At 40.0% G+C, this 1,153,433-nt stretch overlaps 2 protein-coding genes and 1 pseudogene across 17 annotated transcripts in view; 1 reads left to right on the forward strand and 2 right to left on the reverse strand.

Annotated features, from left to right (window-relative positions):
• Window positions 1-53,346: 53,346 nt before the first annotated feature.
• Window positions 53,347-54,060, reverse strand: LOC148137439 (uncharacterized; annotated as a pseudogene).
• Window positions 54,061-61,561: 7,501 nt separating this feature from the next.
• On the forward strand, window positions 61,562-909,090 carry LOC122541861 (calcium-activated potassium channel subunit alpha-1). Of its 16 annotated transcripts, none has more exons than XM_087982321.1 (33): window positions 61,562-62,439; window positions 251,218-251,382; window positions 447,568-447,629; window positions 512,191-512,284; window positions 516,754-516,865; window positions 616,859-616,934; window positions 634,652-634,727; window positions 647,057-647,227; window positions 661,786-661,877; window positions 672,690-672,800; window positions 677,154-677,259; window positions 680,541-680,623; window positions 687,683-687,752; window positions 691,632-691,787; window positions 717,755-717,864; window positions 740,635-740,703; window positions 749,220-749,306; window positions 757,881-757,957; window positions 763,334-763,507; window positions 778,290-778,322; window positions 786,520-786,613; window positions 790,233-790,356; window positions 798,179-798,403; window positions 804,239-804,431; window positions 839,841-839,954; window positions 855,534-855,617; window positions 856,242-856,372; window positions 864,113-864,307; window positions 870,470-870,588; window positions 880,136-880,360; window positions 881,571-881,599; window positions 907,091-907,224; window positions 907,340-909,090. In XM_087982321.1, exons 1-33 carry the CDS (start codon window positions 62,167-62,169, stop codon window positions 907,391-907,393), a joined length of 3,918 nt encoding a protein of 1,305 aa, XP_087838447.1. In that variant the 5' UTR covers window positions 61,562-62,166; the 3' UTR covers window positions 907,394-909,090. The 16 variants fall into 16 exon arrangements, with proteins under 16 accessions (XP_087838447.1, XP_087838437.1, XP_087838440.1 ...); XM_087982311.1 differs by adding an exon at window positions 744,848-744,859 and having other exon boundaries at window positions 61,563-62,439; window positions 907,091-909,090; XM_087982314.1 differs by lacking the exon at window positions 778,290-778,322 and adding an exon at window positions 744,848-744,859 and having other exon boundaries at window positions 61,563-62,439; window positions 907,091-909,090.
• Window positions 909,091-1,047,593: 138,503 nt separating this feature from the next.
• The window catches only part of lrmda (leucine rich melanocyte differentiation associated), an 889,883-nt gene continuing 784,043 nt past the window's right edge, over window positions 1,047,594-1,153,433 (reverse strand). The window contains exons 6-7 of the mRNA XM_043678940.2: window positions 1,138,450-1,138,537; window positions 1,047,594-1,049,230 (exon numbers count right to left, since the gene is read on the reverse strand). Coding sequence (XP_043534875.1) covers window positions 1,049,151-1,049,230; window positions 1,138,450-1,138,537 — 168 coding nt within the window. The 3' untranslated portion in view covers window positions 1,047,594-1,049,150. The remainder of the gene's footprint in view (window positions 1,049,231-1,138,449; window positions 1,138,538-1,153,433) is intronic.

The following is a 1,153,433-nucleotide window of genomic DNA, read 5'->3' on the forward strand; positions in this document are numbered from 1 at the left end:
GAGAATGCTCAATGAAATGTGCAAATGAGAGTTTCCCCATATATTGAACACTTCTTTGAACCAGGGATTATTTCCTTGCAGACTAACAAAATTCAAAAAGGGCAATAAATCAGAACTAGAAATTTATAGCCTGCTTAGCTTGAGCTGATGAGAGTAAAATCCCTGATGAGATCATTAGAATTTTTTTTCATTCTCATGATGAAGACAGCATGAGAGAGGCTGGTAGATCTAGTCTTTAATAAACAGTTATACCAAAGATATGTCGAATTTAAGACTTCAGCATATTCATACGCAATATTTCATTGTAAAGGTTAGCTAATTGAACACAAACATATGATGTAATGCTGATCAATCTTTGTTACCTCAAACAGAGTGAACCTAACAAAAGAAAACATGTTTTTTGTGACTTTGTCACAATGGAAAAAATGCAGTCTCATCATCGTGAGCATCACACCATAAAGTCTAGAAAATCAAACCGTTAAACCAACAGTGACAAGAAACATCAAATCTTCACTATTAGCCCTATATCATTTTAATACTTAACTCTTTTTTTCTGTAGTAGGACCATCTTCCACTAAGTGTCAACTTGCTGAGTAAACACCAAATAGGCAGCGAGGAGGAAACTTCAGAAAATGCCTGTGTATCTCCCCCTTTCTCTCAGCATGTCTCAGAATCTGATAGAGCTTCCAAATATCAGTACTTTTGACTGCCCGATAAGCCCTGAGAAACTAAACCATGGGCACTTTCCAAATTCTTGATTTTGGTCTGAAATGAATATTTTCCATTAGTCTACAGCTGACAGCAATTTGATTTTGTTGACGAGAAATCCTTTGGATTGTCATATTGTCCTTTACTTTCCTTTACCTGGGTCAGTTGTGTTTTTTTCCTTTTGCCCTTCTTTTTGTGGATACCTTTGTATTGTGTGGGTGTTTAGCATTAAGGGGAAATAGATCTAATTCTAGATTATTATTCAGTTGCTAGTCGGTATTTACCACTTGTTTTAAAAGCAAGGTTTTTCTTATAATAACTAAATTATTATGATGAGCTGTCAATCCTGCCTATGTTCAACCAAGTCTTGGTCATACTGCCATATGCTTTGTCTCTTACAGCCAAAACAATCCTGTTCTTAAAAATCACACAACACCAGGTTATAGTCCAACAGGTTTATTTGGAAGCACTAGCTTTCAGAGCACTGCTCCTTCATCAGATGATTGTGACCTTGCCATTTCAAACTGTACTTTATCCTCACTGCAGCTGCTTTGGGCTCTTTCATAATTCTTACAGTATTCCAGGTCAACAGATCCTGTCTGCTATTCTCTTCGACTGTTAGGCTAAGTGCTGTGCAAGTGCTCAGGGTAAGCCATGGCACCCTCGATCAGCAGCTAGCAACCGAAACGGCTCTCATCTGCATTTTACAGAGGACAATGTTGAACAAACCATCTGATGAAGGAGCAGCGCTCCAAAAGCTGGTGCTTCCAAATAAACCTATTGGACTACTATCTGGTTTTGTGTGAATTTTAACTTTGTACATCACAGTCCAACACCGGCATCTCCAAATCCTTTTTTTTAATTTCAAAAACATACTTTATTCATAAAATTATTTGGATCTCTATACAATTGGTCATGCTATTCTTGTGCACACATTACATTGCTTTACATGCAGGCATCGAAATTTATTTTTCATATATACAAGTCTGTACATTTACCAACACCGGCATCTCCAAATCCTGTTCTTGTTTAGAGCCCAAGTCCCACTCAGGTTGGCCGTTGGTCTGTTTGCTGCTGTGCAATAGTCCTCACTTCACCCACTCCTCTCAGTGAAGCTGACTGTTGGTGCAAGCCCCTTGCCTTGCCTGCTCCTCCATTTATTGTCTAATAATTCCTTGTATCCCTCTCTCCTGCTTAGAAATGTTTGTCCTTGTATTGTTTGACTACTAAGGAGTTAGCTAAAGAAGCTTGTTTTACATATCAGAGAGAATGGGTGTTTGTCCTCTGTAAAATGCAAATGAGAGCTGTTTCAGTTGCTAGCTGTTGATCGAGGGTGCCATGGCTTACCCTGTTGAGAACTGAAGCATTTTTACAGCACTTAGCCTAACTGTTGAGGAGAATGGCAAACAGGATCTGTTGTCCTGGAATACTGTAGGAGTTATGAAAGAGCCCAAAGCAGCTGCGGTGAGGCTAAAGTACAGTTTGAAAGGGCAAGGTCACAAATATAGAGGTCACAAAATGCATCCTCAAAAGTTTTAAATCATCCAGATTAGGTCCATGATAGCCATGCTCAGTAATGCCAGGAGACAAACTGGCATTAAATTTGTTGAAGAAATATCATAACAGTTGGTATAAATCAAGCAGTGTTTACCCCCCAAAAAAATTACAGACTTAAAAGTATAAAAGGTTTCTTCTGTTATCAGTGGCTCATTAGTTAGCATGGCTGTCGCATAGTGCCAGGGATCCGGGTTCACTTCCAGCCTCAGGTGTGGAGTTTGCACATTCTCCTCATGTCTGTATGAGTTTCCTCCCACAGTCCAAAGATGTACAGATTATGTGGATGAGCCATAGAAAATGCCGGTTTATGGAATAGGGTAGGAAGGTAGATCTGGGTGGGATGTGCTTTGGAAGGGCAGTGTAGACTCAATGGGCCAAATTGCCTCTTTCCACACTATAGGGATTCTATGATTTATGCACTACATTGCCATTTAGTTTTGAGAGCAGAGATCATCTGCATTTCAATCACTCATTAATTTTACCAATTTTCCAAACTAACCTCTGCAGGATAAGGGGTTAAAAGAAACTGCTTTTGAGAGCATTGCCCTGGACATTGTAGTGTATGAAAACATTGAGGGAGATGCTGGAAGTGCCTTTCAAACTGGTCAAGTGCCAGTCTGTGGTCAGTGTATTATCATCTGTAACATTTTGCCCTCTATTTGCTCATTGGTGAAACTAACAGACAGTAACTTTCACTGAAAGAACTGCTTGATGGCTTTTATTTTGGTGTAACATATGATCAAAATAAAGGGAATGAAAGCATTGGTAAACTGAAGTTTCTTTGTTCTGTAACCCATTGTATGACTTAAATTTGCAGAAATAATAATGATGGATTTTTCATTTATCATCACTGAAAAGGTTGAATGACAGTCTGCAAAAGCTGTGCTTCAATGTGCTAATTTCAAGTGTTGAAAGAAATTAAAGCACGTGACAAAACTGATTGCCAAAGATCTTCGTGAAAAGCTCTTGTTCAAATTCCACCACAGTGAAATCAACAGAGCATTATTAAGTTGGATCCGGGCAGTTTCTGATCAATAGAAAACAAAAAGTGGCATTTGGGGAATTATCGTCTCTTGGAAATAACCCCCTGGAATGTTGGGACTCTGTTGGGACATTTCTTGGCGTAAGTAAACAACCTTCCCATGTATTTGCAGCTGTGATTTATGAATTAAGGAAAACAAGATTATATCAATTCACAGCAAAATAATCTACTGGAATCGCAAATATGAAAGACTAATGGGAGATGGCATTCAATGCCAAAAATATTACATCATGTGAATCAACAATAAAAGTGATAACCCAGCAAAGACATTCTGAAATCAAATTATACAACTGGTATATGTTCACATTTAAAATAATTATTGGGGATTCTACAGCTGATAACATCAAATACAAATAGGGTGTAGGATTTCTGAGGTGGAAACTTTGGTATTGTAATAGAAATGTTAGAATTATAGTTTACCAAATATTTAATAATCCGTTCCTGAAATACACAAGTTGAGAGAGTAGAATTATTACATATCGAGATTTGGGGACTACACCAGCATCCATCAAAGATTTGAAGTGGAATTACTACAACGAAGGAGGGATAAAAGAACAGACTGAACATTATTCTATAAAATATGGAATGGATGATAGGCACTCATTTCTGTCAAATTCTAATGCCTTCCAGCAAAGCCAAAACACAAGTAGGCTATCCTTACAAACTATAAAGATTACATATTTCCAAGACAGCATATTAACAACCTGTCTCCTGAGGATTTTTTAAAAATTCACTCGTGATATGGACGTGGGTGACTGAGCCAACATTTATTGCTTATCCCTAGTTGCCTTTCTGAAAGTGGTGGTGAACTACATTCTTGAACCACTGTAGTCCATTTGCTGTAGGTACCCCATGATGCTGTTTATCCAGTGACAATGAAGAAACAGCGACAGCTTGGAGGTGGTGGTGTTCCCATATATATGCCCAGTTTCCACAACAGAATAAAGTGTGAAAATGTCACTGTTCCATCACGTGAAATGCACGCCATATGGGCGAGAATGGAAGAATGTAGATTAGATGGGCTTCAGATTGGTTCCACAGGTCGGCACAACATTGAAGGCCGAAGGGCCTGTACTGCGTTGTAATGTCCTATGTTCTAAATCTGCAAGACCCACCTTTAGATTATTTCCATTTAAACTTTCTCATTATGAGGTCTGCCATCTCAGTTCATCTCTGATTTATGGTGGAATTTGGATATTAGTCTGTGATACAAATTAGTTGCTGACCATCTTCATTTTTTTTTAATTCATTCTTGGATGAGGACATCACTGGCTAGACCAACATTTATTGCCCAATTTATTGAGAGTCAACCACATTGGAGTCACATGTAGGCTAGATTAGGGAAGGAACCAAATAGGTTTTTCCTGACAATCAACAATGATTTCATGGTTGTCATTGGACTCTTAATTCTACCATCTGTTATGGTAGGATTCAAACCCAGGTCCTCAAAGCATTATCCGGCTGTGTGGATTAACAGACGGGCATGAATACCACTTAGCCGTCATCTCCCCAATGTTATCTCCTGAAGTTAACTCAAGTCTAGACTTGCAAATCTGATCCAGCAATAGTAATGAAGTAAAAACCCCTCAAAAGTTAAGTTATGCTCAGCAATAGCCTGAGCTAATGGGATATAACCCAAGGAAACCAAAACATATAAAATATGCACCACCGGTGCTTCATCTGGAGGCTCATTGAAGATGTTACTTAATATGGTGATGAAACATCTGAAAATGACCCTTACAGCTCAGCGAGCAAACCTATATCTGGGATATAAGCCTGTGAAGTCCATCAAGTTCAGTGAATTTCTGGTCAAACCATGATCTCGGAACTGTACAAGCTCCACCTGTTGAACACTGGATACTTGCAATTGAATTTTACTCTCTTATTTACTAAACGTTGCACAGTAGCCTTGCATCAAATAAGGTGTAATTTCATGCTAATGAGACCTGTTCTGGTATATTAATCAAGGGTATCAAATATCAATGCTCAAGTAATATTATTTTGCTGCCCTAAGTTTCATACTTAGTCTACATTACCTAAGCTAGTGTCAGATAAATAATGACTGTGATAATATTTACAAGCAATGCAGAAATTAGTGTTTGAAAACTGAAAGGCTACTGGCTTTAATTATTCTATATAACATTAATGTGTGGAAATTAACAAATGAGTTCCTTTTCAGTTTCTAAAGCAAAAGGAATTAGAGATGCAGTATTTAGAATTAGTATTGTATTTGTAAAATAAATCTATAATAAGTGAAATGTTGAGTTCTCTGAATGTAAGTAGTTCTTCTGTCTTGCTAAGGGGTAAGAATGCAGATTTAATTGCAGAAAATGAACAACAAAAATAATCAGCCTTTTTGGAATGCAACACTCAGGACCCAGATATATTGGCCATCTGGGTATGAACAACATACATAATTCTATGGCTAATTCATTGTGCTTCAACATGCCGTTGCAAGCAGGTAGTCATTAGATTTTTATGGCAGCAATTTGTTGGGCCAAAATCATTTGGTTGGGAGTCTAGTCATTCAGTTTAAAGACCAATGTGCTGCAGATCTCTTTGAAGTATATATCAGATTAGCAGTTTCATTTACATATTTGCAACCTGATAGTGTAGTTAAATAAATTGCAACGGCCTGTTATTCTAACTTATTTTCAAACGATTTTGATTGGCCAATATCTTGTTGGCTGAAAGCCATCAGGGAACAGGACGAGTTAATGATCATCACAAAATGTATTTCAGGTTCCATATACTCAATTGACATAGGATAATTCTTTTGGTTGTTTCTGATATTCAATGAATAGTTAAATCTATAATCACAATAAACCTGCATCTGCATTTAATATGCCATTTATCTGTTAAATTAATGTGATTATTAGTTAATAGTCAAGCCAAGTTTTTGTCAAGTTTTGGTTCTTTGGCACACCAAAAGCAAAAACTGAGGCTACATGGTAAACCAGGCATATAATCATGATGGTTCGCTGTTCAATCCTTGGGCTCACCACTTTTACCAAGCGTTATGCAGTAACTTTCTGGAAGTTCATTTACTAGTGTAATTAATGGTGTTGGAACTGATGAAAACAGTAAACTCCCAAAATGTAAGACAATAAATTAAACCTTTTTAGTGGATTGTAAATGGTTTGTGAATGTGTAACCTTGATGGTCTCTATTTTTTGTGTGTATTTGTAATTTTATTACAGCCTCTTGCTTTTACTTTCTGCAACATTAATATATTTTGTAACACCCTACGGTCAGATTTTTAATGGTGTTGCTTAATGAAGAAAGGGTCATTATTATATTCAGACAATACATCAAGGATTAAGATGCAGATGTTTAAACACAAACTCTTTTCAGGTCACTAGATTTGATTGTTGTTAAATGGTCACTTCCTCAGACAATTAAAGACTAATTTTTCCTTGGTTTAATTAGGGGGTAATGTTGAAATTTCACTAAGTTGAGGATGGACCTGCAGTGTCAAGATACCGAGAGAAGACTTTCAGGAAATTATTCTGATAAACACATGGGTAATAACTATGAAACCATATAATTGCTAAAGAACCAATTGGATGCTGCAAATGTGGAGAAGGTTGTGTGGGAGGCAGAAAATCAAGAACCTTCTGATGAGATGAACTGCATCATCAACAGATTCGTGTAAACCTTAGGTGTAACCATACCTTATCTCCCCTTGGACTCCCTGTCACCAGGTTGAAAGTGACCATTGACTTCTTCCTGAAAGGAATTCAGATGATTTCTGTATTGGCCGATTTGCAAAATGGGGCATGACATTTTTGTGTCTTTCCATCTTTAACTTTTGGATAATCACTGGATGGGTCTGAATGTAAAATGCTAACTCCCCTGATCATTTATTTTGTTTTCCTATGAAGATACATTTGAAAGGGTCCTAATGAATACATACATTTGGAATCTGGTGTCTTTTTGAATATTTGATTTTACTCAGACGTGAGTGACGTCTTTAAAAAGCCAATTTGCCTTGGCATCACTTCAGATAAGCTTTTTGACTGTCACAGCTGAAATGTTTGACTTTTGTTAGGAATCCATCACAAAAATTTAAACAAGTCTGGAAAAACTCACTAGCTAACAGCTCTATGAAACTCTGGGTGCTGAAGGGTGTTGTTGCTAACTCACTCACTGAATCCTGTCCAGCATCTGCAAGGCACACAAGTCAGGAATGTGATGGAATACTCTCCAATTGCCTGGTTAAGTGCAGCTCCAACAACACTCATGAAGCTCAACACCGTCTGGACAAAGCAGCATGCTTGATTGGTGCTCCATTCAAAATTCACTGCCTCTAACATCATCACTGTGGTGGTAATGTGTATAATCTACAGGATGCACTGTAGCAACTCAACAAGGCTTCTTCAACTTCCAAACCCACAACCTTTATCACTTAGAAGAATACAGACACCAGATGCATGGGAACACCACCACCTTCACGCTCCCCTCCAAATCACACACCAGCCTGGCTTGGAATTATATCACCATTCCTTCACTGTTGCTTGATCAAAATCCAACAAATGTATATGCTGGGCAGTGGCCTATGATCAGGATAGCTTGGAAGCTGATAGCTTCCTGGAGAGGCCTGTAAAAAGCTGAAAGATCTCAACTGAAGTCAGTATAAGCATGTGTACATACTTCATAAATGTAAGCACATGATGGTTAAATGGGTAAAGAGGTGGAAGCATAATTCAAAAATCAAGATATTTGCAAGACAAACATGTTTAAGCAAAACATGATCAGTAGTTAACCAGCTGTCTTGTCATATCAGAAGCATTGTCTATTGCCAATCCTGGACACATTAATTTCTTATGTAGTAGTGTTAAGTTCTGAGACATGGTTCCTGATGCATCTGTAATTGAAGCCATGAATTACCAACATTCTGCAAACTCTGATAGTTTCTACTCTATCAGTGATCAGTCAGTGTGTCACAGATGGGAGGGAAACTGCAGTTGAAACCACTGTGGAATATATACCTTTAAAATTGATGTTCAAATATCTGAGAAACTTCACATCTTTGAGACATCGAATTATGCATTAACGCCTTAACTTTATTAATCCATGCATCTAATCTGCCTGCCACCCCATGGTTTAAGTAGTAATCCTGAGATTATTACGTTGGAGGATATGCTTTGTAATTTAGCCCCTGACTGTTGAAAAACTATTAGCCTCCTTTCTAGTCTTATCAATGTGCCAATGTGCATGATTGCAACTGGATCCTTTGCCTCCATCTCCAACTTCCTTTCCAGCTCTGAGGAGATGTCCTTACCCTGGCACAAGGCAGGCAATGCAATCTTTAGGACAGATGTCCCTGGCTACACAGAACAGTATCAATACTCCTAATTATACTGATTCCTATCACTACTGCATTCCTTCTTCCACCTGGTGTTGGTTCCTGTACCGCAGTGCTGTGGTCAGTTTGCTCATCTTCCCCACAGTACTCACTCTCCTCAACATTGCTTGCAAGAACCTCACTACTGTTGGCTTGAAGCTCCTCAAACACTCCCCCCAGATCTCCATACCTGCCTCTCCTGCAGTCATGTTTTCCCATTCCTGAGCACAGACCAAACTAATATACAGTATAATACAGCACAGGAGCAGGCCCTTCGGATCACCAAGCCTACACTGATTCTAATCTTTATTTAGATCCGTTACTTATTGTTCATACATGGTTTCTATCCCTCTGTTCACCTTCCATTATGTGTCTATCAAGATATGTCTTAAACATTGCTAACATGCCTTCTTCTCCCACCTCCATTGGCAGTGCATTCCAGGCACCACACCCTCTGTGTGAAAACATTTCCCTCACCTCTTGCCTAAGTTTTTCCCCCTAACCTTGAACCTGTGCCCTCTTGTAGTTGACCTTTCCACCCTGGGAAAAAGCCGCTGATTATCCACCCTATCTTTGCCTCCCATAATTTTGTAGACCTTATCAGTTTGCCCCCTCAACCTCCATCTTTCCAGTGAAAACAATCTGGATTTATTCAATCTTGCCTCATAACTAAAACCCTTCAAACCAGATAACTTCCTCCGGATGCTCCGGTTTCCTCCCACAGTCCAAAAATGTGCAGGTTAGGTGAATTGGCCATGCTAAATTGCCCGTAGTGTTAGGTGCATGTAAATGTAGGGGAATGGGTCTGGGTGGGTGCGCTTCGGTGGGTCAGTGTGGACTTGTTGGGCTGAAGGGCCTGTTTCCACACTGTAAGTAATCTAAAAAAAAACTAAAGCATTCACGTCCTTCTGGTAGTATGGTGACCAGAACTGCATGCAATATTTCAAATGTGGTCTAAAGTTTTGTAGAGCTGCAACATAACTTGCTAACTTTTATATTCAATGTCCTGGTCGATGAAGACAAGCATGCTGTATGCCTTCTTGACCACCTAATCCACCTGTGTTGCCACTTTCATGGATCGATGGACCTGTACACCCAGATCTCTCTGTGTGTCAATGCTCCTGAGGGTTCTGCCATATATTGTATCATTAGTACCTGAACCTGACCTTCCAAACTACATCATCTTATTTAACTGTATTTAACTCTACCTGCCATTTCTCTGCCCAAAGCTGAAATCTACCTCTATCCCACCGTATCCTCACTATCAAAGGGGTAGGTAAACAAGGAGATTAAGGAGAGCAGGGCAGGACAGAAGAAAAGCTTAATAAATGATAAGAGCTAAGAGTAGGAGGGAATGGGTAAGCTGCACTAGAATGCCCCCATTTAATGTGGTATTACACCTAGGAGCAGGTGAGAATGGGTGACTGTGCTAATAACAGGATTGGGTATGGGGTTGGTGAAAAATATGAAAGGATAGAATCAGGGTGTAAAGTTATTGAACTCGATCGTGAGTCCTGGAGGCTGCAATGTCCCCAAGTGGAAAATGAGATGTTGCCCTTTGAGCTTGTGTTCAGGCTGACTGGTGCACTGCAGCATATTCCTGATGAAGGGCTGATGCCCAAAATGTCGACTCTCCTGCTCCTTGGATGCTGCCTGACCTGCTGTGCTTTTCCAGCACCACACCATTCGATTCTGATCTCCAACATCTGCATTCCTCACTTTTTCCTGGTGCACTGCAGCAGGCCTGTGACAGGAATGTTGACAAGGTAACCTGATTAAATGGCAGGCTACTGGAAGCTTGGGTTCATGTTTGCAGACAGAATGCAAGTGTTCTATAAAGCTGTCACCCATGTTATGTGGATTGTTTTCAATACAGCTCACCCATTTATCTTTCCCTTACCTCTTATTATCACTTATTATCAGACTGTCTTCTGTCTTGGCCTCCTAGCCTTAATCTCCTTGTTTACGTACACTTTCACATCCCACTCTCTCTCTCTGTCTATCTGGGCTCCATCTCCACCTATCTGCTCACCTTTCTCCTCCACACAACCATCCCGTACCACTTCCCACACCCCCACCCCCACAACTACAACTTTGTCTTCAACATAAATATCATTTTTTCTCAAGTTGCGAACAGTTCTGATGAAGAGAGTCTGGACTCAAAGTTAACTCTCCTTTCTTCCCACAGATGCTGCCAGACGCACTGAGTTTCACCAGCAATTTCTGTTCTTGTTTCAGATCTCCATCCACAGTTCTTTATTTAATTATTCGAGGAATTCAGCAGGTCTGGCACCATCTGTGGAAAGAAAGCAGAGTTAACATTCCAAGTCCAGTGACCCTTCTTCAGAATTCCAAGATATACTCAGCTTCTGTCTCACCTTCACACTGACAATGACCGTGCTCCTTACTGAAGTTGCATTTCAAAAATATTTCTTATGCAGAGCTAAGATGAGTCAACTTTCAGCTTTTTCTCCTGATACCGTAATGAACATCTCATTCAGGCAAGAGAGATTTTGTGTGTTTGATATTTAATAGACACTATCAGACACTAAATTTATAGTTGTTAGTTCTAGGTCTGAATTTAACATTTATTCCAAAACAGAACTTAGAAAAGTTGAATTCCTATTTTGAATTAAACCCAAAGATGTATCATAAGGGGCATAGATAAGACAAAGATCTCTTCACTAAGATGGGGAAGTTCAAACTAGGGGGCATATTTTAAGGTGAGAGGAGAAAGATTTAAAAAGGACATGAGGGATTTTTTTTTAAACGGAGATAGTTTGTACTTACCTTTTGACACTCATATTTACCAGGAATTATCTTGTCATTATCTCTCCGCCTGTGCACTTCCCTTCACTTCAGACAATGGAACTGTGCTCTGAAAGCTTGTGATTTCAAGTAAACCTGTTGGGCTATAACCTGGCATTGTGTGACTTATGTCTTTGTCCGCCCCAGTCAAACACCAGCATCTCCACATCATTGCTTGTTACAAACAGCCACAATTACGTGCTGTTTGATATGATCTGCTCATCTTTTGGGCATAGGATTTACACACCTGGAATCAGGGCTGGGGCAGATGTGAGACAGAACAAGAGGGAAAGAGGATCAAGGAGCTAAATGCAGCTGAGACTTTAATCTTAGAGACAAAAAATCAAGAGCTTTGTGCCCTTCAAATTGGAGATGAGAATGGAAGAAGCCAGTTTGTTTTGGAAAAAAGAATTCCAAAATTGTCCTGATTCTCTGGGATGCATTCGAAACAGATGGTTTTGGCAGCAAAGAACAACACAGGGCACAGCTTGACATGGTCAAGTCAAATCTGCCCATTGATTGCAAACGCAGATGTGAATCATTTGCAATTGAGTTTGCATTCCTCCAATCAGGAGCTAAAACAGGGAAGGAAATAGGTCACTGTCAGTGTTCAACATGCCAAACTTCACCATTAATTCTTATCTTTTCTTAAGATAATGAAGCATCTTGTTGCCAATTGAGATAAATAATATTGGATCAGAAGGCACAACATGAGTGGGATTTCAATAATCATCAAACAATGTGGCTCAAAGGTAGAAGAAAGTGGGTAGTGGTGGAGGATTGTTTTTCAGACTGGAGGCTTGTAATTAGTGGAGTGTCACAAGGATCGTTGCTGGCTCGACTATTTTTCATCATTTATATAAATGATTTGGAGGGGAGCATAAGTGGTATAGTTAGTAAGTTTGCAGATGACACCAAAATTGGAGGTGTAATGGACAGCGAAGAAGGTTACCTCATATTACAACGGGATCTTGACCAGATGGGCCAATGGGCTGAGAAGTAGCAGATGGAGTTTAATTTAGATAAATGTGTGGTGCTGCATTTTGGGAAAGCAAATCTTAGCAGGACTTATACACTTAATGGTAAGGTTCTAGGGAGTGTTGCTGAACAAAGAGACCTTGGATTGCAGGTTCTTTGAAAGTGGAGTCGCAGGTAGATAAGAGTGAATGGGGTGGAGGAGTCCAGAACTAGAGAGCATAGGTTTAGGGTGAGAGGGGAAAGATATAAAAGAGACCTAAGGGGCAACTTTGTCACACAGAGGGTGTTGCACGTATAGAATGAGGAAGTGGTGGAGGCTAGTATAATTGCAACATTTAAAAGGCATCTGGATAGGTATATGAATAGGAAGGGTTTGGAGGGATATGGGCTGGGTGCTAGCAGGTGGGACAGGATTGGGCTAGGATATCTGGTTGGCATGGATGAGTTGGACCGAAGGGTCTGTTTCCGTGCTGTACATCTCTATGACTCTATGACTAATCTATCACAGTTTTATTAATTTTTAGATATAGGTTCTGGGATCACACTGTTGAAGATTTCCTTAAAATTGATGCAGCAAAACCTGTGCTGAAATGTAACTGTACACCATCGGCAATTATTTACAACAGATTAGAGTAGTGCTGGAAAAGCACAGCAGGTCAGGCAGCATCCGAGGAGCAGGAAAATCGATGACAGCCAACACAATGTGAGGAAAGAACCTGTCTGTAGAAGCTGGCCAATCTGCTCCAAGAACTGGAATGTAAATATGTTCTCTGCATTATTATTCCACGCACATTCTGTATTTTCCAAGAGGCAAGGTAAATCAGTTTCGTCTGATTTGTCTTTTCCCTAATAGACTTGTTGATGTTTTCACTTTGATTCTCGTACTCGTATTGGCAAAGTGGTTCCCAGTGGGAAATATTAGCCAAATGATCTGGTTCGGATCAGACTTCATTATCCCAGAGAAATCATCTCTTACAAAGAAACAATTCAGAATTAACAAACATCGCCTGCACCACAGTAGTGCATATCAAAATGCAACAAACACACGGAATAATTAATCTCTGTTCACAGAAATCTATTGCTCAATAGACATATTATTACTAGCAAATTTATGAATCTTTGTGATTAACATAGAAACCTAAAGAGTGCATTTTAAGTTTACTGCTCAACCAATGTAGTAAAAAAGCATGCAAATTTGATCAAATCACAATGAAACAATTATACAAAGAATGATGATGAAATATATCTATCTGGTACTCTGTTTAGCTAAAGCCAGAAGGTTTTGGGCCAGTATATAATGCAGATGGATTTAGAATGAGAGACAAATGAAACAATATTGCTTAGTGAGAATTGCACTGGAGCATTGGAGGCTGAAGGTGACCTTATAGAGGTTTATAAAAGGTCTTTTCCCTGGGATGGGGAGTCCAGAACTAGAAGGCATAGGTTTAGGGTGAGAGGGGCAAAGTTAAAAAGGGACCTAAGGGACAACGTTTTCACGCAGAGGGTAGTGTATGGAATGAGCTGCCAGAGGAGGTGGTGGAGGCTGGTACAATTACAACATTGAAAAGGCATCTGGGTGACTATATGAATAGGAAGGGTTTAGAGGGATAGGGGCCAAGTGCTGACAAATGGGACTAGATTAGGTTAGGATGACTGGTCGGCATGGACGAGTTGGGCCAAATGGTGTGTTTCCATGTTGTACATCCCTAGGACTCTATATCCTAAAATATTCACTCCCTCCACCACCAACGCTCAACTGCAACGGTGTGTACCATTTACAAATGCACTGCAGTAATTCACCAAGGCTCTTACGTAGCCCTATCCAAACCCATGACCACTACCATTTAGGATGTCAAGGACAGTGGATACATGGGAATGCCACTAGCTGCAAGTTCTTCTCCAGGCCTTTACCATCTTGACTTGGAAATATATCGCCGCTCCTTCAGTGTCGCTGGGTCAAATTCCTGGAATTCACTCCCTAACAGCATTGTGGGTCAACCTACAACACATGGACCATAGTAGTTCAATACAGCAGCTCACCACCATCTTCTCAAGGGCAACTATGGATGGGCAACAAGTATTGGCCCAGCCAGCAATCCTCAACTCCCATCAACTGATATAGAGTCATAGAGTTGTACAGCACGGAAACAGATCCTTGGGTCCAGCTCGTCCATGCTGACCAGATATCCCAACACAATCTAGTTACATCTGCCAGCACCTGGCCCATATCCCTCCAAACCCCTCCGATTCATGTACATATCCAGATGTCTTTTAAATGTTGCAATTGTATCCACCACTTCCTCTGGCAGCCCATTTCATACACATACCACCTTCTGCATGAAAAAGTTGTCCCTTAGGTCTCTTTAATAACTTTCCCCTCTCACCCTAAACCTGTGCCCTCTAGTTCGGAACTCCCCGACCCCAGTGAAAAGACTTTGTCTATTTATCCTATCCATGCCCCTCATGATTTTGTAAACCTCTATAAGATCAACCCTCAGCCTCCAACGCTCCAGGGAAAACAGCCCTAGCCTATTCAACCTTTTCCGATAGCTCAAATCCTCCTACCCTGGCAACATTCTTCTAAATCTTTTCTGAACCCTTTCAAGTTTCACAACACCTTTCCAATAAGAAGGAGACCAGAATTGCACGCAATATTCCATCAGTGGCCTTACCAGTGTCCTGTACAGCCGCAACATGACCTCCCAACTCCTGTACTCAATACTCTGACCAATAAAGGAAAGCATTCCAAACGCCTTCTTCACTATCCTATCTACCTGCGACTCCACTTTCAAGGAGCTATGAACCTGCACTCTAAGGTCTCTTTGTTCAGCAACACTCCCAAGGACCTTACCATTAAGTGTGTAAGTCCTGCTAAAATTTGCTTTCCAAAAATGTAGCATCTCACATTTATCTGAATTAAACTCTATCTGCCATTTCTCAGCCCATTGGCCCATCTGGTCAAGATCCTGTTGTAATCTGAGATAACCCTCTTCGCTGTCCACTACACCTCCAATTCTGGTATCATCTGCAAACTTACTAACTATACCTCTTATGCTCACATCCAAATCATTTATGTAAATGACAAAAAGTAGAGGACCCAGCAACGATCCTTGTGGTACTCCACTGGTCATACAAAACTGTTTAATACTGTTTAATTGTAAAGTTGGATTTCTGCTTACTGGCAGTATTGCCATGTTTCAATAGTCCAACTGCAGAATTTCTGCCTTCTTCAGATAAACCAGCGCATACTCTCATGAAAAAAAATCAATGATTTCCAATGTCACAACCTAATGTGCAATATGTGTCTTTTTCTATGACTTTCCTAAATAAAGTGTTTTGATTGTGCCCTTAAAAGGTTCTCTGCTGGAACCCCAGTTTATGGATCACCCAATGTCTTTTAACTATATTTTTCTGTTAAACACTGTTTAGACTTTTACACTTGTGTCACCTGATGACATTCTCAGTGCTGTGACCTCAGTATAAAGTGCTTGTCTGTTTCTTTATACCCTAACTGTAGTCATGCTTTGTGGTAGTGCTCACTTTGACACCAACACTCATTGTGAGATTGAAGTACTCCTTCTCTCGATGTCGAGCCTTCTCAGCCTGTTTTATTTTGCGCTATTAGTTTAAAGTTATAACCCTTACCCAACAGAGATGTTTAATATCACTCACTGAGCTCCAATTCATTCACTTCCTCGCCAAACCTCTTACCGGGAGTGCTTCTGTAGATCCTCACTTCCCAATGGAATCTGTCAGGTGTGACTAGTCTTTCAGTTCTTTCCAAATCACCCCACTTCTTTCATGTTTCTCACCAGGTATGAGGTGAAAGGTTTTAGCCTGCAGCGGTGGTTCTCCCTTGTTAGTATTTCCAAGAGTTTGTGCCGACAATTTATTCAAGCACTCACAGCAGTTAACTGTTTGAGTAATTCCTAAAGCAGTAAAGTCCTTAAAACGCACTTATCTTCAGGAAATCTCTTCTCCTGAACCCAAAGTTTTTTTTTTCATTGTTGTAACGTGTGATACTAAGCATCAGTGAATAGGATGTGGTATTTTTTAGAATTCTGCCACCACACCCCTTGACTGGATCTGAGAGCCTATTTGATTAACAGTGATAGAAAAACACCGACTAATGAGTCTGAATAATAAGAGGCTCTTGTCTCAATATGTTGCGTGAGAACAGTCAGATAAGTTACATAAGCTAGATAAAGATCATTACTGAGACCAAGAGGTGCCCTATGGAAATATGTCAACGCTGCGCAAGTTTAAGGTGTTTTGCATTTCTCAGATGGTAAGAAGCATAATGCAGTCTTCAGCATTAAGCTGTTCAGAACCATCACCTTATACAACAGTTAAATTACTTGAATGTGGAGAGAGAAACAGAGTTAACATTTTGAGTCCAAATGACTCTAACTAAGGAGACAAGAAATGGCAGATGGACTTTAATTTAGATGAATGCGAGGTGCTGCATTTTGGGAAAGCAAATCTTAGCAGGACTTATACACTTAATGGTAAGGTCTATGGAGTGTTGCTAAACAAAGAGACCTTGAAGTGCAGGTTCATAGCTCCTTGAAAGTGGAGTCGCAGATAGATAGGATAGTGAAGAAGGTGTTTGGTATGCTTTCCTTTATTGGTCAGAATATTGAGTATAGGAGTTGAGAGATCATGTTGCGGCTGTACAGGACATTGGTTAGGCTACTTTTGGAATATTGCGTGCAATTCTGGTCTCCTTCCTTGCGGAAAGATATGAAATTGAAAGGGTTCAAAAAAGATTTACAAGGATGTTGCCAGGGTTGGAGGATTTGAGCTATCAGGAGAGGTTGAATAGGCTGGGACTGTTTTCCCTGGAGCATCAGAGGCTGAGGTTGACCTTATAGAGGTTTATTAAATCATGAAGGACATGGATAGGATATATAGACAGTCTTTTCCTTGGGGTGGGGGAGTCCAGAACTAGAAGGCATAGGTTTAGGGTGAGAGGGGAAAGATATAAAAGAGACCTAAGGGGCAACTTTTTCACGCAGAGGGTGGTACATGTATGGAATGAGCTGTAAGTAAGTGGTGGAGGCTGGTACAATTGCAACATTTAAAAGGCATCTGGATAGGTATATGAATAGGAAGGATTTGGAGGGATATGGGCTGGGTGCTGGCAGGTGAGACTAGATTGGGTTGGGATATCCTATTGGCATGGACGATTTGGACCAAAGGGTCTGTTTTCATGCTGTATATCTCTATGGCTCTATGTGGGGTTCTGAAGAGTCTCACCAAACTTGTAACATCAATTCAGTTTCCCTCTCACAGATGCTGCTGGAACTGCCTTGTTCCTCCAGCACTTCCTGTATTTGTTTCAGACTTCCAGCATCTTCAATAATAGATGTGGTCTATGTAAGCAATTTTGTACTACAATAATCTTTTCTATGGACTTATTTTTTCAGGAATTTACTGAGATCAATTTGGAAATAAGAAATGCCTTGGATGATAACATCGTTTGTTATTATTTTGTATTCTTATTAAGTGTCAGAGTTGCAATTTGCAATGACTTTAATTGCAATGTAATACATTTGAAGGCTGAAATAACTTCTCGAAGGCTAGTATCTTGTCACCAAGTCACACTTCTTTTACATGTTCGTATTATATGACATTGGCCCAGCTAGCTCAGAGCCAGCTCCTCGAGTAAACAGAACCCTTGACACTCCAGTTTGTGTCTGTCAGCCAGGGCGCTCTGATTGAGCGAAGTTAGCAGCCCTGTTCAGGGAACTCATATTCTGAGGTCCACCTGGCTGGCCTTGTGCCAATCACTATGAAGCTATAAATCATAAGTCTTTGATAATAGATTTCCAAGATAAAAAATATGGCATCAAATATGTGTTCATGACAATCAATTCTTTGTCTTTGTGCAGTCAAGTTAACCATTGAGTTCATTAAAACACATCTTCCAATACACAACCTCCACCATCCAGAAGGATAAGAGCACCAAATTGATGGGAACGCCATCCATGTGGTTTCCTCTCCAAGCTCAAGAAGGTGGCGTTGGAAAAGCACAGCAGGTCAGGCAGCATCCGAGGAGCAGTAAGCTCTTCATGTATTCCTGATGAAGGGTTTATGCCTGAAACGTCGATTCGCCTGTTCCTCGGATGCTGCCTAATCTGCTGTGCTTTTCCAGCACCACACTCTCGACTCTGTTCTCCAGCATCTGCAGTGCTCACTTACTCCTTCCTCTCTAAGACACACATTATTATCCTGACTTAGAACTGTATCACTGTTCCTTCACTGTCACTGCTTCAAAATCCTGGAAACTACTTTCCAACAACACTGTACACTTACCCACCTATCCATATCCAAATAAGCTTAAAAGAATCAAAAGGAAATGCTATTGGATCTTTTGCAATTTAGTTTCATAAATTAAAATTAAAATGACAGATTAAACTGTCAGTTTTTACTTTGAGATGAGCAACCTGTTGAGATTATGCACATTATACCCATAACTCTTGCTCTTTTTGCTTGTAATAATCTACAGCATACAGTGAACCATTATGTCATTGATTGAAACTGGGTTGAATGATATTTCTGTTTTGGAATATTCCTAACTTAGGTTTGTGTTGGATTTGAGCCTGTTTAGTCACGCCACTAACGGCCATTATCTACTATTGCATTCTGTTCAGTTTATGATTATTTTTCTTTATCTGCAAACAAGCATCAATCAACTCTCATTTCGAAGAGGTGACTCAACAGTCTAACAGAGGATCTGTATTTAATCAAAAACAGGCTAGCCCCCATCATTATATTGCAATTGAAATTCAGCTTTGGCAAGCTTAAAATAAATGTTATCATCATTCACGTTCAATTCAGAAATCTCCAAAGAATTAGCCTTAGCATTCTAACATCAACTCAGAATTTACTAAGTTGAATCTTTCAGGGCACTCCATTAACTTGGCTTTTTGTTTATGCCCTTAGTCTTCCACTCAATGTAAATTACTGGAAGTGCAGCACAATGGAACATCTGGTTTCTTGGTGAATTGTTGAAAGATAGGAATAATACTATCTTTCTGATCAAGTAAATTTAAGGAAAGGGGAAGGAACAGAAGGAAAGAGAAGGACACAACAAAAATAAAGGCTAGAAAGATTGGATTAACAGAAAAAAAGACCTTACATAAAACATATACTATACTCCCACCATTCAAAATGTCCTTTTTGAAAGCAGCTATTTAATTCCCTTAAAGAATTTATAGACCCTGCTTCAAAATGTTATGGCAATGAATTCCATATTCTAACTACTTTTTAATCATATATAAAGAAGGTTTTTTTTTTCTAACCTCTCCTCAAATTCCTTTTGTGTTTATTAAAAGTTTGATATCCCCTTATTTCCATTTCATTGACAGAAACCATTTTATCACTGGTTATCTGACCCCATTAACTTTTCAACTGTGGTGAGAAAAATTAAATCCATATATCACTTTAATGGCTCAGCCAATTGGATCCACACTATAGCTTTATATTGCTTTAATATTATTCCTTTTAATGAGATGTCCAAATGTCACCCAATAAATTAACTGTGATCCAGTTATCTTGCACAGGTTCATCACCTCAGTAGGTCTGGCAGCATCTGTGGAGAGAAGTTACAGTTAATGTTTCAGGTCCAGTGACCCTTCCTCAGAGCTTCCTCAACATCTGCAGTGCATTTGGTTATTACAGGTTCAGCGCCTTTTCTTGTACTTGTAATGTTAACAATTTCTATTGTTGTGTAACTGAAAAAAGATGATTAACTTTAGTTCATATCTTTACTGCATTTGCTGATAACACGGCACTATTTTTACACAGAAGCATCATTTTCTAATTGTGCACTCTGAAAGTAGTATGTGCCTGCCATATTAGCAAATCAGCAGAGGGACCATGATTGTCAGTCCATTGGTAAACCTGATCAAAAATTGGCTTCAAATAGGAGGCAAAGAGTGGTGGTGGAGGGTTGCTTTTGTGACTGGTAGCCCATGACCAATGGTATGTTACAAGGATTGGCCACTCAGACCCTTGCTGTTTGTTATATACATTAACAACTTGAATGTGGATGTAGAAGGTATAATTAATCAATTTGCAGATGACACAAAAATTGGTAGTCAAAAACCAAAAGAACTGTGCATGTTAGAAATCTGAAACAAAAGCAGAAGTTGCTGGAAAATCTCAGCAGGTATGGCCTCAACTGTGGAGAGAAATCAGAGCTAACATTTTGGAACCTTTCTTCAGAATCTTCAGTGACCTTTCTTCGAAACATTAACTCTGATTTCTCTCCATAGATGCTGCCAGACCTGCTGAGATTTTCCAGCAATTTTAGTTTTTTTTTCAAAAATTGGTACTGTTGTTAATACTGAGGAGGGTGTTCTCAGGTCTCAGGGTATAATCTGATATTGATCAACTGGTAAATTGGGCAGAGCAATAGCAGATAGAATTTAATCCTGACAACTGTGATGTGATGCATTTTGGGTCTAATAAGGAAAGGACATACACAATGAATGGTAGGTCCCTACCTAGGGAGGACTAAGGTACAAAGAGACTTTGGTGTAGAAGTCCACAAACCCTTGAAGATGTCAGCAAGGGTAGAAAGGGAGGTGTAGAAGGTATACAGGATGCTTGGCTTTCATTAGCCGAGGCATAAAATATAGCAGCAAGAAAGTCTTGTTACAACTTTATAAAACATTGGTTAGACCACCGATGGATACAATATGCAGTTCTGGTTGCCGCACTACTGGAAGGACGTGATTGCCCTGACAAGGTGCAAATGAGATTCACCAGTATGTTGCCTCGGATGGAAAGCTTCAATTATGAGGAGAGATTTGATAGGCTGGGTTTGTTCTCCTTGGTACAAAGGAGGCTGAAGGGGGATCTGGTTGAGGTACTATGAGAGGCATAGACAAAGTAGATCATGAGAATCTTTTCCCCATGACAGACATATCTAAAACCAGAGGGCATAAGTTAAAGAAAAGGAGTAAGTATTTTAAAAGAAATCTGTAGAAGAGATTTTCACCCAAAGGATGGTAGATATATTGAATGTGCTGTCTGAGGCATCTAAGAGGCATCTGGGTGAGTACTTAAAATGTCAGGGCATAGTAGGCTATAGACCAAGTGCAGGTAAGTGAGATTTGTGTAGTATGGTTTTTGTTGATTGACATAGACACCTGAGGGCTGTTTGACTCTATGACTCTAATTTTATTGGAAAATTACATGACAATAAAAGGATATTAAATATTGCACCGTATTTGGAACTTAGTTCTTAATGGTCAGTTTCATTAGTTTTAGTTTGCTTGTTACTGAATTTTATATTTTAGTTCTGTGAAAAGACATTTTCGTGACCAACTGAGTGGAGGTTGACTCCTATTAAGGACAATAACAACTGACTTACACACGATTTCTGGACATCAGAAAGTTCTTAATGTCTCCTATGTCTGAATTGCTGATTTACTGTTAAATTGATTCATTAATACTCTTGCTTCTAAGACAATAATTTGAACATACCACAAAAAAGATATGGACTTATTACAAAGGGCCCAAAGGATTAGACATGATGATGCCAGGCCTTGGGGCACTAAGTTACATAGAAATACTAAAGGAACCAAATTTACACTCATGGAATAATGGCATCTTACTACACAGAAGGAAACTCCGACTTGAGTCAATGTGCCTGTGGCAGCATTTTAATGGACACCTACTTAACTCCCCTTGCCACCCACTCCCACAAAGTATATATCAAATTCTCTTCAAGGAATTACTATTTAATATGCTTCTGCCACTTTTTCAGGCAGTGAATTACAGATCATAACGTGTAGCATTTACAAAAAAAATTACTTTTTTGGCAATTATTTTAATGTTTGGAGCAAAGGCTGGTCATATGGTGCCAGCTGTTAAAAGCGAATAGTAGCATAGTTCAGTTGATTTAACTCAATCTGGACAATGGGCAGAGGCTAGAAGCATTAAAAATTACAAACTAGATGCCAGAGTTAGGCTATTTGGCACTTTGAGACTGCACAATTCAAATTATCATGACTGATCCTCTCTCAGAGGCCATACTCCCACTTTCTCTCCATAATCCTTGATTTCTTTAATGCCTAAACATTTATCAATCTCTTTCTTGAATATACTCTGTGACCTGGCCACCACAGCTTTCTGTGATAGCAAATTCCAGAGACTGACTAACCTCGAAGTGAAATGTTTCCTCATCTCCGTCCTAAGTGACTGACCTTGTATTCTGAGACTGTGACCCCATGGTTCTAGTCTATACAATCAGGGGAGACAGCATCCCTGCAACAGTTGAGATGTGTTGCTGGAAAAGCACAGCAGGTCAGGCAGCATCCGACGAGCAGGAAAATGGACATTTCAGGCCAGAGCCCTTCATTGGGAATGAAGAGCTCTGGCCTGAAATGTCGATTGTCCTGCTCCTCGGATGCGGCCTGACCTGCTGTGCTTTTCCAGCAACACACTCTCAACTCCGATCTCCAGCATCTGCAGTCGTCACTGTCTCCTCATCTCTACAACAGTCCTACCATCCCTGGTAATAGACTCCTAGAGTCATACAGCATGGAAACAGACCCTTTGGTCCAACCAGTCCATGCTGAACATCATCCCAAAATAAACTAGTCTCACCTGCCTGCTCCTGGTCCATATCAGTCCAAACCTTTCTTATTCATGCACTTATCTAAATGTCTTTTAAACATTGTAGCTGTACTCACATCCACTTCCTCTGGAAGTTCATTCCATACTCAAACCAACCTCTGTGTAAAAAAATTTGCCCCTCATGACTTTTTTGAATCTCTCTCCTCTCACCTTAAAAATGTGCCCCCTTGTCTTGAAATCCCCAATCCTAGGGAAAAGACAGCTACCGTTAACTCTGTCTATACGCCTCATTATTTTATAAGGTTTCCTCTTAACCTCCTATACGCCAGAGAAAAAAAATCAGCCCATCCAGCCTTTCTTTATAACTCAAACTTTCCATACCCGGCAATATCCTGGTAAGTCTTTTCTAAACACTCTCCAGATTAATAATATTCTTCTTATAATAGGGCCACCAGAAGAGGCCTCACCAATGTCCTGTACAGCCCCAACATGACTTCCCAACTCCTATATTCAAATGACTGAGCAATGAAGGCAAGCATGCCAAGCACCTTTTTAACCACCCTGTCCCTGTGTGATGCAAACTTCGAAGAATTATGTACCTGAACCCCTCTGTTCCACAACATTACCCAAGACCCTACCATTAATTGTATAAACCGTACCCTTTTTTGTTGTACCAAAATAAAATACCTCATATTTATCCAGAGTGAACTCCATCTGGCATTTACCAGCCTGATACTTCTTGCGTTGTATACTTCAACGCAAGGAGTATCAGAAATAAGGTGGGTGAACTTAAGGCGTGGATCGGTACTTGGGACTACGATGTTGTGGCCATCACGGAAACATGGATAGAAGAGGGACAGGAATAGTTGTTGGAGGTTCCTGGTTACAGATGTTTCAGTAGGACTGGGGGGAGGCGGGGTGGTAAAAAAGGAGGGGAGGTGGCGTTGCTAATTAGAAATGGTATAACAGCTGCAGAAAGGCAGTTCGAGGGGGATCTGCTTTTGGAGGTAGTATGGGCTGAAGTCAGAAATAGGAAAGGAGCAGTCACCTTGTTGGGTGTTTACTATAGGCCCCCCAATAGCAGCAGAGATGTGGAGAAACAGATTGGGAAACAGATTTTGGAAAGATGCAGAAGCCACAGGGTAGTAGTGATTTGGGCGATTTCAACTTCCCAAATATTGATTGGAAGTTCTTTAGATCAAGTAGATTGGATAGGGCGGTGTTCGTGCAGTGTGTCCAGGAAGCTTTTCTAACTCAGTATGTAGATTGTCCGACCAGAGGGAAGACTACATTGGATTTGGTACTTGGTAGCGAACCAGGACAAGTGATGGGCTTGTTAGTGGGTGAACATTTTGATGATGGTGACCACAATTCTGTGACTTTCACCTTGGTTATGGAGAGAGATAGGTACATGCAACAGGGCAGGTTTTACAATTGGGGAAAGGGTTAATACAATGCTGCAAGATAGGATCTGAGGAGCATAAATTGGGAGCACAGGCTGTCAGGGAAGGATGTCGTTGAAATGTGGAATTTTTTCAAGGAACAGATACGACGTGTTCTTGATATGTATGTACCTGTCAGGCAGGAAAGAGATGGTAGTGTGAGGGAACCTTGGTTGACAAGGGAGATTGATGTCTTGTAAAGAGGAAGAAGGAGGCTTACATAAGGTTGAGGAAACAAGGTTCAGACAGAGCTTTGGAGGGATATAGGATAGCCAGGAGGGAGCTGAAGAAAGGGATTAGGAGAGCTAAGAGAGGGCATGAAAAATCTTTGGCGGGTAGGATCAAGGATAACCCCAAGGCCTTTTATGCGTATGTGAGAAACATGAGAATGACGAGAACGAGGGTAGGTCCGATCAAGGACAGTAGTGGGAGACTGTGTATTGAGTCGGAAGAGATAGGAGAGGTCTTGAATGAGTACTTTTCTTCAGTATTTACAAATGAGAGGGACCATATTGTTGAAGAGGAGAGTATGAAACGGACTGGTAAGCTAGAGGAGATACTTGTTAGGAAGGAAGATGTGTTGGGCATTTTGAAAAACTTGAGGATAGACAAGTCCTCCAGGCCTGACAGGATATATCTTAGGATTATGTGGGAAGCAAGAGAGGAAATTGCAGACTTTTCGTCTTCACTGTCAATGGGGGTGGTACCAGGGGACTGGAGAGTGGCGAATGTTGTGCCCCTGTTCAAAAAAGGGAATAGGGATAACCCTGGGAATTACAGGCCAGTTAGTCTTACTTCGGTGGTAGGCAAAGTAATGGAAAGGGTACTGAGGGATAGGATTTATGAGTATCTGGAAAGACACTGCTTGATTAGGGACAGCCAGCATGGATTTGTGAGGGGTAGGTCTTGCCTTACAAGTCTTATTGAATTATTTGAGGAGGTGACCAAGCATGTGGATGAAGGTAGAGCAGTGGATGTAATGTACATGGATTTTAGTAAGGCATTTGATAAGGTTCCCCATGGTAGGCTTATGCAGAAAGTCAGGAGGCATGGGATAGTGGGAAGTTTGGCCAGTTGGATAGAAAACTGGCTAACCGGTCGAAGTCAGAGAGTGGTGGTAGCTGGTAAATATTCAACCTGGAGCCCAGTTACAAGTGGAGTTCCGTAGGGATCAGTTCTGGGTCCTCTGCTGTTTGTAATTTTTATTAATGACTTGGAAGAGGGAATCGAAGGGTGGGTCAGTAAATTTGCAGATGATACGAAGATTGGTGGAGTTGTGGATAGTGAGGAGGACTGTTGTCGGCTGCAAAGGAACTTAGATATGATGCAGAGCTGGGCTGAGGAGTGGCAGATGGAGTTCAACCCTGTCAAGTGTGAGGTTGTCCATTTTGGAAGGATAAATAAGAATGCGGAATACAGGGTTAACGGTAGGGTTCTTAGTAAGGTGGAGGAGCAGAGGAATCTTGGGGTCCATGTTCATAGATCTTTGAAAGTTGCCACTCAGGTGGATAGAGCTTGTAAGAAGGCCTATAGCGTATTAGTGTTCATTAGCAGAGGGATTGAATACAAGAGTCGTGAGGTGATGTTGCAGCTGTATAGGACCTTGGTAAGGCCTCATTTGGAATACTGTGTGCAGTTCTGGTCGCCTCATTTTAGGAAAGATGTGGAAGCTTTGGAGAGAGTGCAGAGGAAATTTACCAAGATGTTGCCTGGAATGGAGAATAGGTCATACAAGGATAGGTTGAGAGTGCTAGGATTTTTCTCATTGGAACAGCGAAGGATGAGGGGTGACTTGATAGAGGTTTATAAGATGATCAGGGGAATAGATAGAGTAGACAGTCAGAGACTTTTTCCCCGGGTACAACAGAGTGTTACAAGGGGGACATAAATTTAAGGTGAAGGGTGGAAGGTATAGGGGGGATGTCAGGGGTAGGTTCTTTACCCAGAGAGTGGTGGGGGCATGGAATGTGCTGCCTGTGGGAGTGGAAGAGTCAGAATCATTGGTGACCTTTAAGCGGCAATTGGATAGGTACATGGACAGGTGCTTAAGCTAGGACAAATGTTCGGCACAACATCGTGGGCCGAAGGGCCTGTTCTGTGCGGTATTGTTCTACGTTCTATGTTCTATCTTCTATTGACCCAATTAGCCTAGTGAACATTTGGGGCACTCCCTCTATGGCTTGTATATCCTCTTTTAGGTAAAGAGATGAAAACTGCACACAGGGTTTCAGTTAAAAGCTTTCATTTGATGCACAGATATAATGAAATGGAGAAACTTGTCATGTACTATTTAACAGTTCATTTGACCCTGTTTTCTGAGGTTTCACTATTTAAGGGCTATCATTTCATTGATTGCCAATCAGATCATAAAATTGTGAAACTCATAATTAAGATAGAACCCCATTAATTTTCTACTGTTGACTTTATTCAAGTTTTAATTTTGCTAATGAACATCAATTATAATCTAAAGCATTTGTTTAGTTAGGATTACTTATTTTGCGATGTTACCTTTTGAATGGTAACAAAAGTCATCAGGATACAGGTAATTTATTGGGAGAAAAAAATACTTTGAATATTACATTATCCAGAACAAACCAATATAATATTTACTGACACCCATTTGGAACCAGTTTAGCCAACAATACCTAGGATTGGCAACGTTATGATTAATTATGACCATTACAAAAATACATAAACCAAATTTTGTGAAAATATAGACAGAAGAATACAAACAACAGCTACCTCCACTGTGGTCCGTTATCTAAAAGGCAAAGAATGAATAAGTAATAGGGCCTTTTTCTTTGCAAATCACCAAAGGTTCTCACATTGGAAAGATTACCCCAGCTGTAACTAATCAATTGAAAAGTAATTTTAAAAAATCATCTGGTGTACTAACGCAGCTTTCAAAGCAACGACCGTTAGAAGTGTGACCCTGGAGGTAACACCTGAACAACCTAACACACAGTACATTGTTAAGGCAAATAACAATGTATCGTACAGCATTAATCAAATATGCAAATATTAATGAATTAAAAGTACAAATGAGCAATGGGTAACAGCTGAAAACTGAATATCTTTTTCGCCAAAATTAAATTCTCTAAACAGTTTATCCATTTGCTGAAAGTTCCATGCATTGTTTTTCACTGCCATTATCTTCTCCCATTCGAGTCAATGTAAATATCTGAAAATGATACTTCAGTAATTTAACCAACAGATAAAATGTCCAATATTAACGTCCAATGCTCAATCTACTTAATGTTTTTTGTAAAATTGGAAATTGCACTCGACGTATCCCTTTCCCTCTATTTGAAGCCTTGGACATTGAGTTGGAAATATTGCATGTATTTCTGGTGCCATTGCGAACTGCTGGGAATATGATATATACATCATAGAAATTATAGTTCCATAATACTCAGTTGGGACATCCATGACACCACCCACGCCCTTCACCTCCTCCAAGATTTTCATTTCCCCTACCCCCAATGCCTCATCTTCACCATGGTCATCCAATCCCTGTACAAATCAATCCGCTACGACGAAGGTCTCCAAGCCTTCTGTTTCTTCTTCTCACACTGTCCCAACCAGTACCCTTCCACCGATACCCTCATCCACTTGGCTGAACTGGTCCTCACCCTCAATAACTTCTCCTTCCAATCCTCCCACTTCTTCCAAACCCGCATGGGAAACAGCTATACCTGCCTGTTTGTCGGATGTATGGAACAGTCCATCTTCCACAGTTACACCGGTACCACCCCCCCACTTGTTCCTTCACTACATCGCTGACTGTATCGGCGCCACTTCGTGCTCCCTTAAGGGGGTTAAACAATTCATCAACTTTACTAACACCTTTCACCCAGATCTCAAATTCAACTGGATCATCTCAGACACGTTCCTCCCCTTCCTGGATCTCTCCATTTCTGACTCCGGTGACCGACTAACCACGGACATCTACTACAAGCCCACTGACTCCCATAGCTACCTCGACTACACCTCCTCCAACATTACCTCCTGTAAAAGCACCATTCCTTATTTCCCAATTCTTCTGTCTCCACTGCACCTGTTCCCAGGATGAGCAATTCCATCTCAGAAAGTCCATGATCGCAACTTCCCTTCCCACGTGGTTGACAATGCCCTCCAGCATATCTCCTCCACTTCACGCACCACCGCACTTAAACTCCACCCCTCCCAATGCAACAAGGACAGAACCCCCCCGGTCCTCACCTTCCACCCCACCAACCTCCGCACACATCGCATCATCCTCTGCCACTTCTGCCACCTACAAATGGACCCCATCACCAAAGATATATTTCCCTCCCTACCCCTATCAGCGTTCCGGAGAGACCATTCCTTCAGCGACTCCCTTGTCAGGTCCACGTGCACCCCCCCCCACCTCCACTCCACCCCCACCAACTCACACCCACTCCTGGCACCTTACCCTGCCACTGCAGGAGTGCAAAACCTGTGCCCATGCCACTGCCCTCACCTCCGTCCAACGCCCCAAAGGATCCTTCTACATTCATCAGAAATGTTCATGTAGTTCTATCAATGTCATATATTGCATCCGTTACACTCGGTGTGGTCTCCTCTACATCGGAGAGACAGGACGTCTTCTTGTGGATCATTTCAGAGAACAGCTCTGGGGCACCCGCACCCACCAACCCCATCGCCCCGTGGCTGAACACTTCAACTCCCCCTCCCGCTCCGTCAATGACATGCAGGTCCTGGGCCGCTTCTACCACTAAACCATTACACACCTGATGCCTGGAGAAAGAATGCCTCATATTCCGCCTTGGGGCCTTGCAGTCACACGGGATAAATGTGGATTTCAACAGCTTCCTCATTTCCCCTCCCGCCACATTATCCCAGTCCCAAGCCTCCAACCAGGCACCACCCTCCGGACCCGTCCATCACTCCCCCGTCTGACCTATCACCTTCTCCCTCACCTTCATCCACCTATCGCTTTCTCAGCCACCTTGCCCCCAACCCCTTCCCATTTATCTCTCAGCCCTGGCCCACAAACCTCATTCCTGATGAAGGGCCTATGCCCAACCTGTTGATTCTCCTGGTCCTTGGATGCTGCCTGACCTGCTGTGCTTTTCTAGCAACACACTCTTGACTAGAACAGTCATCCCTATTCTCAAACATGATCTCAACCTTCTAATTGCTTGCCATGTGAATTCAGCACTTTGCTTTCATACTCATATTTCTTTCCTTGGCTTGCTGCTGTGATATAGTCAAACTCAATGCAAAAAAGTGTGAGGAAAGTACTTTGAATGTCATTGCATCATTTTACAGCATTCTTGATTCAACAATGAAATTCAACAACTTCAACTTTGGCCTGTATCTTCTTTTTCTTTTACACAAAGATTTTTGTTATTCTGCTATTAACACCTAATCTGGACCAAAGCTTTTGTTCTTTCTGATGCAATCAATCTCGTTGTCTTTTGTTCCATGATATTTTTATATTCAGTCTTTCCCACACTCTACTCCAACCTAAACCTTACCTTTTGTTCTCCCTCCCCTTCCCTCCTTTCAACAGTGTAAAACCCATCACATTCCTACTTCTGTTTAGTTATGCAAGTGAGTCATATTTGACTCAAAATGTTAACTCTGTTCCCTTCTCAAATATACTACCAAGGCTGCTCTGGTGAAGTTGAAAAGGCAAGCTATGTTCGTTCGTATTGTTAAGTCATTATCAAGAACCCAGCATCACCAAGAGAAAGAAAGATAATTTATGGGCGGCACGGTGGCCCAGTGGTTAGCACTGCTGCCTCACAGCGCCAGAGACCCGGGTTCAATTCCTGCCTCAGGCGACTGACTGTGTGGAGTTTGCACGTCCTCCCCGTGTCTGCGTGGGTTTCCTCCGGGAGCTCTGGTTTCCTCCCACAGTCCAAAAGATGTGCAGGTCAGGTGAATTGGCCGTACTGAATTGCCTGTAGTGTTAGGTAAGGGGTAAATGTAGGGGTATGGGTGGGTTGCGCTTTGGCGGGTCGGTGTGGACTTGTTGGGCCGAAGGGCCTGTTTCCACACTGTAATGTAATCTAATCTAATCTATAACAGCTTTATTCAATGTTTTAAATTTGTAATATTTACATAGAACATGTAACATAGAACAGTACAACACAGTACAGGCCCTTCAGCCCTTGATGTTGTGCCGGCCTTTTATCCTACTCTAAGAACAAACTAGCCTACATACCCTTCATTGTGCTGTCTTCCACGTGCCTATCCAACAATTGCTTAAATGTCTCTAATATGTCCGACTCTACTACCACATGCCCACCACTCTCTCTGTAAAGAATCTACCCCTGACATCTTCCTTAAACCTTCCTCCAATTACCTTAAAATTATGCCCCCTCATCATAGACATTTCGGCTATGGGAAAATGTCTCTGGCTATGCACTCTATCTATGTCTCTTAACATCTTGTACACCTCTGATGAAAGTGAGTACTGCAGATGCTGGAGATTTGAGTCAAGATTAGAGTAGTGCTGGAAAAGCACAGCAGGTCAGGCAGCACCCGAGGAGCAGGAAAATCGACATTTTGGGCACACGCCCTTCATCAGGAATCTTGTACATCTCTACCAAGTTACCTCTCATCCTTCTTCACTCTGATGAAAAATGCCCTAGATCCCTCAACCTTTCTTCATAAGACATGCCCTCTAGTCCGGACAGCAACCTGGTAAATCTCCTCTGCATCCTCTCTAAAGCTTCTATATCTTTCTTATAATGAGGTGACCAGAACTGAACACAGTATTCCAAGTGTGGTCTAACCAGGGCTCTATCAAGCTGCAGCATAACCTCATGGCTCTTAAACTCAATTCCCCTGTTTGTGAAAGCCAACAGACCATATGCCTTCTTGACAACCCTATCAACTTGGGTGGCAACTTTGAGGGATCTATGGACATGGATCCCAAGATCCCTCTGTTCCTCCACACTGCCAAGAATCCTGACTTTAACCCTGTATTCTGCATTCAAATTCAATCTTCAAAGTGATTGACTTCACATTTTTCCAGGTTGAACTCTATCTGCCTTCATCAGCCCTGTTCTGCATCCTGTCAATGTCCTGTTGCAACCTACAACAGCCTTCCAGACTATCCACAAATCCGCCAACCTTCATGTCATTGGCAAACTTACCAACCCAACCTTCTACTTCCTCATCCAAGTCATTTATAAAAATCATAAAAAGCAGAGGTCCCAGAACTGATCCTTGTGGAAATCCACTGGTCACAGAGCTCCAGGCTGAACACTTTCCATCTACCACCTCCCTCTGTCTTCTATGGGGAAGCCAATTCTATATCCAGACAGCCAGATTACCCTGTATCCCATGCCTCCTTACTTTCTGAATGAGCCTACCATGGGGAACCTTTATCAAACATCTTCGTAAAATCCATGTACATCACATTCACTGCTCTACATTCATCAACATGTTTTATCACATTATCAAAGAATTCAATAAGGTTTGTGAGGCAGGACCTGCCCCTCACAAAGCCATGTTGACTATCTTTAATCAAGCTATGGTTTTCCAAGTAATCATAAATCCTGTTTCTCAGAATCCTCTTCAATATTTTGCGCCACTGATGTAAGACTGATTGGTCTGTAATTTTCAGGATTCTACCTATTCCCTTTCTTGAACAAGAGAATAACATTTATTACCCTCCAATCATCTGGCACTACTCCAGTGGACAGTGAGGACGCAAAAATAATTGCCAAAGGTGCAGCAATCTCTTCCCTCGTTTCCTGTCGTAACCTTGGGTATATCCTGTCTGGCCCAAGAGAATTATCTATCCTTACGTTTTTCAAATTTTTCAGCATATCCTCCTTCCTAACATCAACCTGTTCTGGCATATTAGTCTGTTCACATGTTCTCAGAAATGTCAAGGTCCCTCTCAGTAGTGAATACTGAAGCAAAGTATTCAATAAAGACCTCCCCTACTTCCTCTGACTCCAGGCACAAATTGCCTCCACTATCCCTGACTGGCCCTACCCTCACTCTGGCCATCCTCATGTTCCTCATATAAGTATAGAATGCCGTAGGGTTTCCTTCATCCTACCCGCTAAGGCTTTTTCACGCCCCCTTCTAGCTCTCTTACATCCATTCTTCAGTTCCTTCCTGGCTACCTTGTAATCCACTAAAGACCTGTCTGATCCTTGCCTTCTCAACCTTAAGTAAGCTTCCTTCTTCCTCTTGACTTAGGACGAATTGTCACATTTTTGGTAAATGTATTTAGAGTCAGCTTTTGTCACAATACTTGTGTGATTAATTTTGTAACCAACGAAACTCTCAACTTTTATCATTGAACTTATATATTGATTAAATGTATAAGGGTAGCTCATTATCTCACTTTTCATACGTTGTTCATTTTTCACTTATATTTTGTATTCACCTATAAGTACTACCTACCTTGTGTTTTTATGTATTCATACTTTGTAGTTATCCGACTTGTTTTTATGTTGTATAGTTGTAACCAACTTTTCCACTATGGTCTTTGTTTTAAAGCAACTCACTCCAAACACCCACAGCTGGAAAGCGGAAAAATACATTGAGCAGCTGGCCTCTAAAACAGTTGTTGAAAGGTATATGATTTAATGAGGGACTTGTATCAATTCAGTAAGTTTGGTGATGATGAGCTCAAGATATCATTCATGATGTTATGTCAGCATACGTTGCCCTATTCCAAACAAGTGGGTAAAGATATCATAAAATCTTTTAAACTATGCTAAAAATAAAGACAAAATGCTGAAACTTTTAATCTTGCACTTAACAGAACTGGGACACAAGAAACAGATCTGGGGAAAGGGATATCTTTTTACACTTGGTGCTGACTGATCGGGTCATCATTGGTACAGAGAAGCAGCAAGAGCAGTTAACTGTTGATCTTAATTCGAAGACCAGGTGGGTAGATTCTGATTGGTCAGGGTGTTGCTATGAGGATGCAGCAGAATTTGGTTGTCTCCATGATGCTTTATTATGGAAAGAGGTGCAAGGTGCTTGAGTAAAAACCCCTTTTGCCAACAAAAAACATGGCTCTCTATTTAGGTATGTAGCTTCTAACACATGCAAATTCATCACACTGCAAGCCTGACTCATGCTTTCAAATTGCTTTCTGGTGTATCCCTTAGTACACTTCAGATTACTTAATAAATTATTTCCATAGACAGAATTGCATCTAAAAGTCGACATATTTTTCTGATGCTTGCAATTGTGGGCTGCTTTGACAGAAAGCACCATGCTGCCTGCTGACAATTGGATGTGTTGTTAATATGGTCCACTAATCACTGGGACATGTAGCCTACAGACCTGGCATCACATTGACACTGAAACTCATATATTGCATTACTCATCTGTGTTGTAAGCAAAGTATCTTTTTCACTTTATATCAGCATCCTGCTAATGGAAAAAGCCCATTTATGGGTTTCATGCCATAACATTCAACAAGATCATGGCTGATCTAACTCAGACCTGAACTGCTCTTGTGTCCATGATGTGGAGGTGCAGTGTTTGACTGGGGTGAACAAAGTTAAAAACCACACAACACCAGGTTATAGTCCAATAGGTTTATTTGGAAGTACAAGCTTTCGGAGCGCTGCTCCTTTGTCATGTACCTAGTGGGGCAGGATCATAGGACACAGAATTTATAGTAAAAGAACATATAACTGATGCGACGTATTGAACAAACCTCTGTGTGTCTTCTCAGCATTGCTGTCAAGTCCCCAATATTTCAAAAATCTATCTACCTCCGATTTAAATATTTTCAGTGATCTAGCCTCCACAACTCTCTGGGATAGAGAATACTGGACACACACTACTCTCTGGGGGAAGACATTATTTTGCATCTTAGTTTTAAATGAATGTCCCCTAATTCTGTAGCTATGACCCCAGTTCAAGATGTCCCCCACTAATAGAAACATACTTCAATATGATCACCCTTTATTCTTCTACACTCTACTGGAATGAAGGCCAAACCTTTGGACGAGTTGGACCGAAGGGTCTGTTTCTATGCTGTACATCTCTATGACTCTAGTTATTCTTGTTAAGTCAATTCCTTCATCTACTACCTCCTATCCCATTAAATCGTTTCTTATATACAGAGACAAAAACTGTGTACAGTACTCCAGGTCCAGCCTCACCAATACCCCATACAGTTGTAACAAGACTTCTCTATTTTTAATCTCCAACAAAGAGCAATAAAGGTCAGAATTCTAATGGCCTTCTCAATTATTTGCAACACCTGCATTCTAATTCTATGTTTCATTCATGGGAGCTTCTTCTGCACTGCACCTTTTTGGAGTTTCTCTCCATTTACATAATAGTCTGCCTTTTGATTCTTCCTACCAAACTGCATGACTTCACACTTTCTTCACATAAAACTCCATCTATTCAGTTTGCCCATTCACTCAGCCTACCTCCATCCCCCTGCAGATTGACTATACTCTCATCACAACATGTCCTCCCACTTAGTTTTGTATCATCAGCAAATTTGAATACATTATATTCTGCCCCTTCCTCCAAATCATTAATGTAGGTTGCAAATAATTAGGGCCCTAGGACTGTGGCTGACCATTAATAACATTATTCCAAACTTAAAAAGACTCATTCTTCTTGCTTGTATATCTTCTGTGTGTTAACTAATCCCCAACCATGCCAATATGTTACCCAATACTGAGAACCTCTATTTTGTGCAATAATCCTTTATGTGACACCTTATCGAATGCCTTCTGAAAATTTAAGTACATGACCAGTACCAGTGGGAAGATCTTTTGCTCCTGAGCTGTTAAATGATTTGTGGTTTCAATCATTAAACTGCTCTCTGCCTTTTCATAAAGATCTTTAAACATGAAACTTTAAAAAAAAACAGAGATTTGCCAGGATTAATTATTCAGGTTAAATATTCAATCTATTTTTTTCCCTGTCAGCTGTATTTCTTTCTCTGCAATTTTACTTCAGATCATTTTAATTATTGATTTGTAATAGAAATGACATTATTGCATTTTTTATCAGTCAATGATTTCAGTTCAGCCTGGAAGATACAACTCGCTTCTTTGTGGCTTTTTCAAATTGCCTTTTCTAAAGCAATAGTACTGACTCATTTGAGTGAAATTGTTCCTTTATTGGCTGATAAAGAAAGTCTTTGGTCATTTTAAATTAAAAGAGAGATTTCCCTCAAAATTAGCATTATGGCATTTCCAGAAGAAATAATTAGCTCACAATAAAGGTCACTTAATAATGAAATAGTTGGTGGAGTAAATCATTTCTAATTTATCAGCACTTTGTTGATTTCCTACTATTTGTTGTTCTATATTATTTATCATCAATTTACACACTTTATGCAATTTTTTTTCTGAATGCCTAAGTTTTGATGGTTGAGCATTGTCATTCTTACCTGCTCTCAGTTTACCAGTAAATTAATTATCTTAATTCTAAATTTAGCGATAATAAATAAACAATTCCTTAAACACTATTTACCTTGTTTCTTTGGTTAACAATAGGGATTAAGAAGGAAAATTTAAAACGAAGAAACCTTTTCCACTTTGCTTCAATGAAGTACAAGCGATATCTTAGATTCTACGAACATAGATTCCACAAGGACAGAACCCACTGGTCCTCACCTTCCACCCCCCAACCTCCATATACATTGCATCATCCACTGACATTTCTGCCACCTACAAATGGACACCACTACCAGAGATATATTTCCCTCCCCATCCCTATCTGCTTTCCGTAAAGACCATTCCCTCCATGACTACCTGGTCAGGTACACGCCTCCTAACAACCCACCCTCCTTTCCTGGCACCTTCCCCTGCCACGCAGGAATTGCAAAACCTGTGCCCACACCTCCCCCCTCATCTCCGACCAAGACTCCAAAGGAGCGGTCTCCTCGACAATGGAGAGACTGGATGCCTACTCGCAGAGTGCTTCAGAGAACATCTCTGGGACACCCTCAGCAATCTGCCGAAGACATGCAGGTCCTGGGCCTCCTCCATCGCCACTACCTTACCACTCGACGCCTGGAGGAAGAATGCCTCATCTTCTGCCTTGGAACCTTTCAACCCCATGGCATCAATGTGGACTTCACCAGTTTCCTCATTTCTCCTCCGCCCACCTTACCCCAGTTCCAACCTTCCAGCTCAACACCACCCTCATGACTTGTCCCACTTGTCAATCTTCTCTGTACAACTGGAAACAGGCAAAGGAAGGATGTGATGGATGCTGATGTGCTGAGAGAACAACAGCAATCTTCCATGGAGGAAAATGATGACATTGAATAGGAGGAACATTCCCTTCACTTTGACAGAACAATGTGACATCAATCACAACAGACCTGCCAGGACTTACTTCACACCCAGCCCCAATAGATCAGAGTTGGGTGAAGTCATCATTCATTGTCTGGAGGTTTGTTATAGCTCCAAAGATAAACAGCTGTTTAATCCCGGAAGAAAATGCAGCATTCTTGTTTGTTACTTCTTTGCATTTCCTGCTATTCAGAAAATGCTCATGTGAACAACTATTTGAAGGATTTGCAATGGCTGATGCTCCTACTTTCGATGTGAAGGCGCTGGTGTTGGACTGGGGTGGACAAGATCAAAAATCACATGACACAAGGTTACAGTCCAACAGGTTTATTTGAAATCACAAGCTTTCTGAATGCTATCCCTTTGTCAGGTGAAGTGAGACTCTGAAAGCTTGTGATTTCAAATAAACCTGTTGGATATAGCTTCTGCCTGCAAGAGACCAGTTCCTCCAATCATCTCCACATCCACCTTTGGGGAAGAAGCCACAGAGGATACATTGGGCAAGACTGTCTCCTGCACCCTCATCTGTTCAACTTCTGACACTTCATTGGGCAAACAGTCACAGATGGTCAGTAATTGGATGGTCAGAAAGTTGGAGAGTCCATAAATGCTGTATGTATAAACTGGCTCTGGCATGTATGTGTCTTACCTTGTCCATGGACAGGTTGGCATGAAATGTCAGGTCCAGCAGAACTTTCAGTGGGTCGTGTGACTTCTGACTTTGCTCCTATCTTCAACAGTGATAAGATTTATACAATGAAAGGTTCTATGGAGTCAGTAGCATTCCTTCAGACAGGGTTCTAACATTATATGGCATTAAGAAGGCATTGCTTCACTCTTGTATTTGCAGTTACAATGATAGTTGAATAGACAAGCAGTGATTTAAAATGCCAATATTTTTACAAATACGATATTCTAAATACAATGAAGTGCCTACTCGTATGACTTAAGTACCTTCAGAAGGCTTTATTTTTCCTTAGTCATCCACAATGTCTAGGTGCAGTCCAGGGGGTCTGGAACTGTATTGGAGGAGGCCTGCCCCATTGTGCAAACTGTTGGTCTTGAAGGTCTGGGTGAGTAACCTCAGGGGTGGTCATGGCTAGAGGACCCAGATAGGCTGAGTGTGTCCGTCCCAGATGCAGGTTCCCTCCTCAGCTGGAGTGTCCACACGGTTGAGAGTTTGATAGGGTAGTGTTAGGGTTAGACAGGGTGGATGCGGAAGGGCAGTGCATGTCTGGGGAGTCAGTAGAGGAGACATCAGGGGACCCTTTACGTGATTACTCCTCTGACTGGATGCTTGCTGGTACAGTCCATCTCTTCATGCTGGAATTAGGGCAATGTCCCTTGATCCCTGTCAACTTGTCATTGGAAATAACCACCAATGGCTAAAGTGATGGAATACAAGTCTGAATGTATTACTGGAACCCACTGAAAGTTCTACTGGACCTGACATTTCATGCCAACCTGTCCATGGACAAGGTAAGACACATACAAACCAGAGCCAGTTTATACATACAGCATTTATGGACTCTCCAACTTTCTGACCATCCAATTACTGACCATCTGTGACTGTTTGCCCAATGAAGTGTCAGAAGTTGAACAGATGAGGGTGCAGGAGACAGTCTTGCCCAATGTATCCTCTGTGGCTTCTTCCCCAAAGGTGGATGTGGAGATGATTGGAGGGACTGGTCTCTTGCAGGCAGAAGCTATATGGGTGCCACTCATCTCTGCAGGACACAAGAGAGGGAATGAGTTGTGAATGAGTTGTGAGCTAACAGTGGAAATTTGGACATGTTAAAAATGCATTTACCATGGCACAAATGGGAAAGCAGCATGGCACTTGAGTATAAATCACATGTGGTTGTTGGGTCATGGAGGTCTTGATATCACCATAAGAGCAGTGGTTATCTTCTCCTATTGAGTCAAGGATTCTCTCTTCCAAGGGAATGCCCTGAACTAGAGGGCATAGGTTTAGGGCGAGAGGGGAAAATTTAAAAAGGGACCTAAGGGGTAACTTTTTCAGGCAGAGGATGTTGCGTATATGGAATGAGCTGCCAGAGGAAGTGGTGGAGACTGGTACAATAACAACATTTAAAAGGCATCTGGATGGGTATATGAATAGGAAGGGTTTGGAGGGATATGGGCCAAGTGCTGACAAATGGGACCACATTAGGTTAGGATATCTGGTTGGCATGGATGAGTTGAACCGAAGGTTCTGTTTCTGCGCTATGAGTGAGTCGATGAATGTCAGGGGCACATTACCAATGTCTACCATATTGAGGGCTATTTTCTCCTACAGTGTGACCAGGAAGGAAAATGTCTCAAGGCAATGAGTGGAAGCACAGAAGGATTAGTGGTTTGGAGGGGATTGGGTAGGTTAGAGCAATTGAGGAAAAATGCTGTGTACAACAGTGAGAGTGGTAGACTGTGGGCCTTGGTGAGAGGTGTGTGCAATGGAAGAGTTAGATTGAGTGTGAGGTAGCAGAGAAAAGATGGTGGTACTTAATCATGTAGAGCACAGAAGGTCATGAATCTCCTTGCAACATTGCTGGGTATTCTTCTGGATCATAGAAGAGCAATGAGCCTTGTGGTAACATTGGACCAGATTGGGAAGGCCTCGTGCTGTGTTCTCCTCTGTCGGTCCTGAGGAAAGAGAATGGCCCTCTTTCACTACCATGTTCGCCAGGACCACCAGATCACTGTCAGCAAAGTGGGATGCCAACTTCCCTCTATTAGGGCAGGAAGCATGTTTCCACTGAGGTTGAGTCCAGAACCAGAGGACACAGTTTAAAAATAAATAACTCTGTCATTTAGAACAGAGTTGAGGAGAAACTTCTTCACCCAGAGAGTGGTGGATATATGGAATGCTCTGCCCCAAAGGGCAGTGGAGGCCAAGTCTCTGGATACTTTCAAGAAAGAGATGGATAGAGCTCTTAAAGATAGTGGAATGAAGGGTTATGGGGATAAGGCAGGAACAGGATACTGATTGTGGATGATCAGCCATGACCATAATGAATGGTGGTGCTGGATCGAAGGGCTGAATGGCCTATTCCTGCACCTATTGTCTGTTGTCTATTAGCCATCACAGAGGCAATTCTTCATACATTGCAACTGTGAAGGGATAACTCTGTCATGCAGTATTTGTATTGGTGCATAGTTGGGATTTAAATAGCGTTGGGATGCCTTGAAAACTCCAGCAGCAATAAGCATATTGAGATCTGGTGAGCATAATATACCATGAGATTGGTATCTTAGAGATATGGTGTATACTTAATGAGCTGAGCAGTAGAGAATTACATGACAAAAATTACTTGGGCTCATGGAGAAAATCCTCCATGGAATGCCCCAAAATTGATACTTACCAAATTTTGGGAAAAAGTGACCTCCATTCTTGATGCATTAATCTTCCATAGCACAATGGTACAGCTGTCAACAAGGCAGAATGCCACAATTGTGCTCGCTTTTAAAACAAGAGCATTTGCAATGATAACCTTTTTTGTAAAAGAGGACTGACATGTCTATTAAAAATATATTCATCATCACTACAAATACTTTTGACCTAAAGCCTCTAGACCTGAGTTAAAATGATAAGAGCAGCAATTGCCTGGCAGTGACAGCTGTTCATGGTTTCCAGGAAATTGATTTCTGCCAGTTTATAAACCAAGCTTATGGAGAAGAGGCCACCCAATGGAAATTACCACCAATTCATTTAGCCGTTGAGATCTCTCACAAAAGTCAAGTAAATTGAAATATCACTGTGCAAAGGTGATATTTTTGTACAACTGCATCTTTTGACTGCAGATGAAATTAATGGCTGGCTTGTGTTGGCAGAATACAAGCATTATCAATGTAAGGAAGGACACCAGTACAGTCACTACATAAATTATTATAACTAAAAACTCCAATCTCCACGACAGGTAGTTCTGGGATAATGTGTGTTTTGGCAGTTCGATTTGGCTATAACATTGCTGAATAATTAGAAAATGGTATTTTGGAGAACACTTACCTCTGTTGGCAATAGTGCAATTCCAGCAGGGATTGGTTCATGTGCTTTGTTCTGTGCATGCGTGACATTGGTTCTGACCTTCATGCCATTCTGCGCATTGGCCAATGTCAGCTGCCGACAGAGCAGCTTTTTGTGAGAGCTATTGTATAGACAGCAGCTTTCCTACATTTTTTAAATATACTGTGTTAAATTTACTTTTGTTCCGTTAATAAATTTGATTTCAACCTTCATTCAGGCTGTGCTACACTTTACGTTAGACTCTTGGGTGGGTTTCGAGTTATCGTGAATGTTATTTTTTGCTGTTCTGCCCCAACCCCACTTTTCCCATTATTCCTATAAAGTGATTTTCTATTAAGCAAGGTTTCTATTAAGCAAGGTTTCTATAAACTCCAGTTTTATAGGAGAACTGCCTGTGCTATCAATAATATTGAGCAATTATTTAGCTATCCAAACATACTGAAGTCGGTGTACATGACCAGTGGACAGCAAGTCAATCATGAATCTTATGTTTTCTCCTGAGGAATTTTTGTAGATGCCCAAAAATAGTGACATCACATTTGTGCTATTTTTTGCAGTATTTAATTTAATACCGACTTCACCACCAGAGTCTGTCACTGTTCCCTTTCTCTTCTGACTCTTGGTCTCATGAGCAAAGACCACACTGGCATTATTGCTCAACAATTGCACTTTTAATCATTAACTTTCTTCATGTCTTCTATTACTGTAAATGAGGCCACCAGTTTCTCATCCTTCTTATTTTTCTGCTCCTGCACAATTGCATTAACAGCAGCAATGGTCATTGACTGACTTATGATTAATCATCTTTCACATGGTGTTGCCATAAGTAGGTGGAAATCTCCCTGTTGGTGAAAGCTGAAATAATATTATCCACATATATCTAAAACAGATAATCTACAAAAAAAATTAACCATATAAAAAGGTCACAGTATTCGATGAAATGATTTTGTGCCAGTTTCAGTGATATTATTTTGTTCCAATTTAACATTTTTGAAGTTAAGCGATTTTAATTGTTATGTAAACAATATTAATAGTTTTGTTTCTTACACAGGAGACAGTTATTTGGCACATTTAAAAATCTTAAACAATACTTGACATGTGAAGTACACTTAATAATGTGTCGAGTGTCTGGTGTTGCATATTCTGCAGTCATACAGAAGGTTCTTCACAGAATTAAGTCATTTATACAATAGAAACAGAATATCTTCTGTGATTTTACATTCCTGAAAGACTTTCCCTTCTGCAATAATGTTAATTAACTCCCATTGTTATACGGTACAAATGAAAGATCTTCTGGGCTGTAACTTAAAATTGGGAAGGCAAATTCTATGTCTATTTGCTGGAAGAACTTGATGTATAATTCCAAAACTGAAAATGTGTTGCTGGAAAAGCACAGCAGGTCAGGCAACATCCAAGGAGCAGGAGAATCGACGTTTCAGGCATGAGCCCTTCTTCAGGAATGAGGAAAGTGTGCCAAGCAGGCTAAGATAAAAGGTAGGGAGGAGGGACTTGGGGGAGGAGCGTTGGAAATGCGATAGGTGGAAGGAGGTTAAGGTGAGGGTGATAAGGTGAGGTTGATAGGCCAGAGTGGGGGTGGGGACGGAGAGGTCAGGAAGAAGATTGCAGGTTAGGAAGGTGGTGCTGAGTTCAAGGGTTGGGACTGAGACAAGGTGGGGGGAGGGGAAATGAAACTGGAGAAATCTGAGTTCATCCCTTGTGGTTGGAGGGTTCCTAGGCAGAAGATGAGGTGCTCTTCCTCCAGCCGTCGTGTTGCTATGGTCTGGCGATGGAGGAGTCCAAGGACCTGCATGTCCTTGGTGGAGTGGGAGGGGGAGTTGGAATGTTGAGCCACGGAGTGGTTGGGTTGGTTGGTCCGGGTGTCCCAGAGGTGTTCTCTGAAATGTTCCGCAAGTAGGCAGCCTATCTCCCCACTATAGAGGAGGCCACATCGGTTGCAGCGGATGCAGTAAATGATGTGTGTGGAGGTGCAGGTGAATTTGTGGCAGATACGGATGGATCCCTTGGGGCCTTGGAGGGAAGTAAGGGGGGAGGTGTGGGTGCAAGTTTTGCATTTCTTGCAGTTGCAGGGGAAGATGCCGGGAGTGGGGGGGTTGGGTTGGTGGGGGTGTGGACCTGATGAGGGAGTCATGGAGGGAGTGGTCTTTTCGGAACGCTGATAGGGGAGGGGAGGGAAATATATCACTGGTGGTGGGGTCCGTTTGGAGGTGGTGGAAATGGCGACGGATGATATGATGTATATGGAGGTTGGTGGGGTGGTAGGTGAGAACCAGTTCTGTCCTGGTGGCGATTGGAGGGGCGGGGTTCAAGGGCGGAGGAGCGGGAAGTGGAGGAGATGCGGTGGATAGCATCGTCGACCATGTCTGAGGGGAAATTGCGGTCTTTGAAGAAAGAGGCCATCTGGGCTGTTCGGTATTGGAACTGGTCTTCCTGGGAGCAGATGTGGCGGAGATGAAGAAATTGGGAATATGGGATGGCTTTTTTACAGGGGGCAGGGTGGGAGGAGGTGTAGTCTAGGTAGCTGTGAGAGTTGGTTGGTTTATAGTAAATGTTGATGGCCTCTTTCTTCAAAGACCGCAATTTCCCCCTAGACGAGGTTGATGATGCTCTCCACTGCATCTCCTCCACTTCCTGTTCCTCTGCCCTTGAGCCCCGCCCCTCCAATTGCCAACAGGACAGAACCCCACTGTTCCTCACCTACCACCCCACCAACCTCCATATACATCGTATCATCCGTCGCCATTTCCACCACCTCCAAACGGACCACACCACCAGGGATATATTTCCCTCCTCTCCCCTATCAGCATTCCAAAAAGACTACTCCCTCCGTGACTCCCTCGTCAGGTCCACACCCCCCACCAACCCAACCTCCACTCCCGGCACCTTCCCCTGCAACCGCAAGAAATGCAAAACCTGCGCCCACACCTCCCCCCTTACTTCCCTCCAAGGCCCCAAGGGATCCTTCCATATCCGCCACAAATTCACCTGCACCTCCACACACATCATTTGCTGCATCCTCTGCACCCGATGTGGCCTCCTCTATATTGGGGAGACAGGCCGCCTACTTGCAGAACGTTTCAGAGAACACCTCTGGGATACCCGGACCAACCAACCCAACCACCCCGTGGCTCAACACTTTAACTCCCCCCCCCCACTCCACCAAGGACATGCAGGTCCTTGGTCTCCTCCATCGCCAGACCATAGCAACACGACGGCTGGAGGAAGAGCGCCTCATCTTCCGCCTAGGAACCCTCCAACCACAAGGGATGAACTCAGACTTCTCCAGTTTCCTCATTTCCCCTCCCCCCACCTTGTCTCAGAATCAACCCTCGAACTCAGCACCACCTTCCTAACCTGCAATCTTCTTCCTGACCTCTCCGCCCCCACCCCCACTCCGGCCTATCACCCTCACCTTATCACCCTCACCTTAACCTCCTTCCACCTATCGCATTTCCAACACCCCTCCCCCAAGTCCCTCCTCCCTACCTTTTATCTTAGCCTGCTTGGCACACTTTCCTCATTCCTGGAGAAGGGCTCATGCCCGAAACGTCGATTCTCCTGCTCTTGGATGCTGCCTGACCTGCTGCGCTTTTCCAGCAACACATTTTCAGCTCTGATCTCCAGCATCTGCAGTCCTCACTTTCTCTTAGTACAATTCCAAAAGTCAGCAAAAAATAAGCAAAGGTGGAGGAAGCAAGTGTCTTGCTCAGCTCTAGAGGATTACAGGCGAGAAAGGAGCTCAAAAATGGTCTGAGGAGAACTAGGAGGGGGCACGAAAAAGGCTTGGCAGGAAGGATTAGGGTGAATCCAAAGGCATTTTACTTGTATGTGAGGAATAAGAGAATGATCAAAGAAAGAGTAGGGCCGATCTGGGATAGCATAGGGAACTTGTGTATAGGGTCTGAGGAGGTAGGGGAAGCCCTAAATGAGTTTTTTTCTTCCGTCTTTACTAAAAAAAAGGACCTTGTAGTGAATTAAACCATTGAGGAGCAGGTAAGCATGGTGGAATAGATAGAGATTGAGGAAGCTGATGTGCTGAAAATTTTGACAAACATTAAGATTGACAAGTCGCCAGGGCCAGACCAGATTTGTCCTCGGCTGCTATGGGAAGCGAGAAATGTGATTGCTTCGCTGTTTGCGAAGATCTTTGCATCCTCGCTCTCCACCGGAATCGTACCTGAGGACTGGAGGGAGGCAAATGTAATTCCTCTCTTCAAGAAAGGAAATAGGGAAATCCTCGGCAATTACAGACCAGTCAGTCTCACGTCTGTCGTCTGCAAGGTGGAAGAAAGGATTCTGAGGGATAGGATTTATGACCAACTGGAAGAGCATGGCTTGATTAAAGGCAGTCAGCATGGCTTTGTGAGGGGCAGGTCATGCCTCACAAATCTTATTGAGTTCTTTGAGGATGTTACTCGACAAGTTGATGAGGGTTGAGTGATGGATGTTGTGTATCTGGACTTCAGTAAGCCATTAGATAAGGTTCCCCATGGTAGGCTCATTCAGAAGGTCAGGAGGAATGGGATAAAGGGAAATTTAGCTGACTAGATACAGAATTGGCTGGTCAACAGAAGACAGCGAGTGGTAGTGGAAGGAAAATATTCTGCCTGGAAGTCTGTGGTGAGTGGTGTTCCACAGGGGTCTGTTCTTGGGCCTCTACTCTTTGCAATTTTTATTAATGACTTGGATGAGGAGATTGAAGGATGGGTTAGCAAGTTTGCAGACAATACAAAGGTTGGAGGTGTCGTTGACAGTATAGAGGACTGTTCTAGGCTGCAGCGTGACATTGACAGGATGCAGAAATGGGCTGAGAGGTGGCAGATGGAGTTCAACCTGGATAAATACGAAGTGATGCATTTTGGAAGGTCGAACTTGAAAGTTGAGTACAGGATTAAGGATAGGATTCTTGGCAGTGTGGAGGAACAGTGGGATCTTGGTGTGCAGGTGCATAGATCCCTTAAAATTGCCACCCAGGTGGACAGGGTTGTTAAGAAAGCATATGGTGTTTTGGCTTTCATTAACAGGGGGATTGAGTTTAAGAGCCATGAGATCTTGTTGCAGCTCTATAAAACTTTGGTTCGACCGCACTTGGAATATTGTGTCCAGTTCTCGTCGCCCTATTATAGGAAAGATGTGGATGCTTTGGAGAGGGTTCAGAGGAGGTTTACCAGGATTACGAAGAGAGATTGACTGAGCTCGGACTTTTTTCATTGGAAAAAAGAAGGAAGAGAGGGGACCTAATTGAGGTGTACAAGATAATGAGAGGCATAGATAGAGTTGATAGCCAGAAACTTTTTCCCAGGGCAGAAATTGTCAACACGAGGGGTCATAATTTTAAGCTGTTTGGCGGAAAGTATAGAGGGGATGTCAGAGGCGGGTTCTTTACGCAGAGAGTTGTGAGAGCATGGAATGTGTTGCCAGCAGCAGTAGTGGAAGCGAGGTCATTGGGGATATTTAAGAGACTGCTGGACATGCATATGGTCACAGAAATTTGAGAGTTCGTACGTTAGGTTTACCTCACATGAGGATCAATGGTCGGCTCAACATCGTGGGCTGAAGGGCCTGTTCTGTGCTGTACTGTTTTATGTTCTATGTTCTAAATATCATTTTCACTTTCAGACACTAGAAATACAATAGACAATAGAAATTTGGAATACTGCATTCAGTTCTGGTCTCTCCACTAGAGGAAAGATGTTGTGAAATTTAAAAAGAGTTCAGAAAAGGTTTTCAAGGATATTGGCAGAGTTGCAGGGAGAGGCTGAATAGGCTGGGGCTATTTTCCCTGGAGCATCAGATGTTGAGAGGTGACCTCACAGAAGTTTATAAAATCATGAGGGATGTGGATTGGGTGAATAGAGAAAGTATTTTCCCCAGGATATGGGAATCCAAAACTAGAGGGCAAAGGTTTAAGGTGAGAGCAGAAAGATTTAAAAGGGACCTAAGGTGCAACTTATTCACGCAGAGGGTGGTGTATGTATGTAATGAGCTGCCAGAGAAAGTGGTGGAGGCTGGTACAATTACAACATTTAAGAGGCACTTAGATGGGTATATAAATAGGAAGGATTTAGAGGGATATGGGCCGGGTGCTGGCAAAAGGAACTAAATTAATTTAGAATATCTGGTCGGCATAGATGAGTTGGACCGAAGGGTCTGTTTCCATGCTGTATGTCTCTATGACACTATGACTCTATAAGACCTACTCTAAGCACGTTTTTTTCTTTATTTTGACCCCTTTGCCTCTGTCAGACTGACTATTCACTCTTTTCAGTCTTCCATCCTAACACAGATCTCCCTTTTGTCCATGTTCTATATATCCCTTGATCAAAACCTCCTACATTTCTATCTTACTACAGTTTTCAAGAAGAGTCCTCCAGCTGAAAATTAACTGTTTCCCTCTACACAGATGTTGTCTGACCTGTCAAACGTTTCTGTTATTAATTTCAGATTTCAACTGTCTGCAGCATTACCTTTAAAAATACAAATCGTTCTTGTGAATTACAAGAATTACAAGTTTTGTTTATCACAATGCTTTGAGGAAAGTAACTCATCTTTAAGCTATTTGTTGTCATCTATAATGATAGAGTGAAATTTGTCATGAGAGTGGGGAATGAAATATCATTCGTTATATGCAACCTTTTATTGACTTTAATAAAATAGATTACTGTGTGTTTAATAATGTCCTCCCATGTCCAATTTCACATTGGGTACCTCAGGGTATCACCAATGAATTGAACCACATGGAAGTCTCTGCAATATCAATGGACTTTACCTCACAGTTTATGTGTTAATTTCTCTTTAACCTTGAATATGTACTTTTCTCTATTATCATTTTAATTAATTAAGATATCCTTAAAACCATCTGCATAATGAACAAAGGAGATATGTGTGATCTATATAGGACAAACTTAAAAGGACACGTGATGAGAGCATTCCCATTTGGAATCTGAGCAGTTTTCATTCTATTTGCTAGTGTTTCAGTGTGGGATTTGATCTATATTCTATCAGTGACCCTGACCTTTATTAGGAAAGTCTGCCAGTGGATACTAATCATACTGCACAGATCCTCATGGGTTGTGTACTATTTTCGTAAACCCTGTTCAAATTAGCTCAGTAGGACTTAAAGCCATATTCATCCAGAGGTGTGTAATAACATCTCCGAACATCTCTGATTGAAAAATAGGTTAAATAGAAAAAAAATAAAGCTATAACCATGAAATAGAAGTTTTAATTAAACAAGTTATCAAGTAATCCCTTTCATTTAATTGTGGACAATCAGCAAAGAATGTGGTGGCAATAATGCTTTTTGATATTTCAATGTGTGACTAGGAGTGTCTCTTTTGCCAAGCCAGTTCATCAGCTTTTCTTATGGCCTGATATTTCTGCTGTCAGCTAAAAGTATTCATTGTATCCAGAGATGAAAAAATTAAATCAAATAGTTTTCAGCTTTATTTCTTCTGATTGTAAATTCTGCATGATCCTAGCTGCCGTTTTTTTGTGTGGAGCAGCAGATCTGATCAATTTCATTACCCAAACCTATTAATGAAATACAACAGAAGTTGTTAGAACTGATCGCCTTGGGGAATTACAACTGTAATTATGGGTCAAGCTTGGTCCACAATGCTAAGACGGCCACACATAACAATTCAGTTTGTTTCTTTCCTCCCTGGTGAGAATGTTTTGATGTTTCCAAACAGCAGACGGATGCATTGTTATCCTCTGCAGTGTTTGGTCTAACACAGCCCAGGTTTGAAGAATAACTCGAATCACAGCAAACTCATGTATAGAGCATATGGACTAACATTCTATGCAAGACGTTGTTAACTGTGGTCTGCTCTGAGGGAGATATGTAAATTTACAAAACATCCTGGTATCTTTGTAGTCTTTAGAGCTCAGTATCCTGCAGGGTGGTAGCTTATCCATTAGGAGAGTTATTGACTTATGATCATGCATGAAAACTCAACAACCTATGAATCTCAGATATTCTTTGGATGATAGACAAATTTGTTCAGGAAAACAACAAGAGTAACAAAATTTCTACACAGTAGGATCCAGGTCATTACTGTGATTGACGCCTAAATAGTTTGTTAAAGGGCCCAACATGGGTTGAAACATGTAGTTCCTGAAGGCCAAATCATCATAGACTTTGTAACGACACTTAGGTTTTGATTTAAAAAGAGAATCATGATTTTGCATTATCTGTAAACAACTCTTTTTTTCAAGGCTGATTAATGGATAATTCATGACCCTCATTTCCAAACTTTCTATTTGATCTGCTGACAGAAATTTTGGCAGAGTTACTTGCCTTCAGATAATTGATCCTTTTGCTACTGATGTTTCTTTTTGCAGGACATTTTATCTTCTGTTAAAAAAACAAAAGAACTGCAGATGCTGTTAATCAGAAACAAAAACAGAAGTTACTGGAAAAGCTCAGCAAGTCTGGCAGCATTTGTGCAGAGAAATCAGAGTTAGTGTTTTCGGTCCGGTGACTCTCTGAGGAAGCCCTGCTTCTCAAAGAAACTTTTGTTTTTGTTGCCTTCTTCTGTTAACTTTAATGTGTACTCTTTGTCACTTTTAAAGCCGGTACTAAATGATCCCAGGTTCATTTCTAAAAGTCCATTGGATCGCTGTCCTACAGCTTAATCGCTTATCATTCAGGAAAGAAATTATCCCCACGGTCTGCAATACTTAACTTTAACCTTTTGCTGTGCGCTTCAGATGACCGTGTGTTGTGTGTGTCACCGTCCCAGATTATGACCTGACTAAGATTGTAGTTATTTTAATCAACCTGTTTAGACATGTCTAAAATTGTAGCCTCTTTCAATATCCCCACAGCAGCTGGTAATCTTAAAATGGTGAGAGGGTGAAGAAATTTTAAACTCTTGTGTCTAGTCACAAATAGAAGGGGACTTGCAGCCACTTAATTCAATTATTGGATGAAGTATTCTGTTAATTTTATTACTATATTATTATTTATTAAATTAAGTTCACTACATTGACATAACCCAGGTAAAGTAGCAGGTCAATCTTAAGAAATTAATTGATTTTTATGGTGTTTACTGATTTGTGAACGGTAATTTGGATTGTTTTCCTTTTGTTGCTAGTTGCCTGGACATTTAAATACATTTCAGAAGTTGGACCTTTGGCCTCTTTTGTCCTTGGGACTTGGTAATGCATTTCGTGATTGTGACTGATCTGAAATCTGATACCATGTTTCATTCTAGTGTTTTAAAAAGGATGTGTCAATCTGGTGAAGTTACATCATGAGACTGTAGACAGACTAAACAGCAAAATTAGAATACTGTTGTGATGAAAAATGTAACTTATAAAAAGATAATAATAAAACATTTTTAGTGTTTGGATTTTAAATTAGTTGCATATGAGTTTGGTCTATTTATGTGAAAGATTTAACAATTAATTAGAGTTATACCAAACAATAATTTTAAACCAGTGAATTCCAGAAATCATGAGACTGAAAGCCTCTTAAATGGTGAATGTAAGTTTATTTATATTGTGGGATTTTACCAAAGAGCAGAGAAAACATCGAATACATTGACTCGTTCTTTAGTTTAGAAAATCAAGGTTTGATTTTAGCCTAGAAAAACCCAGAGATAGAAAAACATTTGGTTAAGTTTGAAGGAGACCTGACTGAAGGCATATGTAAGGTTAGTTTGTTCCCCAAAACGTGGATTGTTAAAGGAATAAACCTCTTTAGTGGAAGGATCTCAGTTTTGTGAGTCAAAGAAACAAACCTCACAGCTCACAGGGCTGAAACTGAAAATAAGCTGTTTAAGTCAATTTACACATTTGTTAGAGAAGGAATTTTTTTCTAGATTTTGATTAACTTTCAGGTGTTGGTATTGTGAAGTAGATGGGATTTTGTTTTGTCGGGTATTTGGAATATTTTAAAGTGTGCTATATGTAGATAACCTGTCTTTGTTTATTTCTCATGTAATAAATCTTCTTTCATTGCTAAAACCAAAACCGTAGTCTTGTGTACAGAGGAATCTCGATTATCTGAATATCAATTATTCGAATATTAGATTATCCCAAGGAGATCCCGAGGTCCCGATAGAAACATTACATCAAAGACGTGTTTCCAACACTGATCGTGTCTTTTGTTTACAATGATTAAAAGTGAACTCAGCTTACTGAAATGCTGCTGAGAGTCATAGAGTCATAGAGATGCACAGCATGGAAACAGACCCTTCGGTCCAACCCATCCATGCTGACCAGATATCCCAACTAGTCCCACCTGCCAGCACCCAGCCCATATCCCTCCAAACCCTTCCTATTCATAGACCCATCCAAATGCCTCTTAAATGTTGCAATTGTACCACCACTTCCTCTGGCAGCTCATTCCATACCCGTACCACCCTCTGTGTGAAAACATTGCCCTTTAGGTCTCTTTTATATCTTTCCTCTCCCACTCTAAACGTATGCCCTCTAGTTCTGGACTCCCCAACCCTAGGGAAAAGACTTTGCCTATTTACCCTATCCATGCCCCTCATAATTTTGTAAACCTCTATAAAGTCACTCTTCAGCCTCTGAAGCTCTAGGGAAAACAGCCCCAGCCTGTTCAGCCTCTCCTGATAGCTCCTCCAACCCTGGCAACATGCTTGTAAATCTTTTCTGAACCCTTTCAAGTTTCACAACATCTGTCCGGTAGGAAAGAGATCAGAATTGCATGCAATATTCCAACAATGGCCTAACCAATGTCCTGTACAGCCACAACATGACCTCCCAACTCCTGTACTCAATACTATGACCAATAAAGGAAAGCATACCAAACGCCTTCTTCACTATCTTATCTACCTGCGACTCCACTTTCAAGGAGCTATGAACCTGCACTCCAAGGTCTGGACTGATGGGATCCCAGGCACCATCTCCAAATGACTGACCTCCCCCCCTGTCTCTCTCCCCACACTTTCCCTGGAGTTCTACACAGAGTTGTACCTTAAACCCCCCCTTTCCCAGATAATCTCTCCAACATTGTCCTGTACGGGATAAAGGTGGGACCTGTCAAAAAGTTGCAGTAAAAAGGGGTGTGTGTGTGTGTGCACTCACCCCCCCCCCCAAAAGACAGCAGCAGCAGCAACAGTCTTGTTGTTGGTGTCCAGTCCGGCTGCCCCACAGAGGGGGTAGGGGCTGACGGGGTTGGGGGGGGGGGGGGGGGGGGCGGGACTCGAGCACGGTGTGCTGCTGTTTCGTCTCCTGAATGGGGAGCGGACTTAACAGAAAACTCCGAGCCCCAGAGGAAAGGCATTTAATCAATTAACCAAATAATCAGTTAACCGAACGAAATAGTGCCTGCCCATCTCGTTCGGATTATTGAGATTTCTCTGTATTTATATTTCAGTAAAAGACTACCACATAAAATAAAACAAGAATAAAATTTGATGAATAATATTTCATCTGGGATCAAACTTGTCCAGTAGTAACATCAATTGAGATGTTGAGCGGAAACACAGTCAATGGATTTGATCCAAGTGCTGTAGTCTTGCTACATCCATTTGTGAATGGTGATGGTCAATTGAACAACTAACGAGAAGTGTTAGCGTGCTTTTCCCCCCACCCCCACTAGATCATCGAGTAGGATACAATGTGATTACGGAGGCCTGCAGGAGTTCATTTCTTTATTTCAAAAATATACTTTATTCATAAAATTATTTTGATATCTATACAATTGGTGATGTCATACATATGTATACATTCCATTTCGTTACATACAGAGGTCGGAATTAATCATTCGTATATACAAGTCTGTACATTGACTATCCAGATATTTTGCTGAGGCATCAGTAGAGCCCAACTATTGAGTGGGACCGCGGTTCTTCTTGGGCAGGCAGATGTTACACAGTGGTCTTTCCCCACTGTGCCTTCGCGGCAGCTGCCCCAAGCTTTGGCGCGTCCCTCAACACGTAGTCCATGAACCTTGGAATGTGGCAGTCTGCAAGCTTCAGTTGGGGTCAACTCCTTCAGCTGGAAGATCAACAGGTTTCGGGCAGACCAAAGAGCGTCTTTCACCAAGTTGATGATCCTCCAGGCACAGTTGATGTTCGTCTCGGTGTGCGTCCCGGGGAACAGACCGTAGAGCACGGAGTCCTGCGTCACGGTGCTGCTCGGGATGAACCTCGACAAACACCATTGCATTCCTCTCCAGACTTCCTTTGCATAGGCACATTCCAGAAAGAGATGTGTGACAGTCTCGTCCCCTCCACAGCCGCTTCGAGGGCAGCGTGCCGTGGGGCAGGGAGTCTGGGCGGGCATAAAGGATCTCACCGGCAGAGCTCTTCTCACCATGAGCCAAGCTTGCAGAAGTTCTTTATTTTTTTTATTTCAAAAATATACTTTATTCATAAAATAATTTGATGGTCTGTACAGTTGGACATGCCATACATATGTAAACATTCCACTTGTTTGCATACCGAAACAGAGTAATCATTCTTATTTACAGGTCTGTACGATTACATTTTTAGCTGAGGCGTCAGCAGAGCCCAAATGACTGCGTGGGCCTCCTGTTCTTCTATGGCAGGCAGACGTTACATGGTGGTCTTTCCCCACCGCCCCTTGGCGGCAGCTGCTCCAAGCTTCAACGCGTCCTTCAACACATAGTCCTGGACCTTGGAATGTGCCAGTCTGCAACACTCAGTCAGGGTCAACTCCTTCAGCTGGAAGATCAACAGGTTTCGGACCGCCCAGAGAGCGTCCTTCACCGAGTTGATGATCCTCCAGGCACAGTTGATGTTCGTCTCGGTGTGCGTCCCGGGGAACAGGCCGTAGAGCAAGGAGTCCCACGTCACAGCGCTGCTCGGGACGAACCTCGACAAACACCACTGCATTCCTCTCCAGACTTCTTCTGCGTAGGCACATTCCAGAATGAGTTGTGTGACAGTCTCGTCCCCCCCGCAGCCGCTTTGAGGGCAGCGTGCAGTGCGGCTGAAAGTCTGGGCGTGCATAAAGGATCTCACAGGCAGAGCCCTTCTCACCACCAGCCAAGCCATGTCTTGGTGCTTCTTGGAAAGTTCTGGTGATGAGGCATTCTGCCAAATGGCTTTGACAATCTGCTCAGGGAACCGCTCGATAGGATCCGCCCTCTCCTTTTTCCGAAGGATCTCAAGGACACTATGTGCTGACCACTTCCTGATGGACTTGTGGTCAAAGATGTTTTTCTCCATAAACTACTCCACGAAGGACAGGTGATACGGAACGGTCCAGCTACTCAGAGCGTTCCGCGGCAGCGAGGCCAGGCCCATGCTTCGCAACACCGGGGACAGGTAGAACCTCAGTATGTAGTGACACTTGGTGTTTGCGTACCGGGGATCCATGCACAGCTTGATGCAGCCACACACAAAGGTAGCCATCAGGGTGAGGGTGGCATTGGGTGTATTTTTTCCCCCATTGCCCAGATCTTTGTACAGCGAGTCCCTTTGGACCCGGTCCATCTTTGACCTCCATATAAACTGGAAGATGGCCCAGGTGACTGCAGCGGCACAGGTTGTGGGAATAGGCCAGACCTGTGCCACGTATAATAGCAATGACAGTGCCTCACACCTGATGACCAGGTTTTTTCCCGCGATGGAGAGTGACCGTAGCTTCCATCTGCCCAGTTTCTGCCTCACTTTGCTGATACGCTCCTCCCAAGACTTGGCGCACGCCCCAGCTCCCCCGAACCAAATACCCAGCACCTTCAGGTGGTCGGTCCTGACGGTGAAGGGGATCGAGGATTGGTTGGCCCAGTTCCCGAAGAGCATGGCCTCGCTCTTGCCTCGGTTTACCTTGGCCCCCGAGGTCCGTTCGAACTGGTCACATATGCACATGAGTCTGCGCACGGATAGTGGATCGGAGCAGAAAACGGCGACGTCATCCATGTACAGGGAGGCCTTAACCTGCAGGCCCCCGCTGCGAGGAATAGACACCCCTCTCAGGCTCGCATCCTTCCTGATGGACTTGGCAAATGGCTCTATGCAGCACATAAACAAGGCAGGAGAGAGAGGGCAGCCCTGCCTGACTCCAGATCTGACTGGGAAGCTATCTGATTCCCACCCATTGATTGAGACTGCACTGACAATGTTGGTGTAGAGTAGTCTGATCCAATTGCAGATTCCCTCCCCAAAGCCCATTTTGGAGAGAACATCTCCCATATACCTGTTTGATATCCTGTCAAAGGCTTTCTCCTGGTCCAGGCTGATCAGGCAGGTGTCCAACCCTCTGTCCTGCACGTAGGCGATCGTATCCCTGAGGAGTGCGAGACTCTCAGCGATCTTCCTGCCTGGCACAGCACAGGTTTGGTCAGGGTGAATCACCGACTCCAGAGCAGACCTGACCCGGTTGGTGATTACCTTTGACAGAATTTTGTAATCCGCATTCAACAGTGAGATTGGTCTCCAATTTTTGAGTTCCTCCCTCTCCCCCTTCCGCTTGTAGATGAGGGTGATGATGCCTTTCCTCATGGATTCACTCATGGCACCTGCCTGAAGCATACTGACATACACCTCCAGCAGGTCCTGGCCAATCAAGTCCCACAGAGCGGAATAGAGCTCGACCGGTAAGCTGTTGCTTCCGGGAGTTTTATTCTTTTCGAAGGACTCGAGGGCCTTGGTCAGCTCATCCAGAGATAGCGGCTGGTCCAGCCTCTCGCGTGTTCTGTCATCTAAGACCTCCATGATAGAGGACAGGAACGACTGGGAGGCCGCGCTGTCGGTCGGCTTTGCATCATACAGACTGGCATAGAAGGATTTACTGATCCTCATGACGTCAGCCTGAGATGACGTTATGGAGCCATCTTCTTCCTTCAGGCTGCTGAGCACGGAGCTCTCTTTGTGCACCTTCTGGAAGAAGAAACGTGAGCACGTCTCATCCTGCTCCACCGAGCGGACCCTGGACCAGGAGATTATCTTGGAGGCCTCCGAGGCAAAGAGCGAGGCTTGCTGGCCCTTCACCTCCTTGAGGTCCTTCGTGACATCGACCCCCATCGTCTGCAGCAGGAGCAGGTTCTGCATACTTTCCTGGAGCTGGGATAGTTTTCCCCGCCTCTCTCTCGCCTTCTGAACACCTTTGAGGATGAAGAACCTCTTGATGTTCCCTTTTACTGTTTCCCACCAGTCCGCTGGGGACTTAAAGAGGGGCTTCACTGTTCTCCAACCTGCGTAGTCCCTCTTGAGCTCCTCAATGTTTCCTGGGGTCAACAGCTTTGTGTTCAGCTTCCACGTTCCCTTACCAGCCCGCTGCTCGTCCTGTAGGTGACAGTCGGCCAGCAGGAGGCAGTGGTCAAAGAAGAACACCGGCTTGATGTCGGTGGATGTTCTTTAGCATAAAGGAAGAAAGCTGTCAATTGTTTTTTGCAATGAGAATGCTTTGGGAGCTGACTGTTACCTATCTCGTTGATCATCTTTTGGTGTCAGTTACCATCGGTTTATATTACCATCGGAAATATCACAATACCTAATATAGATATCTTCATTGTTAGCAAAAGACACATTTTGTCAAAGTTTTCTATCTTGTGCTCATCAGGATACTTCACAAGAATACCAGTTCAAAGATACTTCACGAGAGAAAACTGCTAATTGGTTGGAAAGTGGACTTGGCAGAGCACAGCAATTCAGGCAGCATCCGAGGACAGGCAAAATCCGAGGACAGGCAAAATCGACGTTTCGGGCAAAAGCCCTTCCCTTTGCCTGTCCTCAGATTTTGCCTGTCCTCGGATGCTGCCTGAATTGCTGTGCTCTTCCAGCACCACTAATCCAGAATCTGGTTTCCAGCATCTGCAGTCATTGTTTTTACCAAGTGGACTTGGCAAATGAGTTACCATGGACATTGCACCAATTAATAATGATTGACCATTAATTGCCAGGCTTTGTATAAATTTTAAACCAGGCAGGTGGATTCTGATCAGTCAGGATATTGTCCTGAGAAATGAAAGAGGAAATGGCTGTTGGTTAAGTTGAAAGATGTGCAGTGCATTTACATATATGTTCTTACTGTCTTCTAAAAATCCAAGTACAATATATCAACAGGTTCCCTGTTAACCATATAGCATGTTATTCCTTCAAGCAATTCATATAAATACAGGGCAACCCCTGTATCCGCGGAAGTGTTTTCGACAGTTTCAGTTACCCAGTGTTTACCACGGCCAGGACAAATTACTGGGAACCTTCCAGAACCAGGGACCGGGGGCTGCTGCGAAGGTAAAGTTCCTATTTAAATGAACGGGTTTGCTCTTATACATGGTTTCAGACTTTTGCGGTAGGTCTTGGAACGTATCCCCCACAGGTACTACTTTAACTTCCCTTTGACATAACAATGCTGAGTTTTCCTGATCAGCTTGAGATTTTCAAAGTGCCCTGTTATAACCTCCTTACTGATAAGATTTTAAAACATTCCCTACAACAGATGTCAAGCTAACTGGTTTATAATCTCCTGTTTTCTGCCTCCCTCCCTTCTTGAGAATTGCGAATTTACATTTAATGGGACTTTTCTGACAGTATTGACTTTTGGAAAAAATACCAACATGCTCCTTCTACCTCACTAAGCCACCTCCCTTTAAGACCCTAGTTCACCCTAGAGCCCGAGAGTTCTATCAGAGCCCAGAAAATTTGCTAAGGAACACTTGCCTTGTGATCATAATTTCACCAAGTTCCTCTTTACTTTCGACCTCTAGATTTACAGGTATTAAAGGGGTTTTTTTAAATAACGTCTGTAGTGAAGACAGAAGCAAAATATTTATTCATTACATCAACCATTTATTTGTTACCTCATATTATCTCACCATTCACAGCCTCTACAAGACAAAATCTGATTTTACTTAAATAAAATCAAAATACTGTGAATTCCGCAGATCTGATATTTTAAAAAAGCACTGGAGAAATTCTGCAGGTCTGTCAGGGTCTGTGGAGATACTCGTTAATGTTTTGAGTCCAATGTATTTTCTTTGCAACACACTTTACATTAACTTTATTTACCCATACTTTTCCAACAAAAACTTTTGCTATCAGGTGTTATATTTCCAGTTAGCTTCTTCTCATGATCTAACTTATTAATCCTGATTAAACTTTTAGCCATTCTCTGCTATTCTTTGTGTTGCAATCAGACATCTGACCCATGATTCACCTTTGCACAACTCACCTTTACTTCAGTTTGATGCTCTACTTCATAACTTTAGTTAACCATAGATTATATAGGTCCTTTCCTTGGAATTTGTTTTTCATTTTGGAATTAACCTATTGTGAGCATTTTCAAATATTGCGACAGATATTTGCCACTGCTTCTCTGCTGATCAATTTGCTAGCCTAATATTCCAGTTCATTTTGACTAGCTCAGCTTTCATGCCCTCATAGTTAACCTTATTTAAGTTTAAAATACCAGCTTGAGATCTAGTTCTATCCCTTTCAAACCGCATGTAAAATTCAATAATATTATGCTTGCCACTATCTGCCAATAAACTGATTGTGCACCTCGAATATTTTCTCTTAAAATTACATTTCCTCATGTCCATATCACTTATGCTGTTTGGTCTTTTGCACATGATTCCTGAGAGAAAATTAAACTTTGAAATCTTCCAAACATTTTGCATTCTGACCATGCTGGCGCCACTCAGTATCATTTTATCCCATGTTTCTCCTTGAAATTCAGTGTTTTTGTACCTTGGTTTTGCTAATAATAGAATTTTTAAAATATTTCTTTAACTTGGCATTAACTTTCCTTTAACTTTAGCAACATCATAATTTCTTTTAAAATGATTTCTTGGAGAGGGGCTGGTGAGATGAAATCACTGGTGTGACACTGGTATGTGTACCATGTAGACATTTCCAGAAGATGTCTTGTTATTTTTAACATGGATAGTATTTCAATTTATTTTAAATTGGCTCACCCTTTGTTCAAATAATGGCCAGAGAAATTTCACACAGCGTTTACAAAAGCTTTTGTTAGTATAATCGAAATGCTAGTAAAAAGATGTCACAGCATCAAAATACAAAACTGGTTGGTAATTGTATTTGCAGTCAAATATTCAGCACAAGGTCAAATAGTGCTTTTCTGCTTCTTTTGAGGGACAATGGGGACTGATACGTGTTCTGGTAATCCAAAATGATATTGAGAAATGTGGGAACTAACATTTATTTGTCTGTCCAGGTTTTTTTTCAAATGAATCAAATGTGCTTTTTTAATTTTTCCACATACAAGTGGATTAAGAAAAATGTATCATTGTGAAATTATAAGTTTAACCATTTATCATCCTCTACATGAGCATTAATCTTCTTATTTATTTTATAGCTTTAGATACTAAGTATTGAAGGATTCCAGCAGTGTTCAAACGTATGGGTGCATCTGACTTATTGATATAGGATTTGGCTGAATTAAAATAGTGCTGTTCTCAAGTTTTTTAATGTAAAGCACACCTGGGAGAACTGGTAATATGTGGCAGTAACTTCTAATTTATCCCTCTCTGCAAAATGTATTTTGCACCTTCATTCATTGTTTTCCTTTGAATGTGAAGAGATTCTGTAGTGGATAGGCACATCTGTTTTTCGCAAACCGCTACGAAGGCTTCCGTATAGGTTATACAGTGTCCATGAGGTCACATTGACCAGCTGTGAAATATGAAACTTGGCTCCTTACAAGAGACACATGACGTAATCAAGTAGGGATCAGATTGACACATAACTCTTGATGTAAGTTGCCATTTTATGCAAATCTGTATTATTTGTGCATTAACACAATAATGGCATGTTGACCACTGTTTTAAAACAACTGTCAAGCTCCATTATACCTTAATTGATTGTATTTCTAATACGACAAAATCTTAAAGTTGTTCAGGAACCAAACAGAAGCTGAAGAATATTGTCTCTATCTTTAATTTTTTTTCAGGAAATACAAACTCTGTGAGAGACAAACTGGAAATGTGTTTTGAATACACGTCGATTTCAAATACTTTACAAAGTCAGAAAACATTTTTAAAATAAATATTTCGTTTACCTCGGAACAAAGTTAAGACGAAAGAAAAAAGTTCGGAAACTCTGAGCGGGTCAGGTCCCACCTGTTGAGGGCACAACCAGCTAATGTTTTCACGTGTGAATCCTCATTCACCAGTGTCAGTGAACTTCTGCATAGCCACCAGGTGGCAACAGATTTACCATGCTGTTTAGCACGTTGCAAGCTCTTCGTTTGCCCCAAAGCACATTAACAGTTTAATTTAAACCCACACTCATTCATTTCAACACTAAAGTATAATTAAGTTATCGAAACCTACGAATTATAAAATGGTCTAGTTTTGTGTAACAGACTTGAGTTTTACTTAGTGACTGGTCAATTTTTGGGTGATGGATTTTTCAGCAACCATTTACAGTATTACTCCATTTTGACTACGTTTATGTAATTGTGCATCAGTAATTTGTGATGGTCTTTTGTTTACCAGACTGTAGCATTTCGTTCGTTGTTAATGTTTTCGGTATTATGGAACAAACTTTTTTTGCATCGCTTTTATTGTTTCTGAGCATTTAGAGCTGTGAACAAAACGTTCGAAAAATAAATAAGTTCGCGCAAAGGAGCGAAATCTGAATTTAATGTGAACGTCTGCGGGGGGGCGGGTGACTGAGATCAAAGATGCACTGTTGGTTATCGTTGAACATGAGGCATTGACTCCCGTGCTGTTCATGTTCAATAAGCTATTTGCTTCTATCAAAATACCCCTAAAACTATGAATGTGATTCCTAAGTGCCACCTTCTGTTGGAGAGGCTGAAGCTGTTCTCTCGAATCTTCCTCTAAATGCCTATGTGTTCCTTATTTAGATGGATCCGGTGGCTGGTTATTTATCGGTCCAAAGAATAAGAGGAAAAATAAGGAAACGCGCACAACCCCTGGAAGGGGTTAAAATCCAGCCATTCTGGTACCACTGTATAGATTCACGTTGCGGGACGGTGATGATGTGGGTTATAGATTGTAACAATCTTGAGTTATCAGCCCGCGATATGATGCTGAACATACACAATTAATGGGAGAATCTTCGAGATAAACATCGCCTCCACCTCTTGAGCACGGTCATTGATAAATCATCGTGTAGAAAATGTCAGTTGGAATGAATTGAGAATTTTATAGAACAGCAGCAAGACATTGAATTATAGCTATGGAAAATGACTAATTATAGCCCCATTGTATTGAATCGGGTCGCTGCCTGTTTCACGAGATGTCAGCCAGTCGAATATTACAAAATCGGTTGTCCTTTAACGTGTAGCGATGAATAAATAGATCTTTATCATAACTACCTTTGATCACCGATCATTAAGAAACCGATAGGAAAACAACTGTTCAGCTTTTGTCTCAACACCAATTTTCCATTTTCAAAATCTCAAAATCCGCGACAATATTTATTTTGGGGGGGAGGTGGTTATAGAAATAAGGTGACATCCTACGGTTTGCAACAAAAAAACAGCTTCGCGGGGTGGAGTGTCGGCCGAGATATTTGAGGGAGATGCGCTTTCAAGGCGAAAGGTGAAACTGCAAATGTGCAGCGCAAACATATCGAATTGAGGCGGGGGGAAATATTTTAACCAGAATCATCTCTGGCAATTTTTCCAAGGGGGCTAGGGCAATTGCATAAAGATTTAGTTGGGAAGAGGTTCAGGAAATAGAATTAAATGGAAGGGGCTGGGGATAAAATCTGATTAATGCAATCAGTAGGAGAGCGCTTGGGTGGGGGGGGGAAGCTGCGTTGATCTGCATCAGTTGCTACTCGTGTTCAGTCAGTCAGCAGCAACCAGTGTGAGCAGATCTGGGAGAGGGAGTGGTTGGACCTAACCCAGCAGCCAAGCAGCAGTGTCTGTCCATCTCCTAGCTCTGGAAGGACGCTTTCTTTTTCTTTCCCAAACCTCACCTCCCCCACCCCTCCCCAAGAATACCTTCCCCTTGAGGAAAAGTCAGAAATCCACCTATTTTTGTGTCTGCATGTATGTGACTGGAATCCCCTGCTGCAGCAGCAGCAGCGGAGAGGTATAAGGAGGCGACCTGCGAAAACTCTCTCTTCGAAAGAGAGAAGGGGGAAGATTCAGAACAACTGGGTTTCTCAGCTCAAGGCTGAGGGGGACATTTGAAAACAAACAGTCTATCATTTTTCTTTTTTTTCTCCTTCTCTTCCCCTCAGGATTATAAACCTGACTGATGGGAATTTGCTCTGGGGATTATTAAATTGGTCCGTGCGTCAGTTGTTGTGGAGACTGTGTGAGGAGAAGTGTTGAGAAGAAGCTTCTCTCTCTCTCTCTGTGAGTGAGAGTGTGTGAGGGAGAAAGCTGCTGTCGGTTGCCATGGCGGCTCCGGGCCTGCTCCTCCTCCGCCGCCGCGGCCTTTCCCTCTCCCCCCGCTGCTAAAAGCCATGGCCCTGGGAAACGCCTCCTCCTCCTCGTCCTCCTCCTCTTCCTTCACCGCCACCTCCAGCCGCCGGCACTCCGCGGCCCTGCTGAAGATGGATCCCGTCATCATCCCCATCGACGCCGAGACCATCTGCGACAGCAATGACCAGCGCATGTGGTGGGCCTTCCTCGCCTCGTCCATGGTCACCTTCTTCGGCGGCCTCTTCATCATCCTCCTGTGGAGGACCGTCCATTACCTTTGGGCTGTCTGCTGCCACTGTGGCCTCAAGAATAAGGTAAAGATTTGTTTATTTGGGTTTTTTTTGTGTGTGTGTGTGGGGATTTGGTGATGGTCGCCTACCTTTATAACATCACCTCCTTCACAACTTTTCATTACCTGTTTTTTTTTGTTAAAATTCTGCTGTTCTCCCCTCTGTATTGAACAGGTTGCACGCTGTCTTATTCCTCTTCACGTTTCTGAGGGAGAAATTGGTATAAAAATTCTCCTGTTATCCACTAGGAGTCGTGAATAAAACCGAGGGCTGCTTTACTGCACTTTAATATTATTGTATCTGCCTCCTTTTAAAATGATTGACTTGATGCACAGGGTTTTACATTTGCTAAATGTTCATTTCTACACACGATTTCCACCTCAATGGTTTGGAGTTTAGTAAGGATCTACTGGTGGTGGTGAAATAATGCACTTTTGGGTCATTTCCTATCATGGTTGTATTCTGATGTTAAGGATTGTCAAGGTGTGATAATGCATTGATTAATCAAACCGATTTCAAGGAAGAAGGTTGCATTTTGGGCATAGGTCCCGATTTCTAATCAACTTTCTATGTTCCTCTCTTTCCTACTCTTAAGAGTAATGTCACAGTTGCTGGGTGGAAGGTCTCTGGGTTATAAAACTCCCAATGCATGCTCCCCTTCTAGATCACCTTGCACCCTTTCAATAAAAATGGAGAGCATCAGATTTTTTGTTTCTTTGAATGCATATGACTACTATCCTGTAGTACAACCAGAAAGCATTATTGTGAGCGACTTAATGCTGTTTGAGAGAGTATCAAACCAGCCACCTGTGATATAAAATAGAATTGGTACACTGTAGCTTTATAGGAGCACCAGTCTCCTGCTTTGCCAGTCCCTTCCATGAGTTTAGTACTCGGTTGTGAGCAAGCGTACTTTCTTCCTCCATGTACTGAGCTGTGAGCCCAATTTAAATTCTCCTTTGTGGAGATTGCACCCCAAATCATTCACTTATAGTATTTTGTACAGATCAAAGATTTTGCCAGCAGTTATTGCAATTTAACGTAAAACAGCTTTGCTTTCAATAGAAGCAATCAAAAATTGACCTCATCCACAGGGGTGTACATTTGTTCAGCCTTAGAAAGCATGAGCTGCATTTTTTTAATCCAACCAGGTAGAATGAGAAACAGATAGCAATGGGTTTACTGAATTAGTCCCTGAGCCACTTACTGCTTGGTTCAGGCTTTTAACTAATAGGGAATGGAATGGAGCAACTGAATATGCAATCCAACACTGCCCAAACAAATGCAAAATACTGGAGATGCTGGGAATCTGAAATAAAAACAAAGAAATGCTGGAAATACTCAGCACACCAGGCAGCATGTCTGTAACATGTTTCAGGTTGGTGATCTTCCATCAAAACTGACCATGCCTGGTGGAGTTGGGAGAATTCCTCCTGGTTTTGTGATTTAAGGTTTGAACGCGTGCAATGGTGTACCACACAAGTTAGCACCTTAACATTTCAAAGGCCTCATTTGGAGCCTAATCTGTCAAGAGTATCTCAGTTTGTTAAAAATAAACTTGCAAAAAATAAATTTAGAAAGAATACTAGATGGTCTCTTCCTGTGAAGAGAGCTATATATTTGGAATAATCTGGCAGCTGAAGTAACAGAGGCATATCTATTAATGACAGTCAAAGTAGTTAGATTTTAGGCTGAACATGCTTGAATATTGAAGGAGTGGACTTTGCATTCAATGAGCTTTACTTCTGTTGTAGTTTATACACAATATTTCTTGGTCAGGTGTTTATTTTTAAATTGTAACACAATGTTTGGCATCAGAAAAGCACATCATTTGTATTTCACTTCAAAAACAAAACAATGCATGACATCAAAAGTGAGCATGTTAACTGTGCAAAATTGCTTGCACCTCTTCAGTTTCATTGCATCTCCCCAATAGTTTGTGGGTTCAAGCCCCAGTCCAAGACTAGAGTTTGTTCTTTTGATTATTTTTATATAGTAGTGTGGTGTCTTGCTGAATATTAGAGGCACTGTGCTTGTGAAATGTTAAAGTGAGGCATATGGGCTGCCTGCTTCAGCAGTTTTGGGTGATGTTTAAATATTAGTATTTGTAAAAGAGCTGGGAGCATTCAGTGTCCTTCCTGGATACTGCCAACTACAATTATGTGATATTAACTGGTTCATCTCTTTGCTGTGTGTGGCACTTTACATAACAGTTGGTCATTGTGTTTGTTTACATACAAGCACAGTTTGATGAGAAAATATCTAGATGTAGGTTTTCCCCCTTGAATTGATATTCTTGCAAATTGACCAAAGTACAAAATGAAAAGCTGTCATTTCTCAGCAGTATATAGGTTTGTTCATTGATGGACTCCAGCAAAAAAAAAGCCTTAAATTTATCAGCAGCTTTTAACTTTCCACTAAAAAGACCCAGTCAGTCCCGTTCAGAGATGTTATGACATGTCTCTGCAGCAAGTGGAACCTGAGCTACTTGGGTTGACGTGAACTAATTGGAAGAGGTATTGCCATAGACAATGCATGATTGACAGTTACCTGTCAGGTTTTGTTTACCCTTTAAACCAAGCAGTTTGAGTCTGGTTGAGGTATTGCCCTGAGAAACAAACCAGTAAATTGCTGATTTTTTTTTGTTGTTGATTGATTGAAACTGGCGCAATGTTCTTTCTGCCTACAAAGAACTAGGTCCTGTGTGTAGCTTTCAGTGCAAGCAAAAAGTATGCCACTCCAAGTGTTAGTGTTGAAAATCTAGTGTGTTAACCTTTTATCTCTCCATATCTTTGCAACTCCTCCAAATCTATACTCCCCAGCACTCTGGTCTCTTTACATTCCTGCCATATCTTGTCCCACCATTGCCTTCAGCTGTGTAGGCTCAAAGTTATGAAATCCCCATCCAGAACCTCTTTGCTATTTCTTTAAATAAACTTTTAATCAACCCTTCTATTTTTCTCCTTTTCCTGACTGACTAGGTGTCCAATTTTGTTTGCTCAGAATCTTTGTACATAATTTACCTCAGGTTGTTTCAAACAGGATTTGATTTAAAGCAATGGCCAACGTACTGCAAATAACTTCTTTTAAAGAGTTGTTTGGTTCACTTATCTATTAATGATTCCACTGTGAAAAGTTAAACATTGAAGATGGGGTTCCTGTTAATTAATACCCAGAACAACTTTAAGAATTCATGTTATGGACTTGATGACCAATCCAGACAGTGTTAACTTGTCAGTGTAGCTCTCATGCAGTCTTCTCAATGACTTTATCAAAGAAAGTCAAGAGTGCAGTGCTGGAAAGGTACAGGCAGCATCTGAGGAGCAGGCAAATTCTGATGAAGGGCGTATGCCTGAAATGTCAATTCTCTTGCTCCTGGGATGCCTGACCTGCTGTGCTTTTCCAGCACTACACGCTCAACCCTGAGCTCTAGCATCTGCCGTCCTCACTTTCTCCTGTTTAGGAATAAAACCAGCATTGGCAAAATGTGTAAACTTGCATTGTTAGCCTATACAAGGCCATTGAAGTCAATGAGATAAGGGTGTACAGTGTCCTAAACTGTCACTGCAAGCCACAATATTTTGCTCCTTCCCCACTGGGACAAAAGTACTATTTAACTATGATTTATCTTGACAATTTAAGACTGATTTAAGTTATTTTCTCATTTCTCTAATTACAATATTAATAATTCATTATGCAGCTTCAATCCATTGATGCATCAGTGGGTAAACACTAGGCCCATGGGGCTCTTGAGACATTCACAAAGATCAGTCATATATTCACTCTGCTGGGAAACTGCTTTAAGCCAGGATGACAGTGGACTGGTGCAGAGTCTCTGAGTTATGGAAGTGAAGAGAAGTAAATCTATTCAGGTTCCTGCTTCTGATCTCCATTCACCAATTTCCTGCTGGAAGATACAAGTTTAATGTTTTGTGTTAGTTTATGTGGGAACAGAGTCAGGCTGCACTGCGATGCCTTCTTTAGTGTTTCGTACTTGGCTACACTTGTGACTTGATGATTTCCAGGTGGCAGTGGAGCAGGTGACGGCTGTCAAATTTAAATACCTCACATTGCCTGACATTAACTGCCCTCAGTCATGTTACATATTGCTAATATCTGCATGCATTAGCTGGCAAGTTTCGCTGGTGAATCAATGATTTAATCAGTCTATGACTCTACAAACCCTCCCAAAATAAATCCCAGATTATACAAAGGGGGAAGATGATGTAGCAACAGCCTCTGGTAATATCACTGCCTGAGAAACACACGTGGAGGTCAACCCATGCTCCCAACTGGGAAATTGGGTTATTTCTCTTCCAGTACAAACCCTCCTAAAGTAAATCCCAGATTATAAATAAGGGGAGAGGGAATGGGGAGACTATGTAGGAACAGCCTTTGATAATACATGTAATGACATGTAATGACATACCTTGTATGTAATGTAATGACATACCTTCATGGTAGGTGGGACTTGAACCTAGACCTACCGTTGCAGAGGTAGGAAAACTATCACTGCACCACGAAAGCCCCAAGGTTTTGCTTGATGTAGACGAAACATCAAGGAAGTCTTTCACCCATTTAATTAATATACTCTAGCAAATGTGTTTTTAAGTTGGAATGCTGATTGACCCTTTAAGACGACGATGTCGTCATAATCCTTGCCTCAGTGCTGAGCTCCTGAGCACAGATGGTAATGCTACAGGGAATCTGGAGAAAATGTGAATTGGCCTGAGCAGGGGAAATTCACCAGGAAGCAATGACTGACCATTCCTCCCTTCAATTACCCATTGCACTGGCCAAGGAAATCCTAACATTTTCTGTAGGTTGTCATGTTCAGGCTGCCCATTTTGAATGAAGCACCAGATGCTGAAACTGTACCCTGGAGTTAATACTTAAGGTGGAACATGCTCTTGAGGTGCCAATAAGGTGTAGAATTGGACTTGCCAATAAAATGTTACATTTTGTCAAGTTTGAGACTGTTATTTTTATTGAACATGCCACTGAAACACCTTTAAAGTACAAGTTTTAATCTTAGCCACAATGGAAGTTGGTTTCCTATAAACAGTTTTGATGTAGTACACCAAAGACATGCAATGACGATTATAGGTAGGTTTTTATAGGGAACTTGATAACTAAATATGTCTTGGTTTCTTCACTCATTCTAGTGCTCTGATGTTTCATCTCTTTGCTTTATTGCATGTATTTGTATTTCTGATAAGAACATAGAATGTTACAGCACAGTACTGGCGGTTCGGCCCTCGATGTTGTGCCGACCTGCGAAACTAATCTCATAAGTCATAGACATGTACAACATGGAAACAGACCCTTCGGTTCAACTTGTCTATGCCAACTTGTCCCTGAATCACAGATTATAGAAAGGGGAGGATGATGCAAGAATAGCCTCTGAGAATATCCCCACCTAAGGAACACACGTGGAGGTCAACCCTCTCACCAACTGGGAAACTGGGTTATATCCCAACCCCCACTAATGGGACTAGATTAGGTTAGGGTGTCTAGTCGCCATGGATGAATTGGACAGAAGGGTATGTTTCGGTGCTGTACATTTCTATGACTCTACAAACCCTCCCAAAATAAATCCCAGATTATACAAAGGGGGAAGATGATGTAGCAACAGCCTCTGGTAATATCACTGCCTGAGAAACACACGTGGAGGTCAACCCATGCTCCCAACTGGGAAATTGGGTTATTTCTCTTCCAGTACAAACCCTCCTAAAGTAAATCCCAGATTATAAATAAGGGGAGAGGGAATGGGGAGACTATGTAGGAACAGCCTTTGATAATATCCCCAACTAAGGAACACACATGGAGGTCAACCCTCCCTCCAACTGGGAAATTGGGTTATTTTCCCCTACTACAGACCTTCCCAAAATGCCCAAGATTATAAAGGGGGAGATGATGATGTAGCAACTGCCTCTGATGATATCCCCACCTAAACAAAAACACATGGAGATCAACCCGCACTCCAACTGGTAAGTTAGATTACTTTTCTTCCAGTACAAACCCTCCTAAAACAAATCCCAAATTATAAATAAAGGGGGGAAGACAATGTAGAACAGCCTCTGACAACACCCCCATCCCCCACCCAATGGACCCATTTGGAGGTTAAAGCTCCCAAATGCACGCCATCTCTGCATCGCGGTGCTTTGAATACCTTATTCTCTCCTAAAACACAGGCTTTTTTAAAAAGCTGTAATTTAAAAAAAAAAAGGCAGAGTTCAGTCATTTTAACACACACAGGAACATCCATTCACCTTCGCCGACTGTCAGCCCCAACCTGATGCTCATCTAACCATTATGTCCAATATGTCCATTTAAATGTCCTTAACATCAGCGAGTCTATTACTGTTGCAGGCAGGACATTCCACATCCCTACTACTAAGTAAAGAAATCACCCTAATATCTGTCCTAAACCTATCACCCCTCAATTTAAAGCTATGTCCCCTCATGTTAGCCTTCACCATCTAAGGAAAAAGACTCTCACCATCCACCCTATCTAACCCTCTGATTATCTTATATATCTCAATTAAGTCACTTCTCAACCTTCTACTCTCCAACGAAAACAGCTTCAGTTCCCTCAGCCTTTCCTCGTAAGACCTTCCTTCCATACCAGGCAACATCCTAGTAAATCTCCACTGAACCCTTTCCAAAACTTCCTATAATGCAGTGACCAGAACTACACACAATACTCCAGCTGTGGCCTTACCAGTGTCTTGTACAGCTGAAGCATTACCTCGTGGCTTCGAAACTTAATCTCCCTACCAATAAACGCCAACACACCATATGCTGCCTTAACAGCCCTATCAATCTGGGTGGCAACTTTCAGGGATTTATGCACCTGGACACATCTCTCTGTTCATTACACTGCCAAGAATTTTACCATTAGCCCTTTAGGTACCATTAGGTTCTTGTATGAATTTCAAAAATTGATCTGTAGTTACGAAGGAGCATTGCAGAACTCTGTTGTACTGCATACAACCTGAAAGAGGAGGTATCCAACGGGCATTTGTCTGTTCATGTGTCTGATGGTAACTTCATTTTGGTTACTCTTGTCAAATGAGTTCAAACACAGAATGTTATCAATTTTTTTATGCTGCAATTTCAAATGTTTTGTATATAGATAAATGGCTGCTCAGGAATGTATTACAAAGTGAATACAGAAAAATTGGATCATGATGTTTTGATACACGCAATGTAATGTGCTGTAGCTAGATTATTTGATTTGTTCACTGTCCATGGAGTGTAGAGTTCATTATGAGTCAACAACAGACTATTAATAAATCTGCTGTAAAGATACCATAATATGGCTTGCACTTTTTGTGTGAAGACCCATGAATCAAGGACATAGATCACACTGGCAGTCAGCACTAACATTGACAGCCTCTTCTCGCATGTAACCAGTCTGTTTTTGCACAGAGTCCCAGTAGTGAACATGTTGTCTGCCACTTGGTAATAGTACTGAATCAGACAGTTTGTGATCCTGTGTCCAATTTTAAGACTTGAACCTTCAGACTTGGAGTACTATTATTAAGTATCAGACAAGACGTTCATTGCTGGGACTGTGTGCAAAAACATAGGCTGGCTACACGTTAGAAGAGGCTGGCAATGTTAGTATTTCTAGCACAATTCAACTAAATCCGTGGAGAAAAGAATGGAATTTTAAGGGTAAATTACATCCAGCATAAATGGAATTCCACAGTATTCTGTGCTAGTCTAAAATAACTATATCGAAGGCTGATCATGCCTCCATACTAAATTAATCACCAGTAGTCATTGCTGCCATTTTTTTTCCATTTTTGCTTTTAAAATTTAATTTTTTGATGCACAAGTGCACTAAATGCTAAGAAACTGATTACTAGTTACACTTATTGTATGGTGAAGTCATTTTTAAAGTTTCTTTTTTGTCTGACTCTCCAGCGCTACACTGTTGGACATGTCTGGTGGATAAGATGTTAACTGAAAGTGTCATCCTCCTGGCATTAAAGATTCTATGGCAGTTTTGAGAGAAGAGCAGACCAGTCTTTCTAGTTTCTCAAAAAATATTTATCACTCCAAAACCAGATTATTTGGTGTGTCTCACATTGATCTTGCTGTGCACCCTCTACGTTTCAAAGGTAACAATATATCTGAAGTATTTCCTTGGATCTGAGGTAATTGAGGACGTCCTGAGGATGTGAAAGGTATTTAGAATGCAGTTCATCATTTTTGAGGAATGAAAAGTACCAGCTGCGTAAATGTACCAAGGCAGTGATGAATTTGTATTCATAGACTGTTTGACCCTCACTTTTGCAGTTTATCAACTATTAATGTTTCAACAAAATTTTATACAAGTATTCATTTATAGTGTGTCTGGGAAGTTTTAAGATTTAAATTTAATTCAGAATGCTAGTGTGAGGAATGCTGATTACAGACTGTCTTTGTATCTCTTTTTTTTAAATCTAACCATGGGATGTAAGGATTGCTAGCATTTATTGTCCATCCCTTTAGTGCCCTTGATCCTTGTAGCGTACTGTTATTTCAGAGGGCACTAAAGAGTCAACTACATTGCTGTGGGTCTGGAGTCATACGAAGACCTAACCAAGAAAAGATGGCAGATTTCTTTCCTGAAAGAGTTTTTTTTTGGGACAATCTATAGTAGTTCCATAGTCACCATTAGATCATTTAAAAAAAAAACACATTTATTAACTAAATTCAAATGTCATCTTCCATTATGAAATTCAAACCCATAACTCTGGATTACTAGTCCAGTGACATTACCACTACTCCTCTACTTTCCCTATGTAGTACTATTATTGAAGTGCACTGTAATTGTTTGAAGCCCTGGAGTAGTAGCAATTAATATAAGATGTTTGTTAACTGTTTTTGGAAGTGCCTGTTATGTACAATAAGCTTTGTTCCTTGGAAGTACAGGGAAATGATATCCTAGGTTTGCACTATAAATGAACATTCAAAGGTGCATCATTTCACGTGAGTCTCTTTCTGTGATAGCTTTAGGCCTCTTTAATTAAAATGGTTTCTGTTCTTTGCTAATCACTTCTTGAAGTTTCTTTGCTTTTGTGCTTCCTGTTGATAGTAACAATTTCAGCTCTTGCTCTTTAACACCCCAAGGTAGCAATTCGATGAAAGCATTTCAAAACTACTAATGGGTATATTTATTTTAACAACAAATAATATTTTAAAGTTTTCTCTAACCAACCAAATTGTTTCATTAGGGAAAAACACCTAAAATTGATACAACATTGAAGTGTATGAAAGAGTTTTGCTCTAGTGTTGTTTATTTTCAAATTCAAATAGCAACATTTTTATTTGTTTTGTTTTAACATGGTAAAAGAGAAGTTTCAATTCGAAGAATTTAAGGGCAAAAAGAAACAGCCAGTCTTGGAAGTATATATTGATCTTGATCCAACTGAACAGACATGAGGGAGGTGTGAAAGAAGTTTTCTTAAGTATTGCCTACACTGCCAGTGCCTCTGGGATATTTTACTAAGATAGAATTGCTTATGTCCAGTGTATGATACTGGTTTTGACTGTACAGTAATCCTAACTGTTGTTATCTCCAAGCAGGTTTTAATTAAGTCCATTCCATTGCAGTCTAAATGTTAACAACAAACATTTTGAAGTCTGTACCCTGCATTCCCTGCACTCTTTCCCCTTCCCCCACCGCCCCCCAACCCCACTTCCTGAGTTTATCAGCAGTTGGTTTGTGAGTGTCTAGTCTGCTCTAAGTATCCCACTGATTCTCTGTAGACGTTGGAAATGATAAAAAGAGGAGAAAGACAAAAAATGTATTGAAAAGAATAGTGTAAATATTGTCCTTTTATCTTTGGAATACAAAAGGAAGAAAGTGATGTTTTGATTCAGCTAACAAGTAGAGTTTTGTGATTAGATCCATGTACCACGCATCAGAAAAGCAATATTGGGCTTTGGCATGGTATAATGCTAACAGGTATTAAAGGGTTAAGTTATGAATACAGATGCTGTCAATTGGTTTGATGCCTTTCAGTGCAAAAGGTTGATTTGCCATAAAATCAAAGTATTTAAATAATAACAATTTCAATAGGTGTTCAAAGTTTGGGAGAAGATTTGTAGCTTGGGTGCTCATTGTTGTGGTTCTGTTCGCCAAGCTGGGAATTTGTGTTGCAGACGTTCCGTCCCCTGTCTCGGTGACATCCTCAGTGCTTGGGTGCCTCCTCTGAAGCGCTTCTGTGATGTTTCCTCCGGCATTTATAGTGATTTGTATCTGCCGCTTCCGGTTGTCAGTTCCAGCTGTCCGCTGCAGTGGCCGGTCTATTGGGTCCAGGTCAATGTGCTTATTGATTGAATCTGTGGATGAGTGCCATGCCTCTAGGAATTCCCTGGCTGTTCTCTGTTTGGCTCATCCTATAATAGTAGTGTTGTCCCAGTCGAACTCATGTTGCTTGTCATCTGAGTGTGTGGCTACTAAGGCTAGCTGGTCATGTCGTTTCGTGGCTAGTTGGTGTTCATGGATGCGGATCGTTAGCTGTCTTCCTGTTTGTCCTATGTAGTGTTTTGTACAGTCCTTGCATGGGATTTTGTACACTACATTGGTTTTGCTCATGCTGGGTATCGGGTCCTTCGTCCTGGTGAGTTGTTGTCTGAGTGGCTGTTGGTTTGTGTGCTGTTGTGAGTCCTAGTGGTCACAGTAGTCTGGCTGTCAGTTCAGAAATGTTTTTGATGTATGGTAGTGTGGCTCGTCCTTTTGGTTGTGGCATGTCCTCATTCCATTGTCTTTCCCTTAGGCATCTGTTGATGAAATTGCGGGGGTATCCGTTTTTGGCGAATACATTGTATAGGTGTTCTTCTTCCTCTTTTTGCGACCACTAGGACTCATAACAGCACACATTGACCTGGACCCAATATACCGGCCACTGCAGCGGACAGCTGGAACTGACAACCAGAAGCGGCAGATACAAATCACTATAAATGCCGGAGGAAACATCACAGAAGCGCTTCAGAGGAGGCTCCCAAGCACTGAGGATGTCACCTAGGCAGGGGACGAAATGTCTGCAACACTCGGCGAACAGAACCACAACATTTCAATAGGATAGATATGTTAAATTCCAAAAAAACCAATTGGCGAAGAGAGCTACTAGAGCCAATCCTTATTCAATATAATATGTTGTGAAACATTATAAGCATGTACTTCAAAACCACAGTACCGTTTCAGTACAAATTCCCATTTACCATAGTTTTAATCAAATTGTTTGGACATGTCATAATACACCACCATTGGAGGTGGGCTGAACCTGGAACTTCTGGCCTAGAAGTAGGAACGCTTGCACAAGATCAGTATTCATGTTTATATGCTAAAGTGAAATCACAATTTATGCTGTCCTGCACATAATTAGAGCTGCACATAATTAGAGCTGCATATAATTAGACTGACTGCTCTCCACATATCGCAAACCACCATTCCAACCTGGGAGTAGGGTTCAGAAGCTGCCAAGAAAAATCATGTCCCTTTCCTCCACAGATACTGCCTGACCTTCTCAGCATTACATCATGTTTTCTTTGTATTCAGATTTCCAGTTTCCACACAGTGTATTGTTCTTGTACCACCAGCAATACTCTCCCTGAGGGGCATGGTTTCACGACTCCTCCAGAGTCTGCTTATGCTGCTTGGCATGTGCACCTGTTGACATGCCCTTTCAGAAGCTGCTGCAATGTGCAAATCCCCGAGATTAATGCAATGGCAGAAAGAATTGGGTGGAACATAGACCATCAGACTCTTATACCGCCAGGGAAGGTAGTGGCTTAGTACTTTTGTCACTGGTCTAGTAATCCAGAAGCCCAGGCTAATGTTTTGGAAACATGGATTTGAATCCCATTGTGGTAAATAGTGATATTGGAATTCATGTAAATTTGAAATGAAAAGCTAGCCTAATGGTGACCATGTAACCCCTGTCATAGAGATGTACAGTACAGAAGCAGACCCTTCAGTCCAACTTGTCCATGCCAACCAGATATTCCAACCCAATCTAGTCCCAACTGCCAGCATCCGGCCCATATCCCTCTAAACCCTTCCTATTCATGTGCCTTTTAAATGTTGCAATTGTACCAGCCTTCTCCACTTCCTCTGGCAGCCCATTCCAAACACGCACCACCCTCTGTGTGAATAAGTTGCCCCTTAGGTCTCTTTTATATCTTTTCCCCTCTCCTCCTAAACCTATGCCCTCTAGTCTGGACACCCTCACCCCAAGGAAAAGACCTTGTCTATTTATCCTATCCATGCTCATAGAGGTTTTATAAACCTCTATAAGGTGATCCCTCAGCCTCCGACACTCCAGGGAAAACAGCCCCAGCCTATGCAACCTTTCCCTACAGCTCAAATCCTCCAACCCTGGTAACATTCTTGTAAATCTTTTCTGAACCCTTTCAAGTTTCACAACATCTTTTCGATAGGAAGGGAAATTGCTGCAATATTCCAAAAGTGGCCTAACCAATGTCCTGTAACATGACCTCAATACTCTGACCAATAAAGGAAAGCATACCAAACGTTGCCTTTACAACCCTATCTACATGCAACTCCACTTTCAAGAAGCTATGAACTTGCATTCCAAGGTCTCTTTGTTCAGCAATACTGCCTAAGATCTTACATTGTCGATTGCCATTTGGGAAAAAAAAAATTGGTTCACTAATCTCTTTAGGGAAGGAAATGTCCAACCTGACCTGATCTGGTCTGCATGTGACTCCATATTCTCAGCAATGTGTTGACTTTTAATTGTCTTCTGGGCAATTAGGGATGGGTAATAAATTCTGGCCTGACCAGCAACACCCATGTCACATGAACAAATATATCATTGTTTGTTGGCCTTGCTTTGAGAAAAATAGCTGGAGCACAGATTTCACTTCATAGTAACTCTCTGTTCATGCAGTGTTTTGAGATATGCTGAACTGATAGGAAAATCCTGGGTGCGTGCTCTTTATGCAACACTGGGTGAGTAAGTGGCAAAATAAAGAGAACATCTACAGGGTTCTTGATCATGAAATAGAACTGGATTATCTTGGTGAATGTCTGAGATTTGTGGAAAAGAATAGTCTTAATTAGTATATAGATTATACAGTTAAAAGTTCCAGGGCATGGAGCTTTGAGGAACAGAAGGACTCATTGCAAAATTGGTTACAACAGGCTCTTGATTTTCCAGCCTGTTAATCTCTCAGAATTACAGAGAATGTCTGGCATAAAAATGAACAGTATAACTGAACTGGTACATAATGGCATTTACAGAACAATAGAAAGTACTAAGCAGCTTTTACTTGATTTTTGTGATGAAATTTTCGGCATCTCTTTTTGCTTCTCATACCTGAAATCTGCAATGCTTGTTTGGGGAAAATCTATGATAAATAATCAGAGCTTCCTTTCTGTGCATTGTCCTCTGGTAATGGTCATAAATAATCTTTTTCAATTTTTTTTTTGTCAGTTTTGTCTCCTGAAGTCAGTTTCAGAAGTTGCCAAGTCAACATTTGATGACTCACCCAAGTGATTTGCTACTTCATTTAGTATCTGACTCTTGAACGAAAACTGGTTAATGGCCGTCATCACCGGGCAGAGGATGTCTCTGGATTTAAAATACCGCTCCCCTATTTTTAAAAAAAATTCCACGTTACTGGTGTGATGCAAGGCATGTGATTTATCTCTTCTTTAATTTCATTTATTTGAGAGTTTGGATTTGAACCAATCGTGTGGGTTTTGATCTGTATATATGTGGATGTTTAATGATGAACTTGCTGGTATTACTGGAGTCATTAATTTTTTTAAAAAACTAGTTTGAAAGGTGGTGTTTCTGGGCTGATATGGGGATTTGTTTCTACTGGGACATTTTTACAATGAAAAGATTAAAGAATGAGGAGCATTAGCTTGTTTTCAGTTTAGAAGGATCGGGCATTATTTTTGCTTGAGGGAAGAACGCAAAGCTTGGAAAGTTTTTTTACTTTAGTTTGTAGAAGCCCTGATTGAAGTTAGATGTGTGAAACAGTTTCTGCTGGAGAAAGGAGTTAGTTTTAAGCTATTAGGAAATAGCTTGCCTCAGCATAGGGACTTTGGTTTGGAAGTTTTAGTCTGGAAATGTTTGGTGGAAACCTAAAGGAGTAATTCAAAGCCAAACTCCATTTTGTGACTAATCAAGGAAGAGGCTACTAAAGTCTCAACCCCAAAAATTAAAATACAGTGATGTTAAACCAATAGACTTAAAAAAAAAAGTAAACTGTCTCTCATATTTGAGTACTGTAAATTGACAGTGTTAGGATAAATAGGATTGTGTGTATTTTACTGAGTGTTTTGAAATCTTTCAAATTGTACTATAAATAAGCTTTTTGGTTTACTCTATCTTCATTTCTTTTGTGAAATAAACATCCATTTTAATGTTAAAACAAAATCAACATTGTGTACATGTGTTTCAGTGAAAGACCACCTCATTAAATAAAAACAAAACCGAAAGAATGATCTATCAAACCTGATTATATCTTGGAACTGATCTGTCTGGTAGTAATATTGGCAGAGATCCTAACACTAGCTATGGTGTTTCTAGCCTGTTTGTGTGAAACATCTGTTAATTCTCATCTATAACTGTGTGCACAGATCTATTTATTTAGTGTACCAGTATTTTGCAGGAAATTGAGTATTAGAATAATTTCCACATTTGATTCAAAACTGATTTCCATTTGATTCAGTAAACTTCCTGAATTACTGCTGAAACACTAGAAAAGTTGTTTTTACTTCACAGTCTACAAGAAACTTGGTCTGAATCAATCAGCTCCATTCTTTTTCTCAGCATCAGTTTAAGATGGGGGGGGGGGAAACGTTTAAAGCAGATGTGTGAGGCAAGCTTTTTTTACACAGGCAGGTAGGTGCCTGGAACGCAGTGCTCGGGGAAGTGATAGAAGCATATACGATAGCAATGTTTTAGACGGATTTTGACAGACAAATGAATATGGAAGATATAGAGAGATGCAGACCATGTGCAGATAGATGGGATTGGTTTAGAATGGCATCATTGTTGGCACAGACCTCTTCATGTGCTTGACTGTTCTGTGTCCTATACCTTTCACTTCAATCTGGATTAACAAACTGCATCCAAATCATTCCTTCCATTAAGAAGCAAACATAGTTTGCAAGTAATTTACTTACTTATTTATTCCAGTCTATTCTAATGTTAGTTAATTGTCAAAGAAAAGGATTAAATTTCACAATGTTAGAATGTCCTAAAGCTGTTTGTAGGTAATGAAGTAATTTTTATCGCCCTACACCATATTGTAATACAGAGGTCCACCAGCCAGAATGTGCACAGCAGGGCCCAACAAGCAATAATGAGATACTTGACCAGATAATTTTTTTTTTATTGGTGGTGATAGAGAGAAATGTTCACCTGAACTGTGGGGGATCGCCTTGGCTTTTATTTGACTAACATTATAAGATCTTATAAACCCAGTCAAGAGAGTAGATTAGGAATTGTTTTAACCTTCCATCCATGTTTGTGTATTAAAGCAAGGTCTCTACTCCTTTCCTACAGCAAAGATAATCTTGAAGTTGTTACTATATTTTAAAGTTTGAAAGAAACGCTAGGTACTTGGAATGATATATTTGAGACACCCAGTGTTAAGAGATGTTCACTATATTTTCCATTTTTCTCTTTAAAATTGGTGAATGAAGCATCTGAATGGATTCCATTGTGGAGAACTAGCATTCACTTGATGAAGGATTAAGTTTGGTCTTTGCTGGATCCTGTGGGATGGTATTGTATTGGCTTTAGTAACGCGTGAAATATGCTAGTGATATTAATTGACTGCTCAGGCATGCAAATATCATACTTGAGTCTCCTTCTGTCCATTGACACACTAAAGGCCTGTGCCACAGGCGAGTTATCTGGCAATGTGAATCAGGAACTGTGACTAATTTTCCATTTCTAAATGCAGGCTACTGAATATCCTTACCACCTCCCACAAAGCTGAGACCAGCTAATTAAACCATGACTTCAATTTTGAATCTCTTGTAGACTGAAATCCTGGGGTTAGGAGGTAGAACTCGGGCATGATCTTATTGGGAAGAGCAAATGGAATAAGGTAACAGAAAGCCAATGAAGTGGGAAATATCAATGGATTTTTAAGGTAGTTTGATTTCTCAAGGATAGACATTGGACAACGTAATGAATATGTAGTGGGTGAAGTGAAGATCTAAGTAATTGCAGGTTTGTTGGATGTTGTGGTATTTTCCTGTTTGTGGGGGAAAATTGTACTTAAACTTTAAAACTTATATCATTTAGTAAATGTTTTTATTTTACTCCTTTCTAGGATGCAGATATCCCTGGCAAGACCAGCATTTCTTGCCCATTCTGAATTGCCCTCATTTTGAGAGCCGTGCTAGATTATTTCAGAAAGCATTACACATCAGTACATTGCTCTGAAGACACGTCCAGGTCAGACTAGGTAAAGTCAGCAGATTTCCTTCCCTTTAGGGCAATAGTGAACCAGATTTTTTTTTTTTGACAGCAATAGATAATGTTCCATGGCAACCATTACTGAAGCTAGATTTATGTTCCAGAATTGTTAATTGGATTCAGATTCCACCAGCTATCATTGAGATTTGAACCCCATGTATCTAGCGACTAGTAATTCGGACTGTGCCTCTAAATTACTAGTTAAGTGACATTACAACTATCCCACCACATTTCTATACAAGTTATGGTACCAACTGGTACCAGAATGAAGCTAGTTTGATAGATAATAGGCTTTATTTTGCAATTTGGCTACTCTTGTGGTCACTCATGAAAATATAGTCAACTGAAGTTACTAGTGTGATCTGTATGACAATTTAGAAAGATCATAACATAAACAGCAGAAAACTCCACCCTTTTCGCAGCAATATCCTTTTATACTTATTCAATCCCAGTGAAGTATCCTAATTTAGTTGATTTAATTTCTTCAACTGATGAGGTCATAATTTTCTTTTGGACTTTCTGCTCCTTCATTCAACATGACCCTCTCTGTTACTGTCTTCCAGACATAGAAAGCTATGGACTGCCTCTCTAAATCTTAAGGGAAATCCCAGGGCATTTTCATAGAATCCTTACAATGCAAAAAGAGGCAGTTTGGCCCATGGAGTCTGCAATGACCCTCCGAAGAGCATCTCACCCTTCCCTATCCTGCATGAGGTTTTTACCAATTCACTTACTCTGCACATCTTTGGACTCTGGGAGGAAACCCACCCAGACACTCCATAAGACAGTTGTCCAAGGCTGGAATCGAACTAAGGTCTTTGGCTCCGTGAGGCAGTAGTGGTAACCACTGTACTACTATGCCTGCAGAACATTTTGCCAACCCTTTTTCTTGGACTGCTTTATTTAAAAAAAAAGAATTCTTTCCAACCTGCTTAACTGTCCTCTTGCTGATATGAAACCGTTCTTCATAAAAATAAATAAAATCTGATTGTGTCCTTTGAACTTCTATCTTTCTATAGTCATAAGAATTCTATTACATAAATGTTTCATTAAGTTAGCTGCCCAGGTACTCAGCTGTTCACTTAAGTTGCAGGATTTGTTGGATATGATGTTTGTATTTGCTGTTCAAAACTGACCACTTTAAAAATGTTACCTCTGCTGAAAACTGAAATAAATGTTCCTATACTTTTAGAATCCAAATTACTAAATAATAATTCAAAACTTGCATCGTGCATAACGTAAATTGATAATTGTAAAGAGCCTATCTTTTCATCATTTTGTGCTTCTCAAAACTGTGGACTTAAATGGAAAACAAAACTGTTTGAAACCCAAGTTGTAGAAGGATAGCTGCATATTTTGAAAGTAAGGAATTTGATACCTGTTGTGGACTTTGTCTGTATAGCAGTGGGTTCCAGCAATATGCAGAAGAACTGGAGCAGAGAAGTTGTCTAGCAGTACTTGTCTCACGAGAAACAGAGTTAATGGTTTCAGAACAATAAATACCGTGATAGGCAGTGGAAGGTTGTGGTTTAAATCATTTGGAGTAGGAAATTAGTGTTACTTCTATTCTACAAGAAATATTTCCAACTAATGGAAACACATGATTTCAAATAATATTTTTTAAAGTTGTTCTTCTGGTGTCCCTGCTCTAGAGACCAGCTGTTATCTGACAGCCTGTGGAATAACATCTTAGAGAAAGGAAAGTTGTGGGGATTTTAGGGAAAGATATTTATGAAAAACAGCTGCTTCAAATGCATTCACTGGCATGTGGTATGTTGAGCATGAAGCAACAATTGTCCTTTGCACAATTAACTGCTTATATCTGAACACAACACATCTCAAATCCTGTCCTCCCACCATCCACGACGCTGCTGAGCATCTACCATTTTAATCACTACACCTTTGGTGGCTGTGCCTTCAGCCTCTGAGGACCTAAGCTCTGGAATTGCCCCTCTGAAATTGTTGTCCTTTGTTCTTCCCTTTCCTTTTTTAAGAAATTATTTAAACCTACCTCTTTGATCAAGTTTTTGGCCCTCTGCCCTGATATTTCCTTCTGTTCCTTGGTGATCATACAAAGTCTTGTGGCTTGCATTTGTGATGGTACTGATGATTAATGCGCTTTGTATTAGGTGTAACTCATTGAAAATTGGGAAAACCAGTTTTCTTATGCAAATATTATTGCTTTTTGTGTGGAAATTGCAGACCATGAATATCATGGAATTTGACAATAAGACCAAAGCTATGCTAATTTTTAACCAAGTGTACAGCTGAAATGCTCGTGAGAAATTAATTTTCCCTAGAACCAAAAAGCTTAGAATATTGGAGAGTATAATTGTTGTGACATGAAGATAACCTGCATACCCAAGCCTAATTAATTTTCAATTAATAGAAATTAATGTTCCAATTTATTTGCATGTTTAGTAAATCCATTAAAGGCAAGAAATAGGAAATATGATATGTGAAGTGTAGTGAAAATGCTTGGTCAGGTTAATCATCTGTGTGTTACCACTCTGAATTAAACTTGCAATGATTCAACTCGTGGTGATCATTATTCTGTGTAATGTATTATTAAAATGCTTTGTGCCCTTTAATTATTATATTAACCATACCTGTGGTACAAAGTATAGTTTCACAGGAAATGCTGGTACCTTGGATCTCATTTGTATTCTCAATACATTTGAGTGAGTCACTATTCATATGACTCATTGTTTAGACACATCTTGGTTGTGCTTGTGCCAAAGATTTGTGCAAGTACAATTTCATGCCTCATAAAGAAAACAAAATTCACTGTGCTTCTATAATACATTTTAATTCTCTCACATGGAATTGATCATTTAACTCAGAATTTTTAAAAAATTAATGGATTTTTGCAAATTGTTCCCAATTTGAACAGTCATCTCATCTCTATACTCAACAGAAATTAGGCTCAGATGCTACCATGATAGCCTAGAATTTCTTTTGAGTTTTGAGGAGAATGTTTATCTTTCGTTATTCGTCTTCCTCAGAGGAATAAATACATTGAGAATTCATAACTACAGTGTCTAAGAGAAGGAAAGGCTCAGTGAGTCATAGCCTGTTTTTGTTCCATTTTATGATGTTTACTGTCAAAACAGGCATGCAAAGATTTAAGGTCATGTTGTATTTAGAATTCTTTACCCAATCTGGCCCTTGTGACTTTAAATGAATGCATTCTGTATCCCAGCCTCTCACTTGTATACTTGCTGTTCCCATTTCGCCTATGTCTGGCTGTCAAGGTGAGTTGCCTTCAAAACTGGCAGTGGCTAATGATGAAGATGAAGAGCAGTCCCACATACGTGTTTGGCTCTCTTTTCTTTTCTCTCATCCCCTCTCTAATACACTCATCATGCCTTCTTCCAAGTGAGGAAGTACCTCTTCTGATGTGTGTACAAGTCTGATCATACGTGAAAGTTTCTGGAACTTCAGAACATGTTTCTTGGGGAGGCTGCAGTTTTTTCTTTGTCAGGATAACCAAGTGGCAAAGGTGTGTGTGTGTTGTGTGTGTGGAAAAATACAGGCAATGGACTTTGAATAAAAGGTTATTGAGAATGTGTGTCTGTTGTGAACTACAATAGTACTTCTGTGTCTATACTAACATAGAAGTCAAGATGTGAGAAAATACTGAAGATTGTGGCAGGGACTGGGAATTTTCTCAGATCTTATTCTCACTTTGTGACACTTTTTTTTGGACTATGTAAGAGTTTGAGTTCATAACAGGGGTTGGTTTTAAATCTTGTGGTTTGCACCAGTGGTGGCGCTGATGATTAATGAGTTTTGCATTGGCTGCATTGATTTGAAAATTGGGAAAACCAGTTTTCTTATGCAAATATAATTGCTTTCCTTATGGAAATTGCAGACCAATATCGTGGAATTTGATGATAACACCAAAACTATGCTAATTTAACCAGTCTACAGCTGAAATACTCATGAGAAATTAATTTTCCCTACAACCAGAAAACTAGCCATTCTTGGAATATTGGCGAGTACAATTGTTGTGACATGAAGGTAACCTGCACACCCAAGCCTAATTAATTTTAAATCCTAACAGGGCCTCAGGAGTGAGCATTCAGATTTACCTTTTCTGAGCTTGTCATTTTCACAAATCAAATTCCAGACAGTACTCAAAATGATGACTGCCTTCAACTAATTGATCTTGAGTTGCTATCCAGTGTTTTGTAATTTAAAACAGTTTGGGGTCTGTGTATCTGTCTCTTTCTTCAGTTAACCTATTGTTCACACTCATTTAGTATTCTTCTTTTGCTCTAACAACTTTCTTACATGTGTATTCACCACTATTAACCTTGCACTTTCTTGCTCATGGTCTTACTCAAGTTTGCTCACTTGAGCTCCATAGCAATGAATCATTTTAGACTTGACTGTTTACTAAACCCTGTACAGATATAATATCGGTGATACCCAGTACCCACACAATCTGATTTGTTTTTGCATCAACAATCAGTACAAGTGAAAAACTTGGCAGCATTGAACATGTCCCATGAGAGATTTGAATTCCATGCAATAGTCTACATTACTAATTGATGTAATCCTCCTTCGTTTTCTTTTTTCTCTTGTGATTTTATTTTCCCAAATGCATTTTTCTTGCTCCATTAGTGTCTGCTAGTGTGACTATCACTCTTTCTGGCCAGTTTGATGTTCAACCTTATTTTGTAGGACAGGAAAATTAAAATATGCAGTCTTTCCATGCAGTGACAGTGATATATTCAAACTGCATCTTATTTTAACATCTGCAGTCCTCTTGTTTATGTCTCTTCCCTGACCTTGTTTTCCAAGGATTGTGCCAATTGATGTTCGATTATAGGCAAAGTACTGTAGTGTCTTGCTACTGCCTTTCACAGGATGGTTAACCAGGAAACTCTCCTGGGTTTACCATCTTCCATCTTATAGGAAGGACTTGCAGGCTGGCAATCATCCGCTTAGCTACATTGCAGATGCACCTTTTCAAGGCGAGCACATGCTGGAATGTAACTCAAACGTGTAGCTTCAGCTACAGAGATCAACACTATGACTGAACCCCAAGACCTCCATCTTGTGTATGTATTTCTCAACTCTGCCTATTAACATGCCTCATTCGCAATCTCAGGCAACATTACTGTGAACTTCTTAATTTCTCTTTTTTTTCACTTTGACCACGTTGATTTGTGCTAATTTTGTGATCATCTTGTTTCTGGTCGTAGTAGGGTTTAGGCAGTCTGAACACTTTTCTCACATGTGAGTCTTGGTGCTCATCATGTGAAATATTTCATAATCCCTTAGTATTGGCTAGATTTGAATCCAAGGATTGAACAGCATGCTGATAATAAACTGTCCACATCCCTCCAATCTTTAAAAATATTTTAATTGTGTAATTAATGATGTAAACTTCACTATAATTCCTTTGCATGAGTGGATTATTCATGGTTTCTTGGTAGAGATTAATTGTGAGGGGGGGGGGGGAGAAAAGAAGTAAGCTTATTTTCTGAAGGGAGATTGAAGTCTCATTCATCAAGACAAAATTTAAGGAGCGAAACTTAAAGTATTTGTGGGTATATAATGACCAGAGCCAGTGCTGTAGAAATGGATATGGAAGATAAACATTGCAGAAAAATAAAGCATTGTACAATGTTAATGAACTGCATGAAGGTTGCAAAATATAAGGAGAGATAGTTCGGCATAGTCCTACCCTGAAGCGGAAACAAGACCGTAATACTTTGAAATAAATCTACTAGTTTCACTGAAGCTCCATTTTGAAGGCTACAAGATAAGATTGACCAGAATATGTGAAGTGCCAATTTTACAGATATTTTCCTTCTGGACTGTTATATTTTGATATAACTGCTGACTTTGATCCTAGTCTACATTTTGTTTAATACGATTTGGAGATGCCGGTGTTGGACTGGGGTGTACAAAGTTAAAAATCATACACCAGGTTATAGTCCAGCAGGAAGCATTAGTCTTCGGAGTGCTGTTCCTTCACCAGGTGGTTGTGGAGTATGATATCATACAGCTACTCCACAACCACCTGATGAAGGAGCAGTGCTCTGAAAGCTGGTGCTTCCAATTAAACCTGTTGGACTATAACCTGGTGTTGTGATTTTTAACTTTGTTTCGTATGGGTTGACAGTCCGGGTTTTCCACTAACCACACTAGTAGAACTAAAGGCACAAGTGAAGCAAATAATGATGCTATGTATCTTTTATTCACTTGGTTTAACTGTAGTCAATTCTGCTTGTGAGATTTCAGTTTCAGTTTGAGATTGTGCATGTAACAAAGAAATGTTTTCAAAGTCCAAATAAATGATTACTGTTTAACTGGTTGGAGAGTGTGCAGTACTACATACTTCACTATAATTTGTTTGTAGTGAATACTTAGTCACGTTGAAGATCAGTGCAAAGACACTAAATGCTATTCAATCATTTTAGCTATGGTTGACTCACTTTGAACATACTGGCATCCAATTTCCTGGTTTGAAAGAGGCATCACATCTCTGATGAAGTGAACTTTGTTTCCTCTGCAAGTTGGGACGGCAAAGATATAATGTGGTGATGCCAGTTGTGTTCAATAACATTATTACATTGCATAACAAAGAACAATACAGCACAGGAATAGGTCCTTTGGCTCTCCAAACCTGTGCTGACACATTTTGTCCTTCAGTACTAAAATCATCTTCACCTACAGGATCTATATCCCTCTCTTTCCTTCCGATTCAAGCTTGAATGCTGCTACATGTGCATAAAATCACTCATCAGTGGTACTTATTTTTCCTTTTGCTACTGTTAGCAAAAGGACTTCCTCGCTACATTTCATTAGCTTCTGAACTGAAGAAAAGATATTACATTGAGGCACAAGCTTGATTTCCTCCCAATAGAGAATTAAATGGTGTGCATCTATTGGAAGGAAAACCTATCAGTAGGTAATTTGGCATCTTTTGTTCAGCTTCTAGTGGTAAAGCGTTTCTGAATGGTTCATACAGATATCTACAATCCCTTCTTCCAAAAGCAAAACTGAATTATTTGTAGTTATTTTTACCTGGAAGTTTAAATTTAAAAATATACAGTTGAGAATGTATTAAGTTTCCAATTTCATTTTTCACCTCTTCGTTTGATTATAGTACTCCTAGCGTTTGATTATAGTACTGTTGTGAACACAAACATTTATAATAATAAACTATATGGAGGACTGAAAGATATTGAACTGTTTAACACTTTCTTGAATAAGACATGTTGATAGCTCTTAATTGCTGGAACATCTGTCTCTGTACAAACAGTTGCTGAGCAGCCTTGGCTGGGTTTAACTTTGCTTCAAACACCTGGGAAGTCAGATGAGAGAAGGAACAGTAAGAATGAACAAAGCCACAAAAATCTCCCTCCCATTCTCTTGACTGCAATTTGGAAACTTGATAAAGTCAACACCTCAGTATTTTAATTATCTAGTAAACCCTGAGAAGCTGTGACCACTTTATAAAGGCTTGGTTTCCAATTGAACTGCTGCTTTGTGTAAGAAAATATTCCATCAATATGTAGCTGGCAGCAATTTGATATTGTCAACAAGAAGCTTGGCACATTGTGAGGAGTCATTAAGAGCTTTGTTTTGCAGGCTGTTGGTCAATAAGGATGGCCAATCCTGTTTTGTTGTAAAATGTCAACTCTGTATAGTCATTGTTGTCCTGTGTGAGTGAGTGTTTGGGATTAAAAGGGGTTATGATTCTAATTTTGGATCATAGTTTAGATGTTGACCAGTTTTGCCATTCGTTTTAAGAATAAGTTTACATTATAATAAACACATTATTTTGAGTTCGTTGAACTCAAGTTTTTTTTATTTGTGATAGAATAACAATTGGCCATTTAAACAATCATATTAATGTGTGGCCTGTGATGTAGTGGACTTTGATTATCAACACATTTTTCCTGTCCTATTTGTAACATTAAGCATCATGGATATCAGGTCTCCAATATCTATAGGTGTCTGCAATGAGTATTAGATATCTAATTAGTAAATGTGGAGTTACAAAACCAGAACATGTGCACAACAAACTATATGTATGAGTTCCAGCAGTTGAATCTTGGAACTATGGCAAATCTTTCTCTTCCCTATATTTGGGTACTTTTATACCCCTGTTGTGACTGTGCACTAAACATTGAACCCAGGATCTGCGTGGCTTTCCCACACAATCTGTGATGTATTTATGTTTATACACTAAGTCGTTGAATGGACTAGACTCATTAGTGAATATTCGTCACTTACGAGATGCAGATTGCTATTTCTGTTCCAATATTATTTTCAAGAAATTAAACAAGTAACAGATTGGTATCTCGAGTGTGAAGGTGTAGATTTGGAATCAGTGCATTTCCTCTTTGCCTTGTACTAAGCCAAGTCTAAGCATTCCCCAGAGACTCATTAAAGGCATGAGAATAAAAAGGTATGAGTAACCTATTTTGAGAATTCCCTCCCACTAGGGGGGATAATAGGAGGAATAATGGGTAGTGATTCAAAGAGCAAAGACCCCAGTCCCTTAGTTAAAGATACCAGGGTTGAATCTCTATGGAAATGCATTATTCCATTCACTTGACTTTAAAGATAGCATGTATTGTAGGTTGTTGGTATTATGGTTCCGAGATGAAGAGGAACTGGAAAGTTATCTTTATTTTTACAAATGTAAAGATTTTGTTTGTTTTTGTTTGTACTGTCCAGTTGATCTGAATTTAATGCTCAGTGAAAAGGTGTATATTACAGAGGTTCTGGAGTAAAGTCACGAAAGAAGCAAATACATTGTTGGACTCACTTTGATTTTAAAGTATTTAGGCAACATGTATTACAGAGTCATATTTCATGGTATAAATGGTCTCTAGATAAGGAACTGGAAAGATATCTTTATTTTTACAAATGTGAAGGCACTCTTGTATTGTCCAATTGTTTTGATTTCATGGTCAATGATAAGGTGGATAAAATCACTACAATGCTGGCGTGCTATCCTTTGAACTTCATTCCAAGTCTAGACTATCTCTCCTGTTCAGACTGTTACTACTATTACAAGTCAGTTTTATTCAAGTTGAGGCTGAGATCCATCCTTGCACACTTAGTTTGCTATGCTTTTGTGAGACTAGTGCAGTAATCATGTCTCTGAAATGATTAATCAAAACAATTCTTTTGGATGGAAGATGGAGGGGAATGGGTAAGTTTTGATGTTGCAGCAATTTGTAAACCAAGGTATTGCTACTGTTTGATTCAGTCTGAAGTTCCCAGTTAGACTAATTAAAACTTGCTAGGCTTTACAATCATCTTCTAGGACATTGTAACTGCATCACATGTGGTGACCTGAAATTACTTGATGTACATTTAGTTATGGAGATCTAATTAAATTTCACTTGATAGAGTGAATGAATTTGACTCCTGAGTGCTTTCAATTTTTCTGATGAACAGACATGTAAAACTAAGTGTTAAAATATGCAGATTTGAGTGGGACATTATTTTGAATTGCTGCTGTTTGGCCTTTGTCTCCTTTCCTTGCCTCACATTCTGATTATTCCCGATTGCCCTTCTAGGTTAAGGGAGGCAAAGCAAATTGTTGCATACATAACAGTGGCTACAAAGCAATAAATCAATAACTAAAATTTTATTTTTCTCAACCTCCAGATAATCTAAAGCACTTTCCTGGCTATGATGTTCTTTTTGAGGTGAAACCATAGTTGCAATGCACCTTCACACTGACTACATTATACCATTAATGCTTTTCATTGAATAAGGACAGAACAAATTAACATCTAACACCACTTAAATATTCAGTCAAGTGAATAAATCCACAGTGTTCATTCAGCTAAATAAATTAATTTGATCTTGCACCCTCTCTACGCTGCTGCTTGGAGATTGATGTTGATCTGACACCTTGCATATAATTTTGTCCTCCGGTTAATGTTCCTGTTTCTGATATTGGCACATGCCCAAAAAAGTTTTACGAAGTGTTTACAGCATAGAAACAGGTTACTTGGCCCAGCAGGTCCAAGTTGGTGTTTATGCTTGACACTGATTTCTTCCCTCTCCTTGATCTAACCTCATCAACATATCCTTTTATTCTTTTTTTCTTCCTGTTTTTCTACCTTTCTGTTAAATTGTCATTTTGTAACTACTTTGTACATTATCGACTGCGGAGGTAAATTGCTTTTGAAACAAAGTAGGTTTGATCAATCTTATGGATGAAATACAAAATAATTATCTTACCTCCACTTTCACAGCACACGTGGATTCTGAGATTGCACAATCATGAGAAGTGGGTGTAGAAATGTTGGTGGAGGTGACTAAGTTTTTTTTTGTTTAAGTAACCAATACCCATGAGGTAACTTAAACTGCAGAAAGAAATGTCATTGAATATTTTAAGGAAACAACAACTGTTAATTCCAAAAAATGCAGGAAGGACTAGAGGGTAGAAAATGTTACTCCTATTTGAAGAGTGAAAAATCAAATTGGCCAAAAAACCCTTTAAAATGGTAAGTCACAAACATTAATATAGGATGAAATTACTGGGTACTTATGAAGGAATAAGTAAATCAGGGTCAGAGACATGTATTCTCTAATTTTTTTTTCCAATTGTGCGTGGCCTCTTTAAAATGTTTACACAACTTGCATATTTGGTACCTTTTTAAAGAGTCCAAGTTGTGCGGCCTGTATTGTGTTATATATCGCACTTAGTATGTTCTGGATGTAGGTTTGCTCTCTGAGCTGGAAGGTTCATTTCCAGACATTTCATCACCCTACTAGGTAACATCTTCAGTGGGCCTCCGGGCGAAGCACGACTGCTGATTCCTGCTTTATATGTTTGGCTTTCAAGATGTTACCTAATAGGGTGACGAAACGTCTGGAAATGCACCTTCCAGCTCAGTGAGCAAACCTACATCCAGAACCTCAACCTGAGCTACAAATCTTCTCAAAATTCACTTGAAAATCTTGCAAAAAACATACTAAGTGAATTTTGAGAAGATTTGTAGCTCAGATTGAGGTTTGGATGTAAGTTTGCTCGCTGAGCTGGAAGGTTCATTTCCAGACGTTTCGTCACCCTATTAGGTAACATCTTGAAACCCAAACACACAAAGCAGGAATCAGCAGCAGTGCTTCGCCTGGAGGCCCACTGAAGATGTTATCTAGTAGGGTGATGAAACGTCTGGAAATAACCGTCCAGCTCAGCGAGCAAACCTACATCCAGAACCTCAACCTGAGTTACAAATCTTCTCAAAATTCACTTAGCATGTTTTTTTTTGCGAGGTTTTGATGATGTCATCACTGTATCATGATATGTGACCAGAAGGTACAAACGTCTTGGACTCTGTTTTAACTTTGTTACTTGAAGGATGATACACTAATGGAAGCATGCTAATCTTTCCAACCACAAAAGCTAAGAATAGTCCAGGCAGGTATGTGCTGGTGAATCTAATGTTTGAATATAGCAAAGAGCTGTAATAAACACTATCCTTATTATGCTATCAATGTCTAATTCTTGTGTTATGGCAATGCTTATGCTTGTGTCAGGTACAAATCTGAAAATGTGTTGCTGGAAAAGCGCAGCAGGTCAGGCAGCATCCAGGGAACAGGAGAATCGACGTTTCGGGCATAAGCCCTTCTTGTACCTGTCAGGTACAAATGCCATGCTGGAGGCAAACCACACATCATCTGATATGGGGATGTCCAGGTAGTTTAGATTAGATTACATTACAGTGTGGAAACAGGCCCTTCGGCCCAACAAGTCCACACCGACCCGCCGAAGCGAAACCCACCCATACCCCTACATTTACCCCTTACCTAACACTACGGGCAATTTAGCATGGCCAATTCACCTGACCCTGCACATCTTTTGGACTGTGGGAGGAAACCGGAGCACCCGGAGGAAACCCACGCAGACACGGAGAGAACGTGCAAACTCCACACAGTCAGTCGCCTGAGGCGGGAATTGAACCCGGGTCTCAGGCGCGGTGAGGCAGCAGTGCTAACCACTGTGCCACCGTGCCGCCCACCAAGTTGAAAATTTGTGCAGCTGCTTAAATTGAACATTGGTCAGGGAGCACTGATCTTTCAAAAACAGATTGTCATTGACAGTTTATTGAAAAGTTTTTTAAAAAGTGGCATTAAAGTGGACTTGGAGTACATGAAAAAATATTTCATGCCCAGCCACTGCCATTCAGCTCATAGTTGAGAGTTAATTGAAGGAGTGGAAGTAAAGGGAAGAGATTAAGTGAAGTTTCTCAGATACAAAAAGATTGGAAAATTTACGTTCTATTGGATATGTCTTTGATATTAAGGGAATAATATCAAACAAACACAGAATGCTGAAAAAACAGCAGCTTTGGAGAGAGAAACAGTTATTATTTTGAGTTTGTTGTGACTTCAGTTCTCAAAAGGATAAGGGAATTCACTGATCTTGAGTCATGAAGTATTCTGATAAATGTGTGAAGTTATTTCACTTTCTGCTGAAAGCAACAAAATATGGGTAACATGAAAAAAAGTGCTGGTCAGAATATGGAATCCTTTGAGAAAAATGATAGTTAAAACAGGTATAGTTTATTCTTTTTAAATTGTGTAGTTGATTGTCACTATACTTTTTTTATTTTCAAAGCAGGATTGATTTTTGTGTATACGTGTGTGTGAGCGCGACCAAATCTGCGTAAGTCTGATGTGCACACCAACATGCTCCCATACTGTAACATTTTGTGATTCTATGACCCCTGAATTCAGTGAGGCTCAGTGGACATGAGGCTCAATAAGGACAGTGGACATAAAGAGAATATGTTTCTCATCAAGATCTGATAGAAATGGTATAATCAGTGATTTGAAGCTTTTGCCTACCCAATAGAAATGAATCTGACCGCCTCATTTGTGACAAAGTAATAAACTGGGCTGAAATTAATGAGCAGTTCAGTTTGCATCTTTACTTACTACAAGACATTAGCAACTGAGAGAACTTTGAACAGCTGAGTCTAGCCCTTTTGCTAGATTTTGTTCTATCCTAAATTTTGTAAATACAGAGCTCCCTTCATTAAAGAAGTTAGCAGACCTTCATACACCAGTACATTGCTGTAAATTAATATAACCATCTGCATGCCTTTTATGACATACTTCAGACCTGGCTAGACTTGATTAGGCCTTAATAATCCTTCCTCTTGTTTCTCGAAGGAATACCTTATTCAAGGAATGTGGTGATGATGGTGGGGAAGGAAGAGGAGGACTACAAAAATGCACCCTAAGAGCAATGCAATTTTTATGTGGACAAGAACAATTAATTTTTTTCTCTCATGATATTCTTGTGGTTCTTAATGTAGAATAATGGAATAGAACAAAGCTGTTCAGCCCACCAGCTAAAAAAAATCTATTTAATCGAATCCCACCTTTGTGCTCTTCATTTATACTTTGAGGTTACTGGACTTCCAAATGCACCTACCTTTTAATACAATGCAATTTTCTGTCTCTACCACCTTTTTTTCAGCTAATGAGTTCTGGAGCCATCCTCTGGTGAAAAGAAATCAATCCTCAACTCTGATCTGATCTTATTCTACCTTTTTAAAATCTGTGACCCCTGGTTATTGATCTCTGCTTTTAGAAATAGATACTATCCACTGTATCTTCTCGAGAATATAAATAGGAATTGGGAGCAAATGTAGGCCATTTAGCCCCTCAAGCCTGCTTTTCTATTCAAAATAATGGTGATTTGACTGTAACCTCAAATCCATCTTCCCATCTGTTCCCATCCCTCCTAAGTTTTCACCTGCTTGCATTAGTCCTGTAAAGTGGAGAGCAGTGCTATAAGAAGCATGGTTGCTGGGATAAAATTGGTGTTTATCCAATTCCAGCTTAATTTTTCTACTATTGCAGTCTAAGCTTCTGCCAAAAAAGATCCCATTTGCATTCTTGACCACCTTGTCTACCTATCCTGCTATATTCAAGAATTTGTAGACATGCACTCCAAACTCCTTTTTTTTTTCTCAATGCTTACAATAAATGGTAGCACTTTGACATGTTCATTTGGCTTGTTGCTATTCACTTTATTTCTCATTTTTCAGATTGGAAAATGAAATTCATTGTTCTGTCTGCTTGATTTTGGTAGCTTCCTACAGTCTACAACATTTTTTCACATGATCAACCACAGAGTCAATTTTACATATCTCATGTAAACTTATTAATCCTACACCTTGCAGTTAAGTCTAAGTCATGAAAAGATACCACAAAAAGCAAAGGATTCAGCGTGGAGCCCTGAGGGACACACTAGAACTAATCCCCCAGTCACAAAAACAACCATCAATCATAGTCCTTTGCTTTCTGTTGTTGAAACAGTGTAGAATCAAAATTGTCACTTTTCCCTGAATCCTGTGACCTGTTAGTGTTATGATCTTTCTGGCATGTAGGACCCTGTCAAAAAAGTTGCTAAGATTAATATGGATTGCCTCAACTCATTGCAGTCTTCTATATTCCTTGTTACCACTGCAAAGAAACAATCAATATATTTCGATTCATCCTTCCTTTAGTCATTCTATTCTGACTGTCCGAACTTATTTGTCAAATAAATGATGGTTTATACGATCTCTCACAATTATTTTCATTAATCTGCCTGACAGTGGAGTTAGAAGGAATGATGTATGATTATTAGGACACTTACAGTTCCATCTGGCTAAAACTGTAATTGATGGTCAGAGACTTTCCTATTCTGATTTTGCATTCCTTAAGTTGGCACACATTTCATCTGGATCTGGTGGTTTCTCGATTTTCTTTTTTAAGAATGCATAAAAGCTTGAATATTTTCCATATTTATCCCATCAAATATTTGTCACCGTTCCTCTTAACTATAATTATTTATAGTTGTCCCTCTTTTGTGAAAAATCCGAAGTGCTCAAGAACCTTATCCATGCCTCTGTTTCCACAAGTTACGTTTTTTAAATTTCTAATTGGTCCTATTCTTAATTGTCCTCTTGCTTTTTATGCATTTTAAAACATCTTTGTGTTTTACTCATCTGTTGTGAGAAGTACCTGTAACATGTCAGGTAGCTGTCAGTGATATCACTTGACATTACAACAGAAGTGAAAGGTCTTTAGAGAGGAAGATAAACAGTAATTTGAGATTCTGTTTTTGTCAGGAGTGCAAACTTACCCTCCTAATCAACAAAACACCATTGACAGGACTGTCTTCTGAATGTTGCTGTGATTTGGCACATATCCAAGCTTGCAGCTGTTCTAAAGTAAAGTACACTGTCCAAGCACTACAAATGAGTTTGTTCTGCTTTAAATGTTGAATAAAACACACAACATCTGTCCGAACAGCTTGCTGAATCTTTGTGGGTCTAACTACCCTAGTGGGTTATTTCTATAAATATTGCTTACATTTCAGTCACTAATGCTAAGTTCTTAGACTTCAGTAGATCACAGCTCCATCAGCAGTTAGAAAAAAATGTTTGTTGCTTCAGATGCTGTTGTGGAATCATACAGAAGGGAGTGAGGCTATTTGGCTTTCGGCTGAACCAGCTTCTTCAAAAAATTATCCAGTTAGTCTCACCATCCTGCTCTTTCTTCAGAGCCACGCAAAGTTTTCCTTTGCAGGGGTAGTTCATTTTCTTTTGAAAGTCTTAATTCAGCTTGTACCTCCCTTTCTGGCAGCGTAGTTTAATGCATGTTTTGTTTTATTCCTTCATCTCCTGTCTGTTTCTTCTGCATGTTATATTGGATCTCCATTCGCAGATAATTAACCCATTCAACAATAGAATCGATTCAATCTTATTTATTCTATCAAAAGCTCCATATTGTAAAAGCAATTGCTGTTTCTGGAGTTTTGCCACATGACTGAAATCCCACTGATATGAAGGGCCCTCATAATCTGTTGTCAATAGTAATTTTTTGTTACTTCAGCCAGATATATGATGAGGCAGTATTATGTTGTAATATCAGTTGTCTCTGTCTAATGAGAGAGTAGCTCCTGTTCTGGTAGTTCTTTACCTTCACTTACCTGACAGGATTTAGTATAAACAAGAATTAGACATGGGTAATATAGTATACAAAGATTCAATGGAGTTTTGTTACATTTTCTGTTATCAACGTATGTTACAATCCTAGCACTGCTATGTTTGGGTGAGTATTCAGCAGTTTAGTTGCTAATTTTGGCATGTTTCCTCCAGCATGCTATGTTGCAAATGGCACCAATATTAGATTAGATTAGATTAGATTCCCTACAGTGTGGAAACAGGCCCTTCGGCCCCACAAGTCCACACCGACCCTCCGAAGAGTAACCCACCCAGACCCATTTCCCTCTGACTAATGCACCTAACACTATGGGCAGTTTAGCATGGCCAATTCACGGAGAATGTGCAAACTCCACACAGACAGTCACCCGAGGCTGGAATCGAACCTGGGACCCTAGTGCTGTGAGACAGCAGTGCCAGCCACTGTGCCGCCCTGATGGAGATTAAGACCTTTTATATCTTTAGGTCACATACTTTGATACTATGAGCATGGTTTTTAAACGTGTATTGCATACTTGCTGTGAGACATAATATGATACCTCATCCCTGATACTATTCTTGGAAATCTTCACCTGATCTATTGTACTAGATTACAATATAATAAACTTGGGCACACATTAAACAGTGCACATTTGTAGATAATTTTTCTCATATTCATGCTACCTGTGTCCATAGTCTGGTGTATTCTGCCAATAAATACATACCATTAATTGCCACTCTGTTCACACGCAGTTCACATTTTGTCTCCTGAAGTTTTGAAAATAATAATTTCATCTTGGGAAAGCCTAACCTGAGAAATTGAGTATTGTAAAATGCACTCCTGGTTCATAAGTAACTTTGCAAAGAATTTCCATCTTTTTGTAAGAGTTTGATTCACAGTGCATTTTGTGATCTGAGCCGGACTGGGCCCTTCAGCCCATGATGTTGAGCCGACCACTGATCCTCATGTGTGCACCCTCAAATTTCTGTGACCATATGCATGTCCAGGAGTCTCTTAAATGTCCCCAATGACCCTGCCTCCACAACTGCTGCTGGCAACGCATTCCGTGCTCTCACAACTCTGTGTAAAGAACCCGCCTCTGACACCCCCTCTATACTTTCCTCCAACCAGCTTAAAACTATGACCCCTCGTGTTAGTCATTTCTGCCCTGGGAAATAGTCTCTGGCTATCGACTCTATCTATGCCTCTCATTATCTTGTATACCTCAATTAGGTCCCCTCTTCTCCTCCTTTTCTCCAATGAAAAAGTCCGAGCTCAGTCAACCTCTCCTCATAAGATAAGCCCTCCAGTCCAGGCAGCATCCTGGTAAACCTCCTCTGAACCCGCTCCAAAGCATCCACATCTTTCTTATAATAGGGTGACCAGAACTGGACGCAGTATTCCAAGTGCGGTCTAACCAAAGTTTTATAGAGCTGCAACAAGATCTCTCAACTCTTAAACGCAATCCCCCTGTTAATGAAAGCCAAAACACCATATGCTTTCTTAACAACCCTGTCCAATTGGGTGGCCATTTTAAGGGATCTATGTACCTGGACCCCAAGATCCCTCTGTTCCTCCACACTGCCAAGAATCCTATCCTTAATCCTGTACTCAGCTTTCAAATTTGACCTTCCAAAATGCATCACCTCGCATTTTATCCAGGTTGAACTCCATCTACCACCTCTCAGCCCATCTCTGCATCCTGTCAATGTCCCGCTGAAGCCTACAACAGCCCTCTATACTGTCAACGACACCTCCAACCTTTGTGTCGTCTGCAAACTTGCTAACCCATCCTTCAATCCCCTCATCCAAGTCATTAATAAAAATTACAAACAATAGAGGCCCAAGGACAGAGCCCTGTGGAACACCACTCACCACAGACTTCCAGGCAGAATATTTTCCTTCTACTACCACTCGCTGTTTTCTGTTGGCCAGCCAATTCTGTATCCAGCCAGCTATGTTCCCCTGAATCCCATTCCTCCTGACCTTCTGAATGAGCCTACCATGGGGGACCTTATCAATTGCCTCGCTGAAGTCCATATACACCACATCCACATCTTGACCATCATCAACTTTTCTCGTCACATCCTTAAAGAACTCTATAAGGTTTGTGAGGCATGACCTGCCCCTCACAAAGCCGTGTTGACTGCCATTAATCAAGCCATGCTCTTCCAGATGGCGCAAATTCTATTCCTCAATCCTTTCTAACACCTTGCAGATGACAGACGTGAGACTTACTGGTCTGTAATTGCCGGGGATTTCCCTATTTCCTTTCTTGAAGAGAGGAATTACATTTGCCTCGCTCCAGTCCTCAGGTACGACTCCAGTAGAGAGCGAGGATGAAAAGATCTTCGCAAGTGGCGAAGCAATTGCATTTCTCATTTCCCAAAGCAGCCGAGGACAAATCTTGTCTGGGCCTGGCGACTTGTCAATCTTAATGTTTGACAAAATTTTCAGCACATCAGCTTCCTCTATCTCTATCCATTTCAGCATGCACACCTGCTCTTCAAAGGTTTCATTCACTACAAAGTTCATTTCTTTCATGAAGACAGAAGCAAAAAACTCATTTAGGGCTTCCCCTACCTCCTCAGACTCCACACACACATGCCCTATGCTATCCCTGATCGGACCTACTCTTTCTTTGACCATTCTCTTATTCCTCACATAAGTGTAAAATGCCTTTGTGTTCTCCCTAATCCGTTCTGCCAAGCCTTTCTCGTGCCCCCTCCTGGCTCTCCTCAGACCATTTTTAAGCTCCTTCCTCACCTGCCTGTAAACCTGTCGAGCTGAGCTTGACCCTAGCTTCCTCCACCTTATGTAAGCTTCCTTTTTCCTTTTGACGAGAAGCTCCACCGCTCTCGTCATCCAAGGTTCCTTTATCTTACCACTTCTTGCCTGTCTGAGGGACATATTTATTCATCACTTGTAACAACTGTTCCTTAAACAGTCTCCACATGTCTATAGTGCCTTTACCATGGAACAATTGCTCCCAATCTATGCTTCCTAACGCATGTGAGTATGAGTTGGTTAGAAGGTCCTTCTCAGTTCTCCAACACAACAATTTGACTCCCAATGCTCTTCGCTGCTTAAACATCACCTACACTTGCCATCCCCCTCACCCATCAAGTTCCCTGTCAACTCTCATCCCCTGCTGCTATTCTTTGCCTTTCATTCCTCACACCACCCCTATACCCACAACAAATTCTCTATTGTTCTTTATCCAGTATGCATTGAGCATGGCAGACAGGGATAATGCAATGGGAATTGTTTTAATATCGTTAGAAAAACCATTACTCTTCTAATCTAAGAATCATTAATTCAAGCTCTTTATCATTTGATACTTGACCAAAATACCCAAGGGGCAAGATGTTGTAGTCCATTATTTTGCATTGATTTCTGTTGTGCATTGAAGTATGAAAGCTTCTTATAAGGTTTATTATTCAACCTGAAAAAAATATTGTAACTGTGTTGTATTAGTGGCTGTTTAATCCTGTTTGACCATAATAGGTTTCATGTTGTATAATATACATGATAGTAAGTGAGCACAGTAGAGCAAAATGAAAGGTCTTATCAGACGTGCAGCTAATATAGTTGAACCAATAAAGTGGGGCTCATTTTTACTTTTAGTTCAATTGATTAAGTGTTCTGTGGCCCACAAATGAGAGAGCATGACTACATCAACTGTATAGATCAAGGGAAATGCAGCTAAATTGTTTTTGCATTGAATCAGAAATGACCCCAATGCGCAATCCATTTTCTGAGTCAGCACTCTTGCACTCCAGGCACACCTGAGACAGGTACTAAAGTTTTATTCTGTTAAAATTGCACAACATCCCAAATGAGCTTGTTTTCACTTTAGTTCACAAAGTTTGTCACAGGTCAAGACAACAGATCAGAATTGAATTAGACACTCCTATTCTAAGTGTATCCTTGCCACACCTTGGCTTCCATTGAATCATAAATGGGAGTAGCTTTTGTTCAAGATTTATGTCTTGGGACAACCAATTTAGTTATGCAACTTCTTTTTGGGTGTAGACTAGACAATAATTCAATATGGAAGGCATACTATTTTATTTCTAATTGGTACTGAATTATTTATTGGAAGTATAAATTAAACCAAATGGAAAATCTGCATGTATGCATTGGAATTTGAGGAACAGTCTCAAGACCGTAAAATTGTTCTGAGTTTCTTTCCACCTTAAAACTTCCCGTTTATATGGAGTCAGGAGAAATATAGAGTAATAGAGGTAGGGAAAATGGGTCTGGGTAGGATACTCTTTGGACAGTTTGTGTGGACTTCTTGGGCCAAATGGCCTGTTTCTACACTGTAGGGATTCTGTGATTCTGAATTACATCAACTTTTGTTAGCTAATATTTTTACATAGGCTGTAGAACTTTGCTGTTTCCATATGTGGCCATAATATTCATTTTCAATCATTATATGAATGTTAAACCATAACCACAACAGGTGTGATTAAATAGCATGAATAAAATTAGGAATATTTACAAAAGCAGCTATAAGCTGCTTGATTACAACTGATACCGTTTGATGACATCTGTAAGGAATGAGCATTCAACCTGAAAAATTGTATCTTTGTAAGACTATAGTGCTATAGACATGTAATTTTAGCCAGGTAATATGAGGCACTGACTCCACATTTGCTGATTGGTGAATAAAGACCGTGTAATCAAATAGCCAGCATGGACTGGTCATGTTTCTGATAATCAATTCTGCAAAGACATCAAAGCAACCTTATTTAATATCTGATTTAAATGAATCATGTTTATTCTTAGGCTCCGATTTTAAAATTATGCTTACTTTTTAGAATGTTTGTCTTGTATGACTAAATCCAGGTAGTCTTTGCTTTATGTATCCCAAACCACATTCCTTGGCTTTTTGTGTGAGAAGGTTCTCAACTATTGAGCTTCCTAAATGGATTCTTCCTCCTGTCTAAGTGTGGTGCAGCCCCAGCCGCCTCCTCTCTGCTGTCCCAGCTGCATCTTCCCAGTACAATCATATTCAAAGTTAGTGATCTGCTCTCTGCAGCCAAATCTTTGGTCAGTCTGTTTTTGCTGTGGTGATGCAATGTGTTTCTTGCTTCCCCACTAGGGCACAGACTGATTAGGGGCTGTTAATGTGAACTAAGTTAGTGAGTTTTGAGAAGATTTGTAGCTCAGGTTGAGGTTCTGGATGTAGGTTTGCTCACTGAGCTAGAAGGTTTGGTTTTAGATGTTTCGTCACCATGCTAGGTGACATCTTCAGTGAGCATCCGAATGAAGCACTGGTGGTGTAGCCCGCATTCTGTTTATATGATTGAGTTCCCTAGGGTTGGTGGTGTCATTTCCTGTGGTGACATCATTTCGTATGGTGATGTCATTTCCTGTCCTTAGAAAATTTGGATCCCATTTACCACCACCTGAGAAAAAGAATAGGAATTGACGTCTCCACAGGAATTGACGTCACCAACCCTAGGAAACTCAAACATACAAATAGAAAGCAGGCTATATCACCAGTGCTTCATTCGGAGGCTTGCTGAAGATGTTACCTAGGTATGGTGATGAAACGTCTGAAAATTAACTTTCCAGCTGAGCGAGCAAACCTAAATTCAGCATTATAAAGTAAACAGAACGAATGAGGGATTTAAAAAGTCAGTGGAGGAAAAGAACGTTTTCAATACTCGAGTAAACTGAACAAAAAAAACAAAATGTAAAAACTAAATAAATTTTAAAGCAACTTCTTATAATTATTTTCTCTTTGAATATTGAATGCAAGTTGATTTACATTTTTAGTTCATCAATTAATAATGTATCTGGAGTTAAAGTTTAAAAAAAAAGTAGTTACAAAAACATCAATAAAACTCTTAAAGGTCTGGTCCCTTTCATTAGGAAATCCTGGAAGTTGAATTGAAATCCCTATAGCTAACTTTATTTGCATATTTAAATTCTTGATAATCATTTCAAGTGTAATTGATTTGGATTTCAAAAGACTCCTTAATACTGGCAGATGTACCAAAGAAAGATTAAATTAACAAGGTTTCCTGAGAGGGGAAGGGGAAAGCCCAACTCCATCTCCTGCTTGATTAAGAAAAACTTTTTTAATAGGTTAATGTGAGAATCTACCCTACTACAAACTGAAGTTTTGCATGGAGTAGTTTTTAGTGGAATAAAAATGATGGAATATTCCAAATATGGCTAAATTGTAAATAGTTCTTCTTAAGGCAACATGTCACTGTAGTACTTGACTGGGCGAAAAAAATACTTTTCAGGAAAAATCCAGTGAATTAAATTTGTGTTTGGTAACCTTATATTAAAGGAATGATATTCATCAAAAGAAGAGGAGCCAAATTTGATAGTGTTCCAAGGTTTCTAAACTAGGCATAGATTTTTAGATACTGAGTGAAGGTGTCTCTGTTTGGACTGGTTGAATGAGACAAGCAGTCAAACAAAACTGACTGCTTAACAACAGCAACCTCAAACTCACCAGAAGAGAATGACAGAGAATAATTAATAAATTTTGCGACACATAAGTTAAATTATTATATTTTTACCTTTTAACATTTGCTCTCTCAACGATTAGCGTGTTGTAGCTATGAATGTGTACTACAGCAACTTGTTTAGACTTCCTTGATAGGACTTCCCAAACCTGTGACTTCAACTGTCAAGAGGAATAAAACCATCTGATACATGGGTATACTAGTACCTCTGAGTTCTGAGTCTCACACTGCGCTGTCTCGGAAATATATTGGGACTTGTTCGTCGTTGGTCACAATTCTAAAATTCCCTTACTAACAACTCTGTGGGTGCACGACACCTTAGATGACAACAGTTGAGGGCAAATGGGGATGAGCACAAAATACTGGCAGTGATGGTCACATCCTATGAAAAAATCTTTAAAAAAAGTTTTTTTGTTGTGAAAAAGCTAGAAAATATGCATAGGCTTTTATCTTTTTGTAACTAAAGCATGAACTCAGAAGTTACTTAGAATTCTTTTAAAGTAATTAAGTTTTGGTATCTCTCCAAACAAATAGCTGAGTATTTTAATTCAGTTACAGATGAAAGTGAGTAAACACTGACCTGACTAATCCTTTTGCAGGGTAATTGTTTCATGTGGGACTTGCACTTGATTTTTTTTTCTCTGTTTATTAATGGGTTCAATCTGAAATTGCTGATTATTTGTTGAAATTGAGAATAAGTTTTGTACTGTATTTAGATTTTCAGTTTTTTATTATTGCCCAAAAATCTGCAATTAACTCTGCTTCAGATGATTTCTTGTGGTCTTCCTTTGTTCCCAAATGAACAAAGAAGGCTGAAGAGAACGAAATAACACTTAATAACTCCCTTGTGTGTCAATTAGAAAGCTCTTAATTATTAATCTTCAAATGCATTGTTCTGTTGAAACACCATTCTAGTGGCAGCATGGGGTGGCACAGTGATTCAGGAGTTAGCACTGCTGTCTCAGCACCAGGGACACTGGCTTGATTCCAATCTTGGGTGACTGTCTGCATGGGTTTCCTTCAAGGGCTCTGATTTCCTCCCACAGCCCAAAGATATGCAGTTACATGGATTGGCCATAGCATCCAGGAAGGTGCAGGCTACATGGATTAGACATGGGAAATGCAGGGTTGTGGGGATGGAGTAGGGGTGTGGGTGTGGAAGGGATGGTTTTTGGAGGGTTGGTGTGGACTTTCTTGGCCGAATTTCCTGCTTCCACACTGTAGGGATTCTATGAAGTGTCTAAACTTATTTGTTCCTTTTGCTTTTCCTTCAGTTCTCTATTGTGTCACCCTGGGTTTATGAATGCCTAGGTCTATCAAAGCTCAATGACCTATATGAAATCAAGTGCAAAGTTTTTAAAGGATAATACTGAATTGCTAAAAATGACATAGAAATATCAAGTGCAATGCGTAATTTTGTTGTGTAATACTGTGATTTTCACTGATATTAAATATCAATTGCAAGAACGACAATGTCAACAATGCATAGAATAATTCTTTGTAAGGCGAGCAAATCACGAACTTACTGTGACAAGACAAAAATACCTATTGATGGTATTGCCCATTTAAAATTTTATGCCTGCCCATTTGTCGTGTCATGAGAGATTCCACTATGAATTGCTGCAATGTGCAAATGCAAAGAATAAGAAATGATGATTGTGTCCGTTAAACCTTTTTGTCCAATCTTCACTGCTATTGACTCTACCTGACAGCATATTCTCCATAGGAGGCAAGTTATCTTAAATGCTACTTCCATTATGCGTCCTTGGTATAGACATGATGATGTATAAATTTTGTGCTGCAAGAAATAATTTGCGTCAGAAGTATGTTGACTAGGCTAATATTATTGGTATGATTGTGTAGTATTCAGATTAAAAATAAAACTTATTAGTTACCCCCAACTAATTTGACCAATTCCCATTCAGTGTTGCTACAATGGGCTCGGTCACTGTGTTGCACCTAAAGTCTTCTAACATTTCTAATCTATATTTTGTTAAATTATTTGTATTGCTTTGCTAACTTTTAAGTGTATTGAGATATTACAAAATCAACTTCCAGTATGCAGTGATGTGTGATTTGTGCCTGGCTAGTTTCTTGATATTCTTAGCACAGTGAAATATATAGGCTGAGAGCTTTTTATTGTTAAAGTAGCTTGCTAGTAGGAAATTGAAGGTGATAAATGAAGCTCTGCCTCGAGGTCAGTGACAAATGGAGTTCTGTGGCAATGCCTTCTGGGCATCCTGGTGTTAACATATTGCTAAACAACATGGAGGAGACTACTACTATAATATAACATTGATGCTACAGAGCTGAGAGTTCCAGGGACTGATAAAATGGAGATTCTCGATGTCCTTAATAAATTAAGCAGATGGGTTATGGAAAGGCAAATGGATTTTAATCTAGGTAAATAATACAAGTTGGAGCAAGAGAAATCAAAATGCATTCGTAGAACATTAGACAAGCAATTTCTAAATGTAACTGAAATTATAAAACAGTTGCAATGGTGATGACAGTAAAATTGTCAGCATTTGGCATATTCCACAGAAACTGTTCAGGACTTTGTGCACGTACAGATTCTCAAAGTGAAATCCAAATGACAAGTCTGTGTTTCTCCATAGAGTGAGTTGTAGAAATTTTCCCTGTCTGCATTGAATTGATTCCTATGTTCTTGCATCTCCCTATTTAAAAATAAGTCCTTGAAAAACATTGCATCTTGTTCAATGAGCTGTAGCTGGATTTTTAGTGCAAAACTAAGTTCATTAAAATTGCTCAATGTGCTTACTGGCTGTGAAAATCAAACTTTACATTTACGAATGTCAGGTTTATTTATTATCAGGTAGCCTTCCAATTTTTAAAAAGTGTTTTAAAGGTTTGCTCACATTTTGGTTTCCAGCTTAATCCAATCAGTTGCCCTTTGTGAAACACAATGTTGTTATGTGAAATATTTAATTTACAAGTGAACGGATTTGTTGCTTTTAGCTTCCTGGTTTGGTACCTGTCAGCATACTTTAATGTGATTGGCTGATTACCCCAGTGGCTATAGCAAAAATAAAATCTATTGTGTATTGAGTTAGGTTTCATTCTTGGATCTGACTTGACCAGAATTCCCATCAGCTAAGATCATAATTCTAGTCTTAGACCCACTCTTCTTTCCTGTTAACTGCATGTTAAATTTAAATATACTATGATCACAGCTACCTGGGGGACGTGAGTGGGCGGAACCTTCATTATGAGGTCATTAATAAATCCTATCTCAGACAATACTAGGTCTGGTGTAACCTGCTGGTTGTTTGGCTCCAGAATGTTTTGTTCTCAGCAACTACACCAAAACTTTATATGAACTCCTCATTTAGGCTCCCCTTTTGATATCTGATTTTCCAGTCAATATGTATATTAAAATCACCTGTGATTAACTATGAATTCCTTTTCAAAACATCCCATTATGTCTTGCTTTTATACTTTGTCTTACTGTGTGGTTTCTGTTAGGGGTACTGTACACCACTCCCTCAAATGAATTTTTTTGACCTTATAATTTCTCATCTGTACCCAAACTGTTTCAACACCTTAGTTTCCTGAACTTCGATTGTTCATATCTATTATATTTATACCATCATTCATGAACAGAGATTCTCTTCCATCCTTTTCCCAGATTTCTAACTTTCATATAGCCTATGTACTCTTCAATTTTAGGTCCCAATTTATGCCACCCTGAAGCCATGTCACTTGTGGTACAGCCCTTAAATACCAGTGCAGCTCCCCTTTTTAAATGGAATATACTCTTGTCTTTGCAAATGGAGTGCAATAAATGTATGCTGTATGCAACAGACCAAATACGTTAATGTCCTGGAAAATGAATTTAATATTCGTTTTCAGTTCAATATTTTTAAAAGTTAATAGATGGCAGAATTCTTGGCAAGAGCTCTATTTGAGATTTACCAGAATTTAGAGCAATGAAACAGATTGTTCAATATAATTATTTCAAATCAGTTCACCTGGAATGGCAAGGGTTGACCTTGTTGAAGAGATTGGATAAATATGTTTAAAATTCTTTTGGGGAACAGGGCTAAAGCAGACAGACACCTTTCCAGTTGGCAGAAAGTTTCAGAACAAGAAGCCACAGATCTAATAAGATTGGCAGAAGAACCAAAGGTGACATGGAAAATTGTATTCACTCAGCAAATGGCTAGGATATACATTTCTTGAAAGGCTGGTGAGTTCAGATTGAATCATAGTTTCCAATAGCGAACTGGTAAGCATCTTGAGAGGATAAGGTTACACTGCTGTAATGGAAGATCACATTTAGATTGCTCTTGCAGTGTTGGAACTGGCCAAATGGCCCCCTCCTGTGCTGTGACCATCCTTGTCTTTTCCCCATAGCTGTGCAAACCTTTCTAATTGAAGTCCATCATTCAATTGCTGGGAAACCTCCTCCTGTGCTGTAGCCATTCTATGAAGACTGCAGCCTCTCGGAAGTTCCCCAGCGGTTGAATGATGAACTTTAGTTGGGATGGGAAAAAGGATCAGCGATTGACAAGCAGGCGTCTCAAATGAAACTGAAGCTTGAAGTTTTAATAGAGATTATTATTCGAAGCAGTTCTGTGCCAAACAAATAAATGGTTTGTTTTGCAACGTGCGTATTCATTTGGTGTATTCATAATGTCATCAGCCAGAAAAATGTCCTCTGGATAACATCCATATCAGATTGTTATCACAAATGAGAAAGGTATACAACATATAGGTGTTCTGCAGGCTAGGATTTGAATGCATTGGTGATTGTTTTGGAAGTAGCAACTTGATCAAAGTGGTTTTTGTTTAAACCTCTTTATACCTTCATTTGGCAGTTTTAAGTGAGTTATAGTTAGTTGGACAGAAAATAGATTGACACTTGAATTACCAGTGGAACCAATTTAGCGACAGGGTAGGAATGAAAGGTTATGTGTGTTTCAGTATTGCCAAGTTAAACTATGTGTAGTTAGAACCAAATTAAAAATAATCTTCATTGCTTGGTGTGTAAATTTTCAGAATTTTAAATTACTTTAGATTTCAGGAAGTCCAAATTTAAAATCAGAGTCTAGATTTCATGATCCACTATCAAACAATTTGGATTGCAGTTGGAACGTTTTCTGAAATGATTTATTCCTGTGCATTATTATGGTTGGAACTGTCAGTGTCAAGTCTCGCATCTCAAATTTTCCAAAGGCTGTTTAAAAACGGTGAATTCTTTTTCTATATTTAGCTTGTCATCTGTCATTGGGAAAATGTTAGAGTCTATTGTATCGGATATAATAGCAGAACATTTAGAAATGGTATAATCGAGCAGTCTCAGTATGTCTTCATGAGGGGAAATCGTGACTGACAAGTACATTAGAATTTTTTGAGGAGGTGACAACCAGAATATTTTGCAGGTGCAGAAGATTAAGTCACAAGGGATCTGTGGTGAGTTGGCAAGATGGATTCAAAATTGGCTTGGTCATAGAGCCCATGTAACCCATTCTAAAACATGAAAAATTTAACCGCAACCTAGGTTTGTTCAATATATCATTTCAGATGTATGGCACTATGTAATATTTTGCTATAAATTCTGTACCTTATGATCCTGCGCCACAGCTACCTGATGAAGGAGCTGTGCTTCAAAAGCTAGTGCTTCCAAATAAACTTGTTGGACTACACCAGGCGTTGTGAATTTTAACTTGATCATAGAAGCCAGAGGTAGTTGTGGAAGGGTGTTTTTCTGATTGGAGGTCTGTAACCAGTGGTGTTCTGCAAAGATCAATCCTGGAATCTCTGTTTGTAATATTGATTTGGATGAAAATGTAGGTGGTATGATTTGCAGATGACAGAAAAATTGGAGGTGTGCACAGTGAGGAATGTTGTTGAAGGATACAGTAGGACATAGATCAATTGAGAAGTTGGTGTTTAATCTCGAAGTATGAGCTTATGCATTTTGGGAGGTCAAATGCAAGAGGAAAGTGTATAGTAAATGGCAGGAGCATTGATATATGGAAGGATCTTGGTCTTAGCTCCCTAAAAATGGCAAAACAAGTGGATAAACTGGTAAAGCAGGCCTATGGCAGTTTGCCTTCATTAATCAGGGAATTTAATATAAAAGTTGGCAAGTCATTTTACAACTGCGTAAAACATTAGGCCATATTTGGAGTATTGTGTGCAGTTCTGGTCGCCACACAATAGGAAGCATATGGAGGTTTTCGAGAGGGTGCAAAACAGGTTAGGACTGAGGAACTCTGATGTTGCCTGAATTGGAGTGTATCAGCTATAAGGAGAGGTTGGACAAATCTGGATTTTTTTCACTTGAGCATTGGAGGTTGAGAGGTGACCTGGTAGGTGTATATAAAATGACGAGAGACATGGATCACTTGGATAGTCAGTCTTTTTACCCAGGTGGAGATGCCAAATATTAGAAGGCACAGGTTTAAAATGAGAGGGGAAAAGTTTTAATGGAGGTGTGCATGGCAACTGTCATTTACCAAAGGGTGCTGGTAGGTATCTGGAGTGTGCTGCCAGGGGAGGTGGTTGAAGCAGACACATTAGCAACATGTAAGAATCACTTGACTACACATGAACAGGCAGGGAATAGAGGGATACACGGGCAAATGGGATTAGTTTAGAATGATATGGTTGGCGCAAACGCAGTGGGCAAAAGGGCTGTTCCTGTACTGTTCTACGTTCTAATGGATAAAAAGGAATCAGTAGATATGTTCATTAAAGTACCAAACATGAGGCTACTTAAGACCCCATCATATTTGGGTTAGTTTATTAACATGGACAAAAGATTGGCTAAGTAACAAAACAGAGTTAACGTGAAAGAAGCATTTTCAAGATGACAACCTGTGTATAATGGAGTGCCACAGGGTCAGTGCAAGGGCCATAATTATTCATGACTTGGCTGAGAAAAGTGAACGTTCTATTGTTAAGTTTGCAGATGACTCGGAAGCAATGGCAAGTGGTGAGGATGACACAGAATCTACAGGTTAAGTAAATGGGCAGAACTGAGCAGATGGATGACGATGTTCAAAAATGTAATGTTATGCAGTTTGGCAGAGAGAGTAGAGGAGCTGAATGGGAAAAAAAATTTGAATGGGAAAAAAAGACTGCAGAAAGCTGTAGCACTGAGGGATTTTGAGGTTCACATGCATGTGTCACAAAAAACTAGCTTTGAAGTTCAGGGGGTATTAGGGAAGGCAGATGGACTAATTGGCCTTCATTACAAAATGAATGAATTATAATAGGGAAGTCTTGCCAAAACTACAAGGCACTAGTCAGGCAACACTAACAATGCTGTGAATGGTTTAGGTCCGATCATCTAAGGAAAGATGTACAGGTCAGGTATCCTTTATCCGAAAGTCTTGGGGCCAGTTTTTTTTTGGATAAAGGAGATGTTTAATTTTCAGATACGCTTTGGTTCACAAAGTCATTTTGGGCTGTTTGGAAAAGAAGTTTGCTTTTAGGCCTGTTCCGATCCACTTTCAAAAAGAAATGGCAAGGAAGTAGAGTTGAGGATTATCCGATCAGCCATAATCTAATTGAATGGCAGAGCAGACCTGATGGGCTGAATGGCCTAATTCTGCTCTGACATCATGTGGTCTTGTAGCTTTTGTTTTGTTTTATGTTGAACATCGACTAGCTGAAATTATAAACTGTGCGGGTACTCCATAGGCACCAGAGTTCTATTGAGTATGGAGCATTGGTAGTGTCCCTGTCTTGAGTCAGGAGGCCTGGATTCAAGTCCCACCTGTCCCAGAGGTATGATATGACTGAGAATGTTGATTTATACCGACAAGATACCATTGTAAGACTCTTTGTGGCACAGCGGAAGAGTCATTCCCTCTGAACCAGGAGATTTGTGTTCAAGTCTCATTTACTCTAGACTTGTGTAATTATGATTTGTTGTTTGTCAGTTTCGCCATTAGTGGCACAGAGAGAGTCTGAGTCTAATAGCATGGAGACAGGACCTTTTGCCCAAACTGGTCCATGCCAACCAAAATGTCCACCCATGCTAACCCCATTTCCCTGTCCATATCCTTCTAAACCTTTCCTATCCATGTAGTGTCCAAATAATTTTTACATGTTGTTAATGTATTCCCCTCAACCACTTCTGGCAGCTCATTCCATATGTGTATCACGCTTTCTGTGGAAAAAGTTGCCCCTCCAGCTCCCTTTTATTCTTTCCCCTCTACCCTTAAAATAATGCCCTGTAGTCCTCAATTCCCCAACTTTGGGAACATTCTGAATGATTTGCTAATTTAAAAAACATTTCTTTGGATGTTTGTTTATTTGGAGAAGTTCAACATGTGCAGTGGTGTTGGACCACAGTCAGAATTTCTTGGGAACACCAGTTCCTGATAAATATGAAGATAATATCCAAATCAGAATCTTTAAGTAGGAGGCCCATTTGGCTCATTTTCAAAGAACAATCTCGGGTACACAGCCAATAAAGTGGTCTCCTGTCCTGCAAATCATCTCCCCTTCGTTGATTTATCCATGTTACTTTTTTGAATCTGCATTCCAACTTATACACTTAAACATTGTGGGAAGCAAGGGAGATTTTGTTTTTAATTATAGTAAGGCCTTGACTGGTAATTATCACATGACGACAATTGGCTTGGATTGCCTATTGCAATCCAATGTCAAGATTAGAGTGGTGCTGAAAAGCACAGCAGGTCAGCCCGCATCCGAGGAGCAGGCAAATCGACGTTTCAGGTAAAAGTCCTTCATCAGGAAGGCCTGACCTGCTGTGCTTTTCCAGCACCAGTCTAATCTTGACTCTGAACTCCAGCATCTGCAGTCCTCACTTTCGCCTATTGTAATCCAATGCTGCATTTAATGGAGGTTGTTTTAATGGTCCAGAGCACTGTGACGTTGGTGAGAGAATAAGTGTTATTTTGCCTTACTTTTGTTCTTGGTCACTGGAAAATCAGATTCCTATGCAGGAAACATTTGGATAACAGGTTCACAAAATGAACAATTAACATCTCCATTCAGTTGTCTTGGAAGTAGCATGGATTCTCAAAGTCATAATGCTGATCTCTTAGAGCAAAGAGAAAATAATATGTTGATTGTTAAACTAAACAGTGAAAAGTTATTTACAGGCAACAATAAATCTGCATATTGGACAACGATCCATTTTTTAAGTACGTTTAACTTGTTTGAGTCAGTTGTATGAACCACTTTCAAGATTTTTGGAATTCCTTAAATTATTTACCTGATGGTAGCTATATATGGCTTTAACCATCTGATTTTGGTATGTGGCTGTTGTTTCATTGGCTGTCTTTCTTTTCAAGGATGATGTCTATTCATGATAGTGAATTCCTGTCCTAGGCCTACTTGTGACTGAACAAGTTGGTTTTTGACTACAATCTTTGGCACATGGAGCACAGTTTCTCATGAGAGAGTGGGATTCAAAGTGTAGTGTTTGTTTCCTTTCTTTCTTTCTTTCTTTGTGCTGCTCTGCTCTGTCAAAGTTGTAGTGACTCAAATTTGAAGCAATGTCGAGCAAATTGATTAATTCAATCTGATCAAAGACAGAACTTGTCTCCGTGGAAGTCTTTGAGTTTATTACTTATTTAAATCAGATTCAAAGATTCAGCAGGCATCCATGTAAACTTTAGTAAAACAAAATATACTGGTGATGTTCCAGTAATCAGAGGTATTAGCTGCCTGTGAGCAATGGAAATTCCTGATGGTGCAATAGTTGCAAGCAACTAGCTCATACCTATGAATGTGCATCGGTTAAAAATGTTTTCATTAATTCAAGGATTTCCATAATAGGCCAGAATTTATTGACCAGCTCCAATTCTCCTTGAGAAAGTGGTCTTGAACTGGTCTTGAAAGCTGTCTTGAACTTCTGCAAACCAGTTGGTGTTCCAGGGTTTTGACATGGAAATGCATCACTGTGTTACTGAGTCAGGATGGTGAATGACTTTGAGAGGAATCTGCAGGTGGTGTATGCTAATGTATCTGCGATCCTTGCCCTTCTAGGTGACAGTGGTCACTGGTTTGGAGGGTGCTGCCTAAAGAGCCTCAGAATTTTTACAGTATGTCTTATAGATAGGACCTATTACTGCTATTGTGCATCGGTGGTTTAATGGGTGAATGGCACTACATCCACAAACAATCAAGTGGGCTTCTTTGTCCTGGATGGTGTCAATCCTTTTGATTGTTATTGAAGCTGCACTTATCCAGGCAAGTGGGTATATTCCATCACAGTCCTGACTAGCCTTGTAAATGGTAGACAGACTTTGAAAAGTTAGATGTGTTACTCACTGCAGGATTCCTAATTTCTGACTTGCTGTTGTAATGACAGTATTTATAAAGTGGTCTAGTTCGTTTTCCAGTCAATGGTAACTCCAGGATGTTGAAGTGGGAGATTCAGTGATTGCAATGCCATTGAATGTTAGCTGGTGATGGGTGTGTTCTCCCTTGTTGGAGAATGTAACTGCTTTGTACTTGGGTGGCATGAATGTTACTTGCCACTTGTCAATGCAAATCTAGATATTGTCCCAGTCTTACTGAATTTGAACATGATTTACTTTAGTATGTGAGGAGCTGGGAATCATGCTGAACATTGTATACAATAATAAATGAACATCTCCACTTCTGACCAAATGATGGAGAGGAAGTCATTGATGAAGCAAATAAAGGGGAAGAGAAAGGACCTGCACTTCCTTTTAGAGTAGCTTTAATGACCTCCGAACATATAAAGCATATTACTGTCAAGTGTAATCAATAAGAAACATTGCATCTAATTTGCACGCAGCAAGCTCCCAGAGACCGTAATGTTATAAAGTATGGGTGTTCTGTTTTTGTGATGTCAATGCACATTATCCCCATAACTCTTTAGCCATTGATAATCAAGAACTCATCAATTTCTATTTTAAACATAGTTAAAAACTGAACTTCCACATCACTCTGGGGTGAAGAATCACCCCAAAAACCTCCTTATCTGTCCTAAATAGCAGCACCCTTATTTTTAATTGTAATGCCCCTTGTCACTTCTTAATTCTACCAAACAAATTCCACGCATTGTCCTGATCTGAAATTCTCCTTTACAAATGTACTGATTGCATCTCGTATTATCAGCACAATTCCATCTTCCCGCTTATCTGTCCTTTCTTGATGGAGAAAGTGAGGACTGCAGATGCTGGAGATCAGAGCTGAAAATGTGTTGCTGGAAAAGTGCAGCAGGTCAGGCAGCATCCAAGGAGCAGGAGAATTGACGTTTCGGGCATGAGCCCTTCTTCAGCCCTTCTATAATTTTGTCCTTTCTTGATGTCAAAAATCCCTTGAATATTCAGTTCTCAGTCATGGTCACCACGTGACCATGTTTCTGTAATGCCAATTATATCATAACCATTTACCTCAATTTGTGCTTTTAGATCATCTATCTTGTTGTGAATGGATGTAATTAGAATGCCATTAGGGTTGTCTTTTTGACATCCTGCACAATGAATAAATATTCCAAACTAGAGTTGCGTCAGAATTATTGACCAAAGCCTGTTTTGACATGACATGTGAGAATTTGTGGACACTGAATTTTGCAAAATCCTACCAATATCTCAAACTCAAACAAAATTGCTGCCACAATTTTATGTTACAATTTAGATAGTGTCTGGGTAATGAAGCCCACCCTTAACTTGTGCAATGAAAGCAGAAAATGCTGGAAATCGCATCAGAATGTGACATGAATTGGTTATACTACAAATGTAAGTCTTCATTTTTAATATCATTGTTTGATTTAATCTTTGTAAATCTCATTGCATGTCTCTATAGTCCATTGTCATTTCATTATGTCTCTAGGCATGCATCAACCTTGACAGGGATGATGATACATTTGCCCTATCCGTACAGTGAAGAGGCTGAAATTACAATTTTGGTAGGTTATTTGCTCTACTTGTATTACACTATGGCACACAGCAAATGATTTAGCGCTGTGTTACCATGGTTATTACAGAAAGAAAGAGTTCTTTCCATGGGATTGTTTGGATTGACTAAGTGTGCAAATGAGGCTTCAATTTAATGTCTCATTTGTAAAAAGTGTTGTTACCTGAATACTGTAAAAACACTTATTTAATGTCAGGTCAGATCTTTCGATTATGTTAAAACATAAGCTGGAAAAGAAAATGTGATGCTGTTTTTGCAATAGTTGCCTCGAAAATTAAACCATTCAATATGAAGGAATCTGTTGAAATGAACACAGTTACCTTTTCCAAATTAGAGATGTTAATGGGAATCTATCTTTTAAAAGGAAAGGAATTTCTAGGTGGCCTATAGCATTTTCTTAACAGGAATAATTGAATATATTTTGGTTGCCATGGAGATCTTCCTATTAAGAGGCAGCACTATACTGTAAAGTGCATTTTTAAACAGTGGCACTACTTTTATGGTAACTATCTGCATCATATGCATGTGATGTATGCATTATACAGGGACTGCAAATCATTAAGAGATGGAAGAGACTATATTAGCATCTATGAGCAAAACGTTACCTGTGTGTACAATCTAGCAAACACTAAAATTAAAAATAATTCATCAGAAATCTCCAATCATGTGTGAATGTTAACTCTTGTATAATGTTGTAAATCTTGCCCAAATATCAGGTGACAAGAAATAATTCAAATTTGGTGTGGAAATGAATGTTGCGGTTAGCCTTCATATTGCATTGTGAAGCTGAGAGCATTAGAAATAAAAACAGGAGTATGTATCCATGTGCCTTGTGCCAAGTCACCAGTAACCCTTTTCTGTTTTACTAATGGCCAGACTGGATGGACCCCGTACAAAAAAAAAATCGCAAGCAGCTGCATGGTCAAAATGATTAAAGGAAACTCTCTCAATACAGAGACAAAAGGGCTTCTTCAAGTTGGCTATCTCATTTAACGAATGGCCTTTTCTTCGGATGGCAACTGTGACAGTCAAAGTTGTTTAGCAGACGTCGCCTGAATTTAACTCCCCTGCATGAATCATTAATTTGGAAGCAGATGTGTTGCAGCTCTTTTTTCAGGACTGTTAAGCACTGAAGCAGTGTATAGTAGAAAACTATAATTTTCACATCAGTATGAGATTGCTAATGCAATAGTAAATTTGTTTTGTATTCTGCTGTAAAAAGTTTTTGAGTTACTAAAATGCATGACTTTTGTAAGGAGAAGTGTAAATTTGTTCTCAATTCATTAAATATAATTTGAGTCCTTGCATATCGCAAAACATTGCATGTTTCAGAAGATAATTCTTTTGCATGTAAGAATTCCATGCGGATGAAAATTTGTTTTTGAATATATCTTTGGCTTCTTTTTCCACCAAACTGAATGATCTTGATTAAGTTTATAAAACTTAATGTAGTTCACACTCGTCCTTTCATAACATTTAGTTGACTCAGTGAGATTAGTGATATTTTGATGTTCAATAAAATGCAACAAGGACAGTAAAAGCCAAATTTCATGTTTTGAGGGAAGGCAGACCTTCTCCCTCTCTCCCTCTCCCCCTCTCCCCCTCTCCCCCTCTCCCCCTCTCCCCCTCTCTCCCTCTCTCCCTCTCTCTCTCCCTCTCTCTCTCCCTCTCTCTCTCCCTCTCTCTCTCCCTCTCTCTCTCCCTCTCTCTCTCCCTCTCTCTCTCCCTCTCTCTCTCCCTCTCTCTCTCCCTCTCTCTCTCCCTCTCTCTCTCCCTCTCTCTCTCCCCTCTCTCTCCCTCTCTCTCCCTCTCTCTCCCTCTCTCTCCCTCTCTCTCCCTCTCTCTCCCTCTCTCTCCCTCTCTCTCCCTCTCTCTCCCTCTCTCTCCCTCTCTCTCCCTCTCTCTCCCTCTCTCTCCCTCTCTCTCCCTCTCTCTCCCTCTCTCTCCCTCTCTCTCCCTCTCTCTCCCTCTCTCTCCCTCTCTCTCCCTCTCTCTCCCCCTCTCTCCCCCTCTCTCCCCCTCTCTCCCCCTCTCTCCCCCTCTCTCCCCCTCTCTCCCCCTCTCTCCCCCTCTCTCCCCCTCTCTCCCCCTCTCTCCCCCTCTCTCCCCCTCTCTCCCCCTCTCTCCCCCTCTCTCCCCCTCTCTCCCCCTCTCTCCCCCTCTCTCCCCCTCTCTCCCCCTCTCTCCCCCTCTCTCCCCCTCTCTCCCCCTCTCTCCCCCTCTCTCCCCCTCTCTCCCCCTCTCTCCCCCTCTCTCCCCCTCTCTCCCCCTCTCTCCCCCTCTCTCCCCCTCTCTCCCCCTCTCTCCCCCTCTCTCCCCCTCTCTCCCCCTCTCTCCCCCTCTCTCCCCCTCTCTCCCCCTCTCTCCCCCTCTCTCCCCCTCTCTCCCCCTCTCTCCCCCTCTCTCCCCCTCTCTCCCCCTCTCTCCCCCTCTCTCCCCCTCTCTCCCCCTCTCTCCCCCTCTCTCCCCCTCTCTCCCCCTCTCTCCCCCTCTCTCCCCCTCTCTCCCCCTCTCTCCCCCTCTCTCCCCCTCTCTCCCCCTCTCTCCCCCTCTCTCCCCCTCTCTCCCCCTCTCTCCCCCTCTCTCCCCCTCTCTCCCCCTCTCTCCCCCTCTCTCCCCCTCTCTCCCCCTCTCTCCCCCTCTCTCCCCCTCTCTCCCCCTCTCTCCCCCTCTCTCCCCCTCTCTCCCCCTCTCTCCCCCTCTCTCCCCCTCTCTCCCCCTCTCTCCCCCTCTCTCCCCCTCTCTCCCCCTCTCTCCCCCTCTCTCCCCCTCTCTCCCCCTCTCTCCCCCTCTCTCCCCCTCTCTCCCCCTCTCTCCCCCTCTCTCCCCCTCTCTCCCCCTCTCTCCCCCTCTCTCCCCCTCTCTCCCCCTCTCTCCCTTTGAAGTTTTGCTTTCTTTACCCTGCTAATATATAATCTCATTTTACTATTTTGGCAAAACTATTTCATCAAGTTGTTTTTGATGACTAGGTTTACTACCGTTTGATTCCCTCCAGAAAGCTATTTGAATTGATCTCTTCAGTTATATTCTCTGTAGGGGAGAAATGGCACGTGATATGTAGTCGTCTTTCTGCAAAAAATGTTTTGAAGGATAAACTGGTGTTTACAATATTGCCTTAAAAATCTTCCCTGAAATGACCTGTACATTTCAACAGGGTATTGGGTTCATGATTTTTTTTCATTTGATTCGATAAATTAATATTTTTCTGACACTTAGAAATTATCTTCAGCATGGGCAAGTTGATTTTTAGCTCAATAGCAGAAATTTGGAAGATGGAGCCTTTTTTAAAAAAAAGGCAACTATGACTTTGTGCTCTCCTGTTCGAGATGCACCACCAGTGGGGTGATTGTCCAGCTCCATGGTGCTTTTGGTCCTGGCATTTTTTATAACATCCTTCTCACCACATACCCGCCAATATATCAATCAATTCAACTTTCATTGATGGGATTAACTGATGAAGAATGGGAGGTAAAATTGCAATAGAACACATATCTAATTGCTTTTTACCTCTGTTTGATCTTATCGATTGAAAAATTAGGGAATTATGGAATGAGGGCAGTTTATCAGATCATTAAAACAATACCAGAATGTGTAGCAGAAGTGGAATTCACAACAAATCTTAAAGTGAATAAATTGTTGAGTTTATTGAAGGCAGAGTTTATTGTAGAAGGTTTTGACAGGAATTCCAGATAACTTGATGTGAATACATGAAGGATGTACCTTCTGTTGAGTAAAATCTTGGATTTGGAAGATTTAATGATGTAAGCTGAGATGAAAAGTTGGAAGACATTGCAGAGGTAGAGTGAGATGAGCCAAAGGGTAATTACTAAACGAAAGACCAGGATTTTAAAATCCAGAAGGGTGGAATCAGCTGCAATTTGCTAGTGGATGTTGGTGAGGTCAGATAAGCAGCTCCTGTGAATCAATTAGGGTTTGTGGTAGAATGTTGGATGAGTCACAGTTTAGATAGAATGCTACAGAGAGGATGGTGAGGGGAACCATAACATTCTAAAGAAATGGTTGAAGAGTTCAGCTATGGTATTGGTCCAGGTGAGGTGGTTAAATAAGGACAGGCATATTTCATCAAAAAAAAGTATTTGGCAAATCAATTCCATTCAAATGTGAATATCTACCTACAACAGATGGACTGCAGCTGTTCAGGAAGACAGCTCATTACCAACTTCTCAAGGGTAGAATAGGAGCGGGCAATAAATACTGGCTCAAATGCTTGCATCTCACAAGTGAACAAAGACGTACCAAAATTATATTAAAGCATTGCTTATCCAAAATAACTAGCCCTCTTTTCCTTGAACAACATTTTCTTCTTAATGCAAAATACAGTAAACAACAGTCCCCGTGGTCCGGTAGGTTATACCATTCAGTGCAAGTGTAAGCTTGGATGGGTGCAGAACATTTCTTATTTGGTTTATTGTCAAATTGGCACTTATTAGATATGCTACTGAGTTTTTTTTGTGTTTATCACCTTTACAAAGGTGGTTGAACTATGTTTATAATCGTTTATTTGTTTGCCAAAATGATGTCACAGCAGTTGGTACTGTCATAACATTAAGCCTTTGTCTGAAACATGTTCTGATTGGCACTCGTTTGAATTGGGGATTAATTATGATCTAATTCATGGATCTTCTAGGTCATAAATATTCACCTCACTAGAAGCCAAAGGCAATGAAATATTAAATGCAGATCATTGGCTGGCAGTATGGTTCTCTGTTGTACAGTTACATCTCAAATTATTAATGACTTGTAATCTTTTTGTTTATTGCAGCAGAGACTTGTAGCTGCTAATGGAGGCATCTTGAAAAATGAATTATTAGAAATCCATTTTGTTGGATAAAAACAAATTTAATTCATTCTCTTCTCAGTTATATGGTTGTTTTCTATACTAGTAGTGTATGCAGGCAGTATGCTGCTGGAGATATCCTTAAATATTGTTAAGATCATTTTCTTCGTACAAATTGTGTTTAAAGCCTGTTCTGTGTGGATTGTGATAATTCTTCTTGGTGTTTCTGATATACTGTTGATTTATGGTAGAGAAAACGGACCATATAAGCCTGTCTTTAAGGCAGTTACATGATATTGTGACTTTTGATGTTCTTGTATACTGCCTTCCCTTTAGTCACTCACTCTGTTTGATGGATTTGAGATAATGTTCATTTAGTCAGCTATGTATATTTTATATACAATAATATCAATAACAGTTGTAAGCACAGAACCCAGACTGAGTAAGTCTGTGATATAGTAAATATATAAGTAGTTGGTGTTGTAAATAAACCTTAAGGCGTCCGATCGTTAAGAGGTGAACTAGGACATTCCAAGGATGTAATCCTTCAAAGATAATCCACTCATGTCAGGATGTGTGAGCCCATCCACACAGGTCACATAGGAGTAGGAAAAAAGAGATTGACATGTGAATCCATGGATTGACCTGGCATTAGTAAGGATATTGACTAATTAGGTCGTGTGAAACTCCGTCCTCATGTGAAATGATGTGAATTTCAACAGTTGGGAGAACCTCACCATCCACATGTTGCAATACATTTCCCATGTTCAAAGATTTAATTGCATTCTGGTGACTGACTATTTCATCAAATTCCCTTCTCTGACAAATTTAAAGACACTAAGTGCAATAGTTGGTTGACACATTAACTGTGTGTTCACTGTACCTTAACAAATTACGTTTGCAGTACATTGGTGCATTCTTCCTAGGCGTGTAATAAATGGGATGAGTACTCTATTACCTTCTTTCTCCTCTTTCCTCATCTGAACAATCTGACAGAATGCACTGTTTGTACTGAAAAATCCATAATAATTAAATGTAAAGTGATTTGTCGAGACTTTTGCCATGACGATTTATATCTGAGGTATTGCTCTAAGCAACAATTTATCCTTCCCAGCAGCTCTTACGTTGGAAGAGCAATCCACACAGTTTTCCCTTCCCGTACTCTCAAGACCCAACTTCATGTGTACCGTGCAGCATTGGAAAGAACAGGAAAATATGATACATGAGCAAGATAAGTAAGCATCCAGACAGTTATTCTAACTTGAACCAGTACAAAATTTGGCTGAGAGATTTTTTGAATGAACATATGAGTTCATGGAAAGGTATTATGTTGTGTTCATCCAAGATCATATGATAACATAATGAGCAATGGCCATGCTCTGTGAAGAAACAGATGACATGTCCAAACTGTATATCATCGACCATCCTTCTCAGGATGGCAACTGTAATACTGAAGGTATTATGTTAGGTAACAATACAACTACAACAAATAATACACATCCATCCAGGACAATAGAGCATGCAGCCAAGTTATGATTGTTTTCTCAGGACTGTAGTCATGTCATACATCCATCAATGCATACTGTAGATGTTTTTCAGAAAAAAAATGTTCCTATTCTTTAATGGTGATGCTTTTATTATGGCACAGATTACCAATCAGATAGACTTGTAAACACTGCACGTTACAATGTAAAGCTATCTGCCTCACTTTCAGTCACTGTCTGTGTAATGGATCTATTGTGTGTTCATTTAGGATATATTTGGTCTCTTGTGCTCAGTGTATAAAAAATACAGTAGCATCAGTAATCCAGACTGGATGTGAGAGTATGGTATTCTAACCGTGCAAGTAGTGTTGTTAATAAACTTCAAGACAAATGTCTCAACAAGAACCTGACTCTGTGATATGTGTTACATGGACTAACTGAGAAATCTACAAAATGCATCAAGTACCACCACCATTATAATTAGATCTGTATCCTGACTAATGTGTTCCAGTTGGTTGGTCAATTCACAGTTTGGATTGTTAGATGACTAATTTATGTTCAAATTATCCCAATGCACCTAGAGTTTGCTATTGATACATTACAAAACAGTGGAGGATATTATAACTCATGGACTTCTGTTAGGCAGTTACATATAGTGACTTAAAAGTTTATTGCATTTGAAACACAAATATAGGCAAATATTTTATGGTTTATGAATTAATAAAACAGTAAATGATTGCCAGTGTCTAACATATATAATTAATTTTTAGCTTTCTGTTGGTGGTTTGAAGCATTATGTTGGGCTTGATCTAGAAACACTGCACATGTGCTTTTCTGGAAAGAGATAAAAACCACCTGCAGATTATGGATTTTCCATGAAAATGAACTCCAGTCCCTCACTATCAATATCCTCAGCGTTACTGTTGACCAAAAACTGAACTGGACCAGTAATATAAGTATACTGTGGTTTCAAGAGCATATCAGAGGCTAAGAACCCGGAGGCACCTTATTCTTCGAAGCCTCTCCACTATCTACAAGGCACAAACTCAAGATGTTTGAAGACATCCAAGACAAAGCAGCCTGCTTGATTTGGCTTCACGTCACAAACATTTTATCCCCATTGCTCTGATGCTCAAGCTTCCTAAGACAACACCTTCCAAGCATTTGATTACCATCTAGAAAGACAAGTGCAACAGTTACAGGTGATGATGATGTTCCCATGTAAGTTCCCTTCCAAGCCACTGAGCATCCATTCACTCATTGTCACTCGATCGAAATCCTGGAATTCCCAACTGGTATTGGGAGTGCTGCCTGCTCCAGAGATGTGTAATAATATTTCTGAACAGGTTGATTAGAAAATATTTTTACAAAATCTCACCGAGTATTACCCCAGTATTCACTGATCTATGTTTGCTGCGGGACAAAGAACATCTTGATTTTGGTATTTTCATTCTTGTTTACAACCCATGGCTTTGCCCCTCCCTATCTTTGTAATCTCCAGCTTCACAGCTTTAAGAGGTTTTTATGTAAATTTGATTCTGTCTTGTCGCGCATCTCACAGAATCATAGAATCCCTACAGTGTGGAAGCAGGCAATTCAATCCATCGAGCCCACACTGACCCTCCGAAGAGACCCAGCCCTACCAAATTCCTAAATGAATTGTATGGTGGGAAAATGCAAAGTTGTTCATTTTGAGAGAGAGAATAGCAGAACAGAAAATGAGTAAAGTTGAGAAAAACTGCAGAATGTTGCATCACAAAGGAACTTGGGCATATTTGTGCATGAAACAAAGAAGCCAAGCACACGGATACTGCAGGTAATCATAAAATATAGAATGCCATAGCACAAAAGCAGGACCTCCAGGCTACCATGTTGCCTTTCTAAACTAATCCCACCTATCTGCATATGGACCGTATCCCTCTACTCATTGTCTATTCATGTGTTTGTCCATATGCCTCTTAAAGATTGCTGTTGTATCTGCTTCTACCACCCACCCTGGCAGCACGTTTCAGACATCTACCACCCTCCTGTGTTTTTTTTAAAATAAAAACCTGTCCCACACGTCTACTTTACCTCTTTCACCTTAAATATGGCCCCTTGATGCTTCCAACCTGAGAAAAGGTCTCCAACTATCCACCTGATCCATACATCTCATAATTTTATAGCTTTTATCAGATCGCCCCTTAGCCTCTGACACTGTCATGAAAACAGTCCACGTTTGTCCAACCTCTCCTTGTACTAACATGCTCCAATACAGGGAACAATTTGGTATACCTCTTTGTGCACCCTCAAAACGCCTCCACATCCCTCCTATAGTGTGGTGACCAGAACTGCACACAGCACTCCAAATGGAGCCTAACTAAAGTTTTATACAGCTGCAACATGGTTTGCCAGTCTTTATACTCAATGGTCCATCTGAAGGCAAGAGCTTCTGGAAATTATCAGCTATTATAGTGAGCTCATTTGTTGAGGGAATCCTTTGTTATCAGAGAAATTGTTACATAGGAATAAATTATAAAAATCCATAAAACCTGAGATCAGCATTAAATAATTTATAAGTGATTCAGCTATGACCTATCTGGACAGAACACCATGGATCTACATTATTAATAAGATGGCTTAGTGATGGTAGAATTTCTTTTCCAGTTTAGCTATCGAATCTTATTATGTTTGTAATGTTTTGTGCTGGTGAAGTTGTGATGTGCTTCAAAACATCAGTTATGTAATTCAGCAACTTTTACTAATGTAGACGTAATGTAACTTGAGTGACTAAATCCATACAAATGGGAAATGGGCAATCTGATTTCTTCATCAGACTGAAAGCTTATCTCTGGGGTTTTTTCTAGTATAGATGCAAGAGTATGTTAGCTGTTTGGATGTTATTATGTTTTCGTAATGTGAGCCCAGGGACATTGTTGGGCACATGCTGGCAATGGTAATTTGATTTCAAGAGCTTAAAGATGGTGAATATGAAAATAAAACAAATTCACATTCAGATTGTGATCGGTTTTGTTCTGGACTTAAGGCTAAGGTACATTTTTAATGCTGTATACCATCTTTAGTTTGAATCTGAACTCCGACGTAGACACAGTAATGATTGATGATCCAGAAATTGAAAGAGGTAGAAGGCACCATTTATTGGAATAGTCCACATCTTAGTTTGGAGGAGTGATCTAACAGATTTGCTTTTTCACTCAGTAAATATATGGTTCTTCTATGCTTTTCATTATTTATTCATGCCAGTAACTGCTGCTAGAGTTCTTTGATTTTTAAAAAAAATCTATAAGGTAATTTTCATAAAGTTGTTAGTCCCTGTGTGTAGTTTTGCCTTTCTGGCTTAAGGTGGATATATCCACCTTCACAGGAATGCAGTAAAAGTTCACTGGATTGGTTCCTTCTCTCTCTGAGGTAGGGACACTACCACTGTGCCACAGGTGCCCTAACAATGTGGCATTTTATAAATTTCTACTTTGGAAATAAAACCAGTCTGGCCCCAGGGTGAGGTACAAACAGACTTGGAACATGGCCTCATACGTAAAACACATTGTCTGACCTAAGGTGTCACCTTTATTCTGATAAAACCTGAAGTTATCTTGGGGCAGGGATTTACATGTTAATCAATTGAAACCCAGACCTCGAGTCTAACTGATTAAAGGCTTAAAGGTTAGTTCAATACAGACGCATATGTTATATGACCCTTTAATCTTTTACCAAAAATTCTGTGTCTGATATATTTTATCTCTCTGTAGCTGCCTGAGGAAGGAGCAGGGCCTCCGAAAGCTTGTGGTTTCTAATAAACCTGTTGGACTATAATCTGGTGTTGTGTGATTTTTGACCTTGGTCCGCTATCCTGAGATTACAATCATTTTGAAATGAGATAAAAAGAAATTGCTTTGCTTTGTAATGTGAATCTTAGGAATTCTGTATCTCAGCGGACTGTGGATGCTCAATCATTGAATATGTTTAATTAAGCCATCTATAAAAGAGGCAAGAAGAAATTTTTTAAGAGGTTCAGCCATGATCTATCTTAGTGGGGAACGGCTTAAGGAGTTGTACCTTTGATTTCTTGTGCTTTTATATAAAATAATTGAGACTCTCATTTTACCTACACTTATCCAAATACTTGCACCAGCTTTGCTTAGAATTAAAATTAGATGTTATTGTCACATATACTCAAGTATAGAAATACATGAATACAGTGAAAAGTGTAAAAAGTTGCCATTCTCCAGCACCATCTTGGTTACATACTTTATTTCTGCTGTACTGCAGTTTTGTAATCAAGACAACAAAGCCAAAAAGAATGAGAAAGCATCAAGATATTAAAGTGCAGGGGACAATTTCAAAGTTTACTGATGACCGGAAACTTGGAAAAATTGAAACAAATAAAAGAAGAAATTGCTGGAGCAACTGTACATGTCTGGCAGCTTCTGCATCAAACAATCAAACATAGTGCTAGCTGCTCCATGCAGACATCTCAAGGTTTTTTTAGTTATAAAAGAAGCCATGGTATCCACGTGTGGTCAGGAACATATCAAGGGCCACTGTAATATTAAGTGGCAACACTTAGTCATTCTTCATGATACAAACCAAGTTTCTTCCTAAAACGGCTGCTGATTTATCTTTTCAATCACAATTCAGAGTATCAGAAAAGCAAAATCAGAATTTGCATCTGGCACACTTCAATATTTGGAAATCTACCAAAGTGGTAGACTTGCTTTCAGTCAATTTTCTTTGACTCGCAACATGCAGAATGACAACCAGAAACTAAGGCATGCATTTGAGCTCACTCTTGTTCAGCTTAAGGAAACAGTGTATATCAAGCCATGACAAATCTTGACAAGATATTTGTTTACTTCAAGTTAGGCTTACAACCCAAGAAGGAAAGTTTAAAAGTCATAGAGTTGGGGGATCTAAGATGGTGGCGATCTGAGAAGATCACACTGCAGAGCTTCGCATCGCAGCAGGAGCAGGACGGTCCTTTAACCCACCCAACCCAGGTCATCAGGATTTCTTGGGGTGTTGGAAAGATTGTGGAGCCCCAAGAAACATTTAAAAATTGACTTACCTGTATTTTCAGCTGTCCAGACATGCCTAAAAAGGGAGGAGGAGCATCTGAGGCCGGGCCTGCAGCTCGGCCTGCAGCAGCCTCAGAGCAGATTACTCTCCAGGACCTGGTGAACCAGCTCTCAAAATCTCGCGAGATGTTGGGGAAACAGATTGAAGATAAGCTGGCTCCAGTCTTTCTCATGCTGCAGAAGCATGAGCAGCAGCTGGGAGACCTGGAGAAGAGGACGGATGAGGTGGAGCACAGGGTCACAGTGGTGGAAGCTGATGCCAGTTCATTCAAGGAAGAGATCCAAGCCCTGAAGACGCAGGTTCGTAATTTGCGTGACCAAGTGGATGATCTTGAAAACAGGGGCAGGAGAAAAAACATTCGGATCATCGGTCTGCCCGAGGGTAAGGAAGGTGAGTGGCCTGCAGAATTTGTTGAAGATTGGCTTCCGAAATTCCTTGACTTGGAGACTGGCATGAGAGGATTGAAGATAGAGAGGGCTCACCAGGTTGCAGCACGGAGGTCGGGTTTGGGTCAACGCCCTCGTCCTTTCCTGGTACGGTTCCATCATTACCGGGACAAGGAGAGAGTCATGGAGGCTTCTAGACTCCAGAGGAAGGATCCAAAGGCCCCAATTTACAAGGAGTCTAAGATCATGTTTTTTCAGGACTTTTCAGCGGCGGTGATCCAGAAACGAAAATCATATGATGGTGTCAAGAGGAGATTGAAGGAGCTTGGGATTCAGTACTCCCTGAGATATGCTTCAGTGCTTCGGATCACCTTAGATGGATCCATGCATCTCTTTGACACATCGGAGAAGGCAAGAGACTTTGTGGAGAAACTCACCTAAGTTAAACAATTTTAGTATGTATAAATATCGTTGCTTGGGTATGGGTTTATCATTCTGTAAAAGAAATGGAGGAAATCTGGTTGGAGCTTTGTTTTTCCCCTTTTTTTAACCTCTGTTGATAATAATTTGGTTCAAACTATGTCTGGCGGTGGTTAAGATGTACATTTTAAGTTTCTAAGTTAGGACATACCAAAGGATGGGTGGGGTATTTATTCCCCCTGTTTTTATAAAATAATGTTTTTTTTATTCATATTGGTATTCTATGGGGTGTTTATTCTTTTTAGCTTGTGCTTGCGATGCGGCTCTCGCTGGGAGAAGTGAAGATGGTTGAGATGATTAGATGCCTATTTATGGGCAGTTCGGGATGGGTAGTTGCCCCCTCCGGGCAGGGGATGAGTTCACCTACTCAGCGCTATTGGCGTTTTATATGTTGGTTTGTTTTCTAGTTTTTGTTGTTTTTTATTTTTAATAATTTTGTATGTTTGTTAAATGCAGTGGTTTTAGTTTATGTAGTTTTTATATTTGGTGGATCATGCGACATTAAGGCTCAGCAATTTGTGGTTTGGGTTCCTCCTCTCTGGAATTTAAATGTAATTGCAGCAGATTATGGCTAATGATTTAATTAAATGGTGTACCTGGAATATCAAGGGAAATCACTCACCAATTAAGAGGAAGAAGGTACTCTTGAGTCTTAGAAAGGAGAAGGTGGATATTGCCTTGTTACAGGAGACACATTTGGATGACAAGGAGCATCTGAAATTACAGCAGAATGGCTTTGACTGAGTTTATTTTTCATCATTTAATACCAGAAGTAGGGGAGTGGCTATATTGGTTAGGAAAAATCTCTCATTTAAATTGTTGGAATGTGTTAAAGACACATACGGGAGGTTTGTAATTCTTATAGCCTTGATAAATGGGGAAGAATATGTCATTTTAAATGTTTATTGTCCCCCAGCTCATCCTCTTAAATTCTTGGTAGATGCTTTTTTTTTAGATTAGATTACATTACAGTGTGGAAACAGGTCCTTCGGCCCAACAAGTCCACACCGACCCGCCGAAGCGAAATCCACCCATACCCCTATACTTACCCCTTACCTAACACTACGGGCAATTTAGCATGGCCAATTCACCTGACCCTGCACATCTTTTGGACTGTGGGAGGAAACCGGAGCACCTGGAGGAAACCCACGCAGACACGGGGAGAACGTGCAAACTCCACACAGTCAGTCGCCTGAGGCGGGAATTGAACCCGGGTCTCAGGCGCTGTGAGGCAGCAGTGCTAACCACTGTGCCACCGTGCCGCCCACCAGTTTTCTAAACTGGTAAGTCTCAAGTCTCGGCACATCATTATAGGGGGAAATTTTAACTGCCTCATGGACCCCACAGTAGACAGGTTGCCTAAAGGTCCCTCGATACCCTCTGCACAAACTAAACAGTTATTGGGTTTGTGTGGGGAATTAGGATTGGTGAACATCTAGAGGTGTCTCCACCCTACAGGTAGGGATTTCACGTTTTTCTCCAATCCGCACAGATGTCACATGAGGATTGATTTTTTTCTGACCCCTGCGGTAACCCTGGATCTGGTGGCATCCTGTACGATTGTTAATATTGCTATCTCTGATCATGCTCCAGTGTACCTCATGGTTAAAATTAAGGATGTTACAGTGGATTCAAGGTACTGGTGAATGGACCCCTTTATTCTCATGGGCAGCAAGTTTGTGGAGTATTTCTCTAGGGAATTTCCGGCATTCCTAGACATAAACATCGGCTCGGTTGATAGCTCATCTGTTCTCTGGGAAACTGCCAAAGCTTATGCCATAGGGTTAGTTATTTCATATTCCACAAGTAGGAAGCGGCAGAAGGGTGAGCAGCAACGTCTCCTTGAAGCATGGTTGAAGGCAGCCGAGAAGGCCTATTTTGACAGACCCGCGTTGGTCAAACTACAGAGGATTACGGTACTGCGGTCTGTACTAAATTCCGTGCTCACGCAGACGGCAAAGAAGGAGCTGGCTTTTGCAAAGCAAAGGTTATACGAGCATGTGACAAGCCAGGCGAATACTTAGCATACCTTGCCAGAAAGAGAAGTGCCCCACAAACCATTACAGCGATTAGGGAAGGATCTGGGAACCTAACATGTGATTCTAAAAAGATTAATGTGGCGTTACAGAGATTCTACTCTAAATTATATCAGTCTGAGAATTGTGAGGAGGGGCAGGCCAAAATGGAATCCTTTTTTAGAGATCTGAAGCTCCCGGGTGTGACTCCCGAACAACAGTCCTTTCTCAATGCCCCATTATCAGTGCAGGAAGCTGTGAGGCAGCTTCAGAGTGGAAAGGCGGCTGGTCCTGATGGACTTCCCAGTGAATTCTATAAGGAATTTATAAGTATACTGTCAGGCCCGATGCTGAATATGTTTAATGATTCATACAGTCATGTTTGTCTCCTACCATCTCTGAGAGAGGTCAATATTTCACTTATCCTTAAAAAAGGGAAGGATCCGGAGGAATGTGCTTCATACAGGCCCATCTCGCTCTTAAATGTGGACTTTAAGATCCTTTCTAAGGCTCTTGTGTTAAGGTTGGAGACCGTGTTACCTTCTATTATTAAAGAGGATCAAACGGGCTTCATAAAGGGTCGCAGATCCTCCAATAACGTTAGGAGGCTGTTTAACGTAATTCAAGCATGCCAACAGCAGTCAATACAGGGATTGGTGATTTCTTTAGATGCAGAGAAGGCATTTGACTGAGTTGAGTGGCTGTACCTTTTCTATACTCTAGACCGGTTTGGTCTGGGCGAAGTTTTCATAAGATGGGTAAAGGTTCTCTACAGTGTACCTCTCGCTGCGGTCATTACTAACGGGGTACGATCAAGCAATTTTAATATTTCTAGGGGCAGCCAGCAGGGCTGTCCCCTTTCACCATTAGTTTTTACGTTGGTGATTGAACCGTTGGCAGAGGCCATTCGTGGGATCTCAATATATCAGCTCCAGAAGTGGGGTCAAAATTACATAAGATCTCGCTGTATGCAGATGATGTTCTAATTTTCTTGACAAATCCAGCAGTTTCAGTGCCTTGCCTGGTACAATGCATTCACGCGTTTGGCGCTTTTTCAGGGTATAAGATTAATTTTGCTAAATCAGATGCTATGCCTATGGGTGGTCTTACGAAAGAGTTGGCTCTTGAGAGTGACTATAGATTCCCATTTAGGTGGTCACAGGGGGGATTTGTGTATTTGGGCATATTCATTACTCCAGTTCTGGATTGGCTGTTCAAAGCCAATTTTACTCAATTATTTGAAAAAAAGTAAACAAGATCTCCAAAGATGGGAGGCACTTCCAGTTTCATGGTTGGGTCGGATAGCGCTTATTAAGATGAATATTCTCCCTCATTTGCTATACCCTATACGGATGCTCCCCCTGACTTTCAATAAACAAACAGTTGATTCAGCCCCTTTATCTGGCACTGTAAACGGCCCCTCATTAAATTAGCTAAACTGCAGTTGCCTCACTGATTGGGGGGAGTAGACCTTCCGGACATTAAAAATTGCCAATTAAGCTCGCTTTTGACCTACGTAAGTGATTGGGTTTGTGGGGACCCTCTTTCAATATGGCTAGATATCGAAGTCTCCCAGGCAAGGTGCCCCCTTACCAGTTTGCTGTTTTTGGACAAGGTGAGGACAGTTAGGGAATATTGCCATAACTCAATAGTCATCAATACTGTTAAAGCATGGAGGGCAATTCGGCAGAGGCAAGGTAATATTGGCAAAACATCTTTGTTTACACCTTTAGTGGGTATGCCGAGTTTTCAACCAGGTATGATAGATTCAGGATTTAATCGTTGGACAGCTAGGGGTATATCTTGCATGGGTGATTTATTTGAGGGAGATATAATGATGTCCTTTGATCAGTTAGTACGGAAGTACGAATTACCTAATAGAGACCTCTTTAGTTTTTTTCAAGTTAGGGATTTTATTCAAAAAAAGACCACACTTTTGACTGATCCCTACAAATCTGACATAGAAAGAGGGGTACTAAGGGCTAAGATTACATTCTCTGTCAGTACTCTATCACCAATTGGGGGGTGCCACCTCAGATGAGTCTGATCGACTCTGCAAGATGTGGGAAAGAGAGCTGGGTGTTGATGTTTCTTCAGAGGTATGGGAGGATATTTGGGAGAATGCAAGGAAGATATCAATTTGCAAAAGGACCCATGTTTTATAGTTGAAGATTCTCCACAGGGTCCACTTAGCCCCAGACAGTTTGTCAAAATTTAAACCAGGGGTATCTTCAGCATGCCCTAAGCGCAAGGTCTGTACGGGTACTCTTACCCATTGTCTTTGGTCTTGTGACAGGCTTCAAACATATTGGAGCGCTGTGGTGGGTGCAATGGAGAGGATTTTAGGTGTAGGGGTAGAGAAGGACCCTATTTCGTTCCTTTTGGGTCTACCCATTCTATTTCCTGCAGACTCGCATAAGGCAAAACTTTTCAATATTCTTACATTTTGTGCAAGGAAGAATATCGTGCTAGGTTGGATATCAGAAAACCCCCCCAGGCCTGTCAGGTTGGCGGAAGATTGTTATGGAGCATATTCCTCTGGATTTTCTCACAAATATGGTACATCACAAAATTGAGAATTTTTACAAGACATGGCAACCCTTTTTGAAATACCTGGACACAGATTTATCTGCCACACTAACAAGGGCTTTTATATAGCTGTAATGATTGAGTTTCATGAGTCCAATATCCAGGGAGGAGGAACTGTGAACGTATGAGTGTTTTGTTTGGCTGGGCTGAGTTATTACTATTTATTTGTTTGTTGTTAGGTATTTATTTAGTTAGTTAAATAGCTAGTTTAGGTTTTTTTTAATTTTATACTTCTCTATATATGTTTATACATTCATATAGGAGGGTGGGTTGGGGAATTTTTTTATTATTTGGGTTTAGTTTTGTACTATTTTTGTACTGTTTTGAATTGCATTGTTTTGTATTTGTTCTAATATTTAAAAGTCTATTTTTTCTTAATAAAAACATATTATAAAAAAAAGTCATTGAGTTATAGGGCTGTACAGTATGGAAACAGACCTTTTGGTCCACTCGTCCCAGTCAACCAGATTTTCTAAATTAATCTGGTCCCATTTGCCAGCATTTAGCCTTTTAAGCCCTTCCGATTTATACACCCATCCAGATGTTGTATGTGTACGCGTCTCTCCCACTTCCTCTGGCAGCTCATTCCATACATGCTGTACCCTCTGCCTGGAAATGTTGCCACTTAGGTCGCTTTTAAATCTTTCCCCTCTTACTTTAAACCTATGCCCTCTACTTTTGGACTTTGCTACCCTGGAGAAAGATCTTGGCTATTCACCCAATCCATACTTCTCATGATTTTATAAACCTCTATAAAGTCATCCTTCTGCCTCCAACACTCGAGGGAAAATAGCCCCAGCTTATTCAACCTCTCCCTATAGCTCCAGCCCCGACAACATCCTTGTAAATCTTTTCTAAACCCTTTAAAGTTTCACAACATCCTTCCTGTAGTAGGGAGACCGGAACTGCAAGCAGTACTCCAATAATGGCTTAACACATGTCCTGTACAGCTACAACATGACCTCCCAACTCCATTATTCAGTGCACTGATCAATAAACGCAAGCATACTAAATGCTTTCTTCACTATTTTGTCTTCCTGGGACTCCACTTTCAAGGAACTATGAACCTGCATTCCAACTTGTTTTTGTTCAGCAAAACTCTCCACTACCTTACCATTAAGTGTATAAGTCCTGTAATGATTTGCCTTTCCAAAATGCAGCACCTCCCATTTATCTAAATTAAACTGCATCTGCCACTCCTTGGCCTACTGGCCCATCTGTTCAAGATCTGGCTGTACTCTGAGGTAACCTTCCTTGCTGCTCACTACACCTCCAATTTTGATGTCATCTGCAAACTTACTCACTATACCTCCTATGTTCACATACAGATCATTTATATAAATGACAAAAGCAGTGGACCCAGCACCTATCTTGTGCACACCACTGGTTTAAAGCCTCCTGTCTGATAAGGAGTTGTCTACTCCCACCCTCTGTCTCCTCCCTTTGATCTAGTTATGTATCCAAATGGCTAGTTCTCCCTGTATTCCATGCAATCTAATCTTGCTAACCAGTCTACCATGAGGAATCTTGTCGACAGTCTTACTGAAGTCCATATAGATCATGTCCATCACTCTGCCCTCATCAATCCTCTTCATTTCCTTTTCAAAAGACTCTATCAACTAAGTGAGATGTGATTTCCCATGCACAAAGCCATATTGATTATCCTAATCAGTACTTGCCTTTCCAAATACACATACATTCTGTCCCTCAGGATCCCCTCCAACAACTTGCCCATCACTGATGTCAGACTTACCAGTCTGTAGTCCCCTGGCTTTTCCTTAATGCAGAGGATACAGACATTTCAAATTCAGCCAATGTTTCAGTTTAATCAAAGCTCCTATTTTGAAGATAAATGACATTTTGTCAACATAATTTCCAAAGTGGTGCACAAAATAATTTTTATTCATATATATTACTGCTGAATCCTACATGGCAAACAATTAGGATATAGTCATAGAGTCATAGAGATGTACAGCATGGAAACAGACCCTTCGGTCCAACCCGTCCATGCCGACCAGATATCCCAACCCAATCTAGTCCCACCTGCCAACGCTCGACCCATATCCCTCCAAATCCTTCCTATTCATATACCCATCCAAATGCCTCTTAAATGTTGCAATTGTACCAGCCTCCACCACATCCTCTGGCAGCTCATTCCATACACGTACCATCCTCTGTGTGAAAAAGTTGCCTCTTAGGTCTCTTTTATATCTTTCCCCTCTCACCCTAAACCTATGCACTCTAGTTCTAGACTCCCCGACTCCAGGAAAAAGACTTTGTCTATTTATCCTATCCATGCCCCTCATAATTTTGTAAACCTCCATAAGGTCACCTCTCAGCCTCCGATGCTCCAGGGAAAACAGCCCCAGCCTGTTCAGCCTCTCCCTGTAGCTCAGATCCTCCAACCCTGGCAACATCCTTGTAAATCTTTTCTGAGCCCTTTCAAGTTTCACAACATCTTTCTGATAGGAAGGAGACCAGAATTGCACACAATATTCCAACAGCGGCCTAACCAATGTCCTGTACAGCCGCAACATGACCTCCCAACTCCTGTACTCAATACTCTGACCAATAAAGGAAAGCATACCAAATGCCTTTTTCACTATCCTATCTACCTGCGACTCCACTTTCAAGGAGCTATGAACCTGCACTCCAAGGTCTCTTTGTTCAGCAACACTCCCTAGGACCTTACCATTAAGTGTATAAGTCCTGCTAAGATTTGATTTCCCAAAATGCAGCACCTCGCATTTATCTGAATTAAACTCCATCTGCCACTTCTCAGCCCATTGGCCCATCTTGTCCAGATCCTGTTGTAATCTGAGGTAACCCTCTTCGCAGTCCACTACACCTCCAATTTTGGTGTCATCTGCAAACTTACTAACTGTACCTCTTACGCTCGCATCCAAATAATTTATGTAAATGACAAAAAGTAGAGGGCCCAGCACCGATCCTTATGGCACTCCACTGGTCACAGGCCTCCAGTCTGAAAAACAACCTTCCATCACCACCCTCTGTCTTCTACCTTTGAGCCAGTTCTGTATCCAAATGGCTAGTTCTCCCTGTATTCTATGAGATCTAACCTTGCTAATCAGTCACCCATGGGGAACTATGTAAAACGCCTTACTGAAGTCCATATATATCACATCTATTGCTCTGCCCTCATCAATCTTCTTTGTTACTTCATCAAAAAACTCAATCAAGTTTGTGAGACATGATTTCCCACGCACAATGGCATTTACGGTCTTGTTCTGTCTACAAATTACTGATACACTCATTCTTCATTATTTACGAGATGTAAGGGTACAGACTTCCCGCGGATACCAAGAAAGTGTGTACCATGAAGGACTGTATTCAATTTATCAAGGTACACCAGACAAGGCAATCAGGAAAAATAAAAGATGGGCTCTGACCTCTTGAGTCTGTAGATCCGTGGGTAACAAGTAAGTGGATAACCATGAGTGTAACCACTGAAAATTTTGTATCGATAACAATGCTGTAACTTTTGCGATCAGTTGAGAAGCATTAGTGCTCATTGCCGATTTCGATAAAACTGCCCACATAGATCTAGTAAAACCTAAGGCACGCATTTATCATTTTCTGTTATCAGTTTGATTGTGGTGCCAAGCTAAAGGGATCTCTAGATCAACAACTATATCATCAAACACACTTAATATTTTCGCATACAGCAATCTAGAGAGTAAAATGTACTATATATTTTTATTTTTGAATGAAATTTTAGACATCAAAGTAAGTGACTGGTCCAGAAATGTGATTAAAATACTTGCTCAACTATAAACTTGCAATATACTTTTTTAAAAAAAAAGAATGAAAAAATTTGACATTCCTCAATACAGAATTAGTTTTTCTTAAGGGACAAGATGCTCAACAGTAGTTATGAAGTAAGCTATTTAAAACCCAGTTACACCTCATTCAAAAAGGTATAACATTTTAAAGGTTTTTTCCAATGAAACTAACACCATAAAGAAAAAAGTAAATTTAGTTAATTTAGTGATTTTTACTTGATTACAATCTGGGGTCTCAGGAGTTTTATTAGGAAGCACTATATCACTGACAGCAATTTTGAGATTCCTGTATTTAACTGCACATATACACACTCCAAAAATTGTTAGTTTCAATGTCATTATTACAGTAAATCTGGGAAAATGCAAATTGAAATATAATGCACCATTTTCTTAATTTGCCAGTTCTTTTGATGCCAATATCATTGCCATCCCTCTAGGTCATGAGCAGGTCTTTTGTAAATATTAATTATTCTTGCTTCTTTAATGCATTCTTCCGTACACATTTCAAGTTGTTGATTGTTACATTATTACTGATTTCCAACTGTTGCTTTGAATCATTTTATACGCTCACCATGACCTTTGTTATGCCCATGGTTTGAATTAATTCTTTTGGTTTGTAATGGTACACTTGGATAATCTGCAAACTTTCATAGGTCATGATGATTTACTGTTAAAGGTCTCTGGAATCAATGAAGCAATTAAATGCTTTTTTTTCCATTTTTGTCTTTTTATAATCTCCCTTACGGTAAAAAAAGAGTTCAGCTATGTGTTGGACTCCAAACCAATTTGTCCTTCTCATTTGGGCTTTCCTTTCTTTTACATGGGTGTATTTATTCCACCCAAGTGCACAATCAAATGAGTTGTTAGATAGTTAATACTATAATTGGAACATTGAAGATTGTGTCGAATGATTACAGCACAGAAGAATGCCATTCAGTGCATTGTATGTGTATTGGCTCTCTGAAGATGTACATTAACTATCGCCACTCCCCTTCTCTATGTAATCCTGCACATTCTTCCTTTTTAGGTAATAATCCAATCCCCTCTTGAATACTTCAATTTAATTTACCTTCAGTACACTCTCAGGCAGTGCATTCACTGTGTGAAAGGTTTTTCTCGTGATGCCATCTTTTACTCATTACCTTACATCTGAGCCCTCTAGTTCTTGTTCCTTCCAAAGATGGGAACAATTTCTTCTTAGTTTCTTTGTCTGGGCCCTTCATGATTTTAAATACGTCTAACAAATCTCCTCTCGAACTTTACAGTTTCAACTTCTCTAATCTGTCTAAGAAACCGATTCCAGGGAAAAGGAGCTTCATTTTTGTGAATCTTTTCTGAGTACTCCATCGTGTCTTAATATTCTTCGAAAGTGTGGTGCCAAGAACTAGATGGGATGGTTTTCTTGTTTTTGTACACTCACACCCATATTTATAAAGCCCACGATTCTGCTTAGATTTAAATGCACTGTGTCTGTCCTGGGCCCATTTGCATTAAATTTTACCTGCCTTTTGCCCACCCACCTCACCATTCTGCCTATAGCCATTTGAAATTCTATACTCTTTCCCTTACTGTTCATAGTACCTCCAAATTCGGTCGTGGATTTTGAAATTGTGCTTTGTCATTTAATATATATCAGGTAGAGAGAGAGTCCTAACACGAACCCCATCATAAATCTTCCTCCAGTCTGAAAAAAAAAGGTTGACTACAACTGTTTCATGAAGGAGGCTTTCAGCATATCTTGCGGGAATAAAACAGAACTTCTAAAGTGATTTTAAATTTGATATCAGTTTGGTTTCCTTTTTCTGAAAAAACACCTACTCTTGGTTGGCATTCTTCCTGTAGTGAATGGCCAGAATTGTAAGCAGGTGCTTTGTACAGAATCATTATCTTGCCTGTGATTTGTGTTCTTGTACCTCTGCCTGTACATCTTGAGTTCTGATTAACTATTTTCCTGATGCACTGTTGGATTGCATGAGCTATCCACTAAAATTCCCCTCTTCGTATTTTGCACTGTATTATAAAACCATTGTTCCACTTATGATGCTAGCCTCCTTCAGCTAGCCTCAGCACCTACTCACATTAAAAATAATTTATTATTCATTATCCATTCTCTCTTCCTCTCCAATTTTCTTCAACCTCTTTTGTGTTTGTACCTCCAGCTCCACTCCAACAGTAAATATCAACTTTAAATATTAAGTAGAGCAGTGCAGTGGCTCAGTGGTTAGCACTGCTGCCTCACAGTGCCAGGCACCTGGGTTTGTGTAGAGTTTGCACATTCTCACTGTGTCTGTGTGGCTTTCCTCCGGGTGTTCCAGGTTCCTCCCACAGACCAAGAATGTGTAGGTTAGGTGAATTGGCCATGCTAAATTGTCCAGTGTCCAGGGATGTGTAGGCTAGGTATGTCAACCATGGTAAATGCTGGGTTAAAGGGATAGGGTGGGCATCTGGGTCTGGGTAGAGACTTTCAAGTCATTTAAAACCTTCCACTATCTACAATCCTTTAAATATGAATCCTCATTTTAAAAAAAAACGTAGCATCTTCATAATCTGAGGATTTTGCATTGAAATTCCAATTAGTTTTCTTTTTAATCTATGTTTGTTTGTTCCTTTCTGTGTCGTGATTACCACCAGTGATTAGTGCTGTGTTGCTCTTTACTGATGCCAGCAAAGAGTATCAGTGGAAGCAAGATAAAAATCAATGATTATAATTGGGGTGCTTGAGAACTGTTTTCATCCTAGTGAGCTTTGTGTCACTGCTAAATTAGATGCTTATTGCAGTCATTGAAAACAAAGCTGATGTTCTCATCCTGTCACAATACCATAATATTAGTGGAGTTATTTTTTCTACATGTATTCCCAATGGGAACTCTGCATATTGGTCATTCAAATACATGCTGTTTAAAACTTTCTGACCGTTAATTTCAGTGGTCAGGAAGTCATGCTCAGCATGTGCTCAACTTTTTAATTTGCATTCCCAGTGGGTGAGACTTCCTGTGAGCTGAATTAAGTCAGAAAATTACCGCTTATTATTATAATAATTGCCATTTGGGCCAGGCATCCAGAATGACAAATTGAAAACCCACAGTTGAATAATTAACCCTCTGCAGTACATGGGTTTTGAGAATTGTACAGAACAATCTGTCTATCTCCGTCTTGAATATATTCAATGACCCAACTTCCACAGACCTCTGCAGTAAAGAATTCCATAGATTTACTACCATCTGAGGGATGAAATTCCTCCTCATCCAAATCTTTAAATGGATGATCCCTTACTCTGGGATTATGCTCACTGGTTCTGGACTTTCCTACAAGGGGAAATAATTTCTGTGTATCTAATTTGTCAAGCCCTGTAAGGATATTATGTTTAAATAAGGTTTCCTTTTGTTTTTCTAAATTCTAATGAATAAAGGCTTGGTCTGGCTAGTGCCTTGTATAGATATAGGAATACTCGCCTTTTTTATACTCTACTTTGTTTGAAATAGAGGTGACCATTCCACTTGCCTTTCCCAATATGTGCAGAACTGCTTGGCACAAACTGTGATCTATGCACAAGGACCCCCAGATCCCTCCGTGCCATAGCTTTCTGCAAACTTTCTTTATTTAAACAATATTTAGTCCTCTTCTTCCTGCCAAAGTGCATAACTTCATATTTTTCTATATTATATTCCATCTGCCAGTCTTCTTCCTATCGATAATTTAAGCTTATTCCTTTGATTTAATTTAATGTATTCCTTTGATTCTTTGTGTCATCCTCACCATTTGCCTTCCTACCTTGTTCAGTGCCATTCACAAACTGGTCAATAGTCCATTCACTTCCCTCATACAAGTGATTAATAGGTATTGTAAATAATTATGGCCCTTGCACTGAACCCTGTAACACTCCACTAGCTACAAGTTGCTGTCCTGAAAGTGTGCCCTTATCCCAACTCTATCTTATGTTCGTTAGTCAGTCATCTATCTATACTAATATATAATCCCCAACGCCAGGGCGTTTAATTTATTAAGTAGCCTAATGTACAGTATCTTATCAAACACCTCTTGGAAATATGAATGTATTACATTGACTGGTTCCTATTTATCTATCCTGCATGTTGCCTCCTTAAAGAAAGCTAAGAGATTTGTCAGACATGATTTCCTCTTTATGATGCTGTGCTAACACTGCTTGATTATATTATGTATTTCCAAATGCTTTGTATTATGCTTTGTATAGATATTTGATTTAAGATAGCTGTCCAACCTGTTGCCTGTGTTTTTGTCTCCTTCTGTTTTTGAATAAGTGTGTTATTTTGGAACTTTTCTAATCCTTTGGGACTTTTCTACAATATAAAGGTTCCTGGAAGATTATTACTAGATCCATTACCTCTATGGCTACTTCCTTTCATATCCAAGGATGCAACCCCTTATATCAAACTATCAGCCTTTAATCTAACCCCATTCATTTCCCTTGTACATTTTTCTTTCATGATATTTCTTGTTTTTATTTCGTCTCTGCTTTTGTCCCTTGATTATTTAGTGTTTCTGGAATACTGTTAGTATATTTTGTCATGAAGATTGATGCAAAGAATTTATTCAGCTCTTCAGCCATTTTCTACATTCCAATATTGTTTACCTATTCTCATTCTCTGAGAGATTTATGTACACTTTGACGTAGCTTTGCTTTTGATACAATTAAAGAGGCTACTGTTGTCCATTTTAGTATTACTTCTAGATATCCTCACAGTTTATTTTCTCCCATTTGTTTGGCCATCTGCTGTCAATTTGCCATGTTGTATGTATCCATTTTTTTTCAATTTGAAGTTATGATTAGATTAGATTACTTACAGTGTGGAAACAGGCCCTTTGGCCCAACAAGCCCACACTGACCCTCCGAAGAGCAACCCACCCAGACCCATTCCCCTACATTTACCCCTTCACCTAACACTACGGGCAATTTAGCATGGCCAATTCACCTAACCTGCACATTTTTGGACTGTGGGAGGAAACCGGAGCACCCGGAGGAAATCCACACAGACACAGGGAGAATGTGCAAACTCCAAACAGACAGAGGCGGGAATTGAACCCGGGTCTCTGGCGCTGTGAGGCAGCAGTGCTAACCACTGTGCCGCACATGAAGTTATCTTTAACTTCCTTGATTAACTATCATTGTTTTATCTCCTTCCTTGAATCCTTCCTCCTCACTGGTATATATTTTTGTTGTGAGTCATGAATTAACCCCAAACCTGGGGCTAAGGTCATGGTTCATCAGGCAGCAATGATCCCATGGTCCTTTCTGCTTGAGATACTAAGACAAGTTAGACTCAGAAGGCATCTTGAAGCAGTGGAGGAATCAGATCAATGGTGCCTTTGTAAGATACTCCATATCTGCAGCTAAGAAAGACTATCCAACAGCAGAATCTTTATCCAAGTCAACATGCGTGCTGCCCAGCTGCTAATTAATCAAAAACCAGCTCCACTGAATGGGATATGTCATTCGTGAGTCTATTACCAGACTCCTGAGCAAACTGTCCTCAGACCTTGGTCAGGAAGAACATTTCTAGATGGACAGTAGAAATGCCCTGGGGATGTCTACAAAGCATATCAGAAGAGGTCAAAACTCCTCTCAAATTATGGAAGTCCCTTCCCTGGAACTACCCAAAATAAAAATTGTTTATTCAAGAAGGAACCAAACATATAAAATGACTTCATTGGGAACTTGTTGACTTGTTGACGAGAGTATGTCAGCCGAAAAAAAAGTTCATCTGCCAGACCCTTCCTTCAAACTCCATTTTCCCCACGTGTGGCAAAGTCTGAAGATCGTGCATTGCATTCTGAAGTGGCTATTACGTCCATGGAACTGGAGTCAAAAGAGGTCACCCTCGATGTCTGGGGACTACTGAAGAAAATTGAAGGACATGCCTGAGACTGATTGCTGGTGGGGCACGATAATGGGAGGCCTTCTAGTGCAGGTGACCTTAATGCCTTGCAGGATGGAAAAAGTCTCCTTGGAAGGTTAACATTTTACCAGCCCTGGTTTGATAGGTGATGTCACAATAAGGAAGGGGAACAGAACAATTAGTTACCCCTCTGCATTGGAATTAGTTAGAACTGGAAACAAAAGGGTGGAATTGGTTTCTGACCCACATTCCACTCCCTCAGGTGGCGCAGATTTCAGGCACGTACTTTTCTATTTAAATTAGATATACTTTCCTTATCTCTAATGTATAATAATATATTCATAATCTTCACTATTGTCCCCATCATTATTACTTACATACTTACCCACTGTTAACTACTTCTCAGTAGACTACTTCTCAGATTCTTTCATCTCCACTTATTAATTTTTCTTGACATCTCAATATTGGTTAACCTTAGCTGGCTTTCTGGTTTATGCAATTTTTGTTGGAGACTAAAACTGAGCAGCTTAATTGAAAGAAGCTTGATTTCCTAATTGAAAAGGTATGGATAGACCTTCCACCAACATTCCCTTTAGGTGCATGGCTGTGCGGGAATCTAGAACTTAGTTTTTGCAGAGGTAATAATATTGTTCTCGGATTAACCCTTTAAGATGAGTGCATGTGTGCATTAAAGGAAACGCACAATAGAACAAATAAACGGTGTGCAATAGAGTGCAGGGTTATTTTCAAATTCATTCATGGGATGTAGGCATCACTGGCCAGGCCAACATCTATTGCCAATCCCTGATTGCCCAGGGGACAGTTGAGAGTCAACCGCATTGCTTGTCTCTGAAGTCACATGTAGGCCAGACCAAGTAAGGACAGTAGTTTCCTTCCCTAACAGGCATTAGTGAACTAGATGAGTTTTTCCAGCAATCAACAATGATTTCATCATCATCATTAGACTCCTAATTCTAGATTTTTATTGAATTCAAATTCTACTATCTGCCTTGGCAGGATTTGAACTGAGGTCCCCAGAACATCATGTCACTCTCTCGATTAATTGTGATAATTCCAGTCGGTAATCACCTCCACAATTTCCCTTTGATCCTTCATTGAGTTATAGAATTTCAAATCAGAATTTTACAATACAGAAGGATGCCATTTGGTTCATCATGTCTGAACCTGCTTTATGTTCCTCATGGTGCACTCTTCACGTCCTCCCAAAAAACAACTGGGATTGCCAACTTGGGCCATCTTCCTGGAGGTAGCTCCAAATGACTTCTTGCCTGCAATTGTCTCACCACCACACTGTGGCTGTTGGGGTGCCTGACAGACCTATCCTTGCCTTGTACCTTCATGCTCCAATCAGTAAGCAAACAGACTTTAGAACACCATTTTTAGAAACGAATTATGGGATGCCAGCATTCCTGGCAAAGTCAGCATTTGTTGCCCATTCCCAATTGCCCTAGAACTGGGCCATTTCAGAAGGCAATATTCTTCTATAAAGGAAATTAGTGAACCAGATCAGTTTTACGACAATTGATGGTGTGATGCTCAACATTACTAAAACCATCTAATTGAATGTAAATTTCACCACCTGTTGTGTTGGATTATTATTCCAGTGACAGTCTACACATTGTCTCCTCCTTTCTGAGCATATCAGCCATTTTGCTGAAAAAAAACTAATGAACAGCACATTCAAAGAAAATTGAATCACTTTTTAAAATTGACCTTGTGATTTTTCTCCTGGGTCAGTGGCAACTGTTTTCCTCGTTCTGGAAGATCTTAGGGCAGTCCTGGAACATTGGCAATTCTATCTGCTACTTAACTGTTCAGTTGATCCAACAGCTATTAATAATTTAGAGGTTCTGATTTCAACTCTTTCCATCTACAAATCTTGATCACTTAAATCACCCAGTATCAGATCAGACCTGAACAGGTGCTGTTTGACAGAGGCTGTTCCCTTTTAGAGAATGATAAACATTGTGAACACAATCATTACGACAAATACACAGAAACCCCACACCACTTTCTAACCTGCAGTTAGGAGTTTGAAGCGCTGAGTATATTTTAAGTCTTTCTTTTTGTGAACTTCCGTTAAAAAGCTTTTTTTCCTATCTGCCAACTTAGATAGTGATAGAATGTGTCAAATGTTTAATTTAGGTTCATAAAGTTCTGGGTCTTAGAATAATGTGAGGAAAAGTAAAGGACACTGCTTGAAAATCTAAATTATAATTCAATAATTTATAATGAATAGCAAATTGCCAATTACAAGTGTAAAACACTGGCTAACTTCTAGTTGGTTTTAAAAAAAAAACTATTTACAATTGTAATACGAAAAGATGGGTGACAAATTTGAGACTGGTTCTCTCCGAGAACATCAGAAGATCAGACAAAATCTTACAATGGTTGAATATTCTAGTTGACAGTGCTGTTTGGGGGAATTCTCCAAACAGTTTTGCTTCTGCCTGCATTTTCATTTCTTGGAAAGAGCACAGACTTATTCGAATGTTCTACTAAGCAGATGGCACAGTATAACATGTAGTACCATTTATTGCTTCTATGATTCAGCTGTTTGATTGTCCAGTAGACATGAACACCTGACAATAGACCAGAAACTGTTAGAATTTTGTGCTGTTCTACTGATGTCCTGTGATTATGAGTATGATCTGTGATAACGTGATCTGTCACAGTATGCTTTAAGGGTCCGAAAATGTGAGAGAAAGATCTAGCCCCTTTCCCTACTTGGTAATATGGGCATAATTATATTCGTAGTCACTGTATTCATAATTTTAAGGCGAGAAGGTAGCTGTCAGGAGGTTGCAAAGCAGGTACTTAGTTGATACGTTTTTAATAGCTGTTTTCCAAAGGATCTCCTTCAAGCTATCAAGCTGTGTGCACCATTTACATATTCCCATTTAGATTAAATGTGATCAGAAAGCTCAGAATTCTTCCAGCTGATAGCCTTTTAACCTAAGGCAGTGCAAGTGGATGAGTGACATTACTGTCAAGGAAGCTTTGTTGGAGTTGATTCCTGATTGATGATATAGTAGATCTTCTTGGCCAATGTTGACCAATCCACTATTGCTTGCAATGAATTGGTAAGTGTTTATCTTACTGATCCAGAAAAGCAGGGAAGGTAGTTTGGACTCCAGGGTTGCATATTGTTTGAGTCTGGTGTCATAATCAGTGTAATCGCCAGTATTACTGAGCTGTGTGACAATTCTGTTGCTCCCTGGTGGTCACCTTCTTTTCCCAGAGTTATTACTTGCCTCTGCCTCTGTTATTGTGTGGCTAATGTTTCCTTAAAATATAGGTGATGGCACGATGGCTCAGTGGTTAGCATTGCTGTCTCACACTGCCAGGGACACGGGTTCAATTCCACTGGGGTGACTGTCTGTGTGGAATTTGGACATTCTTCCCATGTCTGCATGGGTTTCTTCCCCCAGTCCAAAGATGTGCAAGTTTGGAGGACTGGCCATGCTAAATTGCCCTGAGGTGTCCAGGGATGTGTACGTTAGGCATGTCAGCCATGTTAAATATAGGGTAGGAGGATGGGTTTGGGTGGGATGGTCGGTGTGGACTGGTTGGGTCGAATGGCCTGTTTCCATACTGTATGGATTCTATATTCTACATTTAATTCTCTGACTTTCACAGACAGTTCCATGTAGGTTTAGATCACGAGAACAGAAATATCCTTCTGAAATTTTACACAATTCATGATTTGTATCATTGAGAGAAAAGAAAAAAATAATATTGGCCTGCAGTACATTCAGTTGTATGGGTGAGAATTAAGAAAAGTAAGGCTGTAATACTTGAACTCATCCTATAAGTGATTGCTGTGAAACTGGACTAGCATTTTCCCAGTTTGCTATCTTATGTGACATACAATGAAGAAAGTTTTTTCCACTTTAATACGGTTTATCTTTTGCATCGTCATATGTCATATTCAAAACATTATTTTGGAGGGCAACCTTTTATATGTGCAAAAGAAATATTGTAGTTTTGCCCTGTCTTCAGCTCCAGTGCAGATGTGACAATTCTGTTTCCTTGTAAAAATCATACAAAAATGTTAAGAGGAGAGCATTGTTTGTTCTGTCCAATACAAAATTGCTATGGAAAAGTTGAGAGCTTGCGAGCAGGTGTAGTTTGTACTTAATGCAAAGCATCCCACCTGGGGTCCTGCGATATCCTTGTTGGAGCATTTCTCTTTCTATTTTTAATTAGAATAAATATCATAGACTGTAGGGAAATGGATGGTGACATCTTGCAAAATGTCCAGATTACAGAGGAGGAAGTGCTGGATGTCTTGAAACGGTTAAAGGTGGATAAATCCCCAGGACCTGATCAGGTTTACCCGAGAACTCTGTGGAAAGCTAGAGAAGTGATTGCTGGGCCTCTTGCTGAGATATTTGTATCATCGATAGTCACAGGTGAGGTGTCGGAAGACTGGAGGTTGGCAAACGTGGTGCCACTGTTTAAGAAGGGTGGTAAAGACAAGCCAGGGAACTATAGACCAGTGAGCCTGACCTCGGTGTTGGGCAAGATGTTGGAGGGAATCCTGAGGGACAGGATGTACGTGTATTTGGAAAGGCAAGGACTGATTCGGGATAGTCAACATGGCTTTGTGCGTGGGAAATCATGTCTCACAAACTTGATTGAGTTTTTTGAAGAAGTAACAAAGAAGATTGATGAGGGCAGAACAGTAGATGTGATCTATATGGACTTCAGTAAGGCATTCGACGAGGTTCCCCATGGGAGACTGATTAGCAAGGTTAGATCTCATAGAATACAGGGAGAACTAGCCATTTGGATACAGAACTGGCTCAAAGGTAGAAGACAAAGGGTGGTGGTGGAGGGTTGTTTTTCAAACTGGAGGCCTGTGACCAGTGGAGTGCCACAAGGATTGGTGCTGGGCCCTCTACTTTTTGTCATTTCATAAATGATTTGGATGCGACTATAAGAGGTACAGTTAGTAAGTTTGCAGATGACACCAAAATTGGAGGTGTAGTGGACAGCGAAGAGGGTTACCTCAGATTACAACAGGATCTGGACCAGATGGACCAATGGGCTGAGAAGTGGCAGATGGAGTTTAATTTAGATAAATGCGAGGTGCTGCATTTTGGGAAAGCAAATCTTAGCAGGATTTATACACTTAATGGTAAGATCCTAGGGAGTGTTGCTGAACAAAGAGACCTTGGAGTGCAGGTTCATAGCTCCTGGAAAGTGGAGTCGCAGGTAGATAGGATAGTGAAGAAGGTGTTTGGTATGCTTTCCTTTATTGGTCAGAGTATTGAGTACAGGAGTTGGGAGGTCATGTTGCGGCTGTACAGGCCATTGGTTAGGCCGCTGTTGGAATATTGTGTGCACTTCTGGTCTCCTTCCTATCAGAAAGATGTTGTGAAACTTGAAAGGGTTCAGAAAAGATTTACAAGGATGTTGCCAGGGTTGAAGGATCTGAGCTACAGGGAAAGGCTGAACAGGCTGGGGCTGTTTTCCCTGGAGCTCTGGAGGCTGAGGGGTGACTTTATAGAGGTTTACAAAATTATGAGGGGCATGGATTGGATAAATAGACAAAGTCTTCTCCGTGGGGTCGGGGAGTCCAGAACTAGAGGCATAGGTTTAGGGTGAGAGGGGAAAGATATAAAAGATACCTAAGAGGCAACGTTTTCACGCAGAGGGTGGTATGTGTCTGGAATGAGCCGCCAGAGGTTGTGGTGGAGGCTGGTACAATTGCAACATTTAAGAGGCATTTGGATGGGTCTATGAATAGGAAGGATTTGGAGGGATATGGGCCGGGTGCTGGCAGGTGGGACTAGATTGGGTTGGGATATCTGGTCAGCATGGACGGGTTGGACCGAAGGGTCTGTTTCCATGCTGTCCATCTCTATGACTCATAGAACATGGAGCCAGTCACACGATCAGAGATGCATTCATTACATTGTCGAGGATTGACATTTCACTAGCCAGTTTTTGACTCCTACAATCTTCCATTGAAAATAGTGAATAGTGTTAGATTGACCAAAGAAACACAATGGCCAAGTGCCCAAGCTTTCAAAGCACTGTGAGGGTGACAGCACTAACAAGATAAATATTTAGTGAAGGCCTTTAATGAACGCATAATTTTTAAGACAAAATAATTTGCACCAACTATCTGTTTTTCAGAAAATTATTTCGAATTGAGTAGAAATCTTTTTAAAGTCTTTTTTGCTAATGCCTCTTGGTAAAGCCATATTATGCAGCACTCAGTTTTCTAGTTAGATTTTGAAGCATAGTTGAAAATGATTGTTCTATTGTGGGGAATGCGTGCACTATTTGAAAAAAACGAACACTTCTGCTGAGCATAAACATAAGGAGGTCTCTGACCTGTATCCACCTGAGTTTTTGTACAGTATTTTACATCAACAGTTATAGAGTCATAGGGATATACAGCACAAAAACAGACCCTTCGGTCCAACTTGTCCATGCCGACCAGTTAGCCCGACCCAATCTAGTCCAATTTGCCAGCACCCGGCTCATATCCCTCCAAACCCTTCCTTTCATCAACCCATCCAGATGCCTTTTTAACGTTACAATTGTACTCGCCTCCACCACTTCCTTTGGCTGCTCATTCCATACATGTACCACCCCTCTTACGTCTCATTTACATTTTTCCCCTCTCACCCTAAACCTGTACCGTCTAGTTCTGGACTCCCCCACCCCAGGGAAGAGACTTTGAGGTCACCCCTCAGCCTCCGATGCTCCAGGGAAAACAGCCCCAGCCTATTCAACCTCTCCCTATAGCTCAAATCCTCCAACCCTGGCAACATCCTTGTAAATCTTTTCTGAACTCTTTCAAGTTTCACAACATCTTTCCGTTAGGAAGGACACCAGAATTGCATGAAAAGAAATACAGATTGAAGGGAGTAGTTCTTCTGGCTGACTTTCCACTTTCTAAATGACATTTCTGACAGTGTGTAGGACAAGCAGCAAAATCTCTCACCTGTGTAGTTGCTTCAGTTCATAAAATCAATGGAGTAAACTGTACTGTCCTGTTTCTAAACAGTACTAATCCTTGTTTTATTTTTCTTAAATAGATTGCCCGTTTGCAGATAATCTTTCCTCTTCCTGTGATTTTCCAAAATCTTTTCAGACGCAACAAAAGTGAATGGGTGGGTTGGGGGAGTATTAGTGAAGATTAGTTTTTAATGCTGACATTGTAATATTTGACAAACAAAAGAACTGATTGTTGCGAGTTTTGAGAAGATTTGTAGCTCAGGTTGAGGTTCTGGCTGCAGGTTTGCTCGCTGAGCTGGAAGGTTAATTTCCAGACGTTTTGTCACCCTACTAAGTAACATCTTCAGTGGGCCTCAGGCGAAGCAGTGCTGATAATTTCTGCTTTTTATTTATATGTTTGGATTGCTTTGGGTTGGTGATGTCATTTCCTGTGGTGAAGTCACTTCCTGTTCTTTTTCTCAGTGGTGGTAGATGGGGTCTAACTCGATATGTTTGCTGATCGAGTTCCGGTTGGAACTGGAACTCTATTACCAAACACATCTAGTTAGACCCCATCTACCACCCCCCTGAGAAAATGTAAAGGAAGTGACTTTACCACAGGAAGTGACATCACTGCAGAAAATGACATCACCAACCCAAAGAAACCCAAACATATAAATAAAAAGCAGGAATTATCAGCAGTGCTTTGCCTGAGGCCCACTGAAGATGTTACCTAATAGGGTGACAAAACATCTGGAAATGAACCTTCCAGCTCAGTGAGCAAACCTACATCCAGAATTGATTGTCTAGTATTGGTAGTCACAGTGCATTGCAAAATGGTTTCAAGTGGAAATTTCTGATCCATCATGATACCCAGTTCTTCTTGAATTGCAGCTGATGACCGAAGCATACCAGTTTAAAAATTAAAATGGAAATACAGTGAATGTGATAGTATTGCTTCTTTAAATATCATTGACTGAAATGATTTATGGTTTTTTGTTTAGTTGTATAATTTTCTGTATGGACATTTCAAACACATTACATGTACCCTTGAATGTCACTACCTGCAGTTTTAAAAGCTATATATGTGTATGTGGGAAAGATGGGCAATCCAAATGGAGCTCCTTCTGTAATCTCAATATCCTATATATAATCATCTTACCATGTCAAGGGATAATTTAATAAGCTGTGATTATTCAGCTCTGGCAGTTTGCCCAGCAGTTCCATGATGTTATCACAAAGCAATCAGAGTTCATTGCTTGGCATTTGAATTTAGAACTTTTTTTTATATAAATAGATTTGAACAATCTAATGACTACCACCCAGTAAATTGAGACAGGTGGGGAATTAGATTTATTGTGTTGGAAAATTCAAATATACTGATTCTTTGCTGCTGTTCTGTATTTGAAGATTCATTTGCCAAGGTCTTTGTTGTTGTGCCATGAACGTAGAAGCTGTCGACTTTCTGATGAGATAATTTGACTGGTATATTCTCTGATTCTGCACATAATTCTTTTCTATCAAACTCTGTGACGTCTGAACCTTATTACTGCTATCTGTTTAAAAAGACATTAAATTATACCACATACTGTACTCTTTCTTCCCCCAGACCTAAACAAATAAACTGGTTTTAAGACTCATCGCTTTGTTCTTCTTTTAACAGTTTATAAGCAAAAATGTTCTGAAATAGAATATAGCAACGTGTTATAATAAAACAAAGTACTGCTGATGCTGGAAATTTGAAACAAATACAGAAATTGTTGGAGAAACACAGCAAGTCTGTCAGCATTTGTGGAGAGAAAGCAGAGTTAATGTTTCAAATCCAGTGACTTTTCTTAAGAACTCGCGATCGGCTAGGTAAAAGTATTTATACTGAAGACAGTGGGAGGAGGGGATGGTGGGGGTGTGGTGGTTGCTGGTTTTAGGCAGTTGGAGGAAGGAGGGTTATTGGGAGTGAGATGATAGGCAGAGGTGGAGCCCGGAGAGCAAGAATGACAGTTAAGGAGACAACTAAGCTAACTGGCATTCCTGTCTCTCGCGCTTTCGCTATCTTTCTCGAAGCTCCTTCTATGCATGTCCATGCACTCACTTTCCCTATGAATCCCCTATCTCAGCATAAATACTATCTTTTCCTAGCTACTATTGGTTCTGAAGCAAGTTATAAATCACACAAATCTGAAGAAGGATGATTTTCCAAAGGTCCTACTAGACCTGGAGAGCAATGTGTTGGTGTGGGTTTGTGTTGAAAAGTGGCTATAAAATAGTGGGTCCCTGAGACAATGAAAGTAAAAGGGTAAAGGTTGAAAGTTTTTGCTGATTCTTTGGGAATTTGGGTAGCCAGTCGAAGAAATTTGCTGTCTGTGGAAGCTTTCCCAACTGTTTACATTCATTTCTTTGGTTAGGATGAAATTGTTTCAAAAGCCAGCATCAGATGGACCAGTCATACTATTTGCTGTCACTGGTCCACACTCCTATGCCAATTGCTTACAGTGTATTTTTCACTTTTAATCCAAGTAGGTCATAGTGCAAGATGTCTTTAACAATAATTGCCTGTATTTTCACTTAAATAACACCTTCTAACCTAGAAACACAAGTTGATCCATAGGAGCATTATCAAACAAGATTTTGTACAAGTAACTTATAAATAAAGGAGACTGTTCATCAGGTTCATCCAGAAAAGTTCAGTCCTTCTCATTATGAGATTCATCTAGATCTTGATTAAGCGTAAATTTTCGCCTTTAGGATCAGATGTGAATCATTCTTTGCAGTCAGTGATCTGTGGCATTGGCCCTAATCTACTCGTTATAGCTTATCTTGAATGAATGTTTAAAATCACATTTAATGGTGCTCATACTCTTTTATAAACACTAAGACGCCTATTTTAATCCAGTCTTTTATAATTTTGAAATGGACCATTAGGGGAATTAATTTTACTTTCATTGACTCTATAGCTGAAATATTCTCCATGTCATGCTTGATGACAAGAAAGAAGCACAATGCTTCAGTTTTCTTTTGCAAGGGAGTGAAATATACAGCTTTTAGCATCAAAACTTCCAACTCACTGACCTAGCAGTGTAATTTTGGTCATTTTGCTTATTTGCGTTATGTGATGATTTGGCATGTGGTAATGCTAAGTCTGTAATAATTAAGTATCTTTCATCTTTATCTGCAACTGTTTATTGGTGATATGATTGCCTGGTGCTAGTTGCATTGTTGCACTGTACAAAGAGTGACACTTATCAACAACATAATCACTGTTCCATTTGAGGAGGCTTTCAGCTGAATCACAAGTAACCTTAATTCTCAAAGGCATTTGTTCTAATGGAAATGTTGATTTATATGGGTGAAGTTGGTTGTGCTAGTCTTAAAGGGTTGATAGGATGTTTCAGTTCTATGTAATTCAGATCAAGTTAGGAATTTCAAGGCAGAGCAATATTTTATCATTTACTGGTAAATTAAAAATAATTCTGCAAATATTAGCCAAGTGATAGGTGTGGGTAGACAATTTCTGCTTTTTTCATCAGTAACACAATCTATCTCATGTTCAGTCTTGAAATGATAGAAGTTGTGAATGGTAAAGTATAATGTACAAAATCTGAAATTTTAAACATCACATCTGTACAATTCTGTTTTTTTGTGTTAACAGAATACATAAACTTATTGGGAGAGTAAATATACTGTTTGCGACAGACAAATCCTTTTGATTGAACCACTGCTGACACTGTTAAATTACAATTGGCAGCACTCTTGCCTCTGAGTTACAAGGTTCTAGCTTCAAGTCCCATTCGAGGAGTGACACATTGACATAATCATATAATAGCTATGACCAAGACTTGGCAAAAAGGTGATTAGGATTGGTACCTCAACATTCCTGGTTACAGAGTATTCAGATGTGATAGAGTGGGAGATAGAAGAGGATTGGGTTACACTTACAATATTAAGAACAAAGAACAAAGAAAATTTACAGCCCAGGAACAGGTCCTTCGGCCCTCTAAGCCTGAGCCGATCCAAATATACTGTCTAAACCTGTCAGTCAATTCCTAAGCATCTGTATCCCTCTGCTCCCCACCTACTCTTGCATCTGTCCAGACACATCTTAAATGAATCTACCGCGCCTGCCTCTACCATCCTCTGTGTGAAGTACTTGCCGCCTGTATCCCCCTTAAACTTTCCACCTCTCACCTTGAAAGCGTGACCTCTCGTTATTGATGAATCAGTTATAGTGGTGTGGAGGATGAATTCTTGGAAGGATCAACAAATGGCGCCATTTGGTGTATGTGTACTTCGGACTCCCAAACAGTCAGGGAGAGATAAAGGGTCAAATCTGAAATCAAATTTCAGAGCCAAGTGTAAGAACATTCCTACCCGGCAAAAAAAGCATAACTTGGGCACAGTTTTTCTTTCTGGTCATCAAGCATGAATTAGAGAACATTTCAGCTATAGAGTCAGTGACAGATCCATTCCTCTAATGCTCTGTTTCAAAATGGGGAAAGACTGGATTAAAATGGGCTGTTTAAGGCAGTAGTTGTAGAGGATCTTAACCACCCAACCTTTAGCTGGGATAATTCAAAAGTTAAAGGTTAAGGACAGAGCAAATTTTTAAAAATACATTTGAGAGTAGTTTTTGTTTTCAGCTATTATGCCGAAAGCCCAATAAAGGATGGAACAATCCTAATATTCAGGATTGAGCCCAGCATGTGGAAGACCTATCAGTATGGGAGCATTTTAGAGATGGTTGCCGTAACTTGATTAGATTTAGGATTTTTTTTGGAAAAAGTTAAGATTGGTCAGGAGTAAAAGTTCTAAACTCGGGAAAGTCTCATATCACTGGGATAAGACATGATTGGCCGAAGGGGACCAGAACTACTTATAGCTTAATGATGGAAGAGTCTAGGACCAGAGGGCAAAATCTCAGAATAAGGGATTACAATTTTAAGACTGAAATGAGGAGGAATTTCTTCTTTGAGGGTAGTGAATTAGTGGAACTCTTTACCACAGAGGACTGCAGAGGCTGGATTGTTAAATGTATTCAAAACTGTGATAGGCAGATTTTAATCTGTAAAGGAATTGAAGATTATAGGGAGAAGGCATGAAAGTGGAGTTGAGGATTATCAGATCAGTGATGGCCTCACTGATTAGCAGAGCAGTTTTGATGGGCTAACTGACCTGCTTCTGCTCCTTTGCCTATATCTCCTTAGTACACTGTTTAATAACCAATGGACATCAATTTAAGATAAGGGGTAGAAGGCTAAGAGGGGAGTTGAGGAGAGATGTTTTCATCCACGCGGCGAAATCATCGCCTGAAAGGCTGATTGAGTCCGAAACTCTTGAAAAAATAAAGCAGTGTTTAGATTTTACTTTGTATTGTCTAGAAAGTGAGATTAATGTAGTCAGATCTTTGTTGTCCAATACAGACATGACTCAAAACTGTCTGCTTCCTATACTGTGAACTTCCGAGTCAATGAAACCTGAACTCAAAAAGCAGTTCTGATGCATCAGAGCAGTCCTGAGGGTGTGCTGCACTGTTGGAGGTGCTGTGTTCCTGATGAGATGTTATATTGAGGCCTACCTATCTGCTTGTGTGAATGTAGGAGATCCTATTGCACTATGTCAGAAGAGCAGGGGAGCCATCCTGCGTTATCTGGTCATTATCACAGAACTGCATGTAGGATTGCATTTTCTATGTTACTGCTGTGACCACATTTCAAAAGATCACTTTGCTAGAAACGGAGCAATGGACATGGGATTGTGAATATTGTTGTTGAGGAATTTATAAAGCTAAATATTTGTAAAATGAGCTGGAGCAAGCTACCTTACTCCTGATTACACTGTTGACTTTGTTGTACTGACAGACAGCATTATCTGGACACTATTATGTGCAGAATGAGAGCAGCCATGCCCTCAATGTTTCACTGTATCCACATGATATTTCATTGATCAGGGATGCACCATCTGCAGAGCACTGGTGACTGCTGTTCTGTTACTTATACCTTTGAAACTTTTTATTTTTAATAGTTCAAGATTGAATTCTCTGCAGAAGCTCCAAGTAAATCCAAACTAATGCTGATTGAACCAAATAGATCTCAGTAGATGTTAGTGCATTTATCTTTCTTAATAGTTCTTAAGGGGCTCTTGTAGTATAGTGAGTCCCTACCTCTGAGTCAAGAGACCTGGGCTCAAGTCCCGTCTGCTCCAGAGGTGTGTAATAACATTTCTGAACAGGTTGATTAGAAAATAACTACAATAATTATGGAGCTGTTGTGGTGCACTGTTTGTGATCCAATCTCTGGGCCAGGAGGCCTAGGTTCAAGTCCCATGTGCTCCAGAGGTCTAATAACACTGCTTAGAAAGGTTTAAAAGCATCACAATCATTATTAGATTTCTATTTATAAAATTAACTTATTAGGCAAAATCACTGTAGTTTTTTCAAATGAGACAAAATGCTACTGATCAATAGCAACATTGATTTTCCAACAAATATATCAAATTTGTTTGAGGCAAATGTAAATTCTCAGGAGCCCAGGAAGATCTTTGATTTATGAGAGTTTTATTTTCACTACTGTACTAAGCCAGTTGATAGTAAAGCCACATTATTAGTGAAAGCCTTGTGTCAACTGTATCTTTTATTCAGTTTTGTGTTTCTTTGCTGAAGAGCTACTGTTCTGTTTCAGCCATGAGCAGCCTGCAGGCAAGTGCTAAGTCTACTCAACCTAACAGCAAGCCAAAATTTAACCATGGTCTGTCATGTAGAGAAAACATGATTTAAAAGTTTAGAGTATATCTGAATTCACTGGGAGGCTCTTGCTCCACACCTCAGGCTTAATAGAAACAACATTAAAGTTTGGTTGAAATCAGGGGGAACATTTTACATCATGAGAATGCAAATGGGATCATTATTTTATTGTGCTCTGTGGAGGTGTTATATTATTAAAAGAGATAAAATTAAATTTGTGTGTGATTCACTGACCATTATTTTTTATAGGGCAGTGCACACATTAAAATCCGATGGCTATTCACTGGCTATTCCTCATTAACTAAAGATCGGAGATTAGCCTGCAAATCTCATTTTTTGATCATTTCAATAAAACCAGGTATAAATATGCATTAAGGTCTTTATATTCTGTGTGAATCGCCTCTCATTCCATCCTCATCCAAACGGATCTGCATATCCTTCAAGTTCTTTCTTTCCTATGTTTATCTAGCTTCTCCTTGCAAGCATCTTTTCTATTTGCAAATAATTGTAGTAACTGATTTTAGCTTTTTCTGTGTTACAATATTACAAACAGGAAGAAGTTTTATTATATGAATGAAATGTGGCAGAGCGTGTGATTACAGTTTAACTGAATAGCCACCTTAATATTAAAAGCACATCTTAATTGATTTAGTGCAGCATACTATCACTAGTTTACCTTGAATTTAGAAGACTAAGTTGCTATCTATTTGAGGTATTTAAAGGAGTTGATAAGATGGACCAGTTGCTTGTATAACATTTGTAACAGGGTATTTAAATATATTTGTACCAGAAAACTCTACTACTTGTTTCAGGTTTAGGCTGTTTATTGGTGATACTCAAAATGGGTTACTGGGGAAATACTAAATTGCATTTCACAGGGGACTTGCATCTTGCATGAGTTGTTTTTGGGAGTAACAATTCTTGTGGGAGGGACCCATAATTTTCCTAAAGGAGGTGCAGCAGAGAAGAGATTAGGTTATCATGAGTAAGCAGGAGGGTGGAGCAATCGGATCCGCCATGATTTTGCTGAATGATGGATTAGGCTCGCAGCTTCAACTCTTGTTCCTATTTTGAATGTTAGAAAGAGAATTGGTCTGATTTAGATGATTTGTGGTAGGTATCATCAGCCCTTGCAAGAAAGGGTTGGATTGATGAGGAAGAATGGAATGCCTGTGTAGCTGCCTGCCTAACGTAGCACCGTTAGCCAAAGCACGAGATTGTTAGTGGGTATGCGAAGGGGAGGGCATAAATGGATTTGTACCAAACAAAATGAGTTTTAAAATGTAGAAACCTTTGACTATCTCTCTAAATAGTTTATTTTTATGAAGTCAATTTCTGCATGTGGTTTTGTTTTCTTTTACTGTACCAGTTTATTTTTCAGACCATCAGTTTAATTCCAACACTATCCTTGCCTAATGTTGCTGTCAGATTGCATCAAAGATATTAGCGAGCAGGCAGTGAATGAAAAGGCAGTCATAATTCATTTAAACAGCTCTGATGAAATCACAAATCACAAGAGTAACGTTTAGGCAATTTGTGAATGTCGATAAGGCAGCAATTTAATTGTGGGACTCTCTTGACTGCTATTGGTTTTATGTTCTGTTTCTCACACCATTGTGATGGCACCCTTGACTACAGAACAGAAAATACATCGCCAGTTGGCTATTAGCTGATTGTGATTTGTCATGAAAGTCTCTCTCATTAGAAAGTAATAAGATTCTGGAAATGGATTACTGGGAATATGTGATATGTTTGCTTATTTTTCTAAATAATGAATATCTGAAATTCATTTCAAAGTTTTTAAGGGCTGCAAAATCTGTTTGGGTATTTGAGGCATAGAACAATACACCCTGGAGAGCTCCTTCTGATTCTGAAACTGCAGATCTGCTTCTTTTTAAATCAGTGGCTAGACCATCAGAAGCAAAGGCCTTGGCATGTTCTGACATGTAATATCTAGGAATTCCACTTCTTGGTAAGACTAAAATCGAACTCTATTAGGTCACTGTCCTTACTACAAACTGGCACAGAATCCTTGGTCTGGTGTAGCCATGAGATCAAAACCCTGGAAAGCTTCCACAAAAGAAACCTGAGGTCCATCATGTGAATTTAATACTCAGACAGAGTAACAAACAATCAGCTATTTCACCTGTACTGGGCTCAGCAAAATGTGAGACCACCCTCCAGAACATAAATCTTAAATTAGTTGCCCATTCCTTCTCTATGGATGATAAAAGAATCACCAATTAAATCTTTTATGTTGAACTTCCTCAGCTCAATCAACAGCATGCGGTCAGTATTAATGACACAGAACACCAAAAAGTCTCTCAAGACCAGCTCTCTTGAGAAAGCACTGCAGCTTATTGACCACATGGAGGCAAGCACTGAGATTTGAATCAGTTTTTGTTTTAGGTTAATCTACTGCAAATTCCTGCCTATACAATGGCCAGAAAAGGCACAACTGAAGAATAACAGTTACAATTATTTCTGTGGGCATCCTGTGTGATACCATATTTGATTCTCCAGTTATGACAGAACCTGCAGAAAACAGTAACAGCACATATAACTTGGATATAAATAATGAAGAGTCTACCACTAAGAGTTTGGTGGAGTGGAAAGAAGTCCTTATCACACATTCAGGCATGAATTGCTTATAATTTTTTAATATGTTAATGGTTTGGAATTTATGCATATTCCACGTGAGAGATATGTTACCCACTTTTATTATGTTAGAGTTCAAAGAATGCACATTGACAAGAATTTGACTCCAACATTGGTACTGTTTATTTGATGTAAATATCCAACTGGGTCCAAGCTTCTGTTTTACCATCAGTTTTAGTGTTTTGTACGTAGTTTCAAACACAGTTCTCGAAACTAAGCAGTTTTTGAGAAATGTCCTTAATCTGTTTGAAGTAGAACTCTGTGTTTGCATGTCATTGATGTTACAGCTGCTGAAAAAGAATGATCAGTTGATCATTATGTAGAAATAGCAGGAATGAAGAGAGATCATTTTTAAAATACAGTGCTGTGCTCTTAACAAAAAAAAACAAACAGCTGCGGCTGCTGGAAATTAGAAATAAAACAAATTGCCAGTAAAACTCAACAGGTCTGGCAGCACCTGTGGAGAGAAAGCAGAATCAACATTTTGGGTCCAGTGACCCTACACAGAACATAGAACATTACAGCGCAGTACAAGCCCTTCAGCCCTTGATGTTGCACCACCAAGTGAAACCAATCCAAAGCCCATCTAACCTATACTATTCCATTCTTGTCCATATGCCTATTCAATGACCACTCTAATGCCTTTGAAGTTGGCAAGTCTACAACTGTTGCAGGCAGTGTCTTCCATGCCCCTACTACTCTCTGAGTAAAGAAACGACCTCTGACATCTGTCCTATATCAATCTCCCCTCAATTTGAAGCTATCCCCCCTCATGCTAACCATCACCATCCTCGGAAAAAGGCTCTCACTGTTCACCCGAACTAACTCTCTGATTATCTTGTATGTCTCAATTTAGTCTCCTCTCAATCTTCCTTCTAACGAAAACAGCCTCAGGCCCCTCAATCTTTCCTCGCAAGACTTTCCCTCCACACCAGGTAATATCCTAGTAAATCCCCTCTGAACCCTTTCCAAAGCTTCCACATCCTTCCTATAATACTGTTACCAGAACTGCGCGCAAGACTCCAAGTGCGGCCTCGCCAGAGTTTTGTACAACTGCAGCATAACCTCATGGTTCTAAAACTCGATCCCTCTACTAATAAAAGCCAACACACCATACGCCTTCTTAACAGCTCGATCAACCTGAGTAGCAACTTTGAGGGATCTATGTACATGGACACCGAGATGTCTCTGCTCATCCATACTACCAAGAAGCAAAACATTAGCCCAGAACTCTTTATTCCTGTTACTCCTTCCAAAGTGAATCACCTCACACTTTTCTGCATTAAACTCCATTTACAACCTCTCAGCTCAACTCAAAGGCTTATCAATATCCCTCAGTAACCTACAACATCCTTTGGCAGTACCCAGAACTGTTTCAACCTTAGTGTCATCTGCAAATTTACTAACCCATCCTTTTACACCCTCATCCAGGTCGTTTATAAAAATGACAAACAACAGTGAACCCAAAACAGATCCTTGCAGTACACCACTCGTAACTGAACTCCAGGATGAACATTTCCCATCAACCACCACCCTCTGTCTTCTTCCAGCTAGCCAGTTTCTGATCCAAATCGCTAAATTGCCCTCAATCTCATGCCTTCGTATTTTGTGCAGTAGCCTACTATGGGGAACCTTATCAAATGCCTTACTGAAATCCATTTACACCATATCAATGTCTTTACCCACATCTACCTGTTTGGTCACCTTCACAAAAAATTCAATAAAGTTTGTGAGGCACGACCTACCCTTCACAAAATCATGCTGACTATCCCTAACTTATTCCTATCGAGATAATTATAATTCATATATATCTCTTATAACCTTTTCCAACACTTTACCCACAACCGAATTAAGGCTCACTGGTCTATAATTGCCAGGGTTGTCTCTACTCGCCTTCTTGAGCAAGAGAATAACATTTGCTATCCTCCAGTCTTCTGGTACTATTCATGTAGACAAAGATGACATAAAGATCAAAGCCAAAGGCTCGGAAATCTCCTCCCTGGCTTCCCAGAAAATCCTAGGATAAATCCTATCCGACCCAGGGGATTTGTCTATTTTCATACTTTCCAGAATTTCTAGCACCTCCCATTGTGAACCTCAATCCCATTTAGTCTCAAAGCCTGTTTCTCAGTATTCTCCTTGACAATATTGTCTTTTTCCAGTGTGAATACTGATGAAAAATATTCATTTAGCGCTTCCCCAATCTCCTCTGACTCCACAACTCAACTTCCCACTACTATCCTTAATTGACCCTAATCTTATTCTGGTCATTCTTTTATCCCTTATGTACCTATAGAAAGCTTTAAGGTTATCCCTGATCCTGTCCGCCAACAACTTCTCATTGTCCCCTCCTCGCTTGTCATGGCTTTCTCTTTAGGTCTTTCCTGGCTACCTTGTAACTCTCAATCGCCCTAACCAAACCTTTACATCTCATCCTAACATAAGCTGCCTTCTTCCTCTTGATAAGAGATTCAACTTGCTTAGTAAACCATGGCTCCTGCGCTCGACAACTTCCTCTCTATCTGACAGCTACATACTCATCAAGGACACACAGTAGGTAGTCCTTGAATAAGCTCCACACTTCTATTGTGCCCATCCCCTGCAGTTTCCTTCCCCATCCTATACATCCTAAATCTTGTCTAATCACATCATAATTGCCTTTCCCCCAGCTGTAGCTCTTGCTCTCCGGTGTATACCTATCCCTTTCTATCACGAAAGTAAACATAACTGAATTGTGGGCACTATTACCAAAGTGCTCACCTACCTCCAAATCTAACATCTGGCCAGATTCATTACCCAGTACCAAATCTAATGTGGTTTTGCTCCTTGTTGCCATGTCTAGATAATGTGTCAGAAAACCCTACTGCACAAAATGGACAAAAACGGACCCATCTAAAGTAGTTAAACTATAGCATTCCAAGTCAATATTTGGAAGTTGAAATCCCCCATAAGAACTACCCTGTCACTCTCGCTCCTATCAAGAATCATCTTTGCTATCCTTTCCTCCAAATCTCTGGAATTATTTGGAGACCTCTCAACAGGGTGACCTCTCCTTTTCTGCTTCTAATTTCATCCCATACTACCCCAGTTGACGAGTCCTCAAATGTCCTTTCTGCAGCCATAATACTGTCCATGACTAACAATGCCACACCCCACTCTTTTATCATTTCTCTGTTCTTACTGAAACATCTAATCCCGGAACATGCAACAACCATTCCTGTCCCTGCTCTACCCATGTTTCTGAAATGGCCACAACATTGAAATCCCAGGTACCGGCCCATGCTGAAAGTTCACCCACCTTATTCCGGATGCTCCTGGTGTTGAAACAGACACACTTCAAACCAAATTTTTGCTTGCCGGTGCCCTCTTGGGACCCTGAAACTTTATTTCGGACATCCCTACTCTCAACCTCCTCTATACTTGAACTACAATTTAGGTTCCCCCCCCCCCCCCCCCCCCTCGTGCTGAATTAGTTTAAACTCACCCTAAGAGGATTAGCAAATTTTCCCCAATCCCTCAGAATATTTGTACCCCTGTGGTTCAGGTGAAGACCATCCTGTTTGTAGATGTTCCACCTACCCTAGAAAGAGCTCAAATTATCCAGGAATCCAAAACCCACGTTCCTGCACCATCGCTGTAACCACGTGTTCAACTCCCCTCTCTCCGTATTCCTTGCCTCGCTAGCACTTGGCATGGGCAACAAACCAGAGATAACAACTCTGTTTGTCCTAGTTCTAAGCTTCCACCCTTGCTCCCTGAATTTCTGCCTTATATCCCCATTTCTCTTCCTGCCTATGTCATTGGTGCCTATGTGGACCACGACTTGGGGCTGCTCCCCTTCCCCCGCAAGGTTCCCAAAACCATTATCAGAGACATCACAAACCCTGGTACCTGGGAAGCAACACAACAGTGAGTTTCTCTCATTCCCACAGAACCTCCCGTCTGTCCCCCTAACTATGGAGTCCCCAATGACTCCAGTTTTGAAAAGGGTCACTGGACCCAAAACGTTAATTCTGCTTTCTCTCCATTGATGCTGCCAGACAGGTTGAGTTTTTCCAGTAATGTTTTTTATTCTCCTGCTACATTGGATGGAATTCTAATGTTTGTTCTGTATTAAATATCAGGGATGTCATGGAATTATAATGAAAATCTGAACAAAATAAAATGGGGAATAATAGCTTTTAGTTAATTTATAGACAGTTCTGTGATATGCACTGAGTTTAATAAAAAGGAATTGCAAAGAGTAGGGAGGGAAATTATTCATGCCATCAATTTAATCTGGAGGTGAAAGGAAAATGTAGTAAATGCACTGCATCTTATTATCTTTACTCAATTACCTGCGACCTTGTACTGCCGTGCAATGTAATTGGAAGACTTCAAGTGCGACTAGAAAAGAATTATCCCTTGTGGAGAATTTCATGCATTGTATTAGATATGAGGGCTAATTTTTGCATAATCTGCATTGTCAGTACAACCTTGCAGCTCAAGAGCTTACCTAGTGGAATTAGACAAGTTAGGAGGTCAAGCACTTAATTCATGAAGTGTCAAATTCAGTGACATGAAGTTTTTCTATTTCCTTTGGAAATTGTATAGTGTGTGCTTTGGCCTCATTAACTTCAGAGTTATCAATCAGACACAAATAAGTCCCCAGTGGTTCCACTTGATTGCCTGTTTAAAATGGGCATTGCTAAGATTTCAAACTTGGTGACTGATTCTTTAAGATGTGAGTGACAGTTTACTAATACATTAGAAAGCTGTCCTTTCTTGACTGACTGAGCTGTTCCATCTGATTCTTTCAGCCATGAATGTTAACGATGATTCAGTTGATAGCATCGGTTCATAGAATCATACAGCATGGAAGCAGACCCTTCAATCCAACTAGTCCCTGCTAACCAGACATTCCAATCTGATCTAGTTCCACTTGATAGCAGTTGGCCTTTATCCTTCTAAACCCTTCCTGTTCATATACCCATCCAGATGTCTTTTAAATGTTGTAATTGTACCAGCCTCCACCACCTTCTCTGGCAGCTCGGTCCATACATGCAACACCCTCTGCGTGAAAAAGTTACCCCTCAGATCCTTTTTAAATCTTTCCCCTCTCACTTTAAACCTGTGCTGTCTAATTTTGGACTCCACACCTGAGGAAAAAGACCTTGGCTATTCCATGTCCTTCATGATTTTATAAACCTCTATAAGGTCATCCCTCAGCCTCTGACACTCCGAGGGGGGAAAAAGACCCCAGCCTATTCAAGCTCTCCCTATAATTCAACTTGTCCAGTCGTGGCAACATCCTTGTAAATCTTTTCTGCACACTCAAGTTGACAACTTCCTTCCTGCGGGAAGGGCTACTAGAATTGTACGTATTATTGTAAAAGTGGCCTCACCAATGTCCTCTATAGCCTCAAAATGATGTTCCAACAATTTTGTGATCAATGAAAGCAAGCGTGCAAAATGCCTTCTTAACCACCCTGTCTACCTGTGATTCCACTTTCAAGGAACGATACACCTGCACCCAGGTCTCTTTGTTTGGTAACACTCCCCAGGGCCCAACCATGAACTACACAACTCCTACCTTTGATTACCTTACCAAAATGCCTCACCTCAGATTTATCTAAATTAAACTCCATCTGCCACTCCTCTGTCACATTTTGAGGCAGAAAATTTTGTGCCCAAGTGCCTCTGTGTAATATTGAGCACAAAGATATAAGCGAACACTACTGCTGTATTTATGGAAGTGTCAGAGATGCCATCTTTTGATTGAGATGTTTAACTGAGCTAACGTCTGCTCTTTCAAGCATGTGTAAAATATCCCATGATTGTGTTTTGAAGATGGGCAGTTGGACTATTACCAGTGTGCTCACCACTATTCAAACAGTTTCGCAAAAAAAAACTATTTGGTTGTTGTCATGTTGTTTTTGTGTGGGAGCATGTGATTGATGTTTCAGTGACAATGCTTCCATTCGTAAATGCTTTCAGGCAACATGAGATTGTGAAATCCAAGTTTTTCTTGCTTTCTTCCTCAGCGCATGTTTGCATTGTTAAGTTCCTTTTGTATTTTTCTCCTTAAGCACTGTTAATGCATTTAGCATCATTTAACATTCAATGTATGTACATATGAATTAGAAGTGAGAATAAGCCGTTTGATCCCTCCCCACAATTCACTAAGATTGTGGTTGATTTGACTGTGGCCTCAACTCTGTATACTCGCCCACTTCTAATAACCCTTTACATACCAAACTTTAGGTGAATCTACCTCCACCACTCTCTAAAGGACTTTTCACACTCCCCTGAGAGTAAAAAATATATGAATTCTTCTGTATCTGTTAGTAGCACAGAAAACAAATCTTTAAAACTAGACCTATCTACTTGGGAATGTCTAAAGATAACATTTTTTAAATGGGTTTCAAGGGAAGCTGTCTTAATGTTGTGCTATCTGCTTGTGTTGACCCTGCAACCCAGATTTATTATGGATTTGTAAGGTCACAACAAGAAGAAATATTTTGCAACCAAGTCCTATTCATCCACTAGGCTGGCTTCATGAATCATTTTGCAGTTAACTACTTGATAGAACAAATGATGGAGCCATATTTGCCAGGAAATCACTTTTGTTGCACATCAAGACACAGTTCTCCTCTTTATGCAAATCATCAGATTCTCTGAACTGCATAATTTGGCAGTCTATCGAAAGGAACACTATGCAGGAGGAAAGTCATATGAGTCATCTTGATGTGGCAGCAGAATAGAGGAAGAAGAAATAACTGAGTATGCAGAAAGGAAGATTAGTGCGCTAGGTAATGGTTTCTGGAACTTAATTTATCTCTGTAAATTAGCTTGAAATGAACAGCCCTATGGTCATCTTTTGGCCCCAAAATTTATTTAACTAACACCATCTTTGTGTACCTCTAAACATGAATAAGTTTAATGTGAAGTATCAAACTGTATCCAGTCTTGCTCAACTGAGAAATTCTTCCTTCCCTGCTTCAGCAGTGACCTAAAAGACAGTGTTCATCTCTTTTTACCTCCTGCCTTGCTTGTTTTGTATTGGCTTGTACAGGAGAATGATCTTTAGTTACAAATATCACTACCCTCTATTACCAAACTGAACCTCCAATGTTTCATTATCACCTGGGATAGATCTTGATAATCTTCCAGCTGGGCTGCACATCCACACAACAGTGCTTATATAGACTAACTGCAAATTTTGTGCCAAGTATGGCCAGATAACCGTTTATAAAACATAGATGGGAATTGTGCATGGGCAGAATGTGGAATCTTCATTATAACAGACTCCGAAATAATTGCCTGGGAAATTGAAAATTCCACTGGCAATTCCCCTACAGGCAGAAGTAAAACGCACAAACGAACACACACTCACTCTCACTCTACAGAGGGTTCATTGAGAGTGCATCAAAGTCTGGTTTGCGAGTTGCACCGTCTCTGAACGTAAGAATGTGGGGACAGCTAGAAGATCATCGGGGTCCCCCCCCCCATTACAGACATTTACACCACATGCTGTATCTAAAAGGCTAAGAGTATTGTGGAAGACCCCACACTCAAACTCTTTGCCGTCCTGCCATCTGGCAGAAGATACCGAAGCATTTGGTCTGTCATGGCCAGACTGTGCAAGTTTCTTCCCTCAAGCCATCAGGCCCCTTAACACTGTATGGTCAGACTCTTTCCCATCTGAAATTCATTGCACGACTTCATATTGCTGCTCCAAAAAATGTATATTATTTGTCATTCTTTTATTACACTGTAATTTGCATGTTTTGCACTTCTTATGCAAATTATGCCGTGTACGATTGTGTAGTTTGTGCTGTTCATGTAGCACCCTCGGTCCTGGAGAAATGCTATCTCATTTTTACTGTATCTGCTGAATATGGTAGAAATGACAAATAAAAAGCTACTCTACCTGCAACCCTCTTAAAATATCTATTTAAATGCAAATGGTTCTGCTGAGGTTACACAAATAGTTACTCAGGATACAGACTATTAATGACTTTTCAACTGATCCCTAACTTCAACATCCTCAACTCCACTCTCCCTGATTCCTTACACATACCAGACTCTGACCTGTCTGTGCTCAGTACTTTCCTCCCCTGTTGTCAATCCTTATTCTCCCTGCTTCTAATCTGGTTGGCATGGACTATTTGGACCGAAGGATCTGTTTTTGAGCTATATGACTCTACAAGAAATGTTTGAAAGAATATGGGACAAGCGCAGGCAGATGGGACTAATTTAGTTTGGGATTACGATCGGCATGGACTGATTGGACTGAAGGGTTTGTTTCCGTGCTGCATAACTCTGTGTATACTTCTGTGTGGGTGGGACATATCTGATCTGGTAAGGATGGGTGGCCAGGTTCGGTCCAGTGGTAGGAGAGAGATAACTTTATGAAAACACCCCTGTCCTGCTGCCAATCCTGATTTCCCACCTCCGGAGACATCCCTATTGTCAGACTTGATTTACGCCCTCCCTTGCACAGGTGCTGGATCTCATCCTAATCACTCCATCTAACTAACCTAACCTATCCTCCCTCATTCCCTTCTGGGACTTCAAACCCTCATCCCTGTCTTACCACTGGTCCCAACTTGGCCACCCCTCCTTACCAGATCAGATATGTCCCATCCACACAGAAGTATGCAAATCTACTTGGCTCCTTTTCCACCTTACGTCCTGGCACCCTTCCCTCTTGGAATCCTAACTTCACATGTACCTTATATACTTAGCATTTGACAGCAGATGTCAACGTGGTGGTCCGTGATATTAGATAGTTAAATTTCAGAATATGGCAACAGACTGCTGTGAAAAAGGGGGCATGGTTTGCCTTTTCTTCACTGTACTAAACTATGACAAACCTGTTAGAATGGAAGTATGGCTCCACATTTCTGGAGGATCCCTGATCAGAATCTTCTGTCAGAAATGCAGATCTGTTTTGACCTTTAAAAGGGACCAAAGTGGCAATCTGTGTGAGATTGCCTCTCACTAGAAAATCTGGGCCATTGTTTGTTACTGTTGGTTGACCTCACTAATTGTTTCCGATTTCAGCTCCTTAGTTCTCAATTACAAGACATTTCACTCTCTCAAGTCACTTTTTGAAGGGAACTGATTTTAAATTTGTTTAAACTGTAGTAAACAGTAACCATAACAGAAAAATATCTGGTTAAGTCCAGTATCCTGTTAAAGTCATAGAGTTATAGAGATGTACAGCACGGAAACAGACTCTTCGGTCTAACTTGTCCATGCCGACCAGATATCCTAACCTAATCTAGTCCCATCTGCCAGCAGTTGGCCCATATCACTCTAAACGTTTCCTATTCATTTACCCATCCAGATGCCTTTTAAATGTTGCAATTGTACCAGCTTCAACCACTTCCTCTAGCAGCTCATTCCATACGTGCACCACCCGCTGCATGAGAAAGTTGCCCCTTAAATCCCTTTTAAATCTTTTTCCTCTTGCCCTAAACCTATGCCCTCCAGTTCTGAACTCCCCCACTCCATGGAAATTACCCTATCCATGCCCTTCATGATTTTATAAACTTATGGAAGGTCACCCCTCAGCCTCCGATGCTCCAGGGAAAGCAGCCCCAGCCTATTTAGACTCTCCCTTTAGCTCAAACCCCCCAACCCTGGCAAAATCATTGTAAATATTTTCTGAACCCTTCCAAGTTTCACAACATCCTTCCTTAATGGAGGGAGACCAGAATTACAGGCAATATTCCAAAAGTAGCCTAACCAATGACCTGTACAGCAGCAACATGACCTCCCATCTCTTGTACTCAATGCTCTGACCAATAAACGAAAGCATACCAAATGTCTTCTTCACTATCCTGTCTACCTGTGACTCTACCTTCAAGGAGCTATGAACCTGCACTTCAAGGTCTCTTTGTTCAGCAACACTCCCGGGGACCTTACCATTAGTTGTATAAGTCCAGCTCTGATTTGCTTTTCCAAAATGCAGCACCTCACATTTATCTAAATTAAACCCCATTTGCCACTCCTTGGCTCATTGGCCCATCTGATCAAGGTCCCATCGTACTCTGAGGTAACCATCTTTGCTGTCCAGTACACCTAAAATTTTGGTGTCATCTGGAAACTTACTAAGTATACCTCCAATGTTCACATCCACATCATTTATATAAATAACAAAAAGTTCATGGATCCCATCAAGTTTCAACTTTGTTCAACTCAAATCTCTCACCTCTCCATTAAAGAGTTTTCACATCCTTTTTGTAACTGACTTTCCCATGGGAAGGATAACCATGAGGAGGTTCCTTTTGTTTCTTGAAGATTATTAATCTAAAAAAGTGTAATCATCATTACCATTTTCCTTTAAATTCTTAGCATTTACTCTTCAAAAGAAACATGACCATAATAGTAAAGTCGCTACAGTGTCAGAGGACCATGGGGCTGCTCTCTCATTAGAGAGAGGAGGTGGTTTAACCTGAGGGTCACCGCAGTTGAACCCACACTGTTGCAATCCAGCTGTCCAGCCAACTGAGTTTGAACGTAGGCCAAGAACATGACCAGTACAGCACTTCTCAAAAAGTGACCATAACAATTGAGGCTTTTATCCATCATTGGATGCAATTATTGTTGTCTTATCTGAAGTTCTTACAATTATTCTTGAAATAAACAGCAAACTAACAGGCCCATAATTATCAAGATCAGGCTGCACTGGTTCTATTTAAAAAAAAATGCAATTTCTTATACATTCATTTTCAAATTGCCGAACTGCGCATATTCAGTGAGCACATACACAACATGTTGCCACAATTTCTCCTATTTCTTTTCTCAAGTATTACTTGGATAGAGCCAGTTTGGTGCAGGTTTCTTATTATTCAAATATTGTACATTTTCGGTAATAACTTCATAACTGAGTTTTTTTCCTGTTTAAGAGGCCAATGGTGACATCTCCATGAAACTTATAGCAATCATTGAGTTTTCATAACAAAATAAATCAAGACTGTAGAAAATATGTTGAAAGCCTAAATATTTGTTGGACAATAAAAGGTGCTAAGGCTTATTTTAAACTGAGATGCAATGTTTTACAGTTTGCACTCTAGTGAACATATTTAATGTCTCGTAATAAATCAGTTTTGCTACCTGATCAGAAATGTATTTTTCTGTTCAACTGTCAAGTGTATAGAAAGAATATTATTAAACTGGAGAGGGTTTAGAAAAAATTTAGAGCCATAGAGTCATGGAGTTCTCCTTTGGCCCAAACTGGTCCATGCCGACCAAAATGTCCGTCTGTGCTAACTCCATTTCCCTGCATTGGCCCATACCCTACTAAACCTTTCCTATCCATGTATTTGTCCAAATGCCTTTTAAATGTTGTTAACGCTAACCAGGATGTTGCTGGAGATGGTATGTTTGAGTTATAAAAGTAGGCTGGAACTTTTTTCACTGGAGAGTAGGAAGTTGAGGAGTGACCTTATTGAGGCTTATAAGGTCATGAGGAAGATAGATAAGCTCAGCGTCAAGTATCCTTTCATTGAGGTGTGGGAGTTAAAAACTACGAGGTGTATTTTTAAGGTGAGAGGAGAAAGATGTAAAAAAGGACATGGGGGCAACCTTTTTACACAGAGAGTGGTTAGTATGTGGAGTGAACTGCCAGAGAGAGTGGTAGATGCAGATACAGTTCTAACACTTAAAAGATGTTTGAATAAGTACATGAATAGGAAAGGTTTGGAAAGATATCGACCAAAGGTAAGCAAGTGAAACTAGTTTAGTTTGGGATTATGGTTGCATGGCCTTGTTTGGTCAAAACGTCTGTTTTCATGCTGTCTTGACTGTATGACTCTATGACTCTATGTAAACAAATAACAATCAAATCCCAAGGTATCAAACCCAAAAGCACCAATTCCAATTGCATGAGACATTATGCAAATTATGTGTCTCAAAATTGTGACACTGAAAGGGATGCATTAGTGTGAGTGATGTGCTTTCATTATAAAGTATTTAGTCCTATTTATACTTCACATTACATTACCAGATCAATTTGTGATTTCCTGGTTATTCACTTCTGCTGTACTTCATCAAAAAGATGAGGAAAATTTTTAATTTCAGAACTGACTTTCTTGACACTTGTATTCCCGTCACATTCTATTAAACTTTCTCCTGCCTGTAGTTCCAAGCATCTGGTATGAATAACTTTGCAAAGTTTGAGCCCAGATTGTCATGGATGTAGGTAGAAAGTGAAACGCTGAGCATGATTTAGTTTGGCAGTTGGACTACTGGTGGACTTTAGGGTGCACCTGGTTTGGAATATGGGAACGCTCCCACTGCTTGACACTGTAGCACAAATATCTTTTCACCTCAGAGTCCTGGATATGAACCTGACCTAGAATCTTGACCTATACTGATCATTTTCATTTGACATGTCACCAACAGATTAGTTTTGTCTTGATGTGTGTAATTTGAACCCTAACCACTTGTAGGTTGCACCGTGGGATTGTGTTTTGTTGTTGGTGTTGGTATATTAAGATAATCCTATTTGCTGAAAGTTTCTGACACAGTTTTTTGAGAAACCCAAGTGAATGAATTACATTTAAAATAGCGTTCTTTGCATCTATCTTTTTAGTAAACTGATCCTTGAAATTGAATCCATCATATTGTAGGAGTGAAATATCTTTGTCCATTTAATAGGGTTCCAATACAGACTCCAAAATGAATGAGAATTGTATTCCTATAAGTAGATACAAAGGTTAGCAAGTATTTTTTTGGGGTGACCATTTTAGAGTTTGCTACAGGAATTGGGAGAATCTGAATATGTTGGATGAAAGATCATAGACCAGTCATGTTAACTCTGCTTCTCTCTTACCAGATATTGATGTTTCCAGCTTTTTGTTTTGATTCAAGTATTTTTTGTAACTTTAAAAAACTGAAAGGCCTATGTTTGGCTACATTCTATAATACAAAACTTCATAATGTTGAAAATGATGTCACTTCAGATGCTCAATAAGTGACTTTTTCTCATATTTCTATGCAGGTCTAGCCAGTGATGTCCACATCCCATGACATTTTTTTCATTGTCTGCTAACAGGATAGTCACTTCTCTCAGACATTGAGTTGTTTTGCCATTTTAGTGAGATTAGTATACCAGATGTCAAATTGTCATTTCTTTAAAAATACAATGCTATGAAACATAATTGTACTTGAATCTCTGGAATGCATACTCAATATTAGAGCTCACTTCTCCTACCGCTGGTTGTGGGACAGGAATGGAATATGCTTTTCATGATGGAACCAAATCTGAACAGGAATCTAATTTTAAAATCTTTGTATACCGAATGCCAATAAGGTAGTCTGAAATTTATATATTGGGGAATTGGAATGGCCGTAACAAAGAATTGTTACTAAGTATATGTTAATATACTACATATCCTTTGCTGTTTTGTAATTTTAAACACAACGGCTGATTTAGTTCCTTTGGATTTAGCACAAAAACAGGACTCAATGTGCTTCACTAAATAAAATGGTTGATTAGTGAGGGCATACTGCACCAGATGGCACATGGGTTGACAAAGGTACACTGCACCATCTGGGATATGAATTGACAAAGGCAAACTGTGCCAGAAAAAGCATGAGCTGTCAAGCAGAAGAATAGATGATGAGTCTTCAGCTGAATGTTAGGAAGATGCAGTATGAAATATGATGTGGTCTATCAGATATCCTGGATGAGCTCATCAAGTGGTCAGTGGAGATTATGGGTTTGATGCTATATGGAACAATTTAAACTAACAAATAAGTTATACTTTTCCCATATTCATACAAGGCAATCAAATGAATACAGTTCTATTGTCATAACATCCATCTTTGGAGACTATCCAATTCTCCTTCATAACAACATGAGTTGAATTTATCAATGATTGGACTCTTTATTGAATTAGAGCTGGGACAGAGCAATGTATTCTATAGACAGAGCTGAACCTTGCGTCCAAAATAGAGTGCTAAACACAGTGGCCCCAAGAACCATCCAAACAAAGCGTATAATGGGAAAGTCACATTCATTACTGTTTTTACAGCAAGTTAATTTTATTCAAATTTATCAAGATTTTTGTTTGTTCTTCTCTCTTCAGAATCAACTTTGGGGGATGCACTTGTTCAGAAAGTGAGCAGTAACTTTAAGTGCAATACATTCATGTCATTAGAAAGATAACCTGAATGAGGATGCTTTATTGTATCCAGCTTGGGAAATGTTGTATTAATTACATGAATTGTAAAGAGCTCATACTTTGAGCATTCTATTATTAGTTCTGACAGTACTCAATTTATGAACTTTAGGGAAGATCCACATTTACTTAGTGAATGTCATAGATCAGATACAAAAGATGCTTGTTATTCAACCTTGCACCCATGTTCCAAGGGTAGGTTATGCTGAAATACAAAACTTGTAAATATTGCAGGAGTTACTACTCTTGGATTGAAATTTAGGCACTTTTCAAAATGTTTCCAGGATATGCACAAAGTGTCCTCAAATTGACCACCGGATATATTACTTTGTCAAGTCACTGTTCACTTTCAAGAGTCCTGTCCTGATAATTGTAAAGGAATTAAATTCCAAAAAAAACTTTCTTGAATGAATTTCATCTTTATTATTTTAGTGTTGTGTTGTTTGTGTTGCTGTTTCCATTGCTTCTATTTCTGTACAACCTATAAATAAATTAAGCCAAATTTAACCTGTGTGCAATGGCCTAAAGACATGGTATTTTCTATTTTTCAGAGAGAATGGGAGCTGGTAGTGGGCAATTCCACATTATTGTGGCTGTACTGTGGTATAGAATGAGTGGATAATTGTTAATCCAGGTTTATTATGCTGTTTGTGCAGATCATTGGAGAGTTGTTCTGCTTTTTCATCATAATAGTAAGGTAGAAGTAGGAAAAATCCAAAATATGATGTTCAGTTTCATTCTCAGTTTTATTTTGTTGCATGATCAGTAGATGTAATATGTTTGGATTGCCAAAATGTGTTCGATAAGGTACCACACAAGGTTATTTAATAAGAGTCCATGGTATTTGGGTTAGTTTATTAACCTGGAGAGAGGATTGGCTAAATAACAAGACAGTATCAGGATAAAGGGGCATTTTTGGGATGGCAACCTACATAATATCATAATGCTTCAAAAGAAACTGTCTCCTTTGATGTTCAACAGCATCACTATTGCCATTTTTTTCACGAACATCATCTTGGGGTGGGTTTACCATTAACCTGAAACTTAATCAGGCCAGCCATAAAAATACTATGACTATAAGAACAGGCCTGAAAATGGGGGTTTTCTGGCAAATAACTCATTTTGACTCCTCAAAGCCCATCCACTATCTACAAGGCACAGATGAGGAGTGTGATAGAATTCTGTTCAATTCACTTTGTTGTATGAGTGCAGCTGTAGTAACATTGAAGAAACTTATCCTTCAAGACAAAGCAATGCTATATCTAGTGCCTTAAGCATTCACTCTCTCCATCAATGATGCACCACCTGCAAGTTCTTTCCAAACCACGCACCACCCTGACTTGGTATTTTATGTCCATTTCCTCATTGTTGTTGCACCTTCCCTGGCAGCACAGTGAGGCATACCAATACAGCATATGGACTGTAGCAGCTAACCAACTTAAGGACAATTATGGATGGCCAATAGATGTTGGCTTTGCCAGTGATATTCACAGTAATGTTTCTATTAGCTTTACTGTATGAATTTCACGTTACCACCTTTAATACTTTTCATTTTAAATCACATTTTATTGGAAATTAAATGAAGTATCATATGTCTTATTGGAAAGATTGACTCAGTCTCTCAGTAGGTATTGGAAAAGAAAAACTGATCATTAATCAGTGAAGCAAAACCAGATGGCACGGTGGAATCATGTTGGATGGTATGTATAATTATGCCTATTTTAAACAGGCCTCATTTTATATAATGCTACACAAAGTAGCACTGAACATTTCTGTTTTGTGCATAGTGATTTCTTAAGTTGTTGGCAGGGAGATTGCTTGTTACAGAATATCCAGATTGCTAAACTTGCTAAATAAGGATTTACAAGGATATTGTGAGATTGGAGGCTTTGAGCTATAGGGAGAGGCTGAATAGGCTAGGACTTTTTTCTCCCTCTATGACTCTATTTTTTCATGATTTAGTCAGAGCTGGAGGGGTGAAGGTAGCAGTAGGAGCTTTTGAAATCTCGAATCTAATTACTGTGTACAAGCAGTTCTGCAAGTTGCCAACTCAGGCGACTGACTGTGTGGAGTTTGCACGTTCTCCCCGTGTCTGCGTGGGTTTCCTCCGGGTGCTCCGGTTTCCTCCCACAATCCAAAAAATGTGCGGGTCAGGTGAATTGGCCATGCTAAATTGCCCGTAGTGTTAGGTTAAAGGGGTAAATGTAGGGGTATGGGTGGGTTGCGCTTCGGCGGGTCGGTGTGGACTTGTTGGGCCGAAGGGCCTGTTTCCACACTGTAAGTAATCTAATCTAATCTAAAAAAAAACTCAACTGTCAGGTCAGAGTTTGCATCAGTGTTAATAATCTGAGGGGAATTTTGTGGTAATTCCAAGAATAAGAATCTTAATTGTATCCTGAATCTCACAAAAGAATGCAGGAATTCACCTTATTGAGAGCCCTGAAAGTAAGCAACTTAACACCTAACTGTCCCAATCTGATCTGTGAACAGACTATTGAGTGCTCCAGGTTCATTTGTTCCAATGATTAAGTCATTATTCTCTATTATTAAGAAATTGTCCATTCGTGCAATCATAATGCCGTAACGTTTCAGCATATAGGGAGCAGAAAGGCTCACAGACTCTTAGCATGTTAAACTAACTATTGCCCAGTACAGACCAAATCTAATCATATTTTAATGTTTTAATTTAATTTTAATGCAGAGACCTTTGTACTATTTCTATTGTTTCTTAGTTGCTTCTGAGAAAGAAAGTAGTTTAGGTCTGTTATTAAAGACGTTACCTCAGTGTAAGGAATTAAATTTAGAAGTTCCAAACCAGAAATGTTTGGTTAAAACCATGGAGGGGTTATGTGAAGCTGAGAAGGTATAAGCTTAGTTATGCATTGAATAAAGGAAGAGGCTATCCAATTCTCATGAGCAGGAATTAAAGCCATAGCTAAGTTAAACACTATGTTGGATAGAAAAAGTAGCTTGCTGTGGTGTTTGAGTTCTATAATGGGGTGCTGTTGGGATTAATAAGGTTGTATCTGTAGTAATTAACTTATGTTTTGACTTCTTTGCATGGACCAGATACTTTAAGTTAGTGATTCCATACTGCTCATTTTCCATTTGTTCTGAATATCTTCAATTTGATTATGGCTTTTAAGAGTAACTCCTATTTCAGGAATTTGTAAATCCTTGGAATAAAGGCAAAATACTGCAGATTCTGTAAATCTGAAACCAACACAGAATGTTGGAGAAACTTTGCATGTCTGGCAACATCTGTGGAGAGAGAAAAGGTTAACGTTTAGAGTTTGATATGACTTCTTAAGAACAACGTGTTATTGTTGGAGGCAATATGAAAGTCCTGAGCTCTGGGATTTGTTCACTGAATGTCTCTGCCTCTTCCTGACTTTCATCCTTTAAGGCTGTCCTTAATGTCATTGACTAAGCCTTTGGTCACATCCATGGATATCCTTATGTAGTTTCAAATTTCTTTTACACTCCTGTGAAAGTGCTTGGGATGTTTTACGTAATTAATGATTCTCCATACATACAAGTGTTGCTGTATTTGGAGGAGATTCAGGGTGAATTGAATTGAATTGGCTTTATTGTCACATGTACTCAGTGAGGTAAAAACAATGACTGCAGATGCTGGAAACCAGATTCTGGATCAGTGGTGCTGGAAGAGCACAGCAATTCAGGCAGCATTCGACGAGCAACAAAATCGACGTTTCAGGCAAAAGCCCTTCATCAGGAATAAAGGCAGAGAGCCTGAAGCATGGAGAGATAAGCTGGAGGAGGGTGGGGGTGGGGAGAAAGTAGCATAGAGTACCTGGGAGTTGCAGTGGGAGAGGGACTCCCTGAGATTCTTGTAGAGAGAGGAGGAAAACTTCAAGGCAGGCATCCTTGCAAGAGGATTCGCAGTAGCGTTAAAATCAACGAGGTAAAAACAATGACTGCAGATGCTGGAAACCAGATTCTGGATCAGTGGTGCTGGAAGAGCACAGCAATTCAGGCAGCATCCGACGAGCTGAGTACAGTGAAAAATTTACAAGTTTTCACTTATGGCACCATCTTAGGTACAAGGTACTGTTATAAAGCAGAGTTGATGCCCCCCCCCCCCAACCCCCACACGATAAATGAAACCAAAACACCCAGAGAGATTTGCCTCGCATAATAATTTGTTAAAAGATGTATGACAAGTGGTACAACCTATCTCTCACCCTCAATCGTTTACAAAGGAGTGGTTAGGTGAAATGAAATCCTTTCACTCAAGTCTATAATCAACAAGTAACAATTTATTTATCTAGCTCCAATGGTGAACAAATTAACAAAGCTATAACAAACCGAACAATTCCCCTCTAGCTGCTAACTATTCCTGAATAAAATAAAATCCTCATGGTATGCTGTTTCAATAAATACAAGTCCTACTTATATAACAAAACAATAGAATTCAGTCTCTCAAAATTACATTTAGGATACATCTTGTGGAATGCTCTGCTGATCCTCTTTCAGGAATGCCTCTCCCCTCTGAATTGTTGCATCAGGAATGCCTCTCATCATTGAATTCTATGTCAGTTCTTCTGTCAGGAATGTTCTGTCTGTGAATTCTGTTGTCTGGAGAATTGGCTAAGTGTACAATCCAATTGGTTCTAGGTCAACAAAACTGTCAGATTTAAATTTGTTTTTTAATATCAAAGGGCTTGATTTGAATTGATTGGCTAATTTTAACAAAGACCTGTTGTATTGTTAAAAATGCTGCTTAGCTGTTCAATACAAAATGTTTCACTTCGGCTGCTCTCCGTGCACCTGCACTTTAAACTGCTATTCAGGCATCCATCTTAACTTTAAGCACTGAAAAATGCCATCTTATGGGGCAACACGGTGGCTCAGTGGACAGCACTGCTTCCTCACAGCACCAGGGACCCGGGTTCAATTCCAGTCTCGAGTGACTGTGTGGAGTTTGCACATTTTCCTCGTGTCTGTGTGGGTTTCCTCCGGGTGCTCCGGTTTCCTCCCACAGTCCAAAGATGTGCAGGTTAGGTGAATTGGCCATGCTAAATTGCCCATAGTGTTAGGTGCATTAGTCAGCGGTCATTATAAGGTACGGGAATGGGTGTGGGTGGGTTACTCTTTGTAGGGTTGGTGTGGACTTGTTGAGCCGAATGGCCTGTTTCCATACTGTAGGGAATCTAATCTAATCTTAAAGGACCACCCATTTTACAATTTTACACGCACCAACTTCGCAACAGTACAAGTTCTTAGGGAAAAAAAATGAAAAATAAAGAAATAAAAAAAGTCAAGAATTACAGATTTTAGGAATAAATTAGAAAATTAAGTAATAAAGAGCTCAGAACAACAGTCCTTACACCCGAGTCCATGCAGGCACCAAGCCTCCAATGTGCACTGGGCTTCACCTCAAGGCTGAGAGACATCACTTGATAATTGTTAAGAAAATCTGGGAGTTGCTTGCTTCATTTGGGTGCATTCTGTCCTTAAATTCAATCTCTGCAAAAGCAAATGACACAGTTGTCTTGACATTTTTTGCTGTGGGTCTGTCTTAGTTCCTGGTAGAGATTTAAACCAGTATTGCCTGGGGGGCTATGTCCAATTGTATTAGGGATTTGATTGACACTTTTGTGCTATCATCTTAATGCTTCATTCATTTATTCATTTCTCTGTAAATGTTGAACAGCTGTAAATGCATAGATCTGCTGCAGGGTCGACAAATATGCTTACTGGCATATTTGTAGACAATAAGGCCATATCTCAACAACCACCACAGCTGATATCACTTCTTGAATGTAAAGGGAGTTGATATATTAAATTAGATATTCCCTTGGCCAGCAAGTGATTTGCTAACTGGATGAAATTAATGCATTCTTATGTTTATAAAGGATAACTTTATGTATGATGTAAACAATTAGCTAAACTTTACGGGTTTTGCACATATATGGTGAACTAAGTTAAACAAAATGAATGAACCTACAGTCAAACACACAAGCCCATCAAATCAGATCTGGACTTTACAAGTGTTTATGATATGAACATGCATGTTTGTGATATGAACAAGTACTCATGATGAAATAACGTAGGCTATTAACTGTAATTTTACTTGTATGTTGTTGGTGATGCAGGTAGCGATGATTTCTTATTGTCAGAACCTGGTAAAGCTATCTGGTGACTTCCAGGCTCGCACAGTCTGACCTCCACACCTTTCCAGTAAATTCTCTTTTTCTACAATTGATCTCCTTCATTGTAATAAGTGACTGTATACATTGAAAGTCAATGTGAACGTATCTTTATTCCGTATAAGCTGTTGAAATGCCACAACACTTGATTTACTGCCCTAGGAACCTTTCTAGTTGATTGCTACCATTCTGCTTTTTGGCATAAATGGACTGTTCTGTCATGGACACTTGAATCTTCTACTTAATTACAAGTTTCTTTTTCGTGTTGCAAGCTATTAGTGGAAACTCCTGTTGTGATAGATCATGAATTCCCAGGCACAGTGAAGTTTCCAAGTGGAGAAGGTACAGCTGCAACAAATGATGTGAATTCAGAACGAGAGTTTAGGAACCTGTGATAAAAACAAAGTACCAGAGAAACTCAGCAGCTCTGTCAGAATATATGGAGAGAGTAACAGTCACTGTTCTGAGTCTAGCATGATCTTCATAACTGAATGGGGCTGGAAAGTTATTGTTTTTATGCTGTTAGCAAGGGAGGAGCAGGAGAAAACACGATGAGGGTGTTCAGAGCAAAAGGTAAAGGGGGTTTGAATGATGGTAGAGAAGTTAGAGATGCAGAATAGGCATTAACGACAGTATTATCTCTAACCAGAAAGGAGGAAAGGGTGGATCAAAGAATGGACATCAAACAATGCATCACATTTTTGGGAGGCTAGGCAAGAAGCATCAGTTGTAACCTTGTCCTGTGTGGGATGCCATAATCATTGATTGAGGATTCAAAAGCAACCTTGTCCCTCAATAACTGAGACTCTACCTGTTTTTTATGTGAAAGTAAATGATGTTTTGGTGCAAACTGAGTTTTATAGGGCATTTCTCTGAACAGCTGGTCGGTCCACTGTTACCTTTTAGTCAATGCCACCATAAACAGACTAACTGGCTATACACATATAGAAACCAGGATTCAGCCGTTTAAGTTGGTGAACTGTTCCACCATTCAATGAGATTCAATGGCTAATCTGTAATCTTATTCCAAAAACCCACCTTTGCCTATAACCTTTAAACCATTTGAATAATTGCACAATCAAACTCAGTTTTAAAAAGGGCAGTTGCTGTTTGCTGAAGAGAGATCCAAACTTCAACCAGCCTTTCCATGTAGAACATAAGAACCACAGAATAGGAGCTGGAATAGATCATTCACCTCTTTCAGCCAGTTCAGTTATTCAAATGAAATCAAAGCTGATCAACTTAAAATGAATTTCCCTAATACCATTCCAAAAGGCTTGGCTCCAATGTTTCGGTTATGTCCCTCTAGTTCTAGAGTCCAGAAATGGCGGCAATAATGTCTACCTTATAATTTTGTAAATGTCCTGAAAATTTTGACAAGCTCACCCCTTAATTCCTTTTAATTCCATTTAATGAACCCTAGTTTGTCTTGTTTATCTTTTATTCTTTGAAGAATCTTGCTGTGTACATTTGCGTGTGGAGCAACATAGATTTATATTGCAAATATGTTTTGGAAAGTCTTGAGGTCGTTAAAGGGACTATATAAAAGTTTTTTTTGAAATCTTATTGTTTTCTGAGCAAGTAACTGTCTTTGCGACATGATAGTTTCTAGTTAATCATCTCTAACTTAAGGAATGAACAATTAGGTCTGAAGCGATCCTAATTTTTCATATCCTCGTCATGTTATGCAGCCTTTCCTGGAAAGGAGGAAGCTACTCTTGTGTTAGTAACTTGGAAATGCATGATAACAGGTGAGGTACTAGGTACCTCCTCTTCTCTTCTATATTTGTTCCCCATTCCTCCTTACTTCTCCCTGTTGAGTATTGTTATCATCTGTGAAAAATAGATTCTCCTCCAACTTGCAAGCTGCTAAATTTTAAGTATGTCATAAACATGGGACACTGCAGCTTTCATCTCTTAAAGAATTGCTTTGTGTCCTCTAGTTCGAGCTTTGGCAAAAGTTAAGAATGAGCTAGCCCCTCATAGTACTGCACAATGTAGAATTACTGTGAACAGGGGCAGCTTGATGAAATGTTGTAACTTTGCCACAAGTTATGTTATCTTGTTGAAATGGAGAGTGGCAGATGATTTGGTACGAATTCCGGTCACGTTTTGATCGTCAATCGGTTAATTCCCAGTACTTGAATAAAATGAAAATGATCCAATGAACCCATACCACTTGTAACTCTTTGGCTGAAGTTGGAGAGCCAGCAAAGTGAAGCAGTATGTACAGGCTGAGGAGGCGATTGAAAACAATTGTCTTGTAGGCTCTAAAGTGCTGCAATCACAGATCTAATGTCAGATACGTAAAATTACAGAAAAACTCTCTGCGTACTTGAACTTTGCAATTTGTAGTGATTATTTTAGAAAGTAATGGAAATGCACATTACACTGTAAGAAATAATGTAAATTTTGACATGAGATTTTTGCTTTTATCCCTCTTTGGAATAAGCATTTTATGTAATTTAGGTGCCACCCAGGCATTAAAATAAGGCATTTACCTTCTGTTCATGCAAATAGTACAGATAGAATTTATGGAATTTATTCTGCTTTTCAGCTACACCTTTGTAATTCATTTATGAACTAAAAGCAGAATCCATTGAAAATTCTGGAATATTCTCCATGGCTGGATTGGTAGATTTAAGTCACTGAATCCACTGACTATTTGATGTTTCAGTGCAAACAACCTATGTTTTTCTTACTTGGCCTCCTCAGTATCATGAGGACAAAGGAAAGTGACCTCTTCTGGACCTTCAACATGGCAGTGAACCTACTGCTTGAAGTATATGAAAGCAGACCTCAAAGAGATGCAATTTTTCAAAACTCATTAATTGTATTTCCATTTATATTTCCTGCATATTTGCAGTAATACTTAAATCCAGTTTCTAAAATGGTTGTTGTTTTGTTTATACTTTTTCTTAGAAATTAATAGGTAAACTGTTCAGTTACTTTTTCAAATTGTTCACATTTGTCACTCGCAAAGCTAACCTGCTTTTATGAAATGGCTAGTCAATATTTCAAGATGCTCCACAGAAGTGAAACAGATGCTTAAATGTAACAGGCCAGCAGGAGAGATGACCAAATGCCTGGACAACTAGATGGATTTTGTAAAGGTTTTGAACATAGAGAGAATTTAACAAATATTAAAAATATACAAGGACCCTTATGTTGTGTCCTATACTTTAAACACTATCATTATAAACTAAAGGGCAGTTTTTTTTTATTTCAAAGTTTGTGCAGTAGAAATATTCACCCAGCTACTAACTGCTTGTTTTGATTTGATTTATTGTCACATATTCCTAAATACTGTGAAAAGTTTTGTTTTGCGAGCAGTACAGTCAGATCATATTAAACTAGCACATACAGATCATAGGATGTTTACACAGAGCGAGGTATAAAAGGAGGTGCTCAAAAGCAAGGTCAACATTAGATTGAAATTAGAGAGATCCATTCAGCAGTCTGATAACAGCAGGTACCCTATGCTGTCCTATTCCTCAAGAATGAACTTGCAGTTTTTTTGTAGGAAGAATCACAGCTGATCTCTCCTCAATGCCAGGTTACTCACGTGTATTCATAGCGGGAGCTACTGGAGAACTATGAACAGACCACCTGTAGTGTCTAGCTGAGTTCAACTAACTCACTAAAAGTCAAGTGTATATCCTTGAACTTTCTTGGTCTATATAACTTAGTTATGCACTTGATAAATTTGTTAAGACATAATGGATCAGTTAGTTGGCTGGATGGCAGCTTTGTGACGCAGAGTGATGTTAATAGTGTGAATTAAATTTCTGCACCGGTCGAAGTTAGCATGAAGGACTCTATTTTTCAACCTTTCTCCTTGCTTGAGACTTGGTGACCCTTGGGTTGAACCACCATCAGTTGTATTTCTGTCTGGGAGATCAGCCCTGTGTCTGGTGAGACTATGGCAACTTCACCTTTTTTATGAAGAATAACATTTACACGTCGACACTGGGAACACACATGTTAGTTAAATGTTGCCACAGCTATTATTCAGAATTTGGTCAGTAGAAGCTAATTATATGAAAATAGGAGTCGGGAGGTCATGTTGCACTGTATAGGACATTGGTTAGGCCATCTTTGGAATACTGCATGCAGTTCTGGTCTCCCTGCTCTACTAAGGATGTTGTGAAACTAGAAGGGGTTCAGAAAAGATTTACAAGGGTGTTGCCATGGTTGGAGGGTTGAGCTATCGGGAGAGGCAGAACAGGCTAGGAGCTATATTCCCTGGAGCATGGAAGCTGAGGGGTTACCTTATGGGGGTTTATAAAATCATGAGGGCCATGGATAATGTGAATAGCCAATGTCTTTTCCCCAGGGTGAGGGAGTCTGAAACTGGTGGGCATAGGTTTAACGTGAGAGGGGAAATATAAAAGGGACCTTAGGGGCAACATTTTCATGCAGAGGGTGGTGCATGTATGGAATTAGTTACCATTGGAAGTGGTGGAGGCTGGTACAAATACAACATTTAAAAGGTGTCTGGATGGTATATGAATAGGAAGAGTTTAGTGGGATTTGGGCCAAATGCTGGCAGATGGGACTAGGTTAACTTAGGATATCTGGTCGGCATGGGTGAGTTAGACTGAAGGGTCTTTGTGCACGCTCTACAACTCCATGACTCTATGACTCTATATTAGCATGGCATTGATTTTGCAAAATTAACACTGTTGATTGGATATGAAAATGACAAACTCAGACTTGTTGACCTTGCAAAGTCCTTCTTATTATCTTCTGGATGTTAATGCCACAATTTGGAGTGCTCTTTACAAAGTAGTCAAGCATCAGCCTGACACAAAATCATACTTTATAGACTACGTCCCAGATATCATCATTACCATCCTTAGGAATGTCTTCTCCCACCAGCAGGACAGAGGTGCTGGTGGAGTGGGAGGGAGTAGATCTGAAAGTTGATATTGAACACCACTTGGTGGACACAATGAGGGTGTCAAGATTGTGGAATGTACTCTGGGTTGAGGACTTCAATGTCTATCATCAAGAGTGGCTTAGCAGCTCTACAACTGACCAAATTGGTCAAGTCCTGATAGACATAGCTCCTAGCCTGGGTCTGCAGCACATGGTGGAACCAACAAAACAGAAAAATATACTCAACCTCACTAATCTGCCTTCAACTTGTCTGTGCTGTTATCAGTAAGAATTACCACTGCATAGTCCTTCTAGACATGAAGTCCTATCCTTGCATTGACTAGACCCTCCATCATGCTGTATGGTGCTGTGAAAAATCTGCACCTTCATGGCCCAGCATATACCAGGAGACTTACTCAATGAAGTTAACAGGACGATATGCCAGGCATACCTAAAAATAAGGTATCAAACTGGTAAGGCTACAACAGAATTATTGTGTATCAACCAGAATAAGCAGCGAGTAATAGTGCAAAATGATTCCACAGCCAAAGTATCAGATCCAAGCTCTCTAGTCTTGCTACGCTATTGTGAATGGTGGTGGATGATGAAATAACTCACTGGAAGATGAGACTACTCAAATATCCTCATCTTCTATAATGTGGGAGTTAGCACACTAATACAAAACATGAGTCTGAAACATTTGCAACAATCGTCAACCTGGAGTGGAGGATCCATCTTGGCCCCTCCTGAGGTCCCCAGCTTCACAGATACCAGTCTTCAGTCAATTCTATTCACTCCACATGAAATCAAGGAACAGCTGAAGACACTTGATATCCTAAAAGCTGTGGATCCCCACAATATTCTTGCAATAGTACTAAAGATATATGTCCCAGAACTTGCTGTTCACCTCGCAAAACTTTTCCAGTACAGCTACAACACTCAAAAATCTGGAAATATGTAAATATTGCCTAATGTGTCCTGCACACACAAAGCAGGACAAATCCAACCAAGCCAATTCCTACTTCATTTGCATACACATGATCATCAGCCAAGTGATGGAAGGAGTTGTTGGCAGTGCTGTCAAGTAGCACATGCAAACAATAGCCTGCTAACTGACACTCAGTTTGGGTTCTGCCAGTGTCACTCAGCTCCTGATCTCATTATGGTTTTGGTTCAAACATGGAAAAAGATGTCAATTCCAGAGGTAAAATAAGAGTTACTGCCTTTGATATCAAGGCCATATTTGACTGAGTGCAGCATCAAGGAGCTGTAGCAACACTGGAATCAATGAGAATTGAGGGAAAATCGCCCTGCTAGTTGGAATCATACTTAACACAAAAGAAGATGCTTGTGGTCATTGGAGGTCAGTCATTTCAGCTCCAGGCCATAGTTGCAGGAGTTCCCTCAGAGTAGTGGTCTCGGTCCAGCTGTCTTTAACTGCTTCATAAATTACCTTCCCTCCATCAGAAGGTCTGAAGTGGAAATGTTTCCTAATGATTGCACTCTGTTCAGCACAGTAATTGTCTCCTGAATATTCTCCAGGTCTTGTTACATTGGGCATGAATGTTACTTTCCATTTGTATCAGGCATTCAAAAAGAGAGAATCTAACCATCACCCTTGACATTTGTCAGAATTGCTCATACTGAACAGATTTAGCCACATAAATATATGCCCAAGGCTAGGAATCCTGAGGTGAATTCCTGACTCCGCAAAGCCTGTCCACCATCTACAAGGCCCAAGTCAGGTGCCTGATTAAATACTGCCTACTTGCCAGAGTGAATGCAGCTCCAAAATCACTTGAGATGATTGAATTTATCCAGAACCAAGTGTCCACTTGATTGGCATCACATCCACAAACATTCACTCCCTTCACCACTGATGCTCAGTAGCAACTATATGGGAACACCGCCACGTGTAGCTTTCCTCCAAGCTACTCACCATCTTGACCTGGAAATATATCGCCATTCCTTCACTGTTGCTGAGTCAAAATCCTGAACTCCCTCGCTAATAACATTGTGATGTACTTATACCAAATGGACAGTAGTGTTTCAAGAAGGCAATCTATAATCACTCTCTCTAGGAGATTGTGGAATGGACAACAAATGCTGGCCCAGCAAGTGGCAATCACATTCACTGAATGAATTTTAAAACAAAACCTGTTGTTTGAATTAGTTATTGTTCATTGGCATAATGTAGGTGTTCAGCTAAATTCAGTGGTGAAGAACTGTAGATATATTTGTTTCGGTAGTTGCATTTGAATTGCATTAGTGAACTTTGTTCACTGATGAAGTTGTCTAATAACTTGTTTCCTGAACCTTTCTGCAATTGATATTCAGTTGAACTGCAATTTATAAAATTTTCATACTATGAAATTAGTGAGCATGGTGCGGAGAACTTTAAAAGGCAGTCCAAAAGGAAGTAATCAACACGAGGAAGATAATTAGAACATGTGCAAATGAGTAGATTTTCTTAATGTTTTGTTTAAAAGATTTTTCATTAATTTGTCTTTTAATTATTCAGATCTGTTGTTGAAAAGAGGATATCTGATTGAGTTTGCTTCTTGTACTTGGAATGGGATTTGTTTGTTTTTTTTCCAACAGCAGACCTTATTGTTTTGAAGGAGTCTGATCTTACCACATACCTCTGTGGTTGGCCTACAGTAATTAAGTGGCCAGTACATTCTGACTTTATCCTGTGCTCTCTGTAAGACATTCAGCTTTGAACTTCCATTGTTTAAATATTTATATGAAGAAAAAAGTCATACTGAACCTTTTTTTGAGGTATTTGAAACCACTGCAGGGTGTATCTCAGTTTGATACCACTTAGGTTAAATGTAAGGAAGATCGCTTACATTTGGAATGGCCAGTTTACATAAACGCTTAGATTTGAGCTAATGCACTAAGTGACCTCATAGTCTTCTGGAAAATTGACGGGACCTTTCATGATTCTCTTGCAATCTGTATAATGGAAAATTACATTTATTTCTGAAATATCTCCGATGTTGGATTGATGGATAAATGCAACAGATATGTTTCAAAACCAATTTGGTTCTGGAGTACAAACCTGCTTTTAGCACCCAGTCCTTAACACATATTTTGAGATCAGGCACAGACCAGATGGAGAGTAACCTCTTCTCTTTCCCAGTAATATAAATACTTTGGGCACTACAGTTAAAGTATTTGACATGGCTATTTTCCATGTTAGCCACACAGTAAAATATTGCTGTTTATGTCTTCGCCATTCGCAAATTTGCTTTCCCATGCAAAACATTCTTTGTACTATATTGCCCATTTTGGTGTAAATGTTCACTAATCTGTTGTTGTCATGGCATACAACACTACACATCAGACAGTTGTACACAGTTATTACATTATAAAATAATTTTTTTAAATCTCTGGCATGATCGCAATTGCTATTTACCTTCAGACCATATTGCCAATCTTGCCTAGTGTCATTTTAAAATCTACATAACCATTACCTTGCAAAAGAACATGCGTTGGATTCTGAATTTCATATTAATATCAGTCATGTTGCGCAGATCCCCAGCTTACAATCAGCCGTTGCTTCCCACTAAAGTTTAATATTTTCTGCTATGATTCATTTCTTTTCACCAAAGATTTACCGCTTCATGTGGGAACATTTGCCTTCTGGGACTGAAACATTTGCCTTCCCACAGTAGCTGGGAATAAGTTATTGTCCACTTCTAATAGTTGGCTATATCACTGGAGATTGGTTTTGTTTTGTAGGGAGAATGAGGAAAATAAACATTGCTATTATATTATTAGAATTTGGAAAAAACCTAACAAATCTTCTAAATGTTTTATTCAAAGTGAGGCTATTCAGTCAGCCTGACATTCATTCGCAGTAGGTTGTATTGAACTTGTAGCTGAGATTGATTTTTTGGAATTGTTTTGCACTCCACTAATATCATTTTTATTTAATGAACAATGTGAATATCGACCCTTAGGATGACTGGACCTATCCAATTGGTTCTAAATATAAAATGCGTGTGGTTCACGATTTTGTTATTAAAACATAGAGCATACATTATGGGCCCTTCAGCCCACCATGTCTGTGCCAACCATGATGTTATTCTAAACTAATCCCATCTGCCTGCTCATGGTCTATATCCCTCTATTTTCTGATTGTTTATGTGTTTGTCTGAATGCCTTTTTAACCTTGACTTTTTTCTGGGAATGGTGGGATGTTACTGTGGTATTGACTATTACAGAGTGTACACTGTTTGAAAGTCAGAATGACAGAATTTTAAGTGTTCTTCTTCTATACATTGATAGCAGGTAGGAAATACTTGAGGTTAGCTTACTGTCAAGCAGCCAGTGGAATAGAAGGGAGCTGTCCCTTCCAGGCTGACTTTGTACTGAGGCTCAAGTATGCAAAGAGCAGTGTTCTCATTGATTCTGTTTCTCTCTCCCTTTAGATTGAGCTTAAAGCCATCTGCTCCTGTAGCAGTTTACTGCTTTAGTAACCTTCCCTCCAACTCTCAGTTTCTTCTTGTGTGGGTATGTGAAAAGAAATGTTGGCATTTTTGTGCACAATTTTGCACTGTTCTATTTACAAATTTATTTCCTGTCAGAAAAGGGAATTTGTTTCAAATAACACTTTGTTGTTACCACTTTTCAGGATAAAGCTACTGTTTCATTCTAAATTTCTGACAGTTTTTTTAGGCTAGTTCCAGAAGATGGTTTATGTAATAAAATTAGCTGTATGGTGTGTCAGCTTTTTTTTTATGAATTATCTTCAATCTCTTCAGCTGTTTTATATTTTTTTCTCTTCAACATTCTCTTTAATGTAATAATAAAGAATGGTAGATTATTCAAATTAGTTCTAATAAAAACATTTCAATTCAACTTAGTTTTAATATGAAGGCTCAGGCTGATCAATTCAATGCTCGACATTTTCAACCAGCACTTGCTTTTTTGTGTTGTCCAAGTATCATGACATCAGAATAGCAAAATTAAATTTAAACATGTGTCAATAGTTATTTAATCATGTTAATCTTTACACTGTTGAATTGGCACCATAAGGTCATCTTTGAGCAGCTACCGGTCTGTATCTGTGTTGCTGATTTTACTTTCTATTCTTTGCCAATCGCAGAATTTTATGGCTGTAAAAGCATGTGGGCTGATGCTGTTTGGGAGGGCAGTCAGGCCACGAAAATGGATTGGGTCATGAAATTTTTGTGTGCTACTCCTACTAGTGCGACTCCTTTATAGTGTACATATCTGATGCTTGGTGGCAAAGCCAAAGAGCAAAATGACTCCCAATCAATCTGTTTGTTATTAAATTGAAGGAGGGGTACAATGTTTCTGTTTGGATTTCGGAGGGAATTTTCTCTTGGAGAAAATATTTTGTTGAAATTATTAATGCTTTTAAAATATGAATGAATACATGCTAACCGCCACGTGCAAACATTCCTACTATGTTACAGTTATCAGCAAGGCCCTGTACTAAAACATGATCCACACTCCTTTTTTAAGTGAACATTAAAAACTTTTTTAGTAAACATTAGTTACACACAAAATATTGTGAGGGAGGACATCTTTTTGAGTCCTACATACCTGTGCTTCAAGTTCATGTAATCTGACATCACTATGATAAAGTTCCTTACACACATGATCAATAGCTATTCATAGATTAAAGGTATAGTTAACCCATTATTTGACAGACTCTGGCTTGGGTTCAGGTGTGTCCTGCATGGTGCGTTTGCCAATACTGTCTGAGCTTACAATTAAACAGGAAATGCTGAAGTAGTAGATGCTGATACCCATGGATTCATAATTGGAGAAGTATTGGTATTGAAGCAAATAGGGAAAAATATTGAAGGAAGGTCCATACTTTCAAGTTTCAACATTATTTTGCTACTGAATTAAAAATGATAATGATGCCAGGTTTTAGTAAGACTATAAAAAGTATAGTTCCATGTTTCAGAGCTTTTCACAATACAATATTGGGTAGCATCTTTGGAGCAGAGAAAGAACATTACTACTAAATTAGAAGGTATTGTTTTTAAATCCTTTAATGGCATTTTGTCATCACTGGCTGGGCCAGAATTTATTGCTCATTCATAGTTGCTCTTGAGAAGATGATGGTGAGCTGTCTTCTTGAACCACTGTCGTCCATTTGGTATGCCGACAGTGCCATTAGGAAAGGAATTCCAGGATTTTGTAGTGATACAGTACTTAAGGAACAGTGATATATTTCAGTTAGGATGGTGAGTAGGCTTTGATGGGAATTTATAGGTGGTGATGTTTCCATGTATCTACAATCCTTGTCCTTCTAAATGGTAGTGGTCATGAGTTTGACAGTGCTATTGAAGGAAACTTGATGAATTTCTGCAGTACGTCTTAGAGATGGTGCATACTGTTGCTGCTAGGCATTAGTCAGTTGAGGCAGTGAATGTTTGTGGATGTTGTGCCACTCAGGTGGGTTGCTTTGCTTTGGATGGTGTCAAGCTTCATGAATGTTGTTGGAGCTGCACTCATCCAGGCAATATGGGAATATTCCATCACACTCTTTATTTGTGTTTTGTAGATTAGGGACAGGCTTTGGGTAGTCAGAAGGTGAGTTACTCTAGGATTTCTAGCCTCTGTTGTAGCCACAGTATTTATGTAGTCTGTCCAATTCAGTTTCTAATCAATGGTAACCCCACGATGGTAATAACATTGAATGTCAGGGGCTGATAGAGGTTTAGATTCTCTCTTTTTAGAAATGCTCATTTCCCGGCACTTGCGTGGCACATATGGCACTTGTTATTTGCTGCCCAAACCTGGATATTCTCCAGGTCTTGCTGCATTTGCACAGAGACTGCTTCAGCATTTGAGGGGAAATGTATTGAGGGTTGTATTGGCCACAAGCAATGTGTAAAGTGTAATGCTTGTACGCTTTGTCCAACATGAAATTTGCGAAGTTCAAGTCAGAAATTTTCAGCATCTCTCATCAGGCATCTCTTGGCTTTCTCACCCGTTGTGATGGAGGCAGAACTTGGCATGTAGTAAAAACCCTTTTTCACCGTGTTTTGGTCATTAAAGAAGCGAGTGAGGATTAATTCAGTTGAGTCAATATTATCAAAGTTTCTTTGCCTCTGTTAGAAGAGTAGTCAGTGAACCAAACTTTGATCCATTTGCATTTCATTAAAAGTCATGTCTTAGATGATTTTCCTCATTGACATTGCTGCCTACACTCAGAAATTAATTATGTCAGAAAGATTATTTGTTCTCTGGGTCAGTAATTTTTAAAGTGTTAATGTATGCAACTTCGCAGATTGGCAGATTGGACAAATTTATCATTCTAATTTGACCAACTGTGGTCACCTTCAAAGAAAAATTGTTAGTGTTTATGTTTCACGTTTAACAGCTGCATCTTTTTTCAAAAAAAATCTTTTGAACTTAAGAAGCTGCCATTGTTTCTCAAATTCAGTTATTTCATAGTTGAGCTTCTCTAATTGTTTACAGTATCAGAATTATTACAGTGCAGAGGAGACCATTTGGCTAATCTATCTGCATAGCTATCTTAATCAAATTTCCTACCTTTTTCCCGAACCCTGCATATTGTTTCTATTTAAATAGTTATCCAATACCCTCTTGAATGCCTCAAGTAAACTTGTCTCCAACACACTTCCATGTATCACATTTTGGATTTTACTGTGTGAAAAACCTGCTTTTGCTTCTTTTGAAAAACATTGGTTCTTGATCATTTCACAAGCAAGAGCAGTTTCTCTTTGTCTGTCTATCTCGACCCCTTGCAATTTTGAGATAATCTATTCTCTATTTGATATCCTGACCCCACACACGAATAGAAATTTAGGTTCAATCACAGATAAACATCATGCAGGAATGTCGAGAGATTATAGTTTCTGTGAATGACAGGCAAATCAGCAGTTTGTGTAAACGTTTTGTTATGAAAAAGTTATCAAACTCTTGTGATTTAATTCTGTTTAGCTTCCTGTATTTTGGCACCAACTGTACTCTGCTATATTTATGCTTCTGTGTGAGTATTGTACTTTTAAAAATATTTATCTTCATTTAGCCTGAATGAAGTGGCCTGGCGTTATGATATTGTAATGAGAGGTGTATAACATAGGTATTTATTATATACATTGTACTTGAAGTTTTGATTTTAAGAAAGACGCAGGTAGATGTAGGTGAGTTCTGCTCATATTTTCAAACAGGTTAGAAAGTCATTTGGAACAGTGACGTAAGTGCATTAATTACAAGAAAGCATGTGACTGCAGGCAAGTTCTCAGATGAACCCTTGTGTTCATGAATAGAATGTTTGTTTATATTACTGAGTTTACAATAGACCAAAAAACATTTGTTTAGTTTTGACTATATATATATAAAAAACTTATATTTTTCTTTTGTTGTGTTGTTAAAGAACATATGTAGTTTTGTAAAAGATCTTTCAGTGACTAACTACCATGGTAACCAACTTCAAAAATTGAACATGTTATCAGTCAGGTTTTCTTTGGGATTTGGCTTTTCTACTATTACCTTCGGCTGGGATTATAGCAATGTTTACTATGGATTGGAGTTCGCGGAAGATTGTGGTCAACCTCAAATACATGATCTCTGGTGGATTATATCCTCAGAAAAGGTTGAATTCTTAGGCCCATTTGTAGTATAGCTAGTTTGAAATCTATTTTGCAAAGATGAAAGCAGAAAAGGAGGTCTGTATCTAATGGTATGTTTTTAGGCTGAGGAAACATCGTGAATTTGTTCAGCTGATTTTCAGTTAAATTTAGAATATTAAATATTTCTACTAAATTCTTGACCTAAAGTTTGCATTTTTAACAAAACTTCCTGCAACTATGAATAATTGTCAACAGCAGGTCTTGGCGCTTGGCATTCTTTAAAGCTCAAAACAATGGTACTGAAACTGGACAAAATTGTCAACATGTAATTGTTCAACCAGTACTGCTGCCAAAGCAGTCTTGTGTTTGTTTAGGCAATTGTCTGTACCAACAGCATTAGATGAAGGAAACTACCTCCTTTCAGATGTAATATGAAGCATAAGTTCAACTTTGAAAACCAATTTAATCACAAGCCGAGGGAAACAAGCAATCTCAAAATGTTGTTTTGAGAAGCATTAGGGAATTACACTAATGAATCTGAGACATTGATGAATCAATTCTACTTTTGAAGAGTGGTGTTTTGTATAAATCATTATTTCCAGTCTGTTAAGAGCCTCCTCAGAATACAAACATCCATTTTGTGCTTAAATTTATGAAAGTAATCTGAAAATCAGATCTTTTTCAGAAATCTGATCTTTAAAGCCAATTGAATCTTCTCACAAACTTTGAACAATTGACCTATGATACTATGTGGAATATGCTCCGAATTTTAAAAGAACGAGAGGAGTTAATTGAAACATATAAAATTAGTCTGTCAGGGTAGATGCTCAAAGTCTGTTTCTGCTGGCCATTTAGGATTGGCATGAAGAGAAATTTCTCCATTTGGTTTGTGAATCTTCAGATTTTCTTACCCAGTAAGGCTATGGTTGCTCATTTGTTGAAGTTGCTTAAAACTCAGATTCGTAGATTTTTGGGTAGTAAAGGAATTGAAGGATAGGGCAGGAAGGTAGAGTTGAAATGTTTAGCCATGATCTTATTGAATGGCATAATGAGCTCCGGTTTCTGTTTTTAATGCATCCTTACAATTTGAAGAGTTTAATTAGATATGCAAATTTAAAAATCCAATGTGTTAAAAATTAAATTGAAGTGTGGAATCAATTTTGGAGTGTTAGGTTTTTGACATTATCAAACATGATTCAACTTAAAGAAGGCGAAAGACAAGTCACTTAGAATGTTATTTGGATTGAAGTGAATGCCAGATATCCCAGTCCTTATGGTCATCATAACCTGTTTATTTTTAGCATTGGGACAATGCAGACCCATTAAAAATCTCAGAGCAGTTTGCTTCCTTATGCTGCAAAGGGTTTCTGTTCAGTATGCCTAGCATGGAATTAATTGGATGAACAGTTCAAGTGCCACAATTGTTGCCACCTTTCTGTGTGGAAAATGTGAGGTTGATGTGGTAAGAAGTGGCAGTGTGGGGAGTTAATTCAAGATAGGCTGCACAGCGCAACTCAATTTCAATCAGGCTTCTCAAACCCCAGGCTGAAGTGTAAGCATGTTGGCCTTTTGAAGTGAGTACCAAACTGCAATAGAGTGGAATATTTATTGGCACAGTAAAGGCTGGTGCAAAATCTAGGAAAGTATCAAATGTTTTACATCAAGATCGTAAACGTTTCTATCAATCAGTATACCAAAGTTGATTTAGTTGAAGCTGCTTGGTTGTAAACATTAAGACCTCAATTGATGTATCATTTGAAAACAAGTCACATTTATAAGTGTTACTTTATATTCAAACTGACATCATGGGCCACTGGATAATGGGATATCTGTTGCTTGTTTTTACATGCAGGCAATTTAGTTAACTTGCATCCCAGCTGTCATAACAGCGGTGAACCACTCAGGTCAGCCAGGCAAATGAATGAGGAGTATTGCCAGTAGTCATTGCCTATCATTTGACAAGACCCACAGAATGTTGCTTGATAAAACCGTTTGAGTGTATTAATGTTTTCACTTTATGCGCTGAATGGTGATGTTGACACCAATGCAAAAATAGATTTGTATGCCAGTGCAGCAGATGTATGATGAGATGACATTTTAATTCTGAGTCAAATTTTGATACTGTGCTCAAATGAAATACAAGAATTGGATATAAATTTAACTGCTTGTTTATAATTGGACAATGGAATTTTAAATCACCTGAATTACAAGCTTTAGTATAAAATGAAAGTAATATCTCAACTAACAGCTTCCTCTAGTATTTAAAGAGATTCCTTGCTACAGTGATTATTAGATATTATTCAGCATTCACTTCAATAACTTCACTTATCCATGTTCTGGAGTTTAACTTTATTGCTCAGTATCTATTTACAGATGACCTGGGAGTGCTGTGACCACAGGTAGATCCTTGGCTCTTTTTCTGCTGATGCTTCATCCTGTCTCACGTTCATGGCAGTCTTTGTCAGTGATAGTTTGCCATTGCAGTCCAATTATAAAGGCAGATTAAGCAAGCAGGTCACAGGTTCTACCTCAGTCAGAATGGGAAACAAACCAACACTGTTAGCATTCTTCTGAATCACAAGTAACTAGACCTCAATTAACATAAAATAGTGCATATTTGTATGCTTTTTAAAAACTTATTTAATCACAGGGCGTGGGCGTTGCTGGCTGACCAACAGTTATTACCCATTCCTAGTTACCCTTGAGAAGATGGTGGTGAGCTCTCTTCTTGAACTGCTGCAGGCCTCGTGCTGTAGATAAACCCACAATGCTCTGAGGGAGAGAATTCTCGGAATTTGGTCTAGTGACAGTGAAGGAATGGTGATCTATTTGCAAGTCAGGATGGTGAGTGGCTTGGGGTAGCTTGCAGTTGGTGATGTTCCTGTGTATCTACTGCCCTTGTCCTTCCAAATGGAAGTGTTCATGGGTATGAAAGGTGCTATCTCAGGATCTTTGATGAATTTGTGAGTTGCACCTTGTAGATAGTTGACATTGCTGAGTGTTGGTGTGGAGGGCGTAAATGCTTGTGGATTTGGTGTCAATCAAACAGGCTGCTTTGTCCTGGATGCTATCAAGTTTTTTGAGTGTTGTTGGAGTTGCACTCATCCAGGCAAGTGGGAGTATTTCGTGACACTCCTGACTTGTGCCTTGTAGATGGTGGACAGGCTTTGGTAGTCAGGAGTGAGTTCCACGCCACAGTATTCCTAACCTCTGACTTGTGTTGTAGCCCCTGTGTTTATGTGGTGAGTCCAGTTCAATTTCTGGTCATTGGTAAACCCCATGATATTAATAATGGAAGATTCAGCTATGGTAATGACTTCAGATGTTAGGAGGCAGTGGTTAGATTGTGTCTTGTTGGAGATAGTCATCGCCTGGCACTTGTGTGGCGTGAATGTCAGCTCCAAGGCTGGATATTGTAGAGATCTTGTTGCATTTGGACATGGACTGTATCTGAGGAGTTGTGAATGGTGCTGAGCATTGTGCAAACATTGGCAAAGATCTCCACTTCTGACCTTATGATGGAGGGAAAGTCATAGATGAAGCAAATGAATGACATTACCCTGAGGAACTCCTGTAGAGATGTCCTGGAGCTCAGATGACTGACCTTCAAAAACCACAATCATCTTCCTAGGTGCCAGGGGGACTCCAACCAGCAGAGAGTTTGTCCCCTGATTCCCATTGACTCCAGTTTTGCTAGAGCTCCTTGATGCCACACTTGTCAAATGCAGCCTTGATGTCAAGGGCTGTAACTCTCACCTCATCTCTAGAATTCACCGCTTTTGTCCATATTTGAGCCAAGGCTGTAGTGAAGTCAGGAGCTGTGTGGCCCTGGTAGAACCCAAACTGTGCATCACTGAGTAGGTTACTGCTGAGTAGGTGATGCTTGATAGTACTATTGATGACATCTTCCATCACTTTACTGATAATTGAGCATAGACTGAGGGGACAGTAAATGGCTGCATTGGATTTGTCTTGCTTTTTGTATAAAGGATTTACCTGGGCAATTTTTCACATTGTTGGGTAGCTGCCAGTTTACTTACTGTACTGGAACAGTGTGGGTGAAGGCATGGCACATTCTGGAGCACAAATTTTGAGTGCTGTTGCTGGAGTATTGTAGCCTTTGTAGTTTATGGTGCTTCCAACTGTTTCTTGATATCCTGTGAAGTGACTTGAATTTGCTGAAGACTGGCATCTATGTTGCATGAAACTGCTGAAGGAGGCTGAGATGGATCATCCACATGGCACTTCTGGCTAAAGCTTGCTGTGAATGCTCCAGTCTTATATTTTGCACTGATGCATTAGGCTCTTTCATCATTGAGGACGAGGATATTTGTGGAGCTGCTTCCTCTTGATGTGGCAGGACTGCAGAGCTTAGATCTGATCCGTTGGTTGTGGGATTGCTTAGCTCTGTCAATTACTTGCTGGTTTTGCTGTTTGGCATGCAAATAGTCCTATTTGGTAGCTTCACCTGGTTTTTAGATATGCCTGGGGCCTGCACATCTCCATTGAACCAGGGTTGATCCCCTGGCTTGGTAATAATGTTTAGAAGAGGGATATGCATAACCATGAGGTTGCAGATTGTGGTGGAGTATAATTCTGCTGCTGTTGATGGCCCACAGTGCCTTATGGATACCCATTCTTGAGTTGCTATATATGTAGGAAGTCTGTCCCTTTTAGGGTCAACGAGACTGTTCTGCTGTTGTCATTCCTAATGTCTAGGTTGATGCAAGGTCATCCACCCAGTTTCACTCCTTTGTTGAGACTTTGTAGTGATTGAAATAGCTGAGTGGCTTGCTAGGCCATTTCAGAGGGCAGATCAGAGTCAGCCACATTACTGAGGCTCTGGAGTAGCATGTAGGCCACTGCCAGGTGACGACACTAGATTTTCTTCCCTGAAGGATGTTTGTGAGCCTCATGGGCTTTTCCTGACAATTGACAATAGTTTCCTGGTCAATAATAGGTTCTTAATTCCAGATTTGAGACTGTGGAAAGCTCAGCCAGTCAGGCAGCATCTGAGAAGCAGGAGAATCGACGTTTCGGGCATAAGCCCTTTATCAGGAATGAGGCTTGTGGGTCGGGGAGCTGAGAGATAAATGCGAGGGGGTGGAGCTGGGGGGGAAGGTAGCTGAAAATGAGATAGGTGGGTGGCACGGTGGCACAGTGGTTAGCACTGCTGTCTCACAGCACTAAAGACCTGGGTTCAATTCCCGCCTCAGGCAACTGTCTGTGTGGAGTTTGCACATTCTTCCCGTGTCTGTGTGGGTTTCCTCCGGGTGCTCCAGTTTCCTCCCACAGTCCAAAAATGTGCAGGCTAGGTGAATTGGCCATGCTAAATTGCCCATAGTGTTAGGTGAAGGGGTAAATGTAGGGGAATGGGTCTGGGTGGGTTGCTGTTCGGAGGGTCGGTGTGGACTTGTTGGGCCAAAGGGCCTGTTTCCACACTGCAAGTAATTAACCTAATCTAATTCTAAAAAAGGTAGGGGCGAAGGTGATAGGTCGGGGAGGAGGATGGAGTGGATAGACGGGAAAGGGATAGATGGACAGTGCCAACTGTGAGGCTTGGGACTGGGATAATGTTGGGGGAGGGGAACTGTGGTGAACTCCACATTAATCCCGTGTGGCTGCAGGGTCCCTCGGCAGAAGATGAGGCATTCTTCCTCCAGGCGTTGGGTGGTTAGGATTTGTCGAAGGAGGAGGCCTAGGACCTGTATGCCCTTGGCAGAGTGGGATGGGGAGTTGAAGTGTTCAGCCACGGGGGGGTGGGGTTGGTTGGTGCGAATGTCCCAGAGATGTTCTCTGAAACAATCCTTAAGTTGGCATCCTGTCTCCCTGATGTAGAGGAGTCCACATTGGGTGCAGCACATACAGTTGATGTCATTGGTGGAGATGCAGGTAAATTTCAGTCAGATGTGGAAGGATCCTTTGGAGCCTTGGATGGAGGTGGGGGGAGGTGTGGGAGTAGGTTAAGCACATCCGGGAGTGGCAGGGGAAGATGTTGGGAGTGGGATGTGGGCTGGTGGGGGGAGTGTAGATCTGATGAGGGAGTCGCAGAGGGAATGGTCTCTACGGAATGCTGATAGGGGTGGGGAAGAAATGTATCCCTCGTGGTGCGGTCTGTTTGTAAATGGCGGAAATAGCGGAGGGTGATGTGATGTATATGGAGGTTGATGGGGTGGAGGGAGGACCGGGGGATTCTGTCCTTGTTGCATTGGGATGGGTGGGGTTCAAGGTCAGAGGTGCGGGAAGTGGAGGGGATGCACTGGAGGGCATCATTGACCATGTGAGAGTGGAAATTGCAATCTTTGAAGAAGGAGGCCATTGGGACTTTGTGAGGTGGAATTGTTCATCCTGGGAACACATGCGGCGGAGGCGGAGGAATTGGAGGTAAGGATGGCATTTTTACAGGACGTAGGGTGGTGAGGGACCAGGTAGCTTTGGAGGCAGTGGGTTTGTAGTAGATGTCCTTGGTTAGCCGGTCACCAGAGATGGAGATGGAGAGGTCCAGGAGGGGAGGTAGGTTTTCAAGATGGTCCAGGTGAATTTGAGATTGGGGTGAAATGTGTTAATGAAGTTGTTGAACTGTTCAACCTCCGTGTGGGAGCACAAGGTAGCGCCGATACAGTCATTGATGTAATGGAGGAACAGGTGGAGAATGGTGCCGGTGTAGCTGCAGAAGATGGACTGTTCCACACACCCGTAAAAGAGGCAGGCATAGCTGGGTCCCATGAGGAAGTGGGAGGATTTCACACAGATACATTTGTAAAGATTATACTGAATAGACTGATCGTACGGCATTTCTGTTTAACTTGCTTTTCATTTGACCTCAGGAGATGCAAGTGAAGTTGGCAGATTGATGTCAGGTTGGTGCCCAAATTAATGTCATACCCTGCTTCATGTGTATTAGCCATCTTGTGATCTCAGACCATACTGTGAGTTGTCAGGCAGGATGCTGTTCCAGTTGAATGGTGCCAAGGAACAGTTTGCTGGACCTGGGGACCATTTGATTTGACTAGTCCAGTAACAGGACAGCATACAGGCATTTTGCTCTTTGATGAAAAGGAAAATTGACATGTCAATCTCAGCCATTGAATGCTATGTCTGGCCCTAGGATAGAGCTATAGGCACAGTGCTGCAAAAGAGGAATTTCGAATGAAACCCTTAAAATAAATTGTAATTGGTTGTACTGTGTGTTGGGGGGAGGGTTTGATGTGATCTATAATTCCACAATAGGCTGTAAGGAGAAGTCTGAGAACTATAGACTGGTGAGTGACATTAATGGTGGGTACGTTATTGGAGGGGATTCTGAGAGATAGGATTTACATACATTTGAAGAGGCAAGTGCTGATGAAGGATAGTCATCGTGGCTTTATGCGAAGGAAATCATGTCTCAGAAACTTCCTTGAGTTTTTTGAGGATGTAACCAAGAAGGTAGATGAGGGCAGAGTAGAAGACATTGTCTGCATGGACTTTAGTAAAGCCTTTGACAAGGTTCTGCATTGTAGACTGATTAGTAAAGTTAGATTACATGGGATTCAGGGAGAGCTTGCCAACTGGATATAACATTGGCTTGAAGGTAGGAGATGAGGATGGTGGTGGGGGGTTGTTTTTCGGACTGGAGGATTGTGATGAGCAGTGTTCTGTAGGGATTGATGAGAATTTAGGAGGAACAGTTAGTAAGTTTGTAGATAACACCAAAATTGGTCATATAGTGGACAGTGAAGAAGGTTATTTAAGAATACAAAGGGATCTTGATCAATTGGGCCAATGGGCTGAGTGGCAAATGAAGATTAATTTGGATAAATGTTGAGGTGTTTCATTTTGGTAAATCAAACAAGGGCAGGACTTACACAGTTAACTTTGGTGTGATGGACCAGACCAAACTACCTCAGAATATAATAGGAAGATGGTCTAGACTCTAACTTTTTCTTATTTTAAAGGTTACCTTCCAGACGCAATTCAATTAGTCAAACTACTTGACATGAAGCAAAACACATTTTATTTTTATACTACAGTTAAAATATAGACAAAATAAAAGAAAAGAATTGGCTTAACTGTAACTATCGATATGAACAACTAAATAATAGATATATTAGCTACCACTAATTAACTGTTCTTCCAATATAGTAACACTCCATAGACACACCCTTGGCAAAGGCAAATTCAGTATATAGATTGTCTCACTTGCAAGTCGAGCAGCAGGAAGAGAATCCCAGCTTTTAGCTGTAACAGAGAGGAATAAGATCTTCCACAGCTAGTTTCAAGACCCCAGCAAGTGCTGAAAGCTAAAACTTAAAAAGAATAATCCTGGTTTTGTGTGAGTTTGAACCTGCCCATTCAGGCTGTTTTTATTGTTCCAACTTTTAAAAAAAGTACCATAAGGCCTCACAAGCTGTTTACATTATTGGCTTTTGAACAGATTATTCAGTACCTCTGTCTCAGCCTTTTTAAAAAAAATAAACAGGACAAAATATACCTCTTAAATAGTATTATCACAGTAGAGTCTTGGGTATTGTTATCAAACAGAGAGATCTAGGGGTTCAGGTACATAGTTCTTTGAATGTTGCATTGCAGATACTTAGGGTGCTTAAGAAGATGTTTGGCATGCTTGCTTACATTGCTAAAACCATTGAGTATAGGATTTGGAGCATCATGCCAAGGTTGTGTAGGGTGTTGGTGAGGGTGTTTGGAGAACTGTGTACAGTTCTGGTCACATTGCCATAGGAAGGAAAGAATTAAATTGGAGAGGGTTCAGAAGAGATTTACCAGGATGTTGCCATGACTGGAGTGTTTGAGTTGTAAAGAGAGGCTGGATAGGCTGGGAATTTTTTCACTGGAGCCCAGGAGGTCGACAGGTTACCTTCTAGAGGTTTGTGAAATCATGAGGGACACAGATAAGGTGAAAGCAAATGTTTTTTTCCTAGGGTGGAAGAGTTCAAACTAGAGGGCATATTTTTAAGGTGAGAAGAGAGAGATTTAAAAGGGACTTGAGGGGCAACTTTTTCACACAGATAGTGGTTCATATGTGGAATAGACCTGTCAGAGGAAGTGGTGAATGCAGGTACAGTTATAACATTTTGAAGACATTTGGACAGGTTCATGAATAGGAAAGGTTTAGAGGGATATGGGCCAAATGCAAGCAAGTAGGAATAGTTTAGTTTGGGAAACTTGGTCAGCATGGTTGAGTTGGACCGAAGGGTCTGTTTCCATGCTGTATGACTCTGTGACTCTATAATTTATTAATATCAGATTTGTTAACATCATTCAATTTGTTTCAGTGCCATGTCCATTTCAAGTGAAGCTTTATGTCATAATGATACTACCGATGACGTCTCTTCCGAGTAGGATAAATAATACTTCGGACTGGTTGCACCAAAAATAGTTTAAAGGAAAAACAAGAGTCTTGAGGGCCAATGTGATTGTGTATAGACATCACCTGTCCCAGATTGATGTCCTCTGTGTGACATTGAAAGCTGTCAATCTCTGCATCTGAATTGAGTTCCCGAAAACCTGCAGGGATTGAAGTAAACAGCTTGGCGTTTAGATGAAAGATGTTTATGACACTAACCCCAGTATATAAAATGGAAATAGCACAAAATTAAAGTCAGTCCTGACTTTACTATAAAAGATTGTTTTAGAAAAGCAGCATTAAAGACAAAGTACTTATTTCCTGAAAATTACAATAGTGATACAAAGACATGAATTACCTTTAATGTCTCATAGTCATCAAATTATTTAATTATTTGGCAAGTTACCGATCATATAATTATGTTGACTATTGTTAGAAAAGAATTGGACTTTATATGAAGATTTTAGTATGAAGGTTTTCATTTAGTTGCACGGTTGGAATTTCTAGAATTATATTGATATTGCACCTGGCTTCACAATGGCTGCAGTGATCTAGCTTGGTTTTCATTATGAGAGAATTATAGAATCTCACTGCACTGAAGGAGGTCACTCAGACTATTGTGTCCATGCTGAATCTTTTGGAAAGGCTATCCGAATGGTGTCAATTCCCCGTGTACTTGTTTTTCAAGTACATTCAACTTCTTTTTATTACATAATCTATTTCTACCATCCTTTCAGGCAATGCACTCTAGATCTCAACAGTTTGTACTATGAAATAAATTCTTTCTTTCTTTTGTACCTGTATCATGTATCATTTTGTACCGTTTATCTTAAAAACATGTTCTCTGTTTAGCAAGCTCCTGTCAATGGAAATTGTTCCTTCTTATTTAGTCACTTTATTTGCATTGCAACATAATCATTGTAGTAAGTTCCATCTATTTACTATGATATTGCTACTGTTCAGAACTAAAAGATAGCTTTTCTCCCAAGGAAGCTTATAAAGAAGTTAGAATTTTTAGGACAACCGAGTCTCCAAACAGTACTGAAAAACATTACAGCTTTGCGAAAAAGGCTCCATGTTGGCAACAGATGTCCTCAATGGATATTGACATATCAGATATATGTAATAAACAACATTTGTTTTTGTTGTTGCAAATGTTATCTCACATAGTCCTTTCAAAATCAACCAAGGCAGACTGGAGTTGTTGATTTATGACTGAGGAAATTGAGCAGGAAACTGACAGACCATAACAATAGTGAAGATGTGCGAGACTATAGCTCAAATACATTTATTTATGAATTACTGTCCTTTTGTTTTGAGATACAATTCAGTTGCAATTTATTAATGACTTTCAACAAAGCATTTTTGCAGAATGTGTGTGTTTTGATTGGAAGTGTACTTAAAGCCTACAGGAGATGGATTATGCAGAGACATAAGTACCAAGACTGGCTACTAAAACAGTAAATACGGGGATCCAAGGATTAGATTAGTGTTACATGATATTATATGATGGGCTGTTTCAGTGCTATATTCATTCCAAGTCACATGAGCCATTTCCCCACTTGTTACCCAGTCAACATATTCCTGTTCTCTTCTGTCAGGTCTCTCTAGATTTCCATTACACATATCATTCTAGTTACACTTTGGGGGAGCATATTCCAAATTCTAACAGATATACTGGCAAAGTGGTTTTCTTTGTTTTCCCTTTCAGCTTTATTAATGGTTTTCTAGTGATTGTCCCTAGTATAAAAAAAAGTGCTGGAAAAACTCAGCATCTTTGGAGAAAGAAACCGAGTTGAACCAAATTCAACCATTATGAATCCAGTATGGCTTTTCTTTAGAAGTCTTTGGAGTTCTTGCATCATAAAGCCAACATCATTGATCTTTGTTAAAAATAACACAACACCAGGTTATAGTCCAACAGGTTTAATTGGAAGCACACTAGCTTTCGGAGCGATGCTCTTTCATCACCTGATGATCACCTGACAATCACCTGATGAAGGAGCGATGCTCCGAAAGCTAGTGTGCTTCCAATTAAACCTGTTGGACTATAACCTGGTGTTGTGTGATTTTTAACTTTGTACACCCCAGTCCAACACCGGCATCTCCAAATCATCATTGATCTTGGAATGGAAGGGAGTGAGGTGAAGGCTGCAAGAGCCAAACTCTGCAAAACCTAGAATTACTTTGCCGTCCAATCATTTAGTGCACGAGCTGTTACATCCTTTGATGCCTGACCTGGAGTGGTCAGGCTGCAGTGCTTACAGCCTACCTTCTATCCTGGAAAATGGTCACCATAAGGAACTGTCAAGAAGTGACTAATTATTGCAATTCACGTTGATTCCACTTTATTTATATTGCCCTTGAGTCATTAGGACAAGCATGCCCACACTGAAGATGTATTCCATGATTTGAATTACATGAACCTCTTAAAAGGATGCCAAGTGAGAGAGTTAATTAAAATGCTGTTTTCAAGACAAAACCTATTTAAATTTTTTTCCACCCAATTAAACTTAATTTTTAATTGTTTTTTTTTCTCCAACGATCAAAAGCCAAAAGAAAGAAATCTTAAATCAAAACAGAAAAGTCTAGATGCACTCAGAAGGCAGGAGAAAATGAGGGCTGCAGATGCTGGGGATTTGAGTTGAAGAGTGTGGTGATGGAAAAGCACAGCCGTTCAGGCAGCATCTGAGGAGCAGGAAAATCAACATTTCGAGTATAAGCTCTTCATCAGGAATGTCAGAAGGCAGACAATGTTTGTTTGGAGAGAGAGAGAGAAACAGACAGATGAAGGTTTTGGATGTCATACACATTACTCCAACTCCAAAACAATGTACCAATGCACAGGCATCTCAGAACAAGAGCATTTTCTCTGCACTTTATTGCTGTTCTCATGGAGGGTTATGCATTTGAATAGTTCATTTGGCTGGACTCACCACAAATGCTGGGTGTAACCAGCAACTTAGTTTCTAAGAAGCAATCTCTGAGCTGTAATTGGAGACAGTCTAGAATGACGGTGACACAATCTCTTGATACTTCAAATTTTATCAGTGAGCCAGCTGATCAATTAAGACAAAATCTTATCTTTCCCTTCCTGCTGTCTGCTTAATTGACAGTGCTGTTGTACTTGCTCTGAAATATGCTAGATTTCAGTTGCGTTTATTCATTTATTTTGATTTTTTAAACTTCTTGATGGACAGGCTGTTTAGCAGCGGAATTAAAATATTATCGAGGCAAATACTCACAATGTCAATCAAAGGGCACAACTCCTTTGAGCTCCCTTGTAGCTGTTCATTCTTGATAGCATTTTGTTTGAAGGTAATTCAGGTCAGCAGTGATCAATACTGCCTCCCGGATACATGCGCCTCAATCTGAGCATTATTTTGAGGTAGTAACAATTTCCTGCTTTATGGAAAAGTCAAGGAAATAGCCTGTTATTCAGTTGACATGATGGTCTAAACATATGTTGGAACATGCTGATTTTATAGGCAGGAGGCAGGCACCAAAGCATCTATTATTGCATCTGTGCATCAGCACCAGACATTCTCTATATAAGCATTCAGGGCCTATGCCTGAAACAGGTGTTGGACTTTTTGTTCATGTAAGTAGGTGGTCAAAAACCTGCTTGTTGCGTACTCTCCAAAATCAGGCTGTACTGAATACAATGGCACTGGGTCTTCTCACAATCGCCACTCAATGCTTCCAAAAGGTTTTTGTGAAATCTGACGAAAGCAAAAGATCAGTACATTTTTAATGTTTCTATATTGTAAGTTGCTAGATCTTTGGTGTTTGATGGATCTCAATAAACAATTATCTTTGTCTTTGTACCCAGTTGTGTTGTAAACAGCAATAGAATGTTAATAAGTTGTTTTTGTGGACAAGACCACCTTTTATGTTACTTTCTGTCCTTTAACGAAAGAGAAACATGCTGGAAATCCAAAAACAGAAAATATTGGATAGTATTCAGGAGGTCAGCCAGCATCTATATAAAGAAAGCCACAATTTACATCAGTGTCCTTCATCTGAATGTTTTTCTTTTTTCTCCAGTCACTGTTTCTCCACTCACTGTTTGTAGTCCAGCAAATGGACAGCTACCAGTCTCTCTACTAACGCTTTGAAGTTGGCTGTGAGAAATAACGAAAGAGTGGTCTGAGATTACCCTTCACACCTCTTCATTGGGAGAATGGAATTACCCATCCTGCTGTCAATACAGTTGTTCTTCTAACACCTTTATAATGCTGCTTTGGAATGATGTAATAATATGCTTAAAGTTCTCCAATTTGAATTTCACTTCAGCTGGTGAGACTTTTTTTAGATTAGATTACATTACAGTGTGGAAACAGGCCCTTCGGCCCAACAAGTCCACACCGACCCGCCGAAGCGGAACACACCCATACCCCTACATTTACCCCTTACCTAACACTACCGGCAATTTAGCATGGCCAATTCACCTGACCTGCACATCTTTGGACTGTGGGAGGAAACCGTAGCACCCGGAGGAAACCCACACAGACACGGGGAGAACGTGCAAACTCCAGACAGTCAGTCGCCTGAGGCGGGAATTTGTCATTTGGAATTACATCTTTAGCTATTGCATTAAAATTTGATAGTCAGATTTTGTCTCTGAATTCTACAGTTTAGTTTCAATCTTCTTTCACCACCAGTGCCCTAGGAAGTGCTTTTGTTTTGCAGCTACCTTTGCTTTCCATTTCCCATATGTTGAGAGTCTTCCTCATTGTTATGGTATAGGACAATTAGAGGCTACTGTGCTTTCTACTTTATTGGATCTACTTAGTTGGCAACATTCTTGCCTTAGAATTGGGAAATTGCATTTTCAAGCTACACATCACTACATAATCTCTGCTGACATTAAGAGTAGTACATGTTGTCAGTGCAATCTATGGATTGAGACATTAAACCCATAGAACTGAATTTTACTCAAACTTTGGCTGGGCCTGTTTCGGAGAGTTTCATGGATGTTTCTCTCAGTGAGCTCTGGTGAGGTTTCTTGCATAATTTTATGATGCTCACCTTATTAAGTATGCACCTTGCCATCATAGTGCTGTTCTCACACTATCTTGTGCTTAGCAGTAGCAGAAAAACTCACCACTGCCTAGACCTTGGAGTTCACAGTACTTGTGCCATATATAATGCCCAGCTATCCACGAGTTGCGAGTCAGGAATAGCTCTTCATGGTTCCACTGTGCAAGGATCTTTTAGGAATATGGCTGATAGAGGCAAATTTCTGGTTTGTGGGCACCTTGAGATCCTAGTGGACAGGCTAGTGGAGAGGACAGCCATTCCCTTTCCTCAGGATCGTGAGAGGAGATCACAGCATCGGACTTTACCAGTTTGCTCCGAAGTTACCATCTGAGTTAGTCTGTGTCCAAGGTGCAGAGGGATGTGTGCTAGTGCAGGAAGAAAATTAATATTCTTCTGCACTTCACAAGTGTAAGTGCCACTTCTTCAGTCTGCTTTCTCACATTCTAACTCTGGCATTACACCTGCATTCCACCCAGTCTCATGCTCGACCACTCTCACTACTGCATGCAACATCTTCCCTTAAGGGCTTTCATGCATCCCATTCCCCCAACTACTAGCCCTTCTTACCCTCTGCATTTCCTACTCATTCATTTGGACGCCACCTCCACCTTTTCCCCCATCCTGCAAATTCACTAACAACTGTGCCAACCACTTTCATGACACTCAATTCCTGCCCTTGTCTCAGTCCAGAACAAAATGGCTGACAAGAAAGCAGAGTAGTCAGGATGGGTGGTGCAGTGGTCAACATGTGTCTGCTTCCTCCCAATGAGAGAGAGTTCTTTCATTTGTGGAAGAGGATGAAGTGATGTTTTGATGTTGAGATCTCCATGGCCCATCGACCAAGTTGAATCATGCAGTATTGCGTTGGTCTCTCACTACCACTACTGTGAATCAATTTCATTGATGCTCAAGCTTGCACGATTGTAGCACTTTCTTGTCTTCCCTTTCTTGCCTTTTGTTGGCACAAATAGCACTTGCACAACTTCTACACACACACCATTAAATGAGTAGGAAATTGTAAATTGTAAATATGATTGTATAAATAACAACTTCCCCTCCCACACCACCCATTACATGACCTAATAAAGGTAACACTGCATAGTAAAACATGCAGTCCAATGTTGGGCCCTTGTGCAGCTTCTGAGACCCTTGGGACCTGTTTGTGAATTGTGGGTTGCAAGTGTCACTTTATAGGTCACCTGAGATTAGTTCTGATTCCAGAGATTACCAGGATTAATTTGTAATGATCAATGTCTTGGTCAAGATTGCTTATGTCCAAGATTTGTAATTGACATAATCGGCACTGCAGGAGGTACACAAGGAGAATTTTGTGACTTCAAGTGTCTTTAACCCATAATGTGTAAATATTGAATCAATGCAATTTTACCTTGAAGGGCCTCACATGTTCATGAATGGAGTCTGTCCCATTAGAACAAAAAATATTGCTGTGCCCACTCATTTTTCATTTTCGTTGCACAATAGTGATTTGGATGAGGATGGAAGCCAACACACTAATGGTCCAGAAAGTGAGCTGCAAGTGCAGCCTGTTAACTTGGGTGATTCTCCCACCAAGTCCTCATATCCCTTTTTGCCGTGTACACCATATCAACCCCATTAGATTTGAGCCTCCCCACATTCCGATCAACTCTTTATTTAACTCTTCCTCATCTTCCTCTCCCCACATTACCTCCAGACTCCAGGCCAACAGGTTAACTATGCCCAACATCATGATTCATTGATCCCACATGAAAGCTGACTGTAAAAGATGCCCCCTGTCAGACATCAGGAAAATGTTGGAATTTATTATAAAGGATGTGGTAGTGGAGCATTTAGAAATATAAAAGGCAAAGTCATGACCCTTTGTCAAAGGGTCAGTTAGACTCGAAACGTCAGCTCTTCTCTCTCCTTACAGATGCTGCCAGACCTGCTGAGATTTTCCAGCATTTTCTCTTTTGGTTTCAGATTCCAGCATCCGCAGTAATTTGTTTTTATCAAATGTTATGCTGGCCTTCTTAGCAAGAGGATTCCAATACAAGAGCAGGGAAGTGCTGCTGCAATTGTGCAGGATCTTGGTGAGACCACAACTGGAATACTGAGTGCAGTGTTGTTCTCCTTATCTCAGGAAAGATGTTCTAGCTGTGAAGGAAGTGCAACAAAGATTAACCAGACTAATTGTTGGGATGGCAGGACTGACTTATGAAAATAGATTGCATTCACTGGAGTTTAGAGTAATGAGGGGGAACTCATCAAATTCTAACAGGACTAGACAGGGTAAACACAGGAAGGACATGTCCGATGACTAACTGAGGGATCCAGAACTGGGACCACAGTTTAAGGACTGAGGTGCACCATTTAGGACTGAGGTGAGGAGAAATTTCTTCACCAAGGAGGGTGAACCTGTGGAAACCAGTTGAGGCTAAAACATTGAATAGTTAAAGTTCTTGGGAGTAAAGGAATAGGGTACTGAGTTGGATGATCAGCCAGTTTAAATGTCAGGAACGAGCTCCCTCCTTTTATAAAAGGTGGCAAGTCAGTGCCTATCTCAGTAATTATTATGTTTCTAGAGGATCACAATCTACAATATACCAAGAGAACTACCCTTCTTCCTGCTGCTAAATTGGAGTAACACATGAAATTTAAAAATGGATGTTAATGAATTCATTCGAAGTTTACTATCTAAAAGAGATCCTGTACTTTCTTGTGCCTTGACCTGATCTTCAGTGAAGCCTTGTTCATTCTCTGCAATCCTGTGTCTCCTGCATTTATGAAATAGTAGAAGTAGATCAGTTGGTACTTCAGTAATATCATGGCTTATCTGTTTGGGTTTTGAATTCCAGATTCACATATATCCTATAATTACCTGGATTATCCTTGCTACTCTTCTTAAGCAAGGGGACAATATTAGCAATTCTCCAGTCCTCTGGGACCTCACCCGTGTTCAATGATGTTGCAATGATATCTGTTAAGACCCCAGCTATTTCCTCTCTTGCTTCCCTCAGTAACCTGGGATAGATCCCATCCAGACCTGGGGACTTGTCTACCTTAATGCTTTTTAGAATACCCAACACTTGCTCCCTCCTTATGCTGACTTGACCTGGAGTAATCAAACATCTATCCCTAATCTCAACATCCATCATGTCCCTCTCCTCGGTGGATACCACCCATTTTCTCTGACACCACACATAACTTTCCTCCTTTGTACTTGAGTGAGCCAACCCTTTTCTAGTTGTTGTCTTGCTCCTTATATACGAATAAAAAGCTTTGGGATTTTCCTTAACTCTGTTTGCTAAAGATATTTCATGACCCCTTTTAGTCCTGTTAATTCCTCATTTTAGATTGGTCCTACTTTCCTGATATTGTTCCAAAGCTTCATCTGTTTTCAGTCATCTAGACCTTATGTATGCTTCCTTTCTCCACTGAGCTAGTTGCTCAATTTCTCCTGTTATCCATGATTCCCTAATCTTGCCATTTCTATCCCTCATTTTCACAGGGACACTCTAATTAACGTCTCTTTAAAAGCCTCCCACATATCAAATGTGGATTTACCCTCAAACAGCTGTTTCCACTCCACCTTCCCCAGCTCCTGGCGAATTTTGCTATAGTTGGCCTTCCCCCAATTTAACACTTTTCCATTAAGACCACGCTTGTCTTTGTCCGTGAGTATTCTAAAACTTACGGAATTATGATCACTATTCCCAAAGTAATCCCCTACTGAAACTTCAACCATGTGGCCGGGCTCCTTCCCCAACACCAGGTTGAGTATAGCCCCTTCCCGAGTTGGACTATTTACATACTGCTCTATAAAACCCTCCTGAATGCTCCTTACAAATTCTGCTCCATCTAGACCTCTAACACTGAGTGGATCCCAGTCAATATTGGGAAAATTAAAATCTCCCATCCTGTTGCTCCTACATATTTCCATAATCTGTCTACATATTTGTACCTCTATTTCATGCTTGTTGTTGGGAGGCCTGTAGTACAGTCCCAACATTGTTACTGCACCCTTCCTATTTCTGAGCTCTGCCCATATTGCCTCACTGCTTGAGTCCTCCATAGTGCTCTCCTTCAGCACAGCTGTGATATCCTTTCTGACTAGGAATGCAATTCCTCCACCCCTTTTCCCTCCCTCTCTATCCCGCCTGAAGCATCTACATCCTGGGATATTTAATTACCAATCTTGCCCTTCCTTCAAACAAGTCTCAGTAATAGCAATAACATCATACTCCCAGGTACTAATCCAAACTTCATCTGCCTGACCTACTACTTTTCTTGTATTAAAACAAATGCACCTCAGACCACCTGTCCTTCTGCGGACATCACCTATTCCCTGCTTACTCTTCCCCTTAGTCACACTGACGTCATTGTCTAGTTCCTTACAGGCTTTAGTTACTACCTCTTTACTGTCCACTAATCTCCTCTTTGGTTCCTATCCTCCTGCCACATTAGTTTAAACCCTCCCCAACAGCATTAGCAAAAGCACCCCCTCGGATATTGGTTCCAGTCCTGCCCAGGTTATAGACCGTCTGATTTGTAATAGTCCCATCTCCCCCAGAACAGGTCCCAATGTCCCAAGAATCTGAACCCCTCCCTCCTGTACCATCTCTCAAGCCACTCATTTATCTTTCCTTTTCTTTTGTTTCGGCTTTGACTAGCATGTGGCACTGGTAGCAATCCTGAGATTACTACCTCTGAGGTCCTACTTCTAACTTGGCTCCTAACTTCCTAAATTCTGTTTGTAGGACCTCTCCTGTTTATTACCTTATCATTGGTGTATAAATGCACCATGACAGCTGGCTGTTCACTAATGTTGTCCCTTTGTTTAAGAAGGGTAGCAGGGATAATCCAGGTAATTACAGACCAATGAGCCTGATGTCAGTGGGAGGGAAGCTGCTGAGAAGATACTGAGGGATAGATCTATTTACATTTGGAATAAAATAGGCTTATCAGTGATAGGCAATATGGTTTTGTGCAGAGAAGGCCATGACTTATCAACTTAATAGAATCCACTGAGGAAGTGGCAATGTTGATTGATGAACGAAGGGCTGTAGATGTCATATATATGGACTTCAATAACATGTTTGATAAAGTTCCCAATTGTAGGCTGATGGAGAAAGTGAAGTCACATGGGGTCCAGGATGTACTAAAAAGATGGCTGGAGAACTGGTTGGGCAACAGAAGACAGAGTAGTAGTGGAATGATGTTTCTCAAAATGGAGAAGGTGGTATTCCACAGGCATCTGTACTGGCACCACTGTTGTTTGTGATTTACATCTTGATCTGGAGGAAGGTATAGGTGGTTTGATGAGCAAGTTTGCAGATGACAGTAAGATTGGTGGAGTAGCAGATAGTGAAGGGGACTGTCAGAGAATGCAGCAGAATATGGATAGATTGGAGAGTTGGGCGAAGAAATGGCAGATGGAGTTAAATCTGGGCAAATGTGAGGAGGATCGATAGAGTGGTCAAGAAGGCGTACGGCATGCTTTCCTTCATCGGATGGGGTATTGAGTACAAGACTTGTCAGGTCATGTTACAGGACTTTGGTTCGGCCACATTTGGAACGCTGTGTACAGTTCTGGTCGCCATATTACCAGAAGGATGTGGATGCTTTGGAGAGGGTATAGAGGAGGTGCACCAGGATGTTGCCTGGTATGGAGGGCACTAGCTAAAAAGAGAGGTTGAGTAGATTAAGATTATTTTCATTAGAAAGACAGAGGTTGAGGGGGGACCTGATTGAGGTCTACCAAATCAGAGAGGGATAGACAGGGTGGATAGCAAGAAGTTTTTTTCCAGAGTGGAGGACTCAATTACTAGGGACCATGAGTTCAAAGTGCGAGGGGAAACGTTTATGGGAAATATGTATTGAAGTTCTTTTGCAGAGGGTGGTGGATGCCTGGAACGTGTTGCCAGCAAAGGTGGTAGAGATGGGCATGCTAGTGTCATTTAAGATGTGTCTAGACAGATACATGAATGGGCAGGGACCAGAGGGATACCGATCCTTAGAAAGTAGCTGGCAGGTTTAGAGGATCTGGATCAGCACAGGCTTGGAGAGCTGAAGAGCTTGTTGTGCTGTAATTTTCTTTGTTCTTTGTATCCCTGACAACCTTTCATTCCCTTGTCTAAGAATCTATCAATCTCTGCCTTAAAAAAGAATTTCCAGCCTCCACCACTTCTGACGCAGATTTCCAAAGTGCACAACCCTGTGAGATAATTTTTTGTTCCCTATCTCTGTCCTAATTGTGATTACTGATTTTAAAACAGTACCTCTACCCCCATCGCCTCCAAGTTTTGGACTCACCCATAGGAGGGAATATCCTTTCTATATGTACCTTGTCAAGACCATTCAGGATTTTGCATTTTTTCAATAAATTCATCCCAGTTTGTCCAAACCCCCCTCATAAGACAACCTACTTATTCCATAAGTAAACCTACCCTGAACAGCATTCAATAAATTTACAATTTTCCTTAAAGAAAGCATTCAAAAATGCACCCAGTATTTGGGATGTGGTCTCACCAATGCCCTGTCTAATATAAGCAGAACATCCTCACTTTTATGTTCAGCTCCTCTCTTAATAAATATGTTCAGTTCCTTTCTTCTATTAACCTCCTTTTTAAAAATTTGCCATTACCCAATGAGCAATTGTGCAGTCAGCGTAGATTTTGTTTTAAAGGAAACTGGATGTGTTGCAGAGTGATGTCAAGTAATAACAGTCACAACATCCAGACCTATCTTAACTTTCATAGTTTGAGAGTTCGAAAAAACTCCTATATTGGAGTCTTATCTCAGTCATCCAGTCCTTTAATCGTAAAGTCACCTATTTTGAGACAGCCACCCTTTTTTTCATTTCTCCAGACCATGCCTTTACCAATCAGAGCTTAAAAATGTGTTGCTGGAAAAGCGCAGCAGGTCAGGCAGCATCAAAAGAACAGGAGAATCAACGTTTCGGGCATAAGCCCTTCTTCAGGAATGAGGAGGGTGTGCTAAGCAGGCTAAGATAAAAGGTAGGGAGGAGGGACTTGGGGGAGGGGCGTTGGAAATGCGATAGGTGGAAGGAGGTTAAGGTGAGGGTGATAGGCCGGAGAGGGAGTGGGAGCAGAGAGGTGGGGAAGAAGATTGCAGGTCAAGAAGGCGGTGCTGAGTCTGAGGGTTGGGACTGAGAAAAGGTGGGGGGGAGGGGAAATGAGAAAGCTGGAGAAATCTGCATTCATCCCTTGTGGTTGGAGGGTTCCTAGGCGGAAGATGAAGCGCTTTTCCTCCAGCGTTGTGTTGCCATGGTCTGGCGATGGAGGAGGTCAAGGACCTGTATGTCCTTGGTAGAGTGGGAGGGGGAGTTAAAGTGTTCAGCCACGGGGCGGTTGGATTGGTTGGTGCGGGTGTCCCAGAGATGTTCTCTGAAACGTTCCGCAAGTAGGCGGCCTGTCTCCCCAATATAGAGGAAGCCACATCGGGTGCAGCGGATGCAGTTAGTGATGTGTGTGGAGGTCCAGGTGAATTTCTGACGGATATGGAAGGATCCCTTGGGCCCTTGGAGGGAAGTGAGGGGGGAGGTGTGGGCGCAAGTTTTGCATTTCTTGTAGTTGCAGGGGAAAGTGCCGGGAGTGGAGGTTGGGTTGGTGGGGGTGTGGATCTGACGAGGGAGTCGCGGAGGGAGTGGTCTTTTCGGAATGCTGATAGGGGTGGGGAGGGAAATATATCCTTGGTGGTGGGGTCTGTTTGGAGGTGACGGAAATGACGAAGGATGATGTGATGTATCTGGAGGTTGGTGGATATATTAATCATTACCATCAGGTCCTTGACCTCCTCCATCGCCAGACCATGGCAACACAACGCCTGGAGGAACCTTCCGCTTAGGAACCCTCCAACCACAAGGGATGAATGCAGATTTCTCCAGCTTTCTAATTTGTCCTCCCTCCACCTTTTCTCAGTCCCAACCCTCAGACTCAGCACTGCCTTCTTGACCTGCAATCTTCTTCCCCACCTCTCCGCCCCCACCCCCTCTCCGGCCTATCACCCTCACCTAAACCACCTTCCGCCTATCGTATTCCCAATGCCCCTCCCCCAAGTCCCTCCTCCCTACCTTTTATCTTAGCCTGCTTGGCACACCCTCCTCATTCCTGAAGAAGGGCTTATGCCCGAAACGTCGATTCTCCTGTTCCTTTGATGCAACCTGACCTGCTGCGCTTTTCCAGCAACACATTTTTAAGCTCTGATCTCCAGCATCTGCAGTCCTCACCTTCTCCTTTACCAATCAGACTCAACCTGCCTGGTTTGAAATTTAAACAAAGATTTGTTGTTAGCTATCAATCACCATTAACTTATTCATTCTCTGATACCTCTAACAATCAGATTCTACTTACCAACTACTTAGAACTCTCCTTAGAGTTTATAAGTGTTTTCCCTTGACTTCGATACTTCTTGTAGATTATCCTGATGAGTACAAGACGATATGTCAAAAATGTTTTTTATTCTCTGCAAACTCAAGTTTTGTACTACTAAATGATTACTTATAAATGAGACCGCTCGAATAATCACTTCAGTCATATTGCATCAACTGTTTGTACATCCCTGTACTTCAGTGTCAGTGCAGTGGGACAAGTTATATTTCATTGCAGAGAACATTGAAGCTGGTTTGAGTTTTAATACCCCACAACAGACAGAGCCAACGTGATTTCACAAAAATGAAATTGTTTTGGCAAATGTATCTATACTTTGAAGATTTATCTGAAGTATGTGCATCTGTCCATGACAGAACCTGTAGAAGTGACTACTGCACACACCTTTTGGAGGTGGTCCCGTATTCATACTGAGGATATTTGCCATTGTGTTGTATGCACTAGCGTCACGGTGAATTGGATAGATTTCAAACAGATCCATCAACTCAAACTGACTATCCAGTAGATGCTGAGGGCCATTAGCAACAGAATGGTTTTCAACCACAATCTGCAATCTTATGCGTTGGCATATTCCCCCACTTAATCATTACCATCAAGCCAATGGTCTGCCTAGTTCATTTAAAGGGCAGGAAGATATACTAAATGAAGTACAAAGCATACCATAAAATGAGGTGTCAACCTGGTTTAGCTACAATACAGCAAGACATTGTGGCTGAATGGCCTCTTTCTGGGCCCTAACCTTTCTATGGTTCCCACATAATCTGTGTAAGCCTTTGACAAGACCAGACCTGGAAGACTGTAATAAATTCTGATTTCGTTTATGAAGACTTATGTGCATTGGAAGTGGTTCAGTGAAGATTTACTGGATGGGTTCCTGGGATAAAAGCAAAAATATTGAAAGTAAAACAAAAATAGCACTTTAAAACCAAAAAGACTCGAATAGTTAAGCTAAAACTATGTCCTTTCTGAGAAAACCTGCATCTGAATGTCATAACCCCCCCCCCACCCCCCACCCCACCAAGTTCTAATGAATATTGTGCAAGTCAGCCTGATGCCAATTCTTTACTTTGAGAATTAAAATTGAAAATGCATTTCATCTCATTTTGCTGTCATTTAGAATAGTATCATAAATAATAATCCAAGTAAAGGAGTTGGTTGATAAGTTGGCTTGGAGCTAGGCCCATAGCCCAGATGCTGAAAAACAGGTGCCATATTAAGGGAAAATCAAATTAATTTTGGCATTCTCAGGCCTGCGCCTTAATACCTGTCTTGTATCAGTGGAATGAACGCCTTGGTTAGAAATCATTTTCTCATGATAAGACCATTAGTACTGCACAAGTCTGTGTGCTGTCACCCTAGGTGCCTCACTGGGTTTATGATGTGCATTGTATCAACAGGGGAGGCCCTGGAATAAAAGCTAGGTACTGCAGATGCAGAACATCTGAAATAAAAACATAAAGTGCCAGAAAAGAATGCAGAGAGAAACAAAATTCAAGTTTTGAGTCTAATATATTTTTCTTATGAACTCTACATTTCTCTCTATATATGCTCCTGGACCTACTCCATTTCTCCAGTATGCATTGTTTTTGTAAATGAAACCTCTGGATTTGTCCACTGAGTTCAATGAATCTCAACCAGACTAGCTGTCTCAAATCACATGAAGAGCATGCTCACTGTGACCTGTCTACCTGAGGAACTCCTCTGAAGAATACACCTGCAATTAAAAAGATGGTGCTACTTAGAACGGCGACTGATTTGCTATGATACATTTTGCACCATTGACTGAGACCCCTCCAACTTGCAATTTTTTTGGAGACATTAATCTAAAGTCTCATTTGTATTTTCAAGTAGATGCAGATTCCATTGTCATAAACTATACCAGTGCAGTAATGATGGAGTTCTGCATTATTGGATGCAGCATCTCAAATTAGACATTAAACAGAAACCCTGTCTTTCCGCACATTTAGATGTTAAGGAAAATACTTAAGGACCCTATGGATTAAGTTTGAAGCAGAGCAGGAAGCTATCCCTGATGCCCTGGACAATATTTATCTCTCAAACAGTACCATAATAGCAGATTAACTGGTCATTATCTGATTGTTTTATTTTCCAATACAAACTGGATGGTTCTGGATGATATTTATCTTCTAATCAATATTACTAAAATTGATTATCCATCCATTTGTCATTTGTCATTTGGAGGATTTTGCTGACTGCTAAGTTTCCTGCTGCACATCCACTTTTGACAATATGCACATTGTTAAAAAGTGCTTTGGGATATCCCAAGGTAATTAATGATCTATATAAATGCAATATTGTTTATTAATTATCTTGAGTGCTGTATGTATTAACATGTTGGAACAATTCATTAATAGATCATCAACTCTTGTTGAGCCAGGATTTACATGCTTAATAGAAGGGATGCATTGTCTAAGAGAACGTATTTAACTAATATCTCTTCTGTCTGTTCAACTGGGCCAAAATATCCATGGAATAATTATGATGCAGAACTAAATTCCATGGCATCCTGTAAAGACTCCTTTCCCAACTAAAACCTTATTAACAAGTTAATCCCATCCTTATCTCTGTAATGGCTATAGTCTTCTGCTTCAAAATTGCTCATTCTGTATGGATATTAGTGAAGAATACTCCTGCTCTCAAGGGAGTGTAGTGAAGGTTTACTAGCTAATTCCAGGGATGATAGGACTGATGTAGGAGGAGAGATTGACGAGGTTAGGATTGTTTTCCATGGAGTTCTGACAAATGAGGAGGGTATCTTATAAAATTCTAACAGGGCTAGTTAGGATAGATACAGGGAGGATGTTCCCAATGATGGGCATATCCAGAGCCAGGGGTCACAATCTGAGGAATCTGGGTAGACCATTTAGGACAGAGATGAGAAGACATTTCTTCACTCAAAGAGTGGAATTCATTACCACAGGAAGTAGTTGATGCCAAAGGAAGAGGCAGCTAGATAAAACACTTGGAGCAAATGGGATCAAAGGTTATAGGGAGAAAGCAGGATTAGGCTATTGAGTTGGACGATCAGCCATGATCGTGGTGCATGGCAGAGCAGGCTCAAAAGGCTGAATGGCCTCCTCCTGCTCCCATCTTCTATGTTTCTATAAAGGCTCTGAGATGTTATATAAAAGTTTTTTTTCTCAAAGGTGAAACAGAGAAAGGACTTCAACAATTCATCCTTGATTTGTATGAAAGTGTGCAGTTGAACTTCAACCCGAATGGGTAACCATCGTAAAAATTGGGACTGTAATAAGACTTTGTCTTTTTAAATACTGTTGGAAGTGAGAAATAATTGGTATACTGGGCTGGATGATGTAATGGGAAAGCAGAGTTGTTGTTTGGACAGCTGAGATCAATTGGCATAAGGCTCAGTAAAAGATATTTCCAAGTTACAATCCAGTGATGAAAGGTAAGATATTGTGATGAAAGCTACATAAGATATATATCGTTTTTATGGAAAACAGAAGTGAATGGATGTTGGTTACTTCTGTGAACGGTTGTCGTCATGAACAGAATAAGCTCAGAGAGTCATTCTGGAACAGTGAACTAAACCTAGCGTTTGTCAGAGAGCAAGTAAAGGTGGACTACTGAGATGTTAATGAAGATGCTTATACTGTTGGATTTACATCAATTAGGGTAACTATTTAAGGTCATTAGATTTGTTCTCAGTTCAGATAGTGAGATTTGTGTGGAGCATCCTAATATGCTATGGCAGTTTCAGCTCAAGAAAGAAGTGGTGTTGGGTCTCTTAGAGAGCATCTAAGGTGGATAAGTCCACAAGGCCTGATGGCATCTACCTCAGATTATTGAGAGACAAGAGAGGAGATTGCTGGGGCCTTGACCAAGAATTTTGTATCCTCATTAGCCACTAGAGAGATCCAGAGGACTGGTGAGTACCTAATGTACCTCTATTCAAGAAGGGAAATAGGGATAATCCAGAAAACTATAGAAAAGTGAGTCTCACATCAGTGATTGGGAAGCTATAGGAGAGATTATTTTTAGGGATAAGATTTACCCACATTTGGAAAAACATGGCCTAATTAGGAACAGTCAGCAAGGCAGGTCATGTCTTACTAACTTGATTGAATTTTTCAAGGAGGTGGCAAAGGTGATTGATGAGGGTAGAGCAGTGGTTGTTGTCTACATGGATTTTAGTAAGGCTTTTGCCAAGGTCCATCGTGGTAGGCTCATCCAGAAAATTAAGAAGCTTGGGATTCATAGTGACTTGGCTGTGTGGATTCAAAATTGGCCATAGAAGTCAGAGGGTAATAGTGGAAGCTTGTTTTTCAAGCTGGAGGTCCTTGACTATTTGTCCACAGTTCTCTGCACAGTTTACAACAAAGCAACTATAGGAAGTCCGTTAAGAAACTCAAGAGTTTCAAGAGATACTCAAGAGATAAGATGTAATGTCTCTGGTGCTTGCGTCTCTGTGATGGATTGTCAGGAAATAGGTTGAAACTTTGGTTTGCTGAATGTTTTGAGATTTGGTTGCTGACTTTTATATTTATATAGCTTTGTAAAACACAAATGTTCTTTTCTGTGATGAATGTCTGTTCTGTTGTTAAAGAAAATCTACAGGTTTATGTGGACATGCTTCAGTGACTAACCACTAGATTAACTAACTGAACAAAACAAATAGTCTATCATGGCCAAGTTTTATTTTGTGATCGAATTTGTCCGGGATTACCTTCAGCTGGATTTATATTAATATCATCTAATAGATGTTAGATAGATCAATCGCAAACTGGACCAGTCGTATTGTCAGCCAATGGGAAAGTACAACTCAATAATATTTGCCAGGTCTCAATGGTATTACTCTCATTGACTGTGTGGGTTAAAGGACGGTAATAGAATGATAGTGACAGCTTTGGGAAATATGTATTAATTTGATCCACATGAGGAATTAGATCAACAGATTAAAAGCAAACTATGCCCATTAATTCAATTTAAACATTTTTACAGATAGACCTCTTATTTGTCCCAGAGTATTAAAGGACAATGTGTGGCTCCGTGCATGCTTCTTTGTTAATTAAACAAGCATAGGATAGGTTTGTTTGTTAACGTTCTTTCTCATGACCCAGCAGATTCTGAAGTTCAAACCATAGGTGAATGGTTGGCTTCTCTCTTAGTTTAGTTTGGACTTCTGACTGGCATAGAGTGAGTGAATGAAAACAAGAAGGAACAGTTTCTATCATGTTGTTTTAAGACAATGTTAAGCCCAAAGTGCTGCTTAGTTCATGCCCCCATTCATAAGACCATGAGATATAGGAGCAGAATTAGTCCTATTAAGTCTGTTGAATCATGACTCTCATGTTTCTAAACTCCATTCTCCTGCCTTTTCCCCATAACCCTCAAAACTCTTGCTAATCAAGAATCTATCTCTGTCTTAAATAAAATCAATAACTTGGCCTGCACATCTTTCTATGGCGATGAGTTCCACAGATTAACCATTCTCTGGCTGAAGAAAGTTTTCCTCATCCCAGTTCCCAAGGGTTATTCCTTCTCTCTGAGGCCGTGACCTCAGATCCTAGTCTCTCCTCCTTGCAGAAACATCCTCTCCATGTCTACTCTATCCAAGCCTACCAGAATTCTATTAGTTTCAATCAGATTTCTCCTTGTACTTTTAAACTTCAGACTTCAACTGCTTCTCATATGAAAAGCCCTTCATTTCCATGATATTGTGAGCTACCCTTGGACTTCCCTCTAAAACCAGCCCATTCTTGCTTAGATACGGGCTCAAACTGCTCATATATTTTAAATAGTAGAGCCTCATAGAGCCTCAGCAGTTCATCTGTGCTCTTGTATTCTTGCCCTCTTGAAATGAGTACTGAAATTGCATTTGCTTTCCTAACTGCTACTGAACCTGCATGTTAACCTTAAGAGAATCCTAAACGAGGACTCCCAAGTCCCTTTGTGCTTCAGATTTTCAAAGCCTTTTCCCATTCAGAAAATAGCCTACTCCTCTATTCTTCCTACCAAAGTCCATAACCTCACATTTTCCCACATTGTGTTCCATGTTTCACTTCTTTGCCCATTCTCATACATGTCTGGGCCCTTCTGCAACATTGTCTGTTCCTCAACACTACCTGGCCCTCTGTATATCTTTGTGTCATCTGTGAATGTAGCAACAATACCCTCAATTGCTTTGTCCAGGTCATTAATGAGAATAGTTGTGGTCCCAACACTAATGCCTGCAGAACCCCACTAGTCACTGGCTGCCATTCTGAAAAAGACCCATTTATCCTAACTCTCTGCCTTCTGCTGGTCAGCCAATCCTCTATTTCTGCAATACTTTGTCCCTAATGTCATGGGCTGTTATCTTATTTAGCAGCCTCCTGTGCGGTACCTTGTCAGAGGTTTTCTGAAAATCCAAATAGATCACGTCCATTGGCTCTCCTTTGTCTAACTTGCTGATTATTTCCTCAAAGAATTCTACCAGTTTTGTCAGGCGTGACATCCCGTTGGTGAAGCCATGTTGACTCAGCCCTATTTTACTGTGCACTTCCAAGTACTCCGCAATCTCATCCTTAATAATGAGCTCTAAAATCCTACCTCGATTGAGGTCAGGCTAACTGGCTATAGTTTCCTATCTTCTACTTCCCTCACCTCTTAAACAAGGGTAGTGGCATTTCCGATTCAGTTGAGTGGCTGATTAACTGTGAACAATGAAATTGCAAGTAACGATGTCTGTTTTCACAGCTAATGGGATGCAAGTCTCTGTAATTTATAAGCATGCACACCAAGAGGCATCTTGGGATCAGTCTCTGATCTCTGTCCACTTAGCCGGACTGTGGTGATGGAGTGCCATTTATTATGATCACTTGTTTGATTGAATTCAAAATGTGAAGAAATTGTTTGACAAAAGCGAGAATTTTTATATTCAGAGCGAATCAATAAACGTTATGCCTTTGACATAATATAGAATTGGGTCCTTTTTTAATGGTTGCACACCTGATATTCCAGATATTCCATTTCAATGTGTGAAAAAGTATCTCTAACCAATAATCGTTGGAATGCCTTCATATCACGCTTTGTTTCTCCTGACCCAAATTGAAAGTTACACTTCCCTCATCATCACTAAATAACATGTACTTAATCTCAGCATTTCATTTTTACAACAAATATGCTTTGTGGTATAATTTAGAGCTCCATTTTTGTTAACAAAAGAATGCATTATCTATTTACAAGCTTTACTCATATAAAATATAATACAAAAAGGGACGGTGTGGTGGCTCAGTGGTTAGCCCTGCTGCCTCACAGTGCCAGGGACCCGGGTTTGATTCCAGCTTCCAGTTACTGTGTGGCTGTTGCATATTCTCCCCATGTCTACATGGGTTTCTGCCGCTTGCTCTGTTTTCCTCCCACAGTCCAAAGATGTGCAAGTTGCCATGCTAAATTATGCAGCGTGTTCAGGGATGTGTAGGTTAGGTGAATTAACCATGGAAAATGCAGGGATAACAGGGATAAAGTACGGATCTGGATGGGATGCTCTTCAGAAGGTTGGTGTGAACTTGATGGGGCAAATGACCTATTTCCATATTGGGGATTCTAGGAAAAAGAACAATACTTTATCTTGTTTTGCATGAATGGCTCAATGAGAAGGTTATGAAATTTGACAGAGTCATAGAGCTGTAGAGCACAGAAACAGACACTTTGGTCCAACTCGTCCATGCCGACCAGATATCCCAACCCAATCTAGTCCCGCCTGCCAGCATCCAGCCCATATCTCCAAACCCTTCCTACTGCTGCCTTTTAAATGTTGCAATCGTACTAGCCTCCACCACTACCTCTGGCAGCTCATTCCATACACACACCGCCTTCTGTGTAAAAACGTTACACCTCAGGTCTCATTTTTATCTTTCTCCTCTCACCCTAAACTTGTGCCCTCTAGTTGTGGACTTCCTCACCCCAGAGAAGAGATTTTATCTATTTATCTTATCCATGCCCCTCATGATTTTATAAACCTCTGTAAATAAAACAGCCCCAGCCTATTCAACCTCTCCCTGTAGCTCAAATCTACCAACCTTGGCAACATCCTTGTAAATCTTTTCTCAACCCTTTCAAGTTTCACAACATCTTTCCGATAGGAAGGAGACCAGAATTGCACGCAATATTCCAAAAGTGGCCTAAACAATGTCTGTATAGCCGCAACATGACCTCCCAACTCCGTTACTCAATACTTTGACCAATAAAGGAAAGCATTCCAAATGCCTTCTTCACTATCCTATCTATCTGCGACTCCACTTTCAAGGAGCTATGAACATGCACTCCAAGGTCTCTTTTTTTCAGTAACAATCCCTAGGACCTTACCATTAAGTGTATATGTCCTGCTAAGATTAGCTTTTTCAAAATGCAGCACCTCGCATTTATCTAGATTAAACTCTGTCTGTCTCTTCTCAGCCCATTGGCCCATCTGATCAAGATCCCATTGTAATTTAGGGATCCTTCTTCTCTGTCCATTACACCTCCAATTTTGATATCATCTGCTAACTTACTAACTATACCTCTTATACTCACATCCAAATCATTTATATAAATGACAAAAAGTAGTGGACCCAGCACCGATCCTTGTGGCACTCCCCTGGTCACAGGCCTCCAATCTGAAAAGCATCCCGCCACCACCACCCTCTGTCTTCTACCTTTGAGTCAGTTCTGTATCCAAATGGCTAGTTCTCCCTGTATTCCATGAGATCTAATAGTAATTATTTCTAAACTTTTAAATTGAAAAATGTTTGATCACTAATATGTAGTTGTTATCTTTTAAAATTGCTCAAAAATACAAGAGTGGCAATTCAAATTTCTTGACAAATAAGAGAAATAAAAACAGAAATTGCTAGAAAAACTCAGGTCCGGCGGCATCTGTAGGGAGAAAGCAGAGTTGACATTTCGGATCCAGTGACATTTCTTCAGAACACAAGATTTTGTGCAAATGGGACAGGGAATAAAGTCAGAAATTGATGCAGGTAACTGTGGTGAAGACTCAACTTTGCAGTAATATAAAATTTGTGATATTTGTCAGCAAAAGGAGTTTAATCTCCTTCAAAAATTGGCATTCTGGAGATGTGGATTTTCTGATCAAACATATAGCATGTACTTCATATAGTGAGTGATAAGAACTTCAGAGTATATTGGTTCCATGTAGAGGGTTATCTGTCATATTATGCTTATGCTTAGCTTTCAGGGTGTAATTTAATTTTTTCGCACAGAAGAAATAATCTATTCTAAGCCAGAAGGTGTTCATAACACTATCAGTTATTTCAGCCCAAACCAAGAATGTATTTTCATCAAATTTGAACCGAGATGCTTTAAATATATATTTTTTCACAATAACAGTACCATGTTATTTGAAAGGATTTGACTGTAAAAATGTTTTCAGTTTAGTCATTTAAAAAAAAAGTGATGGAGTTCTCCCCTGGGCAGATTTTCAAAGAGAAAAAAAAATTAATTCCAGTTCACACACCAGAGGGTACTAAGCTGCTTTGTATAATTTAGTTGAACTTCAATTGCATTCATATACTTGAATGCTACATGCACTGACATACCGGAATTTAGGACAATTAAAATCTGGCCAAACACTGTACTCACTGAATTTTTAAAAAAATCAAAACATGCTTTCCCTCCAAACTCTTTTGTTGCTTCCAATGTTGTGACAAAAAAATTGTGATGGTCTGTGTGATGTTAAGGGATGCTTTCTTCTTCCTTAAGCTCTGTAGATGCTGGAAATCTGTCAGTAAATACATGCTGCTTTGATGAATTGCCCTGTTGTCCAGTGAGTAAGTTATTTGTTTTTAATGATTTTCCATTCATTGCCTTGTTTCTTAAATTAAATAATTGTCCTCTTTACCAATCTTAAATTCTTCTCTTGATTGGTTGATGATGTGTTCCACAGTGTTCTCCTTCAACCTATTGGAGGACTGACTCTAGTGGTTGTGGTCAATGTTGAGAAAATGAGTTATTGTTTAGCAGGGAGAAGAAAGATAATGTATTTGAAAGGAGAGAGGATGAGCTGATTTTAATCCTGTTGTACTAGTAACTGGGTCAGTGAATGGTTAAAATTACTTGGGCTCCATCCCTATTTTACAGCCGCCAAGGTTTTGCCATCCTGAATTTTAATCTGCTTTACTGAGAAGATGACAAGGACACTTACCTAAAACTAAATGAGTCCTTATGCAAACAGATCAAATCTTGATGATGTCATTGGAACTATAGTGCAATTTAACTACTAGCCTTAAGCAGGAAACTATAGCTTTTACTCCACTTGAAAACACTGAGAATCCAAGAGTGGCAAGCAAGTAACATCAGGGCAATGAAGATGATCAAAAGGAATGGTAGAAAACTGCTTGTCATTGGGAATATGTTAGAGTCTATCACAAATGATATAATAGCAAAGTGTTTAGAAATACATAATATAATTAAGCAAGATCAGCAAGGCTTCATGAAGAGAAAAGCATGCCTTACAAATTCATTTGAATTATTTTGAGGAAGTATCAAGCACCTAGATAAAGCAAAACTTGGTGAATGTAATATATTTGAATTTCCATAAATCATTCAATAAAATACCACACTCAGGGCTGCTTATTAGGTTAAATCCCATCATGGTGTGGGTAGAAAATTAGCTCGCATTGAAAACTGACTAACTAGTAATAAAGGAGGCATTTTCAGGATGCCAACCTGTAGCTAGTGGAGTACCACAATTATTTACAATATATATTAATGGCTTTGATGAGCAAAATGAATGTATTATTGACAGATTTGCAAACGATAAGGCAAATTATGAGGATAACTGAAGATTCTACAGAGGAATAAGGACAGATTAAGTAAGTGGGAAAAACTTAGCAGTCAGAATATAATGTGGGAAAATGTGAGGGTGAGCACGTTTGGCTGGAAGAATAGATAATGTTGATTACTTATGATAATTGTATTAATACAACAAATACAGGCATTTACATCTGAACTCTAAATGTAAATGGCCTTATCAGAGACTGGATGATTACATTGGAATCCTGGATAGTACTGATTTTGGCATCCGGATCATTCTCTAAATTTAGTTCAAAGAAATTAATTAATATTGAGGCAATGCCAATTTATGTTGTGAATTTATTGGAATTTACAGTCTCTTTCAAGCTTGTGGAATATCGAGTTGCAGTCCCACATTATGTATTGTTCTATAAACTCAGTATAAGAACAATGACATTAATCTCATTTTAAAGTATCAAACCAAACCAATGATTTGAATACTCCACTCATAAATGTTCTCTCAACAATAATGTATTTTTGGCATAAATATCTCTTCATCAAAGACATTGTTTCATAGCTTACTGCTCAGTTTCACTGTTACTGTATCAAAGTGCTGGAATTATGTCCCTAACATCATTGTGGGTCTACTACAACAAATGGACTGCATTGATTCAAGAAGGCAGGTCTTCTCAAAGGCAACAGAAGATGGGCAATAAATGCTGGCCCAGTCAGTGACACCTACATCCTACGAGTGAATTAAAAACAACTATGATATTCTCTTTAAATTAGACCTTCTGGAATAAAATTGAATGCCTGAATACTCAAAAATGTGTTTGAATTTGTAGCCAATAGGAGCTTTACTGGATAAGGGTTTGCCTTTCCCTTATATAAAATATGTTTGGAAATCAATTTGATGTAGGTAATTGTATTAGAGAACTTGTAATTGTATAGTTAAGGCATGTTCCTGATTGATGTGAGGACATGCATGTATTGTATTTTTCTCAAATTGCTTCCATTAAGAAGCACGAGTGATAGTTATTTGTCTAAATCACAGCATTGCTATTGACTATACCATTTACAGCGCTAAATTTCACTTGAATTTCTCCAATCTTGTCTCTACGCAATTAACCTTGTTAACGGAGCTCACTGCTGTACAATGCCACTCCTCAACCAAACTCCCAAGCAGCCAATTTAATTGGATTGAAAAAAAGGTTCAGTAATAGTAACCTTTTATTCTAAGCAAAGGTGTCAAGCCTAGTGAAAATTTTCCACAAGGAACTGATCACCGGTATTTGCAGCTACAACTGTAACCTGAGAAAATTCCCACAGCTTCTACATTTCCCATGATTGACTCAGGGTGAATGAGCATGAACTATGATCCTCACATGAAGAACTGTCAATTTGAGTCAAGACTTTTCAGGAACAGGTGCCAGGTAGAGATTAATTACTTATTTTAGTGGATGTGGCTTAGAACGTAGGGAATAGGGACAGGCTATTCAGCCCTTTGTGAATCTGTTAGACTGTTGGATGTCTTAACTGATTTATTAAACTCACTCTGAAGATAGAAATTATCTTAATAGTACAGAAATGTCTTTATATATTTAATTCTTTGTTATATCTTTAGATATTTAAGACTTTTTCATAAAACATACGTACAAACTAAATTAGTAGTGTGGGCCATTCAACCCCCTTGAGCATGCTCTGCCATTGAATAGGATCATGACTGATCCAATTACAACCTCAAATTTGCACTCCGATCTACCTGGCTAATATGTCACTCCCTTGCTATACACAAGAATCTCTATAGCCCTGCCTTAAAAAGTTTTGAGGACTCTGATTCCACTACTTTTCAGGCAGACATCTTCCAGGATTCATGCCCTCTGAGGTAAAACTTTTGCCACATCTCAGTTATATATAGACCAAGTAATTTTTCCCATAAGAGGAAGACCCCTCAGCTTACGTTTCAATCCAGTCACCCCAATTCCAGCATTAGTCTAATAAACCATGTCTGAACTGCCTCCAATGCATCTGTATCCTTCCTTGTCACAATATTCCAAGTGCAGTCTCACCACTGCCCTGTATAATTTAAAAAAACCTCCTTACTTTTATGTTTTATTACCCTTGAAATAAATTATAACATTCTATTAGCTTTCCTAATTACTTTCTGTACTTGTGTACTCACCTTTTGTGACTCATGCAAGAGGACACCCAGATCTTGTTGCATTTCAGAGCTCTGCGTTTAGATATTCTTGCTCTTTTATTTATCCTGTCAAAATAGACAATTTTACATCTTCCCACATTATGCTCCGTATGCCACATCTTTGCCTGTTAGCAACCTATCCATATCTTTTTGTAATCTCCTTAAGTCTTCGTCATAACTTAATTTTCTACCTATTAGTTTCACATCTACTGCAGATGTGTTGCTGTCTCCTGTGGCTTGTAAAATACTGTAATTGGGATTTAGCTCACGTTTTGTTAGGATTGATACCTGTGAATTTTGATTTCAGCTGTTTTGCTGGTTCATTCAATTCCTATGTCAGGACATTACCAGGCCTGGATATGATTTCTACACATCTTCATTCCTAAAGCTGAATATTTGGAGCTAGATTTGTTCTTTGTGTGCCTTTGTATTTTGTAGTTGAAGCATGGTTATCAGTGTCCAAAACCTGAACTTGAACATTCTTCTCAAATGGGATTGTCTCTCAGTTGCTTTTGGGGCAGAGGATGGGAGAGGTGGGTGTGCATGTGTTGAGTTTATCTCCAAATCCAGGTGAAGAAATACATTCCGTGTCTTGTGGACTCATGGAATGTTTTTTTATTGTGGATGCTGGTTAATGCTCAGTGATGTGAGGATAATTTGTGAAGGATCATTGTGTTTTAGTGAATTTTGAAAAGATTTGTAGCTCATGTTAAGGTTTTTTTTAAAATTGGATTAGATTACTTACAGTGTGGAAACAGGCCATTCGGCCCAACAAGTCCACACCGACCCGCCGAAACGCAACCCACCCAGACCCATTCCCCTACATTTACCCTTCACCTAACACTATGGGCAACTTAGTGTGGCCAATCCACCTAACCTGCACATTTTTGGATTGTGGGAGGAAACTGGAGCACCCAGAGGAAACCCACGCAGTCATGGAGAGAATGTGCAAACTCCACACAGAGAGTCGCCTGAGGCGGGAATTGAACCTGGGTCTCTGGCGCTGTGAGGCAGCAGTGCTAACCACTGAGCCACCATGCAGCCCATGAAATAACTCCAGACACAGGAATAGGATTGCCAAGCCACTCAATCCATGCGGAATAAATACTGGCCTCCAGATGAAGGGTTTTGCCTGAAATGTCAACCCTCCTGCTCTTCAGATGCTGTGCTTCTCCAGCACTACTCTTTTTGACTCTGACTCTCCAATGTGTGCAGTCCTCGCCTTCTCCAATGATGTCCACATTCCTGAAGAAGGGCCTGTGCCCGAAACGTCGAATCTCCTGTTCCCTGGATGCTGCCTGACCTGCTGTGCTGTTCCAGCAATAAAGTTTCAACTTTGATCTCACTTTCTCCTCCACATTCCAAACAAAGGATAAAGCAGCAATTCCCGGATCCACTGAACCTTCTCATTACCAGAGCAGAGTTCTGGATGTAGGTTTTCTTGCTGAGCTGGAAGGTTCATTTTCAGATGTTTCACCACCATACAAGGTAACATCTTCAGTGAGCCTCCTGTGAAGCTTCGTTTGGAGGCTCACTGATTATGTTACCTAGTATGGTGACGAAACATCTAAAAACTATGTTTGCAGTGAAGAAATGACAAAAGGCATGGTGATCTGTACAATTCTGCATTAGTATAACTCCAGATATTGTTTACAGAACATCACACGTCAGTTCATGAGAATCTATTTGACTTGTTGCAGGCGTGCATATAGTGCACATAGAGTAGATGAAAGAGAGCCAATAGATTTGTTAAATTTGTGTTTGTATTTGTAGAAGGTGTTTGACAACATACCTCACAGAAGGTTAAGTTATAAGATGGGTCCACAGTGTTGGAGGTAGCATATTGGCATGGATAGAGAATTGGCAAACTGATAGGAAACAGCAAGGGGTTCTGTTTCAGATTGGCAACCCGTGACCAGTGGGGTTCCATAGGGATCAATGCTGGGACTGCAACTGTTTACAATAAATATTAATGAACTGGAGGAAGCAAGTAAATGTACTGAAGCCAAATTTGCAGATGACACAAAAATTAGAGAAAGGTAGGTTGTGAGAGAGATGCAAGCAGTTAAAAGAGATATTGATAGGTTAAGTAAGTAGCTGAAAATGTGTTGCTGGAAAAGTGCAGCATCCAAGGAACAGGAGAATCGACGTTTCGGGCATCAGCCCTTCTTCAGGAAGAAGGGCTTATGCCCGAAACGTCGATTCTCCTGTTCCTTGGATGCTGCCTGACCTGCTGCGCTTTTCCAGCAACACATTTTCAGCTCTGATCTCCAGCATCTGCAGTCCTCACTTTCTCCTCCAGGTTAAGTAAGTAGTCAAAAAATTGGCAAATTTTTGGAAGGGAGAACAAAAGAACAGAATTTTATTTAAATGGAGAGAAACTGCAGAAAGCTGCAACACAAAAGGACTTGGGGTGCTTGTGCTAGTTTTCTGTGTTTCATGTACATGGGTGCGCCAAGTAATTTTAAAGGATAATACAATGTTAGCCCTTATTTCAGGGAGGTTGGAGTATAAGAGAACAGAAGTCTTACTACAACTTCAAGGTGCTATTGAGACCACATATGGAGTACTATGAGCAGTTTTGGTCACCTTGTTTAAGGAAAGATATAATTCTATTTGAGGCAGTTCAGAGAAGATTTGCTGGATGATCTCTGGTATGGAGGAATTGTCTTATGAACAAAGATTAAACAGGTTGGGACTTTAACTCCTGGAGTTTAGAAGAATGAGAGGTGATCTCACTGAAACATTTGGATTCTTAAGGGACCTGACGGGATAAATGTTGAGAGTCTAGGATCAGAGGACATAGTCTCAGAATAAATGGGCACCAATGTAAGACTATGATGAGGAGGAATTTCTTCTCTCAGAGGTTTGAGAATCTTTGGAACTTCTTGCAACAGAGAGTTGTGAAGGCTGAGAAAGATAGATTCTTGATCAGTAAGGGAATTAAGGGTTACAGGGAAAACACACAAAAGGTGTCGTGAGGAATTTCGGATCAGCCATGATCTTATTGAATGGTGGAGCAGGCTCGAAGGGTCAAAAGGCCTGCTGCTGTTCATGTTTCTCATGGTCTTATAGACTGGCACTTTTAATGTTTAGTTGTATGTAAGAAATGTTTTGACAATATAAACTTTAATTCAAGTTTCACAAAAGCTTGCTGGCTAGCCGTGGCATTTGAACTAGAAAATGATTCAATGGAATCATTTTTGGTTATTTTCCCTAATTTGTGCTAAAGGTTGTAAGCAAGTAACCTGTTAGAGTTTACTTGATTTGATGTGCTTTCAAGCACTTGTCTTTCTTGCACATCTTACTGTAGCTAGACATCTGTTTGGCTAACTCCGTTTAGACATCGCGTGTAAAGCTTATTGTCGTCACATTCTTGCCATTTGACATTAAACATACTTCAGAATACTCATGTAAATTATGCTGTCAGATATAACAGTCAACATGTTTGCTTTGTTGATCAGCATGTTGTCTCTTGTGTATGGAAATGTAGCAGTGTCTTATATTAGACCAAGCACATCAGCTGTGTACCTGTCAGCTTCCCTTTCCTCTGGGTTCTACCTTAGAGTGAAGAAGTCATTTTTAGAGTGCTGATTTCATTTTGGCTTGATTACTATTAGGGATGCTGCATGTTACTTGGTAATATGTTTATTCTGCTTTATTGATGCATTCAACTTAGCATAGTCTTCCTTTGGGAGGTTGAAATGGGAGCATGAACTATTTGTGTTGTATATGTATGGGCCATTTTCTGTATTTGAAGATTTTCCAAAATCCAATCCATTGCTGCTCATAATCAATAATATTACAGGATGTTTACTTTCTAATATCATGTTAACTTTTTTATTATGGAATGCTAGGGGAGAGAAAATGTAAGAAATAAAACTGTGCTTGCATAAGAAAAGGAAGGATTGCAGCAAGATCATATGGAGAATTTCATTTACATCTTTGGTTAACCTCAATTAATTCTGTGGTATTTCTTAAATAATCACACGTATTCCAGTGCATACTTCAAGACTTGGACATGGTTTCATGCTTTACCTCACTAGACCTTATTGTATTAACTACAGTCACTGCACATCAAAATATTTTGATGTGCTTTGAGCCGTTTGAGAGATGTGTGATCCTGTTCTCTGCAAATATCTTTCTCATTTGTTGATGTCTTACAATTTGTTTTTTTCACTTACTGACCATTACAATTTAGGCCCCTTGTGCAAATTGAAATTTGAGAACCATGCACTCAAGTTCCAAGACTTAAATTCTCTGGCATTCCATTGATATTCTGCTGCAGAATTTGTCTGGGCGGCCACTGCTGGTCACATGTTGTCAAATTGTCTTATTCAGGTTGAAAGTAATAGTCAACTGTTATGATCCTAGCTGATGGTAATGCTGGGCAAGTCAGATCCCAGAGTGAATTCTGATTTGACAGATCCTAAGTTTCATTTTTGGCAATTTGTAAACTGTGATGGTCAATCTCTGAACATATTTATGGGGCTAGGTAAAAACAATGACTGCAGATGCTGGAAACCAGATTCTGGATTAGTGGTGCTGGAAGAGCACAGCAGTTCAGGCAGCATCCGAGGAGCAGTAAAATCGACATTTCGGACAAAAGCCCTTCATCAGGAACCTTTTAACAAAGCATCAAACTTTGTTGGAGCTTTTCTCTTATTAATTTCAAATCCACTCAGGACCTTTTGTTCCACTGTTAGTGCTAACTTGCCTCTGAATGACCTACTCTGTCTGATAGAAACCTGCACATTTGCTTGTTGGTACACGCAACTGACGATTCACCTCAATTTCTTAAAAGCCTAATTTCATTTCAGTCAAACAAATTTCCAGACGACCCAACCCTACTGCCAGAACTCACAAATGTAATTTAAACTATGTTTCCCCTTCTTAACTCCTACAAATCAAACTTAAATGTATACATAGTTTTATTCACTTTAAAACCCACATTTCCAAATACTAATTACAATAACAATAGAATGAACTTTCAAAACGTGATTTATTTTACAGATTTATAATAAGAGAAGGATAAGCACGAATCCAGTCCTTGACTGAAATGATACGACACTGAAAACAGTACCAAAGATCTTGAGGATCCTTTCAGAGTCTAATGAGCTTTTAATGACCCTATGGTTGGCTTGTTGTCCCCTATTATCGCTGAAAACATTCAAAATAACTGGTTAAAGCAATGCAGCTGCAGAACAGAGAAAATTGGACATGAAAGACCACAAGCGAGAATTTTGACATGTCAGATCAAAACAGTCCTATCACAGACAGCTCGTGAACTTGCCATAATTTTATAAAAATCATTTTGTGCAGATGGAATATGAGCTTCCAGAATTTAGATTGACTTTGTCTTAATTCTAATACCTGACTGATATTAAGTAGCTTCATCCTAATTTTAACTCTTGCTGCCCATTGTGGACTGGCAAGCGTCACTGACAGAATTTCATGTGTGCTTTAACATGTAATGATTTCTGTCCAGTTACTCAGCTTTGTCAGATAACAATTCCAACTCTCAGGAATTTACGTTAGAAATGTTTACAAACTGCCTTAACGTCTTTAAAGATTCAGTTTTATAGCTTATTAGATATGTGCTTTGCTGGCTGGGCCAGTATTTATTGCCTCATTTCTAATTGCTGCTTGAATTGACTGGCTTTTTATGGCCATGAGAGGGCAATTGAGAGTTGGAGTTACATGCAGGCCAGCCCAGGTAATGTGCGCATTTGTGAACCAGATAGGTTTGTGCAACAATCATAAATCGCTCCATGATAGCCATTGGATCAGCTTTTAATTCCAGATTTTCACAGATTCAAATTCACCATTACCATGATGGGGTTCGACTCCATGTACCCAGAGTTTTAGCTTGTATTTCTGGATTACTAGTCCAGTGTCAATAACGCAATAACATCGCATTCCATAAACATGAACACCAAAGCATACATTTGGTGCCACTTAGCAGTGCTGTTTTAACTGCGCAATATTTCAATTATAGAGTCATAGAGATATACAGCATAGAAACAGAACCTTCGGTCCAACCTGTCCATGCCGACCAGATATCCCACCTGCCAGCACGCGGCCCATATCCCTCCAAACCCTTCCTATTCATATACCCATCCAAATGCCTCTTAAATGTTGCAATTGTACTAGCCTCCACCACATCCTCTGGCAGATCATTCCATACACGCACCACCCTCTGCGTGTAAAGGTTGCCCCTTAGGTCTCTTTTATATCTTTCCCCTCTCACCCTAAACCTATGCCCTCTAGTTCTGGACCCCCCAACCCCAGGGAAAAGACTTGCCTATTTATCCTATCCATGCCCCTCATCATTTTATAAACTTCTGTAAGGTCACCCCTCAGCCTCCAACGCTCCAGGGAAAACAGCCCCAGCCTGTTCAGCCTCTCCCTGTAGCTCAGATCCTCCAACCCTGGCAACATCCTTGTAAATCTTTTCTGAACCCTTTCAAGTTTCACAACATCTTTCCGATAGGAAGGAGACCAGAATTGCACGCAGTATTCCAACAGTGGCCTAACTAATGTCCTGTACAGCTGCAACATGACCTCCCAACTCCTGTACTCAATACTCTGACCAATAAAGGAAAGCATACCAAACGCCTTCTTCACTATCTTATCTACCTGTGACTCCACTTTCCAGGAGCTATGAACCTGCACTCCAAGGTCTCTTTGTTCAGCAACACTCCCTAGGACCTTACCATTAAGTGTATAAGTCCTGCTAAGATTTGCTTTTCCAAAATGCAGCACCTTGCATTTATCTGAATTAAACTCCATCTGCCACTTCTCAGCCCATTGGCCCATCTGGTCCAGATCCTGTTGTAATCTGAGGTAACCCTCTTTGCTGTCCACTACACCTCCAATTTTGGTGTCATCTGCAAACTTACTAACTGTACCTCTTATGCTCGCATCTAAATTATTTATGTAAATGACAAAACGTAGAGGGCCCAGCACCGATCCTTGTGGCACTCCACTGGTCACAGACCTCCAGTCTGAAAAACAACCCTCCACCACAACCCTTTGTCTTCCACCTTTGAGCCAGTTCTGTATCCAAATGGCTAGTTTTCCCTGTATTCCATGAGATCTAACTTTGCTAATCAGTCTCCCATAGGGAACCTTGTCGAACGCCTTACTGAAGTCCATATAGATCACATGTACTCCTCTGCCCTCATCAATCTTCTTTGTTACTTCATCAAAAAACTCAATCAAGTTTGTGAGACATGATTTCCCACGCACAAAGCCATGTTGACTATCCTGAATCAGTCCTTGCCTTTCCAAATACATGTACATCCTGTCCCTCAGGATTCCCTCCAACAACTTGCCCACCACCGAGGTCAGGCTCATTGGTGTATGGTTCCCTGGCTTGTCCTTACCACCCTTCTTAAACAGTGGCACCACTTTTACCAACCTCTAGTGTTCCGGCACCTCACCCGTGACTATCGATGATACAAATATCTCAGCAAGAGGCCCAGCAATCACTTCTCCAATTAGGAAATATATAAAAGTTTTTTGTGCTTAAATCCTGAAATCGTGTTTGTTTCCATTACATCACTATATTTCAATCTCCCCTGGTCCTTCTTTCCATTTTCTACTCTGTCTCTTCCTTTCTGATCCCTTTATTCATTGTTTCTCTCCCCCATATACTCTTTGTGTTCTCTCCCCATAGGCTTTGCTGTCTATTGTTCTCCATTTCAAACCTCCCTTTGTTTATTCTGTTCAGTTCTTTCTGTGTCTTTCCTCATACTATACTTTCAGTTTTAGTGTATTTCTGTCTCTGCATCCTCCAATTTTTAAACTGTTTTTCAAAGAATCTCATGACTGGACTTTCTTCTGAAGGCTTCCATTTGACTTCAAGATTCAAGCTTCCCTATCTCAATGTGATTGCACAGTTGTGCTGGTTGTTCAATGCGGTATCTGGAGAATGCTGCATTGTAAGAGATATCATCTTTTGGATCAGATATTAAATGAAATCCTCTTGTTTAAATGAATGTAAAATTGTAACACAATTTGGATTATATTCCAGAAGAATTAAATGGGCCATCTTCCCTCAAGTATTTGTGCTCTTCTCATAATAACCACCACTACTAGTAACAACTTCTATTCCTCCATGCAATACCTGAGCGGAATTTTCTTATAGATGAACGCATGTTAGGCACCCTTCCATCGCAGCAGAAATTAACCTGTGTTCACCATGATCTTCTCTTCATTCATACTGTGAAGTTTTCATTTTACTGACTATTATTGTAGTTTATTATTAGCTAATGAAATATGTGTGGATGTAGGTGGTAACATTCTGAATTTTGTAATGTTTTCAGTTTCCTCTTTTGTCACAGCTATAGTATACTGATACAGGATATGTCTTGTAGGGCTGAGATGAGAAATTTCTTTACCCAGAGAATATTGAGCCAGTGGAATTCTCTGCTACAGAAAATGGTGGAGGCCACAATATTGATTGCCTCGAAGAAGGATTTAGATATAGTTCTTGGGGCTAAAGAGATTAAAGGGTTTGGGAAGAATGTGAGTTGGATGATCACGTTGAATGGTAGAGAAGGCCCGAAGGGCCGAATGGCTTACTCGTGCTCTTATTTTCTATTTTTCAATGTTTCTATGTTTAGTGAGTAACTACAGCCCAGTAGAATTATTCATCAGTTTGTAGCTAACTGATTTCTCAGCATTACTGTTCATATGAACTGTCAGCTATGCAAAGTAAGTGGCTGTTTTGATGCTCCCATGGAGATTTATGTGAAATTGTAACAGACACTGAAATTGACAGTAGATCTTCTTGATTAATTGTGAACATGTTTTAGAAGCAAATTCACTTCCTGCCTTTCTCAAGGACCACATGCTTCTAGTTATAAAGTGCACAAGTTATGGCCCATTTTACACTGCTTAGTGCAAGGAGTCTTGTTTACATGGATTGATGTATTTTGTAAAATCTTGTCAGACTGGTGCACTAGGAAGCAGAGACAGCCAAACTGAACTTGGATAAAGTAATAAGCTTGATGTGGGAAGTATTTTTCATGATGCAGTAAAGCAGAAAGTTAAAGGTCGTGGAAAGATAAATTGTGTAATTAGGAATGTTTACATATTGTTTACTGGTCTTGATTCTTAAACCTGATTGGGGCAAGAGTGATGATTTTACACGGCTGGCAAAGGTAATGTATTACTGGATACATTACTGTGGCAATACTATAATATAAATGTATCAATGCTCGTACATTTTGCAAGCTTTCTTTAAAGTGGGGTATCAGAAAATAGCATAATCTTTGAATGCTAAATTCCTTTAGTATTTGTGGGTTGCTAATTGTTCCTCCAAAATTATGCATTATTGACCTTGTTATGCATTCTCTTTTACAATTTTACACTTTGAGGGAAAGCTCTGAGAAGTCCCTCGTTGGAGCTCAGTTCATTTGTTTTTTTGACCTCCATGATTAACAATGGGTTGTTGCCTTCCACAGATAGTACTTTCAAGTCCCTATCATTACATAAACTGTCATTTTCTATTGGATGTTTCTCCTCTTAATTGTTTGTTGGACTGTTGGGGAAAGAAATAAACATTAAAGTCTCAGCTTTAAACAGTGTGCATAAAGGGGAACCAGTTACACTTAGATTTCCAGAAGGCATTTAGTAAGGTGTTACATTGAAGGTTCTCATGGCAGTGGGGGTAACATTCTTGCATGGCTAAAGGATTAACATACACAAAGCAAAGATGAGGCAGAAATAGGTAATTTTCAGGTTTGTGAGATGTGATGAGGATCCGTGCTCAGACTTCAACTATTTACATTTAACATTTATAATTTTGATGAAAGGATCTAACATATTATTGCTAAATTTTCTGATGATACAAAGAATGGTCTGGAAGTAACTTGTGAAGAGGGCGCAAGAAGTCTGCAGAGGAATGTAGATAGGTGAAGTAAATAGCTGAAAATTTGGAAGATGGAGTATAATGTTGGAAAATGGGAACTTAACTTTGACAGGAAGAATAGAAAAGCATGTGTTTAAATGCAGAACTCTGAGATACAGGAACCTGTGTTTCCTGGTACAAAAGTCTACGAGTGTGGTACTGGAAAAGCACAATCGGTCAGGCAGCATCCGAGGAGCAGGAGAGTCGGGCATAAGCCCTTCATCAGGAATGAGGCTTGTGGGCCAAGGAGGCTGAGAGATAAATGGGAGGGGTGTGGGGCTCAGGGGAAGGCAGCTGGCAAAGCAATAGGTGTATTCTGTACAGTTTTGCTTTCCTTATTTAATAGAAGACAAAATTGTACTAGAATCTTATTGCACTCTCAGCTACCTTCCCCAAACCCCCTCCCTTTTATCTCTCAGCCCCTTGGCCCACAACCCTCATTTCTGATGAAGGACTTATGCCCGAAACATCGATTCTCCTGCTCCATTAATGCTGCCTGACTGGCTGTGCTTTTCCAGCACCACGCTTTGACTCTGATCTCCAGCATCTCAGTCCTCGCTTTCTACTATCCTTGTACAAAAGGTTGATATACAGGTAGAGCTATTACTTAAGAAAGCAAATGGAATGTGATAAAATTATTGGAATATAAAAGTAGGAATATTTTTCTCACTTTAATTGAATATTCATGTTTGGAGTATTCTGTACAGCTTTGATTTCTTTATTTAACAAAGGACATAATTGGATTAGAAGCATTTCAAAGAAGATTCTCTTGATTGATAACTGATACCGTGGGATATTTTGTTAGGAAAATTTGCACAGGCTGAGCCTATGAGGAGAAAGTGAGGTCTGCAGATGCTGGAGATCAGAGCTGGAAATGTGTTGCTGGAAAAGCGCAGCAGGTCAGGCAGCATCCAGGGAACAGGAGAATCGACGTTTCGGGCATAAGCCCTTCTTCAGGAATGAGCCTATATCCATTACATTCAGAAGATTGAGAAGTGATCTTATTGAACCGTGAGAACCTGCATGAACTTGTCAGGGTGGAAGTTTTCCTTGTGGAGATAAAGTTTAAACGTAAGGGTTATTTTTTTAGGATGGGGATGAATAGAAATATTTCATTTGAGGGTTGAGAGTCTTTGTAACCATCCTGTCAAAAGCAGTGGAGGCCATTGAACATTTTTAAGGTAGAGCAGTTGGATTATTGACTAATCAGCGAGTCAGTAGATGTTGGGGGTAGATAGGAATGTTGAGGCCATAATCATGATGTTATTAAATGATGGAGCAGATTCGAAAAGGTCTAATAACCCTCTTCTCCGGATTTATATGTCCATACGCTCAGTGTACTGGACTCGCTTTAATTATTTAAATTATATCACAAGATTCAATTATAACTCTATACATGACTGTCAAATTCCCTATTTAATTTTATTTATAGTTCATCAAACCAAGGAAGGAAAGCAATGTTCTGATTAAGATTTGGACATATTGACTAGCTCACAAAATGCTTCATAGATTCTGTCACCATGAGAGTCATGCTGTCCATCATTGATTCACTTCTTCTCTGAAGGTAGAGGTAGCAAGCTTTTTTTGTCGAAAACACAGTAGACATCAAATGACTTTGTGTAATATAATGTGTAAGTGTTGCCGCATGGCTGTCCCTTGTGAAATGTTGAATGCTCCATGTTGCCTCTATTTGCTCAAGTTAGCTCCCAAACTCCAACTGTTCTTGACAATGGCAATATTCTTTCTTACTCACTGACCTGATGTGTTCACTGTAAACTGAGTATTTGTTCTTTCACAATCCTGATACTGAGGAGATATGAATGACTTCAAATGATCTTGTGTGCAAAAGTCAGACGATTTGGGTTCAGAGTGTTGTTTACTGCGAGATGGTAAACCATGTTAATGAACTGCTCATGAAATGCATGAACTTGAGACAACAAAGATTTGATTGTTTTGAGGAGAATGTAATGGTATAGACAGGAAGCAGGGTGTTGCTCTTCTTTGTCTTTTCTTCCTTACAGGATAGAGGGAAGTGGATCACCTAAACTATCTCGAATCCAAAGGTTTTTTTTCTACTCATTGAACTACCATTTTGAAGAATGGCTTGGAGCAGGGCAATTATTTGAAAGATTCCACAAATTTTTTTGTCATTTTGTTTTTGCTAAGATTTCACTCCCTGATGCTCAATCTATGATGGTTGAGTTCTATGAACATGAAAAGAAAATATTGCACCTTTATGTTTGATGTAACTGGCTGCTGGACAACCTACTAAGTTTGTAATTACCAAAAACCACCCTCACTGACCCCAAAAGAGTATTTTTATATTTGTTGACTGTTGAATTACAATTAAAAAAATGTTTTTAATGCTTCTTTATTTTGGCTTCCAAATTGATCCAATCATCATCATTTTGCTGACTGAACACGTAAAATGAAAGTTAAGGATAATTAGTGATTTTTAACTCCTTGGGTTTCTATCTGTAAGAATGCTTCAGTGTGATTGGCTACCTCCCCTACTAACTGGAGATTTTCTTGATGTGGCCATCAGGTTTAAATTGCCATTGTGAAAAGGAAGTTGAGAACACAGAGATTATAAGATGGTTGTGGGAAGCTTTCTTCACAGTCATTAGTGAGCACCATTGACTCACTGCTGACAAAATCCTGCCCCTTTTTTGAAAATGAAATGCTTTTGAATGTCATGCTGCTCCTTTCCCTCCAAATGTCATTCTGAGGTTCTATCATCAAATGACATTACCTCAAGGTTAAAAAATACAGCCAAAAGTATCTATGTGATCATTCACAACACAAGCATCTCTCATGTGAGCAGTGCTAATTAAACACATCGTAGGTAGGTTAAAAGCTTCCTGACAAGTGAAAAATTTCTATAGAAAGAAGACCATTGTTGACCTGAATACAGATAGATCGTAGAGAAGTGAGGCTTGCATGAGTTAAATATTTATCTTAGCAAGCAAAGTTCACTGCTTCTCAAAATGGACAAATGGAAACTATTTTAAATCTATATTTGCAGCCCTATGACTTAAGCAATCAACATCAGGATTTAGATCAAACTTGAATATAAAAATATTTGCAAAAAACCTGCTAATAACTTCAGTGAGCTCTTCAGGTGATTGTGCAGTTTATTTTTTGGCAGTATTGTGACGATGGCAGTATTATTTGCTGTGCATGGAACAGTGCAATCCACACTCTCTGTCAGAATGGCAACTACATATTGTCTGTTGTTTAGCTGCTTGGGTCGATGCTTTATTAAATTACTACACTGACTTATCTGCTGTGCACTGTCTGGCACAGAGATGTACTGGTGGTTTTATTTTCCTAAATCAATAAAGGGTTTAACAATAAATATTTCCAGAGGCATACATGTCACATTGTATTTGATGATACTGAAATTGCATAAACCTGCACAGTTTTGGATTTTGTATTAAGAAATCAACAAAAGTGAAGTAATCTTTCTTAAATTTGTAAAGTGTTATGTTTAGTTACAATAAATAGTCTTGTAAAAAAAGAAAGCCTTATGTGTATGTACCTGTTTCACAATCTTGGGACATCTCAAAGATCTTTATGACCACTTCTGAGGTGTGCTCACTGTTGAAATGTAGGAAATACAGCAGTTGTATACACAGCAAGACCCCATAGACAACAACATTTTGTCATTTTCAAGTGATGTTGCTTTCCTTTCCAAAGCTGCAGTTAAGATAATTTTATGTCATGATGCCCAGTATCTCATCTCGTTTTCCAGCCATTCCAACCATGAAAGTTTTATGTGGATAATTGATTTTCAAACTGCTGTCAATATTCTGACATACTTCTGAATGGCTGAATTATGATCTCTCTCTCTTCCCCCATCCCCCCCATCTCTCTCTCCTCGGTTCCTTTAGTTTCATGTAGTGGCTTGAGATCAAGAATGCAGTGGCGTAACATCACTCTATTTTCTTGGTCTCAGACTGTGATGTTAGAACAAAAATAGAATGTAATTGCCTTGTTATTAAACCAGTGAATAATTAAGAAAATGACCTTTAATATGCATAGTTACATTTACTGAACTGTTAGTGCAATTATTTAAAGGAAAAAAATACTATCTGAAAATTAACCCACTTTACTAAGTAGGTGGACTCTCCCTATATTTTTTCACAAATTTTCATAGAAACCATATATTGATGTCAAAGGAATTGAAGCATTTTATTTGGTTCTTCGGTAATGTCTACATTTATGGGTTTGGTACAATACAGAAATCAAACTTGGTCTTTTACTTCTCTTAAACATATATTTCAATCAAATAAATTTATATTTTTAAATGTAGTTTGCAAGTTAACTCAGATTTGCCCCAGTGGGATGATCTGCTGTGATACGTCGTGGGTTCCCATTGCAGAGCTGACTGTGTTAATTTAGGATCTTGTTTTGTTTTGACAACCTATCTCTATGTGATAATCAACATTTTTAAAATGTAATCATGTAAACTTTATTTTCTTCACTTTTAAAACAATCAATGCATGTATCCAAGCCTCCCCAGACCATGAAAATTGCTCTTGTAAATATATCTCAAATGTGAACATGTGCTGTGATCACCTAATTACCACAGTGATGTCATTTCATATATGTAACTTAAGAGCCAGTAATGGCTGTCTGAAGAACATGATCCACTTCTGTCTAAAGGTCATTTATTTTACTAGCAATAGGCGCACAAACAACCAAAACTACAGTATAATCTTAAGTGAAAAAAATCTTCTCTTCACCATTCGTGTTTCCTTTTTCCTGACTTACAAACTGTTCCAAAATCTGTTGTACATATGTATATCAATAAATTCAACCAATTTTTTCAGTGGCATTTGCTGGTAAAGGTTTTGCATTCCCCATTAATAGCTCCTCTCAACTGTTATTTTATTTTGTACCACATTAGCCTGATGTTCTTTTTGCACCATCATTACTTTTATCATTTAATATATGGCCTACCACTCCCATCACAGATCTTCCCTTTAGTTCCAGCACTTTGCCTTTTTGTTTCAGATTTCCAACATTTCTGCCATTTTGCTTTTTTATTGGTTGACCTTGCAGTATAGCTTCAGAGAAGGGTGATTTTTGGTTCCAGAGTATCAATAAAGAAGGCCTTGGTGAAAACAGTGTCTCACTATTCGGGTTGACTGTCACTCCAGTATAGTGTCAACCCACTTTCAAAAGTACTCGGTCCTTGAAATTTTCTGGGACTATTTAAATCATCAGGAGAAGACAAAAGCAAAATACTGGAAATCTAAAATAATCTGACATAAGAACATAGTTCTTTATTTCTCCAAAAGCTAAGCAGCTATTCATTTTCTTAGCTATGTCAAACCTGTTGTTTTTTTTACATAAAAGACTAACATACATGCAAGATGTAGCTGCTTATTATTTCAAGAGCCTGAATGTCTTAATGTTCTGAATGTTAGTGCTGAGAGAAGGATTTTTGTATGTAACTTTAGTTTTAGTTAAGTATAATTGAATTGTAAGCATTGCTCAGCCTGAGATTGAAATTCATGTTAAAATATATTAAGTGTGATTTTGGAGAAGGTTTGTAGTTCAGGCTGCGGATCAGGTTGTAAGTTTGCTCACTGAGCTGATAGATTTGTTCTTATATCTTTCGTCACAATGTCAGGTGACATCACCAGTGAGTCTCCGATGAAGCGCTGGTGTTCTGTCCCATTTGCTATTTATGTGTCTTGGTCTGTTGTGGTGGGTGACATCACTTCCCATTCTTTTTCTGAGAGGTTGGTAAATGGGGTCCAAAATGATTATTTGTTAATGGAGTTCCAGTTTGAATGCCAAGCCTCTAGAAATTCCTGTGTGTGTCTTTGTTTAGCTTGTCCCATGATGGATGTATTGTCCCAGTTTAACTGGTGTGCCTTTTCATCTGTGTGTATGGATACTAGTCGCTAGTTGGTGCTGATATATCCTGGTGGTGAGTTTCCTGCCCATTAGTCCGATGTAATGTTTGTTGCAGTTCTTGATGGGTATTTTGAATATGATGTTCGTTCTGTTGGTTGTTGGTACGAGGTCCATTAAATTCATCAGGAGCTGTTTTAGTGTAGTGGTAGGTTTGTGGGTTACCATGGGGCAGGAGTAGTCTGGTCGTCATCACTGAGATGTCTTTAATGTATGGCAGGGTGCTAGAGTCTCTGGGCGTGTTGTGTTTTCTTGTGTAGGTCTGTTGTGTGGAAATGGGGAAATGCGCTTATTGGGTACCTGTTGTTCCTGAATATGTTGTATTGGCATTTTTCCTCGACTTTTCGTAGTCCCATTTACCAACTTCTCAGAAAAAAACCCAGAAGTGATATCCCCCACCACAACAGATCAAGACACGTAAATAGCAAGCAGGACAGAAAACCTGCGCCTCATCGGAGGCTCACTGATAATTCCTACACAACAGACCAGACAGTCTTTACTGAAGTTAACTTAAGATGTCTGTCTCATGGTTGATGTCATATGACTACAGCAAACTAGGAATGATATTTGCATATGATTAGCATTTCAATCCAAACCTTCTTATACAAAAATGGAAGATAACTGACATGTTATCATGTACATTTTGAGTTCAGACATTAACAAATATAGACGTGCCTATTCTCATGCATTAACAATTGTTTGTTATTCCACCTAGTCCTACTTTTGTCTGTATGTTTAAATGCTTGGCACGTGCAATCTTTAAAGTATCTGCCTCTTGAGATGATGCATGTCCAGCTTTTTGGCTTTTTTCCAATGTCTGCTGGTTGGAATAATGTGTGCTTTTTTGTTAAACACTGGTATTTGTTGCCTCTTTCTGGATAGTTGTTGGTTTTCTCTAAATCCAAAGATATTGGCTGCTTTTCAACATAGTGCTGATCAGCATAGGTCAGAACTGCTTATGAACACTGCACAGATCTGGGCTGCTTCTCCAGCTTATGGACAAACTCGCCTGTTCTTCAATGCATGTGCTGTTGCTATCGATTTACAAGCTCAGAGGTGTGACACCTGTTCATAATTTCGAGAGTCAGATTATCTTCTCTTGGCAGTTGTGTTGTTGTAGTAGAATCGATCATTCTCTAATTAGATCATCTTGTAGTTGTGCATTCACATGTTTCTACAAGTTGAGATAATGACTTTACAAATTGCTCAATGGACTTGCTTTCACCTTGGTACCCAATATTGAACATGTATCATTCATAAGTAACGTCTATTTCGATTTCACAGTGTGCCTTTAAAGCTAAATCTATTGGGTTTTTTTTCATAATTCTGTTATGTATGAAAAGAATTGCAGTTTTGCTTCATATCCTATATTGTTTGAACTGCTGGGGAGAAACTGCAGCTACTTTCTCTTAACCAGTATCTTAACTATGGCTCGCTTTCTAGTTTTTTTTATTCTGGGGACAGCTCACAGCTTTACACACATCACAGTGCCAGTTCTCACATCATGCTTGGAATGTATAATACCCCAGTGTTCACAATAGGTATTTGTTGAAATGAATTTAAGATGTCTGCCCACAATGTGTTTACTCATGATAGAGCTGAAAAAACTGCAGCAAACCAGGAAGGATGTTTGTATACGATTGCATTTCAGTCCAAACAATGATTCTCCCACGCTGATGGAGAAGGCTAATTAATTGTTCCAGCAAAGGGTAGAAATTGAATGAAGCAATTTTTGTGATCTTCCCCCTTCCCCAAACTTGTCTAAAATCAACGACGAGTAGCAAACAATAATTTTGTGACTGATTTGATTCATCTCTGAAAGTAGCCGAGAAAGTAACCAGATGACCAGAAAGTGGAATGACTGGTGGGAGGAAAATACAGAATAAATGTTATATTTAACCATGTTCATCCAAGCATTACCTTCAACAGTAGTCATTGCTGTACTGGAGATAATTGATTTTTTTTAAAAAAAGGAAAGACATTCAATAGTTTAATCTTTAAATTTTATGTTTCTTTGCACTTGTCATCAAAACTTGTGTCCTTACAGATGACCAAATGCCTTATTGATATTCTTCAGTAAATAATCATTTAGTCTCATGCAAGACATGAATAGTTTTATCCGTCGAACTCTTTACTGTAGGTGTGATGAGGTATATTTAACGCTGAGATAGACAGATTTTTAATCTGCAAAGAATCAAGGTTTATGGGGAAAGGCGATCAACCATGATCTTATTGAATGGCAGAGCGGACTTGATGGACCAAATGTACTACTTCTTCCCTTGAATTTTATGGTCTCCTGGTCTTTTCATAATGATAGGAGAGACAAAGGCCTACTGGTATTATCACTAGAAAAGTGTGGCGCTGGAAAAGCACAGCGGGTCAATGTTATGGGCATAACCCCTTCATCAGGAATGTGTGAGGTGGGGAGTGAGAATTTAGTAGGGGTGAGAGTGGTGGGGGAGGTAGCTGGGAAGGCGATAGGTAGATGCAGGTCAGGGAGGGGGGGTAATAGTGATGGTCAGAATGGAACGTGGATCGGATAGGTGGGAAGGAAGATGGACAGGTAGGACAGGTTAAGGGGCGGTGCTGGGTTGGAGGGTTGGATCTAGGATGCAGTGGGGGGAGGGGAAATAAGGAAGGAAACTGGCGAAATCAACATTGATTCCGTGTGGCTCTAGCAGTGGAGGAAGCCCAGGACTTACTGTCCTTGGCGGAGTGGGAGGGGGAGTTGAAGTGGTTGGCCACAGGGCAGTTGGATTGATGGGCTTGTGTCCCAGAGATGTCTCCTGAAATCTTTAGTGAGTTGGCATCCTGTCTCCTCAATTTAGAGGAGACCACATCGAGAGCAACGGACACAGGAGATGAGGTGTTTGGATGTGCAAGAAAATCTCTCCTTGATGTGAAACAATCCTTTGTGGCAGCAAGGGAAGGTGCCAGGAGTGGACGGTGGGTTGGTGGGGTTGTGGCACCACACTTTTCAACTCTGATCTCCAGCATCTGCAGTCCTCACTTTCTCTCATTAATCCAGAAACTCAGCTAATGTTCTGTGAATTGGGTTCAAATCTTTGCCATGGCATTTGGTGGAATTTGAATTAAAAAAAAGTCTGGAATTAAGAATCTTGTCGATTGTCAGAAAAAGAAATCTGGTTCACTAATGGCTCTCAGGGAAGGAAATCTGCCATCCTTACCTGGTCTGGCTGACATGTGAATTCAGACACACGGCAATGTGCGTTGACTCTCAAGTGCCCTCTGGGCAATTAGGGATGGGTACTGAATGCCCACATGCTGGGTACAAATTTTTAAAATTGTCACTTTCCAAATGCTTGTTCTGCTGAGTATCACGAGCTCTTTCTCAGACACATTTATAAGTCATTTCACTGAAGTACAGAGAATCCTCCTGTGCCCTTCAATTGACGACCCTTTCCCAATAACAAAAGTCTGATCCGCTTGCCATAAGAGTTCTGTGGTTGTCTGTGTTTATGTGCAAGTTAATCGAATCCGTCACACGCTGTTATGGATGCAACAAATCTTTTAAAAAAGAATGCAGATGATTTCCTGCCGCTGCTGGTTTTCAAAGATAATTGTCCTCCAATCTATAATTAACTTTAGCAGTTGTCGAAGGAGTCTGACCTCTAACAGGATCTTGCATGTAAAATTAGACCTTGTGGATTAAAAGTAAAGTTGCACCTGAGTGAGATACGGAATGTTGCATATTATAATTTTATAATATATATACTGTCTACCAGAGCATTACATTCTCAATAGACATTCGCTGTCTTAAACAGGCTGTTGCAAGCATTACGCACGTTGAATGGATAATACCGGAGCTGGGGAAGAAGACTTGGCTCCTTGGTGTTAATGGGAATTTATTCCGGAGGAGGTTGAGGGTGTTTCAGATTCCGGGGGGAGGGGGTTGAGGAGGTGTGTCGGCTCACCGCTGGTGTAGAAGGGTCGAGTCTGGAGCGGCTTGAGGTGTGGGGTCCCTGGGATGTAGAGTCAGGGTCTGAGGGATGTTGGGGATTTGGCAGAAATATATTTGGGCATGTGTAAAGAAAAATATAAGGTTGGTTAATAAGGTACTTAAGAGGTAGACTGTGTATTTAATCATTTACCTAATCTCATCAGGAGCTCCCGAATTCTCTGATTTAAATGGGAACTTTCCGAGGTTTCGGGAAATTGTCCAGAATTTCTCGGGCAAATCCATTGAAGTCTGCTACAATAAGGAATCCCGTAGGGTCCTCTAAAACAAATTTAAACTTGAATAACGACTGGGCCATTAGCAAATTCAAAGTTTCTTAACTGAAGTACTTTTTCACAAAAAAAGGTGTTGCCAACAGTTTTCAATCAATAATGTTATGAAATGTAAAGCATGATGTGAAATCTGACCCAATGCAGATATTAAACACTATGAAAAATAAATACTGAAAGTCCTTTCCATGTACTCTGCCAATTTAACTTTGAATATCATTGTTTAAAAAGTTATCCTGGGCGCTTCTAAATGTACTATGAATTTATATTGAAACTGGGTCTCTGAGCCAATAAATTAACAGCTATGATGGCCAAATTTGTAAGCGTTGTCAAACTACTCCTAAGCAGCCATCTCTCTCAAAATGGCACAGTTCTCCATTAATATTTGCATTTATTTTTCTCTGTCAGGTCAAAGAAGGGATTTTTTTTTCGGGAGTGTGCGGACAGGGGAAGGGTAGTGGGGTGGTTGAATAAAGAGGACTTTAATCTGCATTTCGCTAATGATACCTAATCTATCATTATTTCAGATGGACCAATATTCCATCCTGTAGCATTAAAATTCAAGCCACAATAAGCATCATCTTGGAATAGAGAGTAGTTTGGTGGAGAAATGAGAAGCCTCGTTGATCTGATACAAAAGCAGAAATTGCTGGAGGAAATCAGGTCTGGCAGCATCTATGGCGAGAAACCAAGCTAATGTTTCAGGTCTAGTGACCCTTCCTCAACTAGATCGTAGCTCGGAAAATGCTGAATATATGTGCTGAAGAAAGTGAGGAGGTGGTGTGTGGTAAAGGAGTAAACAATAGGTGGAGACTGAATTGATCTAAATGTGAAATCAGAAGTGCATTAGATGTTTTGAAATCTGCGCCCACTGAATTTGAGGGCAAGAAAATGTAGGACACACAGTGGGAAATGAAAGAATGCGAAGGACCAATAATTTGATAATGGACAGGACATTAAAAAGTAGACTGGAGAGAGTATTGCAGATTGATGTGGTGTATGGATGGCCACAGTTGGAAGATTGAAAGTACAGTAGTAATTTAAAAGTATATTGCTATTAATAAAAAGGTCCTATGAAGTTCTGTCCTCTTTAGGTCATTAGCATGCTGAAAATCTTTAATAATTTTCTCCTGCGTTTGTACTTCTGCATTTAAATGATTTTCCCCAGATGACTCTTGTTAAAGTGATCAAGCATGGACAACCCAAAGTTCCCAATGACTGCTCTTAAGACTGCATCAGTTTTTGCACGCTGTTCCAGCATGTATGTAACATCTTCTTAATTAACTGGTGCACATCTACTATTTATTCATGTAAATGTAAACGTTCTGGGCATAATATATTTCTAAAGATCAGATCAGTGGGAAAATTACTGGATGAGATGAAGTGAAATTTCAGAGGCTCAAGATATAACCTGTTGTTGTCATTGCTGCGCTCAACTAAATGTGTGACCCATGGGATTAACTGTTTGGGGGAATGCTATTGGGTAAAATTTAATATATTTACAGGAATGGTACAGTGTTCCATTCCTCAAGAGTAAATAAGATTTTTGTGGGACTCCCCAGAGATGCCCTGTTTGCTTCGTTATTTGCAGAACATTTGCTTCTGTCTGAGCTGCCTGTTTCTCTCCGGTTTCACCATGATCATATTACTTGATTGTATAAGGTATGGAAACATTAGCATTAGGCTTTCTGCCTGTTTCCATTAACGTTCACTGATGTTATATGACCTGTCAGCAGCTATCCGGCACTGTGCTGATTTAGAATATGCTACGTCAGTAAAATTATAGTGTTCAAAGTGTGACAACTACTGAGGAGAACTAAGAGTTTTAGATTGGTCAGACTTTCTGTTGGCATGTATAACTATTGAAATGTGTAGTCTTCAGGTCAGTAGTGTTATGATCTCAGCTGATGTTATTACTGGACAAAATCAGTCCCTCCATAACTACCTGGTCAGGTCCACACCCCCCAACAACCCACCCTCCCCTCCAGACACCTTGCCCTGCCACCGCAGGAATTGCAAAACCTGTGCCCACACTCTATGCAAGGCCCCAAAGGAGCTTTCCACATCCATCAATGTTTCATCTGCACATTCACCAATGTCATTTATTGTATCCGTTGCTCCTGATGCGGTCGCCTTTACATTGGGGAGACTGGACGCCTTCTTGCAGAGCGATTTGGGCAACATCTCCGGGACACTCGCACCAATCAACCCCACCGCCCCGTGGCCCAACATTTCAACTCCCCCTCCCACTCTACCAAGGACATGTAGGTCCTGGGCTTTCTCCACCACCACTCCCTCACCACCCAACGCCTGGAAGAAGAACGCCTCGTCTTCCGCCTCGGAACATTTCACCAGTTTCCTCATTTCCCCTCCCCCCACCTTACCCCATTTCCAACCTTCTAGCTCAGCACCATCCTCATGACCTGTCCCACCTGTCAATTTTCCTTCCCACCTATTCACTCCACACTCCTCTCTGACCCTCATACCCACTGCCATCCACGTATTGTACTCTTGGCTACCTTCTCCCCAGCCTCACCCCCTCTCATTTATCTCTCCACCCCGGAGGCACCCTGCCTTCATTCCTGATGAAGGGCTTTTGCCCGAAACGCCGATTTTCCTGCTCCTCGGATGCTGCCTGACCTGCTGTGCTTTTCCAGCAGCACAGTAATCTAGATTCTGATCTCCAGCATCTGCAGTCCTCACTTTTGCCTAAAATCAGACTGAAATCTGACTTGTTGGGTCATATAAAATACTGAAATCTGGTCTTAACAATAAAACACGTTTATTACACAAAAGTAAAGATGTTAAAGTAGAATAAACCAAACTATGCAGTACAATTTAAACAACTTCAAAATGCAGTGTACATGTGCAATACACTATCTATCTCAAAAGCATTCCATTACAGTACTAAAACTTTAGAGAAAATTCTTTTTTCTACAACATCTATATGTTTTACTTAACCATTGCTTTCATCCCTATCTTTGAGAGTTTGATAGCCTCGTCCTTGAATATTTACACAACTGAACTTAGATTTTTGCAGCTTCAAATGACCCCTTCTGTGTCCTAACCAAACACTTCTAGTCTGGAATTTTCAAACTAAAATTCTTGCACTTTAGGAGAAATTGTCTCATATATCCAACTTCAATTAGGATATCTGCAAACTGAAACCAAAAAGCTTTCCAAGCAGTATGTTTCTCCTAAGTAAAAAAAAATCCATTCCTGATCCTTCTAACTGAATGCAAGAGGATGCTCTTCAATGTTTACTCTATCCAATAATGAAACTCTCCCAATTTCAACCACTTTCGCAGCAGTCCAGGAAGTCTCTTATGGTTTTTTTTTGAAAAAGGATGCTTGACTTAAGAAATATCGAGAATTATTTAAACCCTGTCCTAAATACAGACCAAAATCTACATACCATTAGTTCAAAATATAAACTGTAAAATAAATAACATTAAAATACACACAAATCAAGCACCTTACATCACTGTATATTGGATTGCTTAATTGATGTAATCATGAAGTACATGAGAACTATGAGTTGGTAAGGAAAGTTGTGTGATGAACAACCGACAGTTTAGACAACTAAGGGAAGAGTTATAATTAGATAGCACCTTTCGTGATCTCTATACAACCCACAGCACTTCAGTAAGTTTGAAATGTAGTCACTAGAAAATTTCAACCTGTACAAAATATAATGGCTAACACCATAGATTTTTAAGATTGAGGTACTTGGTCTCTTTCCTTTCTCTACCATGTTCCCATTTTTTCTGCTCTGCTTGCTGTCCTAGTCTTCCCCTTCTTTCTCCTGTCCTTTTAGATATTTTTGAACTAAGTCACATTCTAAGTCATTTATACATTGGCCCCAGCACTGATCCTTGGAGCAAAGCATTAACAGCCAACTCCAGCTAGATGTCTGAGCTGTGGTTTCCTCTCTATGTATGTTTTAAGTAGCTTTTTCTGATGAACAAATTTATTTTACTCTGGAAGACAGGATCAACAGGCACACAGGAACATAGTCAATTGTCAGGACTTTTAGAACCAGAATTCACGAAGTGGGATTGAGAAGAATTAACTGTAAGAATACTACGTGCAGTGCTGTTGATGAATCAATTCTTAAACAGGAGTCTATTTTCAGGCAGCCTTATATTAAGTCGACAAAAGAAACACAGACTGAAACTACAAAAAAAAATTACAAAATCTCTTCATACCGTTATAATTACAAGAAAAGGTTTAAATTCATCCAGAACCAATCTTCTATTTTGTGGCATTAACTTTTGAAGTTGTGAATTACAATACCTGTGCTAGATTGGCTGCATGTTGCCTAGATCTGGAGGTCTGTCAGTATAAGCTTGTATACTAGCAGAATCCATGCAGAATGACTGATAAGTTCCCTCTAATGTCCCCAGTTTGCCATTTCTCCTTTACTGCCCTCTATTACCATGGGGATGTCTAAATAAGTCTACCCCTGAACAACTGTAAGCACACAACATGTGCATGCAGATCACTAGTATAGACTGGAAGGTTTTGCTAACTCCAGCCATAAGGATTGAATGCATATTCATGACACGAGGTCATGAGGATATTTTGGCTTAGAAACTGTAGCCCCAGTTTTAACCTTGGTTTAATGGATGGCGTGATTTTAAAAACTCAACCCTTGCTGCATAAATAAAAGACTATTATCACTCGGCTAATTTCTGGCCTGAAACAGATTGGAAGGAGGCAGGAGAAATGTAATTTTCCAGCCCCACTAATAAATGAAGGAAATTTCATCCTTTTCTAACCCCTTTCAAGGCTGATCCTTTTCCTGCCTGGTTCAGTCAGGCGAGACAGTGTCAGTAAATTTCGAATTAACTCTTGAGTTAATAACATTGTGGGCCAATATGCCTATGTATGAGAAGGACCCCACTAAGAACTGGGCAAGTACCTTTGCTTTGTAAGCTTTTTCTTCTCAGGAAAACAGGCAGGTAATTAACCTGAACAGTTGTTATTGCCCACCCGTCCACTTACTGCCAGATAGGTGAGTTAAAATTGCTTCCTGTTACTTGGGGCTTCCCATGTATAATGGTAACTAGACCTGTATAGCACAAATGGGAAACTTGTGTCAATCATGAAGAATAGCCCGACCTTTGTTGCACTGGCTAACACTATTGCTGAGGTTCTGGACCAAACTGTGTGAACAACTGTTCACTAACCTAAATTCTGACATCGTAACCACTGTTTGTGCTGCAGTCTGCTTTCCTTGCTGTTGTATATTGATGCACTGAGAAGATAGATCTAAACTTCAGCAATGCTCTGTGTGAGATAAGGATCTCTCATATTTTACATCCTGTTTTCTCTTTTGGTTGCTGTTATAATGAGGAAAAGCTGGTATTAAAAAAAAATCCTCTATCGTTTTGGTTGAAACTACAATTATATTTTCCTGTTCTTTTTCAGGATGCGCAAAAAATCGGTATCGGCACAGGTAACCAGTCAGATGATACTCTCCAAGACCTGGATGAGAAGGAAGAAATTCCACAAGGGGAAGTGGGCTGGATGACTTCTGTAAAAGACTGGGCAGGTGTCATGATATCTGCCCAAACTCTCACCGGCCGAGTTCTTGTGAGTCTTAACTTTACTTTCGCTCCACACAGTTGCAGTCTGTGAAATTCAGCTGAGTTTGATGTGTTGACACCAGGTTGTGCCTGTATTCTCTACAACAGGAGCTGAAATCTGTTCAAATTCGTTGGCAGTCAAATCGATGATTATTTCATTTAAAACTAAAGCCAAGCAGGTGAACTCCAGTTACTGTGGATTTATTTGGATGTTATTTTGAGCTTTCTTTCGTAGCACTCAGAAGCAAAGATTATAAAATAAGAAAACATTGCATCTTTTTACACTTGTTACGATCGATTTCTGGACAGACCCCTGATAGTTTTGTCTTGAGTGTTTCCTAACGATGTTTATAATGTTAATATGCAAAGAAGTTGTGTATTACATATGTAATTGTCCAGATATTAGATAAAGAAAAAAAGTGATTTGGTGTACTTGGGGAAATTGAAAGTCAAAGCAAATGACATATCTGCAAGTGTTGTTGAACTGGCTTCCATCTACGTTTATAGGAGTTCAAGTTTTTACTCTAGGGATGTTCTGTAACACGCCAGTAAAATTGTTTGTGTTTCATAACTTAGTTTTCAGTGGCCTGCAAATTTCTAAGTGTGGGGGTTGATGCTTGTATCAGAATGGGTGGATTCAAGATCCTGCTGATTTTGAGCTTTAGCTTTCATTTACATCAGACTGGCGTTGATTGGGAGAGTTGTGGGGGATGGGTGGAAATTTGTAGGGTGCAGTATTTTGAGAAAAGGAAGAGAGAGAGAGGAGAGGTGCTAATCAAGACAGTTTAGAGGAAAAACCAAGTTTATACAGCTGTCACAATTGGGAGATTAGGACAACATAACTGGCCTAATTGGGAGTAGTGACAGAATCAAGATAGGCAATCAAGACAAGGAGCACATTGTCAAGGATAAAGTTCAAGATAGTGATGGGTCTAGTTGATGATTAATCATTGGCAACAGCCTGTGGTTTTCCTCAATAAACAATCCTATTTTTACAAAACTAACGCTTTTAGAGACAGCTTGCTGCTGCAGTCGGTAAAAAACAACTTAATGAAGGGAGGCATCAATTGGTATTGCATATTATAACATTTACAGGTAGGTGGCTGAATAAGGCCTGATTAAGACGTGTTTCTTTTGATGATGTATAGGACATGACAGGTGGTGCATTTCTACATGAATGTTTTGGTGCCTGTTTTACACTTGTAAAATATGAAATGCCTCATTTAATTTGTATGGATTTCTCTCAGATGTAAAAATGTCCTGATACTAGTCTTACTAAAAATATCTGCCCTTCGGCCCAATAGGTATACACCAACCCTCCGAAGAGTAACCCACCCAGACCCCTACCCTATATTTAGAACATAGAACGTAGAACAACACAGCACAGAACAGGTGCTTCGGCTCTCAATGTTGCGCCGACCTGTGAACTAATCTAAGCCCATCCCCCTACATTATCCTAACATCTTCCATGTGCTTATCCAAGGATTGTTTAACTCAGCCACATTATGGAGATTTAACTACATTGGCAGGCAGGGTATTCCATGCCCTTACCACTCTCTGAGTAAAGAACTGCCTCTGACATCTGTCTTAAATCTATCACCCCTCAATTTGTAGCTATGCCCCCTCGTATAAGCTGATGTCATCATTCTAGGAATAAGACTTTCACTGTCTACCCTATCTAATTCTCTGATCATCTGTTATATCTCTATGAAATCCCCTCTTCGCCTTCTTCTTTCCAGCAAGAATAGACCCGAGTCTCTCAGCCTTCCGTCCTGGCAAATCTCCTCTGCACCTTTTCCAAAGCTTCCACATCCTTCCTGTCATGGGGCGACCACAGCTGTACACAGTATTCCAAGTGCAATCACACTCGCATTTTGTATAGTCACAGCATAACATTACAGCTCCAGAACTCAATCCCTCTACCAATAAAACCATATGCCTTCTTAACAGCACTGTCAACCTGGGTGGCAACTTTCAGTGATCTATGTACATGGATTCCAAGATTCCTCTGCATATCCACACTACCAAGAATCTTTCCATTGACCCTGTTTTCTGCCTTCCTGTTATTCTTCCCAAAGTGAAACACCTCACATTTATCTGCATTGAACTCCATTTGCCACCTGTCAGCCCAATTCTGCAGTTTATCCAAGTCCCCCTGCAACCCGCAACATTCTTCCACCCTGTCCACTACTCCACTGACTTTAGTGTCATCTACAAACTTACTACCCATCCAACTATACTTCCGTCTAAATCATTTATAAAAATGACATACAGCAGTGGTCCCAAAACAGATCATTGCGGCACACCACTAGTAGATTAGATTACTTACAGTCCAACAAGTCCACACTGACCAGCCAAGGCACAACCCACCCAGACCCATTCTCCTACATTTACCCCTTCACCTAACACTACGGGCAATTTAGCATGGCCAATTCACCTAACCTGCACATTTTTGGACTGTGGGAGGAAACTGGAGCACCCGGAGGAAACCCATGCAGACATGGGGAGAATGTGCAAACTCCACACAGACAATTGCCTGAGGTGGGAATTGAACCCAGATCTCTGGCACTGTGAGGCAGCAGTGCTAACCACTGTGCCACCGTACCATCCATTATAGTAGTAACTGGACTCCAGGCAGAATATTTTCCATCAACCACTACTCGCTGCCTTCTTACAGAAAGTCAGTTTCTAATCCAAACTGCTAAATCACCCTCAAGCACATGCCTCTGCATTTTCTCCAACAGCCTACCATGTGGAACCTTATCAAAAGCTTTACTGAAATCCATGTATACCACGTCAACTGCCCTACCCGCATGCTTGGTCACCTTCTCAAAAAGCTCAATGAGATTTGTGAGACGTGACCTGCCCTTGACAAAACCATGTTGACCATCTGCAATCAAATTGTTGCTTGCTAGATGATTATAAATCCTATCTCTTTATAATCCTTTCCAAAACTTGTCCTACAACAGAGGTAAGGCTCACTGGTCTATAATTACCTGGGTCATCTCTACTGCCCTTTTTGAACAAGGGCACAACATTTGCAATCCTCCAGTCCTCTGGTACTAAACCTGTAGACAATGACGAGATAAAGATCAAAGCCAAAGGTTCCAAAATCTCCTCCCTAGCTTCCAGAGAATCCTCGGATAAATCCCATCCAGTCCAGGGGACTTGTCTGCTTTCATCCCTTCTAGAATTGATAACACCTCTTCCTTACTAATCTTGTTCCTTTCTAGTCTAATATCTTGTACCTCATTCTTCTCCTGTACAATAAACTGATGAGAGATGTTTGTTTAGCACTCTCCCATCTCCACAGGGTCCATACACAACTTCCCACTTCTGTCTTTGACTGGCCCTTTTCCTACCCTTGTCATCCTTTTATTCCTCACATACCTATAAAAAGCTTTTGGGGTCTCCTTTATTCCATCTGCTAAAGACTGCTAATGCCCTCTCTTTGCTCTTCTTAACTCTCTCTTTAAATCCTTCCTAGCTAATCTGTAATGTTCCATCACCTCATCTGAACCATTGTCTCATTGTCACATAAGCTCCTTCTTCCATTTAACAAGAGATGCAATTTCTGTAGTAAACCACGGTTCCCTTACCTTATTACTTCCTCCCTGTCTGACAGGAACATATCTATCAAGGACACGCAATATCTGTTCTTTAAACCAACTCCACATTTCGATTGACCCCATCCCTGCATTTTGCTACCCCATTGCATCCTAAGTCTTGCCTAACCACATTATAATTGCCCCTCTCCCATCGATAACTCTTGCCCTGTGGCATGTACCTATCCCTTTCCATTGCTAAAGTAACAGGTATCCGAATTATGGTCACTCTCTACAAAGTGCTCACCTACTACTAAATCAAACACCTGGCCTGGTTCATTATCAAGCACCAGATCCAGTGTGGCCTCCCCTGTTGTCGGCCCTTTGATATACTGTATCAGGAAACCCTCCTATATACATGGGACAAAAACCGATCCATCTGATGTACTAGATTTACTCCTGACTAATGCACCTAACGCTATGGGCAATTTAGCATGGCCAATTCACTTGATCTACACATTTTTTGGATTGTGGGAGGAAACTGGAGCACCCAGTGGAAACCCATGCAGACACGGGGAGAATATACAAACTCCACACAGACAGTTGCCTAAGGTGGGAATTGAACTCAGGTCCCTGGTGCTGTGAGGCAGCAGAGCTAACCACTGAGCCACCGCGCCAGCCATGCTAAATTGCCTATAGCATTGGTCAGGGGTAAATATCGGGTAGGGGAATGGGTCTGGGTGGGTTGGAGGGTTGGTATGAACTTGTTGGGCTGAAGGGCCTGTTTCCATACTGTAGGAAATCAAATCTTAAAAAAAACCTGGTCCTGAAATTGAATGGTAGATTATCAACAGTATACTTTTAAACTTAAATCACTTTCTTTTCATTGGGAGTGTGAAAGATTAGATGGGAAATTAGGCTGAGCTGTAACTGAAATACCAAAGTTTAGAAACTGCTACTGCAAAATAAATGTTGGCAAATTGAATTCTCACTTCCAATAAATAAACTATCGAATCAGTTTTGTGTAATCTCAAAGCATTGTGGTGACAGTTATTTGAGTAGTTGGAGTAAGAATTGATTGTGGCCTGCATTTTCGTCTTTAACCACTGGCATGAAGCTTGTATCGAACGCCCCTGGTGCTCACCTTCCACCCTACCAAACTTCGCATAAACCAAATCATCCGCCGACATTTCTGCCACCTTCAAACAGACCCCACCACCAGGAATATATTTCCCTCCCCACCCCTTTCCGCCTTCCGCAAAGAACGTTCCCTCCGTGACTACCTGGTCAGGTCCACGCCCCCCTACAATCCACCCTCCCATCCTGTCACTTTCCCCTGCCACCGCACGAACTGTAAAACTTGCGCCCAAACCTCCTCTCTCACCTCTATCCAGGGCCCTAAAGGAGCCTTCCACATCCATCAAAGTTTTACTTGCACATCCACTAATATCATTTATTGTATCTGTTGCTCCTGATGCGGTCTCCTCTACATTGGGGAGACTGGGCGCCTCCTAGCAGAGCGCTTTAGGGAACATCTCTGGGACACCCGCACCAATCATCCACACCGCCCCATGGACCAACATTTCAACTCCCCCTCCCACTCTGCCGAGGACATGGAGGTCCTGGGCCTCCTTCACCGCCGCTCCCTCACCACCAGACGCCTGGAGGAAGAACGCGGCACGGTGTGGGCGGCACGGTGGGTGGCACGGTGGCACAGTGGTTAGCACTGCTGCCTCACAGCGCCAGAGACCCGGGTTCAATACCCGCCTCAGGCGACTGACTGTGTGGAGTTTGCACATTCTCTCCGTGTCTGCGTGGGTTTCCTCCGGGTGCTCCGGTTTCCTCCCACAGTCCAAAGATGTGCAGGTCAGGTGAATTGGCCATGCTAAATTGTCCATAGTGTTAGGTAAGGGGTAAATGTAGGGGTATGGGTGGGTTGCGCTTCGGCGGGGCGGTGTGGACTTGTTGGGCCGAAGGGCCTGTTTCCACACTGTAAGTAATCTAATCTAATCTAATCTAATCTAAACGCCTCATCTTCCGCCTCGGAACACTTCAACCCCAGGGCATCAATGTGGACTTCAACAGTTTCCTCATTTCCCCTTCCCCCACCTCACCCTAGTTCCAAACTTCCAGCTCAGCACTGTCCCCATGACTTGTCCGGACTTGTCCTACCTGCCTATCTCCTTTTCCACCTATCCACTCCACCCTCTCCTCCCTGACCTATCACCTTCATCCCCTCCCACACTCACCCATTGTACTCTATGCTACTTTCTCCCCACCCCCACCCTCCTCTAGCTTATCTCTCCACGCTTCAGGCTAACTGCCTTTATTCCTGATGAAGGGCTTTTGCCCGAAATGTCGATTTCGAAGCTCCTTGGATGCTGCCTGAACTGCTGTGCTCTTCCAGCACCACTAATCCAGAAGCTTATATCCTGCCTGAAACTGGTCAAAATTCAAGTGAGTTCCCCAGAAACCTGTTCCACTTGCAGTTAGTTGAAAGATATTTAGCAATTAAGTGTTCAGTTGTTGAGATATTCTGTTGATTATTAGTCCATTTTTTTATTAGTTGCCTTTAGCTTGCAATATGTACATTTTTGGTATTTGGTTTCTCCTTATTTAGCTTCAGATTATTCTTAGAATAAATATATGGAAATATTCTCATTATTGGTGATTGTCAGGTGTGAATGTTAGTTACGTAGTTCCCTAACAGCTAGTCGTTCCACTGAGAGGTAGGCAGCACAATTGTATACCCAAACTTTAATGAATCTCTCTCCATCTGCATATATTTTTGAAGAAATAACCAATTTTAACATCATTCTTTTCGTTTTCTGGCAAGTACTATTACTTGCTTGATTTTAGTTTTTGAAGTCTAGTTTACAAAAGATTTTTCATTAGCTCATTAGGAACGATCAGTGTGTAATTGTACTCACTGTTTCCAATGTGAAACTATAATATTTGATAGACTTGTTATACTTGAGGAAGAGTGTTATAGTTACTGCATAAAAATCTCAGTCTTGTATATAATGCTGCTTGATCCCAATTGCATCCAGAATTCAGATGGCATTTTCAGAACTTTTGCACTTCAATCTTATGCACTTCAAGTTTTAGAAACTTTCATGCACTGTGCTCAAGGGGGTGACTTCACCAGTTCCAATAGGAAACTTTGCTTAAAAGAGACACTGGTCTGTGGTTTATGTTGGCATTATCTCAGGCATTATAGAACAGACAAATTATTCCATATGTGTTTGCTATCCTGTCAGCTTATAATGTACAGACTCGTGCCTTAAACTGAATAGGATAAATAGGCCACACTGGGATGAGAAGATTGGTGGAAGACATGCCACCGTGCCACCTCCCGATGCTTTTTTCTTAATGTCTGAAATAAACAGTACAAACCTAGCTTCACCTGTTCTAGAATAGAATCATAGAATCCCTGCAGTGTGGAAGCAACCCATTCAGCCCATCAAGTCGACACTGACTGTTTGAAGAGGGGCATCATTCCCAGACCTGCTCTGCTACCCTATCCATGTAACCCTAAATTTCCCATGGCTAATCCACATATCTGCACATCCCTGGACACAATGGGCAATTTAGCATGGCCAATCCACCTAAACTGCACATCTTTGGACTTAGATTAGATTAGATTAGATTACTTACAGTGTGGAAACAGGCCCTTCGGTCCAACAAGTCCACATCGACCCGCCGAAGCGCAACCCACCCAGAACCATTCCCCTACATTTACCCCTGCACCTAACACTACGGGCAATTTAGCATGGCCAATTCACCTAACCTGCACATTTTTGGACTGTGGGAGGAAACCGGAGCATCCAGAGGAAACCCAAGTAGATACGGAGAATGTGCAGATTCCACACAGTCACCCGAGGGTGAAATCGAACCTGGGTCCCTGCGCTGTGAGGCAGCAGTGCTATCCACTGAGCCACTCTATTAAGAATTGTCAGTGAGTAAATTGATCCTAAAGTAGCTGGAACTTAAAGCACCTCAGTGAAATATTCTGAAATAAATATGCGGAGGAGTAATGAAGGCAAAAGTGACTCACCCTCTCACTTTTCGTCCCTCCTGGTTGTCCTCTAGAAATAAACCAGATTGAGAATTTAAGCTAGGAGGCAATAACAGAAGTGGACCTGGGCCTTTCTGGATCCGCTGATGCACCAAGAACAGTCCCACTGTTATGAAATAGTGGTATCATAGCTTGAAAAAGGGTACTCACCTGAAGCGTTAACTGTCAGCATTTGAGAGCTGAGCAGAGCACCCAAATACTTTCACCTTTATATATTTGAATTGGGTTTATTGTCACATGTACTCAAGTACAGAGACACAATGAAAAACCACATGGCACCATCTTAGGTATTTGGTCTTACAAATCTTCTGTATAAAATAGGGAAGTAATGAAAATAAGTTATATTGCCTTACAGTTATTCACAGTATAACTTAGAAAAATAAAAAATAAAGTTGAAAAGATAAACATTATAGTCTTTATATAAAGGCCCTGCAGTAGATCAATGCATGGGGGTTCCACAATGGAATTCTTATTTCAGTTAAAAAAAAACTCTTCAAAGAATCTTAATTGAGCTAAACTTTGTTAAAAAAAAAAGTAATGTCTTAGTTGGATTCATGAATTGTAACCTTGGAAGCTTCCAGTCTGCATTGGGCCACTTAAAAGAATTAATTTTGGAACGCTACATAAGATATTGTCAATCCTTTATAGAGCAAGAGACAACCTGTGTACCAGTAATTCCTCTAATTAGAGTAGGTAGCTGAGGCTGATTTACTGACAAAGAAATTATTAATCTTGAAATTGCATTATAGCAAATGTCCAAATGTGAATACTCAGTGCCAAGTTTTTCTAAGTGCAGGCATACTAATTCACAAGACTCATTTAAAAACCATGGTAATTAAAGGTCAAATACATATCCCAAGCCTCAAAATATTACATTTGATCGGCTGACATTATTTATTCATATTTATTTTGGAGCATTCCTGCAGTTATTTCAGAATCAATTTATTTACTAGTAATTCTCATTGGAGTAGGTGAAGCTATTCTTGCATTCTGAAAAATTCCATTGTACTACTTTTAGTGCAATTGAAATGGATGCACATTATAGGACATATAAAAAGTGTAAAGCAGCTTGGAAACTGCACATTTTGGCAAAGCAAGACATCTTCTCATTATCAAGATAAAAATTATATCAAACAGCATGCGGTGTTTTAATTTGAAAGATGGGAAAATGGCAATCAGTACAAATTAGTTTAATTTACCATTGAGACTTTCTTGCTGTCTCTGAACAGTAGTGTTCTGCATGGAAAGGAATGGAAGATGGGAGGAGATCCTGTTGCTTCAGTAAAGACAAATGTTTTCTTGGGTTGGAAAACTAAATTACCCTCCCAACTGCTTTCTCTTTGTACTTTACAATTTATTTTCACTTACTGGAAAACAAATATCATGCACAACCACCAACGCAAAAAAACAAATAGAGTTCTCAATATAATTGTTTTTCTTTGATCATAAAGCATTGGCATAATTTCGCATTAACCTCCAAAAGGTTGTTGGTTTCACAATTTGTTATTCTGGTATTTTGTTTCACATCTCTGTTAAAAGAATGATTAGAGGGATTTCAGACAAATATCAAAGTCAGGTCTTGTGATTATAATTGAACACAGCTTGACTAGCAACAGTTAGATGGTGTAGAGTTTCATCCAAGGTGTATACCATTAAATGTAGAGTTCCTGTCCTTCAAAATGATAGAATCTGTGAAGCTTCATCATGATGCATGTCAGTAACATTGGAACTTCACCCTAATGTGGAACTTCATCATGAGCAGCTATAGAGTTCCAACATGATGAGTATCAGAAACTGAGAGACTCCACAAGAGGTATCATTAACCATGGAGCTCCCCTATGAGTGTCAGTAACGTGGAGCTGTTCTGACATGTTGCACAATTCGACTGGTTTAAGAAATTAGGATTTTAGACTACTTGCAGGTGGCAATCAAGTGCAAAACATTTAGTTGTTTTCTTCCTTAACCTGGATTTTATGAATGTCCGTCGTGGCGTTTTGACCTTTACTTCTGCATGTATAGGACTACATTGAATTTAAACATGGAACCATTGAAATGATCATTTGAGATATGGTAAAATCGCAACAGAACCTACAATTCTGGTGATATTTGCAAAACATAAACTGTGTACTTGAGAACAGAAAGTGCTTGGGGTGGGGTTGGTGAAATGGACCATTCAATTAGATGTCAGTTAATAATAAGGTTGCCAGCTTAGGTTTAATATATTCCTAAAGGTTTAATTATATGACTCCTGTAGTTAGCACTCTGTCCAGCACTCCCACCATTGGTTACCCAAAGCATCTGTCCTCTGATTGCCCTGTTTTCCCACATCAATTGGAAAGCCAAATAAATTCTTCATTATCCATTTGCATAATTCCTGACTCGGTCAGTATTTCCCACCTCCGATATTTTATAACTAAGCAACAGGAGAAAGTTTACTTTCACTTTATCTGTGATTTTACTCTAATGTTGCCTCAGCGATGTCTTGCATGGTTAGTATTTGATTCGTGGAAACCACTAGGCTAATCCTGGACGCAACCATATACTGCTTAAGCCTAGCTGCTATGTGAAAAAGTGGCCTCCATTTTATGGTTGTAATGATACCAAAAATACCACCATTCACCAGTATGATAATTGTGAAACTGATTTCCGGGATGTGTTGTTAAATGTTGAAATCCAGAAATTTCTTTCAGTGATTACTTGCTCCTGCAGAGGGAGTGCTGCTGATATATCTACAGATTAAGATATTTAGAATTACTGTAGTTCAATTGATATAAACTTGCATTTTACTGATGTAAAAATCTTTGAATATGATATGATGGTTTGTTGAATGAGGTGTATTATGTTTCTAATTTAATTTGTACCCAACTTCCTGGGATTGAAGTAACATATTTTCCATTTATGAAGTGTCAGATTTTTCCATTTTAATTTGAACAATTCTGTAGATTTAATAATTACTTTTTAAATATTTTTGAAAGTCCAGTTTTAATCATCTTTTTGTATATTTCTTTTGTTGTCTGTAAAATGATTCGGAAAGGAGTCAGTGCTTTTTCACTTCCTGATTTGCTGCTGGTGAAAATTCGTCAATGTGATTGACTGTTTAGCCTGCTTGATGACATTCCTTTTACCAGCTACCAATCATCATCTTAAGTTGATGTCAGAATGGAATTGATCTTAGGAAAGCTGAAATTTATGCAACAGAGATTGTTCCTCTTCAAAGTCATTAGCAAGAGCTATCAATGCCACTTTTCATTCCACCCAAACTCTGCATTTGTAAACCTCCATGTCAACCTGTGCTCCTTGATAGTGATTGCAGAAATTCTTTGAAAAAGATTGAACAGGTAGTTTGCACTAGTTATCACTAAATAAGATATAGTTAACATCCAAGAGCAGCTATACTTCAGGGAGGGAGGAATGCAGGAAAATTGCAATCACCAAAGAGATGATACTGAGTGGTCAGGATCTTCATCAACTTCATTGTAGGATCTTAGATGAAGTAGCAAGTGAGATGCATTGATCTTAATTTTCTAAAACTCCCTTGGTTTCGAGGCAATCCCATTAGGATTGGGAGGCAGCAAATGTAATTCTTTAATTCAAAATGAGAGAGAGAGAGACCCAGAAAGCAGGAAGCTACAGGCCAGTTAGCTTACATCTATCATGAGTAAAATGTTAGAAGCTATTACTAAAGAAGTTATAGTTAAATTCAAAGTAATTGGGCAGAGTCAACATGATTTTGTGATAGAGGAATTGCGTTCAAACAACCTGCCGTAGCTCTTTGAGGAAAAAAATGTATTGTGGATGAAGGAGAACTGGTGGATGCTTTGTACTTAGATTTCCACAAGGCATTTATTAGATTAGATTACTTACAGTGTGAAAACAGGCCCTTCGGCCCAACAATTCCACACCGACCCTCTGAAGAGCAACCCACCCAGACCCATCCCCCTACGTTTACCCGTTCACCTAACACTATGGGTAATTTAACATGGCCAGTTCACCTAACCAGCACATTTTTGGACTGTGGGAGGAAACCGGAGCACTCGGAGGAAACCCACGCAGACACAGGGAGAATGTGCAAACTCCACACAGGCAGTTGCTTGAGGCGGGAATTGAACCCAGGTGCCACCGTGCCGCCCACAAAGCACTTATAAAGTGCTGCATCAGAGATCATGATGGAAAATGAAATGTTTTGGTGTAGGGACAGCTTAATGGCATGGATTAGCTTGCAAACAGAAAGCAGAGCATAGGCATTAATTGGTCTTTTTCTGATTGGCAAGATATAGCGAGTGGTGTGCCACAGGGATCACGGGCACCTCAATTGTTAACAATTTATATAAATGACTTGGATGAAGAAACGGGTCGAGTTGCCCTCCCTGAAATATAGGTGCTCTTGGATGTTAATTGTATTTTCCTTAGTGATAACTAGTGCAAGATACCTGTTCAATCCTTTTCAATGAATTTCTGCAATCATTATCAAGGAGCACAGGTTGACATGGAGATTTACAAATAGAGTTTGGATGGAATGCTAAGTGGATTTGATAGCTCTTGCTACTGACTGATGATGACACAGGTAATAAAACCAATTGTGAGGAGGATGTAAAATTGTCAAAGTGGAATATAGATAGGTTTAGTGAGTGGGTTAAGAACTGGCTAAATGATTTTATAATATGGGAAAATGTGAAATTGTCCATTTTGGTATAAAAACAAAAAAAACATATAATATAAATGGTGTGAGATTGAAGGGCTCTGAGGTGCAGAGGCGAAAGTGAGGACTGCAGATGCTGGAGATAATAGTTGAGAGTGTGGTGCTGGAAAAGCACAGCAAGTCAGGCAGCATCCGAGGAGCAGGAAAATTGACACTTCGGGCAAAAGCTCTTCATCAGGAAAGCCCTTCCCGATGGAGGGCTTTTGCCCAAAATGTCGATTTTCCTGCTTCTTGGATGCTGCCTAACCTCCTGGGCTTTTCTAGCACCACACTCTCAACTCTCAAATGCAGATAATGTACAAGTACAGCAAGTAATTTGGAAAGCTAATAGAATGTTATTATTTATTACAAGGGCAATTTAATACAAAAGTAGGAAGATTTTGCGGCATTGGTGAGACTATATCTGGATTACTGCCTTATTCAAAGAAGGATGCAAATACAGTTCAGAGAAGGTTTACTAGACTAATATCAAGAATGATTTGGAGTGCCGGTGTTGGACTGGGGTGTACAAAGTTAAAAATCACGCAACAGCAGATTATAGTCCAACAGGTTTAATTGAAAGCACTAGCTTTCGGAGTGCTGCTCCTTCATCAAGTGGTTGTGGAGTACACGAATATAAGACACAGAATGTATAGCAAAAGTTTACAGTGTGATGTAACTGAAATTATATATTGAAAAATACCTTGATCGTTTATTAAGCCTTTCATCTGTTAGAATGACCATGTTAGTTTCATTTCTTTCTTATGTAAATCGCAAAACTTTTTTAAAAAGTTACATTCTCAAGTGAACTTTAACAATTGGTGTCAGCCCAGATAATGTATTGAAGAATATCAAGAATGAACAAGTTGTCTTAAGAGAAAAGGTTGGACAGAGTTGGTTTGTGGTTCCAAGAGAAAGAAGTATCTCGACTGAAACATAAAAAGTCCTGAAGAGTCTTGACAGGGTAGATGTGTAGAAGATGTTTTTTCTTATGGGAGTATCTAGAACTGGGGGTCATTGTTTAAAAATAGGGGTTCGTTCATTTCAGATAGATAGGAGGTCATTTTTTTTCCTGACAGAGGATTGAGAGTTTTGGAACTCGGTCCTGTAAGGAAAATGGAAGCAGACTTGTGAACTATTTTGTAATCGAGATAGGTGGTTTCTTGGTAAGTAAAGGCATGAAACATTGTTGGGGATTGGCAGGATTTGTGGATACGATCAATTCAGTCGTGACCTTACTAAATGTGGAGCAGATTTGAGGGATAGATTAGCCTACTCCTGCGCCTTATGTGCATGTTTGTATGACTGTCACATATTTGCCCCGTAAGCATTTTACAGATAAGTTAATCATGGTACAGCCTGAACTGTTCAGAAGATTGCAATCCTGGAGGATACCAGATAAAAGAACTGTTTAAAGTGAAAAAGGTGTTAGTGAGGATGAGACTCAGATCATTGAGGTCAAATAGGAATGTGCCAATGAAACTACTTCTCGCTCTTGCTGCTGTTAAATTGTTTGATCACAGAGGAATGATTTCATGCTGGTAGATGTTAAAGCTCACTGGGTTCCTCAGTGTGCTTTTCTTTAAACACTGCTTGACTCCGCCTGGCTAATCACAATATTGTCGTGAGCTTCTCTGACCTGCCCTGGAGCTGTATAGTCCCAGTTGTTGTTTCACTTGGGTAAGATACAGATCAAGAGGCAGATGGCGTTCGACATCTTATGCTCCATGTGTTTCCAGACCCAGTTCCAAATGTTAACTATCCTTGAGGCTGAAATAAATTAACCTATAAACGTCCTGCATCAGTTAACAGATTAAAGCAAAATGAAAATTGTAATGATGATGTGATCCAACGTTTATGTAAATTATTTCTGTAGAGATAACTATAATAATAATTTAACTTCCCAATCTGGTATGCTTCCAATGAAACATTTGTAATAAGTTTAACTAGTTATTGGAAGGAGTAAAATGCATTTAGAATAAAGGGGAGCCCATTGATGTACCTTGTCAAATATCTTCTGAGAATGCTGGAGAAAATCAGCAAGGCTGGCAGCATCTGTGGAGAGAGAAACACAGTCAATGTTCTGAGTCTGGTATGACTCTCTAAAATCATCATCATGACATCTGGTCTGTTCAGGGCATGTTAGCTGTGTAAAGCCCAGTTCCTAGCAAGTGACAAGTACAGTGCTGACCTGGTGTAAAATGACATGCATTGATGCAGTGGTAGTTTGGAAAATAAATTTCAAAGCTGGCAGCTTTTAAATACATGACAACTAAATTGTCTAGATGATTGCGTGAGCTCTCCCTGTTTTGATTTTCCTTTCCATAAGGCCTGGTATGTGTGAAGATGATGTATGAATATATATGTCCAAAATCAGTCATTTATGCTTCCCCTATCTTTGATTATTTGCATATAATTTGGGGTTGAAGTTCGGTTAAAGATATTTTTCAACAGCTAGTATAAAAATTATAAATCCTGTAACTCACTAAAAGAGCTGTTTGGCTATTTCTTTCACTCCATTGCTGTATGGAGCTCTGCCTGTCTGTAAAGCCGGAATAAATATTTTACTCAACCTTCAGTCACACAGACCATGCAATTAATCACCCTGATTTTGTTAGGTCAGCAAAATGTAGCTTTTCTTCAGGAAAGAGTTTAGATTTCCACTACTACTTGTGTGCAGACATTTTCTTGTCATCTCCCCCAGACAAACCTCAAGAAATGTTTTGCTCAGTTGTGGATTTTGTGTTTGTAGTCATTCTCCAAGAGATGGCCGAACTATGTAGTCGTGACCAGTACTGAAGACATGTTTGTTCTAATGTATCCAAGAAAGACTGTGTCAATACTTATGGGTCATGGGATCAGAGCAGGTGCACACACAATATGAGTTACTTGCTGTTGCCTTTCAGTCAATTGTCTCTTCTCAAAATCTACAGGTGTCAAAAGAACCAGAAAGAAATTTGCTTCCTGTCAGTTTCCCTCACTGCAAAATAAATAGCAGATGGTGGCGTGAAATAGAGATGAAATTTGTCTTTAGCACAATAGATCAGAATAACTGCAACTAAGATGAATGTACCAATATAAGTAGAGTTAAAGCGATATTTCTTGTCATTTCTTAGATCCCTGGCCATCGCAAGCACAATTTTAGTGTTTGAATCCCTAACCAGGTTTAGATGTCTCTTCCACAGTGCAGAAATGTCTGTAAGTCTGAAAGTTCAGAGCGCTTACCTCGAGGGATGATAGCACTATGAAAAGCACTTGCATTTTTACCCTACCAAAAAATTTAACTCCCTAAAAATTTCTAGATTGCTAGATTGTGTAACCTGAACTACCATCCAGGCAAGCTCTATGCTGCCAGCTTCAGTTTTCTTAAAACAATATCTGTTCATTTGGGATTGGCAGCTAGATATTATGCCTAATTTAGTTTCAAGCCTGCAAGTAAATCATCATTTCAATTTGTACATGGCCAAGTTATATGTGATGTTTGGTAGCATTGTCTTTTGGGATCATTATTATTAGTAACAAATTGGGTCAAAGTAATAATGGAACCATCCACAAATTAACAGATGAAACAAAAATATTCACAGGGTTCAGGAATTTGGAGCAAATGTGTAGGTTACTAGACTGTAGATAAATTAGGTTTCAGATAATGAGCCTTTATATGGTAGATAATCTTTAATGCACTGTGGTGCCTTTATATGTGAGTAAACATCAGGTGCACGTTAATGATAAGGGCATTTTCTATTTAGATTAGGAAACAAGAGTGTGGATCTAGGTCCCATTGATAATAACTTGGTCAAATTCACATTCCTGATGAAGAGCTTATGCTTGAAATGTCTGCGTTTCTGCTTCTCGGTCACTGCCTGACTGACTGTGCTTTTCCAGCACCACACCTTTTGACTCTGAACTCCAGCTTCTGCAGTCCTCACTTTCTCCAAGTTCACAAACCACATGCTAAAGATAGTGGGATTGTTTTGTGAGCACAGTAAACTGTAAAACGGAGGTCACATATAGGCCATACAGGCCATTAACATGACTGTACTGTCCCTACACAGGGAAGAAAATATCAAAATCTTTTATAGCTTTCTCTTTTTCTTACTCACCTCTTCCATATCCACTATCCCTTGCTTGTGCTTCTTTACAGTTTCTCTGTGACTCTATCTCAGACTCTTTTTGCCTGAATCCATTCTGTCGTTCTCTCCTTGCACTCATTTTCCCTACTCATTTCCTGAGCTCTCACTCAAAGCAAAACGGATTTTAATCAATCCGTTGGGACATGTAAAGATACATTTCTGGATCAGGGTGACTTAAACCCAGACCATCTGCCTGGAAATAGGGAAGCGACTACCGTGTGAAAAGAGTCTGTCTTAAGGTCAACCTACCATCACTATTAATTGGCTGCTTCTTTGCTAATGCTTCACCCGTGTAGTCTCAAATATGTGCATACATATATGCAAGGTACCTTCACATTCAGTTGCATCTTTTCTCCTCTCTGTACTTGCTGAAACATGGAGCACAAATGGTAAAGACAGTAGACAAAGTATTTGGGCGAGTCCATCACTCCCAACTACCAGCATGAGTACTGGATATATTCGCTTAGTGGGGCCTTGAAAACATTTTGAGGCAAAGTTTGAAAGATGCAGCTTCACACAGTGGTTGAAATGCTGGATGCCTGGAGGACCGATAATATTTACGGGGCACGTACTGAGGGAAAGAATTTCTACACAATAGAATAATTAATATTCAGGTGGTTGTCACGTATGACATCAGATTCTAGCCTAATTTGAGTCATATTAGAATTCTGATCACTTCCTATTTATAATAATATTCTCAAGGCACTCTCAAATTATTTTCTATTCTATAAATATCTCCCACTTTCATCGCTGATTTAAAAAAAAAGGCCTTGTAGCCACTTCAGCAACTAATAATCGGTATTCAGCCCCTTTCATAGCAGTTTTGCAACTGTGTGGGCAGTGACCGTATATGGAGTTCAAAAGCTTTATTCGGTTTCTGTTGACTTTGTGTTCTTTGATGACATTTTTATCACATTACTGCTCATTTTGTTTGTTGGGCAGCAGTTTTATCAGTTTCTGCCAATGTTTTGTAGATATATGTTGATACCAAACTCTGCTGACCAGATAATTATCAAATGTCTGTCGCTTATGCGAACATCCATTTTATCAGCTCATATTTGTACTGTCCAAAGGGAAACAAATAAATCACATCTTTGGGTGGATAACATAGACCTCATAGATCCTATCATTTCATTCTTTTCAAGTAAATTTTGATCACTAGATCTTACCATCTGGCCTCTGTGCACTCAGCTGGATTGCATGCTTTAAGTAGTTTTGTCACAATATTTAGTATAATATCAACAGTTAAACTTCATGTAAATAATTTCACAAGCCAGAAAAAAATCACTTTCAGCAAAACTGAAAAGTTTGCATTAAAAATCTGTCAAAGCTAAATGAACAGCAAATTTGTCTGAGTTAAAGTGTGCAGAGATTAAGGAGATGTACTAAACTTGGCTCAGCTGTGGTCCTGAAATCAGATGGTTGATGGTCCAGATCCTGCTCCAGAGGTTTGAGTGATGAGAGAGTGACTCACTGTTGGAGGTGGTCATAGAGCCATAGAGATGTACAGCATGGAAACAGACCCTTCGGTCCAACCCATCCATGCCGACCAGATATCCCAACCCAATCTAGTCCCACCTGCCAGCACCCGGCCCATATCCCTCCAAACCCTTCCTATTCATACACCCATCCAAATGCCTCTTAAATGTTACAATTGTACCAGCTTCCTCTGGCAGCTCATTCCATACACGTACCACCCTCTGTGTGAAAACGTTGTCCAGTAGGTCTTTTTTATATCTTTTCCCTCTCACCCTAAACCTATGTCCTCTAGTTCTGGACTCCCCGACCCCAGGGAAAAGACTTTGCCTATTAACTCTATCCATGCCCCTATAAGGTGCTGTCTTTCAAAATGAGGTCTTACACTGAAGCCCTGTCCATCGGTTTAGCTAGATCTAATGGGTTCTCTGGCACTATTTGAAGCAGTGCTGAAGATGTTTCCTAATTTCCTGGCCAACATTTATCCATCAAGTTAATTTTAAAAATACAGATTATTTGGTTATTCACCTCTTTACACTTTGCTGAAATTTGCATGTAGAAGTTTTCTTACATAGAAAAACAAACTGAACTGTGGCATATATGTCAATGCAATAACAAAAAAAAATCACATTTAAAAGCAGGAAGTTGATACTGAGTTTTATTTTTGGCCAGTTTCTCAGTGGTACATACTTTTTCTAAACTGTTGGGTATTGTGGGGGTACATCATTATCATCGTTTGAACGTGATTAGTCATTGTTTTCAGGCTTATTGATCACTGTGTAAATTCTTTCTCTAACGTATATTTACAAGCGCAAGCAAGCATCTATTTATTTTTATCTCTGAAAGTTATTGACTGAATTGTCATGGTTCAGAATAAAATGGAACTGAACTTTCCTGGGGATAGATTCATTGTTGACTGACAACATCTGATGAATATTAAAAAAGTTCAAAATTGTTTCAGCATGTTTAGCGTATGATAGATGTTTAATGTAGTAATGAAGATTATGTAGTTATAATAGTGTATTAAATTAATTGAACTATTTTCATAAATTTTGCATTCCCTGGGCTGGTCATATGGAGTATGATGACAGATGATTAACATTGACTGGGGTTTCAGTGGATCTAGACCACTAACCTTTGATAAATGGTACTTACAATCACTGGTGCAGAAAATAAGAGAGTGCTGAAAAACAGCCACGATTATTGTACAGAAAGCGGTGTCTATGCAGTCTTTAAGGCAATAAACATCTTAATGATCTTAATGAGTTGCACATAGCTGAAACCAAATGTGCAGCCCAACGTTTGACACCTTTTCTGCACCTGTTCCAGTCTGAAATTTGGAACTGTGAGGTCATTATGTAAACCATATAGTCTTTGAAAATGAAGTAGTCGTAGCACATGAGCAATTTGGAGAGATTATAGATCTCTAAAAGTCATTCAGAACTGACTTAGACTAGCACATAAAAAAAAACAACCTTTATGAGTTTAAGATTAATCAGTTGCTTTGTGTGAAATGAAGCAGTAAGAGCTGTATTAATGGTTATTTTATAATTACAAGGGACATATTTGTTTTATGACATTTTTAAAAAGAAAAGTTGAAGCCATTCTGAGAGAAGTATTTTATTCATATGTAATCTTTTGAATCAAATAAATACATGAGCAACATTTTCTTAAATTATAAGTAAATGCATTTCATTGTTGTCAAAGATTTAAGAATGATTGTTTATGTTTAATCGCTACAAAATGGTTCATTTTAATGCAGAATATTTATCAAAGATAAAAACAGAAATTGTTGGTGAAACTCAGCAGGTTTGGCAACATCTGTGGGAAGAAAGCAGAATTTCTGTCACTGATGACTCTTCATCAGAACATTTATCAAAGACCATCCACTAATTCTCATTTTCATGATGGATCTGAAAAGGATTCCATTGCTATCACTAAAGCTTATCCCCTTCACTCCTGGGCAAAGGGAAGATGAGTGGGACTCCATGGCCTTCAAACTAATTATGTTAAAAAAATCCTAGACTGCCTACAGACATACATTGTTGTACTAATCACAGCATCCCATACCAAATTCAATTTAGTGCGGTGACCATTTGCGGAGTTTTCTTACTCCAGAAAACAATTTTGAGGCTTACATTTAAGTCAATGTCTTCGAAACTTGTCAGGCTATTTGTGATGACTTTGAGACAACTGTCCTTGTCTTGTGAATTCTTTAATCCATTGTGATCAGTTGAAGAGGTGCTTTGCCTCAAACGTCGTGGAATCAAATGCATCAATAATGTTTAAAAAAAATGACTGGATATGGGAAAAGAACAAGAAAGGAGAGTTAGTTGGATAACTTGATAAGTATGAGTATAGAATGGCCTTTTCCTTCCAGGAATCATTCTAAGAAAGTTGCTGGATCAATATACAAATGTAATTACCTGCGCGTATGTGACTCCTGCTCCATACTGGTGATTTTTGGAGGAAAGGAAGGACAGTAAATACAATCTTGTCGCATGTAGCACCCTAGCAAATATAAAAAAAAAAGTTAATGAATTGATCCTTCATTGCAGCAAGAACCTTCCCTTTAAGGAATTAGGGGTTATAGAATCACTATCTCACTCCCCAGTACACTAAAGGTCAGTTAATTCTCTCACCAGTAAATTTCCTGTCACAAATTAGATGCAGGAACGAAGGTGAAAATATTTATACTTAGATAAAGCTCTGTAGAACTATTTCCTGACTCCATAAAGTAATTCACTGAAATGCTAGGATGTCAGGCTAACATTACACACCATGTTATTCCACACTGACTGCTTACATGCTGCAGCTGACATTATCATGATCTTGGCTGTACTGGATTCTAGGCGTTGTAAAGACTATTTGGTCAGCTCAGTCTATACTTAAACTTTTCAGTCCTGTATTTAACCATTTATATTGTTCAATGGATCTCATTATTGGAAATTGATACCATATATCTGCAGTTAATTTCTCTTGTCCCCTGACTCTTTTTAATTTTTTAACATTTTGAGTTTCTTCTTGCCATGCCCCATCCCCTGCCCCATTCTCACTCCCACTCCCAATTTTACATTCACCCCTATTATGCTATGTGTTCATGGTCCTTTCCATAATCTGTTTTTATGAGTTCGCCTATATATTTCTTTATGACTTTGTTAGTTAAGACAGGGAATGACAGAGCTGCATTTAAAATCCCTCATGGCACACATGTCTCCTACCTTACAAGAAGCTCCACACTTAACAGTCATAAAGCACAGAAACAACCCCTTCAGTCCATACTGAATATATTTCCAAACTAAACTAGTCCCAATTGCCTGCTCCTTTCTCTATGTGCCTCTCTCTGTATCCATTTTGTAAATGAACAAGTCTGCACCTTACCATTTGGCTTATGGTTCTGTAGTTCATAAATTAGGAAAATCAATTTTAAATTCATTACAATGGCCTTGAAGGAATGATCAAGAGGTTGGAACAAATTGGAAGAAGTGAGGACTGCAGATGCTGGAGATCAGAGTCAAAGAGTGTGGTGCTGGAAAAGCACAGCTGGTCAGGCAGCATCTAAGGAGCAGGAGAATCGATGTTTCAAGCATAAGCTGTTCATTCGGAATGAGGCTTGTGGGCCAAGGAGGCTGAGAGGTAAACGGGAGGGGGTTGCGGCTGGGAAGAAGGTAGCTGGGAATGAGATATGTACATGAAGGTGGAGGTGAAAGTGATGGGTCGGAGAGGATGGTGAAGCAGGTAGATGGGAAGGAAGATGGACAGATTGGACCATTCAAGAGTACAGTGCCTAGTTGGAAGGTTGGGACTGGGATAAGGTAGCAAGATGGAAATTGCGGAAATTGGTGAAATCCACATTGATCCTATGTGGTTGGAGGGTCCCAAGGGGGAAGATGAGGCATGTCCTGGGCCGCCTCCATCGCCAAATTCTAAACGCCTGGAGGAAGAACACCTCATCTTCCCCCTTGGGACACTCCAACTACATGGGATCAATGTGAATTTCACCAGTTTCCCCACTTCCCCTCTCCCGACCTTATTCTAGTCCCAACCTTATCCCAGTCCCAACCTTCCAATTTGGCACTGCCCTCTTGAATGGTCCTACCTGTCCATCTTCCTTCCCGCCTAGCTGCTCCACCCTCCTCTCGAACCTATCACTTTCACCCCCACCTTTATCTACCTATCGCATTCCTAGCTACCTTCCTCTCAGCCCACCCCCCCCACCTCTTCCATCCCATCCCATTTATCTCTCAGCCCCCTTGGCCCATAAACGTCATTCCTGATGAAGGGCTTATGCCCGAAGCGTCGATTCTCCTGCTCCTCGGATGCTGTCTGACTGGCTGAGCTTTTCCAGCACCACACTCTTTGATGTTGGAACAAATTGACAACTTCTGGTCTCTGGTTAGTGAACAGCAATGACTGTTTCTTTTAAAGTGTTGCATGCTCATTTAATGCGAAACTTACGTTTCAAAAAATGTTTTGAAATATAAATGGTGCGTAATAGTTTGCTTATTTTTACTCCAGTGGAGCAAGCGGTTTATTCCACAATCACAGCATGACAGAAACAGTTAACTGTGCCCCGTGACTGCATCAGGTAATAAAGAGACGCTGAAATCCTACCATTAAGAAAGAGAAGCTTAAAGGAAAATGGGCTTAATTTATTATCCTATTTCAGGTGATGATTAGAATGTTGTGGGAACATTTTGATTCAATAATGTTCCTTATTCCAACCTTTTAAACTGAATGGTAATTTTACTCATTCCAAGTAACATTTGTAGAATGAAAAACATCAGTTTAAGTTTCAGGTCAACAACACCTAGAACAAATGCAATCAAGTGTCAGACCTGATTAGTATTTTGAGCATTTCCTGCTTTTTTTTTGCTCTCTCCATGTCCTTCTCTTTTGCTTCCTGAAAAGGCTCCCGATAGAGTGTTTATTCCACCCTATGCTAGTGTTGCTTTTAAAGTGCTATCTGGGAGGTATGTGAGACTTGCATGAGGTGATAAAATATAATCGTTTCCCCTATTCCATTTTCTCCTTGTGTCCCTTTCTCTCTAATAGCCTCATTCAGCTGGACCTATCACTTTCACCTCCACCTTCATCTACCTATCTCATTCCCAGCTACCTACCCTGCAGCCCCACCCCCCCTCCCATTCATCTCTCAGCCCCCTTGGCCCACAAGCCTCATTCCTGATGAACAAGTGATATGTTGCAAACAATGATTTCATTTTTGTTCTACTTTACTTTTGTTCCTGGGAGTCTCTGCATCTTCTATTTGTCTATAAACCCATTGAACTTTGACAGTGAATTGGACCATGGAAAGCCATTAACCATCAAGTCAACCTAACTAATACAATTCAAACATAAATCAACTCGGTGCCATGCTACTGTTGCAGCCAGGGTCAGCCTTGATACATCACTTGAACTGCCATCCTTAAATCATGTTAATTATATTATTCATTTACTTACAGTATGTTTTGAATATTTTATTTCACAAATTGGCAGTAAAGTTAATACCTAAAAGGTAAGAACGGCAAATTCATAACCACTTATCACAGACTTACCAAACAGCTACCTTCTTTCCACTGTAGAGCGAGAACCAATTCTAGTTAGCTCAAATGAATCTAGCTCTGTTTCTAACTGCTTGCCATGGTGTCATTTTCTTTCCCGTTCATCTTGGTGATACTGTCTGCCTGTCTCAGTACCTTCAGCTTGCCTATTTCTTAAGGTGATGCTGGATACCTGTCTTGGTGGCCTTACCCCATCTGCTCCTCTGGGTGATACTAGCTGCTCCTTTAATATAGACAAGAATTCTAACATGAACTACTTTTGGTAAGAGGATTAAAAAATGCTACTTAAAAATATCACTTCATCAAAGGAAATAATCAAGGATTAAGCTAATTGCAAGCATACAATGTAAATAACCATTAATTATTCTAAATAACCAGGAAAGCACCTTACCAATCTAACGTAAGTTAAGTGGTAATACAATCCCTGGTTACTGGATTTCTTAATACTGCTGTATTGCAATCAAATGTTTTAATCTCTTGTGTTTCCTTTTTCATTAAGTGGCAATACTTTCACAGAAAATATTTGATTTTATGTGTAATGTTGCAAATCATATTAAAGTATATAATTGGGCCATTTATACTGTACGATGCTCTAATGACAATAATTTGCCGTCTATCTAGAATGTTCCACTTGTTCAAGCATGCTGACACTGCTCTTTTATATTGTGATGATAACATGTTCTGAGATGTCACTTTATCCACAAACTGAGAAAATTTTACAGAGAATAGGGGCCATTCACCCATCATACCCTTTTGATGATTAACCTACTTAAAATTCTTGGACTAGCAAGGCTCCAATGATCATCATGCTTTCTTAAAATGCTTCATATTTTCTGCACCCCTCCTATTCTGGCCTTTTGATTTTCATTGCTGCATCACTGATAGATCTCTCTTCCTTTAAATCCTTCAAACGTTCCAGTTTGACCGAGCATATGCTCATCTGCCTAATAACTGGCTTAAGTCAAATTTTGTTTGCTAATTCTCCCATGAAATCACTGACAAACATGTCTTGGGGAGATGAAGTCCTGTCTTCATTTTGAGCGTATCCTGCATCATATTTAATTGGACTATCATCACACTAAATGGCATAGGCTTTGAATAGACTCAGAAACTCAAGACTGGGCATCCGTGAGGCAACCTTGTGACTCAACATATCAACCATCTGCATCTAGCTATGGATACACCTCCAAGCCCTCACCATCCTGACTTAGAATTATGTTGCCATTCCTTCAGTGTTACTGGGTCAGAATCCTGGTACTCCCTCTCTAACAGCATTGTGGGTTTGGCTGCACCAAATGGATTGCAGCTCACTGCAACCTTCTCTAGGGATGGATGATAAATGCTTGGCCCTGCCAGGAATGCCCAATTCCATGAGAGAATTTTAAAAATGAACATACAATACATGTCTTTTGTTTTGGAAGGGTGAGTGAGGATTAGAGCTTGAACTCTTTTGAATTAACTGGAAGGGGATATTCCTAATCTACCTCTTTGAACTTTAACTTGGCATTACCTTACACAACCACCCAACGAACATGTTGCTTGAGATTTGCACTACAGAAGTGACCAGGTGGATGGTCTCTGTGAGTCCAGAGACATATTTAAGAGTGCAAGTAGGTAATAGATTTATAGAGTCATGGAGATTTACAGCATGGAAACAGACTCTTCGGTCCAACTGCCAGTACCTGGCCCATATCCTGCCAAACCCTTCCTCTTCATATACCCATCCAGATGTCTTTTAAATGCCTCCACCATTTCATCTGGCAGCTTATTCCATACACGTACCACACTCTGCATGAAAACATTGCACCTTAGGTCTCTTTTATATCTTTCCCCTCTCACCCTAAACCAATGCCCTCTAGTTCTGGACTCCTCGACTTTGTCTATTTATCCTATCCATGCCCCTCATGATTTTATAAGCCTCTATTAGGTCACCCCTCAGCCTCCAACGGTCCAAAGAAAACAGCCCTAGCCTATTGAACCTCTCCCTATACCTCAAATCCTCAAACCCTGGCAACATCTTTGTAAATCTTTTCTGAACCTTTTCAAGTTTCACAACATCTTTCCAATAGGAAGGAGACCAGAATTACATGCAATATTCCAACAGTAGCCTAACCAATGCCCTGTACAGCTGCAACATGACCTCCCAACTCCTGTCCTCAATACTTTGACCAATAAAGGAAAGCGTACCCTACGTTGTCATCACTGTTCTATCCACCTGCCACCTTTCAAGGAGCTATGAACCTGCACTCCAAGGTCTCTTTGTTCAGCAACACTCCCAAGGACCTTACCATTAAGTGTATAAGTCCTGCTAAGATTTGCTTTCTCAAAATTCAGCACCTTGCATGTATCTGAATTAAACTGCATCTGCCACTTCTCAGCCCATTGGCCCATCTTATTTTTATATGGCACAACCCACCAAGCCTGTATGACCACAGGATGTAGGAGCAGAAGTGTGCCAGTTGGATCATTCTGCTGTACAATTCATTGGGATCATGGCTGATTTGATAATGATCAACTCAATTTTCTTGCTTTCTTCCCCCCCCAAATACCTTGATTCCGTTACTGATTAAAAATTTCAGTCATCCCGAAACTTTTGGCAGCCAGAAGAATCCCATTGCCAAAGATCCTAAGTTGTGCAACTGTCTGTCATGTTTCCACTGTGACTGTCCCCATGCTGTACAGAAGTTTAGGATTTTAAAGATGCAGTGCTCTTGGACAGGAACTGAAAGTATTGATTGTACTGCTCCTACCCAATATTGGGACAGTAAAATGGGTATGGTACTTATGCATAAACAAGTAGAAAAGATTTTTAATGCTATTGTCTCTGTTAATTGACAGCAAATTGCATTTATTAATGTAGCTTTAACATAAAACATATCCCACTTTTTAATGTGAAATATAAAGACAGTATTGAGAAAAAGTGCAAGATGATGGACAGGTTGGACCGAAGGGTCTGTTTCCATGCTGTACATCTCTATGACTCTATGAGTTTTCAGACTTATTAAAATTAAAGCAACATTTACAATAGGCAGAATTTAATTTCGGAATTGATTTCATTAAAGTAACAAATTCCAGATCTATTTGAGCGTATTGACATGTTTCCTACTGAGAAAATAAATATTGTTTCAAAGTTTAATGGAGAACTTAAATAATGCATAGTGCTGCATTCATGGTTTCTTTTACAAATAATGTATATTTTTAAAATTATGGAACAAACCAGGTACATATGGTCGAGTCCTGGTAAAGATTTTTTTAGTTCATTAGTTCAGTTGCAGGAACTAATGCCTCTCAATTTTCCAGTCCCTCATCTCTCTCCACTGCTAATTTTGACTCCCTGGACAAATGCTCCTTATACTTGTTTTGCATCAGTTAAATCTGAACACATTGTGCGTCTTCTCTTTGTAAGATTAATTTCTGTATTATTTGCATATAGTAGAACCAAAAGTAACCAGATTCTACAGTTTGAATTTAGTAGCATGTTTGGAATTATCATGATAGGCCTAACTGTTTAACTTCCCTCAGCCTTGTCTGGCTCAGAGCGACCTGTCTCTTTGCTCTTGTCTCCACCATCTCAGGTTATGTTATCAGTCTGTCTAATGTTTTTCATTCCCCTCCAATGCCTGGATATCCTTATGATTTGCCAGTCAGAATTATCCACTGTACTATAGGTATGATTTTCTCATTACGTTGTACAGCTACATTAACAACTCATTCTATTGATGTTTTATTCCTCTGGCTATACCGACCAAGCTTAATTTTGTCATTGCTTCCACATGCTCTCCTATTGTTTTCAGTCAGCTATGTCTGAATGTCTTCAAGTCCCTTTCTTCCAGGCGAGTGTTGATTTCATATTCCCATGTTTATTTCTCTGATGTAAGCTCTTTACATGCACGTTTGCCCATCAAATGCTATTTTTCCCATAACACTCCATGTTCTGAGAACCTGTTTATATATTTTTTTCTCTTTTCTGGTGTTTGAGCCTTCATTCTCAAACTGGTGTCATCTTGCATGTGTAGGGACGTCCAGATGCAATTCACAAGCATGTGCGCAGCTATGGCTCCGGTGTTGGACCATGTTGGCCACTTGTTCATGACTCCTTGCTGTGATGAGAAAATGCCATTGATAACTAACCTTTGCTTTCTCTTGTTTCACTGCTTTCCCATTCAGCTCAAAAGCATTTTTCCAAGTCCATGCCTTGTCACAAAGTTATCACTTGTGTGGTAGCAAAACCTTGCTGAAATTGAAGTACGTCACATAGATTCATAGAGTCATAGAGATGTACAGCACGGAAACAGACCATTCGGTCCAACTCGTCCATGCTGACCAGATATCCTATCCTAATCTAGTCCTATTTGCCTGCACTTGGCCCATAGCGCTCTAAACCCGACCTATTCATATGCCAGATGCCTTCCAAATGTTGTAATTGTACCAGCCTTCACCACTTCCTCTGGCAGCTCATTCCATTCACGCACCACCCTCTGCATGAAAAAGTTGTCCCTTAGGTCCCTTTTAAATCTTTTTCGTCTCACCGAACCTATGCCCTCTAGTTCTGGACTCCCCCACTACAGGGAAAAGACCTTTTCTATTTACACTTTCCATGCTCCTCATGATTTTATAAGCCTCTATAAGGTCACCCCTCAGCCTCCAAATCTCCAGGGAAAACAGCTCTAGCCTATTCAACTTCACCCTGCAGCTCAAATCAGCCAATCCTGGCAACATCTTTGTAAATCTTTTCTGAACCCTTTCAAGTTTCACAATGTTCATCCAGTAGGAGGGAGACCAGAATTGCTCAATATTCCAAAAGTGACCTAACCAATGTCCTGTACAGTCGCAACATGATATCCCAACTCCTGTACTGAATACTCTGACCAATAAAGGAAAACATACCAAACACCTTCTTCACCACCCTATCTACCTGAGACTCTATTTTCAAGGATCTATGAACCTGCACTCCAAGGTCTCTTTGTTCAGCAACACTCCCCAGGACCTTACCTTACCATGTATAAGTCCTGCCCTAATTTGCCTTTCCAAAATGCAGCACCTCACATTTATCTGAATTAAACTCCATCTGCCACTCCTCAGCCCATTGGCCCATCTGATCAAGATCCTGTTGTACTCTGAGGTAATCTTCTTTGCTGGCCACTAAACCTCCAATTTTGGTGTCATCTGCACACTTACTAAGTATACCTCTTATGTTCACATCCAAATCATTTATATAAATGACGAAAAGCAGTGGACCCAGCACCGATCCTTGTGGCACGCCTCTGGTCACAGTCTGAAAACCAACCCTCCACCACCACCCTCTGTCTGCTACCTTCAAGCCAGTTCTGTTTCCAAGTGGCTAGTTCTCCCTGTATTCCTTGAGATCTAAACTTGCTGACAGGCCTCCCATGAGGAACCTTGTTGAACGCCTTACTGAAGTCCAAATGGATCACGCCCACTGCTTGTCCACATCAATCCTCTTTATTACTTCTTCAAAAAACTCAATCAAGTTCATGAGACGTGATTTTCCATGCACAAAGCCATGTTGACTATCCCTAATCAGCCCTATCCACACAAGTTTTCTTGTCAACAAGACCTGTTGTTTTCTAAGAACATAAATGGGGGCAGGATTAGACATTTTCACTCTTCAGTCATGGATGATCTTGAAAAATATCCACTTAACGTTTTTGGCAAAACATAATTTCTGTGATTGGATGCTCATTTAATATACCATATTGTACCACACCATACTATATCATATCTATTCTCACTTTCTTGCTCTCTTTTCTTTCCAGATTCATCAAAAGTACTATCTTTTTGATTATCATCTTAATTGTGCAAATCAGCAGTGGATGATAGGGAGAGAAATTCAGTCGTGTTCCATATTATGAACAACAATTGTTTTAAATCAATAGTTGCTTACCTGAGGAAAGTGAATAGTTGTGATGCTATTTGCACTGTAAAAGAGTTAACATACTTTTATTTAGATTATACATGTATTTTATGCATCCTGGTTTGAATAGAAATGAACATTAATTCATGTTAGGTTTTGCATTCTAATGGATGAGTTGGACCGAAGGGTCTCTTTCTGTGCTGTATGACTCTATAAGTACAGTTTGAATTTGAAAGTAACCCCCAAGTAACCTAGATCCTAACTAATGGTAACTAGATCTTAACTAGTGGTAATGATGCAACCAGCTGAGATCGATATGAACTTTGTCCATAATTTAAGCATTTCATCTGCTCGATACTCCTGTAAAGCTTCATTCAATATCTGATAAATACATTGAGCTCATCCTCATAACTGACACCAGACTGTGCATTGTTTGTCAAGCTGCTGTATTGCCAAAGCTGGGTTTTTAATTTTTTATCATTGCCAATTTATTTGTGTTGTATCTGTCATAAATATTTCATTGGTATAATATACTTTGAAGGTGATGAGTAATGTCAGAGGTTATGTGAGTCTGAGTCAGCTGTGTTTTGCAGTTCTCCTTCCATAAGGAGGAGGTATTTAAGTGGCTGAGATGAAAAAATAATTATTTTTTCTGAAATGGGAATAGTGATCTCTGCTGAAAGTTTTGTTAAGGCTCATTAGTAATTCAGTTGTTGATGATCTCATTCCAAAATATGTCTTAATTCAGGTTGCAAAGGTACTCTCAATTTATTATTCCTAGCATAAGGAACAGAAGCAAATGGAAAGGATGCAGTTGTACGTAGTTATAGTTATGTATACACAAAATAAAAGGCGTTCAGTGACTGCAAACAGCATATAAATCTTTGTAGAAATAAGATCAGAAAATGCTGGAGAAACTCAGCAGGGTATGTGAAAGGTGTGACACAGTTATCGTTTTGAGTCCAAAATGACACTTCTTTAGAGTCACATTGGATTTGTACTGTGCTTCTCTATGTACAGAAGTTGCCAGAGCTATGGAAGTTCTCTAGAACTTTCTCCTTCTATTTTGGATACCTTGCATCTGCAATATTTTGCTTTTATTTTTGTAACAAGTTGAGTTTTAATGATTACATCAGTCAGTTATCTGTTACTGTTCTATGTTTGCACCTTTATCTGCAAAATTTCATTTTATTCATTCATGGGATGTGGACTTTCCTGGCTATACCAGCATTTATACCCATTCCTAACTGCCCAGAGGGCATTGCTGTGGGTCTGGAGTCACATGTTGGCCAGACAAGGGAAGGGTGGTAGTTTCCTTCCCTAAAGGACATTAGTGAGCTAGACAGGTTTTTCCTACAATGGTTTCATGGTCATCATTAGAATATTAATGCCAAATTTTTATTGAATTCAAATTTCACCATCTGCCATGGCGGGATTTGAGCCCTGTCCCCAGGATGTCTTTGGATTCACATTCCAGCGATAATGCCACTAGGCCATTACCTCCCCAATGTATAATTGCAGTGACCTCTTCAAAGATTTTTTTCAGTAAATTGGTCTTCCAGGTGGGGTGGTGTCTATGCAAGTAAGAAATTGGGAGAATAAACAATTGTGAAAGGCATTCCTGTTTTTTTTCTTGAGAAATGAGGCTGGACTGCAGTGGAAATTAAGTGCCCCATGTCCTTTGGTTAAAAATACTCCTATCATTAGGTAGCAACAGAGCCGCATGCAGTGAAGGAATGTGGGCAATGTTGGTTTTTCTGTCTGCCTGAGGTGCTAAGGCTGGAGTTCCAGCTGAGAACAGACAACAGTCGTTACAAATTGTGGCCTGTGGAGTCATGTGACAGGCAGCCCTGAGTCTTGAATTTATGACCATCTGGTTATGAAACACACGCTGATACTGCTCAGTGTCTCATGATAATTCTCAGAATGATGTAATATGAGATGGCACCAGTTTTTCTTGTATTGTTTTATCATTTATATTTTCAGTTTGTGGTTTGTAAAATTTAGTTGCTTCTATTTTTAGGTAGGCCAGGTCCACTGCTATAATTCCTTGAATGCATTTAAAAATTATATAGGGAGCTGGATAACTGAATCCTTCATGAGAGTGCTGAACTGCTTCACCAGTCTATCTCTCCAATTTTCTCTCCTCATCAGGAGCTGTAGCATAGTGGTAATGCAGAGTTCTAGGTTAATACTCTGGGAACATGAGTTTGAATTCTACAATCGCGGATGATGAAATTTGAATTCAATTATAACTATTCTGATTGCAACCTTGTAGTCATTGTTGAGTGTCCTAAACATCCATTTAGTTCACTAATGTCTTATGTGAAAGAAATCTGTAATCTTATGTGGTCTGTCCTGCATGCGATTCCAGACGCACAATGTGGTTCACTCTTAACTGCCCTCTCAAATTGCCTAGCAAGCTGCTAAGTTGTACTCATTTACTCAGAAATCTGAAGAAAAAAAGTTAAGCAGAATGGACCACTGTCTTTCTTGAGCAAATATTATTATTTGAACACATACTTGATCGTCTCGCTGCTGGTGACATGTTACTTGACCACTCATTTGTCAAATGCACCTGCACCTGTCCACAATGATTTGGTCACCGCTTGTCTTTCAGATGGGGAATTAGTCACTCGTCAAAGGACGGCCCCATCAGCAAAGAGAACTTCCCGCACTTTTGATAACGACCAAATGATTATTAATGAAGAGGCAGGTGGAATACAGGCAAGTAAACTTCCTTTAGCAAATATTTCCAAGTCACTGCAGACAGCCCTCACATACCATTTGACATGACACAAATGTTCCAGCACCTGAATGAGATTTTTATTTATGCTGTTGAAATCCTACAAAATATTATGAATTACTACATTGCAGGGCATCAAGAGTATGATCTAATTACTCAGCAATTGTGATATTTATCAACACCATCGCATCCACAAAGATGTGAACTATGACAGTCTTTCTTGAGAGAGCATTTAGGCATGCACCTAATGCCAGAATTGTATTTGATTAAATATTATCAGGTTTTGCAATATTGGGGATCTTAAATACAGGCTTGCACCTGAGATTTCCTAACCTCACGATATTCACATGCTATTAGCCATGAGAATGTCAATTATCAGAAGTGTCTGATTTCTGTAAATAAGGACCAGAGATAATAGTAATCATTGGCTTCCAACCTCTAACATTCAAATGTTTTTAAAAATGTAGTTTAGAAGGGTGTTTCCATTCAGTTTTAATCCAGGACAGTTTGTTGGAATAATTGCAAGACCTTCTCTGAAAACTGAGCTTAAAACCCCAAGGTATTGACCAGATGGATAAGGAGCCAAATTGTAGCAGATGCTACAATACAAACATCTGAAATTTTCATTAATATAGTTTTCAGTTTTAACAAAAATCATGTTGTAAATGTCAACCACACTTGGTTTTCCAATTATGTTGTTTACAGGTTCCTCCTGGCTCATAAGAATTTAACTAGCTATTTGAAAGTATTTTAACTGCTTGTATGCATTGTCTTTTCTTGCCTTGTTTATTGTAACCCTGTTGTTCTTGCAACTTGGACAGCAATAATGGAGCTCATTTACTTTTACCACCAGAGTGATGAAAGATTAGTTGGGAAAGTTGGGCAACTTAGGTATGACATTATATCAGCAGACTAAGTAAATGGAGAACTGCCACAGCGTATTCTGTATTGTCCCTTATGTGGATGTGTGTTGGACCATAGTATGTGATAATTGTGTAATGGTTATGTGATGGTTAGTAGTATTAATATTATTGTATTGTTATATTATCTGAGACTGAACCAGATTGTTTACATCTTTGGTATTGTGATGGAGATCAACTAACGAATACACGTTTCCTTAAAAATGAACTATCATCACTAAAATCACATATTTCCACATTTGTAAAATTGCTAGACTTTGCCATTGCCTTATATGCTGCAGAAATCTTGAAGCACCTTTTTATCACCTCAAGACTTGATTAGTCAGATTGACTCCTGGCCAGCATCCTATGTTTAAGTTTAAAAAACTTGAGGTGATTCAAGACGGTTAGCATGTTTTTAGTCATGCCAAGTTCAACTCACCCTATATCCTTGAGATCACTGATCTTTTTTGGCTCTCTGTTAACTTGCACCTTGATTTTAAAATTTTAATTTATGCCTTGATATCTACCTATGCTCTCCTTTTCTGTAATCTACCCCAGGCCTACAATCTCATTAAAAAATCCATTCTCTCCTTCAGTTTGATCTCTTGAACATATCTCATTTTAATTGCTCCCAATGATGACCATGCCTCCAAATGGACCATTCGTAAGGGCCATCGGTTATGGAATTCCTTCCCTCATCCTCTGCATCTGTCTTTCCTCCTTTAAGATGTTCCTTAAATTTTGACTATCTGCTCAAATATTTCTGGGAAGTTCCCTGGGACATTATATTTATTCTGGGGCACTATATAAATAGATAAACTAGCATAGTTATTAGACAGAAGCCTGATCAGATGATTAAGATATACAATCTGAAGAAATTAATTTGAATTAAATTAAGCATTGAACTAAAAAGAAGCTGTTGTCAGTAACGTTAACCATGAAAGTAATGAATATGTCCGGTTGACTTTTAACTACCTTTTATAATGGCACAATAAACCAGTCGTTTGTCTTCATCACCATCACCTACTCAAAGGTGATTAGAGATAGTTATACAGCACGGAATCAGACCCCTTCATCCAGACTGTCCATGCAGACCAGGTTTCCAAACTAGTCTCATTTGCCTATGTTTGGCCCAGATCCCTCTAAACCTTTCCTATTCATGTACCTGTCCAAGTATCTTTTAAATGTTGTAACTGTACCTGAATCAACCACTTTCTGTGGCAGTTCAATCCATTAACAAACCATACTCTGTGTGAACAAATTACCCTTTAAAAAATTTAAAATTACCTTTTAAATCTTTCTTCTCTCATCTTAACCTAGGGAAAAGACTTTTGCTATTTGACTTATCATGCCCCTCGCAATTTTATAAACCTCTATAAGGTCACCCCTCAAGCTGCTACACTCCAGTGAATAAAGTCCTAGCCGATCCAATTCTTTTTATCTCAAACCCTGTTGTCCTGGCAGCATCCTGGTAAATCTTTTCTGAACCCTCACCAATCTAATAATGCCCTTCCTATAGCAGGGCTCTAAAAGTGGCCTCACCAATGCTTTGGACAACCTCAACATGACATTCCAACTCCTATACTCAATGGTCTGATTGCCATCACAATAAATGATAACACATGACGAGCTTTTTAAATTGTGTAATGTTATTTTTCAGTATTTTTGATTGTGTTGTGAAATGGGAAAAGGACTGTTTTAAAACCAAGGATTGTGGAAGAGATTGCTGTACTTCTGAAAAGAGGTTATTGTAAATGCTGTTGCTTCTTGTTCATGTTACCATGTGCAGCTGTATACCGTAAACATTTTAGAATAATAAAGCCATGACTGAAAACTGTGAAGGTAAACAGCTTCAACCAGCTCTACAGTACTGTGTCTGTATAGCAAGGAGGAGCCAGGGGTATTAATTTGAGGTTATTTTTGGGATTATTATAGAATGACATAAAAACAGAAGCATGCTGCTGTGATTTTCATGTAAAATGGAAGATAGATTTGTAATATACGTTATTTTATCTCAAACATATTGCAAAGCAGTTCAGAAAACTACATTTTGCTTAGTTGTTACCATGCTGTGCCAGTCCTAAAAATAAAACTGTAAGGGTTTTGATGATGTTGGTACTTGATTATTATTCATTGTCAGAGAGGTTTGCAACAGATTGCAAAAAGAAATTCTGAAAATTATAAAATGAGTGATGCAGGTAAATAATGAAATTTTATTGCAATTCTTGCTGATTAGCTTTGACAGGTGATAAATTAAATAATCTTGAAGACCTTGTACACCCCATACAGAAATTTGAATTTTCCTGTGCTTAAATATTGCATTGTGTTTGCCATTGTGTGGGTGCTTCAGAAAAATATTGTTGCCAATGGAAACTGTTCTTGGCAGGCACTGCCAATCGAGCAAGTGGCCAACAATCCTTGGAAATTAAAGCAATTCCAAATAAGTCATTCTGGCTTTCATTACAAACCATTTTTAGTTCGGTGGCTGTTGCCTTTTTTGAAACAAAAGGGACAATGCACACGGTCATGACTTATTTGTATTAACAACGTGCTATTTTTGATATAAATTCTTCGTTTTTATTGTCAAGCTGCTGTCTCTGATTAGAGATATAACAATGAAATAGAATTTTGTCTTGTTTAAATTTAAAATTGCGGTTGAAATTTGTCACTTCACTCCTTGCAGGGCATATGTTTGTGACATCTGATTTGAGCAGATAGTCCTTGGGGAAACAGATGGAAAAGGAATCCATGTCACTGTCTCCTTTATACAGGTCAAACATTGGCTTCATTCTCGGGCTGTAGTTCCACTAAAATACATATTTCATGTGCCTCAAAACTGAACTTTGTCAATAACTGGATGAGTCAATAACTGGATGAGCACCCCAAACTCATGACCTCTACCAACTGGAAGAAAGAGGGCAGCAGGTGAATAGGAAACCCACGACTTCAAAATTGTCCTTCAAGTTAGATGCATAATGACTTGAAAATATATCACCATTCTTTCATTGTAGCTGGGTCCAAATCCTTGAACTCCCTATCTAACAGAATTATGAAAGTACCTTCAGCACACAGACAGCAACAGTTGAAGAAAAGCAATTAGATTTGGGCAATAAAAATTGGCTTTGTCGACAATGACAAAAAATTGTGAATCAATTTGTCAAATTGCACTCTCCCACAATGTGAGTAATTGTTGACCATGTTAACTATAAAATGGAAGGGCAATGCAACATGTCCAAAAGTGCAGTTATTCTAAAGGCAATACTCATTCAAAGGTTATTGATCATCAACTTAACATATCAAATGACCAAAAGTCAAAGACTGTAACTGGAACTGAAGTGCTGTAAGCTTAAGATGTCTTTCGAGGCTTTGCACTAACAAAGAATAACCTTTGAGGTATAGTCACTAATTATGAAGGCAAATGTGGCAAACAATTTCCCCTTGGTAAGATCTTACAAATAGCAAATGAGACAATTCACTTCTTTTCAATGGTGTCAGTTGATGGAGAGCTGTTATTCACATTATGAAGCCAAACATACAGTTCTTCAGATAGTATCATGGATTTTGTATAAACATACCAGAATGGATAAATTGAATTTTAGTGGTTTTTTTTTGATAAAGCTCTTTTGATGTATCTTGATATGCTCCTCTCTATTAGGGTGCTGTCTAAACCTAAGTTGTTACTGGTTTCAACAACAAGACAGCATCCTCTCAGAATTGCACTGAAATATAATCCTGAATATATGTTTTGAGTCCTGACCTGGGACTTGAAACCATGTTCTTTTTGACTGAAAAGCGTAATAGGAACCTATTACACTGTTGGTCCTTTTGAAATTTTGTTCAGCATCGTGATTTTGAACTAATTTTGGAAATCTGTCTTGATGATATGTTTCATTCAGTAGAATGCATTTTGAACTGAGAATTTGGGCTTTTATATAAATTGAACTGATGGATGTCTGCTTTTTGCTGCCATTGAGATAAGCATTGCCAGCAGGGGATTACTTCATCTTATTCAGTGGCAGAGCCAAGCATGTTTTCAGGTTCTATAGGGAAGATGTGAAATGCTTTCAGCTCATGCATAGGATGGATTGCTGCGAAACAGCTCAGAACTTGGAAGGTTAACTCAAACAATATTGAAAGCTCAGCATTCAATATGGAACACAATATCGGATGAATGTATTAATCTTGTACGACAGCTGGGAGCTATGTTTAAAGGAGACAGAGTTTGGAGAGTTCACAAAAATGCTGCCACATATTTCTTTAGATTTTATGAAGATCCACAAAATTAGTGTCCTGTTCTGCACACCATTGCAACGTTTTTACTAAATGCAGAAAATGAGTTGATATGAGACAATGAGTGATAGACAACTGGGTTGATTCATTTGGAAGTTCTGCTATGCTTAACATTAATTATAGTTCAATATTGTTGCTAGATCTGGTTTTAACACCTTGCTATTTTAAGTTTAAAAAGTAGTTTGACCCACTTGCTGATCTCTAAATTATTTCCATTTCGGAGTCTAAGAAAGTGATGTACATTTTGACACCTGCACTGCTTGACCTAGATTTTAGCAATTCCATTTCCCTGGTGGAATTCTGGTGGTGGTTGGGCACATAAAATGAAGCAGGGAAGATTTCTCGCTCCTTTCTTCCCAGATATGACTGACTACAATTTTAAAATTGATTAAACTCATGTCCTTAAAAGGTGAATTAAAAGATGGATCCAAAATTGACACAAGGTGAGTTTGCATGTGTTAGCAAGTGGTATATATTGATTGCCCTGTAATTCATCATTTGTGGAGCATATTTTTGACATCTAAGGAGGAAATATCTTTCATTCCCAATCAACAAAAATTAGGGTTTGTGTATACAAATTATGTAGGGTGCAGTACCCTTCCGAGTAACATTGCTTATTCACTGGCATTCCTGTAGAGGACAGCATAGGGAAGAATTTAGATATTTACAGTGCCTTCCATGTCCTCATACCTCAAGGTCCCTCACAGACAAAGAGTATTTTTCTTAAATCTTAGATTTTCCTAAATTGTATAGCAACAGCCAATTGGATGTGCAGTCATTTTTAGTATCTCTCCTTTGCCAGGTTTGCTTGCTCCATATCTCCAATTTAGCTAACCTAGTTTAACTTTTCATACATTCACTAGATGTTGTAAATGTCTCTCATTTCTCTATCATGCCATCTTTTGTCTTATTCGATTATCTCTTCTGCCAGTTAGTCATCTCTCATTCTCTACCTAATTATTTTACAGCTCATCTACTTTTACTCTCTTTTATTTACATCCAGTAAGCTGCTCAGCTGAAATATCTTTCAGTTCTAATGAAGGGTTATATCTGAATCTCCTCCCATTCCTGACTTGTTTGTTGTACTCAGCATTTTCCATTATTGTTTTACTTAGCAATATTATTTTGTTGGAGATGAGCTTTAGTCAGCAAGTCAAGCGAACTTCCCTGTTCTTTGTTTGGATAGTGTCATGGGATAATTAACATCTCAAACCAAAGGCCAGCGCCAGAAAGGAAGCTAGTGAGGCCACTTTTGGAATACTGGGCACAATTTAGGCCACCCTGCTGTAGGAAGGATATTATTAAATTGGAGAGGGTTCAGAAAAGATTTGCTAGGATGTTGCCAGAAATGGAGGGGCTGGATAGGCTGGGACTTTTTTCTCTGGAGCGTAGGAAGTTGAGGAGTGACCTTGTAGAGGTTTATAAAAGCACGACAGGCATAGATAAGGTGAATAGCAAAGGTCTTTTCCCTAAGGTGTGAAAGTTCAAAACTTGGGGGCATGTTTTTAAGGTGAGAGGAGAAAGATTTAAAAAGGGACCTGAGGGTAACGTGTATGTGGAATATGAATGGTTTGGAGGGATATGAACCAAACACAGGCAAGTGGGATTATTTGGTTTGGGAAATTTGGTCAGCATGGATGGGTCGGACAGAGGGGTCTGTATGACTTTGACTCTATAAGATGCTTGAACTTGAATTGTGCACTGAAGTGGGAGGTGAACCCTTGATTGCCTCACACAATGGTGACTGTGTAATGTCACTGAGCTAGACTGAGTAGCTGATCACTTAAACTTATTCTTTTTATATTATTGATTTCTTTTGATTTCTTTTAAAACCAGTATCAATCTCAATTGGGATACAATGCTTTTATTTGAACAAAATAAGCTTCAGTCTGCCTCATATCCACAGCGGTCTCCAGTGACTTGGCTGATCTTGCACAGATAATATTGCCAGTTTATACTGTCTGAGTTCAAATTGCAAATTAATTTAAGTTTAAATCCTACTCCTAGGAAAGTATTCCTTCATATTGGACTGATGTCAGAGCTCAGAATTTACAGGGTGAAGAAAATGATAAATGCTGCTTTCACTATGTCTGTTCTTGCATCATAAAACTTATGTAAACTGTGTAATAAACAGCACATTAGTATGAACGTCATGATTTGTGCTCTGAATTACATGAGAAAGTATTGAGCACAATGCCATAAATGATCACACAAAAGTTGAAAAACCGATCAAAGGGAGCTCAACTTATTTCCATGGCAGAGGTAACTAAACTTTTGTAAAGTGTACTTGAAACAGCCTGGAATTTGAAGTTATTTCCGAATTGTTAGAAGTAACAGATGATTATCAATCTAATCTGCTAATCTAATTTAAAATAAATAATTGGGTTGTATGCGTGACACTATTAAGATCCCAACCTTTTGCAGACATCATGTACCCGAATGCCCATAATTATCTAAGTCTATATTTATTCTGAAAATCATAAATTTCACTCTTCACCAGGTATCTTTATAAGGACATTAGTCCTGCTTTTGACAGTGATTCATTTTAGGCATAACTCCAGTGCTGTGATTATAATTTGTTATATTCAATTTACATAAATCTCATAAAACCTCATCCATTTCTACTGTGCATGCACAGTTTACTGTGAAAGCACAAACACAAGAGCAACTGAGCAGACTTGAATCTCATACTTCCCCAAGTGCAAGATCTTGTAAATAATGACAGTCTAGCCAAACTATATTTCCCAGCGTCAAAGCAAATTGCCACCTCATTCAGACAAGTTGAGAAATCTGCATTTTAATGTCAAGATGGAGGACCTGATCTCCTTACCATCTGTCAGAGACATTCAGGACAACTCTCTTCCACGTGGAATTTTGTACAAAATAATCTGATAACAATGCCTTAGCCATAATTGTGTTAAACTTTTATTTGCTTATAATTAAGGCATTGACATATGCCAAGTTACTGGTATAATTTCTGCTCACTTACATTGAGACGGACTAATACCTTCCAGCCAACTGTGAGGAGGCCTATTTCCTCCAGGACTCTGCCACACTGCAAAAACAACTGCATGCAATGTGTGATGTTTTACACACAGACCTACCCTGTTCCGATGCTCCATGTGCCAGCACAGAAAGTAGCTGGTAGCAAAGCTGTAAACTTGAATATATTTGGGGTGGAAACCCCATGTGCCTCTGCTAGGTTTCACAGTTCTTGCCTCAAAGTCATGGGTTCTATATTTGTAGTTTGTGGAAGTCTTTCCAGGGTGGGCGAACCTTTTACTTTTAAAAATGAATGGACTTCAGTCAGAAATGGGTTCAAAAAAGTGATATTGCCAAGTTAATTCATGTCACTCTATGCATTTATTAGTAGGTAAGTTCCTTTTCCAAACTTGAACTTATTAAAAAAAAAACGCCTTCTGGGATTCTGCATTTAGCAAGGAACAGAAATTTCAATTTGGATGTTCCAAAATATAATTTGGCTTCTCTAAGGCCTTTATCTCTGTGAAATTATTGCTAATTTTATTTCAGCATACTTCACTTACTTTTTGGTTTCTTTTATATTAGGACACTTGATTCAGCAAAGCTGTCCCATTTACAGTTCCCAGTGGGGCAAACCCACGGACAGAATTAGAAGGAAAAGGGAAAGTTCCACATGCTCAATGGTGACGTGAGAGTAATAGTTTTGTGTGTGTAATTGTCTTATTAGTTTATGTGACACAACCTTTTTTTGAGGTTTTACTTGAAATGCGCACATAAGATGAATTGATTCAGTGAGCAACATTGAGTGAGGGAAGTACTGTAGTTGCGTGATCTCTTAGTTGTAAGTTTAGACAGACGCTGGCCTCTATTGGGCAGAATATCCAGAAGTGATTGAGTCTTTAAATTAGTGAACTGTTTGTTAAAATAACGAGAGTGAATAAAAATCATTAAGCTCGAACAATCTGTTTTAGTTCACTTATAATTTTAATGACACTGAATTTGTTTCTTCTGTTTGTGATTTGGAATGTTGAGCTTTTTTACACTAGGGATGAATCCATCTTGATTCACCCATCCTGAGCAACCAGACATCTTCCCATCAGTGTAATTAATTACATCTTGAATGTTTCCAGTTCTCCCTTCCAAACATTTGCCACCTTCTGAGAAGCTTAGTCAGTACAGAAATTATGAGTCAAATGATCTCCTGCATTATAACGATTCTGTGGTATAAGATGTGAAGTTAACTTTTACAAGTCTCCTTGTTTGAACCCTTAATTTAACATAGATATTCCAAGTTACTTTTCCATACTGTTTATTGCCATGTGTGCTTCTCAGACACCTTCTTTTGAGCTAAGATTCTTCAATTTTTTTCTTGACAACCCAAATACCTGTCATTAGGAATTGGACTGGTGATTCTCCTCTGCGCTGACTCCAATATATGAATTTTTCCCCTTTCACGGTGCAATCAGAACTGGACACAGCGCTCAAGCTGCAGACTGACCTAACCAGAGAACTATACAAATTGATCACAACTTCCTTTAACTTGCGTTCTCCTGCTTTTGCAATATATTTTGTTTTGGAATTAAGGTGTCATGCATCTGAAAAGTGTTCCCATTAATGGATTTTGCATTTGCCCATCCCTGACCATTTAATCAATTGCAGATGAAAACCAATCCTTTGGACTTGAACTTAGCTGTTGCAGTTACCGGAGCAGATGGAAGTCAAATTGTATGATTTTCACTAATCCCACTTCCACCAAGTGCCTTGGGACTATTTCTGTATATTAAAGTTGCTTTATCAAGCCGTTTGCAGTTGTAAATGGAAATATTGTGAATTTGTGTAACGTCTGTGAAATTTTGAATGCAGATTAAAGTGCAATAAACTCTCACACGTGCCCTGTACCAGAAAATATATCAGTCCAGTTTATGGACACCTTATTGGAAAATGCAATGAGGTAATACAGGATGAAAATTTGATCTTCAGGCAATTTTTCTGCCACCTAACAACTCTCCAATCAAACATTCTTGAGAAAATTAAGTTTCTGGGTGCATTTTCTACATGGGCGGTCAACCTTTCAGCAACAAGTAAAACTGCTTAAAATCGCAAATAGTTTTACTTCTTTCCACAGTATCATGCTTTTCCTGCTGGTGAGTATTAAAACAAATTGGACCATGAAAAGTATTCAAAGTGAAAGTATTTTAACTAGAGCACTGGATATCATTAATGTAATGTGACAATCCATTGCTGGCTGTTCAGTGAACCTGTTAAAAAGAAACTAAATGAGCCTTGCAAATTAGCTGGGAATATGAATCATCTGCCACATTCTTAAAAAATACATTTTCAGTCTCATCCTTGATCAATATTTGCTAATTTTTCAAAAGAAATTGTTTGTGGATCCTTAACAAATCCTATTAGATTATTCTTGTGGGATCAGATGTGCTGGGAAAGTATAGAGATTTCCTTTTCAATAACTGGCTTTATTTGTTCACTGTTTAATCTAAGGAGGTGATAACATTGACAGACCATGTAGGGATGCTTTTACTAAACCAAAGAATTTTAAAATTCAGTTTTAATATTATTTTGGTTTAGGGTGGTGTACATGTTTGTTTTGGAATGAAATGTCATTTGATCTGGCATCTTCATCCAGCAACATTTAGAGCTGCACAGTACGTGCGTAAATGACCTTGTTAACTCTTTTCTCATTGTTATTTTATCTTGTTTTGAACTTTAAATCAAGACTTATTCATTTTCCATGAACATGCTTTAGAATCATAAAATGTTGGCATGAGTAGTGATTTTTATGTAGGCATCGCCAGCAGCAACAGCATTTGTTACCCATTCTTAAATGCCCCATGCATTGAGTGGCTTGCTCGGGCGCTTCAGGCAGTTCAACTACTTTACTGTGGGCCTGGAGTCACAAGCAAACCAGGCCAGTTAAAGGTGAATGAGTGAACCAGATGTTTTTTTTTTTGTAACCCCAGTCCATAGTTTCATGTTTACCATTACTGACAACAGTTTTCAATTCCAGAATTATTCAATGCTTTAAATGTGGCTCCGCACGGTGGCTCAGTGGTTAGCACTGCTGCCTCACTGCCCCTGGGACCTGGTTCGATTTCCACCTCGGGTGACTGTCTATGTGGAGTTTGCACGTTCTCCCTGTGTCTGCATGGATTTCCTCCGGGTGCTCTGGTTTCCCCCCACATCTAAAAGGTGTGCAGGTTAGGTGAATTGGCCATACTAAATTGCCCATAGTGTGTTCGGTATATTAGTCAGGGATTAATGTAGCGTAGGGGAATGGGTCTGAGTGGGTTATTCTTCGACGGGTTGGTGTGGACTTGTTGGGCTGAAGGGCCTGTTTCCATACTGTAGGGAATCTAATCTAATCTCATCATTTAACCTCTCCCAGTCGCTGGGGTGAGATTTGAAATCATGTCCACAGAGCATTTGCCTGGGTTTGTGGATTACCATGTGGGAATTTGTGTCCAACGTCTCAGGGAAGGAGAGGAAAATTGGAAGCCAATTAGAAGTAACCTGAGTTGGTCTATTAATGAAGTGCAAATCAATGGAAGTAAGGTCATTTAATGAGATTTTAAGTTCACTGTTTAAACTCGAAGTGGAAAATTCTAAATTGCTTTATTGATGTCGAGGTTCTGAATTTTTTCATTTTTCATTTTTCCAACTTTTCTTGTCTTTGTTCACATTGCTCAAGGGAGTGGCAAATTCTGCCCACAAGTTCTTTGCAAAACCCTGGCTTTGAAACTTCTCACTATGTAAGATAATGTTTGACTTAAATGAAGCATTATGGAGAGATATGAACTTGTCAAATATATCAGTCATATGCAATGAAAGAACTTTTCACCCAGTTAACACTCTTAGCTATTTGCCTTAATTGTTTGTTTCCACATGCCAGATCTATACCTATTCATTCATCAGGCATCTTCCAGCTGCTTACCCAGGGAATTGAACACAAAATCCTGACTAACACTCCAATGCAGTACAGAGGGAATGCTGCACAGTTGAAAGTCCCCTTACTCAGATAGAATGTTAACTCAAGATCAGGCTACCCTCTTGTGAGTGCAAAAATAAAATCCCACGGCTCTATTTAATGAAGAGCACGGGATTCTTCTCATCCTAGCCATGTTTATCTCTTGATCATCTTCAATTTTGAAAAAAAACATTATCTAGTGACTGTCACATTGTTGTTTGTGCGATCTTGTGCAAAGATTGGCCACGTTTGCTTTACTTTGCAACATTGATTGCATTTCACATTTGGACTTCATTGATTTAAAATGCATTTGGACAGCATGTGGCTGTGAAAAGCACTGTATAGTCATAACATTATTACAGTTCTCCATATGCCATTGTGTTATGATTATTGTGTAGTTAATTGAGCTTTCCCATAAAACACAAAGGTTTACTGTGGTAATAAAAATATTCATTATCTTTATAAGCAAATTTTAATGTCTTCTCGTTAGCATATCTGACTATATCAGCAGATAAATATTTTACAAATAAAAAGCCAAATTATTTTTACATTGCATCTGTTTACTGTTTTATGGCTATTTATCACTTGTTTGAAGAGGAGTGGCATACATTAAAGGTAATAGATTTTATTCAGACACTGAAGAATAACTGATTAAAGCCCAGAAGCAACAATGCGCAATGCAGAAGTGAGTACGTCCACGTTCAGACTGTTGCGTCCAAGGTGACAAGCATGACCAGAAACGATACAATACTTACAAAGTCAATACTTACAAAGATTGATGTTGCGAGTGCTGAAGACTCTTCAATATTTGTCCTGCATTAGGATTTGTTTCATTTCATTGAAGCTTCCACTGATTTCAATTGTTATGTCCTTAATTCTGAATCCTAATGTATAGGATGAGAACTGTATCTTTTCTTGGATTTCACTGCAGTCCTGAGGAAGTGTTGTGTTAGAGGTGTTTAGTTTGCATCAAGGTTAAAAATCACACAACACCATGTTATAGTCCAGTAGTTTTATTTGGAAGCACTAGCTTTCGAGCGCTACTTCGAACCGCCTGATGAAGGAGCGGCGCTCCAAAAGTTAGTGCTTCCAAATAAACCTATTGGACTATTACCTGGTGTTGTGTGATTTTTAACTTTGTATACCCCAGTCCAACACCGGCACCTCCAAATCATACTGTTGAATCAAGCATTAAATTTGGGTCCTACATTCTTGTTTGGATCAATGTGAACAATATCATAGTGTTATTGCAAGAAGGGTAGGGCATTTCTGCTGGTTTATTAACCGACATGCATTCCTCAGCCAACACCCAAAATAGATTACCTAGTTATTTATGTCATTTCATGTTGTGTGAAAACTGGTTGATGTTTTACTCCATTATTGTAGTGACTGAAGTTCAAAAGTATTGGTTATTATATACTTTGAGAGCATGAAGTTTGTAAGAGAAATGCAAGCTTTTCACTGATTTCTGTGAATGAAGCTTTGGTCTTTTGGGTGAGTGCTCACATGAGTTAAAAGCAAAGTATTGGAAATACAAGCTGCATCTGGAGAAAGGGAGAAACAAAGGATTAACCTCAATGTCCATCACAATGAGAACACACATTGTAAAAAAAATCAACCTATGTAGATAGAAACAACTTAAAAGACTTCAGCACTATTTGCTGCATTATGAAATGTACTGAGAAAATAGTTGGATTTTCTCAATGAATCCTTCATTACTGTCAACCAAATGCCACCTTTTGGCATCTGCCACATCTGCATCTTGATCTTCAGTCTTGATTTATGGACAGCATTGCTAAATTTGTGGGTATGCTAATTTTTATCAAGTTTTGATGTGGAAGATCAGAAAGGGAAACAACTTGGATTCAGAACTCTGAGGAAGCCTTTAAACCTGAGAAATTATTCAATATTTCTCCATGTGGGTTGTTGGTGGACATGCTATGCAATTTACAAAATTCTTTTTTTCTGGTCCCTCATAATTTTGTGTGTTTATAATTTTTATTTATGGATGCAGATGTTACTTAATTTTTCTAGCGATACACTCCACTTCAGCATAGCATTGCTAATATTGTATAATGAGAGATGGGCCATAAGCAGTGGTTTTACTGACAGTAATTATTTGAGTTAACAACAATGAAGTATTAGTCCCTGCAGTTGTTTGTATTAGAGCTAGAAATTGCTCTAGGGCAACCCAGCTCTGACCAGCTTTCCACATGGTTCCAACATGCAACTCCTCTCTACGCTGCTGCAGTGATGAGCTTCCATTTGGAATATCAGACATCAAGATTTTCTTTTGTTGTGGTGTAAATTGGACAACAGCTTTTAGCTGCTGCACATATGGGTGTAAAAATGCAAAAATTGTGAAGTTTCTGTCAGGGAGAGATCCCTGTGTTCCATAAACTACTCTACATCAAACCCAGAAAAATTTTGTATTAGAAAATGTCAAGAATGTAAACATTTGGTGTTTGCCTTCTAAACACCCATCTGAAAATGTCAGGGCTAGTACATTCTGCCCAGTATCAAGTACTTCATGGTAAACATTTGCAATCACAGGTAGTTCCTCTATAATGCGATAGTTGCATTCTTGTGCAACCCCGCATTATAGAAAAGTCGTACTTTACAAACAGCGCTCAAATGTTTGCGATGTAATCGTGTTACAGCCAGCACGTTTTAAAGGTTTGCGCTTTAGAAATAGTACTCTATTGCGTTACGGTGAATTCACATTAATGAAATGTGTTATAACAGAACGACCTGTGGGTGCAGCATGCCAACAAGTGTCCATAATTAAAGGGTTAAGAAATGCATTTTGTCTTTGCTGCATTTTTAAGAATGACCAAGTTTTGCACCAGGTTTACTGATTTTTCTGTTACACTCCTCGAAAGCTGGAAGTACTAGCAACAATTATTTAACAGTGACTGCATTTGTAGGTTAATTGCAAATGCAAACACTAAAATGACTTGCTGGTTTACAGGTGAAGAATGACAGAAACGTGATTTGCGAAAATGCAGTCAGCAGTTGAGCAGTCCCTGACTGCTCTCTATGATTAAATGTTTATGTTAATTAAGATACAGTTATCTTCCTCTTTAGTGTTGTCCACATTGAAAAAGTATAAATATGGTGAGGTGTATTATGATCAATGCAGATTGATTGATTGTAATCCTCTGAAGGCATTTTTCTGCTATAATGAACACAATCAGAGGAAACAAAAATAGCTGGAGGTATTGGAAGGCCTGTGTGTGTGGTTTTGTAGAAAATGCATATTCACAGATTTATTGAAGCTTTGTGCAAACTGCAGCTGTTTTTTGATTGCTGCAATTCCTAGGTTCAAACCCAGGTTGTCTATTTGATCAGCTCATGACTTGATCAGCTCATAATCTCTCTATTATCTCTGCAGAGTATTTTTCAGTGAAGACATTTCAGTAGACAGAAACACTCATATACCAGATTTATCAAATAATATTGATATACCAGAGTCTGTGGACTGTCTGTACTGACAATGGGCACACTGCAGCCCAAAAGTTGCATTTCAGGTACAAAATAAGTGGTTCCTGAGAGGCTTCCATTTGAAACTCCCGCAAGTCTAACTGCTTTCCTTTCTTCACCTCACTTGCAGTGTGTGATATCCAAAACTCTTTAGGGATGTATTCTCTTACTCATTGACATTATAGCCTGATTTAGTCGCTGCCATTCTCTTAATTGATTAATCAAAGGCAACAGTACATTGTTGTGGCATGATTAAGAAAATAATTAGCACCAAAGCTTAGTTTCAGTAGTAGTTTAACCCTGAGCAAAAATCCCTGCCATATTTTGAATTCCTGAGGTAACAGAGATCGACAATTCTACCTCATCCAAAAATCCAGTGATGAAATGCCTCAATTCTGCCTTATTGCCTGTACGTGTTCTTTCAGCTGTGCATTACTGCCCAACTCTGTTTCTACTGGTATGTAATTGAAACTCTTATGCCAAGCATGTTACTTAAAAATTTGAGTGCTGCAATATTATCTTTGCTGCTGTCCCATGTAGCGCCCTTCATCGAGTGCAATTCTGCCAAACATAACCTGAGCTGCATAGAATCATTCTGTTCCTTCTCTGTCTTGCCCTTAACCCCACCCCAAATCTTACAAATTTATATTGGCACCCCCAACCTTCAACAAATTACTTTGGAAATTTCTCATCTTTATCTTTTAAACATCTCCAGGTTTTCTCATCATCATTTTTGAAATCTCCTGTAATCATCGATTTCATGTCTCTATCCCTGAACGTTGTGCTGTGGACTACATCTTCTGTGCTTTTTAATCTTAGCATTGGTGGTCCTCCAGTGATTAAGGCCCAAATCTACTCTCTCTGAACCAGTGAGACTGTCCAACTCAATAAATAAACTTTTGTGTACTTTTTGAATACTTTCTGGTCGCATTCATGATCCTTCCATTCCTGGCTGACTCCTAATTTTGCCTGTCAAACTGTGGAAAAACTTTGAGAATATTTTAATGCTTATAGTGCTATATAATTGGATGTTGTTGGCAATTTTCATGCAATTCTTGCTCCAATTGTTAGTTTCACACTCTGCTTACCTACTAAAATCAGTACTAGAACACAGTGAGAAAATTACTGACCTATGCTATGGAAGCTGCTGTATAAATTCAGTCAGCCTTCAATTTCCATTTTAAAATTGAAGCCTTGTTGAAGTCACAGCTCCTTACAAAAGCCTGATGCCAAATGCACATTCTTTTAATCAACTTATTGCAATATGATTCGGACTCATACCAGCTCAGTTGGTTTAAGCAGTGAGGTGTGATTGCTGGCTTGGATATGGAGTCAGAGACAAAGGGATGGAAATGATAAACAAGAAACAAGCCAAAATTTTAAAAAAAGAATGAGTGTGTTGCTGGAAAGGCCAGCATTTGTTGCCCATCCCTATTTGCCCCTGGACTAAATTCAGAGGGCAATTAAGAATCAAACAAAATGCTGTGAGTCAAGAGCCACATTGAGGCCAGACCAGGTAAGGATAGCAGATTTTCTTCATGAAGGCATTTCTTCATGGCATTATTAATTCAGTGACATTACCACTATGCCACCATCTCCACTGAAAGTCATAAACTGTTAGAGATATTAATATGATACAATTGAACAATTTTAAAATTGTTCATCCCCAGGGGAGAGAAAAGTTAATTAGTATTGCATTAACAGTTTTCAGATCATTATAAAGCTAGTTTCATTGTTATTTTACAGCCTTTCTTTCCTGCAGGGAGTTTAGTGAACAATTAATGTGCATGTCCAACAAGTTCTATAATGTTTAGGTAGCTAAAGGTGACTTGCTATTTATACAAAGGAAACAGCAAAAGACCGAAATGAACCAACAAGTCCAATTTTACGTGCGAGCTCAAAGTTTTGATCAGTTCTACCACTTACTACCATATTGGTCAAATACTTCACAATGTGAGTTTTAAAATTGTGTCATGCAAAGTGGCAAATGATTACAATCTGCATAAACTACTTATATATTAAAAAAAATCATTCCCTTATCATCTAAGTATGTGACCATGCTTCACTGATTCATCTATCAGCTTTCTATAATGGCAGCCCAATAATGACCTGCATATTTTACTTGAAACATTATTCCAAAGTATGAGGAAACACTGAACATGATTATATAATTCTCAGAGACCCACAGAATCAGTCACAGCTACTATGAATGGACCAGATGTTTATCTGACACACTAACTTCTCATGTGAACTTGGTGACTGGATAGTAACTGTTTTGAGTAACTGTTTCGAGCACATGATATTTTTCTGTTCTGTGTGTACTGAGTTAGCTCTATTGCCTCCCAATCCTTTTTACATAGAGTCATAGAGATGTACAGCACGGAAACAGACCCTTCAGTCCAACCCGTTCATGCTGACCAAATATCCTAAATAAATCTAGTCCTATTTGCCACAACTTGGCCCATATCCCTCTAAACCTTTCCTATTCATATACCCATCCAGATAGCTACTAAATGTTGTAATTGTACCAGCCTCCACCACTTCCTTATTCCATGCATGCAGCACCCTCTGCGTGAAAAGGTTGCCTCGTAGGTCCCTTTTAAATCTTTCCCTCTCACCCTAAACCTATCTCCTTTAGTTCTGCACTCCCCCATCCCAGAGAAAAGACCTTGTTTATTTACCCTATCCATGTCCTTCATTATTTTATAAACCACTACAAGGTCACCCCACAGCCTCAGGTGCTCCAGGGAAAACAGCCCCAGCTTATTCAGCGTCTCCCTATATCTCAAACCTCCAAACCTGGCAAAATCTTTGTAAGTCTTTACTGAACCCTTCCAAGTTTCTCAACATCCTTCCCAAAGGAAGGAGATCAGAATTGTATACAATATTCCAAAAGTGGCCTAACCAACCCTATATAGCTGCAACATGACCTTTCAACTCCTATACTCAATGCTTTGATGAATAAGGGAAAGTATACCAAACACCTTCTTCACTATCCTATATACCTGCGACTTTCAAGGAACTATGAATCTGCATTCCATGGTCTCTTTGATCGCCAGCCATCCCTAGGACCTTACCATTAAGCGTCCTTTTGCCTTTCCAAAATGCCGCACTTCATGTTTATCTAAATTAAACTCTATCTGCCACTCCTCGACCCATTGGCCCATCTGATCAAGATCCTATTGTACTCTGAGATAATCATCTTCCCTGTCCAATACACCTCCAATTTTGGTGTCATCTGCAAACTTACTAACTATACCTCCTATGTTCACACCCAACTCATTTATATAAATGATGAAAAGCAGCCGACCCAAAATCGATCCGTGTGGCACCCAACTGGTCACAGGCCCCAAGTCTGAAAAACAATCCTTCAACACCATGCTCTGTCTTCCTGCCTTCGAGCCAGTTCTATATCCAAATAGCTAGTTCTTCCTGTATTCCATGTGATCTAACTTTGCTAAACAGTCTATCATGAGGAATCTTGTTGAACACCTAACTGAAGTCTATATAGGTCACGACCGTAGTGCTGGAAAAGCAAAGTAGGTCAGGTAGAATCAGGAATGAAAGGCTTTTGCCCGAAATGTTGATTTTCCTGCTCCTTGGATGCTGCCTGACCCACTGTGCTTTTCCAGCACCACATTCTTGACTCTAATCTCCAGCATCTGTAGTACTCACATTCACCTCTATCTAGATCACGTCCACCTCTGCCGTCATCTACTTAAGTGAGTCATTTGTATGACAGGCCATTTTGCCATCTTTGGACTCCAGACACACACATCCAGTACCAGCAGTTGGTTCCATAACTGGATTTATCTTAGGTTATACAATATTTATTGGCAAATATGCCAGTAATGTTTATGAACAAGTACTGCTATTTTTACGATGCCAGACTACAGATTGATATTAAGCTGTGCAAACTGATGGTAAATGTGTCTATAAAAATTTAGTTTATGTAAAACTCCACACATTGCAGCAACAATTTGCTTTCATGTAATGCTTTTAATATAGTAAAAGGTCCAAAGGCACTTTGTTGGAGCATTGTCAAATACACAAAGCACTCCACCTTGATGATGTTAACTTAGTAAGCTACTTCATTCCATGTGTATATTTGTGATCTTTGTCAACATTCAAGTTGCACAGATTCCTAATCACAAGTTTAGGTTCACGTCACATTCTATTTTCTCCCTCATTCCTCAGCCTTACATCATCTAGATCCACATCTCACACTGTTGAATTCATCAAAATAGCTTTGTTTTTTCAACTGGTCAGCAGACACTGTAAACTGTGTGAATGGGGAAAACTTAACCAATAGTGTACAGCTATTTACAATTTCTAGCTGTAATGTGCCATTGAAATGTTGTAGTTTAAAAAGAAACTTATGAACTGTAATTTTATTCCCTTGAAATTTGGAACAAATACTAACATGAAAAATGTCTGTTAAGCCTGCCATTTTAATGACAAATAGAGTCTACACTGTAATTGTTCGAACAAACTTTCAATTTATACATTCCCCTGTTCAGTGAGATTTCCAGCTAAGTTCTCCATTATTTGCTCATATTACGTTGTAATTTCTGTGCTAGTTGTTCCCAAGTCTGATTGTCAAATGAAAGCATCATCAGACAAGACAGGACCAGCTGAAACCCTCTTTCCCTGGGAAAGAGATGACCTGAGAGATGGCAAATTCCTTGCAGCAATGTTATGGAAAGGCTTGTTGTTGGGTTAGTTGATATGATCATTTGTGGCTTAAGAGTAATTCTTGATCTGCAGCACTTGAGCATTGCAGCAGAGGGACTCCTGGGCTCAGGTGACTCTGGCTTCTATTGTATGTTTTTTTTCAGCAGCTTTGCATCTGTTTGTTTCAAATCCTTGGTCATTCTGCATCAGCTGTTTGCCAACATCCTCCAGCTTCTGAACTTGTGGGTCAATGTCACCCAGCGAGAGCTGTCTTTTCAGCTAGTGTACCTTGGTTTTGCTTACCAGAGCATAGTTCACCATGAGGCACACTGCTTTTGATATTCTGGAATCTGGACATTATCTTCCATATTTTAGTTAACTCTATTGATGGGATTTGTATAAGTAGCTTACAGACCCATCTTTTGTTCTTATACTTCTGGATCTTTCTGAGGGTCAGTTAGCTGAGTTGGCTGGATGACTGATTTGTGATGCAGATTGAGGTTAACAGCACAGGTTCAATTCCCGTGACTGATTTGAATTCAGCACAGACGTCTCTTCTCTCACCCAAGTCATGGTGAAAAGGTATGTGAAGTCATAGTATCATAGAATCCCTATGGATACAAGCCGTTCAGCCCATGGAGTCCATACCAACCCTCTGAGGAACATTCCACCCAGTCCTACACAACCCGCTCCCCCCCGCCCCAACTCCACCCCCCACCCCTCCCCACTCTATCCCTGCAACCCCGCGTTTCCCATTGCTAATCCACATAACCTGCATAACATTGGACTGTGGAAGGAAATTGGAGCACCCGGAAGAAATGCATGGGTAGAATGCGCAGCCATCACACAGATAGTCGCTCGAGAGTGGAATCAAACGCAGGTCCCACAACCTATTTATTTAGAGTGGTAGGAATAAAGAATAATCTACTTGAAAGAATGAAGAGATTTATAACTTTTAACTCTTATTTGGAGCTAATTTAGTTAACCAGCCCACAGGGAAAATTATGCCTAAGAATAATACCTTCCTTCAAATTGCCTGCACAATTTAATAAACCTTAGCTATACTATAAATACCCCAGATATTTTAATAGTCTATGATTAGTCTCTCCTGAAAATATACTACTTCATTTAAGGAGTATGTAGAGAGTAGGGTTTGTAGGAGTTATATCAGGAAAAACTTAAATGAGATGCTTTACAAATTTTACTATTTTATTAACAGAAGTTAAGCAATACATTTCACGTGAAAAGGTATATGGCTATTCTTAAAACTAACAAAAGATTTCATACCAATCTAATAGAAATCAATTTGATGTTCTTTATAACTATTTAAAAATATCTAGGAATAGCTAACAGAATATCCATTAACATTTTAAGCTTTACCTTAAAGCCCCAAGCAAGAAACAATATTCTCTCCAACTTTGGGAGAATATATTTTACGAAATATTAAGAAAGCTTAAGGCAAATGACATAGAAACATGTAAGCAAAAACTCAATAAGTATGGACAAGAAAAGAAGAGATGAATGTGCTAATAAGGCTGGATGATAAAATAGGAGGAAAATTGTATTAATGATAGCATGACCTTTTAGTGTGCTGTAACTTGATATTGTTTTGTTTAAACTATTTTAGTATTTTATAATTCGGAGATGCCGGTGTTGGACTGGGGTGTACAAAATTAAAAATCACACAACACCAGGTTATAGTCCAACAGGTTTAATTGGAAGCACACTAGCTTTCGGAGCGACGCTCTTTCATCAGGTGATTGTGGAGGGCTCGATCGTAATACAGAATTTATAGCAAAAATTTGCAGTGTGATGTAACTGAAATTATACATTGAAGAATTGATTGTCTGTTAAGCCTTTCATCTGTTAGAATACAGTGATAGTTTCACTTCTTTCATGTGTAAATCACAAAATCGTTTTATTTAAAGTTGCATTCTCGGGTTAGCTGTTAACAATGGTGATAGCTAAGACAATATGTTGAAGGTGTTAGCCCCTGTGTTCTCTGTCTATGACCTGATGTTTAGATTGATTCCAATCTAAAAAGTGAGATAACAGAGTTTTACATAAATTCATGCAGTTTTTGAGCTTAGAGTTCTACATGAATGTATGTGGTTTTTGAGCAAAGTGCAATGTAACTCTGAAAGTACCAAAAAAATTCACCACACACAATATATATGTGTGCATGTGGGTCTTTGTCTGTCTGTGTGTGTGTCTGTCTGGGGTGGGGGTTGTGAGTGTGAGAAAGTGTGTGTGTGTGTAGTGAGTGCAGAGTCTTAAGTCTGTGAGGGGGTGCATGTCTGGGAGTCTGTGTGTCTATAAGGGTGTGTGTGGGTGTCTGTGTGCGCGTCTGTGTGTATCTGTGTCCGTGTGCATGTGAGAGTGAGTGTGTGTAGGAATGTGTGTGTGTGTGTGTGTGTGTGTGTGTGTGTGTGTGTGTGTGTGTGTGTGTGTGTGTGTGTGTGTGTGTGTGTGTGTGTGTGTGTGTGTGTGTCATAAAACATCAGAGCAAAAATTAGGCCATTCGGCCCATGGAGTCTGCTCTCATCGTTCAATTATGGCTGATAGGTTTTTCAACCCCATTTTCTTCCTTTTTCCATGTAATCTTTGATCCCCTTGACAGTCAAGAACTTATCTATCTCTGTTTTAAAAATACACAATGACCTGTGTCCGCCTTTTCTCCAAGGCTGTGTTCTCGGGTCCTCGCCTCTCCTGCCAATGGAAACATCTTTCCAATGTCCACTCTGAACAGGCCTTTCAATATTCTGTAAGTTTCAATTAGATCCCGTCCCCCCTCAATCCTTCTAAACCCCATCGAGTATAGTCCCAGATTGCTCAAATGTTCCTTATATGTTAAGCCTTTCATTCCTGGGATCCTTCTCATGAACCTCCCTTGCATCCTTCCTGGAGCCTATATTTGCTCACAAGACTCTAAGTGTGATCTGATCAGAGCTTTATACAGCCGCTGAAGTACATGCCTGCTTTTATATTTTAGTCCTATTGAGATGAATGACAACATGCATTTGCTTTCCTAACTACCAACTCAACCTGCAAGTTTACCTTGACAGAATTCTAAATTAGGACTCCCAAGCCTCTTTGCACTTCAGATTTCTGAATTTTCTCCACATTTAGAAAATAGTCCATGCCTCTATTCTTCCTACCAAAGTGTAGGACCTCATACTTTCCCAATTGTATTTCATCTGCCACTTCTTTGTCCGAATTCCTAACCTGTCTGAATCTTTCTTCAGCTTCCGTGCCTACTCAATACTACCTGACCCATCACCTATCTTTGTATTGTCACTTATTAATGATGGCGAGGACAATGGTTTGCAATTCCAACTGTCCATCAACCATAGTGGGGAAGTAGACATCAAGTGAAAGTGAGATGTTGAGAGGCAGGACAACTAACTGTAAGGTTGGAAGTAGTGTCTATTCTGTCACCTTCTCTAAACCCTTCCAAATGTCTGATCTGTCTTTCAACAAACACATTGACTTGGACCCCATTTATCACCCCCAAGAAATAGAACAGGAAATGATATCACCACAGGAAATGATATCACCACAGGAAATGACATCACCTACCTAACGAAACCCAAACACATTAAGAGAAAGCGGGCTACACCACCAGTGCTTCATCCAGAGGCTCACTGAAGATGTTACTGAGTGTGGTGACGAAATGTCTGAAGACTAACCTTCCAGCTCAGCGAGCAAACCTACACCCTGATCTGCCTTTGTTCGGCTGATTCAGAGCACTTTGAAAATTTAATACCAATATATTTAATACTGGGGCGTCTGATTTTGTGCATCTCGCCCGAAACCAGTACTGTTCCCCATTGGGTGTCTGCCCAGTAGGCTTTATCCACCTTACTTGCTCAAAAAGGTCAGGATCATGGCAGAGTTGGACCAGCTGTCTTACATCCTGCTTCTGGCAGCTGTACTCTTATTGGGCAGGTCCCCATGAAATTCTGAGATAATTAGATCCATAATTTCCTCATCTTCACCTGCCCAGGGTGAACACATTGATTCTGTTTTTTGAGTTAAGGATTGTTTAGAATTTAAACACTTCGCAGAAATTGAAGCTATTCATCTGGGAGCAAAGTAGAATTATTGGGTGGAATCTTTTGCTCTCTCTGTTGAGCTTTATAGCAGGAAGGGCATTTATCTTTGGGGTGGTGGGTGTATCTGTATCCCATTGCCATTTTGTTTCCAATAGAATTTAATTAAACGAGGGAAGGACCTTAGTCAACCTTCCCGTTGTTGCAGGGATTGACTCAGTGGCAAACAGGCCTGTGTTCGTGTTGGATGTATGACAGCTGAAACCATGTGGGTCACCTGGAGGGGTGGAGTCCCTTCACCAAAGACAAGGGATTTGCAAACTAGACATTGGGATGGTGTTGCAGGGTGGGGAGTGGCTTGTCCACTGCTAGCTATCTCCCTCCTGCCCTTGCTTCCTACCTCCCCGCTCCCTGATCCCCATATGAGCCCCCACATCGGTAATTTGTAGCTGAGGACCTCTGGAATCCTGGGACTTTGGTATCTGTACTGCCAGTAGCAGCGTCAACCTTTACAGAGTGTTGCGAGTACAAGAGCTGGTGCCCTCTGACAGGTTGGAAGCTATCACTTGGCAGGATCTCCCTCTCCCCGAGATCTTGATTCCCACAGAAGGCTGGCTGGTTGTCACTCCAACGATTTGATTGGCTAGTGGTTTAGCCAACCTTCCCACAGCAAGGCATCGTTGGTGCCCTGCAGCTCTCCAGCCAGCAGGTGAAACCACCCCACCTCCAAACACCATAACAAGATTTCATCTATTAATTCGAATGCCTAATGGGTATTTATTATAACAAAATTCTGTTTTAGCAAGTTGTATTAATGTAGTGTCTTTAGTGTAACAAAATGCCCTTCAGAATTTTGCTGAAACATGATCCATGTTAAAAGGTGCTCCAAAAAATGCACAAAGGGAGATATATTCCTCATTTTAGGGTATTGATATTTTTAATCAATCTGTTCTGTCATGTTATGATACCTATTTCGAGCAGATGGGCCTTGAAACCAAGCCTTATGACCCAGGGTTGGAAACTTTACCACTGCACCAGAAGAGCTCTTAACATTACAATATTTAGGGGCAATTTTTTTCTCCCCAGTACACAGGTGAAAGAGCTTGGTAGGGAGGAAATTCAGTCACAGATTTGTTTCAAATTTCTGTCTGTGCATTTTAGATAAAAAGTTGTGGCAGCATGCGACTGACTGTATCCAGACTCTGGAGAGTAAAATGTCTACTTCCATCTAATCTCAGTAACTGGAGACTCCAGCGGCTGAAAACCATGTGGGCAATTAATTGACAAGAAACTTGTCTTACGGGAAGTCGAGAAAGCACTCTAAATGCACAGTTGAAGATGTGGATGTTACAATTAATTTATCAGTTACTCAGAACACTTGCTCGGATCAACAAGCAATAGGTTAGGATTTCATTGAATCAGCCTGCACTGATGTGAAGAGTTCCTTTGTGTATTTCAACTATCATTCAATTAATTAAAAAAAATCAAAGCTGAATTAAAAGGCCAGTGATATCATCAGGGCTGTCAATGTTGTGAGTAACATTTCTAACTGATAAAACGGTTCAGGTTGCAAATCATGTTAATATAAGGCTAGAAATGACCCAGTCTAAAGAGTTGAGCACATGACCTGAGCCAATACTACAGTATGTACACCAATGGATGTACTTGTTTCCAATAGAGTCTGGACTCCAGGCTTCCTTGGTGCCTGCCGACTTGGTACACTTGACTCCAGGCTCTGCCTTCCCGCTCAGGAGAACACAGAATATACCAGGCACGATTTGGGAAGATTAAGGAACTGTTGTTACTAAACCAGATTTTCTGATCATTATCTTTTTTAACGTTTGTGAAACCCTGCAGTGCAGAAATTGGCTGTCATATTACTAACAATCCTACAAACTATATAACTAAGAGGGGCACCCTTGTAACAGTTTACCTGCATCTTTACTTATCTCACAACAATAACTACATTTCAAAAGTATTTCATAATGTTCTGAGGTCATGAAAGGAGCAATGAAAACGCAGGTTTTAAATTATTGGTGTGTGTGCATGAATTCAATTAATATTTCTTCCTTAGGTATTTTAACAAACATTCATGCATTTTTAAGTAACTGTTTAACATTCCTTTTTTAAAATTTGGAATTATCATCGGAACATGTTTCATAGTCATAGGCTGTTATTGCCAAGTACACTTTATTGTTTGGTGATGACGTGTATTTTATGAAGTGAACTCAGCTATATTTGTAACATGGAATGGAAAAAATACTTAATCCCAATAAATGTCAATTATGGAATTCTTGAAAGCTTGAATTTTAAATGACAAGTGTTCTGTCAAATGAATTTACTTGGCATATTAGCAACATTTTGCATAAAATAAACAGCAAAACTGCTTATCTCATAACTTAGCTCACTAACTGTTAACAACATGTTAACAGTGTAGGCCTCTACAACAACATCACTCAGCCTAAAAGACATGTTGGTTGTAGTCATGGAGGTACTTTGTTACTCGATAAGGAAGGATTCTTGTGTCCACTGTCCTTACCAGGATGCTGTAGCATGTCTTCACAGTACTCACTTATTTTCCTCTTGTTCAGAGCATTCTTAAAAGTCTCATCACCAATGCTTCCTCACACATGTTCAGCATTCCTAAGAATTTCTGCAAGTTGGCGTGGAGATAATTTCTGACCCCGCAATCAAATGCCTGTTAGGAGTGTGCCTACCAGCAGGAGGCAGCCAAATTGTGCATCATTTCCAAGTTCGCCATCCGATTACATTGCAGGAGAGCAACTTGGAAAGACAAAGGAAGACTGGCTGAAACACCTTCTGGGAAAAGTTGCCATTCTTCAAGTAGAATAACTGTGAGGGGGTGTCACACGGTGGAGGTGCTCACCCAAGGTCCAATCAGCATCCTAAACAGAGTAGCCAAAACTATCTCTTGGATCAAGGAAATAGATTTAAGTGCTTGTGATTTGCTGTGTACAAACTTTCTGCTTCATACATGAATCTGCAAGATTATATGATGGCATTCTGATCTCTTCATTGAAGTTTCCTCCAGGGAAATGCTCCTGGAGGAGGTAAGTGGTGGCGGTAATTGAGGCATTAATAACCAAAGTTGGGGTTCCAATCGAATAGGTCTGTTAGCTATATCAGTTCCCCTTTTGCCCTAGGGGAAATAAGGTGAAGGCGGGAACTCAATGGGAGCCAGCCTGTCACATTGTTCTGTAGTTTTCTAAGAACCCCTGTCTCTAAACCTGCCTCTGAAACCCTCCCTCCTTTACATCTTCGTGCTTGTATCTTTGTTCTGTTACCAACTCTTCATTTTCAGCAGCATTTCGATAAAATCTCTTATTAATTAAATGGCATAAGCCTGCCCCTTGCCGATAGCTTTCATTTCATTACCAGGAAAGGGCTTAGTTCTCATTCTTCTTCCATAGCCTACTAAAAATAAGGCAATTTCATTTTACATAAGAAGCTTTAAACCTCCTTATTTTCTCATCTCTTCTGAATGTTTTGTTGTTTTATTGGCTTTGCAAATGGTCCGGCTGCATACCTGTTTTGCCATGCTTGGTTTTTGCTTTACTTATCTGTTTCATGTAACACAATGCATATTTTCAAATTTAGTTTGCCCCTAATTTTCTGTTCACTTCTTGAATCCAGAAATTTCTCATCCTTCATCCTCAGATGGAGCTAATTAGGAGCAGCCAAGCTTCTGAAAAAGAATTTGGCAAATATTCAGTTATTAGGAGTTGGAAACTGGCCTTCTATGAGTTCAGTTAGCTGCTGTAACTTATCTTGCATTAACTTCTAATTATTCATAGGTGATTTTGTACTTGTATAATGCCAGTCAGCGTTTTCAACTCTATTTTTACAGGAATTGTTTGAGCCCTTAAAGAAATTTTCCTTTTATAGCAAATGATTAGCCACACAATCCTTAAAAGGATTTTCTCAAAGGATTGCAGCAAAATAGTTTAGGTATTACGGAAGTGTTTCTCTATCAGTTGATGTCAAGTGACTATGCTGTGCCAGCTGCTAGGTTTAACTAGTTTTGTCTGTTTGACTTTTTAGTTTAAATAAGGAGGGATTCTATTTGAGAATATCTGACAGAGGGACATCAGTTGTGACATTTGGCTGAAAGATTGGCTATTAATGATTAGCCGTAGGGATCTGATTCGCAACAGTGCTGTTTGTAAATGACCTAGAAACTGAAGTCTGTTCAATTGAGTCAAAATTTCTGAAAGATGTCAAAATAGAAACTGTGGCAAATGGAGAACAGTTTGTGTGTGCAGATTTTCAAGGATTTTGTGAAGTTTTGTTCACACTGTACCTTGTGTTTACATCCAGTTTACAAAGTTGCATGAGTTCAATAAGAACTTTCCTCATGATTAGTTCATAGCAAATATAGCAAATAAAACAATGAACTGCAGATGCTGGAAATCGGAAACAAAAACTAAAATTGCTGGAGAAACTCAGCAGGTCTGGCAGCATCTGTGGAGAGAAAGTAGAGTAATCGTTTTGGGTCTAGTGACCTTTCATCAGACCATATCTGTTCTGGCGAAGGGTCACTGGACCCTAAATATTATCTCTGCTTTCTCTCCATAGTGTAAAGGAAACTTTTTTTGTGGGAACACCATTATCATTTGGAGTCAAATGCAGTATCAAAGATTCAAGTAAAACAAAACTATATTGTATGCACAATAAAACTCATAAATTAAAACTCATAAAGGGACCAGAAAATTTTGGAAAATAAAAGGAACTTTTACAGATATTGCACATATTTATTGCTATGACTTAAATTGTCATGTGCCATATTTATTTTTGCAACTTTTAGTTTCCTGTGAACCAAAGCTCACTATCCACTTCAATTCTTTATTCAATACTGCAACAATAAGGTGAGTCGGAATTTTACCAACAGGGAGAAGGAATGCTGCTTACTTTTCAAATTGAAGACAACTACCCATAAGGCTTTAGCTATCAGAGGCCACTCCTTGGAGCAATTGAATGACTCCCTCCTAACCTGCCAGGCAGGTCACCATGGTTTTCCAGTTGGGAAACAAATCACCTTTTCACCTGCTAGGGAGGAATGTGATCAAATAGGTGGCCGCTAAATGTCCAATTAAGTGCATTGATGCTGGTGAGTCAAGTAAATTTCCAATGGGTCTTTTCGCCCAGCACTTAATTGCTGCAGTTACGATAGTCGGAAAAGTTTCTCTCCAACTCGCCCCATGTTTTGTCTTCTCTCACTTGATGGAGGGAAAATGAATAGTTGAGAAAAAAATCTAGTCCTGAGGTGGGCTTTAATGCAAAGTATAATTATACTTACTGTCCAGACTTAAAATGGTGCAGCTGGGTTAACTTATAATGGAGATGAAACCTTGTTAAATCATGTATCCAAAGAACCACTCATTGAAAAAGCACTGAAAACACTCTCCTGAAGCTGAACATTTGAAGATTTGTACTTGTGAATTTTTCACTTGTTTTCAAAAGTGATAATTTTAAATAAAATAGTTGCTTATGATGCATGAGCATCAAGATGAGTAAGTTTCATGCTTCAAAATGATCGTCATTGTTCATAAGTTATTTTTATGTTTGTTCTGTTTTCAATTTTGAGAAGATTGTTGCTCTTCACATTTCTTTTGAGGAAGATTTTAATTCACCATCCCTTTCCAAGATGTTATGTCATAGATAAGGACCCATGGGTGGGTTAGACCACAATTCAATGAAAAGTTTCCATCATAACAAATGAGAACAAACGCACACTAAAAAGACAAATTATTGGTATGACCTCAATGCTGCAATGCTAGTGTATAATTGAAAACATTCCTTTTTAATCTTATCTCCACTGGAGCAAAAGTGGTATAAAATATACATTGGCTTGGATTAGCAAATAAAATCAACCCCTTCATTCTGCACCTGTGAGCCATTGTAATCTGCATGTTACTTGTTACGATTAAACAACTTCATAAAAGTCAAATTTTCCTGGATCTTTTTCAGATCTGCTCACCGACAGATCACTAGTCACAATCAGGCTGGTTTCAGATGAATTTGTGGGAGAAATGATTGCCAAAGTTCTGAATTGGGGATCTTATTTTTTGAATGGAAGTTCATCTTGCTTTGAACTTTTTGACTCTTGAACCTTACCTGAAGATACTATTTTTTCAAGATGGAAAAAGTATTACTTTCGAGCTATATGACTCTATGATTCATAGCTCATTACATTAAATTGAAGGCTAATATCTCTGTTTTAAAAGTTATTACTGTGATAGGGCCAGACTAACCACTGATTTTCTGCTGATTAATTATGAAGTAATTTTAAATGCGCTTCAAAGATATAGATTTGTTGGCATGTTGATGGTGGGGTGGTGGTGGTGGTGGTGATGAGGGGGTGTTTCCCTATTTAAAAGGTAATTGATTCTTGTGGAAGCCAAAAGGAGTTTGGATTCTATCTGACCTGAGTCCAACATAGGTACAGATGTCCTACCAAACAATCAAAAACAAAGATAGTTTAGAAGGGAGGAAGGAGGGAAAGTTTTGGGAGAATAACGACATGGCAAGGTAAGAGACTGAAGAATTGCATACGCTTCAGAGATTGGCTCTTTATGAAGCAGCTAACAAGTGCAGTTGCACAGCTGTCAGACTGAAACATTATATATAGATTAGATGACTTACAGTGTGGAAATAGGCCCTTCGGCCCAACAAGTCCACACTGACCCGCTGAAACGCAACCCACCCAGACTCATTCCCCTACATTTACCCCTTCACCTAACACTACGGGCAATTTAGCATGGCCAACTCACCTAACCTGCACATTTTTGGACAGTGGGAGGAAACCGGAGGGAACCCACGCAGACACTGGGAGAATGTGCAAACTCCACACACACAGTCGCCTGAGGCAGGCATTGAACTCCGGTCTCTGGCACTGTGAGGCAGCAGTGCTAACCACTATGCCACCGTGCCGCTCATTGCACAAGAACTCTGGAGATTGGGATTTCACTGAAATAACAAACAAACAAGCAGTGCAGTTTCATAGCTGATGTGGAAGGTCTAACATCCAGCTTCACGTGCATTTGCAGAGTTATCAGTGATTTAAAAGAAGCCACTGCCTGAAACTACAAGTGAAGAGGACAACCTTTGGTTTTCTGAACCTGATCAAACTAATTGTTTGAATTTTAGACTTATAAAACTTTTAAAATCTTAATACATTTAAGAGGCATGGATATATGACTATATCAGAGGGATATGGGTCAAATGCTGGCAAATGGGACTAGGTCAGATTGGGATGTCCGGTCAGCACAGGCGAATTGGACCAAAGGGTCTGTTTCTGTGCTGCGTGACTCTATTTTAATATAAATTTTTATCTTGCATACCCTGAACCAATAAAAATTCTAGAATTTAATTCATTTACAATGAATTGAAGGCTAATATCCCTGTTTTAACCACTGTGGCTCAGTGGTTAGCACTACTGCCTCACGGCACCAGGGTCCCAGGTTCGATTCCAGCCTCAGGCGACTGTGTAGAGTTCGCACATTCTCCCCGTGTCTGTGTGGATTTCCTCTGGATGCTCCGATTTCCTCCCACAGTCCAAAGATGTACAGGTCAGGCAAATTGGCCATATTTGGTGCATTAGTCAGAGGGAAATGGATCTGGGTGGGTTACTCTTCGGAGGGTCAGTGTGGACTGGTATGGTTCCCCACATTGTAGGGAATCTAATCTAATTAGAACTTAGTATACTGTCAAAACTCAGTTAAATCTTATATGACAATGTTTATCTATTTCAAGAGTTTCTGCCGTGAGAATAATAGAATTAAAAAGTTCATATTGATTGATCAATCTTGACTTAAAATCATTTGTGAGGACTTGACTGACGTACCCTGTGGAGGAAGGTTTCTTTGTTTAACTGTGCATTGGTGGATGTAAAAAAAGTTACTGTTAGTTGTGCCTTGATTGAAATATCAGGTCTATTACCTTTTGTTCCCCAGCTAACGATGCCAGTTATAATATTTTGCCAGGTTGGGTCAAACCTGACTCTTGGGGATCTTCAACTGTTTGGTCTCAACTTCAAACTTCATCTGTCCCTTTTTTTCTATCAATTTTAATTAACTTGTGTGAAATATTCTTCAACTTTTTAAAATGTTGACGTTGTCAGTTCTGAATTATCACTCACATAATCCTGACCAGTCTCCAGGCATGAACCATAGGAATTTGGAGCAGAATAGCCTGTATGGCCCCCAAGCCGTCTCTGCTATTAATAGTTTCATGAATCATCCTTGACCTCAATTTCATTTTGCTACTCAATCCCTATGTACTTCATATCACTAGTATTTTACATGCTTATAGATATACATTAGTATAAACTGTGTGGATTCTATTTCTCATAAAGTTGTGAATGCATATCCCACTGTAGAGACTTAAGTTCATAAAGCTTTTATGCATCTATTTGATGAATATGGAACTCATTAGGTGTCTTGAAGTCCTTTTCTAGAATCTTTTGAATACTCTTGCTGCTTTGCTATAGAGTCATCTCAATTTTTTTTCCAATCTATCTGTTCAGAGATGTCATTGCACACCTCTGGAACAGGTGGGACTTGAACTCAGGTCTCTCAGTCCAGGGGTAGAGGCTCTACCTCTGCACCACAATAGCCCCTTAGAGTCATCTAAATATTTTGAGAAAGTTAACTGTGTCACCTGCCTTCTGTTATGGACCAGACTAAACCCCCTCAAAATATATTAAGAAGATAGCCTAGACCCCAACTATTTTTAAATGCAAGTGTAACGCATTATGTTCTGGATGTAATTTGATTACTCTAACTAACAGGCTTGAAGCAAAATATGCTTTATTCTTACATTATAGTTAAAATACAAACAACAGAAAGAAGAATTGGAATAGCTTAACTCTAATGGAAAACTTAACAGGATAATAGATTATTTAACTGCTAAATCGCAACTGTCCCAATATAGTAACATCCCATTGACATACCCTCGGCAAAGGCAGATTCAGTAAAATAGATTGTCTCGCAGGCAATTCTCCAGTCCAGGAGGAAAGAACATCAAGAAAGAACTATGTTTGAGAGACAGAGAGAGAGAGAGAAAATGCTCAAAGTTTTGCTGTAGCAGGGAGATGTGTAGCACAGTTTCCAAACCCCAACAGATACTGAAAGTTAAACTAAAATCCTAGTTCTTTGGGAGCTTGACCCCACCCTTTCATGCAGGTTCTGTTGTTCCAGCTTTAAAAAAAAGGTAACTAAATACCTTACAAGCTGTTTACTGGATTGGAGCAGACTGCTTAGCATCTCATCCTCTCTTCATTTAAAGAAGCAGGACAAAATACACCTCTTAAATTCATAATTTTGTCACATTTAATATTAAACAGGAACTGTAGAAGAATAGAACTCTGAATCTGAGCTCCAGTGCTGCATATAGTGCTCTCTGTTTGACATAGTATGTTTCACAGTCCACAGTGCTATCGAAGTGTATCCACTGCACTTTTTACACTATGCCCATTTAGTCATTGTGGCTAACTATGTTACTGTGGATTTCCCACAAAGTCATATTGTTGAACACTCACCACAAATACATAAGACTGAACTTTCCCATATTGTTTGAAAAAAATTATTTTGATGCAATTCAAGTGGGACAGTCTTCCATGGCCCCTGTCAAGTTTTATTAAGCAATTGTTCATTCTTCATCTCATTAATTATGCAGCTGACCCCTGTGGTTCCCTAGCTCATAGTGCATGTATCAAGAAAGGCAGAAATGCCCACCGCCGCCTAGATTTTGAAATGTTCACCCAACTGCCACCATATTTAAACCACAGCATTTCCGACACAGCAAGTTAAGAGCTGTTCACCATTACAGTTGAGTAAATGCCCTAGAAAGGGAAGCTCATACCCCATTTCACTGATGGAAACCTGGAGGTGCTGTAAGGCAGGGTGGTCAAATGATGGACAGTACTGTTTCCTCCAGGCCGGATGCTCAGAGTTAATGGTAAGGAGAGCGGGAAATGTGGCATTTCAGTCTCGATGCAGGTGTTCCTTCATTGCGCAGAGCAAGCACCCAGAGGAAGGAGGAACTACACACAGGTCCGGTAGAAGCTTCCTCTCAGGATATTTGAGAAATGTCCAGCAGCTCAGCCTCCCCGCTGGCTGTGATACTACAGCCTGCAGAAGCCCGCGCTGAGGAATGTCAACTTGTCCAGAGCCTGTGAGTATGTATGTGTGACAGCAGATCTCTGTATACCTGGTATATAACTCCAAAATCTGGCATAGATGATCACAGATACGTTGAGCAATGATGAAATGGAAGTACTATAATTGAAGGACTCTGTAGGTTGGTGATAGGGCACTGTCAAAGTAATTTAAGTGCAGTCTGACCTATCCTGTACCTGTGAAAGTGAGGACTGCAGATGCTGGAGATCAGAGTCAAGATTAGAGTGGTGCTGGAAAAGCACAGCAGGTCAGGCAGCATCCTGATGAAGGGCTTTTGCCTGAAATGTCGATTATCCTGTTCATCAGATGCTGCCTGACTTGCTGAGCTTTTCCAGCACCGCCCGACCCTGCACCTGCACCAATTGATCTGTTAATTTGCAGAACTAAAGATTTATGGATGCTAGGAATATCTTTTCCTTCAGGGCTATGTTAGCAACAATGTTTCTATCATGACTGAAATACTGGAGCCATCCTGGATTTACTGGTTGATATTTTACTTAAAATTCCTCCATCGTTGAGACCGTCTAATGCAGAATAGGGAGTCATTGAACCAAGAGGAGCAAGTGTCGCAGTTGTACCCACCAGATAAAATTCAGACACAAAGCTATCAATCATTTCACTAATATGGGTTGACATTTTAAAATACCTACAGGGCCATGATCTTTGCTGCCTTCCTGCCTTTCTTCACCTGGTACAAAGAAGTTGGTTTGGTGCAAAATTATTTCAAAGCATCCAGGGAAATGATGAGCTCATTCACATCTGACATTGAATCTTACACCGAGCCTTATTCAGAGTTTTGTCTTAGTAACTGGTAATAACTGTAGGTAAAGATAGGGGAAAAATGGTGATGCTCTGGGATTTCAATCATGGAGCAGTTATGCGATTGAGATTTTAACATCACACATGCTGTTGGATTTGTGGTTTATTTTAAGCAATGTCCTGTTTGTATCAATACACACAACCTCCATATGGAAAATTTGCAAATTCCCTTGTGAAATAGTTATCTTGTTAGTCTGCGCAAACAATCAAGAGCACAGCTTGAAAAGGCTGTTTTTAAGAAGCTGTTGATGACATTCTCCCTTTACAGAGGCCCCTTTGCCTTTTGCAGTTTCCTTTCAGCTTCTTTTGACAGTATTGGAACTATTTTCTCCTGAGTCGCAGCAAGTTTATCCCACTGGCATAAAATGTATAGATTAAATGCTGTTCAAGGGTGAGTCAGGGGCTGTGAGTTTAGCGTCAGTTAGCTGCATGGCTGGTTTGCGATGCAGAGTGATGCTGACAGCTGTCGGTTTAATCCTGTTCCAGTTGAGGTTATCGTGAATGGCTCTCTTTCTCAACTTCTCCCCTCGCCTGAGGCAGAGTAATTCTAAAGTTAAACCACCACAGTCATCTCGCTGGTGAGAGAACAACCCTGTTTGGGAAGGCATCTCACATTCTTAACCATGTCTATGATGCAGCTTAAACATTAAAAAGGTCCACCTCATTTTTTACCACATCAGCTGTGATTATACCAGCTATGTCTAGTTATCATTGAAAAGCAGTCAACAGAATCCATTGAATGTTGAATCTAATGATTAAATGTAGCACATAAGCCCAAAGAGATACTGATTGAACTTTCTCATGTTCAGTTGCCATGCTGTCCTTACCTAATTGTCCTTTGCGAATGTAGTGGTGAACTGACTTCTTGAATTGGTGCCATCTGTTTGGTGTAGGTACGCCCATGGTATAATTAGGAAGCAAGGGAGTTCCAGGATTTTTAACCTAGTGATACAATTTCAAGTCAAGATGATATGCAATTTGGAAGGGGGGGCTTTCAGATCATGGTGTTAACATATGCCTGCTGCACTTGTTTTGCTAGGTAGTAGATGTTTGGAAGATGGTGTTGAAGGGGCCTTGATGATTTGTTGTAATGCATATTGTATATGGTACACACTTCTACCATTATGCACACTGGATTTGGAGGGAGGAGTAAGTGATTATTTAAGGTGGGGTCGGGGTGCTGATCAAGCTTGCTGCTTTGTCATGGATGATAAGAAGCTTTTGGAGTGTTGTTGGAGCTGCACTCATTCAGGTAAATGGTGAGTATTCCTCACATGGACACTGGAAACGAAAGACTCTCAGATGCTGAACATTGCAGAAAAGAATTCATTGATGCTCATTGCTGGGGCCTGAGTTATGAGGAAAGGAAGTGACATTTGGACTTTATCGTCCCAGAGGTAGATGATTTGAGAAGCGATCTTTGAAGATGCATAATGTAGTCAAGAGAATGCAAATGAAGCCCAGTATGCTATTTAAAATTCAATTGTGAGAGTAGAACCATAGGACATAAAATCAAACTAGTAAGATATAATTTTTGGATTGTTTTGTTTTATCATTAGCATATCAGTATATCTTTTAAAAACAAAAAATAAGATATCATCACTACATCATAGTATGTGACCTGAGGGTATAAAGATCTCATATTCCATTTACTACTTGAAGCATGACACTCCACTGGTATCATGCTAATCTGTTGTAACCTTAATTGTTTAATATCAACTTTGGAAATGCCTTGGAATGGAATAGAGTCGAGAGTCGAGGCCCCAGTAATGATTAGAGTCGACTCTCATCTTCAGCATCGGCAGTCCTCACGTTCTCCTAGGAATGGAATAGGTTTGTTTATAATAGTTGGTTATAATAAATGCCTTTTTGGATTCTTCAATACTACACTGTCCATTCTCAGTTTCTTATGTTATGGGAGATAACATAAGTATTGTTGAATCAGATAAAATAACTTATTGTCAGAACTTACTTAAGAAAACCAAAGACAGGTTAGTGGTCATCTTGCCACACAAGATTTATGTTGGAGCAAGCTCTCACCATGATGTGTGAAGTTAGGTACTTTCTGAATTTGCTTTTCACTTGGTTGGCATTGAACTTCATTCATGTGTCAAGAGTGTGGTGCTGGAAAAGCACTGAGCAGGTCAGGTAGCATCCAAGGAGCAGGAGAAATCGACATTTCGGGCTCTTGCCAGCACCACATCTCAACTCTGATCTCCAGCGTCTGCAGTCCTCACTTTCTCCCATTGATATGTCAGCCTTTTGAGGATCCAATTAATATTATATTTAGTGCCAGTGTTCTACCATCGTGTTGGTAACCTGTTCAAGCGCCTTGCTCCAGCTTGAGTTCTGGTTGGTATTTGGAGCCAGATTTCCTGGACATGCATGCCTACTGTCCTTTAGTGCCACCTTCTTTCTAGATCTCAAGAAAAACTGCAGTTGTTTGCTAGGTGCAACAAACTGAATCTTTTACGGATTGTGTTGGTTTGGTGGGCTTTGCAGACTTTGCACCTAAAACATGTAGTTGATGTTGGCCTGTTACAATGGCTTTATACTTGAACCATCCTCAAACAACATGTGAATGATATGGTCCATTTTATCACCTAAAAGATCCTTCAGAAAGGCTTTAATTAGTATAAAAGGTGATGATTAATTCAATGAGTCTCTAACATTTTTCTTGAGAAGAGACACACTCATGACCTTTGTTGTGGTATCTTCCAACAAACTGTTCAATAGACTCTTGGGGTTGCCATCTGTATGACAAGTGAGCTTAGTTTATCCTGAAGTTAATTCTTACTTTGAACTGATTTTGAGGATCATTTGTTTCCTCACAGAAATGGGATGTGCTCATTTTGTGAAGTCCCTCTTTGTCAATGGAAAATATGATTTTTAGACCTCTTTTCTCAGGACTTTATCTATAAAATATTACTGCATATATTGGGTACCCAATCTGTAATGGGGTTCCTACTGACTATGGTTCCACCTTTAAAAATATTGGATTGTAATACTATAAGCGTTGTCTCAATATAAACTTAAAACTATTCTTTAAGAACACAGACTCTGCAGCTGCTGGTGTGAGAAATTGTTACTTATATACAAAGAAACCTCGATTATCCAAATATCAATTATCTGCATTTCGAATTATCCGAATAAGATCTCAAGGTCCCGTAAAAACATTAGGTCAAAGATGTAAGTGAATTTTGATTACCTGTACTGAAGAACATGTGAAAACGCTGGTAAAAACAAAGAAGCGCAAGCACATCAAGCAACAATGACTGGATCTTTTTTTACATAAGCGTTAGTTACACAACCTTTTGCAAAAGTAAGACTTTATTCCTGTCACTTTACTGGGCCGTTCATGAAGAAAATGGCAGAGCAAGTAAAGGCATTTGCAAGGCAGTGCTTCTGTCTTTCTATCGCGACACTGAGTTCAGTGGAAACTGACAAATACTCTTGTGATTGTAGAAGCTGTTTGGTACCTTGTTTAATGCTGATATTTCATAGATTTACGTGATGGCAAGGGTTTAGTCCTTCTCAGTTTAACGTGCAATTTGCAGAATGCAAAAATTAGTTTGTTTAAATAGCAGACACATCAAAATTATAGATTTAAACAAACTCTCTGGTAGAGCACATCGCTAGATCACTATAGCTTCCCTTGTTTAAGGTCAAATTGATTATCCCAATAATCAATCATCCGAATGAAATACTGCCTGCCCAACTTGTTCGGATAATCGAGGTTCCTCTGTATTGATGTATACACACAACAGGGGGGTAGAGGTTCAGAACTTCCTTCCACAAATGGCAGTTGATGCTAGATCAGTTGCTACCTTTAAATTTGAGATAGATGGATTTTTGTTAAGCAATGATATTGAGAGGTATGAGCCAAAGGCAGTTGTATGACATTCGGCCACATATCCGCCATGATCACTGAATGGCAGGAAAGGCTAAATGGCCTACTCCTGTTTCTATGTTCTAATGGCTCTCACAAACATTGTATTTTTCCAACTTTCAATAGTGATTTTTACTGGCTTTGTGTTTCAGCTCAAAAATGCATTTTAGCCTCTTTATATTGTTTATTGAAATAAAAGCAGTCTTAAATTTTTATTTTGTTTTGAAAGGATTTGTATTCCAATCAAATCCAATCAAAAGTAAGGATAAAGCTGTTAAACAAATATCGATTCAACTGGATAAAGCAGAGCTTTGATGTTGCCTTGGATTTTTAAATTTCCTTTGTCCATATATTTTCATCTTCGCGGTCGAGGTATTTCCAGAGAGATATACGCAAGAAGGAAATCCTTTGTGTGTGGCAAGGTGATCTTTGATTTTCTTAAGTAAGTTCTGACAACAATTCTTGTCTATTGCAATGCTATGACCCCATGAAAGTCATGGTTCTTGAAGTTGAAATAGATTTTTAAAAATCCAGGTGCCTGCCTTTTACATGGAAAAGCTACTGCCTTTGATCTGAAAACCTTTCCATTTATGCAAGCCAACTATTCCGTATACAGCACAAGACTAGCTCTGGTGTTCGGCATTGTGCAGTTTCACATCTGCTTATTAGGCAAGAAATTCATCACTGGATCAGATAATAAACTACAGGAGATGATATGCTGTAAACAATTAGCAAGTGCTCTGCTGCATTCACATCAGCAACTTATAAAGATCCAATCATATGACTTTGAAGGGAAATTAAGTCAGAATGATTAGTCTTATATGCCAAACAGATTACTTAACTCACACAAAGACCAAGATATTTCTCTTCATTTGTACGTTGACATTCTAGGCGATAAATCATTCTCAACAGGTTGACCTATTCTAGTTTGGCAACAGCCGGAGTGAACACTTGCAAACAGTGACTACTAAAGATGAGCAACTATGATCGTTACAACATATCATTATACAGGGATGGTCAGATAGTATTAAAGAAATACTTGAGAAGATTTGTTCATTTTGACCAGATGGAGACAAACTTGGTATTTCATGACAAGTCATTTTCAAAGACAGACAACTTCTAATACCATTATATCAAGATAGTGATCACTTTGCCACACACAAGCAATTTCTTTCCTGAGCTTACCTCTCTGGAAATAACTCGACCGCGAAGTTGAAAATATATGGAAAAAGGAAATTTAGAAATCCGAGGCTACATCAAAGCTCTGCTTTATCCAGTTGAATCGATCCCAAGCATTTTACCAAGATATGTCTAAGATGCACCAAGGGCATAGATACTAAATACACAGGAATTCTAACACCTGAATCTATGCAGTGGCCGGGATGAAACAAGATATTCAACAATTCATGAACAGTTGTAATGCAAGCCAAACCTATCGAACCCAGCAACCTGTGCATCCACATGATGTTCCATTCATTCCTTGGATGAAGGTATCAATAGACCTATTCACAGTGTATGGGGAAGGTTCCATCCTTGCGATGGAATTCTTCTCTAAATGTCCCATTATTTGACATATTAGCAATACAATGGGAATAACAATTGTTGGCATGATGAACACTATTTTCAGATTATTTCACCTCCCAGATCAGATACTTTCTGTCAATGCACCACAATACTCTAGTCAGCTGTTTCAAGATATGTACTAGTTGAGGAGTGACCTATCCCATTGTCATCCACGCAAACCTAGGAGAAAGTGAGGACTGCAGATGCTGGAGATCAGAGCTGAAAATGTGTTGCTGGAAAAGCGCAGCAGGTCAGGCAGCATTCAAGGAGCAGGAGAATCGACGTTTTGGGCATGAGCCCTTCTTCAGGAAACTTTCCTAAAGAAGGGCTCATGCCCGAAACGTCGATTCTCCTGCTCCTTAGATGCTGCCTGACCTGCTTCGCTTTTCCAGCAACACATTTTCAGATCCACACAAACCTCCCAACATATGCAAATAGCCTAGCCAAATGGATGGTACGTACTATCAAATCAATAATCATTAAATGTCTCTCAACAAAGCAAATGTTTCACATTGTATTGCTGTATTTTCATGAAATATCAATGAAAAAAGGATACCTTCACCACCATAACTTATGTTCAGTAAGAAAATGTGAGCTACCTTGCACATCAAGCAATTATTTAATTATTCTGAGATACAGGATATTCATCTTCAAAGACAGAGGTGAATGAAAGAGATATGTGATTACTGAGAAAGTAGATAACTGCCATAACTGCATACTGAGCAAAGTGAAAGTTGGAAATATGAATACAAATACTTGGGTTGTGGTGAGTGTTTCCCGAAATTGTGAACTACCCGGATCATATTTAGTCATTACTGATCATGGTGCTATATTGTGAAGGAATTGAAGTCACCTCAGACACACAAACCATATACCAATCATGTACAAAGAATGTGAGGAAGAACACTGCAGTGAGGTGGTGTGATTGAGATGATTGAGTAACAACAACCAGCAGCAGGACAAGCGAGTTGTCAAACAAGTACAACAGAGAGCAATGCATGGGTTTGCAATTACCAAATCAGGGCAGATTGTGAAACTTCCAAGCATCACATTGATGTTTTAAATGCTAGTCTTGTACACTCTGTTTTACCTGTTTGTATAATTATGTAATTAACAACATTTTTACAACTACGCATATCTATTTGGGATAATATCTTTGGAAAGAGGGAATATTATGTAATGTCTCATGGCCTATATCTCACGCGAGTATACTTTTGAAGAGACATGCTGATAAATATTGTAACTACATCATACCATATCACCTGAGCATATAATGACTTCAATTTTCATCTCACTTGAAGTTTGACACTCTACTGAAATCACGCTCTCCTGTTGTGATGCAATAGCTTAAAGTTAGCCCAGACATTTAGGGCCTGAGATGGGTCATGTTTACATAAAATAATTAGTTGTAGTAAATGTCAATACCCCAATATCCACATGCAGTTTCTTTTGTTACAGAAGATAGCATAAGTGTTATTGCATCAGGTAAATCACTTTATTGGAAGCAAGCTCACGACTATTTGGAATTTTTCTTCAGAAGTCAAGCATCAATTTTATCCATTATAATTTTTAGTCTGTATTCTGATGTTGTGAGGAATAATCACTCAATCTTGAAATTGTATCAAGAGCAGATGCCATTTATGAACATCATTACACATTGATTCTGCTGAAATTAGTTGCTACTTGTCAAAGTATGTTTTGAGAATTGTGTTACTAATTGATTAAACATATGAAATTCAAACTTTCCATATCTCAGATGCTTCTTTTCCGTTGACGTTTAGTCATGTATATGTTCCCTTCATGAGTGAAGAATGCAACAAATTAATTGTTCTCTGTTGCCTCATTTGAAATTACGTTGAGCTCAACATTGTTTATTCAGTGAAAAGGGTAATGAGAAATTAGTGCAGCAGAAGTAAGGGTAAATATTTTACTTCCAAGTGATGCATGTTGTTAGATTTCAAATGTGGCTTTGATGCATTTAAAGAAATGGTAAGTAAACATGAGGGTGAAAAGTGTGGGAGAGTATACTCTCAATGTGGACAAAGTGGGTTAGGGATTCATGAGTATAAGCACTGGTGTAGACTGATTGGATTGAATGGTCTGCTTCTGCAGTGTGCATTCTATATAACTCTTTGTAATTTACTTCATAAATAGGTTGTTTAGAATGTAACCAGAACTATAGTCCAGAAATCTATCATGGAATCCAATCCGTGATGATGAGTTTAGAACTGAGTTCGTAACTGCACTATTTAATTCAGCCCAAAGGTGCTTTGAATCTTAAAGAACACCTAACAACCAGTACCTCTCTATATCTCACTCCACTTAATGTACAGGCTAATCATTAGTTTTTTATATATGCTAATTATCAGCCTCCCAGCAAAGGCTGAGTTTGCTGAACTATATGTTGTTATAAACTACAGACTATGTTAGGCTTTTAACCAGACTCCAGCACTATAAATGCGCATGGATTAATGGACTGGTTTTTGTATTCTCCTCATCTATCAGTTTTGACATTTTCATGCTCAGCTTTCAGCTCAGCAGTAAGAGCAAATCTGCATGAAAGGGATTTAACAATGCTTTATAAATTAGGGAACACTGCTCTGGACTAATTGTGAGGTTATTGTTTTATGGTTCAGTTTTCAAAAAACAGGTCATTCAATTAGTTTGTAAAACGTTTTTAGTTCTCATCATCATCAAGGCAATGTTCAATGTAAAAGGTGATCAAAAAAGTGCTAACTCCATGCATGAACTCTGAAACCAGAAGCTTTTACAAAGTAGAGTATGCTTATGACTTCAAAATTTACAGGAGGAATTTAAACCCAGAAGCAAGATGTTAAGTTAATTGTTTATGGTCAGTTCTAGTAGCAAATGTATAGAACCATAAATTACAATAAAAAGTGCACATTCAAGTTAGCAAGCCATGGCCCTAACATGTCATTTCACGAGATATCTGAAGGGTATAGTCTTAAAATGCATGATGTTGTGTGATTTACTTTCAAGTACATTGACTAGCATTATTTTAATGAATGTAAGATCCTAGATAGATCTGTTCCATCCAGCTGGATAAGATATTTAAATAATTAGAATTATTCTCCCATTAAGAGCAAGAAGCACATACAACTCAGGGAGTGTACCACAGTTTGGTAGATTTGTTCCTGTCATTTTTGTTTGTGTGTGTATGGGGTTGAAGGATGCAGGAACAGAATCAGCCCAATTAAGAAAAATTGTGCCCATTAATATGTGGGCAGGTGAATTTTAACAGAATTCAAATAACAAAACATGATTCCATTTTGTTCTCTGCCATTTACCCTTCTTTAAGCCCTGTGGTTCAGTGTTCAGAGACAAGGGGCAGGAAGGACAAAAATGAAAGTATGACCATGGCAGTGTATAATCCACTTTAAGGAGGTTAAGGCTTTTAGAAGTTCTTTTTAATATAAGCAAACAGGTCATTAGTTACCTGTCTCATTCATTGCAATAGGTAACTGAAAACTACTGCAACAGGGCTCCATCCTAAACTGATTCAATTCATGATGGAAGTGAAGGATCCCACCTCTTGTATGGCAATAATAAGAACATGAACACAAGAACTAGGAGCAGGAGTAAGCAATTTAGCCCCTTATGCCGACTGTGCCATTCAATAGGTTTATGGCTCTGTCATCTCAGCCTCAATTCTAATTTCCTGCCCACTCGTCATAAACCTTCAACCTATTACTAATTAAAAATCTGTCTCTCTCTTTCTTAAATTTACTCAATGTCCCAGCATCCACTACACTCTGGGCTCGTGAATTCCATGGATTCACAATCCTTTGAGACAAGTAATTTCTCCTTATCTTTGTTTCAAATCTGTTACCCTTATCCTAAAACTATGACCACTTGTTCTAGATTGCCCCACATCCTCTCTGTGTTTACTTTGTCAATTCCCTTTCGCACTTTATATACCTCAGTTAGAACTCCTCTCAATCTTCTAAACTCCAAAGAGCACAGGCCTAAAACTGCTGAAGCCCTCATCTCTGGAGTCCGTCTGATGAACCTGAAAGTATAGCTATGGTCAAAACACACCTCTGCAGCAGATGAAAGTTGTTCCAAAAATATTCCAGTTGAAGGAGAGGAGTGACTGCGGCCATAACACTTGCATATGATAAGACCATGTACACATTTGACAGGAACAGGGCTAATAACTGTCCAATGCTGGGAATTAGTCCCTTTAATTATCATTGACTATTTGTGGGATCTTATCTTTACAAATTGGCTTCCACTTTCTGCCTATAAAATGGAAATGTCTAAGTTTTATGTATCATTAATTGGGTGGAATGTGCTATGGAACATCCTGAGAATGTAAAAGGTGTTGAGTGAATGCAAAGTCTATCCTTTTCAGGAGAAATTTCAAAACCTTATTTCACAGGAGGTGAATTTTTCTGCCCGCTCAACATTATAATAACTAAGTTGTTTTTGCGTCATGGAAATTCCTTTTTTTCCTTGTTAAATATCAGATAAAATTTGAAATAGAAAGAAACTGATGTCTTTATTGTTCAACATAAAGTTATAATACTATAGTTTATTGTATATGATCATTTTGGTCCGTAGTTAAATACAGCAATGTGATTATTTCTCAGTAAGCTTTCTTGAAGAAAACTGATTTCACTCTGTATGAGAAGCTTATTCATTTTGAACTTGTGTACCTGTAGCAGCAAAAACCGAATGGTTGAGTAACTCTTTGCAATCTAAAAGCAGATATTCATGTAAAGTGACTTTCTGAAATCTCCCTAAGTCATAGTCTTGTTAGAATTGAGAGCAAGACCAGTATTTCCTCGGATATAGGAGGAGGAGACCTGCTCTGTGAAATTAAAAACAATTTTGTGAATGAAAATTCATTTCAATTTGAATGAAGCACATTTATCAGAGCAGAGAAACACTAATATTGATATGAGTTCACAGCAAGGTTTCGGTTTATTGAGAACAGATCTATTAGTTACACCCCTGGGCATTTTTGAATATTGTCAAGTCATCTCTATCAGGCAAATCACAGGTCAGTTGATATGAGTAGGAACCCTTAGAATAATATCAATGGTGATGTCCAACTTACACTGAAAAATTCAGTGAAGCTATAGCTTTATATAGTTGATAAACACATATAAATCCTTCAACCACATCTATGAGTGATGAATTAATAACGACATAATTTTATTCATTCTTGCAGAAATGTACTCTTGTATTATTGATATCAAAGATGTTTGACAAATATATGAGCTAAACTGTAGCATAGCTGAATTTGAATTTTGTGGAATTTCCAAAGCTGCTTCGAATTTAGGATGTAGACCATTACTGCATAGCTGTATAGCCTACTGCTTGAATCTTTTTGTAAGTGCAAGTAATGATTTAATGAAATGTGGAATGTGTCCACTGCCCAATGCAAACCAGAGCACGCTAGCATGACTATTACATTTGAGTTCCCATACTCTGAAATTTATTATCACTGTCATTTTGGCCCTCTCACTGATTGCTGCTAGAGACTATGAATAAATTTACTCTTGAGCAATGTACACATAATGACATGCATAATTTCTTGAGAGCACATTTCTTGAGATTGCAGTTGCAAAAACCAAAGTAGTATTATGTTGATCAGTTCTTGTGCTGAGCCTTCATTATTAAACTTTTGTTCAGAATCAGGTCTGTTGATTGTTGTTAATATAATCCATGTTTAAAATTGAGATTCTACCTAAAAGGAGTAGCACTGACTGCTAGTATTTACTTACACTGACAGCTGCACAGTAAGGAACTAATGTTTTCCTCAAATGTTTCCTGCATCCCTTTTGTTTGCAGTCTGTTTCCTGCTGCTTCATGTTCCTTTTGCTCTTCATCTCTGACAGAGCATGCTATCTGCCATCTTTATTCATTTCTAGGACATGTGAATGTCTTATCTGGTAGATTAACATTTTCCTCCCTCTTTCTCACTTTATTTTGTCATTTCTCAATGTTGAATCCTATTTTAACTTTTTTCCTCTGTCTGCCAGTATTTCTGCTAACTCTTTCCCATTCCTACCACAGTTCTTTTATTTAGCCCCCATTTCCTTTTCTTAGTCCCGCCTAGAGAGAAAAAAGTATAAAACAGGATGCACAGAGTGGAAAATAATTCTAACAGAAAATGGTAAAAAGTTCAAAACAATGAAGCAGACAATCTGAAATTGATGAACAAATATTTTAGCGCAAATACATTGAAAACATGAAGAAGGAGAAGACAGAAAACTTAATCTTCTCCTTGAAACAAGCATCAGTTATAGCAGTGGCTGAGAATAGATGTTACAGCAGAATTCTGACAGGTTTCCTTAGTTAGAGGAAAGAGTGGCTAAAAGCCAGCCATTCTCAGAAACATAAGGCCTTCGCCAGGCTTATGCCTGAAACATCAGTTCTCCTGCTCCTTGGATGCTGCCTGACCTGCTGTGCTTTTCCAGTGCTCCACTTTTTGACTTGATTTACTTAGCCCACTTCATTCCTAAGAACCACAGGATGTACCCTGTGGTTCTTAGGAATGCACCCTTTCAGTTTGAGCTGGGCCACATATTGCTGTAGAACATTTTTCTGAACGCAGTCAAGGGACATTTACTTTTCTTTTCCTTTTACACTATTGCTATCCCAGTATACATTTGGATAATTAAAACTTGTGTTAAAACTATCCTATAGTGTTTGTATCTCTCTGTAATTTCCCTGTATGTTCTTTGATATTCTTCACACGAGTTAGTGGTCTTTAGGTAACATCAAGCAATGTCATTGCTCCTTCTGTGTTCCTTAGCTCTAACCAAATTGATTCTGCACTTGAACCCTCTGAGACATTTTCTTTCTCCAGCCTGTCCTCAACCAATACTATAAGCCATCCTCCTTCTCTTCCTTTCCTATCTTTCCTGAACACCTTCTATCCAGGAATATTCAACATCCAGTCAAGACCGTCCTTGATCTAAGTCTGTGTTATAGCTACGTTATGATATTTCCATTTGCTGATCTGTGCCTCTAACTCAACAATCATATTTATTATGATCCATGCATTCACATGCATGTGACATGATCCAGATTTAGAGTGTTTCAATTTCTCCCTCATTCTGACTCCACTTATTAACTTACTAATTACTCTTCTTGTTTTCATTGTCTTTACATATTTAATGCACCCTATTATTCCTCTCTGATCTCCTCTGTCCACACCCCTGCTGAGTGAGTTTATAAGTTTTCCCAATGGCTGTAGCAAAATGTCCTGGTTGAATTTATATTTGTTTTTTTTTCCGATATAATTCATTTGGCTTGTACAGGTGCTATCTTCTCCAGAGCCAGTACCAGTGGTTCCAGGATTTTCCCTTCTGGACATCTTTCAATCATACATTCAATTGTTTTATCCATCTATTTCTATACTCACTTGCATTTGGTATTAGGAGGCTTTTGTTTTGTTAGTGGGATGTTGGCATCACTGGCTTTGCCAGCATTTATTGCTCATCCAGAAAGCAGTTATGAGTCAACCAAGACAATCAATCCTGAGATTGCTACTTTTGAGTTCCTCTTTGCTAGTTTACAACTTAGCTCCCTAAATTTTGACCAGACCACATTTCCCATCATTTGTTGTTGGTACCAATGTGGGCTAGGACCTCCTAGCTGATCACTCTCCTTCAGAAGAATGTCTTGCAGAGGCAACATGGAGGCAACATCCATTCTGGAATCAGGTCCACAGACACAGAAAAAGTCTGTCCATTTCCCTATGTAGCAAAATGCTGATCATGGCTGCTCTCCCGCTCTTCTTCCTTCCCTCATACGCAGCTGATTCACCTGGGATGCCATGAGTTTGGCTATACTGTCCTGAGGAACTATTTTACTCACCAGTATCCAGAACAGAAATCTGATTAGTGAGCAGATTCATTTTGGGAATTTTCGCACTACCTATTTCATTCTTTAAGATTTCCTGGCAGCCATCCATTCCCTAACCAGCTACATGGGCATGTTGTCCATGTCATCCTTTGTCTTGCAGAAGCACAACTGTGGGTCCAGCTGCTACTCAAGTTCCAAACTCTGAAGCTAAGGCTTTTGCAGTCACTTGCACTTACAGCTTGTCTACGACATGTGAAAGGCCATGACTTTCCACATGGCAATGATGGGACTTCTTTTGTGGCCAAGCTCCTCTCCCATACCTTAAGCTTACTTTTGGTCTACAGTGTATTGTCTATAAATTCTAGATAAGAAAGTTGAAAGTAAACTGGCTATTGAGGGAGTGCAGCGTAGGTTCACGAGGTCAATTCCTGGAATGGCGGGATTACCTTACACTGAAAGACTGGAGCGATTGGGCTTGTATACCCTTGAGTTTAGAAACTGAGAGGGGATCTGATTGAGACATATAAGTTTATTAAAGGATTGGACACTCTGGAGGTAGGAAACATATTTCCGCTGGTGGGTGAGTGCCGAACCAGAGGACACAGCTTAAAAATACGGGGTAGACCATTTAGGACAGAGATGAGGAGAAACTTCTTCACCCAGAGAGGAATGCTCTGTCCCAGAGGGCAGTGGAGGCCCAGTCTCTGGATTCATTTAAGAAAGAGTTGGATAGAGCTCTCAAGGATTGTGGAATCAAGGGTTATTGAGATAAGGCAGGAACAGGATACTGATTAAGAATGATCAGCCATGATCATATTGAATGGTAGTGCAGGCTCGAAGGGCAGAATGGCCTACTCCTGCACCTATTGTCTATTGTCTAAAAGGCAAAGAATACCACCTTCTCCAGTTCAGTAAACTGACAGAACTTTTTTGAGTCATCCTCCATGCTAAATTGCTTTGAGCTACTATATTTATATGTTTTGAAACTATCAAAATGGCTGAGCCCTAGTTAAAAGCTTCCTTAATTAACTATCTACAGTTCCACATTGAATAATTTATTATACCTTTGCTTCGACTCTGGGCTCTGAATTTAATAGCCTGAAGTTAAATCTTCCACTAAAATGTTATATGCAAATAATTTTAGATATTTAGGAAAAGATTAAAATTCCGTCACTTTATTCACAGTTTGAATAAAACTTTCTGTGATAGTGAATTTTGATTACTTGATGCTGTATTTGCTTGTATCTTTTCAGTCTTTACTTAATAGAACTATACAACTTTTGAACCCCATTCAGGGAATGATGGTTTTGTTCTTTGGCCAGCATTTATTATCCATCTTCAATCACCCTTGAGAAGGTGACCTGCCTTCAAGAATTACTGTAGTCCAATTAGTGTAAGAGCGCCCACACTGCTGCTGGTGAAGCGGTTCCAGGATTTTGTGATTTCTATTTTGAACTGTGTGCTTACTTTTTTTGAGCTGTGCAAAACATGTTTAATAAAGACAATAAGGAGTGGTATAGTATATTGGGAAGATGAGATTAGATTTAGATTCCCTACAGTGTGGAAGCAGGCCCTTCGGTCCAACCAGTCCATGCCGACCCTCCGAAGAGTAACCCACCCAGACCATTTCCCTTATGACTAATGCACCTAACATTGTGGGTAATTTAGCATGGCTAATTCACCTGCCCTGCACATCTTTGGACTGTGGGAGGAAACCGAAGCACCCGGAGGAAACCCACGCAGACATGGGGAGAATGTGCAAACTCCACACAGACAGTCACCCAAGGCTAGAATCGAACCTGTGAACCTGGTGCTATGAGGCAGCAGTTGCTAACCATTGAGCCACATGCGCCCTCATTATTAGATTCCCTACAGTGTGGAAGCAGGTCCACACTGACCCTCTGAAGACTAATCCATCCAGACTGATGCACCTAACACTATGGACAATTTAGCTGAAATTGAACCTGGGACCCTGATGCTGTGAGGCAGCAGTGCTAACCACTGAGCCACTGTGAGATTGTTGTTTGGAAACACAGAGAGGCATTTAGTGAACAAACTCCGTATCTTTGGGGCCCGATTCTTGCTCAAGGAAGAGGAGTTTGGAGAAAGAGTTAGAGTTATGGCTACCCACAACTCTCTAATCTTTAAGAGTACTTTTGCAAGCTTTCCTTCCAGCTCCCCTCACCAATTTTTATTGCTTAGCATTTCATTACAGGTGAATGATCAGTTGACATGAATCAGTTGCTGGGTAATTTTTCTTTGGACCGCGTAAGTGAGAAATGTGACCACTTTCTGATGTAATTTATTGAATGAATAGTCAGAATGTCCTGTGGCCTTGAAGTCAAAATTAGACCAAGCTGTGTTTACATCATGAAATTTAAGATCATAGCTTTTAAATAAAACTTTCAACGGATACGTTTACGCAAGGCCAAGAGGACCAGGAATGCTCCCCTCAACTTCCTCCCCAAACCCATAGCATTCACGGTCACATTTATCTTATTCTGCAGAAACTACACAAAACAACCTCTGCCTTCATATCAACCTAGCCTTCAAGCCACTGCCAGTGAAGCAAAATGCCCAAATGTTCTGTTTAAAATGAACTGGCTGCCTGTGAGGGCACAAGAGGTGCCAGTAATTGGCCTCCACAATGTTAGTAAGGACCAATCTCCAATTATTAGCTGGCCTCAGTTTTCCTGGTTTCTATCCCAGAAGCAAATTGAGAGGACTTGATAAGTGAATTAAAATGAGGTGGGAATCATTTTCTATTCCTAAGTCAATAACACTGTAACAAACCTGTCAACAATTGACACAGGTTTAATTCCAACACAAAATCATTCAGGGATGGCCTTCGATTGTACTATAAATTTCTGAGAATGAGTTACTTACACATTCAACTTAGTGTCTGCAGTTTTAATTCTTGTATCTCACAGGAGGTAGCAGGTTGTTTTATGTTGGCACTGATCATGAACCGCACATTCTTGTCCACATTTGGCAGAGCCTTTTCCATGACCTTGGTTCAGTTAAAGTTACTGGTGTTATCTCTTTCATCATCATCATTGAATTGAAAAGTCAAATTGTGAGTGGGTGATTCCCTCAGCTGATCTGAATAGGCTGTTCAGTGCATTGGTTTTGTGGCTGTTAGAGATCAGTGAAGGTCTACCGCATGCTTGCAGTCACTGATGCCATGTAATAAAAGCTCCGAAGTTTGGCAGTAAAACTCTGTTGCTAATTATTGCTCTGAGTAAAATCCAAGTCCAACAGCTTGAACCACCCCTGGGAAGTAGTCCAATTTCTGTATCCCACGGCGATCACCCCTGAAACGAGTCTGAACTAACTATCAATTTAATCTAGTTATTGTTTAAATTATAGTTTTTTTGTTGTTTGGAATCACAGCTATTAGCAACTAAGTTGAGAATAGCCAACCTGATCTCAAAACTTTTTAAATTCGAGCATTTCTTGTTCATATCTAGATGTCCTTGAGAAGATAGTGATGGGTCCACATGGTGCAAATATGACCATGGTGTTGTTGAGAAGGAAGTTCCAGTGTTTTGACTGAGCACCAATGAAGGAACAGTGATAACTTTCCGTGTTAGGATGGTGAGTTGCTTAGAGGTGAACTTGCAGGTGGTAGTGGTGGTCCCTATGTATGAATTACCTACGTCCTTCTCACTGGTAATAGTTGTGGGTTTGGAAGATGCTGTCTAAGGAGTGTCAGTAAATTTCTACAGTACATCTTCTCGATGAAGTTAAACATCACACAACACAGGTTATAGTCCAACAGGTTTATTTGGAAGTTCAAGCCTTCAGAGCGCCGCTCCTTTGTCAGGCGGTGTCAGTGATGGAGGACGTAAATGTTTGTGGATATATTGCCAATCAAGTGGGCTGCTTTATCCTGGCTACTGTCAAGCTAAGTGCTATTGAAGCTGCATTCATGCAGGCATGTAGGGAGTATTCCATCACACTCCAGACTTGTGCTTTGTAGACTGTGGACAGGCTCTGGGGAGTCAAGAAGTGAATTATATGCTGTAGTTGTCTCAGCCTCAGAAGTGTTTTTGAAGCTATACTATTTATATGTCTAGTCCCGTTCAGTTTCTGGTAAATGTAACTGTCAGGATATTGATAATAAGGGATTCAGCAATGATGATGCCATTCTATGTTAGGAAATGATGCTTATTGCCTGGCACTTTTACAGCATTAATTTATTTGCCACTTGTCAGCCAAAATATGGAAGTTGTCCAGGCCTTGCTTCAATTGTGATCTGATGGTACTGAATATTGTGCACTCATTGTGAAGGAGAGAAAGTCATTGATGAAGCAGCTTAATATGGTTGGGCCCAGGACACTACCCTGGGGAATTTCAGGCTGCAAATCCAACCCACGCTCCTGGCTTTTGTCCAGTCTCTGTGGCAAGAGATTGGTGTTGGTTGTTTCCGGAGAACGAATATGAAACGCTTGTTCTTGGGCCTGACCAAGGTGGTCATCCACATGTCCAGTTTGAGTACCAACATTGGGAGGATGTTGGTCTGGCTGCTTGTGACTAAATTCACTTCTAGTAACCGTGGAAAAGGAGAATTTGCTTCCCAACAGCATACTTAAGGCTTTTTAAAATCAATGAGCACTAGATGTTATGAAGGCCATTATGAAGAAGAAAGCAACTCTATGGTTTACATTGAAAAATTTCTTTGATTTATTTTTTTGAGTTGAATGCTATTGTTTGTACCCATTTAAAAAGTTAACACTTGCTTTGTGATGATGTATAAGTTGATGACAAGGGGTAAACTTAATTAAGTCCTATTGGCAGTTATTAAAGAAAGTGTTGTAGCTGGGCTGGAAGTTGAACTGAGTTTGAAGTTTGGAACTTCAACATGCTGTGCTAGTGATTGCTAATAGTGCAAACTGTAATATTTTTTGAATTTTGTTATCTTTGTACAATGAGTTGTAAACTAGAAAGTGATTTCATTGGAAATAATGTAAATATTTCAAAACTGCCAGAATGTTCCATTTGAGTACTTTTTAATAAATTATATAAGTGGCATACTCTCATTGTTCAGTCAGGAATGCTGATCGTTTTGTGATACTGCAGAAAGCTGTGTCCAGACTCTTTCACACTAAAAGTGTTCACGTGTTGGTGCATCTCCGTTACTTAGCAACTGGATTTTAAATGGCTGCATTTTTATATTTAATTTGAAGTAACTTCAATCCAAAACCAGACGAGGCTGCAATCTTCCTGTTAGAGTTAGGCCTAAGATCTAAGGTTGAACTGAAGGGAGGGAGAGAATGCAACCGACCAGGCATCAAAGAATGATAGAACAACAGAAGGTGATCTTTTGACCCATCATTGAAGCTCCACTGTTGCAAGTGAATGGTCATTGCAACCGCATTCTCATAAAATGGGTATCTTTGTTCAACGTGTAGAAATGTGTTTGCATTGTGTCCATTGTCATCATTAATCAGCTTTGCTCACTCTTTTCCTTAAGCCCATCATTAGGCATTTGAATGATGTGAGCTCCAAAAAGCTAAATGAGTTTCAATTAAGGAATCTTAAATGTAAATATTTGAAGTTTCAAAATAAAATCTTCAGATTCTTAGTCAGTCTTAAACTACATGTTTCCCAATTATGTGCTAACTTTCAAATCCTGAAATGCTTTATGCATTTTTTGTAATATTTTTGTATAAAGGCAAAAGAGTTTTCAGAAGCTGTTTTTAAATGAGAGAATTGAAGTTTTGTCAGCAAGGAGCAATGATTAACCCAGGGATGAGTGGTCATATTTGTGTCCTTGACTAAGATTAGGAAAAGACAAAGCCAACTTCAAATAACCTGAGTCATATGAATTTCTAGGAGAGCTAGCCATGTTCTGTTTACATCATTTTTCAGGATGTAAAGATATCAACATATGGTATTTGCACTAAGCAAATCTCTGATAGTGCTCGTTTCCAACAAAAGGAAATCCAGTCACATCCCTTTGACTTTCAGTGACATTATCATCATCACTTTTCTGACTAGCAATATCTTAGACGTTGGTATTGACCAGAAGCTCAACTGCACCAACCATTTGTATGGCATGGCTATTAGAGTGGATCTACAATTGGTATTCTGCAGTATGTGAGGCACCTGTCAATTCCCACAGTCCATCTACCATCCACAACACGTATGTAAGCAGTATTTTCTACTTGTCTGAATCGATCAACTTTGGTAACAGATGATATGTGACACCATCTAGGACAAAGTTGTATGTTTGACCGGCTTGTAAACTGTCCACCACCTTAAACATTACTCCCTCAAGCAATCCTGAACTGTGACCACAGTTTGTATTATCTAAAGAATGTACAGCATGAAGTTGCAAAGGCCCCTCCCAAATTTAGGAAAACAAGTACAGCAAATGAATGGGATCACTATTGAAAAATTTCACATACATCATCGTTCTTCATTATCACCTGTGACTCCTTTATCTGACCACACTGTGGATCTCCCTCCAACATAATACACGTGCACCCGTTCTTTGCTATCAAACCTGTGGGATCTTGACCAAATCTGTTAGTGTATTAGTCTCTGCTCTCTTTTTCGCATTCAGCTATCTGGCTTCTAAGCCTGCAATAAATGTTTGCCATCGATGAAAGTGCACTGTGATCAGTAAGTTTCCATAGTACTCAGCAAGATGAGACAGTTCTTTTAGGAAACCTGATCCAAGTGTTGCCAGATCCAGTTCACTGCTGATTATCTGCAGTCTCCTGCGACTAAGTAGCTACCTAAGTAATGTTAGGGACAGGCAATGTTATGTGCATGCAAAGATATTTAATATGTTTTGCAGTAACCAGCTATTCAGAAAGTTACACTGAATTGCCTCTGACTGCAATTTTATCACTGGTGATACAGAATGTAAACACAAAAATAAGTATTTCATGTTGAGAACATGTACAGATTGTGTTACAAACATATTCTGTTCCTGGGTTTAACCAGAAGCCATTTTTCCACTGCAAAATTGAAATTCTTAATGTGGATTATGAAAGAACCAGTAAATTTTACTTCACTGTCATTTGGATGCAAATCCAACCCTCGCTAAGCACTCAAAATTGTCTCTATCTGTTAGTTATTAAGATTCCTAAATAAAAAACATTTATTTTGTCACACTTGGCTTGTTGTGGGTACAGATCTGTCCATTTAATTCATTATTAAATCAGTCACTTTATTCAGAAAGACCGCAAACTACTGTCATTATAAATGCCATCATTTCTAGTATGCAGTTGGAGACTCCTTCAAAGATTGTGCTAAGGAGCATTGTTAAGATGATCAGGTAGGTCTTTACACTCTTAAGAGTGGAATTTTAAGTTGGTAAAGGGGTTCTCACTTTTCAGCTGAAAATCCAGCAGAAACCATTACCACTGCTGGGCAAGGCCTGCTTGTCTTCACTGACCAATGTTGTCAGGGCTGATAGCCTTTATACACTGCTTTTGACCCTCCCTTGGTAGCACAGGGAGTGAATCAAATTAACTAAAGTTTAGCACATGACTGAGATGAATAATCAATGAGGCACTTTTGGCTGAAGACGGTTACCAATATTTCCGTTTTCTCTTTTATACTGATGTATTGGGTACTCCCAACTTTGAGGAAAGAAATGTTTGTGGAGCTCTCATCCAATTGGTTGATTAGTTCTCTATCATCATTCATGGCTGAATGTGGGAAAACTGATTGTGGGATCACTTAGCTCTATTGTATGTCACTTTAACTGCTTAGCCTATAATTAATCCTGTATTGCAAATTACAAAATAAATATTTTTAGGGCTTGATCTCCTGGTTTGATGGTTATGGTAGAGAGGCACATACTTCAAGTTGTGAAGTTATAGATTGTGGTTGAATACAGAACTGCTGCTGCTGATAACCACATGCCACTAGATATCTGTCTTGTTTAGAGTTTCTAGCTTTGTTTGAAATCTATCCAGTTTAGTCAGTTGCTGTGGGATGACCTTACAGAAGTTTATAAAATCATGAGGGGCAATGTATAGGGTAAATAGTCAAGACCTTTTCCTCAGGGTAGGAGAGTCCAAAATCCGAGGGCATGAATTTAAGGTGAGCGTGGAAATATTTAGAAGGGACCTAAGGAGCAAGTTTTTCAGGCAGAGAGTGGTGCGTGTATGGAATGAGCTGCCAGAAGAAATGGTGGAGGCTGGTGCAATTACGACATTTAAAAGGCATTTGGAGGGGTGCATGAATAGGAAGAATAGAGGGATATGGGCCAAATGCTGGCAAATGGGACTAGATTAATTTAGGATATCTGGTCGGCATGGGCGAGTTGAACAAATAGTCTTTTTCTGTGTTGGACAGCTCTATGACTCTACTACAGTAGTTGTGCCATACAACATAATGGAGGGTTTCCCCATTGTAAAAATACGACTTTGTCTCTGCAAGGACTATGCAAAGGTCTCTCCTACCAATATTGTAATAGATAAATGTATATGTGACCAATAGATTGGCGAGGTCAAGTATGCTGTTCCCTCTTGCTCACTGCCTGTTGCAAAACAAATCTGACAGTTATGTCCTTCAGGGCTCAGCAAGTTTGGTGAGATGTTGTGCAACCCCCCCCCTCCCCCAAGTACTTTCTGTGCCTTTGTCTTCCTCATTGCAGGTGATTTGGAGGTGGGGGCCGGATCAGTCATTTTACAGGTAGCCAGCAGTTTGAGCAGGTTCAATTCCTCTAACTGTTCCTGGCTTACTATTTTGGGTAAGTCAATTGGGACCCTTAGGACTCAATTCAAGTTGGGATGTTTTAAGACAGTTGCAAATGTTGGTAAATCCCCGGGTCAGGCATCTCTAGGACATGTCTGGTCTCTGTGCAGAGACTGTAAGATCTGTACCATCGTTCCTTCAAGGGTGTGACTATGTCAGGTTGTTGCTTGCCTAATCTGTGGGACACCTCTCCTAACTTTAGCACAAACTTTTTCACTTTTTCTTTCTTGCCATGATAGTGTCTCTTACCAGTCCATTTCCTCTAAGGTGGACCCTTCCCAGTCTTGCTGCCTTTTTCTAATAGAACACATTTTTGCTCACTCTTAGAGTCATAGAGTCATAGAGATGTACAGCATAGAAACAGACCCTTCGGTCCAACCCATCCATGCCGACCATATATCCCAATCTAGTCCCACCTGCCTGCACCCGGCCCATATCCCTCCAAACCCTTCCTATTCATATACTCATCCAAACGCCTCTTAATTGTTGCAATTGTACCAGCCTCCACCATTTCCTCTGGCAGCTCATTCCATACACTTTCCACCCTCTGTGTGAAAAAGTTGCCACGTAGGTCTCTTATATCTTTCCCCTAAACCTATGCCTTCTAGTTCTGGACTCTCCCACCCTAGGGAAAAGACTTTGCCTATTTGCCCTATCCATGCCCCTCATAATTTTCATAAACCTCTATAAGGTCACCCCTCAGCCTCCGACGCTCCAGGGAAAACAGCCTCAGCCCGTTCAGCCTCTCCCTATAGCTCAAATCCTCCAATCCTAGCAACCTCCTTGTAAATCTTTTCTGAATCCTTTCAAGTTTCACAACATCTTTCCGATAGGAAGGAGACCAGAATTGCACGCAATATTCTTCTCAGCACTTGTTCACTTCTTACTTTTTCTATTCATTGTACGGGTTTCTTGATAAAAATGTTAACTTAACCTACCCATAACGTACAATTTATTTAGTCAGCCTGTGCCCTATTTTCTCACAGTGCCCCTAAGCATACACAGTCTGATGAAATGTCATTGACTTGAAACATTTATTGTTTCTCTATCCACAGATGCTGCCAGATCTACTAATTATTTTCCACATGATCTGTAGTTTCAGATTTCCAGCAAATGCAGTATTTTTCTTTGTCTATGATTTCATTATTTGAAGAATTATTTGCACACAATGTACTCTGATTTTAAATTGAATGTTCAAATTTGTGTTCAAACTCTGCATTATATGACAGGGTATTCTTATTCTATATAAATTCTGTTTCATTGCATTTCCTGACTTTCCTTTGAATATCCACATTTTTAAAAGTATTTTAATATATAAAGGGCATCTGCACTCTCCAGGTGTTGTACTAATACATGTTTGAATTGCTTAAAAACTCTGACGAATGATGCAAAACGATGTGCAACCTGATCCTTGAAATGAATTATTTATCATTGACTTCATTGTTTCTCAGTAGAATTTCTATGAATGCTTACTTATGCTATACAGGTAATCACCTGCTGTCTGGCAGACGTTCAGCATTGTGTACAAAACTGTTGTGCATGATCTGAGATAGATTGGATGAGTAAAGGCACTAAGACTCACAGGAGGATCATGCACTGATGTTCTGCTCCATTTATTAAAATGCTTCTTTAGATCACAGAATACTAAACATTCTAGTTAATTCCAGTAACATGAGGCAGACTGAAATGTTGCCGAACCTTCTGTTTCATGTCCAAATAATGTGAGACTGCCATATTTCTTGCTGCTGAAAGAGAAGGAAATAGAGTTAGTTGAAAAGTTTTTTCATGTGTGAAGTTTCCTATCTGGAGACTGTGACCCCTCTGGCTGACTACACTATGCTGTCGGAGCTAAGTTGCTGCTTCTGGAAAATCTTGCATCTCCATTTCACTCCTTCGATCTGACTCCAACTGTTGGTTGTTTTTTTTTCTGTCAGTGTCAAAGTCACAAAATGGATTTCTGAGAAAGAAACACGAAATTGATCATATGGTCACTTTTGTTGCTTTACAATTGTAGGTCACTACATAGCTTCAATGTGTTGGTTAATAAAAGCTGAGAATAATATGACCAACCAGGTCAATCATAATGCTATATTTAACATTGAGTTGAATTTAAAGTACAGTCAGTCTGCACAAGAGTCTAGCAGATTATTGCAGTGATGCTTTGTGCCATAGATTGATACAATGTAGGTTAATATTGATTCCTAATCATCACTTGAAAAGTTAGCAATTTTGAGCTGCACATTGTAGAAGGAAAGAAATCCAAGAGTTGGAAACGATCTGCAATGCTCCATAACGTCTCAATTCTATGTTGGATGGTATGGTTAACCAGTGCCAGTCAGTGTTATAATCCTTAAGGCCTGAGACCAAAGAAGACTGAGGAGAGACCTGAATGAGGTATACAGAATTATGATGGACATAACTAGGGTAGTTAGCAGTAACATTTCTCCTTGGTAAAAAGACTGATAAATAGGGGGCAAAGATTTGAGGTAAAGAGCAGGAAGTTTAGAGTAGATTTAAAGAAGAAGTTTTTTGTTTTACTCAGTGGCTGGTGGGTATCTGGACCTCATTGGTGGTAAAGGTAGGAGCCGTCATAATATTTTAGAAGTATTTAGCTGGCTACTTGCAGCACCATAGCATACAGGGCTATGGACCATGTGCTGGATAGTTGTACTAGAGTAGATAGGTGCTTGATGACCAGCATGGGCAAGATGGACTGAAAAGCTTCTTTCCATGCTGTAAAAGTAATGACACGAATATTATGAATACATTAGCATATTGCAATTAGAATTTGGTTTGAAATTCAGAGGCGTTTCAGCTCTCTTTGGCTATGAGCTTTTTAAGTGCAACAGATTGACAGTGTGGACATAGTTTCTGGTGGAGACATGGGCTAAAGCAGATCTGATGTCAACTTGTGCACTTCATCTGAAAACAATGTGAATGGTCAGTATACAGTCTTGCGTGGACTCTTACGGTTTAGTAGGGTTGATTTTCTGAGGCTAAAACTGAGACACACTAGGGGTTGGCTTTTCTTTTTGTTCAGACTGAGGAAGATTTAATTCTCAGATACAGTGAAGGAAAAGAAATAGGATGGAGACGCCTTTCGCAATGTAAGAGAATCGAACTAAGATGAGGAAAGAGACAAATATCACATTCCCTGATCTACAAACTCGTTCGATGTAAAATTTGTAAACACATTTTTTGGAAGAACATTTGTTGGAAAGTAGTTTTGAGTTATTATCATGTACAAAGCAATAAAAAAGTACAGCAGATACATGAATAAATCTGTGCTGTTGATGTTTCAGTGCAAAATAAAAGTGTAAGATAATGAAGCAGCTTCACTGTCTGTCATAAAGTCACTGATTTCTTATTTGTAGCTCCATGGAATATATGTGTAAGTGCTGACCTCAGTACTCTGTGACTGGTGCACATCAGAATGTTTTAATGTAGACATCAGATCAAAACACATGTCCGTAAGCTATATCTTTCCTGCCGACCTATGTGATAATACCCTGTAGGTTTAGAGGAGTATTAATAGAATTCGACGAATGCCACAAGAAGCAAGTTGCACTCATGGCCTTGGCTGCTGATTCTATTACATCTCATGTCATCCTCTAGTTGAAATGTTTAGGGCAGGAATCCAAAGCAGTATCAGATTATGCATTAAATGGCTATTTCCAAATCGGTCAGGGTGACGATGTTGATTTTGCACTTCTATAGTTGTGTTATGAGACTTGACTTATAATGGAGTGGCAAGCTAATACCTTAAAGTAATATTCAAGAGAAAATACCTTGTTGTTTCAATGACTGTGACACAGAACACTTCTTTAAATTTAAAATTTCTTAACTCAAAACTGAGCCTCCATAAGGCACCATGGGTCATCGATGGCAGCAGGATGTATTCACCCACAATCTGCAACTTCATGGTCAGGCATATCGTCCATTCTATCATTGCCATCAAACCAGGAAATCAACCCCTATTCATTGAAGGATGCATGAGGCCATGTCAGGAGTGATGCCAACCTTTTTATCTAATTTTATTTGGTCAGAAAATGTGGATGCATTGCTCTTGGTACCTTCATTGAAGTCATTGATATGGATTGTAAGTAGCTGAAACCCCAGTACTGATCCCTGTGCACCCCGATAGTTACAGTTTGCTAACTTGAAAATGTTGCGCTTTCTGCTTTTGCTTAATGTTTGGACTTTATTCATGTTAATATCTGTCCCTGGCCAGGATCCCTTGCTTTTTATGTGGCACTTTGTTGACTGATATTTGGATCTCCATATGTAATATATATCCACTGGTTTCTTTTTATCTTCACAGTTACTTGCATCCTCAAATTGCTCCAAACATTTTTTTTCAGATGCAATTTCTCTTTCATGAAATTACATTCTCATACTATGATTTTCTGTCATACTATGACTGTTAAAACCTCCTTAAAATATATGTTCTAATATTTTCTTACATCAGGCCAACTGGCCTTCTGTTTCCCATGGCCTCTCTCCCTCCTTTCTTGGAAAGTGGTATCATATTTGCTATCTTGCAATCCACTGGGACATTGCAAATCTAGGAAGTTTTAAAAAAATAGCTATCAGTTCATCCATTGTCTGTATAGCCATCTTTTTTAGAACCTCAAAATTTAGCCCATCATGTCCATGATCTGATGCAGTTGTTCAGTGGTTAGCACTGCTGCCTCACAGCGCGAAGGGCCTGGGTTCGATTCCAGCCTCAGCAACTGTCTATTTGGAGTTTGCACTTTCTCCCTGTTTCTGCGTGGATTTTCTCCACGTGCTCCAGTTTCTTGCCACAGTCCAAAGATGTGCAGTTTAGGTGGTTTGGCTATGCTAAATTACCCATAGTCTCCAGGGATATACAGACTAGGTGGATTATCCATGGGAAATGCATGGTTACAGGGATTGCAAAAGGAGTGTGTCTGGGTAGGATGCTGTTCGTAGGGTCAGTGTGGGCTCAATGGTCCAAATGGCCTATTTCCACACTGTAAGGATTCTATGATTGATTCTATAGAAGTTGGTCGACTTTCAGTTCTATTAATTTCTCTATTACTTTTTTTCTACTAATATTAATTACTTTAATTTCCTCATTCTCATTAGACCCTTGGTTCTCTATTAATTTTGGATTGCTTTTAAGAGTTCTGTTCTGATGACAGATATAAAATATTTGCTTAACAGCAGTTTGTGTATGCTGCCTTGACTCAATATCTTGATATTGTACCTTCCTTGGACTTGCAATGCTTTTGCATTTCCCCTGTGGGACACAATTCTGAAACATTCTCTTAATTTATTTTCAACACACAGCCTGGCGATAACCAAATCAAGTCTTGGCTCAAAAACGTACAAACGTATTATGCAGCTCAATATTCAATGGGGTGTGAGAATGATATATCTTGAACAGTTACGTATTTTGAAATGCTCCATGTTTCAAAAACTTAAGCTGCAGCTATATTTCAGTACCCAATCTTATAACAGTTTCTGTGAATCTCACCCAGCAACATCTGAGTTGCAATTTGGGCTGCGAGCTGCATTCTTCCTCTGAGGGAAATACCCTATACCTTAAACTCAAAAGATAGGTTTCTCACCTGAGAGGGGATTGGGGGCAGTGGGGAGTGGTGGGGGGGTTGTGGGTCAGGTTTGAGTTGAGATTTGGGTATTGGCACATGCTGGGAATGGCGGAACATCAAAAAAGGACCAAAATATCTAAAAGAGGAATCAAGTCAGCAAGCTCTCAGATTTGGATGCTCAACTCAGGTGGTGGTTAGTACTTGGACTGAAGTGATGGAAATTTCCTGAACCCACATCAAAATATTTGGGAGGGGTCATTACTTCTGTCCTCAGTGGCTTGGCCTCTGATGTTGGTGATAGCATGCAGGCATAAACAAAGGTCAGTTCATTTTAAAAGTGTTTTTGAGGAGCCGAGGCTGCTTGCTAAACATATTTGAAATGTTAGAATTTGAATAGATTCTGAAGTTATGTGGTAGCACTTTTAGTTTTTGTTCCCATCAACACAAAAGTAGCAGTATTATGGCATTCCTCAGTTTAACTTAAGCATGGCTTTCACTCTGCCTCTATTAGAGATGCTTCATCAGATTCACTCAATAGGTCCTAAAGCAAGTGAACATTCGGACAATGCCTGCAGACAGTATTAGAATTATGAAGGCATTGAGCTGCTTGTCGCTATCTTGTCCTTTTAGTTTCAGATTTATAAATATCCCATTACAATGTGGCTAATAAATGACATAATATCACCTAAAGCAAATATTTCATTTGTGGACCTCATGCTAGCCATCTGGAACAACATCAGTTGTAGCACACTGAGCTGTTCCAATCACAACATACATGCAGCAGTCCATTGCTAAGAAAACCAATGACCTGGCTGACTGTTCGGTCAGATTAGACCATCCCATGATAGCGAATCCTTCCTTCTGGCATAATATTTGAATCCAAGTGCTTTCAGTTCTTATTTCTGTTCCAAGAGACATGCTTTCATTTTGTGTTGATTTTTATTTGTCTTACTGAACCTCCCTGTTGTTTTCTGTTCCTTTTATCTCCATGTGAGTGTCCACCTTCTTGCTCTGTGTGTTGGGGTTTCATCATGTTTTCTTCTGCAAGTCCTGGTTTTACTTCAGCATTTCTTCCTCTGCTTATCCAATCAATGGATTGTAGGCTATGGAACTATATCACTTTTGCCATCGTATGATCTTTTTCTGTCCTTTCAAGTTGAAACATGGATCATTTCTGATATAGGAAAGCTTGGAAAGTAATGTGGGAAAAATGTTTCATTTGTTTCAGTCTGCTCAATGGAACACCACAAATTGACTTCACGGTTTCATTAAGATATTAATCAGATCATGCGACCTTCATAGTTTGATCAGGAGTCTGAGAACTGGTTGATTCTGTCACCATCTATATGATAAAAGCAAATAATGATCAGTTGGTTTGAAAATCATGTGAAATACTGTCCTAACCAGGTAGGAGAGCTTTTAAATTAACTTGGGTGAGAGAATACTTGAAATGAAGTCTTCCCTGCGCTAGCTTGCTGTTCCTGCACTATTACATTTGTAAAACAAAGGCTTCATCTGATTAAAATAAGAATCATTTTTTTCAAGATTCAATCTCTTTAAATTTTGCATACTTTTGTTTTTTTTATCACTTTGCATCAAAAATAATATCTTTAGCAATGTTATTTTAAAACAATTTTCAATTCAGCGGAAAATAACATTTAACGTATTACTCTATAGCATTTATAAATCTAAACTAAAATAATTTTGCAGAATTGCAGCAATGAGTTTATTAAGCATTGGAACAGAAGTTTTCTGAGCCCCCATGTCCTTTCTATCTTTACCCTATTTAAATTTAGAAAACATTGGCTGATTATGTGTCTTGAACTTCCAACGTGCTAGCTCAATGATGAGGTTAGGGCTCCCACTGGGCAGGCTTGATCTCATACAGCACCTCCACGGTTACACCATCACCTGCAAGTTCCACACTAAGCCACTCGCTATCCTGACTTGTGAATATATTGTCATTGCTACAGTATGGCTGGGTCAAAATCCTAAACTTCCTCTCCAATAGCCTACCTACACCAAATGGACTGCAGTACTTCAAGTACATAACTCAGCACCACCTTCTCAAGAGCAGCTAGTGATGTCCACAGCCCAGGAATGAATAAAAAATATTGTCAACTCAAACAATTGGTGCTGTCAGACACTGTGGTTTCAAGCTAACAGGTGTGAGGGTTAAGACAGAAGCTGACAACTCTTTCTTAATCCATTTGTTGATTTGGAAGAGACTAGGGCATTAAACAGTATGGTTTCCATTCCTTTAATTGTCTGTGCTTGTTTGCGTATTATTCATTTCTTGCTTTTATGATGTGATATAGCATTAAATACTCTTGGCTACTTCGGTCACAAGGTTACAACACTTAAAGTTGTTAAATTCAAATTTCAGAATTCAAAAACTTCTTGGAAAAAATGGTTTCAAAAGAAAAAATGCAGACCTAATAGGAAAGAAATTCACGAAAGAATTAATATAAGCGTGATATTCTAATGGTATCCTCTGTGCTATAATATTCTATGAAATGTCACCCTGATAGTGTTCCCTTTTATATTCCCATTCAGGAGTCAGAAAGCATTTCTTAAAAACATGACTCAAAAGGCACAATGTGTTAATTATCTGAAAGATAGGTTAATGGTTTGGACTCAGTTTAGTGGGTATGTTTTAAATGTTTAGAGTTGCTGTGACACACAGCTCTTGGGGCATAGGAATACCCGCAGCACTGCTATGAAGGGAGTCCCAGGACTTTCAAGGAGCGATAGGTAAGGCACAGCTATAAGATTCCAAGTCAGGATGATGGTAACTTAGAAGGGAACTTAGAGTTAGTGGTCTTTCCATGTGTCTGTGCCCTTGTTCTTCTAGTAGTAGTGATCTAAGCTTAGAAAAGTGCTATCAAGGAAGCAATTGTGAATTCCTGCAGTTCACACTAGATGGTAAACTCTGTTGCCGGAGTATATTATTGGTGAATGGACTGAATGTTGAAGATGGTAAATTCGGCCAATCAAACGGACTGCTTTGACATGGATGGGTTTTAAGCTTATGGAGTGTTTTTGGAGTTAAACGCATCTGGGCAAGTGGAGCCTATTCGATTACCTTCCTGACTTAGCAGAGAGTTTTTCTTTTACTACAGCTCATTAATGCCATAATTCATCAAATACAACCCTGATGTTAAGGTTTAATCACTCTTACCTCATCTCTGGAGTTCACCTCTTTTGTTCATGTTTGGACCATGGCTGAAATGAGGTCAGGAGCTGAGCATAACCCTATCTTAGCATCAGTGAGCAGGTTATTTCTTTACAAGTGCTGCTTGACAGCACAGTTGATGACCCTTCTAACTCTTTAATGATTGAAGGTAGGTAATTCATGCATATCTGGTTATCTTGTTCTCAAAATATACCAAAGGAAAATATAAAGTTGCTACTTTGAAGCTTTAGGAGTCTGTACTTATACTATTACTTATTGTCTGTTGACATATTATGAATTACTTTGGACAGTAAATACAAATTAGAATAAAAAGAGACGTAATCACAGTTGCTGGGGATCTACAGTGCAAACAAAGAGTTGACGAAAGTCGTTAGATCTGGCAGCATCTATGAAAAGAAAGCAAGTAAAGTTTCAAATCCAGTATGACTCCTCTTTGGGGTTGCTATGAAATGTTCTGAAGAAATCACATTGCACTTGAAACGTTACTCTGTTTCTGATGCTATGGATGCGGAGGTTCTCCTGCACTTTTAGGTTGTATGCATGAATTAGACCAAACTTAAGGGCAAAAAGTTGAAGATTTGAGCTGGAAAGTTTGATAGTATCAGCATGGATAAGAGTATCAACGATGGATCAGAGTTACAACAGTAGTGGGTAAGAGGTAGCGATAGAGGCAGCTGATCTTTCGAAGTAGGTCATCTCAATGGTCAGCCGAATGGGAGGTTTGAAGCTCACCTCATCAGAGAGGATATGTACATTGTTGGAGCAATGCAGTATCTCAATGGAAACAGAACTAACAGCAGCTGAAGTTCAATGAGTAAACTGATGTACAGGTAGCTCCCGCTATCTGAAATAGAGTGTTCCTAGGAAATGGTGTAAAGCAAAGGTGCATTTTTCACATAGGAAAAACTATCGCCATTTTTCGTAAAAACGAAAATCCTTTTTGGATTCGCAAAAACAGGTACTAATGTAGCTCTTTAGCAAAAGCGAAATTGCGTAAGGCAAACATTCAAAAAGCGGGGGATACCTGTACTTGACAATGAGAGGTTGGTTTTTAGAGGATTGAAATATTTGACATTCCACTTATTCACAAAGAATTTGATTAGTTTCGGTTTGTACTAAAGCCAAGGTGCATGAGGTTTTGCTGCAGCCTTATGGAGATGCCAGTCTGCAGTTTGAGTGCTTATATTCAAAATCACAAAATATCATTAATCAAGAACTGACCACTGTTGTATTTAGATCATCTTCTATAACTGTTATGTTTCATGGTTCAGCTCATCTTTTGCGTCATTCTCGATGATGGAAGTTAATAGAACAGCTTTATTAGTTTAAACCGAGAGATTCCATCCTTCACTGGTGTCTCAGTAATGTGTCTGAAACTACAGAAAATGGACACGGCTCATTTCAAATATATTCATTCTTTGATTCAAAATGAGATTTCTGGGGAATAGTTTAGTTTCTTTGCAGAGTAAACATTTAATAAAACACACTATCTCAAATAATCTATGTTTTATTGTGTGGAAAAGATGAAAGTGGCAATTGCTTCTAAAATAAATTTTGAAACATATTCCTGCTGAATATTTATTTCAAAGTACAGCTACTGAGAGAACAAATTAGTTGAAAGTAGATATTTGGTGCAATAACTTGTATTTGTGGAGCACTTATAAGGTTAAGAAGTGACCAAGATGTTTCTCACAAATTGACAAGCAAAAGATGGGAAGTTAGAGGTTTATGTTTGTTCAGAAACACGGGCTTTGAGAAAGATTAGAAATGAGAGAAGTGAAAGGCTTTAAAGCATACGTTTCAGTTGGACGGAGGATGCTGAAGTTTTACTTCCAGTGGTGGATTGAAGAAAAGTGTGTGTTGTGCAAAAGTTGGAGTTAGGTCCAATGGGTGTGAAGGAGTGGGAGAATAGAAGGCAGGAAGAGATTCCAAAGATAGGATAGGGCAAAGCTAGAGAAGAGTTTGAGCTGAGAAAGAGTTTATTTTTGTGATCTTTGAAGGAAAGGAGCTAGTGTTGATTTGTAAACGCGATGATGGGTTAAAACTTGATGTAACTGAAAATGTGTTGCTGGAAAAGCGCAGCAGGTCAGGAAGCATCCAAGGAACAGGAGAATCGACGTTTCGGGCATAAGCCCTTCTCATTCCCGAAACGTCGATTCTCCTGTTCCTTGGATGCTGCCTGACCTGCTGCGCTTTTCCAGCAACACATTTTCAGCTCTGATCTCCAGCATCTGCAGTCCTCACTTTCTCCTAAAACTTGATGTAGGACAGGGCAACTCCATTTTAGACAAACTTTTGTTTCTGGAGGCTGAATGATGGGAAGTAGGAGGTGAGAACAAAGACTTGATTAATACACACAGATGAAATAGGCAGTTGATGCTGAATAGGAAATGTGGGTTAAAGGTCGTTTCAGGAGTTCCATAGTCTGGTTCAGTTTGTGAAAGGTTTCTGGAGGCCATGGAATCCAAATAACTGATTTAATTTAGTTAGCAACTCAGTTCCATTTACTCTGTTGCAATGAATGCAATTGAATGTAAAGTGCCAACAGGAAAGTTACAAGTGTCACGATGAATGAGGACCTAAAACACCACTTGAAAGAATTTGATTTGATGAATTACACTTTTTAGTGTTTGTTGGTGTTGTTTTGCATAATGGCCTGCAAACTTGTATTCAATGGATGATATATGTACTTAAAACAATAAAATGTATTGGTTAATGCTGTATGTGAAAAATTACTGATGGCTGCGGAACTTAAAATATTGTAAGATTTATAGAAATCTTTACTTGAAACATCATTCCTGATGGAAATGGTACACAACTTTCCTCCCACTCAAACAAAAACATGTTTCTGATACTTTATTCATGAAGCTGATGTCCCTTTAATGGCAAAGCATTTTACTCAAATAGCTGAACTCCTTGTTTAATTAGAAACAGAGAGTGAATTGTTTTGATAATGAATGAGTTATATAAGATAATGATTAGAAATATAAGTGTAAAGTAATGATTGTGAGGTGGTATTGTTCATGTTACATTGGCTCCACCTGTTGTACTGAGGTCACACGTGGTCCATGGGTGGAGGTGAGGAGTTATGTTGAAGCTGTCAGAGCAGCAGATGTATTAGTACCACTTTAGGACTGGCTAAGTGTGCCTGACTAAATGTGGTTGCATGCATTGCTATCAAGCAGTAAACCTTCCTGTTATCTAAGAACCAATGCACCTTGTATAGTTACTCCATTGTGGGATAATCCTCTATCAATAATCACTAAATATGCCCAAGGGCAAGGCAAAGACAGAGTACAAGCAAGATTGAGGTTCTTGTGGTGCAATAGTATTGTACTTACCTCTGAGTCAGAAATGGGTTCAAGTCCCATTTATTTTGGAGATGTGTCTTAACATTCTGAACAATTTGATTAAAAATGCTTAGAAGCAACGCTGTATATTTAAGGTAATTTGATGTTAAATTGCCAGTGTGCAAAGTTACATTCTATCAATCTGTGTTGAATTCATTCCCATGAGGAGTGTGATAAATATTTCTCCACAGTCAGGCCATTAAGAGTGAACACACAAAGCAGGAATTCAGATTGTGGTTAGAATTTAAATGCTTTGAGTTTTTAAATCAGATGATTTTCTGAATTCAGCACAGACTTGTCAAAATTTGCTTTACCAGTGCATATTAATGAAGCATTTACCAAAAAGCTCTGTCCTTGTCACTGTGTTTCTTGTTTGCTTAGCTTAATACGTTTGCATTGAGTTTTGCTTTCATGTTTACAGACGAACTCTAAAATTCGCTTCTTCAGAATTTAATATTAAGATCAAGTTTGCATTTGAAAAGACATGTTTGGGACAATATGTCGGATAAGTTAGAATAATTTTGCAAAGCAATATGTTTCCTCTTTCGGTCAAGATGTTAAATTGAGGGCCAGTTTGCCATCTTAATGTAATTGTAAAAGGTCCCATGATACTACATTGAAGAAAATCAATGGAGTGTTTCTTGAGATCCTGGTCAATATTTATCCCTCAACTAACATCTGAAACAGCGTAACAGGCCATTTATCATATTGATGTTTGTGGGTTTGGCCATGTTTCCTAGATCACAACAGTTAGGCTTCAAAAAGAACATCATTAGTTGTAAAGGCTTTGAGGGGCTCTAAGGTCTTAAAAAGATACCATATAAATGTTAAGATTTTTATTATTTTGAGTTGAAGATATTTTCCACTTGGTGCAGTCAGTGAGGAACTGCATGTGTGAGCATGTTGTGATTAATGGCAGGAGGAAGATGGGAAGTTATGAAGTGAAACATTAGGCAGGATATTATTATTTATCCATTCATGGGATGTGGGAAGTTGCTGACTGGGCCAGCATTTGTTTTTGCCCATTTCTAGTTGCCCTTGAGAATGTGATAGTGAGATGTCTTCTTGAACTGCTGCCATTCATTTGGAGTAGACAGAGCCACACTGGGGAGGGAGTTCCAGGAATTTGATCCAGCTGCACTGAAGGCACTGTAGTGTAGTTCCAAAACAGGATGGTGGGTAGCTTGGAAGAGAATCCACAGGTATTAGTTTTTCTATGTATTTGTTGCCCTTGTCCTTCCAGAACCTTGAGCTTGGAAGGTACTGTTTAAGGTGTCATGGTGGATCTCTGCAGTGCATTTTATAAATGGTACTGCTGCTACGGAGTATCAGTGATGAAGGGACTGACTATTTGTGAATATGGTACTGATCAAACAGCTGTTTTTTCCTGGATGTTGACAAGCTTCTTGATTGTTGTTGAACTTGCATCATTCGTCAAGTTGGGAATTTTCCATCACACTCCTGACTTGTGCCTTATAGATGATGGGGAGTTGGGAGGTGAGTTATTCATGGTGTAATTCCTAGTCCCTGAACTGCTATTGTAGCAACTATATTGATATGGCTAGTCTAATTTAGTTTCAAGTTAATGGTAACATCTAGAATATTGATAATGGGGAATTCAGCAATGATAATGCCTTTGAATGTTGAGGGGTGATGGTTTGATTCTCTTACATTAGTGCTGGTCATTGCCTAATTCTTTTGTGGCACAAATGTCATTTGCCACTTGTCAGCCCAATTTGGACATAGATTGCTTCTGTATCTGAGGAATCTTGAATGGTCATCAACAAACATCATTCTGACCTGAGGAAGGTCATTGATGAACAACTGAAAATGATTGGGCCTCGGACAGTACCTAGCAGAACTCCTGTGGAAATGTCTTGGAGCTGAGTTGACAGATTTCAAACAACCACATCTATCTTCCTTTATGCTTATACTAATATAGCCAATGGAGAGCTTTCCTTATGATTTATAGAGTTATACAGCATGAAAACAGACCCTTCAGTCCAACTTACCTGGGCTGACTAGACATCCCAATCTGACCGAGTACCATTTGTCAGCATTTGGCCCATATCCCTCTAAACCCATCCTATTCATATACCCATTCAGATGCCTTTGAAATGTTGCAATTGTACCTGCCTCCACCACTTCCCTGGCAGCTTGTTCGATGCATGCACCACCCTCAGTGTGAAAAGGGTGGTCCCTCAAGTTCTTTTTAAATCTTTACCCCCTCCCCTTAGATCTATGTCCTTTAGGTTTGGACCTCTCCCCCCCCAACCCCGGAGAAAAGACCTTGACTATTCACCCTGTCCATGCCCCTCATGATTTTATGAACTGACAGAAGGTCGCACCTCAGTCTCTGATGCTCCAGGGAAAAAAAAGTAATGTTGCTTGGGTTTCTTGATGAATGCTTGGTAAAGTGAAGATTTAATATTAAAGGCAGTCACTCGAACTTCACTACTTAAGTTCAGCTTTTTTGTCTGTGTTCAATTGAAGGCTGTAATGTGACCAGAGTTGATTGACTCTGGCGGAGCCCAAACTGAGAATCAGTGACCAGCTTATTGCTAAGCAAATGCTGCTTTATAGCACTGATGATGATACCATCGTCATTTTATTGACGATTGAGAGTAGACTGTTGAAGTGGTAAATGACCAGGTTGAATTTATCCTGCTGTTTGTGTATAGGATGCACCTAGGCAATTTACCACATTGTTGGGTACCAGTTTTGTAGCTGTACTGGAAAGCTAGACCATGGCAATTTTTGGAGCACACATTTTCAGTTCTAGTTGCAGGATGTTGTCAGGGCCCATATCTTTTGTCAGAGCCGTTGTCTTCAGCTGTTTCTTGACATCACATGGTGTGAGTTGACTTTGGTTCAATCAGCCTTTTGAGCCCTACTTAGCAATCAAACTCCTGCATCCTTCCCATGGATTCATGTTAACCACTTGGAAAGGGTGAAAGACTAAGATTTGATGTCTTGATTTTGTTATTCCGTTGCATGCATTACCCAGTTGATAGGGCATAATATCTGATTGAATCCATTTATTAAATGGGCCTCATTCATGACTTGCATTTATTACTGTCAATCTCAGTAGATTATTTAGCTATTATTTTCAAGTGCAAATTGTACAGTGAGAAAGCTGAAGAGTTTAGATTCAAGTGCTGTGAGGATACCAGTAAAGAAAGGACTGACCTGCTACCATTGACCCATGGTTGATGTTAGTGTGTGGGTGATTTTCATTCAAGGCAGTTTACAGGTATGCATTTTCTTCATTGTTGCAGTTTACTCTGTTCTAAATACTAGACTTGAGGGATAATTTCTAACTTTGTTCGAATGGATTGCATGGCAAGTTGAAAGCCCATCAGATATCAACTTCTGAACTCCATCTAAATGCCAGAATGCTTGGCTGATGATCACATGACTCAGAGGTTCCCACCAGTATGTAAAGAAGGCCTGTGTCAGTAAGGAAATGGGTAGAGATATGTCAGGGGGTGTGACAAGGTCTCATAGAAAGAGAGAAATGGCATTTTCTTTCTTGATTCAGATCATTGCTGGTGAGACCAGGTTTTATTGCCCATTCTGAATTGATCTTACGACAATGGTGGTGAGAAGCTTTTTTGAACTGTTCCAGGTTGTTGCATGGTTTTGATGCAATTGAGTAGTAGCATAATAGGGCATTTTCAAGGACAATGTTGGTTCATTGCAATGGGTCTGGAGTAAGTCTGACACAATCCACTCCCTAAAGTACAATAACAAACCAGATCTGTTCTAATGACAATCCAGTGGTTGCATGGTCACGGTTATTGATGGTAGCTTTCTATTAGATCAGACCTCTGTTTTGCTTGTCCAGTAGCTTATCCATTTAGATATTCCATGGGCGTCAACAGCCTAGACTTTCCTGGGAGTAACTGGAGGAACAATTCTAGTGATCATTGCATTTTCTGTTTACTCTCAATGGTCTTATTTCCCAAGAGATTTTCAGAGTGGGTTTGCTGCTTCATGAACAAATTAAAAAGACATTGTGGTTTTATGTACATCATTGGACCTAATCTAGGAGTGTTAAATTTTCTCCTTTTTTTAAGAAATTATTCGATTGTATGCCAATGACGAAGGTCTTATTATGAGAAAATAGAGTACTGCTAACCATACCTGTGACTGCATCTTGCAATATGATATTGATGAACACACAAAATCATCTTTCATTGTTTAGATCATTCAACCTAAATGTGCTAAAACCTCATCCTTGTTCTGAATTCTCATTCATTTTGAGCACACATTAAGTATATAATGAACATTATAATGAAAACCAGCAAATTCTATATTGAGTTATGACTTGAAGAGGAAGTTAAATTTACTCCTAATATAATGTGTGTCAGGTAGAGCTGGGTTAGATAAATCTCTAATCTGTTACTTGCTCCAGAAAAAGCATTAGGAGGCGTGAAGGTGCTCAGATTGGTTTGGCTCATGAGATTAAACATAATAGTTCTGAAACTTTGAAATGAAACAAAAGCAGCTGTTGGAAAAAAATGTCATTAGGATGTGACAATGTTTGAGTAGGATGAGAGGACACATTCATCCGTTATTGCAGATCACTTTCTGATAAAGCAGATTATAAGAGAAAAGTGAGTGTTTGGTAGGAAATTTGGCAGTGTAAATCCAAGTGTATGCCTGACTTCTGTAGCTGGAGTTGCTTGTGCCCACCAATTGCTTAACTCTGTTTGTCTCTTCTCTTATTCTGAAGGTATGCCAGTGTCAGATTCTGTGAATTCCAGTAACTCTGCGGTGCCATTTCTAAGTGGGTTGTCCCTCTAATACAAGGTCAGATATTTCATTATACTCCCCTTCTGCATTTTTCAGGTGATTGGGAGTCTTTGATTCACTTTGAGAGAGCCAGCCCTCAGTAACACTGGTATAAAGCAAGTATCCCTCAGCTGGCTTGGCTCCAGAACAGAAGGAAAAGTGGTCTGTGAGTGGGCACAAATCCACTCTCGAGGGAAAATGTAAGGAAATGGGTCTTGGGGAGAAGGTGTTTGAGATTTCTCAATTGTTCAGAAAGATCGTGCCTGATCTGTCTGTGTTCTCAGCTCCATTTTCCTGTCTGCACCCCAGAAGACTGGACCTCCTTTTCTAACAAAGTTCTATTGAACTCAGCCTCGAATACATTTTAAAAATTGAAGCCTCCACTACTTTACAGGGGGGATAAATTACATTCTCTTAAAAAGCCTCCGAGAGAAAATAAAGTCTCTTGATCTGCCTTGAAATGGCGACAGATCTCATATTCTTAACCTCTGTGCCCTAGATTTAGTTTCACTTGCTGGAGGAATCATGTCTTGGATATTCACTCTATTAATGTCAAAAAAAATTTTATTCATTTGTGGGAGGTGGGTGTTGTTGGCTGGTCAGCATTTATTGTCCATCCTAGTTGCCATTGAGAAGGCGATGGTGAGATGCCCTCTTGAACCACTGCAGTCCACCTGTTGTGGGTTGGCCACAATTCCATTAGGGAGGAAATTCCAGGATTTTGACGTGGTGACAATGAAGGAATGGTGATATATTTCCAAATCAGGATGATGAGGGGAACTTGCAGGTGGTGATGTTCCCATTTATCGGCTGCCCTTGACATTCTAGATGGAGGTGGTCATTGGTTTTGAAGGTGCTGTCTGAGTATCTTTGATTAACTTCTGCTGCGGTTTTGCTGCTACTGAGTGTCTGTGTTGGAGACAGTGGATGTTTCTGGTAGTGTTAATCTTCTTGAATGTTATTGGAGTTGCGCCCATTCAGGCGAGTAGAATGTACTCCATCACACTCCTGACTTGTTCCTTGAAGATGATGAACAGGCTTGGGGGTCAGAAAGTGAGTTCCTTGACCAAATAGCCTCTGACCTGCTTTTGTAGCCACTGTGTGTATGTGATGAATCGAGCTCAGTTTCTGGTCAATAGTAACGCCAAGGATGTTGACAGTGGGCGATTCTTTGAATGTCAAGGAACAATATTTAGTTTCTTGTTGGAGATAGTCATTGCTTTACATTTGTGTGTTATGATTTTTTCTTTCCACTTGTCAGCCCGAGTATGGATATTGTATAGATCTTGTATTTGAACATAAACTGCTTCAGTATTTGAAGAGTTGTGAATGATGTTGAACATTGTGCAACCATGGCGAACATCTCCTTTTCTGATCTTATGAAATAGAGAAGGCAATTCATGTAGCAGCTGAAGATTGTTGTGCCACAGACACTATCCTGAGGAATTCCTGAAGAGATGTTCTGGAGCTAAGGTGACTGACCAACAACCACAACCATCTTCCTATATACCAGGTATGACTCCAATCATCAGGGAGCTTTCTCCCTGATTTCTGTTTACTCCAGTTTGCTAGAGCTGTTTGATGCCTCACTTGATCAAATGTGGCCTTGATGTCAAGGGCTCTCAACTCACTTCTGGGATTCAGCTCTGTGTCCGTATTTGAGCCAAAGCTGTGATGAGGTCAAGAGCTGAGTGGCCCTGGCCCTGGCCCTGGCAGAACAAACTGGACGTCATTGAGCAGGTTATTGCAGAGCAGGTGCTACTTGGTAGCATTGTTGATGACACCTTACATTATTTTACTGATGATTGAGAGTAGACTGATGGGATAGTAATTGGCTGGGTTGGATTTGTCCTGTTTTTGTTAATGTGGCATATCTGGATTATTTTCCACATTGTCAGGGAGATGCAAGTGTTGTAACTTTAGTGGAACAACTTGGCTAGTGGAGCGGCAAGTTCTGGAGCACAAGTATTCACTACTATTGCTGAAATGTTGACAGGGCCTGTAGTCTTTGCATTATCCATTGCCTCTTTCTTGATATCAATTGGAGTGAATAAAATAGGCTGAAGACTTGCAGCTGTAATGCTGGAGACCACTGGAGCAGGTTGAGATGGGTCATCAGTTGGCACTTCTGGCTGAAGGTTGCTGCAAATGCTTCAACTCATCTGAAGCCCTGATGTGTTGCGCCCTTCAATCATTCATGGGGATATATGTGGAGCCATCATCTTCACCACCATTCTTGACTGGATGTGGTAGGTCGGCAGAGTTTGGTTATGGGATTGCTCAGCTGTATCTATCAATTGCTGCTTATGCTGTCTGGCATGCAAGTAGTCCTGTTTGTTAGCTTCACCAGGTTGACACCTCACTTTTATGTATGCCTGGTGCTGCTCCTGTCATGCTTTTCTGCAATCTTCACTGAACCAGGGTTGATCCCTGGCTTGATGGTAATGGTTGCCTGGGGATATACTGAACCTTTAGGTTGCAGATTCTGCTGGAGTACAATTCTGCTCCTGTTGACAACTCAGTGCCTCATGGATGCCCTGGCTTATATCGCCAGATCTGTTTGATCTGTTCCACTTATCATAGTGATGCACCACACAACATGATGGAGGATATTCTCAATGTGCACCTGAGACTTCACCTCCACAAAGACTGGGCAGTGGTCAATACTCCTGATGCTATTATGAACAGAGATATCTGCAGCTGGCAGATTGATAAGGATGAGGTCAAGTATATTTTTCCCTCTTGTTGGTTGCCTCGCACCTGCTGCAGACCCAGCCTAGCAGCTATGTCCTTTTGGACCTGACCAGCTTGATCAGTAGTGCTGCTACTGTGCCACTTTTGGTGGTGGACATTGAAATCCCTCACATTTTGCTCCCTTGCCATCCTCAGTGCTTCTTCTGAGTGTTGCTCAATATTCAGGAGCACTGATTCATCAACCAAGGAAGGGTGGCACATGGTAACCAGCAGGAGGTTTCTTTGCCTATATTTAACTTAAAGCCATAAGACTTCATGGGGTCTGAAGTCCATATTGAGGACTCCCAAAGCAACTGCCTCTTGACTATATGCCACTGTGCCACCACATCTGCTGGGTCTGTCCTCCTGGTGGGACAGGACATGCCCGGGGATGTTAATGAGGTGTCTGAGACATTGGCTGCAGGAATGATTCCACGTGTATGACTGTGCCAGACTGTTCCTTGACTATCCTGTGAAAAAGCTCTCCCAATTTTAGCACTAGCCCCCAGCTGTTAGAAAGGAGGGTTTTGCAGGGTTGATGGGGCTGTTTCTGTTGTATTTTCTGGTGCCTGTGTCGATGCTGGGTGGTCCATCTGGTTTCATTCTTCATTGAGACATAGCAGTGATTGATACAACTGAGTGGTTTGCTAGGCAATTTCAGAGGGTAGCTGAGAGTCAACCGCATTGCTGTGGCTCTGGACTCACACATATGCCAGACCAGGTGAGAATGGCAGATATCCTTCCCTGAAGGACATGAGTGAGCCAGATGCTGTTTTCCTACATTTGACAATCAGTCGATTCTTAATTCCAGATTTTTTTTTCATCGAATTCAAATTCCACCATCTGCCATGGCAGGATTTGACCTTAGGTCCCTAGAGATTAGCTGAGTTTCTGGAGTAATAGTCTAGCGATAATACCACAACATCATCGCCTCCCCTGTGACTGGTATATGCAACCCAGCAACATCTCAAAATTCACATTTGACGATCTGCATTATTTCTTGGGATAATGGCTGTGTTACGTATTATGTCTATCCCTGACTGCCCTGAAAAGATGTTGGTGTTCCTGCTATCTTGTTAATTGTTGTTATCCTTCTGATGATGGATCTGAAGTAGAGAATTCCATAATTTAAAGCAGCATCAATAATGAAACAGTGCAATATGATGAAGCCAAAAATGATGTGATGTTTATCTGATATTTCTCCTCTTGTCCTTCATGATGGTAGAGGTCATGAGACTGAGCAGTTTTACTACAATGTATTCTGTACGAATAGAGGGAAGCAGTGGTGGATTGAGTGGGCACAGATTTCAATGGTTGGATGAGTCCATTCTTCTTTTCCCTGGATAGTCTTGAACTTTGATTTGCTGCAGCTGCACCCAAGTGGAACATGCCATTGTTTTCTGATGTGCTTTTACTTGTAGCAGTTTACTCATCCAAAGCCCTGATGTGTTGCGCCCTTCAATCATTTATGGGGATATATGTGGAGCCATCATCTTCACCACCATTCTTGACATGATGTCGGCAGAGCTTGGTTAAGGGATTGTTCAGCTGTATCTATCAGTTGCTGCTTATGCTGTCTGGCATGCAAGTAGTCCTGTTTGTTAGCTTCACCAGGTTGATACAGTTGGTCTAATTAAATTTCTTTTCAATGGTAATTCCCTAAACCCAATCACAGAATAGGAGATTTGGCAATTATAGTGCAATTGAAGGACAGACCTCACATTATACACCACTGCCTGACATAGTTAAATACAAAGAATTATAGATGCCTCTTCTGAAGCATTGATTTTGTCCAGGTCCTTTTGTAGGCTATCATAGATTATCTCAGTTTCACGGTTGTCACTGGAGTTAAATTTCCTTCAATCACCTGAAAAATAGCTCCCCATCCCACTCCAGCCTCATAACAGAAGGTCATTGATGAAGCAGCTAAAAATTGTGCTAATTTTGCTAGCCAAAGAACTGCTGACTTTTCCCAATTTACCCAAACTCATACTCTGTACTGACTTAATGTTGAGGCAGCACCCTTCACCTTTCTTCTGGTAATAGCTTTTCATTCAAGTCACGAGACAAGATCAAGAGTAACTATCCAAAGTACCATGACCAGCTCACTTAAATGCATTGTTGTGCACGAGAAGGGTAGATGCCCAGTTGGAGAATGCAATTATTCCTCTTTGATTCCAGATTATCTTGCAAGTCAATGTTCTAAATGGTCAAATAATCATAACCAAATGGCACACTTTTTGGCATGATTTTAAAGAATTGAGCTTCAACAAAAGTTTGCTTCTGGTCTGGGAAAATTTCTTTAACACTAGTTCTTTGCCAATTTATGCCTTAATTATCTTTAGTTTGGAGTAAATAGGCATTGTCCCCTTGGTGAATAAACATATACCACATCAGGCAAGTAGTAACTTGAATTTTTTTAGGGTGATTCAAAGTGTCATATCACGGCAATGGTTTGACATTCACCCAAATGACCAAAGCAAAGTTACAAATCTCAATTCCAGTCTCTACTATTCTTGTGTCAGGGTGACTAATTACATTGTCCCAGCAGTGAAGATAGAGTCTCTGAGTCAGAAGAACTAATGTTCAAGACCAATTCCTGGCATTATTAACCACAGACAACCACACTCACATAGCTCAATAGATTGCTAATCAACATAAAAAATAATTTCAACATTCCATACTGTGCAGTGAGAGTGAACATGTGAAGGTATGCACAATTACCCTGACCTATGAATACAAAGCACTCTTGATGCAAGAAAATCAGAGATTGATTGTGGGTCAATTCAATTGATATCACAGGAATGTACAAGATCAAAAAGGGCTTTAATTGACTCCAAATACCATCACCTCTCAAAATGTGCATGCCCTTATGTGTTTAATTCTAACTAATGTCTGAACCATTCTTTCCTTTTTCTCAGCTTGAGTCTATGGCAGCCTTGGGTGAATTAATGTGGACCGATTTAACATCTCCTGGAGTGTTTGCCAGGGTCCCCCACTTAGGAAAAATCACAAAACTCCACCCCTTTCCCACACAACTCCCCTCAGATCTCAGGATCCTCTCTCTCTTTCCACAATCACCCAGACCCCAGGCTCCTGTTTTCTGTCCCACCCACCCTCTTCCCCCTCAGTTCCCTATTTTCTTCAAACCCTGAACTCCTCTCAACCCCCTCCCCAAACCATGCATTTCCTTGCCAGCAAGCACACTCCAGCCTTCTCCAGATTCCAGGCCCCACACTTCTCCCTCCTCAGTCTCCATGCACCCCTCACACTGGAACACTCACTTGTCGCTCTCAGCACCTGACGACCTTGGGCATTGTACTACCCACCTCGGGATCTTCCCACTGCCTCCCTCATCTCAGGTTCTCGCATCATCTCCAGGCTCACTCTCTCTCCTCACCGACAGACCCCAGGAGCTCTCTTCCCCAGCCCCCAGGCTGACCCCAAGATCTCCCCTGCACCAATCCCAGGCTTCCCACTTCTCCTGGGAATGAGACAGCTTCTGCATCTGTGACTCAATATTAATTTTGCAAAGTCTCGGGAGCGTTCTTGCTCCTCCAGGCCTGCAGAAATATATTAGTCTTCACTTCTAACCTGCACTTCAGCTGGGACAGAGTTTTCATGGTGCCTACTTGAGTCCTAAAATGAGAATCAAAGTCCTACATATGCCATAGGCCTCTCATTTGAATATTAAATGGGCTTACTGCCTGACTCGGGCTGGACCTACTTTGGGAAGGTATCGACCACATTATCATTGGAAACTGGTGGTAAATCATGCCCTATTTTTAGGGCCCTATTATCCCATTTCCACCTGAAAATCTCTCACAAGCGATCAGTGGATCCGTTTTCATTTTCAGCAGTAATACAGTTGTATGTAATCCTGGCTTCATTCCAAGTGCATCTGTGCACTTTGCAATAGGAACTAATGTTTAGAATTAGTTTCGCAGTTCCATAGAAATGAGAGGCAGACCAATATCAAGTGCCTATTGTCATGCCAACTATGATGCCCCTAATTTAGCAAAGGCCAAGGATGGAACTGTAAGACTTTGTATTGAAGAGCATGAAAAGCTCTTCATTTTGTGTATTTCTTTCAGTTGTATGACCTTCTTGCTGTGTTGCAAGTCAGTTCTTATATTTCTTTGAATAGTGTTGAAATAGCTTAGGGCTGGTGACGTAGAAGTAGACCTATGAGTCATTGAACACTCATTGTTAACTGTGTCCAACTGATATGGAGCATAAAACAGCAAAAATAGCAGTATGTTGAACTACAGCATCACAAGCTTAGAGTAAAAGTCAGAAGAGGTGGTTACAAAACTTGTAGTGCTCTAGTCATCACTGTACTTCACATTTTGCCTTGAGTCCTCATTGCTTAATTCAATCTAGGGTTCTGTATTCACTGCTAACATTGTGGTCTCCACTACACAAGGGAGACCAATGCAGATTGTGTGACTGATTTGTTCCGTCTGCAAGCATGACCCTGAGCTTCCCATGACCTGTCATTTTTATTCTTCACCATACTTTCACACTGACATCTCTGTCCTCTGCCTACTGCACTGTTGCATTGAAGCTGTATGTCAGCCTGAGGAACAGCACTCTGTCTACCAATTTGGTACTCTCTAGCCTTCAAGACACAAGTGAGTTCAACAATTTCATGCCATAATCTCTGCCCCATTTTGTTTCCTTTTTTTGCATTTTCTTTCTCTAGTTTTTGCCGACAGCACACCTTTTCGACATCTTTTGTTTTAATTTCTTGCCCTTTTACCTTTCTCTTTTGGCCATGTAAGACCAATTCTTCTATCATTCACCTTCTCCTGGCTTCTGTCCTATCTCAGACCCTTCCTTTTGTCCTTAACGTTTCCTGGTTCCAGTCAAAGACCATAGAACTGAAAGATTATTTCAGGAATGGTAAGCAGAAATGTTTAATATAGAGTACAATAAACACTTGAATTTGATTTTCAAATATTATAGTAGAGGTATTTGGAATCCTTTAGACAACATGTACGAGCTGCAATGGATCTTTTATGGATAGATGAATTGAAATGGCCCAGATATTATTCCTTTATTTTCCTGCTGCAGCACCTTTGTCACTCAGCAGAATCTACCTCAATTCTATAGATCTATGATGTGCCATATTGCATTGAAAGGACTTCTGATATGCTGCAATATAAGATTGTGGGTATATTTTAAGCATTTTACTTTTGTACTGCATCATTTAATTAACGGCTTGATTCAATTGTAGCACTTCCACTTCTGAGTCAGCAAAAATAGGGTTTTGAGGGCCCATATGCATCTTGATAAATCTCCTCAAAGGTAACAAAGATGAGTTGATACTTTTCTTGGTATATTGGCCAATTGCTCCCTTCTAGAACTTTGTCCATTTGATTTCGTCATTTGCTTCTCAGTGCAAATTGACTGGCACTTTTTAATGCTGTGACACATTCAATGAGTGTACGAATACCTGATGCAGCTTCTCCTCTTTCCACCACTGTACTCCAGCCCAATTCATCAGCGTCAATACCACTCTTCAAAGTTATTTTCAATTCTAATGAAGGGGCTGGACTCAAAACGTTAACTTTGCTTTTCTTCCTACAGGTGGTGCTGGATCTGCTGAGTTTCTCTCGCACTTTCCGTTTTTGTTTCAGCAGAATCGCATCTCCTTTCCAGTAAGGCAATCTTGACCTCCTTTAACTTTCAACAACCAATCCACTGATATTTGCTGTCAGGCCGAATTCAGAACAGGTCACATGGTCAATTTTCCTTCATTTTACCCTATGTTAGAGACAGTCCCAAATGGTGCACAATTCATATTTATAACAAAATATAGATTCTCTTGTTGAGTATGAGGTCATTAGAATTTAGTAACATGCTCTAAGCAATTTTTTGTCGAAAATATTTCTGTTTTGAATCCTGAGTTTCATGTTAGTAGCAGTAGGAATATTGCTACTATATTTAGAAATTGCTGGAAAAACTCAGCAAGTCTGGCAGCATCTGTCGGGAGAGATTATCAAGTGACCCTTCCTCGGAGCATCTCTGATTTGTCTTTGATTTACAGAATCTGCCGTTCTTTCGTGTTTTTTTTTATTTAGTAAGAATTTGAAACTGTTTCTTTCATTCTTAGAAGGTTCAGTCTCATTGACTGATCTATTTACCTGTGTGGACATTTTTAAAGCTTTACATTACTGTAGGCTTTAGGAAAATGAATGAATGCAAAAGATAGAGTTGATGTGTACTCCCAAATGAACAGTGAGCACAGCAGAAATTTTACTCAAGTTACATTTTAAAATGAGACAAACGTGGATGAGCTTCTTTGAGTATGTGTATTACATTCATTATTTAATTAATCCAAATCTTCATGTGGCCACTCCTTCATACAATGAAGGTTCAACACACTCTTGTTAAATGAGTTGAAAGGTTATGATTCATAGTTCAGGCTTCCACTTTATGTAAATCCTACGCCATTCCTTCATTTTAATTAATAAAACGCACCTTGTTCAATAAGAACATAGACTCATGTGGAGGATAAACGCTGGCTTGAATCATTAAAGGCCAGCTGTTTCAATGCTGTATTTTCATACAACATTGTGTCAAACTCAGAATAACAGCACAATGAGAAATTACCTGTGTTTGTCTGAAGCATTTTAGGATGTTCTGCAGGAGTAAATGTGCTTTATAAATGCAACCTCATTCTTCTTTCATTCAAACTTGTCTGATTGACTGTCTGTGGATGACCTTAACTGGCATTTCTGAATCATGCAAGTAAGAGTAACTCAGGTCCCAAGCATTCCATCCAGTGCAATCCCAGCACCTTCAAATACAGAAGAGAAATATATGATAACATTGAGCTCTTTTAGTAAAAATGTGAAATGCTGCAGATTTTGAAAATCTGGACCATAAAAGCTCAGCATTGTAGAAAGACATTAACAATCAGTGTTTTATATTGATGACCTTTCATCAGAGCTTGAACATCAATGATGTGAAATGTGAGCTTTTTTTTTCCACACATTATTACCTGACCTGCTGCGCATTCCCAACATTTCAGCTTAAATGTAAACTCTTTTGGAAAAACTTTGATATTGTAACATTTATTGCTAAGATGAAAACCATTAATGAGTACAACAAGCTAATTCCCATTAATATTCAAGACTCCTATTATTTTATTCATGGATCCTATATATTAATGAGATCCCACACTGCTCCACTCAGCACACTAATTTCCATTTTAAGTTGACAAATGACACATGGATTAAATATGGAATTTGGTTCCAATGTGTTTTTTCAAAAATGTGTTTTTTCCTCATCCTGATGAGGCTAATGTCTTGCAACATTCTCTGATTGGGCGATGTCACTGTCAAACAAAACACAAGCAATAGGAGCAGGAAGGCAAATGGTGAGAATGACACAGTGAGTCTACAGTGGGATATAGACCGGTTCAATGAATGGGCAGAAGCATGGCAGATGGAATATATGAGGTTAAGCACGTTGGAATGAAGAGTAGTGGAGCTGAAAATTATTTAATGGGGAAAGTCTGCAGAAAACTACAGCACAGAAATTTGGTGGTCCTCAGGCATGAGTCACAAAAAGCTAATACACAAGTTTGAGTAATAGGAAGGCAATAGAATGTTGGCCTTTGTTTCAAAGGGAAAAAATTTAGAAATAAGGGGATCTTTTTAAAATTATACAAGGCACTAGTTAGACCACACCGAGAATGCTGAGGAAACAAAAACAGAAGCTGCTGGAAAGCTCAGCAGGTCTGGCAGCATCTGTGAAGAGAAATCAAAGTTAACATTTCGGGTCCGGTGACCCTTCCAGTGACTTCTGTTTTTGTTTCTGATTTACAACATCCACAGTTCTTTCAGTTTTTTTTATTAGAATACTGAAGAGTTTTGATCCCCCTATCTAAACAGAGATATACTGGCATTGGTGATTGTCCAGAGAAGGTTCACTCGATTGTTCCTGAGCATGGAAGCGATTTTCGTATGAGAAGAGATTGAGTAGGTTGGGCCTTTACTCGTTGGAGTTTAGCATAATTAGAGGAAACCTCACTGAAACATGTAAAATTTTCAGGGGCCTTGACAGGGTAGATGCTGGCAGGTTATTCCCTATGATGGGAGAGTTTTAAGACCAGAGGGCATATTCTCAAAGTAATTGTAACCCATTTAAGATAGATAAGGAGGAATTTTCTCTGTGACGATAGTGAATTTGTGGAGTTCTTGACTGCAGAAGGCTGTGGATGCTAGGTTGTCAAGTATATTCAAGGATGAGAGAGACAGATTTTTAAGATTTTGACAGGAAATTGCGGATTATCAATTCAGCTGTGTTTTCATTAAATGGTGGAACAGACTTGATGGGCTGAGTGATCTACTTCTGCTCATGTCTTATGTTTACTGGATGGCAAATCTTTAGTGGCAATTTGTGCCTCATTACTTTAAAATTCTATTCATTTATAGTTCTTAAACCATACCTCAGAAGATTTAAGGATCTGGGATAGTATTGCAATAACGTCTCAGAAATTAATGGAAAAAGACAGAGTTCATTGTATCTTGCCATTGTTAGTGGATAAACTTTTATTTCATGGTTTATAAAAGACCTAGCAATTTCATGTGAGCTGCAAATCATGCTGTGTATCCTAACTTTGTGTTTGTGATAAGGTATATGAATTGAATGAGTGAGCCACCCCAGGTTTATTAACCTTCTGGGGCAGTACGTGAGGAAGAAGCTTCCTTTTTCAAGTACTCAAAAGCTTGCAGCTAGGATTTTAAAACTGGATGAATTTCTCCAAAGGTAGTGAACTATTTTAAGTATATATAGTATATTGATCACTGGAGGATAAAAAAGAAATGCCTAACAATTGTCAGTACTTCTTTTGGTCATAGAGTCATAGAGATGTACAGCATGGAAACAGACCCTTCGGTCCAACCCGTCCATGCTGACCAGATATCCCAACCCAATCTCTGTTTCTTTTTTTCCAGCAACTTCTGTTTATATTTCTTCCACGTTCTAGGTGTAGTCTAACTGGTACCTTGTACCTCAACAATGCAGCCCCCCCTGCAATTTATATATTCCTTTCCCTTTGAAACAAAGACCAACATTCTATTGCCTTCCTACTACCTGAACTTGTCTAATAGCTTTTTGTGAGTAGGGTGGTTATGGTGGGGGATTTTAACTTTCCAAAGATGGACTGGGACTGCCATGGTGTTAAGGGTTTAGATGGAGAGAAATTTGCTAAGTGTGTACAGAAAATATTTTCGGATTCAATATATGGATGTACTTACTAGAGAAAGTGCAAAACTTGACCTACTCTTGGTAAATAAGGTAGGGCAGGTGACTGAAGTGTCATTGGGGGAGCACTTTGGGGCCAACAACCATAGTTCTATTCGTTTTAAAACAGTGATGGAAAAGTATAGACCAGATCTAAAAGTTGAAGTTCTGAACTGGAGATAGGCTAATTTTGACGGTATTAGGCAACAGCTTTCAAAAGTTGATTGGGGCACATGTGCACAGGTAAAGGGACGGCTGGAAAATAGGAAGCCTTCAGAAGTGAGATAATGAAAGTTCAGAGGAGAAAGTGAGGTCTGCAGATGCTGGAGATCAGAGATGGAAATGTGTTGCTGGAAAAGCGCAGCAGGTCAGGCAGCATCTAGGGAACAGGAGAATCGACGTTTCGGGCATTAGCCCTTCCTGAAGAAGGGCTAATGCCCGAAACGTCGATTCTCCTGTTCCCTAGATGCTGCCTGACCTGCTGCGCTTTTCCAGCAACACATTTCCATCAATGAAAGTTCAGAGACAGAGTATTCTTGTTAGGGTGAAAGAAAAGGCTGGTAGGTGTAGGGAATGCTGGCTGACTAAAGAAATTAAGGTTTGGTTAAGGAAAATAAGGAAGCATATGTTAGGTATAGACAAGATAGATCAAATGAATTCTTAGAGTATAAAGGCAATAGGAGTATACTTAAGAGGGAAACCTGAACGGCAAAAAAGGGGACATGAGATAGCTTTGGTAAATAGAGTTAAGGGGAATCCAAAGGGTTTTTACAAATACATTAAGGATAAAAGGGTAACTAGGGAGAGAATAGGGCCCCTCAAAGATCAGGAAGGTGGCCTTTGAGTGGAGCTGCAAGAGATGGGGAGATACTAAATGAGTATTTTGCACCAGTGTTTACTGTGGAAAAGGATATGGAAGGTATAGAATGTAGGGAAATAGATGTTGACATCTTGAAAAATATGCATATTACAGAGTAGGAAGTGTGGGCTGTCTTGAAATACATAAAAGTGGATAAATCCCCAGGACCTGATCAGGTGTACCCTAGAACTCTGTGGGAAGCTAGGGAAGTGATTGCTGGGCCCTTTGCTGAGATACTTGTATCATCAATAGTCTCAGGTGAGGTGCCTGAAGACTGGAGGTTGGCTAATGTGGTGCCACTGTTTAAGAAGGGTGGTAAAGACAAGCCAGGGAGCTATAAACCAGTGAGCCTGATGTCGGTGGTGCGCACGTTGTTGGAGGGAATCCTGAGGGACAGGATGTACATGTATTTGAAAAGGTAAGCACTGATTAGGGATAGTCAACATGGCTTTGGGTGTGGGAAATCATGTCTCACAAACTTGGTTGAGTTTTTTGAAGAAGTAATAAAGAGGATTGATGAGGGCAGAGCAGTAGATGTGATCTATATGGAATTCAGTAAGGCGTTCGACAAGGTTCCCCATGGGAGACTGATTAGCAAGGTTAGATCTCATGGAATACAGGGAGAACTAGCCATTTAGATACAGAATTGGCTCAAAGGTAGAAGACAGAGGGTGGTGGTGGAGGGTTGTTTTTCAAACTGGAGGTCTGTGACCAGTGGAGTGCCACAAGGATTAGTGCTGGGTCCACTACTTTTCATCATTTACATAAATGATTTGATGTGAGCATAATAGGTATAATTAGTAATTTGCAGATGACACCAAAATTGGAGGTGTAGTGGACAACGAAGAAGGTTACCTCAGATTATAGCAGGATCTTGATCAGATCAGCCAATGGACTGAGAAGTGGCAGATGGAGTTTAATTTAGATCAATGCAAGGTGCTGCATTTTAGGAAAACAAATCTTAGCAGGACCTATTCACTTAATGGTAAGATTCTTGCTGAACAAGAGAACTTTGTGTGCAGTTTCATAACTGTTTGAAAGTAGAGTTGCAGGTAGATAGGATAGTGAAGAAAGCATGTGGTATGCACTCCTTGAGTACAGGAGTTGGGAGGTCATGCTGCGGTTGTACAGAGCATTGGTTAGGCCACTTTTGGAATATTGCGTGCAATTCTAGTCTACTTCTTGTGAAACTTGAAAAGGTTCAGAAAATATTTACAAGGATGTTGCTAGGGTTAGAGGTTTTGATCCATAGGGAGAGGTTGAACAGGCTGGGGCTGTTTTCCCTGGAGTGTCGGAGGCTGAGAGGTGATTTTGTAGAGGTTTACAAAATCATGAGGGGCATGGATAGGATAAATAGACAAGGTCTCTTCCTTGGGGTGGAGGAGTCCAGAACTAGAGGGCATAGGTTTAGGGTGAGAGGTGAAAGATATAAAAGAGCTCTAAGGGGCAACCTTTTCACACAGAGGGTGGTCCGTGCATGGAATGAGCTGATAGAGGAAGTGGTGGAGGTTAGTACAAATTGCAGCATTTAAAAGGCATCTGGATGGATATAAGAATAGGAAGGGTTTGGAGGGATATGGGCTGGGTGCTGGCAGGTGGGGCTAGATTGGGTTGGGATATCTGGTTGGCATGACAGGTTGGACCAAATGGTCTATTTCCGTACTGTTCATCTCTATGACTCTGACTCTATGACTGCCAAATTTTTGTGCTGCAGCTTTCTACAGACTTTCTCCAGTTAAATAATTTTCATTCATCAATCACAAATAATCCATTCTCCTCACCATGTTGTTATTAGCCTGTATTGTCAACAAATTGCATTGCAAAAAGGCTTCCAGAAAATCAATTTAATTTTATTCATCATAAGTTGCTGAACTGCTGCAGATCATCAGCCATTAATACTATATTTCAATGGTATCACTCTATGCATGAGGCATTAAACTGAAACCTCCCTCTGTTTGTTCCTCTAGTTTGGAAACAAATTTAAAATTTCATCAAAGATTAAAGGAACAGCAGGAATTTCTTTTGTTGCCCTGGCCAATATTTCTCTCTTGATCGATAGTAACAAAACTAGGGAAAGGGTTGTATTCCTTTCTGCAGATTGTGGTGTGATGTGTACAGCATTTCAAAGTCTGTCATTCTGTAGAACAATGATGCTTTTGTGGAATTGATAAGGTATTGTATAGCTTCAAGTCTGTAACCCGTGGTGCGCTTTTGAAGCAACTTGCATTAATGAAGTTCCCACTCCATTAGATAGAGACATCAGATACTGTTCTGTTCAGCTCTATCACATCACTGTGACAGATGAATAGATGCACATACGCATTTTTGCAGTACATTATTTATAACTCTTTTGATGAATATACTGACAAACTAGAGTATGTTCATTATATATTACACTATGTGGTGCTGTGATAAAATATTTATGTAGTATGTGTGCGCTCTCGTGATGCATTGTACATCCATTTTATTGTGAGTTTAAACCTAAATCTATGTTGCCGTAACAAGCTAATTGAATGGTAAGATGTGAGAACTTTTAGAATTTTTTTATGCTTTGGTTTATGCCATTATTCATTTGAGAAGGTGATAAGTCTTGCTCTTAGCTTTAATCTGGAGGTGCCCGTGTTGGGCTGGTGTGGACAAAGGTAAAAATCACACAACAGGTAGGTTCATGATCTGTAGTCATTTTGGAATCTTTCCTGTTTTCTTACATTTCTGCAGAAACTTGGTGTCTGTGTCATTATGCGCGATCTTCTTGGAGATCCTCTCCACTTTGAGCCAGCAGTTAATGGTGTCTATGCTAGCCATGATGTGGTGGTGTTGGACTGGGGCGGACAATGTTCAGAATCACACAATAACTTTAAGCCAAGGTTGTTGCATTGTTAGTACATGACAGATGTGCCAGACTAGTATATAACCTGATTAAAAATGTGACAACAGGACACTTTGTACTATCCCATTGGCTTTCTCTAAATAATGTGTTAAGTTATGTAAGGGAAATTGTACTGTACAAATGTATTTGAGATTTGTGAGTCACCTGACAAACAGATCTAATTAACAGAGAACAGAATAGGAATAAATTATCATTTTTAGGGTGAAAGCGGTAGTGAGTGAAGTACCACAAAAATCAGTGATTGGGACCCAGCTATTCATAATAAATGACAACAATTTAGATGAGAGAATCAAATTTACTATTTCTAAATTTGTAAATGGCCCAAAACAAGTTGGTATTGTGAATAGTCAAGAGTATATATAAAGGGGATTCAGAATGATTCAGACAATTAGCATGTGATAGTGAATGCATGGCAAATGCAATATTATATGGAATTGTCTTCTTCAGTAAGAATCAAAGTGGCAGAGTATTATTCACATAGTGATAGATTGTGAAATGTTGACATACAAAGCAGATGTAGTGAGTAGTTAGGAAGGCAAATGGAATGTTGGCCTTCAATACAAGAGGGTTTAGGTAATGGAACAAGAAAGTTTCACTGTAGCTGCACTCTGGGTGAAGTGACCACACATGGAAAAGGAAAGATATTCTTACCATAGAGGGAGTGCAGCAAATGTTCATCAGACTGACTCCTGGGATAACAGGTTTATCTTCTAAGGAGACATTGGTTTATGGAGTCTGTATTCTCTGGAGTTTAGGAGAATTAAAAGGGATCTCAGTAAAACATGTAAAATTCTGTCAGGGTTAGATATAGGAATAATGTTTCCCCTGGCCACAGGGTCCAGAACAAGGGTTACTGACTTCAGGAGAAGTGATGAGGCAATTTAGACCAAGATGAAGAGAAATTTGTTAACATGGAGGATGATGAACGTATGGAAGTCTCAACCACAGTGGACTGTGGAGGCTAAAACCAAATAGATTTAAGAAAGAAATAGAGGCTGAAAGTGTTGGTGAGGTTTGCCAAGATACTAGGAGTGTACGTAATCACAAATACACTTTTGCGAAGATTTAATTTGATCTTTTCTCCTGCGTGTTTTCCAATCCTAACAAGTCACCTCAAGTTCAAAATAAAACTAGTTTCAGTCAAAAACATATATTCTCAGATTCATTAGTGTACTTGTGCTGGCTAATGTTAGCCCCACCAGAGGAAATAATGCTGTAGTGACCTTTTTTAAAGTCAAATGTTATATTTTGATCAATTTGCAATGGAATGACTGGGTATTTTCTTGGTTTATTGTTCACAATGAGATGGAGAAGTTGCTACTGGTGAGCTCAGAACTAAAATAAAAATGTTAGTACTCTACATGGCTGAAGTTCAAGATAGTGGTTGAAAGATTCAATTGGGAAAGTTAATTAATAGTCAGGGAAAATAAAGTCCTATTGATATATGACTTCACTGTTAGATAATCACTGGGCCTGCAATCCATAATTGAAGATTAGTGAAGAAAGATCAAGACACTTGCAGCTGTCCTCAACTAAGCAAGGTATGCAATTGACAACAAGAGATCAAGGCCGTATTGGTTGGTTGGGGGTTGGGGCCAGGTGAAGAAGTGTGAGGATCAGAAGTGGATTTAATAGAATAAGGAAGGTCATAAACGGTAATGATGGTAAGAAGGTGGAGGTTTGTGTGGGATTGGGAGGAGTACCCATGTTCTTTTTGCCTCCACATTCACATAAATCCTTAATCCCTGGAGATTGTGGAGGCCACTCCCTCCATGTGCAGTTGGTGAGGCTGGCTGCATCCGAGTAAAGCAATCAACTATCTCATGTAGGCCGTAAACCCTTTTTATTTGCATTGCAAAAAGACTAATCCCTTCTTTTGGCATGATATAAAGTCTCTATTGAACTTGGTCAGTGCACTCCAGGCTAGACATGCATACACATTTTATCCAAGCTTTTGGAACGCGAGGCTGAATAACATCTGAAAATAAATAACAAGCAGTCCAATTTCTAGTCCCTCTATTCCACTTATCTTGTCATTAAAAAGTCTTATCTTGTTATATTCCAGGCAATGATTAGATTAGATTTCCTACAGTGTGGAAACAGGCTCTTCGGCCCAACCAGTCCACACCAACCCTCTGAAGAGTAACCCACCCAGACCCATTTCCCCTCTGACTAATGCACCCAACACTATAGGCAATTTAGCACATTTTTTCGCTCTCAGCCAAACAAGCAGAAGAAACTCCAGACCTGTTGGACAATTGCAAAGGCTGAGGCTCCTCTCTGGGTCCCCTTACCTGCCTCACTTGCAGTCAAATCCTATCCCAAGGGAAATGATCCTTCCACTTCTGTCTGAATATCCAGGACAACCTCTGCTCTATCCCTTGACGTTTATGCACTGACTGTGTTCTGTAGTGGGTATTTAAGATTGCTGCACCTTTTGGTCAGCAAAGACATCGAATGATTGAAAATTGACACGTCCAGACAAAGTCTGACTGAGTAGATGCTTTGGGACTCTGTCTGCTAGCCTCCTCCCTGATAGGGACCATATAAAAATCCATGGATCTAATTGTCTACCTCCTACTCATAATATTTCACCTCCATTCTTGTCATGCCAGTTGGCGAGTGATGTACTGATAGTTCCCCATACTATGGGAGGTTTGAACAGTATTCACATTCCAGTAATGGTGCTGCTTAATTATTTCCTTGATAGTGAAAACTAATGAAAAAACAAATGCCAGGAGATAAGCTAAGTGTTTGCCATTCAATTTCCATTTGAATCATGCATCCGCTTGAAAGTGTTTCACAAGAAAAATTAGCTTCTTCACTGAAGTTCAGGGAATTCAAGGAGAATGCAAAAAGAATGATTATATGTAGTAAAGCAGAAAAAAAGATAAATTAATTGATTGAATTGATGCAAGTTATAGAGGTTCAGACGCAAAAGATAAATAACCTTTTGGTATTTTTAAGATCAAAAGACACAAGTAATGTACATCTGTACATTCACAAGGTAAGTGTTTTATCTGCAAATAATTTCTGGCTCATGCACTGTTACGTAGGTACGCACTTCACTTTATTGATTGTGTGTGCCAATAGTTCAACTAAGAAATAAAATATGACAGGCTAGTAATGTATGACAGATTTATTCCCCAAATGCTCATACATAAATAACAAAAGCACAGTTGAAGCTGGTTTATAGGCAGTAATAGTTTTGGAGTCAGACATAATTTGTTAAACCTTGCTGCTAGTGTTTGATGAAACAAATTTTTATTTCTGTATTATAGAAGTGATGAATCTAACTCGCAGTTTTGTCACACTTCCTTGGTATCACTCTACATGCTTGTTTCTTCAATTTGAATTATTCAAATTTATGAAGTGCAAACTGACTCAAATTCAGATTTTTAATTTTCTCTAGCTAATTGCATCTCCTTCCAGGTGATTCATTGATATGAAAATGTATTAATTATAAATCAGTCATATCCAAACTTAATAGCTCAAATCAAACCTCTAAATTAGAAACAGCATTTGTACCAAGTGTTTACAGCACACAAATAGGCCATTCAGCCGACAGGTCTATCCTGATGTTCATTCTTTACATGAGCCAACTCCCCACTTCTCTTCTAATTCCATCAGCACATCCTTATTGGCTCCCTCATATATTAATGTAACTTGAATATAACTTTGTTTCCATATCCATTTCCTTGGTAGTGTGTTCCACATTCTAATCACTGTCTAGGTTTTAAAAAGAAAATTTTCTCCTGAAATTTCTATTGGTTTTATTAGCGACTATCCATTTTTATGGCCCAAATTTTACATCTTGCCTGAGGGTCTTCTTTATGTTCACTGTCTCACATGCGTAAATTCCCATGATGGTTTCTAGAATGTTATGATTACAGGAATAGTGAAGTCCTGCTTCAACTGTATAGTAAATTAGTTAGACTGCATCTGGAGTACTATGTGCAATTTTATCTCAGGAAGGAAATTACTGCATAGTGGGCATGCAATGAAGGTTCACTATACCTATTCCAGGGGTGACTGGACCGTTCTACGAAGAAAGATCGGACAGACTGGGCCTGTATTCTCTGGAGATTCGAAGAATGTAACATGATCTCATCAAAACCTACAAAAGCCTTAAGGGGTAGGCGAAGTAGGTAAAGGTGAGATGTTCTCTCTGGTTGGAGAATCCAGAACCAGAGGACACAGTTTAAAACTAAGGGAGTTGCCATTTAGCACGAAAATTGGGAGACATTTCTTTTATTCGTGGTCATGAAGCTTTGGAATTTTCTATCCCAGAGGGCTCAAAAGCTCAGTCTTTGAGTATGTTTAAAGACGAAAATGATAGGGTACAGTGGGTAAAAGATAACGCTCTCTCTAAGCTGCACGGCTGTGCATATGTGCAATCGCTGCAAGGTTCCGCACATGATGATTGGAGTTGGTATGCTGACTATGGCATTGACTTCCAGGTCCTGAAGTTGCTCATGTGCATCGACCTCAGAGGCCTGTGCAGCTGGGAATCAAATTTGAGGGAAAGTTTGTAAAAGGCTTTGAAGTATTCAATCGGCTATGACTGTATTGAATAGTGGAGAAGGCTCAATGGGCTGAATGGCCTAGTTCTGTTTCTATGCCATCTGTTGGCCACCTTTTTCTTGTGCAAAAAGCCCCAAACTGTTCAATCTTCTACAAAACTACCCCAAAAAGACCAAAGATGCTGCAGGTGCTGGACATCCAAAATAAAAGTCAGATTTTTAAAATTCATTCCTGGGATGATCGCTGGCTAGGTCAGCATTTATTGCCCATTCCTAATTGCCCAGAGGGCAGTTAAAAGTTAACCACATTGCTGTGGGTGTGGAGTCACATGTAGGCCAGACCAGGTAAGGGTGGCAGTTTCTTTCCCTAAAGGACATTAGTAAACCAGGTGAGTGTTTTTTCAGACAAGCAACAATGGACTCAGGGTTGACATTGGACTCTTAATTCCAGATTTTTATTGAATTCAAATTCCACCATCTGCCGTGGCAGGATTCGAACCCAGGTCCCCAGAACATTACCTGGGTCTCGTGATTTGTTGAAAATATTCAGCAAATTAGGCAGCATCTGTGGGGAAAGTAACTGATTAAACATTTTAGACCTGTTTGCTTTCATCTTGTGTGTTTTTCTAGTAATATATTACATTCTGCCTATGTAACCAGAATTAATTTAAATAAAACAGATTATTTTCAAAATTGACTTGATGCCCTGCTAAGACTCGTCAGCCTCAAATTGGCTTGAAGCAAGCCCAGCAGCTTACACCCGTGAGATGCAAAGCAGAATAACAGGTTGTCCATTATGTCACATGGCTCCTGTCTTAACAGAGCAACATGTCATCGATCCACCGCAAGGACAGCCATAGGCATGAATAATATTGGATTGCTTTTCAGGTTACTCTATATATTGAGCTCGAGATTCAAGTGGTATTGCTTGCTTCCTTGAGCTTCATGCAGAAAGCGTTCTACAATGTAACCTTAATAAAATCTCATGCAGAGTAGGAGGCTGGCTGAGCAACATTTAAAAATAGAATTAATTTGAAAAACAACCATGGCATAAGCACAGGCTTGTATACACTGGCAGTACTCAGAAATGCAAGGAACTCAGAATATTTAAATTAATATATATTTAGCTTTGGTTAAATCCCATCATACTCCTTTTAATATTGACCAACCTGTAGTTGATGTAACATGAAACTGCTCAATTGAATTACAGTTCTAATTCTTGCAATTTTATTCATTTATCTATGTATAACATCAGGAAATCTCAGTGTTGGGACTGTGTGAGTTCCTTAAGTTGCTGTGTTATTGCTTCGTCAGCTGTTAAACTGTTGTGCCTGTATTCTCGCATCATTATCATTTTCACGTACCCCTCAGATCCTGTCGAATGTCCACTGATGGACATGGCAAGAATAATGGTTTGTAAATGGTAATGGATTCTCCCAGTTAGCCTGAATCAAACTATTGTCATGATCCCAGCTGATGTCATTACTGGACAAGTCAGATTCCAAATGGAAATCTGACTTGGTAGTTCATATTTTGTTTTGTAGTAAAAATACTAAGAAACTCTTTCAATGCAACACAAGCATACTATTCTGAAGATCTGATGTTAACAATAAAAAACAGTTTAAACCAGACAATTTGTATGTTACACAATTTGAGAGATTTTGAAGCACACAAAAGTCCAATTTCTATCTCCCTAACGCTTTACAGCACTCCAAGAATGAAGAGAATGCCCTTTTCTGTGAAGGTCAAGGTTTGACTTCACTGTTTCAATTTGCGTATTTAAGAGCTTGACAGCCTTACCTTGACTGTTCTCACAACTGAGCTTTGATTTTCTCAGCTTTGAGTAACACCTTCAGGGTTCTAACTAAGCATTTTTAATCTAGAATTTTCCGACCAAAATACTTGCATTGAGGTAACCCATTTCCTAACTCTCCTGAATTATCTGCTTTCTTCAGGAGGAGCTGTGCTTATACAATCTAACATCCAGGATATGTACAAACTAAAAATAAAAGCCTTCTAAGCTATGGGTTTTCCTCAAAGCAAAGAAATGTTTAATGTTTACTTTGCCCATTTATAAAACTCTCCAAGTGAAAACAAATACCCATTTTCACTCTGGATTACCTCTTCAAAACTTTTTTAAGGAAAATCATGGCTCCAGGTATACTGAGAAGAAAATCGGTAAACCCACATATATGCAGACCAAAACTCATATGTCAAAAATTTAAAATTTGAACTTTAAAATAAATGATATTTATATTAATCAGACATGCACCACACTTCAAAATGTGTTAAATACTTCTGCAGATATGTCAACTTCAAATAAAATTTGTCAATTGGTCAGGTCAGATAAGAAAGTGAATTAACCTATATTTATGTTAACTCACAAAACAAAATTCAGATTTCCCTCTTTTTAATTTTCCCCCAAGACTTATAAAGTTAAATAGAAGCAAAATACTGCACATGGTACAAATCTGAAATAAAAATAGAAAGTGCTAGAGAGACCGAGCAGGTCTGATAGCCTCTGTGTAGTCTTCTTCGGAGTTGAATGAGGGCTGAAAAAAATGTTTTTTATGCTGTTAGGAGGACCGATTTGAACAGAGAGCACATGTTCCTAGTTCAAAAGATAAAAAGAAGTGCAAATGGTGGTAATAAAGAGTTTTGAATTTTAAAATAAGTAGGGCACAGGAGGTTGAGAGTTGATGTAATCAAAATGGATGACCATGTTCACTTTGAAGTTGTTAACATCAGTGTCATGTCCTAAAGTGGAAAATGGCTTGATGTTCCTCCAGATTTCATTGAGCTTCACAGGAAGACATGGTGAGGGATGAAATGTTGACATGAGAGCAAGATGGTTTATTGAAATAGCAGCACTGAAAAGATGATTCATTCTTATGGTCAGAAGTGTTCTGCAAGTAGAAGCTTAATCTACGTTTTGTCTTTGTAAAGGAGAAAAATAATCAGACTGAATATTTTACCATATTATTTCAAAGATTTATTCTAGATACTTATAAGGCTTTTCTCCATTGGCTTGAAGAAGCAAAAATTCTAGATTTTATAATGATTATAATGTAAATGGAAAATAAGTCTGGCACTTCTAATTGGCACCATCTGTTTGCTAAAATTATGGCTGTAATAAATGGACAGAAAACGTCAGTGGAACTTAAAAGCTTGTAGTTTTATAGGAAGAGTTCACAAATGATGAGGATCCTGATACATTTTGGAATAAAACCCAACTCTAATCTGCCATGTGCCATTGTTCCAAAATGAAGTCTTGATTTTACATCTGTTCCAGATGTGAGAAATCACTGGAGAGCCAGAAAACTTTGCTAACTTCACTTTGAGCTTGTTTAATGCTTGCCTATCTAATTCTTTCCTTGATAGTGTACTGGCATTTGCAAACTTACATTTTCAGTGTAGCATTAAGGATACGGTATCACATTAATCTTCCGGATCTTTGTTACACTGAGAAGATTCCTGACTTTAGTCACCTACATCATACAGTGTTATAGCGCTCCTGATTGATAAAAGAAAAATAAATCCATCTGGCTCCTTTGGAACAGATTAAAAAATAACTCAATGAAACTTTGTTTCAGATCATCTAATTTTGTTGTTGTGGAATTTGGTAGGTACAAGTTGTCTGTGACCAAAACTAAGTCACTTGCTATGGTTTTCTCTTGACGTAACATAGGAATTGATTCTGAACCAGCCAGTATAGAACTTCTTGAAGAATCCTGGTGACATGCAGTTCAATTCCATTTGAATGTGTTGAGTACCTTTACTTACAAATTATCTTTCAAGCTCAAGTTCTCTATTATATTCTCTTGAGAATTATTCTGTTGGTTGATTTGGTAGTCATAGAAAGTGTCACGCTTCTGAGTAATTGCTAAATTCTGTCTTTCATCACTTCTATTGTCTTTCTGGCAAAGGTCAAACAGCATTCATATAGATGAATAAAAAAGGCATATTACCAGTTTAGAGGTGCAAGTGCAGCAATTCATTTTGCTGCCTGTTGCTAATGCTGCATCATTATTAGATTTTAAAAATAAATTGTTGGTACTTCAGAATGAAAGCACGTGGTTTTAGAACTTCCACTATCTTGTAAGGCTTAAAAGGCTATGATGGGCTCAATTAATGAACCTATATAAATATAGGAACAAATAACACTTCTTGCAAGATAAACTCATAAGGTGTATTTATCTATTTAGACCTAATTCTGAGATAGCAGAAAATGAGATCCAAATGCAATCAGAACAAAAAATTAAATGTGATATTCTCTGAAAAATGTAGAGGTGATATCACAGCCAACACCCTTTACACTAAATATATTTTTGGGTTTTTGTTTTGCACATGTTAGCACAAGTCACTGCTGGTGCTTAACGTTGAAAATGCTGGCTGAAAATTGACTCTGTCCCATGCCCAAGGGGCTATGGCAAATTGCCATAACTTGGATACAACTTGCAACCAAGAAATGCAGATCTTGCTGGTGTGTGCGTTTCCGTTGCCCATTGGGTGGTGGATGTATCATGGGAACAGTGTAGCTTTTTTTCATCGAATGAGTTAATTAAATTCTAGAATTGCTCCTCCTCTGTTAAATTTGTGCACAAGAAGTCTTTTTCAATACACAGCTGACAATATGATCAACAGAGATTTGATTTAAATGAAAAGTTAGGTCACTTGTTTAATTGACAGGCATTCTGAACCTGTTCTTGAACCAATGTGTATTTCTCCTCCAGTTTGCATTTATTGGAGCAAGAATAGTACAATTGAAAAACAGTTTAATGTACATTGTTATCAGTCAAAGTACAATATGAGGTTTAATTACCTGTTATTGATAACTTTGTATCTTCGATGTTTAGAGCAATGTTCATTCATGGTAAGCATTTCAATACTTTAGTCATGCCATTGGATGTATTTAAGACAGAGATAATTAGATTCTTGATTAGTAAGAGGATCAAAGATTACGGGGAGAAGGCAGGATGATGGGGTTTAGAAATGTATCAGCCATGATCAAATAGTGGAGCAGATTCAATGGGCTCAATGGCCTAATTCTGCTGCTATATCTTATGATCTTATGGTCTTTCCAAACTTAAATCATGCCAGTTTCCAAATCCCTTACCACATTTTTATATTCTTGGTGAAACAAAAGTGAACTTGTACAATAGCGATACTCTTTGCCAACAATTGATGCTAACTCAGAGACAAAAGGGTTTTCCTGAAATATATGTTTATTTGCCAAAAAAGATTTAGAACTTAAGGGACCTTTCATATGTAATAGTGACTATAATAATATTAAATTATCATAAAAACCCATGTGATTTCTTTGGTAAAGAAATCTATCACCTTTACTATTCAGGCTCATATTTGACTCAAGACTTACAACTATATAGTTGACTCAACTACCCTCTGAATTGGTCACTGAGTGGTGAAAGCCACTGAGTATTTTTGGGAACTGCAACAAATACTATGGCTTTTTAAAAAGACTGACCACATGATATCTCAATTTACTAATTTATTGTATTGTAAAATGTTTTCTGAAAATTATCCACTTAATTTACATGAATCAAAACTAAAAGCTTGCATTATCTTCTGAGGAAACCTGTTTTATAAGTTGACCTACTCATTCATTGAACTGGTTTTGTAGATAGTTTTAAATCTTCTCCCTTCAAGCATAGGTCATGTTCTCTGATTCTACGATTCAGGACAAGGCAAACAACTTGTCATAGTCTATTATCTAGTCCCTTTTGAATCCTAAAATTAAACCCATAATATCATTATGAGAATAGGGAAAAGGATTTTATAGGCATAGGATCATGTCATTGAATCGCTCAAATGTGGAAACAGGACATTTGGCCCAACGGGTCCACACCAAACAGTATCCCATCCAGACCCATCCCCCTACCCCTACATTTCCCATGGCCAATCTGCCTAACCTGAATCTTTTCCAATGTTTACCATGTGATGCAAGGTAGTTAGTATCTGTTGTTAGAATTTTATTAGAATCTGGATTTTTCTAAATGAGGCAGATTGATGTGGTTACTACTGTAATGATTTTTTAAGATGTCAGTGGGTCATTCTAGAGGAGTGATCTAAATCTGGCATTGCTCAGAAAGCATAGTATGTGAATAGGAAGTAACTTGCCTTGTTTTTATTGAAGGAGTGACATGGTGGCTCAGTGGTTAGCAATGCTGCCTCACAGCACCAGGGACCCCGGTTCGATTTCAGCCTCAGGTGACTGTCTGTGTGGAATTTGCACATTCTTCCCATGTCTGTGTGGGTTTCCTCCCGGCGCTCCAGTTTCCTCCCACAGGTCAGGTGAATTGGTCATGCTAAATTGCCCATAGTGTTCAGGGATGTGTAGGTTAAGTGCATTAGTCAGGGGTAAATGTAGCGTAAAGGGTTTGGGTAGGATACTCTTTGGAGGGTCGCTGTGCACTTGTTGGGCCAAAGGGCCTGTTTCCACACTGTAGGGATTTTCTTCTATTCTCTTCTTCTATCCCTCTAAACCCTTCCTATTCGTGTTCCCGTCCAGTGCCTTTTAAATGCTGAAATTGTACCAGCCTCCTCCACTTCCTCTGGCAGTTCATTCCATACACGCACCACCCTCTGCATGAAAAGTTGCCCCATAGGTCTCTTTTATATCTTTTCTCTCTCACCCGAAGTTATGCTGTCTAGTTCTGGACTCCCCCACCCCAGGGAAAACACCTTGTCTATTTATCTTATCCATGTTCCTCATGATTTTATAAACCTCTATAAGGTAATCCCTCAGTCTCCGACACTCCACGGAAAACAGCCCCAGCCTGTTCAACCTCTTCCTGTAGCTCAAATCCTCCAACCCTGGCAACATCCTTGTAAATCTTTTCTGAACCCTTTCAGGTTTCACAACATCCTTCTGATAGGAAGGAGACCAGAATTGCATGCAATATTCCAAAAGTGGCCTAACCAATGTCCTTACAACCTCAACATGACCTCCCAACTTCTATACTCAATGCTCTGACCAATAAAAGAAAGCATACCAAACACTATCCTATCTACCTGTGACTCTACTTTGAAGGAGATATGAACCTGCACTCCAAGGTCTCTTTGTTCAGCAACACTCCCCAGGACCTTACCATTAAGTGTATAAGTCCTGCTCTGATTTGCTTTTCTAAAATGCAGTACCTCGCATTTGTCTAAATTTTACTCCATCTGCCCCACAGCCCATTTACCCATCTGATCAAGATCCTGTAGTACTCTGAGGTAACTTTTTTTTGCCGTCCGCTGCACCTCCAGTTTTGGTGTCATCTGCAAACGTATTAACTATACCTCCTATGTTCACATCCAAATCATTTATATAAATGATGAAAAGTACTGGACCCAGCACCGATCCTTGTGGCACACCAGGCCTCCAATCCATCTCTATGACTGTGTGACTGCACACTACTCTGGTTGTTAATGGAAAGATGTTTATTTACTTTTGAGTTCATAACAAGTAGTGTAAACACATTGAGGCCATTAACTTTGTTTTCAGTTGAGTTAGTAAAACACCGGTTTTGAATTTAGAAGCACGTTAGAGTGTTGTGTCCTCACAGGAGTTCAAGGTAGTTGAGGGAAGCCAGCGACCCTGGCAGTAATGCTGAATTTGTTGTGAGGCTTCCAAACCAAGAGAGTTTGAATAGAAATTTGCAAGTTTATATAATAGCAAATGTTTAGGCCTTCACTGTTTGTGAAATAGCAGACTCAGAAAGAAGTCATCAGATTGTCTCCACAGTCCATTGTAAAGAACCTGGAAGGAGCCAGTTAGTTACAAACCTATCATCATTCCATATGACTTAAAGGAATGCCTGAGATCTACTGGAACAAGGTAACGGGTGATGGATGTATTAATTAAGGGTTAATTAAACGTGAATTGGTCGTATAAACATGGGGAGCTAGTAATCAGTGGGATGTGCATTTTATGGAGTTAACAAAAATAAAGCTGTCAGTCAAAACATTTATCTTGTGTGTAACAAACTAAAGAGTAGAGATTGGGTTGTAATTCCACTGGTCTTGTTTCCCAATGCCACAATTACAGTCTTAAGGTCTTTTTAAATATCGTGTAAATGTTACTTGGTTTACGCTCACCTTCCGGAGTTGCAAACAAGGTTCATATTTGAGTGAGGAAAAATTAGCAATAATATTTTTAAAATGGGGCTAAGTGAGTTACTTTAAATATCTTCTTGCAATTGAAGAAACATCATAATTTGTAAATCCAAGTCGCTCCACTCTTCAAAGGGTTTATTTTGGATACTAAGAGAGTCAAGAGCTGTTTGGATTGGGCAGGAAAGTGGAGTTGAAGTTGAAGATCACCATGATCTTATTGCACGTTGGGGGAGGCTAGAGGAGCTACACAGCATGCCATTGCTTTAATTTCTTGTTTTTTGTTGCATGAAGAAGTATTTTATATTTGCTTTTTACTTCACTGGATATGGAAGAAGATTATATTGACATATCTGTGATTAAGAGCTACAAAATATATTACAATTTATCAATTATAATAGTTGTGACATTGGAGTCCCCGATTCTGACTGTGTAATGTGTGTGACATTGGAGTCCTCGATTCTGACTGTATAATGTGTGTGACATTGGAGTCCTCGATTCTGACTGTGTAATGTGTGTGCCATTGGAGTCCTCGATTCTGACTGTGTAATGTGTGTGCCATTGGAGTCCTCGATTCTGACTGTGTAATGTGTGTGCCATTGGAGTCTCCGATTCTGACTGTGTAATGTGTGTGCCATTGGAGTCCCCGATTCTGACTGTGTAATGTGTGTGTCATTGGAGTCCCCGATTCTGACTGTGTATTGTGTGTGCCATTGGAGTCCTTGATTCTGACTGTGTAATGTGTGTGCCATTGGAGTCTCCGGGAGTCTCCGATTCTGACTGTGTAATGTGTGTGTCATTGGAGTGTCCGATTCTGACTGTGTAATGTGTGTACCATTGGAGTCCCCGATTCTGATTGTGTAATGTGTGTGTCATTGGAGTCTCCGATTCTGACTGTGTAATGTGTGTGCCATTGGAGTCCCCGATTCTGACTGTGTAATGCATGTGCCATTGGAGTCCTCGATTCTGACTGTGTAATGCATGTGCCATTGGAGTCCCCGATTCTGACTGTGTAATGCATGTGCCATTGGAGTCCTCGATTCTGACTGTGTAATGCATGTGCTATTAGAGTCCCCGATTCTGACTGTCACTCAGCACAGTAATAGTTAATGACTTGATGTATCTGGCCTTCACTGTGTAAGTGTGGAATGTGACCCATGCTTGCAAATGTAGGCTGTACTCCCAGCAAATTATGAAAGAGTCCATAGAGATATATTCTAATCAACTTGTTCAGAGGCGTTATTATGCCCCTCTGGAGCAGGTGAGACTTGAGCCCAGGCCTCCTGGCACAGAGGCAGGGACATAGGTTAAGTCTGTTAAGTCGTCCCTTGCTGAGGTTGGACATTGATCTGACGAATGAGAGGAAGAAATGTGCATCATGTGAAATTTCTGGAGCATAAGAAGCGTGATTGTTTCTGTTGGAGGTTTTGTGAAGTGACCAGATCATCCATCAAATCAAAGAGACATTTTTCTTCTTAAGTTTCGTGCCTAAGTTTAGTGGACAGTCAGAAATCAATGTACATGAAACAACATGCTATTAAAGCAATTGCGCAAGTTATATTCCAACTAACTGGTGACTGATCATAAACTCTGACGACAGTCTTGTATGCAAGCCTGAAGAACCTTTGGAATTTTAATATGCTGTAGATATTTTGAAAGACTATTGACACTTGCAATATATTGTGCAAAATATGTCAGTAATGCGTGTGCTTCCTGTAATTATGTTACCTGCTTTTAAAAGGGTATGGTTTTAATGTGTGAAGATTTTATGTTATAAAAGTACTTAGATCCAATGTTAGTATAGTGATTTTCCAAAGCTAACATCTGTTGATGAAGAAAAGGCAAAGAAGCTTCCACTGGCAGCCTTGTTGAGATATGTGACATTGGAGTCCTTGATTCTGACTGTGGTAACACTCAGCGCAGTAATAATTTTACAGAACTGGCAGATCTCCTGCTGAATAACTCATGCTAAGTTGAAGGATATTCTCTCTTACAGGAACAAGAGCACTTTGCCATATACGGACAGGATATCAAGCGAATTATCTCTTTCAAGTCATAACATTTTATTGGTGCATGGGAACTCATCCTGACGATAGTGAGATTGAACTTTAGTTGTTGAAGATTTTTTAAAGCTAGCCCAAGATCAATGGCTTTGCTTTTTTTGTTTAAAGATTGAAGTCCTATCTTAAAAGATTTGCCTGTATGATGCTTGGAATGAAATTAAAACAGGACATTCTGGAGCAGGAGGGAAAAGAGCCAGTGGTTGTGGATTTCATAGGTACCAATGACCGAGGTAAACAAAGGGATGAGGACCTGAAAGCTGAATTTAGGAAGTCAGGAGATAAATTAAAATGCAGGACCTCAAATGTTGTAATCTCAGGATTACTTCCTTTCCCACATGCTAGCTGGGCAGGAATAACAGGATAGATCAGTTGAATGCATGGCTGGGGAAACAGGGAGGGTTTTAGATTCTTGAGGCATTGGGACCATTTTTGGGGACGGTGGGACTTTCACAAACCTAAAGGGGTTTTTGACAATAGACAATAGGTGTAGGGGTAGGCCATTTAGCCCTTCGAGCTAGCACCACCATTCATTATGATCATGGCTGATTATCCACAATCAGTATCCTGTTCCTGCCTTATCCCCATAACGCTTGATTCCACTATCTTTACGAGCTCTATCCATCTTTTTCTTGAAAGTATCCAGAGACTTGGCTTCCACTGCTCTCTGGGGCAGAGCATTCCATATATCCACCACTCTCTGGGTGAAGACGTTTCTCCTCAACTCTGTTCTAAATGGCCTACCCCTTACTTTTAAACTGTGTCCTCTGGTTCTGGACTCACCCATCAGCGGAAACATGCTTCCTGCCTCCAGAGTGTCCAATCCTTTAATAATCTTATAAGTCTCAATCAGATCTTCTTTCATCCTTCTAAACGCAAGTGTATACAAGCCCAGTCACTCCAATCTTTCAACATATGATAGTCCCACCATTCTGGGAATTGACCTCGTGAACCTACGCTGCACTCCCTCAATAGCTGGAATGTCCTTCCTCAAATTTAGAGACCAAAACTACACATAATACTCCAAGTGCGGTCTCACCGGGGCCCTGTACAGCTGCAGAAGGACCTCTTTGCTCCGAAACACAATTCCTCTTGTTATGAAGACTAGCATGCCATTAGCTTTCTTCACTGCTTGCTGTACCTGCATGCTTGCTTTCATTGATTGACGTACAAGAACACCTAGATCTCGTTGTCCTTCCCCTTTACCTAACTTGACTCCATTTAGATAGTAATCTGCCTTTCTGTTCTTGCCACCAAAGTGGATAACCATACATTTATCCACATTAAACTGCATCTGCCATGCATCCGTCCACTCACCTAGCCTGTCCAAGTCACTCTGTATTCTCATAACATGCTCCTCACATTTCACCCTGCCACCTAGCTTTGTGTCATCAGCAAATTTGCTAATATTACTTTTAATACCTTCATCTATATCATTAATGTATATTGTAAACCGCTGCGGTCCCAACACCGAACCTTGTGGTACATCACTTGTCACCGCCTGCCATTCCGAAAGGGACCCATTTATCACGACTCTTTGCTTCCTGTCAGTCAGCCAATTTTCAATCCAAGTCAGTATTTTGCCCCCAATACCATGTGCCCTAATTATGCTCACTACATCCACTGGTTCTCCATTGTCCATCTTCATAGTTACATCCTCACAAAATTCCAGAAGCTTAGTCAAGCACAATTTCCCCTTTGTAAATCCATGCTGACTCTGACCTATCCTGTTATTGGTACCCAAATGATTCGTAATTTCATCTTTTATAATTGACTCCAGCATCTTTCTCACCATTGGTGTCAGGCTAACCGGTCTATGATTCCCTGTATTCTCTCTCCCTCCTTTCTTGAAAAGTGGGACAACATTAGCCACCCTCCAATCCGCAGGAACTGATCCTGAATCTATAAAACATTGGAAAATGATTACCAATGTGTCCACGATTTCTAGAGCCACCTCTTTAGGTACCCTGGAATGCAAACCATCACGTCCCGGGGACTTATTAGCCTTCAGACTAACAGTCTATCCAACAGCATTTCCTGCCTAATATAAATTCCCTTCAGTTCATCCATTACCCCAGGTCCTTCAGCCACTATTACATCTGGGAGGTTGCTTGTGTCTTCCCCAGTGAAGACAGATCCAAAGTACCGATTCAACTCTTCTGCCATTTCCTTGTTCCCCATAATAAATTCACCTATGTCTTCAAGGGCCCAATTTTAGTCTTAACCATTTTTTTCTTTTCACATACCTAAAAAAGCTTTTACTATCCTCCTTTTATATTTTTGGCCAGTTTGCCTTCGTACCTCAGTTTTTTTTCTCCGTGTATTGTTATCCTTTGTTGCTCTTGGAAAGTTTCCCAGTCCTCTGGCTTCCCGCTCATGTTAACTATGTTATACTTCTCTTTTATCCTAATACAGTCCTTAACTTCCCTCGTCAGCCACAGCCGCCCCTGTCTCCCCTTAGGATCTTTCTTTCTTTTTGGAATGAATTGATCCTGCACCTTCTGCATTATACCCAGAAATACTTGCCATTGCGGTTCCACTACCATCCCTGCTAGAGTTTTGAGCCATTGAACTTTGGCCAGCTCCCCCCTCATAACTCCATAGTTCCCTTTGTTCACCTGCAATATTGACTTCCGATTCTCCCTTCTCCCTCTCAAATTACAGATTAAAACTTATTATGGTAACTACCTCCTAAGACTCCTTTACTTCGAGGTCCCCGATCAAATCCAGTTTGTTGCACAACATCGGATCCAGAATTGCCTTCTCCCTGGTCGGCTCCAGTACAAGCTGTTCTAAGAATCCATCTCGGAGACACTCCACAAACTCCCTTTCTTGGCGTCCAGTACCATTCTGATTCTCCCAGTCTACTTGCATGTTGAAATCCCTCAACTGTAGTAATTCTTTTGCGACAGGCCGATTTCAAGTCCTTATTCAACTTCCACCCTACTGCTAATTCCATTGGTGAGATTTCAAACTGGATGGCAGGGGGATGGGAACTAAGTGTACACTTAGATGGTCAGATTCAGATCAGGAAAGGGATAATACAACATTAATTACTGATATAGTCAGCAATTGAAAGACAAAAGAAACAAGGATTAGAAAGCATCCAGCAAATGAATTAATGGGGTTAAACAGCTTATACTTTAATCCAAGAAGTATTACAAACAGGGCTGATGAACTAAGGTTATGAGCTGACTATGGCCAAAGGAGGGCAAAATTGGCAACTCAGTATGCCTCGAAATAGAGTTTTCAGGCAGGATAGATTGGGTGACAAAAAAGGAGGGGTTATTTGGTAGTATTGGTTAAATGGTCAGTTATAGTTGTGAGAAGAGATGATATACTAAACAGGTTAACAAATCAGGATTTATGAGTTGAGTTTAGGAATAAAAAAGGGACAGCCACACTACTAGGAATATACTGTAGACCCTCAACTATCACAATGTGAACTGTGTTTCAAACAATATAAAGCAGCATTGAAGGTCAAAAATTCATGTACTGCATCCAGGAACGATAAGCCCAATGAGAGAAGATACAATTCTGGCTTTAGTTTTGGGGAATAAAGATGGGCAAGTGGGTGAAGTGACAGTGGGCAACCATTTCGGGGATAGTGACCACATTTCGGTTAGATTTAGTATTGTTCTGGAAAAAGACAGGGATAAATCCGAAGTAAAAGGGGGAGGATGGCCAATTTGACAAAACTGAGAAGTGATTTGGCTGAGGGAGACTGGCCAGGACTAGTAACTAAGATATCAGTGGTAAACCAGTTGGAGGCACTAGAAAGTGAGATCCTTTGGACATAAAGCAGACATGTCCTCTCCCAAAAAAGGTACTGCCAAATCTAGGCCCCCATGGTTCCTAGGAAAAATATAGTGGAAGATTAAACAGAAGAAGTAATCTCATGGAAGTCAGGAAACACTTAACACTGTAGTGTTTGAGAGGAGTACTGAATACCTAATTTCAGAAAGATGGCATTCAGCCCATCAAATCTGCTCTGACCCTCCAAAGAACATCCCACCCAGATCTAGTCCCCACCCTATCTCCATAACCTTGTATTTACCATGGTCAACCCATCTAACCTGCACATTTTTGGACTGTGGGAGGAGACTGGAGCACCTGGTGGAAACCTATGCAGACATGGGGAGAATGTACAACCTCCACAGACATCAGGTAAATAGAAGGATCAAATGAAAAAAAGAAAATCAGAGTTGGCATGTAAAAGTATTAGCAAGCAAGAAAGACAACCCAAAGACATTTTACCAGTATACAAAGAGCAAAAGGATTGTTAAGGTGAAAGTGGGATTTTTGTCAGAATAAGTGAATAAGTTGCCAGGGCTGAATAGATTATTCCCTAGGATGTTGAAAGCGGTCAGGGAGGAAATTGCAAATGCTCTGACGATTATTTTCCAATCTTCACTAGATGCAGTTGGAGTGCTCAAGGTTGGGAGGAATACAAATGTAATTCTGTTGTTTAAAAAGGATACAAAGGAAATGCTAAACTATTATAGGCCATGATTTGGAGATGCCGGTGTTGGACTGGGGTGTACAAAGTTAAAAATCACACAACACCAGGCTATAGTCCAACAGGTTTAATTGGAAGCACACTAGCTTTCGGAGCGATGTCCTTCATCAGGTGATTATAGGCCAGTTAGTCTTACTTCGGTGGTGGACAGATTTTTAATATCAGTCACAAGAGTTTGGCTAAACTGTTACTCAGAAAGGCATGTATTGGTCAATGATGTTCAGCATGGCTTTTTTAAAGGAAGGTCATGCCTTACAAATTTGATTGAATTCCTTGAGGAAGCGACAAGAGGATTGATGAGCATTGTGCAGTGGATGTTGACCACGTGGATTTTAGCAAGGCATTTGACAAGGTCCTACATGGCAGAATGATCAAAAATGTATTGGTTCATGGGATGCAGGATAATCTGTTGAATTGTATCCAAAGTTGGATTCATAACAGGAAACAAAGGATAATAGTTGATAGTGCCCTTGCGAATGGAAAGATGTTTCATGTGATAATCTGCAGAGCTTGATGTTGGGTATCCTGCTGTTTGTTTTATGCATTAATGACTTGGACTTGAACATGGCAGCTGCAATTGGGAAATTTACAGGCAACACAAAAATTGGCTGTGTAGTGAAAAATATACAGGATAATTTGTGGGCGGCACGGTGGCACAGTGGTTAGCACTGCTGCCTCACAGCGCCAGAGATCCGGGTTCAATTCCCGCCTCAGGCGACCGACTGTGTGGAGTTTGCACATTCTCCCCGTGTCTGCGTGGGTTTCCTCCGGGTGCTCCGGTTTCCTCCCACACTCCAAAAATGTGCAGGTCAGGTGAATTGGCCACGCTAAATTGCCTGTAGTGTTAGGTGCAGGGGTAAATGTAGGGGAATGGGTCTGGGTGGGTGCGCTTCGGCGGGTCGGTGTGGACTTGTTGGGCCGAAGGGCCTGTTTCCACACTGTAAGTAATCTAATCTAATCTAATAATTGTAAGCTCCAATACGATATAGCTGGGTTGGTGGAGTGTGCAGAAAAGTGGCAGGAGGAGTTCAACTCTGATAAGTGTGAGGTAATGCATTTGGGGACGTTGAACAATAAAAAGGAATGCACAATAAACAGGAATATACTGAGAGGGGTAGGTGAAGTGAAAGATCTTGGTTTGAAAGTGCAGAGGTCCCTTAAAGTAGCAGAAGAGATAGATAAGGTTCTAAAGAAGGCATATGAAATGCTATCCTTCATTGGGAGAGGTACATAACACAAAGTAGGATATAGTATAAAACACTGGTGAGGCCCCAACTGAAATATTGTGTACAGTTCTGATCACCACATTACAGGAAGGATGTAATTGGTCTGCAGAATGCAAAGTATAATTCCTAGAATATTGTTAGGGCTAGAGAACTGTGGCTACGAGGTGAGTTTGGAGAGGTTGATGTTGGTTTCGTTAGAAGAGAGAAGCTGAGGGGCGACATGACTGAGATGTATAAAGTTGTGAGACATAGAGATAGAAATTTTCCTTTGGCAGTGAGTTCAAAAATCAGGGGTGATAGATTCAAGTTAGGTGGCAGAAGGATCAGAGGGAACGTGAAGATAAACGTTTTTACGCAGAGGATTGTGGATGTCTGGAATTCACTGCCTGAGTTGTTGTTGGAGGCAGATACCCTAAACTATTTCAAAAATTACCTGGAATTGCACTATAATTGCTATAAGTTGCAGGGCTATGGACAGTATGCAGGAAGATGGGATTAAAAAGGGCATCTGGGTTTCTTTGGGTCAGCATGGACAAGATGGGCCAAATGACCCTCTTCTTTAATGTATTATTTCTATGGTTGTATTTCCTTAAAGTGTAATAATCCATGATAAAAGTTATCTTGGGAGGCTCTTGAAATTGAGACAACTACTGTATATGCGTTCCTCAATGATTTACAGAGAAGATGCAAAATGGAGTTTGCTTATTGGAACAAATAATGTTTTTCTCCTCTTAAAAATATGTGCCTTTACTATCTGAGCAAATATTGCTCTCGTCCAGTAGGCAAGTGCCTGATTGGACCTAATTCAGCAGTGTTTATGTTCACTGGCATCAACTGGCTAGGGTTATACTGTCTTGTTCCCCATTTTTTGTTTGTGGGATGTGGATTTTGCTAACAGGTATGTATTGTCCATCCCTAATTAACTTTGAGGAATTGACTTCATGAAACACTGTGGTTTGTGTTGCATTGGTACATCTACACTAGTTTGATTAGTAGTTTGGAATTTGACCCGGTGGCAGTGAAAGAACAGTAATGTATTTTCAAGAATGAATATATCAGAAATATCACACTCATTGTGGATGTTCTCATCTAACATATTCTGAAGGGATTCCTGAGACATAATAGAAGTGGGAACGTGTCTGGAAGTATTAATTATGAGTTAATTGAGTGCAAATTTGTTGTATATGCATGGGGAGCAAATAATCAGCAGGATATTATTTTATAGAGCATTGTTAACTGAGTAGAAAGCAAGAATGGACCTGGACTTCATTCGGAAGTGTGTAACAGTACTTGTTTTAAATTACATGGAAACAATTATCAAATCCTTGTTATTACAAATTATGACTTATTGGAGATTAAGAAAATAAATCTATTTATGAATAGTGATAAAACATCTCTAATATTAATGATGTAGGGAATTAGTCTACAAAAGAAATCTGTACCCAAATAAGAAACCCAAATAATAAGTTTTAAATTGAGAATAATTGTATCAGCTGATGAGCGATGATGTTTGGTGCCAAATGCATTAGGCAGGAGTAAAGAATCTACATCAACAAATGGTCTTATGAGTAGCAGCCCAGAAAAGTCATACCAGGTACTGATGAGGAGTTGGAGGATTGGTGGATGAACTTTGACATTAGCAGACCTTATTAACCTGTTCAGGGAAATGTTGATGAACACAGAAATTGCTGGAAAAGCTCAGCAGGTCCAGCAGTATCGGTGGAGAGGAATCAGAGTTAATGTTTCGGGTCAAGTGACACTCCTTCAGAAAGTTCCTTAGAGGTTCTGAGGAAGAGTCACTTGACCCGAAACATTAACTCTAATTTCTCTCCACAGCTGCTGCCAGATCTGCTGACCTTTTCCAGCAATTTCTGATTTTGTGTCTGAATTATAGCATCCACAGTTCTTTTGCTTTTTACAAGGGAACAGTGATGTTTATAAATTGGCAACAGCTGGTGTGACATCATCATTGTTTCACTTGGAGCCTCAGTTGATGGGTGAAACACAATAAGGTAGAACTAAAAAATTAGACATTTGTTCAAATTTTGTTCTATACTTGGAAGTACTAGCTTTCAGAGTGCTGCAGCTAATACTTCCAAATAAACCTGTTGGACTATAACCTGGCGATGTGTGATTTTTAACTTTGTCCACCCCAGTCCAACACCAGCACCTCCACAACTTGTTCTGTACTGTTAGCTGACTGGGCAGATGTATAATTGCTTTCATCACTTTGTGAGGAAGAGCCAGCTGGGGCTTCTGTTCTTAATTGTTACCCAGTGCCAGTTTTATGGTGTTGATGTGTGTATCGATATCAGGGAGGATATAATCAGACTCAGTTGTGATGCAAATTAGCCTGTCATCACTTAGTATGTCTGCCTACATAAAAAGAATGGGTGAGATACTGGAGGCTGGCCAGTGCCTATGCAACCAATCTCCACAAGGTTTGTTACATTGTCAGCACTAACTCGGTGTTGCAATTCTAGGTTAAGTTGCCAATAAATAATGGACTGTTATATTAATAGAATGTGTGTGTGTGTGTGTTGACCTACGTTATGAAAACACAAATATATTGCTTTCTGAATTACACAGACACAACTGTTGGCCAAATGGTTAACAAGGCTGGAGATGACTCTAAGGCCTCGTAATATAATGATGAACACTGGCAGCTTTAAAGGGATACTGTGTTCCCAAAATAAAATTGTCTCTGAATGCAATCCAAAAATAAATGTTTCCAATAATGTAAAATTCCACTGGGAATATCGCCTACAGACAGGCAGCACAGACCAGCCAGCTCGAAAAGAAATTATTGATGGGACCTATGAAATTACTGTTTATTTTGTGTACACTTGGGAAAACTCTGTAAAAAAGCCTGACTCAATGGCTTTCTCAAACAACCTTTGGTAGAAAACCATTTATTGTGCTGTTGGTATTTGTTTGAATGCAATAATCTGAAAACATATATTTGGGCCTACTTCAGCTGTTCTTCTTTGCAAAGTTTAACATTTAGATTAAAACGTACAAAACACATTTCAAACGCAATTATTGGTGGCAGGTTTTGCAAGTTAAATGTATTTACAAATGGTACTAATCTCTGCTCTTCATTCTTATTACCTGGCTCTGCAATTGGTGCTGGCCAGGGGCAACAGACAAACAAAATGTCTGCAATAAATAAATTGCTAAAGAAGGATAATGTTTTGTGGATGTTATTTAGCAAATAGCAACACTAGAATCTTTCATGCTCTGTCCAATGCTTTTTCCATTATATACAGCTATTTCTATAGTTTTATTTTCTTCCTTGAATATCAGTTCATTCCTTGATGCAATAAGAACAAGCTGGAAGGCTACATGAGAACAAATGCTGATAGAGTTAGATGAAGTAGGTGGGAGGAAGGTTAATGTGAAGCATAAACACTGGCATGTATCAATTAGACTGAGATTAAGTTGATTCTATAATTTTATACATTATCCTATTAATGATAACTTAAAGTATGTTTTTGTTAAAATTAAAAATCACCATTATATTTGAAATCAAATAATTTTATTATTGAGTAATCCTGAATGTAGTGAAGTGTCCCAAGCAATTTAGTAAATTTCATGTTGGGGAAAACAGCAAGGTTTTTAATGAGAGGATTAGCTAATTCATCACCGTTTATATTATGGTATTTTGGTCCCAGTGCAGAACTCATTTTTAAGTGTGGAACTCAGTTTAAATCTAGTGCTGCTTTTGAAATCACTATATGCTGACATATAATTTTGATAAAGAAGACTTCAAGGTCTAAATTTTGAATTATTTTAGATTAGATTAGATTACAGTGTGGAAACAGGCCCTTCGGCCCAACAAGTCCACACCGACCCGCCGAAGCGTAACCCACCCATACCCCTACATTTACCCCTTACCTAACACTCCGGGCAATTTAGCATGGCCAATTCACCTGACCTGCACATCTTTGGATTGTGGGAGGAAACCGGAGCACCCGGAGGAAACCCACGCAGACACGGGGAGAACGTGCAAACTCCACACAGTCAGTCGCCTGAGGCGGGAATTGAACCCGGGTCTCTGGCGCTGTGAGGCAGCAGAGCTAACCACTGTGCCACCGTGCCGCCCACATATAATAATATGTAAACAGAATGATGTTTTTAATTTTTGTTAAACTTACAGCAAGATCTCAGTCTTCGTACTCAAAGGCCATTATCGAACTGAAGACCTTCTATCCTTTGAGATGAGTTGCTGGAATTTTTAAATGAGATCATCTGAGGGCAATTCATCGATCTGAAACACTGACTCTATGTATTTCTTCAAAAATACTGTCAGACTTGCTGGTTATTTCCTGTTTTTATTTCAGATTTCCAACATCTGCAGTATTTTGTGTTTGTTGTTGCTCGATAGACAGGAAACTCACATTTGCAGATCATGGGAGGGAGCCTTGAGAATACCCTATTAAAACTGAGGTTACACAGTCTGTAGTAGTACATATAATAAAAGCCCCAGCTGTGCTCACTGTGGTTATGGACTCCTGTGGGTTTGTTCAAATAGATCCTTACAGCTGGTCATTATCATAGTAAATGACCTTTCAATTATAATTAGGGTGGAAATGTCCTATAAACTGACATGGATAGCAGTTAATTAGTCTACAACACAGCAGAAAACAAGGGCCATTTCTGAGTGACAGCTTCTCTTCCATTAGATCTCCTGAAGTCGTTAAGATGCACCAATTTGCAAAAGAACAGATCGATAAATAATGCATAGCGTTAAACTGAAATTCTGCTCAGAGCTTTTTCATGAAAATTAGATTGGTTGCATGCAGTGAAGATAATTCCATTATTCTTTACACTTCAAAATCACATATCAGAAAGAAGATCGAAAATAATTGGTGACTGATGGATGTGTTAATGATAGTGTATATTGTGTCAAGAGAACTTAAAATCATTGACTCGGAAGAACATTCCATCTCTTTCCAAAATTTTTAAAAAAGTATTTCTAAGCTGAAGCTTTTTTTATGTAAAATTTATTTTTAATCTAATTTAAATGCAAGCAACTTTAAGTTCATAGAAAAAAATCCTTTTATCTTTTGCTATTTTCCTCTGTTGTCTTCAGTTCTGTTTTTTTCTGTAGCTGAGTGTCTCTATTTATTTTCTCTAAGACTGAGTTTTAAATCTTTCTTTTTGCATTTTAACTCCAAGCTTCCACTTTGAAGGTGCGGCCTGTTTTTTTATTTAGCAAAGGGATTTGCTTTGGTTAAGCATTTGGTTCCAAGCATGATAAATGCTGCTTAGAGTTTGTGTGAAGGAAAATGATCTCTGTGCCAGCTTTGGAAGATGCCTAGCTTTACTAGTTTGCTGAAACTCTACAACGTGAAAATTGATGTGGTTGCAGTGATCAAATTTGTTTTTTCTAACAGGGAAACACCAGAAAAGCAACTCTTTTTGGTAATATAAGTGAATCATTTTCCCAACTGTCTGAATTCTGTTTACTTTCCTCCCCAGGATCAAGGTGACCATCAGTGAGGAGTGGAATCATGTTTGAGTAATGCAGTTTAGTCCCCAGGGTTCTGGGTATTTTGTATCTTTTGATGAGCAGAGCTGGTGTAATGATTACAGTTTGCCTGGAGGTTAGGGCTTTCAACTCTTCAGGATTGCAAGAGTCTCTGGGAATTGAAGATTCATCTCCTGGATGCTGTCGTGAGCATCTTGAGAGGGGGAAGAAAGCCATGACATATTTTTTAAAAATAATTTTTAAAAACAATTTTAGTAATTTTCTTACAAGTAGCTTTTGGAGAAAGCAAATCATAGATTCAGGAGAACATAACTGCAAATCGGAATGCCCGACAGCTCATTGAACTTGTGCTTGCTGCTTGAAAGAGTTATCTTGTTTTTGACTTTTTGTTCATAACCCTACAAATTTCTCATCTTCAGATGCCTGTCCACTTTTTAAAATTGTTTCTGAAATCGGCTTCTACCAGCTATTGACCCACTTCACCAGGAAACGGACTTTTTCAAAATCCCTTGTCATCTTGAAAAACCTGTAACCTTCCTTGTTGGAAGGAGAACAGTCCTACATTGTCCATTCTCTTCCCATACCAAAACCCGTCATCCTTTAGATAATCAAAAGAATCTCTTGTGATGCAACCACCTGGACAATGTCACCACAGTTTACAATCTTTACTGCAGTAACTAGACTTGAATGTAAACTAGTTCTTTTGCTTTTAGTTATTATTCAGCTGAGATTATCTATTTTTTTAATAAAAACCTTTTCCTTTCTAGTTTTTGTTGCACATGGATTACGTAAAAGCATGAGAAATAAGAGTGGCATAAACCATCGAACATGCTCCATTATTCAGTATGATTGTGGCTGATTGGTGTTTAAGAATAAAGAAATTTGTTATAATTATACAAGGAATTTGAAGTGATACCTGGAATATTATGTACAATTTAATTTTCTTTACCTTAAGATGGACATAGTCGCTCTAAAGGCGGTGCAATGTAAGCATTCTTGAGGTTGCTATTATGAGTTTTAGGCTTTCAGCAATATGTCTCCCTTTTCAGCAATAGGCACTTCTCCTTCTAATATACATCTTCTGTTGTTTATCTTTGTGCTTATGCACATAAGCATGGGATGCCTAAAGGGAGTCTGGATTTCCATGGTGAAGCAAAAGTCAGAACTGTAAAAGTCAGCAAAGGAGTCTGTTTGAATTGGCAAATTTTTTAAAGCTGCGAATAGGGTGGACAATCAAGAGGTTTAATGGGACCACTGCTCCTCCGAACTGGACAGGCAGGATGTGCTCTTGGGTTTGTTCAAATGTGGAAGCACATATTTGAGATGGTGTTTGATCGATTGAACCTATTTCCCTCTCATATTGGGCTCTTCGTTGGGTTCCAATATGCCCAGACTGGATAATTTGATGGAACGTTATCAGTTTTCTTCCTCTGCTCAAGAAGCAATTTGTTTCTGTTAATGATTCTGGAGAAAATTAAATGCTTTTTATTTCTGTGGAAGCTGCCCTACCATCTCAGAGAGCTGAGATACTCAGTCATTGGGATGTTCAAGATAAGACATTTGCTGACGACATTCTTGTGGTAGGACGGATATCAAGCAACAATGAGACAGAATACAGAAAGGAGATAGAGGGCTTGGTGACATGGTGCAGTGCTAACAACCCATCTCTCAATTTCGGTAAAACTAAAATACTGATCATTGACTTCAGAAGGAAAAGAAGAGAACATGCCCCCATCTACATCAACGGAGATGAGGTTGAGAGGGTTGGGAGTACCAAGTTCGTAGGAGTGACGATAACCTGTTCTGGACTTCCCATGTCCTGGGCCTCCTTCACCGCCACTCCCTCACCACCAGACGCCTGGTGGAAGAATGCCTCATCTTCCGCCTCGGAACACTTCAACCCCAGGGCATCAATGTGGACTTCAACAGTTTCCTCATTTCCCCTTCCCCCACCTCACCCTAGTTCCAAATTTCCAGCTCAGCACTGTCCCCATGACTTGTCCTACCTGCCTATCTTCCTTCCCACCTATCCACTCCACCCTCCCCCCGCCCCTGAACTATCACCTTCATCCCCTTCCCCCACTCACCTATTGTACTCTATGCTACTTTCTCCCCAGCCCCACCCTCATCTAGCTTATCTCTCCATGCTTCAGGCTCTCTGCCTTTATTCCTGATGAAGGGCTTTTGCCTGAACCGTCAATTTTACTGCTCCTTGGATGCTGCCTGAACTGCTGTACTCTTCCAGCACCACTAATCCAGAATCTGGTTTCCAGCATCTGCAGTCATTGTTTTTACCTAGTTTTTCCCATGATAGATACGATGGCCAAGAAGGCACAACAATGTCTCTTCTTCCTCAGCCAGCTCAGGAAATTTGGCATGTCCACAAGAGTCCTCACCAACTTTGTCAGCTGCACCACTGAAAGCATGCTGTCTGGGTGCGTAATGGCCTGGTACGGCAACTAATCTGACCAAGACCGTAAGAAACTATGGAAGGTTGTGGGCACAGCTCAAACCATTATGGAAGTCAGCCTTCCATCCATGAATTCCATTAAGCAGCTTGTTGCCATGTAAAGGCTGTCAACATCATGAAAGATCCATTTCACCCTGGTAATGCTCTCCCATAATCACTTCCGGCGGGTAGAAGATACAGAAGCTTGAGCACATGCACCAGCAGGTTCAAGAACAGCTTCTTCCCTTGGTTATTAGACTGATGAATGGGCTCCCTAACTTCAAGTAATGCTGATCTTGCTAATTGTCCTATGTGATGTAACCTGTGTGCCTCTTTCCAAGTTCTTTTTAACACTGTACTCTACATGTTCCTTGCTTGCTGTGATCTGCCTATACTGCTCATAAACTATTTAGACACACATGACAATAAATCAAATCAATCAATCAATCACAACACTTCTGGGTACCAAGGTACTTACGGGATATGTGATTGAGATGGTGGATTTGAGCTAAAAGATTAACTCCAATCTTTTTGAATGTTGAAGCAGGTATGTCGGGTTAAATGGCCTTGACCAGCTCCTACTACATGTGTTTTGTTTTGATCTGCCACCACATGTTACTTTTCCAATTTGTGGTATCTGCTAACATTGACAATTTGTAATATGTCAATATTACCCAAATTAAAATGTTAATTACGTGCTTAAAATATCAAGTATACTTTTGTTTTGCACGTTCTGATCTTCTCTGTCCAAGCTTTTAACCTGGATATTCTTGCTTAGAGCTGGGAGGTGTATTCATTATATTAAAGTTAGAATGCATAAATACTACTATCTATTTGTAAAATCCTGACTTTGCAAAGGGTTATAATATAATTAAATTGTGGAATGAAAAGTTTGATCTCAATCGGTTTGACATCTAGAATTCGGTTGCAAAAGAGGAACCTAAAAATGAAATGGGATCATTTGTTTCTATTTAAAAGTACCTACATGAAAACATTAATTAGTCAATGCCCTAATTGTCTGATTTATAACATTGAAGTTGCTCAAGTACAGTTTCTGCCTGAGGCCTTTGTGACGATGACATTTTTGATTTATCATCGTAATACCTTCCTGTGTACATCAAAAGTAGATTGACTTTTAGCCTGCAGTTTTAGGATGTAAGAATTTACTAAGGCCTTTGTTAAGAGCATCTTCTAGTGATGTACTGATTGTCCTGGTGTTCTTGCACATTTACTGGCTGGCTAAATATATGTAGTTCGGATAAAAAATCTTCAGTGATAAACTGTTTCAAATCAATTTCTAAATTTAAACAACAATATCAATTCACAAATAACAACAGAAGCTACGACTGCAGACAAATACCATTCTGATCATCATGTAAAAGAATGAGCTGTGGATTTAAATAGCATTTTTCACAACCCATCAAAACACTTTCATAGCCAATGGGGTACTATGGAGCTGTCAACACTGTAGGAAACACAGTGGCCAATATGTACACAGCTAGCTCATATAAAATGCAACAACACTAATGAATAGAAAGTCTGGATTATGGAATTTGTGAAGACAACAAAATTTATAAACTGCGAGGAAGGCAGTGTCAAACTCTAAAATAGACAAGTTGGTGGAATGGGCAGATTGGTAGCAGATGGGGTTCACTTCAGGCAAGTGTGAAATGATGCTTGTTGGTCAGAAGGATTTTGGAAGTCAATACAAAATAGACTGTAGAATTCTAAAGGGTGGGGGGTTGGGGGGCGCAGGAGAAGAGGGGTCCGGATTTATATGTGCACATATCACAGAAGGTGGCAGGACATTTTGAGAGATCAATTGATGAAGCATATGATATCCTCCAATTTATTAATGAGGCACAGAATACAAGCACAGAGGTGGTACTGAACTTATATTCGACACTTGTTAACAATAGCTGGCTGTCATATTATAGGAAGGATGTAAACACATTGGAGAGTGTGCAGAAGTTAGTTACAAGAATAGTTCCAGGGATGAGGAATTTCAGATATGAGGATAAATTTGAAGAAGTTGGGAGTATTCTCCTTGTAAGAAGAAAGCTAAGAAAAGATCTGATGGACATTGTGAGCAGGCTTGATAGCGTAGAGAGGGAGAAATCATGCCCAACCATAAAAGGATCAAGAACCAGAGGGCACAGATTGAATGTGATTTAAAATTAAGTGAGATAAAAAACAACTTTTTCACTTAGTGGGTAGTTTGGGTATGGAATGTACCACCTGGAACTTTGTTGGAAGCAAGTTCAATTGAAGCATTCAGCAGAATATTGGATACTCATTTTGATAGAGATTATGTGCAAGGGTATAAAGAAAAGACAGGAAATTGCCAGTAGGTTATGATGCTTATTTGAAGAGCCAGCATAGACATGATGGGTTGAACAGCCTCCTCCTGCATTGTAACATTTCTGTGATTCTATGATATCGAGAATAATTTGCCTGTTCATCTTGAGATTTGGGCCATGGGATTTTTTTACATCCACCCAAACATGTAGAGGAGCCTTTGGTTTAACATTCATTCCAAAAGACAGCACTATGCACCATTCGCTGAAAGACAGTGCTTAACCAGGGATCACTGTTACATCAACAAGCATAGAAGAGATAGTGAATAGAATGGTGCTAGTTAGGATTTGGCTAGCAGATTTTTGGATTTCCTCAACTTAAAAGAAGTAGTCCAGAATGTGGGAGATTTAAGGTGCGCATTAGAATAGTCAAAGTTTATTGATGAACTGAAACTGGAACAAAGTCAGGTAATATTTGGGAAATAACAGTTTTGGTGACGATCTAAGTATATTGTTGGAAGTTCATCTTGCGAACAAACCTGACACTAAGATCATTAATAATTTATTTTCAGTCATAGATAGTAGAAAGCAGGCGGGATAGAATCTGTCATTAGGAAACTGAGTCAGAGACAACACTTCAGTCTTCCTAATATTCAAATTAAGAACTGAGGAAAGGGTTCTAAAGGTTATCTTCATCCATCTGAGATTCTTCTGTCACTTGCTAGTTTTGTCTAGAAGCACATGATCCATATGACCAAAGAGCATTGCTTCTGTGAAGCTTTTCAACAACACTGGAATCAGTGATTGCTGCTCTGTCGCCATCCATTGGAGATGTTTTTATTGGATCAGTTTATTACTTGATCTCTGAGGTGATCCATCACTATGAAACATTGCTTTTGACAGATTTGCTGAGAAACTCCAGCCCATGTCTGTTAAGAGTAATGGCCTTTGAGTGTCAGTTACAAAGTAATTTAAACCCTACTCTCGTGAGCCCAGCACTGCCATTCATGGGTATCGGGACAATGTTGCAAAATAACTCATCTCTCATGTGATTTAATTTCAGAACAAAACCTTCATGCGTTAATGTTTGAGCTAAGATTTGTCTTAGAAAATGCATTAGTTGAAAAGCTGAATAGCTTATTAAGTTGTTGCTTATGATGCCTGCTGATAGTTCTTATATGGCTTTGAGTGAAGTGTTAGGGTTTATTTTTAGAGGGAGATTTCTTTGCCTGGAAATACTTGCCAAGAGGCATTGTGGTGGGTTTAGGCTTGTTGGGGTTGAGAATAGAGTTGATACCCTGATAACAGGCTGATAATCCAGGTAGAAAAGCCAATGCTTTGCCTTTCGAATCAGCTCAACACTGTCATTGCAGGTATTTCACTGGTGTGAAGAACAGCTTGTACTAGTCTTGCTGTGTCTTATTGCAGCTTTGGAGGTTTTACTTGATGTTATTTATATTCTTAGCATGCTCTTCTAGTTTGCTGACACATGGCTGTGCCTGAGAAGTGCACCAGTCCCTGTTTTACATTTCTTTGTTAGATGAGAAACTGAATAATGTACTTGTGAAGCTCCTTTTTACATCATCAGTTGTCACCTTTCAGAACAGCACTTGAACATTAAGTGATATTAATCCCGCAAGCTCCCCACTGCTGTTGTTTCTGCATTGTTTTAGATCTTTCTCTAAATGGTACATTTCCAGTTGTTTGTGAAAGCTCTTTGCCAACCTATTAGCAAATGTCAAAGCATTCAAAACATTACCATCAGTGACCTGGAATCTTCAATGTTCACGATGTAGTTTAAGAAGTGCCCGTTGATGCATTAAACTAATTTAATTATAAAATGTTGGCAACAGTCCCAGCGGTTCGGGAATTACCTTGCTTTTGTCCAGTTGTCCTGGATTCAGCAATAATTTCTTTTGAAACATTTTTCTCAGTTTGCTTCATGCTATCCTCACCACCCCTGTTGAAAGTGCCAAGTCGTGATGTGCAATTACATTGTAAGCACCAGCAGAATGACATGTACTTTCTGCAGGTGGTTTTCCTTTTCATACAATTTTCAATATTGAATACCGGCAAGCTTTTGTGTGTGGGCAGCTCTCCAAGTCTGACCTCGTCCAATATCCACATGACTGTTGTCCAACAAAGGTCAGTACTCAGAGGGAGAAACGTTGCATGATTTACCCTTTTACCCCCAAACCAGTCCCGAGTAACTAAAGCCAGTACACTAATTGGAAAAGTTGATAGATTGAAAAACAATCTAAAATTCTCAGTATGTAGCAGGAGGGTCTCAGTCCAACCTACCTGCTCTGACATTTACAGTCATTAATAATTACATATTTATTTTACTCCTAATGTCTAATTTACTTCAAGTGAATTGTGTTATTATGAGTTGATGTGATTTGATTTTATTATTCCCTGCCGAAGCAACTGTTTTACTTTAAGCAGAACTGCAAAGCAATACTGGCTAACGTTATATAGTTTTACTTTTGGAGACTGATCAAGTTGCAGTTTTAATACTTCTGACTTTACTTAACCACATGAAGATGATTCAGAGTCATGATATGTTTGCATAGCAGTTTTGCTGCTGGATTAATAATCTTGAGATTTGAGTTCAAATAATGCTATGGTAGATGGTATTTAAGTCATTAATAAAAACATATAAACCGAAATGGTGACAGTGAAAGGATTGGATAGTCACAAAACTGTAGCTGTTTCATAAATGTCCTTCTTGGGAGAGAAATCTGCTATCCTCACCTGGTCTGCTGTATATGTGACTGCAGATCCACACAATGTGCTTCAATCATAACTACTGTCTGAAATGGCCTAGTAAATCTCTGGATTTTAACAAAGCCAGTATAAATTGATTTCAGCAATTCAATAAGTTGGCTCACCAGCTCCTCAAGAGTAATTAGAGATGTGCAGTAAGTATTCACTTTGTTGCCAAGTTTGAGTCCTGCGAATGAATGAAGAAAAAGTGGTTAGGAAAGTAATCGCATATAAGTTTATCTTGTTTGCAGAATGATGGCCGTAGAATGTTTGCCAATGAATGGGGTAAGAAGGTTGATAAGTGACGAAAAGCTGACAGCACATGGAAATTTGAGGCAAAGCTTAGATTTGGCACAAAAGACAGACCATTTTCTTCTGTGAAACATTAACTCTGCTTTTTCACCACAGATGCTGCCAGATCAGCTGAGCTTCTCCAGCAATTTCTGCTTTTGTTTCAGATTTTTATCATCTGCAGTCCTTTGTTGTATTTTATTGACGTATTTTCTTTGTCTGATCTGGACCACCTGCTTGTTTCTGGCCTGACCTGTTGTTGAGTTCAGATATGCATGTCACATCAGAAAATTATCCTTCCTTTTGAGGTCACTTCCGGAGTACAAGAAATTTGACCCCAGTATCTGATGGCCTTATGTGGCTTGGCAGTGTAATTCAATTCGCCAAGCAAATCATCAGGAGAGCTTTGATAGCTGTTTTGCACCTGTTTTCCAGGTTCTATGTACCTGGTATGCAATTTACATATTGTCATTTTCTGAATTAAGACCGAGCACAATAATGCAACATATTACCTCCCAGGAATGATTGAACTGACTAAGGCTGTTGACTATAAAAGACTGAGGGGTGTCCTGATAGAAGTGTTCAACATTGTGAAACAATTTGCTTAAATAGATTTAGAAAATATGTTTCCAAATATGGGTCAGACCTGAGCTAGGGACATAAGTATGTAAAAGTCTCTAATAAATCCAATGGGAAACCCAGAAAAGGATTAGAATTTGGAAATTACTACCACAAAAAATAGTTGAAGTGAATAATAATGAAGCATTCATAGGAAAGCTGAATAAACTCATGAGGGAGGAAAGAATAGAAGTATATGCAAGCAGGAAGTATTCCATAACACTCTATCCTTGTTCCTTGTAGGTGGTAGACAGGCTTTGGGAAGTCAGGAGGTGAATAACTTGCTGCTGTATTCTTGACCTCTTACCTGCTCTTGTAGCTACTGTGTTTGTATGGCTGGTTTAGCTCAGTGTCTGGTCAGTGATAACTCAGTTGGACTGAGGTCTTCAGTGATGGTATTGCCATTGAATATTCAGGAGTGGTAGTTAGATTGTCTCTTTTAGGAAATAGTTATTGCCTGGCATTTGTGTGGCGCAGAGATTACTTCCCCTTTTTAACCCAAATGGATCTCTTCCAGGTCTTGTTGCATTTGGACATGAGCTACTTCAATATCTCAAGAGTTGAGAATAGTGCTGAACTTTGTGCAGTTGTCAGTGAACATCCTCACTTCAGATCAGACCATATGATGAAAGAAAAGTCATTGAAGTAACTGAAAATGGTTGGGCCTTGGTCACTAACTTGAGGAACTCCGGCAGAGATGCTCTGGGGTTGAGAATGACTGTCCTCCAACAATCATTAATATCTCCCTCTGTGAGAGGTATGACTTCAACCATCAGAGAGTTTGCTCCATGATTCCCATTTATTCTAGAATGGTGGGGCTCCTTGATGTCACACTTGGTCAGATATGTCTTTGATGTCAAGTGCTGTCACTCTCACCTGACATCTGGAATTCAGCTCTTTTGGCCATGCTTAAACCAAGGGTTTAATGAGATCAGGAGTTGAGTGTGCTGGTAATTGCTAAGCAAGTGACTCCTGATAGCACTGTTGATGACGTCTTCCATCACTTTACTGATGACTGAGAGTAGACTAAAGAGGTAGTAATTGTCTGAGTTGGATTAGTCCTGATTTTTGTGCACAAGATAAACCTGGACAATTTCCATTTTTTTTTACAGCTGCACTGGGAACAGCTGGGTTAATGGTGTGGCAAGGTCTGAAGCACAAGTCTTTAGTACTATTGCCAAAATGTTGTCAGGACCTATAGCTCAGTGCCATCAATCATTTCTTGACATCATGTGGAGTGAATTGCATTGGCTGAAACCTGGCATCTGATGCTGGGTACCTCTGGAAGAAGCCGAGATGGATCATCTACTCGGCACTTCTGGCCGAAGATAGTTGTGAAAGCTTCAGCTTTATCTTTTGCACTAACATGTTCGGCTCTCCTACCATTGAGGATGGGCAGATTTGTGGAACCACCTCCTCCAGTAGTGACTGTAGTAGACTATGATTTTTGGTGCGAGATGGCTGAAGTAGCAAAGTTTGAATGAATTGTTTATTGTCCATCACCATTCCCCATGAGAGCTGCAGACCTTAGTTGTAATCTGTGATTTTGGGATTGATCATCTCTGTCTAACACTTCCTGCTATTCAGTTTGGTGCACACACAATCCTGTTTTGTAGCTTGACTAAGTTGATACCTCATTTTTTAGCATGCCTGGTGTTGGTCCTGACATGCCCTCCTGCACTCTTCATTGGATGACGTTGATGGTTGACGTTGACTTAATGGTTGTGCGAAAATGGGGGATATGCCAGCCAATGAGGTTGCAGATTGTGTTGGAGTATGGTTCTCTGCTGTTGATGGCCCACAGGGCCTCATGGATGCCCAGTCTTGAGTTGCTGGATCTGGTTCGAAGTCTGTTCCATTTAGCAAGGTAACACGACGTAAGGTGTTATCAGTGTGAAGGCGGGAGTTTGTCTCCCCAAAAATTGTGTAGTGGTGACCCTTACCAATACTGTCTTTGATAAATGCATTTCTATTTTCAGTCTTTAGGAATCTTAAATGTAATGTAATCCTCTCATTAGGGAATGCATCAAGTCTTATTAAATAACTTTTAATGATTTACATGTGCTGAGGGCTTGTGGTTACTGTGGAAAGCTCTTTAATATACATTTGGCATGCCTTTCACTTGTCTCTCCAGGTTTATCTCTCTCTCTCTCCAAGGATTTTGTGCTTGTTGACATTTAAACGCACAAAATGGAAATGGGCAGAGTTTGCAGCTCACCCAAAGAATACATTAGAAGACTGCACTGAGAAAGAAATAGAGCAATATGAAGAAAAAGACAGTGGTTAATACATATGTAATGAAGCAAGGAAGAATTTGGAATTGGAATTTGATATAGTACTTAACCACAAGCACAGGATGTTCCACATTATTTTACAGCTACCACAGTTTGGAGGCAAACATATTGTGCTTCTAGCAAGATCTTCAGCAGAAAATGCAAGAATGTCCAGATTACTCATTCTTTATGATGTTGATTTGAGGTAAAAGTGCTGACTAGAGCACTGGGAGAGCTCTTTAGTCTAACCTTCGACACTGAAGACTGGGGTCATGTTTTCACCTCTGTTTATTTGAAGGCAATTATCTCACAACCCAATGTACATATTTCAACAACATTTGGTACATAGGGTATCACCCAAAGAAGACCTAATTAGCTGCTGGCAAGCTGTGAATCCAGAGGCAAACACAGGAATTGCTGGAGAAACTCAGCAGGTCTGGCAGAATCTGTGGAGAGTAACCTTTGGGTCTCTGAACTCGAAATGTCAACTCTGCTTTGTCTCCACAGATGCTTCCAGATCAGCAGTTTCTGTTTTTGTTTCAGATTTCCAATGTCCTCCGTTCTGCGTTTTATTTTTGTGGATCCAGATACTGGACTTTCTTAAAACAACTTTTTTTTTAAATAGAGGGAGTGTAAGAATTTGCTTTTTTTTCAATGTTGTATTTAGAATATTACTGTTTTAGAATGTTGTGGATTTACTCAGCTGCTGTGCTGCAATGTATCTGAATGTGAGCAGCATTTTCAGAGCAGCTTGTTGAATATGGAGTGGCCTGAAGCCACCTTCACAAGTTGGAAGCTTTTAATACAAGGACTTCTTTCTTCCGTTTTTTTGTAATAATGATGCGTTTACATAACATGACATAGGAATATCCTCTACTGAGTGTCCTCTGAATTGTTTTGAATTAAATCCTAGAAGTTTGGGTTTTTATCTGAAAGGGCAACCAGAGATTTTGGTTTGATATTGCATGTAAGGTATCCACTTGCAATAACGAGTTGAAATTCTCAGGGATGTAACTTGAGAGACTCTGGTATGGATGTTGTGCTGTAAGCTGTTAGAACTTTTGCTGCTTTTTCATTATTTTGAGTTTTGTTCTTTAATCAGTTTTGGTTTGGAGTTGTGAACTGTCACTTGTGGGCTGAAGATGACTTTGCAACTGCATGTGGTAAAAGAAAGAGAACATACCAAACAAGTTTTGTTTGGTTTTGAGGCCAGGACTGTAAGCTAATTGTAGGCTGAGTGTTGATCAAAGTAGTTCCTACAGACACAGTGATCTTCAGAAGAGCATTGTGTTTACACAGATAGCAAATATCAGTGATGAGTGAGTTTAATACCTGAGAAATGGTTCTGGCAAGTTTGGAATTGTTGAATGGTGGTTAAGACCTTGGCAATAGACTATCAGTCTCTCAGGAAAGAGCCATAATCGAAGTTATGTTTTTGAACAGCACTTCCTCTGGAAGTGATCTTGGCTGCTGACAACACAGCATGAAATTTTGACAGCTGCATGCCTAATCACCCATACCAGCTTCTGGAAGCTCTATTGCTGCCTATGCCTGGATGCACTGAGAAGATGTTCCTGATTGGCAGTTCCAGAAAAACAACCAAGAAGGCCACGTCTATATCTGTGAAACAATGCATCGTGAAAACCATTTAAGTAATCAGGTCAGTTTTGTACTTTCTTTCATTTATCCCTTAATTGTGTTTGTTTGTCTACCTGTCTTTTGTGTGAAATAGGAGCCAAAAACAAATGCTTTGCATTTAAAGCATAGACGTTAATCAGATAACCTTGCTGTTAAAATCTTTCTGCTGACATTATTGTGTATTTACTAAATCATTAAGATTTTTGTTTAAGATACAAAACCAATGTCAGGACATTAATTATTTACAAAGTCTGGGATTGGTTATTGAAAAATCTAGTTCAGAACCATTGGATGCAACTGTTTGGGGTCTTTGATTAATTTTACTGTGTTGCGCGTACAGAGGTAGAAAGGCTGATTTAGCTTGCTGTGTCTGACTCCATGATATATCAACTCCTGTGATATGGGAACACTGGTCTTGCTTGCATTATTTGTCCTGATGTTTTTGACTTGATACGGGCCTGTTGTACTCCTCCTGCTGACCTTCATGCAGTGGATTTTAAAATGTATCCATATTTAATCCACACAGCATCTTACACCATAAAGCATGCTGATAAGAGCTATTTACAAGATTATAAGGTCCTTTTTTTGGACTCCAGCAACCTGTTTCGATGGTTGACAGCAGTGAAAGGTGATAGCATCAACATTCTTTTGAAAGTTATACCTCAGCATGAATCTTGATAAGTTGTCTAGTCTAATCCCTTGCAGGACAGATTAAAATCAGCTCCTTTTTATATGAGTGTTTATTTGGCCTGTCCTTCAGATATTTAGGCTAAGATGTATTTAAAAGTACTCTGAGAAGATAGTTCAGGAGCTGACTATATCGCAATGTTTATGTTCAGGCTTGTAAATCACACTTAGGGATGGCTGCAGAAAGCTGCCATTCCTGGGTTCCATCTTCCAAATTGTTTCTTTTCCTGATTTCTTCTCCACAGATGCTTTGTTATTACATCTAAGAGACCATACCTCATCTTAACCTAAATCCTAAATATGAACAGGCCAAGTGAGCATTGGAGAGCCATCACCTAATGAGCCTCATTCTGTCTGCTCTGTGATTCCATGTGTATATTCTCCAGTAGTTCATCTGATGTAGCTGAGATGCTGAAGTCAGTTGTATTGATGGAATCGACTAAGTCTGCATAGGCCTGGGATCAAGGATGGGATTTCTGTAAGGGCTTGTGCAACTCAGCAACGCTGCATATGAATCAGCAGACCAGCCTTAAGGGTATTTGACATTGGCTTTCAGAATGTAGTGGATCAGAGAGACTTATTGACAGTAACTTAACAAAAACCTAAAAGGTGAATGATGCTGTGTTAGGACAGATATAACATCAATTTCACTCTGAGTAAATGTGATAATTAACAACTTCCTAAGACTTATTCCTCAAGGCATTTTTATCTTCGTATTACTCAGTTGTCAATGGTCCATGTGAAAATATAATAAAGACTTGATTGTCTGCCTTTTGATCAGGATCATAGCTATAGAGCATCCCATTAAGCTTCCCACTCCCTCCTACAATCTGCAGCCTTTTAACATCCCAAACATGGTGTTACCTAACTATTACTCTTGGTCTGAACTCCTGCCTTTTTCAAAGTTGCTACTCTGAACGATGCTGTAAACTTCCAGATTTCCCTTATTGTCAGATAATATTCTCAAAGCACACTAAGCCTTTCTAGCTGGTTTGTGCTGCGATAGAGTTCTGTGTGTTGCTAAGAATGCATATCCAACATTAAGGTGAACTGGTTTGTGATGTATAACATTAATGTACTGACCATGCTTTGGACCACTACATTTAACAGAGTCGACAGCATGGACAGAGGCCCATCGGTCTGAGCCAGTCGTCAAGCACCTAGCTACTCTAATTTCATTTTTTAAACTTTGCCAGTTGCCTCGTATGCTATGGTCTTTCACCGTTCAAGCAAGCACTTGCTAAATATTGGAAGGATTGCTGCCTTGTGTTCCACTTTCTACTTGAAGAAAAGTTTCTTCCTATCTATTCAAACTATGCCCCTCATAATTTTGCTAACTCAACTCTGCCCCCTCTCAACTTTATCTGCTCCAAGGAGAACAACCCCAGACTCCTAGTCTCTCTTCATAGCTGAAACACTTCAGTCCAGGCAACATGCTGGTGAATCTCCTCTCCACCCTCTCTTGAGCAATCACATCTTTCCAATTTGCAGCAAGTACTGCACACAGTACTCTAGCCTGTATAGCCAGTACTATTATCTATATAATATTTTCTATAGCTTCACAACAACCTCCCTGCTCCTGAATTCAGTATCTCAACTAATAAAGGCAAATATCCCATATGCCTTTGTCACCACCCTGCCCAACTGACTTGCTGCCTTCAAAGTTCTGTGGACATGTACACAAGGTTCCTCTGATCCTCTGTACTGCCTAGGGTCTGTCCTTTCATCATATGCTCCTTTGCCTTGTTAGTTTTCCCAAAATGTATCATCAGCCACTTTTTAGAATTAAATTCCATTTGCTACTGACAAAGCCATGTTGATTTGCCTTGATTAATCCATGCCTCTCCAGGTGGAGATTCATGTCTTGTCATGTCTTTCTTTTCCCTATTTACTCTATCCAGCTTACTCATGACTTTGAGAACCTCTATCAAATCTCCTCTCAACCACGTTTTCTCCAAGAACAGTCCCAATTTCTTCAATCTAACCTCATAGCTGAGTTTCCTCGTTCCTGGAATCATTCCTGTGAACCAGTCTCTCCAATGCATTCACATCTTTTATACAACGTATATCCAATACTGTACACAAAACTGCATTTGAGACCTGACAAATACAAATTCAACATCACCTCCTTGCTCTTGCATGTAATGCCAATATTAATAAAGCTGAAGACACTGAACAATTTATTAACTGCTCTCTTCACCTGTCCTGCGACTTTCAATGATCTATGAACATATACACCCAGGTCACTCTATCCCTGCACGCTTTTTAGAATTGCGCCTCATTTTCCATTGTCTTTCAATGTTCTTCCTACCAAGTGCTTCATGTTACACTTGTCTGCATTTGAGTCTCATCTGCCAAATATCCAACCACTCCACTAACTTGTCTATGTCCTTTGGGTTCCACAATGTTCTTCTCATAGTTTGTAATTCTTTCAATTTTTGCAAACTTTGAAATTGTTCTCTACACACCAAGATCTAGATCATGAATATGTATCAAGAAAATCAAGGGTCCTAGTACCCATTCCAGGGGAACTCCACTACAAACCTTCCTTTAGTTTGAAAAGTATCCATATCTCAAATTATGCTTTCTGTTTCCTATCGTTCGGCCAATTTTGTATCCACACTGTTAGTGTCCCTTTTATTCTATGACCTATAACTTACCTCACAAGTCTGTTATGTTGGGGGCAGCATGGTGACTCAGTGGTTAGCACTGCTGCCTCACAGCGCCAGGGACCCAGGTTCGATTCCAGCCTCGTGCGACTGTGCAAACTCCACAGACATTCTCCCCATGTCTGCGTGTGTTTCCTCTGGGTGCTCCAGTTTCCTCCCACAGTCCAAAAATGTGCAGGTCAGGTGAATTGGCCATTCTTAATTGCATTATTCAGAGGGAAATGGGTCTGGGTGGGTTACTCTTCGGAGGGTCGGTGTGGACCTTTTGGGCCGAAGGGTCTGTTTCCACACTGTATGGAATCTAATTGAATCAAATGTTGTAATAATGTAGATGGCCCCACCCTTCATCTTAGCAGGAACATGTGGGCTCAGCATTCTCACTATTGTCCCATGGATGCAAAACATCACCTGGTAATCACGTCAATGCCTACAGAAACACCTGCCTGTTCCCTTTGCTACTGAGTCTCATACCACTGTTATTCTTCCCCTGTTTCTCCACCTTATTGTGCAGCCGGCCTCTGGCTGCACTCCCCAGAGGAACAGTCACACTCCTTGTTTTCCAGCACAGGTAAGCTGGTCTGGAGTGGGATGCATTCTTGGGTCTTCCTGACTATCGGCCTGCACCCCTTCTTCTGCTGGTCACCCATTCCTTCTCTGGCCGCACTTCGTTTAGCTGTGGAATTACCGAGTCAAAAAACTTGTTATCCCCGTAACTTATCCTTGTTGATGCACTTCTATGCCTTGAGATCTAGCTCTGAAACCTGGCACTGAAGCTGGTCAAACTGATGGCACTTCCTGCAGATGTGGTCACCCAGACTGTCTTCAGTCTCTAAGACCTCCTGCATCCTACAGACGTGGGACTAACCTTCCTTCCCAAGCTTATAGTTGAAATAATTTTTCCCTTAAATGTAAGCTAAGTAGAAAGTGACTTAAGTTACTTTCTTTGAAAGTGACTCTAGCACTCTTATCTTTCCTTAATACAGCTTTAAATATGAGATGAGCAACTTGCCCACTGCCTACCAAACAGCTCTCAGCCTTGCATTGACATCACTTTCATCAACTTTTTTGAATACTGATGGAGTTCCTAGCAGAGTTTGCCTGTTGCTTTGGCTGACTGAATCTCTCACTCTTTCTCCCTCAGGTTTCTGTGGGCCCACATTCCTCTCCTGTGTCTTGTCATGAAGTCCTCACATTGCCCATTACTCACCCAATAAGTTCTTCTAGTTTAGTAAGCAGGTTGGAATCTGAAATCCATTTTAATTCGAGGTAGCTCTAATCTATTATTTGTGTCAAGCCAATTTGTGTGGTGAAGGCATTTAACCTATTACCTACCTCTTCTGGTGTATCTCTGTAAATTTATTGAGCTGACAGCTTTTCCATTCCATTGTGCAAAGAGCTGATTTTAAAATTACATTTCACCCACACAGCAAGCTGGAATAGCTTCTTAAATGTAGGTAAAAGTTGGAGCCTGTACATCATGCATTTAGATTAGCCAAAATTATCTGTAGTGAATTCTCCAACAAAGTGTGTTTCTTTGCTATTGTCTTCTGCTAATGGCATCTTGTCTCAAAAAGGATCCTAGCCATCTCCAAAGCAGTTGCTATCAGAGAAATGGCAAATATCTCCTTGCTAGAAATGAAATAATTGGAAGCAAATGTCAATCTCTCTCATAGGTAGCTGTTTATCTTGTACAGATACTGCTGAAAGCTAGGTTAGCTTTACAAGTTTTGTAGATTCATTGCCCCCTCTGGTGGCTACAGATATATACCAAATATCTTGGCATTGCAAGTTTCACAATATCAAAGCTATTGATAATTGTGTTTCTCTTGGTTGTTCTTAATTAGGTGACCACACACTCCTAATGTTCTTTTAGCAATAAGTTAACTTGTATCCGGTTGAATGCTGAATTGTAAGACAATACTGAATTGTACATCCAATCACTTCTCTTTAAGCCCCACAGTTCTTCCTGACCATTTGAGGTCAATTTGACAAATGGATAAGAGGACTTTGGGAAAACTGACTGACTGTTTTATTTCATATGTATGTGCAGAGAGGAAGCCCTAGCACTGAGGTATAAAGCATGCTCTGGTGGGTGACAGAACCCCTTTTTGAGCTCTAAGCAGATCACAGCATGCATGCTACTATTCCAACCTTCAATGTTTGTGCCTTACATTAACTTTGTATTCCTCCACAGTCGTTCATAGACGTTCATAGACATTGTCTGTTCTTTTACCCAAGGCCTCTGATAATATGGGGTTTTCGCTACTAGCCTTGACAGTCTGAATGACTCATTTGTTATTCAGTTCTCTGCACTGGCTTTGCTTATTACTGACTATCTGGCTAAAGTTTTAAACTTTAACCCCTTCAAGACCCATTTGTATAAATTTCAATGTTCTTGCTCATACTTTTGACTTTGTTCATGACCTTCATCCTATATTGCTGTTCACTCTCATGTCCCTTGGTGCAATGTATATTTCTATAGTGTTGGAATACTCGTTCCTTGATTGCTCACCACCATCACTGGTGGCTATTGTTTGAGATACTAAGGTATCTGGAATTCTCGATCCAGTTCTCCCACATTCCTCTCAGAACCACTGCATTAAAAATATGCTGTTGTAATACACTTCCTTTCGTCATCTCATTGATTCCCATTTCCACTGTCTTCATCCTTCTGTCTTTCAATGCTTGGAATCCATTTTTTCTTTCTATTGTGGATGTGGAGCACTACATTTGTGCAAGCTTATGTCTTCAAACAGTTCTGGCTTTGTTTACTGTTAACGCCAACACAAAAAAAAACCTGCTCCTGTCCTTCTTATGATAAATGCATATCAAAAAATCTATTATAATTGAACTATCAAGAGATTACAACCTAACGATATCAAGTATTTTGGGTGATCAAACATTAACTGTATGTTCTGCCTCTGTTTTTTATTACAACATAATTAATTTCTGGTCTATCGCATGTTTTTTTTTGTTAGAAAATAAGCATATGTATTCTGTCAACTGAAGAAGAGGAATAGGGGAGCACCTCCATAATTCTGTGAGATATCCAGGTGGCTCATGTTTACAGCCGTACCTTTTGATTTGGATCTTGAGAGCATAGCATGCAGTACCATCTGACAATTTAGTCAGCAGTGAAGGAGTACTGCACCGCCTGAAGCACTAAGTTGAGCTTCTAACTCTCCAGTAGTTGATTATAAAAGATCCCACAACACTATTTGAGAATATTGTTCTGACTATTATCTATTCATTAATTGACATCTAATGGTGAATGATCTGGTTGTTTAATTCATTGCTGTTTTTGGGAGACTACTATGCACAAATGGATGCTGTTTCTTATGTCACCACAATAACCATTCTGTTGGCTGCAAATCATTTTAGAAACGTCTGAAATTTTACTGTAAAATGTCAATTATTTTTAAACTAACGCATAGAGATTAGGAATGTTCCAGATTTGATTCCGTATGTATTGAGTTATGTGATTACAGTTGAATTGGAAAATTCCATCCCCTTTAACTAATGAGGAAAATCCAGACAGCTACTCCTCTTACTCTTATTATCCTAGTGAATCCAGGCAATTGTTATGAAACTAGTAAAATTCACATTGGAAATGATATGCAAGTTATATCTTTCTATTCATGAATGTACAGAAGTAATTGGGAAACTAATAGAATGTTATAACTTGTTGCAGTGAGGAAATTGAATACAGCAGCAGTACATTGGGAACAGTTCAGAGAAGGTTTACTCGACTAATACCTGAAATGGATGGGCTGTCATCTGAGGAATAATTGAACAGAATAGGCTGCTATCTGTTGGAGTTTATAAAAGTTTGAAGTGATTTAATTGAATGTGGCAAGGACGTATCCAGTTTTGGAAGAACCTAGAACTGGGTCACCATTTAAAAATAAAGAATTGCACTTTTCAGGTAGAAATGAACGTGAAATATTTTCTCTGGGGGTTGAGAGTCTTTGGATATCTCTTTCTCTAAAGACAGTGGAAGCAGACTCGTTGAATGTTTTTATGGCAAAGATTCTTCATAAGCAAGGGGGTGAAATGGTACATGATGTGGAGATGCAGAGGCAGGAATGAGGAGTTGAACATCATGATCAGATCAACCTGATCTTATTAAATGGTGAAGCAGGCTCGGAGCCACTTGGCCCACATTTGATCCCATCACCAAAGGATATATTGTATATATGCATGTAAGCATGTTTTAGTCATTATTTTGCACCCAACAATGATTACTGCGTTATGTTCATGCCTCAATAGCCAGCTCATAGTAAGGATCAGCATCATGGTTGTAATGCTAGGTTTGACAAGTGGAACATACTCCAAAATGAAGTTATTTTCTTTCGGAGAGAGAAATTGGAAAAAGCAAATAAATTAATCAGTTCTCACAGTTTTAATTGAGATTTAGTGATTTCGAATGGAAGTAGATAACTTACATTTCGTTTCCAGTGGCAGTCGGGTTGGTTACATAACCACTATACTTACATCACATTGATACTCATTGACAAACTGAAGTGAACTTTGTCTAAGTTGTGTGAAGTTAGAGAAATGTTACATGCATTGCCCAAATATGTGCAAACTCTACTATTTATTAAGGTTGATTTGACTACAATTCTTTCACTTGTTGTCCACAACCATCTGATGAAGAAGCAGTGCTCCGAATATACCTGTTGGACTATAACCTGGTGCTGTGTGATTTTTAACTTTGTACACCCCAGTCCAACACCAGCGTCTCTAAATCTTTCACTTGTGATTGACATTGCATTAGCTAGTAGATTTTGCTGAAGAATAAAATTATCTGAAACCTTTTAAATAGTTTTAATGCAAATAGTTTTAATGCAAATATTTCTTTAAACTTGGAACATGAATTTCCTGGTATCCAGATGGACTCTTTGAGAAGTTTGAGTTGCTGTACTTCTGTTGTGAGGAGCTCCATGAAATGTTTATTTTTCAAGCACGTTTTTGTTCATCTCAGTCAAGTAACAGGCTTTGTTTCTGAGGTAATTGCAGCTGTCTCAGAAACACTGAAATGAGTAACTATTTTGTGAGGAACTCTACTTCAGATCCTCACTAGTCTATCTCTTAATAGTTTGCCACATGGTATATATCCCCAAACCACACAAAATCTCACTGAAAAGTTTTGGAAACAGAAAATTATAATATATTCCTCTTTCCTCTTGAAATAGTCACAGAAATATACAGTCATATTCACTCAAAAATGCTGCAGGAAATGAGAACCATAGAATGATGCTGTAAAAATATTTGATCCATTAAAACTTTAACGCAATGTAATTGACATAGGACACTGAACCAAACTGAACAGATTGTGGAAAAAGCATTATGTATGGTCCCACTTGTGACCATTCAAAATGCATAAAATGATTCCAGTTTGTATCATAACTCCTTAGAGAGCTGCTGCAACCTCCCTCATACCAGTCATTCGTACTTACATTGGTATTCGGTTGACCAATTCGGTTCAGCCACCCCCATCTCTCAAGATGTTAATATCATAATGTTCAATATTAATGTACAGGGCTTTCATTTTGTCTTAAGATAATTTTTAGATTCTGCAATATGAAGCATATGGAACATCATGCACTTTCTCGGTTGTTGTTGTGATAAGAGTAGTGGATCTTATTATAATCCCAGGTGCGAATGAGAAGCCTTAGATAGATTTGACACTACCAATCTTTTTGGTTGGTATGAATCTACATTACGGATAAATATGGAAAGGCATGTGCACACAATGTCTTTGGCAGAAATTAGGCTTATTCTTAATAAACAGTAAAGGTTTATTACATAATACGTATTAGCTACTTTCATTGTATCTGAAATATATTATGGTCTCCTGTGGGACATCAGGCCCAACCTAATGGCTGCTACTCAAACATCAGTTACTCAGTTTCGAGTCAACTGAACAACTACACCTCTAGTTAATTCCATCCAGAAACAGTTCTTCATACCTGCTGGATGAATCTTACCTTGTCTTGTCAGGCAACCTTTTCAGATACTAACCGACTTATACATCAGAGTTAACAATTCCAAGGAACTATTGAGGCCAATAGCCTAGCCATGATGCATTTAAGAGAAAACCAAATAAACAAGTAAGGTAACGGCTGGAAAGAAGCTGGCAGTGGGAGGGGGAGGATCATTGTGACATGACATAAGCAGGAAAAATGACGTGGTTTTGTGTAAGTTTGAGGAACAAAGCAAATTAAGAAGCAAAACCTCAATGATCATACTATCTGTATAATTAACTATGCAATGTGAAAATTGTCATAGGGCAAATCAGAATAGACTTTAAACTGTGGTTTAAAGAGTGGTGTAGGTGAGTGGGTTCTGGTTTGTGAGGCATTAGCACTAGTAATGAGGGAGGTTGAATCTGGATGGGTGGCATAGTCTCCACCTGACAGGAAGGGATGGGGAATATGAATCTCAATAGTCAACCAACCAATAAGAGAATTTACAAAGAAAGTAAAAAGATAAAATTAAAGGCTCTGTTTCTCGATGCATCTAGCATCCAAAACAAAACTGATGAACTGTGAATACAAATACAAATGAATAAGTATGGGATGGTAACCTTTACAGAGTCTTGGCTGCAAGGTGACAAGGATTGGGGCCTGAATTTCTTACAATGGAGGGAGATGACTTGGTTTTGGAAAACTAAAAGGTGAAACCAGTTTGGATAGAAATGAAAAATGATAAAGGCAAAAAGTCATTTGTGGAAGTGATGAACGGACCTCTTGATATTCATTACACAGTATGGTGGATCAAAGGAGGAATTAATGAGAATCTGTCAGAAAGGTATGGCAAGAATTATGGGCGATTTAATCTATGTGCAGATTGGAAAAAAACAGATGGGCAAAGATGGCCTTGATAAATCCTTTTTGGATAATCTCTTAGAACAGCAAGTTCCAGGGCCAATCAAAAAGCAGGCTATTTTGGATCTGGTACTCTGCAGTGGGAAGGATCAATTAATGATAATGAAGACATCTCAAGGTAGCAGTGACTATAATGTGATTGAATTTAACATTGATTTTGACTCGGGAGGAGTGGGCCAAGACTATGTTTTTTTTAAAAAAATGAAATAAAAGGAATTATGAAGAAAGTAGAAATGGCAAGATACAGTAGAAATGGCAAAATGAATTGGCAAGATACAGTACAGAAACAAAATACAGGTGGCAGATCAGAAAACTGGACAGAATTTTTTTTTTAAAAAAGCAATGAATGGCCAAAATATTGATAGAGAGAAATATAGGGTATGAAAGATAGCTAACCAGAAACCTAAGAACATAAGAGTTTCTGAAAATATTTAAGTAAGGAAAGATTTAACAAAGTTAGAAAATTAGACTAAGAAAATGTCAGATGCATTAGTAATCACTTTAGAGGATACAGGTAACACAGCAGAAACAGCAATAAATCAGGAAATGGAAGGAAAAGAGAAACTCAGGAAAAGCATACTTACCAGAGAAGTGATACTGAGTAAATTATTGGAGTAAAGATGACATGCGCCCAGGTCTTGATGGACATCAGCTAGGGTCTGAAAAGAAATGGCTAGTAAAATAGTTAATGCATTGGTTTTAATTTTTCAAACCGATTTCAATTTGGGTATGGTCCTATTCGATTCGAAGATGGTGAATACAACTCCTGTATTCAAAAGGGGAGGGAGGCAGAAAGCAAGAAATTAGAGGAAATTACAGCGAGGCACTGTCACAAGGTGAAGGTAATTAGGAAGAAGGTTTTGTGAAAAGGAACTTAAATTTGACTAATCTTTTGAAGTTTTTTGAGAAAGTAACATGCCGTCAATAAAAGGGAAACAGTGGACATACTTTCAGAATGTCAGACTTTCAGAAGCCGTTTGATAAGGTGCCGTATCAAAGATTCTTAAGAAAAATTAAAGCTCATTGTATAGGGGGTAGCATATTGGCAGAATTGCAAAATTGGGAGAAAGTGAGGACTGCAGATGCTGGAAATGGGAGTTGAAAAGTATGGCAGTGGAAAAGCACAACATGTCAGGCAGCATCCAAGGAGCAGGAGAATTGATGTTTCGGGAATCGTCTATTCTGCTGTTCCTCAGATGCTACCTGAGCTGATGAGCTTCTCCAGCACAACACTTTTCGACATAGATGTAAAATTGGCTAGCTAATATGACAGAGTAGGTAAAAATTGGTCTTTTCATATTAGCAAAATGTTACAAATGATGTACAACAGGGATCAGTGCTGGGACTTCAACTGTTTGCAGGTTATATAAATAACTTAGATAAAGGGACAGAACATATTGTTGTCAAAGTTGCTGACAGCACAAAGATAGGTATGAAAATATGTTGAAAAGTATATGATGTGCTTGAAAGAGGATATGGATAGGTTAAGTGAGTAGTTCAGATGTAGTTCAGAGCAAATATTTGTTGGTGTAAATTCAGTCAGTTGGATTTTTAGCATGGGGCCCTTTCTTAAATAAGAAATTGTCATGCTTTTGTATGAGGGATTAGCCATCAACGTCAAGTACTTAATAAAGTGCCTTTAAGACCCAGAAATATCTCTAGGGGTTCAAAGAGGATTAAAGGAGAAATGAATGGCAAGTCAAAGAAAGAATTGGGAGCAATGACCCAGATTTCACTCAGAGGTCGATTTTACAGACGATTTTAAAGGTGGAAAAGAGTATAGAACTTAGAAAACTTTTCAGAGGGATCTACTAGTTGAAGGAATGACACTAAAAATTTCTCAATGTCAATTATAGGGTGATGCATTGTTTATTTTTGTCTTAATATAAAAATCTGGAAGGTGCGATGTATACTTGTAAACCATCAGAATTACATTTCATTTTATAGTGAGAGCAAAGTTCTTTAATGTAATCCAAACTGTGAGACTGAGTTATAGATTTTCTTTCCTGTGTCTGTTATTTATGATGCAGTGTTTCTGAAAGGCCATTAAAGTTAAAAAAAAACTAACTGCAGTAGACGTAAATCTAGTTAGGTAATCCAGGGAAATAGCATCCTAGTGTGATATAAAATTTAGTAAGCATACTGAAGGTATTACAATTCAGTATACTGTTGACATAACTAAAGGTGGCATAAGGCACAGAATAAAATTGAGTGGGCAATTTCATTGTTCACCATGAGGATTGGCTCAATAGCACCACCATTGATTGAGCTGTCTGAGGCCTAAAGGATGTAAATCACTCAGCTAGATTTATAGCAGATGGTAAGGAAGTAAGAAAAACCTACGTGATGTTGGCAATCACCAAATTCGTTACATTTGCATCTGGCCTAGATATGAATGATTACTGTATAGTGAGCGTGGTGATGAGGTCTATTCTTCACATTGAGAATGCCCTCCATCATGTTGTGTGGCACTACTACCATCCTAAATGGATATTTTGAACAGATGCAGCAACACAAACTTGGTTATCCATGAGGCAGTGGGCCATTACTAGCAGCAGAATTGTATTTAAACACAACCCGTAACCTGGCATATTCCCACTTTATACTTTAAACTGGGGATCAGCTCCATGAATCAACTAATTAGAAAAAGGAAGTGGAGAATGCTTTCTATCTGGCAAGGTAAAGAGAATCTTATGCCTTGTCAAATTTGCCTTGGCCAGTAGCAACTGCATCTTGAAATTCAGAAGAGCAAGCTTCAACCCAGGGGACTTGAGTACACAGTTGGTCTGACACTTGAGTGTAGCAAGTCGTGTGATGCTGGCAGAGGTGCAGTCTTGTGAATGTGATGTTAAATCAAGGCTGTTCCTCTCCCCTCTCACATTGACAAAAAATATCTCATAGAATTTGAAAAAAGGACAAGCAAGTTATGCCTGGTGTTCTAATTAATATTTGTCCATCACAGTACACAAAAAATCTCATTGCTGTTTTTGGGAATTTCTCTGCACAAAATGGCTGCAAAGGTTCCTAGATTGAAACATTTTGAAGTAATTGGAATGTCCTGAGGTCAAGAAAGAACTATATAATTGCATTTCTGTCTTTGCTCGTACTATAGTTGCCTTCAGCTCTCCATGGGCTGTTAGTTGGAACCTGTAATTTGTACATCTGATACCTTTGCTAATAAGTATGTGGCCTGTGGTATTTGTCTAGCCAAATAGTAATAAGATATAATAAGTGTTTACTGGAAAGTAGAAACACGTGGAGGCCATTATAGTGCTTTATGGTGAAGGGATTTTGAGCAGGTCATTTTTTACTACTTATTGTGAATTTACAATATAATGGTCCTTGTGGCACACAATGTTCTTGGATGCATTTTAATGTAATTTATTCTGTCAATGCATGTGCCATTATGCATATTAAGCTAGATAATGATGCAGTACCAGCCAGTCGAACATTATTTTTGTTTCTCATGCACTCAGGTTGAGCAATACTAAGTCAGGATAAAGATGGCTTAGATTCAATGCTGGAGCTCTCTTACGAGGATTCTGACCATCTGTCCAAGTCCCAATGTGACATTATTGCTGTAATTTTTATCTCTTTGTGCTCAGTCAGATGTTGTTGGATTCATGCCAGCTAGACTCATGCACTACCCAAAATGAAAAGCCAACATTTAAAATACATCTCTCTGTGCTGGAGTTGACAGTAAGAGTCCAGATATACTCATTATATCTTATAACTTCTGGAAGATAGCTGTTTGTCAGAATGGCCATTCTAATTTTAAATCAAGAAAACAATGGGTTTGACCAATCAGAATTGGGGGAGCAAATTATTTTGGGCATCTTCATTACACACTCCTGACGTACTAGTAAAAAAGTGCCTGACACACACCTCCGTCAGGTTTTGAAGCTCAGTTTCTATGAGTGGGTACTTCCTACAGTAACTGATGAGCAGCCAATCATATCAAATATCACAGGCATGGCCAGGAATGATTCTCAAAAGGAACATCTTGAGCATACCAATTGCTTTGCAACTTTCACAACTACACAGGTATGGTGGGCTTAATGGCCAGCAGTCACACGACACCGCATTTATAGTCCAGCAGGTTTATTTGGAATCACAAGCTTTCAGAGCGCTGCCCCTTCGACAGGTGCTTTTATCTCAGTCCAACACCGGCAGCTCCACATCACGGCTTAATGGACTTGATCAGTGTTTTTGCAAAGTCAAAAAGTATGGTACTGGAAAAACACAGCGGTCAGGCATCATCCGAGGAGCAGGAGAGTCAATGTTTCAGACTCTTCTGTTCCTCGGATGCTGCTTGACCTGTTGTGCTTTTCCAGCGCCACACTTTTTGACTCTGACTCTCCAGCATCTGCAATTCTCATTTTCTCCAATGTTTCTACAATCAGAAACGAAATGTAGGAGCACATTGTGTACAAGTTGTGGGTTGATGATGAACAGTTCAGTTTTCTAATTACAAGGGTTAATTCTGATGGCTTAGTATGACGGTGAGCAGCGTGACAAAGCTGTTTCTATTTGGAGTTTGCACGGTTTCTCAGTGTCTGTGTGTGTCTCCCCTGGGTGTTCCGGTTTCCTCCCACAGTCCAAAATGTGCAAGTTAGGTGGATTAGCCATGCTAAATTACCCATTGTGTTCAGGGATGTGTAGGTTGGGTACGTTAGTCGGGGGAAATGCAGAGATACAGGATAGAGTAGCGGGATGACTCTAGGTGGGATGCTCTTCAGAGGGTTGATGTGGACTTGTTGAGTGAAATGGCCTGTTTCCACATTGTTTGGATTCAGTGGATTCTATGGATCTGGAGGGCGAATGATATTATGCAAATTTAATGTTCATTATATTCTTATTGTCTTTATTTTAAAGAAATTATTTAACATGCTTCCAAACATCAATAAAGCTTTTTTAAAACATCTTATTTCTTCTAACTTGGTTGGCGCAATTAGCTCCTATGTCTGAGGGTGATCTTTGGTTAAAGGTGCCCTCCGAGGTTCAGTGACTTCTTGCTGATAGCTTTACAGTATTTACTGTCATAGATTGACTTCCAGTTCACCAATGCTCAGTTAAAAGAATTCACATCTTGTTTCAACTCTTTCCTTGGCCTTGCCTTTCTCTGATTCTGTGATTACCTCCAAACCTACCATTCTCTGATCTCTGAGCTTCTTCTGTTAAACACTTATTCATCTCTCACTTTCATTCTTGCAATATTGTCAACCTTGGCTTCAGCTTCCTAGGGATTAAGCTTTAGTGCCTTGTCTAACCCTGGTTCTGTCTCTACTTTTCTTTTATCCTTTGAGATACTCTGTAAAACTCTACCATTTTGACTATCTAATATTTCCTTAAATGGCTTGGTTTAAGATTTGTGAAATAATCTATCTTGAGACTTTACCCGTTATGGTGTTTGTCTGTATCCTTTCTGTCTGCAAAGAACAGGAACCTGTATATTAATATATGTAGCTTCCGATACATAGGTGTGCCGTGCTGCAAACCTGATTTGCAATCTTAAATTTGTCATCATTATTATTCTTGGAACACTCAGGATTATTTAATTAATGGTTTCAAATTATGGAATCACATCTAATGTTTGACATTGTTTTGAATTTGTAAGCGTGAGATGGTTAGGTACAGTCAGTACCTGGTTTGTTTCACACAGGTGACATAATCCACCAATCTTTGGGACCTGTGGCTGACATACCCTGGGCAATTTGTCAACTAGGACATTGAGCAAAGGGGGCTCATTTGACTGTTCCTCTTCAAAAATAAATTTGAGAGAAGTATGAAGTCCATTAACCAGTATATAAAGCAAAATCTTATGTGCTGCTGTGAATTCAGAGATAGTAAACATATCATCGATATATATTATAATGTACAAGGGTGGGAAGTTAGGTGTCATTCTATCAAATACATCTTTATCATGAAACACAGAAAAGACATTTGAGAGAGCTGGGTTGGCAGGGTGCAATGGCAACACCGTTTATTTGGGCATATGTGATGTTACTAAAACTGAACTCAGTTGTGAGAGTTGCTGAATTCTTAAGTTCATTGTTTCACACAATGGTGGTGGGTCTGTTCAATGTGATATACGGTATTAAAAAGTTGTTTTCCCTTTACATTGCTATTTGTCAAAAAATGTTCTGATGAGTGCAAGATAAAAAGCTTCCACAAATGGGTCTTTTTCTCAGCAGTCCCTCAATTCACTTTTAATTGATGATAGACTTTGTTTCTATTTGTTCATGGGATATGGTCTTTGCTGGCAAAGCTAGCATTGTGATTGTACATCCCTAACTTCTCTTGAGTTTTAATTTGTATTGAACAAGCATTGTGAACTGCTTCAGCCTCTGTGGTTATTTCCATGGTATCGTTAGGTCGGATCAGGAAGTGCTATCAAAGGAACCTTGGTAAATTCCTGGAGTACATTGTGTGGCTAGCAGTCACTGTTAACACTGTGCTGAAAGTGGAGGGAATAAATGTTCCGTGTGTTGGATGGGATGCTAATCATGCAGGTTGTTATATCTTCAATGATTTGCAAGCTTTTCTCGTGTTGTTAAAGCTGCATTCTTCCAAACAAATGGAAAATATTCTGTCACATTCCTGTCATGTTTTTCATGGTGAAGGATTTTATGTGGCAATAGGAAGTCAGTTACTCATCAGAGCATATCAAACCTCTCCTCCCAGCAAAAAGAATATTAGGCAAGTATTCCTAACCTGGAATGTGTATATCACGAGTTGTTAGTTAAAATTACATTTAATGGCACAAAAAGTTTTCACCGAGCTGAGATACTTATTTCTCATATGAGTAGTATATCCGCTCTGGCTAAATACTTTGTTGTTGCCATGCAATTCATATTAGTTTTGCGTAACCATTACAAACAGTCTACAGCATTGAAACAGGCCAATGGCTGTCACTGATTGATGCCTGCATGTACTCTCCATGTCACTTTCCTTCAGCTCCTCTTGATCTGACCCAATAACATATCCTTCTATCCTTTTCTCTCCCATGGGCTTAGCTCGATTGCCCTTAAAAACAACTTGTGCCTCTTATCTTGACTACTCCTTGTGAAAGTGTATTCTAACCACACTTTTGTAAACGTGTTTCTTCTGAATTTCTTCTTGGATTTATTAGTCAATATTTAATATATCTTATATCTAATTGGATTTCCACACAACTGTTAATGGTTTTCTACCTCTTCCCATCAAGTTGTAAGTCTGTATTCCAGCCATGAATCGGAACTACAATTTCTGTTTTTTGATAAAACTACAAACACTTTGCTTCAGCCGTTGCATTTGATTACTGGTGCAAAATAATACAAAGTAAGAGAAACATGACCAGGCATGTATCATAAGTTAAAGTGTAATCTATTGCCTTGAAATGTACCCATGGAATACAAAAGTAAATACAATCACTTGGATTCACTCTAGTAGTTTTTGAGCAGTAGCTTTAGCTGATGGACTACTTTAGATTCCAGACTACCCATGAACAACACCGTGGGATACTCATAATTAGTTGAAAACTGCAAGATTGCCAGTGCCAGAAAAGTAATTCCTAGCAGGCCCAGGCTTGAAACGGCTTACTGATATTTCAGCACCACGGACAGGTACCGTGCTGTGATTTCATCCTGTGGTTGGAAACCTCATTTGAAATAAAGTTAAAAATCACACAACACCAGGTTATAGTCCAACAGATTTAATTGGAAGCCCACTAGCTTTCGGAGCGACGCTCCTTCATCAGGTGATTGTCCATACGTTGCTCCGAAAGCTAGTGTGCTTCCAATTAAACCTGTTGGACTATAACCTGGTGTTGTATGATTTTTAACTTTGTACACCCCAATCTCACACCGGCATCTCCAAATCATTTGAAATAGTTTACTCCAATCCCACCCCACTCATAAGTTGCCAGACACTAAAATGATGTTAGGTGTGATTGGGGGTGGAAGCAGGGGACATCAATAATCAGTAGAGACTATGCTAAAATGTGAACTGGAAAATTGGTTATTTATGTTAATATTAAGCAATTCGTCAGAAGATTGTGGAAATTGATCATGAAAACTCTGACACAATATGTTTGAGTGCACAAAAAAAATTAATAGCACCTGTGGAGAGAGAAACAGAGTTAACATTTTGGGTCCAGTGACATCTTGAAGTTCTGGAAAAAAGTCATTGGACTCAGGACATTAACTCTGATTCCCTCTGTACAGATGCTGCCAGACTTGCTGAGTTTCTTCAGAATGTTTTGTTTTGATTTCAGATCAACAGCATCCACAATATTTTGTTTTATTTGGATGTTCAAGTGGTGCTATCCTGCACATGAGACATGTATCTAAAATCCTTTGGTATGTTTTTAGTGCTTTAAGTAATTATTACAGGTTCCATGGCAGCATTTGAAGACTGGCGAGAGTACTTCTGATGCTCTGGCCAACAAATTTGCCGATCAGCTTATTATTGCCTGTTGGATCTATCATTGCATAAAATGGCTGCAGTATTTGCTTGTATAACATCACTCACTGCACTTTAGTATAATGCATTGAATTTGAAATTCTTTGCAAGATTTCTGACCAAAGCATTAAATCACCATTAATATCTAAGTCTCTGTTCTTTTACCACATACTAGGTCAATCACTCAATCTACCCCTTTACCTGCTGCTAGGCCCTCAGTCATTGCTCTCAGTACATTGTAGTATATTTAATTGTAGATATATTGTAGATTGTAGATATATTTAATCAACCTGTTCAGACCATATTATGGTTTACCCCTGAGGAAGGTGGAACTTGAACCCAAGCCTTCTGTCTCAGAGGTAGGGACACTGCCACTGTGCCACAGAGTCCGCTATCTCTACAAAAATACTTGAATAAGACCAACTGGACTTGAGAATTCAGGTCCCCACATCCCTCTGTCGAATGCTCCATTCTGAATAACTTTTATAAAGCAATACGCTGTCTACTGGCTTCATTAATCATGACAGTTTATCAAAAAGAACCAATTACCAGAATCTAGTCTGCTGGAAAAGACTGATGATGTTATTGATTTCAAACAGCTAGCACAGGAATGATGGAACAAATGGCCTCCTGTGGCATATGATGAAGTGAATATGTGATTTTTTTTTACAGTGCACATTAACAATATGTGCCCTGTTGGCTTGTGGAATGTAGATGGTATTACAATCTTCATGTAACTTAACTCAGTGCCAAAGAGTTCTCTAGCCTGAACAGTTAGCTATAGTTTTTGAGTAAATAAATTTAAAATATCAGCAGTTAATAACAACTGTAACAAAGCACAGCAAAATGTAATCTGATGGTATTGTACTTAGCCGAGTTGCAATGTTGGTGTCAGCCTCAAACCTTGGGCAGAAGTTGCAAACAGTCGGGAGGAAAAATAAAGTTACGTTTACTGATAGAAATGTAGACATACAGATAGTGAATGGGAAATGGGAATAAGGTAGTAGTGATGGAGATTTGAAGTTAAATGGACAGCTATGGTGGAAGTGAGATAGGACAGTGATATATTAAATATGCGCCTGGCTATACTCCAGTTTCTGTGTACTGATGTGCTTAATATTTGTGATCATTCATGATATTATCAGACCACCACCACAGCCCTCCAAATTTATTGCACCTCCTTAGCTACTACTCACTGTGGCACTATTATTCACGAAGATATGGCAAGAGATACCTGAATGTAACATTCACTCACTGAATTTCAGCCACTTTGTCTCTATAGAGGCTGGTGGAGTTGCCAAATGAAAACATCTATTTCTTGTTATTTCTTTACTGACTTACAATGGCTCAGAGACTTGATCACCTTGTCACCTCTTTAGAAGTGGGGGGTGATGCAATCGGATCTACAAGGCTGAAATAAACAAACCTCATTATCTTTCAGATTTTCTGACATTCTATCATTGTATGACACCCCAAGAAAATTAGTCACAGCTATTTTGGGTTGTATAGGATCTTTCTTTTGCTTTCAGTAGCATTTTGTTCTCCAGCTTTGCTCATGCCTGAGTACACAGATTAATGTCACTCTGCCTATTCCAGTCATTTTTTCTTTATTGTGACATAAGGTGTGTGATCTATATAGATTTGATTTTTGCATTCAGATTTTTATATTTGAACTTGTGACATATGGATTTCCTGTGTGTCTGAAGGAGTTATAATGGATAACTTGTAAGTATTTCTGTAGCCATGGTGATTTTCTTTAAAAATAGTGGAAGAAGGACTTCCTGGAGAGATTGGAGAGATTTTTTTGTTTACATTGGGCAAGATTACACACGAACAAAGTAAACCGTATGATGCATTAAGCTTTCAGATTCTGAAATTTGTGGGGGCTTACATGAAACACCCATAGCTTTGGGAAAAACATGTTTCTTTTAGTTTCAATTTAATAGTTTTCAATAGTGTTCTCAGCTAAATCTGGTTATGTAAAGTAGTTGCTCTGCAAAAGGACAAGCTATTTTAGAGTTGTTAAAAGTAGATCACCTTAGGGCAAGTAGTTTTATAAGACCAGAAATGTTTGGTTAAAAACCTGAAGGGGTTATTTGAAGCTCCGCAAGTTTAAGCTCAACTGTGTGATGAATCAATGAATATATTTGAATATATTGTGGACGGCACGGTGGCACAGTGGTTAGCACTGCTGCCTCACAACGCCAGAGACCCGGGTTCAATTCCCGCCTCAGGCGACTGACTGTGTGGAGTTTGCACGTTCTCCCCGTGTCTGCGTGGGTTTCCTCCGGGTGCTCCGGTTTCCTCCCACAGTCCAAAGATGTGCAGGTCAGGTGAATTGGTCATGCTAAATTGCCCGTAGTGTTAGGTAAGGGGTAAATGTAGGGTATGGGTGGGTTGCGCTTCGGCGGGGCGGTGTGGACTTGTTGGGCCAAAAGGCCTGTTTCCACACTGTAAGTGGGCGGCAAGGTGGCACAGTGGTTAGCACTGCTGCCTCACAGCACCTGAGACCCGGGTTCAATTCCCGCCTCAGGCGACTGACTGTGTGGAGTTTGCACGTTCTCCCTGTGTCTGCGTGGGTTTCCTCCGGGTGCTCCGGTTTCCTCCCACAGTCCAAAAGATGTGCAGGGTCAGGTGAATTGGCCATGCTAAATTGCCCGTAGTGTTAGGTAAGGGGTAAATGTAGGGGTATGGGTGGGTTTCGCTTCGGCGGGTCGGTGTGGACTTGTTGGGCCGAAGGGCCTGTTTCCACACTGTAATGTAATGTAATCTAATCTAATCTAATAGTTGATCAGAATTGAAGCCACAGCTAAATCAAACTCTGTGGGATAAAGAAGGGATTTCTCTCTGGGGTTTGAGGTCTGTAACGGGAAGCTGTTGGGATTATTGCTAATTTTGTTTTACCAAGTTTCACATTTAAATTTGTGTTAATACTTTGGTTTATTCTATTTATTTCTCTTGTGTAATAGACTTCTTATTTTATTGTTAAAACCAAAATCAACCTTGTGTGTTTTTTGTTTGAATGAATGATCACCTTGTTAAAATTTAAAAGAAAACAAAGTATGTTTTATCAGGCTGGATTTCAGTCTGAGATCTGCCTTGTCCAGTAATAATATCAGCTGGGTCATAACCTTAAAGAATTTATAATTACTATCCAGATCCTCTGGAGCTAGATTAATCTCATTGCTGTCCTCATTTTTTAAAGGAAATAACGTGAGGAAAAATAAATCCTGGTTCAAGCTTTGATTTTCACTAAAGTAGATGGATAGAAACTTAAATTATCCATGTTAGTTTTTGACATAGAGTCAATAATGAAAGGTGCAGAGGTATTTCCTTGCACTTATGTCAAAATTAACAAACTATAAATAATATATGTAGATTTCCAGAATCTTTGATGGCTTTTAATTATGATTTTAAACAATACAGTTTTTCTTTTATATGAGGGGAGATTAGAAATATCAAATCTCAGCATCATGAATGCAAATGTCTGTCTTGCAGCCCATCTTTGGATTTGTAGATATAAATGCTTGCGATAAGTTCTGGTTTGTTAGCCTTTGATCACCTTCATCTTAGATTCAACAATTGGAAAACCAAAATAAATGATGATAAAATATGTTTATAAAGCAGACACCTTATATCACTAAAGGAGAGACAGGATAGTGCTGGTAAGGTTGTATGTAACATATGTCTTTATAATTGCAAATCTTGAATGAAGAAATCTTTTTATGTTAGTGCGATAACCTCCAAACAGGGATTCTTAATTGCCAGCACAGCTCTTCTCATGTTCTTAAGACAACCATATCAATTTGATTATCAAGTTAGTCCACACAATTTCCAAATTATTTATATATATGTTTTTAACTTCTCAATTTAATTGATCTGCAGTATAATCTCTGAGCTATAGCAACGTATTAAAGATTATAATCAGTTGTGTGAGGATACGTATATGTCATGAGATGTTTTTCCCATTTAATTTGATTCCATTAGAGATCTCAATTGATTTGACCCAGGTCCAAAGATGTACGCAGAAATACTGATTGAAATACAAACCTAACTGGAGTATAACACTTCTTGACAAAATTGTTGCTTGCTTAACAGAGTTTGGCTCTAAAGGAAATTGGCTGCTGCAAAGTACAAACACTCAGCACAAATTTGGCCGGTGCACTGTTTGTCTGTCTTTCTCTTAAAGAAATGCTGAGCGTGCATCAATTCATATTAAAAAGCATTGCAAGTGTCCTGAATAAAATCACCAAGATAATTCCAGCAATGAGAAATGAAAGTTATGAGGAAAGACTTTTCAGAAATTTGTGTCTGCTGGGACATTGAAGGCAAAGACCTGATTTAATAGACGTTTACAACCCTTCGAGATCTTGATTGTTTTAAAAACACTGTTTTCTGTAGGCAATGGCAATGTTGCTGATGCGATGTTTTAGGTTGTGGTAATTGTTGAAGTGCTGGTTATCATGTAGTCAATCCTGGAGGTTAGACAGTTGTGACAGGCCATCTGAACCTGACAGCCATGATGAAGAGTGTCACTATGAACCCGTCAATTTAATTAAACGTGCAGTGCTTAGTATTCTCCACCTGGGTTCTCCACCAAATGCTGAATGGTATCAACAAGGAATTGGATTTTTAAAGATACTGTGGAAATTTCAGGTCGTATTGATTTTGAATTGAATTAATTGTCACGTGAACCGAGGCAGAGTGAAAAGTCTTGCGAGCAATACAGGCAGATCACAGAGTTAAGTAGCATAGATAAGTAAATAATAGGTAAACAGCGGTAAAAACAAAAACACAGGTACAGGCGGATGTTAAGAGTTTGGGAGTCCATTCAGTATTCTAACAACAGCATGGTTGAAATTGTTTCGAAACCGGCTGGTGCGTGTGTTCAGGCTTCAGTACCTTCTCCCCAATGGTAGAGGTTATAGAAAAACTTTGCCAAGGTGGGATAGATCTTTGAGAATGCTGGCGGCTTTTCCTTGACAGCGGGCCTGGTCAATGGATTCTATAGATGGGAGGTTGGCCTTTGTGATTGTCCAGGCCGAGTTCACCACTCTCTGCAACCGTCTCTGATCTTGAATGGTATACTGCAAATGCTTAAAAATATCCAACAATGAAGCTAAAAATGCTAGGGATAGGGGTTTTTATTTCTGCTCTGCAATGATAAGTTTGATTACCTAGTTCAACCTCTTTTTTTTATTTGTTACTGTCAAATAAATTCACCTTTCTTACTCTTCATTTGCTTCAAACTGGATCACAGTTTACTTGAGTGCGAGGTGCCATGGCACATTTGATGTAGCAGCCTTGAGTTATGGATACCGATGAAAGAAACTCCAGTTCTTTTCAGGGATCTCTCCCAGTCATACCACTGTTATGTGTTGGAAGCATTTGCAGAATATTAATCTGTTTTGATATGTTATAGCCACACTTTGCTTGGCCATAAGTCTGAGGAACGACTCAAAACTAGAGCTTCTAGCTTAGTGGAATGGATGCTGCATACTGCACCCTAAGATGCCTAGTGCATCATATGGTATTAAGTTGTAAATAAACAAATTGTAAACTTGTGGTGGTCATATTATAACTCTCATACTTCCCATTGAGCACTGAAACTCGGAACACACTTGTTGCATTGGGAAACTACTTTTAGCATAAAAGTGAATTGTAACTAAATAAAACCAGTGTGTTCAATTAATATGAGAACATATGAAATAGGAGTGGGCAAAGACCACACAGCCACTTGAGCTTGCTCTGTTATTCAGCGTGATCATGGCTGATCTTGAGCTTTAACTCCACTTCCCTGCCCACATCCCATATCTTTTATATCCTTAAGAGATCAATAATTAATATTTCTTGGTTTTAATATTTAATAATATTACATTCACAACATCCTGAGGTAGAGACTTCCAAAGATTCACACCAAAACTGATACCTCACAATTATTTTGATCCAATAACTTATTCTTAGGTTTGGCTCATGCACGAGCACTATTCTTCTAGTTACTCAGGCATCTGAACTCATGTTTGGAGCATTAACTTGCCAAGTTTAACATCAAGAAAAGCCTGTATCAGTTTCCAACAATGCTGAATATATTAAGTACAAATTAGACGTTATGGCTCAAAATAGCTCTAAATTGAAACAAAATGGAGTTACCATGTTTATGACATTTCATTCCACTCTGGTGCAAAGTCTGGTTTTGACTCCAGTTTCAGGTTGTGAAGCTGCACTTTGCACTGACACTACAATTCTACTATGACTGCGCACATTCACGTTCAGAAGCTGTTTGGTTTGTGATCATTTTTAAGCATCCATCATTCTTCAAATATTGTGAAAGTTAATAGTAAAGCATCATCCTGTAAAACGTTTCAGCCGCTTTCCTGATAATGCTATGACCCAACAGTTTAGGAAAGGATTATTTCATCTTTGCCTCTGCAGTGCTGCTTGTATTTGTCCTTTCAACTGAACTTCTCTTTCCTTCAGTATGTTACTTCGAGGATGCAAATTAGTAATGGAACTTGTTTTGAATGCGGCTTTCTTTCAGATATAGCTCTGAAAAGATACCAAACTTGGTGACTGGCTAACAAAGTGCTTAAATTGCTGTTGATTTCATGTAACAAAATAACTTACGCACTCAGGATGCTGCACAAGCTTATTTTAGGGAAACAAATCAATATTCCTGAAATAAATAGTCAATACATTTTCTAACAAAAAATGTAAGTATCAAAATTAAAATTTAACAATGAAAATAAGTGTCATTCATTGATCCTTTAAAAAAGCATTTTAAATATAATTACTAGAGTAGGGAGGTCAAATGACAGTTTTATTAAATTAGATATTTTACAATTTTCCCTATTAAAATTATCCTTAAAAAAGCTGAACCTGTGTATTATTATGTTCCCGAAATTTGTTTCTTCTCCCAATTGTTGACCTCACATTTAATCTCATTGTATGCTCACCTGATTTTTTTATTCTTAAAGAACGTTTAAAATCAAATCATATTTTAATTTCTGCACAAAGAGGAGAGAAATGTATTTTGTCCCTGATGCCAGTAGTAGAGCTGAGAAACACATGCTGTTGTACTTTTACAGCCAGGGTTGAGTTCAAGCATTCATGTAAAGTTCTTCGGCCCTCCCCCAGTGATAAGCCTTAAAATTAATTGTTCTGTAATGGTGAAAAAGCTTCATATTAAAAATACAAATGGCAAAGTTAAAATTTCACAGTAACAAATATGTCAAGGGCCGCTCCTTAATATCTGCTCGATCTAAAATGCACTGTACATGAATTTTGAAAAGTTACTCTGATTGTCTTCCTTTTCAGAAAGGAATTTAATTAAGATTCTACAAGTTATCTTGGAATGCAAGTTAATCTTATTCAGGCAGTGTGTTTTAAACGGAGAGCCGCTGGTGCCAGAGACTGACCACAAGGCAATAAATTCATCAAGTGGTTCTAATGTCATTACGAATACCCGGAGCAAAGTTTACACAATTTATGAACTACCACTTCAAACCCAATCTTGAGCCTTCTTCAGTGAAGAATCAAGCGCTGCCAACAGTCTAAACACTCTTACGAACAGCATCTGATTATAGTTCATTATGTCCTGACAGTCTTATCCCAGGCTACCTGGATGAATACAGAGGTACAAATGGAAGTGGTTTATTTTCCTCTGACAACTTGTTTTTTCACAGGAGAAGCCATGGTGAAAGTAAATTAGTGACTCTCCAATTAATGGAGTAGTGCTTAAGTTCTTTTTAGACTCGGCACTTAGGGCAGTAATGGGCTCGTAGAAATGTTTTCGCATTCACCTAGCCAGGCCTGTCTGAGTTTATAACTACCTTTTTGTGGTTTCTGTTGTACATTTTGTTCATTGAGACAAGGTGAAAAATATCACCTGCACTTCACAGCACTCTACTTGATTAGATTCCCCAAAGTGTGGAAACAGGCCCTTTGGCCCAGCTAGTCCATATCAACCCTCCGAAGAGCAACCCACCCAGACCCATTCCCCCTAGCTAATGCACCTAACACTATGGGCAATTTAGCATGACCAACTCGCCTAACCTGCACATCTTTGGACTGTGGGAAGAAACTGGAGCACCCAGAGAGAAAACAGCAGACACGGGGAGAATTGTGCAAACTCCACACAGACAGTCGCCCAAGGCTGGAATTGAACCTGGTTCCTGGCGCTGTGAGGCAGCAGGGCTAACCACTGAGCCACCGTGCCGCTACTTGGCAATCTGCTTAACCCTTGTGCACCAGTTCACACCTTCTCTTCCAAGTCTGGTCTGCTCTGTGCCTGCACTTTGGAATCCCTGTTTGGTCTCCTATATCTGTTTTAGGTTTTGAAAAGGCTTGTGAATGTATGAGTTTGATTGCCTCCCGTGACTCTTAACTGCTGCTCAGTTTTATGTCTCTGTCCCTCTTTGGGGACAGAACCTTGGAGTATTCCATATCTTTAAAAATAGTGCAAAAGTGCGTATTGTTTTGGCTATTTATGACCCTAAGCAACCTTTTACTCTTATTAAAAGCTGTCAAGTTCCACTTGTGGGTCTCCATTATTATCTTCCTGCCCTCCTGTTCAGAGTATGATCAGAGTATGGGATGACATAATTGCACCAAAATGCTGAATTTGACATGTTCTCATTTCACTGTTATATCTGTAGTTTCCTGCTTCTCTGACTTCTGAAATTGATGATTGAAAGCACGTGATTTCATTGTTAAGGTGCAGAAATATTTCCATGGAGACTAATGGTGCAAGTTATCAAATGTTACTGTACATAATTTGAAAATGGGCTTGCTGGGATCACACAATGGGAGAGATGTTTTCAACTGCATCCTGATAGAACGCAGCCTTGACTAAAATGCTGTTGCGTAACCCACTGAAATTTTACAGATGTTAAACTTTGATAGTCACAAATCTTTAACCTGTTTTGCAATAAAGCTAACTCCTTAAACAAATCGTCAGTGAGCAATTGGAGAGCTGTAACCTTACTGTGTCCATATTGAGGCTATGATACTTTGCAACCATCAAATTACTCTTTATGAAGTTAAATCAGGTAGCAGATATTTTTAATCAACCTACTCAGATGTGTAATACTGGCTCATGGATGCTACCATTGTGCCACAAGTGGCCTTTAAATAAAATGGTGTATTGCGGAATAAATAACACTGGAGATAAGTTTCATCATTGCTTAGATAGCTTAAAGATATTTAACTGCTGCATTATTGGTGGTGGAGTTTTTAATCTACATAAGTTCACCTGATTTGCAAATTATTCTGAGTGTTATGAATGAAAACTAGTTTTGTTTATGGTGAGGTTTCCAGGCACGTTGAATCCTGTCAAATAACTTTACAAACTGCTGTTATGGACCAGGCCAGACCCCCTCAAAACATTTCCACAAAGTAGCCTGGATCCTAACTTGGCCTCTTAAGCAGGTGTAACACAGATATTCCAGGAGGGATGCAGCTGGTCAAACCACTTAGTTTTAAACAAAACAGAATTCATTTACAAGATTACCAAATGGAACACAAACAAAAGAGAACAGAATACAGAATAACTTAACCGATCTGAAAACCCAACAGATTATCCCAATTTAATGATGCTGTTCACAATACTTACAACAATCCCCATAAACACCCTTGGCCCAAAAGGTAAAATCAAACACAGGATCTTACATGAGAGAAATCAGATAGAGGGAGGGTCAGCGTGGACCTGCTTCTTTGGGTCTAGCAGCTTCACAACTGCCTGAATTGTTTTCAGTGAACAGCCAGACCAAACCAAACCAGAGAAAAGCTGAGCTGGGAGACCTGACCACTTCCCTTTTATTGTACAAGTGTTTTTTTTAACTTGAAACCCTTTTTCCTGAGGCAGTATCTGTTAGCTATAGTCAAACTGACCCTAAAACCCTTCAAACTTAGACTTTTCAGAGTCTGTGTTTTTTACGACCTCTCTGGAAAAAAAAGCCAAGGATGACATAAACTAAAGGAACAATATCATCACACCGCAGACAAAACCATTCCTTTATAAAGGGCAGGGTTCATTCTCTAGATATCTAATAAGCATTCTTGTTCTTTGCAGTTTTACCTTTGTCTGTATTCCAAGGATATTTTCTGTAACACTTGCCCCTTTGGTTAGAGCTCTTGGATTGGAAAGGATTCTGTTTTTTTTATGTGAACAGAACAAAGCAGCCTACTTAATTAGCATCCCATCCCTTGCCTTAATCACTCTCTCCCTGCAGTACCACTGCACATTGGCAACAGTGTATTGCATATACAAGATGCATTACAGTCGTTGACCAAGGATCCTTCAACAGCACTTCCCAAATCCATGACTCCCATCACCTAGAAGGACAAGGGGAGCAGATGCACAAGAATATCCCTACCAGCAAGTTCCCCTCCAAGCCAGGCATTGTCCTGATTGAGACTGCTGCTGGGTTAAAATCCTGGATCTCCCTCCCAAACAGGACTATGATACACTTGGACATGGGCAAGAAATGGTGCAAGGTGGGTAATTTACACCTTCTTGAGAACAATTCGGATTAGACAGCAAATGTTATGGGTAATTCACCACAAGTTATCTTTACCATAGCTAGTTATTAAGAAGTCACACAGACAATCAAGTACTGAAATAATGATTTAAACTTTATTGTGTGTAACAACCAAAATAAGACCCCTCAAGTAAGCAAATTAAGCCTTACGACTCAACTTGTCAAGATTCCACTAACAGTGTTTGTCTGTAGAAGTGTCCAGCGTTTGATCCTTATGCAATGTTATTCTTCAAAGTTCTACGACTGACTTCTTCTATTGGTTTTGGATTCTTACACAATTTTCTCCCTTTCAAGTTTGATGATTCAATAGATTCTTTCATACAAATTCCTGCAAGTCTGCAGCTTGCCTTCTTATCAGAAGTAGCTTCTTTGTTCCTTGTTGCATTTGACCTTAACTGTCTGCTCAAAGACAGAGTTTTCCCGCAACTAACTCCTTAAATTCTTCTGCAAGGCAATCAGTTGTCCTTGTGGCGATAAAGCATCCAGTATATCAAGCAGGTGTAAAAGCAGTTTTATTCAAATAGCCCCCATTCCTTTTGCCAGACATGACTAATTGCTTTCAATTCCTCTATAAATTTGTCCTTGTCCTTTAATAGTTTATTCCAGGCAGAATTATTGCTGCTTCTTTGTGTGTGTAAGAGTTGATTCATTCAAACCACGAACAGTTATTAAAGTTCGAAGTCTATAATACCCATTAGCATGGCGAGCATTGCCACATCCTATGATAGAATACATAAAATATTGTGTGAAAAAGTATTTTGCATCACACAACAGTTTAACAATTGCTCTGACCATTGGCTTTCTGCTACAATATGTTTAAAATTTCTGTATATTGTTATATCAGCTGATGTTAATACTGAATACGTGAGGTCCCAGAATGAAAACTCTTGACAGATCAAATCTTTAATATTTGCAGTTGACTACCATGATGGTGGGTGACTATAACATATAGACACAAGGCCACAGTGTTCTCTAACATCACAATACATATTTAGTCCACAACAGAAGAAAGAAGCTATCTATGTATAAAAGATATTTAGACAGATCTGAACACAAGTAGCAAAGCAAGGTTACAGCCCCCGTTTTTTAAAATACTATCCTTTTGTTTTCATGGGATATGGACATTGCCACTGTTCAGATTACATGATAAATGGTTGTTTGATGCAAATGGCCAGCATTTATTGCTCACCTGTACCTCCCTTTGAAAAGAAGCTGGTGGTGAGCTGCCTTTTGGAACTGCTGCTGTCCATATACTGTAGATGGACCCACATGCCCTTAGGGAGGGAATTCAAGGATTTTGATCCCGCGACAGTGAAGGAATGGCGATATATTTCTATGTCAAGATGAGTGGATTGGAGGTGAACCAGCAGGTGGTGGTGTTCCCATGCATCTGCTGCCCTTGTTTTTCCTAGATGGAAGTGGTCATGGGTCTGGAAGATACTTTCTAAGGAGGCTTGGAGAATTTTTGTAGTGCATCTTGTAGATGATATGCATTGCTGCTACTAACTGTCCCATGGTGGTGGGAATGAATGTTTGTGGATGTGGTGCCAGTTAGGCAGGCTTTGTCCTGGATGATATTGAACTTATTGAGTGTTATTGGAGTATCAATCATACTCCTTTTACAGTTCCCAGTTCCAGAGAATCTTCATTCTTACCTCAACATTTTAAAACTTCTACTTAATTGATTACTCCCTGTTTCTTTTTCTTGGATTCCAGAGGAATTTAACAATTCCTTTCCAAATTGGCTGACCTGAAACTTTTACAATTCTGATGGCCAAAACTTTTTTAGTCTAGCAACTTGTAGATTTTTAACCAAACCGTCTTGGTTTAAAAGCTGTACAAACTGAAACTCTTTGACTAGGGACTGGTTCCCCTGAACTAAAAGCTTGATCTAAAAGCTTGATTCTGCTGCTGGGAGAAGATGCTCTCCCCTTTATGAATTGACCTCCTGACTCATCTGAACTGATTGAAAAAAGAACAAATCGAATGACTTTCCGGTCTATTGTAAACTCAGCAGTATGAATATTAAAATATACAATATATGAACATACTATCCCTTAACACTACAGAGATTCTGCCAGATGCTTAACTGCAGTCACATGATTTATTGGAATTAATGCACTGTTCCAAATGACTTTCTGACCTCTTTAAAATAAATCATTTCACAGAACTGGCCTAGATCTTCCTACATCTATTTTAAAATATAAGTCCCAAAATATAACTTTTTATATATAAAGTGCACCTTCCATTACAATATCTGACAGCCTTATGGTGAAAGTTAAATTTAAACTTATGATCTTTTACTGTTGAAACTAAGTCAATTTGTAAAATATGGTAGTTCTTATTCATAAAGGGAAACACTAGGGCAGTTGGTCTTTTAACTCGATTTTATGGTTATACTGTAATTTGCCAACAATTTGAATGGAAAACCATGGCATTACCTGGGCATTCTGGGATTGAGGTTAGCTACTAACGATATAAACAATAATCAATAACGATTGGATCCTCATTTTCTTTGAAACAAGTTTCGTGCAGATCTCATCATGCTAACCTGAACATTTAGGGCTTTTTGTTAACCTTTCCTCTGGTTACAAATGTATATTCTGTTAGAATATGCAAATGCATGCACATGTTTGTACAGAGCCATGTGTTTTATATATCCATATGTGTTTGTGTGTATGTATCTTGAACTTGAAGCACCATCTGCTTCACATGTGGCAGAGTCCACAAACTGTACATTGGACTTAAAATCCATCTTAAAGCCAACAAGCAGACTGAAGACAACTGCCTCAATCCTGACAAATGCCTAAGAACTGAATGAGAAGAACTACTTTTTTATTTTTGTATGTTTTTATATGTATCTATACTTAAATATATCGATATGAGGATATAAAATGAGTGACGATGTATTATTGCAATCATAGCTCCAAATTTAGGTTCAGTTAGAAAAGCACTCAAAATATATTGTGAAGGTTGAATTTTTAAATTGTTCTTTATGCTGAGAGTTTGCTCTGATTCTTCCTCTTGTCTATGTTGTCACAGTGACTAGCCAACTGAGGATGTGACAGAGATGTATAAGACAATGAGGGACATAGATAAGTGGACAGTAAGGCACCTTTTCCATTTGTGGAGGGGTCAGTAACCAGGGGCATAGATTTAAGAGAAGAGACAGAGGGCTAAGAAACAGATTGAGGGAAGTTTTTTACTTGTAGGGTAGTGGGAGTCTAGAACTCAATTCCTGAAAGGGTAGTTGAGTCAGAAACTCTTGTAATATTTAAGCAGTACTTAGATGCTCATTTATGTTCCCATAGCCTCCAGAGTAGCTGGACAGGAGCTGGAAAATGGGAATAATGTGGTCAAATCTTTGTAGACTGTGTGGATATGATGGGCTAAATGGTCACCTTCTGTGCTGACCATTATTGCTCAGGCTAGATAGGCGGCTAGTTCACCGTTTTCTAATTTGTGGAACAGGGATTAAAACATTAGTGTAAAAATGAGATAAATAATGGCAAAAACTAAATCTTAATTTGTTGACACAATGAACTATTCTTTCAGTATTGTGGATAGTATTGAAAGAGTGAGAGAAATGGGGACTCCAATCATTGTGAAAAAGGCTGTGCACCATTTTCCCATCTTTGTAAAGATGAATTAGATGTTTTAATGCTTTATGTTTTAATGCCCCAAGCAGCCTTACACTCTGATCTAAATTTAGTGTCCGACTTTGGGCTAATTTAAGTTATGAAAATCCAGCTTGATTTCCTTGGAATTAGACACCTTTTGAGAAAATGGTGCAGGAACTGTGCATCAAAAATGTGTCATTTCTGGTCATGCTGATATTACACATTTGCTCATGCAGCAAAAGCATGTACACAGGTTTCACACGCTCCTGGTGTCAACAGCTGAAAGAGAATGGCTGCGAAATAGCTGATTATTTTGTTTTTAATTGTAATTATACTTTCTTTGAACTGTGTGTCAAGTCATAACAGCTGGTATTTCTGCTACTAGCTCTACATGGTGTGCCTATTATAGAGTCATAAACACATATAAACCCTTCATTCCAACCTGTCTATGCTGACCAAGTTTTCAAAATTATGCTAGTCCCATTTGCCAGTGTTTGGCCCATATGCCTCCAAACCTTTCCTATTCATGTACCTGTCCAAATGTCTTTTAAATGTTATAACTGTACCTGCATCTACCACTTCCTCAGATATTTTGTTCCACACACGAGCCACCTTATGTGTGAAAATCTTGCTGCTCAGTTCCCTCTTCAATCTTTCTCCTGTCACCCTAGCTATGCTCCCTCGTTTTGAACTCCTCCACTCAAGGGAAAAGACCTTTGCTCTTCACCTTATCTGTGCCCCTCATGATTTTATAAACTTCTATAAGGTTACCTCTCAACTTCCTATGCTCCGAGGAAAAAGTCCCATTTTTCCTTGGAGTTGAGTGGCTATTAGTCGAAGGGTGTGATGGACCGATAACGCCCAGAGTCCAACTTCCTTTATCCTGAGGCAACCCATGGTGATTGCTCTGCAAAACAAAATTCTAATGTCAATACGCACTTGAGGCTTACCATGTTTCTTTAGCCCTGCATTCACATTCAGTTATATAATCTGCATGCATTTGCATAACTCTGCAAGTTAAAGGCATGAATCACACACCCTTCCCGTGCTTTTCTCCAGAAAATGTCGAGTTCAGCAAATCTCTCCTCATTACAAAGCTGTGAAACCGGAGTGCTTACAGTCTTCAATTTAGTATATGAAGACCTTTGACAAAGGGGCCGAGGAGATTTACCAGAATGGTACCAGGGCTGAAGAACTTGAATGAAGTAAGGAGATCAGAGAATTTAGGCTTGTTCTGCTTTCAACAGAGGGGATTAAAGGCAGATTTAAAATTCAACATGAAAGAAGGTTATAGAGTAGCTAGCAAGAAAGTATTTCCATCGGCAGGAGGATTAGTAATGAGAAGACATGAGATTCAAGTTATTTATTGGAATGCACAGCCTGAAAGCATCTTGGAAGTAGGTTCAACAGTATAAAAAAGCAAATGTGATACAGCAAACTTGATTTGAACTGGCAACTTAGTTCAACCAGTACTCTTGATAAACTGGCAAAAGTTATATGCTTCAAGTATTGTGATGTCTGAGTATTTATGCTATAAATAAAGTATAATAGTGATCTGTATACACCCTGCGTTACGTTTTTATTACTTATTTTTTGTCTTTACATTGATTTTAGCAGGCGTGTTAATATTTTTGGAAAGCTTTTGTGAGGGATGTTCAAAACTTCACTTAGTCAGGGTTTACTGTGGTTATGCGTATCTCTTGATTAACCGATTTAACTGGCACACCCCTGTCCTATAGGTGTGATTATTAAAAAGTTTGCTGTAGGTGCTTGCATGCCTATGGGGAAAGAAAGGGAAATGGGATTCTGAAATAAAAGCAAATTGCTGGACAAACTCAACAGATTTGGCAGCATCTTTGGGAAGAAAGCAGAATTAACATTTTGTGTCTGGTGACTCGTCTTCAGAACCTTATTTTATTTTAGGGAAGTAGGACCAATCAGCTTTTCCAAGACCCTGCAGAGACACAGTAGCTTCCTTTATATGTTTTTTGGATGTGTGATTTATATCAAAAAACACAACAGCTGCGCAGGAACAGAAATAGTATTTGAAAAGCGAAAGCAGATTTGAGTACAGATCCTTCTTTAGAATTGCTCAGTTGAATGGAAAGATAATACTTCTTGACTTTAGATCCATTTATTCTGATGGCCATTGACTCTACTATTCAGCCTAACCATTGACCTTGCATTGACTGTTAGTGCCAGTAGGTTATAACATTGACTAGTTAGATGTGTGCTGTTTCAAAATTAAGTGAAAAGATATATCTAATAAAGTTTTTTATTGTTACCGAGTAATTGACTTTACATCAAATTTGACAATCTTATCAACTAATCAGCCTAAACGTTCATCCACAATTATATCATTCTGTATAATTCACCTTATACACCTGTGACCTCTACCACCTAGAAGACAAGGGTAGCCAATAGATGGGAGCACCACTGCCTACAGAGTCTCTTCTGTGCCACGCAGCATCTTTATCTGGAACCATATCACCATTCTTTCACTGTCACTAGGTCATAATCCTGCAACTCCCTTTCTGACAGCATTGCAGGTGTTCTAATTCAACTTGGACTGCAGGAGTTCAAAAAGGCAGCTGACCACCTCCTGCTCAAGGGCTGTTGGGGATGGGAAATATCAACGTCCACATAAAATCTTTTGACTGTTATTGAAGTGTAACATTGAATTATAAGCCCAGCAGTTGACAAATATATTATCATGTGAAGCATAAAGAGAAGAAATGTTATTTAAAGACACACAACACACCTCAGTCAAACATTGAGTTTATCTAGCATCATTGTGTAGATAGAGTTAATATTGATTAGAAGTCAGCAGCAATAAACACAGCAATGTTTCTTGCAAACTGTATTTGTAGTTCACTCTGCTTTTGTTAAATTCTTCACTTAAAGCTGTTTTTTTTCTCACGTTTTCAGGTGGTCTTGGTTTTTGCTCTCAGCATTGGTGCACTTGTAATATACTTCATTGATTCTTCAGAGTAAGTACCAGAATACGTTTTAACCTTCCTATTCCAATGGCCTACAGGCAAAATTTCAGTTTATTTCTGTTTGCAGTTTGTGTACACTTCCTTCTGACAGGGTAATTTGTGAATAACACTATTGTTAACATGTATTCCTGTTTTCAGCATATAAGTGTTTTTTCTGCTTTCCTATCTTTGTAATTTTTAAAAGATTTAAAAGTAAGAATTCTGTAACTTCTTGTTCTCCTTACCTTTGTCTTAACAGTTAGTCGATCGTTTCTTAATCCAGGATATGCCTGTTCTATATTGGAAAATAAGAGGAAATAAGGTGTATTCTCACATAATTTATCATTAAGAAGATAATTTTCATTAATAATATCTAAATGCTTATTTTACTGTCAGCATTGCAAATGGAAGGTTTTTTTCAACATCAGTGTGTTTTTTGATAAATGGAAAATGCAGATTTAGGGTAATTGTCAAACGAATCTGAGGGAAGATGATAAATCGTACAGTGAACTGCTCTGATCTGAAATGCACTGCCTGAATGGGTGGTGGAAGCAGATTCAAGAGTAACTTTCAAAAGAGTCACGTGTTTAACTGAAAAGGAACATTTTGCAAGTGGGCAGAACGGGCCAAATGGCCTCCATTGGTGCTATAAGGTACTATATCCACAAGCATGGCTGCCAATTACTTGACAAAATGCTGGAAAAAGTCAGCAAGTCAGGCAGCATCTGTAGCGAGAGATACAGACTTCACGTTACAGATTGATGATTTTTCATCAGAAGTGAAAAACATTGTAGATCTAATTGTTAAAAAGCAATTCCAGAGCCAGGAAAAAAACATCCAAGAGTTGGGGTTAGGGGTAGTGGGGAGTTCTATCCAAAAGCAGAGTCCAGTGGTACTTAAATTAGTAAAGGGGTGATGGTGCAAGGTTAAAGAAGGATATTTGTGGACATCATCAGCTTCAATTCTCTGCCCAAAGATAGATCTGACCCACAACACTGACTTCCACAGTGGTTAAAGCAAAGAGGCAGGTCCCAAATCCACCTCAACCTGATTAGGGATTGAACCCTGCAGTCCTGGTATTGATCTGATTCACAGCTACCGTCTGGCTGACTGAGTGAACTGGTTGCCAAAGGAGTTGGAATTGACATGGTAACCTGAATGTTTATGTTCATGCTATGATCAGGAACAATGATGGTAGAGGCCCCAATTACCTTTCTTCACATGGTTGTTCAGATATTTCTCATGCCTTTGCCACATGCCATTGGCTATATTGAAAGACTATGTGGGTGACAGTCTGTCTGCCCCAGCTGTATTATGAATGCACCTTCATTGGCTGTCAGGTGCGACTTGAACCTGGAGCTCTGGTTCAGAGGTAGGATGCTACCCACTGCAACTCAGGACCTTTTGTAATGGAAAACAAAGAAACAAAAGATTCATCTAGGGAGGATGCAAATGGAAATCACAAGACCATTACCACGACCTTGTTAGCAGAGAGGTCTTTTTCACTGTAATGTGGAGTTAAGAGAAAATTATAAACTTTCTCAATGCATTGTGATGATGCTCAAATAAAACTGCACATCATACGGTATCATGCAACTGATGACCATAACAGATGCTCAGTGGGCATATGAACATGTTGCTACCATTGGTTCTAAACTCTTAAAAAATGTTGTTATAAGAAAAGGAACTAATTGTTTGTTTAAGTTTAAATTTCAACAGTTTCATATTTTAGAAGAATCTAGCCCATAGCAATGGGCATAAGCAAGGAATCCAAGTCTTTTATTAGCTCTGCCTTATGCAATATCAATTCAGCAAGTTGAGGAATGCAATGGAAGTTTCAATGTATATCAACACCCCAGCTATTGTACTTGTCATTAATTTTCTTGTGAAAAAGAAAATTACAATTGCATTAATCCAATAGGTAGCAATAAATACAAATCTGTTTGGAACCCACCAACCCAACTTTAAATGAAATTGGTGGCAGACAACCTGTGGTTACATGCTGGAATGGAAACCAGTGTGTTTTGGTGAATATTTCCACCATATTGTAGATGAAATGTTTCAGTCCTTTATTGGTCAATTAAACAGAACAGGGGAAAATGAATGTCTACTTTTTAAAGTCTTCCATGTGACCATTTAGGAAACACAACATACACTGAATTTATCATACCTCAACTGAGGTGGTCTTCAGATTGATCGTGTTATGAATGACATTGGTTAGCAATGGTTGGAAGAGGAGAGTGCACAAATGTCATTTGTGCTATTCATTTAACTTTTTGTTTCCTTGCAACACAAAACCCTGACATCATTCATCCCAGCCTGCTGAAGGGAAGACAAACATCTGAAATACTTTTCTCATTGGCTGCTTTGCACAGCTTTGGTGGTGGCAGCAAGTTTCTGGTGCTTACTGGCTGGAAATCTAGAAATTACAAGTTTTTTTTTCCTTGAGAAAAGCTACATACTAACATTTTACTAATGGAATCTACCATCAAAATAACTTGATCTAATACCAGCTCTTTCTCCCATTCATTTTCTCTTTAAATATCAAATTATTAGTTCATCAAGGTAAGATGTGCATGCTCTTGTTTTACCCTTTTAATTGTATTAGATATGTTTGCATTGCTGAGGAATGTAGACATGTTAGAGATATAGTATTAAGTAGAACTGCTGTTCAACTACAGAAGCATGCAGTCCCTCACCCACTTATTTTCAGACAGTCCTACTGAACGTATTAGAATTGCCTTTCTCTTCAGTTAGTCCTTTCTTTTGTATAACTATGTTAGTGTAGCGATTTGCTGATTTGGGAATGCTTTTTGTAGATAGCAAGTAGCAATGCATGAACTAGAAATGAACACCATTATCCATACTTGTTTTAATAGAACAGTTTAATCTTTCAAAAATATCTTTCAATATTACAATGTTTTTGACATAACTTCAGCAGTTTTGGTATGATGTTTCTGTACTGGTTTATTTTGTCGAGTAAATGATAACAGGAAATGCAAATATTGGGTTTCATAGCTGTCTTCATTTTAAAAGAAAATCTCTTCTGGCAAATAATTGTGACAAGACGTCCCACTTCACCTATTTACTTAGAGATTTTTCTGAACTTTGTCAGTAGTGAGGTGATGTTTAACTGTTTGAGATGCTGAAGCAAACATTAGTCCATTCTGGTGTGCAATGTTTTTGTTGCACCAATCTTGATTCATCAATCGTTTGATCAATATGGGGGTTAGAAAAGCAAAACTTTTACAACTTACTGATGAGAAGTAATGAAACTCCAGTGAGTTTCAGCACGGATGTCCTTTTCCAGGAATTAACAATGTTTACTTTTAAAATGCTATTGCAGTTGAGGAAGAATGTTTACCAGAGAATCAATTGACGCAAGAAGATAATTCTGCAATATTCTAAATATAGCTAAAATATATAGCTTAACATTCCAAAATGTTAGCTTTCTATGGCTTTTATTCAGTTACAGTGCCCTGATAAAATGAGCTGCTGATGAATTGTCCCCTTTAGTAAACTGATTAATCCCAAGGTAAAAAGATGGTAATCAGAACTTTCAGAATGTACAATAACATGTATAGTCCAACACTACACTCAGTCAAGGGTAACCTGGTGCACATGACCTGTTTCTTTCTCTGATCTAATGAATACAGAAATGAAGATTTTACCATTTTATTGCGATATTTTGAAAACAGTGTGATTACTGAACTCTGACAGTGTGGATATCACCTTGGAATAGTCAAAATAACACAGTCACTTACCTTAAAAATAAAAGAAACTCATCATCTCCAACATGTCTCCTCTGAGACCTGATTTTACAAAACTGTGCTCACATGGTCTGTTGCCAATCAGTCATGGGACCATGCAGAATAGGAACAGGAGTAGGCCATTAAGTCCTTGGAACTTGCTCTGCCATTCAGTATCCACTCAGTCCCCTGTTCCCACTTTGCCCCATAGTCTTTGATCCCTTCGGCCCTAAAAGTTATATATAACCATTTCTTGGAAAAATGTTGAAAGTGCATTTCCAAGAATATTTTCTTCTCATTTTCAAGGATGTCCCTGTTTCTCTCGTTGCTGCTAAAATGTTTCCTTTTAGATTCATTTTCCATTGAAGTGAAGTAAATTTCCATTCTAGGTTGAGTTAGAGGTAGAAACTCCAGGAGAACTATGGCTTTAAAAGACATTACTGGTTTAAATAGTTAACAGGCTGGGAAGGAAAAAGAATGGAAGTAAACCCTTGAGAGTATGACTCTAGACTGACTATGGGAGAATTAAAGGGACAGTGAGTTGTGGAATGGGAAATCTTTTGCATGTTAAATGGGAAAAGTTCATTGCAACAGGGTTTGAGTAAAGATGCAAGGAAGTCTTACTGCAGATGTACAGGGCTTTTGTCAGAAGACACTTGGAGTATTATGTTCAGTTTTGGTCTCCTTACCTAAGAAAGGATATATTTGCAATAGAAGGAATACAATGCATGTTCACCAGGCAGATTCCTGAAATGGCATTTTCTCCTATGAGGAATGATTGGGTCATAAATGTGTCTTGAATCATTGGAATTTAGGAGAATGCAATTTGCCCAGTTCTGCAGTAAGGTAATGTTCAGGAAATTTTTTAGGGGTATCAGTGGCCAATATTATTTCTGAAGCACCTAGAGGAAGATTAGTTCCAAAGTGTCCTAAGGGATTGTTTTGAAATAACAAGAGAATGCTAGATATAGTCAGCAAGCCAGGCAGTATCTTTTAAAGGAGAAACACAGTTAACATTTCAAATTGATGATCTTTCATCAGATCTCAGCCTAGCAGAAGGCCCCTGCAGAATTAAAGCATCAGTAAGCTACCCCATTGTTATGGACCAAACCAGACCCCCCTCAAAATATATTCAGAATATAGTCCAGACCCTAACTTTTCTTATTTTAAAGGTAAGTGTAAGGTGTTGCATTCAAGATGTAAGTTAATTAGTCAAACTACTTGGCATAAAACAAAACACATTTTATTTTTATATGGCAGTTAAAATAAAAATAAAAACAAAGAAAGAATTGGCTTAGCTGTAACTGAAATGCTTAACAAAATAACAGCTATATTAACTACTGCTGATTAACTATAAGAATATAGTGACATCCTATAAACACAACCTTAGCAAAGACAAATTCAGTAAAATAGATTGTCTTGCTGGAAATTCTCCAGTCCAGGGGAAAAACATCTTGAGAAAACTGTGTGTGTATGTGTGCGTGTGTGTGAGAGAGAGAGAGACAGAGGGGAGTGAGGAAGAGATGTATTGCAGCTTCTAAACCCAGCTTCAAGACCCTAGCAGCAATTGCTATTGAGAAACTAAAACTAACATTCCTGGCTCTGAGAGTGCTTGACCCCACCCATTCAGGTTGCATCTATTGTTCCAACTTTTAAAACAATTCTCCAATACCTCATAGGATGTTTGTTGTATTGGATTCAAATAGATAGTTCCGTACCTCTGTCTTAAAACCTCTCTTCAAATAAAACCCAGGACAAAATACACCTCTTCAAGCCATAGTATTGTCACACCATTCACTGTGAGGTTATTAACCCTCTCCTTGTCTTCTTTTGAACTGTTAGCATCAGACAAAACAAATGGAAATTGATCCCCAATCCACTTAAATCAAGGAGAAAGTTCAAGGATGAAGTATCATTAGACCAAATTAGAAATTGTGAGATAGCTACTCTTGGTCGGTCACAATATGGTTTAAGTTTATTTTATCATGAGGCTATGCTGCCCCCCGCCCCCTCCCCCCAACTTAAATTGTCAACTGTGAGCAGTAAGGAGCCAATCACAAGTTTTTCTTGAGTGAAGGAAAGAACAAATTTATTGACTGCTAAACCAAAGAAAAGAATTAGAAATACTTGACTGAAGCATTTGACTTTTGTGCAGTCACTTGGATTATCTCTCACACATGCATAAATCTATGTATAAAGTTAAAAGAAGATGGTGTCTAATATAGTGGAAGGTAAAATAGTATGCAGTTTAGAGTCCTTTGGTTGTTCTTGAGATATAAAGTTCAAACCGGAGAATAAAGTTGGTTTGCTGCATTCTTTGTTGTAGTCAACAGTTGTGAATCTCAGTTGTTTTAAATGTCTTGTCTCCTTGATGTTATTCTTGGGACTGGTTTCCGTGGAAACTGGTTAGGTTTCTTGGAGAGAGAAGTAGATGTAGCAAGCTTCCTTTCTGTAATCTCCCAAAAGCTCTCCAAACCTCCCTTCAAATAATTTTGCTGTGTGTATTTCTCTTGGGTCTATCTGTGACAGTCATGGTCTCAATATCCAGTGCTTTACTAAGAACTGGTAGGTTTTTATTTGTGAGGATTATAAACAGTCTCCCTTTTCATATTCCTGAGGGCGATTTCGTTTTCACCTTCACCTCGAGGCAACTTTGCTTTTTTAAAGTGATTTGCCTTGTCTTAGACCAATTTACATGGTTCTAATTGGAAGTTTTTTTTAAAATTATACCTCCAGAAATACGGGGGTATAGTGTGTGACAGAATTAACTTGCCAGAATAAGCGTGGAGTTAAAGTATCACTTCTGCAGTTGTGAAAACATGATAGAAGATCAGTTCAAGCTCAGGGATATTCCAATAGAACATTTTAAAATAAAAGTTAAGGTCCTTCTTGCATAATCTAAATTTAGACTGAAGATTGGAGGAAGCAGCGAAAAAGACTAATAATAAAGCTCGTTATTCCATAAATTCTTTGCTTGTTCTGTATTTTCTAATGAATAAATAGGGACTATTGGGGAAATACTCATGAGGCTGCAGATGATAAATTCAGGGGGAGTTCTTCTAGAGCTCCAGCATGTTAAAGATTGAAGTGTCCAGTGTATTCCAGGCTGTATTCCAGGCTTCTAGGCTGCATTTGACCAAATCTTCCAGGCTTCAGATTTTATTGAAAACTAATATATACTGAAAATACACTTCATGATCCTGTGGAAATCCTGACATATAGACCCATCTGCAAATTGTGCAGCAAGTTTAAATTTCTAGTGGGCAAATCCCCATTTTTCTTTGGGAGCTCTTATTACTGTCCCAACTCTTGAACTAGAAAATGTTAGACAGATTAAAACCCAAGACCTGGCTAACTCAAAAAGGTTCATTCCCAGTCACCTCCCTTAATCACCTGACTATCACTGACACCAACCAACTTCCACTTGACAATACCACAACCCAATGTGTGTCCACCTTGATTAAATCTCCCCCACCTGGGTCACCCGTTCACACACCGACTCACCCACCCAGTCACCCATTCATTCATCCATTCACTAACATTCATTAAACATCATACAACAGCTCATGCCATACAAAGGGGGCATGTCTTGTTTGCCCCAATTCTACTCTGACCGTTGCGCGTTTCTTTGATATTGAGGACCAGAAGATTCCAAAGGAGCTTCAGTTGTACTGGGTCGGGATAATCTTGCTGCAATGCTACCATTTGGAAGATTCAGATAGAGACAAAAAAAACTGCAGCTGCTGGAAGATTCAGACCATTATCATCTTTAATGCATCTATTCTTGTGCAGCGTTGATCAATGCACACTTCTTCATTAAGACAATATCTCTCTCATACCATTTCTGCCTGAAAACGTGTCATGACTAAAATTTATTCCCTCAAATGGGAAAATCATTAATTGTATAAATGGTGCTATGAAAGAATTCCATTTTAATATGCACCTGGAAAAGTTTATTATGCTTAACATAAGTAAATCTACGTTAGTTTGTCAATTAATCGTCTGTCAATTTAGCACAGAACCTTTGAATAATAAATATGTAAGATATTTATATAGTGCCATGCGGGGTTAATTCAGGAGCTAAAGTAAAGCGTATATAACTACTCTTGGACTTCAAGGCTTTGCAAATTGAACTACTTTATGATGGAGTTTTCAAATCTCATGGTTCAGTGGCATTAATTATAACCTAAAGACTACTGTCAACTTCCTCTATTTCCCTCCTGGGTAGAGGATACTGGGCTGATCACAGCAAATTGTATGTAATCTGCAGAAGAAACCTTCCAGTGTTTAGTCACAATTGTAATCTATTGAGTATCACTTGCAGTCATAAACAATCCTACCGACAAGGGTTACTTCACAATTTGGAAGAGGATTTTTTCCATCCCGCAAGCAATTAGTTTTATGAGTCATTTAAGTGTTTTAGGGGTGGAGGTGGGGGAGGGGGGGGGTTGTTCTGTCATATAACCAATTATACGTATGAGTCATTCGAAAGGTCACATTTAATAGAAGTCTTGAATGTAAACAGCTAAAATATTCCCTAACTAAAGTAAAAGTCTGAACAATTATAACAAAAGTTATTTCTTACACTTTTCATTAACAACTACTAATGATGTATTATTTGGTAATGATAATTGAACAATAATTTTGAAGCACAAGGAATTTAGTTGTATAGAGCAGTGATTTCAGATCCAGTGTTGGAGACTGAACGTTTCATGTTTGGGTACTTTTTGCTGATCAAAAAATACAGTATCCAGGTATTACAAAGTAAGGATGGGTGAACTTTGCTGTAGATTGGTAGCACAATTCCTGCTCACCCTTCCTGCTGTGTAGGTAGCAACTTCCCACATTTTGAAAATTCTCTAAAACAATGAGCTAAATGCCAAGGTGTGGATAAACTATTCCATCATAACCAGAATCCAGTACGTGTGAGTAACTAGTCTGGTAGATTTTCAAAGTTTGTGAGAAGATTTGTAGCTCGGGTGCTCGGTGCTGTGGTTCTGTTCGCCGAGCTGGAAGTTTTTGTTGCAAATGTTTCGTCCCCTGTCTAGGTGACATCCTCAGTGCTTGGGAGCCTCCTGTGAAGCGCTTCTATGGTGTTTCCTCCGGCATTTATAGTGGCCTGTCCTTGCCGCTTCTGGTTGTCAGTTTCAGCTGTCCGCTGTAGTGGCCGGTATATTGGGTCCAGGTCTATGTGTTTGTTGATGGAGTTTGTGGATGAGTGCCAAGCTTCTAGGAATTCCCTGGCTGTTCTTTGTTTCACATGCCCTATAATGGTAGTGTTGTCCCAGTCAAATTCATGTTGCTTGTCATCTGCGTGTGTGGCTACTAGGGATAGCTGGTCGTGTCGTTTCGTGGCTTGTTGATGTTCGTGGATGCGGATCGTTAGCTGTCTTCCTGTTTGTCCTATATAGTGTTTTGTGCAGTCCTTGCATGGGATTTTGTACACTACGTTAGTTTTGCTCATGCTGGGTATGGGGTCCTTAGTTTTGGTGAGTTGTTGTCTGAGAGTGGCTGTTGGTTTGTGTGCTGTTATAAGTCCTAGTGGTCGCAGTAGTCTGGCTGTCATTTCAGAGATGTTCTTGACGTATGGTAGTGTGGCTAGTCCTTTGGGTTGCGGCATGTCCTCGTTCTGTTGTCTCTCCCTAAGGCATCTGTTGATGAAATTGAAAGAGGGAGTTTGACCCCACCTCACAGCTCACCAATAGGATAAACAACACACTGAGGAACCTACAAAAAAACGGACAGATAACCAGGTCGGACCTACAAAGAATGAAACCTGAAAGCAACAACACTCCCAGATTCTATGGACTACCTAAAGTGCACAAACCAGACATCCCACTCAGACCCATAGTATCACTACCAGGGACACCATCACACAAACTGGCGAAAGAACTACAGCAGAAACTGAAACACTTGATCAGCGGATCCAGACACTCTATACAATCAACACAGGAATTCTTGGACATCATCAGAAATATACACATAGACAAGGAAGAAACCATGGTCTCATCGACGTAACGGCACTGTTCACGTCTATTGACAAAGCCCTAGCCAGAGAAACAATAGCCAACCTGCTGAACAGACATAACAGACAACAGGACGTTGAACCCATCAACTAAGACGGCATACTTAAACTACTGGACTTGTGCCTCACAACACACTTCACATTCAACAACTGGATATACGAACAAATCAACGGAACACCCATGGGCTCACCAATCTCGGGACTCATAGCAGAAGCAGTAATGCAAAGGTTAGGACAAACAGTTTTACCACAAATTCAACCCAAACTCTGGGTCAGATACGTTGATGACATCTTTGTAATCATTAAAAACACGGAAATAGAGAATACACACCGGATCATCAACTCCACACTCACAGGAATCCGATTCACGAGAGAGGAAGAAAAGGACAACCAACTCCCATTCCTAGACGTGAGGGTACAGAGAACCCCAAACGGAGAATTCACCACTAAGGTACACAGGAAAGCCACACACACAGACCAAGTCCTGAACTATGAAAGCAACCACCCCAATACACACAAACGAAGTTGCATCAAGACACTGTTCAAAAGGACCACAACACAACTGCAGCACACCAGAACTGCAAAAAGAGGAAGAGGAACACCTATACAAGGTATTCGCAAAAAACGGATATCCTTGCAATTTCATCAACAGATGCCTAAGGGAGAGACAACAGAACGAGGACATGCCGCAACCCAAAGGACTAGCCACACTACCATACGTCAAGAACATCTCTGAAATGACAGCCAGACTACTGCAACCACTAGGACTTATAACAGCACACAAACCAACAGCCACTCTCAGACAACAACTCACCAAAACTAAGGACCCGATACCCAGCATGAGCAAAACTAACGTAGTGTACAAAATCCCATGCAAGGACTGCACTAAACACTATATAGGACAAACAGGAAGACAGCTAACGATCCGCATCCACGAACATCAACAAGCCACGAAACGACACGACCAGCTATCCCTAGTAGCCACACACGCAGATGACAAGCGACATGAATTTGACTGGGACAACACTACCATTATAGGGCATGTGAAACAAAGAACAGCCAGGGAATTCCTAGAAGCTTGGCACTCATCCACAAACTCCATCAACAAACACATAGACCTGGACCCAATATACCGGCCACTACAGCGGACAGCTGAAACTGACAACCAGAAGCGGCAAGGACAGGCCACTGTAAATGCCGGAGGAAACACCACAGAAGTGCTTCACAGGAGGCTCCCAAGCACTGAGGATGTCACCTAGACAGGGGACGAAAGGTTTGCAACAAAAACTTCCAGCTCGGCGAACAGAACCACAGCAGTATGGTAGATTCAATGTTCCTGCTGCATTTATGACTTCTAGAACTTTACAACTGGATGTTCTAACTTCTTCTTCATAGGGAGTACTGCTCTAACAGTATGTGAGCGATCTGCATATTTTTCCTTGACATGTAACATCACATCTAGGTGATAGCTCTGTAATCAGAAAAACATTTAGAGGAGAGAGTTGTGGCTTGAGAAAAATACTTTGATGTGACTTCTGGTCAACTGTACTGTCGTGTTGTCTTTTCTAGGTAAATACTGATATCGATATTTGGCATGAAAGACAATAGCCAGGAATTTTTATTGATCTGACTGTAGTTTTGTTTCATTTACATTAATGTCTTGGATGGAAATGCAGCCAGTTTTCCTTTCTGCATTAAGATTGCTTCAAATCCCGTCTTGTGTGCTATGCTGCTGGGTGACTTGATCATTTTCATCTTAGTATTTCAGCACTGGCATTGCTGTCACTAGTTGCTAGACACTTGTGAACGCTGCTTCTTGCTCTGCACCTCAATACTACTGCATGTTTTTGGCAGAGAGTTGCTGTACTGGTTCACGCTCTGATGACAAATTGGACAAGAATTTAGCAAAATAGTGAATGAATCCAACAAATCATGTTTTGCTGTCAGTACATAACATATGAGCTTAACTTCAGGCATCTTTAGTTGCAACTTTTTCTTGTTCAGCTTCACGTTTATTTGGTGAATTATATTTAGCAATCACATTAGATTTTGAATATGGTCAGCAATGGTGTGTCTCTGCAAACCTAAAGAAGCAGGTCATCCACTATTGATTCCACTGTGGGAAGATCATTACCTATCTCATCTTGTCTGCACTGATACTCTTCTATGGCCATGGAAATACAAAAATTGAATTGGAAAGCTGCTACTTTCGTCTAGCTTCATACCAATAGCTATCGTTCATGTCAAGGATCGGTTCTGATTTTTGACTTTGCAGGATGTGGCAAAATTCCTTTAATTGTTGCTGCTTCTTCCAGGTTGGCCTTGACACCTGGAACTTTCTGGCCACGTGCTGATTAATTTCTCACACTCATCCATTTTGAAATGATATTCTTCAGGAAGACATAATAAACACAATTATTTTACTCTGCAGGGTCAGTTCCATGGATCGTGGTTTAGTGCACTGCACCACATTACAAATCTCTTTGACTTGCTACTGCTGAAATGAGTAAATGTTGCTTGCCACTTGTGATCTGCATCTCCAGTTCATTCTCTTTATATTTGCATTGGGCTATCTGTGTAATTTGTCCTCTTGACTCAAGGATAGCGCATCTATTTTGCTCACAAGGGCTTCATTTATGGACCATCACGTTGAGCTGCTTTGTACAGGTCTATGAGGATCAGAAAGCTCCATGATGCACTGTTGTCCATCTGACATTTTGTTGTCTGATTGTTTGCCTTTTGCAGTCACCGTTGAAACAGACACAAACCATTTATCATTTATTGGCCCAGTCTCTTGATGATGTCAAGTGATTCTACAGAAACTTCAGCTGGTATCTCTCCAGGGGCCATCTGTATTTGTTTATTGTGCTTCCTCCTAGCCAATGAGTGTGTAAAATTATTTGCCTTCTTGCTGTGAGAGCACACTGAACATGCCTTGTTTTCTGTTGGGCGTTTCCCTCCACAATATTTGCATCCTGCTCCTTTTCCTGATATTTCAACCCTTTTGACTTGCAGTATCTGTCACCATATTGCAAGGCTTGGACTGTTCTGCGCTGCAGGTGCTCTAGCTGCTGCCTTACAATGTTCATTACTATTGTATATGTTGAACACTTACTTAAAAGCAGATTTTTTCTCTCTCAGTAGATGCACTGTCACTGTGGAATCTTTTATGCCTAATACAATTCTATCAGCTTATATTATTTGTGAGATTCTGTGAGCTGTGCAAATGCAGTGAAATGATGACACCTGACCCATCAGCCTCTGATGCACCGTCGGTCACCATTGCAGATGTCAGATCGGCCTTTTTAGGGATGAACCCATTGAAAGCAACTGGCTTGGTTGGAGACCCCAGCCATACACAGATCCTGCACAGGCCAGCTGGTGGACGTATTCACAGACATCTTCAAACTCTCTTTACTACGATCTGAAGTCCCCACCTGCTTCAAAAATACCAGCAGTGCCAAAGAAAAATCATGCAAAGTGCCTCAATGACTATCACCCAGTGGCGCTGACATCAGTAATTATGAAGTGCTTCAAGAGATTGGTCATGGCTGACATCAACTCTGGCCTCCCAGACTACCTTGATCCCCTGCAATTTGACTACCAGCCCTACACTCATCCCTGGAACATCTGGACAACCAGGATACTTACATCAGACCCCTATCTATTGACTACAGTTCTGTTTTCAACACCATAATTCCAAATAAACTCATCTCCAAACTCTGGGACTGAGGTCTCTGTTCCCCACTATGTAACTGGATTTTCAACTTCCTGACCAAAAGACCGCAGTCAGTAAGAATAGGTGACAATACCTCCTTCATGGTAATCTTCAACACTGGTGCCCTGTAAGGCTGTGTAATCAGATCCCTACAAAATCCTTATACACAAATGACTATGCGGCCAAATTCTGCACTAACTTCATTTACAAGTTTGCTGGTGGCACCACCAATGTAGGTCAGATCTCAAATAACAAGAAGGCAGAGTACAGGAAAGAAATAGATTGCTTACTGGCATGGTGTAAAGACAACAATCTCTCCATCAACATTAGCAAAATTAAGGAGTTGGTCATTGACTTCAGGAATTGGAGTGAAAGGCAAGCCCCTGTCTGTAACAATGGTGTTGAGGTGGAGACAGTTGAGAGCGTCAAGTTTCTGAGAGTGACGATCACCAATCATCTGTCCTCGTCCACCCACGTTGACAGTACGGTTGAGAAAACACAACAACGCCTCGACTCCCTCAGGAGGCTAAGAAAATTGTTCGTGAAGATTCCGACACATTTTTATAGATGCACTAGAGAAAGCATCCTATTTGATGCATCGCAGCATGGTACTGCAATTGCTCTTCCCAAAACTGAAAGAAACTTCAGTGAACACAGCTCAGTGCATCGCACAAATCAGCCTCTCATCCATTGACTCCATCAATACTTCCCACTGTCTCAGGAAAGCAACCAACATAATCAAAGACCCCTCCCAGCCCGCTTATGCTCTCTTCCAGCCTCTTCTGTCGGATAGAAGATACAGGAGTTTGTATGCACGTACAAACAAATTCAAGATCCGTTTCTTCCCACTGTTATCAGATCTTTGAATTGACCTCTTTAATGTTAGTGTTGATCTCTCGCTCCTTCTCAGCAGCTGTAACATTGTATCTTGCACTCTGTTCTGTTGCTGTGATGCACTTGTACAGTACAATCTACCTGTACAGCATGTAAGACAACACTTTTCACTGACTTCCATGCAAGTGACAATAATAAATCAAAATCAAAATGCAGTCACTTACAGATCAATAGATTCTTCCTTACCTTGGATCCTAATATTGAACGTGTATTATTCATCAGTTGTATTCACTTGGGCTTTAGCACAACACCTTCAAGGCATTTGCATTTCTGTTGTCTTTTTTTTGTTGTGCTGAAAGATTTAGGATAGAACATACTTTATAACAGTGTCTCCCAATAATGATAAAAATGTAGGTATTTGTAGCTGCTGTGGTTTGCTAATTAAACCTGTCATAATTTTGAGATTTTGCCACTGTCGATAGAAAAAAACCCACCAGTTCTGCTTCATGTCATGTTTCACTTTGACCGGCACTGGAAGAGGAAAATTTATAACCTTTGTGTCTTCACCACATGCTTTCAGGTGTAGCGTGCGTGTTTTCTTTATTCCCTTTTCCATGGCTTCCTGTAGCTGCTCGCAGTTCTGAAAGAATCCTGTATTCCTCTTTTTTTTTTAGTGTCTATGCTTCTGTGCAGCTCTTCAACACAGTGGGGATTTGATGTTTCTGCTCTAATCTAACGCTATGATATGAGCTCGCAGGAGAACAGTCTAGCTTGTACTGTGTTTTTATGAATGTAAGATAGAGGCCTGCAGTGAGTGTATAATGGTAAAGATCACAAGCCAGGAGGTAGGAGGTACATCAATACAGGATTGCGTTCCTCTGCTAAACATTATATCAACTGTGGGTAATCAGGAATGAAACCTTGGATAATTATTTCTCCTTCACAATGTTGATTAGATTAGATTAGATTACTTACAGTGTGGAAACAGGCCTTTCGGCCCAACAAGTCCACACCGACCCGCCGAAGCGCACCCACCCAGACCCATTCCCCTACATTTACCCCTGCACCTAACACTACAGGCAATTTAGCATGGCCAATTCACCTAACCTGCACATTTTTGGACTGTGGGAGGAAACCGGAGCACCCCGAGGAAACCCACGCAGACACGGGGAGAATGTGCAAACTCCACACAATCAGTCGCGTGAGGCGGGAATTGAACCCAGGTCTGTGGCTCTGTGAGGCAGCAGTGCTAACCACTGTGCCACCGTGCTGCCCACATGGTATTCAAGTAACTTACGGCATTTTTAGATAATTCCTTCATTGTAGTCAACAGGTTTCTTAAGTTATGATTGAAATCAGGATACAGAGCTATTTCAAATGGCAAGACTGTGACTTGCTAATAGCACTATGTCTAGTGCTTTGGTAAGTAATAGTTACCCCCATTTTGTCAAAGTGACTGCTTTTCTTAATAATACAGAAAGTAATCTCTCAGTTGCCATGTTAACATTTAAGGCTGAGAAGCATTTAATTTATGATAAAAACACAATGTTGCAAGTAACTAGGTCTGGTGGCATCTGTGGAGCGAGAAGTAATGTCAACATTTCAGACTGGTGAGTCCTCCTCAGCTCAGTCAGGAGCTTATTCACTTAATCAGTTTCCAAGAGTTTGTTCTGGGCTAAAGTACACTTACTCTCTCAGCTTGCTTCACAGCCTCCCTCCTGCTTATAATTGTTGTTGACACCACTTATCCTTCAATGAGACATTGGGTTCCCCTGTGCAACATGACTCATCGAGACCACCATTTACTTCTGCTAGCTCATGGTCAATATAGTGTGCTTCCTTGGCTCTCATTTTTAGTGGAATGACACATCGTAGTGTTCCCATGGATTACTCTCTGCCTCAAACAGATTCACTCACCTTCCAGAGCTAACTCTGAATCGAAGCATTAGTTCAATGGTACTGAACATCAGTTCAATCATACTGAACATTAGTTCAATCATACTGGACATTACTTCAATCGTATGTCAAGCTGATTTCATTCTATTTTACAAGGCACCTTGTGCCTCATTTCATTATTCTCCTTTTAGGTACTTTACTTTACAAAATTCTTCTCAATCATGATTTGGAGATACTGCTGTTGGACTGGGGTGTACAAAGTTAAAAATCACGCACCAGGTTATAGTCCAACAGGTTTAATGGAAGCACCGAAAGCTAGTGCTTCCAATTAAACCTGTTGGACTATAACCTGGTGTTGTGTGATTTTTAACTCCTTAATCACTCATTTTTCTACTACTTTGCAACTTTTCCACTGCTGTCATCACATATAAACTTGTAGGTATGGCTGTCTGTCCCCTTCTCTGTCACATGCTCTCTATCTCTCTCTCTCCATCTCTATCTCTCTATCTTTATCTTTCGCTCTTCTGTCTCTCTATTTCTCTCTCTATCTCTCTCTCACTCTACCTCTATCTCTATATCTCTCGATCTCTATCTCTATCTATCTCTCTCGATCTTTCTCTGTCTCTATCTCTCTCTATGTCTCTCTCTCGCTCTCAATCTCTCTCTGTCTCTATCTCTATCTCTATCTATATTTCTATCTCTCTCTCTCTCTATCTCTATCTCCTTCTATCTCTCTATCTCGCTGTCTATCTGTATCTCTATCTCTCCAACTCTATTTGTATCTCTCCATCTCTATCTCTCTCTATCTCCCCTGCTATTTCTATCTCTATATCTCTCTTTCTTTACATCTCTCTATCCCTCATCTCTATCTATCTCTATGTCCCTCTATCTCTACGTCCCTCTATCTCTACGTCTCTCTATCTCTACATCTCTCTTGATCTCTTTCTCTCGATCTTTCTCTATCTCTGTCTCTCTCTCTATCTCTCTCTATTTCTCTCTCTCTATCTCTATCTCTCAATCTCTCTATCTCTATCTATATCTGTCGCTCCCTGTCTCAATCTCTTTGTGTTTCTTTGTGTCTCTCTGTATCTCTCTGTATCTCTCTGTATCTCTCTGTATCTCTCTATACCTCTTTATACCTCTCTATACCTCTCTATTTCTCTCGATCTCTATTTCTCTCGATCTCTATTTCTCTCGATCTCTATTTCTCTCGATCTCTATTTCTCTCGATCTCTATTTCTCTCGATCTCTACCTCTCTCGATCTCTACCTCTCTCGATCTCTCTTGATCTCTCTCTCTCTATCTGTATCTATCTTTAACTCTCTCTCTATTCTCTCTATCTCGTTCTTTCTACTTCTCTCTCTCTATCTCTCTATTTCTCTATCTCTCTCTCTCTATTTATTTATATTGAGGCACCAATCACACCTGCCAATATACAAGCAGCAATTTTAGACAACCAGATATCCAATCATTACGTCTAGCTAGCATTCTCACCCAGAGATCTTGAGGTCTTTTCTTGCTGACACATGCCACTCACCCTTGGAACTGCTAATCAAGGACTTTACCAATGGAAACATAATCACTATTATTTTTGCATCATCCTATATTACATACATTTAACTGTGGGGAGAAAAACCCTTCACCACCATGACATTGAGCTTGGTTGCATGAACATTATTGCTTTGATGCAGACTTTGCTTATGTGCAATAACTTTTGGACCTCACTAAAAATCACTTGCGTAGCTTTCCCTTTCACTGAGCATTAGATCTAAACTATGTTGCTGGCAGTGTGACCATCATCACCAAGTCTCAACCATAATTGGTGGAATGGCTGTCTCCTCTGAACATCTCACTTTGATTCAACTCTCTTTAAAACTCTTTCTTTTCTACCATCCACACAAACCCTACTCCAACTTTCTTACTAAGATATCCTCAGTTCTTTACTTGTTCAACTTCTGCGTCCAAGCAACTTTACGTCCTCAATGATTCCAGCCTCCACCTTAATTCACTTTGCCCTCTCTCCTCTCAGATCGTTGTCCCTTTGATCCTCCTCAATTTCTCCTGCAGACTCCCATGGCCATCCCTCAACTTGATAGCTTATCTTTTCATAGTTAAAGCTATTTTTAACTTAAGAGCAATCAAATCTTGCAAATGTACTGGTCATAAACCAACAAGAAAACAGCAGTTTACCTACAGTTACCAAATAACAAACTTAGCATATTGCACAAAATGCAGAATAGAGACTGAAGCTCTTCCTCTCTATCAAAAAGTTGGAGACCAATTAAGAAGAATGTCAAGCATATTACTTCGATCCTGAGGTCAATAATCAGTTTTAAGCCCACAGGCCGAGAAAGAGTCGAACGTGACAATGTTTAAAAAATATACAGGCAAACTATTGGGAGGAAGAATGAATTATGCATTTATTGTGTTGCATCAATATTCTGGAAGTCTCTCAAGATTATCTTCAATAAACAACAGTTATAGAAAGATATATGAGAATTAAAAAGTCTAGATAGTTATCCCATTTTTCTTATTGCTGAAATAATTTTTCGGAAGTTAGTTCCCCAGATTGTTTCTCGTTTCTGAGATAGCAAGGGCTTTTGGTAGCAGTATAGAAGGAGGCAAAATGAAGCAAGGTTTCAAGATCAAATGACATCTATTGAAGTTTTATATAATTTGAGATCCAAGTGTTAGGCAAAGTGTTTAGCAGGATATTTTGACTTGGTTTCACAAAATCTGTCTCAGCACTTTAGTTATCTTTTCCACAATTTGATTTATGGTACATCAGTGGATGAAAAGTGTGAATTATTCTGCATGCTCTGGCTTTAGACCTTTGGTGTAAGAGCTGATGCCCACAACCCTCCAAATCAGCAAATCTGCTTTCTTCATAACTATCGTGTGTGAGCTGCAGTGTTATGATTTTGAATGAAGCATTTAGCCTCCAAATCTCAGTTGTGCATCATTTGTTTAGGTCCATGATTCACCAGCTTTCATAGAACACAGTAATTCAGTTATATAGCTAACCTTAGACTCATGCCTATAATGTGTTGCTCCAGGGCTATGCTTTTAAGACTTTCAGTTCCTTTGGCTCAAATTTCCAAAATCCTTACCTTTTAGGCTTATGGTTTTGTCAGCACCTCGCCTCAGGCAATCCTATTACTACCAGCCTTGGTCACATACATCACCAGGTTTCAACAAGGGACAGGAACTGAATACAGAAGAATAACAATTAGAGCTAATGTGCTCCTAGTATTGAAGTCAGTTTAGTTATTTGATGACCTTAGGATGAATTGTGCAAGCCTAATATGTAGTTTATTAGAGTTTATTGTTCATCATGTACTGTGAAATGCTAAAGGCATTTGAAAATTTGAAGGTTGGCATTACCATGTTAACATATGTTGTAGGTCTGAGTGCCGGGTTGATGTTAGATTAATAACCACAATGATTTTTTTGTTTTTGTTATATATCCTGTAAACCATTATGAAAACTGTTTTTCTTTTGTAATGCCCCAGTATGTGTGCTGTTCTTCCCTTTGTCTAACAAAAATACTCTCTGCTTGGTGATCTCTGAACATGGTCTTGAAATAGCAGAAACTCATTAGGATTCAGATTAAGCCAAAATCATGTTTTTTTTGGATAAAGTCATGATGTCTCCATAATGCAAAGAGCAGAATTTCCAAACACAGGAAACATTGAGATTCTGTGAGGCAAGAAATTTCAATTTATTTGTTATTGATCTTTTTTACCACATAGAGGCCAGGCTGGATGAATTTCTGCATCATCATATCCATTATACAATTTTGACATGGTTAATTGTATATTTTTAAAGAAAGTATTGAAATGTGTGAACATAATTTGCCTTTATATTGATAAAAAATGCAAGTCCAATTACTGCAAAATTAGTTACAAGGCTCTGTTCCATGTCATGTATTCTTTTTGATATACTGTTCCCATTGTATGCAAAATGGCCTGTGATTACTTAAGCTTTAATTCCTCACTCAGTGTCGACTAGCAATGGTTGAAGTGTCTGTCAGCTAATTAGTTGTGAGTATAGATGTATTATACTGAGTCAGAGAGTAGATCTGTTGTTTGAAAAGAAAGCATTTATTACCAAGAAGATTCATGGATTTACCAAAAAGAGAGAATGTTTTATTATTTTGTAGTTTGGATTGGGTAAATTGGTAGGCCGTGGGCAGTTAGCTTCTACTTTAGGAAGTCCTTTTTTACCTGACTAAATTGCAAAGTCTTGAGTGAGGATTTATGAAGGAAATTACTGACTTTTCTAGAGATCTTATGTGAGTTTTTGAAAATAAATTATAGCAAACTTCTTTCTTCCTGAAATACAGCTTAATCAACAAATAAGATTAATGAGGCTGTTGCCAGAACAATGATAATTTATTGTTTAGTATTAAAGAGATGTGCAGTGGGGCACAGTGCCATTGAGAGATTGCACAACACAGTGCAATAAGGGAATTTGGGTACCCTGATATATAGATCACATTAAGTGATTAATAAGGCACATGAAATGTTAGCATTTGTTGTAAAGGGAAAGGAATATAAAAGTTGGAAAAATTTTGCTACAGCTGTACAGTGCTTTGGTGAGACCACACCTTGTCTAGCTTTAGTCTCCTATTTGGAAAAGGATATAATTGTGCTAGAAGCAGTTCAGAGAATGTTCACTGGATTCATTCCTGGGGTGGCATTGATATGTGTGAATTTTTTTAGAACTTATTTTTATTTATGTTTTGTGATTATAAGGTTCAATATTAGAATGGCAAAATCTTTTAAGTCATACTTGAATATAATTGAATTCACTTTCATGAAGTCTCCTTACTGGGACAATCCTAATTGACCTTTGAGTAAAATTATAATTATTGTGGCTCATTAGATAGTTAGTCTTGGATTCAATCCCCAACTCAGAATTTGAGCAGATATCATGGTTGACACTTCAGTACATTACTTAGATGTTAACAGAGGCATTGTTCTTTTGAATAACATTGCTTAAGACCCATAATACAATTCAGTGTTCCACATGGCATTCTTTATTAAAACTGCATGTTCATTAATCCTTTATTGGGTCTGATTTTAGTTGCGTAGAAGATAAGTGTTGAAGTACATAGTAACAGTGCAGCCCTTCAAATAATTTGAATTTTGTGGTGCTGCTGAAAAAGTGGAAGAGCACCATTTCAGATCAAGATTTTGACTAAGGCTAGTTGCCTGAGTTTTATTCTGTGTGGGTCTCAAGCAAAAAGAATAAAGATGAGTCTTATGACTCTATTGTGTGTGAAATGGTATCAAACAAAAGTTGAAACTTCTTTGAGTAAACCAGTCATGCCTGTGTACTGCAATGTTAACAGTAGCCTAAAACTTTGGAGATATTGACCTCTTTTGTGTTAGTAATTGCATTCAGGTTACTTACTGTTGCAATGTCATCTGAAATCCCAGAGTGAAACCCCAGAAACTTCATCCAAAGTTAATAACTGATGCATAAAGGTAGCTGTAGGTTCAAGAATAGCCTCCTGCTCCTCGGATGCTGCCTGACCTGCTGTGCTTTTCCAGCACCACTCTAATCTAAATTCTGGTTTCCAGCATCTGCAGTCCTCACTTTTGCCTTCAAGAATAGTAGTGCCTCTCTCAGCACTTCTTATGGGCCGTGAGAAGCAGAAGTACTGAAAATCTCTCTAAGCCCCCTCAGGTAGCATTCTGTCTCGATTTTGCTGGTTGTGGCCTCTCTCTGCAACCCTCCCCAAGGTAGCAAACTCTACCCCCATGCCTTGATATATCTTTGCATGCACAGTTATGGTTATTATCCTCTATACCTGTTTCTACACTCTAGGGAATCTATGATTCTATACCCACTTTTCACCCCCACTTCCTTTTCCCAACTACCAGGATTATCTCTGAGGGAGTTCCAATTCAACAGGAGCCACAGCAAGAGAAAACAATGTACATTTGGCACTACTTTATGGCTGTATGTTTCCCTTATCCTTGTCTTTGCTGGATTCTCCCTGTGCTCCTTTTCACCCTCTGTATAAATATAGCAGCCCAAAGTGTTTTTTTTAATGTATGTATTTATTGAAAAAAATCACTTCTTTCACAAAAACACAAACCAAAGATATAAAAATACAGAAGTACAGAAAAATAGAAATAATATGACGCTATTATGTTATACTACAGTTACATTAACAATAAACTGTCTACTATTCTTTAAGATATAGTTGACTCATGTTTACTTAACTTAATCCAAATTATCACAAACTCAAACTAAATAAAATAACATTAAATTAAATTACAATCGACTAAACTTAAATTACACTGCATTGTACTATATTACATTACTCCACTCGCCGAACCTCCATCAAGGCTCCTGTCCACGGGAGCAACAGTGATTATACCAGGCCTCTTCCCCCCTCCCCCCACCACACACACACACACACACACACACACACACACACACACACACACACACACACACCACCGGCATCTCTGGACCGCCATATGTGTGTCCCTTGTAGGTATATAAAGGCCCTAATCAATACCGCTGACAGATCCATGTGAACATAATTTAGAAAGGGCCGCCATGTCTTATAAAATTGCTCTGCGCCATGGTGCACCATTCTTGTCAGGTATTCCTGAGGGACGTGCTCTATCACAAGTCTGCACCACCCTGCGAGACCTGGAGACTTTTCTGATATCCAATTCATTCGGATGTTTTTCCTTGCACAGTGCGTAAGAATGTAGAATAACCTCTTCCCTTGCTCACCCAAAGAGGGAGGATTGGGTAGCCCCAAAAGAAGGGACACCAGATCCTCCCTAACTTCCATCCTCTCCAGCTCACTCACTATATCCGCGGATCTTGTACCAGGACCAAAAGCAATGTGTAAGGTTGCCAATACTGTTTTTACATTTGGAACAATTCAGGGAAGATCCTTTCTTAAACTTTGCTAACCTCTGTAGCGCCATATGGGCCCTGTGGAGGATCTTCAATTGCATCGCTTGCGCCTTATTGCGTATTGAAATCGTCTTTACATTCCCCCATATATCCTCCCACGTTTCTGATGAGATTTCTTCTCATAACTCCTGATTCCAAATCTCATGGAATATTTTCATATCCCCCTGGGCATTCCCTCTCTGCAGATGATATGTGGTACTAACTGAGAGAGAGCACCCCCGCATTGGGGCACTCTACATTCTATATCCGACTTGTAGGGCTGGGACAAGAGCGTGGTTGTCTTCTGTATGTAATCCCTAACCTGGAAATATCCAAAAAGGTCCCTATTAGGGACTCTGTATTTCTGACCTAATTGGCTAAAAGACATCAAGACCTCTCCCTCAAATAAATCTCCCAGACAGGAGATTCCTTTACCCTCCCATGCTGTAAAGCCGGCGTCCATTGATCCTGGTCTAAATCCTGGGGGTCCCACTAGTGGGGTGAACGGCAAAGTATTAAGCAAATTGCCCTCACCCTGCCACATTATCCTCCATGCTTCCACTGTATTTATGATAATCAGACTTGCATAGTGCTCAACTACCAACCTCATCTTATCCATGAACAGTAAGTTTATGAGGAGCCTCCACATCAAGCCATATCGACTTCGAGTCATTATGTACCCAGTCGCCTACTTATGACAACAGGGTGCCTATTTGATACGCACGCACGCACACATGCACACACATACACACTTTGCAAATGGGTAAGTTTACCTAAGGAGCACCTATGGCACCACACAAATGATCCAAGTCATCCCGCAAACCTACGCAGTGCCTGTTTGGGTAATAACAGTGAGATGATCCTCATAGGATATAACAACTGAGGAAGAACATTCATTTTCATCAAGGCTAGACAGCCTAGCCATGATATGGGTTAGTCCCTCCCATTGCTGCAAGTCCTGCTTTATCCTCTCAAACAGCTGCAAAAAGTTCGCTCCGTATAGCTGCCGGAAGAGAGGGGTAATGAAAATTCCCAGATAGAGAAAACCTTTCTGTGACCATCTGAAGGAAACTCCATTCTGTCCTGCAGTTTGATACCTCCACCAATCCACCCCCTCGCCTCGCCACGGGCATGACTTCCAATTTTGTGAAATCTATCTTGTATCTCAAAAAGCTACCGAATAACTTAATTTATTGTATTAGCCGGGGTATGGACTTTTCGGGGTTAGCTAAAAACGAAAGGACATCATCCACATACAGAGTGATTTGTGTTCTCCAGCTCCCAACTTTGATGCCATTATTTCAGGGTCTTTTTTGGATAGCCTCTGCCAATTGTTCAAGTACTAAGGTAAACAGTAGCGGCGACAGGGAACATCCCTGTCGGCTACCCGTGCCTCCCCACCAAAATTGCTTGATTTAACTCCATTTGCGATAACCGCCACCTTGGGGTCTTTATATAACACTGCCACCCACCAGGTGAAGCCCATCCCCCCCCACACCAAAATGATCGGGAACAGCAAAGCGATATGACCATTCTACTCGATCAAAAGACTTTTCTGCATCCCAGGGAGACCACCAAATCCAGAGTCAGTCTCTGCTGACATACTTGTTCTATGTTCAACAACCGCCTGATATTGTTGGAGGAGCTGCAGCCCTTGATAAAAGCCCGCCTGGTCCTCTTTTATAATAACCAGCAGCACCTTCTCCAACCTCAGAGCCAATACCTTTGATAGAATTTTAAAATCCACATTCAACAACGAGACGGGTCTATACGATGCACAATCCTCAAGGTCTTTCCCTTTCTTTAAGATGAGGGAGATATTCGCCTCCCTAAGAGAGGGTGGAAGACAGTTCGGCTATTTGAATGACTATACATCCCCAGCAGTGGTTCAGTTAACATGTGCGTGAACTCCTTGTAAAATTCACCCGGGAATCCATCTGGACCGGGTGCCTTACCACCTTGGAGCTGCCTTACCACCTCCTGCATCTTCTGTACTGTCAGAGGTGCATTTAAAAGGGATGCCTGATCTGTGTTTGTACGGGGGAGGTCCAAGTTTTCAAAGAAAGATTACATTCTTGCATTTCCATCCCCATGTCCATCTGACTGGTATAACTCTGCATAGAACTCTCGCAATCTGGCATTGATCTTCCTCAATTCACAACTGACATTACCAGTTCTCTCCCTGATAAACACAAACACAATGGACTGTGGAGCACTTTTCTTCCTCGTCAGGTAAGCCAGGTATCTACCTAGCTCATCCCCATATTCAAACAGCCTTTGCTTTGCAAAGGAGACGCCTCTCTTCGCCGCTTGTGTGAGCACTGAGTCCAGAGCAGCCCAGAGAGACGTGACCTGTTGCAGTTTGACCACAGATGGTCTGGTATAATATGCAGATTTGGCTGCCTTCAGCTGGGCCTCAAGTAACCGCTGCTCCTCTCCTCTCTGCCTCCTTCCCGTTGCTGAGTATGAAATAATCAGACCCCTTAAGAATGCTCTGGTGGTATCCCAGAGCACTGATGGATTATTGGCCGTAATGTCCCAAAAAGCCTTGTAATATACTGTACAAAATTGTCATCCTTCAAAAGAAATGGATCCATGCACCATTGCTGTGTGCCTACTCCACTACCTTTGCTCTTAACATCCAAATATGCTGCCACATGGTCCGAGATAGTTCCCATTGGGCAGGCTAACACCAGGTCCAAACAAACTGATGGAACAAAGAACATATCAATTCTTGTGTGGGACTTACGCAGGTTGGATTAAAAGGTAAAGTCCCTCCTATTTGGGTGGAGGCACCTCCACACATCCACTAGCCCAAACTCCTCCCACAAGTCCACTAACTGTCTAGACTGCTGAGGTGTACCCAACAGTCCCCTTGGCATCCTGTCTACCCCAGGTCCATGAGACAATTAAAGTCTCCACTTACAATTGTACAGTGCACCCTAAGAGCCACTAATTTAGAGACTGCATCAACTTAAAATTTGAGAGGGTACGTCGGAGGACAGTAAACATTCAGGATGCCATACTCTGCTCCGTGCACCATAGCCTTGAGAATGATGACCCATCCATACTCATCCTTGATTTGATCTGTCACTTGGAATGGGAGGTTCCTTCGTACCAGTATGGCACTCCTCTGCTTTTGGAGTTAAAGGAGGAGAAGAATACCCTATTGTATCCCCCCTGTTGTAACTTCAGATGTTTCCTATCAGTCAAATGTGCCCCTTGCAATAGAGCAATGTCAACCCTTTCTTTCCTAAGATTTGAGAGCAACTTTTTCATTTTAATGGGGGAGTGGCTCCCCTTTATATTCCAGGTGCACCACCTGAACAGATCGCTAGCCACAACCACACACTACAGCCTGCAGTCCCCCGAGAGGAAGAAGCCCATTCAGTGTGTGACAAGTGGAGAAAAAAAACAGACTTTATAAAATCTAAAGACTATTCCTACCAACACTACCGAAACAATTAAAACTAAAAAAAATCTAAGCTCTACTCCTAACTTAAACAAATAAACACAAAAAGCACAATTTCCCAGAGATCCCCCCCCCCCCTTGCCCATAGGGGCATTCGCTCCCAACCTCACAACCATCCTAACATCTTCCAATCAAGGCCATGACCCAAACACAAGCAAGGGAACAATAAACATGTTATTTACACTCCTGCAAATTAACAATGGACACCCACCCCTCCCCCTCCTCATCTCAACCTACACATTTTTACATCAAAGGAATAACCACTCCTCACCCAGCAAAACAGAGCAATAAAATAACTAATAACCTCCAAACAGGTATAATATAAAATAGACTGGACTTAACCCCAAAGCAATACCAAGCCTATAAAGCCCAAGACCTCAAAAGGGAGAACAAAGAGAAACAAGATGCAAAAAGAGTTATATGATGCCATTGTCCGTATGCCTCTTTTCCTCCTCGGCCAAAGTCTATCATTTCAGCGAGTTCAAAAATTCTTTTACCTTTTCCACCAAGTCGAAGTTGTAGACAGTTTCCCATAATTGAAACGTAGCACTGCCGGGTACCTCAGAGAGTATTGAATTTTTAATTCTCTTAAATTTTTCTTTACATCATCAAAGGTCTTCCTTTTCCTAAGTATGGCAGCAGAAAAGTCATGAAAAAAACCTTCAAACGTTTTGAACCTTTATAAGCCAAAGCCTGTGGATCTTTTCCCCATCTTCTGGCGGTTTATATTATTAAATGCTTTTCCTTATAATGCTGGACCGGCCCGGACCTGTGCATTGTGATCCGGTAGGCCCGCTCCACCCTCACCCGGCCTAACTCAATCTCCAGGCCCAGCAACTCTGGGAGCCACCTCTCGCGGAAATCAGCGACGTTTTCATCTTCTTCACACTCAGGCAAGCCCAATAATCGCCGATTTTTTCACCAACCTCAATTTTCGAGGTCATCTACTTATTCCTGCAGGGTCCAAACCTGACCTTCCAAGGTTTGGACCCACTCCTCAGATCTATCTGTCTCGGCCTCCGAGGCTGCGGTCTTCTGCTCCACGCGCTGATCCAAGGCCTGGATCTCCTGCTCATGCTTTGTCAGCATGGCAGTAACTGGTTCCAGCGCTCCCTCGATTTTTTTTTCACTGAGTTTTGCAAATTCCATTAGCAAATTCTGGGGTTGCTCCACTGAACTCAAGGGCGGTGCCACGGGGGTCGAGATAGTGGCTGCGGAGAGTGCCCTGTCTGCTACAACCCCCAGTTCCCTTTCCCTTGGATGTCTTCATATCACTTCCAGATCTTCCAAATCCTAATTTAAAGGAGCTGTAGGTGCTCTACCTACTTTATGCTGCAAACTTTCCTCAGGGGTGACTAATGGAGGGGGTAGAGGTCCACCTTGCCTGGGGTATGGCACAGAGCCCAACTGTTCAGATTTCCGCCATCTTGAATCACCACTACAAAATGCTTTTGAATTATTATTTGTCTTCCTTCTCCAGAGCTCCTCAGGCGAAACCCATAATAGGTCAAAGTAATAGTGCAGCTTTCTGACATTAAGGAACATAAATTAAGGGAAGAGAAATTTATTACTCTTGTAAATTTTCAGAATGTTATTTTAAATAGTTTTAGCTGGCCTACTTGCTCTTAAAAATATTGACTGTAGTTCAATGATGGTACTTGCCTTTTATTCTTTTCCGTAAATGATCTGGTGGTGGAGTACAACTAATTTGGAAAACATTTACAGTGACAGTGTTTGCATTTCTTTCAACTTACATCTGCAATCTTCAATTGCCAGAAGCAAGTATTGTCTGTTGCCTTGGTTACATCAAGCTCCACTAGCTTCATGTAGAAAGTTGAACTGCTTTGGAAGTTCAAACTGAATTCCACTGTGAAGAATTGGCTGAAAATAGAGTAAATCCAAATCAATTATATAGGGTTAAGATTGTAATAGAAATGCAATGTTTGTGTCACCTAAATTTATTTATTAACTCAGCTGCCAATATGTGAACCTGTGCAACAATTTAGTTTGGAGGTCATAAGTGGAAATGAAAACACAAAAACAATTCCCCCGGAGAATTATTAGAGTCATAGTCATAGAGATACACTTCATGGAAACAGACCCTTCGGTGCAACACAGCCACACGGACCAGATATCCTAAATAAATCTAGTCCCATTTACCAGCATTTGGACCAGGCGTCAGGCTCACTGGTCTATAGTTCCCTGGCTTGTCTTTACCACCCTTCTTAAACAGAGGCACCATGTTAGCCAACCTCCAGTCTTCTGGCACCTCACCTGTGGCTATGATGATACAAATATCTCGGCAAGGGGCCCAGCAATCACTTCTCTAGCTTCCCACAGAGGTCAGGGGGACATCTGATCAGGTCTTGGGGATTTATGCACCTTTTATGCATGTTAAGCCATTAAGTACCTCCTGCTCTGTAATATGGACATTTTTCAAGATGTCGCCATTTATTTCCCCACATTCTCTATCTTCCATATCCTTGTCCACAGTAAACACTGATGCAAAATACTTTTTTAATATCTCACCCAGCTCCTGCGGTTCCACACACAGGTGGCCTTACTGATCTTTGAGGGGCCCTATTTTCTCCCTAGTTACCTGTTTGCCCTTAATGTATTTATAGAATCCCTTTAGATTCTCCTTAATTCTATTTGCCAAAGCTATCTCAGGTCCCCTTTTTCCCTCCTGATTTCCGTCTTAAGCATACTCTTACTGCCATTGTACTCTTCTCGAGATTCACCTGACATCTGTTTCATGAGGTTGGGGTGGGGGATGTTGGCTTATGAGGATAGACTGAGTAGATTGAGATTATATTGATTGGAATTCAGAAGAATGGGGGATCTTTTAGAACTATATAAAATTTTGAAGGGAATAGATAAGATAGAAGAAGTGAGGATGTTTCTACCGGCAGGTGAAACTAGGACATAGCCTCAAGATTAGAGGGAACAGATTTAGGACTGAATTGAGAAGGAACTACTTCTTCCAGAGGGTTGTAAATCTATGGAATTCCTTGCCCAGTGAAATTGTTGACACTACTTAATAAACGTTTTGAAAGTTCTTGCCACATACTGTTATAATTGGTCTTCCTCCAATTTAGAATGTCAACTTTTACATCTGGTCTATTGTTTTCCATCACTATTTTAAAACTAATAGAAGTATGGTCACTGGCCCCAAAGCATTCCCCCATTCAGTCATCTACCCTGCCTTATTTCCCAAGAGTTGGTCAAGTTTTGCACCTTCTTTAGTAGAACATCCACTGCAAAATAAAATTTTCTTGTACACACATAACAAAGTCCTCTCCATCCAAGTCCTTAACACTATGGCACTTTGAAAAGTTAAAATCCCCCACCATAACCACCCTATTATTCTTACAGATAACTGAGATCTCCTTACTAATTTGTTTCTCAATTTCCTGCTGACTATTGAGGCATCTGTAGTACAATCCCATTATGTTGATTATCCCTTTCTTATTTCTCAGTTCCACCCAAATAACTTATCTGGACATATTCCCAGGAATATCCTCCCTAAGTACAACTGTAATGTTATCCCTAATCAAAACTGCCACTCCCCCTGCTCTCTTGCCCCCTTTCTATCCTTCCTATAGCATCTTTCCCCTGGAACATGAAGCTGCCAGTCCTGTTCATCCCTGAGCCAGGTCTCTGTAATTGCTATGATATCCATGTTCGCATCCATACTCTGAATTTACCTGCCTTACCTGTTAGTCCTCATGTATTGGAATAAATGCAGTTTAATTTATTAGTCCTACCTCTTTCTCTGCTTTATTCCTGGCTGACCTGACTATTTGACTTGCTCCTTTTCCCAACGGTACGAGTCTCAGACTGATCTCTTTCCTCACTGTCTCCCTGGGTCCCTATTCCTGCCTAACTTCCTGTATTCTGTCCTCAGAATCTCATTTTCTTTTCCTACATCATTAGTTCCAATGTGTACAATGACCTGCTGCTGTTTCCTCGTTTTCCAAAACAGCATACTTGTTTGAAATGGGGATAGCCCAGGAGACTCCTGTACTACCTGCCTCACTCTCCTGCCTTTCCTGGAGGTCACACATCTACCTGACTGTATCTTTGGTTTATCTCCCTTCCCACAAATGCCATGCATCAGACCCCCTAGCTCCTGTAAATTCCTCATTGCCTCTAATTGACACTGCAAATAATCCATGTGATCTGATAGGATTCACATCCAAATACACATCCTGCAGACATAATCATCAGTAATTGGAAACCTTCGCTAATCATTCATATCCAACCAGAAAAGTACATCACTGTACTGAAGGCCATCTTTGCACCTTAACCATCTATAGACCCTGAAAATAGCACAGTCTTACTGCTGTAATAAGACTGCTCTAGGCTCGCTTTGTGCCTTTTTAAAAATATTTTTAAGTTTAATCAGGAGACAGATCTCAATAAAAACATATAATCAAAAAAGAGCCCACTCTACTCGCTATTGTAGATTTACAAAAAAGTTAGGTTAAACTTTAAAACTAGCCTCTTAACTGCTCCCCTGGTGTGAGCTTGACCATACAAGTTTTTCTCCAAGGTCAGCTATGAATTTTGCTGTTTGTTTATTTTTCTTAGAACAAAATCTGATTTCCAGAGATACTTGAAACCAAACAGCAAAGGCAGCAGCTATGCAGATTTACCACTGGGTCAGATAGCAGTGTCGGTTTCTTTCTCCATTTGAATCACTTCCCATGTGGTCACTGCCTTTGTCTCCCTTCCTCCTTTTTAAAGGCTGTTGTTTTGATCTTCTTTCCCCTAAAGTTCCAAAACAATGCATTGACTTCTAAAACAGTAATTACTGCTCTTCGACTTTGGGGAAGTCAGCGCCAACACTGAAATGCCTTAAAAAAAGAGCAGCTCTTACAGCCACAATTTCTTTCCTGTCTTCCATCTTGGATTACCCAGAATCCATTGAAGCATGTGTTACACAGATTAAACTGGAATACTGTAGTATAAACTGCCATTGAACACTTATTTAAAAATGCAGGGCTTTTCTTTCCTGCTCCATTAGACTAAAATTGTTGTTTTATGTTGCGTCTTAAGATGTAGGTGTGACTGGCTAGGTCTGCATTTATTGCCCATTTCTAGTTGCTCTTGAGAAGATAATATAGAGCTGCCTACTTTACCTGCTGCCATCCATTTCCTGTAGGTAGACCCACAGTGCCATTAGGGAGCAATGATCCGCCAATGCTGAAGAAATGATGTATTTCCAAGTCAGGTATAGTGAGTGTCATGGAAGGGATTGGCTATTGGTGGAGTTTCCATGTATCTGCTGCCTGACCTCGCCAACAGTCGAGGGTTTGGAAGGTGCTATCTCAAGAGCTATGGAGAATTTCTTGTCGATGGCTCATACTGCTGTTACTGAGTGTCGGTGGGAGAGAGAATAAATACTTGTAATGTGGTGTCAATCAAGTGGCATCATGCTTCTTGAGTGTTGGTGGAGCTGTGCTCATCCACAGAAATGGCAAATATTCCATCACATTCCTGATTTGCACCTTGTCAATGATGGGCAAGCTTTGAGGAATCGTTAGGTGAGTTACTCGCTGCAGGAGTCCTAGCCTCTTGCTTGTTCTTGTAGCTATAGTACTTCTGTGACTAGTCCACTATCTGGACAATAGTAACCCAGAAGATGTTGTTTGTGGGGATTTCACTATGGTAATATTGTTAAATCCCATGGGGTAATGTTTAGAATTCTCTCTCGTTAAGATAGTCATTGCCTCACATTGTGTGGTGTGAATGTTACTTGTTACTTGTCCCTTGTCAGTTCAAACCTGGATATTGTCAGGTCTTGCTGCATTTGGGCATTGACTGCTTCATCTGAAAAGTTGTGAATGGTGCTGAAAGTGATGCTATCATCAAGAAAAATCCTCACTATATCCTTATGACGGAGGGAATGCCATTGATAAAGCAGCTGAAGATGGTTGAACCAAGGACACTACCCTGAGAAGCTCCTGTAAAGGTGTACTGGACCTGAGATGGTTGGCTTTCAATAAGCACAACAATATTTCTTTGTACCAGGTATAACTCTAAAGAGTGGAGAGCTTTCACTCTGATTCCCATTGACTCCAGTTTTCCTAGGGATCCTTGATACCACAATCAGGCAAATGCATTCTTGATGCCCAAGCACCATCCATTAATTTGTTCCTTTTAAACCTGATAATATCCTACATTTCTCGCCTTTGCCCCAAGGTTATCGATAAACAGATTTACTGTTACGTGACAACTCTTAAAGTAGCACCTTGTACTCAAATAGGCCCAAAGCTAAGTTCCACATTTAAAAAAATACTATTGGCACATGAATATTATTGAGTAAAAAAACATTTTACCATAAATTTCAAGGATGGGATTTAGGTAAATACTTTTATTAGTAGTTTTGATATTTGTGCTAATGCACTACCTTTTAATGAACTTGTAGCTGGATACCAAAATCCCATTGCTCCTCCACCATCTATAACCATTAAGGAAATAGTCCACTTTACCCTTTTTTGATTCGTGCATCACGTCCTCCCTATTGATCTTCACTTGCCGTGGTTTTGCCCACTCACTTAACCTGTCTATTAATAACAAATGTATTTGCACTCTCTGTGCAATTGAGTATTGATTATATAATTATTGTTCCTGGCACAGTGCATGTGATATGTGGATGAAGAATGTAAAATAATTATACCCATTAAAACTATATAGGAATGTACAATTTCAATTTGGCCTAAGTATGATAAGGTTTGTGTAAAGATTTGAAGCTCAGCTGCAGCTTGCCATGGTTATGGGTATGCTCACCGAGCTAGGAAGTTAATTTGCATGAGTTTCGTCCCCTGTCTAGGTGACATCTTCAGTGCTTTGGAGCCTCCTGTGAAGTAGTGACAGATGGAGTTTAATTCAGATAAATGCGAGGTGCTGCATTTTGGGAAAGCAAATCTTAGCAGGACTTATACACTTAATGGTAAGGTCTTAGGGAGTGTTGCTGAACAAAGAGACCTTGGAATGCAGATTCATAGCTCCTTGAAAGTGGAATCGCAGGTAGACAGGATAGTGAAGAAGGTGTTTGGTATGCTTTCCTTTATTGGTCAGAGTATTGATTACAGGAGTTGGGAGGTCATGTTGCAGCTGTACAGGACATTGGTTAGGCCACTGTTGGAATATTGCGTGCAATTCTGGTCTCCTTCCTATCGGAAAGATGTTGTGAAACTTGAAAGGGTTCAGAAAAGATTTAGAAGGATGTTGCCAGGGTTGGAGGATTTGAGCTCTAGGGAGAGGCTGAACAGGCTGGGGCTTTTTTCCCTGTAGCATCGGAGGCTGAGGGGTGACCTTATAGAAGTTTACAAAATTATGAGGGGCATGAATAGGATAAATAGACAAAGTCTTTTCCCTGGGGTTGGGGAGTCCAGGTTTAGGGTGAGAGGGGAAAGATATAAAAGAGACCTAAGGGGCAACTTTTTCACACAGAGGGTGGTACGTGTATGGAATGAGCTGCCAGAGGATGTGGTGGAGGCTGGTACAATTGCAACATTTAAGAGGCATTTGGATGTGTATATGAATAGGAAGGGTTTGGAGGGATATGGGTTGGGTGCGGGTAGGTGGGACTAGATTGGGTTGGGATATCTGGTCGACGTGGACGGGTTGGACCGAAGGGTCTGTTTCCATGCTGTACATCTCTATGACTTTATGACTCTATGATGTACTGTGTCTTCTGGAATTTATTTTGTTCTGTTCTTGCTGCTTCCAGTAGCCAGTTTCAGCAGTTCATTGTAGTGGCCAGTATATTGGGTCTAGGTCTACGTGCTTGTTGATGGAGTCTGTGGATGAGTGCCATGCTTCCAGAAATTCTCTGGCTATCTTCTGTTTGGCTTGTCCAGTGATCATTGTGTTGTCCCAGTCGAATTTGTGGTCCTTGTCATCTGTGTGTATGGCTACTAGGGACAGCTGGTCGTGGTGTTTAGTGGCTACTTGGTGTTCATGGATGTGGATTGCTAGTTGTTTGTCCTACATAGTGTTTCGTGTAGTCTTTGCATGGAATCCTGTAAATTACATTAGTCTTAAACATGATGGGTATAGGGTCTTTTGTCCTGGTGAGTTGCTGTCTGAGCGTGGCTGTCGGTTTGTGGGCTGTCATGAATCCCAGTGGGCAGAGAAGTCTGGCTGTTAGTTCTGGGATGTTTTTCGTGTAAGGTAGCACAGCTCGTGAGTTAGTTTGTGATGTATCCTCATCACATTATTTATCTGTTCGGCATCTGCAGTAAGCCACACTACCTTACATTAAAAAAAAGTCTTGGAACCGACAGCTAGACTTCTCCAACCACTCGGATTCATGCAAGGTGCTGTAATTTGAATAAATTTCAACAAAATAATTTGATCTGGGAGATGCATTCATGGGACTTTCTGTCGCATATTAATAATTAATAACATGCAGAGTTCATTGTGTTACAACAGATGATTAGAAAAATCTTGAGAGCTTTCCAGCATTAATTAATAAGGCCTGGCTCATGCCTATGATTAATTTTCCCGTTGTTTTCAAAGGAGTCTGTCATCGCACACTATTTCATAAGACCAAGTAGAATTTTGGCTACTTAAATGTGCTGTATGACCACAATCCACAATTAAATTTAGAATTCTGAAGTCATGATACCGCTTTAGGGATTTTCTTCCCTTTTTTATATTGAAGGTCATAGTTTTCTAGGTCAAAAGAGAACAGAACATGCTGAAAATATTCAGGAGGTCAGGCCGTGACAGGGGGAACAGAGTTAATATGTTAGTTAGTGGTCTTTTAACAAGTTTGGTTGAACTGTTGTAGGTCATTGTTCAGTACTCGTAGCTCTAATTCTGTCTCCTCAGATAGTACCTGACCTACTGTGTTCTTACAGCACTGTCTAGTTTTATTAGATACTATGGATGTGCCATTCTTTTAATGTTTCCTGAAAGCTGTTTGTTTTGTGGAGGAATTGAACAGATAATTCCGTATCCACTTCTTTATTCGTTTTTACTTGGCTGGAAAGTTCCTGGAAAGTATATTGATTTTCTTTAATGGAAAACGACTGATGTTTATCCACAAATGGTGTCAGTGAAGAGTCAATTTAATTGTAAGGTTATTCTGTCTTTTAAAAAGCAAACTGTTAAATTGAACTTGTGAAAGCTGGATCTGTAAACATGTGACCAACTCATTACTAGATGTGCCCATCCTGGTCACATTTCTATTTTGGGTCAGTATTGTTGCATGAAAAATTGGATAATTGAATATTTTACCAATATTGCTAATATGCCAATTATTTTGCATCATTATGGCCAATGCAAATTAATTCCTGGGTTCTTAAGCCTTCTATAAGAATTAGCAATGGGCAAAGTTAAATGCCAGGATATCATTTTGATTGCAAAAGTTATAATCTCTGAATTGGAAAAGTTGTATTGTTGTTCCTTTGATGGAATTGCCAAACCACCCAAGATAAGGATCTAATCAAACATATATTTTAATCTTTTGAAAGTGAATTATCCACAAAGAGTGGCTCAAGAACATAGAAATTAACTTCATTTGCCTTAATTAAATACTTTTTCATTGGATAACCTATGCTTTAGGCATTAGATTACAGCTCTTCAAAATAGAAAATCCTATAGGTGGAGAATTGGTTTTATCACATCATATTTTAAAACCATTATTTTCCACACAGGGAGCAAATAAACATGAAAGTCAGAAGTGGTTAAAAAAACTTGTATTCTAATGGCAGTGATATTTTTAAGATTAGTGAGTTTAAAGTGGGATATTGTATTGTTAACAGATGAACATGGCTTCATCTAATGCCAGAGCTATCAATGATTCACTTAAACCTGCTGTAAATGCCATTGCCACCCCTAGTTACTTTTATCTACCTTCTGTTGGTCTATTTCGACTTTTATCTCTCAAAATACAAGATAGCATAAACGTGTGACATTTGACAGATGTTATTCAGTTTACCTGTTGTTCATCATAGACTTTGTGGGCCAACAAAAGGACGATTTCTTTCTTGAAAAATCATACCAAGTAGAAATTTAAAAATAGGAAGCAAGTGGATTCAATTGCACAAAGGAGGTGAAAAATACTTTTTCAAAGAGGAAAGCCATTGGGTTGTCACTTTAAAATACATATATGGTCCTGTGGAACCTCAACACAACTAACCATTTTGGAAGCAGATTTATGTGACTTGTTTGAACATATCTGCTTTTCAGAATTAAGAAATTAGGCTGTGTATGGTGAGTATGCAATGGAAATAGGTTCCATGGATGACACCACCCGATGCTTTGGAATATGTTAAGAACCAACAACTTGCTGATAGTGAAGCTAATTATTGGGGCTACTTAAAATGGCAAGTGCCTTAAACAATAAAAAAAATACTGATCATACATCTGATGTGGAAATATTTATTGAATTAATTTAGTGCTGCTAAAATAATATTTTTAATAGCAACAGCGTTTTGCACTAGATCTGTCACTGCTGTACTAACCAAGCCCTGTTTCATGTCATGTCTTACCCAGGAAACGCACTCCAGGCTCATTGATGTAGGTTTATTGCATGGCATTAAAGCCATGCACTAACTGCATGATGGTACTAACCATTGCTTCCCTGACCAACCATAGCTAAAGCCTATGCTGCCTGTGCATGCAACATAATCAGCCTGGTGACTTGTTAACTGAATGTATATAAAATTTTATAGTTACGCACACACTATTCCTTTTTGAATTTGTCAGTATATTGTATTGAGCAATTTCCATAATTTCTAGGAAATTTTCAAACTCAACTGTGAATTTTCATAGTTAGAAATATAAGATTCCAAGGCATGCCAATAGAAAAATAGGGAAATATGCCACTGATGGCCCACTTAACATTATAGTGGAATTATTTAGTTATAGATTTTTGACACTGACAGAATGCAAATTAAAATTACAAAATCACAGTGTCAAAAGCTACAATGAGATTTGTTAATCTCAGTGAAATCAAAATTTTTTCTGGATGTTCTGTGGAGAAATAATTGTAACAGTGTTGAGTGTTGCTTATTTTGTTTATTAACAACCACTATTTCGTTGGCTGGTCTTGGAGTATATATGCATGAATGATTTGAATATTAAACCGTGGTACTAACATGTTGAATACAAAGTCAAATATAAGCTTTGATTAACAAACGCATTTTAGTTTCACAGCAATTTCATTATCCAGGAATTTCCATTTAATTGTTGAATATATCATGTTTTACTGAATTGTATCTGTATATGCAAAATGTGAAATGGATAGGAGAGAGTCCATAAAGAAATTTATAAGAGTATTTGAAAGGCTGGCTTTGTGTGGAACATTTGCCGTAGTTTGCAACACTGGGGTATATGTTAATGTCATATGTATTTATCATTCTCTAACTGATAAAAATTGTGATCAGGTTTATTTTAAATTATTATTTATTTATTATTTTAAATTATTATTTTTTTTTAATCCTAAAAGATTATAAACCTCAGTTTTGAATGTAATGAAAGGTTAAGGAAAATGAAAGGAACATTTAAGAAGAAACAAGACTTTCATTTGATTTTACACATTTAAGATTGACAACATCAATCATTTGAATTTATATGATTCACAGCGAGGAAAATATTATCCGGTTTTAGTTCTAGAGGAACTAGTAATGATTGTTAAACATTTTATACAATGTTCAGACTTAACATCAGAAGTGCAGACAGGAAGCTATACATAGCGAGCATTTAGCATACTGTCTCTTCGTTTTCTTCAATCCCAATTCAAGATTAGCCAAAAATTATGACATGAAAATCTATGTTTTTGTAGATAGAAATATAGAAAATAGGTTTAGGAGTTGGCTATTTGGCCCATCGATCCTGTTCTGCCATTCAATATGATTGTGGCTCATGGATGTAAGGATCTTATTGAAAAATCCATTAAATGTTACAATCATGGTTCTTTTACTACCTTCAATAGAAGAGGGAGGAAAGGAAAACGGGAGAACTTCTTTTAAAGCAGTGAAAAGGGCACATTGATTTATGTTAAGTTAAACCAGCGCTATAAATGGTCTGTTCTCCAGAACTGATATCCTTTAATTTGAACATGAATCAAACACAACATTTCCAACTATTTCTGTCATATATTTTTGCTAATATTCCTTGTAGTGTAAAGCTACTTACATCTTGAATTTTCATGGCACAACCCAGGAAAAGCATTTCATACAAATACTTTGGACCTGCTACACATTGAAGTGCCTTGCAAATATACACATTCTCTAGCCTTATAGGATTGTCCTTCCATAAATGTGAACAATTGGAAACATACTTTGGATGCAACCAATTGGAAAGAAAAGGTGTACCAAAACCATTAACCCTTATAGCATTAATATATACCAACATTTTGGCCATCCTAACTTCTTGCTTTTTTGTTGGTATAAGGAATATTAAAGAGAAGAGCACATTTATTTTACACAATGACTTAGTCTTTCTTTTAGACGTAATTAACTTAAGGCAACAACTTTCAAATTTAACCAGAAGAAATTTCTGAATATTTAATTCTAGCCTACTGATTGCTATAAACACTGCACTAGTGATTTAGAAGTCATGTTCAGTGTCTTCTGGTTCACTGTGTATCAAATTATGATCATTTTCAAGGGCAGTTCATGAAAAATATCTCATCCAACATGCAGTGTCTCAGGGTTTCTTTTGTGATTCAAGATTGAAGGCCATTCAAATATATCTTTTAACATAACCAGTGTCATCAGGATTGTGAGGAATTTCTTTTGTTCCACCATCACAGGAATCTTCTCCCAGACCAATTGTAATTGGTAAATCCTCGTATTTAGCAACATTGATGTTTGTTTGCCAGTTGCATGTCCATTCTGTTTGTCTCAATCATGCTGTGTTAAATTTGGGATTATTCGTGAATTTTGAAATTGTAATTCTGAATACCAGGATCTAATCATTTATGCAAATCATGCTTGTAAAAATGCTACTTCTAATGTTTAATCAGTCTGACTAATGACTTTTAATCCTACTTTTTCCTCCATAGCTAGCTTGCTATTCACTCAGCTATTTGCCCCTTGACTCCATGTAGAGTCATACAGCGTGGAAACTACCCTTCAGTCCAACCAGTCCATGCCGACCATAATCCCAAACTAAAATAATCCTATTTTGCCTACACCTGGCCCATATCCTTCCAAACATTTCTTATTCAACTACTTATCTAAATGCCTTTTAAATGATATAAGTGTATTCACGTACACCACCTTGTCTGGAAGTTCATCCCACACATATGGTTTGATCCATTAATTTCTATCTTATTCACAGAATTGTAGAATTATTATGATGCAGTATGGGCCATTCAGTTCATTATGTCTGCACCAGCTCTCCAATAAGCTTGATGCCATTCACTTGCCTTCTGCCCACAGATATTTTCTAATCAACCTATTCAGAATTGATGTTACATACATCTGGGGCAGGTGAGATTTGAACCCAGGCCTCCTTGCTCAGTGGTAGAGGCATTACCACTGCACGACAAGAGCTCATCAATGCCTTCTGCCATGCCCTTGCACATTGTTCCTATTCATTAGTCATCCGGTATCCCCATGAATGCCTTCATTGATTCGGCTGCTACCACACTTCCAGGCAGTCCACTTCAGACTCGAACCACACATAATAAAATATTTTTGCACATCGCATTTGATGCATTTGCAAATCACCTTAACCTTGTGCCCTCTTATTCGTGATACTTTTACACGTGGGAACAGTTTCTCCCTATCTACTGAGATCATTCATGGTTCTGAAAATTTCTGCAAAATCTCCTCTTAACCATCTTCTCTCCAAGAAGAGAAGTCCCAATCTCTCCAATCTACCCTCATAACCTAGAATTGTTTTTTTTCCAAATCTCTTCTGCACTGTATCCACTGTGTTCACATTCTTCATATCATGTGACACCCAGAACTGTACACAGTGCTCCAGCTGAGAAGTAACAAATGCTTTCTATAAATTCAGCATAAGCTCCTTGCTCTTGTACTCTGTGCCTATACTAATAAAGCCCAGAATATAGTCGGCTTCACCAACTGCACTTCCCACCTGTCCTGATACCTTCAGTGGTCTAAGCACATATACAAACTAGACCTTATGCTTCTGCATTCCTTTAAGTATTTTATCCCGTCCGCTCATTTTTTTTCATGTTCTTTATGTCAAAGTGCATTGCTTACATTTATGTGCATTGAATTTCATCTGCCATCAATGTGCCTACTTCATTAACTGACCTTTGCTGTTTTAAAGCTCTGCACTATCCTCCTTACCAGTTACAATACTTTTGAAAAGGATCGTTGAAAACAAAAATAATCATCTCCTCTTACATACCTTGTCTGTTGGTTGATTTTCATTTTGGAATCTAAACTGACAACGCAGTTTATTTTCAGCTTCTAGTTACTATTATCACTACCCTTTGTTATTTATGTGTTTATGGACTATTATTTCTTTTTCTGTTTTTTCACAATTCAATTATTGGTTTCTCTTTACTTTTATTTTTAAACAGTTCTCCTAACTTTTTCCAACTCCTTCTTGCCTGTCCTTTGTTATTGTCACACTTAGTGTATGCCTTTTATTTTTCAACTTTTCCATTATTTCTTCTTTCAACCATGTTTCATTCTTTTTAGCTAGGTTGTTTCTGCTTTTAAACAGAATAGATTTCTCTTGGATTTTGCTCATTTTATGTTTCCAACTTTCGTTCCATCTTTTTGTCAATAAGTATTGTAAGTCTTAAGAGCAAATTAGTGCAGATGCTGGAATCTGTACTGAAAACAAAAAATGCTGGAGATCACAGCAGGTCAGGCAGCATCTATGGAGAGAGCGCAAGCTAATGTTTTGAGTCCAGATGACTCTTCACTTCAACCCTGATGAAGAGTCATCTAGACTCAAAACATTAGCTTGCGCTTTCTCCATGGATGCTGCCTGACCTGCTGTGATCTCCAGCATTTTTTGTTTTCAGTATTGTGAGTCTGTTTTACCAGTTTCAATCCCACTCATTAAAACAAACTTTTATTCAACTTATTGATTTGGTCATTCTCTTACTCATATTCTTCTCAATCCTTATCTTAAACCTCATGCTGTGAACTCTGTTGTCTGCATGTAGTTCTGTTCTGTTCTTTAATCGAGTTAAGAAAGGAGTTCTGCACAAATTGTTAAAAAAAAAACATATTGCCTGTGCTTCCTCCAATTCTCACTTTATTTGGGGGTAGTTAAAATCTTTCATGTCAATATTACTCAATTTATTCATTTCACGCATGCATTTCCAAATTTATCCCTCCAGTTCCTTTATCTAATATGGACGTCTGTACCATCGCCACAAATGAAACCGATCCTTCTTATCTTTAATTTCAATGTTTATGTATTTTGTTTATAATCTTCAGTTGCTTATATCTCTTTCTTTTCTGTTGTATTTTCTCTAATGAGTACAGTTACTCCAATCACCACCCCTTTCTCCCATTTCCTTTGTGATTATGCTATATTGAAATATTTAATTGGAAATCCTGTTCTTTGGTCTCAGACTAAAGAGGCACCAATTTAAGATTCAGATGAGAAAGAATTTCTTCTCTGAGGGTTGTGATTCTTGAGAACTCCTTGCCACAGGGAGCTGTGGGACTGAGTTCTTGTGTATATTTAAAGTTGATAGATTCTTGATCAATAGGCAATTAAGGGGTTATAGAGAAAATGCAGGAAAGTGGACGTGCCATGGTCTTACTGAAAGGTGGAGAAGGTTTGAGGGATGAAGAGCCACTCCTGTTTATCTTTCTTATGGCCTATGGTCTTATGTGGCCATACTTGAGTTGTTGCCACTATATCTGGTTTCTTGCTATAGATTATTGCTTCCAGTTGCCCAGTTTTATTTTGAACACTGTGCATGTTGCTGGAAGGCACTTTGGTTCATCTTTAATGGTTGTTTTTTTTTGCAGTGATTTTACATATCTGTTTTAGAACTAGATTTATTTCCACACTATTTGTTACCCTTGATCAGAACTTTACTTCTGCATCCAGTTCTTTTGTCTTCAGATTTATATTATTGTAGGTCCTATAGTTCTGTCAGCAGTCCATGTTTATCTTTGCCACCAGGATTACTTGTGCTAGTCCTGTTCAGGCGGAGCTTGCCTCTCCAATACAGTTCCCCCCATTCCCATACTGGAGTCAGTGTCCTTCAGAAACTAAATATTTCAGCCACGTATTTATCTTCAACTCCACATGTTCTTCTGACTTTGTGTCAAATGTAATAGTTGTGGCCAGGTATTATATTTGGTTTCAGCATCCCTTTTTTAGGGAGGGAATAATTGGGTGGTTTTTCACCAATCACGAATCAGTTACCATGTGTTTTACTTTGTGGATATCAGGTGCAAATGAGGTTAGGATAAGTTGAGATGTCCTTCATGGCACAGGAAAAAATAACGTTTGTATGTGAATATTGGCTACTTGACTAATTATCTTAGAAATAAGACATGTATCCAAAATAGAATTGCATTTAAAAAATCACTTAAGTTTAAATAGTAGATTTCAGAGCATCATCTGTACAGAAATAATTTATAGCATTATTATTTGACCTGCATAAATAATTGGTGAGCTTCATACTATAAGTAAATGGCAAAGTAATAAAGAATGGTCTTAACTTATAATAAGTGTATTACTTAAACTATTTGGGAATCTCAAACCTCAAAACTACTTATTTTCATCTACAAAACAAAGGCTTCTGGTAGAACCTCTTGTATCTTTAGCCACGGTGTATTTTAAGAATTAGTTGTTGAACAAATTGACCTCTTTGAGTCAATTACATCAATTGATGTGAAGCTCTTGACGTGACTAATTGTCATTCAGAAAGTGCTGGTTTCAGCTCAGACGTGAGTGTATGGTATAGGTTATTGATTTAGGATAGCTACCCCTCCCTTTAGTAATTTTATTGCCTTTTCTTCACACTCCTGTGATCATGTACATTGCTAACTGCCAAGCAGTAACCCACATTTACTGGCATATGTTTAAGTTCTAACTTTCATTTGTACAACTTTAGTTCTTCTTCTTTGAGTTGTGAGAGTTTGGGAGTTATCATGGGCTGATCAATATAATCCACTGATAATAAAGATAATTTCTTAATCTAGGTTTGTAGCAGGATAGAAGTTGATCATATATAACCCAATTTTCCTTTTGTTTATTCTCTCATGGACTGTATACATTGCTGGTTAGACCAATGTTCATTGCCCTTGAGGTGATGTTGGCCACATTCTTGACTTGTTACATCTGCATGGTGAAGGTATGCCCACAATGGTGTTAGGAAGGGAATTCAGGATTTTGATCCAGTGGTAGTGAGACACTGGTGATATAGTTCCATGTTAGAATGTGGTGTGTGAGGAGAACTTTTAAGTAATGGTGATCCCATTTACTTACTGCCTTTGTTCTTCTATATGGTAAATGTCACATGTTTAGAAGATTTTATTGGAAGAAGTTGCAAGTTTAGGAGTCTGATTAATCCATGTGATTGATGACACTGCACAACTATGTCCATTGTGTGACATATGTCTTTGTTTTTGCAAAAACAAGCCTGCACAAATGTTGTCACCTGCAGTTTCCCCAAGGAGGAAGCTTACGAACAGAAAGCTTCATGATCGCTAAGGTATCACACTCAGCCCATTCCAAGCCAGGTCTTTCTATAAACAGGTCTCCTTGGTTCAAAAAGGATGTTGATAGAAAAAAACAACTTAAGCTAAGAGTAGTCCAGTTTCTGTTAGATACTGCTGTTTATCTGACTTGTTCTATGATTTTTTTAAACCTTCTTCTATACAGTCTTATCCTTTATGCTTATTGGAGCTAGGGTCATTTTGCTCTGAATTAAGGAAAATCAGTATACCAATATACTATAGTTTATTTAGCACATTTTTTTTAAAGTTAGAATGTAAAGATTGGAACAAGGACGTCTATTCAGTTCATGAAGCTCATTTATTCCTTGGATGTTTAATAAGCTTTTTATTAAAGTAAATTGGTTTGTTAGAATTCTGTTCCAAACCAGTCTCTGATGAAATAAAAATATAAACTGCCAGAGAACTCAGCACTCTGGCAACATCTGTAGAGAGAGAGAAATAAACAAAAATAAAATTCAAGTCCAATTTGACTACCTCAGGACTGAAGCGGGCTGGAAAAGGTGGAGGAACAACATCTCATTTTCCATTCAGGCATTTTAGTCCTTATAGTTTTCAATATTGAGTTCAGCAACTGCAGATCGTGAACTTCATTCTGCATTTTAATTAACCCCTCTGGTGCAATGCTATGCACATTGTTCAAGATGTGTCCACACTGAGCAATGAGTTGGAAATTTAAAATAGACTTGTTTGATCCAAGTCTGCATGAATGTGTCTCCCAATTCTTCACTAATCTTGATGAATATAGTTTCCCATCAACTATTTTCCTTGAGTGACGTGAATCATACATACTTTATATCCTGTTCCCAGCTGAGCTATTGGATAGTTATGTAGAGGTCATTTGTATGATTCTTGCTCAAAGATATATTTTCATTGAAAGATTTGTGATGTTCCTCAGAACCATGGTGATTTATTTTAGCCCTCCTTAAACATTGTGTTTCCCCTTGCACCAGTTCTTGACACGCAGTTTGCTTTTATTTTGTGGAACTTCATTCAAGCTTATCCATTTATTACAATTTGTGCCATTTACTTATCCAGCTTTTGTTCCATCTGTGGTAAATCGCAATTAATTCCACAAATCTTAATCTTTTTTTAAAATTCAATGAATGTCAATGTTTTTGATTTTTAAAAAAAAATCAAACTTCTGTTCATTCATTTGAGGTTATTAATTATTGTCTGTGATAAATTCATTGCTAAATATTAAGTTAAATGTAGCTTCAGCCTCAGTATCTCTTTACATGTGTTAAGTCATTCCTTATTTTTGTGACTTTCTACCTACATCCATTGCAATATTTTGTTTCTTCCAGATTTGTTTATGATTTGATTTTTTTAATTCTACCATAATAAAGTACAATACCTGTTTTCCAAAAGCAAAAATCCGTGCATACAAAAAATCTTAAATTTAGAAAATGGTGAAGATGCTCAATTGATAAAGTCATAGAGATGTACAGTATGGAACAGATTCTTTGGCCCAACTTGGCCATGCCAATTAGATATTCTAAACTAATCTAGTCCCATTTTTCAGATTTAGCCCAAATCCCTCTAAATCATTCCTATTCATGTACCCATCCAGATGCATTTTAAATGTTGTAATTGTACCAGCCTCCACCACTTCCTCCGGCAGCTTATTCTATACACGCTTCACCCTCTGCAAGAAAAAGTTGCCCCTTAGGTCTCTATTAAACCTTTCCTCTCTCACTTCAAACCTATGAAGTCTAGTTTTGGGCTCCCCCACCCTGGGGAAAAGACCTTGTCTATTTAGGGAGAAAGTGAGGTCTGCAGATGCTGGAGATCAGAGCTGAAAATGTGTTGCTGGAAAAGCGCAGCAGGTCAGGCAGCATCCAGGGAACAGGAGAATCGACGTTTCGGGCATAAGCCCTTCTTCAGGAAGGGCTTATGCCCGAAACATCGATTCTCCTGTTCCCTGGATGCTGCCTGACCTGCTGCGCTTTTCCAGCAACACATTTTCAGCTTCAACCTTGTCTATTTAGCCTATCTATGCCCCTCATGATTTTATAAATCGCTATAAGGTCACTCCAGTCTCTGATGCTGCAGGGAAAGCAGCCCCAGCCTTTTCAGGCTCTCCCAGTTGCTCAAAAGGTATAATTCCAGCAATATATTTTTGTCACTTTTTTCTGTGCCCTTTCAAGTTTAACAACATCTTTCCTAATACAAATCAGAATTGAATGCAGTATTTCAAAAGTGGCCTAACCAATGTCCTAAACAGCCACAGCATGAAATCCCAACTCCTTTACTCAATGCAGTGACCAATGAAGAAAGCGTACCAAACACCTTCACTAAATAAATACAGAAAGAATTGCGGATGCTGTATATCAGATACAAAACCAGACATTGCTGGAAAAGCTCAGCAGGTCTGGTAGCATGTGTGAAGAGAAATGAGAGTTAATGTTTCAGGTCCGGTGACCCTTCCTCAGACCCGAAACATTAACTTTGATCTCTCTTCACATATGCAACCAAACCTGCTGAGCTGTTCCAGCAATTTCTGTTTGTGTACCTTCTTCACTACCTTCTTCAACACTATCTTCAATGAACTCTGAACCTGCACCCCAAGGTCTCTGTGCGGCAACACTCCACAGGACCCTACCGTTATGTGTATAAATCCTATGCTGATTTGCTATTTCCAGAATGCAACACATCACATTTATCTAATTTAAACTCTATCAGCCACTCTTCGGCCCAAGGTCTGATTGTACCCTGAGATAATCTCCTTCACTGTCCACTACACCAACAATTTTGGGGTCATCTGCAAATTTAATAACCATTTCTCCTACCTTGGCATCCAAATCATTTATATAAATGACAAAAAGCAGCAATACCAGCACAGATCCAACCGGCACAGCACTGGTCACAGGCCTGCAGTCCAAGAGACAACCCTCCACCACCACCCTTTCTCTCCTACTTCAAGCCAGTTTTGTATCCAAATGGCTACTTCTCCCAGGATTCTGTTTGCTCTAACCTTGCTAACCGGTCTACCACGCAGAACCTTGTTGAAAGCCTTGCCGAAGTCCATATAGACAATGTCCATCACTTAGCCTTCATCACTTCTTCAAAAGACTCAAGGCATTGATGGAGAGGTTCTGTACATCCTCATGTTTCTCATTCCTCAGCTAATGATCAGCTGCTATCAAAAGTTCTTTTTTAATTGGTTGTCATTACCATTCCTGTCTGCAAACTGCTGTTGATACAATGATAATTATCATTTAGATGTGTGTCTCCGTATTTACAGAACTTTGTTTCATCCTCATCCTTTGGGAATATAGCACTATGGATTGATTAAAATTGTTCTCTGCATTTTTATCATTCTCACGGTATATTGTAGCTGAAAAATTCAGGCTGCCAGTGTTTTCAAAGCTTCAAATCTGCTTCTAATTTAGCTATCATCATGTGAAATCTCTCATCTCATCCGCCACCTTTTTCCATAATTGTTTAAATTTGATTCTCCATACAGCATCTTCTGAATTTTCTTAATCACTCAATATTCCATGACCTTTGTCCCTTCTAAATACACTCAAAATAGAATTAGAATTACATTTTATTGTTGCGTGTACTCACGTATAGGAATACATAGAATCATAGAATCCCTACAGTGCGGAAGAAGGGACTGAAGAGAGCTAGGAGGGGGCACGAGAAAGCCTTGGCAGGAAGGATTAGGGAAAACCCAAAGGCGTTCTACACATATGTGAGGAATAAGAGAATGATCTAAGAGAGGAAGGGCTGATCAGGGATAGTGGAGAGAATTTGTGCCTGGAATCTGAAGAGATAGGGGAGGCCCTAAATGAATTTTTTGATTCAGTATTCACTAGAGAGAGGGACCTGGTTGATAGTGAGAACACAGTGGACTATGTTAATAGGCTTTAACAGATTAATATTAAAGAAGTGGATGTGTTGGAAGTTCTAGGAAGCATCAAGATAGCTAAGTCTCCAGGGACAGATCAAATTTGCACAAGATTACTACCGGAAGCGAGGAATGAGATTGCTGCACCTCTGGCAATGATCTTTGCATCCTCACTGTCCACGGGAATTGTACCAACTGATTGGAGGGAGGCAAATGTTGTTCCTCTGTCCAAGAAAGGGAATAGGAATCCCTGGGAATTATAGACCAGTCAGTTTTACATATGTGATAAGCAAGGTACTGGAAAGGATTCGGAGAGATAGGATTTATGACTATTTGGAAAAACATAGTTTGATTAAAGGTAGTCAGCATGGCTTTGTGAGGAGCAGGTCATACCTTGCAAGCCTTATTGAGTTCTTTGAGGATGTGATGAGACAAGTTGATGAAGGTCGAGCAGTGGGTGTGGTGTATATAGATCTCAGTGAGGCATTTGATAAGGTTCCCATGGTAGGCTCATTCAGAAAGTTAGAAGATGTGGGATACAGAATTGGCTGGCCCAAAGAAGACAGCAAGTCATAGTAGATGGAAAGTATTCCTCCTGGAGGTCGGTGACCAGTGGTGTCTCGCAGGGATCTGTTCTTGGGCCTCTGATCTTTGTAGTTTTTATAAATGATTTTGATGAAGAAGTGGAAGGCTGGGTTAGTATGTTTGCTGATGAAACAAAGGTTGGTGGTGTTGTAGATAGTGTTGAGGGCTGTTGCAGGCTACAACAAGACATTGACAGGGCGCAGAGCTGGGCTGAGAAGTGCCAGATTGAGTTCAACCTGGATAAATGCAAAGTGATTCATTTTGGAAGGTCGAATTTGAATGCTGAATACAGGGTTAAAGACAGGATTCTTGGTAGTGTGGAGAAACAGCGGGATCTTGGGGTCCACATACATAGATCCCTCAAAGTTGCCACCCAAATTGATAGGGTTGTTAAAAAGGTATATGTTGTTTTGACTGTCATTAACAGAGGGATTGAGTTTAAGGGCTGTGAGGTTTTGCTGCAGTTCTGTAAAACTCTGCTTAGACCACACTTGGAATATTGTGTCCAGTTCTGGTTACCTCTTTATTGGAAGGATGTACATGCTTTAGAGAGGAGATTTACCAGGAGGCTGCCTGGATTGGAGAGCTTGTCTTATGAAGAGAGGTTGAGTGAGCTCGGGTTTTTCACACTGGCGAGAAGAAGGAAGAGAGGTGACTTGATAGAGGTGTACAAGGTAATGAGAGGCATAGACATAGTAGATAGTCAGAGACTTTTCCTCAGGGCAGAAATGGATGTCATGAGGGGTCATAATTTTAAAGTGATTGGAGGAAGGCATAGGCAAGATGTGAGGTAGGTTCTTTTCACAGAGACTGGTGCATGCGTGTGTGGAATACACTGCCATCGGTGGTTTTAGAGTCAGAGACATTAGGGACATTTAATTGACTGCTGGACAAGCACATGAATGGCAGTAAATTGAGGGGTTTGTTGGTTAGATGGATCTTAGATTAAGATAAATGGTTGGCATTACATTGTGGGCCAGAGGGCTGTACTGTTCTATGTTCTTAAGGCTATTCAGCCCATTGAATCACACCAGCCCTCTGAAGAGCATCTCACCCAGACTCACCCCACCTTTCAGAGGAAACCCAAACAGACACAGCGATAATGTGCAAACTCCATATAGACAGTCACTCAAGATGGAATCAAACTCAGGTCACTGGCACTGTAAGGCAGCAGTGCTAACCACCAAGCTACATGCTGCCCACAGGGGCCATAGCAATAGTCATAGGGGCTTCCATAATCAGAGGATCAGACAGACATTTCTACAGCATGTAACTTAACTCCAGGAGTGTGATAGAATACTCCCCACTTGCATGGATGGGTGCAGCTTCAACAGCTGGTTACTATCCAGGACAAAGCAGCCCACTTGATTGGATCACATCCACAAATATGGACTCTCTTCACCACCAATGCTCAGCAGCAGCAGTGTGTATCATCTACAAGATGCACTGCAGAAATTCACCAAAGATCCTTTGACAGCACCTTCAAAACTAATGGCCACTTCCATCTAAGAGGACATGGGCAACAAATACATGGGAACACTGTCAGCTGCATATTCCCCTCCAAACCAATCAGCATTATAACTTGGAAGTTTATTACTATTCTTTCACGATGGGTCAAAACCCTGGAACTCCCTTCCTAATAATATTTTGGATCCACCTCCAGTAAATGGATTTAAGCGATTCAAGCGGACCTTCTCAAAGGTAACTGGAGTGGAGGGGGAAGAGGGAGAGGGAGAAGACACACGACACCTCAAGAAGCAAGGAGGGGGAATGACAAAATGCTGGTAGGCCAGATTAGGGAGAATCCCAAGATATTCTGCAAGTTTATAATGGGGAAAGAAAATAACCAGGGACAGGGTAGGGACCAATTGGGCAATTGGTGCGTGAAGCTGGAGGATGTTAGTAGAGTGTTAAATGAATACTTCACAATTGTATTTAATTGCGAGAAGGAGGATGCAAGTAAAAAATTCAAGAAGGATGGACTGTGAAGTTCTGGGAAGATTGATATAAGAATCAACAAGGTATTGGAAGTTTTGACAAATTTAAAAGTGTCAAATCCCAAGATCCAGATTACTTTTATCCTTGGCTGCTGTGGGAGATGAGGGAGGAAATTACATGAGCCTTGACCCAAATTTCAAGAAGATATAAACAGAATGGTCAGATATGCAGATCAGTAGCAGATGCAATTTAACCCTGATAAGTGTAATTTTATAGTGTAAGGATATAGATCAGTTGGAAGCATGGGCATAAAAAATGGCAGATGGAGTTTAATCCGGACAAATGTGAGGTGATGCATTTTGGAAGGCCAAGTTAGGTGGACATTATATAGTGGATGGTAGAACCCTTGGGACTATCGATGTGCAGAGGGATCTGAGTTTGTAGATCTAAAGATCACTGAAGGTAGTAGTGCAGGTAGGTAAGATAGTAAAAAAGGCTTATGGCATGCTAGCCTTCATTGGAAGGGGCATTGAGTATAAGGATAGACATGTTATGCTACTGTTTTATAGAACTTTAATTATGCCACACTTGGAATATTGCGTTCAGTTCTGGTTACCATACTACCAGAAAAATGTGGATGCTTTGGAGAGGGTACAGAAAAGGTTTACCAGAATGTTGCCTGGTCCGGGGGATTTTAGCTATGAAGAAAGGTCAGATAAATTGAGTTCGTTTTCATTGGAACTCAGGAGGTTGAGGGATGACCTGATAGAAGTTTATAAGATTGTGAATGGCCTAGATAGAGTGGAAAATATGAGGCTTCTTCCCATGCTGGAAAGGTCAATTATTAGGGGACACAGGTGCAAGGGGAAGTTTAAACAAAATGTGCAAGGCGCATTTTTCACACAAAGGGTTGTCAGTGCCAGGAATGTGCTGTCAGAGGAGGTGGTGAAAGCAGACACAATAGTAGCATTCAAGAAGCACCTGGACAAATCAGTGAATAGGAAGGGAATAGAGGGATACGGATCCTGCAAGTGAAGACAGTTTTGGTATGGAAGGGCAAAATGTATTGGCGCAGGCTTGGAGGGCCCAAGGGCCTTTTCCTGTTGTGTATGATGCACTTTGGAAGCAGGAACAAGACAAAGGAGTATAGAGTCATAGAGATGTACAGCGTGGAAACAGACCCTTCGTTCCAACCCGTCCTGAGTATTCGATGAATGCAATTCACTAGGAAGCTCAGAGAAACAGAGGGATCTTGGGATGTTTGTCCACACATCCCTGAAGCTGGCAGGGCAGGTTAATAGGGTAGATTAAAAAAAAGCAATATAACTGCTTGCCTTTTTCAATTGTGTCATAGATTATAAGAGCAGGGAGGTCATGTTGAAGATGTACAAGACTTTTGTTAGGCTTTAGCTAGAGTACTGTACATAATTTGTTCACTGCACTATAGTAAGGTTATTATTGCACTGGGGTGGGTGCAAAGGAGATTCACCAGGATGTTGCCAGGGATAGAGCATTTCAGCAATGAGGAGAGTCTGGATAACCTTGAGTTGTTTCCTTTGAAGCAGGCAAGTTTGAGGGGTAACCTAATAGAAGTGTATAAAAATATGAGGGGCATGGACAGGGTGAATAGAAAGTACCTGTTCCTCTTAGTTGAAGGGTGAATAAAATGGAGATATAATTTTAAAGTGAAAGGCAGGAGATTTAGAGTGGATTTGAAAAAAAATGTTTTCCCACTGCCTGGGAGGATAAAAGAACAAATAAAATTTCAGCACAGGGACAGACCCTTCAGCCCTCCAAGCCTGCACCAATCCAGATCCTCTATCTAAACCTGTCACCTATATTCTAAGGATCTGTATTCTCCTGCTCCCTGCCCATTAACGTACCTATCTAGATACATCTTAAATGATGCTATCGTGCCCGTCTCTATACCACCTCCACTGTCGATGTGTTCCAGGCACTCCCCAGCCTCTGCGTAAAGAACTTATCACGCATATCTCCTCGTGGCCCCTAGTAATTGAGCCCCCCACTCTGGGAAAGAACTTCTCCTCAGTCAGGTCCCCCCTCAACTTCTGTCTTTCTATTGAAAATAATCCTAATCTACTCAACCTCTCTTCATAGCTAGCACCTCCATCCTAGGCAACACCCTAGTGAACCTCCTCTGCACCATCTCCAAAGCATCCACATTCTTTTGGTAATGTGGTGACCAGAACTCTGCGCAGTATTCCAAATGTGGCCAAACCAAAGTCCTATACAACTGTAACATGACCTGCCAACTCTTGTACTCAGTACCCCGTCTGATGAAGGAAAGTGTGCTATATCCTTTCTTGACCACTCTATTGACCTGCATTGCCTGAACACCCAGATCTCTCTGTACATTAAGTTTCCCCAGGGCTTTTACATTTACTGTAGAGTCACACCTGAATTGGATTTTCCAAAATGCATAACCTCGCATTTGCTCGGATTGAACTCCCTCTGCCGTTTCTCTGCTCAACTCTCCAATCTATCTATATTCTGCTGCATTCCCTGACAGTCCCCTTCACTATCTGCTACTCCACCAATCTTAGTGTCATCTGCAAACTTGCTCATCAGACCACCTATACCTACCTCCAGTTCATCCAGATATTTGAGGTGGGAAATCTCAAGACCTTTAAAAAATAATTGGATGAATAATTGAAGTGCTATACCATTCAAGGCTATGTATCTAGTGTAGGCAAGTGGGATTGGTGTAGTTAATAGTGTATTTTTGATGGTATAGACTTGATAGGCTGAAGGGTTCTTCTTTACTCTATAATTCTATGGTTCTAGAAGTTGATATATTTTGATTATCAATATACAGAAGGTTATAGGGATATCATGGGTAAAAGGCATTGAAATGTTCCATCAGCAACAAAAGTATTAAATGGTGGAATGGGTTCAACAGACTAATGTTGAGACTGTTTTGCTGGAAAAGCACAGCAGGTCAGGCAGCATCCAAGGAACAGGAGAGTCAAAGTTTCAGGCAAAAGCCCTTCATCAGGAACATCGACTCTCCTGCTCCTCGGATGCTGCCTGACCTGCTGTGCTTTATCAGCACTACACTCTCAACACAGTAAAACATCTCTACTGCTGAATTCAAAGCCTCTTGCAATAAGGCCAACATACCATTTGCTTATTTACTTTGAATGTACCCATTTTACTTCCACTGGTGTGCAAGGACACACAGATCCCTTTGTACATCCACATTTCCCATTATGTCACCACTTATATAATATTCTGCCATTCAGCTTTTCACAGTGAAGTGATATAACTTCACATATATCCGTGAGTACTGTGAAAAGTGTACAAAGTTGCCATTCTCTGCTGCCATCTTGGCTACAAAATCAGAATTAAGAAAACACAGAAAAATAAAAATAAAGAGCCAAAAGGTAAGAAAACATCTGAATCTTAAAGTCTAAAGTCTTATCTCCATAAAATTGTTTGGAATGTTCAGCCACCGATACAGGCACCCAGGCCTAGCCACAGCCTGGGATAGGTGGAATGAGGAAGAAAGCATTGCTGGATCTGGTTCTGGGGAATGAGATAGATTAAGCTTCAGATGGGGAATATGTGGAGATTAGTGATCATGGTATCATTAGGTTAATGACAGAAAAAGTCCAAGAGCACTTAATTAGTAGAGGGTCAGCTTAAGTGGGTGAGAATAGATCTCATCCAGATGTTCACAGACAGAACTGTAACAGAGTAATATGCTGCCTCTAAACTGGAGATGGTTTGGATAAGGTTGAGATATATTTCCATAAAAGGGAATGCCATGACAAATAAATCCAGAGCCTCCTGCATGATAAAAGCAAGACAGAAAAGGAATGCACACGACAAATGTCAGGTTATTATATATGAGAACATCGCTTAAAGAGAACTTTCAAAGAATAAGTGAATAAAAGAAAGGAGTGGTATATGAGAAGAGACTGACAGCTAACATACAGGAAGTCTTCCATAGGTGAAAAATTGTACAAGACAGGAAAAGACAATTATGGACCAAAAACGATGTTTATGTTTAGAGGCAACGGGGCCTAGCTGAGATACTAACTGAATGATCATGCTATCAAATAGCAATTTTGATGACTGACCAGGTTTATTTTCCTGTTGAAGTTTCCTAGGCTATCCCAATGATAGTGACAGAGGTTTGGGCTAAATTGTGGAACTTAATAAGCATAAGCACACATACCAAGTGAAGTATTGAACATTAATTGCAGAATTCACTCAATGTTTTCCTTCCTTGTCTGAGCTTCATTCAATGGTTGCTCCTCTAACCAAACACAAAGTAAGTTTATAAAAGTTAAAGAAAAACAGACAAATTTGCAACTGTTCAAATTGACATATTTCCCTCTTGGAATAGGACCAACTGATGGAGCATATAAATCTCAATCGCTACAATATTCTGTAATCCTCATTGACTCAATATTAAGAATCATCTTCATTTTGTATTGTATTTGTCAGAGTGCTTCCACTGCATCATTTCTGCTTCATCCAAGGATGGTTATGTGGGCAAGTGTACAAACATTTCTGACTATGTTGCTTATTTTTTGGCTCTGATTTTATGGATACTATTCATAGTAATATATAATGTTGAAAAATCTCAGCGTCTAATTCTTGAATTTTTTAAAATGATTATAACCTTGTGGAATAATTCCATTATATTTCATTTTTAATCATGAATTTACAAGCAATTACTTATTGAATTATAAATATTTTGTAATAGATATATAAATAGCTGTGCTCAGACATGTTAAAATTGATTAAGTAAAGGTACGTATTTTACTTTAGAAGTGCAGGAGTTTTTCCTGTGTAATGCTGTGGGGATTCACCACTTTTATATTTTCAAGAAATGTCATTGCATGATGTAAACCCGTCACCAAGACCATTTGGCAGGTGTATTGTGGTTTTACTTGCTTTAACTGATGCATCAGGCTCTGAACTGCAGCTATGCCCTCATGTGGGATTGCAATTAACCTTGAGGCTCAGCGTTCCGATGGTTCTGTCACAATGATGCTGCTCATCTCCCCATGGTACAGCAAGACAGTGAACAATAATGCTCAGCTTTCAGTTTCCCTTCCTCTCTTTACCCATAAAGTCATTCTGTTACATGAGCAGTCAGCTTACTGCTAATTTTACTCTTTTAAGGATGTTCAGGGAGAGGAGATTTAACCACACCATGTTAGTCTGCCTCTGCAATCCCATTGAGAATTTAAATACATGACTGAATATTTCTCTTTTCTCTGCATTATCCAATATTTTGGAAAGTATTTACCATTGATATAGATATTATAGGACATCTGTTTTGCATTAAATATTAATCTGTTAACTACTTCATTAAATTCTTGAATAACCTTAACTTTGTTTGTATGGTAATTATTAATGGCATTATATATAAAAATATCCTTATAAGATTGGTTTACACTTATCTACTGAGGTAAAGATACCATCAGGTCTCTGATGTTTTGAGTCAGGATCACATGTTCAATTTGTGGTAGGACTCAAGTCAATTACAATTTTAGATTAAGGCTGTAAGTTTGTTTTACAAGTTTCATACGGTTTATTACGTTTGTCACAATAAGTACAAAATATTTTTTCATAATAAAACAATGATTCATTCAGTTCTCTTCATACACTAGCTTGTGACTTCTGACTGACCAGGTGCTTATCCCTTGTTCTCTTAACAGAAGTTGCTGTCCTGTTATCTTCCCTGGGCGTCTGGCTGCTAAAGATTATGGCCACTACCCCTGAGCATAATCAGTAGAATTTATGAACTCTAGTTTGGCTTACCACTTGATGACTGGCACATGATCAATCTCAGATTGGCAGGGCAGTGTGTGCCCAACTACTGGTTGGTTTCTTAAGGATAATAGTCATCTTACTAATACCAGTTCCAACTATTTTCTCACCAATTCCTTTAGGTATTTGTTATTTATAGGCACATGTTTTTCCTATGGTTTTTCCCTATTAGTGGAAAATCACAAACTTAGTAAGTTAAGAAGGCATTACCAGATTAATCTGTGTCTGCTGAGGAGAAATGATATCATATTTTAATGATTAGGAATTTCCCAAATGTATAACTAATTAAATTAATGTTCTTGAGAATTCCAAAACCTTACCAATATCTTTCAGTTGAAAGAACCATTTGTTCATGTGTGACTTCAGAATCAGTGCTGTTACCTGGAACAGATTAATTGAAAAGTCATTTCCTTTGTTCTCCATAGCAGTCGGAGTCATGTGATAAAGAATCAAGCGTTATTGCTATATTGACACTGAACAGCCCAGATTATTTTAAGAAATAATTATGCAGCACAATTTACAGGACTTAAATCCAAATTAATGCAGTTCCAAAATTAAGCCAATTTAAACACAAAACTGTGTCTCTGAATAAAAGGTTTTACTTCAAAGCATCTTCACATTTGTTCATCTACATTTATGTGTTTGTGCTATAAAAACAAGCCTCCATCATTTGTTTATTTTGCCCTGAACTGATGTGGCACTCCACTCAATACACGGCTTGATTCATAGACAAACCATTTTTTTCCATTGAACATAACTGAGCAGAATACAATATTCATACTTTATTTGCTAACCAATTACACATTCAATCTATAAATATTGAGAAATAACCTCAATCCTGCAATGACTACTCTGTTGAAAAATATCAGCAACTGCGTCCCTCCAAACAGAGAAGTCTTTAATTTGCATCCGAGCATGTTTCACCCAATGAAGTCAACTTGAGTTGTTTGCCTGCAGTTGAAGCATTTTTTGCCTCACAACTTTTTCATTTTCTTCCATGAGCCTGTGTTTTACTACTTTTGACAATTAGGTCCAAATGTCCTCTTTGAATATTGTTTAGGCCAAGCTTGATTCTCTTTCTAACAATGTTAATTTAGTTTGAAGCATTTTGAATTTTTGAAATCACTTATTCCCAATTTTTTTTAGACCATTGTCAGCTCACACTTAAGCAGTGGTGATAATCTATGTCTAAATTCTTCATCTTCTAACAAGTCCACTGGAGCGCTTTTTCTATCCTTTGGCTTATCTTTTGGTTTTGACATTCCCATTTTATTAGAACTCTCTTTGCTTTTACGTTAGCTGGTATCTCTCTTTTACTATTCTTTCATATATTCACCACTTGCTTCCTGAGGTGAGGATATTTCCCAAGAGTTTAATGGAATGGTGCTATCCAAGGTACTGCATGAATTGAACCTGACTGGATGTACAGTAGTTCCCCCACGTACCCGTGGAGAATATATTCCAAGACTTACCGCGGAAGCCTGAAACCACGGATAGGAGCGAACCCATTGATTTAAATGGAAAATTTCTCTTCCCGGCAGCCTCCTGTTCCTGGTTTTGGCATGTTCCTTCAATGTGCTCGGGCCTCAGTAAATCATGGGAACAGGACCGCAGATATGGGGGTCACCCTGTATTTGAGTGAGGGAAAATCATCTGAGGCAACCCAAGAATAACTCTGACAGCAACCTGGGAGCAAGTTATTCTATCATCCTTGAAATAACTCCACAAAGGCCAGAATCACATCATCAAGTCATCCTTTATTTACACATGAACAGTCCTTGACCAGTGCTGTCTCATACAGAGTCAGGCGCTAGACTGTATCTCCAACATTAAATTTTGTTATGTCAGCCAGGGGTCTCTGATTGGACCAGACTAATAGCCCCAATCAGGGAACTCCTATTCTATGATGTCCTGCTGGCTGACCTTGTTACAATCACTACATTTCTCTTGTCAAAATCAACAGAAAGAAAAGTAAAGTAATATAAATTTCAACTTCTTCCTGTCTGACCCGTAATTTCATTGAAGCATCCCTCATATGTGATGACCTAGATCCTATGCTGATGTTATTCCATGGTTCAGCAACTAGGGCTTTCTACATATAGTTGCAGTGAATTTATAGCACAGAAACAAGCTGTTCAATTCAACTCTTTCATGGCAGTTTTTATGCTCCACGTGAACATCTTCCCACTGTACATCATTTACTTCTATCAGCAGATTTATTTACTGTTACTTTTTTCTCTCTTGCCAACTTAACTAGCTCCTCCTTGAAGGCATTTCTACCATTTGCATGAATATTGAGCAAGCAACACTATTTTTATTTAACAGCACTTTTTCACAGTTTCCTTTGTTATTCAGTGATAGTAGACTATCCAACAAGAGCTGGTGTATTAGCTCTGCACAATAATGATATCATCCAATGACCAAAGCAGGTTTACTCATTAACAGTCACCAGTGGGAACCCTGGCCCAGCTCTTTTGCACCTAAAACCTCAAGCAATGACACTAATTGAAAGACCTTTAAGTAGGCCCTATCTATTTAAATATAAGATAGAAAGGTACCCTGGCACCTTTCTGTTCTGTATGACTCACTGGATAAATCTTTAGACCCATAGGAATAGCTGTATTTCTTAAGTTTTTGACCTTGGGTGAAATCTTCTGCTGTCGAGTCTGGTCCAGTGTCAGTCATGGAAATACTTCTGTTTGGGCTCAGGTTTCTTTATGTAATCATATGATCTCCATTCATTACATATACATGTTTGAGGTGAAGGACAAATCTCACAGATCAAGGTGGAAGGAACCTAGGACCAAGGGATCTTCTAAGGTCGAAGACCAGGCCACCAGAATTAAAGGACACCAGGTCTCTGCAAACCTGGACCAGAAGTTCAGATTATGTTTATGACCCTTAACACTTGGCTGATGTGTCCCACAGTTCAACGAAGCTTTGCTACACCATAGCTGGTAGAAGTGCACTTTTACTTATCCCAGCTTCTTGTATGCATGAGCTGATAGATGTGAACAATGGTAGGGATTGATCTCTTCAGCATTTTCATTGCAATCCTCTTATCATTGCTGCATTGCACATCAACAGATGCCCTTCATCTGACACCTTCCTACATTTTCTCATATTGCTTGGATCTTGATATCATGAGAGCAAATATATTGCAATGTGTGCCCCTCCATCAAGGAGGAGAACACAACTGAGGATGGTGCTCACACAGTTGATATATTTTTAATGGGTTTGCCTTTAGTCAATCCATGGAATACAATAACTCATGTCACCTGCAAAAGCCTCTGTCCAATTTCACTGTTTCCTCTCAGTGAGTCAGGAGAAAATTCATCACCACCTTCTTTCCTCAAAGCATCCACCAAATCGTCCTCCCTCCCCCCACCCATAACCATCTCCAGGTTAGGAGACTTCCTGTGAGGGACATCCTGACCCTTGGATCCCCCATTATCAAAGCTACCCATTCCTCCCACCTTTAGTGATATTTATAATCATAAAGACTTTGGTGTATAAGCCTTTTGTAGGCCAGTATTGCAAAAAAAAGAAGAGGAAATTAACCAGAAAGTTAAAAGAACTTTATACTTTCTCGAAGTAAAGGAGTGTAAAAGGACTGCCTAATGGAAGGATGAATATTTTTAGAGCTATAATAAAACGTAGAACATAGAATATGACAGTGCAGTACAGGCCCTTCGGCTCTCAATGTTGTGCACCCTGTGAACCCAGTCTGAAGCCCATCTAACTTACACTATTCCATTCTCATCCAAATGTTTATCCAATGACCATTTAAATGCCCGTAAAGTAGGCAAGTCTACAACTGTTGCAGACTGAGTAAAGAAACTACCTCTGCCATATATCTATCACCCCTCAATTTGAAGCTATGCCCCCTCATGCTCACCATCACCATCCTAGGAAAAAGGCTCTCACTGTCTACCCGATCTAACCCTCTGATTATCTTATAAGTCTCAATTAAGCCACCTCTCAATCTTCTTCTTTCTAACGAAAACAGCATCAAGTACCTCGACCTTTCGTCGTAAGACCCTCCTTCCATACCAGGCAACATCCCAGTAAATATCCTCTGAACCCTTTCCAATGCTTCCACATCCTTCCCATAATTCGGTGACCAGAATTGCACGCCATACTCCAAGTGCAGCTGCATATAGTTTATTTTAAGGTTAGTGATTTATTCACTTTTATTGATGGAAGAAGAGAGAAAGTTGATACAATTTTCAATATCACCATATCATCCTAGATCGTTTTTGAGTGCTTTACACTCCAAAAATCAGCTTGAAATACATTCAAAGCCCCCTTGGAATGGTTGTAGCACAGATTCACTGTAAACACTCTTGGGCTAAAACTTCTAAATTATGACGAGATATGTTACAGAAAATTAACGTATATTTCCTTGAGTTTGCAAGATTTAGGGGTGTTTAAATTATAAAGAGAATCAAAAGCTTGATAAAAGTCAAAACTGTTTATTTCAGTGCTGAAATCAAGAATCCATGAGCATGTGAAATTTTAACAAAAATGATTAAAAATGCATAGAAACATCCATATATTTATAAACTCCCTGTTTGGACCTATTCTGACATAGCTCTGGGCCAGCTGAAACTTGAACTCAGGCTTTCTAGTTCAGGGTTAGGGACATTACCACCATACCAGAAACCTGTATCTTGGTCAACTTTGGCTTAGGGCTCATCGGTCCTGTTACTGAGTCAGTAGGAGATCATCCTTATACTGGTACTTATAAATTTTATGAGGTATGAATTCTCGATTGCCTCATTCCATCTAGAAGCAGGCTTTAGGGAGAATCATATTCAATCATGCTTTTATCTTCACAATGCAGAAATTTTTTCCTGATTAATCAGGATGCCAAGTTACTGAGTTGATTGTTTCCACTGAACCGATAGTTTTTTTTGAATTGACAAAGTCATATGGTACAGACTGAGAAGAACAGTTTCTGCATTCCACTTCAGTGCTCTTTCTAAATTCACTTGTAATGTACTCTGTTTCAACTTGATCTCCTGTTTCATTTTGTTAACTTATTGCTATAACAATAATACAGAAACTCCCCTGCCGGCAAATTCACCTACTCGGGCCCTCTTGCTATAGTTCTCAGGGTGTCATTGAACTTTTAGAACCCATAACTGAGCACAACCACTTTTGAAATTAGAAGTATTTGACTGCTGTAACATCTTTATTTAACTTATTTTACTTAAGAGAGCTTTGAAAGATCTGTTTAGTACCTGTATAGATGTGTTATTGATGGAATTAAAGAGCTTAGAAAACCTAGAGTTATTTGATTGGAGAGTTAGTTGTGCTTTATTTAAGTTGAGGTCATGTGAGAACTGTTGGTTACATATTTCAATTGTCAGTTTTTGAGTTACTAGGTCCCAACTGTTCTATTAGCAGGACTGAGTGTTACAGCATTTGTCAGAATTTTTTACAGATGCGATGTTCAGTTATAAACAGTCATGCTTTGAAAAGCCAAACTGTACTTTGAGCCTCAAAGTCATGTGGTTCAATGTGAGATTTTGCAGCTTTGTGTAGTGATTTGTTGAAACAGTCAGTTGATGTTAATGTGCACAATCAAATCATTCCTCTGCTTGATGGCAGCTTTTTGTGCTTTGAGGATAGATGATTAGATTCCAGAGGACCACTCTAGCTTATTGATTTAGTTATTTTCATAGTCGTACTTGCACATTGTAAGAGATTCACAAGGTTAGTGAAAAACTATTATTGAATTGTTGTGCATAGAATCCATCGCTAGAAAATCAACAGTCCCTCCAAGGAATGTATTGACTTCCTTCCTTTTCCTCTTCCTTTTCCTTTCCCCTTTCCCCTTTACACAATAGACCTTGAACTGATGAATATCTCTGTAATGGCAACAGTGAATGAAAGCAACTGAACAGAATGTTTACTTCTCTGGTTAAAGCCAGGCCACTTTATGCATCCAATCTTTTTGCTTGCTCGTGTTTTTCTTTTCTCTCCTTTTTATCTCTGCCTTACTAAAAGCTTCCTTCATCTAAAACTATCATAATTCCAGTGATTTTCTCATTCTTGCTCCTATATAGAACCACCCATTCCTCCCAACCATTTTAACCTTCCTTTCTTAATATCTTACCCTAGATTAAAGCAACTTCATGGAACTGCTTTCTTTATTCAGCCAAAATAAATGAGCTCCTCTTCACTCTCTGACACTTAAAGCATCAATGTTTGGAAAACATTTATTGGCAATAACATATAAAAATAATGCTTCAACGGAAGTAGAAATTACTCTAGTAATCGTATAGATGCAAAATAATATTTAAATATGTGCTTCCCATCTGCAGCCTGAAGTTGGCAGGCAAGTTTTAATCTGCTAAGGTCCATGACCAAATAGCAGCTAAATTCCGAAGAATATGTTGTTATCTTAAGGCGTTTTGTTCCATCTTGGGTGAATAGATTTTTGACAATTGTAGGAGTTAATGTTTATGATATCAGATGACTTAACTAACAGCAAAAATATAGGTGATCACTTTATAAAATATTTAACAGTACATTCTGGTTGAAGTGTTGCAGACAGTATGCTTCAGTACAATTATATAACATCCTTAAAATGCTGAGTATACTGTACAGCCTCAAATTAAAATTGGTTCATATATTTCATCATACCGTGTTCCTAAACCGAGTTTTTAAAATTAACTGATTTCTGAGTGACTATATATATATATATATATATATATATATATAATGTTTGGTTTACGTATGTGTAAATATAATTACAGCAATTAGACTGAGCACCTTTCAGAGGTGGTCAGGTTAAAACAGATCTATCTCAGCAACTAATTAATGTGATTTGTCCATTTGTGTAGCATGTCCATTTTAAGACCGATTGTGATTTTACTTATCATGCGCAATCTCTCAGGAGTTCCAGTAGTGTATTCAAAGCTTCCAAATGAGCAGGAAGTGAAAGGGCTTCAGAGGATAGAAAGAAAGAATATAATTTTCACAATCTGACTAAAAATGAAAAAGTATTGGAAATATAAAGCAGTTAAGTTGCATTGAGAAAGGGGGAAGGCCAGTTAATATTTTAGTTGGGGCCTTCATGAGAGCTACTCATTGCTGGATATTTCCAACATTTTTCATTTCTCAATGTATTTAACTTAGGTAGATCATTTATGCTTCCTAGATAAATCAGTGGTGTATTCCTAATCCATACAAAACTCCAGTGTGTCACCAGAAAGCAAATAAAAGACACACATTGTTGTTTATGTATTTTCACTATCGGGTAAAATATTTTCAGAATGGTGGAATTCTATTCAGTTAAGGCATTACTTTTTGTTCTGACATCCATTTGGTAGTGCATTTAAGTGACTTTGCCAATGTGCATGTGCAGCTTTGAGTTGAATATTTCTAAATATTTGCATTAGTTTGAAGAGCCTTTTACTGGCCTGTAATTCACGTACTGATGGGCAGATTAAAAGGTTTCTGAAGAGTAAAGTTACAGGGAGTTGTAATCATAATTTGTTTTGTATAAACTGCATGTGTCAAAATACATATTTTGTCAATAACTGGTGCCTGATACTGATCCACATGAAGAGATTCGATATCTTAGCATTTGCTATGGCTGCTTCTCATACAGAGAAAATAAATCCTGCATGAATTTAGTAACCCTTAAAGCACTGCTATTTCACTTACTATTTACGTAAAGGTAGTATATTTATGTTTCGAGGCACTCCATGTTACGAGTGCTGTATACATTCCACAATTAAGAATAGATTTAGTATATTTTTAAAAATCAGTTTTAAGTATTCAGTCCTTTAAGGGTTAATCAAGGACCAACAAAATTACGATTGATATCTGCTTTTTGTGCATGTTCCTTCTTTTACAGCAAATCCCATATGTTCCTGATGCATTTTTGGCATTCCCCGATATCGGATGCTCTCTCCTCCTGTATATGTAATATTGAAACAGTTAACCCTGAAAATTGTAGGGATAAAGACTTGTTACTATTTAGGAATAGAATGAGGACTGAAAATGTTTCATTATTGCTTTTGTTTTCTATGCATTGTTTTGTCCTGATTAATCATTAACTGCCTTTTCCTGTGTTTTACTAGCCCAATAGAATCCTGTCAGAATTTCTACGAAGATTTCACGTTGCAGATTGACATGGCATTCAATGTATTCTTCCTACTCTACTTTGGACTGCGGGTGAGAACCAATTTAACACACAAGTTAGATTTAGAATGTAGTCTTTTGGAAGGCTTTTGGTTTTAAACAGAGCAATTAAGAAGATAATTTGATTCCAACTGATTGCAAATTACTGTTTGTTTCGTCCAGTCTTTGTGCATGTTAAGGTGAATCATTGAACAATTATGTACACAATATGAATATATTATAGAATCCTGACAGTGCGGATAGAGACCATTCGGCCCATCAAGTCTAACCATCCCACCGAAGAACAGCCCACCCAACCCTACCCTCCCCATAAGCCTGCACTTACCATGGCTAATCTACCCAGCCTGAGCATCCCTAGACATTATGGGACAAGTTAGCATGGCCAATTCACCTAACCTACACAAGTTTGGTCTGTGGGAACAAACCCACACAGACGCAAGGAGAACGTGTAAACTCCAGACAGAACAGTTATCCAAGGCTGGAATCAAACCCAGCGCTATGAGGCAGCAATGCTAACCACTGAACTACTGTTCAGCCCTATGATGTGCATATAATGCAGTATAACACAAGAGGCATTCAGTCTGTAATGTCTTTTTTCTCTTATCGTGATTTCATAAGATGTCTGTGATAGTGAGTTATCTCACAAAGTAAAATAGGAATACTGTATACAATTGTAATGATCTTTTGGTTAACCTTGTTATTCTCTTCTTCAGTCCTGCCAGCACTAAGTGAGTGAAGAGGGAGTGCAGACTGAAGTGGTAGGAGTTACTTAGATTAGCCCACCATTTTGCCTGTTACGTACTAGATCGTCCCACAAACCATGAGCAAAACCACAGGTGTAAGAGCTGAGCATTTTGTTGCACTTTAATCTCTGTTGGGGAAAGGGGTGGTATGTAAATAAAGTTCAATGGCTGAGCATGAGTTAGTCTTACTCAGTTCATTGCTATGACAAAGTTTAAGCTAAAACTGTAGGTTTTGTCCTTATTTTCCTTTGCGAGAACCCCATTCTTTCCACTGGCATAGTTGTGGGTCAGTGTGGTGTGGGAACAATGGTTGGGATTTTGTGGTTGCACTCTCCACAGTAGCCACCTTCTGTATGAGTTGACATTTGGAAGCAGTGTACTGGGCTAGTTTTCTCAACCCCATTGAAGTGAAATGCTTTGTTACTGCAACATTGCCTAACTTAGCCAAATGGGGACATCCAATTCAATGTCAACAATTCTGACTAAAGTTAAATCTTCCCGAAGCAAAGTCAAAAGTGTCAGATCTTCTGCAATTTTATGTATTTGTCTTCCATCAGACCAAAAGGGGAAAAGAATGAAAATGCTGTATGCAGAACAAACCATATGAATGCACAAGCTTATCCTTCATCAGCTGTAGGATAAGAGTGTGCATTAAGTTCCTGTGGTATCTTCTATCAGAATCATTCTTTATTTTACAGCACGGTATTGGAATAGTTGAGACAGCCTTTTTTAATGATCTCTGTAGTCCAGTCCTCACAATCTATGTAATTAAAGAAATCAGGTCATTTCCCCAGGATGAGGGATTTCAAGACCAGGGAACACATTTTTAAGGTGAGAGCAGAGAGATTTAAAAAAGACATAAAAGGTAAATGTTCAGAGAGTGGCTTGCATGTGGAATGAACTTCCTGAGAAAATGGTGCATGTGGGTACAATTACAATGTTTAAAAAACATTTGGATAGATACATGAAAAAGAAAGATTTGGAGGGATATGGGCCAGGAGCATGCACGTAGGACTAATTTAGTTTGGGATTATGTTCAGCTTGGACTGGTTGGACCGAAGGGTCTGTTTCCGTGCTTTATGACTGTATATGGAGTTCTGCCTCTACTTCACCTTTGGTTTAAGTTAGAAATGTGCAATTACTTAGGATTTTGTTTCAAACACAATTTTAAAACTCAGTTTAACAAAATTCAACATTGTCTTGTCACATATTTATTTCCTAAATGGACCATATAATATCCATGCCATGACATCAAGCTGTTCTTTGCTTCATATCTCTTTCAGAATTTTCACATGGTTAAGATTGCTAGATTAGATAAGATTACTTACAGTGTGGAAACAGGCCCTTCGGCCCAACAAGTCCACACCGACCCTCTGAAGAGCAACTCACCCAGACCCATTCCCCTACATTTACCCTTCACACTACGGGCAATTTAGCATGGCCAATTCACCTAACCTGCACGTTTTTGGACTTTAAGTTCATGAATAAAGGATGACCTTGTACATTGTTTGCGCTAGTAATGAATCTTGCTACAAATTTTACATGAAAACACTCTAAGTTTGATCTGATCTAAATTTTGCATTATTAGCCTTTGCAATCTTTCAGATTGGCTCTGTATTATTTTGATGTCCCTTTGTTTTGTGTTCAAATTCACAACTTAATCAAAAGTTATGCTTCATTCCAATTAATATAGTGGTTAGATGATGTAGTCAAGAGGCCTGCTTCAGTCAGTTTTGTGTGAGTGAGTTCTATCTACCAGGTTGCCTACAAGATTAATATTTTCCAAGCATGAAATAACTGAGAAAGAGCACCTTTTCCTTTCTTCCTTTATCTTGTCAACTGGACATATACTTTGCCTGCAGCCTATGTGCTTTGGAGGCAATGTTTGTGGTTATAACAACAAACATGCATCAAATTTCCAAGCTACACTTGATGTCTGTGGTGTGCGTGAGTACACACACAGTGGCAGTAAACAGCCTCTTTAAACACCTCACTGGCCTTCGTACAAGCAACATGTATTTATACAGCCAAGATGAGTTCAAAGAGATTATGTCTAACCTGCATTTTTTAAAAAAAGAGACTGCTCAGTTCTGAAGGAAAGGAAAGTATAAACCTTCCCGAGTGCTTAACAGGCTGTCCTGAAATGTCACCTTGTTTAAATTTTCTTTACCTTGACGAACAGTGCTGCACTTAAATAATGCAAGAGAAGTCTGATTAATACGAAGTTAAAAATCACACCACACTAGGTTATATCCAATAGGTTTAACTTCCAATTAAACTTGTTGGACTATAACCTGGTGCTATGTGATTTTTAACTTTGTATTCCCCAGTCCAACACCAGCATCTCCAAATCATGATTAATACGAGGTTTTCTTGGGAGCTATTTGCAGGGTTAGCAAAGGATGACCTTTGTAGAGTTGATCAAGTCGAGTTAAATTTAATAATAAGAAACAAGCGCAGGCAAACATTTCACCACCAGTCTGGATTGCTCAATCAAAGAGTAATTAAGCTCTTTTCTTCCCATAAAGCTGTACATGAAAATGGGTGAAGTCTATCTGTAACTCAGAGATATGCACCAGGGGTCACTGAAGTTGGTGCAGGCCATTCAGCCTCTTCAGTTTGTTCCACCATTCGGATAGGACTTTGCTGATCTGTAACTCAAATTCCTATCAGCCATGGCTCCATCGCCTATAAATTCTTAATATTCTTGTCTAATAATTCATCAAACACTATTTTCAGGAATAGAAAGTACTTTAGAAGAGAGTGTAAGGACTCTTATACTGCGTTGTGTGGACAATTCATTAAATTAGAAAGATCAAATCATATAAAATGGTAGTGCCTTTAAATGTATTTATTATGAAATGATGTATCATTTCTTTTCAGAGTGAAACAAGTACTTTCTATACTGAAGTTCTGGGTGGGCAAATCTGAATATAGTAAACAGCACCTTTGAAGGAATATGTTGATTCTGTATGAGGTCTTTTGAGCTTCACTGTGATGCCCTTTGGCATAGTTGCCACAGGACAGTTTCAAAGATGAAAACTGTTTTGTGAAATTACTGAACAGATTTTCAGACTGGCCTCCTGTGCTGGCGCTTCACTGACTGTCCACACCTATTTTCATTCAGTTCTTGTGAAGAATCACAACTGATAGTTCTTACGCAGTAAATGCAAAATTGCAGTGCAACCTTTCTGTAAACTGATGTGCTTAGGAAGTTAAAATAAAGCAGAGTAACCTCTAAAGAATAATTTCCATCACAGTTCATGTCAGTTGTCTAGTGTCACCATGATCTGTAAGTAGATTGTGATCTCCAGGTTTAACTTCCAGTAATGGTTAACAGTTACCCCAAGGTCTTCATTTGATGGGACATTGCTGATTTCTGGCCAAAATACTTATTGAAAAATGAATAAAAGAAACATCTGTGTCAGAGAAGATAGAGGTAAAATTAATGAGGTTCTACATTTGGAGATGTCCAGCTGTCTGTGAATTTCATTCTCAAAGTTCCTCATTGATAAGTTCAGGGTTCTGTATTTAGGTAGCTAAGACCTTGAAAAAAATTTTCACATCACCATTTTGTCACCTGCGGCACAGCAATTCACTGCTCGTCATATTACATTGATTCAAATATTATTAAAATGCCTAACCTTAGAAATTTAAGAATTGTAGAATATGTTGATGTTTTGACAGTGTCTGGTAAAGCTGAATACACCTGCCATAGGAGGGAATATTGAAATAATTATTCACTCTTTTCTCTTTCAGTTTATTGCAGCAAATGATAAATTATGGTTCTGGTTGGAAGTGAATTCTGTGGTAGATTTCTTCACCGTCCCACCTGTCTTTGTGTCTGTATATTTGAGCAGAAGCTGGCTGGGTAAGTTACATTTTGTTCATTTATGTCAACTCACAAATACCAATTGTTATAAAATTAGTTGATAATTAGGCATCTTGAATTATCTTTATATGCGCAAATATTTAGTGTGTGTTGACACAATCCTTGGAGCATAAATTTGTCTCAAAGTCCTAGTCTGACTTGAGAGCAATTAGAAGCCTGTGTATCCGGATAATCATCTTCATCTTAGCTGAGGTGTTAGATGGTCTACATCTCCAGAATCGGGTTGCATTTTTACCTACCTGAAGCTTTGATGTGAACCCAAAAACTTTTCTGGCTGCCCTGTAGATGACTCGTGTCTGTGCCCAATATTTCAATGACTGGTGAATGGCTGGCATTTGTGTTCCTCTGCCAGAATGTGAGGATGAGCTTTAATGCAGTATACAAAAGTTAGACATGTATGATTTGTTTGTGCAGGAATTGAGAAGCAGAGATTGACCTTGTGTGCATCAAGCAATGGCTGAAAAGCTGTGCTTACAGAATAGTTGTTCAACCAGAAAAAGTCCAAGTCATGCAGCTTTCATCACCACGAGCTGATACTTCAAACCAAACCCCTTTGCAAAAGTAATCACTACAAGTGTGGTCACTTAAAATGAATTTCTTCTGTATTTACAGAATGGTATAATTAGAGGTTTAATGAAAGAGCATGATGAGCTGAGAGTGGTCTGGTTTAGTGCAGGTTTACTAATCAGCCTTAGATGACCTTTGTAACTCCATTTGAAGTTGTACAGTTTAGCCAGATGTTGCATATTGAATAGTGTTCTTCTACAACTTTACACGGTCTAATCTTTTAGTGAAGTATCAGGGTGTCTCCGCAGTAATGGATATGTTGAGATGTAAGCACAACTATCTGGTGAGTGTGTATGAAAGAAGCTTAATATGGCCTGCTGTTCAGAAGTCTTTGGACTGTTAAGATGTCTTTGGACTGTTAAGTTTCTTTGTTCCCGATTTGTAGGTCCTGGACTTGCTGATGATTTTACACTTGTCTTTTAATGAAATTTTAGTAAGAGAGAGTTAGAGGATGCTTAGTTCCCTTGTGAAATATCATAGTGGGTACAGAAACAAGCAGTCTGACAGTGATTACTGCTAGTTATAAAGGGCTGAATTCTGTCGTGCATTAACAATGTATTATAAGTCTCAAAATCAAAAATTGCAGAAGCAATTTTGACAAGCTTGAGATTTCAGATGGCACTCAGTGAGTTTATGACCTTGTAGAACTTACGTGAATCTTGAGATATTTTTGTTGTCTTTTTATTACTTCCTGCCTAATTTTCCTTTTGTGTGTGGAAATCATTAATGATCTATCGCTGCAAAGCTGTTAACAGCCCTGGAGCTGTGGGAAGGTTGTTCACTATCAGTTCACAACCATTCTGATTAATGGAATATGTTTATCACCTTGTGACCAGGAGTGGGATTCAACAAGGTTTCTCTTTGCAATGAGGGATAGCTTATGTACTACTGTATTGGTGGTAAGTCAATGAAGAATCTGGTTAAGGTACGCCATTGTATCCTCCTGTAGTCACTGCAACTCAAATAACAAAGTGCAACATAATCCAATTGGTCAATGGAATCTCTAAATGAAATCCTAGGACAATAAACAATCCTTTTAAAGCTCTGGGACTGTGGTTGCACATACCCAGTTTTAAGACAGGCTGAAAGTCATCTTCCCATGTTTGTCAGGAGAATCCTATGCTCTTCTCAATGAGTTCAGGTCCTCACCACACAACTAATGTAATTTGGCAATTTCCAAGTTTCCGTAGAGATGCTGGTTGGAAGGAAATAGAATATCACATTTGTTATAACAGTTACTGTTGTTTTTGTGGGGACTGAGGCATTTCCTTGGTGCAGCATAGAGAGAGCTGGATTTGATGCTTGAGACCCAAGAGTACTTCATATTGACAGTGGGTTCCGGAAATTGGAAAAGATTCTATCCTCCAGTGTTGAACCACATTGATGAATAAATGTAAATGAAAATGAAAATTTCAAGTGTAACAGAAAAATCGAGGCTGATGCTTTGGTCTTTACTGAGGGATTGAAACACTGTCAGGGGTATTGTCTTTCAAATGAAAATTTTTAATGAATCCACATCTGCCCTATCTAAGGGAGATTAAAGAACCCATGACACTATTTTAGTTAACAGCAGGTGATTTCTCCCCAGCGTCCTGCCCAGTATTTATCCCTCAATCAGCATCACCATAAACAGATTATCCGATCATTACTACACACGGCTGTTTCTGAGAATTGGTTGTTGCATTTTATAACTGCTGCATGGAAGGTGTGACAGAAATAGAAATCCTTTGTTTTTTTTGGAGAATTAAATGAATTTTGAGCTTAAATTTAACTTAGAAACTGAGCAGGAACTGCAAGTTCATTTTGAGTCTGATAGTCTAATGCCTGCCATATTGGTAAAAGAAAATTATTGTGCAATGTCCTTGTCTGTAATAGCCATTAGGCTGTTTGTCCGCACAAAGATAGGACTTGCTGCTTGTTGTAAGCCATCACTGCAAGATTGATTTATCCTGATGATACAGACTGCATGCAGAAAGTGCACATCCACAACCAACATGGTTAATTTTAGAAGTATTTGTACTTAAATGTCAAATCAGGAAGCGCAGATGTACGTCTCCCTGGTCCCAATTCAAGAAATCACTGGCCTTATCCTTCCCTCTCCAGAATCACACTCCAGCACCCAATCAATAAACTCCCAATCCCCCACCTATAAAGCTAGGAATAAATAACCCCGATTGACTGGTGGCTCAGTGGTTAGCACTGCTGCCTCATAGCGTCAAGGACCCAGGTTTGATTCCTGCCTCAGGTGACTGTGTGTGTGGCGTTTGCACATTCTCCTTGTGTCTGCGTGGGTTTCCTTTGGGTGCTCCAGTTTCCTCCCACAATCCAAAGATGTGCAGGTCAGGTGAAGTGTTCAGGGATATGTAGGGCTAGGTGCATTAGTCAGGGGTAAATTTAGCGGGTCTCTGGATGGTCAATGTGGACTTGTTGAGCCAAATGGCCTGTTTCCACACTGTAGGGATTTTATGACTTCTGTTTCTTGAGCCCGATCATTAAAGCACAGAACATTCTCTGCAAGCACCTCAAATGCTGTTCTGCCTTTCCCAAATTTCTCAGCCTTTGAATTTGAGTTGGTCTGTTGTTTTAATCAGCAAGCAATGTATCACTATATCCCATCTTATTGCCTTGGTATAACTAAGAATGCAAGTCTATGACTTGCATTAACATTGGGATTGTTGTTTAAATCTATTCTGTGTTATTCTTTGCAATATAGTGAGAGCATGGTAGTTTGTAGATCTTGCAGAGTTTATTGTTAGGAGTAAAAATGTTTTTAATTTTGATCTTTAGAACTGTATCAGTGAGGAATGTGTAGCTGATATTTGGTGGTGATATTTGATCCTTTGTAATGGAGTGAGAAAGATACCTTGGTCTCATAATTAACATGACTGGCGAGGACGTAAAGGTGATGTTTGAGATGCAGCTCTATTCCTTAAACACTGGTATACTGATTAGTATTCTGACCAGTCCCTGTGTGATGTTCCCTCATTTATCATTGCTCCAAATGGGAATACTTTGGTTGGTCATGACAAGATTAATCCAAAGATCCCTTTCCTTGTTGATGCCTTTCTCGTTTAAGAACTGCATTTATGCTCTACGTAGAGCCAGTCTAACCAGGCTTTCCTGAGTTTATGATAAAGTGAGTTTATAAATTACTTGTTATGAATTACAAACTGCGAAAATAAATAATAATGCAATACACAAACATACAGATTAGAAAAGAGAGCTGAATCCAAAAATAGTAACAAAAATATACAAATCGATTACTGAGTTCTGACAAAAGTAGACAGTTGGACATTGTAGTTGTTATGTTGGTTGATTCAGTAGTTAGCACTGCTGCTAATTCCTGCTGATTGTAGCTGTGCAGTTGACTTTGAGATGCTGACCGTTGTCCTAATTCCTATCAACTTATCATTTGACTTGTTTTCCAGCAAAGAAAAAGAGACTGCTTTTCCTTTTAACTGCAGTATTAGGATGATTAGGATTTTTTTCAGTTGTGATCTTGCTTTTTCCAACTACTACACGTAGACCAGGGTTGTAACTTGCTTTTAATCTAAAGGCTCTAGAAACCCAGGTGGTTGGTTTTATTATTGAAGATAGGAGAAACGTTCAGGCATGCAACCTTTTGAAAATATTTGAATAAGGGACATATCTCCTGGAAACAGGTAAGTTGCCCTTTCAGTCAAAACTGGAAATTGATGGGCTTGAAATTTGTTCAGTTTAAGTTTGTGATTCTTGAAAGGGGAAAAAAACAGCATGTTCTGTAACTCAGACTGCACTCTTTTTCTCCCATCAGGCTCACTGTCTTGAGATAACTGTCAGTGTTCTGAGAGTTTATCAATTTGAAGCCTTTTTCTTTGAAATATCCTTGACACCGGTCAGGTCTAACTTTCCATGGTCTCCTTCGAGGCTGAGAATAATCTACAAATGCCTTCCAGCCAGTCACTGACTACATTGCTCAGAATGTGCATCTCAATTAGTTTTGGCTATGTGTTCTCTTTTCAAAAGAATATGATGCAGTTACAAGTTCAGTGTGACCGTGGAAAGTTTGGGTTTATGATCAGTCATCATTATACCTTACTCTGCTTTTGAAAGCCCCACTGTTAGTATCAATGGAATACCAGTTAACTAAAGATGTCCATGAGCCATCTAAACTGTATTCATACACAAAAACGTAATGTGCATTTATAGAGTGCCTTTCACAACATTGTTTTGAGCACTGCATGGAATTATTGCACTGATGTGTGCATTAGCTGATAAGAAAGTCAATGAGACTAAAAATGCCATTCAACTAACTATGTGCAAAAAATTTGACTATCCATGCTTGGCACATAATTGAATCTTACAACGTTTCCATATATTACAAAATTAGTTCATTATCGAGTTGTCATTTTCCTTAAAATTATCAAATGAAAGAACAATGTTTGCAGCTCAAAACAAATTTGTTACTGTTACCAACAAAAATATTAATGAGATGATGGATTTTATAAGGATGTCTGAATGTAAAGCATTCTTGGTCTGTTGTATGACCAATCCTAATCACTAACCACATTTTATGTGAGGTTGTCTGCATTATTGCTCACCATGGGGTAGGAATCTACAGGGAGACAGTGAGGACTGCACATGCTGGAGATGAGTTGAGAGTGTGTTGCTGGAAAGCACAGCAGGTCAGGCACCATCCGAGGAGCAGAAAAATCGATGTTTCAGCCGAAGCCCTTCATCAAGAATCCTGATGAAGGGCTCTGGCCCGAAACATCGATTTTCTTGCTCCTTGGATGCTGCCTGACCTGCTGTGCTTTTCCAGCAACACACTCTCGACTAGGAATCTACAGGGACCACTTACTCTGATGTGGCAGAAGAAAATAACTTACTGGTCTAATGAGAAATTATTCTTTCATGGCCTTGCTTGTTAGACCAGCATTTATTCCTTCCCTAATGGACATTGCTGAACCAGATTAGTTTTTATATGACTATCAATAGTACCTATTTGGCCATCATTATGAGCTTTTTATTCCATTGTTATTAAATTTCAACTGCCATGATACAATTCAAACCTTTGTCTTCTGAGCATTAGCTGGGAATCTGGATTATGAGTGTCATCATCCCATATTATTATGACTCCTATATTGTTATTATTACTGGACGAGTCAGACCCAGGACTGAAACCAGGTTTGATAGATCCTATTTTTGTTTTTGCTTTATTTAATAAAATGGTCTTTCACTGAAACATAAACATGCAATGCTGAAGATTTTGTTTTAACAGTGGAACAAAAGTTTACGACAAAAGAAAAGTTAAAATAGAATTGACAAAGCTATTCACAAAGTTAAAAATCACACAACATCAGGTTATAGTCGAAAAGATTTATTCAGAAGCACTAGCTTTTGGAGTGGTGCTCCGTCAGGTGGTGATGGAGTGTAGGATCATAAGACACAGATTTTATAACAGAAGATTACAGTGTCATACAGTGATATATTGAACAACCTGGATTGTTAAGTCTTTCATCTTTCAGAATGGGTTGCATGTTTCAGTACAAGCAAGTGCCTGGAGCTTTTAAGTAAAACCATTATGCTGGGGTAACGTATTTCTTAACTTTTCTGATCCACCTCCTTTCTATAGGATAAAGGTTAAGCTGAAACATTGACTCTCCTGCTCCTCAGATGCTGCCTGACCTGCTGTGCTTTTTTTTAGCGGCATACTTTATCGACTTTGACTTTTTCAGCATCTCCAATCCTTACTATCTCCTAAGCTGTTACATCTTTGACCAGGAATTCTACAAATTGAAATATAAATTGAATAAAAAGCTTTCTAACCTATAGGTCTTTCCCAAGCAAAGAATCCTGATCCTTCTAAACAGAGAACAAACTGATGTTGCTCAAAAACTGAACTGTCCTACCTGTCCATCTTCCTTCCCACCTATCCACTCCACCCTCCGCTCCAACCTATTACCATCACTCCCACACCTTCATCTATCTACCACCTTCCTAGTTATCTTCTTCTCTCCCCCCCCCTCCCCCCCATCCCACCCTCTCAGCCCCCCACATTCCTGATGAAGGTCTTATGCTCGAACCATTGCTCCTTAGATGCTGGTTGACCTGCTCTGCTTCTCCAGCGCCAGACTTTTGCCTCAAAATTTACTGTCTACTCAGAACTTTCCCAATGTAAATAAATCCCAATTTCACCCCCATAGCTTCCTGTTTCAGACTACTTTTAAAAGTCATGGCTGCTGCAATACCAGATAAGTTAGTTGTTAAAATTTCTTCCCCCCACCCCCCAACCTTCGTACAGACCAAAATACCCAAATTCCTGCCATCACTTGAGCATCCAAATTCTAAAATAATTGATATTGGTCTCATACTCTTTACATCACATCAGCCCAGTGACATTACCAATCATCACTAACTCCCTTTGTGCCTTTCCAACCATCTCCTTTAGACAGAAACAGGTTTTAGTTTATCGCAGGTTAGCAACTAATATGACAGTCTCAACACTGATATGATTGTCATGGTTGCGGAGACTATGATGGTAGGTTTTGCTCTTTCAGCATCCGCAACTGTTCTCCCACTAAATTGATATGACAACATCGCAGTAGGTGCGCTTAAGACTCTTCTCAGACCCTAGTACCCTTCTACAACACACTGCAGTGTTTTGAGAAGAACATGGTGTATACAAAATCAGCATCAGTTCAAAACAGTTTTCTCTAGCAGCTGCTGTGATGAATTTTTATAACTTGTGAATGTGGGAATTGTGTATTTTTCTTTCAAAACTGGAACAGTGGAAATGTTCATGTTGGGGCATTCCTAATTTGGTTTCTGGTTTTTAGTATTAGTTTTTAGTCAGGTGAGTGGTAAGAGTGGCTTCTGTGCGGTGTTGGCACCACCTAGTGCTAATTTCATGAAACAGCTTTAAACAAAAGTTACACATTTATTGTTAGAATTAGCAGTGTGTGACAAAATCCTGTGAGCCTTCTCTGACATTCAGTGCGATCATGCTGACCTTCTCCCTCAACTTACTTTCCTACCCTACCTCCAAAACCTTTGACCTTATTGAGCCCAAAAATATACCACATTACCCCTTCAATATAATTCAACAATTAAGCAAGTCTAGCAGTTTGCCTGGAGAATTCGAAAGATGAAGATAATAATCACCATGCTGCTTTTCTCCCCTTCCATTTTTAGAAACTCAAGAACGTGTATCACATTTGTGCTGTTTAAACTGCCGTTGTACTTTATTTTAAGCAGTGAGTTTTAAGTTCACTGGATCCTGCCTGGGGTTTCCAGCTGATAGGTCACGCAGTAGAACAGTATCCAGGTCATTGGTGAAGGGTGCCTTCAGTCAACATGGCTTCCAGTGCTCTCTGCAGTTCTCAAGAAGATGCAACAGGTTTATAGAACACTTCTTCACTGAGCTTGAGTATCAATCACTTATACATTAGTTTTATTCATTCAACGGCTGTGGTCATTGTTGGCTATGTGATTATGTATTGCCCATCCTGAACTGCTCTTGAGAAGTTGATGGTGAGATACCTGATTGGAATGCTGCAGTCCATGTCACGTGGGGTATACCTACAGTGCTGTTGGAAGGGAATTTCAATATTTTGACCCAATGATGGTGAAGGGACAGCAATATAGTTCCAAGTCAGAATGGTCTGTGGCTTGGAGAGGAAATTTCAAGTAATTGTGTTTGCATGCATTTGCTGCCTTTGCTCTTCTAGGTGGTAATGGTCACAGGTTTGGAAGGTGCAATTGAAGAAATACAGAGGGACATTAGTGTCCATAATTGTTAACAGTCAAGTGCATTTCGCAGGATGTTTTGGCAGTTGAGTCACTTCCTCAACCCTTCTAAAGCACTTCTAACTTTCCTGCTGGAGCTTTAATTATTGCTGAACATGGAACATGGAACGTTTTGTTTCTCCAAACTAATTGTAACAGTAAAGGATTTCCATATTGTTAACTGAAAGCGATTTCCCAAGAGATACAAGAACTGAGTTAGTGAGAGTCGTGTGCAAGTACCATCCTGGCACTGCATTAAAAAGGAGCAAGAGCAATTGGAGAGTTCTGACTGATTAAATTACAGTAATGGAAAAAACTTTAGATCAACCAATTATATTTTTTATTTACTCCTGAATGTGACTTTGGAAACCTGAAGTAAAAAAGGACTTGGGAGAATTTAAGACGGAGATAGATTAGCAAGGGGATCAAGGGTTATGGGGAGAAGGCAGAAGAATAGGGTTGAGAAACACATCAGCCATGATCAAATGGTGGAAGAGCTCAATGGGCTGATGGAATGTCAGTTAATAGTGTACATATAATTATATGTGCAATTATATATTGAATTTATGATGTTCAGCAATAAATATAAATATGAATCGTTTCATTCAATAAATGAAAGCTTTAGGAAATTGTCATGGCCCAAAGAACTTTTAAAACCACAAATTTTGTTTTGTCTGTTAATCCAGCTGCTCCAAAGTTCTTATAACACAGCAAGCATTTTAAGGGAAATCCTTTTAAGTCAGGAGGCTAGAATTTACAATGTAGGATAAATAGTTGGAGGAGAAAATATTGCTGGGATAATGCGGTAGAATCAAAGAGTGCATATAACTGGACCTTTCTTTGAAAGAACCAGTGTAGGTTTAGTGGGCTTTTTCTGTTCTGTACTATCCTAATCCTATGATTCTATCTTTACTTACTGTTGTGGTCTCATATGATGGCAGTAAAGAAGGACAAAGAAGGAAATCTGGCTTGATAGATCATATGTTTAATTATTGCACTCAGTTGCTGTGGTGGTTCATGGAATCACAGAAGTGTTAGGGTTGAGAAGGAGGCCATTAGGCCCATCATGGATAGACTAGCTCTTCAAATAAACATCATTGCTTAGTGCTGATCTCTACCCCCCCCCCCCCCCCCCCCCCCCCCCCACCAACTACCTTGCATGTTATTTCTATCCAAATAATTGTTCAATGCCCTTGTACCTGCCTCAACTACACTTTCAGGCTGTGCAGTCCATACTCCAATACTCTATGTTGCATCACATTTGTTACTTTTGAAAATCACTTTAAATACTATGCCCTTCACTCTTATTCTTTATATGAACAGGAACATTTTTTGTCTGTTCATTTTATCCAGCTTGCCTATGAAAACCTCTGTCAGATCTCCACTAAGTCACCTTCCCTCAATGAAGAACAGTCCCAAATTCTTCAAACTATCCTCATAACTGAAGTTCATCATCCTTTGAACCATTCTTGTCAATCACTTCTGCACATTTTCCAATGCATTCACATACATCCGATAAAATGATGCCTGATGTAGTGATTGGAATGAGGTCAGCCAGCTGAGCCTCATGGAATATGAGTTCCCTGATTGGATAAGGTTAACAGCCCCAATCAGGACTCTTGGATGACAGGAGTGTCAGAAGTTCTATTCACTCTAGCAGGCTCTGAGCTAGCTGGATCAGTGCCAAGGACTCTCCCCATGTAAATAAAGGGTAACTTGGTGATGGGTTACCACCCTTCATGGAGTTATTTCACCAAGAGCAGAACTCAATACTGTAGCTGAGGTTCAGCAGTTATCTTGTACAAGTTCAATATCACCAACAAGTTGAATGTTGTTCTCTCTGCCCCTACTGATAAAACCGAGGATACTGTATGCTTCATTAACTGGTTTGTCACTTACACTGATCTGTGTACATATACACCTAGGTCCTTCTGGTCTTGTAGCCCCTATAGAATCGTACCCAATATACTCTGGCTCAATGTTCTTATCAAAATGCATCACCTCACATTTCTCTGCATTGAACCTCACTTGCCACCTATTTGTCCACTCCACCAAGTTGTCTGTGACCTTTTGGAATTCTACACTGGCCTTCTCACAGGTTACAATTCTTGTAAATTTGCAGATTTTAAAATTGTCCTCTACACACACATATAGCAAGAGTGTCAATAATAGCCCTTGGTAGCTCCATGACAAATCTTCCTTAGGTCTGAAAAATATATTATATTTAAAATGTTCATTTTATTTTGTTGTTTATAGCTTTCCTCACAAGTCTGTTGTTTGACACTCTATCAAACACCTTCCAAAAGTCAAAGCTCCTTCCCTTAGGAGCCTTTCTATGACCTCCTCAGAAACAATTCCAGAAGGTTAGGCAAGTATGGTTTCGCCTTTGTAAGTTCTTTTTCCATGTGACTATTAATTCTGTTCCAAATAATTGAATGTAAAAAGCTTTCCATCACTGAAGTTAAACTCTGGTTAGTCAGTGAAATGAGGCTGCAGGTGTTCTTCAACAGCATAATATATGTTTATGACATAAAAGAAAAAAAGATCAAGGCTGTATAAGACAGTAAGAAAGATTGTAATTTAATTGGCAAAAGGAAGCTTCAAGCTGTTTCCCCAGCACTCTACTTTTACAGATACTAAACTCCAAAGAAATTTCACTCTTATTTCAAATCTTTAAAGTTTTACTTAATTGATTCCTTACAGTTTCATTTCTTTATTATGAAGATAGTTTTAAATTTCCTTTAAGTCTGTTAGTTTGAGTCTTTCATTATTCTGATAGCCTAAATGTTTTATTTCTGATAACGCAACAGTTTTTTTTCATCTGAGCTCTCCCAACTTGGAAGCTTCACAAAGTAAAGCATTTTGTCTAAAGTTACATATTCCCTTGAACTGAAGCTTGATTCTCCTGCTAGGACATACCGTTCTACCTTCTGTACTGAACACCTGGTTCTTTTGCACGGACACTTTGAGCCTTCTTTTCTGAAAATCAAAAAAACAAAAGCATTGGTAAGGTAGAAACTCAGCAAAATAAGCATTTCATTCATTACTGCTACGGTATTTCTTGCAGGCAATCGTGTGTTTTCTTGGAGTTTACGTAATTAGATCATTGTTTCAAATGACATTCTGTTTTTAAAAAAGTGACATTCTCAGAACTGACCCATATCCGTTTTCCCAGTTATCCCCTGTAAATGTAACTTTTTCAATATTTATCTCTGTCAGTGTGTAAAAGGGAGTTTTTAAAGTGGTTTATGCTTTTAATTTGTAGAGTTTACTTATTTTAATTTAGTTGTTTGTGATTGCTAGAATCTAATCACCTGCAATAGTTATTTTTAACTATAGAAATGTCATCCATGCTTTCTGTCAACCTGGGTCTGAAAATCAGTTTGGGGATTTTACATTTTCCTTTTAAAAATAATAACTTTTGTGATGACTGCAGAAATAGTTGGGCTTGATTTCCAAAATATTTCCCCAATAATTTGTGACTACTTAGTATCTGAAGAGCCATGAATAGTGCTGAACATTGGTCTTTAATCAGCAAAAGTCCCCACTTCTGAGCTCATTGGAAGGAAGGTCATTCATTAAGCAGCTGAAGATGTTTGAGCCTAGGACACTGATCCTGAAGAACTTCTGCAGAGATGTCCTTGAGCTGAGATGACTGACCTTCAACAACCAGAACCATCATCTTTTGTGCTAGTTATGACTCCAGCAAGTGGAAAGGTTGCCCTTTAGTTCTCATTGACTGTAGTTTCGCTAGCGTTCCATGATGCCACACTCAGTCTAATGCAGCCCTGATATCTGGGGCACTCACTCTAGGCTCAACTCTGGAATCCAGATTGCCCAGATTTGATTCAAGATTGTAGTGAGGTCAAGCATTAAGTGGCCTGGAAGAAGCCAATCTGAGCGTCAGTGAACAGGTTAGTGCTAAGCATGGGCTGCTTGACAGAACTGTTGATGACACTTTCCATCATTTTGCTGATGATCAAGAGTAGACTGATGGGGTGGAAATTGGCCAATTTAGATTTGTACTGTTTTTGGGTAAAGGAGACAACAGGACAATTTTCCACATGACCAAATAGATGCAGGTGTTGCAGCTGCACTATAACTATGGCTAGGGATACAGCAACATCCGTGCTGTTGCTGGAGTGTTGTGAGTGCCCATACCCTTTACCGTCTCCAGTATCTCCATCTATTTCTTAATTTCACTTGGAGTGAATTGAGTTGGCTGAAGACTGATATCTGTCAATGTTGAGAACTCCTGACGCAATGACCTTCCAACTACATAGTACACTCCTGCCATGCCTGCTGGGTCTGTGCTACCAATGGGATAGAACATAACCCAGTAGTGGCAATGAATTTGTTTGGGACATGTTCTTTAAGGTATCATTCATGAGTATGATTGTGTTAGGCTTTGGCTTGTCAAATTCACCCAATTTTGGCATTAACAGTGGATTTTGGTTGGGAGGTTTCTGCAGGGTTGACTGGACTGAATTTGCCTCAGTTTCCAGTATCTTAGTCAATGGCAAATGGTCCATTTGCTTTCATTCCTTTTTTGAGGTGATTGATACCACTGAGTGGACTGCTAAATAGTTGCAGAGAGCAATTTTGATTTAATCTCATTGCTGTGGGTCTGGAGTCATATGCAGGCCAGATCAGGTAAGGATGTCAGTTTTCTTATCCTAAAGGACATTAGTGAATGAGATGGCCCTTCACAGAATGAACAATGGTTTCATAGTCATCATTAGGCTTCTAATTCCAGTTTTATTGAATTCACATTCCACCATCCTGCCATGGTACTCGAATCTGGGACCAGAGTATTGCTTGGGTCTCTGGATTATTACTATAGTGACAGTACAACTCAACACACCCCTGTGATTCATATTGCAGCTTTTGTTGAGATGACATCTTCTAAACAACGATTAAAATAATTTCTAAGTCTGTTTGAACTAGAGTATTAACTTTGCTTCTCTGTCTATGCTGATGCTCATGACCTGATGAATAATTCCAGCAATTTGACTACTTCCCTTTGTTCCAGTTGCTTTCAGGAACTTAGTAATATCTGCAGGATAATAACCCTACTACTTAAAGCTGCAGCTTCAGTAATGTGTAATCTAATGTGCAATACTATCAAGGCGTCACATTTTTAATAGTGGAGTTGTTAGAAGGTTCTTTAGTAAACTTCTGACATTGAACTGATAATTTTTTGGAAACTGTTTCCTGTTTTTCAAGCTGTGCTGTTTCTGTTACTCTGTCAATCACATTTCCTACTCAAACTCAATCACTTAAATCTATACTATGCTCATACTTTCTTCTAAGACAAGTTAGAGATTTTGAAAAATATGAAAAGCTCCCCAGTTTGCTAGTCATCTCTGCACCAGGTTAACAAAGTTGAGACCAGATTTCTACACTTAAAAGGAATTGCTATTTATTACAAGGAAATAGACTCTAGCATTAGGTAAACAGAAATGAATGATTGGCATATAGCAGTGCTAATTACAACTCTAATAGCCTTATAACCTCACCCTTACAGAACAAGTAGAGGGAGAAGCGAATGGATGGAAGGACAACTGGAAAAGTGATCCAGTGATCACTTCACAGTATCTGCTGGGAGAGTTCTTATGCCAATCAGAACACTGCTTCTTGGTCTTCCTTTTCCAAATGCTTCCACTGGTTTGCAAGAGTTACTAGGTGATTGGTTTACTTATAACATGCCTCTAACTTATAAAAAGTTACAGCTTACAGCAACTGCTGATGAAACATAAACTGGTTTTCTTCCGACTTAAAAGTAAGAACAGCAAAAGAACATTTGTGAGCTGATGGAGATCTAAAGGATTCTTCGTATCTTGTTCACAAGCTGTTCAGCTACCAGGGAACCAATCACATAATCTAGGCAGGCAGAAAGCTTTCGTTATTGAAAACTGGTCACTAGTCCACAGACCAATCAGCTACTTGTATTGACTAAAGCTCCATCCACACATGACCCCTTGGCTCCAACTCATCTGTAATCACATGCAGCCACTGTTGGAACCAACAGCTGTGCAAATAGTATTCACAATGAATGTCAGATTACTTACTGTCAAAAGATGGAACCATCCTCCAGCAATCCAGTTATTTTCTTATTTCAGTCGACAATTTAAAATATAGAAAAATAAAAAAGACAAGGTGTGAATTGCTGTAGTATCAATGACAAAATCTAGTTGCATGTGCAGTAGCTGGAATTCACTCAGCCATGGTTTCTCAACCTGTTTGTCTTGGTATTCAGCTTGCCTCATAATGCAGGAGTTCTGTGCCTCTGGACCTGGCACAGTTTCACTTACAAATGGGGCATGTACATAAATGGGATAGATGATTCTTGTAGCTAGTCATCTCTGCACCAGGTTAACAAAGTTGAGACCAGATTTCTACACTTAAAAGGAATTGCTATTTATTACAAGGAAATAGACTCTAGCATTAGGTAAACAGAAATGAATGATTGGCATATAGCAGTGCTAATTACAACTCTAATAGCCTTATAACCTCACCCTTACAGAACAAGTAGAGGGAGAAGCGAATGGATGGAAGGACAACTGGAAAAGTGATCCAGTGATCACTTCACAGTATCTGCTGGGAGAGTTCTTATGCCAATCAGAACACTGCTTCTTGGTCTTCCTTTTCCAAATGCTTCCACTGGTTTGCAAGAGTTACTAGGTGATTGGTTTACTTTTGTTTTATATTAGCACTTCTCTATTTCACATATACAGTGGTTTCCTTATTTAATCGCATATTTTCCTGGAGGCCTTTTCTTCATAGCTAGGGGAAAGTGAGGACTGCAAATGCTGGAGAGTGAAGGGCTTATACCTGGAACGTCAACTCCCCTGCTCCTCTGATGCTGCCTGACGTGTTGTACTTTTCCAAAGCCACACTTTTCCTCACGGCTGACAATGCTCAAGACAATGGACTTTGCAGGGAAATAATGCCAACCTTTACTGTCACATAGGTACAGTGTTAGTTTAGTTGATGATCATATTTATCAATAATTGGATCAAACAATATAGGAGTAAAAGTAGGCTATTCAGCCCATCAAGTCTGTTCTGCCATTCAATGGGGTTATGGCTGGTCTGATCATTCTAAATTCTATTTTTCTGCCTCTTTCCCATAACCCTTGATTCCTTACTGATTAAAAATCTGTCTTTCTCAGTCTTGAATATACTCATACCAACCTATACAGTCTCTGATGTAAAGAATTCCACTTACTCATTGCCATCTAAGAGAAGAAATTTGTTCCCCGCCTTAAATGGGTGATTTCTTACTGTGAAATTATCCCCTATGGTTCTAGACTCTCCACATTTACCCTGTCACACCTCTTAACAATTACATGTGTTTCATTAAGATTTCTTCTCATTCTTTTAAACTTCGAGGAGAACGTAGCAAGACTCCCCTATTTTTGTACAGGTCATTCTGCTCTAAGGTGCATTCCGTTAATGCCAGTTCGCTATAACACTATTGACGAATTGGGGACACTGTTTCGATAGCACAAACCATTAGTGTGTACTGGTTATAATGCATTTCCAGCCCCATTGGTTTAAATAGTGCTGCTATTACACATCTCCTTGTAACACGAGGTTGCACAAGAACGGAACTACTGCATTGTAGCAGAACCGACTGTACTTCATTCTCTTTGAAATAAGGGCCAGGATTCTGTTGCCTTACCTCTTAACTGTTTAATATGTACATTAGCTTTTTTGTGATTCACACACAAGTATCCTCAAATCCTTCACTGCTGCAGTTTTCTGATGTCTTTCTCCATTTCGTTAATAGTTAACTCTATTCTTCCGACCATAATGCAAAACCTCACAATTACTCGGGGGTCAATCAGAAACAAGTTCAGAACATGCAGTGATCCCCAAAATGCACCTTTAAGGCACATATATGCCATTCACCCAGCAGTAAGGGACCCTAGTTTCTGCATCTAGATTGTTGTTGAAAGAACTACTTCACCAGAATTACATTTTTTTATGCTAGTGATAATTCATGCTGACATCATAAACCAGTATAATAATATTAAATCCTTTGCCAACACTACATGACTCATTGTTAGAGGTTCAACCCAAATAAACACTTAATAAATATCACTAATTAAAATAAAAGAAATACCATTTATAGAAGCATCTTCCTTTCTTCAGGATGGTCTAAAGTGCTTCCCACCCAACGAATTGCTTTTGAAGGTGATCTTCTCGTGACATACAATCCACTCAATCCATATAAGATTAGTGACAAAAACCGAAATTGCTGGAGAAACTCAGAAGGTGTGGCAGCAGCTGTGGAAAGAAAAAGCAGAGCTAACATTTCGAGTTAGGGACTCTTGTTCAGATCTTTTTTTCCCCACAGGTGCTGCAAGACGTGCTGAGCTTCTCCAACAATTTCTGTTTTTGTTTCAGATTTCCAGCATCTACAATTTTGTGGTTTAAGTTACATTTACAACTCTCTTCAAGGCTGTGCCCTCTTATTCAACCTGCAATGTCCCTTTAACCAAAACCCAACTGATTAAGCCATGCGCAAAGATATCTGATTGTTCTAAACATGTAGTAATACTATTTCATATTACCAAATGCTGTATGCCAAACCTAAAGTAAAATAACAGCTTGCATTTATGTAGTATCTTTAACATTGTGAGGTGCTTCGCAGGAGAGGAATCAAAGAATATTCAACATCAGGCTGCATGAGGAGACTGAGAGGAGGTCACTAAAAGCTCAGTTAAAGACATAGAAGTGTGGAATTCCAGAGATTAGGAACCTAGCATTGCATAGAAAGATTGGCATGACTGTGAGCCATACAGGCCGACCATCTTTCAGGTTCTATGCCTGACACGTTCTGGAGTCAGCAATCTTAAACAGGATGTGAGTTGAATCCGTACAATTAGATTCATTGTTCCTGAGCAAATAACCTAGTGATTCTTTTTCTTAAATGTGTTCATGTGGAGAACAAGTGCAGATATGATGCTGTGATGCTTTTTTTATTAGTGTGTTAAAACCCATTGCCAGTTTGCATATGAAGATGAATCCAATGCAAAGTGCACCAGCAATTAATTGATTGCACATGGAATCAGATCCCAGCAGGTGTCTAGACTTGAAAATACTTTAAAACACAACAGCAGAACACTTGGCCAAACTGGAAGGTGCCAGTATTCATGCTGCAAATGAACCTTCCTCCATCATAATTTATCTGAGTGTTGAAGCATATCCTTTCATTCCTTTCTCCCTCATGAATTTCCCCTTGAAGACATCAGTGGAATTAAGTTCAACTGCACCATCTGCTTGCAAGTTGCACATTTAAGGAAGAGAGAGCAAGAAGAAATGAAATACAAAATCAGCTCTCCTAAGGCAATAGTGTCTCTTTATTTTTAGTAGGTGCTGCTTCATCTTTCTATGAGACTATTTGGATCAGCCTTTGTGTTGACAGCAGCTGTCACCATGAATACCTACTGTCAGGACATTCTCTGCCCTTGCTGTGCGATGACTTTCATACAGAGCATCAGTATCTCCGACGTCATTACTGCAGCTTCATTGAGAAATAATCTGCAGTTGATTAGCTGGCAAGTCAATGGAAAGCAGTACATCTTTGGACGTTAATCATGGCACAGTTTCAAATAGTGTCAGTACAAACACTGAGCTCATACTATGTTTCCCTTCTTTATCTCTCAAACACTTGGAGGTCTGAGATCCTTTATTTGTTGTGCCATCAAATGAAATGTACACATGCATTTGGCAATGTTTGGGTGTATTATAGCAAGGATATCTGGATTTTTATTTGTATAGATCACTTAATCATGTATCTTACAGAAGAAAGCATCAATTCCAGTAGCCGCGCTCCACAAACTAAAGGGTGGTCTTGCAAATTATTTTAGATAAGGGCAGAAAAAGCTGGAAATCTTGAGCAGATCAACCGTGATCTGCAGAGAGAGAAATTGAGTAAAATGACAGAAAATGTTGACACCCTGCAATTAAAGCAGAGGGTTTCAACCATTTTGTGTTGTTATTTTAACATCTTTGTGGCCTTGTGCTTTTTTTTAGGATATATATTTTGAGAATTTGTTGAGTGTAATTTAGCTCACATGAATATATGCTCACTTCATTCACTCCCACAAACTGTGTCATCAGATAGCTATTTGAACTTGACACCACATTAAAAGAATGTATTACATTAATGGAAGTGATGTTGACTTCACAAACAGCACTGTCTGTGGCCTATGAAGAAGGGTTACACCCGAAATGTTGACTTCTCCACCTCCTGATGCTGCCTGGTGTGCTGTGTCTTCCAGCCTCCTGCCAGTCTATTATTTGAGCAGCAGACTTCACATTATACCTCTAGAGCCAATTTACTTTCGTTGGAAATGATTCTGTCATGTGAACCAAACACGGTTCACCCCATTTCCATTACAAAGCAACTTCACAGAACTGTGATGGACTTTCACTTGACTATGTTTCCATTATTCATGTTTTATGCGAAAAGGAGATGAGAAGTTTCATCACCCAGAGACTGTGGAATTTTCTTCCACACAAAGCAGTTGAACCCAAAAGATGGAATGTTTTCGTGAAGGAGTTAGATATAGTTCTTGGGGCTAAAGAGTGTGGGGGGAAAGCAGAAACAGGTTCCTGAATTGGATGGTCAGCTATGATCATATTGAATGGAGGAGCAGGTTGAAAATGCCAAATGGCCTCTTCCTGCACCTGTTTACTATGTTTCTATGCCAGCTCTTCAGGTTTGCTAATGGAATTTTCCTGATGTTAGGGGAGATTCTTTGCTGATTTACAATGTCAAAATGACCTAGTCAGAGATATATTCTCATAGAAAATTTCAAAAGTGTCTTGGGTAACCCTTAAGATGATGGGGTTGAATATCTCTGGGCAGAAGAATCACTTTGTTTACATTACAAGCTTACTTCCAACGGCAGCGCTCTAAAACAAGTGAAATATCAGATTCCCTCCAGTGTGGAAACAGGCCCTTCGGCCCAACAAGTCCACACTGACCCTCCGAAGAGTAACCCACCCAGACCCATTTCCCTTTGATTAATGCACATAACACCTTAGGCAATTTAGCATGGCCAATTCACCTGATCCCCACATCTTTGGACTGTGGAAAGAAGCCGGAGCATCTGGAGGAAACCCACGCAGACACGGGGAGACCATGCAAACTCCACGTAGACAGTCACCCGATGCAGGAATCAAACCTGGGTCTCTGGCGCTGTGAGGCAGCAGTGCTAACCACTGAGCCACCTTAAAGTCATCATTTTTTTTACAAAATAGACTAGAGTATGCTCCCTTACCTTAACTCAACCCCTTTTTAGCATAAAAATGAATGTTAATGTACCTGGTACTAAATTTTTATGCTGTTAGTTGTGTATTCGCCAGGACAAAGTATGCCATTGGTACAAAGACTGACCAGAGAAATCATTTTCAGACAAACGGCCTTCAAGGAGAAATATTAAAGAAAATCGAATGGAATGTGAAATGGCATCTTGATTTGTTTGCATCTGTTTCTTGCTACTGGCGAGAACAATTTCAACCCCATTTAATTTGAATGGTCTCGTACTGCTGGAAGTGACCCCCACCTCACATTTTCTCGTGGTCCAGAAATCTATAAAGCTGTCTTTTAACAGATTAGTATTTTTGGACTGTTCTGATTTTTTCTTTTTGCAATGGATTCCCTATTTTTTTTTTAAATAGTGCTATTTTCATTGCTACACTGGGAATTAGTAAATTGGCCCTTGACTGTCAAAGTAGTGGACTGTCTTCAGTGTAAAATTCAGTCATAATGTTTGGCTGCTCTGCTGGGGGCAATTATTTGCTCATCCAGCCATTATATTTGTTACACACACATTCCATGTTGGGAATTTTATCATAACTATAAAGTAGTGCTGTTCATGTTGAACTCTGGGCCGAAAGCTGAAGCTTACAGTGCCAGAGACCCCAGGTTCAATTCCCGCCTCAGAAAACTGTCTGTGTGGAGTTTGCACATTCTCCCTGTTTCTGCTTGGGTTTCCTCCTGCAGTCCAAAAATGTGCAGGTTCAGTGAATTGGCCATGCTAAATTGCCTGTAGTGTTAGGTGAAGGGGTAAATGTAGGGGAATGGGTCTGGGTGGGTAGCTCTTCAGAGAGTCGGTGTGGACTTGTTGGGCCGAAGGGCCTGTTTCCACACTGTAAGTAATCTAATCTAATCTTTATATTAGTATTTGTAAATAACGTGGTGGTAAAAATAGATTTTCAACTGTACACGAATTGAATTATTAGGAAATTAAAACTATATTCTGAACCAAATACACCATCTGTCTATCAGGAGGTATAGTGCATGTTTCTTTGGGTCATTTGGCCCCTTTGTATTTGCACCAATGTGCATGGCTGCTTTGAGCATTCCTCTTGGATCAGGGGAAGCAGAGTCCATGGCTGTCTTAATTAACTGTGCAGGGCCGTGCCAGTGAAAGTTTAAAGCTTGCAATGATAAGAGGCCTGATTATGGTCAGATTTGATCAGTTTAAAAATGGACTTGCATTTATAAAGCTCCTTATCCTATCTCTTCAAACGATCTCAGCAATCTCCACATGTACTGAATTACTATGATTCTCTCATATAGGCAAGTATGGCAGCTGCTTATGCACACAGGAAGTTCCTAAATAGATAGAAATTAATAAATCTTCGGTTAATCATGGCATTAGTTAAGGGAGGAATGTTGACTTGGTTTAGCTGTGTGGAACAGAAGTGATATTAAAGTGATTGGAGCTTCTTTATTTAAAAAAAATTAAAATAAATGTTTACAAGGAATTATTTGACCATGGAAGAATGCGATAGTCACAGTGGCCTGAACAAGTTACACAGAAAGGTATTTTTAACATTCTTTCCATTATTGTAACTAAATGAGAATATTTGCAAGCTTTGAGATTTGGAATGTAGTGGCTTTGCAGAATTGGACTGTTTAGCAGCATGAGGTAAAGTGGGTCAAGACTGGAGTGCAATAAAGAGGACATGAGAGCCTGATGGACACTTTCACATGCCATCAGTGCATTTGAACCAATTTCAAACAGGTTTAAACTGTTACTCATAAATTTTATGAATTGAGAAATTTTTACTTGAATGCAAACAGACATAAGCTAGCAGGTAACATATTTGAAAATATGTTTATTATTCATTTGCTTTATTATGTTTTAAGTAAATTTTAATTCCTGATTGCTGGAGGCTTTACTAAGGAATAATCCAAAAACAATCAGATAAATTCAGTGCTGAGCAGATTGTGAATGCACATTGGGAACAATCGCGTACACCTTGTGCTGATGTAACAATGTCCTGAACATTTTTGCATGTACTTATAGCCGTAAGTCCTGGAGTTTTAATTGACAGAGACTTGTAATAGAGAACTAATCGAGTAATGTGGATATATAATAGCAAAGACTTTTATACTGGGCATTACTCTACTTTTCAAACCGGTCATGCACTGTTGCTTCTAATAAAGCTTATTGTTTATGGGAAGGCTCCAATTTTCACATTACCCCACTCATCCCTCACCACATTCGCCTGGTACAGGTTCACACCAAATTGTATCAAGAAGCATTAGAAAAGACATAGGTACCAACATATTCTGGAATTTAGGACAAAAGAAACTCAGATCCAGCACAGGTATAGATGGTGGTATAGAAAAGATAAAATTGCAAATATTACAACCCGCCAGCTATTGCATCTTTGCTTATATTAAGCTTTGATCTTCACATAACTTATCAATGTAAGAACACAGAGCAGGAATAGGCCTTTCAACCCTTTGAGCCAGCTCTGCCATTCAATATGATATGGTTGATCTGATTGTCACCTCAAATTGATCTTCCTGCCTATCTCAGATAACCTTTCGTCCCTTGTTTAACAAGACTGGCTACACCTCTGCCATAAAAATATTCAAGCTTCCACTTTTTCACGGTGTGTTCCAAAACCTTATCACCCTCCACAAACAAATCATTTCATCTTGTTTTAAAATGGGGAACTGCTGATTTTTAAACAGTGACTTATTTTAAGATGAAACATCCTCCCCACATCTGCTCTGTCAAGACTTCTCAGGATGTTACTTGCTTCAATCAAGTTGTCCCTTACTCTTCTAAACTCCAGAGAATATTAGCCTAGACTGTCCAACCCTTCCTCATAAGACAACACACTAATTCCAGGTATAAGTCTGGTAAATCTCCTCTGAACTGCTTACAATTCGTTTATATCCCTTCTTTAAATCAGGTGACCAATAGTGTGCACTATAATCCAGATCCTGTTTTATCAATGCCATTTATAATTGAAGCATAACCTCTCTACACTTGTATTAATTTCTCCTCACAATTGATGGTAACATTTTACTAGCTTTTCTAATTACCTCCTGTATTTGAATCATAGCCTTTTGTGATTCCTGCATTCGGGCAACCAGATCTTGTTGCATCTTTCATTATTTAATTATATGTTTCTTTTTATGAAGTTTTCCTACAAAAATAGACAGCTTCACTTTTTCCCACATTATACTTTCCTTAGATTTTGTTCAATCTGTTAACCTATCTATATCCTTTTATAGTTACCTTTAGCCATCAAACCTTTTCTCAGTCTGTGGCACACAACTTCACCCTATACTCATAGCATCTTCTGCACCTGCCCTTTTCTGTTCTAACACATTATGGATAGAAAATGATCACTGCTAAAACAAAGATGACATTTCAGAGCCTGTTAACATTTAATTATTAATTTTCTGAAGGCTACTTGTATAAACTGCTTTGAAATAATGTCCTTTCTGGACTGTAAAACTTAAGATGCTCTGTAATTTTAGACACTGGTGGAAACCTCTGTAATATATGTGTTGTGTCACTTAGAATTCAGCTGAGCGAAAGCGAGGACTGCAGATGCTGGAGATCAGAGTCAAGAATGCGGTGTTGGAAAAGCTTAGCAGGTCAGGCAGCATCCGAGGAGCAGGAGTATCGTCATTTCTGGCCAAAGTCCTTTATCACTTAGAATTCAGCTGAATTCATATCCTGTCAGTGAAATGTCTGGTGACTCAGTAACCTTTCATAATCAGGACTTTGGGAGTAAAATGATTCAGTCAGCAGCAGAATCAGCAGGAGAACTGGGAAGTTGGTGTCTGTTTGTAACAATGCAAAAATACTTAGGAAAGGATCATAAAACCAAGCAAACCTGGGCTTTTTGAGGGATCTTGTGGATGAAACTAGCCAGAAGTATGAAGCTGAGGAACATTGTGAGGCTCATCATGATTCATCCATCCAGAACAACCTGACCTGCCATCCCTTCCCCAAATCCCAGTGCTCTGTGTATTGCTTCTTCAATAATTCCAGAAATATTGTCTCCACAATTCTGCCCAGGGGTATATCCCAAATGTTGTTATTCACTGTACTGTTGGAAGACTCACCCCCGGCATTAATTCCTAATGATTTTGAACCAGTGTCACCTTTTCTTACTCCTGTTTCATTTATAATAGGATTCTGGATTAAACATTTCTATACCATTTGCTAGATTATACTTTTTTATAAAATCATCTTTCAAATGTCATCTTTCTGGTTGCAAAACTCAAGTTGCTTCCTGTACAGTTGAATGAGTCTATTGTTCCTCATTGACTGGAATTGAACACAGCATACAATCTGACCAGGGTTCGGTAAAGTTTGATTGCGACCTCCTTCAATTTGTATATTATTTTCCTGCTATATGGGTGAATATTTATTTGATTTACTTGAGTGCAGCTCTCTGTTGGTTGGAAATGCTATATGTGTAAGTCTACTGAGGCTCCTGGATCTTTGTCAACTTGGCTCTTTCGTCACTATTGAGAAAATCATGCATGATGCCCAAATTTCCTTCCTTGCTCCTTTCTTATGCAGCTACTCAGGAACGAGGAATCATTTGCTTTTGGAATGGCTGATCAATCTAACGCATGAACTGCAAAGTTTTTATAAAATAAACCACCTCCACTTTGGAAGGTCCCATTGGCAAGGATGCTCCTGAATTAGCAATGGTGTTTGATCTTTCCAAGGATGCTTTGAAGACAAACAAATGTCTTTGCATTGTCCTCCTGGAAGTCTCTTGTTGCAACTGTGTTCTGAGTAGAAGATTAGTTTTGGTTGTTTGATGTCAGTCCCTTGAATAACATCCTGCCCCACTGATCTATTTTGAACGATTAATACGTTGATACTGGACATGTTAGCTTTGAAGGAGACACAGTTATTAAACTGATTATCATTAGATTTGGAAGATCTTTTGAAGGTTGCTGGTGATAGTATTTCTGCAATGCTTAAAGATGCCTTTTGTGGGCTACCCAAGTCTCTGATGTATAAATTACTGTGGGAATGACTGTTGCCTGGTAAACCATGATCTTAGTCTTGGATTTCAGGTCTTCGCTCTCAAATAGTCCCTTCCTCAATTGGCCAAATGGACAGAATGGATTTGATATTAAATTTCATTGTCTATGTTTACTTTCATTAAGAGGAGGCTCCCAAAATACAGAATATAGTGCCAATTCTCCATAATCACTTCTCCCTAAATGAAATATAGCACTTATCTTCATTATGGCTTTGGACCACATACATATTTTAGTTCAATCATTCTTTAATTGCATTATTTAATTTCACAGCCCCATTCTAGTTTAATTACCACTTCAATTTGCATTGAGTTTAGAATCCAAATATTGACGCAAATTGGGAATATTAGTGATTCCCACACTGAATGTTAGTAGACAGCACTTACTTTTTTAGGACTTGTCAGAAAATATTATGTGTTTTTCTCATGTGTAAGGTGACCCAAAACATTTTCTGACAAATGGGATATTTATTGAAATTTGTCATGGTTGTAATTTTGGGAAAGCCTTAGCCAAAGCTTGCAAAGCAAACTTCCACAAGCAGCAATGTGTTTTAGTAGTTTAGAACATGTGTATTGCTGAAAAAATTTTATCAAAGCTTTTCATCTTGTGCGCATCAGGACATTTCACAAGAATACCTATTCAAGGGACAAACCAGCATTTAAAAACCAATGTTGGTTTGTCCCTTAATCGATTTTTCTGCAAACTGACCTGATAAATGCAAGATGAAAATAGTCAATGGAATATTTCAGCAATAAACAACAATGTGTTAATGAGCAGGTAATCTTGATGGTGTTTGGAGCCAGGACATTGGGAATAAGTCTCCTCATCCTCTTCAGAACAACACCCATGGGGTCTCATATGTCTGTCTTTGAGAGCAGATGTGGTCTTGGGTTAATATCTCAGCCTAAACCTCAGCATCTGTGATAATGTAGTTTTCCCTTACTACTGTGCTGGAGTGTCCATGTAGATTTTTGTGCTCGAGTCTCCTTTGTCCCGTATCCACTGCTTTCTGCCATATAGGCAGTTTCTTATCTATGCTCAAGTTTCATCCAGATGTTCTTCAAGGTTTGCACATAGTTATTGTTCACAGCTGTCAACTTAGTTTGTGACTTCTTCAGTCATATCAGAGGCAGATATGATTAATGACCTTATAAGAATAAGGAAGGTATGAATTGGTTCCTTACTGAACACTATTCATGTGGGTTTGTGACAGTGAGTGATACCTGGCACTGAGTGAAATGAAAGTAGAAATGACCAATTGCTCAAGGATATCAGCTGACTGAACCACTACAAAATATCAAGGTACACTGTTCAAGATGTAAACGCAATATGAGGGTTTAAAGTCAATTTTGTGACTTGTATTAATATGTAGATGGAAAAATAATTTAGAGAGATTTGGAAGAGCCTGTAAGTGTTCAGACACAGCTTGACCATAAAATGACTGAAGTTGTAGAGTTTTTTTTAGATGTACATAGGATTCATATTCAATTCACATTCAGGTTTAGCTCAGTAACTACCCTGTCAAAATGTTCCCTCAGAATTTATTTCAGCAAGTCTTTCTCTTCATAAGTACCTTTCTTAGTTTCTCACTCTTATGGTCCAATCATCTTCAGCACTTGGATGAATCTTAACTAAGTCTATTTAAAGTTTGTCTGATGGATTAAAAATATAGGAAAAAGTTGTTTGTGAGTAATTTTGACAGTAAAAATTAAAAATGCAGCTGTGATTGTAATGTAGTGATGCTTAGAATTTTAATAGACATAATTATAATGTGAGATGAATAACTCTGTGATGATTCACCCTCACACCTTCCACCTTCCTGAAGGTGCCAAATATTACTGGACTCTGGTTATGTGGGTGCCAGAAATAATCAAGAATGATATTTATTTGGCATTTTACATACGTAAGCCTGCTAATTAGTAAGTGGCAGCAAAGTATTTGACCAGGACTTAGGTTCAATCATGACTGTTTGTTCATCCAAAGCTGTTCTAGCGTATCTTGGTCAAAGTTTCTCTTTCAGCTCATATACAAAAAAAAGCTCTTACCGATGATTCATATCCTTCCCTTTCCTTGATTAAGAAGAGGTTATGCCATCCTTGCTGCTTACCTGTCTAAAATCAGCTCGGTCAGTTCAGGGTAAGCTTGGTCTCTTGAACCTCCTTGATTTGCAAAATGACATACCATCTTCAGTCAGCATGTTGGGGTTCAATCCTCACTCTGTGTCGTGAGTGTCCACATTAGGGGAATGGGTCTGTGTGGGTTACACTTCTGAAGGTCGATGTGGACTTGTTGGGCCAAAGGGCCTGTTTCCACATTGTCGGGAATCTAATTATGCATAACAATTGACTTACTAAAAATCTTGACTTTTGGATCAGATGTCAGATCCTGGTGGTGAAAGTGAGGACTGCAGATGCTGGAGATCAGAGTCAAGATTAGAGTGGTGCTGGAAAAGCACTGCAGGTCAGGCAGCATCCGAGGAGCAGGGAAATTGACTTTTCGGGCAGGTGCCCGAAGGGCTCCTCAGATGCTGCCTGACCTGGTATGCTTTACCAGCACTACTCTCATCTTGTTAGTTCCTGTTGACCTATTTAATTCTTTTAAAAGATCACTTTGCATTGTTTGAAGATGAAGAGGAAAGTACTCCTGGTGCTCAAGCCAGTGTCCTCCACTGAACGCCCATTCCAAAAAAATTAATGAACTCTATAACTTCTTCCTTTGGACTCTAGTAGCATGAGCAGTCCTTGTATTGACAATGTGCATAGGTGGCCCATTCAAAGGTTTTTGTCAGTAATGCTGTTCAGCATACTGGAGAAGTGTAAAAATAACTGGTTATCCTAAACATGCTTGGTTTCTCCCTTGATAGGCCAGGTGAGATTAACTCCATGGTGCACCACATTATCACAATACAGAGTACCTGAAAATTGTTAAATCTGGTGCTGCAGTTACATTATCACCATTATGCAAGGCAGGAGATGTGCACATATTCAGCTTGGCTATAATGTAATATAGATTAAAATACAAAGAATAATTCCTATGTACATGACCCCCACTAATGATAGAGAGTCAAAAGATGCCGTTGTCATTTCATAGAACTCCTCTAAGAAGTAGTGATTCTGCAACCCATAATTGTAGTGTCATGGAAACCATCTGAAGGAATCAGTTTTGACAACAACAGTCATAGACAAACATCTATGTGAAATTAATATGTTTACAGCTTAATTTCTGGCAATTATGTTGTCATTAGGTCATAAAAACCTCTGTAACAGGCTCTGCTGAAAGCATATTTTGACCATTAGTTTTAAGAATATCACTTTTCTTGAGTGCTGCTGATGCTTGTAGTTGTTTGGTGGCAGGGATAGTGCAGGAGACAGAAGACAGTAAGAACCTGGCAAGCCAAGGATCTGCAAATGTCTTGCTGAGCTTAACAGTAAAATCTCATTATATTTTTGGATCAGTTCCCCACCCAGCAACAATGGAGAGCAAAAACCAACAGTGGGCTGATGTCGCCAGGAATTAATTGAGAACAGTCTTAATTAATTGGGAGGGGCAAGGTTGACCATTTTGGAGTTTTTAAGCAGAAGCTGGGAAGCTCAGCACTCAGCAAAGGGAGAAAAAGGGAAGAGAAGGCCAAAGGTTTTGGTGAGGGACCAGATAAGAACTCTTTAACTCCTGGCCCATGGGAATTGCAAAACTTCCCTTTGACCTTCCTTTAATTGTGGAACTGTGAGGTGACAGTGACTGCACTGATATCAAGGCAGCAGTTATCAGAGTGTGGCATCAAGGAGTCTCATTAAAACCGAAGTCAATGGGATTCAGGGAAAATGGGGAAACTCTTCACTGATTGAAGTCATGGTTAGTATGATGGAAAATTGGTCTAATTCTTGAAGGTCAGTCATCTCACCTTCAAGCATTTCTGCAGGAGTTCCTCAGGATAGTGTCCTCAATCCTACCAACTTCAGTGACACTGCTTCATAGTGACTTTCCCTTACGTTCAGAAGCAGAGATGTTCACACAATATTTAGTCCAATATTATGACTTCCCAGATACTGAAGCAGCCTGTGTCTATATGCAGCAAGACCTGGATAACATTTCAGCCTCAGCTGATAAGAGCAAATAATATTTGAGCCAGGCAATTATCATCTCCAACAAGAGAGAATCTAACATCACCCCTTGATATTTGATGCCATTGCCATCACTGAATTCCACACCCCTTTTATCTCTGGCATACTGTGGCCATTTACAGGTTGCATTGCAACAAATCAGCAAAGTTCCTTCAACAGCACCTTCCAGACCCACAACCTCTACCATTAAGAGTTACTAAGTCAGCAGATGCATTGGAACATGGCCACCTGCAAATTCCCCTCCAAGCCGCATGTCATCCTGAATTGAACATATTGCTATTCCTTCACAATATCTGGTTATCACCATGGAACTGTAGAATTGTAGGTGTGTCTACACATCATGGAGTGCAGTAGTTTAAGAAAACAGTTCACCATCACATTCTCAAAGGAAATTAGGGAAAGGCAGCAAATGTTGGCCTAGCCAGTGATGCCAACATCCCATGCGTGAATAACAATCCCCAGAGAAGTCTGCACTGTACAGTTATTAAAAACCGGGGTCATAATTACCCTGTGGGAGCTTGATTTTAAATGTTTTGAAGAAATAGAAATGGATTGTACGAAACCTACTTCCGTGAATCCAGCAATGGGTCCGTGTGCCAAAAACAGAAATTGTTGGCAAAACTCAGCAGGTCCATGGGAAAGAGTTAATGTTTCGGGTCTGCTGCAGGGAGACCCCCCCAGATGAGATGAAGTTGGTGATAATCATGGACACATTGGCCTGATAATTGATAGTGCAGTCATGACCTGAGAGAGATAGGAGATGTCTGCGAGATGTCTGCGAGGTCAGTACACCACCCTTGTTGGCAGGCTTGATGACAAAAGTCAGGATTGAATCTGAGATCATGGAGAGCAGTCAGATTAGAGGGAGATAGGTTTGAACGGATAAGGAGGAAGAGGGAAATTAAGGCAACCAATGTCATGTCGACAGTTCTCAACAAACAAGTGGAGTGCAGGCAAAAGGCCAGAGGAAAGGGTCTAGATGGAGAAGTATTGGAGGTGGGTGAAGACATCTGCGGAACTGATAGAGAACTCCTATACAAAGAAATGGGCATGGAGATGGTGGAGATGGAAGAAGAGCTCAATGTCATGTCTGGCCCAGAATTCATTGAGATGGGGGTGCAGAGTGATAAAGCTGAGACCTTTGCAGAGTAGAGAATGTTCAGCATCAGAGAGCAGAAGGTCAGAAGGGATAATAAATACCTGACAAGTGGTGGAGTCAGGAGAAAGGATAGAGTCAGAGGGAAGGGAGGGGAGGCATGTTCCACAGGGGTGTATCTCTAAGTTGTTGCAGCTTTAAAGGAAGAGAAAAGGTTTCTGGTTAGAATGTCGAACAAGCCAGAGGATTCAGTGAAATTAGGAGGCAGGACAGTTCTGAAGTAGCGTGAGGTGATGCTGGGCATATGACAGCACATCTCACTGACTGCGGATCTCAGGATGCAGCAGGAAGAGCTGTCTGAGAAACATTGTACATCCTGGACATACCTGTCATCCTTGGTGGAATGAAAACACAAGGGATGAAACTTCAGCCGGAATCGACATGGGGTGGTCTGAACCGGAGACAGTCACAGAGGAATGAGAAGTGGCTGAGGAAGTGAGTTTTGGCAAAAAGTTTGTCAAATACTCAGACAGAAATAAAAAGTGACAATGGAAAACAAGAAGAAAGGTTTACTAGAAATCTTGTCGGATAGAGGGAGCAGAATTTTTTCAAAGTAGGCATACCTGGAAGAAATTTGGCAGTGATAAAATAAAACAAAGAATTGTGGATGCTGGAGATCTGAAGCAAAAACAGAAATTTCTGGCATAACTCAGCAGTATCTGTGGGAAGAAAGCAGAGTTAATGTTTCGTGTCCTGTAACTCTTCATCAGTTCTTTGTTTTAATGGGTGTATGCATGTTAAGTTAGGGGTCATGTTTCATACAAATAGTAGCAAACACTGCAACAGAGGACATAAGAAAGTCAGGGTGGAGGGTGGACAGTGGGCCAAAACCATGAAATATGAAGGCCACTGGCTCTGAAGTATAAGAAAATCCATTTTAAATAATAGAAAGGTAATGGTGCTTATCAACCTGGCTGTCTAACTGATGGACCTTGCTTTACGTTAATGGAATGTAATCATCAGTTCACTGCCTACAGCAGTGAGATGTTTTCATTGATGTAAATATCTAAAATGATAACTTGTAAGCATCAAGTAACAATGGACAAAAAAATATCCTTCCCAAAAACTCAGAAAGCTTTGAATAACTTGCAGAAAGCTAGAGATTATGAAGTAAGCTTTTGTGATGCTTGTATAAAATACTATCATAGTTCACTTGTGTTTGAGAGTTAGAGGTATTTTTCAGTTTTCTAAAGAAGTAGCACTCTGTAGAGATTCTCAGTTTTCTCTTGCTGAAGTAAATCATTCTGCTCAATGTTAATGGATCATGTCAATAACCCTTTCAGCACTGAACTTCCATTTTGATGTTTCAATTGTTAAAGGCGAGTGACAAAACTAATCTTTGGCAATTTATTTTTGGCTTCGTGAAGTAAAACACTCTTCCCGAATTAATGGGAATGTAAAAGGTAAAGTCACCATAGTCTTCCAGACCATAGGGCTACTCTCTTGATAGAGAGAGATGACTGGTCGTGAGTTACTGTGTCTCAGATGAGGGGAGAGAACGAGAATTAGAATAAAAATCCTTCATGGTAATCTCAGCCAGTATGGGCGTTGAACCCATGATGTTGGCATCACTCTGCATTGCAAACCAGCCATCCAGCCAACCAAGCTAACTGATTCCCTAAGTAAAGTCCCCACAATTAAGATACTGTTTTGCCATGAGCTCAGTTAATTTGTGATATGTGCTAATGTTGTGGGTAAATCGCTTAATTAGTGAGTATGTACTTACTAATTTGGATACTTATTCAGAAATCAAATGCTGAAACAATGATTTAAACTTTATCGTATGTAGCAACCAAAATAAGACCCCCCAGTAAGCAGGTTAAGCCTCACAACCCAACTTGGCCAGATTCCATTAACAGTGTCTGTCTCTGGAAGTGTCCAGAATCTAATCCTTACGCAGTGTTGTTCTTCAAAGTTATGTTACTGAATTGTTCTGGTGTTGGATTCCAATACAATTTTCTCTCTTTCAAGTTTGTGGTGTGACACCACTGATGATTCTTTAAATTCTTTCATCCCCAACATTGATTACATTTCTGGAGACCTCGAGTCTGTAGCTTGCCGCCTTATCAGAAATAGCTCCCCTGTTCCTTGTTACATTCACGGTTAGGTCTCTGTTTAAAACACAGCTTTTCCTGCAATTGGGCCCCCTTACACCAGGATATTCCTTCTGCAGGCAGGCTTAATTGCCCATTGTCATGACACACCAGGTAATTAAACAGTGTTATCTCCTCACCCCAAGGAAATCGCTTCTTTATGTTGCTTCTTCCTGCGGATGGTTAATTTGCATATTGCTTCTAATTCCTTTTATAGCAGTTTCTTCTTGTCCATTATATCTCGAGAGAGAGTTTATTCCAGACCAAGCCATTGCTTCCTCTTTTGTGTATAACAGCTATCTTTGTTGATTTTAATCCTTGAAGTTTTTAAAGTTGTCACACTAATCCATGTATGATCATAAAACTTTGAATTCACTAAACATGTCTGAACTCTATGTTTGTGTCAGCTATTCTGGAATGAGGAGGTGTTAAATTGACCTGAATTACTGTTTCCAGTTGCATTCATTGAAAAGTACAGGTTTGATGAAGAGTTGGCTTTGATCCCTTGCTGAGTTGAATAGCCTGTTAATACTCACTGTGGTAAGTTTCATTCTAGAGGGTGAGATAGCAGAGAACAATGCCGTATGTCCACCTCCAAGCACAAGTCAGTAGCAATGGAATAATGGGGAAAGCTGAAGGTGGGGAGTATGCATTTTGTATAAAGTAACAAGATTTGATTTTGTTACAATCCTACAATGTTGTCCAGAGAGTGGGAATGGCACAAAGGTGAGATTCCAGTTTTGCAGCATGATTGTCAGCATCTTAACTGAGGCATATGAGAGCAGAGCTCTCTTCCTGAACGTCCACAACACGAAAGTCCTCTACTAACCTTGCCCAGCATTGTAGAGTGAACCCCTGATCATCAAGGGACACGGGGAGGCCTAAGAGAACATTCACTACTTCCAATAGCTCGGAGGTATTCTGTCAGCCAAAGCAGCTATTGATGAAGAGATCCAGCACTGCCGCCAGTGTGCTAGTGCAGCCTGAGGAAAAGGGGACAACATCAGATCCAATACCAAGACCATGGTTTACAGAGCTTGGTGGTTTACATCGTCCTATATGGCTCTGAGATGTTGACTGTCCATAGCAGACACCTCTAGGTGCTGGAGCAGCAACATCAAAGCTGCCTGCGCAAGATCCTGCAAATCCACTGGAAAGAAAGACACACCAACACCAGTGTCCCCAATCAGGTCAACATCCTCAGTGTCCAAGCACTGACTCCTCTTGATCGGATACAAGGGCTGGGCACGTCATCCACACGACTGACACAAGACTCCCCAGGCAAATGCTCTACTCCCAGCTTCGAAATGGCAGGCAAGCCCCAGGTGGACAGAGGAAGCACTTCAGGGACACCCTCAAGGCCTCACTGGTGAAGTGTGGCATTCCCACAGACACCTAGGAATCACTGGCCCCAGATTGTTCAAAATGGAGGAGGAGCATCCAGGAAAACGTTGAGTATCTTGAGATTTGCCATTGGGGAAAATGGAAGCCAGGCGAAAGCAGTGAAAGGTTCATGCTGCCACACCAACACCCTATCCGCGACCACCTTCTGCCCCAAGTGTAACAGAGTCTGTGGAAGCCTATCAGTCTATACAGCCACCTGCAGACTCAATTGAGAGCAGAAGAGAGTCATCCTCGTCTGCAAGGGACCACGAATGATCAATATTGCCCAGATAAATTGGATAGCACAAAGGTGAGCTTCCAGTTTTGCATGTTGTCATTTTACAGCATGATTTACACAAAGGTTGAGTAATCACACACGACACCAAATACACAGCTGTACTCACTTTGGCCATATGGTGTCACATCCTTGTTTCACACTGAATAAGTAGCTTCATAGAGAGAACCTGTGTTAGCAGCTTTTTGGAAACAAAGAGCGAGCTCAGTCCGTGCATTTCTTTGTCTAATTATGGATCTCATTCTTACCATAACCTACAAGTATGTAAATAGGTAACATACTCACAACTGTTTCTTGTTTGTCCAACTAAGCAACTCAAGTGATGGGGTCTATTTGGTATGCATGTGACAAGGTATAACAAGAACATATTTTTCAGTTGTTCAATTTATTCAGGGAATCAAAACATTGAATAACTTATTTTTATTCAACTGTCCAAGAGTACACTTGAAGATCCATTAGTGTCTCTCATTGTATCATAATGTAGTGTACCTGTGTGCTTTTGTTATTTGATTAAAATTCTGCTAATTTTAGAATTTATTCATTAAAAGTGTATAAAAATATCATGGTATGGGATAAACCCCATAAAACTTTACAAATGCAGTTTTGTTAGGTAACTGGTTACTATCTGGTCTTTTATCCTCCGCAACTTGATTCAAAATCAGCATAGATTGGAGATGAAGTACCCCTTTCTCTGATAGAGGCGATTCTATACCACCCTGAGTTTGTGTAGTCTTGTCCAGGGTAAGGGAAATAAATCTGGTCCCTGTTTCTGGCCTCTTATTCTCTCCTGTACCCTTCTTCTACCCACCCCTCACTTCCTTTGGGTGCCCAGAATTGGCAACCATAGTCACAGTTGGGTCAAACATTTTTATTTAGGTTTAGCAAATAATTTTGCCTTTTGTAAATGTATTCTTACATTTGTGAAGTCCACCAAAGGCTGAGACTTCAGTGTTTTACACTTTACAGCCCTGTTTTATCAGACAATAACATACAACTTGGCCATTCACAGAATTATTATCATGCAGAAGGAGGCCATTTGGCCCATTGTGTCAGTTCCAGTAGTAGTAACCTCCTGTTTTTCCCCATATTCCCGCACACTATTCCTATCCTGATAATTTTCCAATGGCCTCTTGAATGTCTCATTGAAGCTGCCTTCACCTCATTGTCATGTTATACAACCAGCTCTGCTTCATTGAACTTGACCTTATGCAATATTTTGACAGCAACGTCCAAAAGTGTTGGACTTTGTGATAAGAAAAATCACATTATGCATTTAGTGATAAATATTTTTTCATTTTAAATTGAAAATAGCAGCACACATAACATGGTGGTATAATAGTGCACACACAACATAATAGTGCAATATAATGGTGGTATAATATGGCAAATGCTGAAACTCTGAATTATACACAGAAAATTCTCAGCAGGCAAAGCGGCAACAATGGAAAGAGAAACAGAATCAATGCTTCATGTCAATGACATACAATTGTTCTTAATAAAGGTCAGTAACCTCCACTTCTCTCTGCACAGATGCTGCTGGAAGTGCTGAGCATTCCCAGTATTTCCCATTCTGTTTGAGCTCTCCAGAAGCAGTCAGACTTCTTGTCAGTCTGTCTTTCCCCCTTTAATAAGAAAGCCAGGAGCAGCTGCCTGAGATCTGGTTTGGCATAACATTGAATACGAATATCAGAAACAAAAATTATGTTACGAAGAAAACTTGTTAACAAAGAAAATCAATCTGTTGAGAATTGTTTTAAAGAGTGATGAATAAATATGGCCATTGAAAACTGTCAAACAATCAAATTAACTAATGAAAAGTTTTGTGCATTAAGGCGCAGACATACAGACTAGACCCCAAATACTGGTCACCGGGGAAGGGACAGGAACTGAGCTAAAGAATTCAGATCAGTTGATACCAACCTGTCTTGGCTTTTGGTGGCATACACAGAAAGCTAGCATTGACAGAGTTCATATAAAAGTACCTGTCACAAGGCCACACGTTGTTGGAAGGAAGGTAGGTGGTAAAAGCTATCTATCGAAGTGGTGAGGCACCAGACCCATTACCTTTCCTTGCACTCCAATAGCCAGTTCTACATTCCAGATTGGCTCTTTTGGACGCTGACCATCTAGATTGATGACTTGGCTAAAGAGCCTGAGCTGCCCCAGAGCACTGGTCTCACTGATTATCATCATGTGCTACCATCCTCTCCCCCAAGTCCTGATGTTAAACCAAGGGATATTTAACAAATTCCCAGTGAGGGAATTTCACTACACATAATGGCTTCTAGTTTGGTATGAATTTGCACTGGCTGTATGAAAAATGGGTATGGCAGGAGAATAATTGTGCAGTTGTCTTACAGAATCAAACATACAAGGAGGATCCTTAGTTACAGTTTCTTACATTACACTACTCAGTTGGTCAAGAGGTGAATTGTGGTGTTCTGAAGTGGTGAAAGATGCAACTTAAGTGCAAGTTCATTTCCTGGCTTGAGGTGAGAAATAGTGGGTTTTCTGTTTAATTTATTTCCCATAATCTGAGCCCTGAGACATCTGTCCTTAGTGTAGTTGCCTTTAACCACAGCAGTGTCAATCAATAAGCAAAGCGGATGGCTTTAAATATATGTCCACAGGGATAATAAAATAAAAAGAAGTGCTGATTCCTGGTGGAAAGAGGTTGCTGAAGACCTCAATCTGTTGGGCAAATGAACTGGAAGCAAGTTGGATTATTAATCAAAAATCGGACATAATGTTAAACAGAATTAAAACCTAACCTCGTTGGTGCATCACTGAGTTTATTTTCTTATTTTTCATAGATTTGTGTTGAGTTTCTGAAATTCCAATTTTAATTCAAACCCAAGTTTTGGTAATGAGGTATGTTACTTTGTGAATAAACTCGTTTGAAATGGAACATCTGCTATCATTAATTTCAAACAAGTGAAACTGGAGCAGTGAGAACGTGCAGAGTAGTTATGCCAGAAGAATTATTATAGAACCCACGTAGAAAGAGATGTACAATACAGTTCTTACACATATATACAGTTATTATCACAGTGCTACCAAGCATCTATGCGCTGCACATCATTCTTTGGATTCTTTGAGTCGAGATTATAGAATATGTATGAGAGAGAGAGTTGAAAAGAACTGACACATATAGCAGAATTTTAACCCAACCCTTCATTTAGTGTTCAAGTGGAGGCCCAGTAGCTGAGAGCCATTTTGTCTTCTTTCACACTGAGATGTACAGATACCCCTCACACATGCATTTCATTTTGTGAATTGAAGTTTCATTTCATCTGGAGATGGCTCACACCTTCTGTAAGATCCTGGCTAATAGAGATGAGAGTTCACAATGGATTGCAGCACTTTTAATGGAGAGTAAGGATCACTTTTGAATAACCTTGTTTTTATTCCTGTAATCCCTGTTTGGTCCATCTATCAAATATTTCCATTGCTAAAGTCATATCTACTGGAGAGTAACTGAGATTTCCTTAAACATAGATTCACACTATAGCACTATTAAACCAATATCTTTTAAAATTGTAGTACCAGGAAATTGGTTAGCACAGCACCTCACAGTGTCAGGGACCCTGATTTGATTCCACCCTTGGGTGACTGTATGTGTGGAGTTTGCACATTCTCCCTGTGTCTGTGTGAGTTTCCCCTGGGTTTCAGTTTCCTTCCACAATCTAAAGATGTGCACGTTAGGGGGATTGGCCATTCTAAATTGTTAAGTAGTGTCAAGGGATATGCAGGCTAGGGGGTTTAGCCATGGGAAATGTGGAGTTACAGGGATAACGTGGGGGCAGAGGGGGAAAGGGTTAGAGGCTGTCTAAGAGAAACAGGCAGTTAATGCAGAAATCCTCTCGGATTCCACTCGCAAAATGTATTTCTGTTTTGGAATCTGAAGAGGGAGTGCAATCAGTGATAAGTTGCTAGTACCATGAGTGGCTTGGTCTTCCAGGAGGAGAGGAAGAAGAAAGGCTGAGCAGTAATAATAGGGGGATTCATCAGTTACAGGAGCATGCAGGCATTTTTGTGGACATAGATGTGACTCCAGGTGAAAGTGAGGACTGCAGATGCTGGTGATCAGAGTCAAAAAGTGTGGTGCTGGAAAAGCACAGCTGGTCAAGCAGCATCTGAGGAACAGGAGAGTCAACATTTGAAGAGCTTATGCTTGAAATGTTGACTGTCTTGCTCCTCGGATGCTGCCTGACCGGCTGTGCTTTTCCAGCACCACACTTTTTGACATAGATGTGACTCCAGTATGATATGTTCCTTTACTGATTCCTGAATTGGACAGAGCAGCTGCTGCATGTTTTTCTAGGGGAGGATGTGAGGATAGACTGAGATTGAGACTATTCTCCATAGAGAGAAGGTGGCTAAGAGCAAGTTTTATGGAAGTTTTCAAAATCATGAGAAGTCTCAACAGAGTAGGTAAGGAGATATTGTGCCTGCTTGTAAAAGGATCAAGATTGGGAGATAATTGACTTAAAGTGATTTTCCAATGTAACAGAGGAAGGAGTCAAATCAGTTGAAGTCAAAAATCACTGTTCAAGGAACAGCCAGTTATGGAATAACTGGGCAAACCACTCAGAATAATGGAACAAAGAAATTGAGATTACTGAACAACAGGCCAAGGGACAACTTATAGAAGTTTTCATAGGGTTTCCTAGGCTGATGGTGAAATCCAAACTGAAGATCAAATTCGTTGCAATTAATTATGTTGGTTTAAAAAAAATTGTTTTATACTGTCAGTAAGATGAAAACCTGTGACTACACAAGGTTGGCACAAATGTTTTCACTCCCCTAAATAGTGATGATGATTCACATTTGAAAAATCAGCAAAGTTTGTAAGGATATGTAACTGATGAGATAGCAAATGAGTGATTTACCTCACATGAATTCATGGCTGAATTCTCAATTGCTCTAACTCAGATTACATTACAGCTTGGTGAAGAGACAGTGATGATATACTTGAGCTTGATGTCAGGTACAGAGAGAAATCACAAGTTCAACTAGAATATTTATTGTAGCATTTTCACAGGTACAATCATCAAGTTCCAGTAACTCAGATAATGCTGAGCAAGAAGCAGTCCTGATGGTGCATCACTGAAGAAGTGAACATGTTAATTTCAGTGAAGCAATCACTGTGGGCAGATGGAAGCATTCAAACTAATGAACAAGTTGAAGGATCTAAACCCTTCAATGTAGAGCAAGTGTAAAAATCTCATACAGATTGAGGATAATGTTGAATACAATGCAATGAAAGTCGCCACTGAAATGGGACAGGTAATGTCCACAGATTCAGGACACAGTCAAACCAAAATAGAAATTGCTTTAAAAGCTCAGCAGGTCTGGCGGCATCTATGGAGAGAAATCAGAGTTAATGTTTCAGGTCACTCGATTTCACTCCGCAGGTGCTACCAGAGCTACTGAGCTTTTCAATCAATTTCTGTTTTTGTTTCTGGTTTTGTTTCTGGTTTACAGCATTTGCTGTTCTTTCAGTTTTTATTTTGTCAAAATGAAATTTCCCGGCTCAGAAACAAGGATATTGCCCATTGGACATGTAAGATACTGCAAAAAAAAGAAAGTAACTATTTTGATAGAAAATCTGTCCTATGTGTACAAAGAATATAAAATTACAGACCCTCTGGATATAACAACAAATCACTTGCATATCCCTGAAGGAAATGTGTCCTGAGAAAAAGAAATCCAAGAGATAAAAGACCCTGCAGTTTATCAGGACTTACCTCATACTATTAAGAACTGAATCAGTCGACAATTTTCAATTCGGAGATCTATTGATCTTCCAAGTCTGAGAAGAGGGAATTCTGGGAAAATTGCTGGGAGATGGGACAGAGGAAAATTTAACTGTATATATCAAGGTATAATGTCAGTAATGGAGAAAGAAACATGGGGTTAGTTGCTGTATAAGGATTTAAGAGTTTGTAAGGTTAATGATAAGGAGTGCATTAAGCTCCATCCAATATGATAATATCACATGGACTTGTGCAGGGGAACAACTTTGGATGTCAAGGGAGTAAGACTTAACATCTTGGTCTCCCTCAGTCTCAGTAATAACGTTCATCGAACCAATATGATTTGTATTTAGTTGCTTTCATCTTATAAGCGGTACCTTTTTAAGGCAAGAGCCTTTTCTCAGAAGATTACCAAGTAGTTTTTCTGTAGTACCCTGTGTATTCCTATTGGAGCAAAGGTCTGACAGCAAGTCTATTAGGTGGATCATGAATTGTAATGAGTTCTTGCTCTGTGCAAAGACCTTCACTGCATAGCGAGTTCTCATCTCTCACAGCCATGAGTTTAATAATTTCATAGAACATAGAACAATAAAGTGCAAACAGGCCCTTCAGCCCACAAGGTTGCGCTGACCTGTGAACTATTCTCAGCTCATTCCCCCGACACTATCCCATAATCATCCATGTGCTTATCCATTTGCATTTCACCTGAATAGCATCATGTTCATATCCTCAGGAAGTCCTAAAGTGCTTCATTGACTATGAGCTGCTTTTTTGGAATGCAGTCGTTTCTGTCATGTAAGTGGAATTCACTTAGATGACAGAAACGACTGCATTCCATAAAGGCAACTCATAGTCAATGAAGCACTTTAGGACTTCCTGACGACATGAACATGATGCTATTTAGGGGAAATTCACTTACAACAGTCAATTTATGTGCAGTAAGTTCCAATAAGCAGCAGATGACCAATTCATCTGTTTCTAGAAGTGACATTTGAGGGAACAATGTTGGCTCGTTTTCTTCAAATAGTATGGTCAGAAATTTTCCATCCACCTGAGCAGGGCATGCTTGAAGCCTTTGTTTATGACTTAATGCATAGACTTCCAAATATCCAACACCATCTCTCAGAGCAATATTTGAAGCATCAGCCTTGATTATTGTACAGGACTCTTGTGTTGAAATTTTATTGCGGTTTCTTACTGTGATAGTGTCTCAGCATGACTTGTTTTAGGTTTTAGTTGTTTAAAGGTGACATTTGGTGATATTTTGATTGAATGCCAGGTAGATTAGTTTGAAAGCCTATCATTGTTTCCTGCTCTAGTGTCATTGTTTACAAAGATTTTTCTTTCATATCTATTGACACAATGAAAACAGAAATAATTATGTTTGGAAATTCGATAATCTCCTTTCGAAAGGAGATTTAAAATGCTCGAGTTGCTTTTTGCACATATTTTGAGAGCAGCATCTCCAGGTTTCTGGAGCTTTATTGATGCAAAGTGTTTTAACTATATTAGTGCTGCATTGTATTAGGTGGTAAGCTACAGACGGAGAATGGTAACACAGAATAGTCGGGGTAGGTTATATTTCTTTTGGTCATTTTCTTTGTCATGTGAACTCTGGAAATTGCAGGGTATGTGATTCAGAAACTTATACCATGTTTTAGGTAGCAGTGAAAATTCAGAATTTTGGTGGCTTAAATGGAATGCTTTGTTATGCTTTTATTTTCTCTGCCAAATATATAGAATACATACCTTGTTTATGCATAGGTTGCGTGCTGTATCTAGCAGTGAGCATTAATGGACTTGGCACATCATGCATTTGAGAGATTTCTATTAGTACAATCAAAGGTTGTTTGAAAAGTAGAATGATGTGGTAATGAAACGTTGCAGTTGTCAGATGGTAAAGATTAAAATCGATTTAATTTACAAAATGTACTTCAGTAGCTTTAATATCTGTATTTAATATCTATTTATAACGTCATTAAGAGGCACAATTAACTCAGCAGAGATTTAAAGTAAGAGCATTAGCCTTACAGAATCATTCAGTAATGAATTGGGGCAATATAATCAAAACTAAATAAAGTGAATTCAAAAGCTGTTGTGTCTACAGGATCACTATTGGACTCCTATATCATAGCTTCAGCAACTATGAGCTTTGTAATTTGTCACCATGCAACCAAACATTCTGATAATATTAACAGTCTCAAGGTACATTATCAGAATGCATTTTGATACTTAAAATAGCAATTTCCTGAGACTGCTAGATTGTGTTAGAATCAAAATCTCTTGTTTATCTGGTAGCTAAAACTAGTGAGGGCAGTGATAGCGATTTTAACCATACAACTCTCCTCTCAAGCAAAAACTCAGATTACTCACCCATTGGAAAGTTGTCAGGAGCACCCCATTTAACTGTTACTGTTACAGAGCTTCCTTTACAGTGACAGTGATAAATTAGGCCACATTATAAACATGTGTGGGAGTAAAAAGGGTGCATAAAGCTAGTTTTTGGTGGCCAGTGTTTGATTCCAAACGACACCTGATAAATTTGGTATTGGGCTAGTTCATTTTTCAGAACCCCCTGGTAACTGCATTAAAAAGGCATTGAGTTCCTTACAGATGTAATTGAGGGACTCTGGTACCAATTTTAGAAATAATTGCAAATATTAGGTATTGTAGAGCGAAGCTGAGGTTAAACTTACTTCACATTAAATCCTTCAGCTAATTTAAAAAAAAACATTTTTAAAAGGATGTTGCTGTGGAACAGGTGAGATCCCTATGCTCCACAATATTCAGGATACCATCCACCATCCCCTTCATGCATAGAACTGCTGTTGCTGATTTTTGGCTTTGGTGGAGAGGCAAGAATCATGATACTTGTTTTCTTCAAATGGAAGAGATGCCTGTAGCAGCCCATCAGATTCATTCTGTTGGTATTAATGGGACCTACAGAAATTCCAGTGCAGCCACAGTCCTCCAGTTTCAGATGCAGGTTGAGTCAATGCCAGAACTTTTGCCTCAAACCCAGATGCTGACTGACTGCCTACCTCAACCTGGCTGGGAGATATTGACCCAACTTGCTTGCTGATGCGCCCTCACTCTTGCATGTTGGTTTCACTTATTTGGGGGAGGAGACAGGCTTTTTACCTCGTCAGTAATCTCCTTGCATGGCTAAATATACTTGACTAAGTTTCTTTTGTTCCCATCCACTTTCACCCTCTGTCTGGGTACAACCTGATTTTTCTTATCCCATATCTTAATCAAGTTAAAGTTTCCATTAAAACAAGGCAGTCAGTGTTCCCTATTAATGAGGCGCAAAAGAATTTGATTCCCTTTTTGGGTTACGTTGCAGGTTCTATCTGCTAGTATTGTGCAAATTAATGCTGCTGAGTGGAAATTCCAACAGGGTCACATGTGCAATTGTTTGCTTAGAGGTTTCCCTCCAGATATAATGTACCCATTGGCACATGATTATGTTTACGTGAAGGATTTCCTCAAAGCATTCAGCATTTCTATTTAAAAATTTAATTAGTCATTGTAAAACCTCCTGGGCAATATTTGCTGCTGTCAAAACTGTTACTGGATGATAGGGAAACTTGAATCTTATATAATGGGGAGAAAGCAGTGACTGGAAACTGTGCAATTTTCAGGTGCTACTCTAGTCAATTTAGGGAGAATGCTTATATATTGCATTTTCTTCAGGATCATGGTACGTATGGTTTAAAGAAATCTGTATTGAAATGCTTGTTTTTTTTAATAGAGTTACCGGTATAGATTTCTAGATAGTGTAACTTTATTAAATTCATTCCATGATATCAGAAACAATATTGTCCAAGTCTTCCTAACACCAAAATGGTGCTGAACTCTTTTACACTGTAGTGTTTTGTGAGATTGAAAGTGGATGCATTTTAACTCCTCTTGGCCTGATAATCTACAGGTTTCATTATCTTCTGTATAAGCAAATCCATATCAAGATTCACATTGAGCCTCTGTGGGCATGATGGAGTCAGTGATTCAGGTTGATTGGCCATTTTATTAGCAATGATGGAAAATAAACAGAAATAACCTGTATTTGTTCATTATACAAGCAGCAACTTTCTAACCATCACATTTACATGTTTATTTGTTCAGTGGAGCAAACTACATATCCTGAAAATCACCTTTTTGATTTAGTTCCTGTTGTGATGTCAATTTAAAATATCTGATTCCAGCCTGGGTAATTGCTCCTTTTTTTTTTTTGGCTCCTTTTAAAGTGGACAACATGTGCCAATCATCATACAGCAAGAAGTTATTATTGGAACATAGAACATTACAGCGCAGAACAGGCCCTTCAGCCCTCGATGTTGCACCGACTCATGAAATCAATCTGAAGCCCATCTAACCTACACTATTCATTTATCATCCATATGTTTATAGAACATAGAACAATACAGTGTAGAACGGGCCCTTCGGCCCTCGATGTGAATTATTCTCAGCTCATCCCCCTACACTATCCCATCATCATCCATGTGCTTATCTAAGGATTGTTTGAATCTCCCTAATGTAGCTGAGTTGACTGCATTAGCAGGTAGGACATTCCACGCCCTTACCACTCTCTGCTTAAAGAACCTGCCTCTGATATCTGTCTTAAATCTATCACCCCTCAATTTGTAGTTATGCACCCACGTATAAACCGACATCATCATCTAGGAAAAAGACTTTCACTGTCTACCCTATCTAATTCTCTGATCATCTTGTATGTCTCTATCAAATCCCCTCTTAGCCTTCTTCTTTCTAATGAGAACAGACCCAAGTCTCCCAGCCTTTCCTCATAAGACCTTCCATCCAGACCAGGCAACATCCTGATAAATCTCCTCTGCACCTTTTCCAATGTTTCCACATCCTTCCCGAAATATGGGGACCAGAACTGTACACAATATTACAAGTGTGGCTGCATTAGCGTTTTGTATAGTTGCAGCATTATATTGCGGCTCTGGAACTCAATCCCAATACGAATGAAACCTAACACACCGTATGCCTTCTAAACAGCACTATTAACCTGGGTGGCAACTTTCAGGGATCTATGTACATGGACTTGAAGATCCCTCTGCACATCCACACTATCAAGAATTTTTCCATTGACCCAGTACTCTGCCTTCCTGTTATTCTTCCCAAAGTGCATCACCTCACATTTAGCTGCATTGAACTCCATTTGCCACCTCTCAGCGCAATTATGCAATTTATGCAAGTCCCCCTGCAACCTGTAATATTCTTCCAAGCTGTCCGCTACTCCACTGACTTTAGTGTTGTCTGCAAATTTATTAATCCATCCACCTATGCCTGCTTCAAAGTCATTTATAAAAATGACAAATAGCAGTGGTTCCAAAACAGATCCTTGTGGCACACCACTAGTAACCGGACTCCAGGCTGAATATTTTCCATCAACCACCACTTGCTGCCTTCTTTCAGAAAGCCAGCTTCTAATCCAAACTGCTAAATCACTCTCAATTCTATGTCTCTGCATTTTCTCCAACAGCCGACCATGTGGAACCTTATCAAAGGCTTTACTGACGTCCATGTATACCATGTCAACTGCCCTACTCTCATCTACATGCTTGGTCACCTTTTAAAAAAACTCAATGAAGTTTGTAATACACCACCTGCCCTTAACGAAACCATGTTGACTATCTGAAATCAAATTGTTGCTTGCTAGATGATTATAAATCTTATCTCTTATAATCCTTTCCAAAACCTTTCCTACAACAGAAGTAAGGCTCATTGGTCTATAATTACCTAGGTCATCTCTACTGCCCTTTTTGAACAAGGGCACAACATTTGCAATTCTCCAGTCCTCTGGTACTAAACCTGTAGACAATGACAGCTCAAATATCAAAGCCAAAGGCTCTGCTATCTCCTCTCTAGCTTCCCAGAGAATCCTTGGATAAATCCCATCTGGCCCAGGGGACTTGTCTACTTTCACTCCTTCTAGAATTGATGACACTTGTTTGTAACTAACCTCGATCCTTTCTAGTCTAATATCTGTGCTTCTTTCTTCTCCTCTACAATATTCTCCTTTTCCTGAGTGAAAACCAATGAGAAATGTTCGTTTAGCACCTCTCTGATCTCCACAGGGTCCACACTCAGCTTCCCACTTCTGTCTTTGACTGGCCCTATTCCTACCCTAGTCATCATTTTATTCCTCACATACCTATAGAAAGCTTTAGGGTTCTCCTTTATTCTATTTACTAAAGACTGCTCATGTCCTCTCTTTGCTCTTTGTAACTATCTTTAAATCCTTCCTAGATGATCTGTAACTCTCCATCGCCTCATCTGAACCATCCTGCCTCATCAATACATAAGCCTCCTCCTTCCGCTTAACAAGAGATGCAATTTCTGTAGTAAACCACGGTTCCCTTACCTTATCACTTCCTCCCTGCTTGACAGGGACATATCTATCAAGGATACGTAATATCTGTTCCTTAAACCAGCTCCACATTTCAATTGTCTGCATCCCCTGTATTTTGCTACCCCATTCTATGCATCCTATTTCTTGCCTAATCGCATTATAATTGCCCTTGCCTCATCGATAACTCTTGACCTGAGGCATGTACCTATCCTTTTCCATGGCTAAACTAAACCTAACTGAATTATGGTCACTCTCTCCAAGGTGCTCACCTACAACTAAATCAAACACCTGGCCTAGTTCATTACCAAGCACCAGATCCAGTGTGGCCTCCCCTCTTGTCGGACCTTCTACATACTGTGTCAGGAAACCCTCCTATACACATGGTACAAAAACTGATCCATCCGACGTACTAGAGTTATAGCATTTCGAGTCAATGTTGGGGAAGATAAAGTCCCCCATAATGATCACCCTGTTCCTTTCACTCCTACCCAGAATAGTTTTGCCAATCCTCTCTTCCACCTCCCTGGAACTCTGCGGAGGCCTATAAAAAAAACTCCCAGCAGTGTGACCTCTCCTCTCCTGTTTCTAACCTCAGCCCACACTGCCTCAGTAGACGAGTCCTCATCAAAAGTTCTCTCAGCCACCATTATACTATCCTTGACTAACAAGGCCACACCTCGCCCTCTTTTACCACCTTTTAGTTCTTAATGAAAGATCTAAAGCCTGGAACCTGCAAAATCCATTCCTCTCCCTACTCTATCCAAGTCTCCAAAATGGCCACAACATCGAAGTCCCAGATACCTATCCATGCTGCAAGCTCACCTACCTTATTTCGTATACTTCTGGCGTTGAAGTAGACACACCTCAAACCAGTTTGCTGTCTGCCAGCACATTCCTGTGACTCTGAAATCCTGTCCCTGTCCTTCCTACTCTCATCCTCCTGTGCACTGCAACTACCCCTCAGGTTCCTATCCCCATGCTGAGCTAGTTTAAACCCACCCGAATAACACCAGCAAATTTCCCACCCAGGATATTAGTAACCCTCTGGTTCAAGTGAAGACCATCATGTTTGTACAGATCCCACCTTCCCCAGAATGAGCCCCAATTATCCAAGCACTTAAAACCCTCCCTCCTGCACCATCCTTGCAGCCACATGTTCAGCTGATATCTCTCCCTGTTCCTTGCCTTATCTAATGACCATTTAAAGTTTGGCGAGTCTACTACTTTTGTAGGCAGGGCGTTCTGCCCTTACTACTCTTTTAGTAAAGAACCTACCTATGACATCTGTCCTATATTTATCATCCTTCAATATCAGCAATGACCCTCCAGTTGCAGAGATTTGAAAATCTGAAGAAAGCCACAAATGAAAGCCTTTCAAAGCAAATTTAGGCCTCTTCTCAATCTGCCATCTTTTTCCTGGCAGTTGCTGCCTTGACACATACACAGTGAAGTCTGTGGTCAAGAGCATTAAAATATTCTGTTCTTTGGAAAACAAAATCAGTTTGGACATACTTCAATGAAATGAGTGAGAAATTAATTTGTAAAGTTCTTCACCTTAACTGTCATGGTTGCTCAAAGCTAGGAATCTCAAGACTGTTTGGCCATTCAGTTAGATCATGGCTGATCTGTATCTAAACTGCATTTCCTGCTTTGTTTCCATTACCTTTTACACTCTTGATTGGTAAAAATCAATTTATCTAAGATTTTAAATCATTAAAGAATTTTAAATTCCTTATGCTTTCTGTTGAAGACAGTTGTACACTTGTACTACTCGTTGCAGGAGGAAGCGTTTATTAACTCCCCTCTAAAGGTTGATTTTAAGGCTACATGTCCTTATTCTCAATTCCCACAGCAGGAAAAGTTTCTATCCATCCCTAATAACCTTAATCCAACTATCTTTTCCCTTCTATATTCCAAACCAAACACGTCGAGGATAAGTAATCCCCAAATCTAACCCTTGTTACATTTGGGAAATTGTGCTGCATTTATAACATGCAGATTGTCCAACTGTAGAGCTGGAGTAAAATTTTGTTCCCTTCAACTCTTCATATCTTCAACTCTTGAGATGAATCATGCAGAACAGAGTTAACCTGCAGAAGTGAGAAATCATGACATAAAGACCACTTTGAGGCTTGCTAATGAACATCCCTGGTGATAAAATCCCTTCAGCTGTGGCAGAGTAATAGCCAACCAAATTGAACTGACAGGTTCATCAGAGTGCTCACTACATTCTCTCGACCACTACTACTGTGACAGCACTTCAGAAAGTAGTTCATTGGACATTAAGTGCTTTGAGACATCTCGACGTTGTGAAAATTGCTTTATAATGCAAATTCTTAATTCCTCTTGCCCATTAAACCATTGATTTGCGTCAGGCTGTTTAATTTTGGTCACAGATGAAAATACAGAGCAGCTAAGTTAACTGTTGTTTCTCCTTTATTGAATCATATCACTGAGGTTGTGGTTCTGTTCGTTAGTCATGAGATTATACAGATTTTAATTGTTGTTCGGCATTGAATAAAATATTTTGATGCATTGTCTTCTTTTTTGGCTAAAGTGGATCTGGAGCATGAAAGATTGTTGATCTCTGAGTAAACTTAATTTTTATGTTGTTTTATTTGTGCAGTAATTACTCTATAAACAGCTTAGAACTAATTTTTCCTCAAGTGTTGCAATCCTTCCTCATTTTGCCTTTTTTTTAAGCAACGAGTTAAGTGCAAAATGTACCATGTTATCTTTTAATGGTACCTTTAGTACCTCATTACAGTGATGTAAGTGCACTTTTAGCTTTGCCCTGATAACAGTAGGTATTTGCATTTGTTGCTGTGAATACAGTATAGGTTCTTAATGCGAGAAGAAGAGTCATAATGTTAGTGTTGCTGGACTAATAATCCATTAGTATTCTGTGGGCAATGGGTTTGCATCACACAATGGCAAATGAGTGAAATTTGATTTCAATAAAATCTGGAATTAAAAGCTAGCCTAATGGCAATCATTGTCAATTGTCATAAAAGTCTATTTGGTTTACTTATATCTTTTAGGGAAGGAAATCTGCAATCCTTACCCAGTGTAGCTTACAACTGACTCCAGACGAACAACAATGCGTTTACTTTTTACTATTCTCTGAAATGGCCCAGGAAACCACTGAGTTCGATCAAATTTCTACTAGGCCAAAATGAAAGAATAAATGAAACCAGACAGACATTTGGCATCAAGTTAGCATCAGAAATCACAGCAGCAAACCCTATAAATTCCTCTTCAACATTTGAGAGCTTATGCCAAAATTCTGAGAGCTGTCCCACAGACTAGTCAAGCAACAGCCTGGCATTGTGTCTAAGGTAAGAGCCCATGACTATGACAGTATCCCAGACATCATCATCTGTGAGTGAGACCCACCCCACTGGCAGGATACACCCATCAGTCTACTTGCAACTATCAATAAAATGATGGAAAGGGTCTTTGACAGCGCAGTCAAGTAGCATTTGCAGAGGAATAACCTGCTCAGTGATGCTCAGTTTGAGCTCTGTTCCAGCCACTCAGTTCCTAACCTTGTTATAGTCTCGGTCCAAACATGGACAAAAGTTCTGAACTCCGGCAAGGAGGTGAGAGTGACAGCCCTTGATGTCAAGGCCACGATTGATTGGATATGGCATCAAGGAGGCCAAGAAAAACTGGAGTCAGTGGGATTCAGAGAGAAAACTCTGTACTGGGTGGAATCCAAGTGGAGCATAATCTATGATTATTGAAGGTCAATCATTGAATCCATGAACATTACAGTCAGAATTCTACTGGATAGTGGTTTGGGCCCAACTATATTTAGTCACTTCACAAATTACTTTCCTTCTGCCATAGAGTCAGAAGTGGAGGTGCTCATTGATGATTGCATAACGGTCAGTACCATTCATGACGACTCAGATTCTGATGCATTGCATGCCAATATGCAACAAGATGTAGATAGCATCCAGGCTTGAGCTGATAAGTGAAAGTAACATTTGTGCCATGCAAATACCAGGCAGTGACCATCTCTAACCAGAGAGAATGTAATGATCACCCCTCTGTTTGTATCTACTTACGTTAATATTTTGTGAAGTACCTAGGAATTAAAATTAACAGAGCAAACAGAGTTGTGAACTATTACTTAACTGTATTAAATATATACACCTCAGCACACCTTAAGCTTTTTCTTCAAGCATTAGTTTAGGGGGATGTTCATTACTTTTGTCACTAACACCACTTAATTTTATCTCCTCGTTTTTATTTTGTAATGATGTCCTAAAGAGCTGCTTGTTTTCTTTTTAATTCGGCTTGGTTGAGCCTTCGCCTTTTGCCAAAAGAGGATTTAAAGGAGTATAAGGAAAAGTCAGCCAGGAGAAAAGTTTTATAGTGTGTGATTGGATGAAATAAAACTCTTCAAGAGAAAGTGTATGCCTGGACTGTCTAAAATGGTTTAACTTCTAGTCTGCAACATTGGTGGCAGGGAATGGTGAAAGCAAAACGCATAGTTTTAGGATGTGATACTCACCGTGTTTTCTTATGAGCAGAAGAATGGCTGAAGTAACGTGTACCTGCGTTACTTGTTTGCCAGATAGGAAACAAGTTGTGGATTTGGCACTTCTGCTACCTTAGAGAAATGGGATAAGAAGACTTTTTTTCAGAATTTAAGCAATCACAGATGAAATTTAGACAAATTATTAGCTTTTGTGATGAATATTTATCAAAAAAAGACTTATTGACTACTTCTGAGGCGTGGTCAGAATTTGCCAATTTAGAAGAGTTAACATGGAACAGTCTATAATAGAATGCTGTAGATTGAAAGCAAAACCGCAGAAATTTCCATTTGAAATACCCCAATCTGTGCAAGTACTTAAGTTATATAAATGAGCCACAGGATTGTGGATGGATAGACATTTAGCTTTGACAGCAGTTAAGTTTACAGATTAACTCGCACAGTTAAAGTGAATGTCAGAAACACTAAAATAACTCCTTGGAAAACATTCCTTTGCAGCAGTGTTCGTGGAGCAGAGGGACCAACTTGTGATACAACAGAAAATGGAGGACGCAATGCTAATGCACGAGCCAGTCTGTCTAGATATGGGTTGCAGGCAACAGTACAAAAGGAGACTAAGATAAATGAAGACAAATACTTTTGATCATTTTGAAAAGCCAAACAAATTTAGGGTTTACACGAAGAGAATAAACCCCAGCAATGCCCTGGGTATAGTTAATTGATGTTTCAAGTACAATTCAAAGTACTTAAATATTATGAACTTTACCAAATATTATAACAGCTTAACAGGAAACAACAAGTTTAGAGAAAGAAGGTGAGAATATGAAACAAAGAGCGGGCATTACATTGGTCACAAGAATTTTCAGCCCAGTGATGCATGTGCTCATGGCAGGATCTTTCAGTCATGTAGCATTTAACAACGGCTATGTGTCGACCATGTGTGGAATAGACCAGGATAGAATGCTAAAATGAATGTTTAACACAAACAGAAAATGCTGGGAATACTTAGAATCTGTGGAGTGAAAGCAGAGTTAACATTTCAGGTCCAGTGACCTTTCTTCTGAACTGATTGTAGCTAGGAAAATGTTGGCATATATGTTGAAAGCAGAGTGGGGGGAGGAGTAAACAAGAGGTGGAAATGGTGCCCAGCGAGAGAGAGAGAGAGAGAAAACAACATTTGGGCAGACAAAAGAATGGGTGAAGGTCAACCTGGAAGAATCAATAGGTTGATGAGAATGGGTTGATTGTGGAAGCAACCAATGTGATGACAAGGCCTGGCGTATGGGGTTTGAGGTAAAGAAATGGGAGAAGTTGCCCTAAAATTATTGAACTCAGTATTGTGTCCTAAAGGCTGCAGAATCTTCAAGTAGAAAATGAGATGCTGTTCTTCTAGCTTGTGCTGAGCTTCACTGGAACACTGCAGCAAGCCTGAGACAGAGATGTTGGCAAGGGAATGTGGTGGTGTATTGAAGTGGTAGTCAACAGGAAGGTCAGGGTCTTTTTTTTTTGTAGACAGAATGTAGGTTTTCTGCAAAGTGGTCACCCAGCCTGCAAGTCGTCTGACCAATGTAGAGCAGTCAACATTGTGAACAGCCAATACAGTAGACTAGATAGTGAAGTGCTGATAAATCGCTCTTTGACCTGGAAGGTGTGAGGAGAGCCTTAGATAGTGAGGAGACAGGAAGTTAATGGGCAAATGATACACCTTCTGAAATTGCAAGGGAAGGTGCCATGAGGCTGTGGGGACTTGTTAGGAGTGGAGGAGGAGTGGACTAAGGTGTCCCAGAGGGATTGGTCCCTGTGGAAGGCTGCAAGAGAGGTGAGAGAATATTTGTCTGGTGATGGAATCCTGCTGGAAGTAACAGAAATAGTGGCTAAGGATCCTTTGGATGTGGATGCTGGTGAGGTGGTGCCTGTTGGTGTTGTGGGAAGAAAGAAAAGGGATGAGAGCTGAAGGGTAGGAGATGGGTCAGACACGGTCGAGAGCCTTATCAACCACGGTGCTAGAGACTTCTCGATTGGAAGAAGGTGGATGTTTCAGAGCCCCCCTTCCAAAGCAGGCATCATTGCAACAGTTGCAATGGTGAAACTGGGAGAATGGTATAGAGTCTTTACAAGAAACCGAGCGTGAGAATGGTGGTGGATAGTTCAGGCCTTTTTTTCCCAGGAAGATGTGAAGAACCTGAGACTATCCTGATGGGAGATGGATGTGTAAAGGAATTACATGTCTATGGTGAAGCAGAGATGGCTGGAGCCCGCAAACTGGAAATTCTGAAACGAACATTGAGCATCAGAAGAATCATAGATGTAAGAGGGAAGGGTCTGGACAAGGAGAGAAAATTGAGTTAAGTTGGGAACAGATGAGTTCTGTGGGACAGGAGATGGCACAAACAGTAGGTCTGCCTGAACAATCCTGTTTGTGGATTTTGGCAGGAGGTAGAAGCGGGCTGTGTGGGTTGGGGGATGATGAACATGGAGGTGAGATCACCAAATGAAATGAGATTAGTGATCATTGTGGACACAAGGTCTGATGTTTAATGAGGTCATTGTCCAGGGGGAGATAGGAGGAGGTATCCGGGAGTTGGTACTCAGCCTCCACAGTGTAGAGATCAGTTCTTCAGTCAGCAACAGCACCACTACCTTTGTCGGCAGGTTGGTTCTGAGAGCACAGTATGCAGTCAGTTCAGAAGGACATAAGTTTGATTAGAAGAGGGAGGCAGAGAAATTAAGGCAACTAATGTTATGTCAACAGTTCTCGATGAACAGGTAAAAGGGTAAAAAGAGGGTCCAAGTGGGGGGAGAGTAATGGAGGGGTTTGTGGGAGGGGGGAAAGACTCCTGCTGAAAGAAATGGGCACGGAGGTGAAGTTAACAGAAGAAGAGTTTAATGTCATTATTGTACCTGAAATTCTTTGAGGTGGGCGCAGAGGGATGGAACTAAGGCCTTTGCTGAGTGCAGAATGTGCAGCATCAGAGAGCAGGTGGTCAGAAGGGTTAGCAAATACCCGACAAGTGATGGGTATTTGGAGGAGAAAAGGTGGAGTCAGAGGGAAGGGGAGGTATGAAACACTACAGTGGGGTGGTGGTCTATAAGTAGTTGCAACTTGCAATCTGTAATGCCTGAAAGGAAGAGAAATGAAGTGGAACCAGGGGCAGGACAGCTCTGAGCCAGCGTAAGGTGGTGCTGATCGAGAGGTTGAGTGTGTGTATATGGCAGTACATAGTACCGATTGTAGATCTCAGGATACGGCAAGAAGAGGAACATAATACATCACGGAGACGCCTGTGATTCTGGGTGAATTCAAAATGGAAAGGATTAAACTTCAGTTAAAATCCACATGGGGTGAGACTGAGCCAGAGGCAGTCACTGAGGAACGTGATGTGGCTGTGAAAGTGAGTTTTGATAAATACCTTATCAAACACTGAGAGTGACATCAAAGGTAATGACCGTGAGAAAGGAAAAAAGAGTGGAAACCTTGCGTTCCTTATGTGGGGTGAAACTAGGCGACAGCTTTGCAAAACACCTACGTTCTGTCTACAAAAATGACCTTGAGCTTCCTGTTGCCTGCCATTTCAACACACCACAGTGTTCCCTCACTAACATCTCTGTCTCTGGCTTGCTGCAGTGCTCCAGTGAAACTCAGCACAAGCTGGAAGAACAGCATCTCAATTTTCTCTTGAAGACACTGCAGCCTTCAAGATTATGTATGAAGATGAATAATTTTAGAGCCAGAGCACCTTCTCCCATGTCCTCACCCCAAACCCCACTCACCAGGCCTTGTCATGACATGGGCTGCTACCACAAATAGCCTATTGTCAGACACCACTGATCCCCATGAGCAGCTATTGATTCCCTCAGACTGACTTTTACCCATTCCTTTGTCTGTCCAACAGTTGCTCTGAGCTGAGTAAAGGTATAGATGTTGGAGATCTGAAGTCCAAAGAGAATGTGGTGGAGAAATGCAGCAGGTCTGACAGCATCTGCGGAGTGAGAAACATTTCAAGTCCAATATGACTCGTCCTTGGAACTGGCTGAAATGCTGCTTTGGCTCACTGAATGCTATGGATTAGAATCATGTTAAGGTTTTTGAGAATTCCATCCATTCCAGATAGGGAAGGGGATGATAATACAATAAAATTTTATAAACGGTAATTTATTTTAAAATAGTTGAAATCAATTGTTTTATTAGCATAGACACAGTATCCAATGAAATATTATTGTTATTAAGCAGGCCATCAATGAAGAAAGCAGATCCTCAGAAAAGGGGGTCTACAATTAATCTTTGAAAAGATTAACTGGCCAACTAAGCTGGTTATGCCCACAAACTAGACTGGATATATGTTAAGATATATTAGAATTAAGCACTATATTGAAATATGTTACTGTTGGAGAAGTACTGAAGGCTAGCAAGACAAATTAAGTTTACAACAATGTGACAGTTTTCCAGCCCTGGGTAACCTAGAAAGAATTAATTTCTAGTGATGTCTCACATGCTGGTCTTTCTAATGGTTACTCAAGTACAGCAATGTTTTTTTTAGCGAGAAGAAATGGCAAGTATTATCAATTCAGTTGGAAATTTTTAAAAAAACCGAAAAGGATAGTTAAAAGCACTGTAGCTGCATCCAGGTTTGTGTTACAAAAACAGAAATTGCTGGAAAAACTCAGCAGGTCTGGCAACACACGTGGACAGAAATCAGAGTTAACGTTTCGGGTCCAGTGACCCTTCCTCAGAACACCATCTGCAGCATCCACAGTTCTCTTGGTTTTTATTTGGAGATTTGTGTTGGTGGAAGTGACAAATATGGCGATGTATTCTTTTTAGTAGCTATGTATTTATCTTGTATTTTAAAGGAACTGCTATATGAGGGCCAACTTGGGGATAAACATGCCTATAAAATATAGTAACCCTGTATCTTTGGATGGATATATCAAATTGCCACTCATTAATTATCTGTTTATTTTTGTGCATTAAGTCGTGGTTTTAACATAATTGTTTGCGAAATCATCCTGTGTTAGAACAGTAGAAAACATTTGGCAGTGTCATATGGCCCCTAAGGGCTTATTATTGCTGTGAAGAAGACAAAAGCAATCTTCCTGATGGCTGAGCTATAAAATGCATTGAGCCCTTGTTGCCAAAATCCCTTCCCTCCCTTTCCCCTTAGATCCCCTAACTGCCATCACTTACCTTAACCTTGGTACCTTCTCGATCCAAGACATTGGGTAAGTGAGGTTCCAGTAGCAGACACCTCCTGACATTGCTGAGTACAGAAGAGCTTCTGCTAAGAGCTGACGGCTGCTATTTCCACACTCCAAATCCGTGATCCAGGGAAGGTTCTGCAGTTGGCCCATCGAGTGGCTGAGTGGAATAGGACACAGCAGGCATGCTTGGACAGAGACTATGCAGGTGTCTGGCTAGCTGTCTGGGTGGCAACCAAACCCCCCATCACTTCCCCCAAGATTCATGGCTTTTAGATTTCTAGAATTTGCTGTATTTCGCTTTGCAATGGCCCTATATCTTCTGCTGATTCGAAAGCTTATTTCTCCTTTTCTTAATAGATACAATAACTTCTGGCTCAACGATGACCTGCAGCAAAGTCTTGCAGCAACAAAGGAAAAATGAGTGAAAAGGCTTTGAATAAACGTTCAGGACCTTTTTGTTAATAGAAATATGAGCAGGATCTAGAGTTTCATGCCTGTGATCAACTTGGTAATAGTTAAATTTCCATTAGTAATTTCAAGCGAGTTTAGCAAAGGAAAATCATCAACGTTGAGCCTAAAAATCGGAAATATAACAGAATGGGAGTAGGTCATTCAACCCTGAAGCCCACTCTGCATTTAATTAGATCATGGATGGCTTTGTATACTCACTTCATTCATCTTCTTTGGTTCTGTACTTTGTAATACCCCAGCGTTGCATAACAACATTAAACATATGGCAAGGTTTCCAGGAACTGCCTTGATGAGATGAGGATTGACCTTGAGTCAAGAGATTTTTCTAAAGCCACGCTAAAAACAAATTCATTGGATTTAAAATATTTGTAATTCAGGCTATTTTGGCTCTTAGTCAATGACTGCAGATAAATGAATACAACAAATAGCACTTTACCATTAAGAGAGAAAGGCACTAATGGCAGCTGGGAGATGCCCAGGGTTCATTTACAAATTGCAGCCAGTCAAAAGGAGGCGCAGGAAAGGAGATGTGAGAGTGCACTATCTTATGTAACTGTCCACAAACAATTGGTTGTTTGGTGATCATCTTTCAAACCTGAGTTGATTTCAGAATGGTGCCAGCAGTTTGGAAGGTATAGTCCCACTTTCAAAGAGGGAGAGAAAATAAGAAATTATGGACCTGTCTGTCAACTATCATAAGTAGAGAAAATATCAGAATTTATGTAAGGCATGGGCTATGATAAGTGGACATTGAGAAAATAATGATCTGATTGAGAAGAGGATTCACAAAAGGGAAATTGTGTTTGAAAACCTTTTTTGAGGATGTTACCAGCTCAGTGGATAAGGAGGAACCAGTGAATACAGTGTATTTAGAAGGCTTTCACCTACGTCCCACACAGATTAATGAACAAAATTTGAATGCTGGGATATGGGAACAAAAATTGGTATCAGTTCAGCATTAGTTAATTGAGAGGGAAGGAAAGGAGCAGGAATAAATGAGTCATTTTCAGCTTGGTGGGCTGTGATTAGTGGGGCACTTTGAGGATCAGTGCTTCAGCCGTAGCTGCTCACAATCTATATCGTTGATGTAGATGTGGAGATCAGATGTGACATATCCAAGTTTGAAGATTACACAGAATCATTGCAAGGAGGATGAAAAGAGGCTTAAAGGACAGACTGAGTGATCAAGCAACACCTGGCAGATGGAATATGATATCAACTTCAATAGGAGGAACAGATGTGCGAGGTATTTCTACATTGGCAAAACAATTGGGACGTGTGGAATTCAGAAGTTGACATCTGAAGGAACCTGGGTAGTCTTGTTCATAATTTGTTGAAAGTTAATATCTAAGTGTAGCAGGTATTTTAGAAGACAAGAGGCAGCTTGGTCCTTATAGGAAACTAATTTGAGTATAGGAGTGATGATGGGTTGAATTTTATTTTTGTTGATGAAGTGTGAGTTTTGTTCAGCTTCTTGGAGGAGTTCTCACTGTGAGGCCTAGCGAGATTTGTCACCTTTTTGCAGCAAACCCATCTCATCAACTCTCCCCCTCGTTTCTGATTCTAGCTGCATCTCAACATCTGGCAGTGTCGGAACACATCATCATTGTCAGAATATTCTGGAATTGACTGGCATCCTTGGCACTTGTGCCATCTTTAAATGGCTACTCTGCACTTGGACAAGCACCATTAGTCCAGAGCTATTCTGCACAGTTCCTTACATTTGCCCTGCACATGGCAGAGAAGGAAAATTGGTGCCTCTCTTTTGCAGGCAGAGGTCCTGTTCAGTAGAATTGTGTAGACCTGGGATGTCCTCTGCTCCTGGGGCTAGCGGGGAAGGTTATATCGCCAGACTCTGTAAGCCTGGTTCAGGATTGCAGGACATAGCAACATTGATGCTCAAAACTTAATTAAAAGATGCAGAAAGTTGCTCCTTATGTCATGATAGACATCTCCAGATTTTCAGTGGTTCTGCCCCATTTCTCGATATAGCTCATGTCATTCAGGTCCTTTAAGAATCTGCTCATTGTTTCATTTGTACAGAAGCTCAACAAGACCACACCTGGCATAATGTGCAAAGTTTTGGTTTCACATCAGCAAGCATATACTTTCTCCAGACCAATTCCTGGGATGGTGGAGCTATCCTACGAGGCCTGAGATGCAGAAAATTTCTTCATTTCAGGAATTCTGTACTCCAGAGGCTTATGGGAGCTTAGTCATCCCATGTATTCAGGATAAAGATTGATGGATTTCTTGATATTAATAATATCAAGGGTTATGATGCAACAAAATGAAATTGTTAGATGATCAGCCATGATTGACAGGGAGCGAGCAAGCTGAAGGAGCTGAATGGCTTATTCTTGTTTCTGTGTTCCTTGTTGGAAGGGCAACTTTTGTTTTCAGTTTTTAAATCGTGTGAACTAGATGTGTTGTTCTTTCCATGACCTGGGCTAGCATTCACCATCCTGTAAAGCCTCAAATGATCTGTCCCTCATCTGCCCATATCCTATACTGCATGAAATTACCTGATTTCTCACTCAGTGTGGTACTTTGGTATATATAAATATAATATGCAGATGTTTGCATTCTTTGTTTCTCGAACTCCAGAGGTCCCATGCCATATCCTGCAACTGTTTTCTGATGATTATGAGCAGTTGAGCATTTCCCCTCTCTACTCAAACTGATAGTTATGTCTTTGACGTTTTCAGCCTTAACCTCTGGAACTTGCCTCCCTCAACCTCATAACCACCCAGACCTGTTAACTTAGTAAATTCTTCCAGGAGATAGTTTCTGTGGAAAGGATATTTGCCGTGGCAGGAATCTAGAAAAAGGGTTACAGAAAGAAAAACAGCGTGTGTTTTTCTTTCTGTGATATCTTGAAATATGTAAATGTGGATAAATCCCTGGGACCAGATCAGGTGTACCCCAGAAGTTTCCAGGACCTTAACATTAAGTGTATCACTGGGAAGCTAGGGAAGTGATTGCTGTGCCCCTTGCAATATTTGTATCTTCAATAGCCACAGATGAGGTGCTGGAAGACTGGAGGTTGGTTAACATGGTGTTACTGTTTCAATAAAGGTGGTAAGGGAAAGCCAGGGAACTATAGACTGGTGAGCCTGACATCAGTGGTGGGTAAGTTGTTGGAGGGAATCCAGAGGGATAGAATATATATGTTTGGAAAAGCAAGGACTGATTTAGGGATAGTCAATATGGGTTTGTGCATGAGAAATCGTGTCTCACAAACTTGATTGAGTTTTTTGAAGAAGTAACAAAGAGGAATGATGAGGGCAGAGTGGTGGACGTGATCAATATGGCCTTCAGTAAGGTCTTTGACAAGGTCTTGTGGGCGGCACGGTGGCACAGTGGTTAGCACTGCTGCCTCACAGCGCCAGAGACCCGGGTTCAATTCAGGTGACTCTCTGTGTGGAGTTTGCACGTTCTCCCTGTGTCTGCGTGGGTTTCCTCCGGGTGCTCCGGTTTCCTTCCACAGCCCAAAAATGTGCAGGTTAGGTGAATTGGCCAAGTTAAATTGCCCGTAGTGTTAGATGAAGGGGTAAATGTAGGGGAATGGGTCTGGGTGGGTTGCGCTTCGGCGGGTCGGTGTGGACTTGTTGGGCCGAAGGGCCTGTTTCTACACTAAGTAATCTAATCTAATAATATTCCTCATGGTAGACTGGTTAGCAAGATGAGATCGCATGGAATACTGGGAGAACCAGCCACTTGGATATAGAACTGACTCAAAGGTAGAAGACAGAGGGTGGTAGTGAAAGGTTGCTTTTCAGATTGGAGGCCTGTGACCAGCAGTGTGCCACAAGGATCAGTGCTAGGTACACTGCTTTTCATCATTTATATAAATGATTTGAATGTGAACATAGTAGATATGGTGAGTAAGTTTGCAAATGACACCAAGATTGGAGGTGTAGTGGACAGCGAGGAAGGTTACCTCAGATTACAACAGGATCTTGATCAGATTGACCAATGGACTGAGGAGTGGCAGTTGGAGTTTAATTTAAATAAATGTACGGTGCTGCATTTTGGAAAGATAAATCATTGCAGAACTTACATATTTAATGGGGAGTGTTGCTGAACAAAGAGTGCAGGTTCATAGTTCCTTGAAAGTGTACTCCCAGGTCGATAGGATAGTGAAGGTGATGTTTGGTATGCTTGCCTTAATTGGTCAGGGCATTGCACATAGGAATTGGGAAGTCATGTTGCAGCTGTGTACATTAGTGGTTAGGCCATCATTGAAATATTGCATGCATTCTGGTCTCCTTGCTATCGGAAAGATGTTGTGAAACTTGGATGGATTCAGAAAAGATTTACAAGGTGTTGCCAAGGTTGGAGGGTTTAAGCTACAGGGAGAGACTGAATACGCTGAGGCTGAGGTTTGGGAGGTTTATGAAAACATGAGGGGCATGGATATGCTAAATAGACAATGGGTTGGGGGGTCCAAAACTAGAGGGCATAGGTTGATGTGAGAGGGGAACAATTTAAAAGGGACTTAATGGGCAACTTTTTCCAGACAGAGGATGGTGAGTGTATGGAATGAACTGCCAGAGGAAGTGGTGGCGCTGGTACAACTTCAACATTTAAAAGGCATCTGGATGGGTACATGAATGGGAAGGGTTTAGAGGGATCTGGGCCAATTGCTGGCAAATGGGATGAGATTTATTCAGGATATCTGGCTGGCATGGATGAGTTGGACCAAAGGGTCTGTTTTTGTGGTTTATCTTTGTGACTATAAGTGCTGGAGAAACTCAGCAGGTCTGGCTGCAGCTGTGGGGAGAGAAACAGTGTTACTTCAAATACGATATGACTTTCTTCGGAACTCAGGGCACAGTCTTAGAATAAACTTAAATAAAGTGTATAGAAAGAGCTTTGGAAACTCGATACTTGATCGTGTTCAAGACAGAAATTGATTGTTTCCAGAGAACAATGGCATCAAGGAATATGGGTATAGTGGGAAAAGATTCCAGAGGTAGATGATCAACCATGATATACTTGAATTGCAGAGCAGGGTTCCAAATGTTTAATCATCTTTGATATAAGCTACTTATTCAGTTTTTACTTCAGTTTACTGTTTACTTTTGCCTAATTATCCTTCTGTGAAGTGTCTCCTGGCATTTATTCTCTGTAAAAGGCACTATGTAAGTGCGAGTTGCTGTCAATAATTCTTTTTTTTTTGCTGGAAAGCAAAAGAACTGTCTGCAAACTAGCCTCCCCCAGCAGCTGTATTATTTGAACTGTCAACCTCAGAGCTCCTGTGGAGATTGTATAGCTGCACTCTGGGCCGCAGTTGGTGTCTGGTACAGACATAAAGTGGAACGAAAAAATACTTTAATCTTAAAAGGAGATATTTCCATCATCTTGCACAAAAGAAAAATCCCTGATCCCTGTGGAAGTGCACTGAGACTTGGCTCATATTCCTACTGGAGATCAGAAAGCCACCATCAATGCATGCTGTGATTACACTGTCTTATTATTCACACCTTGCTCACTTGGACTGTGTTGATTGTTAACATTTAAAATGAGCACCATAAACTCTTACATGAAAATAGAACGTCTTATTATCTTCTCACTTTGTGGAAGAAATACAAATTTACTTGTCTAAATGTCTGGAGTCTTGGTCATATCTGTTTTTTTAATGCTGTGCCATTGGTGGCCATGAATTCAGCTGCTGTTAACTCTGGAATTCCCTCCCTAATTTTGTTTTTGCCTCAGCCTCTCCATGCTCCTTGAAATCTATTGTTTAAACCAAGATGTTGATAACCATCCCTAATATCCCCTGACATGCGGCTTGGTGACAAATGTTGTTTGAATGACATTCTAGGAAGCACTATTTGGACAGTTTGCTACAATAAACCTGCAATATAAATTCAAGCTGTTTCAATGTCCTCTTGTGTATTCCCAATTTTAGTCACCCCATTAATGGTGACTGTACCTTCAGTTATTCGGCTCCAGGCTCTGGAATTCTAAATGTCTTTGTCTTCTCTACTTTGATTTCCTCTTTTGAGACATTCCTTAAAACCTACCGTTTTGAACATGTTTTTGGTCATTCGTCCTAATATCTCCATGTGTTGCTTTGTTTTTACAGTGCTTCTGTGAAGTACCTTGGAATGATTTATTATGTTAAGGGTACTTTATAAATATAGTTTGTTGTTTTTGTGACGAACATTCTTGCTTGGTATGAATGTTTTTAATTTTCACACTTTAGACAGGAATTTGTAACAAGACTGCATCATTCTCATAGTTCACCACGGTGGATGAGTCAGAATATTATGCAATTATTTTCCCATCTGGTGTCATATTTGAACTGAAAGGAGTATGAACATGTCTAGGTAGCTGGTTGTAACTGTCATTGGCTTTTCATAATATTTAGATTAGATCAGATTAGATTACTTACAGTGTGGAAACAGGCCCTTCGGCCCAACAAGTCCACACCGACCCGCTGAAGCGCAACCCACCCAGACCCATTCCCCTACATCTAACAGTATGGGTAATTTAACTTGGCCAAGTCACCTAACCTGCACATTTTTGGACTGTGGGAGGAAACTGGAGCACCCAGAGGAAACCCATGCAGACACGGGGAGAACGTGCAAACTCCACACAGAGAGTCGCCTGAGGCGGGAATTGAACCCAGGTCTCTGGCACTGTGAGGCAGTAGTGCTAACCACTGTGCCACCGTGCCGCCCCATATTCATGGAACTAATATTGGTTTGGCCAGAGCATTCCATTAATGGAGAACTCCTCAATTTTCTTCCTGTCCTTTGACCGTTGAGTTTTCATTGCAACGTTTGGACAGAACCTCATGGAGTATACAACAATTGTCACATTACTCATAATAATTTGTGGTTTTTAAAGCTCTTAAATGTTGTATAAATACAATGGTAAAATATATGCGTCAGGAAAGTTGAACTTTTTAATTATAATTTAACATAAACAAAGTTATTTAACCCTAACTAAAGTTTATAGTTCATTTTAGTTCAATGTAAAACAGCAAATGAGGGCTGAGAGTGTGGGGGGGAGGTAGAAAAAGCACTTGGACACAGTTTATGTTTGTAACCTGAGTTAGAGAAATTGCAAAGCAGCTCATGTGAGAAATGGAAAATATGCCTGAGGTTGAGCCTGATTGCTGGAGTGGTCATCTTCTTCAGCGAGGCATTGATTTAACATCTCAGCCAAAAGACATCACCTTCAACAATGTAGCGCACCCTCAATGCTACGTATGAGCACTAGATTGTATGATCAGTCTGTAGAGTGGAGCTTTAAACCATAAGATTCTGAATCTTAAGTCACAATTTTTTTTCCCCATTAAAAAATACTAAATTTTATAAGTACAAGACGTGACTGTTCAAAATTGAAATTATATAAGCTATAAAACAAACCAGTTTCCTCCAATATTCTGCAATAATTACCAAATTACACTTAATGCTTACAATATTCTTTATATGTCAAAAATGCAATTTAAGGAGTTTTATCTTTTAGCTCAACTGTGTGCTTAGAAGCAAGAATGCTACCAAGTGGATGGCATTGCCAAAGAGGGGGTCAGAGGCTTGTGGTTATGTGGTGCTTCACAAAGATTTCGCAACCTGGTGCTAGCAGTGCAACTGCTTCCAGTATTTCACCATCTCCTGCAATAAGTACTTGTTCAGGAGTTCCACAGTCTATTCATTGTATGGGACTGTATTTTTTGTCTATTAGTTTCATCGCATTTCACAGAGGGTTTTTCCTATGAAGCATATATTGTCACCGCATTTTTTTAAAACTATCAACAGTGTCCCTACAGTGCCTCTCTCACTAGATTCTAGCCTGATTGTACCACCCACTGTTCCTGGCACATTCTGCCACCCTCAGGATATCTCTCAGTAAAATAGCATCATTGGTGACTGTAATGTGTTTAAAAGACTGGCAATTGGGTGCTGCCGTTCACCAGCAACATCATGCCACAGCAACCACCACACCCAGTCTGGTCAAGGTACATTGCTGGCATGGCTGAACCTCACACGCACAGACAAACACTCCACTATCTCACCCTAGTCGCTGTTCACAACCAGACCACGGTTTGTCTGCCCAGAGCTACATTCCATCTGAACATCCACTCTTAGTCATTAGCACTCTGTCCCCAGTTCCCACTGTAGAACCCTAGCCTGTTGTTCCCATTAAGGGAATATCACATACAGACAAGCAATTGGGCAATTCCAAAGATGAGCTTTTACTTGCAATCTTAAACACAAACAGTTTCCTTCATGAGACTTTGAAGTTTATGTTTTATTGAATTCAAATTACACCAGCTGCCGTGGTGGGATTGGAGGACAGGTCCCCTGAACATTACCTGAGTCTCTGGTTTACTTGTCCAACGACAGTATCACTAGGCCATTGCTCTCACTGTAAAAACAATGTAGTTTGACACCTATTGTATGCCTTTAGTTTATAATTGAGTAAAACTTTTAACTGCTTATTTGTAATTAGAATGCCTACAGTCTGAAGGATTACGGTTGTAAGTGCTGCCCACAGAGCTGCTGCTACAGTGTAGTAACACCAACTCTGATCTTGTTGCGACTGAGATGTGGCATCACTGAATTTTCTGAGTGAGCTCTAACTGGTCTCTGTGGTATTACTACCTCATATCTTCTTGCTTTGAGATATGGCAGCACAGAATTTATCCTGTGACCTCCAAATCCTCTTCCCTCTAGGCATGATTTGGACCAAACTAGAACCTTAGGGGTTTACCTGTTTTAGAGACGGTATCAATGCAACTTGTTGTTCTATCATAATACAAATTCAAAAGGAAGGACTTGTCTAAATATTTCATTTTTTTTCCCTATTAAATGATTTATAACTATTTTGGGAATAGTGTTAGGCTGCTCAACCCCTATAGTCTGATCTGACATTCAATTAGATCATCCTGATCTCTACCTTAGCTCCACATGGTCATCTGTATTCCATATTTTTTCATCACCTTAACCAAAATAATCTCAATCTCAGTCTTGAAAATTTCACTTGGCTCAACATTCACAGCTTTTTGTTAAGTGAGTTCCAGAATTCACTCTCTTCAAATGCATAATTTCTGACTTAATGTTCAAATTAACAGAATAATTGAATTCAAGGAATTTATATTTTAAGCTTGTGTTTTGTTTTATTTTCTCCATTTTCCCACTTGTATGCACAGAGATAATAGGTAGAGTCATGGAGCTGTATGGCATGGAAACTAGTCCCATTTGCCAGCATTTGGCCTATATACTTCTCAACCCTTCATATTCATGTACCCACCCAGATGCCTTTTAAATGTTGTAATTGTACCAGCCTCCACTACTTCCACTCGCAGCTCATTCCACACACACAATATCCTCTGCATGAAAACGTTGCCCTTTGGGACCCAATTAAATCTTTCCCCCTCACCTTAAAACCTATACCCTCCAGTTTTGGACTCTTTCCCCTCCCACCCCAGGAAAAATACCTAAGTTCCTTGGGGCTACCCATCCTATCCATGTCCTTCATGATTTTATAAACTTTTATAAGGGGATCCCTCAGCCTCCGATGCCCCTGGAAAAACAGTCCAAGGCTATTCAGCCTCTCCTTATAGCTCAAACTCTCCAACCTTGGCAACATTCTTGTATGTCTTTTCTGAAGCCTTTCAAGTTTCACAACATCTTTCCTATAGGAGGGAAACCAGAATTGCACGTAGTATTCCAAAAGTGGCCTAACCAATGTCCTCTCAACTCCTGTACTCAATGCACTGACCAATAAAGGAAAGCGTACCAAACGCCACCTTCACTATTCTGTACACTTGCAACTCCACTTTCAACGAACTATGAACCTGCACTCCAAGGTCTCTTTGTTCAGCAACACTCCCTCGGACCTTACCATTAAGAGTATAAGCCCTGCCCTGAGTTGCCTTTCCTCACATTTATCTAAATTAAACTCCATCTGCCACTCCTTGGCCCGTTGGCCCATCTGATTAGATTTTTAGATTAGATTACAGTGTGGAAACAGGCCCTTCGGCCCAACAAGTCCACACCGACCCGCCGAAGCGAAACCCACCCATACCCCTACATTTACCCCTTACCTAACACTACGGGCAATTTAGTATGGCCAATTCACCTAACCTGCACATCTTTGGACTGTGGGAGGAAACCGGAGCACCCGGAGGAAACCCACGCAGACACGGGGAGAACGTGCAAACTCCACACAGTCAGTCGCCTGAGTCGGGAATTGAACCCGGGTCTCTGGCGCTGCGAGGCAGCAGTGCTAACCACTGTGCCACCGTGCCGCCCACTGATCAAGATCCCATTGTACTTTAAGGTAACCTTCGTTGCTGTCCACTACACCTCCAATTTTGGTGTCATCTGAAAATTTACTAACCATACCTCTTACGTTCACATCCAAATCATGTATATCATTGATGAATAGCAGTACACTCAGTACCGATCTTTGTGGTACACCATTGGTCACAGGTCTCAGTGTGAAAAGCAATCCTCCACCACTACCATCTGTGTTTACATTTCGAACCAGTTCTGTATCTGAATATAAAAATTAATATTAATTTCTATGCGCTGTATTGTAGGTACACTTTTAAACTTCTTATGTTAGAAGCATTACTGTGTAAAGTAATAAAAAATGACAATGTAATGCATTTTGGCAAGTTGATTTAAGCAGTTATTCAATTATGCTGTTATTCAGACCTGCTCTTTCATTGCTTAACCACCATTAGCAAACAGTTGTGCTCCATTGTATTTCTAGTACTCTATGCCTTAATTTATAATTGGCACTGGCATTTAACAAGACAGAAAAACATTTGCAGACTAGTCCTTTGAAGCCATTTTGCCCTTGGGAGTTCCCAACTTAACCCTTCAAACCTATATTTCTGGCTTTGACCGAAAATAACCTCTGCCTCATGTAATGATCATTTCTGAAATTACCTATGTCATACCTTAAATGAAGAGAATAATATGGTACATGGTATTCTGAGACAAAATAAAAAATCACAGCTGTTTGTTTAACCTCTTATCGATAAAAGAAGAGTCCTTTCCTATTTGAAAGAACTGTAGGCTCAAATATGCAAACAGATGGCTCGTGAAGTTCTGAAAATCACATTCGGCAAAATGAAATGGATTTGAGTAATCCATCATAAAATTGACAATCAACCCTTACAAATGGATAACTAAGACATTTATATTTCATAATAATTCTGTATTAAACAATCCTTTGTTGGAGGGAGGCAAGAAGATTCACCACTGAAATTCTGTCTCAAATATCCACGTCTATCAGCAATAACTCATACAATCTTAGTATGAATGTTACTTATTCCTTGTAACATATCTTCTATCACACGCAGTTAATGTGGCAGGAGAGAATCTGACCTATTCAGTTATCAGAAACGTTTCTCGAGATGCATTGTGTGTTACATGGCATAACAATCTTGTTTTTAGAATATTTGACCTATTAATGAACAACATCATATAGCACCTATATGAATATAGGTGTTTTAATATAAGAGAGAGATAGAAAACACATTTCTTAATTTGCTTTTCTTTCCTCCTGAAGTGATTGTTTCAAGATTACTTATGAACATAGAAATTAGAAGCAGAAATAAGTCATATGGTCCTTTGCACTATCTTCTCCATTCAATAAGATTATGGTTGATCAGTTTATGTATTGAGTTCCACATTCCTATCTATTCCTTTGATTCTGAAATTGCGGGGCCCCTAGCAGAGGGTTCAGTGTGTTCTGATATAACATGATTGTTCTGTTCTCATGTTATAAGAAAATTGCATAATAGTAGCACCACTTAAACCTCTGCGACTGGAATCGCGTTATAGCAAATATAGGGAAGGAAAGTTAATGTTCTATGCATAATGGTCTAAATTCTTCAATTACATTAAAGCCAATTCGCACTGAAGAAAGGCACGTTATAGCAGAACCAATGGAATCATGTACAGCTGCAGGTGAGGTGCCTTTATTTAAAAAAGGCTGTAAGGAGAAGCCTGGGAATTATGGACTGGTGAATCTGGCATCAGTGGTGAGTAAGTTATTGCAAGGGATTCTGAGAAACAGGATTTATATGCATTTGAAGATACAAGGACTGATTAGAGATAGTCAGCATGGCTTTATGCATGGGAAATTGTGTCTCACAAACTTGATTGAGTTTTTTGAGGATGTTACCAAGAAGAAAGGTGAGGGGACAGAGCATAGTAGGCTGGTTAGTATAGTTAGATCACAGGGGTTTCAGGGAAAGCTTGCTAATTGGATACAAAATTGGCTTTATGGAAGGAGAGACAGGATGGTGGTGGAGGGTTGTTTTTCAGACTGGAGGCCTGTATTCCACTGGGATCAGTGCTGGATTTGTTGTTTGTCATTTATATAAACTATTTGGGTGAGACTATAGGAAGCATGGTTAATAAGTTTGCAGATGACACCAAAATTGGTGGTATAGTAGACAGTGAAGAAGGAGTTGGGACGTCCTGTTGCGGTTGTAGTGGTGAGGCCACTGTTGGAGTTCTCAGGTGGGGTCACTTGAACTGAAACATTCATTGACTCTGATTTCTCTGTACAGATACAGCCAGACCTGCTAAGCTTTTCCAACAATTTCTATTTCTGTTTTGGAGTATTGTGGAGAGTCTGGTTGCCCTGCTGTAGAGAAGATATTATTAAATTGGAGAATGTGCAGAAAAGATTTACAAGGATGTTGCCAGAACTCAAGGGTTTGAGTGGAGCATAGGAGAATGAGGGGTGATCTTATAAAGGTATATAAAATCATGTTGGGCACAGATAAGGTGAATGGCAAAGGTTTTTGTGGGGGAGTTCAAAACTAGGGGGCATATCTTTAAGGTGAGAGAAGAACGTTTTTGGAAAGGTCATGAGGGGCAACTTTTTTACACAGAGTGTAGTTCATATGTAGAGTTGAAACTTTATTGCTGGAACAGCACAGCAGGTCAGGCAGCATCCAGGGAACAGGAGATTCGACGTTTCGGGCACAGGCCCTTCTTCAGGAATCCTGAAGAAGGGCCTGTGCCCGAAACGTCGAATCTCCTGTTCCCTGGATGCTGCCTGACCTGCTGTGCTGTTCCAGCAATAAAGTTTCAACTTTGATCTCCAGCATCTGCAGACCTCACTTTCTCCTAGTTCATATGTAGAACCAACTGCCAGAGGAGGTTGCAGGTACAGTTATAACATTGAAGATACATTTAGATTAGTACATGAATAGGAAAGGTTTTGGAGGGATATGGGCCAAATGCAGTCAAGTGGGATTAGTTTAGTTTGGGAACATGATCGGCATGTACTATTTGGACCGAAGGGTCTTTTTCCGTGCTATGTGACTCTGATTTTATAACTGATTTCAGAGATGCCAAGAGTTATCAGTTTAGGTTATACTGTGTGTTTTATTTTCCGGCCAAGGTGCACTACTTCACATTTCTTGCATTGTATCCCACCTACCAGACTTTTGCCCCCACTCACTCAACTTATCTACATTATTTTCAATCTCATTATGTCCCCTCCACAACATATTTTCCGATGTATCTTTGTGTCATCTGTGAATTTAACTACTATGAAATCGTCGCTATATGTTATAAATTGTTTAAGGCCCAGACAGATCCCTGCAGTAACTAATTCACGTTCTGCCAATGAAAAACATACCCTTTATATGCATATTCTGTTTTCTGCCAGTCAGTCAATCTTCTGTCAGTGTTACTATGTCACCCACTATGCTGTGTGCTTTTACTTTGTTTAATATGTTTTTAAGTGGCACTTTGTCAAATGCTTTCTGTAAATTCAAATATGATACATTGACCATGTCCCCTTATCCATATGTCATGCAACTCCTTCAAAGGATTCCAATAAGTTGATTCAACGTGACTTGACTTTCACAAAGCTCAAGTTGATTCTCCGAAATATCTTGAATTTTTCAAAAAGTCCAGCTCTAACTTCCTTTCTGATCAATTCTCATACCAACTACATGACAGATGTCAATCTAACTGGCCTATAATTTCCTGGTTTTTACTTCCCTCCCTTTCTGACTGGAAGGATTGCATTTGCTATTTTCTAGTCTAATAGAACATTCCCAGAACTTAGCAAAGCTTAAAAAATTAACACCAATGCCTTTACTACCCTGCTATCCATTTCCTTTTAAGACCTACGAGTGAAATCTATCAGGACCCGGGACATGGCCAGGCCTCAACTTCATCAGTTTGTTCAGCACTACTTTCCTAGTGATTATAATTTCACCAAATTCTGCCCTTCCTTTTCACTACCTGACTTACGGCTATTAACAAGTGTTGTATTTTGTATGCTCTGTAGTGAAAACGGTGGTAAAGTATTTGTAAATTTCCTCCACTGTTTCTCATTACTTACTTTTAACTCAACATTCTCTGGAGGACCAACTTAAGTTTTGAAATTCTGCTTGATATGACTTGCTGGGATACTGTGCTGGAAATTAAATCCTACTGTTCCTGGAGTCATCACAAATGTGGAAAACATAATCAAACTATCCAGCATCGCAATTTACTTGTCTGATGAATTTAGGTTCAAAGAAGACACTCAGTAAGTTTCTGTATGTAATGAAAAAAAGGCTATTTCTTCAAATAGATTGTTTTAACCAATGGCAGGACAGGAAATAGGACTTCCTTGGTTGAAACTCTTCCACTTACACTCTACCATTTTTAAATTCCTGCCTTCACAAACAGACAAGACGTTGATGTTAATAGAAAAGTAAAGCTGAAGAAAAATGATAGAAATGGTTTTATAGCACCAGTTACAATCATAGGATTTGATGAGTTGCTTTCTTTCAGTTTCTTTCAGTGTCTATTAGTTCTTTGCTAATGGAAACAAGGTCATTTGCACACTATTGTTGCCTTTCATTTTCTGATTCAGTAGGCTCTGAAGGTGATTTTCCTTTTTTTTCCCTTTCAACAAGGGAATCTGCAAAGACAGTGGAAGACAGCTAGCTGTTACTGCAGACTAACTGGTACAGAAGAGAAACAATCACAGGGAGAAATCTTTGATGTGTTGTCTTTGCAGTTTAGGTGTTACTACTGTACCCTCTCCACACGAGACATGGCCACGTAGTCAGGAGCCAATCAAATTTTTTTGTAAAGGTTTGTCCCCTAATTCAGAATCCATCCGTACGGTTATGTCTGTTTTCGCTCTTTCTGTTCCAGGCAAAAGCAACATTGTATTTGCAACTCATAATATACTCCAACAAACCTGATTTTTAAAACTTTTGCGTAATTTAATTTTTGCACAATCTCTCATTAGTTTAAAGCAGTATAATCCTTTTTTAAGTCCACAATCCAAAAATCCATGTCAGAAATTCAGATATAGAATATTTCTGACAGGAAAATCCACTTGTCTTTATTTTTGTTTCTGGTAGAATCTGGGCTGGCCAAAACAGTCTGCATTGTGGGCTAAATGCCATATTGATCCAAATATGTTGCTCTCCCAAATATCACACAAGTTAATTAAATCTGATGAAGGAGAATGGCAGCAAATTTGCTGTTTAATGCCAATGAGAATGTAAAAAAGCTTTAGGCCCTTCTGTTTGAAACTTAACATTGCGGTGCATAGATGCTCAGTAAGCATTGTATTGCAACCTGATTGGGACCCAGTGCATTCAAAAGAAAAGCAAGTATATTGATTGCTGTGTAGCAAATAACTTGTGTGGAAACTACATTGTGATGAGTTCAAGCCTATTAAATGCATTTGTGTGGCTCTGCTCCACCCTTGCCTGTTTTTGTACTACTTTGCGATAAGGTTGACAGATATACTCACCAGGGTTTGGTTTCCATTCCAAATGGAAGAAGTAGAATAAATCTTGTGTCGAATTGCCTGATTTTAGTCTGTCTAATGTGGAAATTAATTCTTTGATAGGCATCAGCACTTTGTTCTTTCTAAAAGGATGGAAAGTTAAACAAAGGATATCATTTTGACAGCTTTATAATTGAATCTGAAGACATTTTAATTATCTAGCCAGCGTGACTGAAAATTGAGATGTTTCTGCAGCTCAACAATTTGTTGAAATCAATTCCAATTCAGCACTCTGCATGATTCAATACCAAAAAAAAGTCTTTGGTCAATCAAGTTAATTTACTGTGAGTGAGATGGAAAGAGTGTACTTTGTGTAGTTTCGAAAGACCTGTATATTAAAGCAGATGGTGTGCAGTTAGGTGAAAATAGTGGCATGAAAGCTCAACTTCAGTAGACTGTTCATTGGATAATGCCTCAATCGAATACCAGTGTGTAAACATTACATGTAAACTGCTCTGTGGTGTTGAAGTGATCGATCAGCACCCTCTAGTGTTTCTTGTGAGGAAGCAGACACAGCAAAGTGTGAGACTGCTTCAAAAGCACAATTCATTTATTCTAATTTCACAAACAATGCAGAGTTAAGAGTACCTACATGAAACATTTTGCAACGTGTGAACTCATTTTTTCCAGGTGTCACTTAATCTGTAATGTTTTTCAGCATTTTCTGTTAATTTTTACTAGCAAAAATGGAAAATCGATCCAGTTTTATCTTAGAAACTCAAAACTGACCTGAGAAGGTTATCTTTTTAACTTCCCAAGGAAAACTGGGCATGAAATGCAACCAGGTACACTTGTCTGACGGATTTTAATAGCTTGACTCATTTGAATCCCACAAGTTAGCTGCTTGCTCACTTAGTTTTCAGTATTTTTCCGGTCTTAAAATTTTAAGTACACGTGGTTCAGAATTAAGATTCCAATGTAGAGAGAATGAAATGAACACGGTTCACAATGGCATGATTAAACTTGCCTACACACCATCGTTTGTTTTTCACTGTCTTCAGTAGTGTTTCACAGAACTGTTATTTCCTCACAAATCTGGTTTTGTCATTAAATTTCCTTGTTTTCTTAGGTATTTATCACCTTTATCTTTCATTTTGTGTTCCATAGCCACTGGGGATGCAAGTCACCCATTACTTTCTCCTCACAGGGCTCCACTTTTGGCTTTTCAAACTGGAAACCTCTGATCTTTCAGATTTTCCATTAGAGTGTCAATTCTAGCTGCAGACTTTATCATGTCATCCTGCCATATTTTCTTCTACTGGTCCTCTTCCTTTTAATGAAACTTCACTTTCACTCCTGTTTGTTTTTCTTTGCTCCAGCCATCTTCACAATACCTACTTTTACTATGTCTGGCTTTTATTATTCAGCACACCCCAGTACAAGCTGCCTTTCTAACTTCACATGGGAGATTCAATGGAAATGGTAATGCCATTGGACATCAGGGAGAGATAGATAGATAAATTCTTGTTCTATTCTGGGAGATGGTCATTTCCTGGCACTTGTGTGGTGTGAATGTCACTTGACAACTTTCATTCTATTCTTGAATGTTGTCCAGGCCTTGCTGCGTATGGATGTGTACTGCTTCAGGATCTGATGAGTTGCCAGCTGTACCGAATATTATATATTCATCAGCGAACAGTCTCTCTGACCTTAGGATGATGGGAAGACCTAATGAAATATTTGATACGGTAGCCAGGGTTATGGTGTTTTCAGTTTTGGGGAATTTAGAAATAGGGATCATAAGATAATCACTATGAATCCAATAAGGAAGTCAGGAAAACACATCTTTGTCCAGAGGTTAGTTGCAATCACAAGGAGTAATTGGGGCAAATGATATAAATGTGTTTAAACAAAAGTTGGATAGACATGAGAGAAAAAGAATCTGATGTGTGGATGAGATTATATGAAGAATAGTGAGAGGAGGAACATATGGAACATGAACATGAGCATATACCAGTTGGACCAAGTGATGTCTGTTCTGTACATTCTGTATAATTTTATAAAATACAGTTTCAGCTGTAGTGTTGCCCAAGTCACTTCAGCTTTAAATTGACTGAATTTCATTCAAACATTAGATTTTAATTTTCAGTAATCAATTCAACTGTTAGAACTATTAGAATTGTCTTCCCCACGAACTGAGAGATCAAAGCTGAAACTCTACCATTCTATCGTGCGAAAGCAAACAGTAAACCTAAAAGTTGCTCGATGATCAGGCATGTCTTTGCAATTGGAATCTAATTTTCCAGCTATTAACATGTCCCACATGGAGGAACAATCACCGATGATGTCTGACATTTTTAATACATGTACGGAACATAAATTAATTACATTCACAGTATGATTTGTTCACTCGATGATTGATTCATTTGGCAATACCTCCATACCAATCCAACACAAGGCAGCTTTTTTGTTTGTCATTTGTTGAAGTCATAAACCACTGTTCTGAAGATCTGATGAATAAATTATAACATGCAACTATGACAGGATGTCATTGCAGGGAGACCTACAGAGATTTCTCTGAAAGCTATGATTAGATACATGGATCCTCAAACTTAAAAGCATTTGAAAGAGTTTTCTAACATTAAGCAGGTGCATGTATATTGCATATATTGACCCAGCCATTTAGTACCTAGTTTACATTGCTTGATTTTGATTCAAGGTGTCAGGTCTAGGACAAAACTGTGAACTAAAGACTTGTGGTAGTGCTCCAATTTTTGTTGACTTTAAGAGTGGAACAGTGAGTTATATTTAAATGAAAGCTAAGTAAATTCCAAAGATTGTTCAGGAAACCCAACAGATCCCTCACTGCTGCATAATGTTTTGCATTGTGTTAAACTGAAGGAGACTGATCACTTAAGCAGGTATCACAGTGCCTTAGCTCAGAATGGAGCTCCATCATTATACTGCAATTTGTGCATGACTGTCGGATGGAGCTCCTGACAGAGGAATATCAGCAATCACTCGCTGAAGTTAGTTACACCTATTTTCTTCTATAATGTGACACTGTAAAGTTAATATATGGTGAAACAAATTTGCTATAAAATTGTAAGGTAGTTAGCTTATGTGGATTGAAACATTATATTGTTTTTAGTAGCAGGAATAGTTAAAGAAAGACTGGCCTTGCTTTTGTACCTTTCACAACCTCAAACTTGTCTAAAGTGCTTTGTCACCAATGAAGCACCTTTTGAAGAATAGTCACTGTGGATGTAGGTTTGCTCACTGAGCTGGAAGGTTCATTTTCAGACATTTCGTAACCATATTAGGTAACATCTTCAGTGGACCTCTGGACAAAGCATTGCTGATGATTCCTGCTTTCTATTCATATGTTTGGGTTTCTTTGGGTTGGTGATGTCATTTCCTATGGTGATGTCATTTCCGGTTCTTTCTCTCAGGGGATGGTAAATCAGGTCCAAGTCAATGTGTTAGTTGATGGAGTTCCAGTTGGAAATGCCATGCTTCTAGAAATCCTCATGGGTATCTCTGTTTGGCTTCTCCTAGGATGGATGTGTTGTCTCCGTCAAAGTGGTGTCCTTCCTCATCTGTATGTAAGGATACTAGTGAGACAGGGTCATGTCGTTTTGTAGCTAGTTGATGTTCATGTATCCTGGTGGCTAGTTTTCTGCTTGTTTGTCCAATGTAGTGTTTGTTACAGCCCTTGACATTAGTTTTGTTTGTTGTCTGTGTGGGGTCTTTCAAGTTCATTAGCTGCTGTTTTAGTGTGTTGGTGGGTTTGTGGGCTACCATGATGTCAAGAGGTCTGAGTAGTCTGGCAGTCATTTCCAAGATGTCTTTGATGTAGAGGAGAGTGGCTAGGATTTCTGGACGTGTTTTGTCTGCTTGTTGGTCTTCCTGTCCTGCCAAACCTGAAGTGGCTAGCACCCTCCTGCCCAGTGCCCTGCAGGTTAGGGGAAATGTGAGTTCCCGTGCGAAGACTGCAGGCAGCAGTGTGGCACAGAAAGGTACAATAAGTTGGATAATTGGAAGAAGCTGCAAGTCTGAGAGAGGGATAGTTCTCACCAAGATAGTGTTAATCAGGTCAAGTTGTAATCGCAATACTCAGGAATTCTAGTGCTAATAGCTTAGTAATGTGAAATTGTCCTTTCCCCTTCATCCTTCATGACAGCTCACCTTGTATTCACCATGGTTGTGGGTATGCTCACCGAGCTGGCAAGTTAATTTGTAGACATTTCGTCCCCTGTCCAGGTGACATCTTCAGTGCTTTGGAGCCTCCTGTGAAGTGGTGCTGTACTGTGTCGTTTGGAATTTATTTTGTTCTGTTCTTGCTGCTTCCGGTTGCCAGTTCCTGCAGTTCATTGTAGTGGCCAGTATATTGGGTCTAGGTCTATGTGCTTGTTGTTGGAGTCCGTGGATGAGGGCCATGCTTCCAGAAATTCTCTGGCTGTCTTTTGTTTAGCTTGTCCTATGATCGTTGTGTTGTCCCAGTTGAATTTGTGATCTTGTCGAATGTGTGTATGGCTACTAGGGACAGCTGGTCGTGTCATTTAGTGGCTAGTTGGTGTTCATGGATGTGGATTGCTAGTTGTCTGCCTGTTTCTCCTACATAGTGTTTTGTGCAGTCTTTGCATGGAATCCTGTAAATTGGATTAGTCTTGAACATGATGGATATAGGGTCTTTTGTCCTGGTGAGTTGTCTGAATGTGGCTGTCAGTTTATGGGCTATGATGAATCCCAGTGGGCAGAGAAGTCTGGCTGTTAGTTCCAAGAAGTTCCAAGTAGCGTGGCTAGTGGCTAGTCCACCATAGTCAGACCTCAGTGTCCATGTTGAGATGAAATAAGAAGCAATTCTAAGTGTCTATTAATGAAATTAGAACTGCTTTTTAAGCTGTTAATGCTAAAGACCCACTCACTTCAAGCACTTAAAGTATTTGATCCATGAGCATTGATATTCACAAAGGAGAAGGGCATGGTGGACGGTGCACCTCAAGAGGGGTATGTTAATACTCTGGGGCATGTCAATACGAAAACAAAAGGAGGAAGTGTTGGAAGGAGGACGAAGAATTAAGGTAGACAAGTCCCCAATACCTGATGATAGGATCTATCCCAGAATGCTGAGGGAGACAGGTGAGGAAATTCTTTGTATCCTCTTTAGTTACAGTATATCCCAGAGGACTGGAGAACAGCAGATGTTGTTTCTTTGTTTACGAAGAATAACAGCGATAGTCTGAAATTACAGGCTGGTGAGCCTTATGTCAGTGATAGGGAAATTATTGGAGAAGTTTCTTCAGGATAGGATTTATACATATTTGGAAAATGATTGACTTTTTAGTGATGGGCATCTTGGTTTTGTATGAGGAAAGTCGTGTCTCTCAAAGTTGATTGAGTATTTTAATGAAGTGACAAAGGTGATTGGCAAATGCAAGACAGTAGATGTTGTCTGTCTTGACTTTAGCAAGACCCTTGGACAAGGTCCTTCGTGCAGGCTGATACAAAAGTCACATGGGATCCATGGTGAACTGGTACGATGAATACAGAGCTGGCTTAGTCATAAAAGACAGAGAGTACAGGGTAGAAGAGTGGTTTTTCTGACTGGAGATCTGTGACTAGTGGTATTTTGCAGGGATCAGTGCTGGGACTCCTGTTATTTGTAAAATGTATATATAAATGAATGATTTGGAGGAGAATGTAGGTGGCATGATTAGTAAGTTTGCAGAAGATACAAGGATTGGGGAAGCTGTGGCTAATGAGGAGGATTACCAGAGAATACAGCAGGACATGGATAGACTGGAGACTTGGATGGAGAAATGGCAGATGGATTCAGTCTGGACAAATGCGAGGTGATGCATTTTGGAAGATCAAATGCAGGTGAAGAGGGACCTCGATTATCCGAATTTCGGATTATCTGAACAAGGTCGCTAGGTCCTGATGCTTGGCTAAACTATGTTATCTGGCATTCGATTATCTGAACAAAATACTCTCCATCTGTGTTGTTTGGATAATTGAGGTTCATCTGTATACACTAAAAGGCAGAACTCTTTGTGGCATCAGCATACAGAGGGATCTAGGTGTACAGGTCCATAGTTCTCTGAAAATGGCAGCACAAGGAGATAAGGTGGTCAAGAAGGCACAAGGCAGTCAAGAAGGAATAAGGCATCCTGGCCTTCATTGACTGGGGCATGGAGAATAAAAATTACAAGTCGTAGTTTGTTTTCACTTGAATATTAAAGGATGAGGGGTGATCTGACAGAAGTTTACAGGATTACGAGAGGCATGGCTAGAATGGATAGTCAAAGTTGTTTTCCCAAGATGAAAATGCCAATTACTAAGAAACATAGATTTAAGGTAAAAGAAGATGAGTTTTTTAAAAAAAAGTGAGTCATAGAGTCATAAATCATAAGTCATACACAGAGGGTTGTATGTGCCTGGAACGCGCTGTCAGAGAAGGCGGCACAGGTGGATACAATAGCAACATGTAAGAGGCATCTTGACAAATACATGAATATGCAGGGAATGGAGGGATACGGACCATGTAGAGGCAGAGGGTTTATAGTTTAGAAAAGCATCATGCGACAGTGTAGTTTTGTTGAGCTGAAGGGCCTGTTCCTGTGCTGCTCTGTTCTTTGTTGTTATTTCTAAAACCCAAATTATCAACATCCTCAGGGTTACTGTTGACTAAAAACTGTGTCAAGTAAAGAGAACACTCACCCTTAATATATGCAGCTCCAACAGCAGTCAAGAAGCTTTACACCATCCAGGACAAGGCAGCCTACTTGATTGGCACCCCATACATGAACATTGACTCGCTCCACCATTCGGGCACAGTAGCAGCAATATGTACCGTCCTCAAGATACATTGTACAACTTCACCAGAACTCATTAGATAGCACTTTCCAGACATATTACTGTTAATATCTGGAAGAGCAAGTGCAGCAGGAAATTGAGAAATCCACCATTTGCAAGTTTCTCTCAAACACTGACTATCCTGACTTTGAAATATGTCACTGTTCCTTTTGTGTTGCTGGGTCAAAATAGAACCGTAAAGATGTACAGCATGGAAACTCGTCCATACAGATATTCTAAATTAATCTAGTCCCATTTGCCAGCACTTGGCCCATATCCCTCTAAACTCTTCCTATTCATATACCCATCCAAATGCCTTTTAAATGTTGCAATTGTACCAGCCTCCACATGTCCTCTGCCAGCTTGCTCCATATGTGCGCCACTCTCTATGTGAAAAGGTTGCCCCTTAGGTCCCTTTTAAACCTTCGCCCTCTAATTCCGGACCCTCCCCCCCCCCCTCAGGAAAAGATCTTGTCTATTTGCCCTATCTTTGCCCCTCATGATTTTATAAACCTCTATAAGGTCACCCCTCAGTTTCTGATTCTCCAGGGAAAACAGCCCCAGCCTATTCAGCCTCTCCCTATAGCTCTAACCCTCCAACCGTGGCAACATCCTTGTAAATCTTTTCTGAACCCTTTCAAGTTTCACAACATTCTCCCTTTTTTATAGCAGGGAGACCAGAATTGCACACAATATTCCAAAAGTGGCCAAGCCAATGTCCTGTACAGCCACAACATGACCTCCCAGCTGCTGTACTCAATACTCTGACCAATAAAGACCACCCTTCTTCCAGGAATCCTGGAACTCCTTCCCAAATTGCAATGTTTTGAAATCTACACTTAATGGACTGCACTGAATCAAGAAAGGCAGCTCACCATCAGCTTCTCAAGAATGATTATGGATGGCTAATAAACACTGGTCTATCTAGTGACATCTGCTGAATGAATAATACAAATAGAAGTTATTTCTAGTCATACGCAGTTGTAAGACTTTATAAACATTTGGAGCTGTCAAGCTATGAGCTCACAGGCATTCCACTGTGATAAGTTACGAAATCAGTCATTCAGCACAGTCCTTTAATGAATGATCTCAGACTTATGTCAACAGATTGAATGGAATTGCTAGTACTGCTTTTTATTCTAGTCTGCAGATAGATTTTTCAAAAGTTTTGAGGCTGGGTTTTAAATGTTATTTGACACTTGACAGCCCTAGTGAACTTGACAATGGGTTTATCTCCTTTTTAATGCACATTTATGTCTATATTCAACAATGTCAAAAGATACATGATCTTTCCAAATTGTGTGCCTGGATCTACCTTGTGACTCAGTGCTAACTTATTGAGCTATATATGACACCTAAGGAAACACAATTACTTTTGCATTCTAAAGGGGTGCAAGTGCTCACTTACAGGTAAGCCTGTTAGCAGTAATAAAAAAATACATAAAATGGTGTTACGTATTTGTTATGGGCCCACGATTTTACTGACTCTGAATTGAATTTGCAAGTTATTAATTTGAGTTTAATACATCTGATCATTTGTGTCTGTGAAGCAGCCAAGTGGCTGAAAATTCCGACTGGTTCATTTTGCTTCTGGAGAAGGAAACTATTGATCTCCAGAGATCCAGCACAAAATAAATAGTCTGCCATTCCAGTAGAAGCTCAGAAGTAACACAACACCTGATGGAGGAGCAGCACTCCAAAAGCTTGTGATTTCAAATAAACCTGTTGGACTATAAACTGGTGTCACGTGACTTCTATCCCAGTCCAAAATTGGCATCTCGACATCATTCCAGTATAATTTTGTGAAAATGTTGAATTAAATCAAAGCTCCCTTTTCCCTCCTCAGGTGCTCTTAAGAGATCCTGTCTTGCTGTTTTGAAGAAGAGTGTAGTTCGCTCCAGTGCTAATATTTATCTCTCAACTTAACGATTTTGAAAATAAGTCTCCAAATGATGCTCATTTACCTAATTTCAGTTTGAAATTAGAGGTTTCAGGCTTGCTGTGCAAACTGACTGCTGCATTTCCAACATTATGATTGTGATGTACTGCGAAAACCCTGCATTGGTGGTCAGCAAAATGGGTAGTCTTGAGCTTGTGAAAGATACTATATAAATGCAATTAACTTCTCTTCATACAAGATTCTGGCTTACATATGACTGCACATTATCCTTGAAGCAGTGGCTTCAAAAGTCATTTTCTGATAAGAGCAATTGCAGATTAGCTAAGATGGTCAATAAATTTACTCAGTCGGCATTAGACTTATTTGGAGGGTCAAAAATATTTAAATTATACTCAGCTATGACTCATGAGACATACTGACATTTGAGTTTATGCAGCATAATTTTGTTTCACATATTTTGACTTGCTGCCTTATAGTTAAAAATATTAATTTAAAGTTTTTAATTTTTAATTCATTTTGTGCTTCATCCCAATTGAGACATTGTGTCAATTTTTCTTTAACCTGAGTTTTATCATTCTCCCCTCCTGGTTAAAATCTCAGATTTGACTCAATATTCTGTCTGGTCTCCTGCATTTCCCCCAATCCCCTAGTTGTTGCATCACTTTCAGAGACCAAAAGTATCAACTCAAACACAGTAAGATTTGATTATTTTTTATTTCTATAAAATTAATAAGGATTTCAGTATGTTTAATAATGTGTGACATTCTCAAAATGAATTAGCGATTATTAATCTCTTTTTGTTTATTATTTATTTTGAACCAGGAAGATTAGTATTCCTCCAGAGTGCTAAAATGATGAGATATGTTTTCCTTTATGGAGGTTGGCTGAGATGGTAATCAGTTAGCATCTCTTTTCACATTTATCATGTATTTGGAATTAAATATCTGACTGAAAATTAAAGCTTAATTCTCCAAAACAACATTTAACGAATGAATCACAAACAATAAATACAACAGCTAGAAATAAGTTTTTTTCCAGGAATGCTTACCATTTAAATTAGAAGCCCTGCTACTGCTTGACATATTTCTAATCAGTGGTTATTTATCAACAGTTGTTCTATTTCTATGTCATGTCTGTCCAGATTATGTAGTTTGTCTAACAACTACACTCTCATTCACTGAGCAGGAAGTGGAGGAGATGCGGTGAAGGGCATCGTCGATCACGTCTGAGGGGAAATTGGGGTCTTTGAAGAAGGAGGCCATCTGGGTTGTATGGTATTGGAACTAGTCCTCCTGGGAGCAGATGCGGCGGAGACAAAGGAATTGGGAATATGGGATGGCATTTTTACAGGGGGCAGGGTGGGAGGAGGTGTAGTCTAGGTAGCTGTGGGAGTCGATCGGTTTGTAGTAAATGTCCGTGTCGATTTGGTCACCCGAGATAGAAATGGAAAGGTCTAGGAAGGGGAGGGAGGAGTCTGAGACGGTCCAGGTGAATTTGAGGTCTGGGTGGAAGGTGTTGGTAAAGTGGATGAACTGTTCAACCTCTTAGTGGGAGCACGAGACAGCGCCGATACAGTCATCGATGTAGCGGAGGAAAAGGTGGGGGGTGGTGCCAGTGTAGCTGCGGAAGATGGACTGTTCCACATATCCTACGAAGAGGCAGGCATAGCTGGGGCCCATGCGGGTGTCCATGGCTACTCCTTTGGTTTGGAGGAAGTGGGAGGATTTGAAAGAGAAGTTGTTCAGGGTGAGGACCAGTTCAGTCAGTCGAAGGAGGGTGTCATTGGAAGGGTACTGGTCGGTATAGCGGGAAAGGAAGAAGCAGAGGGCTTTGAGTCCTTCGTGATGGGGGGTGGAGGTGTCCCAATTCCTTCGTCTCCACCGCATCTGCTCCCAGGAGGACCAGTTCCAATACCATACAACCCAGATGGCCTCCTTCTTCAAAGACCCCAATTTCCCCTCAGACGTGATCGACGATGCCCTTCACCGCATCTCCTCCACTTCCTGCTTCTCCGCCCTTGAGCCCCGCCCCTCCAATCGCCACCAGGACAGAACCCCACTGGTCCTCACCTACCACCCTGCCAACCTCCATATACATCGTATCATCCGTCGTCATTTCCGCCACCTCCAAACGGACCCCACCACCAGGGATATATTTCCCTCCCCTCCCCTATCAGCATTCCGAAAAGACCACTCCCTCCGCGACTCCCTCGTCAGGTCCACACCCCCCACCAACCCACCCTCCACTCCTGGCACCTTCCCCTGCAACCGCAAGAAATACAAAACTTGCACCCACACCTCCCCCCTTACTTCCCTGCAAGGCCCCAAGGAATCGTTCCTTATCCGCCACAAATTCACCTGCACCTCCACACACATCATATATTGCATCTGCTGCACCCGATGTGGCCTCCTCTATACTGGGGAGACAGGCCGCCTACTTGTGGAACGTTTCAGAGAACACCTCTGGGACACCCCGACCAACCAACCCAACCACCCCGTGGCTCAACACTTCAACTCCCCTTCCCACTCCACCAAGGACACGCAGGTCCTTGGACTCCTCCATCGCCAGACCGTAGCAACACGACGGTTGGAAGAAGAGCGCCTCCAACCACTAGGAACCCTCCAGCCACTTGGGATGAACTCAGATTTCTCCAGTTTCCTCATTTCCCCTCCCCCCACCTTGTCTCAGTCAAATCCCTCGAACTCAGCACCGCCTTCCTAACCTGCAATCTTCTTCCTGACCTCTCCACCCCCACCCCACCACCACTCCAGCCTATCGCCCTCACCTTGACCTCCTTCCACCTATCGTATTTCCAACGCCCATCCCCCAAGTCCCTCCTGCCTATCTTTTATCTTAGCCTGCTGGACACACTTTCCTCATTCCTTAAACAATTTCTTAAGAGCTGGAAAACCGCGGCAGGTCAGGCAGCATCCACGGAGCAGGAGAATCGATGTTTCTGGCATAAGCCCTTCTTCAGGAATTAGAAGGGCATTCCTGAAGAAGGGCATATGCCCGAAACGTCGATTCTCCTGCTCCTTGGATGCTGCCTGACCTGCTGTGCTTTTCCAGCAACACATTTTCAGCTCCTATTGTGGAAAACAGCAAGGGAAGTGTTCCTCTGCACAAGGTGCTCTTAAGAAATTAGGAGAAAGTGAGGACTGCAGATGCTGGAGATCAGAGCTGAAAATTTGTTGCTGGAAAAGCGCAGCAGGTCAGGCAGCATCCAAGGAGCAGGAGAATCGACGTTTCGGGAATATGCCCTTCTTGAGGAATGCCCTTCTAATTCCTGAAGAAGGGCTTATGCCCGAAACATCGATTCTCCTGATCCTTGGATGCTGCCTGACCTGCTGCGCTTTTCCAGCTCTTAAGAAATTGTTTAAGTTGTGGTTAGAGATGCCCTATTGAGTAAAGCAGAGGGAGCTGGCTTCTGGATTCTGACATTTCATATCTAGATTAGATTATATTCCCTACAGTATGGAAACAGACCCTTCGGTCCAACAAATCCACACCAACCCTCTGAAGATCAACCCACCCAGGCCCATTCCCCTTCCCCATGTTTACCCATAACTAATGCATCTAACACCATGGGCAATTTAGATTAGATTAGATTTGATTCCCTGCAGTATGGAAATAGGCCCTTCAGCCCAACAAGTCCACACCGCCCCTCCAAAGAGAAACCCACCCAAACCCATTCCCTACCCTATATTTACCCCTGACTAATACACCTGAAACTGTGGGCAATTTTGCATGGTCAATTCACCTGACCTGCACATCTTTGGATTGTGGGAGGAAACCGGAGCACCTGGAGGAAACCCACAGAGAACACAGGGAAAATGTCCAAACTCCACACAGACAGTCGCCCTGGGCAACTGGTTTCCTGGTGCTGTGAGGCTGCAGTGCTAACCACTGGGCCACTGTGCCGCCCCTAACCTTTATTAATGTCAGTAATGCTAAATAGCGTAATGTACTTGTGACTTGTAACAAGAAATATTGAGCTTCCAAAGTACTAAAAGGAACTTGCATGTGATAAATGTGATGTTGGAAATATTCAGAGTGAAAGAGAGTTAACATTTCAAGGCCATGACATTTCATTGGAACTGGGAAGTTAAAAATATAATTGAGCAGGAGAATCGACCTTTCTGCCTGACCTGCTGTGCTTTTCCAGCACCACACTCTCAACTCTGATCTCCAGCATCTGCAGTCCTCACTTTCTCCTCCTTAAAAACATAATAGTCTATCCATCCCCTCCCCAAAACCTCAGGATGAAGGGAAGATCAGTGATAAGGTGGACGACAGGAGAGATTGAATGAGAGAAATTATCTTCCAAGGCTAAAGAGAATGGAGATATGGAAAACAAAGAAACAAATAAACAAAAGGTGTGCACAGAGCAGCTTTGCTTGTACAGTTAGATGCAATGCATGATCTTTGAACCATGGCAAGCAGGATGGAGTCCTTGGGGAAGCATTACTTTCTATCTTTTCTAATTCCAGGTCTCACTTTCACCCACCAACCAGGTGTCACATGCACCTGTTTGTGGAAGAAGACAAGCTGACTTAAATGATGTTTAGAAGTTTATAAAATGTGGACTTCATGTTCAGGATGGGAGTAATAGTGGTGATTTAATGGTGATGTCTGTTACTCAGCATGTCCTGGGCTCTCAGGTTTAGGTTCATTTTAGTCACTGCAACACTTTCCTACTCGAAAACCCTTTTCCACATCTTATCGCTCTGAGTTATAAATCAAATATTTTTTAAAAAAACCTTCTGTTTAATTCTGGTTCTGAGCTGCTTTTAAATGCTTCATTTATGTACCACTGTGGTTTGTTAACATTTTGGATATCATGACAGTCTAAATATAAGCTGCGGAGCTGATTTGCATCACATTATCTTGCTTGGGTTTACATAACTCCACAATCTGGGATTGTGGAGCTGCAGATTTAAACCTGTTTTTGTAAGGCCAACATTTGCTTACACTGGAGATCTGTCGAATGGGCCCGATAAAAGAATCTGTTTTGAACATAATATAGAAGAAAATGTTTTGTAAATTTTAATCAGATTCAAATTTAATCTTTACCCATGTCTGTCAAGTTTGGAATCCAACACGCTGTCTGGTATACGAAGTTCAGGTGAAAAGTGGATTCTCACAAATTTTTAATGTTGTGCAGATATTGACAGGAAATTTTAGGAATCACGTTAGTTTAAGTGATTTGGCTGTTCCCTCTTCCTCCAATGCTAAGTAAATAGGTTATATAACCCTGATTAAAAATCTTACCATGTCACATCATAATCCTCATTAGTTTGAAAAGACATTATGAATAAAACCTCCCAAAATCCTCAACATCTCTTCTTAATCCTCCCCTCATCTGGTGTCTTTCTTCAGCAAACCTCATTGTAAATTTATCAGCAGTTATACAAGTGATTCTTGATGTCCTTTCCTATAGCCTTCATTGAAACCCATGACTCCCTCACAGACCACAACCCTGACATTCTTCTAGAGTAGTCATGATTTGGAGATGCCGGTGTTGGACTGGGGTGTACAAAGTTAAAAGTACACACAGACACTCCTACACACACACACACTCTCACACACACAGGCACTCCTATACACACATACACACGGACACACATATACACAGACGCGCACACAGATACCCACACACACCTTTACAGACACACACACCCCCACACATGCACCCTCTCACAGACTTTACACACTCTACACTCACTACACACACACATACAATTTCTCACACTTACAACCCCCAACCCAGACAGACACACACACACAGACAAATACCCACACGCACACACATTTTGTGGGGTGAATTTGTACTTGCAGGGTTACACTGTACTTTGATCAAAAACTGCATGAATTCATGTAAAACTCCGTTATCTCACTTTTTAGATTAGAATCAATCAAAACATCATGGCATAGACAGAGAACACGGGGGCCAACACCTTCAACATATTGTCTAGCTATCACCATTGTTAACAGCTAACCCGAATGCAACTTTTTAAAAAAAGGTTTTGTGATTTCCACATGAAAGAAGTGAAACTATCATGATATTCAAACAGATGAAAAACTTAACAGACAATCAAATTTTCAATGTATAATTTCAGTTACATCACACTGTAAAGTTTTGCTATAAATTCTGTGTGTTAGGATTGAGCCCTCCACTATCACCTGATGAAGGAGCGACGCTCCGAAAGCTAGTGTGCTTCCAATTAAACCTGTTGGACTATAACCTGGTGTTGTGTGATTTTTAACATTCTTCTAGAGAGCAGAGTTGCTGTTTTGCATTTGGGAATCTGAAAGCCTGGATTTCTCTCAAATCCTGCTAAATTTATGAGCTGATTAGCATTTGTTGTTTCCATTCTCGGCAGCTACTGGAGAGAAACTTCAAAGACCGGGGGGAAGATTGCAGGCTGCAGCTGGGGTAAACAAAGAACTAGAAAGATCCGTGGTGGATAAGAGCAAGATGTGAAAGGTTGGGATGGCATGAAGTTGTGGTTTGGGATTTTCAGGATTAATCCTGAGAGGAATGCTGAGAACAACTACATACGGAATGGTTTGGAAGTAAATTTGTTGATCTCCTAAACCACAAGGTGTGCTCGGAAGGCAATAGTTAGGTGGATCCCAACAGTCCACTTCTCCCTTTAGCTGACTTTCTTCTGAAGCGTCAGAAACCTGGTTAACCAGTCTTAATGTTGTAATGGAGAGAATGAGGCATGCAGCACAATGAAAATACTTAAAAAAGACTTCTACCTCCTGGAACTGGATTGGTTACCTGCCCTTTTGACCTGTTTATTAAAAATCAAAAGTGGGCAAGTTTGAGGCAAGTTGGATTTGCATTTGAGATTATTGTTTGAACATCCCACCTGATCCAACTGGCCCTTTCTTGGGTATTAAAAGTTCCCCCCAGTGGATCAAAGATACTGATATACCAATTGATTTTCAATTTTAAATCATTCTAAATTGTTCCTAATTGCTTATTTAAAGATAAAATGCCTTCTCAACCAAAGGCACCACTCATGACTTGTTTTATGACTCAAACAGTGCTCAAAAATGCTACCTGCACTGCAACTCATCCAAACTATGTCATACATGTGTTCTCAGGTCCAAATCTGCTTTCATTCATGCTCCCCCTACCAAATCTGCTGTGTCTGATCGAATATGTTTTTACCCATCTCAAATATTTTTATAACTAATCATGACAGCAAACTGAAAAAAAAACTTCTTTAATGTCCCAGGTTTTATTTTGATCTATGTTGCTCCAAAGACAGCTTTTGCCAAAACTATACAAGGCATTAGTCAGATCACAGCTGGAATGTTGTAGGTCCTTTATTTAAGTAAAGTTATCGTGACGTTGGAGATTTTCCAGATAAGGATCAGTAAACTATGAGGAGAGTTTGAATAGATTGGGTCTATACTCATTGGAATATCGAAGAATGAGACACGACCTTATTGAATAGACAGAACAGAATCGAATTAGGTTTATTGTCACATGTACTCAAGTACAGAAGTACAGGTTGTTCTTGATTAACCCACGTTTCTTCTACATGATTTGGCTATAATGCAATTGATGAATTGTGAACGTTGTTTGGATAACATGAATTTTGTCCAGAACGGGTCAAACATTTTGTTTAGCACGTTTTCTATAGCATGAGATTGCAGATGAACGCAACCGTCATGTTATATGAGAACACCCTGGACAGTGAAAAGTTTACAATGTTGCTGCTCATAGCGCCACCTTAGGTACAAAAATAGAGAAATCTTAGATACAAAAATAGAGAAATAAAGAAGAAAAAAGTTATATTACCTTAGTGTTTCATAGTATAAGTTAGAATATAAGACATAAAGGATAACATTACAGTCAGATAAACATTACAACAGATCAGCGCAAGGGCTTCCACACGTGGTCTGACTGGCCTCACAAACTGCGGACCGCCCACACCGGTCCCCAATCCAACAATTGTCTCCACTCTGCTGCAGCCCCCAGCCGCTCCACTCCATGTCTCCAGCCCACTTTGCTCTGGGCCCAACCATATTGAGTTCTTAGTGGATTTGACAAGATAGATGCAGATAGTTTGTTTCCCCTTGTTGGGAGAGTGTAGGAATAGAGACACAACCTCAGAATAAGGGTAGCATGTTTAAGAGACGGATGAAGAATTTCCTTTGAGTGGAATTTGTGGAATTCTTTACCACAGACGGCTGTTGAGACTGGGTCACTAAGTATATGGAAGACTGAGATAGACAGGTTTTTAATCAGTAAGGGAATCAGGGTTATGAGGAAAAAGCAGGGAAATAAAGTTGAGGATTATCAGATCAGGTATGATCTCACTGAAAGGTGGAGCAGACTGGATGGGCTAAATGGCCTACTTCTGCACATCTGTCTTTTGGGCATGTGGTGAAATAATACTCAAAGACTCCAGGACGAGCTTGGAGATTTAGCAACCATAAAATCTGAAGCTCTTTCACTCCATGACCTTTGCCACCCAGCTTGCTAAATTGCCAACTCAATATAAATAAATCGTGATTAAGCTTGTAAAACTGTACATTACTTTGATTTTAAACATTTGGATATGTTTTAAAGAGAGTTTTGACTCACAGAAGAATTGAAGTTATAGCCAGTATTGGCTAATTGCAGTTCTTTCACACCACTAGTGAATGAACCATGTGGAGAATTTTTTTGGAGAAGGTTCAAAAAGTGATTTATTAAAAATCTACGTGTTTGTACCAGTGAACAGTTCCTTATCACCTTTCACTAGCAACATTGGTTCCAAAATCAATGTAATTGAGATTCCAGTCAATAAATAAGCAATGCATTCACTCACTATTAGTACCAGGTTCCTCCTTTTTTCCTATTGCTCACTTCTTTCCTTCCATTTCTCCTTTATTCATTGACAGCTTTTTCACTTGTACTCAGGTTGTCTGTTTTATGAAGGAACGTTTGGAATTAATATTGTCCAGAACCATATCTGAAAGAAACAGTCTGAGATCATTCATAGTTGCATTGAATTACTTTTGATTTTGAAGACTAAAATAGATTCATTAATTTTTGAAGTGGTATCGGATTTGTAATTATACAAGTATTGTGTCATTCTGCAAATTAAATCTGATGATTGCAGGAATGTTTTGGAAATAGACTTGTATTATCTGCTTACTGCTACATGCCTTTAGGGAAGTGTCCAAGGAACTAAAGCACAGCATCACGTCTATGGCGTTTGTATTAAGATAGATAGGATTATTTTCTTTCATTTAGATTGTTCTAAATCCCTGAAGAATTGAATGATTCAAGAACTATTCCTTTCTTACACAGTTCAGTGCAAGTAGGACTTTTAACACTCACATCGCTGTAGGTACGCACAAAAATAAACCTTTAAGCATCTGCTAAGGACGTGGTGTGAACAGTGTAGAGTAACAAGTCGAAAATTTATATGAGTCTCCAGCTGTAGATGGGAATAGCACGTTGGAAAAGCAGCCGGTCTGTTCTTTACAGTCAAAGGTGATTCTCTGGTTGAATCAAAAAGGAGATTATGTTGTAATATCCTGATGGAAATGGTTTTCTAAGCTTTGCTCATTGAGGATCATAGCAGCAGCTGTGGGAGGTCCCTGTTTCTCATTGTCCTGCGTTTGTTCTGTTTGTTTCTCCACTGAGCGCTGCTGGCTGTCTCTGTGTGTAGTGGATGAACAAGTGCGTTCTCCAGATCCTCATCTCAATCGGTGCAGAGTGTGAGGATTAGGCTTTCTGTAACCTAGCAATGAAAGCATCACAAGTCCCAGGAGGGACATGACTACAGTGTCAGCGTGACTACATTGCAAGCGCTTGTTAGCTCTAATGCACTTTAGGTTAAGAAAGACATTTTAGAAATGCAAGTTCCTTCATCTTTAGGAGCACTGTTTTGTTGATCAGTTTTAGTGGAAGTGGACATATCGTAGTAATGAGCAGTGGAAGAAACAGATTTGAAAACACAAAAAAAGGGAATTAGCAATGGACTGCAAACTTCAAAAACTGTGTGCTCACTTTGAAATGTTGGGGAATCTGCAAGAGATGCTCGGACAAGATATACTGAATCTCCTTGGAACCAACTGAAATATCAAGAGTCATGATTCCAAGTAAAATTTTAGTCTATCGTGCTCCAAATGGATCTACTCAGACTGAGACTTTACGGAGCACCAGGAGACGTAAGAAATCACTGGGTGACCTCTTCCAGAATGGATACCGTGTCAGAGCTGCTCACAGTCATAATATGGAGAAAGAGGAACAAGATAGCTTCCAAAACTCTCTGGCTTCTTGCTATCGCGTCGTGTATTACTGGGGTAAGATTCTTCTGACCCCAAGATATTGTAGTTATACCTTCAAAAGATTGTTCCACATCTGGCTCTGCCTCGCACTCAGTTCAGTTTTTTTTTAAAGCTGACATTTAAAGCAGAGCTATTTCATTCTTTCTAATATTTCCAGCTCTGGGCAACTTCGAAATTACAGGGGTTTCCAATTATTTTAATTTTGTTTTGACGATCCGTTTATAGCTCCCTCTGGTTTTACTGCTGTTGTAGCTTTCCATGTTACTTTCTGAATGCATGTTGTGTGAACCCTATATAACAAATACATGCTTCCAAATTGAAACACTAGTCCAGAACAGAATTGGAGTAATAGGCACATACACATAATATTTTAAAATAATAGTAACCTACATATTATGATTTCATGTCTTAGATCAGAAATGCCATTGATGTTCCAAGCTTTAGCATTCTTTATGTTGTCATTTACTGTGCAATATCTGTCTCCTTTCACCAGAGCACAAACTTAACATACCTTCAGGTTTGCACATTTAAAATCTCAAGCAAAATATTCAGGCCACTGCATTTCTTAGGGACAATTTATCAAAAGTGAATTTAAATAGTGAGCTATAAATTTGATGCAAATTCTGGATTTGCTCACTCTTTAAGTGAAACTTCTCTTTCAATGCAGTTATTATTCATCTTTTGGTTTAATTTTGGTCCTTCACTATAAGTTTCAGTTGTAGCTGTTTGAAAATCTAACTTATTTTCTCACTAGCAGCCTGCACTTTAAAGTTTGACAGAATGCCTCAAGGTATCCAATTTAAATCATGATGTCCAACTATATTTATGGTTCAATGGACATCTCCATTCTATGCAAGTTTTAGATACTAAACTTTGTACAGGACTGGTGCGAGATGTGCCCACCTGGATGGGTATATGAATAGGAAGGGTTTAGAGCAATATAGGCCAAATTCTGGCAAATAGGAATAGGTCAGATTGGGATATCTGGTCGGCACAGACGGGTTGGGCTGAAGGGTCTGTTTCTGTACTCTATGATTCTATAACTTGATGACGTTTTAGTTGCATCCTCTGACCAGTGCGCAAAAGGTTTCCTCCGGGTGCTCCGGTTTCCTCCCACAGTCCAAAGATGTGCAAGTCAGGTGAATTGGCCATGCTAAATTGCCCGTAGTGTTAGGTAAGGGGTAAATGTAGGGGTATGGGTGGGTTGCGCTTTGGCGGGGCGGTGTGGACTTGTTGGGCCAAAGGGCCTGTTTCCACACTGTAAGTAATCTAATCTAATCTAATCTAATCTAAAACTGTGAGGTTACATTACGATTATGTAGGAAGAATCTGCACCAATGGGCAGCAGAGTTGGTAACCACAGGACATGGATTTACGCACCACATTATGATCTGAAAGGACGGTGGATGCATATTCAACAGTACATTTTGAAAGGGAATTGGCAAGGACAGTATTTGCAGGATTACAGGGCAAATAGAACTAATTGCATAAGACTATAAGACTGTAGGAAAGAGGAGCAGGGTACCAAGTGTGCTTCTCAAACCTGTTCTGCCATTCAATAGGATCATGGCTGATCAGACATTTCTCTTATCCATATTCTTGCCCTTAACTATAACCCTTGATTCCCCTATTCATCCATAATCTGTGTATCTCAATTTTAAATGTACGCAAGGTCTCTGTATCCACAGCCCTCTGTGGTAAGGAGTTCCAAAGCCATTCTAAAGGAAGGAATTCCTCCTCATCTCCTCCTTGTCTTAAATTGGTACCCCTTTATTCTGAGGCTATGCCCTCTGGTCCTAGACTCTCTCATGAGGGGAAGCATCCTCACAGCATTTACCTTGTCAAGCCCCTTAAGAATCCAGTGCCTTTCAATGAGGGACCTCTCATTCTTGTAAACCACAATGAGGAGAGTCCAAGCCTTTTTAGCCTTTGTTTATAAACAGTCCTTAACTCTATCAAAGAACTAATACGATGGACTCTGTAACTCTGATCCAAGATTAATGCCAGGTAACATTCCTGAAACAAAAACTGGACAAGGAGTGAGTTGAATGATAAAATAGATTGGAAATAAAGCTTCATAAATACATGAGCTCCATCAAAAATGATTATACATTTTATTACATTGACCTGTTTTAAAATTCTAAAGAACATCTGTGTGGTTTTTTAAAAAAAAATTATTTTGAAAAAATTTTTCTTTACAAAATTATAAAATTACAAAAATATGAAAATATAACATTATAACAATAAAAACAACAACAATAAACCAACTACTATACTACTCTACAAACTCACAACTGCACTCATTACACATCAATAAGTAAATAAATAATGCTTCTCGGCTTAAGACAACCTCAGCTCTACAATGAGGAGGATGGAATGAGGAATGAGAATGCTCCTCATTCCTGAAGAAGGGCTTATGCATGAAACGTCGATTCTCCTGTTCCTTGGATGCTGCCTGACCTGCTGCGCTTTTCCAGCAACACATTTTCAACAATTTATCAAAAAAATTGTCGATTTTCTGGTGCAGCATATTTGTGAGAAAGTCCAAAGGAATATGTTTCATAATTCACTCCTGACAGACTTGGGGGCTTCTCAGACACCTAGCACATCAGAATGTTCTTCCTCTCACAAAAAGTGAGGGCGCTGAACAAGCTTTCTCCCATGTACATCTAAAGGAGATAAATTCGGCAAACCCAGGGGAATAGAAACCGGGTCCACCTTGACTTCGGTCCCCCAGGACCCTCTATTACTCCTGCCACAGCGTTCCAGTATGTACGGAGTCTGTGGCAAGACCACCAACAATGAGTGAAGGTACCTGCATTTATTTTACATTTGGGACACACTGAAGAAGCACCCTGCTTAAATTTTGCAAGATGATCTTGGTCCAGATGAGCCCTATGAAGAGTCTTAAATAGCATGAGTCCTTTTCCATATTGAAATCTTCTTCACACTTTCTTAGAAGTCCTCCTGAATTTCTGGAGTAATCTCCACCCTAACTCTCCCTCCCAGACTTCCCATAATTGCTCGATGTCACCTGAGGAACCTCCTCCCAGCAAACGATAGAGAGTACTCACTGAAAGAGTGCTCTTAGTCTGAAGCACCCTGTTCTCTGTATCAGATCGATTACCCTCAGTCAGAAGCAGAGTCTCTTTTCAGATAAAATCTCTGATTTGAAAAAAACGGAGGAGGTCCCTGCTCAACAATAACATAAAAGTTTCATCTTCAAAAAGGTCACCCAAACAAGAGAATCCCCTATCCGCCCAGGACTTAAACCTGGGATCCATTGTCCATTGCTGGAAACCTGGCATACCAACTATGGGAGAATGGAAAGGTGTTTTAGACATATTACCCTCCATCTGTCTTGTTGCCCTCCACACTTTGATAGTATTAATAACTATGGAATTGCGGCAATGTTCAGCAACTATCCTCATTTTGTCCAGAAGCAATAGGTTAATAAGAGGACACTCTGCCTGGGAGGCTTCAATGTCCAACCATATCAACGCTGAGTCTTCACAGGCCCAATCACTCTCAAAAGATAAAAGGGAGCTCAATTGATATCTTCTGACGTCTGGGAAATCCACTCCTCCCAACCCATGGGATTTGCAATTTTGTAAGCTTGATAAGAAGCCGCTTATGGCGCCAAATAAAAAAACTAAACCAACCATTTAATTTCTGAAACATTTGTCTATGATAAAGCAAGAGAAGCATCTGCAGAGGTATGACAAGTGAGGAAGAACATTGATTTTAATAAGACCAACTCGACCTAGCCATGATATTGGAAGGTCTTGTTTAGTCTTGTCAAACAAATGAACAAAATTAGCCTTGAATAACTGATCAAAACTAGGGGTAACAGAGAGGCCCAAATAAAGAAAGCCTCCCTGTGCCCACTTAAAGGGGAACTCACCTTCAACTCCCGGTATTCCCCTAAGATCCCCTATAGGCATAGCCTCTGATTTTGAAAAATTGATCCTGTAACCTGAGAAAAAGCCAATTGAATTAATACACTGTATCAATTGGGGCACCGAAATTGCTGGGTTCAAAAGAAAGATGAAAACATCATCCGTGTATAATGTGATCTTATGCTCCTTTGACCCTACCTTTAGGGCAGCTATATTAAGGTCCCCATGAATGGCCTCTGCCAGCAGGTCAATCACCAATGTGAAGAGTAAAGGTGAGAGGGGACAGCCTTGCCGACTGCCCCTACCAATGTTAAAATTATCAGACCTTATAGCATTGGTGAGAACCACTGCCAGAGGATTACTGTAAAGGATCCTTCCTCATCTAGTAAACACTTCACCCAGGCCAAACCGCTCTAGGGTATAAAAGGGATGTGGCCATTCCACCCGGTCAAATATCTTTTCTATGTCCAAGGAAACCATCAACCCTTGAACTGACCATTGCTGGCACACTTTAATCATGTTAAGCAGTCTCCCAACATTATTGGATGATCAGCGATCCTTTATAAAGCCCATCTGATCCTCCTTAACAATAGAGGGCAACACCCTTTCCAATCTCAATGCCAGAGTCTTCGATAAAATTTTAAAATCAGAATTTAAAAGCGAGATGGGTCTGTAAGAAGCATGGTCTTCTGGCACCTTCCCTTTCTTGAGGATAAGAGAGGTATTCGCCTCTCTCAAGGATGGCTGGAGGCAATCACGACTATATGAATAGTTGTACACGTCGAGCATCGGTCCTGACAGTATTTTTACAAATTCCTTACAAAACTCACTGGGCAAGCCCTCAGGGCCAGGCACCTTTCCACTTAGAAGTTGTCTCATTGCCTCCTATATCGCTTGTGCTGTTAATGGAGCACTAAGGAGAGATGCCTGCTCAGCAGACACCCCCCGGAAGATCCAAGTTCCTAAAAAAAAGTCTCCATTTTATCCCATCTATCCTCATAATATTCAGACTTATACAGTTCAGAATAGAACCTCCAAAATGCCCCATTGATCTTTTTAGCATTACAAGTTAGAGTCCCATTTCCTTCCTTAATAGAAACAATAGATTGAGAGTCATTCTTCTTCCTGACTAAATATGCTAAGTATTTACTTAGCCTATTACCATGCTCAAACAGTCCCCGCTTCGCAAAGGAAAGTTCCTTCCTTGCTGTATGCTTTAGCATGGAGTTTAAGGTGGTCGGAGAGCTGTGATCTGCTGCAGCTTAGTCACTGGCGATCTACTGTAATATGCTGTCTCAGCTGCCTTCAGTCCTGCCTCAAGCAGATGTTGCTGCTCTCCCTTCTGTCGCTTTTGGTTGGCAGAGTATGAGATAAATATCCCTCTAGCATAGACCTTGGAAGTCTCCCAAACAATGGACAGATTACTAGCTGTACCTGAGTTGATGGCCAAAAAAGCTTCAAATTCCCTTGAGAAGTATTCTACAAACTTGCTGTCCTTGAGGATGAAAGGATCTATTCGCTAGTACCGTGAGCCCATTGCATCATCCTGAATCTTAACCATTAAATACACCGTTGAATGATCAGAGATGGCAATATTCCCAATCGAACAGGATACCACCAAATTTACAAAAGCCACGGGAGTTAGGAAATAATCGATCATTGTGTGGCATTTATGAGGATTGGAAAAAAATGTAAAATCTCTGCCTGTAGGGTGTAAACATCTCCAAACGTCCACCAACCCCAGTTCCACACAAAGATTGCCCAACTGCTTAGATTGTGAAGAAAGCTTTGGGGGGGCCTTTGCACATTCTATTCAGCACAGGATTCATAATTCAATTCAAGCCCCCCCCCCCCGCGGTCCCTCTTTGGCTGCAATGCCAAGGCCACCAGCTTAGTGCATCAATCAGAAATTTAAGAGGGTGGGCCGGAGGACAGTAGGCATTCAAAATACCATATTCCTCACCATTTATAAGGGCCTTAAGAATAACAAACTGACGGTACTCGTCTTTAACACAATCTATTAAATTAAATGGGAAACCTTTCCAGATGAGTATTGCCACTCCTGTGCTCCTAGTACAAAAAGTCGAGAAAACCACCCGATCAAACCCATCCTGCTGTAACTTCAAATGTACCTCGTCATTAAGATGAGTCTTGTGTAACAGGGCAACATCCACCCTCTCCTTTCTAAGGCTTGACAACACCATTTTTCTTTTAACTGGTGAATGAAGCCCTCTATTATTCCAGTGCGCCATTTAAGAATGTTGCTAACCATGATCCTTCACAATCACCTTTGACCTGCCGAGAGGAAGAATTCGCTTTACAACACACTGAGCTTACTCAAAAGGAGACTCATAGAGTCTATTTACAAAAAAAACCAAAAGAAAACTAACTTCAAAACACAAAAGGCACTTAATGAGGGACTCTAAGCCTGCCCACAGAGGGAGCTTACATTTCCCACACTCACCTCCATCGCCCCTTCCAGCTTGAGCCGCACCCCAAATCCAAGCAGTGGGAGAAAGCAAACAACAGACCTTGTAAACACAAAGGTATAACAAAAACAATGAGCACTCTACCCACCCCCCCAACAAGTATCAATACCACTCCAGCTTGGAGAGAAAATAAAACCCACCAACAACAGCTTCTTTGGGAAAAGAGTGAAAGTACAAGAAATAAAAACAAGACCAAAAAAAAACCCACACACTATGTCCATGTCCATAAATACACCTACATTATTTTAAAGTGTCCAAGAAGTTTTTGGCTTGCTCTAAGGAATGAAATGACCTCACAGTGTCCTTGTAAGTAATTAAAAGAAGCACAGCTGGGTACCTCATCGAATATTGAATACTGAGGTCCTTTAACCTTCTCTTAACCTCATCAAACCATTTCCTCTTATGGATCACTGCCGCAGAAAAGTCCTGGAAAAACATTATCTTAGTTCCCTGATAGATCAGGGCCTGCGGATCTCTCCCCAACCTTCTGGAAGTATCCATGACTCTCTGCCTGTTCCTGTAGCATTGATTCTGACCGGATCAGCGCACCTCAACCCAGTGAGCTCTGTCAACCTTGACCCGGTCTGCCTCGGCATCCCAGCCAAGAAATTGTGGCAACCAGTCTTCAAAAGAAAACTTGCTGGCTCCCCACCTTCTACTCCCTCCGGCAGGCCAACGACCTGGCTATTTTTCCTCCTACCTCTATTTTCCAGGTCATCAACTTAGTCAGGACCCGAACCTTTTTCTCAATGGCGTGGGTCTGCCTCACCGAGGACTCGACCTCAGTCACTGAAGCCGAGGTCCGCTGCTCAACCTCTTCAACTCGCTTCCCAAGCCCTTCCAACTCCTCATATTTTTGCAGCATGGTTGAGATGGCTCCAGTTGATTATGAGTCTCTTCCCTCAGCTCCTGGATCAATTGTCAGATCGCTCCAAGTTCCTCCATGATGTTCTGCTGTGCAGGCATTTCTTTAACAGCTGCGGAGGGAGCTGCAATTGCTTCCCCAGTTGCAGTCTCGGGCCTGCCTGCTATTTTCGAGTGTCCTAAATGTTGAGACTTGGCCATTTGCTTCCCCTTCGTCATTCTCGCATGCTCGAAAAAGGATTTAAACAGTTGTTTTACCGTTTAACAATTTTCTTTTCCAAAAGAAATTAAGGTGGGGGGCGAAAACATATTAAACCTTGGGTTGGATGCAGAGCTCAGCAAGGCTGATCGATTCAGATCGCTGCCATCTTGAACTCCCCCCTGTATGATATTTTTAACAAAGATTTTAATAAAATGTGTTACTTGGTTTGTGTTCTATTTATTTTGTCTCTTTGTGCTTTTCTCTTGCATGTCTCTTCAGCTGAGCACATCAAATACTCAATCACAAATTTCTACTGCGTCGCTGCCCTGACATAACAAACAATTTGAACACTGACAGTCAATTCTCTAATTACTCTGTTTATCCATTACCTAGTCTCACCATTGAAACCATTGAGCTCATTTTCACATGGTGATTTGTTCTATGAAAGTAACCACATTTGACTCATGTGGAAATTAAACAAACAGTTGAGAGGGAAAAGATTAGCAAAATATGTTGGTGGAATTAATTGGGGAAATGTAAAAGGAGGTTGTGTGGAACATAAATGTGATGTACACCTGTTGTGACAAAAGGCCCATTCTGTGCACTGCCTAATGCATATCATTTCCAGTTAAACTTTTAGTAGTGTTGTTGGAGCAGTCTCACTGCACTGTCGTGTATAAATAAGCAAATTTATCAGGATAAGCATGCAATCTATTTATACTGAGTCAGGTCCAACCAACTTTGGGTACCGTTAACACTTCTGGGAGAGAACTCAAGGTAGAAATAAATTCTTGTTTGTAGATAAAGGAAGAGATGGGTTTCCTGTTATAATAGTGTCTAAAGTAGCTGATGAAATTTGATTTATACTTGCAGTGAAAATTGTCATTCACCCAATGGAAAACACAGGTATGCAGCAAACCTGGTGAAGGAAGTCAATTCTCCCACAAGCATTTCATGGAATGCCTGACTAAATATAACTTATTTATAAGTCTTGTATGATGATTCCACACTTTCCCTTTGAGTTGTTGGAATCTATTGCCAAAAGCACCATTTGATGACAAACAGCATTCTGTTTCAATGATATGTTCCAAATTGACCAGAACACACAGTTAGGAGAAAGTGAGGACTGCACATGCTGGAGATCAGAGTCGAGAGTGTTGTGCTGTGAAAGCACAGTAGGTCAGGCAGTATCCGAGGAGCAGGAGGATTGACATTTCAGGCATAAGCCCTGATGAAGAGCTTATGCCTGAAACGTCGATTCCCCTGCTCCTCAGATGCTGCCTGACCTGCTGTGCTTTTCCAGCACCACGCTCTCGACTCAGAACACACAGTTTCCAAACACATTTTCTTTGTCAGTGCTGATGCTCGCAAGACTTGGCAGTTTGAAAATATGAAGTAGGTTGCATCCTTATATTAATTAAAACCTAAGGGAAAGCTTTCCGACAGAATCACTGCATCTGTTGAGTTGCAGGCCATGTTTTGTTTACATGCACAGCAAACCATAAATTCTAATCTGCACTCCAGAGGATGAGATTCCTCTTGCAGAAAGTTACCCCTTAGTTCTTTATGTACACTATGTAGGAGCTCACGGTTACACTGGTTCTGAATATCACAGGTTGTTAAGTGCTCTGAACAGCGACAAGTGGATGTTAACCTATTGTTTCTTTTCACAGGCTTACGATTTTTAAGAGCGCTCAGGTTGATACAGTTCTCAGAGATTTTACAATTTCTGAATATTCTAAAAACAAGGTAAGCAACACAAATTCTGAATCAGACATTTAACATTCTGAAGGACTATTTTAGACATGCCTTGTGTGATTTAGTAGTGGAGGTAACATTTTTGTCCATTTGTTAGCCTGTGTGTCTGTAATTAATACATCTCAAAAAGTAATGGTCAGCTTTCAACAAAACTTGCCACATAGAATGTGACTAAAAGAAGAAGTAATTAATTTTTGATGAAGTTGTGGATTCCTTTTTAAACAATTCATTAACAGTTGGGAGGTACGGTCAATTGATTTTGTTTTGTACAATTTTGTGGGTTGTCTTATTCGGAATGTTGTTAATTATTATAGTATGTTGTGGGTTGTCTCAACAGCTGTGGTGCAGTTTGTCACAGTTGTCAAAATGTGAACCTAGTTGTAGATTGTTGGATGTGGATTGACCCGAGGCCTGTAGAGAGATGGGAGCTCTAAATTAAAATATTTATTTTCTCACTTTTGCAGTTATGAAGCATTAATATGGCAAAGGTACATGCACTACTGAGTGCCGTCTTACTGGTTTCCAAACGTTTTTACACCAAGAAATAATTTGTATAATTCTTTACATAAAATGTACTCAAATTTTCCTTACTGTAAATGCAAATAAATTATTATGTATCCTTTTAAATGAACTTACATTTCAACCCAGCCATGAAGTGCAGAACTTAAGTATGTTGCAGTGATGAATCTAGTGCAACAGGGCTTTCATTTTAAGAGCTTGCGCCTTATTATGACTGAGTATGTACTGCTAACTAATTGCTTTTTTTCTACTCATTTGAGAGGAAGAGGGTATCACTGATTGGGCCAGCTGTTTATTTCCCATTCCTAATCACTCTTGCAGTAGTGGGGTAAGCAGTCTTCTTGAACTACTGTAGCCCATTTGGAGCAGTTGCCCTACAATTCTATGAGGAAGAGAGTTCTGGGACTTTGATCCAGCAACAGTGAAGGATTAACAATATATTTCTAAGTTGGGATGCTGGGTAGCTTGCAGAAAAACTGCAGGTGATGGTAATGTTCCCATGTATTGGTTGCCAGTCTCATTCTAGATTGTAGCGATTGTAAGTGTGGATGGTACTGTTCAAGAAGCTTTGATGAATTTTTGCAATTAATACCCAAATGATAATGCTGCTACGATGTATTGGTAGAGGAGAAAGTGAATTACTCGTGGATGTGGTGTCAGTCAAGCAATTTACTTTGTCCTGGGTGGTGTCAAGCTTCATGAGTGTTGAAGCTACACTCAGCGAAGCAAGTGGGAGTATTCCATCACATTCCTGAATTGTACCTTATAGATAATAGATGAGTCTTTGAAGTCAAGATGTGAGTTACTTGCTGCAAGATTCCCAGCCTCTGAACTGCTGTTGCAGCCACAGTAATTACATAGCTTGTTCAGTTCAGTTTCTGGTCAATGGTAAACCCCTAGAATGTTGAGAGTAGGGGATTCAGTGATGGCAACTCCATTGAGTGGCAAGAGATGCTGGTGAGATTTGTGCTTTTTGGAGATGGTTATTTTCTGCTACTTGTGGAGTGTGAATATTACTTGTCGCTTGTCAGCCAGAGTCAATTTTGTCTAGGCCTTGCTGCATTTGGACATGGACTGCTTCAGTATCTGTGGTGTTGTAAATATCGCTGAACCTTGTGTAATCATCAGTGAATTTCTGACCCCATGATGGAGGGAATGTCATTGATGAAACAGCTGAAGATGGTTAGGCCTAGGACACTACCCTGAGAAACTCCTGCAGTGCTGTCCTGGTTCTGAAATGACTGATCTTCAACAACCATCTTAGGTGTAAGCTAAGATTCCAATCAGCTATGTTTTCCCTTTTTATTTTAATGAATTTTAGTTTTGCTGGGGCTCCTTGATACAGCACTCGGTTCATTGTGTCAAGGGCAGTCATTCTTATCTGCTCTCTGGAATTCAGGATACTAATTCCTGCCATGGTGGCACAGTGGTTAGCACTGCTACCTCATAGCACCGGAGACCCAGGTTCAATTCCCGCCTCAGGCGACTGACTGTGTGGAGTTTGCACGTTCTCCCCGTGTCTGCGTGGGTTTCCTCCGGGTGCTCCGGTTTCCTCCCACAGTCACAAAGATGTGCAGGTTAGGTGAATTGGCCATGCTAAATTGCCCGTAGTGTTAGGTAAGGGGTAAATGTAGGGGTTTGGGTGGGTTTCGCTTTGGCGGGTCGGTGTGGACTTGTTGGGCCGAAGGGCCTGTTTCCACACTGTAAAGTAATCTAATCTAATCTAATAGAACTCCTTTCTCATCTCCAGATAGAATCATGCTCAAAGACTCATAGAGTCGTACAGCATAGAAACAGACACCTCGGTCCAATAGGTCCATGCTTACTGTAATCCCAAACTCAACTAGGTCCCACCTTCTTGCACTTTTCTTACTCATGTATTTAACCAAATATTTTTTAAATGTCATAACTGTAACCACATCTGCAACTTCCTCTGGAAGTTCATTCCACTCTGTGCAAAAACAAATTGCCCCTCATGCCTGTTTTAAATCTGTCTTCTCTCGCCTCAAAAATATGTCCTTCAGTTTTAAAATTCCTTACCTGAGGGAAAAGACCCTTGCCATTCACCTCATCTATACCCCTCATAATCTTATAAACCTCTATAAGGTGACCCCTTAACCTCCTACACTCCAGTGAAGAAAAAAAGGTCCTAGTTTGTCCAGCCTCTTGTTATAATTCAAACCTTCCATTCCTGACATCATCCTGGTAAATATTTTCTGAACCCTCTTCAGTTTAATATTTTTCTTCCTGTAACAAGGAGACCAGGACTGGATACAGTACTCCAGAAGAGGCTTCACAAACATCCTGTACAACTTCAACGATGTCCTGTCTACGTGTGATGCAAACTTCAAAGAATTATGTACCTGAACCCTGAGTCTCTGTTCTACAAAACTACCAAGGCCCAACTTTTAACTGTATAAATCCTGCCCTTATTTGTTTTACCAAAATGCAATAAATGGACCCCTTCGATAATGTTGCACATCTTCAGTTCCACACAGAATTGTCAGTCTGGATTATATATTCAAGTTGTGTAGTGAGAGTTAATCCAACAATTTTATGACAAGAGGTGAACCTGATGCCTACTGAATTGGTCTGAAATTTTGCAAACTTCAGTATAATCATTTTTAGCCAGACAAATTCCCTCTTATATGACACCATTGTCCCATGGATTGGGTCATTCTCCTATTGATTGTGTCATTGTGGATTTTTGTTTGAAGCTTGAGTCAGTCAAGGTGATAGTATTCCTTGTAAGTACCACAAGTCAGGTCTTGAAATGGACATAGCTGTATAAAGTTTTCAAGAATGTTCTTCTTTACAAATTTTCATTATGTTGATGCACTTTAAAACAATTTCATTTGCTTCTTTCCTTGGTCCATTATTTTCTGTTCCTGTGTCTTCATTTGCTAGCTTGTACAGAATGATAGGCATTACCACCCATCTCTATTAATTCCGATTTGGAAGTGCCGGTGTTGGATTTGGGTGTACAAAATTAAAAATCACACAATGTCAGGTTATAGTCCAACAGGTTTATTTGGAAGCACACTAGCTTTGTGAGCATTGCTTCTTCATCAGGTGGTTGTGGAGTATAAGATCGTAGGGCACAGAATTTATAGCAAACGTTTACAATGTGATGTAACAGAACTTTCTTAAAAGTTCTGGAATTTACATATGAAAGAACTGAAACTGACGTGCCCATTCTAAAAGATGACAGACTGAACAAACAATCCAGGTCTTTTTCAATATATAATTTCCGTTACATCACACCATAAACTTTTGCTATAAATTCTGTGTCCTATGATCTTATACTGCACAACCACCTGACAGAGGAGCAGCGCTCCGAAAGCTAGTGCTTCCAAATAAACTTGTTGGATTATAACCTGGTGTTGTGTGATTTTTAAATATTATTTTCATTGTTGCCAGCTGTCCATACACTCAGGCACATGTGCAGAGTCCATCTGTTTAGTTTAGGGTCACTGAAAAAACTGTAGTATCTTAAGATACTCCGACATCCCCACAACTTGCAAGTTGCATATGGGATTTTTCTGTGCGTGTGTTTCAGAATCACATTTAGTACGTCTTTGACAACAGAGCAACAGTTTATTTAGTATTCAGAAAGACATTTAAAAATTGATTTTTTTAAAGACAAGATTTTGGATGAAAGGTTACTGAGGGCTGAGCTGGATTTCAGTAATCCAGTTAAATGGTTTAAAAAAGAAGTCAAAGATGTTTTGTACTGATTGAAGAAGGATTGTGGATTAAAATGTAAATACAGTTCTCATTGATGTTTATAGGTTTGCCATAGGAGAGGGACAAAATAGCATCAGTTAGAGATGGAAAGCAGTGAATTTATAATCCATCTGTAGCTAGCTTTGATTGCTCAAAGAAAATTGGAATACATTGCAAACGTAGTGAAATCTTTTTGTATTTTTCCTCACTTTTAAGCTGCATTTGAGACAGTAAAATTATACAAATGCATTAGGAGCACAGCCCAATTCTATTATTACCTGCCATCAAATAAGTACAGGCCCAATCTGCTCAACTTCTCCTCAAAAGGCAGTCCCTCCATACCTGGTATCTGCCGAGTGAACCTTCTTTCAACTGCCTCCAATGCCAGTATAACTTTCCTTAGATAAGGGGTTTAAAACTTTTCGTAGTATTCCAAAACCTCGTGACTTTATATTCTAAATATAAGAAATAAATTCAAAATAAAAGCTAACATTCCATTTGCCTGCTGTATTACCTGGTGAACTTGATTGCTGTGATTCATGGACGAAGACTCCCAAATCTCTCTCCTCTCTAGCTTTCTGCAATCTTTCTTCATTAAAATAATATTCAGCTCTTCTATTTTATCCTACCAGATTGCATAACCTCACATTTTGAACTATTGACTTGCTCATTATCTACTACATTTTGCATTTTCACTTCACCTGCAAACCTCAAAATTAAACGTTCAAAATAAATGCGGTTTAGCAGGAGTTCCAAGTTCTCATGGAGGATCTTTCCTTCTGTTCAGGTGTATTTTAAGTAATCGGCAAATCTATTATATTCTTCTAATTTCCTGCTTCTGCATCTCAGATGTTTAACCTGAGCAGGCGTATGATCCAGCACAATTAACTACTTATGATATACCTAAAACAAAGTATCTATCCCAACTGAGTCTGAAGTTTCATGGCACCAGGTTATAGTCCAATAGTTTTATTTGAAATCACAAGCTTTCAGAGCGCTGCTCCTTCGTCAGGTGAAATCACCAGATGAAGGAGCAGCGCTCTGAAAGCTTGTGGTTTCAAAAATACCTGTTGGACTATAACCTGGTGTTATGTGACTTCTGACTTTGTCCACGTCAGTCTAAAATCCCGCACCTCTGCATCATGTCAGAGCTGACATCAAGATGTATTACATTCAACTAATATTTTAGTATGAATCCATATTTTTGCTTAAAGTTAGATGAGAAGTAAACTTAAGTGACTTCTCAGCCATGCAAGAGTTATCCCCATTGTAACTCTTCTGCTTTTACCAATTTCCAGCAGAGAGTTCTGGTAGCAAAAAAACATAAACGCTAACTCATTGCATTGACAATTCTAATTTATGGAATTAACGCAGTAGTCATCTTTGTCAGATGATGTTCCAACGAAAGTATTTGATGTTAATAGTTTGAAGTATATTTCTAACAAACTTAAGCAAGTACTTCTAAGTCAATAAACATGGAGAGTTAACTGCCAAAAGGTGGATTTGGTTCAGATAGGAAGTTTAAAAAGTTAATGGAGTAGAAACAGGAACATGACCTGCTTCAAACTTGCTAATTTATATCAGTGTGGCATAAGCGATACAGTGTGCTCTGAGGAGGTGGATCAGTCATCACAATGTTTGAAGGAGGCTGCATGCCTTCAGTTTAACAGGATTTCTGTTGTTAACCCATGATGTCTTGGTTTCCCAAAAAACGGGCAATAAAAAGAGCAAGAAAGGCCAGACCCGTAAAGTAAGGGTAGGGGGCGAGCAAAATGTTTTACAGCTGATCTGATTGGAACCTCAAATGTCCATTCTCGCCTACTCCTAAAAACCTGTCATCCTCTTCCCGAACCAGAATCTATCTCTGTCCTGTTACTATAGAACAAGTCAGGTACAAGACTGAAATCTGGCTTGATAAAACATTTTGTTTGTTTTTAACAAGGTGGTCTCTTCACTGAAACACGCATGCAATGTTGCAGATTTGGTTTTAACAGTAAAACAAAAATGTATTGTGCAAAAGAAATAAAAGTAAAATACAATAGAATAAATCAAACTATTTGCACATATAACACTCATCTAAAGATTATGAAACTCTGAGTACAAAGTAAAACCCCATTAATCCAAACAACATCGCATTACAGTATTCAAATACCAGAAAACATGCCGTTTCTCATCCTATATAGGGTTTAATTTAGTTGTGGTTTTGAATCCTTGTCATGAGAATCTGATAGCCTTGGTAAGCCACCTTAATAGTCTTCTGGACGATGAAGTATAATATTATCCAAGCTCTTCAGACCTTTGTGTTTTCCAGTCTAATTGTTGGGAGGATAAACTTTGAATTTTTAATTTCTGATTCATTCTCTAATTGCTCTGATATTTCTTTTTCACTCCATGTATCTTTCAGTATTGTTGGTACAGTTCTCGTCTAACGATCATCCCTGTCATAATATCTTTTGAATGTGACACACTTATTGGTTCTTTCTCTTGTCTGGCCTATTCACTAACATAATTCACGATTGATTTTATTTTTAATGTGACAAGGTCCAGCGGACTTTGCATTGAATGGTTTCCTAGAGACAAATAACAGCACTAACACCTAGTCTCCAGTAGCAAAAATTTGAATTTGGTCTTTTTCATCTTCTTGAGCTTTAATTGTTGAGTACTTTCCAAATGGTTTTAGCCAAATCACATCATTTGAGCAAATCTTGTCTGAAAATCAAAAATAGGTTTGAAGTATTTCTGACCTATGGTGTATAATTGTTTTCTTTCAGTGACACTCTTACCTAATGTCCACATATAAGTGAAATAAACTCAATCCTGTGAACTCATTCAGTGTATTCCGAATGAAAAATAGTAATAAAGATCCCCTTATCTTAATCATTAGGAAATCCTTGGCAATACATTCTAAACATGATCTTCAAAGTTTTAGGAGTCTTTCTAGTGCACCTTGAGATTGTGAATGAAAAGCAGAAAATGTCAATTTTTTTTTATTCACAAACTAGTCAATATTTCTTTGAATATTTGCAACATCAAATTTGAGCCTTGCTCTGCCTTGCATTCCTTTGTTAATAAGAAAACTGCCCACAACCCATACTTCATTCTAGGCATTATCTGAACTGCCTCCAACACATTTACATCCTTCCTTGCAGCCAGAATTGCATGCTGGTAAAAGTGGCCAACTCTGAGGAGTGGAGTGGCTCTAACTAAATATGGGCATAGCAAATTGCAGGCTCAATGTCAGGCGATAACATAATTAACTGAGGGAACGAGATGTTGTCTAATGAAATGAACATCACGAGACAACCTGACCAACTGGAATAATGAAATTGCAACTATTGAAATGATAGGAGTTGGTGGCTTGCTACATGCAGGAATGCAGGAACCAAGACACACACCACCTTCAGGTGAACAAAATGCTGGAGCAACAACCCAGAAACAATCATCTCAAGAAGAAAAAAAGAACAGTGACAATGCTATGGCTTTCAAGAGGTTATTTGGTCCTGTTTTTTTTAAAATGGAGGTTATAAGGCAGAGATAATGAACTGTCTCTCAGAAAGTAAACAACTTGTGATGCCTTGGGGTTCTTTTTGAAGTTGGAACAATGGAAGCAGCCTGGATATGGTCAGTTCTCTCATACCAGGCTTTCTAGTTGTGTTTAGTTTTAGCTTTAAGCAGAAGATATTGCAGTCTTAAGAGAGTTGGGAACTTAAGTGAATATCTCTTGGCTACTACTCTCTCTGAGTTTTCTCTTGATGTTTTTTCTTCCTAGATTGGAGAACTGCATGTGAGAATTGGTATCTGAATTTTCCTTTTGCCAAGGGGTATGGTAATGGGATGTTACTACAGTTAATTGGCAATAGTTATTATATCCATTATTCCATGCAATTTCCAACAGAACTAAGTTATTCTAAATTCCTATTTCTTTTGGTTGTTTGTGTTTTGCTCAGCGTCGAATAGTGGAGACTCTTCAAGTTTGCCTTTAAAATAAGAAAATGTTAGGATCGAGGCTACTTTCTTTTATCATTCTTGACTTTTTAAACTCTGCTCCCTTGCTAACCTGTATTTCTTTAACTCTATAACAACAGTTGAAGCATCTGTACCTAAGTACTTTATACCTAAGATGGCGACAAGAGGCGACATCACAATCTTTTCACTGCAATCATTCAAGTGCACCTGGCATTCTATTCTATTCTACCTTCTTAAAACATTTTTGAGGGGGCCTGGTCTGGTCAATAGCATGAATCCTGAGCTTGAAGACCCAAAGATGAAACCCAGAGACCTCAACGCTGGTAGTCAGCCCCTGTTGGCGCTTGGCCATTATGACTCAGACTTGGCTCACCGATCTTACTGGGAAGGTTAATTATTGCTTATTTTTGGAAATATGTTGTAGTCATGTCTCACAAACTCGATTGAGTTTTCTGAGGAAGTAACAACGAGGATTGATGAGGGCAGAGCGGTGGACGTATATGGACTTCAGTAAGGCGTTTGTCAAGGTTCCCCATGGGAGACTGGCTAGCAAGGTTAGATCTCATGGAATACAGGGAGAACTAGCCATTTGAATACAGAACTGGCTCAAAGGTAGAAGACAGAGGGTGGTGGTGGAGGGTTGTTTTTCAGGCTGGAAGCCTGTGACCAGTGGAGTGACACAAGGATTGGTGCTGGGCCCTCTACTTTTTGTCATCTACATAAATGATTTGGATGCGAGCATCAGAGGTACAGTTAGTAAGTTTGCAGATGACACCAAAATTGGAGGTGTCGTGGACAGCGAAGAGGGTTACCTCAGATTACAACAGGATCTGGACCAGATGGGCCAATGGGCTGAGAAGTCGCAGATGGAGTTTAATTCAGATAAATGCGAGGTGCTGCATTTTGGAAAAGCAAATCTTAGCAGGACTTATACACTTAATGGTAAGGTCCTAGGGAGTGTTGCTGAACAAAGAGACCTTGGAGTGCAGGTTCATAGCTCCTTGAAAGTGGAGTTGCAGGTAGCTAGGATAGTGAAGAAGGCGTCTGGTATGCTTTCATTTATTGGTCAGAGTATTGAGTACAGGAGTTGGGAGGTCATGTTGCGGCTGCACAGGACATTGGTTAGGCCACTGTTGGAATATTGCGTGCAATTCTGGCCTTCTTCCTATCGGAAGGATGTTGTGAAAGGGTTCAGAAAAGATTTACAAGGATGTTGCCAGGGTTGGAGGATTTGAGCTACAGGGAGAGGTTGAACAGGCTGGGGTTGTTTTCCCTGGAGCTTCGGAGGCTGAGGGGTGACCTTATAGAGGTTTACAAAATTATGAGTGGCATGGATAGGATAAATAGACAAAGTCTTTTCCCTGGGGGAGTCCAGAATTAGAGGGCATAAGTTTAGGTTGAGAGGGGAAAGATATAAAAGAGACCTAAGGGGCAACTTTTTCACACAGAGGGTGGTACGTGTATGGAATGAGCTGCCAGAGGATGTGGTGGAGGCTGGTACAATTGCAACATTTAAGAGGCATTTGGATGGGTATATGAATAAGAAGGGTTTGGAGGGATATGGGCCGGGTGCTGGTAGGTGGGACTACATTGGGTTGGGATATCTGGTCGGCATGGACATGTTAGACCGAAGGGTCTGTTTCCATGCTGTACACCTCTATGACTCTATAACATGAGATAGTCACTTGCATTTCGTCAAATAAAGATTGATTTTGATTGAATGAATTTGGTGTTTGTGAGATTGTGTTCACCGAATAAATTGAGTGGCAAAGCCTCAGTCAACACTTAAATAAGATGACCAACATTACGCACGGTATTCCAGATGTAGTCTCACCAGTAGCTGAAGCATAACATTCATACTGTTTTATTCAATTCCCTGATGATAAAATGTAACATTCTGTGAGCTTTCCTAATTTTTTATTGAAAATCTGATTGAAGAAGTTATAGTGGGATATTTGGAAAAGTTAAAGGTAACCAGACAGAGTCAAAATGGTTTTGTGAAAGGGAAATCATATTTAACCAACTAATTATGATCTTGGTGGAAGTAATGTGCTGTGAATAAAAGGGAATTAGTGGATTTATTGTACTGAAATTTCCAGAAGACATTTGGTAAAGTGTCACATCAAAGGCTGTTGTGGAAAATGGAAGCTGTTGGTGTAGTGGGCAGCATATTGACATGGTTGGAAGATTGGATTGCTAACTAGAGACAGAGTAGACGTAGCTGAGTCTCTTTCAGTTTACAAGATGTAACAAGTTGCATGTCACAGGGAACTGGTGCTGGGACCTCAGCACTCTTTAGATACTTGCATGATCTGTTTGCCAAATTTGCTAATGACACAAGGATAGATTAAAAAGTCAAGTTGTGAACAGTACATAAAGTTTCAAAAAGATAAGTGAGTGGGCAAAGGTCTGCCAAGTAGTATGTAATGTGGGAAAATGTGTAATTTTCCATTTTGGCAGGAAGAATAAAAAGACTGACCTAGATGGAGATAGAATTTAGATGCAGAGGGATATGAATGACTGCTGTACAAGTTATAGGAACAGCAGGTAATTAAGGAAGGAATGTTATTATTTATTACGAGTAAAACTGAACGTAAAAGTAGGGAGGTTATGATTCAGTTATGCATGTTGAGACCACATCCAGATTATGGTGTGCAGCATTGGCTACCTTATTTACGGAAGGATATAAGTACTTTGGAAGCAGTTTAGAGAAGGTTTACTTAACGAAAACCTAGATTGACAGGTTGTCTTATGAAGAAAGCGCACTGAGTTGTGAGCTTGACTGACAATCCAAATTTTGTTGTCAGCATCATTCTGCAAACATTCGAAATTATCCAGAAAATATTGTCCACTTGCAGAATCACACCTAATGTCACACAATAGTGTGGTGAGCTTTGCAAGCACATGCTCATTGATGCAGTCACTGCCTAGTTTGTTGCGAACAGCTGAATAGAGGTACCGTTTAATGTGAACTACCAGTCTTTATACGTATGGCCGACATACCTAACATCACACTGGTGCTGCATGTATTGGAAGTGAGATATATTATTACACAGGGCCTTGTATTTTATAGATTAAAAATAATATGTACATGCGCTGTGCTTGTACTTGGCAGTCAAAAATAAATGTTCACAACACTGTGCCTGTTTGAACTGAACAGCCACTCGCTTGTTCATTTATTAGGTTAATGCCCAGATCAGCAGAATCAACCTGCCTGGTTTAAAATTTAAACAAAAGTCAGGCTGTTAACTCTCAATCAGCTTTAATAGGTGTATTCTCCCTGGTAGTGCAACTACCAATCAGTGTCCACTTGCCAACTAATCAACGTGTTCCTCTCTTGCAGGGTAAACATAGGTTTTCCCTTTGAGTTTGTATTCTTAGAAAATGCCTCAATTAATACATAAAAAGCTTGAAGAAAACTTGTTTTTTTCCAGAAATAATATCTATTCATTATTAAAACAGAAATATGATATTAAAAATGCAATAATTTCAAATGGTATTTAATTGATAGACCCAAAACTGTAATTGATAGCATGCAGGCTTATGTTATCCAATATTTATTTGACATCTTTGTTGAGGTGGCCATTGAACACCACTTAGAAGAATGTCTGGAGAAATAAAGAGAATGGAACTAGAAGTAATTTTAATGTAGTCAGGGCACCTTAGTTGCAGCTCCTCTCCCATTTTGGAGTCTAGTATGGTCATGTAATCAGGGAAAGGAGATGTTCCTGCTGCTCCCATTCAGTGCTCTAAGTGTTCAAGCTCAATCTTCTATCTCTTCTGGACTTCTGGCGCTGATGTTCTTTTCCTACAACTAAGATTGTATTTTTAAATATAATCACTCTGAGTCCGATGAGCACAAAATGGTGTTAAAGTTTTCTTCAACTTACTGAGTGGAGGATTGAGGATAAAAGCTTGATGAACTAAGCATATTGGTAAAGAATCTCTCACTTCTCTCATTGAGTTATAATCACCCCTTTGAGCTGGTTACTTTATTGATGATGTGGACCCTGGACTGGAAGATTATCTTGGAGTCCTCTGAGGCAAAGAGCGAAGCTTGCTGGCTCTTCACCTCCTGGAGATCCTCTGTGACATTAACCGCTGTGGTCTGCGGCAGGATTGGGGTCTGTATGTTTTTCTGGAATTTAGACAGTTTTCCCTGTCTTTCTCTCGTCTTCTGAATACCTTTTGAAGATAAAGAACCTCTTGATGTTCCTCATGATTGTTTCCAGCCAGTTCACTGGAGACTCAAAGCGGGGCCTCACAGTTCTCCAATGTGTGTAATCCCTTTTGAGTTCCTCAATGTTTTCTGGAGTCAACAGTTTCATGTTCAGCTTCCATGTTCCCTTGCTGTCCCATTGGTCAACCTGTAGGTGATAGTCAGGGAGATATGGTCAGAGAAGATCACTGGCTTGACATCAGCAGATCTGACCAAGAATGTGCAACACACAACGTGGAAATCTATCCTTGAGCAGACAGCTCCATCTGGCCGTGACCAGGTATATCTACGCTGCGCTGTGTCGACAAGAGTGCTGAAGACATTGTGCAGCTTGACAACATTAACCGTTTCATTCAGGAATCTGAACATGGCTTCCAGTTTGCTGTCAGCCCATCTGGATCATCCATTTGCAGCGATGATGCAGTTGAAGTCTCCAGCAGAATGACCGGCCTGGACATCACTAGCAGCAATGGGAGCTGCTGCAGGGCAGCCAACTGCTCACTCTTTTCCACTGGGGTGTGCATGTTAATTAGTCTCAGGAGTATTTCTGTCCATAACATCTGCTATGAGGAGGCAGCCCCCCCACCCCCACAAACTACCACCTCAACTTTGGAGTGGTGAAGTTACCTCCTCACAGCAGAATACCCAGGCTAGAGAAGCAGTTATCGTACTCCACTCCTCCCCGACCAAATCAAAGGCCCGTGGTCTCCAACCATTTCCTGTAGCTGCTGAGGTGTAGTATACCACACTGCTGCAGAAATAGGAGGTCCGCTTTGATATTGGCCAAGTAAGCCAACGTGGTAACACTTTGCTAAAATGTAGATTTGACACTTTGCATCTTAATACTGGCAATTTTAAAATTCATTTTGAGATTTTATAGAGTTACCCGTAGATCCAATGTTTGTTCACTCATGGTCTTGTCATTAGGGGAGTACTTGCCTCCCTGTGGTGTGGCCAAGCTATTGGATACTCTCTGAATGAGATAGTCATCCTGATCATTCCAAGGGGGGGATTGCCCTCATCTGGTGTCGTTGGGGTGTGATTAAAGCTGGGAAGGTCCAGTTCTGAGTCCGACAGAGAGACTGAATGCCCTGCTCCTGATTTGGAGTGTTGTTGCACCCTATTACCCTCAGCTGTGGTACGGTGGGTTTCCCTTAGTTCCTGATGACGTTTTCCTCCAAACTTTAGAGAGCATAGATTTAAGGTGAGGGGGGCAAGTGTTACGACATGAAGTAAACCCTCCTGCTTAATTTAAAACCAGCAACATAGAAAAGATTTATCCCATGCAGTAATTTGTAAAAATTGTGGCCAAGAATTATTTAAAGTAAAAATTAACAACTTTATTTCTTAAAGTATAACAGAGAATAATTAACTAACAGCTATGTACAAGTCCTTACTCAAACCTATCTTTTACCTTCCCTTCTATAATACTAGTCCGATAAAACTCCCAATTAAGATTTACAACACAACACTTCTTATCTCAAAATCAGGCAGTTTTTGGTTCTTCTATTTGCATCTTCCTGTGTCGTCTTCTTAGGAATTTCTGTGTAACAGATTACTGATCAAGAAAGGTACTTTTAAGAGAGCTATTTTTCAGCCATTCTTTTACATGGTGGGGCTTGGCAGTTCTCCTCTCAACTGTTCAATTTTCCCCAGTCCTCTACCCCTAAAGCATCAGACTGTGTCATTGGCTTTTAAGATTGTGAGTATACTCAATTCAAATTGGATTAGAGTTTGGTATTTTTCGGGGTATAATTTAAACTGATTGGCCGAATTTGAATTTGTTTTTGTCTCCAGGCAATGAGCTAATCGAGTTGTTCAACCAAGTGTTACATTGTTACCTTATTGAGAACACTTGATGCTATGTCTGGTAGTTCTGCTGCTTTTAACTCTCGTAAAGTGCACCCACATCTTCCTAACAGAAGTTTTAAGGACCTGATGGGTAGCATTTTCACGCAGAGGGTGGTGTGCATATGGAATGAACTGCTAGAGGAAGTGGTGGAGGAGAGTACAATTATGACATTTAAAAAGCATCTGATTGGGTATATGATTAGAAAGGATTTACAGGGATATGGGCCCAATGCTGGCAAATGGGAGGAAGCCAGATTGCTATGTCTGGTGAGCATGGATGAGTTGGATCGAATGCTCTGTGTCTGTGCTGTAAGACTCTATCAATAATCCTCAGCGTAATTGCAGCAGTGTTACCGAGTTTGTGATGCAAAGTTGACTATTGTAGATAATTGGATGCATTCCGTTTCCTGAACAAGATTGGTGCAATGTGCTTTAACATTTGCCAGCTTTGCTTATAATATTTTGAAGTGTTATGGCTGTGATGGAAAATCTTAATGCAACTATGGCCAGTACCAGGCAAGTGTCCTGTTTATGTATTCACTTGGTTTGTGATTATGTTGGAAGCAAAGGGCACTTATTTCCACGTTGCTATCCTGTAGAATGGATCAGCATAAACATTTACTTCACAGGCAACAAGAAAAATTACAGCATATTGAATTTCAAAATAGTCCATTTTGCTTCTGGCTAGATATTATGTTTCTGCAGTGCAGGATTGTAAATGTTGATAATTTGAATAACTAAAAGCTTTTGTAATCCTGAAAGGATTTAAATGGTGAAGGCGAGCTCCAATGATGGCTCTATATGACCTCTGTCTTAAAAGTTATTATTTAGTCAGGAGCAAAATGGGGATTTTTCAAGCCTGTTTGAGACCTTGTTGAAATCCTAGCTGTGCACAGATGTTGAGGAGCTTGAACATGCTCCTGATTAATCCGGGGGTCATCTTTAGTTGCTCTGATTGAAAGTGGAAAAGACTCTAATCCATTTAAACACATTTTCCACGAAAACAAGAATTGATATGAAGAAACTTCGTGCACAGTGTGCCATGAAATTTAAAACAAAAATCTTTCTATAGTTTGTTATTTATCCTAATTATTACATTACCACAGTGGCGTATTTAATACAGAAAAATATATTAAAATAATTTATTCAGTTAAAGAATATGTACTTCACTGGCCTGAATAAAAAGTTGTATTGTATGGAACTGTGCATTAATCATTTCCATCTTTGGCAATTGCTTTATGATCACAGCATCTGCAAATATTGTCTTTCTTCAGCTGTTGAATGGCAATGTTTATGAACTTGCAGAATGTAAATGTTGATAGTTTGAACAGCTAAAAGCTTTTGTAATCCTAACAGGGATTTAAATGGTGAAGGTGAGCTCCAATGATGGCTCTGTGCAAACTCTATCTTAACAAGGGACTTTGAAGTGATGGTATGACCAGCCTTCCTAAATACACCATCAGCAGTTGTGGTAATCTCCTTTCTGCTAAATTTGTCAGCTGTTTTATTTTAAAAGAAATCCAGGGCGCATGTGAAGATTTTTTTCTGGTAAATTCTTGGCATTATATTAAGTAAATTATAACTTGATAGTTGTTGCTGAGGCTGTCAAACCACATCTGTTTGGATAGATGTCATGTACAGCACATGGGGAGATGAAACCTCGTGTGGTCCTTGGATAGACTGGAGTTGGAGGGCAGGGTAATAGGATCAGAATATAATTCAATCCTCCCCATTCAAGTTATTAGTTTTGTCTTGACTCATAATATATTAGAATTCCTATGTCTGTGTTCTCTCCAGCTTGCAACTTTTACTTCCTGTTGGCCTGTTTTTGATTTTAAAGCCAGGAAGTGTAAGCATATGGATAATTTATTGAGATACATACATATATGTGTGTGTCCATGTATATGTGAGCTTACGTATATGCAGCGTAGAAAAAGTCTTTCTGGCTCAGCATATCCATGTCAGTGCCATATGTATTTATGTATATTTACATCGGGAGGAAGTTTATGCATGTATATTTGAGTTTTATATATTCATTTCATTACCAGATGAGAAGCAGAATGCTATCAATCAAAGAAAATGTATCTCTTTTGATCTTACTACAAATGCCTGCGACTCAATGTATAACTGACATTGAAAAGTGCCATTATGCTGTTACCATGTAATTGTAAGGTAAATTGTGCAATTTCAAAACACAAATAGTCTTTATTGTTAAAGACAATATTCTTTTCAGTTTCCTGGTGGTAAGTATGAGCTTTCTCTTCTAGTAAGCTTTTCTGTGTTTCTCATCTTTATGATGCAATATTACCCATTTGAAAAGGTTATGGATGAATTCAGACAACTTGGTCTCAGAATTTACTGACACAGCTCTCTGAGCAGTAGTAAGTACTCTAAGATGGTTTTTAAAAAATTTGTTTATGGGATATGGGTGTCTCTGACCAGGCCAGCCCTTATTGTCCATTCCTATTTGGCCTGGAGATGCTGGTGACAAGCTGTTATTTTGAGCCACGGTAATTTTTAGGATATATGGGCACCCCCAGTGATGTTCAGAAGGGAATTTGAGGATTTGACGCAGTGAGAGTGAAGGAACAGCAATATAATTGTAAGTCAAGATGGTGTGTTACTTGGGGACCATGCAGTGGTGGTGATCCCATACATCTGCCTTTATTCTGCTTGGTTTCAGAGGCTGGTAGGTTTGCAAAGTGCTGTTGAAGGAATTTTGGTGAGTTACTGCAGTCAATTTTATAGGTTGTACACAATGCAGCCCACTCTGTGCCAGTGGTGAAGGGTGTGAATGTTGAACGTGATGGGTATATTGCCAAAAAGCAGGATGCTTTTTCCTGAACGATGTTAAGTTTCTTCAGTTGTGTTGGAGTTAAACCCATCCAAGAAAATGGAGTGAATTTCAGTTGCATTCTTGACTTGTGCATTGGGGGGGCCACAAGGTGAATTACTCAGTGCAGAATTCCTAGCCTTTCACCTCCTCTTTCAGTGCAGTGTTAAAATGGGAAGGCATTCTGATCAATGGCAAGTGCCCAGGATGTTAATTGTGGGGGATTCAGTGATGGATAATATCATTGACCATCAAGGAACAATAGTTAGATTCTCTGCTATTGGAGATGGTCTTTGTGTGTGCAAATGTTACCTGCTGTTTTCAGTCCAAGCCTGTTTATTGCCCAAATCTTGCTGTGTCTGGACACAGACTGCTTAGTATCTGAGGTTGACTAACCTGCTTTGCATTTCCTGTACTTTCTGGTTTTGTTTTAATGTTTAATTTCTGATCATTCACAGCTGCCCCCTGAAATTGTGCATTTCAGATATTTCAGGACTACTCATGTGACCAAGTACTGTAGAAATGCATAAACACTCACCTTGATATGTTTTCTTAAACAGTACCATTCAGTATTTATTTTTCTCTTTTGGACAGCAATTCCATCAAGTTGGTGAATCTATTATCCATATTTATAAGCACATGGCTAACGGGAGCTGGCTTCATACATTTGGTAAGTACTCAATTTCACTGCCAACCATCATTTGTGTCAACAGCTTCTTCAAGAGGTCAATTGTCATCGTGTTAAAATGTTAATTAATATCTTAATAGCTTTTATGCTTGAATTTTTATATTGCAAAAACTGCATTCCAAATCCAGTCCAGTACTACAATCTGCATTAAGTAAATAACTGTTAATCTGCATTGTGTTGCCCAGATGTTTGCTTGGCACCTGATGCTACTAGTGTTTACCATTAACATTTCTTGATAGGCCCGAACCTGGTCAAGCAAAAGTCAACTTATTGTGCTGATAGAGATGGGTAGTTGCAAATGTTTATAAAGCAACAGTATTTTGGGACTGTAGTAATATCGTTAACAATTTCCAGCTGTTTTCTGAGCATTTGAAGTTTTGAGCAATGTTGAAGTTGGTATCTGAATGCACCTTTGTTTATTTTGTGGCATTAATGTCCATTTATTGAATATCGGAAGCCCAAGCATTGCTAGTATTAAGGTGGGTGTAAATGTTTGTATGATACCATTCACAATGAAGCATTGACAGAAATGATATTATCACCATATATCCATAGTCCATTACTAACTATTACTAAATCAAGGAACGAGAAGAGGCCAATCAGCCTAGGGAGTGTGTTGCACTAATTTTATTTGTCATGGCAGATCAATTATTTTGGTCTCGATTTTGCCAAGATCCTTAACTCTCTTTAAAATGCCTTCTTGACACATCCATCTCTCTTTAAAATGCCTCAGTTGACTTTGAATTGGAGATTTTACAGCGCAGTGACCCAGATCTCCCAACCCTTTGTGTTATTCTTTTCCTGGATTTCCTCTTAACTGGTCCAGATTCTGTCCCCTTGTTCTGGATATTTTATAAATCATTTTCCATCTATTCTTTGTGTTCCTTTAAACACATTAGTTCACATGTCAACTTCCATGATTCTGAGGAACAGGAATCAAACGCATCCGTAAGACGTAGGAGTAGAGGTAGGCCATTTCATTGCTGATCTCAATCGTCATCTTCATTTTATTGTTTTTCCCTATATCCCTTGATTCCCTGACTGATTTAAAACTCTGTACATCTGAGCCTAGAATATGCTTAATGACCCAGCCTCTACAGCCCTCCCCAGTAAAGCATTCCAGTTTGACTACCTTCGAAGAGAGAGAGAAAAGTTCCTCCTTATTTCTGTTTTAAATGGGCAATCCTTTCCCCTGAGATTATGTCATTCAGTCCTAGACTGTAGGGGGAAGGGACCTCCCAGCTTCTGCTATGTTAGGCCCCCCTCAGAATCTTTTATGCTTCTTACGGTTTCCTCTCATTCTTCTAAACGTCTAAACACATGCCCAACATACTCAACCTCTCCTCATAAGCAAATTCCTTTTATTCCCAGAATCTCAACCTTGTGAGTCTTCTCTAAGCTGCCCCCAATGTCAATATATCATTTCTTCTATAAGGGGAGCAAAACTGTACACAGTATTCCAGGTATGGTCTGACTTTATGCCCTGTATAATTTTAAGTTTTGTTTTTATATTCCCTTTGGAACAAAGGCTAGTTGGCCATTAATTTGTCTTTCCTATTACCCACTGAATTTGGATTTTAGCTTTGTGTGATTCATGCATGAGGACTGCTGAATCTCTCTCTACTGCAATCTTTCCCCATTTACAAAATATTCAGCTCATCTATCTGTTCTTCCAAAGTGCATGACTTGACATTTTTACACATTATACTCCATCTGCCAAGTCTTTTTCCCATTCGCTGAACCTGTCTAAATGCCTCTGTACACTCTGTGGCATCTTCACCAATTGCCTTTCCGCCAATTTTTCTGTCATCCACAAATTTGGCTATCGTGTATTCACTGTCATCATCCAAGCAATTAATACATTTCGTACATAGTTGTGCCCCCAGGACTGATCCCTGTGGCACTTTACTAACTACAGGTTGCCGTCCTGAAAATGTCCCCCTTTACCCCAACCATCTGTCTTTGATTAGTTAGCCAATCCTCTATCCATGCTAACATACTACTTCCAGCATCATGAACTCTTCTGTTATTAAGTAGCCTAATGTGTGGTAGCTTATCAAACACCTTCTGAAAAAAATCCAAAGCTTTTACATCCACTGCTTCCCCTTTATCTATCCTGATTGTTACTTCTTCAAAGAATTCTAGTAAACTTGAATTCCAGTAAACTCATAATTGCCCTATTTTTCCCAATAGCAGATGTTAAGTTAATTGGCCAATAGTTACTTGTTTTCATCGCCTTCATTTTTAAATGAAGATGTTAAATTTGGCAGTTTTCCATTTCTCTGAGATATTTCCATAATCTAGAAGATTATTACTGCCACTGCAGCCACTATCTCTGTTGCTACATTCTTTAATATACTAGGATGTATCCCATCACACAAGAGGACGGACTAGTCTTTATCCCCATTGGTTTCCCAAGCAATCTTTCTCTCATGATAGTTATATTGTTTCCTCACCACTTTTTGCCCCAGGTTATATAACAACTTTACAATGCTATTAGTGTCTTCTATTGTGAAGACTGATACAAAATATTTATTCAATTCCTCTGCTATTTCCTAGTTCCCCAATGTTATTTCCCCAACCTCTCTCGGAGTCCTTTGTGCACTTTCTTTCTCTTTTTTCTTTAAATTTAAAGAAGCTCTTGCTGTCTGTCTTGATATTACTTGCAAGTTTGTTCTCAAAGTTCATCTTTAGCTTTTGTGTGTTTTTTTGTTGGCTTCTGAAGCTTCCCAATTCTCTGGTTTATCACTAATCTTTGCCGCATTGAAGCTGTTTATAACTTTCCTGGTTATCCATGGTTGACTTTTCCCCTTCCTAGAATCCCAGGTCCTCCTTAGCACAGTTGTTTTTGATCTAGATTCCTCCCTCTCAAATTGAATGCTAAATTCTATCATGTTATGGTCACTGTTTCCTGGGGAATCTTTTATACTGACATAATTTATTAGACCTGCCTCATTACACGTCACCAGATCCAAAATAGCCTGATTCCTAGCTGGATGCACATGTATTGTTTTATGAAACTGTCCTGAATTCACTCTGAATTCTTCTCATGACTACCTCAGCCAATCTGACTATCTCTATCTACATGAAGATTAAAGCATCATTCAAAGCAATCCACGTTCAAATGCAACAAGTCATAGATTATATCTCCCACCACACAAATGTCAGGCCATGATCATGTCCAATAAGAGGCAATCTAGCACCGCCCCTTGATGTTCAATGGCATTGCTGTCACTGAATCCCCATTATTAATATCCTGGGTGTTACCAGAAACCAAGAGCAGAACTGGACTTGCCAGACACATGCAGTGGCTACAGGTGCAGGTCAGAGGCTAGGAATACTGTAGCAAGTAACTCATCTCCTAACTCCCCAATGTCTGTCTGTCATCTACAAGGCACAAGTCAACATTGTCATGGAATGCTCCCCACTTGGCTGGTTGAGTTCTTAGTACCATTTACGACAAAATATCCTGCTTGATTGGCACCATATCCACAAAACTTCAGTCACTCCACCACCAGCACTCAACAGCAGTAGTGCGTAGTACTCACAAGATGCACTGTAGAAATTCACCAAAGATTCTTAGACAGCAACTTTCACTTAGGTAACCACTTCCATCTAGAAGGACAAGGGAAATGACCCCTTTACACGAACTGCAGGTTCCTCTCCATTATGATTATGTATTCCCCTTCATTATCTTGCAATTTCTTCACTGTCTCCAAGTCAATATCCTGAATTCCCCCTCTAACAGCATTGTGGGTCTGCCTACAAACATGGGTTGCAGTGGTTCAAGAAGGCAGCTCACTACCAGACTTGATCACCAATAAATGCCAACACAGTCGGTGATCCCACGTCTCTCTTTGAATTAAAAACAGGTGATTGCCTTTGTTACATGGCCTCGCTACCCCCTGATTCATTCACTGTTCCAACATATAGCTACTGTTAGGAGCCAAGGCATTATTCCTATCTGTGCCTCCTTCCCCTTTCTATTTCTTATGGTCACCTATCTTGCCAACCTGAAAAAAAATAATGTCTGTTCTCTACTTCCTGTTAGGCAGCCAAGCTTCTATCCATGCCAATATGCTATATCCTGCACCATGAGCTTTAATTCTCTGCATTAACCTTTGATATGACATCTTCATAAAATGCCTTCCTAAAATCTAAATACAGTAAATTGGCTGGCTTTCCTTTAATGGCGGCACGGAGTGCTAACCACTGCTGCCTCACAGCGCCGGAGACCTGGGTTCAATTCCCGCCTCAGGCGACCGACTGTGTGGAGTTTGCACGTTCTCCCCGTGTCTGCGTGGGTTTCCTCCGGGTGCTCCGGTTTCCTCCCACAGTCCAAAGATGTGCAGGTCAGGTGAATTGGCCATGCTAAATTGCCCGTAGTGTTAGTTAAGGGGTAAATGTAGGGGTATGGGTGGGTTGCGCTTCGGCGGGTCGGTGTGGACTTGTTGGGCCGAAGGGCCTGTTTCCACACTGTAATGTAATCTAATCTAATCTAATCATAGTTGAAATGGTATCTTCTGTAGTGAAGAATACTGCAATTTACCTATTCAATTCATCTGCCATTTCCTTATTTTCCAATCTCACTTTTTATAGGAAACTAATGCTCTTTTTTTTCTTCCTTTAAATATTTGTAGAAACTCTTATCTGTTTTTACATTCCTGGCTAGCCCTTTCTTTCTAAGTAGCCCTGTTTATTAACCTTTTGTTCATTCTTTGTTTTTTATATTTTGTCCAATCTTGTGATATGCCATTTTTCTTTGCACGATTTATATGATTTTTCTTTAGTTTTCCCATTGCTAGTTGACCATAGATGATGGGTCTGTGCCTTTGAAATTTTTTTTAACTTGTTGGATTATATCTATTTAGTCATGTTCTTGTCAGATCAAACTAAGTCTGTCCAAATTCTCCTCAAAGTATTTTACATTTCTCACGGCACACATTCCTCCGTAGCTTTATATCAACTGCAAATTTGGAAATAGTACATTTGGTTGCCACGTCCAAATTTTTCATATATTGCGAACAATTGGGCCCACGTACTGATCCTCTGGTACTCGCCATAGTCTGCCAGCGGAAGTATGACCCATTCATTCCTATCTGTTAGCCATTTCTTAACCCATGGCAGCACATTATCTTGTATACTGTGTGCTTTAATTTTGCTAATCCATCTCTGTAGGTGAACTTTTTAAAAAAGCCTCCTGAAAATCCAAATTAAGTACACGAACACTTTCACATACATTAAACACTATTTTCCATCTACAAATCCACACTGTGCTCTATAAGATCAGTATTACACAGGTGTCCATTTATCTTTTTCTTTATTTTACCTCATATCACTGTAAGACTGGTGAGTTTGTAGAATTCTAGTCATACAGAACGGAAACGGACCCTTTGATCCGGTCAGTCCATGCTGACCTTAATTCCGTACTAAATTAGTCCCGCCTACCTCTGCTTGTCCCACATCATTCCAAACATTTCTTACTCATGTACTTATCTAAATGTATTTTAAACATTGTAACTGTACCCACATCCGCCATTTCCTTCAGAAGTTCATTACACACATGAACCATACTCTGTGTAAAAAGAAAATTTGCCCCTCATGTCTTTTTTAAATCTTTCTCCTCTCACTATAAAAATATGACCCCTAGATTTAAAATATCCCTCCCTAGGGATGTAGCACCTGCCATTGACCTTATCTACACTCTTCATGATTTTATAAACCTCTATAAGGACACCTATCAACCTCCTATGCTCCAGTGAAAAATGTCCCAGCCTCACCTTATTACTCAAAGCCTCCATTCCTGGTGACATCCACGTAAATCTCTCCTGAATCTTCTCCAACTTCATAAAATCCTTCCTATAACAGGACAACCAGAACTGGACACAGTACTCCAGAAGAGACCTCACTAACATCTTGTTCGAACTGTAGTTCCCTGTTGTTCCTTTCTTAAACAGTGGAGTGATATTTGCCCCCTTCTAATCTGCAGGAATTATTCCAGAATTAATTTGGAAGATGATCACCAATGCATCAACTATATCAACTGCAAATTTGGAAATAGTACATTTGGTTGCCACGTCCACGGTGGCACAGTGGTTAGCACTGCTGCCTCACAACGCCAGAGACCCGGGTTCAATTCCCGCCTCAGGCGACTGTCTGTGTGGAGTTTGCACGTTCTCCCCGTGTCTGCGTGGGTTTCCTCCGGGTGCTCCGGTTTCCTCCCACAGTCCAAAGATGTGCAGGTCAGGTGAATTGGCCATGCTAAATTGCCCGTAGTGTTAGGTAAGGGGTAAATGTAGGGGTATGGGTGGGTTGCGCTTCGGCGGGTCGGTGTGGACTTGTTGGGCCGAAGGGCCTGTTTCCACACTGTAAGTAATCTAATCTAATCTTTATAGCCACTTGCTTCAACACTCTGGGGTGTAGACTTCTGAACTTTCAGCCCTATTAATTTCTCCAGTACAATCTTCTACTAATTTTCTTCAACTTCTTATTCTTCCTAGTCACTTGGATTTCTAATTCTGGGAGATGTATTTTATCTTCCTCAGTAAAACAGACAGAAAATATCCTTTAGGTTTTCTGCCATTTCTCTGTTCCCCTTTATGATTTCTCCTGACTCTGTTTTTAGTGGGCAGACATTTGTGTTATCCAAATGTTTCCTTTTTACATACCTATACAGCTGTTACAATCTATTTTCATTTTCTGCTAGATTGTACTTGTATTCTCTTCTTTCTTTCCTCATCAGTTTCTTGACACTCCTTTACTGTATTCTAAAAAAGTTCTCAACCTTCAGATTTATTACTGTTTTGGTCACTTTATAATTCTTTTCATTTACCTTATACTATTATTAACTTCTTTTGGCAGCTATGGTTGAGGGTTCGTTCTTGAGTTTAGCACCTTGAAGGACTGTAAGACATGTAATAATTCTTTAAAGGTAAAACAATGACTGCAGATGCTGGAAACCAGATTCTGGATTAGTGTTGCTGGAAGAGCACAGCACTTCAGGCAGCATCCGAGGAGCAGTAAAATCGACATTTCGGGCAAAAGCCCTTCATCAGGAATACAGGCAGAGAGCCTGAAGGGTGGAGAGATAAATGAGAGGAGGGTGGGGGAGGGGAGAAAGTAGCATAGAGTACAATAGGTGAGTGGGGGAAGGGGATGAAGGTGATATGTCAGGCGGGGGAGGGTGGAGTGGAAGGTGGAAAAGAAGATAGGCAGGTAGGACAAATCATGGGGACAGTGCTGAGCTGGAAGTTTGGAACTAGGGTGAGGTGGGGAAGGGGAAATGAGAAAACTGTTGAAGTCCACATTGATCCCTTGGGGTTGAAGTGTTCCCAGGCGGAAGATGAGGCGTTCTTCCTCCAGGCGTCTGGTGATGAGGGAGCAGCGATGAAGGAGGCCCAGGACCTCCATGTCCTCAGTAGAGTGGGAGGGGGTGTTAAAATATTGGGCCACAGGGCGGTGTGGTTGATTGGTGCGGGTGTCCCGGAACTGTTCCCTAAAGCGCTGTGCTAAGAGGCGTCCAGTCTCCCCAATGTAGAGGAGACCGCATCGGGAGCAACAGATTCAATAAATGATATTGGTGGATGTGCAGGTAAAACATTGATGAATGTGGAAGGCTCCTCTAGGGCCTTGGATGGAGGTGAGGGAGGAGGTGTGGTTGCAGGTTTTGCAATTGCAGTGGCAGGGGAAGGTGCCAGGATTGGAGGGTGGGTTGTAGAGGGGCATGGACCTGACCAGGTAGTCACGGAGGGAACGGTCTTTGTGGAATTCTTTAAAGACTAGCCATCGCCTATGTACAGTCATGCCTTTTCGTGGATTTGCTCAATCCAGCTCAGCTAACTTGAACATCAAGCTTTCATAATTACCCTTATTCAAATTCTAACACCCTTGCCTCATATCATATCAGTGTCACACATCTGTAAAGCTTCTTTTAAAAGAAGACTCTTTCTTAGCTCTTTTTCATGCATCATATGAAATTCATAATAGTCTATCCTCTAGTTGGTTCTTCAAGATACTCCAGAAAGTTGTCTTCTATAGTATTTGTAATCATTTGGTCTACATGCAGATTGAAGTCACCCATGCTGGCTCTGTTGCCCATCCTACATGCTTCTCTTATTTCCTGATTTATACTATGCCTCACACTACCACCACTGATAGGAAGTTTATAAACAATGTCTGCTTTCCCCGAGCTGTTTCTTAGTTTCATCCAAACAAATTCCACACATTGTTCTCCTGATCAGAGATCCACCCTTACTAATGTACTGATCCCATGACTTTATCAGTACAACTCCACCTCCTTGCCTGTCCTTCCGAAATATTGATTATCTTTGGAAGTTCAGTCCTCAGTCCTGGACATCATACAGTTATGTTTCTAAAACGCCAATTAGATCATAACTAATTACCACTACTTGTGCCTTTAGATTCTCTATTTTGTTGAGAGTGCTGCATGCATTCCCGCAAAGTTCCCTTAACTTTGTCTTTTTGACTCATTTCGCATTTGAGGCATACTCGATGCTTGACTTTGGTTCTCTCGTCATCTAATGTTCTTTGCAGCATTCCTATTTGCTGTTACCAGCTTAGCTCCCTTCCAGTTTGTGTTTTCCTTCAGATTCTCAGCTTTCTGACAAGCTATTTTAAACTAACCCCAGTTGCACTAGCAAGTCTCCCTGCAAGGATGTTAGTCCCAAACCTAGTAAGATATAACCCATCCCGATTGTGCAGGTCCTGGTGTCAATGCCTCAGAAATCTGGTATCTTCCCTCCTAAACCAGTTCTCCAACCATGTGTTCAATCAGAAACACCAGTCAGACCCCCTGACTGTGAACGTCCCTTCATGGTATTGCCCTTTCGTTTATCTCCAACCTCCTCACCACCCCCTCACACCTCCACCCCTTCACACCCCCATTGAACAGTGCACTTCAGCATAATCTACAAGGAAAATGTAAATAATGAGGAGCCTTAAAAGATCGGAAAAGACCACAGGAACGTCATACAAAGTGCTGGACTTATGCCAGTGTCATGTTGTGCACCCATGCATCCAAAGTAACTTTTATATTCTGTAGCTCTTCTTTTCCTATCACTACATCTTGGTGTCACAACTAAACTTGAGGAGGATTACTGACTGCCTTGCCTCAGATAAATTTGGTGGGTGACCTCTTTGTCTGGTGCCTAGATACCACTGTTTGTAGGGGTCACCTCCTTGGCCAGACCTGATGGACGGATCTGCGTCTTTGGAAGATAAAGGTAGGTGGTGCAGCAGGGCACCTCTGCAGTGTCTTGAGATGATAATCCCTTGGTACCTCGCTGTTGTTCCTCCTCCCTGTCTGTGTGCAATGGGCAAGTCTCAACTTTTGATGGGGATGGGGTTTCTGGAGGGAGGGTTCACGAAGGTTCTCACACATGTTCAGCTGATAGTGATTGTTCTGTATGACCTCGCTGTCCAAGACAGCCACCAGCCATTCTATGGGGGCTGCCATGCATTCACATAGTGGAGCCATAACATCAGATAGAATGTGGACAGTCTCCCCGGCCCTTTACTTCAGTCTGCGAGTGGTCTCTGGCACCTCTGCCAGACATTCTTCTGCCTAGGTATCTGTGCCACCTCATTACTAATAAAGTATAGAAGTTCATTAGCTGTACTAGGCTTAGTGAGGGTTTGTTTTAGTGAGACCAGTTTTCAGAAAGTGAGAGTCGTCCCAGCAAGGTGAATGTTTCCACTATTGGAGAAGTAGAGACACATTAAGAGACATTAGCATGGAGAGATGAGCACTATGCTTGCATTAATAGAGACAGATAGAGATGTCAGTGTCCAGAGCTATGATTGTCTACATGTGTCATTGTTAAGAATGTCAAATCGGGTTTGTTAGGATTTAAAGCATCTTGCGACAGTACTCTGCAGTGACAATCTTATAATGCTGCTCACACATATAGGGGCATGAAGCATTGAGTGAACAGTGGTGGAGTGCAACCAATTGCTCATCCCTTTTTCAGCGCTGGAGACAGATTGGCTTAGGCCACCCAAGGACGCTGACTACCACGGCTAGCTTTGTCCAGGCTGCCTTTGTCAGTCAAGATGGCCTTTTCTAGCCATTCATGCAGAGAGACACTTCCTTTCTCTCCTGGACAGCCTTTGAGGATCTTGAGGGAGACAACACTAAAACACAGTGGCACAGTTTGCCTGGTCTGTTACATCTCCAGTGTTGGTTGATGATCTTACATACCATTTGAGAATTGAGTTATGCTTCTGGGTTGCAGAGAATGAAATGTTGTTTGGTACCTTTTAAATATGGCACCCAGAAATTGGAGCCTGGAGACCTTGGCGATGGCAGAATTTCTTGTCTGCCTATAAAATGTGACGGCTTACCCATGTATGCAAATGCAAAGAGCTGCGAAGAGTGTAATTACTGGAGAAAACCCAATCTGACCTGAAACAGAAGTACCTTCGCTTTCAGGCCTGCCTCTACCTTCAAGCAAGATTATGTCCAAAGAATACTACATTCAGTCTGTTCAGTACACCTGATGAGATCATATCTGACATTGAACTACAACATACAGGCAATCCTAGGCCGGTTCTGGTGCAGTGATAGTGTGGCAGGATGTCCAGGTTCAAGTTCCACCTGGACCAGAGATATGTCATTGCATTATCCGAACAGGCTTCTTAAAAATTCCTCCAACATACCTTTTTCAGAAAAGGTCTGTCAAATGGGATGTAAAACACATCTACAATTCAAGATCTAACGGTCAAATAGATTACGTTGTTAAAGCACTTATCATAGAATGCAGGGTGAGAAAACAGCACCTTCATATAGCTATGCTACACCAGTAAATATGGGCATATTGTCACAAGCAGTGATCTTGGAAGACAAGTTAGGACAACGCTTCCAACCCATCATCTGTTCAAATTTTCAGAAATGCAAAACTAACTTCACAAAAAAACAGGGAGAATGAAACTTGTTCATGACGAACATGTGTGAAAATGCCTAATCTGTACAAAGACAAGAGGTAAATGCCATGCATCCTAGCCAGGGAATCTGGTAATCTGCAGAAGTATCCAAAGAGTATAGTGAGCCTAGATTCTACAAAGTCACAAGATCAAATGGAGCAACATTGAGGAGAAACAGAAGGCAACTCAAGGGACTGTACTGTACTTCAACAGTCATAGAAAACAGACAAAGATAAACTCAGATAATGGTGTGGAAAATCATCATGACAACAACCAACACTCTAACCATACACAAGAGACCAATACAGAAATAAATTGAGAACAGGTAAATGTAGAGTCTGAATCTCTAGAAGGTTATGCCATCATGAGATCTGGAAAGATTGTCAAACCGTATGTGAATTATGCAGACTCTTAGACTATTAATCTCATAATGTTTTAGAAGTTGTTCCTATTAAATATTTTTGGAACAACCTAATGTACACTTTCCCTCTTAGTGTGTGGAATTTTATCTTGTGGGAAGGGGGGAATGTTGTTGAACTGCCTTAAGAGCTCACTATACTCCAAGCAGCAGCACAGGAAGCTAAGGATGGGTTACTGAGTTACTCTGTTGCTGCAAATTATCAATTTATCTGCTAAGTAAATTTGTTTGAGATTTCAAGTAAATTGAAATTGTGCTCTTACCAATCCAGTACAAGAGTAGTAATTCTCTGTTAAGGAAACTGCATAACTACAGCTAACCAATCTTGGATGGTCATCAAAAAGTTAAGTACAGGATTCAGAAGCAATTTCTTTACCAAAAGCAGTGAGATTATGGAATTCGCTATCACAGTGAGTGATTAAAGTGAATCATTTTAATGAATTTAAGGCATGTTAAACTAACATAAGAGGTGGAAGGAAATATGGATGCTATGAAGATTTAGATGCAGAAAAATAGACAGAGACTTGGGTAGAGCATATACAGTTCTTTGGAATGTTTGGACTGAATGACCTATTACTGTGCAATATCTCCTATGTGAGGAGTAACGGGGAGACAGTAGGTGAAGGGATATTTTCATTTCAGGCTTATTGGTCCATCTTCTTGCTTTGAATTCAGCATTTACATATGTGTAGCCAACCTTAAGTCGTAATTGAACATAATGTATTCTTTTGGAGCTTAGACAGTCCAGTGAACTCAAATAAACATAACAGAAGTCATTTGTTCTGTTTGCATAGTTTAAAACCAAGTAAATCACATTCTGAACTGCTGTATGATGTAAATGTGCTATTGTTGACAGTAGGTGGTGCTGTAGCTATATCGCTGCACACTCACTGCTTAGTGCCTGTTCTTCAGCTTCAGATTTTTAACTATTTTTTCTTCTAACTGTTCATAGGTGGAAAACTCAGGGGATCCTTGGGAAAACTTCCAAAATTCCCAACCACTTACTTATTGGGAATGCGTCTACTTACTTATGGTCACAATGTCCACAGTTGGCTATGGAGACGTTTATGCAAGGACAACCCTTGGTCGTCTTTTTATGGTCTTCTTCATCCTTGGTGGCTTGGTAAAATATCCCTCCTACTTTTTTGTGATTAATCTGAGGTCGTAGCAACCTGCTTCAAATGGAAAAATAAAGGTCCTCTGTGCATTCCAAATTTCAATTCCCAATTCCCCTCACCTATTCTTTAACAGTACAAATGCTTCAAAATGCTGCAAATCTCAACTCCATGAAATGATTTGGAGAATTTGTAAACAGTTGCTCTCATTTTGTTTAATAAGCTTTTTAGATTGTCCCATTGTGCTTTAATATCTTTTTCCAGAATTATGCATGATGTCCAAAAATCTCTCACTGGGCGCATCCAGCCCAGAGGCTGTGCTCCATGTTGCATTGTCAGCTTCTATAAAGGTCACTTACACAATTTACAAACTTGTTGACAGATGTCTGGCCTGATGGAAGAGTCAGTTAATTACAGGTCAATCTAGTCATTGTTTATTGCGAAGACTGGCGATCCATTACACAGACTGGTCCGGCTCCTTAGTTTCAACCATGCAAATAAATATTGAATGCACTTTTCATGTATATGAAAATAGCAAACATTTAATATCATCTTTTTAATGTTCAGTTCAACACTACACGGTCTGTGAAGCTGTAATATCATGTCTATATAAACAAGAAGAATGTTCACAAACGATTTACCATTTTTTGTTATTTTGTCAAATGTTATGATACTATAACAAGCATAGTTTAGAGGAATTACAGTTATGCAATTGAGCTCAGAATTTAAAAGTTTGCTATCTCTGATCATCAAAATGGCAATGAGTGTTAGTCCTGAAAGCTTGAGCACTCATTGTGTGCGTCAAGCAGCTGTTTACTTAAGAGTCGACATGGGCCAATGTGTCTGATGTTTGTTCCTTATCTCAAATGTAGGAGTGGCTAGGCATTGTTATCTGTTGAGAGCAGATGATCAGCTCTTTGTCACATTTTGAAATGAGGGGGCGTCAATGATGATCTACAGGAACAGCTTGTAAAGGAATAAAAACTGAGATCTGTCTTAATTCATTGGGAAAAGACTTATTTATTAAAGAAGACAGCCTATTACATTCAGACTACCTCTGCCATTACAGTGTTATTTTATAAAGCTCCAGCTGCAAAATCCCAATGAACTCATGAGCTTAGTTTATAGTATTACGTTTCTCTACAATCTCCTAGAATAATCAGGAACAGGTTAAATATATTAGAAAAAAGCAGTTTAATTCAAAATGCCCATTTGGAGGAAATCACAGAATATGTAGATGATCTATTGGATTTATTTATTTATTGGATTTTCAGAAGGCATTTGGTAAGGTGAAATAACATCAGTCATGGAAATCCTGCCATCCATTAATAAGAGTTCCTCTCACAGTTTGCTCTGATACAGTTCAGTGTATAAAAAAATGTAGACACAGACAGAGAAGCATATGTGGGGCTGGGTGGGTGATGGGGAAAGCAAAAAGTAGGGCTAAATAGATACGCCATAGACTTAAATGATGTGTATACTACAATGCCGTAATGTTTTTGTCAAACAATTAACAAAATGATTTTGGCTAGATGCTGGAAAGGGTTGACATTGATATCGGATAATGATATCAGTTGTGATCATGGCGAACTGAGAGGAACACAGAGGATTATGTGATGATAAACGTAAGAAACTGTAGATGCTGTAAATCTGAAAGATAAACAGGAAGTGCTAGAAATTATTTGCAGGTCTGGCAGCATCTGTGGAGAGACAACCAGAGTTAACATTTCAAATTGAATGTGATTGTCCTTTAGGACAATACAGAATTAGAGGGTAACATAGGTCAATGGATAGGGCAGACTGACAGATGAAGCAGTTCAGTGTAAAGAGAAAGGAAGTATATTTTAGCAGAAGTATTTGTGAAAGAAAGTACACCTTAATTCTAACACCCTAAACTAAGGGTATAGCTATTTAAATACAATACAATGAATTAAAAATGTCTGGGACAATTGGATTTAGTGACTTAGTAAGTTAACCTGAGAAATGGGTAGCATTCAGTTTTAGGCTGATGCCACTTGGGAATTGGATTGAGCCAATTTTACGCAATAATTGTTAATATTTGTGACACTCAATTCGGTGAAACTTTTAAACAACGCCATACAGAAACACCATCACAGATTACTATGGGTTTCCACTTGCAAATTTTAGTGCCTTCAATCTAACTTTCTTAGATTTTGTTTTTTATGGAATAAGGTGCTGACCATATTATCCTGGATTAGTCTGATAGAAAGAACAGAATGGGACACAATGGAAGCAGTGTGCCTATATATTCCTCTTGTAGAGACATTAAAAAAAAGGATTCAGCCCACCAAATGTAAATAGTCCAGAAAACAGAACCTAATCAACGTATGAATGTTTATCCAGAAGAAACCTGTAACTCACCTGTCTGTCTTTCACAGCATATGTTATCAGGCAGTGAGTTTTATTTTTGTGAATTCACCATTGAGATCCTCCTCTATTGATAATGGTGTGTATTTCCCACGAATAGCTCCATTTCACTGTGAACCAGATGTTGGGATCCCAGTATTGTGGTGGTAAATACAATCTGTACACATCAGTTGCTTCACATTTGAACTATATTTTTTTCCTGATTCTGCATCAGAATATGAGATTGCTTAATTTCCACCATCTCACTGCGCTCCCAGTGCACAGAACATGAGGAGTTTGGAGTGCAGTGGGGTCAAAGAATAGGTTATCTGTGGGTAACAGCCCTTAAAGGAGCATCGTTCACCCAATACTGCTGCTTGCAAGAAGGTGAAATGGCTGGAATAAGTCAATAAATAAGAATAGAAACTTGAAGGTCTGTCTGGGAAAACTGATTTTGAAGCTGAGAGACTTCTTGCAAAAGTAGTGCCAAACCAACCCAGATGAAGTTTGCTGAAAGCATCAGCACTGTCTCAGCTCTGGTCAGATCCTGGGATCCAGGTGAGGAAGATGTTTAAGAGTAAATATCTTTACACTGAGCTGAATTTTCTAAACTTTCCCCACACCATGTCTGAACTGCATTTTGCTTGATGCTTGGTAAAATATCCTCCCAGTTTTTCTGCTCTGTGTCCCATTAAATCTGGAAGCTACTGCCAACAGCAGATACATGTGTAATTGATGTTCAGGTACTGACATGATTGGATTATTGACCTGGCCACTTGGATGACATACGTTTCTTTGATTTCTCATTTCAACATGGCATGGTGGCTCAGTGGTTAGCACTGCTGCCTCACAGCACCAGCCTTGGGCGCCTGTCTGTGTGGAGTTTGCACATTCTCCCCGTGTTTTGCATGGGGGTTTCCTCCGGGTGCTCAGGTTTCCTCCCAAAGATGTGCAAGACAGGTGAATTGGCCATTCTAAATTGCCCATAGTGTTAGGTGCATTAGTCAGTGGGAAATGGGTCTGGGTGGGTTACTCTTCGGAGGGTCGGTGTGGACTTATTGGACCAAAGGGCCTGTTTCCACACTGTAGGGAATCTAATCTAAACATATCTCTTTTCTGTTTACTTGCAGGGGAAGGCTGCACATAAAAACAGTACAGATCAATCCACTCTTTGGGTGTTCATTTTATAAAGTTGTAGAAGGGGCCACTTCACCAGTAATTCGGCACACATGAGGAGAAACGTGTGGAAATAGTAACTGAGGAGGTGTGCAAGTAATTGATCTGAGAGAAAGCTGGAAGTCATGAAGTTGACTTGCCAATACATTACATGAAGTTATTTGAGTGCACTAAGCTGTCTTCTAGGTTTGGGGACATCTGTAATATGACTGCCTCACCTGCCTGACTATGCTGACTCACCCACAAGAATATGTGGAGACACCTTCGTGTCCTTGATCTGCTTTAACATAATCTGACCTCAGCTAGAGGGCCGAATTTCTGTCTCTGTGCCAAATAAGAGGGTGCACGGGTCAAAATCCTAAAAATGATTCACTGTGACGTATGTCTTCTCCCTCCTAGTTCCACTGCCACCCCACTCCCTAATCAATCCCTCCAATTCCCTGACCCCTCACGTACAAAAAGCGGTTTCCAGACCAGAAAATTTTCACAACTCCTATTTCCTGTACCATAAGCAAGAATTCAACCTCTATTTATAGGAAACTCTGCCATTAAATTTTGTAAAACCCTGGATCTTATGCTAGGAGAAAGTGAGGACTGCAGATGCTGGAGATCAGAGTCGAGAGTATGGTGCTGAAAAAGAACAGCAGGTCAGGCAGCATCTGAGTAGCAGGAGAATCGACGTTTCGGACAAACGTCCGTCATCAGGAATGTCCTGATGAAGGGCTTATGCCCGAAACGTCGATGCTCCTGCTTCTTGGATGTTGCCTCACCTGCTGTGCTTTTCCAGCGCCACACTCTCGACCTTGGATCTTGTGCTGCCTTGGCAAACAAGTTGATTAATTTGTCTCCTAACACTGAGAGAGTTGTGGTTGATGTGTAAGGCAGTTGTGGAAAAATGTAGTGAGGTCATGGATTTCACTGATGTAAAGTTTAGGATAGTGGTGAGAAATTTGTTTTTTTAGCTGGGTACTGCAAGATCTATTGAGGAAGTTGCACATCGATGGCACAGTAACTTAACTCAGAATGCAGCTTGTTTGAATCTTGGGGCAGCTGCTGAATGTTTCTTATCGGACTGTAGGTAAGGCATCCTGCCACTTGTTATTGCTCACTCCTTTCTGAATTGGTTCTGTGGCAATGCTGCTATGTAAAGACTTGTACAAAGGACTGCAGAATGTTGTAATGATGATTGTTTTCCTACCTTTACTGTAAGATTCCCTACCACCACCTTACCCCTTTACTTGATCAATATTAGCATCCTGACAATCTGTTTCATCAAGTTATCAGATCTCAGCAACCCATGTCCAAGGATGTCTCAGTGAGATCATGGCCATTATATGTAAAGCTAGTCTAACTAGGCCTCCCTGTAGTTATCCATTTATCATTGCAGGACCTTGAAGTAAGGCTGCTTTCTCATTAGAGAGAGAGTAATGAATGGTGGTGGTTTAACCTGAGGGTCACTACACCTCAGGATAGCGTTGAGAAGGAGAATCCTTCATGGTAATCTCAGCCAGTGCAGGAATTAAACCATGCTGTTGATGTTACTCTGAATTACAGACCAGCTAACTGACCACTCCCTCCTCCCAAAATTTAGTGTTAATGTAGATTTCTCTAAAGCAAAGGTGAATGGGAGAGTGTCTAATCCCTCAAATATAGAGCAGCTACATGGACACAAATTCCAACCCTTTCCTGTTCAAAATTAAATGACATTAAAAGCAAAGTATTGTCATGCATACACCACCAATAAAACCTAATACTGTGGGGAATCAGACCAGATGGTAAAAGTGCAGGGCTTTTTCGTGTTGGCTGGTTTCCATGGAGAAATTACTGAATTCTGTGGCCTGAGCAAACAATGTACCTATTACCTGCAGGATGCATTTATTCACTGCTGGTTGTGAGATTTAACAAGTACCGCCTGCTGTTGTTTGGAAAGATCCAGGGATGTAAACATTGAAGGCAGTAGTTAACTTGACAGCCATTGTGAATTGCCCCATCCTCAGTATAGCTTCAATATTTGGTTGAAGGAGATGTCTCTGTCTCACTGTCTCACAAGTGATTTCTTCATTTCCAGCTGCAGATCTTCTCATGTATTCAAACCATGTATATTGCCTTGATTGCAACACCCACCATAATAACAGGCCCATCATCTACAGTGAAGGTGTAAAGACAGCTTCAAAATTTCCAGAATCTGCAGATAGTTGAGGATGTCCAATTGAGTCTATTTTGGCAAAAGCAAATACTGAAATCCAGAATAAAAACAGAAAATTCTGGAAGCACTCAGCAGGTTGGGTAGCATTTGTGTAGAGAGAAACAGAGTTATCGTTTTGAGCTGATGCTCTTTCATTTACACGTTTAAATTATATTTAGGCTCTGGCCAATTCTCTTGGAAACATCCCATGAGGGAGGGAGGTGGATTTTACAAAGATTTGATTAATTTCAGTCCCAAAAGTGAAAAGAATAACAAAATGGAGCAATCATTGGACTTGCTTAAAATTATTTGTTACAGTTAGGATGCACTTCAATTAAATTACCTAATGTAGCTGTAGGGCCCACCAACAAGCTGCCATTTAATAAGCAATTGCAATTCTCCTTAGAGCATGAGAGCACACTTTTGGACAATTGGCTAAACTATTTGGCATTTGGGCTTCCTTAGCTTAATACATTTTAGACACATAGGACTTCAGAACCACAAGCACTTTCTGACCACGGAAGATGCAGTTGCTCTTGATTCCAAGAATGTAACTCGCCCATCCCCAATGTGCAGCTGTACTATTAGCCATCCACTCGATTGGCCCTGTAAAAATCACAACTGGTACAAGTGTTCTGGTGCTGATTACATTTCCACTGTTTTGACAGAAGAAGAGGCCTTTATTTTTACCTATTCCTTGGCAGGTTTGCAAACAGTTTCTGGGCAACATAGAGGCAAAGCAGTGGGGGTTCATTGAATTATGTTTTGTGACTGAGGAAGATTAGGACCATTAATGTTCGCACCCCACTGTCCTTGCCATATGTTGACTCTGCAAAGGCAGCCAGAGCTATTCATCCCCAGGGTGTTTTAATGCTTAAACTGTATGTTATCAGGCATTTTCTTCTAAGTGCTTCTCTTGGAATGGAATTATGTGATGGTCTTTTTAAGATTTAAGGCAAACAGGCTCTCAAAAACAGGGAACAACGAAATTTACTGTGTGCTAAAATTATTGATAAATACCAATATAATTATAAGAAGTGAACAATTAATTTATAACTTTAATACCTGAAGTATTATTTGAGATTGTACTATAATTTATCAATTGGAACATGGCAGGCGGCAGACAGTGGCTTTGTTAATGTAACAATAGCCTCATTTGCAACGTTGTGAAGCATCTAACTATAAAGTAAAACATCACAGTAATTCCAAATGTTACATTTAAAATATTGCGGTTTCACAGAAAACAACTTAGTCGTGAAGGGGGGGAAATAACATGTTGACTCATTAGTAAGTTGGTTCAAAGGCAACTCTACCCTCTTGGAGACTTTTAGAAAAATATTATTTTTTGTAATATAATTGACTGCAAAGCAAGCCCCTCAGCCTATTTTGTGCAGCTGTGCTGTAAAACAGTCCAGTATGTTGAAAGACTGTATTTTATTCAACAGCAGGGGATGCCATTAATTCTTTCTCATGCAGTTTTGCTGAGTGGATGTATTAAAGTTTAAGCATGCAAGCTGCCCACTGTTGAGATCAGTCAGTAAAGCAGACTTGCTAACTGGCAAATAGGCAGGGTATTCTGTAAATTGTTTAATATTTTGCTTCTTTATTCTGATATTAGATATATTTTGTTCTGCTGGAAAACCTATCTGTAGCAGCTGTAGACCTGCTGTCTTTTATGATAGGGTCCACCAAACACAATTGGCTTCCAATTAACTTCAGCAGGTATATATAGCAATCAGACTGTGCATCTTTAAAAAGATAAACTGATTACATTCAGCTCCAACCTAGCAGCAGAGTAATACCTTGTGTCTGAAATAACTTCACAAAGCCAATCTCCAGTCAACCATTTATTTACATGTGGAAAGTCAGGATGTCTGACATTCTTGCTTTACAAAGTTAGAAATCACACAACACCAGGTTATAGTCCAACAGGTTTAATTGGAAGCACCCTAACTTTCGGAGCGATGCACCTTCATCAGGTGATAGCTCCAAAAGCTAGTGTGCTTCCAATTAAACCTGTTGGACTATAACCCGGTGTTGTGTGATTTTTAACTTTGTACACCCCAGTCCAACACCGGCATCTCCAAATCATTCTTGCTTTAGTTTGTCAATCAGGGCTCCCTGATTAGACCACATTAACAGCCCCAATCAAGCAACTCATATTCTGTGACGTCCGCTTGGCTGATCTTGTTATGATTACTACAGTGTCAGGGTCCTGGATTATAAAATAACATGCAAGATTGGCTGACAGGAGAAGATCAGCTAATCTATCTAGTCTTCGCAACATCATGAACATCTTGAATGAACATGCCTTCCTTTCCACCCAGTGACCATGGAATCTCCTCCGAGATAAAGAATAAACAGAAAACCCCAGGCCCATCTGTGAAGAAAGCCTCTCTGATTCCCTGTGGTAACTGAAGTGCCACCAGGTTAATCCTTTGAGAATTAGGAGCAACATCTGTGGGTACAGACATGATCAACTGAATGGCCTCTTTCTGGATGTAAGTTTGCTCGAGCTGGAAGGTTCGTTTTCAGACGTCTGAAAACGAACCTTCCAGCTCAGCGAGCAAACTGACATCCACGGCCTCTTTCTGTTGCAATTATTATATGGTTCTATGGATGTCACTGCAATATTTTACATTTAAAACATAACTCCAGAAAACTCCACTCCTATGTCTTAGTCCACCTACTTAAATACATATTATTGATGTCTTTTTTAATAATATGAATTAAACTGCTCCCCCTTTCTCTCGAAGTAAAGCTCCCTGACTCTACAAGTCTTAGCAATGTCTCATTACCCACCCCATCCATCTCAGGCAGCCTGTGTAGACAGTAAGACATCAATTAACCACCTCCCTTTGAGCTTACCATCAGTTGTGTAGTCACTAGGGGTCGAGAGGACACAGTGAGGGAAACAGACTACTCTGTATCCATTTTTATGCAATATTCTACTAATGGTAGGTACCCTATCTTGAAACTGGACAATTAAACAATTACAAATGTATTATCCACTATCTTGTGCAGTCTGCCACATATTTTATCAAAGTTTTGACTTGCAAGATTTGCATTTGCTATTCCTGCTGGATCCCTTGATTGCCTATCAGTAAGAGGTGAGAGGAGATGACACAGGATTTTATTGAAGAGTCAGTTATGAGCATTCACTACTTGAGGATTTAAAAAAAAGTGCGTTTTAATGTTCATTAAGATGGGTGAATATCAATGTTGGAAATGGACCATTTTCCACTTTGAGCACCCTGGGTTGTCATTAAGCATTCCATACTTAGCTATATTATAGCCAGGTGTAACGTAAATCAAAGATATGTGTTGAGCTGTGAAATACGATTTATTTCCTATAACAGAATGACTTGACAACTCTCAGCTAACAATTGCAAATGAATTATGGTTACCAGCTGAGTGGGATATAGATCATATCCCACAGCTCATCATCTGCTTGTGTTGCTCATTTTAAGTAATTAAAAATCATAAAAGTTAGGCATAAATGTACATTTTACTTCCACTAAATTGCTGCTTATGCTGTGGAAAGCATCCAAAACCATCACATTTACTCGCCCTGTCCTGCTGTCTACTTTGGATTGTGACTTCATTTTCATGCAATGTAGAAATGACTTTATTAAGATAGCCTTATGATTTGACACTGCCATAGCATGAACCTTAGAAAAGAGCTGCAGGGCATCTCGCAACTGCTTTTTTTTTAGCCTAAATGATGTTGCTGGGCTTAATACAATTCCTGTTCTGATTTAGGAGCAGTTCTGTTCAATACGATGGTATCCACACACCAAAATTGGCACTACTCCAGTCCATTTTACGCAGGGCCACATCCATCAGGCAGAGTGTCAAAAATCTACAGATCAATTTTGGGTATAATTCACTGTTGATTTCCACACTGAAATGTACACTTCTTCAAATATTTGCTTTTTTTAATAGGGTAGAGTTGCCTTTAAATACGATAAAACAATACTGACATAATTAATGAATGCAAATTGTTTTTTTAATGTTGTGAGCGGGATTATATACAATCAAAATGTATTATTAATCTTCTGTGTTTTTAAAATGAGCTGGTGAAAATTAGTCAAATTTTAGCTGTTACTCATTTTAAAACCAGTTCTATGAGCAACTTTCAGTGACGTAGATAATGTAGAAAACATTTGTCCTGCTTTATGTGATAGTGCCAGGTTGCTGTTTTGAGCAGTTCTGTTTTATGTAATAGTTTTTCCACATATGCCACTGACCATAATCCCTTTTGTGTGATTTGTTCCTCTTAATAAAGTGTATGTTTTAGATTTTTTTTAGTGCGGTTTCAGGAGCCCTGCCCTTCTGTGTCCTTCTCCAACTGCTAACAAACACATGATTATAGAATGCACTGTAGAGCCTGTACCCCTGGATGAGAATAAACCAAATGTATTAGTAACCATTGTTGACATGAACTCAGAAATTATTAGGGGTGATATTAATGGGTGAATGCTTTCATCATAGACATTGCCAGATACAATGTTGACGGCTTTGAAATGTACCCCAAAGGAAGGTTAGTATTCATTCACTGATGTTGATAGCAGTCATTGTTTGGGCTATGGAATCCAAAATCTTCAGCATCAATTAAGGTGTTCATTTATTTAGACAATGTATTTTAACTGCAAGACTGAGGCATTGAAATCCAGCTAGGTGATGATTCATTGGACCACAAGGTTAAGGAGCAGGAAAAGACTGTTTTGTCCTATGAAAAGGCTCTGCCATTCAATAAGATTGTGACTGAATTGGTTGTAGACTTAATTCCACTTTTCTGTCAGTCTCCCATTTCCCTTGACTCCCTTGTCTATCAAAAATCTGTTTAACCTTGAATAAATCCAATTCTCCACCTCCACTATTTTCTGGGGAAGAGAATTTGATAGACTAAAGATCATCCAAGAGAAATTTCTCCTGATCTTCATCTTAAAAGTGAGACCTTTTATTGAACTGTGTTCCCTAATTTGGGGGTTTCCTGCAAAGAGAAACACTCTCTCAGAATCCACCCTGTCAAGTCCTCTGTTTCGAGAAAGCCACCTTTTATTCTTCTAAACACCAATGGGTGAAGACACAACCTCTTCAATTTCTCTTCATAAGTCCTTCCTCCCAGGAATGAATAAAGTTAACTTTTTCTGAATTGGATTTAATGTAATTATATACCTTATCAAATAAAGAAACCAAATTGTACACAGCAATCTAGTATTCTCCAGAGACCTGTACACTGCTGTCAAATTTCCCTACTCTTCTATTCTACTCTCTTTGCAATAAATGCCAAACTTCTAATTGTCATTTGAAGTACCTGCAAAGTACTATTTGGTGATTTGTGTACAAGGACTCCCAAGTGTCTTTATACCTCCTAGTTCTGCAATATCTCTCCATTTAACTGGTATGCTTCTTTGTTTTCATACCAAACTGGACAAGTTCACATTTTCCCACTTCATGCTCCATCTGCCAAACTTTTGCCTACTCACTTAATCTGTCTATAACTCTTTGCAGCATCTATACCTTCTCTTCATTACATATTTCCTTACCTGTTTTGCTATCATGAGTACCATACATTTAGCTGCCACACATTCAATCCCCATCTCCAAATCATTCGCTCCAGATCATTGATCTCAACTGTAATAGTGGAGGTCCGTGCACTGATCCCTGTGGCACGTCACTATTTACTGTTTGCTGAAAGCTGAAAATTACCCATTTCTTCCTTTCTGCTTCCTATTAGCTCATCAATCCTTTACCCATACTAATACCCCCTTATACCATGGGCTCTTATTTTTGCAATAACATTTAGTATGGGACCTTATGAGATGGCTTTCGGAAATCCAAGTATAGCACATTTACAGCTTCCCCTTTATCCACCTCGATTGCTACCTTTTCAAAGAACTGTAATCTATTAATTAAACGTGGTCTTGTTTCGCCAAAACCATGTCAACTCTACCTAATCATGGTGTGATTTTCCAAGTATTCTGTTTTAACATCCTTAATAATAGAATCTAGCAATTTCTTTATGACTACTGTTAGGCTAGCTGACATACCGTTTGCACCATCCTGTCTCCCTCCTCCCTTCTACTGATGTGACATGAGCTATTTTCCAATCAGCTGCGACCATTCCAAAAGTTAATGAATTTTGGAAGATTAATAACCAATACCTGAACTATCTCTGCAGCCGCATTTTTTTTTAAAAAGACCCCAGATACATGCCAACTGTTACTGGGGACCTGTAAGATTTGAGATTTAATAGCTTCCCGCACCCTTTTCCTTGTGGTGGTGATTGTTTTAAGTTCTTCTCTCCCTTTTTCTTAATTTTCAAGTGACTTTGGGAAACTTTCTAAGCCTGCTGCATGAAGACAGACATAAAATAACTCTTCAGCAACTCCTTCATGTTTTCCTTAACCAATTCCCCAGACTCAGTGTCTAAAGGACCATCAATAGCTTTAGTGTCTTATATAAATACTTGTCCAAATTCTTGCTATCTGTTTTATATTACTAGCTAACTTCCTCTGAGACTCTATGTTTGTTCTGCTATAATACGGTAGTTCCGTTCTCTTGTGTTATAAGAAAATCACGTAATAGCAACACCATTATAACCAAGAAAGAGTGATCCCAACTCATCAATTGTGTTAAAGTGAATTTGTGTTAATGAAACGCATGTTATAGCAGAACAGCCTGTTCTTTCTCCAACCTTTATTTAGTCATCCTTTGCTAGTCCTTAAACTCTGTCGATCTGCTGACCTACCTCTAGTCTTTGTAGAATTATACAACATTCCATTCAATTTGATCCTGTTCCTAACTTCCTTATTTAGCTAAAGATGGTGCAACCTTCTTAAAGAGCCTTTCTTCCTCATTGAGATCAATCTTTTCTGAGAATTATTCAATATCTCCTTTGAGAGTCTGCCATCGCATCTCCATTGTTGTACTTCTTAATCTAGTTTCCTATTGTAGTTACCTTTAATTAGGCTCAAAATGCAAGTCTTGGATCCATAATTCAAACTGCTGCACGTCCTCATGAGGTACTGTTTTTAAAGTATTTCTTGTCATATGCAATTCAGTCACAACATACATGATATAGTAAATATTTATTAGCCACTTCTGGCCACTTCTAAAATAAATATTTCAGCAAACATCCTCTTCTTTAGGCAAGCCTTGGGACTGAGGATGGCTTGGTTCTACTCTAGCTGGTGGGTTCTCAGGTGGCTTTCTCCAATGGCTTGACCTTTCCCCTGTAGACCCCTCAGAAAGACATTGTCTTTCAAGGTCTTCAGTGCCTTCCTGAGTGAGGCTTTTCTGTTTTGGACCATCACATACTTAGGGACTCCCATGAAGCAGTAGGGATGTTTGATCTTTTCAGGGATGCCGTTAGGACATCCTGAGAGAGTTTCTATTGCTCTCCTGGGAGTCCTCTGCAATGTCTAAGTTCCAAGTGGAGCAGTTTCTTCAGGAGACTTGTGTTAAGATATGTGTGGAATGCCCTACCCAGTGGAGCTGGTTTTGTGTGATTAGCACTTCAATGTCAGGAATGTTGGGAACACCTTTGTTGCTACCTGATTTGCAGGATCTTGCAAAGACATGGCTGGTGGTTTTGCTCCAGGGCTTTAGGATGGCTGCTGTCGAGTTGTCTAATTCACTAAGCATATTGGGAGTGACTACTGCCTTGTAAACCATGACCTTGATCTAAATTTAGACTTGTCTAGAGAAGAGGCCTTCACATTGACTCAGTCCTGATCTTAGTTAACTTCTGCACCAAAATAGACTTAAAATCACAAATATTCTGGTGTTTGAGGCCATGAGAGTAAAGTAATATCAATAATTAAGTGTTATCACATTGTCAGTGCTGACAAGCACATAACAAATCAGTGGTTCATCTAGGTTCCTATCTCCTAGCCTGATGGCCAAGTTGGTAGATGACCCATTTGATAGAACGAAGAGGCTGAGGAAGTCTTACATTTTATCTATTCTACCCAAACCGAGAACTGTGATAATGGTGCTGCTGTTACTCTCAGTACCTCTGGAACATGGGAGGGGGAGAACTAGCTGATCAGCATATAGTCACCCCATTTGAAAAAGCACATGTCATCTGAGAACAGAATCTGGCTTGACTATGATGCGTGACGATGGGCCAGACTATTGGTACCTCGTGTAAAAGCTCACCTATGGAGACATCTGAAAATGAATCCCAACATAAATCATTCGGAAACTCATCCAGATACAGCTCTCAGATGCAACCTATCACAAGCGAAGTGTTTGTTGCACAAAACATGGCAGATAGAAATTTTCTCTTGATTGCTTTTGCATTTTTTTTCCTTCAATGTTGAATCTTGTGAGCAGACTTTTTGGATTTGTTTGGCTGTTACATGATCAGCTCTGTGTTTTTAAAACATTTTTATTTCTTTCAAAACATGATTTTGGTCCAATTATTTTCATTGAAAAATTTCCTAAAACTCACAAACTAAACTGGTGCAAGCTCTTCTGAGTCCCTGGCCTCATTTATTCATTTAGAGAACATAACTTATTTGTTACCTCTACTGTACTATTAGAAAAATATCTCTTTAGTAGCTGAAATATTTTCACAACTTTATTTCAAAAAGCTCCAATTTCTTTAGATTCCTAAGCACAAAAAAACCCTTCTTTTGTAAAAGCTTAGCCTTTTTGCTTTGTGAGTTCTAGTTTTAGCGGAGCTGAGATTTTCTTCACAGATCTGACTAATTCTTTTACAATTTCAGATCTTAAGAACATCTTCTGAACCTTAGAACACAGCATCCCATCCCCTCTTTGGCCTCTCTTTTTAGTCTATTCTTCTGTCTCCTATCTTCTTCTTAGGCCATGTTTGCGAGCTACGTCCCTGAAATCATAGAATTAATAGGAAACCGCAAGAAATATGGTGGTACCTATAGTGCGGTTAATGGAAGAAAGTAAGTATCCCATGGGCCTCTGCTGCCTCTATTGCAGTAGAATACTCTCTGCATGCCATTTTCTTTTTCTGTTTCATGCATGTAGGCAATGTTTGCTCGCTACGTACCAGAAATTGCTGCTCTCATCCTTAATCGGAAGAAATATGGAGGGACTTTTAATGCGACTCGAGGCAGAAAGTAAGTCGAACCAAACAAGGTGTGCTTGTGTGACCTCTGAACCCTTATTGGTGACCTCTGACCCACGGATCTAATAATTTGTTTGTGCTGTGATGTCAGATGTTACTGTTAGGATTGTCACACTGTCTTTGGAGTCCTAGGTTATGATAAGGCACATGTCACAGTTGTTAACTTTTATTTTGTTAGTACCTCAAACACGAATTCTTGTTGTTTTATTAGTCTGTGGACAAAGAAGAGTCTGAAGAAAAACATGGCAGCCAAACTCTTCTAGCTGCCTTGTTTTTGGTTTTCACCAAAGAAAGGATAATATTATAGTCTTTATTTTCATATTTACAATGTCATTTAAAATGATTTATTTCAAACCTTTTTAAAAAAAAATCTAAACTTGTAGTCAGTTCTTCCATTGCTCTGACATTTTCAACTACTTTATTTCCTGCGTGCAGCTTGTATTTTCCATGTTTCATTAAAGTCCATGTGACTCTTCCATGGAAACCATTTCATGAGAGCTTGCCAGAGGCTCATCTGTCACCAGTGTTCAGTTCTGCAATACTGTGTGGTCTAAAGCCATGGCCTGATTTTCAGTCAAAGTCCCCTAAACCTCCCTTTCCTTCCACTCCCCCAAACTCTGAAGGCCTTAACTCCTAGCCCTTCCGATTCTAAATGCCTTTGGCTTGCTTTACAGTCTCTGTCAGCTGTCTGCTTGGCTGAGCAGGCGTTTTGCTTGGAGATAGTCATTGTTTGTTGCTTCTGCTAATTTTTGTCTTTGTGGAATCCCTCAGATTTTCAATCCCACCCTAAGTGAAACTCTGCTCTTTCATCAGCACACAAACTGCCTGGTGGAGATAAAATTTCATAAAACTGTCTTAATTTATGTGTGGTTTAAAATTTTTAAAGCCTTTAGTCACTTAGACTTTGCATCAGTGCTTATATAGCTGGGAAACACTGTGTGAAAGTCAGTATCCTTTGTTTTTCAGTCTCATTTGCCCATTAGCAGAAGAAGATTGACAATATGTTATGTTTGGCGAACATTTTGGTTTTCATTTGGAGCCTAATGTTGACAGAATGAGTTGTCAGAATCTTCAGAACCCCTGCCCAGTAGATAAGGAAGACCATGTGGTTGTAATTTACAGCCATACAGCATCTTTAACCACAGCTGGCAAGTGTGGCTTCTGGCCTCAGCCATGATAGCTGGCTGGAGTTCTTGTCTTTCATATGAGTCAACTTTTTTTAGTCAAGAGGAAGTTGATGTGAAGTGACATTTTATAAACAACTTATTTTCCAACTTTCTAATTTTAACATATCAATGTAGCCCTCGACATAAACATTCATTTTGTACAGCAACAGAATGTCTAAATACCAATTAAGATAGCTTGCAGTTTGTTGGCTGTCACTATTCATAAGCAGTCTATGAAAAGAATTAGAACAAATAAAGCCTGCCATCAGATTATGAAGTTGCATTATGTGAATCCAATGCACCCAAGCAGGCAACCACTGGTGCAGACTGACACGCAAAGCAAAATGTACCACGGTTTCCTCTTTGATCATCTTTCTGAAACTTGCGTTCTTTAAGAAGCTTGATCACATTACAACCCTAACAGCACTTTCTGTGAGAACAATTATTCTTTTAATGCACAAATGCGATGACATGAGGATTAGAGCAGTAGACAGAGGTGTGGCTGAGTCTGGTGCTGATGCTGGAGCTGCTCTTAAACCTGTCAGCCCCTTGGGTTCTCTGTTGCATGGCTGCATTTGCACATTAATTCACCATAACCCTGGTTTATTCTCCTTGTGTTTTATGTCTTTTGGCTTTCTGTTGTGCTGTTTATTCCTTTCCTCTTTAATATGAATGATAATTGTGTTTGACTGCTGCCTGTTTCCAATAACATTTGTGCTCAGTCGGGTTGTCCGCTGAGAGTTTTAAGCTGGTTTTGCCTCTGAAAATGTAAACATTGAAGTATTTGTCAAATTGAAGCACTATGATAACTAAGGTCTGAGCAGTTACATAGTTGCTTCCCAAGCCCTGCTCCCATCTCAACAAAAATAAATAAATGGACTGCCAGATATCAGCCACATGTATGCATATTCTGAACAATGTCAGGCATTGGTTGTATCTCTCTTTCGCTCCCTTTCCAGAGATTTGGAAACATTGATGCCTATCTGCTGAAAAATTAGTAATTTCTGGAAGATTTCCACTCCTTACTATCACTACAGTATTTTCAGTACTGTACTCAAGAGATTAGAAAAAGATTCTCCACCACTACCAATATGCTACCCACTGCTTGCACAATGTTGACGCTTGCACGGTTAATCTAATTGTTGTCAGCTGTTCAGCTGTTAGGATGTGACATTAATGGCTGCCAATGGTAAGTGAGGATCATTCCTAAGTGCACCAATGCAAGCAGGGGACTTAGTGCATTGATTATGGAAATAACCCAATGTTCATTTTTCCATCTTCCCTTTTAGTTTGTCTTTCAGGTTTGGGATGAGTTGAATGAATATGTTAAACTTGTAGCAACCTGTAATCTGAAGCTGGTGCAAGTGAGAATCTTACTATCATTTGGAATTCATGAATTGCACTGCAACTTTGACCTGTGCAATGTCTAAGGTATAATATAGTTCATCACAAGATAGGAATGGTAGCAATATGCAAATGCCAGCTGAGCTTCCTGTGAATTAGCATTATTAAGGGCATAAAGTGACGTTTCTCAACGATGCCAGCTGTACCCTATCTCTGATCTCCCACTTCGCAGGATGAGGAAGTCCTGCAGCAGCTATAATGGAAGAGAGTAAAAATATCAAGAGTATTTTGCACTATTAAGTAGTCTTAACACCTAACATTGTAAAATGTCAGTTGTAATGTTAACATCTAATTCGGTGCAAAATGCTGTTGAGTACAAAAATCTGATGTAAACAAGGATTCTGATTCCACAATTTGTGTCAACAAGGTTTTTTTAAAGGTGTTCTTCATAGTTTAATGTAATTTCTTGTGCTCAAACATTAGTTTGGACTCTGTTCCAAATTAGCCTCTTCATATAATTATATCAAAAGTTAAGACTGAAACAGTGCTGCATTGTTACAAAAGAGGAATGAAGTTTAGGAGGCATCTACTTGGGATTAACGATCACTTGTTTCAGTCACTATTGCACCAAATGCTTTCCTCCTCCACAATAAGGTAAGGATACTTTCATTACTGTTTTACATCTTGGTCATGGATTTTTGTCTTGGAAGGTCTGTTTCCCTCTTATTCTGGTGATGGTGGATTTGTTTCTGAAATGGTGGCTGTCTGGGGAGGGAAGTCTCAGATAATTCATATTACTCCCAAATTCTTTGGATACTGAATTTGTGTGTGAAAGTATTGTATTTGCGCTTTTACAATCAATGTCAGACAATTTTAAAAAATATGTGCTGAAATCTGACAGTCCAGTTATGTATTTTAATCTTGCCAAGGTGTTTCAGGGCGTGTATTAAGTGTCTGGTGATGGGTACCTGTCTGAATCTTGCAGGGTATTTGCAGGTATCCATCAGATGGCTGGCAGTCTGGTGGTTGGAATATATCTGCTATCATTGCTATTTGTGAGTATGTCTTATGTGTCTGTTGTCTGGTGATGGGTATGTATCTGAGTCCTCTCAGAATATTTTTGTGTATGCATCATGTGTCCGGCAACCTGGTGGTGGGTGTATGTCAAACTCCTTGGTGATTTAGAAGAGACTTCTGGCCCTACGTTTCCTTCATTTTCCACCAAGCCCTGTCTGTGTTCTGCAGTTAGCATCCCAGTAGAAATTCCTGAGCCATTGAGACTCTGGAGTTAGTGCATAAGGCTGTACCTGTCACCTTTGTAGTACTGCCAGCAGCCTCTTTCAGTGTCTTGCCTTGAGCAACTGGTTCCTGCTGGTGCTGACAGGGTCCCAAAACTACACGCATTCAACCTCTTGTCATTTTTCCATTTATTTATAGAAGATAGTTAACATCCAAAATAATTATTCATGCAATCTGAAAAAAAAAACTACGTTGATCTTTTCTATTCAGTTTATCTGTTCTGGTATTGATATTTAATTTCTAATGCTCAAGGACTCTGCAGCAGTTATAGAAATTGCTTACATGGGAGGTTCTGCACAGTGTGACTGGACATCAGATTGGTGTAGCAGCATAATTAGGCAAGGCACAAATCCCCATAAAACAAACTCCCCTTGTTAAAACATAGGTAGGTGGGTGGGAGGGAGAAAGAGTGATCATTTAATAGTTATTTTTACAACCAAATGTCTTTTATTTAATCCAAGGCTGAAGGTTTTGGCCATTCTGGAAATGATACTTGGGGTACCAAAAAAAATTTAAATGACAAGAAAAGATCCAAAGTACCAGCTAGTCTTTAATATTCATTTGATTGTACTTATCACTAAAACCTTTTCTTCTCTGTGAGGAGAGTAGTGTGGGGAGCTTGTCTGAAAAGCCAGATGTTTTTATTCTGGTTTATAAACTACACATTCAACATGAGTTTACCAAAAGACGATTTTTTGTAAGGTTTTTATTAACAAAGAATTTAATTGATGTTGAATATTTCCCAAATTATCAATTACATCAATTGGGAGCTAATCTAATGATCTCATTAATTCAGATGTGCTGTAATTGTCTAATCAAAGTTGCACATTCTTCACCCAACATAATGTTGCTTAATGTTCTGTTAAATTAGTATTTTTTAAAAGTTTCTATACAAGTATAATTACTCCCCTTTAAAGACCCAGAGATTTTAATTAGTAATAAGACAAAATATTTTGCTTGCTTTTTATTTGATTGCTTGTGTTATCCCACCCCTCAGCAATTCTGTTATACCACTTTAAGAACTTATCCCTGGGTTTCAAAATAATCAACAATGCCATTTTTGTTGTTTAATAATTGCCTCCTCTCTCCCAGATTATGTCAAAGCCTTGTTTATCTTTAATCCACTCCCGGTCATTTATTGCATTCAATTATTTTTGGGCAATGATTGGAATTCTGTGCCTACATAATTTGTGAATTCTAATCTGTTATTTCAACATCTTAAATTTAATCATATTTGTTCTTAACTTTAATGAGCCTTCTGAGTAAGACACTGGTTCATTCCCAGTTGGAGCATTCTGTCAAATTCTGAACACCGAACTTTAGAAAGAACGTGAAGGCAGAAATTATGTAGAATGATGAGATATTACAGTTGCATCTATAGATTGGAGGAAGGTTGTTTTCCTCTGAGGGTAGAAGGGATTTGAAAGGTGGTTAAAATCCTGAAGTTGTTTGAATAGAGTAAGTAAGATTGAACTGTTTTCAGTGGCTCAAAGATTTAAAACCAAGGGAGCTAGATTTAAGGTGTTTCACAAAAGATCCAGAAGAAAAGCTTCTTAAACACCAAGTGGTTAGGATTTGCAATACATTTTCTGAAAACAGAATCAATAGTAGCCTTCAAAGGAACATGAGGAAAACATGTTGTGGTATAGGAAAAGTGCAAGGGAGTGGGATTAACCAAATTGCTCTTAACATAGACTCAGTATGCCAGGTGGTCTCTTACTGAACGATTATTTTTTATGACTTTGCTAAACTTGTGGCTAGAGTGTAATAACTAGTCCTTCATAGTTATAGAGGAGAATATTAGCTAAACATCTCTCTCTTGATCTACCTAAAGTTTCCTGATAGGTTTGAACCGAGTGGATATTGCTTTTGAATCCTGCTCAGTTTTGATGTTCTTTGGTAAATATCACACCAAGACTTGCGCAGCTACATTATAAGACATGGTTCTTGACATGAGGGTTCACAGGACATGTGCCAACCAAACAATATCTTACATGGTGTTGACATTTTCACGAGTTTGGAACTAAAATGTGGCCAAAGTTTGATGGACTCAAAACATCATAGTATCTTCAAAGTGGTTTGAACAAAAAAAATCAAATTTTAGTCTTTCCTTTTCTGAGGATGTTAAATGTTTCTGGAGGTCCACAGGCTCAACAATCTTCTTTTACCTTTCTCAAGTGACTATTCTCTCAGAGATAGGCTCCACATTGATTTGCCACCAGTTGGTTTGGCAAAAGCGACTATCGCTGCCAATACTGATATTGCCTTCAGTAGACTTTGGTCAGGAGCGCCAATCATCCCTGATTTTCACCTCCCACACCCAGTAGTTTTTTTCACCAACTTATTGCCCCAACACTGGTGATAATGAAAATAGATATTTGACTCTGTTTCACTTTTACAGTGATTCTGATATTTCCTCTCTCTCTATTTTCGCCCAGTTTTCTGTTTGTCCTTGTCTTCTGCTAATAGAATTAGAATCCTTACAATGTGAAAACAGGGCCTTCGGCCCAACAAATCCACATCAACCCTCCAGAGAGTAACCCACCCAGACCCATTTCCCTACCGTATATTTGCCCCTGACTAATACGGGGAGAAAGTGAGGTCTGCAGATGCTGGAGATCAAAGTTGAAACTTTATTGCTGGAACAGCACAGCAGGTCAGGCAGCATCCAGGGAACAGGAGATTCGACGTTTCGGGCACAGGCCCTTCTTCAGGAATCCCATTCCTGAAGAAGGGCCTGTGCCCGAAACGTCGAATCTCCTGTTCCCTGGATGCTGCCTGACCTGCTGTGCTGTTCCAGCAATAAAGTTTCACCCCTGACTAATACACCTAGCCTACACAACCCTGAACACTGTAGGAAATTTAACATGGCCAATTCACCTAACCTGCACATCTTTGGATTGTGGGAGGAAACCGGAGCACCCAGAGAAAATCCATGCAGACAAAGGGGAGAATGTAAAAATTACACACAGTCGCCCGAGGCTGGAATCAAACTCGGGTCCCTAGCGCTGTGAGGTAGCAGTGTTAACCACTGAGCCACTGTGCCTCCCTAGTTCACTCAGTATGGAGTGGAACAACACAAGACCTCCTGGTCCATATGATTATAACTGAGCTGTTTTAATCAGTACTTTTGTTGAAGCAGCAAGTGTTGTCAACACCCCTTGAGTTCCTCTACTGAATTCCGAGGAAGATTAAAAATTTGTTATAATGGCATAACCTGTGAGGTACGATCAGTTCATATGTACTGTTATGTCAGATCACTTTCCTCATACAATCAGCCCCAGTAATTTCTCAGGAAGGGTGCCCAGAGGTATGAGCAATACTCAGTTTGAATTAAAATAATTAAGACAGAAGAAAAATACTACCAGCCTTTCCTCTCCACTCCACAGTATGATTCATACTGTTGGCAAAACTCCATTTAGCCACATTGTCTGCTTAAAATTCTCTAATGCTGTATTTACTTCACAGCGCTGTCAGAGTATGAGGTAAATCGGCCAACATTGCTGCCTCTGTAGGAGGCTAGAAGTCACATGAAGATGTGATTGATTACCCCACCCCCACCTTCAGAGACTGCCGTAGCAACTAGAACTGGAAAAGGTTGCTCAGTCAGTCGGCCGCCATTATCCTGGCTGGATCAACTCAGATGTGGTTTCAGGACTTTGCTGCAGAATGAAAGTCAGAAAGGCAAGTTGCAAGTTACAATCTGCAAGCAAATGCGGACATGGTAACCACAGCAGTTTGTCTTTTGCCACTAGTGATGTTGAATCTGCCATACAAAATGAATGGGCAAATTGCCACAGCCAAGTCTATTATAGAATTACTACTTGAAGTAGCTCTGCAATATAAATGAGGACAAACTGAACAAAACAAACACATAAAGGCATTGACATATGAAATACATCCAAGTATACACATGCTCTCTTTTTCCATAATTACAAATGATTCTTTGGAGAAATAATCGCTTTTGTTTCACTTCTTCTTCGCTTTACCTCCTCCAAGCACATCTGCAACTCTTCACATTGTCCTTTCCAGTTTTCTTTCAAGCTAAGAATCTTATTTTAAATTGAAATGCTCCCATGAGATCCTAATCACATAATGTTCTTCAAACCCGCCAAGAGCAGTCTGGAAGAAGCATCTGTCCTTCACTGGTGGGTTTAACTCGTGTTTTAGAGCACAACTATAGCTTCTTTCATAGATAATTATACTCCACGTACCAGTTCCTTCGTCAACATCTGTAAAATTTAACATTAAAAGCCAAAGTTAAATATATTTTAATAGGCAACTCAAGAAAGAAATGTCTTGGTTTTTATAAAGTGTCTTTCATAATCTCAGTCAGGACTTCCCAAAACACTGCAATTAGTGAATAATTTTTGAAGTGCAGTCACTGTTTAAAGATACAATCCATGGTAAATACTTTTTCAGAAAGTACGTTGGAGATGAGAGAAGGAAAAAAAATTGCAAATGGATATCTGAAAGAAAAATATGAAATGTAGGACATTCAGTATTTGAAAGTGAAAGCGACTTAGATATCCTGAATGTCTACATCATTTGTTTGCCTTTTCTTTCCAGATGCTGACTGATATATGTTTTGAACATCGTCTGCTCAGAGTGCTCTCTCTCTCTCTGTCAATACATTATGTCAGAGAACGTGAGGTCTCTGGAATCAATGGTATATCCAGTTACCCAATCTGTACTGAGTAAAACACTGAACAGTCCTGCACCTTTAACTGCGCAAGAGATCAACAAATTAATGGATAAAGTTGTCTTTATTAAAAGTGCAAAGCAGCTACTGCACATGTTTTCCATGACTGTTGGAGCCCATTGCATATTTGTTTTAAAATTCTAGGTTAATTACTTAAAATTCTAGGTTATTTTCTGACCAAGTTTGAAGAAATATCCCTGAAGAGCAGCACAACAATGGCAATCGCTGCCATTAATGCTTCAGCCTGATTTATTCTACATTTTGCAATAGTCTACGAGTATTATTTTAGTGTAGAATGACTATAAATGTAGCCATCAATTAAAAACAATTCCCCACCTCCCACCCTTTCAGCATTTATGTGCATACAGTGGAATGAGGATTCTGGGATGTTTACATAGTGTCGATGTATTTCTTATAATTTCCATTATTTATGACTTCCAACAGTCACCCAGCTTTTCAATTGATTGGATATTGTCAACACTTCCCAACTTTTCTAGTCAACAATAAATAAAATTCATATTTGAGCCCAATCTTATTTTCTTCCTCTGCTGAGGGTAGATCCACAGGCATCGCCACCCCTCCAGTACCTCATCTAACCATGACAATCGGGATTGTGAGAAGTTCTTGTGAATTGGTATATTGAGTATATGGAGGGTTTTATTGGAGTTAGTTTGTAAAGTGGCTCATTGGAGTTCGAAAGGATTAATTAATTTGTGAAGGTCTTTATTGGGTCAGTCTGTAGATGTGTGACGAGATCTATTGGTTTTGTCAAGGTATTTATTGGAGCAGAAATTGCGCATATAAAGGGTGCATCAAAACTTAGTTCTATTTGTCAATCAACTTAAATGACTATCAGCTCTTATACAACATGTCTTGCCAAAAAAGTCACTCTCAACTCTGCTTTGAAATTGTCTATGCTGGGAGCTGTCTAATTGCTGTACACCCATCTGTACCTCTGCTTGTCTGGCACTAAATCTACCATGTCACCTCAATAACTCTTCACTGCCCTGTTAGATTTTTATCAGACTTGACAATTGATTTCCACTCATCAGTCTCAACACATGATAGAAAACCTTACACAACACTCAAATCATAAAGCACTAAGATTAATCTTATTGCTGCAATATTCATAGACTATGTATTCCACTTGTATCACATTTCAAACTTTTTAAAATCTTTTCCTTAAGGCAGCAATGAAAGAAGACATGAATTCATCAGGGGCTCATGGGTCCTTGTTTGATACACTATGAAACCAGATATTAAAGGGGCACCCTATAGTTTTGGTCTTTGGACACACTCTTCGTTCCTTGCTGCAGGTTATGTGTTTCTGTGACTAATTCTTTCTTACATTTGATTGTACTCAGGGCATAAATTTGAATTTACTTTGGCAGCCACAAACCTTTCCCTGTGGCAAATGATTATTTGAGAGACATTAAAACCGAGCACTAAATTATCACTAAGGTATTTTAAAGCCCAACTGTCTATTCTCTGTTCTTCCTGTTTACTATGCCCTCTTTCTCTTTCATTCTTCCAAGGACCAGTTGTTTTTAGGTAAAATATTTCGTAATCTCCAAACTTCCACTGCTTTCAAATAGTGTGCAGATCTAGAGTTGTTGGCCAGTCTTGTGGAAATGGCAGAGGATAATCTTTTGTTGTTGATGTCAGTGCAAGAGAACAGATCTGGGTTCACAGCATTGTCTTTGCCGGTCTCAGAATTGCCACTGCTCCAGATTGGGATTTGACTAGTTGTGCGTTTGCCAAATCAGATGTTTGTTTACATGTCATTTCCATTACCTCATGTGGGTTTGATCAAGAGTAAAGCAAGATCTAGTACTGAGCTATCTAGAGCGGATTAGGTAGAGGGAGAAAAGTTTAGAAATCTTGTTGGGATTTGATCTATTTGATGAATTTGTGCTCCCCTCTCTTAGATGGACACAGGATTCTTAAAAAGTCCATGAGCATTTCTTGCTTCTTCACAGACAGAAGCCCACCACCTCCTGTCACAACACCACCATTTTGTCTTCCTAATCTATTTGGTGAAATAATAAGACTGCATTAACGTAAGAATCTTTGACCGTAGCTCTAGTTTTGACCTGGTCTACTTTCACTTTAACAGGCATATAGTTGTGTGTGGACACATCACACTGGAGAGTGTCTCCAATTTTTTAAAGGACTTCTTGCACAAGGACAGGGATGATGTGAACGTTGAAATAGTCTTTCTACACAAGTAAGTAAAGTTTTGATTTGCTTTGGTGCAGAAATGCCACAATTGTTTGCAATATTCTGTGCTTGTGCCCAGATTTTGCCCTGTCCAAAGCTTAATACTGGAAGAAAGAAAAAGCATGTGTGAACTTATTTGTGTTGCCACCTGTGACATGGGGGTTAGAGAGGAACTGCCCCCTTTGCCATTGCACCAGCGCAGAGTGTAATCATATGTTGTGTTCTTGTCCATCTTCAAAAAAAACATTGTCTGGAAGGTTCAACTTCTGGTGACTGGCAATTAGAAGTAAGGCAATTCAATTGGTGGCTTTATAAATATCGCCCGTGCACAATAAAGTTTTCAGCTAACCCTGGTAATGGTCAGAGAATCATCCCTGGGTTTGGGTGGAAGAAAGTCAACCACAATCTGCCAGCTTGATTATTTCCCCATAGCTGCTCTTGGAAAGTGTAATTGTGTGGCAACTGATGACATGCCTTAGCCATACTCATTGTTCTGGCTCACGTGAACAATGTAACTGCTTACTCCTGATCCGTTCCATACTCAGCTTCTATGCAGTGTAAGTTTTTGAGAAAATTGGAAAAACAAAGGAAATGCTGACGTACCTATGATTTTCCACAATCATTCTGCATACTTTTAAGGATTGCATTAATAAACATCAATATGGTTTGGAAGAGCTTGCCAACCACTGAAATTCCACCTATTTCCCAATTCATTGTCCTTTTAATACATCATGGAAGAGCTTGTGGGGAAAATATCCCTGTAAATGTGATACTAAAATCAGAAGATGCTGGCAAAATGCAACCCTCAAAATGGCAAAGGATGAGGTGATTTGTCAATAAACAGTCCGTGCCAAAACACTAAATCCACGATGAGGCTAAAGTTGCACTCATAGATCCAAGGTGATGTGGTCATTTGTAGCACTGCTGCTATCTCAGTGGAGATCAGCTGATTTAGCACAGTCTAACCATTATACTGAAGATTCTGAGACCCTATCCCTGAGCCATTGTTAACATGAAGCCCATTTAAACAAAGGTCTCCTGTTTGTGTGATATCATAAATACCAGATCTCCTAACTCTGAGAGCTCCTCTCATCTGCAGTGTTTTAAGATCTCCACACTCCTTCAATTCAACATCATGCACATCTTCAGCACTTTTCCCTTCACCATTGACACACGGGGCTCCAAGATCTGAAAGTCCCTTGGCAGGCTTTTCCATCTCTACTTTAGGATACACCTCAAAATCTATCTCTTTGACAAACGTTTGGTTACCTGTCTTAGTATCCACTTAAAAAGCTTGGTGTCAAAATGTGTTGGTAATCACTCCCATGAAATTAAAATTCACACAACACCAGGTTATAGTCCAACAGGTTTAGTCTAACCCATGAAATGCCTTTGATGTTATGCATTACAAGTTGATGTTGAAAAAGACATGGGGAGTGGTAAGCTAAAGTGTGTCTATTGGAATAAAACATCTTTTTAAATAAGATCGCTGCTTTATCTCATTTTAGAAATGATGGTAAATAGATTAGCATGACTAGCTTTGGCTGGACTACTGTGAGCTATATTATTGATAGCAGTGATGATTTGATTCATTGCCTGTGGTTCCAGTCTTCTGTTCTCTGGATTAGCACATCAGCAGGGGAGCTGAACAATTCACTCACTTCACCCCAGCAGCATCTGTAGCTGCTGATTTTCCTAAGCTGGTTGTAGATCGTAATAATGTAAAATGATCCCAGGAGCTCCATCAAAGGCTGTGCAAGACTAAGCAGTGAGTAAGTAAGCCACGCAGACGAGAAACATCAGAGGCCAACTCTCTTTCTACCAAACCCCTCTTCCCAGCGGCCTATCCTGCTGAGTGAGCTTATCATGCCCATGCTCACGACCTGGCTTTCGTCCAACTTGGATCAGGTAGAGACAGTTCAATCCAGGTAACTCCCTGAGTGGTGAACACTTGGAAATTTTGTACCTGTGACCATTGAGTAGCAACAGAATCTGATTTGGTTATGGTACACTTAAAAGAAGAATAGTCCATAAACACTTGCTGTTCAACTGACATGTTAATGGTGGCTTTTTGGCATTAATGGAGCCATACATGCCCCAAAAGTCAATGCCTTTCAGGAAGAAGTGGGAAGGGGATAGTTATTGCATAAGTAAGGGTTTCTTTTAGTTTTCGCATAGGAAGGTGCTTTTGAACCATACCAGGTTCCAGCATTTGCACACTTCAAGCCCATAATTCGAGAAACTATTTTTAAAATCTCATTTCCTAGAAAGGACTTGTCTACTCTGTCAATCTGACGTAGCCTGATTGAGGACCGATTCTAATTATTTTCAACATTCCTTAATAAATGAGTAATACTCTGTAATTTTTCATGGAGCCAGTAGATGGCACTAACTCAGTTCCCCTTTGGATCTGACTGAAAGTGGTCAGAGGATTTAGAAATCTAGATATTCCTTTTCCTTACTCATTCGAGCGTATGGGTTAGGAGCAGGAGTAGGCCATCTGGCCCCTCGAGCCTGTTTTATTTGATCTGACTGCACCTCAGCTCTACATTGCTGTCTACTATCAATAACCTTTCAGGACTTATATATTTTTTAAAAGATCCCTGTATTAATGTTCCCAGTTTCCATCTCTTTAACGATTTGTGCCGTTCTCCAGCTGAAGACTTGGCCAGTCATTTCCTTGTATCCCTGAGACTTGGCAGATGTGATGGTAAAACAGCCGAGGATACCGTGATTACCTGATTCCATGTGGGCTATGGGGAGGGGACTTACCCCAGTCCACAGTGGCACCAAGAGGTCAGTCTGTAATCCAGGGCTCTGCAAGAAGGGAACCCTGAAATGCAAACTTTTATCTGCCATCTTGGTGACACTGCTCATCAATTCCCAACACGTGTGCCTTGTGTTGAGCGAGACTGCAGGCTTAGAAAGAAAATGCTTCTTGCTGTCATTGTGAGGCTCCAAGTTTTAATTGCAGGCTCTTTGTCGTATTTGGCTAGCAGAGTCTCTCATGAATGTTTCAAGGAGCTGATGAAATGTGTCAAGATGTTACTTTTGATCACTGTTAAGTACATTCTTCACAGGTCCCAAAACACAGAGAGAGGATGGAAAATTAAACCAATCCACCTGAAATGAATGTATTCTCGAGAAGCAAATTTTTATTGAAGTCATGTCTTTGTCTTTGTAAAACCCATGAGGGTTTGTGGAGGACACTTTCTATTGTTTTTCCCTGGGAAGAAGGCCCTGTTTTAGCCCACTCCCTAACCTGGTCTCCTTGTACTGTACTCATGATTTCACTATTGACAGTGTCAGAGCCGGAAAATATTCTTCATAGAAAGGTCGTAAAACCTTTTGTTAGCAATAATGCTTGAAGTCAGTGGGTTATCAGAACCTGCTGTGATTGGATTGAGAGATTTTGATAAAGTAGATAGCAGGACATGGTAAGCAAGAAGCCAGGCCAGGCGGGATTGTATTTCTGATGTAGCAAGTTATGAGCAGGAATGCATTGCCTGAGAGAGTATTGGAAGTAGATGCAATAGTAATTTTCCAAATGGGATAGACACATGCTCAGAAAGGTAAACATTACAAAGATATGGGGAAGGAGCAAGGAACTGAGATTACTTGGTTGCTCCTTCAGAAATTTAGCTCAGACACAACGGGCTGTGATCTTCTGATTATATAATTATCTCATATACCATTCAAATATGATCCTATGTTCTATTAGGTCTCCAGTTGTGTGGCTTATATGAAAGGTTCATTACACCATCACCTGTGCTATGCAAGGTGTGGTTGGTAGATCCAAGTTGCTCTGCTAGCTACGAGTTGCCTAGTGACAAAATCATTCTGCTTTTCAAATAGAGTTTGATTTGTAGGACAAATAACCTTATTCCGAACATTAAAAATAGCCCAACACTGTATTTCACCACCCAGCAACCTTTGAAATGTTGTTCTGCATTGGGTCCAATCAACAATAACTTGCATTTATATAGCACCTTTAAATAATAAAATGTCTAAAGGCGTTGCTAGGAAGAACGATGTAATAGTGGGACACATAATGAAATTAAAACAGGTAAATAAAACCTTGGTCAAAGAGATAAATGTTTGAAAAGCATGAGTCTTGCTAATGGAAGTAGAGCCAGAGTCTCAACTCTCAATCTCAGTAACAATGGGGTTTCGATCAGTGAGGTAATCTCTAGGTTAAATTGTCACTTCTTATTAGGTTCAACCAAAATTGATTTGTATTAACATTATTATAATAACATACAATCTGTTATCACTGGTTGTATTTCTCTTGTCTAACTTATGCCTGTGTTTTGTTTAAAGAATTGCTGCTGACTGTTTCAATTTGTCTTTGTCTCCCCAGTATTTCCCCTAACCTTGAGCTCGAAGCCCTTTTTAAAAGACATTTTACTCAGGTGGAATTCTTCCAAGGTTCTGTCCTGAACCCTCACGATCTAGCCAGAGTCAAGGTAATCCTGTATCCTTTTTCTGACTTTACTGCCTTGAGTGCTTTGATATGATGAATTCTTATATCTCAGTCAGGGCAGTAAAGTTTGGTTAAACTCAGAAAAGGTTCACCCCAACCCCAACCCCGGTTTTGAATTTATCAGCTGCTCTTTTTCAAACACACTGTGAGTGGATGCGTTTTTTTGTTTTGTTTAGAAACCTGCATCTCATTTAGTGTAAGAAAATCCACGCGGCATGTGAAATGCAGTGAAACAGAACCCAGGATCATATAGCGGCAAACATGAGGATCAATAGCACAGCCGCTGTCTATTGATGTCTATATGACACCCAGAGGCTATTGGGATTGGAAATTCTTGAAGCTGACTGTAGTTATTCCTGCTGACTATGCCTGCGTGCAATAATAGCAAGTTACACAATGCTGCCTGGTGTTTCAGGCATATATCTCTACCCTCAGGATTTTCAGAGCATCCAAAGGCACAAATTACTGACCGTGGCTCAGAGAAGGCAGGATTCAGACATCTCATGGCATGCCCTCTTAAATTTATTTCCCTCAGCCTTCAACTTAAGATTGAGGAAAGACAGATTAAGGAAAAAGTATGTACATTTTGAAAGCCTCTCGCAACAATTCACTACATATGGGAATGAAACTCCAAAGTTTCAGTTTCTAAAGAAGCAGAGTTCCATTGCTGGATCATACATCCTGTCCTTCACAGAGTCTTACTTCTCCAAGTATCAGATGGAGCTTCCTCCAGACCTTTCTGAGTAAACTCTATAATTTCATGAAACTCAAAACTGATGATAAATCAATTGCGGCATGGTGGCTCAGTGGTTAGCACTGCTGCCTCACAGCACCAGGGACCTGGGTTCGATTCCCACCTCGGGCGACTGTCTGTGTGAAGTTTGCACTTTCTCCCCGTGTCTGTGTAAGGTTGCTTGGTTTCCTCCCACAAACCAAAAGATGTGTAGGTGAGGTGAATTGGCTGTGCTAAATTGCCCATAGTGTTCAGGAATGTGTTGCTTAGATGCATTAGTCAGTGGAAATGTAGTGTGGGTGGGATACTCTTTGGCATGTTGGTGTGGACTTGTTGGGCCAAAAGGGCCTGTTTCCACACTGTAGGGATCCTAATTCTAAAAAAAAGTTCAAGAGATTTATGTTGATTCGCAACTCACGGCATACCAGCTCCCTCATGAGCTGCTGCATTATTTACACACTAATAACAATTTGTTCATTAAACTCAGTTATTTTTGCAGCCAATTCTGGACCAATATAAACTCTAGGTAATTGGATGTCATGGCGTCCATCTATTGGTAATAATAATAATATACCCTTGATTTCTCTTCGGCTGATCCTGGGTTCTGTCTCTCAGCATGTTATTTACTTGATACCTGTGGCTTTGGAGTTGTGTTAACATTGAGTCCAGGTTGGTGTGAAATCCAAATCTTGTCCCTGAGTGATGGAAGGATCCTGAAATGTCTCTCAGAACGTCTTGACCAATGGCTAATGAACACAGATCCAAAGAACAAAACTGCAAACATCCTGAGAGAAATTACGATGAATTTGGGCAATTTTATTTAGAGCTCCGGTATTGGTGACCAAGTGAGTCTGTCATACTAGTGTACCAGACAGTGCCTTTCCTTCATTTACTTGGCTGGAGCTCAGTAAGAATTGGGTATTCTGGTAATATCTTTGCAGAACAAAAATACCCATATGTACAGCATTGAGTCTGGTACAGTAGTCAAACTAGTTTAATGTGTTTGGGTTTACACATAGATATACGAATGGCCACACTTCTCACACAATTTAAACATGTACAAAATATTCTGAATGTACATACATACGTTTCCTATCTTGCATCTGCTAACAAATAAACGTTAACCCTCGGTTTTGTATTCCTAAAGGTATTTTTCCTTTCCTGACAAACCTGTGGGTGCTTCATACTGTCCTGGGCCTGTGTCAGCCCAAAGTATCGCCTTTTTCCTTTCTCCAGCTGTCTCATTGACAGCTGCATTATCAGCATCATGAGGATATTCTTAACATTGAAAAATCTCTCTGGTTGCTCAGCATATGCACCCAAAAGACGTTCAACCATGGCTGTACTCCCCCAGCCACCCAATTGATGCAGCCGTTTTTGAAGGCAAGTCCACCTGTGTACCACACAATTTTATCGTGACTGATGTTTAAGGCTTTCTATTACAGAGAGAGCTCTCTTAAGTTCCTCTGGAGGTTTGTGATTAGTTTGTCCAACCCAAGTTTGTTTGGACAGGGAAACCATAATCTCACCCTTCGTGTGGGACTGTGACATTATTGCAGTTTAAGAGTAGTCATGGAGTTTGGAACAAAAATAAAACTAGTTTAGTTCGATTTGGTTTTGGCATTCTATACATGTCCATGCATATACACATATACACATGACCACAAGAGGGTGCTATTAGAACTCTGTATGTAGATGTCTTTTCCCTGTGAATACTAAATACCAACACGACTGAAAATGTAAAATGATGTACAACAAGCTTTTCTGATTGGTGAATTCCTTAACTAAGTTTGAAAGTGTAATAAATGAGTGTTCAATTAGGCCAAACCACTGAGTAAACAACAATTTCAGCCAATTAGAATTCTCTCTGCTTTTTATTCATTTACATAACGTGCAAACATCATTATCTACTGCTGCCAAGTCATTTTTACAACCCAGCAGAGACTTCTCGATGTCCAAGGTGAGTCAGTAATGGCTGTCTGTACAAGCACCATTCTAAACACCCCTCTCTGTGAAGGAGTCCCCCAGCTTTCATTTACCCCTTTAGACCAACCAATGCCATGCATTCCGTTGGCTAAATTATCTACAAAGGCCACAGGGTTACAACTTGATTCCCCGTTAGGTGCTGCAGCCTACCAATAAGCAGCAGCAGTAAGACACTGGTGTGTGTGTGTTGAATGAGTGTTTTTCTGCTGTAATATGAGGAACCGGATTTCTCAGGATATGAATGATCCTCTGTGAAGAACCCAAGATTTCTAATTTGTAAATGGCATTTCGTTTTAGCATTTCATAAATATGATTGGTCAGGATAACATATCATTTTCACTGTTTCTTTCATGCAGCTTTCAAAACTTGGCAAATAAGGGAGTGGTTGTAATTAAGCTCTATCTTAAATTTTATTAGATGTGTACAATCTAGTTAAGTCAGATGTTTTGAATATCAGTTCATTGAATTGTGTTTGAGTTTGATTTGTTGAGTTTTCCTTCTGATCCATGCCTTTCATTGGCTTTTCATGTTTTGCCGTGTCTCAGATAGAGTCATCAGATGCCTGTCTAATTCTGGCAAACAAATACTGTCCCGATCCTGACGCTGAAGATGCCTCCAATATTATGAGGTAAGGGTGGAGGATGGAACATTACTACTGAGCGTAACCTCATACCTTACAGAGGGATAAGGTCAAAGAGGGTGTCCAGAAGTTCTGAATGCAACTTGTCCCATTGTGTGTGCTGCACTCACGGTTTGTGTGTAAGAATTCAAGGTGTTTTATGCACAACAGAATGGTGTTCAGCCCTGTGAGCCAATCCCTTTTTATGAACAGCCACTACCCACCTTCATCGGTATGCCTCAGACTTGGAGTTAGCTTCCAATTAAACACGTTGTTCCTCAATACTGGCTTCCTTGGGTAACCTGTTCTCCTTATATTGACCTTGTGATGAAAAGTTACGTTGACTTTTTTCACGTCTCCCAAGTTTCCTGATATTTAACTGGATCCATGGATTTGAACTTTTCGCAAAGATGGATACGTTGTGATACTTCCCTTCATATGACATGGCCCATTGGAAAATTTCACAACAAAATCTTCTTCAAAACTAACTTCAATTTTCTAACGTCAGGAATAGTTTTCATTGCTCTCTTTGAAGGACAGCAATTTAATTAAGATCAGCACCACCAACATGGGGAACTAAGGAGCAACTGCAGCCTAATGAAGCAGAATGGAATATGTTGGGTTGATAGGGTGAAATGTGTTGGTGGGGAGGAGCGATGGGGTGGGGGTGGACAGTCTCATGTAGAGTGAAAATATCAGCATAGAGCTGGACTGAGTAACCTGTGGTCTGTTGTACATTCAAAGTATTTCAACACAAAGGTAAATGGGATGGGCAAATTATGGTGCTACTCAGAGATGGACGGGCTATTGGGACCTCAATATGTAGGAATAGGGGGGGAGCAGGTGACAGTCCAGCTATTGGGTGGGAAGAGGAGGTGGGCAGACAAGAAGCAAGGGAGATGCTTCAGTTTCTGCCTCACAGATGTCATCCAGAATGGTCCTTACAATTGCAAATAATATCACACTATTGAAGAGAGAGAGACTTTATAAACATCACTTGATGTTTTAACAAGGGCAATCTACCTGACATCATCTGTTTTACACCACTGAAATAAAATGATCTCCATTGTGTTTCCATCTAAGATAAGCAGCACTGACTTTTACATTCTGTTCAAGCCTAATGTTAACACAGACAAAAGCCTGCGTTTCCTGAAAAGATTTTTGTTAAGTGCTTTTGTGTGTTGTGTTTTAAAATGTCATTTGTTTAGTGGTTTGTTTGAGGGGGTATAATTGTGTGTTCTCAGGTTTGGATCTAACTGTGTTGTGGTGCACAAAGAAATCATCACAAATGTATTACCTGGGGTCAGGACTTTTATTTCTGTACAGAAAATGACACTGAATATCTATCACGCTCAGCTGTCTGACACCAGCAGACAGCAGTGAAGGAGGTGAGACTCCAGCAGACAGCAGTGAGTGCAATGTGACACCAGCAGACAGCAGTGCAGGACCCGTGACACCAGCAGACAGCAGTGAGGGAGGTGTGACACCAGCAGACAGCAGTGAGGGAGGTGAGACTCCAGCAGACAGCAGTGAGTGCAATGTGACACCAGCAGACAGCAGTGCGGGACCTGTGACACCAGCAGACAGCAGTGAGGGAGGTGTGATACCAGCAGACAGCAGTGAGGGGAATGTGATACCAGCAGACAGCAGTGAGGCCCCTCTGACACCAGCAGACAGCAGTGAGGGGAACGTGGCACCAGCAGACAGCAATGAGGGATGTGTAACACCAGCAGACAGCAGTGAAGGGAACATAACATGAGGAGACAGCAGTGAGGGGAACGTGACACCAGCAGACAGCAGTGAGGGATGTGCAACACCAGCAGATAACAGTGAGGGGATCATGACTCCAGCAGACAGCAGTGAAGGGAATGTGACACCAGCATGACAGCAGTGAGGGGAATGTGACACCAGCAGACAGCAGTGAGGGATGTGTAACACCAGCAGATAGCAGTGAGGGGATCGTGACTCCAGCAGACAGCAGTGAGGGATGTGTAACACTAGCAGATAGCAGTGAGGGGATCGTGACTCCAGCAGACAGCAGTGAAGGGAATGTGACACCAGCATGACAGTTGTTTCTGTCATGACTAGGGACTATTAGTATCTGTTACAAATCATGTAGGAGTATGGAAAGCATTTGTTTGTTTATTATTCCTGCATCTGAACAAAAGTCTTTTACAGACTATTTTTCAACTGGGATTTTGAAAAGTTTTGCTGCAGGAAATGTACAGCCAAATAAAATAGATAGACACAATCTGGAAAGTATATATCATCTCAAGTACTTTGGTAAAAGCATTGACAGTCTTCTTTATTGTTGTGACTACAACATATATTACAATGAAAGCCAGGAAGGAGCTGGGCATTGGTACAAAGATGTGGCCTAGTTACTCAGAGACCTGGATATCCTGTCTTACCCACTTGTGAAAACTGCCTTATAACCGATCGCTGACTGCATGGTGAAGATCAATAGTCTGGTCAGATGAGGAATAACATTAATTCTCTGACGGAAGGGTACCATAAGAAATAAAATTTAAGAGATGCAACTCCTGTTCACAGGAGGTAGCAGGAAAAAATTGAGTGTTGAAATCCCTTGGAGGTGTCACACACTGATAATTCCAAAAAAAAATTATTGGGCCAATGTTTCCTGCCTGTCTCTTGTTGCTCCTTGATCCGAGTGGGTCCATTTCAGAGGGCAGTTAAAAGTCAACATATGGGTCTGGATGCACGTGTAAGATTGGATAAGGATAGCAGGTTTGTTTCCCTAAAGGACATTAGAGAATCAGATGGGTTTTTACAACATTTAGCATGGTCGCCATTAGGCTAATGTTGTCTTTATTACAGATATTGATTGAATTCAAACTTCACCATCGCCAACGGTGGCATTTGAACTCATGCCCCGGAAAATGAGCCTGAGCTTCTGGATTATTAGGGCTTGTGACATTATCACTGCCTCCCCTTAGCAACCCTGGACTAGCAACTCGGGCCAGTGTTCTGAGGACATGGATTTGAATCCCACCAAAGCAGAGTGTGACATTCCATTTAAAGATAACATCTGGAGTAAAAAGTTAGCTTAATGGTGATCATGTAACCGCTGCCAGTTGTTGTAAAAATCCTTTTCTAAAATTTCAAAACGATACTTTATTCATAAATAAAACATATATATACGTAATCGCTAAAGCAGTTTGGTTCAGTGCTGTCTTTGGAGAAACAGACAAATATTGGAGTTTGACTTTCCTGACAATTCCAAACCCGTTTCTTACTTATGCAAGATACTATTTATATATATTTGAGGCACTGGGGAAGTCCAATAACTGAATGGACCCCCATTGTACTTTGGCTGAAAGGCCTCAGACAGTGAGCTTTCCCACGATGCCTTGGCAGCAGCTGCCCCAGTCTTTAGTGTGTCCCTGGGCACATGGTCCTGGACTGGGGAATGTCTGCAATGCTCAGTCGAGGTCAATTCCTTGCTCTGGAAGACAAGCAGGTTTCAGGCAGACCAAAGAGTGTCTTTTACTGAGTTGATTGTCCTCCAGGCATGGTTGATGCTTGTCTTCGTGTGCGTCCCGGAAAACAGACCGTAGAGCACAGAGTCCATCTTCACAGAGCAGTTCAGGATGCACCTCGACAAAAACCACTGCATCTTCCTCCAGACTTCCTTTACAAAGGCACCTTCAGAAGGAGGTGTATGACAGTCTCTACTCCCCACTCTGTCCGACACCCACTTCATGGGCTGTGTACAGTGGCGCTGAGAGTCTGGGCGTACATGAAGGATTTCACACCACCAGCCAAGCGATGTCTTAGTGCTTATTGGAGACTTCTGGTGAGTTGCTGTAAAATCCATCTGGTTCATTCATGTCCTATAGGGAAGGAAATGTGCTGTCCTTACTTAGTCTGACCTATATGTGACTCCAGACCCATACAATGTGGTTGACTGCAAAGTGCACTTTGGGCAATTTGGGATGTAATAAATGCTGGCCTAGCCAATTAAGCTCATATCCCAAGAAATAATTAATTTAAAAATTCTATAACTTTGGCAGAAGTATCCATATGTAAATACACTTTGTACTGAGGTTGCAGTTGCACCATGGGGAAAAAAAGAGAAATGGACTTATTTTTTGTCCAGCTTTGCTCTGGTGTGTTTAAAATTATGTTGTGTAATTCAACATACAACTAGCAGGGACTGAATAATCCCAAAGGTACTGTAATGGTTGGCTCCCATTGAGATGCGCAGCACAGAAACAGACCATTCTATCCAACTCATCCATGCTGATCAGATATCCTAAATTAATCTAGTCTCATTTGCCAGCACTTGGCCCATATCACTCTAAACCCTTCCTATTCATATACCCATCCGGATGCCTTTTAAATATTGTAATTACCAGCATCCACCATTTCCTCTGGCAGCTCATTCCTTATATGCACCACCCACTGCATAACATTTGCCCCTGAGGTTTCTTTTATATCTTTCCCCTCTTACCCTAAACTTATGCCCTCCACTCTGGACTTCCAAACCCAGGGAAAAGACCTTGTCTATTTATCCTATCCATGCCCCTCATGATTTTATAAACCTCTATAAGGTCACCCTTCATCCTCCAATGCTCCAGGGACAACAGCCCCAGCCTATTCAACCTCTCCCTGTAGCTCAGACCTGTAGCACAGGAGTTGGGAGGTCATGTTGCGGCTGTATAGGACATTGGTAGGCCACTGTTGGAATATTGCATGCAATTCTGGTCTCCTTCTATCGGAAAGATGTTGTGAAACTTGAAAGGGTTCAGAAAAGATTTACAAGGATGTTGCCAGGGTTGGAGGATCTGAGCTACAGGGAGAGGCTGAACAGGCTGGGGCTGTTTTCCCTGTAGCATCGGAGGCTGAGGGGTGACCTTATAGAGGTTTACAAAATTATGAGAGGCATGGATAGGATAAATAGGCAAAGTCTTTTCCCTGGGGTTGGGGAGTCCAGAACTAGAGGGCATACGTTTATGGTGAGAGGGAAAGATATAAAAGAGACCTATGGGCAACTTTTTCACGCACAGGATGGTACGTGTATGGAATGAGCTGCCAGAGGATGTGGTGGAGGCTGGTACAATTGCAACATTTTAAGAGGCATTTGGATAGGTATATGAATAGGAAGGGTTTGAAGGGATATGGGCCGGGTGCTGGCAGGTGGGATAGATTGGGTTGGGATATCTGGTCGGCATGGACAGGTTGGACCAAAGGGTCTGTTTCCATGCTGTACGACTCTATGACTCTATGATTGGACTTTACCATCTTCTCCACGACCGATGTTCAACTTACAGGTGTATAATTCAGTTTTCTCTTGAGCTCCCTTTTTAATAGTGGGGTTGTATTCACTATTGTTCAATCTGTAGGAACTATTTCAGTGTCTAAAGCATCTTGGAAGAAAAACACCACTATTTCCAAGGCCACCTCCTTAAGTACTTTGGGATATAGATTATCAGATCCTGGGGATTTATTAGCTTTCAATTTTATCAATTTTTGCAGCTCCCTTTTTTTGCCAAAGGATCATTGCAGTAAAAGGTTAAAGGCATGCTCTCTGAATAGAGAAACGATTGGTGGTGATTTATCCTGAGGGTCACCATACCTCTGGCAATGGGAGAGATTAAGAAGGAGAGACCTTCAGTGGTAAGCTCAGCCAGTGTGGGTATTAAACCCATGCTGTTACATCCAGCCAACTGAGTTAACCGACCCCCCGATTAATCAATGGAATCTCCTGACAACACTGGCTCGACAGCCAAGATAGCAGCCACCCAATGTTTCATGGCAATAATATATACTGCCAGGGAAATAGTCAGACCTGTCGGTGTGCTATATTAGGGTGTGCACAAGTCTTTTCATTTTGGAGAATAGATTATGCACGGTCTATGTGAAATTCCCAATATGCTAGGTTTAAGCATCTCTGTGGTCTTGAACCATTGTGCACAATTTCACTGGAAGGCTTTGTTTTTAAAAAAAAATTCATGATACATGGATATTATTACCATTTGCTGCTTATGCCTAACTATCTTTGAGAATGTGGTGTTGAGGCATCTGAATGGCTCGTTCAGTTTTTTCAGATGCAACTACATTGCTATGGGTCTGGAGTAATATTTAGGATGAACCAAATTAGAACAGCACAGATTTTCTTCATTAAAGGACATCAGTGAACTAAATGCATTTTTCTAGCTATCCTGTTGTTACATAAACACAGTTACTGGAATAGCATTATATTTCCAGATTTATATAAATTCTCCAGGTGTAACGTGGTGACCTAAGGGGCAACTTTTCACACACAGGGTGGTACGCATATGGAATGAGCTGCCAGAGGAAGTGGTGGAAGCTGGTACAATTGCAACATTTAAAAGGCATTTGGATGGGTATATGAATAGGAAGGGTTTGAAGGGATATGGGCCGGGTGATGGCAGGTGGGACTAGATTGGGTTGGGATATCTGGTCGGTATGGACGGGTTGGACGAAAAGGTCTGTTTCCATGCTATATATCTATGACCTCCAATTTTGGTGTCATGTGCAAACTTACTAACTATACCTCTTATGCTCACATACAAATCATTTCTATGAATGACGAAAAGCAGTGGATCCAGCACCGATCCAATCCTCGTGGTACACCACTGGTCACAGGCCTCCAGTCTGAAAAGCAATCCGCCACCACCACCCTCTGTTTTCTATCTTTGAGCCAATTCTGTATCCAAATGGTTAGTTCTCCCTGTATTCCGTGTGATCTAACCTTGCTAACTAGTCTCCCATGAGGAACCTGCTGAGGAACAGTCGGTTGTGGTCTTATTGTTGAGCAGGCTCAAGAGCCCTACGGTCTATTCCTGGTCTATACCTTGTTTTCTTCATTATAAGTAAAGGGACAAGTGGAGTATATTCATTTTTTAAAGTAAGCATTTCTATAAGTTTTTCTTGAATCTAATTCTGCAAATGCAAAATTGAGGTAACACTGCATACTTCTTTGCTGCCTTGCAATTGTATTATTTGTAACTGTTCAGGAGATTGCCTCCTATTTGCCTAAAAAGGTCCAGTCTAATTAATAATTTTGCTTTTTTGTTTCAGGGTAATATCTATCAAAAATTACAATCCAAAGATAAGAATTATAACACAGATGTTACAGTATCATAACAAGGTCAGAATCTTCTTTTATTGACTATAGAATGCTGTTTTGATTACTCTCTTGAATAATCTCATCATTTGAGAGGGCTGCAGATATTGACTGACTCTTGAGTCCAAACCCTGTGTCTCAATTGCAAAGTCTTAGGGTTAGTGCAGAGGTTCTACCATTTGTTTTCAACAAGGGAATGGCACGCTGCCGGTTGATGAGACAATCCTTGCAGCACAGTCAAGGCCGTTCAGCTTATTGTGGTCATACTAGCATCCAGTTGGTTCCCAATATCGCCGCCACCCCCAGCCCTGGGAAAGCTCTGTGTATCTCTGTATAGTCTTCTATGCTTCACCCAGGTTTTCATGCATTTGCCCCAGTCAGCCTCCACTGCTCTCCAAGGTAGAGCGACAGTCAGGTTGAAATCTTGGAGTAGAAGGTTCAATATTGAAGATATAAGCAATGACCCTGGGGCAGGTGGGTTCGCTGCCTTGGATAGGGGATTCCTGCTCCATTTGACTGACAAGCAGTCCTCATCTCTCCTCAGCTGCCCAGTTAAATCCAGAGGACAGTTATAAAAGGGAGGCAGCCCCCCTCATTATAATTTTGAAATGAACTTCCTGCTTCCGAAACCAGTTTGCCTGTGAAAATTTCCTCATCCTACCTGACGCCCCTGAATTTGAGATAAAATTCTCACAAACTCCATTGCCTACACAAAACTCCGTCTCCTGAACTTCAAATCCTGAAGAGGGGTAAGTTGAAGGAAATCACAGCTGCCAAGTTTGAGGGACAAGCGGGATGCTACTGGTTGAGAAAGGCAGGGATATCAGGAAGACTGAAGGAGAAGTGGGCTAGGATCTCTTGTTGCCTGTGGTGTCATTCTCTGGGGAGAATCAGAAGACAAACAAACAACAAGACTGAATAGTCTAACGGAAAATGACTTGCTCTATGTATGTTCAGTATCGTTTTCTTTCTCCAGACTGAAAGCATGGCATGTGGCATTGAAACAGAGAGATATTTGATATTGTGTGCCTGTGCCAGCAATATCGCAACCTGATTTGGATCCAAGCTGCAGACTTGCAGCAGATGTTTCTGCTCCTCACATTTTCCCCTCTGTCTTGCTAATGCAGGATTTCTTTGGACTGATGGAAAAAAATACATTTAAATGACATATTTTTGTAGAAAGCATAGAATGTGACCAGAAGAAGCACAAGGCTAGTGTCACTTAAGGAGAGCTTGGTGTTCAGTTTGTTTTCAGGAAGTATTTTTAACACAGCCCTTGCACTGGCCTCCCTGGGAATCTTACTGCACAGGAGTCCAAGCTGCTGTCAATAGCAGTTGCTCCTCTCTGTGGTCACTACCTGGAACTGCAGAGGGTGAAACTTGTCCCCTATCATGGTATCTTGCTGTTTTTGAAGGAAGAATAAGCATTGAGGAACTCATTTTGAAACAGAGTTTCCTTTCCCCTTGATTTAGTTCGTTAGAAGTTTAGTGTGAGGAACCTGGGCAATCTTTTACTTTCCTTGCAAGGAGAGTCATGGAATCCCTACTGTGGAAACAGCCCATTCAGCCCATTGAGTCCACACTAACCCTCCAAAGATATCCCAACATTCATGGGTCATTTTGAGGAACACTTCTTCACACAAAAGGAAGTGGGACAGTGGAACTTACTTCAATCCTAAAAAATACAGTGTAGAGGCAGTGGGTTCAATTGGAAATCCCAGATTTGATTTTGATAGATTTCCACTAGGCTGTCTTATTAAGGGTTACAGTATCAATGCAGTTGAATGGACTTAAGATACAGTTAAGTCACAGTTTAGTTGAATGGCTTAACAAGGCTTAAGGTGCCAAGGACTTTGTCCTCTCTGTTTTCTCTCGCAAATGACTGAACATCCGAGATCATTGTACCAGGCACTAAATCCATTCTTAGTTTCGCAGTTCAAAGTATCTTGAATGTTTCTGCGCCATCTATCACTCCTGGTGTAAGCCTTCGCCATCCACTGGTGCTGATGGCATAGTGATATTGTAACTGGACTAGTAATCCAGAGACATAAGTAATATTCTGGGGACCTTGGTTCAAATCCCACATCTGCAGATGGTGATAGTTGAATTCAATCTGGAATTAAAAGACTAATGACCATGAAACCATTGTCATCGAAACCCCTCTAATTCTTATCTGGTCTGGCCTACGTCTGACTCCAAACACACAGCAGTGGGATTGACACTTGACTGCCCTCTGCACTAGAACCACTGACTTCATTACAACCTTGGGTCGAACATGAACAAAAGAGACAAATTTCAGCAGTGAGGTGAGATTGACTGCCGTTGACATCAACATCACATTTGACCAAGTATGGCATCAAGGGTCCGTAACGAAACTCAAATCGGGGAAAACTATCTGCTAATTGGAGTCATACCTGGCACAAAAGGCTGTTGTGGTTGTTGGAGGTCAGTCATCTTAGCTCAGGACATCACTCAGCGCAGTATTTTATCCCCAGCCACTTTCAATACTTCATCAATGACCTTTCCTGCACCACGAAATAAGAATTGGGGATGTTTGCTGATGATTGCATAAATTGAGCACCATTCATACCACCTCAGATAGTAAAGCAGCCGATGTCCAAATGCAGCAAGACCTGGATGCAAAGCAGATTTGGCTGACAGGTGAAAAGCAACTTTGGAAGAATTCTGAGCAATCGTCCCATGTTCCCATGAGCATTCTGTTTCAAAGAGGGTTGTGCAGCTCGGCACTAGCTTAATAGGTAATGGTACGGTCTGACGTGGTAATGGTAGATGAGACTTCAGGTTCATTTTCTCATATGTTTTGTATTAGCTGAACACAGCTGAAGCAACAGTCAAGGAATTGTACTTAGCCCTAGTGACCCTAAGGCAAAGAAGGGGGAAAAGAAATAGCCAGACTTCCTATTCCTCATGACTACCCCTCTCCTTCCCATGTACCTCCCTCATCCTGTGCCCTCAATAGAAAGTGTACGTGTGGGTGTGGGGTGATGACGGAATATGTTTGGCCATTAAACACAGTATGGTTACATAACCTACTGACATTTGCTGTCTGAGTGAAGAAGGGCCAATTCAGTGAGGTATTCTTCCCTAGTCCTCTCCAGAGGGGCAGTCAATGGTGAGAGTATACATTGCTCTTTGTTAACACGTTTGTGATTCCCACCGTGCAGGAATGTTTGCTGCCCCTAGAAGTACGGGGAAGGAAGTTGCTCAGGAATCAAATTTGAAAAATAATCAAGCAGACTGTCCTACTTCTCCAGTTCCAAAACCAATCAATTGATTTGATTTTTAACAGAATTTTCACTTCAATGATTAAGATCTGTTTAGTTTGAAATGTTGCTGCCATTTTTTTCTTGCATGTGTATTTAAAATGACAATAAAGTACATCTCTTCAAATTCAGGATTCTCACACCTGTAAAATGTCAGCTAGCAAAATGCAGCACTGACAGCCCAGGCACAAGGTGGGGAAGGGAGGCCGCTTGTATCGGGTGTATGTTCCACGCTTGCTATTGGAAAGGCTGCAGCTGCTCTTGTTTTTGTAGTTCATTACAGAACAGAAATGCTACACTGGCACCTCTGCATGAACAATATAAAAATAAAACAAAATGTTTAACCAACGATATTGGAAAGGTATGAAAGGCCCGAGGGAGCTCGCTCTGAATGGGCAACAGATGTGAATCCAGATTGAAGTCCAGTGTGTTTGCTGCACACTGCTGCAATGCCACCCTATTGTTTGGGGTTCCCAGGGAAAATAAAGGAGACAGTTAGTTCAAACTTTTCGTGATGCACTGCATACATTTTCATGCTGTATGGGATGGCGGGGGGTGCAGTATGAGCAGAATTGAATTTGTACACTTCTCTTTTATTTTTGCTCTCCTCTGCTATCAGGCCCATCTGCTGAACATACCCAGCTGGAATTGGCGGGAAGGGGATGATGCAATCTGCCTAGCTGAACTGAAGCTGGGTTTTATAGCTCAAAGCTGCCTGGCTCCAGGCCTCTCTACAATGCTGGCCAATCTCTTCTCCATGAGATCGTTCATCAAGGTATTGTACTGTCTCTTCATATTAAGCCTGAGAAAACATTCATTCTACTTGTCATTCTTTTGAAAAAAAAGCATATATCTTGAAGGAAAAATACAAAAAGATGGAAGATGTTGCCATGTTTTACTTTGTGTTTAACAGCAGGTGTCCCCCACATACCACAGTTTTTAATGTGTGCCAGCGCTTCAGTAATTCAAATGGAGTGTGAATCTGATGTTGCTTTCTTGGGCTTGAATTTAGTTAAACTAACTGTGCACAGGTTATATATTTGGTGCAGTGTTTAAAATGTGATTGCTGCCAAACACATAGAATGCTAAGCTGTTAAGAGGTGAAACCCAGATGGGTTTTTTGATTGCAAGCTGTATATATACAAGAGTCTGCATTGCCAATTGACTCCTCTATCATTTCCACCAAAATGTGTGGCATCAGCAAGGGGCTACTTTCTGCCATTCCTTGTCTACAAAACTACCATCGCAGTTTTTTTTCCCTGTACAGGTAAATGCTTGTGGTGCATGGATGATTAACGATGCACTGCTGCATCCACTTCCTCCCAAAAATATAGGCTAACAGGTTGTATCTACTTCTGAGGCCAAAGTTGGTGGGTTCAACTCCCACTCCAGAGACTTGAGTCCACCAATCTAATTCAGCACTTGGGAGCAGTGCCAAAGAAACGTTGCACTGTTAGGGGTCCAATCCTTTGGATGCCACATTAAGAGGTCCTGTCTTCTCTCTGAAATGGTGCTTAATTATTTCAAAGAAGAGAAGCTAAGATAACTCTCTGATTCTAGGTATTATTCATCCTTCAGTCAACAGCAATAGAACAGACTATCTGCTCTTATCATATTGTTTGTAGGAGTTTGCTACATGTAATTAGCTGCTATGCTTTCTATATAATGTGTCTTGGGGCATCCAGAGTTTGTGGAGACACAGTATTAATGCAAGTATGCTTTTCTTTCTATGATTTTTTTTCCCAGTGCTCTTGATGACAGCATGAGAACAGAGGTTATGTTCAAGATGTAATGGCATTTTAGAACATAGCCCCTTGATGTTGCATCGGGCTGTGAAACCAATCTGAATCCCATCTCACCTACCCTGTTCCATTATCACCCATATGTCTATCCAATGACCAGTTAATTGCCCTTAAAGTTGGTGAGTCTACTACAGTCGCAGACAGGCCGATACATGCCCCTGTTACTCTCTGAGTAAAGAAACTACCTCTGATATCTGTCCTAAATCTATCACCCCTCAATTTAAAGCTACATCCCCTGTGTTAGCCTTCGCGATCAGAGGAAAAAGGCTCTCACTGTCCACCCTATTTAACCGTCTGATTATCTTGTATGTCTCAATTAAGTCACCTCTCAACATTCTTCTCTCTAACAAAAACAGCTTAAGTTCCTCAGCCTTTCCTCCTTCCCTCCATTATCAGGCAACATCCTAGTAAATCTCCTCTGAACTCTCTCCAAAGCTTCCACATCTTTCCTATAATGCAGTGACCAGAACTATACACAATACTCCAAGTGCGGCCGCACCAGAGTTTTGTACAACTGCAGCATGACCTCATGGCTCCAAAAACTCAATCTGTCTACTAATAAAAGCTAACACACCATATGCCTTCTTAACAACCCTATCAACCTGGGTGGCAACTTTCAGGGATCTATGTACATGGACACTGAGATGTCTCTGTTCATCTAGACTGACAAGAATCTTACCATTAGCCTAGTACTATGCATTCCTGTTATTCCTCCCAAAGTGAATTACCTCACACCTTTCTGCATTAAACTCCATTTGGCACTCTCAGCCCAGCTCTGCAGCTTATCTATATCCCTCTGTAACCTGCAACATCCTTCGGCACTATCCACAACCCCATTGACCTTAGTGTCATCCACAAATTTACTAACCCATCCTTCTACGCCCTTATCCAGGTCATTTATAAAAATGACAAACAGCAGTGGCCCCAAAACAGATCCTTGTGGTACACCACTAGTAACTGATCTCCAGGATGAACATTTTCCGTCAACCACCACCCTCTGTCTTCTTTCAGCTAGCCAATTTCTGATCCAAACCGCTAAATTGCCCTCAATCCCATAATTCCATATTTTCTGCAATAGCCTACCGTGGGGAACCTTATCAAATGCCTTACCAAAATTCATATGTGCCTCATCAACTACTTTACCCTCGACAACCTGTTTGATCACCTTCTCAAAGAACTCAATTAGGTTTGTGAGGCATGACCTATCCTTCACAAAACTGTCTTGACTATCTCTAATCAACTTATTCCTCTCTAGATGATTATAAATCCTATCTCTCATAACCTTTGCCAACGCTTTACCCACAACTGAAGTAAGACTCACTGGTCTATAATTACCAGGCTTGTCTCCACTTCCCTTCTTGAACAAGATCCTCCAGTCTTCTGGTACTATTCCTGGAGACAATGATGACATAAAGATCAAAGCCAAAGGCTCTACAGTCTCCTCCCTGGCTTCCCAGAGAATCCTAGGATAAATCCCATCTGACCCAGAGGACTTATCTATTTTCAGAATTGCTAACTCTACCTCCTTGTGAACCTCAATCCCATCTAGTCTACTAGCCTGTATCTCAGTATTCTCCTCGACAATATTGTCTATTTACAGTGTGAATACTGATGAAAATGTTCATTTAGCACTTCCCCTATCTCCTCTGACTCAATGCACACTTCCCACTACTATCCTTGATTGGTCCTAATCTTACTCTAGTCATTCTTTTATTCCTGATATACCTATAGAAAGCCTTAGATTTTTCCTTGATCCTATCTGCCAACAACTTTTCATGTCCTCTCCAGGCTCTTCTTAGCTCTCTCTTTAGGTCCTTCCTGGCTAATTTGTAACTTTCAAGTGCTGTAACTGAGCCTTCATGTCTCATCCAAGCCTCCTCCTTTCTCTTAACAATAAAAACGTTTTGTGGCGTTCCTGACCATGTGACTGAAACATGTCATAGTGTGAAACCTGTAAACTGCAGGCATTGTTGGCTGAGTGAGGAAAATGAAAAAAGCTCAATGCCACCGTATTCTCAAAATCTCCTTGAATATGTCATCAGTTTGATATCCCACACAAATGGATGGAATTTCATTGTGCCTTGCCTTGAAATAGGCAATCGTTCTTTACATTATGATTGAAAAGTTGTGACTAAAAGCTGATGGTATCCTTGTCTATGAGTGTCTTGTCACACAAAGATAAATTTTGCAAAATTATCACATTGAGAGGCATAGGGATAAAATGGAACTTCACTGAGATCACAAAATGGGTGCTAACTAATTGTCCACCAATGGGCAGGTTATTTTTTATTTCAAAAATCTACTTTATTCATATGTTATAGAGTCATAGAGATGTACAGCATGGAAACAGACCCTTTGTCCATGCTGCCTAGATATCCAACCCAATCTAGTCCCACCTGCCAGCACCCGGCCCATATCCCTCCAAACCCTTCCTATTCATATCCCCATCCAACTGCCTCTTAAATGTTGCAATTGTACCAGCCTCCACCACTTCCTCTGGCAGCTCATTCCATACCCGAACCACCCTCTGTGTGAAAAAGTTGCCCTGTGGGTCTCTTTTATATCTTTTCCCTCTCACCCTAACCTATGCCCTCTAGTTCTGGATTCCCCGACCCCAGGGAAAAGACTTTGCCTATTTACCCTATCTCTGCCCCTCATAATTTTGTAAACCTCTATAAGGTCACCCCTCAGCCTCCGACGCTCCAGGAAAAACTGCCCTCGCCTGTTCAGCCTCTCCCTATAGCTCAAATCCTCGAATCCTGGCAACATCCTTGTAAATCTTTCTGAACCCTTTCAAGTTTGTAATATATATCATGGTCAAAAATGTGTTTCAGTTCTGTACAGTAGCATATGAAGCTTGACTCTATCCAATAAACAAACCAAAGGCTTCTCTTAGTTGTACAAGACTATATTTACATGCATTTGAGGCAGCAGAAGGGTCCGATAACTGATTGGACCACCATTTAACTTTGGCAGAAAGGCCTCAGACATTGGTCTTTCCCCACTGCGCCTTGGCAGCAGCAGTCCCAAGCTTTAGTGCTTCCCTCAGCTCAAAGTCCTGGATCTTGGAATATGTCAATCTGCAACATTCAACTCCTTGCTGTAGAAGACCAATAAGTTTCAGGCAGACCAAAGAGCATCTTTCACCAAGCTGATGGTCCTGCAGGTACAGTTGATGTTTGTCTCAGTGTGCGTCCTGGGGAGCAGACCGTAGAGCAGACTCACATGTCATGGAGCTGTTCAGGACGAACATCGACAAAAGCCACTCAATCTTTCTCCAGACTTCCTTTGCAAAGGCAATAGACAGGCATGTGTCAACCCGTTCAGTTGAGGCTTTGCAGATTGAAGTGTATGCCACTGTGTGACGTAACCCTGCTTTATATGCAATGACCAAATTCTTCAAAGAATTTATATGGAGCCCATGACCACTGGAAATGCTTCACTGCCAATGAATTAGTTTGAAGTATTGTTTAATTCTCTTATAAGTCAATGGAATTTCAGATAAGGTGGGTCTGTAAAGGGTGGAAAATTTGCTTCCACTTTGTAGCTCTACCAGAGTTGAATCGGTCCTATAATATGGTATGACACATCAGTGCTGTATGGAGGTAGGTTTGCATTACTGGAGGCATTTAAGTGAGATTGTTAAACAGAGATTCCGACTGCCTCTTCAGGCAGATCTGAAAGATGATTGCCTTGTGGCCTTGCTAACTTTTGTTGTTCAACCAATACCACCAAAATAGTCTCCTCGCTCATTACTGTTTGTGAGATTTCATGGTGTGCAGGTCAGCTGCCTCATGTTCAAAATAATTTATTGGCAATGAAGCCTTTTAATCCTCCTGAATCATGAAAGGCTCAATGTAAATGTCAGCTTGTCTGAGTTTAATAGATTTTGTTACTGTGCTTGGTATCCATGTTAGCAGTTGCACAGAAGGGACCTTCTGATGCTCAGTACCACATATTAGCATGTGTTTCAATCTGCAAAACCATGTTAGAGTCAATCTGGCATGTAGTTTGTGCTTGCTCAATTGTGGGAGGAATCATTAAGAAGTTCAGGATGACATGACCCAGTAATGAGCAAATTTCAGCAATATTTGTATTGTCAGGGATTGAAATACCTTTTATGAGATTCCTTATTGTATTCCCATTGAAGGATGCACCTTTATTCTTTATTTGTTTCATAAAATGTGGTCTCCAGTACAGCATCTTCATCCGTGCCATAAAGACAGTAGCGTATTTTCAGTATCTCATGAGACACAGACTTGACATTGGTGCTTTCTGGCACACTTACAGCTGTACCTCATTCGCTGTGGCCGAATACGACAGTGAACAAACAGTTGAGAGGAAAATAGAACATGTATATGTGATAGAAATAAACATCGATGGAATTAGAAGCAGTACTAGAAGGTGTATAAATACTGGCAGAGGCTAATTAGGCTGAGTGGCATTTTTTTTAAAAAGTAGATTTTATGTAAAACTGTAAAATTCATTGACACTTTGGATTTGTCAGCAATATAGCCACATCAGTTAAATCACATATAGAACCTCATGTAATGTGATTAAAATATTTTCAAAAGCCTGACAGATCCTGCCCAAAGTAATCTGTTGCTCATAAAAATGAATGTTTAGAGGACCACCAATTGTGGACTGTTGGAAGAACTTAGTGGATGTCATTTATGGTGTGGGCTCTGTTGAAAGTCATTTATCAAACCACCCTAACCTTGTAGCCTTGACAGATAGTGTATTCCATAGAAATAAATAGGCTGAGATTTTAAAAGTCTGAGCTACATATAAGATGGTTAAACATACCATAATGCATTTATAATGATTCTTGAACATCTTTGATTCATGTGCTACTCTCCTGTGTTTATAAGCAATAAAGGTTGGTTCTTTTGTATGCAGTCTCTAGCTATCAGCAGTATGCCACTGGAGGTATTCTGACACAGCTTTCAAGATACTCAGCTAGCATTATATAAGGTTTCCAATGTGAAACTCAGGCCGCCAGTTTATAGTTCTGTCCTGAGGAAGCAAAGCAGGAGTTTTAGTACAATACAGGTTGATACATTTCTGATAATATCATTGCATTTGCTACTGCTGTTTAATCTATGTGCATTACACTGCTGGCTTTCACACAGTGCCTGCATTTCAAAACATGATATGAAGCTGACAAACTCTTGGTAGTAGATTAGAATGGTGCTGGAAAAGCACAGCAGGTCAGGCAGCATCCGAGGAACAGGAAAATCGACGTTTCGGGCAAAAGCCCTTCATCAGGAATAGAGTCAGGGTGCCTGCAGAGTGGAAAGTTAAATGAGAGGGGGGTGGGGGTGGGGAGAAAGTAGCATAGAATACAATAGGTGAATGGGGATGGGGATGGTAGTACACAAGCCTAGCATTTCAGGCTGGTAGAGGTTTACAATGCTTATTGTTAAATCTTCGTGACCATTTCACTAATGTTGAAGTTCCAAGGTTTATACCAACCCGGAATTCAAACTGGAAACAATCTCTACATGTCATGTGAAAAATAGCAAGATGTCAGCCTTGGCTCTGAAGTTAGCACTTTCCACTTGGTCAGCAGGTTGTTGGTTCAAGCTCTGACCCAAGCATATAAATTAGGTTAGGATTCAAGTGCAGTATTGAGGGAGTGTTGCACAGTCTTGGATTAAAATGATAATCGAAGCCACGTCTGGTCTCTTAAATAATGTAAAAATGTTTAATGATAATTTTCAAGGAAATGCAGAAGAATTCTCTTTGGTACCCTGGCCAATATCTCAATCATTGCCATCAAAATATAGGTGATCAAGTCATTATCTCATTGCTGTGCAAATATTGGCTGCTATATTTACTACATTGGAAATGAATCTTCAGTTCTGAAATATTTCATTCGCACTAAGCTCTTTTGGGCCATTTGGAGGCCATGAATGGCTATATAAATGCAAGTTCTAAAATGTTGGTAAATTGTGTGTGTTGTGGATGCTCGCAATACTAATGGAGCCAGCCAGCTGGAGCAAAAGGATGGATCAAGTTATGCTTCAAATTTCAGTTAGTTGCAAGGCGTACTCCATTAGTACTAAACTTTCCACTCAGACCAGATCATATCTCAACTGAAATACAAGGATATCAGTTCTTGCAGCATAAGAGACCACAAATAATGAAATGTGGCAGCAATTTGGAGCACTTGTAGTTTGGAGGGTGAACAATGAAATTGTTGAAGGATTCCGTTCTAAACATGAAGTCCAACGAGAAAAGTGGCATCAGATGGCGAAAGAAGATCAAGTATGGTATCGAGACTTACACTTGCAGTATTTGTATCTTTAGTGTGTAGCATTTGAAGATAAGTAAGATGAGTGAAAAAGAGATAAAATGTGAGGTATTCCATGCAGTATCAAGTTTGTGGATACTAGTGGGAAAGGTGTCAAGGTAACAATAATTGTGAGACAGGTTTGCTGTTACTGTAACCTTCAATTATTTATGGATCTAGATGTTCCTTGGCATCAGAAAGACAATTTAAGGATTCTTTAAAAAGTGACGCTTCAGATTTGGAGCCACCTTGACCATAGAGGATCTGGAATATAGGATTTTAATAAAACACGTGAATTACCCTATTGATTTGTTTCTGGGACAGTAACAGAGATGTCAGGGCACCAGCATCTGTCTCATTTGCCAGGTGCCAGTATTCTCTGAATTGTTGTTGTATACCCTTGTGTAATGTACAACAGCTGTTCCAGGGTCTCAGTCTGATACTATTGCAATAGGAATTGAGACATGCTGTGTGGTGAGCAATTCACTGGCTCCTGGTCACGGAGCCCCACAAAATTGCACCAGCCTTTCCATCCACGTAACAAACTGTGCATTCAAAAGGTAAAGCAATGGCAAAGGCAAATCAGGGATACTACACCCTCACAATTGAAAAAGGTCGATGAGAAATATGTGCGGATTTGTAATATTTTTGAGAGATAAAGGAATACCTCTGCCTGCAAGTTTTCCTCCAAGCCCCACACTGTGCTGATTTGAAATTATATCATTATTCCTTTGCTGCTGCTAAGTCAAAATCTTCCTTCTTAATAATGTGTACCTATGTTACAAGGGCAATAATGGCTCACCACCACCTTTTTAAGGACATGTAGGAATGGGCAACAAATCTTGGCCCCCTGCCTACATCCCATGAACAAATAAAAACAAACATAAGAGATAAAACAGGACATTTCATTCCAATTCTGACTTGGAGCTAGTTCAGGAAGTTCTTGTTTCCACCACCCACCCTCCTCTCACGCTTTGCTTACAGTTTCAATTATTTTTTAAAACTTATTTTTAAACCCCCAATCACCAAGGCAGTGACTCACATTTTGGGTTTTGTGCTGTTACTGCTGATTACCCTCCCATACCTTGTCCAAATGAATTTAGAGTTTTAGAATCCCTCCAGCGCGGAAACAGGTCCTTTGGCCCAATGAGTCCACACTGACTCTCCAAAGAGTTTCCCAGCCAAACTCTTTACGACTTATTTACCCTGACTAATACACCTAACCTACACATCCCTGAACATTATGGGCAATTTAGCATGGCCAGTTCACCTAACCTGCACATCTTTGGATTGTGAGAGGAAATCCACGCAGACACAGAGAGCATGTGCAAACTCCATACAGACAGTTGCCCGAGGTTGGAATGGAACCTGGGTCCCTGGTGCTATGAGGCAGCAGTGCTAACCACTGAGCCACCATGCCGTCCTCATATGATACTTCTTAAAGTACAAACTTGACCATTCACCGACAATGAGCTATTCAGTTGTGCTGATTGATGAACCTGACCTCCTCACCATAGATATTTCAGATTGTAGAGCAAGCTTCTCCTCCCCAATGCCCCGTCACAATGCTGTCGCGGTGATGGATTTGGGTAAGACAGCATACATTCTCCAACCTACTTGGTTGTTGTAACCCAGCTGTACTCCATGTGAAAGTGAGGACTGCAGATGCTGGGATTAGAGTCGAGGATGTGGTGCTGGAAAAGCACAGCAGGTCAGACAGCGTCCGAGGAGCAGGAGAATCGACATTTCGCGCAAAAGCTCTTCATCCTGATAAAGACCTTTTCCAGCATCACACTCTCGACTGTACTCCGTGTGAGATAGAGATGTCTTGAACTGTTGGATCTATAAATGGATTTGAACTTGATTTGGATTCTGGTAATTGTTAGTAATAATTGAAAAAGCATTTCTTTAGCAAATGGTATCCAACAATAATCATGAAGGAAATTGCATTCTGTGTGTGATGCATAATAACAACAACTTGTATCCATGTAGCAACTTTAATGTGGTAAAAAATGTCCAAAGACATGCTATAGGTTTGTCAATGAGCAACATGTATCACCTAACCATATGAAGATATTTAGGAAAAGTGCTGAAAAAAAACTTTATCAAAATGGTCAGTTCTAAGTATCATATTGAAAGAAAGCAAAGTTTATGAAAGATATCCAGTACTTGAAAATAAGACCGTTGAAGACAGAGCTACCAATGGTGGAATGATGGCATTCAGAGATGGACAAAAGACCAAATTAATAGGAACATGGAGATGTTGGATCCTTGTAGGGCTAGAGGAGCTTACAATGATGGGGGAAGGATGAGATTTAAAAACATGCTGAGAATTTTAAATAAAAAACATTCCTGTGATGGAGCCACCTTGCAACAGAAGGATCTTGAAGAACTAAGGCATGGATAACAAAATTATAAGCCTGTTTGTAAAAAGGAAGTATATTTATGATTTTATTCTACAGGGCACCCAACTGAAATCTTTTCCTCATGTTTTATAGCTTATGCCTTTGTATAATTGTATATTAGAAAATTCAGCGGATTAATGTATCTTCCTACATCTGTTTATGACTATCCGGTCCAATTTATGAGGCATGAATGGATGGTAAATGCACAGCCAGTGTAGCCAGTACACAAGGAGATGCATTTTATGTATTGCTGTTGGGTTGGGAGATGTGCGCTCGCAATATAGTGGCAAAAGGTGATAGACAAGAAACCCAACATCTTCCCTGTTCTATGACAGATTGCCAGCATGAAGAACATCAGTGGTGTGGCAAATAAAGCACTTCATGGCCCAGTTAAGGTGCTGTTACTATCCCTGTGGGCAGTCTTGTGTGTCAGAAGGGCACGTTGCCATAGCGGTGAATCCTGGCACATTCTGATGGATCTGTGACTTTCCGAAACAGTACACCATGGATCAAAAAGACCACGGCCATGCTCTGAGCATCACTAGTGCAATCCCTTTCTCCCACCACACCCCCCGCCAGTAAATGTCTGCCATGTTCACCGTGGAGGTGCAGCCTCAGCAGTGGCCAACACTACCTGATCCAACAGCTGGACCTTGAAGCATCTTTGAAAAACTCAGACCGAGATTTAAATTCCAACCTTGGCAATCACTTTCCCATAAATAGTTAAAGTGCCTGAAGCTTCCATCGGCCAAGGTCTTGGTTTTGCAATTTTAGGAAAATAAAACAGACCTTACCCATTATGTTGGACCTTAAACAGTATGATTCATTTTGACTGCCTGCTGTATTATTCATTTTAAAGCAAACACTGAAACCAGAATCATTTGATTTATTCCTCCAGCTTCTACAGCATTCATATGGAACCTTTTATTTTTATTTAACATTTGGCAAGAAATGAAAAGGAATTTGACTTCTAATATATTAGTAAAGTTCAGCATACATTTATAATAAAAAAATACTTTTTATGAAACAATGACGAATAATTTTGGTAGAATTTGTCTGTCAGACTTTTATCCATGAAAGACATTCTAATTATGCTGTTGTCTGCTTTTCAGGGCCAGCATATCTTAACATCAGGAACTGTTGGGTTAAAATGCAGATCTTCCAAACATTTCAAATTGTGTTTGATGTACCATGTGTTAAGCAAATTGGATTTACAATTAGATGAAATTTGAACACAAATGTCTTCTCCAAAAGGGCATTCATAGCCCACATATTGCTTGTATGTACTTCATCAACCTGACTTGTGTTTTCCATATAATGATTTTAAAAACTAATGAAAAAGAGAACTAATGTTTTTGTAGCACTGCCTGTGTAACTCAGTTGATCTGTCCATTGAAAACAGTGATACCTTTAGCCTGAAGAAAAGAATGTCAAAGATGACAAGTCCTGTCTGATCAAGGATTTGTTAAACATACCCCATTCTTAGAGGGAGGCACTTAGCCAACAGGCTTCTAACATGAGGGCTGAGTGAATGGCTTGCAAATTGTCTGGATTGTCCAGTGACCCTAATTTGACATTGTGCACTTACCCTTTGTTTTTAACAAATAACAATATCACCAAAATCATTCAATCTCCAGTGCACGTCCTAACACGGCACAACAGAAAAGTTGACTTGAGTTCTAAAACCAAACAGCTATTCTACTCAAACCACTAACCCTTCAAGTCTTTGCTTACTTGCTATCTGCTTCATTTTCTGTATGCCACTATTTGCTATACTTCCAAAACACATTATAGTCTCATGGTAGTGACCAACTTGGAATCTGAGAAAATTGTAATACAGGAAAATGCTGAGCCTGGCCTTGGGTTGCTGTTGGAGGGCATTTCTTAAGTTGGTTATTCATAAGAATGAACATTTTGCTGCTGAATCCATCTAGTTTGATATCCAGAATTAAGAGCTATAAGTGACTATAATGACTATTGAGCTTCTCATCTGCATTTAAAATAGGATCATCACCTACTGATTCTGGCTGGGTAGAATGTGTTCTATTTTTTGAAATAAGCCATAATTGGAATTCTATTAAATTGTTCTTATTGAATCTTTGAATAAAAATGAGTTTGCACACCTAGTTAAGAGGAAGTCTGGATAGTTCTCACAGGTAAAGTGAGTTCTTAAAGGTAGCAAAAGCTTAATTCTAGTTCAATCTTAAGTAACTGCCAGTTGAACATTCAGGAGTTTATTTCTCGTAATTAGACCAGCCCAAAGTGTATTTTTAAGGACTTCCTAAAATTTTGCAGATGAAGTATTTGAAATGTTTTGGCCTGTGGCTGAAGGACAATTCATTAGTTAATTCTTTCTGGGAGAGTTAAAAAATATTTCATCTTCAACAATCTTAATGACAATCTCCAAGAAAATTAACCGTTGCTTTCAGCTAGACCAGAAGAGTGATGCCATGAACCATATGTAGTAAAAATGTGTGTATCCCAAAAAATCTCGCTTTCTGCACATATTGGGACAAGGTCATTAAGAACAGAATTCATGCATCTTTGATAGAGCATGAATCTTTTGACTGATACATAAGTGCATAAACCAAAATTAGCACTTTAACTCTCCACTATACAGTCATATTAAAAAATAATGCATTTTGTGTTGGAAGCACAAGGTTATAAAGTTCTGAGTTTGAGTCACACTCCATAGCTTGAACACCAATATTAAGACTGATGCTCCCACTCAATATTGAAGGAACGTTACATTGTTAGAGCTACACTTTTTGTATGAAATGTTAACCAAGGCCTGATCTGTCAGCTTGGTTGGATATCAAAGATCCCGTGGTGCTGTTTTGAAGAGTAATAGTTCGGTTATCCATGATGTCCTGGCCAATATTTATTCCTCTATCACCATCACAAGAGACAGATTATCTGGTCGTTATCACATTGCTGTACATGGGAGTTTCCTGAGCACAAATTAGCTGCCATGTTTCCAGCACTTCAACAGTGATTACACTTCAAAACCACTCTGTTGATAGTAAAGTGCTTTGGGACTTTGGTGGTCGTGAAAAGCATTAGGCAGATGCAAATCTTTATTTATTCTTAGACCATATTGATAGTTTGAAGTCATGCTGTATTACTTGAAATGATTCAGAATGTCCAAAAATACCACATAAGTATCACCATTAAGTGAAAATATAGTTCTAAGCAACTGAATCATTGAGTCACGTTGGATTCAATGACACAGAATTCAAAGTAGATTGTTATCTAGAGAAATAAATTATTTTCATGCTTGTTCATTTTTTCAGGGGGAGGGTGATGAGAGAGCTTTGTTGTTTGGGGTGGCATGGTGGACAGTGATGGATTATCAGTTCTCTTTTATGTGTCATGCAATTAGGCCAGAAGTGATAGGAGCATTCATTTTAATGGTCAGTGCAAGGACCTGCACACACCTCTCATTCATTATGATTGTGACTGTGGTGCCACTTCTAATGTAAGAGCTTTACTGACCTACAAAAATTGCAAAAAAAACTATTATTTATCTGAATGATTCTGATGCCATTTACCATCGAGAAAGAAAGTCCAATCGCCAGTCAACAGTAGAATTAATGATTTCTTTCAACTGCAACCAAACTGCTTTGAGAAATTTGTGTTTCTCATTATTGATATGACTGATGTGTTGCACGCTCAACTGTGTAACATGATTTCTTTTTGTAGCATGATTTCTTTTTGTAACACATTTTCCTGGGGTAGCCATCCTGTCTATGTGCCAGTTTAAAAATTAGAAAACTATATTGTTTGTAAAAATATTTAATTCACTGGAAGAATGTATGTTGCAGTTTCAATGCGGACAGCTTTAGGTTCTGATGAGATTGTTTCTGTTAAGTATATAAATTGATGACCTTTGGTTGCTTGGAGGAGCCCATGATGCCACCAGCTTAGCTAGAAGGGTATGTAACCTGCAGGTGGCTTTATCTTTGGTGGTGGTCACATCTGTCATAATGTGGAGAGTAACAGTATTTACATTGCTTAACTTGTAAAGCAAATACTTAAGAAGTAAAGGTGATAAGTTTTAAAGGAATTCATTCTGTTTACTTATTTTCTCTACAATAAAGTCAGATCTGGGAGACTACTCTTTCCAGTATTGATGCATGTAAAATGACTTGGGGACTCTTAGCTTCTAACTTAGCTACAATTTCATGTCATGAGGTTCTGTCAGACAGCTCTTCCGTATTCAGGGTCAGGAAATCTCTTGTTGTTTGGAGGATCTTCATGGGCCACACCCTAGAGCTTTTGTCTCGCTGTGAATGTGCGAGAGAATAGTTAAGGGTGCTGATCTGCTCTGCCACACTGAACATGTCTTCTCCCCTCAGGGGACACTGAAACTCCCAGAATTGCTGTACATTATGATAGGACAAACTCTGTGATATTGGTCATGGTGGATAACCAACTCTAATGTGGCTGTTAATATATCCAGAATTGTTTAGAAATTTCAAATCACGTTATTCACATTCAAAATTAAAGCTTGCTATTTGTCTTGTACATACAAAATTGTTAGCTTTTTATTTGGTTAATGGGAAAGCCACTTCTTCTGATGTTTCATGCCACTATGTCTTGGGCATGAATCAGTTAATTATCAGACTCTGAGGAGTGCTTTGTTAACATGAATGAAGTAATTAGTTTAGGTAAGGTTTCACATCATTTCAAAACATACATACATCATACCTGTCACCAAGTTGAGAATAGACTTCATATTTTTTTCCGAAGTGTATTTGATAATTTACTGTTGTTTCTCTGGCTTTTAATCGGCATAACAAAGTCTCCAGGGTCCTGGCTTTTAACAGGACCAGTTGTGCAGGCCAAAGCTTTTAGGGATTAGGGGAATAATAAAACTTCCTCTATTGGCTGTAGGAACACTGAACCTGTCTGGGAATTAAAAAGTTGGATCCCATCCATCGCCTTTATTAATCACAGCTGCTGTTTGTTTACTTACATTCTGCTGAAATAACTAATCACCTGGTGATCCGTTGATGAAAAATGATTTGTTTTAATCAAAATCTCATTCGAGGGTTAAGAAAACCTGAAAATGATCAATCACTTGGTTCTGTGTTGTCACTCAAGAATTTGGTGTGAAGGGAGTTTATGGAGCATTTCGAAATCCAAGTGCTGATTTCATCTTTCAAAATTAAGTCTGAAAATAAATGGTGCATATTAAACACAGAGTTGATAAAGTGCCAGAAACGCATTGACAAATCACTAAATTACGTGTTCATGTTGAAATATTTTCATACATTTCTCAAAGTAATTTTGCATTAAATCCAGGCTTAAAAATAAAGTCGAAGACCAGTCAAAAGGAATGCTTAGCTAGTACTTGTACAAGCTAACTCCACAAACACATGCAAATTATTAAAAACTGTATTAAGTGTATTGGACATTGTTCAAGCAATACATTTTCTTCAGCACATTAATCTGAACATAAATCTACCCAGGTCTGAGGAGAATTCTTTTATACATGAAGCCAGAAGGTGTTTTTCCTTCAGTTCCTAGCAGAAACTCTTGTAGTATTCCACATTTAATTGAAGTATGCTTTTTTTTTCTTTTACCTTTGCACCTAATACTTCTGACTTTGATGTTGTTCCATAGTTGATTGATATACTACCAAAAGCCTCAGTTACAACCTCAGAATTCAACACCATAAATTACAGTTAATTTGGCACCCCTTCCTGAATGGCCACAATCCCCATGATACCAGTTCTTCCTCTACACGTGCTGTTTCTTCTCTTTATCCTTGATTGCATGAAGACACACAGACTTCAAATTTATGAGCTCCCAGTTCATCTTTATTTCATTTTAATGTAGTAAACTCCTGTCATTTCATTTGAATGAGAATGACAGCCCAATATATGAATCAAAAACCTTAAGAAGCTATTTTGAAAGCCAGTGCTGTTTATGCAATTGTCATCTCTCCAACAACTCTTTCATTCATTATGCTCATGCAAAGATAATTTTTCCTCCCCTCTCAATTGCAACTCAAGCTTGATGATGTCATGTCTTGAGTTTTGGATTCCTCACATCCTTTTCAAAGGTTGAGTGGTGCATTCTTTGTAAAATCTGTGAGGTTTTAGCACAGATATCACAGCGCAAAAGCATGTCATGGCTTATTGGCAAAACGTGCCAGTATGAAGCATACGCTTCCACTTCTCAATAGTGGGATAGTTAACACTCCAGCACTCATAACTCTTCCAGGGATTTCCCATAAGGGTTCAGGCCTTCAGCTTGTTTTCTTTTGTTTCACTCTTTTCAATGAAAATTGGAAAAGATGCATTTTAAAAGGGAGCAGGAGCTGAAACTGTAATCAAAAGTACATGTTACTGAAACCAACTTCTTATGACTGTCACCACCCCTTCTGGTAAGCATGGTGGTGTTTGCACAGTTTCCTGCTAAATACAGTGTACAACTAATCACCACTGCTGTGATCTCTGCATTTTGACTGGTTACTAAAATATAGTTTGACGTTGTTTGCAACTCCCTGTCTGTTGCAGGACTGATGTCGGGAAGCTGCAGCCTGCTAACATGGAAATGGTCCTAGGAGAGATGCATGGCAGCATTTTATGAAGCATTGCCTGATATGGTTGCATTTATTGTAACCCATTGTTAACTCACATGGGAGTAGGAGCGTTTAGTGGCACTTAGGTCCAATATTAGCAACTGATAAGCAGGGGTGATGTAAAGGTGTGAAACTCTATTTGAATGGCAAGTCTGAGCCATGGTTCCCCAAAATTATTCCAGACTAACTGAACTGGCAGGGTTGGATTTTTGTGGATAATTATAGACATTGGCTTTGAATGTTTTGAAATCTCAGCAATGAAAATGTGATGTTGTACTTTCAAATGGAAGGAATAGAAGCTTTGATGCTTTCCCTCACAACCTCCAACAGTCCTGGAGACATTGTTCTTCAAAGCCTACTAGAACTCTCATAACTTGGGTGTACATCGATGTCAACCACAATGTCAGACACCATACTACTTTATCAGATAGCAAGCCACTGCCAACCAATGGGAATTATAGTCAACATTTAGCTTAATAACAGCAAAGTATCGCACACTGTTAGCTGTCATATTTAAGGGTGAAAGCTTTGAGGAGCACAGAATGTAACGTTTTATAGTGCAGAGATCTTCTCGAGTTTCTAATTTGGCAGTCTCCTCTACCTTCCATTGCGATCTGTATCAGCCTAGTTCAGGGCAATTAATGCCTTGTAATCCATTTTAACACATAAATGAAAACCCATTTTCAAGAAGCAGAAGCTGTAGACCAAGAATGAGATTTCCAAAACAGAGGGTAGTTCTAGGATCTGGCAAAGTTATATATAGTAGGATTTTCGTGTGAAAATTAATGAATTATCTTTCACAGGAGGGAAGGAACATCTGTGCTGATCCACTGTCATTAGTTTGTGAAAAACAAACTGCTGTAGTGCAGATTCAGAAGGGGTGTTGGTGATAATTACTGTGTCTCGTTGCTGTGGTTGTATCACTAAACACCCATGGAGCAAAACACTTGGAATTTTTGATTTGCTGTAGAAGCCTGATTATCTCTTTATAGCTATTTATTTGGAGATGTTGCTAGTATTGTATAGCCCTGGCTGTCTTTTTTTCTGCTCTCTACTCTGTGTTTATCAGTGGTGGGCAGTGGGATCACTTTGATTTAGATTGGTGGGTTGGATGTCACTAATTGCCAAGCTGCTTCAGGAGAGAGTTCTAACAGATTGCTTGGGGATTTAAAGGGAAAATAGGCTTAAATTGTCCCTTGATGTTACAGGAAGGATATAGTGGTCTAATTGTTGATAGCTGTCAGTTGTATTTGCAACTAGCCTATTCCCAGCCAGCAGTTTGAACACTGTGGGAAACCTGTGGGCTGGTTAACTCAAGTAATATACAAGCTGCCCCTGAGCTGAACAAAGGCACCTGGAGGAAATATCTTCTTTCCTGTGTGGATCATCTAATCCTTACATGATCGCAGGTCCCTTAGTGAAAGGCAGGGTGAACAGATGTCCGCCCACTCCTTCCCTCACCATCCACAGTGGCTACATGTGACCAAAAGACCCTTCTCTTCTGCTGCTTCCCCCTTCAGTTGTGACCTGAATCCTAACTTCAACTAATCCCTTACATAAATCCACTCTATATGGAGGCATTTACTTATTTATTGTCAGGTGTATCTTGTTACAAAGTAAGTGTTGTATAGTTCGCCACTCTCTGGCATCAAATTGAAAGACAGAAAAATAAACAAAATACATAGAAAATAAAGGCAGAAAAATGAAGAGATAAAGAAAATGTTCAGCCTTACAGTCCTTCCTGTTAAGTGCTTTGCCATGGGCTTGGTTGCCAGACAGGCCTCCCTTTCACTGCACCGTTGCCACCACTAATACGAAAAGTTGCCACACTTCGGTGCCATCTCACCTTCACCAATGCCCTCACCATTGTGACTCCTCGCTGGACCTCGCCAATGCAGATGTTACCAATGCTGCCAGATACTGGACTGTCCCAAACTCCACTCTGCCGCTACCATGATTCCGCTTTGGGTGAACTTTCCCAATGCAGCCGCTGCGTCTTACACTGGGCCCAAAATCACCTCTGCCTTCGCCTCCATAAGTCTGCACTGGAAGCAGACACTGCCGGAAACCCAAATCCACATCCGCAGCAGGAGCCGTGAGTCAGCACTCGGACCACCTCATTGATGCAGACTCCGCAGGGAACCCAAACTCATCAGGAGGCCGTGCTGCTAGGCCCACACGCCACCACCGATGCCGTCACTGTGACCGAGTCTTCACCAAGAGGTAACTAAAACAAAATAGAAAAAAAGAGAGAGGGAAAAAAAGAAAAGGAATGACATGAAAAGCAAACAAAACAGATGAGCCCCAGGCTCAGAAACCTTATTCCATCGCCGTCTTACCAGAAGTTAACACCAGCGGCCACTATAAATCTATTCCTCAGGTGATGAAAGGAATCAATGCCAGCAACCTCAGGACTAAGGATTTCACATCTTGCTGGAGTTTGGGATGGGCGAGATCAATGATTAGCTGGGAATAGACCAGTGCACAAGTAGCCAAGTGAATAACTAGTCTGACCCCACACTGTACCCAGGTAGTACATAACTGAATTGTCAAGCTACCTTAATTTTAACTCACTTAAAATTGATGCCTAGCACATTGTAAAAGTATTTGTTTTATTTAATGCATTTCTGATTTTAAACATCTGGATTGGAGGCAACACAGTTGTATTTTTAAAGTTGAAAGTATAATGCAACACTCCAAAGTTAACTTTTTCCAACGTGGTTAACTAAGCTTATCAAAATAATCATAGCCAATAGCTCATATACAATTGATTTTGGTACTGGGAAGAGTTCTGTGCTAGGCCTGTAACCACAAGGATTGGTGCTGGGTCCACTGTTTTGATGTGAATATAGGAGCCATGGTTTACAGATGTCGCAAATAGGAGTGTTATAGTGGGACCTTGATCAGAGGGGCAACTGGGCCAAAGAGTGGCAGATGGAGTTTAATTTAGATAAATGTGAGGTATTGAATTTTGGTGAGGCAAACCAGAACAGTATTCAGTTAATGGTAGGTCCTGTGCAGTGTTGCCAAACAGAAAGAGCTAGGGGTGCAGGTGCATTGTTCCTTGAAAGTGGAGGCACAGGTAGACAGGGCGGTGAAGAAGGTATTGGGCATACTTCCCTTCATTGATCGGGACATTGAGTATAGGAGTTGGGATGTCATGTTTCAGCAGTACAGGATGTAGGTGAGGCCGCTTTTAGAATACTGTGTACAATTCTGATCGACCTTCTATAGGAAGGATGTTGTTAAACTTGAGAGGGTGCAGAAAAGATTTACAAAGATGTTGTCGGGAAATGCTGAATAGGCTGGGGTTTTCTTCCCGGAGTGTCAGAAGCTGAGGGGTGACCCTATAGAGATTTATAAAATCAAAAGCAGCATGGATAGGGTAAATAGACAGGGTTTTTTTTCCTAGGGTGGGGGCAACTAGAACTAGAGGGTACAGATTTAAGGTGAGAGGGGAAAGATTTAAAAAGGACCTGAGGGGTAACTTTTTCACACGGAGCATGGTGCATGTATGGAATGAGGAAGTGATGGAGACTGGTACAAGTACATTTAAAAGGTATCTGGATGGGTCCATGCATAGGAAGGGTATAGAGGGTTATGGGCCAAGTGCTGGCAAATAGGACTGGGTCAGACTGGAATGTCTGGTCATTGCGGACGAGTTGGGCCAATGGGTCTATTTCCGTACTGTATGAGCCTTTAACTCAATGACTGTATCTGCCATATCAACAAGTATCTATCACCAATTGATCAGAAGTGAGGCAAGTAACTCATGTCATCATTCACTTGGAGAGGTTTTCAAATAAATCAGCAATAATTATTTCATAAGCATTATACTTGCCAATTATTTGAGATGATTCTTTTAATTGTTTTCTCATCCTGAAAATAGTTAATTGCTCTAACTGCTACCTTCTAGTTATTTCTCAATTCATTCTCAGAATGTGGTTATCACTGGCTGGGCCAGCATGTGATTTTTGTCTGTAATTGCTCTCGACCTGGTAGTGGTTTACTGCGGCCTGTGGGGTGTAGGTGCAACTCCAATTCTGTTAGAAAGGAAGCTCCCGGAATTTCACACAGCGACACTGATGATACAACAATGTGATTCCAAATCAGGACAGTATGTGGCTTGAAGGGGAACTTGCATCCATTTACTGCCTTCTCCTTCTAGACGGTGTTATCATGGATTTGTAAGGGGCTTTCTAAGGAACCTTGGTGAACTACTTCAGTGCATCTTGGAGATCGCACACACTGCAGCCACTGAGAGTCATAGTGAAGGGAGTAAATGTTGAAAGTAGTGGATAGGTTAGCAATCAAAGATGCTTTGTCTTAGATGGTGCCAAGTTTCTTGAGTGTTTTCAGAGTCGCATTGGACCATAAAAGTGGGGATAGTATTGTATTTCATTTCTGGTTGTTGCCTATAGATGGTGAAGAGGCACTGAGGAGATGGGATTGGTTACTCACCACTCAATGACTCGCTGTGTACTGATCTTGGATCTACAGTGCTTTATGGACTGCTCCATTCAGATTCTGATCAGTGATACTCCCCAGGGGAATCAGCAATGATAATGTCATTGAATGTCAGCTGACAGCTCTGATGAAGTCTCGAGACATTAGCCTGCTCTCTCTTCATGGATGCTGCCTGACCTGCTGTGATCCCCAGTATTTTTAAGTTTTCAGGGATTTTCAGCATTGTTTTCTAGCTGTACTGCAACAGCTTGGCTGTGGTACTGCTAGTTTTTGAGCGTAAGTCTTTATTACTCTTGCCAGAACGTTGATAGGGCCGTTAATCTTTGCAATGCCCAGTACCTCCATACATTTTTTGATATAATGTGGAGTAAATCAAACTGGTTAAATTGTGATCTTTGATGCTGGGGATCTCAGAAGGAGGCTGAGATGGATCATCCACTTGGCTCTTCTGCCTAAAGATTGATGTAAATACTTTAGCCTTCTGTTTTGCACTGATACTGAGGGCTTCCCAATCATTGAAAATGAAGATATTAATGTTATTAATCACCATTCACATCTGGATGTACAGGACTGCAGAGCTTGGATCTGATTCTTTGATTGTCATGTTGCTAAACCCCATCTATCACTTGCTGCTAATCCTGTTTAGTGCACAAGTAGTCCCGTTTTGTAGCTTCGTCAGGTTGGCATGTCACCTTTAGGTAGGTGTTTTGCTGATCCTGACGTGCTCTCCTGCACTCTTCCTTGAACCAGGGTTGATCTCCTAGCTTAATTGTAATGGTAGAGTGGGGAATATGCCAGACCATAAGATTAAAGATTATGGTTTAATAAATTCTGCTCTGCTGATGGCCTCAGTGCCTCATGGATGCCCCATATTGAATGGCTAAATCTGCCTGAAGTCCATCCCATTCAACACAGTAGTAGTGCCACACAACAAGATGTAGGGGATCTTCACTGTGAAGATGGGACGGTAGTCACTCCCATTGATACTGTTATGGTAAGTGTGTAATGTATGATTCCATGAACATGACTCAGGCTGTTGCTTGATTAGTCTGAGAGACTGAATTTCCAGTTTTGTCACAAGCCCCAGATGTTTGTTAAGGAAGTTCTTACAAGGTCAACAGGTCTGTGTTTGCCATTGTTGATTCTGATGCTTAGATTAATGCCGGGTATTGTGTCCAGTGTCACTCCTTTGTTTAGACTTCTAGTGATTGGATGTAACTGAATGGCTGGCTGGACTGTTTCACAGGCTAGTCAAAAGTCAAGCATATTGTAGTGGGTCTGGAGTCAAATGCAGGCCAGACAGGGTAGAGACAGCAGATTTCCTTCCTGCATGGACATTGATGAACCAGATGGGGTTTATAAAAATGAAAATCAACATTTACATGGTCAGCATCGGACTAACTTTTAATTGCATTTTTATTGCTTTTTATTGAATAATAAATTTCACTATTTCTCATGGTGGGATTTGTACCATGTCCCCAGAATATTAGCCTGGGCTCTGGATACTAATCCTGTGACATTACCACTACACTGAAGATTTTTTTTTGAAAAGGAACTGACTTGTTCTGAAAACATGTAATTTGTAATCCACCTTTTACAGGTGGGGTTTTATGAGTTGACTGATGCTTTTCATTGAAGTGTAGTAGTTCCACTGTCCTACCCAATATTAGAGATGGAACCTACAGCAGCATAACAGATTAGTTTTCGCATTTGCTTTCCCATCACCTTATTGTACCCAAATTGTTTGCCTTTTATCTCCCCCCAGAACAATTGTGACTCCAATTGAAAAGTATTTGACTGGCTGAGAGAGTCTGAGAGCAGGAAAGATGCTGTAGAAATGTGTTTTTTTTTTAGTTAAAGGCATGGACAAAGAAACTGATCGATCAGTTTCTAATTTTATTTCAAAATAAGAGACCAAGGGAAAGAGCCATAATACAGAACACCATCCAAAACTGCAAAGAACAAATGAGAGGAGAAAAAAAACGAGAACCTTTGATGATCATTTGCAAATGAGCTAAGGTTTGAAAATTGTTAAGTTATAGAAAGGAGGAAGACTGAGGAAGATAAGGCACACACCATCATGACGTTCTATCAATAAATAAATGAAGTCAGAAACCAAGTAATGAGTCATAGTTTGAACCCAATAAAAATGCAGAAGGGAAGGGACAGCATGCAAAATGGCATCTTTGGAATTGTAAAAGACCAAGTTTGTAAGAGCATCATTGGTAATAAAAATTAGGAGAGAAAGTAAGAAGAGTTGCAAGGGATTGTTTGGCGTCATGGAAAATGGATGATTGCAGATAAAAGTAGTGAGTTTAAATACACCTGGTAGTTAAATGTTTTGTCAGATTGTCTGGTTGCACTGGTCAGTGCAGAGCAAACTGGGTGTTGGATTCATAATATCTTTACTGTACAATTATGTGCAATGGGTTTAAACTAGTTTATGAAATAGGACATGGTATGGGTTGACATAATTTCTAATAACATCATTTAAAAGCACCAGAGGGCAATCAAGTTGACATAAAGGGACTTTTTTTTAAAAAAGTGAATATTTTACCCCAAGCATCTAATCATACCAACATTCTGATCCCAGAATAATTCATCACCAACTCATTGTCTAAGTCCCAGTATTGTTTTGGTTTATCAGAGATAATTTTCCAATAGTTCACCAGGAGATCAATGGAGCAGCAATTTTCTCTTTGTTCATCCACTTGACAAGTGGGATTAATTGTGCCCAAAATCTACACCCCCTTCTCACATCCCACCTTCAATGTTGTACAGAAGCCAGCACTAATTTGAGTTTGCTGGCATTCCATTTCTATTTAGTGCTGTAAAATATTCCGGAACATTCCAGATGATTATAATTAACCAGGAGTAGAAGACATATGCTTATTTTTCTTTCTCAGTAATTCTTTTTGAGATAAATGGGTTTGGTTGGCAATACACTGCGTTGGCTCACTCACATGCTACTTCAGACACCTTCCCCATGTGTATCATGTAATAAAGTCTGATTTTAGTCTTGTGGAATGGAGAGGTGTCAGATAGAACAGAGACACTTTTCTTGGGAGTAAAAACTATGCCACACACTTCCTAATATTCAAGCCAGGTTGGGTGTTGGCAGAAAGCTGGAAGCAGGTCATCTTTCCATCTACTGATGGAATGATATTTTTTGTCATAAAAACACCTAAAGATGTGGCAACTTACAAAATAGCTGTCAAAATTTAGCGATGTTTAGTTTTCTCCCTTTGTTTTCTGAGTAAAATGATACAGTGTGTGGGAATTGTTTAACTCCTTAGATTTTATGCCATCTCCTTTCCCAGCTGCTTCCTGGCCTATCCAAAGATAACTACATTTGAAAATAAGAGCTTCAAGAGATTTAGTAACAGAGAGATCTGCCATACTAACACTCTGTGCCACAAATTTGTGCCCGCAGTTTCTTACAGAAATGTCTCTGTTGAGCAGGCTTGGAGGGCAGCCAAGGTTACAGTCGTTCAGGTTTCATTTTCTAATATTGAATCTCTTTCAAAAATAAAATATGTAATTTCTCTCCCTCATCCATTTTTACTGTCATAAAATAATGAGAAACAATGCATTTTCAATGACCTAATCACAAGCTTGCAATTTAAAATTACTCGTTAGCCAGATGTAGCTGAGAGAGACCTCGGTAGCACGGTGAAAAATGAGAATGTTTCTAATGTAGAAGTGCATGTTTATGAAGGTTAGGTTGAATATCGCCATTTTGGACAAAGAAGCATTGTTGAGTACCGAGCTCAGCTGTGGCTATGTCTCAGTCAAAAACGTATGAGCAGTAGTTTTGTTGTCAATCCCAACATTTAACTAGATCTTCGGTTGAGCCTTCATTATCTGATAGTGTGACCCAGAGTACATCGTGTCATGAAAGAGAAAATAGTGTGATTCAGGAAGAAATCTTACAACAGAACCATATCAACATTCATATTACTATTTGAATTGGAATTGTAAAAGGTGTTGATGAATAGCAACCGGACATACAGACGGTAGAACCCCTTCAGCCTACTCAGTGTATTTATTCTGATGTTTATTCTTCTTGGTGTTTTGTGTAGCATTTTATGCTTGTCAAAGTAAAAATGCTTGAGATAGAGAATTGAATTTTATTTTTCTCTCCGCGTTAACATCAAGATGGATTTGTCTTTAGATTAAGGTTAGATTAGATTCCCTACAGGCTCTTCGGCCCAACAAGTCCACACCGACCCTCTGAAGAGTAACCCATCCAGTCCAATTTCCGTCTGACTAATGCATCTAATACTATGGGCAATTTAGCATGGCCAATTCACCTGATCTGCACATCTTTGAACTGTGGGAGGAAACCGGAGCACCCGGAGGAAACCAACGTAGACACAGGGAGAATGTGCAAACTCCACACAGACAGTCACCCAAGGCTGGAATTGAATCTTGATAGGATAAAGTGAAAGTGCATTGCCTTTCATAGAGTCATACAGCATGGAACAGACCTTTCAGTCCAACACATTCGTGCCGGCCAGATATCCTAAACTGATCTAGTTCTATTTGCTATCAGTCAGCCCATAGCCCTCTAAACCTTCCTATTCATGTACCTATCCAGGGGCCTTTTAAATGTTGTAATTGTACCCACCTCCACCACCACTTCTGGCAGTTTATTCCATACATGCACCATCCTCTGCATGAAAAAGTTATCCCTCACAACCCTTTTGACTCTCCCCCCCCCTCACCTAACCTATGCCCTCTAGTTTTGGATGCCCCTCTCTAGGGAAAAAAACCTTGGCTATTCACCCTATCCATGCCCCTCACAATTTTAGAAAACAGTGTGCTTGTGTCTTAAGCTGAGGGGGATAAAAAGGCAATGTGTATTTTCCCAGTGTGCTATTACATCAATGATACTTTGAACTTTGAACAATGATACTTTGATATACTGATCAGTGGGTAGTGCTTGCTATGAAGGCAGAATAAATGCTTCCAGTTAGACCAATGTAACTTTGCTAATTTAATTTCTCTGGTATTCTATTACTTTACCACAGTTGATATTGTTGATTCAATCAAACCTTAGACCCGGGTTTCGCCATTAAAAATACAGCATTGGATTTTACTCAACCATCTCTTTACAGGCCAAAGTTTGGTTTTCCTTTCATGAGGTGTATCAACGTGCTGTTTCTCTTTTCATTCTAGATTGAGGAGGACACCTGGCAAAAATACTACCTAGAAGGGGTAGCAAATGAGATGTACACAGAATATTTGTCCAGTGCCTTCATAGGCTTGTCATTTCCTGCAGTTTGCGAGTAAGTAACCAAGAACATATCTCCAACAATGACTTTAAGCTCATGAATAAGCATTGAGTAACTCCTGTGAGTAGTGAATCTCAGAGCAGTCTTATCAATTGCTTCAGTTGCACAGACACTATGCTCCAAGAGGAGTTGATGCACACCTTGATTATTGCACCAGGCCTCGTTTCCTTGAACTGCACCTTTTTGAACTTCACCTATGGTCTGAACATTTGCCTCTATTTTATTCCCCATCCCACCGACAGAGACATTTAACAAAATAATTCATGAGCCGCAATAAAGCTACATCTTTGAGGAAGAAGGATGTTAGGGAGAGTATAAACCAATCATAGAAATTAAGACAAGTATCAAATTGAAAGAAAACTATGTACAATGTGGCAAAGATTAGTGATAAACCAATAAGGTAAACCAGCTGGACAGTAAGAGCTTCTTTATTACACAAAAATAAAGACAGGAATCAAAGTGAGCGTAAGTGTTTTCGAGAATGAGGATGGGGAAACAATGATGAGGAATCACAATGTGGCAAAGGAGTTCAAGAATACTTTGTATCAGTCCTCACAACCGAAAATATCAATACCTTCCCCAAAATGCTAAGTAACCAAGGGGAAACAGGGGAAAGGAAATAACCACAGCTATTTTTCGAGAAAAGATACTGGGGAATTTAATGGCACTAAAGGCCGATAAGTATCCTGGAACCGATGGGTTGCATCCGAGGATTTTAAAGGCAGTAACTACAAAAATATTGGATGTACTGATAATAATCTTCCAAGAATCCTTAGATGAGAAAATGTCTCAAAGGATTGGAAATCTGCCAATGTAAAACTTCAAAAAGGAAGGGAGACTAAAAACAGGAAATTGTACACCAGTTAGCTTAACATCTGTCATTAGGAAAATTATTGAGTCTATTATAAAGGATGTAACAGAAGACCATTTTGAATTACTTAGTCCAATTAAGTAGAATTAACATGGCTTATAAAGGAGAAGGTGACAAATATATCACAGTCTTTGAGAAGGTAAGATGCAGGAGAGATGAAGGGTAACCAGTAGATGTATTATGTTTGGATTTCTGAAATGCATTTGATCAGGTACCATATATAAGATATATAATAAGGAAAGAGCCATGGTATGGATAGAAAATTGGCTAATAAGTAAAAGCAGAGAGTTGGAGTATGGGGTCATTTTCAGGGTGGTAACTTACAACCAGTGGAGTGCAGCAGGAATCAGTGCTGGCATCCATACTTAGTCACAATATATATTAATGACTTGGATGAGTAAGGTCCAGTTTGATGATGACACAAAAATAGGTAGGAACGCAAGCGGTGAGAATGACAGTCTATAGAAGTATATAGTCAGAGTGTGGTGCTGGAAAAGCACAGCAGGTCAGGCAGCATATTAGGAGCAGCAGAATCGATGTTTCGGGCATAAGCCCTTAGCCATAACTATTAATTTAACCTGGGGCAGTGTTTGGAGAGGAATAAGACGGTGTTATTTTCTGGTTCTGTAGATTGCGAAGGAGCAAAAATGAGTGATATGTACTTCTTGTCAGATGTGGGTGTTTAAAGAGAGTTTAAGGGTTACTGCAGATTATATCTGCCATAAATGCTGTTGGATGCGAATCTTATCAGATCCAATGGATCATTTGGAGAAACCGTTAGAAGCAATGAGGAATTTGCAACAGCAACAGTATGTGATGGATTGCACTTATAGGAAAGGGGTAAGTCTCCGATACAGTCACATAGATGGGTTAACTCCAGGAAAGTTAAGAGAGGTAGGCAGCTACTGCAGGGGTCTTTTGTGGATATACCCATTTCAAACAGGTGTGCTGTTTTGGAAAATGTAGGGGGTGATGGATTCTCAGGGGAACATAGCACAAACAGCCAAGTTTCTGGTATGGAGACTGGCTCTAATGCAACGAGGAGTATGTCGGGTTCCAAGAGATCAATTGTGTTCGGGGATTCTCTAGTTCGAGGTACAGATAGACGTTTCTGTGGCCAGCAGCAAAAAAGCAGAATGGTGTATTACTTCTCTGGTGCCAGGATCAAGGATGTCTTAGAGGGGGTGCAGAATGTTCTCAAAGGGGAGAGGGGCCAGCAAGAGGTTATTGTCCACATTGGAACCAATGACATAGGAAGGGAAACGGTTGAGATTCTGAAGGGACATTACAGAGAGTTAGGCAGAAACTTATAAAGCAGGTCCTCGAGAGTAATAATATTTGGATTACTCCCGGTGCTACGAGCTAGTGAGGGCAGGAATAGGAGAATAGAGCAGATGAATGCATGGTTGCGAAGCTGGTGTATGGGAGAAGGATTCACATTTTTGGATCATTGGAATCTCTTTTGGGGTAGAAGTGACCTGTACAAAAAGGACGGATTGCAGCTAAATTGGAAGGGGATTAATATACTGGCAGGGAAATTTGCTAGAGCTGCTCGAGAGGATTTAAACTAGTAAGGTGGGTGGGTAGGATCCAGGGAGATAGTGAGGAAAGAGATCAATCTGAGACTGGTACAGTTGAGAACAGAAGCAAGTCAAACAGTCAGGGCAAGCAGGGACAAGGTAGGACTAATAAATTAAACTGCATTTATTTCAATGCAAGTGGCCTAAGAGGAAAGGCAGATGAACTCAGGGCATGGTTAGGAACATGGGACTGGGATATCATAGCAATTACAGAAAAATGGCTCAGGGATGGGCAGGACTGGCAGCTTAATGTTCCAGGATACAAATGCAACAGGAAAGATAGAAAGGGAGGCAAGAGAGGAGGGGGAGTGACATTTTTGAAAAGGGATAGCATTACAACTGTGCTGAGGGAGGATATTCCCGGAAATACATCCAGGGAAGTGATTTGGGTGGAATTGAGAAATAAGAAAGGGATGATCACCTTATTGGGATTGTATTATAGACCCTCTAATAGTCAGAGGGAAATTGAGAAACAAACTTGTAAGGAGATCTCAGCTTTCTGTAAGAAAAATAGGGTAGTTATGGTAGGGGATTTTAACTTTTCAAATATAGATTTGGGACTGCCATAGTGTTAAGGGTTTAGATGGAGAGGAATTTGTTAAGTGTGTACAAGACAATTTTCTGATTTAGTATGTGGATGTACCTACCAGAGAAGGTGCAAAACTTGACTTACTCTTGGGAAATAAGGCAGGGCAGGTGACTGAGGTGTCAGTGGGGGAGCACTTTGGGACCAGCAACCATAATTCTATGAGATTTAAAATAATGATGGAAAAGGATAGACCAGATCTAAAAGTTGAAGTTCTAAATTGGAGAAAGGCCAATTTTGACGGTATTAGGCAAGAACATTCCAAAGCTGATTGGGGGCAGATGTTCGCAGGTAAAGGGACAGCTGGAAAATGGGGAGCTTTCAGAAATAATATAATGAGAATCCAGAGAAAGTATATTCCTGTTAGGGTGAAAGGAAAGGCTGGTAGGTAAAGGGAATACTGGATGACTAAAGAAATTGAGGGTTTGGTTAAGAAAAAGCATATGTCAGGGATAGGCAGGATAGATCGAGTGAATCCTTAGAAGAGTATAAAGGCAGTAGGAGTATACTTAAGAGGGAAATCAGGAGGGCAAAAAGGGGACATGAGATAGCTTTGGCAAATAGAATTAAGGAGAATCCAAAGGGCTTTTACAAATACATTAAGGATAAAAGGGTAACTCGGGAGAGAATAGGGCCCCTCAAAGATCAACAAGGCGGCCTATGTGTGGAGCCGCAGAAAATGGGGAAGATACTAAATGAGTATTTTGCATCAGTATTTACTGTGGAAAAGGATATGGAAGATATACACTGTAGGGAAATAGATGGTGACATCTTGCAAAATGTCCATATTACAGAGGAGGAAGTGCCGGACGTCTTGAAACGCATAAAACGGATAAATCTCCAGGACCTCATCAGGTGGACCCTAGAACTCTGTGGGAAGCTAGAGAAGTGATTGCTGGGCCTCTTGCTGAGATATTTGTATCATCGATAGTCACAGGTGAGGTGCCGGAAGACTGGAGGTTGGTTAACGTGGTGCCACTGTTTAAGAAGGGTGGTAAGGACAAGCCAGGGAACTATAGACCAGTGAGCCTGATGTCGGTGGTGGGCAAGTTGTTGGAGGGAATCCTGAGGGACAGGATGTACATGTATTTGGAAAGGCAAGGACTGCTTAGAGATAGTCAACATGGCTTTGTGTGTGGGAAATCATGTCTCACAAACTTGATTGAGTTTTTTGAGGAAGTAACAAAGAAGATTGATGAGGACAGAGTGGTAGATGTGATCTATATGGACTTCAGTAAGGCGTTCGACAATGTTTCCTATGGGAGACTGATTAGCAAGGTTAGATCACACGGAATACAGGGAGAACTAGCCATTTGGATACAGAACTGGCTCAAAGGTAAAAGACGGAGAGTCGTTTTTCAGACTGGAGGCCTGTGACCAGTGGAGTGCCACAACGCTCGGTGCTGGGTCCTCTACTTTTTGTCATTTATATAAATGATTTGGATGCGAGCATAAGAGGTACAGTTAGTAATTTTGCAGATGACACCAAAATTGGAGGTGTAGTGGACAGCGAAGAGGGTTACCTCAGATTACAACAGGATCTGGACCAGATGGGCCAATGGGCTGAGAAGTGGCAGATGGAGTTTAATTCAGATAAATGCGAGGTGCTGCATTTTGGAAAAGCAAATCTTAGCAGGACTTATACACTTAATAGTAAGGTCCTAGGGGTATTGCTGAATAAAGAGATCTTGGAGTGCAGGTTCATAGCTCCTTGAAAGTGGAGTCGCAGGTAGATAGGATAGTGAAGAAGGTGTTTGGTATGCTTTCCTTTATTGGTCAGAGCATTGAGTACAGGAGTTGGGAGGTCATGTTGCGGCTGTTCAGGAATTGGTTAGGCCACTGTTGGAATATTGTGTGCAATTCTGGTCATTCTTTCGGAAAGATGTTGTGAAACTTGAAAGCGTTCAGAAAAGATTTACAAGGATGTTGCCAGGGTTGGAGGGTTTGAGCTATAGGGAGAGGCTGAACAGGCTGGGGCTGTTTTCCCTGGAGCGCTGGAGGCTGAGCGGTGACCTTATAGAGGTTTACAAAATTATGAGGAGCATGGATAGGGTAGATAGGCAAAGTCTTTTCCCTGGGGTCGGGGAGTCCAGAACTGGAGGGCATAGGTTTAGAGTGAGAGAGGAAAAGATATAAAAGAGACCTGCAGGGCAACACAGAGTGGAACGTGTATGGAATGAGCTGCCATAGGAAGTAATGGAGGCTGGTACAATTGCAACATTTAAGAGGCATTTGGATGGGTATATGAATAGGAAGGGTTTGGAGGGATATGGGCCGGATGTTAGCAGGTGGGACTAGATTGGGTTGGGATATCTGGTCGGCATGGACAGGTTGGACCGAAGGGTCTGTTTCCATGCTGTATATCTCTATGACTCTATCAGGAATCTTATGCCCGGGCAATTATCCTGCTTCTCGGATGCTGCCTGACCTGCTGTGCATTTCCAGCACCACACTCTCAACTCTGATCTCCAACATCTGCAATCATCACTTTCTCCTGTAGAGGTATAGAGACAGGTTAATTGTTGGGCAAAAACATGACAGTGGAATATAAAGTAGGAAAATGTGGTGTTATGCACTTTGGCAAGAAAAATAGAGGAGTTGAATATTATTTAAATGGAAAAAGATGGCAGAATGCTGCAGAACAGAGGAGTCTGGGGATCCTCATCCATAGACCACAAATAGTTAACATATAAATTCAGAGGTAATAGCAAAGACAAATGGAATGTTGGCCTTTATTTCAAAGGAAATAGAGTCTAAAGGTAATGGAACCTTGCTAACACAATTGAGTGCACTAATTAGACTACACCTTATAATGCAATTTACAGTTTTGGTACCCAAAATCTAAAGAAAGATACACTGGCATTGGAGGAAGTGCAGAGACGATTCACTTAGTTTGATCCTGGGCATGCAGGGATTTTCTTATAAGGATGGGTTGAGTAAGTTGAGCTTGTATTCATTGGCATTTGGAAGAATAAGAGGCAACCTTTTTGAAATATATAAGATTCTGAGGGATCTTGACAGGGTAGATATTGAGAAGTTGTTTCCCATTGTGGGAGAATCTAGGGTCAGAGGACATAATCTCAGAGTAAGGGGTCGCCCATTTAAGACAGAGATGAGGAGGAATTTCTTCTATGAGTGCAGTGAATATACAGAATTATTTACCACCCAGCCTGTGCAACCATTTCTCATTAGATAACTCACCCCCATTCCAGTTATCAGTTGAATGAATTTTCTCTGAACTGCTTCTAATGCATTTGTGTCCTTCCTTAAATAAGGAGACCAAACTGCACATTGTAGATTTAGCCTCACCAACATTCTTCGCAACAGTAGCAAATCATCCATACTTTTATATACAAATTTCTTTGCAATAAATACCAACATTCCATTTACCTTCCTAAGCACTTATTGTACCTGCATGCCAACTATGGTTCAATAACCAGTGTACCTCGATCCCCCAGCAACTCAATAGAAATCTCTTTCTATTCAAATATATTTTGCTATTCTTTCTGTGTAAGTGGATAAGTTGACATTTTATACCATTTGACAGATTTTTGTCCACTGTCTCAACCTCTCTGCCTCACCGTACCTCTTCACAGACTCCGCCTATCCTGCTGACAACTTACTTTCCTCCCTATTTTTGTATCAATCGGCAAAGTTAGCAACCATATATTCACTCCCTTTGTTTATATAGATTGTAAATAGTTGAGTTCAGAACACTAATCCCTGTGGATGTAGGTTTGCTTACTGAGCTGGAAGGTTCGTTTTCAGACATTTCATCACCGTACTAGGTAACATCTTCAGTGAGCCTCTGGATGAAGCTTCACGGAAGGCTCACTGATGATGTTACTTAGTACGGTGATGAAATGTCTGAAAACAAACCTTCTAGCCTAATGAACAAAACTACATCCAGAACCTCAACCTGAGCTACGAATCTTCTCAAAACTTGCCAACTGATCCCTGTGCCATCACGCAATGTTAACCAAAGAATAACGCTAAAGAGAGACAGAGTCCAGTATTTTTGTGTTCAGGCAGATCTATTTTTCTGCTTGCATTTGCAGCCAATTTCCAATCTCTATATCAGGCGCTCCCAGCTTCATTTCATCCTTTCTGAAAGTTTTGTGACATGATTTCTCAGTACCCTATTTCCACTTGGTGCTGGGTCCTGCTGTTTCCTCGTGTTTACCCAGTGCAGCTCCTACTTCTTCTCCCCTCCCCATATTAAGGATGGAATTTTGTCATTTTTGGATTAAGTCCAAAAGCAGAGAGGTTTTGCTGCCTATCTTGTTCAGAAAGCCCATTGGATCAGAAGTCAATCAGGCAGCTAATGAGAGGGTGGCAGCTCCAAAACTCAGCAAGCCATGGTAGAGACTGCTGTGGGAACTCCACCTTCAAGACCCCCAGATAGAGAATCACAGGGGAGAAAGCTGGGTGATGTCTGGATTTGGGTTTCTGGGTTTGGGGCCATTAAGAAATGGGGTGCAGGTGGTTTGGAAATGAGACCAGCAAAACTGCTCTCAGGGGCCATGTCATATTATAATGTTTCTGTTCATTTGATGTCAGCTGTTCCTATCATTGTGAAGCAAAATTCACCAAGCATTGAACTGTGCACTCATTAAAAAGAAACATGATCTGGGTTTATAGCATCATGGGACAGGTTAGGTTTACCTTACTGATGATGTGTTCCTGCAATAGCATTTCTGCTCAGTATGGGTGAAATCAAGGGTTCAGATATTTGGTGAGTGTACTTGGCTGAGGAGCCAGCGGCAGGAAGCTACCATCTGTGGGATAATGACTGAAGCCTGAGAGATGGCATTCCCTCTTTAACATAATGTGACACAATCACTGATTGGCCTGGTACAGCTGACTGTGGTTAGTGCATAATACTGTTTGATTCAGGGCTACAGTGCAGATAATTAGGGGCCATCTCTCTCCTTTTAATGCACATCATGCTCATTGGGAACCCAGTGCTAAATTATTCATAAACAACTTGATTCTGGCTCAGAGTTTTCTATGTAACAGTGCAGCTACCTCATTGTGATCTATTAAAAGTCATCCCTCGAGCCAATTTTAAAATGAATGTTATGGGAAGTGGTGGTACATCGGTACTGTCACTGGACTAGTAATCCACAGCGCAGTTTAAAGTTCTTGGGGCAGGGGTTCAAATCTCATCATGGCAGGTGGTGAAATTTGATTTCTACAAAACAAGCTAGTCTAATGGTGACCAATGTAATCACTGTTGATTGTTGTAAAATCCATCTGGATCAGTCAGGTTCTTTAGGGACAGAAGTATGTTGTCAAGATTAGAGTGGTGCTGGAAAAGCACAGCAGGTCAGGCAGCATCCGAGGAGCAGGAAAATCGACGTATCGGGCAAAAGCCCTTCATCGGACTTTTGCCCAAAACGGCGGTTTTCCTGCTCAACGGATGCTGCCTGACCTGCTGTGCTTTTCCAGCACCACTCTAATCTTGACTCTAATCTCCAGCATCGGCAGTACCCACCTCCGCCACAGAAGTATGTTGGCCTTACCTGGTCTAGCCTGCGTCTGACTCCAGATCCACAACAATGTGATTGACTCTTAATGACCATCTGGGCAATTAGGCAAAGGCAATAAATGCCAGCAACACCCACGCTTTCTTTTATGTCCCGAAGTTCTTTTACACAGAACTGAATGTATAATGTTTTCTCTCCCCCCCCCCCACCCCCGCTCAAATGAACTGTTGTAATTTTTTCTTCCATCAATTCACCGTTGCCAGTAAGTCAGCCATGTTTCCAATTTACATGTAAAGCTCATCAAAGGCAATGCAAACCATCAAACATCCACGTTGCTATAAATGAGTAAAAGAAAAGCCAAAACACTCCCCACCCCTACCCCCTCCTCCTCCCCAGAGGGTCAAATTTCTTCTCTTGCTTGAATCGTAGGTAGAAGGGAGGTGACAGGAAGGGTCATACCTTGGAAGGAGAAAACCTGTGTACCACTGCTCAACAGCCCCTTCCCTCCCCCCACTTTGCTGCTTTCTCTTCTGCTTAGAGCTGTTCTGACTCTTCTCCTCTCTGGCAATTACTGCTCCTTATCCATTAGTATATATAATTAAAAGTCTTATGAATAACAGTTACACATTAAATGTGACAGCCTATACATTTAATCTGAGAAAGAGCTATTTGAAAGGAGCAAAAAAATTATCCATCAAACTTTTCTGATTGGCTCCAATAACTGCTATCTGTCAAGTTAACTACACTGATTCACTCAAAAATGTTGAAGTAATCCTTCATAAACCAACAGTGAAAACCATTTATTAGGGGAACACAGCAGTTATGAAAATCTCTGCATTAACCCCAGTTACTCAAGAAAAGGGTTATTTTCTAAAATTTAGAGACATATGAATATAGGAGCAAAAGTTGGCCATTCGATCCATTTGAGCCTGATCTATCTTCAGTTTAAAGTAGTGCTGGAAAAGCACAGCAGGTAAGGCAGCAACCAAGGAGCCAGAAAATCGATGTTTCAGGCAAAAGCCCTTATTCCTGATGAAGGGCTTTTGCCCGAAATGTCAATTTTCCTGCTCTTCGGATACTGCCCGACCTGCTGTGCTTTTCCAGCACTACTCTAATCTTGACTCTAATCTCCAGCATTTGCAGTATCCATTTTTGCCTATCTTCAGTTTAATCAACTCTGGTTTGTTTATGTTTGATATTACACATTCATTTCTATCCTCAGTAACCTTTGATTCCCTTGCCTAATAATAACCTATCTGCTTAAAATATGGAATGAGCAAGGATGTCCTCCTGCAGCTATCTGGAATATTATGTGCAGTTTTGGTCTCCTTACCTAAGAAAGGATATACTTGATATCAGGAATGCAGTGAACACTCTCCAGACAGATTCCTGGGAAGGCAAGGTTGTTACATGAGAATAAATGAAGTTAACTCCAATATCACACTAAAAAAAACTGTTTACAGTATTCTAGGTGTGGTCTAATTAGTGGCTTGTTTAGTTTCAGCAAGACTTCCTTTTTTTCAAACTTTCCATTTCCTTTAAAATAAAGGGAAACATTCTATTTGCCTTCCCTATTACCTACTAGACTTGATTGCTAGCTTTTTGTGATTCATGCTTAAGGACCCCCAAATCCTTCGGTGCTGCACCTTTTTGCAGTCTTTTCCATTTACATAATATTCACTCTTTAATTTTTCCTGCCAATGTGCATAATCTCTTATTTTCCCATATTGTATTCCATTTGCCAAGTCATTGCCCACTTGTTGCAGAACGCTGTGGAGGCTAAGTCATTAAGTGTATTTAAGACAGAGAGAGAAAGGTTCTTGATTAATAAAGGGATCAAGGGTTATGTGGAGAAGACAGGAGAATGGGATTGAGAAACATATCAGCTTAATTGAATGGTGGAGTAGATTGGATGGACCAAATTACCTAATTCTGCTCCTATATCATCTGGTCTTTTGGTCACTCATTTAACCTAGCTTTTAGGGGTGGCACAGTGGCTCAGTGGTTAGCACTGCTGCCTCCCAGCGCCAGGGACCCGAGTTCAATTCCTACCTCGGGCAACTGTCTGGAGTTTGCACATTCTCCCCCTGTCTGCGTGGGTTTCCTCTGGGTGCTCCGGTTTCCTCCCACAATCCAAAGATGTGCAGGTCAGGTGAATTGGCCATGCTAAATTGCCCATAGTGTTGGGTGCTGAAAATGTGTTGCTGGAAAAGTGCAGCAGGTCAGGCAGCATCCAAGGAACAGGAGAATCGACGTTTCAGGCATAGGCCCTTCTTCATAGTGTTGGTGCCTAGTCAGGGGTAAATATAGGGGTCTGGGTGGGTTGGTCTTCGTAGGGTCGGTGTGAACGTGTTGGGCGAAGGGCCTGTTTCCACGCTGTAGGCAATCTAATCTAATCTATATTCTGTTGACTCTGTGTCTTTCCATCTATTTTTGTGTCATTTACAAAGTTGGTGATAGCATATTCACATCTTGTTAAGTAACCTTATGTGTAATTCATATTGAATGCCTTTTGGAAGGCCAAATACATTGTATCTGTTGGTTCCCCTTTATCAATCCTGCTTGTTCCCTCTTCAAAGAATTCAAGTTAATTTGTTAGGTATGATTTCCCCTTCATGAAGCCATGCTGACTCTGCTGGATTAGATTATGTCTTTCTAAATTACACCGCTATTACAGTTTTATAATAGACACTTACATTTCCCCAGTGATAGATTTTAAGTTAACTATAATTTTCTCTCTCCTTCTTTGATTAAGGTTGTTTTGTTGGCTGTTTTCCAATCCTCTTGAAATTTTGCAGAATCTATAGATTCCTGGAAGATTACTAATGCATCTATTAAATTTGTAGCTACTGCCTTCAGTTTCTGAGGTTGCAAACCACCAAATCCAGGGAACGTATTGGTCTTCAATCTAATTAGTTTCCCTAGTAGGTTGTCTCTAGTGATTGTTGTTATATTTATTTCATCTCTTGTATGTTGATTTAGCTTATTTTTAAAGCTAATAGTGTCTGCTATAAAGGCTGATGCAAAGTATGTATTTAACTCCTCATTATTGAAGGAAAGATGGAAATGCATTAGAGGAGGTTCAAAGAGGTTAACTAAATTAATCCCTGGAATAAGTAATTGCCTTATGAAGATAGATTGGACAAGTTGGACTTGTTTTTCCACTGCAGTATGAAAGAATTAAACTTCCTGAAAGAGCTGAACAGGTGGATTGGAAAGGATGTTTCCTCTTCTGGCTGTGTCCAGAAGTAAGGGGCACAGCTTTAAAATGAGAGCTTTTAGGAGGCCATTTTAAGACAAATCAGGAGAATTTTTTTTCTCAGAAAGTTGTGCATTTTGGAACTCTGCTTCAGAAGGTGGTGAAAGTGGTGTAGTATGAACATTGGAATTAGGTGCAAGCTCGGACCATTCTGCCCATTGAGCATGCTCTACCATTCAATCTGATCACGGCTGATAGAACATAGAACATAGAACAATACAGCACAGAACAGGCCCTTAGACCCACCATGTTGTGCCGAACATTTGCCCTAGCTTAAGCACCTATCCATGTACCTATCCAATTGCCGCTTAAAGGTCACCAAAGATTCTGACTCTACCACTCCCACAGGCAGCGCATTCCATGCCCCCACCACTCTCTGGGTAAAGAACCCACCCCTGACATCTCCCCTATACCTTCCACCCTTCACCTTAAATTTATGTCTCCTTGTAACAACTGTTGCACCCGGGGAAAAAGTTTCTGACTGTCTACTCTATCTATTCCTCTGATCATCTTATAAACCTCTATCAAGTCACCCCTCATCCTTCGCCGTTCCAACGAGAAAAGGCCTAGCACTCTCAACCTATCCTCGTACGACCTATTCTCCATTCCAGGCAACATCCTGGTAAATCTTCTCTGCATCCTCTCCAAAGCTTCCTCATCTTTCCGAAAGTGAGGCGACCAGAATTGCACACAGTACTCCAAATGTGGCCTAACCAAAGTCCTGTACAGTTGCAACATCACTTCACGACTCTTGAATTCAATCCCTCTGCTAATGAACGCTAATACGCTATAGGCCTTCTTACAAGCTCTATCCTTTATCTCAGCCTCAAACTTGGGCTTTCTCCCCATAACCTTTTAATGGCTTTGGTGTATTGAAGTCAATCTGATTTTTTTAATATAGTCAGTGACTCGGGCTCCACAGCCTTATGAGGTAGTGAATTCCACATGTTAACCACCCTCTGAGTGAAGAAATTGCCACTCATTTCAGTCATACATTTGCAACCCTGAATCCTGAGAGCATGATATCTTCTTTGAGACTACTCCCCAGACAGGGAGAAACATCATCCTGGAATCCAGTCTGTCTAGGCCTGTCATAACTTTACTCATTTTGTTAAGATCCCCTTTATTCTTCCAAACTGCATTATTTTAGACCCATCCCTAGCTGATCTTGATAAGGTGGTGGTGAGTTGCCTTTTGAACCACTACAATCCATTCATGTGGGTAGGTCCTCAGGGCTATTGGGGAGGGAGATGAGTAGGTTGGAGTTTAGAAGAATGAAAGGTGACTTTATTGAAACATGTAAGATTTCAAGGGGCTTGACTGAGAGATTTGGAAAGGTTATTTGCCCTTCTGGTACATAAATCATGATTTCAAACTCAGGACTCGCCCATTTAAGATAGTAATAAGAAGGAATTTCTTCAGAGTATAGTGAATCTGTGGAATTTATCACTGCAGAGGATCGTTCAATAAGAAATTCAATGCTCGGATTTTCAATGAGTAAGGGAATTGAGATTTATGAGGAAAGTGGAATTGAGGATTATCAGATCAGCTTGATTTCATTGAAGGGTGAGCAGATTCAATGGGCTGAATGGCCTACTTCTGTTCTTATATCTTTTGGTCTTACAGATCGTGAGACCAACACTGCAGACAGTGTTCATGACATAATCTCACCAATGCCGTGAAGGTAGCCGCTACAATAAAGCATCTTAATTCTTTTAACAACAAGTCCCTATATTAGTTTGTTTGCATTGCAATAACTGATTGCTAAACATTACTGGAAGAACATTAGACAGCTATCTTCTTGACTAACTCTGAAAACTGACATAGAGCACTAACTTGATACTTAATATGAAGTGATATTTTCTGTTGGAGAGGGTAATGAAATTTAATGTTGGAAAATGAATACAATAAATATATCTACTATAGAGAGTTAAGAAGCAGAAGTAAAATAAATCTGGACTCAAAATCAGACAGCTGTATCTTCTGTCTAGAATAAATAGTTATTTTTCATCCAAATATGTCACGAGCAATGATGGGTAGGTCGTTCAGTGATTGCCATGGTCAGGGCAAAGGTGACCATGAATATAAAGGGTGAAACAAATTCAATTGAGCTCAAGACATGGAATCGGATTGGGCTTCCCAGTGCAAGCAGAGTGTATGAAAGCAGTTAATGTCTCAGTATGGTAATTACAGTTCAGATTTTGGATTTCCCCTCGGGAGTAGCTGATTACTTTATTACAAGAGTCATGTTCATATACCAAACAACAGTCGCCTTGTCATGGTAATGGCTGCTTGGAAAATTCGCATCATCTGTTCTCATGGGGTTAATGAGATTTAAACAAGGAGGGGTTGTTATTGTCGACTAATGATGCACTGCCATGAGGAAGTGATGATCAATGAATGCAGATGTTCTAATGAGATTTAGGAATCGCCTAAAAATCTTCACTTGACACATCGGTTTTGCCTAGAGACTCAATTATCCTGTTTTCTAGTTTAAATTAAAGAGACCTCATTATTCACACTCTCATGTCCTTGCTAGTGTTAGATGGATAATGCTATCCAATTCTCTTTAATTAAGCCCTATGATAATCAATATGTCCTCTTGTATATTGTTGCACAAATTAATCCATGTTAACATTAGTGTAAATACAGCTGTTTTATGGAATCATGTTAGGAGCAAGATATCATTAAACAGATGAAAAGTTTTAAAATGTAAGTACTAGAGCTGATTACTTTCAAAATGCAAAATTGATTCATCACACCTTGTCAAAGAGTCTTCAGCCAACTGATGTGGCTTCTGTGCTGAACATCCAAAATATTTAGTTAGATAACCTGCTTCGGAATTGTAGAATCTATAGAGTTACCTCCAAATTATTTTACTACTAGTACATAATGACCTGGATTTTGCAGTTGTACTGATGATAAAACTGCAGCATTCACAGTGTGAAACTGACAGCAACTTGTGGCGCTCACACATGCATAGTCAAATGCGGAAATCAGAAACTGCTGTCAGTGATTTCCGCCTTTTCCATAGAGAATGCGATTGAAGTCGGAGCAGGTGAAAATTAATTATAATCATGCAAATTATTATAAGCTTCTACTTTTACATGTGGCATCACTGTAAAAATCCTTGAAACGTTACACCTTGTTCAACATGTGCATGTGGAGTTTTAGCAAAATATCAAATTCGTAATTACTGTTCAACAAACTCTCTGGCCCTGAAAAGCTAATTTTATATCTGTTGAATGTCAAATAACTCATTTATGAAGAAAATATTCTATAGCTTTTGATAACCTTTTAAAAGCTTTATGACATTTAATTTTTTATTTTAATCTCATTTGTATATCCTTGTATTTATTTTGTTCTCTGTAAAATTATTAAAAATTAAAGGGTAATCTGTGCTTTTAACTTTACGATTTTGATATCTGGGATAATTCTTAAATGTGACTGGTTGGTTAAGCTGCTTGATTACATCACTGATAGTAGAGGCAATTGTTACATATGAGCTGATGCTTTAATATAAGTAACTTTGAGAAAAGCAAAATCCCTGCCACAAAGAGCACTCAATCACAAGGTTAACAATCAGCATTATGCCTGTCTCTGACCATGAGTTTGGGTTATTATCTCTGCTTATTGTATGTAGTGTTACGACAGCTGAGATGGGGTGATCAGCTCCCACATTTTTTTGACACACTCTCAGGTTGCAATAGATACATTTTTAAATGCTTGGCTATCCCACTTCAATTAAAATATAATTAGTCAGGTCAAAATGAAGCTGAATTCCAAGGTTTTCTTGAGAGTAAGAAGGAACAATTATATGGGCTGGGAACATAGGAACTGAAGTAGGCCATTGAACCTGCCCCACCATTCTGCTTCATGATGACCTTCTCCTCATCGTCATTTTCCTGCATTATCTCTATACCACTTAATGTCATCAGTCTCTAGAAACCTATTGATTCTTACTTAAACATGCTCAATGGTTAAACCTCCACAGTCCTATGGGGTAAAGAATGCCAAAGATTCACCACCCTTGAAGTGAAGAAATCCCTCCTCATTCCAATCTTAACTGGTTGACCCATTATCTTGAGAATATGTTTGTGGTCCTAGAGTCGCCAGCCAAGGAAAACATCCTATTTATATCCACCCCATCTAACCCTGATCATATTTTATAAGTTTCAGTTAGATCACTTTGCATTCTTCAAAACTCAAGATGATACAGACCAAATTTTCTCAACCTCTCTTCATTAATCTGGCAGACAATCATTGAATGCCCTCTGTGATAAGTATATCCTTCCTTAGTTAAAGAGACTAAAACTGTCCACAAACACCAGATGAGTTTTCACTAAAGTGCTTTTCAACTGCAGCACGACATCTTTATTTCTGTCCTGAAAATCCTGTTAAAATGAATACCAACGTTTACTTTTCTAATTATTTATGGCACCTCTGTGCTAGCTTTTGGTGACTCATGGAGAAAGACACCCAGATCCTTTGGACACCAGCATTTCCCAACTTTTTCCCATTTAAGAAATATTCTGCTTTTTTTGTGTATCAAAGTGAGTAACTTCACATTTATTTATAATGTATTCCGTCTGCCATTTTTGGTACATTAATTTAGCTTGTTCAAGTCCTCTTGAAGCATTCTTGAAAACTGCTCACAACAATATTCCCCTCCAATTTGGTGTCGGCAGCAAATTTGGAAATATTACAATTGTTCACCATATCCAAATCTGACTAGTTGTGCATCTAGCATAGATGCTTGCGATACCCCAAAAATAACAGCCTGCCATCCTGACAATGATCCAGTTATTTCTGCTCTCTGCTTTCTATCAGTTCATCAGTTCTCAATCCTAACTTGCTGTGTGGAACCACTGGAATGAGGAGGGATTGCTTCACTTCGAGGGTGGTGAATCTTTGGCATTCTTTACCCCATAGGGCTGTGGAGGTTTAACCATTGAGCATGTTTAAGTTAGATCTCAATATGTTTGGAGACCAATGACATTAAGTAGTATAGAGATGATGTAGGAAAATGACAATGAGGAGAAGGTCACCATGAACAAGAATGGTGGGGCAAGTTCAATGGGCTCAATGGCCTACTTCAGTTCCTATGTTCCTATCTCATATAATTAGAGTCATAGAGTCAGAGAGATGTACAGCACAGAAGCAGACCCTTTGGTCCAACTCATCCATGCCAACCAGCTATCCCAACCTAATCTAGTCCCACCTGCCAGCACCTGACCCATATCCCTCCAAACCTTTCCTATTCATATACCCATCCAGATGCCTTTTAAATGTTGCAATTGTACCAGCCTCCACCACTTCCTCTGGCAGCTCATTCCACACATGTACCATCCTCTGCTTGAAAACGTCACCCCTTAGGTTTCTTTTATATCTTTCCCATCTCACCTTGAACCTATGCCCTCTCACCCTAAACCTAAACCTAGTTCTGGACTCCACCACCCTAGTGAAGAGACCTTGTCTATTTACCCTATCCATGCCCCTCAAGAATTTATAAACCTCTATAAGGTCACCCCTCAGCCTCTGATGCTCCAGGGAAAACAGCCCTAACCTATTCAAATTCTCCCTATAGCTCAAATCCTCCACCCTGGCAACTTCCTTGTAAATCTTTTATGAACCGTTTCAAGTTTTACAACATCTTTCCGAAAGGAAGGAGACCAGAATTGCACGCAATATTCCAATAATGGTCTAACAATGTACAGCCGCAACGTGACCTCCCAACTCCTGTACTCAATAGTCTGACCAATAAAGGAAAGCATACAAAACGCCTTCTTCACTATCCTATCTACCTGCGACTCCATTTTCAAGGAGCTATGAACCTGCATTCCAAGGTCTCTTTGTTCAGCAACACTCCATAGGACCTTACCATTAAGTGTATAAGTCCTGCTAAGATTTGCTTTCCTAAAATGCAGCACCTTGCATTTATCTGAATTAAACTCCATCTGCCACTTCTCAGCCCATTGGCCCATCTGGTCCAGATGCTGTAGTAATCTGATGTAACCCTCTTTGCTGTCCACCACACCTCCAATGTTGGTGTCATCTGCAAACTTACTAACTGTACCTCTTATGCTCGCATCCAAATCATTTATGTAAATGACAAAAAGTAGAGGGCTCAGCACCGATCCTAGTCGCATTCCACTGGTCACAGGCCTCCAGTCTGAAAAACAACACTCCACCACCACCTTCTGTCTTCTATCTTTGAGCCAGTTCTGTATCCAACTGGCTAGTTCTCCCTGTATTCCATGAGATCTAACCTTGCTAATCAGTCTCCCATGGGGAACCTTGTCGAATGCCTTACTGAAGTCCATATAGATCACGTCCACCGCTCTGCCCTCATCAATCCTCATTGTTACTTCCTCAGAAAACTCAATCAAGTTTGTGAGACGTGATTCCCCACGCACAAAGCCATGTTGACTATCCCTAAGCAGTCCTTGCCTTTCCAAATACATGTACATCCTGTCCCTCAGGATTTCCTCCAACAACCTGCCCACCACCGACGTCAGGCTCACTGGTCTATAGTTCCTGGCTTGTCCTTATCACCCTTCTTAAACAGTGGCACCACGTTAGCCAACCTCTAGTCTTCCGGCACCTCACCTATAACTACTGATGATACAAATATCTCAACAAGAGGCCCAGCAATCACTTCCTTAGCTTCCCACAGAGTTCTAGGGTACACCTGATCAGGTCCAGGGGATTTGTCCACTTTTATGCATTTCAAGACATCCAGCCCTTCCTCCTCTGTAATATGGACATTTTTCAAGATGTCATCATCTATTTCCCTACATTCTATACCTTCTGTGTACTTTTCCACAGCTAACACTGATGCAAAATACTCGCTTAGTATCTCCCCCATATCCTGCGGCTCCACACAAAGGCTGCCTTGTTCCTTCTGCCACTCAAGAAAACCTTGGAATTCAGCTTCTTCATTTTGACCTGACTAATTATATTTTAATTGAAATGGAATAGCCAAGCAATAAAAAATATATCTATTGCAACATGAGTGAGGGGTTTTTAAAAGTGGGAGCTGATCACCTTTCTTCAGCTGTTGTAACACTACATACAATAAACAGAGATAATAACCCGGGCGGCACGGTGGCACAGTGGTTAGCACTGTTGCCTCACAGTGCCAGAGACCCGGGTTCAATTCCCGCCTCAGGCGACTGACTGTGTGGAGTTTGCACATTCTCCCCGGGTGCTCCGGTTTCCTCCCACAGTCCAAAGATGTGCAGGGTCAGGTGAATTGGCCATGCTAAATTGCCCGTAGTGTTAGGTAAGGGGTAAATGGAGGGGTATGGGTGGGTTGCGCTTCGTCGGGTCGGTGTGGACTTGTTGGGCCGAAGGGCCTGTTTTCACATTGTAATGTAATCTAATCTAATCTAAACCCAAATCTCTGAAAATCTGAATACACTGCATCTACTAGTTTCCTTTGTTCAGATTTAAGTCCCTTGTTTCAGAATGAATCATGTCCCATTCAATCATAGTGTAAAATTCACTATTTCCCAAAGGTACCTTTACAAAATTATTAATTTGCCCTTTCCCATTACACAAAACGAAATCCAAATTGCCCAATCCTTAGTTAGCTCCTCAATATACTTTTCCAGAAACCCATCTCATACAGTCCAGGAATTCATCATCCATAACTTTAGAACTGCCATGATTAACCCAGTCTGTATGCAAGCCACCCATTATTACCTACCAATCTGAAGAATTAATAAAAATATGAATCAACACACAATAATAGGTAATATGCTTTAAAAATAGACAAGAAGAATAGCCTACACAGTTTTTAAAACATCCTTAGAATCTTTGAAGTGTTAGATTTTTATCTTGAGGCCAGTTTAATTGGCATTCTGCAGCATTTTAGATTTAGATTGTAAATTTGTGATAAATAGCTGTTGTCCCAAGTTGCTTTGTTGACAGGCACTGATGCAAAATTGAGAGAGATGGGACTTGCAGTGTCCTTGCTGATTTCAATTTAGATTTTGTTTTCTTTCTTCTTCCTGAAGAAGAAAGCTGCTTCCTGAAATACAGTCGCTTTGTAGATTCCAGTGCCTGGCATAATTTTTTCAAACTGAGTGATTTACTGGTGACTTTGATTTCAATATGTAGCTTTCAGAAAGGTGCATCCAGAGATCCAAATCAGAATTACAGTATCTTTGGTAATTATGTTAATTTTGGCTCAGACTGATGCTTGTTTACTGATGGTTATGAACTTGGCACAAACTGTTCAGGTAGCCAGGGCAACTATCTTCGGTTAGTATTTATCTTTTTAAAACATCTGTTTAATCCATGAAGGTCTCAGGTATTAAAATCAGATGCTGAAAGTTGAATATCAGTCACCCGTGTTTACCATTACTGTAACAGTAGAAATAAATTTAAATATATTTATTCATTAACAACTAACAAAATATTAAATTATGACTACAAATATTTACTTTTGTATTACCTTATGTTGCATAAAATTTAGAAGGTGAAGAGGGCATCAAATTGAAGTATTTTAAATAACAAGGTAAGCCAATAGACAGACTGAGAAAGAGATTGAAGAAAGATTAGATTAGATTCTCTACAGTATGGAAACAGGCCCTTCGGCCCAACACCGACCCTCTGAAGAGCAACCCCCATCCAGACCCATTCCCCTACCTCATATTTACCCGTGACTAATGCACCTAGCACTATGGGCAATTTAGCATGGCCAATTCACCGAATCTGCACATCTTTGGATTGTGGGAGGAAGTCCACGCAGACACAGGGAGAATATGCAAACTCCACACAAACAGTCACCTGAGGCTGGAATTGAACCCAGGTATCTGGCGCTGTGAGGCAGCAGTGCTAACCACTGAGCCGCCATGTCTCTGGTAGGGGCAGAATCCTATACATTTTTAAAATGAGTAAGTGTTTTCATACAAAAAGAAATGTACTTGTAAAAAGCTATCTTCCAAAAGGTTGCTGATGTTTGGTCAATTGAAATTTTGAAGTATATGATTGACAGATATTTGATACGGGAATGAAAGAATGTGTCGAAGAAAGGTAAATGGAGCTCAGATGGCGATCAGCCATGATTGTAATTTGAGCATGGCCTGCTTTTGTTCCAATGTACTTTAATACTACAGTCATCTTAAAGACTGTAAAATAGTCAATGATGGTTAAAATTTCAGCATGCGTAATAATTATGATCGACTTCAAGATTAAGTTGATGATTAATTGTCCATTGAGTTTTATTTCTATTTCCTTTGAGATAATTTTATACTGTGCAAAAAGAAAACTTGTGTGGGTTCAGCTGTAAACATTACATTAATGACAGAAGTATTATAAATTATAAATTTAATTTACACTGATTTTTCTTCATACTTGGGTTCAATATTTATTGCTTAATTAATAATGATTGTACGTCTAATAAAAATTGATTTTCACATTTTTTATCAGTACGTGTAATAGAATGACTGCAATTAGAAGCACAGTGATGGATGATAGGACCAGAGCTGGAAATATTTTCTTTCTTGACACATAATGTGTGTTAATTGACAAGCAATGTTACTATACACTATCAGAAATTATACATATTATCCTTTTTATCTCTTAAATGATTCTTTGTTAAGGAAGTAGTTATGGTTTGTTTAGCATAAGTTTTGAAGTTCATATTTGACCCAAATGCATTTATGACAGTCTCTGTCATTGTGAAAACTACTTGCAGTTGTCTGAAAAACGACAAATGAAATGAATCAGTTTATTTCAGACTGGTGTAATAAGTGTACTCCCAAATTTACGTAGACCCTGCTTTTGACTTGATGTCAAATCATACAGCCTGGCCTTCAGGTTGATTCTCCACTCTGTCCAGCCATTGATATTGACGAAATATGCTTAATGTGGCTCTGAGTCAAAATCACATTTTACACTGGATTGATCTGCAAAAAAGCATTTCCCTATTACTTTATCAAACTTGGATAATATATTTTGGAGGAGCAGTTGGCAGAACCTATTTGTATTTCCTGAGTACACCACATTCTCGGTCCTGATTCTTGCCTTCCTCCATACCTCCATTTGTGACCCCATGACCCAATCTCTCCCATCTATAATGTCATCCATTTAGAGTCAGAGTCATCCAACATGGAAACAGACCCTTTGGTCCAATTAGTTCACGGCAACCATGTTCCCAAATTAAACTAGTCCTATTTGCCTGCTCCTGGCCCATATCCCTCCAAACCTTTCCTATTCATGTGCTTATCCAAATGTCTTTTAAATGTTGTAACTGACCCTGCATCTACCACCTCCTCTGGCAGTTCATTCCACACATAAACTACTCTCTGCGTAAAAAAAAAGTTGTCCATCATGACCTTTTTAACTCTTTTGCCTCTCACCTCAAAAATATGCCCCCTAGTTTTGAACTCCCCTATCCTCGGGAAACAACTTGTGCAGTTCACTTTATCTATACCCCTCATGATTTTATAAACCACCTACGCTCCAGTGATAAATGTCCTGGCCTATCCAGCCTATTTTTAGAACTCCACTCCCAGCAACATCCTGGTAAATCTTTTTGGAACCATCTTCAATTTAACAATATCTTTCCTATAAAAGAGCACCCAGAACTTCACACGGTACTCTAGGAAAGGCCTCACCAGCATCCTCCTCCCAATATGACATGCCAACTCCTCTACTCAAAGGTCTGAGCAATGAAGGCGAGCGAGCTATTTCTATTAGCTCTGGGGAGACGAGTAGAACAGTCTAAGCATTAATATCTGTACAGTTACATTCTTGTTACTCAATGGAGCAGGAGTTGTCTTAAATCCCTTTTGATTCATGCTCCTCCAACTGAGCATTTTTATAACTCTCTACAGAACTTGAATGAGATCAAAATGATTCCGTTACGTCAGAAACTTCAACAATTTTCAAAGTATATTTCTGAAATGGTTTTACCTGCCAGAGTTGTAATCACATGAGGTGACTGCTTCTTTATCTTCCATATACAGGCTGTGTTTTGTGAAACTTAAGCTGTTGCTGTTAGCCATAGAGTACAAATCGGACACAAGGGAAAGCAGGTGAGTACCACAGCCTTTGTTGTGAATTGTGAGTATTAATTTCAAAGGCTTCCAAATGGAAAAAAAAGTCAAGAGAACATTAAATGTTGTCAAAAGTTTTCAGTTATTGCTACAAACTCAGTATCTTCTAATCCCATTTCACATTGGCAATTTCAATCTGACTAAAAGTCAATTTGCCATATTGGTTGCAGAGTTCTTGGTGGAGTTGAAGACAAACTAAAATGGAGCTGCACAACTGAAATGAATACTGTGATGTCTAATTCTCCTGATGTCTCACACTGTGAAAAATTAGTTCTTTCAATGGCATGTTGATAAAGTATTGTACCCATGAGTATTTCACATAATGTCAACTACGATGACATCAAATATCTAAACATTTCTTCAAATCTCAGAATGTTAAATTTTGTTGTCATTATCAGTATTGTCCCACATAGTTTACTTGTTACCCCAGCTCTCACATTTCTATGAAGTGATACACAATAGATGGTTAGTTCCATTTTTCACAAAAATATATCGCTACCAATCTCCCTACATCTTTTGAAAAGCCTACCAAATCTATCTTAAAAATAGTCAAATAAAGTTGATACAGAAGGCAAATCAACTATATGACTTGCTCATCAATGACTCTATTTATATTGTATGATGGAGAGAAATAAACGCCTACGAGAGGAGAGAATGTGTAAAGAGCTGAGAATGGGTCATGGCTACAGTCAGGGAAGAGGAATATGAAAGGAATAATAATAAAAAGTAATATGCTTTTAGCATGACAGCCTCTGAAAGCTGTTGTTCCATAGTGGCACTGATCTTACTAATTTGTCAATATGGATCGAAGACAGTCACTGATACAGAAAACAAGATACCTTCCTTTGTGGGTGGTGTCCATTGAACTATTCAGGCTTATAGCTCAGCCCAGCCTTTAGTGCATGTATCATCTTTCCTAATCAACCTGTTCAGATATATTATTACACACCTCTGGAGCAGGTGGGGCTTGAACCTGGGTCCCCTGACTCAGCGGTAAGGACACTACTTCTGTGACACAAGAGCCATTAGGTGTAGGTGCATGTAGGTATTTCAAGTAACCTGTTCTGACACACCTCTGGGGCAAGTGGAACTTGAACATAGACCTATTGGCTCAGAGGTAGGGACACTACCACTGTGCCACAACAGCCACTAGAGTACTTTTTTTTCTCTCTAGTCAACCTGTTCAGGGATGCCATTAAATCTTCCCTGGTCCAGAGGAAAGGATGCTACCACTATGCCATAAGAGTCATTAGAGGTTTTTTTATTTAACCTTTTTTTTCTAATCAACCTGTTCAGAGAGTTTATTATGCACCTCTGGAGCAGGTGATATTTGACCTGGGCCTCCCAGTCCACAGGGAGGGACATCATCACTGTACCCCAAGAAGGCTCAAACAAATTCTGTTCAGAGAACTTATGACACATCTACAGAGCAGGTAGGACTTGACCGCAAAGCCTCATAACTCAGAGGTCAGGACACGATCACTGTGCTACAATCTCAGACAATTAATAGCCACTGAAATAACTGCAGATGCTGGAAAAGCTCAGCAGGTCTGGCAGCATCTGTGGAGAGAAATCAGAGTTAACGTTTCGGGTCCAGTTACCCTTCCTCAGAACTCAGGAACGAATTGTTATTCTGATTTCTTGCTACGGATGCTGCCAGACCTGCTGAGTTTTTCCATCAATTTCTGTTTTTGTTTGTAATTAAGAGCCACCAACTGTTTCTTCTTATCCTTAAGTAAAGACATCAACCAAATTATTAATGTGATTTACCAGACATTAACATTATTTCCAGTGGGAATATCATGACCTTTCTGAAAGTACACAGTTAGTAAAACATATTCGTCAATAAAATTATCTTGATAGAGCTGAGCAAGGTTAATTATTAATGCTTAACATCCTTCTAATTTAGCATAATTTTAATCAGAACTGTCCTTGCATTTCAAAGCTACTTCCTATACATAGTCATTTAGTCCCCACTGGCACCTTGATTGATGGTAATGTGCTAGCTAGGCATTGATAGCTTTGAAGGTTTTGTGTTGCATACATGATCAGGAAGGTCTTGCTCAGTAGCACTCAGTGTTGCAATGGGGTAATGGCCACTGTGATAGACAACATTTATGTGCTCTGTGAACTCAGTCCATCCCATCCAATGCCACGTTTAACCATACAAAAGTCATCTAACGTTAGATTTGAACTGGCAAAAAGGAATGATACATCTCATCAGGTGAATGCATTTCAGATATAGCTGCCCTTAAGTGTGAAAGGGAATAAATGGTACTGATTTAAACTCATTAACACAGTGGAATCCACTTAATGGAAGCAGCTTCATGTTAAGCAAACTGTTCTTTAATCCACTTATTTGCATTAAGCAAACATTATTGATTCAATGCTAATCCCAATTAGCTGTAATATGCATTGTAGATTCTCAAAGAACTAAGATTACATACCCATTCACAGCTGTGGATATGTATTAGGTGCTAAAGTGGAGACAATCATTCGAATAGCTCCTTCAAATTGGGTATATTGCCTGGCAGCGACTGATTATGCAAAGCTGGTTGAAATAAATTGCTGGCTGTACGTCACTTCTTAAACACTACCCAAAGTGTACTAAACAGTACTGAAACAAACTGACGAGAACAGGTCAGTTAAATCAGTATTGTCGTTTAGGTTAGGGACCAAGATAGCTTCTATTCACAAGCTATGAGGCCTTCAAAGGCAGTAGGTGAGGCTAAATTATTGTTTCATATTCATGTTCAATCCAATTTTCTGCAAGAAGGGTCATTAAAGAGTCTGTACGTTACAGTTCTTAAGCTGTTATGTTCATTGAACAGACAGAATATTAGACTGAATGTACTTAACACTGTAATTCCTTTCACTGCCAGTAATGAAGGGTTCACAATGCTCAAGTAAATGCAGTCTTTGTTATCAAAAGATAATCTCAAAGATATTCAATTGAAGAACTTTATACCTCTCTAGAGTAGTATTGCTAGGTATTTGTACTGGTAACTGATCTTAATTTCATTTAAATGTGATATTAACCTTCTACTCAATACTGCATACATCAGACACCAGTAAGACATAATGAACTGCTCACATGAAAAACTATGTATCAACCAATGCTAATTAGCAAGTCTAATCAGCCTCTCACTGTCATTATATGTGTCCAATGTTATATGCCAGCTTAATGTAAAATACATTTGCTGTCCACTCTCTTCCATTAAAATATGATTGATTAATTCTATGTTATAGAAACTTTTACAAAGTATAAATTTAAAGTAATTAGGTTAAAAAGGCATCTTAGGGCACTTTTCTAGGAAAAATGTTGGGGAAGCACAGCAGCTCATCCGGCTAAAAGAGACTAGGTTAGTGCATAGGTTGGATGTTTATCTTTAACCAAGCAATTTTAGTGAATGGTCACATCAGAAATCTCTCCTCCTCTTTCAGGTGCAGATCAGGCCACTGAGCATTTCCAGCACCTCCTGCTTCTTGATTCATTTGTTATTTTTCTTCAAAGTTTATGGGAGATTTTAATAGTAAGGCTAATTATATTGTTTAATTTGAGAGCACATAGGGATCATTCAAAACACAACCTCTATTCATTTTTTGTTTTGTTGGAGTGAAGTAAATGTGAGAAAAGATGCAAGGAAGCTTGATTAGCTGTCAAAGAGTCACATTTATTAAAACTCACAACTATCTTAGCCAAACATGGTGTACTATGTAAATATTGCAAAGTAGCATAATGAATGACCAACAAAAACAGAAATTGTTAGAAAAGCTCAGCAGGTCTGGCAGCATTTGTGGAAAGAAATTTGAGTTAATGTTTTGGGTCGAGGGTCCCTTCATCAGAACAGTGAATGACTAAGACTAATGCCTATACCCGTTGGAGTGCACTAACTCATCTCCCTAATTCTTTCACATCACAGAGAAAACAGTACAAAGTTCAAACTTTGTGTTTTTGTTACTAGGTTTCCTTTTTGCGTTTTGTCACATTCATGTTTTTAAAGATGAAGAACTATTTTGTTTGTCTTATGTTTGCCAAGTTGGAATGTTTCCTTTGTTTTTTGTTGCAAGTTGTTTGTTCCTGCCACGTTGGTTGATTGAATTGTTTTCTTGTTGTTTACAGAGGTGCCAAGCGGTAAAGCTTTCTTCATTTGCTTTCCAACCAATCTGAACTTTCCCTTCAATTCTTTAAACCTTTCAGCTTTGGGACATATTTCTTAGCTTATTCCTTTTTTCTCTCAGCAAATCAGCAGGGTGATATGAAAACACATCAGATAGTTAACATTCGACATCCTTTTTTTTATAGTTTCTTTGCGAACAAAAGTGATATTTGTATATATTTTTCCAGATGGTCCTTCATTCTCTGCTATCTCACGGATTGTGTTTCCAGTCATTCCCTATTAAAACCTTTGCTGGCATAAAGTTTTATTCCTCCCCATCCCCCATAATGATGCAATATAAATGTCAGTCAGCCAAGGTGTTATTATGCTGTCTGGTTGTCAACGTCTTCAACTGATGTCTTACCCATTGTCTGTCTTCACATTTTTGTACATCAAAACAGTAGTTCGTGTTGTTTGTGAATTAATTGAAATGAAAGGGAAAAGTGAACAGTCAAAAACTTGATTCATTAGCTAATTAATGAATTTGAATTTTTTTACAATTATAATTTTAAGATGCCCTGGTGGTAACTGATCGCACTCAATGTTTACACAGTCAGATCACTAAATATGAAAATATATATTTCAGAAGCAGTTTTTGTAATTTCTTTACAGTTTTACTTGCTTCAGCAAACTTGCAGGTTGTCTCCTAGCCCACTGTAAAAGACAGGCCCTTGTCATTTGAGCCCATCTCCCACCCCTGTTTGTTGCTTGACATTGAGTGAAATATTAATGCATGAAGTAAATTAATATTTTTGGCAATATCTTTTAGCCCAAAGATACCAAATTTATTCTTTGATTTTTTTTCATGATTTTTGTTTTTTCAAGTTGCATTCAATTGCTAACCCAACTAGCTTAGTAGCTACTTGCTTATTCTCTTTTTTTTTGTCCCAAGAATTCCCCTTCTTTCCCCCAATCCTACTGACCTCCTTCCTTTGTCTGACTCCAAGCTCGTGTGCAGTGGTATATGTACAACAAAAGTAAGAGGGCTTCCAATGCCATTCAGTTAACTGCAATCACATGTGGTTTGCAATGGTTGTTCCTCTACTTTTGAAGGTGTTGTTCTGTGTTTGTGGTGAAAGCATGTCATTGCCACGTTTAACTGAACTCTATTCGATACAAACATAAATTTGCTTTCCGGGATTTTTCCTTGATTTTTCTTGTTAAAATTTAATCTGTTAATATGTCACTCTTGCACCATATGAATAGTTTGCTGATACATGGAAATCTATACCGAGACTTGGTTTTTATTAATTTATAATCTAATTAGAATGCCAATTGAATATTAGATTGAATCTGATGTCTGCAGAACTCTGATTTCATAAAGAATGAAACACTTATGAGAGTACAGGGGCACATACGCCAGTGTGCAATGTATATGCGCGGTCATCTAAATGATAAAGACACATATTAGAACTGTTCCATTCAACCCAGCAATACAAATTATGGCAGGATAAAGATACAGCGACATTTTATAAATAATAACACACAAGTGGTATTATTTTACAACATGGATATTATGTATCACTTTGTATTGTTGATAAATTTCATAATAAATCCAAGAAGCACAAACCATTTTCCCGAACCAGCTTTTAGAGATACCATAGTGTCTGATTTAAAATGTATATTTCATATTTTCCTCTTTGAGAAATTACGTACAGCATCTTTTAACATAATATTCTTTGTTACATCTAGTAATAATGCAAGAAATAAGGCCCACATGCATTTATTTAGCAAAAGCATCAACAATAAAATATGTTTTAAAACAAAAACTGTTAGAAAGTATTAAGAATGAACCATGAATTGAACATATCTGGACTCAAATGTTCAAAACTTCATGAACTAGGCAATTAGAACACGTGATCATCGTTAGAAGCTGGGCTATTTCCCAACAATTGGAGGCCAGTGCAAATGAGTCCCATATTGAAGAATGTTCATTGTGTCAAACACTTTGAGATCTTTCAACAATGTCATAAAGTGTGAGATAAATAAAAGATTTTTTCATTTACTGCAAAATTATTTTGTTTAGAATAAATCACCAGTTTCTTGAAGTCAGATATTCGCAGCTTCCCAACAATTCAGGACTTGCACAGTGGAGAATTCAATATGTTTTATACCAGAAGTGAAACAATAACTTTTAACAAGTGTAGAAAAACAAGTACATGAGAATTACCAACTTAATAAAGGTGGAGGAGGAGGGGATTGCAGTTAGTTGGGAGTAAAAGGTGAAGAAGATATTAGAAATAATGAGAAGCTGCAGTGACAGAGAGAAGGTTTATGGGTTAAGTAATTTGTGACTGCTTAATAGCAAATCAAAGACTACTAAGTAGGAAAGTAATCTTGGTGAGATAGTGGAAGTGCATTAAGCAAACATAGAAATAGCTAGGAAGATAAAAACTGCATGCAAGAAAATGGGGGAATTGAAAATGAAAAATCAATGTAGTGAATCTAGAATAAGAACAAAAAATATCCAGAAAAATCATTAACTTTGATGCTGATTGATCTGTTTGGTTTCATATTTTCTCTATATTTAGGATAAGTGAAATTTGACTTTAAAACAGAATCACCATTCCATTTAGAAATATTATTGCATTAAATGATGTTAGCAGGTTTACTTTGAGAGCTGTTTTTTATTATTCAGAAAGGAAAGTGAAGGGCCAAGATCCATTGTGCAGGGTTCCAGAAATACTTAAAACAGTAGGAGGCAAGGATAATGTAAATCAAAGGAACAGCAGCTAGTTGATGAATGATTCTAAGAACAAGGCAGAGGGAATAGGAAGATTTTTTTTAAAAAAGAACTGAAATGCCTGGTATTCTCCTTAGACTATTGAAGAATCCTTGTGGAATTTAGCTGTATCTATGAAAGGTGATGCTGGTATAATCTCAGCAAACCAAGAGGTGAGAATGTGCCCCTATCGATAACACTTGTACATCACCAACTGCAAGGAATCATCCCTGGAAGCAATTTAGGTCTTGCTGTGCTTTATTTGTGAAGATCCCTTATCTTGAGTGTGCTTTCTCTATTGCTAGTCTTTTTCATGTTTTTTTTCTTCTTGTCAACCAGTAATCAAAGCCTTTGGATATGAAAGTAGAACTATATAGAATCAAGTAGTGTAAGAGTGCCCAGAAGAAAGAGCTGGATAAATATTGTGAACAATTGGGATTAAAGTAAGATTTATTTAAACACAGATTGGGATTCTTGTCGATAGCATATACCAGCCATCTCTTTCTTTTGGGTCAGCTACATAATTTAGCGTGCAATAGTTATCAGTTTGATGTGTATTACCTTTAAAGAATTATGACTTACTTTAAGGTATTGATAAACTGCAGTTCATTAATGATATTACACAGAACTCACATTGTTTTGCAATCACAGGGGAACTAACAAACTAATGAAACTTGTTTGCTTGACACTGCAGCTGTCCTGGTAAATTATTTGTGAATAGTAGCTTCACCTTAAGGATACAGGGCTAGATTTCAGTCCATACATGGTGGTCACTCAGTGAAGAATCTTTTCCATTTCACCAGAATATTGCTGTCAAGATCTTTCTTGCCTAAGTAATGTTGGTTGGTTCAAATATAACTGTTTTGCCTATCAAACCCACATCCAATTCCTAAACCATTTTATCAGAAGTTATTCAAGTGGAAAGTATCTGATCGCAACATATTATCATCAGAGGTAACACTCAATAAAAACTAGAGTTCACTTCAGACATCTCCTCCTCTTAACCAGCTCAAGAGTAATGGGGAGAGCTTGACAAGAAGGTTTCTTGGGACCTTGTCAGTTGGGGAATGTGTCATCATAACAGCAAGAGGGAGCAGGGTCCTAATCAAAATAGAACAAAAAAAAATTGGCAAATTAGAACAAGTAGGTTTGCAGCAAAGAAAAGCACTACTTCTGCATAGAGGTAAAGCAGCAGTCACCCATCAAAAAACATTCATCCTGAAAATTAACCTTTAAACTGCACTTTTGAAGTCAGTTCAGACACTGTGATTAGCAATGAGCTACATCACCCAGATTAAATTTAAAAGCCTAAGCTTTGCTTTGTTATCAAAGACTTTCAAATGAGCTAAAATGAGATTTGTTTAAGGGTGTATGTTTTGAAGCAGATGGTGCTTTGCTTATCTTAATATTATGGGTCTGATAAACAAGCTCCTTTCAGTCATTAATTGAATCATTTACAATCATCTGTCAGAATGTGCAGATCATGTAAGAGAGTTTTCAATTGCCGTGGGAATGTTTTCACCATTCCCCTTTGAATCACTTACTATCAAGACAATGCTTTTCTTCAGCTGCAGGTAACAGAAATTTGGTGTTTTTCTGTTTTCACTGAGTAGCATACTAATCAATCCTGGGAACCACATCAAGATCCATGAAGGCACATTGGGATTCTTCATTGCAAGTGATGCCAAAGAAGTGAAAAGGTAATTGTTTGATTGAGATCCTTGGAAAATGAAAGCAAATGTAATCTGTTTCCAATTAATGATGAAATATACCAAACAATATTTAGTCCCATATTTTTGCTTTTTTTGGAATAGTGAGAAATCAAGTCAAGTCTGAGAATATTATTACTTGTAATCCAGCAACTCACTTTTTATGGGAAGAAAGCATTTTCATAAGTTAGGATGATAATTTTTTAACAGTTTGGCATTAATTCCAAAATGTTCTTCAGCATTCAAATGTTAAAGGGATGGATGTAAATGTGAACTGTCCAAACTTAATAAAAGCAGCTGGGAGTTTTGTTGCTGTCATGGCAAGCAAGATGGCCAAGTTCATTTGTCTGCTCGTAATGTTGCTCAGACACCATTATACCCGATGCTTAATCTGTCTTTGTCAAAGCCACCACTGTTAGCTTTGGAAGGAATGGAACACAGTGCTGGGTATAATCCCATGAGAAGATGTTCTTAGACAATGGTACTCTGATGAGTTGACTGTCTTTGTGGAATTTCATGGATCAGAATCTTCCATGCTCCTGGCTGGTATTAGAACTGTGACTATTAGTGCCAGTCAGAATTTTTATAGAGGCAGAGTGGGATTCAAAAAAATTCAAAGCTCTTTCTTTTTTAAGTGATGTATCAGAAAACCAGTGAGCATAATTACAAAATTAGGAAGGGATGGAATCATATTCTTGCAGCAATGGATGCCACAATATTGCCAGAGATCTTCTGCAGAGAATCTGGTGAGTTATTTAAGGTCACTTGGTCATGTATAACAGGGTCAAGATAGAGAGCAAAGCTCGTTCTACTCAAATCCAACAATGTGAATTGCTTCAGTGCCAAAAACTAGGAACAGAAGTAGACCATAGGGGCTGTTGAGCCAGATCTGCTGTTTGATATGATCATGGCCAATTGTGAGTTTCAGCTCCTCTTTCCTCCCCACTAGTGATATCAACTGGGTCCCTGTGAAATGAGAGAAATCTGTCTGTTTCAGCCTTAAAGGTATCAGGGGTAGACTATCCATCACGCTCTGGGGAGAGTATTCTGGAGATTCTCAATCCTTCGAGGGAAGTGTAGGAAGGGTTTGGAGGGATATGGGCCGGGTGCTGGCAGGTGGGACTAGATTGGGTTGGGATATCTGGTCGGCATGGACGGGTTGGACCAAAGGGTCTGTTTCAATGCTGTACATCTCTATGACTCTATGAAGTGTGGATGTCATTGGCAAAGCTAGTATTTATTGTCCATCCCAGATTGCCTGTGAAACTGTGCTGATGAGCTGTGCTGTGCTGATCTTTAACAAGGCAGTCTGTTAGGAAAGGAGTACCAGGATTTTTAACCAGTGACATTAAAGGAGTAGTAAGATATTTCTGAATCAGCATGGTGAGTGACTTGGAGAGAAACTTGCAGGTTGTGCTGTTCCCATGTATCTGCTGACTATCACTCTAGATAGTAGTGGTTGTGAGTATAGAAGTTGTAGTTTAAGGAGCCTTGGTGAATTTCTGCTGCGCACCGTGTGGACGGTAGTCACTACTGCTGCTGCTGTGCCATTTGAAAGGTTGCAGGGAGGGAGAGCATTTCATGTTCATGGATGTGGTGGGAATCAAATGGGCTACTTTGTCCTGGATGGTATCATGGAATGTTGTTGGAGCTGAAGTCATCCGGCAAATCAGGGGTATTCCATCACACTCTTGACATGTGTCTTGTACATAGTGGACAGGCTCTGGGGAGTCAGGAAAAGAGTTACCCACTGCAGGGATTCTCTGACCTGCTCTTGTAGCCATAGTATTCATGTGTCTGGTCCAGTTCAGTTTCAAATCTGTGATAACTCCAGGATGTTGTTAGTAAGGGTTTCAGTAATGTTGATACCATTGAATGTCAAAGGGTGATGGTTAGATTCTTTCTTCATGGAGATTGTCATTGCCTGGCACATTTGCAAGCATAAATATTACTTGGCAATTGTCAGCACAAGCCTTCATATTGTCCAGATCTTGCTGCATTTGGACATGGATTGCTTCAGTATCTGAGGAGTTGCGAATAGAGATGAACATTGGGCAGCCGTCAGTCAACATCCCCACTGCCTACCTTATGATGGAGGGAAGACCAGTGATGAAGCAGCTAAAGATTATTGGGCCTAGGATACACTGAGGAATTCCAGCAGCGATGTTCTGGAGCTGAGATGACTAGCATCCAACAACTACTAACTTCTATTGTGCTTGGTAATGGGACCAACTAGCATTGAGGTTTCCCCTGATTCCAATTCCCTCTGTCGCTTTGGAAGGGCTCTCGACCACACTTGGTCAAGCACAGTGTTTATGTCAAAGACCATCTCTCCTCCTTGGTCCATGTTTAAACCAAGGCTGTAATGAGGTCAGGAGCTGAGTGGTCCTGGTGGTGCAGATTATTGCTGAGTAGGTGCTGCTTGATAGCACTTCCATCACTTGACTGATGATCAAGTGGAGACCAATAGGGCAGTAATTAGCCAGGTTGGATTTGTCATCCTTTTTGTGAATGGGACATACCTGGACAATTTTCCACTTTGTCATGTTGTAACTGTCCTGGAATAGTTTGCCTAGGGGTGTGGTAAGTTTTGGAGCACATGTCTTCAGGATCTTTGCTGTAATGTTGTCAGGGCCCACAGCTTTTGCAGCCATCTCTTGGCATCATATTGAGCAATTCAAAATCACTGAAGACTCTTATCATTAGGGAATCTCTGGAGGATAAGATGAATTATTGACAGCTGGCCAAAAATTGTTTCAAATATTTCAGCATTATCTTTTGCCCTTGATGTTCTGGGCGTCCCCTTCATTGAGGATGAGGATCTTTATAGAGCTTCCTCCTCCAATTAGTTATTTAATTGGCCACCACCGTTCACAACTAGATGTAGCACGACTGCAGAGCCTACCTTTGATCTGTTGCTTGTGGGATCACTTAGCCCTCTGTTATATACTGCTTATGGTGTCTGGATTGCAAGTAGTCCAGTGTTGCAGATCCACCAGATTGACACCTCATTTTCTTCAATATGCCTGATGTTGCTTCTAGCTTGTACTCCTGTGCTTTTCATTGAACTGAGGTTGATTCCCTTAGCTAGATGGAAATGGTAGAGCGGGGGATAGGCTGAGCAAAACAGTTTTTGATTATGTTTTTGTACAGTTCTACTGCAGCTAATGATTGGGAACACTCATAGCTACCCAGTCTTGAATTGCTAGATCTGTTCAAATTGATCCCATTTATCATGAAACAGGAAATCTTCAATGTGCAGACTTGATGTGGCAGATGCATCAGTGGCAGGCAGATTGATGAGCATAAAATCAAGGGTGTTTTTCCTTTTCATTAGTACCTTCACCATCTACCAAGGAACTAGTTTAACAGTTATGTCCTTTAGGACTCAACTGGCTTGGTCAGTAGTGGTGGTGTTGACCCACTCTTGTTGATGAATATTGAAGTCACTGATACAGAGTACATTCTGCTCTCTGACACCCTCAGTGTTTCCTCCAAGTTACGTTCAGCGTGGAGAGGTACTGATTTAATAGCTGATAGTGAGTTGGAGAAAAGGAGGAGGAGAGGGGACCTAATTGAGGTATACAAGATAATGAGAGGCATAGATAGAGTCGATAGCCAGAGACTATTTCCCAGGGCAGAAATAGCTAACACGAGGGGTCATAGTTTTAAGCTGGTTGGAGGAAAGTATACAGGGGATGTCAGAGGTGGGTTCTTTACACAGAGTTGTGAGAGCATGGAATGAATTGCCAGCAGCAGTTGTGGAAGCAAGGTCATTGGGGACATTTAAGAGACTACTGGACATGCATATGGTCACAGAAATTTGAGGGTGCATACATGAGGATCAGTGGTCAGCACAACATCGTGGGCTGAAGGGCCTGTTCTGTGCTGTACTGTTCTATGTTCTATGCAGTCGATAATAATTAGTGAGAGATTTCCTTTACTATGTTTGACCTGATGTCAATACTGAGGACTCCTAGGCTAACTGCCTCCCAACTGTAAACCTCTACAGCACAACTGATAGGCTGCCCTGCTAGCGGGATAGACGTAGTTAGGGATGGTGATGGTGTTATCTGGGATATGGTCTGCAAGGTATGATGCCATGAATATGACCATGTCAGGCTATTGCTTGACTGTGAGGAAGGTTTGTCCAAAGTTTGGCACATTGCCCCAAACATTAGTCAGGAGTTGACAAAACTAAGTTTGCCATTGTTGTTTCCGATGCCTCGGTTAATGCCACGTGGTCTATCTAGTTTCATTTATTTCCTCTTCTTCCCCCTAAATGGTGGGCTGTTTTCTGGAGACTTGTCCATGTTTTGGGTCTCCTGACCAGAAGAGCCAATCTGTCAGCATCCACCCCATGAAGCCCCTCTAGAATTCTGTGCGTTTCAATGAGATCACCTCTCATTCTGAAAATCTTCAGAGAACACAGGCCCGATATTTAGCCAATGCCATTCAGCGTAGCACTAAATCTTGAATTTGGTGAAGAGCTGAGAACTGAGTGAGAGCTGTAGATTGGCCCCTCATGCTGTTCCTTTTTCCAACCTTCCTAGGGAAAGAGAATTCAGGACTATATTCCAACAAAGCATTAATGATTGTTAATGCCTGTTATGATGTATCAACCTTTCATTAAAAGATTTGGTAGCAATCCACTCACCCACTAAACTGGACTTAGTTAAATGATGCAGCAACTATTTAGCCATTAGTGATATTGTTCAACATGGATTTTGCTGTAATATTTAAACTGGTTATGATAAGTGATACACAGGTTTTTAGTAAAGACTGATTACCCATGAACTCCCCTCAAAAGATCTTGCTGGATTATGCTTCCCTGTACATTAAGATACAATTCATTCCATTCAATGTTTAAACAGATAAGGAATATTGATTTTTCTAAAGACCTCAAAGTGTTCCTCAGTAGCATATCTGACACTGCCTGGTGGGAATGCACATAGTTCAAGGTTTGGGTTGTTAAAATAAATTGTTAACATTACAGCATAGAATTAATCATACAATTGATTTGAATGCAGTTTTCAATGCAAATTAGAGAAGAATGCAATTGTTTAAGTGTAAGCTGGTTCTCTTTCAACATGATCAGAAATCACCATGATTGACAAGCAGAAAGCCACTGCTTCTATTCTTTGAAGATGTGGGCATTTGCTATTTTAACTCATTCAAAGCCTACTCAATGACAGAAAGTTAAAATGGGGCCCATAATTTGAATTCAGAATCGAAGTAACACCTTTGGTTGTTACTCGACTATTTGTGTCTGTTAAACTACCAGACGGGTTTAATGAGCCTTACTGAAGGCAGATCCTGATAGGCCTCATTTCTGCCAGCAAGGAAAGCAAAATCTAAAACTGATCCAGAGGAAATCTAAGTTTAAAATAAATAACAGCAAAAAAAGATGAATACTATTGTTTTTAAAGACAGAAAGTTTCTCTCATCTGCATTGGTCCTGAAAACAGAAGAACATCACATACTGGACTCATGCTAACCAGTTCTTGTTTGTGGGCAACGGTTAGTCTGATGGACTTCTGCTTCTGAGAAACTGAGTAATAATCATTTTGTTTAGTGCCTGTAACTTGAAGAATCTTTTGTTCCTCAAGTGTTACTCTCTTGTTGCCAATTATGACTTCATGAATCTACTCCAGTCAGTTTGCCATTTGAATTTTCTTAGACTGAATGTTTTGGGTTCAAGCTCAGAATCAGTGATGGCAAAAAAAGGGTGTTCAATTCTCTAATCCATTGTCCTGTGGTCTGCTCTGCAGAATTAGATCTGGGATAATACCTACCAATTGCCTTTTCGTATTATGTACCTATGAGTGTTGTGTTAGTCCCCCAGTCAAGACTAGAGACTAATTCACAGGGAAATCATTTCATATACTTTTTAATGGGACTCGACTTTGTGAAGAAAGACATTTTTAATTTACAAATCATACATTTTGCGAAATGGAGATATTTAAAATGCAAAACATGAATTATAAATACAAAAAAAAATTGAATACTGGAATATGTCGAGAGAAGACAGGCGGCATAGTGGCTCAGTGGTTAGCACTGCTGCCTCACTGCACCAGGGACCCAGGAACGATTCCAGCCTCGGGTGACTGTCTGTATGAAGTTTGCACATTCTCCCCTGTGTCTGCATGGATTTTCACCAGTGCTCTGGTTTCCTCCCACAGTCTAAAGATGCGCAGGTTAGGTGGATTGGCCATGAGAAATTGACCATCGTATCCAGGTACGTGCAGGTTAGGTGGATTGGCCGTGAGAAATTGACCATAGTATCCAGGTACGTGCAGGTTAGGTGGATTGGCTGTGAGAAATTGACCATAGTGTCCAGGTACATGCAGGTTAGGTGGATTGGCCATGAGAAATTGACCATAGTATCCAGGTACGTGCAGGTTAGGTGGATTGGCCATGAGAAATTTCCCATAGTATCCTGGTACGTGCAGGTTAGGTGGATTAGCCCTGTGTGGGTTAGCTATACAGGGTTACAGAGATAGAGGGGTGGGTCTGGGTTGGATGCTCTTTGGAGAGTCAGTGTGGACTCGCTTGGCCAAATAGCCTGCTTCCACACTGCACTATAACAGAAGACAGCTGCTAAGTTATGCCATTTCTCATCTGATACTTTGAGGGTAAAAGGATTCTTCACTGACTCTGATGATCGAATCTTGTGGAGGTGTCAGTGGTCTCAGCTGTCAGCAGGAAAACTGGTGAGAGCAGTGTCATCTTGCATGGAAGGCCCATACATCAGGCAATTCACAGCCATCAGTGAACCTTCATCTTAGTTAAGGATCCAAGGGATGGATGTCCCACCAACCTATAGCTCTTGCCTCATCAAAGGGCCTACTGCACTCCTAGATTAGACATTTCCAACCTGTTGCAGGTACCAAATCCACCCAGGATATTGGTAATAGGAAGGGGACAGTTATGAAGGGGAGTTGACAGAAAGTGTAGATGGGTGATTTTCATCTGACCCGCCCTCTTTCTTTTTAAGGAATTTCTTATGAGGAAAGGTTCGGCAGGATAAGCTCGTATCTGCTGCACTTTTGAACAATAAAAGCTGACTTTATTGAAAGATACAAGATCCCTAGCATTTTGACAGAGCAGATGTGGAGAGAATGTCTTCTGTTACGGGAGAATCTGGAATTAAGAGTCACTATTTAAAATCTAGGGTCACCCATCTCAAACAGATGAGGTGATATTTTTTCTCTCTTAAAGTTGAGAGTCTTTGGAGCTTTCCTCCTGAAAAGGTGGTGGGAGCAAAGTCCTTTAATATTTTTTAGGTAGGGTGAATAGGTTCTTGTTAAGTAAGGAGGTGAAAGGTTAACTGGGGTAGGCGGGACTGTGGTCCCCTAAGCAAGGGGCTGAATGGCTTCCTCTCACACTCAGTTTGTATGTTCAACATAAATATATCTTCTGTGACTTGGTGTCAAACATAGCTTGATAATTCTGCAATGAAGGGAGTATTTTACTTTGTTGAAGGTGCTGGCAAACAGTTAAATTGTTTGATTGAGAGAGTTTCATCCAAAGTTGACCTGTTAAATGCTGACATTAGGTGCCAGGCATAAACTTCTCCATTCCCATCATTTAGTATCCCACACACTTATGAGTTGAACATTTCACTAACAAAACCATTTTACAGGAAGAACAAGGATGATTGAAGCCTTAGGGCTGTGATTTATGAAAAGAGGCTGTCCAAACTGAATTTGTCATTGGAGAAGTTAGTTCAGGAAAGGATCCAGATCTTTAAAATGCTGATAGTCATGGATAATACAGATGTAAGCAGGTTATTTAACTTGGACAGTGAGTGCAGAACTACAGGAAATGAGAACAAAATTAACATGCCTCAGGCAGGACTTGAGATTAGAATGTTCTTTCCCCCACAGAGTAGTGTAGATATTGGAACAGATTCTTAGCAAAAAAACAGTTCAGGCTGTGCTGATTAACTCCTTTAAGAAGAGCAGCTACATATCTGGTTAAAGGTAGAACTGAAGAATATAATGATACGTCCAGACAGAGATGATCAATGACTTTCGGAAACACAATAGTTCTTGTGACACCGACGCCATGGAAACGTCATTGGTTGGAGGCAGCTGGTCAGAATTGAATAATGGGTCTTGTTAGGACAGATTGATATTCTGGAGTTTCAGTCAATTACCTTAGGGGGTCAGGGAGAAATTTCACACAACTTTTCCTCAGGAGATTAAATATGTTGGGTAGAGTCCACGATAACACAAAGTGTGCATGGCTGTGAAAGGAGCGGGATTGATGAGGCAAATGGCCTTTTATGTTTTGTTGAATTTTTTTTTCCTTCAGTTGGAATGAAATGTCTCTCCTATTCCCCTCAAACAATCTTACTGAACCTTACTGTGGAATTTGGAACTTAAATTCTGGCCTTATATCTTTGAACTTAACGCATGTAAAGATTAGCTGTCGAAGACATTACACTGCCTTTCTCCATCTGAATAAGCCATGTTGGGTGTTAGTGAAAATTGTGGCACTGTAGCCTGGAGCAAAGGCTTCTGTCCATTAAATGGTCATCCTTGTACTTTATTGCTTCAGGGCATTTTTCTACTGCAAAGCTTGTCATGATGACATCACAGATACAAAAAGAATTAAGAAATGTGGCTGCAAACGACGTAAGTAAAAATGTCTTTTGTTTTGCATTATTATCTTGTTATTAGTAATTGTACATTGCAATCAGTGTTCATTTTGAATAATATTATTGTGCCAACGGTGTATAGTTATTGGTGGAGGGCATGTCAAACATCAACTATTTTCTGTCATTAGCTTGTCATTGGTGGTCAGAAGTGGGTACATTATTGAATGTAAATCTGCATTTACTCATCCGGTGAGCATTGTGTATAAGCAACAAACTATAAATGCCTGCTATGCAGTAGCCAAACACTCATATCCAACAGTTATAAAATGTACAGGTGCATATTTTATTGCAGCTCCACCATTAATTATAGTCCCTATTTGGCAGAATTTGGTTCAACTGCCATAAAGTTTGTTACAAGATATAAATCTTTTACCTAAGATGTGTATGAAGGCCAGCATGTGTAAGAACTCAACTCTTAATAATTATTATAAGTCAACTCTTAATGTTGTAAAAACATTGTTTTCACACCCCTGTAAATTATTATTTTAGAGCAGAACATTAATGCTTTTATGTGCATCAGAATGGATAAATCTTGGATTTTGCCTTCAATTTGTAAAGGCCGAAACTCTTCCCCCAATACCCATTGCTCCCTGCAGCCAATAGAGTGGATCAATAACTGGCTCCAGGTTGTTCAGAACTTGGCCAACTACATTGGTCAAAGAGTGGCTGTGGAATGGTTTGTTTGACTTATCTTCTTACTTGCTCAGTGGCACAGTGCCTAGCTTCTGTTGGCCACCTGCTTGCGGCAATATAACTGTGCCATCAATGCCCTTTACCAACTCTTTCTAACTAGTCAAATAACTAAGGCAAGAGAAATTACGCGGAGAGCAACATTTTTCAGACTATATGAAAGGAAGTTTAATTACCTGAAAGGAAGGCAGGTTTAGATTAACATTATGCCATTAATACATAATGGGAAATCGGGGAAAATTAATGAATGCTGCAGATTGGCGAGCGAAAAATAATTATCATTAATGTGATTAAGCTGCATGCAAAAAATTAAAAATATACTTGGAGAATAACGGAATGCCTAAAATGAGGAGTCCAAATTTCAGTCTATTAATGATGTGATGTAGAACAGATGTATAAATAAAATGACATGATTAGTGAGGCTGAAGAAAGAGCTTGTCAGAACTAAACTGCTGCTGTTTGAAAACTCTAGAGGTAATGCTCCAAGTCAGCTGGAAAAACAAAGACAAACCCTTGCCAAATGCATTGTATTTCACAGTCCATAATGGTGGAGCATGCAAAATGCAATACTCGAATACAGTACCAGAAATGCAGAGGTTTTTTTTTAGAAGAGCACACATCTTAGTAGTTGCTGTCACATTTAGAATGAAAGTCCAGCAGATTTATCATTATATTGGCATTAGTCATGTCACATTGTTAACATATACCTGACCTACTTAGTCACTTGTCCAAACCTTTTAGGCCCATTATTAATAATTTAAACAAAAAAAACTTTGTGCATCCATGGAGGTCAAGAATAATTAAAGTGAGTAGCTTTATCTTTTTTATGGAAGAAGAAAATCTTGGTTGCTTGAATGCACAACAAATAAAAATCAGCTTAAAAGTATCATTATTTTTTCATCGTAATCTGAATTATTTAAAGAATGATCCAGAATTTGCAAAGACAAATTTCTTCGAGGTGACGAAGTTGGGGTGGGGTAGTAATTGCAATAGCCAGTTCAGTTCCACCTCCCCCGCCCCTGCCCCCACCATCTTTCCCCCCCCCCAACCACCCAAAGAAGGAAATTGTTAGAAAAAGAATGCTGAATTTTGATACATAACGATATTTCTGCTGTATATGTGAACTTATATTTTTTTTAAGTGTTCATCCCTTCTAGGTTTGTCTCATGTTGTAGAAAATGTAATGGAAAAAGAGAAAGCACAAAACACAGTTGCATATAGACCTTTTTTTCCGTGGAACTCAAAACACATGAGAATCCATGTATGAAATGATTGCAATACCTTTTGATGATTGATGTATTTTTAATTTATTTTTCTCCTTGCTGCCCTGGAACATGAAACTCTATAATTTAACTTCACACTGGTAGTGATCTATTGTGAGTAAAAACGGGTTCCCTGTTGCCCAGAGTGCGATCCAACCTGTCTACCTTAAGCAAGAGATTTTTATGTTGCATGTGTAGCAGTTACATCATACGTACACATCATCTTCAGCACCGCCCACAGATCACTTTGAATCTGTAGAAAATACAGCAGCCCAGCAGCAAAATACCAGCGTAAAAATTCAGTTAAAGCAAAGAAATGAGTAGTAGTGAGGTTTGGTGTTCAATGAGCTTTCATTGGTTGATGATAGCATAAAGAGGAAAGATAAAATAAGTATTGCATTCATTCCAAAACCTTCTTGCAATGTTTCCAATTTTTATGTTCACTTGAAGTGCAAAAGGAGTTTAGGAGCCATGCTGCCATTTTTGTCACAAGGATGCCCTTTCACCTTTCTTTAGGCAACATGAGTGCAGTACAGGTAGCTTCAGATGTGGCAAGTGTGTAAGTGCTTCTTCCACTGGAGAATTTGGTTTTGCCCCATGATCTGAGAGTCCTGAAAATTTGCATTGCAGAGGATATAGCATTGATGTCAAGGGATTTAAATGTTACTGACATAGTGCCTTGGTATTGGAGAAAGGCTAGTGTACCATCAAGAAAGGCCAGCAAAGAGGTGCCAGATTTGGTTATCTAGGTGAGCTGATTTTGCCTACCTCAGATAGTTTGAAGGCTGTGGTATTACCAATATTCCTACATTTGGAGGGAAACAACAGTCAAGGTTCCTGCTTCCAACTGCAAATCATTGACCCATTGATACAAAGTGTTGTGTATAGCCAACATATGAGGATGTAGTTGAAAATCCATTGTCGAGATTGTATGGGCTACAGAACCTGTATAAAGTATAGCCTTCAGTGAACAAATAAGAAACTTTCTATTTGAAGAAAACAGTGCAGGATGTTTAAAGAGGGTTAAAATCTTTCAAAAGTAATGTTTTGTTTGTGCATCTTACTCTTATATTATGTGGAGAATGTTTAACAGGTGGACAGAGAACACTACTTCTGCACCAACAGTCTAGCTCAAGCAATAAAATCCAATGCCTAATTTTATTAGTTGGCAAAACAAAATCCCCATTTCACAAAAAACAGCCCCTGGCCCTGGTACTCTACTCGAATTATGGAAAAATAGAGGTGTTGGAAAGCTTTCTTTAGTAGATTGTGAAGGTAGTTTGGATGCTGCCACCATTTTGAGCCTGCTTCTCAGTTTAATATTGCTGCTGTATTTTCACTGAACAGGCCATCTTCTAAATCCCACAAATTGAGAAACTATTATCAGAAGAAAAAGTTTATTTCACCATTCAAAATAATCATCTTGTTCTTCTTTTATTATCCCTCAACTCCTCATTCCATTTTTATGAAAATGAGTATCAATAGACATTGAATTAAAATGAATTTGTCACCATTTTGATTCTTCCTGGTAGTTGGGCCCTTTTTTACTCACTACCCGTGACTGGACCCTGACAGTTTTCACCTTTTGCTGAGCATGGTGCTCTCTGATAGCCATCCACTAGATGTCCTCAGAGACCTTCTTATTCCCCCTCTGGTCTCCAACAGCGTGTGGTGTTTCAGGTCCTCCTCAACGATGATTATTCCAAAAAAAATCATTTTTAAAAATATAAAAGTGGCAGTATAAACATGTTTTTGCAAGGAATCCATACAGCAGTTTGTGTGTTGAGTTAGTGGACACGTCCTTCGTGTGTAGAACTACATGCATCTCATTAACAACTAACATGTCATTGTCTGAAAGTGCTATTAATGTTTGCGTTTTATTTCCACAACGAATGCAGTGTATTTCTTACAGCATGTTTTTTTTTGAAAAACAAGCTAGAATATTAATGTTTATGGATGCTTCAATCTTAATAAACCTTTTTGAATTTTTTTATTACCTTTTCATTATTGCCAAGGTTGAAGGCTCTTATGTTTATCAGCATGCTGTTATTTTGGTGGTTCTGCATGGACTCAGAAATTGTTTCCTCAAGTCTTCCTTTTTTTTAAAAAAACAAAAAATAGGCACCCACGTCTTCTTCACAATTCCCCCATTGATTGGGAAGAATAATTTGGCTCAAGTATTTGGTTTCATTTCAAGAAACAAGATCAAAAAATGGTTCATCTCCCTCAAGATTCCATTCCTTTTAAAGACTTGTCAGACTCAATTAATGTCACACTGAAAAGATTGGCATCATTCAAAGGAAGACAAGAGGCCGATGCTACCCAGCATCATCAGCATTTATTATTCTTTGATGCTACTTCCTTCATTGAAGTAACAGTGCTAACCGAACAGTCTTGTTGCGTGCATTGAACAGGCTTAATGCTGCATGATATGATCATTTTTTTCTCAGCTAGCGGATAATCTTAAAAAAAGATTTTCCTGAAAATTAATGTTTTGCAACTAACCGCTGAAAAGACCGCAGAGAAATGGGGATGCTACTGAAGATGCCTCTCATTCTTCACCTTCCAGTGCCTTTTTTTCCTCAATCATAGCGTGACCCTTGCTTGGCCAGTAATTTTGATATAAATGGCCTTAGGTCAGTGCTTGACTCAGTTGAGAGCTTTAAGTATGTCATTCACGTGGCATAATGGCTTGTTCATCCAAGACTGATTTTTGCTTTACTTAATATGAGAAACTTAAATTATTCCTCATTACCAGTACATTAGGTTTATTATCAAATAATATGGTGTATATTATTTATATTACAAATTTCATTGAACAAGTGAATCAATTAGCACAATAACCATTTTGGCATCTTGTGTGCTTGAAAGAATTGGACCTGTATTTTATGTGCTACCTAAATTTTGTCATGCTCATTAGCATAGTATTAATTGTAAGGAAATGCTAATTATACCAAATTCTTGCCAGCACCACATGCTTGTGCAAAACAATGGAGAGCGGCGAAAAGAACAATCACAAAAATACAATTCTTTTTCCATTGGTTGCCTGCTTTGGCTAAATTGTTTAAAAGGGATATAATGAGCAGGTTTACAATTAAAATTTTCACCAGTTTCTTGTGTTCCTGTTGAACAGTATCCCGTGTGGCATGAACTTGAAAATATCTAAGAATGTGAATTGTATATTCAAACTTATCTGCTGAACTCTTGCTTTTTAACTTTTAAATGTGATTTTCTTATCGCTCCTTTCGTGAAATAGTCTCAGCTCTTCTTCCTTGTCAAGCCTGCGTATGTTACTAAGGCCTGTATTAGATCCCGTGTTAATTCCTTCCAACTGCCAGACTGAGTAACCTTGCCATTAACCTGCTCCTCTTCCTCTCCTTCCATCGAAAACATGATTATAGCCAAGATGTCCATCTACAAGAGAATGAAACTCGCATGTTGTTTTGATTGCGGACGCTGTGAGCGTGACTGCACTTGCATGTCAGACAGTGTACATAGTAACTTGGACACCCTTGAGAGAACCTTCCCACTTTCTTCTGTCTCTGTTAATGATTGCTCCACCAGTTTACGTGCCTGTAAGTTTAACACCATGCTGTTCCATGTCCGTCCTATGTGGGGTCGTCCCTTCTGTGTTGTATTCTGTGGTCCAGTAAGTTGTAATTTAGTTGCCACTGCTGTCATGTTCATTGAGCTTCCTAGTGACTAAGTTGGCTAAGTGTGCTTTTGCTAGAACTTGGGTCTGTGAATGAGCATGGGAGACCCACAGTTTAGCTTTGATGTGGATGTTCTTGGTACGGTGTGGTTTTAAAATTATTCCATGTCTCAATGTCATTCTGGATAAAGTGTGGAGAAGTGACTTCATTAAAGTTAAAGTACATGACTGGGGTCGGGTGGGGCTAGAATATCCTTTTGAATTTAGCTGACTTACTTCTAATTATAGCTGTTTTTAAGTTTTTAAGTCTTCGTTTACTATCTCTTTCTGTCACAAATACACAATGCCCACAATCACGTGCTCAGAGCAGTGCCAAATACCTCCTGGCATTGCAGACTCAAACATCCCATTCTATGTGCTTGGTACTAACACCCACAGCATTCAACATTGTTTCAATTTCCTATTGGTGGGATAAACATGCAAACATCCAGATTAGTGATGAGTTGGCAAATATGAAATCATAACCAATTATACACCATCATATTACCATGACTCTACAATTAACCTACTAAAGATTTTTCAAAAATCCCTTTAAAACCATTGTCAAATATTGGTATCATGTACCCAAAGTTGAGCAATGAGTGGATCAGATGAATGTAAAGTTGGAATTTGAATCCTTTATCGGTTTTCCCACAGTTTTCATTAGAATACATACCTTCTAACTTATTTATTTAGTTGTCTGCAGAAATTGAGAATTGAAATATTTGAGCCTGCTCTTTTGCTGGATGCCATGGCCCTTTTAAGAAATGGTAATTCTGTCATCTTATTTCATAGTATAATCTGTTTACACCAGGAGGTAACATTTAGATTGAATCAGATTGTTCTGCATTAAGCCAAGTCTTCAACAATCGCACTTGGCTGTGCCTGTAGTTAGTTCGCGGTTCAAAATTGCCAGCTTGACACCACGGTGTTTTACTCTGGGCGTAAACATTGCCAGAGATCTTAATCTAGCTGTTCAGAAAAGAGAGACTGGAATTGTATTGCATGGCATGCAATTTTAAATTATTCTTGTGAAATGAAACTGTTTGTTCCAGCTTAGACCTGGAAGAAGACACCTCTGAAACCTGCAGAACAGATTCCAACTATGGTCTGAATAGAACCGAGTGTTGGCAATTAACCAAAAGAGTTATACCCACACATTTTGTATTGATGCCAGTAAACAATGCAAAGGTGTGCAGTATTCTGTGACTGTCACCAAAATTGAACTTGGGTCAGTTTTGTGAAATCAACTTGCATCAAATATTTTTCCTTTGACCTCATTGGTTCAAATCATACTCCAGTCTTCATTCTACTTTCTAAGTATAAGTTATAAATACAGACAACATTCAAGAAGCTTGACACCATCCAGGACAAAGCAGCCTGCTTATTTGTCATTACATTCACAAAAATCTACTTCCTCCATCACTGGTGCACAGTAACAGCAATGTGTACTGTCTATAAGATGCACTGCAGAAATACACTGAGGCTTCTTAGACAGTACCTTACAAATCCACGATCACTTCCATCTAGAAGGACAAGGACAGCAGGTCTATGGGAACACCACCATCTGCAAGTTCCCCTCCAAGCCACTCACCATCCTGACTTGGAAATAAATTGCCATTCCTTCAGTGCCATTGGGTTAAAGTCCTGGAACCCTCTTCCTAGTGGCATTGTGGGTCTACCTACAGCACCCAGACTGCAGAGATTCAGGAAGACAGCTCACCATCAGCGTTTACAGGGGCAAGTAAGGACAGGCAATAGATGCTGGCCAGCCAACAATGTCCTTATCCTAAAAACTAATTTAAAAAATTCACATTTTTAATTTTTGTCCATTCACAAATATTAAAATGTTACGAATATTTGTAACTTGTTGAACAGAGCTCAGCTTTTCTTTCCTAGCAGATGATGGGAAGTTTGGCAGTAGAACTCAGTTCGGCCTCTCTACATCACAGAAAAAGTAGAACCCCGTTCCTCTCCACATTTTACTAATTTTCAAACCATATCCCATGGAACATTTATGTTGCGGATTTAATGTGGAAAATGTCCCATGATGTTATACTACAGCGTGAAGGAAATAGACTCTTAAAATAAAGGAGCACACATCAGGCATGATGACCGCAGGGTTCGTCAAAGGGGAAGATTTTATGAGGGTCTTCATGTAGGAGAGGACCATGGAAAGGCAGAGGGGTTTAAAGGGAGGATTCTAGAGATCAAAAGCTAGATTGCTGAAACAACAGCTGTGAAGAAGCAAAGACAGAATGAGCGAACATGCAGAAGGGAATGGACTGGTAAGAATCACAGAGGTATTAGCCATTCGGCCCATCTTGTCAGCTCTGGCTCTCCAAATGAGCATCATTACCTACTGCCAATTTCCTGCTTTCTCCCCATATGCTTGCACGTTATTTATATCCAGCTCATTATCCAATGCTCTCTTGAATGCTTTGCTTGAATGCATGGTATGGAAAGGGGTTGAACAGAAAGAGATTACAGAATTTAGGACAAGCAAGGTCTTGATTGTATGTTAGTTCAGAGTTGGAAATTCGAAATGTTAATGCATGGGAACTGGGATATATTGTGTGTGTGTGAGGGAGGAAAAATATGTGGATGAGCAGGGATTATTCTGTGTGAGGGACTGGCAGCAGTGTTCCAAGTTATGGAGGGTGGCAGACTAGCTGGAAAAGAATACATTGAAGGAATCAAGAGCGGAGGCAATAAAAAGATCTTGAATGAGCCCTTTGGTAGGTTGTGGGATGTCAGGTATATGTCTGAAATTGCATCACTCAATGCAAGTACCAGTCTCAAACCACTGTGCAAGCACAGGTATTAAATCGGTACTTTTATGGTTTATTAATCTCAAAGTGCACCTCATAAGCAGATGCTACTTTCCTTGGAACATGTAACAACTTGTGGGGGGGGGCACAGTGACTCAGTGCTTAGCGCCAGGGACATGGGTTCGATTCCAGCCTCAGGCGACTGTCTGTGTGGAGTTTGCACATTCTCCTCGTGCCGTGTGGGTTTCCTCCAGGGGCTCTGGTTTCCTCCCACAGTCCAAAAGATGTGCAGGTGAATTGGCCGTACTAAATTACCCATAGTGTTCAGAGATATGCAGGCTAGATGCATTAGTTAGAGGAAGTCTAGAGTAACCTGTGTACGGGAATGGGTGTGGATTTGTTGGGCCAAGTGGCCTGTTTCCACACTGTAGGAATTCTAATTCTAACTTAAACTGAAATTCGCTAAACAGATTCTGCTTTCAAACTGGCCTATACTTCAACTGTTAGACTTAGGTGTGCATAGATTGCTGATGTTACCTAGAATGAAAACTCCAATGTTGTTTCCAACTTGTTGTGAACTTTACTTACCATTTTAGTTGGACTACACTTGTTTTTGTTGTTTACATCTATTTGTTGAACTGCAAACATTCCTCTTGCTTCAGGAGGAAGAATTCCAATTGTTCAACTGATGAATAGTTGTTGAGTAATAGTTTAAATCCAGTAGGAGGAAAATAAATGTATGGAAAGCAATCTAGTTCAGAGACTGCTTAACTGAAACAGTTCGTGAAATCAAGGGGAAAAGAAAGGACATTGAGTGGTGAGATTCAGATTTTCATTAAATTAATATGAGCAGATGTGAAATGTTGACTATTTGACAATTAGAAATGGCAGCAGTGGGGGATGGAATCAAAGAGAGGTCAAATGTACAGATCACATTTCCTTTCTTACATTCTTCAGCTGCTCTGACAATCAGCTTGAATTAGTGTCAGTTCAGCTATGATGCTTTTTGCCCTTTGTCTTTCACTGTGGTACTAGATTGCTTCCCTAGATACTCATTAAAGCCCATTATATCATTACTTGGCTTGGTTTCAGTATGGACCCCAGTAACGTTAGCACACTCCATGGTTTTGTCAGACAATTTTCTTTCATTACAACACAATTTTGATATTTCAGTAAGATCACATAGCCAGTTCCACAAACTGGCAAACACAATAATTACTTTGGACGTTTCCTGGCCCATCTTCAATGTACGTACTACGTTTCAAAGGGAAGTCAAAGGATTCACATAATGAAATCTAGACTCTCGACACTTTGGATTGCTCTTATACCATAAAGCTTTTTCTGCAAAGGAGGCCAGAATGCCAAGTGAACAAAAAGCTGCCTGTGATCCATGTTTGTGTGTTGCAATATTTAATACTGAGTACAACAAGCACAAGAAAATGAGTCACAATTAAGCAATCAATTTGTAAAACTTGAGATGTGCTCCTGTTTTATGCATTGCCATTTTCCCTGGATGCCATGTAGTCAGGTGTTCCCCAAACAAAGCTGTATTTTAATTTATAAAAATCTGTATCTGTTTCATGTGGCCCCTCTTCCTTGTATTTACAGAAAATACAATCACGCATCTTAGTGACGTTTAAAGAAAAGCTTGTATGTTTACACGGCAGTTGCGGTCCAAAGGACTGGGACATTTTGCAAACAGGATTTTGTTGACAATATGTACAGGCATCTGGGTGCTGATATTCACACAAGTCAAGAGGGAACAGAGTGGCAGTTGGCATGGGTGAAAGTAAAACATGAAAAATGAAATGTGAAAACACAAGCTGCACCTAATTTCTTAAACTGTAGCACACATTTCTGTGCATAGCTCAACCTAATTAAATAAGGACTAATGTTTAGCTTGCCAAAATCCTGTTGGGTGTAGTCTCTTCCAGTTGGTGATGTGAATGGGAAAAGGCAGTGCAAGTCTGAAGCACCCTTTGGTGTTCCATGCTTGTATTACAGTTTTTATTGCTCAGAAGGCAGACCCTAAACTTACTCTTCGGCTCAGGAATCCAAGACAAAATAAAGTGTCTTGATGCTTAATTCTTCCTGTGGGCAACTAACCTTTGCTCCAAATAGGCAGTCTGGAATCTTAACTGCTACAGAATCCTACACAAAAATCATAATCCCAATGCCCCCACTGCTCTCTCTTCCCTCCCATTTCTCTCCCAACGTCCAATTCCTTTGCAGTTTCCACTGGTCTTCCACATCATAGCAAATTGGAGTTTTAGATTTTAAGATCTATACCATTGCTCTCAGATCCCTGCAAGGCCTCACCCTCCACCCAATCCCTATCATTTACAATTTGGGTGATCAGTGATACCATTTGTTTCTTGTTTCAGGGTCTCTCATTCTGCCACCGTTCTCTCTGTATCCTTGACACAAAGGATAGTGGCAATCTGCTACCCTTCCTAAATTGTTAAAAATCCTTTTTAACGTGGAATTGTGATTTGCACGCTTTTGTACACCATGGCTGTTTGTAATTGTTGAGGTTTGTCATGAATTCTTCATTGCTACAGCAAAGAATCCTCTCTCTGCTTCTACCTCTTCCTTCACTGTCTACTACCTGATTTGAGACACGACAACCTGCCTTTAGGGTAGTAAGAACAGGGACTTACACCTACTGTTTAAAAGACATCGGATGAGTATATGAATTTGAAGGGGGGTGGGGTGGGGGGGGAGGTTTGGAGGGATATGGGCTGGGTGTTGGCAGGTGGGACTAGATTGGGTTGGGATATCTTGTCAGCATGGACGGGTTGGACCAAAGGCTCTTTCCATGCTGTACATCTCTATGACTCTATATTGCACACAGTGAGCTTGTGTTCTAAGGTAAGCTTTCAGAGAGTGGAAAGGATATTGCTGCATTGAAGGAGGCAATTCAGCCCATTGTACCCATGTTGGTATGGCTCACAAATAATCCCAATGGTCTCATTTTGCAGCCTTTCGTTATAATATTAAAATTTTTCTTCAGAGTTGTGGCAAGGTGCCTCTTTCCCGAAGAGCTGAGGATTAATCGACCATTTGAGACTGCTCATTTACTCTTGATTATGCAACACTGTTGACTAAAGGTTTGCATTAGGTTAGCAGCCTGCAACTTCCACTCTCATGTCTTGTGCTAAGACAGCTTTTCCCCAAGAAGAATAATACTTCCAAAACTAAGCAGAACTTTGCTCTGGAATATAGTTGATTTAATAATCTAGTCTGGAGAACAGTGGCATTAGTAAATATTAGCACAGGATAGAGAGATGCAAAGCTGTATTTTTGCAGTTGAGGTGGGATTTTTTTATTTATAGTGGGAAACCAACCTTCTGAGCAAAAAGTCAAAAGTTGAGATTTCCATATTAGAGGTCCCTTAATTGGCATGGAGGCAGTGTTCCAATCAAGCTAAGGGTGGGGATGCTGGCTCTTGAATCTGGAAGGCTAATCTGTGGCATTCTAGCTTTATAGAAGCATCCCCAGACCCATTTCCCTTACCCTATTACTCTAAATGTACCCCTGACTAATGCACCTAACCTATACATCCCTGAACACTATAGGCAATTTAACATGGCCAATTCACCTAACCTGCATATCTTTGGACTGTGGGAGGAAACCGGAGGAAACCCACACAGACACTGGGAGAATGTGAAAACTCCACACTGACAGTCGCCTGAGGCTAGAATCAAACCCGGGTCCCTGGCGCTGTGAGGCAGCAGTGCTAACCACTGAGTCACCATGCTCAGTGGTTAGAAAATAATACCGTGATAAAGGTCACAGAAATCTCAAATTCATTCTTCCAAATGGCTGTGGAAGCTGACACAAGTGGATGTTTCAAGACTGAAAGCAACACATGTAATGGTAGACTGAGATAATCGATCTCAGAATGTAGCAAGATCTTGATAATGTCAGCGTTTGGGTTGATAAGTATCAAGTAAAGTTTGCGTTATGCAAGGGTTAGTCCCTGACCGTCTTCAACAAGAAATAACCTAACCACCACCCTGAACTAGCTATATAAATACCGTGGCTACAAGAGCAGGTCAGAGGCTAGGAATCCTGCAGTGAGTAACTCACCTCTGGCTCTCCAAAGCCTTTCTGCCATCAACAAGACACAAGTCAGGAGGCTGATGGAACATTCCCCACTTGTCTGGTTGGGTACAACTCCAACAACACTCCTGAAGCTTGACACCATCCAGGACAAAGCAGACCATTTGACTGGCACCACATCCACAAACAATCTCTGCCTCTAACACAGAGCCTACGCAATAGCAGGTTATATCATCTACAAGATGCACCACCAAAATTCATGAATGGTCCTTAGATAATAGCTTCTAAATCAATCATTGCTACCACCCACAGAGGACAGTGGCAGCAGATACATGGGAACACCATCACCTGCAAATTTCCCTACAAGCTACTCACCATTCTGACTTGGAACTATATTGTTCATGCAGTCTCGCTGGGTCAAAAGCCCAGAACACTCTCCCTAACAGTATTGTGAGTCTACCTCCATCAAATTGACTGCAGCAATTCAAAAAGGCAGCTCACTAGCGCCATCTTAAGGGCAACTAGGGGTGGGGAATAAATGCTGACTCAGATATCAACACCCAAATTCTAAGAATGAATAAAAAGTAAACTGTTTTTTTGATCCCTGAAGGTTCAGGGATATGAAAGAGGCAGAAAAATTGAGTTGATCTATAAATCCAACTATGATCCCACTGAGTGGCAATACAGGCATGAGGGACTGACTGACTTAATTCAGTAACATATAGTCCTACCTTGCAACCAGTTTACTTGGGCACATCCTGGTTGGTTATGAGCAATCCTCACAGTGTACTGGGAGCAGGTTAGTCATGCACTATCACTGTCCATGCAGAGGGCAAGATCAAGACCAATGCTCATTAAATAAAGGGCAATTTTAAGAACAGTAAAACCATGACCAATGAATAAAATCAATTTACCAAATCATAACATGAATAAAAGTTGAACTCAAGGACTCTTGAAGTGGATTGACAATATTAAATCCTATTTATATGTTGCCAAAGGGATTGATAAGCTGTATCACCTTTCTGATGGGATCACAAAAAGGGAATTTATACTAAATTGAAAACCTAATCACAGAAAAATGGACTACTAACAGTGAAGACACGTTAATGAGCACTCCTGTTGTGTGCAAGTCTTGTTTGAAGTGTAGAACTGGAGTCTATTATCCCTATCATTTATGAATACTGACTGAAGTACAGAGTTGCAGTGTAGCATTTTCAGTAATCATTATTGCCTTCAAACCCCTGCTCAGCTGCTGAGTTTCAGTGTATATTAAACAGCTATAGCTACTGTGTATATGTCCTTACTATGTGTCGATGCATAAGTACTTTTACCCAGTATAGTTATAGGTTTCCTTTCCTATTCACTGATGTTATTCTAGAATCCTGTTCCAAATGGATGATTACAGAGTACCGTTCCTATCCACTCTTATTAAATAAAATCCCTGATCGAAGCACACTCTTGAGCCAAGTAGAACAGTACTTGGCAGATTGGTTATGTCTTTATCGGGATTGAATTGCATGTAGCTGGAGTGACCCAGTCTTGATGTTAGACTAACTGCCAAAGCTGCTTTATAATCTTACTCAATCTGACTTTTATTCCATTTTTGTTAGCATTTGAAGAACTGAAAAGCATAAACATTACATGGCGACTTAATAATATGACATATTCTACAAACTTCTACTCACGTGCACCATCAACTTAGCGCCACTATTTAAAATCATGCAAGGTGGTTATTTTATCATTTACCTGTTGACCAAGTGAATCAATGAGCTGTGTGGGCCAAGCAGGCCTTGCTCTGACTGCTGGTTGTTTTGGGATTTCAGTCAGAGTGGTGAATAAGATATGGAGATTACTCGTCCCCATGGGTTACAAAGAACAAAACACGTGTGGTCCCTGGACAAGATGACTATTCACCAAGCACCTTTTCATACTGGGACGTGGAAAGGACTCCATTTTGTGCCCATCTCTAGTTGCCCTGTAATGGTTGTACTAGGATGCCCAATAACAGTTTGAATTGCTTGCCGTAACATTTCAGAGAGCAGTCCAAGTATGTAATGTATGGATCTAGTAGGCCAGAGGACTTTCCTTTCTTCAATCTGCTAATAGTGAAACCTATCACTGATTTCGGGCTTTGCTGTATAATTTGCCTGAAATAATGTGGAATACACACCATATGTAATACACTCAGTTTATTTTCTCATTTGCTGCAGTGTCTAACCAGTGGTCCTTAAAATGATGACTGGGGTCCACTGATGAAAAAGCAAGTTGACTTTTTAAAAAATTGTTCTTGAGCAGAGCCAAGAGGAACAAGAGTACGTTAGGCTTTGCCATCCCTCCTCCAGAACATACATGCAGGCTCTCGCTGTCTGAATCAGATAATTTGAGAAACTCTTTGATTGATGAAGCCTAAATAAGATCTATAATTCACTGGTATTATGGAAGGGGAACCCAATTTGGTGTGATTCTTGGGCCTTTGTTTTCAGACACCCACTTGCTCGTGGCCTCTTACCATAAGACACAAGATGCATAATGTTATGTATCTACCAATTTACTAAGAATTTAGTATAATAAAGGTACAGTTGCCATACTCCTATAGGACTATAAGACTGCTCACTAGTTAGACAGAGACGACTGGTGGTGGTTTAACCTGAGGGTCACCATACCTCAGATGAGGGGAGAGGTTGAGAAGGCAAGTCTTTCATGGTAATGTCAGCTAGTCTGAGAATTGAACCCATGCTGTTGGCATTACCCTGTATCACAAACTAGCCATCAGCTGACTGACCTAACTGACCCCTTCAAAATAACTGTTACCCATGCAAGACTTTGAAACATTTTTAACAGGTGATCATTTTTGTTGTGGGTGTATGTGGGGCAAGGATGAGAGAATGTCTTGAGTCTTTATGCTCATCATATTGAAGGATGCCAGCACTGAAGATGCGTACAACAGTTATGCACAGTATTACTTGTCCAGTCACTAGGTGGAAAAAGCTGAGGAATAAACTATTCAATGAATTGTAAGTCACCTTTGAAAATAGTCTACAGTTATCCATCACAGCATCCCCTTAAATGAGAAGAAGATGCTGGAGACATGAAATAGAAACAGTAAGTGCTGGAGAAACTTAGCAGGTCTAGCAGCATCTGTATAGAGAGAGACACACACACACAGTTATTGTTTTGAGTCCAGTGTGACTCTCTTTCTCTTGTAGATGCTGCTAGACCTGCTAAGTTTCTCCAGCACTTGCTGTTTTATTCCTTAAATGAGCTTTGTCTGATCTAGAAGTCCATTCCAAAATTTGTTTTTTCCCTAACTTGAACCTATCCAATCTCATACTGTCATGGTGCAGTTGGAAGCTTTTTTTTTCAAATTTTCTTTTTTTTGTAATACTTCGTATCTGGAAGATTCCCTTCCATTCATTTCAAGACTAAAAGACCAATTCTAAAAAAAATCCTCCTCCATAACTAATCAGAAGATCATCCACTTGTCCATTTTAATACTGCTGTCAGCCATGATGGGTATGGTTGCCAACTGGTACCTACATTATCGTCAATTTTCATAGCTGTGGGTCGACACAAAGAGAATTTGGTTGAGGTTGTCAAAAATAATTTCACAAAGACCCTTTACAAGTATCGGGGGAGGAATCTTTTACTCCAGCAGCCTAGGTCAGGCTAGATTATTTGACTCAAAATTGGAAGGCCACTTTGTTATTTAATTGTTCAACATAGTTTGCAACCTTCACAGTTCCACAGTAATCTCTTAATGACACTGACATTTGGATGACATAATATAATGATACTGTTATTTCAGCAGCACAACATTAACAAATCTTGTCCTCAAAGGAAAATAGATTAGTTTATTAGTAGATTAAAATTTATAATTGACTCACATTTCATTATTTTATGCCAGAATGAAAATGAGGGGAGGCTACAAGGAAATGGATGAGCGGGAGCATTGTCACACAGAACAGTCTTTCTATCTTTTAGCAACAGTAATTCCTATTGGAATGATTGATGTAATTTTGCATTAGTACGAGCTAAAGGTGCATTCATCAACACAATTATGCCTTTGAACTCTGAGTAAGTTAAACTGTAGAATTGTTATTTGCCCATAGAGAGTAACTCATTATTTTGTCAAGCATGCAAAATATTTGGCAGGTGGAAGAATATATGATATTGCAAAGACACAAATATATCTACATGTTAGCACATATCAACAGGATACAGGAATAACAATAGTGTCAGCTACAGAATCCATGCCTTGATCCCTGATTATCTCTCAGTAAAGCTTTTAAAGCAGCATTGTCTGATCCTCTGAAAATTCTGACTAGTCGCAGATGTGGTTATAGCAACATAGTTTCATCAGCATGATGTTAGTAGAAGACACCTTGTATAGTTCACATAATACAGGTGAATCTACTGTGTATGTTTACTTAAACATCTACTGACATTGAGCAATCAAGGATGTAAGTATCACGTTTTGCTTTCTGTCCAACCATTTTACCAATAAGTATGTAAAAAGATTAGAGTTGACATGCATATGCTGCACAAATATGTGCAACCTATACTCCATTGTCTTGTATTTATTACATTTGGGGGCCCAATATGACCTACAGAAAAATCTTATTGGATTTGAGGGAAATGAATGGTGTAGCAGCTCTGCTCATTGTTGAAAAATGTGGTGCCGGAAAAGCACCGCTGATCAGGTAGCATTCGAGGAGTAGGCGAGTCGATGTTTCGAGCATAAACTCTTCATCAGGAATAACATCGACTCTCCTGCTCTTCGGATGCTGCCTGACTAGCTGTACTTTTCGAGCACCACACTTTTTGACTCTGATTTCCAGCATCTGCTCAATTTCTCTTTGCTCGTTTGGTCAGTTTGTTCCATTTTATAATTATTCCAAAAAGTCAGCTTCAAATGCTAGTTTTTCTCATGAAGGAATGTTGGATTGGTTTGCGTGCCTATGCCTTCATATTATGCACATACCTAAGTATCAGGACAAAAGACTGCATTTCGAAATTGATTGTGACCTGTTAGAATAGGTCATATTAGAAGAGAATTGCAACAAGTCATTCTTATACAAAAATCAAAAAGTGCTGGAAATGTTCAGCAGGTCAAGCAGCATTGTGGAAAGAAAAAGAGAGTTAATATTTCAGGGTCTGAGACCTTTCATTATACTTGAGAGAAGTTAGAAATATAATATGTTTTGAGTAAGAGGTCGATCATTCTCTTTTGGTTCTGGAAGACCAACTGTTATGTCACAAAATCTCTTCTCTCATAGACCTTCTTTCTGTCCTTGTCCCAAAACCAGTTCAATTTCTAACTTTTCCCAGTGCTAATGAAAGGTCAAGACCTAAAACCTTTTCATTCCATTTCTCTATCCACAGATGTTGCTGGTCTGCTGAGTATATCTTGCACTTCCCTGTTTTTATTTCAATTTGCAGTATCCACAGTATTCTGCTCTTCATTTTTCCAGAAGTAGGTTGAAGTAGCTTGCTGAGTATTAAGGTTTTGGACAGACAGGCTTTTTGTCTTTAATTAGATGAATAGATGAGGTCTCTTTGCCCAAGTGTTTTTTTTGTTGTCTGTGCTTATCTTGTGATTTGTTTATTTTTAGGATGTGTGTGACTTTTCTGAGGCCGCATTTATTTCCTATTCTGTAGTTGCGCTGAGCTCGTCTTTACAATATTGGTGTTTAGTAGGGAATTTAATTTCCAAGTGAAAATGGAACGTTACTCAGAGGGGAACCTTGAATGAGTTTGTGTGCACCTATTTGTGTGTAACAATGCAAGTTCAAAGTGTTGGCACTCTTTGTTAAGTCCATATGATATGACGTATCAATATAGTTAAACAGCAGGAAGCGGTGTCTTTTTCTTTCTATGTGCTGCAAAACTATTCTTAGTGCCATTTTAAAGGGGACATTGCATCAAAATGGCATTGTGTCGGCTAACTGGAAGAGAGACTGGAGCTTTAAGAAAATCATGAGGGGTATATAAAGACTGAATAGCTAGGGTAAGGGAGTCCAAAACCAAAGGGCCTAGGTTTAAGGTGAGAGGGAAAAATTTGAAAAAGATCTGAGGGACAACGTTTTCACTCCGAGGGTGAAGCGAGTATGGATTGAGCTGCCAGAGGAGTGGTGGAGTTACAACATTTAAATGGCATCTGGACAGGTACATGAATACAAAGGGGTCAGAGGGATATGAGCCAAATGCTGACAAATGGGACTAGGTCAGTTTAGGATATCTGGTCAGCATGGACGAGTTGGACTGAAGGGTCTGTTTCTGTGCTGTATAACTCTATGACTCTAAGAGAGGTCAAGAATTTCTAATACTAAAGCCATTTGTTAGCATGGACTTGTTACTATAGTGTTTTTTATTAGGTCACTGAAAACTAAACAGCGAGTGGCTTGTTGTGATGCGGACAGGCTGGAAATGATGCTGTCTGCATCTTCTGCTGTGAATTCAGTGGAGGGTTTATACGTGGTGACATGGAAATTATGTTTGCATTTTCATTTTCTGAGTGCTGCTGGTTGTCATGAAACTCACCCTGACAGTTTCTTACCACCAGGCAGCAGATTCCTCTCAACATTTTTTGTGCAAGACAGATGCTCGGCAGTTATTTTTCAGAGCCCTTTCGCTCCAGACTATTCCAAGCGACAGATGCCAGGACAAGAACTGTTTCCTGGGAACATTTCTGTCAGAGTCCTGCCTTCAGTCCAAAGAGTGACCTTTTGTGAATAAAACAAAACCTTTTACGGAGAAGCCCCAAACTTCATCCAGAGCAGGCTCAAAGCGAATTTCACCTTCTGTTCTCTTCCCTCAAGTCAGCCTGCATTACAAGCAAAGTTCCACCCAGGCTATCTTGATGCAGACATCAATTGCCCATGTCAGCACTGAATTCAGTAATTTTAGTGAGGCAGTTCTTCTGCTAACATAATCTCCAAAGTTGAATCCCAGACAGAAAGCAAAAGTTACTTAGATTGGCAAGGAAATCTGGTCAGAAATAACTGTTCGAGTATGTCACTGTTTTGTAAACAGTTACGTTCTCTCTCTACTTCCTCAGTTCAGCACAGCTGTCCTGCATCATTAAGTTTCTGAAGTATAATTGGCATCAAACTAATTTTTCATCAGAATTCTTTTGTGGCTGATCTTTCAAAATATGCCCTGACGCTTCACTATTGGAGTTTTCCCCTATGCTAAAAAATATAGTTTCCTTTTCTTCTCAGCCCTTTGCTTGCTCGACATTTCCACTTCCAATAAACTTTCCCAGCATGCTTTCTGGTTCAGTTTGTAGGTGACAGGAACGCCTAGGTGAAATTGTACACTTTGATTTGACTTCAGAAGGTGACTTGTCACCCACCTGTCAGTATATGACCTGTCCCTCCTGTCGGGTATTAATGTTTTGTGGGGCAAGGAATAGGAAGTGGAAATGCGTGCCAACCTTTGTAACAAGCTTAGCAGAGATGGGCATCACCATGGCATCTCTCCTCGGTGGTATAGATACAAGTTAAAAAAATGTTTGTAATGGCTTAAAGACCTCTGATGGTCACCACGAGACATGCAACATGTGTTGTTTTTAGGATATCTTTGATGTGTTGTTGAATATATTGATGGAAATGTCACCAAATATACATTGGTGATCACTTGATATATAAGTAACTCATATATAGAGGCAAACACTAGAACACTGGGCAGAGTGCATTATCAGTACCAATTTTTTAAAATTTAAGGTCCCTTGTATTGATTTTACTTCTATGCTTCCATTGACCTTTCATGAAACATAATTCTTCTTTCCTGCATTTTTTTAACCTGTCATTTTCTTTGCATTGTCTTCAGCTAAATATGGCTATAACGGATATATCAGCTCAAGTAAGTCATTGGTTTGTCAACAATTAGTTTATCCCTTTGCCTTTTGTCTGTTTGATTTTTTTACCCCAATGTTCTTCCCTTAACCCACTTGCTTTTCCTCCCTATGGTTTGTTTCCATTTCGTTAGATTTATTCCTCTAGTTGAAGTGCAGTGATTACCTATTTAATTGGCTTTTTTGTAACCCGTTTGTAAATTAGACTTCAGTGATATCAGAACCAGCCATAATCAAGATTTGTTCAGTTGAAATGGCTGATATTGATCGTTGGGATCTTAAGCCATTTCATATATATCACTGGCTTGTGCTTGAGTCAACACAAATAAGGTCAAATATCTGGACTCTTTAGCTGAAGCATTGGCTTTTAAATTAGATTGTTTTTGTCTCTCCATTTCTTTAAGGTGTTGATTCCTAACACAGTATGGTTACACAGGTGCTGGTCTGGTGTTATATTTTAGTGTTTATTATTTGTGTACAAGTCTTGACAGGGAGTGTGAACGTGCAAGTGGGAAACAATCATAGAAATGTTTCAGCTCAACATTTAAACTCATGGGAATGACTGAATAGCAAGCAACAGTGGGAACCGAATTTGTGCCTCTCTAAAATAGAGAGGCTGGACTGATCTGCATTCAGTTAACACGACACAGACTGGGGATCAGACCCAGCACCTTCTTGGTTATTACGATTCAGCTACTTCCTGAATATTGTAATGAGACATTGGGGAGGTTGGAGGGGGGGAAACTGTAAGTGAAATATTGAGAGGGAGAGTCTCTATATCAGCAGCTCCGTTCTGCCAAATCTTCATGTGCAGATGCGAGCACCGTCAGCAAAGCTCTGGCTCTTTTGAGCTGCTGCTTGTGGCAAGTCTTCAAGTGCAGTTCTGCCCATTGATCAAAAATAATTGCTGGACGTATTTGAAATGCCTGCTGAGCCATCCTCTGTCACATCCCCTACTCCATCCTGATTTCCAGTCTGCTCATTCTCCGAACATATTACACAATAAGCATAATCTTAAAGGTTCTAAAAATCATCTTTGAGTGAAGCTGGAATGGACTCCAGACAGTTACACAGGTTCCTGGGAGAAAGCCACAATCCTGCAGATGGGGCCAACGCTTTTAATGGTGTCATTAAAACCAAGGAGGACAGCATTCAGATGTTTCGGTGAACATTATCTGAACCCAAGTTTGGATTGCAGTCTTTATTCACTCCTTTCTGCTTTTTGTTTTAATTGCAGGTGCTTCTTTATTGCTACATTAAAAGCTCAGTGTGGTTTCTTACTGTCCAGTATTGTAGTGTGGGGACAACAATGTGGTAGTTGAATTAAAAAGTGCAGTGGCACAGACAATAGCACTATTGAATACCACTTAGCAGATTCAAATACTGTCTTTAATATACACTATCTATCATTTAGATAGTTTCATTCAGATTTCATGTCACTGTTTCAGGGATGAGTCATTAGTTAGGTACTGAAGAAATGGCCATTGGGAGAAAACTGTTATTAAATATTTTAGTCATTAGTTGTTAAAAGTAATCCATGTATTCTACTTCTTAGAATAGAAGTCAGCTTTTAAAGAATTGTAACTGATCACATGGAATTTTTGACCTTAGTAATAACATTGTGCACTGCTTCAGTGTGTCAAATGGTCAAATGCAACTATGATTATCATACATTGTAGTTGTTTTTCTTTCCTTTAAAATTAAATTAACACAATAGATGGTGAGTGTGGCAGGCAATGCAGACTATTAAATGAATGTAATAAACAGCAGGTGGTGCTACTACTTAAGGAATGAAGTAACAGAGACCCCTGCATTTATATATTATATACACATACACACACACAAACACACACCTTCTTTGGCATTAAAGTAAATAGGGTATTTATTTCCTCACCTCCTACTGATTCTCCACAAGTGACTACAAGCAAATTCTATGTCATTTGATCCTAAATAGAGTAATAAAGGTTTCAATATGTTCCTCTAATACCAACCTAAAATTCTTCCATGTTAAAATTGCTAACCCTCTAAAATTTGATAAAAGCTATATAACTGAGAGATGGTGGGCTGATTTGAATGGGACATCAGGGTGTGGCCTGTTCTATTTTTTTATAGCTATCCCATATGTAGAAATGTAGCTGTTCATCTACAGCTTCTACATAGCCCAGCATTTGACTGACGGTAGCTGACCATATTCAGAGGGACATTCTGTAGCAATGTTTTACATCTTTCCCTTTGCCAGTGATGTGACAAAGACCTTTAAATTCAAAAATCGGGCAAAATGGGAAATATATATAACAAGGCTGAAGAAACATTGTTGCTGATGAAAATATGAATATTTCCCGATTTGTTATCTTTCCAATTGCTAACCAGTCAATGCATTGCTGAGAAAAAAAAATGCATGGCAAGCTCGTCATTTGCCTCACCGTGCGTAAATAGACAGCAGCCGTCTGGATCATTCTGGATCCTCAGTGAAACTGCCACCCTGCGAATTCTCAAACTAATGCTGTATATGTTTGACAACATGCAGATGAATCCAGGAGTTATCGGTGCGGGGGTTTAAATCTAAGCAGCAGCTGACGTTAGAATCAACCTCCACGGATTGCTCTAAGCTAGTTTGGATATTTTGCTGCTGTTGTCCAAAGATTTCAGGAACTGTCCTCATTAATGTGGAAGAGCAATATTTTCAAAAGTGCCATTGGCTTATACTAAAAGTGAAATGAGCACAATAAGTGATTCTATCATTTTTTTGATGCCTGATAATCAGTTGAATAAGATTTATAATAATGACTCGATGAAATGAATTAACCCAATTAATTATTCAGTAACAATGGAAAATATTACACTTCCTGGCATTTAGATGCTTGGTACAAAACTCGACTTGGATCCATTTGATCGGGGTTTCCTGAGTACTGAACGTTTTATGAATCAAAATTGCATAGTCATTGGGAAATGATAAATATTGCAGTATAATTTTTAGCAAGTCATTCACAAGGATTGCACATCATTAAATTTGGAAAAACATACTTGCTATAAATAGTTATTTGTATTATTGTCAATCTCCGAATAATTTCTCCAAGTATTACATTCACCCAAATAATTTGCTATTGTTCACATAGCAATATTTATTACAATTACTGTGCACACTAATGAAGCATGGATGAATCTCACATTATTTCCACTCAAGCCCTGTTGTTATACTGCCAGAGAATGCTGGAAAAGCTCCTTATGAATTGGCATCACCCGTACTGTAATTGTTGTTCAGCATTTATTAATTTTAGCTAAAATTGTTTGATGGATGGACACATTTTCTTTCCAAAAGATGCTTTTGTTCAGTATTTCCAATGCCATCAGCCTTTTGTGTGCAATGGGAGATGGGATGGAGTGGGGTTTGGGACTTCAGAAAGCACTTTGTGACTAAAATCTCAGCTTGCGTGTTTGATCCATATGCAGTGACGCCAAGTATTAAAGGAGAGCAGGAAGCTAGTAAAATTTTCCATGGAGTTTTCCCCACTGTGATCGTTGCATTCCATTGCTGTCTTATAGAAATTGAGTTTGTGGTGATGAGTATATGACCTTGTTGTAATGAGAAAAAGTACAGGCAGCAGCATGCGACTCGGTACTGGTTAGTACTTTCAAGGTATACTGAGAGGACTGGATAGAGTGGACATGGAGATGTTTCCAACAGTAGGAAAGACTAGGACCCAAGGTCCCAGTCTCAGAATAAAGGGATGATCCTTTAGAACTGAAATAAGGATTAATTTCTGCAGCTAGAGGGTGGCGAATCTGTGGGACTCATTGCTGCTAAAGGCTAATGGGACCAAGGGTTACGGGGAGAAGGCGGGAGAAAGGGGTTGAGAAACATACCAGCCATGATCGAATGGTAGAGCAGATTTGAAGGACTGAATGGCCCAATTCTGCTTCTATATCTTATGTTCTAAGAAGGGGGCCCACTATTGGTAGGATACTGTTGCTAAATGTAATTCCAACTAGCAAACTAGTGGATAAAGCTTTGCAACCCAGAGGCATTGTGATTAGGTTCGTTTGCAATGGAAAGTTTTGGTGCTGCTTTGTTGCCTATTCTGCAGTAACAAGAATGTTAGTTCTTTAGTATTAAGAATGCAGTGATGGGAGTTGAAGTTAATGAGAAACATTTGCACTCATGAATAATGAAGAAAGGAGTCTGATTTCCTGGTACCAACAACACATTTTAGTCTTCAGTTACTGTTATCACATCTGATGGAAAAAGGCCTGCATTTTGGCTTTTTCCAAATACTGTGTTCCTTACCTTAGCGGTGCCATGTTGCAAGTGGTGAAAATGGAGGCCAGGCAATTTCCAAACATATAGCAGGTTTACAGAAATAAAACAGACAAGTCCTGAAATGTCCAGGTGCTTTGTGATGTCCCTTAGTATAGGCATCCAGATCACCCACTCATAAGACCCATGAAGAACCCATCCTCTTGAAACTGAAAAAATTGCAAACAATTGGAGAATATCAAAGTAGTGAGAGAAGGAGGAAATTCATCTATTTCCTTTTTAACTCTTTCTTCTGCCCTGAAGTGTTATCACACACAACGGAGCAACTTGCCCACCACCAAATCACCATAATTAATTTTATGTGTTTTTTTCAAAAGTAGTAACCACCATCAGTAATCACCCATGTAGCAAGTTAAATTTGTACAAGCAAAGCCCATTATGGACAATGCAACTTGTCAAAAGTGAAAGGGAAGTAGGGAAAGCGGGGAGGGACTAAATCAAATGGACTTCCATGTAAGCATTTAATAGCTAATTATCATCACATAATTGGAGAAATCTGCCCTTTGGATAGTCTCTGGTTTGACACCATTCAAGTCCTTAGAATACATCATCTTGTTCAGGTTGTTAGAAGATTATGTAAGGAGCAGCTTATAAGTTGTTGCTATCAACTCAGTTGTAAGCACTAAAACCCTGAAACACAATCCTAATGTTGCAAGTGTGTTGTTACCTATGCAATCTGTACTCATGCAAATTGTTTCTGACTGTCTTACCAGCATCCCAGATGTTGAACTACAAGTACTATTGCATTTTACAGCTGGTTAGACTGTTTCCTCATTGGAGATGATACACTCTGCTTTCCTATTGGCTTCAATAGACAGCCTAAACTTGCCAGTGAATTTTGTGTAATTACTTTCTCCTTGGGATAAGGGAAATGAAGTTGTAAAATATTACCAAAAATAACTTCTGACAAGGCAGATGCTTAGTTGCAATTTGTTTGTAATTTGCCATCTCTTTCATACTTGTCAGTAAAGAATGAAGCTAAAGCAATTTTATTAAAGCCATTTAAAGCCCACTGTTGTCCAGGTCACATGGTTTCGCTGAATTCTGCACCTGTTACAAAGAGACTGAACCCTTGCTGCTTGTTAACAGCCACAAAGGAGGTCTTTACTTGCTCAGCGACCCTTCACTCAGCCATCTATGTCTGCTGAAAACAAGGGAACAGGGGAGTGTTGTCCAGTGTAAGTTAAACGGGGCACTAAGCTCGCTCATGAAATACAGATACCAGTCCATCCACTGTGCTTTCAGTGACCTCCATAGGTGCCCTTGGTCACATTCCGCAGCCAATGTTGACAGCTGTGCATGACAGCGTAGTTTGGGGTGCCTTTTTTCCCTCCCTTTTCAAACAGTACTTAAAAGAAACACACACACACAGTCAGCAAATCTGGCAAGTGGTGACAGGAGTGCGGTCCACCCAGAAGTGATCCTTTTATTGTCTGATCTGAATTGAGGCTCCATTTCATAGCAGCCTTTAAACGAATCCAAAATAATACAATTAACTTCCAAATGCAAGAGTACACATACACACACAATAAGAACGCTTAATAAAAACAGCCATTTCCAGGGTTCGAGAGTTTAAAGCTGCCTGTGTTTTGATGTGTTGGTAGACTGCGATTTGTTTAGAGCGAGTACAATACGTTGAAATTACTTAAGTTAGAAAGGAGCAAAATTATTTTAACTCACAATCAAAATAGAATTCACAAATCTGGAATGGACTTTGGATGGACTTCCTAAATTCATTATCAATGTCTTTTTTCCAATATGTCATGCAAAATCATCCATAGCTGTACACTATAACAGTGAAGATCCAGTAACTGTTCCATTTGGTATACATTCACTATTATATGCATCATTGTTTATGGATTCACACAAGTGGATGAAGCCTACCGAGATTTTTCAGAACCCACCTGTTTATGCTGATTTAATGTTAAAGAAATGAACATTCAAATAAGAAGTAAAATTGCATTGCAAATGAGGAATGAAAATACCATGTGATTTCATAGTAATATATTACAACTTTAAAAGTAAAGAATGTGCTTTTCCAGATTTTGTGGATCACTATCTGGGGGACTGTGTCATCTTATCGCTTGCCAGTAATAACAGTTTGAAGTTTGACTAAACATGTTCCAGAAAATGTTTGAAAATTCCTGAGCCAAAACCCTGCTCTTTAACGTTTCAAACCAGCCAATATCTCAGTCTAACCTGATTTAACAGCCCATGAATTATTTTCTTTCCAACTAACACTGTCGTCACTGCTGAGCCCTCCAGAACACTTGGCAAGGATTTATTTTTAAGAAGCATATTATACTAGAATCTAATCTCTTGCTAATTGCGTTCTAGACATTGTTGTCGAATGTTAGTTGATCTATTCGTCATAGTCTGACAGCCGCAGTGAAATCGAGATCTCCCACAGATTCTGGCAGCCTTTTTCATTGTGTCAAAAATATTGGAGCATTTGCAATATCTCAATTTATTCCAATGTGATCTTTAGAGGAAATTATGTTCTTTTGTTGTTGCTGCCGTCATTGGCCTCAGTATTGAAGGCCAGGGGAGTATTCCTATGATGGGTTTTATTTGTGCTCGTGCTGAAAATATGCAGTGATCCAGTGAAGGGTCAATGGTATGTAGTAAATGGGAAGGCAGAAATGGGGAGCCCCAGAACTGTAGTGTTAGCTGTGGTTTCCCACAACACCTGATTTCCTGTGCTCTGTGACTCTAATCATTGGAAATGACCTCTTCTCCTTGCCCTACCTTTTCATTTCTTTTCCCATACCTTCGATCCAACCGCCCTTTACTGACCTGTCATTCTATAAGATTCCTCATTAGTAGCTGGTTTCCATTGACTGTCGATAATTCTAGTTATAGTGCATGAATCACTGAATTCACACCATAGTCCCATTTTTCCATAAAACATTAGTTCTTACCTGAACAAAACTAAAATTGCAGCTTGTTGGGAGCACAACAACACTTTAACTGTACCTGCTTCAAAGACTCCAATTGAATTCCAGAATTCAATGAATATTTAAATAAGGTATCAAATAATGTTAGAGTGACTGAAAATATGCTATTTGCCTAAATGCCTTTAAAACCCCTGGAACAGAATGACAGGCAAGATAGATAAAGGTACACTGTTGTGTGGGTTTTAACATTTTCACAGCATTCACAGACTGTTTAAGTGGACTAACAGAATTAATGGTGCTTCCATAATGGATTAAATACTTCAGTTAAACTTTGTCTACCTTTTTTAACAGCCGTTGTTTGAAAGGCAAAGGCAGAGGAACATACCTTGCAGTATTTTCTCTCAGTCTGCATGCTTTGCCCAGTCCTGCAAGTGGTACATTTGTAGTTCCTTTGGTCACGCTGATTGAACACAGGAGCCCATTTGTGAAAACTGCACTCTTGGAATGACACCGTCTCTAACCCGAGTGGTTTGATTTATTTTTTAATAAATTACTTCAGCGCATTACATATATTGAATCTATTCATTATGTGGTTTACTTGTGTTTTTGGAGAGGTGAGGTGATGCCTTGCATTCCTAACCGCCCAAATTTAGACTATTTCCACTCTCAACTTTCCTTTTCTTTTTGTTTTTATGTGTATTACTTTAAATTTTACTTTAATTATCTGTTTTACTGTACTTACAGCTCCATAGTCTGAATATTACTGAATAATTCATAACCCCAGTTGTGATATTTAGGGTTTCTAACTCATCCTGATTAATGCTTTTTCCAAGCTATACTTTTATTCTTGAGTCTTGTTAGTTGCTTGTAGTGGGGACCTTTAACTTTCATAATGAGTCACTTTCTGTTTAATATACATTTTTAAATATTTCATTTTCATTTCACATCAGACTTAAAATGGCTCCTAATCTCCCATCTCCCATATGTTTGCAGTTCAAGATGAAAACCCATCAGCCCTGTCTCCCAAAAAGAAGCAGCGAAATGGAGGTATGCGAAATTCACCCAACAGTTCACCCAAACTGATGAGGTAAGATAGTTTAAAGAACTCTTGTGTCTAAAGAGAGAGAGAGAGCGAGAGAGAGAGAGAGGAGTGGGCGAGCAAGAGAGAAATGCTTAAAGGCTGAAGTATTTATTCTGTCAGCCTGTCAGCAGTTAATGATAGAGCTGAAAAAATTCTGTCATGAAAGAGGGTAGGAAAAGCTGTTAGAGAAAAAGCAGCCTTTAAAGTCTCAGCTGTCACCTCAACCTGTCCGCATGTACTTCTTAAACAGCAATGGCACTAATGACAGCAGTAACCAATCAGAGAGGCTCATACGGTTACTTTGCCTCAGGCTATTCACTGTTTGCGCAAAGCCCTTCGAGTCCTGTTTTCTGTACTTTAGGCCATATGTGAGATGTGGCGTCGCAATGAAAAATGAACCCAAATTTTTTACATTCCTTTTATCTTGTCTATTTACATTAATTTGGCATTAATTGATTTTGACTTAGAGGTAGGAAACAAAAGCTAATAATTGGTGGGGTAAGGTAGAAGGAGGGTTGTGATAGATACTGTGCTGCTCTTGTGTCAAGGATTAAAGTGCATGCAATGTTAGACAAGTAAACAGCTTCATCCACTTAGCATATAAAACAATATTACACAAGGATTGCTTCAGGTTTACAAAAACTCCAGACATTTCACAGATGAGCAGAGGGTCCCTGTTTACCATGTAAAATATGCATCAGCTCTTTTGATCTGTATGCAGTAATAATTCGAGAGAGCAAGTTCTGCTGTTCATGTATGCTTCAAAGCTGTGCCGAAGTTTTGCTGCTGTAGGGTACTCCTTTATATTAGTGGCCCTTGGGTAGCGAAATGACAGGTCGTCTATGCTTGGTGCGGCTTTTTCAACTCATAGCCCTTAGCAAAACATAGAATTACTGAACGCAGAGTCACCTAACCCTTCAGAAATCCTTTTCCTGCAGATATATTATACCTTAAATATTACATATTTTGAAATTACAAGATACGTTTTATAGGCAATATTAAGTACTGGTTTAAGTCAGCCTAAGGGGTGCTTATTGCACAAGGGTGAATAAGCTGGTATGTATCGTATCATATATGGTTTTTGCAGGCACACATGCCTCAAGGCCTTTGTAAATAAGTAATGATCAACAGTTTGGATGTGGGTTTTGAAAAGCATGCCTTTGTCAGTTTGCATGATGGGAACGGGAAATTTCAAAGAGCAGTCTGCTTTCATTGCCTGGTGGAGTGGGACTGAGCAAGAATAGTCATCCCCTGCTAGTGCTGTCTAGTCAGCATCACATTGGAATTGCTAAACGCAGCTTGAACACCAAGCACAAAACTGTTTGAGCCTTCAGTATAACAAGTTCTAACGAGTGCCAGTCTGACATTCTTTACATGAAATTAATACCATTCTGTTGGATTTCAGAGGGTCATTGGATACTTGCTTCTAATTGTAGTCACTGAATGCAGGGTCTATTAATCACAACGCATTTGTTCAAATCCATCAGAACAGAGCATTACGGTGTAACAAATGTCGTAGTTATTCCCTGTGAGTAGCAGCGTTCAACAAGAGTTTGCCAGTGACAGGCTGCAGTGAGTGACAGTTGGTGAAAGATAGCTATCTTGGTGGAGCTTTATTGCGCCAGTCAAGACAGTCAGCAAAGATTGAAGTGACAGAGGTCCATTGACTAAATCGTGAAACACACAGAGCATCATGAAATATTCAGCCATGGTGTAAAATCGCTAAATGGTTTTGCAGTTATTAGCACCTGCACTGACTGCATGCATCTAGGCGACGAACATTTTAATAGACAAATGTTTTGTCATGATGATTGTGAAGGACTGAGAGTGTGGAACGCAGAAAACGAGGGGGGAAATTAAATAAACATGTGAGGTTTCGAGCAGACATGACTGAAGTGCCAAGCGAGAAGCAATATTTTGTCGGATCTGCAGAAAATCTATCCCCAGTAACATTACTGGATGAGATTAAGGTTTTCCTTCTGGCTGTTGCTCGAGAGTCAGTTTGGTTAGTGTGCATGCATAGTACATTACCCACAATTTTTACTCGTCCCTGAACTGCATGGTTGGACGTGATGTTCCAAATGGGTTCTTGCTAGTTGCAAATTTGGCAGCACATCTTTGACTTGTTACAGGACACCACTTCCAGTGACATATTTATCAATAGGTGACAATTTTTAATAAGGTGTACTGATCAAAATAGGTTGAAAAAAATACAAAAATTAAATATAAAAAGAATTTGTAAAATGCTGTCTAAATGCATTCAAAGAAAGTCAATTTAAATCCTTGTTGAGCAACTTCACTCTTCCCTTCAGTTTTTAACCCATTGAGGTTCTGAGTTTAGTGTCACCCACATGCCTCTGGAAAGGTGCTTTCACCTGCTGTCTAATTAATTCTGTGTATTAAATGTTCTCAAATGTCTGCAGTGCCCACCTCAGACTGGGTTATTTGAAGCATCATTTTACATAGGGGAGTTATCAGCACTCAGCACCGCACTACATGAGGGGGCCTGCAGTACAAACAGTACATTACAAGCAACGATTTCAGGGTCGGGAAGCGGCACTCAGTGTGAGACTTTCCAGGTGAAAGGGTTAAACAGCCAGTTCTTTTGTGTCCAATGAATCTTTCATTTTCTTGAAGAGACTGAGTTGTTAGCGGCTTCTTTCACACAGCTAAATACGTATTCCATCATTTACTGATCATTATTGCACTGGAATTCTGATATTTACAAAACTTAGCAAATAATTGATGTTCCCCAAAAATAATGATTTATTTCTCAGAATTTATTCAGATTTTTTAGTGTCTGAGCAAGGTTGCTGTGTGCATTGAAAATTTTGGAAACATTTCTTAAATGCATCTTATGCAGGTTGAAGTAAAGATTTGCAGCAGGTGTAATTACCCTGTAAGTGATGGAATTTGAAGTAATGGGGATTCTGATAGAGTTTCAGCTCGGTCGGGATGAAAAGGAGTTTTTAAAGCTCTATTGCTGACTGTTCAAGATAGAGACTTGGGATGACAGCTGGTGGCGAATGATGGATGTGCAGAATGCAGTGAAATGTTAGAAGTGCAGGCTTTGATGGTCAGGTGGCAGCTGCTGAAGACCACTTTTATACTCAGTGTTCTTCAGAAGAAAAATCATCTGCTCGCAATGTAGATGTAAATTAATCAATCTGCTCCGAGCTGACATCCTCTGAAACTTTAATGGCTTCCAGTTTTCAAAAAAGCAAAATATGATGGGGGTAAAATTGCTAAAATATATCAAGTGTACCCTGTTAAAGCTTTTATTGCACAGAGAACAGCATCGGAAGTTGTATGCGGTAAAAGCCTGTAATTGGCTTTTCATCTTCATGCCACTCAGCCAGCATGAGGCTCTGTCTCTATCTATTTCACCTCATTGCAGCAGTTAATGTCTGCCTTTTGATCATTTTTTTGGAGGGAGTGCAAGGAAGGTGGGGGTGGGTTGGTGGCTGGAGTAAGTACAGCAGTAATGGGATTGCTTGTAAATGAAGTGACACGCATTCAAGCAAGTGCGTTCCTGGCCAGCAGTAACTTGTCAACTGGTCAAAGCAGATTGAGTGAGGTGTCAGGCTGACGGACAACTCTTGTCTTGATTCTCTTGTCTCTGCAGGCATGACCCCTTGTCAATTCCAGGAAATGATCAGATAGAGGAAATGGACGCCAGTGTGAAGAAATATGATTCCACTGGGATGTTTCACTGGTGTCCAGCTAAAGAAATGGAGAAGGTCATTCTGGTGGGTATCACAAGTGGGCTGTGACCTTGGATAGTGCAAGGTGACATGACTCTCCAATTACTTGTAATCGACATTTCATTTAGTGGAATCTGACAAGCATATATGCTGTGCTTTTCAGTATCTTGTAAGAGTAAAAGTGACATGTTATTTTACAAACTGCCATCAGCAGCTCTGAACCTCATTAAGATCCACTGTCTTCTGATCAAACCATTGTTTGCTGATTTTGACTGACTTAGCAGTATGACAAATCAGACTCTGCTTCAGCAGGAACCAGTCCATGTTTTTTGAATGAAGTTGACCACACTCAGTTTGAGACACTGAAATAATATGCATTGGCTATGGGTCATTCATTCCAATATTAATAGGGTTCAGCTAGTTAGACAGCTCCTAAAATATTTCACCCATATAACTACAATTAGAACTGTAAATTTGCTATTTAATTGCAATCAGATCAACAATCAAAGGTGGGTATTTTTGCATTTAAATGCCTGGTTGCCTATCAGCAGCCAGTCCTCAAACTGATGCTGCATTCATTGATTACATAAATGCCACTTCTCATTTGTAAAATCACTGTGCTGATTTGCAGAAATGTGGCAGTCCTGCTTTGAAATACATGCTAACCTGCTCAGTCTCTGCTGGAGATTTGATTTCTTCACAGAGACCAGCTTCAGAGCCTGTTTGACAGGCAGGCCTGATCCAGAGAAACAGCAATAGTCACAGGGTTGTAAGGTACCCAACGCACCAGGATTTGCAGTCACACTGGTTCCATGCTTTCGCCCCCTAGCATACCTGAGTGGGTTTGTTTAATCTTGGTTAGCCATGTGAAGTGGCACCTGTCTCAATGAATCCTCACGAATGGTGAAATCACAAGTGAGCACTGAGTGGCCTCACAAGTGGAGATATTTATTCTGTCTCATGGTCAGCCATACACACTTTATAACACTGATGTGTTCTCATCTGTAAGTAATGAATTCTTGCAGTTATGTTATCATTCTGTTCCATTACTCCTCTGTTCTGAGTGCTCCCTATAGCTTCCTCCCTGTTTTGGAATAGTGAAATGATTTCCTGAATAGGAAAAAGCCTAGAGAAGGCACTGTCTATCTCCACTTTATTGCCAATGTTTTAATTATTGTTTACTGAGACAGGTGCCACTTCACATGGCTAACCAAGATTAAACAAACCCACTCAGGTATGCTAGGGGGCGAATTTGTTAAAGAAACTTGTTAAGCATAAAAGTAACTTTGAAATCTCTGAAATCATATTGATACAGGAATGCCACAGAAGCAGTTTGACTCATTCTTCTCCTCTCTGTTCCAATGATTCAGCACATCAAAGCCCCAGAAAGTTCATTTGGGTAACAATATCACCACGGACACTTCCCACAAGACTATAAGGTGTAGGGGGCAGAAGAAGGCCATTCAACACATCAAGTCTGCTCTGCCATTTGACAAGATCATGGATGATCTGATTATCCTCAACTTCATTTCCTTCTTTTTTTCATAACTCTTGATCCTGTTACTCATTTAAAAATTTATCTACCCCAGTCTTGGATATACTTATTAACCCAACCTCTACAACCCTCTGCAGATAGGAATTTCACAGATTCACTACACTCTGAGAGAAGATATTCATCCTCATTTCCGTTTTAAATGAGAACCCCCTTACTGTAACATATTAATAAAGTGACCCCCCTCTGATCCTTGACTGTCCCACAAGAGGAAGCAACATCTCCACTACTCTGTCAAGGATTTTTATCATCTTTAAACATTTCATACTTCTAAGTTCCAATACCTAGGATAACCTGGTGACCCTTCTCTGAACTGCTCCAATACTAATATATTCTTCCTGACATAAGAGGGGCAAATCTGTTCACGGTTTTCTAGGTATGGTCTAACAAGTGCCTTGTAAAGTTTTTGCAAGAAGCACATTTTTTTAATACTCCAGTCCCTTTGGAACACTATCATGAACATACTCTTAGCCAATTACCTTCTGTGCATCTTAGACAACATCCACATTAGCACTGGTGGTGTGGAATTTGCACACACAGTTGTTGGGAAAATTCAGCTGTGTTGAGGACAGTGATCCCTGAGTATTCCACTAGGGCAGGCTGCCACTGGAGGTTGCCAGTCAGTCAGGGCCATTTGGAATTAGCATAGCTGAGATCCAGTTGGTAAAACACAACTGAAACAATTTAGAAATCCCCAGCAGGTTACATTGTTAATTTCTTTTCATAGAATCCCTATAGTATGGAAACAGGCCATTTGGCCCAACAAGTCCACACCGACTCTCCGAAGAGTGCCCCACCCAGATTCATTCATTCCCCTACACATCACTGAACACTACGGGAAATTTAACATGGCTAATTCGCCTAATCTCCACACCTTTGGATTGAAGCAGGAAACCGGAGCACCAGGAGGAAACCCACGCAGACACGGGGAGAATGTGCAAACTCCACGCAGACAAACACCCAAGGGTGGAATCGAACCCAGGTCCCTGGCCCTGTGAGGCAGCAGTGCTAACCACTGAGTCACCATGCTGCCCATTGTGCTTTTATACGTGTGGAACTTTCATTTTTAAATTGATTTCTTCCTCTCTGAATCCTCTGACTTCTACTGTGGCACAGTGTGATGGCTGTTGAGCCCATTCACACCTCCCCCAAAATGCCTCTTTGTTAGCAAGGGTTAGCAGCATATTCTGAACTCAGGAGGACCATTCATGGCTGTTCTCACTTCATGTCCGCATGGAGGTGTTCTCCAGCAATGGATGTCACTGGTTGAACTTACTCTTCTGTATCCTAAATGCAAAGAGGGGATTTTCTCTTTACTTCAAACATGGCTGAGATCAGCTGACTCAGCTCAGGCCAGAGATTTGTACTTGTGACCCACTTGGTGAGTTCCACAACAGAAAATGCCCTGAACAAATGAATAATAGTTTTGAAAGGGCAAATGGTTTCAAATACTCAAAATTCCAGCAGTAAAGTGTTAATGTCAGGAGGACATACCCACCAATACAGTTGATGTTAATATCAGAGAAGGTAATTCTGCCTGAAAATATTTTTATGTAAGCAGAATGGCATTGATGCCATGAGCCAAACAATGGTAGTGAACTGTTCACTGCTATGGTATTGTTGACACCCAGCCATTAATCACCTTATTGGATTTCTGCTGCCCCTTTGAGCACTGATCTTTTATTCACTGCACAATGTGTAATGTATCACAAATTGTCTTTAAAATGATTTTCTGATGATACTTTGCCAAATCAGACAAAGTAAGGAAGAAATTAAGGCTCTGTATTGAATTGGGTTGCAATTCTGGTCTTTTATTTGTATTTATTTACAATCTTTTCATATCACAATTACTTGTCATTCAAAATGCTTGTTTTTATTTCTCCTTTTCTGTCCTTATTTCTCCTTTTCCAAAGGCAGTTGTTTTTTGCTATGCTGCAGTCAGTGGATTACACTGCAGTTGCAATAATTGATGTAGGTGGTAATGTCACTGAACTTGGATAATGATAATGAACTTGGATAATTTAGGCTGTTCGATCATGATGACTGTTACAAATCTCATCATGGCCTCATGCCATCTCCATGTCTGTATTTGTTTCACTAAAAACACCAGGGCCTTTTCTGGGCTGTCAGTATGGCCAATGGAGAAATGGTTAATGTACTCCTGTGACATTCTTTGCCCTGCTCTTTCAATGGCAACGTAAAGCCATTTACCTGAAACTTTTCACCCCTCGATCCAGAGTTGCAGTACTAAATTTATATTTTACCCTGTTCTCCCTAAATTCAGATCAGCTTATCTGACCGAGGCAAGAGGTAGATATTTTCTAAGCTATTCAGAGATGTGATTGCATTATTGTCTTATCGCCTTAGTGTTGGCATTGTTTTCTTTGTCACATTGTAAGATGTAATGGGAAAACAAGTGAATAGTTGGAGCAGATCATTTTAGATATTTCAAATCACCCCGTTCAGATATATTCTGACACATCTCTGGGGATGTATTTTCTAAACTTTCTGTTGTTCAGAGATGTCATTGCACACTTCTGGTGTAGGTGGGACTTGAACCCAGCTCAGAGGTAGGGACATTGCCACTGCACTACAAGGGCTTGTAGCAGGTCACTTTATTAATATGTTACAGAAACAATTATTCGCTAATGCTGCTGAACGCAGAGGATAAATAATGGTTTTGCTAAATGAAGTTATATTTTAGCAGATATTTTGTAGGTCTAATTTATATCTAAATTAAACCATGGGTCCACATAAGAATGGAAGAACTAGGAACAGAAGTAGGTCATTCGGCTCCTCAAGACTGCTCTTCCATTTGATGCAATCATGGCTGATTTCATTTTGGCGTCAAAAAGTCTGGTGCTGGAAAAGCACAGCCGGTCAGGCAGCATCCGATGAGCAGAAAAGTTGACATTTCAAGCATAAGCTCTTCATCACATTCCTGATGAAGAGCTTATGCTCGAAATGTAAACTCTCCTGCTCCTTGCATGCTGCCTGACCCGGCTGTGCTTTCCCATTGCCATTTGACTTGATCTCCAACATCTGCAGTCCTCACTTTCACATGATCTCATTTTGGCCTCAACTCCACTTTGCTGCCTGCTCTCCATAATCCTTCAACCCATAATTTATTAAAAATCTGCCTATCTCCTCTTTAAATTTACTCGGTGTCCCAGCATCCACCACACTCTGGGATAATAAATTCCACAAATTCATGACCATTAGAGAGAAGTAATTTCTGATCATCTCTGTTTTAAATCTACCATCCCTTATCCTAAAACTATGATGCCTTGCTCTAGATTGCCCCATAAGGAAACATCCTTTCAACGTCTTGGTCAATCCCCTTTCACCTCTTATATGCCTCAATTAGATCTCTCTCCTTCTTCTAAACTCCACAGAGTATAGGCCTAAACTGCCCAATTTCTCTTCATTAGACAAACCCCATATCTCTGAAATCAATAAAGTGAACCTCTTCTGAACTGCCTCCAATACAACCACATTCCTCCTCAAGTAAGGTTACAATCATTATATGCAGTATTCCAGGTGGAATACTTTGTATAGTTGCAGTAATACTTCCCTACCTTTTATATATTTAATTTTTAAAATAATACTATATCAACATTCCATTTGCTTTCCTTATTAGCTGCTGTGCCTGCATGCTAGTTTTCCATGATTAATGCACGAGGACGCCCAGATCCCTCTGCATTGAATTACACTGAAGTTTCTCTCCATTTAGATAAATTGCCTTTACATTTCTTCACATCTTCTAACAATGATCAGAAATCTTATTTATGACCCTGATCAGCCAAGAATCACACATTTATCTTCCTCTGAGTGATCTTCCAATGGAGGATCTTTCAGAAGTGACTCAGTGCAGCAAATGTTGGACAGAGCAGCACAGAGAATGTGAGCAGAAGCCGTGCCACCTTTTCATGGCATTAGCTGCAGCATTCCAGTTTGTAAAGAGTTTCAATACACCAAAGGTTCCACAAAGAGCTATGGTGAGAAGAGGGTAAGGGGAGGTGGGGAGGGCTAACATTATGATTCAGGGAATAGAGTGGCAAGTGTGTGAACTATATGGGTTGCAGGTGGGTAAGTATGTTACAGGAGTCTGTCAAGTCATCAGTCAATTTGGATAGTTTCGGGGGAGTGGGGCTAGGCCTTGGAAAGGGGAGTCAGGTTGGTGTCTGTTGGGTGGGGTCAGGTCAGCTTAGATTAAGGGATTGTCGGGTCGGGCTGCATTAGTTCTGTGGCAAAGTCAGGTCGGGTCTGGGGAGAGTTGGGGTTTAGCAGCATAGTCAAAAGTTCAGAAGAGGTGATTGGAGAATTGTCAGGGGTCAGTAGAGGTGGTTGTCAGCATCAGTGACTGGGGGAGTGAGGGGCTGTATATAATTCTGTAGTTATCTCGGAATTTGACTAAGTCTTTTCCTGTATGGCATTGCATGGCTAACTATCCAGGTCAGTATTTTGGAATCCTCCGAAGCCCACTTCTAACCCAGTGATGGAAACTTTTTCGGAGAGTCTGCAAGAGCAAGGGAATTGTGCATCTGAAATTCAGGCTTCTTAGGAAATCTCCATGGAGTCCTTGGGATATCTAAGGGATTCCATCAGAGATGTTGTGGGGGTGATGTTAAAAATGTGCTCAGCATCTCAATATTAGTTGAAGTTGAGAATTCCAGATTCATAACCCTCTACATGAAGACATTCTTCCTCATCCTGATCCTTACTGCCTGTGATGAACATAAGACCTGGTGAGGGAGAAGTCTCTGATCTGCTCCTTAAATCCAGTAATTAAACCAGACTAGGCAGGAAACATTTTTTTTTAATAACACTTCTTTAAAACTCCTGTTCCTTAAATGGTTGATCTTGAACTCAGCCTTTCTCGTTTGCGCCTCATTTCCACAACACTGTCCAATTAGATCAGCTCATGTCTTGGACCCATTTTTAGTATTCCCCCTGGACAATTAAACCTTATTCTTCAGAAAGATAAAAGTGATGATTAATCAAAAGATGTATTTTCATTAGGACAAATTCTGGTATAATGGACTTGGCAAGATTGAGTTTGTATGCTTCGACTTACTCTGTGATAGCTCTGTTGCTGCTTCTATCTCAATTTAGAATTTCTGTCTGTTCAAAATGCACTGGCAATTAACAGCAGTAAAGCTCCATGCAGTTCTACAATTTCATAACACTTATCTTTGAAAATTTATAGCCAATTGGTTTTGCAAATGCTAAATTGCAGCAAGGACACTTAGCAGTGTGAAAATCAAAATAATCAGGATAACAGGGGTTAAGGATTGAGGATGCCTGGATTTTGTTGCACCCATCATTCTGTTGTCCTGTTTTACAGTAGGTATGACTGACTTCCTTAACACAAATCAATTTCTCCCTCTTGGCACCTACGCAAAAGGCTGTTGCTTACAAAATTTTACAGCACTGAAGGAGACCATTTGACCCAACATGCTTGTGATGATTCTTTGAAAGAACTATCCAAATGTTCCACTTACCTGCTTGTTCTCCACAGCCATATTTTTCATCTTTTAAGTATTCCCTATCGTGAATTAGTATTTAATATGCTTCCACTCCACTTTCAGGCCATGTGTTCCAATATTTCATGACTTGGAAGAAAAATTATCCCCATCCTTCCTCTTGTTCTTTTGCTAATTGCTTCAAATCATAGAATCCCTACAGTGTGGAAACGTCCTCACTGACCCTCCGAAGGGTAACCCACCCAGACCCAATCCCCTACTCTATTACTATACATTTCCCCTGACTCATGCACCTGACCTACACATCCCTGAACACTATCGACAATTTAGCATGGCCAATTCACCTAAACTGCACATGTTTAGATTGTGGGAGGAAACCGGAGCACCCGGAGGAAACCCATGCAGTCATGGGGAGAATGTGCAAACTCCACACAGACAGTCACCCGAGGCAGGAATTGAACCCTGGTACCTGGCACTGTGAGGCAGCAGTGCTAACCACTGAGCCACCGTGCTGTCCATAAACGTCCTCAAGTTACTCACCATCCCATCAGTTTAAAACAGTGTTTCATTGTTAACTTAATTAAAGGTCTTAGAAGCATGTGGACAGAATGGGAAAAACAGAAAGTAAAAAGTAGGGCAGCTACTTTTGATTATACCCATTATTTCTACAAAAGTAAGATGCAGTTAACAGGTAAAGCTACAAGTATTGTAGATTTGCATGGGACAAAGTCCAAGTCTGTTGTGAATATCTGTCATTTAACCTGTGGTTACTTTTTACATACCTGGATGAGCTTTATATTTGTCATTAATAAAGATCTCTGTTCCCTAGACCCGGAGTGAAGCTGCCATGACGGTTTTAAGCGGGCATGTGGTCGTATGTATATTTGGGGATATGAACTCTGCTTTGGTTGGTTTGCGCAACTTAGTGATGCCTTTGCGAGCCAGCAATTTCCATTATCATGAACTGAAGCACATTGTTTTTGTGGGGACGCTGGAGTATCTAACAAGAGAATGGGAGACACTTCACAACTTCCCTAAAGTATCGATATTGCCGGTGAGTTCCATCAACTTCAGATTCTGACAAATCTCCACTGAGCTTGCAAAAGAAGAACCTAATAAAACAGTTTGTCACTCTGGTTCATTCTTAAAGCAAAGATCGAAAGTCAGTCTTGAATACAACTGGTAATGCTAATCCTTGAATTCCGTTATGTGAAAGCATGTGTTTTTGTCATACAGTCATAGAGTCATAGAGATGTACAGCATCTAGGCATTTATTTAGCTGAGTCATGAATTTCACTACTTGGTAAATCAGAGTGAAAGCATCAGAAGTTACACTTAGAAAGGAAAACATTTTCTAACAAGTCCCTGTTACAGAACACAATGTTAGGTGCATTAGTCAGGGCTAAATATGGCATAATAGGGTAGGGGAATGGGTCTGGGTAGGTTACTCTTCGGAGGGTCATTTGGTTCTTGTGTTTTTGTGACAGGTTTTTGGTAGCTTTTTGCCATGTGTAAAAGAAGTTTCCTTGTGTCTGATAGGAATGTAGAAACACAGGAATGGGAGCAGGCCATTCAGCCCATTGAGCCTGCCCTGCCATTCAAGATACTTATGGCTGATTGAATACATTAGTGCCTTTTATCCACCCATTCCCATAACGCTATACCTCCACTGGAATCAGAAATCTATCCTGGACTCATCGAGGTCTACGGCACAGAAAAAGGCCCTTTGGCCCAGTGAGTCTGTGCCAGTCAAAAACAAACACATAACCATTGTCATCCCATTTTCCAGCATTTCGTTCAGAGCCTTGTATGTCTTGGCATTGCAAGTGCACTCTAAATACTTCTAAAATGTTAAGCGGGTTTCAGTGTCTAACACCTGACAGGCAGTGAGTTCCAGTTTCCCACCACCCTCTGAGTGAAAAAAGTTTTCCTCGTGTCCCTCTTAACCTCCTGCCATTACATTAAATCTATGCCCCTGGTGATTAATCCCTGTGCCAAGGGGAAAAAATTCTTCCTATCCACTTTATCTATGCCCCTTATCATTGTATACATCTAAATCCTGACTCCAGTTAGTCTCTTCTGCTGCAAGAAAAAGAACACCAGACTAACCAATCTTGCTTCAAAGCTAAAACACTCCAGTCAGACAATATCTGGTAAATCTCATCTCTAGTGTAATCACATCCCTCCTGTAATGTGGATTCCAGCACTGCACACAGTACTGTAATTGTGACCTAACCAAGGTGTTGTACAGTTCCATAACCTCCCTGCTCTTAAACTCTAAGACTTGGCTAATAGAAGCATGTATCTAATATGTTTTCTTAACCACTTTATCTATCTGTCCCATTACTTTAAGAGACTGGTGAACATGCACACCAAGATCCCTCTGCGCCTCGGTGCTTCCCAAAGTCCCACCCAAGTGCTCACCTCTCACTTAGACAGATAGAGTTCCATTTGCCACTGATTAGCCATTTATATCCTCCTGTCCTCACTTTTTACCACCCCGCCAAATTTCATTATCATCCACAAACTTACTGATTAATCCTCCTACATTCAAGTCTAAATTATTTATATAGACCACAGAGAGGATGGGGTCCATCACCACAGAACCCCACTGGACTCAGGCTTCTAGTCACAAAAACAGCCCATCTGCTTCCTGCCAATAGGATAGAATCCCGACAGTGTGGAAACAAGCCCTTCGGCCCAACAAGTCAACACCGACCCTCCGAAGAGTAACCTACCCAGACCCATTCCCCTACCCTATTATGCCATATTTAGCCCTGACTAATGCACCTAACCACCACATTCCTGAACACTATGGGTAATTTAGCATGGCCAGTTCACCTAACCTGCACATCCTTGGATTGCCGGAAGAAACCGGAGCACCCGGAGGAAACCCACCCAGACACGGGGAGAATGTGCAAACTCCACACAGACAGTCACCCGATGTCGGAATCGAAACCAGATCCCTGGCACTGTGAGGCAGTAGCACTAACCACTAAGCCACCATGCCACCCCCTGGACCCAACTATTAATCTCTACCTTGAACATCCCCAAAAACTGAGTAGAGAATTTTAAAGGTTCACAATCGCCTGAGTAAATAATAATAAGTGACATCGTCTTTATTTTCAACTTGTGCCCCCAAGTTCTAGACCCCCCCCAACCAGGAAAAATGTCTTACCTGCACCCACACTGTCTGTCCCTTTAGGTATTTTGTAAGTTTCGATAAGATCATTCTGCAAAACTCAACAAAATACAGTCCCACTTTGCCCAATCTGTCTTCACAGATTAGTCCCTTCTCCATATTATGTGCTTTTACCTGGCAATGTAGTCAGACATCTGCTCAGTTCGTAGGACTTCAAGCATCTACAGCTTGTAATAATCTGTATGTGATATTAAGTATGCTCTTCCAGGATTTTGACCTTACAATAAATAAAGAGCAACAGTATTCGCCAAAGTCAGAATGTGACTTGCAATGAATCTAGGAGTTCGGAGAATTTCCATGATATTTCTGTTCTTATGCTCCTCCTGATAGAGATCACAAGGCTTGATAGGTACAGCAAAACTATAATTGGTTAGTTTCAGCTATACATACTCTATATAGTATGCACTGGTGCCACAATACAATGGAAGTGTGTTGCTGAAGAAGTTAGAGACTAGTTCGGTCACCTCTTTCATTTAAATTCTAGTCAACCCTTTGCAGTGTCATTGTGGATACTAGTCCCAAGATCCCACAATTCAAATGGCTCACCCTAATTATCGCTGATCCTACTGATTAAACAGCGAGGAGCTCTCAAACTGCGTACAAGCCAGCAGATGTTTTGATTGAGGCTGAGAAAAGATTCATTCTTTCAGTTGAATCGGCTAGGGTTGTTTTCCCTGGAGTGTCAGAGGCTGAGGGGTGACTTTATAGAGGTTTGTAAAATTATGAGGGGCATGGATAGGATAAATAGACAAAGTCTTTTCCCTGGGGTGGGAGAGTCCAGAACTAGAGGGCATAGGTTTAAGGTGAGAGGGGAAAGATATAAAAGAGACCTAAAGGGCAACATTTTCACACAGAGGGTTGTAAGTGTATGGAATGAGCTGTCAGAGGAAGTAGTGGAGGCTAGTACAATTGCAACATTTAAGAGGCATTTGGATGAGTATATGAATAGGAAGGGTTTGGAAGGGATATGTGCCAGTTGCTGGCAGGTGGGACTAGATTTAATTCGAATATCTGGTAGGCATGGACAAGTTGGACCGAAGGGACTGTTTCCGTGCTGTACACCTCTGACTCCCTCTGTCTTTCTATGCGCTGGTGTGCTGAGTGCCTCTCCATGGCAAATGTGTGTCTGAAGCACTGACGGAATAGTAAACAATTGGCATTCGGCTACCAGTTAAAGTTAGACAATATCTAGTAATTATTTTCAAGGTCCTTTCAGTGTATTGCTCCCAACGATATACTCAAAAGAATCATCAGAAGGAAGAAACAGCAGCAGAAACATTCAAAATTATATATTCTAAGTAAGGTCAGCAAAGACCAACAAGGGCTAAAGACCACAACCAAAAGGCAGCAAATAGGCAGGTCTCTTTTGCTTCTTATCCCGATGGGCACAAGGGATCAACAACAAAATGCTTCAGCCCTCAAATCCAGTCCTTCAACACAAACACACGAATAAAACCCTCAAGCTCCTGCATGAACCAGATAATCTAATACACACCACAAAAATATGTATATGAGTGCAAATTCTTCAAAATACAATTTAGAACATCTTCCACAATATCAGAAATATTTTCTTCAATTAGAGATTGTAATGTTGATGGAGTTGTAGCTTCCAACAGAGAGAGGGTTCAGATGACCTCCTACTGAGGTCCGCAGCCTCTCAGGTGCTACATTTCAACTATTTTGATTCACTTCATGTAATATCAGCAAATGGCTGCTGCATTATCAATGAGCTCAGATAACATTCTGCAATTCTGAAGACTTGTGCTTCAGAATCAGTAACATCCTTAGCCAAGCTGTCCCAGTACAGCATGAAACACCGGCATCTACACCCAACAAAGTGGAAAATTACCCAACTATGTCCTGTCCATAAAAAACAGGACAGGTCCAACTGAGTCAATTACTGCCCCTATCAGTCTATGTTCCATTTTCGGCAAAGTGATGAAAGCAGGTCATTGACAGTTCTATCAATCAGCACTTGCTTAGCAATAACCTGTTCACAGATGCGCAGTTTGGGTTCCACCAGGGCCACGTAACTCCTGACCTCATTAACCTCATGTCCGTATATTGACATGAACTGAACTCCAGATGTGTGAACAGAGTGACTGGCCTTGAGATCAAGGCAGAATTTGACCAGTTCAGGCATCAAAGAGAGCCCTGACAAAGTTAGAGCCATAGAGATGTATAGCACAGAAACAGACAATTCAGTCAATGAGCATTAAGGGGAATAAACTCGCTGGTTGGAGTTATACCCTAGCACAAGTGAAAATGGTTGTGGTTGTTGGAGGTCAAACATCTCAGCTACAGTTTATCACTGCAGGTGTTCCTCAGGGGTGTGCCCAGTTGTCTCAACAATCATCTTCCCTCCTTCATAAGGTCAAAAGTAGGGCTTTTTGTTGATGATTGCACATGATAAGTACAGTTCGAGTCTCCTCAGATATTAAAGGAGTCTGTGAACTGATAAATGGCAACTAACATTGACACCATACCAGTGCCAGGCAATGACTACCTGTAACATGAAAGAATGTAATCATTGCCTCTTGATTTTCAAATAGCAGTCGCATTGTTGAATCACCTGCAATCAACATTGTGGGGGTTACCATTGACCAGACACTAAACTGGACCAGCTATATAAATACTGTGATACACAAGCAGGTCAGAGGATAGGAATTCTGGATGACTAGCTTGCCTCCTGTCTCTCCAGTGCCTGTCCACCATCTGCAAGGCACAAGTCAGATACATGATGGAGCACTTTCCATTTGTCTGCATAGTGCAGCTCCAACAATACTGTAAAGATTGAAGCTACCAAGGACGAGGCATCTCACCTGGTACTCCATCCACCACCTTCAACATCTATTTCCTTCACAATTAATGCCCGTTAGCAGCAGTGTACCATTGACAAGATGCTCCTTCAACAACACCTTATGCAACATATGTATGGTAACACCACCACCTACAAGTTTCCTTCCAACCCACACATCCATCCTGACTTGCAACTGTATTGCTGTTCCTTCAGTCACTGGATCAAAATCCTGGAATGTCCTTCCTGACAGTATTGTAGGTGTCCCTATTCCACAAGAATTGTTGGTAGGCCAGAAGTGAGCTCACCATCACCTCTTCCAGGTCAATTAGGAATTATGAAGAAATGTTGGCCTGTTGATGCCCAGATCCTTTGAACAAGTTTTTAAAAAGGATATATAATCTACCCTGCCGTGCAAATACCTTATCAGTGCACTAGCAAGGGCTAATATGCACAAATAACTGCCATTGTTTCGGCTCCTTTACTTTCTTCACCCTTTGTTCCATGGATATCCAGATACCGCAAGTGCTATTTGACATTTTGTTGCAATGATGAGCAGCCTGGCATTTCGTTCACGCATTCTGAATGCCAGAGTTTGCCAGTTAGAAAAGATTGCTTACAGTTATTGACTTGGCATCAATGACTCAGATGTAGAAAGCTGGCAATGTGCCTGTCTCTTATTTGCTTTTAATGGCTTCAGTGAGTATAAACAATGAACCGGAGAGTTGCCATCAGCACCATCTACCCTTTCAGATAAGTGCACATCTCCAATTCCCCAGCACATAGTTACATTGGTTTAATGTTGGAGTATAAAAGACTACTTGTTAAGTATTGTCCCATAGCTGCAGTCTTGATCTTTAATTTGTTTTTCTATTTTTTATTCGCTGAAGGGTACGCCATTATGTCGAGCTGATTTAAGGGCTGTCAACATCAACCTCTGCGACATGTGTGTTATTCTATCAGCCAATCAGAACAATATCGACGATTGTTCGCTGCAGGACAAAGAATGCATCTTGGCGTCACTCAACATCAAATCTATGCAGTTTGATGACAGCATAGGGGTCTTGCAGGCTAATTCCCAAGGTAAGGACTGCCCTATAATACTTCCCTGCAATGCCTGGAGGGGACAGGAGCTGGCAAAAAGAATATCCCTCACTCAGTAATTCAAACAGTCTCAGATTGGTATATTTGACAATAAGGGCAACTGACTGCAATGATGTTTTAAACAGGACGGAGATAAACAGCAAAGGAAAATAATAGCTTTTGGATTGATGGGGACATTTTTAAATGGGCTGAACCTTATATAGCAAGGGTATAATTAAACTTAAGTGTTTCAAAAGCTTCTTATGCATAGTTTGTGTGTGGCCATTTTTGTGACTGTTTTGAGAGAAAAGAACAAAAAATGACAGAGATCCTTTTTTTTAATATATATGATAATTTTGCTTGCAACAATTGTCTTTTTTCATTTTCCTCAAAATTTCATTGACTCTCAGAAGGTCAAGGCATATGGTAACTTGGACATTTTCAATTCTGGAGTCTAGAGTTTAGAGAATGTTTCATACTTTCTCTGTTTAGCTCAGAAATATGCATTATCAATTAAACATTGAAATGCACAGTTCTTTTTGTTTTCAAAACTATGACTAATCACCTTTTAGCGCTGTTTAAGGCCTCAACATCTCACACATCAAACTCACAGCTATCTGATAATAGAATGAGGCGGGGAACTGTTTGACCTCGTAAAATGTTTTGTTGGAAAAGATTTAGGTTCTATTCATTGTCAGATTGTACAGTTGTTTATGTAGTAATGTACCTCTTGTGGAAATATTTTATGTACCACTATCTGGGGACATAAACATATTAGAAACCGTTGATATGTTTCCATTTCATATGGGACTTAAAACTGACTACCTTCTTGAAAATGAGAAATGACGTGGGACATGTAAAATCAGCAAATATATGCTCGATAACATCTACATATAGGTGCAGAAAGCAATTATTTACTGCTTCTTTGGCCCAGTTATAAATATTTTAATCTCTCTCTTTGCCTTAAGACATTGAATTGTTTAAAGAGTGTTCTTACTCGGGTTATGTACAGCAATCTGTAGTACTTTTTTGAATCTGGGAAGAATATTATGATTTAATTAAAATGTACAAGGAGATCAATGTTTGTTCCAACCGAATGTAATGATTTATATAGATGACTATGCATTGCAGCAGTTGCTTGGCAACAGGTAGAAAATCAACCATTGCTTAAGGCTGTTTATAAAATTACTGAAATCGATTTGCAACAATTGCTAAATAACACTCACCAACTTCAAGTAGTGGTATTAGAGAGCTAACAGAGCAATAGATAATAACACCGTTTAAATGATTGTACTTCTGAAATATTTATAAAAGCACTTTATACCTCCTTTGAGACTTTTAAAATGTTCTGAGTCTTTAATGCTGGACTGGTTGTTCCATGTCTGTTCTTAATTTTCCTCAGAATAGATTGAAAAGCTCTCATGCCAGTAAGACATTTGACGTGAATATAGTATATTTTAAAAGTCTCTGGAATAGATTTAGAGGTCTATCATTATTACAGTAATTGTGTTTGGTGCCTTATTAGAATGACTTTTGGCCCTTTGATGTTTTCTTAAGTGGTTCAGCAATCTTAATTAAATGAAGCTGCAATGGCTACGAGAATGGCATTTAAACTGCCTACTTGCAAATAAAAATTAAATTTTGTAATTTTAATATTTTACACACCTTTAGCATGACATGACTAGCCACCCTGCTGGTTTATATTTACTAATTGCAAGCTCAAAGCAGTAACACAATGCTAGTAAACCACATAACCCTTAAAATTCTAATGAGACTACAAGGACTGCATCTGATGCTATTGTTTAAGTGGGTAATGGTTCCAGTAATGTACTAATTGCAGGTTGAAGTACATTAGCCTGGTATCTACATTTAGGATTTTTTTTCACAGTATGGCCTTAAGGGAATAGTTCAAAAAGACATTACCTCCAAATTTCTGTCATTTACATTTATTACTCACTGTACTAATTCTAGATAACCATTTTTTTACTGTTCAGTTGCATGAGTTGTTAAAAAGATTCTTTGAACCTGCAGTGAGTTCTGTTAAAATGTGCCTTTTGTCTTCATTTGCAAGAGTATTTAATTGTTATTTTATGCAGAAGTCCAATTAAAAATCTGCCAGTGTTGTAGATAACTTGATTGTAGATGTTAGTTTGACTGTGTCTCTTCCCTACTCATGCCGCAGAAAGTGTGTACCCCTTCTAGTCTACTCTTGCTGATTGAAACTCCCTTCAGAACTTGTTATTGTTGCTACACAGTTGTCTTTGGAAATATGGGACTCACTTCTCCAGTTGAATGCTATAATTTTATAACCACTATGTTTTGCAGGTTTTTTTTCAAGATTATATACATACTGAGCCTTGCAAACCCAAGAGGATCCAAATTGGATCCCAGCTGGGCAGTGGTATTGTCTTTGCAATTAGAACATGAAAAAATGCAAAGTATGAGAAAACCCATTGAACTCTCCAAAGCTCTTACTCCAGCTCTCTCAGATCAGCATTGTCTATACTGCCTTTATTACCCCGATAAATTATTCCAGATGTTTATTAAATAAGTGAGTGCAAAAGAATTAGATTGTGTTTAATGCATTGTTGCACCTGGAGTACAACAGGGTGGGGCAATTTTTCAGACATCACTGCCACCACCCAAAACAGATGTTTGTCCCTTAAGTATGTTGACAAGGACTTAACACCTGTTTTAGAATCCTTTCAGGAAATTATTTAGAGTAAGTCCTTTGAGTCAGAGGCCCAGTTGTGATCATCTCAAAGGTCTCTGTTTGGTACGCTTTGTGGCCACATCACTGTCTACACTTGAGAAACAGCACTATTGGATAACTAACTTCCTACCCATAGAGTTTAAATTCCTGAAGGGGGAAAAAAAAACTAGCTGTACTTCCTAGCAAAAGATAAAAATTGCTTTAAGCTTCCCCTTTGTTTTGTGAATCTGATATGTCTGCAGACCAGCAGTTCAGGCAGCATCCGAGGAGCAGCAAAATCGACGTTTCGGGCAAAAGCCCTTCATCTGATGAAGGGTTTTTTGCCCGAAACGTCGATTTTGCTGCTCCTCAGATGCTGCCTGAACTGCTGTGCTCTTCCAGCACCACTAATCCAAAATCTGGTTTCCAGCATCTGCAGTCATTGTTTTTACCTATGTCTGCAGACCAGTTGTCCAACATTGAATATCTGACCAGTACAGAGTGTGGGCTCACGTTGGCCACTTGAGCAAGATACCAATCAGCAGCTTAGATTTATGCCCCAATAGGAGTCAGCGAAGAAGGAAAGAAGACATGAAGAAACCAAAGAGTTGAATGTTAATGAATGCTTACCTGATTTGATTTCTTCCTTTTACATTTTTATCTGTAAAATTAAATCCTACCCAGAAAGTACCATGCCAGAACACCAGATGAAACTGTGCTGCCAGTTCAGAAGCAAACTGTCTCCCTATCTTTGGTGTGCATATAGGAACTGCCCACATTTGGCTGATAAGAAGTGTTGCCCTTTGATGTTCTGCTTGCACCATGATCTTGTCATGAACTACCGCTAATACATTCCAATGCTGGAGCTACAACTTTTCATTAAACTTGCCCAAGCAACGAAGTGAATTAAGTTTTAATTAGCCTTTATATCAAGTTAAAATTGGCAGATTCTGATTTATGAGACATTTCGCTTTTATTTTGCTTTCTGCAATTCAACGCTACAATTACACACGCCATGAATAAAAATAGTAATGTGCACCCATTTAGTCTTGAAAATAATATGCTACCAATCTTACCTTTAAACATCGCACTCCATTTGGAGTGGGATTTCACTGTTCGTCATCTTATATCTATAAAGGTTATATTATAAAATTAAAATATGGAATTTTGTAGAGAGAGACTATATTAAGTAGCATAAAGGTTATTATTTATTGTCATGGTGTGGGCTGCATTATTCAACCCCATTGTGAAGCAGTATTAATTTATTTTTGTTCATGTGTATACTTGAATTTCTAGTTACTAGAACCCAGTGTGAGTCAGTGGGCATGGTGCGATAGGTGAACATCATGGTATTAGAAAATTCAAAGTCAGGATTCATCGAGCCACCTGCCTGGCGTATTACAGTTGAAGTCGGTTCTCACAGGGTGTCCACATAATGATCAGGAGGTGAAATCCCAGCTAGTTTTCCAGCTTCCTATCCCCTGGATGCTGAAGCCAATTTTCACATCACATTCCATTTCTAACTCTGTGAATCAGAACTAACTCAGTACAGAGAAACCTCAATTATGCGGCATTTGATAATCTGAATATGGGATTATGCAGCAAGATTGCAAAGTCCCAATGCTTGGCTAAATTATGTTATCCGGCATTTGATTATCCAAAATTCAATTAACCAAGTGAAATATTCCCAACCCGTGATCTTCAGATAATCGAGGTTCCTCTGTATAACTAAAGGCTGCCATTGGTTCTTAAAACCAGTGTGGATAAAAGGTGTACGTTATAACAGATATTCCCTTAGCATAAATGGCTAACTCTGTTTGGACATATTCCTGAAGCTGTTATAACTTGCCACCATCTGCTGTCCCTTCTCCCCCCCCCCGCCCCACCCTCCCCACAACTCCTGTCACTTGTCCAGCATGCCCATCCACATTGTACACCATCTTCCCTTGCCAATTTAAAATCATTGTCTGATTGAATGATTCTTAACAGCATTTTGCAAACAGCCTTTTTTTTCTACATCAATTATTTCTAGAAGTGATGAACAAAAATGTTTTGATAAACAATTGAAACATAAAGATTAGCCCACATTTTTCAACCAGAATATGGCAGCTTATCTGTGATCACATTAGTACCCGAGAAATTAACCTTTAATACCTGGCTACTCAGGTAGTTTTGTAGAGGTTTGGAACCCTACCTTGTTATCTGATGGGCAAATCAAAGACAGCTATTGTTTCAATACAGAATTTCTGCAAATGGGAGCACAAGTGTTGAAGCCACAAAGGAAAAGGCTAGGAGCATTTTGGGTTTCATGAGCAGAAGCAGGAGAGTGAAAGACCAAGATGTAAATACATTATATAAGGCCGCAACAGGGTTCTGATGGAAGTGTGCAGACTTGAAACATTAACTCTGTTTCTTTCTCTTCATGTGCCACTAGATCTGCTGAATGTTTCCAATATTTTCTATTTTTATTTCAGATTTCCAGCATCCACGCATTTTTGTATTTGTAATGGGGGTCCAGTTAGGGCACTGTTTCTTCAGCAACTGTTTACTGAAGGGACATTCTCTCTCTCACTCACACGTGCACACACATGCACACACATACACGCACTAGATTGATGCTTGTAGTGGAAAGCTACAGTTGTGATGAAACCTTGTCATACTTTAGCAGAGTACTTCAATAGGCAATTTAATTGAAGTATTTTTATATAAGGTTTTAATGGTATAAAGAGGTGAAGAGATATTATAGGACCATAAAACATAGGAGCAGAAATTAAGCCATTCAGCCCATCAAGTCTGCTCTGCCATTCAATCATGGCTGATAGATTTCTCGACACCATTCTCCCACTTTTTCCCATAACCCTTGATCCCCTTGACAATCGAGAACCTATCTACCTCTGTCTTAAATATACTCAAAGACCTGGCCTCCACAGTCTTCTGTGACATTGAATTCCATAGATTCACCACTCTCTTGCTGAAGAAGTTTCTCCTTATCTCCATTCCCTTTATTCTAAGGCTGTGACCTTGTGTCCTAATCTCTCCTACCAATGGAAACATTAGCTCCACAGTTCTCCATGCTATCTGCATTCTTCCCATTCTGACCTCTCGAACATCCCCATTTTGATTGCTCCATGATTGATGGCCCTAAGCTCTGGAATTCCTTCACTAAACTCTCAACCTCTCTATGGCTTTCCACTTTTAAGATGCTTTTTGACCAAGCTTTTAGGCCATTGGTTCTCAGGTCATGTGATTTAGCCGAGTGTCAAACTGCAGTTTATAACGCTTCTGTGAACTTTGCAATGCTTTATTATAATTTGTTATCCTAATTGAGGAATTAGGATATGAGAAACTCATTTCTGCAGAAGGTTGTTATGGAACCAAACTATTTGAAATCTAACTATATTAGATTTACATGTAAATAGATGCAGTTATTGAGCTGAAATGTGTGGTATAGAAATATGAGCTGGAGTTGCCAGATACAATAGTGAACTATTGGCAAAGGGTCAATGAGAGTTCATTATAGCAAGCAAAGGTGAAAGTCCTATTGAAGGTTTGAGGTTACATCTGTATCCTGAAGGCAGTAATTGACTAATTATACCTCTTGAGTTGCCATCAATATTTATTATATCCTTGAGTTAGATTTATTTTTAACTGGAATTTTTCACCAGTTTTGAGTCAGACTTGTGCCTTGTGACTCCAGTAATCAGGCATGTCAAGCCTAGTTTTAACCCTTCACTGATCAGCAGGAATGGTGTGTGTTCAATGATACAAAAAGGTATTGTCTATTTCCACAATCTGCAATATGAATACTGTTTGTTTTGGCAGCTGATGTAGCCTCTACTCCTAGGAGGAGAAAGTGAGGTCTGCAGATGCTGGAGATCAGAGCTGGAAATGTGTTGCTGGAAAAGCGCAGCAGGTCAGGCAGCATCCAGGGAACAGGAGAATCGACGTTTCGGGCATAAGCCCTTCTTCAGGAAGGGCTTATGCTGAAGAAGGGCTTATGCCCGAAACGTCGATTCTCCTGTTTCCTGGATGCTGCCTGACCTGCTGCGCTTTTCCAGCAACACATTTCCAGCTCTACTCCTAGGAGTCCCATTGATGACTACGAATCTATACAATTTATGTATAGATCTGTGCCATTGAACTTTTAACTAGCTGTTGAGTAGGTTGCCCATTTTTTCCTGCTGGAAGCTGATGGAATTGCTAAGACAAGACTTTCGAAAATTATTTTCTTATGTAAGACATGGATTAGCAGTGGTGTTCCACTGGGTCCTCAAGGAAAGTTAAAGCCTCTATAGTCTTCCCCACCCACATCATGAATTCACATTATCTCTGACAGCCACCTTCTGATGTTAGTGGGTGGCTTCATGAGCCATCAGTTTCTACCTCTCACTGCAAGACTCAGTAATGATGCACAGCAGTTAACATTTCATCTGCCATCTTTCCAGGGTGTGAAATCCCTCATGTACTCAGTTCTCTCATTCTGTGTACCTACCTTACCAAATTTTGTCAACCTTTTAAACACCTGGTTAGACCAATCACATTGTGAGTTCCCAGCCCGCTTCAAGGTGAATACCAGTGGTGGTGCACTGAGGCTGCACTGCATCAATAGCCCACTTAATGTCTTCAATTTGCAGCAGAATGAGAAGGCCTTCCACAATCCCTCTCTTCCAGATATGTGAAACCTAGCATCACCTTGGCCAACTTAATTACCTACTGCTACCACAGCATCAACCCCACTTTGGGGTAGTCCATTGGGCGTGTAGTGCAGCATAATCTGAGTTCTGTGTTCAGGAACCCAGGCACTTCAGTCACAAGTTCAGGCGCTGAATGTAAGTGGGGAGCATGCTGCTCAGGGGCCATTTTTCTATTGTCACCAACCCTCCAGTTTGCCCCAGAGTCTCCACAGATTAAAAATTAATTGCTGTGAGTGAAAGAATGAGAAGAAAATTGTCAGGGCAGCTTAAAAAGAAAACTGTTTGCCTTCTTCCCACTTCCAGGCAGCACTTTGTTTATTGGTAATAAAAATATTGAGAGATAGCATAAAGGCCGGCTGAGGGAAATCAGGTCAGCAGGAGCTGGAAACTTCGGAGAGTGCCTCCAAATGTAGCTGACCTTGTTGTGCTCTTCTAAAATTGAACCAGAGAGAAACTTTAAAGCTATGTATGTCAGTCCACAAAATAGTGACCAGCAGGGGATTAATCCATGTATTGAGCTAATTGCTGGGTGAGGCAGGGCAGTGGCGGGGTGTAAGGGGAAGGCTGATAGTGGTAGTGGAAAGACCAAACGGCAGCAGAGAGCCCTTCGTGCTGCTTTCAACTGTTGGTTGTTTAAAATGCATGGTCATCAGTCAAATTTCCACCCTGTTGGTGAATCAAACTGAAGTAAATGAAAAACTCTCATAATTCAGGAACTCTGAGGTAGCTACAGAATGCTTGCGGTTTGCCCAAGGTACGGTTTTATGTTAAGCTTAGATCACTAACGTAAAACATTGCAAGCATTCAGCATAGCTGTCAAAGGCAGCTTTCTGGGATTTACAAGGCTAATTACACTCACTGATATAATGTCGACCATGAATTTACAGTGTATGTATTCTGCATATGACCTCAGTGGGGGGTTGAATTCCCATTCAGGCTGTGCCACATAAATCTGGCGGCGAGTGGTCGACGGCTAAGTGTAAGTCACACTGCTGGTTACGGGGTTATGCTGCCTGACGTGCGACTGCTAATGAAGTCAGCAGCTTGTTAAAAGTTGTAAACATCCCATGTGTGTTTTTGATCGCCTCGGTGTCCATTTCCTGACCAAAATGAATAATCGCATCAACAAGCTCAGGACAAGTCAAAGGCACTCATCTGGACCATGATGTTAAACCAGCAACATGGGGAATGTAGAATGTTAACTCGAGATACGAGATCTCATAAAAGTGACCTTTACAAATCCTCATAAGATTCAGATTTATTTCTGTGGTAAATTCCATCGCCTCGGGTTTAACACAGACAGCAAAGTCCATTTTCTTTTGTTTTAGGATTCTAAGCATGCGATTAAATGAGATTGCAGTGAACGTCAGATGACTTGAGCTTGTGCAAAGCAGTTCAACATGAAACAATGCGAAGACAATCTTTGACCAGACCCTGCAGTGAGAGGGAGATTTGCAGTAGCATGTGCTGCTACTTTGTGCAAAGTAAGCAGACTGACAGGAAGGAGAGCAGGTCAGCTACCTCCAGAAATAGAATGAACTGAGTACAAGTCCTTTGGTACAAACAACAGTGTCTGAGAGGGTCAGAGGTCCAATTTCAGCTGTGAATTATTTTCTTTGCAGTTAGAAGCATGTCTGCAGTTCCAGAAATGAAGCCCAGGCCATTTTTAACTTGCTGCCCTGAATGGAGTCCCAACATTGATTTTCTGTCCAATTGGGGTGGAAATTGGTTGAACACCAGGTAACCCAAGTTGCTGCCAGGATTGGCTGCTGGGACTCTCCTGGAGCAGTAAGGGTAGGAGGATCATGATGAGAATAGTGAGGGAGAGGGCGGGGAGGATGAGTCTTCAGCAGGAGACGCTTAACGTTGTCATGCCAGGTCATGGGGAAACATTCCTACTCCTGTTCAGGCCTGTTACTGACTATAGATTCTTTTCCCCACCATTAAATAGACTTCCCAATCAGGTCAGCAAATTAGAATTGCAGATCCAATGGTATCATTAGGCTATGACATGGAGGAGCCAGTGTTGGACTGGGATGCACAAAATTAAAAATCACACAACACCAGGTTATAGTCCAGCAGGTTTATTTGCAAGCACAAGCTTTTGTAGCACTCCAAAGGCTTGTACTTCCAAATAAACCTGTTGTACTATAACCTGGTGTCGTGTGATTTTTTTTAAACATCGTCAGGCTGCAACATGCCCACTTAATTTAAAAAATTGTATTAGGCTTGAGAGTACATCCTTAACACCAGCTCAGTAGTACAATGTTGTTCTGGGGCAGCAGAAGAGCTTCTATGGGACCGCTTAGAATCGGTAGACGGTCCATATTCAAGAACTTCAAGATCAACCTGGATGAGTATGCCACTGCTGTTGCAGACTCCATTAGCGAGTGTGTGGAAGACTGCATGCCAAAGAAGTTAATCCGAGTATTCCCTGTACGGAAACCATGGATGAATCGGGAGATCCGTGACCTACTGAAGTCCAGGTGAGTAGTGTTCAGGTTAGACAAGCCTGACCTTTACAGGAAATCCAGATACAACCTGCGTAGGACCATTAGAGATGCCAAGAGGCAATACTAGACATAGCTAGAGACCCAAACTAACATGGACACCCGCCATTTGTGGCAAGGCTTACATGACATAATGCACTATAAAGGGAAGCAGTGCAGAGCAGGTAAAAATACATCCCTCCCTCTGCGCTCAGTGCATTATACCCTCACTTCAAACAGAAGGTCAGCAAAACCGTGTCACCTGCCCTAACAGGCCCAGCTGTATCTGTTCCCTCAGTCACCGCTGCAGATGTCAGATTGACCTTCTTGAGAGTGAAACTACGAAAGCCACTGGCCCGGATGGATTGCTCAGCCAGCACTCTGATTGTGTGCGGACCAGCTGGCGGGAGTATTCCCTGTCATCTTTAAATTCTTCTTACTACAATTTGAGGTCCCACCTGCTTCAAGAAGACCACCACCATCCCAGTACCAAGGAAAACTCGTGTAGCATGCCTCGATGACCACTCCCAATGGCTCAGATCTCCATAAGCATGAAGTGCTTCGAGCAATTAATCATGGCTCATATCAACTCTAGTCTCCTAGCCTGCTTTGATCCCTTGCAATTTGCCTACCATCACAACAGGTCTATAGCAGACCCGATCTCCCCGGCCCTACACCCATCCAGGGAACATCTGGATAAGAAGGATACCTATGTCAGACTCCTACTCACTGATTGCAGCTCTTCCTTCAACACGATAATTCCAACCATAGTCTAGATTAGAGTGATGCTGGAAAAGCACAGCAGTTCAGGCAGCATCCGAGGAGCACTAAAATCGACATTTCGGGCAAAAGCCCTTCATCAAGAATACAGGCAGAGAGCCTGAAGGGTGGGGAGATAAATGAGAGGAGGGTGGGGGTGGGGGTGGGGAGAAAGTAGCATAGAGTACAATAGGTGAGTGGGGGAGGGAATGAAGGTGATAGGTCAGGGGGGATGGTGGAGTAGATAGGTGGAAAAGAAGATAGGCAGGTAGGACAAGTCATGGGGACAGTGCTGAGCTGAAAGTTTGGAACTGGGGTGAGGTGGGGGAAGGGGAAATGAGGAAACTGTTGAAGTCCACATTGATGCCCTGGGGTTGAAGTGTTCTGATGTGGAAGATGAGGCATTCTTCCTCCAGGCGTCTGGTGGTGAGAGAGTGGCAGTGAAGGAGGCCCAGGACCTCCATGTCCTCGGCTGAGTGGGAGGGGGAGTTGAAATGTTGGGCCACAGGGCAGTGTGGTTGATTGGTGCGGGTGTCCCAGAGATGTTCCCTAAAGCGCACTGCTAGGAGGCGTCCAGTCTCCCCAATGTAGAGGAGACCGCATCGGGAGCAACGGATACAATAAATGATATTGGTGGATGTTCAGGTAAAACTTTGGATGTGGAAGGCTCCTTTAGGGTCTTGGATGGAGGTAAGGGAGGAGGTGTGGGACAGGTTTTGCAATTCCTGCGGTGGCAGGGGAAGGTGCCAGGATGGGAGGGTGGGTTGTAGGGGGCGCGTGGACCTGACCAGGTAGCCACAGAGAGAACGGTCTTCGCAGAAGGCGGAAAAGGGTGGGGAGGGAAATCTATCCCTGGTGGTAGGGTCCATTTGGAGGTGGCGGAAATGTGGGCAGATGATTTGGTTTATGCGAAGGTTGGTAGTGTGAAAGGTGAGCACCAGGGGCGTTCTGTCCTTGTTACGGTTGGAGGGGTGGGGTCTGAGGGCAGAGGTGCAGGATATGGACGAGATGCGTTGGAGGGCATCTTTAACCACGTGGGAAGGGAAATTGCGGTCTCTAAAGAAGGAGGCCATCTGGTGTGTTCTGTGGTGGAACTGGTCCGCCTGGGAGCAGATCCGCCGGAGGCGGAGGAATTGGGAATACGGGATGGCATTTTTGCAGGAGGTAGGGTGGGAAGCTAATCTCCAAACTCTGAGACCTCAGTCTCTGCTCCACCCTCTGCAACTGGCTCCTCGACTTCCTGCCCCACAGATTAGTACCTCTTCCATGACAATCCTCAACACTACCACACAAGACTGGGTACTCAGCCCCCTACTGTACTCTCTCTACATTTGGGATTGGGTAGCCAAATATCATCCTAAGTCCATCTACAAGTTTGCTGATGACACCTCTGTTGTAGGCTGGATCTCAGACAATGACAAGACAGGAAAGAGATAGAATGCGTGGTGGTGTGGTGTAAAGATAACAATCTCTCCCTCAACATCTGAAGAATGAAAGACCTGATTATTGACTTCAGGAAGCAAGGTGGAGGGCATGCTGCTATCTACTTTTAGGGAGCTGAAGTGGAGATGGTTGAGAGTGTCAAGTTTCCAAAAATGTACAATCATGAACAAATGTCCTGGTGCACCCACATTGATATAATGGTCAAGAGGGCACAACAATGCCTCAACTTCATCAGGAGGCTAAGGAAATTCAGTGTGTTCTTAGAGACTCCCTCAAATATTTTTTGATGCACCATAGAAAGCGTTCTATCCAGAAGCATCACTGCTTAGTATGGCAACTGCTCTGCTGAGCGCCATAAGAAGCTACAGAGAGCTGTGAGTACAGCCCAGTCCATGACGCAAGCTGGCCTTCCATCCATTGACTTCACCTATACTTCTCACTGCCTTGGAAAGGCAAGTGACATCATCAACGACCCCTCCCACCCCGGTTATAGTCTCTTCCAACCTGTTCTGTTAGGTAGAGGGTACAAAAACGTAAACACATGGACCAACCAATTCAAGAACATCATCTTGCCCACTGTTATTAAACTTAAGAATGGATCTCTCAACTTTCAAGTTTAATATTGATCTCACTCTTTGTGCACCTTCTCTGCAGCTGTAACATTGTATTCCTCACTCTGTTCTATTACCCTTATGCACTTTGTACACTATGATCTGCCTGTACTGCACAAAACAAAACTTTTCATTGTACCTAGTAGATATGACAATAATAAATCAAATCAAATCATATTACATCTGGCAACTCCAAGGCAGGTAAATAACTTGGGCAGTTCCCACTGGTGGCTGGAGTTACTGTGTAGTCCAAGACAATCTCTTGAGATGCTGCTCATAAAGGATTATAACCTTTGAAGGGTTAAGTATACTTATCAACTGGAGTGGTGTTATTGTGTAAGAAACTGAACTAGAGCATAGTGATGCAATTCAGTCCACCTTCAAGTAGCGCCTTCTGCTATTTTGGAATTTACGTCATAAATTCCATGTCAGCATTTTCTGATGGGAGAAGCCGAGGTAAACCTATCACACTGTTAAAAGTCTCTCCCTGTATTGGTGGATGATGCAGACCTTCTTTGGGGTGGGGGTGAGGGGGAGGGGGGGTGAGCGGAGCGGAGGGTGACAGAAATAGTGATGCAATTACAGTGTGACATGTTTACATTGGTGGTTTCCATTATACATACAGACACAGGCATTTAGAATGGAAAAGTTGACAGAAACTATAAATCTTATAATATTTAAGTATCTTTATGATCATGTTCTTTTCCAAAAATAATGATTTGCAGCATTTTTACAAATTTTTTTTCCCATCCATTAACACATCTTAAATCATATTCTGTTTTCCTTTGGACTGGGAAATAGAGGGGTGGTGGAAACATGTTAATCTTGCATAAATCCCTCACCCTGCCCCTAAAGATATTGCATTTGATATTGTGCCTGCTGAAAGAACAGAAAGGCAATATTGAAGGAGTGCTGCTCTACCAGGGTGCTGACTTACAAATGAGTAATTCAGTCAAGACTCTGTCCTTTCTTGTGGACATAAAAGATCCTTTAACACTATTTGAAGAGGAGTAGAAAGGTTCTCTCAGTCTCTCTTCCTGGCCAATATTTCGATCTCAGCCAATATCTGTAAGACAGAATATCTGGTTCATTTATCTCCCTGCTGCTTATCTTACACAACTGGATTACTATATTTTTCTACATTCCAACATTTTGAAAGTAATTAATTGGATGTAAGGCCCTTGGGTTGTCCTGATGTTGTGAAAGATGCTCTGCAAATGCGAGCTGTTTTATTTCTTTTCTTCTTCTATACTTCCTGATGGGGCTGGATGGCAGGGTAAGACTGACCTTCTGACAGTACAGTGTCATGATTTGCTGCAGAAACATGTTGATACCAAATACAACAAGGAGATGCTGTTATTTTAACCATCCTGCCCAACACACAGTGCCTGGTTGATAATAGCCATAATCAAGAATTGACACATCTTCCCTGTGATGGTCGCTGAGTGCAAAGATTAGTAAAGATTCCATCTCCAACGCGTGACCCTCTGTTTAGGGGTATCCGTGGTTCAGATTTGGGATTTGGCTTTGCTATGCCAATCATAATGTTGTCAAGAGTAGACTGGAGATGGAAAAATATAAGTTAGTAGTTTTGAATTGAAAGTTAATGCTTGGAGTGCAAAGTCACTTTGAGGTGACTTTGTTTGGAAACTTGCAGCAAAAGGTTATTTAAATGTGTTAACTACTAAAAACCTTGCCCTCTGCCCAGCAGAACTACTTTTAAGTAAAAAGATTATAATGGAGAAGGAATGCATTAATATCTAGCATTTGTTGATTATCTTTTGGCTAGAAATGTTGGTGATTCCTTCAGGGGATTTGGTCATGTTTAGCACTGTTTATTTTTATTCAACAAGTGATATTTATTTTAATCCACAAATCAGCAGTACGTGTAGTAGAGCCTGGCATCATTGGGGTGTGCCTTACTCTCACCTGTGGCCCTTGGCAGTTCTCTCTGAGACTCCAGTGCTGTCCCAGCGGTGGTAGTGCCCAGGGCTGTAACTGAGCCCCATTTCCTCTTGCTCTCCTTTTGCTATGGAATGATTGGAAATTTATTTTTAAGCAGAGTAGCAGATTTCAGCAGCTGAAAGGACTTTCTTAAATTTAGGGATTCTGAGGCCACACCAGTGGTGGTCTCACCAAGAGCAGTTGCAATTGGAAAATTGAGCGTATGATTTTCCATGACTGAACGGCAACGTATCCCTTTGGGAAGGGGCAGCTGGTCAGGAATCTTGTGGGCCTCGTTTCACTAGCTGCAATGCAAATGTAGGCACATGCAGCAAAGGTGCCACTCAGAAGCCCATTGCATTCAAGACTAAAACCTATGGCTGTTGGTGCCTCGCTAAATAGTGGTGGGATTTTTTTGTTGACATTTTCCTTGAGTTTTCCTGGTCAAAAAAACTGTGTCAGAGATTTTTTTGGAAGGTCCACACTGTGACTCAGGCAGGAATTTCTCAGCCACGCAATAGGTAATCCAGGACAATGTGTGTCAGGATTGTCCTTGCCAAGGACAACACTGAAGGGCTTCCATAGTTTCCTTGGTCTGATTTATCTCCTTTTTTGAAGATGTATGCCATCACTGGGGGTAGGAACCTCCCACGCTCCTAAGATGCATGCATACTATCTTGATGTGAGCAAAAAAGATAGTAGCTTTGAAGACCTCAGCTGGAATACTATCAAGACCACAGGATTTTCATCTGTTTGATTGCAGCTCTCCCATTGACAGTGGTTCACCCATTATTTGTATCATAGCCACAGCTGCCAGTGTGGGTTCACAATAGAGGAGTTGTTCTTTTCAGAGTTGATGAATAGGATAATCATTTTCAGGAAGAGAAGTGCTTGTCCATTTGATTTTGGTCCATATTTCAGTGTTGGTGCCTTCAAAAACAAACCTTTGGTAACCACAATGGTCAAGATACATTTGGACATAGCAGGATGTCTTCCCACCACCAGTTGTTTATGGTTTGGTTTTGTCGTTGGTTATCTATCCTGAGCACTTGGAATGCTGTCGTCTTGACTTGCAATCTTTAGTTGGCCTGCCAGGCAGTGAAACAAGGCAGTTTGGTTTTGTTCTAGGTGGTCACATATTTCTGCATCATTTTTATCAATCCAGGCCTGTTAACGATATTAGAAATGTTATGGGTGGCACAGTGGCACAGCAGTTTGCACTGCTGCCTCACAGCACCAGGGTCCCAGGTTCAATTCCAGCCTCGGGCAACTGTCTGTGTGGAGTTTACACATTCTCCCCGTGTCTGTGTGGGTTTCCTCCGGGTGTTCCGGTTTACTCCCACAATCCAAAGATGTGCAGGCCAAGTGAATTGGCCATACTAAATTGCCCATAGTGTTAGGGAAATGGGTCTGGGTGAATTACTCATCGGAGAGTCGGTGTGGACTGGTTGGGCTGAAGGGCCTGTTTCCACACTGTATGGAATCTAATCTAATCTAAATCAATGGTTTGAAACAGAAATCCCGTACAGCTGGCTTCATTTGATCCCATTGATCTGAAATTGATTTGGATGTGCAAATATTTTCCAGATTGGTTGTGAGTTACTTTTGAAATTCTGATCTACACTTGAGCCTTTGTGCTAGGGAAAAGTTCACTATCGAGGACTTGTTCAGTAGGTATCAGGCCCTTGCATGAATTTAGTGACCCAGAAATCATTTCGATGTTGGACTCTAACAAAGACAGAATCCAGGAGGTGTCAATGTTTTGATCTCAAATGCCCCCATGTGATTTTGTGTTCATGCTTCTCTTTATTATAATGAGAAACAAAAGAAAATTGCTGGAAAAACTCAGTAGGTCTGGCTGTATCTATAGAGAGAAAGCAGAATTAATGTTTCAGGTCCAGTGGCCCTTCTTCAGAACTGATTGTGGCTAGGAAAAGATTAATTTATGCTGAAGATGGGGTGGGGAGGTGATGCAAGGAATAACTGCTAATGGGGACAATTAGAATCTGACAATGGGTTGCTTGTACATAGAACATAGAACAATACAGCACAGAACAGGCCCTTCGGCCCACGATGTTTAGCCGAACATTTGTCCTAGCTTAAGCACCCATCCATGTACCTATCCAATTGCCGCTTAAAGGTCACCAATGATTCTGACTCTGCCACTCCCACAGGCAGCGCATTCCATGCCCCCACCACTCTCTGGGTAAAGAACCTACCCCTGACATCCCCCCCTATACCTTCCACCCTTCACCTTAAATTTATGTCCCATTGCTTCACTGTAAGTCTGTAAGATATAAACTAGTAATTAACTGTTTGGATATAGTAACATCCCATAAGAACATCCTTGGCAAAGGCAAATTCAGTAAAATAGATTGCCTCACATGCCATTCTAGCAGCAGAAACAGAACTCCAGCTTTTAGCTGTAACAGAGAGAGGAATAAGAGCTTCCACGTTTAGCTTCAAGATCCCAGGAACTGCTGAAAGCTAAAACTGGAAATCCTGGTTCTGTGAGAGTTTGACCCCACTCATTCAGACTGCTCCTATTGTTCCAACTATGTTTAAAAAAAACTCAAGGCCTCACAAGCTGTTTACTTTATTGGCTTTGAGCAGACCACTCAGCATCTCTGTCTCAACCTTTCTTCATTAAAATAAAACCAGGTCAAAATGCAGTTCTTAAAGGCATAGTATCGTCATAATGGCTGATCAGTCACAGATGCCGTTGACCAAAGGAAGGTTCCCAAACCTTCATGCAGCTGTTGCCTGTGGATAGATTCTTGACTGTGTTCTCCCAGAATCACTATCACTGTCCACCATCACCTCAGAACCTGACAAACGCACCCTGGTAGAAACCTATACATGATTACATTTAATATGGGGACCTTGGGGCATTGCCACACATCACATGATGTTGGCAGGCTGGTGGCTATGTTGAGCCAAGTTGAATGGGACAACCATGTATTCACAGTCATCTTCTGTCTTCAGAGCTTGTGAGATAAGCAGCCTTTGTTTGCTTGAGGACTTTTCTTAGAATCCCTACAGTAATGAAACATCAAGTCCACACCAACCCTCTGAGCAGCATCCCACCCACACCTACCCTATCCTTGTACCCTTGCATTCCCATTGCTAATTCACTTAGACTGCAAATCCCTGGACACTATGGGTGATTTAGCATGGGCAATCCACTGAACCTGCACATCTTTGAACGTTGGGAGGAAACTGGAGCACCCTGAGGAAACCCACACAGATATTGGGAGAGCATACAAACTCTACACAGAACAGTCACTGGAAGGTAAAATTGAACCTGGGAGTCTCAGCTGTGGGGCAGCAGTGCTAACCACGGAGCCACCATGCTGCTCCACTTTGGCACCTCCTATAACCAGCCTTCTCCCCCCCCCCCACCCAACCCAACCTTGCCTCCGTGGATAGTTCTAGTAGGAGCAAGGTGCTTCTGACAACATTGATTAAGAGCACACAAGCCATTTCCACCATGTCAAGGCAGTGATGTACAAAGAAGATCGCTAAGGTTGTACAACTAAGATGAAGTGTGTACCTGGTACATTTCCTATTTCATGAACCAAAAGTATCAGAAAATTGACTATATGGTTTTAAAAAAGGAGACAAAATGATGTATAGTAAGGAATTGGTGTGAGTTTTGAGAAATGGTGCAATTTATACAAAATATTTCATCTTCGTGATTGATGTGCTAATTTTTTTTCAGGTGTGACATGAAACTCAGGCTTAACTTATTTCTGTGTAATATATTTGTTCTATGAATATAAAGAGAGTGTTGATGATTTATAATGTTGACTATTTCACCTTTTAAATGAATAAATAAGGTATAATTTCACAAACATGACAGTAATTCTATTTTCATGCAGGAGCTTTCTAAGCATGAAAATATTTCACGTGCTGCAGCGAAACTTGTTGGGTGGATGATTAAAGCTGTTCCATATTCATTAGTTTCTGTGAGTTATTTGCCACTTCCTGCCATCTAATTTAGATTTTTTTGGGTTTACATGAGTGAATTCAAAAAAAAAGAAAAGAGGATCAAATTTATATTTGTTGAATTTTAGTTGTCGCTAATCAATCTTTCCACTTTCTTCACTCCTTTTTAACACTCTGGTTTTCTTGGTCAGGTACAGGCCGCCATCAGCCTTGCAGAACATCATTTTTGACTTCCTTACATCGATCAGGTAGCACTTACCAGAGAGTCAGAAGGTTTTTAGATTAGATTAGATTAGATTACTTACAATGTGGAAACAGGCCCTTCGGCCCATCAAGTCCACACCGCCCCGCCGAAGCGCAACCCACCCACACCCCTACATTTACCCCTTACCTAACACTACGGGCAATTTAGCATGGCCAATTCACCTGACCTGCACATCTTTGGACTGTGGGAGGAAACCCACGCAGACACGGGGAGAATGTGCAAACTCCACACAGTCAGTCGCCTGAGGCGGGAATTGAACCCGGATCTCTGGCGCTGTGAGGCAGCAGTGCTAACCACTGTGCCACTGTGCTTGTGGGTTTAAGGCCTGATCTAGAGAGTCGATTACAACATTCCAGAGTGACAGTCCATCCCGGTGCTGAACAAGTACTGAGCAAACTTGGAAGTTAGTTTCTTGGATGAAACTGAAACCCTATCATGGGTGAGCATAAAAGATCCCAACTAGATAGACACTATTTTGAAGAGTTCACTTTGATGTCTTGGCCGATACTTTCCCTCAATCAACATCTCTTTGCTTAAAAAAAATTGTGACCATTATCTCATTGCTATTGTGATGAAATGATATACATGACTTGAATTCATATCAAAAATATTTCATTAGCTGTAAAGCTTTGGGATATGCCGAGGTCATGAAAATTCTAGGCATGTGTTTAACAGTGAGTTTTGGCAATCTGTTTTCGGGAAGGTCATGATCATACCTGATCAAGATATCTCCACAAATGCATTTTTCTGATCTGTTCTGACAGAGAATGCCAACAATAGCGGATTATCCCCCATGTCCCCTCACCTTATTTTGAATACTTGGGAACAATTGTTGCAGTTCTACAGCTATTCAGCTGAAAGCAACTGGTATACACAGACTGAAATCTTCTGCATGTCTTATACCACCTAACTTGTTGAATCTGCCTACTTATCCATTAGGAAAAATTCAGAGTGAATTAATCTGTTTATTTTCCATCAGCTTTTTCCTTTGGGATCGTACTAGTTCACTGGCCCTGATATTTGCAGTTTCAGACCTAAGTGACTACTGTTCATGTGTGAGCCTGAGTATTAGCACACTGATTGCATGGACTGTCATGCAGAGCCCCATCATATCTCCTTTAATGATCACACTCATGTATGTCTTCATGCATCGACCTACAACCAGTAAAGCCTAGCTGTGTAATATCAGTCACAGTTGCAAAGACTTGCCCTGCCCACATCACTTGATCTTTTCTTCAGAAATGTGAACTAATAGAGGTCTACACAATTACAAAAGAATTTGATGAGGCTGACAAAGACAATGGTTTCAATATTCACACAGTCATAGAAACTGTATGGACTGCTATAGATTGTATGGAAGGCCCACCCTCCTGGCAAATCATGCTTTTACTGGGAGGAAAAGGGTGATAGAGGCATTGATTCTGTTATGTGTGGTGCCACCCAGGGATCAGCAAACACAGTTTAATGTTGGGGGATGAAACTCCATTCATGATGGCTGAAGTGCATTCTCAGAAATGAGAATGTGTACGCTGTAAAAACAGAAATACAATTTCAAGCAGAGCCTTTCAAATGTGAACTCTACTTGCATTTCAAATTGACAGATGTCTTAAAGGATTTCCAGGTCGCCGGTCCAGTAGAGAACCCTGGTTTTCAATGTGTATTCTGGGAGTCTAGTACAATTGCAACATTTAAGAGGCATTTGGATTGGTTTATGAATAGGAGGGGTTTGGAGGGATATGGGCCGGGTGTTGGCAGGTGGGACTAGATTGGGTTGGGATATCTGGTCGGCATGGACGGGTTGGACCAAAGGGTCTGTTTCCATGCTGTACCTCTCTATGACTATGAGTTGTTTGATGTCTTGTATAACTTGTGGGTTGTAAAATGGACTTTGAGTGTCCCTTTCTTATATACTAAGGAACCGCCAGCTTCTGGAGCCCACCACAGGCTTAATCAAATTGTTATAAGAGGGATTCAAACAGCGGTAATCAGCAGAACAAATTACCATTGGATATAACCAAACCCATTCTTTTGGTTTCGATGAAAATCATTATAACTGGCTCCCTCTTTCAAAAAGAAATTTCTTAGTTTTATTTGATACATCAACCTTTCTCCACTCTATCATGGAGGAGAAAGTGAGGTCTGCAGATGCTGGAGATCAGAGCTGGAAATGTGTTGCTGGAAAAGCGCAGCAGGTCAGGCAGCATCCAGGGAACAGGAGAATCGATGTTTCGGGCATAAGCCCTTCTTCAGGAATGAGGAAAGTTTGTCCAGCAGGCCAAGATAAAAGGTAGGGAGGAGGGACTTGGGGGAGGGGCGTCGGAAATGTGATAGGTGGAAAGAGGTCAAGGTGAGGGTGATAGGATAGGTGGAAAGAGGTCAAGGTGAGGGTGATAGGATAGGTAGAAAGAGGTCAAGGTGAGGGTGATAGGATAGCTGGAAAGAGGTCAAGGTGAGGGTGATAGGATAGGTGGAAAGAGGTCAAGGTGAGGGTGATAGGATAGGTGGAAAGAGGTCAAGGTGAGGGTGATAGGATAGGTGGAAAGAGGTCAAGGTGAGGGTGATAGGATAGGTGGAAAGACCACAACAAAACGACGGTTGGAGGAAGAACGCCTCATCTTCCGGCTAGGAACCCTCCAACCACAAGGGATGAACTCGGATTTCACCAGTTTCCTCATTTCCCCTCCCCCCACCCTGTCTCAGTCAAATTCAGCACCACCTTCCTAACCTGCAATCTTCTTCCCGACCTCTCCGCCCCCACCCCAGTCTGACCTATCACCCTCACCTTGACCTCTTTCCACCTATCACATTTCCGACGCCCCTCCCCCAAGTCCCTCCTCCCTACCTTTTATCTTGGCCTGCTGGACAAACTTTCCTCATTCATGAAGAAGGGTTTATGCCCGAAACGTCGATTCTCCTGTTCCCTGGATGCTGCCTGACCTGCGCTTTTCCAGCAACACATTTCCAGCTCCACTCTATCATGCCAATCAATGTTTGTGCTCTGAAGGACCCTCCTTTCATCCCTCTTCATCTCATCCTGTCAACATATCTTTCCATCCCTTTATTCCTCATGCTTATCTAGTTTCCCCTTAAATATGACTATGCTCTTATCTCAACCACTCTTGATGGTAGTGCGTTCCTACATTTCAAGTCTAGAGGTTTTGCCTGAATTTCTATTTGAATTCATTCTTCATTTGTCCTGCAGTGGTTAGAAAATGGCAAAGTACTTGATATTCATGTCAAAGCCCCTACCCTAAATACAGTCAGTTCTGATATAATGTGACAATTCCATTCTTGTGCAATCTCGCATTATAAGAAACTCGCTCAATAGCATCGCCGTTAAACTAATGGAACTGGAATTGCATTATAGCCAATACAGGGAAAGGAAGTTTGTGTTCTACAAATCACGATCTAATTTATTCAATCACATTAAACTCAACTTGGTTGAAGAAACGCATTTTGTTTTTAGCAGAATTGACTGTGTACATTTCTGGATTTTCACTGGTGTCATGATAATGTTGCTGAACTAGTAATCCAGAGATTCAGGCTAATGCTTTGCAAACATATGTCCAAATTTCACCAAGGCAGTTGACAAAATTCTAATTAATAAACTCTTATTTGGAATTGAAAGCTAGACTTAGTAACGATGACTGTAAAATTACCCATGGTTGTCTTAAAAATCATTGATGCCTTCTTGAGAAGGAAATCTGTCTTATGTGTGACTACAGACCCAAAGCAATATCGTTGCTTCTGAAATGCTTTCTGAAATGGCCTCTCAAAGACAGGTAGGAAGGAGTAACAAATGTTGGTCTTGCCAGTGACTATGGCATCTCATGAAAGAATTTTTTAAAATACAGAACCATTTAAAATAAAATCAATCTTGGAAAAGTGGTTGACTTTAGCAAGTCTCAATATACTTTCATCTCATGACATTTTGATTACTTTTCAAATGATCTCCATAACGTAAGCTGTCAACACTCATCACTGGAGGACTTTGAGGGCTTTGCTCATCTGTCCAGTTTCTGTATGAAATGAGCTATGTGAAAAAATGTTTTATTTATTTCCAACATATAGAAAGTATCAAGCAAATACATTCATCAACACTGATAGCTCATTTTGATTGTTATCTGATCACATTATTAACCTAACATGTGCCTGCATAATTACACAATTGATACTCTGTCATTATCATTGAAGAAGAACTGCGGTAAATAACATATATAAATATAATTTTAATCTGCATTTCAGGGAAGGAGTTAACTAATTTCTCCTCAGCTCTACTTAGAACCCGATCAATATTCTCTTCATACTGTGTCAGAACTACTAATGACTCACTTTGAAGCATCTGAACTGACAATATATTTAGTACCTCTGTTCACATGCGTGGATTCATTGTAGCAACTAATTCTTCAGCTCTTTTATTATTGCTGCATTTTTTTAGGATATTGCTTTTTTCTCTTCTTTTGGTTTAATGCACTGAGTCTCAAACTGAAGATCCACATTTTAATGGAAGCATCAATTGCTTTCTGTATATACTGTTTAAATAATACTCTAATAGTACTTATTTCAAAACTTGCCACATTTATCAGGGGGAAACTCTTAAGATGGCTATATCTGTTTACTTGGTTGGAATTTGGCAATGCTGAACATATAACTTTTGGTCTCCCATGTAAAGTCATGTTTTCTCAGCCTCACCCCTCACCTAAAGCATGGTGACCCTCTGATTAAACTAACCACAAGTTATCTCTCTCTAGTGAGAGAGCAGTCCTATCGTTCTTTGGGACAATGGCAACTATGTGTCCATATAATCTCGCATTCCATTTAGCTCTTGTACACTTTGGTCTCTACTGTCTCTAAATCCTTTTGGCTTTTGTACACTTCCTTTCATTGTCCCAATCTCTCCTTTCCCCCTTCTATCTGTCTTTCTGTAACAAACAGACGAAAGTAAATCAATGTAGCTTTGCTCATCCAGTTTAGAGTTGATATGGCACCTGTTGTGCATGCATTGCAAAAAGTTTCTTTTGTCTTCAAGGATAGTTTCACTAGATCCATCAGGAGGTTTTTCTAAAACATGTTGGTTTGTTGCCAAGTGAGTCAGACTCTCCAAACCATTCCCACTTTTTCATTTCATGTCAAAAGGTATCAATTCTGTGGAGAATGTTACAACACGGGGTAAATCCTCCTGCTTAATTTAAAACCAGAAACACAGAAAAGATTTATCCCATGCAGTAATCTGTAAAAATTCAAATGGTCAAGAACTATTTAAAGTAAAACGTAACAACTTTATTTCTTAAAAAATAACAGAGAATAATTAACTAATAACTATTCACAAGTTCTTACTCTAACCTATCTTTTACCTTCCCTTCCATAATACTAGTCCGATAAAACTCCCAATTAAGATTTACAGAACAAAACTTCTTATCTCAAAACAAGGCAGCTTTCGGTTCTTGTATTTGGATCTTCCTCTGTCTTCTTTTCTTCTTCTTAGGGATTCTGTGTCTCAGGGTACTGATCGGTAAAGGTCTTTTAAGAGAGCTATTTTTCAGGCAGTTTGTTTACATGCTGGGGCTTGGCAGTTCTCCTCTCAACTGTTCAATTTCCCTAGTCTTATACCACCAAAGCATCGGATTGTGTCACTGGCTTTTAAGATTGTCAGTATACTAAATTCAAACTGGTTTGGAGTTTGGTATTTTTCGGGGTTTAATTTAAACTGATTGATTAGCCTAATTCAAATCTGTTTTTCGTCATTTCCAGGCAACCAACTAGCCCAGTAGCCGGAGCACATGTTACATTGTGTCTTACTGAGAACATTTGGTACTGTCACTGCTCGTTTTTACTCTCTTAAAAGGTATAGTTCCACCCATATCTTCATAACACTTACCCCCCTCTAGGAAAAAAAAACCATCATAATGAAAAGATGTCTTTTTTTTTTCTCTACTTTTTAAACACATTACCTAACATACAGATAACTTTAACCTCATCTTAACTTCTTCCCATACACCTGTGTGTATATATAACATTAAATAAAGACAAATCTCATCTAAACTCTATCAGTTAAATCCATGGTAACGCATCTGCGATTACATTCTTCTAACCTGCAACATGTATAATTTTTAAATTAAAACTCTGTAACATAAGACTCCAACAAAATAATCTCATATTCTTATCTTTAAAATGTTCTAAGAATGTAAGCAGATTGTGGTCAGTGTACACAACCGTCTCTGACACATTGTTCGTGACATACACATTAAAATGTTGTAAGGCCAGTACCAAACTCAACAGTTCCTTTTCAGTTGTGGAGTATTGCCTCTGGTGGAGGTTGATCTTCTTAGAAAAGTAACCAGCTGGCAGTTCAAGCCCATCCTCATCAAGCCCATCCTCAAGTTGGAGAACAGCTCCAACTTCAATGTCACGAGCATTGATTGTGACTTTAAAAGGTTTTGAAAACTTTGGTGTAGCTAATATCAATTTTAAATGGTCAAATGCCTCCTGGCATGGTTCTGTCCACTGAAACTTTCTGTTCTTCTTCAACAAATCGGTTAATGGTATCACCACACTGCTGAAGTTTGGAACAAACTTCCAATGGAATCTGCTGAGTCCTAAGAATCAAAGCACCTCTTCCTTTGAGGTTGGTTGTGGAAGTTCCTCAATAGTCTTTGTCTTTGCATTCCATGGGGTTAGCTTTCCATGACCGATGTTATCTCCCAAGGATAGGCAAAAGTGAGGACTGCAGATGCTGGAAATCCGAGTCTAGATTAGAGTGGTGCTGGAAAAGCACAGCAGGTCAGGCAGCATCCGAGGAGCAGGAAAATCAACCTTTTGGGCAAAAGCCCTTCATCAGGAATCTGATGAAACATCGATTTTCCTGCTCCTCCGGTGCTGCCTGACCTGCTGTGCTTTTCCAGCACCACTCTAATCTAGACTCTTGTGTCCTAAGAATGCCACCTCTGCTTTCGCGAATTCCATTTTATTTAAATTCATCACCAGTATTGCTTCTCGTAGTCGTTCAAAGAGCTCTGCCAACTGTACCATGTGATCTTTCCAGGACTTACTAAAGATCACTACATCATCCAAATAAACTGCACCGTTTGTTAACCCAGCCACAATGCTGTTCATGAGTCTTTGGAATGTGGCGGGTGTGTTCTTCATTCCAAAGGGCATCACTTTAAACTGATATAACCCATTTGGAGTTACAAAAGCAGAAATTTCTTTCACCATCTCTGGTAAAGGTCTCTGCCAGTAACCACACATTAAGTCCAGCTCGGTGATGTAACTGGCTTGTCCGACTTTCTCAATACAGTCCTCCAATCTAGGAAATGGGTATGAGTCTGATTTTGTAACGGCATTGACCATCCGATAATCCACACAGAATCGTTGAGTCCCATCCAGTTTGGGAACGAAGATGATTGACAAACTTAATTCGTTCTGGCTTGGTTCGATGATGTCCTCATTGAGCCTGGCTTCCACCTCCATCTGGACCTGTCTGGCTTTGAAAGGATTATGCCAGTAGGGGTGTTGTTTTATCGGAGCAGTACTGCCTACATCTACTTCATGTGCAATAACATTAGTCCTCCCCATCTGATTCTTACATATATTCTTATACTGCAGTAGCAAATCTTTCAATTACTTTCTATGCTCCTGAGACAGATAGCTTACTAACCTATTCCACTTATCAAGGACTTCTTCATTTTTTAATCTATTTTGAGGCACCTCAAAATCCACATCATCTGATTTTGATTCTTCTCTCTGCAGGACAGTAACTAACACTTGGTTCTCCAGTTCTTTCTCTCTCATATAATATGGTTTCAACATGTTCACATGACATATTCAATACCTTTTTTTCTATCTGGCATCTTTACTAAAACTATTTCTCAATTTGATAGGGACCATTAAATCTGGCTTTGAAGGGATCTCCTATCATTGGTAACAGTACTAACACTTATCCCCTCAGGAAAGCATCAGAGTGTCAGAGCTTTTATCTGCCACCTGCTTCATTCTACACTGTGCCCTCCTTAGGTGCTGTTTAGCTAACTCACCTATTCAGTTTAATCTCTCCCTCACTTCCGATACATAATCTAAATGTGAGATCTCCGACTTTGGTCCTGTCAATTTTTCTTCAATTAATTTCAAAGGGTTTCACACTTCATGACCGAGTATTAATTCAAAGGGAGTGAACTGAGTAGATTCATTTGGGGCATCTCTAATGGCGAGCAGTACGAATGGGATACCTTTATCCCAATCATTCGGATAATCCTGACAGTATGTTCTCAACGTGGTCTTCACGATCTGATGCCACCTTTCTAAAGCTCCCAAAATTCAGGATGCTATGCACTGGATTTAAAGAGCTGAATACCTAAGCTATCCAAAACTATTTTAAGCAGCATAGCAGTAACATTTGACCCTTGGTCCAACTGAATCTCTCTCTGGGTTGCCCATACCATGTTAAGAAAGCTGCTAACTTCTCCACCACCTTTTTTGCCCTGATACTCTGTCATGGAATTGCCTCCAGAAATCTGTTAACAAATTATGGTTAACAAGTACTGGTTCCCACTTTTAGTTCCTGGGAGGGAATCAACACAATCAATTATAACCTGTGTGAAAGGTTCTTCAAATGCAGGAATTGGCAACAAAGATGCCGGTTTTATTACCGCCTGTGGCTTACCTACCATTTGGCATGTATGACACATACGGCAAAAGTTAACTACATCCTTGTGTATTCCAGGCCAATAAAAATGTTTTTGTACCTTAGCCTGAGTCTTTCATACCCCTAGGTGACCTCCTACAGGTAATTCATGTGCTACCTGTCACATCTCCTATCTGTCTGCTACCAGCAACACAATCTAGTGCACTTCGGCCCATTTCTCCTCTGCACTAACCTGCCATGGTCTCCATTTCCACTTTAGGATTCTACCTTTTAGATAATAGCCCTCCGGAATATTCTCTGCCTCCTTTACAGAGTACACATCCGCATATATATCTTTTATTGTCTTGTCTTGCTATTGCAAGTCTCTTAGCCTTTCAGGACTAAACACTTCTGTCTGACCCTCTGCCTGTTCAGGTTTTTCCTGCACCATTACATCAAACAGGGTGTCTGCTAACTGAATCTCAACTCCTTCATCTTTCTCTTTACTTTTTGCTTCATGCTGTACTTATGATAGTGGGATCTGGTTACCACACAGTCTGGGAAAATAGCAGGATATTTCTGTTTTAACTCCTCAGTTTCTTTGTCTTCCTTGGGCTTCTCCACAACAAGGACGGTCACTCCCACCTTGGATCCTGCCAAATCATTCCCGAGAACAAACTGAATTCCTGGAACTGACACTCTGTCAATCACTCCCACTGTAACTTTCCCCAACCTGATCTTACATAGCAGAATGCTAAATTTCCATCCATCTATCCCACAAATTACCACACTCTCAGGCAACAGATTAGAAAGAGTGCATATTCGCTCATCCCTTGCTATCAGTGACTGGTTATGTCGTGTATCTCTAAAAAAATTATAACTTCTTGTCCTTCTCCCCCTGTTCTTTCTGAGTAAACTTTACCCACAGAGGCGAATTCTTTGTCGAGATCAGGTACTAGCTCCATACCCAGCCCCTAGGCTGTGCACTCTCTTGCAGATCTTCAGCTCTTCTTGGGGTCTCCTTTACTATCTTCACTAATGGCGCTAGCTTAGCTTCTTTTACCACATGTTTTTCCACAGTGCCTTTCTTTAACAATCAGCACTGTGTCTTTACACGTCCCACTTTACCATAGTGAAGCCTTTTACCTCCTTTGTACCATCTTGGGCCTCTTTTTTTATCCTGTGGTAAATTCTTACCAGTGCTCTTTACTCTTGGTTTCGTAGTGTAGGATCTCCCCTTCTTCCAACTTCTATTCCTCACAGGGTGAAATTCTGGCTGGAAGCTTATCTTAAGAACCAACATGTTCTCATCTGCTAATTTTGATGCCCTTCTCACTTCCTGAACTTTCTGTTCCTCCATGTGAATTCTTACCATCTCTGGACGTGAGTTTTTAAACTCCTCAAGCAGAATAATCTCTTGTAGAGCCTCAAAGGTCCTATCTATTTTCAAAGCATGCACCAATCTATCCAAGTGACTATGTTTAATTCTTTCGAACTCAACATAAGTCTGACCTGGCTCCTTCTTTGTGTTTCTAAACCACTGTCTATATGCTTCTGGTACAAATTCATAAGCACTTAAAATAGCCTGTTTAATCTGTGGTCAGCAAGATTTTGGAAAGAAGTCTGAGGGATAGGATTTATGCCATTGAAATTTGGCCCATCTGTTCTGTCAAAATAGAGAAAATACTTTAGCATCATTCAAAGAATTATGTTGCATCACCTAATTTTATTGTCACTTTGTATTAGAGCGTATACAATCAGAACAGTGATTACTTCTGAATGTAAAGTGCAATGGATTTGAAAGTGAAAAAGGGAAGAAGCTGGCAGTGGTTTGCTGCCATATTACTGCTGTTTCAAATCTTGTTGCCATGATGAAATGTGTTCACTAAAATTATCCAAGAGAAATTGTTTTTAGAACTGCAAGTTTGGATCTTATACATCCTCTTTTTCTTTCATGGTCCCTTAAGTTTGAAGACAAGTTGCTTTCACACTAAGGGTGTGCTCTGCAGTGACTGAATAGTTCAATCCTGGAGCCGCAGACTCTGCACAGGGGGCAGGGGGTGTCCGAGGGCTTGGGTGTGCGGGACACACTGCATTCTTTGCACTCTTTTTTGCTGCTCTGCACCTGGTCGCCACATGCGCCAAGTGGTTGATGCCTTTGCTAAGGCTTCATCTTTAGTTTGTGCATTCTAGGTAAGCAAATCCCACATGTCAGTGGGGATTTGCATTTGTTTAGGGAGGCTTTTAGAGAGTCCTTGTAGTGCTTCCTCTGCCCTCCACGTGCCACTATGGAGCTCAGAGTAAAGCATTTGTTTAGCTCAACTTGTGTCAGGCGTGAAGACATTGTGGCCCACCCAATACCGGGGACGTTGGCTTGAGAAACAGAGTTCACATTGGTATCCCATCCTGCCAATGGAATTACTGGATTTTGCAAAGGTGGCACTGGTGACAATCCTCCAGGAATTTGAGGTGTCTGCTGTTCCTGATCCATATTTCTGATGCATACAAGGAAGTCGGGGTGGTTGTTGCTCTGTAGATCATGTATTTGTTGCTGGATTTGAGGTCTTGTACTTTGAACTCCCTGTTCCTCAAGCTTCTGAGCCTCTGAGTGTGCACATATACAGATATTGTCTGCATACTGCAGCTCACCGACAGAAGTTAGAGTGGTCTTGGTTCTGGCCTGGAGACCAAGGTTGACCAGTCTCCCACTTATCCTGGACACTAGTTCCACTTTTGCATATAGCTTCATGGAGATGGGCTGGAGTGTTGCAGTGAGAAAGACAGAGAAGAGTGTTGGTGCAGTGACGCAGCCCCAGCTTGACCCCAGTTTGCACTTGCATTGGATGGATGGTGGATCCATTGCTGAGGATATTGGCTTGCATGTCATCATGAAGCAGATAGAGAAGGATGCCGAATTTCTCTTGGCAGCTGAAGTTGAGAAGGATATTCCACAGTCCCTCAATGATTGACATAGTCAAAGACCTTTGTGAGGTCGAGGGAGGCCATATTCAGAGGTTGGTACTGTTCCCTGCATTTTTCATGGATTTGTCATGCACTGAAAGTCCATTGTGCCTCTTGACAGGCAGAAGCCATATTGAGACTCAGAGGGAGCTCTTCATCTACTGGAGGAGGCAGTTGAGGAGGATTCTTGCAATGACCTTCCGTTTGGTGGACAGCAGGGAAATCCTTCTGTAATTTCCAGAGTCACACCTGTCTCCTTTCTTGAAAGTAGTCAAAATTCTAGCATGCCAGATCTCCACGCAGGCTCTTATCCTTCAAAACAAAGACAAGATACAAAGGGATGACTGGAGATATGTAAACTCCTAGACTGCTTTGGCTTCTGAGCATGTGTAATACAATCTGCCTTATATACTCATGTAAAAGTTGAATTTTTAAGACTACTTTTAAAGGTTCAATTTAGAGTTAGACAAATACATGGATACTAGTTTTGAGGGGCTGAAATTTATGCTGCAGTTCGAAATACTGTATTTTTAGCAGAAGTTGATTTGATTGCACAATTAATCCTGGGTAAAGAAGAAAAACACAATGAGTTACTAGATAAAAGCAAGAGAAACAAGAATGAATTACTAGTAAGTTTTATTTATACATACTAGTACAAAAATTTTAACATGTCAAAGATTCATTGAATTTCTGCAAAATCACACTGTTCAGCATTGTCATGATGTTGTATAATAGCACACTTAAAATTAAACATTTATTAAATTCTGAATGTGTAAGCGTCTTGAACTTTCACACGAAATTCTTCCGTTTCCCTCCCATTTGTATTTTATGAACCTCAGCAACATTAACAAATTTGTCAAAGAATTAAAGATATATGTAGCTAATATAGCTCACTTTTTTCCAGATATAATATCATAATTAAAATGATTAACTTTTTAACGATATTAACTTTTGGATGTATAGTGAACAAAGTGCGATAAGTACTAATAGACTTAGTGTCGGTCTGAATGAATGAATTAATCATAATGTGCTGTAGTAAACCAAGTGGGCTAAGTAGAGTAATGAATGAATGAAGACGCAATGAGTAATGAGTAGAGTTTCTGGTATGAATGAATAAATGCAATTTTGTTTAAGTGGGTTAATGGAAACATGCAGTTTCCTTTGTAAGAGATTTATAATGCAATATAATAGGGTAGACTTTCACTGAGGTGTATGAAAAATACAAGAGTTTTTGGCCAAAAATAAGGGGTCGACTTTTACATGAGATCAACTTTTAGACGAGTATATATGGTACATTTGTCAGCAATACCAAATTATTTTTAATAGCTCTTTGTACTTGTTGAAGTGTTTTGTGGATATCTAAAACTCATTATCCCTTATGTATTGCACACATATCAAAATGGGAGTTCTGGAATGGTTAAATCCAGCAAAGATCCACTGCATGTTCTGCCAAACTAATACCATCAAGATTACATGAGAATTTCCAAGATACAAATTCCAGAATGTAATGGAAAAGCTGAGACCCTCAATTGAATTAACCAGACAAAAGCACATAAAATAATACAGACACGTTTGAAATAACAAGGCCTGTGTCACACATGGACTTGAGATCAACCTGAACCCTGTATTTTTCCGACAAGCTAGGTGCATTAGCACAGAGATGATCATCAACACTTTAGTGGAGCACTGTTCAAGCAGATCTTTCCCTTGGCTTTCTCAAAAACTTCTCATGAAACAGTCAGTTTTTAGTTTCAGAAACATGTTGTTTAGTGAATGCAAATTTTATTTGATTTTGTTACATTTCTTTTTAGTAGAAGAACCTTTCATCAGGAGAGGATTCAACAAAGATTAAGCAAGTTTCTAAATTGCTTCATGTCCAACTTGGAGTTGAGCTGAATAGTGACTGCATTGCCATTTGAGAGTCCATTATGGCAGCACATTTCTTGACCATATTTCAACTCCTAAACTTAAATCAACACCATTTTGCAGTAACATTATCTATGCTCTGCGGTATCTCAGGTGTAATGGCATCAGCTTCCACGTTCTTGATTTTTCAGAATCACTTTGGATTATAGTACCCAAAATATAAACTTGTACGTTAAAATGAACAATCTTTACCCCTGCCTTTTCTTCCCATCCCCAACCACTATTCCATTCCTTCTCCCATCCCCACACTCTCTGTACATGTCAAATTACTTTGACATCAAAAGCTGAAATAACTGCTGGTGTAGTTATTACTGCACTTGCTCAAGGGAGCTATTCAGATGCCTCATTTATTGAAGCTTAATAGATAAAAAAGCCAAATTGGGTCTCATGATAAAATCCTAATCAAGTTATAATCTGCATAATTTTCACATAAGCTTTGGTGTGAAATTTACATAATTTATGTTGCAGGAGCTACTAAAGTGATATTAAGAAGTATTTAATATAGTCATTGAATTTTATTTATCATGACCACTGATTGTTCCTCTATTCAACAATTGTTTGTGTTCACTACCTGCTGGATAGTGTAAAATAATTACCATCTTAAAATATGCCGGTTGGTTCTTGATCTGTGTCCTCCATAAAAGTATCCTCAGATAGTTTGGGATGTCTGTCACCAATACTACAGAGGCACACTGTCAGCTTTCTTTTTTATTATTTCCATATTAACTTTCATGCACAACTACAGTAAGTAAGAGTCTCAAACAACATGGGAGTTGTATTGTCTGAACAGTGAAATACATAGAATAAGACAGCATCTTCTGCAGGAATCCTCTGTGGGCCGAAGTGTTAAAAGCAATAAATGGTTATACTTTCCTCGAGCAGAATAATAACACAAATCGTATATGCCAAGACACTTTTCCAGACTTTGCAACCGTGTATATATGTGTGCCATATATATATGTACATGTATGTGTGTATATATGTGTGTGTGTGGGGAGATGTGTGTGCCATCTGCATGGCGGTTGTATTGAATTATTCTAATGGCACCAAAGTATTAAATCTGCTTTAGACAGACTTTGAGATGTTGGTTTGAATAGGATACAGAAAGACTGTAATAATTAGTGCATATTCGGTTTTTTTTCCATTAAGTCTTGGGTTTTTTTGAGACTTTGAGTGTCTTTGTTTATTAAAACAAATCTCTCAGCATTCAAAACGCAAAGTAACTTTATTTCTATTGAGACAGGAAGGGAATGGTGCACAGAACAATTGTATGAAATAAGACAGAGGGGTGAAGGATTATAGAAATCAAGCTTCGATCTGCTAAACCTTTTTAATTTATTTTTAAAAACACATTTTGTTTTGTTCTGGTTTGGTGATTTAAATTGTTTTGTTTCCAGGTATTTTGATCTCTTCATTCACTCACTCTTCCTTTGGGCTTTATTTTCCTGTAGTTACAGGCAATTTGTATAAGTTGAGCTTTTTAAGCCATAGTAAGCTCTAACATGTTAAAGAACAAAACAGCAGCTAATAAATTTGCATGACAGCAATAAAGGCCCTTGCTTTTTTTGTTACTACAATCCTGAAAGATACATTACAGATCCCCTTCAACAACAACTGTTAACAGTTTAAAAAGTCAAAGTCTTGAATAAATGTAACACTTTGATTGACTTAACTGAACCCGACCTCTTAAAAAAGCTTCTTTCTCAGCATTCAATTGAATACTATTCTTCATTTAAGTAAAAGCGTTTTGGAAAGATCAAATATGTAGTTCAGATTTGGTGAGGATTTCCATTTGAAAAGGACATTTCAGGTAGTGTTTATTTAAAACAATTGAAAGAATGTGATTTCTTTAAAACTTGGAGATTTTTTTTGAAAAAAGATAACAATTCAGAAGCTAGCAGCTTGGGTTTTATTGTGTCAGCATTAACTAATGGCCTGAAGCCCTCTCAAAAAACCTGAAGTCTATGTATTATGTATACAGCATTACTGGCTTTAGGTGTTGACTTGTCAACATGAAAAATGAAATATGTCAAGTTCTATGACTTCAAAGAAATAGCATGTTTGTGGGGATTTTTTTTAGGTCTCTGAACGTTAACATTTCTGATAAGAAGGGTTTTATGTTTACGATGTTTTACCCAAATGGAGAACATGTAATATTAATATCAGCAATGTGATGGGGAGCTGTAAATACTAAATAAGTATTAAGTGACTTTTATTGATGAAATTATTTCAGGTTGTCGGCTTGTCTGTTTGGTGAAACATTAATGTAACAAACCAGAAATAAATTTAGAATAAAAGCTTACGTGGAGTTCCTGATCTACCAACATTAACAAGGAGTGGGGTGGGTGGTAGGGACTTGGTTTAAGAGAAGCTACAGGAGTTCATTTTTCCTGTGCTTCACACATTTTCAAATTGAGGGATGTTTGATCAGTTGATGTTCCCACTTCAATTAGAATTCTTAACCATTTTGGGGGAAGGGAAGTTATGGTGAGGGGAGGTTGTTTGGCTTTAAAGCATATTCCATTTCTCTGAACTTAAGATGTTGACAGCTTCCTTTGTACTGTAGCCCTTCACTATAATACTCCCTTCGGGAGCCATACAAATATTATGTTTCAGTGGTGGGACTGTAGCAACTCAGATAGTTTGTGTATGCTTTATTTATGAACAATCCATGTTGCATTATGAAATGTGGACATCAGAGAGTATTATAATGAAAGCTTCTTATAGCACTTTTCAGTTCCTCAAATTTCAAACTGTTCTATTTGGAGATGCTGCACAAATAAAGTAACATTCACAACTGTGTTAACATACACGTGCTCTTTAATTATGGTTTTGTAGGGAAAAAAACAAGAATTGGCATTTTCATTACTGCTGTATATTCAAACTTGTGTGACTCGAGGTCAGTTGCTCTTAATCACTGCAGGTAAATGTTAAGTATTATCAGAAAATTAGATGGGTAGATCACTCACTTGTGCAAGAATTTTTCTTTTCTCAATGAGGTAGATATCAGGGGAAGGTTTTATGATTTTCTGAGTGAATTATTTTTTCAATGCCCAGGATTCACACCTCCAGGAATGGACAGACCGTCTCCTGACAACAGTCCAGTCCACGGCCTAGTCCGACAAACATCTGTCACCACCGGGGCCAACATCCCAATGATGACTGAATTAGGTAAGATGATCAAATTTCCTCCTCTTGGCTATGTTTTTTTTTCAACCCATTAATCGTGTATGGGGTGTGTATTAGTCATATAAATCACTTGACATGTTTTCCATTTGTCACAATCCACCAACAGTCCCCTCAAGTAAAGCATTTAAGATTAAGTTTCATGCTTAATGACTGCTTTCTTGACTGATATTTGCAAACTTTAATGCTGCTGAAGGGAAGTATACCAGAAAAGCCACACACATACTCTGTCGATAGATAACTGGTGCTCTATCCACTACCTTAAATAGTTTCACTCCCTGCAATCTGGCCATTTACCAGATATATCGCAACAACTCGTTAAGGTTCATTCAACTGCAATTTCCAAACCCGTTAAGTTTGCCACCTTGGATAAGGACAACCAGGCCTATGGGAATATAACAACATCTGCTTTCTCTCCAACTCACATTTTGACTTGGAAATATATTGCCACTCCTTTATCAATACTTGGTCAATATTTTGGAGCTCCTTATATTTCAGAACTGTAATGTAGTTTCTCCACATGGACTGCAGCAGTTTCAGATTGTGGTTAACTATCAGCTTCTGAAGGGTCTTTAGAGAATGGACAATAAATTCCAGCCTTATCATGTACAGCAGTATCAACGTTTTGTAAATGATTTAAAAGAAAGCTATTAATGCTTCAAAAGACCTACCTCGAATTTTTGCTTTTACCTGATCAAAAAATGACTTGAGGCCATAGAGTAAAAATTTGACACTCATTGGGAGCATAAATTTAAAACTTCTGGCATTCCAATTTTCTGTCAATAATGTTTAGTTTTACTTCATGACCAAACTTGCCAAGGTAGCTCTGTAAAATCATGTGTTGTGAAAGTAGACTTACTTCTTACATCTCAATATTCTCCATGTTTGAGAATGTTCCCAAGAACCTAAGAGCAATGATTTAATTAAAATGTATGAGACAATGCTATTCTAGTTAAGACAGGAGCTGGAATCTTGAGCCAAATGTGAAAAAAATACAAGACTGAAACTTTGGGGCCTCCAGTACAGACTTGTTGGTCAATGACTGGCATTCCCACTGACTATTATTGTAGCTAATTGTTCAATGATATGGACAGAATTCAGATTCAGTCTGCTCAAGGGCATCTGCTGTAACGTTTATATACAGATTGTTGCAACACGACTGATCAATGGTTGAAAGATGACTGTTCACTTCTCAAAGAAATCCATATTTGTTAGAATGTTATTGACGATGAAACGAGCCCATTTATTCAGGCCGAGGGGTCCCAGGTTCAACTCAACATCTGTTTTCCCCTGGCTCAGAGATATTATACACAATTGTGTCCGCCCTAGCAAAAATCAGCAAAATCAGCTCAAATTTATAAAGAATCCTTAGTCATAAAGATTCAATACTCCGTCATGTATATATCTTCTACAAATCAAGTTGGAAAGTACAGTGCTGACCAAATGGCATCCTATTGTCAATAGTATTGTGGAGAGTCATAGATTCGTAGAGATGTACTGCAGGGAAACAGACCCCTCGGTCCAACTAGTCCATGCAGACCAGATATCCCAACCGAATTCAGTCCCATTTGCCAGCACTTGGCCTTTATCCCTCCAAACCCTTCCTATTCATAAACCCATCCAGATGCCTTTTAAATGTTGTAATTGTACTAGCCTCAACCACTTCCTCTGGCAGCTCCTTCCATGCATGCACCACCCTCTGCATGAAAAAGTTGCCTGTTAGGTCCCTTTTATATCTTGCACGTCTCACCCTAAACCTACACCCTCTAGTTCTTCACTCCCCCACCCCAGGGAAAATACCTTATTTGTTTACCCTATTCATGCCCCTCATGATTTTATAAACATCTATATGGTCAACCCTCAGCCTCCGACACTCCAGGGAAAACAGCCCCAGCCTATTCGACTCAAATCCTCCAATCATGGCAATATTCTTGTAAATCTTTTCTGAACCCTTTCAAGTTTCACAACATTCTTCTGATAGGAAGGAGACCAGAATGGCACACAATATTCCAAAAGTGGCCTAACAAATGTCCTGTATAGCTGCAACATGACCTCCCAACTTAATCCTCTGACCAATAATGGAAAGCATACCGAATGCTGCCTTCATTATCCTGTCTGCCTGCGACTCCACTTCCAAGGAACTATGAACCTGCATTCCAAGGTCTCTTTGTTCAGCAACACTCCCCAGGACCTTACCATTAAGTGTATACATCCTGCTGCCCCTAGAACTCTGTGGGAAGCTAGGGAAGTGATTGCTGGGCCCCTTGCTGAGATATTTGTATCATCAATAGTCACAGGTGAGGTGCTGGAAGACTGGAGGTTGGCTAATGTTGTGCCACTATTTAAGAAAGGTGGTAAGGAAAAGCCAGGGAACTACAGACCATTGAGCCTGACATCAATGGTGGGCATGTTCTTGGAGGGAACTCTGAGGGACAGGATTTACATGTATTTGGAAAGGCAAGGACTAATTTGGGATAGTCAACGTGGCTTGTGCATGGGAAATCATGTGTCACGAACTTGATTGAGTTTTTTGAAGTAGTAATGAAGAGGATTGACAAGGGCAGCATGGTGAACGTAATCTATATGGACTTCAGTCATGTGTTTGATAAGGTTCCTCATGGTAGACTAGTTAGCAAGGTTGGAGCTCTTGGAATACAGGGAGAACTATCCATTTGAATACAGAACCAGTTTGAAGGTAGAAGACAAAGGGTGATGGTGGACTTTCAGCAATAACTTTCAGACTGGAGGTCTATGACCAGTGGTGTGTCACAAGGATTAGTGCTGGGTCCACTGCTTTTTGTCTTTATATAAATGATTTGGACGTGAGCATAGGGAGTATAGTTAGTAAGTTTGCAGATGACACCAAAATTGGAGTTATAGCAAAGAAGGTTACCCCAGAGTACAACGGGTACAGATAGGCCAATGAGCTGAGGAGTGGCAGATGGATTTTAATTTATATAAATGCGAGGTGCTGCATTTAGGAAAGGCAAATCTTAGCAGGACTTATACACTTAAGGTAAGGTCCTGAGGAGTGTTGCTGAACAAAGAGACCTTGGAGTATATTTAAATGAATTTTGTTGAACATCTATATCAGTTATCTTTCTAACTTCAATCAGTGTTACAACAACATATGTAACTTGCTTGCAGCTATTACAATGGCCCAGGTTGACTGAGATGCATTAGTAGTAATTCTCCACCAATCTTTAGGTTTCTGGAAAAGCCCCAGAAGTTTGGAAACAAAACAGAAGTTGCTGGGAAACGCAGCAGGTCTGGTAGTATCTGTGGAGAGAAAGCAGTTGACTTTTTTTAGGTCCTGTTCTGAAAGAGTGTCACTGGACCTGAAATATTAACTCTGCTTTCTCTCCACTGACGCTGCTGAGTCGTTGCAGTTGTTTTTTTTACTTTTAATTTTCAGCATCTTCAGTTTTTGTAACACCTTTATGGAAAACAGAAAGGAAGCTAAAACAAGTAACTATAGGCTAGTTAGCTTCATGTCTGTTGATGGGAACATGTTAGAGTCTATTTTAAAGGGTGTAAAAGCAGAGCATTTCGAAATATAAAAACATGATCAAGCGGAGTCAGAATGGATTCATGAAGGGGAGATCATGCCTGAGAAATTTATTAGAATTTTTTGAGGAGGTAACAAGAAGGATAGCTGAAGCATTGGATGTAATATATTTAGATTTTCAGAACTTGTTTGATAAGATATCACACATTTGGCTACTTAATAAGATAAGAGCCCTTGGTATTGGAGATAGTATATTAGTATGGATAGAGAATTGGCTAACTAAAAGAAGATTAGAGAGTTGGAATAAAGGGTGAATTTTCAGGATGTCAGTCTGTAGCTAGTGGTGTGCCAGAAGATCACTGCTGCGCATTTCGGTGCTATATAAGAGCCCATGGTGTTAGAAGCAATGTGCTGACATGGATAGAGGGTTGGCTGACTGGCAGAAAGCAGAGAGTGGGGATAAAGGGGTCTGTTTCAGGTAGTAGCTGGTGACTAATGGAGTTCCATTGGAGTCAGTATTGGGACCGGAGCTATTGATGTTATGCATTAACAATCTGGACAAAGGAACTGAGGGAATTTTTGCCAAATTTGTAGATGAAACAAAAATAGATGGAAGTGACAGATAGTACTGAAGAAGCAGGGAGGCTGCAGAGGAACATGGACAGGCTAGGATGGTGGGCAAAGAAATGACTGATGGACTTCAATGCGGGAAAGTTGAGGCTTTGCACTTTAGGAGGAGTAGAGGCGTAGACTATTTTCTAAACATGGAAAGGCTTTGAAGTCTCGGGATTCCTCGTTCAGGATTCTCTCAAGGTTAACATGCAGTCTCATTTGGCAGTTAAAAGTAAATGCGATTCACTTCAAGAGGGCTAAAATATGAGAGCTGTGATGTAATGCTGAGGCTGTATAACCCTCTTGTCAGACTGCATTTGGAATATTGTGAGCAGTTTGGGCCCTATATCTTAGGATGAATGCGCTGGCCTTGGAAGGGTCCAGAGAAGGTTGACAAGAATGATCCCAGGGATAAAGATCTTGTCATATGAGGAATGGTTGAGAACTCTGGGTCTATATTCAATGGAGTTTGGAAAGATGTGAAGGCGGTCTCTCATTGAAACTTGCAGAATACTGAGAGGCCTGGAGAGAGTGGACATGCAGACAAGTTTCCAGTAGTAGGAGAGACTAGGACCCAAGTGTACAGCCACAGTGAATGGATGATCGTTTAGAACTGAGATGAGGAGGAATTTCTTCAGCCAGAGGGCAGTTAATCTGTAAAACTCATTGATGCAGAAGGCTGTACAAGCCACGTTATTGAGTATATTTAAGACAGTGATAAATAGGCTTAATTAGTAAAGGGATCAATGGAGAAGGCAGGAGGATGGGGTTGAGAAACACATCAGCCATGATCGAATGGGTGAGCAAACCCAATGGGCCGAACGGCCTAATTCTGCTCCTATATCTTATAGTCTTATGGCTTTCATAGCTGGACATTGAGTATATTCATGGCCAAGATGGACAGATTTTAATCAGTCAGGGAATCAAAGGTTATGGGGAAAAGACAGGAAAATGGAATTGAAGATTATCAGATCAGCCATGACCTCATTGAATGGTGGAGCAGACTTGAATGGCTGAATGACCTAAGAATTCTAAACTTACATTCTAATTTCCCTGAAGAATTCTAGTAAAGTTGTTGGGCACAATTTCGTCTCAGGAAGCTGTACTGACTCTGTATGAATATGTGTTTCTAAATACTCTACTCTTTCATCCTTTATATCGGATTCTTATCATTTTTCCATCAACAGACGGCTACCCTAAGTGGCCTACAGTTATCTGTTTGCTTCCCTTTTTTAAATAAAGTTGTTACATTGATAGTTTTCAGTCTTCTAGGACTTTTCCAGAATCTAAGGTTTCTTGGGAGATATACCACCAGTTCATTCACTATCTCTGTAGCTGCGTCCTTTTATATCCCAATGATGTGAATGCAGCCATCGTACCCACAGTAAAATGTTGGTTAGTAGGAAATATTATCGTTATATTTTTGCTTTAGAAATGTGTTATGCTTTATGTCATGATTTCAAAATGATCAGTTATTTCAGTCACCCGTGCCGTCTTCCACTTCATCTGGAGGTCCTGTCCACAGGAACACCATATACAAACTCTGAATAAGTTGAGAGGGGGGAACGACGTACCAAATGCTGCCCTCCACTTGATGGCCACCTTTGTGTACAGATACATAAAGCTGTGCATAGACTCTTGGTATGCAAACACTGAGTGTCATTACGCACCGAGGTTCTACCTGTCCCTGGTGTGCAAAGGATGAGTCTGGGATGACTCATAAGTAACTCACATAGTGTCTACATGAGTAAGAAATGCCTTTGGAAAAAAATTATTTTTGTGAAATCTCTGCCAAGTTGGTATTTGCAATAAGGCAATATTAGAAATGTTGGGCCTGCATCACACAATTTCTCAGGTTCAATTTATCAGTCCTTGGACTCTTGGAATTTTTACACTCTGAGGTTGATCTTTCCATTCCCCATGCTGTAGAGATTCTATGAAGCTTCTATGAAACCTTACTGCTCAATGATTTATTTTAAGCTGACACAATCCAAGAATCAAAATGATAAAGCATATTGATAGCTGAACTGAAATCTGTAATCCGCTCTCTGTGACCATGTGTAACTCTTCAATATACTGAAAAATAATCTAATGAATGTTCGAGTGCAATGAGACCCAATTTGTGACTCTCCCATCACAAGCACAAAACTGTGCTTTGATTGTAAATTTAAATTACAATTTTTTTCATGAATTCCTTATAAAACAAGTTGTGCAAAAAATGACCATGTCGATGGGCTAAATATAACTTTTCTGCCCAATCATTTTTACGATTGGCACAAGCTTGAGAAAAGTGCTGTCACTCTTTCAATTTATTTCTCTTCCTAGGTCTTCAAGATATGCCCAGACCAAATGATTCTTTATTTGCTAATTAACAGGTCTCATTGTAACTTAACAATGGTAATGCAAACTCAGTGAGAGCGAAATGACCATTCATTGTAAACCCCTCCAGAACCTCATCCATTGAAATCACCAGGAAGAGAGATTTGGAAGAGGTAGCTGATTCGACATCAACCCTTTTATGCCATATCTCTCCTAGGTAATGGTTCCCTCCAACAACCATCTGCAATCCTTGAATAAATAGGCCATGCTAATATAAGTAGGTCTCGATATATATGGTATGTTTAAATGAATTTCATTTGTTTTAAGATAAAAATGTGTGCAGGAAGCAACACTTAACCAGCAGGTTCAGCTAAATCTAATTGATATTGCTTGAGTTAGTGGATTTAACCTCTTACAAACAGATTGTTAATTTTATATTGTTATTTTGAAATAAATTGTGTTGCAGTTGTACATAGACAAATAGAAATTCCAAAATATTTCACCTCTATACTGTTCTTTTTATTTCAGTGTTGGTGCTGGCAATCTGCTTCATATCCTTGATTACTTTCCACACCACAAGAATAAGCCACACATTTAAAACCTTCTCACATTGAAATATCTCCGAAGTGTTTCACACAATGAACTACTTTTTTCTGAAGTGCAGTCATTTATGTCAGTATTTACACCAGAGGTTAACAACTGTGACATGATTAGTGCAAGTTCACTGGGATATAATTGTAGTTAGTTATGATAAAGGCTTTGAATAGGATATATTAAACATGTCATATGAAATCTACTATAATTGTAATAATCCTTCTTCCTTTTTTGTGTGGGACATGGTTATCATGATGAAAACATACAGTAACCTTTTGACTTTCTTTTAAAGGTACAATAGTTTCTGGAGTCTTTGCATTAATGAGCAAAGTTGCCTGGGCAACATAGTGAATAGCTTTGACCCAGATTTTACTGGGTGTATAAGGCGCATGCAGTTAATAGTGTGTAAATAAGACAGCAATTTGAGGTGAGAGGAGATACGCAATGATTTGAAAATTGTCACAAACTGCTGAGCAATTAGCATCACAAAATGGGAGCTTGTCGACAACACATATATACAAATTAAATTTTCTGCAGACAGTTAGGACTGCTATTTCAGAGCACAAGCACTATTATTAGGGCACTCTGTTGTCCTGACGCAAGTATGGACTCCCACAAAATGAACAATAAAAATCTCGCAGTCTCACTCTGGCAGATAGGAAATTGTTGTTAGAGGTATTTTAAATGTTACGTTTTCTCCTTTATGTTTCCTGATCCAATTTTTTCTTTTCTTTTTTCCTATGGTCCCTTTAAAAACATAAGAACTAGGAGCAGGAGTGGGCCATCTGGCACCTCAATAAGATCATGGCTGATCTTTTCATGGCCTCAGCTCCACTTATCCATCATTTCACTGTATTCCTTAATTCCTTTATTATTCAAAACAATTATCAATCTTAGCTTTAAAAGCATTTACTGAGGAAGCCTCAACTACTTCACTGGGCAGGGAGTTCCATAGATTCACAACCCTCTGGGTGAAGAAGTTCCTTCTCAATTCAATCCTAAATCTGCTCCCCCTCATCTTGAGGCTATGCCCTCTTGTCTTAGTTTCACCTGCCAGTGGAAACATCCTCTCTGCTTCTATCATATCTATTCCCTTCATAATTTTATACATTTCTCTCAGATCCCCCCCACCCCCATTCTTCTAAATTCCAATGAATATAATCCCAGTCTATTTAATCTCTCCTCATAATCCAACCTCCTCAACTCTGGAATTAACTAGTGAACCTCCTCTGCACTCTTCCTAATGCCAGTGCATCCTTTCTCAAGTAAGGAGACCAAAACTATTTCACTTGCTTTATCTAATTTGATCTGGTATCTAATTCACCTGATTTTCTTCTTCATCATTGAATGTATTTCTTTTTGACTTGAGTGTTACTGGTTAGGTGAATAGACATGGAGACAGAGATTTTACAAGCAGTTTCATCCCAACATCCGGACCACATGAGGTTTTTAAGCCTTTCAAGCAAGTAGTGAGACCTTGACAGACATGTTGTTTATTGGCTGCTACTCGATCATGTGTCCAGTAAAGAATGCTGATCTAGCGGATCTCATTGCCACCCCAATCAATGGGTCAGTGGCTCAGTAGAGGAATCTGGTTGATGCTCAGGCTGCAAGGATAATGTGACAGAACATCCATTTATTGGTGCCCCCTCAGGAGCGCTTGAAAATTATTTTCAGTGCTGGTGCCAGGCAGGCCCCAGACATTTGGAGGTGTAATGTCTCCAGCAGCAGGCACTGTAAATGTGGCATTTTCTGTTGGGGTGATCTGTTCAGAATGCAACGACTGTGAGGCTGCTTCCAGGTGAGTTAGCAACATCCCCATAGAGATTAGACCACCTGGGGGGAATTCATCCTTAATTATTCATTAACAGTTTCCAGCATAAAACTAGTTGAAAGTGAATGATGTGGGCAGCTGAAACTAGCATATGAAGACATAGCCTCAAAATTACACGTTTTGGACTAATATTCACCTTTAGATCAAACTTTATTGAGATGAGTGTTCTCACCCTGTTGTGAGTGAGAGGATGAAAGTGAAATAAATTTGGATTTGGGTCCAAAAGTGCCTGTAACACTCAGCCCAATGGAGATTGTTAGATCAGGAAGTAGAAATCCTGTCCTAACACAATCATGATACAGTTTTTCTCAAAACTTCTCTCCACAGATTAATCCAATGAAGTCATGAAAGATTTTATGACTTTTACTGGAACTAGTGCACAGAGGCAGTCAGCCTCCTGTTGTTAGTTGAACGAGAGAAGTTTTATATCCTCTTAACCCATTACCTGTACTCCATCTAACCTTTCAGTATTTGATGTTGAAAGTGAAGCAAATTTAGTTCCAGTGCAGCTGTAATTTTAAAAAATTACAGATTGAAAATCAAGTTAAATTGAAAGGTTGTTTGAACCTAATTAAGAAACAGCATGAGAGACAATAGTAGACAATATATATTGAGCAGGTTATTCTTGGTGAGAAGACACTTAATTTATAATTCCTGGAAAATTATTTAAATTAATTTTCACACAAATTCTCAGAAAATTGGGAATTAGTTAAAATGTGCTTTTAATTAATGAATAATATCTAAAGGATTTTGCAGCTCTTCTTCCTAATTACTTTCAATAGGCAGAAATATAATATTTGGAAATAGTATATCAAGCACAAAATAAATAATGAACATTACTTTTATTGGAATATGACACGTTTAGAGAAAACAAGTTTATTCAATGACCCTGCTGAAGCTTCATATAGTGGTGTTCATCTGCTGTGGCAGTTTGACTTTGTCAGTCTACATAGTAATCACTGAGAAATGTAGAAACTAGATGAGCCGGTACTCAGCCAATTGCCCTAGTTTTATTTTGGGACTATATGTGATCAATAACTCCTGTGTCATTTTCAGACCTCTATCTGCATTTTTCTATTCTGCACTGAATCATTAGTTGATTCAATTCACCTTACTGAAAGTAGGTAGGTAGATAATTAGCCACAGTTCATGAGGGACTGTAGGCATATGTATCAGAGAGGAACAGTTGGCTACATAGTTTGGGGGGGCATCATATCAAGGATGGAGCAGGAGTGAAGACAGGTCCCAGGTCTACCTCAGTTTGAATGTGAATTAAGCCTGTGCTGTTGGCATTATTTTGAACTATGCTGTCCAGTTTATATGGAGGTCAAAGATGGACCGGGTCCGAAGGGACTCGCTGTACAAAGATCTGGGCAACGGGCGAAAAAATACACCCAATGCCACCCTCACCCTGATGGCCACCTTTGTGTGTGGCTGCATCAACTGTGCGTGGATCCCCGGTACGCAAACACCAAGTGAAACTACGTACTGAGGTTCTACCTGTCCCCGGTGTTGCGAAGGATAGCCCTGGCCTCGCTGCCGCGGAACGCTCCGAGTAGTTGGACCGTTCCGTATCACCTGTCCTTCATGGAGAAGTTTATGAAGAAAAACACCTTTGACCACAAGTCCATCAGGGAGTGGTCAGCACGTAGTGTCCTTGAGACCCTTCGGGAAAAGGTGAGGGCAGATCCTATCGAGCGGTTCCCTGAGCAGACTGTCAAAGCCATTTGGCAGAATGCCTCATTGCCAGAACTTTCCAACAAGCACCAAGACATGGCTTGGCTGGTGGTGAGAAGGGCTCTGCCTGTGAGATCCTTTATGCACGCCCGAACTCTCAGCCACACCGCACACTGCCCTCGAAGCGGCTGCGGAGGGGAGGAGACTGTCACACACCTCCTTCTGGAATGTGCCTACGCAGAAAAAGTCTGGAGAGGAATGCAGTGGTGTTTGTCGAGGTTCGTCCCGAGCAGCGCTGTGATGCGGGACTCCGTGCTCTACGGCAGTTCCCCGGGACGCACACCGAGACGAACATCAACTGTGCCTGGAGGATCATCAACTCGGTGAAGGACGCTCTCTGGGCGGTCTGAAACCTGTTGATCTTCCAGCTGAAGGAGCTGACCCCGACTGAGTGTTGCAGACTGGCACATTCCAAGGTCCAAAACTACGTGTTGAGGGACGCGCTGAAGCTTGGGGCAGCTGCCGCCAATGCACGGTGGGGAAAGACCACCGTGTAACATCTGCCTGCCTAAAGAAGAACAGGAGGCCCACGCAGTCATTTGGGCTCTGCTGACGCCTCAGCTAAAAATCTAATCGTACAGACCTTTAAATAGGAATGATTACTCTGTTTTCGGTATGCAAACAAAAGGGGTGTATTTTTTCCCCCGTTGCCCAGATATTTGTACAGCGAGTCCCTTCGGACCCGGTCCATCTTTGACCTCCATATAAACTGGACAGCATAGTTCAAAATAATGCCAACAGCACAGGCTTAATTCCTATTCAAACTGAGGTAGACCTGGGACCTGTCTTCACTCCTGCTCCATCCTTGATGTGGTGCCCCCCCCAAACTATATGTATGGCATGTCCATTTGCACAGATCATCAAAGTATTTTATGAATAAAGTATATTTTTGAAATAAAAAAAAATGCTGTACCACCTGGCCAATTGAATTAGCCAGTCCCGCCCAGCCTTTTGAATACTCGAACTGAATGGTGCAATCTTTCACAAAATTATTTTAAAACCGAATGAAGCTCCTGATTTCACTTTTTTTTTCATATTCAAACCCACTTGATATCCAATTCAAGTGCAGAATTGTGAGATGCCCATCAAACCTTCAAAACCGATGTAGCAAGGCCTAGACTATGTCTTGGTTTGGGCCGACAAATGGCAAGTAACATTCGTGCTGTGCAATTGCCTGACAATGACCGTCTCCAATAAGAGGGAATTTAACCATTACCCCTTGACATTCAATGGCAATACCCATTGCTGAATCCCCTCACTACTGACCCCTTGAGGTTACCAATGATCAAAAACTGAACTGGGCTAGCTATATAAATGGCTACAACAGCAAGACAAAGGAATCCTGCAATAAATAACTCACCTTCTGGATTTTCCAAAGTTTGTTCACTATTTATAAGGCAAAAGTCAAGAAAGTGATGGAATACTCCCCACTTGCATAAATAAATGCAGCTTCAATAATATTTATGAAGCTTGACACCATCCAAGACAAAGCAGCCTGCTTGATTAGCACCACATCCAAATATATTCACTCTCTCTGTCACCAACATTCAGTAGCACCTGGGTGAACCATCTATAAGACGCACGGCTGAAATTCACCAAGACTTCTTAGACAACAGCTTCCAAACCCACGACTACTATCATCTCGGACAGGGGCCTCGGGTACATGGGAAGACTACCATCAGCGAGTTCCTCTCAAATCCACTCACTATTCTGACTTGGAAGTATATTGTTGTTCCTTCAGTTTCACTGGCTCAAAATCCTGGATTCTTTCCCTAACAACATTGTAGCTACATGTACACCAAATGGACTGCAGTGGTTCAAGAAGGCATCTCACCATCATTTTCCCATAGAGATGGGCAATAAACATTGGTCTAGACAATGAGGTCCACATCTGCTGAATGAATATAAAATCCCAAAAACAATCTCTTCTATTTTAATTCTATTTTACAAATTGTTTATTCTCTTCAAGCATCATTTCCCAAATTTTAAGTGTAATAGACTTCAAGGTGCTTCAGTTGCATTTATTGCATTCTTCTTTCACTTTTCAGCTTTTATTCCTAAAATTGAAACTTAAATACCAAAAAGATGTGAACCATGAGTTAACTATTTTCAAAGTGATTTGATTTGCACTGCCCTGTTTTCACTTGTGGCCTTAATCCACAAGATAACAACTAAACTCCAGCATTCATTGGTTTGGAACCATTCTATTTTGCATTAATGTTTCTTCAGTTTCACTAAAGGAAGTCCAAGGCAAACAAACTGAAACATAGATTTGCTGGAATTGTTAAGTTCCTTTCCTTCACAGTGTGGTAAACATATGTAGTAGCAAGTTAAAATCGGATTCAATTTAGCTTTGTCTAACGAAATATTAAAATAATTAGTTCACAATGCTCTCTGGCTTCTGTGAGCCATTTTAATCAATTTTAACATGATAATTCCTTTGCATCCTGTCCTACAGTCTTGATCCAGAACTCATTTTCTTTACAGTCAACTGTGGTTTTATAGTCTTTTGACTTCCAGCGTAACAGAGACAGACTGGTTAATCTTCAGGCTCCGGGGAAAACAACTTCTGACGAGCATGTTAACCTCCTTCCATCTGATTTTAGATTCATGTGCCAGCCTGGAGTTGACTTGCCATTTGCCAAGACATTTCAATGAACTAATCAGTGAATCTCCGTTTCTATAATGTCTTATTAATCAAAACTTGGATCGTATGTATATGTTAGAATTAACAGTGTCCCTTTTTATAATACAGATATTTTCATGTTCACCCTCTCACAGACTAGCTGCAGCAAAGAAAACATGTCCATTTCAATCTTTATCAATGTGAACTTTCCCCTTATGCTTTTCTTTCCAGTTGATTTATTGCTCCTTGTATCTACAATCCAGATCATTGTAATGTATTGATGACCTGACCACGTGTCTAATGTGGGTATATTACATGACACATGTAGCATACAGTACCCTTTTTTCTGGCGTACTAACATCATAATGCTGTGTAAGCCTAGTAGTTTTGCCACAATTCTAAAACTTCTGTGTGTGTGTTCTCTGTAATTGTAAATGTCGAAACAACTTGATACAAAATCTATTCACTCTTTGCTTCAGTACTTGCACATTCATCTCTGCCTTACATGATAGAGATGGTGTCTCAGTTCCTGTCACCTTGCAAAAATTGCAGTGATATTAAATGACATCAAATTGCTGTTGTCACACTTCGGTGAGCTACAAAAGGTTTCTCACCTGGTTTGCTAACACTAGAATGGAAGCTAGTTTTTCATTTCGATCACTGCTGCGTTTGGGTGCTTTATGAATGCACTGTCTCGTGCACATATAAAAGCAATAAAGGCCACAGAGCAACTTTTCTCCCACAGCTGCCAACTGGACATTTGACAAAATATTTTCAAGTCAGAGTAATGAGAGTGCATGTTCACTCAAGATCCTTGACTATGTTCACTGATTTAATATTTTATCCCTACTGAAGGAGTTCTGAAGAAAGAAACCTGTTGAGTGTGAAGAGAAAGAGGTGTTTTGAATTTTCTAATGGGTATCGACATAACCATTGAATTAAAAGTGCTATCATATCTAAATCATACACATACATATGATGTAACCTGTCAATTATTATTTTGTTTTGGCTTACAATTAGAAAATTGCACTGTACCTTCCATTCTGTTGTACTCAAATAATTAAGTCCCATCTCAATTGTTGGAGAGGTTTTCCAAAATGGTTGTTTCAGGAAGAACTTCACTGTCTCATCAGAGATCCATTCAGCTGGTTGCTGCCACAGGCATTAATGCATTTCAAGTTGGCATTCTATTCCTTCCCGAATTCTAGCTAGGACGCACCTGATGTGAGAAAATAAAATTCATTACTGGTCAGGCATATGAGCCAAGTACGACTTTGTCGAGACAAGAAGTCTCCTTTAGTAAACAGAGATGAATGTCCTTGGTTGTGCATTTTTCCTTGTGATGAGGCCACCATTACTTAATCATTCCCCAACATGAGCCCTTGGCTGTCATCATTGTGTGGACAATAAATAGCACACTGCCACCTAAAATATTCTCTCTATGTGAATACATGCTTGGTATTTTTCTCAAGTTCCCATAAACTGACACACACAATCTGTATTCTCAGTAGCAAAGCAAGTCACTGAGCACCTGACTATTAAATATTGTGCATTTTGGCAGGGGTTGTTTATACATGTGTGATGTGTGATTTCTGCTGACAGAAACTAACTGACAATGGTAATTTTCATAATAACGACTTCTTTGAAGTTTTTCTTTCAAGGACAACAAGCACTTTCTTTAAAAGTGCTGTATCTCCTGATCTGAGGTGTGTGTAGGGGATAACGGGAAAATTCATCCAGGTGGTTCTACTACCTACTGCACAAAGGTCTCGTACCACATTCCTGTCTGTAGCATCTGATTTCAGCTGAGAAAACTAAGAAGGGAAATTGTCAGCCAGTATTCCTGTTCCTGTTCATTCTCCAGTACTCTTCCTTGGAATTTTCAAGGCTTTATATTGACATAAACCATGTCAAATTTGGCTGTGATATCCTCTATATGAGCAACCAGCTGTACCCACTGGCCTCAAAATGAAGTCCCATGTGGATGAAGCCTGGGAAGATGGACAATGCCATTGATTTGTGATTCAGTACCTTCAAGGAAGGACTGGAGAAAATTGGAAGGATTTGTCAAAAATAAACCTTTCCTCATGGCTATCAAATATATATGGTGGTTCTTAAAGAGTTCAAACAAAAACTTTTACTGCCTCTTCTAATGTATAGTCAATCCTGTTGTCTTTGATATCTACTTAATGAAAAGCTTCAAAACTGTTTCTTGTGATGGTAAATATTTAATGAACTTGGTTCTCTATTTCGGTGCTCTTTAAAATTATTACCTGTATGTTTCTTTTTGTGCCTTTGTGCTCTCCTGTTTACCAATTTCTCATTCATTATTAGTTAAACCTGGCAAATTGCTCCCTTTGGTTTCATTCAGTCAGGAAAAAAACATTGGAGCCAACATACCAATGATAACTGAGTTGGGTAAGCAGCCCTTTCTCCTTTGTCCACAGTTTCACTTCACTCATCACTTCTTCTTTTCATTTGGCTGAGAGAGATTTCTCCAGTATTAGTGCCTTTCTTTTGCTGGCTATGATTGAGGTTGGCTGCCTTAGTTGTGTCCTTCTAATTTATTTTTAATGATTATTATTTTCACAGAATATCTCTTGCTCTTTGACCTCACTGTTCTGTCCTTGCAGCTGTTTCCATAGTATTTTGCTTGCAGTTCATTTCTGCAGCTTCAGCCTATTCATCAGCCTCTGTCATGTTGATTGACAGTTCTTTCCACAGCTCTCGCAGAAAGTCTGAGTAGAGGGGGAAAAAATCAAAACAAGACTTCAGATCAAACCTTCTTTCAAACTGTTTATTTGTGCTAGATTTACTCTGAAGACAGAGTTCAGGGATTGTAAAAGAAATAATAACTTCTACTTGCTTGCTATGCTTTGCACTTTGCGATGAAATATGTAATGCGTTAGAGCAAAATCTTAATAGATGACAATTTCTAGTTTCTTAAAGCTAATGCTGACTGTTCAATAACTTCCATTATGCCTTATGATCCATTCAGTGTGTTTGCTAATAACTTGTTGCCTTGCTTTTTGATCCTTCCAGTGAATGACTCGAATGTTCAATTCTTGGACCAAGATGATGATGATGACCCAGATACTGAGTTGTATTTGACACAGCCATTCGCGTGCGGGACAGCATTCGCTGTCAGTGTGTTAGACTCCCTAATGAGTGCGGTAAGTAAAAGCAAGCTGATGTGCTTTTCTTCTTCATGTCCAGTCTTTTCTCTCTATTGCTTGCAGTTGAATTCACAAGCTCACCTGATGTGGAGTTTTTAAAAATAGACCCTTCGCTGTAAATCACTCATTGACAGATCCATTGGTCGTTTAAAACCCAAAGCTTAGCAGGGATTGGTCAAGCCTTTGGGCGTTTGAAGATCTCACATGCTGTGTGTTTTAATAAGTCTGCTGCTACAATTCAAGGTGGCCAAAGTAAACTGCAAATAGCAACATTAGAATTGTACATGAAACAAAGGCATCCCTTCAATTAAGAAGCAAATTTTTAAAGAGCTGGTCCTTCTCATTCAGATTACAGTAGCAGTGATGTTGACCGTATGGGTGCAGTGTGATATTACAGGTAGTAGTCTGAGTTAATTACCTGGTCAAAGTGTTGAGGGATCAGCAGTGCAAGTTGTGCAGCTGGCTCCACACTGTTCTTTGGCCAGAAAAGCTGAAGCACTTGAGCTCTGCTTGCAGGCATTCAAACACCAGTTAAATTTTAATGGTAACTAAGAGCCGACGGGATAGTTGTTTGCTTTAAAAGGTGGAAATAAAGTTTTTTTTTTAAGAAGTTCCCCAGCAGTCAGTCCAACCATTAGGGATGTGCTTAGAATTCCCTTCATACTAACTGCAATTATAGTGCAGCTGCTGGGATGCTGAAGCAGTGGGAAAGCACACTACCTCAAGGCCCACTCACACTGCTGGTCTCAGTCCAATTTGGACAACTTTGTACCAGTGTTGAAGTTTGCAGTTCACGTCAGCTTGAAGCCAAAGCTTCTTCACAATTGATGCAAATTGTAGAGTGTAACTGGCCTGTTGGTTTAACACAATTTGTAGTAAAAGTATTGAAGTGTAAAGTTTTATGGTGATGTTGAACTGTGAAAAATACGCTGCAGGATTGATCCTTTGAGGCCCTTGATTGTAACAAAACCTATGGTTTTAAGGGCTCCTCTTGTTTTCTCAAAATAAAACACTAAGTCGAGAAAGCTGGGTTTACTTTGAAAACGATCAAAAGCTTTCAAAGCATCTCTTCAAAATAATAAGAGTGAACAACAGTTAAGTCAACCGGTGATTCTTACTGAATGGATTTCTGAAATAATGGAACTCGGTTAGCTAAGTGCTCCAATGCAGCTGAAATGTAATGGTTGGAAGAGTCACCTTTGACAGCTATCCTCTCAATTTGTCAGGACAAGGCCTGAGTTTACTGAACATTAAATATTTCATTCAGCAGCCATTTCAGGCTATTCCAGCAAACACAGGATGCTCTTCAAGAGTAACAACCTGCATTTATATAGTGCCTTTAAAAATATCTCCAGTATTTTCAAAAAAATGTAATACTCAATCACATACAGAGCTATCAAGGCAGCTAAACAAAAACTTGAAGAAAGAGGTAGCTCTTAAAGAACAGCTTGAGAGGAGAGAGAGAGAATTAGAGGGATAGAAGTCAATGAGCAATTTGAAGAGGTGAATATAAAGTAAGCATAGTATGCAATACTAAAGAAAATCTTTGTTAAGATTCTCCATCAATGATCCGTTGACTGAATTAGACTGTTCACAGTCTTGGCAAAATACTTGCCTCTGTGTTGAGTTTCCAGCTCTGTATTTGCACCATCACCAAAGCATTTCCCCTCTGTCACTGCCTGAACCCAAATGCTAAAGAAACCTCTGAAGTACTATTGCCATCCACTTCTGACTGGCCAACCACGTTCTACCCTCCATAAACTGCACAGCATCCAAAGCTTTCCTACTTATTCAGTACCCTATTAACCCATTGTTCTTAGACTCAGTCTACATTCACTCCTGATTATAAATGTCTCCATCTTGAAAGTACTTATCTCTGTTTTCAGATCCCTCCAAAGCCTTGTCTCTCCCTATCTCTGTAATCTCCCCTATGCCCACAACCTGTGTTCCTCTAATTCTAGTCCTGAGTCATATTGGTGTACCATTGATGGCCAAGGCCACAAGCTGTAGGGTTGCCTTCCTAAACCTTAGGTCAAAGGTGCTATGTAAATGCTGTTAATGTTGCTTAATTAACAATAGGATGGGGAAGTGTGTAGTGAGTGAAATCATGAGTTAGCATGAGTCAAGCAAGAGAAGGGGAAGGTTGGGATCATAATTATGAACAGTAAAGAACTAGCTATAGTGGTTGGGATCTTCCTTCACTCTTCAGTATGTGACGCAGCTTCAGATCAAGGATGTTTGGAACTTTCCACTAAGTAGAACACACATGATTTCATTTCCATTTAACATGGATGTAAATGCAGCTGACAATTAGTGAAGTATAGCCCCATCGTTTTGGCATTAGAGCAATCTCTAGTATATATAGAGTATGAGCACAGGCGCTGCAAATTCCTGTGAAGTTTAAAGCAAAATGCAGGGAGATTGTTAATTTATGAACTTGAGTATGAAGTATTGAGCTGTTTTTTTTTTGGAAAAACTGCTGCATTATTTCGGATGCCTTTTCTGTGACTGTTGAGAGTCCGTCTCTGCAAGAAATATGATACAACAACAACAAAAATAGAGAATTCATAAATCCAGGGCTGGCACCAGATGCAAATTTAAGTTGAATCCAAGTTGCACTAATAGGCGAAAGTTTATAAATGAATCTGTCAGATTGATCAGACAATCTGACTTGCAGCAGTATCAGCCAAGTGAAGTTTCTGTCAACACACTTTTCACATATACTGCCATCAAATGGAGCTGTATTGTGCACATTAGATGATTTAACAAGGTCACTGCAGCACTGAGCTGCCCAAATAAGAATCCCTGAAAGCTGTGTGGGCTCATGGGTAGGACATTGGCATAATATACTTCTTGTTGGCTGGTGTGGTCCAAAAACTGCCAGCAACGCGGAGGTATTTCTGGGTGTTGAAACACTATGCTGATTTGATGTCTCAATTTGGGCTCTTGCTTGGTTTTGAAAAACAGTTAGAACAAAACATCATTCAAGCAACATTTCACATTGAACAAAGGTGTTGATGATTAGCAGACAACTCTCATCTATCATCCCGGCTGACAGCATTGTCAAATCGCAGATAGCTGCTACATGTTAATGCTGAGCTTGCTTCACTAAGAGCTGTGGGTCTATAATTCACTTACAATCACATACAATCCCTGGAGCTGCTCATTGTTTCTACTGGCTGAGTAGCAGGCACTGAATTTCCCGCTGCATGTTTCCAAAGTAAATCAGTTCTTTTTTGCCCCTCTAATAGTAGAAATTTCTGCTGCATTTCAATTGGTCCAACTTTCCCATCTGTGGAGGTTCCTATTGATTATAAATCATTCTATATGATTTCAAGCTTGTATTGGTAGGGGCTATTAAAGATGGCTGTATAACCCAATTAGATATTTTCCATGGGATCTATATTGTTTGTGGCTTCCCCCACTCTTCAAAGTGAAGCAGAGAACTGTTTTGCAGTTGTACATTTTTCATGTTTTTTTTGTTTGTTGCTAGCAGTCTACATATAAGGTAATGTTCTGTAGACAGCTGGCATTGTGACAGAGGCACAACCAGCTGTTACCAGCCATCTCTCTTCTCTGCCAACAGCTGTGGTTGTCTTCCTCTTTATGATTAGATTCCCCACAGTGTGGAAATAGGCCCTTCGGCCCAACCAGTCCACACCGACTCTCCAAAGAGTAACCCACCCAGACCCATTTCTCCTCTGACTAATGCACCTAACATTATGGGCAATTTAACATGGCCAATTCACCTGACTTGCACATTTTTGTGACTGTGGGAGGAAACCAGAGCACCCGGAGGAAACCCATGCAGACACGGGGAGAATGTGCAAACTCCACACAGACAGTCGCCCGAGGCTGGAATTGAACCTGGGACCCTGGTGCTGTGAGCCACCGTGCCGCCCTCTTGTTGGTGAAACAGTCCTGTGGTATAAATGCCTCATGCATTGCGAAAGACTAAATGTCAGGTTATTGAGCTCGGCCACTTGTCCCAAAGATTCAGTCCTTAAGCTTCACTGAGAGTGACAACTGCAAAAAGTTGAATTTATTTCTAACCCTACTGTTGGTGCTAGGAGATTTGATTCCTTGACACTTTTCAATCTTGTACAGACACAAAGAAGTCAATATTGTGGAGCTGGGAGGAAATGGAAAAGGCAATGAATCAGTGTTAAAAAAGCCAAGTCGGCAATGAAGTCCTACAGAATGTAATGCCTGGGTGATGTTGAAAGTGATTGAGTGGAACCATGTGTGACACAAGCCAAATTATCTGCATATCTCGGCAGCTGGGAAGGAGGCTTTGATTGGATGAGTTTCTTCAAATCAAAGAATCACAGAATCTCTGCAGTGTGGAAATAGGCCATTTGGCCCATCGAGTCTGCACCGACCCTCTCGAAAGTATCCCACCTAGACCCCGTTGCCAACCCCGTAACCTCGCATAGAGTTTTTATAGAGGCTAACCCACCTAGCCTGCATAGCTGGGACATTTCAGACAATTTGGCATGGCCAATCCACCTATCCTGCACATCTTTGGCCTGTGGCAGGAAACCAGAGCACCCAGAAGAAACCCACGCAGATGCCAGGAGAACGTGCAAACTCCCACAGACTGTCATCTGAGGGTGGAATCAAACCCGGGTCCCGAGAGCTGTGAGGTAGCAATGCTAACCACTGAGGCACCATGCCACCCCAAATGGCACTGGGGAGGGAGACAGGAGATTTCTTTTTATATAATACAGCAATCAGGGCAGGTTGATCTCAGGGAAATCTCCAAGGCTCGAGGGTGTGGAAGGATTGGTGCTGGGAAGGCTCTTTTCAAGGTCCTGAAGGGACCACAAAACTTTCAATGACAGGCAATTTACCTATATCTTTTGTCACACATCTGATCCTCCTGCCATGTGTCAGAACCTCCACTCAGGCATAGGCATTAAATTTATATCATCATATAATGACACTTGAGTTGGTCCCAACTCGTTTTGGTAGTATTGGCAGCCAGGGTCTGAATCAGCAGCATTAATATTGTGATGGTTGAGAACTTGCCACTTTTGATAGTAGTTTTCAGTTGTTAGGTTTTTCAGCTCTTTCTTACCTCTTTCTTAAGGATGGACTTGGGAATAGAAACAGGCTTTGATTAGCGCAAATGGGTCTGTGAATATAGAAGCTGGATACAGGGGAGGATACCAACAGACAAGTGAATTTTTGCTCGACAATAAAGCCAAAGTGTTTATTTGTTTCGTAACTTCTGCGTTCCTTTATTAGCTCCAGTTGTTTCTGAGAAATCTTTACTGAAAAATGTGATTAGCAAAATCCCTCCACTTTCTGAACGCCTTTTGGTTTACAATGTTGTGAAGTGTGTGAATGAAGCTGGGATCAATGTTCTACAGGTACTGTCTCTCCTTACAAGAGATGGCAGTGTTATCACATTTGGTGACATTTCTGTTGCAAGGCTAGATATTCTATTTCTCAGTCAATCACAGAGTCAAAAACTGGTGCTGAAAGACTTGACAACACTGTGATTGACAGGATGTGATTTGCTTGTGGTAATAAAAAGGACAGATTTTACTGTCACGGTTTCCTTTTCAAAAATGAGCAATACTGCGATATCTTCAAAATTAATACAATTGTTTTTTTCCCAAAATGGAAAGTTTTCTAATAATGCAGGATTTGGGCTTTTCTATTTCGAGCAGTTCACAGGGTAGGTAGTTTTTAGTATCAAGGTTTAAACTGGGTGGAGGACTAACAATGTATTCCTGAGGCACTGCTACCCACCACCAGCTATGCTAAGCAGAAAGGGCCAGCTTGAGGTTCCAAATGCATGGCCTGATGATTCCATTTATGCTGCAACTTCACTTTAACTGCAGCAAGCTGAGATACTGACACATCATCAAATATTGTGACTCTATCTCATAATCCACAGTGCTTTAGAGGCTCCATCCCACCTCAAGTCCTAACGCTAGTTTTGGGCCAGGAGTTGTTTCCTTAGGTCTGCAGGTGATTGCAAACCTTCCACCAGGTTTTCCATTCGCACCTGCTGTCTGTAATTTTTTTTCCTACTGGTGAATCCCCAGAGTTAAAATGACCTACAGTGAACTGTCTGCTAGGGTTGTTTTCTGTCATATGGCAATCCATGCTTCCCACCCATGACAGTTATTCCCCAAGTTAATGTCAAGGCTCATGTGGTTTTGCTGTGTTGAGACAACCTCAGTTAGAAAGCTGGTCTGAAGCAGAGCTCAATGAATTTTAACGTGGCCAACATGCATGTGCGTGCTTGCTCACCAAACATCACACTTTGGTTCCACATGTACAAAACAACATTTGCTTAAAGATAAAAAAGCAAGTAATTTCATCTTGGTTTGCTTCTTTGCATTTGTCACAGTTCTTACCCTGAATAGTAATTATAGTCTGACCTTTTTAGTTGACAGCAATTGGGCCTTGTACTTTCACATGGCACATCTTTAATTTAGCAGCAGAATAATTAGAGGTATGAAAGATCAAACAGGCAAGCAGATTTTAAAGGATTGCATTTTAATTCTCAAGGCTGCTACCTAATGAATCAGGACAATTGTTTGAACTCTGCCGCTTACCCCTTGTGTGCCTCTTAATAAGGAAGGGAATTGTGGGGGTCTTTCACCCAGCATATCTACTTTAGTATGGTCAATTCTTGCTGGGAAGTCTGTATTCTTAGACCTATAGTTAAGATAGGATCGGAGTAAGCTAAGAGGCTACCAATGGGGGAAATATCTCACTAAGGTTCCCTTTAAACAAATATTTAAAAAGGTTTCACTTGAACAAAACAACTGAGGGTTGCTGGTGCCTATGGAACTGTGCCCCATGTCCTTGTATGGTTTTGGAAATCCATTCAATTTTGTGAGAAAGCCAGAGCATTTTGTAATGAGGATGTTATACAATATTAAATATGGCCCATGGAGGCTTATAAAAGGGACAGTGCCTCCTTTACTAAAACAATCATCTTTAATGAAGCTTAAATTTATTATATTGACATTAAGTAAATATTTCTAAGACTGATTGTTTACCTGACAGGATGGAATGGTTATAGATGCTGGCAGGCTGTCATCTTGAAGTAGCTGTGCACCTAATAAATTGTGCTTGCCAGCGCACTTGAGTGTTTTAAACAAGACCACCTGGGACTTTACCCTCATCATCCATTTATTTAAAAAATAATCAAAATGTTTAATTGATACATCCTTAAGTCTGATTTCTGTCAGCTCATGTCGTAAAGCTGCAAGATGTGATAGCAGGAGAGGACTGCGAGAGTATACATGTGGTAATGTGCAGCGACATTCTCAGCATAAAGGCTGTTCCCAGCTGAATCAGTGATGAGGAAAAAAGGCACTCTAGCTCGTACAGGCTGTAAACCTGTCCAGAGTCTTCTACTTTTGTATCTTTCTCAGCCTCATATTGGTTGTGAAGTTAACACTGAGAGAGGGAGACTTTGCATCGCCACTAACAGCAATTATAGAGGGAATTAATCATTACAATTTCTGTCTAGAAGAAAACTGACCTGAATTTGTGTGTGGAAGAAAAGATATATAGTGAAAGGACCTAATGGGACATACAACTAAAACAGAGTAATTGGAGTCTGCTGTCTTTTCACTTCCCAGATAAAATATGTGAAGTGACAGCACGTTAGTTTTAACTGCACAAAGTCCTTGGAAAGCGTAATTTGAATTTCTTTGGTGATGACTTTAATAGCGTTCGCTTAAAGAGTTTGTTTTATCTCCACAGACATACTTCAATGACAATATCCTGACTCTGATACGGACATTAGTAACAGGGGGAGCCACGCCAGAGCTGGAATCAATGCTGGCTGAAGAAAATGCCTTGAGAGGTGGCTACAGCACACCACAAACACTAGCAAACAGAGACAGGTGTCGCGTCGCACAGTTGGCTCTGTATGATGGCCCCTTTGCAGACCTTGGGGTAAGGTGAATCTGTTATTTTGCTCAGTTTGCCACTCTGTTCCAAAAAAAAGTATCTAGCACTCTTACTCTGCACAGGTACTTCTGTATATTTCAGTGTAAGCTGGAGCGCAACATGAGGGGAACAGGATTATAAAACTGATAAGGTTAAATGAAATATGAAGTTTGTGTGGAACCATCTGCACTCACACAGACCTGTTGGTTGAATGGTCTGTGCTTATGTAAATTCTGTGTAATTTAACCCATTATAATTAGCAATTTCGAATTTGTTGTGAATGGATTTGTAATATGATGCTTACTGCATTGATCCATCAGTCCTTAAATATGCTCAGTCATGGAACTTAGTAATGCAACTGTTTATTTGGGAAGGGGCAAATAGAGTTATGGCCAGACAGTTCACCCAGTGAGAGAGAGAAAACTAACAAACTGATCTCTCTGTGCTATGCCCATGAATGCCACAAGGAGCAATCAAGGGCTGAGGAGATCAGACAGCATGTGGCCACCACCCTCTCGGTCAGAGAATGGAGTCACACACAGCACAGCGAGAATTAGAATTTGGAGTTAATAACTTTTATTAAAATCGTAGAAATACCACCCTTGATGGCTCAATTGTTACTGTCTGTTGTAGGGTTAATTTGTCCCAAGTTTGATCCTGAGCACATACTGAGTTAGGTGAAACCAGCTATATTGTAAAAGGCAGTACAATCAGTCCAGGAGCCTCTGGATTAAGAGTGGACTAATCAGTCATTCAAGATTCCTACAACTTGAGTGTAGAGCTGTATAAGATTGTGAGGGACATGCACAAAACCATTAGAAAGTAGGTATTCCTTAGTTGAAGGGCCAATGACACACTTTTAAAGTGAAATGGGGAAGGTTTAGAGACAAGTTGAGGAAGATATTTTTCACCCAGAAGGTGATGGGGATGCACTGCCTAGGAGTCTAGTTGAGGTGGGAAACCTCACAATCTTTAAAAAGTACATAGATGAGCACTTGAAATGTCATAATATTCAAGGCCATGAGCCAATTGCTAGAAAGTGGGACTAGTGTAGATTTGGCATTGTTTTGGTGGGACAGACTCGATGGGCCAAAGGGCTTTTTCTGTACTGTATGATTCTATGATCTGATTCCCATTTCTCAGCCCATGCTGGACATTGATGAGGACAGGAAACAGTTGGCTCCAATGTCTGGTGAATAAACTCCATGACTGAGCTCCTATTTAATGAATACACATATGGGTAGCTGACAGTCAAAAGGGCTTAAAGAGAAGAGGGAATATTGGTAAAATATGAACTTTAATGCTTTCTCTGTGAAGAATATGAAAAGGCTATTGTATTATTATCCAATATATTGAAAAAAAATACATTGTTAATTGAAAATTTTCAGTGTATGTCAGCCAGTTTGTATCTGATGCATTGTATTTTCAAAACCACAAAGCTACACCAACAATTCAAATCGTTTACCATTGCACCCCACTTGAAGAATATAGTCCACTGAATGATGAACTTTCTTCATATCCCAGGAGCGTAAAATTATAATTCTATTCAACAATTAATACAATTTTTCTGGTGAAGTACATAATCCAAATCGTCACAAACTGAAATTGAGGTGATGTGTTGTCCTTGACATCGCGGAAGTATTTGATCAAGTGTGTCATCAAAACAACAGTGCACTCTAGCAAATCTAAAGTCACTGGAAATTGAGACAAACTCTCCCCAGGTTGGAATCATCCCTAGCACAAACAAAAATGGTTGTGGATGTTTGAGGTCAGTCACGTCAGCCTCAATCCCAGAGTTCCTCAAGGATGTGTCTTCAACCTGATCATCTTCAACTGCTTTTCATCAATCACCTTCCCATCAATCACCTTCCCATCAATCACCTTCCCTCCATCATAAGGTCAGAAGTGGGGATACTTACTGATGCTTGAACAATGTTCAGCTCCATTTACGATTCCTCAGATACTGAAGCAGTCCGTGTCCAAAAGCAGCAAGACCTGGTCAATATGGACTCAGACCCTAGACCTGATTCCTGGAATCAAATTCCTGGAATTCTGTTGCTAACAACGGACTGAGGTAGTCAAGAAAGTGGCTCACTACCATCTGCTGTTTGACAATTAGTCTAATAGAATCGCTAGTATGGAAGCAGTCTGTTTCGCCCATTGAGTCCACGACAATCCTCCGAAGAACAGCCCTCCCATGCACCTACCCCATCCCCATTCGCATAACCCTACATTTCCCATGGCTAATCCACCTACCCTGTAAGTCCCTAACACCTTGAGCGATCTAGCATGGCCAACCCACCTAGCCTGCATATCTTTGGACTGTGGGAGAAAGCCGGAGTACCCAGAAGAAGCACTACGTAGACACGGGGAGAACATGCAAGGTCCACACAGATGGTCACACCCGGGTCCCTGGCGATCTGAGGCAGCAGTGCTAACCACTGATACATCATGCCACCTATACAGTCACTAAAATACTAAGCCATTTCTGTCTCATAGCCTTTCAGTTCAGTACAATCTCCTACATTATCTGAAGTTCTAGTGAAGTCATACCTTTAGAGCATCGTGTAACATTTTGATTTCCGTATCTCAAGGGAAGATATTCGTCAAAGAGAGCACACAAAAATTCACTAGATTGATTCATGGTTGAGAGGTTTGGCCTTTAAGGAGATAGTAAAGTAAATTGATCTGAATTTGCAGAAGGAAAATGTGAAACGAATATCTTAAAATATATAAAATTCCTAGTGCACATGACAGGGTAGAAACTGGCAAGTCTAGCATCAGGAATCACAATTTCAGGTTAAGAAATCAGTATTTGGGATTAAAATGGGGAGAAATTTCTTCCCTGAGGGTTATGAATCTTTGAAATTTTTTAACCCAAAGGGTTTTGGATGCTCATTGAGATCAATATGATTTTGGCCACTAAAGGAACCAAGGGATATGGAATAGTTTAGTAAAGTTGTGTTGATGTAAAAAAATTAACCCATGATCTTTTTGAATGGTAGTTGACTCAAGGTGTTGTATGCTCTATCTTTGCTGAAAATGGATCACTTGGGATTTTTGGCAGTGTTAAACTCTACTGCAATGCACAGGTAGTCAAGTGGTTGAGAATCTGACTCCCCAAAATGCAGTTCCTGCGATTCTATGAGACTAATTGCCAGACAGCAGATGGTAGTGAGCCACTTTCTTGACTACCTCAGTTCGTTGTTAGGAACAGAATTCCAGGAATTTGATTCCAGGAATCAGGTCTAGGGTCTGAGTCCATATTGACCAGGTCTTGCTGCTTTTGGACACGGACTGCTTCAGTATCTGAGGAATCGTAAATGGAGCTGAACATTGTTCAAGCATCAGCAAGCATCCCCACTTCTGACCTTATGATGGAGCTGCATTTGAAGCCCAATAGTTAAGCTGCTGAATGGAACAGTGACATTGAACACATCATTCAATGCCAGAGAAAGATGTGTCGATTCTCCAGAAATGATCAGTCTTCTCTTGCACAGGAGTGCTTCCCTTGACCAGTAATTGAGATGGCATCTGTCCATCTTTTTCTGTAAGGAGCAGCCCCACATAAGAATGGAATAGAGTCAAAAACAATGTCTCTATTGAGCATTATATGAATTATAAATCATTTATGCAATATTAATCAATTTGTTCCAGGATTATGGGGGCAGATTGGAGGGTGAAATATGTAATTTATAAATGTCAAGGGTCACAATGTGCAGAAGCTACATTAGAAGTTGATTTTCTTGTGTCCTTTCTGTGAAAATGGTAAACCTGGAAGAATTAAAAATAAGACTACTTTGAACAAAAATGAATATTTTGGAGTTTACAAGACTTGCTAAACACAGGGGTTCAGTGTGTCATCAATTATTTGATACTTTCTCTCGTCTGTAAAGGATACCATTAGAATGCAAATGTGCTTTAAAATATTCCTTGTGAATTGATCCTTTTAAATGCCAATCCACCACAGCGGATTACTGTTTTTAATTTCACTACCATCAAATCATCATTCAATCCCATAGAAAAAGAATTTCACAAAGGTTTCAGTCAAGGGAGCATTCTGAATTGACATTAATGGATATACAGTCATTAACCCAGAGTACTTTAGCAATCATGTCATTCTGACTGTGAGTTAATTCAGCTCCTTCAGTGTCATGGGTAGTAACTCCTTTTCTCATGTCGCTTGCTGCTGATGTTCATCAATGCCTGCTACTGGAACCAAAATATTTTAGAGAATAAATAGAAGAAAAAAGAAGATTGACTTTTTCAGGTTTACTCTTGACAGACTCAGATGGCAACATATTCTTTAATTCTCTGAATTGATTTGTTCCGAACAATGGATTTGTATAATATATGTAAGAAATCTTGAAGGGAGTACTCCAGCAAGGATTACCTCAGGAATTATCTTGAAATGCTTCAGCTGATGAGATAGTATGAAGATTTATTAATACTTTTAGAGAGGTTCAATAGATTCTATGCATTTTGTTGGAATCCGGTGCCTATTTGGAGCAGTGAAATCTCAAAAGTACATTGTCATTTTTACCTTGCTCGCTGGCACTGGTGTATCAGTGCTCACGAGCACCTGGATTTCAGCTCAAATGGTAACAAAGAGCCAGTTAAAAAGACCGCTCATCACCAACATTAAAAATTGTTAACGATAAATGCCTAGTGTTTCTGCTGGTTTGCACTTGTATTACCAGTGCATTTTTCTCAAAATCTGTGTGAAGAATAAAAAAAAAATTTAAGACAACTATGTCCAATGCCAGTTGGGTTTCTGTTAGCTTTTGTGAACTAGGAGTTTGATTTGCCACAAAACCAGCCACTCCTGGAATTAATGGCCCTGACAAATTTCCGCTAACTGCAGCACCTCAAGCATGCTCTGAAATTTGAATTTTTCTTAGACATGGAACTGCAATAGGCATCTGTTAAGAGTTTCTTTTTCTTTATTTACTGAGAAACTGACTGAACCAATCGAAGTATAGCTTTAAACACTATATAGAGCCATTCAGGGGTGGCAGAGTGGCTCAGTGGTTAGCACTGCTGCTTCACATTACCAGGTTCGATTCCAGCCTCAGATGACTGTCTGTGTGGAGTTTGTATATTCTCCCCGTGTCTGCGTGGGTTTCCTCTGGGTGCTCCGGTTTCCTCCCACAGTACAAAGATGTGCATTTCAGGTGAATTGGCCATGCTAAATTGCCCATAGTGTTTGGTGCATTAGTCAGAGGGAAGTGGGTCTGGGTGGGTTACTATTCGGAGGGTCGGTGTGGACTGGTTGGGCAGAAGGGCCTGTTTCCACACTGTAGGGAATCTAATCTAAAATCTGGTCACTAACAGGAACTAGACACACCGACTATTTTTATGATGACTATACTTACTGCACTGGACTAATAAAACAGCATCAGGATACAATTTTTAAATATTATTGGAATATAGGTTTTATTTTAAATGCTTCAAGAAATGCTACCTGTTTTTGAAGATTTTTAGTTTGAACCTATGCAAATGAGCTTGATCAGAAATTGAGCAAAAACAAATTTATTTGCTAAATCAGGAGAAATTTGAGCAGTTTGCCTTCATGCTATGACAAAACTCTTGGCCAAAGTCATCCACATTTTCTGAAAATCACTGCATATGCTGCAAAATGAAAATAATTTGAAGCTCTTGGATGCTTTGAAGTAACACTTGACTTGCACAGCGTCACAGTTTGTGATGTGCAATGTAAATGTATTTACAATCTGTGTTGCTTGAAGTGAGTTATTTGCTTGAAGCTAGGAATGGTGACTCTTAGAAGTGGTGTGTATTTTGTGGTTAGCAGAGTAATAAAGGAAACATCTCTCTTGGTGATGCTGCTCAATAGTGCATGTGATTAGTCTTTCCACATCTGGTAGGATTGTAACATTACACAACTGACACAAACATACCCACACTTGCGTTATTTGTCGATGATGGAATTTTGTTGAAACTGCCTTGTCACTTAAACTTTTTATTTTAGTTCTTAACATGCACTTTATAAAGTAAACATCTTTGTGTCTCATTTACGGCAATTCATTTCTTCAAATTACATCTTGAATTGAAGATATGGTTGGGTGGTGGCAGTGGAATTGCTGAAGAATAGCTTCTGAAAGCTAAAACTGCTGATATAATCTCTTCTGCTTTCTTTTTTGCCCCCAGGATGGTGGCTGTTATGGAGATCTGTTCTGCAAGGCCTTAAAAACATACAACATGCTTTGCTTTGGAATTTACCGATTGAGAGATGCACATCTACGCGCGCATAATCAGTGTACAAAGCGGTAGGTCCCACAAACATCGCACACCCTCTTGATGATGTTTGTGTCCCTTTGACTTAACTTATTTTGCTCCTGATTTGTGTCATTAATATTATACTCCTGCAAATGTGCAAGCCATCTGTAAGACCTTTGCTGTCAGAGTGTGTTGAAAGAATTAGTTCAGTTGGATTTGAGTTGAGCAACACCACATTTTAAGGAGAAATGGCATAAATTGCAATGCTGGCAGTATGTCATTCACTGTAGACAGGGAGTACTTGAGATGAGAGTTTTATCTATGGTATTTATTTGTTGCTGTCTTGTAGGAGAACTGGATTAAATCAAATTGACTTGTTTACAACAAAATGCTGTGACAGATGCCATGAACACAGACAATGGCATCCAAGGATACCACAACACAATTCAATGTTATACATTTAATTTAATAGTTTTAAAAATGCAAAGAAATCAGTCCTGATCATTCTAGGCCAAAACAATGGTAACTATCCCAAAACTTCTTTTACATGCTGTATTTCTTCACATTTCTAAAGCTCAGAATGTTTGTTTCTTTTTCACCTGAGTTTAGTTTATCGTGAGAACAAAGCCTAGGTATGTAAAGCATTAGCACAACAGGTAGCAAGGCAAACTATACTGGACTTCTTATGTTCTTTCTGGCCTTCCAAAAGCATTTTTTCACTTGAAACAGTGTAGAGCCTGGAACTACCTGTTTGGAGAAATGCCTTTGTGCACTGCTACCTTTTGTCTACTGTGACTTGTAGATTTGTGGCATTTGAGATCTACTTTGGTAAAACATTTTATTCATCACATGAAATATGGTGTCAGGAGTGTACAGCTGCAATGAAGTAAATTTTCATTGCCTTAATTGCAGAAAACAGTTAAAATTAATTCTCCAGGATATGAGCTACTGGGTGAGGCAGTATGACCTTCAGTACTCCAGTACTGGCTCCAGTCTGTCAAATTGCAGCAAGAAATCAGAACAAATGAAGAGTAGCAGTTCTGTCTTTAGTGCTGTGCAAAGAGTGCCATCCTCGACTTCATTGTAGAAAATTTCTCATTCCTGGTTAAGAGCTCCTGCCTGAAATGTTGATTTTCCTGCTCCTCGGATGCTGCCTGACCTGCTGTGCTTTTCCAGCACCACTCTAATCTTGACTCTGATCTCCAGCATCTGCAGTCCTCACTTTCGCCTTCATTGTAGAAAAGCCAGTCATGTAATATTATGGAGGCCTTGAAGACCCCCTTTTGAACACTCTATTAATGTGACATATGAATGGTTATGATCAACTCCAGAAAATATTGATCTGTATGGAACTGAGTTGAGGTGTGTGGCTGAACCTTGAATTTGAGGAAGAAATTTCATCAGAGATAGGATTGCCCTAGGAATAAGAAATCCCTGTGTGTCTACTCATCTGCTGAGGAAAAAGAAATTTGCTGTCAAGGAAACTGTTGACAGGTACAGAAGCTCTGAAGTGGTTAATCGTCCGCTGAAGAGCATTGATGGGAGAACAGACAAAGCTTTGCACTGTGAAGCAGCTCAGGCTTTCCAAGTGCAAGACAATGGAGCAAAGGACGAGCTATTTACAGAAGGACCACCAGAAAGATCAAGTAATGGATAGAAAAAAAGCATGTCCAGCCTGGAAAAAACAGTTTTCCAGCAGCAAGAAGTGAAATCACTTTGCACGCAAGTGTTTCTCAGGAAAGAAGGAACGCCTATTAAGTTAGTTGCTGGCGAGATGTCGGATGATGGTTCTGACAATTCACACTGCACACTATAACAGACAGGTAGGTGCCACAAGTCTCTAAATTTAAAAAAAAAATGGTTTGTGACTGCTGCTATGATGACTACAGGAAAGTATTCAGTTAATGCAAAGTGTCAGACAAACAGCAGTGTTACGGGCAATATTATGCATTTCACAGGCATGTAAAGTTGCTCAAGGCAATGAAATTGTGAAGGTAAAGTTGAGGCTATCTGATGAACAATATTTACCCCAAGAGGACAAACTGAGCTGAATGTCTAATGCAGTTGGAAAAAAGAAGAACTGCACTTCCAGATAATGGAACCTCGGCAAAATCCACTCCTGTAGCTAAAACAAGTCAAGAGCTTGGATCGCTAACACGACATAAATCAAAGGAAATTTCCAGTATTCCTCATGGTGCCAAGGCATCAACAAATTATAAGCATGTTCTCTCAGGTCTTGAGAGTCTTCCAGTGTAGAAGCAGGCCACTTGGCCCATTGAGTCCATATCAATCCTCTGAAGTCCATCCCACCTCGACACACCATGATCCCTGTAAACCTGCATTTCCCATGGCCAATCCACCTAACCTACACATCTTTGGACTGTGGGAGGAAACTGGAACACCCAGACAAAACCCACACTGAAATGGGGAGAGTGTGCAAATTGCACACACACAGTTGCCTGAGGGTGTAATTGAACCGAGTCAGCAGTGCTAACCACTGAGCCACCATGTCACCCGCTTTATCTTGACATAAATGAGAGTAAGAGTCCACATCTGGACCATCTAAGGAGAATTCCAGCTGTTTTCAAGTCTAGTCTGAAAGACAGGAATGAGGATCTTAAAGATATGGGAGTAATCATAAAAACAGACTGCATCAGCAACTGTGTAGCATATTTGTTATGAGGAGAGGTTCAGTAGTTTGGGCCTGTACTGATTAGAGTTCAGAAGAGTGGGTAGAAAGTTTATTGAAACATAGAAGGTTCTTAAAGAGATTGACTGTGTTAATACTGGGAAGTTGTTTCTCCTTGTGGGAGAGGCTGTGACCAGAGACCGTAATCTAGGAGTTAGGGTTTGCATATACTAGTGGTTACAACAGCCATTTGGCATTTCCGCGACTCCAGAAGAAAATTACTACAGACAACATGAGATAGTCAATGATTTTCCAGGAGTGGGATGATCTGCAGACCTGTGAATATTGAAATACAATGGAAGAAGCCATCACAGATCGTGGTCAGAATCTGATGAGACTGCTAGGGAGAGCTTGTCTTATGTAGCTGAAGCTGAACAAGAAAGAACTGGAACTGAGGTCGATTGATGTCAAGTACTTAGGTCAGTGACTGAAGCTAACAGCGATTTATCCTGATCCCTATAAGGTATATGCTAGAGCAACAATACAGTAACAACAGATGTGAAGACAGTTTGATGATTTGTGAACTATCTGGCCAAATTCTTAATCAATTTGCCATCAGTTTGTAAATCCCTACGCACGCTCACTGCAAAGGATGGTGAGTGGTACAGGAGCACCGAACAAGAAGCAGTTTTCATTTACATCAAATAATTAGTGATGACAACGATCACTAAAGTCAACAGTGAAGTCACTACAGTGTGATGCCAGCTAAATAAAACTTGGAGCAACCCTCATGCAGCAGCAGTTGTACATGGAACTAGAACATTAATGCACAATAACGAACGCTGCACACAGATTGGGAAAGAGTGTTTGGTTATTGTCTTTGCTCGTGAGCATTTTAGTTAGTTTCTGCTTGGAAGAGAAAAAGTGTTGTTAGTATCTTGTCACAAGTTACTGCAAAGGACCTTTCTCAAACTGTTCCTGGCTGTTTCAATGCATCTGTAAAGAATGCTATACACCTGACCAAAGGCAAAACACTGCAGATGCTGAAGGATTGGTGCTGGGTCCTCTACTTTTCGTCATTTATATCAATGATCAGGATGTGAGCATAAGAGGTATAATTAGTAAGTTTGCAGACGACACCAAAATTGGAGGTGTAGTGGACAGTGAAGAAAGTTACCTCAGATTACAACAGGATCTTGATTAGATGGGCTAATGAGCTGAGAAGTGGCAGATGGAGTTTAATTTATATAAATGCGAGGTGATGCATTTTGGGAAAGCAAATCTTAGCAGGACTTATACACTTAATGGTGAGGTCCTTAGCAGTGTTACAGAACAAAGAGACCTTGGAGTACAGGTTCATAGCTCCTTGAAAGTACAGTCGCAGGTAAATAGGATAGTGAAGAAGGCATTTGGTATGCTTTTCTTTATTGGTCAGAACATTGAGTACACGAGTTGGGAGGTCATGTTGCGGCTGTACTGAATATTGTTTAGGTCCATTGGAATATTGGAATATTGCGTGCAATTCTAGTCTCCTTCCTATCGGAAAGATGTTGTGAAACTTGAAAGGGTTCAGAAAAGATTTACAAGGATATTGCCAGAGTTGGAGGATTTGAGCTATAGGGAGAGACTGAATAGGCTGGAGTTGTTTTCCCTGGAGCATCAGAGGCTGAAGGGTGACCTTATAGAGGTTTGTAAAATCATGAGGGGAGTGAATAGAATAAATAGACAAAGTCTTTTCCCTGGGGTGGGGGAATCCAGAACTAGAGGGCAAAGGTTTAGGGTGAGAGGTAAAAGATATAAAAGAAACCTAAGGGGCAGTTTTTTCACGCAGAGGGCGGTATGTGTATGGAATGAGCTGCCAGAGGATGTGGTGGAGGCTAATATGATTGCAACATTTAAAATGCATCTGGACGGGAACATAAATAGTAAGAGTTTGGAGGGATATGGGCCGGGTGCTGGCAGGTGGGACTAGATTAGGTAGGGATATCTGGTTGGCATGGACGAGTTGGACCGAAGGGTTTGTTTCCGTGCTGTACATCTCTATGACTCTATAATCTAAATTACAAACCGAAACTGCTGGAAAACCTCAGCAAGTCTGGCAGCATTTGGGTAGGGAGAAAGGCACTGAATGTTTTGCCAATGACTCTCACCCAATGCTAGCTCAATCCCACCATTCTGCACAGCTGGGAGAACTCGCCACTGACTGGGATATCCTGGAATAGATCATCAGGCCTGCCACTTGCACCATTTTGGAACCCTGGCTATGCACCTAATCAAGTGTTGACAGTCCAGAGTTGCCCTTCACTGTCAAAGTAGTGGAACAGCAGTCAGAATACCCCCTCCCCAGTATAAAAGCTCCAATAAGCTTCCACCTTCTGAATCTGATAAACATCTGGCTCAAATCAAGCAAACAATGCAATAAGATGTAACTCTCCGAGTACTGCAAGGCGTAGCGATGATGGAATGGCCTGAAACCATTGAGTACACAGCTGTCACTAGAAGAGTGTGTTGGGCTTGTAGAGATGAAGTGATTGCCCAAGATGGCATCTCATTCAAAGAGATTAGTGTCATTGTCCCTAAAGTGATAATGACACTATCCCTGAAGTGATGAGCAAAGAAATGTTGAAGCACATCCATTCGAATTATCAAATAGTTATGTCTAATCTGAAGAAGGTAAGTGAAGTACTTTACAGGCTCAATATGGGCAGTGAGACAAAGGACCACACCAACCAGTGCTGTGCTTGTGGTAAATATCAAAATAAGCAATCTAAAGAGTTGTGCATGACTTGTGAGATATCCCAGGCAGACAAAAAAAAGACAGACTAGACAGAACAATTAGTTTTCAGTTCATGCATGACGGTTTTCTTTGTAAACAATATGTGTGGGTAACCTTCAACTTTTTTTCACTAGGCACTTCTTCCTTTTGTGTTGTTTGGCCTCTATAGTAATGTGACCTGTGAGAATATCTTGACTAAAACAAAGCTTTGGACAGAAGCCATTTTACCCATTGCCTTTCACATAGGCATCTCCTCAATAAAACCATGTTTAAGTTCACAGCTCTAAAGTTGTAATTTTGGAATGACTTGTAATAAAGACAATACAGTAAATACAAAAACTGGCTTGTGATCATTTAAATCTGGTTTCTCAGAAGCAAAATGCATTGTACATTATGCGTCATCTGAAACGAGCAGTGTGTTGAACTCTGGAGCAGCGTGTTGAACTCTGGAGCAGCGAAGCAGGAAGGCTTTGCACACAGAGGTTGACACAAGCTGGAACTGTAGGGACAGTAACCTTTTGTGGTACCTTGTTGAGCTCTGACTGTCTTCATCAGGCCCAATAATCAGCACCCGATTGGTGGCGCTCCTGTCAGACTACCTGTATCTTCTGTTGACACGAGATCACAAATTATACTCTACGCTCTAATAGCAAACATGGTCAGTTTAATCAAGCCAATTTAAACGATAATGACTAAGAATACCAGAATTGTACAGGCTTGTTCAGATTCAACAGCAAGGTTAGTTTGTGGAAGCAGTCACTGGAGTCGTAAAACCTGGAGAGTTTCATGCTGTGACGGCAGTGCAAATTAAAGCAATAGGCTTTAGTTTTTTTTCCATTTGTTATTAAATAAAAGAACTAACTGTAATGGATGTAATTACTCGATATGTGTCTGATGTTTACTCAAAGCTGGGATGAATATGGGTGGGTGTGAAATTTTCGACATCAAACCTAAGCGTAAGGGTTTCCTGCAGGTCCAGCTAATTTTAGTGGCAAGAAACTGCTTCCATCTTTCTCGACTAGTTTCCCAGCACATTAGCTGGATTGACAGACTGTGAATTTGGGCAGCATGGTGGCTCAGTAGTTAGCACTGCTGCCTCACAGCGCCAGGGACCCAAGTTCGATTCCAGCCTCGGGAGACTGTGTAGAGTTTGCACATTCTCCCTGTGCCTGCATGGATTTCCTCTGCATCCTCCGGTTTCCTCCCACAGTCCAAAAATGTGCAGGTTAGGTAAATTGGCCATGCTGAATTGCCCATAGTGTTCAGGGATGTGTAGGTTAGGTGCATTAATTAGGGGTAAATGTAGAGTAATAGGGTAGGGGAATGGGTCTAGGTGGGTTACTCTTCAGAAAGTCGGTGGTTACTTGTTGAGTCAAATGGCTTGTTTCCACACTGTAGGGATTCTATGACTGCATTCCAGACTGGAATTCAACAAGGTGCATCTGTAGAATAATTCTGACATTGTAAGGGGTTTCAAAGATCATGAGATACAGGGATCAACGTTATGGAGTTCCAATTACTTGTTAGCTTGTTGGACATAGTGGATTTACTCCTGGTCTTTCTGGCCTATAAACGGTACAATACAGAAGGTTATAGCATGGATTGGTTCTTTCCTGTGTCATTGTACTTGCCAGCAATTCTAGGCTACAATGCATTAAAAAAATTTTTAAAAGGGGCAAGATTTTAATAAGTACTCTGCCTCCTCAAAGCTGGTTTGTTCACCCTCCAACTTGCCAACATGGAAACCACAAGTTGGATTTGAGGAAGGATTGAGAAGTTAATGCCTTTTTATCTTCCCATCTACCCCAATTCTCTTAGTGGTTAATAGTCAATCCAGGAGATTAACAGGTTAGAGCACAGTTATTAGGAATCTAAAAGTACTGTAGACATCTAAAACCAAAAGATAGGTTGTGGTCAACACTGTTTCAATTATTGGAGACATTCCCAACAAAGCTCACTCACTTTCTAATATCAGGTAAAGTTTGAACTGAATTAGACATCATTGTCCTGGTGTTTGAAGTGTTGCTTTCTGTATTAATACAAAGTTAAAAATCACACAACACTAGGTTATAGTCCAACAGGTTTAATTGGAAGCACACTAGCTTTCGGAGCGATGCTCCTTCATCAGGTGATTGTCACCTGATGTCAGGTGATTGTCACCTGATGTCAGGTGACAATCACCTGATGAAGGAGCGTCGCTCCGAAAGCTAGTGCTTCCTATTAAACCTGTTGGACTATAACCTGGTGTTGTGTGATTTTTAACTTTGTACACCCCAGTCCAACACCGGCATCTCCAAATCATGTATTAATACAAGTATTGTCAGTTTCAATGAGGTCTAACTAATGTCATGACTCAGCATTTAGGGCAGGGTTTTTTTTCAGATTTGATTATCCTTTTCAGGCATTCGGCACAAATTACCTTTTAAGGTAATCTAACAAAACAAAGTTCCAACCTGTGTCTTGTTATGTATTGGATGCACTCTGAAGAGCCTTGCAGTTCCTTCTTTTACTAATTTTCCCACATGTTCGGTGTTCCTCAAAGTGTTCATTATTATCCTCTTCAACTGCAAGAATATAACCATGATGCGATAGTGCTTAAATGTTTTTTTCTGAGTTAAATTGAATATTTTTATGAAATATAACTTCAGCTTCTTGGTGTTATGAACCCTCTAAACCAAAATTACCAAATTTACCTAAAGACCCTCATATGAAGAATTTACCAACAAGATTCCACTTTTTGTAGCTTTTACTTTAGCATAAATTAACAGGCAAGTTATATTACTGTAGTTGTGAACAATAAATTGCATATGACATAGTGGACACCACAAAGATTATTCACTACATTACAACCTTTATCACTCTCTGTACAGTTGTGGTACCAGAGGATGAATATTTTTATCACTTACTGCATAGTTGTGACAGCATAAGCATTTTCTCAGTCATTCCCATTATGTCTCTGGAACATACAATTTCCATTTTTCTGATTCAATATATTTGGTCTTTGAGTCACAACTATTCCATCCCAAGTGATCCAGTAACCACCCAAAAAAACACACTCTTCCAGATCTCGATTCAAGACTTGATGTTACCTAATCCCCAGTGACCCCTTTATCTAGTTCCTTTTAAGTAGTCTGTGCAGCTCTGAAAGCCCAAAGCATATGCATACTATTTACCAACTCGCAATCTCTGTTCTAACTCTGTCTTCAGCTTTTTGCAGGGTTATGGCGATAGGGGATTGGGTCTGGGTGGGTTGCCCTTCGGATGGTTATTGCAGACCCGCTGGGGGAGGGTGATCTCCTTCCACGCTGTATAGATTCAATGATTCTATGATTTTTGTCCTTTTTAAACCACATTTGCACAGACAGTTCCTTAAAAATGTGCCTTTTTTAGTGTTTACCCTGCTGCAACTCTTTGTTAACTTGGCGCACATGGCTTCGAAATCTTCACTTCCTTTCTGCTGATATTGCTTTCAGACTAAAGGTTGCCAGATTACGCGGGCGAATGTTTCTTATTATTCAAGAAAATTAAAATTGGTTGCTCCACAATAGTGCAGGTTTTTAAAAGACCTGTTCAAGCATCTGAAAATGATTTACACATTCTATAGAAATTTTTACAAATATCATAGGTGTTTTAAAGAAATTACATCTTTTCCTTGCTCCCGGATCCAAGATCCTCACAACAGATAAGTGATCATTTCCAAGTACAGTCATGGAGAAATGGATGTGTACATTCTCACTTTCCTAGGTGAAGCATCTTATGGAAGCATGGAGCAATTCTGACCTAATTTGACCAACACATCTCAGCTCAAAAAATCCTGTCCAACCATACATTCCATTAGGAGGTGCGTTAGGTAATTTTGGATTACAGCTGCCTTACAAGTTTCATAACATGGTGAAGCTAGTTACATTGCATAAAGAAAATCAATGGAGAATAATATCAGTTGTGATATAAAACTACTGTCCTACCCAATCCTGCGCACATTAGCAAATTGCAGTTGAGGTGACATCATACACAATTAATGCAATTACATTTCTGAGCCTTGCATTTTGATGAAAGTTTTATCTCCATTTTGCAGCTTTAGACAAAAGTAAAATTTTAAAATGGGTTTGCAATACTCTTGGTCCTTATGTGCATAATAACGTACCAAGTGCGTAGGACAATTTTCATAGTTCGTTATATTTCTTCTTTTCAGATACGTGATTGCTAATCCACATTACGAATTTGAACTAGTCTCAACGGATGTGATCTTCTGTCTGATGCAATTTGACCATAATGCTGGCCAATCTCGCGGCAGCTTATCGCACTCGTCTCATTCCTCACACTCTTCCAGTAAGAAAAGCTCGTCTGTGCACTCCATCCCAACCACCACCAACCGTCCAAACCGCAACAAGACTCGGGATCCCCGGGAAAAGCAGAAGTATGTGCTTGACCCTGCTGTCTGATGAAAAACTGTTTGTGAATTTTCACCTCTGTCCATTCCCCAGTGCAGAGCTTCCCTTTGTCACGGACTGTATCACATATGTCTGCACATGTTCGTATGTATGCATGTGTTTGTCAACAGATTTCATCGTTCATCTCCTGCAGCACAACAGCAACAAACCAGATGGATCTAAAAACCAATCATTACCAACACCAGTTAACTCTGAGCAGCAACTACTGACATACTTATATTTAAATCATATAGTTATTTAATGTTTGTTACTTTACACAGAGCATAATAATAGTAATTATTTAATGCACAGCATTAGAATACAGAAAAGGGTAAGACTCTTATAATTATCTTAAACTGAAAATTACTTACATCCAAACAGGCAACTCCTAAGAAAAATTACTATTGTCCTCTTAATAGTAGTAAGGACAGAGAATTTTAAATTCATGTCATTTTTACATTGTCACCGATTCAATAGCATATTCATATTAACAAAACACAGCTGAAAGAGCGTTGGTGGGGGACAGAGGGGATGAATAGAATTTATTCAAACATGTGAAGCATTCTCTATTTCCTTGATTTGACTATTAAATTGTCAACTTTTTCTTTGTTCACCCCCAAGAATCGATGTCACTTTCTAAAAAAAATTTAACTTTATATTTCCTAAGGTAAATAGTCAGACATGTTTTTATGGGATGGTTGAATGATGTGAATTTTGGCAGGAAGAACTAAAAAAATAGTCTGTCAAGCACTTTTATATAGTAGCCATTACATACTCCAGTTTGTATTCACAAAGACAGTTAAACATGCTTCTATGTGTGACTGTCATAGACACGATTGGCATTTGCTGATTTGCTGACTTTTTTCATAGAAGCAGGACATTTGCTTTCTGTGTGGGAATGCATTTTTATTTAGGAAGCCAATATTTGTAAGATGACTTTTTATTTCCCCCGTTTGGTATACTTTCCTAAAATAATGTTTACACTATGCCACTATTTCATAGCATGGGCTTGCTAGTGGGTGTGTGTTATGGTTAAAAAAAAAACTACTAACCAAAGTAGACTTGCACTGACACTCTTGTTTACAGGAAATTTTAATATTCTATCAGACAGTGTCAGTGAAAGTGCTGAGTCCAAAATGTGATAGTTTAAGAAAATTGTAAACTTACCTAGAATATTTACTTACTTTTTCTCTAAAGTGCTACAAGGATGACTAGAATGAGCCAAGGTATGACTATCAATGGTTTTGCATGATATGGCAATTGCCGTGGGTTCTTTCCATATTTGTCCTTGTGAAACTTTGTTAATTAAAATTTAGTAAAAAGACTTTTTTTTTAAACAAATCAAATAATTTGTGTTTGTTTATGCTTTCTGGCCGAAATGAGCTGTCTGCTGCTTCTGTCGCTGTCCCTTTGTCCATGACAGGTGTGACCTTGTGTGTCCATCATTCTCCTGCTTCTTTGCATGTGGCGTCTTGCTGCTCATGTGATTGCCCTGTGACCAATTGGAGTCTGTCACTTTATCCAGATTCTATCATTCAACTCATTGTTCTGTCTGAGACCGACAGGATCATTTGATTTTGTGTTGATGTCAGCTGAGCAATTAATCATCCTGTTCACACAGTGATTTTGTGAACCTTCATTCTCATTTTTTCTTGAAAATTCAGTTTGCTGAAATTGATGTTTTAGTGAATCAGTCATTCTGTATCGTGTATCTGTCCCTCAACACGTTTCTACATAATTTGTCAAGAAGGAGTGTCAGTGTGGGGTACATAACAATAAGCAGCATTGTATGGATAAAAGCATTATAGTGCAGCTCAGGGCTGAGCATCAGTTCTGCAATATCAGACACAAGTCACCATGATGCTTTACTCCCTACACTATTGCTCTGATGTCACTTGTCCTTTATAAACCACTCCTGTGTTTTATGTATGTGTGTGCATATCTTTTGCTTTCCTTGTTTGAGTCCCAGGTACAGTGACATTCCATGTTACTGCATACTTTGCTAATGAGTTAAACTAGAAATCTACACCAGAAGTTAATATACTTTAGCCAACCCAACTGAATCCCTTCCCACCAACTATTATGGTTATGAGTGTTTGAAAGTTTAACTTAACTACATGCAATTGGACAAAATTGGTTTTTATGTTGAAGGAGGATGCACTGTGTGAAATCTTACTCTTAAGTACCTCAGCTATGGAATAGTAGTGATCTTTAACATGTGTAGCACAATAGTGTCAAACATTTTTAAAATGGAGAAATACTACTTCACTAAACCTGTCACTGATCTGAACTGAACCCAACAACCAAATAAAGTGTGATCAGTTAGTGACTGGAGACATTTCAGAAGTTGGTAAGTGTGACTGGGCTCCAGCCAGTCTGAATCACTCGTTCCCTGTTGACTTCAACACCCAGAGCTTGGGTGAACTGATTCACTGTTACTTTGGTCTAGATTTTAAAACAAAAATACATTTTTCATTACTTTTTGGGTAAAGATTGGTGGCCTACTGAGTGGAAACTGCCACCCTAGACTTCCCCTCTTTATGTTAAAGCTTCCTAATATGGAATTCAAGTACAAATGTTAAAAAAATTGTTGCCTTTAAATCACAAAAATTACCTATACTGACATGGCTTGCCTCCATTCTTTCTCTGCTCATCTTGTACTAAGACTCTTACCTCTTGCTTTGTCACCTCCAGATAAACTTACTGCAGTGTTCCCAAGGTGGACTCCCGTAATCTCCGGCTGATTTGAAACTATGCAGTATTTGAACATAGAACAGTACAGCACAGGAACAGGCCCTTCAGCCCACGGAGTCTGTTGTTCTGTCCTTCAACAAGTCCAGCTCACAGGTCACTCCTTACTTTATTGAACCACATTGACCCTAGGATTCCAACATCCCTTTACATAAAATGTTCATCTTGTGTTTAAATCCCTTCATGGCCTCAGTCTTCCCTCAGGTCTAATAATTCACCTCAGAACACTAAGTTCCTCACACCCTATCTGCACAATATGGCCTCCCATTGTTTTGAACCATTTAGATGCCACTGTCTGGATTTACCTCCCCAAAACATTCTGCCCCTCCAAGACCCGCCTCGTTTAAATTCACCTCCTTCAACAAGGTTTGGCCAACTCTCCAAATATCTATTAAAGTTTTGCACCATTTTAACCTGATTTAAGTTGTCATGAAATACATTGCGATATTTCAACATATGAGGGCACTATATAAATGCAATAGTTATTAAGTGCTAAAAATAAACTATTCCTTTGTCTACACAGTGTAAATCAATAGAATACTACAAGATTGAGTTCACACTGAAATATTTGTAAGAAGTGTTGAGCCAGATTCTGGTTAAAAATTAATTGTTTACAGCTAAGATAATGAATAGAACTTGCAATTTTTACATTCCAGCACAGTAGGGTACTCTGGATATTGTTAACAGCGGAGTTACTGATGAAGATCAGACACAACTGGTATCTTGATACTGTTTGTCTGCGCAGATAAAACCCAGACCCACTATGAAACTGAGTATCAAGATTGGGCATAGAAAGTAGGTACTGTGCTGGTCCTCAAGAACAAACAATTAGCAAACATATGGAGGCAAAGTTCAAATACAGCTCCAGAGGGAAATTTAGAAATTTGTTTTATTGCTAAATATCAGCAGTTAATCAGTTGATAACATTCTCTTGCTTTAAGTCAGACTTTTGAGAGTTCAAACCCAACTAGTCATTGGAGATAAAGTGTTTCAGATGAAATGTTAACTCAAAGCAAGTCTGCTCAGTCATGTGGATATGAAAGATTTCACACCACTATTGTTATGAACATCAACCGAGCAATTTCTGGGGTCTTGGCCAATATTTAGCCCCCAGTTATGATCTCAAAACATATTATTTGATAATTATCGCACTGTTGTCTATCAGAGCCTGTTCTGTACAAATTAGCTGCTGCATTCCTTGTGTTACAACAATTCAAAAGTATTTTATTGGTTATAAAACAACTTTGGTTGTGAAGGTTGTTACATAAATGCAAGTGTGAAATCTTTCCTGAAAATCTGTTTAGAATACATTTGAGCATTGTACAAATGTTGATGTAGCTTACGCAGTTTGCTAAGCTTTCTCTATATGCCAATTTCCTGTGGGTGGTGGGGTGGGTAGGTCACATTATCATTGTTATATATCGCTGCTTCCCACTTTTGCTCTCCTGAAGGCTCTGACTCCTTACTGGATTATGGCTTCCAGGACATTAATCACCTCTGGGTGGCCAATTGGCAATAATTAATAATCAAGTCTTGAAAATCAATAAGTTATTCTACCAGGGAATTACAACCAAGCCTGATCCTATCCTCACATGTACTTAAGTTACAAGAGTCAGGGATGCAGGCTTTCCTTTCTCTATTCAAAGCTGTGGAGGAGCATTGTAGCAGTCTCACTGCTACACAGCTATACCCAGGATAGTGCCAGATACATTGATTCAGCAGAGCACCACTGTTAATATCAATACCATTGTTATGTGAATGGCACAGTCAGCTCCATGCTAACATCAAAGGTAAAATTTGATATGTTCCAAGGCAGTTACAGTGTAATCCTTGCAGAGGTGAGACCACATTCTCAGTGTGGAGCATGCCAAGCATTGAACTCTTCCCAGACTGAGCAGGATAACATTCTTCTTGTGCCTATAACAAGTGCATTTAACAGTGTTGTTGTTCATAGATAGACATCAGGGACAGCATAATCCTGAGGCTCAATAGAACAATGCACAGCAACATTGGAGTGCTGATTTAATACTGACTTTTGTTCTCTTAGATCATTGTGTCGAAGCAAAACGAGTTTATTTTAGCATTCAGCATCTGGTACAATTCTCATTTTGTCATGGAAATCAGTTTGACTCTTACGTCATTGGCATTTATCTGGTGACCCTTACCCTGGAATCTGAACAATGATTCAATCCAGGGAGGGCTCCTCTCACCAAACTTTGCTCTCGAATCAGCGGCGAAGTGGCTTTAACCATCTCCAACTTGTTTCCAGTTGGTCAGTCTTCAGCCTGGTGCTCCTCCTCAGGAAAAAAAACACGATCTGTGGAAGTTTGGAAACTTTTACAACTGTGAGATCAAAGTGTGAGGCTCAGCTCAGATTCCCAGTCGGGGTGACACGGAGCACGTGGCTGCTTTCCCATGTCACTGCACAGGAATTCAGAATTACTTTTGGCTTTTGCTGACCTGGGAGTACTTACTGTCTTCAATAGAATCACAGCAGGGTAATAACTCTCCCTCTGTCCAACATCAGGAAAACAGGAAACAGTTACTCAAAAGTGTGGTGCTTTAATCAAAGCAAAGGAAATAAATGCTGTGGCTTCTTTGTGCTTCTTTCTGGTCAATTTGTTTCCCAGGTTTTCTTTGTTCTTTTGCCACTGAAGCCTCCAGTGGGGTAGTGGATTGTATATTTGACCTCGGTCAATTCATTTGGAGACATCATGGATAACAAACATTGGGATCTGTGTCTTTAAAGAAAGAATGTGGAATGCACGTATATTAAGACAAAACATCCCTGAGCTCGTCACTATTTCTTTGGATATTTTTCAACTTCTTTCGGAAATGTTTGCGAAACTGTTTGCTGCTGCCACTGCTGCTGTGCCCCCCACCCCCCCCCCCCCCCCCCACCTCCACTTTAGTTACTGAGTAATGAAATGGAAGTGTTTTAGCTCAGTACTGAATCTGCCACAGATGCTGCCACGTTTACATTGCAAGCTGGCCTCGGCTGCACCAGCAGCTAACAAGAAATGCATCCATAACCTCATTCGTGCGCAGACCTTGACAGTTTAATTTTTTTTTGCGATGTGAAAGCCTGACCAGAGACATTCAGAAACAGCAGCTGTTTACCCTACCACTTTCCTGAACAGCTTCCTCAACAGTGATGCCATCTCACCTACAGATGTGTGCCAATCATCCAGAACTTGCATCTGACACTTGATGGTGCATGTGTAATCTGCAGTCTTCAGTGCTTTCCATTCATTCTTGGGCTATAGGTGTGGCTGTTGAAACTAAGTGAGTTGTCAAGCCACCTCAGAAAGCTTTACGCTAGCATGTGCCAGCATGTGGGCAGTGTTGATAGATTCTAGGATGGGATATTCCGTTTGATAAGGAGTAATTAGGTTGAATGACTATCTACCAACCTTTTTCTATTGTCCTCAAATTATCACATACCAAGTTGAATTGTGTTGCATTTCATCGTGGATTCAAATTTCTGGAGCACAGGAGGTCAAAGGTATAAGGGTGGATTTGGATAGCACTGGCTATTGAAGAGGTGAAACTGTCACATGTTCAGTTTCAAAGGGATCACCAGTAAAGTAGACTAAAAGTAGGCCCTTGGGAAGGAGGGGTGATCAAGATGACGCCAATCATGGTCTTTAGATTTGTGTCAGAGCTTGGAGGAATATTACTGTTCCACGTTTAGTTTAATGGAAATGCACCCATTGATGGTGGCCTCCTTTAAGCACCAACTGTTAGGCCACATTAAGATTTTTTTAAAAAAGCAAAGGTGTCGGAAATCTGAAACATCTGGACTTGCTTCCTCTGAACTTGTAGTTTGATAGTGACATATGTCAGGACAGCCCAACTTTGCAAATGACCTAACACCTGTTTCTGGCACAAATCCTGACCACCAGAAACTTCACCAAAACTGTGTGCGATGCACTTATAGAGTAGAATGCATTCAGTGTATGCAAGCCTTGCAGACATCATATCAGATACTTAAGGTATGCACTGTACATAAATATCCAGGCCCCAATCTCACGCCTAAGTACCCAGTATTTTTTAGAACAAATAATAAGCATGTCTTTAGCTCTTAGAAGCCATCAACACATCTTAAGTTTTGAAGTAATCAACCAGGGTAGAATATAATGTTTGTCTGTAAAAGCTATTGTGACAAATATGATTGATGACATTTTGCTTTTGACTGGTCTGGAGGGAAGTTCTTATGAGGAAAGGCCGAGAGATTTGGGTCTGTTCTCATTGGAAAGAAGAAGGCTAAGAAGGGATTTAATAGAGACACACAAAATGATCAGAGGATTAGAGAGGGGAGACAGTGAAAGTTTTTTTCCTAGGATGATGATGTACGCTTGTACGAGGGGGCATAGCTACAAATTGATGGATGATAGATTTAAGACAGATGTCAGAGGCAGGTTCTTTACTCAGAGAGTGGTATGGGCATGGAATGCCCTGCCTACCAATGTAGTTAACTCAGTCACATTAAGGAGATTTAAACTATCCTTGGATAAGCACATGGATAATGATAGGATAGTGTAGGGGAATGGGCTTAGATTAGTTCACAGGTTGGCGCAATGTTGAGGGCCGAAGGGCTTGTTCTGCGCTGAATTGTTCTATGTTCTAATTCTAACTGTTCAATTACTTGTCACTGACAGCTCTTAACACCTGATTGGTCAGGAGCACCTGGTCCATTTCTACATCAGAATTTTAATTACTTCTACAATGAGTGATTGTGTGGCTCATCCATTTGCAGGCCGACTTCATAATTGCCTCAGATTGGCCTTGACAATCCATTAGAGAGGACAATGTTTCACCCCACCAAGTTCAACATCAGCTTTTTCATTGTTCAGGAAAGACATAGTTGGAGATATTCCCACAGGAGTATTGATTAATCACCTGGTTTTATTTGATCATTCTTCTCATGAATGGAATGTAACATGGTGATGGGGCCTGTGGCCTCTTGGTTGCATGCAGCACCCATTTATAGACTGTAACATTAACACATCTTTGCAGTCTGTTTAACGGCTTGTGGTCAATTTGTCGTCGTGTAGTAACTGGAGTGCAGGTCCCCAGTGGATATGTTTGCACAGTCAACATTCACAGGGAAATGTGAGGAGTGACATTAATGCTCAACAAGCATGTAAGAGAGCACACAACTCAACAGAGACTGTCACTCAGGTCCGCTCAGCAATGTAAAATTCTTTCCCTGCCTATGCCTGAAAATCATAGTTTTTAAAGAAAATGATTGCAATGATTTTTCTTTCCTTTGCAGGAAATTAAGCCCTTTTTAAAACGGTAAAATTACTGTGAACAACACTTAAAATAGCAGACTCATGCATGTCAACAAAAGCATCTGTTTATGTTAGAACTGAGCTGTCATAGTATCTCTGATATTTATTTGACGTCTCAAAATGCTATTACAGCTAAGGAAGACTTTTGAAATGCAGTCGCTGCTGCAATGTAGCAAAGCAATAGTCGATTGTGTCCTAGAAGTTTTCTTGAATAGTAATAGGATGATGCCAATAGGATCATCTGTTTAGCAAGGTTTAATTAGAGATTGGCCAGTTTTCTGGGTGGAGAATGGGAGGGAAACTGTCCTCTCTACCTTGAAATAATGTCTGTAAGCCCACTGAAAGAGAGGGCTTCTGTTAAGTAGATCATGTGAAAGATAGATGGAAAATGCAAGTATGTTACTCACTCCGTGGAGAACGGATATTACAATTAATATGTTTGAATTTTTACTGAAGAAAATTATCCAAGTAGACATCTATTGGATGAGTTCAGTTTTTGAAACCAGTATGTGAGCCCACAGCTCATTATATATGCACTTGAATGCGAATAACTGCTTTCAAAACTTATTTTAATCAACATGTTCAAACCTGTTACAGTATGACACACCTCTGGGGCAGGTGAGGCTTAAACCTGAGCATTTTGGCCCAAAGGAAGGGACCCCTCTGGTAATAGTTTTTGTGTTGACAAAGTGTTGGCAGGTCAATTGGGCTTTATAATCAACAATACAAACCTTTAAAAGCAGCCTGTTTGCACGCATGAGAAATTTTAAAACTTTTAACAGTCTCGTTTAACTGTCTGTTTTCATGATTGAAACCTATAAAGATGTATTCTTAAACAAAAACACATTTTCTTTTTTCGTAACGAGCTGAATATGCTGTCAATTCTCCACTGTTTGCAAGTTGGTCTTTCTTCAGCCCATTATCACATTTACAGGGATTGGAAATGGATTTTAATGGGGAAGGGGGATTTGAGATTTGGGAGAAAAAACCTTGGATGGTGAGGGTAAGAGGGGGAAAGAAAGATTTGATAGGATAATTAGAAATGATGGCATAAAGAATGTTAGAAGGGATAGAGTGGGGGTTGACAGTTGGGTAGAAAGTTAAGGGAAAGGGTTAGAGAAGGTCAGTTGGAATGAGTTAGAGGAGAGATTTTGATGACCTTATCTGGACACATAACTGGGGCAGAAGGACTTGAACTAGGCCTTCCTAGATCAGAAGTAGGAACACTACCAGTACACTGCAAGAACCCCACATCCCTCTGTAAGACCAAATCAAAGAAGAATGCAATTGTCAAACAACTTAATATCTTGTTGAGAGTCTTTATCCAACTTTGTTCATGGGAGGCATGGTGGCTCAGGGTTAACAGTGCTGCCTCACAGTACAAGAGACCTGGGTTCAATTCCCACCTCGGGCAACTGTTTGCACATTCTCCCTGTGTCTGCGTGGGTTTCCTCCGGGTGCTCTGGTTTCCTCCCACAATCCAAAGATGTGCAGGTCAGGTGAATTGGCCATGCTAAATAGTCCATAGTGTTAGGTGCATTCGTCAGAGGGAGATCATAGGGTAGGGGAATGAGTCTGGGTAGGTTACTCTTCAGAGGGTCAGTGTGGACTTGTTGGGCCGAAGGGCTTGTTTCCGTACTGTAGGTAATCTAATCTAAAAAAAAATTGTCACTTACTCTGGAGCCCAGCCACTATCTGCAAAGTTATAAATCAGTGAACTTTGCCACAGTTAGTGTAGGAGAAAAGGATTGAGGCATGTTGAGAAAAATCAAAACCAAACCAAAGTGCAATATCAGACAAAAAAAAGCCCTTGTTTTCCAACTAAGTGCTACAACTGTGTTTCCCTGCTGAACAAAGTTGAATCCAAATACCCTTAGCACCTACTTGTCTACATGATGCGAGTAGAATCTATGAGCAATGATTCCTTAAGGTGCTGCAGTTTGCCTCTGCCTCCTCAACTCTTTCTAAATATTCTCCCCACACTTACTCGATGGGAATAGTAGCCTGTTGCTGATGGCTTTATTTGATTCTTTTAGAAAAAGTATCCCATTAAACCGATGGCTGCTCATTCTCAATTCTAACTCATAAACTGATCACTGTCTCATATCAGTCTCTTAAAAAATATCTCGCAGCCAAATACATTCTGTAAACGAAGCCAGCCTTATTTGTCACTATTCATCAGCCAACAGGACTGATCTTTGCTGCTATGTGACATGTGGAAAACCTTTGTTTAAAATACGGTGCGTGGTTATGATCTGGAATGCATTGCATCATAGCTTTCAGTGGGATTTAGTTAAGCACCTGAAAGGAAACCATTTGCAGCACGATATGATATGATAGGGAGGCAGAATCAGTTCAATTGCTGTTGCAGAATATGTTTCAGTGATGTAACCATTCCATTGGTTTTGTCCTATCAGTTTTGCTTAGACTAACTCCTCTATTTTCACCAGAGAAGCAAAAATCTATGTGTCGATATTATTTTTCATTGTGCAGGAATATTTTGTACCTCAGTTATCCCAAACTGCAACTTAGTTGAATTATGGTCGTCATTCCATAGTCTCTCAAAGGCTCAACCTCTGCAAAACCAGTGCTACAAGTCCAAGTTGACTTGTTGACAAGATACACCAGTTGACAAGATACACCAACTGTTAACTGCCAACTTTTGTATTCTTCCCAAGTGAATTATCCAGTGGTTCAGTTGTTAGATCTCCAACTGCACAAACCACCTCTTAAATATCAGACCTTTAATGCTTTAAAATATCACAAGGGAGCTTCATATTTGATGCTAAGCTATGTGAGGTGAGATTAGAGTAGCTAGCCAAATGCTCAGTCAAAGGGGAAGGTTTTAAGGAACATTTTAAAGGAGGAAAGAGGTATAGATAGTTAAAGAAGTTTGGGGAGATATTTCCAGACCTTTGGTCTTTGGCAACTGAAAGCAGAGAAAGTATGATTATAATTTTCTCACTGCCATAAACCTGAAGTAAGAACGCAGAAAGGTTATGGAGAGATTTGAAATCCAACAGAGAATTTTAAAATAAATGAAGGTGCTGCTTAACTGAGAACTTAGATTGGGCAGTGAATGTATGAATGGTAGGTGATTGGGATACTGTAGTACAGTTTTGGATGATCTCAAGTTTCAGAGGGTAGTGTTTGAGATAGAAATGCAATACTGTATTAATGTGCCTCCTGGCTTCCTGTAATCATGTGACTCCCACCCTAAGGCACTCACTGTAGGCATCCATGTTACAGCAACTTCAATAAATAAGCTACACAGTTATCCCGTGAACTTATAACACAATGTCAAGGTCAAGCTTATATTGAGTGATGAAGAGCTGTATAGAAGCACTGCTACTAAAATAGGAATATAGTTCAGAATCGTTGAAAGTAAGTAAAAACCATAAGAGACCACAGAAAATAAGCAAAGAAGACCAGAGCTGAGAGCTGAAAGTTCCTGTCCTGGCACCAGTCAAAATATAAGTTGACATGAAGCAGAACTGGCTGGTTTTCCAGTCAATTGGAGCAGATTTAGCTAATAAAATGGCAGCTACAAATAGCTACACTTTTAACAATGTTGCAGAGATACTGTTACTGTTTCTATTCTAAATATCTCTGTGGAACAAACAAAACAAAAGGCAGACATTTTAAAGACCTTGAAGGCACACCTTGGATCTCAAGTGAACATACCATTCCTAAGTTATGTTTTCAATTTTCAGGCCAAGGGTGAAAAAAGGTTCATTGATCAATCTGTGATAACATAAACACTTCTCTCAGTATCCTGTGTATTAGGATAAGAAAAAGATGATCCAATTACAAACAAGATTGCAGTAGGTTATGATGATTCTGCTCCTTTAAAAATGTTATGTTCCCCTTGGTTTTTTCTCAGGAGGTCGTAAAAACCTCAGGTTCTGAAACGTCTGGGCTTGGAAGGGTTTTAGGGCCAGTTTGATTATAGGTAACAGATACTGCCTCAGGCAAAAAAGTTTTCAAGTTTAAAAAAACACTTGTGTAATGAAAGGGAAGTGGCTAGATCTCCCAGCTCAGCTTTTCTCTGGCTTGATTTGGTTTTTGGCAGTCTAGCTATTCATTGAAAGCAAGTCCCAGGCTTTTGCTCCTCTGTCTCTACCTTCTCTCCTGTAGAAACCTATGTTTGATTTTACCTTTTGTGCCAAGGGATGTTTATGGGGGTTGTCGCAAGTATTTGGAACAACATCATTAAGTTGGGATGATCTGTTGGGTTCTCGGATAGGTTAGGTTATTTTGTATTCCATTCTCTTCTGTTTGTGTTTCATTCGGTAATCTTATAAATAAATGTTGTTTTGGTTAAAACTAAGTGGCTTGACCAGTTGCATCATTGCATCTGCTTAAAGCAACCGAGGAAACTTAGGGTCTGGGCTACTTTCTTGTAATGTTTTGGGGGGGAGGGGGGGGGTTGTCTGGCCTGGTCCATGACAAGGTATAAGAGATCCCACATTGAGAGCATTTTTTTCTGGGAGAGTAGAAACATATTCTCAGGAAAACGATCGCCACTGCAGATGTTGTGAAACTTGAAAGGGTTCAGAAAAGATTTACGAGGATGTTGCCAGGGTTGGAGGAATTGAGGGAAAGGCTGAACAGGCTGGGGCTGTTTTCCCTGGAGCGTCAGAGGCTGAGGGGTGACCTTATAGAGGTTTGTAAAATCATGAGGGGCATGGATAGGGTAAATAAAAAAAGTCTTTTGCCTAGGGTAGGGGAGTCCAGAACTAGAGGGCATAAGTTTAGAGTGAGAGGGGAAAGCTATGGAAGAGACCCAAGAGGCAACGTTTTCACACATAGGGTGGTATATGTATGGAATGAGCTGCCAGAGGAAGCGGTGGAGGGTGGTACAATTGCAACATTTAAAAGGCATCTGGATGGGCATATGAATAAGAAAAGTTTGGAGGGATATGGGCCGGGTGCTGGCAGGTGGGACTAGATTGGGTTGGGATATCTGGTCGGCATGGACGAGTTGGACCAAAGGGTCTGTTCCCATGCTGTACATCTCTATGACTCTATGTGCTGAAGTTGTAAGTCAACAGCTAGAGCACCTTCGTGACAGCACAAACCAAGCCTTCCCTAAAAAGGCAATTGGTATGCTGGCCTTTATTGGTATTGGATTGAGAATAGGAGTTGGGAGGTCATGTTGCAGCTATGCAGGACATCAGTTAGACCACTTTTTTAATACCACGTGCAATTCTGGTCTCCCTGCTCTAGGAAGGATGTTGTGAAATTTGAAAGGGTTCAGAAAAGAATTACAAGGATGTTGCCAGGGTTGGAGGGTTTGAACAAGAGGGAGAGGCTGAATAGGCTGGGGCTGTTTTCCCTGGAGCATCTGAGGAGGAGGGGTGACCTTATAGAGGTTTATAAAATCATGAGGGGTGAATATACAAGTTCTTTTCCCTGGGTGGGAGAATTCAAAATTAGAGGGCATAAGGTGAGAGAGGAAAGAGTTAAAATGGACCTCAAGGGCAAGACTTTCACCCAGAGGATGGCGTGTGTATGGAATGAGCTGTCAGAGGAAGTGGTGGAGGCTGGTACAGTTACAGCATTTAAAAGGCATCTGGATGGGTATATGAATAGGAAAGGTTAAGAGGGATATGGGCCAAATGCTGGCAAATAGGACTTGATTAATTTAGGATATCTGATCAGCATGGACGAGTTGGAATGAAGGATCTGTTCTACTTCTCTATGACTATGTCAACTGAAATTACAGACCAAAAGGAATGAAAGGTCATGGAATAAGGCAGAATGCAAATACTTGAGAGGACATCAGACAATGTTAAAAAAAGCATGTCTAGAGTACACAAAGCATTATTCTCACTGCTCGAAGCAGAATCATTTTGTGTGCAAGTGTTTGGCTAGAAGGAAACAGGGACAAATGGCAACACGAGAGACATCAGCCAAAGATTTTGACAAATCACTCTACAACATAAAACAAATTAGTTCAGTCAGGTCGATAGATAGCAACAGCTACAGTGATGACTACAGAAGAAGTATGTCAAGTTTGTTTTAACATGAAGTGTCAGATAGACACCAGCGTGTCATGCAAAATCATGACCTTCAGAGATTTCAATATGATGATCCACAAATGAAGCTCTCAAAAGTGAAGTTGAGGTTATATGATGACACCATACTTGTGCTACGAGGACAGTTTATTCTCGAGCCTAATGCAACAAAGATCTGGAGTTCCTCATCAGAGATGGTAAGCAAAAGGCATTCATCTGACCCAGGGCAAGTTTAAAGCTTTGACTGGCAACACTTAACCTTTCAAAAGAGATTTGCAGCATATTGCAGCAAGTTAAATCATTGACCAAGAAGCTGATCCTACAGGAGTAGAATGATATCCTTACAAATCGTCATTTCAAAGCACAGAACTTGAGTACTGCTGGAAAATGACATGGTTTGCACTCATCAGGACAATTTGCAAGAAATGCCAAAGTAAAGGAAAACAACAGTTACACTGTATTGTAGAAGTGTGTTGATTGAGTGGTTGACAAGTGGACTCTGATTGGAAGTGGAGAATGTGCCAATTAATGGTTTGTAAGTGCCTTGCTTTGTTTAACTTTTACATATGGCAGGTTGAGTCTGTAATAGGGCTCATAAAAGCCATCCTTCGAGATAATGAGTACCTGACTTCTCAGTATATATTGTGCAAAATCATGAATGGGTCTAAAGCCATCAGTTTTAGACCTGAAAAGAAGTCAGCCTACCACAGATTTCACTGGCGGCATAAGGTATTTCAAAGGTTTAAGCAACAGGTGACTGTATACCAGTTTCATGTTTCTACTGTTGCAGTAGCAACATGAGTGATGTTCATCAATAACTGGATACTGCCATGAAGCCAGAAAGACATTCTATCTCTCACACAGATGAGTAATGCAGGATATGAATTTCAATGCGTGTGACATTTAAGAATGTAGGCCATATCCCAGTGAATAGCAGATCACATTAAATAGCATATCCCTTCAGCTGTTTGCAACAAGCAAGATACAGACCGTACCCAAAAGAAGGGAATAATCAGGAAAGTTACAACTCCAAGAGAATTGTTTCACATTATACTAGCAGTGAAACAACCTGGAAAGCTGAGAGTGTGGATCGGCTCAAAGGATCTAAACAAAGCTTGAAGAGATCATCTTGTCCAGTTCCAATCATTAAAGGAATTTTGCCACAATTTGAGAAGGCAAAAATCTTTATTACACCAGCTGTGAAGGATGGTTGCTAGTAAGTGAAGGTGAATGAGAACAGTTTTCGAACTACATTCTGAATGTCAGTCAAGAGATACAGATGGTTGTGCACACTGCTAGGAATTTCCGCAGCTCCAGATGTGTATCGAAGCAGATAACACAAAATAGTTTGCGTGTTTCCTAGAGTGGAAACAATCATGGATGACCTGTTCATTTATGGATGTGGAGACACACTAAATAAAACCTTTGCTGACCACAATCAAATTCTAATGTAGCTGCTTGACAGAACTCACCAGATGAACCTGAAACTGAAATAGAAATAGAAATGATGGCAATTAAAGTTATCCAAAGTACATAAGTCAAGTATCACCGGCCTTTGCTCAGATTCCAAAATGATGACAGCTGCAACAGTAAAACAGTGACCAACAAATGAAAAGGCAGTTCAACAATTTGTTGGATTAGTCAACTGTTTAAAATTCTTGCCCAGTTTGTTGTCAGAATGTGAAGCATTTTGCCAATTCACTGTCAAGGGTATTGGCACATAGCATTCACTAAAGTCAACCAACTCATGATTGGCAGTGCCCTTGCTGAAATGCTAACATGTAAATGATGAAGCTATGCTGCAGTGTGACAGAACCTGGAGGCAACCCTAGTGCAGTAAGGACAACGCAGTTGCATTTTTTGTCTTAGAATCCCTCCAATCCAGATAGAGGCCATTTGACCCATTGAGTCTGCGTCAACCTTCCAAAGAACATCCCGCCAAGGCCCAGCACACCCCCACCTCTTGCCTCATAACCCTGCATTTCCCATTGCCAATCCAAACTAACCTAACATCTCTAGACACTACGGGACAGTTTAGCATGGTCAGTCTACCTGAACTGCACATGTTATACTGTGGGAGGAAACTGGAGCACCCAGAGGAAACCCATGCAGACACAGGGAAAATGTGCAAACTCCATAAAACTGTCATCCAAGGCTGGAATTGAACCTGGGTCTCTGATGCTATAAGGCAGTAGTGCTGACCATGGAGCCACTGTGCTATCCCTGTTTTTTTTCATCTAGGGTGGTACACAAATGGAACAAAGCTATGGTCGGAGTAAGAGAAATTGTCTGGCCTCTGTCTTTGCTTAAAAGAGACAAAATGACAGTGATGTTTGGGAATGATGATAAGAGCTGTCCATCAGGATTCCACTAGCATTTGTTAGTAACACAGTTGTGAATACTGCTGAAGTAATGATGTGTTAAGTTCTTCTTTCATGTCTAAAGGAAAGGGCAGTGAACAATGCAGCTGTATTGTGGCTAAGTGACCACAATGCTCCGCATATAAGAAAGAGAATTGGCTAATTCACTTTTATTTCCTTTTGTGGACAGAACCTTACTATGCTCAAGCCATTAGTGGTATTCTCGTGTTGCTCTATGGTGGGAAGGGGAAAAGCAAAAGGTCTTTCATTTTGTCACACAATGGAGAAAATTTAAACTGTAAAACTAAATTCATTGAACAATCAACTTTAAATTATTCTTAAAGAAAATTAGCATCTTTACAAACCTACCAGATTTGGCAAAATCTTTCTCCATGGCTTCGAAAGGCGATGATTTGAGAAAATTAAGTCTAGTTTCTTACATTTTTGCAAAAAGTGAAGGTCAAGAGGAACGCAGAACTGTATGTGGAGTGGGGAGGTGTCTGGAGCAAGTGAGTAGCCAATAAGGGCATGTAAGGTTAGTGGTGCTGGAGATTAGGATGGGTGACAGCATGTTGAAAGAAGATGTTGCGGATAGTAATGAGAGTTGGTGGAGCATGAGCCTTGGGGGCAGGTGGGTACAGAGCTTGGGTGAGTGGAAGGTTTAGTTTTGTAGGCTTTGACACTTACGCTGGCAGAGTGGAGAAGGACATTAATCTTCTTGCTACAATGCTGGGCATTGATCGAGATGGCAGAGTATGCAATAATCCAGGTGGCAGCCTCAGACCAGGGTAGCATAGTCTACTGCCATGACCCTCACTGCTTGTCCTGGGGAAGGAGAAGTCCAGTCTTCACATTTCCCCGACCAGCCAGACCTGCAGGTCCCCGATTTCCCCCTGTCTGCCATGTCCAGGACAAACTCTGGACTGACAGTCCCTGTGCAGATACACAGCCTTTTGAAGATAATGCAGCCACTAGTAGAGCTGCTGATGAATTCAGGCATATCCTGAGAGTGCTGAGTTGTTCTGGGAACAGTGTGTGGTAAGATGGGCTGATAGTTGGACGTGATACTCCCTGAAATGCCAAATAATGCAGCAAACTTGATAAGATATGGTGACGAGCCCTGCTTGGCCTCTCAGTGAGAATCATTCCACCAGAATTGATGTGACTTGGTCTTAGGACTGAATGTTTAATTTGATTTGGCTATGAGCATAGTGTACCTGCAGATACTGATGAGAATAATGAACTGCTTATGCATGAGAATAATTGGCTGCATAATATGTAATTTGGATAACTTACTGTGTAAATGATAATGCATACAGTGTTTTGATGCTTTTATTGTGTGAAAAGGGGGATGTTTAGGATAAACATGCAACACTGTCTTCTGGCTTCCAGTGGTTTGCAACCTCTACCATGAGGCATACGCTGGACTATTATCCTACCAACTGGTAACAGGTAGAATGTGGGAGGTTAGCGAAGAGTGTGCGCGAATAGTCAATTCTCCACAGAATAAAACCATGAGGATTTTCATCTGAGCTGAGCTGAGGCAGGACCAAGTCAGAGGGAAAATAAGGGCCCTTAGAGATAGCACAACCATAGCCAGAAGCTCATCTCATGGTTAAATATAACCCCAAACAGTCTGGCTGATCTAGAGTAGCCAGGGAGTTACTGAAGGCAAGGGAGCAGAATATATTTCCTAGAATTATTGTTTGGCAATTGTGACACTTTTGGAGCCAAATGCAGTAATGTTAGTAAAAAGGAAATCAAATACTCTACTCTAAGTATACATTAAAATTTATATTTAAGTAAATGTGTATGTAAAGGACTTAGCAATAATTGTTCACATTGTTTTATATCTTGTCATAATACAGAAAAATGTAAAAGTGCATATGCGTATCTGAATATAGGTATTGAAATCACATACCCAAGGACAGAGGTATTGCACACTTTACATTTTTACATTAACTCAGCTGTTCTTTTAGAATAGTGGCTCACTTTCTCCTCTTGAATTTTAATAAAGCTCCTCTCATCTCTCCTTAATTCTATTCTACAATATATTTAAACATGAGTTTTCATTGGCAAGTTATATCATTTGCGTGTAGTAGTTTTTCTAATAATCATTTGTTTATAACACACCTCTCGAACTCTGCTCTTGGATTTCAGTGATACAGTTTATCTTTCATTGCCATGATCATCTCCAATACCTTTGACAGGATTTGGACCTTTCAACTTTCAAATCAATCATTTCAGTGATGTGGTTGGATGGATCATCTGTAGATTTTTTTTCCCATTGAGTCAGGGCTTTGTAAACTGCATATCTCCAACTTCTTGCTGATCACCACTGAATCTAATCTGAACTTTTTACTTTATCTGCATTCAATGACTTCTTTCTAATTGCATTTCTGCAGACTGCATCACTCTCTTTATATTGGTAAAGATCTCCATGCCCTTTGATTACCTTTGCTGGATCTTGGGCTTTTAGTTTTTCACTGGCAGTTTTCCCCTCTCTGTCAGGAGTGCTTTCAATCAATGGTCTCTTTTTTTTAGAATTACAAGTCCATCAAGATTTGAATATGGGTCACATTTCGCCAGAGAGGCCTCTATGTTCTCTTTCACATTTCTGGACAGAAAAGTTGAAAAATATTGTCCATTCATAAGCAATCTTCCTCTCTATTTGTTTTCTAATACAACATTTGTATCTCTATTTTCAGCATCAATAGTTTCACTGTACTTATGCATTTTTCTTTAATCTTCCATACAGTCTGACATAGACACCAATCACTGCTTCCTTGTTGTTTGTAATCAAGAATCTTTGCACCATGTCCTACACGATCTTGTTGCTTTGTAGAACCTCAGAATTGTGGAATATTTCTCTCTACCTTCATTTGTGCTCTCTTAAATCAATGGGCTAAAAAAAATCAAAATTTGCTTTCAATTAATGGCTTCTTTATTCATTTTGTGCAAATCTTCAGCTCTTTTCAACCTTGGCCAGAGCTATAGATCTTCCACCTAATGGAACCAGATTCTCTCAAGGTGCCCACAGGTGCTGGCCTTTGCTGCCACCTCTGTTCAGGCTGTCTTCATCAGACAAGGTGACCTCTTCTTATTATCCATATGGAAAAGGGAACTTCACTCTAGGATATCCTTCGAGACAATCTTCGGGGAGACATTTTTCAAGTATGGTGCCACGCTTTGCCTGGTCTCTGGTAGCTCCCGGGATGGGTGGCAGTGATGAGCAGGACTTGGTGGGTTTTAAAGAGTGGAGTGCCTTTCAAAGATGATGCATGGTTGTTGGCATCCAGAAACTATGGCCAATTCCAGAGCATCCTGCCCATAAAACTTGACATTTCACCCATGTATGCAAATATAAAGAGCTGAGGGGAACGTAATGGTACAGGAAAGCCAACCTTCCTGACAAACAGAAATAATTCCTGCTTTTCTGCTCACCTGGATACTTAGTCTTGGTTGGCATTCCGTTTACCATCTTTACCTTCCCAGCTGATGTAAATTGTACACACTGGTACTGTATACAAGATGCCCTGCAGTAACTCACCCAGTTCTTTTGACAGCACTTTCCAAACCCTTACCAACTTGAAAGACACTGACAGATTGCATCAGGTTACCACCAATTGCAAGTTCCCTTCCAAGGCTCATACCATCCTGATTTGGAACCTCACCACTATTCCTTTCACTATCACCAGGTCAAAATCCAGAAACCCTGTTCCTAACAGCACCATGGATGCCCTTACACCCCAAGGACCATGGCTGTTTGAGAAGACAGCTCACAACACGTTCTCCTGGACAATCAATACTGACCTAGTCAGTGATTCAACAGCCCCATGAACACAGAACACAGAACGACCACTCTTTGCTTTATACACTATTTATTCTTCTACAATTCTACCCACAATGTAACAGGATATTTAAACCTGTAAACAAAGAATTCCAATCATATGTAATTTTCTCAGGAGGATTTTTTATCTATCCCTTAACATATACTCTCTTACAATATGAATCGGCTACATTCAGTGGATGGGGCCATCAGTTTGGTCAGTTGTTCTTCTCATTTAACACAACGATGGGTAAGTGTTGCCTGGAGCATTACATTATCTCAAACACATGCTTCCATGGCTTTCAGTAGCACCATCATCCCTGAGGTTATTGTGGTAATCTGGACTGAAAGAAAAACACTTGCAGGCAACTTATAAACATAACAGCAATCTTTGAAACCTGCAATCATTAAAAACACAGTTTACAATTCTTTGCAAAGAGGAGGCACACGGAGTCATTGTCAAGAAATCATTACAGAATCATAATTCTAATGAACCAATTTTACATGGAATTCTTCACATCAATGTACTATATTGATTGGAAGCGACGCTACAAGAGCATTTTGCTGTCACAACTGTTGTGGAAAAAAAAACAAATCACTCAAATTGTTTCCTGCTTGTTTCTACTTTGTCATCTCCTGCAAATGGCTATGATGCGAAGAAATGGAAATGTTATGGATTGGGTAGTAAATTATTAATCCTCAGGTTATTTAAGAACCCTGTGGGTTCCTATTTATCTGTTTATAATTTTCTGCTTGATTACTGAGGCCTGAAAGTTGCCTTGTGTTTCCTGTGTCGTCTGTAATTGAGCTGAAGGACTGTGGGGAAATGTGAAACCATCATCACATTCTGAACAAATTCAACCCTGCAACTCAGAAGTCCTTTTACTGGAGCTCCCTGCAGACCAAACCCAATGGTTGCTATCCCTTTATTGTAGCATGTTGATGAAAACAATCTTGAAAACCTGGTGCATTTTGTGAATGCAATTCTGTCTGTAACATTGTAGATAATGCTCAGCTGATCAGCCCAACTCTTCTGGAATTAAACTAAAACAGCTTGACAGGGATCTCAGCCATATCTGACCTATCTTCTGCACTTCTACCCTCATGCCTTCTCTTCCCTCCCACACTGTTACATTCCCCCGGTTCTCACTGACCATCCCACCAGTCTCCACATCCAAAAGAATTATAAGCCACCATTTCAGTCACCTTCAACAGAATGCCACAGCCAGACATATTCTCTGCCCCTCCTATGTCAGCATTCCGCAGTAACCGTTACCTTGGGAATACCCTGGTCCACTCCTCTTACATTCCCAACACCTTTCCGCACCCCTACGGCACCTTCCTTTACACTTGCTCCTTTACCTCACCATCCAAGGCCCTATATATACCTTCCAGGTGAAGCTGTGATTTACCTGCACTTCACTTATTCTAGTCTACTGTATTTGCTGCTGTCAACATGGTGTCTTCTACACTGGGGGTTCAAAACACAGGTTGGGTGGCTTGCTTTGCATGATACCTACGTTCTGCTATAAATACAACCCTGAGCTTCAACGTCAACACACCGCCATCTCTATCCCAGTGAACCTCAGCGCAAGCTCGAAGAACAGCATCTCATTTTCCACTTTGGGAATCTGCAACCTCTAGGACTCAACTTTGACTTCAATAACTTTAGAGCTTGATTCCGTCCTTCCATGTTTTTCCTCTCAGCTCCAAACTTTGGTCCTGTTGCTTTCAGCATGGGTTGCTTTCAGCACAGCCTGCTCATTCTGTCCTACTGTCAGCTCTCATGATCACTTATTCAGCTTCCCTCAGTCCCTCATCTGCTTACCCCTTTCATATCTCTGGGCTCAGACTCTGCCTATCCATTCACCTCTCCCCCCACACCTATCTCAGCATAAACACCATCTTTTCCTTGCTGTCATCATTCAGGAAAAGTCACCAGATTCAAAATGTTAACTGTTTCTTTGATGCTGCCAGACCTGCTGAGTTTCACCAGCACATTCTGTTTTAGTCCAACTCTCCTGTTTGTTGGCTCCTTGTCTACACTCAGCAGCATGTTTGACAATGGCTCTGCTTATTCAGTTGGGAATAAACGTTATGCTTTCACAGACACAAAGCCAGCTTTCTTTGCCCATTGTGACTGTACACGATCTTCCTGAAATCTAACCAGTTCCTTATTTTCTGCATATTCTGAAGGAATTTGCCATTTCTAAAAAGTGAGTTTTGATTCTAGTTAGATCATAGGAAATATCGTAGAAAGTTTGTTAGAATTGGCAAAGAAACTTTCTGATCAGAACACAGTTCTGGATCCGTGACTCACTTCCATTTAAGAAGATTCACTTCCATTGGTTTACTTCCTGAAGGGGTTCAGTTGAATGACAGTAACCCACAGTAAAATCAATAAAATGAAAACTCTCAAAAGCATTCCTGTAATTTTGCACAGTACTTGTTGTGTAGTTTGAGATCTTTGGAAATATTTTCTGAAGTAATAATGTCGGAACTATTGAACTGTCAGGTCTTAAGCTTCCAGCCTCTCACCACCTGTCCTGGGAATCAAACCTCTTCTTAGTCCCGCTTGCTGATGTCTGTGCGTGGTACAAAATAAGTAATTAAACTAATGTTTTTTTTACCAGTTCCACAAAACGCACCTAAATGCCCATACAAAATGTGTGCAAATTGGTTGTCAGCAGCTACACAAACATAAAACCCATATTTGCAATTTCAATTCATGGCAGACTATCTGTCCATCTGCCTTCTGTACCCTGTGTTTTACACCAGTAGTGCTAACACTGTTGGCCCACTGTAAGTCGAAAGAGTAGATTTCCAAACAGATGTCGACAGCAAAATTCGAGCAACGTTTTTGCCTGTTTTTGTTGCCTCACTGAACTAAACAGGCTGAAAGCCTGATAGCCCCACATATGCAATAGAAATCCACTCACTTCCACAGATTCCATCTCTTTACCAATTACAGGAACAGGCTTAGCAGCTCAGTCAGGTCACGTTCATCAGTACTACTTGCCCAGAATGTTGATGTCGTACCATATTGCTCTGAAACAACACAGCCATTTGGGGAAACAACAACAACAAAAAATCATACAAGTCAGGTAGCAGAAGTTTTCAACCTGTATTTCAATTTATATTTTGATGAGTATACCTCCATCCATAAACCTTCAATCCTGTGTTTTTCGTCTACTTGCACTGTGCTTTACAATATAATAAAGAAAAGAGGTGGCCTAGGGAGGATAAGATCATTTCACAACCTATACCTACAGCCATTAATCTTCTCCAAACAGTTACTTATCCAGGAAATTTTCTTAAAAAGAGATTAGCTGCCTCAGCCTGAGCCGATATTTTTTCCTGAAGCCTATAGCACCATTCTGGTGAAGGGCAGGGGTCAGCGGTGGAGTAAAGAATTCCTTGTAATCCCTTAAATTCAATGAAGATAGTCACAGTGTACATCTAAGGATACTTTTCCTCTTAGCATATTAAATACATAGATCATGTGCTTACTCAATCTTCTAAGCTTCTGACAAAACACCTATTAAGATTCCCCGGAGGCTGATAATCGATAAAGAGAAATAACGTGGTGGTAAATGTTTTAGTTTACATCGCACCACCAACCCACCAGTGCTTTCCGACTTTGTGAAAATGACAGGGTATTGATTAAATCTGTATGTAACTATTGACATCAATTCCACAACAACCATTGACAATCTGTACCAGCCAAGAAAGTGTGTCTTGCTCCAAGACAAATAAAAAAGTCACTTTATGACAGTGTTATCTTTGGGAAATGTAATCTTTTATAGGATTTGGATTCGTGAAAGAAATTGCTTTATTTAATCACTTTAATTCTCTCAAAAGTACACATATACATGGCCATGTTATCGTCAACTGTCCTAGCAAAAATAAAGGGCTTCAAGGGAAGCTGTCTACTTCAGGTTGAAGTGAAGGTTGATCACACTTGTCAGATTTTCACAATATGACAGTCCAACCAAACCCTGCTTAGCTCAACATCCAATGTCGAGTGCTAAATGGATAAACTCATCAGTTTTAAATGTAACTGATTCTGGCTCTAACATGGCAAGCTGTTATAGGATATACTTTAAAAGACAAAATATATTTGCCACTGTACCTGTATGAAATGGGATAATACATGCCAAACTGTTCACTATGTGCAGTAGCATGACTGACTCCTGCATCAAAAGTGAAGTTTGTTTCTATAAAATAACTAAGCGGTTTGGTGCAGAAATCATGAGTTGCTCTGCCTTTTTCAAACTTAAACTAATTTCCACCAGGTTAGAGCAGTTTGACAAAAACAATAGTATTGCATCTGAAAATATGTGACAAAAGAATTTCTAAATTCTCCTTGCTGTCATCATATCAGGGAAGGAGATGACACTAGAGACAAGATCATCATCTTCTAATCTTGTGTGTGCAACTAACACACTCCATTCATAGAATATGGCCTCCCAGTTCCTCCTTTGGGCTTTAACTATCTCTCAAATTACCTGTAGGATAAGGAATCCTGAGAGCTGAGAGTTCTATCACAAGATTACACATTATGTGTCTTATGCAAGAGATGTTCAAGAGTTGGTTTGACGGCATTGTTGTTAAATAAGCATGGGGTCGTTTTAAGTAACAGGTTGAATTCAAGTCCAGTAATGGTTTAACACCATCATTTAACTCTCCCCATTGGTTATTGAGCATATATTTGGTCCTATTATGAAACAAGTTCTGGGCGGTCTTGTGATGCTGTGGTAGTGACCCTACCTCTGAGACAGGGGCCTGGGTTAAAATTCACTTCACCTGATGAAGGAGTAGGACTCTGAAAACTTGTGATCTTAAATAAGCCTGTCTGATTATAATTTGGTGTTACGTGACTTCGGACTCTATCCACCCCAATCCAACATCAGCATCTCCACATCATGTGGAGTGTGTGTAATAATATCACTGGACATGGAAGAATTATGAGAGAAATGGGTTTTCGTGATACAGTGGTAGTGAACCCGGATCTTCTGAGGTAGGGATAAGTTCCACCTGCCTCAGACATTGCATCACAACATGTCTGCACTGGTCAACTAAACATATCTATAGATCTATCAACTTGCATTTTCAACTGATTTGAAATGAGTTTGGTAACAGCCGGTTAATGCAGCAATGATCAGAAGTGAAATATCTGGGAACAAATGGAACAGAATTCTGACTCTAAGTTGCCTTGTTCTTGCTGGGTGAACGAGGTTAAAGATAGCTAGGGAGTTTCAGAGTTCCACTAGCTGTTTGTTGACACCAGTCTGAAGGTTTAGTGCTGCAAGAATAACATTCTCAATGTGTGAACGGCTTGGATGTTTTACAAATGTCTGTGCACAATCATCTAGGAACGCAAATGGTTGAATGCTTGGCCAGGATGTCATGCAACCAAGTGGCTTGTCACTTCAACTTTCTTGCTTCAATGGATTGAATCTCATTAGAATTCAACCATGCTATTAACTCAAGTAGCAAATGACAGATTGTGGAATAGTTAAGTATTCGATCTCTGAGGTGGGATAAAAGCTGACATAGACACAAACTGGGAGAAAGTGCGGACTGCACATACTGGAGATCAGAGTCAAAGAGTGTGGTGCTAGAAAAGCACAGCCTCGGATGCTGCCTGACTGCTGTGCATTTCCAGCACTACACTCAGACAAAACTGTCTCATTCACTAGCTTGGACGGCATAATAGATGAACAAAATATGGCACAGCCCTGACAGTGGGTCTGGGGAAGTATCTAAATCCATACATTAGGCCTAGTAACAGAGGGCACGTAGAGGCACGAAGGAGTAAAATGAGCAGAAAAGAAATTTGCCTGTAAAATTGAATGATCTCACAATATCAAACAAGACATCATACTTTTATTGGTTTTTGCAAAAGCTGTCAAAATGAAATGTAGTCATCCTTTTGTTGCTTTGATTTTATTTTACATTTACAATCCCTCTGAGTCATATTCTTGTAGTTTCAAAGCAATTGAACTAGTTTAGGGGAGACTGCATTCTAATCCTAGAAAAAAAACTGTTTTTTTTCCCTCTGTCTCTCTAACTCTAGTCCACTGGGAACCCTCCACATAAAAACCCTATCAATAATTCAGGTGTTCTGATTACTTTAAAAGTTCCATTGAATTACAACTACAAAAAAAATGTCTGTTTGACGTGAAGATGAATGTGGATGGACACTGCAGAATGCTGGCAACCTGTAGATCATGTCAGAACAGATTGTAACTTTATCATTCTGTCACATGGAATAATTTAAACCACTTAATCAGTCAGAACCACAGTGGAGGAGGTAACATGTCATGAATTCCAATTTTACAATCTGTCAAACATGCAACAGCATTAACAATTTTTTTTCCAGCCCACAAGACTAACCACAATGTTTGTTTCTCTCTTTCTCTCTCTCTCTTCTCTGGGTCCCTCCTGCTGTTTCCAGAAAAGAAATGGTTTACAGATGAACCTGATAACACCTTCCCTAGGAACATTCAGATCAAACCAATGAGCACTCACATGGCTAATCAAATCAATCAGTACAAATCAACCAGCAGTTTGATCCCACCCATCAGAGAGGTAGAAGATGAATGTTGATGCCTGTGTGAACTTCGGTCTGAAGAAGAGACGTTGTAAAGCGCCTTTGACAGGATGCTGGCTTTGACGCTCCATTGATCTTTGTGTTCTATCACAGACAGGTGAAGGATCATGGACTCTACACCACCAAGAAATAATAGTCTGCCCTTGAAAGTTATCTGCTTGTCCAGCATGAAATCACAGGTTTTATTGGATTATTTTGCTGATGACTTGAAGACAATCGACACAGACTGAATATTATGGCCATTTATGTTTAAAAATGTATTATTTTATAAATGCAATATCTGCCATCTTCAATTTTGTAGCTTCGCTTACCTTCTGTTTGTGACCAGACTCTTATTTTGTTCCTCTTTTGTTTCCCCTGTGGAGGATGAAGGTCACAAAAATATTAGTTCAATGCACCCAATCCCTCAACAAAAACAGTTTAAAAAAAAGTACACTTCTAGCTGCGGCAAATGAGGCTTCCAATGTTGCCTGATAACTAGCATGTTAGCGCTACCAGAATATATGCTGTTATCTATCCTTGTATTAAGATAGGGCGTAGACCAAATCCTGTATTAAAGATTGTTCCACATTACAGCATCATCATCTTTTCATGATTCTGTTCTGATTTGTTTTCTCTGTGTAGATGAAAGTAAACCTTACAAGGTCTTCTGGGACCGAGAACACTGCAAGCCAAGAGCTTTTCTTTCCTAACACTGTTCATCCTCTCCATTCTTAAGCTTGTTTTAAAAGAAAAATTTTGATATACTTCAAAGTAGTTAACACATATCAGAGAGATAGTAGATCTTACTTTGCAGTCAATCCTGGGAGGATAAAGAGACAATGTTAACTCAGCAAGGTAGGAAATATTAATGCAGAGTTGTCTGAAGCAAGCCTGCACACACACACACACAGAGTTTCAAGCAGCTCTTATTGATTCAAGGAGTTCAGTTGTGGTTCCTGGTGTTACCCCCACCTCCCTTGTAGTATCGAAAGCCATCTTGTCCAGTATCATGAGGTCAGAGGGGATGGAAACAAGCAAAACAGAAAGAAAGGTGGACCGGGCCTACTGCAAACTCACGTCAGGAAAAGATACAATGGCAGGCAACCCTATTGTTTCTGCATGCCCTGCTGTGTCAGCTCCATCAGTTATAGACTCTAACTTTAGCTAAAACTATCTCAGCTTTAATGTCTGTTCTCCAGCTGCAGCACTGAACACATCCATATCGCTACCCAACAACACTATGTTCTGGAGTGATTTTTGAATTGTGATTACTTTGTTGTTAAATTTTGTAGGAAGTAGAGTGAAACAATTGTGAATAAAATATATCAATATTAATTGGATTGTTAACAAGGAGAACTTACTAGTCTGTTTTCAGGATTTGCGCTTCAGCACCTTCCATTCAGTTCGACTCTTTCATGATGCCAGAGTCTGGGAATTCAGTGGATGACTACGTAACAACAATAAAAAAAACTAACTTTACTATTCTTACTGAAAAATGCACATTTTCAATATTTTAGCATGTTTTCCATTCTACATTTATGCACTTTTATTTCTGTTAGTTTTTGTTTCCTCACTCCATGTTGTTCTCTTTGCTGTCACCTCTTCATCATCAATCTTGAAGATGGAGAATTCTTACAGGGAGTGATCTTTTTCTCTTAACTTTTGTTTTCGGTTTGCATTTGTTTTCCGCTTAGTAATTAGAGGAGATAATATGATGGTGCTCAGACCCGATCTACCTGGCTCTGTCATATATGATATCTGGTGATAATATTTTGTCTTGTACAAAAAGAGTTTGTACATATATTGTACATGGTTTCATTTTGTATTTTTTCTCAAATTAAAATTGTTGTATTTGTGTTCAATGAAGCAATGTTGTGGGATCTTTAGAGTCTCTACTTTAATTTCACCAAGTGTGTCAGATCGTAGTCAACAGAGGAAAGGCCTTTTGATGTTTACATTTTAGGTTTAGGTTTTATCGTCACGTACTCAAGCATGGGGTACAAGAGACTCAAAGTACTTTGTTACAACTGGTATTTGCTATTTCTTTTCTCAGCTAAAATCCAGAAAAGTTAGTGGTTAGTACTACTGCCTCACAGCACCAGGGTCCCAGGTTCGATTCCAGCCTCAGGTGACTGACTGTGTGGAGTTTGCACATTCTCCCCGTGTCTGCGTGGGTTTCCTCCGGGTGCTCCGGTTTCCTCCCACAGTCCAAAGATGTGCGGATCAGGTGAATTGGCCATGCTAAATTGCCCATAGTGTTAGGTGCATTAGTCAGAGGGAAATGGGTCTGGGTGGGTTACTCTTCAGAGGGTTGGTGTGGACTTGTTGGGCTGAAGGGCCTGTTTCCACACTGTAGGGAATCTAATCTAATCTGATCTTTATACAGGTTGATTTTACCCCCATAAGAAAAAACCTTTGAGATGTAGCAGAGGTCGGTGCAGGCTTTTAAGAGGAAGACAATGAGATCAAGAAACAACAAGTGAAGAGAGGATACAGGCATATTTCATGATATGAGCTTCTATATTTCCCAATTTACAAATTAGGACAATCTTAGGAAGAATTGTGAGTGGATGAGGAAGAACTAAAGTGGTTTCAATGGATTAGGCAAGTTTTGTGATTCGGCAAATATATCACAGAGGCGGTAGGAAACACCTGGGCGTTCTTGTACACTAGTCACTGAAAGCAAGTGAGCAGATACAGCAAGCAGTTAGAAAGGTAAATGATTTGTTGGCTTTTTATCACAAGGGAATCTGAGTACAGGAGCCTTGGATGTCTTGCTGCAACTCTAAAGGACTTTGGTGAGACTCTACCCACAGAATTGTGCCCAGTTTTGGACTCCTGACTTAAGAACACTTGCCATAGATGGAATTCAGCAAAGTTTCATCATAATGTTCTCTGGAACAGTAGGTTTGTCATATGAGGAGAGATTGAATTGACTGGGCCTGTATTCACTTTAGAAAAATGAGAGATCTCATTAAAATTCTGACAGACTGGCAGAGCTGGGGTGGAGGCAAAACCAGGAATGATGGTCTCAAAGTTGGCGAGAGAATAGATATGAGGAGAAATGTCTTCACTCAGAGGGTAGTGTACATGTAGAATTCTTAGTCACATAGGAAGGTGGAGGCTAAGTCGCAATATGTTTAAAAAAAAAGATGGATTTCATTGAACCAAGCAACTCAATACTCAGTTCCCGCTTTTCTCCGTATCCTTTGATCCTTTTTGCCCCAAGTACCATATCCAACTCCTTCTTGAAATCCTAACATGTTTGGCCTAGACTCCTGGTGACTTCGACAGGCTCACCACTCTCTGGGTAAAGACATTTCTCCTCAACTCAGTCATAGAGTCATACAGCACAGAAACATACCTTTCAGTCCAACTCATCTTTGCCAACCAGACATCCCAATCTGTCCTGGTCCCATTTGCCAGCACTTGGCCCATATCCCTCTAAACCCTCACCACTTCCTCTGGCAGCTCATTCTACCCTCAGATCCTTAATAAATCTTCCCCCTCCCACCTTAAACCTACATCCTCTAGTTTTGGACTCCCCACCCTCGGAAACTATTTACCCTATCCATGTCCCTCACGATTTTATAAATCTTTATAAGTTCACCCTTCAGTCTCTGATGATCCAAAGTAGTAGTCCTGGCCTATTCAACCTCTCCTAAATCTTCCAGTCCCAGCAACATCTTTGTAAATCTTTTCTTGCACCCTCTCAAATATAACAATGTCCATCCTATAGGTGACAAGAATTTTACGCAGTGTTCCAAAAGTGGCCTCATCAATGTCATAGAGCCAGAGTTATACCACATGGAAACACACCTGTACAGCTGAAACATGAAATTTCAACTCCTATACTCAATGCACTGACCAATGAAGGCAAGCGTGCCAAAAGTCAACTTCATCATCCTGCCTACCTGTGACTCCACTTCCAAGGAACAATACACCTTACACCTTTGGGATCTCTTTGGCACTCTCCCCAGGGACCTACCATTAACTCTCTAAGTCCTGCGCTAGTTGTCCTAAATGGCCTACCCCATATCCTTACATGGTGACTCCCCCATTATCAGGAATACCATTCCTCCTGCATCTGTTCTATCTAGTCCTGTTTTAGACCTTTATAGGTTTCTATGAGATCCCCTCATATTTTGCTCTACATATACACTATATATATATTTATGTATGTATAGTTGCTAGCAAACCCCAGCTAACTGTTTCAACATCTCCTCATTGCATTCCAGTCTGGGAAACCTTTACTACACTCCTTCCAAAGGAAGAGCATCCTTTGTCAGTTAAGGAGACCAAACTGCACACAATATTCCAGATGCATTCTCACCAAACCCTGTACAGTTGTAGCAATTTATCCCTGCTCCAATACTCAAATCCTCTCACTATGAAAGCCAACGTACAGTTTGCCTTCTTTATTGCCTGCTGCACTTGTATGCTTACTTTCAGTGATTATTGGCACCCATGTTTCATTTCGCATTCTCTTCTCAATTTATAGTCATTCAAATAATAATCCACATCTCTGTTTTTGCTACCTAAGTGAATAACCTCACATTTGTTCACATTTTACTGCATTTGCCAACATACTCAGTCTGTCCAAATTACACTGAAGCATCTCTGCATCCTCCACACAGCTCACCCTCCCACACAGCTTTGTGGCATCTGCAAATTTGGAGATATTTCATTTAGTTCCCTCATCTAAATCTTAATATATATCATGTTGGCACCGATCTCTGTAGTAATCACTACCTACCATTTGGAAAAGACCCCTTTATTCTTTGTTCCAATCTGCCAGCCAGTTTTCTATCCATGTACCCCCAATCTTTGCCCCCATGTTAATTTTACATATCAATGCCTTCTGTGGGACTTTGTTGAAAGCCTTTTGAAAGTCCAAATAATCCACTGGATTCCCCTTTATCAACTCTATTAATTACATCTGCAAAGAATTCCACGAGATTTGTCAAACATGATTTCCCTTTTGTAAATCCATGCTGACTCTATCTGATCCTTCCATTATTTACAATGCTCAGGCATCAACCCTTTTCTAATGGACTCTAGCAATTACCCTACTACGGACATTAGGCTGACTGGTTTTCTCTCTGCCTCCCTTTTTAGATAGGGGAGTTCCACTAGCTACTATCCAATCTTTAGGAACTGTTCCAAAGTCTACAGAATCTTTGACAATAAACACCAATGCATCCATTATTTCTAGGGCTTCTTCCATAAGTACTGTGGAATGTAGATTTATCAGGTCCTGGGGATTTATCTACCATCCATCCCATTAATTTCCCCAACACGTTTCCTTACAAATCCTGATTTCCTTCAGGTCCACCCTCACTAACATTTTCGGTGTGTTATTTGTGTCCTCCTTTGTGAACACAAATAATTGGTCAGCCATTTCTTTGTTCACCATTATAAATTTCCCCTATTTCTGACTGAGAGATCTACATTTGTCTTCACTGATCATTATCTCTTCACGTATCTATAGAAACTAGTACAGTCAGTTTTTAAATTCTCTGCTAACGTACTCTCATATTCTATTTTCCCCTTTCTTACTCAAACCTTTTGCTCTCTTTTGCTGAATTCTAAACTGCTCCTATTTCTCAGGTCTGCTGGTTTTTTCTGGCCAATTTATACACCTCCTTGGATAGGATACTATTTTTAATTTCCCTTGTAAGCCTTGACTTGGTGACCTTTCCAGTTTTATTTTTGAACCAGACGGGAATGAACGATTGTTGCAGTTTACCCATGTGTTCTTTGAATGTTTGCCATTGCCTTTCCACCATAAACCCTTCAAGTAACGTCTCCCAATTTATCATAGTCAACTCGAGCCTCACATCATTACAGTTTATTTTATTTAGCTCAGGGCCCTAGTCTCAGAATCAACTACATCACTCTCCATCTTGATGAGGATTTCTATTATAGTCACTGATCCCCCAGGATCCCCCACTGGCCAATTGAGATTGCCAATTATTCCTTTCTCATTACACAACACGCAGTCCATGGTGGGGGGCCTGTTCTGTAGATGGTTCCCCAACATATTAGTCCAGAAAACCATTCTGTGTACACTCAAGGAATTCCTCCTCTCTGGTATTGTTGCTAATTTGATTTGCCAATCTATTTACAGCTATGACTCTAGTAAATTCACCCATAATTACTAATAGAACATAGAATATAGAACAATACAGCGCAGTACAGGCCCTTTGGCCCTCGATGTTGCGTCGATCCAAGCCCACCTAACCTATACTAACCCACTATCCTCCATATACCTATCCAATGCCCGCTTAAATGCCCATAAAGAGGGAGAGTCCACCACTGCTACTGGCAGGGCATTCCATGAACTTACAACTCGCTGAGTGAAGAACCTACCCCTAACATCTGTCCTATACCTACCCCCCCTTAATTTAAAGCTATGCCCCCTTGTAATAGCTGACTCCATACGTGAAAAAAGATTCTCACTGTCGACCCTATCTAAACCCCTAATCATCTTGTACACCTCTATCAAGTCACCCCTAAACCTTCTTTTCTCCAATGAAAACAACCCCAAGTGCCTCAGCCATTCCTCATACGATCTTTCTACCATACCAGGCAACATCCTGGTAAACCTCCTCTGCACCCGTTCCAGTGCCTCCACATCCTTCCTATAGTATGGCGACCAAAACTGCACACAATATTCCAGATGCGGCCGCACCAGAGTCTTATACAACTGCATCATGACCTCAGGACTCCGGAACTCAATTCCTCTACCAATAAAAGCCAGTACGCCATATGCCTTCCTCACCGCACTATTTACCTGGGTGGCAACTTTCAGAGATCTGTGTACATGGACACCAAGATCCCTCTGCTCATCCACACTACCAAGTATCCGACCATTAGCCCAGTACCCCATCTTTTTGTTATTCTTCCCAAAGTGAATCACCTCACACTTAGCTACATTGAATTCCATTTGCCACCTTTCTGCCCAGCTCTGCAGCTTCTCTATATCCTGCTATAACCTGCCACATCCTTCCTCACTGTCATCAACTCCTCCGACTTTCGTATCATTCGCAAACTTGCTCACCCAACCTTCTAACCCCTCTTCCAGGTCATTTATAAAAATGACAAACAGCAATGGTCCCAAAACAGATCCTTGCGGAACACCGCTAGTGACGGCACTCCATGAAGAAACTTTGCCATCAACTACTACCCTCTGTCTTCTTCCATCCAGCCAATTCCTAATCTAAACCTTCAACTCACCCTCAATGCCATATCTCCGTATTTTCTGCAGTAGCCTACCATGGGGAACCTTATCAAACGCCTTACTAAAATCCATATATATCACATCTACCGCTTTCCCCTCATCAACCTCCTTCGTCACCTTTTCAAAGAATTCAATAAGGTTTGTGAGGCACGACCTGCCCTTCACAAAACCATGCTGACTATCCTTGATCACATTATTCCTATCCAGATGTGCATAAATCCTATCCCTTACAATTCTCTCTAAGACTTTGCCCACAACAGAAGTGAGACTCACCGGCCTATAGTTACTAGGGTTATCCCTACTCCCCTTTTTGAACAAGGGAACCACATTTGCTATCCTCCAGTCTTCTGGCACTACTCCTGTAGACAAAGAGGACATAAAAATCAAGGCCAATGGCTCTGCAATCTCCTCCCTTGCTTCCCAGAGAATCCTAGGATAAATGCCATCAGACCCAGGGGACTTATCTATTTTCACCTTTTCCAGGATTTCCAACACCTCTTCTCTACATAGCTCAAAGCCATCCATTCTACTTATTTGTGACTCAGTATTCACATCGACGACAATGCCCTGTTCCTGAGTGAATACTGAAGAAAAGTATTCATTCAGTGTCTCCCCAATCTCTTCCGCCTCCACACGCAACTTCCCACTACTATCCTTGACTGGACCTATTCCTACCCTAGTCATTCTTTTATTCCTAACATACCTATAGAAAGCCTTAGGGTTTTCCCTAATCCTACCGACTAAGGACCTTTCATGTCCCCTCCTTGCTGCTCTTAGCTCTCTCTTCAGGTCCTTCCTGGCTACCCTATACCTCTCAATCGCCACAATTGAACCTTCACGTCTCATCTTGAGATAGGCCGCCCTCTTCCATTTAACAAGGGATTCCAATTCCTTATTAAACCACGGCTCCCTCGCACGACCCTTTCCTCCCTGCCTGACAGGTACATAATTATCAAGGACACTCAACAGTTGCTCCTTGAACAAGCTCCACATATCATTTACACTCTTGCCTTGGAGTCTACTTTTCCAAGCCACACATCCTAAGTCATACCTCACCGCATCATAATTTCCCTGACCCCAGCTATAACTCTTGCCCTGTAGTACACACTTATCCCTCTCCATCACGAGAGTAATGTTTCTTTATTGTAAGTGTCTCTAATTTTCTGTTCAATGCCATTCCCAACATCACCCCTTACAGTTTGGAAGTTTAAATACATCTCCATTTAGTGATTTTTGCCCTTTGCATTAATTTCCTCTTCGATCAGCAAGGCAACTCCACCCCTTTTTTCCTTTTTGTCTGTCCTGCTTAAATACTGAATAACTCTGGCTATTAAGTTCCCATCCCTGGTCACCCTGCAGCCATGTCTCCGTAATCCCATTATGTCATGCCTGTTTTAATTTATTTGAGAGATTAATTCATCCGCATTATTGTGAATACTTCATGTATTAAAGCACAATGCCTTAAGGCTCGTCGTATTAACATTACTTGTCCCACTATTTTTCATTGTGTCCTTGTTTAATCCTGGCCCTTGATTTCTTTGCCTATCACTCCTCTTCGTCCCCTCTTGTCTTTGTTCTTGTCCTTGATTCCCCTTCTTCTGAGGCCTTACATAGGTTACCATTACCATTTTAGTTTAAAGCCTCCCCAAACACTCTAACAAACACTGCCTTCAGACGTGAGTCAGCTGTTGCCCAGGTATAACCTCTCCAGTTTGATGTTCTATTTTTCACCTTACATCCTAACTCCCTATATTATGCTTTTAGGACCTCATCCCATTTTAAACCAATGTTGTTTCTACACCCTCACTCTCCAGTATGTACTGTAGCCACTCTAAGTCATCCTTGAGCAGCAAGGAAGTGATGTACCATCCTGGAGTCCTGTCTGAGGCACAGAATCATCTGTCTATTCCCCTTACAGTCGAATGCTCTGTAATTGTCACATTCCCACACCTTTTACTCCTCCCCTGTGCAGTAGAGCTAACCCCATAGCATAACAAACTTGGTTGTTGTTGCTTTTCCCGTCCATAACATCCCAAGTGGTAAATGTGTTTTACAGGGGAATAGCTACTGTAGAATCCTGCCTAGTGGTCACCTTGAAAGCGGGTCAAGCAGCATCAAAGGAGCAGGGGAGTCGACGTTTCAAGTTGGAACCTTTCATCAGGACCAGTCCACCCTTTATCGACTCTGACTTTCCAGCATCTGCAGTCCTCAGTATCTCCACCCTTGTGCATGTGCAAACTATGCCTCTTCCTATACACACTATCCACAACAGTCTCTACCTCACAGATGCTCCATAGAATCCCCAGCCACCAATCCAGCTCCAAAACCTGGGTTTCCAGGAGCTGCATTTGGAGACACTTCCTGCATACTTACTGGTTGTGCTGCCAATGGAACTGTGCCTGACTTGTCACATTGAGCAGGAAGAACACACCAACGCTTTGAGCTTCCCTGCCATGACTTATCCCTTTGAATTAAACCTTCAATTACTCTTCGGCCCTTATTCCCTGGTTCTCATTATTGTAAATAGATTCCTTACAAACTATGAACCACAAAAATAAAAACAAAAATACATCTTCATCTCTGCACCAAATTCCCATTGCGCTCAGAATTCCCAGAAGCACACATTCCCTCTGACTGTGTCTCACTCTGGATACGTTCTCTCCCAACTGCTCATGTGAAGGTTTCAAGTCTTTCTCAGTCAGTGGATGGGTGGCAGTGAGAGTGGCAATTGGATAGGAGAAAAGATAGTTGGGCTAAGCGAGGTTAGTAGGGTGCAGGGTTATTCAGGTCAAGTTGAGGGGACTATTAGGTCAGGGCATAGTCAGTCAGATCAGGGAAGGAGGCTGTTCATTCTGGTCAGGTAGTGAGATCGTGTCAGGGGTTGGTCAGGTAAGGGAGACTTGCATCCAATCTCAGATATCACAGATACTGGAAGATTTGAGTGATGGTATTTTCCTTTTTGGTAATTTCAGTGGCTGGATAGAAAATGGGGGAAGCAATTGGAGTCACTCATTTCTAGGTAAAAGTGGCTTGTACAGAACATGATTCACCAGGAACAGTTTATTACCACATTCCATGGCCTACTGACAACCCCAAGGGCAGAAACAACAATGTCAAGGTCATCATAACACTCAAACCTGAAGGGTTGAAGCTCACTCCAGAATACTGCAGCCAACATCGGCAGCATGGATCAATCTGTGGTGCAGAGATCAATCTATTGATGGCTGCTGAAGCTAATATATTTTCCTTGTAGACAACCAGCATTGACCTGAGAGATTTCTACACTGCTTTAATTGAGCCTTCAATTGTGCCCATATTTCCTATATTGTCCTGGACGCAATAACTGTAGGTTCCTGAATCACAAGAAAAGTCATTCCATTGCTCTGATGACTTTCACAGATGGTAAAGGTGGATGTCAGTTTCTTAGCATGAGGCGTTTAGATTCAAGCAATCCCAGACCAACACCCGACATCTCCATCGCCCCCCACCCAAAATATATTAAGAAGATAGCCAAGACCCTAACCATTTCTTATTTTAAAAGCAAGTGCCAGGAGTTGCATTGAGGATGCAACTTGCTTGATCAAACTACCTTGTCTTGAAACATAACACATTTTATTTAAACACTATAAATAAAATACAACAAAAGAAAGACGAATTGGAATAACTTAACTCTATTGGAAAACTTAACAGAGTAAGGTTAACAACTAAACATCAACTGTTTCAATATAATAGCATCCCATAAGCACACCCTTGGCAAAGGCAAATTCAGTAAAATAAATTGTGAATCATTCAAATCTCTATTCTAGGAGGGAAAACATCAAAAGAAAATTCTGGGAAAGAGAGTAGCAAGGAGAGATGGACTACAGCCTCGCGATCCCAGCAACTGCTACTGATAATCTAAAACTAAATGTCTTGGCTCTGGGGGAGCTTGACTCCACCTATTCAGGCCTGCTTCTAATGTTTCAACTTAAATAAAAATCCAGGCCTCACAAGCTGTTTACTCCAATGGATTCAAGTAGCTTTGCGCAAAATACACTTTTTGAAATCATAGTATCACCACACACACAAGATGAACAGCAGGGATATCTAAACTCACAACCTCCAGGAGAACAGCACATGTTCTCTTCAAAGCCACTCACTAACCTGACGAGAAACAAAGTCATTGTTCCTTCATTGTTGCTGGTTCAAAATCCTGGAACTCCCTTTCGAATAATATATACTACATCACACATACTGTGGAAATTCAAGAAAGTAACTCACCATTGCAATTAGGGGTGGGCAACAAATAGTGGGTTAGTCAGTAATGTCCACATCCCATGAAAGAGTAAAAAGGAAATATCACACCTTGGGCAAAGAAACAGAAACCCAAGATTAAATAGCTGAACAGAAAAGTTCAATATAACATTTACTGCAATAAAAACAGAAATTGATGGAGAAAAGTAGCATGTGTAGAGAGAGAAACAGTTAAGTCATGATGAGTCACTGGACTCAAAATGTCAATTCTGTTTTTCTCTCTGCAGATGCTGCTAGACCTACTGAGTTTCTCTAGCACTTTTGACTTTTGATTCAAATTTACCACACCCACAGTTCTTTGTCTTATTTTAACCCTTTTGCAGTTGTGTAAACACAGTAAAATGATCAGAATGAAATAGCCATCAAATACCCCAATTTGGAAAAAGATAGTCAGCCATCGAGGGAGATTGAGGACATTGTTCAATCTGGCTTAGCCACTCATAATTTCACTGCTGAAACATGAAGCACCCACAGAGAGAGAGGCAGTGAACAGCAGCAAGAGATGACAGCAATAACAGAGCAAGATGAAAAAGCTTCTTCTGAAGTAGTTCTTCAGTGCGACTGAAGTTCTGTTGGAGAAGACTTAATTCCAGATACTGTCTTCACCATGAATATTCCTTCCTACATTGTTATGCTGCCTTTAAATCATTTCATTTGCATTGCAATTTACCTCTTGCCTGCCAAAGATCCCATTCTTGCTGTAACATTATCCAATGCCATTACTCTTTGGACACAGAGACTTTGCAAATCTGGTCACAATTCAAAAAGCAGATTGATAGAATCTAACAGAAGACATCAGGGCCTCTTTCCTGACACATGCAGCTTCATACAATAAGGAGCAGCAGACGAAGGAGCAGCGCTGTGAAAGCTTGTGATTTCAAATAAACCTGTTGGACCTGGTGCCATGTGACTCCTGACTTTATCCACCCCAGTCAAAAACCAACACCTCCACATCATGGAATAAAATTTCATAGATTCCATCTGCCTTTCTGAAGGATCAAAGTAGAAGATGTGGTTTCATAGTGCTAGTGTTAATGGACTAGTGGACCAGCACCCCAGACTGGGGACATACATTTGAAACTCACCATGGCAGATAGTGAAATTTGAATTCAATAAAATTGTGGAATGATATACTGACTAACCTAATAACTGTTGATAGGTTTTAAAACCTGTTTCATTAATGTCCTGTAGGGAAGGAAATCTGCCATCCTTTCCTGGTCTGGTCTGGTCTACGTATGACTGCAGACTGTCAGCAAATGTTGTCCCTTCCTAAATGCCCCATGTGCAATAAACGCTGGCCTAGCCAGTGAACATATCCTATGAACAAATTTTAAAATTTATTTTGTGTGTGAGTTCTACCCACCACTTTCCAGATTTGCCTGATAGCAGGCAGATACCTGATTTTCAAGGTTAATTGAGGGGGTGGGGGGTGGAGGTTGTTGTAACAGGGGAGCAGGTGTGGTGTTTGTGTCCATTTGCCTCAAGCAGATTAAATGCTCTCCCAGTGATCTTGCTAACTCTTGCAGATTGAGCCCCAGGGCAATTGCACTAAATGCTAGAAACATATCCTAAAGATTTTGGGGTCAATGTACTTTCAGTGAAAGAAAACTATTTTCCTTTTGTTCGGCATGCTAATTTTTTTTAATCACTTGCTAAAAACATTATAAGTCAAATTTAAAAAGTCTTTATGAGTATGCGATTCTCAGGGTGGATTGCAGACACATCTTATCACAAGAACATAACATGGAAAGAAGTTCCCTGAAATGTAGCCATTACAAACTTTGACTCTCTTTATCACAGCTGCCTCACCAAAGTTCACATGAAAAAAAAGAGAATTGGAAAATCCTATCTCAGTAAATTGAGTTTCATCATTTTGTGGCTGTGCTGATGAAACTGCAGAAGAGAAATGTTTCATCTGAAATTTTCTCACTTGTGTGAATCATTCCTTTGGTCCTATTAGAATAGCACCTGGCCTTTGACCAAACAACGCCACTGCTGTAGGACAAGAGGAAGTGGAGCTTACAAAAATGCCATGAAAATGCAGACAAAGTAAGCACCATCTTACTAAGGTTGTTCAAATTGCTGCCTGCATTTGAATCGAAATGACAAAAAGACCATAAAACCTTGAATAGAAAATTGACATTGAATTTAAATCTAAGCTGCACTGACACATTTTTCAGTGACACTGAAATTTAGCTTCACTGGCCAAGAGTTAGGAATGTATCTAAAGCACTGGAGGCATAGTTGCTGTAAACACTGAACATGACTTGCAGCCACAGATGTAGGATCTGTGAATATGTGTAGGATGCATGCACCACAGGGGACTATTAGACTGATCACCATCATCACAAGCACACTACTTTTGACACATGGTTGCATGACACATTTTTACTCTCCTATCGCATTATGCCTGACAGGCTGTCAATCAAGGAGAACTATTTTTGATGCAATGGAGTGAACCCTTTCGACAAAACTCAAAGTAGTATTAACCCCTGACCAAAGTCATTTTTCCAACGTACAGAAATCTGTTCGCCAAAACCTCCTGACCAACTGCACACTTAATGCATTTTCTCACTTGAATTACTGCACATTGTTGAACTGTCAGTCCACCTTTAGAAAACATCATTAAACATAATACAATGCATTTCAAAGTGCCCAAAATCATGACATAACAAAAAAGTCTTATAAACTGTGTTGAACAATACTTCTGTAGGTTTTCTTTATCAGTAAGTGGAGGGTATAATTTTTGAGTTTATAATGCAATTCTGGTTAATATAAAACAATAGCATGTACCATGGGGATCAATTTTAAAACTGGGAACAGTTATTCCAGTATGATGCTTGCAAATACTGAGTTCATCTCATTTTTGGACAACAAAAAAATGGATGTTTATATGGGAAGGCAAGAAAATGGTTTTAAGACCAGTATAGAACAGTTACAGAGTCATACAGCACAGAACCAGACCCTTCGTTCCAGCTAGTCCATGCTGACTATGTTCTCAAGCTAAACGAGTCCCACCTAGATTGGCTTATATCCCTCTGAATCTTTCCTATTCATGTACTTATCCAAATGTCTTTTAAACATTGTAACTGTACCTGCATCCACCACTTCCTCTCAACACACAAACCACTCTCTGTAAAAATAAAAATCATGCCCCTCATGTCTTTTTAAGCCTTTCTTCTCTCACCTTCAAAATTTGCTCCCTAATCTTGAAACCCCCACCCAAGTGAAAGGACACCTGCCTTTCAACTCATCTATCTCCCTCGTGATTTTATAAATGTCTATCAGGTCACCTCTCAATCTCCTGTGCTCCAGTGAAAATAAGTGTGATGTTGGAAAAGCACAGCAGGTGAGGCAGCATCCGAGCAGCAGGAAAACCTTGGGCATAAGCACCACACTTTTAACTCTGTTCTCCAGCATCTGCAGTCCTCACTTTCTTCCGGTGAAAACGTCTCAGCCTTTCCACCTGGATGGAGGTAGATTCATATCCAGTTATGATCTGTTCACTGCTGGTCCAGGCTCGAAAGACCAAATGGCCTACTCCTCCCAATTCTCACACTCTGTGTCCAGGACATCAACAGACCATAGGACATAGGAGCAGCAATTATGCCATTCTGCCCATCAGCTATGCTCCACCATTTAATTATGACTGATGAGTTTCTCAACGCCCCATTCTTCCACTTTCTCGCCGTAACCCTCAATCCCCTTGATATCAAGAACCGATCAATCTCAGTCTTAAATATCCTCAGTGACTTGTCCTCCACAGCCTTCTGTAGCAATGAATTCATAGATTCACCACTCTCTGGCTGTAGACATTTCTCTTCAAATCCATTCTAAAGGTCTTCCCTTTACTCTAAGGCTGTGTCCTCTGGTCCTAGTCTCTCCTACCAATGGAAACATCTTCCCAACGCCCACTCTCTCTAGTACATTTCAATTAGCTGTACAGTATTCTGTATGTTTCAATTAGATGTCCCCTGAGTGTGGGTCTGTTAATCAGCATGAACCAGACCCTTCAGGATGAGGTACAGCAGGGGTGAGGTTCAGCAAAGTGAGAATGGTGGGAGAGCATGTGGGATGGAGATTTGCAGCTGTTTGGGAATGAGTGAGGAAAGAGAGTTTGGTATAAAATAGAATTGGTCGGATGTGCTGAAGTGCCGAGGAGTGGGAGATGGGTTCAAGTTAGAGAAATGTGAGGAGTTGCATTTTGGTTAAGCAATCCAGGCAGGACTGACACAGTAAAGGGGAATGTTGTTGAACAAAGAAACCTTGGAGTGCAGGTTCACAGTTCCTTGAAAGCAGTGTCGCAGATAGATAGGATAGTGAAGGCAGCGTTTGGTATGGTTTCCTTTATTGGTCAGAGCATTGAGTATAGGAGTTGGGAGCTTATGTTGCAGCTGTACAGGACATTGGTTAGGTCACTTTTGGAATACTGCATTCAGTTCTGGTCTCCTTGCTATAGGAAAGATGTTGTGAAACTTTGAAAGGAGTTGGAAATGATTTACGAGGCTGTACCCAGAGTTGGAGGGTTTGAGCAACAGGGATAAGGGGCATAAGGGGCTGAAGGGTGACCTGATGGATCATCAGAGGTTGAGGGTAACCCGATGGACGTTCATAAGGGGCATGGATTGGGTGAATACCCAAGGCCTTTTCCCCAGGATATGTGAGTCCAAAACTAGAGGGCATATGTTTGAGGTGAGAGGGGAATGATTTACAAGGGACCTGAGGGGCATGTAAAGAATGAGCTGCCAGAGGAAGTGGTGGAGGCTGGTACAATGACAATGTTTAAAAGGTATCTGTATGGGTATATGAATAGGAAGGGTTTAGAGGGAGGGCCACATGCAGGCAAATGAGACCAAGATTAATTTAGGATATCTGGTCGGCACGAACAAGTTGGGCTGAAGGGTCTGTTTCCGTGCTGTATGACCCTAATCGTCTTTGGTGAAAGCAGAAGTGTGGTTGTGAAGACTGGACTTTCAGAGTAGCTTTCAAGGATGTTTTGCCCTTACTGGGAGCAGAAGAGTTTGACTGAAGTGTGTCAGTGTTAATGCCTTGACATCTCATTTTGCTCCCCCCTTCTTGGGAACGTTAACCATTTCATGTCTGGTTGTTCCTCAAGAAGCTGCATGGCAGGTTCACCCTGAATTAACACTCTTTTTGCTTCCCAAAATCAGACCTGCTCGCTCTCAGCAGTATCCCAGTGTTAACTTTCAGGTGAAGTTATCCAAAATTCAGTGAGATGTCAGACTTGACATTTTTGCTTTTCTGCCCCTGTAAGATCCTGAATCCACACCTTCAGGAGAATTAGTTAGAGCAGAGTGAGAACAGAGGGGAGGGGAGAGAGTGATGTGTTCAATGCTGGTGCAAATTCGAAAGACCAAATGGCCGACTCCTGCTCCTAATTCTCACCCTCTGTGTCCAGGGCAGCAAGAGACCATAAGACAGAGGAGCAGAAATTTGGCCATTCAGCCCACTGGGTCTGCTCCGCCATTCAAGCATGGCTGATAAGTTTCTCAACCCCATTCTCCTGCATTCTCCCCGTAACTGTCGATACCCTTGTTACTCAAGAACCTATCTGTCTCACTCTTAAATGTAATCAATGACCTGGCCTCCACAGCCATCTGTGGCAGTGAATTCCACAGATTCACCACTCTCTGGCTGAAGAAGATTCTCCTTACCTCCATTCTGAAAGGTTTTCCCTTTATTCTAAGGCTGTGTCCTCTGGTCCTAGTCTCTCCTACCAATGGAAACATTTTCACAATGTCCACTCAGACCAGGCTGTTCAGTATTCTGTATGTTTCAATTAGATCTCCCGAGTGTGGGCCTGTCCATCTGCATGATCCAGACCCTTCAGGATGAGGTACAGCAGGGGAGTGGTTCAGCAAAGTGAAAGTGGAGGGGGTATGTGTGGGATGGAGATTTTCAGCTTCTCTGGAATGAGAGAGGAAAGAGTTCGCTATGAATTAGAATTGATTTGATGGGCCAATGGGCCGAGGAGTGGCAGATGGAGTTTAATTTAGAGAAATGTGAAGTGTTGCATTTTGGAAAGGCAAATTAGGGCAGGACTTATACACTTAATGGTCAGGTCCTGGGGAGTGTTCCTGAACTAAGAGACCAGGAAGTGTAGGTTCACAGTTCCTTGGAGTCACAAGTAGAGATGATAGTGAAGAAAGCGTTTGGTATGCTTTCCTTTATTGATCAGTGGATTGAGTATAGGAATTAGGAGGTCATTTTGAGGCTGTACAGGAGGCTATTTTTGGAATACTGCATTCAGTTCTGGTCTTTCTGCTATAGGCAGCACGTTGGCACAGTGGTTAGCACTGCTGCCTCACAGCTCCAGAGACCCAGGTTCAATTCCCACCTCAGGTGACTGACTGAGTGGAGTTTGTACATTCTCCTCGTGTCTGTGTGGGTTTCCTCCGGGTGCCCCGGTTTCCTCCCACTGTCCAAAATGTGCAGGTTAGGTGAATTGGCCATGCTAAATTGCCCGTAGTGTTAGGTGAAGGGGTAAATGTAGGGGAATGGGTCTGGGTGGGTTGCACTTCGGTGTGGACTTGTTGGGCCGAAGGGCCTGTTTCCACACTGTAAGTAGTCTAATCTTATCTAAAAATAGAAATATAAGAATTCGTACAGAAACTACATGGAGTAAATCAAATCATTAGGCGACATCTAGGTCACATCTGACACAGTTTGAGAGATGTGACACAGTTTTAGCTTCTTGTCAATACAGTGCGTCGTAATCCGGAATGAAATCATTAGCTCCAGATTCAGGCAAGAAACCCGAGATTACATCTAGGAAGCCAGTTTTAAAAGTTACAGAACAGGCCTTGCAACTTTCTGAATGTCAGTTTTAATCTGTTTTATGTCAACTGTGAGTTAACAAGACAGTTGACTCCAACTAAGGCAGTATTAGGCAAGATCTTTCAAAAGCTGATTGGAGGCAGATGTTCGCATGCAAAGGGACGGCTGGAAAATGGGAAGCCTTCAGAAATGAGATAATGAGAGTCCAGAGAAAGTATATTCCTGTTAGGGTGAAAGGAAAGGCTGGTAGTGTAGGGAATGCTGGATGGCTAGAGAAACTGAGGGTTTGGTTAAGAAAAAGAAGGAAGCATATGTCAGGCATAGACAGGATAGCTCGAGTAAATCCTTAGAAGTGTATAAAGGCAGTAAGAGTATACTTAAGAGGGAAATTAGGAGGGCAAAAAGGGGACATGAGATAGCTTTGGCAAATAGAATTAAGGAAAATCCAAAGGGTTTTTACAAATACATTAAGGACAAAGGGGTAACTAGGGAGAGAATAGGGCTCCTCAAAAATCAGCAAGGCAGTCTTTGTATGGAGCAGCAGAAAATTGGGGAGATACTAAGTGAGTATTTTGCATCAGTATTTACTATGGAAAAGGACATGGAAGAGAACGAATTTAGGGAAATAGATGGTCACATCTTGCAAAATGTCCGTATTACAGAAGAGGAAGTGTTGGATGTCTGAAACACATAAAAAGTGGATAAATCCCCAGGACCTGATCAGGCTAACTCTCGAACGCTGTGGGGAGCTAGGGAAGTGATTGCTGGGCCTCTTACTGAGATATTTGTATCATCGATAGTTACAAATGAGGTGCCAGAAGACTGGAGGTTGGCTAACGTGGTGCCACTGTTTAAGAAGATTGGTAAGGACAAGCCAGGGAACGATAGACCAGTGAGCCTGACGTTGGCGGTGGGCAAGTTGTTGACAGGATGTACATGTATTTGGAAAGGCAAGGACTGATTAGGGATAGTCAACATGGCTTTGTGCATGGGAAATCATGCCTCACAATCTTGATTGAGTTTTTTGAAGACGTAATAAAGAGGATTGATGATGGCAGAGCAGTAGATGTGATCTATATGGACTTCAGTAAGGCATTTGACAAGGTTCCCCCATGGGAGACTGGTTAGCAAGGTTAGATCTCATGTAATACAGGGAGAACTAGCCATCTGGGCACATAACTGGCTCAAAGGTAGAAGACAGAGGGTGGTGGTAGAGAGTTGTTTTTCAGACTGGAGTGCCACAAGGATCGGTGCTGGGTCTATTACTTTTCCTCATTTATATAAATGATTTGGATATGAGCATAAGAGGTACAGTTAGTAAGTTTGCAGGTGACACCCAAATTGGAGGTGTAATGGACAGCAAAGAAGGTTACCTCAGATTACAACAGGATCTTGACCAGATGGGCCAATGGGCTGAGAAGTGGCAGATGGAGTTTAATTCAGATAAATGTGAGGTGCTGCATTTTGGGAAAGCAAATCTTAGCAGGACCTATACACTTAATGGTAAGGTCCTAGGGAGTGTTGCTGAACAAAGAGACCTTGGAGTGCAGGTTCATAGCTCCTTGAAAGTGGAGTCTCAGGTAGATATGATAGTGAAGAAGGCGTTTGGTATGCTTTCCTTTATTGGTTAGAGTATTGAGTACAGGACTTGCGGCTGTACAGGACATTGGTTAGACCACTGTTGGAATATTGCCTGCAATTCTGGTCTCCTTCCTATCAGGAAGATGCTGTGAAATTTGAAAGGGTTCAGAAAAGATTTACTCGTATGTTGCCAGGGTTGGAAGATTTGAGCTATAGGGAGATGTTGAACAGGCTGGGGCTGTTTTCCCTGGAGCGTCAAAGGCTGAGGGGTGACCTTATAGAGGTTTACAAAATTATGAGGGGCATGGATAGGATAAATAGGCAAAGTCTTTTCATTGGGGTGGGGGACCAGAACTTTAGGGCATAGGTTTAGGGTGAGAGGGGAAAGATATAAAAGAGACCTAAGGGGCAACTTTTTCATGCAGAGTGTGGTACATGTATGGAATGAGCTGTCAGAGGAAGTGGTGGAGGCTGGCACAATTGCAACATTTAAAAGGCATCTGGATGGGCTATGAATAGGAAGGGTTTGAAGGGGTATGGGCCAGGTGCTGGCAGGTGGGACTAGATGGGATGGGATATCTGGTCAGCATGGACAAGTTGGACTGAAGGGTTTGGTTCCATGCTGCACATCTCTCTGACTCTACCTATTAAAAACATATGGCTGTTCCAGTGTTAGTGTCCTTATGTTCACACCAATGCAATGTTCCAAACCAAAGTGATATCACCTTCAAAGGTGAGATACATGTATATATTATTATATGTATGAACATGTACATATTTATGATCCCAGCTGATATTACTACAGAAAATTCAGATTCCAGATTAAAATATAGCTTGATAGATCATGTATTAAACTTGTTGATCTGTCACTGAAATACAAGGACACCAAGCTGCAGACTTATCAATAAAAGAGGTTTTTGCACAAAATAATTAAAAATAAAATACATCAAACCAAACCTAAATATAATGCAGCTTGAAAGATTCCAAAATAGAAGACAAAACATAACCCTAACTATTGCACTGTCAATTGAGAAATAATCAAGAGCAAATTTTTCCTTATCAAATCTGTGGGTTTGACTTCATTGTCTTTTCTCAGTTCTAGCCTTTTCATTGAATATTCACACAACTGAGAGCTTTGATTTTCTCAATCCTGAATGATCTGCAGAGTTTTAAAACAATCACTCTTGATCTGGAAGTTACACAAAGTTTGTTCTTTCATTTCTTTAACTGATCTGAACAATCTCCTTCTTCTGTAAGACATGGTACAAGCATTTGACTTCAGTCAGGTCTCTTTCAAACTGCTCAGAATTTTTCCAATCTCTGAGGTTTTCCAAGGTAAAACCAATCTTTGATTATTCTAAACTCAAGAACAAGCTTATGTCTGTCAATGTTTTTTCTTTCTGGTTGTAAACTCCACAAACTTTCATTTACACTCCAGGAGGCCTTTGGTCCCCTGTTGCATGACACATGCTGGTTCCAAATCATGGTTCCAGGTAAATTGATCTAGTTGATGTTTAAACCCCTCTCAAAATAGACCAATACTCATATGCCACTACTTTAAAATCCAAAGTCTTAAAAATTATTATATACAAATTCCACACTTTTCACTACAATATTAAAAATACACCTGTGAATTTTAATTATTGTGGAATTTTTCTTATCCTACAGAAGAGAAGTCATGTTAAATGATCAATTTAAGAAATACTGGAGGATATTTTGTGAACAAATTACAACTGAAAATATGCAATGACTTTTTTTTAAACCAATGATCTCAAATAACTGATTGACTAGATTGCCTGCACAACTCTGCCTTAAATTACAACACATCTGCTAACCATTCCTACTGCTTTCTCCATTTCTGCCAATACTAAATTGAACTTAAATCCCTTCATTGAAAATCAAACATCTGAATTGTGTGCAAACCAATCATTTGCTTTTTAACTAATTGGTTATCTTCTGCTTATACTTTGAGTTTCTGAACAGTCTCATAAAAGGTAATGCTTAGAGAGTCACATCAAACAACTCGGGAATAGCATTTATAGAATAGAAGACAGAATCCCTACTGTGTGGATACAGGCCCTTTGGCCCAACAAGTCCACACCGACCCTCTAAAGAGTAACGCACCCAGACCCATTCCCCTACATTTAACCCCAATGCACTGAAGCGAATGCACCCAACCAACGTATCCCTGAACACTGTGGGCAGTTCAGCATGGCCAAATCACCTAACCTGCACATCTTTGGACTGTGGGAAGAAACCAGAGCACCCGGAGGAAACCCACGCAGACACGGGGAGAATGTGCAAACTCCACACAGACAGTTTCCCGAGGATGGAATCAAACCCGGGTCACTGGCGCTGTGAGGCAGCAGTGCTAACCACTGAGCCACCATGCCACATCAAGTAGGAATCCTGATCAAAAAATGTTAAGATCTTGAGGGAGACCATTAACTTTTAAAAAGAAATCCAAACTCCTAGTTGTTAAATGAACTAAATGACACAGAACATAGAACAATACAGCACAGTACAGACCCTTTGGCCCCCGATGTTGTGCTGGCCTTTTATCCTAGCCTAAGATCAGACTAACCTACATACCCTTCATTGCACTATCATTCATGTGCCGATCCAAGAGTCACTTAAATGTCCCTAATGTATCTGACCCCACCACCACCGCTGGCAGTCCATTCCACGCACCCACCAATCTCTGTGCAAATAACCAACCCCTGACATCACCCCTAAACCTTCCTCCATTCACATTAAAGTTATGATGCTTTGTGATACCAATTTCTACCCTGGAAAAAAGTCTCTGATATTCACTCTATCTATGCTTCTCATCATTTTGTACATCTCTATCAAGTCACCTCTCATCCTTCTTTGCTCCAATGAGAAAAGCACTAGCTCCCTCAACCTTTCTTCATAAGACACCCCCCCAGTCGAAGCAGCATCCTGGTAAATCTCCTCTGCACCCTCTCTAAAGCTTCGACATCCTTCCCATAATGAGGTGACTAGAACTGAACACAATGTCCTAATTGTGGTCTAACCAGAGCTCTGTGGAGCTGTTGCATAACCTCGTGGCTCTTAAAGTCAATCCCCCTGCTAATGAAAGCCAACACACCATATGCCTTCTTAACAACCCTATCCACCTGGGTGGCAACGTTGAGGAATCCAAAGACATGGACCCCAAGCTCCATTTGTTCCTCCACACTGCCAAGAATCCTGCCTTTAACATTGTATTCTGTATTTAATTTCAATCTCCAAAGTGAACAATGTCACATTTTCCATCTGCCACTTAGCCCAGTTCTGCATCCTATCAATGTCCTGTTGCAACCTACAACAGACCTCCACACTATCCACAACTCCATCAACCTTCATGTCATCAGCAAACTTACTAACCCACCCTTAGTCATTTATAAAAATTACAAAGAGCAGCGGTCTCAGAACCAACCCCTGCAGAACACCATTGGTCACCAAGCTCCAGGCGGAATACTTTCCATCAACTACCATCTATGGGCCAGCCAATTCTGTATCCAGACAGCCAGATTACCTTGTATCGCATGCCTCCTTACTTTCTGAATGAGCCTACCATGGGCAATCTTATAAAACACCTTTCTAAAACCCTTACACACCACTTCCACTGCTCTACCTTCAATGTGTTTTGTCAAATCCTCAAAGAATTCAATAAAGTTTGTGAGGCATGACCTGGCCCTCAAAAAGTCATGTTGATTATCTCTAATCAAACCATGGTTTTCCAAGTAATCAAAAATCCTTTCTCTCAGAATCCTCTCCAACACTTTGCCCACCACAGACATAAGACTAACTGGTCTGTAATTCCCAGGATTCTCCCTATTCCCTTTCTTGAACAAGGGAATAGCATTTGGCACCCTGCAATCATCTGGCACTATCCAAGTGGACAGTGAGGATGCTAACATCTTCACCAAAGATGCAGCAATTGCTTCCCTTGTTTCCTGTAGTGACCTTGGGTATATCCCATCTGGTCCAGGGAGTTTATCTATCTTTATGTTTTTCAAAATCTTCAGCACATCTTCCTTTCCTAACCTCAACCTGTTCTAGCATAATAGTCTGTTTCACTCTGTCCTCAAATGTGAAGGTCCCTCTTAGTATATGAATACTGAAATTGAGAGTGTGTTGCTGGAAAAGCACAGCAGGTCAGGCAGCATCCGAGGAGCAGGAAAATCGAAAATTAATCATCAGGAATGAGAATGAAGGGCGTTGGCCTGAAACGTCGATTTTCCTGCTCCTGGATGCTGCCAGACCTGCTGTGCTTTTCTAGCAACACATCTCAACTCTGATCTCCACCATCTGCAGTCCTCACTGTCTCCTATATGAATACTGAAGCAAAGTACTCATTAAAGACCTCCCCTACTTTCTTCGATTCCAGGCGCAAGTTACCTCTTCCAGCCCTGATTGGCCCTAACCTCACACTGGCTATCCTCTTGTTTCTCACTTAAATGTCGATGAACATCTTAGAGTTTTTCCTTAATCCTACCCACCAAAGCTTTTTCATGTCCCCTTCCAAATCTCCTAAATCCATTCTTCAGTTCCTTCCTGGCTACCCTGTAACCGACTAAAGCCCTCTGTGATCCTTGCCTCCTCAACCTTAAGTAAACCTCCTTCTTCCTCTTGACTAGATAGTCCACATCCCTTGTCTCCCAAGGTTCTTTTAACCTACCATCTCTTCCTTGCCTCAGTGGGACAAACCTGTCCAGCACGATCAGTAAGTGCTTCCGAAACAACCTCAACATTTCTGTCTTGCATTTCCCTGAGAGCATCTGTTCTCAATTCAGGCGCCCCAGTTCCATTCTAATATTTCACATTTTACATAAAGCTTTTATAAAATCATGAGGGGCATGGACAGCGTGAATAGCCAAGGTCTTCTCCCCAGGGTAGGGAAGTCCAAAACTAGAGGGCATAGGTTTAAGGTGAGAGGGGAATGATTTAAAAGAGATCTAAAGAGTAACTTTTTTTACGCAGAGGATTGCATGCACATGGAATGAGCTGTCAGAGGAAGTGGTGGAGGCTGGTACAATTACAACATTTAAAAGACACCTGGATGGGTATATGAATAGGAAGGGTTTAGAGGGATATGGGCCAAATGCTGGCAAATGGGACTAGATTTATTTTAGATATCTGGTTGGCATGGATGAGTTGGACTGAAGGACCTGTTTCTGTACTGTACAACTCCATGACTGTTCAGGAGTGAAACAAAGTAAGTACAGAGGAATCTTGAAGAACACGGGCGAAGAGTATTTCGCTCGGTTAATCGAATGCTGGATAACATAGTTTAGCCAAGCATCAGGACCTTGCGATTTTGCCGGATAATCCGATATTCGGATAATCGAACGCCGGCTACTTGAGGTTCCTCTGTACTAACTTAACAATATTTTGTTAACATTTAAACATTAAGTGTAAAAGATTCAATGGGATATTCCCTGTTCTGTTTTTCCACACAAGTGTTTCCTTTTATATTACAAGATCCTGAGAACCCTTCCCCATTCCTGGGATCAAACCAAAGTGGCACACCTTTCAGGAATCCATTTTGATTCTGCTCAGCGCACCAGTTATTGCCCAATGAATGAGGTTGCTTTCACTCTACGAGCCAGATAATTGATTATCCAACTCTCCTTAAGCACCTTGAGGCACAACCTCAAGCATGAAAGTCAATGCACTCTTACTAAGTGACTGAAATCGCTCTGATTGCGGTCAAGTTTCTTGTTACTGATCTATAATTTCTGGCATTTTCTCTTTCCCTTTCTCAGAGCTATTTCTCGACACCAAATAATAGCTTCTGCAAGGAAGCAGTTAAATCCTAAGCAGGAAAACACCTCGCAACTTGTCATAACTAGGTTGTTCCAACTAGAAATTTTAACCAATTATGTCCAACTTAAACCTACCATTTGATTCGTAAAATTTAAGACCACCTTCAGATCTTCCCTTGTTTATCCATTGCATTCAGATGAATAATATCTTTAAAATAGTAATTTCTTTGATCTGAACCCATACAAATAATTTAAACATCGTATGGAGACATCTAATCTCCACCAAGCCTCTCAGAGAGTGAGCTCATTGTTTGGGAAACAATTCCACCTCTGACCTCTTTCAATAAATCTAGACCATCCTTTGAATGGCACCTACCAGGTGCTTCCATTATCTTAGACTTAAAAACTTCAATCCTCACTAAAAGTTATTCACCTAAAGCAAATAAATCATTAAGATAGATATTTTTGCAACAGAAGATTTTCACTTTTTTTTCATTTAAATTGCATTTGTAAAAAGTGTGAATCAACATCATACCAGAGTTTAATTTCACAATTTCTGCCAAAACATTTTTCTGTTTTTGAAGGGAACAAATAAGAGTTTACGAAACAGTAATTTCAAACAGACCAGTTGTAAAGGTTGCCCAAACTATCAAATTTGACAAAAAGCATTAGATTTAAGATGTTTTGTTGATTGGAGTGACTGACTTCCCTCTATGAATCATGTTCTTTCAAAAATCACAAACAGCTTTTCACATTGCAGTGAACCTCTTTGACCTACAGTAAATGTGCTATGATCTGTGCAAATATGTATATAGTTTCAAGAACAATGGTCAGTTAATCAGGTTTTTGTGGTTTTTGTTGAGAGTGAAATGTTGTTCAAAACACTACAGCAAACCTCTAATTGCCTCTCATTAATGACCAAGTATTTACAGCACAAGAAATGGACCATTCAGTCCAACAGGACCATGCTCCACACCAACCTCCTGCTAACTCTCTTCTCTGAAGCTCATTAACACGTCAACAACAAGAATACAAATTGCTGGAAACCCTCTGGCAGCATCTGTGCCAAGAAAGCAGAGTTAACATTTCAGTTCCAGTGATCTTTTTTCAGAACGTGTCCTTCTATTGCTCTCTTTCTCATGAACCCAAGGGACTGTTTCCTGAAGAAGGGCTTATGCCCGAAACGTCGATTCTCCTGTTCCCTGGATGCTGCCTGACCTGCTGCGCTTTTCCAGCAACACATTTTCAGCTCTGATCTCCATCATCTGCAGACCTCACTTTCTCCTCTCTTTCTCATGTGCTTATCTAGTTTCCCCTTTAGTGCACCTGAGCTATTCACCCTGTGGTAGGGAATTCCACATGCTAACAGTATGATGAGATCTTTAACATCCACCCAACCACCAAAAGAGCCAATTTAGTATGAACAGCACAGAGAGAATCAGTTTTGATCGCATGCTTGTTCTGAAGAAATTGAAACACGCTCTTGCCTTGGGGACTTTCCCAAAATTTGGCTGGTAACATGATCACTGCCCATCCGACAGAGGCAGATAGCTGATGACGATGGTTAATGTCTCAGGAATGGAGTGGCTCTGTGCCACATATCCAGGGAGTCTCTTGATGGCAGGTTGTGGAATGGTGATGGGGTGAGAATTGAAGCAAGAAGTTCCAAACACAATGAAAAGGCCAAATGGATGGAACGCTGCACTCATGGTCTCATTTGAGTCTAAGGAGGAGAAACCTCGGAATACTGGATCAACTTTGAAAGTCTTTATTTTATCCTTTCTGCATGTCATGTTGAGATGCCCTTGTAGTCTGATATGTATCATTAGTGCCTGCCTCTTTCAATAGGGCTGTGAGGCCTCTAGAATTGCTAGGGCTTTGTTTGGGCCAGTAATGTCAGGATTAGAGTGCTGCTGGAAAAGCACAGCAGGTCAGGCAGCATCTGAGGAGCAGAAAAATCGACGTTTTGGGCAAAAGCCCTTCATCAGGAATTCATCATCGATTTCCCTGCTCCTCAGATGCTGCCTGACCTGCTGTACTTTTCCAGCACCAGTCTAATCTTGATTCTGATCTCCAGCATCTGCAGTCCTCACTTTCACCCAGTAATGTCAGGTGTTAGGCTGCCACCTTTAAGCATATGTGAGCAGAGAGACAGCCATTCATGAGACTGCCTGCTGGAGGATTGCCATGCTGGTCGCATCGTGGGTAGCCGGGCTGGAGGTGTAATCTAATTCACTGGATCAGTAATTGGGAGACCCAGGCTAATCCATTGGGGATACTGTTTAATTACCAACACAACAGTGGGTGGAATTCAGTGAATACATCTGGAATTGAAAGCTAGTCTCAATGATAGTGGCTATGAATGTAACAGTGATTTTCACAAGAACTGTCTGGTTCACCAATGTCCACTAGGGCAGGAAATCTGCTGTCGTTAACTGGTCTGGCCTACATGTGACTTTGGACTCTCAGCAACATGGCTGGTTCTTAATTTCCTTCTGAAATGGCCTTGTAAACTACTCAATTGAGGTAATTCAGGATAGGAAATAAATACTGGCCTTGTCAGTGATGCTGCCTTTGCATAAAAGAGTAAGGTGCATACCTAAGCATGTGAGCCCTATATCAGGGTCCTGATACACACAGAATATCACCCCGTAATTTTGCTTCTCTGATCAAACTTCTTGTCAGAATTCTGAAAATTTTCAGCAGTTTCTGTTTTATATCTGTTTTCTAGCATCCAGTATTTTGCTTTTGTACTTGTGTTAACTAATTAGAGTCATAGAGGGCAGCATGGTGGCACAGTGGTTAGCACTGCTGCTTCACAGCGCCAGAGACCTGGGTTCAATTCCCACCTTGAGCGACTGTCTGTGTGGAGTGTGCACATTCTCCCTGCGTCTGCGTGGGTTTCCTTCGGGTGCTCCGGTTTCCTCCCACAGTCCAAAAGATGTGCAGGTTAAGTGAATTGGCCATGCTAAATTGCCCGTAATGTTAGGTGTAGGGGAATGGGTTGCTCTTCGGAGGGTCAGTGTGAACTTGTTGGGCCGAAGGACCTGCTTCCACACTGTAAGTAATCTAGTCAAGATATACAACACGGAAGCAGACCATTCAGTCCAACATGCTGATCAGATACCCTACCCTAATCTAGTCCCACTTGTCAGCACTTGGGTCATATTCCTCTAACCCTTCCTATTCATATACCCACCCAGGTGCCTTTTAAATGTTGTAATTGTACCAGCCTCCACCACCTCCTCTGGCAGCTCATTCCATACCCGTACCCACCCTCTGCATGAAAAAGCTGCCCCTTGGGTCCCTTTTAAATCTTTCCCATCTCACCCTAAACCTATGCCCTCTAGTTCTGGACTCCCTCATCCCAAGGAAAAGACCTTGTCTATTTATCCTACCCATGCCCCTCATGATTATATAAATCTCTATAAGGTCACCCCTCAGCCTCTAACGCCCCAGCCTGTTCAGCCTCTCCCTATAGCTCAAATCCTCCAACTCTGGCAACATCCTTGTCAATCCTTCCAATATTCCAAAAGTGGCATAACCATGTCCTTATAGCTGCAACATGTCTTCCTAACTCCTATATTCAATGCTTTGACCGATAAAGGATAGCATATCAAACATCATCTTCACTACCCTATCTACCTGATAGTCCACTTTCAAGGAGCTATGAACCTGCACTCCAAGGTCTCCTTGTTCAGTAACACTTCTCAGGACCTTACCATTAAGTGTATAAGTCCTCTCCTTATTTGCCTTTCCAAAATGCAGCACCTCACGTTTATCTAAATTAAACTCCACCTGCCACTCCTCAGTCCATTGGCCCATCTGATCAAGATCCTGTTGTACTCTGAGATAGCCTTCTCCACTATACCTCCAATTTTGGTATCATCTGCAAATTTACTAACTATACCTCCTATGTTCACATCCAAATCCACATTTAAATGACAAAAAGCAGTGGACCCAGCACCGTTCTTTATGACATTCCACTGGTCACAGGCCTCCAGTTTGAAAGGCAATCCTCTACCACCATCCTCTGTCCACCATCCATCCACCTTTGAGCCAGTTCTGTATCCAAATAGCTAGTTCTCCCTGTATTCCATGTAATTTACCCTTGTTAAACAATACTTTTTCTTGAGATTATTAGTTGTTTAATTTTCTTTAGTTTTTCAAATATTTTCATGATATGTATATAATTGTGATTGAAATTGGATATTTATAACTAATCTTTATTGTTGAAATATTTTAAGTAGGTTTGACTATTTTTTACAATTCTGTCATTGTTCCACGTGCTAAAGTATTCTCTGTGATTTAGAGCAAAAGACAAAATAGCAAAGCAACAGGCCCTTTGGCCCACCATGCCTGAGCAGAATCCTATTCCTTATTTAGAGTTGCTACTTATAGCCCATGTGGTTTCCATCCCTCTGTTTGCCTCCCATTCATGTATTCATCAAGATACACCTTAAACGTTGCTAACATGCCTGCCTCCACACCTCCACTGACAGGGTCTTTCAGGCACCCACCACCTCTGTGTGAAATATTTTCCTCACACTTCTCCCTCAATATCCCCCTCTCACCCTGAACCTGTGGCCTCTTTCCACCCTGGGGAAAGAAAAAGCCTCCGACGATCCCTGGCTCTCATAATTTTGTTGAGCTCTGTCAAGTCGCCCCTCAGCCTCCATATTTCCAGTGAAAATAATCTGTGTTTATCCAACCTCTCCTCATAACTATCACATCCCAGACCAGGCAACATCCTGGTAACCCTTCTCTGCACCCTCTCCAAAGCATCCATGTCCTTTGGTAGAGTGGTAACCAAATCTGCATGCAATATTCCAGATGTTGTCTCACTAAAGTTTTACACAGCTGTAACATAACTTGTCAATTTTTATATTCCATGCCCCAGCCAATGAAGGCAAGCCTGCTCTATGCCTTCTTAAGCACTGTATCCACCTGTGTTGCCACTTTCAGGGGCCTATGGACCCGTATGCCTTGATCCCTTGATATGTCAATGCTCCTAGGGGTTCTGCTTTTTATTATATAATTTGCACCTGAATTTGATCATCACCTCGCATTTGTCGAGATTAAACTCCATCTGCCATTTCTCTGCCCAAATCTGTAATCCATCTATCCTTTGACAATTCTCCTCACCAACTACAACTCCACCAACTTTGGTGTCAAAGGTCCCAGCACTGATCCCTGTGGAACACCATTAGTTATTGATCTCCATTCCAAATCGCACCCTTCCACCACGACTGTGTGACTTCTATGACCAAGCCAGTTCTGTATCCATCTAGCCAGCACACCCTGGATCCTATTAGACTCCATATTTTGTACCTGTCTGCAATGAGGTACTTTATCAAAAGCCTTACTAATATCCTCAAAAAACTCAATCAGGTTGGTGAGACATGACCTTACCTGTACAAACCCATATTGCCTATCACTAACAAGTCCATTCACTTGCAAATGTGAATAAATCCTGAGTCTCAGTATCTTCTCCAGCAGCTTCCCCAGCATTGACATCAGGCTCACCGGTCTGAATTACCTCTCTTTCCCTTTTTAAACAAAGAGACAACATATTCCCAACTCCTCCGCCTCCGCCGTATCTGCTCCCAGGAGGACCAGTTCCACCACAGAACACACCATATGGCCTCCTTCTTTAGAGACTGCAATTTCCCTTCCCACATGGTTGAAGATGTTCTCCAATACATCTCGTCCACATCCCACACCTCTGCCCTCAGACTCCACCCCTCCAACCGTAACAAGGACAGAATCTCCCAGTGCTCACCTTCCACCCTACCAACCTTCGCATAAACCAAATCATCCGCCGACATTTCCGCCACCTCCAAATAGACCCCACCATCAGGGATAGATTTCCTTCCCCACCCCTTTCCACCTTCCGCAAAGACTGTTCCCTCCATGACTACCTGGTCAGGTCCACACCCTCCCATCCTGGCACCCTCCCCTGCCACCGCAGGAATTGCAAAACCTGCACCCACACCTCCTCCCTCACCTCCATCCAAGACCCTAAAGGAGCCTTCCACATTCAAAGTTTTACCTGCACATCCACCAATATCATTTATTGTATCCGTTGCTCCCAATGTGGTCTCCTCTACATTGGGGAGACAGGACACCTCCTAGCAGAGCGCTTTAGGGAACATCTCTGGGACACCCGCACCAATCAACCAAATCGCCCTGTGGCCCAACATTTCAACTCTCCCTCCCACTCAGCCAAGGACATGCAGGTCCTGGGCCTCCTTCACTGCCACTCCCTCACCACCCGACACCTGGAGGCAGAATGCCTCATCTTCCGCCTCGGAACATTTCAACCCCAGGGCATCAATGTGGACTTCAACAGTTTCCTCATTTCTCCTTCCCCCACCTCACCCCAGTTCCAAACTTCCAGCTCGCACTGTCCCCATGACTTGTCCTACCTGCCTATCTTCCTTTCCACCTATCCACTCCACCCTCCTCTCTGATCTATCACCTTCATCCCCACCCCCATCCACCCATTGTACTATTTGCTATCTTCCCCCACCCTCCTCCCTGACCTTTCACCTTCATCCCCACCCCCACTCACCTATTGTACTCTATGCTACTTCTCCCCAACCCCCACCCTCCTCTTATTTATCTCCCCACCCTTCAGGCACTCTGCCCGTATTCCTGATGAAGTGCTTTTGCCCGAAATGTTGTTTTTACTGCTCCTCAGATGCTGCCTGAACTGCTGTGCTTTTCCAGCACCACTAATCCAGAATCTGATTTCCAGCATCTGCAGTCATTGTTTTTACCTTCATACAGCTGCTCCCAATCCATGTTCTCCAATTCTTGCTTAATTCAATTATAGTTGGCTTTCCCTCATAAGTATCCAAAAATGTACAGAAATATGGTCATTATTCCCAAAATGCTCCCCCACTGAAACTTTGATCACCTGACCAGTCTCATTTTCAAATACCAAGTCCAGGATGACCCCCTCCCTCATTGGATTATCCACTTACTGTTTCAAAAAGCCCTCCTCGACACACCTAACAAACAGTTCCCCATCCAAAGCCCTGGCATTAAGGGAGTCCCAGTCAATATGGGAATGGGGTGGAAGTTTCTTCCTCTACTTCCCTCTGGCAGCTGGGAGGTCTGTAGTACAATCCCAGCATTCTGATCGCACCCTTCCTATTCCTGAGCTCTACCCATAATGCCTTGCTGCTAGACACCCTCCAGTGTGTCCTCCCTCAACACAGCTGTGATATGCTTCCTAACCAGTAATGCAGCTTGCTCCTCACCCCACCTCTTTTGCACCCTCTCTTCTCGTCTAAAACATCAATATCCTGGAATGCAAAGCTGCCACTCCTGTCCCTTTTATCAACCGTGAGTCTGTGATAGCAACATCATAATTGCACGCATTAATCCAGATTCTAGGTTCATTCGTCTTACCTGTTTTGCTTTTGGCATTGAAGCAAATACAAGTTTCACTGAGCTCAGCAATCTCTCCATGACTGTATTTCCTTTTAACTATATTTGCCATAGACTCAAGCTTTTTCCAGTCTATATACATTACTGACCTGCTGTCCAGTTCCCACACCCCTGCCATACTAGTTGAAACCCTCCTGGGTGGCACTAACAAACCTCCCTGCCAGGATATTGTCACCCCTGCAGTTTAAGAGCAACCCATCCTTCTTGTACATGTCCCACCTTCCCTGTAAGAGACTCCAGTGATCCACATATCTAAAGCCCCCCCCCCACTATACCAGATCCTGAACCATGTTTTAAAATCATACTGTGTCTCTGTTCCTTGCCTCAGTAACACATGGCATGGGGAATAATCCTGAGATTACTATCCTCGAGGTCTTTTTTTTAAGTTTACTCCCTAACTCACTTAAATTGTCATTGCAAGGCCTTGTCACTCTTCCTATATCATTTGTGCCAACATGGACGATGACTTATAGAACATAGAACATAGAAGAATACAGCGCAGTACAGGCCCTTCGGCCCTCGATGTTGCGCCGATCCAAGCCCACCTAACCTACACTAGCCCACTATCCTCCATATGCCTATCCAATGCCCGCTTAAATGCCCATAATGAGGGAGAGTCCACCACTGCTACTGGCAGGGCATTCCATGAACTCACGACTCGCTGAGTAAAGAACCTACCCCTAACATCTGTCCTATACCTATCCCCCCTTAATTTAAAGCTATGCCCCCTTGTAATAGCTGACTCCATACGTGAAAAAAGATTCTCACTGTCGACCCTATCTAAACCCCTAATCATCTTGTACACCTCTATCAAGTCACCCCTAAACCTTCTTTTCTCCAATGAAAACAACCCCAAGTGCCTCAGCCATTCCTCATACGATCTTTCTACCATACCAGGCAACATCCTGGTAAACCTCCTCTCCACCCGTTCCAGTGCCTCCACATCCTTCCTATAGCATGGCGACCAAAACTGCACACAATACTCCAGATGCGGCCGCACCAGAGTCTTATACAACTGCAACATGACCTCAGTACTCCGGAACTCAATTCCTCTACCAATAAAAGCCAGGATGCCATATGCCTTCTTCACCGCACTATTTACCTGGGTGGCAACTTTAAAAGATCTGTGTACATGGACACCAAGATCCCTCTGCTCATCCATACTACCAAGTATCCGACCATTAGCACAGTACCCCATCTTTTTGTTACTCTTACCAAAGTGAATCACCTCACACTTAGCTACATTGAACTCCATTTGCCACCTTTCTGCCCAGCTCTGCAGCTTATCTATATCCCGCTGTAACCTGCCACGTCCTTCCTCACTGTCTACAACTCCTCCGACTTTCGTATCATCCGCAAACTTGCTCACCCAACCTTCTAACCCCTCCTCCAGGTCATTTATAAAAATGACAAACAGCAATGGTCCCAAAACAGATCCTTGCGGAACACCGCTAGTGACGGCACTCCAAGATGAACCTTTGCCATCAACTACTACCCTATGTCTTCTTCCAGCCAGCCAACTCCTAATCCAAACCTCCAACTCACCCTCAATGCCATACCTCCGTATTTTTTGCAGTAGTCTACCATGGGGAACCTTATCAAATGCCTTACTAAAATCCATATACACCACATCTACCGCTTTCCCCTCGTCCACCTCCTTAGTCACCTTCTCAAAGAATTCAATAAGGTTTGTGAGGCACGACCTGCCCTTCACAAAACCATGCTGACTATCCTTGATCACATTATTCCTATCCAGATGTTCATAAATCCTATCCCTTACAATTCTCTCTAAGATTTTGCCCACAACAGAAGTGAGACTCACCGGCCTATAGTTACTAGGGTTATCCCTACTCCCCTTCTTGAACAAGGGAACCACATTTGCTAGCCTCCAATCTTCTGGCACTACTCCTGTAGACAACGAGGACATAAAAATCAAGGCCAATGGCTCTGCAATCTCCTCCCTTGCTTCCCAGAGAATCCTAGGATAAATGCCATCAGGCCCAGGGGACTTATCTATTTTCACCCTTTCCAGAATTTCCAGCACCTCTTCTCTACATACCTCAAAGCCATCCATTCTACTTAATTGTGACTCAGTATTCACATTGACAACAATGTCCTGTTCCTGAGTGAATATTGACGAAAAGTATTCATCCAGTGTCTCCCCAATCTCTTCAGCCTCCACACGCAACTTCCCACTACTATCCTTGACTGGACCTATTCCTATCCTAGTCATTCTTTTATGTCTGGTTAGCCTCCAATTTAATGGATAATAAAGTTATTATTAAACACTCATCTACTATTATTTATACATGGAAATGTTTTGATAATTTAAAATTATTTTGGGATGTGGGCATTGATTGCTCATCCATAATTGCCCTTGAGGAGGTGGTGGTGAGTTGCCTTCTTGAACCGCTGCAGTCCATGTGCTATAGGTAGACTCACAATGCCCTTTGGAAGGAAATTCCAGGAGTTTGGCCCAGTGACAGTGAAAGAACAGCAATATTTCCAAGTTAGGATGGTGTGTGACTTTGAGGGGAATTTGCAGGTGGTGTACCATGTATCTGCTGCCCTTATCTTTTTAGATGTTGCAGATTATGGGTTTGAAAGGTGATTTCAAACAATCTTACTTCTAATAATTTCTTACAATTCTTTGGTTAAAGGAAGTTTAATGTAGCTTAAGTAACAATTGGGGTTACAGGAAATTTTGGTTCAGACAGAACTGTTGTAATTAGATGGACATCAAATAACATAACTCCAGTCTGGCACCGAACTGAAATTTATTTCGAATTTGTCTGAAACCATACTACAATGACCAGAACTTCAAATATCACAGCAGGTCAAACCAATTAGTGCAAGGCATGATGTGAAGGAGCCAGTGTTGGACTGGAGTAGACAAAGTTAAAAATTACACAACACCAGGTTATAGTCCAACAGGTTTATTTGGAAACACTAGCTTTCGGACCTGACAGCTACCTGATGAAGGAGCAGCACTCCAAAGCCTAGTGCTTCCAAATAAACCTGTTGGTCTATAAACCGGTGTTGTGCAATTAAAGTAACATAGATTTTAATATGCTGCCTCTTCTAGTGTACAACTTGTTAATAGATCTGTATTGGTCTAATTCTGGCCTCTTGTGGATTTCTAATTTCCTTTGCCTCACCATTACTGGCAGTACCTTCAGCTGCCAACATTGTAAACTCTGGGTTTCTTTCCCAAAACTGTTCTACTTTTGCTCCTTTAAGACACTCTTTAAAACCTTGCTTTTTGACAACTTTCCTCAAATCCCCATGTGTGGCTCAGTGTCAAATTTTCTGTTAATGCTTTCTTGAAATGTGTAGAAATATTTTACTGTCTTAAAAGGTAGTAAAAAAATGAATATTGTAGCTAACTAGAACTATACGTTCATAATAAACAAGTACTGAAAGAAATAATTTTGGAAAAAAACTGTCATCTGGTATTTTAATCAGTTTCTTCTTTCCTCATTTGTGCATTCTTACATTCAAAGTTACTTGTCATTTTGTAAGAAGAAATAAATTTAATGAAGTGTAAACAACATAACAACAGAACATTAATGTTTTGGCCAAAGAACTTTCATCTCAAGATTGTGTGCATGGTCATTTGGATCGGATTAAGCTCAGCTCTGCTGTCCTCACAAATAGCCTTCAAAACATTTGCTGTCCTGATTAAAGTATGAACAATGAATCCTTGACCAATGACTGCTTGGATGAGATAGCCAAGAGACTTAGCTCAAAGAAAACTGTCTTTAAGACAGTCATAGAGCCACACAGCATGGAAACAGACCCTTCGGTCCAACTAGTCCATGCCAATTGTGTTCCCAGACTAAACAAGACCCACCTGCCTGTGTTTGACCCATACCCCTCCAAAACCTTCCCATTCATGTACTTATCCAAATGTCTTTTAAAATTTCGTAACTGTGCCTGCATCCACCACTTCCTCTGGCAGTTCCTTCCACACACGAACCACTGTAAAAAGGCTGGCCTTAATGTCCATTTCAAAACTTATACCTTAAAATATGCCGCTTAGTTTAGAACTCCCCCATCCTTTGGAAAAGGCCCTTGCTATTCTATGCTCCTCATGATTTTATAAATCTCTATAAAGATCACCTTTCAAACTCCTACACTCCAATGAAAAAAATACCCAGCCTATTTTTATAACTCAAACCCTCCATTTCCAGCATCATCCTGGTAAATCTTTTTCTAAACCCTCTCCAATTTAATAATATCTTTCTTTTAAATGACCAGGATGACTTTAAAATGTTGTTTTCACATTTGTGTGTGTAGCAAGAAAAGTTATATAAACAGTGCCTTTAAAAAGATAAAAATAAAAGTCCTTTGGAAATCTGACAGTTGACTGATGAATGAATGCGAACACATTGCGATGGGCTCTCTTTGAATCTGGGCAGATTTTGAATCATGCAAACTCAGGATTGCTAATGCCTCACATCTAATTCCAGGAACTGACATAGAGTATCACGGTTTCACCAATGCTTTAGATTTCACAATGTTGCTACACAATCAAGGCCCGGTTGCGCTCAATCTATCAGCAGAAGAAAGCATACAACTCTTTCACTGTACTGTCAACTATAGGCTTCAGATGCTCCAACAAATGTTCCAATATCTGTGTGTGTCAGTGTGATGTTAACCAGTCAGATAAAATGAACAGCACTAAAAAAAATTAAGATGATAAATGGAACAGTAGCATGGTTAAATGCCTTCCAAGCTGTAAAGCTTTCACTATTTTATCCATTCATTAGTTTGTTCATTCATACATGCATGATACTCAGTTTTATCATATTGAATGTCTCTTTCACCAGCAGTTGCTGTCAGATTATGATGGAACTGTACAAAAAAAAAGTATGAAATAGATGTTTGAAGTGTCAGTGGTAAAGCACGAAAATGTGGCAGATATTTTATCTTTAAGCCTATGATTGTGTAGATAAACAATCTCAAAATTAAAGTTGGAACATTTCTTTCCCGTGAAAGTTTTTAACATGCCTGATTGGAAATTCTAAAGATATTGTACTTCTTTGAACTGCTGAGGTTATTTCATCTAAAAAAAATGTTGTTTTAATGTTCTTTTCTAACAGTTATGGTAACTTGTGGGCTTTAGGGAATCATTAAACCAACTTCAGCTGATTCACATTGAGCAGATTGCAGCCAGATGCACTAAACTTTAACCACAAGGGGAATATTACTGAATTTATGCTGTTCATAAATACTAAGATATTGGAAAGATGCAGTTTCTCACTTGAGTTTTAATCAAGGAAGCTCAGACCAAAACAATGCATCTTTTGTCTTCTAAAGTTTGGCCAGAACTTTACAAACTGAATGATGCAAATTCTGCCTAGCTAGGTGTTACCTTGGTTCTGCAGCACCACGCCTGTCTGAGTCAAATATTTGGTGTTTATAACCTCAGTGTGGCACTGCATTGATGTGGCAGCCCAGTTTAAATCTTTCAGTCTTATTGTGTTGGCTTTTCATAATACGTACTTGTGCATGTGCGGATAATCTTTGCACATATCAAAAGATGCTCGCCTGGATTTACTTGGCAATAGCTGCAAACACAATTTGTAGCTCTTAACCATGGTTGGGCACAAAGCTGGGAAGGTTTACAATTTTGTTCTTTGGATCCTACTCGCTGATATTCATTTCCATCGCATCTTGGACTATTTTTATTTGAGGTGTTTTGGAGAGAAGGGACAAGAGGTGGCAACATGTCAACACAGCTTTTAACAAAAGATCCCTGGGTTGGAGGAGTCCAGAACTAGAGGGCAAAGGTTTACAGTGAGAGGGGAAAGATATAAAAGGTACCTAAGGGGCAACTTTTTCACGCAGAGGGTGGTATGTGTATGAATGAGCTGCCAGAGGAAGTGGTGGAGGCTGGTACAATTGCAACATTTAAAAGGCATTTGGATGGGTATATGAATAGGAAGGGTTTAGAGGGATATGGGCCGGGTGCTGGCAGGTGGGACTAGATTGGGTTGGGATCACTGGTCGGCATGGATGGGATGGACCGAAGGGTCTGTTTCCATGCTGTACATCTCTATGACTCTAAATCATTCACAGGATGTGAGCATTGCTGGCTAACAGTCCAGAGGGCACTTAAGAGTCAACTCATTGTGGGGGTCTGGAAACATACGTAGGACAGCAGTTTTCCTTTCTTAAAGGGGTAGATGGAATTTTCTAACAATCAACAGTTTCATAATCACCATTTCACTCAATTCCATATTTTTTTTCCACTGAATTCAAAATCCACTATCTGCCATGCCTGGAATCAGACCCAGCTCCCAGAATATTACCTAGGTCTCTGGATTAATAAGCCAGTGATAGTAGCACCAGGACTCCACTTCTCATTTTGTTAAAAGCCTAATGAGGCCTGCTGTCAAAAGGATTTACCAGGGCTGGTTGGGATAGACAATAGAGGATAGTTTCGCTATCTATGGGTAACCTCACAGCAGTAGACTGGGACTTGTACTGAAAACAGGTTTCAAGGCCCTGACAGCTTGCTTGAGTTCAGTAGCCACTTACATCAGGAATAACTGCTTTAAAATGAAAGGTAAGTCACAATTAATACTGAATAAGCACACTGATCCTGAAAACAATGTTATAAGTATGAAGTCTCATTGCCTTAGAGAAACATTTAAACATTGCAAACATTTAAAACATAATTTTCTAAGATTGTTTTATATTTAAACTTTGCTGTTATTAGCAATGTGCACAATTCATTTTATTCTCTCTACACTGACTTCAATGTGAATTATTCAGAATGCTTATCTATTTTGCTGTCTATGAGAATTTTGCAATTTAATTGGCTGATCTGCTGCCAGATTAAGGCCTTTGATAAGGTGCCTCATGGGAGGCTGCTGAGCAAGGTGAGGGCCCATGGTGTTTGAGGTGAGCTACTAGCATGGATTGGGGATTGACTGTCTGACAGAAAGCAGAGAGTTGCCGTTTTTGGAGTGGTAGCTGGTAAGAAGTGGGGTCCCACAGAATTCAGTGTTGGGGCCACAGCTGTTCACTTTATATCTCAATGATCGGGATGAAGGAATGGAGGCATTCTGGCAAAGTTCGCCGATGATACAAAGTTAGGCAGACAGGCAGGTAGTACTGAGGAGATGGGGAGGCTGCAGAAAGATTTAGACAGTTTAGGAGAGTGGTCCAGGAAATGGCTGATGAAATTCAACGTGAGCAAATGCGAGGCCTTGCATTTTCAGAAAAAAGAATACAGGCATGAACTATGTTTTAAACGGTGAGAAAGTTCATAAAGCCAAAGTACAAAGGGATCTGGGACTGCTAGGCTAGGTTGAGTCCATGATCAAGAAAGCAAAGGTAATGTTGTCATTTATCTCAAGAGGGTTGCAATATAAAACCAGCGATGTGCTTCCGAGACTTTCTAAAGCTCCAGTTAGGCCCCATTTAGAATACGGTGTCCAATTTTGGGCCCCACACCTCAGGAAGGACATACTGGCACTGGAGCATGTCCAGCGGAGATTCACACGGATGATCCTTGGAATGGTAGGTCTAACATTGGCTGAGGATCCTGGGATTGTATTTATTAGAGTTTAGAAGGTTGAGGAAAGATAGAGTCACAGTCAGAGTCATAGAGATACACAGCATGGAAACAGACCCTTCAGTCAAACATGTACATGCCGACCAGATATCCCAACCCAATCTAGTCCCACCTGCCAGCTTCCGGCTCATATCCCTCTAAACCCTTTCTATTCATATACCCATCCAAATGCCTCTTAAATGTTGCAATTGTACCAGCCTCCACCGCTTCCTCTGGCAGCTCATTCCATACACGTACCACCCTCTGCGTGAAAAAGTTGCCCCTTAGGTCTCTTTTATATCTTTCCCCTCTCACCCTACACCTATGCCCTCGAGTTCTGGACTCCCCGACCCCAGAGAAAAGACATTGCCTATTTACCCTATCCATGCCCCTCATAATTTTGTAAATCTCTATAAGGTCACCCCTCAGCCTCCCACACTCCAGGAAAACAGCCGTAGCCTATTTAGCCTCTCACTATAGCTCAGATCCTCCAACACTGGCAAATTCCTTGTAAATCTTTTCTGAACCCTTTCAAGTTTCACAACATCTTTCCGATAGGAAGGAGACCGTAACTGCACACAATATACCAACAGTGGCCTAACCAATTTCCTGTACAGCTGCAATATGACCTCCCAACTCCTGTACTAAATACTCTGACCAATAAAGGAAAGCATACCAAATGCCTTCCTCACTATCCTATCTATGTGCAACTCCACTTTCAAGGAGTTATGAACCTGCACTCCAAGGTCTCTTTGTTCAGCAACACTCCCTAGGACTTTACCATTACGTGTATAAGTCCTGCTAAGATGTGCTTTCCCAAAATGTAGCACCTTGCATTTATCTGAATTAAACCCCATCTGCCACTTCTCAGCGCATTGACCAATCTGGTCCAGATTCTGTTGAAATCTGAGGTAACCCTCTTCGCTGTCCACTACACCTCCAATTTTGGTGTCATCTACAAACTTACTAACTGTACTTCTGATGCTCGCATCCAAATCATTTATGTAAATGACAAAAAGTAGAGGACCCAGCACCGATCCTTGTGGCACTCCACTGGTCACAAGCCTCCAGTCTGAAAAACAACGCTCCACCACCACCCTCTGTCTTTTACCTTTGAGCCAGTTCTGTATCCAAATGGCTAGTTCTCCCTGTATTCCATGAGATCTAACCTTGCTAATCAGTCTCCCATGGGGAACCTTGTCGAAAGCCTTACTGAAGTCCATATAGATCACATCCACCGCTCTGCCCTCATCAATCCTTTTTGTTACTTACTCAAAAAACTCAATCAAGTTTGTGAGACATGATTTCTCACGCACAAAGCCATGTTGACTATCTCTAAGCAGTCCTTGCCTTTCCAAATACATGTACATCCTGTCCCTCAGGATTCCCTTCAACAACTTGCCCACCACCATCGTCAGGCTCACTGGTCTATAGTTCCCTGGTTTGTCCTCACCACCCATCTTAAACAGTGGCACCATGTTAGCCAACTTCCAATCTTCCGGCACTTCACCTGTGACTATCGATGATACAACTATCTCAGCAAGAGGCCCAGCAATCACTTCTCTAGCTTCCTACAGAGTTCTCGGGTACACCTGATCAGATCCTGGGGATTTATCCACCTTTACCTGTTTCAAGACATCCAGCACTTCCTCCTCTGTAATATGGACATTTTGCAAGATGTCACCATCTATTCCCCGAAAATCTATATCTTCTATATCCTTTTCCATGTAAATACTGATGCAAAATATAAACTTACAAGACATGGCTTAGAAAGTGTGGACTCTGGGAAGTGTTACCGTTAGGCAGGGAGACTAGGACCCATGGGCATAGCCTTAAAATTAGGAGTCAATTTAGAACGGAAATGTGGAGACAATTCTTAAGCTTGAGAGTGGTGGGCCTGTGGAATTCATTGCCATGGAGCGCAGTGGAGACCAGGACGTTGGGGTCTTCAAGGCAGAGACTGATAAATTCTCGATCTCGCAAGGAATTAAGGGCTACGGGGAGAGTGCGGGTAAGTGAAATTGAAACATCCATCAGCCATGATTAAATGTTGGAGTGGACTCAATGGGCCGAATGGCCTTGCTTCCACTCCTATGTCTTATGATCTTGTAGATGTTGCTGTTTCCCTTAAGATGGTACCAAATTCAAAGGAATGTCAAAATTGAGAAAACTTAACCCCAGTAAATTCTTGAAAGTAGTTTTTTTTGTGAGGTTAGAAGTAACCCTTGCAACTTAGACATTGTCCCCCAAGTCCAGGTTTTAGCCACAATTCTGAAGCTCTAGAACAAACCAACCATAAATAAAATGTTGGACAAAAATAGAAATTGCTGAAAAAGCTCAACAGGTCTGAGAAAAATCAGAGTTGACTTTCAGGTGCAGTGACCTTTCCTCAGAACTAACGGTAGCTCGGAAAATGTTGGCTTATATGCAGAAGATAGGGTGGGCACTGGGGGTAAGGAGTAAATGATAGTTGGGGATAGAGCCCAAAAAGAGAAAAGAACAGTTAGACAGACAAAGGAATGGCTAACAATCTGGCTGGAAGGGTGAGTAGTTGTTAATGGCTAATAATGAGTGGTGTGCAATAGTAGACTATGTAGTAACAAAGCCAAGGGTGGGTGTAAGGACATGGGTGAGCTCAGGCTCTAAAGTTATTGAACTTGATATTGAGTCTGGAAGGCTGCAAGGTTTCCAAGTGGAAAATAAGGTGCTGTTCTTCCAGCTTGCGCTGAGCTTCTTAGATTAGATTAGGTTAGATTCCCTACAGTATGGAAACAGGCCCTCCGGCCCAACAAGTCCACACCGAACCTCTGAAGAGTAACCAACCCAGAACCATTTCCCTCTGATTAATGCACCTAATACTATGGGCAATTTAGCATGGCCAATTCACCTAACCTGCACATCTTTGGAATGTGGGAGGAAACCAGAACACCCAGAGGAAACCCACGCAGACACAGGGAGATTGTGCAAACTCCACACAGACAGTTGGAATCGAATCTGGGTCCCTGGTACGTGAGGCAGCAGTGCCAACCACTGAACCACAATTCTGAAACTCTAGAACAAACCTTTGGAGCACTGCAACAAGCCTGAGGCAGATATTGGCCAGGGAACATGATGGTGTGTTGAAAATAAAGTGTTTGCCATTAGTCTTTTCAAACTCAGACAGTATATATAAAGTGACAAATTCTACAAAAATCCTGAATGGTTCTTATACAAAGGCAATATGGGATTCTTTGTTTTCAACAAAATTGTCTGTTGTCAGTGCTATCAACCAAAAGACAAGTAACATTTCAATTTTCTCCATTAGCAAAACACTGCCAATATTACCACTTACAGCAAGAAGATTTAACAGAATGACATTAAAGGGGTTACAGAGTTTTCAAAGAATTGTTTGACAAACGTAACATAATTATACAATTCCTGTCAAAATGCAGTCGATGGGTCATTCACAACTCCTACCACTATTTCACCCTCACAAAATAAGACTGTCAAGCACCTTTCCATCAATACAATATCCATTAAATGTCAATGGTTTTGTTGTTATTTATACACCTTGAAGTGTTGATAGAGAGAACCACTTGATCTTTAAAATAGCTGATTGAATGGTTTCCATAGAGGAGGAGATATGCAAAACGAAGAAGCAACTTTAAAACATTACAATCTCGAACCAAATCAATTGAGCTGGTGTCATGTTTTATTTCAATTCATGTCAGAATTTCTAAAGGACAGCCAGTGTAATTACAGTGAAATAGGGGTGGAAAATTGGTCAACTAATTGACAGCATTTAATAGCATTATCTATTATCACATAACTCTTACTCATAATTAAATATTATTTTATATGCAAAGAGGTGAATATTTTCTGATGATAGGTGTGTGTATTCTAATTTAAAAATTAAGCAGCAAGCTTTTATGAGTTTAAAATAAGGTTATTTATTCTCAGTTACTGAATTGATCTATTAGTCTCATATACACAAAGATTGGATACAGATTAAAAATAGTGCACTGTCCAGATTACAATTAATTCAGTTTCCAATCAAGCCTGTGGTTTTCTGAATGGGTTTGACTATTTAAAGTTGAATTGAGAATCTTGTAAAGTGAAGCATTCCCCGTAATTTGCAAGTTTTATTGTAGTTAAATATCTAGGAGATTGGTTCTCAAATGAACTTTGAGACTGGAACAGGTCAAGTACTTTGACTGTTTGATGAAGCAGTGAAATGCTGGAGAGATTACAGAGATGGGGATAGTTAAAACAAAACAGGGATATTAATTAATAATGGAAATCTCAAAGACATTTGTTTTGAAGATTGTAACAGTAAGGATCATGAATAAGATGTCCACAGCAATCTTTCTGGTAAGTGACTCCTAGGATCTCTCCAGTGAAAGACTTGAGCATTCAATTGAGTTCCAATTTCAAAATGATGAATAGTCAATTCAGATTGTTACAGATTCACATTCTTTAGTTCTGTAGATTAGATAAACTTTCTTTACTAGATTTTCTCAGACACTAGAACTATTAACCCACAATACTATTTCATAAAGCTGTATATTAAACTCTAGAGTTTTAAAATCAGAGGAGAGGTAATAGTGGTGAATAGAGATATTCATAGGCATGAAAAGAGGCAGTGATGGATTGGTGAAAAGACAAGGTGGGCTGGGATGAGGACAGCTGGTGGTAGTAGTAATGAGTAAAGATGGTGGCACCAGTGATTGTAGCAAGGAGCAATGGTAGGAGATAATGGAGGGTATAGAGAGGAGAGAATAAGACAAGAAGTTGAGAGTTCAGTCACTGGGAAGAGATGGTGGGGAATGAGATGGCTCGTTAAGAAAAATAAGTTGTGGTGTGAAGGAAAAATGGTGGAGATGGAATGTTGGAGTGAATATTGGGAAACAGCAGAAGTGAGGAGATACAGGGTTGGTGGTGAGGATAGGTAGCATGGAGATAAAGAGCAATGGTTGAGGAAGAGAGGCATGGGGGGGGGGTGTGGGATGAGAGAGAAGGAGGGATGCTCGGGGTGGGGGGGGGGGAGAGAAAGTGTGAAGAATGTTGGAATGCAATCAGTTCCCCAAGGTTCATTAGGAAATAAAACCTGTTATCCGTACTTATCTGGCTTAGATGGAATTCCCGAATTCCCTCTGTAGAAGCTCAGCAAATCAATTGCATAAAAACTGTTAGCAATGATTCAAGAAGAAAATTCACTTCCTCCACCAGCAAAAGCAGAGATGTTAATAACAGCCTGTGAAGCAATACCCACGTTCCTAAGAATAAATTCTATTAAAAATAACACCACCAATGGTTGGAATCATCTTGAGGTACTGGGGAGGCTCAAATGGCCAGCTGGAGATCTGGTGAGTGCCTCTAAGGAAGGCCCACTGAGCAAACAGAATACCACAGTGGTGAAGACAGTAGGAGATTTGCAATGGAATTGGGATGTCAGGACTGAAGGACACACTTATCAAGAACTCCTGTCAAATTAGAGGGTAGCAGATTTTTTGCATAACAGCCCAATCTGCTGGAATAACAGGCACCAAGGGCTCAGGACTGTGGAGTGATCAGGCTGCAGGTAATATAATGGGGGATAGGAGGGATTTGCAGGATGTTAGATGGGTAAGGTCACAGGAAAAGGCTTGCACAACAGCCTACCTCAAGGGCAGAGGTTTGGCACTCAGAAATCCAGCTATTCTGATGTTGAATGCAATCCACCACTGCCTCTCCTCATGCCTATGAATATCTCTATTAACCACCATTATCTCTCCTCTGATTTTAAAACTCTAGAGTTTTATATACAGCTTTATATATACTGAGTGCCTTTTGTAGGACAGAGACCCTCATCTCCTGAGGCAAAGAACAAATAGATTGCAGGGTAACAGGCTCATTACAACTGGCTTAATGCCAGCAGTGGTGGAATTAGACTGAAAAGTGGTCATTAATTGTCTACTTAAGTGCTTCAATTGGCAGTGGTGTGGGAAGCCTGACCCTGGGCTTTCATACACTCCTCTGGGTGCTCCGGTTTCCTCCCACAGTCCAAAGATGTGCAGGTCAAGTGAATTGGCCTTCCCACTCCAAACATTCAACAAGAGAGGGCAGAAGACCCCATGCCTGTGTCTGAGATTTCTAAGAAACTTAATCAGCTACCTTTCAGATATAAACTGGGATAAGCATTAAACTAGTGAAAACCTATTCAGCTCTCTGTTGTACCCCAGGTATCCAATTCAATTTATAATAATGTAGAATCAAATCGTATCCACCTTTTTAGTTGTACATGGGTTATTGTATAAATACACCTTCAGCAGTTGTGAATTATGTAAATCTCTAAATAAATAATAGCCACAAAAGTGACAACTTGTGGCTTTTCAACTTGATGTGTATACAGAACATACAGTTGCAAATACTCAAAAATGAAACTAACAGGGTAATAAGAATTGATTAACAGGATGTGCAAAAGAGTAATAAGGCTACTTAGGATTGGCCTGAGTACTGATATAGTTATTTACTATTGGGGTAATTGAGGGAGGTTCCTGTGAGAGACGAAGAACTGCTTTGGGAATACCAATAGGTAAATGCACCCTCTACTGCCCAGCTACAGAATGGCATTGATGGTGTCTATTTTATTCATCAGTGCTGAGTGGGTACTTGCTGAACTGGACATAAATCATTAGTAACTTGTGTTTTAATATTCTAATGTCATTCATCTGATGTTTTATTGACTCTTGTAGCCACTGACTGGTTCCTTGTGTAACTTTTTTTTTAAACAACAATCCATTCATTCATATTAAATTGAAGCCAGTCCTCGAAATATTGTACAAATTACTGTGGCTGAGAAAATGCTTTAAATTTGATAACCACACACAATCATAGTGAAAGCATTAGAGCGATTTCATTTGGCATTTTTGTTGCTATGTAACCACCAGTCATTCATCACTTACTGCATCTCTAAGATGGAAGTTCAGGAAGTCCAGCGACAAATCCTGAAAAGAAATTACATTTAGTAAAAATATTTACTGTATGAGTGGAATTGGCAATTTTACTGCAATAGATCTGATGCTAAAACTGACAATTCACACATGTGAATAGCATATGATACTGTTGTGATAACAGAGCTCCATATTTTAAAAATTCATGTCAAGAGTATTTTCAGGAGTTACAGGGCCACACATTATACAGGGATTTTTTTCTGTTATTTTTATGATAATCTTGAAAGAAGTTGGGTGTCGACATCAACTAAAAGAGATTGCTGGAGTCTCAGGTCTTTTTAAGATTACCGTTTATTTAACATTCCATGAATTATTTACACTCTTAGACTTAGCTTGAATTTCTCAGAGTAACATTGGTCTCAAAGAGCTCTATCATGTGGTCCCTTATTTCATTTCTGGGTGTAGCTGACTATTAGCACATTTGAGCATTATCTCTTTACGTGCTCCCCCAAGATGCTCTCTTTATATAATATTTACATCTGCCTTCATATACGCTCGGTTTTCTGTTTCACAAAGATACTTTTTTTTATGGCTTTACCAATCTTCCTGGCCTTGTTTGTGGTTTCCTCAGAAGTGGTTGAGGATCTATGTTCTTCATTTAGAGTCAGTGAATCATTGTTTGAGTCATCCGAAAATGTCAGCACTTTGTTCATGCTGTCTTCCTAGACATCTGGACAGGTCTGTTGTGATAATGATTTGGCTCTCTTGAAATTAAGGCACTCCTGTTCCTTACTACTTTTTCCCTTCCTCTCCCTCAATCTGTGGGTGTTTACTGTATGAATTAACTTACCCTCCATCGCAATTATTTTTATGTCTGTGTAATTCCTTGTAGCTTTCTTGGTAATTAATAGTCTAGAGGATGAAGACACCTACTGCTTCAATAGTTTTGTCCTGCGCTCATTGTAATTCTTCAGAATGTATTTGCCATTTGTTATTTTCCCTGAATTTATTTAGCTGTAACATCGTAGGTCGTTGGTCTTCATCGGAATCTTTGTACCTCTTTGTATTTCTGAAGTAAATTACAACACTGGGATGCAATGTGAAACTTCGCATGCCCAACTAGCTGCTTGTACTTTTTCAATCGCCAATTACAGTATACCTTTATTCCATTCTGTTAAAGATCAGTTTATTCATAATAAGGTAGAATTTTTGATGTGATAAGTATCTATTTTCTCAAAGGACTTCCGCTAATTTCCATTGCAACATCATGCCCAATACTGTCTGGATTTTTACAATTACGGTAGTCCCCCTCCCCTCCCAACCCCGTACCTGAGAGAGATATGTGGCTCAGTGGTTAGCACTGCTGCCTCACAGCACCAGGGTCCCAGGTTCAATTCCAGCCTCGGGTGACTGTCTGTGTGGAGTTTGCACATTATCCCCTGTGTCTGCGTGGGTTTCCTCCGGGTGCTACGGTTTCCTCCCACAGTCCAAAGATGTGATGTCAGGTGAATTGGCCATGTTAAATTGCCCATAGTATTAGTCAGAGGGGGGTGGGTTGCACTTCGGAGGGTTGGTGTGGACTTGTTTGGCCGAAGGGCCTGTTTCCACACTTTAAGAAATCTAATCTTGGCAGTAAACAAGACTAACTTTGCAAACAAAATGAGAGCTCTGATAGCCTACTGTCAGGTTATTTGGGCATCTTGATTGTGCAACAGTGAATAAAACAGATCCACAAAAAAACAGAGTTATCAAAAGAGATTCCATCACTCAAAATTACCACGGATCTGCGGAGGTTTATGGGAAATGTCAAATCAGTGGGCAAATTTGTACCAAGTATAAGTTTACCATATAAATAAATGTATACAGGGTGACCTCGTATCCACGGAATTATTTTCCGAGGTTTCAGTTACCCATGGTTTACCGTGGCCCGAATATATTATAAGGAATCTTCCAGAACCAGGGACCAGGAGCTGCCAGGAAGGTAAATTTCCCATTGAAATGAATGGATAGCTGCCATTTCAGGCTTCCATGGGTGGAGGAAACGGGGGAGGAGAGAGGACGTAGTAACAGAGAATATTCTCCACCCTCCCCCACTATTATGTAAAAAATATCAAAGATTAGAAACATCAAAGAGTCACCGAGATAAATAAGAGGCAAAGTTTAGAATACAAAGAAAGCTAGCTGGCAATATAAAAATAGATGGTAAGAATTTCTATAACTATATAAAACAAAACATTAAGCTGTACATTAGTCCAATCGAAAGAGTCTGTGGAATTAATGGAAAATAAGGAATGGCAGATGAACTGAACAGTTATTTTGCATTGATCGTCTCAACAGAGGAGATTCATAATTAACATTTAGGAATAGCTGGAAATCATGAAAAAGAAGGGAAGGAAGAACTCGAGGAAAAATTACAGTTATCAGTGACGTAGAACTGAGTAAATTGTTGTAGCTGTTGACTATCAAGTTTTGGATGCCATGATCGCTCAATGGTTAGCATTGCTGCCTCACAGTATCAGGGATCCAGGTTTGATTCCAGCCTTGGGTACCTGTCGGTGTGGAGTTTACACATTTTCCTGTGTCTACGCGGGTTTCCTCTGGGTGCTCTGGTTTTCTCCCACAATCCAAAGATGTGAAGGTTAGGTAAATTGGCCATGCTAAATTGCCCATAGTGTTCAGGGATGTGTAATTAGGTGTATTAGTCAAGGTAAATGTAGGAATTTAGGGGAGGGGAATGGGTCAGGGTGAGTTGCTCTTTGGAGAGTTGGTGTGGACTTGTTGGGCTGAAAGGCCTGCTTCCACATTGTAGGGATTCTATTGTGAGTCTTCAGATCTGATGGATTTCATCCTAAGGTCTTAAAAGGTGTGGTAGTCAGCTTGTTGTTGCTTGGTTTTAATTTTTCAGAATTCCTTTGATTCATGGAAGTTTCCATTAGATTGAAAATTTAGGGAATGTAATTCTCTAATTCAAAAGGGGAGGGCAATGAAAAGCAGGAAGTTGCAAGCCAATTAGCTTAACATCTGTCGTTGGGAAGATGTTAGAAGCTTTTACAAAAGATGCTATGTCAGGGCACCTAGAAACTTCAAAATGTTCAGGAAATGTCAACATGATTTTGTGAAACAGTGATTGCATTTTACCAAGTTATTGGAGTTCTTTGAGGAAGTAATGTGCTCTAGATAAAAGAGATGCGCTCAGATTTCCAGAAAGCATTTGACAAGGGACCACATCAAATGTTACTGTGGAAAATAAAATTCCTAGTGTATTGGCATGAAGAAAAGATTGGCTAGCTAACAGAAAATAGAGTAGGTATAAATGGAGCATATTGGCAATTGTAATGAGTGTTGTGCAATAGGGATTGGTGTTGGGTCCTCAACCTTTTATAATTTATGTATATGACTTGGATGAAGGAACTAAAGGTCTAATTAGTAATACACAAATTTAGGTATGAAAATAAGATTAGAATAAGACAAACGGAGATTAAAAGAAGATTATAGATGGGTTAAGTGAGAGGTAAAAGGTCTGGGAAATCAAATATAATGCGGGAAATGCAAAACTGTCTATTTTAGTTGGAAGAACAAAAAAGAAGCATATTATCTCAGTGGTGAGAGATTGCAGAGTTCTGTGATAGGGGTGAGCTGGTGCACGAATCCCAAAACGTTAGCATGCAAATACAGCAATGATTAGGAAAGCTTATAGAATATTGTTTATTGCAGGGGGAGGTTAATACTAAAGTAGGCAGGTAATGATTGAAAGATACAGGGCATTGGTGAGGGCACATCTGGAGTATTGTGCATTGCATTGGTCTAAAGGAAGGATGTCAGTGTCGAGAATGTCGTGCTGGAAAACCGTAGCAGGTCAGCAGCATCCAAGGAGCAGGAAAATCAACATTTTAGGCATAAGCCCTTCTTAATGAAAGATGTCAATGTGTTGGAAGAAATGGTGAGGACAGTGCAGGAGAGAGAGAGAGAGAGAGAGAGAACCTGCACAGTTACCGCCTTTGCTGTTTGAATTCGTGTATCGCTGGACATTGGAGTGCATCTGGGAAAATTAACAAACAGTGAAATTCACAACTAATCTTGGAGGAACTGTTGGGCACAGCAGAGAATCAGATAAGTTAATTGTTGTTTCAAGTTTGTCCAAGAGAAAGGCTGCAGAAGTGAGTAGAGTGGATTCTTTCTTGATTCTATGTTTTTGGAGATAAGTCTCTTGATTAAACTTAAAATATAAGCCATAGCTATTAATTTAACCTGGGGCAGTATTTGTAGAGGAATAAGACGGTGTTATTTTCTGGGTCTGTAGATTGTGAAGAAGCAAAAATGGCCTTTGCAGTGATATGTACTTCTTGTCAGATGTGGGAGTTTAAGGGTTACTGCGGATTATATCTGCCATTAATGCTGTTGGACGCGAATCTTATCAGATCGAGTAGATCGGTTGGAGAGACAGTTAGAAGCGATGAGGAATTTGTAACAGCAACAGTATGTGATGGATGGCAGTTATAGGAAGGGGGGAACGTCTCAGATACAGTCACATAGATGGGTTAACTCCAGGAAGGGTGAGAGAGATCGGCACCTAGGGCAGGAGCCTTTTGTGGATATACCCATTTCAAACAGATCTGCTTTTTTTGAAAATGTAGGGGGTGATGGATTCTCAGGGGAACATTCCTCGAACAGCCACGTTTCTGGTATTGAGACTGGCTCTAATGCAATGAGGGGTACGTCGGCTTCCAAGAGATCAATTGTGTTAGGGGATTCTGTAGTCAGAAATACAGACAGACGTTTCTGTTGCCAGCAGAGAAAAAGCAGAATGGGGTTTTTTTTCCCTGGTGCCAGGATCAAGGATGTCTCAGAGAGGGTGCAGAATGTTCTCAAGGGGGAGAGGGGCCAACAAGAGGTCATTGTCCACATTGGAACCAACAATATAGGAAGGGAAAAGGTTGAGATTCTGAAGGGAGATTACAGAGAGTTAGGCAGAAATTTAAAAAGGAGGTCCTCAAGGGTAGTAATATCTGGATTACTCCCAGTGCTAGAGCTAGTGAGGGCAGGAATAGGAGGATAGAGCAGATGAATGCATAGCTGAGGAGCTGGTGTATGGGAGAAGGATTCATGTTTTTGGATCATTGGAATCTCTTTTGGGGTAGACGTGACCTGTACAAGAAGGATGGATTGCACCTAAATTGGAAGGGGACTAATATACCGGCAGGGAGATTTGCTAGAACTGCTTGGGCGGATTTAAACTAGTAAGGTGTGGCGGGAGGGGGGAGAGGGGAGGTGGGACCCAGGGAGATAGTGAGGAAAGAGATCGATCTGAAACAGGTACAGCTGAGAACAGAAGTGAGTCAAACAGTCGGGGCAGGCAGGGACAAGGTAGGACTAATGGGGGCCTAACGGGGAAGGCAGATGAACTCAGGACATGGTTAGGAACATGGGACTGGGATATCATAGCAATTACGGAAACATGGCTCAGGGATGGGCAGGATACAATGTTCCAGGATACAAATGCTACAGGAAGGATAGAAAGGGAGGCAAGTGAGGAGAGGGAGTGGCATTTTTGATAAAGAATAGCATTATAGCTGTGCTGAGGGAAGATATTCCCAGAAATACGTCCAGGAAAGTTATTTGGGTAGAACTGAGAAATAAGAAAGGGATGATCACCTTATTGGGATTGTATTATAGACCCCCCAATAGTCAGAGGGAAATTGAGAAACAAACTTGTAAGGAGATCTCAGCTATCTGTAAGAATAATAGGGTAGCAATGGTAGGGGAGTTTAACTTTTCAAACATAGACTGGGACTGCCATACTGTTAAAGGTTTAGATGGAGAGGAATTTCATAAGTGTGTACAAGACAATTTTCTGATTCAGTATGTGGATGTACCTACTAGAGAAGGTGCAAAACTAGACCTACTCTTGGGAAATAAGGCAGGGCAGGTGACTGAGGTGTCAGTGGGGGAGCACTTTGGGGCCAGCGACCATAATTCTATTCGTTTTAAAATAGTGATGGAAAAGGATAGACCAGATCTAAGGCCAATTTTGACGGTATTAGGCAAGAACTATCGAAAGCTGATTGGAGGCAGATGTTCGCAGGTAAAGGGATGGCTGGAAAATGGGAAGCCTTCAGAAATGAGATAACAAGAATCCAGAGAAAGTATTTTCCTGTCAGGGTGAAAAGGAAGGCTGGTAGGTATAGGGAATGCTGGATGAATAAAAAATTGAGGGTTTGGTTAAGAAAAAGAAGGAAGCATATGTCAGGTATAGACAGGATAGATCGAGTGAATCCTTAGAAGAGTAAAAAGAAAGTAGGAGTACACTTAAGAGGGAAATCTGGAGGGCAAAACAGGGACATGAGATAGCTTTGGCAAATAGAATTAAGGAGAATCTAAAGGGTTTTTACAAATATATTATTAAGGACAAAAGGGTAACTAGGGAGAGAATAGGGCCCCTCAAAGATCAGCAAGGCGGCCTTTGTGTGGAGCCACAGAAAATGGGGGAGATACTAAATGAATATTTTACATCAGTATTTACTGTGGAAAAGGATATGGAAGATATAGACTGTAGGAAAATAAATGGTGACATCTTGCAAAATGTCCATATTACAGAGGAGGAAGTGAAACGGTTAAAAGTGTCTTGAAACGGTTAAAAGTGGATAAATCCCCAGGACCTGATCAGGTGTACCCGAGAACTCTGTAGGAAGCTAGAGAAGTGATTGCTGGGCCTCTTGCTGAGATATTTGTATCATCGATAGTCACAGGTGAGATGCCAGAAGACTGGAGGTTGGCAAACGTGGTGCCACTGTTTAAGAAGGAAGGTAAAGACCAGCCAGGGAACTATAGACCAGTGAGCCTGATGTTGGTGGTGGGCAAGTTGTTGGAGGGAATCCTGAGGGACAGGATGTACATGTGTTTGGAAAGGCAAGGACTGATTCGGGATAGTCAACATGGCTTTGTGCATGGGAAATCATGTCTCACCAACTTGATTGAGTTTTTTGAAGAAGTGACAAAGAGGATTGATGAGGGCAGAGCAGTGGATGTGATCTATATGGACTTCAGTAAGGCGTTCGACAAGTTTCCCCATGGGAGACTGATTAGCAAGCTTAGGTCTTATGGAATACAGGGAGAGCTAGCCATTTGGATACAGAACTGGCTCAACTGTAGAAGACAGAGGGTGGTGGTGAGGGTTGTTTTTCAGACTAGAGCCCTGTGACCAGTGGAGTGCCACAAGGATCGGTGCTGGGCCCTCTACTTTTTGTCATTTACATAAATGATTTGGAAGCGAGCATCAGAGGTACAGTTAGTAAGTTTGCAGATGACACCAAAATTGGAGGTGTAGTGGAGAGTGAAGAGGGTCACCTCACATTACAACAGGATCTGGACCAGATGGGCCAATGGGCTGAGAAGTGGCAGATGGAGTTTAATTCAGATAAATGCGAGGTGCTGCATTTTGGGAAAGCACATTTTAGCAGGACTTATACAAAGACACCTTGGAGTGCAGGTTCATAGCTCCTTGAAAGTGGTAGATAGGATAGTGAAGGCGGTGCTTTCCTTTATTGGTAAGAGCATTGAGTACAGGAGTTGGGAGGACATGTTGCGGCTGTACAGGACATTGGGTTAGGCCACTGTTGGAATATTGCGTGTAATTCTGGTCTCCTTCCTATCAGAAAGATGTTGTGAAACTTGAAAGGATTCAGAAAAGATTTACAAGGATGTTGCCAGGGTTGGAGGATCTGAGCTACAGGGAGAGGGCGAACAGGCTGGGGCTGTTTTCCCTGGAGTGTCAGAGGCTGAGGGGTGATCTTATAGAGAATTACAAAATGATGAGGGGCATGGATAGGGTAAATAGGCAAAGTCTTTTCCCTGGGGTCGGGGAGTCCAGAACTAGAGGGCATAGGTTTAGAGTGAGAGGGGAAAGATATAAAAGAGACCTGAGGGGCAACGTTTTCATGCAGAGGGTGGTATGTGTATGGAATGAGCTGCCAGAGGATGTGGTAGAGGCTGGTACAATTGCAATATTTAAGAGGCATTTGGATGTGTATATGAATAAGAAGGGTTTGGAAGTATATGGGCTGGGTGCTGGCAGGTGGGACTAGATTGGGTTGGGATATATGGTCAGCATGGACGGGTTGGACCGAAGGGTCTGTTTCCATGCTGTACATCTCTATGATTCTATGACTCTAAATTCAAGCATGTTTACCAGACAAAACCTAGAATGATTGGGTAGTCTAATGCAGTATCATTGAAAGGCCACACACGGAGAGACAATGACAGCAGTTCCTTGGAACTTCTCCCAACCATCTCATTAATTTCCCTGGAGTATGGCAGAAACCTCATTGACGTGTGTAAACAAGGTTCCCACTAGGTAACCAGGAAGGATATGGTGGAAGAAGAGCAGCGGTTCCATTGTAAGAAGTCCTTCCTCATCTCATCAAAAGGTGGTCTTCATTGATGCCAGAATGCTGCAGCCACCTTTGAAAAGCCTGAACATCAATGAAGGAACCTGTGCCTTGCCTCACATACTAGAGAATTTCCAGAACTGAGTGTGTATGAGAAAAAAGGACAAGGAGAATCTCATCATCATTGGTCTTATGCCCACTGTTATAATGCAAGAATCTCATCATATAAAATACATTTGATCTTTCATACACACAGCTTTACCTCAATTCAACATGTAATTGCATGTTTTTTTGAGAATGGTGGATAAAGAAATGTACTCAAAGCATAGAATTGTTTTCATAAAGATCAAGTTAATAAATGAAACGTAAATCCATTTAATGTTGCAAAAGTTTATAATCTTTGAAAACCTTTTGAGTGTGTTACAGCCTGGTATCAGATTCCCACTCTCTATATTGCATGGCCTAACTAGCCATTATTCTGCATATAGTTTATTGAAATTCCTGAAGTAGTTAGTATGAATTGCAGCTATTATTGTAATGTTGTGCTACCTATATATCTTTTCCCTTTCTGAATGGCAATAGTTTTCAAATGTAGAAATTCGGCAAGTTCATCTGAACATCTATCCATAAGAAGTAACATATTCAGTGCACTTTTGTTTCTCTGGATCAATCCCATCGTCTTGCAGGAACACTGTTCTCCTTGGTAACACCTAAAGTGGCAAAGTCCAATGTTAATAGTTGACTAAATCATATATTGCTGGATGTATTGCTATATCCAACATCACTTCATAATTCAAGAGTATTTCAAATTTGCTTTTCACAGTTTCTAATTCAAAACTGTCGGTTTATTTTTCTGGTATTCAGCAATGCTGCACAGTAAACCAAGCACATTCCTTCCTTGGCCATACATTAGATGTGGCATTGCCTCAATAATACGCTTTTACCCCAATCTTAGATCAATGTCAAAAAAGCTTACTCACACCAGTTATTATATTACTCCTCTTCACATAGAAACTAGGGGGATATTGAACAGGCCATTCAGCCCTTTGAGCCTGCTCTGCCATTCAATAGTATCTTGGCTAATCATTCAACTCAACACTTTGTTCCAGGTTTCTCCACATATGCTTTGATCCTTTTGTCCTAAGAGCTATATCTCACTCTTTCTGGGAAAACATTCATTGTTTTGACCTCCACTGCTTTTTGTGGCAGAGAATTCCATTGGCTCACCACTATCTGAATAAAGAAATTTCTCTTCTCAGTCCTAAATGGCCTATCCTGTATCCTTAAATTGTGAATCTTGGTTCCTGACTCCCTGGTCATTGGGAACATCTTTCCTGCATTTATCTTGTCGAGTTCTGTTGTAATATTATACCTTTCTATGAGAATACCCACTCATTCTAAACTCCAGTGAATGTAGTCCTAACTGATCCAGTCTCCCTTCGTAACCAGTCCTATCACACAGGGATCAGTCTGGAAAACCTTTGCACTCCCTCCAAAGCTGTGATATCCTTCCTCAGAGAAGGAGATCAAAACTGTACACCATACTCTGGCTGTGGTCTCACCAAGACCCTATACAATGGCCACAAGATATCCCTGCTCCTATACCTCAGTCCTCTCATTGTGAAGGCCAACATACCATTGTCATCACTGCCTAATGCACTTGCACATTTACATTCAGCAACTGGTGTACAAACCCAAGTCTTATTGCATTTTCCCTTATTCCAAGCCATTGCTATTCAAATAATAATTTGTCTTCCACTTCCTGGTTTTGCTGTCAATGAATAACTTCACAGTTTATCCACATTATACTTAATCTGACATGCATTTGCCCACTCCCCAACTTGTCCAAGTCAGTCTGAAGCATCTCTACATCCTCCTCACAGCTCACACTGCCACCCACCTTTGTGAGCTTTTTGAGTTTATTTTGCTGAACTTGAATTCAGTATTAAAATAGACATTTCCGTGAAAAGACATTATGTTATAATTGTTACTGAAGTTTGTGTTTTATGAATGATATTAAACTGATAAAATATTTTGGTTTTCTGTGGAGACTTGGTTCTTTAGACAGGTTTTAGCCACTCAGATGCTCTTTTGTGAATATTATGTTATAATTGGTCATTTCAAACCAATTCTTTAGATTTTTTAAATGAGCCAACCATTTGATCTCAATGCACTGGGATTGATTCTGCATCTGGACCATCTGTAAATATAGGAGAAAGTGAGGACTGCAGATGCTGGAGATCAGAGCTGAAAATGTGTTGCTGGAAAAGCGCAGCAGGTCAGGCAGCATCCAAGGAACAGGAGAATCAACGTTTCGGTCATAAGCCCTTCTTCAGGATTCCTGTTGAACCGAACAGCAATATTAGCATGGAGAAGACTGAGGACTGAAGAATTTGTTCCTTGGATGCTGCCTGACCTGCTGCGCTTTTCCAGCATCTGTAAATATAGTTGTGCAATAAAATCAAAACCCTTTAAAAGTAACATTCTGTGACCACGTGTTGCACATGTTCAACTTGTGGTGAGGGTAGGTAGAGTTATATCATTACAGATTTCAATTCCTGAACTTTGAAAAATGTGGAAGGGCCATTATTCCCATGGCTATCGATCTTACAAACAGAAATTATGTTATAACACATTGATTATACCCTCTTGGTCAAGGCCAACTGTAAAGAAGGAATTGGATGGCATACAATGCCACAGACCTCTGATCAGTAAATAGTGTGAACCTATTCACTTACAGATTCATCTTGAGAGTCCAAAAAAGTTTGAATTGCCTCAAGCCCAATTCTCAGCTTAGTTGGGAGATTAGCAATCTATGTTTTGATTAATCTTGTTCATAGGATATGGATGTTGCTGATTGGGCCAACATTTATTCCCTACCCCTCATTGTCCAGAGGACAGTTTGGACTCAACCACATTGCTGTGGATCTGGAGTCTCATGTAGGACAGAACAGCTGATTCCCTTCCCTGAAGTGATCCATATGAGCTTTGTACCCCTGGGCTTGCTTTTTTTTAATAATTTCAGACTTTATTTATTGAATTCAAATTTCACCATCTGTCTGTGGTGGACACTTGAACCCTCAAAACACTAGGCTGGGGTTATGAATTACTAGTTTAGCCACAACACAACTATGCCACATCTAGAATAATGCAAAACAGGGAATAGCTATAAAAGTCTTTGGTTGCATTCTTCCAGAGTCTGAGGTCTATCACTGGAGCTACGAATAGAGAATTGCCTGTCCTGTGCTCTGAGAACTTGATGCTAACCACGCGGCTGAGAAAGAGAGATCCTCCAACTGTGCCTTTCAGACAGAATATGCTGCACTCGTCAGTGTCCAATGATGTAGAGACTATGACAGAGAGAATTCCTATAACCTCATCCATTGGTTCTTTTTTTTAAAGAATTATACTGAGTCACTTTGCTGTGCTCGCACAAAACTTCCTTATCAATTCAAATCAATCATTTGCTTAAAACCTACTTGTGGGGTGGTTTAAAAATGATTGATTGAAAATAAACTGGCCCCCAGGATGTGCATGCAGGCAGAACCAATTCTGATCGATTTCGCTGAAGATGATTGATCGGCTGGTTAATCTGGCAGCAGGTTTATTGACAGCACTATGCACATGTCACTGTCTCCTACAACAGCAGCGATATTGTGAAGAGCCTACAAATCTAATCTCGATGCTTTTAAAGGCATAGCATTTGTTTTCACTGTGAGTGCCCAAGTATTATGTGCGACCTCTCAATAAGCAAACCAGATTTGTTTTTCAGAGAAGTTTTATTATATTTCTTTAAATAATCAGCAAAGAATCTAGAATCTTTGCTCCACAAATGTTTTCTGGGAGGAATGAATACGTTTCCAGGAGTTTTTGAGGAATCAAGATTTTTCAAGACTCGAAGAAAGGAATCTGAATGCTCAATTCCAATGTTATCGACATCATAATTTTACTTGCAAAACTGATTCTATTCAGTTGTGATAAATCAAGTGCATGCAAAAGTTTAATTGTCAATAACATTGAATAAATTGCTTTTCTAAAGACAGGAGCAACACAGAGTTATTGATCTATTAAGATATTGCTTTGAATGTCACGTTAAATGTCATAAAACGAATTAGCTAGATATCATTACTTGCATCTCCCACTTGTCTATTTTTTTTCCACTGTTTAGACTTTAAAACTGGGGCATCATGACAGGCTGTACTGTGAAAACATGTTAAAAGACTACTGTGCAACTTTGATGCACAAAATGGCAAACTGACTTGTTTTCAAAGTGTAAGGGAGAATATTGAGATCCGTGTGCATGATCTTCCTTTGGTCTGTGCTGACACTACCCACCCAACCCCCACTCCTCCCTCTGTGCTGACACTCCCCCTGCATCCTCCCACTATGCTGCCACCCCTTGTCCTCATGAATCTACATAAACACTCTTCCAATTCTCCCCAGTCCATGCTAACACTCCCCTTACCCTCCTCAGTCCATGCTAACACTCCCCATGCCTTCCCCAGTAGAACCTAACACTCCCCCTGTCCTCCTCAGTCCATGCTAACACTCCCCTGCCCTCCTCAGTCCATGCTAATACTCCCTATGCCTTCCCCAGTAGATCCTAACACTCACCCTGTTCTCCCAAGTCCATGCTAACACTCCCCCCGCCTTCCCTCCATTTTGACGCTCAACCAGTTCATACCAAAGCTCTTCCTTTTCTCCCCAAAAAAGGTATTCTCTGGTGTTTTCCCCATACACTCCCTTCCCCCGCCCTCAGTGATGTTAGTGTTCACCCCATCTCCCCCAAACGATACTGTTACTACGCCCAGTATTTCCCATGGCCGGCCACGCTGACACCTCTCCTCACCAGCATTGATACCCAATCATGTTGTAAAGCTAGTGGACAGGGACCCAAGAATAGACTTCAGTGGAGAGGATCAGAGCTGTATGAAGGAGGAGCAGAAATCTATGCCTTTGCTGATTTTCAGCTTCAGAGGCAAACATGCAGAGTGGATTCCAATAATGCCTGACTCTGTGAATCAAAGTCAGATTGTGTAACATGATTAAACTTTGCTTCAGTTATTGATGCAGGATGATGGAAGTGTAGCTGCTCAATGTTTTCACTTGCTAGTGATCATATAATTCAGGGGAAATTTAGAATACTTCATCAGGCAGAATTCAGAATTTACAAATACGTTCGAACAATGCGTTGCCATATGGAATAGCTGAGGGATTTCATTGTGGCTGCAACAATAACTTTCTTACACTATTTATCGTTATTTTGCAGTTCAATAGAATGCATTTCTTCTATAAGGACATGAAACAAAGAAAAGTGTGAATGTATCTTGGCCACTGCATCAGCTGCTAAAGAGCTCCAGGGAAAAATCAGCTAAAATGTTATTTATCAAGATGATAGAAAGCTTTGTTTAGTGCTATCATCAAACACTGACCACCTTCCCTCCCCAGCCTCACACGCGCGTAACAATTAGTTACAGAATAGATAAACTGGAACAACCACCCCGATCCGATTCAAAGACACATGTGTCTAAGACATTGAGTTATGTGATAGCACTGCACAGGTTAAAAGCAGCACCTCTATCCCATTTATGTCTAAATAAGGATGTTGTTTTATTCCATCCTCCAAAACATTACCCACCCCCTCCCCCCACCCCCAGCCCTTCCCTGCAATTGAACCAATTTAATAGAACCTTATTCAAAATGTCCTAGATTTGTAAATGTGCAGCCTGAAAGGCGATCAGACATAAACTCAAGATTGATGAAGTGGCTATTATGGTACACATCAATAATATGAAACCTCAGTAATTATCAGAGATTCAATGTCGTCGGAGAATCTCCTATTTATTTTAAAGCACGGATTTTTTTCCACTACTGGCCTCAGGGTAAATATGATACACAATGAGCTTGAAAGAGCTTTCAGCTTTGCTCAGGTGGTTGACTCTACTGATGCCTGAGAGCTGTGGTGACAGATACTATTTATTCAGTGGCTTTGTAGTGAAGGCTTCACCCATTATCAGTACTGCGACATGATCATGAAGGGGGCAATTATTCACTTCGATGACATTGGGTAAGAAGGTTTTAATGTGAACTGCCAGCCTTTGCACACCTGAGATTCTGTCAAACAGCCTGCTTATGAATATACAGTTCCTATATTCCGCCCAACCGTCTTGCTTGATTGTTACAACAGAAGAGTAGTTTTAGCCATTTAAATATCTCTTTACATACCTGGTGCTGTGTAAGGATGATCTATTTTTGAGTCTTGCTATCATTTTTAGTGTCGGCACCAGAGACCCGTCCATCAGTGCTGCAATTAACCAGTGAAGCCAGTGTTTCCAGAAACACATCCAGAATTCAAAGTCATGAAAATGCCATGCAATTAAGGTCCTCATGGTTGCCGTGAATAATGCCCCTGGTGTATATAATACCATTACTGTCATCAGACACTATCTGAATAATGGTTGTTCACAGAGACCAGAAAATTGATGTGAGTATCCACATGGACATCTTGTAGTTAAATAACCCTGACACCCAGCAAGCATTGTGCATCCTGTCCAGTGGATACCTATTTTTCATTGGAAAAAGACATGTCCTCTGAGAGGTGCAGGGGTCTATTAACATAACATTCATCATTCATTCAGTGTGGGTGTACAGTCTGTGTGAGGTGACTCCTGAGCATTGAATGATCCGGGGCTTGAAAGTTTCATGTTGTGGTAACCTTCAAATTCTGCTGAGTGTGTTCCTGCTGATCCAGATGTTCTCTGCTGGTCGTTGTGTAGCAGATGGCACATGTTGGTTGCAGCTGATTAAGAGAAACCGAATCAGTAACATTTTGATATGTGCAGGTACATATGTGGGAGGCCTGTCCATGCTATAGTTAGTAAACCTGCATCTGTTGTCCAATGTGCTATACTCATTCAATACTGTAATGCATCCAAAATGGATCTCCTGGGGCATTGGCATTATTGTTGCTGTGCACAGAGTGGGGCGGCTCCTTGATGCCCACTTTGCAGAGACCTTGCAGAACTCCTGGAACCTTCTGGGACCCTGCCCAATGACTACGAACTCTACTTAAGTCTCCTTTTTGTAACTCAAATGTCGCAATGGGGTGGCTCAGTGGTTAGCATTGCTGCCTCGCAGCGCCAGGCACCTGGATTCGATTCCAGCCTCGGGCAACTGTCTGGGTGGAGTTAGCTTGGGTTTCCTCCGGGTTCTCCGGTTCCTCCCACAGTCCGAAGTTGTGCAGCTTAGGTGGATTGGCTGTGCTCAATTGCTTGTAGTGTCCAGGGATGTGCAGGCTAGGTGGATTAGCCATGGGAAATGCAGTGATATGGTAGGGGGGAGAGTCTGGTTGGGATGCTGTTTGGAGGGTCAGTGTGGACTTGATGGGCTGAATTGCCTGCTTCCACACTGTGGGGGTTCTATGATGAAAAAATCTTTTCACTGTATCTCCCTAGATTTTTGTAACAATAAAATCATTCACAATTCAATTTACAATTAATGTGTTTCGATCAATTTCAACAGTCCAAACAATCAAAAATATTTGGGAACTTGTATTGTCATGGAAAAGCCTTCAGAAACTAGTAGGTATTATTGGTCACTAATCCATTGCATTCAAAGCAATTCTTCCCAGTAAACTATTAATACCTTTTTGCCACTGTGCTGGGCGGAAAGGGTAGTGTTGTTTAACCGGACATGAAAGCACACAGGAGTTTCCTTCCCGTTTCCCCAGGATGGGGCAAGTTGAGATTGGTCTTCCTGGTGCTTGGCCACTTGAGAGCCTTAAGTTTAACCCTCATGTTAGCATCTGAAGTGAAGATGGACTTTCTTTCAGCTTTATCCTTTTATCCTTGAAGTATTTGAATGGTGCTGGATTGTGGCAACAGTTGAAGCTTTTCACTGGATTTTGCCATGTTGCTCATTGTAGAGTACAAGTGGCAACAAAATCATCATTCGTTCATGCTTCCGAGTATTTTGACTGGTTTGAGCTTCACATAATGCCTAGGATGGACAACAAATATGTGTTTTTTAAACACTATTCATTCTCTTTTTCTTTTTTAAAGCTCTCAATAGCTTTGTTTTAAGCTTTAAATACTACAAATAATAAATTTATTGCAGTAGAACCAGAGAGTAGTGTCAATAAGGCCACACCTTTTGAGTCATTACACTTTTGGTATAGTAGAAAATAACAGCTCATAGCATTGGATGAATGATTGCTGTTGTTAATTTGTATCAGATATTTTATCATGTTATCTCCATTTGTGAAAGCATGGTTTTCTACCATTTTTCTAAGACAAAAGGGATTTCTTTGAAGATTTCCAATAATTCATGGTGATTTTAAAATTGTTGATAGAAGAGTTTGAGCTTGTAAATCTCTGAATATTATTTCAATTAATTGTTCAATTCAAACCACTGATTTGAGTCTCCAAGTTGCAAATGGGTTCTGTTCTTGAATTGGTTTTCAAGTCGATTTATATGTGAGTCAGAATACAATGCAGGGTAATGTATAGTAACCATTTGTAAGTAGGAGAAAAGGTTAATGCGTCCGATCTTCGTATATATGAGATTTCATAAGTTAGATGTTTGTAAATCGGCGACCCCCTATTTTGCCATTTCATTATGTACCTTAACAAATCACACTACATGTTTCAACTTCAATTGACTGACTTGGGTTTGTCTCTCATATTGGTTTCCCAGTAAATGTAAGTGAATCATGTTGCAGATTAATTTGGATGATTATTGCAATTATGAATATTGTGTAATGTGACAAGATTGATTGATTGATTACCTCAGAGTTGAGGTATGCCGAGATAACAGCAACCACAATATGATTGAATTTTACAGCTGGTTTGAAAGGAGAATATTGGGTTTAAGACTAGTGGGTTAAACCTAAAAAGGGCAATTACATGACATGAAAATCAAGTTAGCTGAAGGTGAATTGGCATATTAGGCTAGAGAATAGAATCCCTACAGCATGGACATACGCCATTTGTCTCAGTGAGTCCATACCAACCCTCCAAATAGCAACCCACCCCGACACACACCCCTGCCCTATCCCCTTAATACTGTAATCCTGTATTTGCCATGGCTAACCCACACATCCTTGGACATTATTGACAATAGCATGGCCAATCCACCTAACCTGCACATCTTTGGACTGTGGGAGAAAAGCCATGCAGACACTGGGAGAATGTACAAACTTCACACAGACAGACACTTGAGGCTGGAATCGAACGTGGATCCCTAGTGCTGTGAGGTGGCAGTACTAACCACTGAACCACCGTGCCGCCCAGAAAATTAAAAGGAAGTTTAAGAATACAGTAGTCCCTGTATCCGTGGGGCATATGTTCCTCGACCTACCACGGAATCCCAAAACCATGGACAGGAGCAACCCCATTCATTTAAATGGGAAACATACCTTCCCAGCAGCCTCCTGGTCCCTGGTTCTGAAAGGTTCCCTATAATGTGTTCGGGCCGCAGATAACGATTCCTGTACACTGAATAATTTTATCTTTTGATTGTGTTTGTTGACACCAGTGCATACATATTTGCAATGGGTTTGGTGATATGTGGCCTGGGAGGAGTGAATGGGGCTCAGGAGATGAGGGATGGGGCCCGGAGGGAGCAGGAGCGGAGGGAGATAAAGAGAAACTGAAGGGAGGCAGAGGAGGAAGAGAGGTGAAAAAAGGGAATGAATGAAGGACAAAGAGAGAGACAGGGAAAGAGGAGGAGTGGTGAGATGAAGAGTAGGAGTGGTGGAGAAGAGGGAAGGAGGGAAGTGATGGAGAGGAGAGGGAGAGGCTGTGGGGGATAAGAGGAAGGGGGAGATGAGGGAGATAAGGGAGGAGGGCAGAGAGGCAAAGGACAGAGATTGGAGGAGAGGGGAGCGGTAAATATGTGGGCCTTCCATGTCTTGTCCCACATCCTCATTGCCCTCCACCCTGTTCGTCACTCCTCACTCCCAGCTACTGAACCCCATTTCAAAATCATATTTCTTCTCTGCACATGTTCAGTATGGCCTTTGCAGATGACATCGTTGAAATTTAGCATGGCGATGTAGTGGGTCCAAAATTGTGTGCATTCTGGGTCAGAATTGCTCGTGTCATCTGATACTGCCATATTCTTACTGTAAAGTCCATCCCTAATCTGTCTCCTCACCTGAGGTATGGCAACCTTCAGGTTAAATAGCTACCAGTGGTCTTTCTCCAATGAGAGTGGGGGGATATGGCTATTTTACTTTCTGACAGTGGTCACCTACTTTGTATTCCCTATAAATTTCACCATCTCCGATGATGAGATTCAAATTTGTGTCACCAGAATATTACCCTAGGCTTCTGGATTGATATCAATGGGGTATTTACTCTGCACTGATTATCACTTGAATATTCATTAGCTTTTTTCCCCTTTATCATTGCTCATTGTTCAAATTCTATTTCAGCAGATAAGATGTGGAAGTCTCAATTATCAAGATGCAAATCTCACGTCCCATGTTGGCTAATGACAGTTCTCTAACATTGACCACAATGCCTTTCAGATGCTGTTGCACGATCTCAGATCACTTGGCTTCAATGTTCTCAACTGTTTAGGGAAATCTGTTCTTTATACTTAAATGCACTAGAACTGCAGAAGTACCCTTGAATCTTTGGGAATATATTCAACAACAATGTTCTGAAAAGAAATACTTGCAGGATTTTTACGTGGAATGGAATAAATGTCTTGCAGAAAGTAGAGATGTAGGTATCCATAAACATAGAGGTGAAAGAATAATTGAACAAAAGGCATTTGAAAGCAGGGGTTAGACAGAAAGGCAGATCGACTTAAAGAGGGAGTTCTAGAGAATAGGGCAAATTGAATGAAAAAAACAGCCTTTAATGGTTGGTTGTGAGCTGTAAGCATTGAGAAGCTTGGAGAGTGGCATTGGAGTGAACATCTGTGGAAGATCACTACTCAGCAAAACTATAGAGGGACTGAAAGATGTGAGAAAGTATCTTGAAACCGGTTGTTAGTAACAGGAAGAACTATTGTAACGAGCCAAAAATAAGAGTGGTGAGAATGAAGGACTGAGTCCTGGTGTCTATAAGGATGGGCTACTCCCTCAGTCACAATTTGGCTTGTGGTTGCTGAGCATCTTAAGCACAAGAGGTTGTAATATTTGACCTCTTGTGTTGCACCATCTGGCATGAAGAATGGAACTCCTACCAACGGAAGTGGATGGGCTCAAGGCTTAGGAAAACCATAGGAATTGAGCAAGATTCTTGTTTGAGGTGAATGCACATTGGCTTGAATTTTATTAAACAATCATTAGACTTTTGGTCTACAAGGGAGTTAAGATTGGGGGCAGTAGACAGGAAGGACAATAAAGTTAAGGACATGATTAGATCAGTCCTATTGAATGGCGGACGATGGTGAAGGGACCCTATACTTTACTCCTCCTTCTACTTCTTAGATTTTAATGTTCTTGTTATCCAGTTCAGCTCAAGTTAAGAAAGAACCTGAGTGTAAGCTTATGGGTGCAATTCAGTGATTCTGAAGCTTCACACTTTTTCTTTGCTTCCGCTACAAAGTTCCAATCTGCATAAATATTTCATTGTATATGTTTCACTCACTGAGAAAATGGAGAACAATTGCTTCAAATGTCAGATGATATCAGTTGTCATTCTATCCCCTGGTTGGAACCTTACTAGGCTGTCAGTGACCTGAGCTATAGTACGATGGTGGCAGATTCAGGCGAGAGGTTTGCTGAGGTCTTTCTTGCTGTGCCTTGTCATTATGGCAAGATTCCTGCAGGTAGTGATGAATTCCAAATTGACAAATATTTTTATTTGTTAACTGTTAACATCCTGTTAACTCACCATGGCTTGCGATCTTACCAAACTCACTTTGCAACTTTCCATCAGAAAATTCAAGGTGGAAACCAGAGCGGATTCTTGGCGAGTTCAACTTATCACTTCCTCCAAAGAACTGCCATGTTGGCTACTGGGCACCATGTCACGGTCCATAGGCACTGACCATGCACACCTCACCTCCATGGACAATGGCATCCAGACACATAGATCATTTGTGAACCCCGTACACAATGCTGCACTAACAACTTCCAGTTAGGATCCTTTCCTCATAAGGGGTGAGGAGCAAACACCCACCACCGGCCTTGACTCTTTCTGACCCATTTTGAGCTGTTTCTCTCATGGAATGGGAGAGAGACAGGCATTATGGGAGATGAAAGTGCAATTATGCTGGTGCAGGTGGGGAGGTGCCCCTAGAGGCTGAGTAGACAGAGCAGAGGGCATGCAGGGTTAGTGGTGTCAGGGGTTGGGGTGGATGATTTGTGAATTGTTATGGACCAGACCAAACCCCCTCAAACCATAATCAGGAGAAAGCTGAGACTCTAACTTTTATCTGATTTAAACAGAAGTATAAAGTACTGTATTCCAGATATGATTTGATGAGTTAAACTACTAAGTTTCAAACAAAACATAATTTATTTTTACACCACATTTTAAATACAAACAAAAAACAGAAGAATTGGCATAACTTGAACTCTATTGAAATATTTAACAGAATAATGTATGTTAACTACTGATCATCAATTGTTCCAGTATAGCAGCATCCCATAAACACACCTTTGGCAAAGGCAAATTCAGCAAAACAGATTTCTGTCACTTGCTGCCATCTCCTCCAGTCTGGGAAAAGTGACATCAGCAGAACGAATCTTGCAGCAGAGAGGGAGAGAGCTCAGGATTTTGCAGCAGCAACAGGGAGAGAGCTGTATCTAGCAGCTTCAACTCCCAATGCCCAATGACAACAGCTGAAAGCAAAACTAAAGCCCCTGAGTCTGTGTGAGCCTGACTGTAGCCACGCATGCTTTTTTAAACAAAACACCAAATCTATTTACTCTGCTTTCCATGGAGCAGACACCTCGGAACCAAGTTTACAAACCACCACCCTCCCCACCAACACCACCCCCCCACACCCACTCTTTCAAGAGAGCCAGAACAGACATATCCCACTTAATGACCCATATTGTCACAGAATGGGGAAGATATTGCAGGCAATAGTGAGAGTATAAAAGTAGGGAACTATTGCTGTGACTGTACAAGGCATTAGTGAGACTGCACCTAGAGTATTACGTACTGTTTTGGTCCTTTTACTTGAGGGATGTAATTGTATGCAGACAGTTCAGAGGAGGCTCACTAGATTGATTCTAGAGATGAGGGTGGCACGGTGGCTCAGTGGTTAGCACTGCTGCCTCATAGCACCAGGGTCCTGAGTTCGATTCCACCCTTAGGCGACTTTGTCTGGGTGGAGTTTGCACATTCTCCCCATGTCTGCTTGGGATTCCTCTGGGTCCTCCAGTTTCCTTCCACAGTCCAAAGATGTGCAGGTTAAGTGGATTGGCCATGAGAAATTGCACTCCACCCGATAGTGTCCAGCGATGTGTAGGTTACATGGATTGGCCATGGGAAATGTGGGGGTGTGGGGATAAGACAAGGGGTGGGTCTGGATGGGATGCTCTCCAGAGGGTTGGTGTGGATTCAGTGGACCAATAGCCTGCTTCCACAGGGTAGGATTCTATGAGGAGTATGTCTTATGAAGAGAGATTAGGCCTAAAATGCTCACACTCTCTGGAGTTGAGAAGACTGAAAGATAATCTAATTGAGGTAAATAAAGTGCTAAAAGGATTGATGTTCCCTCATGTGAGGCATTCTAGAATGAGAGGTCATGATTTTAAGATAAGGGGTGGTAGATTTAAGGCAGAGGCAAAAATTACTTCTCTCAAAAGATCATAAATCTGTGGAATTTACTACCCCAGAGTGAAGAGGATGCTGGGACATTGAGTAAAAGGAGGAGATGGACAGCTTTTTAATGAGTCATGGATTGAAGTGTTATGGATAGTGGGCAGGAAAGTGGAGTTGAGGTTGAAATGAAACCAGCCATGATTGTATCAGATGGTGGAGCAGGCTAGAGAGGTTCACTTGCCTACTCCTGCTCCCAATTCTTACATTCTGATGTGTAGTAGAGTATGTTGTACATCTCTGTGACTCCATGAGCCTTGGCGGGAGGTGGATACAGCAGCAGGGACAGTCAGTGTGAGGTATCAGATCAAGATGGTGGCACTTACACTTGCAGGGTGGAGAAGGACATTGACTTTGTTCCTACAGTGTTGGGCATTTCTCCAGCTGGCTGACACCAGGGTGACCACCTCGGACCAGACTGGAACAGTCTGCTGCCACCCTCCCCCCCCCCTCCAACCCCCTCCACTGCACGTCCTACCTCTGCGCCACCCCAACCAGCTGGACCTGAGGTCCCCCCAATTCCCCCTTCCGTCTGCCATAATTGGGGCAAATGTGCAGGGCACCTCTGGATTGGCAGTCCCTGTGCAGGTGTGCACAGTCTTTTTAAAGATAGTGCAGGCAAATGAAAGCTCCATTTTTTTTGGCCCCAGTTAAAGTTACATAAGAAAAAGGAGCAGGACTCGGCCATTTGGTCCATCTAGCCTCGGCTCCACCATTCAATAAGACTCGGCTCTACTTAACTGCCCGCTCACCATAACCCTTAATTCCTTTACACTTCAAAAATCTACCTGAGAGCCACAAAGCTCTTCATACACCTCTGAACCGATGACTAAACATTCCACAAAGTGGCAGTCGGTGAGTTTACCCAGCTGCATCACTGGCTAGCCAAGGTTGGTCTCCGTTTCGCTTCTGTCATTCAGCCTCGTCTCAGTTGCACACTGCCGGCTCCTGCCCTAGTCTCTGCAACATTTCACAACGTTGTTGCTCCTTTCCGGAAAGCCAAATGGCCCCATGGCTGGCTTCGAAAATGTGACTGCCCCTCCAGTTGGGTAATGTTCTTGTGAGCATTTTAAATTTTAAGGCAGGGCTTGCAAGGAAAAGGAAATGGTGTGTCAATTTGATTTTTTTCAGTACAATTTCAATCTAGCCTTTACAGGCTGAGAAGAGCTATATTGTCGGTTTAATCTCCGGCTATACGGAAGTTGAGAAATCATGTTTGACAGAGTGTTACGTGGATACACAAGGCAGGTAAAAGTTCTGAGTAGGAGCCTTATCTTACTTTCTTTGTCTTTTATATTATTGTTACTGAGTGCCAGGAGTTGTCTTTGCCTCTATGTCTCACCTTGGAAAGACATCATGCAGCCTATTAGTGCTTTTGCACACTTAGTTGCTGGTGCGAACTGTCAACATGCCAGCAATATTCACTGTCTGACACCTACATTATCAGCTGGAAACTTCAAGGGCTTCTGATTGTGATGATATGAGTTTCCATGACAATCGAATGTATTTAGTATACCAGCACTGCCCTGGATAAACAGTGATTCTTTACGAAAACAAGAAGGTCATTACGGCAGATTGTCAAATCAATTCGGCGAGTGTCTCAGCGGATTAAGGCATCTTCTTTCGGCACTGACATGGTGTCAATAGTACTGGGCCACTGGTGCATGGTCAGATGATTGAAGTGAAATGCCCATCAGTCATTGAGCTGAGGTGGACTAATGATTCCCTCTGCTGCCTATTAGAACTACATGACAACTCAATCCTAGTTGCTGGAAAAAGTGACCTTGTTGCTTTACTTGAAGCTGAATTAAATTGACAAGAGCAGCTAATCTTTACCTTGGGCGATTAACAGAATTTAAGTACAAAACCACAGAGCCTCAATTGCTTAATATATTATGTATCTCTCTCTAACTTTAGATATTGTTTCTGATTTATTATGCCCCTTAATCGAAGCTCATTATTTTATTACCTTCCATGATGGCAAAATTCTTACCTTACATTTTCTATATCCAGATCTTACTTCCTCAAAGCACCTTGGTGTGTTGTGCAGACAGCGTGAATACTCCAGCAGACATATTGTCACTGGCATCCCATGGTGCCCAGCTGGTTGTTGACAATGCAGAGCCTGTACTAGCCTTAATGCCACTGTTGGTGGTCCATGTAATAGGTACAAAATCCATAGCATCTGATAAGCAAGAATTAGAAACTGATAAGTGCTTTCTGAACAGAGAACGAGTAATTGGCAGCTCCTAATAAAGGACACAGCTTTCACTTATCTTCATTTACTCGAAGCTTGACAGAATGACAGAGCTCTAATAAGCTCAAAAAAAAGTCAATGATTTGGTAGAGAACAGTGTTAAAATCTGACAGCACATTTTGAAAGAAGAGATGTACAATATGACTGATAAATAATATTACTTCAAGGACAATAAATAAATTTTACTTTAAGAATAAATTGGATATTAAAATATTTATTATAGTGTAATCTGTTTAAATGACATGTTTCTTTACAAGTATTGAAATGATAATATATAAAGCAGTTCATGATCTTTTAACTACTCCAAGGGTTTTGTTTATGCAATTTTTCTAAATGAAGAGAAGTATTTTTTTAAAATTAGATCTGTTATGAAGTAACATTTATTTATTCTTTTAATCCTAAGGACACATTACACACAAAAAAACTTCCCCTCTTCTTTTTCAAGGTAATAGGGTCATAGCAGTAACCTTTAAGAAAGCACGTTTTGATATTTTGTGAGACTATCTCTAGGTGATACATCATTAGTTCATATACCATTCCATTGCACAAAAGATGATAAACAGGCTTTTTCAACAACTTGGTTTAAGCAGGTAGCTTAGAGCTTGTCAACTTCATCACATCCGCACAACACAATAGATCATTATACTTAAAACTCAAAAGAACATCACTAACCGCTCCCAGAAGTATACATAAAACCTTGTGTAATGAAACTTATGACTAAAATTGGCTGCTTAAGACAGGTGCCTGCTAATATAAATCTGGCAAGCATTGAAGCAGCATTACACAGGGGCTGTCACTAAAAATCCATTTAATGCAGTTCGCCATTTTGTTGCTGTTGGTAAAATTAATGTCAAATTTTAAAATAAACACTGTCCCAGTCTTTATGTTTTTCTAAAGTGAACTGCAAAAAAAAATGAAATGTACAAACAGAAAGAAGCAATTATTTTGAGGTAATGTGAAATATTCAGCAATCTTTGCTCAGTGCTAATCATTGGTAAGCTGGGACTCACAGGAAATACATGCACTGTACTGTCAATTTTGGATGTGAAGCTGGCCAGAAATGAATGCAACAACAAACAACCAAAAAAAACTGATGTTATTAAAGAATCAATTCTTTCAGCTGTGCTGTTTCATTATCGCCAAGTTTCCAGTGTTAGGTAAAAACAATGACTGCAGCTCTGTCATATTGTTTTCCACCTGAAGAATTGTGATGAAGGACAGCAGTGCAGGGACTGGAAAATGGTGAGAAACATAGAACATAGTAAATAGGAGCAGGAGTAGACCATTCAGCCCTTTTGAACCTGTTTCACCATTTAATATGACCATGACTGATCATCCAACTCTCTTCCCACTTTCTGTCCAGACCCTTTGATCCCTTTTCAAACTGAATCTAACTCATTCTTGAAAACACACAATGTTTTGGCCTCAACCTCTTTCTGTGCCAGAAAATTCCACAGGCTCACCACTTTCTGAGTGAAAAAGATTCTCCATAGCTCAGTCCCAAATGGCACTACCCCACAATCTTAGGCTGGTTTGGACTTATCAAGAGCCTCCTTCCTCCATGCACCCTGTGTTGTCCTGTTAGAATTTTATAGCGTACCTTTTTGATGGAACTTGATAGATTTCTACTAGAGAAGAACACTCACAAAGCCACATCACCTGTAAAGCCAAGGATTTACTTTGACCAAGCAATGCTCGATAGAATGGCATCACTGACAAGATGTATGTCAGAGCTGTTGCTGTAACATCACCATAAGAGTATTGACCAGTCTCCCGACACATAGAAACATGGTTTTTGCCAGACCATCAGTAGCAGTGAATAATGTTGGATTAAGGTTCTGCAGGATTCAGTATTACCTATGTGCCCATCCAAGCTGCCAAGATGTGAAACTAGATAGTGGCAGACTATTACCACCCCCCCCCCCATCCCCCCCCCCCCCATACATCACTCCTGAATCTCATCCTCTTTGCATCCAATTGTCCAACAGAAGCCATTGGATAGCATCCTCCTTAATCATGGTATAACAAGGTCAATCATAGTGTACTGAAAACAATAAAGGTTGGAGATCACAGCAGATCAGACAGCATCCGTGGAGAGAGAGCAAGCTAGCATTGCAGACTTGAAACTTGCTCTCTCTCCATGGATGCTGTCTGACCCGTTGTGATCACCAGCATTTGTTGTTTTCAGTACAGATTCCAGCATCTGCAGTAATTTGCTCCCTCCATCTTAGTTTATCTTGAACAGTGAATATATCCTGATAGTGACTTCAAATATTATTTCAAAAGATGACAGAGTTGGAGCAATGTAAGACAGTGAAAACATTATGGATTAATGAAGCAACAATTTAGAGATACATGCTAAAGTGGAACTGAAGTGCAGGTAAAATTGTTCCAGCTTTTGAAGTTAACATGCTATCTTGAAAGTGTGGACTCTGTACTTTGAGACAAAAGTTTGATTTCTGGCATTTTAGGGAAAGAAAGATTTACATTTAAACAATACTTTTCATGAATGCAAACTGTCCCAAACATTTTTAAAACCAATGAAATAAGTTGTAGGTAGCCATTGATGTAATGGGGATATTATGGGTAGGGATAAGAAAGATTTCATTCCAATTCATTTCCCTCACGATCTGAAATTGGTGTGTTTTTGAAAAGGAAGATGTCTATATTCATTAACCCCTGAGTGCTCGTTCAATTTGGAAACCAGCAGCAGGATTTCATGGGTTTAAATAAACAATAAAAATAAAAAAATAAAATTTTTTTTAAAAAAATTAAATACATTCATGTATTTACCCTGTACATTGAACGTGATGTTACTCACGTTGTATTTAAGTAAGTACACCCTTATTCAACTAAAAATCTCCCCAGCAGGGGAAAAATTAAAGCTTGTGATTGCCATGTACTGGCCTGGACAGTATATTTATTTTCAAGTATTACTGACTTTGTACTTGTTTGTTCCTTGGGAAGTTAAAGAAGACTGCGCACTTCACAAGTTATAATCTAATCATTAGTTTGTAATTCATGTTTTTGACTGATCTTAAGAAAAATCATGTGTTGCAGACCTGATGAAGAGGATGTTTTCACTCTGAGGATAGTATAGATGTTCAATTGCCAGACTCATAGCAGCAGGATTACGGTTGGATTCTTTCAAAAAGTTGGATTTTCAGAAGGTGGTGGGATTAATAATTTGTAGACTTCTTTCCGGGACATCAAGTTTCAATAATAGTGGACTTGGAAATGAATTGGCTGGGAGATCTGCAGGCTCCAATTTTAAAACAAAATTCAAAATTGATGGAAAAGTTCAGCAAGTCTGGCAGCATCGTGAAGAGAAATCAGAGTTAGCATTTCATAGAACATAGAACAGTACAGCACAGTACAGGCCCTTTGGCTCATGATGTAGTGCCAAGCATTTATTTTAACCTAAGATCAACCTAACCTACAAACCCCTCAATTTATTGCCGTCCATGTGCTTGTCCAGCAGTCGCTTAAATGTCCCTAATGTATCTGACTCTACTACCACCACTGGCAGTGCATTCCCTTCTCTGTATAAAGAACCTACCACTGACTTCTCCCCTATACCTTCCTCCAATCTCCATGAAATTATGACCTCTCATGACAGCCATTTCTGCCCTGGGGAAAAGACTCTGGCTATCCACTCTGTCTATGCCTCTCATTACCTTGTTCATCGCTATCAATTCACCTCTCTTTCTTCCTTCTCTCCAGTGTGAGAAATCCTAGCTCACTCAACCTCTCTTCATAAGATAAACCCTCCAATCCAGGCAGCGTCCTGGTAAATCTCCTCTGCACTCTTTCTAAAGCTTCTGCATCTTTCCTATAATGAGGTGACCAGAATTGGACACAATATTCCAAACGTGGTCTAACCAGGATTTTATAGAGCTGCAGCAAAACCTCGCGGCTCTTAAACTCAATTCCCCCATTAATGAAACCAAAACACCATATGCCTTTTTAACAACCCTATCAACTTGGGTGGCAACTGTGATGGATCTATGTCAACCCCAAGACCCCACTGTTTCTCCACACTGCCAAGAATTCTGTCTTTAACCCTGTATTCAGCATTCAAATTCGATCTTCCAAATGAATCACTTTGCATTTATCCAGGTTGAACTCCATCTGCCACTTCTCAGCCCAGCTCTTCATCCTGTAGCCTGCAATAGCCCTCGACACTATCTACGACACCACCAACATTTGTGTCATCCGCAAACTTACTAACCCAGCCTTCCACTTCTTCATCTAAGTTATTTATAGAAACTCCAAAGAGCGGAGGGCCAAGAACAGATCCCTGTGGGACACTATTGGTCACCGACTTCCAGGTAGAATACTTTCCATCCACTACCGCTTGCTGTCTTCTTTTGGCCAGACAATTCTGCATCCAGACAGTTTTAGTTCTTGAGTTCTGAGGAAAGGTCACTTAAAACAAAATGTTGACCCTATTGCTATTTCTTGCAGTTTTTAGACAGAATAGTTTCTCCCTGATGTTTGGAGTAAATAAGAATGTTTACCTGAAGACATTTTAAATCCAGTCACCACATGATCAATGCTCCTATTGTTCTCCCTGAATGATTTGTTATTTGATGCCATTGCTATACAAGGGAGACAGATAGTGGCCATTCACATTTGCTTGTCATTTGACTGGTATCTCCACAGGTCTCTTTAAAACGTTCAGGGGTGCACAGATTTGGTATTTTGGGTAAGTCCACAAACAAGAAGAGGTATGTTTCCTCTTGATATGTCCATTCTAGGGACTCTACAATTACCTGATGAAGGAGCAGCGCTCCGAAAGCTAATGTTTCCAAATTAACCTGTTGGACTATAACCTGGTGTTGTGTGATTTTTTAACTGCAACCATTAACAGCATATTCGGAATTTTCTGGAAAGTTTTTTAATACTTCTGAGTGTCTGTAAATACAGCAAAAGTTATCTGTTCATTGGCAACCATCTCAGTAGACTTTAAAGACTATTTCAAAAAAGTAAAATATAACATTAAAAAATTATGCATTGAATAAAAGTTGTGAATATGAACTGGGCACAGCACTAGAAACAGGGAAACCGAATTGTTCACAGAAAGGTCTCACAGAAAAGAATGTGGTATGATTAGACCATTTTTATGACATGCAGTGAGGGATATGTATTGGAATAATTCCTTTACTCTTTGAAATAAAGCCAAAGGATTTTGCTTATAAATGCTAGACAGCACTCATTGAACCTTATTTTCAGTAATCACACCAATAGGCAGCATTTTCAACAGGGCAGAACTTCCTCAATACTGCACTACAGATCAACTGCCCCAAGTTATGGAGTAAGGCTTGACACCATCAATCTTCTGGCTTGGAGATGAAAGTGCTACCAACACAGTAAATGTGATATATCACCACATGCCACACACAGCATGAGGCAGGATATGGTGGAACCATTGAAAATGTTTTCCATGCAGTAGTGGGGCAAACAAGTGAATGTGAAATCAGCTTACGTATAGCTCCCTTCACTCCCATTATGAAGCTGGCATTCCACATAAAATATTTAGAAAAAGAACAATTAATGCCAAGGCAAAATACACAGCGTAGCATCTCTAAAACTATGAGAAGAACATTTACAAAATTTAAGCTTAAATTACCTAATTGTGGCTTATGACACATATAAAATTATACTGTGGTGCAATCGAACCTTACTGAAGCAAGGCATCTGTTGAAAGTAAACTTCATTGAATAGGAGAAACATAATGCTAAAATTCTTTGGCAAATGATGATCCACTATTAATTAAGCGTTTACAATTTTAATTAATAGTAGATCTTATTTTAATGTTCATTTTAAGTTCACAGCTGGTACAGACCACATTTAATACTGTTACAGATCCTAGTTGTCCCATCCATTTATACACCAAATGGTAATTACATTTCTTACTAACTCCTTTACATTCTGCTCCTGTTGTCTGTGTATGTTAGTTTAACATGTTAAATGGATCTGCTGCTTTTATCCTCAATTGTATTTTAATAAAAAGATGTTATAAGCAATTTTTCTTTCAGAAGTGCTTACGGTTGCTGTTGCAATTTGCAGCAACAAGTTAACCGCCCGTTCATTAGAATAAGTTCCTGGTTTAAAGAGAGTCAGTACTTGATCTCCTCTGTGGCTCATTGAATGTTGGAGCCAAATAATCTGTGCAAACCCCCAACTATACAAGGTAGTTAGCTCAGCTACAAGCGACCTTGGTCTTCATAAAGTAAGATGGGAAATTTGTCCACAATTTCAACTTCTGGTTGCTTTCTAAGAGGCAATTCTTGAAATACCTACACTATGGAAGTTTCTTTATTACTTAATATTAAACATGAATTCTGACTACTGGATTATGTGGAATTAACATGGTATATTTGGTAAAGCATGAATATTGCATGCATTACGACCTGAATCAAATGGCTGCTGTTCTCAATACTTGAAAGTTGAGTTTCCACCTATGCATCTAGAAGGAAAAATGCTGTCAATCTGCACTGGGATCGAGTGAAACCAGAGTAAGAAACAGTCACACCATTTGCAGTTTCCATTTCATGCTAGATAGCAGAGTGAGAGTTGAGAAGGTTTTCAGATGGTGCAGAAGACAGGAACATACCATCATCCTGAATGTTGGTGATGATGTAGAATGCAGCACCTAAAGTCACTATCATACACAGATGCAAAACACTGTCTCCTACAAATGCCTGAGGAGATGCCTAAAGGCCTGTTACCTGTTGGTTCTTTAGTGCTCCCTTCAGTTTTGTACAGTCTCATCCTGTAAGGGATAGTGAAGGATGTCAGTGACTGACTGTGTCTGGGTGGTGTGCCTACCCTAGTCAGATAGCTGGAGGAAAGTAGGTGCCTGTGGGATGTGGCTCTGAAACTGGTAGCATTGGTAAGTGTGTGAAGAGTGGATGGAACATAGAATTAGTGAATCATACAACGCAGACCCATCAGGTCTGTAACGCCAATGTTGTACTAACTAGACTGGATCCATAAACTTGAGTTTCACGACAATAGTTACTTGCTTGCTCAGGTTTCACCTGACAAAGGAGCAGCGCTCCGAAAGCTTGTGATTTCAAATAAAGCTGTTAGACCATAATACCTGATGTTAAATATCTGAGCATTCAATCCAAATTATTCCTGAAAGCTAATGATGTTGTGTTTGCATTTTGTTGACCTTCCCTTACTTGCTGAGATTTAGCTCCTCCAGTCCCATACAAGATAAGACCATAAGACCATAAGACATAGGAGCGGAAGTAAGGCCATTCGGCCCATCGAGTCCACTCCGCCATTCAATCATGGCTGATGGGCATTTCAACTCCACTTACCCGCATTCTCCCTGTAGCCCTTAATTCCTTGTGACATCAAGAATTTATCAATTTCTGCCTTGAACACATTTAGTGTCCCAGCCTCCACTGCACTCTGTGGCAATGAATTCCACAGGCCCACCACTCTCTGGCTGAAGAAATGTCTCTGCATTTCTGTTCTGAATTTACCTCCTCTAATTCTAAGGCTGTGTCCACGGGTCCTAGTCTCCTCGCCTAATGGAAACAATTTCCTAGCGTCCACCCTCTCCAAGCCATATATTATCTTGTAAGTTTCTATTAGATCTCCCCTTAATCTTCTAAACTCCAATGAATACAATCCCAGGATCCTCAGCTATTCCTCGTATGTTAGACCTACCATTTCAGGGATCATCCGTGTGAATCTCCGCTGGACACGCTCCAGTGCTAGTATGTCCTTCCTGAGGTGTGGGGACCAAAACTGGACACAGTACTCCAAATGGGGCCTAACCAGAGCTTTATAAAGTCTCAGTAGCACAACGGTGCTTTTATATTCCAACCCTCTTGAGATAATTGACAACATTGCATTCGCTTTCTTAATCATGGACTCAACCTGCATGTTTACCTTTGGAGAATCCTCAACTAGCACTCCCAGATCCCTCTGTATTTGGCTTTATGAATTTTCTCACTGTTTAGAAAGTAATCCATGCTTCTATTCTTTTTCCCAAAGTGCAAGACCTCGCATTTGCTCACATTGAATTCCATCAACCATTTCCTGGACCACTCTCCCAAACTGTCTAGATCCTTCTGCAGCCTCCCCACTTCCTCAGTACTACCTGCCTGTCCACCTAACTTTGTATCATCGGCAAACTTCGCTAGTCCCTTCATCCAGATCATTAATATATAATGTGAACAGCTGCGGCCCCAACACTGAACCCTGCGGGACACCACTTGTCACCGGCTGCCATTCCGAAAAAGAACCTTTTATCCCAACTCTCTGCCTTCTGTCAGACAGCCAATCTTCAATCCAAACCAGTAGCTCACCTCAAACACCATGGGCCCTCACCTTGCTCAGCAGCCTCCCGTGTGGCACCTTATCAAAGATGATGGGCAGTAAGATTATGCACTCACTCTTGAATCATCTTTTAAAAAGCTACTGAAGGAATGGATGTGAGTATGAAGCAATGTTCAGTGGTCAAAGCTTCCAGGTCTTAGATACAAATTTTGGTTACAGCCAAAAAGCTAAAAAAAAACCCATAATGATATGGATCATCCGAGAAGATCAAATCAGAGTCCAATCTTTATATTCATCAATTCGAATTCATGACTTTTAGACTGTAACCTACAGATTCCACGATCACATACTCAGTGCACGAGTGTGTGATTTTTCAGCTGGGATGATAGCAAACAGGATTGTTGAGTTGGTGATTGCATCTGCCCCTGAAGCTCCAGCCCATGTGTATTCTAGTCTTCATGATCCTACTCATGGTGATTTGGCCAGCCCTGTCTTTTTGTTGCATATGGCGGTGACCTTCGTAGCTGGACCTTAGTAACTGTCCAGTACAGAACAGGGAAATGTGCTTTTTTTCAAATTCATGCAGGCAATAAATCAGCACTTGCCCCTGAGTTAATCTTCGTGAATAATGAATTATAATCAGTTTTCTGAAGATAGATCATTTAGACTTTTGCAAATACTTCAGACTGTGTGGTGACATTGATGTTTTCCATGAGACTGACAATGTATTCACCATTTCTGTCTCCTTGAGTACATTGTCAGATTCTGATTTGTCAATCTCTTCACATATGCACTTCTTGCAGGATACTTGATGATCTTTATTGTAGTCTGAAGCTATTCCTTGTGCGTGGTTAGTTTCAGTGCACAGTTCTTTGCTGTTGCACCAACCTATGGCCTAGGGCACTAGCTCTGCGTGGGACCTTTTCCGCACATGCTTTGTACGGCATTCTTGGTACATGCAGAAAGGCACACCTTCCAATACCTTGCTCTGTTTAGGTGTTCTAGTGTTTGTATTAACATTACATTTGTATCTAGGACCTGAAAGCTTCGACCTGTGGATATTGTTTCATACTCACATCCATTCCTTCAGTAGCTTTTTAATGCAACACGATTTTGGTTAGTTTAGCATCTTTTTTTGGAAAGCTTTAGGGGCAGATGTAATCACCAACTCAACAATCCTGTTTGCTATCATCCCATCTGAAAAATCACACTCATGTGCTGAGTTTGTGATCATGGAATCTGCAGGTTACAGTCTAAAAGTCATAAATTCAAACTGATGAACATAAAGGTTGGACTCTGAATTGATCTTCTCAGGTAATTCATATCATTATGGTTTTTTTTAGCTCTTTGGCTGTTAACCCTGATGAACTAAATGTGTGTAGACCTTTAATCCCATTGCTAAACAAATCTTAAAGAATCAAAAACAAAGAAACTCTGAAGATCTCGTAATGCATTGTTTTAAACCATAATAGCATATTTTCCTGCATCAGGCACACTCATGTCTAGAAAGCATTGTTCCAATCATTGTTTAGACATTTAGAATTCTCTTAGGAGAGGTCCCAATCCAAATTAAGGAATTTAGTGGGCATTCTGTCAATATGTCTTTGACCTTCCCTTACGCGCTATTGATCTCACCCCAATCACTTGCCTTTCTCAATTCAGTTAAACTGGTCTCTCAACAGGGTCTGCTTATTAACTCAAGCTGTGTTGTCAACACTCCCTGGTGCTATAATAAAAAGAGACATCGAGGGTTTTCTCATACACTTCAGTATGATTTAAAACTGTTGACCTTGTATTCAACCTTATCTTGTGAACTGACTACTCAAACACAATAGGCCTCATCATCACTATGTCTTCTGCCATTGTTCACCCCAGGTCATATTAATAATAGTGGTTAATAACCAAATGCTCATCAAGGATTGATTAACTCTGTGCGTTATTTTGTGTAAAACAGTAGAGCACATTACAAATTATGAAACAGTAACCATGTGACTTACATATTTTGGAGCTTGCAAACACAAATCAGACTAGCTAGCAGGCAGAGTCACAACATAGTATACACACAGCACATGTAGTCCTTAAAGGTAAATTCTCTGAAAGGCATGGTAGACAGACCTAGAACTAATCCCACATTGAACTTGTAAATGCCATCTCTCTTACTGCTTTTCAAAGCCTCCTTAGAAGTCGTCTCTTTGATCATTCATTTTCTTCTTTTCTCTTATTCCAGACATTTCCCTCTGCTGCCTGCAAGTGCTCTGAGATGTTCCTGAGTGAATTATCGTTGTGCATTTCCTTCCGATCAAATGCATGTTTTATGCTGTTAATAATTCAGGAAAAAATGCAATGTATGGAATGTAATGAACTGCATTTTTGCTGAAAAGTGGACATGGTGCTTTTCCGATTGACAATACTTTCGTCTGTACTTGCTTTCATTGCAAGATGTGCCTAAATTCAGCAAAGGGATAGTTCTTACATATATAAGTGAAATGCACAAAGGACAGATAGATATGGATCCCCCCATACATTGTCAACATTCAAAGAACAAATTAGCCAAAAAGCTAAAATATCACCCCACTTAATGTAATGGCTACTGAGGAGTACAAAGATAGTTGGATGATTGAGCATGGTAGCTTCCCAACCCAGCCCCCAATTTGATGCTTGCCAACTAACAAAAATGTCTCCCTGTGTCTTAAAACACACATTGGTAATATATCCCGAGGTGCTTAATGAAATCTGATCCCTGTTACATGAGCACGCTGAGCTTTCAGAAAGTGTTAAATAGTGAATTGCTTAAAAAGTTCGAAAATGCAACAATCCAAGAAAATTGAATCTGAACAGATAAAAGTCTACTCCAACATCACAAATGGCTTTGCTTGTCACATAAAGGAAATGATGCAGACTGAGAAAATGGATATATGCGCATACATTTATAAAACCCATGCTGACTGCACACAAAAAATGAAATTTCTAGTAGAGTACTTTTCACATCTATATTATTTGATTTTCAGCTCTGTAGTATTAACTCGTCTCTTGCATTATAACCAATAGCACTGATTTCAATTAATCAAATTCACATGGAAAATGTTACATTTCTGAACAATAAACCAACACATAAAGATTGAATTTTCCCCACTGCACACACTTCATCGCCTTGAATTCTTACATTTCAGACAGAAGCTCCATTTTTGTAATTCTAGGGATAGTATTGCTTTAACCATGTTCATTGAAATACCCTTTATAAATGTAGTAACAAAGGCTAATAAGGGAAAGGAAAAATGTGATCATAATGCAGTCAAATTGGCAGCAATTGCTTCTTCCCATATCGTAAAATGTTGTATTGAACCATAGGATTAACTGGAATGGAGAATTACTCAATCTACTAATCCCATTTCCCAGTAGAGAAATTGTTTCTGTATCACTAAATAGCACAATGGTAAGTGAACATAAGATTTTAGAAGCTGGTCTTTTGTGTTCTCAAACACAGTTTTCTTGTTAAGTAGCACTCACTAAACATGCCTTAATTTAATTTCAAAGTGCTCTGTTTTCGAATCAACAGCATTTGACCGTGAGCTCATGTTCATTAATTCAGAATGAGACAACGAGTAATCTCTGTGTACATGGGCTCATTTTGAAACAGGGGCGTCTGAAAGTAGGTTTAATAAAATATAGGTTTTTCATTAGACAATGCATTTTGGATAATCAAACTTTCTAATTGTGTGAATGGATGGTACTATCCCATGGTATTGAATGAGATTCTGTGCTACATAAAGGGTCCTGATGGAAGTCTCAGAGGCTTACTAGTACATTGATTAGGTCTTCTCAGTTTAAAAACAAAAATGAAAGGAGGAAGAATGCAATCCTACAAACTCTTCAGTGGTAACAGGAAAAACTAAACCTTTACCTTCCTCCTCAGTACAAGACGGCAGTGGAGGAGTGCATCGCATAAGGACATTTTAACATTTGATGTGAGCTCCTTTTGTTTATTTATTTGGCTTATTTAAGGCGAAAGGACATTAATACTGAGAAAGGAACATTTAAATATTATATGTACCCAGTTTCAGCATCGACAATTGCTCAGCCACTTCGTGACAACATTCTTATTTTACCATTGTAACAAATTCTCACTTCACATGACAGCCATCCTTTGGAATCTGTGACTGAGATCATCAATTAGTGACAAATTAAGGGAAGGTTTTAATTAGGGATTTTTGAAGAATTCTAATGCTTCATAATATCATGGAAGTGTTTTGTTATTCATGTTATGTGATGTAAAACACAGCAAATAATACATTCTTGATCTCAGTTTTATAAGAAAAGGTGGAAAATGGGAGAGGGGAAAGGAAAGTAATAATTTTAAATATGAGCTGGTCAATAATCAGCATGAAATCAATGTTGGTCAGTGATGAGATGTGATGGGCGTGCTGGACTAGGTGTGAGATAGTCCGGTGAATAAGGTAATAAAGGAGAGGATTGCATAATGGTCTTGTCACTGGACTAGTAATTCAGAAATCTAGATAATGTTCTGAGTACCTGTGTTTAAAACCTGTCATGGCAGATGGTGGAATTTGAACTGGGTAAAATATGGAATTCAGAGTCGAATGATAACCATTGCTGATTGTCTGGAAAAACCCACCGGGTTCACTTATGTCACAGCATCATAGAACCATTAGGATAGGCCAAATGGCCTCTTAACTGCACTGACCCTCTGAAGAGCATCCCAGCCCCCACCCCACCCCATCCCTGCATTTCCCATGGCTAACCCACCTAGCCTGCACATCCTTGGGCATTATGGGCAACTTAACATGGCTAATCCACTAAGCTGCACATCTTTAGTCTATGGGAGGACATCGGATCACCTGGAGAAAACCCACCCAGGCACAAGGAGAATGTACAAACCCCACACAGACAGTCCAGAATCAAACCCCAGATCCCTGGTGATATGAGGCAGCAGTGCTAACGACTGAGCCACCATGCCATCCTTTAGGGACGTTAACTTCCATCCTCACCCAATCTGGCCTGCGTATGACTCCAGGTCCACTGCAATGCCACTAACTCTTAACACCCTCTGGACAATTAGAGGTGAACAATAAATGCTGGCTTAGCTATTGATACCGTGTGAGTGAGTGAATGAAACAAAAGGGGTAAACCTTTTGGGGTGAGTTATATTTGAAGAATGGATTATTTCACATTGGCAAATGGACCATTAGAATGGTCTATCCTTGAGTAGACAAAAACATGGATAAGGGCTTCAGGACGAGGTCAGCTGAGTTTGGAGGCTAGAAATGTTATGGAGACATAAGGAATGGAAGAGAAAATCAGAATTCTGAGGTTTGCCTTGGGTATTGGGTCAAATAGGACACTGAGTGTATAAACAGAGCTTAAAGGAGTAGGCTAGAAGTCAAGACAAATCAAGAAAAGTAATACCAAGTCTGGGTACTGAAAGCATAGACATGAGAAACAACTGAGAGCGCGAGGAGAGGTAATGAGCTCTGTACCTTTGAAATCCAGGGAAACTACATTCTATCTTAATCCCTTCAATTGGATAGTTTACCACCAACAATCATTCTCCACTACTTATTGCAAAACATAATTTTAAAAAATGCATAATTAACTCAAGCCCTAAAGAAATTTGGGTATCTATAAATTGAACTCCTTTGTGCTGCCCAGATTGATTTGTTTGGGTTTGCTTTCGAGAAGGTATTTGGAATTATAATGTCACTTTGTTGATAAAGTAAGATCGGGAGGTCAAAGAAAGCAGCTTTGTTCCTGAAAATAAACTTGCTTGATTGTCTTAGTTAAGGTAACGAGTCTGAAAGAGTTAACTCAATTCTTTTTTTCAATTCAATACAGCACAGGAACAGTCCCTTCACCCACCTCCACCTCCCCGCCCCAATTCCAAGCCTGTACCGATTCCTAATCCTTATTTAGACCCTTAACTTATTGCGGTTTCTATCCCTCTGTTCACCTCTTGTTCATGTGTCTATCAAGATATGCCTTAACATTGCTAATGTGCCTGCTTCCCCCACCTCCACTGGTAGTGCGTTCCAGGCACCCATCATCTTCTGCATGAAAAATATTCCCCAAACTTCTCCCCTAAACTCCCCCCTCTCACCTTTAACTTGTGTCCTCTTGTCATTGACCATTTCACTGTGGGGAAAAGCCTCTGGCTATCCAAAATTATTGGGCTAAGCTGAATTCTGTCTAGTCAAAGATATCATATATACTCTGGGTGGAGAATAATTTGGATTCTGGCATGGTGACACTTGGGCAGAGGTTGAATTGAATTTATTGTCATGTGTACCGAGGCACAGTGGAAATGGAGCAGATCTGATGGTGCAGCCAACAGACATGGTGGATTTCAGCAGTAACTTAGACCTTTAAGTGAAAAGGGTCAAAGACTTACCTCCAATTAGGAGGCTAGAAAATAAAACAGGAGTAACTGTTAAAACCAGTTTTCTTGTTGTTGTAAAAGGTTGCCATAATGCTTAGCTGTAATAGTAACAAAGCGGTCTTAACACTACTTTATATTGAGGTCAAGAATATCAGAAATAAATTTAAATATTGTAAGTCCACTGCATTAGAAAATTAAGTCCAATAAAGCATTTTTGAGGCAAGAAAAATGTAATTAAAAAACTGGAATCTATTTTAATACAGAAAAGAGCATGAATCAGCCATTTTGTAAGGGAAGAAAGACACAAATAAATCATCTCAAGAATAAAAGAAAAATGTGAAAAGCCTGTATTTTGTTCAAAATTCAGAAACTTTCGAAGAAGAAGCAAAAAGGGTGGAATCTTCTATTTTGTCCCTAAAACCACGAAGGTTTCAGTGAAATATTTTCTGAAGTATTTTGGAATATTTAGCAGCTTTGAAACATTGCACAGAATATTAAACATTTTATAAGAACTGCTTTGCTACAGTTCAAAATTTTAAAACTCAAAACGTTTAAAAACTCCAAGTGTTATACAAGAAAGAAAAGTTTCAGTCTCTGGAAGTGGCAAAGTCACTACAGAACAACCACCAAATAAAATTCAAAGCTTTATTCAAAGAATTTGATGCAGTCTACCAATAATATAGAATTAACAAAAACCAGAAAATAAAGAAAAAGCTGTGAGATTTACAATAATTTAAATCAACACACAACTCCTGAAGACAAGTGTATTGAAAATCAGTCAAAACAATATTTAAATTGTACAGGTTTAAAATATATTTTAAGTTTATAAGAATTGACTAAGAAGAAATAGAAAATGACATAGTGTGGAATCTTCTCAGGTGGTGTGAAAGTCAGGAGAACCATGTGAGAAGGTGAGGAGGTGCGGAGGTGAGGAGTTATAGTTCATAGTATATGAAATGAGCTGCCAGAGGAAGTGGTGGAGGCTGGTACAATTACAACATTTAAAAGGCATCTGGATGGGTATATGAATAGGAAGGGTTTAGTAGATATGGGCCAAGTGCGGGCAAATGGGACTAGATTAGGTTAGGATAGCTGGTCGACAAGTTGGACCGAAGGGTCTGTTTCTGTGCTGTACATCTTTATGACTCGATGACTCTACATTTCGGACATCAAGAAGGGGTTCTCGTCCTTGAGCAGCACAAGGTTGGTTGTGGGGATTATTGATCATTATAACCCTCATTATTACATACTCTCAGCACATTCATATGCAGTCTCCCATCCTCCTACTCTGGATAGAACCTACACATGAAAATTCACAACATGAAATGCATGAATTCGGGTTCCTGGTTCACCACCTGCTCCTCTGAATCTCCATCATGGATACCCTGCATCAGTATCTCCATGAACATATCACATCCACGGACACATACCAGCCTCTCGGTACCATCCTGGCATATCTCCCATCCACTTCCAGAACATTTTTGCACTGGAGTGCATCAGCAATGATCATTAAAAGGCTACTGCACGAGGACAGGTAATCAGCTCATAGACTGGATCAGGCTGCATCTCAGTACTTTCTTAAGGCTGATGCACTTACTGTCTACTTGGAAGTTCAAAGCATCCCTGCTTTCTCATTTAGCACTTTGTCCTCGCAGCCAGAGCTAACAGATACTATTCCTTTGTCTCGTCTTGTCCTTCAGCACAGACATAAAGCCAAGATATGGCTGACAGCAGCCTTCATTCAAGGAGGCGGACATGTTGCAATGATGCACAATGCTATGTCAATATCACACCTACAGCATGTGCCAGTGACATACGTGGCAAGCGCACTGTATGTGTTTCAAGCAAATGGCTTAGTAACAGAGTCTAGTCAAGAGAGAGAAGATTAAGTTAACAGGCCCCAACATGGTATGTCAATGGCAGCTTCGATATCGATCCAGGGGCTTAGACATGATCATTTGGCTGTTTGGGATGATCAAGGTGAAGGTCCTTTCTTTGTATGGGATGAAGAGTTAAATGTTGGGCCACCATCAGTTTTGGCTCTCTATGCCCTAGTATGAGCTAGGAATCAGAGAAAGGAAGGAATTGAGTGAGGTAAAAGTGGGTGGCACAGCTGTTGGTGCAAGGATGTGAATGGTGGAGAGCATTCAAATGGTGACTAGCTGTAAGATTTGGATGAGCAAATCAAAATCTAAGGAATGAACAGTGCGACACACCTGTGCCCTTTGACCAACTTCCAGCCAAAATTCTTCAAACAGCACAACAAGCTGCTGCCCTCATGCATAAAGCAGGGCAATGCAAGTGATAGAGTTGATTAGGAGAAAATGAGGACTGCTAGTGATCAGAGTCAAAACGTGTGGTGCTGGAAAAGCACAGCCAGTCAGTCAGCATCCGAGGAGAAGGAGAGTCTATATTTTGAGTACAAGATTTTCATCAGGAATTCCTGATGAATATATTATGCTTGAAACATCAACTCTCCTTCTCCTCGGATGCTGCCTGACTGGCTGTGCTTTTCTAGCACCACACGTTTTGACAGAGTTGATGCTGAGTGAACACTCACCTTTCAATGTTGGAGAGTCTGAAAAACTTTGCTTTAGCAGTCAAACAACTACGAAGAGTAAGTGAAAACATCTACGCTGATCAACAGCCCGAGGAAGATCAGCTGCATCTCCTGGATATGGTCCAAAGAAGAAACTGCCAGGTTCAACCATCCAGGATTCCTCAAAGAGAAAGCTTCTCCCAGGAAATCCGGGATGCCATAAGAAGAAAGCACTTATTTCAACAGAGTAACTGTCTTCCATAATAAATATTCATAAAATCCAATTAAAGTAATAGGCCAAAATCAACATCTTCAAAATCAATAACTCTGTGATGTACATTGATTAAATAAATATTCCTCCAACAGGGAAATGACATGAACATAAGAATCAAAGTCAATAAACCTCCAGCCAAGAGTCAGCCAGTCTTTCAAGTCAAAATGAAGATATTCCTGAAGAGCTGTGAGATCTGTTGACTTCTTAACCTTGTAAAATCAGACTCTGAGGGTGAAGGGGTCGTGATGACTGTAGTCAGTTAGAAACTGATTGTATCATGGTTTAGCAAAGGGGGAGAAAAAGCCTCGTGGGAGATATTATATAAATCATGGTTCTGAGAGAGCTTCCGTTAAGCAATGGTAAACTCCACCTAGTCTGGTGAAATCATACAACCTCTGCATGGTGAATCAATTGGACTCAGGCACAGTGTCCTGTTGGAACCACACATGTCTTCACATCCTCTTAGTTATTAATAACTAATCTGCCTAAGAGTTCATTGAATCTGTAAAATGATACATAAATTATGTTGTGTTAATTAGAGAAGAGAATTTTACAGCTTGGAATCAGGCCATTCAGCTCATCGAGTCTATGCTGACCCTCAAAAGAACATTCACCAGGACCCACTCTATCCCTATAATGCTGCATTTCCTATGGCTAACCTACCTAGCGTGCACATCCCTAAACATTACGGGAGAATTTACCATGGCCAAACCACCTAACCTGTACACCTTTTAGACTGTAGGAGGAAACCAGAGCATCCACAACAAACCCACACAGAAACAGGGAGAATGTGCAAATTCCACACAAGCAGTCGGTGGAGGGTGGAATCGAACCCTGGTCCCTGGTGCTGTGTAGCAACAGTGCTATCCACTGAGCCATTAAGAAGAGCAATAGCATTTTCTGTAATATATTTGTGGTTCATCCTCCACCACAGACTCCTAAACAGCCACTAGACCAGCAGAGGAAAGACAATTGGTGGTAGCACACTGCTCCAGCCAGAAGCCACCAATGGTTGTTACTCAGCCATCACTCCATTCTATAATAGCTTGTGACCTTTTTGAAGCAGTGACTATGACATTGGACAACATTCTCAACTGCTATGGTGAGATGCCTGCAGATGAGCAGGATGAAGAGAACCAAACTCTTGTGTCCCTACTCTATAGTCACTCAGGATCCAGTTATTCTCTCTGCTGATAGGCCTTTCAGATGAACTGAGATTAGGAATTGCTCAAGATCTCTGTCAATTGTTGGTATTACTATTAGGTTAGCAAAATATATGCGGCAAGATGAAAAGGATGGCAATTTATAATCTGTCACTTGCCAGTGGAATGTTTTAATTATCACAGCAGACCTGTAATAACATACTTACTTTGATTACCTTCCTTTAAATGAAGATTATAATAAAAACATCAACAGAACTTATCACTGTCAGATTGACATGTCAACCATGTTTTGACAAGTGTATTTTATATACTTTCATCTGGTCTAATTTTTCATTATCATCGTTGCAAAATCATTCTTTATTATTCAGAGCAAATATTTTGCTTATGCTACACTACAGGAGCCCTAATCATTAATTTAGCAAAATTAAATTCCCTTGCCATTGTAGATTTTAAATCTATTTTAATTGCATCTAGCTGACTGGAATTTAATTAATAACCAGTAGCAATAATCATGTCTGGAGAAGATCCAAGTTTGTTTCTGCCAGAAACATTACTGATGGTTCTTTATGAGAAAAAACTGAAATGTTGCTAAGTATTTAACTAAGTGCCACCTTATCATTTAGGGACTGTTGATTAACCATTTATGAAATTGCATTACATGTGATTTTTTTTTGATCTTGTTTCTTCCTTGAACACAATGACATTAAACTAAAAATTAAAAATAAATAATTTAAATTCAAGAGTACTGTCCACAGAGCTGCCAATAATTTAAAACCAGATGTAAGAACTGAAGAAAACATTAGGAACAAAAAAGAGAATTAGCTTTCTGAGTAACCTTGCTACCTTGGTGCATACACAGCAAATATTCAGAATGCACCTTTATTTTAGGTATTTATTTGGGTATTTGCAGATTGTAAATAATATCTTGGGGTAAATGTGGTTAGTATCACCTAGTAATTATCTATTCCGTAAATAAGCATTGCTATACCCAAAGTCATTACGGTACATTTAGTTTTAGGTTTCATATTTTATTATTTTGCTCAATCCCTTCTTGTGAATCAACAGAAGAAAATTGTCCACACACCATGTCACTTCCCATGACTTTAGAAACTTTGACCTAGAAATGGGGTCATTCTTGAACTGTGGTACAATACCAGTGCAGTGCAAACTGCAAACGCCTAATGGCTGGAGGATCACAGCACCTTTGGTCTGCCAATCCTATTAGTGAGTTGTGATGAGAGGCATGCTCTAGAGCCCACATGATTATGTGTGAGGTAGAATACCCAGAGGAGTTCTGGTGGTACAGGGCAGGCCGTTTTAATGGACCTGGGTGGATGTGCATGAACAGTCATAGGTAGTAGTCCACAGATCTAACGTGGGGTTGGGTGAGTGCTCCTGGACCATTCTGACCATTGGCTCACTGCAGTGCAGTTGAAGAAATTGGCCACACTATGTATGGCACAAACACATCTTGTGAAAAGTTGACCTCCAAAAGCTGTAGGTTTCATTATTTGCACTTGTAAACGGCCTAAAACCTGTCTGAGGCACATGTCTAGAGGAGTCCTAACCAATAGGATACTTTCAGTCCAGTAGGTCAGACCCTTGGGAGTAAAATGGGCACACTGTGAACAATTTCTATACTTTTCCATATTCTAACGAAGGGTCAACTTTCTTGTTTGCAATTTGTAGAATGGCAACATCTCCTTAACTCGATTTGCCAAGTCTCAAACCATCTGTAGTCTTTCGAATAGATTGTTGGAATGCCTGTTTCGCTACAACCTGCCATGTAAAATCACGCTTCTTCTAGCTGCCTGTTTAAGTACTTTCTATGAAGGCATGCAATGAGCCAAGTGAATTGCAGGCTGAAACTGACAGTTTCAATGAGTGGAATTTTCACAGCCAATGAGGCTGGATGGCCAAGCTTGTTGTCAACAAAAACTACAGGGCTCATCTTGAAAGTATTATTGTAAGTAAAAACAGATTACTTAATCCCTAGACATAGAATACTTAGTGCAATTTGGGCACCTGCCCATCAAGAGTGATGTATTGAAAAGGATGTTGAGGAGCCCAGTGAGAAGAAATGCAGGAGTTATGAGTTCAGAACCGAACTTGTTTTTATTTAGTTGAAAAAAAAGGCAGAAAAGGCAGACTGTGATAATGTTAGTGCACACAACTACTCAAATTGATTTACAAACTGATAAGACAGTAATGTAAAATTGGAATGGGTGAAGTGTTGTGGGAGATTGGACAGAGGTTAATCATGAAATTGCAGAACATCACTACACTGAAATAAACTGTGAAGCTCTTTGAAGCCTATAGTAGTGTTTTTCTTCATATGGTCCTTGATGCCTGATTTGAAGTCACTCCAGTTGGAATGGGTGATAGCAGATTAAAAACTTCTGGCACTGTAATTACCATCTCCTTTGAAGTAATAACAAACCAAGGCTGTGTGCAGTCTCCTCCTGTCCAATATTAAATTAACTGACAATTGTGCTCGTATTGACAATTGCCTCGTGGTATTATCGTTAGAATATTAATACAGATACTCCGCTAATGTTCTGGCGACCCAGGCTTGAATTCCACCTCAGCAGATGGTGGAATTTGAATTCTGTTTTAAAAATAAAACTGACACATTGTTGATTGTTGGGAAATAAACCCATTTGGTTCACTAAGGAAATCTGCCGTCCTTTCCTGGTCTGGCCTACATATGATTCCAGACCCACAATAATGTGGTTAACTCTCAACTATCTGCTGAGATGGCTTAGCAAGCCACTCAGTTATATCAATTGCTATAAAGTCTCAACAATGAAATGGAACTGGATGACCCACCTCACATTGACGTAGACAGAATGGCGAAAAAAACCTTTTCGCCACGGGCAAAATCCTCCTAATTAGCATCTGGGGTCTCATGCTAAAATTGGGAGAGCTGTCTCACAGAGTAGTCAAGCAACATCCTAACATAGTCATGCTCACAAAACCATACTTTACAGACAACATCCCGGGTACCAATATCGTCATCCCAAGAGTATGTCCTATCCACCGGCAGGACAGACTGAGGAGAGGGAGTGACACAGTGTATTGTCTGGGTGGGGTTGCCCTGGGAGTCGTCAACATTAAAGTTTGGTATATCCCCTGTTCACCATTTTCATCTATCCAAGTGATCAGCCCTGGTTCAATGGGGAGTGGAGAGCAGCACCAAATAGACCAAAATGAGGTGGGAACCTGGTGAAGCTACCAAACAGGACTACTTGCATGCCAAACAGCAGAAGTAGCAAGTGATAGACACAGCTAAGCAATCCCACAACCAACAGATTCAATCTAAGCTCTATAGTCTAGCCACATCAAGTTGTGAATGGCAGTAGACAATTAAACAACTTACTGGAGGAGGAGAAGGCTCCACAAACATCCCCCTCCATGATGGAAGAGCCCAACATATCAGTGCAAAAGAAAAGGCTAAAGCTTTTGCAGCAATCTTCAGCCAGAAGTCCAAGTAACTGATCCCATGTGGCTTCCTCCAGTGGTGCCCAGCATCACAGATACCAGTCTTCAGCTAATTCAATTTACTCCACGTGATATGAAGAAATAATTAGAGGCACTGGACACTACAAAGGCTGTGAGCCCTGACAACAGCAATACTGAAGACTTGTGCTCCAGAACTTGCTGCTCCCGTAGCCAAGCTGTTCAAGTACAGCTACAACATAGGCATGTACATGACAACGTGGAAGATCGCTCAGGTATGTCCTGCATACAAAAAGCAGTGCAAATCTAACCCAGCCAATTACTGTCCCACAAGTTTACTCTTGATCATCAGTAAAATGATGGAATGTGTCATCAACAATGCTATCAAGCAGCACCTGATTAGCAATGACCAGCTCAATGATACCCAGTTTGGATTCTGCCAGGTCACTCAGCTCTTCGCCCCATTGTTGTCTTGGCTCAAACATGGACAAAGAGCTGCATTTCAGAGGTGAGGTGAGAGTGACAGCCCTTGACATCAAGGCAATGTTTGACCAAGTATGGCATTAAGGAGCCCGAGCAAAACTAGAATCAATAGGTATCGGGGGGAATCTCTCCGCTAGTTGGAATCATAGCTAGCACAAAGGAAGATGATTGTGCTCGTTGGTCAGTCAGAACAGTTCCAGGACATCACAGCAGGGGTTCCTCAGAGTAATATCCTAGGCCCAACCATCTTCAGCTGCTTCACCAATGACCTTTCCTCATCATAAGGTCAGAAGTGGGGATGTTCGCTGATGATTGCACAATATTCAGTACCATTCACAACTCCTCAGATACTGAAGTAGCCCATGCTCAAATGCAACAAGACCTGGATAATATCCAGGCTTGGGCTAACAAGTGGCAAGTAAAATTCATGCAATATAAATGTCAAGTCATGACTGTCTCCAATCAGAGACAATCTAACAATTGCTACTTGATATTCACTAGTATTGCCATCACTGAATCACCAATTGTCAAAGTCTTAGGGGTTACCAATAATGAGAAACACAACTGGACTCCGCATATAAATATAATGTCTACAAGAGCATGTCAGAGACGAAGAATACTTCAACGACTGACTCAACTCCTGACACCTTGAAGCATGTCCACCATCTACAAGGCACAAGTCAAGAAGTCACAATTCCCCAGGACAGTGCAGCACATTTGATTATCGCCACATCCACTTCCTCAACCACTGATGCTCAGTAACAGCAGTGTGTACTGATGCACTGCAGAATTCACCCAAATTCGTGGACAGCATCTTCTAAACACATGACCACTTCCATCTAGAATGACAAGGGCAGCAGATGAATACTGCAAGTTTTCCTCCTCCATGCAAGTTCTCCTTCTCCTCCTTACCATCCTGACTTAGAAATATATCACAGTTTCTTCATTGTCACTGTGTCAAAATCCAAGAATTCCCTCGCTAAGGGCATTATGGGTCTATCTACAGCATATGGACTGCAGCGGGTCAAGAAACAGCTCACTGCCACCTTCTCCAGGGCAATTAGGGATGGGCAATAAATGCTGGCCAGCCAGTGACCAGAATGTCCCACTATAAACTGGATTTACAGTATTGAGATCACTATCATCTGTTGCAATTCACCGCTCAATTGTTCAGAGGTATTTTCTTCAAAATAGCTGAATTGCTTCCAATTTCTTCTTTGATACCTTTAGGAAGGCCCTGGATAGAAATGTTGGTCTCTCTATACTGCCAGGTCTTTGAGATGTCCTGAGTGTGGTCTTTAATAAGTGTGGTGTGGTGTAGGATAATGTATAAACCAATAGCTGGTTCAAATTTATTTATCAATTGCTTGCACATCAAACGTATCCCCAGTCGCACAAATCAACAGTGGCACCAAGCTGCTCTCCAGTAATTACTGTAAGTGCACTTCATGCATGGTATCCTTGTGGCACTCAATGACCGGGAAAGTCGACTTCAATTGACTAGCCTAGCAAGGTCAGCTATTACCCATTGAGGCCACAGAATGTACAGAAAAGGTTAGAGCTCATTCATTCTCACTACACAGTTTCAAAAGAACAAATATGTGCCTTTTTACTTGCTGACACCTCTCGCCTCTCATCTAGCATTCACAAACATTTCACACAAGACTAGTATACCTGAGAGAATAAAGAGGGCTTGGCTTCATTAGCTGGAGTGAGAGCCATTGCAGACGGTTCAAGGAAGATCTACCGGCCTAATACCTGCAGTGGAGAGGTTGTCCTGTAAGGAAAGGTTTGACAGGCTAGGCTTGTATCTGCTGGAAGTTAGAGCAGTAGAAGCAAATGTTTGAAACATATAATATCCTGAAGGGTCTTAAGACCATAAGACATAGGAGTGGAAGTAAGGCCATTTGGCCCATCGAGTCCACTCTGCCATTCAATCATGGCTAATGGGCATTTCAACTCCACTTACCGCATTCTCCCCGTAGCCCTTAATTCCTTGTGACATCAAGAATTTATCAATCTCTGCCTTGAAGACATTTAGCGTCCCAGCCTCCACTGCGTTCCGCGGCAATGAATTCCACAGGCCCACCACTCTCTGGCTGAAGAAATGTCTCCGCATTTCTGTTCTGAATTTACCCCCTCTAATTCTAAGGCTGTGTCCACGGGTCCTAGTCTCCTCGCCTAACGGAAACAATTTCCTAGCGTCCACCCTTTCCAAGCCATGTATTATCTTGTAAGTTTCTATTAGATCTCCCCTTAATCTTCTAAACTCCAATGAATACAATCTCAGGATCCTCAGCCATTCCTCGTATGTTAGACCTACCATTCCAGTGATCATCCGTGTGAATTTCCTCTGGATACGCTCCAGTGCCAGTATGTCCTTCCTGAGGTGTGGGGACCAAAACTGGACACAGTACTCCAAATGGGGCCTAACCAGAGCTTTATAAAGTCTCAGTAGCACAACAGTGCTTTTATATTCCACCCTCTTGAGATAAATGATGACATTGCATTCGCTTTCTTAATCACGGACTCAACCTGCATGTTTACCTTTAGAGAATCCTCGACTAGCACTCCCAGATCCCTTTATACTTTGGCTTTATGAATTTTCTCACCGTTTAGAAAGTAGTTCATGCTTGTATTCTTTTTTCAAAAGTGCAAGACCTCGCATTTGCTCACATTGAATTCCATCAGCCATTTCCTGGACCACTCCTCCAAACTGTCTCGATCCTTCTGCAGCCTCCCCACTTCCTCAGTACTACCTGCCTGTCCACCTAACTTTGTATCATTGGCAAACTTCGCTAGAATGCCCCCATTCCCTTCATCCAGATTATTAATATATAACGTGAACATCTGTGGCCCCAACACTGAACCCTGCGGGACACCACTTGTCACCGGCTGCCATTCTGAAAAAGAACCTTTTATCTCAACTCTCTGCCTTCTGTCAGACAGCCAATCCTCAATCCATACCAGTAGCTCACCTCGAACACCATGGGCCCTCACCTTACTCAGCAGCCTCCCGTGTGGCACCTTATCAAAGGCCTTTTGGAAGTCTAGATAGACCACATCCACTGGGTTTCCCTGATCTAACCTACTTGTCACCTCTTCAAAGAATTCCAACAGGTTTGTCAGGCATGACTTCCCCTTACTAAATCCATGTTGACTTGTTCTAATCCGACCCTGTTCTTCCAAGAATTTAGAAACCTCATCCTTAATGATGGATTCTAGAATTTTACCAACAACCGAGGTTAGGCTAATCGGCCTATAATTTTTCATCTTTTGTCTTGATCCTTTCTTGAACAAGGGTGTTACAACAGCGATCTTCCAATCATCTGGGACTTTCCCTGACTCCAGTGACTTTTGAAAGATCTCAACCAACGCCTCTGCTATTTCCTCAGCCACCTCCCTCAGAACTCTAGGATGTAGCCCATCGGGGCCAGATTTATCAATTTTAAGACCTTTTAGCTTTTCTAGCACTTTCTCTTTTGTAATGGCAACCATAGTCAACTCAGCCCCCTGACTCCCTTTAATTGTTGGGATATTACTCATGTCTTCCACTGTGAAGACTGACACAAAGTACTTATTAAGTTCTCCAGCTATTTCCTTATCTCCCATCACTAGGCTTCCAGCATCAGTTTGAAGTGGCCCAATGACTACTTTTGCATGTCATTTGTTTCTTATGTATTGAAAGAAACTTTTCCTATCATTTCTAATATTACTGGCTAGCCTACCTTCATATTTGATCCTCTCCTTCCTTATTTCTCTCTTTGTTATCCTTTGTTTTTGTATCCTTCCCAATCTTCTGATTTCCCAGTGCTCTTGGCCACTTTATAGGATCTCTCTTTTTCTCTAATACATTTCCTGACTTCCTTTGTCAGCCATGCCTGTCTAATCCCTCCCCGGATAATCTTTCTTTTCTTGGGGATGAACCTCTGTACTGTGTCCTCAATTATACCCACAAACTCCAGCCATTTTTGTTCTACTGTCTTCCCCGCTAGGCTCTTCTTCCAGTCTATTTTCGTCAGTTCCTCTCTCATGCCCTCATAATTACCTTTATTTAACTGTAACACCATTACATCCGATTTTGCCTTCTCTCTTTCAAACTGCAGACTGAACTCTACCATATTATGATCGCTGCTTCCTAAGTGTTCCCTTACTTTAAGATTTTTTATAAAGTCTGGTTCATTACATAACACTAGATCCAGAATAGCCTGCTCCCTTGTGGGCTCCATGACAAGCTGTTCCAAAAAGCCATCCTGTAAGCATTCCATGAATTCCCTTTCTTTGGATCCACTGGCAACATTATTTACCCAGTCCGCCTGCATATTGAAGTCTCCCATGATCACCGTGACCTTGCCTTTCTGACATGCCTTCTCTATTTCCCTGTACATGTTGTGCCCCTGGTCCTGACCACTGTTAGGAGGTCTGTACATAACTCCCATTATGGTTTTTTTGACAGGGTAAATGTCAATATTCCCTCCTCCAGGAGATTTTGACCTAGAATCACTGTTTAAAAATCAAGGGTTAGCCATTTAAAATAGAGATTAAATGTAGTTTTCTTTCTTTTCCCTAGAATGGGGGATTTCAAAACTAAGGGCATATTTTTAAGGTGAGAGGAGAAAGATGTTAAAAAGATGTAAGGGGCAGCTTTTTTTACACAGAGTGGGGTATTGTGTGGAATGAACTTCCAGAGAAAGTGATGGCTGCAGATACAGTTACAATGTTTGAAAGACATTTGGGTCAGTCCATGAAAGAGAAATGTTTGGATATGAGCTGAGTACAGGCAGGTTGGACGAGTTTCGTTTGGGATTATGATCAGCTTAGCCTGGTTGGAACGAAGGGTCTGTTTCTGTACTATAAGACTCCTATGACTCTCAGAGTTGTGTATCATTGGAACGCTCTCTAAAAGGTGATGGAAGCAGAGTCCTTGAATATTTGTAAAGCTGAAGTGGTTAGATTGTTGTTAAGAAAATTGTTGAATGGTTATCAAGGGTAAGAATATGGATTTGTGATTACAGTCAAATCAGCTGTGATCTTGTCGGATGATGGAGCAGGCTCAAGAGGCTGAGAATGTTATTTTGCTACTGATCTGTATGTTCATGTGTTGTAGGAATAGAAAGCTGGATCCCAGCATTGGATGGACAATGGGTTGAAGAAAGTCACCAAATTTACAGTCTCCACAACATGGAATCCTGAATTTTAACTAGATACCTGAAACAGTTAATTGTACCACATTAATTTAAAAGAAAACTACACCAGGATTTAAAGCATGAACGACAGTCAAAGTTAGCTTTGTTGCCTGTCAATACCAATTTTTATTTATTAATTTTTATGTGATCTGGGCATCACTGGCTGGCCAGCATTACCTGTCCCTAGTTGCCCTTGAGAAGGTGGTGGTGAGCTGCCGTCTTGCACTGCTGCAGTCCACTTGCTGTGGGTCGACCCACAATGCTTTAGGGAGGGAATTCCAGGATTTTAACCCAGCTACAGTGAAGCAACAGTGATATATTTCCAAGTTAAGATGTTGAATGGCTTGAAGGGGACCTTTGGAAGGTGTTGGGTTCCAATGTATCTGCTGCCCTTATCCTTCTAGATGGAAGTAGTCGTAGGTTTAGAAGGTGTTATCTGAGGATCTTTGGTGAATTTCTGCTGTGCATCTTGTAGATAGTACACACTGCTGCTACTGAGTGTCAGTGGTGGAGGGACTGGCTGCTTGTGGATGTAGTGCCAGTCAAGTGAGCTACTTTGCCCTGGTTGAGCTTCTTGAGCAGTTTTGCCACTGCACCTATCCAGGCAAGTGGGGAGTATTCCATCACACTCCTGACTTGTACCTTGTAGATGGTGGACAGGGTCTAGGGAGTCAGGAGGTGAGTTACTCGCTGCAGTATTCCTAACCTTCTCTTGTAGTCACTGTGTTCATGTGAGGAGTCTAGTTGAGTTTCTGATCAATGATAACCCCCAGGATGTTGGTAGTGGGGGATTCGGTGATGGTAATACTATATCTAACTAATAAATCAAGACTATTCATTTCAAAATGATTTTTATGTCTTTGGACTTTCAGACTGCTCTCAATAACATTCAGAAAATAATGAGAACAATTTCAAAGTTACATTTCAGGCCCAATGATCTTAAATCTGTACAGAAATAATTTCTGTCCATTTTAAAAAGCAATATTTTGCACAGAAGGTTAATCATAAAACTACAGAGATCAGTACTGTCTGTACATGTATCGCCCCTCAAGTTCTGAATAGAACTGAGACAGAAAAAGATGAAAAAAATCCTTCTTTCCAATTATTCACACATCATATTTCTGAATGAAAATGATAATGTCAAGATTCTAATTAAAAAGCTTTTATTCTGTTACTTTGAACTGAAGGCCTGCATTATTTGAATTGTACAAATGTAATTTACTGTTTCAGGCAAGGAATCTTCAATGGGCTCAAGGCAGAAGCTGTGACTAATTAAGGGACGAATGGAGGGCAGGGTCGGAGTCAAGTCTAGTGTAGGGTTACTGAAATGAACAAAGAGGATAAGTACAAAGACAAGACTGGCAGACGAGGTAGTGTGTTGCCCGTTTACACTTGGGATTCAGTTCAGTTCAGATCAGATCGAAAGATCTGAATTGCACTTGATGTCCTCAGTGTTTAAACCGCAAGTTTGGGTTAAACCAGGAAATGAGTCAGACACTATCAACTTACAGCAAGATGTGCACACTGGCCAGTGATGGATGGGTTTGTATGTGTGTAGTTCTGGAATTTACAAAAAAAAGATATCAATGCAACTTTGGTTGAATCCTTTTCTTCTCCATTGTTTGAAATTAGATTTTTTACATTGTTATTTTAATTCAAAATCAGCTGCACCATTGTAACAAATGACCAATCACAGTTAGAATTTAAGAGATGAGATTGATAAGCTCAATTAGCTGGATAGTTGGTTTATGATGCAGGATAATGCCAATGGTGTGGGTTCAGTTCCTGTACTGGCTCCTTGCCTGAGGTGTGGTAATCCTCAGGTTAATACCATCACCAGTCATCTCTCTTGAATGAGAGCAGCCCAATGGCTGTGGTGACATCATTTCTACTTTTTAATACTACATCGCTCTCTGCTTTGCTCAACTTATCAGAAGATGAGCTTGTTATATTGGAAGGCAAAATTGGACCTGAACAAAGCTTTTTGTGCCAAAGTAGCTAATGATAGAAAATAACGCAACAACAGTGGATGGGACAATGTGATCCACCATGGACAACAGGATGGAAACAGAATATGGAATAGGCTTGAAGAAAAGTAATAGTAATATTAAACTGTCAGTACGATCTAGAATATAATAATAGTAAGCACATTCAATGTTATTTCATTACAGTGCAGCTATATAATGCACCATGGCTTATATACAAATGTCTTAGCTACCTCTACATTGAAGATATACATTGAAGAGCTCGCTTTTACCACCTTGAAGAAAAGTAGAGGAACAACATTTTCAGTAAGGACTAAAGAGAGTAGAATCAGAACCCAAAAATCTAACCATGACAATACTATCAGGAAGAAAGGAAAAGTCTATTATATATATTACTTTAATTCATTCTTTGGATATGGATATCGCAGACTGGTCAAACATTTATTACCTATCCCCAGTTGCTCCTGAGAAGACAGTGACACATTGCCTTCCTAAACTGCTACAATCCATTTGATGTTGGCACACAATATGTAGTTAGGAAGAGTGCTCCAGTTATTTGGTATATACACAGGTTTTTAAAAATAATATCTTCAATGTAAGTAGCTAAGACATTTGTATATAAGCTCTGGTGCATTATATAGCTGCACTGTAATGAAATAACATTGAATTATGCTTACTATTATTATATTCTAGAACATACTGACAGTTTAATATTGTTATTACTAAGGGTTATTCAGCTCATATCCTTTTATAAAGTTCTAAAGTGTCCTGATTCTTAATCAATTTGTGATTAATGTACTTTTACAAAATATATCCTAAAAAGGAAAGACCTTTGCAATTTTAATGTAAGGACAAAAAGATTTGTTGAAGAAAGGCCAGGTGAGGATGTAAAAAGACAATTCATGACTGAGGTCTGATCAGGTAAGGAAAAGTAAGCAATTGGACAGAAGAGGAATGGGAATCTGTTTAAGGGAAATAAAGAGGAGATGACAAAGTGTATCACAGGATAAAGGTAAAATCACTGCATCCTTCCTTGTGGGCGGCACGGTGGCACAGTGGTTAGCACTGCTGCCTCGCAGCGCCAGAGACCCGGGTTCAATTCCCGCCTCAGGCGACTGACTGTGTGGAGTTTGCACGTTCTCCCCGTGTCTGTATGGGTTTCCTCCGGGTGCTCCGGTTTCCTCCCACAATCCAAAGATGTGCAGGTCAGGTGAATTGGCCTTGCTAAATTGCCCGTAGTGTTAGATAAGGGGCAAATGTAGGGGTATGGGTGTGGACTTGTTGGGCTGAAGGGCCTGTTTCCACACTGTAATCTAATCTAATCAGACCATACAGCTACTCTGTCATTAGAGAGAGGCAGCTGATTGTGGTTTAACCTTAGTGGCATCACACCTCAGGAAGGGAAGAGGTTGGGAAGGAGACCTTATCGTACTAACCTCAGCCAGAACAGGAACTGAACCCTCACTGTTGGCATCATTCTGCATCACAAGGCTAACCAGCCAACTGAGCTAACCAATAAGACTGCAAAAATCAATTTGGGAAGAAAGCAGCAACAGCACCAGATTTCAGTAATAGGGTCGAAGGTTTTCTACTAATATATTGAAGAAAAACAGCAGGAAGATAACAAGCAAAATCATGGAAGAATTAAAGAGGAACTGAAACAAACTGAAGAGTTTTGAGAAGAGATTGAAACAGGTGCATGAGTGATGGAAATTTGGTGTGCTATGTGCTAGTGAGGGAAATCAGGATAGTGAAAGAGATGAGCTTTAGTTTAATTAATTGTGGCTGGTGTTTCCAAACTTTTGCCTTTCTGAACTATATGGATGCATAGTATGTAAATAACATAAGGACCCAGATATTCAAGATATAACTTGCATATATCTTATGTTGGAGAAAGTGAGGACTGCAGATGCTGGAGATCAGAGCTGAAAAATGTGTTGCTGGAAAAGCGCAGCAGATCAGGCAGCATCCAAGGAGCAGGAGAATCAACGTTTCGGGCATAAGCCCTTCTTCAGGAAACTCTATATCTTATGTTGTTGAGTTAATAAATGTGGGCTGAAAGTGTGGCACTGGAAAAGAGCCCTTCGGGCAAAACTCTTCACGTCAATTTTCCTGCTCCTCGGATGCTGCCTGACCTGCTGTAATTTTCCAGCACCACACCCTCAACTCTGAGCTCCAGCATCTGCAGTCCTCACTTTCTACTAATAAATCTGGGTGTTCTTCTTAAAATCTAATGAGGAACAACATTTTTCAAACCACTGAATTCACAAATATCAGATAAGAGAAACTGGAAAGAAACATAAATGAGACTGAGTTGGCTAAGGTTTGAAGGTTGAACATTCAAAGCTCATGGAAGTCATTATGTGGCTTTATTGACACCAGTTGAACATACGTGGTGTGGCAGATAGGATAGTGAGCAAAGAAAATGACAACTCTCATTTGGAAGCAATATCTTGATGTAGCAATGCCACTTTAACCCTTACCTTTGATAGTACAGACAGCTTGCAACTGGAAATTGTGTCTGAGATCACTTTTGTTTTTGCCATACTTGATTAAAGTGTAGATTACTTGGCCGACTGAACTACATTACAGAGATGTTTTGTTATTATCAGTTGGGCCCAAAACTGAGATTTTGAGAATTGAAATCTTTATGCAGGAGTTAGAGTCGGTCTTTCATCTGCTAATTTTTCCTGGATAACTATTGAACTTAAGTGAGGGAGAAACTCTCGGTATTTTCTGAAGATAATAGGGAACTTGTGTGTGGAGTCTGAGGAGGTAGGGGAAGCCCTAAATGAGTTTTTAGCTTCTGTCTTTACGCAAGAAACAAACTTTGTAGTGAATGAAACCTTTGAAGAGCAGGTGTGCATGCTGGAATGGATAGAGATAGAGGAAGCTGATGTGCTGAAAATTTTGTCAAACATTAAGATTGACAAGTCGCCAGGCCCTGACCAGATTTGTCCTCGGGCTGCTTTGGGAAACGAGAAATGCAATTGCTTTGCCACTTGCGAAGATCTTTGCATCCTCGCTCTCTACTGGAGTCGTACCTGAGGACTGAAGAGAGGCAAATGTAATTCCTCTCTTCAAGAAAGGAAATAGGGAAATCCCCGGCAATTACAGACCAGTCAGTCTCACATCTGTCGTCTGCAACGTGTTAGAAAGGATTCTGAGGGATAGGATTTATGACGATCTGAAAGAGCTTGATTAAATGCAGTCAACGCGGCTTTGTGAGGGGCAGGTCATGCCTCACAAATGTTATCGAGTTCTTTGAGGATGTGACTAGAAAAGTCGATGAGCTGTGGATGTGGTGTATATGGACTTCAGCAAGGCTTTTGATAAGGTTCCCCATGGTAGGCTCATTCAGAAGATCAGGAGGAATGGGATACAGGGGAACTTAGTTGTCTGGATACAGAATTGGCTGGCCAACAGAAGACTGCGAGTGGTAGTAGAAGGAAAATATTCTGCCTGGAAGTCAGTGGTGAGTGGTGTTCCACAGGGCTCTGTCCTTGGGCCTGTACTGTTTGTAAATTTTATTAATGACTTGGATGAAGAGATTGAAGGATGGGTCAGCAGGTTTGCAGACGACACGAAGGTTGGAGGTGTCGTTGACAGTATAGAGGACTGTTGTAGGCTGCAGCGGGACATTGACAGGATGCAGAAATGGACTGAGAGGTGGCAGATGGAGTTCAACCTGGATAAATGTGAGGTGATGCATTTTGAAAGGTCGAATTTGAAAGCTGAGTACAGGATTAAGGATAGGATTCTTGGCAGTGTGGAGGAACAAAGGGATCTTGGTGTGCAGGTACATAGATCCCTTAAAATGGCCACCCAAGTGGACAGGATGGTTAAGAAAGTACATGGTGTTTTGGCTTTCATTAACAGGGGGATTGAGTTTAAGAGTCGTGAGATCTTGTTGCAGCTCTATAAAACTTTGGTTAGACCGCACTTGGAATGCTGCATCCAATTCTGGTCGCCCTATTACAGGAAAGGTGTGGATGCTTTGGAGAGGGTTCAGAGGAGGTTTACCAGGATGCTGCCTGGACTGGAGGGCTTATCTTATGAAGAGAGGTTGACTGAGCTCGGACTTTTTTCATTGGAGAAAAGGAGGAGGAGAGGGGACCTAATTGAGGTATACAAGATAATGAGAGGCATAGATAGAGTCAATAGCCAGAGACTATTTCCCAGGGCAGAAATGGCTATCACGAGGGGTCATAGTTTTAAGCTGGTTGGAGGAAAGTATAGAGGGGTTCTTTATGCAGAGTGTTGTGAGCAGCAGTTGTGGAAGTAAGGTCATTGGGGACATTTAAGAGACTCCTGGACATGCATATGGTCACAGAAATGTGAGGGTGCATACATGAGGATCAATGGTTGGCACAACATTGTGGGCTGAAGGGCCTGTTCTGTGCTGTAGTGTTCTATGTTCTATGTTCTATAATGTAGCCTTTAAATTTCACAGGCAAATCTCACATTGGCGATTCGCATGATTATGAAATGCAACTCCAGCTTATGCTGCTCCAACAGTCTCTGGCCATCTGAAAATCTGAGCTGTAGGTTATTTCATGATAGCAACCGAATACAAATTACATTAATAAGATAAATATTGTTACTAAGACCATGAAGAGAGCTGTGGATATGGTCTTCATGCTGTGAGATCCTAAGCTGTTCTGCCTTATTCCCAAAAGGTCAGTACAACACAATCAGATTGAGTGGAGATTGATGTTGCCTACAATACTAACCTTTTCTGAATAACATTTGTTGAGGTGAATACAGCATCAGATCATTAGGTTGCTAGTCATTTTAAGCAGTTCAGATTTCAATACAGTGAAGGTAATTTCCAAAGCAGGAAATGGCAGATCACATGAGTATCTAAGAAAGAATGGTTAGTGTTCCACATTAAGTTGCAGGCTGAGTCCAATTAGTACAGCAGTTAGTTAGCAGCAGCAATGATGCCCTTTCAAAGTGGCTTTTTTTCCCAAATAATCAGCAGCAAATTAATTTGCACACTGACCATGAAGGCAGCCGCAGAGGGTGGAGCGTGTTTCATGCAGACGGTGATGCATGTATGGAATGAGCTGCCAGAGGAAGTAGTGGAGGCTGGTACAATTATACCATTTAAAAGACAGCAGAATGGTACTTGAGTAGGAAGGTTTTAAAGGGATATGGGCCAAAGCTGGCAAATGGAATTGGATTAATTTAGGATATCTGGTCATCATGGACGATTTGGATTGAAGGGTCTGTTTCTGTGCTGTACATCTCTATGACACTGAGAGAAATTGAATGTATCATTACGCCTAAGCAAATAATTTGAGTAGTTGGCAAAGACAGCAGTAAAAGGCAAATAGTTCCACACCAAATGCAAATCTGACTGCAAAAACTCTGCTGAAAACAAGTACAGGTATATAGTTTCAACAGTGTGGGCTGTAGTAGGCATTGCAGAATGTTTTAAATGTGCAATTAAATATTACCTACGTATGTTCGAGGCACTGAAAGCAAAAAACTCTGTCAACAAGACTTACACCAGAATAGAAGTAAAAGAAAATGTAATGGATGATGATAAAAGCAAGTGAAGGAATTAAAATGAAATAGGCATACCAACTAAAGATGACATTTCTTTTGAACAGAAAACCAGAAAACATAACTTACATTTTGACAGACGTTAAGGGAGAGTTTTGAAACAGGTGTATGAAACAGGTGTATGACTGTAAAAAGTGCGTGACAATCTGATCACAGATCCAAATAAGGGATAATTTTCCAATAGATCATGAAGGAAACCCATGAGATAAACATAAAGAATAAAACAATCTCCATACCAAATGAACTGAAAACAAAAAATGCTGAAAGCCACAGCGGGCAGCATCCGTGGAGAGAAAGCAAGTCAACATTTCAAGTCGAGATGACTCTTCATCAGAGCTGAGGTGAAGTGCGGAGGGGACAAGCATTGATGCAAGAGTAGAGGGGGAGCAGGGAAGGGGGGTTTGGAGTGCTGGGGGAGAAAGGGTGTTGATGGCTTATATTAAGTGATTAGAACGTGAGAATGACAGAACAACAGGGTGTCTAACTGCTCGACTGGAAAGAGCTGAAGGTCCCACTGGAATGGAGAGAGGGGAGACAGGATATGATTCATAGTGTGGCTGGAGGAATAACATCTCAACTTCAGACTGGGCTTTTCTGGACTTAATATTGAGTTCAATGCCTTCAGATGGTGAAGTCACTCCCGTTTCTCCCTGTTCTTTTAGCTTTACTTGTTGCACTCTGTCACCCTGTTCTTTCTTCCCTCCCCGCACTCTAGTGGGACAATCTGCTCTTTCCAGTTTGGCAATTAGACACACCATTGTTCTGCCATTTTCACATTCTGTTCACTTAATCTGCCATCCATTATCACCATCCTTTATGCCTTAGCACCTTACATCCCTCCCCGACTCTTGCATAAATGCTGCCCCACACATACTTCACTTCAGCTCTGATGAAGAATCATCTGGACTCTCTCTCTTTCTCTCTCTCTCCCTCTATGGAAGTGATTTGGAGATGCCAGTGTTGGACTGGGTGTACAAAGTTAAAAATCACACAACACCAGGTTATAGTCCAACAGGTTTAATTGGAAGCACACTAGCTTTCGGAGCGAACGTGTGGACAATCACCTGATGAAGGAGCGTCGCTCCAAAAGCTAGTGTGCTTCCAATTAAACCTGTTGGACTATAATCTGGTGTTGTGTGATTTTTAACTCCCTCTATGGATGCTGCCTGACCTTTTTTGTTTTCAGTACAGATTCCATCATCTGCAATAATTTGCTCCTCAATATCAAATGTTGTTCACGAATGTGATCTCCCTTTAATAATTCTGTTCTCTGTGCAATCTCTGACTTCCCAATCATTTTGTTTATAGAGAGGAGAACAATCTTACTACTCACCTTTATCATTTTTGTTATTGATTTCCCACACGTGGTGATGCACCATTTTACATTTCCTCTCAGGCCAGCAAAGCAAACCCAATTGCGTACATTCAAAATGCATCTTTGTGTGGCTCCACTGACTAATCTGGAAAGTTAGGTTCACACTAATCCTTACCATTCCATTTGTACTGAGTGATTGTAGCAATAGTTTTTTTAAAATGAAAAAAAATCTGTTGGTGAAACATGGTTGACATAGAGTCCTAGAGATGTACAGCACAGAAGCAGACCCTCCGATCCAACTCGTCCATGCCGACCAGATATCCCAACCTAATCTAGTCCTATTTGCCAGCACTTGGCCCATATCCCTCTAAACCCTTCTTATTCATAAACCCATCCAGATGCCTTTTAAATGTTGCAATTGCACCAGCCTCCACCACTTCCTCTAGCAGCTCATTCCATATACGCATCACCCTCTGCCTGAAAAAGTTCCCCCTTATGTTCCTTTTATGTCTTTCCCCTCTCACCTTAAACCTATGCCCCTCTAGTTTTGGACTCTCCACCCCAGGGAAAAGACTTTGTCTATTTATCCTATCCATACCCCTCATGATTTTATAAACCTCTATGAGGTCACCCCTCAGCCTTCAATGCTCCAGGGGAAATGGTCCCAGCTTATTCAGCCTCTCCCTATAGCTCAAATTCTCCAACTCAGGCAACATCCTTGTAAATCCTTTCTGAACCCTTTCATGTTTCACAACATCCTTCTGATAGGAAGGAGACCAGAATTGCATGCAATATTCCAAAAGTGGCCTAACCAATGTCCTGTACAGACACAACATGACCTCCCAACACCTATACTCAATGCTCTGACCAATAAAGGAAAGCATACCAAATACCTTCTTACTATCCTTTCTACCTGTGACTCTACTTTTAAGGAACTATGCACCTGTACTTCAAGGTCTATTTGTTCAGCAACACCCTCTAGGGCCTTACCATTAAGTGTATAAGTCCTGCTAAGATTTGCTTTCCTAAAATGCAGCACCTTGCATTTATCTAAATTAAACTCCACCTGCCACTCCTCAGTCCATTTGGCTCATCTGACCAAGATCCTGTTGTAATCTGAGGTAATTTTCTTCACTGTCCACTACACCTCCAATTTTGGTGTCACCTGCAAACTTACTAACTGTACCTACTATGTTCATATCCAAATCATTTATATAAATGATGAAAAGTAGTGGACCCAGCACCGATCCTTGTGGCACTCCACTGGTCACAGGCCTCCAGTCTCACTATATAGTACCGTGAAGAATGCTTAAAAGAAAATCTGATGTATGATAGCAAAGATGCAATCATTCAAACTTAAAGTACATTTTTATTTGGAAATGTGACATAGACCATGGATGAGAGCAACCCAATAAGTATATAACTTGACTTGCAAAAGATGGTTCTCAAATTAATTTAGAAGAGATTGGCAGCAAAAATGAATGATTGTGGGATTAGTTTCAATGTTGAGAAATAGATCGTAAAATAGATATCATAGATATCAGTTACACCTTTATACTGAGGAAAGAGAATCCTGCTCCTTCCTAAGTATCACTGCTCGTGTAAATATTTATCGCAATCTACTGAAGGAAGGAGTCTGAAACTGAAACAACTCAGCAAGGTGACAAAGTGTGAATCAGATATAAATGATGTTCAAAAGGACATGGAGAATGTTCAATAACTGGGCAAATGATTGAGGAATTATGCTTCCCATGGCTATGTGAACAGGAACACCACAGCACGGTGGCTCAATGGTTAGTACTACTGCCTCACAGCTCCAATTCCAGCCTCGAGCGACTGTGTGAAGTTTGCACATTCTCCCCGTGTCTGCATGGGTTTCCCCCCACAGTCCAAAGATGTGTAGGTTAGGGTGGATTGGTCATGCTGAATTATCCATGGTGTTCAGGGATGTGTAGGTTGGGTGCATTAGTCAGGGCAAATGTAGAGTAGGGGAATGGGTCTGGGTAGGCTACTCTGTGGAGGATCAGTGTGGACTTGTTAGGCCGAAGAGCATGTTTCCACACTGTAGGGATTCTATATTAAAAAGAAAGTCGACATAACTTGGTGTGAAACATTCCAAAGCATTTTGTACATTATCAGACATAATTTGGCCTTGAGCCGTTTAATGAGTTATTAGGACGAGCGGCCAAATTTTAGTAAGGAGGGGTATGTTTTAATTGACGGCGTGAAAGAGGACAGTGTGGTTGAAAGACAGCAAGTTTAAGGGGGATTTCCCAGAGTTAGAACTCAGACATCTGAAAGCACGACTGCTAACAGTGAGGTGAAGGAAGCCTGGCATACATCACAAGCTGGAATGAGAGGAATGCAAAGGGCTCAGAGGGTTGTCAGTCTGCAGGAGGCTTCAGAATGCTGGAGATAAAAACAAATTCTTTAAGAATGTTGATAATATAGATAGGCAAAATATAGCAAACCATTCATTTTCGCAATATATGACTGTGATGGCAGGCATCACAGATCACACAATCTCAACTATCTGTCCCAGGTAGAGAAGGTATAGTCAACCAGGCTGCTGCTGGAGTTCATTGAACTCATGAAGAAATGAACATGTTGGTGCATTCAAATGTTCATCTTCTTTGTTAGTTTTGACAGGAAAGGTATTTCATTAGTATATGAACCTTTCTAGTATTTTGATACTACTGAATAAAAGCACTAAATACTTTAGGTGTTTATTTTTACCCAGCATACACTTAAAATTAATTAAAATGTTATAAATTGAATAATTCAATGTGAGCAGATGAGGCTACATTTACCCAGTATGTTTTGATCTTGTAATGCACCTTAATAAAGATATTTGATTTTTTTCTGTTTGCTTCTGGCAGAACACACACTGCTAGCTGTTTGACCTTCTAAGCTTTTGCAGTCAGTTTATTAGTGAAGTGTTACTTTGACTGTGAATTTAAACACAAGTGTGTTACATTTTGTTATAGTTTCCATGAACAAATCCTCTTTTCCATGGAAGTCATCAGTTCATTGACAGTCTTCTGCAGCTGTGTGTGGGACAGAATATTAACAAAATAAATGCATTTTCTCCCAAAAATATTCATTTCAAGACAAATAGTTATGTTTGTGGACTATGGTTTTTTTGTACCATCTCCTTAAAAAATACATTGGAACAACACAGCAGGTGTGGCACAGTGACTCAGTGGTTAACACTGCTGCCTCACAATGCCAGGGACCCAGGTTCAATCCCACCCTCGGAGAGCTATCTGTGTGGAGTTTTCTCTCTGGGTCAGTGTGGGTTTCCTCAGATACTCCATTTTCCTTCCACAGTCCAAAGATGTGACGGTTAAGTGGATTGGTGATGCTAACTTGCCCATAGTTTCCAGGAATGTGTAGGCTAGTTGGAGTAGCCATGAGGAATGCAGGGTCATAGGGATAGGGTAGGGGGTGTGGGTCTTGGTGGGATTCTCTTCATAGAGTGTTGGTGTGGACTGGATGTAGGTTTGTTCGCTAAGATGGAAGCTTCACTTTCAGATGTTTCATCTCCATACGAGGTAACATCTTCAGTGAGCCTCTGCATGAAGCACTGGTGGTGTAGCCTGCTTTCTATTTATATGTTTGGGTTTCCTTGGATTGGTGATGTCATGCACAAGAATTTCTAGAGGCATGGTATTCCAGTCGGAACTCTATCAAGAAACACATTGACTTGGACCCTATTTACCACCCACTGAGAAAAAGAACAGGAAATGACATCATTATAGGAAATGACAACACCACAGGAAATGACCTCATCAACCCAAGGAAACCCAGACATATAAATAGAAAGTGGGCTACCCACCAGTGCTTCATCTGGAGGATCACTGAAGATGTTACCAGGTATGGTGATGAAACGTCTGAAAATGAACCTCCCAGTTCAGCGAGCAAACCTACATCCAGAACCTCAACCTGAGCTACAAATCTTCTCAAAACTCACTGTTGATGTGGACTTGGGCTGAATAGTCTGCTGCGACACTGTAGGGATTCTATTTTAATATGTAAGTGAGATGCACTCAGAACTTGACAATGATGATTCCTAGTTGGAGGGCACTAAGTTATTGTCTTTACAGAAAAAGAAAGAGTAAGAAGGATTGTGACTTAAGTTTTTAAAATAATGAAAGGAGCAGACTAATTTAGAGCCAATAAATTATTTAAATCAAAGCAGGAATGGAAAGTTAAAGGCCATGTTATCAAAATTAACATACTGCAGCCTGAGCAAAGATTTAAATAAAACACATTTTGCTGTTAATTGCTGAAAGTTGCCACCAAGTGTAATCAATGGGATTTCTATAGATCATCCGGGGAACTTGACAGTCAAAGTGAGGGTTGTCTGAAGAAAGAGTCTCAAGAGTTTGATTTGTATTTCATTTCAAACAGGACAACCAAACCTTACTAAAAAAAAATACAGCCTATACAATTCAGAATGTAATATAATTCAGAAACATAATCTAAATGTTTCAGTAAAATTTCTAAAGTTTGCTAAGGAAAATGAAGGAGTCTTTTGTAACTGTTTTCAAAAATACTTTGAAATTTCAAGTTGACATTGAAAAAATATCAAAAGCCCCTTGCTCATTTAATTTATGTACAAAATACTTATTCCATATTCTGGTATTCTGAAGAGATATGATCAAGCAGAGAGAATAGAGTTCTTCATTTGAACCTATCTTTATCAACACAGCATTGTTCCATCTTCACCTTAGATAATCAAAGATGAAGAAATATTAGGCATCCCATTTTGCTTTAAATATAAACATCTTTCTGATGTTGCAAAGTCTTTGACAAGGTTCTGCATGGCAGACTAATTAGTAAAGTTAGATCACATGGCATTCAGAGTTAGCTTGCCAATTGGGTACAAAATTGGCTCAACTGCAGGAAATAGAGAATGGTGCTGGAGGGTTGTTTTTCAGACTAGAGTCCTGCAATCAGCAGCATTCCACAACAATTGACACTATGACTCCCATGACTCCAATGCGATCACATGAATCACCAAGTCCCATTCTTTGGTCAGTTCAGCCTATACTAACTTCATAACCTACAGCTGCAATTAAACCTAGTTCCTTTTTGAAGATATCCATTACTGCAATAGTAGCTACTAATCTATAAAAATACTTTGGGAGAAAAAGGAATAACTTCTGAATTGGTCCAGATCAAGATGCCTGCTTCCAATTCTTTGCCTCCAGCTGAATTAACCTTTCTACTTACATCCACAGCTTAAAACCTGGATCATATACTTTACCATCCTACAAATATATCAAATTTTTAGTGATCCACATTCTAATTAACTGGTAATGTAGTACAGTTGATGGACATTGGAGATTCTCCATAGTTTGCATGACCAAACTAAGTATACAGGACAAATGATAATGATACCTGTGAAAAGGATATTAAAATCAAGCTCCACAATTTATAAAGTCAGAAGTAACATGACACCAGTTTTATAGTCCAGCAGGTTAATTTGAAATCACAAGCGTTTAAATAAACCTGTTGGATGATAATCTCATGTTGTTTGACTTCTGACTTTGTCCACCATAGTCCAACACTGGCACCTCCAATCGGATTTCATAAAGAGGCGGAGACTGCAAGGAATTTAAAGAATGCTTTTATTTGTGAGTTTGTAATTCTCTGTGATTTTATTGTGCTACTATTATTAACTGTATAAAATAGTTTAGCAAATGAAGCCTAATGGTAAGCAAACAGAGCTTTTTAAGAGTGACAGATAGAAATAGAAGTGTATACTGCTGTAGTGATAGGAAAATAGGAATTGCTGGAGGAACAGCAGGTCTGGCAGCAACTGTGGAGAGAGAAACTGAGTTATGTTTGAGTTCTTTGACACCTTGAGAATCCTTTGGAATTCTGCTGTTGTGATAGTTCCTAATCTAAAGTTAGCCTGTTGAATTATGAGACTGCACTCTATAAGCATCCTTTCCATCCTTTTATGTTAAATCAGGCATCCATTCCCTCCACCATCAACGCTCAGCAGCAGTAGTGTGTACTATCTACAAGATGTGTTGCAGAAATTCACCAAAGATCGTCAGATGGCACCTTCCAACCCCATGACCACTTCGATCTAAAAGGACAAGGGCAGCAGGTACACTGGAAAACCACCACCTTCAAGTTCCCCTCTAAGCCACTCACCATCCTGACTTGTCACTGGGTCAAACTTCTGGAATTCCCTTCCTAATGGCATTGTGGGTCAACCCACAGCAGGTGGACTGCAGCGGTTCAAGAAGGCAGTTCACCACCACCTTCTCAAGGGCAACTAGGGACGGGTAATAAATGCTGGCCGGCCAGTGACACCCATATCACACAAAGGAATTTTAAGAATCAGCAGAGAAATTAAGTTATAAAATTTGAAGTAATCATGGCAGCAGACAGAAGGTAGGGTGGATGACACTATATCTACAAATTCAAAGTGTTTGTGGATGCTGAGTGTTAAGATTCAGAAGCCATTAAAGTCCTATGCATTCTCATAGACCCTAGGAGAGTTCAACAGTGTGAAGCTATCTGGGATGGTGACTGAGCAAAATTCAAGCATGACCAGAAATGTGTTTGAAGGTTTGATATTACTCAGGAACACAGACCACATTATAGAGGTTAAGGTAGCAACGTAGAGATAATTCGGGATAAACAAATGGCAAATCAAAAAAAAAACAAACTATTGTTCAGAATTTTATGCATGACATTTTGTGGATTATTTTTTACAGTCTTAGCATTCTGATTGCAACTAGATATTTTGTACAAATGGTTGTTAACTATGTTACATGCATTGTGAAGTTGTCAGTTGTGCCTTATAGGGACCATGTGTGGACTAAGGACAAAGTCAAAATGTATAATATTGCTGTTGAATCACTTAGGAGAATTGCTCAGGAGATGTTTTTACCTGGCAAAGGGATCACTATGCTCCCACTTCATACATTTGTGGAATGCACTGCCTTCACCCCTATAGAAGATGCAATCAGTGATGAAAATATCACAAAAGGTGCAACTCCTGTGGAATGTTTGAGAAATCCACTTAGACGCCACATCCATTTCTTTTATACAGTTATCTGTAATTTGATGAAGCAGATCAGAATCTTTGTCTGGCTTTTTGAACTTTGCTGTCTGTCGGCCACATAACCTGAAATCTAGGCCAATAACTTAGTTTGATTGTAATATATTGGCACTGGTAAAGTGTTCAGAAGGGAGCAAAGGTTTGTTTCAAAATGGACAAAACAAATTGCAAGACATAAATAATATGACAGAAGTACATCCACAAACATCCACATTCTCCATGACCAATGCTCAGCAGCAGTGGTGTGTATTATCTACAAGATGCAAGACACAAATTCACAAAAGATCCTTGGACAGCACTTTCTGAACCCACAACCACTTCCATCTAGATGTATGCGAACACCAGTACCTGCAGGTTCCTCTCTAAGGCACTGAACCCCGTGACTTTCACCATTCCTTCACTGGGTCAGAATCCTGGAATTCCCTCCCTAAGGGCATTATGGGTCTTCCTACAGCACATAGTCCACAGCATTCAAGAAGGCAGCTCGCCAGCACCTTCTCAAGGGCAATTAGATTAGATTAGATTAGATTACTTACAGTGTGGAAACAGGCCCTTCGGCCCAACAAGTCCACACTGACCCGCTGAAGCGCAACCCACCCAGACCCATTCCCATACATTTACCCCTTCACCTAACACTACAGGCAATTTAGATTAGATTACATTACAGTGTGGAAACAGGCCCTTCGGTCCAACAAGTCCACACCGACCCGCCGAAGCGAAATCCACCCATATCCCTATATTTACCCCTTACCTAACACTACGGGCAATTTAGCATGGCCAATTCACCTGACCCTGCACATCTTTTGGACTGTGGGAGGAAACCGGAGCACCCGGAGGAAACCCACGCAGACACGGGGAGAACGTGCAAACTCCACACAGTCAGTCGCCTGAGGCGGGAATTGAACCCGGGTCTCAGGCGCTGTGAGGCAGCAGTGCTAACCACTGTGCCACTGTGCACGCAATAAATCCTGGCCCAGCCAGCGATGCCAACATCCCACGAGAAAACTTTTTAAAAGGCCTCTCATTTTATGTCACCATTTCCTTGCCTAAAATCTATTCACACATGCTCAGTTTGTAAAATGCTCCAAATCCCTCCTTTATTTTTGTTGGACTCATTCATTAAAGCTCTTAGACCAAAAAGGGAGATGGACCTTTTCTTTATACAGTCTTCCTGATCTCCCTTCATAAATTTCCTTCAGTATCTAATAATTTCTTTGTCTAATCTGACTGACACACACACACACACACACACACACACACACACACACACACACACACACACACACACACATTGACTGGTATTTTCTCTTCACTGTACCATCCGGTTCAGGTTTGCCAGTTGAAATGTTTTCAGCATCTTTTCCAAAATCTGATTACCAACATTAACCTTGCTTGGCACTCTGCCTCCTGCGTGCTTTTCCCTCCACTTGACTATTCCAGGCCATACACAGAACAACCTCTTTTTTCCGAACATCAATTATTCGAATTTCAGATTATCCGAAAAAGACTTCAAGGTCCTATAAAAACGTTATCTATTATCTGAACAATCCGTTATCCAAACTCTCAGTTATCTGAACAAAATACTCCCTGCCTATCTCGTTCGGATAATCAAAGTTGTTCTGCATAGAATGGCACAGTAGCTCAGTTAGCAGTGCTGCTTCACTGCAGCAGGGAACCGGGTTCGATTCCACCCGTGGGTGACTGTGAAGTTTGCACATTCTCCCCGTGTCTGCATGGATTTCCTCCAGGTGCTCCAGTATCCTCCCACGGTCCAATTGCCCATAGTGTCCAGGGATTAGACATGCAGGGTTACAGAAATAGGGTAGGAGTTGTGGGTCTGGGTGGGATGCTCTAAGGAGGGTTGGTGTGGACTCAAAGGGCTGAATGGCCTACTGATACACTGTAGGGATTCCATAACTTGGTCACTCTCAATTGTGGTATTGGCAATGTGCTGTTCTCTTGCAACTTCATCCATCACTTGTGTCTAAACATGAATCAAGTTGGAGCAACATCCATTTCTGTTGGAGCTTTGTTATTTCCTGCTTGCCAGCTTTTCTTCCTGCTCGCACCACTTCAATACATTCATTACGAATCCTGTTTGGCCATTCCACCTAATCATTCGCTTATTTGCAGAGTTTTGTTTCAATGTTCCATGCCATTTCCTCCACAAATTGTTCGAGCTGTTCAGCCACAAATTGGTTACCTCTGTAATTTTCCAGTGAATAAAATTAGCTTCATTGACTTCACAGTTTTAACTGCCATAATTCAGTTCAAAATATTGAGCTTGGGCTGTGTGTGCCAGCAAAGCATGGCCACTTAGAAGGGATTTCATAAGGTCTGCCACCAGACCTTGGTGCTCTGTTTTTGATCAACTATTTGTCATACAATGATCATACCATTGGGTAACTACAGCAACAGAGAGACATGAGTGTTCCCTGTCCTATTCTAAGCCTCTGACTATCCTAAATTTGATAACATCAATCAATAAGGTGCCAGCTCAATTTGGTGGAAGCCTTCTTTCCAAACCAACTTGTCAACCATTTTATTGCCATGAAATCAGTTCATGGTTTCACCAGCATGAGGAACAGACGAGGTTCTCTTAATGCAACAGTATTAATAAAAGTATCCTCAAACATCGGCTTTGGTGTTATGAACAAAAGGGTTTGGCATATCCTCAAAGGTGTCACCTTATTGAAACTGGATTTGTGTCCACCTTGTATCAAGATGTATTGTTGGCATATTCCTCTATGGTGTTAATATTTCACTCTAGCTGGAGGATCTGCAATTTAACAATTCCAGTGAACCTCTGACAGTAGGATGGCATGGTGGCTCAGTGGTTAGCACTGCTGCCTCACAGTGCCAAGGACCCTGGTTCGATTTCAGCCTTGGGCAACCATCTGTGTGGAGTTTGCAAGTTCTCTGCGTGTTTGCCTTGGGTTTCCTCTGAGTGCTCTGGTTTCCTCCCACAGTCCAAATATGCCGGCTAAGTGGATTAGCCATGGGAAAGACGGGGATAAAAATGGAGGTGGGAGCAGGGGTGGTGTGATGCTCTTCAGAGGGTTGGTGTGGACTCGATGGGCAGAATAGTTTGCTTCCACATTGCAGGGATTCTATGGTTCTAGTCCATCAATACTATTCTCTATCCCAATGGTTCTACCTGTAATATGCTTAACTGCTGTTAATCTTCCAACCTGCCATCACTTACGACAAATTCAACCTTAGGTTTTACTTTATAGCTTACCATCTTAATGGTATCGAATATGTGGAAGCACCAAATACTTCCATTGTCTTTCTTGTAATTTGCACTCACACTTACATCCCTCCATTGTAAGGAATCCGCTAACACTATTACCAGGGAACAATGCACCATGATATTAACTCCATGTCTCCTTTCCACATACTCCAAAATTTCGGATTTCTGGTTAAACAAGAGTCAGAAGGGCTGTTAATAGTCCTGAAATTCTTGTATTTCTTTCCCTGATAATAGAGTTGAAAAGTGTGGTGCTGGAAAAGCGCAGTTTCCCTGATAATAAGCAATTTCAGTTTCCTGCAATGTGCTCACTTTGCAAACAAAAGTTGTTGTGTCTCCAATTCTGCTCTGGTTTTCCTGTAGCCATTCCTACCAGTCCATCTCCCAACAACCTCCATTTCTAGATTCCTGTGCCTATGACAGCAACAAATGATGACCTTGCCAGTGATGCTCCCATCCCACAAAGAATGAGAAAAATACCTCAACTTCCTGCTCCACCTCCTCATGAACCCTCACCATTTCAATAATTCATCTGGTCTTAGTGCAAGGTCAGTACCAGAGCTCATTTTGTAGTGTGAAGTGTTGACACTGGGTTGACACCTGATCCCTGATCTGTCTGGTCATCGACACTATAACCATGATTTTAGTGAAGTGCTTGTAGTTTTAACAAGCAAATCAATCATGTATTAGTTTCCTCACCTTGCTGACATCACTGGTTGAAAATATATCTCTCAAACACTATATTAGCATTATATGCAAGAGGATCAATCCTCATATCAATGCAAGCTAGGGTCCATAGGTGAAGAACAATTCTTGCATTTTCACCCTGTAGAGTGTAGAATCTCTCTGCTTTATATAACCGTGTTCAAAGGAATGGCGGACAGTGCAATTCCAATTGCACTTTTCCACTTATGATGGCTTAAGCGTCTTGGATAATCAATCGTGTCCCCATAAACCATCCCCATCTCATCCATAGGCATGTGAATCTTGTGGAACAAGCAAAAAAACCCTAGAAATCCTCATCCAACCAGACCAGGAGCTCACATGGACTGTGTGTTGCTTGTAAAGCCTGTTCTGTTGTAACTGATGAGATCCATGCTGAGGTAAAGACTGGTAAAGTTCCCTCTTCTAAGGAGAAATTAGTGCTCATTGCATTATAGGCAAATCTCTGGTGAGGGGAGTGGGAGGGGGGTGGTGGGGGGAATGCCAGATTATTTTTAAGCTTGCATTGTTTAAACTCATACCTTCAAATGCTCCACTTAACCACATCTTTCTTTCATGAGCAGTACAATGGTTCCTTCATTTTAAAAAAAAGTGGGAACTCACCCAACTGTTTGCACACCAGGCCAAGTTTTGACTGAGCTTTGAAATTTGTAATGTTTTGGTGTTGCTGGAATAGCCTTCTTGTAAAAGGAGTGTATACTCTATTAAAAAGCTTCAGCATATATACGTACATGCAAAAAACAATTGCAAATATTTCAACCCCTTTGATCTTTCCACATCACCTACTTTCCCAGAACTTCCCACACAATGCATTCTCAGGTATTAAAAAGTGCTCCGTTTTTAATATAAAATGCTGCAATTCTTCAACCTTGGAAGCAAAGACCTGTACTTTAATTGAAGCAAAACATGCCTCATAGGTAGCGTTAAATTATATTAATTTTGCATATTTCCTACACCACATAAAATCAAAATACATTAGAAAAATAAAATGGGAATTATGTTTATACACAATCACTGAAATTTTTGAATTGTACTGAGCCTATGACTATAGTGGGCATTAAAGTGGAACACAGTGTGGACATTTATTGAGTTCTGGGGGATGGTGCAGTTGGAGATTAGATCCTGTTAGTGTCTCACTTTTATTAGCTATTTAAGAGGTGTTTGGCAGTAGAAACGGTTTGAAAGTATTACAAAATTTATAACTGAGCTGTTAATTGTGCTGTTAATCTAAAAAGAAAATCATGGAGAAAGTTTTCTTTCTTTTAAGTGAAACAGGTCTAAATATTTGAAATTGTATTCTACCTAAAATAGAGTGTTAAACCCCAGGTTTAATTCTTCTGGAGCTGAACAGATGTTTGAGCCACCTGCAAAGAATAAAGGTTTACTTTCAACCTAACACACAGTGGACTATTTATCACTATTTTTATTAGATCTGGATGTGTTGCAGGACAAGCTGAAATGTGAATGGTCTGTAAAATAAGCATTAATTTCCTGGATTTTCAAAATTGATGTGTGTGGGTTGTAAGGGAAAACATAGATTGAAGCCTGGATTTGTGAGTGACATTATTCATAACATATAGTGCAACAGTGACTTATTAAATCGTGCTTACTTTATCCTGTGTTTTTATAATCTGGCAGATTTTTTGGATCATTAACATTGATATGTCTTGTGTTTTTTTTCTCCTTTTATATGAGTTACTGAATCATCACCATGTTACAACACTGGTTTAGTTTGACCATTTTGTCTCTTTCATTTCATATGTCCTAATCCACCTTAATCTTGTGTTTCAGGAGATAATCACTGATGTAAGACAGCCCACAAAGACCACACAAAGTTTATTTTACTCCCAACTCATACATTTAAAACAAATCATCATAGAACTGACAATGCAGAGAGACAGGTTTTGAACTGTGCTGAGCTTGTCACAAATCCAGCTTCAGATAATCCATAACTGGACATTGTCACAGCACAGGCACAATCACACGCTTTTCATTATAAGCAACCTTCACCTCCAGGGGGCATTTGCTTCCTGTATAGTCAGAAGAAATAACAGTCTCCCTCAAAGACCCTAGTGGCAACTGATAATGTGAATAAATGTCATTGTTTCCAGCAAGCTTTTCACTGTTCGCATTTAAACTCAAGACAAACTGAAATAGAGCTCCAGGCCAGTTTAATGTTAAACACGGCGCAACATGCAGTGTGCTGCAGTAGATGCATCTCCATCAGCGAAGGAACACTGCCTGGGGGCAAGCTCAGCCTTGTGCCAATGAAAACTCCTAACTGCTAGTAATTTTCCACAATGGGTGATCAGCAAAGGTGCTTGTTCACCTCATGAGCTGTTTGAATGGAAGATTTTACGGCAGAATGTAGGGATGCTATTGTTATTAACTCTATACCGCATAATGAGCAAATTGTGCCATCTTAGTCCAGTTATTCTGTAATTTTAAGTGTTTTTCAAGGAGCAAACATTTTTAACATTGTTTTAAAGCAAAATGATATGTTTTCACATTTGACAGACCGTCCAAACTTAACATTTCACTTGTAATTTCTGAACACCACAACACCATTTAATTGCATTGAAAATGAAACAACAGCACCTGTGAAAAATAATAGACTCACTCATGGGTGTTTGTGACCTTGATAATAACAATCAAAACAGTGCCCTGTAGCCGGGGGAGCAATTGGTACTGTTTACCTCACACAGCCCACTGTTACAAACAACTAGCTCCTGAAAAAGGAGAACGTAAGCAAAAAGACAGAAGAAGCATCAGGTCAGGCTGGGAATGGTGCATGGACTTCATCATTCACACTCATGAAAACACTCTCTGTGCCCCTCATCTACCTCACTTTGCCCATAGTATTTTATGTGCATAATCCAGAATGTATGTGTACAGGAGGTGTGCACTGATGATAGATTGTGTTTCCAACTTATTCCTGACTTTGATGCCCTGTAGGATTTTGTGTGGAAGAAAGTATCATCGACAGGAAATAAGGTAGAAATCCAATATCCTTTATATATTCTTCAAAGTAAGCGGCTTTTATTGAACAGTTATAAAGTTACATGTAAGTGCTATAAAAAAAATCTTTCATAGTGCAAGCATGTGGTAACATTTTAGATCCACTTTCCACAGAAACCCATTGACAGAACAGTTTCGGTGCATAAACCAAGGAAGACTTCCAGCTATGGTCACAATGGCAAAAATGGCTTCCCAATTGCTCTCTTGAGGAATGCACCACCCTCTGTGACGTGGTACCACTCAAGTCACAATAAGCCCAGTGCCAAAACCTAAGGTGTGTTCACCTGGAGAGCTAGGAAGTGCAGATGGCAGAAGTCCTTCAGAATCTTGTGATGGTAACGTGGGAAAACAAGATTCAGTCAAGGTCCAATTTCGGTCAAGTAACCACAGATCATTTTAGAAAGCCTGGTACAATTGATCAGCACAACATCATTTGCAGTTGAGCTGAACCATGGCTATTTGATGCTGATTAAAATAATAAAGACCTACTGATGTCTATAGAAATGTACCCTAAATATGAGATTGTAACTAACAGATCCAGAGGGAATTCAAGAGAAGCTTCTTTTGTCAGCGAAGGTTTGAATGTGGGACTCACTACTACAGGCAGTAATTGAGGTAGATGCAGTTAAGGGGAACCACATGATAGAGAAAAGCATAACTGGAATATGTCAATAGGATTAGTTGCAGATGACTGGGATTACAATCAGGTGAGTAAGCATGAAAACGTTTTCCTAAACACAACTCCATGCAAAGCATCTTAGGAAGATACATTTCTGGAACTTCCTACCTCATGCTCTAGTTCCATGTGATCTGATGTTTTCCCATGGTCAGTAGCTACTCCTAGTGTAAAGGTAAAATTAACACTTTACTCGACACTCCACATATCTCTCAAGTCTTTATTATAATATTTGTATTATTTTCCACACCTCCTCCTTACCATCCCCCACAAAATCATTATGGTCTATGGAGAAAGTTTGAGGGATGATATCAGCAATCTTTTGAATGTGTATGGAATTCTTTTGGAAGTTGTGGAGAGTCAGTGCAGGTTTCTCTGAGTGGCCTCAGCCTTGTCTCAGTTGTCAATGGCTGTGTTGTCAGTGTCTTCAGTGGATCAGAGTGTGCAATCATTTATTAATTGGCTTTTTGTATTTTAATATTTTTGTATTTTAATGTTTGGCCGAGGTATGATCTCGGTTTTTGAAGCCTCCCTAGCATGGCTGGTCTCAGAGCTGCACAGGGTGCTCTTTTCCAATAAGTAGGTCTTGATCCCTGGACCTCTGGTGGAAGGTGGGAGCTTGATCCATCCTATAATGTTATTCTTTCTGTTGTAGTTACTTATGGTCTTGCATCATAAGTAGCCTGAGTAAGGAAGGGAATTTGGGTTATCAAACTTCAGCCAACCAGAAGATGGAACAGTGGAGTGGTAGTTGAGTGGCTTCAAAAACTGCCAATGCTTTTGGGAGGTTTTATTACAGTATGCATCCTGAATTTGGCTTGAGGGTATCTCAGTGAGTTTGTATTGTAGGCAAAGTCCATATGAGACCACAAGGAATTGGAGATACTCATTGGCGAGTTATGGCCCACTGTCGGCAATGACTACGTCTGGGATGCCATTCATAGAAACCATGAGGCCAAATCATCGTTTGGCCAGATCATCTTTGGAGAAGAACAGTCTGGAATTGCGTGTTGGGGACAGAGTAAACACCATTCTTGCCCCGGCCTAAACCCTACCTCTCAACTGTCACTCAATTTGACCTGACTTTATCTCCACCCAAACCATCGCCTTCCCATCTCCATACTTGTCCTAATCCCGCCAATGCTGGCGTCTAACAAACCCTTTGCCCTAAATCTGACTCAGGCCTAGTTCCACTTCCCACCCACTCTAGTCAGACCCAATTCCCAGACCCTGACTCAACTCTGCCATCCAACACTGTTCCCATCCAAACATTCACCCTCCACCAACAACCTGACTGAAATGGTACAGTGCTGATAAAGGGTCCCAATATACACAATTCACCTCCTGACCTGACCCAAATCCCACACTTACTGAACTGACGTCCAGCATTCACCCCACTCCAAACTCAACTCCCAAACTAACCCAAACATATCCCACTGAAACCCCAGCCCTATCTCAGTTGAACCTATTGGAACGGACACTACCTACTTTCAATCACTCCTCAGAAGTGCCCAGGGTTGTTCAATCTCAACACTCATCAAAACGACGGTTGGAGGAAGAACGCCTCATCTTCCGGCTAGGAACCCTCCAACCACAAGGGATGAACTCGGATTTCACCAGTTTCCTCATTTCCCCTCCCCCCACCCTGTCTCAGTCAAATCCATCAAATTCAGCACCGCCTTCCTAACCTGAGATCTTCTTCCCGACCTCTCCGCCCCCACCCCAGTCTGACCTATCACCCTCACCTTGACCTCTTTCCACCTATCACATTTCCGACGCCCCTCTCCCAAGTCCCTCCTCCCTACCTTTTATCTTAGCCTGCTGGACAAACTTTCCCCATTCCTGAAGAAGGGCTTATGCCCGAAACGTCGATTCTCCTGTTCCCTGGATGCTGCCTGACCTGCTGCGCTTTTCCAGCAACACATTTCCAGCACTCATCCAACAAGACCTGACTAACTCCCAGATCCTACCCTAAATCCTATCCTATCCAATTACCTGGCACCTTACTCAGCTGCCACATTGCTCACTTACCCCCTCACTTACCTTAGATGCCTACCTTTTCTCAGCTGCTGTCAAACTGCTTTTGGCAGTGTTAACTCTTGATGTATGACAGCAAATTCAGTACAATAAAGGGATTTTCTTGGCCTGCAGTGCTCTGGTACACTGCATGGATTTCTCTCTGGTTTCCGCCAGTGGACACATTTGGAACAGGCAACCTCAGAATCTTGACAGGTGAGTGGGTCATTTTACAGAGACTCTCTTTTGGTTGGAATCCAATTTCAGAATTTCTGGACGTTGTCAAAGAAGCGATCACAGCTCATAGCCTCTGAAGTGGTCAGTTAAGCTGAACCTCACTCTATTGAGAAGACTGGGCAGCCCAGGTGAGAAAAAACATCCACTTATACTCAAAGAGAATGGTAGGCCATTCACCCTTTGAGTCCATCAGTATGATCATGGCTGATCAACCTGTTTCCATTTACCAGCACCTGATGTTGCTGGTAAATCTTCTGGAGGATGTCCAAAGGGAAAACTTCCGGGACCGACCAATCATTCAGTTTAAACAAAAATGCAATCAATACTGACATTATTGAAAATCCTGCCACTGGACAGGGTTACTGCAGACATACTCCACCCTAGTGAGAACATTCTTCATCATTGTAACTAAGACCTTATGAAATTCCTGCAACAACTTCTCAGTAAGTTTTAAGTGGTTAAAGCTGCACAGGCTTCAGTTCCTTGAACAAAGTTTTTATCATCTTTGCTTGAACTGTTAATGAAGATCCTTGATAGAGTATCAACAGTCATCCAACGTTTCCAAGTACTTATTCCACAAACCTGCCATACCTCACCAGCTGTGGATTCTGAGAGAATTTATGAATTCCTTTTGGTTTATAAATTCATCAGTGGCTTGTGGTCAGTTTCAATTTTGACTTGTAGGCCTACGATGTAGCCCAAGAATTTCTCACATTCCCAAGTCACTGCAAGCACCTCTTACTCAATGTTGGTCTAACCTTGTTCTGAATCAGTAAGACCTTTGGAAACATAGTCTATTGGATGTCTAATTTCATCATATTAGATCTGATATAGAGCAGTTGTGGATAATGCATTCATTGTTATTCTAGTTAGAAGGATAGGATCACAATGTGCAAGGATATCAGACAAAATGAGCATGCCTTTGATTCAGTTGAGTGCTCTTGATACCCAGTCCAATTCCACACCTGATTGGCTCATCAACATTTACAAGTTGAGGTGTAACTTTCCCGTTCCCATTAATTGTTGGAGTTCTGTAATGTTCCTAGCTTGCAGATATGTCCTGATAGCTTCTGTCTTTGCAAGCTACAGGAGTCCCTAATGCCTGTTTAACCTGGCCTAAATATTGTATCATTGACTTTGAGAATTCAAACTTGTCCGCAAATGTCAACTCATCGTCCTGTAAGTTACTCAAGATTCTTCTTAGTCTCCAGAGGGAAAACTGCACAGTAAAAAAAAACTAGTCATACTTGGAAATGAATATATTGGTCACACTCAAGCTACAACTTAAGCTATCCCAGGTGAGTCAGACTGGTATGTACATGATGAGTTTTACTGGCTTGCCTTTCTGGACCTATTGCTACATTGAGTTGGAAGTTTGAAAATGATGAAAATGTTACCCATTGGGCATATAACACTTTCAATTCATTTTCCGCTAGAAAATCTCAAATGTTGACGTGACGCCAAAAGGCAGGCAGTTAAAGCAATAATGTTGGTAGGGCATTAAATGTGTGATCTGCAGTTGGAAGTCCTTATTTATGGAAAGTTGCCAGGAGTCACTGTTTGTGCCTGACTTGGTGAAGATTGTGTTGTTTGGGAGTTTAAGAAGCGAGTGTTCACTTGCTTTTAGTACTGTATGTCTACCTCCATTGCCACCACATAATATGATGAAGTCTATATTCAGGTGAGTGAATGTTAAGGGACTTTATGAAATGTAATTATATACAAGGGACAGTAAGGGGGATAATTTCTGAAACTCTAACATATTCATGATCCAGTTTCATATGATCTGATGTCACTGTGACATAGCTCTGTTTGAGCATGCTCAGTAGCTATTCTTAGAATAATGGTATAATTAACCCTTCACAGAGATGATTTGTGGGTGGACCATAGACATAAGCATAGGTTAGATAGACCGAATAGCCTGTGTCTGCACATTAAATGGTAACTGACATCATTATATTATCTTACCCCTCAGTTTGACTGAAGAGAAGAGAAAATGAAACAACTGAAAACAAAACTGTGAAACTATAAAAAAGCTGGAATAATTTGAACACTATATCCTGTGCATCAGAACCACACATGTTTATTGGGTTCACAGAATACTGTTCATTCTGGCCCAGGTTTTCAATGGTTGAGCACTCCAGATGAGAGACCAGCAGCCCATGACTGCAATGAAATTTTGTAGGCCTGTTTATACCTAAAGAAAGAAATGACATAAATATCTATAAATCAGAAAGGTTTTATTTGCCACTCTTTATTTCACTTTCTTGCCGATGATGCAACCTGTACAAAATGTTTTGCCTTTATGAAAATAACAGATGTCCAAGGCAGCTTGCGAGGAATAAAAATCGAGCTGCCCACGATTGCAAGCATCCAAGTATAGTGATAGATTTAAGAGGGCTCATCACCCCCTGGGAGGCAAAGGAGGTGAGAGATTGTAGTACCAGTTTACAATAGTTACAACAGCCTAAACCACTGCCAATAGATTCAACATGGCAGGCACAACAGAATATAATAGAACACTCAATGTCTGCAAAGGCTTTTCTAAAATAACATTGTAATATGTTGAACTGTCTGACATTAGCATTGAATTGCATTATTAAGAAGAGAAATGTTTGGCAAACATTGTTTCCTATTTATGCATCTTCTCTGCCCTCTCAAACAGAAGCATTTGCTAAATATTCTGTCCAGAGGACCTTGTGTTTCTTCAATCACAAAAGTTGGCCATAATAAGCAAGACTGAACTTCCAGATGACTATTCCTTCTTTGACAATGATAGAATAGTTCAGCTCTTTCAGGAACCTAATGATGCTCTAATATGAGCCAGAGACTAATATATAATATCTTAATCTCAGCTGGAAGCACTTCAGACAAGATGAGCGGGTGGAGGTGGTATGGTTTATAATGGGTTCAGGATGCAGTCCAGAACATGGAGCACAGGCACACCAGGGGGTCAATTAGCTCTGTTGGCCGATTTGCAACGTAGAGTATTCCAATAGAGCCAGAGAGATGTACAGCACAGGTTCAATTCCTATATTGGCTGAGGTTACCACAAAGGTCCCACCTTTCCACTATCAAGCACAATCCTCCCACTCCAGCTCCAAAACCTCGGAGGGCCCTGATGGTGTTACAGGAGGTGAAGAGAAAAAGGTTCCTTTTTATGGCATGGGACCACACTGCACTGTGCATAAAGTCTCAATGTAGCCCCAAATGTAACTGTGGCAGCATGATGCTTAACTCATAGGCCATCAGGCCCCTTGAGCTTGCTCCTCTAGACCATGGCTGACTTGTGGCCTAACTCCATATGCCTACCTTAGGCCCATATCCCTTTGCTGAATAGAAGTTTGTCTCTCTCAGATTTAAATGTAACATTAACCATGTCTGTACAGGTATCCCATAGATCCATGTCTATGTTGAAGCAAAATGAACAAAACAGATACAGGGCAATGTGTTTTGCTGGCACCACTGCCCATCCTGTTCAAATACCTCAATTCTCTCCCTGGCCTCTGTGCAAAAGTGTTGGTGTGAATGAGGTGTTCAGTGATGCGTGGGACACAGGGAGCCAATGCATTCAGGTGACAAAAAGTTAGTGACTCTGCAGGTCTGTGTCCTGTCCTCTGAATGGGTCTGTATGTAATGTGGGTGCCCTCTAAAGGATCTCATAGTGGTGATGTGTCTTAGCCATTATCTTCCCTATTCCATCGTTTCAATTTCCAGCACTTTGGAAGATGACAATGAGTTCACTTCAGCCAGTAGTTTCCATCTGCTCAAGTCAACGATACTCCAAATGTCCTGGTCCCTTCCTAACTTCTTTCCCTGTGAATCCTTTGAGAAGGTGACCAAACAGGTGGATGAGGGTAAAGTGGTTAATGTGGCGTATATGGATTTCAGTCAGGCATTTGATAACATTCCCCACGGTAGACTATTGCACAAAATACAGAGGCATGGGATTGAGGGTGATTTAGCAGTTTGGATCAGAAATTGGCTAGCTGAAAGAAGACAGACGGTGATGGTTGATGGGAAATATTCATCCTGGAGTTCAGTTACTAATGCGGTACTGCAAGGATCTGTTTTGTGTCCACTGTTGCTTGTCATTTTTATAAATGACCTGATGAGGGCGTAGAAGAATAGATTAGTAAATCTGCGGATGACACTAAGGTCGGTAGAGTTGTGGATAGTGACGAAGGATGTTGTAGGTTACAGAGAGACACAGATAAGCTGCAGAGCTGGGCTGTGAGGTGGCAAAAGGAGTTTGGAAAAGTGTGAGGTGATCCACTTTGGAAGGAGTAACAGGACTGCAGAGTACTGGGCTAATGGTAAGATTCTTGCTAGCGTAGATGAGCAGAGAGATCTCTGTGTCCAGGTACATAGATCCTTGAAAGTTGCCAACCAGGTTGATCAGGTTGTTAAGGAGATATACAGTGTTTTAGCTTTTATTGGTAGAATCAATGAGATCATGCTGCAGCTGTACAAAACTCTGGTGTGGCCGCACTTGGAGTATTGTGTGCAGTTCTGTTCACTGCATTACAGGAAGAATGTGGAAACTTTGGAAAGGGCTCAGAGGGGATTTACTAGGATGTTGCCTGGTATGGAGGGAAGGTCTTATGAGGAAAGGCTGAGGGACTTGAGGGTATTTTCATTAGAGAGAAGGAGGTTGGGAGGTGACTTAATTGGGACAAATAAGATAATCAGAGGGTAGATAGGTTGGACAGTGAGAGCCTTTTTCCTTGGATGGCAATGGCTAGCATGAGGGGACATAATTTTAAATTGAGGGGTGATAGACTTAGGACAGATGTCAGAGTTAGTTTCTTTATTCTGAGAGTAGTGGGGGCATGGAACGTACTGCCTGTAACAACAGTAGATTCGCCAGCTTTAAGGGCATTTAAATGGTTATTGGATAGCATATGGATAAGAATGGAAGAGTGTAGGTTAGATTAGATTCCCGACAGTGTGGAAACAGGCCCTTTGGCCAACAAGTCCACACCTACCCTCTGAAGAGCAACCCACCCTCCTTTGAGTAATGCACCTAACATGGACAATTTAGCATGGCCAATTCACCTGACCTACACATCTTTGGACTGTGGGAGGAAACCGGAGCACCCGGAGGAAACCCACACAGACACAGGGAGAATGTGCAAACTCCACACAGACAGTCACCCGAGGTTGGAATTGAACCTGGGACCCTGGTGCTGTGAGGGAGCAGAGCTAACCACTGAGCCACCATTCTGCCCCAATCTGGGCTTCAGATTGGATCCACAGGTTGGCGCAACATCGAGGGCCAAAGGGCCTGTACTGCGCTTTAATGTTCTATGTTTTACAGGCTTACCCAGGCCACTACCTCAGTCTTGGCTGGGTGAGTCTGTTGGCATGGCCCCCTTTTCTCAGGAAAGCAGGAAAATCCTCTGACCTCGTCTCTGTCAGCCCACGCATCATGATGACCAAATCCCTATCAGGCGATGTGAGAAGCTGATCTCCCTCTCTGGGCCATGCCCTCTCTGATAACACCATTGTCTGGAGAACAGTTCCTGGCTACCGCAGCTGAGGAGATGTGCAACTGGTCTCTAAATCTGGTCTCTCTGTATCAACGCTGGAAGGTGCTTCTTGTGGCAAGCACTCCTGTCTCTCCATTTCACAAGAAAGGTGCCATAGAGCCCAGAGATAATAACTAATGAGGTGAAAAGCAGACAATTATACAAGGACGGTTGTTGTGAGCCATGACAGACCAGACACCATTGGTAGGAGAGACTAGGACCCGAGGGCACGCTTTGGAGTAAAGGAAAAACCTTTAAAAACAGAGATAAGGAGAAACTTCTTCAGCCAGAGAGCGGTGAATCGATGGAATTCATTGCCACAGAAGACTGTGACAGCATGGCTATTGAGTACATTTAAGATGGAGATAACTAGGTTATTGAGTATCAAGGGGGTTAAGGTTTACAGAGAGGAAGTGAGAGAATGGGTTTGAGAAATCTATCAGCCATGATTGATTAGTGGAGCAGACTCGATGGGCTGAATGGCCTAACGTCTGCTCCTATGTCTTATGTTCTTACCATGAATCTCACTCAACAACATATTAAGATTGTGAAAATTTAGCTCTGAGTTTTGGGATACTTCATTGTTTGTACATGCTGCGGTTATGAAAGGTGCTATGTCAATGCAAGTTTTTCATTCTTTTGTTTGGACAAAACTGTGCTCTGATACCTTCCTGACAGCAGCATGTAATAACCTGCTGGGCTGTTGGGGGTTAATACAAGCCCAGATCTGAAAGGGGGAACAGTGCTTTTCTGTCAAAACTTCCAAGTTATCAATTTATTTTGTGTGCCAGTACTTTTATCTGATTCTACTTCTGGGAAATAGTAAAGTGATATTGCCTACATATATCGCACGGCTACAAGAAAGGATTTTATTTTGAGGAACAAATAGCACAGCATTATATATTTTATTGCAACTCTGTATTTGTCCTAAAGTTGCTTAGGATCAACCACATAATATGAGTCTGGAGTTACATGAAGACCACACCAGACTGGGCAGCAGGTTCCCTTTCTTGAAGGTTATTAGTGAACCAGTTGGGTTTTTATGACAATCTGGCAGCTTTAATGGTCATTTGTTTTCTGGTACTAGCTCACAAGTGAATAGCTTTATTGAGTTCAATTTCACAACTAGCCCTTGTGGGAGCTGAACTCTTACCCTTGCACTGTGAGACTACTGTAGTCTATTAACCTTGGAAAAACTTTGAAAGTTAGTCTAAGGACATAAGCAGGATTTTTCTGAGAGGTGGGAAGAAATTCGCAATTTCCACTTGCTGAACTAAAAAGATTCAAATGAGTATGATTTCAGTGAAAACAGAAAATACTAGAGGAAGTTGGTTAAACTGACAGCATCTGTGGAAAGAGAAGCAGCTAATGTTTCAAGCCCAACGTATTCCCCGTTGGAGTGAAAGAGAAGCAAAAATATGATGGATTTTATGCCATTGAAAACAGGGAATGAGACAAATTGATCAAAAGGGAAGGGCATAGAATGGTTAAAGGGCAGGAGAGATTAGAGATCAAATGTGTCCTAGAACAAAAGGTAAAGGTTGTGATAAAAACAGAAATTCCTGCTTCTTCCCAAGACAAAGGGGGAATCTGATTAAAAGGAAAAAGTAGACAGGGGAGAAACATAGACCCTGATTGTAGAGGGGAGAAAGTGAGGTCTGCAGATGCTGGAGATCAGAGATGGAAATATGTTGCTGGAAAAGCGCAGCAGGTCAGGCAGCATCTAGGGAACAGGAGAATCGACGTTTCGGGCATTAGCCCTTCTTCAGGAAGCCTTGTCCATTCCTGAAGAAGGGCTAATGCCTGATTGTAGAGGGGTCAATCACAGGAGGCACAGGTTGAAGGTAAAGAGTAGGGGTTTTAGAGGGAACTTGAGATTGTGGGTATCTGGAACTCACTGTCTAAAATGGTGGTAAAGTTAGGAACCCTCAAGACATTTAAGAACTACTTAGAAGAACACGTGAAATACTTTAGCAAATGTGTCAACAGGCCAAGTGATGGAAATTGGGATGACATTAAATGGTTGTTGATGACTAGCGTGGACATGATGTGTTGAAGGATCTCTTTCTGTGTCGTACAAACACCATGATTCAATGACTATGAGGTCACTTTCAGTGCAGAAATCCACATGCATCTGATGAATCTCAATAAGATGATTCTTTTGGTTTCTCAGCTTGCATTGTTAGCTGCTGAGCAGGAGGCTGCCTGTCGCTGCAGCTTGATTTGCTTTTAGGCAGAAGGGAGCACTGAACAGTCAAAGGGGTGGACATGTTACTGTGCTACATCAATAACATACCTACAGCAGCTTCTGTGGCAAATACATGGTGTGTGTTTTGACCAAATGGACATCTGAAAGTTTTCAATGGCGCCAAGAGAGACTAGGGTCAATCAGGAAGTATGATCACTCTCAATTAGAAGCCTTGTCCAATTCCAGTCCATGATCTTCCTTGAGTACAGGAATGCATGTCTTTGCAGTGCAGGGATTGGGGCAGAGTCAGTCTTATGGATCAAATACAACCAGTTTGTGGAAGAAATGATAAGGTTCTGTGAAACATCAGTCTGAGGAGTGGATAGGCCAATTATTCCAGCATTGAGATAAAGCGAGGGATTGAGTATGATGAAAATGGACAGGAAGAGCAGCTAGTGGTGATGCAGGAGAAAGTGGGAAACTCAGATACAAGAAGAGTTAGCAGGTTGAGGATGAATCAAGTAAGTGACAGCCGTTCAGTAGACATGAGGCATGAAATAGCGACAGCCATGAGACTTGGTGAGATGCAGGTGCAGTGATAAAGGAGGAGTAACTGGTGGCCTCGAGAGCATGAAATAGCAGAGGGAAGATGACAGCACTTGTGGACTGCAGATGATCACTGACCTTCCCACATTGCTGGGCATTGCTTTCCAGCTGGGTTACAGCACTGACCTGGCTCATTATCTAGGTGCAGGGTTGCTGCATCTGGTTGCATGGCCTAGTTTGCCAGTTGGCAGGATATAGGGCAGTACCTTATCTCCACCACCCCATCCACCGTCATCTCCAGCCTTGGCAAGGTGGGGAGTGAAACCACCTTTGGGGGCCATTTTCCTCAGCGACAATGAGTGAGCAACACACTGTGATGGACAGCTCCTGGCATGCAGCAGCTGAAGTGGTGTGCATCTGGGCTTTGAATATGGTGCCAGTGGCAGGCATGTCAAAAATGCCCCAGCAGTAGAAGGCACTTCTGCCCATCAGGCCGTGCAACTGCCTGAGATGGGTGCAAAAGAGTTCAGTCGCATAATCAGTAAGGTGTGCAGCAGCTAATTGCTTGGGAGAAGTTGTTACAAACCATGGGCATCATGAACCTCGTGATGATATTCTTTAATGGAAAATGGGAATGTTCAGCTCTTTGTTTCGTCTCTACACCCATTCCCACTCCCTTTGCTTTCATTCCACAATACTTTTGATTTCCCTTCCCCTTTGTTGCACTTTCCCTTCCTAGTTACAACTCACAGCCCATTGTATTTCCATCACGCTTCAGTTTCAACAAAGAGTCAGATTGTACTTGAAACATTAACTCTGCTTTTTCTCTCCGCAGAGGCTGCCTGACCTGCTGAGTTTCTCAGTATCCACAGCATTTTAGAATACAATGATTGGATCTGGATTTGGGTGACACCTTACTATACTCCAGCTATTGTATCTTATTTATCTGATTATTTATTTGTTGTTTGTGGGATATGCCTATGCACAAATTGTTTACATTACCACAGTGTTGCCTACAGTATAATAGCACCTACATTTCACTGGTTGAAAATCACTTTGCAATGTCCCAAGGTCATAAAAGATGCAGTAAAAATGAAAGTCTCCTCTCTTCTAAAAGCATTTTCTATTGTGTCACATACACAATGGCAAAGAAGGAAGCATTCCTGAATTTCAATGACAAAGACTGAATTAGATATCCAAACAGGACTATTCTCCCCTGTTCACAGAGCTAAGTTCTAAACAGTCTGAAACAAATTTGTAACTGCAGCCCTCGGAGATTAAAGCTAATTTATTAAGCTTTCTTTTCATTCGTTATTAGCCATTTCTTGTTCAAAATGTAGTTTAATTTTACTAGTAAAACAAAATAAAGCTTAAGTACTAACAGATGGTGGCATGCCACTACAGTTCTTTGCCCATGGTACTAAAAGTGATTTGCAACAATGTCATATTATTTATCATTACTCATTTACTGTCAGCAGTGTATTAAAGGTTAATAGAAGTGCCAGAACATGTACTGATTTACTTAGTAAAATTTTTGTTCCAAGGTTCAGGTCGGCTGATTGGAGTCTGCGAGACTTTCAATATTCATACATTGTGAAAAGGAAACCTCGGTGACCTTGATCCACGACTACTTGAACAGTATATTATTTCAGGTTTGACCTTCAGCAGCTTATAAATATACTACATGTATTTAACCAATATTTTCTTCCATATTACTGACACTGTGCAACACACAGTCTGGAAGATTAATGCTATGTGACAACATGAACGAAAATCATGTGACACAGATATTCCAAGTCTCCTCCAATGACCTTCAGCATTGTAAGCTGTCAATACTAAAGGACCAGAATAATCATAGGTAGCCTTTAAGAGAAAAGGGGGACTTTCTTCGGTCACCTCCTGCTTATTGTGCTATGGTATACAGGGAATTGTCTTATCTAGCTTTTAGAATCCTACAATGAGAAACTAAAAATCAATAGCTGCGGTGTTAGCAGGCATGTTAGTAATGCTACGGCAACCTCTAAAATATCAAGACAAATCCATTTCTTTCATAAATGTCTTCATTTCCAAATGTCACTGCTAAGTGATTTTTTTTAAACCTAGCTAAGCTTATGCCAAAAGGGATTTCACCAAAGTTCTTATTCCCCTCAATTGTTTCCTGATTGGATGTAGCAGGGAGTTAACTGATTTCATTACACTGGATTATGCTGTACTATGTTTTATCATTTTGTTTTTAAAAAATGTATTTGTGAGGGGAAAAAATCCAAATGTAGCAAGTACAGAATCATTGTATTATGGTGTAGAATAAGAAGTAATTACGGAGAAAAATGAAAGCTGTTCCTGCTGTTAGGAGAAATGATAAGGGAATACTGTTCCTTTTCAAAGCATGGAGTCCATTTTGATATAATTGGTTCCAGAATTATTTATGACATTAATTGCTGCATTATCGACTGGCTGTCAGCTCTTCTGGCAGTCAGTCCATCTTTCTTACCACTGCAAGCCAACTCAGCCCAAACTAGACTGACAAGCTAATTACACTCATCTCCCCCTCAATGACAAATGCTGCTCATCTGAAACCTTTCCAGAAATAGGCGCTTTTTTCTTTCCTTCGAGTGAGTTCATCCTGAGCCAGTCTTTGCTGATATCTACAGGTACAGAATGCAGCTAACTCTGCACACATGATGATTAGTTAGAACATCTCACTCGATCCAAATACCCAAACACCTTGTGCTATCAATCTGAGTGTCAGTCCATGATACATTCCTTGCTTTCAGCGGATTTTCTACTGGTTCATATCTGTCACTCAACTGTGAAGCCCGCAGCTCTCAGTCTGATGAAAATAAAATATCAGAAAAGCGCCTTTCTCGGCCATCACCATCCACTATGCCCACCCCCGCCACACACCAACCCCCACCACCACCACCAATATGCCCCCTTCTCCTTCTCCCTCCTTCTTACTTCCAGTGGACAAGGATCGAATGTGACACATACCAAACTCGGAATGTCCTGCAGCCAGCTCCATCCCCTCTGATACTGTCATCTCGAGCTACATCAGGAGCACTGGCTCAATGACAGCGTCCCTGACATCTGTCAGAAACTTTTAAATGTCTGCTCTTTTCATTAGGATGATTCTGTATCCCGGCCAGGGGAAAGATGACATTTTGTAGGGGGAGAAACTTGTTGTAGCTCCCTCATCCAACTGTCATTCCAAGTATCCTATACACATATCAAACCATGGACAAATAAACATGGTCATTTGGAAATCTATGCAGTAATGACCAAATATTTTTTTAACATGTCAAAGCAAAATGTGCACATTTTCTCATAGGGAGCAACGCTACAAAATTTAGCGGCAGGCTATCTTTGACCTTTGTGATGTGCCGCTTCCAAAGATTGATGAGCACAACTCATATACACATGATTTCCTTAATTCCCCTGTCCTATTTCCATTTCAGTGGACTACTTGCCATATAGAGATTAGGAAGCAAAAAAATCGGAGAAGGTCATTTTGATTTCAACAGCAATGGAAATATTCAGCCAAATTAATATCTTCATGAACAATTATGAACTTAAGAAATGACAACAAAATGGTATCTTATTTATCCGGAGCCAATTGTTAACATCACTTAATTGCGGTGGATATGTATCCCTCTGTGTCTTGTTATGGAGCCACTTCATAATTTATTAGATCCAGTTGTGACTTTTTCTCTCCCTCTTTTAATTTTTCCTTTGATTTTCTTCCCTCACGTTTTTTTTCTGCTCAAGCCTGATGCAGATTGTCCACAGCTGTATGGATGTACCAGCAGTCTCCATCCTGGCCCAGGTGGTAATTGCCTGTCTGCATGTCAAGTATTGACACATATTGAACTGGGCAGACCGAGACAGTTGTGGAAACCCCCACCAGAGGCCAATCCTGTTTCACCTGAAGTCGATGAGAGTACACTGCCTGTAGACATTGTTGGATAATGATCATGAGCAGCACTTGGCCAACTTTACCACTTCTTACTCCAAGAAAATGGAAGCCATGTAACTGCCTTGAGCTGAATTCACTAACTGAACACAGGCCAGGCATCAAAATCCTGATATCTTTCTTATCTGCATGGCTGAATGCCATCCCATATTTAGCCATTGGTGGGAGGGAGGGAGTGCCTGCATTGCATTGTTTAAGAAACCTAAATCCATATGAAAGGAAAATCTAATTGCACATTTCCTGTACTATTTTGTTCACCAAACATACTCAACTCAATGGCAATACTGTTACTTAGATGCATTGCCTCAAGGTAAAATTAGGCCTGGCATGCTAATACAATGAATGGATGGAAAATAAATGGAAACATTCTTGTTCGCTATTGCTAGGAGATTTCCCAAAACATGCAAGCAAACAATGTTTTTTTTGTAAGCAGATTCTTCAAAAAAATGAACTGTGCACAAGCCAATAGCAGTTGTGCACAATAAAGGCTAATGATTAGGTGATACATTGGTCCCAATCCTTTAGAATGATTCTGTAATTTCTGGGCCTGGCAATTGCAGAGGAAATGCACCAGGATAGTGAAAGAAGAACTTTAATGATTTTTTGCATCATCGTCATCATCAACTTCATCATCGAGCCCTTGCATAGTACCAGAGTAGTCCCACAGTTGTGCCTCCACCCTGAACAATGCTTTCTTTATAATCCACAGAATAAAAGGCTGTTAGTCTCAATTAGGTGATGGAGCCAAAACCTTTGCTCCACAAAACTGTTTTAAGCCAAAAGGTTTTTTACTGGTCCTCTTCTCTCATTCCTAACCTTTGCTTTAAAATTTACCGAGATGTGGAGCTAACCAAACTGTTAGACTTCAGTCAATGAGTTTGCACGTTCTCCCAGTGTCTGCGTGGGTTTCCTCCGGGTACTCCAGTTTCCTCCCATGGTCCAAAGGTGTGCAGGTTTGGTGGATTGGTCATGCTGAATTGCCATTCGGGGGTGTGCAGACTGGGTGGGTTAGCAATAGGAAATGCTTTATAGGAATTGGGTCTGGGGTGGGGTGCTGTTCAGAGTCTTGGTGCAGACTCGGGCTGAATGGCCTCCTTCCTCACTGTAGGGATTCTAGTGAATTTGTGATTGTAATTTGAGGTGATTTACAGAGGCCACTCTTCCCATTGAAATCTTTGTGCAAGATGAATTGCAATTTCCCTCCCTCAACATCCCCCTCACATCATTAAATTGCAACTTCAACAGATATGTGAATTACATCTGCTAATCATACTGTGTGAAGCAGTTCTTTCAGAAGTAACTAGTTTTTCCTTTCCCCATTCATGCTTGTAAGGAAATACCTGAAGAACCAACTGGTACCTGGATCTGTATTATCTGTTGAGTTCTAAGAATTGCACATGGAATAGAATGGGAGACATTGTTACCATGTCTCTGTGGGAAAATGCTGAGTCTCAGTTACCTCATTTTCAAAGCTGAACAACTCATATTGGTTGGAGAATGCACCAACAGAAAGTAAGTTCTGAGGTACTGGGAAGGGGCATAGTTCAAAGGCTGACATAATCTAAATGAAACCAACATCAAAAATATTCACATTTGGCTCAACTTGAATCAATCTGGGCTCAGACTTAAAACTGAACTTCTTAGAGTTATTACCAAATACTGTGGAAGGGCAAGTTGTTGGAGGGAATCCTGAGCGAAAGGCTGTACATGTATTTGGAAAGGCAAGGCTATAGGGAGAAGCTGAACAGGCTGGGGCTGTTTTCCCTGGAGCATCGGAGGCTGAGGGGTGACCTTATAAAAGGTTTACAAAATTATGAGGGGCATAGAATAGGGTAAATAGGCAAAGTCTTTTCCCTGGGGTTGGGGAGTCCAGAACTAGAGGGCATAGGTTTAGGGTCAGAGGGCAAAAATATAAATGATACCTAAGCGCCAACTTTTTCACACAGAGGGTGGTACGGGTATGGAATGAGCTGCCAGAGGAAGTGGTGGAAGCTGGTACAATTGCAACATTTAAGAGGCATTTGGATGGGTATATGAATAGGAAGGGTTTGGAGGGATATGGGCCGGGTGCTGGCAGGTGGGACTAGATTGAGTTCGGATATCTGGTCGGCATGGACAGGTTGGACTGAAGGGTCTGTTTCCATGCTGTACATCTCTATGACTCTATAAAATGTAAGTCACCATGAATTATTTCTTCAGTTTGTATATTTAAAATAGATGGGGACTTCTTTGAGAACAGTAATCCAAGAGTTTGTAGGGGAAAAGCAATATTCTACTTCATGTACTGTCCATGTATTTCCAATCCTGTAACCACAGTGAAGTTTGTACATATACTCTATGGGAGGCTTGACGCAGAGCTAAGAAACTGTCTTCACCAGACCAAGGAAAATCCAACAATTCAGTGAATGCTTTTATTTTGATAAGGAATCAAACAATTATTAGAGCTAAATAACAAACTGCTTTAAGTATGCTTTGCAAAGTATGGGAATGTAACTTACTGCAATGTACGTCAGGCACAGATTAATAAAGCTAAGAATTTTACTTTGTTAGCTTTTAAATCCAAACAATGTAACATAATATTCTTAGTATGTGTAAATAATACTTGTAATAATTGCACACTGTTTATACAGGCTATCTGCTTTACAGTAAATTTTACTCATCACTGTTCAATGTTTCCAATAGATCCACTGAAAAACTGCAAACTCGAGATTCTTGGAACATCATCAGTATTTAAATAAGAACACAGAAAAGTTATGTACAGAAAATCTGTTTAGTTACTACAACAAATTTGACAAAACTACAATGTTGCACCGTGTAGAAAAACGTGTACAGTAAATGTTTGGTCAGTGTAAAATATTTAAAAATTGTCCATTGTAGAAAAGCCAAACATTGCACAGTGTAGACGTAGTCAAACAATTAAATTCAGTGCTGAACAAGAGTATCCAAATATAATGGCATATTTTGTCAAAAACATGAGAATTTAATGTTGTCAGATTATCTAGTTGCTTCATTGTTTGCACCAAAACTGAAGTCTCTTCCAAAAAAGTCTAATCCAAACTGGGTTTTAACACAAAAAAGGATGACCTCTCTCTACCAAAAAAAAATTCTCTATCATTGACAACGGCAGTAAATTGCTTATCCCACTCAAATTCAGTAGGAGACAGCAACTGTAACATTAAAAAAAACATGGTTCAGAAATGATCTGCTAAGAAAAAAGTTGTGGGAAAGGTAGACTGATTTTCAATACATCAAAAGTCAAAGCCACACAGAAATACAAGTACAATCTATTCAGCCTGCTAGAGTTGTCAATTTTGTTCGTGAACCATCACTGATCAAAGTTAAAAAGAGAATCTCATCTAATGGAGCTGATATTTAATCTTCCCAACCTCAAAATAAGACCCATAAGGCAAAAGATAAATCAAGATTACGTCCCTGAAATAATGTTGGTCAGTCAATGGGATTTACGGTTTAATATGACTATTCATTTCATCTTGTCCATGGCCACCTATAAAATGGAACAGAATTTTCTCATTACTCAACAACAAGTCATTGTAATGAGTGCAGGAAGGGCTTAATGTGACTTTCTGGAACTTGGTGTGATGCAATAAGCATGCTCAGTTCAACCTCAGGTGTGACCTCTGCCCTCCCATGAGCAGCAGTTGTACCAGGCAATCCATCATGAGGCTCATCCTGTCAGGCATACAGCCTCAGTGCAGCTGTCTGTCATGGCGATAGAAGGGACCTGCTTAAAGGCAATCATGTCAATCTCTATGTGCCTGCTCAGACTAGACTGAAAGGTTGATCTTGACAGGCATGGCAAAGTCAGCAGAAGACACTAGCAGGCTGAGGATGTATTCTGTGTTTCTTTGTATTTGGATAAGTCTTTGGCTTTAAACACAATGCATGTATATATCTTGTATAGCAATGAAAGCAGGCACTGTGGCAGAACTATTCTTAAAGCTGGTCATCACGGATGAATCTGTTCCCCTCTGAGTGCCTTCCATGATATACGTAGCGACATTTTGCAAAAACACCTACAAACAGATAAGGAAAATTACATTATTAAATCGTCTTTTCGTTTTTTTTCAAGGAAAGCAAACATTTTTCATTTCTAGGATGTCCATTTAACTGTACATATATTTATAAAAACCCAAAATCAGTACTATGAAACAGGAATTAAGATAATCATGGAGGCAGGTAAAGGAACTCCTTTGAAGGTGAAAAACATCTTCCCAAAGCAGATTTTATCATTTTATAGTTAAGCTGAGAATAAAGTTGTTCCCTCTGACACACTAAGCACTTCAATTAGCTGGCCTGTCACACCACACCATGGAAAGACACAACGCCTTTAGATAAGGTTATCTGAAGGAACAGTGCGAGTAGATAAAATCTGATGGTCAGGCAACTGGGCGACACTGAGGCTTTGAACATTCCTTTTCAACTCAGATGAGATAAAAAGGCATTTTGTTGGTGCCTATTTCATTTACAAAGTGCAAATCAGTTGAGGAGCCTCAATTAATCTTCCTGGACGCAAGTTTATATGGGATAAATGCAACAAAGATTAAGCAATCAGAAAGATAGAATGGATACACTGATGGGCTTTGGAAAATTCACTTTCAATTTCAGGTTTACTGATTGATATGGGGCACCCAGCTGCAACTTTGAATTTCACCCAAATGTGGGGAGGGGGTGGGGTGAGGGGGGAGTGTGGAGAAGCAGGGGGATGAAGGCACCCTTAATCAGGAAGAAAAAAAGCATCAGTATATCATTATTATAATAAGCACTAAGTAAAGTATGATGTCAAAGAGCTCAGATATAAAATACAGTTCTCTGTCTTACTTTGGTACCTCACCAGTGTGACCATTGTTCAGTTGAACCTCAATACTGTGCTAATAGGCCTACTTGACTGCGGAAGTGACATAGTCAAGGCCTATCCTGGTCCCATTCAACATCTCCACAGAAAGAACTTTGACTAATTTTCCTTTTCTCTATTCAGCAGTTGTGAGGCCAATTGTAACACCTCACCTAAGGCTAATTCTTTTCGGCTGTGAAAAGCAATAAAATCTTTATTTTGAACCAACTTATCTTGATAGCATACTACAGCAATGGGATTTTAAAAAGGGCATGCAGCCACAACTCTGACACAAGGTGAAGCAATCGCAATGTTTTCATCTTAAAAAGCATAATTTAATTCAACTTGCACAATTAGCTCATTGTGTAGTATAAATGCAAACTGCGTTGGGGGCTACTGGCTAATGGACAAGAACGGCAGTGTTATGGCTCACCAATCATACATCTGACATGACTTATGGTTATCTTAGCTCCAAACCAAGTGCCACAGTATGTCCTCTTTTCACATTGGGATGCATACATTTTGACATCAGGATAAGAAGGTGCAGAATAATTCATTAACGATGAGAGAAGAACAAATAACCTCTTAACAAATGATCGTTAACATGAGAGAGGCACTCAGGGCCCTTAAAGATTTTAAGTGGAATCTTGATCTTTAATTAGGATGTATTGTCATGTTTCATAAAACTTGATTTACTTTTCATTGCTGGTCACTTCGAATTTTTTTTTAGCAGTATTGGAATAAGTCTTTTGCCCCTCAGAGACATACAGCACGGAAACAGACCCTTCGGTCCAACTCGTCCATGCCAACCAGATATTCCAACCTAATCTAGTCCCATTTGCCAGCACTTGGCCCATATCCTCACTCATGAAGATTTCCAGAAGAGACTGATAGTGCTATTTAATTATCCATAAGCCTAAGGATGGAGCTGGCATCTTTGAAAGAGGAATATATGGGGAAAATAACATTTTGAGAGATGTTTGGCGCTATCACGGTGATCTCAAGAGGAAACAGAGCCAATGTGACACAATATGTCAACTGCACAAAAAAGTGATTTTATTTGGCACCCAAATGTAACACATGAAATAGGATAATTTTGTGCAATGTAATGTCTTCTGATTGTTTCATTAGTTTAGCCCCACCTTGGTAACATTTATTGATTCATTACATATAGAAATTGTAAGGTAGGCTTTTGTTGACAATTTGGAGATAGGTTTGATCTTACTCTTTGCTCCTTCCGCAGCATGTAGAATCGTTGGCAAGAAAATGCATCGAGATCCCCAATTGTACTGATAACAGCCATTGCATCCAACAAAGTCGCTGGCCAAACTCATAGAATGACAGTAAGCAACAGAGTGGGCCCTTGTCATTTGAACTATGACCCAGGATGTCAGCCAGACAGGCAGTTTCAGCTGGAGCTCAGATACTGACAGAGGGTACATGATTTGAATGGGACTCACACTCACAACTGCAGGAATATCCGGCCAATGCTTAACACGTCATGCCTTCAGGCTACTCCATCAGTTCTTCCCAGAAACAATTTTGGCTTCTGCCTTTTACACGCTAGATTTATCAAGCTCTTCTCCAGCCCACCAACCTTCTCACCCCATCATCAAAATAAAATAAATGAAGTGACTTGTTAAGAACATGTTTTTGGAGGCTATGTTAACAGTCAGTGATTGCAATCTGCTGGTGTTACTGATGGATTAGAAACAGGACTGTTAGCAGACATCCTGGTGAAAGAGCCACTTGATGAATGCAAGAGACTGCGGCTAGGTGTCAGCGCTTAGAATATGAAACAAGGACATGTGGTATTAATATTGTCAATGATCTCAAGACAGGAAAACAGATCCCATATTCTCCGTCAGTTTTAAATAGATATCAAGTGCATTAATGACAAAAGACCAGGCTTCAAACAAAGGAGCTGAGTGATGATGTGCTGAGTGCACTCTGCGCTGGCAATAACGTGATCTGAAAAGACATTGTCAGTTGTGGAGACAGGCCCAGAATTGTGAGCAGTGACAGAAAACAGAGATGAGGAGAAAGATACTGGTACCATATTAGTGCCAACCCTATTTGAACACTGTCGGCACTCCTAACTGAATCTGACATCATCGCCTATCACTTGCAGTATTCTCTGCTGCTCCTCCGCCTAGTTTTCCCCAGACATCATTACAAACTGTAGTCAAGTTTTATGTTACCAGCGGTTGTTCTGTCAGGGAGGTTGGGGCTCAGAGGCCTAAGGATAACCTCAGTCATTCTACATTGTGAGCTTGTAACAATGGGACACTCATTTTTTCTGAAAACTCTTGCTACTTGAGGTGCTCTGTACAGCAACGTGTGAGCAGCTGTCACCTTGAATAAAAGGTTCGAATATTAAAGAAAGTGAATTTCTGGATGTATCATAAAGCAGTCGAACTGTCTGGCAGCAGGAAATAAATTCCAGCTGCTGCTGTTCGCCTGGGGATAAAGGTGCTCAAACTAGTGACAGTAAAAGTCAGCTGAAATTTCTGAACTCCTGGGGTCTGAAACTGTTTAATTTTTTTTAAAAAGGGTTGGCTTTGTAGAGAAACCACAGTCAGCAATGCAGCTGCGATTTGACAGCAAATCATATTTTACAGCTTTCATGTGTACCTGATAAAACTGCATTTCAAAGGGGCAGTAAAAAGAAATACTCATTTAAAATAGGAAGTTCAGGCATCATTCAAATAAAGGAACAATTTGCTTTATGAAAGGAAGCGTTGCAACTTAATAGTTAAACTTTAACTATACAAAGTGCCAGAGAAATTGTTCAAAAGGGTAAGAGATTTGGGGGGTGGGGAGCATGAGGAAGACTGTTTATTCAGCAAGTGGTAATGAGCTGGAACACACTGCCTACAAGGGTGGTGGAAGCAAAAACAATCAATTTCAAAAAGGAAATTGAATGGGCACATAAAGGAAATTAACCTGCAGGGATATGAGGAACGAGCAGGGGGGTGGGACTGACTAGATTGTTCTGAGGAGCACCAGTAGGGACGTTATGGGTAAATGTCCTCCTTCTGAACTGCAAAAGGCTTCACCCTGTGACTTGGACAATAAAGAGAGGCAAAGTATAATGGCCCTAGAAAATGTGTAAAATATTCAAATGGTTAATATATCCCAATATTCTAACTCATGCCAAATCTACTTCTTTATCATTGCCAGATATTGTTTTCTGAAAACGCTTTCCAGGGTGAGTTCCATCCAGGAAGAATGGTTAATTACATTCAAGAGAGTCCCATTATCACTAGATGATGACATCACAGTGTGTGGTATACAAGATACTCTGTGGTTATCAGTATTTTATGTTTCTGTTCCCTTCCTGGAAATGCTTGCAAGATAATAATCAACAATGAGAAGCTGTCTTTTTCATTTCAGCAGTAATACAACAGTTCCTTTCTACCTTCCTTGAAATCTTGCCCCTTTCCTCCTGGACTTAGTTTATCCATCAAAGATTCATAACGCACCAGACACCTAGCACTTTTTAAAAGGTCCCTCGACAGTTGGGATCAACAGGAAGAAGTGAGGACTGGAGATCAGAGTTGAAAAGTGTGGTGCTGGAAAAGCACAGCAGGAGATGCAGCTTCTGAGGAGCAGGAGAATCAACATTCCAGGCAAAATCCATTCCTGATGAAGGGCTTATGCCTGAAGCATTGATTCTCCTGCTCCTTGGATGCTGCCTGACCTGCTGTGCTATTCCAGCACCACATTCTTCGAGTTGGATTAACAGGCCAATTCAACATGGGCACCATACGAACTAAGCCTACCCTGCTCTCAACATTTTCACAATTATCAGATCACAACCAGGTTGGGAGCCTCTGGAGTTTCTTCCTTCCTCCAAAAGTCGCACCTTTGTCCTTGCAGAATTCAGAATGTACCTTCTGAATCTATTTCTCATTGTCAAAGCAGGTAGTGTTATTCCACAATGAATCTATTACATCAGTTAGACTTCCAAAGAAACCTTGGAAAGGGCTGCCTCAGCCAATATTTAAAGTATTTATGGCAGATCCATATGGTATAAAGTGATCTCTGCATTAGAAAATGGCTTCTCTAAGCTGGAGAACTTGCAAGAACTGAATGTTAGGAAATTTATATAAGAACCAGTCTTTTTGTATTAAAAGCAACTTTTGTTTGGTACCTGAATCTTCTTTTTTTCACCTTTCAGTTGTCCATTTCCAAAATGTAAAAGTAATTTTCTGGATTATTGTGCTGCAACAACTGAACTCTGTCATTCTCGATTCAAGTTATGATAACATGCCCATCCATTTACATGTACATTCCTCACCCATGCCTCGCTCTGGCAGGTTTGCACAGTTTGATATTGTACATATGGTTGCATTTTGTCTAAAATCCTTTTCAAATTAGTGATGCAAAAATGCGTTTTGGATGGAAATGAAAGGCATTGGCAAACATTTTAATCTCAGCAATGAATCATTTGATGTTGCTGCATTGGTTGTTTGAGCGTTTGTGATGGGAAATCGTTTACAAGTATGATTGATTATAATTCCAGAGAATGAAAAGGATCATTAGGCCAAAGATGCTAATTTACTCCCAGGCTTCTCATATTCAATTTTCAGAGTTCAACTCAGTATTGAAGTAATCTTGGAATAGAAAAAAAAATTAGTTAAATGGTGAGTTATGCATTTGGACAATGTAATATAACATGTGCATCACACATGTTTTGGTTATTCCCCAACATCCAGCCATTCTGGGTTATAATCCAAATTGACCATCACAACTTCTCTCACTATTAGGTTTGCCAGCTCTGGTTCGATGAAGCCCCAGAGGTTTAATCACATGACATGGTGTCTCCAATGCTCTGTACATATGATCCTGCTATTGGTCTCCCAGCTTATCAGTCTCTGCTTTCCAACTGCAATTGGAAAGCAAACAGACTTGCAATTGATGATGCCTGTCAGTCAAAGGGCTTTCCTATCCCCGCTGCAATACTTTTAGAACTAATCAATGTTCAAAGAAAATGGGGAAAAAAAACTCAGAATTTTTCAAATGCCCCTCTGGTTTTCTCCAGACTTCCCAGTAAGCAGAGGCCTAGAAATTAATTTTTGTTTCCTGGAGACCTTCAGATAATCCTGGAGGACTACCAAACCTATTTTCTATTACACATGTTCCATTCCTTGTCACAGGTGAATACGAGTCCTCGGCAGATTGGCACAACTTTGTCAGTTGTAAGAAGAAGCATATCCTCACTATGTCGCAACAACTGTGTGGCTGAACATCTATGGGATATATGCAAATTGGAACGAGCAATTTATTGTCTTAATTTACGCCTGGAGTGAATGCTGGGTGATCTGTGTTACCTTGTTTCAGCCTTACTCAATGCAAGCCTGGCTCTTCAATGCTCGACCTGTATTCTAGGAAAAGATAGTACGTATGAAGGGAGCTAACAAAAGTTAAAAAAAAGCAAAAGAACTGTGGATGCTAGAAATCAGAAACAAAAACTGAAATTGCTGGAAAATCTCAGCAGGCCTGGCAGTAACTCAGAATTTATTGTAGCTATGAAAACATTTTTTTTTAATGCATAAGAGGGGAGGGTCTAAGGAATAAAAGATAGATGAAGATAGAGCCTAAAGACAGAGAAGAACAGTTGGACAGACAAAAGAGTGGATAACGGTCAGTTGAGGAGGATGAACAGATGCAAATGGGGACCATTAGTGGCAGGCAATGGGTTGTGTGTAATAGCAGACCACGCAATAAGAAGGCCTGGTGTGTGGGGGTTGGGGTAAGGACATGGAAGAAGGTGCCTCAAGCCTTAACATTGTTGAACTGATATGGAGTCCAGAAGCTGGAGAGTTCACAAACAGAAAATGAGATGCTGTTCTTCCAGTCTGTGCTGAGGTTCACTGGAGCACCGCAGCAAGCCTGAGACAGAGATGTTGGCCGGGGAACACAGTGGGGTGTAGAGTGACAAGCAACTAAAACTCAGGATCCTTTTTGTTGGCAGAACGTACATGTTCTGTGAAGTGGTCATCCAGTCTATGCTTCATTTCCCCAACAGAACAACATAACTAATAAAACTAACAAAAACAGCCCATCTGAAGCAAGGCAGCGTGCAGTCAAAGCACACAACAACACAGGAATGACATTTCATTGTACTGTGTAACTTTAGTTTGCAAAATAAAATTACATTGAAACCTAAAATGCTTTATAAATGTGTGAGATATAATAGTTTTTGAGTCTGCCAATAAAATGCAGTTTACATACACTACTAGTTTACACATAACACTTTGGCACACTGCTCATTTGGAATCACATGTTATCCTGTCTTTCCTACCAATGTTCACTCACTGGTGAAAGAAAAGTCCTCTCCTGAAGAGGCTGACTCTGATTCTGTCTCTTTGGTAGTAACTCTGTGGGTACCAACCAACCTTTGACACCTTGCCCACATGACTTGTATTTGTTATCATGTGCTTTGATGGTCCATGCCAGCAGAGTATTTGACTGTGGAAGGCATCAATCCACAGCATTCCCAGTGGGCAACTTGAATACTAGTGAGAGTGGGGAGCCCTGGTCCATTTGCCTCTTCTTAACCTGAGGTGCCTTGACCAAGACTAACCCTCTTGTTCATATCAAATTCAAGACAGACAGAGATCCCAAGATTGTGTTACCTTCATAGATTTACCCATAGTCCCAGTTGTGTTAGCAAGTTATGACAAGCTTTTTCACAGGTGGGAGCCTCTCAGTAACACAACGCTCAGAGGTTTGTTCCATTAGCTTTTTAAAACTGCAACGAGTCTCATGATTCAGAACAGCAATTTTAAAAATCTGAAATTATATGAACAGGCTTTTGTAGGTTCGGGTTATTTTTAAAAAAAAGTCAACTCCAACAAAAGGCATACTGTCTCCATAAACTGTTGCTTCACCAACTGTCATAACCAATAATTGATAGAGACCAAAGACGTATTCACTGCCAGTGCCAACTTGTTTAGTTACATGTCTTGAGTGGATAAATTGAAAATGACACTAAGAGAAATGTGCTATAAATGCATTTTCTTAATATGAAACCTTTATGCTTTTATTGTATTTATTTTTGTTAACTTTGATAACTTACAACTTAACAAACCAAAATTAGGTACAGATGATGCCTATTATAAATGTAAAGACTGTCAGTTTCTATTTCCAGCCCTTAATGTTCACTGAGGAGATTTAATCAGCTGCAATCTGATCTGGAAAAGTTGACATTCACATTTTCTTTTCCACATGTCCAACGCAGCACAACAGAAACAGCACAGATCAGTACAAGGGCAGACTGTGAATTATAGGCACGCATGTGTGCTCTAAAAAAAAGTTTGCATCCCAAGCTTTCAATGTAACTTATTCATTATGATGAGGTCCAGCTTTATCCGAAATACACACGAGAGGCAGCAGTGCCTCATAACTGGAAATCTCAGGCCTCCTCTTCTTAAAATCTGTTGCTAGAAAATTGAGAAGCACTCAAAGTTCGTGGGAACAGAACGATGAGCTGACACACAATAATAAACCATATTGTGTCAAGCGTACAGTCATCGAGATCCTCTTGGCCGCAAGTATATTACCTTATACAGACATGGCTGACATATATTTAAACCCCTATACACATTAAGAACCCATTAGTCTGACAGATTAAAAGTTATCTTGAAGCTAATGTTTCCATTATGTACAATTTGGCAGTGGAACAATCAACACTTTGTTCCTCATATGTCATACTTTGTTTAAAAAAAAGGGAGTGTATCTCCACATCCTTGAATGACATTGACATGCTCTGCTTTGATGTGGGCATGTGCTGTCTTCAGATTTGCTACTGGTGGCGAATGATTATTCTGCTGTAGTGATGATGGAAACAGTTTTGCAGGGGACGGTAGTGGGAGGAGGGAAAGGAAGAAGAGAAAATCAGTTAAGACACAATTTCTACTGGTGAAATATTGCTGCTCTTGAGGTTACTGAGGCCTTCTGTTTAACTAGAACCTTCAGGAAAAAACAAATTAATCAACAGTGCACTGAAGTAGGTTTAATGATTGTATTCTGCATACAATCAGCTTTTCCCATTCCCGAGCCATCAATATGTCAAGGAAAGACATATCCAAAGGATGTAGCTCTTAACATCAAGGTTATCTGTTCTCCGCAAGACTCTCCTTCCTTACTGCCCCAGTACTTTTACATGGGCTGCATTTAACATTTTCATCAACATGGCAATCAATCACAGTAATAATGCAGTGCAAAAAAAAATCAATTAACAATGCAATTAAACATTCCTTATTATCTGAAAGGGCTGAAATAATACCTGTAGGAAAAAGATAGACTCGCAGAGTGCAGACATCCATACCACACGTAAGACTGAATTATGGAGTTAAGCAGAGATAGGCGTGGAGCAATGGTGCTATTTTAGACTGGACATAGCTCATCCACACTGTTTATCAGTCTACATTAGGTTTCATAGTTACCATTCACCCTGCAGTTACTTCAGAAATCTATGGCAAATTTAACAATATGTCATACCAAAGTGCAGTAAAGGTTAAATTTAGGTTACCAAAATGAAATAATCAGTTCAGGCTGCATAGAGTATAGAAAGGAGAAAATGCTAATATGCACCAACAAAAATGTAGACAATTTTGCTTCATTAGGTTAACTAACTGAAGGCAGAACCAATTAGTCGTTATATTGTTTAGATTCTTGCTTCCTTACTGACTATTTGATATGGCAGCCATCTCCCCGAGACATGTATTGCTAACTTAAATCCAGAACCTTCAAAGTTAAACTGACATTTGTTCTCTTCCAGTAAAAAATATTTAGTCCATTAAACATAAATACCTGTCATTATGATACATGTACTGAGTACAAGTCTCCAGTTTTCCTCTAATGTTTATTACATCCAAACAACTGCAGTGCCTGCATGTTTTCAACTTTAGTGTATTGATTAAACTTTTAAATGCCTGCCATATAACCTAGGGACATCAAAAAGATTAATTTGCGTCAATGTTCATCTGTAATTCATTAGCCATTTATACTCTACAACCACATGGACTATCAAGAAAATGCATGCCATTTTTCACTGTAGCAAAATGCTTGGAAGCAAATCTTGGCAGTTCCACTGCATAAAATTAGGACACAGGGGCCTGTCCACTTACAGTGCAGTATTATACATTGCCAAAGAGCAACTAATTAAATGAGCAGTACATACACAAAAATGTGAAACAGCATTCACTTCCTATAATATGCAATAAACAGCAACATAAATTGCTTGTTACTGGGAGCCGAACAATTTAAGGATTTTTGCAGCTGAGGTAACCAATTAATCTACAATGTAAATGGGTGCCCTCATATAAAAATTATTTTAGAAGCACCATGATATTAATCAGTAACACGTGCTTAGTCTCACAAAGAAAGTCTTGGACAGTCTGCTTATTTTACTTAAAGCACTGATTTGTTTTTGTTAGATAAACAGTAGCAATGAGGCAAAACACATTTAATATTTGTTGCAACTAAGTTACTGATCAAAGCCTAAAATTAATTGTCCTTGCAATGTTTAAGTGTGCAGGTTATGTTCTGCAAATAATGGCCACTGCACTAGCAAACACATTTGTTTATACAGTAGTTTTAGTTTACACCATGGGTGTTGTAAAAATGTGGTCAACATCACTTTGGAAACGAATATGTTGGGCCTGTTTGTCAAATATTCATTGATATTATTTGCATCAACAAACAAAGCTGTTACAAGCAATATAACACTAACTTCAGATTTCTTTATATGTTATCAACATGGGTTGAGTGTATTTGAATTAAATTCCTGTTCTTACACTATGTACCTATTGTGTTTTGAAAATATTATATTAAAGCAAATATTCTTAATCTTAAACCAAAAATTGACTAGAATTTGCCAAATAAATAACTGTGTTGAAACCAGTTCTGTTTTGAATACTAAATTATTCAAGTATTCACAGAGATGGAAACAAATATAGTATCGTGCAATTTAGTGTAGTAGGGTGGTGTCATAAATACAGAAATACCATAGTAAGAATGCAGGTCAAATGAAATCCTGACACATTATGCAATCTATTATTACACAGCTAGTGAGATTGTGTCATTTGCATCATAAAATGTCTAAGAAATGGTGGTTAATCAATAACAAAAATCAATATTGAGTTACAATTTCTTCACAAAAATCTGTAATGGTTGTACACTTTAGACCCATTAATTACTGAATATAGTGGCTGTTTGACATCCTATCATGAATCTGCAACACTAATAGTGACATATTTTTCATTACAGTCAGTGGCCTCTGGACTTTGAATGACCACAGCAGTGTCACTGTCTAAAAGTAGTCTGTAATTACTTGAAGGGTTGTGGTGTTTCCCCCACACCAACTCCCCTCCAATTTCACATTATAGCCAGCTCTCAATCTATTAGACAAACTGAAAATAAAATAAATATGGGCCAGATGTCAATACTTGTGCATCGAAAATCTGTAATGTAGCACGTGGATGACCATTTTCATTTTATTTTTAATGGTCAATGCATTATTGTAACTCAATTTATCGTTTCTGAAAAGATATGCAGGGATGGAATTGGTTGCTGCTTCAGTATCTATTCATTGCTTTGAATTAACCTGTCCTCTTTCCTGTTTGAATGGATCTGCGCGGAGTTTTGTTGTTCAAGGTTAAGGTATGGACGTCAGACTGGAAACAAATCCTCTAGAGAAAGTGAGGACTGCAAATGTTGGAGATCAGAGTCAAGAGTGTGGCGTTGGAAATGTGCAGCAGGTCAGGCAGCACCTGAGATGCATGAGAATCCACATTTCGGACAGAGGCCCTTCATGAGGAAGCTGCCTGACTGGCTGTGTTTTTCCAGTACCACACACTCGACTAGAAACAAATCCTGCATAGCAGTGGGGGTGGGGGGTGTGGTCGGTGGGGGGATGGGGTGGGGGGGCAGCTGTTAAGGTTCAGACATTTGGAAGAAGGCATTTTTCTAATATCCTGCAAAGGAAGTTTGTCTATTGTTGGAGCCATTACTGCTCACAACCCAGTGTTTTCTGGGTAATCTTGGAAGATCGGGGTTGATTTGGTTCGGAAAGGGATCTGTCTAGAGGCAGAAATCCTTTTAAAAGAGTGACCTTCATTCAAATGCTTATGACTGTTTACGAGATTACAAAATAAAAGGTCAGAAGCAATGCTCCTCTCTCAAATACTCTGAATAACTATGAGCAGGTACCACTCTTCATTCCATTGCAACTCCCACACGAACCCTGCTGCCACTGTCAATCATTGCAGAGCCTTTCCAACCACCAGCTGCGAAACCTTCACTCTCTCCAGATTCCTTTCACCTCCACACAACTCCTCCTCCAGAAGTACCCGGACCCCAGAGGTCAAGGAGACTGAGACTTCATCTGCTGGCCCTTGCATCCCACCCTACCCCCCAGTCATAACCAGCCCCGATACTAACACCTTGGGGGGAGCCTTTGGTGTGCAGAATGAATATACATAAACTGGTGAACGCCTCTCAGTAACAGCCCTGCAACCAGACAAAGAAAAAATAGCCCAGGCCACTGATACTGCTGGAGACTGGGCAGGAGATGGCCCTTTGATGTTGGCAATGAGGAATTTCATCCATACGCTCAGGGAGGAGCAGGAGCAGCAGACGGGTATGTGGGACACATGGACCTCATTACTCAGAGGCTGAAGCAGTGCAGTGACTCCTGCGACTGTTTGGATATCTCCACGTTCAGGTGGGTGGCCGCCCTGGACAGTCAGGTCAAGTACCCCCAGGGGTTGCTAGAGAAATGCATTTACCTCTCCACTGGCCCAGCCCTCAGAATTAAAGGTCTGGTGACAAACAGCCAGGGGATTTTGACCTCGGTCCAGGTGCCCCATCCTCTCAAGGAGGCAGAGTGAGGCCAGGAGGCATGAAGACAACACGGACAGGCTCCTCTGCAGAGATCATTTCCTTAACATCCTGTCTGAACGCCTAAGACCCTTGGGAGCTGAAGTCTCTGGCAAGTTGACCCTCAGTATGTCTGGCCCATCTAGACACAAGTTCCCTCCAGGGGTCACTGCACCAAAACTCCAGGTACCAATGTGCTCAACAGTTTGGCAGGCTCCCTCCACCCCAGCTGCAGTAGCAGCGAATACACCAGGATATAGTGGAAAGGAGAGAAAAACTAAAACATACTGAGGGCACTTTTCTTGGCATGTGAAAGTGATTTGTACATCACTGTCTGTTTATGCATAAACATTTTGATTATAACTTACATGTGAATATAAGTCACTCTATGTAGGCCCTAAATGCAGTTCCACATCATTTGACAGCGTTTCATAACCACAGACAAGGCTCCATGGACGGGGGTTCTGCACTGAGCACCAACTGCACCTTCAAGAAACTGGAGAATAACGTGTACACACTGTATTGGGTCATTCCCCGCTGGGGAATAACATTCACACACAGCACTGGGTCATTCCCCATTGGGGAATAACGTGTACACACAGCATGGTGTCATTCCCCATTGGGGAATAATGTGTACACACAGCATTGGGTAGTTCTCCACTGGGGAATAACGTGTACACACAGCATTTGATCATTCCCTGCTGGGGAATAATGTGTACACACAGCACTGGGTAGTTCTCCACTGGGGAATAACGTGTACACACAGCATTGGGTCATTCCCCACTGGGGAATAACGTATACACAAAGCATTGGGTAGTTCTCCACTGGGGAATAACGTATACACAAAGCATTGGGTAGTTCTCCACTGGGGAATAACGTATACACAAAGCATTGGGTAGTTCTCCACTGGGGAATAACATGTACACACAGCTTTGGGTCATCCCCCACTGAGGAATAACATGCACACACAGCACTGGGGAGTTCTCCACTGGGGAATAACGTGTACACACAGCATTGGATCATTCCCCACTGGGGAATAACATGTACACACAGCTTTGGGTCATCCCCCACTGAGGAATAACATGCACACACAGCACTGGGTAGTTCTCCACTGGGGAATAACGTGTACACACAGCACAGTCTCATTCCCCACTGGGGAATAACGTATACACAAAGCATTGGGTAGTTCTCCACTGGGGAATAACGTATACACAAAGCATTGGGTAGTTCTCCACTGGGGAATAACGTATACACAAAGCATTGGGTAGTTCTCCACTGGGGAATAACATGTACACACAACTTTGGGTCATCCCCCACTGAGGAATAACATGCACACACAGCACTGGGGAGTTCTCCACTGGGGAATAACATGTACACACAGCATTGGATCATTCCCCACTGGGGAATAACATGTACACACAGCTTTGGGTCATCCCCCACTGAGGAATAACATGCACACACAGCACTGGGTAGTTCTCCACTGGGGAATAACGTGTACACACAGCACAGTCTCATTCCCCACTGGGGAACAACGTGTACACACAGCATTGAATCACTCCCCACTGGGGAATAACATGTACGCACAGCATTGTCTCATTCCCCACTGGGGAATAACGTGTACACACAGCATTGAATCACTCCCCACTGGGGAATAACATGTACGCACAGCATTGTCTCATTCCCCACTGGGGAATAACGTGTACACACAGCATTGAATCACTCCCCACTGGGGAATAACATGCACACACAGTGTTGGGTCATTCCATCTTGGGGAATAACATGTACACACAGCACTGGGGAGTTCTCCGCTGGGGAATAACGTGTACACACAGCATTGGGTCTTTCCCCACTGGGGAAGAACGTGTACACACAGCACTGGGTAGTTCTCCACTGGGGAATAATGTGTACACACAGCATTGGATCATTCCCCACTGGGGAATAACGTGTACACACAGCACTGGGTAGTTCTCCACTGGGGAATAACGTGTACACACAGCATTAGATCATTCTCCACTGGGGAATAACATGCACACAGAGTGTTGGGTCATTCCATATTGGGGAATAACATGTACACACAATGTTGGGTCGTGTCCCCATTGGGCAATAATGTGTACACACAGCACTCGGTCATTCTCCACAGGGGAATAATGTGTACACACTGCATTGGATCACGCTGTCACCTTTATACCCTCTTGCTCAACGTCCCTAATGTTTAGGTCCCTGTGTGCACTAAGGTGCAGCTATTAATCAGTTGTCCAGCATTGGCTGTGCGTGTCTCTTTCACACACACACACACACACACACACACACACACACACACACACACACACAGTCAACGCGGTGGAATGGCCATGATAAGGCACTCTGCCAGCCTGTGCACTACTGTCGATTCTGCTATACTGCATGTTTCTTCAACGTGAATTGGCCATAATGCAATCGAAGAATTTAGACCATTATTTGTAGAATGCAAACTTTCCTTACCTCTGTTTGTTATAACGCAACTCTGACCCCATGTGTTTAAATGGCACAGCTATTGCATGGTTTTCTTATGACACTGAGATCACATGGGAATGGAACTATCGCGTTATGTCAGAACCAACAGTACACTGAATGGGTCCAGGCCAATGTTAATGGCTCCTTCCTATTAAAAACCCATAATCAGTGTTTGTTTGAGCTCCCTCCCTCTCAGATTGAATCCTGTACCCCACCCACTGAGTATGCTTGCAGTCCCTTTCTTCCACATTGAACACTTTTGATTTGGATCACAATGGAAGACATGACTGAGTGCTCCATTGCCAGTGGTTTCTAGCTACAGTCTGAATATGCCAGGAAAACCCCAGATACCCAAACCCACTTCCTAGTGTTATGGACCAGACCAAGAACCCTTTAAATATATTATGAAGATGATCTCGATCCCAAGTTTTCTTATTTTAAAGGTAAGTGTAAGGTGTTGCAGCACAGATGCAATTTGATTGGTTTAACTACTTGTCTTTAAGCAAAACACACTTAACTTTTTCAAAACAGTTACAATGCAAACAAAATAAAAAAAAGTATAAGCTTAATTATAACCCTACCGAAATGCTGAACAAAATAATATAGATATTAACTACTACTAATTAACTGTTCCAATGTACAAACATCCCATAAACACACCCTTGGTAAAGGCAAATTCAACAAAATAGATTGTCTCACATGTAATTCTGGCAGTAGGAAGAGAACCCAAGATTTTCACTGTAACAGAGAGTGGAATAAGAGCCTCCAAATCTAGCCTAAAGATCCCAGCAACTGTTGAAAGCTAAAACTGAAAATCCTTGTTCTGTGGGAGCTTGACCCCACTCATTCAGGCTGCTTCTATTGTTTCAACTTTAGAAAACAACCCAAGGCCTCACGAGCTGTTTACTTTATTGGCTTCGAACAGATTGCTCACTACCTCTGTCTAAACCTTTCTTCATGAGATTAAACAAAATTCCCCTCTTAGAGCCGTAGTATTGCCATACTAGTAGCGCATCCCTTTAACCCCACAGACTTCACACTTCCCTAAGTGCTCACCCAACCAGTCCATGGTGTAAAACCTATCCAACTTTACTACCCAGAGCGTGGCTGAAGATGTGACTGTGTTAAATGCGGTCATTCACTGTCCCAGCTTACTGCCTATGGTCATTCCCTGTACAACAGAGGTACAGAGCCCCAATCGTCAAAACATTGACTAGACACCTGACCGCACCCAATGCCCTTGATTGGTTTGGGAGGCCGCCCTTAACTTACTGTATCTTGAATCTTGACTAATGGGCACCTCTCATTGAAGAGCTGGATACGTAGCTACCTGTCTGCGTGTGCTGGGTAAGCTGCAGGAGTGAGGTTAATGTAGCTCACTGCCATTCTACAAGATGTACACCCACTAGACTGAGGATTGCTCAGCCACAAGACAAGCTGTCTGTTTTTGTGACTCTGCTCATTGGTACAGCAGGACATGGCAAGCCAAGGAACGGATGCTGCAGGCATGCTGGTAGGTGCTCAGAGAGCGAGCAGAGCTAAGTTGCAGCCTAATCCAGTCACGGATTAGGCTGCAACTTTGTGCCTGTGCACAAAGTGTCCTCACTACAGCCTTTTGTTGCTTGTTCCTGGTGTGCTCTGCAATGCACTCGGCCAGTCCATCAGATGGTCACAAAGCATTGATAGATGCTGGATATCTTGGTCATTAGAGAGCAAATATCTCTGAAATATATGCATCTTCAAACTCTCTTTTGAAATAATATATCTAATCCATTAATTTTTTAACTATTGCAAGATTAATTATAATTTCAAAATTCCATCAGATGAAATATGTTCTCTTTTCTGATGTATTTGCCATGGCACCTTCAAAATGCTTCTACTAGAGGACAGAACGAAATCACGACGTGGATTCAAGTTTCCAAACTTGGGTGCATTGAAACTCCGCACTCAGGCAAAATTTGATATGGTAATGCCAAGTCATGAAGTCATCATGTTGGTCTCTGATAAAATAGAGTTTGGGCTTTACTAATGTCCACTATTTTTAAACTATCTAATTGACAAACCAGCAAAACTAGAGTCAGTGGGACTCTCTACTGAATTGAGTCATACTGGGCATAAAGGAAGATGGTTGCAGGTTTTGAAGACCAGTCATCTCAGCTCTGGAACATTCTGCACGAGTTACTCAGGGTGGAGTCCTAAGCTTAACCATCTCCAGCTGCTTCATCAATGGCCTCCCCTCCATCATGTGGTGAGAAGTGAGATGTTCACCAATGACTGCACAATGTTCAGCAGTATTTACAATTCTCAGATACTGAAAAGTGTATGCCCAAACACAGCAAGACCTGGATAGTATCAAAGCTTGGGCTGACAAGTGGCAAATAATTAGTCCATCGTACAAGGACCAGACAACGACTATCTCCAATGAAAGAGAATCTAACCATTGTCCCTTAACATTCATTAGCATTACCATCTCTGAATCCCCCACTATCAACATCTGAGGTTTACCACTGATCAAAAACGGAACTGTACAAACCACATATGTACTGTGGCTACAAGAGCAGGTCTTGTAGGAATCTTACAGTGAGTAATTCCCCTCCTGACTTCCCAATGCCTGTCCACCATCTCCAAATCACAAGTCAGGAGTGTGATAGAATACTCCCTGTTTGCCTGGATGCGGGCAGCTCCAACAATACAAGGAGTCTGTCACCATCCATGACAAAACAGTCTGCTTGATGGGTATCATATCCACAAATATTCATTCCCCCCACCACTTACATCCAGTATCAACGATCTAGCCTCCCTAAGAAGCTCTGCAGATATTCACTAAGCCTCCTTAGGTAGCACTTTACAAATCCATGGCCACCATCATCCAGAATGACAACAGAAAGAGATACATGGGAACATCATTGCATCTGACTTCCTGATTTGGAAATATATCACCTTTCCTTCATTGTTGCTAGGTCAGAATCCTGGAACTCCCTAACCCCATTGTGGAGTTATCGACACCAAATGGGTAATCACAGTAAAGAGGCAGCTCACCATCAGCTTCTCAAGCACAATTAGTGACATGCAAATAAACGTTGGGCCAGTGAGAGAAGACTACATCCCATGACTGAGCATAAAAAAGGGGAAGGGTTTGTAGTTGGGAAACAAACTTCCTACACAGTCAAATACCAGCTGGCTGTTATCTGCCTGCAAAATGCATAATTCCAAATTGTTTGGCAGGCTACATAATGCTGGGCTGACATCCCCATATCCCATTGAAATGTATAAAATTCACACCATGTCCATGGTGAACAAATAGTGGGGTGGGTGGGTGAGGTACATTGCTTTGCAGAGTAAGTGCTGTCTCAATGAACTCACAATGAAAATGTAAAACAAAAGACATCATGTATGAGATTATCCACAAATATATCACTCAACAGGAATCAAAATATAAAATGAGCAGCTTTTAAAAAAATAAGCTAATAATACTACTGAAAATCTTGGATTGATTGTTTGTTACACAAGGCAACAAAAGCCATCTTTGGTGCTTCCAGTGGAATCATGCAATTCTCTCAGTTGTAAATGACTGTTGAGGGAAGGTGTTTGGGAAAGACCAGACCTTTTAAAACCAAGCGGAGAGGTGAAGCATGGATCAAGGTGAGACTGTTAAAAATAAATACTACCCTATGAAATAAACATAAACATCCTTCCCTAGACCTGAGCACAGAAATTTAGTCTCAAACTTCAAAGCAGTCCTGAGGGAGTGGTACACTCAGAAGAATTGTCTTTTGGATGAGATGCTAAACCAAAAGTCCCTCTGCTCTTTCAAAATATCCTGTGCATTACTTTGAAGAACAGCCGAAGCATTATCCCGAGTGACCTGGATAAAATTCATCCTCCAATCAACATCACTAAAAATATAACAAATCAGGATATTGTTCAGTTGCTGCTGCGTGTGGTCACAGGTTAACTGCTATACCACAACAGTGAGTAGATTTCAAAAGTATTCTATAGGCTGTAAGGCATTGTGGGATGCCCTCGAGTTGTGAAAGACACTATATAAACATAAGTATTTGTTTATTTTGTTTTCTTCATTAAATAGGATAACTATTACTGTCAGATTTAAATTCAGCATAAATTATGTTCTGATCCACATGGTTTCAGTTTCCTGGCTCAACAGTGGAGCAAGGGAAACAATGTATTACATTTTAAAAAATATCCATGGGAAGGATTCAGCAACACTCACTATCAACCCCTTGCAGAGTCCCAAAGCTTTCAAAAACAGAGTTAAAAAGAAGATATGTACGTTCTGAGTTAAAGCCAGTCGTTGAAATGCACATTATCTATTTTCTGTTGGCAACGTACTGAAAAGTATTTGTTTTCAAAAGAATTATAGCCTACAACATTCATGAGATAACCAAATACCTTTTGGACCAAAACTATGTTTAGAACATTGTAAATTGATTTGGTTACTCGCTGGGGAACTGCAGTTCAGAGGTCACCAGATGTATAATAGCATTAGAAGAAGATTATTTTTCACAACATCTGGTACTTGGACCAAGTAAGGATGTGCAAAATCAAACTGTCAGATTAAGAACATCTTACTGGTGTTACTGGTCAAGGTAAACCCTGCCTGAACTGTTTTAAGCTGCATTCCCCAACCTTTTCCATAACATATACCATCTCCATCTCTGTACCAGATGACTGTAATTGGCCCATGAATTGCAATATGGTTCCATGCTGTATAGTATCCACACCACAGTATAGTCTAAGGCCTGATTTTTCATAATGATGGAGTGACTCTCCTCAGGCTAAATACTGCTGCAACCCTAATTTCAGATATACCACATCCAAATCCCACATCCATCATTTCCGTGACTGCAGTTACGAAGTGTGTTGTACTCCGCACTTCCAAGGTTTATGGATAGAGTTGTACATATTAAAGTGCAATTGCTTTCAAACAAATCCAACTTACAGTCGTGAGAAGTTCAAAACATGACTTATGGGTTTTGCACATATTAAGAGAAGGTCTACAACTGCTGGAGTTACTGGAGAGATTTTAAAGAGGCAAGGTATCTTTTTTTTAAAAAAATGCAGGAAAAATAAACATCACTCCAATCCAACTTTCAGCTTAAGCCGGATAGGAGCCTGACTGAGATCTTCGCCAAGGATGATTCGAAACACAGGGGAAATAACAAATCACTACAATTTAAAATATCTCCTTCTCCATGCACATCAGTAGTCTATTACCATTAGTGCAAATAACAAATTGTCAACTTCTCTGCAATTGCCAGGTTCATAGGTAATCAACAAACACAACAATTGATACAGGTAAATACAGTACAATGTTGCACTTTAAATACGGAATTAAAGCGCACTACATTCATTATATTGTCATTTGGATCTCAGAAGTATCAGGATATTAGAGTGACATTGATGTCAAACTTTATACAATTCTGATAGGCCTCCATCTTTCTCAAAACATGAGTTTTAGAATTTTGGGTAGAACAAAAACAAAATATTTTTCTCTGGAAAATTTACATCTAACTTAAAAATGCAAACAGGATCAAAATCATGATATTTGAAACTATCAAACATTTAATATTGTAATCTAAAACATGCATGGAGAATGTTAATGAGCAAGGGGTAGGTAGGGGAAATTCCTTGTTTAGAGTGATATATCACAACAAGAGAAATGGGTGTTATTTTTACACACCTGTTTCAAAATATGACAAGAAATTTAAGGTGAGTTTAAGGAGTGCCCTGGAGTCACCAGGAATTAAAAATTACTCTGATGTGATGTGAACAAACTGGGGAAACAAGTCGTAAGGGCATAAAATTAAATTTGATTTACTTTTATTTTGTTGCAGAGTAGGCAATGCTTGGCCTCCTCAGCCCAGTGCTCCTCAATCAATTCACGTTTTTACACCTCTCTCTCTCTCCCTCTCCCCCCCCCCACCCCACCACCACCACCACCACCACTTATCTTCCTCCCTCTCTTACCTTGAAGCAGCTGAGACACAGAGCAGAGTGATAGGGGCTGCAGGCTTGGTGCGGAGCAGAACAGGCTGAAGGCCTGGATGGAGCAGAGTGGGTTGGAGGCCTAGAACAGTCTGCATGCGTGGAGACCTGGAGCGGTCTGCATGCCTGAAGCAGAATGGGCTGGAGGCCTGGAGCAGAGCAGAGCGGAGTAGGCTGGAGGCCTGGAGTGGTGTAGAGCAGAGTAGGCTAGGGTCCTCAAGTGGAGCAGAGTAGGCTGTAGGCCTGGAGCGGTGCAGAACAGGCTGGAGGCCTGGAGTGGGCTAGAGGCCTGGTGTGGTGTGGAGTGGGCTAGAGGCCTGGAGCAGTGTGGAGAGGGCTGGAGGCATGCAGCGGTGTGGAGAAGGCTGGAGGCCTGGAGTGGAGCGGAGTGGGCTGGAGACCTAGAGCGGACTGGAGGCCTGGAGCGGTGTGGAGTGGGCTGGAGGCCTGGAGTGGTGTGGAGTAGGCTAGAGGCCAGGAACAGCTGAGAGCGAGAGTGGAGCAGAACAGAGCAGAGACGGTTGTTCAACTGGAGTCTGGCACAGGCAGTCAGAGGTTTGTGAGGCCAGTCAGACCATGTGTGGATATCCCTGCGCTAAGCTACTGCAATGTAATGTGTACCCACAATCTGTTTATCTGACTGTAATGTTTGTCCTTTTAACTATGTCTTGTTCTATGAATTACTCGAAAGAAATGCAACTTCTCTTTTTTATTCTTCTTTTTTTAATGTAAGATCTGTACCAAGGTATTCTGTACATAAGATGGCTCCATTGCAGACGACGCTGTAAACTTTTCACTGTACTCCTATACTGGCGTCCTTGAGTACACATGACAGTAAAGAATATTCTATGCTATTCTATTAAACGCTTGCATTTATTCAGTGGGGCATTTATACAAGGGGCAATGAGTAAAATATTGTTTGGCCAGGCAAGGTAATTGGAGGTAAGCAGTCATAGAGTCATAGAGATGTACAGCATGGAAACAGACCCTTCAGTCCAACCCGTCCATGCCGACCAGATATCCCAACCCAATCTAGTCCCACCTGGCCAATATTCCTCCAAACCTTTCCTATTCATATACCCATCCAAATGCTTCTTAAATGTTGCAATTGTACCAGCCTCCACCACTTCCTCTGGCAGCTCATTCCATACCCGTACCACCCTCTGTGTGAAAACGTTGCCCCCTAGGTGTCTTTTATATCTTTACCCTCTCACCCTAAACCTATGCCCTCTAGTTCTTGACTTCCCAACCCCAGGAAAAAGACTTTGCCTATTTACCCTATCCATGCCCTTCAAATGATGAAGTCTCGAGGATTATGCTCAGATTTAGTACGTTTAGACCAGATATAGCTCATGTTTTATTCCTCCTAATTTCTACTGTTCCAATAACTTTATAATAATTACACATCTGCAAATATGCAGAAATAAGGAATAATGAACAATATAAAGTGTCAGAGTCATTTTTAACTATCTTCTTGTTTGGAATAAATGTTTTAAGTTTATTACAAAAAATCTCAAAGTTTCAGCAACAGTTTATTCGTAATCCCGGTCAAAAGGCCAGTGGTGAGGTTGTGTACTTTGCAAAGTTTGTGGCTTTCCTGCTCTCACAATGTTACTGATTGCATATGTGTTCAATACACAAGTCCTTGTCAGTATCACCTATTCCCCATTCCTGGAAGAGATTGAAGTCTATCTCATGTGCATCTGACAAAGCAATAAAAAGAATTCATCAGATCTGTGCTATGTTCTACATAAATTTGAAAAAGTGAAATTGTGGCAAACAAAATAAATAGCAGTGCAGGGCAAAGGTTTCTTACTGAAGCGATAAACTAATGTGAAAAGATTCGACAATGAATGCCAAAAAAAAAGTATGATCATCTGATAGAAATTTAAAAGGAAAGGATGCCAGGAGCCAGGAGAGACACTGAGGAGATATTTCAGGAGGTGATTTCTACCGCAGTTGTCATTCAAGACAGTTGGAAGATGCCAAATCTGAAATAAGGATAGTGTCAGCTGAATAACAGAATCTGTTTACCATGTGTTTTCAGTCAAGAGTTATTATGGATGAAATTTTGGGCAAATATAAAAAATACTGTAGGTCAACTCCAGGGGATAAGACATACGGTTTTTATAAATTTAAAACAAAACAAGACGCGCTACTTAAGTATTTTTAACTACAACTGCATGACAGCCGTTCCAAAACAATATATATTTTTCTTGCCAATTTACCAACATGAAGTGGTTTTGATCACAAATTAGTAATGAAGTGTTAGATTACTTTCAACCTGAAGAACTTCCAAGGCCTTGGGAGGAATATGTTTATTCCTGTCTGATGTGATGTAATTTCCTTTGTAACATATACCATAGAATATCAGGTTCTTATTGAGACAGACCTCTGGCTGTTTATTAACAAATAACTGATACTCAAATACTGTATGATACCTCTAAGTTAAATATACAGGCTGGCTATATAAAATATAGTTGATTCACTAGCAGACTGGTTGACTATTTGCTGACAGTCGAACCAACAGATTAACAGCACAGGGAGTAAGATGGAGATCTCTTAATTGAGACCATCGTATATGGTGATGTCCTCCAGCTGTTTTTGAGGTATAATGCCTTTCTAAGATTTAATATAACACCCCTCTTTTTCCATTAAAAGAATAGGAAACCTATCCTGATAATTATATCCAAATATTCATAAAAAATTAAATATCTAAATAATGTTTTGGTGAATGCACAACACAACTGGACCTAATCCTTACACAGTTATCACAACTTGGCTGTATTGCTTTACTCTGTGGTGTGTTGCTGATGTGGATGGGTATGTATCTTATGCTATAGATGAATGGTTTCTATCTGATATGATAATTTTAGTATCAGGGTCATCATCTTATATGATGGATAGTAGTCAACCTGGCTTGGTTGTCTGCTTCACTTTAGGATTTGACCATTGTTTGTGACAATGCCTGATGACATGGATGGGAAATAACATTGCAGTAACTTTCCACAATTCATATGAAGATCCACAGCTCTGATGCTTTGTTCTGGTTCAAGTTGAGACATGCACATTGATCATGCTCTTGTTTCACTTTCTTCCTTCTTTCTAACAACGAATCATATACACATGTTGTATGGTAAAAGTGTGATAGGGAAGAATTGTGTGGATCTATCATCCAAACATGAGAAGGGCTGGCGAGGGTAAACTAATGGCCTGTGAAGTAGCATGTGGATTTAACAGGGATATCTGAAAATCAACTCACTCAAATCAAGTAGTTTTGCACACCGAATGATCATAGACTTTTCTGGAATGAATAGTTTATTCTGCAAGATCATTAGATTGAGGACAGTGGAAAGAAGAGGTAATGTTTTGAATACCCCACCTCCTGCATGTATTGGAAGGACACACCAGTGGATTGTGAACTGTTGTTGTACACAGTTTGTTTAGGAATGCCAAACGTATTGAATTTGGTGGTTAAAGGATCAACTATTACAATAATAGTGAATCTATTGACTCTCAAAAGGGAATCTGGTAAAGTAATCAGTCACCAGGACATATTCATATCCTTAGACACAAAAAATATCAGTTGTGATTCTAAATCATGACTTAGAAGCAAACTCTTAAGGAAAGAAATGTTCTCTCAATTGTAGAGATTGATGGAGTTGACACTTTCACAATACTACCTCAGCTGATTGATGTCCTAATAGGTGCCAAACTAATAGATGAATTTATGTGCTGTTTCTATACCAATGTGACTTATATATGGCCAAGCATATTTTGACATAAAGCTTGTGGAAAAATCACTTGTTTGTGTTTGAAAACTAAATTCCTAGAAATTTCTAGTTTATCTCTCACAACCAGAAAGTACATCCTAGCTGCTGAATATGCATAAATCATCCACTGATAACGATCCTCTTGAGTTGTTGCAGCTGGGGGTTATTAGATGGAATTTGCCGACCCTTCTCTACTTGGCTATGACCAAGATCAAAATGAACAACATAGACGAGAAGACTGCCTTCTAACTCAGATTTGACAATATCCACTTGTTGGTCCTTTGTTCTTTGAGGGATTTGAAAGTTGGCACAGAACATCAGAAATAGTTACATGTGAACTTCATTTGTATTGTATTTATAAATCATACATTTGGCTCTTCACACATAGGAAGTGTAGTTGTGGAAGTACGCTTGTGGGAGATCTTGAACAGATCATTTCTAACAGCTCATGTACCCTGATATTAAGGTGGTTTTTGACCTGATACACTGAGTACGGCACATGTGGTAACTGGTAACTCAGCATCTGCTTCCCATCTGCACTGTAATTTTTGTTAAGGTTTGAAAAATCAAGTTGTGGATGTGCTCTGTATTTCTGTTCTTCTGTAGATATTTTGGAGAAGGCTACTTCAGAAGGATAGCGGTCCAATTTTAAGAGCTGTGTTAATTGTTGGATTGTCCTCCAACGGTCTATAGGAGACCAAAGGTACATGGTGCTAAACACCTGGAAGAAGACTTAATGGAGTACAGTTTGGTAGCACTTCTTCAAAACATGAGGCCAGTACAAAGTAACTTGAAACTCATTTTAAATGCACTCACTTTCAATACCATGATGATTATTGGCTTCAAGTGACAGTAAGTCATAAAAGGAACAAACAAAATAGATTGTGAAATATTATAAGTGTTAGTATTTTATGTCTTAAAATAATGTTCTTGCATTAAAGATAAGATCCCAGGATTTTTACTTGGAAGAGAATCAACATCATCTGTGTGGCTATGAAATTTAAGGCACTAGTCAGAGTTCAAATGGAGATATTCCCTGATGTCAGAAAATTTTGATTCGGTTTAAATTAGTTCATATAGTGTTCTTAATTTCTTTTCAGATTAATGTAAACTACCTTCAACTAACTCCGCTCTATCCCCCACAGCCTGCTATAATTCTGCCTACAAGGCCTTCTCAAATACTTTCCATCATCTCCCTGAAGTCCTCCTCCTTGAAGTTCTACCAGTTAGGACCTAATCATGTCTCCACCCTTTTGCCTTAACACTGACACAGCATATGCTTCCTTTTGACTCGCCTTCAAACAAGTGTCACCCCCAATTCTCTCCCAGTTTCTCCATACTACCTAATTCCTGTTGCTTCCAGCTGCAGTTCAGATTCCTTCTTCACCCAAAAACACTGCTCCTGACTTCTTCCTTGTCCCAAATTATTTGTAGCTGGATCTCCCCCTCCCTTTTCTAACTCTACCTTTCTGCCTTGTTGTTTGAATAGAATAAACCAAAAGGAACAATTTTAACATAACCTGGTCAAGAATCAACAGAAGAATAACTGAGTCAATGAAACAAAAACAGAAATTGCTTGTCAAACTCAGGAGGTCTGGTAGCTTCTGTGGAGAGAAAGCAGAGTTAACGTTTTGGGTCCAGTGGTCCTTTAAAATAGTTGCCTAGAATAGAGGCTACAAACCTGCTCAGTTTCTCCAATTTGTGCTTTTGTTTTAAATTTTCAGCATCTGCATTTCTTTGCTATATTTCCATGGAGTCAATGATATGTAATATTGAGCAGGGTGCAGTACTGGTGTTCGACTCAAATCCAGTTTTCCGGCCTGGGAGCTCAGTTAAAATAAACCTAATCATGCTTTGAAGAAGAGCTTAGCTTGAGATCTCATACATCACCAAGATCATGCAAATCCAACTGTACAACTTTTGACTTAGCCTTTTCCTCTACATTGATATCCTCAATAACATTTCAGTTACCATCAAATTCAACATTTGATTCCATCATCTATGACAGAACCTTCAGTCATCTCTGTTCTATTTTCTACAGTTTGCCATGGTCCTCTCAATAAGCCTTTCTCAAATACTTTGCATCATTCTCCTTAATCCATAATTTTTTTTCTCTATATTCTACTGTTTTTGAAAGCTTGCAGCAGTTAATCCTCTAAAAGATGCTAAATAAGGCTCAGTCTAATGATGAGTGAGAGAAATCTGCCCTAACTTAGTTGGGAAAGAAAGTCTCAACCTGATTTGTGCTTTCATGTTTCTAACATTCTTTGTTATTTTAACATACTTTAATTTGGGCAAGGTATATGCCTGGTACTGCATGTTTAATTATAGGTAATCTGCTACTTTCTGTAAAGAGATCATCATTCTTGTGATTTAATGTCCAATAAAACACCTTCTCTCAAATCGCTACTCTAAGCATGGCAAAAAAAGGTGCTGAATTGCAAATTTGCAAAGACTGGGTAATTGTTCTTTATCAGGAATGAATTAGTGAAATAAAAACTTGAGATATCCTCTTAGGGAGTCTGAACTTGTAAGACAATGATGAAGCATAATATGAGATTGTTCAAATTAGGTTGGAGATTAAGTACAAATGGGAATCTCTTGATAGTAAACCTAATCAGATATGTGCTTACTGTTTAATGAAAGTACTCTTTTTTTTCTCTGCTGAGATGCTGCATGTAGAAAATAAAAGCAACAAGGCATCAGATTAGTTTTAGCTATCTCTGTGTAGGACTATTAAAGTGAAAGATTACTGTACTCTGCAACATACTCTCGACTTTATAAATTCCTATGAAATGAGAAAAGGTTATTGATAGCATGTGCAATTCTGGGGGTTTCCCTTCTTAAATAAAATACATAAAAAGGAAATTTAATTCTTAAGGAAATAAATTGATGGGAGGCAGGAGATCACATTGAGGAGCTAATTTAAGTGGCAATGAAATTAATTTTGCTGACATTTATTCAATCTTGTAGAAAGTGGGACAAGGCATACAGTCGCTCTGTTACCTTGAGATAAGAGAACAGTAATTTAAGTTGTAGAAGTGGCTCCCATCACAGATTTAATCCTAGCCATAGTACATAGCCCCATGTGACCCATCACAGGGGATTTCATATGTAACTGACAAATACTAGTGACAACCTGGATTTGAGATAATGGTCTTTGTTTCAGAAAACACACTTTGCAATAAAATATTAGACATAGACAAAATCATTTCCAAAGAATACATCATTATCACTGTACAAATTGTTGCTCTGTACTTTATACCTGTATTGATAACTCTGTTACACTTTACTTAATAACACAGCTGTTTGACATATGTCGAATGTATTATTGGAGGAGAGCCTTGTAGGGCTCTTGTGCAGTGGTCATGTCCCTACTTCTGAGCCAGGAGGCCTGTGGTCAGGAGATGTGTAGTAACATCCCTGAACAAGTTGATTAAAATTATCTAGGAGGAATATTTGTAATTTTATTTATGAGCAACATTTAACAACATATCTATAAAATATGTTAAAATATTCAAATGCTGCTTGAAAACTATTTATTAATATAGAGAGAACTAGATAGCGATGCTTATGTATAGGTATAGATTACTAGATATACTGCAGAAATAATATAAAAAGTATGGTGCAACAGTGTTTTCTGGGGAACATTTTTGGTACCAAACTTCCAAAGCTCATTTACATTTAAGAACCTTTTACATACATGGAGCTCTCATGTTTACAGGACATGATTGTAAGGCAGAAAAATTCCTGAGGCAGGGTATGCCTGAGATTTGCCACTCATGAATGTAATTAAGCAGGCATGTAAGCAGACGCTTGGTGATCTTCAAACATTTGGAGGTTAAATAAATGCAGTGGTCACTCACTGTACTAATCGGGAACATCTCAGAGAAATGGATTAAGCTAGATGAACAGTGACCTGGAAATGGGGGAATGAAATAAAAACACTTTTGACATTGCAATTAATCTCCAACAGATTTTATATTTGAGGAGGAGTACATCAGTCACAATTCCTGAATCTCTCTCTCAAATTTCTGCATCACACTAAAAACAACTAGCAAATATGCTATTTGGCAAAGGCCCAAATATTTTGGTGGCCTTAAAAATCAAAACCTAAATATGATGTCTTGCATTTTCAAAAGGCAAATCATGGCAGGACTTACAAACTTGATGGTAGAGTCTTGGGGAGTGTTGCTGAACAAAAAGACCTTGGAGTGCAGGTTCATAGCTCCTTGAAAGTGGAGTTACAGGTAGAAATAATAGTGATGAAGGCGTTTGGTATGCTTTCTTTTATTGGTCACTGCATTGAGTATAGGAGTTGGGATGTACAGTATAGGATGTACAGTACTGCATTGAGTATAGGAGTACAGGACATGGTTAGGCCACTTATGGAATATTGCGCTAAATTCTGGTCTCTCTACTAATAGGAAGAATGCTGCTAAACTTGAAAGGGTGCAGAAAAGATTTACAAGAATGTTGCCAGAGTGGAGGATTTGAGCTATAGGGAGAGGCTGAATAGGCTGGGCTGTTTTCCCTGGAGTGTCAGAGGCTGAGAAGTGACCTTAGAGAGATTTATAAAATTTTGAGGGGTTTGGACAGGATGAATAGCCAAGGTCTTTTCTCCAGGGTAGGGGAGTTCAAAACTAGAGGGCATAGGTTTAAGGTGAGAGGGGAAAACCTAAATGGGACCTAAGGAGAAACTTCTTCACACAGAGGGTGCGGGCATGGAATGAGCTAGCTGCCAGAGTAAGTGGTGGACGCTGGTACAATTACAATATTTAAAAGGCGTCTAGATGTGTACATGAATAGGAAGAGTTTTGAGGGATTTGGGCCAAATGCTGGCAATGGGATTAGAATAATTTCAGTTATCTGGTTGGCATAGAAAAGTTGGACCGAAGGGTCTGTTTCCATGCTGTACAACTCTATGACTCTAAGCAAAGATTATGCTTTGTAACCTGCACAAAAAATAATCTATGACTTCATCTGTTGGTTAGTGACTGCTAATTAGACTAAAAAGGTACCATTTCACATGACAACAAAATATATCCTGCATTACATAAATAATACGATCCTTAAATTATGAACACATGAATTAGGAGGAGTAGACCATATCTCAACACAATGCTCCTCTTCCATTCAATACTATCATGGCTGGTAGTATGCCTTAACACCTCTCTCCTCCCCACTCTCCATGTCCCTGGATCTTCATAAATCTATCCCAGCTTTCAAGATGACTAATTAGATCCCCAAAGTTCTATGGACATTTTTAACTGCTAAATCAAAGAAGTGTGTTTTAAAAAGAGATTTACCAAAGGAAAACAATATGACTTTAGGTAAAAATTCAGTGCTGTCCAATAAAGTTCTGTGTGGGACTCATCTCTGTCATAAAAATTTCAAACAGAGAGAGAGACAAAGAGAAGGAAGAGTGGTGTAACAGGAAGAGATAATGAAAGGGCTGACTATCTCCCCTCTTTCAGCAATAATCCACCTCTTGTAGATCTTTTTTCTGTTTGTCCTACCAGGAATATATGTTGTGTCAGTGGGAGAAGGTATGCTGGTGAAAGATGGGTTAGTGAACTGATGCTCATGCACTAGTGTACTATGAAGGTTGCTGTTGAAGAACCATCCACAAGTCATTCCTGCATTGTAGATAAAAGGACTTTCTTGCAATGAGTGCTGGAGGCTAATTAGCTAGCAAACCAGTCAGAAAGAAACATGACAAGAAAGATTCTGTCACACAGAGTGCTGCCAGCTTACCACTGTCAAAGGGAACAGGTTAAAAGAATCTCAACTAAGCTGCAAAAGCCCCAAATCTGAAAATTGACAGTACAGTTATAAAATAGGTTCCATAACACAGACTTCACAAAACAGATATATCGTTCAAGTTTTTTTTTGTTTCACTTCTCATCTCTCACATGAGTGGATTTATGTTGCTTTACTAATTTTATTTTGAAGTTGGTAACTAATAAACTCACTGTTCTGTTAACTCAAGAAGGCAGAGTGAAATCGGCCCCTTTTGAACAAATTCAGTTGGACTGGGAAGAAGCATCCAGAAGGGATCCTTTTAAAACTGACCTTGTTTTGACCAACCAAGGCAGGGCTGGATAAAGAAGGGGAGCTCATTCATCCCTCCTCACCTGGGAGGTTAATGACTTGGGGCATCTGTCTGCAAGCACAATAACTTGGAGAATATCAGATAGAACCTCCACAACCCTCTGAAGGAGAGAAATCTTAAATGTTTACAACCTTCTGAATGCAGCCTACACCCTCTGTGTCCCAGATTCCCCAGCCTGGGAAAACAAATTCTCAGTCAAACACATCAGAATCAGTTATTCTTCTAAATTCCAGTCAATATAGACCTAATTCACTCAGCCGCTCATTGTTGGACAACCCTTAACCCAGGAAGCAATTAGTGTTATGCTGTACTGCCTGCAAAGCAAATATATCCTTCCTCAGAGCTGGAAACCAAAACTGTGTGCAATGCTCCTGGTGTGGCTCCTCTGAAACCCCTAAAAAATTGTAATACTCCCTTTTACAGTTTGCTACTTATGTGACAGATGCAACGCATGGGCGATCTGCTTGTAATATAATAAAAGCATTCTATTTGTGTACATTTCATGTCATTGTATCACATTTCCGCTGTCACATTTCTGTGTTCTCTGTACAAGTCAAACCTTTTGCAGCTGACTGGTTCATTAATCTCCTCTTTTAAAAGAAAATATGAGAATGGTAACAATATTGATTGTAAAGGAAAAGTCTTCAACAATACAAAATGCTTGATTGAGCTACAATAACTGTTGCCTGTGACATGAGGTGACCTTACCTTACACATATGCAGAACCTCTACCCATCATTGGCCCTGTACAGTTTTTCCATTTAATCTGAACTTTCTTGGCCTTCAACTACCACTGATCCTTTACTTCACATTTCTTGACACTGAATTTTGATTGTTCAGACTGGAATTTTACAGAGTTCCACTATGTCTCATTTCAGTCTATGTTTTCCTAGTCTTGTGAATTTTTGCTGCATTCTCTCTTTCTGCTTTCCAAGGTAAGGAGACCACCACTGCATACAATACTCTAGGTATGGTCTCACCAAGGCCTGTACAGCTGCAGTAAAACATCTTTGCTCCCATACTCAAACCCTTTTGCAATGAAGTCCAACAAACAATTTTCCTAATTGTTTTCTGTACCTGCATGCTTGCTTGCAGTGACAGTAGGAAGAGAGTTTGTAAATCAACATTTCTCCATCACAAAGGCATTATTCATCCTATACTATATCCCAAACCCTTCTGCCACTCTAAGATCTAACAAGGTCCAGTCCACAACCTGAATTTCGTCAGCTTTGTTTCTCTGCTCATTGATCAACCTGCACATGCTGCTTTCCCCAAGATTGGATGCTCCGACCGCAGGCCCCAACTTTATATAAGCAAATCCCTTTATAAACTGCAGGATGCCCATTTCCACCTGGCCCTACTTCAACTCTGTCTACTCTGATCCAAATGCCAACTTCATATCTCCCCTTAGCTTATAATGCACCATCTCATAGGTAGCTATTTTTATTAGGCAATTCTATGAAATATCAATGTCACATGGCTCTCAGCTACACAATAAAGTCAGTCAAAGAATAAAAGCTTAGCCACTGGCTTTCTATTAAAATGCATGAGAATATAAAGTGAAGTGTACATGATACTTGCTGCCAGCAATTGCAACACATTTTCTAAAGATGTACTTGTACATGCAAAGAGCTGAACAACAGTATCAGACATGGATTCTGATTTTTATACCAGAACCTTTTCCAGAATGGCAGATATCCAACACACATGCCAGACACCACATTTAATACTTCATTCCTGGACTACAAGCACAGAATATACAATCAACATTTTCATTATAACCCTTCCTCTGGATTGGAGTTGTGATAGGGGAGCTGCAAATAAAGGGGGAAGTTTGGGAGGGTTTTGGGTGGGGAGAGGGGCAGAGTGGTGAGGTATTGATAGGTGAACACAGGTGCTTGGTACGACCTGGTTGGTCAATGGATGGGTTCAATCCGGTTGGTTGGAACAGAGGGGGGGGGGGGGGGGGGGGGGGGGGAGGTTGGGGGCTGGAAAGGGATTTGGGGGATGGGTGGGAAGGTTATTTGAAATTAGGAAACTCAATATTGAGTCCTCCGGGCTGTAGGCTGCCCAGGCAGAAGATAAAGTGTTGTTCCTCCAATTTACAGTCTGATTCATTGTGGCAATGGAGGAGGCTGAGGATGGACATGTCAGAGAGAGAACAAGAGTACCCACCACCTGTGTTCACCTATCAATGTCTCACCATTCTGTCCCCCCTCCCCTTTATGTGAAGCTCCCCCGAACCCCCCAGTCCTGAAGCAGGGTTACACCCGAAACGTTGACTTCTCCACCTCCTGATGCTGCCTGGCGTGCTGTTTCTCCCAGCCTCCTGCTTGTCTAATTTGTATTTAGCATCTGCAATTTTTTTTTTACTCTAACAGAGTATACAATGTCAAGGGTCAGAACTCTAAAATCAACAAGCACTATTCTTGGATAATTTATTGCTATAGTAAAGCACTGTTACCACTTTCGCTCTTTTGAGCTATTGGTTGGGTGTGCAAGTAACGTGCTGTTAGTTTTTCCATTTTCAAAATTAATTTTCCTCTTTCAACCCATCCCAAAAACATTAACTTTCATGGAGCCAATTAGAAAAATAAACATCAATAAAAATAAATATATATCATGACTATTGATTTAATTGAGAAAACTTGTCAAAGGAGTAGATTAGAGGTCTAATGATTTAAAGGAAACAAACTGACTGAGGTTTACTCACAACTGCACAGCTTAGTATTCATGGAATGTTTTTTATAAATTCCAACTCCCAATTTATACATTAGTTGTTATTAGCATGGATATGATCTCAAGTGACTTACTTCAATGCCAATTAAGGTTCGGCATAGATGACGCGGCTGAAAAAATAATGTTAACAAAGGAAGGAAACAGGGGTGAAATAATGCAGTGGATTAATTTGACAAATTGCCAGCGGAGGTGGTGGAAGCAGCCATGTTAGCGATGTTTAAGGCATATCTTGATAAACTCATGAACCGGAGATGAACAGAGGGATAGAAACTGCATGTCAGTAATAAGTAATGGGTCTAAATCAGCGCAGGCTTGGTGGGCCAAAGGGCCTGTTCCTGTGCTGTATTGTATTGTTTTATTGTATTGTATTGGAAAAATGGCCTAACTGTTCAAAAAGTAAATATATTTGTGGTATGCTACCAAGATAAACGGTGCCGGATTGGCTCCCTGATTTGTACGAAGTTATCTAATCTCAGCCCAGCTAATTAAGGAAAACGAGTTTCCAGACAGTCAATCAAAGAGAAAAACAAGTTGCGCAAAGTTCCATTTCTAACCACAATCTTGCTAGATCATGCATGTGTCTGGCAAGGATCAAACCTCATGTCAATAGCACCTCAAGTCATTAATCTGATGTTCAGGATCACACATGAAGAATGGAAGCTGAATGACTTATCATGGTGTCCATGGAATGTTACTAGAGCTGGAGATGCCAACTATATTTGAGGGGGTTTAAGAAAATAAATGAAAAGCACTCCTATTCAACAATGGGACTAGGTAGACAAGGCTCCACATGCAAAGCCGAACAAAACATCATGAACACATTACTTAATTCTGCTTTTAATATAAATAATATTTGCAACATTCTTTTCCAGTTACAAATACGTACCAATATTAAAGCCAAAATAATATTTGAACATTGTCCATCTCCTGTTCCAGGACTCTTTTTTTTCTCCCCCCAGAAGATTTTTGTGACCTCCCTAACTTTGTTTTGGCCTTCATAAACAGCCAGAACTCAAAGGCACCATGCGGAATGAATACTGGATTTCAAATATTTAAACCCCCAAAGGAAAGTCTCTATATATGGTGAAACGACATGCAGTATGAACTGAAATATGTCATACTCTTTCTGGAATAGGACAGAACTGTACTCCATTTGTAATTACTAACAGCAGTTCAGTAATAGTCCATCACCATCAAATAATGATCTGTTCGGAGCTCTTTCATCTCACTGAGCTCAACATGTTTCCATTATGGGGGTTATTATTAAATTTATTTCATTATTTAATCCAAAAAAAAATCAGCACTGCACATATTACTGCCTAGGGGCAATGAAATGGTCATGTTGGTGTAATCTCTTATATTCTATAAAAATCTGAAAATGATAATCACCCACAATCACTATTAATTTCAAACTAGCGCCAAGGTTTGTAGTAGCTCTAAGAGTCAATTTTTATAATGATCTGGAAAAGGTATAACTATAGCAATTTATCAAACAGAAATCTGCATCTATTACATAAAATTCACCATTCCAGTCTCATAACATTTAAAAACTAGGTCAGAAGTCACACGACACCAGGTTATAGTCCAACAGGTTTATTTGAAATCACAAGCTTCGGAGCATCACTTCACCTGACGAAGGAGCAGTGCTCCGAAAGCTTGTGATTTCAAATAAACCTGGTGGACTATAACCTGGTGTCGGGTGCCCACCCCAGTCCAACATCGGCACTTCCACATCATTTAAAAAATTAAAATTTGTCCTACTGGACCTTAAGGGTTGCTCTGTCATTAGAAAGAGATGACTGTAGGTGGTTTTACTTTGAAAGTGCCCACACCTCAGGCAAGGGGAGAAGGAGAGTCCTTTTTGGTAATATCAGCTGTTGAGTCCATGCTGTTGGCATTACTCTGCATTGCAAATTAGCCATCCAGCCAACCAAGTTAACCTAAAGGTTCTTAACAGGTTTTTCGGCTACATAAGTGTAAGGGTTTTAGTTTAATAATTCCAGACAAGAAATGTTCTACAAGAACCCGTAAAGGGTTAGTTGAAGCTAAGAAGGTTTAATGTCAGTTGTGTGAATAATCAAGGAAGACGACATGAAGCTCTCAAGGCCAGGAATTGAAAAAATAGATAAGTTAATCCTATTGATGTGATAGAGGAGGAAATTCTCTCTCTCTCTGGCACATAGATACTGTAAACTGATGGTGTTGCGATGGGTATCATAGAATCCCTACAATGTGGAAATAAGTCATTTGGCCCAACAGGTCCACACTGACCCTGTGAAGAGTTAGGCAACCAGACCCATTCCCCTACCCTCTTACTCTACATTTCCCCTGACTAATGCATCTAATCGACACACCCCTGAACACAATTTAGTCTGGCCAATTCACCTAACCTGCAAATCTATGGACTGTGGGAAGAAACTGGAGCACCCGGTGGAAACCCACGCAGACATGGGAACAATGTGCAAACTCCACACAGGCAGTTGCCCAAGGCTGGAATCGAACCTGGGTCTCAGCGCTGTGAGGCAGCAGTGCTAACCACTGAGCCACCAAATATGAAAAGGAAACAGTGAAGTAAAACCAATCATCCCATTGGAAATTGTGAACAAGTGTGAAAAGTTACAAATAGTGCAACACTGCAAAATGAGATCAGAGTAAAGACCAAGTTTTTTTTTCAATAAGATCGTAAGAGACAGGGAACAGAAAAATAATTTGCTTTGTCATGTTTTGAATTCTTCAAATTGTGTTTGCTATATAAGTAGTTTGATTTGTTGTTTTTATGTAATAAATGTCTGTTTCTTTGTTGTAACCAAATGAGAATCATTTTGTCTCTATATTTCAGTGAAAGACCACCCAATTATGTTAACAAACTAAAAAATGGTCCATCACTCCAAATTTCAGACTGGGATCTGACTTGTCCAGTGATATTTGGGATCATTACCTTTAGATCAAGGAAGAACTGATCAGTTTTTTGGTGGTGATCCAGATCCAGATTCTGGAAATGTTCTAACATGAGGAGATAGGATGAATTGACCTTTTTTTTTTAAAGATTGCAGATTTGTTTCATAGCTGTCAAATTCTAAGAACAATTTTCAGAGTGGGTCATTGGATATGGATTGGAAAGTGAGTGGAAACTCTTAATAAAAATATTTCCTTTTCTCAGTTTGGAGTTGAGGGGAAATCACCAGTCAGGGAAAATGCCTCATGGAAGAACTGTTTAACATTTAATTAAGCCAGTTTAGGAGAGGGTTTTGCTCTACTGAGCATGCTCTTCAATTTGTTCTTTAGAATGAAAGTAACACCCCTACAACCATATATGGCAGTGATTTCTACTTTTGCCTTATGGAATGCCACATTCTACAATGCAAAACGATTTTCATTTGCATATTCCTACATGATCTATTGGCTGGTCCTGATTGACACATGCATTGCTGAGAGCTTAGTGATTTTTGTGACTGAATATTGACTCTCAGTTTCTTGGTTTCTCTCGGTTTTTCTGAATACGTGGTTTCTTCAGATTTTGACCCTCGATTACAAGTAAGCAAAACCCACTCAAAAAAATGTTTTGTAAGCTTGCTACAACAGGGTGACACATTTGGTTATTGCAGGAGCTATTTACTGTTATTAATGTACAGAACCAAGTTTCTTCCCACTTAAAAAGCCAATTTTTAAATGTCAACTTGCCTGTTCTGTACTTCATTAACCTACCTGACTAATCTCATGATGGAGTATAATTTCTAGTTTAAAATGGATTTAAATTCAAAATGATTTACTTCCCTGTACAATCTATACAACTTTAAAAGTACATTATGAGTTTGTCTTTCAAATTCTACCACCTACACTGAAACAGTGCCAAATGATAAAGATTCCAGGGCTTTTCTACCACCTGCTCTGAATCAGTCAGAGCCAAAACCAATAAGAGATAATGGCTGCAATTTTGCAGCATTTCTGCATGGTTTACAGCATCCTTGCAGTCTTCAGTTTTGTTAGAAATCCATTGCAAGTGACACAGTGGAACAGAAGCACATTTCAGTGAAACCAGACACACCATCCCACCCTACCTGAGTGGTTGCTTGACTCTGTCTGGACCTAAATCTCACTGACCCGACGACATTTTTCCCTTACTGCACCTGAACTGACCTCCCAGGTCACTCCACAGCCCAAGCCTCTCTATCAGCCTTACAACCACTCCACAGCCAGATGCAACTAAACTCTTGACCACCTCCCTCCCCCACCCCCTTCCCTCCACCCCTATACCCCCACCTGAGACTCCTACTTGGACATGACATGCACACCTCCCGAACCTGTATCCAACACGACCCTAGATTCCCACCCCAATGTACTCTAAGCATTTCTGTTCACCAGCTATCCTAATCTCTTCCCTGTACTCTGAAGGGTTCAGGACTCGAAATGTTAGCTTGCTATCTCTCCATAGACGTTGTCTGACCCTCTTTGATCTCCAGCATTTGTTGTTTTCATTAATCTCTTACCCACCTGGCACCAAACACCTTCACCCACCTGGTATCCTACCCTCCTCACTCATCTGCTCCCCAATCTGTTACTTACCATACACATTCACAGCTACTGAGAAAAGGTAAAGGTAAAAGGTGGTTTCAGAAGTTTTGAATTATAGAATAAGATAATAATTGTCATGAAAAAGAGGTGTAGCTGCAACATCACTCTACTCTTGCTGCAGGTTGTGTGGATTCTTGGAGTGTACCAGATGGTTTCAGCTGGGAAGGTTTCTGGTCTAGAGGCATTGGGATGTATAGCACAGAAACAGACCCTTTGGTCCAACTCGTCCATGCCAACCAGATATCCTAAAGTAATCTAGTCCCATTTGCCAGCATTTGGTCAAGATCTCTGAAATTCCTTCATACTCATATATGGATCCTGATGCCTTTTAAGTGTTGTAATTGTACCAGCCTTTCTCTGGCAGCTCGATCCACACACGCACCATCCTCTGTATCGTAAAGTTACCCCACAGATCCCTTTTAAATCTTTCCCCACTTACCTTAAACCTGTTTCCTCTAGTTTTGGACTCCACCATCCTGGGGAAAATACCTTGGCTATTCATCCTTCTCACTGTTAACTCCTCTATCCGAAGTAAGTCTGACCAGAATCAAAAGATCTGATCATGATGTTGTTGCTGTACCAAATGTTTGGTTCAAGGAAGATCTGGGCTGTAATTAGAACATTGAACAGTACAGCACAGGACAGGTCCTTCAACCCTCGATATTGTGCTGACCTTTTATCCTAGCCTAAGATCAGACTAACCTACATACCCTTCGTTGCACTATTATTCATGTGCCTATCCAAGAGTCACTTAAATGTCCCTAATGTCTCGAACTCTACTGCCACTGCTGGCAGTGCTTTCCATACACCCACCATTCTCTGTACAAATAACTGACCCCTGACATTGCCCCTAAACCTTCCCCCAATCACTAAAATTATACCCCCTTGTGATGCCCATTTCTGCCCTGGGAAAAAGTCTCTGGCTATCTACTCTACCTATATCTCTCATTATCTTGTACACCTCTATCAAGTCACCTCTCATTCTTCTTCATTCCAATGAGAAAAGCCCTAGCTCGCTCATATTTTCTTCATAAGACATGCCCCCTTGTCCAGGCAGCATCCTGCTAAATCTCCTCTGCATTCTCTCTGAAGCTTCCACAACCTTCCTATTATGAGGCGACCAGAAATTAACACAATACTCTAATTGTGGTCTAACCAGGGCTCTCTAGAGCTGCAGCATAACCTCGGGGCTCTTAAACTCAAACTCCCTGTTAATGAAAGCCAGCACACCATATGCCTTCTTAACAATCTTATCAACTTGGATGGCAACTTTGAGGGATCTATGGACCTAAATCCCAAGATCTCTCTGTTCCCCCACACTACCAAGAATCCTACTTTTTACCCTGTTTCCTGTATTCAAATTCAAACTTTCACTTCACACTTTTCCGGATTGAACTCCATCGGCCACTTATCAGCCCAATTCTGCATCCTGCCACTGTCCCGTTGCAACCTACAACACCCCACCACACTATCCAGAACTCCACCAACCACGTGTTTTCACCAAACTTACTAACCCACCCTTCAACAACCTCATCTAAGTCATTTATAAAAATCACAAAGAGCAGAGGTCCCAGAACAGATCCCTACGGAACACCACAGGTCACCGTATGGCAGACTGAATACTTTCCATCTACCACCACCCTCTGTCTTCTATAAGCCAGCCAATTCTGTATCCAGACAGTCAGCTTTTACTGTATCCCATGCCTCTTTACTTTCTGCATGAGCCTAAAATGGGGAACCTATCAGACACCTTGCTAAAATCCATATACACCACATCCACTACTCTACTTTCAATGATTTGGAGATGCTGGTGTTGGACTATGTATACAAAGTTAAAAATCACACAACACCAGGTTATAGTCCAACAGGTTTAATTGGAAGCACACTAGCTTTCAGAGCGACGCTCCTTCATCAGGTGATAGTGATCACCTGATGAAGGAGCATCGCTCCAAAAGCTAGTGTGCTTCCAATTAAACTTATTGAACTATAACCTGGTGTTGTGTGATTTTTAACTACTTTCAATGTGTTTTGTCACATCCTCAAAGAATTCAATAAGGCTTTGAGATATGATCTACCCCTCACAAAGTAAGGTTTTTCCAAGTAATCCTGTTTCTCAGAATCATCTCCAATAATTTGCCCACCACAGACTTAAGTCTGACTGGTCTGTAATTCCAAGGAATATCCCTATTCCCTTTCTTGAACAAGAGAATAACATTTGCCACCCTCCAATAATTTGGCACTGCTCCAGTGGACAGTGAGGATGCAAAGATCATCACCAAAGGTATAGCAATCTCTTCCCTTACTTCCTGTACTAACCTTGGGTATATCCTGTCTGGCCCAATGGACTTATCTGTCCTTATGTTTTTCAAACTTTTCAGCACATCTTCCTTCTTAAAATCAACCTGCTCGAGCATATCAGCCTCTTTGACACTGTGATCACAAACGTCAAGGTCCCTCTCAGTCGCGAATACTGAAGCAAAGTATTCATTAAGGACCTCCCCTACCTCCTCCAACTCCAGGCACAAGTTCCCGCCACAAGCCCTGATCAGTCCTACCCTCACTCTGGCCATCCTACTGTTTCTCACATAAGCGTAGAATGCCTGAAGGTTTTCCTTATTCTGACCCACTAAAGCTTTTTCATACCACCTTCTAGCTCTCCTAAGTCCATTCTTCAGTTCCTTCCTAGCTATCTTGTAACCCTCTACAGCCCTGTCTGATCCTTGCCTCCTCAATCTTAAGTAAGCTTCCTCTTTCCTCTTGACTCGATATTCCACATCCCTTGGAGAAAGTGAGGACTGCAGATGCTAGAGATCAGAGTTAAAAGTGTGGTGCTGGAAAAGCACAGCATGTCAGGCAGCATCTGAGGAACAGGAGAGTCAACGTTTCAGGCATAAGCCCTTCATCAGGAATATTCCACATCCCTCGTCACTCAAGGTTCCTTCACCTTACCATCCTTTCCTTGTCTCAGTGGGACAAACCTATCCAGCACTACCAGCAAGTGCTCTCTAAACAACTCCACATTTCTGTTGTGCATTTCCCTGAGAACAGTTGTTCCCAATTTAGGTGCCCCAGTTCCTGCCTAATAGCATTGTAATTTCCCCCTCCCCCAATTAAATACTTTCCCATATCATCTGCTCCTATCCCTCTCCATGACTATAGTAAAGGTCAGGGAGTTGTGATCACTATCACTGAAATGCTCTCCCACCAAGAGATGTGTTACCTGGTCTGGTTTGCCAAGCACCAAATCCAAAATGGCCTCCCCTCTAGTCAGCCTATCTACATATTGAGTCAGGAACCCTTCCTGGACACACCTGACAAAAACTACTCCATCCAAACTGTTTGAACTAAGGAGGTTCCAATCAAGATTAGGGAAGTTAAAATTACCCATGACAACAACCCTTTTACTTCTCTACCTTTCCAAAATCTGTCTCCCGATCTGTTCCTCTGTTGCTATTGGGGTCTGTAGAAAACTCCCAATAAAGTGACTGCTCCTTTTCTGTTTCTGACTTCCACCTATACTGACTCCAATTGCAAGAGAAGATGCAACAAAGTGGCAGACACGTTATCAACTTCTCCCAAAAGAATCATCATTGATTTATTCATGCAGCTATCAGCACAAGGATCCAGATGCGGTCAGGAATTGAGCATGGATAGGGGTAATTGGACAAATACACACACACACACACACACACACACACACACAGCATTGGCCATAGGCTAAATTCAGTACATTTTATACTGAATACCTCTCTAAATAATATACCACTGATGTGGGTGAATTGCAAAGATTATTTTACTTGTGAGAGAAACTTCATAACCTTGTCACAGGTGAGTTATGGGTCATTTGTACTTGCAAAAGAACTCCTGTAATGCTTGGCTACTAGTGTGACATCCTGTATATAGTAATCAGTATGAATAGTTTCATTCACCAAATCATGCATCTGTATTTACTTTTGAGGCAGCTTGGTATATTATTAATTGATACTCTATATTTGAGAGTAAAGTTTTATTCTATCCATCATCTTTACAATTATAAAGTTATTCTAAAATATACCTGCCGCACTGTGCTTCATACACAAAATCTTTCCAAGGAGCTTTCTAAAGCCAAGAAAATGTCGCTGCCTTGACAGAAATCTAAACAAATCACAAAAATACTGTCCAAAATGTAACAGTAACAAATAAATCATGTCTGATTGTGGAGCCTGGGACTGAAATACTGAAAACACAAACATTGGGTCAGTTCTGAGACCCTGAAGTTGAGATCGTTTTGACAGAAAGACTTGCAAGCATAGCCCCAAAATAAATACATTTGAAATTGAAAGAGAGGAAGGAGAGCCAGCCTATAATCTACACAAGTCAGTTCTAAAGCCTAGACATCCCGAGCCAATTGCCATCATTGCATCCAAGGGATTGTTACGTCTTATGGTTGCTGATAGTTAGAAATAATTGTACTTTAGACTCAACCACTGCAGCTTCATTCAGTGTATTTCTTGCTGCTCTTTTTGTAGCTGGGAGACAAATTTGCAACTCAATGCAGAAATACTGCATTTTTGGACCCACGCCCACAGACTAACCAGTTCCCAATTCTCCATAACCAACAGAACTACATAACATGAACATGGATCGTGAACACCCTCCTCCACATTTGTTACCTACCCTAACAACCCTAGTTTTTGTATGGGTAGCTCCCAGCATCCAACCCATTTTCAACCATTCACTCTTCTCATTAGCCATTATCACCCTCTCGGCTTAACAGCAGCTATCTCTTTGGCTCTTCTTTTTCCTCTCTTAGCACTGTCACTACACACTCATCGAACTCCCACAGTGTGGAAGCAGGCCATTCAGGTCTACATCACTGCTCCGAAGAGCATCCCATCCAAACCCACCCCTCCTACCCTATCCTTGGAGTCCTATATTTCCAATGAATAATCCACCCAGCTTGCTCATCCCTGGACACTATGGGCAAATTAGCATGGCCCAATCCACCTTGTACATTTTTGGACTGTGGGAGGAAACCAGAGCACCTGAAGGAAACCCACGCAGACACGGGGAGAATGTGCAAACTCCACACAGACAGTCACCTGAGGGTGGAATTGAATTGGGGTCCCCGGCACTGAGAGGCAGCATTGCTAACCACTGAGCCACCATGCCGGTCACTCCTCCTACTCATCCCCTCCCCTACCAACAAACTCTAACCCTATCATCAGCATAAACACCATCCTTTCCCAGCTGCTTTCCTTTCTTGTGAAAGGTCACTGGACTTGAACCACGATATCAGATTTTCTTTCTCAGTTTTCCAGTTTCTATAGCACTTCCTATTATTTTTGATAAGGGATAGCATTACAGCTGCTGAGGGAGGATATTCCCGGAAATATCCAGGAAGTGATTTGGGTGGAACTGAGAAATAAGAAAGGGATGATAAACTTATTGGGATTGTATTATAGACCCCCTAACAGTCAGAGAGAAATTGAGAAACAAACTTGTAAGGAGATCTCAGCTATCTGTAAGAATAATAGGATGGTTATGGTAGGGGATTTTAACTTTCCAAATATAGACTGGGACTGCCATAGTGTTAAGGGTTTAGATGAAGAGGAATTTGTTAAGTGCGTACAAGAGAATTTTCTGATTCAGTATGTGGATGTACCTAGAGAGGGTGACTAGTAGGAAAACTTGACCTACTCTTGGGAAATAAGGCAGGGCAGGTGACTGAGGTGTCAGTGGGGGAACACTTTGGGGCCAGCGACCATAATTCTATCAGATTTAAAATAATGATGGAAAAGGATAGACCAAATCTAAAAGTTGAAGTTCTAAATTGGAGAAAGGCCAATTTTGATGGTATTAGGCAAGACCTTTTGAAAGCTGATTGGGGGCAGATGTTCGCAGGTAAAGGGACGGCTGGAAAATGGGAAGCCTTCAGAAATGAGATAACGAGAATCCAGAGAAAGTATATTTCTGTTAGAGTGAAAGGAAAGGCTGGTAGGTATAGGGAATGCTGGATGACGAAAGAAATTGAGGGTTTGGATAAGATAAAGAAGGAAGCATATGTTAGGTATAGACAGGATAGATCGAGTGAATCCTCAGAAGAGTATAAAGGAAGTAGGAGTATACTTAAGAAGGAAATCAGGGGGGCAAAAAGGGAACATGAGATAGCTTTGGCAAATAGAATTAAGGAGAATCCAAAGAGTTTTTACAAATACATTAAAGACAAATGGGTAACTAGGGAGAGAATAGGGCCCCTCAAAGATCAGCAAGGCGGCCTGTGTGTGGAGCTGCAGAAAAAGGGGGAGATACTAAATGAATATTTTGCATCAGTATTTACTGTGGAAAAGGATATGGAAGATACAGACTGTAGGGAAATAGATGGTGACATCTTGCAAAATGTCCATATTATAGAGGAGGAAGTGCTGGATGTCTTGAAACGGTTAAAAGTGGATAAATCCCCAGGACCTGATCAGGTGTACCCGAGAACTCGCTAGAGAAGTGATTGTTGGGCCTCCTTCTGAGATATTTGTATCATCGATAGTCACAGGTGAGGTGTCGGAAGACTGGAGGTTGACAAATGTGGTGCCATGTTTAAGAAAGGTGGTAAGGACAAGCGAGGGAACTATAGACCAGTGAACTTGACCTCGGTGGTGGGAAAGTTGTTGGAGGGAATCCTGAGGGACAGAATGTACATGTGCAGTAGCGCCTCGACTTACGAACTTAATCCGTTCCAGGACCCGGTTCGCGAACGAAAAGTTCGCAAACTGAATCAATTTTTCCCATTGTTCGGATAGCGTAAGAATGCTTGGACAGAGGGGCCCAAGAGCTTTTGCGTTCTACAAGCACGTAGCAAAGCAGAACAATTAAACCACGTGGTCGCACACGGGCTTTTTGCGTTCGTACCTTGAATTTCGTACGTACGTTGAAACAATATTTTACGTACAATCCTGTTCGTAAACTGATTTGTTCGTGAACGGGGTCATTGGTATGTCGAGGCGCTACTGTATTTGGAAAGGCAACGACTGATTAGGGATAGTCAACATGGCTTTGTGCGTGGGAAATCATGTCTCACAAACTTGATTTGAGCTTTTGAGGAAGTAACAAAGAGGATTGATGAGGGCAGACCAGTAGATGTGATCTATATGGACTTCAGTAAGGCGTTTGACAAGGTTCCCCATAGTTAGCAAGGTTAGATCTCACTGAGAAATAGCCATTTGGATACAGAACTGGCTCAAAGGTAGAAGACAGAGGGTGGTTGTGGAGGGTTGTTTTTCAGACTGGAGGCCTGTGACCAGTGAAGTGCCACAAGGATCGGTGCTGGGTCCTCTACTTTTTGTCATTTACATGAATGGTTTGTTTGCGAGCATAAGAGGTACAGTTAGTAATTTTGCAGAAGACACCAAAATTGGAGGTATAGTGGACAGCGAAGACAATTACCTCAGATTACAACAGGATCCTGACCAGATGGGCCAATGGGCTGAGAAGTGGCAGATGGAGTTTAATTCAGATAAATGCGAGGTGCTGCATTTTGGGAAAGCAAATCTTAGCAGGACTTATACACTTAATGGTAAGGTCCTTGGGAGTGTTGCTGAACAAAGAGACTTTGGAGTGCAGGTTCATAGCTCCTTGACAGTGGTGTTACAGGTAGATAGGATAGTGAAGAAGGCGTTTGGTATGCTTTCCTTTATTGGTCACAGTATTGAGTACAGGAGTTGGGAGCTCATGTTGTGGCTGTACAGGACATTGGTTAGGCCACTGTTGGAATATTACATGCAGTTCTGGTCTCCGTCCTATCAGAAAGATGTTGTGAAACTTGAAAGGGTTCAGAAAAGATTTACAAGGATGTTGTCAGGTTGAAGGATTTGAGCTATAGGGAGAGGCTGAACATGCTGGGACTGTTTTCCCTGGAGCTTCGGTGGCTGAGGGGTGACCTTATAGAGGTTTACAAAATTATGAGGGGCATGGATAGGATAAATAGACAAAGTCTTTTCCCTGGGGTCGGGGAGTCCAGAACTAGACGGCATAGGTTTAGGGTGAGAGGGGAAAGATATAAAAGAGACCTATGGGGTACACAGAGGGTGGTACGTGTATGGAATGAGCTGCCAGAGGATGTGGAGGAGGCTGGTACAATTGCAACATTTAAGAGGCATTTGGATGGGTATATGAATAGGAAGGATTTGGAGGGATATGAGCCGGGTGCTGGCAGGGGGACTAGATTGGGTTGGGATATCTTGTCGGCATGGACGGGTTAGGCAGAAGGGTCTGTTTCCATGCTGTACATCTCTATGACTCTATAACTACATAAACCCCTCTTTCCTCAAACAAAATAATTAATTTTTATTAATTAATCCTCCTAACTAATCGAATGTTCCAATTATGAACTTTTACAAACTAGAGATTAACAACTGAATTTTATAAATAAGCCAACTCCTTTCAGAGTCCTTTCTGTTTTTTTTAAACAAAACCATTATTCACAGTATCACTTTAATGGTAGGATATTGCACCTTCACTTTGTACATTAGGTATTCATTGTTCTCCAGGGAGTTGAGGGGCGGATGGAGTTGACACACATCTCCAGCTGTGCTGAGAGTGATGCTCCTGATGATATGGATGTTGTCCTAAATGTTGCTAATATTGTGTCACTTGCTAGTGATGTTGTTGCTGGTATGTTTAGACCTTTTCTGCTTTTCCACCTCCCATGGTGGAGAGAGAAATGAGATATGTTTCTTCTCATTTGCTCGCCTGTTTCTGTCTCCATATCTACCTTTGAATCTCCGCTTCATTAACAAGTTATGTTAGTTCCCAGGTTTTCATGATTGGATCCTGTACATGTATAGCCCATTGTTTCAATAGCTCAGGAAATTATTTGAGCTGCTTGTTGAAATTATAATTGCCTCCTATCTGGGCATCAATGAGCTTTTGTATTACTTTTTCCTTGAAGGGAGTATCTTACTTGGTCAAACTATTGAATACCTTTTTCCATGCAATTGCCCTGTAGATGATTTCATGTCAGTGGTGTTGACTGGGGAGTCAATAAGGCAATTTTTTGATCATCTTTTGTCTCCTGGTATTTGATGACAGTGCTCCTGCCTGACTGAGTTAAAAATTAGACAACATCAGGTTATAGTCCAACAGGTTTATTTGGAAGTACTAGCTTTTGGAGTGCTGCTCCTTCATCGGGCAGGATCATAAGATTCTTTTGCTATAAATTCTGTATCTTATGATCCTCCTCCACAGCTACCTGATGAAGGAGCAGCACTCCAAAAGCTAGTACTTCCTAATAAACCTGCTGGATTAGAACCTGGTGTTGTGAGACAATGTTTTAACTTGGTCCACCCCAGTCCAACACTGGCACCTCCACATCTTGCCTGATTGGACACACCCTTCCACAAACCTGTATATATTTATGTTATAATGTCTGTGATGATGACCTTGAACCCATACCTTTCAGTGAATCCCTTACATTCTCTGCAGATAAATTGGGTTCCATTGTCAGATAGAATCATAGAGATGTGCAGCATGGAAACAGACTCTTCTGTCCAACTTATCCATGCCAACCAGATATTATTCTGATGAATATAATGTTTAATTATCTTTTGCTTTGTAACTGTGCTTCATGGTGTTTTGTCCATGCACCTGAAGCTCTGTACCTCCTGGACCGAGGAGTTTTATGTTACCTGCTCTACCTCTTATATACTTCTGCCATGGCAAGCTGTCTGCCAGTACTCAAACAGATGCTCCTGTGTCAAGTTTAGTGTCTTTAATTTGAAGTCATGATCCAGACCTGTTTAACTCTCTGACCTCCAGCACATCACAATTGGTAGAGAGAAATGACACACAACATTTTTCTCCTCAAAGGTTTTCATTTTACACTCTTCTATTTAATTAGGAACCTGTAATTGTTACCTCTCAACAGATCAAATATTTAGAAAGAAAATTGATGCTGCAGGATTTTGAGAGAATTCACTGACCCAACAAAAGGAATCTAGATTCAAATATTACAACAAGAATTAAATCCCAAGCTTACAAAGGATACATTGGAAGTAATCAGGTGTCCAGTTCACTGCTAGAGCTTTTAACAAAGTCAAGGCATAATTCTCGTGCAGTTTTTTCATACCAAATGCCAAGTTATGAATTTTCAATTCCTACAAGAGAATTTCCAGCTTACTTGAGGCCATCCAGGTTAATGCACCATAACAGTTGCAATTAATATGCATTTGTGAATTTGTAACTTTGTCATATGAATTACTTAATGGAACAGTTTATCCTGCTAAACATTTGTGCCCCAAAATGTGAGAAGTATGCCATTTTCAATAAATTCACAACACAGATTGGCTCCATAACTGTATGGTACTAATACAAGAGTGAAACACAAGTATCAAAAGCACTGTTAACCACAGACATAAAAGAATGTAAAAGCTTGGCACCAGTGTGATATGAGTCCTACCTCTGTCTTGGGAGAAGGGAGAACAGCCTTAAACATTTGACTGAATTTACTGTACTGCAGCCAAAGTGACATGGAACACAGCAAAAGTCTAGCCCTGAATTCATAACCCTATGACCTTGCCAATGCATACTTCAAAGACAGGGTGTGGGTCTAAAAGCATTAAGTGACAGGTTTATGACTTTCAACTACTAATGGCCTTGCAAAACTATAAACCATCAGAGCCCACCTAAGCTTTGGATCAAACCATTAAAAAATAAACAACCTGGCAACCGAGCTCTTGTTTCTCAACTAGGTGCTGTCAGATCTGTTGGTACAGTTCGCTACAAAAACAGGCTAATTGGTGGCATTATATGAATGTTGTATTCCAGGATGGATGAAACATCTGATTCTGCCTATTTTGCTTGACTTCAACCAGTTAACTTGCGGCCAATCACGGATGGTATAATAAGCAACTATTTAGAAAAAAATTAAGAGGTTTAATTTCCTCTAATAGCACACTTCTAATGACATTTATTTCATTACTCTACTATATATGATTGCAACAGATGTTAAATGTTTTGTTTTTAGTGCTAGTGTGTACCCTACCCGGGACATCGAATCCAGAAATGTCCAGAAGTGCTGATCCCCTTAGCTGCAGGAATGATGAGCAAGATGCCAATACCGAATGGAAACCAATGGAGGAAGGTAGGATTACTGGGGAACATGGAACTGCTGGTGAACTTTATCTTTCATGCAGCCATATTTGGGACATAGCAAGAAATTCAACCATACGTGATCTGTAACTAGCAGTCAAGCGTGTTTGACTGCATACCATTGTGGACTGATTTCCTGCTTAGAAATGTTACCAGAATATTTTACAATCACATTTTTAATTATTTTACTTTCTGAAATTTCAACCACATGAAGTTCAAAGCATAAATGTAAATTATTTACCAACGTAATTGTAATGGTTCACATTTATGTTTTAAGTTAATTGTGAAATAATGTCCTGGGTTGACAATGGCTGCCCTTGCAATATGATTCATTCATAAATACTGCTTATTTCAGCCAATTCATAATTTTGTAAATGAATGCAGTCTGGTTTTATTCATATCACAACTGCAACTAAATCTAAATCACATTATCTTCGATGTAAAGCATTTATAATAGACTCTAGATCAAGTAGGACAATTAAAGTGTATGTAATATTTGGAGTTAGACAGTTGCTGTTTGTGTTCCAAAGCTAATCAAGCATATGGATATGATTATTTCGGCCAGATTATAATCATACAATCATAAAATGTGTTTATCAACACCCAGTTTCATGCAACCTGATATTTAAATGTGAACTTAACTGGAAAAATAAGCAGCACTCTCAAAATTTCTGTGTGCGAAACGCTGAAGGAGAAAATCTTATAAATAACTGTAATCAGAAATTCAAAAACTGTGATAGCCAATTTAAACAAAGACACATTTAAATGCACTATAAACTGTAAAGCCTTTCATTGCTTAATACTTTAGAATATACAGTAAAGACTAAATAATTTTGAGGTAAGTTCATGCTCAAAATGTACTGGGAAAGAAGGAATGAAAAGTTATTGAATTATTTGCAACATTGGTCTTGTTAAGTTACAACATCTTTGATGCAAATTAATCCATCTTCTTTTACTGTCGAGAGAATGTGATGCAATACAAGAGTTGCAAGTTGGTTCTTTCTACTGGTTCAACACTTGGGTCTTACATTTTCCTGCCTTTTTAAGTTCCCATTTTTCTTCCTGAATTGTCCAATTCTTGAATTGCTTCTTTATTTTAGAGAATTACATACAATTTAGAGCATAGATAATGACCAATTTGGCCAAACCGACTCATGCCAATCCTTCTTTCCCTCACAAACCTCCCAGACTATATTGTCTCACTCTATCAGCATGCTCATTTTCTTGGACCGCAATGTCAGTGAGTCTCTGATTGAAAAATTTTCTTAGATGCGACTATTCATCTTGGAAGTTCTCTAAAGTCTTTCACTGAGTTTTTTTTAAAATCCACTCATGGGATGAAGGTGACACTATTTATTACCGATCCATAACTGCCCAGAGGGCAGCTAAGAGTCAACCACATCGCTGTAAAGCAGCTGAACATATATTTTGCCCTGGTCTCTATTTCATCTTGATTTGAATAACTTACAAAGTTAGATCTTCTTTGGATTCTCATAAATCTGACACAGATGTATCAAACAATTCCCATAATAATTCTGACTTTTATGAATTATTGCTGAAAACGCCATATCCCAAGGTTTCAACTAATGTGTAGAGGTAATTAATGAAATTATTTATGAACTCTCCTGCTCAAATTTTGCCCATTTGAGAATTCCATTTGTTCTTAAGTTACAACAAATGTCAAAAACTTTTATAATGCCATCAAAAATGTCTATCTCCACTTTTGTCTTCTGGTAATTTATAGCATCATAAGCTACAGGGCCTTTTGAATAAAGTGGTGTATTAACTTCTTCTGCTTTTGATTCGGCATTTAGCTTTAAAGAAATTCTGTACTTTAGGAAGATTTTTTTTCCACGAAGCCCAATCTTGTGTTTTGTAAGAACCATCTCTGTAAACCTACTACGAAGTTTTATGTACAGTCAGTTCTGATTTAAAATGAGAGTTCCGTTCTCGTGTTATAAGAAAATCACACAGTAGCCACGCCATTTAAACTAATGGGGCCTGAATCACATTATAGCCAATTCAGGTAAGGAAATTTCGCATTCTACAAGTAACAGTCTAAATTCTTCAGCTGCGTCAGAGAAGCATGCTTTATAGCAGAACTGACTCTATTATAAAATCTTCTGCTTTTGAAGGTATTTTGTATATGTACAGTGTCAATGTTGGTTTAAATCCAAAGCACTATAACCGTGTCTTTGCGAATTCAGGAATAGTTTTATTTGAAATTTCTGTACAGCTTTCTCATGTCTTTGCTGTTTTTTCTTCATTTACCAGTTTTTGATAATTCTGTATTGCTGTTGCATTGTCTGAAATTGTTCTAATACAGCTTTAAAATACTTTAAAATTGTAAAATTCTGTACTATACTGATAATGTTCCACAAGCTTCAAAAATTAATTCAAACATTTCAAAGCTTGTAAAATCTCAAATACTTTTTCTCTGAAATGTTTTTTAACCTTTCAAGTTTCAGGAAACAATATGGAGGATTCTCACGTTGCTTCTTCTCTGAAAGTTTCCCAACTTTGTGAACAAAGTAGAAGTCTCTGGGTTGTGCAACATTCGTTAAGGTTGCACCTTTTCCCTTAGTGCTCCAACCTATTGATGATCCATTTGCTTTGTGGCCAAGTTCCAACTCAGTTCTGTTTCTTTTGTCCAATGCATGACTGTTACCCACATAGGTATCTATGCATTCTTTTCCGTCCAGTTCACAGCTTCCTTGACCATTTGCTGACTAGTCTTTATTTAGCTGCTGACTGATTAGCTGAGCCTTTCTCAAAACAGCTCTCAAATAAAATGTTTTCTTCAGGGTGTTCTGAGTTCTTTGCAGAAAGTTCATTCTGGACTTTACATAAGACTGCTCCCAGAATGTTACACTATCTTAGAGATAAACAAAATCCACACTGCTGCTTACCATGTTACATGATGTGATGCCTTTGGCAAGAAATAATGTTAGATTTTTGGTTGAGATAGAGTGCTATGATTAATCATCCTTCCTTCACTAATCTAAGGGGCGATTTAGTGAGCTGTGGTGGGGATTAAGAATAGTCAGTAGAAGAAACTTGTGTCTTAACTAACAAAATGTAGTTTATTACATCTCAGTAACCATGTACAGATTACATTCACTCTTTAGCATATTAATTATTACTAACATAAGGTTGCCCACCTTCAATAAATCATGGTAGAATCCAACTAACTGGTCTTCCACTCAGATGCAGATTGGATGGAGCTCAGCATAGTTCACACAATAATTCTTCCAGAACACTGCCTTATACATCAGAAGATATGGTCTTAATTTATTTAACAAAAGTGATATGTGCAGTTTGATAGTTGAGGCAGGCAAGATGAATTTTCTCCTTTCAGGTGAGATACTCATTTAAAGTGAAACTTTGACCTTCTGGCTTTTGTTCAGTCATTCGTAGAATATCAGCATGGGGCAACCATAATGGGGCAGCCAGGTGGACATCAAAGGAGTTTCCTGATTGGGGCTGTTAACCTGGTACAATCAGAGAGCACTGGCTGACAGAGAAAAACAGGAGTGTCTCCCCCTCCAACTCTATTTTGATTTAGTCCCTACCCTCCCCTTCACTGTTTTGATCACACAGCACTGCCCTTTGATGTGAAGGGCAGTGTTTGTCACTGGCCACCTGGGTGTTTTCCTATCTTCCTGGTGGTGGAATTTGAATAAAGATTGGTGCACTTTGTGTCTTTCACTGTGTCTCACACCTGCACGCACACACACCATGGATGCTGGGGAAAAAAATAAGCACTACCACAGTTAGGCGGTAGTGTGGGGGTTAAACAAATAAATAAATAAACAAACAGGAGTGTGAACCTGCACACACACCATGGGTGCTGGGGAAAAAATAAGCACTACCGCAGTTAGGCAGTAGTGTGGGGGTTAAACAAAAAAAAAAGAAAAAAAAAACAGGAGTATCAGGGGTTCTCTTCACTCAGAGCTGGCTCTCAGGAAGTTGGCCCAGTGTCAAATACTATGCATGTTAAATAAAGGCTGACTTGGTGACAAGATACAGGCCTCTGTGGAGTTATTTCAGGCATCAATTGGCTAGGTCAGCATTTATTGCCCACCTCAAAATACCCTCAAAAAGGTGCTGGAGTATTCCTATTTTAAACTGTTGCAGTCCACGTGGACACGTAGATACATTCACAATGCTATTTGGGAGGGAGTTCTAGGATTTTGACCGAATGACAGTAAAAGAAGGGAAAAAAAAATTCCAAGTCAAGATGGTATGGGACTTGGAGGGGAATTTGCAGGTGGTAGTGATCCTTTTCATCCACTTTGCTTATCCTCCTCAGTAGTAGAGTTTGAGGATTTGGATGATGCTGTCCAGAGAACCTTGGTAAGTTTGTTGCAGTGCGTCTTCGGTGATAGAGGGATTTAATATCGAAGATGTTAATTGGGCTGCTTCGTCCTCAATAACATCAACCTTCTTGAGTGTTATTGGAGCTGGAATCATCCCATCACGATGGCAGTATTCCATCACACTCCTGACTTGTGGACTGCAGATGTTGAATATGATTTGAGGAGTCAGGAGTTGAGTTAGTTATTGTACCTTTTAATCTGGTAACTCTATTGGAAAAGGTTTATCTGGTGTTTTAGAGCAGCAGTATTTAGTACGATTTCTAGAATGTTGTCAGGGCCTTTTCAGTATTAACAGCATCCAACTATTTATTGAATTCACGTGGAATGCATTGAATTGGATGAAGATGGGCTTCTGTGAATCTGGGGATCTCAGGAAGTGGCTGAAACAGCTCATCCACTCGTCTCTTCCAGCATCAGCATCCACCTGTTCTTTTATATTGCTGTACTTGGCTCCCAAGTTATTAAGGATAGAGTTGTTTGTGGAGCCTCCTCCTTCAGTGAATTGCTTAATTGTCTTTCACCATTCACATGTGGATATGTTAGCCCTGTACGGCTTACATCTGATCCATTTTGTTGTGGAATCACTTAGTGCTGTCATTTGTTGATGAAGCTGCTTGATATGGAAAGATTCCTGAACCAATGCTTCATCAGATTGACTCCTCATTTTTAGGTATGCCTGCTGCTGCTTCTGGTATGCTCTCCCACCCTGGTCATTGAACCACAGTTTATGCCCTTACTTGCTGATAATGGTAGAATGGAGGACATGCCAAGCCAGGAGGTTGTAGCTTGTGTCAGAATACTTCTGCTGATGGCCAACAGTGCCTCATGGATGTCTAGTCTTAAATTGTTAGATCTGTTTGAAATCTATGTTGGTGGTGCCACACATCACAATAGAGGGCACCTTCAATGTGAAGGTGGTATTTCATCTTCACAAGGACGATGCAGTGGTTGCTTCCACCCATATTACTATAAACAGATGCATCTGATACGGTTAAATGAGTAAGGACATAGTCAAGTAGTTTTTCCCTCATGACCCATCTAAGGTCCAGTCCAGCATGCTTTGACCATTAGTACTCAGCCAACTTGGTCATTAGGGGTATCGCTTTGCCACGCTTAGTGATGGACATTGAGCACCCCATGCAGAGTATATTCTGTATCCTCGCCACCCTCAGCACTTCCAACAAGTGGTGGAGAATGAATTCATCATCCTGGAGGATGGGGCTTATAAGTTATATGTGGTAACCATCAGAAAGTTTCTTTGTCGCATTTGACCTGGTTCCGTAGGATTTTTTCCAATGTTGACTTCTTCCTGACTCTACCACCTTATTGCTATCTCTGCTTTTGAGACAGGACACATCCAAGAATGGTGATAGTTAATGCTTTGACATAATCACTCCCACAAAAACATTACCTTACTGACATTGTTAGATTATTGCTTGACAATGTCTGCAGGACACCTCTCTCAGCTTTGACAGTAAGGAGGACTTTGCAGGGTTGACAGTGTATGCATGCCCATGCCCAGTGATCAATTTTGGGCTGTCTATCAGTTTCATTCCGTTTATCAGACTTTGTCATGGTTAGTTACAACTGAGTAGCTTGCTAGGACACGTCAAAGTACATTGAAGAGTTGTTTCCTCTTCAATGAAAAGTTTGACAACAATGGACACCGTGGTCACCAGATTTATTAACTGAATTCAAATTTCACCTGCTGTGGTGGGATTCAACCTCTTGTCCTCAGAGCATTGATCTGGTTTTCTGGGTTACTGGTCTAGTGACGATACCACCACACCACCATCTCCCACTCTTCAGAATGGTTGAAAACTACTTATTATGTGTAACCAGCTAGGGAATCTCAATATTCAAACCAAGTAGCTTAGTTAAACAAGGAATAAATTTGCATCTTATCAAGCTTTCGGGGGTCCTAAAATGTTTGGCATCCTATCAAGCACTTCTGAAATGCAATTAATTGACTGTTGTTAATGTGGGCACAGTAAAATCTAGGAAATGAATGACTGAACCATTTAATCTGTCTTTATTTTTGGAGGTTTTGTTTGAGAGATGAATATAAATCAGGACATCATGCATGTTCCTTGCTCATTTCCAAAGTACATCATGGATCTTTCATATTCACTTGACCGGACAGACAGAACCATGGTTTAAATGCCTCATGCAGAAAAATACCTCTGAAAAATTGACCTTTCCTTATTACTGCAATGAAAGGTCAAGCTAGATTTTGTGCTCAGATCTGGCAGGGACATTTTTTTTCCAAAGCAAGGACTGCACTTAAAGTCATATTTTAGCTAGTTGATAGCTAGATGCATTAATAAACCTTATATATGACATTGTGCTAACAACATAATAATAATATCAAAATAATATATTAAAATGTCAATACCTGATGAGAAAATAACTAAATTAAGAGTAAATTCATGCACTTCACTTCATCCTAATCATTTCAAGGAGCATTAAATTAATTTTCTCCTTGCATATATCATTGCTAAGTAAAAATATTATGTCTACTGGGCATTAATAACCAGTGCAACAGCAAACACTAATGCTGCTCTACCTTGTAAGTAGAAGATCCAAAACTCTAATATTTATTCGTTTTTCAATTGGTTTGGCAATTCATGTTAATTATTCTGAACCTGAGGATATAAATTTTAGCACTGCTTTTTGTTACATTTCCAAACATACCTCATTCAAAATGGGCTACTTCAGTAAAACCATTAATTTGACACACGCATTAACTAAACCCTCTAAGGGCAACAGAATTTATATCAACTGCTTCACTGAAATGTCTACAAAGTATAGATTTTTCTCTCTCTGCACAACAGTGTAACGTGGAACCAGAACACTCCGCTTCTTTGAAAGCATCTCAGATAAGCAGCTTGACAGCTGTGAAGTGACAGACATCAATAGTAATCTGCTAAAGTTGCTGTAATGGGACTCTCAGTTACCATAATCCACACCTGCATGACTGGAGGACGAACGCCTGGTTTTGTACCCGACAGAAACCACTAACAACACTTATTAGATGTTTTCCAGCCTGATAAGTGGTCTGTGCTATTTTCTGGTTCGAATTATTATATTCATTTTTTTAATGCCTCTGGAAGCTTTAAACCACAATACCTGAGGGTCTTGCTTCTGCCACAAAACAATGATTTAACATGACATAGTGACAGAAAACAGGGAAAAGAGATGGAAATAAAAGAACAAGGGATCAAAACAACCATGTTTGGCTCCCTGCATGGGGTGTGCCTATCAACACCAATAACTGTTAGCTCAAAATCTCATGTCACATTGATGGAAAAGGAAGATCACTCAGAGGGACACATCATCTGACTGGAAGATATCATTCCCTTCTCTCTATACATAACCCCCAGCCTTGTTGTTGTATGACCATCAGAAACCTGCATGCAGATATCTGACACAGAGAATAATAATGATTGTACATCACTGCTCTGAAAGCCCAATCATGTATCTTCACTTGGCACTGCATCTGAGAGTCAATTACTTTATTGACATGCAATCTTCATAAGGAGAGAAATATTGTGCATGTAAGGTCATCTGGTTATGAAGACATATTATCATATTATCTGCATAAAGGTTGTAAGGCTAGAACCTGACAAAGCTAATTATAGTAGTACATGATGCAGGGCTCACAGTATATTATGTACTTAACTGTATGACTGTATTTTCTAGTTGAAAAATGAAGGCAATGTAAAAGAGCTGCAATGTCACAAGAGAGATAGCACAGTTTGCGTAATGTGGAATGTTGGGACTTTCTCATCAAAGATAACCAAAACTTGGAAACAGTCACTGAACATAAGATAAATTTAATATTCATTCTGTAGCAAATTGGCCAACTAAAGACAAGATGATTGGTTATGCACATCACACTCTAACTGGGGTGATGGGGGTTGGTTTTCTGTTTTGAGTGATTCCAGACGTGCAAAATGCATTACTCTGTAGAATCCAAATGCTCGTTATGATTTCACGTTAGCACAGAGCGAACTGTCCCACTGGCTTGCTACTAACATTAAAATAATGGCTCAGAACCTCCTGGTCCAGGCAAGTCAATGGATCAATGAGTCCATTTTAACTATTTGTAGTTAAATTTGTGGTGTGAAGCTACTTCCTGGTGGTGGTCTCATCAACCCACTTAGTCAAAAACTGCTCATTCTCTGCAATGACCTGTGCAGGTGACACCAGTTCCAACTCTGTAATTGTCGATATCTGTAAGGCATCTTGGGGTGTTAAATGCTGCACTGAAACAAATTGAACAAAATTTCACTTTATGTAATGTCAAATTTCAACTCATTTGTGAAGTCCTTTTAGAAGTTTTATGAATAAAGTAATTTTGGGCTATCTCACAGCTGTCATAACATAAGTAGTACAGAACAGATTTTACTGAGGTGGATTATTGCGAATTAATTTTTAATAGGCTTTGGGTGAATTCCCTAAAAGTGTGTGGACCCAGGTTCAACAGCAACTTTCAAAAAGAAAACAGATGTATAGCAGGAAATGAAACATTTCCAGGACTATTAGGACAGACTAAGCAATTGAGTATAGTTGGATAACTCTCAAAATTCTAGTACCGACATAATAGGCCAAATGGCCTCTTTTGTGCTGCATAATTCTATTTCTCTTTGCTGTCAGCTTTAGAAAGTCCTAATAAATCTGTTTTCAAGTTATAGTAAGTTGCATGAAACATATGCAGCAGGAGTCAGTCACGTTACAACAACTCCTGTGCAACATTAAATGTGACTAACAAGATTCCACACCAAAATCATACTTCACAGTTTGTGTTTACTAAAAGCAAAGACCATCTCGCATTCGTAATTCACAATTCCAGACAGGGCATCTTTTTTAAGCTGCTCTGAATATTTATTTGCCTCAGGAAAGTCAAAACACAAATTATTTGTCAAGTTTTAACTATTTTATGGAATAAACTTTTAGTTTGTACTGATTACTAGTGCAAAGGTTAAACATCAGCTTTTATGCTATTTTAATTAGCATAGCAGCTCAGTGAAAATCAAAGACATTAGAGAATGAAATCACAGTATCCTGAAATCAACAGTTAAAATTGGATTCAGTGAACTGTATCATCTTGTAGTGACATTGCATGTCAAAACTGATCACCCAATCAAATCCTGAAATAGAAATGAGTTGTCCTTATTTATTAGGGTGATGACAGATGTTAGATCTTACATACAAAACTAGAATGTACAAACTCCATGACAGGCATAGTCATGCATGTTGTTTAACACTAATTAACAAAAATTAATTTTCAGTTGACAACTTAATTATCAAAATCAGAGGTATTATTGCTTTCGCTATGACATTAGGCACAACTCTCATCTTGCAGCATTCCTCCTATGTTCCTCTTTTTAACATTTATTTTACATTCTGTAAAGCTTTTATTTTAACATTCATTAAATGTGATTTATCAGAATAAATATTTCTCTGAGCCAGCAGTTTTTATCACACAAATCATACTCTAATTATAACATAATTAAGGGTAATTGGGTATGGCTTGGTTTTCCTTTAAAATGACAAGCTATTCCACATCTGCCAGGACATTAATATTTCTACATTACTCAAAGAAAATCAAGCAGTTCCCTAGAACTGCTGATGTATTAAATTCTAACTGGGCAATGACATGTGTCCAATCAGACCCACACCAGACCAGCAGCTGAAATACCCAGAGCATCTGGATGTCGGCCCCATGATAAATCTTCATGATAAATGTCTTCGTTTTGATGTTCTAAAGGAAATCTAGATGTGTTCAAACTTCTGGCATGGCTGAAAACACGTTGGTAACACTAGAATAAAATTCAGATGTCTAACATTTATGAAGGTCATTTCAAAACTCATCATTATGATATGCGAGTATTGTTTCAGTCCAGCAATAACCTATTTAGAAAACCTGATAGTTATGAAAAAAGTTCTGACAAATCATAATTTCTAATGCACTTCTGCCAAAACTGAATTCCATTCTTTCACAGTGCAGTATTGAAGTCTTACTTGTCGCCATTAATCAATGGCTTAAAATTGTATTTGGAGAAAAACTGAGAGAAAAAGAGCGGGTTTCTGTTTGCTTTTGCCTTTCCATGTAAATTTCCATGGCTGCAGGAAATCTTTGGCCCAAAAAATGTATAACATATGAAATGGAACAGAACTTCTTACCAAAAAAAAAATTCAAGTATGCAACATCCCTTCCAGATGTGCATCAGAGAAATGATGTCACTTTAATCCCAAGAGCTACTGGAGCTTTTTAGGCTGGTGTTGATGAGCCCAGTTCAAATTAATTCCACAAGTGTAAATACAGAACTTGTCGTTGATGCAAATTAGCTTAAAAAGCACTGAAAATCAAGTTTTATGTCAGGCATTACAACCTGTACCTCTGTAATGAGAACTAGGCCAAGGTCCAATAAATGCCTCTATCATTAAAATTTGTGAATACACTTTCCATTCTTACCGTGGAAAACCTTTTAACTGAATCAGTTGTGGAACATTACCGGAACTGGAGATTTCCTTGTTTCACCTTTGGGACTGATGCATAGCAGGAAATGGGGGGGAACTGTTAACAGAAGCAGCACAGTTCTGCACCTCAGCCTCTGACACACAGCAATAAAGGTGATGCTTTTTTTAATGAGGCTAACAACCAAAGATCTTGCATGTAGGGATTGCCTCAATAGAGAGATGACTCTCCTAGTTTCCTACCTCCACGTTGAATATCAGGGTCTATGCTCACTTGTATAAAAAGTACTGGGGACTTGGCCATTTAAGGAAGGCCTGTTAGTGTATCGAGATTTGAAACAAGAATGATAAAATCATAGAATCATACAGACTGACAGCACGGAGAAAGGTCCTTCAGCCCATCATGTCTGTACTGGTTTCAAACCATCTAACTATTCTACTCTCACTTTCCTGCATGTGGTCCATAGCCTTGTAGCCTAGTCAGGAGCTGCAAGTATTTGATAGACACAACGCATGATTCCTTTGTGCATAGCCTTAAATGTAATTTATGCTCTTTAAAGAAATACTGAGCAGAGTTTTAGTTCAACGATAACATCAGTACAGCTTTTTGCTCTGGTATGTTGAACTTGTCCATATACACCTTGTCCTTTCTACCTTGACCTTCATTGATCGTTACTCTGAAAAACAGGGAGGGGCTGAGGGATCTGGTGGTCAGGTGAGGGCATAATTCAATTAGGCTGGAAAAAGATCAGAGGTGGTGCTGCAGCAGGCTGTCTGTTGAGTCAAATTGTTTAGGAGGCTCACCCAATTCACTGAGAATGTGGTCCAGTTTTCATCAAGAGCTATTAAACCTACACTCATCACCATGTCACCCCATAAATGCAATGCCAATAACCCACACATGCTTCCATGCCTACCTATAATGGTATGTCATTTCATATCACCTCTGTAACCATTCAGAGGGAAAGTGAGGACTGCAGATGCTGGAGATCAGAGCTGAAAATGTGTTGCTGGAAAAGCGCAGAAGAACAGGCAGCATCCAAGGAACAGGAGAATTGACGTTTTGGGCATGACAACCTGAAGAAGGGCTCATGCCCGAAATGTCTATTCTCCAGCTCCTTGGATGCTGCCTGACCTGCTGCACTTTTCCAGCAACACATTTTCAGCTCTGTAACCATTCATCCAATATATCCTAGCATCTCAGCATTTATATGAAGTTGGAAAAAAAACTGCTGTAAATGTGAGAGAGCCATCACTTGTATACACCTGATAAAGAAACACTCTCATTCAAGAAATGCTTCAACAACTTCTCAAATGCTCGATCTGTTATAAAAATATATTGCTATACATGACCAGATCAAAGATAATGAACACTTTTAGTGCCTCTTAAAACTGTGAGATCTCCTAATGAGGTGTAAGATTTTAGAGTCTTTGAAACTCAGCCAAACATTCATAATGAGCTGAGCAGTATGAACACATTTCAAGAAACATTAAACTCTATTAAAACTGCAAGAATAGATGGTGCTAAGTTATTTTTTTCTAAGTTACCCAGATTGCCTATTAATTAAAAAACTGCCAACTCTAGCTAGCAGTTCCATTTTGTTTTTCTTTCATGTTTAAGTGACTGGGGATTTAAAATAACCACAAATCATGACATTTAACAGATTTTATCTGACCTCCAGAAACGTCTCCTCTATCAATACCTAATACTCACACTGTGGGTTAAGGCTCTGGCAAAAAAAAACAAAAGTGGATCTTTTCAAGCACAGCACTAATTCCAAATGACCCTGCTAAAAGTTTGGGATTTTCCCTGTGCAACTTATGTTTTGACTCCGTGCCTCTGCTGGCAAAAATAGAATCTCCTGGAAAAGGGATAAGATGTTTGCATCTGGGTTCCAGACACCATTGTTAAAATTGTGTCAAACCTGGCTAGATTCATCTTTGGAGACTTCAGATTCCACTGTCTTGAGGAAGATATGGGGACTTTGTAGAATTTTTGAGAGAGCATTTAATTGAAAAGAACATTTAAAGATTCAGTACTAGTTTGAAACCATTGCTGAAGGCAGTCATGTACTGAGTTTCTAATCTCTTCCTGAGCTTTTCTGCATAAATTTAATCAAATGACGCAGCCTGATGGTGTGACCTTACAGAGTGCATTAGAGAAATTGGTGGGACTTCAATTGTGGATGAGGTACAGGTGTTAGACCTGTGGCACACTATCCCTTTCACATTCTATGTAAATTAACAAGTTTCAGATCACTGGAAATGTCAGTGTTACATAAAGTGCATTTTTGCTGTAAGCATAAGTTAAAATTGCCAAGCAAAATCCTGAATTGTCACATCAAATTAATATCAGATGACCAGTTGTATATCTGGCATCAAAGCAACATATACCAATGGATTAAAATGTTTTTGAAATGTGCTGTACAACTATTCCCATCAGCACACAAAATTCAAACACAAGTATGATAGGGAAAGTTATAATCTCAGCTATTTGTCTAAACATGTTCACATATATCAAAATAAGGCACGTATATTTAAAAAAAAGACATTTAAAGGCTATATAAATTGCTCCTCAACAGTTTCTCCTTAAAAACTTATTCCATACCGAGGACCTTTCCAGTGGCATTCTGGCTGATATATCTTGCTCTCTGACTGGTGACATTTCATTGACTGGATTGATGTGTTCCAAAATGATTTTCATTATAAACCACCTCGTAGCCATGATCAGATTCCATTGAGCAGGGTGAATGTTAGTTGCCATTATTACATTTTTGTTTTGTTAGTCTCAATGCTGCCACAAATTATTTTTGCTTATTCTGATGACTTGATACATCAGAGGACGTTACCATTTCAGCAATCTGGGTAGAATGCATGAGCATTCTGATACTTTTCAGGCCTGATGTATTTAAAACAAAAATAAACTGACTGAACTCTCAATTATTTTGCAGATCTACTGTACCTCTATATTTTGATGAGCCAACTGCAAGATTATTAGAGCCTAATGTTACTGTATTCCATGAAGACTGTTCTCAAAATAGCCATAGTCACTGCAGAAAGTTCATTTCAGGGCTCATCGGAAAATAAATTGTTTGGTTGTCAGATTTATACGGCATGGCACCACGGCTCTTTTGTATGCCGCCACATTAGTATCCAGGCAGCAGCACAATGATATATGGCTGCACTAGCTTCCTTGATTCTTGAATAGGGATTTGATTCAAAGAACTCTCCATGTTATTCTCTTCATAAACTTTCACCTATATATTGATATCACCCTGGGTAACCTCTGACCAAATTCATGAGATGCACATCAATATTCCAAGAGGCAGGGAGATATACAGGACAGACACAATGTGGCTTACACCAAATGAATCTTGTGGAACAAACAGGATTACATTTATCAATAATGCATCTGGTGCACTTAATCAAATTTGAGCAAACTTTATACTGTCTTGGGGTCTTACATTTAACTTAAAATGCAAGAAAGATTGTGTATATCTATTGGTTACATTTTCTTCAAAACACCAGGCAGTAATTCTACTTCCAAAATTATGTTTTTGACATTGTGGGGTTCACCAGTGGTTGGCAATTACAATTTAGCCAACAGGGGCATGACTAAAATGGCTGCATACACGTCACTATTTGATTTTGTCACAGAGTCAGCACCAAAGTTTGGAGCAGGCACTGCCCCAGTGCAATCTTAGAATTCATAACTGTTGTCCTCAACAGGGCTGAATAATGAAGGGGAAGATCACTGTTCATAAGGGCTAGCCATGACAGTCATGATGAAGCAGTTACACAGTTTACCAAAAAGCTGTTGACAATCTCATCATAAGCAATCCAGAAGCTCTGACAGGAAATAGTTCCAATTTGGCTCTTATCTACCTAAGTTTGAGGAATACCCACTCTGGAGGTGAGGATTCAGTCTCCAAGTGTTATTGTCTAATTAGATTGCCAAGGTTAGCAGCTCTTCCACTCCAGCACCATTGCAGTCAGTGGTGAACAATTTTGGGATGACGGTAGTTTCAGGATCAGAAGCCCAATGAGTGCTACATGGGGTTGGCTTGCTGGGGTGACAGAAGCTGGCTCCAGTGAGGGGCTGATGTTAGGAGGCGTCCCATGGAAGGTCAGAGCTTTCAGTGGGGAGCCCCTTACCTCCAATGGGGTGCTCCCTGGAGCATAAGAAGTGGAACTAGGAGGGCCAACCCCAAAGCACTGCATAGAGGCCAGCTGCCAGAGGGAAGGTTACATTACTAGTCCGGGGCCACACTCCAACCCTCTCCTTTGCTATGGAAACTGGTGGCAACGAGATTTAAGTGGTTATTAGGTGGCCGAGCAGTAGACAGAAACATATGAAATAGGAGGAGTAAGCCATTCGGCACTTCAAACATTGCCTGCCTTTCAATATAATCATCAACTAACTCAAAATCCTGTTTTCACTTTCTCCCCTGGTCCTTTGATCCCTTTAGCCTGAAGTACCATACCTGTCTCCTTCATGAGAGCAGTCCATGTTCTGATTTTCCCTGGCAGGGAATTCCACAGGCACACGGCTCTCTGGGTGAGGACATTGCTCTTCATACCTTCAGAGGTGACATAAGAATGTCAAAAACTGGAGCAGGAGTAGGCCATTCAGCCCCTCATACCTGCCCCACCATTCAACAAGATCATGGCTCCATTCCTCTTTTGTGCCAGTTCAACGTAACCTTCAACTCCTTGACATTTCAAATGTCTACCTACCTCCTTTTTTAAATGCTTTCAGTGATCTAGCTTCCGCAACTCCCTGGGGCAGAGAAAGGGAATCTCAGCATTATTGCCCGAGAAGGGACAGGGATAAAGACAAGAATAGAAATAGAGATGTAAGTGGAGAAAGGCCATTTGCAGCAGGTGGTAAACGTTAAGAAGGGAAAGAATGAATGCTGCCAGCTCGTCTTTAAAAATAAAAGTTACGTCTGTTGCAATTTTGTGTTCCCTAACAGAGAATTACCACTCTTATACTAAATTGGTAAATAGAGTAGATTCAATTTACGTGACCATTTCAAACAGGTTTATAAAACAGATAAACTGAAGTTCCAGTTACAGAGCAATTTGCTTTGTCAGAAATGTTTGATATCTATGGCACTAGGAAATCATCTCTGCAAGTGGTTGCCTTAGAGAGCTGGAATGCACTTTGCAACATCTTTGCCTTTGCCTGGGTCAGTAGAGATCCCATGCTCGAATAAGTTGATTTGACTTACATTCACCTGGCACTTCTTGATGGTGAAGACAAGTCTTTCATAATGAGCAGTTGCTATCACTGAGTGTAGATTCTGGTTATACCCCACTTTGATTTTACCCATCACTGCAATATTACTGGTAATACAACCACACTGAGGAATAGATTCTGCAATCTGCCCATGGGCTGCTGGAACAGATCAATTGAAAGATGGTCTCTTGAAGCAATGTCTTCCAAATATTGTTCTGTAAGTTTGGATTTCCAGAAATGCTTTTGCCAAGTGAATGAATCAATTTCCATATTTGACATTCAAGTTGGAAAGTAATTTAGCTCCCGTAAGTTTAGGATTCAGTCCTTCAAAACATTGCAATTTTGTGTGAGCATCACTTTTGCAAACGGTTTCAACATCATGGATCTGTGCATCACAGCAGACTAGAAAACTTCCAATGTAACATATTAATTCAAACAGGTGAGGTGACAATAGGCCAGTTAGCTCAGCACTTGTTTTTGGGAAACTGATATAGTCTATCACAAAGGAATGATATTAGCAGAGCATTAGAAATACTGTAATGCAACATAATGTAATGAAGTAGAGTCAATATGACTTCCTGAAGGGGAAATTGAGCCTAACAACTTTGGTAGAATTCTTTGAGAAGGTAACAATCAGGATAGATAAAGGGGAACAAGTAGATGTAATACATTTGGATTTCCAAGTGGCATTTCATAAGGTACCATGCATTAGGCTATTTAATAAGAGCCCATATGTTGGGATAGTATATTAGCATGAAGAGGATTGTCTAACTAATAGAAGGCAGAAAGTAGGGATATATGCTGATTTTCAGGATGAGGATGGGTTGAGTTAGTCAGGCTTGTATTTATTGGAATTTGGAAAAACGAGAGATGACCTTATTAAAATATAAACAATTCTTTGGGGACTTGACTGGGTAAGTGCAAAGAGGTCATGAATCTTTGGAGGTCTTTAGCTTAGAGGGCTATTGAGGTTGCCTCGTGAAGTATATTCAGACCTGGGATAGTCAGATTTCTAACCAGTTAGAGAATCCAGGGTTATGGTGCAAAGGCAGGAAAGGAGAGTCGAGGATTATGAGATCAGCTATTATCTTATTGAATGGTGGAATCGACTTGATGGGCTGAATGTCAATGTAAGAAGACTGCATTTGTATTTGCTTCTACATGTGAAAGTCTTATATCCATTCTACTTTAGCATGCAAGAATCAAACTGCATCATTTTGTGTACTGATGTGCATAACTGATAATACCATTGGCTTCCACATCATGCAAATTGCTCTCAAGATTCTTTATAAGTGAACACTGCAATTTCTGGGAGGATGGAATTACATCTTCCATAAGGTGCTGTATAGTATCAGCTTAGACGCTTCCTATGCCACAGAACAGATCTGGGTGTAGGAGAAAGTGAGGACTGCAGATGCGGGAGAGTCAGATTCGAAAAGTGTGGTGCTGGAAAAGCACAACAGGTCAGGCAGCATCCAAAGTGAAGGAGAGTCAATATTTTGGGCAGAAGGTCTTCATCAGGAATGCATCTGGGTGTAGTTGCCACAAGCCCCAGACTGGCTCAGTGCATGTATTTTTGAACTGTTCTGCTGCAATTGGAATCATGGTGAATTTTTCAATGGTCACAATGTTGAGCTCTGTACATATTGGTTGCCCTGTTATTGCTGATCCATTGATGCCTACCAGGTAGAATACTTGGTTTCTATACAGAATTAAAATAATTACATTTCAAAGTCAATGTACCAGTTCAAGGGATGGGTGATCCATCATATCTTTTTCCAAGTAGGTCATACCACCCCCCACCAACCCATCCTCCAATCCCAGCACCTTCCCCTGCAACCGCAAGAAATGCAAAACTTGCGCCCACACCTCCCCTCTTACTTCCCTCCAAGGCCCCAAGGGATCCTTCCATATCCGCCACAAATTCACCTGCACCTCCACACACATCATTTATTGCATCCGCTGCACCCGATGTGGCCTCCTCTATATTGGGGAGACAGGCCGCCTACTTGCAGAACGTTTCATAGAACACCTCTGGGACACCTGGACCAACCAACCCGTGGCTCAATACTTCAACTCCCCCTCCCACTCCACCAAGGACATGCAGGTCCTTGGACTCCTCCATCGCCAGACCATAGCAACACGACAGTTGGAGGAAGAACGCCTCATCTTCCGCGTAGGAACCCTCCAACCACAAGGGATGAACTCAGATTTCTACAGTTTCCTCATTTCCCCTCCCCCCACCTTGTCTCAGTCAAATCCCTCGAACTCAGCACCGCCTTCCTAACCTGCAATCTTCTTCCTGACCTCTCCGCCCCCACCCCATTCCGGCCTATCACCCTCACCTTGACCTCCTCCCACCTATCGCATTTCCATCGCCCCTCCCCCAAGTCCCTCCTCCCCACCTTTTATCTTAGCCTGCTGGACACACTTTCCTCATTCCTGAAGAAGGGCTCATGCCCGAAACGTCGATTCTCCTGCTCCTTGGATGCTGCCTGACCTGCTGCACTTTTCCAGCAAGACATTTTCAGCATATCGTTGATTCCCAATAATCCAGCAAATAGCTTCAAAGTACTGACCGGTGGGATGTTTGCCCTTACTCCTTGTCAACTTTGGTTTTGAGCATGTGTTGGTCAATTTACCTACATTGATGTTAATTGTGGCAAAGGCTTCAGAATGTTTTAATTGGTTCACACATTCTATCACACTCACAATGTGGAAAACCTGTTTACCATCTTTATGGAGGTAATCCTGCCCTGAATCTTCACCCTGATTCATCTTGCTGTGAACCTTGACAGGACAGCTCAACGTGCAACAGAGTGCACCTCCCAGCATGCTTGCTTTCTGTGTACTGGCTACTGAGCCAATACTAGTAAAGTTTACCCCATGCTTTTCTGCCATCTTTGTAGTTTATCACAAGGTTCAGCTGGCATCGAGAGTACAAGTTCTATTATTTGCAGGGACAGTTCACCTCTGAGAAATCAAAGTACCTACTGATGAACTGAACAATTAATTCTTGTGGCTGTTGCCTGCAAAACATCAGCTCCGAACAGTGAATTCCAAAGTTTATTTTTACACAAAACTGATACTCTAGTATGCCTGTTAGCTTAACAGAATCTCACTGGTCGTCTTCAGACAGACGTGAAGTATTGACTTAACACCTCATTTCCAATCACTATCTATATTTTCAATCTTTTTAATTCAATTCTGCAATAGCTAAATCTGAAATCTAAATCTGACAGTTCTATCCTTTGTTTAAAGAGCCTAAATTCGGTTTGGATATCTGTAGCCTTCTAATTCAGGCTTGTGAGTTTGGTATGCATCTTTCTGATGTTCCCTGTTTTTTGCAAATGTTATTGATGTGTTGAGGATTTATAGTAGCCAGTCTATCAGGCTATTCCATGTGGAGTTTCAGACATGAAGCTGCTGTGCTTCTTTTGCACTTTTTCTATTTTTTTAAATGATGTTTTTTGCCTGCAACTCAGGCTTTTTTCTTTGAACACTCTTTGCTTTTGCATGGGATAGATATCCAATGTTCTCTTGGTGGCAATGCAGCCCAGCTTGGAGCCATCTTGTCAACAACCAAACTGCCAGCTCAAAAATCAAGTACTAACTGTTTAGCTGGTACTATCTGTACAGTAATGTGTTTTCCTGGGGTTCTAATGTAAATACTATTTTTGATTGAGGTCACTAGTTAGCTTCAGCTAGTCTACACAGTTTCATTGTCCAATAGATAAGTGCAATTTTGCACTATTTTGATTTTAAAAGTAATTATAATGCAGCATCAAGTAATGCAGGAAGACCAACTGGATTGATCATGGTTCATAAGTTCATAGGTTATAGGAGCCAGAATTAGGCCATTCAACCATTCAAGTTGGCTCCTCACCCCCATTTTCCTGCCTTCTCTCTATATCTCTTCAATCCATTACTAATTAAAAATCTGTCTGACTCCTTCTTAAATTTACTCACTGTCCCAGAATACACCACACTTTGGGGTAGCGAATTCCACAGATTCACAATCCTTTGGGAGAAGTCGTTTTTCCTCAACTCTGTTTTAAATTTGCTACCCATTATCTTAAGATATCCTGTCATGTTAGAATGCCCCTCAAGAGGAAGCATCTGCTCCATGGCTATTTTATACATACCTTTTATCATCTTGAATACTTCAATTTGATCTCCTCTCATTCTTCTAATTTCCTGAGAGTATAGGCCTAAACTGTTCAATCTCTTTTCATACGACAAACCCCTCATCTCTGGGATCAATCAAGCAAACCTCCTCTGAACTGCCTCCAACGCAACTACATCTTTCCTTAAATAAAGGGACCAAAACTGTGCACAACACTCCAACCTCAATCTCGCCAATATCTTGTATACTTGCAACAATACTTTCTTCCCTTTATATTCTATTCCTTTAGCTGTAAAAGCCAACATTCCATCCACTTTCTTTATTATCTGCTGTATCTGCATGCTAATTTTCTGTGACTTATGAACAAGTACACTTAGATCCCTCTGCACCAGAGCACCCCAAAGTCCCTCCCCATTATAATAATAGGTCACCTGCCCATTTTTCCGACCCAAATGTATGACCTCAAATGTATGACTTAAGCACATTGAACTCCATCTGCCACATTTTGTCCCACTTTCCGAACCGATCTATATCCACTTGTAAGGTTCTTATTTCCTCATTGCAACTTACTGTCCTACCTATTTTTGTGTCATCCGTAAATTTGGCTATAGAGCCTTCTATCCCTGTATCGAAGTCATTAATATAGATTGTAAATAGCTGGGGTCCAAGGACAAACCTTGTGGGGCTCCACTTACATCTTGCCATCCATAAAAAAAAAATTTATTCTGACTCTGTCTTCTGTCCATCAGCCAGTCATCTATCCAGGCTAATAAATTAGCCCTAAACCCATATGATCCAACCTTGTGAATTAACTTTTCCTACAGCACCTTATCAAATGCCTTCCGGAAGTCCAGATAAATTACATCTACAGCATCCCCATTATCCACCTTGCTTGTTACATCTTTAAAGAACTCTAGCAAATTAGTCAAACATGATTTGCCCTTCATAAACCCATGCTGACTCTGATGAAACAGCATTTTGACTTTCCAAATGTCCTGATATTGCTTCCTTGATAATTGATTCAAACGCTTTCTTAACAAATGTTAAACTAACTAGTCTGTCATTTCCCACATTTTGTCTCCCACCCTTTTGAAAAAGGCATTATATTTAGCTATTTTTCAATCCTGGAACCTTTCTTGTGTCCAGGGAATTTTGGAATATTGTGATCAATGGATCTACTCTCTCCACTGCCACTTCATTTAATAACCTAGGATGCAGGCCATCAGGTCCAGGGGACTTGTCTTCCCCCAGTTCTAATAGTTTGCTTCGTACCTTTTCCCTATCGATTGTTCTAAGTTCTACCCTTTCTTTTGCCTCTGATTTGCCCGTTCCAATAGGAATGGTACTATTGTCCTGCACTGTGAAAACGGAGGCAAAGTATTTATTCAGCATCTCTGCCATCTCCATGTCCTCTACTATTAACTCTCCAGTTTCAGCTTCCAAGAGACCAATATTCACATTAGCGACTCTCTTCCCTTTTATATACATAAAAGCTTTTGCTATCTTTTTTGATATTTCGTGCTAGTTTTCTTTTGTAATTTACCTTAGCACTTTTTATTAATTTTTTAGTATCCCTTTGTTTTTGTTTGGAAGTTTCCCAACCTTCCAGCCTGCCACTGGCCTTTGAATACGGTTGTATACAACTTAGATTTAGCAGCTCCACCTTTGTTCACACATTCTATCCTGTAGATGGATTTGCTCTCCAGATTCAGTTAAATATATTGTGCTGAATTAAAAGAAAACTAAGGAGACATATTCAAACTCATACATCATGGTAATTTAAAAAAAAAAATTCCCTGGAGCATCAAAGACCAAGGGGTGACCTGTAGAGGTTTATAAAATCATGAGGGGCACGGATAAGGTGAATATACAAGGTCTTTTCGCAGGATAGGGGAGTCCAAAACAATAGATCCTTGAAAGTGGAGTTACAGGTAGATAGGATAGTTTGGCGGCGTTTGGTATGCTTTCCTTTATTGGTCACAGTATTGAGTACAGGAGTTGGGAGCTCATGTTGCGGCTGTACAGGACATTGATTAGGCCACTGTTGGAATATTGCATGCAATCTGGTCTCCTTCCTATCGGAAAGATGTTGTGAAACATGAAAGGGTTCAGAAAAGATTTACAAGGATGTTGCCAGGGTTGGAGGATCTGAGCTACAGGGAGAGGCTGAACAGGCTGGGGCTGTTTTCCCTGGAGCGTCGGAGGCTGAGGGGTGACCTTATAGAGGTTTACAAAATTATGAGGGGCATGGATAGGACAAATAGACAAGTCTTTTCCCCAGGATCGGGGAGTCCAGAACTAGAGGGCATAGGTTTAGGGTGAACGGGGAAAGTTATAAAAGAGACCTAAGGGGCAACTTTTTCAGGCAGAGGGTAGTACGTGTGTGGAGTGAGCTGCCAGAGGATGTGGTGGAGGCTGGTACAATTGCAACATTTAAGAGGCATTTAGGTGGGTATATGAATGGGAAGGGTTTGAAAGGATATGGACCGGGTGCTGGCAGGAGGGACTAGATTGGGTTGGGATATCTGGTCGGCATGGATGGGTTGGACCGAAGGGTCTGTTCCCATGCTGTACATCTCTATAAGAGGGCATAGGTTAAGGAGAGAGGGGAAAGACTTAAATGGGACCAGAGGGTGGTGCATGTATGGAATGAGCTGCCAGAGGAAGTGGTGGAGGCTGGGAGAATTATGACATTTAACAGGCATCCAAATGAGCATATGAATAGGAAGGGTTTAAAGGGATGTGGGCCAAACAGAGTCAAACAATACAGAAATGGACCCATCGGTCCAACCAGTCCATGCTGAACATAAGCCCATGCTGAACAAAAACCCAAGCTAAACTAGTCCCACCTACCTGCGCTTGGCCCACGTTCCTCCAAACCTTTCCTATTCATGTACCTTTCCAAATGTCTTTTAAATGTTGTAATTGAATATGCATCCACCACTTCCTTCGGAATTTCATTCCAGTGACGACCCACACTCTGTGTAAAAGATTTGCTCATCTTTTTTACATCTCTCTCCTCTCACCTTAAAGACATGCCCCCTAGTCTTGAAATCCCCCATTCTAGGGAAAAGACAACTACCATTAACTCTATCTATACCTCTCATTGTTTTATAAATTTCTATAACATCGCCTCTCAACCTCCTACACTCCAGTGAAAGAAGTCCCAGCTTATCCAGCCTTTCCTTATAAGTTAAACCTTCCATACCTGGCAACACCCTGGTAAATCTCTTCTGAACCCTCTCCTGCTTGACAGTAACCTTCCTATAACTGGGCGACCAGAACTGGACACTGTATTCCAGTAGAGGCCTCACCAATGTCCTGAGATGGAAATGTGTTGCTGGAAAAGCGCAGCAGGTCAGGCAGCATCTAGGGAACAGGAGAATCGACGTTTCGGGCATTAGCCCTTCTTCAGGCCCTTCTTCCTCACCAATGTCCTGTACAACTTCAACATGACATCCCAACTCCTATACCCAAATGAGTGAGCAATGAAGGCAAGTGTGCTAAACTCCTTTTTAACCACCTTGTCTATATGTGATGTAAATTTCAAAGAATTATGTACTTTCACCCTTAGATCTGTCTGTTCTACAACACTACTCAAGTCCCTACCATTAATTGTATAAGCTTTACCCTTGTTTGTTGTACCAAAATGCAATACAGTTAGTTCTTCTGTAATGCGATGGTTGCATTATAGAAAAATTATGCTTTAGAAACAATGCTTAAAGTGTTGGTGCTGTAATCATGTTACAGCCAACACACATTTTAAAAGTTCATGCTGTAGAAACTGCCCCCCGAATTTGCCAGTCATGTTACAGTGAATTTGCATTAATAGAAATGTGCGTTATAACTGCATGATCTGTACCTCACATTGAACTGCATCTGCCATTTTTCAGTGTATTGACCCATTTGGTCAAGATCACTTAGTCATCTTAGAACATCTTCTTCACGGTCTACAATGCCACCAATATTGGTGTTGTCCGCAAGCTTACTAAACATGCCATCTATATTCTCATCTAAATCATTTGTATAAATGACAAACAAAACAGGGCCCAGAAGCGATCCCTGTGGAACATGGTTGGTCACAGGCCTCCAGTCTGAAAAGCAACCCTCCACCATTACTTTCTGTCTCCTGCCGTTAAGCCAATTATGTATCCGATTGGCGAGATCACCCTGAATCCCATATGATCTAACTTTTCTAATTAGTCTACAATTCGGAACCTTGTCAAAGACTTCACCAAAATCCAAATAAACAACATCTACTGCTCTGTCATCACCGATATTTTTGGTAACTTCCTCAAAAAACTCAATCAAGTTTGTGAGACACTATTTTCCTTGCACAAAACCAAACTGACTATCCTTATTCAACTTTTGTCTCTCTAAATGTCCATAAATCCTGTCTTTTCTAACCGCCTCCATCAATTTACCCACAACCAAAGTCAGACTCATAGGTCTATAGTGCCCAGTTTTCCCTTACAACCTTCCTTAAACAAAGGTACAACATTAGCCATCCTTCAGTCATCATACACCGCACCCGTAGTTCTGAATGATGCAAATATTTCTGCAAGGGGTCTCATCATTTTGTCTCATACTTCCCACAACATGCTGGGATACAGGTCCCAGAGATTTATCCACCTTTATATTCTCTAAGACCTTCCAAAATCCTCTTCTGTAAAACAACAAAGTCCATTTCTCTCCATTCTCTAGACATCTTTCTCCACAGTAAAACCAGATGCAAAATATGCATTTAGAATCTCTCACATTTCCTGGGGTTCACTACAAAGATGGTGTCTTGATCTTTAAGTGGCCCTACCCTCTTTCTAGTTACCCTCTTGCTCTTCATGTATTTATAGAATCTCTTTGGATTATCCTTAATCTTATCTGCCAATGCTATCTCATATCCTCTCTTTGTCTTCCTGATTTCTCTCTTCACAATGCCTCTACACTCTTTATGCTGATTAAGAGATTCAATTGAACCAAGACATCTATATATAAAATAAGATTCTCTTTTAGTCTTGACTAGAACTTCAATATCTTTATTCATCCATTATTCCTTAATCTTTCCAGCTTTACACTTCACTCTAACAGGAACAAAATGCCTCTGAACTCTCATCATCATACTCTTGAATGTTTCTCACTTTTCAGACGCCCATTTACCTGCGAACAGTTCAACCTTCAACCAACTTTTCAAAGTTCTTGGCACATACCATTAAAATTTACCCACTCCAATTAAAAACTTCAACTTTTAGCGAAGGTATATCCTTTTTCATAACCATTTTGAAACTAATAGAACTATGATTACCAAGCCTAAAGCCTTCCTTCACTTTTACTTCATTCACCTGCCCTGCCTTAATGCCCACAAGAAGGTCGAGCTTTGCTCTTTCACCTGTAGGAGCATCCACATATCGATAAAGAAATTTTTTCTGAACACATTTGACAAATTCTTCACCGTACAAATGCTTAACACTATGGTAATCCCAGCCAATTTTTGGAAAACTAGAATTCCCTATTATTACAACTTTATTATGTTTAAATACATCTGAGATCTCCCTACATATTTGTTTCTCAATTTCCCTCTTACTACTGGGGGAGGGGGGGGAGCTGTAGTACAATCCCAACAAAGTGACCTTACTTTTCTTACTTTAATTTCTACCCACATATTTTCACTGGACAATTTTTCAGAAGTATCCGGTGGCCAATGGGATTAGATTTATTTAGGATATCTGGTCAGTATGGATGAGTTGGAGAGAAGGGTCTGTTTCCATGCTGTGCATCTCTATGACTGTCTAACTGTGGATGCTGTAAATTAGAAACCAAACAGAAATTTCTTGAAAAGCTCAGCATGTCTGGCAGCATCTGAGGACAAAAGTCAGAGTTAATACTTCAGGTCCAGTGACCCTTCCTCATTATCATGATAATTGTTTCAAAGACAGGAAAGTAAGTATTTGCACCTACCTTTAACGAAACAGTTCCCTTAATGTTTATTTATAACTTTGGTACATATAACTATTTTTCAATTTAGAATATTTACTTCCTCAAATCAATAACCATGTTTACAATGTTACAGCTGGAAACCTGAGCCTTTGAATATCTTTCTAGAAATTATTCTGAGCATTTAATTTTAGGATTAAATCTCAGCATGCCTGCAATTTAAATTGATAATGGATTTACCTTTACTTCCTAGTTTCTATTCGTCCTGAATCCGTCAGTTGGCAAAGTGGACACTGTTGGGCTCAGCTATATTTGGTATATTTTCAATATTTAATTCAGACGTTTATTCGTCATTTGCTTCTTTGATGTCTAACAATTAGGTTCAATGGAAACAATATGTTTCTGTGATACTCCATTTAACCAGATATGCATCTGTTCCTTAATGATACTTTCAGCATCCAAAATGTATGTTACAAGGTCTTGACCATAGTCCATCACCTGATTTAAATATGGAAGGATTGACATGTTCTCTTACTAATATCATCTTACTGTTTTAATTACTGTCTTTATACAATCCTTAAACCAAACATTATGTTGTGGAAGAGTTGTACTGTCAATGTTGAGATTTTTTCCTCCCTTTTCCATACAGTAACATCCAGAATATCAGGATCTGCCAAAGTCAAATAATTGCTTTTAAATAATGGACTCACTCCTGTTGTTTAAGGAACATGGTAGTCAATTTGAATGCTGCAAGCTCTTACAAACATCAGAGTGTCCTAACTTGATTTTGTTTAAGAATGTTGGTTGCCAAGATAATTATTCAAAAAGATATAAAAAAAACCTCCGCTTCTCTCCATTGAAGTGCATTGAGAATACTTTGTGTCCTTTTGAGGGGTATTTGTGACTTGGTTGAATACCTCGTGTGACAGGGCAACACTTGGTTTGTGTTGCACTGAGGTTTCAGTTTAGGTTATATGCTCAGGTTTCTGGGCTAAGACTAATACTAACAACCTTCTAATTCAGAGGCAAGAAAGCCACCTCTAAACCAGTGCTAACTAGAGTAAACATAAAAGGTGTAATGCTGCAAATACCATACAAATGGGATCTTTTCTCATGCCCTAATCATCATTCAACTCACCAAAGAATGCTGTTAATGCATGTTTCTCATTGCTATTTTTGGGGTTTTAATATAGGTACTTTGGCTATCATGTTTGCTTATAGGACAATGGTAGTATCTCCCTCAGGATGAGCGACTTTTTTTGAACGTCCAGAAATCACGAAAAGTGCTATATAAATGTGAACACTTCAATTTTCCATCAGTTTTGAGGAAGGGTCACTCGACCCAAAAGGTTAACTCTGATTTCTCTCCACAGATGCTGCCAGACCTCCAGTGCTTTTCCAGCAATTTCTGTTTTTGCTTCAGTTTTCTTTTTTGTAGGTGAGTGGAAATGCAGAATGCTTACTTGATAGGTAGATTGCCTGTTATTATCCATTCTAATGAATAGGTGCAACGATGCACCTAGTGATGTGGTACTAAAGTAAACTAGGCATCTTTATTTTTATATACATCATTTTCACAATCCCATTATTTTGAAACAAGTTTGTTGCAAGACCAGTATTGACCTAAATTGAAAGACTAAATATTTTTTAACATTTATTTATCCATGTAATCTTATTGGTTACTTCATTACAATTTTAGAGGAATTTGTTTACAGAAACAGTGTATTATTTTTATACGGGCGACTAACCAAATGGAGTATAATTGTACAGGGGTGTAATACCATTGAAATATATGTGAACTTTAGTTAACACTTTCACAAATTGCATCTAAAATTATTATTGCAGCTGAGCGGTACAGCATAAGTATTCCACTACGATCAAGTATGTGAGATTGCAAGAACGCATGCTATTAATGGACAGGCTGGCCATTGCGAAGCAGGTGTGAATGGACCTGACACGTGAGAGATGAACAACTAGAAAAATCCATTAACCTATAAACTAACATGGGTTCAATTTCACAAGCTCAAATAACATGGATCTAGAATCAATAAAGCAGTAGGTATCAGTGCCTCTGAGTTTCTTCCATTTATTGTTTTGTGGAAAAGTATTAATTTTCAAATATAAGGTCAGCTCATAAAAGATATGCAAAACAAGAAAGCTCTAAAAGATTATTTATATTCCCAGAATAAAGAAAAACTTCAACCTTGTTCCTTTCTGTGAAATGATGCAATTAAAAAAATGAACCTTGGTTATGAGTTGCCAGAAAATTACAGAAAATGTTTCAAGAGCCAGTTTCAAAGCAGGTCACATGAAATAAAAGATATACAAGCACACAGATGTCATTTCAAACAAAAAGCTTTGCTATTTGCCTTTGATTGTTAGATACCTGAATGTGCTCTCTCTCTGTCAATAAAAGAGGCAAACAGATTATCCAGGAGACATTCAAAACAAATTGCAAAGTACCACAATTTATTAACTGGATCTTCTGGCACATTTTGGTTTCCAAGACAATATTATTTATGACACGACTGCCACCTTATAGGATTGTGTGTGAAATATGAAAATGTTAACAGTTTAATTGTGGGGTTTGATTGAGATGGAACATATTTATTTGTAAATGCCTTCAAGTTGATAATTCAGCCCTGCTCACATTATGGTTGCTTGCTTCTAAACAAAACAACTTAGAACACAAACAAAAAAACCAAAAGAACTGCGGATGCTGGAAAACAGAAATAAAAACAGAAATTGCTGGAAAATCTCAGCAGATCCAGCAGCATTTGTGGAGTGAAATCAGAGTTAACATTTCAGGTTCGGTGACTCTTCTTCAGAACTGATGGCAGCTAGGAAAATTTTTTTTTAGAAAATTGGGTGTGGGGAGTGAGTGAGGAGTAAATAATGGTGGAGATAGAGCCCAAAGAGAGAGAAACACAATTGGATAGGTAAAAGAGTGGGTAATGGTCAACCTAAGAGAATGAACAGCTGCTAATGGGGACTATTCGTGGAAGATAGTGGGAAGCTCAGGGTCACTTTTACAGGCAGAACGCAGATGTTCTGCGAAACGGTCACCTCATCTACTCTTCATTTCCCCAGAGTAGCGAAGACCACATTGTGAGCCGTGAATGAAATAGACTAGATTGAGTGAAGTGCCAGTTAAAGTGCTGCTTCATCTGGAAGGTGAATTTGGGCCCTTGGATACTAAGGCGGGAGGAACTAAATAGGTAACTGCAGAAGGTGTAACACAGACAGACAGGGAGATTGCTTCATAGAACACCTACATTCTGTCCGCAAAAAAGACCCTGAGCTTCCCGTTGCTACCACTTCAACACACTACTGCGTTCCCTGGCCAACATCTCTGTCTCAGGCTTGCTGCAGTGCTCCAGTGAAGCTCAGTGCAAGCTGGAAAAATAGCACCTCAATTTCTGTTTGGGAACTCTCCAGCTTCTGGACTCCATATCAGTTCAACAATGTTCAGGCTTGAGGCACCTTCTTCCATGTCCTTACCCCAACCCCCACACACCAGGCCTTCTTATTGCATGGTCTGCTGTTACACACAGCCCTTTGTTAGCAACTTTCCTGAAGAAGGTCTTATGCCCGAAACATCGATTCTCCTGTTCCCTGGATGCTGCCTGACCTGCTGCGCTTTTCCAGCAACACATTTTCAGCTCTAGCAACTAATAGTCCCCATTAACAGCTGCTCGTTCTACTGGGTTGACCATTATCCTCTCCTTTATCTATTCAACTGCACTTCTCTCTCTTTGGGCTCTGCCTAATGTTTACTCTGTTACCCCTCCCCCAACCTATTTTATGCATAAAAACCAACTGTTGCAATTTCCCATCCATTCTCAAGGGACACTGAACCCAAAAGGTTAACTCTGATTTCTCTCCACAGATGCTGCCAGACCCACTGAGATTTTCCAGCAATTTCTATTCTTGTGACTTACATCACACTTCTGAGGTGGAGACATTTCAGAATGATACCATTAAAGATACAAGAATTTCCAATTATGCCGATAATTTGAATAAGAATACACTCAAATGCCTCATTCCTGTCACATAACCCCCTCTAAAGGAAATGGGCCAAATGGCCTCCTTCTGTAACGTAGCAATTATGAAATTCTGTGAAATTGTTCCATAATATAGAACAGCTGCTAGCTTCTTGAATTTGCCTAATGGGTAGATTTAGAGCATTGGCAACAGAAATGCAAAAATTCATATGCATTTCTGATTTTTGAATTGTGCTTGGATGTTTCTAGGTGTCTTGGGGAAGGGCTGGCTTATGGTCGTGGCAATTGTGGTCAACCATATCATGACATTGCCTCAAACTTAGCTAAAGGAAATTAGGAATGTGTCCCATTACTGCCATCTCTAAATTTAATCTGTCAATTACCAGCTAAATCAATTTTAACTGTTCCCAGGCATGTTAAACATTGAGCCAGATTTTGCTGTCAAAATAAAGCCAAGACTAATGGTGCTTACTGTTATTTATGTGCAAATGGCCCAGAAAGCTCTGGGCAGAGATGTGTACTTTAATGTCAATATCCTAAAATGACTGTCAGAGTTGCAACTCTTTGCCCTTAGCTTAATAAACTTGGCAACATACTCTCTGACTCACCACTGAATGGCCCAAAGTTGCTAAATTTGCACATATACTGAATAAACTCATCACTGAAACTTTCAACTAGAATTTACATCATGAGTACTGTTTTGAAGGTCACAAACCTCTCTGGTATTGAAATTACTAGTCTAAATATTTCTTCAGGTTAGGAATTCTTGAAGGAGATGCTAAAATGTTTAATATCTTTTTTATATGAAATCATATTTTATTTGGTGCCTTTTTTGTATTCCTTCACTGAATTATTTCAGCACACAGGGAGGACATTCATCCTATCTTGACTTCATCGGCTCTCTAGATGAAAAATTTACCTAGCATCACTCCCTCACCTTCTCCCTGTATCCCTGCACATTATTCCTTTTCAGATCCCTCTTTAAATGTATCTGCCACTATAAGGCAGTGCATTTCAGATCTTAAACATTCACTGTGTGAAAATGTTTCTCTTCATTATTTCTTTTTGCTAATCACCTTAAATCTGTGCCCTTGTTTTGATCCTTTCACCAAAGCGAGGACATTTTCCCCTAAAAACTCTACCCAGATCCAAATATTGGTAAACTGTCACATGAAATCAAAGCTTCTCATTTTGCACTCATCAAGACTGGAATGCAGGACCAACCAACCCGAGAAAGGTTTAGGGTGAGAGGGGCAAGACATAAGAGAGACCTGAAGAGCAATTTTTCACTCAGAGGGTGGTACGTGTATGGAATAAGCTGCCAGAGGAAGCAGTGGAGGCTAGTACAATTGCAGCATTTAAAAGGCATCTGGATGGGTATATGAATAGGAAGGGTTTGGAGGGATATGGGCCAGGTGCTATCAGATGGGATTGGATTGGGTTGGGATATCTGGTTGGAATGGACGAGTTGGACCGAAGGGTCTGTTTCCGTGCTGTACGTCTCTATGACTCTAAAGGGAATGACAGTTGCCAATTGGTTGGACTAAGGTTGGCATGGAGAAGCAATTTTATTGCTGGAACAGCACAGCAGGTCAGGCAGCATCCAGGGAACAGGAGATTCGACGTTTCGGGCACAGGCCCTTCTTCAGGAAGGAGGGCCTGTGCCCGAAACGTCGAATCTCCTGTTCCCTGGATGCTGCCTGACCTGCTGTGCTGTTCCAGCAATAAAGTTTCAACTTTGATCTCCAGCATCTGCAGACCTCACTTTCTCCATGGAGAAGCAATTGGAATGGTGAAATATCTTAGTGAACTGATTAAATTGAAACTAGGCAGATTGACTCTGATTGATCAGGCATTGCTATGGGAATGCAGAAAGATGCCTCCATAACCCTTTACTCAGTGGAAAAAGTTACAGTGTGTGGACGCATTCCTGTTGTTTACAAAGAACAGGGCCCAATGCGTGAATAAGTGAAATTTCTAGCCTGTGCACATGAATCACACTGCTAAACTTAACTGATAATCTTAAATTGGTTTCTTAGAACAGTCAGGACTATTTAGTAAACAACAGAAACCATAGGCTGACTAATCAACACTTTCTTCACACACTGTTTAAAATGCTGTTTCCTTCCTAAAGTGCTTACACTTTGAATATCAGTCCTAATGAGAGCAAAGATTCAAATTCAAGCCTCTTTTTGGAAATGTTAAAAGTTCTGTATTGCCAATAAGTTATTAATATATATTATTAGGAAAAGCACGGGTCTTAACGCAGATCCCTGGGGACCTCCACTGCAAATGTTCTTCCAGTCAAAAAACATCCATTAACTAATACTTCATGTTTCCTAACACTCATTCAATTTTGTAAGCATGATGTAACTGTTCTTTTTATTCTATAAGGAACAATTTTGCTCACAAATTTGTTGTGCAGCACTTCAACAAATACCCATCAATAGTTTATCTACATCACATCAACAGCATTGTCCTCACCAATCCTCACAATTACCTCTTCAAAAATCTCAGCAATTTAGTTAAATACAAATCGCCCTAAACAAATCCATGCTGGCTTTCCTTAATTAACCTCGAGGTGCCCAAATAATCATTAATTCTGTCCCATATTTTTGTCTGCAGGTGCTTCTCCACCATGAGAGTTAAACAAACTGGCCTATAGTTTCCAGCTTACCTTTACACACTTTGGAACAAATATGTACATACTTCAAAGTAGTTCAGATCCATTTCAAATGCCGTTCCCTAGTTAACTAGATTTAAATGCATATACTAATGAATTGTTCCTTGTGCTTTTCAATAACCAGTCTAAATCTTTTGATATAATGATCACTATTCCCTAAATACTCTCTTCCTGACACTTGGTCTCTTGGCCCACTTTATTCCCAATGGCGTGTCTCCTTTCTCACTGGACTGCGAATATACTGCAGTTCAAATCATTGCTCAACAATCCCTAGGAATTCACATCTCACCCTGCCCTTTAAACCATTACAATCTCAGTCTACATTCCAACAGCTAAAGATGTGCATTATAACTATTTCATAAATATAACACCACTCTGTCATCTCTTTGAAACCTGTTCATTTACAATTTCCGTACTAGCAGGTGCAATACATACTAACCAAGCAATGTAATGTTTTGCCTGTTAAGATTAGACAAATAAATTCCGCCCTTGACTCCTGTCTTTGGAAATTGTGCTGTGCTTTGGAAGTGTGGATCTAATGTCATATCTAGAAATAGGATTTCCAAATCAATCCTATTGCGCCCCTTCTCAACTCCAATGGTATTGAAACTTCTGGTCCCTCTTTCTTGTACTGAGTCATTCTCAGCTTGTACTATCAGAAACTTACTGAGCAGAATTTTGAGATAAGTTGTGCAGGACAAATCTGACTGACAGCAAACATTTAAATGCCCTGCTTCCGGTGTGTTGTGAGGAAACTGGCACATCAGCAAGAAGTACTGTTACAGATTGGGATGCTAACCTCACTGACTACATGACAAATAAAATGAATCCCACTTGCCAGGTGGAAATAACTGAGTTCCGTAGTTATTAATTGTAGGGTAAGTGTAACACACAGACCAGGAAGAAGCTAACTGAACCCAGAATAATAAGAATATTATGAGCTGTGTTGGTTTGTGGATACAAGTGTACAACTATCATTGTGCTAGAAGTGCTGTCTAAAATTAATTATATTTGCAAAAAATGCTTACACCATCTAAACTTCATTTAGATTATTTCCCTATAGATTAATCCTATTAATTTAGTTCAATTGTCAAAACAAAATCATTGTTAAAACAAAAAGGTTTGAACTAACTAAATAAGACCCTTAATGAGAAATTTCTCCCACAGACTTCATCTGCACTTCTTGTTGACACAGAAAGACTGCCAACATCATCAAAAGTCCCTCCTGCCCTGGTAATACTCCCTTCCAACCGCTTCCATCTAGCAGAAGATACAGAAGTTTAAACACACGCACTAGCAGGCTGAAGAACAGCTTCTTCCTTGCTGTTATTAGACAGCTGAATGGACCTCTCTAATTTCAAATCTGATGTTGGTCTTGTTTTTGTGCACCTCCGTGCAGTTGTAATCTTGTATTCCTCGCTCTGTTGAATCACCCGATGATCTGTATGTCCTTGTATATTGTATTCTGCCTGTACTGCTCACAAAACAAAACTTTTCACTGTACGTAGGTACATTTGACAACAAGAAATCAATCAATAAATAAAGCTTATTCCATTATTCGTATCCAACTTCAGGACCTGAATCTTACCAGTTCTCACCTTTTTTGCAATGTGAAATCCCCATCTCTCAACCGAATCAAGAATTGATACATAAAAAGCTTTGGAATGCTTCAATTCATGCCGTAATGTGAGCTTTATTAGGTCACTATAGATAAACCAACAGCTATTTTGAAGATTTTACAATATTGCACTAGAATCTCAGAACTTTGATTGTGAATTGCAAAAGCAGATTTCAAGCCACTTACATAGTGATAAGAATCCCAAAATTACACTGTAGCACTTACATGCGTGAGCAAAACTCTTGTTTTATACATTGGTCTATTTAGGCGCTTGGTTACCATTATCTGCAGTCTGCCATTGTCCGCCATGACAGTGTTCTGAAGATAGCTGTGATCGTTTTGTCAGGTAGTATGACAAGTCGGTACAACAAATGACTAGTGCAGTGGAAAGGTCGGTGACATAAAGGCAAGTCTGCTCTCATCCAGTATCAGTCATTAGATTAAACAGATTTTTGAACCTCCAGCATTTTTATGGGTAATCAATTTCCAATAAATTTGCAACTGGCTTCATTGATGCTTCAATTAATGCATCAATTGTTTTTCCCAAATTGACATCTTCACGATAGATAACTTCCTATCTAAACTGCATTACACGTACTTCATAGATAGTAGCTTTGATAGATTTGTATGTGAACCCATCAAGGAGGCACAATAGAAAGGTTATTAATCCTTTTGTGTATCATTCTATTTACAATTGACACTTGCAAAATGCCATCATTCAATTATATTGTAAAAACTAAGGAATCTAGAATTAGCAAATCATTTTGGTGATCTGAACAGTAAATGATTTTACTTTATAACTGATGAGAAAATGCTGTAGAAACATAAATTAGAAGTCATTAGGGTACATATTAATGGATGATATTAATATGATTTGGAACCATTCAAAAAGGATATTATGTACTTCTGTTTAAAAATAGTAAAATAATTGGAAATAAGTGCTGAGCTACTTCTCTGTAACATGCCACAAAATATAACTGGGAAAAGGCAGTTATGAATCACCTGGTAATGTTATTTATGTTTTGTTATAGTGCAAAGTGAACAAGAGCTATAGATGACCACTGTGTTCTCTCTAACTTACTCATTTTTCAGAACTCTGCTTCTTTTCCAAATGCCCTGTGGGTTACACCACCAGGGACTGATCTCCAGGTACCGCACTCCTAAACAAAGTGCGTTCTGTTGAAACAAATCTAACACCAAATATTTAAAGAGATAAAAAGCATAGACATTGGATGGACACAGTTATGGACCCAGAAGGAGCACTACGTTCCCACTTACCTACTCATGAAGGTTGCATGATCTTATTCTCATGAAATAGGTGAACAGCAGCACCAATTTCACTGCTGATTTGTAGCTTTCCTGAGGGTGATTTGAGGAGCAGGTGACCAACATGGTATCAAAGGCAGCCTGCATCTCAAAACTGGGGTGTAGAGCTCAAAGGTAATCTATGAGTTGACAAGCCAATGAGAAGCTTTTAGCATCTCTCCCAGCTCAGATTCAGCACTGAAGTTTCTGGTGGAGGATGCTTGCAGGAGAACAGACAGCTTCTTCTCAGAAAGGCGCAGGAAGAGATTATGCCAAGCTTCTTGAAAGCCAGGAAGCACAGAATGGGGAACACTTCAATACCAAGCACAAGATCTCTAGACACGCCCTCTCTCAAGATGAGAGCATGCCTAGTCCTTTACCACTCTGATCCAGTGCTTTCATTGGTTCTACCCAACCAGCTAATGCGGCTATCCTGGTCAACCGAGTGACACCGCAGCCTTCAGCCAAGTTCTCAAGGCTCAAAGCAGCTTGATGTCAATTACTGTGAGGTCATTCACAGGGAAATCATTATATAAAAGCCTAGAATAGGAAAATGAGCAAGAGAGACATTGATGAAGTAGTCTGTTGTCTACATTGATGGTGAACATCTTATTCTCCTGCCTGTAAGTGGAAGATTGGGACACAGCAGGATTGCAAGGCATTCTGATTGTGGACGGGAGAGTTGGTCAAATGTTGGACTGTTGGTTTGTGGGAGAAGAGTAAGGTATGCATAAAAGAACGTGAACAGCATGCAATGCTCTGGAACCAGTCTGAAGGTTCCTTAATGTTCCGCCCATGTCTGACACCTGGGAACAAACCTTGGCTTGGTGTTTCCCAGCATGTCTTTCACCTTGCTTCTGTATCTCACCATTGTATAGTAGCTGCCAGTCTTAGGCTCTCTAACTGTCAATGTCATCCAGCAAGCAGCAACTCATAATCAAACTACAAGACTAGCTTAATGTTTCTGGCCTCACTGGACTGAATCAGCATGCTTATACTTAATTATTGCTCAGATGTGAGTATGGCTTTCTTATTATTGGCACCAAGTAACTAAACTTAAGTTCCTACCAGGAGGTATAAGCCAGGTATTAAACAAAGACACACCTGGTCTCCACCTTGGCTTTTGCTGGGATGGATGAAAGAGGGGCATAATGGGCACTCTGAAGATCAGTGCAGTAAGAAAAATATGATGACTGCCAGAAAACTGGGTACAGACATACTTTTTCAGCTTGTGGCTACAAACTAGTTGAACGTTTAAGCAGTGAAATTATCCAGCCACAGGAAGAACTGCTTGTACCTTGGAGTTTGGATCCTATTTCTACTCACAGGTAGATAGGTTAGTGAAGGCAGCTTTTGGTATGCTTGCCTTTATTGGTCCAAGCATTGAGTATAGGAGTTGGGAGGTCATGTTGCGGCTATTGGAAGAATGTTGTGAAATTTGAAAGGGTTCAGAAAATATTTACAAGGATGTTGCCAGGGTTGGAGGATTTGAACTATAGGGAGAGACTGAATAGGCTGGGGTTGTTTTCCCTGGAACATTGAAGGCTGAGGGGTGACCTCATAGAGGTTTATAAAATCATGAGGTGCATGGATAGGATAATTAGACAAAGTCTTTTTCCTGGGGTGGGGGAGTCCAGAACTAGAGGGCATAGGTTTAAGGTGAGAGGGCAAAATTTTAAAAGGAACCTAAAGGGGCAACTTTTTCACACAGAGGGTTCCGTGTGTATGGAATGAGCTGCCAGAGGAAGTGGTGGAGGCTGGTACAATTATAGCATTTAAAAGGCATCTGGATAAATATATGAATAGGAAGGGTTTAGAGAGATATGGGTCAAATGCTTGCAAATGGGACTAGGTTAATTTAGGATATCTGGATGGCACGGATGAGTAGGATGAAGGGTCTGTTTCCGTGCTGTACATCTCTCTGACTCTATAACCGTAACGGAATATACAGGATGGCCAATACCTGCTTGCTGAACAGCAGCCCTAATACACTACCCTCCTCTGTTGTGTTAACTTAGGGCATGATGTTCTGGAAAACCCATGTGCTGCTCCTTTCTTGTCCCGTGCCTTCTTTATTGTCTACATTGAGATTCCATGGGCTCAACTGAGGCATATTCAGGAGGTGGGTAGGACATTTAATCAGGGTGAGAGGGTTCTGGGTGTAAACTCTGCTTCACCCAAGTCTGCAGTGGGAAACCCATCCACAAGTGTTCCCTCCTCATCCATTGAAGTCTGTAAGTGAACAATTAGAATGGTGGGCAGGCAGTCACCACACCAGAAACATCACCAATAAGAATCCAGAAAAGGGGACCCACTGAGAGCCGCCCTGTCTCTTAATCCTGATGGTAGCCTGTAAAGGACAACTGCTAGCCCAGGATTAGCTGGAATCTCTCCAGGAAGAGGATTTCCAGACTAGGGTCCTTGAACCCCAGGAAGCCCTACCACTAAGGGCCCGAAAGACATGCCATTCCAGTGGCTTTCTTTCCAAAGGAACTATCTGGAGCACCATAATGGCAATTCCAAAGCAATCCCAGCAGCATCGCCATCTTTTCCCAAAATGTCTGGGTTAACAAGGCAAACAATGGAACAGCAGCGAAAATGAACTGTTTAACTCCTCAAGTGGATCTGTTAAAATTCAGTCAAATGATAAGGCTTTCTTTGGATGGGGAAATGTTTTTGAGACAACAGAGAGGCTGCCTAGAAACCAAATATACAAACTTTCTTTTAAAACACAGGATTACATAATTCCAGAAAGTCAATATGGTGAGCTATGATTGGAAAGAGTAATGGGAAGGCATTTTGTGACCTGGTTTTTAATTAGATACATGCTATTTGAATGCTGCTTTTATAAAATCAAACCTAACAAAGGAAAACAATATTTGAATTAAGTCAACTTCTACATTGCCAAGATACTTATTAGAGCTCAAGACTTCCTCAGTTATTACTATGTACCCAGGACTAGACTTTGATGTGCAGTGTTAGTATCTGAAATTAGTAGACCTATAGTTATTGTTTGATGAGTCAACACCACACAATGCAACAGTTTTAATTCCCGTTCTTAATTATAAAATTAATTATAGAAGATGAGATTGTAAAGCTGAGACCATGTTGTTTAATTGGAATGAAACCAAAGTGTTCCGAGAAACAAAATAAGTCAGACAGCAGTTGTGGAGAGAAAAACAGATATATTGTTTCAAGTCCAATATGGCTTCTTCAGAACTTCATGTTAGCATTGTTTCTCTCTCCACAGATCCTGCCAGTCCAGCTGAGTTTTTCTAATACTTTGTTCTTACTTCACATTTCCAGCATCTGTAGTATTGTGCTTTGATTTGATCATTTAGTTGGGTCATTGCTAACACAACTTTGAACAGCCTCAGTACTTGGCAATATTTGTGGACTCAAACAGAACTGTAAAAATCTTCAGAACATCCATAATCCTCATTGCTATTGCAGAGAAAAGTATGCTACATAATCTTAATTACAATTGATAAATAATTTCAATTTAAAAGAAAGTCACACATCTTTAAGGCACAGAAAATATAACTATTAGTCAAGTACTCCAGTGTTAATGATTGCATTATAGTCTTCACAATAAAACTGCATGCATGGAAACTAATCATGACAAATTAGCTATAGACAATATAGGGTCATTGCCAATTAAAACTAATAACAGAATTGATGTATAGATTACTCCAAGCCAGACACAGCAATATATCTACAAATGTAGCAATGCCAGAAATGCATAGCTGGAAAAGAGTGGCAATAACTGAGAAAATTACCTATAATTTAGTGGCAAAGAAACCATTTTATCTTTATTTTAAATAAGTAGTGATCTATTGTATCAAGTTAACTGCTTTTGTTTAGATCTCATTTTTCAAAAAGCATTTAATGATTACCTCATTTTCATTGCAGCCCTTCTTACCTTTGTGATTAGTGCCATCTCGACTTCCTTGAGGTAATGGGGTATATTGCTGAAAGCCTGATGAACTGGAGCCAAAGTCAGTGGAGGTCTGTATGGAAAATAATAATACAAATATAAAACTTGAAAGCAAAAATGCAAAACAAAAACCCTTTCTTTTTTCTATAGACTAAGCACAGCTCTGTCATAATAAATCTCTCCAAATAGGAACCTTCCAACATCATAACTGCACTCAGATATACATTGCAGGGACAGGTTTCAGCAATGCAGATTTCTTCTGCATTCTTCATAATATTTTATAAAAAAAGTATATCACATAAATCTTCGATATAGACATTTTGACAGGGAGGTTATCACAGAAAGAAACCAACTTGTTGCTGTAGAGAATCAGGGTATTGTTGAATGTCAAAGAAACAAGGAGCCATATGATCTTCTCTGCATTCACTGTTAATTTTGGAATTAAAAAGTGTTCAGATTTCAGTATCTAACATTTATTCTAAAACAACTAATTAACATGTTCACCTCTGCTTGCAGACAAAAACATTGAGGTGGCTTAGAGACTCAAAGAACAAGTGAAGAGCGCACTTAGTAGGATCCATACCTTCATCACGCTGTCTCAGCTCAACATTATTCGACAATATATTTTTGCAGTAGATTGCAAAATTATTTGAGAAGGTAGATTCATTTGAGAAGGTAGATTCAAAAATGAAAGAAACATGATTTGTAGTTTTAAGATCTAAGACTTTTTGAGCAATGAACTAAATACAGCTTTTCCAAGGAAGGACATAATTTAAGTGACTTGATCTCACCCAGGGAAAGCCAAGTCAAAACAAATTGGACTGAGATCTCATGACTATAAAGGTAACAAGAGACTACTGAACCCGAGGCTAACAGCAAGCTCCCCCTATGGATTATGCCCACACTGCAGAAACATTTTTTCCCTTTGAAAAATACACAAGGACATGGGATGAAACACCACTGGTGTATGCTAATGGGATTGAATGTTCTCAGCTGGGTTCGATCGTTAGCATGTTATGAAGGTCAAAGAACTACCCCTTAGTTATCCCTGTGTTGCAGGTGATAGAAGACCCTCCCTCATTTAAGAGTGCTGTAAGCCAGACAAAAGCAAATAGGACGACAGAACTCTTGTGCAACCTTAATGCTGAAATTCAATCAAACCACAGGGTCTCAGAACGCAAAATTAAGTCTAGAAACCAATTATTCAATTACCAGTGTCAATGCTCCTGTTAATTTGCACTCAAATGGCCATTATATTTAACTATCTGCTCTTTGCGAATACTTGAAAGACTGGTTCATACACCTTTTTATCTTTGTGGACTCAGTTTTTAATTTCAATCGGGGTGTTGGTCTGGTACATTAATATTTCTTCATGTGTATGAATTAATAAACTCATTCTTTCTGTTAATTCAAGAAAACCTAGTTAAATTGGCTTGTTTTAAAACATATGTAAATTGGGGTCTGGAAAAATAAGTTCCACAATGGAAGGGATCATGTCTAAATTAACCTTGATGCAGCCAACTGAGGAGGTGGGTTATGGGGGAACTTCACCTAGGTTCTGGTCATTACATGACCTATGTCACAAGTCTTTAGGAAGTCAACCAAGTGTTATCTCATCTCGGGTCAAATCATTTCTTGATTGAAATCCTACAATGTTTTGAAGCAATAGAACAGTATTTTTAGTTCTTGATATCTGTTATAAATGCAAGGTATTACATGCAAATGGAAGGAGGGGAAGAAGTTTCATAAAGGCAAAAGACTGTAGCAAGTGAGATCAACCAAGTGGAGAAGGCTACAGTCATCATCAAGCTACCAGCTAAAATAGGGAATGCTTTCTAGTTACAGAGATGCATCCTGTGACAACCTAAAGACTCTGGAAGATTTGCCCTGGTAAAGCTTGGGGAACAAATAACCAAAGTAGGCTTTATTACTAGTAGTTGATTATAAAATACTCTGAAAAAGGACAGAAGAGTCTTTTGACATTCAATCAACATTGTAAATTGGCAAAGTGGGAGATATAACCCTTTGGATTCTAGAAGCAGCTGTGGGCATTTTGCTATTATTACATTCTGATATTATGGACTTAGAAAGTATAAATTTGACGTGGACACGTTCTTTGAAACCAAGGTAGATTTAAGAAATTGGATGACCTTTTCTTTCTTGCCAGTACACAAGTAACTTCAAAATGCCCCAAAGTAATCTCATGTCCAGATACATCCAGACAAAGTGGCTAAAATGCAAATGCCCTTTGTGGACATACCTTCGAGAAGTTGTTAAAATGCAGAATCTTTCCTGTGGTTCGTGGTGACATTTCTCCTACTGACTAAACTGGTTTCACAATACTGTTTGCGGATTCTTTGACTCCAAATTTGAAATCCAGAGAATGGATGCGAAAATCCACATTTTATCAGAATGATATGTGAATGAGTTCAACTCAAACTACATTATTTGATAATGGTTTTGCCACCAGCAACTATTTGAGAGGACAAATGAAAGGAGATGCCTTGATCACATGCCTGAAAATGGGCTTCTGAAAATGAGAAGCAAAATGAAGCACTTTTTGAGCTGAAGGAGAAAAGCATCTCAACAAGCAAAAGAACCAAACCCGGCCTAAGAAATGCCACAAGGTGGAGATTCAGCTTGGTCATGACTCTCCCTGAGCTTTCTGCAATATTTCATGTTGTACCTTGACTGGGTTGGAACAAAATAAATCTTTTACAGTGAACAGTAAACAACAGCAAATCCATCTTCCTAAAACCTCAAGATTCTTTTCTCCAGTAAACTAAAGGTGGATAACTGACATGTATCATTTTCAATAATTCACTTGAGGTAAAACGAATGTCATAAAGAAATCTATAATATCTATATTTTTTGTAATCACCATCTTAAGTGTGCGCATTTCTAGGAGTGTGTTCTGTAATTGGGTGTTGACAAATGAACACTTATCCTTCTTTTAAAACTACAAGAAGCTTGTCATTTTTGACCTATACTTAGTACTTGGGGGATTAAAATAGTTTTAAAAAACATCCTAGCTTTGGCCAGTAGTGGTGTGAAAAGAAGGGAGCCGTCCCTATCAACTCTCTCCATGAAGGTATAAAGACTGTAACTCAGGACAACACAGGAATGGGCCTTTCGGCTCACCAAGACTGTGCTGACTCTCAGAACCTTGCTAAACTAAAATCCTTTGCCTCTACACTGTATCCCTCTATTTTCTGACTATTCATACATCTATCAAGATGCCATTTAAACATTGCTATTGTATCTGCCTCCACCAACTCCCCCTGGCAGTGCATTCCAGGCACTTACCATCCTCTGTATAAAACCCTTGCCTTTAAACATCCCCTCCTTTTACCTTAAACCTATGTCCCCTGGTAATTGACATTTCTACTCTGGGAAAAATACTCTGACTAATTTTGGAAAATTTTATCAGGTCACCCCTCATCCTCTAACGTTCAAGTGAAAACAAACTAAGACTGTCCAATCTCTCCTCACAGCTAACACCCTGAAAAACAGGTAAAATCCTGGCAAACTGTGTACCCTCTCCAATGCTTCCACATTCTTCTGATGGTGTGGCAACCAAAACTGTACATAATATTCTGAACGAAGCCTCACCCAAGTTCTATACAGTGCAACATGACTTGCAATTTTTATACTGTATGCCCCAATCGATGAAGGCAAGCACACCTTATGCCTTCTTGATCACCTTATCCACTGTGTTGCCACTTTCAGGGAACTTGTGCCACTACACCTAGATTCCTCTGTATGTTAATGTTTCTAAGGGTTCTGCTATTTACTGTATGCTTCCCTTCTTCATTTGACCTTCCAAAATGCATGATTTCACATTTGTCCTGATTAAATTCCATCTGCCATTTCTTCACCCAAGTCTTCAGCCTATTAATATCGTGCAGTATTCTTTGGCAATTCTCCTCATTATCTGCAATTTCCCCAATCTTTGTGTCATTCACAAACTTACTCAGCAGACCACCTATGTTCTCCTCCAAATTGTTTATATTTATTCCAAACAACAGGGGTCCCAGCACCGATCCCTATGGAACATCACTGATCACAGATCTCCAGTCAGAAAAACACACTCTTCTACCATTACTCTCTGTCTTCGATGACTAAGCCACTTCTGTATCCATCTTACCAGCTTACTGCAGTTCCCGATGTGACTTCACCTATTTTTATTAGCTTGTCAGGAAGGACCTTATTGAAGACCTTGCCAAAGTCCATATAGACAACATCTATCACCTTGCTCTTATCAATCAGCTTTCTCACTTCCTCAGAAAACTCAATAAAGATTGTGAGTCATAGTATTGAGTAAAACTTAGTTGAGTAGTGTATTATAATGTGTATGTACTTATCAGTTCTGTTATAACATACATGAGGCTGATCATTTCTGTATTTTAGATGATTAATTGTGGATTATGTTCAGAATACTACACTTTTAGTTTGTTTATTACAGTAAACATGCTATAACTGGAAAACATTTTGCTCCTTCAAGTTGTTAACAGGAATTTTGAACATCTTTTAAAGGTATCGGTCTCTCCAGATATCCAAACACCTCAAGTTTCCTGCTCTCAACCTCTTAAACCTGTCTCACCTTCTTTCCAGTACAAGGCTACATTTATAATGTTTGTTTACTTCAACATATGACATGCCACTTGCTACAGGAAGGTACTGATCTCCAGTTCAAAGATTAATTTAAAAGAAAATTAATCTCACACTCCACAGTTGTAAGAGATTCTCACATACAGAGCACAAAGCAGCATTAAATGGGATTAAAATCAAATTTCCTGTTGTGTGGGAAGTAACCACAACATTTCCAAGAAATCAGAAAATGTAATTTTAATGCACATTGTTAGATGTGCTGAAGCTTGACTGCACAAATTCAACCAGGGAAGAGAAAAGCAGGAATTCAATAATTATGTTTCTACCTCAGAAAGGAAACTATCCCTTTACCACTTTCCAGTGAAGGAAGATGCTGGTCATCACAGAGAAGTACGGCAGAATCCCAGGTAAATGCTCAGGGGACTGGGGCTTGAATCTCGCCATGGCAGGTATTGAATTGTGAATTCAATAAAATCTGGAATTAAAAACTAGTTGAATGCTGACTGTGTTGGTTGTCATAAGAACTCATTTGATTCTCTCAAGTTCTTTCGGGAAAGAAACCTGTCATCCTTACCCGGTGTCTGGCCTGGCATGTGACCCCAGACTCACATCAGAGTGTGGTTGGCTTTAAACTGCCCTCCGAAAAGGCCAAAAAAGCCACTCATTTGTACCAAATCAAGGAATGAAATGGGACAGATCTCATCCAGATGCTGGAAATGACAACAGCACATTACTGTAGAGCCCGTGAAATCTCACAGCACTAGAAAGGAAGTGACCTGCTAAGAGGCTCCTATCACATCCCTTTGGCTGATAAATCAGTTCTGCTCCCTATTGAATACAGCTCTGAGGAAGCACTGAGGATGGCAAGTTCACAGATTACACACTTAAGTGGAGGACTTCCATGTCCATCACCAAGACCAGCTTGGTAGCACAACTACTAACCAAACTGGTGAGTCCTATAGAACATAACTGCCAAATGGGGACTGCAACAGGGCATGAAGGAACTAAGAGGAAAACACTACTTGACCTCCTCCTCACCTCACAACCTGTCACAGACACATCTAGCCGTGACAATTGTAAAGTCTTTGTGAAAACAAAGTCTGCGATTGCGCTGTGTGGCACTGTTACTATGCTAAATGGGACAAATTCAAACAGATCTAGCAACTCAGACCAGGCATCTATGAGGTACTATGGACAATTAGTAGCATAATTCTTTTCAACCATAATCTGTAGCCTCATAGTCCAGCACATCCCATACAAAACTATTGCCATGAAGCTGACAGATCAAACCTGGTTCAATGAAGAGTGCAGGAGGGCACATCAGGAACAGCATCAGATAGACTGACAAATATTTTCAAGTTACAACATAGGACTATATATATAACAAAGTAGGGGAGCAACATGTAATAAACAGTGAAGTGATCTCACAGCCAATAGATCAGATCAGGTGAGAGACAATTAAACAACTTTTTAAACAATTAAAGCATTGAATATAGAAATTGGGACATTATGTTGAGGTTGTACAAGACATTGGTGAGGCTTCTTCTGGAGTACTGTGTCAGGTTCTGGTCTTCCAGTTGTAGGAAGGATATTATTAAACAGGAGAGGGTTCAGAAACGATATACCATGATGTTTTCAAGAATGAAGAGTTTGAGATACAAAATTAGGCCAGAAAGGTTGGGACTTCTTTCACTGGAGCATAGGAGGTTGGGTGGGGGGGGGTTGGGGGGTGACCTTATTGGTGTTTATAAAATCATGATGAGTATAGATAGATAAGGCAACTTTGCACTAGGGTGGGGGATTCCAAGAATAGGAAACATAGGAGAAAGATTTTAAAAATATGTTAGGGACAATTGTTTTTACACGTAGAGTGGTTCGTGTGTGGAATGAACTTCCAGAAGAAGTGGTGGATACAGTACAGTTACAACATTTAAAAGACATTTTGATAAGTACATGAGTAGGAAATTGTTTGGAGGGATATGGGCCAAGCGCAGAGGGATGGGACAAGTTTAGTTTGAATTTTGGTCATCATGGACTGGTTGGACCAAAGGATCTATTTCTGTGCTGTATGAGTCTATGACTAACAGGAGGAGGAGGAAACTTCACAAATGCCCCCATCCTCAATGATGAAGGAATCCAGCACATCAGCACAAAACAAGACTGAAGCAAACGCATCAATCTTCCGCCAGAAGTGTTGTGCAGAAGATCCATCTCAGCCCCCTCTAGAGGTCCTTAATATCATAGATGTCAGACTTCAGCCAATCAGATTCACTCCACATAATATCAAGAAACAGCTGAACCCGTGAATGAATATGGGCCCTAACATCTTTCCAGCAATAGTACTAGAGACTTGTCCCTTGCAATTAGTTGCACTCCTGGCTAAAACTATTTCAGTACATCTGTAACTCCTGGCATCTCCCCAACAATGTGGAAAATTGCTCAGGCATGTCCAATACACAAAAAGCAGGACCAACCCAACCCGGTAATTACCAGTGGCAATATACCCTCAATCATCAGCAAAGTGATGTCAAGAGTCATCAACAGTGTTTTCTAACATTAACCTGCTCAGTGACATTCAATTTGGGTTCCACCAGGGCCACTCATCTCAGTGTTGGCCCAAACATGGACAAAGTGCTGACCTCCTAAAGTGAACTAACATCATGGCAGCCTTTGACCAAGTGTTAGATTAAAGAGACTTATCAAAAATGGAGTCAATAGAATCAGGGGAAAGCTCTCCACTGGTTGGAGTCATACCTGGCATAAAGAAGGGTTGTTCATGGTCATTCATCTCAAACCGAGGACATCTCTGCAGGAGTTCCTGGAGGGTGTCCTAGGCCCAACCATCTTCATTCAGCTGCTTCATCATTGCTTCATCAATGACCTTCCCTCCATCATAAAGTTAGAAAATTCACTGGTCACTGCAAAATATTCAGCACTATTTGTCCTGCCTCATATTCTAAAGCAATCCATGTCAAAATATAGCAATGTCAGAAGTCACACAACACCAAATTATAGTCCAACTGGTTTATTCGAAATCAAAGCTTTCAGGGCACTGCCCCTTTGTCAGGTGAAGGGGTTTTACCTGACAAAGGGGTAGTGCTAAGAAAGCTTGTGATTTCAAATAAACCTGTAGGACTTTACCTGGTGTCGTGTGACTTCTGACCTTGTTCATCCCCGTCCAACACCTGCACCTCCACAAAATACATCAAGACCTCAAAAATATCCAGCTTTGGCCTGTTATGGCAGGTAGCATTTACAAAGTGCCACACAATGACCATCTGTAACAAGATAGAATCTGACCATTCCCCCTGATGCTTAATGGCATTATCATTTCTGAATCCCTTCCTATCAACATCCTGCACTTACTATTGGCCATAAACTGAACTACTCCAGCTTCTCAATTACTGCAGCTACAACAGCAGGTAACTGCATAACCTCAGAGGTAATGTACATATTACATCCCCATCTAGAGTGATCAATAGTAATCTAAATATGTTAACTTGAATGCAAATAATATAGTGCATAATCTATACAGTTCACATTTCAAGATGATATAATACCAATACCACATCTCTTAATGTTAGTCATATCCATTGATGTATCTACAACTTAAGCCACAAGGTTGTGTAACAGGTTTTCACAGGCCATAGGCTAATAATAAAGGTTATTCTCAAGTTGTCAGCTCTCTGGGGACTGTGTCAGATTTTTGAAGCTGTTAGTTAGCTTCTGCCAGGTTTGTAAATTGGCATGGAAGACTTTATTAAGCACCTTGTAATTCTTTTGCTCACAGTAAGGTGTCACATAAGCTAAGTTGCTGAACCTATTTCTTTTGTGTTCTAAGTCAAAGCTGCCTTTCCTCACAATAGTTATTTATTTCAGGAAATATTAATTCCTGGAACAGTGCGTCATCAGACTGAAGTGATAATTCAATGTGCTTAGCTCATGTATTCATCAATTCCCTATTTTGATTTGCAGTTACTTAATTGAGTTTTGAAGTATACAGTCGGCAAATGGTTGGCATTCCTGATGAAGGGCTATTGCCTGAAACATTGATTGTCCTGCTCCTTGGATGCTGCCTGACCTGCTGTGCTTTTCCAGAACCATACTCTCGACTCTAATCTTCAGCATCTGCAGTCCTCACTTTCGCCCAAATGGTGTTCCAGTTTCAGTCTTGACTCAGTCTTCTCTCAGAAGTGAATTTCCTAACCTTAGCTAAATAACCTGGAGGATATGACTTATCCCACATTATGAGATGTGGGAAGAGTGGTGTCGACTAAACAGCATTACTAATAGCAAATATATAGATATCTGTAAATGAGATTATTCCAAACCCACAAATACTTGCTCTTTAGAGTCCAAGAGTGGACTTGATTGAGGGATCACAATTATTTTCTAAAAGATTATTTGACTGGTATGAATACATGAATGCATTAATGCCGTTCCAACACAGTAAAAGCAAATTAAATCTCATTAATTCAACAATAACTTGGACTTATACAGCACCTTTACAACAATAAAAAAATCCCAAAGGTGCTTCACAGGAGCATTGTGAGACAAAAGTTGATGGTTAATCACATAAGGAAATATTATAACAGTTCATTAAATGTTTGGTCAAAGGGAAGGAATTTAAAGAAAGAGAAAGGTACGGGGAAGGATTTTCAGAGTCACTACCAACTGCCTTTCATGTGAGCATCATAGGCAATGCCAGCATTTTCTGCCAAATCTAATTGCCCTGGAACTGAGTGACTTGCTAGCCCACTCAGTTAAATATCAAGCAGATTGCTATGTCCTGGAGTCATGTATAGGCCAGATCAGGTATGGATGGCAAATTTCCTTCCCTAAAGAACTTGTGTTCAGAGCTGTCTTTACAACAAGGATTGATACTTGCTGTTCTGAAGAAGGGTCACTGGACCCAAAACATTAGCTCTGTTGCTCTCCCCACAGTTACTGCCAGACCTGCTGAGTTTCTCCCACCTATTCTGTTTTTGTTTGAGATTTCCAACATCTGTAGTTCTTTGTTCTTTTGATTGATGTTTTCATGGTCACTGTTACTGACATCGACTTTCATTTTCAGAATTCATTCATTTAAATTTGTTGTGGGATGCACAAAGATTTCAGGTAGTGGCCACAAAGGCTCAGTGGAGAAAGGTTACAGTCTATATGGTAACAACCCCCTATATGGTAAACTGGAAACCATGTAAAACACTGTATGCATTAGAGAATGTTTGTTGTGAAATATGAACACATTCTGTAAATATAAACTGTCATGGCAAGTGTAGTGAGGCATGTCATCTACTGTATTGAGAGAAACTGATCTGTATTGCACGTTGCACTTTCAGTAAGGTAAGTTTACAAGTACTTTTCTTTGAGTAAAGAATTTTTTGGAGAAGTAGCAGCAATCAAAATAGACATCAGGGAGTATAATTCCACAGAAATAATCCCAGAAATAGTGTAACCAAGCAAGGAATAAAAATATACACTTCTTTAAAAGAAATATGGTGCTATGTTGGAAAGGTAGTCATACATATATTTCATAAATTAAAAACAATACTTTTGTTCCACTTTGTTGTGTGAAACAGCCAGTGCATTCATCCAATGTTATAGGGTTTTGACAACAACTTTGTGCATTTGTGAAGTTTTCCAACGTAAAATGGTTGAAATTGGACAGAACATAACTCAAAACATTGGCTAGGTGCATTGCTTTTAAAGGCAGGGAGAGATATGAATAAAACAAAAGTTTAGGCAGGGACTTCGACAGAGATGAAATCTAAATTGAGAAGAACCTAAAATAGATTAGGTGTCCAGCAACATGCATGTATTGTACATGTTATGATGTGTGTGTGAGACAACAAACACATCTTTTTCACTGTTTTGAGCTCTATGTGTTGTATATGAATGTGAGGTCCTCCTCTCAGGATTAGTAATGATTAACCAGCCATCCACAATCAATGGAGTCACCAGGAATAAATTTGGAACACCTTACCTTCCTGCAGCTCTCCTCTGATGGTTAATTTCATAGAAACCTACACACCAACTTTGCATGCCAGCATCTAAGACAATGAACATTTTTATGACTCCACAGGTAACATTTCAGGAGCACCCAAATGGCAAGAGGCTACTCATCTTCTGTGACCTCAACACATGCTTTGGAGCAGTCATTATTATGTTGCCAACATCCCTCAGTCGTCATGGCATGGGCATGATCAATGATTGCAGACAATGCTTTCAGTGTTGTGCCCTGAATGAATTGGTATTCCTGATGAAGGGCTTTTGCCCGAAACGTCGATTTTACTGCTCCTCGGATGCTGCCTGAACTGCTGTCTTTTCCAGCACCACTCTAATCTAGACTCTGGTCTCCAGCATCTGCTGTCATTGTTTTTAACTTGAATGAATTTAATGCGTTAGAGACATGGCCAGAAGGTAGCATGCCAACACACAAGGCCTGAGCACCTGAACACTGGCATGAACAAATTCTGGTCATCATGAGAACAAATGATTGGTCCTATGTTCCATGCCCTCTCATGCCATTGAGTGGATTGTAGCACTGACTACTTTCCTGGAGAGGAGGAGACTGCAACAATATGTAGCATTGTGGAGAAGGACTTTGGGAGAGTCACACTTTTAAATTCTACCTACCTGTGTACCTGGAAGCACAGTGCAGCTTGTGGGCTGACAAATAAATCTACTGTAACTGAAATCTGCTGTCCTTGCGTATTTCTCCATGTGCCAAAAGTATAGGAAGCAGGACATACGCCTTGTCTTACTTCTGTAGCTCTAACTAAGACACTCAAAACAGTCAGCAGAGCAGGGCGTCAGGACTGGGAAAAGCTAGCTGTCCATCACATTCTCATTTGCTACTTCCAAACATGCAGTGCACTGTGATATGATTCCACCCACAACAGTTTCAGAATGGTGCATACCTGTGGCTGATACCTAACTCTGTTTGATATTTTCTTCTCCATTCTCCTGACCTTTGACTTTGCTGTAGAAATACAAGGGCCCTGTCAGCCAGCTCCACAATTTAGTAAGACTGAAACTGAAGGCAAAACCACAATGCTTCCTGGTCTCTTCTGATTATGCTGTGCTTGTCACTCACATTATAAATCAGCTCAAAAGACTCATGGCTTGTCTCTACCATGCCTGGAATGTGTGCTTCCTGTCAAGAAGACCATGATCATAGAAGGTGGTGTGTCCCTACCTTCAAAATTACACCTGCTGGAAATGATTGGCCCATGCTGGGATTCTGTCCATTGATGCAGAGCTCAATATCCACAAAGAGAAAGCACAACTATCTTTGGTCAGCTCTCAAAATGCTTAGTGATAACATCAAGCATTGGGCCAAATTTAATAGTGCCTAAGCTTCTTGTATAGCTGGGAAATATTTACAGCTACCATGAAATTTGGCTCAAGAATTTCCACCTTTGCCAACTATGACAAGATAAAATTATGATTATTTTTGGCAGCTCTTCTCCCAAAGGCATAGCTCGAAGTGTGCTGGCACTAATCAGAGTCAGCTTCAATGCATCAGACACATCCACAGGACAGAAGATAGTTGGGTACACAAGTAGCTAGATAACCAATGGGCATCCAAGGCTCCACTTCAATGGTACCTGCAAATGTGACCTGGACATTCTAAATGTATCTCAACTGGAAGTCACAAGTTGGTGAAAAAGAGAATGATGACACCTCCCAGGGGTTAGTGAGAAGTAGAATAGAGCCAATATCAAGGAAACACTCTCAATATCAGTTGGCAACTTCGTGTGCAGTCCTTATGACAGACCATGTGTGTCAGAGATCGGCCGTCACAGCCAAAGGTGCATCATTGAAGTCACCTCACCTAAATGAGTCATCTCACCTTTAGGTCAGTCATCTCTTAGACACCGAAGCATGCCAACAACATCACTCATGATATTTTTTTCAAGAAAAAGGATCAGATTGAAAGAGCAGTCTTTATGAATCCCCTAAACAAAAAACTAAATTTCTGAGTAATGAAGATTTAATGTGCAAAACCGCTTTTCAGTGGTTCCATGATGTGCTATTATAAATGAGTTATCAATCCACGTCCACGTTTTCATATGTTTACATTAAATGCATGATAACAGACACATCAAAGTAAGCACTTCTTTGAAAATGATTGAACATTATATTAGCACCGAGGTACAAGTTGTATGTCAACAGAAAATTACGACAAATATTTTCAATCTCTCAGTGCCCCAGATGCCTGAAATTTTTCAATGTCTGAAGCAGCCATTTAAATCAAGACTGCTGGGGCCAAACTTCTGTTTTAAAATCCTTCAGGAAAATTGGGTTATTCCGAGCAAGAAAGTTGATGCTTTGCCCCACTCAAATCTTCCAGGAATGAGTGCAGCCTACGAGTTGTCCCCATCAAAAAGGAAATCTTCTATTCCAGGTTGAAGAGGCATTCAGCCTGATATTCTGAAAAGGGTAAGCAACTACACTGCTGCCTATCGTGGACCAAGCCAGACCCCCTGAAAATATTTTAAGAAGGTTTCCCAGATGCTAACTTTTCTTATTTTAAAGGCAGATGTGAGGTAGATGTCCTAGGTGTGATGCAGCTGGTCAAACTACTCGGCTTTAAGCAAAACACTACAGTTGAAACATGAACAAAATATAACTGAATTTGGAATAACTTAACTACTGAAAAACTAAACTGACCCAACATAGCAACTTAACTAAGGAGCCATTCCAATTCCTGTAACATCTCATAAATGCACACCTTGGCAAAAGGTAAAGTCAAACATAGGGGTTCTTACTGGCAGGAGAGATTTCAGAGAAAAAAGTCAGTCAAGATACATCTGCTGAAACTTCGAACTTCTCTCTGGACTGCAGCAGCTTCTCTGCTACACCTAATCCACCAGATTATCACTGTTACAACTAAACCAACCTAGAACCAACCTGAACTGGGAGAACTGACCATTCCCCTGCCATTGTTAAAATAGACATTTCAGCACCTCTGCCTTTAAGACCTCTCTTGGAAAAAAAACCAAGGACATAATAACCTTGTTAAAGCGACACTAACCTTATTGAAATAAGATCCAATAAATAATTTGGGGCCAGCATTTGGCTCCTGATTACTGATCAGGGCTGATTAAGGGCCAAAAACCAGGTTTAGATTCAATTTTTACAATGTAGACTTATCTTATGAAATAGATACTCATACTTATGATATACAAGTCTGAAAGGTCAGCTCCTTTTTGGGTTGAAATTTCCTTTAATCCTGCATTGTCGAGCTCCTAGGAGTTGGAAATAAAATGTACGCAAATGATCTGAATCAGCAACATGAGGACTGCTCCTCAGTATTGTTCATCCAGCACAGTGACAGTCACATAATTCAGTGCACCTGAGAATTTGAACCTCCCATCAGCAAGTTATTTAATTATTTGCTCATGGGATATGGGGTTTCTTGGTTGGTCCAGCATTTATTGTCCATTTCTAATTGCCCTTGAAAAGTGATGAGCTGTTTTCTGAACAACCAGCCAAGGAAGGGAGAGTCAGGCAAAAAGAAAAAGCAAACCAGCAATGCTGTGTTATTAGCTAATGAAAATTCATATGCTCCTGCTGTTCTCTAAGTAGGAAATGGAAACACTGATATTTCACCCAGAATTGGACAGTTGGCAATTCCACATATTTGAAGCCACTAGAATTCAGTTATTGCAGAAAAGAAAAAAAAACTTAACATTAAACTTAATCCCACAAAAGAATGTAACTAAAAGAGGTTTAACTTACTCAATATTGTTGCAGCTGTGGTTACTGCTCATTACTAAGGGCTATTTTTCAGCTGTACATTGTTTTCATGTTGGCAGTTTCCTAAGGGCTGAGAGCTATGTCAGCTTTCTCTGGAACCATTTACATTTTTGTATTTTATAGGTTACCATATCTATAAACCTTCAAGATCATCTGATTCCCGAGGATCCTCCCAGCACGGCATCATACTTTATAACACTTAGTGAATGACTGCATTTGTAATCAGATCTAATGCGAAAAATTTAAGTGCCAAGTAGCTTGAAAGAATGGAGGACTTTGGGAAAGTGAATCATTTAAATGCCATTTCCAAACTTTGTATTCATCAGAAACAAGAACCCAATGTAAGATGTACAGTATATAACAATATTTTGTAAGTTGCAAAATCTTAAAGAGTTTCTTTGTAAATCACAAATAATAAAAGATACACTCAAGGTTACTATTTTCATTTCTGTTTTTAATAATAAGACCCATTTTTGCAACTTATCTGCATGCAGAATTTAAAGGGACTGCGTTGAATTGTGTCTTTGGAGGAATTGATATTAACAGGGAGCTGTCTGCAATGACATGAATAATTACCTTCATAGCAATGTTCT

The sequence above is a fragment of the Chiloscyllium plagiosum genome, unplaced genomic scaffold (genome assembly GCF_037043375.1).
Source record: "Chiloscyllium plagiosum isolate Xiang-an unplaced genomic scaffold, Cpla_swu_hap1 HiC_scaffold_43, whole genome shotgun sequence".
NCBI lineage: Eukaryota > Metazoa > Chordata > Chondrichthyes > Orectolobiformes > Hemiscylliidae > Chiloscyllium > Chiloscyllium plagiosum.

Coding starts and splice junctions, on each gene's coding strand:
- LOC122541861 (XM_087982321.1), top strand. CDS start 62,167: ATGGCCCTGGGAAACGCCTCCTCCTCCTCGTCCTCCTCCTCTTCCTTC. Junction 749,307..757,880: donor GATGCCAAAGAAGTGAAAAG/GTAATTGTTTGA, acceptor TTATTGCTTCAG/GGCATTTTTCTACTGCAAAG. Junction 907,225..907,339: donor TGATCCCACCCATCAGAGAG/GTAGAAGATGAA, acceptor GTTCTATCACAG/ACAGGTGAAGGATCATGGAC.